Source organism: Taudactylus pleione, unplaced genomic scaffold (assembly GCF_031769625.1).
Source record: "Taudactylus pleione unplaced genomic scaffold, aTauple2 ptg000037l, whole genome shotgun sequence".
Lineage (NCBI taxonomy): Eukaryota > Metazoa > Chordata > Amphibia > Anura > Myobatrachidae > Taudactylus > Taudactylus pleione.
In genome coordinates, this window is record NW_028284439.1 from 15,899,746 (window position 1) to 17,053,178 (window position 1,153,433).

Here is a 1,153,433-nt window from a genome sequence, read left to right on the forward strand (position 1 = left end):
TAAGTAATAGCCTGTGAGTTGCGCAACTGGCAGGATTCCAGCAATTGAACCCTTAGATTTACAGTGTCAATAAAGGCAAAACATACTTGGTTTCGCCTTTTAAATTATTGCCAATTTAAATTTATGGCACTGGAATTGTGTCAGCTCCTGCAGCTCACAGGCTATTACAAATGGGGCTGAGTTTTTTTTTCTACAAACCAACCATTTGTTTCAGTAGAAATAATAATAAAAAAATAGTTTGGAAGCAGAGCATGAATTTATAAATTGCAGAGTTATTAACATATGTTATACTGTATAAACTAGCAATGCCTAGGTTATCACACATTTTAAGTGGTTTCTGTGACTTGGAGACAAGGGAGCAGGGTCATAATTATAGAAGGTATTTGAAGGCCCCATAGAAAAAGTTTGTAAGGGCATCTATGTACATAGTACCCAATGGTGAAAAAGGTACAGTATATAACACATGTAACTTCGACAAGCAAGATGGGCCCACTCTGCTCTGGGCCCCATAGCAGCTGCATGCCTTGTTCCTATGTTAGTTAAGGGCCCCTATGTACCACACAATGGTGAAAATGTATATAACACATGTAATTTCGACAAGGAAGATGGGCCCACCTCAGCTCTGGGCCCCATAGCAGCTGCACCCCTTGCTCCTATGTTAGTTATGCCCATGCAAAGGAGATATTGTATAACATCTAACACAATGAACTCTGCTCCTTCCACATTAACTATGGCTCCAAGGATGAAGCTTTAGTCTTCAGCTCCACCCATTCCCCATGAAGTATTCGCAAGTGCGTTATGGCTTTAAAGGGTTTTGGGTGTGACTATGTGGATAGTTAAAATTAATGTCAATGTGGGCTAGTGAGGTCTCATAAAGCAATGTCATAATATTTGACAAGGGCAATGATATGTACCAATGTACAAATCCAAGTATATCAATAAATGGTTGTTTAAGTTCATGAAAAAATAGCACATGAATTTACTTATTTGAGAAAATAAGTTTATTTCAATGGATATGTTGATTAAAATGTTTGGCTGTGAGGGGTGCTGCGTCCTGCTGCTAGATAACAGCTCAGTGCATCTAAATTGTTTGGGAAAGATTTCTGGACTGCACAACCTGACTATATATATGATGGGAGGTGCTACCTGATGAGACTAATTGCAGGCACAGAAACAGACAAATCTCAGATGCACAACTCCAAAATATTAATAATATATATAAATGCAATAAAATATTGCAATCAATAGAGGTTTTTAGCATAATCATGGCCAAGGTTATGGGTCTACCCACCATATGCAGGTAACCTCTTTCGGGTAGGTCCCTAACATACTAGGGTTCAAATCCAGAGCGCAGGACCCCCCAAAACTGGTCCAGCCAAGCCGCCCCAGGGCACCACCATAGTAAGAAAAGTGCAGTGTAAAGAGATAGTTAGGAGCAGCTGCAGCTGCATATAAAGAAAGAAAATAAAAAAGTGAAGTACATATATATTAAACACACAAAGTGAAGGGTTAAAATGTGTTATAAAGGAAAATGTGTTATAATGCAGTGCCCTGAGACAGATTAACCAATGCAATCCAGGGGGACCCACACCCCAAAAATGAACCAAAGTTGCACTACAGTATATAACATGTAGGACTTATCTAGAATTGTGCCTAATACAGTCTGCATATACATTACCATACTCCATGCTTTTAAACCAATAAAGAAGAGTGCTAATCCAGAATGAGGGTGTCTCTTTTCCCTCAGAAGTGCAATAAAGCACATTAAATGGAGCTTATGGGAAAGATTGCTGGACTGCACAACCTGACTATATATATGATGGGAGGTGCTACCTGATGAGACTAATTGCAGGCACAGAAATAGACAAATCTAAGAGGCACAACTCCAAATTATTAATCATATATATAAATGCAATAAAATTTTGCAATCAATAGAGGTTTTTAGCATAATCATGGCCAAGGTTATGGGCCTACCCACCATATCCAGGTAACCTCTTTCGGGTAGGTCCCTAACATACTAGGGTTCAAATCCAGAGCGCAGGACCCCCCAAAACTTGCCTAGCCAATCCACCCCAGGGCACCACCATAGTAAGAAAAGTGCAGTGTAAAGAGATAGTTAGGAGCAGCTGCAGCTGCATATAAAGAAAGAAAATAAAAAAGTGAAGTACATATATATATATATAGCTGCTAATTACTGTACTCTCCCATTGATTCATGTCAGTGGACTGAGTTATTCTATCCTAATGAAGACCATACATAATTTTATGAATGTCACTAAACATAAAAGGCTTTAAGGTCTATTTACTAAGCAGTGTTAGGAGACAAAGTTAAAGGTGATAAGGTACCAGCCAATCAGCTCCCAACTGTCATTTTTCAAACACAGCATGTGACGTGGCAGTTAGGAGCTGATTGGTTGGCACCTTATCTCATTTAACTTTGTCTCCTAACACTGCTTAGTAAATAGACCCCTAACTGTCATATGCTCCTCACTCTATTGCTAAATCTGTGATATCACATAGGAAATTATATACAGTAAATATAACAACATGAGAACTTTGTGTGTAGGTAGGAGAACCACTAAGCAGTGTTATAACTTATTTCATTATATTAAAGCTACAGGACATCTAGCAGCTATTTATGAAATTCTTTGCTTTCTCTTTGGAATAGCATAGCAGCAAAATCTGATTTCTTACATTGCTTTTTCCAGCAGCAAAGAAACATTTAATATTTATTAGTCTAGGCTCTTGTGCTGCAATTTGATGAGAAAATCAGCTTGTCTGGTAAAAGTTACTAAGTGATATATCATCCTACATCACTTAATGCTCAATTGTTTTCAGTGAAAAAATTCAAATACAGTAAAAAAAGTCACATATAATTATCTAAAAAAATATTATTCCGACAGTTGCAGTCTTTTTGTTCTAAACACAACAAAGTATGTCTACGGGTAACCTATAATTGCTGGAACCTTTAAATAATTTGGTTATTTTCAAGTAAGAATATGCTTACATATACTGTATGTTATCTATGTCAGTGCCAGTGCGTAGACACTTGGGATACTAGTCAATTACAGCATTGTCAAAATTAATTTGAAGTGTATTTTCACGAAAGCACCTACAGTATTTAGTTTCATGTCACATACATAGATAAATTCCCATATTGTGGTTTTGGAACTCACGCAGAAATTGGTTATTTCTAGATTTGCTGAAGTAAACTTCCAGCTGGAAATCTGCTTAGTGGAAAAAACTATTTCATTAAAGTATATATATTTTTTTAATTTAATTAATACATTCTTATCCAAAAAAAATGTATTTCATAAGCATGAAGGGATATATGGCCTCTATAAATTTCTTTATTTATTTATGTTCAATTTTGTGTATGAATATGTTTTTTACATAAATATTTATGCTCATATGTTAAAAAAAACTCTGCCCATTGAAAGGGGTTGTAGTTTTGAGACCGATGGCCACGATGTCGCCGGTCTCAATACTTACAGCTGAATCCCGACAAGGGGCTTAAGATAGGCGTCGAAATACCAACGCCTATCTTAATACTGATGCTGGAACGCTGAAGGATGCCAGTCTGAATGAGGTAAGTCCGGGACGCTGTTAGCATTAGCTGCGAGGGGGGAGGGTTAGGGAAAGATTTTTTGGGCAGAGGTTAGGGTTAGGCACCCCTAGGGGGGAGGGTTAGGGACCACTGTGGGGGGTTAGGGTTAGGCACTAAGGGGAGAGGTTTACTTCTAGGCATGAAGGGGAGGGTTAGGTTTAGGCACTAACGGGGATGGTTAAGGTGCGGGGTGGGGAGGGTTAGTGTTAGGCTACAAAAATGGAGGGTTAGGGGGGAAGGGGGTAGGGTAAGTATACTTACCAGACCCTTGTCAGGATACCAACCATCGGGATGCCACTATCGGTAATCTGACAGGAGGCATCCCGACAGCTGGCATTACATACCCATTCACATTGAAAGTATAGTATGATGCCAGATTCACATGCTGCAATTTTTGATTCGCTGAAAATTGTTTAAAATTTTCTGTCTGATTCCAATAGGTATTTTGTGAGCTGATTTAAAAAATAACTAAGGTTCTTCTCTAAAATACTTTAAGTATTTTTCACAAAATGGATGTGAATATATGGGAAAATGACCTATTCATGGGTATTCTGTTGAAATACTAATTTTATTACCAAATAATTAAAAAATATTTTGATGTACAAAAAAATTTAACCATTTTCCAATATTACTTACAGTACATTTACAAGTCTTTATGCTACCTTTTACTTTTCCCTTCAAAGTTTTTTTATACTTTTTGATAATCTTCTATACACTGCTTGTCTAATCTGTGCAGCATCCAACAGAAGTCTTCCATTGTGTTGACGATCCATCTTCCCTGGTATTGTCTTTCAATATCCCTTATGCCTTGGTGAAATATTTCTCCTTGCTCCTAGCTAATAGCTCCAAGGTTTTCAGAAGAGTATTCCAAGTGATTGTTCAGAAAGTGCACTTTCAAACTCATCGAACAACCTAATGGAGATGCAGTTACAACCAAGGGGCCTATTTATCAAAGTATATTTGCGGGATCTGCTCCGAAAACAAAAAATTTCTGGAGGTACCCACAAATATTAAGTGTCCCCAGGAAGTATGTAGGGGAGGATAGCAGGACATATCAGAGATATCTACTGTTATCCCCCTTTTTTGTTCACAGAATCTGTACCTATAGGTTTCTATGAGGGCTAATTAATTGAGGAATTACCAAACTACAGTACACTCCACAGCACTTACTAGAAGAGGCCTAAAACCTGATAATTAATAAATATATATGAGACCTAAAACCTAATAATTAATAAATATGTCTTCAAGTAAACATTCATTATGTCAACATTGACTATGTATAGTATGCAGGAGAAAGCTGATGCTGAGATCCTGAAATGATACTTAAAGTATTTTAACCGTGTGGGCATTTTAACTTTAAAATTGAATCTAAAGCAGCATGTTTATAATTATAAAGTCTGCACAGTTAAAATGCTGTCAGTAGAATTCCAACTGTGACGGGATCCTGGCACCAGATTACCATAGACAATTTGTATGCATCCCACCTATTGCTTTGTATTTTCTAGCATGTGTTCCACTATTTTCATTGTAGTAGGATCTTGAAGTTCCCTAAGAACTTCTTTACAACTTCCTTAATAGCTTTCCAAGCCTCTCTTTCATCAGTTTCCATTTTGTTCAAACTGTTACTTACTGACCGCATTGTCTTCTTTTAATTACAATGGGGCTACAATTAAAATAACAGGTTTGCATTTAAGAGACAAATTTATTTGGAGTTTTCATTCTTAATCTTTTTGTATGACCAATGCTATACTGTTCAATAATAATATTGTAGTACTTAATTAGGCAACATTTTATCTACAAAAAAGTAACTTGATGTACTGTATATCTGCTGCTGCTCCCTAATCATGAAGAGACAGGTGTACAGTATGGAGTGCAGCATGAAGCACATGTGACTGGTAGTGGTACCTTGCCTATGAAGCAATGACCCAAAAGCAAAAAGAAAATATAGCCTATAGTAATAAAATAGCAATAAAAAAAATAATAATTGGCCATTTATACTGTATGTTTGCAGAACTCTGGTGATCTACATTTTACTCCACAGTAAAGGATATGAGACTGTGTTGTTAGTATTTGTTTGTTAGAATTTCACTTGCTTTAATAAGAATATTAGGTAATACATGCCGTTCTCGGTCAAATTGTTTATACCAGTTTTTAGACATTAGATAAATAAGACTTAACCCTAAAAAAAACATAATACAAAAAAGTGCATAACCTCTGTGCAGTGTAGGACTTTGATTCTAACTGCATTCATAGACATGATTAGCATTACCAATGGGGAATATAATGATGTGTAACATAGAAAGCTAAATGAGCTTTCTCTGTACAGGGTTTTTGTTTTTCTTGTCTTTTCAAAGCAAAATTAAACGTTTCTGATAGTTTTATAGATTCCCACCCTGATGTGAGTTGTTATGCTAAGCCTTAGAAGATGTTTTTGCTGTCCATTTCAAATTGGTTCTTCATTATCAAGCAACTGCTGTGTTTTCAGTGGATTACAACAGCCTTCTCTCAGTTAATATTGATTTTTTTTCTAATTTAATGCATATTATGCAGTGACTCATTGTGTAACAGTAGAAGGGATTACATTATTATCAGTGTTATCTTCATACTAACTTGGGGTTAGTGCATGAAATCCAAGACACGATGGATCAGATGGTTACAAGTGGATCCTAATTAGACATTCAGAGTTCTTGCTTTGTGAGCAATATTCTATAGGAAACAAATTGTCTTTGTTGTACTTTAAACCGGGAGAATGATTTTTAAAAAGGGAATGATAATGACACAACTCATCCTTCTGGAACTGATGGCTACACATTAAATAGGTTTCTGGAGGCAAAACGTAAGTAGAAAAACACAATGAATGTAAAATCAATATAAAAGAGGAATGTATTGCAGAGCCTTCATTCATAAACTTAAGCAACAAAAAAACATTGTTTTAAATAAATATACCTATTTCTTTAAATTCTTCAGTATGCACCCAAATCACATGTATATTTTCATTCACTTTGCACTATATGAAACAACTGATATTCCCATTGGGTTGGTTGGATTGAAGTAAATTACATTTCTGTGGATAAAAATGTCAGGTTAGTTCATCACTTTTCAAAACACCAAAAGATATATCATCTAGTTCAGTAAATCTCCTGTGAATTATAAACTATATTTTATCTCTATTGGAATGACAAATGGTGTCTCTAGTGATAATATGTTTATAGCTAACATGGAAATACTACTGTAATATTTACAAAGGTTATAATCATAGTTTTGGATTTACTGTGATATAAAACACTATTTATATCACTATTTACTGCACCACTATTTTTGCCTTTGAGAAAAAAAAAACTGTATTAGTTCTGTGAGTAAATCTTATGTAATAAACTATTTTATTATATTATTCAATGTATGTCGTACAGATATGTCACATGTAAACTAAGCAAAGTGAATTTTATTACAGTACAATTGTAAATCCAAATTAGTTACATCAAGTTAATCACATTTAAGTTTTAAACTCTATAACTAATTTACAGTCTTTAAGGGCAATATTGATATAGATGTTAACATTTGCTCTATGTTATCCTTTCTCCACTGCAATTCTCAGCCAATAAATACATTGGCAGCAGTGATGTCCATGGCTCAGTTTACATAATAGTGTCGGTGGGCACACAACCCTTGAAGCCATAAATCCTAGCCATATCCTACTCATACCTGTTTTACACAGAACACTCTGTATACTGTACCTGCAGATTTAAAGTTCAATAATTTGTGAAATATTTTTGAACTTTAGAAAAAAAAATTGGAGGAAACTTTGAGCAATGCAAACAGGCACAACCATAATTAAGACGGTCCATATATGATAGATATGGTCAAAATGGGTCAGCATATCAGATGTAAATGGGATACACATTTATACCTTTTTTTAACACAGTTCAAATGATGATTAGCAAACATTGAACCTCAAACATACATTGTAAATTTTAAACTTTGAACAGTAATGTTCTTTGCTTGAATTAAGACTTAATTAAAAAGACCATAAAATATATGCATTTAATTTGATACATTTTACAATTATTTCAACATTTTTGATGTGATTGATTCCAAATTTAAAATTCTTTTTTACCATAGGGGTCAATCCTATTAGCTGCAAAGGGGGGAGTTGCCATTGTAATGGCGGAAATGGCACAGCAACTTGGCACCACAACTCACCCCACTCAAAGCGGATTTTTGTTTGCAGCTTTATTAAGCTGCCAAAGAACTTGCAGCTAATAGAATTGACCCCTAAAATATAATCAGCATATATCAAAAATGATATTGTAAACATGTCTGAGACCATTGAACCAGTGAAGTTCTATAGAAGTTAATTTAAGCCAGGTTGATATTTTTCAAGTATCTTTAGTATATTAAAGTTTAATTTTCTTATTAATTTGTTTTGTTAATATATTTTTTAATTCAGATATGTTGCTTTATGTTGTGATCCAAATAATATTCTCCTTATTGCATTGCTTGTTAGCACACATATTGAGTCTGATAGTTGGATATATATTACAGTAGATGTAATTTATGTTCATAAAAATAGCACAAATACACCCATATGCTGATATACTAAAACCTGAGCAGATGTGCTCTATTTACGCTCCACACAAGGAACACCCTTCCCTGTCATGAACTTTTTCAATAACCTATCCTTCCCCTACCTGATACTTACCACATAATCAACCGGCTACAATCCCATGTCTACTCTGTGTTCCACTATCTCCTATTGTCTCAGCATTGCCTCCCTCTAGAATGTAAGGGGTATATTTACTAAAGTGCGCATATCAACCAATCAGATTCTAGCTATTATATTCTGAAAGCTGCTAGATAAATGTTAAGTAGAATCTCATTGGTTGCTATGGACAACATCTCCACTTCTAAGAACCCACACTTGATTAAATATACCCCTATGATTTCATGAGAAAGGTCCTCTTAACCAGACAATGATTTACAACAGACAGATGTCACTTACAGTATGCCTACACCCAAGATTAAAAGCATTTGTTTTGCTTGTGAAAGACACAACATAATTAGATTTGAATACAATAAAAAAAAACTCTCAAATAATGCAACTCTCCAACTCATGTACAATTTTTTCATTTCATAAACATATACAGTATGTTTAAAATAAGTAAACTTTAAAAAAAAAAAAAAAACATCAATTGTGTGTCAAGGAAATTGATGTTTATTAAGAACATTTTTAAAAGTGATATTATTCAGTCTGTGGTTCTTTTTTCATAGAATATATTTCCTCAGAGCAACAAATAAATAAAAATAAAATAACAATAATGTAATAGTGTTATATTTATTTTTTGGTCAGGGGAAATATAACCGAAGAAAAAGAAACCACAGGCTGACCAAAGAGTATCACCTTTACAAATTTGTTAACAAGAACTTCCTTGTGGTATACAGATATATAGTTTTGTTGTTTACTCTGAATGCACTATGTGTGGCACCAACTACTTGCAGATCCTATATTGTACAGGTGTACATTATTGCACAGGGAGGCTGCCAATTATTCACGGATTACATATAATTGTAGCCTTTAATATTTATGTTGTTATTTATATTGTATCTATTGACAAAGGAATCCTGTAGATGATGCCCTTATTTACTGTTGCTTCAGTTGCACCAGATATCCCCTCTTGCCACATCAGATCCAGTGCAAATTAGCCATGCCAAGCATTTTTTCGCTCAAAATGTGGGTCTTCTTTACATAATAAAACTACAAAGAATCAATAAAACTACAGTACATTGTGAGTGTACCGTATACTGAACAATGGGCTGTGCACAAAGCCGTAACTAGACTTTTTGGTGCCCTGTGCGAGAAAGAGCATTGGCACCCCCTCATTTTTCAAATTGACATAATGCACCCAAAAAAGGGCCATGGCTTCATGGGGAAGGTCCAGGGAAGAGATAGGAGAGGCCAGTAGATGCTGGGGATGAAATAAGAGGAAGCTACAAGCAATAATGATAATAAACAGAAATTTCACAGGCCCAAACAGCTCCCCCTGACCTCTGGTGCCTTGTGTGATGGCACCGGCCGCACTACCCTAGCTATGGCCCTGGCTGTGCAGCTTTTTTACATGTGTGCGACCATGTAAAAAGGGCTCCGATGCAAGCAGCCATGTCTTTTTATCTTGTCAGGTTCTATTCTAACTCAGCTGCGACTTTGTATGTGTGTAAAACCATGTGCAATTAAGGTCGCAGACCAGCATTTCTAGTACACTGAGAGAGGTATTTAGCTGCATCTGCAAAATTTAAAGAGAAAAACTGTTCACCGGCCTCCAATGATGACGTTTTGAACTCGCTGCGAGGTATACTTAAGTATCCAACTCACAGCAGAGAAAGAGTGACACCAGAGCAATTCATCATTGCTCCGGTGAGGGGACAACTTCTCCAAAAGCAGTTGTCCCTGTGGTTAGTATCGTAGCTACTTCTGTAGCTGCGTTACCTGCTCCCCGTTGTCCCAGCTACGCATGGTTGACCTGAGGTCACACATGCGTAAAGCCACTGGGGAGCTGGTGAGGAAGCGATGGAGGGATCTGCTCGGATCCCTCTTCACATCCCCGGAACTACTTCCCATAGGAAGGAGCGGGGATCCGAGAACAAGCATCGTCTGAAGAGTGCGCCTTTTCTTGGCAGAAAACACCGAAAACTTTCAGTTTTCTGAGTTTGCTATATACCAAAGGGGTCCTATCAGACCCCTCATGATGAATGGCCCTGTAACTTAAATATACGGAAACTAGCATTTCCGCATGGTTACCGGGTCATTTATTGTTTGATGAATAGGTCTCTCTCTCTCTTTCTCTCAGCTTCAAAAGTGATATTTCATCCAGTAATTAAGAAGTAGCACTGACAATCAAAATTAGAGTGCATTTTCACCAGCTTTATGGGTGGGCTGGGCAAGGTGGCAGGGTTGCATGTGCCTATTAGGCCAGTCCTACAGGCTACCTATTTTTCTTTTTTATTATCACATTTATCTTGTCATACCTATTTAGTTGGCACAGATATCATGTGGCTGTGTCATTTGTGCACTATAGAAGTGTGAAAGCCTGGGGTACAGCTTATTGAAATTTATTCCTATTCCTTTCCACTCGGTATACTCAGGAATGCAGCATGTAAATGTTCACACTGCACATGAGTGCTTCCGAATACCACGTTGGCACATATTTTCTTTGTTCCTCCTGGGAACCTGATTCTGAGAAAACTTTCCTATTTGCATGTCTTCTGACCATGCTTCAGTCCCATGAGGCTCAGAGATAGAGGTCAGAGGAGTATGTGCTGAGCCCTGATTGGTGGAGTTCATCACATGCTCCTCTGAGCTCCTTGGTGCTAGGTTTCATGGGAAACAAAAGTGCCAGCAGACAGCAGGAAGAAACAATAATTATAAGTATTTCCTTTTTGGGGAAATTGGTTTTATCAAGGGAGAGGTACAGCAAGTGAGAAAAATATTTTTCCCTCCAGTACTTATGAAATTATGGATACACAATGATTTGTCCAGAGGCCCTGATTCAGAGCTGGATGCTCTGACAGAGCGCTCGATCTGAATCAGGGCCCTCCCTCTGAATTTTAGAGTGGCCTCCTGGCCGCTCGCATAGCTGTGGGTGACCACCCACAGCTATAGCGAGTGGCCAAAAAGATGCTCGTGATGGTCAAGACCATCGTGACCATCGGGCTTGTGACGAGACCCTTGTGGTAGGGTCTTGTCTGCCGCAAGCCCTGGAGTGCTTTTGGCTCTATCAGAGCAGAGAACTCTCCCACTGACATCACTTGTGATGTCAGTGGGGCCGCCCCCAGATGGTAGGCATTCCCATGGGAACGCCTCCGTCTGGCCAGCCACGCCCCGGCACACCCACCAAAGGGGGCGTGCTGTCACTCACCATCGACAGCATGCCCCCTTTGTAGCGAGACCCATAGCGACGGCTTGCCTGTCGCTATCTGGGTCTCGCGCATGCGCACTGGCCCAACATCGACCCGCTTGTGAGCACTCAGTGCTCCTGAGCGGGTCTGAATCAGGCCCAGAGTGTTTATCTATATCCATATACAGGGAAGTTGAAGTCTGAAATGCTTTAAATTTTGGACTTCGATTTCCCTGTATTTGAATATAGAGAAGTACTTAGGTATGTCATTGTTTGTTCACATTGTTAGAGTATGTTGTTGTTAATAGTGATAACCAGAGACTAGGCATCTTTTAAAAGTGCACTTAAGGTGGCATTGATAAACTGGAGGATGGGACCCCAAAGTGGTATCTAGCCTAGGGCCCCACGGGATCATAATCTGGCTTTTGTAAAATCTCAGGCTGCAAGTTAGAATATTTACATATATTCATATTTGGGATCTCTTCAACTGCCCTGCCCTGGAGAAGCTACAGTGGTGAATAAGACATGCCAGAATACAAACTGCAAGGTAAGTGACCTTTAATAAATTGCAATATACTTTTATTGGCGCCTCTGGCACTGCAGAGTTGTTGAACTACAAAACACAGCATGCCTTGCCAGTGAGCAAACTGGAACTTGTATTTCCTAAATAGCTGCTCACATGGACATACAGCCAGTCACACAAAGCACATACAACAGCGATCTGTCCGGGATGTAGTTAAAATACAGAAGGCCTAGACACAGTTCGTAGAAAACCTGGCATCAGAATCCCGAGCTGGGATTTAACATAGACGGCTAAAGCCCAATGCCAGCCCAAAGACTGATGCCAGAATCTCAATCAAAGGTAAGCCAGGGTGCACTTAGCTGTTAGGCACCACTGGGGGGAGTTTGGCACTAAGGAGGGAGAGTGTTAGGCTTAGGCACCAAGGGGGGAGGGTTTTGTTTAGGCACTCACAGGGAGGGTTAGGGTGCGAGGTATGGAGGGTTAGGTTTAGTGTGCAAGAAGGGAGGGTTAGGGGGAGAATGGGGAGGGTTAACATACATACCCAACCTCTGTCGGGATTCCCAGCATCAGGATGCCATGTCGGCAGCAGGCATCCCGACTGCCTGGATTTCATACCCAACCCAATCTGTCCATGCACTATGGGAAAGCACCTTGTTTGCACCTCCCAGCCCAAAATCTGTCAGTCACTCCCTGACCAGTGAAATCCCAGCATCAGAATCCCAACCCAGGATTTAACATAGACAGCTAAATCCCAACGCCAGACAAAAAAACCTATGCAGGAATCCTGACAGATGGCATCCAGATTGAAAGTAAGCCAGGGTGCCCTTAGCTGTTAATCGCAGGGGGGGAAGCTAGCTTTAGGCACCATGGGGGGGTTAGAGTTAGGTTTTGGGGGGTTAAGGTTAGGCACCACTGGGGGTTAGGCACTAAGTGGGGAGAGTGTTAGGTTTAGGAACCAAGGGGGGAGGGTTAAGATTAGGGTGCAAGAAGAGAGGAGAGTTAACATATGTACCTGACCCCTGTCAGGATCCCAGCATCGGGATGCTGTGTTGACATTTTGACAGTAGGCATCCCGACTGCCGGCAGGGGTAGAGCTATGGGAGACAATGGAGTCGCCTGCCGCCAGACTCCAGCTCTGAAGGGGCACCTCCTTCATTGTCCACAACATATTCACCCCACTTAGGGCTGTAAATATGTACCCAGAGTGTACTGTCACGGCCGCCCAATACATGGCACCTCTTCCTGGCACCTGAGAAGCCACCATACACTAGTGGAGAGGTCCATGTCAGATCATAAGCTGCTGCCTTCGTCTATCTAAAACCTGTCTGCATGTGAATTGCTACATTACACAGTCAGCGGCTGTGATGGGCGGGGGGGCACCAAATTATAACTTACCTCTGGGCATCTGGGATGAATTTACGCCACTGACTGCCGGGATTTCATACCCTACCCGAATTATCCATGCACTATGGGCCTGCACCTTGTTTGCACCTCCCACCCCAAAATTTGTCAGCCACTCCCTGACCAGTACTCAGGCACCCACAAATGATACAGCTTTTATAGACATATATGCTTCTTAGTGCCAATATGTATCTGTTCTCAATTACGTTAGCTTGACCTTACTGTTCTCAGTTTCTGTGAGAAATCTTTTCTATATGCAACCTCTTCAGTCACTTAGGATTGAAAGTAGCAGGATCATACAAATACTGTATACAGGGCTGTAGCAAGGGTTGTGCGGCCGGTGCCATCGCACAGGGCACCACAGGTCAGGGGGCGCTGTTTGGGCCTGTGAAATTTCTGTTTACTATCATTCTTGCTTGTAGCTTCCTCTTATTTCATCCCCAGTATCTCCTGGCCTCTCCTATATCTTCCCTGGCCCTTTCCCATGAAGCCATGGACCTTTTTTGGGTGCATTATATCCATTTGAAAAATGAGGGGGCGCCAATACTCTTTCTGACACAGGGCACCAAAAAGTCTAGTTACGGCTCTGATTGTATACATATGTATGAATTTGTGCAGTGGTTTTTTGGCCATGTTCAAAGAAAATTTGCATATCATGCTTTGCAACTGTTCTTCTATGTACATCTCAGCATCAGTCCCATTTCTCCTATTGTATACAGTGTTTTAAAATGCTAAGAAATGCTGAATATTTTATGAGTCAATTTGGATAATGGTGAATGGCTTGTTATCATCCATAATACAATTCTGACAGTAGTAGTCAATTGTGAATATTTAACAAAGTATAAAAATACTGAAAATGTTTTTTTCTCTCCTCTAAAGTTGAGCAAATATTGTTGTTATGCTTCATAGCTGTTCTGAAGGCATCCATACTATACTGCACTATGGGGCTGATGTAAAGCGAGCATCATGCCAGTTTCCTTAGGGTACATTTTGTGAAATTGCTTTGTGTATATCAAGTGAGTGGACCTGTGTGTAATCCCCCCCTTTCTCCAACTAAAGAATGATGGGCCTGCACAATGTCTGACAGGCAATTTCTTCAGAAATATGACCCATTAACGTAAGATAGCAAAACACTGATACTGGAAGCTTAGATATTTTATGTGACAGTGTCATATTTCTGAACACATCAACAGAAGTACAGAGCCCACAGCAGCCAAGTAAGACCTTGTTCTGTGTTTGCATTGCGAGTCCCACTTGACTCATTGTAGATACACCACTGCTGCACCTACCAAAAATGGGTGCACTCAAATGCACCCATTCATATTTGCTTAATTCTGGTAGTTATGCCTGTCTCTGCCTTGGGAAGTGGGATGAGAGAGGATATTCTAATGTAGACCGAGTACAATAAGGGCATGTTCATATTAGGGATGAGCAGGTTTGGATTTTCAAAATCCGAACCCCTCCCAATCCAAGCCGGGAACCGAGTCCGGCTCGGGTTTTCCTGGTGTCAGATTCTCTTTGCACATTTTGCGCCTCCCACCCCACCATCTTCACTCCAGTCCTGGAGAGTGTAGAGAGGACATGTAGTGTAGTGTCTGTTAGAAAGTGTCTGTACTGTATCAATCTGCTCTGCTGTATCAGTCCAGTCCAGTGGTACTGTGCTGCTATATCAGTCAGGGGGTGACCTGCTATGCTGTGTCAGTCCAGTACCAGTGGTGCTGTGCTGCTGTATCAGTCTGGGGGTGACCTGCTCTGCTGTATCAGTCCTGTCCTGTGCTGTATATTCAGTCCAAATAATTTTTACAGGGGCTGCCCTGTGTGGTGTAGGGATATGCTGCCCTTCATCCAAATACTTTTTACAGGGGCTGCCCTGTGTGGTGTAGGGGTACGCTGCCCTTCATCCAAATAATTTTTACAGGGGCTGCCCTGTGTGGTGGAAGCTGCCCTTCATCCAAATAGTTTTTCCAGGATATGCCCTGTGTGGTGGATGCTGCCCTTCATCCAAATATTTTTTACAGGGGCTGCCCTGTGTGGTGGAAGCTGCCCTTCATCCAAATTATTTTTACAGGGGCTGCCCTGTGTGGTGGAAGCTGCCCTTCATCCAAATTATTTTTATAGAGGTTATTCACTCCATAAAAATAATGCACTCCATAAAAATAATGGAGGACAAAAATTTGGAGGATAAAATAGGAAAAGATCAAGAAACACTTCCTTCTAGTGCTGAAGCTGCTGCCACTAGTTATGACATAGATGATGAAATGCCATCAACGTCATCTGCCAAGGCCGATGCCCAATGTCATAGTAGAGGCCATGTAAAATCCAAAAAGCCAAAGTTCAGTAAAATGACCCCCCAAAATTTATGTAAATCATCTGAGGAGAAACGTAAACTTGCCAATATGTCATTTACGTCATGGAGTGGCAAGGAACGGCTAAGGTCCTGGCATATGTTCATGACTAGCGGTTTAGCTTCACATGACGATGGAAGCCCTCCTCCCGCTAGAAAAATGAAAAGAGTTAAGCTGGAAAAAGCACAGCAAAGAACTGTGCATTCTAAGAAGATATCAAAAATCCCAAGGAGAGTCCAAGTGTGTCAGTGGTTGCGATGCCTGACCTTCCTCTACAATTGCTGGAAGGAGCACCCACAGTCCAGTTGCTGATATTCAAATTGAAGATGTCACTGTTGAAGTACAGCAGGATGAGGATATTGGTATAGCTGGCACTGAGGAGAAAGTTGACAAGGAGGATTCTGATGGTGATGTGGTTTATTTAAATCAGGCACTGGGGAAGACATTTGTTGTCCATGAGTTGAAAAAGCCCATCATCATGCCTGGGCAGAATACCAAAAAATCCACCTATTCTGTCTGGAAATATTTCTATCCAAATCCGGACAACAACTGTCTTGCCGTATGTAGCTTATGTAAAGGTGTAGTAAGTAGGGGTAAGGACATTAACCACCTAGAAACATACTCCCTTCTACGTCACCTGCAGCATGTTCATAAAAAGTTACTGTCAAGTTCAGAAACTGTGGCTAAGACCGTAAGCAGTCCAGGGACACCTAAATCCCTTTGTCCTGTTTTATCCAAGCACCTGCAAACCACACCAGCAACTCCCTCCTCATCAATTTCCTCCTCAATCAAGACTGAAAGTAGTCCTGCAGGCCATGTCACTGGCATGACTGACTCCTCTCCAATCCGGGATTCATCCGAAGGATCCTGCATTGCTACACCTACTGCTGCCGCTGGTGCTGTTGCTGCTGGGAGTTGTTCATCATCCCAGAGAGGAAGTTGGAACACCACTACTTCTTTTACTAAGCAATTGACCGTACAACAGTCCTTTGTGAGGAGGATGAAGTACAATAGTAGTCATCCTGTTGCAAAGTGGATAACAGATACCTCGACAGCTATATTGGTGTTAGAAATGCGTCCGGTATCCACCATTAGTGCATTAGGTTTTAGACAAATGATGGAGGTAGTGTGTCCCTAGAATCAAATCCTGTCTAGATTCCACTTCACTAGGCAGGCGATACTGAGAATGTACAGAGACGTCAGAAAAAGTCTCCTCAGTGTCCTAAAAATTTGGTTGTACCTAATGTGCACTTAATCACGGACATGTGAACAAGTGGAACAGGGCAGACTAAGGACTATATGACTGTGACAGCCCACTGGGTAGATGTATCACCTTACACAGCAACAACAGCAGCGTCACCAGTAGCAGCATCTCAGAAACGCCAGCTCGTTTCAATGCAGGCTACGCTGTGTATCACCAGTTTCAATAAGAGGTATACCATGGAAAACCGCTTAGAGGAAATGAGGGAAATCATCGCCCAATGGCTTACCCCACTTAGACTCTCCTGGGGATTTGTGATATCTGACAACGCCACCAATATTGTGCAGGCATTACATCTGGGCAAATTCTAGCATGTTCCATGTTTTTGCTCACACAATAAATTTGGTGGTGCAGAATTTTTTGAAAAACGACAGGGCCATGCAGGAGGCGCTTTGGGTTGCCCAAAAAATTTCGGGCCACTTTTGCCATTTAGCGACTGTGTGCCAAAGACTGGAGTGCCAGCAAACAGTCTTGAACCTGCCCTGCCATCACCTGAAGCAAGAGGTTGTAACATGGTGGTACTCAACCCTCTATATGCTTCAGAGGATGGAGGAGAAGCAAAAGGCCATTCAAGCCTATACTTCCACCTATGACATAGGCAAAAGAGGGGGTATGCACCTGACTCAAGTGCAGTGGAGAATGATATCCATGTTGTGCAAGGTTCTTTGAACTTGCCACATGTGAAGTCAGTTCAGACACTGCCAGGTTGAGTCAGGTCATTCCCCTCATCAGGCTTTTGCTGAAGCACCTGGATAAACTGAAGGAGGAGCTAAGACAGATCAATTCTTCTTGGTATGTGGGACTTGTGGATGAAGCCCTTATTAGGTTTGCCAGGATTCAATGGTTGTCAATCTGTTGAAATCAGACCACTACATTTTGACCAACATTCTCGATTCTAGGTTTAAAGCCTACATGGTGTCTCTCTTTCCGGCGAACACAAGCCTGCAGAGGTGCAAAGACCTGCTGGTGAAAACACTGTCAGCTGAAGCAGAAGGTGTCACAGCAGCAGCTTCTTTTTAATTTTCTCCCGCAACTGGGGATGTCAGGAAACAACTTTGATATCCTAACCAACCCACTGGCAGTAATGTAGGGCAGGCAGGACCAAGTTTGGACATCTGGTCCAGACTGAAGGACCTGCCAACAATTTCTGACATGTCTACTGTCACTGCATATGATACTGTTACCATTGACAGAATGGTGGTGGATTACATCGGTGACAGCATCCAAGTAGGCATGTCAGACAGTCCGTACCTGTACTGGCAGGAAAAAAAGGCAATTTGGAGGCCCCTGCACAAACTGGCTCTATTTTACCTAAGTTGCCCCCCTCCAGTGTGTACTCCAAAAGAGTTTTTAGTGCAGCCGGGATCCTTGTCAGCGAAAGGCGTATGAGGTTGCTTCCACAAAATAGACAAGATTATTTTCATCAAAATGAATTATTAATTCTTCCAGGATGACCAGCCTCCAGAAAGTACAGAGGGACCTGTGGTGGTGGATTCCAGCGGGGACAAATTAATACTCTGGTCTCTATTTACTACAATCCACATTTGTAATGCAGATTGTAGTGTGATATTATCGACTGAATTCGCATTGCAAATTCAGGCAATATCAAAGGGATTTACTGCAAATCCCTTGCAGGGACAGAGCTTGCGATAAAGCTCTGTCCCTGCGAATCCCCTCTGCACACTAAAGTGCCGACGCATGTGCCGACCGACCGTCGCTGCTACCCCCCTGGTGCTAAGCCCTGCCCCATGGTGCTAAGCCCCACCCCCCATGTTTGCGGACCCCCTCCCTCCCCCTCAATAGCACTTACCTGCAGTCATCGGTGCTCCGGTGATGTCTTCCATCCCTCCTGTCAGCTGACATCCCATACTGCACTGAGACTTGGTCACCTGCTGATCGGGCCACAGTGCACTATGGGAGACCAGCTGACCGGAGGGAGAACATCACCCGGAGCCCCGATCACCGGTCCATGGAGTCAGGTAAGTAAATTTGTTTTTTTACCTTTTTTTTTTAGCAGAGATCAGCTTGTGGTCTGTTTAGACCACACAGCTGATCAATGGGACCAGCTCCGGGCTCTGCTCTGCCATTTAGAGCAGAGTAGGGGCCCAGTAACCGGGGGAGACCCTGGATAACGCCACCTCCAGGTGGCGTTATTATCACAGGGCCTTCCCCGATATTTTTTCACATTTTATTTTTAGTAACTTTGCTTGGATCACATTTCCCATTACAATTATGGGAAATGCGATCTGATTACTAAAAATAAGTGATACTTAGGGGTTGGAGTAGAATTTTATGAATTCTACTCCAATTGCCCTGTAATAACTATAGGTGATACTAAAATAATGTGAAAAGGGTGTGAAAACACCCTTTTTCACTTTATTTTAGTAAAAATAATGTTAATAAATAGAGCCCTCTGTGAGGATGAGGATGTACACAACACTGAAGAGGGTGAGGATGAGGACGACATCTTTCCTCTGTAGAGCCAGTTTGTGCAGGGACAGATTAATTGGCAGCTTGCTTTGTGGGGGCCCAAATGAAGCAATCATTTCAGCCACAGTTGTGTCGGCAGACCCTGGCGCTGAAATGATTGGTTTGTTAAAGTGTGCATGTGCTGTTTATACAACATAACGGTTGCTGGAAGGGCCCGAAGAAAGTTCTGTCTTGCACCTCTTTTTTTTTTTTTGCATTATGTACTCTTTGGGGCCTAGTTTTTCAAACTGCCATCCTGTCTGCCACTGCAGTGCTACTCCTAGATGGGCCATGTGTTTGTGCCACTCACTTGTGTCACTTAGCATAGTCATCCAGCTACCTCGGTACAACCTTTTGGCCTGAAAACAATATTGTGAGGTGTTGAGAATAGACTGGAAATGAGTGGAATGAATGTTATTGAGGTTAATAATAGGAACAAAAAAAAAATCTGTAATTGTAGCTGTTTTTATGCTTTTTTAAAAAAAAAATATAGATCCAAAACCCGGAGGGGTGGTTTTGGCAAAACCAATCATGATCCAAAACACGAATACTGTATTGCAGTAACAGGAAGAATGGGAGGGATGACATGATTTTTTGAGAATTGTATTATTACACCGTGCTTCCTTTCCATTTCACCTATTTGGTAGTGAAGTTGGTGGAAAGAAGGGCATGATGATGCAATGTTTGAAGATGGGCTTCTTCTCTGGAAGTTCATTGGGACATTTCTGGACAGTAAGCATGTATGATTTGGAGCTATATGTTACTGTAAATCAAATGCAACTTTACTGTGCTTCTGCTATTAGGGTGGTCCTATGAACATGTCTAGATTAGCTCACACTTTCATGATTTCAAATGGAGCAGTCACTAACATAATCACTTATACCCCTTTTCTACTGACTAGAAAATCCTGGGTTATTGCTCATGAACAAGCAACAACCCAGATTTTTGTCCCTGGAAACAGCTCCACTTGGGTCCAGTCACCTGGGAATCCTTCCCAGGTACCTAGCAGGGTTTTACATGGAAAGGACCTGGGTGAGCTGCAGTGGAAATGGGTAATCTGGGTTGTCCGTCTCAGGTCCCGTTTACATAACGGGGAGAGCCGCATTCCAGAGCAAGGAGATCATGTCATCTCCAAGAGCCGGCACTGCACAAGTGTGCAGTGTAAACGGCGCAGATCCGGGAATAACCCAGATCGGTGCCATGGTGGAAAAGGGGTCATACCCTGTTTCAAACTGTGCTCCAAATCTCGGGTCAGACCCGGGACTTTGGTGGAAAAGCGGTATTAGACTAACATATATGTTGGTTTCTGCAGTAAGTATAACAAAAATTTCAAAAGCAAACAGAGATAGTGCTGGGATAATTAATTGGTTGGAGTGATGAAATTGACACATTTTCCAAATCATTCACTAAACTGAGCTGGCTATAAAGAGATCTTCCTTGCTCTCAGCTCAAACAGAATAATATTTGGTTCTTTAGGAAATTCGATGAAAGATAAATTAATCATAATGCAAGTTACAGAGAAAGTCAAGGGTCCTACTAAAACACGAGGAACAGAACATAGCAGTGAATTTAGTACATTGGGTGATATTATGTTAGGGCTAGAACACCTTGCATACATAACATAAAACCGCAAGACATCTTCCACAGCTTCACTTGTGCTGTAACTCTTCACTTGTGAACTTTCACTCAGATTTATAGAAAATGTTTCCCAAATCACATACTATTGGAAACGTATTACTCACCATGCCTGCCTGATTTATAGACACTGTACTGTACAGTTGTGATGGTGTTCAGCTGATGGTAAAACTAAATTACATGTTTCCACTTACACTATTTGCTGCAAAACCCATTTATATTGATACCATTGACTCTTTAGCAAAATATGGTTATCAGGATTGATGTGTTAACATTTCTCATTCTGACAGACAAAATAGTGCAAACAGCATGCGGTTTCACCTATCTTGCCTGTGTTAACTACAACTATTTTTTTTACTAAAAGTGGCAGTTTGCCATGTGGTTTTACAAACTTTGTATGTAAAAATGAAAATGGAGGTTATATAAAATTTGGTTTTATGTTCAGTTTTGCCCATGCTTGCCAACTTTCTGGGTGTCCCCTCTGGGAAGGGGTCAGCCAGGTTGGCCATGCAGGGGGTGTGGTGGTGACAATTGTGGGCGGCCTGCGAGTGTGGCAGCACAATCGTGTCATTGCATCCCCATCCCCCGCTTTACAATGTAGAGATTTCTGTCATTGTAAAGAAGGGGAGGGGGCTGTAATTAAGAAATTCTGCGCAAATTGCATTATTGGACCTCTGCAGACCGCCCCCTTACAGGTAAATACAGGGGGTGGTGGAAGGAAGCGGGAGGGTGGCAGCCAAACCAGAGACTTGCCCAGGAGTGCCACGCGAAATTTGGGAGCCTGCCGGCAAGGCTGCACCACTCCTAGTACAATTTGCCACCCCAGTAAGCCAGTTGCAGTCCATGACCGCACTGACTACACTGTGACTGGCAGTGACTTCCCATCGAAAGTGATGTTTTTTTTTTGTAGAGTCAGCTTATTGGAAAAGTGATACTTTTCCCTTACAGGTGAGTTATCTATAAGGATTTCCGCATTGCTTCTGCCCATCCCTCTCTAATCCCCGCTGTCTTTCACCAGCCCCCCCCCCTGTGGCCTCCGGTGTCTGAGCCAGCCCACCTCCCACCCCCCCTGCATCCTCTGGTGTCTCATATGGACCACCGAACAAAGCCACCACAGGTGTTTCGATATGGGCCCTCCTAGCCAATTTATGTGCGCCCCTGCAACGGCGTTCAAATGCACTGGCACACCTATGTATCGCTGATGACCCGATCGCTGTGGCTGGTTAGCGCACGTGCACTGCGATGCAACAATTCGCCTATTGCGTGCATAATCGCAGTTGCGATCCTTGCTGAATCAGGCCCTACGTATGCAGGGTTAACATGCTGCTGCCTTGGGTCCTGGTAGGCCTTTCCTCCCTACCATCAATCAAAGATACAGTATCTTGAAAAAAAGGGGTGACACACATTTCCATCTTTTTCAGAATATGCTCCAAGAAGATGCCCAGTGTGAATAAACAGATGATGGTGAGAAATGGTTAAAGTGAGAGTCAAAAGTGTATAGTTTGTACCTGAAAGGAGTATGGTCTATCTATTAATTATCATTAGTTTTGTTTTTTATTGCAAGCTCTACACCAACAACATAATAGTGTGTTATATATTTCAGAAATAAATATGTAAAAATTATATTCCAGAATCGTGACAATGTCCATTGTGCGCTATCTATGTTTCTTCTCATGTAAATTTTTGCTGCCTTTTTGACATATAAACTGGCAGGTATTAAAGATCAGATTAATTCAGGGTGCGCTTAGTGACCGATACACACAGATTGCATTATTTTGTCAAGGAACAAAGTGGCCATGATGGTATTGTGGATACAGTTACTGTTGGTCTTGAATGTAATGTATGATGACAGCACACAGAGTAAATTAATATCTCCCAAAGTGGATGGAAGCTATACAATGGTGGATTCAATATCATTTATGCTGTGTAGCATAAGTGACATCAGCAAACCCTCCAGTAAGGAATAGAGCTCTCTTCCTATATCACAGACTTATGCAACACCGCTCCATGTAATGGCCGTCAACATTTAATATTCCGAGATTGAATCTTTTCCCAAACTGATGGAAGGGATGGAGCAGCAGGGAATAAAAACTAGGTTGAAGGTTATTTGTCTTCTGACAATCAGCAGCACAACCAGTGAAAGAAAAAGGAGCAAGCTGACAACAAATGACATTTATATCACTCATGCTGTTTCTCTGCCTACACAGCCTTTGCCAAGAAATCCAAAATGCAAGTAGTGAAGGTCACCATAGAAACAAATCGTCTCAGGGGGAGCAAACAGTCCTTGTGATAGGATGTATGATTAAAGTTACCTGTCTGTTGTCCAACCTTAAATAGAAGGATAAATACTGATTGCTATTTTCTATATACAATACATGTATTTAATCTATGTTTTGCATCGCTGTCACATAGTGTAGTACCAGAAACATCTTTTATACAATGCTGAAGGCTACTGTTCATACTCTTAACACCATTATTTTTTTTATATGAAATATAAACGATAAAAGCAGGACGGTACAGTTCAAGATCTGAGGCTTAAACTAATTTACTAATGGCATCTTCTAGAACTGAAATTGAGTTTCCTATAGGCTTTCCTAATGCATTATTTTGAATGTTCATGATTTGATCTTAGCTACAGTTTAATGGTGCACTCAGGTTAAAAAAAAAAAACATATGAAAACTCTCCTTCCTCTAAAAGTTTACCTCATGGCCCAATTATTTAGCAAATACTTATCCCCAAAGCACTCCTCCCCTTACTTAATATATTCCTCAGATCCATGAGCTGGAGCTCATACTAGGTGGCTCACCAACACTGACTAAACGAGAAAACAAGCTTTAGTGAATTGCACCAATATGGTAAAGTTTGGAGTGCCAGCATTAAAAATTTGAAAGGTGAATAGAGAGGAGGGGAAGTTATGCATTAATACTTTACCAAAAATGGAGTTGTCCTTTAAACACAGGTGTAAACTCATTGTAATAGTCACGTAGTCATTTTTACAGTAAATTGAGCATGGAGATTAATCACACTTTACAGATCCCTACCCTAGTGGAGTTTACAGTCTATGGGGTCTATTTACTAAGCAGTGTTATGAGACAGAGTGAAAAGTGATAAGTCTGTGATAAGGTGCCAGCCAATCAGCTCCCAACTGTCATTTTTCAAACACAGCCTGTGAGATTGCAGTTGGGAGCTGAGTGGCTGGCACCTTATCAAAGACTTATCACTTTTCACTCTGTCTCATAACACTGCTTAGTAAATAGACCCCTATACTGTATCTCCTAACACATGGACACATGCACAAACACACACACACACACAAAACCATGATTTGTCAAAAGCCAATTAACCTACCAGTATGTTTTTAGATTGTGGAAGGAAGGAAGGAAACCCGAATAACCAGGTGAAACCCAGGCAAACATGATAACATACAAACTCCACACAGATAGGGCTTTGACTGGAATCTAAGCCTTGACCCATGTACTGTGAGGCAGAAAAGCTTACCAATGCATCATCATGCCACCCAACTATATCTCTGGTTCTTCACTGGTGTATCCAACATTGGCTGATAGTAATTCAGGATGGAGGAATGGCAATGGCCTTCTAGGTAAGTGACCACATGGTAGTGGGTATAGTCATGCCCTTGGTCACCATTTTCACATATAAATACCATTTTTTGTGTATTTATGGAATTATATCTGATCCTACTGAAATCAGTACTAATATCCTGATCATGGATGACAGGACAGTCCCCTGAAATTAGGACTGTCTTGCCAAATTTAGGACTGTTGAGATGTATGCATTGGTGGCATAGGTAATATGAATAAGGCACCTGTGTACTAATAATCACAGTACTGCCACAATTATTAAGGTTCCCTTTCACTGTGGATATTTTAATTTTCAATGAAAATATCCCTGCTATGTACTATGGGAATCTCGCAGGGATAGCTGTTGTGTTAACTGATGTCCCTGCTAGTTACAGTATATACCTGGCATATTGTAGAAGTTTTTTGTCATTTGTGAAAGACTCCCCTGGGGGAAGCTGACACTATGCATGCGAGCATTGTCAGTTTCCGCCACCAGTCAGGGCAGAGCTGGCCCTAGGCATAGGCATTTTAGGCAAATGCCTAGAGCATCTGGAATGCCTTAGGGGCAGCCCTCGGCTCTGCTTCTATGCTAGTGCTACCCACTGCTCCTACTGGCTACCTACCCCTCATAGAGCCGGCCCCAGCAGCTGTGTAGTCTTGTCGCCAGCCACGGAAACTAATGGCTACATACCAGCTCCCGTTGGCTACTCCAGTGGACACTCCTCCTCGCGCAGCAGCTATATTCAGAATGAGCTTCCCTTCTGCACATGCACAGAAGCTCATTCTGGCTACATACAGGATGGCCGCGGGAAGGCTTGCAGCTCATGCCCACTAGTTTTGACTCTGTCTCTATTTTCCAACGCTGTCCTGTGCCCATCAAGTCAGGAGCAGCAGCAAGGCCAGGTAGTCCCACTTCAAGGACCAGTGAGTGAGTGTGTCAGCTGTCAGCTGGGAGAGGTGCCGGGCAGTGGGAGCAGAATGTTGATGCTGGAGCCTTGATTTTTTAGTAGACTGAGAGGTGCTGCCTTTCACTGTGCCTGGGGTGCTGTCTGAATGTGCTGGCAAAGGAAATATGTTGGGGCACTCTTAAAATGCAAATTAAAAAAACGTTATACGTCATTGTTATAAATTATAATATGTATTAAAACAACTGTTCAAAGATGTAACAAAAAACATAAACTCAATTTGTGAGGTCCAGATTTCCTTACTTGAAAAAAAAGTTGTCATTATTTTAACCACTTAAAAAAAAGGAATTTTATGATGTATGATGTCCAAGGTATGTTGGTATGTTGAACACTTCAGGGTAAATCTGGGCACACACTACCTATCTATCAATAGGTAGGTGTATAAACACTTACCATTTCGTCTATCCAATGTGCCTTGACAGCTCAATTTAAATTGCCCTCCCAGTTGAGCTGTCAATCACGGCCGGTTCCCACAGCATGTGTACTGGCGATTGACAGGTTGCCTGTACACAGCAGCATATGGCCAATATACTGTACAGTATCTTTCAGATATATTGGCTATCTGCTGTGCTGCACAGCACATTGGATATGTATGTGAATGACGTAGTTCACCGACATATCCGCTGTACACACCGGGTGATGTACTATAGATATATCACCCATACCCAGCTTAAGAATAGCTTAAGAATAATTGCATCAATCATATATAAGTTTTCGATGTGCCCTCTTGAGAGTCAGAGATAATTAGCCTCCTGAGAGTTATAATTCATATACAGCTTCTAATCAAGAAATGCTAAACTAATTTGCAATCCAAAGTAAAAAAAGGTGGATCAGCGCTAAACCTATGACATAGAGTGCCGGGAAGCAGTCACAATAACGACCGCAGGGATTCTGGCATTCAAAATGCTGATGCCAGAATCCTGACACTTGTCAGAATAGGGTTTTAACGGTTAGGGTTAGGCACTTGGGGAAGGTGTAAGGTTAGGCATTAAGAGGCTTATTCATCAACACTAAATGGCCTGGTAACCTTGCGGAAACACTAGTTTTGCATATTTTAGTTACCGAGCCATTCATCATCAGGGGTCCAAAAAGGACCCCTGATATTCAGCAATCTCTGAAAACTGAAAGTTTGCTTGCAAGAACAAGCTCCATCTTCAGACAGTGCTAGTTCTTGGATCCCCGCTCCTTCCTATGGGAAGGAGTTCAGGGGATGCGAAGAGGCATGCGGGCGGATCCTTCCACCGCCTCCTCATTACCTCCCTGGGGGCTGTGCGCATGTGTGACCCAAGGTCACACATGTGTAGCCAGGATGACGGGGAGGAGGTAAGTAACGCAGCAACATCTGTAGCTGCAATACTAACAGAGGGGACAGCTGCTGTCCCCGCACCGGAGCAATGATGAGTTGCTCCGATGTCAAATTTCCCCTGCTGTGAGTTGGATAATTAATCAGCAAAGGCCATACGGCCTCTGATGATGAATAGGCCCCTAAGGGAGGAGGGAGGTTTAGGGTGTGGGGATAGAGGGTTAGGGTTAGGTACTAGGGGTGAGGTTAGGTTTAGGCAGCAGGTAGGGAGAGGGGGAGTGTTAGGATACCAACCTACAGGTGTCGGTATCCTAACCCTGTTGGGATACTGAAATTCTGACCACCGGGATCCCGAGCACCGGCATCCCTTACCCAACCCAGGATGACATGTGCAACAAGTGGTATACAATCAATTAATCTGCCCACATCACCCGGGCTCGCGACAGTTCTCTGGTAATGTATTATCCAGTTAAACTTATGGATATATAGTGTTTTTGAAAATATGATTCAAACATGGTACATATCATAATTTGCAAATAGCATGATCATTGTGCGCTCAGACCCCATAAAATATCAGCTGCAATTCAATGTTGTCAAATCTCTTTCCGAATGAATGGAAGATAGTAAAAAAGTATAGTAAGAAAAGAAGCCAGGAACAGGTATCCTGTTACTGCTGCTCCCTATTTATCATAAAGACATAAAGAGGGAGTGCATATATCTGACCACCATATACCACAGATTGATAGTAGGAAATAAGAAGCAGGAGATAAAGATTGGGAAAAAGAGTCAGCCCAATATGCCCGACATCTGCTGATACTTTCTTTTGCATCCAGCGGATCATGCAGAAGAAGGAATGAGAGAGTTAGCATAGGTGCTAGACATATAGGACCTCATTAAGAGGCGGTTGTTAGTTGCAAGCGGTCACTCTGAATCAGGGCGGACGCTTGCATCCTGAACGGCCGCCTCCTTGTCAATCGTTAATCTGTGGGTTACCACCCACAGCTTAATGACCGACCAGGTTGATGGTCACGATGGTGATCACCATCACAACCATCGGGGCTTACATCCAGACCTTAAGGTTGGGTCTGGGCACTCGTAAGCCCCAGGGAGCTTTCTGCTCTGATGGAGCAGGAAGCTCCCCACTGACATCACTGATGATGTCAGTATGGCCGCCAACAAAATGGTAGGTGTTCATTAAGGAATGCCTCCATTTTGGAAACCACCCCCGGCCCGCCTACCAATCGGGGGCAGCTGTCGATCAACATCGACAGCCGCCCCTTTGGTAACGAGCTCCGAGCAACAGAGTTTCTCTGTCGCTCCAGGGCTTGCGCATGCACAGTGCGGCCGCTGCGCATGCGCAGGACAAACCATCGAGTCAGTTACGAGCGCATCAGCGCTTGCGACTAACTCTGAATGAGGTTCTTAGTCCTGTATCTGCTGTCGGCTTCTGTGTAATATGTTGCGGATGCAGTGTCCACCGTTGAAAGTACAGGGAATAAGTGAAGGCAGCAGTAAGGTACTTGACATGAAAAGAAATAGCCACAGTATGATGTTCAGCCTGTGTGGGGTAATCCTAGCTGTGCGCACAGCAGGATACCCAAAGGTCTTTTCCAATGTACGTTTCACCTATCCGAGCTTGGTCCACGTATATATAAACACTAAGATTTGTGGAGGGATTATCTGCCAGGGGGCACCAGACAAAATCTTGCCTAGGGCACCAAATTGGCTAGGGCCAGCTCTGAGCCAGGGGCCGCAATTGTTTACACCATCTGAAATTGTTGCAAACCAACAGGGCAAAATTCTGAAAAGCTTTGCTTACTGGACTTTGGTACATAGGGGAATGATTCAGCAGAGGATGGAATTGCAAAGCCACACATAAGCAGCTTTGCAATTCCGTCCTTGTTAAAATGCAAATACAGTAGGAGGTGTCTGACACCTCCTGCTGCATCTGTGATCCCTGCCCTGCAACTGAGGTTATGCAGGCTGGCCAGCTTGCAAGGCCAGGATTCTGGATCCATGGATGCAGGTCCTGGCCTTGCCACCTCCTTAAAATGGGGGTGACATGCCCCCATTTCTGGGAATGCAGGCCGTCCCCTCACCGCCTGGTAAATGCCTCTGGCTGTCAGTCAGGCAGAGGCATACGGGAGCTTGTGGTGATCACGCAGGACCCGTCCTGCGCATGTGCAGATTTTCGATAAATGGGGAGTCTGCATTCAGCAGTGCACTTACAGTACATGCACTGCTGAATCAGTCCCATAGTGCTGAGATCGTAGACCCCATTGATAATAATGGAGACTGTGATCTGCAGCACTAATTAGCACTCTGCACGATATTTCTATGAAATCTCATGCATTGTGCTATTAGTACATAAAATCGATTCATAAAGTTATGCCGAAACAGTTTCTACATAATTTTATGAAAAAAGCTTGATACATATGGGGGAGATGTACTAAGCTCAGGAAAGTGATAAATTGGAGAGTGATAAAGTACCAGCCAATCAGCTCCTAACTGTCATCTACAGGCTGTGTTTGAAAAATGCCATTTAGGACTTGATTGGTTGGTACTTTATCACTTTCCAGTTTATCACTTTCCAGAGCTTAGTACATCTGCCCCAGCAGTATCCAATTAGCCGACATAATGATACGTTTTCTCTGGAGAAAATGTTTTGCACCTATCGCCCGAATTTGCCGCTTATCACTTGTTTGCGCGCTCCTGTTTATCGTACTGTCCTATTGTAAAACTGGAGATAACCAATTAGCATGATAAATCTTGCATGGATGACAAGCGATAAGTACAGGTGAAAATAGGGAAATCAGCCTGTACCCCCCTCCAAAAAGATAAACTAAGGTAGGGTAATGGTATAGAAGTGTGTTAGTTGCCATAATCCAATGGCTTTGGGTTATTAAATTGTTTCAAATGGCTGTTATGTGCATTTTTCTCTAACAGTGAAAAAATGATAGAAAGCAATATTTTTTTGCCACAATAAATGCTGTAGTTAAATTAGGGGTTCATTAAAATGGGTGTAAGTATATATTTGTGTCATTTTAGGGCATTTTTTAAAAATGTTAAAAAATTCCCTTCACTTGCACCTGCAATGTTTAAATCACATGCCCAATCCATACAGCACACTCATATACCTGTCCCACTACCTTAAACCCATTTTCCAACGCTTTTTAATTAATGTCATTATTGGCCAAATTAAGCAAATTAAAAAATATTTTTTGCCTAATTCATCATTAAGGAGGGTGTCCCAGTGGCTCTGTACCAAGTCCTGATATTTTTAACCAAAAATAAGGGTTTTGCACAACTTACAGTATCAGCTGCTCAGAGGTGAGGAAAATAATTTCCGATAATTCCAATACCACTTTTCGCGAAAACAGAGGCTAATAGGATAGCACGATAACCATGTTTGGAGAAAAGTTTTCACCAATGAAAACTTTTCAGAGAAAAATGGGTTATCGCAACTAATTGAAATACCCCCCCATAAACTCTTAAATCCTTGATTGTGAAATATATCAAAGTATAGTAAAATAAAGTGCTTCCCCTGGGCTTAGTGTCCCACTGCTTCAGTTTGATGCCCATCAGGCTCAGTGACCTACCCCCACATGGCCCTGTACACCTTAACAGGAGCAGCTGCCAGCATTGTGACAATTTAGAAAAAAAAGAGGTTACATCTATTGGCAGCTCCACCTGTTAATGCCTGGTGACCATCAGCAGACCACATTACCTCTAGGTTACAGAGTGATGACATCAGCACCAACCGCCAGTAAGGAGACGGGGGGCATCAATTTGTGAGATATTCATGTAACTTGCAGCACAGGCTAAAGTCCTGCCTAGAGCACTAAATTATTCAGAATCGGCTCTGGTTGTGTATAAATAAGAAGTATCTATTAAAGGTCATACAGACATGTGCTCATACATCTAGCCTCAAAATGCCACGCAGTGCGACTTGACTGACGTAAGTGAGCTGCCAGGTCAGCTGGTGGTCCTAGTCACTACACATTGCAACTTAGGGCCATATTCAATTTGAGGCAAAAAGTCCAAGCTCATCGGAGATTTTTCCAGGGATAAAATATCAGGCGCGTGCCCGCTTATCCCTGCATTCAATTTGGATCTGGCGAAAACGGGACCCGGCGGAAAGGTAAGTATGGAAAAGACCTGGCAATTTTCGGGAAATCATCCTGGCACCCCCCTAAAGATGGACTGACATGGAGGATCACTATGGGTACCCCAGTTTTGGCCTGCGGAGGTAAGTCAGGTTTTTAAATAGCCGCAGCAGGTGCATAAATGCACCTGTGAAGAATAGCATTTACCTTTTTTTTTTTAAATAACTATGCCCATCAAATTTGGGGTACATTAAAATGGGTGCAAGCATATTTTTAAGTCCCTAAAATATTTTTTTCAAATTCTTCAAAATTCACCTGCCGCTACCACCCGCATTCTAGAAAACACCTGCCGCATACTTGGGAACCCCCCCTGCATCAATTTAACTAGTTTAAAACTTTATTCCCCAATATTTTGCTTTGCCCCCAAAATGAAAGTAAATTTTTTGGGGTGTCCTAAGGATTTTTGAAAACATTTTTTGGCACAGAATTCTTTTAGGGGACACTCCCAGGGGTGCAGGCTATTTTATTTACGTCTGCACCCCAAAACTCCAATTCTGCACTTTTTTTCGCAGTGTATTACATGGAGAAAAGTCAACCCCATTTTTTTACTGAAAGTCTTTGAAATTGAATATGGGGATAATTGAAACAGACGAAAATGACGTCATCGGCGATAATTTATATAACTGACTTTTCACCTCAAATTGAATTGGTAAAAAAAGATGCCTTGCGCTAGCAGAATCTCGCAGAACCTGGTGCGCTGAGAGGGGCTTTTAAGCATGACTGCAGGAAAGATGTATAAGAACACTTCAGTATTTATAATACACCTACTGTAATAGGCCTGATTTTTTTACATCCCAATATATTAAGCATTGGAAATGGATATCTACTTTCTGTCTATTCTTTTTATATACAGTATTACCAGTTTTCCTTTTTCTTTTACATGACCGTTATATTAAAATGTAGTAATGGTTTACAAAGCATGTAAAAATGTAGTATGGCTAAGTTCAAAGTCGACTTCTCCTATATAAGAACAAATAGTATTTTCTGTAAAGTATGTTTCTGTTATTCACAATTTCATTGACAGGAAAATTGCTCACTGCCCATGAATCATCTTCAGACAAGAGCAGAAAAGAATCAATTACTTTTATTTTTAATAAAGAATTATTGAAATCCTGTCAACATACTATATTGTACACTGCTAGAAAAAGATCTTCAGAGCTGATACTTGCCCATTAAAACTTCACGTTACACTGTCTACAAGTCTAATTTGATATGCATTACAAAATGGAACAATTAAGAATGTAAAATCATTATGAGCCAGGGATATTTTCAAATTAATATCAGGTTTTAATTTATTTACTTTTGTAAAGGGTAATTGAAGATTTGCAGTCAAAATAATATACACACAAAGATGTCAAATGAAGAAGTGTGTTGGAGAGGAACTATCACGGTGCAGAGCATTAACAATAAAACAATTTTATTTCCTATTTTCTTTCTTGTGTACACTTTCCTCTTTAGTCCCTTCCCCATCCTCGATTATATTATGCAGCCCCCTGACTTCCGATTTGCTTTTAGTTTTAGGCCAGCTTCTAGTATTCTGCTCCCTATTATTAATTATTTATTTTAGCTTCATTATAATTCATTTTGCAGGGTTTCTTTATTACAGGTGGTAAGCCTGTGTGCAATAAAAGTTACATTATTCAGAATCTTTCTGGAAATTGTCTTCTCTACAAAAGTACAGCATGCAAAATGCATCCCAATAGGGAGAATGTAATAGCCTCTGATTTTGTGAAAATGTAGTATTTCTGGCAATTTTCAGGTGAGCTGCAAATGGTCATATGTAATAGAGTAAGATGCACCAGAATGCAAGCTCCTTCCTGTCTTTGTATCACAGGAGGTGGACATTCTCCCAAGTCTCTGAAAGGAATGCCTACAGATGTCTTCATTCACCTAGCTTCAATACGTCTTTCGGCGTGAGACGCCTGGCATAAGTGAGCCACCAGTTTCTGTGCGAGCACGGCTTGTGGAGTGTCATTTTTGCCTGAAAGTGCATCTTAGGGCCTGACTCATTACCGATTGCAACTGCAATTCCACACGCAATTGGCCGAATGTTGCATACATTGCAGTGCTCGTGCGCAAAGACTTAATTGCAATCAGATTATGATCACAGTGACTACACAGACCCATTGCAGAGTGATTGACAGGAAGTACCGTTTGGGGGTGATGACAGGGGTGTGGTTGGCAAAACACAGATGAACCAGTGTGTTTGAACGCCATTACAGGGGCATGCATAAATTAGCCATTGTGATGCCATACGCAGCTCGAGCTTTCAATGTGTGCGATTAGGTTAGCAATTCCTGAGTAAGGTCAGACCTTGTGCAAGGGTGCGTGAGGCTCCTATTGTACTCGATGTTACCGATGGTTTCTCAGACTTGCAAAGTATTTTGGATGTGTGTAAGGTAAAGTGGGCATCCTTATGTTAGGCTGCAGCGGCATTGCGATTGCAATCAATATCATATTTTCGGAAGAGAGACTGTGTGCGTAATTGCAGTTGGGTTCACAATAGCGATCCGTAATGAATCAGGCCCTTAGTCACAAACCAATGTGAGAAAATGCCTCCTGCGACTGCACTGATTCATTTGATATACAACACTGATTCATTTGATATACAACACTTGCATCGCTATACCATACTGTTTGTTTTAAAATAAAAATTGGTGCCAACTTTAAAAATAATTGTCCCTATAAACAAAATAACAAAATATGGCCCCTTAGAATTATATATAAATAGACCAGATCTGGAAGGTCAAAAGCCAATAACTATTTATTATTAATAATACAATTTTTGGTACAACTAGTGTCTGACAGTAAGGGACAATACTCAGAATGATTTAAACACATAATGTAGATTTTTATCTTCTTTTATGTTTTACCTATTTAAAATAGGATAAACTTGTGAATGTTAGAAACTAACTTTTCAGAAAAGAAAATAAATAAGATTCCAGATGTCTGAGGCTTCTTCTGGTCCCTTGGAGTACCTATGTAAAATAAGTTCATAAAGTAATAGACATCAATTGTTGTGAAAAGGAACCAATGGACCTAACAATAGGTGAAATGTGAAGTCAGGATGGGGCTGTAAATACTGTAGGTGGCTATACTATTCCCTAGAACTAATTAAGTTTGCAATTCATAGATTTCTGGAAACTACTCTTTGCTCATCTGCAACCTTGCCACCTAGCAACGGCTGGTGGACAGACTATCAAACACCTGGTAATTGTACTGATAAATTTGACCTTTTGTAGATCAGTTGGTGTATAGTATTGTTTAGCAAAATCCCACACTGACCAATGAGGAAGATGCATAATTATTTGTATAGGCAAACCCTTAGCTGCCAACTTATAGTAGTTGTTGCACCCCGTAATGAGTGGCCCTTGTATTGATTGTGTCAATTCTTGCATCTTTCATCGCTGCAACTATCCAACCTCTAATAAAACAAGTCCTGGTTTTCCTTTATATAAATGAGGTATATTTTTTCTTATAATAGCTGTAAGAGAGATAGGTTGAGAAGAAAGAGGTTAGGTTTCTCTTTCATATTTGATAAGAGCAAAATTCCCATATCAGTTGGATGAAGGGTTATGTTTCAGTGTGACCTTTTCAAATAATATGGTAACTTTTAGGTATCTGAGGCATCCAGGGATCTAAAATTTGCATTATGGGAAGTTCTGCATCTTCAGCAGCTCAGTTTTTGAGCAATCAGGTATATCAGAAGTTGTGTCTAAAGCAGATAAAAAGGCCAAGAACAGGTCTATTTGGGGAGAATAGGTCTAGAGAAGATAATTCCCCAGATACAATGCAGATATAATTCCTTTTCTATCAAACCTGGGATCATAAAAGCCAGTGTTAAAAATGTCTCTTTTTCTATATATTCTGAATTAACATTTGGGAGATTTCTTACTTCCACAATTTGTTCATATTGTCACTTTACGATGCTGTACACCACACACTACTAGCACCTATGGATGCAGGTACGTATTTCATATGGGTGCTTACCCCTATATATCTTTACAATATTCTGAATTGTAAATGATTATTTCATATTTGTGTACAGTATTGCTACTTTGGAACATATCTTGTACCTGTTACTGAGTCTCCAATATGTGAAAGACCAGTATGAGATTAATTATGGGGATATTTTTTATTTTGACTGCAGGTTTGCTTATGGTGCCAGCTCCAAATAAAAGTGCTATACCATCTAGAGATGAGTGGTTCGGTTTTTCTGAAAACCAAACACAGCTATCATTTGCAGCCATCATCTGCACCCTACAACATTTATTGCAAAGGATATCTTTTCTGTTCCTGGTGTGTAAAAAAACTGTCAGTCTTTAATAAAAAATGTGCATAGTGTGTTTTTGAGATGCAGCATTTATTACTGTACTTAGTGGATGTTGTCATGTTCCCATCAGCTGCACACCCAAAATCACCAGTGGAAAAAAGTAATTTTTTTGCTGATGTGAAAAGAATTTTCTAGTAGTTTAAGAAAACAGCAGGGAAAGGAGGGACTGTTACCTTTACCATATCTCTTTGTATGTTAAATTTTTGTAGTGGCAATCAAGTTCAACAACAGAAGCTTTACTCCTGTCCTGATGCAAAAAATTAGGCCAATCATGGATTAGTCAATAGAAAAACAGGAACATCCCAGTACTAGTGCTGCCAGTTATACTACTACTTCAACATCTACTAAAGGGGGTCAAGAGGAAATAAGGTGAAAAGGGCACCTCAAATCTAAACAGTATTTCACAACCGTAAAAAAGAAAACAGTAAAGAAAACATTACTTATCACTAAGAAGATCATTTTTACTGCCAAAAACTGTAAACTTGCCAATATGCCATACACAGTGGCAAGGATAGGCACAGACAATGGTCTTTCTTTGTGAGTTTTGCTACTGCTGTTTCATTCACTGGAATGCTTATTGCGAAAGCTGGGGCAAAACATAGTCAGGCATCTTCTGTATCCCCCGCTGGCAACACCTTTTTGCACTGAAGCTAGAAGTGTCACATTTAAAACAGGCAAATCAGTGCACACAAATTACACTAAGTAAAGAACAAACTGTGTTCACAAACTTCAGAGAATAATAAGGAGAGTCTAAAGGTATCCATGATTTCTATGTGTGAATCTGACATTTATGACACTGTAACTGTAGAGAAGCCTCCTTCCACCATTTCTGAACCCTCTGAAAATGTGAGGATGACTAGTAGTAAAATAATGATTATATAGAAATTGAGGATGCTACTGTGGAAGTGCAACAGGATGAGGGGGATATTCGTGTACAGTATCTGATGCTATTGAAAATGTTGATGATGAATGTAATGGACAAAAATAATTTGTTTCAATTCAGGGGGATGATGCTTGTGTCAAAGTTAGTCAGCCACTTGTGTGAGCAGTTCTTGCCAGTAATAAGAAGAGGGACATGGTCATCCAGTTTACACTTTAAAAATCTTATTGGGATTTTGCAAACTTGTTTTTTTTCAAATCTACAATTTCATTTTCTTTATAGCTATTAGTACTGTAAGTAATCAATCATGCAAATTATTTAATCAATCAATGCTTTACCTGGCTTCCACTAAATACTCCACCTCCAGTTAACTGTGCTGTCCTTGGGGCTATGATTTAGTTCTTGATTATCATAAATATTCTATAGAATCATATAGTTTATTAAACTGCCATCCTGTCTGCCACTGCAGTGCCACTAATTTTTAAAGATGTGCTATATTCTTTTAAACTGTCATGTGTTTGCACCACTGCTCTTCAGGGGTGTCTTAAGAGAGGAGGGGGCCCATGTGCCCTCCCCGTGTGAGGCCCCCTCCTCTCTCCCTGGTGGCCAGCAGCCGACTGATGTGGCTGGCTCGCCACAGCAAAATCAGTAGACTATGGGCACTAGATTATAGATATGCCCCTGGCTCTTTTGCTTAGTTTAGCCAGCTAGCTCTCTGCATTTAGCCAATAATAGTGAAAACACTATTGTGAAGTGGTCAAAACTGACTGGATAAGAATGTTATTGTTGTTAATAGCACTGTAGCAACAAAAAAATTACAAAATTACATGGTTTTGGCTTTTTCTATCAATTTGAAAGAAATGCAAAACCAAAAACTAAAACTGTTGAGGGTGGTTTTACAAAAACCAAAACATGGGGGTCCATGCACATGCCAACTCTGGGCAGGACTGATCTGTCTGCCTCACACAGAAGATCCGTGCCTGATATGTGTAGTACCAGGGAAAGCTTTGATTTTGCCTCAACAGGCATTCTTGTAAAAGTATTTACTAATGTTTTGTGTATTTCATTTATTTCTATTCACAATATCTTTTTAAATGGCCTTTGAAAAAGGGAAGAAAGGAAGAATTTTAAAATTATTTTTACCTCAGAATTTGAGGTGTAACAATTGTCGTTTCATTTAGAAATTATTTTCTTAGAGTAGAATTTGAAGAAGAAAAAGACACCAGCATTTTATTGAGTTTTCTGGTGTACATTTTAATTGTCAATGTGGACAAATGCAGAGTCTGACATTGATTGTTGCAGGGAATTAAAACATGTTTTCACTCTCCCTGCCTATACAGAAATTCAGGAAGCTTACTATCTAATGGCCAGATTTAGAGTTGTATGCAAACTTGATGGTTGCCAATTGGTGCATGTGCGACAGTTGCAGTGCATCCTAAGCCGCTACATGATTGATATGTTGCATCCATTTTGGGGTGGGGAAGGGTGCACCGGACCCATTTTTTGGGCATCCTGAGGCCATTGTCTGCATCTTCCAATGCAGCTTTACTGTCCCCAGTAGCGTGAACTTCATGGCCTTCCTGACTAACCTCAGGGTTACTCAGATGGCCAATGTTCATGCAAGAGATCTGATGGCTGTGTCCTTGGAGGCAGCAGTGGATCACAGGAGTTGGCAGATGGCATCTATTTATACAAAACACTTCCTGTGGCATTAGCATCATTTTGCATTGCCGCTGCTTCCAAAGACACAGTGGTGATGCAAATAGCGTACAACTCTGAATCAAGCCCTAAACCACTATTTGCTGCTAGGTGACAAGCTTCTTTGCAAACAAATAGCTATGCTATGTGACAGTGGCAGATGTATTCTATTTGATGAATATTTTCCAAAGACATATTTGGGTGATATAGTTCGTATTCACTGCAGGTTGAGATTTGATGAGTGTATTTTAATACAGACAGGTGTACAGACAGGGGTGTAGTGAGTGGAGCGTCAGCTCCAGGTAACTGTAGGTACAGAGGGTGCCACAAATGATTACTGCATGCAGTGCTTGGCCCCTTCCCTATTGCTCCTGCATCTGTCACTTAAGTGTCATGGGCGTATGCTAATGATGTTGCACGCTGCATGCCTTTTACAGATAACGATGGTGGTGGAGCTGAGACGGGATGGGGCAGTCATCTGGCACAGTGAGGGGGCAGAGCTGGGATAGAGGGAGCAGCCAGTGAGCCAATGAGGGATGGAGGAATAGGTGCCTGGTGAGCTAAGAAGGCTAAGAGTTGGGATGGGAGTAGCAGCTACTCTGCACCATCATTAATAAAGCAGTGTGTACCTGCCCACCCATAGGATTGGACAGTTATGCACAGGGGGGTTACTGCGTGGTGCATGTAAGTCCTGAATATAGATATATGTGCACTTAATTTGTTTGGAAAATTTATGGGAGAGGGTGGAAGGGGGGAAATACAGTGCATTACAACAAAGGCAAGGGAATGCTACATAATGGAGAATCAGGGGATACTACATAAAACAAAACGGAGGAGAGTGGAGAATGCTACATAATACAAAATTGGAGGGGTAGACAATACTACAGAATACAAAAAGGGGAGAGATGGCATAAAAGGGGCATGTGGATGAGTCTGATTGCATAAAAGAGGTATGTAGAGAAGTGTGATGGCCTACTAGATGCGTGGAGCAGTGTATTGTGGCATAAAAATAACATGGAGTAGTCTTGTGACATAAAGGGGCATGTGGACAAGTGTAATGACATACAAAGGGCATGTGGAGAGGTCTCATGGAAAAAAAACAAGGCATGTGGATAATTATGGTGGAATAAAAGGGGTATGTGGAGAAGTGTGATTGCTTACTACATGCATGTGGCCTAACTATGCTAGTCTTGTCCGATTTGGAGAAATTCTGTTCAATTAGGAAGCTCCGGGCACCTTCGCTGCACTCTACACCTCTGTACAGATGTTTGACATTTGAATTATATTTGTATTGTTAAAATATATACCAAAAAGTTAGAGAAGTCATAAATAGAAAAAGGAGGAATCTGTATTAATTATTAAAACCCCCCATAAAAAACAAGTCTAGATAGCCCCTGTGTCGGCAGTTAGAAAACGAGCTATATGAAGGCCTGGCCAAACTGCTCCCCAGCACTCTGCTCAATGGGATTTATATAAGGCATGATGTGACATCATGATGTGAAGTCACTCATACTTGGTGAGACTTAAGGTGCATACGGGACGACTGTCAGCAAAAATGATATCGCTTTATGATCTCCCTGGTGTGCTGGATGATCGATTTTGATCATCTAGCACACCACCAACCCACCAACGATGGCCACTGACTCGCGATCAATGATCGTGGGTCCCTATAGTAACCTGGTCGATATCGACCAGGTAGGCCTGCATGCATGGGTGATGGATGACATCTTTATTGTCCATGCGTGTCCGTGCATCGCAGGTTGTTGGTGGGTTGTAAGGGACCAAATATATGCACAATATTAATGATAACGATATGATCGATATCATTATTGTTCGTATTAAGCATTTTAATTGTCCCATGTGTATGCACCATAAAAGCCGCTTGAGGAGCCAAGAGTAGGACACCAGGTGCTGGACACCATAGCTGAGGTGGGTCTGTGTGCTTTAAATGCTAGGGCCAATTTTTAGTCCCAATCTGGCTCTGGCTGTATGTGTTTTGAGTTGTTAATAATGTCTGAAAAAAGGTTTAGAAGACAGGAAACTAGAAAATTAAATATGTAACGAAAACAAATTTAACACACCTGGACAATGTATCGAATCACCTGTTGCTACCATTACTACTGACATGTGATGGTAGCAAACACATGAACACTATTTATTTTCTGAAATATTTCCTTTTCTTTCTACTGTATGCAGGGGCAGATTGGCAATTTAAAGAGGCCCTGGAAAAAATTCTGAGAGTGGCCTCATTCAAATTTAAGGTGCCCCAACACAAACATGCTAGCAAACAGTCAACTTGACAGCCATACAACACAGAGAGCACCTTTGTGCCTGCCTTTTGGCCCCCGACCCTCTCCCTGTACAGAGTTACACTGCCATCTCCTGAGCCCCGGATTTTCTTTTCTCAGTGCTCCTGCAGGGCATCTCAGCCCAGAGCTGATCCAAGCTACAGCCATCTCTAGCTGATGCCTGCATGCATTGTGATGTCACAATGCAGGTCACAGCACTATATAAAAGATGCCAAGCTACTGGCAGCCATTTTGTGTTCCTACAATGATTCTCTGTGAGTAATTCCTGATTTATTTAGGCGACTTTGTAGAATGACTACTGATGTGAACTTTGGATTATATGTTCCAATAAGGTCCTGAACAGCAACATCTTCAAAAAAAGAATCTGAATAACATTTTCAGGTAAGGACTATATAATAAATGTTGGCCTGTCACCCTTATCCCTTCAGACACCTCTCTCCATTTTATCTGCAATTTTTAATTTAGAAACAATGGATAAAGCTAATTATTCATCTGATATGACATTACATGACTTAAGATAGATACACATTGTCTATTCCTCTGGGGATCCAACTCCAGACCAGACTGTTGACAGAATCCTACTGGAGACCTGGATGCAGACTCAACATCCAGTATATGTCCACGCACCTGTCCAATATTCAGCAGATCTCAGACAGTAGATGCAGAGAATGGAGCTGCTATGGGGCCCAGGCCATATCTGAGTGTTGCTGTCACTGACCCAGCCATCTCTGCCTCCATCTATCCTCACTAACTGATTTTTTAGTGAATCATAGTCTTCTTATTTCTTATATACCATATTATATCATAAACAATTAGGGTTATGGAGACTATATAATTTAAAAAATATATATTTTTTCATTTATAAAGCTTACTATATGCTAATAATCATCATGTATTTAATCTTGCATGTCATCTACTGTAAGTAGGCAGATACTAGATCATTTACAATCAAAATGAATAAACTGCAAAATAAATTGCACTAGGGGATTTGAAAATTTTGCTATGGGCCCCCCATCCCCATAGATCTTGCTACGCCCATGATCCCAGTGATCATCATACATTACAGAGAGCATCTCAGTCACTGCCACAAGTTTAGAAAAAGCTTGGTTACCACCCTAAAGTACAGAGATCGTTTCAGGGACTGCCAGACATTACATTGAGCATCCTAGTGACAATACAGCACAAACAGCATCCTAGTTACCACCTCACAGCAAAGATATTGTATCCCATGATCACTATAGAGCACTGACAGCATCTCAGTGACTGCCATAATGTACAGACAGCATTGCTTCGAATGTCATACAGTACATTGAGCATGAAGGTGATGCCTAACAGTACATCATAATGTTAATACAGTAGCAGCTTAGACTTGTAGCTTGACCACTTCTGGATGACAAGCTCATAGAACAGCACTCTGGCTATAGCCCGTGTACAACAAACTGTGTGGAGACAGCATAGGAGATCACCATGCTTGAGAGTCTATGCCCTTGGACCCTTGTTGTCCAATTTCTGTTAGGTGTTGGACAAAACAAATTACATACATCTACCAGTGAAGCCTATGACCAATCCTCCCTGCTCTTTAGGTGCTCATATTTATTCTAGTCTACATCAGTATTTTAAGTAATTGTTTCCTATAGATAAGTAAAATTAGCCAGCATTTTGGTTTATGTTGTTATATAAAGTATTTTTTCTCATAACTTGCCACTAGTTAAAGTTAGTATTCTGCAGAGGTACGAGAATGCCAAATTATGTATCCATGAGTTAGTTTAATCACAATTGTATTTTGATTGCTGGCAATATAAATAGTGTGTGTTTCTGTTAGTTTGATGAAGGAATCTTCATATGTGTACTGTGTGTTTGGATGATTATGTATTTTCCCCATTTATGAGACAGGAGGAGTTGTCTGGTGGCTAGGATCCACTCTGTTAATCCCCAGAGGTGAATCATACTTACCTACTCTCCCAGGAGTGTCGGGAGGCTCACAAAATTTTGGAGAGCCCCCCGCAACCCTGGAAGAGTATCCACATCTCCCCAAAAAACAGTCCCCAGGTGCATGCACACCCCGGAATTCCACAGAGGCAAACTCATGCCCGGTGATGAATGAGAAGATGGTCTCTAGGGGTCTGCAAGCAGGGGAGGGGAAGAGACAGCTGACATCTTCTGCATCAACTGGGTGGGGCAGCAGCAGCCGCCAATCCCATCATCCACAGAATAGATCCACAGGAAGTCAGTGCCTGTGTGGGTGACCCTGGCTTTGAGACGCTGCCTGTGCTTCTCAACTCACATCCCTACTTTCCAGTACCTGATGCCACCGTGGGGAGCCACGGGAGTAGTGGATCAGGAGGTGATGGGCTGATCTGCAAAGCACAGTCATTGGTGGCTGGTCCCTGGGGAGGGGTTAACCACCATGAACAAATCATGTCAGCTTCAGCCATTAATGGGCCGACTCCCATTGGGTGGGTCAGGTCACATATTTTAAAAACAGAAAAATAAATTTGAATTCAATGGCCCCATAACAGTCTGGCCCACAGGGTAAACTCCCTGTGATGTCTATGGCCAATCTGCCCATGACTGTATGTGAATAGCTGAGGAATGTGTAAACATTTCTAGGCAATGTACTAGAACTGTCTCCCTTTCAGATGAAACAATATCTGTTTTTCATTCTTTAAATCATTCTTTATTTTTATATACATTCGCTACATTTCCCATTATGATGGAGTAGCATGGCTTCTGATTCATCATCAGCTGTTACCTTGATCTTTTACCTATGATTCATCCACATCAAAGACTCATTATCAGTACATAGATGACCAGTATCATCCTCAACATTGGCTGTCTAATCACTGCAAGAACACATACAGTATGGTTTGAAGCATTTGTGATAGTTTGTAAAGGACACCTCATAGCTTTGTTCACTAATTATTCTGCTGCATTTAGTTCAATGGATGCTTAAACTGAAAAATAATAGGTAAAATGATGTTAATGTCACAAACATGAGACTTTTGCATAGCATAAGAAAAGAACGGACAATACTCTGTTGTTACCGTTACTGCAGTACATTTTTGCTATGCTTAATACAAGATATAGAGTAAAGTTTTGCATAAGAAGCCTATTATCAAATATCTCAAGAAGTTCATAAGAGAACAAAATATATCTTTTTTTTAAATATTGCATACTTATTATATATTATTAAATTTAAATACATTTTATTTATTTTTAAACTGCATTTCTTTATTCAGTGGAACAGAAAGTCCATAGGACTTAGGACCTGATTCAGACCTGCTCGCTGGATGCATATACAAATTCGGCTAAGTGAGGGCAAGGCAGGCAATCGCACATCAAGGCATAAGTACGCCCACTATGTCTTGGCATGCGATCACCCTGTGTATGCAGATGCCCACCAGCCTGTGTTAAGATGCCCACTTGCGCAATCATCTCCAGGAAGTGTATGCAACCATTGGTACATTGGGTACCATCGGAAGTGAATGCATTGCTTGTGGTTGACTATACCCTACCGCAAGCATTGCGAGCACTTCATCTTGAAATACAACCAGTTGACATGTACTATGACACTGTCTGTTAATTATGCACGCATCTGAAATGGCATAAAGATGCTCAGGCACGCGTTTGTCTGCACCTCCCATTCCCTGTTTTTAATGGCCAGTCCCTGTCACCACCCACAAATGGCTTCTCCTGTCACTCATCATCATGATAAATAGCAATAAAATAGTTTAATTATAATTCGGAATGGAGGAGTTTTAATAAATATGCCCATAGACAAGGATCATTTTCATCTTCTGCAGAAAAACACTATAGTATATATATATATATATATATATATATATATACAGTCAGGTCCATAAATATTGGGACATTGACAGAATTTTCATATTTTGTACTCTATTCACCACCACAATGGCTTTGAAATTAAACAAACAAGATGTACTTTAACTGCAGACTTTCAGATTTAATTTGAGGGTAATTACATCCAAATCAGGTGAACGGTGTAGGAATTACAACAGTTTCTATATGTGCCTCCCACTTTTTAAGGGGCCAAAAGTAATGGGGCAAACTAAACAATCCTAAATCTTACTTTCACTTTTTAATACTTTGTTGCAAATTCTTTGCAGGCAATTACAGCCTGAAGTCTGGAAAGCATAGACATCACCAGACGCTGGGTTTCATCCCTGGTGATGCTCTGCCAGGCCTCTACTGCAAATGTCTTCAGTTCCTGCTTGTTCTTGGGGCATTTTCCCTTCAGTTTTGTCTTCATCAAGTGAAATGCATGCTCAATTGGATTCAGGTCAGGGGATTGACTTGGCCATTGCATAACATTCCACTTTTTAGCCTTAAAAAACTCTTTGGTTGCTTTTGCAGTATGCTTCGGGTCATTGTCCATCTGCACTGTGAAGCACTGTACAATGAGTTCTGAAGCATTTGACTGAATATGAGCATATAATATTGCCCGAAACACTTCAGAATTCATTCTGCTGCTTTTGTCAGCAGTAACATCATTAATAAATAAGGGAACCAGTTCAATTGGCAGCCATACATGCCCACGCCATGACACTACCACCACCATGCTTCACTGATGTGGTGGTATGTTTTGGATCATGAGCAGTTCCTTTCCTTCTCTTCTCTTCCCATCACTCTGGTACAAGTTGATCTTTGTTTCATCTGTCAATAGGATGTTATTCCAGAACTGTAATGGCTTTTTTAGATGTTGTTTGGCAAACTCTAATCTGGTCTTCCTGTTTTTGTGGCTCACCAATGGTTTGCATCTTGTGGTGAAACCTCTATATTCACTCTTGTGAAGTCTTCTCTTGATTGTAGACTTTGACACATTTACACCTACCTCCTGGAGAGTGTTCTTGATTTGGCCAACTGTTGTGAAGGGGTTTTTCTTCACCAGGGAAATAATTCTGTCATCCACCACATTTGTTTTCCGTGGTCTTCCGGGTCTTTTGGTGTTGCTGAGCTCTCCGATGTGTTCTTTCTTTTTAAGAATTTTCCAAACAGTTGATTTGGCCACACCTAATGTTTTTGCAATCTCTCTGATGGTTTTTTTTTTTATTTTTCAGCCTAATGATGGCTTGCTTCACTGATAGTGACAGCTCTTTGGATCTCATATTGAGAGTTGACAGCAACTGATTCCAAATGCAAATGTCACACCTAGAATCAACTCCAGACCTTTTACCTGCTTAATTTATAATGAAATAACGAGGGAATAGCCCACAACTGTCCATGAAATAGCTTTTGAGTTGATAGTCCCATTACTTTTGGCCCCTTAAAAAGTGGGAGGCACATATTGAAACTGTTGTAATTCTTACACCGTTCATCCGATTTGGATGTAATTACCCTCAAATTAAATCTGAAAGTCTGCAGTTAAACCACATCTTGTTTGTATTTGTTTAATTTCAAAACCATTGTGGTGGTGAATAGAGGCCAAAATCTGAAAATTCTGTCAATGTCCCAATATTTATGGACCTGACTGTGTGTATATATATATATATATATATATATATATATATATATATACATATACATATATATAGTGATTGAAGCATTGGAGAAGTGTGGAATGGCTTCTTTGTGTGTCCCAGGTTCCTGTCTTATGTATTTTAACGCCCAGTAGATGTCTGTATTACAAACATGTTTGAGTGTCAACTTTTGGTAAAAGCCAGAGAATGGGTCCTGGGGGTGTGGATGTGAGAGAGGAGGGAGGGCTCCATCCACAGGGACGTTTCAGGTGTTAGGTTGTTTAGCCTGAGAGCAGGCTAATGAGTGATTACACCTGGAAGTGGCTCATAAGAGCTGTGTAATGTCTTGGTGCAGTGTCTCATACCTGGGAGAGCAGGCCCGCAGGTTAGCTTGCTCTGAGACACTGTTTGATACAAACCTGAAGGTACTGTGGACGTGAACTTGTTTTGTGTTCTGTTAGTGAGGGAACCTACTGTCTAGTTAGAGCCCAGATGGGCTAGGATTTATTTTGTTTTGTTTATTTGATTATTGGTGTTGCACAATAAAAACTGGTGCCGACCAGCTTGCACAAAAACCCATGACCAGAGCGCTGTATCCTGGCTTCTGTGTGTAAGGAGGTGTCCATCTACCCCAGTAGAGGGACCCCTACCCCGATCATATCACAATATATATATATATATATATATATATATGTATAAATGTACATGGGGGAATGGGGCACTTTATCCTACAGTATGCAAAAAAGCACAGTGCTGGGTTCAAACTTAATAAATAGAGACACTCACCAGGAGGAAAACTGGCAACAGTTGGAACTTACTTTTAAGTACACGTAACTAGGGTGGTTGCAGCCAGTTCACCCGCACAGAGCAAACTTGCGGAACCGGCTGCCTCCACCTATGATCATGGCCACTGCTGCCCGCTACAATGATTAATAGTAACGGTGTGCTTGGCTCTTTAACTGCCGAGCACACCGCTACTTATATACTTTACAGTGGGCTGGACAGGGCTGCAGCGCTGCCTACCCTTGGGGTCCGCCCCCTCTATGTTTCTAGTAGTATCACTGGGAGAGATGTCATGATGTCTCTCCCAGTCAGTCCCAAGGTACCTTGCGACAAGGAGCCACTGGCTCTCTGCCATTCCCCCTACTGCAGCAGATACAGAGACTGCGGCTCCAAAATGCCCCCATCTCTGGCTCATTATAAAGCTAAGTGCTGCTTTATGGAAAGAGACCTGCTGGGATGGAGGATTTTAATTGACATACTGTGTCAGGGGGAGGGGAGATTTTTACTGTTTGGCCTAATGTGTAAGGGGAAGGGGGGATTTTTACTGTGTGGGCATAATGTGTAAGGGCAATTTTACTGTGTGGGCATAATGTGTAAGGGGGGATTTTTACTGTATGGGCATAATGTGAAAGGGGAAATTTTACTGTGTGGGCATAATGTGTAAGGGGGAATTTTACTGTGTGGGTATAATGTGTAAGGGACATTACTACTGTGGGCATAATGTGTAAGGGGCATAACTACTGAGGGTATAATGTTGAAAGGGGCATCACTACTGTGGGCATAATATGTAAGGAGCACTACTACTGTGGGCATAATGTGTTATTGGCATTACTACTGTGTGGCGTAATCTGTAAGGGGCACTACTACTGAGTGGTGTAATCTGTAAGGGACACTACTGCTATGTGGTCATAATGTGTAGGCTAATGTGTATAAGGGACACTACTATGTAGTGTAATATGAATACGGGGAACTACTATGTCTCGTAATGTGAATTGGGGGGTGGAACAATGTGGCCACAGCCTTTATTCAGATGAGGGCCAGTAACGCGCACTGTCCCTGTTTACAACTTGGGGGAGGCACTGATGCAAATTCTGGCACAGGGCACCAAAATGTCTAGTTAAGGCTCTGACCTGGTGAATACCACCTCTGTTTGTACAGTATACCCATGATGCATACATGTGAATAAAGCTTCTTCACTGGTTGCTGGTTCTGCCTTATTTATTTGGATTGGGTGAATATATATACATATATATATATATATATATATATATATATATATATATATATACACACATATACAGTATATATATATATATATATATATATATATATTTATTATGTGACAAATGCACCGATACTGTCAGTTCATACACGGAAGAAATATTTGTCCCATGTTTCTGACCTATATGTATTAAAAACCCCAGGAAAATGTCTGCAATTGTAAAACAGACTTGATATTGTTTGGGCTTTAGTAATAGCATGATAAGGGTTCCTGGGGTTATGGATGGAGAGTGAGGATGGGCTCCATCTGTTTTACATGGCAAAACCCGGTCTAATAAGGCATGAAGAGGGTGGTAATTAATGGGCTAAACACACCAATTGAATTGCAAAACTGGGCGCTCATTATCGCCGCCCACGTAACAATTGAGTTGCCCCCTACTGAAACCAACATGCCAGAGACTGTTAGCCCCCCTTCCAGTTACAGCCCAGACATACATATTGAAATTGCATGGATCTCCATGCAATTTAGATCTACATATACCAGCAGTAAACATTGGGATGCATGTGCAGTGTATCTCAGACTCAGGTGCTTGCATCCACATCTTAATCACACCCTTAGTCTGCTACTACTCACTCTCCTCAGAACACACTTATAACAGACTATACTAGGAACAAGGAATGCCCCTTTAAATCCCAGTTATGCCTCTCCAGTGGAAAGTGTAGATGCGATTAAAATGCACAGAACTCTGTATGGTTCCAGAACAAGCACAGTGCATAAACAGAAACACTTCTCAGAGAGGCATACGTTCAACTCAGCATTATGATTTCACTGTGCACCACAATGAGTGCATCTCAATGGTCCACTAAGCACACTTGAGGAAACACACCTATCAACCTTGAAAAATGTCTTTGCCACCTAGATGAGTAGAGGGGCAGTAAAATCTCCAGAGGCACTGTGAGTGACTGCTATCTCAAAGCCCAAGCTCCTACTACCACCACACTTTTCAATAAATTCATAATTTCCAGTTTTTGAATTAAATTAATCATGAAAGTGAGGGTTCATACTGTTAGTGGCCTTTATGAAATTGGTCATACTGTTCATGGCTTTTATGAAAGGTGGCCTTTTTTATATGAAGATTTGTAATTGCATCAGAGTCTGTCTAGTACTATGTCTCTCTTCCAATGTGTAACATAGAGAAGCAAAATGGACCCAATTAAAAGAACAGTTTTGGAACTGAAGATCATGAACTCTGAGATTTTTTTTAGTTTTTGCAGAGTATAAATGGTCTTACCCATCATGTGTCCCTGCACACCAACAACCCCTTTACCTAATTTCAGTAACTTGCAAAAGCAAATCTAGTTGCACCCAGTATTAGTATTGGGGCTTCATCAGCAGTTCTCCCTCTCAGAAGTGTGTGCCCTCCTCCACATAAAACATTAACATGGAGAAACAACAGCCAGTAGCTGAAGAAGTTGCTGTCTGCTTCTTTCTCATGCCAGCAGTGAGAACACCATGTGAGGACACTGCATGGCTTTAAAAACACTGATTGTTGATAATATTTCATGAATTCCATTTTTAGGCACCCCTAACCATTGACAATCTAGACAATTGTAAGCACAGCCATATACCAAACCTTTGCAGCAGCTGTACTGTGAAACATAACTTGGAGGATTACTGAAAGTGACAGGCAAATTGCTAAAGCCTGCACAAGGGATCTTATTCACATTGATCAAGGAGACCTGATTACATCCATAGGAGTCCTTATACCATACATAAATCAGGTGAAATTCAATTGGCCAAAGTCCGCTATATAGGACCTGATCCTCATTGAATCATGAGACCTATTCCAGTTCTTAGGACTTTTTTGTATTACATAATTTATGAATTGGTTGTGACATTAGTGATTACCCGTGATAAAGTCCCCGAGGGGATGAAACACGTAGGGTTTTATGTCAAACGTTTCTGGCAAGCATTGAAGTCGTCATCCTAATGGGTTTAAAGAAATCACAATCTGCCTAATCTGCACAGTGATATTATCTATGTTTTATGTAAGAAATTATTGTGTTAAAAATAATTTTAATTGAAAGATTTTTATCTGGTGCCAGATTAATCGGTTCGATTCTCGGCAGCACCTGGCCGACCAAAGCAGAGTTCCCGGCAGTGGAAGCCCGACAGAGCTGGAAATCCTGATCATCGATAGGTAAGTACTGACTATATTAACCTAACACCCTAACCCTCCTTAGGGGTGCCTAACCCTAACCCCCCCTTCCCCGCTGCCTAAACCTAAGTCCCCCGTGGGGGTGCCTAACCCTAACCCTCCCTCCCCCTAGCCTAACCCTAACCCTCCCAGGGGGGTGCCTAACCCTAATTCCCCCCGGGTACCCTAAACCTAACCCTCCCCCCGCAGGTGTCTGCTCGCGGCACCCAGCATCCCTTCAATCGGGATGCTGGGCGCCGGCCTCCCGGCATCGGGGAAATGTCAGTCGTCTACATCTAGATGCCCATCATTTCAGCCTCACCGGGATATGACAGTCTGGAAGCCGGCTGCCGGTATTAAGGCAGCCAGCTTCCCGATTGTATACCCTTTGGGCCACTGTTTTTGGCTGATTCTTTCTGGTGAGTGGGTGTACTTTCAGATACCCAGGAAATCGATGCTCATCATTTTTGGAGTAAACTGTGGGTTCAAAGAAGAGTTGACAAATGATTGAAATACCAATGAATTAGAATTAGTATATTTTAAAGGTGGTTATTTGAACACACAAGTGGAGAAAAATACTATTTCTAAGTGCCCTCTAAGGTTATTGCGTAGAGCCATATACCTGTGCAGAAATGTAAATGCACTTGGAAAACTCAAGGTACTGGTATTGCTTTGCACAGCAAAGATTTTGTGCATTTTAAATGGTCTTGTATGTATATTGAAAATAGGACAACTTAAGTTCTCGAATCTTTAGATTTCTATTTTGACACTTATGACAGTAAAAAAAGAAAAATTTTAATCTTGCTGAAATGCGTTTGGGCGGGATTTTCAGAGACATAAATGTAGTGATGTCATTGACTTGAAAATGAGGCCTGGAGCACAGCGACTTCTGTGGTGATTGGCAGAAGTAGTGGGACTGGAGTGCAAGTTACTACAGGCTGGTTTTCTGATATGTCCATGTTATATTATAATGACTGTGACTGTTTTTAATCCTAAGTAAATATTTTGTGTGGAATGTACTTCACCATTGTGCACCCTTTGTTTTCATCTCTTCGAAATAAACATTCAGAAAAGGCATTATTAAGAGAGATACAAATTACTGTCTTAATTTCTTTGGTGTATGAGTGCCACTACCAATGCAAGTGTATATATTGAGGTATCATAGGCCCCAAATAAATAATGCTATCAACAGACATGTGATCAAAATAAAAACATGTCTAAATTGATTTTATAAATTGTTTACAAAACTTTTATTTGAGATGAGACGGAGGCGATATGGGCAGAAAGAAAAAATTACATACAATTATATTGCAGTCAGATAGATTGCGGCAATAGGGCTGTCATTAAAGTGTAAAAATAAAAATGTAAGAAGATAAATTAGGCAATAATAATACAATATCCTAAGCACTACTTCAGATTAACACTTATGATACTAATGAAAGAAATGAACACATTTTTTCAGAAAGAAACACACATTCTACCAATACATTGCTGCATCTTCCCTTACATAATTCACAGCACAGAGGTCCAAACTTTGTGAAACATCTATCTATCTATCTATATATATATATATATATATATTTATAGCGATGGACAACACCATGATCATATATGTGCATGACTGAATTTAGTGCTTATCTGGCTCGATTTGGACAATGGAGGCTCTGGTTATATTTTCCAGATGGTTCGAGTATTAAATTACTGGGTGTCCTATTTTTCCACTCATTAATTTATTGATGTCTTAGGCAGGGTCCCAACTGAACATGGTAAAGTCAATTTAGTTCTCCATAGTGATGTGTGCTGGGTCATTTTTGCTGGATTTGGTTCTAATTTGTCAGCCCATTTTGGATTTGGTTTTGGATTTTTTTGCAATAATTTGAGCCTTTTTTTGTTCCTACAGTATTATTAATCAAAATAACAATAATTTCCACTCATTTCCAGACAATTTTGACCAGCTAACAGTATTTTTTTCATCCAGTTTAGGCCAAAAGGTTGCACCGAGCTAGCTGGCTGACTAAGCTAAGCGACAGCAGTGGATGGCACAAACACATGGCCATTTAACTTTCAACATAGCACATTATTAAACAAATGTTTTTATTAATCAAGAGGCCTGAGAAAGATGGAGTATGTATGTAGTTGAAGGCAGGGAAAGGAAGGGTTGATTCATAGTAAATTTAAGTTTTGGATTCTGAAGCAAATTTATGAGAGGGGGGGAGGCATTTACAAAAAAAGTTTTAATCATTCACATCAGTCATTGCCTTGTAGTGGTTCCGAATTTTTTTAAAGAAATTAAAGGGGATGCTATCTGTGGCCATAAAAATTTCTGGACATTTTTGGCATTCATCAACTGCATATAGAAGATTTCAGCAGCTGTAGCAGTTCAATTACCAACATGGCACATCTAGGAAAAAGAATTGCACTGTAGTGGCAGACAGGATGGCAGTTTAATAAACTATAACAATATGTTTGTGGTGTACACAAAAAGACAGACAGCAATGTCTCACATAATGCAAAGAAAATAGGTGCAAGATGGAATTGTTCTTGGGCCCTCCCACCAACGGGAGTAATACCGGTGTCGCACCTGCCCATTTCAATTCTTGAATGGGTGGACGAACTATTAATGTGGCAGCACACAAAATTAAGGCTCTGAACAGGAAGGGGGCAGAGGGATTATTAAAGTCTGGTACTAAACAACTCTCATCGTGCTTCTGGGATTATGTATGGGAAGGCTGGGAGGGAAGGGGGGAAAAACATCTCCCGATACCATCACAAAATATCCTCTCAATTTGGTGCTGGAGTTGCATCTGACCAAACACAGCTGTTATGACCAAGTAAAGCCAAGCCCATCTGTTGTTACACATTGGAATTAAAGTTTAAGAAAAAAGGCAACAAGGTAGGTATCTACAAATTAAGGTTGAAAAAAAACACAAGAGCATTTTGCAAGTACTGTATAATTATTTGTGATTTTAGTTGAAATAAATACAGTATGAAACAAAAAAAGTAAGCAATAGAGCAGTGGCACAAACACACGTCAGTTTAAAAAAATATAGGACGTCTATGAAACATTGCACAGACACAGCAATGGCAGACAAGATGGCAGTTTATTAAACTATAAAAATGTCAGTTAACAATGCCTTAAATAGCGTATAATGCAAAGAAAAGAAGTGCAAGATGGAATTGTCCTCGGGCCCTCCCACCAACCCTTCTGTTTATATCAAACAGGACATGCACACTTTAACAAACTAATCACTTCAGTGACTGGTACTGCCACTTGTGGCTGAAGTGATTGGTTTGATTGGGCCCCCAAAAAACAAGATAACAATGGGCATAAGGCAGCTAACAGTATTGTTACGCTCTACAGTTAGAAGAGGTCAGTCTCATTATCTGATTCCTCACCCACATCAATGTGTCCATCATCCTTACACAATATTATTTCTTCCCCACTGGAGTCCACTATTGCAGGCACCTCTGTATTTTTTTACATAATTGGTGGAATAGATCTTTCTCATGGAATTTCCAGTTCAAATTGATGAGCATCATCTTTTCCACATTTTGAGGAAGTAGCCTCCTATGCCAATTGCTGATAAGGTTCCTGGCTGTGCTGAAAACTCTTTCTGAGTACACACTGGAGGTTGAGCTGCTTAAGTAATGCAAAGCAAGTCTGTACAAGGACCTCCAAATTGCCTTTTTGTCTTTTTAGTAGTCAACAGGACTCTGTGACATGCCTATGTGTACGGTGCCATGAAAATAATCCTCCACCATTCTTAGCATGGTGACCCTATCAGATATAGTAGCAGTGTAACTAATTTTTGTCAATTCTTTTAGACCCGACCAAATGTCACAATGTTGTCTTGACTCCTCTGCATCACCACTGGGTCTTTTGGGAAAGCTGAATTATTTCCTGACAGCTGCCAAAAAAACTGAAGAAGGAGATGTTGTCATGTCATGTACCACTTGAGCTGTCAACTTGCTCATTAGGAGCTCTTTGCATCTCTTAAAATCTGGGTCAGTTGGAAAGAAAGACACGACGTATGACTAAAACCTAGGATCAAAGCACAGTCACCAAATATAGTGATCCAATTTAAAGATATTGGCTACCCTTGGATCCTGGCGAAGTGTACAAAGCACTCGATCTACAAGTCCAACATACTTAGCAGAATCGCTTTGTTTAATTTCCTCTTTCAATTTCTCAAGCTGATTTTCCAAAAGCCTAATTAGGAGAATCACCTGACTCAAGCTAGCCGTGTGTGAACTCACTTCATAGGTGATTACTTCGAAGGGTTTAAGCACCTTGCACAAGACAGACTAAGGAACACTCCCCCTCCTCTTCCAGTGTCATGGCTTGTTGTATAGCTCTGGATGGCTTTTTGCTGTTCATCTATCCACTGAAGCATATAAAGGGTGTAATTCCACCTGATTAACACCTCTTGCTTCAGTTGGTGGCAGCACAAATTCAACTGTTTTTGCAGGTGCTGCAATCTCCTGCATACTGTGGCTGAATGGAGAAAATGTCCCATAATTTTTCGGGCCACAGACAGCATTTCTTGCATGACCCTGTCATTTAAAAAAAGAAAAACTCTGTACCACCAAGTTGATTGCATGCTGTGGCTGAATGGAAAAAATGTCCTGAAATTTTTCGGGCCACAGACACCATCTCCTGCACTCCCCTGTCATTTAACAAAATAAAAAACTCTGTACCACCAAGTTGGTTGTGGGAACAAAACATGGGGCATGTTGGAATTCACCCAGCTGTAATGCTCTCACAATATTGGTGGCATAGTCAGAAGTCACAAATCCTAAGGAGAGTCTAAGTGGGGTAAGCCATTTTGCTATGGCATACCTTAGTTATTCTAAGAGGTTGCCAGCAGTATGTCTGTTAGTGAAACCAATGATACACAGAGTAAGTTTCCTCTGAATGAGCTGGCATTGTTTGTTAGATACTGTTGCTACTGCAAAAGACAAATCACCCACCCAGTGGGCTGTCACAGTCATGTAATCTTTAGTTTGCCCACTACCGCTTGTCCACATATCTGTGGTTAGGTGGACAGTGTATACATGGGCATTTTGTAGGCCATAGGTTTTCAAACTCAGTCTTAAGGACCTTGAAAAGTCCATTTTTTCCAGGTCTCCTCACAGAATCACAAGTGAAATAATTAGCTCCACCTATGGATCTTTTAAAATGTGTCAGTGAGTAATGAATACACATGTGCACTTGTTGGGTGACCTGGAAAACATGAACTGTATGGGTCCTGAGGACCAAGTTTGAGAACAACTGTTGTAGGCCAATAATTACTTTTTTTAACATCCTGGTACAGCCGAGGAATGGCTTTTCGGGTAAAATGGAACCAAGATAGAATTTGGTACCAGAGACACAGGTCCTCAATTCACTGTGTGAAACCCACTGCATTAATTGCAGATTTTTGATGCTGATCTAATACTAGCATAGCCGACATGGCAAAAGTGATTCACTGTGTGACTGGGGGAGAGCTGTATTACTTGCTTCCTTTTGCAAAGGATAGTTTCAGAGTCAGTTTTTTTTTAAAACAGTAGTTATCTTGGTCCCCTTCTGGGATAAAGATCCATCCCAAGCAGGAGGATTCTTCGGAGGAATCTTCAATAGGGGAGGAGTCAATTAGCCTTAACAAATTACATACAGGACTACCTCCAATTATTACTGTGGATATTGAGGATGAAGGTGTTGGTGGTATATATTGCAGGTGCTGGGATCTAGTTGAACTTGAGAGAAGGGAGCTAGCTGATGCTGGACTGCCTATTGTTATATTTTTAGCACCAGTTTGAGTTTCTGGTGTCAAAAAATTAGCTGCAAATGATGTAACAAGGAGGAGTTTCCTATATTGTAAAAGCCCCTACCTCTACTTGCCATGGTTTTACAAAAGCTACAGATGGCTTGACATTTGTTATCTTGATATGGATAAAAATAATTACACACATAAGAGGTGCATTTGTTGGTCCTATGCCTAGGCATGACAATGGTCTTCCTCTTATCATGGCCAAAAGCTGCTTCCACTGGTGCCTGACTTACTCAAACAACATCCTCATCCTCAACATCATCCTCATTAGCACTGGCAGCAGCCACACAAATATCCCCCTCATCCTGTTGCATTTCCTCAGTGGTATTCTCAATTTCTATGTCATCAGCTATACTTGTGTTGCTCATTCCCACATTTGCAGAGGGAGCAGAAATGGGGGAAGGTGTTTTCACTGCTAGCACAACAGTGTCAGAAAGGTCAGGTTCGTGGACACACTTAGGGGTAAATTTACTAAGTGAGAGTTTTTAGAAGTGGAGATGCCCATAGCAACCACTCAGATTCTAGCTATTATCTGCTAGAAGGTGCTAGTTAAATGCTAGAAGGTGCTAGTTAAATGTATAGTAAAATCTGATTTGTTGCTTTGGGCAACATCTCCACTTCTAAAACTCTCACTTTAGTAAATTTACCCCTTAGACTCTCCTCAGGGATTTGTGACATTTCTGTTTGTGAATGGACAGTTTGTTCTACTGCCTTAGTGGTTTTCATTTATTGACACCTCTTCTACACTCTGTTTGAAGAGGAAGATGCCTCACTGGCACTTGCAGAATCCCCACTCATAAATAAAGGCCATGACCTCAGTCTATCCTTGCCACTGCATGTTGTGTATGGCATGTTGGCAATTTAATGTTTTTCTGCACCACACTTCCCCTTTATTAGATGTTTTTTTTCTGTAGCACTGTGTATTGTTTTTTTTATTTTAGATGCCCTGACTTAGACCCTCTATGCCCTTGAGCATCGACTTTAGTAGATGACATTGAAAGACTAGCATTGTCATCATAACTTGTGGTAGCAGCTGCAGCAACAGTATTTGGTTGCTCTTCTCTAAACTTATTATTATTAATATTTAAATTTGCAGATTACTGCATGGCTTATATATGCATGTGAACAAAGCACACTAAGGTAAAGCACAACAAACAGTACAAACAATAGAATTTAATTTTTTGATGTTGCAGCTGTATTCTAACTGCATGGAGCCACATTGCTTATATATGCACATGAACAAAGTGCACTAGGGTAAAGCGCACCAAACAGTACAAACAATAGAATTTTATTTATTTATTTTTATTTGATTTTTTGATTTTGCAGCTCTACTCAAATTGTGTGGAGCCACAGGGCTTATACAAAGCACACTAGGGTAAAGTGCAACAAACAGTAAAAACTGAATTTATTTTTTTATGTCATTGCTCAATTCAAACTGCGTGGAGTCACAGGGCTTATATATGCACATGACCAAAGCACACTAGTGTAAAGCGCCCCAAATAGTACAAACAATAGAATTTAATTTATTTTTTTATTTAGATTTTTTTATATTGCAGCTCTATTCAAACTGCGTGTGGACACAGGGCTTATATATGCACATGAACAAAACACACTAGGGTAAAGTGCACTAAAAAATACAAATAATAGAATTTAATTTATTTTTTTTATTGGATGTTGCAGCTCTATTCAAACTGCGTGGAGCCACAGGGCTTATATATGCAAGTAAATAAAATGCACTAAGGTAAAGTTCACCAAACAGTACAAACAAACAATAGAATTTAATTTATTTTTATTTTTTTTATTTTTAATTTTTGATGTTGCAGCTCCATTCAAACTGCGTGGAGTCACAGGGCTTACATATGCACATGGACATCTTTACTGATGGACATAGAACAGCCAATATACAGCAGAGTACAGCACAGCATACAACAGTGTGCACCCTTATATACATTGACTAAATGCAGTACAGCCACTTGTAAGTCTGGACACAGGACAGCATACAGCAGTGTGCACCCCCTATACACATTAACTAAATGCAGTACAGCCACTTGTAAGTCAGGACACATCACAGCCTATATACAGCAGAGTACAGAAGAGCATACAGCAGCGTGCACCCCTTGTACACATTGACTAAAACCAGGACAGCCACTTGTGAGTCTGGACACAGCACAGTTTATATGCACTACAGCAGATTACAGCACAGCACACAGCAGCGTGTACCCCCAATACACATTGGCTAAGAGCAGTACAGTCTGTTTCTAAGTACAGCATACAGCAGCGTGACTGACAAGGAAAGGGCGCAGAGTTCTGTCCGCAGCACCTTATATACTGTAGAATCCAAAGCCATGAGGATGACGTTTTACCTCAAAGCGGAATCCAAGTCAGACTCAGATTCACTCAGATTTCTGAAGTTCGTGTGGGTTTGGATTTTGAGCTATCCAAACCGCTCATCTCTAGTTCTCAGGAATATTTTTATTTTCTAATCACTGAAATTCAATTTTAATGTGACATTGTTTTATGTAACAATAAAAATTACTCCCCACAATTGAATATGTACCAGCCATGCATACTTTTCAGGAGTACAGTATTTGTGACCCAGGTGTATGTACAGTACTTTAGTTTGCTCAGGAAAGTTTGGTGAGGTATGTGCATTTTGATTTTCAACTAGTGCCATACAGTAGATTCTCAAATGTATTGAGATCAGGGCTTTGGTTGGGCCATTGCAGGAATTTTACTTTTATGTTCTAGAGCTACTCCAATGTTAGTTTGACCTTGTGTTTGACATAATTTATTATTTATTGTGGCAGAATGCGATTGGAACTTGGGGGATTTATTTTGTCAGTTCTGATTTCACACTGTGGGTGTTTAGTTTAATGGGGCACTGGTCTTTGCCAGAGACCCCTGCAAACAAGTTTGCACTCAATTGCAGATGCCTACAGGTTGTGGCCCCCCCAGGCGGGCATCAAATGTGACTTTATCGAAAATGGAAAAAAGGCATTGGAGAGGTATGAAGTACTATGAAATAGATGAGAGGGAGGGAGCTGAGTAGAAAGCTCAGGGTTAATGTACAGTGTATATAACAGAAGAGACAGAAATATGAATTATGCACTGCACACAATGATGTTCAGAATAGTGCAGTGCAACACATGCTGGTTAAACTGTAGAATTCTGGAGCACAGTACACAATAGAGCTGTGCACAGACCCCAGTGTTTTGGTTCGAAATCATCATAGCAAGCCAAGACAGGTGGCCAGTCATGTACAGACAGTGTAAACAGTGAACATGCAATAAACAAAATGTCTAAAGTGGCTAATATAAGTGCAAGACCCTCGATAATAGGTAAAGGAGGGTGTCTGGGGGAGTCTGTAATATATATTTTTTTCTACAGTGTGTGTTCCAGTTTATGAAACATTTTAAAGAATGAAGGACCTATTCCATGTGTGAAGATGAAAATGTCAATTTTTAGGCTGGAAGGAGAAACAGTTAATTGGTCATATAAATTTACCTTTCTTGAGGAATTCATTTGGCTGTATGCAGCTTCCCATAGGTTTCTGAGTCCCTACTGTGTATCATATCTATGATCCATGTTAGTTAGCATCCAGACAATACTTCAGAATGGGAGTAGTGTTAGTCCAGTGTAGGCGAATGTCCACGGGCTTGCAAATACAGTACCAGCAGGTAATAAGGAACTGATGGTCTTCTCCTGATGTGTCTCTGTGTCTTTGTGACACTTTCATCAAATGAATAGTACTATCTACAGTTCAGTATATAGACTTCTGGAAAGTACGGGTTAAGCAGGATCAAATCCAGATAAAAGGTAGTGTTCAGTAAACAGGTGTCTGTCAGAAGGACTAAGAAGTTGCAATCCAAATAGCAGGCCAAAAATGGTATAGAGCTGTATTTCAGAATGGCTAAGCAATTGCATATCCAGATAGAAAGCCAAGTTTGGTAAGCAGATGTCTGTCAGATGGACTAAGGGCCTGATTCAGAGCCGGTCGTAGGCGGCCGCTCGTTCGCTCCGAGTGATGTTCGCACAACTGCGCATGCGTATGGGTTGTAATACGCATGCGCGAACCAGTCATTGCGGTCGGAAATTGTGTGCTCGCAAAATAGCGAATGCCTGCTAATTTGAGTGACAGAATGAGGCGTTTGTGGGTGGTAACAGGGGAAGGTGCTTGAAAACGGGGAGTGGAGATCCGAACACAGGGGTGCAAAAAGGTTAAAACGGGCGTTTTAAGGCTGTGCATAATTAACAAAGCAGCGTCATCGACCACGTCACTTGGTTGTTTCTTAGCCTGAACTTTTCGCATGATTGCGGTAGGAAAATCCAACCACAAGCACTGCGAGCAGTTCAGATGCCTTTCGATGTACTCGATTAATCTAATAATTAGCGGAGATGACGGAAGATGCGAGCGGCCAGGGGGCATTTTACATAATAGCGAGCACATGTTTCATTCGCTCGCTCAGACATAGAGGCGTCAACAGACCGCAAAGAGCGAGCGCTCAATTTAAATAGCCGGCCTCTTTTTCTGAATGAGCGAGCGCAAATAGCGTCTGGCTCTGAATCAGGCCCTAAGTATTTGGAAGCCAACTAGCAGACAAAGATTGGAACACATGCTATATGTTTGTCAGAAGGGCTATGGAAATGCAGATCCAGATAGCAAGCAAGATCCATATGGAAAGTCATGTTCACTACACATGTGTCTGTCCATGGAGAACTGATCTAACATGAAAGTAATGGGAGCAAGTTGTTTCGGCAATATAACCTAATCAACAAGCAATGAATTTTTGGTATGAACTACCATATATGTTGCTAGAGCCAGAACAGGAGCCCCCAAGCACTTGCCCACTCCTTCCATCAATCTTCCTGCAGTATCAGCACTAATGCATAATGTCAAACCTTTTGAGACATTAAGGGGTATATCTACTAAAGTGCAGGTTTTTAGAAGTGGAGTTGTTGCCCATAGCACCCATTTAGATTCTAGCTATTGTCTTCTTGAAGCTGTATAATACATGATAAGTAGAATCTGATTTTTTGTTATGGGCAACAACTACACTTCGAAAAACCTGCAATTTAGTAAATATAACTCTAAGACTCTGGACCTTAAAGGAGAGAATTTCCACTGGAACTGATAAAGTTTACACTAAATTAATCCATATAAGGAAGATAACAACTCGATTCAAAAGCATTGGCCCATATTATTGTCGGATATGGACCTGGCATCTAAACTGGACAAAACAGTCGCCATGAGCTGGAGAAGGTCAATGAACTTGAAAGATCATCTTACTAGGAGTCATTACACAAATATCACCCCAAAGTACCTACCGTAATAGGGACCTATCCAGGGGGCTCATGTAAAATATGCGATCACACAGTTAATATCAATAAAATCAAAGATAAATATGGAGAGGATCTTAAACTAAAATACTGTCGAAGTAAGACTGTTATTTACTGTATAATGTGCCCATCCGGATTGAAATATATTGGTATGACAACATGCATGCTCAAACTGAGAATACTGGAACATATGGGCACTATCAGACATGAGGAATCAGACCTGACTAAAATGAAGCAATTAACCACAGTAGCCCGACACTTTTACTCAAAACATGGAGGTTCAGCTATAGATTTAAAAGTATGCAGATTGGAAATTTTGAACCTCGGTATCAGGGGGGGGAGATGCTACTAATGAACTTTTGAAGATGGAAAGTTACTGGACCTTTAGACTTGGTAGCATTGCTCCCAATGGGATGAATGAGAACATTAACTTCAGTGCCTTTTTATGATCTTTTATATCATGTATCAATATACACATTAGTGAGATATATTTAGGAGGGATTATTATTTTTATCCTTTAATGTCATCTTATTGTTACAACTTGTTATTGTTTATTAACAAGCATATAAGTCACTATGTAATATATTTTTCACAATATTTAAATAATTATAATTAGAACACATGTAATGCATTTTATATTTTGTTTACATTTATGGCATCTTGTATATACTCTATTACACAATTTTTTCCCCTTATACAACACACACAATTATATCACCATTTGACTATTAAAATTAATACATATTCTCCATATGTAACCATTAACACAGTGCACAATTTATTGCACATATTAATTTTCACCAATTAACAATTTCACATGATTCTACATATTTTCCTTCCCTTCCCTTCCCTTTTCTATTCACTCTTAGGACATCAATTTCTATTATTCACTTTAAAAGTATTTTCACTTTTTAAAAAAAAAAATTTTGCTTATTTTTTTGCACTTTTTTATATTCTCATTATTTATTTTTATTATTATTATTATTATTATTTTTTAATTTTTTTTTCACTCAATAACAATGTGATATAACTAGCCATAATTGTATTAAGATAATTGGTTCCTTTTTAATAACCTAGATTTTAGATACCATTTATTTTCATTTGTTTCTACTGGTACTAATTTTGATACCTAATTAAACTTGAAAAAAAAACAAATAAATATTTAATTCAGAAGATTTGACTATAAGTCCAATTTCAGATATTTTGCATTAAGCCAAATATAACATCATTGTAATATGTCATGTATATATTTTTTAGAAGATACATCACTTGTATATATAATTTTTCATTATTCCTCAATACTGGATTCATATATCTAATAGAACTCACTGCTAAAAAGTTATTGTTTCATCAACATGTCAATCACCAGAGAGGGTCCCAGGCACAATCATTAGGTATAGGGACAGCCAATTGACTAAGAACAATGCCAATCTTAAAGATGACTGATTTGATTGACTATTAATTGAATTTAATCCAGGCATTGAGCAAGGGAGATCACATGACTTGTGAACAAGCCCAATGGCTAAATGCATGTCAACTACTTCAAACTTTTTTCTTCCCACAGTCAGCCCGGTCAGCTGACCGGCAGAAATGCTGACAGAGCTTCCAGCTTCCAGTTTCAGATTGTATGTATGTTGACTCCCACTCAGCGCTGAGCTTCAGCCGTTCGCTGACAGTCAGCACTACCCAGGCATGACAGAAAGAAACAGCGCTTTACATCCACTATATTGAGGGGGAGATGCATGTTTAGCACAGCTGATATGGGAACCGATCACCCGGCATAGTCTGGATACATCAGCAGGATACAAGCAGATTACAATACTTATGGTCTCTATCTTCAGGTGGTGGTTTGACTGGTCTGGGTGAATTTAATCCCTGCAATACCAATTGGCATCAGAGTTTATCTAACTCCCATTACTGCAAGACTCTTAATGAACCATCACTGTACTATTTTTTCTACAGACACAAGCTTCCCCACTCTCTCATTACTGGTCCAATACGTAGGAATTGTATAACCAGTAAAAGCAGAAGGGGGGACACTTCAAGTGTCTTACTAATACTTCTTCGAGTTATACACTCTATATGTATTGTGACCTATCATACCTGCTGCTACATCAAATTAGGAGATATATATATGTGATAACCTACATGTTGTTAGTGGTGGAATTGCTTGTGAAAAGTCTTATACTCCACCACTTGATATTATCTCCATATCTCCTATTGATAATTTCAGATACCATCTAAACATTGAGTTTTATATGTATAGACTATCTGTGTGATACTTACTGCAATTGACGGATCTGAGCAATGTTATGAAGATTATTTATGCTCCTAATAGACTGGCACTATATTAATTATTAATGTTACATATTATCAAAACTGTGAATTAGGGAATTGTGCAATATAGTAAGCTCATTATTAATAGATACAGAGGCTATTGATTGCACAACAATATTACCCCATGGGAAATGTTCAATAATATTATCTACATTTAGAATCAGGGGACTGTGATGAATTGCAGATTATCTTGTGTTCAACAAGGTTCGGTGCTATTATAGGTACCAGCATTTCCTGTTCCCTCATTTGGAAATTGTGCACCACAGGGATATATTGCGTAATTGATTGCTGCTAACGGGACATGGGCAATCGAATTGAATGCAGTAAATGATAATCTCTGTTTCAAAGTGACTGATACTAATCACGTCCATTCCCTCATATATATGGAAGAAGGGAATTGTGTTATATATCAGGTATATTATTAAAAAACTGACACAGAGAAGAACAATTGCGTTTATCATTCCTCAGTACTAATTATAATTTTTTCATGGGCTATGTGCAATTTCTCCTTAATTATATGCTGCTATTTGGGTTATTATAAGCTATGATGGTTATTTATGCTTCAATAAGATTGGCACTATATTAAATACCATTGCTTTATATGATCCATATTAATTGTGAATAAGCGTAAAGTGCAATATAGAAATTTCTTTATAAACAGACACGGACGTGAATGTTTAAACTTACTATTAGTACCAATTACCTGATGGATGATGTGCAATTATTGAAGAATCCTAATTATATGCTATTATCATATCTGGTGAATTATATGGATATTTGGCGCAACTGTTTTTTCTATATTGCTGCTAGATGGGATATGTGCAATTGAATTTAATGCAGTAATTGATTATCTCTGTTTATAAGTGACTGATACCAACCACATCCGTTCCCTTTAATATATGGAAGAAGGGATTTGTGTTATATAAAAGGTATATCATAATACTGATACAGAGATGAACTATTGAATTTACCATTTTTTTTACTACCAACTTTAATTATTGTTTCATGGGCCATGTGCAATTTTTTCTTAATTATATGCTGCTATCTGGGATATTATAAGCTATGATGGTTATTTATGCTTCAATAAGATTGGCACTATATTAAATACCATTGCTTTATATGATCCATATTAATTGTGAATAAGCGTAAAGTGCAATATAGAAATTTCTTTATAAACAGACACGGACGTGAATGTTTAAACTTACTATTAGTACCAATTACCTGATGGATGATGTGCAATTATGGAAGAATCCTAATTATATGCTATTATCATATCTGGTGAATTATATGGATATTTGGCGCAACTGTTTTTTCTATATTGCTGCTAGATGGGATATGTGCAATTGAATTTAATGCAGTAATTGATTATCTCTGTTTATAAGTGACTGATACCAACCACATCCATTCCCTTTAATATATGGAAGAAGGGATTTGTGTTATATAAAAGGTATATCATAATACTGATACAGAGATGAACTATTGAATTTACCATTTTTTTTACTACCAACTTTAATTATTGTTTCATGGGCCATGTGCAATTTTTTCTTAATTATATGCTGCTATCTGGGATATTGAAAGCTATGACGATCATTTATGCTTCCCAAAGATTAGCACTAAATCAAATACCAGTGTTTTATACGATCCATATCAACTGTGAATAAGGGTATTGTGCTATATAGAAATTTCTTTATAAACAGACACGAAGATGAATGTTTAACTGTACTATCAGTACTTATGTTTAATCATTACAAAATTCCAATTGTATGCTGCTATCATATAGGATATGTGGAATATTTCACAATTTATTGCTATAAGGAACTAATGCAATATTCTACACAATTGTTATTTGCACTGTACTAAATAACACAGAATATATAACATTTCTTTTGCGGTTAAGGGCCACACAAAGAATCTATACCTTACCAGATAGGATTTACTATAATGATTGTGACTGGAAGTACTTACTAATATTTTCACCAATTTTACTATTTACAACAATTTTTTTCAAAACAAAGTTTTTTCCAAATAAATTCTTTCACATATTTTAGATGAGTAGGTAGAAATAAAAGTTATGTTTTAAGCATTATCATAACACACTTGTTATTTAAGAGTGCCCCAAAAAAGGAATTTTCTCTTTTTTTTGCCCTTGCAAAATACCTTTAAGAAAAGGTTACACTGATATAGATGTGGCACTGTGTGAGAGATACATTCATACTTTGAATGTAATTTTTGTTGCATGTGTTTGCAATTTAACAATATATTTTTATGTGTACACTATATACCCGCTGCTATTGATAAATTAATACATGTATTACTTTGTTATACTCACTTTGCACATCAACAAATATTACTACTAAGTACTTGTTAATAATATTTATATTCCTATAACTTATTTAATTGTGAGCTGGGAACAAGCATAACCTCCTCTCAAGGACAGCTGCTTTTGTCCACCTCCATTAATCCACATTCTTATGTTCATCGCCTATATAGATTTTTTTTGTGTGTTTCTAAAGGGGAGACTAAAGGTGCATGTCCACTAGACGAGAAAAATGAGCGATTGAAAGATTACAACATCGTTATCGTTCAATCATTCATTAATCGTGCAGTAATTATGCTGGCAACAACCAGTGATGCATGTTCCCGCTGGTCGTTGTTGGCATTTATCATCGCCTGAACATGGAGGCCAACCTGACGAGATTGTCATGTTGTGCATGTTCGGGGATGAGGGAGGGTGCCTACACTGAAAGACATGTCATTCAGTGTGGGCACATTATCCACTGCACAGGATGGAGAATGATTGAACGATTACAATGTTGTAATCGTACAGTCGTTCCACTCTCGTGTAGTGGATATACACCTTAATTACCCCACTTTAAGTTATAGGAAAGATGGTGGTCCACAAAGTTGCTGTGCAGGTGCACACTTATATACAGTACCAGAGGAAAACCAGCACCCAGACCCAGTAGGTACATCACGTGAACTTTAGTGTGGGCTACAATATGCCCTTCCCTCATCTATGGAAAACTGTTTTATTCCATAATGCTGGGTGATATTGTTTAGTGATCATAGGTGAACCCCAGACAGTAGCTGCTAAGTGGGCCACATAATTTGAAAGAAGAGACTCCCCTCTTTAATATGTGAGTGACCCCACATTTCGTGATGTAATTATGGATGTGATAACGCACGTAGTGCTCTCCCACCCATATTAATGGAAAATGTCTGTTTTACATAGCACAAAATAATATTGACTGGTGATCACAGGTGCACTTTACTCTGCCGAAGGCCTACAACTTTAATTGACGATGATGCTCCATGATGATGTGAGTGTCCATCATCATGGACGCTCGCATCATCATGGAGCTCCCTCCGTCATGCGCATGCGCATTTGGGTACCATCGACCCGCTTGCGAGCATCCTGCGCTCGTGAGTGGGTCTGAATGAGACCCTCTGTCTACATGCATTCACATTTCCAAGAAATGCCCATTGAGTGGTCGCAGATAAAAGACAGATATGTATATGGAACAGCAAGGTGCCGTTCCAGGCACTCTGCATGCCAAATACAGGTGCCACCTCCTAGTTCTTGCACCTCTGTGGCAGCAGTACTTGCCCACCCCTAGTGTGCATCGCGGGCTGCATATGCAGCCCACAATGCATCCATAGTTTGTTCAAAATCACTAGATGCAGCTACTGTACATTCAGCCTATTGTGTGACTAAGAATAAGGCCTTAGCAGGGTTGTAGAGTAGGAAATGGGGATATGCAAAGCAGTTTTTATCAATTGTGTTCATGGGAACTGTTTAGGCTGATTAAGGTATACTGTAGGACGAGAATCGATCTGTGCCATCTCTTAGCTGTGAGTCCTTTTGCAGAATAGTAACATGCATGGCAATTACCACTTCTGAAATGCACCCTCTCTTCCCTTTTCATTCATAATAATCTATATAAAATGAAACCCCATTGCTGCACTGCTCTCCAAACCTATGAGCCTCAGTGCATATGCAATCAGGTGCAGTTGGTGAAATAAAAGAGCACAGCAGGTCTACAGCTGTAACTGCAGAGCTGCTGTGTTATACTTTGTAAATGACCTCCAGGGAATGTAACAAAATTATTATTTAAAGGCTACAATATTAAATAACAAATCTAAAGCAAATATACATTACAAAGAAACAAAGGCATGTTGTCTGGAACAGGGTACGTAGATCAAAGGATATGATGTCAGTTGATAGAGAAACAGGTCAGGCAAGCTCAGGTAACTCAGGAAACAGGTTGCTAATTATTCACTAGCTAAATAGGTATACTATTGCAGCACTACAGTACTCTACAGAGTCAGGAGGTCACAGCCAGCACAGTAAGTTATTCAACGTGAACCGGCTACTTTTATTTGTTCTGGTTTTTTTACATTAGACCTACAATGGGTGAAAAGGAATCAAATTCTGCAAGTATGTCCCTGCAAGGTAAGTTCAGCAGCTTTTTAAGTGATTTTTCCAGAGTTCAGGTGTTAGATTAGTCTCTGCAACCTGTGAAAATTGTATTGCCTCTTGCAATAGCATGTGTTGGTGTTTTCATACCTAAAGCATGACTAATTGAAAATGTGGTGTGATTGAAAAGGCGAAAGTGTTCTGAGTAATGCTATTTTTCTGTGGCACTTTGTTAAGGTAATGTGTGAGTGCTAACATGATATAGAGCGGTGTGCTAGAGTTGGCTTGTTCCTCTCCTGGAAATTTACAGTGCAGTGGTCGTTTTGTACCTGTCAGTTTGACAGGCTCAGCTTGTATCAGATCACATAGTTAGTGCAATTCCTATGTTTTGCATTAGTGTTATGACATAGTTTTCAGCTAGCTCATAAACATGATATTTAATCATCTTGTTTTCATTTGTGTTCTGTATATATCAGCTGGATGAGATTTTTACTTTGATTTTTCTATTTACTCATGTTTGCCGAGTTTCGGTTGTCTGAATTGTGATGATTGATAATCGACTGTTTGTTGTATATTCTAGTATTGTATACTAGAAGCACTACTATGAAATGTAATGCTTATGCTGGGCATACACTATGCAATTATTTGTCAGATATCTGTTTGGTTGGAATGAAAATCTGGTAATGTATGGGAGCAAATAACATTAGAATTTGCTCCCAAACACTAGAAAACAGACCAGATTTTCCTTCCCACCAGACAGATTTGACAGATATCTGACAGATAATTGTAGAGTTTATGCCCAGCATTACAAAGATCACACATGGAACCATGGTATAAGCCAAATGTACGGTACATACTTTGTGGGGTGAATTATGTACTGTATATTTATGGGGGGGAATCATACCCAATTACATGTTTTACTATAGTTAATGCAAGTAAGCAAATTTATATGTACATATTCATTTTTTATGAAATTATTAATATATAAAAATATGACATGAAATTAAGGTAGTCCCAATATTTCAATTTCGATTTAAATCGAGCTTCTATTAGAATACGTTTATAGAAAGTGAAAGTTGAACCTATTACAGGGGTGATCAGGAAGTAACAGCAGATATTAGTATTCTGAAAGGACATTTTCACTCCCTGGCATACTCTGTCATATCACAACCCTCAAAATGATGTGAACAGTGTCTCCATAGATAAACATAAAAAGTAGGAATACAGACATACATTATTATATACAGGTGGCACTAAATGGGTTGGACTGTTCTGGCCATTTTCTTTTTTTTTACGCGGTCTGTCAGGAGATACTGAAGCAATGGGCATTGCTCAGTATTGTATTATCTCAGATTCAATTCCATTGCAGCTTCTTCGGCCAGGAGTAGCAATATGGATTACAGTGGTACTGGTAATATAAATTGGTACTATATACAGTAAATACTGTAACTGGTAATAAGTATATAATAACTGGTATGGATGTAAGGGGGCTGCCTAACAGTTACATGTGCTTAGAGTTGCTTTCTCTCTCTTTCTAGAAATGCAATATGTCTTGCACACAGTGGCGTAATTGCATCCCAGATGTCCAGAGGCAAGTTATAATTTAGTGCCCTCTTATCCCCCATATTTACAGCCCTAAGTGGGGTGAATATTATTATGGGTGATGAAGGAGGTGCCCCTTCAGTGCTGGCTGTTCAGTCTCCGACACGGGCCCCCTCCTCTCTGCCCGGCAGCACACTGAGCTGTGCATGTCCAGTGCCGGAGTTATAGACTCTGGGCACTAGAGTGTGTCCAAAGTCTATAATGAATGCACAGGTCACCGGGAAAATGGCCGCGGCGGCCATTTTCTCTGTCCTGCGCATGCGCAAATGATGGGAAAATGGCCGCCGTGGCCATTTTCCAGTCGTTTTACAGCGCCGGACCCCCGCACCGACGTGGGACTCCAGAGAGGTAAGTAATATTATGGGTCAATGTGTGCGGTGCGGGGCTCCCCCTGGACCCAGGGGCCCGTGTTCCCTGCACCCATTATAGATACGCCCCTGCCTTCATTGTCTCCCATACTTCTGCCCCTGCTTGCACAATAGTTAAATCAGACTTTCTCATTTGGGGCGCTCCCAGAAAAGAACTAGTGCTGGTAACATATTTGCATGGTGAAGATGTGAGAGGAGACCTTGGTTTAGTTTTTTCACCAGGGACCTATAGTTATATTGTACAGGGGGCGGGGGAAATATTTCTTTAAGAAGATGCATTTTTTTATTTTTTCCTGTTCATAAATGACCGCTTGTACCTTTTATGCTATACGTTCTCCTGCAATGTTTATACTTGGTAAGTCTGTCTTTGAGAACAGGACAGTGAATTATACTTTCCTTTCAGGTGTAGCTATTATCATGAGTTAATAAAATATTATTTAAATATGTTGTCACAGTAAATTTGGGTAGATAAAATATATATTTTAGGTTTCATAATTGTGTATTGCTTTGCATGTGAGCTACAGTATGAAATAGAGATAGATGTTTGTTCTCTGGACTTATGCACCTGACTATGCAAGATGCCAGAACTGTTTCAGGGCCTGTCTGATTTACGGTGTAACCTGAGCCAATCATACTTCATTCTCACACTGCAGTGAAAATACCTCAGCACACACATTTCATTTGTTCTACCAAAACTATTTACTTTACTCTGAGATCACTAGTTTGCCTAAGAATGTCTGTGCTGGCTTATACCTGATGTCTGAATATGCACAGCTATTACTCTGTGTTTTCTGAGCTTGTGGCTTGTTGCACTCACTTTAGACAACACTTTTTTGGAAAAGACAAATGATTTTAATGTAAATCTGACAGATTATATGCTGCAAACTTTACACTTAAATGTATCAGTATTTTATTCACTGCAAAGACTGACACAAAACATCCTAATGTGTAAGAATTGTTTGTATTCTGCTGTGTTTTCTACCTCCACTAAGAGATGCATGTGTCTTGTATAGAAGCATGGTTTTGTATTAACCTACTGGAAAGGTCCTGTAATAGGGCACTGAGAACTATTCCTGTTTCAATCTGACATACTGTGGAGATCAACAAGGACAAGCAATTGATCCAGCAGCAATTACAAGGTCATTCTTTGTCACTGCATTTTCCAAGGAGATACCTGATATTCTTTCTGCATTGACCACATTACAACCTTCTTTGAGTACCGGGCATTTTTCCAATGATCTTTTACTGTACTGTTTACCTTTTCATGGTAGGCCTACTTCTACATTAGTGGGTGTGATGGTTAAACATTCCAAGTAAACAGATTAAAATCAATTTGTGCACTATAATAACAGAGTTTTTCAGGTGCGAGACCTGAAGTCAAGTTATTATTAGCTTTTATTTTTAAGTAACCACATAGTTTTTGCTGCACAGAGAATATAGAGTAGAAAAAATATACAAACAAAAACAGTGAAACTTGTCATGTCATAGGTGAAGTAAATGTTAAATGGCTCATCTAAGCAGCAACAAACAATCCAACCAATGCTGGGTAAACACTGACAGATACATTGGCCGATCAATTGATCGGCCAATATATCTGCTGCCCCTCGGCCAGTGTGACCAGCATTATGTCGGAGAACGTCGTCGTTCACCGACATATAGCATTGGCTGTACTGCACAGCTGATGGACAGGTATGTCTGCAGACATATCTTTCCATCGGCAGGTGTGTACAAGCGGTCTGCAGACTGCCCGTACATACACAGCGGCAGCCGCAGGGAGGGGTTGGGACGTGCCCCCAACCCACCGGCTGCCGGGACCCAAGGGCACAAGCATATCATGGCCATTCAGTGTTTATGAATGACCATCATCTACAGTGTACATCATAACTCCATCTGCAGATATATCTTTATAGTGTGTACCCACCTTAAGTGAAATAGGAAAAAGTAGTTTGAAATAATATCTGATTTTGCTAACTCAATGTAATAAAATGTCAGAAGTAAACTTGCTCAAGCCCAACAAGTTTAAGTTTGGTTAATAAAATAATTTTTTGTATTATTTTATTTTAGATCTATTGTAATCTACAGTAAATTAAGATGTTCTTTATACGGTTGCAATAGGTACATGTGTATAATCTACAGTTAAAGTTGCTTTTGGCAAAATTGTATACTGTAGAAACATGAAGTTAAGAAGTAACTATAGTTTGCGTGTTGGCTGTGTCTGAATGAACTGTTAATCCAAACAAGTATAACTAGTTTATTATGCATACTTATAGAACATTAAACACTTTGTCTGCCATACATTATGACGTACTAATATTCATAAATTTAATCTTACTATAAGAAAACTTTGGATGTGATTTAAATTGAATGACAAGACTTATTTATAATGACCCATAGAGTGTGTGTGTGTGTCTATAAATATATATATATATATATATATATATATATAACACCAGGTCCGGCACTACCCGGTGTGGATGGTACAGATGCTGGCTCCAGTGCCTTCCTTAGGAGGCAGCATACCCGTAAACATGCAAGATATCTTAGTGGGTGAAGATATGATGCCTAAGTTATGGCACTCAGCCTACTAATGCTTCCAATATTAAATAATCAGTAGCAAACGCAGGATTTCCAGAGGGGGGTTTCCAAATGCTTGATTTTAGAATGAGTGAGGCCAGTCAATGAAGAGGGCAGAATTAGTACTTAACCAGCTTTAAAAAGCATCATACAAAGTGTATTGTGTGTATTAATTCCAGCATATACAGGACCAGTGATCACAGTAAGCCATTAGATGCACCAGTAGGCCATCCTGCCTGAGCTGAATGTATTTATTTTAGATGTGGGCACCATTCCAGAGCATTGGAGCAAGTCCAGGAGCCTGGAAGGGCAGCAGAAGAACCTAGCACTGCCCAGGACATATATGTAAATATTGGGCTCTATAGCAGTGCATCTCTAACAGTGCATGTTTTCCAGATCTTCTAGTTGGTGCACAGGTTATTTATTACTGACTGATACATGTTAAAAGATCCACAGGTGGTGCTAATTATTTAATTTGTGATACTGAGAAGCAAATGCAGCACTAGCAAAATTCTATTATATTACTATTTCTACTATGGTCATGTGTGTGCTGGGGAGGGGGGTTTCCAGGCAGATGGAAACCACCCCTGCATTTGCCTATGATAATGTAAACATAAAAAAGGATGATACCTACATAGGGTATATGGACACACTTTCCCAGTTGTATGGTGGGTGTCAGCTTAGTCCTTCAGTAAACCAATAGGTGAAGCAGTGAGTAATACTGTATCTTTAATAGGTGAATATGGAGAAAGTGCAAAATATTGTAATACCTTCAGTACTAATTTACCGTAGATATGATGTATCTTAAAGTACTATATGCGCACCAGGCATACACTTATACAAGCATAGAAGTGGAACATGCATTATTTTTCTTTCAAAGAATAATTTAAGGATGTGGACTGGAACCTGGCCTTTGGTGGAGCAGTGTGATCTTGTTGGACTTTATGGAAGGATATCCCCCAAGAAATAAAATGAAACATTTTTGCAATAGTGTGCTGTTGTTTGGTGAAAATTAAGAGAGGAAAGGGAGCAAGATGTACTTTTTACACTAAAAAATATCCCAGTGTACAGACAATGCTATTGTGTGTACCAAATATAATTTTTTATATTTAAAATGCATATATGTTCATATATATAATATATATATATATCTACTTGGATATTAACCTGGCATACTAAAAATCTTCATCACAAAAACTATGATGGTGAGGGCCGTTGAGAGCTGTGATGGGCCCAGGTACTGGGGTGAGTGACCAAATCAGGTAAGCAAGACCATGCCCCCTCAACTTTTTTAACAAGAGTACAATGCGCACACAGGGAAAGAGGGAGGATTTGTCCCCATCAGCCAGGAGGTTGATCCAGGGGGTATGAGGTTAGAGCATGATCAGAGTGATCATCCCCCTCCCCTTAGTGACACTCACAGGGAGAGATAAGAGACTGCTGTTGATCATCATCATCAGCCTCCATGGACCCACCGCAGTCCAGCACACAGCAGCATGTGCTGGGCTGGAGAGAGAGACCACTGCCACTGGGCTCCTGTTGCTGGTTACTTAGTTACAAATAGCCATGAGCAAGGGCATGATGTTTATAGTGGTTATAGTCGCAGCTGGCTAAACTGTCAGTGTGTTTCCTAGCATATAACTTTTGTTTAACTCACTTCATCGTAATTGCATCAATACACAATTGCGCTAGCTTACAGTTCACATTATATACTGTCTGTCTGGTTATAAATGAACTTAAACATCTTATTAAGGTGGACAGATCCATTATATCTAAGTGAGATTAATCCATAAACCTTAGACAATAAAATCAAGGTTATGAGCTTGCTTGAGTGGAAATGTATGGGTTCCCCTTTACTCTGGTCCTACATACACATTGTTTTTAGTCATTTCAAATATATTGACCCTTTTGTTAACACACTGAGGGGTCAATTTAATGATATCTGGTGGTAGCTATCCACAGTCTGGTGCATAAATATTGGGACATTGACAGAATTTTCACAATGGTTTTGAAATGAAACAAACAAGATGTGCTTTAACTGCAGACTTTCAGATTTAATTTGAGGGTAATTACATCCAAATCAGGTGAACGGTGTAGGAATTACAATGGTTTCTATATGTGCCTCCCACTTTTTAAGGGGCCAAAAGTAATGGGACTATCAACTCAAAAGCTATTTCATGGACAGTTGTGGGCTATTCCCTCATTATTTCATTATCAAATAAGCAGGTAAAAGGTCTGGAGTTGATTCTAGGTGTGACATTTCCATTTGGAATCAGTTGCTGTCGACTCTCAATATGAGATCCAAAGAGCTTTCACTATTAGTGAAGCAAGCCATCATTAGGCTGAAAAATCAAAACAAACCCATCAGAGAGATAGCAAAAACATTAGGTGAGGCCAAATCAACTGTTTGGAACATTCTTAAAAAGAAAGAATTCCAACGGAGAGCTCAGCCACACCAAAAGACCCGGAAGACCACGGAAAAGAAATGTGGTGGATGACAGAAGAATTATTTCCATGGTGAAGAAAAACACCTTCACAACAGTTGGCCAAATCAAGAACACTCTCTAGGAGGTAGGTGTATATGTGCCAAAGTCAACAATCAAGAGAAGACTTCACAAGAGTGAATATAGAGGGTTCACCGCAAGATGTAAACCATTGGTGAGCCACAAAAACAGGAAGAACTGATTAGAGTTTGCCAAACAACATCTAAAAAAGCCATTACAGTTCTGGAACAACATCCTATGGACAGATGAGACAAAGATCAACTTGTACCAGAGTGATGGGAAGAGAAGAGTATGGAGAAGGAAATTAACTGCTCATGATCCAAAACATACCACCTCATCAGTGAAGCATGGCGGTGGTAGTGTCATGGTGTGGGCATGTATGGCTGCCAATGGAACTGGTTCCATTGTATTTATTGATGATGTGACTGCTGACAAAACAGCAGAATGAATTCTGAAGTGTTTCGGGCAATATTATATGCTCATATTCAGTCAAATGCTTCAGAACTCATTGTACAGTGCTTCACAGTGCAGATGGACAATGACCATACTGCAAAAGCAACCAAAGAGTTTTTTAAGGCTAAAAAGTGGAATGTTATGCAATGGCCAAGTCAATCCCCTGACCTGAATCCGATTGAGAATGCATTTCACTTGATGAAGACAAAACTGAAGGGAAAATGCCCCAAGAACAAGCAGGAACTGAATACATTTGCAGTAGAGGCCTGGCAGAGCATCACCAGGGATGAAACCCAGCGTCTGGTGATGTCTATGCATTCCAGACATCAAGCTGTAATTGCCTGCAAAGGATTTGCAACAAAGTATTAAAAAGTGATAGTTAGATTTAGGATTGTTTAGTTTGTCCCATTACTTTTGGCCCCTTAAAAAGTGGGAGGCACATATAGAAACCGTTGTAATTCCTATACCATTCACCTGATTTGGATGTAATTACCCTCAAATTAAATCTGAAAGTTTGCAGTTAAAGCACATCTTGTTTGTTTCATTTCAAAGCCATTGTGGTGGTGAATAGAGGCCAAAATATGAAAATTTTGTCAATGTCCCAATATTTATGCACCTGACTGTATATGTAACACTGCACATAGCAGCACTGATACATACAGTAGTACAACCACAATTTAACATCCTGGAGATCCTCTTAGACCCCCCCCCATGAAAACTTAGCTTATATACAGTACATAGGTTTTCTTACATTTACCAGCAGTGGCAGAGTGCATAGTTAACCTGTAAAGGTCTCCTGCAAAGCCTACTCAGCTATACTAAATTGTGTGAAGCCATTGTCCTTCTAGAGATTTATGTGGATAACAGTAAAGAATGGCCACAGAGTTACCACAGAAGAAATTGAGCCATTTTTCCAGTGAAAAAAACAATAGAAAGGATATATCTGAGCCTCATAAATAGACCCATAAAGGCCTACTATGTGACCACTTGGCTATGCATTCCTTCCCTGTTAAACTCCTTTTGTCTGCTATTTATTTCATAAGGGGTAAAAGGTTTGGCTGCTGCTAGTCTTTTGCTTCTTATACCTTGGGAAATGAGACTGAATATAGTCTGGTCTGCTAATTTACTAATGCTATGATGCTATTATGATATCTTACCAATGCCAATCACTTGTCATGATTCAGCACTTACATGAGCCTGTGTGATGTGAGGTACATAGAGACAAAGCATATACAATTATGTTTAATATGATAAAATATATCTAATGTTTAATGAATGTACATTAAGATAATACTGGGCAATAGTTTTATACAGAATGTAAAGGAGAAATAAGTGAACGTTTCACTTACATAAACATAATTGTAGCTGTGGGTAAAAGGAATCATGGAAGAATTCTCAACATGAACTTGATTTCCATGAATTGGGCATTTATATACATATTACATTACAAGACTGTTTTTTGTTGTCAGCAAGGTCATTTATAGCTAGTTTATGGCTGTAAGTAAAAGTTCATATTAAAAAATTAAGTGTATGCTTTATGAAATCAGCCACCATAGTGATACTCCTTTTCATCAGATAGGAAAAGGAGTGACTCTGGTGGAGGATTCTAAAGAGCCTACACTAATTTCTTTTAATATGAACTTTTACTTACAGTAACACAATAATATGACAATTGTTTTCTTTTGAGATTGGAACTTGCCTTCCAAAGGAGGAATACTGCAGTTGAAGAAAATCCTTTAATTAAAAGGGATGTATTTTGATTTTTATCATATATTTTAATATGTTTATTCTAAGAGCACCTATATTCTCCTTTCTATTGAGTTTTACTGTTACTTTGAGTAGTAGGTGATGCTTTTAGTTTTATTCCATGTTGGCAGCTCTTATTGTGCATTTCAGGGTACTGTGCAATGTTTAGTCTAGTTTGTGTCTGTGTATCTACAATAGTTCTGCAGTCCAAGCCCCCTTCCCCTTTCCTCTATATTTGTGTATATATTGTGCACTTGAAGGTTGAGACTCCTTATGCTTTGAACTAGCACCTCTCTCATCTGCCCTTAGGTGTTTTAATCAGTACAGTTTCCTTCATTGCTCTCTACATACTGTATTAGAATGGGCACTATTAAAGGTAAGTCCTGGATACATTGACACAATATACTGTATTCGTATTAGGGATGTTAGGGATCCATGTGATGGGTTTCATTTTGACATGATGGATGGGCAAACATCTTTGGCCAAACATGTACTAATAACCTCACTTACACTCCATGTTAATTGTAGAGTTTATCAGGATACAGTGTGGTTTGGATACAGTGTTACAGTGCAGGTCAAATACAATGTAGTTTGTATACACCAATGATGCACTTACTGTGACAGAGGGTGCTGGCATTGTCCTCATTCGGGGGTGAAGGTTGTGTCAGCTGTGTGGGGGTGTCAGCAGTGTCGGCAGTGCAGGTATGCCGGCAGTGTTCTAAATGCAGAAGTGTTGGCAGTGCAGGGTGCCATCAGTGTCCTCAATGTGGGCAGTTCAGGGGTGTCCTCAGTATGGGAGTGCTGGCAGTGTCTGCAGTGCAGGAGTGCTGGCAGTGTGCTCAGTGCGGGGGTGTCGGCATTTCAGGATTGCAACTGTGGGTGGTGGTGTCCTTGTTGCTGTGGAGACCACCATTTTGTGTCTAGTTGCCCCATTGGAGATGCGCTGATTGGCTGAGAGCCATGATAGATGCCAATTAGTGGTCAGCCCATTGATTTAAATAGGACTTTTGAAATTGGCACCCTAGACAAAACCACAAGATTCAACAGTGGGAACTCAAGGTTTTGGCTCGGGTAAGGATCCTAAGTAGACATGGAGATCCGAGCTGTGACTTAGATCACCTCAGATCCCGGAAGTTTGGGCGTGTTCAGATTCCATGGTATCCAAACCGCTCATCCCTAATAATAACACAGAAAGATTTTAGTAAATCGATACAATTATGCCACAAGATTATACATAAATATTCTCTCTTTAAAGCACTATGAGAGGCAGAGGGGTTCAGCAGCAAAGTAATCATTCTATTAATATACATTTACTTCTTTCATTAACACATCATTACAGTATGCTATTTTCCTGACATCGCTTATAAATTCACTTACTATATGTTACATCTTTGATTACCCAACTTTCTTCTTGATGAAGATGAATACAGTAAATGTACTGTACAGTATTCATAAAAAAAATGTCAATTCTGTTTGCAAATCATATTTCACTTCCTTAAAATTGTCCTTCTTATGTGTTGGTTCTGATTTACCAAATGCCAGCAATTTGCCTCTCACCAATCTCTGTGATAGCAGCATGCAGTAAAAACATACTGAGTGAAAGATAGTGAGAGCCATTTTGTGTCAGTAGATAGACAGAGAGCTTTGTTTGTGCATGTCTAGGTGGAATGGGATTGAAATGCCGCCGTTTAGCTGCCAGTTCAAATCCCGACAGCATGAGCCTGACAGCAGGAAATCCTGACAGTGGCAGGTAAGTGATCTAACCCTCCCCTCTCCCCCTCTAACCCTAAACTCCCAGGGTGGTGCCTAACCCTAACTCCCCTTACCGCTCCCCAAACTTCCTGGGGGGGTGCCTAACCCTTGTGGCCACCAGTCCCATGACTTAATCCCATCTAGGCAGTGTGATCTAGGATGATTTCTGCTGTACCTATGCCTTAAACTTCTAGCAGTGGTGGTAAATTGCCTCATCATCACTGGTGTGATATTTTCCTTTGGAATTTTTACTTTCCCCCTTATTAACAACAGCAAGATGAACACTAAATGCACAAATAACATACTGATTTATATTTTTGGAACTGACATTCTGGGTTGTCAGGTATGTTTCTCCAAAATACAATTTGATACCTTTCCATTTGTTGGATCACGGTGACCTTCCAGGGTGAATTTCCTCACTGGTCCTAACTGACTGTTTCCCTTGTGACTACATGACCATTGCTATGTTATTTATGTCACTGAAAAAAATAAATTAAATCACCAATTTTAAGCTTGCAATGGAATCCGGATTTTTACATCATTTATGACCCTTTTTTGAATTGGAAAACATCTTCATTTTTACTTGTAAGGTTGTTGGTGATGGAGAATGAGCAGCTATTGCACTGGATTTATAATTTTTTTCGATGTAGGTTTTCTGAGATCTTGGAATACAATCAAACCAAAAAACAAACCATATAGAAGATGCAATACTACTTTCTATGTATACCTGTTGCAAGTGACCATTCACTGCTTTAGGAATGCATCAGAATGTTTAGTGCATTTTAATTAATTCCTATGGCATTGACTTGGAGTGAACTCTTATTCATGATGAGACCTGTTTGGAGTAGTAGTGCATCGATTATATATTTTATTATTTTGCCAAGATCTTGGGCTGCCTACATGGAATTGAGTGGACCCTTTCCATTTGGATATGAGTGAGTAATAAAGTGTTGATAGATTTTCTACAGTGCTAAAAATAGATCACAATAAATAATTTTGCTCAAATGTGTAATAGTATATTTAATAACTGAAATCTTCAAACCCTTCAATAGTGTGGGTTCTAATTTGTATTTTGAATATGAGGTTGAAGATAAAGGAAAAACAACTTTATTACTAAACAATGAGCTATATGGATACAGATAATGGCAATCCAGTATAATATTTCAAACAAACCTTCTTTATTGGAGCTATTTTCACTATGTTACATCTGAAGTGCATATACTAACACTCTTAGCAAAAATACAAATATGAAAAATTCTCTTTCACAGTATGAATGCTAAAATTGTAATTTGAACAAATAAAAATTTAGAAATAGCATATGCAATTAGCTAAAAAAGGCAACTGAAACAAAAATAAAGCATACTGCAAAAATAAAAGTAGTTAATCTCATTTTCAGAAGTGATGTGACATGATTTTGTGGCTCAACAGTCTGCCTCTTTTTTGTCCTTTATAAATTGCCCTCCTTGTGTTGTTTAACCATCTTGAAAGATGATCACTATTTGCTGGTATAAAATGTTTACAATCTACTTGTTTATGGAAAGTGCTTGCATTTAAAACTATTATTTTTGATCTTTAATTTCAAAATGTTGTTAATTTGTATAATATACTTAACACTTTATTAAAGCATTTTGTTTGTCCCTGTATAATAAGAAAACAGTCTATGTACCTTTGCCATGGTATTAGGTACTTTTGGTGTTTTTTTTTTTTTACCAAAATTGCTTCATTGTTCCATTTAGATACAAGACAGTTGGCATTATTTGGGGCACATTTAAACCCCATTTCTGTACCCTGTAACTAATTTTAGTAACTCTCATTCAAACTCATGCTTATTATGAAAAGCTTTTATATATTGTATATGTATAAAATGTTAATACTAATATGTCTGTAATAAAAACTTTTACATTTGTTTTGCCAAAATGTAAAAATACTTTCTCATATAGCCTAACTTAAACATTTTAGCTGTAAGCCTAACTAAGAGCAATTAGCAACTATAGCCTGGAAGTTGAAGTGTCTTTGCAGTTCTGATGTATTAGATATGCAGATTGTCCTTTTCAGTCTGTAATTGATGTAACAGATGGTGGGCTTTCAGTGCATTGCTTTGAGCCTATAGCCTAAACCAAAAATAATTGTGATTGAAATCTCTCAATTAGAAGTTACATTTGTGTCTCTATATAGGAATCAGCCAAGGTGTTTTGTGGTGTGTATGAAGTACACTTTGTAAACTTACATTCTGTAACTACAGTATTAGCCTAATATGCCTATATGCTACTTAGTTATGTATCAAGTGTACACAGAGCAGAAGTGAAAATGAAGATTCAAATAGATAGAAACAAGGCACTGATAAGTCATAGATCCAGATCACATTTACAAATAGCAGAATTCAGACATTTAGCCCATAACAATCCTTGAAAAATGAAACTATAAGCTTATTTTATAAAGCTCCTTTGGCCTCCAATACCACCTCTATGCCGATGACACACAAATATACCTCTCCTCTCCTGAACGCTCCCCTTCAGTTGCCTCTTCGCCATCTCTTCCTGGATGTCCGAGCGCTCTCTGAAGCTCAACATGGACAAAACTGAACTCATCTTTCCCCCTAATAGAGTCTCTACTCCAACCAAACTCGTTATCACTGTTGATAACACAATCATCTCCCCTGTCCCCCAACTTTGCTGCTTGGGTGTCACCCTTGAATCCACCCTCTCCTTCACACCCCACATTCAATCTCTGGCTCAATCCTGTCAGCTCCAGCTACACAACATCGCTCGTATTAGGCCTTTCCTCTCCCAGAATGCTACCAAACTGATTATTCATTCACTAATCATTTCTCAGCTTGACTACTTCAACCTTCTCCTTACTGGCCTCCCACATTGCCATCTTGCTCCCCTCCAGTCTGTTCTCAATGCGGCAGCTAGACTTATCTTCCTCTTCTGCTGCTCCCCTCTGCCAAAACCTGCACTGGCTCCCATTCCCCTACAGAATCCTCTTCAAACTCCTCACCTTCACATACAAGGCCCTCTCTAACTCTACTGCTCCCTATATCTCAAACCTCATCTCCTTCCTTACATACTCCCTCTCGCTCACTTTGGTCTGCAAATGACTGTTACCTCTCATCCACCCTGGTAACTTCATCTCATGATCGTATCCAAGATCTGATCGTGCAGCGCCCTTCACTGGAATGAGCTCACTTGCTCTATTAGGCTCTCCCCAGCATTGCAGAGCTTCAAACGTGCACTGAAAACCCACCTGTTCATCAAAGCGTACCCTTCCAACACATAACCATGTCACCAAGTCTCTTTCTCTTCTGCCTCAGCCATCTCTACCTCACCTACTTCCTGCACTCAGGACCCCATCTACACACTCTTGCCTCATGTCATCTGTCAGTCTCCCCTCTCCCCTAGATTGTAAGCTCCTTGGAGCAGGGTCCTCTTCCCCACTGTCTCACAGCCTTCTTGTCTAGCACTTCTATGACAGCCTTCACCTTCCCAGCTGTATTGTGTATGGAGAATTGTGTTGCTAATTGTTACTTGTGCTCTGTTTATAAGTTGGTTACTGTATTGTAATGTAATGTTCTGTGTACCCATTACTGTATGTATGGCGCTGCAGACCTCTTGTGGCGCCCTATAAATAAAATGTAATAATAATAATATTATTATTATTATTATTATTATTATGTCAAATTACAGTTACTGTACATTTGATTTGTCTGTTTGCTTTGTTGCCTTTATATTGCCTGTATGGCCCAGCAGAAATTGTGTGGCACCTTGAAAATAAACAGTGGGTGGAAATTGTTATTATTATTATTTACAACATTTTAATTTTCATCAGTCTAGTTTCTCTAAATTAAATATTTTGATATCTGTTTTTTTAAAGATAATTTTTCATTGGTATGATACCTATGTTTCTTAATGGGATATGGTCCCTAGCAATGAATCCTAATTTCTTGCTCTGGTGGATGTGGAAAGCCATAAATTAGTAATTATGTATTTGGGAAAATCTGCTTCTACTGTAGAGTGCTTTACCCAGTAGTAATCTGTCCCTTTTTGAGTTTTTTGCTGATAAAAAATCTACAATTTATTAAAATAAGCCCTAAGAAACTCTACCAATTATCAAAGTGAATTTGAACATATTTGCTTTGCTTGCTTCCACAGCAAAGAAATATTATTCCGTGGAAGCACAATTTGAGTTGCTCTGTGACCTGAAACACTCATAATGTGATATTGATGGAAAAGATTTTTAAGTTTGTACATCACACTTAATTAGTCCTGGCTAGAGCTCACCACCTCTTCATGTAGCTAAAACACAAGAGGGCAAAGAGAATGGCGCACTGGAAGTGATTTTTCTCTCATAAAGGGAAAGTTAAACAGTTAAGTAACTTCAATCTCCCAAAAATGTCCTAAATTTTTATTGATTATTGGTTTTACATAGGTTTGCTCTAATTTCCATTTTTGTTGTACTGTATGTATTAACATGTGTGTTCCAACTGTCAGTAGAGTTATATTTTAAATTGTACTTCCAAACCAGTCTCTCATGTCAGTTAGGAGACCTTGCTCTGTGTTTAGTTTACTTAGCGTAGTGATTCTCTTCCTAACATTTTTTGCTATATTTTTTGAAAGTCATAACATATAGTACTATTATAGTATCCAAAGCACCAGGAGTTTATGTGGTGATATTCATATTACCTACCTATGGTTTATATGAAGATTTTGCCACAACCACTTTGGACTGGATTATTGGTGGAATGGGTTGTTATTGTTATTTTCATTGTCGTCATCATCATCATTAGTGCATTAGATCTGGAAACCACTAGGTGTTGCACCAGGGTAATTACATTTATATTCCATCTATTCCGTACTTTTAATCCTTTATATACCTAATCATTGTTGAGAATGGAGCATAGTGAATCATACTTGGAGGTCACCTCAAGTACAGGTCTGTGTTGATTTTCAATTACATTTTATAGACTCATTTTTCTTTAGATCTCAAAAGTATACTCCCTGATACTAAAATTAACAAACTACAACTTCAACCTAATACATTAGTGTAATTTTCACTGATGGCCACAAAGATAACTACTGCTAGACATTGTAATAGACAACTTAAATTATTAGAAGTACAAGATAGGACACATTGTCCATGTTTAATATTATATGGGACAAATGGCAGTCAACATGGGCTCTTTACCCTCTGCATCATTTAATAAGTTATGTACTCTGCAGGGTAATAGCTTATTTTGCACTCTACCGCATGGGGCTGATTCTGAATCACACAGATCTCTGTTCATGGACACAAATGGTGGGATTTTGCATGCAGAGCACGTGTAGAAGCAAATGCATGCCTTTTTAGCATTGGTCCACGTGCAGATACAAATGATGGTTGCGGTGGCTGGTGAAAAATCAATGTGCTCCACTGGTTTCCACTTGATTATGCATGAACCCCTGCATTAGTTGAATGGATACTTGCATTAGTATAAGGTAATTATTCAGGCTCCCATGGCTGCCTGCAATTACTGCCACTTTGCATGCAACATAGGACCAGCCCCATAGTATTATTTGACAAGTAATGATATAGTTTTATATTTTCCTTTATGTTTTATTATGTAATACTAAACTAACAATTCAACTTAAAATAGAGTATAAACTACTGCAATGTTAGGTTCACTATTGTTATTATTCAAGTGAGGAATCCATACTATATGGTCACAGATCTTTTGATTACTTTATCTGTGAATAGCTCAGGATATGTGAATTAATAAATACAGAACAGAGGGCCTAATTCAGACCTGCTCATGAGCGCTCGCAAGCGGGTCGATATTGGCCCAGTGCGCATGCGCACGATGGAGGCGGCTCCATCGTGTGCTTGCACGAGACCCGGATAACGACGGGCAAGCCGTCACTATGGGTCTCACTACAAAGGGGGCGTGCTGTCGATGGTGAGTGACAGCACACCCCCTTTGGTGGGCGTGCCAAGGACGTGGCTGGCCAGACGGAGCCGGTCCCATGGGAATGCCTACCGTCTGGGGCCGGTCCCACTGACATCACAAGTGACCATCACGACCATCTTCCTGGCCACTCGCTATAGCTGTGAGTGGTCACCCACAGCTATATGAGCGGCCAGGAGGCCGCTCTAAAAATTCAGAAGGGTGGCCCGATTCAGAGCAAACGCTCTGTCAGACCGTTCGGCTCTGAATCAGGGCCAGAATACACAGTTGTGGCATGCAGTTTACTGCAATATACAGCACTCTGGTTCATCTTAAGAAACAATGGGTAACATCTGCCATTGACAAGTTTATTCTCAATTATTGCATTCGTGCCCTTATATTCTCACTTTCATGTGAATGCAGTGCATTTCATAGCTGTCTGTGTAGATGTCCCCATTTGGCACAGGATAAATATGTAAAGATCCATGTCTGCATTATTTTATTCATCAGTATATTCAAAAGAGCTAATTTATTTGGAAGGTAACGCACATAAGGTATCATCTGGGTGAGAACCCAGGTATTGTACTGTTGGTTTCAAGGTTAGAGAAAGCCATGCATCCATACTCTCTAGAAAAAATGTCTATGCAGATACTCCAACAGCTGACACAGTTTCTAAGCTTCTCTCAAAATAATGCTGGGTATACACCTTCAGATAAAATGTGTGTCAGACCAACAGGCATTTTGTCTTATATGCTTACACCATCAGATATAATGGGCATACACTGTGAGATCTTTTACAATGTATGGCCTTGAATCAATAGCTGCATTTTTTCACTGGGAGGAAACCTTTTCCTCTTCCTCATATGTGAAGGAAGAGGGGAAATGTCAGGATGCGGCCAACCAATTTATCAGATTTTTCGGACATGCTGGATGTTTTCAGTGTTTCCAACAGATCAGTAATTACTGCTTGGTCAAGGCAATACACTGTTCATTTATCGGCTAGACCAGCTGATTCTTGAACAGTGCATGCCCAACATAAGCAATATATGGTGGGATATAAGGAGAGGTGCATGGACATAAGTAAGGTGCCCACACACATAGCGATGTGTTCCCAATCAGCAGATTTACATGATTTCCCCCTGAACTCTCCCCGGGAGCTCCCCGACAGTCCTACATGCAATTTGGTTTGAAAAAACTGCCAATGCGATACACGTTCTATCATGCCTCCTAACTACTCCAGTGCATCCTGACTTGAGATTGTCAGATCTGCCCTACAGCACGGCAGATCTGAAGATGCGATGTGCGACCTGCGGGGACGGGCATCGCATCGTGATCGTGAGTGGGGACTCACGATTTCCACACAATTTTGGCATATTTTACATGATCTGTCGTGCCAATGCGTCGGAATCGGCCAGATAGGGTAAAATATCGCTATGTGTGTGGGCAGCTTTAGGACTCTCCTAACGTTAGTGTACTTCCTGCAGGAAATACATTATTTGAAAAGTTCTACACTGTATAGTATCAGACCTTTTTCAGCAGATGCTTAATCACTTATGCCAGGTACAGGAAATATACCAGAGGCACCTATTTGCTTAAGTTCTTTTGCTGTTGGCCTTAAGTGCTTTTTGCAAAGTCTGATTTGTGTGACACCTTCTAGGCAAATCCCATATTTTTAATATTGCAATCCAAAACTAAAATTTCTGCAGAAAAAAATGCAACATTAAAAGATTTTTGAATAACAACAAACTTCAAACTGACATATCTAAAATGCTCCACCTATTTTTGCAACCCATAACCATATGCAGAAAAATACAATTAATCAAGAAAAATAGTACAATCTTATTTATTGTTGAATGCAAGTGCAACAGACCTAAAGACTTATTATACAGTATATTAATCTGTATCTTTTTGGTTGGACTGCCCCATCAGTATGCTTGGTTTCATACCAGCATTTCCACCAGCCATTTGTTATGTGCAATAGATACATCTGAAAACTGGCAAATTGAAGATGCAGCTGAGTAAAATACAACATTGCATTGACCATCCATATGTATTTTGAGCTGCAAAGCATACGCTGTGTGAACTGACTCAAGATATATGCAGCAAGCCAACATACATTCAACTGTATATCAGCCCCAATGTGTAAAAATATGCTACCATACAGCAATGTATAAAAAAATAGTAAAATAAAAAAATATTGGTAGTCCTGACATCCCCTCATTAAGGGGGGTATACCATATAAAACACAAATGAGGGTCAAATAAGCAGTATACTATGAGAAATATGTACATTTTTAATATGGATGGATGTGAGGTGGATAATAATGTGGAGTATGGATGTGAGGTGGATACAGGGTTGGACTGGCCCACAGGGGTACAGGGGCATTCCCTAGTGGGCCCCACTACCTAAGGTCCCCACCTCTTCCTCTAGGTGTCATGTTCCAGACTGTGCCCTGAATTGTACATTGTTACTTTAATAAGGGGTCAGTTACCTGGTGGAGCAGACCCACCAATAAACTTAGGTTCTTGGATTGCTTCTATAGGAACTACACCAAGATTTGACTAATGGCTAGCCAAGCAACTGTGGTGGCTGGCCACACCCCCTCTGGTGGATGGCCCCACCCCTGTCACTGCACTCCCCGGTGGGCCCTTAATGCTCCAGTCCGACATTGGGTGGATAGGTCAAATGTACTATAATAGAAGATTGTGTTTTGTGGTAATTCCCCCCTTTACATTATTAACTTCATAACTGCAATGGTCACACTCACACACATCTGATGCACAAATGGTTCATGAGCATTCTTAGTAGGGTACACCCCTCCATAAGCAGACCCATTCATAAATTAATGAGCTATGCTAATAAGTTGTGCCTTTTGAAATTGGCTCAAAACTGAATATAACTAAAATAATTTTTACAGTTATATTTTATAATTTTTTTTGGTACATGGACATTTCCTCTGTCTCATCTGCTTACAGCATACTGTAACTGGTCATTTTGGTGCCACGCAGGCCCCACCATTCCTATGGCACTTGTACAACCCCCTTAAATATTTTATTAATGATTAATTGGCACATGTGCTCCACCTGCCCCCTTTTTTGACTCCCATCATAACTTAATCTCTGCTATAAAGAGAAGAAAGCCTGCAGCCAAGAGAAGGAAGACAGGAAGCTGCGCTGCCCTTTATAGTGCAAGGTTTGTTCCTTATCATGCCAGCTGCCTCTCCAAGTATCAGTTGGGCACAGATAGCTCCAGGGCAGCAGACATGTTGCTTGCTTGGCATTGCACCTTGGATGGTGCTATGGTTACAACACTGTTGGTATGGTCCTGCTTTCAATTATTGTCAGTGTATCCACATTTTCACTTTCTTCCTTACTCCTATATAATGCTGATTAAAGGATATATTTAACAAGTCTAACATTAGACCATAATCTTACAGATGAAACTGCATATGAGTCTTATAGGAGTGAGAGTCAGTGGTATAGATACTGTATGGAATTTCTTCCTAAGTAGAGTTAATGTTATAATCCATCAATTTATGGTTTATTCCTGTTTTAGATATGTATCCAATTGAGCTGCAATGACTAATGTTACACTTTGACAGAAGTTAGTCTTTTTCACTCGCTGTATGTTTAGTTACTGTAGTGACAGGTAACTGATCTCAGTTCTTAAATATCCTTAAGCCAATTACTCTCCCTAAGCTCTAGCTATGTCTGGATAATATATATTAAAGAGAACCCATGGATGCTCTATTAACTGCTCACTGCCTACTTAAATCCACGCCCCACAGGCTGTGCCAATTATAGGTGTGGAGACATATGATATAGGGCCTGATTCAGCAAAGATCGCTATTCTTCTTATACGTAGGCAACACAGTTGGTAATACTAGCGGGGATATGCAAATGTTTGCATTCGCATTGCGATCACAGCCTAGCAGAAAGATGCCCACTTCCCTTTCCTCACATCCGTATACTAGGGCAGCATAGCGAAAAAATTGGTAATGTTGGACCCTAATGCACAGTTAAGGAAGGTCAGACCTCATTTAGGAATTGCTACTTCAGCGCATGATATGAGACCTCAGGCTGCATCTTGTATTGTAGTGGCTAATCTATGCACGCCCATGCAACACCATCCCAACGCGCTGGTACGCCTGCGTTCGCCCAACCACCCCCCTGTCACCACCCACAAATGACACTTCCTGTCAATCACTCTGCCATGGGTCTGCATAACCTCTGTGATTGCAGTCCCAATCGCAGCATATGACTCTCAAACGCGTATTGCGATGCATGCGCAGTGCGAATTAATCTGTGTGTATAAGGAACTGTGATCCTTGAATCAGGCCCATAGTCTACACAGTCTTAACTTATCAGTGTTGGAATGCAGTGGGTTTCACATTCGCTGTGAAACCATTACTGCTGGTGTCTGCTTCACGATGTACTGACAGTCAATACGGTCTTGCAAGGACAAGGCTTGTCACTGAATCTCCTTTGCTCCAGCGGTGCAATGTTTACAAGTGTAAGCATCCTATGCTGACAGCCGCTGCTAATGCCTCCTCACCGGCTCCACCCCCCTACGCACATCAGCCCACTGCGACTCCACAGCCTGGGACACAAGGAGGTGGGTACTCAAGGAGGGAAATGCTAGAATGCCTGGCAATGGCTGCCGGCCACTCTTATATACCCCTAGCTCTCACTCCTAGCTCTAACCCCTCACTTCAGCCATGCAACTCTTTTTATCCTGCCAGCAGCAGGAGCCCTATATTCTGGCACTTTCTAAGTGCACTGGGCTATTTTCAGCTGTTGGATCCAGAGAGTTCAACTTTGAGTTTTGTGGTGATCACTAAGGTCTCCTTGACGGTAGAAGCTGCCACACAATTTCCATGAACATGGGGAACATGTGTCCATACTCTGTGTTTAGCAGCCTAAATGATGCCACAGGAAAATATCAGGCAAAAAATTACTCAGTGCTGGCACACAGCCATAAATGTGCCCATGCAGCACAAAAGCAAATATCTTCTCCAGAACTAGAACTTGGTTCTGATTAATGGTAAAGGACAGTAATGGTTGCCAGTAGCTTATTATGAAGATTTCTACAATGAATAGGTAGGTGAATACATCCTTCATGTCTCCACCTAATAATTACAGTTGGGAGCTTTATCAAAGGTTGGAGAGAAATAAAGTGAATAAAGATAAAGTACCAGATACCAAGCAGCTCCTTACTGTCATTTTTAAAGGATGTGTTTAAAAAATTACAGTTAGGAGTTGATTTTTTGGGACTTTATCTTTCTTCAAGCTTTGAAACTTCCCCTGTGACTTTTTCTGCTCATTCCAACCATATCACACCACCGGTAGCTGTGTCAGTCACTAAAAGCTGCTTTGATATTGGTGGTCGATAATGCCACTGCCTTAAAGTAACATCACAAACATCTACAATTATTATTCTGCTACTGTATCTTATGTATCAACTGTTCCTCACATCCCTTAGATTGTAAGCTCTTTTTGACAGGGTCATTTTTACCTTCTGTTTCATGTCAATAGAACTTATTTAATTGAAAAGTGACCCACTCAGTGTTCAGGACTGCATAATACTGTATCCTGGCAGATTATCAATAAAGTATAATAGTCACTTTTACAAAGATATATACATTGAAGGTAGAAGGAACAGTGGCATAAGTTATAATTTGGTGCCCCCCCCTGTCACAGCCGCTGACACTGTAATGATGCAATTCGCATGCAGACAGGCTATAGATGGACAAAGGCAGCAGCTGATGGTCTGACATGGAGCTCTCCACTAGTGTATGGTGGCTTCTCAGGTGGTACACTCCAGGTACATAGTTACAGCCCTAAGTGGGGTGAATATGTTGTGGACAAAGGAGGAGGTGCCCCATCAGAGCTGGAGCCCAGTAGGAGGTGCCTCCATTGTCTCCCAGAGTTCTGCCTCTGAGAAGGAATTATGTATGAGGAAAGTTAGAAGAATATACATAAATGCCCAGTTTTTATTTAATATAGTTGATTTTTCTAATGTCATCACACAGTGAAGTTGTAAGGTTGTTTATCCATATTCCATGTAATAGTAACAGGTTCTAAAAATAAATATGACATGTAAAGAAATCCATATTACAGTTTATTTAAATATTTATAAAAGTTGAGCTGGTAATCAATTTGCCTTTTAAACAGAAGAGTGCACACAGCTCTTGTTTCTATTCATGGTTTGGATTTAAAATAAGTTAAAGGATATTTTATCTGTAGATTTAAATATATTTGCATGACTGTACAGACAACAAATCATATTTTTATTGCTAATAAATGTAATACATTTTAACTAGAAGTATCTGATCCCTAAATATAGCATTAACTTTAAAAGAAGAAGATAATTCTGCTGTACGCATTTCTTCCGAGAAATGTTTGTCGAGAGGTCATTGCAAAATCCCAGATATTGTTGTCCATTATATATAATTTAACACCCTTTTACAAATGATTATGCTTGCAATAATTCAGGAGACTATATTTCCATAAATGGGTGCCAAGTTACAAATGCTTTGCATAAGAGATATGGTGCAGAGAACGGGTTGGGTCTGGGATCCCGGTGGCCATAATCCTGACAGAAATAGGTAATTATCCTAATCCTAACCTCTACCACTCCCCCTAATCCACATTTCCCGCAGCCTACTCTTAACCCTCCCCTCCTGCAGCCTAGCTGTAACCCTCCTCCCCTTAGTGCCTAACCTTAAACCTAACCCTCCTCCTAACCCTAATACTTACCATTGGGTTGTCAGCAGTCAGGATTGTGGAGCCCGGATTCTGACTGCTGTCGGGGTTCCTGCGCTGGTATTCTGAATGCCAACATCCTTACTGCCGGGATGCCGACTACATTCCCTGAGAATATAGGAATACAAATGCAAATGTTCTCGCTCTCTTAATCTGTCTCCCTCTCTCAATAATCAATGCTCAGGCCAGATTATTGGATATATACTGTATTGTAAGGATTTATAGACAATCCCTACTGACATTGCGAGCTGAGCCATAACTTTGCATTTTCCTGCCATATAAAAGCACTGCCAGCCCCAACACAAATTAATAATACATAATTGCAATTATTCTACAGTAAACTAAGCAGACCAGTTTGAAAAACTAAAGCCAGGTATACATTATGCAATTATCATCCCGATCCGCAGTTTATTGGTGGATCAGGCTGATATTTGCATAGTGTATGGCTGCAACCGATGAGCGATAATTGGACTTAGGCATGACAAATCTACCAACATGCCCAACTGCACTGCACTGGCCGACCACCTCACATTTCCCCTGTTATTTCAGAGGTGAGGAATTGGGAAATGTTTCCTCCCCAGGGGAGGAAAGCAGATATCGTGGGCCATACACTGTTAAATATCTCATGTTGGGGTGATTTATCAAACTTTGAAGATAAATAAAGTGAAAAGAGATAAAGTGAGATATGTATCACACATTGGAAAGAGATAAAGTACCAACCAATCAGCTCCTAACTGTAATTTTCAAACATAGCCTAAAAAAACTGTTAAAACTTAAAATCTGACTGGTTGGTACTTTATCTCTCTCCTATTTATCTTTCTCCAAGCTTTTATAACTCTCCCCCAGTGACTGTATGGCTGCAATATCTGCTGGGTTTCAAGCTGTCGGTCTGACAGACATTTTATCTGACAGTGCATGCCTAGCATAAGCAACCATAAAATACTTTAAAGTAAAGACGCATTACCTCCCACATTTTTTAAGTGTCTACATCATTAATAGTTATCATTTAATTAAGGGCTAGTTTATATATTTACAAAGGCATTATATGTCTTACATTATTTTATATAAACAAACTGATTTTACTGATGTGTCAAGTGCATGGATATCTTGCATAGGCAGTTAAAGAGTGTCACTAATAATCTCAGGGTTATAGTAAAAAGTGCACTATATGGCTCTTCACATACTGTAGTAAAATGAGGAAATCAATTTATATTCCCATGTGACAGAACTACTGGTACAAAAGATCTTTAAATGCCTCCACTTATTTAATGGAACTTGAGTCTTGAAGGAAAATACTATTAATTAGGTGAGCACAGAAATCACAATAGCATGCTCTATCAATATGATCAATACCCAGACACACAATGAATTACCCAAGGGAAATCTGGGCTCTTCTATTTCACACATTTATTTAGCATTTTATCTTATTCCTTATATGTTGTGTTTTACATTTTAAATTGAAAGTTGATATTGTTTGGAGAAGAATGGGAAGAAGCAAAATTACAATAGCTTCACGCTTTGATATGTGAGCTATAAAAATATTTTTAGTGCTGCAACATTTCAGAATATAACAAAAACTTAAATTAATTGTTTGTGAGATACCTTATTCTTTAACATACAGTATTGATAGAGTACCTGTGAGTACTAGTAATATACTACTGTAGGACTGCAAATAATGAAAGCATTGCATTGGAAATGCTATATAGTAGTAATCAATATTGACTCAGATTGTGTCTAATTTGCATTTTAAAGATTTTTGAGTAATATTGTGTCAGGACAAAAATGTATCAGGAGACCATGAGGCAGAAAACAACAAAACACATTACATCATGCTGGTATCCCTGTGTTTGATGACATGGGAGACAGTAACACATCGGTTCAATTGTAGTTATTAAACATCAGAACGCTTTCTGTAATGTTACTGTTTAATAAGAACTGCAAATAATGAGAGGTTTGGAGATTACTTAAATTATGCATTGTCACTTTGCACTCATAACAGATACCATTCATAATATTTAATTATTATGAGGTTTATGACATCTGTGAAGAATAAATCTTTCCCAATATAAAATGGTTGAATGACCAAAGAGGGGATAAATGTATGGATTTCAGAGTGATTCATTAATTCATATATTTTGCATAACATAGTAATTATATGTACATTTGTGGCTGATAATACATCACCAATTTAAAAAAGCACCTACAATATCCTCTACTATTACTTCATTTATTAATAAATATTATGGCTGTCTATGCACTAAACTTTGGAGAGAGAGAAAGTGAACTGAGATAAAGTACCAACCCATCAGTTTGAAAAGTGACAGAAGCTGATTGGTTGGTACATTATCTTCATCCACTTTATCTCTCTACAAGACTTAAAACATAGACCCCCTAAGACTTCAGCAGTGGTCTCAAGCCATCTGATAGCTGATGAGAGAAAAAATGTATGGCTTTCAAAGTGACTTATACAAATTGATTTATTATATATTATATAAAGCAATTACACAGAAAACTATTTTAAATAAATTAGTTCACTTATTTTTAATTGAAATGTTGTCTGTTTAAGAAGAGGTGCCTGCCTTGGCCCTTTGGTAATGCCACATTTTTTCAACCAGAAATTGATTGCATTCTGAAGGTATTAAAGGTTTAGAATCCCTTCATTTGTGAAAAGCCGCGCGCATGCATTTCACAGACGAGTCACTCTTGATTTATAAGAAAACAAGGCTTCCCATTCATTGGAATGTCTTAGTACTGGAGTGTTTAATACCTGCAAAGTAGCACACTTTTCAGGTTTCCAATGTGCTAAGGTGTTAAGCATTGAGACTGCTTTTATAGTAATCTACAAAAAAAACTGTCACCAACAATGTACTGTATATTTTCAGATTAAAATGAATTATTGTTTTCTCTCTTTTACACAGTTCTTTTATCTCTATTGCCAGTGGTATGAGGTAGATAATTCAGAAAGTATTATAATTAAGGTGAATACTGCTACTGTAGCTTTTGTGATAGGAAAAAAAGGCAGTTATACAATATTTTCTTTTTTATTCAGTTCTTATTTTACCGTCCTTAATGCGTTTCGAGCCCTCCTGGCTCTCCTTCTGAAGAAGAGCCGGAGGGCTCGAAACGCGTTATGGACAGCAGAGTCAATTTAGTGAGGAGAAGCACCCTGGACCCCCAGTATCAGTTATCATTGGATAGTCACTGCTTGACTTGGTCCGGACGGTCAGCATTGCACCCACAACGCAGTTATACATCTTGGATCTGGTACGCAGGGCTTATGGGCCCCTCTTTTTAAAGACATTATTATACCATGCCCAATAGGCATTTGTTTGGCTTTATTTAGCTTTTTAAGATTGATTTATATGTTTGTGTGTTTTAATAAATTCACCTGATCTTTTCAATATTGCACTATTGTGCTTAACTCTCTTTTTACATATTGGGAACTCCCTGGTACATCGTCCCAAGAGAGAACAGGATAGGAAAGTAGCCTATTAATTTTTCATTTTTTGTATTGATTGGCTTAGTTTAGCGCCACATGGTGGTCACACATGTTATTACTATTGTCACTTATTTTTGTTTAGGGGTTTAAGGTACCCTAGTGTCTCCACTGTTGGCAGCTTTACTTTTGATGCGCTGAGGTGTTGTATTAAACAAATTTTGATCATGAACAGAACAACACTTACCTATATATTGTACATGTGGAATCACCCCAAGAGTGTTGCAACCGAAGTCCATCTGCGCAGCAAGTGACATCAGCATGTCGCACAGCATCAGCGGATGTGATGTCAGCCACTCACAAAAGTTATTAGTTAACAAAGAAACATAGAGCCATATTCAATTAGAGGCGAAGTTTTCGCCTGTCCGACTGTTCGCTTCATTCGCCTGTTTCAGAGGCGAATTTATTCCGTGCTCATCCCCGCTTTTCGCCTCATTCAATTGCAAAACAGGTGAACACGGAAACAGGCAAATACGGAACAGGTGAAAAGTATTGAAAGAATTGGGGAAATCAGTCTGTACCCCAGAAAAAGATGCACTAACATAGGGAATCAGTATAGATGTGTACTAATTACCCTAATAAAGCTACTTTGTGTACTTAAGTTGTGTAAATTGCTTGCTATTAGAGTTTTTGTAAAAGTGGTGAAGAATGGCATAAAGCTGTAGTTTTTGGTGAAAATAAGAATTCCTGTCAAATTTGGGGTGCTTGAAAATGGGTGCAGCATGTTTTTATGTCTCTAAAGTGAACTTTTACAAAACGTGAAAAATCCACCTGCTGCATGCACCTGCAATCCCAAAAACACCTGACCCATACTTGTGGACCCCAAAGAAGTCTTTTTCGCTACTTTTAATGTTTATCCCCCCACTTTTTAAATTTACACCCCAAAAATTATGTCTTTTTTGGGGTGTTCTTAGGTTTTAGTTTCTGTTTTTTTTGCGAATTTGTCCTTTGGGGGGCTGTCCCAAGGGGTCTGAGTTGTTTCCCCACGTTTGCACACCAAAATAAAGATTTTGCATTTCTTTTCACCAGCTATTGATTGGAGAATCATTTTTGGAGAATTGTTTCCACTTAGGCGAAATTGTCCTGGAATTGAATTTGGTGAATTATTTTTTAGGCGAATTTTTCACAAAAAAACAGGCGAATATGGCTTTTCGCCTCTAATTGAATTCCCCTCATAATGTGTACCATCACCAAATAACAGAAAGTCATAATAAATATTATTAGAACTGGGATGTAAAAGAGATCTCTAACAAAGAATGCAGTCATGAAATAGTAACAACATGTATAAATGTTGCTTCTCAAAATATCCACAAGCTGTAAAATCGAAACATATACAATTACAGATAATGAATATGTACTAGTAGATAACTAGTAAAAACATGATAAGGAAAGATTTTAATTTAAACTATTAGGTTGTACTGAGTTCAACCTGTAAATCCAATGTACCTCACATCTTAACAGCGCCTTAGCTCTGTCACCTACTCTGATATTCTCCGGCACCGAATCAATCATTTTATATCGCAATGTGGAAAGAGAATGTCTATATTCAACGAAGTGCCTCGCCACAGGCTGCCCACTATCCCTGCCCTCCAGGGCCTGTCTAATGGATGACCTGTGGAGAGCCGTTCATTTTTTAAATTGACGTGTGGTTTTACCCACATATAAAAGTCCACAGGGACAAATGATGAAGTAGATTACATATTGGCTAGTGCAGGTAAATATATTATTAATCTTACATTTTTTACCAGAGTGTGGGTGAACAAAGGAGTCACCTGTCTCAAGGTACCCACAGGTTATAAAGCCAAGACATTGATAATTACCCATTTTTTTCTTTAGAAAGCCTGATGTTTCCCATGGTTTAAACCTCGTGATGTTGTTATGTACAAACCAATCACAAAGGCTTTTTCCACGCCTATAACATGGGAGTAAATTGATGTCCTTAAGTAAGGGTCAACTTGTGACAGAATTGAGCTTTGTCCAAAAACGTTTGTCAGTTTTAGTGATTTTAGTACTACCGGCCTAAAAACTATTCACCCATATCAATTTATTACTAATTTCTTTCTGTGGGATAGTAGCCAAGGTTCTGTCCTTAGGTACTGATAGCGCTTTATTGCGGGCTTCTCTTAGTAGTGTAGATGAATACCCCCCTCCTCAAAAATGTATCTGTCATAAGATCCATTTGGTGTTTTTCATCAATTCCATTGCTACAGATTCTCCGCACTCATAAGTATTGTGAGTACGGTAGATCCTTAGTAAGAGCCGTGGGGTGATGGCTGGCTGCAAGTAGTAAATTATTTCTGTCAGTACTTTTTGAAAACAGAGATGTAGTAATCTTACCTCCCTCAATTTTTACTAAGACATCCAAGAAATGTATGTCACTTGGATTAATCTCATATGTAAACCTGATATTAGGGTCACTGTTATAAGCTATGGACATCATGTCCACAAACTGTTCCTTGCTACCTACCCACAGCATGAACACGTCATCAATGTAAAAATAACTTTTTCTACGCTGAACATAAAACTGTTCGCATATGCTGGGCTGCACATGAGCCCATAGCGCATCCCTGTACCTGCAGGTAGAATGAACCATCAAAAATGAAATAGTTTTTGGGTAACTTAGCTCTAATAATTCAAGAAAGAAAGTATATTGTGGACCTGTAAAGAAAGGATTGTTAATAATAAGATGTCTTGTGGCTGCAATGCCTCTGTCATGGGGAATGTTAGTATATAAACTAACAACATCTATCGTGCATAGCCAGCAATCTTGTAGGTTACCATCAATGTCCTGTAATTTTTTTAGGAAGGAGGTAGTGTCCTTTAGGAAGATAGTCTCAGTTTGAATAACTGGTTGTAAATAGTAGTCAACATACTTAGCAACATTGTAAAACAAGGAGTCCCTTGTCGATATTATCGGTCTACCCGGTGGTCTAAGGGGATCCTTGTGTAGTTTGGGCAAGGTGTAAAAGATGGGGACTTTGGGTGACTTAGGTAGTAGTGTTTTAAGTGAACTTTCTGTGATCACTTTATTATCTACAGCTGATTGTAAAATAATGGTCAGGTCATTCTTAAAGGAAGAAGTTGGGTCTATGGGTAATTTTCTATAGACTATAGTGTCTGCCAATTGTCTATAGGCTTTAGATTTGTAATCTGTAAGGTCCTGCACCACAATACCCCCGCCTTTATCGGCAGGGCAAATTACTATGCTTCTTTCTATTGCATGGGAATCGCATGACGCTAAATAATAGCATCGCCTTATGTACTTATAATGGTGAGTTTCACTAAAATGGCGCTGGGCGGCCAGTAGCAAAATGGCATCTCATTGCCATTCACAAAATGGCGTCGTGCAGATCTAATTTTAAACCGATCTTGTCTCAGCCATTTATCCAGTTTCGACAGTACTCAGGATATCCGGTGTTTTAATTATGCAGGGGCCAGTGATGCTGCATCGGAAGATACAGACACTGGCCTCTACATGCCTCCAAAGTGGGGCCAACGTCCCCATTTTCGAGAACAATGCCCATGATCACACCATCCATGCCCCCATCGGCTGCTGAATTTTAGTCATACTGGAGTACTGCGTGCGATCTCGCAGAACAAGATCTGCACATGCACAGTGCAGAATCTGTGCATGTACAGATCTCACACTATCAGAGATGTACGTAAACCATCGGGTTTGCAAACCTCTCTTAATCAGGCCCTGAGTTGTCTCCCACAAGCTGCACACTTATCCTACCTTCTCCTCTTACTACCAATGTGTTGTATGTAAACAAAATCAAATAATTGTACAAAACACTGACATTTACAGTATTTATATCTCTTGATATGCACATTAATAAAGACATATGTATGTTTATGATGTTGTTTATAAACATAATACAATAAAACACAGCAGAGCTATGCATTATTTAATAATTCAACTCTTGCCTACAGGCTTAAGTTTAAAATTGCTTCTTGCATAGTTTAATTGTTCAATAAATGTAATGGCATATTGACCTTTACTGTCTTCTGAAGAGAACTTGCTTTGTCAACAGATAATATCTTCTATATCTGAAATCGCAGTGCTGAAGCCAAAAGAAAACAAAATTTAGCAAAGCTTTTACACTGAATGCTTATTATAACTATCTTGTGTATCTTCATGTTTTAAGTTATCTCACATTATATAATATAGAATAACAATATTAACATTTGGTTACCTACTTACTTATGAATGGTGTATTGGTTAGCATTATTGCCTCACAGCATTGAGATCATGAGTTCTATTACCGCTCATGGCCCATCTGTGTTGACCTTGTATGAACTCTCCCTGCATGTGTGGGTTTCATCTGAGCGCCGGTTTCCTCACACAACCAAAAATACACTGGTTGGTTAATTGCGTTTTGACAAATTTTAAACATATTGTGTATATGTGACCATGTGATAGGGAATATAGGTTGTAAACTACACTGGAGCAGACAATGTCTGAAGTATTCTCTGTAAAGTACTTTGGAATATTTGTGCACTAGTTTGCCAATATTGGTATTATTTCTACTAGAGAGCAGGTGCAGTAGGGGGTGTGGGGCATGGTGAATTGTGTCATTGTACAGCAGGGAGTGGGACTATTATAATATGACTCACTACATAATCAAACCCCTTGTATACTTACTTATCCATTAACGATTACATATCAGAGAGGATAGTCTACTCTCCTGAAGGTCCTGGAGGGCTTCCTTAAATCTTGGAGTCTTCTGAATTTTGGGTGAGTAGGCAACTATGCACTGACAGTAGTTGCCTACTCACCCAGATAGAAGATAAAGGCTGTGTTTGCTGAGCTGCAAAAATACATGAAATGGCAGCCCTGATTTGCAGAGAAACACTGTGTGAATTGATGGATTGTCAGGCAAACATGTTGTAATATCAAAATTAAAGGAGAAAATTAAACAGAATTACACTTTGCTTTTCTGACTGGGGGCATGGCAATACCATGCAGGTACAGGATTCAACTCCAAATTGATCCCCCAAGACTGACAAATTGCTCCCATACCTTTAATCGCCTGTTCCTACTCCCAAAGTGAGGTCATAACCAAGTCTCTGATGACTGGCTGATCAGTAAGTAACCCAGGATCCAATTTAGGACTGTCCACACAACTTTTAACCTAAGTACAGATTACTGTACCTAATTTTCCCTAAATAATAGCTACATTAAATATTATATGTTCACATTAATCTCTTATTTAAGCTACAGTATAATATGTGTGTAAACAATAAGACAGTTCTATGATGTGTGATTGGTTAGATATCTCATGTCTCTCAAACCATACATCCTAGTGACTCCCAAATCAAATCAAACTAGCGTACAGACCTCTGATATATTCCTATGCATTTGGAAGCTCCCAGCTATTATATAAATATCAAGTTTAGTAAAAAACTGTTTGTTTACCTCCCACTGTTAGAAGTCAGGTAAGCATCCTCCAGTATTCTTTATTTAAACATAGACAAAAGGTGATGTTAACCAAACTCCTCTACCTAGGGCACCTGGTCTGCACAGGTAATTGCTCTATCTTGCGCACAGGATATCATAAGGAATGAGCATTTTAATGAAACTATCCAACGCCACTTCAGGCTTCCTGAATGTAATTAAAACTCCTATTGATCTGTGTGGGCTGAATTTTAACATTACATCAAAAGAACATAACAAAGAGCATTAAGATTAACTGTTCTCAACGGCCTTACTTTTACAAAATCTACTTCACACTGTATGTACAGTTATCACTTGAGCAATAGTTGAACTCTTATTAAAGGATTATTATACAGAGTAAAAGTTACTGAATTAAGTGCATTATCATCTTTTTGACATGTATCCAATCTCATTGAGAATTACACTAAAAATATAGAAGAAGCTTTGGGGGTAAATTTACTTTTCCATTTTTTTTCTTTTTAAAATTTGGGCTTGAACATGCTGCTAAGCAGTGGCTTGCAAAAGCTGCAGCTTAGTAAAATTATCCCATAGGGCAGGGGTTCCCAACCACGGTCCTCAAGGCACACTAACAGTCCAGGTTTTAGGGATAGCCGTACTTGACCACATGTGACTTAATTAGTACCTCAGCTATTTTGATTTAACCATCTGTGCACAATCATGGATATCACTAAAATCAGAACTGTTAGTGTACCTTGAGGACCGTGGTTGGGAATCACTGCCATGGGGGTATATTTACTAAAGTGAGGGTTTTTAGAAATGGAGATGTTGCCCATAGCAACCAATATGATTCTAGCTATTATCTTCTCTAGAAGGTGCTAGTTAAATATTAAGTAGAATCTGATTGGTTGCTATGGGCAACATCTCCACTTCTAAAAACTCTCACTTTAGTAAATATATCCCTTAGTGCCTACAGTATAGAAGACCCAAGTATTACTTTTGAACAGAGCTGCACAATGAACATTGTAATTTGCATTTATGGTTTACAGCTAACATTACCAAATTGGAGTTGTGGCCTTTAAAGGTGAATAAGTAAAATATTACATATTTTGCTAACAATTTTTAAAATAACTATTTGATAAATAATTTTTTTTAAATTGTGATCTTCAAATACTTTTATCATTTGGCCCCAGTCCGATTTGGATATTTTATGCTGTATGATTTCTGTTTTTTGAAGGACATTCATAAATTATATAGAACACTGATAGGAAACCGAATTAAGCTGTACTTATAATTAGGGTATAACTTACTCTTTAAGATAAGTTACATATTTTTGATGTTTTCACTTAGTTGGTTACCTGAGTTTTTGAGATCCACCATTTCAGTAATACCCCATTATATTTTATATATCTGCAGTAAAATTGTAAATTGATTTTTATAATTATGACAGTGGTACACCAGGAGCCTGATAAATACCCCAACTAAGCTGTCACTAGGGGCAGATTGAAAAGTTAAAGTGGCCCAGAAAAAAAATTCTGAACGTGGCCTCATGTACTGTATTCAAGATCAACTGTAGTCAGGACACAATACAAAAGTAGGAGGGTTAACAAACCATTAACCATAACCACAATAAAATACAATACACACAAAGTCTATGTGACTTCCTTACAGTAACAGGATCATCTATGTGAATGTCTTACAGTGCAGACAGCATCCATAGGATCACCATACAATACAAACAACATCCACATGCCCACCATACAATATTGACAGCATTCCAATGACTATCAAGCAGTACACACGGCAATCCAGTGACCGTTCATCTCTCTGCCAATATGCAGTGACATAATTATCTTAAAAATAAAATCACATGATAACATAGGTGCTTTGTCAAAAGGTGTAGTGTTGTATTAGGGTGTACTATTGCCACTAAGCAGTGACAGATGCTGATGAATATCCCCATAGTCCATGCACACAGTACCCAAATTCTGTACAACTCTGAGTACAATAGTACAAATGCAGACTAAAGCACATTAGAGACTAGGGGGTTTATTTACAAAGTTTTTGGTGTAAAACCCAACACTGCTGCTTGTTTTTATGCCTGATAGTTAAAGGGGCAGTGCTTTTACTAGAAAGACATGGCTAGTATAAGCACTGCCCTTTCAAAATTGGACATAAACATGAGCAGAAGTGTCATGTTTTACAGCCAGACACTTCAGAAATAAACCTTTTAGGTATAAAACAGGGGGTACAAAATACCCAGCAGTTTCTGAACTACAGTACATGATACACATCCCATAAGGAAAAAGGTAGTCCCTGTGAAGTTGTAATAAAGGCAACCAGTGGTTGCATGCTGGGACTTGTCATTATTCAGCAACTGCAGGTTTGTCTAAGCCTAATAAACAAGTAGTCAAACTATCATAAATATGTACATAGCATAGCACCCAAACCAAAGTACATAGATTCCTAGCACGTATTACAAAGCATCCTAAATATCACCTTACCACTTAAGAATGATATACACCCTATGCCAGGTCTGTGTGACAAATTAAGACAACAGCAGGACAGAATGCTTAATAACTTCACACAAGCAGCTGGTTTACCATTCCTTCTCCTCTAGTCCTTTGTACTATAGTAGCAGGACATGCCTAGCCGTAGTACCTCATCCTTGCTGTACAGAGCACTGTGCACTGCAATCCTGAGGTTAGGAGCGCCATGGACTGCTCTGCATTGCAATGACAGCCAGGCTGCCTGTCTGTTACCCAGCCACATCACTGTCAGGGCCATCCCCTTTAGACTATATCCTGTCCATGGTAAATCTGGGCAGCCTCACATCACCCCACCCCCCACTGTCCAACCAACTCACCCACCTACAGCTTAAAATAAAAATTACAAAGTTATAGCAAAAACATAATAAGTAAAAGTAACCTGCCCAAAAGGAGGTCACATTAGGACAATTACCAGCAAGCCCTATGGCTAAACCACCCCTGGATATTGCATACAGTAAACAAAATACAAATGTAGTTATTCTCTTCTCAAATTATTCGGTCAACAGGCTCATCTCATCAAAATGAACCTTGTGTGCAGGGAAGAAATGTTAAGTGCCAAGAGTTGCCATTAAGAAAAAAGAATTATGGAAAAGAAACACCACAAACTATAAAACCAAAAGGCTTCTCTCTCTCTCCTCTCCCACCTCCCCTCTCTCTATCAATTTCATTTCCCCCTTCTCTCTTTCTGTATAGTGGTTACTTTTTTGGTAGCTTCCATTAGCAGGAACATTTTGTAATAAAAAAAGCTGTACTTTTAAGTAAAGAGGATGAATCTGGGGGCTGTAGTATATTATTTCCAGGAATAACCAGGGTTCCAGAGCATATGTGGTAGTCTCTGAAAACCTGGGGTTTAAGAGCCAGAGATGGCAGTCTTCAAAAAGCCTGGTATAAGGAACCAGAAAAGTAGTTGTCAAAGTGCCAGGACTTAAGAGCCACAGAATTCAGTCATTCCCTGATGTAGGTTTATATAAATTATTGAAAAGAACATTGCAAGTTCTTATTTGAGCCCACAGCCATATAAATGCCAACTTCAAGGGTGCAAGGATCCATGGCCCAGGGCACAAGGCTGAGGGGGGTTGCAATGTCACTTCCCCTCACAGCATACAATCGCCCTGTTTTACCTTGTAGGGTGCTGGGATATGTCCACTACTGCATGGGAAACCACAGGGTTCTTTCTATGGTGCACTTTGAGAAGGGAATGACTAGGCCTGTGGCTCACTGCATGGAAGCTGCACTGCAGCATACTACAGTAGGCAGTTTGACCACAAGATTTCTCATGGGCATTTGCATGAAAAAAACCTAGAGATGAGCAGGTTAGGAATTCTGGAGTCTGAACACACCAAAATTTAAGGATTGTGAGACAAACCGATCCAGGGCTTGGGAATTCCCACCTTGTTCGAATTTGAAAATGAGGCAAAATGTCATCTTCCTGGCATCAGATCTTGTGTGTTTTGGAATGCATATTAAAGTCCCTCCCTTGTGATCTGGCACCATGTCACACTGGAGACTGCAGAGAGAGGGTGGTGGGTATTATAGGGGCACTTAGATTGTTGTACTAAATAAAAAAAATTATTAGGAGCAATGAAGGCAAGGGCACTGTGTACTGTGGGCTGGCCGCAGCACTCTGAGACACAAAGAAAATGACATAGAGTAGACTGCAACACTGTATTGTTGTTGTTTGTTACTAAAAAAAAGCCTACTAGGGTACTTGTTTTATAATAAATGGGCACTGTGAGGCACAAAAATGCCATAGGATTGGACAGCAGCATTGTGTTACTTAAAAGCCTACTGGGGCATTATTTTGTGAATTAAAAAAATCTATTATAATGTCATCATTACTATTAGGGTGCCACCTGATTTATACTAGGGTTGTTGTGAGTGAGTTTGTTGTGTGTTCAGGGCCTTCAGACACTTTTACAAATTTTCAATAATTTAATACTTGTGTGTTAAAAAATATAACGTCATTACAAGGGTGCCATCCAGCTTAAACTAAGGGAGCTGTGAGGGAGTTCGTTGGGTGTTCAGGGGGCACTGTTAAAATGTTTTAATCATAAAACTTGTACAGTATGTTGAAAAACATAATGCCAGTAGGTTTCCACCATTACTAGTGGTGCTGTGAGGCACTTTGTTGTGTATTTAGGCACTGTTCTAAAAAAAATTAATTATAAAACTAAACTTGTGTGCTGAAAGATATAATGTCATGAGGATGCCACCATAACTAGGGGTGCTGTGTGTGTTTATGAATCAGTCAAAAGAAGAGCAGGAGTAGCAACCAAGTACTTGTGCTTTGGTTGCTGCCAGCAGTCATAACAGTACTTCAACATATACTAAAGGTGATCCAGGGGAAATAAAGTAAGAAAGAGCACCTGAAATCGAAACAATATTTCACAATGTTACATTTAAAAAAATAACCTCTTATAAGAAAATTAAAAATACAACGTAAAAGTGCCAACATTCCATAAATGACACTCTGTGGCAAAGAAAACCCAAGCCATAGTGAGTGGTGGTCCTACTACTGATGTTTCATGCACTTATATACCTATTGCAGAACTGCTCCAACCACAGTCAAGCATCTTCTGAAACCTCACATGCAACATCTCTCTCTAAAGGGTATATTTACTAAAGTGCAGGTTTTAGAAGTGGAGGTATTGCCCATAGCAACCAATCAGATTCTAGCTATCATTTTCTAGAAGGTGCTAGATTAATGATAAGTACAGAAGAATCTGATTGATTGCTATGTGCAATACCTCCACTTCTATCAACCCGTACTTTAGTAAATATACTCCTAAGTCTACATGCCACCTTTAAAACAGGCAAATCAGTTCAGTAAATCATTTCACTATAACAAAACTAAAACTGAAGAACAAACTGTGTTCACAAACTTCACAAAACCATGAGGAGAGTCTAAGCATATCCATGAGTGCTACTATATGTGTGAGTCTGATATTCCTGACACTGTACTCTTAGAGAAGCCTCCTTCCACCATTTTTTTTACCCTCTGCAAATGTGGGGATAAGTAGCACAAGTAAAGATGGTGACATAGAAATTGAGGATGCTACTGTGGAAGTGCAACTGGGTGAGGGGGATATTAGTGTATCTGATGTTGAGGATTTTTTTGTATCAAAGCAAATAAGCCACTAGTGGCAGCAGTTCTTGCACATGATAAAATAAAGGCCATTGTCATGCCTGGGCAATAAAAACAAAAAAGCCACCTATTTTGTGAAGAGTTATTTTTACTCAAATATTGACAACATTTGTCAATTCATCTGTACTGTTTGTGAAGCGAAAGTAAATAGAGGTAGGGATGTTAACCATCTAGGAACCTCCTCCCTGTTACAGTATGTCATTTGCATCAAGTTTATGCAAAGTTTTCGGAAAGAGATGACAAATCTGGTAAGATGCAGTCCAGCAGCAGCTAGCTCCCAGTTCTTAGCTAGATCACAGCTCATGCAACCTCCTCTGCCAACACCTTCATCATCAATCTCCTCATTAGTGATTGGAGGTAGTCCTCTGCATCGAATTTGTGAAAGCCAACTGACTCCTTCCCTAGAAGAATCCTTTGGTGCTACGGTGGCTGCTGCTGCTGCTGAGGGTGAATCTTTATTCCAGAAGCAGACAAAGAAGACTAGTTTCAAACAACAATTGACTGTGAAACAATCTTTTTCAAGAGGCAACAAGTATGTTTTGTCTTTGTTCCAGCTGTTGCAGGTAGCTGGAAATCCTGTCTGTCTGTATGTAGAATCAGCTGCGCACTAGTTAATTGTCTTGTCTGTGTGCACAGGCCAGATGCACACTAGTCTGTTATTAGGGAGGCTTGCATGGTTTTGCTCTGTTTGGACCCTGCATCTGTTAAGTTACAGTCAGCCCTTCATTCCATGCTGGTTATACTGCCTGACTTCCAGAGTTTGTGGTCGTGTACTCAGTAACCTAAATTCTAGCCAGTTTACTAAGTTCTTCTGTTCCAGTTTCCAGTGCCTGTTTTGTCTGATCTGGATCTGCCTGTGTGTCACCCAGCCTGTATTCCTGCAATGTCTGAGTCCCTAAAATATTAAGCTATAAAATCTAACTAAATTGTATGACTTGTGTTTGCTGTAGCGTACTGTGGTATTCTTCAACCAAGGATATGCTATGGCATGTAATACAGCGCTTAGCCACTGGGTGGCGAGTGCTCCACTGTTGTAATTTGTACAGAATACCATACTGGTATGCCAGCCAATCAGCTCCCAACTGTCATTTTCAAACACAGCCTGTGAGATGACAGTTGGGAGCTAAATGGCTGGCACCTTATCACTTTCTTATCACTTTTCACTCTGTCTCCTAACACTGCTTAATAAATAGACCCCATAAAGAGCTGATATGGCTCTGTAAATTGCATATTATCTGTAAAACATAGAGAGTACTAGACATCTGTATTATCTTAGTTAAGGACTAACTCTATTTGCAAAGACATGTCCTTTAAACAATAAACTTCTACTTGATCAAGGACACCTGCAGTACTTGTTTCCTGTGACAACCAGAATAATGCAAAACACTATTCCATTCTCCAGCTATTCTGGGTTAAGCCCAGTGTCTCCAAGATGGAGCCCTCTGCCAGCTTCACAGTGCAGACTGGTCTATAGTGTTGAACCAGTGGGAATCAGCCGACACCAGTCAGGAGATGTTGCAGTAGCATAACCACATATACTCAGAGGTAAGAAGTTTCAGGGGCCATCCTTAGGAGCAGTGGGAGAAGTTAGTTACAGGTGGTTACTGATAGTGAAAGGGAATCTGTAGAAGTGGAAAAGTAAGTCCACTGAAGTTGCTCAAGGGCGAGCAGCTTCCTCTGTGTACAACAATCTTATGATCACCAAACGAGTGAGCTCATCCAGTCCCACTAATACTTTATAACACACTGGCTGTGTAGATGAAACCTATTCATATAGGTGGTACATAGGCTTAGGAACACCTCCCAAATGTCCCACTTTAGGCTGTATCTCCACAACATGCTGCATATAAAATGGAATTCAATAGGCCAATTGCATGTGATTTGAACAATTTTGTAACTCTGCCCGAAATCATGCCAGTAATTTAACCAAATCGCTAATTGATAAAGTTACCCCTTGGTGACCATATCTCTGCATATTGCATTATCACAAAGCAGCAGCTGTTATCAGCTTTTTTTCTTTCTGGTTTTTGGAGCTCTCTAGATAAGATATTTTGGAATTAAAGAGTCCATTCTTGTAGAATATACTATTTAATCTAATCTAATTAAGAAATGCATTCATTTTACCAATTTGTACATCACATTTTAGCTATAGTCAATAAAATATATATATATATATATATATATATATATATATATATATATATATATATATATAAATGCCTGACTGGTACACTATAAGAAATAATGCAGTACACTGCTGTAAACTTCACTCCTTCAACAGAAATCAGCATTAAGATATTTTATTTTCTAAAATGATGTTTATAAATTTTGTTTTATCCATGGAATCATTTGATATGCTTTATTGCCATTCCACTTTCTAAATTGAAATGTTCTGTGGTCATAAAATGTAGGTTTTTATGGATGTTGGTCCAGATGAATGTAACTATCAGCAAAAATAAAATTGTACTAAATAAATTTAGCATTACAAACAACACTGGGGATATCTCATGTAATTTGATATACTGTACTACTTCAATGCATTGTGCTTAAAAATACCACTTAAAATGTTCCCTTTGCCAGGTAATTCGTTTACTAGAAATATTCAACATATGAGGATCGATATTTAAGATTCCTATTGACTTCTTACTTTAAAAATGTCATTGTGAAGTCTTTATTGAATTAAGGCCTTGAGTACACTGTAGAACCTTTTTATTTGGTATTGTAGTCATGAAAAATAATTATCTTGCAAAAACCTGTATTTGTATTAATTTTTTCAGCAGAGAAGCTCTGAAGTAACATGAACTGGTAAGCTGGCGGGGCATGCACATACACTTCCTCCCTGTATTTTAAAAAAAAAATTACAGTGAGAAGTGTGCGGAGGGGATTCGCAGGGACAGAGTTTTATTGCAAGCTCTGTCCCTGCACAAATGTTAGTACATCCATGTGATATTTCCTAAATTCGCAATCGTAATTTAGTAAAAAATATCACTCTACAAGCGCATCTTAAATGCAGATTGCAGTAAATAAGGGTCTTAGGGCCTGATTTAGCAAAGTACGCTAGTGCACCGCTGAACGCAGATTCCCAATGTTCTGGAATCTGCACAGGCGCCAGACCCATTCTGCGCATGTGCAGAATGGGTCTTCGAGTCCGCACATAAACTAGCAGCATACTGTCAGTGATTGACAGTCTGCTGTCATTTGGGGGTGGCAAAGCCCTTAGTTTCTTGTAACAGTGGCATGTCACTGCTGTTGTGGGGGAGGGAAGAAGCCAGGATCTCCGTCGTCTGACAGAGATTTCCTGGCCTTTTCCTCTAAACTGCGGTGACTGGCTGCAGGACTCCATGGGTCACCTTAGCCAGCTGATGGTACACAGATTGTCTGATGCTGCGTTTCAATATACAGCTCAGATAAGTAATGCACAGGAGGCATAATGCCTCCTGCTGCATTACTATATCTGCAAGGATCGCAATTGCAAAGCTACCTGCATGCAGCTTTGTAATGACGATCCTTGCAGAATCAGGCCCTTAGTGTGTAAGCTCTCACCAGTAGGGCCCTCATGTGCTTTTCATCCATACCATTGCAATGTTTATAAACCTTGTCCATGTCCTGCAATATCACTTTTTTCTTGTTTTGGTCATACTGTTTCTGGCTATGTACTTTGTAAGGCACTGCCAGTGTCGGACTGGGGCATAAAGGGCCCACCAGGGGATTGCAATGGTAGGGGCCCGCTGAAGGGGTGTGACCAGCTATTTTGTTGGTGTTGTCATCAACTGAATGGGCGTGACCATCCAACAAAGAAGATATATACACAATAGTTCGGCCTCAATTACCATAAATCCTTACTATCCCGGTGTCCACTCCAATATAGTCCATCCGCAACAATAATTCCATAAATAAGGATGGCACCCAGGGGAATTTTGTAAAGTGACTTGTATAATTGCTGTAGGTGTCATCATGTTCGTGTGATTTGTTGTACATCAGTGCGTCAACCTGAAGATGGTGTTGACAACACCAAAATGTTCATGAATCTAATTTGAATTATCAATATACACACACACACACATACATATATATATATATATATATATATATATATATATATGTATGTACACACACACACACAATTTATATATATATATATATATATATATATATATATATATATATATATATATGTGTGTAACTGGCACTTCCACATTGACTAAATACATTGCCTGGGTGCTCATCCTCCAAACAACCTCTCCTTAGGCAGGCCTCACGAAAAGTGTGACAAACTACCCCAACAACAGTCCTAAGGTCTTCAAAGGAAGTAGGACCTGTAACAGTGTAAAGCAAACTTCGGAGATAGAAGCATTCAAAATTTGTAAGATCTACAGTATAAACATGGCCAAGAGCTTCTGTTGCTCTTATACCAGGATGACCATCTACAGCGACTCCCTGTTTTCTGCACAGAAAAGCTCTGGGAGAAGCATTCCATGTGTAATATTTTGGCAGCACACAGTACAGCAGGGTCCTTGCAAAGTCATCATTTTGACACAGTTGGAAGAAAGAAGCTCTCTTAGATAATAAACATTAAGATCATGACAAAACATGACAACACAAAACGCTTGCTCAGAGGCCCTACCCATATGCTTTGATGCCCCACAATGAGCGTCCAGCAAAGATTGTGGTTTTAAATTATTTAAAAATTAACAGTAATTAATTTTGATTTCAAATTGTTTTAGTTGCCTCCGCCGTGTTTTAATACACTCATATGTAAAATGTCGCAATCTTCACTTGTAAACTATGGATTTGTATAGTAAGACAGAAGTACAAATTTTAGCTTTGATATAGTGGAGAAGATAGGGAAGGAAAAAAAAGTAGATAAGCTAAATCCTTTTGTAATTCCGTACCTGACCTGTAGAGGGTAAATGCTATGCAAAAATTGTGTTTTTTAATGAATTAAAAATTAACAGTAATTCATTTTGATTTACATTTTTTTTAGTTACCTCCGCCGTGTTTTAATAAGCTCGTATGTAAAATTTCACTATTGTGACTTGTAAACTCTGGATTTGTACAGAAGAACAAAAGAACAATTTTTTCCTTTTATATAGTAGATATAATATATATATATATATGACAGATATGTAGGGACAGAGCACATTAGATATTGATTCCCTCAGACTAAGTTAGATATCGTGAAAATCAATTTTTTGTACATGAATAATGTACATCTAGGGCAATAAGTGGTTGTGAGTGTGATGTAATTTGTAAAGTCACTGATTCTTAAAAAAAGGCGGCAGCAGTCTACTTGGGGTCCGTTTGGCTAATGGGTGGAGAGATTCTGGAAGAAATCTTAAGAAGACATGCGACCAATAGTGTAGTATTTTACGTAGAATAGTACCGGTGTCCATATAAATGAATGTGCGTACCAAAAAGAAAATCTTTTAAGCTTATCTGAAATCCAGAAATGAGTGGTCCACACTGGATGGATTGAATGGGACTGTCGTCAGCTGTATCATCTTATAAAGAGCTTATTCAAGCTCATGGGGGAGAGAGTAAATATAGTGTAGTATTTCCTTAAAATCAATGTAATGATTATATATAGAGGCTGTGTACCAGATAATGCTAATTTAATAGCCTGTAGTATGTCTTCCTCCACGTACCTCCTAGTACCCCTTCAGTCCCTCTCTGGAACGAATATATTCAGTGTATGCGAGCTAGATACAGATGATCCCAAGTCAGTACATTTAAACATGGGTTTTTATTGGGTTACAAAAGTAAGGGGAGACAGTGTACAAAACATTCAAAATGAAAGTAAAAAAATGTGCTTATCTTTTAAAATGGCACCCAGTCCTCTTAGGTAAGTATCCAAAGAATAGAGAGCCTGAGTCAGCTGGACTCAACGCATCTTGTCCTATAGGGACTTCTTCATATATATATATATATATAATCTCCACAAGGCGGCACTCCGTGTAAAAAATGTGACAAGATGCTGTCTACAATGTTTCAGCGCCTTTTATTAGCGCTTTTTTCAAGCATAAAATACATGCAAACATGTTACACTTTCCAAACATATATAGAGCAGTTAGATACCATGCTGCACCACGACATCACTTCCTGGCTCCAACCCGGAAGTCTACAGAGCCAGTAGTGACGTCACATCCTCCCATTCAACGGTTACCATGGTAATCACCATGGTTACCAAATAACACAAATACAATGTGACCAAAAACACATGACATATAATTAAAAACAGTCTATCGTGCTCACTGGCCTCTAGATCAAACTAATCAGAGTAATAAACACAATGTGTAGTGAACAGATAGAATGTAATAATACGGCTGTGGACAATATAATATGAGTTTTATCTATTACGAACATCGTGAACAGATAAATAACTGAACATACAAATTTCAACTCAAATAAGCACAAATCTATTATGCACGACCATAAAATGTCGCAATCACTATACTGCACAAACCACAACGTGCTAAACGCTAAAATGGTCATAACATATCAGACAGATACATGAATATTACATAAATAACAAGGAGTTGACACCTACATTACTTACAAATAGCCAAGTGTAATCAGAATATAAACATATGCATAACAACCAACCTGCATAATAAAAAATGTAATAATCAAACAAAACACTGGAGCCCCAGAGTTTCATTTAAGCCTCGGGGGGAAAGTGTGTCTAACCTCATAATCCATTGAGACTCACACTGAAGTAATTTGCGCCCACGGTCCCCACCTCTAAGATGTATGTGGGCAAGACCGAGTGTACTTTAAAGGAGAGAATGGCCCAACATCGATCTGCTATTCGGGCAGCCCTTGCTTCAGGTTCCAGCGAGCAGCCAGTGGCAAGACACTTCGCCATGGCGTCACATAATCTTTCAACACTTTGCTATAAAATCATTGACCACATTCCCCCTCTCATTAGAGGTGGGGACCGTGGGCGCAAATTACTTCAGTGTGAGTCTCAACAGATTATGAGGTTAGACACACTTTCCCCCCGAGGCTTAAATGAAACTCTGGGGCTCCAGTGTTTTGTTTGATTATTAAATTTTTTATTATGCAGGTTGGTTGTTATGCATATGTTTATATTCTGATTATGCTTGGCTATTTGTAAGTAATGTAGGTGTCAACTCCTTGTGATTTATGCAATATTCATGTATCTGTCTGATATGTTATGACCATTATAGCGTTTAGCACGTTGTGGTGTGTGCAGTATAGTGATTGCGACATTTTATGGTCGTGCATAATAGATTTGTGCTTATTTGAGTTGAAATTTGTATGTTCAGTTATTTATCTGTTCACGATGTTCGTAATAGCTAAAACTCATATTATATTGTCCACAGCCATATTATTACATTCTATCTGTTCGCTACACATTGTGTTTATTACGCTGATTAGTTTGATCTAGAGGCCAGTGAGCACGATAGACTGTTTTTAATTATATGTCATGTGTTTTTGGTCACATTGTATTTGTGTTATTTGGTAACCATGGTGATTACCATGGTAACCGTTGAATGGGAGGATGTGACGTCACTACTGGCTCTGTAGACTTCCGGGTTGGAGCCAGGAAGTGATGTCGCGGTGCAGCATGGTATCTAACTGCTCTATATATGTTTGGAAAGTGTAACATGTTTGTATGTATTTTATGCTTGAAAAAAGCGCTAATAAAAGGCGCTGAAACGTTGCAGACAGCATCTTGTCACATTTGGTCGTTTTTTACACGGAGTGCCGCCTTGTGGAGATTATGTTCAGTTCATCCTGTTTGGCAGCGACTGACTGTGGAGGGCACCCGGCCCAGGACATTGTGGAACCCGTGAGTGCCGGTGATCTGGACTTGTGTGTGTATATATTAGGGGTGAGCGGGTTCGGATTTCTGAAATCCGAACCCCCCCGAGCCCCCCCGATCCGAGTCCGATCCGAGTCAGGCTCGACTTTTCCCGCCTGACTCGGATCTGAAATCGAGGCAAAACGTCATCATCCCGCCTTCCGAGTCTCGCGGGTTTTGGATCCTATATAAGGTACCCGCGTCGGCGCCATTTTCTCACTCGGCTGTGGACAGTGAAGAGGGAGGGTGGGAGTTAGGGCTGTGTAGTGTAGTGTAGTGTAGTGTAGTGCTGCTGTTGTCCACTACTTCAAAGTCCATAGGGGCTGGCTGTGTTGTGCTGTGCTGCTGTTGTTAATAGGGGCTGTGTCCACTACTTCAAAGTCCATAGGGGCTGGCTGGACTGTGTTGTGCAGTCAGTTCTCCATAGGGGCTGTGTCCACTCCAAAGTCCTGTGCAGTGTCCCAGTCCTAAAGGAGTGCTGTAGTGTTGTCCAGGGGGTGCTCTGTCCATCAGGGGTGCTCCCCCCAAGTGCTAAAAAAATAATATATTTTCTGTGTTTGTGAATTGTGTGCGCAGTAGCCGCACGTGCATCAACAAAGTAGTGCCAAGCGTGCACCTGTGTCATAAGTAAAGGGCCGGCTGGCTTGACCGTTAAGGGTGCTGTAACCCCCGAAAGTACACTCCAGTCCAAACCAAAAAAAAAAGTATTTTCTGTGTTTGTGAATTGTGTGCGCAGTAGCCGCACGTGCATCAACAAAGTAGTGCCAAGCGTGCGCCTGTGTCATAAGTAAAGGGCCGGCTGGCTTGACCGTTAAAAAGTGCTGTAACCCCCGAAAGTACACTCCAGTCCAAACCAAAAAAAAATTATTTTCTGTGTTTGTGAATTGTGTGCGCAGTAGCCGCACGTGCATCAACAAAGTAGTGCCAAGCGTGCGCCTGTGTCATAAGTAAAGGGCCGGCTGGCTTGACCGTTAAGGGTGCTGTAACCCCCGAAAGTACACTCCAGTCCAAACCAAAAAAAAAATTATTTTCTGTGTTTGTGAATTGTGTGCGCAGTAGCCGCACGTGCATCAACAAAGTAGTGCCAAGCGTGCACCTGTGTCATAAGTAAAGGGCAGGCTGGCTTGACCGTTAAAGGGTGCTGTAACCCCCGAAAGTACACTCCAGTCCAAACCAAAAAAAAATTATTTTCTGTGTTTGTGAATTGTGTGCGCAGTAGCCGCACGTGCATCAACAAAGTAGTGCCAAGCGTGCGCCTGTGTCATAAGTAAAGGGCCGGCTGGCTTGACCGTTAAAGGGTGCTGTAACCCACAAAGTACACTCTAGTCCAAACCCCAAAAAAAATTATTTTCTGTGTTTAGCCGCACGTATATATCAAATCGATATAACATAAATGGAGGACCAAACTTTCTCCGATAAAAATAAAATAGAGAAAGATCAAGAACCACTTCCTCCTAGTGCTGAAGCTGCTGCCACTAGTCATGACATAGACGATAACATGCCATCAACGTCGTCTGCCAAGGCCGATGCCCAATGTCATAGTAGAGGGCACATACAATCCCAAATGGCAAAGTTCAGGAAAATGACCTTGAAAAAGACATTTAAATCAGCTGAAGAGAAACGTAAACTTGCCAATATGCCATTTACGACACGGAGTGGCAAGGAACGGCTAAGGTCGATCCCTAGTATGTTCATGACTAGTGGTTCAGCTTCACATGACGATGGAAGCCCTCCTCCCACTAAAAAAATCAAAAGAGTTAAGCTGGCAAAAGCACAGCGAAGAACTGTGCTTTCTAAGAAGATATCACAAATCCCCAAGGAGAGTCCAAGTGTGGTGGTGGTTGCGATGCCTGACCTTCCCAGCACTGGACGGGAAGAGGTGGCTCTTTCCACCATTTGCACGCCCCCTGCAAGTGCTGAAAGGAGCACCCACAGTCCACTTGCTGATATGCAAATTGAAGATGTCACTGTTGAAGTACAACAGGATGAGGATACTGGTGTAGCTGGCGCTGAGGAGGAAGTTGGCGAGGAGGATTCTGATGGTGATGTGGTTTGTTTAAATCAGGCTCCGGGGGAGACAGTTGTTGTCCGTGGGATGAAAAAGCCCATCACGGTCATGCCTGGGCAGAAGACCAAACATTCCACCTCTTTGGTCTGGCAATATTTCTATCCAAATCCGGACAACAACTGTCTTGCCATATGTACCATATGTAAAGGTGAAATAAGTAGGGGTAGGGACGTCAACCACCTAGGAACATCCTCCCTTATACGGCACCTGCAGCGCGTTCATAAAAAGTTACTGTCAAGTTCAGAAACTTTGGCTAAGACCGTAAGCAGTCCAGGGACACCTAAATCCCGTTGTCCTGTTGTATCCAAGCGCCTGCAAACCACACCGTCAACTCCCTCCTCGTCAATTTCCTCCTTAGTTAGGATCGGAAGTAGTCCTGCAGGCCATGTCACTGGCATGACTGACTCTCCTATCCGGGATTCCTCCGGAGGATCCTGCATTGCTACGCCTACTGCTGCCGCTGCTGCTGTTGCTGCTGCTGGGAGTCGTTCATCATCCCAGAGAGGAAGTAGGAACACCACTACTTTTACTAAACAATTGACCCTCCAACAGTCCTTAGCGAGGAGGATGAAGTACGACAGCAGTCATCCTGAAGCAAAACGTATAACTGAGGCCTTGACTGCTATGTTGGTGTTAGACGTGCGTCCGGTATCCGCCATTAGTGCAGTGGGATTTAGACAATTGATGGAGGTAGTGTGTCCCCGGTTCCAAATCCCGTCTAGATTCCACTTCACTAGGCAGGCGATACCGAGACTGTACAGAAACGTCAGAAAAAGTGTCCTCAGTGTCCTGAAAAATGCCGTTGTACACAATGTCCACTTAACCACGGACATGTGGACAAGTGGAACAGGGCAGACTAAGGACTATATGACTGTGACAGCCCACTGGGTAGATGTATCACCTTACGCAGCAACAGCAGCAGCGTCACCAGTAGCAGCATCTCAGAAATGCCAGCTCGTTACAAGGCAGGCTACGCTGTGTATCACCGGTTTCAGTAAGAGGCACACCGCCGACAACCTCTTAGAGAAACTGAGGGAAATCATCGCCCAGTGGCTTACCCCACTTAGACTCTCCTGGGGATTTGTGATATCTGACAACGCCACCAATATTGTGCGGGCATTACATCTGGGCAAATTCCAGCACATCCCATGTTTTGCTCACACAATAAACTTGGTGGTGCAGAATTTTCTGAAAAGCGACAGGGGCGTGCAGGAGACGCTTTGGGTGGCCCGAAAAATTTCTGGCCACTTTCGCCATTCAGCGACTGCGTGCCGAAGACTGGAGCGCCAGCAAACACTCTTGAACCTGCCCCGCCATCACCTGAAGCAAGAGGTTGTGACGCGGTGGAACTCAACCCTCTATATGCTTCAGAGGATGGAGAAGCAGCAAAAGGCCATACAAGCCTATACATCCACCTATGACATAGGCAAAGGAGGGGGTATGCACCTGACTCAAGCGCAGTGGAGAATGATTTCCGTGTTGTGCAAGGTTCTCCAGCCCTTCAAACTTGCCACACGTGAAGTCAGTTCAGACACTGCCAGCTTGAGTCAGGTCATTCCCCTCATCAGGCTTTTGCAGAAGCAGCTGGAGAAAGTGAAGGAGGAGCTAAGATGGAGCGATTCCGCTCGGCATGTGGGACTTGTGGATGAAGCCCTTCATTCGCTTTGCCAGGATTCCAGGGTGGTCAATCTGTTGAAATCAGACCACTACGTTTTGGCCACCGTGCTCGATCCTAGGTTTAAAGCCTATGTGGTGTCTCTCTTTCCGGCCGACACAAGCCTGCAGAGGTGCAAAGACCTGCTGGTGAACACACTGTCAGCTGAAGCGGAACGTGACACGTCAACGGCTCCTTCTTCATTTTCTCCTGCAACTGGGGCTGCCAGGAAAAAACTTAGGTATCCTAAGCAACCCGCTGGCGGTGATGCAGGGCAGGCAGGACCAAGTTTGGACATCTGGTCCGGACTGAAGGACCTGGCAACAATTTCTGACATGTCTACTGTCACTGCATATGATACTGTCACCATTGACAGAATGGTGGAGGATTACATCGGTGACAGCATCCAAGTAGGCATGGCAGACAGTCCATACCTGTACTGGCAGGAAAAAGAGGCAATTTGGAGGCCCCTGTACAAACTGGCTCTATTTTACCTGAGTTGCCCCCCCTCCAGTGTGTACTCCGAAAGAGTGTTTAGTGCAGCCGGGAACCTTGTCAGCGAAAGGCGTAGGAGGTTGCTTCCACAGAATGTGGAGAAGATGATGTTCATCAAAATGAATTATCAGCTCTTCCAGGGAGACCAGCCTCCAGAAGGTACAGAGGGACCTGTGGTGGTGGATTCAAGTGGGGACGAGTTAATACTTTGTGAGGATGAGGATGTACACACTGAAGAGGGTGAGGAATCGGTGGATGAGGAGGATGAGGATGACATCTTGCCTCCATAGAGCCAGTTTGTGCAGGGACACATTAATTGCCAGCTTGTTTTGTGGGGGCCCAAACGAACCAATCATTTCAGCCACAGTTGTGTGGCAGACCCTGGCGCTGAAATGATTGGTTTGTTAAAGTGTGCATGTCCTGTTTATACAACATAAGGGTGGGTGGGAGGGCCCAAGGACAATTCCATCTTGCACCTCTTTTTTTTCTTTGCATTATGTACAGTTTGGGGCCTAGTTTTTCAAACTGCCATCCTGTCTGCCACTGCAGTTTCACGCCTAGATGGGTCACGTGTTTGTGCCGCCCACTCGTGTCGCTTAGCATAGTCATCCAGCTACCTCGGTGCAACGTTTTGGACATAAAAACACTATTGTGAGGTGTGAGGTGTTCAGAATAGACTGGAAATGAGTGGAAATTAAGGTTATTGAGGTTAATAATAGCATAGGAGCAGAAAAACCTACAAATTCTGTGATTTTAGCTGTTTTTATGCTTTTTTAAAAAAAAATACAGATCCAAAACACAAAACCCAGAACCCAAAACACGGAAGGGTGGTTTTGGCAAAACCAATCCAGATCCAAAACACGAAGAAAGATCCAGATCCAAAACCAAAACACAAAACACGAAAAGTGGCCGGTGCACACCCCTAGTATATATATATATATATATATATATATATTGTGACACAGTTAGGTTAGGGGGTCCATCTCCTGGGTAGAGGACTCCTTCCTTACACACACACAGCAGCAGGGAAGCAGCACACCAGTCTGGATGCAAGTACAAGCTGGTCGGCGCCAGTCTTTATTGTACAATGTCAGAAATAACACAAAGAAAACATAAACGTAAATCCTAGCCCTGTCGGGGCACTAACTTCACAGGTAGTTCCCTCACTACCAGAACCTGGTAGGGCCTAATGCCCTCGCCAGCAACAAAGCACAGCACAGTACTCACAGATAGGTTTTCCAAGTGTCTCTGAGCAAACTCCCTGTCTGCTCTCCCAGGTGAGACCACCAGCCCTCAACACACTAGGCTTATATTGGCCACTCTCAGGTGGAAAACCCTATGAAGCCTGTTACCAGGCTAAGAGAACCAAAACCTAAAGTGGCCATGGGTTGAGCCCTCCCTCTCCTCTCAGCCACAACCCCCAGGTCCCAAACCGGCTTTTCAAAAAGCCAAGACTCAGCCTGCTACACTGCAGACTTTCTCCTGGGGATTTAAAACACATAAGACAGGAATCTGGGATAAATGTCCCTGTCACAGACCACATTACCAGTGATCCTATCACTATATATATATATATATATATATATTTAGTGCAATTGTGCAGGACTCCTGACATCTTTGGGGTCTATTCATAAAGAACATGAAATGGCTACAGAAAAAATCACTATGTATCGCATCATATTGATACAATATATAGTGAAGTTTAGTAGCCATTCATGTATACTTACCTTTCCAGCATCTTTGGGCACTGTCTGGCCCCTCCGTGATCCCTAGAGGCAAAGAGAATACAGACATATCGGGAGCCTGATATGCCTTATTCTCACTGTGCATGCATAGACGTCTGAGAGCAGCAGGTCAAGTCAGACCTGCTGCAAATGATGCTGGGCAAAAGGGGGCGGAGCCAGCGCTGGGTGCCAGGCAGACAGCAGGGAAGTATTGTATGCATCTTCCATGCTCTGTTTGGCTTGCAGTACAGAAGAATCTGTACCGCAGGGCAGGAACGGAAAGCTGAGCTTTCCGTTCCTTTATGAATCACACTCACAATACAAAAGCATGGTGATGCGATTCATACACAAAGCTTGGTTGCTGCTGGAGAAGGAATAACCTTCTCCATGGTAACTTGCTGCATGATTTGCATGAAGCAGAGAAGAGCCATGAATAGACTCCTTAGAATGAAAACTTAAGGTTCCTACACTAGGCGATGTAGTCACGATGGGATCTCGTGTCCGATTTCCCTTGAACTCTCCCCAGCAGCTCCCCCGGCAGTCCTGGAAATGATTTGGTGTTAAAAAGTGTCCAATGTGACAAATGATCTATCATGCATCCTTAACTTTTTCCAGGGCTTCGTGTCCCAGATTGGCAAATCTGCCCTACAGCATAGCAGATCTGAAGATGCAATGTACGACCAGTGGGCATGCGCATCGGCATTGTGGCACTCACGATTTGGACATATTTTACACGATTTGTCGTTCCGTTGCGTCAAAATTGGGCAAATCATGTAAAATATTGCCTAGTGTGTAGGCACCTTTAGAATCAAACTGTCAGGCTTATTATTGACACACACCCCTCTCTCACAGTGATGAGGAGGATTACCTTCTATCGCAGCACACAGGGAGGATCTGCTGTAAATTCAGCAATTTTTTATCACCACATGCTAGTGGTATCTCTGCTTCTGGCATCTTGTGGTCTCTGTAAGAAGAAAAGAGCTACAGTATGAGACTGGGCACCATGATAGCCCAGCCAACCTCTTCCACACCTTCACAAAAGCACGTCCAGCCATCGCTGTCTACCATAGTCCGATAGAACACCATGCATGGTGGAATCTGCTGCCTGCTCATCTTAATACACATTGACACAGCCGCTTCCCAGCGCCACTCATTGCCTGTCTGGTGGTGATCTCTCCACGGTTAGAACTCTCCTATATAGGTCACTGACTGCAGAGGCTGACCATGTAGTGATGTCAAACCTTTCTTGGCAAAAATGTCTCCCCTCTGAGTCCTAGCTCCACACAGCACAATGTTTGGGGCAGGCAGTGTTGTTTTGTAGGGAACACACACATCAGTGATTGCTCCCCCTCAGCCAGTACCCCTGGCGAGTGCCATCTTGTTAAAGGGGTAGATACCCCCCCTGCCTCAGGGCCCTCTCGTGCCCTAGACAGTTCTCAGTATGCCAATCCATTTCTCCCACTACCTCAACTCCCACCACCTCATCACACACACTCACACGTTATTCACGAGCATGCACAAATAGAAGCACACATGCAAGTCATGCACTCAAACACAGACAGACACGTTTCCCTCCATGTTCTTTTACCTTGACAAGCAGCAGAGTTTGTTCTCTGGAAGGGCCAGTCCTGGATTTGCAGCAACTTTTCCTCTCCCTCTGACAGCAGCAGAACTTCCAAATCTCTAGTGACAGTCCTGTGTAGCTCCTCCCCTTAGCCCCATTAAGCTCCACCCCCTACTCAGAATGTTGTAGGATAGAGCTGTTATTAGAGCCACAATGGGTCCTAGTGCCCACCATTTCTAGCAAACCTCATGGAGACAGCAGTAGCTGTAGCAGGGTACAGCTGTTTTCTGCTCTTTCAGAAACTCAACAAATACATCAGCCTAGGTAATGGAAGGAATACAGTTAACTTTTCCTGATTGTAGAAAGGCAAGGCAGTGAAACATTGTCTGAGATCAAGTGCTATGAGCTGTTAGGAATACAAAATTGCTCTGGCAAAGGACTGATTTAAGTGATCAGGTGAAGTGCATAGGTACAGTATAGGTAAGTTTTGATGGGGGTATAGAAGTTGATAATGAGGAGCTGAGGTCAGTAATGTAGGAAAGCAAGAAACTACAGTATGGAGAGCTGGGCTATGAGTTTAATTGTGTACCCTGTAGGGCACAGATTCTCAAACTTGGTCCTCAGGAGCCCAAAAAGTGCATGTTTTCTAGATCTCCTCGCATAATCACAAGTGAAATAATTAGCTCCACCTGTGGATCTTTTAAAATGTGTCATTGAGTAATGAATACACCTGTGCCCCTGCTAAGTGACCTGGAATACATGACCTGTTTGGGGTCCTTAAAACCGAGTTTGAGAACCATTGCTTTAGGGAATTGATATCAGGGGTTATATTTACTAAAGTGAAATTGAGATGTTGCCCATAGCAACCAATCAAATTCTACTTAACATTTAACTAGCACCTTCTAGAAGATAATAGCTAGAATCTGATTGGTTGTTATTGGCAACATCTCAATATCTAAAAACTCTCACAGTAAATATACCCCCAGGAGTGATGTGTAGGCATGTCTGGTACAGAAGATAATGTGAATCAAAGCTCCATTAAAACTCCATGTAAGATCAATGTCTTCTTACAAGCAAAAATTATAAATAGGTAATATAATAGGTAGTACAGTATGATATAATGCAATCAATAATGGTAATGATATACTGTATATTAGAAATCAAACAACCATATACTGTAAACCTGTAAGGGAAATACTTAAATACATTTAGATAAATCTAAGGTGACTAATATCTGTAAAAAATAACTGAAGAATGTGCATTATTTCTGAGATGCCTAACTAAATAAAGAAGGATGTTTCCGAGAGACATCCTGTATTTCATGACACTGGCAGCAGCCACTGTGTACTGGACTCATCAGCTGCCAATATCCTTGTCTCACCTAGGGATGGCCATCAACCATTGATAGATAGCAATCATCAATGGGTAACTGTTGATGGTATTGCCATCGATGGCAGAGAGCCAATGGTTCTCCACCATCGATGGACGATTGGGAGCCAATTTTATTTTTCTTGATGGGGCGGAGCTTAGCCCCGGCAGCTGCTAAACCCTGCCGCAGTTTGTTTATTGGTGCGGGGCCCACCTTGCACCCAGCAGCGGTGGCCATCAAGGGGTGCAAACCATTGCTGGTCCACCATGTAAGCACAGATGGACCCATTGATGGTAACCATTGATGGACACCCCACCGATGGCCATCCCTAATTTTACCCGATATAATAAACTGGTAGCATAAGTCTTAGTCTGGTCTCTGCATGGATACTACTGTACATCAGCAAAGACAGTCACATGACTGATGTGCACTATGATCTCGGCAGCCAGCATGGTACCAGCCCACCCTCTTTTGTTTAGGGGACATGTTTTTTTTTTTACAAACTGCTGCACACTTATTGTATGCCCCCTGGATCAGCATGGTGTTTTTCTCTCCTATCCCCACTGTGTGGATCCCATTTCTTCCCCTGACGACAGGCAGTATGTTATACATGCACCATATGGTGCATATGGCATAATTTGGACACTGCAGCAGCAGATCCTGGAAGTCCTGTAATAATCCATGTACCTGACATGACCTTGCAAAGCCAGCAGGGATGGGAGCACAAGTATCCAGCAGTAGTGGTACTACAACTCCCAGCAAATCTTGTCACCTGAATTTGCTGGGACGTAGTGTCAGTGCAGCTTGAGAGCTCCTGACATGTCAGGAGTTGGTAATTTAAATTTTAGATATATATATAAAAATTACACAATATTTGTGGGCATTTTGCACAAAAAAGATGTAAAAAGATGCCCTGCGCTAGCAGAGTAGCACAGAACCTGGTGCACTAAGAGGAGCTGTGTAGCGCCTTTGCAGCAATGATGATTGAGGACACATCTGTATCACAATGACAAGCTGCCGAGGACCAGTACCCACAGAGGAGCAAGGGCAGTATTGTGTACATTTGCCTAGGGCGGAATGTAGTTATGTGACCGGCGGCCACAATCCTGACTGCAGAATGCTGGCAAAGGATTTATGATAGGCGTCGAAATACTGACGGCCATCATGATCCCAATGCCGGAATCCAGGACGATGCATGCCCGAATGAGGTAAATCCGGGGTGCCCGTCCTGTTAGCCATCGGGGGGGGGTTAGGTTTAGGGCAGTTAGCAGGGTTAGTGTTAGGTTTTTGGGAGGGAGGTTAGGGTTAGGCACCCCCAGGGAGATGTTAGGATTAGGCACCACCCCGGGAGTTTAGGGTTAGGCCAGGGTTGCCGACTTTTGATTTCTCCTCCCGGAGAGAAGCCTGGGGAGGAGAAGCATGTGGGTGGAGTTGGGGGTGGGGCCAACCAGGTTGCATAATTAAGTCCCGCCCCTCACTGGAATTACCCGCAACCGCTGAATAGTTACAAGAGGGGGCGGTGCCTAATGACGTGATGTGCCGGCCCGCCAATATGCAGTAATATTCTCCCCATTCTGCCCACTTCACTAGGAAGTGGGCAGAATGCGAGAGAAGTGCTTACCCTTCCGGGCAGTTACCCGAAAGATCGGGAGCCTCCTGCATAGGCAAGTATGGGTTAGGCACCCCGAAGGAAGGCAGAGGGTTAGGGGGGGAGAGGGGAGGGTTAGATCACTTACCTGCCACTGTCGGAATTTCCTGCTGTCAGGCTCACACTTTCGGGATTTGAACTGGTGGCTAAATAGCAGCTGGCATTTAAATCTCATTCCACCTAGGGCACCTAGAAACCTTGCATTATCCCTGTATCTGTGTAATTACTAATACATATCTAATAATTTATCATTAACCATGAAAAAATATGGTATGTACTGTATTTAAATACTGTTTTGTGTGAGCTGGACATTAGGTCCTCCCATCCTTAGAGAGGGAGACTTATGTATTGTTCATTCCAGACAGGCCAGGGTTAATTTTTGTATTTTCTGCTGCAAAATAAAACTAGCTGCTGCTGCTACTTGTACCAAGGCATGGGACTGGTGTGCTATTAATTGGCTGCTGCAAGAGAAGTGTTACTGTTTACCCCAGGAAACAGCACTTCTTGAGTAATATATACTATATATATGAAAGTAATAATGCTCAAATATAACAAACCCATATATACGGTTCACACTCTAATGTTGTTTTTAATCCACAGAAAAAATTTACACCGGGCTATAAGTTTGGTGAAAAACAGAAGAGTTTAATTTGATAATTAGGATGGTAAGTGATAGTATGTGCTTTAGATATGTTCACCACCCTATGTGATGCAATGTGTGTGCGCATAGTGTCATTGTAGACATTTAAATATTTTCCCTTATTGGAACTAAAAGTCACCATAATGTAATTGTTCCACCCTTATAAGCTATGGTTCTGTAGAACTGAGTCTTTATGCCACCATGTAGATAAAAACCTGAGTTTTAACATTTTGTGAGCAGAAACGCTGATTTTGCATTCGTTTTAGAGTCTCACTTTATTCCAGTGAAAGGGTTGGTAAAGGCAAGCTACAGATCTCTCTGAGGCTGAAATGACTTCCCTCCATATTATGTTAGTGGCACATTTTAGAGACCAGTGTTTTACAGCTTCTTTTACTTGCTGTATTTCTTTTTATTTGGCCTCCTGGATAGCAATAGCAAACAGTAACAACATTAGATTTTATACCTCATTGTTTTGCAAAAGAAAATCCCTGTACATTTATGATGACAGCAAAGACTTATAGATCTAATACTCTATTCGGCAAGCTTAATACATATGTATTTTCATGCAATGTTATCACTTATTCAATGGGTCTACAGGGCCACGTCATAGATTCTGCTGTTGAAACTAGAGTTGTGCACCGACCCCCGTGTTTTGGTTTTGGATCTGTATCTCCCCTGATTTTGGATCTGGATCTGGTTTTGGATCTTTTTCTTTGGTGTTTTGTTTTTAGGTTTTAGTTTTGGTTTTGGATCTGTAGTTTTTCCAAAACATTATATAAAAGCTAAAACCACATGATTTGGGTCTATTTTAGTTCCTACAGTATTATTAACATTAATAACAATCATTTTCAGGCATTTCCATGCGTTTTTAACCACCTCACAGCTCACATGATTGATTTAACTATTTTCACCAATATAACCCAAAGGCTGCAGCGAGCTGGCTGGCTAAAGTAAGCAATAGAGCAGTGGCACAAATGCACAGCAGTTTAAAAAAAAATAGGACATATATGAAACATTACCACACAGTAGTGGCAGACAGGATGACAGTTTAATAAACTATAATAACGTCAGTCGGCAATGCCCCAAATTGTGCCAAATGTAAAGGAAAGAGATGCAAGATGGAATTGTCCCTCCCACCCACTCTTATGTGGGATATTAAAAAGGACATGCACAGTTTAACAAACCAAGCAATTTAGCGACTAATAGTGACATTTTCATGACTGAACTCCTTGGTTTGTTTGGGTCCCCACAAAACATTTTTTGGAAGGACTACCTTCAATTATTAAGGATGATGAGGGTGTTGGTGGTGGAGATTGCATGTGCTGGTCCAAACTGCTGGTAGCTGATACTGGACTTCTTGATATGAATTTACAAATTAATATAATTTTGTTAGATAAATTGCATGAACTCGCTGCAAATGACATAACAGGGAGGAGGTGCCTAGAAGGTTAATGTCCCTACCTCTACTAACTTTGGCTTCACAAATGGAACAGATGCCTTCACAAATGTTGTCAGGATTTGGGTTAAAATAATTCCACACCCAAGAGGTGGCTTTCTGGTCTTATCCCCAGACATGACAATGGCTTTCTTTTTATCAGGAGCAAGAACTGCTGCCACTGATGGCTGATTTACACAAACAACATCCTCATCATCAACATCCTTATTAGCATCAGATAGGACACAAATTTTCCCCTCCTCCTCCTTTTGCACTTCCTCCACACTATCATCCTAATTTTCTATTATTTCACCATCTAATGTTAGCACAGCCATCATGGCGTCAGTGATCCGCAGTGAAACTGGGTGACAGCTGTTATACTTACTTCCTCTATCAAAGGACTGCTTAATAGTCAATTGTTTTTTAAAATTATTACTAGTAGTAGTCTTCTTGGTCCCTTTCTGGGATGAAGATCCACCCCCAGCAGCAGCAACAGGCGTAACACTCTGAGGAATCACGGATAGGGGAGGAGTCAGCCATGCTTATGAAATTGGATGCAGGATTACTTCCGATCATGAATGAGGATGTTGATGATGATGCAGGTGTTAGTGGTGATGATTGCAGGCGCTTGGATCCAAATAGAAGGAAGGGAGCAGCTAGGTGACACTGGACTGATTGCTGTTTGTTTTTTTGTCCCCAAAGTTTCAGAATTTGAAATACCCTTTCCAATTTGATGAATGTGCTGCAAGTGATGTAAAAGGGAGGATGTTCCTAGATGGTTAAGGTCCTAGATTTGGGTTGAAATAATTCCACACAATGGAAGTAGATTTTTTTATACTTTGCCCAGGCATGGCAACAATGGGATTTTTCCCACCATGGGCAACAACTGTGGCCTGATTTACAGTTTTTACACAAACATCCTCCGCAGCAACATCCTCATCATCAACATCCTCATCATCCTTGTTGTTATCGCCAACTACGTAAATTAGGGGTGAGCGGGTTTGGATTTCTGAAATCCGAACCCCCCCATGCCCCCCCGATCCGAGGTCGATCCGAGTCAGGCTCAACTTTTCCCACCTGACTCAGATCTGAAATCGAGGCAAAACGTCATCATCCCGCCTTCCGGGTCTAGCGGGTTTTGGATTCTATATAAGGTACCCGCGGCAGCGCCTTTTTCTCACTCGGCTGTGGACAGTGAAGAGGGAGGGTGGGAGTTAGGGCTGGCTGGGCTGTGTAGTGTAGTGCAGTGTAGTGTAGTGTTGTGCTGCGCTGTGCTGCTGTTGTCCATAGGGGCTGTGTCCACTCCTCCAAAGTCCATAGGGGCTGGCTGTGTTGTGCTATTCAGTCAGATGTCCATGGGGGCAGTGTCCACTCCAAAGTCCTGTGCAGTGTCCCAGTCCTAAAGGGGTGCTGTAGTTTTGTCCAGGGGGTGCTCTGTCCATCAGGGGTGCTCCCCCCAAGTGCAAAAAAAAATATTTTTTCTGTGTTTGGGTGCTGTCACCCCCAAAGTGCACCCCAAACCAAATAAAAAAATATTTTCTTTGTTTGTGAATTGTGTGCACTGTGGCTGCACGTGCATCAACAAAGGAGCAGCGCCAAGCATGCTCCTGTGTCCCATAAGTAAAGGGCCGGCTGGCTTGTCCGTTAAAGGGTGCTGTAACCCCTAAAGGGCACTCCAAACAAAATAAAAAAATATTTTCTGTGTTTGTGAATTGTGTGCACTGTGGCTGCACGTGCATCAACAACAGAGCAGCGGCAAGCGAGTGCCTGTGTCCCATAGGTAAAGGGACGGCTGGCTAGACCATTAAAGGGTGCTGTAACCCCCAAAGTGCACTCCAAAAAAAATAAAAAAATATATTTTTTTGTGTTTGTGAATTGTGTGCGCAGTAGCCGCATGTGCATCAACAAAGTAGCACCAAGCGTGCACCTGTGTCATAGGTAAAGGGCCTGCTGGCTTGACCATTAAAGGGTGCTGTAACCCCAAAGTGCACTACAAACAAAATAAAACAAAATAAAAAAATATTTTCTGTGTTTGTGAATTGTGTGCACTGTGGCTGCACGTGCATCAACAAAGGAGCACCACCAAGCGTGCGCCTGTGTCCCATAAGTAAAGGGCCAGCTGGCTTGTCCGTTAAAGGGCGCTGTAACCCCCAAAGGGCACTCCAAACAAAATAAAAAAATATTTTCTGTGTTTGTGAATTGTGTGCACTGTGGCTGTACGTGCACCAACAAAGGAGCAGCGCCAAGCGTGCGCCTGTGTCCCATAAGTAAAGGGCTGGATGGCTCATTTCTTAAAGGGTGGTGTATCTCACAAAGTGCACTAGTCTCCAACAAAAATAAAAAAATATTTTCAGTGTTTGTGTGCACCATAGCTGCACGTATACATCAATATAACATAAATGGAGGACCAAACTTTCTCTGATAAAAATAAAATCGGGAAAGATCAAGAACCACTTCCTCCTAGTGCTGTTGCTACTGCTGAGAGTTTTTCATCATCCCAGAGAGGAAGTAGGAACACCACTACTTTTACTAAACAATTGACCCTCCAACAGTCCTTAGCGAGATGGATTAGGTACAACAGCAGTCATCCTGAAGCAAAATGTACAGCTGAGGCCTTGACTGCTATGTTGGTGTTAGACGTGCATCCGGTATCCTCCATTAGTGCAGTGGGATTTAGACAATTGATGGAGGTAGTGTGTCCCTGGTTCCAATTCCCATCTAGATTCCACCTGCATCCTCAAAGCAGCAGCGACAACTCCTCGAAGTGCGCTAAAACCAAAATAAAATAATCTTTTTTTCTGTGTTTGTGTGTGAAATGTATGCGCAGTAGCCGCACCTGCATCCTCAAAGCAGCAGCGACAAGCTTGCATCTGCCTGTTAAAGGGTGTTGTAACCCCCAAAGTGCGCTCCAACCAAAATAAAATAATCTTCTTTTTTTCTGTGTTTGTGTGTGAAATGTATGCACATTAGCCTCACCTGCATCCTCAAAGCAGCAGTGACAAGCGTGCGTCTGCCTGTTAAAGGATTACATCGGTGACATCATCCAAGTAGACATGTCAGACAGTGCGTACATGTACTGGCAGGAAAAAGAGGCAATTTGGAGGCCCCTGTACAAACTGGCTCTATTTTACCTGAGTTGCCCCCCTTCCAGTGTGTACTCTGAAAGAGTGTTTAGTGCAGCCGGGAACCTTGTCAGCAAAAGGCATAGGAGGTTGCTTCCACAAAATGTGGAGAAGATGATGTTCATAAAAATGAATTATCAACTCTTCCAGGGAGACCAGCCTCCATAACGTACAGAGGGACCTGTGGTGGTGGATTCCAGTGGGGATGAATTAATACTCTGTGAGGATGAGGATGTACACAACACTGAAGAGGGTGAGGAATCAGTGAATGAGGAGGATGAGGACGACATCTTGCCTCCGAAGAGCCAGTTTGTGCAGGGACAGATTAATTGCCAGCTTGTTTTGTGGGGGCCCAAACAAACCAATCATTTCAGCCACAGTCATGTGGCAGACCGTGGCACTGAAATGATTGGTTTGTTAAAGTGTGCATGTCCTGTTTATACAACATAAGGGTGGTTGGGAGGGCCCACGGACAATTCCATCTTGCACCTCTTTTTTTTCTTTGTATTATGTACTGTTTGGGGCCTAGTTTTTCAAACTGCCATCCTGTCTGCCACTGCAGTGTCACTCCTAGATGGGCCACGTGTTTGTGCTGCCCACTCGTGTCGCTTAGCATACTCATCCAGCTACCTCGGTGCAACCTTTTGGACATAAAAACACTATTGTGAGGAGTGAGGTGTTCAGAATAGACTGGAAATTAGTGGAAATTAAGGTTATTGAGGTTAATAATAGCATAGGAGCAGAAAAACCCACAAATTCTGTGATTTTAGCTGTTTTTATGCTTTTTTTCAAAAAAATACAGATCCAAAACACAAAACCCAGAACCCAAAACACGGAAGGGTGGTTTTGGCAAAACCAATCCAGATCCAAAACACGAAGAAAGATCCAGATCCAAAACCAAAACATGAAAAGTGGCCGGTGCACACCCCTAACGTAAATATCCTCCTCAACCTCCTGGTGCAATTCCGCAGAAGCATCCTCGATTTCTACATCAGCATGTTGACTTGTGCTGCTCATCCCCACATTTGCAGAGGGCACACAAATTTTGGAAGGAGGATCCTCTTCAAGTACAGTATTAGAAAGGTCAGGCTCACACATGGCAACCGCATATACACATGGACTCTCCTCTGGGATTTGTGATTTCTTGGAGCACACAGTTGGTTCCGGTGTCCTACTCCTCGTAACAATTTTAATTATTTTTGTACCTCTCTTACAAGGAGAACTCGGATCTGACTCTGATCCCCTAAGTTTGGGTGGGTTCAGATCTTTGAGATCCGAACCCGCTCATCTCTAGTTGAAACCCTCTCTCTTTCCTATCTTTTCTATCAGTTACATTTTTGTTTAAATTATTTTTATATACACTATATGTAAAGTAAAAAACACATTTACATTCATGACTCTTTAGTCTGAAACAAATCTTTACATCATAGGTATTGGTACAAAATACATTTACTGACTTATTGTCAAAAAATGTTAAATGCAAATCAGCTAGCTGTACAGTGGTGCTTAAACATTTGTAAACCCTTGAGAATTTTCTATATTTTTTCTGAAATTTGGCCTAAAACTACCTCGGATTTTCACACAAGTCCTAAAAGTAAATAAAAATAACCAAATAAAGCAAATGAGAAAAAAAAATTAGATATACACATTTTCTTATTGAGGAAAATGATCGAATATCACACACTGTAGCTGTGAGTGGCAAAAGTTGTGAACCTTTGCTTGCAGTAACTGGTATGATGCCCTTGTGCAGCAATAACTGCTTTTAAATGTTTCCAGTAATTGTTGATTAATCCTGAACATCAGCTTGAAGGAATTTTACCCCATTCCTCTGAACAAAACAGCTTCAACTGTTATTTTGGTGGGTTTCCTCCCATGAACTACTCGCTTCAAGTCCTTCCACAACATTTCGATTGGATAAAGGTCAGGAGTTTGACTTGGCCATTCCAAAACTTTAAATGTATTCTTCTTTAACCATTCTTTGGTTGAAAGACTTCTGTGCTTTGAGTTGTTATCTTGCTGAATGATCCATGTTCTCTTGAGATGCAGTACATGGATAGATGTCCTGACATGTTCCTTTAGAATATTCTGGTATAATTCAGAATTTATTGTCCCATCAATGATGGCAGGTCATCCTGGGCCATATGCAGCAAAACAGACCCAAACCATGATACCACCACCACCGTGTTTCACAGATGGTATGAGATTTTTATGCTGGAATGCAGCGTTCTTCCTTCTGCAAACATAAAGCTACTCATTTAAACCAAAAAGCTCTATTTTGGACTTATCTGTCCACAAAACATTGTTCCAATAGTCTTTTTGCTTGTCCAGGTGATCTTTAGCAAACTGCAGATGGGCAGCAAAGTTCTATTTGGAGAGCAGTGTCTTTCTCCTTGCAATCCTGCCATGCACACCATTGTTGTTCAGTGTTCTCCTGATGGTGGACTCATGAACATTAACATTAGCTAATGTGCATGTCTAATTTTTTTGTCTAATTTGTTTGATTTGGTTCTCTTTATCTATTTCAAGGACTTGTGTGAAATTCTGAGGTAGTTTCAGGCCAAATTTCAGCAGAAATATAGAAAATTCTGAAGGGTTCACAAACTTTCGAACACCATTGTATATGACTTAGATACCTACTTTTAATTATAGATGTGCACAGCCACTGAACCCCGAGTTTTAGTTGTCATGTTTTGGATTTGGTTTTGGCAAAACCACCCTCAAGTGTTTTGGTTTCAGATCTACATTTTTAAAAAAATTTATAAAAACAGATTAAATCATGTAACTTGGACCTGTTTTCTTATTAACTTCAAAAACATTAATTTCCAGTTAATTTTGACCACCTCACAGCCCACAATATTGTTTTCACCAATATTGGCTAAAGGCTGCAGCGAGCTAAACTAAGCAACAGAACAGTGGCACAAACATATTTGGCAGTTGGAAAGAATATAGCACATCTATGAAAAACAATGTAAGTGCAGCTCAGTTCAAGTTCACTTCTAGCAACCGCACACAAGAACATGTTTGCACTGGATTGCGGGTGCTAACTAGTGTCTGACAAACAAACATACACAGTGACAAATATGCCTGCAGTCTTTTACACACTTCCCACCCACTACATCTACCTACAACACTCTAATGGTGACTAGTATTTATTTAGTATTGCAGCATGGAACAACAGCACACACCCTCTCAAAACACTCTCTGGTTTGAAATGGCACCTGAAATCACGGTGAAGGGGCTTACGTGCAATCCAAACACGCAAGATGCGTTTTTGAGATCCAGGATCTGAACTTGGCAAGAAGATTTGTCTCTACTTAGAACACCAAAGTGATTCCAGCTGGGACTCTGTTCGACTCAGAGGCCCAAAGTCATGGTGTGTTTGATTTTCAGCAAAACCAAATTGTTCATCTCTACTTTTACTGCTGCCCTATGGAAGGTACTAAAGGGGATCTCCAGCTGGTGGAGGTGCATGGTGTCATGAATCGCTTCACTGCAGCCTCACCCCATGTCATAACGCAGCAAAGCAGTGGTAGGGCCATTTTGACTAAATTCATAGCATGCACAGAAACAGACAAATCTCAGGTGCACAACTCCAAATTATTAATAATATATATATATATATATATATATATATATATATATATAGAAATGCAATAAAATTTTGCAATCAATAGAGGTTTTTAGCATAATCATGGCCAAGGTTATGGGCCTACCCACCATATCCAGGTAACCTCTTTCGGGTAGGTCCCTAACATGGGTTCAAATCCAGAGCACAGGACCCCCCAAAACTGGCCCAGCCAAGCTGCCCCAGGGCACCACCATAGTAAGAAAAGTGCAGTGTAAAGAGATAGTTAGGAGCATCTGCAGCTGCATATAAAGAATGAAAATAAAAAAGTGAAGTACATATATATTACACACACACAGTGAATGGTTAAAATGTGTTATAAAGGAAAATGTGTTATAATGCATTGCCCTGAGACAGATTAAGCAGGATATAAGCGCAGTATATACTGGTTGCAGAAGATGTGCAATAGGACAGAGTTAGCACATATTTCAGGTTCAACAGTTATCAATTGCAAAACAATCAGCTAGAGCATGATACTGTATCACTTTCCCTGCAGTGCTCCAGCAGGTACAGTAACCTAAAAATAAATGAATGTATTCTACCAGTATGTACAATTAATATGAATATATTTTTTAAACACGCAGGGTTGTGTGTCTCAACAACACAGCACACAATTTATATGGAGCATATTTCACTTGGATTAAACAATTGAGCTGTCCACGTAAACTCATGCAACAAATTACACAAGAATACTAAAGAGTGATAGAGGACAGTTTATTGTGAGCCAATGCATTCTCTTCATTTGGAAAGCATTGGTCCAAGGTATATAAACTCCATTTGCACAAATTGCCTTTAGAAATGTAAGAAAGCATAAGAAAATAAATATAATACAAATTAAGGAGCAACATGTCTTCTGTGTCTTTCTGATGTCCAAGATCTGGACTTGTGGAGGCTTTTCACGTATTTTGGGAACAAAATCACTATACTGTCTCAGTGATGTCACTGGTCCCAGTGAGTTTAATTCTCATGATTATTGATTCAACCATAGAGATGGCAGTAGATATATTACAAAAGGGTGCAAACAATTAATTAATTGGTTAATATACTGTTTTAAAAAAATAAATACCAAAAACAATATTTTTCCATTCTATATTATTCAAAACAAATAACTATAATATAATAACCTAAATAAAGATATTGTATAGTACTGTACACAAAGGGTTAATAGGATGTAAATGCAACCACCCGTTAGTATTAGTTTGTGAAACTAAAAGAATCCACAAATGGAATTCTTAAAATAAATGACCAACTGTAAAATATGTATACCAGGCATATAGGAAATGCAATTCATATAAATATAACCACTAAGTACTTCATTAGGCATCTATCGGGTAGCAGGATTATTCTGTGTCTATGGTACCAGATGCAAGAATCTGAAGCATTAAAGGACCAATGCAGAGTTGAATGCAATTTAGCTGTAATTGCACCTCCATTGTGTGCACTGAACTAAATGTGGATATTTGTTTCTATGCTAAATTGTATTCATCTGCTGGACCACCATCGTCCATAGGCTTTCTCCATAGAGTTGCATCTGTAAACAGGCGTAATTAAGAGTACACACTACTCTGCACAGGCTGCAATTCATTTGAAACATATTTCCTAAACATTGTCTATATGCAAATGTCCCATTACAGCTCAGTTTCACTCCTTCACCTGCAAGTGGAGTTTTCAATGAGGTGACCCAACATCTATAGTTGCTCATACTATGCCACATAAATGCCTAATGCAAAACATGCAAAATACATCTACAAAGCTGACTTAAGTTTAATTCGGCATGAGTCCCTAAATTAATCAACCTACTGTCATGCTACCGTGGCAAAGTTAGCCATGACAATATAGTTGAAAGTAGAGATGACCGGTTCAGATTATCTGTGATTCAAATGCACACGAAATACCGATATCCAAGGCAATATGAGCAGTGCTTCGGGTCTTCCCGTCTGACTTAGATTCCACTTAGAGCCAAACCGTCATCTTTGCGGCGTTGGATTCTCGTGGGTTTTGGGTTCTATGTAAGGCCCCGTGGCTATGACTCTGTGCCATTTCACTGTCAGGCATGCTGTTGTATGCTGCATTGTACTGCTGTATAGGCTGTGCTGTGTCCAGACTCACAAGTGGCTGTGCTGCTATGTCTAATCAATGTGTATAGGGAGGGCACGCTGTTGTATGCTGCGCTGTACTCTGCTGTACTTGCAGTGCTGTGTTCAGACTCACAAGTGGTGCTGCATACAGGATTAAATATTTATGGGCCTATTTATCAATTAATAATTGCAGGATAACCCGCATTTTTTGTGTGAAGACATTTGCATTACCTCCAAAGGCACAGCTGCTGCTGCATGGGTAACACTTTTAGCAATCTCTATGGCACACTCCACAATTGAATAAAATACAAAGAGAAAATAATTGTAGTATAGAAAATGATACTTACAGAGTAATCTGTTTGTTTCTTTATTATTACACACTCTAACCTGCATGCCATTCAACACAAGCACAGGGATCTATATAAATGGAAGCAACTCTGAACACTCATCCGTGTTGTTTTAATTTTTATCTAGATTTTCCTGCCTCTTGGAGATGAGAATACTGGAGAGAGACACAAAATTTCACATAAAATAACAGCACATTTTTCAGATGAAGCATGCAGTCGCCAAACGAAATGCATCAATCATCTTGTTGTAATTATCTTAATTGTACATTTAATAAATAATTATTTGGAACCTAGGCCCTCATTCAGAGCCGTACGCTCTGAGCAGAGCGCACGCTCTGAATGAGGGCCGGGCTCCATGAAAATGGAGCGTCCTCCTGGACGCTCGTATAGCTGTGGGTCACCACCCACAGGCTATACGAGCGTGCATTGTGATGGCCGCGATGGTCGTGACCATCGCGACCATCTAAATTGCGAGCCGGAGCCTGCGGTTGAGGTTTTCAACCGCAAGCTCCGGAGTGATTTTGGCTCTATCAGAGCCAAAATCACTCCCACTGATATCACTAGTGATGTCAGTGGGCCGGCTTCTGATGGGAGGCGTTCCCATGGGAACGCCCCCATCAGGGAGGCACGCCCCCGGCACGCCCACCAAAGGGGGCATGCTGTCAATCAACATTGACAACACGCCCCCTTTGATCGGACACAACGAACGAAGGACTTTCCTTCGCTCGTCGCGTCTGGCGCATGCGCACGACGGAGCTCCCTCCGTCGTGCGCATGCTCAGTCCATAACATCGACCCACTTGCGAGCGTACAGCCTCTCGTGAGTGGGTCTGAATCAGGCCCTTAGTTCTGTGGAATAATTCTTTTATATTTCAAAAGAACATCACTCTGGATAGTATAGGCATGCGTCTAAGAAATCAACTAATTTGTACTATATATCTTTAGAATTAGTAATAAAACAGGATAAAGACCCCACAATTAATAATCAGGATCACAATTATTATTGTTATTATTGATTTGTAAGGCTCCATAGAAACACAGGTTATATCTGTAGTAAAGGTAAAGTACTGTACATCTGAAATTACAGTTACATTAACTCTGCACAGTTTGAAGATAAAATTTAATAGAAAGTAGCACTGGAATGTGATAGTCAATCTCAAGAGGACAATGAGGTTTAACATTTAATCCGATATCTTGGTCAGAGTGGCCAAAATGTGGTGAAAATATGTCAATCAGAAAAAAAAAAAAATATATATATATATATATATATATATATATAATTCTCACAAACCTAGAGGACAATCACACAATAAACACATATAGAAAATTCATAATTTGGCAACCAATAGTGGAATCAAATGAATGAAGTTCATTAGAAACTGGGCACCGTCATGATGTTCCGAAAAAAAGTCACTTGCTCAAGTTGTAAGGATGGGATGAGTCCAAAGTGGAAAACATTTAGGACATATAAAATTAAAATTAAGCCGTATTCTGGAATTGGAAGGCCAATGATATTGAGTGTCTATTTCTCTTTGGATCCTGCAAGCAGATCCTCACACCAAAAACACCAAACAACTGGCTCATTGGGCTAAAGTTAAACAAATACAAATTATATTTATTAGTGGTAAAACAATTTACTTACATAAATGTAAATAAGTTTGCTTACAACAAACGGTTGGTGAACATCATCTATTGGTGAGGTTGCCCATGCATATCTGAAACAATATGTCTCACTCCAAACAGCAGTGGGAACTCTCAACAGTATCCTCAAACCACTGTATGTAGTATTCATATCTATCTGGGATGCCAAACACACCCTAAATTTGGGGTTCTGAGTCTAACTGAATCCCAGCTTGGTCACTTTTGGGTTCCGAGTAGAACCCAGACCCTAAATGAGTCTTCAGACCAAGTTTGGAACTCTGATGTAAAAACTAGATCTCACGTGTTTTGGTTTCATATAAGTCACTCCCTTGTGATTTCAGGTGCCATTTTACAGCGGAGAGTGTTTGGAGAAGGCGTAGGTAGATGAAATGGGTGGGAAGCATGTCAAAGACTTAGGCCCGTATTCAATTTGAGGCGAAAAGTCCGTTTTCGCGTGTTTTTGGTGGAAGTTTTTCGCCGATGACGTAATTTTTGCCTGTTTTGAAATTACTCCGTATTCAATTTGAAACCCTTTCCGCCTAGGCGGCAAGTCAATGCAACGTAATAGGTGGAGAAGTTTCGCCTATGAATAAGAGGCGGAAAAAAGTGCAGAATTGGGGTTTTTGGGTGCAACGTTGCGGGAACCCCATGCAGCCTTCAGACAGTCCCCCAAAAGGTAAACTGCATCAAAAATAAAAAAAAAACACTTAAGGACATCTCAAAAAAATTACTTTGAATTTGGGGGCGAAAAAAAAATGTTGGGGGACAAAGATAAAAACTAGCAAACTTGACTCTGGGGGTCCCCAAGTATGCCCTAGGTGTTTTTTACATTGCAGGGGCTTGCGGGAGGTGGATTTTTCACATTTTTTTCAACTTAAATTTAGCAACTTTAAAATATGCTGACCCCCATTTTCAAGTACCTTAAATTTGCTGGGATAAGTTATTTTCTGCAAAAAAACTTCAGAATACTATTCTGCACCACTTATACAAAAACGCTATTTAGCAGCTATTGAGCCCATTTAAGAACACCAAATACCTTCAGCAAGCCAAATTGGGGGGGTACCATAGGGAACCCCCATGTCAGAGCACCTTTTGGCGAGTGTCAGGCTGATTTCCCCAAATCTGACAGTACTTTCCGCTTGTTTAAGTTTTGCAAGGTCCCATTTTTGCGTACTTTGAAATTGAATATGGGGTAAAGGGGGCACGCGCGCGATACTTTTCTGCCTACAAAACATGCGATGTAGGTGAAAAGTCTGGGAGGCGGAAAAGTCTTGCGGGTCCACTCAAATTGAATACAGCTCTTAGGCTTTGTCACTGTGTATGTTTGTTTGTCAGACACTAGCTAGCATCTGCAATCCCCTGCAAAAAGCCTCTTGTGTATGTTTGTTAGGACTAAGTAAACTTGAAGTGAGCTGCATTTACTTACAATTGTTTTTCATAGCCCTGTGTGACAGCCCCTTCATACTGTGAACCTTTGAAATCTGATACAGTTTTAATAAATCACAGAGGACCTTTCTTTGCCCTGCTAGCCTGAACTGTAGAGCAACAGGCTGAGGCCCTGATTCAGAGACGGACGCTCTGACAAGAGCTCTCGCTCTGAATTAGGGCCGTCCTTCTTAATTTTTAGAGCGGCCTCCTGGCCGCTCATATAGCTGTGGGTGACCAGCCACAGCTATAGCGAGTGGCCAGGAAGATGGTCGCGATGGTCACTTTTTTGAGATGTCCTTGTGACGAGACCCTTGTGGTGGGGTCTAATTGACGCAAGCCCTGGAGTGCTTTTGGCTCTATCAGAGCCAAAAGCACTCCCACTGACATCACTTGTGATGTCAGTGGGGCCGGCCCCAGATGGTAGGCGTTCCCATGGGAACGCCTCCATCTGGGCAGCCACGCCCCTGGCACACCCAACAAAGGGGGCGTGCTGTCACTCACCATTGACAGAATGCCCCCTTTTATTGCGAGACCAGGAGCGACGGCTTGGCCATTGCTATCCAGGTCTCACGCATGCGCACGACGGAGCCGGCTCCATTGTGCGCATGCGCACTGGACCAACATCGTCCCGCTTGCGAGCACTCTTTGCTCGCGAGCGGGTCTGAATCAGGCCCTGAGTCAGTTAAACAATTGTATATAATCACTGTAGAAGTCAAACTGGAAGAGGTTCTGTTAGATTCTGGTAGCCTGGTTACTCTTGAAAAAAGTTTGTGATCTCCTCCAAACTATTTGTGTAACATGTGGACACTCTGCATTAAGTTACTGCTGAAGTGAACATAGAAACAGTGTGTCGTCATATTGTAGTTGCTATGGGATTAGTTCCTAATTTGTTATATGATGTTATATTAGGGAGAGATTTTTCTCATTTCTGGAAACTGTGGGAAACCTGATTTGTTGCAGAAGTAAATAACCAAGACAGAAAATGTTGTTGAATCAGTTGTCTGTATGCCTGATCTTGAATTACGAAAATATATTTTTGCTTCAGAATGGTTAAAAGACCCTTTACTGTTAAAGACTAGAAAGAATGTAAAAGTGGTTAATGCAAACCTAGTAGAGGCTGATACTAGGTTGTCATTGTCAGGGTTCAGCCTAGGATTGGCCTCTCTCACCTCCTTGCCAGCTTCCCCTGACTTCCTTGCGGTCAGACGTCTGGTGCAGTGATTGATGTGGGGCTGAGTATTCTGCCTTAGGTGCTTTTTGCGAGCTTCCATGGTCGGCTGTGTGTGCTGGGGATCGGAGTTCCCATCATGGGCGCTGCCATGACAGTTCCTCTCTTGTGACAGTACTCCTAACCTATGGTAGCATGATTTCAGTCAGCTGATGCTGTGATCCAGTAATCTGCTACCCCTTGGTATAAATCCGCCTCCAGAACTCCAGGAAGTTGCTGTTCAACTTCATTATTCCAAGTGCCTGTGTTACTCCCACTGTTGCTCTGTGCTAAATCCTTCAGCGTGTTGCTTCAGCCTGCTCACAGTTTCCCAGTTTCCTGTATTAGCTTCCATGCTAAACCTTACTCTGAGACTTTAGCTTTCTCACAGTACTTCAGTGTTTCATGTCCCTTCCCTGTGTGTCTTTGTATATGTGCTGCTAATTTTATTGCAGCTTTCCTGTGGCTATTACCCTGTATCACTGAAGTGTCAGATTACCTGCTTGTATTAATTAGCTCACAGCTGGTCCTCCCAGCACATGTCTGTGTCAATCTGCTCTGTGTCTTGTCAGTGCAAATCTGCATTTGCAGTTAGCACTCTCCCAGTGTATGCCTATCTTCTCTATATGTCTTGTCTGTGCAATCTGCACCTGCATATATAATTATTCCCAGTATTTTGCCTTTGCCCAGTACCAGCATTTCTAGCTCTCCCAGTATTTGGCCTTTGTCCAGTACCACATTTCTAGCATTCCCAATATATTCCTTGAGTCCACTCTACTCTTGTATGTGCAATCCCCAGTATATGTTTGTGGTTTCCAGCATATTTAGCAAACTACAGTACCTGCCTGTGTCCACATCTCCCTGAGCTGCTGAGCTAGTCAGCTCCTGGATTTCTTAGTGATTTTTAGTACATTCTCAGTAATCTCATGCAAGCCCATGATCAGGATTTCTAATTGTGTTCCAGTGTATCTCCAGTGTTCTAGCAATAACTTAACGTAATATAGTTTCCGGTCTTCTGCCATTCCCAGGTACCTGTCCAGAGGGCCGCGACCTGCTCACTTGGTGCAGCGGAAAACCAAATCCCAATTGGAGGGGTCACTGGAGAAAACCACCAAGTGAGTTAGACTCCGCACCTCTGGGCAGGTCTAGCCAAACCTGGGTTCGGCCGCAAATAGGAGACTTAGCCACAGTCACTCTGATAGTCACCTGAACCCCCCCTGCTCACCGTCCTCCACAGAGGATCACTTTCACCGGATTGTGACAGTCATACACTCATATGGTGGTTTGTCAAGATTTGTTGTACAAAGTGCCCAAGAAAAGGACATTGTAGGGCAAACAGTAGTTCCTAAAGCATATAGAAGAACATTGTTAGACCTAGCTCATGGTAACATAACTGTAGCACATCTAGGGATAAAAAAAACTACAGAGAGGATTTTACTGTACAGTGGGTTTTCTGGCCAGGGGTCCATAAAGATGCACCTGACTACTGTACACCATGCCCTGAGTGTCATTTTCATAATTCCAGGTCACATTATAGTAATCCGCTTGTCCCATTACACATGATTGAGATCCTATTTGTGAGTATAGCTATTGATTTGGTTTTACCTCTAATAAAGTCTGCCGGTATCCCATTTCTTTTGAGAATCGTGAAAGAGTTGTGCTGCCTATATGAGATTACTCATCTGAGGACCTCAGTGTATCACCCTTAGACTGGTGGTCTTGTACAAAGATTTAACAGAACTCTATAGATATGCTAAATATGTTGGTAGATGGAGAAGGGAAATATTGTGACTGTTAACTTATTTATTGCTTGCCATTAGAGAAGTTCATAATCTTCCATGGGGTTCTTGCCATTTCATTTGCTGTATGGGAGACACCCAAGGGGATTGATGGATGTTGCAAATGAGACATGGGATGGGAACCAAATGCTTTTAAAATTGTTATTGAGCATGTTTCTCAGATGCAGGAAAGAATAGCTGCAGTGGTGCTGATAGTGAGGGAGCACATGGAACAGGCCCAACAGATATGACAAAGGGTGTACAATCACAATGACAATTACATACCTTTGCTCCTGGAGACAGAGTGCTCATTTTAGCTCTCATGATAGAAAGTAACATTTTGGCTATGTCTAGACATGTGTCTTCATACACCTAGCTCAATACATCATGCAGCTCAAAACACCTGGTATGATTGAGCTGCTGAATGTGTGTCTTAGTTGCAATACAATGCAACAAAACTGTTTCATGAGACTGCACTGATTCAATTGATTAATTGTGTGCAACTGAGTCTGAATCTATATAATGGAACTTGGCATGAAAAACAACCACATACATTGTATCATGGCAGTACTTATATGCGCATTAAAGTGAAAAAGACGCTCAGGACCTGGCATGCCGAAAAGGGCTGTTTGGTGCAACTGTGGCAATAGTGTATGAGGACACATCTGTAAGTTTGATGCCTACCCAATGCCTTGTGTGGATGAACTAATTGAGAGGCTGGGAACAGCATGATACTTAACCACTCTAGACTTAACTAAAGGGTACTTGCAAAAGCCATTGAAAGACAGTGCAAAATAAAATACAGAAAATACTGCATTAGAGGTTCTGTTCCAATACAAAATTGTTGCCTTTTGGGTTACATGGGGCACCTTCCTCCTTTCAGAAGATTGGATACAGGTTTATGGCCTCATTGATAATATGCTGCTGCTTATATCAATGATGTAGTATATCTATAGTCCTGGTTGGCAGACACACTTACCCAAGGTACTAGCAGTGTTTTTAACTCCAACTGTGAGGCAGGTTTGATGGTCAACCCCAGAAAGTGTTGCTTAGGGCTGAAAGAGGTAAAGTATCTTGGATACACCATAGACAGATTTTTGATAAAGCCCCAACTTAATAAAACTGAGGCAACACAAAACTGGCTACAACCCTTAAATATGAAGCAGGTTAAAGCATGCTCAGGATCATGGGGTATTTATTACAAAAGGTTTATAAACATTTTTTTACCCACTGCTTTCCGATTTGACATGCCTTACCAAGGGTAAACAGTCTGTTATGATTAAGTGTAATACTTATACAGAAAAGTTTGTTTAGACATTTAAGGTAGCGCTGTGCACTCAACCAGTTTTGATGGCACCTAATTTTTAAAAGGTATATGTAGGGATAGGTGCTATTCTGTCTTGGAACAAATATGGTGAAAAACATCTGCTTAATTATCTAAGTAGTGAGCTGAATGTACATGAGAAAATTTGAAAATACGCCACTATTGAAAATGTTGCATTGGCTAAATGGACATTAGAAACACTCAGATACTATATTTTAGGAACTCAATTTAGGTAGACTACTGATCAAGCTCCTTTTAAATGGATGTCTTATAATAAAAAGAGCAGTGGGAGAATTATCAGATGTTTTTTGGCATTGTAAACTTTTAAGTTCTCAGAGTTAGGTAAAGAACCCAACTGGCCATTACAGATGCTTTTGTCCATTGTCTTCTGTTTAGGGGCTACAGGTGTTCCACGGAACAGGTTGAAACAGGAGAATGGATATATGACAAAAAACATTGGGGAAGTTATTAATTGGAGGTATGTATGCCCCCAGTTAAGGAGAAGCCTGATTAGCAGATCACCTATAAGAGACTAATAAAAAGATGTCAGCTTGCTAGCCTGTTGAGAGACACTGTTAGTGTTGACAGTACTGTAAGTGCGGTGTATAAGTTCTGGTTTGTTAGTTGGACATTAGGTTATTCCATCATTAGAGGAATATCTGTGTCTAGTTAGTGTTGGACAGGCCTGGGATTATTGTTATGTTATGTTATTTTTTGTGCCACAAATTAAAACTAGCTGGGACTACTTGTACAAAGGCACTGTACTGGTTTGCTATTAATTGGCTGCTGCATGAGAAAGTGGTATCATTTACCACAGGAAATGGCACCCCTAACCTGATTTTCTGACACATGGTGGAGAATGTGAGCATTCCACTTAAAGTAAGTTGCATCCATAAAAATTGTGAACATTTTAAACTGACCGACAACCTTTTTTTGTTGTTGTTTGGGAAAAGACTGTTTTACTGTGAAATTCATGGTGATGTCAGATGCTTAGGGAAGCCAGATTGTGTTTCCCAACTGCAATAAGACATAACATGAAAGACTTAGTTGCTGATGCCCTGCTGCTTGTGTTATGCAGCTATGTTTCTAAACCATGTCCTTGTCCTGCATTGTTTTGTATTACTATTAGAGATGAGCGGGTTCAGTTTTCAGAGATCTGAACCCACCCAAATTTTGTAGATGCGAGTTGGATCCAAGCCGGCTCGGATGTTCCCGCCTTATTTGGATCTCTCAAATCGAGGCAAAACCATAGAGATGAAATCTCGTGGCTCACGAACTTTCATCTCTATACATAAGGGATGCGGCAGGCGCCATTTCACTCTGGCTGTGCAGACTGAACAGGGAGGGTGGGTAGTGTAGGGCTAGGGAGAGGTGATGTGATGTGCTGTTCTGTCTGCTATGTCCTGCTCTGTCTGCTGTCTCCTGGGCTGGTGCTGATCCATTCTGGGCTGGTGGTGTTGTGCTGTCTGCTGTGTCCATCTGGGTTGTTGCTGATCCATCAGGGCTGGTGCTACTGCTGTCACTGTGCTGTCTGCTGTGTCCATCTGGGCTGTTGCTGATTCATCTGGGCTGGTGCTGTCTGCTGTGCTGTCTGCTGCATCCATCTGGGCCCAAGTTCTGGACCCCCCCCCTCCAAAAAAAAATATAGAATTTTTTTGTGTAATATTTATTTGTCTGTATGCGTGTTAGGCTTAGCCGCACAAGATCTAGCAAGTCGGCAATGCAACCTAGTGCTGTCCAACTCCAGTCATCATCAATCTGTGCTCTGGGCCCAAGTTCTGGAGCTGGAAAAAAAAAACCTGGTGTATTTTTTTGTCAATTTTTTTTCTGTGTGCGCATGACTTCATGTGTGTGAATTTTGTAACTGCACCCTGGCTACACTATTGGTGCTTGTGACACTGCTTCAAAACTGCAGAAAATATGTAGGGCTGTCACATGACAGGAGAGCAAGGCCAAGAACCACATGTTGTAGCTGCCACCAGCAGTGCAAGGCTATCAACTTCTTCATCCTCTATGAAGGCTCATGCCCCAGGGCTTAAGTCACGCTGTCGATATGGTAAAGCTACTTTTACTGAAGTTAAGAAAAAAAATTGAAAGCAAATATGCCTTTAGATAAACAAAAAACTGGCAATATGCCATTCACTACATGAAGTGGCAAGCAAAGGATAAGGCCTTTGCCTTTCTTTATGAAGTCTGCTGGTTCTGATTCTGATAGCCCTTCAGAAAAAACAACTGTGTGCCCTGAGAAATCGAAATCACAAATCCCCGTAGAGAGTGCAAGTGTGTCCGCGGTTGCCATGTGTGAGCCAGACCTAAATACTAGTGTACTGATCCTCCAAGTTCCAACATTTGTGTGCCCTATTTAAATGTGGGGAAGGGCAGTCAACATCTTGCAGACGTAGTCAGTGAGGATGCTTCTGTGGAATTGCACATGGAGATATTTTGGTAGTTGAATGTGCTAAGGAGGATGAAGATGTTGGTGATGAGGATGTTGATGCCGAGGATGTCTTTTGTGCAAGTAAGGCAACAGCTGTAGCACATGGATTGAAAAAGCCAAAGTCCATTGTTGTCATGCCATGGCAAAAGACAAAAAAAAATCCACTTCTCATGTGTGGAATTTTTTCCACCCCAATCCGGACAACAGTTGTCAAGCCATTTGTAACCATTGCAAAGCAAGAGTGAGTAAAGGGAGGGATCTAAACCAACTACGAACTTCCTCCTTGTTACGTCACTTGGAGAACATTCATCAAATATCAAAGTGTATATTGCCAAGTTCCAAGACTCAAAGCATAACAAGTCTAGTGTCACCTACCTGTTCCTTCTCTGTGGGATCCAAGCGCCTTTGATCTCCAACACCAACACCTGCATCATCATCCTCATTCGTGATCAAAAGTAATTTTAAAAAACAATTGACTATTGAACAGTCCTTTGATAGAGGAAGTAAGTATAACAGCTGTCACCCAGTTTCACAGCGGATCACTGACACCATGACGGCTGTGCTAGTATTAGATGGAGAAATAATGAAAAATTAGGGTGATTTGTGAAGGAAGTACAAAAGGAGGATGAGGGGGAAATTTGTGTCCTATCTGACGCTAATGTGGATGTTGATGATAAGGATGTGGGTTGCATAAATCAGCCGCCAGTGGCAGCAGTTCTTGCTAATGATAAAAAGAAAGCCAGAAAAGCAACATCTTGGGTGTGGAATTATTTTAATCTAAATTCTGACAACAATTGTGAAGGCATCTATTCCATTTGTAAAGCCAAAGTTAGCAGAGGAAGGGACGTTAACCATCTAGGCACCTCCTCCCTGTTACGTCATTTGCAGCGAGTTCATGCAATTTGTTTAACAAAATTAAAAGTTGGTAATTAATAACAAGCAGTCCAGTATCAGCTACCAGCAGTATGGACCAGCACATGCAATCTCCACCACCAACACCCTCATCATCAACCTCCTCCTTAATAATTGAAGGTAGTCCATCCAAAAAATGTTTTATGGGGGCCCAAACAAACCAAGGAGTTCAGTCACGAAAGTGTCAGTCCTAGTGGCTAAAGTGCTTGGTTTTTAAACTGTGCATGTCCTTTGTAATATGCCACATAAGAGTGGGTGGGAGGGACAATTCCATCTTGCACCTCTTTCCTTTACATTTGGCACAATTTGGGGCATTGCTGACTGACATTATTATAGTTTGTTAAACTGCCATCCTGTCTGCCACTGCTGTGTGGCAATGTTTCATGTCCTATATTTTTTTAAACTGCTGTGCGTTTATGCTGCTGCTCTGTTGCTTACTTTAGCCAGCCAGCTCGCTGCAGCCTTTGACTTGTATTGGTGAAAAATAGTGAAATCAATATTATGAGCGGTGAGGTGGTTAACAATGCCTAGAAATGCCTGAAAATGATTATTATTAAGGTTAATAATGCTGTAGGAACAAAAACAGGCCCAAATTATGTGGTTTTAGCTGTTTATATAATTTTTTGGAAAAAATTCAGATCCAAAACTAAAACCAAAACCTAAAACAAAACACCAAGGAAAAAAAATCCCAAACCAGATTCAGATTAAAAACCAGGGGAGATCCAGATCCAAAACCAATACACAGATGGGTCGGCGCACATCTCTAATTACTGAATATTGACACCAGCAAGACCAGCGTCCTATTATTTGGTTGTGTTTATCACAAAGTACATTGTGCAAGATATGAAGCAATGCAACAGTAATTTAGCCAGGGCCGATGCAAGGTTTCCGAGTGCCCTAGGCAACATTTTACCAACCACCCCAGCTCCCTCCAATTCATAATATGCTGCCACATATCAGTCTCCCAGTTTATAAAATGCCACACAGCAGTGTCCCAAATTCATAACATACTATATAGAATATGCCACAGAGCACCAAAATGATAATGTACATCATAACACTGCCGCAAATTCATATTATGCCACACAGCTGTGCTACAAATTCATTATATGCCACTCAGCGATGAATTATACCATTCATTTTTTTTAGGAGGACTCAGCGTCACCCTCCAGTGGCCGGTGCCCTTAGGCAGCTGCCTAATGGTAGCACCGGCACTGAATGTAGCAACAAATAGTAGTGCTGATATATAATCAGCCTCACTTGGGGCTGATGTAGAGTTGGACAAAATTGTCTTGTTTTTGTTTAAAATACACATTTTTGCACTACACTTGCACACAATATTATGTTATACTTCCATTCAAATGCAGATTTGATCACTTTGTGTGAATATGACTCCTTACAAGTAGAGATGTGGAATGGTGAAGGGATAGGGTGTGCAAACCTAGGCTACTGTAAGTACAGTAAGTGTGTATTCTTGTACATGTGTCCCCACTTCACAGAGGCACATAGGTTCTACAAAAGGCAATGGAGCCAGGGGCATATCTATAATGGGTGCAGGGTGTGCAGGGAATATGGGCCCCTGGGTCCAGGGGGGCCCCGCACTGCACACCCTGCACCCATAATATTACTTACCTCTATGAAGTCCGGCACTGTTAGACAACTGGAAAATGGCCACAACGGCCATTTCCCATCGTTTGCACATGCGAAGTACAGGGAAAATGGCTACCGCAGCCATTTTCCCAGTGACCTGTGCAGACACTATAGACTGGGCACACTCTAGTGCCCAAAGTCTGTAACTCCAGTGCTGGCCGCGCACAGCTCAGTACGCTGCTGGCCGCCAGGTGGAGAGGAGGGGGCCCACATCAGAGACTGCCCCTGAATGGAGCCCAAGTTTGGCCAACCCCTGTAGTGCCAGTACCCAGCTGATCTCTTGATGACCTTGCCTATAAGGATGTGCATATTTTGAGCATGTTTGAATCTCTGGTGTAATTTATGCACTTCTGATGATGACAGTTGACAGCACTTATGATTGTCTGAGTGCATCTTGATCTCACCCATTACTATTGTAGAACTGATTAATTCCCCTACTGTGGTCTGTATGTATTATTTAATTTATTTTTATATGTATCAGGAAAGCAGGTTCCTATTTAATTTTAGAGGAGAAGACAACATATAGTTGTATTTATTTGGACTTGATTTGCTCATTTATATGTATTTGCATCTGGATATGAGATTTGTCTAGCTCCGCAAACTGCAAAAAGTCTATCTTTCAGTAGCTGCATTTTATGCCAACTCTACATTATTACCTCAACTTTAGATATTTATTTAATACAATTGGAGCAAACGTGTCAATTGTGTTTAAGGGAAAGCAATCTGTGCTTCCAATTTCAGGAGACTAATGGGGCATATACATCAACAATCAATTGGGCCAATTTGGCATTTTGCTGATTTTGTAAAAAATTTTGTCATAGATCGGAAGAGCCAAATTTAAAATATTGCCCTTTTATTTCTTACAAAACTATCTGCAAAATGTTGACTTTGCCTGACTGATTGTTGATGTGTGGGCCACTATAATCTTTTTGGTACAGATAATGACAAAATCATGCAAGAAAATATATATTCAACTTTGAGTTTCAGAGTTCAATATGTGTTTAAATATTCTCATAACTTCAACCAGTCCGATGTCAACATTCATACTTAGTCACTGCTAAGTATGTTCATTCTGGCAAGTCCACATCTGTAGCTGAGTCCCACTAGACAATGGTATGCTCAATTCTATATACCTTACTCTCAGAGGATTTGCTTAAAGTGCTTTTCCTATCAGATTTTCATGCAGAAACCATTAATTTAAACCTATGTTCACAACTAAGATGATAAGTATCTAGTTATTATACCAATAATAAAATAAACATATAGAACTTTTAAGCATCCTCCCTTGCTTCCCTTGCACTGCTAGTAGTGTTTGTGTGTGTGTCTGTGTATATATATATATATATATATATATATATATATATATTGACAAGAATTACATAGACTTGAGTAGAATCCAACAGGAGTTTATTTCCTCACTACAGGGAGGCAGACAGGTCAGTGCAGTGTTCACAGGCAAGATGTTACAGTGGGTTCAGAGTCTTCCATACAGCAATAAAATTCTTTTAGTGGACCCTCAGGTCCAGGTTCCCTAACACTGGTCACCCCCGGGCCTATAACCTGGGTGACTAAATCACCATCAGGATCAGTTTCCTAGTGTCTCTGCAGCTCTTTTACCAGCCTCACATAGGTGTCTGTAATCAACTGCCTTTCCAGACTGAAACTTACACACACAAACCCTGACCTGGATCTGACAACCTGCAGTTTTACAACCATTTCAGATCTGTGCTATCCTTGCCACACTCCTTCCCCCTTAGATTTAACCACCTTGGTGAAGCTACCAACTGTTCAGATGAAGGTTCTACCTAACCTGTCTTTATTCCCATTTCTCACCTGGGAATATGCCACTTCTCCACCTCCTTTCAGAGTCCCTCCTGACTCCCCTCTTCCCCTCCCCTAGCTTCACCATAGGGTCAACTGGGGATTCAGGAGGTATAAACTTTCTGGAGAGAGCATCTGCATTGAGGCGGAGCTTTCCAGGGATGATGTTGTACCGCAAATTTGAATGGTTGTAATGCCAGAAACCAGCAGAACACATGAGCATACACCTCTTTATTTGTGTGCATCCACTGTAAGGGTGCATGATCAGTAATTAATAGGAAATTTCTTCCCAACAAGTAGTACTTTCGAGATTCTACTGCCCATTTAATGGCCAAGCACTCTTGTTCCACCATGGAGTACTGTACTTGGGTGCCATGGGTAACAATTTTCGGCTTAAGTATGAGATGGGCTTTTCTTCCACGTCTACCACTTGGGACTGTTCTGCACCTAACCCTGTTTCAGATGCATCAGTATGCAACACACACTGTTTTATAAAGTCTGGTGCCTGCAACACCTGCTCTGTACATAACGCTTGCCTGAGGTTTCGCCAGGCAAATTCTGCTGCTTGCAACCAGATTTTATCAGGTGAGGTCTAGTTGCAAAGTATGGTATAAACTGGCGGTAATAACCCTCTAAAATGAGAAACATTCTGAGCTGAGACTTTCGTTCGGGGTTAGGCCTGGATGCAACTGCTTCTACTTTATTGGGTTGTGGTTTAATCTGTCCTTTTATTTCAACATACCCCAGGTATTTGGTATTCCTATGGCACACTTTTCTGGGTTAGCTATAAACCTGTGCACCCATAGAGACTGCAGAACTGCTTCTACACTCGGTAGATGAGTCTTCCAGTCTGCACTAAAGATGACAGTGTCATCAAGATAATTTGCTGCATACACCCGATGAGGTCAAAGCAAGTTGTTCATGGTGCACTGGAAGGTTTCAGGGGCTTCATGCAAACCAAAGGGCAACATTTTATATTGGAACAGACTCATAGGGGTAGAAAAAGCTGTTTTTGCTTTGGCAGCATCTGTTAAGGGTATCTGCCAGTACCCTTTAGTTAAGTCAAGAGTTGTTAAATACTGAATTTTGCAAGGTTCTCTACTAATTTGTCAACTTGAGGCATAGGATGGAATTAAACTGAGATACCTTATTCAGTTTCCTAAAGTCATTGCAAAATCTTAGGGCTCTCGAAGGCTTGGGTACCAGCACAATCGGGTTGCTCCACTCACTGTTGGATTCCTCTATAACCCCTAGACAGAGAATCTCTTCTACCTCTTGTTTAACTGCAACCTTTTTAGCCTCAGGGATATGATAAGGCTTTTGTTTTATCACTACCCTGGGTGGTGTAATAATATCATGCTGTATTATCTGAGTTTTCCCAGGGATGGCATAGAAAACATACTGGTTTTTTGCTACCAGGTCTATACCTTCACTCTTTTGGCTGGGACTCAATGAGGCTTCAATGGGCACCAGACAATCTGGAGTTTTTATGGCCAACAGAGAGGGTAAACTGGCCCGTCCCTTCCGGCTTTAACAGGTTAATGTGGTAGATCGGTACCTCTTTTCTTCTACCCTCCTAGCACACTTCATAATTAATAGGTCATACTGCCTCTGTGATATCATAAGGACCCTGCCAGTGGGCATACAACTTACTATCAGGGGTGGGGACCAAAACCAATACCTTGTCCCCTGGTTTAATAGAATGGTTCACTGAGGTTACATCATAATTACGCTTTTGATATTTCTGAGCCAAAGTCATATGTTCCCTTAATCGGCCATACAGCTGTGACACAAATTAAACAATGTTTGGCTTTTGGGATGGTTGTTCCCACCCTTTATTTAAGATGTCTAAAATTTATCTGGATTGTCTACCATAAAGGAGTTCAAATGGGATAAACCCTGTAGATGATTGGGGTATCTCCTGCACTGCAATCATTAGATAGGGCAAGAACAGGTCCCAGTCCCTCTTATCCTGGGACACTGCCTGCCTCATCATCTGCTTAAGGGTGCAGTTAAAGTGTTCTTACAATTTGTCTGATTGCGGAAAATACACTAAAGGTTATATTCTTTCAAAATACAGCACAAATATTTCATTAATTTAGACATAAAGGGAGTCCCCTAGACAGTCAAGACCTCTTTTGGGATCCCCAAGCATGTATAAAGCATTACCGATTCTGGGGCGATAGTGCTAGACATAGTATTACATAGCGGTATTACCTCAGGGTACCAGGTGGTTTAGTCAACCACCACTAAAATATGGTAATTGTGATGCATATGAGGTGCAAATAGGAATTATTGGTTTTATTTATTAAAAGAAAGTAATATGAAGGGTGAACAGTAAACAATACACTTATGAATATCAATAAATATTTAAAACTATTGTATAGATGATCTCAAATATGAACACTTTCGCTTGATCCTATATACGTTATAACAACATGTATATAGAATTATATAATAAGGCTACGTGTAGTTACGCTTGAGATGCAAACTTGTATGCACCTCAGAAAAAAAAGGAACAGTTCAATGTAATCCAAACAAATGCATCAATGTATAAACAGCAACATCACGCATAATAGTCCCTTTATATCGTTGTAGGTTGCAGAATTGATTCAAAAACTGTTTTGAATACCGTGAGTCATTAAAATAAATTGTCCTTCACCATAGCAGGTGGATGGATAGATGTTAGAAAATGCAGGTTTCCCTAATTGGATACAGTAAGACAATGCAGTCTCCAGTCTTTATCTTAAACTCTCTCCGTTGTATAAAAATTAAAATGAGACTTTCCAGATGGTCTGCAGAAGTGGGGCGGTGCGCACACCTCCTACCTTTGTGCTGATAACTGTGGGATGTAGTGTTGCCTCCGTCTGGTTGCTCGCCGGGTCCTGATGATTGAATTGGAGACCCGTTCTCGGTGGGTCCCGCGGTGCAGCAGCTGGACCAACAAGTGCCAGTTGCCGCTGAGGGTGAGGGAGAGCCGGTGGTGAGTGTGCATGCCTGTGTCACCGTTAGATCCCTTCTTCTGGGTAGCGTTCCTTCCAGGGGGCGTGGCCAATGCGTTTCACCCGTCCAATCAAATGCGGGCTTCGTCAGGGCTGTCAATGTCTCTCACTATTGTTCCTTATAACGGTGTCAGTCTTGCTCCTCCTGTGTTTATTAACTCCTTAGTTGCCTTGTCTATGGTCTGTATTCAAATGATGATGAACCTCTTGTGTGTGTCATATGGCATAGAATTAGACAGACCAGTGATTCCATGATCTGTGATGTTTTATAATACTACATAACTATAATAAATGATGAATCTAATATTAAAAACAAAATAGTAATAATAAATACATAAGTTCAAATTGGAAATTCATGAATTAAAAAGGTTAATACGGATTTAAATGCATATTAATCTATATTATTTCATTAAAGATCTTTGGATTCCTAAACTGAAGTGGTTGGCTATTGTCATCTATCTATTGTTTTATCTTGAGTGAGAAGCAAGTAGAAGTATTGTATTTGATGATGGATTTGCTCGTTCAGTCTTATTATTCCTCCTAAATGGGCTAATTGGCCTCGTGCTATTCAAGTTAAGGGAACGGCACAATGGATACGGGGATGGACTACATAACCTTGTGTTCATGCGAGGTCCCCCACAGCATTACTAGTCAGGCCCTTCCCTGTTTAGCTTCCAAGTTCGGAAGTGGTTGGGTGATATCAGGGAGGTATGTACGTAGTGATCACCACCATGTCCTTTGGTTTGAGTGTTTTCAATACATAGATCCATTTGGATTCTTCTTCTTCAAATGGATCTATGAATTGAAAACACTCAAACCAAAGGGACTAAATATCAACTTTGAATTTTCCTATTTCTTGAAAGATTAATTTACATCAGTCTAAGACAAGATCTGGGCACTAAAACAGTGCTTTTCAAGAATTTCTTTCTGGGGATAAAGGACATGGTGGTGATCACTACGTACATACCTCCCTGATCCCTACCAACCACTTCCGAACTTGGAAGCTAAACAGGGAAGGGCCTGACTAGTAATGTGGTGGGGGACCATGAACACCAGGTTATGTAGTCCATCCCCGTATCCATTGTGCCGTTTCTCTAACTTGAATAGCACGAAGCCAATTAGCCCATTTAGGATGAATAATAAGACTGATCGAGCAAATCCATCATCAAATACAATACTTCTACTTGCTTCTCACTCAAGATAAAACAATAGATAGATGACAATAGCCAACCACTTCAGTTTAGGAATCTAAAGATCTTTAATGAAATAATATAGACTAATATCCATTTAAATCCATATTAACCTTTTTAATTCATGAATTTCCAATTTTAACTTATGTATTTATTATTACTATTTTGTTTTTAATATTAGATTCATCATTTATTACAGTTATGTAGTATTATAAAACATCACAGATCATGGAATCACTGGTCTGTCTAATTCTATGCCACATGACACACACAAGAGGTTCATCATCATTTGAATACAGACCATAGACAAGGCAACTAAGGAGTTAATAAACACAGGAGGAGCAAGACTGACACCCTTATAAGGAACAATAGTGAGAGACATTGACAGCCCTGACGAAGCCCGCATTTGATTGGACGGGCGAAACGCATTGGCCACGCACCCCACAAATGCATTTGAGCCACCCTCAGTACCAATTGCTCATGTTTCTTGGAACCAGCAACTGGTCTGTCTTTTTACCCTGCACATAAGTTACACTGTACAACAAATCAGTCTTTAACACAAAATAAGGTGTGCCATCATGTGGTAAGGCATTTACAATTATACCATTTATCATCACAACATTTTGAAAAGCATTCACGAGATTATGCTGATCTCGTGCAAAGTCCTGTATGGAGATATTTTTGTCAATGGGTAATCAATTATCCTCTACCCTTCTTCCCTCCTGCTGTTTAACTATTAGGAAGGTTTGACAACCTCAGTACACAGGCCTCTCACAGATCGGGCTTCTGTGGGCATCTGAGCTGTTAGTTCCCTCACACTGTCATGCCAGCTAACCACCTCCTGAAACAGTGAAAATTCACGGTCCAAGATCAAAGGATAAGGGATCTTATGGGCCACAGCAGCCGCTATTTTAAATGGTCATCCTTTTAACACCACCTGTAGCTGTACTCGTGAGTATTCTTCCAGATCTCCATAGACACGCAATATCTTTACAGAGGGTAAAACTACAACAACTCCGTCAGGCACCAGCTTAGCTGAAATAGTGCACTACCAGTGTCAACCAAAGCCTAGAACTCTGATTGGGTACTATGGCACCCAGGGGTTTGAATGAACATCTGGGATTAGGGGCTTTCTTATAAAGATATGTCTCTTACACGCTGCTCTGGTTTATATTTAAGATATGGAATTATCATTGTTGTAAAACTGTACGTTTACGTGCTGGTTCATAGTGGATATTATGAGCATATGCTAATATAGTGTTCATTGGTGGCAGAGGAGCATAGGGTTGTGCATATACTACCATGTAGTTTGAGGGTGGATTATATCTACCCACTAATATCTAGATTAGTATATACCATTATAATTAGCAATTCTGGTGATTAATTATGAGATATATGAGTTTTGGCATATTTTAGGATTTGGACAGATTTATTGTATTTGCCGATTTGTGTATATATGTTTATAAGTGTAGTTGGTAGCATTATGCTTCCATGGTGATAGCATATAGGTACATTATGTCATGGCGCCACCTAAGCAGCATTGGTTATTGAACATGACACCTTGGTACTTATGTTAACTTATATGTGGCTATACTGCAATATATGATCGTTGCTATATGGCATGACGTGTACTGTATTTATGTATTTGTATTATCTGTGTATTGTATTTGGTAACATCGGGTTACCATGGTGATGGTGTTTAGTCACATGATGTATTGATGTCATAGAGTAGTGCTGGCGGATGGGCGTGCAGTCCCGCCCGGACCAGCCTGCATGTGAGCACTGGGTGATTGCCATGTGTACTTAAGGTAAGCTCTTTTTGTGTGTATTATGGTTCTGATGAAAATGCTTTTATTATAGCATTGAAACTTTAACCAAGCCATTGTGTCCTGCCTGTTAATTTTTTGCTTGGAGTGCCACACATAGAGTTTCCTATACCAGCTGTATCGTACCCAGTTCAAGGTCTAAATACAGAGAGAATAATGACCCACTGCTTACTTACGTGGTCAACTAACAGATAAGCCTATCACAAGTTTTATTCATGTAATTGTGCATTTTTTTATGTGTGTGTTCTGTATGTGGAATAAATTGTGTGTAATACTACACCATGAGAGAATTTTGTGATTTTCCACATATTGCCTGAGATCTGTGACACCTTATACATTGAATCATTGAAGACACAGAAGAGGTATCCCTATAAGAGTATCTATACTATCTACTACACACTCTGTAAATAGAGCAATACAGTACGCAGTAACTTATATATGTGGTGGGTCTTACCATTTGTTTTAAAGGATTTACACTATTGTGCGCCTGTTTCCATTTCTATTATTTTCATATATCCTAATGAAAACTACCTTCGAGCAGTTGAAACAGACTACTGTTGGGCCTTTGCATTTGTCTGTATTATGTAACCTTTATTGGTTAAACCCATTTTTTTGTGGTGGAGTGAAAGTCCTGGAATCTTCTCAGGAAGGACGGGTTGAGTGTGCATTATTACTATACATATGGACCCTGCACCAGTCGAATGTTAATTAGTCTGGTAGTGTGCCTGCTCAGACTGTACAATATATATATATTAGGGGTGTGCACCGGCCACTTTTCGTGTTTTGTGTTTTGGTATTGGATCTGGATCTTTCTTCATGTTTTGGATCTGGATTGGTTTTGCCAAAACCACCCTTCCGTGTTTTGGGTTCTGGGTTTTGTGTTTTGGATCTGTATTTTTTTTTAAAAAAGCATAAAAACAGCTAAAATCACAGAATTTGTGGGTTTTTCTGCTCCTATGCTATTATTAACCTCAATAACCTTAATTTCCACTCATTTCCAGTCTATTCTGAACACCTCACACCTCACAATAGTGTTTTTATGTCCAAAAGGTTGCACCGAGGTAGCTGGATGACTATGCTAAGAGATACGAGTGGGCGGCACAAACACGTGGTCCATCTAGGAGTGACACTACAGTGGCAGACAGGATGGCAGTTTGAAAAACTAGGCCCCAAACTATACATAATGCAAAGAAAAAAAAGAGGTGCAAGATGGAATTGTCCTTGGGCCCTCCCACCCACCCTTATGTTGTATAAACAGGACATGCACACTTTAACAAACCAAAAATTTCAGCGCCAGGGTCTGCCACACGACTGTGGCTGAAATGATTGGTTCGTTTGGGCCCCCACAAAACAAGCTGGCAATTAATCTGTCCCTGCACAAACTGGCTCTACGGAGGCAAGATGTCGTCCTCATCCTCCTCATCCACCGATTCCTCACCCTCTTCAGTGTTGTGTACATCCTCATCCTCACAGAGTATTAATTCGTCCCCGCTGGAATCCACAACCACAGGTCCCTCTGTACGTTCTGGAGGCTGGTCTCCCTGGAAGAGTTGATCATTCATTTTATGAACATCATCTTCTCCACATTTTGTGGAAGCAACCTCCTACGCCTTTCGCTGACAAGGTTCCTGGCTGCACTAAACACTCTTTCGGAGTACACACTGGAGGGGGGGCAACTCAGGTAAAATAGAGCCAGTTTGTACAGGGACCTCCAAATTGCTTCTTTTTCCTGCCAGTACAGGTACGGACTGTCTGACATGCCTACTTGGATGCTGTCACCGATGTAATCCTTTAACAGACAGACGCACGCTTGTCGCTGCTGCTTTGAGGATGCAAGTGCGGCTACAGCCCACACAATTCACAAAGACAGAAAAAAAAAGAAGAATTTTTTTATTGTTTGTGGAGCGCACTTTGAGGGTTACACCACCCTTTAACAGACAGACGCACACTTGTCGCTGCTGCTTTGAGTATTCAAGTGCGGCTACAGCCCACACAATTCACAAAGACAGAAAAAAGAAGAAGAATATTTTTATTGTTTGTGTAGCACACTTTGAGGGTGTCACCACCCTTTAACAGACAGACGCATGCTTGTCGCTGCTGCTTTGAGGATGCAAGTGCGGCTACAGCCCACACAATTCACAAAGACAGAAAAAAGAAGAAGAATATTTTTATTGTTTGTGTAGCACACTTTGAGGGTGTCACCACCCTTTAACAGACAGACGCATGCTTGTCACTGCTGCTTTGAGGATGTAAGTGCGGCTACATTGCACACAAGTCACAAACACATTAAAAAAATAGTTTTTTATTGTTTGGAGCACTTTGAGGGTTACACCACCCTTTAACAGACAGACGCACGCTTGTCGCTGCTGCTTTGAGGTTGCAAGTGCGGCTACAGCCCACACAATTCACAAAGACGGAAAAAAGAAGAAGAATATTTTTATTGTTTGTGTAGCACACTTTGAGGGTGTCACCACCCTTTAACAGACAGACGCACGCTTGTCGCTGCTGCTTTGAGGATGCAAGTGCGGCTATAGCCCACATAATTCACAAAGACAGAAAAAAGAAGAAGAATATTTTTATTGTTTGTGTAGCACACTTTGAGGGTGTCACCACCCTTTAACAGACAGACGCACGCTTGTCGCTGCTGCTTTGAGGATGCAAGTGCGGCTACAGCCCACACATTTCACAAAGACAGAAAAAAAAAGAACAATATTTTTATTGTTTGTGTAGCGCACTTTGAGGGTTACACCACCCTTTAACAGACAGACGCACGATTGTCGCTGCAGCTTTAAGGATGCAGGTGCGGCTACAGCCCACACATTTCACAAAGACAGAAAAAAAAAGAAGAATATTTTTATTGTTTGTGGAGCGCACTTTGAGGGTGTCACCACCATTTAACAGACAGACGCATGCTTGTCGCTGCTGCTTTAAAGATGCAGGTGCGGCTACAGCCCACACATTTCACAAAGACAGAAAAAAGAAGAAGAATATTTTTATTGTTTGTGTAGCACACTTTGAGGGTGTCACCACCCTTTAACAGACAGACGCACGCTTGTCGCTGCTGCTTTGAGGATGCAGGTGGAATCTAGACGGGATTTGGAACCGGGGACACACTACCTCCATCAATTGTCTAAATCCCAGTGCACTAATGGCGGATACCGGACGCACATCTAACACCAACATAGCAGTCAAGGGCTCAGTTATACATTTTGCTTCAGGATGACTGCTGTCGTACTTCATCCTCATCGCTAGGGACTGTTGGAGGGTCAATTGTTTAGTAAAAGTAGTGATGTTCCTACTTCCTCTCTGGGATGATGAACAACTCCCAGCAGCAGCAACAGCACTAGGAGGAAGTGGTTCTTGATCTTTCCCTATTTTATTTTTATTGGAGAAAGTTTGGTCCTCCATTTATGTTATATTGATATATACATGTGGCTAAAGCGCACACAAACACAGAAAATATTTTTTTATTTTTGCTGGAGAGTAGTGCACTTTGTGGGTTACACCACCCTTTAAGAAATGAGCCAGCCGGCTCTTTACTTATGGGACACAGGCGCACGCTTGGCGCTGCTCTTTTGTTGATGCACGTGTAGCCACAGTGCACACAAGTCACAAACACAGAAAATATTTTTTTTTTTGGTTTGGACTGGAGTGTACTTTGGGGGTTACAGCACACTTTAATGGTCAAGCCAGCCGGCCCTTTACTTATGACACAAGTGCACGCTTGGCACTACTTTGTTGATGCACGTGCGGCTACTGCGCACACAATTCACAAACACAGAAAATAATTTTTTTTTGGTTTGGACTGGAGTGTACTTTGGGGGTTACAGCACCCTTTAACAGTCAAGCCAGCCGGCCCTTTACTTATGACACAGGCGCACACTTGGCACTACTTTGTTGATGCACGTGCGGCTACTGCGCACACAATTCACAAACACAGAAAATAATTTTTTTTTTGGTTTGGACTGGAGTGTACTTTGGGGGTTACAGCACCCTTTAATGGTCAAGCCAGCCGGCCCTTTACTTATGACACAGGCGCACACTTGGCACTACTTTGTTGATGCACGTGTGGCTACTGCGCACACAATTCACAAACACAGAAAATATTATTTTTTTTGGTTTGGACTGGAGTGTACTTTGGGGGTTACAGCACCCTTTAATGGTCAAGCCAGCCGGCCCTTTACTTATGACACAGGCGCACGCTTGGCACTACTTTGTTGATGCACGTGCGGCTACTGCGCACACAATTCACAAACACAGAAAATATTTTTTTTTTGGTTTGGACTTGAGTGTACTTTGGGGGTTACAGCACCCTTTAACGGTCAAGCCAGCCGGCCCTTTACTTATGACACAGGCGCACGCTTGGCACTACTTTGTTGATGCACATGCGGCTACTGCGCACACAATTCACAAACACAGAAAATAATTTTTTTTTTGGTTTGGACTGGAGTGTACTTTGGGGGTTACAGCACTCTTTAACGGTCAAGCCAGCCGGCCCTTTACTTATGACACAGGCGCACGCTTGGCACTACTTTGTTGATGCACGTGCGGCTACTGCGCACACAATTCACAAACACAGAAAATATTTTTTTTTTGGTTTGGACTGGAGTGTACTTTGCGGGTTACAGCACCCTTTAACGGTCAAGCCAGCTGGCCCTTTACTTATGACGCAGGCGCACGCTTGGCACTACTTTGTTGATGCACGTGCGGCTACTGCGCACACAATTCACAAACACAGAAAATATATTATTTTTTTAAGCACTTGGGGGGAGCACCCCTGATGGACAGAGCACCCCCTGGACAACACTACAGCACCCCTTTAGGACTGGGACACTGCACAGGACTTTGGAGTGGACACAGCCCCTATGGAGAACTGACTGCACAACACAGTCCAGCCAGCCCCTATGGACTTTGAAGTAGTGGACACAGCCCCTATTAACAACAGCAGCACAGCACAACACAGCCAGCCCCTATGGACTTTGAAGTAGTGGACAACAGCAGCACTACACTACACTACACTACACAGCCCAGCCAGCCCTAACTCCCACCCTCCCTCTTCACTGTCCACAGCCGAGTGAGAAAATGGCACCGACGCGGGTACCTTATATAGGATCCAAAACCCGTGAGACTCGGAAGGCGGGATGATGACGTTTTGCCTCGATTTCAGATCTGAGTCAGGCGGGAAAAGTCGAGCCTGACTCGGATCGGGGGGCTCGGGGGGGTTCGGATTTCAGAAATCCGAACCCGCTCACCCCTTATATATATATATATATATCGAGTCCAAGACAAAGGGGCACTCACCAGAGCAAAGGTAAAGTCACAGGTGGTTTACTGCTTACATCTCCAGTCGACGTTTCGGTCAGCAAAGACCTTTCTCAAGACATTCAACTGTAACAGCAAGGCATCCACAAAACCAGATTTATAGGAGGAATAGCATCTATATATATATAATCTTTTCCCTTAAAATATCTTGTCACCTTTAGTAGTTATGTTTTTTAAATCTGCATCTGTTTAGAAACTGTACCCAAATATTCTCCTGCTTCGGTTTGAACTGCTGGAGCATGAATATATAAATTATGCTAAATCTGAAGCTAAGCATTTATTTTATGCTATACAAATTGTTGACCATCGCTAACATCATACTCTTGATAAAGTTCAATTTCATGCAACAGTAATTGATGTGTCTATATTCAGACAGTGACACAGTGGCTAACCAGTGAGTATAAATAATTTCGTCAGTATCCCGCTGACATTTAGTGAGCTCTCCTGGCATCTGCATGGCAGCTTCATCAGTAGAATATTTTCTTTAATAATTACTTAAATATTTGTGTGGTGAACATTTATTGTTAAAAATGTAAATATGTATTATTTAATAAATAAATCCACTATAGATCATGGAGATTTTCGCAATTGTAATATACACTGTGTAATACTGGAGCTTATGAATTAAAGCATGAATGATAGCTGGCTGCAATTCTGTAATAATATATTGGAGCATTCTAAAATGCTATTGTCTAAAAAAATTTCCTCAAGGCACCCTAGCAGTCCAGGTTTTAAGGATATCCATGCTTGACCACAGGTATCTTAATTAGTATCTCAGTCAATTTGATTTAACCACCTGTGCTCAATCATCGATATATCTAAAACCTGAACTGTTGGGGTGACTTGAGGGCTGTGTTCGGGAACCTCTGGTTTTGTTTAGTGTAATAGCTGTGAATGTAGTAACACTGTTACAAGAGTCATCTTTAATTATTCAGTAATTATTAATATACAGTAAATATGGCAAGGTGTATAGCCCACAAATAGGTGTATAATACATATTAGCAAATGGATAACTGCAATAATGATTTATTCCCATGCCGTTACTAAAATATTTAGCAATATTATTCAAACATATTTAAAAAAATGTACTAGTAAATTCAAGTGTGAATAAATTCATCATACACGATAATGCATAATTCCTTTTTCATTAACCCCATGAAAGTAAACATTTAATTAGTTAAGTAAAATCAATCAACCTACCTGATGTTGAATGTAATTTTTGCCTTCATTGGCAATCAATCTGCTCAAATGTATGACTGTTCTGAGCTATCATTATTTAGTGTACAGTGGGCCTGACTCAGCAAGGATCACAATTGCAAAGCTGCATGCAGGCAGTTTTGCAGTGCGATCATTGCAATTGTGCAAATGCAGCACAAGGTGTATGACTCCCTGCTGCATTTGCAATCCTAGCACTGCGACAGAGGTCTATACATTTTTTTTTAAATCTACAACTGTAAAATGTTTCAAAAATATATAAAGTACTCTATTGTTACCTTTATAGAAGAGTAGGGGGTAAATTTACTAAGAATCGAGAATGGTCGAGATGCCAATCTCAGGAGAGTTTAGACCTGATTTTCAACTTGCAAATTTACTAAAGGCATAGTCGGGTGAGTTAGAGAGATATTTCTCTCTTCTCACTCATAAAACTCGTGTGAGATAGCAAACTAAAATCTTATCACCATTGGGCAAATTTGGATGTACTTTTCACCTAAAAGATACAGCTTGCAAATTTACCAAGAATTGAGATAACAATCTCGGGTGAGATGCCTGCAAACTGTCTGCCAAATTATAAACACTCACCTCCAGAGCTGCGAGTTTGGCTGAAACATACACAAATCATTGTGATTTGTGTATGTTTCTTCCTCTAAATAGTTTAAATAGGGTATATTTAAAAAAAAAATACATATCCCCCCCCCCAAAAGCCTAACCAGCCCCGTACTTGCCAGCCAGTCCTGGTACCTAAAATTATGAGGAACAAAACGAGTAGGGTTCCACTGTAATTTAGGTACCAGCACCAGGCTGAAGGGTCAGTGCTGGTAGGGGTCCCCCTATAATAAAAACCAGCACCAGACCCTTTCTAGCGGGGGCTGATGCCAAAGCCAGGGGAGCCCTTTCACCGGGCCCCCCAGCCACAGCATCAGACCTTACTGCTAGTCAGCCCAGGGAGTTGGGGTTCCCCCAATAAAGGGGTCCCCCTCTCCAGGGCACCCCTAGCCTAGGGTGATAGCCCGGGGCTATCCCCACCACCCCTTGGCGGTGGGAAGTGGGTAGATAGTGTGTGTGGTTTGTAAAAAATAGAAGTATCAACATTTTCTTTACAGTCTAACTGCAGGTCCCAGCAAGCATCCCCTGCATGCTGGTACTTGGAGAACCACAAGTACCAGCATGCAGGACATTAAGGGCCCGCTGTTACCTGTAGTTCACCTGTAAAGAAATGTCTAAAAAAAAAAATCACACACACCGTGAAAGTTCAGTTTTATTACATACACACACACACACACACATGTACTCACCTACATTACCAGGAGTGGTGCCCTTGCTCAAAGTAGGCATCCAAGATTTTCTTAAAACAATAAAATAAAAATCGCAATCCACACAACAGATACCAACCAGAATGGTTGATATCTCCCGAATGAAATGCTCAGACGTGGCTTCTGCATTTATAGAGCCATATCTGAGTGTTCATTGGCTAAGAGAGGTGAGCCCCCGCCTCTCTCAGCCAATGAACGGCTCCTCCATTGAAGTCAATGGAGAGCTGCAGGTTACTAAAGTTTATTCCGCGGTTCCCACCATTGACTTCAATGTTTACATAGTGTAACAATATGACTTTTTGCATACAAAAATTTATTTATATAAATAATAGAACAAACATCTTTCTTTTGGGACAAGATCCTTATGCTTTTCAATTATATGATGGAAGCTAACTGGACACTAAGATACATTTCTGTTATTTCCCTGTCCTGCTGCAGCCCATGCAATTTTTCTCTTGATAGCTTCAGAAATATTGCACAGACACCATATTTATGAAATACTCACCAGAAATATTGTGCAGGCTCCATATTTATAAAGGTAATGCCACAGTATATGCAAGGTGACCACCCACAGCTTTTGCAAGCGTCCTGGAGCCCGTCAATATTATTGTGACCATCGGGCTTGCAAGGAGACCCTGTGGTAGGGTCTTGGCTCTCGTGCAATGTGAGTGGACTCCCTGCTTTAATAGAGCAGGAAGTCCACTACTGACATCACTAGTGATGTCATTAGGGCCACCCACAAAAGCCAGACGTTCCTAAGGGAATGTCTGTGTTTGTGTAGCCACCCCCTCCCCGACCTACAAAATGGGGTGTGCTGTCAATCAACATCAATAGCCACCCTGTCTTGTAGCAAGACCTGTAGCGACAGAGCATGTGCAGTGGGTCTGAATCGGGCCCTCAGTTTTTGGTTTGGTGCTCAGCAGGAGCTCAGATGCACCTTTTGAACAGGGGCTGCTCTGGCAGTCCCAAGATTTAATTTTATGCATTTGATACTTTTGCCTTCCAGGATGCTTCCTTTGGTCAGCGGATTCTTCTCTCAGCTCAGGAGCGTCCCCACCCTTAAGTGTACTGTTTTAGGACATCCCCAAGGTAGTTCCTGTGGACCCTATGGAAGCTGAAGAAGAAAATAAGAGTTATAGTAGACTTACCTTTGTTAACTATTTTTCTTCGAGATCCATAGGGTCCACAGGACTCCCACCATGATGCACCTGGCCTCAGTTGGGATCTGTTCCTTCTTATCACTGATTCCCTCTTCTTCGTGAGAGTGTTTCTAGTGTAATTTGTACCTCCTTCTCCACTTTCTTTTTCCTGCAATTTAGACTTATTTACAATTGGAATGCCTGTGGCTATGGGCAGGGTATATATGGAGGAGTACCAGTGCATTCTGGGAGCTAAAGCTTTGACTGTTTGGTGCCTGGATCTCTCCAAACACATATGCCCCCCCCAAGGCTGTTCCTGTGGACCCTATAACCTCAAAGAAAAAGAGTTAACAAAGGTAAGTCTACCATAACTCTTATTTTTATAATTTCATGCACAGCTTAAGTAATTCTTGTACAGAAGTCTATAAGTAATGGTTTATGTGGATCCATATATGTATGGGATAATGTTGCAGTATTACAGCACAAAGAGCTGCATTTATAGTCATGAGAGAAAGAAAACACATACACCCACCCGCCATAGCTACCACTGTTTCTGACGATTAAAATCAATGTTTTGTGCCAGATTGTTTAGGGCATTGTCAGGATGCTGCCTGGGTTTGGCTGCTACTCACCATTGCACTGGCTTCCTCTGATTTGTCAGATGGTCAGATGCCAGGTTCAGTGGTGGGTGGCATGCTGAGTATTGTCCCCGGGGTCTGCTAGGACATTCATGTGTTGCTCGGTGATTTGGTTCCTGCAGTTACCATCATGGATGCAGCCATGACAGTCTACATCACCTGATTAACCCTTCACCCAATGGTAGCATTGGTTGCTGTTAGCTGACACTGTCCTCCAATGGACCACTACCCTAGGGTATGTAGTCTGACTCCAGGAACAGGACATTTCTGTTCAACTTTGCTTTCTCAGTGATTGTGATTCTGTTCCATGGCTCCAGGCATATGTTATTTATTCCAGTGACTCCTTCCAGTGCTAATCAGCATCTGACTTCTCTAGTAACGTCTTCAGTACTAGTATGTGTGCTAAACTCCGGTGAAACAACTTCAGCACTAAACAGTGTCTGACTTATCTAGTGATTTCTTCAGTACTAGTCTGTGTGCTAAACTCCAGTAAAACAACTTCAGCACTAATCAGCGTCTGACTTCTTTAGTGATTACTTCAGCACCTGTCTGTGTGCTCACTCTAGATATTAACTTCAGTGCTATCCATGTCTTGATCTCCAGCTTGTGTTTCCAGTACAGCATCCATGTACTAACTCCTAGTGCCATTCTCTTGTACCAGTCCTGTGTCTGGATCACCAGCAAGTGTACTCAGTACAATATCAATGTACTGACTCCTAGTGCTATTCTCTTGTACCAGTCATGCGTCTGGATTGCCAGCAAGTATACTCAGTACAAAATCCACATATTGACACCTAGTGCCACTCTCCTGTACCAATCCACGCATGGATCTCCAGAGATACAGTCCTCGCTAGTACAGCCCAGTGTACAAACTTTCAGTATTCTTGCATATCATTACACAGAGTATGCAGTTTCTCAGTTTTCCCACTACTAGTGTTATTTCTTGGTTCTTGTCATTCCCAGTTACCTGACCAAAGGGCCACGACCTGTTCACTTTCTGCGGCGAAACCCAAATCTTAATAGGAGGGGTCACTGGTGAAGACCACCAAGTAGGTTAGACTCTGTGCCTCTGGTCAAGTCTAGCCAACACCTGGCTTTGGCTATTTAGGAGGACCTAAGTACTGTCACTTCTCCAGTTGCTTCCAGGCCACCCTAACCCCCCCGGCTCCCAGTCCTCCAACTGAGGAATTCCCTGTGACGGGATCATGACAGGCATTGGTGTTGATGTTCCAGTGTTTATTACAGTAACATTTATGATGCCTTTCGATGTTACAACTCCAATATGCAACATGGTTTTGCTAGTCACAACTGTCATTAACAAAATATTGGCATATACCATATGTGATTTGGAGCTGTTATGCAGGCATATTACTGTACCACTGAGAGGCAGACTGTTGAATAAAGCAATGGAAAAGCCATTTTGGACAGTTACCTAGAAGACCATCAATATAAAGGCTTTTATTAAAACATGGTCAGTCCTGTCCTACTCAAGATTTGGGTTGCTGTTATGCACGCAGTTGGCTGATGTTGGAAGTACTGCGCATGCATCCGAGTCACACTGCGCATGTATTCTGATGGTTATTGCAGTGAGACATAGAGAAAAGTTTGACGCAAGGGCTGTGGAGTTCAGGGAACTTTCCTGAGATGTAATAGGAGGATGGATAGCCAGACACAGGTGTGTCAGTTACAGCAGACACATGATACAAAAATTGCACCTGCCATAGGATTGGTGCAAGCTTCAATAGTGCATCTGATGATGCAAGTATGCATCTCTATATGTTCAGAATCAGCCGCATCTTCGTTCACCTTTGATCAGGCCCTATGTGAGATGGTCAGGTCAAGTGGAGTTGCTAAAGTGTAAATCATCACCCTTATTTCATCCAGCTTTGATCGCAGCTCCCCAGATGGCACATTACCAGCCTGTACCCCTTAGCTCTGCCTTTTACCAAGTGAAAAGAAACAAAAGTACATACTGTATGTTTACATGTACTATATTATGCTGCAAAATGTTCATGGTGAGTTATTTGCTGATTTGCATTTCTTCCTCCTGCCATACTGGAATGATTAGTAAGAGATAGATTGCGGTGACATAGCTTTTAGTTGTTACTGAAATCAAATGAAGAATCAGCATATTTTAGAATGCTCCTCTTTGTACTCATTTGGTTAAAAGAAATGCATGAAATATCATCTCCTTAGCACGTACATGTTCTGCTTTACTACGAAAAAAAGTGATACACAGGAGAATGTAAGAAAATGTAAATTAATTTAATTGGCCTTTTTCCTGCAATTATGCATAAATACAACTAAAATAAATAGGCCCCTGCAGTATGCACTAATATACTCAACAACTTGTGTATTTAGTGTAAAATGTGGGTATTTGTCAATATATAATATACATGTTTCTCATTACATAGCCCTGACAACAGCAACATTTTTTGAGCTGCTAATGTACAGATGTTGACAGGGGTAAATGCTGATTTTTGTCATGGGCCTCCTGTCTTGAAGTGTGAAATCTAGAACAGATAATGTTTCAGAATGTTTAAAACACATCTTAATGGTATACATTTTTGTAAGGTTGTTTAATTTTTCTGGCTTCAAAAGGTCATTGCATGATCTACTGTTAAAGGGACATAGCACAAAGGGAAATTGGAGTGCTATGTGCAGGGTAGAATTTCAAATAATGAGTACAGTATACATACTACCCAGTCATCCCAATTTCCACAGTACAGTCCGATTTGTGGAGTGTTGGGAGATATTCCAATGGCTCAAGCAGCAAAGTCAGGGACTCAATAGTGTGCACATAAAAAACACACATCATGGACTTGACCAGACTATAGTGGCCAAGCAACCAGTGTGCTGTAGCCTCATATATTTGCCAATTTACAAATGGCACAATGTCATGAGGTACAGTATGCTCATCTTTTAGTCAGTAGGGACCTACTACAAGTTAGGACAGGATTGACAGGGCTAGTGTGATAATTGTAATAGAGGAATTGAGGAAAACAGGGATACAGTATACACAGTGAGAGTTTGAAAGTGGAAGATGGGCCCTCCAGAATCCAATCATGATGTGAGGCTCCAGTTGTGGGGTCAAACACACTTCTGTTTAAACTGAAGATCATACATTCATCTTATTTTCCAAGTAATAAACTAACTACAGCATAAACCTTAACTCAACATTGATACTGAATATGATGGTCTGAAGCATGTGTGTGATAAAGGTATGTGTAAAATAGACCAAGAAACCGACATAAACTGACATACTGTATATAAAAACATACATGCTCTGCACTCACTTTTACCCCTTTCAGACCAAGCTTCTCACTCTGGCTATTTGCTGGGGTAACTTTCTCTGTGTGAAAGGCTCTACCTGTTTCCAAATTGCCGAGGCTTCAACCCTGGTCACTACCAGGGTTATTCCAGGGTCAGAGCCTGTAAGGGTGTAACCTGAGTTATTCAACTTGGTTTACAGTAAAAGGATCTCTTTGGTGGTTCAGGAGCACTGATATCCACTTTTTATGACTCATCTTTGTGACCCTGTAGCAAAACATCCACGTCTAATGATTCACAGATTTCGAAAGGCAGACACACGTCCAGTGTAAAAAGAGTTAAACGGGACCAAGGTGCAGTGTAAAAGGGGTATAGGAGCTGTAACCTGGGTCCAATCTGCATTCAATAACCCAGGAAAAAGCAGGGTTGAAGCCCTTGCTTTAGTATGAAAGTGCTACACTCCAAAATGTATTTAATTTAAATTCAGGAAATATTTGTTCCATAATATTGCAATAATATGAGAATTACTTTGCATCCTTTGCCGCTACTTATCACAAAGATATTAAAATTACTGTATTCTTTTTGGGTTGAGGTCTGCTATACAGTATTTCATTTACCCATTGTCTCTACCTGTTTGTATCCTTCAGTAAACTTTAGATACAATAAAATGCAAGTCCTCGTGGCAATGGACACTGTATAATAATAGCAGTACATTTTTATGCAAAGATGCTGGTACTTTCTCTAAAATTTTCATGAATTTCATTCATAGGACAGACCCAATTCCTTTATTGTTCATCTGTACAATTGCTTTTAATGTTAGGCAGAGATTTTTGTGCTGTTACTGAAATGTTCATGTCTGTAAAAATGTCACTTTCAAAGCACAGCCTAAAAGTTTTTAAGTATTACCTTAAATTTTCCTCTTCACTCCTGAATTACTGTTTACACATACAGTAAGCATTTTGCACATAGAGGAAAGAAAATTTTAACATCTTATAAATAATGTTAGTTTTTTTTTTTCATTTTTCAAAAATCCCAGTTCTGCACACCACTATGTATATCTGGGATTGAAAGGTGCATTAAGCACAGCCAACATTCAGTAACAAGATACAAATAATAACTGCTATATAGTTCTATATATGTTAAGGGTTGGAATTTTCTGTAAGTTAGGCCTACAATCAGGGTCGCCAAGAGGAGAGGGGGAGCGGGTACAAATTACTCGGGCCTGTGCTTGCTAGAGGTACCGCTCTCCCCCTCTTACTTCACACTGCAGCCCAGCACATGCTGCTGTGTGCTGGGCTGCCCTGGAGACTGCTCGTGGCTGCTAAGAAGCAGCCACAGCAGTTTCCTACAGTATGCCTGTGGGGGGAGCGATAGCACCCCCCACTGGTTATGCACCAGGCTGAGAGGGCTCACTGTGCCCCCCCTTGCCAGTGTGAAGTGGTGCTGCAAAACTTTTTTTTATATACCTAGGGGGGCATAGGCATGCCTCCTGCAATTAGGCCACGCACCCTTTTTTTACCTGGCCCGGCATGGCTCTTGACAGGCCTGCCTACAATCTTGGCAGCATTTTCTAAAGCAAACCCTATTAGCCATGCAGAGCAAACAACATTTAGGAGCTGCAGATATATTAATGCACTCAGCTGTTCTAGGGAGTGGCATGTTTTTGTCGCAGCGCTACTGTGTCTTTATTCTAATGCCATGGGCAGTGGGTGTCCTAATAAGATGCCCACAAGCTGTGGTGCAAATCCAATTATGTACTTACAAAGACACACTATTGGTGCACCATTGATCATACATTGGCCACACCATCAGACATTGTACCTGCCCTATGGCAGACGCAGAATGTCAGCCTGAACATGGCCACCAGTGTCAGTGCAACTGCGTCTTTAGAGGCAGTCACTAACACTGACATGCCTGCGTCAGGTAGTCACCACCCAGATACTACCCATAAACGCCCATCCAAATTGCATGAACCTGCATGTCTGTGCAATAACCATTGAGACTCATTTGCAGTGCGGCTCAGATGCATACACAGAGGGAAACCATTGCCCACTTGTGCCCAAAGTCTTCCCTGTATCCACCACTGATTCACCTACTTTGTCTGAGAAAATACACTGAGAGGCACACAGATAAATACAAATATTGACAATATAAATGTGATAAATGAAATAAAGACAATGCTACTCTCATTTTTTCTGCACATTTTAGGACAAAAAAAGACAAGTTCAAACCAATGATTGGTCCTAGTAGTAGTGTGTTTCACTTCCAGCATCCAATCCCAAAAAAAGATTGTACACTGTGTATTTGTATAAGTTCCTAAAAAGGCAAGTGGTTATGCAGTTATATATGTCTGAGGCAGATAAATAGGATTTGCAAATCTGTTATGGGCTGTAGACAGAATTAATGATGAATGTTTTGAGGGCTAGAGGCTGAAAGCTGGCTAGTACTATCAATATCACTGTCTATTTGAGTCTCTTTATGCAAACAGGGTAGCTCTTCCAAAAATACCCCATGGCCCCTGATCATTGAATTATCAGCATTTTTTTATTTACAAAAAAACTCTACAGTCTGCTAGAAAGATTTATGTTAAAGCTTGGGTTACTTGGTTTTAACTTTTTTGTATAGAAATTATGTATTTTAGGGATATATTACTAATTGGAAATATCATATATAAACAGTGTTTTTTTCACGTATAAACAGATACTGTAGGTGCCAGAAGCATAGCAAACATTTACATTTGGCTATTTGTAACATGGGTGATTCTCAGGGCAATGGTTAAAAATCCTAAAGAGATTAAAATATGAATAAAGTAGATGTGTGAGCTCAAGGACAAAAAAGCATCACAGGACAAAGGAAAAGCAAATCTAACAGGAGGAAAGTTCAAACCTGGCAGTGTATTAAAAATGTCAGAGAATAGAGAAACCATCAATCACCCAGAGCTTTGAAATCAACAAAAGTAAGAAATCAACAAAGTGAAAGCTGTGTTGAACTATGAAGGTAACCGTGACTTAAATCGTACATGAGCAGTAGGTGGCTTCTGTTACATCTAACTATTTGTAATGCATATATGTATGTGTCTCATCATTTATCATGATTTATGCTGTTATTAAAATATATGTCATATAAGTGCAGAGTATGAAGTCACATTCCACTACAGTATTTTATAGTAAAGATATACAATTGGATTTATAATAGACAATTTCGATACAGCACATGGAATGTTAAATGATACAGTTTAAGACAGTTGAATAATAAATTATCAGTTTCTATTATGTTTTTTCTTTAAGTTATAAATACTGTACATTTGTTATCATCTTTATAACCTGATATTTTTTCTCTATACGATGGGATGCATGCTGCTTGATAAATTATAGAGTACCTCATCTATCTATCTATCTATCTATCTATCTATCTATCTATCTATCTATCTATCTATCTCTGGGTATAATTATGATGGACACTTTAATACCTAAGGGTCTAAATGTAGACAATGAGGTTAGGTCCATCATTTGTGGATAACCTGTACAGTAGATACTATGAACAGCAATGCACTGGAAGTGACTCTATGACAGGGTAGCATATATCCCCTTAGATAGGGTGATTCCAATGTTCTTAATGTTAGTGTACACATATCAGCTTTAATATAAAAACAAAATATTTTTAAATTAAGGGGGAGTTCAGATACACCTAATTATTCATACGTGTGAGCATACTAGAGGAGCCAGAAATATTACCCATTTATCTAATCGATTAATGAGCATCATATAAGTAATGTGGGGATATTTTAATATACACTTTATACATAGGTGTAATGATTGAATCATGTTTTTTACTTTCAAGCACTATCTGCAGTTACAGAGCAACTATACAACCACATCCTAGAATGACTGAGTGACTGCTGTATTGACCAATCTGAGAGGGACAATGTAGATTGAAGTAGGGACATGACAGTGTATATAACATTCAATCTATAAGAACAATTATCCCTATCACTCCCAGAGGAAGACCTTTAAAGGTTGAAATGCATTGGGAACAAATCGAATACACTGCATCATTGTTTCATGTATACAAGCAAAGAACCACTGGCACCTGAGACCCATACATAGCCGCACCACGTGATCGGCATAGACACATGTGATCAGGAAGTACCAAGAACGAGGAAGAATCGGAGCGTGAGGATGCTGCAGAAGTGCACCCGCAACCAGACAACAGGAGACATACAGCGCAGACCAGGATGACGATGGGATTACAGGTGAGTCTCTGAGCATGGAGGGGGAAGCCGGTACAGATCATGAGCGATCGTTTCCAGCGGTTCCCCTCCATAGACAGGAAGTGCTGGTCATGGAGTTGAAGTGCAGGGTACAGCCTTTCAATAGGCGTACAACTCACTTCACATACAGCCTACACTTCCCAGGTGTGGAGATCCTGCACCCCAGTCAAAGTGGTTCTCCTCCGTCTTGCCAGAAGAAATCCCGGGCAACCACCAGCATCTATAGCAAGATATTTCACATTGGACTTATTCCAAGTTGAACAATTGAACTTTACATTTCTGGATGAGAGAGCGGGACACCACCTATCTCATTCATACACATACAAGGGTCTCAATATAGTGCACCTAGTCTACATACCATCTACATTGCATCACTGCCCATAAGTACCAGTGGTACACTTGTATCACAAGAATATTGTTATTAACAATATAAATACAGTGGTTTGATACATGTATCATTATATGTTGTATGTGACAATTTTCAAGCTCAATAAAGATATTTCTATGAACATTTGCCATCATTAATGCTTTCATACCATTCCTGAGTATAGACATTCAGATGTAATCAATTGATACTTAGTAATCACTTCAAGATTGTTTTGGAAGGTGTAGCGCTGTTATTATCTTGTGTATTGGTTGTAACAGAAAGGGAAGGACACCCTTCTAAACAGCAGCTTACCGCGAGCATTTAAACATAGCCCAGTGTGCAATATTACTTCTTTTTATTTCAATATTCTTGATCTGGACTTAGAATAAATTTATTATTTTGCGGTTTTGTATTGTATGTAGTTTTCAGAGAATGATTTACATTAAAATGTAGTGGTGTGTAGGCTGAAAACTGAAATTGCATCCAGTGTGTGGCAGATTGCAATATCCCAACCCCTCTGGTTTCACATCAAACTGCACTACATAAAGTCAAGGCATCTGACTTCAGATCTTTCTGATCTCTAGCTAAAGAAAACATTATTGAAAATGACTGTTAAAGTGTATTGTTGTTGCTATGCTGTGTGATGCTATACCATCTGTGGGTTAAATTTGTAAGCCCCACTTAAAAAGAGAAATAAAAGATATTAATCTTTACCATCCAGAGTGCGGGCCCCCTCTTCTCCTACTGCAATTTGCGCCAAAACCAATGTGTACCATGGCTCACTGATTAAACACTACAGGCAATATGTGATAGGGTCCAAGATTTTTGTGAGTTGCACTAGGACCTCCTCCCACATAAAGGTCCAAGTTTGTCTCATAAATTGCCAAATGTAATAGCCTGTGACCTTGTGAGTTAAAGGCTATTATATTATGTGAATCCAATTGAGTTTCCCCTATGTGAACTCTGACCTTTTAATGCGACTAACATTAAATGGACTGAGTTATACAGAAGCCTTCATAGATCAGTGAGATCTGTAAAGGCTTCTGTGTGTAATAAAAAAGTAAACAGTATAAACAAAAAAATAAATGATGTGCTTTCCCCCCACACACACAAGCAATGCCAGCCCCGGCTCTGTTAAGCCTGTACTGGTTCCTAAAATACAAGGGAAAAATGTGTTGGGTTCCCCTGTATTTTATGAACCAGCACAAGGCTCTGTTGAGCTGATCCTGGTTGTGGAAATACAAAGGACAAAAATGAGATGGGGTCCCCTGTATCCAGGGGTGTATGAAGTTTGGTTCCAGTGGAGCTCAAGCTCCAGGTGCCAAATTTGTCTGTTGGCACCGCACGCTGTTTAGCCAGAAGCTGTCTAAGCTGACAGCCTGCTGGGTGCCAGAGTTGCCCTGTGAATGATGGTCTCTGAAGTGATGGGAGGCTAAGGAAGCCTCTGATCACTTCAGAGGCCAGCGTTCCCAGTGATGCAGTGCGCGTGTGATGTCATGACATCACCAGTGCACTGGGGAACCTGCGCGGCCAAGCATGCTGTATCTAGTTTGATCCAGTCAGGGCGGCAGCAGCAATGACACCCCAGATGACTGCCGCGATGGATTAGGTAAGTGCTGGGAGGAGGGGGGGTGAACAGAACTACAAGGGCAGAACTACAGGGGGAAAACAGAACCACAGGGGCAGAACTACAGGGGTGGAAACAGAACTTCAGGGGCAGAACAACAGGGGTGGAAACAGAACTACAGAAGTACTACTTTAAGGGGCACAACTGCTGGAGGCACTGCATATGGGCACCTATACAGGGGGCAATGCACATGGGCACCACTACAGGGGGCAATGCACATGGGCACCTATACAGGGGGCATTGCTTATGGGCACTACTGCTGGGGGCACAGCATGGTGGGCACTACTTTAAGAGGCAGAACTACAGGGGCACTATTTTAAGGGGCACAACTACAGGGGGCACTGCATATGGGCACCACTACAGGGGGCACTGCATATGGGCACCACTACAGGGGGCTGCCCCTATTTTTTATTTTGACTTCTCTTTAATCGCATATGGACCTGTTTCCTCCCTGGAACACTTGAGGGGGGGCATAGCACGCACATGCATCAGGCTCCCTGGATAAATGCTACTCCCTGCCTGTATCTTCCATAACCAGCACTGGACTCTATTAGCAGGGGTCTAATGCCAAAGCTGCGGAACCCTTTCACCAGGTCCCTTGGCAAAAAGAATTACAGATACAATAAAGGGGTTCCCCCCTCTGCAGGGCACCCCAGGCTGGGACTGATAGCCTGTGACTATCCCCTTCATCCTTGGCTGGTGTGTGCCAGGTTCAATGTATAAATGTATTTTTAAAATTAAAATGATTAATATTGTCTTTTGCTGGAAAACTAGAAGTCCCAGCAAGCCTCCCCCACATGCTGGTACTTAGAGAACTACAAGTACCAGAATGCGAGGCATTAAGGACCCTCTTGTACCTGTAATTCACCTGCAAAAGAGATATTAATTTAACCACAAGACACACACCATGACAGTAAAATTGTATTAAAGCATACATGCATACTCACTTAGAATCCCTGTAGCCATTCACATCCACTTGTCCAGTAAAATTCACGTTACCTGTAGAAAATAAAAAAATATACTCACCTCCCCCTTGCTCCTGTCCCCTGCTCTCCCCGTAGACATCCAGCATCTTCAGAAAACAAAAAAACTATTTAACCATCCCCCCTCTATAGATGGTACCTCACAAATTAGGGCTCTGCCACTGCATTTCCTATATAAATGCAGCAGCTGAGCATTTATATTGGAAATGCTAAGAGAGCCTTTGCCTCTCTTAGTCAATGAGAAGTTCCCACCATTGACTTCAATGGTGAGGATGGCTAAGTTATTAAAGGTTACCTTGCAGTTCTCACCATTGAAGTCAGTCTGGATGCATGTTTTGCCATTGTAAGTTGCAGGGGTGAGAGAGACATGTGAGTTTACATGTTCTCACACCCTATTACATAGAGTATGTTCTGAAAATGTACTAACTTGCACATTTTGAAAAATCATACTTTATTACATCCCGCCCTAGAAGTTTGCACTTTTGGAAATGAGCCTTATGGAATCCTATTAAACAGGTCCGCTAGTGGCTAAATTAATGTGAACAATGGAAGCATTTTTTATTAGCTGCACCATCTGCTTACTACCTTCTGATGAAACAATATTTTTGAATTTTAAGTGGATTATTCAATGGACTGAATCATTTCTCTAGATCTGGGAGCATTGGGCCTGATTCATTATGGATCCCTATTGCGATTGCAGCTGCAATTACGCATGCAGGCCCACTGCACAAATATGCTAGTGTTTGCAATCACAATGCCATCACAGCCTAAAATAAGGACACCCACTTCCCCTTACTCACATCCGCAATTCATTGCAAGTCTGCAAAACCATTGGTAACATCGAGTACCATCAGAGACTCAAGTACAATTACACTTTACTCAGAATTTGCTAACCTCATCGCATGCAGTGATAGCTCGGGCTGCGGAGGCCATAGCAGTGGCTAATTCATGCATGCCCCTGAAACAGCATTCAAACTCACTGACACGCCTGCCATTCGCTGACCACCACCCATCACAACCCCAAACGGTAATTTCCTGTCAATAACTCTGCGATGGGTCTGCGTAGACACTGCAATGTGATCGCAGTGGAGCCTGTCTGCATGTGTAATTGCATTTGCGATCCGGAATGAATCAGGCCCATTGTCTAAAGCAGGGATAGGGAAACTCAGGCCAGAATCTATGCAGCAGTGCTGCCAGAAGCATCCTTAGGAGCCTTTTGATGGTACACCGCTATCCTTACACCTCCCCGAAGTATCCTCAGGATGCTCTGGGTATTGCTGTAATCAATGGTGACTGTAGCTCCACTCCATGTGACATCACACTGAGGGACCGCGGCCTGAACTGGGCCCATGAATGATGTTATATATATCAAAATGGCCCTCGACAGAAAAAAGGTTCCCCAACTCTGTCTAAAGTAATGGTAATTCACAATATCAGAAATTTGCAATAAAACATGGCAAAAACATGTTGGCAAAATGTCTTTTGTATTAGTATTTTTGATTTATTTCAGACCCCTAAGTTTTCTGTGTACCCCTCAATCTAAAATATACTGTATGTAAGAGTGTATGGGATGTGGTCCATATCCTGACCTCGGGAACTCCGATGCTCAGAATGCCAGCACAGGAATCCTGACACTTGTCAGAATCCCTACCACCGGAATCCTGACGGTAAGTAGCAGGGTTAGGGGGAGGATTAATGTTAGGCACTGTGGGATTGTTAGGGTTACACACTAATGGGGAAAGGTTAGGTTTAGGGTGCTGGGAGGGTGGAATAGATTTAGGCACTAGGGAGAGAGGTTAGGGTCAAGGACCGGGGAGGGAGGGTTAGGGTAGGGAGAGGATGAGGGTTAGAATACTGAACATGTGTCAGTATTCTAATCCTGTCAGGATGCCGGCATTGGGATTCTGACCGCTGGCATTCTGTACCCATCCCTGAGTGTATGTCATCAATCACTTGGGATATTTTGTGTAATCACGCCTAGCAGAAGCATGTCTAAAATATTTTTGCCTTTTTTTCTGGCGATTTGACATGCAAATTTTTCAAATCACAGCTTGATATATTGCACTATTTTTATTTTTTCCATGTGTAAAAATCAGGATTGCAGTTCCAGATTGGGAAATTAGAAATAATGTGGTGGTTTGTAGTGGGCATGGCTTTCAGTAAATCTTATGATTTACAATTTACACTTAAAAATGACTGAAACCAGGCTTTATTAAATCTACCCTTCTAAGATGCAGCAAGGTTAGAGATAATTACAGGTACTGTGTCAACCAGGGTTGCTTCTGACAGGATAACTGTTATTTTCCCAAGTAATATCCCTTTCAGACATAAGACCCAGGAAATTCCCAGGTCTCATTCTGAGGCTCCATTCACATTTCACCGCAAACCTGGGAAATTCCAGGGTAGGATAAGTTCACACTGAACCCGGGTCTGCCCTGGAGTATGGTGTGGATTTAAAGTGGATGCTTTGTTTTTTCTTCACAGTAATGACATAATATAAAATATTGTATTTTTAGATTAAAGGCCACAAAGTTTGCATGTTTCCAATGTTTTTTTTAATTGAAAACCAATAAATTTTTACATTACAAAATAATAAAATTATGAATATAGTATTTATAAAGTTTTGATCTATACAAAAACAAAATTTTCACATAAAATAGTTAAACATAAAATAATACACACTTAAATGAATTTGCTCCCCAGCCATGTGGTCCAGAAGCCTGGAGTTGTTGTAATCTGCAGGTGCACGGAACAGCCAATGAAAGAGTTTTCTTGAAACCTAGGTCTAAAAACCTGGGTTGGATGCATCCACACTAGAGCCTACCCAGGACTTCGAACCAGGTTGTTTCTGTTCACACATAACAAAAACCCTGCTTGATGCACGTACACAGCCTAAAACCTAGTTTTTTGCTGTATGTCTGAAAGGGGTATGAGAGGGGAACAGAGAGAGAGAAAACCTAAGCTTTGGAAAGGAAACTCTGAAACTATTGATCAGTCAGTGATATTGCTGTGAGTTTTTAGAGATGCATTCAAGCCAGGTGTTGTCAGACTGACCTGTCAGAAAACAGGGAGTGAGTGAACTTGGATTTCTGCTCTGTGCAACATCCTAAGAGGAGCAGAAACAAAAAAGACCTTGACGAGTCTATCAGCTCCAAGCAACATGAAGGCAGTAATGCACCGAGAAGTCCTATGCACAGTATTGCTTTTGTGGGATATTAGATCTTTTAGGAAAAATATGATATTTTGCCATTGTATACTCCCCCTGAACAATGTTTTGCATGTATAGTCAGAATTATATGAGCTCTCTCTCTTCTAATAATACCAGAGCAAAAACATCAGTAAGGAAACTCATCCTCACTCTAGTGACAGGACGCAGCTCTTGCTGTCCACTGTCCAGTTCTAGCAGTGACAAGGTCTCAGAAAGAAAGCTGTTGGCTCCACTCTTCTGAATCTTCAGTGCCAATGTCACTTCCGTCATCATTAACCATGCCTCTACCTGCCCACTAAGAAAGTGAGGCTGCAGCATGGCACTAGACATGGGATGCTCCATTTCCTCCCTCTGACTGTCAAGAATGCACACTGCTGAACAGAGCAAATTAATCTCAATGTGATGAATAATTAGGTTTAGAATGGGTCATATGGGAAGTAGACTGGTCCCTTACAGTTTGGCAGGCTGAACCAAGTGGTGCCCCCCCCTCGACTAGCACCCCTGGCAAGTGCCATCCTAGCCAACCCCACGTTATGGTCATAACTAGTGCATATCAAGTGAGGGAGAATTCAGATCAACTAAAGAGAAACTCTATATTTAGGTGAGAGTAGGATAAGAAGAGTGAGAGAAACAATGATAGTGCTGAGGCTGAAGAGTGATAATGCTAATCAAAGTGAGTGTCAGCTGTGGGAACAACTGTGTCATGTAATACAACAATAATTTATGCAATCGAAAACTGTATAAAGAAAATATGTTAAAAGTGATTCTTTCATCAAAGAGAAGATCTGGTGCCCATTCCTATCAATTGTAATTGTACTGTTCTACTATACTCTTGTCAGCTCATCACATACCTTCCCATTACTAATCCTATGTCACAGAAATGCAAGAAAATCTTTACACACTCTCTTTTGCATCCCTTTTCTCTCTATCTCAAAACTCTCATCTCCCTTCCTCTGTACTCCCTCTAGTATATATCTCTCTCTCTGTGTCTCTGTCATTGGTGTCCCCCACTATCTCTTGCATTTAAGCGTTCACCCCCACCAGCTCTCCCTGACAAACATTCTCTATGGCTCCCATCCATTTTTCACATGGGCAACATTGTAATGGTAGTTATATTGAGGAAAAACAATGTTGATACAGTATGTAGTTAAATGGTTACTTGCTACAGTACATGATGTCTCTTAACTGTATGTTTATTGTGCATGACTCATCTGTCTGAATAACATCACATGTCTGAGTAAATATTATTCACCAAACTTAAAAGGTGCAGAACTTGTTTACATACAGTACCTCTCTAAAAGGATCTGCATGTGCACAAGACTGTTACTGTGTTATTGGAGCCTCACAGTGTTGTACAGTACTTAGCCCAAGAGGGATTGATACCTTATGGTATTGAGTGTTGTTTGTCTTCTATCACATGTCTCCTTAATAGAACCTACTTGGGTTTGGAACCAACATGTGGACTAACCTCCTTACTCACATCCACTATACAACTACTAACTTGTAGGCATATGCCAATAGAAAAATATTTAATCTACAGGAACATACTCTGTAAGTTACAGCACATGCCGCCATGATGATGTAGTTTTCGTCCCCAGGAGAAATATAATAATAGATATCTAGTTCAAGTAAGAGCTAGTTTTACCAAATTGTGAGACATCCTAGTCAGTACATCCTGTGAAGGAGACTAGCATCCAGTCCATAATAATGGTGACCATGATATCATGCCACCAGTCCATATAATGCTGCTGGTCACATGAGCCACTCTCTCAACAGTACCCCTATGCAAATAATGTTGGCAGAAGCAATGTTTGTCATGGGCAGAGCCACGTGCAATAGCTAGTATAGTTTAAAATTATCCTGTGCATTGCTTTATTTATGTATGTTATATTGTATTCTCTGAATAATGGTTCCAAGGGTTATGCTCCCCATAAATTACTTCATATGTGTTAAGTCTGGTGACTCAGAGTCCACAATGATGGCTCTCATTGGAAGCTGAACATGCCCATCTGTGTGGGTTGATCTTCGGAAAGATTGCTGTACTTCTTGGCTGAGAATATAAGAACTGTATAAAAGATCAATACTGACTTTCACATCAATGACCCGCTTTTGTCTGCAAATAATAGCTACCTGAAATAAAGAAAAATTTTAAAAAATGATATGGACATTAATTAACAATTAACAGACTTGTGGGCTTATTCTGAGTTGGGAGCAATGCAAAAAAGAGCAAGTAACTTTTAATCTTGGCAAAACCATATTTCAATGCAGGTTGGGCAGATTTAAAAGGCACTGAGAGATTTGACTTGAGAGGGGTGTATCCAAACTCAAATCTAAATTGCAGTGCAAACAAAAAGCTGTCTAGTATTTGTGTGCTACATGCAAATATTAGAAAGCAATGTGCTCCTGCACTGTCTCCTCGATGTGCATATATGCTGGTCACTAGGACATGTGACTGCAGACATCTTTACTGTGTAGAGTGACATAGAGGGAGATGGAAGTATCCTACTTACTGTAGCTCCCAAAGAGAACCTTTTTAATACTGGCATATAAAGCTGTTCCAGTATACCTGTACTGCTACCTGTTTGCAGCATACACTCACCAGCTGGTGAGCTTTAAAAAACCTCACACCTCTCCAGCTCAGCTCTGTCAGTAGTGTGCATGTAACAGTGAGTACTGCTGTACCTACCATACTTCAATAAACCAACACCACTGGTTAAGTAACTGGGCTGTTCATTGTTTGAGTCATCAGCTGATGTGTGCCTACATATCCTTGCAATATCAACACTGGCACATATTTAATTTCCAATAGCATGCAGAATTTATTTCCCCTGAATGCAAAATTAATAAAGGTAATTGTGGGTTGGGTATGGGATGCAACGTTCAGGATCCTGGTGGTGAGAATCCCAACGTCGGCATCCCAACTGGATTGAGATACTGACAATGGTCGGTAAGTATCCTAACTTAACCCCTACTCCTAAACCTAACCCTCCCTCCCTGCAGCCTAAACCTAACCTTCCATCGCCTGCAACCTAATCCTAACCATTCCTTTCCGCAGCCTAACCCTAACCCTCCCCTTAGTGCCTAAACCTAAACCCATAACCCTCCCCCAACCCCAATACTTACCATCGGGTTGCTGGCACCTGGATTCTGACTGGTGTTGGGATTCCAGTGCCATCATGTTATGCACTGGCATCCCAACAACTGATATTTCAACTACATCCAGTATTTGCACCCCTTGCATTGTAACATGGTTTGTTCCAGATACAAAGTTAATTGTTTTTTTTGTTTTTCTCTCAACTCAGTATCAGCTCCTTGATGGGTGTTTATACATCTTTGTTTAGGAGATTAGTGGGTCTTTTTTTTCACCAACATTAAAAGGACACTTTAAAATGTACATTAATTAAGGGCATAAAAAAACCACAGACACTACAGGGACCCCCCGCGCAAGCACACACATACGCCCACTACAGATATATAGACATTATAGAAGTACATGTGGAAAAATAGGTTATAACAAATTGGATGAGACATCCAGCTGTATGCCTATGCTCTATCATTCTGATAATAATCATGTCACATAAATTTTCCTGGGATATAAATGACATTGCATTGTAATGTAAATAGCATATAGGGAATATAGACATAGATGTGTGCAGAGACTCTGCATACCAGTTGAATAATTATATGTATATATAAATAAGCAAGAGCACCACAAATAATGAAAAAATATCAGTAATTTCAGTACAAATTAATTAACATTAACATGGTATGTGTTTACCATAGCACACTGCGAATGAGGTATGCTTCTTGAAATCATGATAAATAGTGCTCAAATTGCTTGCTATATCAATGTGTGTGGGTTTTGTTCTTAGTTAAGAAAACATTCTGCAGGAGAGAGATAACTCAACTATCATGTAATGTGCCCGTTTCCAGGGAAACCATGTTTTATTTTTGAATAGAAGAACAATTTAGGTGAGTAAACTGCCAGTACATAACTCAAGACAGCAAAGAGTAAAGTTTATGAGCCCTCTGCAAGCAACAATGATAAAATGGAGCATAAACCTTACCTGTAATTAGCAGTATTTCACCGGACTAATTTTTATATATTGTATATTTTACTAAGGTTTGCTTCTTTTCTTCACAAAAAAGACAACAATATATACATAGCAATACTAGAAAATATTATTACTTAGAAGTAAATACTGCATATTTTTACCTTTGCTGATTAGCATGTACATCATCCATGTGACCATATTGATTTGTTACCATACATAACATAACTTTGTACACATATATATTTTCTCTGTTGTCTATTTGTCTAAATAGGTAAAGGAACACTATCAACAACACCATTGGATAAATTTACTATAACATGCTTTTCAAAGCTGCCACTTCTTGAGCAGTTTTGGATTTAAAGGGGCAGTAATATTAAATACAAAACTAAGCATGTTTTGTATTTAATATTAAAGCCTCTTTAATGCCACAAACTGAAACTGTCAAAGACGGAACATCTTTACAATGTGCTGTATAGTAAATGTTCTACTGCATTTGTCTATTTTGAAAAATTAGGTAGCTGTGCTATCACAAATTAGGTGAGGTTTGTATAGAAAACATAGCCAAAAGGTACACATTCATGCCAATAAGGCCATTTTACACCTAATTGGATACTAAAAACTGCATATACTGATTGACTTGTTAAGGCCTCGCAGTTGTTCATTGGGACAGGCAGGAAATATTGGGAGATAACCACTTTCTCCCGCACACCAGTCAAGGCACAATATAGATAAGTCCTGCTAATATTTAGACTGTGTAGTGCAGCTTTGGTTGATTTTTGGGGTGTGGGTCCCCCTAGATTGCTTTGCTGATCTGCTTCAGGGCATCGCAGTATAACACATTTTCCTTTAACACATTTTAATACTTCACTGTCTGTTTCCTTTATATATATGTATTTCACTTTTTTATTTTTATGCTTTATATGCGGCCGGTGGCTGCTCTTAACACTTCACTTTTCTTATTAGAGCTGTGCTTTGGGGTGGATTGGCTGGGCTAGTTTGGGGGTGTCCTGCACTCTGGATTTGAACCTTAGTAAGTTAGGGACCTGCCCAACAAGAGGTTACCCGGATATGGTGGGCAGGCCCATAAGCTTGGCCAAGATTATGCCAAAAACCTCTATTGTATTTACTGCAAAATGTATTTATTTATGTATAATCAGTTAATTTGGAGCAGTGCATCTGTATTTTTTCTTTGTGTATATATCAATGGTCTCCACAGGTAGCACCTCCAATTATATATATATGTCCAGAATGTGCAGTCTGAGATCTCTTTTCTTTATAAGTGACTACTCAAAATAAAATAAAAAATTTTTTTATTCTAGCAAACATATTTATTAATCTGGATTTGATGAGACTGTTGTATTATTGCCAATTAACACAGCTCTAGAAAATCATTTATCACCTCAATTAACTAAGAATATGTAATTGAGACATAGCTCCTCACAGATATTGGGTGGTAGTGGTAAAATTGAATGTGCCATTTTACTGGTCACTTTAATATATAATATAAATACATATATATATATTATAGTGTCGCCATGCTGCAAGCCCAGGGAACATACAAATCAGTGAGTAATAATTTAGTCTCCCATCAGGTGTTTCCTATTTTGTGCACTGTTTAAATATTGTGTCTGCAGCAATATCGTCATTCTGTGCCCATGATGAAGGTGCAAGGTAGCACCAAAACAGCTGTTGGGCTGTGGTTTACAGAATCCTGAAGACTACAGCATATTGTTCACTTGTGTTGTGGATGCATAACAATATTGCTGCTGCCTTACAGTATTAATGATGGAACCTTGCTGTTATACACAAGTTTGATGCCTAAAATGGAGCTTGTTAAGTATATTCTATATTGCTATGAATACTATGCAAAATGCACTTTATAACATGTGACTATCATCATGCTGCTCAGTATTTCAATACAATTTTTCCTATGGCAAAATTGGTGTGCTGGTCTTTTCTGTATATACAGAGAATACATTCTATATATAAGTAGATAGATATGCATGGGTCACATGTGCAGTGAGTTTCTTCCAGTTACACATTTCAGAATGGAAAACTTAAAATGTTGAATAGGGAGAATAAAGAGAGAATAGGAATCTGTTCTGCATCCATGAAAGGACTGACATGTCTTTGTCAACTGTAGCTCAAAAAGGACATTAATACTCTCTGGTACATGTGCCAAAGTAAAATATACAGCTTTGATCTTCAGTTCTTTGCTGGTCTCCTCTGGGGAACAGGGCTGTACTGACTCCCTGGCTACAAGGGAAGAGGAGAGGCTACTGACTGTTGTCCTTTCTGCATCAGAATTCTCTTTGAGGGGGAGATGTACCAGTGACTGCTCCTATCCTCTTGAAGAGGGGCTGCAGTCCCAAGACAGTTCCTGCACCTGTGCAATGGATTTGGTAGGTGCCAGGACTGTTGCATGTGCATAAGCAATGGTGGGATGGACTGGCACATGAGCACAAAGAATCTTCAGCCTCCAGGAACTGCACCAGCTGCAGCACCTAGAAGCCAGGTAGGCAGAGGAGTGGCTTCCTATTGTTAATTGTGACCTGGACTATCAGTCAAAGGGGGAGAAAACACCTCCCCCTGGTACTGCCTTTCCTGTGTGTGTTTAGCAGGTAGTGCTTCTAATGGGAAGTCTCTGCCAGGGACTGGTAGTGCATGGACTCTCTGGTAAACTTGGAGTGGGGGATTTTACTGGTGGGGAAGGAGAGTTGCAGCTCCACAAAACCAAAACAATTTCACAATATATCCGGTAGGGCCAAAGAAGTTTCAATTTACTTCTAGAAATGTACAATAGGAATATTAAAATATTTGTCCCACAATGGCGCTATCAAAGGTTACATGAATAAATAATCTATTATCATAATATTTAACCTATAAAATTAGGGTAAAACTCAATACATGCAATAAATATAGTGTGAGTCTCAAAAGTGAAAAATCCCATAACCAAATATAGTTGTTTTCTACAAAAGATTTAAATGGAAAATACTTCCCAGAATATATCACCAAATGTTTATTATGTAAATAAATACATAATATAAGCAGTAGGAGACAGAACTAAACTTTCTAAGCACAAGTTCTCTCACCTCATGTTAAGACATTTGTCTCTTCTTGCTGGCAGCTGCTCTCTGGTCTGGTTAACTGATTGAGCACTCACCTCCACCACACACACAGCAGACTTGGTAGGAGAAGCTACTGCCACTGAACTTGCATAACAGCACCATTCTGTCCCTAATACTGCATATTGTGGCTGCAACTCTAGTTAAATCACATAATTTACTACTGCTATAGTGATCATGTGGTCATAGTGGTGGTGGGGGATTTCCACATAACTGGAAACCCCACCATCCCCTATGTTCATTTATGCATACATGTTTTGAGCAGATTAAATAAAGGGGTTGTTATGGAAGAATAACAGTACACAGAAAAGTCTCCTTAAGATTTATTATGCACATCCATACAGAGCAACCAAAATTGGAATCACAAGCTATTATCATACAGGTCATACAGGCTTATATTCCAGATTTTTCTAAAACACGTGTTAATCAAAGATTTAAAATATGCACCCCCAAATGGAAGTTTTCCAAACTCATGATTATAATATCTATAATAATCGTGCTAACTTCTTTATAAACTTCCCAACTACAAATCATATGCCGATGAATCACCCACAGCTGGTGTTTGTTTCCAAATATATTTATACAAGGCAATAAAAAACAAAATATTTCTGCAGACTTTTTGAATTAACTGTTAAAGCTACATATACCATTACTGTATATTATATTCTTGATCATTCAGGTTCCATTTTGTATTCACACATCCATATTATTCCTCTCTCTGCTGATTGTCATCAGCATCCTATTACACAAAACAAAAGGTTCTTGTCTGAATTACTAAGGTGGTTTTGGATAACATACAACAAAGTAAAGGGTAGATGCATGGGGACTGCATTAAAAGCTGATACTCACCACATCAGATGTGGTGTCCTAATTTTTATTTGAACCTTAGGAGTAACTAAGAGAGTGACAATATAGCTAATTAATAATTGTCTAACATGTTCAACATTCCTTCCTCCCTCATTTACTGCCTTTAGGGTCTCAAAGAGTCTCAGTCAGATTTTAATTTTTTCTGTAAGTTGCGATACACAACTTATGATTCCTGCTCTATAATTAAGATACTAATTTCTTTCTTTCAAAATCACATAATACATTGTACACAAATTATTGGACTACACTTTAAGCCAATACTATTCCTAAAATAATTATGCCAAACATAATATTTTGTATTATTCCAGATCAAGACTTTCACCAAAAAGGATCTTTCTCCAACACTTTTCTTTCTCAAGTGTTTCTGTAATTCCTCAACCTCATTCAAATTCCCAATCGTTTCTGACATATCTATATTTGTGTATAATTCTTGACCTACTACAGCACATGTACAACCTTCAACTGCCAACAATTGGTCCACCACCATTCTATTCTATAATGTCACTTTCTGAATTTAGGCATCTTTTCTCACTGTTTGATTAAGATAGATAAGCATTTTTCCTATCATCTGATCCATTTAAATTAGTACAGTAGTTCTGAAATCACCTTTTCTACCATGAAAATAGTGGATAGTGGAAAAACTACTCAAGCAGTACGCTCCCCATCTGAGAATCTAAAGCATATATCCCCTTTTATCACTTCCCTCTGGCTATGTTGTTTTAGGTATATCATATCAGAGGGCACCAAGTCATGGTCTACAGATATTTTTCTTGGGTATCGATCTAAGTGGTCAGCAACTCTCACAAACAGAACGACATAGTAGAATACACATTGTCCACTGGCTCCCAAGGGAATCTGAGAATAGCCCCATTTTCCACATACCCAATACATACCCTTAGGGCAGGACATGCTTGCTACTTTAATACAAATTAGTCCCATATATGTCATAAAGAAAGCTGTATTTTTTTACCTGCTGCATCTGTACAAGTTGCATTGTCAAAAGTACAAATATATAGTTGAAACAATGTCTTATTCAAAACCAAAGACCCCTCATTATCTATTGAATACCAACAGTAACTTAGAGAGGTCAATGAACAGGTACTAGGCATCTTTGTTACAAAAGTTGCTTCTATACAGTTAGTATAACCTAGATTTTGGCCTTTAACATGTAATGTGCTAATTGTACCTTCTTTATCGTTATAATTAATTTTCTATCCTATACATTATCATCTATATTTATGAAAACTGTGGCCCCCTTGTAGCAATTGTCACTTGCAATGTAGGGGTATAAATTAAACTGGCTTCTAATATATTAAGATATGGAATACATTTTACAGACTGCATTTTAGGTGCATTGTTAAAACAGTTGTGATTCCCAGTTGTTTGTTATGGTAAGACAATTCCCTATGTATAATATCTGTTGTGTTGATATAGTGAGCTAGTATAGGTAGACCTGCTTCTACACTCATAGGTAGGTGAGAACTATTCCAACATTTACTATTGTTAATTGTCTTTGCAATTCTACTATATATTAATATCATGACATTTTCAACAACATATTTCTGTTCATGATGATCTTTACAGTACTCTTTAGAGTTATGTACTTCCTCAGAGGTACTGCATTGGTAAGTGGCCCAGGTTTTATAATGACTGAACCACTCACTTGTTGGCAAATGGCACAGGAGCAGCCTGTTAAAACCTCCTACTGTACTTGGTGCCTTTACTGGTGAAGTGAAGTAGCTGTATCTTGAAGAATGTCATTTGATTGAGCTATCTCAGGAAATATCAATTTTTTACAATGTGTAACTTAAATCCACATTGCCTTCTCCTTTAATTTAACAGCAGTTGGAGTTGTCAGCAACTTCATAAGGTCCTTCCAGTGAGTCTTATCTTAGGAAATCCTGGACCATCACCTTATCACCAGGCTGTAGATTGTGGCAAGCATCTTTGACAGGGATTAGCTGTGTACCGAACAAAGCAGAGATTATCTGCTTCAGCGGATTGCTTAGTAAGATGAGATTCACAGTTAAGTAATTTCTCTTATTAAGTTTATATGCGGGTGCAATAACAACACTGGGTAGCTTTCCATACAGTATTTCGTAGGGGAAATATTTTGTTATCTTCTAGGGGTTATTCAGATTGAATGCAGTGATAACGATAAAGCTTCTGGCCACTGCAAACTAGTTTCTTTGCATATTTTAGAAAGTTTGTTCTTAATTGTCCATTGTAACTTTTGACTTTGCCACTAGTTTGTGGATGATATGCTGTATGTTGTTATTTTTTTATTCTAAGTTGATAAATCTCTAAAAACTAGTCTAGTAAAATGTGTGCCTTTGTCAGATTATATTCATCTAGTTTCACCAAAACCGTGCCTGACACCAAAGGCGTATCTATCTGTGTATATATTTACACTTTTTTTCCAATTGTAATGATTTTGTAAGTGCATTTAGTTTTGCTTACTGTGCTGAGTGTGGTGGCAAAAGAGGGGTCGAAAACACAGTTTTAGTGTTATCTGTCACAGCATACCCTGATTGTGTTGTCCCAGTTTCTCTCTGACTATGACAACTGCCATTAACATAGTAGACTAAGTTGCTAATTCATCTTGGGATGGAATTGTGAAGCTGCATGCAAGCAGCTTTGCAATTCTGTTCTGTAAATATGCAAATATAGCAGGTGTATGACACCCCCTGTTGCATTTGCATTACCAGTACTGTGAACGAGGATGGTGGACAGCACCAGGCCACCAGCCAGCTGAGTATATACTTAGATTGACCAGCTTGCAAGACAAGGAAACCTGCATCTGTTGAGGCAGCCCCTGGCCTTGCCACTCCTGGAAAATGGGGCTCACATGCCTCCATTTCAGGGAATGCAAGCTGACCCCACCCCTGCACCACCCATTGAATGCCTCTGCCTGTCAATTAGGCAGAGGCATAGAAGGGGCTGCATGTGATTATGCAGGACCCTATCTGCACATTCGCAGAACAAGTACTGCACACACCCAGATTCCCGATATTCGGGAACCTGCATTCAGCATTTTTCTTGAGTTCAATGCTTCCAAATCTATCCTTAAAGTGTATTGTTCATTTACATATTTTATGCAATCATGAGGGGTTACTTTCCTCCCCCTCATTAATACTTACCAATTATCTATTTGCCACTGTGTCTAACTGGGCACTGAAATAAGCTATCAGTCTTTGCTTACAACCATGTCATTGTATAAACAATTCTGATGTGTGTACTAATGAAAGGATAAAGAAATATCCTTCTGATAATTGGGTTGCTGGAGCTCCTATGAGCTCATTTTTCAGAAGGTCAAATGACAATTAAGTTTGTTCAGTATATACCAAATGTTCTGGTACAGTAGGTTTAGTTAGGTCATACAAAGGTCCAGTTAATTGTGACTAATCAAGTATCCAGTTTTATAGTAACCTACCATTCCCAGAAAACCCCTTCATTTTTTTTTGTTAATGGTTAATCTGATTTCTTGAATGGCTGCAAATCTATCTAGAGATAAATTTCTCAGACCTTCAGATAAACAATTGCCTTTTTTAAAATTCTATTCACTCAGTATAAATCTGGTTTATTTCTGGTCTGGTCCAAGGTACATGTATTAACCATAATTTGTCTTCATCAGTAATCACTACTCTCTAGGGCAGGGGTCTTCAAACTTGGCCCTCCAGATGCTGTGGAACTACACATCCCAACATGCACTGCACATAGTTTGAGCATGCTGTTATATCAAAAAGGTGGCAGTGCATGCTGGGATGTGTAGTTCCACAGCAGCTGGAGGGCCAAGTTTGAAGACCCCTGCTCTAGGGATCTTGTAAAAATGTGTGTTGCTGGCTTTCCTACTTTGTGTAGTACTAGTTGTAGTGATGTTGTCTGGGTGTATTTTGGCATAATTTGTTCCCATTTTAGTACTAGTTTTATCTTTATGTGGAAAAAATAATTGCCTTAATTTCTCCTCAAGTGATATTAAACTAAATTCCCTTCATCATCAGTATATGTTGTGTTATAAGTGTGGGTAAGAGTATTGTAAGCACTTTATATATCTTCATTATCATCTCTCTCCTTGCCATACAACAAATAGCTATTAGATATGTGGTATAATTGTAACATATAATTTTCATCTGTCTGATCGGTGGAATACAGTTATTTTTTAGGATTAAATAGTAATGATCTTTATTTTACTCTGGCTTATTTAGGCACACTTGGTTTCTTTTTATTAGCTAATGCCATTATTGCTGGTAGTATAGCTTCTAATGAATACAGGCTCTCTGGGTCTATTGTTTTAACAGGAAATGTCTGTGCTACATAGGTTGGAGGGGAAACATAACTAGATACTTTCCACTTATCAGCCTTTTCCAGAATTTAAATCTTAATCCTTTCCATTTATCTACATTAAAAGTTCCTATCACTAGTATATCAGGGTATTTTGAATGTCAACTCCTGAGAAATTTCATTTCCATAAATGACACACACTGGACTGCCTTGTGGAATCTCTAACATTAGAGATTCCTTACACTCTAAGGATATTCCTTGTCCCATTATAAAGGCTTGTGTATATTTTTATAGTAAAGTATCACTGTTACCATCCAGTATATGGTAGTTTAACCATAGCCTCTCCCCCTACACTGACCTCTATCCAGGTCCATGCTTCATCAAAGCTCAGCCAATCACACACAAATGGAGAATAATTACTAATGTGTGAGTTTTTAGAAGTGGGGATATAGCCCAAAGATTCCAATCAGGTTCTAGCTATTATTTTCTAGAAGGTGCAATATAAATGGTAAGTAGAATCTGATTGATTGATATGGGCAACATCTCCACTAAAAACCTGCACTTTAGTAAATATACCCACAAGCTCTCACAGAAAATATTCAATTTAGCAAGATATAGGAGACAAAATATCCAAAAAATGTAACTCTAAACTTTAACATTTTAATTTTTTTTAAATATCAATAACAATAGACCTTAAGATAAATTGGTTCCATACTTACAATGGTTAAGAAGGCTTCAACAAGAACAAATACAAAGAATGGAGTGTACACCTGGCTCTCCTCACCAGGACCACAACTATTATTAGAGAGGAGGAAACTGTGTAGGATGTGCTGGTAGGACTAGATGGTACAATGATAACAGATATAAAAGGTAATATACATCCCTGATACAGAAATACTAACCCTCCGGGTTTCTGATTCTGATCCTTTTCTTTTCTTTTTTTCCTACCAATGTCAAATAAATTTAATGTGATGACCACATGAAACAGAAATATCTAGTACCAATGAAAAATGACCAGATTTTACTCTGATACCCCATTAATGCATATAATGACTGGAGCAGAAATGGATCTAATTCCAATCTAGGATAGGTATTTTCTTTACTTTAGAAAGGACACTGACATGCATAACCAGACTCACAGTGCAATAGATAATCTAACACCTATAAAGGTATCTTTCCATGTATTCCTAACAACAATGGCTGATTGAGTGTGACATCAATGTGGTGCATACCAAAACTCACAATATAAATGGTAATAGAAGACAAACAACTGTATCTTTATTTGCTCATTTCAGAATTTGAAGATGGCATACCAGTACTCATGTTGTATTGGATCCTTTTCATATAATAGTGAAGACTTTTTCTAAAAAGGATTACATTTTAAAGTTTATCTAAAAGAAACTGTACAGTATATCACCTTCCATTCATAAGAGAAACTACATTTCCCAGAAACCCATCTTCTAAAACAGACAAGAGACAAGTCATTTTCACAGGGAACTGGAAGTGAAATGAAATATTTGTAACTACAACCCCCAGAAACCTCTTTGTACTAGACTGACAGTGGGCAGTGACGTCTGCCGAGAGCCGGAAATCCAAGTCCAGCACTCACATATAATCACTCAGTGCCATCTACATCACTGTATTATTGAAGGGAGAAATCAGATCAGGCAGAGAACAACCAACTCTTACATTCTTTTGGGACATGTATATGTCCACTTCCAGTCTGAGGTCAGCCAGTATCGGAAGTGTTCGGTGCAGCACCATTTTATGAAGGATCCTGCATACACTGCTTTATGCCTTGAAGAAGAGATTTAGGGGTAAATTTACTAATGTGAGAATTTTTAGAAGTAAGTTTAAGTAGAGATGTCACCCATAGCAACAATCAGATTCTAGCTATTATCTTCTAGAAGGTGCTAGTTAAGTGTTAAGTAGAATCTAATTGGTTCTTATGGGCAACATTTTCTTCTAAAACTCACTTCTAAAAACTCTCACTTTAGTAAATTTTCCCCTTATTGTCTCAAAACTTGTCAGCCAAGCAGTGATATTTAGATCTTTTTTTTACATTTTATGCACAGGACAAGGTAATCTCTGCCCACCTCAGTCATCATTTTTCTGTCTAGACCTGGGAATTATATGATTGGAGTGGGGTGGGATTTGGCTTTGTCCTGTAAGTTTTTTAATATTGTGTGTTTATTTTATGTTGGATTTTATTAAATGTTATATAATTTTAACTACCATGACTCATGGCATCTAAATAAAGAGAAGAGCCATCAATTGAGAAAGATACCTGTATATGTGTGACACTCAGTGTTACACTGTGAGTACTGGTATGACATCTTCAAATTCTGAAAATGAGAACTTAAAGATACTGTTGTTTGTCTTCTATTACCATCATTGTTAGGAACACCTTGAAATATACCTTTACATGTATTATTATTATTATTATTATTATTATTATTATTATTATTACTATTATTATTATCCTTTATTTATTTGGCACCACTAGTGTTCCACAGCACCTTACATAGTACAAAAAACTAGTAAGTGAACAAGAAACATGTAACTTACAGTACCTTACAGTGCAGGACAAGGACACAATTTATATACATTGCTGCAATAGTGATTAAAGCACTCCGAATAAGGAGTAGAAGAAAATGTAAAGAGAAGCACATGAGGATAGAGGTCCCTGCTCATGAGAGCTTGTGTTAGATTATCTATTCTTCTGTGAGTCTGGGTACGCATTTCAGTGTCTTTTCTAAAGTAAAGAAAATACCAATCTTAGGGGCTAATTCAGTTTAGAATGGAATTGCAAAGCTGCACACAGGCAGCTTTCCAATTCTGTCCTTGCTAATATGCGAATGCAGCAGGAGGTGTATCACACCCCCTGCTGTGTCTGCAATCCCAGCACTGCAACCAAGGTCACAGGCTGGGAACACCATTGCATCATTGGCTGCAATGGGAGTCGGCCAGCTTAGTAAGCCTTAGCTTACTCAGGCTGGCTGGCTTGCGAGGCCAGGATACTGCATCAATGGATGCAACCCTTGGCCTTGCCACTCCTGGAAAATGAGGCAGATATGCACCCATTTTTGGGAATGCCAGATGTCCCTGCCTCCTGCATCCCCTTAAATGCCTCTGCCTGTCAATAAGGCAGGGGTATAGAAGGTAAAATAGAAAAACCAGGTACGGTAATAAATGGATGGAAACCTACTGTAATTTAAAAGCAATTGACTCAAAGGAAACTGTACAGAAATTAATTAAAAAATACAGAAATGTTTACATATTAGAGTCTGTGCTATAAATGAAAAAAATGGGGGGGCTACATTAAAATATTGCTGTTATAGAGGATTAAATATATTCAAACAGTAAATATATAAAATAATAAATTAACTTTGTATATGCGCTTTAAAACAGGTGATTTAAATGCAAGAAATCTTTTAAAAGGAGGTTCATATAAATAAGAATAACACATTTAAGGATAATAAAATGTAGTCATGGCACAAAAAGACCAGAACCAAGTCCTCATATATTAGATAAAAAAGTCAATCACCCTAATAGGTTCAAGCAATTCTTCTTATGTATAGTCCTACTCCAGGTAATCATTCAACAGTGGATACTTTTTCTAAACAACTGCTCCCTTCTCAAGATGAATCAAACATCAATCACTTTTTCATTCCTTCTTTATGTGTGATACTCACAAAATGGGAGGCACAACACATATACTGTATAAAAGAAAACAAAAAGAAGAAATTAAAAAAATGCAGTCACAAATAAAAAATTACGCAAGCATATAATGACATGGCTGTCTTTGACATGGGATCACTGGTATACTCAACAACTCAGATGTTTCACAAGTAAATATGTAGGGTTCCAGATCCCTCTTTGTTCTATGTAGGTTATTAAGAAAACAGAATCTCCCCCATCAGCCAATCCTTATAGGTGCCACACCACTTAACGCATTTCAAATCTGCATCAATTCTTCATCAGAAGCATGTGGCAAGAATGTCCCAGACCATATATAAATACCCCCTCTGAATTACAATCAGAAACAAAACATATGCGTCTATTCCCATCAGAGCATCTGTCAACAAGTGCACTTCTGCTTCTGCGTTTCATTCTGCATTCCAACACTAGCGGTCCATGTGACCAGAACTTCTGGTTTGCATTCCACCCATTGGAGCATCTGCTATCAAGTGCACTTTGCGTTTAAATCTACATTTCACAACTAGCGGCCCACATGACCAGAACTTTCACTTTGCATTCCACCAGTTCATACGTCATTATGTGTATTTTGTTTTCAATCCCATTCCACAGTGAGCAAATGTAATAATTCCACATAAACAAATTACTTAGTGCCCTCCTTTTATAGGTCTCCAGACATTTTTATATGTTAAAACTTGGACTTATAGGAATTAAGACAAAATATTTCTCCTTTGCAGATATTAGAAATAAATTATTCATATATTGTCCATCCTCATATAAAAGAAGAAGAAGAAGAAGAAGAAGAAGAAGAAGAAGAAAGGGGAGAGAGGAGGTATTAAAAATAACCATAAATTAAAATATACATTAAAACATACATAAAGTTCCGAGATATAGCCCATTTATGATGATGTAGGGGTATTCCTAGTGAAGAGGGCAGAATGGAGAGAATATTACCATCAATCTGTGTTTCACACAGAGGGGGCGGGGCCTAATGACCCAATTAAATGAATCCATTATTTGTCCCCTCCTCTATTCAAATATATGCAATTCATGGGATTACCCACACAAGATAACTGTGGTGCACTGAGTGACAAGCATAGTGAGCGATTCCACCAAGACATTTCAGCAATGGAACAAAGATATCAGGGTAGGTGAATCACTACTGTTGGACAGTGACAAGAGATGCCCCAGAAGAGGAGTACAAGTGACAAGCAAAGTGAAAGCACCCCCATGAATAGGCCACTATATTAGATATTACTTTCGTATGCTGTATGTCTGTTTCGTATGCTGTGTTTGTTTTGTTTTGTGTTCTTATTTGTGATTGATTAAATTAAAACAAATGTTATTTATTTTCTATAAAGAAAATATCTGATTATTTTAAAATAGCTTTTCACTATGACTATATTACTAATGTACATAGAGTATAGTGCAAGTAGTGTAGCTTAAAAAATAGAGCAAGTGAAAACATTCTGAAATCATTTTAGTTTTTCTTGACCTCAAATTAGTAATGTATGACTATTTTTAGAAAGGAAATGAATTAAAAGTATTAATTTGTTGTACAGTGTAATTGGTTTTATTCAAAAACCACAACACCCACTTCCCCCTTATCAGCCTGTTTGATGATTAAATCCTTATTATCTTATAAGGCTTGTAAAGCATCTCTTTCCTCTACCTTTAAATTATTTTCATGATTTTTATAGTTTTTTGTTTTCAAGTCCTCAATCTCATTGACAACACTCTTATAAAAGGCTTCCACAAAACATCCTTTTGCATGTGAAGGGTTAAATGTCAATTTTTTTTGAATACTGTGGAATTCTCAACAATATTTTCACTTTCCTCATTTGATCTAAATACATTTTTAAGTGTCAATTTACGGATAAACCTTTCTATAAAGAGGTAAAAAAATATATTATTTGATGGTGCAAATTTAAGGCCTCCAGAGAGGGCTGATTTTTCAATGTCATTAAGTACATAACTGCTAAGATTAAAAATCTTAACAGTTCCTTTATCAGCAGGGTTTCTGTGTCAATTGTCTTTTCTCTATAATTATTATTTTTATGAACCCTTTTATGGGTTTTAATTCTTCCTGCTCTCTTACCTCTCTTTGTGGGACCTTTCTATTAATTTTTCGTTGTTATATAGGTTTCATTCGAAATCTCCCAATTTCTAAAAAATCCTTATCTTAATGTATTAGCTGTTCAAATCGGTTTGAGGTGGTGATTTTCCATTCTTTAAGGGATTCTAATTTTTTCCCTTGCCTGTAAAATGTTTTGGGGGATTGATATGTCCTCCCATGATTATCAAAGTTGTTGCTTAATTTTTAAATTCCGGCAATTATAAGTTATTGATCGTTGTAACTTATGATGTGAATCAAAGCTTTTGTTCTGATTATAAGAATCGTTAATGTGCCAGTATGATTTTTCATCCTGATATAAAAAAATCTTATTTCTATATTTTCTTTACGTGTTTTCTTGGCATTACTGTTTTATAAGATTGAGTGTTTTTGTCACCTTGTTTTCTAATTTCAGTATTTCTGACATGGGTATTCTCTCTAGATGTAGATGGTATAGGAGCTGTGGAGTCTAATATATTTTTATCCCTTAAAAATTTATTTTTCTTTTACACAATGATTTCTCTTTTGTTCTTATTGATGCTATATATTATTCTCTCCTCAAGCCTCCTATAATCCTCCATATCCATAAATGGACTGACTACAAGTTCCAAAATCACTCATAGTAACCAAATTCCTTTTTGTAAATTTGCAAGGATATTGTCCTCTTTATATCGAGTGATTATTGATGTTCACCTGGCTTCTCAATTTTCACCTGTCTTTCCACTGAAGATAGAAGATATAACTTGTGGACAAAACAGATAATTGCTTTCAAAGCATAACATATGACATATAACATATAACATTTTTGGGGTATTGAACAAATTAAACCATCTTGGAGAACAAGGAATTTAGAAACAAGGTTATCAAAATCCAAATTGAGTGGATTTTTAGTCTAAATACTCTTATCCCAAATGGTCTTAATTATGATTTGGAGATGAAATGATTTTTAACCAGATTTTTATGTTTTTTTATATTTCTTGTGCATATATTGTGAGATGTCTTATAACCTATGCTATATATATATATAAATATATATAATTATGTTTGTTTTAATGTATATTTTCATATATGGCTCTTTTTTAATACCTCCTCTCTCCCCTTTCTTCTTCTTTTGTATGATGACGGACAATATATGAATAATTTATATCTGATATCTGCGAAGGAGAAATATTATGTGTTTTTGGTTTAAGTACAAGTTTTAACATATGAATATGTTTGGAGACCTATAAAAAGAGGGCAATAAGTAATTTGTTTATGTGGAATGCTTAAATTTGCTCACTGTGGAATGGGAGTAAAAATAAAATGCACATAATGACGTCTGAACTGGTCGAAAGCAAACCGGAAGTTCCAGTCATGTTGACCGCTAGCATTGGAACACAGAATTGAATGCAGAAGCAGAAGTGCACTTGGCGGCAGATGCTCCAATGGGAATAGACAAACATGTTTTGCTTCTGATTGTAATTAGAGGGGATATATATATGTATATGGTCTGGGACATTCTTGCCACTTATCGCTTCTGATGAAGAATCAATGCAGATTGGAAATGTATTAAGTGGTGTGGCACCTGGAAGGATTGGCTAATGGGGAGATCCTGTTTTCTTAATAACCTACATAGAACAAAGAGGGAACCAAGTCCAACTTGTTCTACTTGTGAAATATCTGAGTTGTTGAGTATACCAGTAATCCCATGTCAAAGACAGCCATGTCATTATATACTTGTATAACTTTTTGTTTGTGAGTGCATTTTTTGTAATGAAATTTTTTAAACTTTTAAAAGGTATCTGCACTACTGGTCTCTCTTCTCTTTGTTTTTCTTTATGTATGTGTTGTACCAGACATCTTGCAAGTATCACACATAAAGAAGGACCAAAAAAGTGATTGATGTTTGATTCATCTTGAGAAAAAATATCCACTGTTGAATGATTACCTAGAGTGGGACTTTACATAAGAAGAATTGCTGGAACCAATTAGGGTGATTGACTTTATCTAATATACTGTATGAGGACTTGGTACTGGTCTTTTTGTGCTGTAATTGCATTTTATTATCTTTAAAAGTAAATATATAAAAGACACTGACTGCAGTTATAGCAATAAAAGTTGTTACAAGTAGATTATAGTAACAGAATATAGCAACAAAAATAACAATAATTTTCACACTATGTATCAATAGCACACTAATCGTTAGCTGTTATATTATTCACTGTGCAATATATATAGTTCAAACCAAATCTCCAGATAATCACTGCAAAATATGAGGTCTTGCCCGTTTGCGCTATATAAGAAGTCCTCTATATAGCAAAAAGCTGTACTTATGATTAAGCAGCTAATTGGCACAATGAGTCAGCCACCATAAGTGTTGGTGCAGAATATGCCAGTGTTATATCCTCCAGATCAGATTGGTAATAGCCCAAAGTAGAACACCGGCTCTAAAGGCTGGAGAGCTTGCTTATCATTGTATGGAGCAAGCCGCTCTCCATAGACACTGGAACCGCTGGCCATGGCAAGGGAGAATCTTGTGTAGCTGCACACCAGATCGCAGTAACCAGCCCACTGGATGAGGCAGTCCAGTCATGGGACAGCAACCAGCGGTCAGCAGGAGATTGCTAGCGCTGTCTGTGATTCAACCAAAGTAGTCACAAGCAGTCAGTGTAGGAGCCTTCAGGCCGCTGATTGCTGTACTGGAATCAATACTAATATACATTTGGTGTGCTGTGTTGGAATGCACTCTTTTTGTGTTTGTCTATTTTTGTGGACACAGGGAAGAGCCCCGTGTGTGAGCACCGGCTGTACCTCATTTGCTGTCATTGAGCACTATATTTATCTCTTTCCAATTTCATCAAGAACAAGCAATAATAACACACAAAGTTAGATGATCAGATAAAGAGTACAGTACATGGATTGTAAAAAAATGAATTCTTACCTTGTGGCGACAGTTGTTCCAAGTACCTAGGCTCTAATACTACATTACAAAGAAAAGGAATTGAAAATTATATATACATGTGTGTATGTATAAATATATATATATATGTATATAATTAGATAGATAGATATGTACAAAATCTTTAGCAGCATCTGTTTTTCGGATGTGAGCTATTAAATTTATGCTATTTTCAAAGCCTATCCTTTATTGATTTATTTTTTAAGTGTCCCTAGTTTAAATCTTGGTGACTAAGTAGATGACAGATTAGTAACATTTATACCACTTACTGTTCATTAGTAGTGGTTGCTTATTCAGTAGAACTAATTGTGTGTGCTGTTCAGGTACTGCAAGAAGACTGAAAGTCAGCAACTATGGGTAAATGTATTTATTATTTAACATTTTGCAGAGCACAGATGATCCCACATGCAAAGTAAAATAACACTGTTAGTTTCACTACACATCAAAAAGACACATTTCTTTAATATGTTTTATTACTTATTTTTTTGGAATATCCTAAGAATTTTACTGCTTTTTACTTAACATCTAAAGCTACAATTCAGTGGGATTGAAATATGATTTCAGGTTAATCTTTTCTGATTCCGGTTTATTATTTAGCTAACAAAACATGTTATGTGCTACTTTATTTTTTGGATGATATTATCTAGATGATCTATTTGCAACAAAAAACTCAGAGGGCTAATAGTGCACTGAATTTAATTTAAAAAATATGCTTGCGGCTTCTCTTTTTCTTATGTTAATATTATTTGAATATTTGGGATACAATAAAATATGCTCTTTATTGTAGGTACTGTTCTACATTTTACATTGATCTAACCAGTATATGTTCAATAGGCTGCAATGGTGCAGCCCAGGTTTAAACAGAAGGACATAGTTTTGTGGGGAGTGGAGGGGGTGCAGACTAAATAAAAATATATTCATTATTCTCTGAGAATTATAAAAAAATCTATTTTTTATGTAAGTTAGTCAATTATCAAAAATGTTGAAGGAATGGATCAGATAGCACACAAAATACGAGTATCTGTGGAGACTGCATGTATCTATACCAGATGTTAGGTCCCATCATTTGTTATGCAAGTAAGGCTTTTGACATTATTTTTCATTTTATTTTTGTTCAATTTGTAAAAATTGTACAGAGGGAATTCTCAGTTGAGAAACTGAGGGGTACATTTACTAAAGGTCAGTTTTGGTTCTTAACCAAAACCGACCAAAACCAATGTACATCAACGTCATTTTGATGTCTAAAACATATACATTTTCTAATTATTGGGTTTCAGCTTCAATTGAAACCCATCATCAATGCCTGTCATTGTTTGCTGCTCTAAACCAATGGCATTTAGAAATACAATCACTATGGAAAAAACCTGTCCAAACTAAAGCACTTCACAGCTCAGTATGAGCTGTGCAGTATGAGCTGTGCAGTAAAGGGTTAAGTTAAAAACAAAAGTGTGAGGTTTCATTCAAAATCCATAACCAGGCCTTTCAGCTTGGTCTGGTACTGGAAAATAGGGGAAAAAAACAGTGTGCAGTCCTGTCTTTATTTTTAAAAAATTTTTATAGTCAGACTAGAGGTGCAAGCTGGCCATTAATTGCACTTTTTGCTGGGGCTGTAGTCTTCCTGTAAAGAACAATTTTACCTTCTATTTTTTACACATCAACCCCACACACACTACCACCAGGGGTGTGGGAAATAGCCCAGGGCTGGCTGTTCCTTGGGAGGGGAGACCACATTTTTATTGTATTCCAGTTGACCAGTTTTGGACTGTTTAATGTGATGGCAGGTGGATCCCACGCTTTGTGTCCCTTTGCATTGGCATAACTACTCCTTTAAAATTTTGGCTACAACTATTGTTGGCATATTCATGAGCATTACTAATACTAATGGGTAGTTACTACAGTGGTGTTCCTAGATGGAGATTGGGCCACACTTTGCCTCAGGCAACAGACATGGTAGAAAAACTCCACTAACCTGAATTTTTTCCAGCCTCCAATCTTCTAGGGTAAAAAAACAAAAAATCTAATTTAATTAATTAACAAATTAATAATTGACTATGCTGAAATCCAAGTTGGCAAGTTTGACAGTCCCAGAAGCCTGATTAGAACCCAAGTAAATATGCCCCAGGGTATTATTTAGGCCAGTCCTTGTTAATCTATACAACACAGTTGGAGGTAGAAATCTAGGTTAAGGCTGCTGTTACTTTGAGGTCTATTTATTAAGCCTTGGATGGAGATAAAGTGAACAGAGATAACATACAAACCGACCAGCTTCTGTCATTTTTCAAACACAGCCTGTGACATGGCAGTTAGTAGCTGGCTGGCTGGTACTTTATCTCCATTCACTTTATCTCCATCCAAGGCTTAGTAAATATACCCCTCACCTTGTTGCTAAGAAGTCAGTTGTTTTGCTAAAAGTATGATACCAGAAAGACATTCATTGAAGTACAGTGAGCACATTACATTACATTCATTAAGGTCCAGTTTAAAATCTGCCCTCTCAAAATAAAGATAGTCATTACACATGAATGTACAATAATGTAAAAGGCTCTATGTCATTCAGCCATTGTGGTTTATCTTTGTAGTACAGTGATGCCAAATGTAATACAATTAACAAATCTCTGTGCATAAAAAAGAGCAGGTACTTTTAAGATGGAGGCTTGTGCCAAATTTATAATGGGTGCAGGGTGTGCGGTGCACATGGGCCCCTGGGTCGTAGAGGGGCCCACACCGCACACCCTGCACCCATATATTTTAATACTTATCCTTTGAAGTCCTGAGTCAGGCTGTAGCACTAGACAAAACACCTGAAAAATGCCTGCCGTGGCCATGTTTCCGGTGGTATGCGCATGCGCACTAGGGAAATCGCCAGGAAAATGGTGGGCGTGCCATTTTCTGGTGACTTGCAAATGTGCAGAAGGCTCTGGGCACACTCTAATGCCAAGAGTTTACTGCTGCGGTTACCAGGCTGGCCAATGGGGAGTGAGCTGGGGGCCCCAGACAGGGAATGCACATGGGCCCCCCTCCTCTCTTAAGACGCTGCTGGATGGAGGATTTCAGTATGGGGGTAGGGAATGGATCAAGACACCACAACTGTAATGAAAAATCTGGTTGCACCCTCCTTCTGTCACAACTTGACCTAAAGGCCCATGCCTTGACAGGGATATATGAAAGAAAGAGTGGGAATATGCATCTATTTCATCTACAATTGCCTTGATACATATACAGTACATTCACAATCAGTGTTAAAATACTAATAAATGATGCAAATTATTAGTCTGTGATCACAAAATTTTTGCATTTTACTATATGTAGAAAGCCTCACAGCTAAGTAAAAGATAATTAACCCTTTAGCTGGTTCCATCGCATAGTCCAGTTGGGCTCTAACTCACATACAGTAGTTGCATCCCGTTATATCTATGTCCATCCCCCAGATGTAAAAGATGATATCCTCCTGCTCCAGGCCCCTGGCATTGATGTAGTGGTCTATACAGTTGTACACAATGCTGAAGTTTATGCAGTTTAGCAATTATAATTAAACAGAGCATGCATCTAAGTCGCACTTTGCATGCACCAAGATACATTACTATAGTAGCTCACAGTGACTCTTTACTCATAGTGTAATTGACAGTCAGGGAGTTTCAGCTCCCTTGGCCATTCTGCTAGATCATAGGCTTTCTCAGGCTGTGACAATGGAATGATCTGGATCTTTGTACACAGATGCTGCAACATTTTATGCAGCAGATGCTTGGAATTGCAAAGCTGCAGGTGGATGTCTCATTACATCTCCCGGGCCTGTGATGTGCATATTATTGCATATAGCAGCTGCATACACATATGCAGCAGCTGCAGCATTAGCGTACAACAGTGAATCAAGCCCTAGGGCCACCGACATCACAGCTAAAAAAAAATAATTTTAAAATTTGTCAAATTGCATTATAAAATACCATTAAAGAGATGCAAAGTTATTCTAATTTTATATGTATATTTACTGTTGCTTGACTCAATAAATTGATGTTCCCCCTAATAATGCCTGTGCAGAATTTTCACATGTTTTCACATCTTTTTACTGAACTCTGACATACAGTTAGATGTATTTTGTTTGATTGTTTTTTTTATAGTCATTCCTGTTAAATACAAAAAGTCATAAAATTTTTTTCTTTCTTTTAAAGATAAAGAAACTATTTTTTGTAGTCTTTCAGATGTTACTGAGTCTTTCATTTAATAACTGGGGCACTGAAAAAGTTTGATCATTGCTTTGAAATGCATTTCATATATCCGACTCATCCTGCAAATGGAATTCACTCTGTGTAACGCTTCATATTCTTATTCTACTGAATATATAGGGTCAATTTAAATAGCATCTTCCTCATAGAACTAACATTCCTGTTTTAAAAGCTGATCAAAGTAAAAGGTAGAAGCAGTACAACATAGATGTTTCCATAGTCACAAAATGCTTTCAGGGACAAACACATTGTCTTTTATTGTATCCGATGAAAATAATATTTAGTAATGTTTAGAAATGTACTTTTTCTTTCATCTTATTTTTTAAAGCGATTTGCAAAATTCTCATTGTAAAGTTGTAATTACTTATAGATGCAAGCATTCATCGACAGGTTTTCTCAGAAACAGGAAAATAGAACTTTTAGTTATACTTTTAGTTATACAGTACAAAAGTATTGGACAAAATTACATTTTTCCTTTTAATTGTTTTGACAGTTTTTATTGATCTGTGAATTAATTTAATACATTTGGATATGAAAGTGGTTACTGGAATAATTGACATTTCTATCATACTCCAAGGGTGGGCAAAATACGTCCCATGGGGTGAATAAGGCCTGTAAAGCAATTGGGACCAGCCCAATTGATGCAGCAGCCCTTGTGGTTTCTAAGGAGCCCTGATTCCACATATAGATCTTGCACACTGGAACTGTTCACTGGCCAGAGACATTTTCTGATTTTGGTGCTTTTAAAGCTAAGTTATTCTTTACTGTTTTTTAATAAATGGGATTTTTGTTTATTATTAATGGAAATAAATGAGGCAGTATTACATTACTATAGAAAGCAGAGTGCATCCGTGTGTGATACCCACACATGTGCCAGCAGTCTGCACCCTGTAACTGTAGGAGTGGGTTGGTATTCTGCGTAATGAACTGAGTACCAATAACTTCAAACAAATGCGTATGCGTTAATATCTAATGAAGTTCTTTATTGATCAAGGTAAATAGTGTAATTGAAAAAAAGGGGGGAGAAAATTAAAAGGGGAGGTAAATGGTTAAATCAAAGTGTGTGCACTTACTCATCTGTAGTCAGATACTTGGTTGCCAATAGCGGGGTGGGCATCCCACACCCCTCTCTGTGATTTAGAGTCACAGTTCCAATATGTCTTATATCTCAATAAGTTTAGTTGTGTCTAGTAAAAAAGTCACTTGGTGAGGCCTCACCTTGTTTTTATCTTCAGTCTAGTTCCTGCTCTCCAGTTTTCGTACTCTCCTGGCTCTGCCGATGGTATGGGCCATATTCCTCTGTATGCCGCTTTCACATCCACTGGCTTGGTCCCCATGGCATCAGTGAGCACATCCCATCCGGTCCTGCATTCAGAAGTGCTGTGCACTCAACCCACCTATTAAGGAGGAGACTTAGGCATGCAGATGGGCTCTGGGGTGTTCGGATAGGTTAGGGTGAGAGTAGTGCTGTTAAGATTTGCTCTGGTAAGCTCCTATGTGTGTTCGCCCGTTAGGCCTTCCTCAGGGAGAGGTGGTTGGAGCCATCTTGGAGGTGGGTTAATATAGGTTGATTGACAGGTATTTCTGTGACATGATAGGTCATCGCTGGAATGTGTCTTGGTCACCCTAGTAACTGTATCTATACACAATTAGCTGGCAGAGGTGTTTGCTCTCTGTGTTGACTAAAGGTGGGCACACACCTGACAGATATATCTGCAAATTGAGTGATCTGCAGATATATTGGCAGATGATGGTCGTTCATATACACTTAATGGCCATCATTTGCTAGTGCCCTTGGGTCCCAGCTTCCAGGGGGTGGGACCTGGTGGCTGGTGGGTGGGTCAGGAGTGTGTCCTGCCCCCCTACTCATGGCTCCTGCTGTGTGTATACAGGCAGTCTGCCAACCGCCCGTACACACCTGCCAATGGACAGTTATGTCTGCAGACATATCTGTCCATCGGCTGTGCAGCACTGCCAATGCGATATGTTGGTGAACGACGACGTTCATGACATATCGTGGGTACACACTGGCCGACGTGCAGCAGATATATTGGCAAATCAATTGATCGGCCAATGTATCTGTCAGTGTGTACCCACCATTAGATGAGCATGCATGTATTAAGTATGCAATCTACATGGTCTATAGGCTGGATGCAAAGTTAATTCATAGTTGGTATGCATAGTGGTTTACCAGTTCTGGGACATGTTCACTGTTTATGATAGCAGATCAAGTTGAACCTCGATGGATATTGGTATGGATAAATTCTCAAACAAACGGGAAAGTGGTAGTGCTTATGTATTCACCTCAACCTTGAGGGTGTGATGGGGGAATTATCTTATTAGAACCTATTTGATATGAGTAAAAAACCTAAAGAGTTCTTATGTTGTATAAGTGTAGATTCTGGGGAATCTACTTCATGGTCGTGCAGCCTCTCACTCCCCTTCTATGTTGTAGTGAGCGCTGGGAATTCTGCAATAAAGTATTACACTACTGTACATGCCATTTTTTCTTTATCTACTGAGGCTATTAAGTGCATGTGAATTCCCGGAAGGAGTTTATTAAAGATCAAAAGATTTGAGAGACATATTCTTTACTAAATCTCAGCTATAAGGCTTTACATTGGTCCATATTTCAACCAGAATGTATGTGTTTTTATCTAATTCTTTGAGGTGATTGGTCTCCTTAGAATACCGCTGATGATTGGTCACCTGGAGGATTACTCTGATTGCATTAAAAATGGATTCATATACAGTATGCTTATAATATTTCGGTCTGCTGGTACCAGCGCCATTACTGGGCACATCAGTGATCAGATATTACCAAAAGTTCAAACATTGAATTTTTTGCTTTTTATTGTGTATTACACTACAGTATGTTCAGTTTGTTTTATTTGAGATACCTGCAATTCAGCCCTCTGGAGAAGTTTGATAGTATTATCTTCTCTATTTTCTTCAAATATAGGCACAATTCCATTTATGGTATGCATGAATCTCACATGCAATTTATTTCCATGTATTTCATAAGAATGTTTACTATTTGCACTGATTTCATGTCTGTTGCTCTTTTTAAACATATTTCTAGTTGATGTGTTTGGGTGAAAGGGCAGGTCATACCAGCACCCAGAAACCCCACTGTGGTGAGCTCACATTATTTCTAAGAGTGAGACAAGAGGTTGTTGAATATCTTTATTATTTGTATTTTAATACAAAACCTCTTATATCAATACATTTTATACAATTAACTTTCCGCCACTGGGCCAGTTCTTGGTTGCCTGTGGTATGAGGGTTTGATTGCAGGATGAGAATAAAACAGATTCTCTACAATAGTGCTTCTCAAACTCGGTCCTCAGGATTCCACACAGTTCATGTTTTGCAGGTCACCTAGCAGGTGCACAGGTGTATTCATTACTGACTGACACATTTTAAAAGATCCACAGGTGGAGCTAATTATTTCACTTGCGATTCTGTGAGGAGACCTGGAAAACGTGCACTGTTTGGAGTCCTGAGGACCGAGTTTGAGAACCTGTGCTCTACAACATTAGTTTAGTCCCTGAATATGGTACAAATTGAGAGTGACCTGTCCTGGAGATTCTTTGTTTGTGATTCCTTCTATTACAATAATTCAAGCAAGTGACTTTTCAGTAAGCTCTGATGGTGTCCAATACTATTTGAATTGTTATTCATATAAACTCTAATACCCATTCCCAAAGCAATCTACTACATTATTAAACAATATATTAACTTTAGGATGGTATCAAAGTGTTGAATGTGTACATACCAGCCATCTTCCAATCACATGTAGAGTTGCAAATTGACATTGCACTAATATATATATGCACCAAACTACTAACTTAGACAAAACAATGTAAGCAATGGAGAAACAATGTAAACAATGGGAAGAGCTTAATTGGCTAAGAGAACCAAACCCCCAGCTTTCTCAGCCAATGAATGCTCCCCCAATTGTTTTCAAAAGGAGATTCTGCTAGTTAACATACATTCAGTTAGTAGTGACCAGATAGGTCACTGCTAAGTCTGTGGGCTCTGCGATTTGCATTTTTTTTAAAGAAGACCCTGGACGCCTACATGGACTGAAGAGTACATGACACAAGGGGTGGGTGAGTATGGATTTTTGTATTACAGTGATCGTGGATGCTACTGAACAAGAGGACAGAATCGCTACAGGGAGTGAAGGTACTGTAAGTATTGTTGTAAGTGTGTGTGAATGTGGTAATAAAATAATACAATATTCGGTGTCTGTGTCCTATCATTTTTTGACTATTTCTTTTACAGGAGGACTAAAGACACCAGCGGGCCATTAATGTCTTGATGCTGGTACTTGTGGTTCTCCAAGTAACAGGAAATGGGGCAGGATTGCTGGGACTTGTACTCCCCCTGTATGAGGGAATAGTATTTTTTCTAACTTTTATACAATGAACTAGGCACCAACTCCCACCAGGGGTGCCAATAATAGCCCCAGCCTGTGGTGTCCCTGGGAGGGGGGACCCTTTTATTGGGGAATTTCACACTTCCAGAGGAATCCCCAGCCCCAGCTGACTAGTGAGAGACAATGAATGCTTTGGCTGGGGGTACCAATATAAGCATGTCCCCTGGCTGTGGCATTACCACCCTGCTAGAAAGAGTCCAGTACTGATGTATAAAATATGGGGGACTGCTACCTAATTTTAGACAACCAGGACCGGCTCAAAAATCCTGGTGCTGGTTGAGCAATTTTGAAAGGGGGGGAAAACATGTTTTCCCCAATTATTAACACTTTATTTTATTTTATACACACAGAAGCACTGCACTGATCTGTGCAGGTTTCTGCAAAAAAAAGCTGTAAGGTGGTAAAAATTGGATGAAAATGACTGGAAATTATTCATTGAATTGAGGTTAATAATACAGTAGGAACAAAAAAGGCCCAAATTATGTGATTTTAGCAGTTTTTATAAGTTTTATAAAAAAAAAAAGAGATCCAAAGCCAAAAGCAAAAAAATAAATTAATATAGATACAAAACCAAAACATGGGAGTTGGTGCACATCTCTAGATTTAACCCATATACTATGCAGCACTGTAGCAATGGTGTTGAGTCTGTTCTATGGGGGTAACTCAGCTTTAGACGGATTTGCAAATCTGCACTCAGGCAGCTGTGCAATTCTGTCCTTGCTAATATGCAAATACAGCAGGAGATGTATGACACCCCCTGCTGCATTTGCAATCCCAGCAATGCAACCGAGGTCACAGGCTGGGATCACCCTTGTGACCATCAGTCCTGGCCTTGCCACTCTTGGAAAATGGGGCTGACATGCCCCCCTTTCCAGAAATGCTGACCGGCAGGCCCCACCCTGCCCCATAAATGCCTATGCCTGTCAATCAGGCAGAGGCATAGAAGGGGCTGCGTGCGATCACACAGGACCCGCTCTGCACATTTGCAGAACAGGTACTGCGCACACAGGGATTCTCGATAATCCGGAATCGGCATTCAGCATTGCACATACAGTATGTGCAATGCTAAATCAGGCCTTATGTTTGTATGTTCTCCAAATATTTCTGTGGGTTTTCATAAGGTGCATATGGTCAAAGTTTCAACATTTAACATGCCGACACCTCATTTTTAGGGTTAGGTTTAAGTTTTTATTAGTTTTAAACTAAAATATGCAAAAAAATATTGTGTTGAAAGCAAACCTTAAGTACACACATTTAGCACTTGCCTTAGAAAATATTTCTTTTATAAGATAAAAACCTTTGTTTTGCATTGTTTTTATAAGTTTAGTGCAAGTTCCCTCCATTTATACACAAATGTTTGACTAGCTCAGAAGAGAACAGACAAGAGGCATGTTTATGCCTTCATAAAAGGGATATTATACTGAAATATATCTATATGGAAAACAATGTATATTGCACAAGTATTTCTAGAGTTAATTAAAAGTATTCCCATGTTTAATTTACTTGTCAAGACGTTGCTGCTAAATAATCTACTACAAGTTATCTCCTATTGTTTCATAACTGTATGGCTATTTTTTAAAAATTTTGTTTAATTTTGGTTTAATTTTAGTTTACCTATGATGATCTATTAACCTGGCTGATCTCAATCATATTTATGAATGCAAAGGTACAGATAAAACGTCCTGCATGAGGAAATATTCATGTATCGATTAGAGTCTCTGTAAGTCTTTTCTTATGCATCATCAGATTGTTAGGTTTTGGGATAGGTTTTCTTCAATTAAGTTGAGCCTATTATATCTCAAAGCATTTATATGCAGGGGAATTTTGGGGGTTATGGGGTGGGTATGAAGTGCCAGGGATATTTTGTGGGTATAAAAATGCCCCCAAGATGCATGGCTATGCCCCCCAATGCACATAGAAGTTTGTTATAAAAGCATCCACTGGGGTTTAGTCATGTTCCAACCATTCTGTAGTGGTCCTGCTTATATGTAATAATTAGAGATTTAGAGTTTTGGTTTTGGATCTGGATTCATCTTTGTGTTTTGATTTTGGTTTTGCAAAACCACCCTCAAGTGTTGTTGTTTTGGATTCGGACATTTAAGCTGTTTAATCAATTTTCTGAATTTTAATCCGAAATCCAAAGCAAAAACCAAAACCCAATCTCCATAAGAGTTAATTTTTTAAATCTGAGTTCCGATCCAACAACAGATCCAAGCGGTGACTCGATTCGAACTAGGCAGGGGCAGATTGGGAACTAAAAGTGACACTGGAAAAATTTCTGGAAGTGGCCTCAAGTGGGCAGCACTAAATTAACTGTAAGTGGAACCAACACCAAAGTAGGTGGGATTAGTACATAACTATACCTGATAGATAAGGCTAAAGCAAAGTAAAGTAGCTGCAGCATCCCAGAATCCACTTAAGTGAATGAGTAGGTTAGTGAAATTATAACATTTAACTGGGAATACAGCTTTAAAGCAGACATTATGGATACAGTAACTTGATTGATCACCAGATACTTATAAAGGGTGGGCAATATATGCTGTCAGGTAGACATCCCCATTAGTATCGCTTTGTTATGCATGATGAGATGATTATGTAGGAAAAGCCAATTACAATGGGTTGGGTATGATATCCCGACTGTCGGGATGCCGCTGGTCGTAATACCAACAGCGGCATCCCAACAGCCTGAATAACGACACCCATAGGATGCTATGGTAAGTACTTTTCTAACCCCTACCCCTCCCTCCCCAGTACCTAAACCCCCTTCCTAGTGCCTAAACCTAACCTCTCCCTCCCTGCACCCTAAACTTAAGACCCCCTCCCCGGTGCCTAAGCCTAACCTCCTCCCCTAGTGCCAAAACCTAACCTCCCCTTCCCACACCCTAATCCTAACACTCCCTCCATGGTGCCCAACTTTAACCCTCCCCCTAGTTCCTAACCCTAACCACACCAGCTAACTCTACCCTCCCCCTAACACCCCAATACTTACCTTTGGGATGCCAACAGTCAGGATACTGGTGCCGGGATCCCAACCTGTCAGGGTAGCCAGAAGGGGGCTCTTGCTGTTCACCCTCCTGCATCACTAGAGAGGAAGTATGATTAACCTTGTGATCTATAGATGCCGGGGCAATACAGGACCGATGAAATGTGCAGCTATTGCAAATATAGGTCCCAGTAACTCATATTGCTTGACAGCACAGATGGATAAAACATCAAATTGCTGAGTCCTTTTCAAAGGGACAAAATGATCCTCACCATTATTTAGAAGCTTGGCGTCCACACGAAGCATTTCGAACATTAATATATTTTCTCAATTCTGGATCCAGTATGCTTGCAATAGGTGCACATTTCATCTGTATGAGTTCTGGGAAACCAAATCTCTTAACTATATGTTGATGTCATTTTATTTATGTTTTTTATGTACACCTTTTATGTGGATCATATACAGTGTGATTAAACTTGTGCCTTTAATTTTAGAACCTGTTTTTATGTGTAGGATCTTTTAATCCCAATGATTTGGGTAAGAGGTTATTACTACGGTCTAAAAAGGGACAGAGCACTATATTTATTGTGTATACTATCTGTGCTTCATTCTATATAACCATTAGCCCCAGATCTTCAGGCGCAGGGGTTCTAATGGTTCCAGCATGCTGATTCCTGGGACCTCCACACAGCAGCTAAGGACACTGCCTGAATCTGTGCTACAAGGATGGGGGCAGCACCCTGTATTACTTACACCATGGGGAGATAAGCCAGGACACCATTCTCCTTCTCCTCACACCTGCAGTGTCAGCTCTGTTTCGGCCATCCCTCATCTAGTGATGAGAGATCCTCCACAGGGCGCTTTGCTTGCTATTACAGGCGCCAAAGGGCCACCTGTCATGCAAGTTTGTCACTACTGGGGGCGGGGCCAAACTATTATGACCACAGCGATTCTTCGGTATGTCCGGGGAGGGATGGCCAGCCTGAATCTTCCCTAACATTCCTCACCACCATAGAGCATGCGGTTTGCTGCTACATGATATTTTTTTAATGTAAAAAATTAAATAAATACAACCCAGCCAACAGGTGGCCCCACGTGTGGTCAGCCCATCGGGAATCTTCCCTCTAAACTTTATGGCCAATCCGCCCCTGGAACTAGGTCACAAAAGTGAAACCAAACCGTGACCCGTTTCTATTTGGAACCCCTAAATTTGGGTGTGTTTGGATTTCAGAAATCCAGACCTGCACATCTCTTGTATTAACTGTATTGTACTCTATTTCTTGTGTTTCATATCTGTTAATCACATAAAAAGAGTGAAACTGTAGCTCATAAGTATAATGAGGGTACAGATGTGTCCTCATACACTTGTCTACAAGTATATCCCAAATAGACCCATTTGGTGTACCACAGACTTTGTAACTAAGCCACGCCATACATTCTGCCACACAGCTTTGTACCAAAAATGTATCTTAATTGAAATTAATCCATCTAAATCACAATGCACGAGTTCCCTGGACACTGGTGCTGGCATTGCATGCAACTGCTGTAGGCAACTCACACACTAACCTGGACATAAAGACAAAAGACTGAGGAACAATATGAATGAGCCATGTTGTGCATTGTTGTGCTTAATCTGCAACTTTGTACCAATTCCATTACAACAAAAAATACCAATCCTATGTCCACAGGACACTATGGGGGGTATCCAATTAGATGCAATATTTTAATCACCCGATAATTTTGATTTTGTGGCCATTGCGAGAAAACTACTACTTCCAGTTTCATTGTTTTTGTGGTATCCAATTGCAAGCGTCTTTCCAGAAAATTCTCCCGAAAACTGATCAATTGTGTGATTGGGGGTGGGAAGGATTGGCCAATAGGGTTAAAAGTCAAAATTTGTTTGGATGACCTGCATCACCTGTTTTCCAAAACAAAATACAAACTTTTTTTTTAAATAATTACATAATACAAAAATAAATGTAATGAACAATTAATTCAATTCACCCGCCAGCCATCTGGAATCTTCCCACTCTCAAAATCTTGAGCAATAGATGACTGACTCAAATTAAAGGAGTCATGGGCCAACACAGAAAAGCCCACTAAAAGATTAGCAATCCTCATGGTGGCATCAGACACCATCTGAACAATCAAAGAATGGAAGTGTTTTCAGTTCTGAAAACATTCTTCTGATTGCTTTGGTGGTGTGAGTGCCACATGGGTACAGCACATTTGGGAACTGAGTTTTATGAAAAAAAAAGCCAATTTGGTCTCCCTCCATTCACTGTCACTGTCTGGAAATTTTATAAACTAGGTCGTAATTATGCGGAAAGCCATAAGGACCATGCTTAAAGTGCGGAAAATTGATGATTGGGCCATACCGACTGTTATGGATGACTGAGATTTTTCCAATGCCAGAAAATGTAATGCAGCCAACAGTTTTGAGAGACCACTGACTGCGTCATTAGTCGGGACAAGTGGTTTAAGGTCCGGCTTCAACAGAACATACAGCAAATAGGTTGAATGTGAGGATAAGCCATAAAACTATATCACCTCCACCTCGCAGAGACCCTCCAGTAAATGCCTAGTTCTATAGTGTCATGGACGTGGAATTGGAACATGCACTCACTCACCACATGGAGCGATCACCTGATCACATTCTTGATCTGTCAGATCCTGTTTCTTCTCGATAGTAGCCTGGACCATGAACATACAAACTGTGTAATTGAAAGGCTCCATGGTTGCAGACAGAAGTAAAAAAGATTCATACCACAAAAAAACATAAATTACATGAAAAAAGTTATATATCAGCTAAATGTACAGAAGCTGTTTCTCCTTCAAGTCCCTAGATAAGGAATTTCAACTTCCTGTAAGTTGGTAGAACTGCCTCATGGGAGTAGAGAGGTGTGTATGGGAGAATCAGGATAAAAAAATAAAATAAAGATCAAAAAACCATTGAAAATTACAAAAGAACATGGGGACAACCAATATTACATGTAGAAACCAATAATTTGTTGAGAGTGACGATTCCTGAACCTTGACTGCACTTTTCACCATGACTGAGAAGGCTGAAAAAATTTGCCTAAAAAGCTGATCCAAATTCCCAAAAAATTTGCACTCGCTTGCAATTGGATAGCTTTTACATGAAAAGGCAATGTTTTACAAAGAATTTTCTTGCGGAACGTAAAATTGGAAAAACTCTCAAGAGAAAATTGTATTGTTTTTGTGAAAATCGTGTAATAGAAAATGGAGAAAAGTTTTCTTGTAAAAATTGTACCATGTGATTGGGGGTTTACGAGAGAAAACTAGTTATCACATCTAATTGGATACCCCTCTATAAGTGACTACTGCTACAATGCAAATAAGAAGCTAATTTCCTAAATAAATTTGAAAGTGTGGGAATTGCTATCCATGGTAGTGTCCAAATTGCACCATGTATCTCATGCCATATGGCACAAACAGGATAGGTGTATGAAGACACCTCCATATATAACAAGTTGACATCATATTGCTTTATATTTTTTCTTCAGTCAGTTAAACACTTCACTACAAATCTTGAATTGCTATGAGACTCAGAGTTTTGCAGTTGTCACATCATAAGGTATCACAGATCACACTGAAAACTTATACACTTTTGAAAATATTGTCTTAAAACATTTGTGTCTTTTTAAAATCTAGTTTTTATTTTAAATAAAATCTATTAATACTATCAAAAATACCAATACATTAGCATTTTGAAACCTGGAAAAGAAACATTTGGAAGCTGATTGGCCAAAAAGAAAAAAACAAATACTCCACTAATGGAACACACTCATGTCTATTATTCAGTATATTGATCTTCTTGTGATGACTGATACAGAGGCAAGAAGGCAAGGACAATATCAGCATTGTGAAAAATATTCTAAAGCATTTGAGTTTACAGTTAAAAAACAGGCATGTACTGTACAGTAAAAGTAATAACTCTGCTACTCTTTATGTTTATATACAGTACATCAAAAATAGAACTGAAAGCTGAAGCATTGGACTAGACATATCTTTGTAATGACTTAGTTCCTGTTAACATTAAGATGGGCTATAAGTTGTGCTCATCGGCTGAAATACAGGAACATTCACTTGCACTAATCATTTCCACAGTAGTAACACCTGTGTTTTCTCTTAGTAGAGAAAACAAAACAGAAATGTATTGAAGCCTACTGTGTGTAGAGTTCTGAAGGAGAGATTAGTCACTGCCATGCCAGTAGTTCTGCAGTAGGTAGATACCAACTGTAAGACTAGTCAAGTGCATGTTGATATTTCAGCCTCTTACCAAAGTAATGGATATCCCTGACCTATCTTGTGAGCTACGAAAGGTGAAAACACTATTTTGGGTTCTTTTATAGCAGAAACCTTTTAAATAAGTCTCTGTCAATGTTTATCCTACTCCTCCCTGCAAAATGTTCAAGGTCCGTGAAATTGCAAGGGGTTCTCCTATGCACAATGCTTGTTACAGATGTGTCCTCTTACATCCTTGAGGATCACAATACAAACATGCACATGCATCGCACCATGCTATTACCCGCAGCAGCGTACACTATGGTATGCTATGGTGTGCACTGCAATTGCTACATTAAATCCTATGGAGTCATGGGTGTGAACGCAGTCACGTATATGCTCATGGGTGCTTGCCTCGCTCCATGCGTGGAACAATTTGCTGCATATGCAGCAAAGATGCAAGAGGTCATATCTGTAGATTATTTGAGAGGTCTTCAATGGGATTGAATTCTGGACTTTAACTGGGTTGTCCCAACACTTTGATCTTCTTTTCATGAATTCATGTATAGGTTGACTTTAGTCTGTGTTTTGGATCATTATGCTGTAAAGTGAAAATCTTCTTCATGTTCTGCATCCAGACAAAGGCTAGTAGGTTTTGTGGCAGTAATATCTGGACATTTGAAGCTATTCACTATTCCCTCTATCCCACTGGTTTATCTACAGTATAATGTATGTAGGGTCTGCACCTATTGATTTCCTTAATTAGCAGCAAACATTTTCCAGAGCTATTGCCCATGCGTAGTCATCACAATTTCTTCCAGGGGTGGGCACAGAGATTGCACATGGAACTTCCTCTGATAAAATGCCTGTTAATTTTCTTTGGGTGATGAGTTGTGTCATTAATATATTTTAGAATTTCAACCATCATCTCTGATCATAAGAAATTTTCTCATATGAATTGAATGTCTTTTATTATTTTTTCTTCATTGCCACACTAATCCATAGCCAAATGTGCACATTATAGGAGATTGTTGTCACATTTAGTGAGTGACCTTTTACTTGCCAGGATTTCCTAGAGCTTATTTTGGTAGCCTCCACTATAAGCTTCTACATTGTCCTTCATCAATTTTGGAGGGATGACTTGATCTTGGCAATGGGGAGAATTTACAAAGCAGCGGCTTCTGTAAGCCACTGCTTCTTGGCAGGTTGCAAGTGAGTATTTTAAATGGCACCCAGAGTCAGTGTTAAGCATACTGGGCTTTACACTTGTTATGGGTGCCATTTTAAACCTGGACCCGCAACCTGCTGGGTAGCAACGGCATACAGAAGCCGCTGCTTTGTAAATTCTCCCCAATGTCCCTGTTGGGACACATATTCTTCACTTATTGACTATAGTCTCCACAGTGTTTCACGATACATGTAATGTTATAAAAATTCTTTGATACCCCTCTCCATATTGATACCTTTCCATAATGTCATCCAATAAATGTTTTGAAAGCTTATTGAGGACCATAGCTTCCCAGTAGGATGCAACCAAAAAAATGGCAAGAAGGACCTCCAGGAAGATATTTGAGGTTAATCACAATGACTGTTATTGCTGGCACATGTATGATAACTACCATGGAGTGTGTTTTTTATATGATTTATTAACCATTAACACAGCTAAAGCCCATTTTGAAAGGATGTACACGTTTAAGCTACTATATATTTTGTCCTTCACTTGTTCTTAAAAAGTGTCTGTTTTCTTTTCACTTACATTATGTTGGTTGTAAGGTCACATTAATGAAGGAGAAAGCTCTGCCACAGAATGGGACTTAGCCACTGGTTCAAATCCTGACAGCAGATGTCCGACAGGATGAAGATCCCAACAGAGGCAGGTAAGTACCCTAACCTCCCCTGTGCCCCCCTAACCCTCCCCCTAGTGCCTAACCCTAACCTCACCCCAGGGGTGCCTAACCCTAACCCTCCTTACCACTCCTTAACCCTAACCCTCTCAGGGGGGTTCCCAAACTAATCTCTACCTGGGGGTGCCTAATCTTAACTCTCCCCCCTAGGGGTGCCTAACCCTTATCCCTCCCCCCAAACCTAACCCTAACCCTGCTAGATTCCTAACCCTCACCCCCCACGGCTAATGCTAAGGGCTCCCCGGACTAACCTTCATTCGGGATGTCATCCTCAGCATTCCGGTATCTGGATTATGATACTCATCAGTATTTCAATGCTTATCATAAATCCCTAGCCATTGTTCCACTGTCAGGATTGTGACTGACTACATCCTGTCTGCCACTATCTTAATTTTAGGTTTTACATAACAAAAACCAATGTGGTGTGTAAATTTTTTATATCCATTGATGGTCTCTCTTCAGTGACTGCTTAGCCATAAAAACATGATATTCTTAAGGGTTTGCAGTATATTACAATGGTAAAGTGTACATTAAATTAATCAATGATGGCTACATAAGGATGCATTTTTTAAAGTTTTAGTTGGTAGGTCTGTGCATATGGGTGTGAACGCGCTTGTTGTAGCATTTGTGGAAGGAAATTGTTATAATGATTGGAAAGATTGATTTTACCTTTTGAGCACATACACTGTGCATTCTTAAAAGTGTATTTGTGGAACTTCATAGAGATCTTGCATATTTTGCATATTATAACAATTTGTTAATGAACAGTGGATCCTTTAACAGATAAGATGAAACATAACTTATATGTCAGTTGCAGACACAATACACAGTCTGCATCTATATATTTATTTTACACAGTGCATCTTAAAGGCTGAAACAGCTTTTTACAGTTTTTTCTTCTCTGCATAATGTTCTACTGCTTCTATGGTTTTATACCTTGGAAAAATGCATCTTCATCACAAAGTAAAAATAGTTAGAGGGTCGAAGAATTTAATTTCAGTGGTATAATTCATTGCCTCTGAAAATGTAGTTTGATAAATCTGTCTATTCTCCTGGAAAAGATTGAAATAGTTAGTCAAGGAAAGAAAATGGCACAGTGAAAAATTATTACTTTTGTATTCCATCAACTCTACCATTTGACTCTCGTTACTACAATGCATGTCTTTTCCACCTCAAAATTAGTAAGTATAAATCTTAGTCCCCATCCTTGGAATGGAAATAAACATTTAAATGTATATATTGCCTGGTACTGTATCATCTGGTCAGTTAGTTCATGCTTGAAATTAGGAACTACTGAGTACTAAATGATACAATTTCATGCCTATACATTTTAAATTCAAGTAATAGAATAAGCATGTGCTGTAGATATGGTAGTTTCCAGCACTGAATGAAATGTTCGTTAGTTTTATTTATGTAGCATCACAAGTTACATAGGACTTTACAGCTTAAGCTCATGATTAAAATAGTACACAAAAGTAAATCAATAAAATGAGAGATTACAAAAAGGATAAAAAGTACAGAAGCAAGACCTGAAGGACATCAATATTTCAACATGTACAATATAATAATATTTTCTAATTTTTTTATCTCTTGAATTAACTCTCAGTATCTAAGAGTCTACAGTATTGTAGATTTTCTCATTTTTATTATTTGGAAGTATTCGATGGAGCTGTAAGGTGATGAGAAATAACAAATAGGTAAGTAATAACATACATGTAGTAAGTGCACTAACACAGTTAAAGTTAAAGTATTGTCTACACACATTGAAGCCATTTTGGGTGCTGAACCAGCATTTATGAAAGTTTGCCTATTTTCCATACCTACCAACAGTCCAGATTTGTAGTAAAAGGGTAGTGACTTTAAGAAATGAGGTATTGTCTACTCCAGGAGAGGATGGGATAGTGGTGACACATGTCAAGGGACCCTGCAGGTCAGGAGGGGATACATGGAGGAGGAGGTACTGAGAGTTAAATCAGAGAGTCAAAGTGAGAGAAGAATGACACAGGGGCAGGAGAGAGAGACTTAGGGCCAAGAGGGACAGAGAGGGGCAGTAGAGTGACAGAGAAAAAAAAAACAAGACAGAAAAGGGGAAGAGAGAGAATGGATATATTCAGACAGAGTAACATTAGCAAAAGAATGAGGTGAATAGAAAGAGACAAACAGAGAGAAAGAGATGCAAAAAGGGGAAGAGAGAGGAGGATAAGCAAAAATGGTGTAAAGAGAGAGGAGGAAAGAGAGAGAGAGATAACCCAGGCAACATTGGGGACAACAGCAAAGTAACATTATACAGTAGTTCCATGGTTATTACAGTATATATGCATTGCTCAGCAATCCCTTGGTTAACCTGGATAACCTGTAGGTACGCTTCTATCTTAATATTGTATAATATGTCTGCCAGAAACTAAGAGCACATTTTTTGCTGTGGTGTAATTTGTCAACAAAAAAACTAAAATGAAACATAACAACTTAGGTTAGAGATAATGATGTCCAACATCAAAGTACTGCACATGGCTCGTTCTCATTAATCCACTTTTTTTTGGACTGTTCACACATTAATGCATGTATGAAAATAAAATGCTTTTAAAACAAGTCAAATAAAAGCAGTTAAAATCTGAAAATAGAGCGCTTGTATCTGTGTTTAATTTTTTATATACCACAATGTAATTGTTGTAAAAAATGAATATATAATGAATAATAAATGAATTGGATTGCTTTCCACACCCCACTTGTTGTTTATAGCTCTTTTGTGAATAGGTGTGGAGTACAAGTGGTAGTCGGTAGCCGGATATTGCAGGACTTTTAAAGCAGAACTGGCCCTGTTCTTACCCTAGTGTAGCCATGCCTCCGGTGTCCGATGTCTATGGTTAGCTTGTCCCAGGATGCGCGACTGATTCTCTCCTTCCCGTTGGCTTTGGCGCTATGTTCCTTCTTTTTAGGGAGTCAGCGGCGTCTGGCTCTTTATGGGCAGAGTGAGTCGGGCAGCGGGCAGCTCCGTCTCCAATGCGTTTCATACAACATGTACTTTTTCAAGGATGATGTTGTTTGTTTTGGACATCCCTTTTATTCCTGTCTCTGTGGGTTCTTTTTTTAAAAAAAACTTCAAAAAACTTTATTTGTTAAAATTGATACAATGTATCAGAAACTTTTCTTGTTACAACAATTGACATTCATGGTTTCAAATGATGTTTTAACTCTGTGGAATAGACTATTTATCTGTATAAAGACTATATTAATGAATTATTGAATAAAACATTAATCAATTATTTAAAAATTAGTTATAAAAAATGGTTAGTTATATAAAATATGAATTTGTATTTTTTATTCTAAGAAAACATTTATTTCTATATCTGTTAAGACCATGTGGTTCAATAGTTTTAAATAAAAAGATCAATTTGTTCTCTTGCTTTTTAAGTTACTTTACTATATCTCCCCCCTCCAATTCTTTTCAACCCTTTGGATACCTATAAATTTCAGTCCTGTGGGATTTTTTTCATGTGCTTCTAAAAAGTGCTGGGAGACACTGTGTGACGTAAGGCCTTTTTTGATATTATTTATATGCTCTGCAATGCAGATTTTAAGTTTCCTTTTAGTTTGACCTACATATTTTAATCCGCATGGGCATATTAAAAGATAAATAACGCCTTCAGTATTACAAGTGATGTGATCAGAGATACAAAATTCTTTTTCATTTGATCTAAAAATTGTAGTAGGTATAATGGAGTGGTCGCCTTTCTTCAAATTCTTGCATCCCTTACAGTCCAAGCATTTATGAAAACCCTTATTTAGTGTTGTTTTGTTGGTTCTTTCTTCTAAGGGAATGTAGCTTGATGTTAATTTTTGTCTTAAATTGTCTGCTTTTTATAAATGACTTTCGGTTTTTTAGGGATTAAAGTATTTAAATCTTTATCCAGTTCCAATAGATACCAGTGTTTATACAGCATTTCTTTGATACGTCTATTGTTGCAATTGTATTATGTAAGAAATGCTAATTCAAAATTTTTGTCCACTGGATTCTTCTCTTTATATCTGATTAGTTCTTCTCTTTTTATTGTTTTAATTTTCTGCACATTTTTCCTTAACGTTGTTTCTTTATACCCTTTAGACCCTTGATGTGTCAATTCCTCACTTCTTTGAACACTAACTCGTCTGTACAATTCCTCTTCAGTCTCCTGTATTGTCCTTCTGGAATATTATTAATCCATTTCTTATGGTGATTGCTGTTTGCTGCTAGTATTGTGTTGCAATCTACCTTTTTCCGATGCGCTCTTGTTTTTAGTCCTCATCAGACTAAAAGTGCTCACATCCAAACCTTTCAAAAAGCCATAGAACAGGAGATTAATGCGATCCCAGATTATATAAAACCCAAATACAATCTAACATCAAAGGAGAAAAAAGCATTAATAGACTTACAAAAAGATGAAAAAATTATACTAAAGCCAGCAGATAAAGGTGGTGGAATAGTCATAATAGAGAAAATAAAGTATGAGACTGAAATAGAAAAATTATTGAAGGATAAGAAAACCTACAGAAAATTAAGCAAAGATCCTACAGAAGAGTTCCAAAAAGAATTGATAACACATTTGGATGAAGGATTGGAAGGAGGTATAGTCACAAAAAAAGATTATGACTATCTACACATCAAAAACCCCAAAAATCCCTGTTTCTATCTGTTACCGAAGATTCATAAAGACATAAAAATTCCATCAGGTAGACCGATTGTCTCAGGAATGTCATCAATTACATCAAACATATCACATAAACATATTACATCGATCAATACCTACAATTTCTAGTGTCCAAACAAAACAGTTATGTATGAGATACGATGCAAGTTTTACAACTAGTGGAGAATTTTGAATGGAAGAGCACATACAAACTCTACGACAGTGACATAAAATCCCTGTATACCTGTATTCAGCATGATACAGGATGTGAAAATGTGAGATTTTACCTCTCCACCATGACTGATCTACCCAATAGCCAAATAAACTTTATTATGGCAACCATTGAACATATATTAAAACATAATTATTTTTGGCATAAGGGAGAATACTTCATGCAGACGAATGGTACTGCAATGGGAACTTGGTTTGCACCAAATTATGCAAATTTGGTGGTCGCAAGATGGGAGGATGAAAGCATTTGGAAAAATAATCCCTATGAAGAATTCATAGTAAGCTGGCATCGATATATAGATGATCTTTTATTCATATGGGATGGACCAGATAAACAACTAGATGCCTTCATTAAGTATATCAACAACAACAATATGAATTTGGAGTTCACCACAGAAACAAGCACAACAATGGTAATATATATTGATCTGGAAATATATATTGAAGACGGAAAAATAAAAACAAGAACACATCAGAAAAAGGTAGATTGCAACACAATACTAGCAGCAAACTGCAATCACCATAAGAAATGGATTAATAATATTCCAGAAGGACAATACAGGAGACTGAAAAGGAATTGTACAGATGAGTTAGTGTTCAAAGAACAAGGTGAGGAATTGACACATCAATTTCTAGAAAAAGGGCATAAAGAAAAAAAGTTAAGGATAAATGTGCAGAGCATATAAATAATATCAAAAAAGGCCTTCCGACAAACAGTGTCACCCAGAACTTTTTAGAAGCACATGAAAAAAATCCCACAGGACTGAAATTTATAGGTATCCAAAGGGTTAAAAACAATTCGAGAGGGGGAGTTATAGTAAAGGAACTTAAAAAGCAAGAGAGCAAATGTATCTTTTTATTAAAAACTCTTGAACCACATGGTCTTAACATAGATATAGAAATAAATGTTTTCTTAGAATAAAAAATACAAAATCATATTTTATATAACTAACTTTTTTATAACTAATTTTTAAATAATGTATTAATGTTTTAATCAATAATTCATTAATATAGTCTTTATACAGATAGTCTATTCCACAGAGTTAAAACCTCATTTAAAACCATGAATGTCAATTGTTGTAACAAGAAAAGTTTGTGATACATTGTATCAATTTTAACAAATAAAGTTTTTTGAAGTTTTTTTTAAAAAAAGAACTTATGGAGACAGGAATTAAAGGGCTGTTCAAAACAAACAACATCATCCTTGACAAAGTACATGTTGTATGAAACGCGCTGGTGATGGAGCTGACCGCTGCCCAACTCACTCTGCCCATAAAGAGCCAGACGCCGCTGACCCCCTAAAAAAGATGAACAGAGTGCCAAAGCCAATGGGACAGAGTGAATCAGTCACGTATCCCGGAAAAAGCTAACCGTAAACATCGGACACCGGAGGGACGGCTACACTAGGATAAGAACAGGGCCAGTTCTGCTTTAAAAGTCCCACAATATACTGACTGCCACTTGTACTCCACAACCATTCACAAAAGAGCTATAAACAACAAGTGGGGTGTGGAAAGCAATCTATTATTCATTTATTATTCATTATATATTCATTATTTACAACAATTACATTGTGGTATATAAAAATTAAACACAGATATAAGCGCTTTATTTTCAGATTTTAACCTATAGCAAACCTTTACTAGAGCAGCTGTTATTTGCGCAACCACTGCAGATTCTATTATTTTCAAATAAAAGCAGTGTTGGACTGGGGCATAAAGGCCCACCAGGCCAATGCAGTAACAGTGGCCCCTGCTTAAGAGGTGTAACCAGTCTCCAGATGCTTGACCAACCATTAGAGAGGATAAGGGTGTGTTGAGCTTGCTCAGTTTTGTTGGAAATAGGGCAAATCTTGGTGTAGTTTCCCTAGGAATTAACCAAGTCCGAAACTTCATCCCTTATCCTACTACACCAGGTAACTAACACTCTAATCAAGTAACAATGTATAATGCAAGTGCAAAATCTGAAACCTGAACCCTAGAGGAAGGCTTGGTGCCCTCAGACAGTGGTGCTCACCTGGTATTTCTTCTATAACTGTGGGTCAGTCCAACCCTGAATAAAGGTCAAACGTGCAGTTCCCATCATATTATAAAATATATTGTAAAATGCCACATTTAATAAAATTGTTAAATTAAGAAACATGCTATTTAAACATTAATGCATGCCACCAATACAATGCATATTATTAGCAAATGTGCAATACATAAAGAAAGCTTGCCAAAAACATTAAACAAGCATTATTAAAATGATAACAAACACCACACATAGGGGCTGAATCAGACGCAATGCCGATATTCACAGAAATGGTCAATGTTTTTCAATTGTGCTTGCATCTAAGTAGCTTAAAAGTCACACAGCACATGTGCTCCACCTTGTATGTGCACAGAGTCACAGGGCCGATTGAGACGCACCGTCTCAGAAGTGTATTGACCGTTACTGAGCGCTGACTGGGAGGTAACTTTTCAGATGCATGGAGATGCATCTTATGGGTGTGATATGGGAGTGTCTCAGGCATGTTGCATAACTGTTTGTGTACTCAGATGCTTAATAGCTTAGGATGTACATCAGGGAAGGGCTTATACTAGTATTTAGCATAAAGTTGCAGACACAACTACAGCAAAAGATGCAAACACGAACACTGCTGGATCTGACTCAGAATCATCCCCATTATATTTCCCCCCATGCACTGTTAGGTAAGGTAAAACAAGGGACATATGGTGGTACACTATATAAGTACAGTGTCTCATATTGGGAATACAAAATATAGAGTCATTCAGTGAAAATATGATTTCTTGTCTTGAACAAGCAGAGGGCCTGATTCAGACCCGCTCATGAGCGCTCACAAACGGGTCAATGGTGGCCCAGTGCGCATGCGCACAACGGATCCAGCACCGTTGTGTGCAAGTGCTAGACCCGGATAGCGATGGGCAAACCATCGCTCCAGGTCTCATACCAAAGGGGGCGTGCTGTCGATGTTGAGTGACAGCATGCCCCTTTGGTGGGCATGCCAGGGGCGTGGCTGCCCAGACAGAGGGGTTCCCATGGGACTCACTGGGGCCGGTCTCACTGACATCACAAGTGATGTCAGTGGGAGTGCTTTCAGCTCTGATTGAGTCAAAGCACTCCAGGGCTTGCGGCAACAAGACCCTACCACAAGGGTCTCATCGCAAGCCCGATGATCGTGATGGTCTTGACCATCGCGACCATCTTCCTGGTTGCTCGCTATAGCTGTGGGTAGTCACCCACAACTATATGTGCGGCCAGGAGGCCGCTCTAAAAATCAAGAAGGATGGCCCTGATTCAGAGCGGGCGCTCTGTCAGAGCGTCCGGCTCTGAATCATGGCCAGAGTCCAAAGTTTAGCCCTTCATTCTCTCTGCTTCACCCACATAATAACTTGTGCATGATTATTGTGGACCCTATTCTGTGGTTCCAATATTATCAGTTGTACAAAAAAAGAGTTGGTCTATTAATTGTAAAATAGATTTGAAAAACATTAATGAGGTACAAAGGTAAGCAACTAGCTTCTAAAACTTAGCCTGTTGTGCTGCTGTTTAATAAAAAAATCAGAAATAGTATTGGTACTTGTTAAGTTTTGTTGAAACACAGTCTATTTGTAAACACAGTGAAGGGGGACATTTTATGAGCTTAACCAGTATTTATTAGAATGCAGCCTATACATACATTAGGAACCAGAAAAAAACTTGATATTAGGTGCCAGTGTGACAATCCATTCAGTAGAAACAGTGCCACTGGCTCATATTAAATATATAACTGCCAACATGTCTGATCAAAACTGAGTATACCACATGCATCAACATGCCAAACTACAGTATACCATGATTTTCTATAAGCAGAAGTGTTTGAGAAGAGATCAGGGACCTCTGGCATATTTTGATCTTGGGTCCACCACACCATAGTCTTGGCAGTGGCGTAACTAGGGAGTGTTGAGCGGGGCTCATACCCTGGGTACCATCGCACTGGTGGCATGAGGGGCACCACCGACTGCAGTCTAGGAAACAGAGTGCAGTCCGCACTAAACAGTAACAAACACAGCTTCCGGCTAGTACACTTGTACTACCTGATGGCACTGTTTGTTTTGGCAGCCAGCCAATGAGAGTCAGATAGACTCTCATTGACTGCTGCGCGCACTGCCGGAGCCGGGCTTGAGCACACTCATGAGCTTCATCTTCTCGCCCCAGCAGTGGTTGATGGGAGAGACATCATGACATCTCACTCATAATGCAGAGCAGGCCAGCCCAGGAGGATGGAGGCAGCGGTAGGTGCAGGAGCAGGGATTCAGGTAAGTTTTTTTCTTAAACGTGTTTGTCTTTGTCTGGCACTGCAGGGGGGGCTTCTGCTGGGGGCACTATATAAGGGGCACTAATGGGGCACTGCATAGGGGGGACTACTACTGGGGTACTATATAAAAGGCACTACTGGGGGCACTGCAAAGGGTTGGACCACTACTGGGGGCACTGCATAAGGGGGACTACTACTGGGGCACTATATAAGGGGCACTACTGGAGGCACTGCAGTGGGGGGGACTACTACTGGGGGCATTATATATGGGGTGCTACATAGGGAGGACCACTACTAGGGGCACTATATAAGGGGCACTGCATGGGAGGGCACTGCATAGGGAAGACTACTACTGGGGGCACTATATAAGAGGCACTACTGGGGGCACTGCATAGGGGGGCCACTACTGGGGGCACTGGATTGGGGAACAACTACTGGGGGCACTATATAAGAGGGCACTACTGGGGGCACTGCATAGGGGAGACTGGGGGCACTATATAAAAGGCACTATGTAAAAGGCATTACTGGGGGCACTGTATAGGGAGGACTATTATTGGGGGCACTGTATAAGGGGCACTGCATAAGGAGCACTGTATAAGGGTGACCACTACTGGAGGTACTGTATAATGGCACTACTGGGAGCACTTCATAGGGTGAACCACTACTGGGGGCACTTAATAAGGGGCACTGCATAGAGGGGACCACTACTGGAGGCACTGCATAGGGAAGACTATTACTGGGGCACTGTATAGGGGACACTGCATAGGGGGACCACTACTAGGGGCACTGTAAAAGGGGCACTACTGGGAGCACTGTAGAAGAGTGCATTACTGGGGGCACTGTATAAGGGGCACTGCATAAGGGTCACTGCAACTGGGGACATTGCATATGGGGCAAACTTACAGTGGTCATTGCAAGAGTGGCATTACTACTTAAGGTATTAAGGTGCATATGGAATGGAAAGGAATTTTCCCAGAGTGCCGAAAAATGGTGTTGTCATGTTGCCACACCCCCATTTTCCAGTGGCCAAGTCCTTAGTGGCATGTGACCACACCCACTTTTTCAGAGCATGCCTTCGGCAAGCGGATCTTCTTGTGGGGGGGTTAATTTGCCTGGGTTCCAAATACCCTAGTTACAGCACTGAGTCTTGGTGCCCCTGTGTCATATTTCCTTTTTGTATCATCACTCCCCAACTTTTGCCAGTGGCAATAAGTCCCTCATTGGCACAACCCCCACTTCCTTGTGTCCATTGATCTTAGTTGTAGCATTTGTACTCTTGTACATGCATGCGCCTGCATAGATTATCTTTGCTAATGTGAAGCAATGCAAGTTATGTGCTGCTGAGGAGAATACATGTGAGTGTACTATATCTCAGTGGTGTTTTTTTTTTATTAATGTTTGGCGGCAGGCAATTTTAGTCCGGCATGCCCACTTGTAGGCCAATGTAGTGAAATAATTTTTATCACCAAAAGCATGTAGATTTAGTAGATGCTTTTATTGTTAATAAAAGCTATTAATAAGAGCCTGGGCAGGTGTACTTAGGCTAAAATGCATCCAAAACTCAGAAAACTGAAGTTTTTGTAGTTCTGGCGACATTCCTCATTTGTACCAAGCTCTGGAATGCGATACTTTCCAGTGCTTGTACCCTCTGGGCAATGCCATTTATAAATTGTGTTGCATAATAGAAGCCTATGGGCTTCTCTTCTCAATGTTCACTGAGAGGGATCCATTCAGATCCCTCCCAGTGTCCTTTGTGGTACGTGTGTAGGTCACACATGCCCAGATTGGACTCACGGATCTTAAATCTGGATATCCTGTCATCACAAAGGACAGCTCCTTTTGGAAGAGCCGTCCTTTGCGATTTTAATCAACATACTAGGTACATACTGACATAATGCAAAGTGTAGTGCAGCCCGTCCCCTGTTTCATATTGAAGGTAATTTACAGCTTTGTTTATGCTTGTTTTCCCAGTTTCCATTTGTCTTGAACTTCACTCTTAACACAGAATGTTGCTTTTGGTGAAGTTCACTATGTAAGATAATAAGTTTGGTAGACCTGGCACTTTCATCAGCCTAGCTATACTTATGTAATAAGGACTGGCTTGTTTCAAGCAGGTAGTAGGACTGTTAATGCACTTTCCCTATGAACTTACCATCAGTTCGAAATAGTGGGGGATCATCAATACAGTTGGCTGTCTGAAAGAGCCAAGCAATCGCAGTATAAAGGAGAGCTTACTGTTAAACATAAACATACTGCACATAGAAAATAAGCAATTTTAAATACTAACTTGAAGATGTTCTTGAAAAAACAGAAATTAAAATGTATATTCATTAAAAAAAGATTTGTATTTAATCTAGAATGAGAATCTTACTAGTTAGGCCCTCTGGTTCACAGGGTAAATGTAAAGAGGGGAGATCTTAGAAAGATTTGGAACTGAAACAAATGGACTTTACCATAGTACAGTATGAGTCTTACAGTAATTGTAATTCATAAAACCAAGAGTACCTAGAAGGTATGTCCTTTTTTCTTACAACTATGGGCCTAAATTGCATGTAGGTCTGAATGTGGCTGCATTCTGAATGCAAATGTTATGGTAATATGACTAGATGTACAGCCTAATGTGTAAACACAGCACCATCCCAGTTTTTCCATATGGGACAAGTCATTATCATTGGCACTTTGCTTCTACCCTATGCTAGGAGCAAGAGGGAATCGGTATGAATTACCGCTGGACCTAAGCCAGGCGGATGAAATACCGTCACCGGATGGCTGGCACATGAAGATCCCGATTGAGGTGAGTAAGACCCCTAACCCTCCCCTCTCCCCCCCTCTAACCCTCCGTTAGGGGTGCCTAACCCTAACCTCCCCCCAGGGGTGCCTAAACCTAACCTCCCATCCTGTACCCTAAACCTAACCCTCCTGGGGGGTGCATAAACCTAACCTCCCTTCGGTGGTGCCTGACGCTAAGTCTCCTTTCCCCTAGCCAAACCCTAACTCTCCTGGGGAGGTGCCTAGCCCTAAGTCCCCCCGGGAGTCCCTAAACCTAACCCTCCCCCCTGTGGCTATCAGCTCCAAACGCCCGGCTTACCTATGTTCGGTATGCCAGGCATCGGGATTTTGGCGTGGGGCTTATGATAGGCGTCAGTAATTAGAGGCCTATCATTCATTCCATGCCGGGATTTCACTGTCGGGAAGCCGGCAGTCGGCATTTCGCCATATGCAGTTTGTTAAAACTCGCTAGATGCGTCTGAAATCAAACTTATGTGGAACTCGGAATGAAGCCCTATTTCTCTGCGCAACTTACTTTACCATAATTCTTTCTACTGCAATAACAGACAATTGTAGTGCATGTGCAAACACCAATGGTATGATCACATACAATACAAAAATATCTGTGCAAATGTATTCACTTTTCGCCTAACAATTTATTCATTCTATAATCACCAAGTTTCTTCCTAATAATAAGAACACTGAAAGTCAAAGGATTACATTTACACTTGAGATAAAAGTTATCAAATTGAAATAGGTCCAAGCTGTTAAAAATAAACCCTCTTGGCAGCTAAAGTCGCTGATGATTTTGCATATGACAGTGTTGGAAGTAGGAACTGAAAAGATGATGTATGAGGACAAGATCAAGCAGATGCCCAAAAGATGATTTTGTGGCATCCTGCCATAGAAAGAGACCTGTGTGTCAGATGAGCTCTCCAGTTATTTGTTCTGCAGGGTATAGAGACAGAAAGTGATGGCCTATTGTATACATGATAGGGTTAGAATAGTATACTGCGCATATGTATGTAAGATAGAGCTTTATTTTTCTATAAGATATGTACTATATCTATATGTATGGAAGAAGCAGGGAGAGTTTGTATACTACCTTTAGACCTGTCCAAGTCTCAGAATGTCTGTGATGACCTACAATGTACTGGGAAAATACACAGCTGTTGGTGTCACATACCATGCCTAAACGTTCAGAAGTAAATGTGTTTCAGTACATCAGCTAACATTTAATTCAACAGCTTAGAAACTTGGATTGCTATGCTTCTCATTTGCTGCTTCACTGCTATTTAAAGAGACAATGTCAACCATAAACATCTTTACTTTCTATATACAGTGAATGATTTATGTTATTCTTATACTGTAATATGACAGTGAAATTATTTAAATGTTACTTTAAAAAGGTTTTACTTATTACAGTAGAACTGAATATTACCTGATATCATGAATACAAATGTGTCCTCATACACCTAACATCTATACACCATACAGCACGAGACACCTGCCACAACTTAGCTGCTCTGAGAGGTGTAGCGTACCATATTCTTCTTTACATTTTGCATCTTATTTGCATTTCAGATGCTTTTAAAAACACAGGAATTAGTTTTAAATATGCACAAAGCAAGGCCCAAACTAGGAATTCTTTCACCCAGGCAAAGGCACTAATTTGGCGCCCCCCCTCATGTTTTGATATTACTGATTGTCTTACTGACCCCCCCAATCCCCTCTCTATATTTATTATAACTTTACCTGCCAATAATAACAGCATAGAAAAACCATCTCACCTCACAGCCTCCTCACTGCACAGCCCCCTCACTGCACAGCCCCCTCATACCACATCCCCCTCACATGACAGCCCCCTCACATGACAGCCCCCTCACTGCACAGCCCCCTCATACCACAGCCCCCTCACTGCACAGCCACCTCACACCACAGCCCCCTCACTACACAGCCACCTCACACCACAGCCTCCTTACACCACACCTCCTTACAGCACACCACAGCCCCCTGACTGCAAAACCCCCTGACTGCACATCCCCCTCACTGCACATCCCCCTCACTGCACAGCCCCCTCACACCACAGCCCCCTCACTGCACAGCCCCATCACACCACAGCCTACTCACTGCACAGCCACCTCACACCACAGCATACCACACCTCCTTACAGCACACCACAGCCCCCTTACTGCAAAGCCCCCTCACACCACGACCCCCTCACACCACAGCCCCTCATTACACAGCCCCCTCACACCACAGCCCCCTCACTGCACTGCCCTCACACCACAGCCCTCTCACTGCACAGCTGTCCCCTCACACCACAGCCTACTCACTGAACAGCCCCCTCACCCCACAGCCTCCTTATATCACACAACACCTCCTTACATCACACTACAGCCTCCTCACACCACAGCCCTTTTCCCCACCTGCAACCTTACCTGGCAGCTCCTACACACTGGGGGAATGGTGGCAGTGTGGAGCTGTAAGCATAACTGATGGGCAGGCAATGGCTGCCCACCCAAATACCATGGGCATCCTAATGGCTCCTTGGTAGGGTAGTGTGTGAATGGACTGTGAGAGACATCATGACATCTCTAATAGTCCCATGAGACACTGCAGGGGGAGGGGGCAGACCAAAAGGGGCAGACAGCAGCAAGCTGACCACTGCAATGTGTAATGGTAGTAGTTCACCTGGCAGAGAAGAGCCGGGTGCCGCGCTACTATTAATTTAGATGCCAGACCATCAGCACCCCCTAAATTTGGTGTGAAAAAAGCTGTAGCAGCATTTCTTGCACACAAATCAATTTTTTACATGCATGCTGTTGTCTTTAGCACTGAACATATAGGATAGAAATGTACAGTGTAGGGAGCAGCATGAGTTTTGCTGCCAGGTGTGCAAAACTACATTACATGGAAGTTTGCCATAGAGATACAGTTAAAGTGGGAGAGGATGTGGAAGGTAACTAGTAATCCCAGTGACAATTCAAATCTTGACGATATAGATAGAGCTATGGTGGACTAGCGGTAGAATCATATTATTTTATAATCTACTTGAAAGCTACAGTGTTATGATATGTGGGTAATTCTGAAAATGCCTTATGAAGACAAAGGCTTAATGAAGAGAATTCAGTAAAGCGTAGTGCTTGTAAGAACATAATTGAGTACATACAGTAGACAGAATGTTATCCATCTCTCAGCAGTTTAATTCAGTTGGTGTTACAATTATTGATGAAGAGGTTGCTATGGTGATGCTACAAAACCTTATGAGGGTGGTTCTTTTTTCTCGTGGCCTGGGATGGAGAAAACTTTTCTCCAGTTTTTTTTCTCAGGTTTTGCCTGTTTTTGGCAAAAATGTCACCTTTTTTTGGCAAAAAATGGGCAGTTTCACCAATGACGAAAAAACTTACATTTTCTCTTCCAATGGAATATGGCCCTAAGAGTTCAAAGCACAAAAAAGTTTAAGATCAGATGTTTCAAGTGTCACATGCTTGGACTTAAAACTATTGCAGATTGAATGTATCAAGTGGCACCTCATCATTTAAGTGTGAAAGCAGGAATGAGTCTGCCTTGAATGTAGCATACAGCCACCATAGGGACTGCTGGTACATGGACTCAGGAACCACAAGGCACTTCAGCTATAGTGTAAATTGGTTCAAGTTATAAAAGCTGTGTGAGTCAACCAAAGTCTGAGGTATAGGAGACACGTCTTGGATGCTACTCAAGTCAGGACAATTACACTATTAACTACACATATTCACTACCAAAAGTGAGAGGCAAGAAAGTTGTCACTGACATGGAAGACACACTATTCGTGTCTGACCAAGGAACCAACCTAATTTCCTTAATTGTTCTTGAGAGGAGAGGCTACAGAGTCCAGTTTGCAAAGGTTCAGTTGCATTGTGTACAACCAAAGAGGGACTGTTATTGCAGCAGTTATCTGGTACCTACAACTGCATACCCTATGGAGTGCCATACAATTTTCCCTAAGGAATCCACCTAAACAATGGAATTGTAGAACAGACAGTTGAGGCATATAGGCTATGACAATGTACAGAAGCTTAAATTCTAGTGGTTTTATCAAAAAATTCCAAAGAGAAGAGAGACCTGAGGGAATAAGCAAAAGTAAATACCCATCACTACAAAAATATTTGGAATTTCCATTGTATCACCACCAGAGACTTGTACAGATCTGAGCTTGATATTGTATAGCCACTTACACCTGTCTCCAGGGGGTAACAATGAACCTCATGCACTTTCTAGTCAATGCTCCATTAAATTATTGTAACCTCATTAATCTGAACTCCCTAACTTCTGCTTCATTCCACTGTAATCTATCCTGAACTCTAATGCTCATCTCATCTTTCCAACTAAACTGTTTTTTGCATTCCCAATCCACCAGGCACTGCATTGGCTCCCTATAACCTCAGAATCCAATTCAAGCTACTCACCTAAAGAGTCCTCAGCAGTGGTGGCTCCAGAGGTGGGGCTGCAGTGCAGTCCAAAATTCAAATAGGGGAGTCACACCAACTGCCAGTGAGCCCCAGCCAACGATGTTTTGAAGGGCTGTTGGTTTGGCTCCCCTATTTGAATTTTGAACTGCTCTGCCTAGATAGACACCAGATGTTAGACAGTCAATAGGTCAACAGGGAAAAAATATCAACATGTAAGAAGGTCAAAATGTACAAATGGTCAACAGGGTCAAAAGGTTGACATGAGAATGGTCAACATAAAAATGGTGGACATATGATTTTTTTGTTTTGTTAGGGTTAGGCACTTACTGGAGGGGTGGAGTTAGGCACTTACCACAATGGTTAGAGTTGGGCACTTACACTGACAGTTAGGGTTAGGCACCAGGAGGGAGGGTTATGGTTAGGCACTAGAATAGACGATTAGGGTCAGGCACCTATCACAACAGTTAGGGTTAGGCAAAGGGAGGGAGGGTTAGGGTTAGGCACCAAGGGGAGGGTTAGGGTTAGTGTGAAGATTAGGGTTAGAAAACAAACAAAAAAATGTGTCAACCATTTTTGTGTTGACCATTTTTGTGTCAACCTTTTGACCCTGTCGACATTTTGTACCCGTCAACCTTATTATATGTCGACCTTTAGTGTGTCGACCTTTTGTCCCTGTCGACCTATTGACTGTCTAACAGCTGGCATCTATTCAGACATTGTCTACCATTTTACTATAGATTTTTAAATCCACTCCCATCCCTTGTAGCCACAATAAATAATAATACCACTATCTAAAATGTGCTTTGAAGTATATATTGAGTTGTAAGCTATCATTTTTCCTTTTACTTTATCGTGGACACTAATATGCTCTCTATAGTGTATATTGGTCACTAGAATGTTCGCTCTACTGTAAATGGGTGATTGGAATTCACTCTGTATTGTATATGTAGAATGTTCTCTATATTGTATATAATCAACAAACATACACATTGTATTTTATATGGAAAAAAATATGACTTAGCATTTTATATGACTTCTTATATTATGTCTGTATTCTATTACAGTTATGTGAATGATGACTGTTTTGTAGATTGGTGACTAATATGCTCTGTTTTGTATTTTGGTCACTATAATGCTCCCTGTATTTTATAAGGAAAATAGAAAGCTCATTGTATTGTATATAGTATTATTCACTAGAGTAAGATCTTCATTGAACACTGATCTGAAAATAATGTGTTGTATGGGATGAGGATTATAAAATAAGGCTTGGACTATGCATAGCCTTTTATATATAACCAAGGGTATAGATTCACAGGTATCCCTCTTGTCCAAGGTACCATTGTCTGACACTTTGAAATTAGTTTTATTTTAAACAATTAAGGAAGACATGACATAATACATATTACTCAATAAGTTATTAAATTATTGGAATTAACCATGATTAGTTATCTAAAATAGAAAGCTGTTATTTTTCTATATCACCACACCCTTCTAGCTAAATACAACCACTTCAAGCATTGTGTAAGACCCTCACATTGAACATATGCCAGTTTGAGCAGCCTATCTTGCATGACCTTCCACTGCGCATGATCAGAATATGAGTGCACAAATCCAAAAATACAGAGTTGAACGTATTCGAAATGTATCTACATTTAAAACCACCTACTACAGCAGTGATATTTAACATGCAGCCCTCCAGCTGCTGTGGAACTACACATCCCAGCATGCCCTGCTATAAGGGCAATATAAAACTGTGGTAGGGCATGCTGGGATGTTTATTTCCACAGTAGCTGGAGGGCCCCATGTTGAATACCCCTGTACTATAGGATAGGTGCAAGTACACAGTGATAATGACTGGTAGTAAACCAGGTGCATATGTAGTTAATACAGAAGTGGCCACAATTTGAGATGCATACATATATGCTAGGATTGTTATATACATCCCGTTTTTCCTGGGAACGTACCAGAATTGAACCATCTGCCTCGGCATCCCAAAGACATTCTTTGGGATGCCCAATTGTTCAGGTTTGCAAGGATCTGGACTCCAGAGGGCAGCTGGTCAGTGACAGTGATGGTGGTGGTGGTTGTGGGCAAGCAGACGGTGGCAGTTTCAAGTTGGTGCCAGTTGTGAGCCAGCAGCCAATGAAAAGCACATGTGATGAGCCAATCATGGCTTGCCAAATCAATGCTCCTCCCACTCTCTGTGTCTGACGTTGGATTCCGCTGACCAAAGCCTGTAGTTCTGGGGCGGCAGTCGAGCAAAGAAGGGGGTGCATGAAGATGGAAGACTGGCAGTGCCAGATGAAGAAGGAAGCTTAGGGCTGCCAAATGATGAAGGAAGATTGGTGGCACCAGATGAAGAAGGCAGATTGGCATCACAGCAGCAGAAGAGAGAAGATTAAAAAAAGCTAAACAAAGATCCCCACTGCAGCCTCTACCAACTTACAGGTAGGCGGCCTTGGCCACCAGTAATTTACCAATTTAGCCCCCTCCCTAAACTATAAGGTGTCAGGCACAAGGCCTGTGGGTGCAATCAGGCATGCAGAGGGCCCGTGCCACAAGTATAAGTGCTACGGGCATTAAGCCCAAGTCACTTTATATGCTCTATGGTTGGCAGGCAATAACCCAGGGCCCTGGAGAGTTTCCCAAACCACTCTTTAGTGGCAGATAGATTAGGCAGGGTATCTACAGTATGGCATAAAGATCCTTCATCACATTATGCCACACAGTAGGGCACCCCCTTACCTATTTGCACTTTAATGTGAATAAGGAGCCATACTGTGTGGCATACTGTGTATAAGGGGCACTACTACTATGTGGTATACTGTGTATAATAGCCACTTCTACTGTGTGGCATACTGTGTATTATGGGCACTATTACTATGTGGCATACTGTGTATAAAGGGAACTACTACTGTGCTGTTGCTATTAGGGCTTGCATATGGGCCCCGGAGCATGCTTCTATGATGAGCTTGCAGCAGCAAGTATTGTAGTTTTTTTCCCTTTTTGTGGGAGGAGCATGGCCATGACCCCAGTGTTTCCCATTTTTTATATTTAAAATATAGCAAGTAAGCAACCCTAGTCTATGCATATGTACAGAAATATGCTATTTTCCTTGCACTGTACATTTGCGTAATGTATGCCCAATTTACCTCCATTTCTGCATAAGCCCAACATATTGTCATTCACCTATATTCTGTGTAACACTATGTTTGCCCATTACTGAATTTGGGTTAGAGTCTCCCGGCTCACAGGAAAGTGGACAACCCATCCACATGCCACCACTTCCCAGGCAGATTATGTTTGTACAGAGGAACCACTCACAAAGTGAGTGACAGGTAGTCAGCATTTGGGTGTGGTAATGGGGGGGGGGTTAAAAACTGCCAGCATATCTGGCCATTTACAAGCTGTTTTGTGGGTGTGCATAAATTAGCCATTGCATTATCCAGTGCAGCATGAGACCTCTCTATGTGTCAGGATAGCTGCTGTGTTTGTAGCTAGTCGGACTTTCCTTACACGCTGCGTGACTGCCTGCTGTGTGTCGATAGTACCGATGTTTATGCTGTTGTACATCATTGGAGTAAGAGAAGGCAGCAGCAGGCGTCTCTATGTTTGGCTATGCTTTCTAAGGCATTAGACTATTTTAGCACCTGCAATCCATGAGAGAATGCAGTTGCAATTGCATTACTGTCCGTCTCTGAACCAGGCCCAATGTCATTGCAGCCCAGCTCCACACAATGTAATGACAGGAATTGCAGCCATCTGGATGTCCCTAACCCCAGACTTACCAGAAGTCAGCCTTCAAAAGTTGTTAAGAATGTGTTAAACCTGTTGGAGAATTCTCATCTGCAAAATAATCAGTAAACTAAAATAACAAGCTCAATTTACTGTAAAGAAATAAAATAAGTTTTTTTGCAAAAGATAATATTTTATCTTTCTGGTCTCATTTGCTCAAGCAAATAGTATAGGGACTGACAATAGCAATACAATAGTTTGAGAAGAGAATACAAGCTGTACTATGGGAAGTTACCTCTCCAATAACTGTGGTCTCTATGGATATGCCTGTATTAGAATGAAGAGATTAAACTCTTACAGTATCCTCCCTCCCCAACTGCCATCTTACACATTCCGATAAATTCTACAATAACACAAGTGATAGATCAATTCATAATTATAATCAACTGGGCTCATGCACATTCAGGTATGTATATGAGATAATGTTTAAATAAGCTATATGGGGGCAGAATGGGCTATCTTATAGCTGCTCTTCCACATTGAGAGGCATCACATATGTTTTCAGATCTGCAAACAGGCTGAGTTTTTATGGTGTGTGTGAAGGTGCTGTAATGCTTGAATTTCAATAGGAAGCAGTTTGCATACATAAGCACATGTTCTGTTGCTTGCATCTGTGCTTGCTAAAAAGCAATGCAATTAACAGATTACAACTAAGAAGCATAAACATTCATGGATATAAACTCCTTTGTTTTGTTTTTTAAATCCCAACTTCTTTAAAAAGACTTTTGAGAAAAATAATGTTTTGCATAGTGCCCTGTGAAAAATATCTATGCTCATCCCCAGGATGTTTAGCAAAGGAACAGAATTTAGTCATCTGCTGGGATTAAGGCTACAGAAGTACTGTACAGTATGTGTCCCAAATTAACCTGCATTACAATGAATGGATCAGATCTCTCCTGTTACAGTTATTGCCAAGCCACCCCTAAGATTGATTGGCAGAATTTGTATCAACAAGATTACCCCCAAAAAATGTGGAAATGGCACTTTTTTCCCTAGTGTCGTCAATGTGTAATGCAGGAGATATTGCACACAATATGAAATTTCTGATAAAATATTGCAAATATTTAACACCATCTTTATGCACATTCTGCCTCCCCTCTTTTGCATCAGAGCACACATATTACAGACAAGGGAGATCCTTTAGCCACTAGTCATTCCAAGGTGGAAAAAAAAAAGATTAAAATCACTCCATTCCACTTCTTAATCACTCCCTGCACCCTCCAGTTTTAATCACTACCTGTTACTCTAATATTAATTGCTAAGTTATGTATTTTTGTTTGGAAGTTTACCAAACATAAAACCATTCACATTTTTTTTATTCAAAACAATACAGTTCAGCTACCAGCACACCCTGTTGAAGAGATATGGTTTCAGCAAGATGTCTTACACATTTAATTTATAAATATTGCAATTAGAGGTTAGTGGGTTCGGTTTCCTAGAAACCGAACCCGCCTGAACTTACCCAATCCGAGGAGATCCGAGCCACTGCTCGGATCTCCACACCATTTTTGGATCCGGAATGAGGAGCAACATGATCTTCCCGGCATAGGAGTTTGCGAGTTTTGGATCCGATATAAAGCCCTCCTGCCATGATTCAGTGTCATTTATCACAGGACCACTGGAGGGGAAGGAGTGTAGGCTAGGCTAGGTTAGTTAGTTAGTTAGTTAGCTTAGCTAGTCTAGTGACAGTCTAATAGTGACAGTGATAGTGACAGTCAGGTTTACTGACACTGTCCTTCATGGGCAGTGCCACCTACAGTGTCAATGACTGTCCCCTAGGTAATACTAGCTGAGCTAGTTTTGTGGATAGGCAGTTAGCAAATCATTGTTCGTTTGTTTGTTTTTATAGTGTAGGAACATAATTTAATATAATAATTAATATTGTTGTAGTGTGGCTTAAATACTATTTTTTATTTTATTTAGTGCTGTAATTTCAGGCCAGAATACTGTATCTGGTATATCAGTCAGTAACGCAGTGTGTCACAGTCAGTGGCCATGTTTTTTTTGTGAAAAAAAATTGTTAATTTTGTTTGTGATAAAAATAAAATTCAGGCCGTGATACTGTCCCTGTGAGATATAACATTCAGTAGGTCAAGGGCCACCATCAGGGCCTGATTAAGGCTTGTGAGGACCCCAGGGCAACTAAATTGTGGGGACCCCCTTCAAGCCACACGGAGCCCCCCTTCCCCCTAGCCACCCTGAGCCTACCACCCTCCTACCCCCAAAGCCTATTGCTGTGCCGCTGAATTATCTGAGTGACGTCATGCGGGTGTGACCTCCTGGCAAAACTGCTCCCTGGTCCTCTCATCGGCGTTGCAGATGTAATGTGTCACATGGCACCGGTGAGAACACTCAGTAGACGCTCTGTGCTGTATGCAGTGGCACTAACTGTGCCGCTGCATGCAGTAACAGCGGATCGAGGCAGTGAGCTTCAATCTGGGAACAGGTGCCACAGGGCACCTATTCTCAGCAGGGTCACACCGACCCTATGTGGGGGCCCCTCTGCATGTGTGGGCCCAGGGATGACCGCCCCTGTTGCCTCCCCTTTATCCGGTCCTGACCACAATGCAGTATGTCACAGATGGGCACGTTTTTATGTGTGAAGGAAAAAAAATTGTTTATTTGTTTGTGATAAAAATAAAATTCAGGCTGTGATACTGTCCCTGTGAGATACACTATAACAGTCAGTAATGGTCAGAAGGTCAAGGGCCACCATACAGTGTGTCGCAGTCTTGTGGGCAGTCTTATTTTGTTTGCGATAAAATTCAGGCCATTATTTTGTCCATGTGAGATATAATAGTCAGTAACGGTCAGTAGATCAAGGACCACCATGCAGTGCGATGCATTCCACAGAGATGTTATTTTTTCTTCTTTTGGTATTTTTCTGGTTAGCAACTATCAACAGCAGCGTAGAACGCATATTTTGGTTTTTCAGTGTTGTATATTGGTCATCCTTTTTTAGCTCCTGTGGCTATATTTCCCCTTTTTTATTCCACCATGCAGTGTGTCGCAGTCAGTGTCGCAGTCAGAATTTTATTTGTGAAAAAAAATTCTTGTAAAAAAAAAAATTCAAACATTGATATGGAACATAACAACCAATCAATCAACAGAACAGCAGGAGCAGCAACCAACTCTAGTGCTGCAGCTGCTGTCTCCACCAGTCATCATGGTGATACTGCTTCAACGTCATATTCTAAAGCCTCTGCTCAAGGGTTCAGTCAGTAAATCTAGAATAAAAAATATTTTACAATGGAAAAGAAAAAACACACCAAACATAGGGAAAGTTTAGTGCAGAAAAACATAAAATTCCCATCATGCCGTTCACCACATGCAGTGGCAAGGAAAGGCTCAGGTCTTGGCCTGTATTTATGAGTGGTGGTTCTGCAACTGTTAGTGAGGCAACTTCTTCTGCCTCTCATGAGGATACAAGACCTTTTAATTCTGAGTCTAGAAGAGGTGTCAAAACATGAAAACAAACTGTGTGTTCAGAAACAGAAATGTCACAAATCCCTGAGGAGAGGCTAAGTGTGTCCACAAGTGCTATGTGTAAGTCTGATCTTTCTGAACTTGTAGAGAAGCCTCCTTCCTCCATTTCTGCACTCTCTGCCAATGTGGGGATGAGCAGCACAAGTCAAGAAGTCACTGACCTAGAAATTGAGGACACTATGTAAAAAGTGCAACAAGATGAGGGAGATATTTGTGAAGCTGATGCAGGTGCTAGTGAGGTAATTGATGAAGAAAATGTTGATGATTAGGATGTTATTTGTGTAAGTGGGGCACCAACACCATCATCAATATCATCAATCATGATCGGATCTAGTCCTGCATTCAATTTGACAAAGCTAAGTGAGTTCTTCCCTATCCAGGATTCCTCCAAACAATCCTTGAGTGCTTGTCCAGCTGCTGCTGCTGCTGCTAGGGGTGGATCTTCATCCCAGAAGTAGACCAAGAAGACTACAACTGGTAGAGTGGAAATTAATGATATTGAGGTGAATAATACTGGAGGAATAAAAATAGGCCCAAATAATGTGAATTTAGATGTTTTTATCATTTTAAAAAAAAAATACAGATACAAAACCAAAACACAAAGTTAATACAAATCCAAAAGTAAAACATGAGGTCGGTGCACATCTTTATTTAAAATTGGTGTAAAATAGTTTGCCTATACATTTGAATCCATAAACCATTTTCGAAGTACGCATATGCCCTAAGCTTCATCAATGCATGCACAGATTTAAAAAGTGAGAAAAATGAGTAAACTTTGAGTCCATCGCATCTGCAGTACACATGTGCAATGGACTTCGACATGAGAATAGATCTCTTCGCAGAGACAGCTAAATATTGGAGAAGCTGCCCTGGCTTACAGCATTGATACAAACCAGTGAGGTATTTTATACTAAAGTCACAATTTGCAGTGATTAAGGTTGCTATTTTCCATGCTTTTTCCATGATTGTTGATAAATATGCCCCTAACATATAATTACTGTGGGAGTTAATGGGGGGGTGAGTATTTGTACGCACTGATACTGTTCCAGGTGTCTTAGTTCCGCCGGCCATTCTGAGCAACCATAGAGTTGATGAGATGACCGATGTGTGACAGATGCTGTATCATTGCACGCTAGTTGCAGATTTGAGACGTTGGCAGGTGGCATCTCTGTACAAACTACAGCTGGTGTGACGTTAGCATATATTCTCAAATCCAAAGAATTTGACACAATTCTCAAAGACACAGCAGCTATGGGATTTGTGCTAATCTCTGTATCAGGCCTTTGTTTCTAGGAACATTCAGAAATAAGTATATTATGTGATATCACAGTCTAAATGGAAACCTACCATCTAATTAATAAACACCTGCTACATAGTCTTTGTTTTTAAGGATATATCTATCCTCTTTTTATGTTTTATATGTTTATTGTAATGTTCTTTATATGTTGTATTAAGTAAAATATTTGTTAAATATATACTGTTAGGGTCTGATTATGAGATGAGACCAGAGTGAACAAAGCAAATAACTTTGAATCTGGAGCAAAGCAAGGAAACCTTGATTATTTTCACATGTAGAGTAAACACTGACTGCTTTTGCATGTAGCCCATGAATACTGGACAGCTTTATTGTTACACTGCAATTTAGATTAGTATTTGGAAATGTCCCTTTTTAATCTAAATCTCTCTGCGCAGTTTACATCTGCCCCAATTGCAGTGCAGCATAGTTTTACCAGGTGCAAAATTACTTTTTTTTTGCTTTGCACCCAACTCAGAATCAGCCCCATATTGTGGTTGAAGTTGCACATTATTTCTTTGTTGTTGTACTAGCACCTTATACATTTATTTATATATGTTATTTTAATTTGGTAAAATTGGGACAGAGATTAGAAAGAAAGATTGGGTCTACAGAGCATTGTCTTAACATGTATTTGCTAGTTATGTACATAACTAGTTGTGTGCAAGTGATACCATTGCTGCCCCACAGCACCTGTATTTGGCTTGCAGAGTGCCTGTAATTGAATCCTGCAGCCAGCAGATCTGCTGCAGAGCTGTCCGGAGTGTCCTTAGATTGCTCTAGGGCAGGGGTCTTCAACCTTGGCCCTCCAGCTGCTGTGAAACTACACATCCCAGCATGCACTGCCACCTCTTTGATATAACAGCATGCTAAAACTATGGCAGTGCATGCTGGGATGTGTATTTCCACAGCAGCTGGAGTGCTTAGGTTGAAGACCCCTGCTCTAGGGAGTACTTTCTTACTGGTGCTGGTGACCCTGCCTCCTCATCATGACATCACAGGCTCGGGGCAGAGGCGTCGCAGGATGGAAAATCGCCCTGTTAATACATAATGCTAGTACAAAATATTTGTACCAAAGAGAGGAAATTGTCACAAGAAATAGGGTCAGTGGTTTGCTTATAATGTTAATGACAACAGTTATTTTTTAGTATACAAGTACAAATAATCTCTAATATATCTGTGCACAAAATCGTCACCTAAATTTAGAATCCAATGTATTTCCATTAACATAGATGATTTTGCATTGTCATATCAATAGATAAGGTGCTTAGGTAAGAAGGGTAAGTCAAAACACTGAATACATCCTACATGGGTGACCACGCTGTATTAACAACTTCAGCAAAACCGCACAGAAATTGTCCTTTTTTTTAAATATAATTAAATTACAAAAGTACTTTTTAAAGTATATTTAAATATTTTATTTAAAAATATATACCCAAGGGATGTTTTGCACCTCCCCAACCCCTATGTTAATATTTTTAAGATGAACCCCCCCAGTCAAACAAATATTATAATAGTCTGTATAACTCTTCCCCCCCAGGGCCAAAAGATGCCCCCCCCATTACCCCTTCCCCCTGTGACTTAGCCCTGTCCCCTTGCCTTAACAGAGCATGAGGCAGGGGGGGCAATAATTAGTACCCCCTGCTGCACAGGGGTGCTTGGAGTGGAACTATGTTCCTCTCCTCACACTTTTACTATTGGCGCATGCGCCCCAGAGTGCCATTTGCACGGCATTCTTGGGCGTGATCCTGCAAGTGATGTCGGTGGTCATAGTCTGAGGAGATGAAGGAGATTCATTCTGCACTTGCGCAAAATGGATCTGTAGTTCAGTGTAAACTCCGCCCTTTACAAGCACCTGTTCAATGTCATTAAGTTGATGTGAGAAACCACCATACTCTTTGTTTGCAGTATTGTGAGGCATGAAAGGAGCCAGCATTGGGAGGATGTGCTGGTCTGAATAGTGCCATTAGGAGGTTTCTGGGGTACCTCCTAGGTGAGTCAGCTCTCTGCTTATACATGTGCTGTTATTATGCAGTACATTAATTTGTAATTATATGACCCAGAGTGGGTGCTACTATTAGATAGCAACAATTATTTTGGGTTGAGCATTTGGGCGTGGGGCCCCCAGAGTTGCTCTGGCTGGGCCTTTTTCAGGGCATCACCATTTAAATCACATAGATATTTTTTCATCACCTTTCTATTTGTTTGTCTATTATTTCTGTAATATTTTTAACCCCCTTACCATTATATTAACACTTATTGATTTATCTTTACACATTTATACTTTACACTTCACTTCCACCTTTTTTCCCTTTTTCGTGTGATGCCCTGGGGATAGTCCTTGGCTGGATTATTTTGGGATTCCCTGCATCTCGGACGTGAACCCCATAATGTTAGGGATGCTGGTATAGAGGAGCCTTGATGGTGGCCCAGCGCTTATTCATATATTTGCAAATGTATGTAACCAATACCTCTGAATTTCTATTATTATGTAGGATTCAAGTATTTTTGTTGATTTTGCTGCAGAGTGCTGGAGGGAAAATCCCTTTTTTTTCTGCAAAACAGATCTCCCCTGCTAAAGCCAGGGGATGAAGCTGGCTGGCGTGGTGGCATGTAATGTAACCTTGATAAATTAAGCACTTCTGGCTCTGATCACGCCAGTTAAGTGGTTAAATTGATCTTGGACTTTGATATGAACTACTGTACATTAAAATGGACCTATAAGGATCCCCAAATTGTGTTCTCTCACTATGAGAACTGTAAAACAAGTGAGTTTTCTTAGTGGAAGAGAGTTTTATTAGTCTACTTACCATGTTCACCATTCCACTTCCAGCTCAAGTATTGTGCAACATCATCTTGATAATTCATATGGCGTGAGCATAAATATTCATGCATCATCAAATGTTTGCACATTCTCAATATCACCACATAACAGTGAGCAGTGAGAGCCTCATTTTGTTCTGCATTCACAAAATCCTTGGTCAGAGTGGAGGATATATTAAGTCATTCCCCGCTGACTCTTTTGCTCTAAGAGCTGTTGAGTCAGCATTTATATAGAGCTAGAGGGAAAGTCTGCAGACCTGCAATTTTATATAAAATGCTTTAATGCATTCTTTTATAAAATGTCGGTGACAGGTCTTATTTAAGATTTGAATTAACTGAGAAAAGTACATGGCTGTCTTTAATGTGTCATATTTGTGGAGTTTGTAATTTGAAATACAAAACCCCATTCGTCTTGTGTGACTATTATGTGCTAATAGTGCCAGGTTGAAAGTAGTGGCTAATGCCACTTTAAAAAGGCATTAGAGTCAATGTTTTTTTCCAAAAACAGAAAAATGTAAAATAAGGAACAGCTTTAATATTTGCATTTTTAGCAACTCTTTGCTCATTAAATATTTCATGCTCAGAAAGTTAAAGTTACCTCAAAGGCTTTGAACTGCACCTGGTGCAAAATTTTGATCTAGCCAGTTTGTGCACTGTAAAAAATACCCTGATCAGCCAAATCTTCTTAGTATCCAGAGCCTGCTATGCACAACATCACAAAAAGAGAAAATGGATTTTGCGATTTGTTTGCACCTCACTATCCAGCCTTAAATAATTGAATGTATGTCCTTGTTCACTGCTTTCATTTTTACTTCAGAAAATTGACCAGCAGTGTCTCTACATAACAATATGCTGGAGGACAAACACTTTGTTTCTGTATTTTTGTTTAGAGTGTTTGTAAGAAATTTAATTTAATACTGTTAGACAACAGAAAAGTGCATAATAACCAGTTGATTATTTTTTAATTATACTCATTGAGGCTCCCTGTTTATAGTGATAATGGCCCGGGGTCTAACTGTTACTCACCACTAAAGCACCTTTCCGGCCAATCAGAGCAAAGCTGCCCTGTATTGGTTAGTGATGACAGGCCTCCTGGCATGTATTTTTGTGAAGTATCTCTGTGAGGAGCAAAACATTATATATATATATATATATATATATATATATACACACATGCAAAAAACAGCGGCACTCACAGGACTTGTTAAGAAGACTTCAGACTCCCAAGGTCAAATTCAGCGTTTCAGTCAAATGACTTTTATCAAGAACTATAGAACAGTTAAATGGTACATACCTATATACCAGAGTACATCCCATAATGACAAATCTTGCAGCCTGCCCAGCGTCTCCCGCCGGATGAAGAGACGTCATCAGTGTGGGACCCGCCTCCTTAGGATGACGCAGCTGCCGGATGCATCGCTCCCATGGTGATGCTCCATAGCAACGGAGCTCACAGCATGCAGGCGTCCAGCCGATCATGTGACCTCCCTCTAACATGCCGAGTGTAAACAGCATGCTGTGTGTTAGATGCCGTGATGACGGCAGACCTGGCAACACAGCCTAAAATAGCGCATGTGCCAGACAATCAATAACTGAATGTGATAGAATGTCTCAAACTTAGATAATGCTAGATACAAGGTCTGCACGTGTAGATGTACTTTGAACAAAAGTGCGAGAGAGGTATACATATATATAGGATCGGGTGCCTGGGCGAGCTGTCATAATATATAAAGAACAAAGTGATATTATAATGATGATGGGTGCCAATGAACTATAATGGTACAAAACAAAAAACATATACACCAATGTGACAAGATGTGCAAAAGTGAGCATAATGCCTACAATGAAGCTGCGATAAAAAACAGATAATGAATGTAAATAAATGGAACTAAAAAAACATATAATAAAGAATGATAAATGCTGGGAACATAAAGATAGGATCACAAAGAGCAAAAAATGCTCAATCTAAGCTAATAGAGCACGTAGAGAACAAATAACCAGATGTATGAAGTGTATACCAACTGAATGCATCTAAATGGGCTAAGCATGTGAAAATGTATAACACAATGTCTAAGGATGCAATAAAGCTAGAGACGGGCTGGCTGGCAACTTTTAGCCTGGGGGCAAATCCAGAGGAGTGGCCCATAAGTAACAACACACACACACACATATTAGAATATCCAAAGGTGCAGCACTCCAGGCTAATGTACAAATAGACTCAGACACATGGAGATAATTCCAACGTTTCAATCTTATTAAGATTGTCATCAGGAAATTAGCCTGGAGTGCCGCACCTTTGCAAATTCTTATTGTTGTTATTTGTGGATGCACCAGCCGCAGTTACAGCAGAATATGAGTGCCGGACCGTATATATATATATATATATATATATACTATACTGTACATACACACATAGGGCCTGATTCAGCAGCAGACACAGATCGAGCAATTATTTGAAATCTCGCATGCGTATAATCCATACTGTGTATGCACAGCAATCGTATTGCAATAACAGATGCACAGAAGAATCCATCACAAAATGAGTGGCAGGCTGTCAGTATTTTGGGGGTGGTGATGGAAAAACGAAGGCGTGTCTGTCCGTTTGAACGCCGTTTCATGGGTGTGCATAAATTAGCTATTTCGATTACATACGCAGCAAGAGAGCTCATGAGACTTGCAGTTCAGACTTGTTGTAAATGCTGGGGACTGGCTGATGTGGATCAATGGTACCGATATTTACACAGAAGAGAGACATTGGACGTATATGAGAAAGCAGCAGTGGGCCTTTAAGCCAGCTGAGCTTTGGCCAGTATTAGCATACTTTCGCCCCTGCGTTCTGTGTGAAATTGCAGCTGCAGTCCCATTAGTGTCCTCTGCTGAATCAGACCCAAAATATTCAAAAAGCCAGCACTGCCATGCTTACATAAAGTAATTTGCACCAACCCTCCTTAATTACTGGTTCGGGGCTGGGCAGGTGATATATTGTACTGAGAGCAGGGACATACTGTTGTAAGACATTATGGCTAATAAGGAGTATGTGATTATATTAAAACAGTTAATGCAGAGAAATGTGCTTTGAGTGGTCTGTGCAGTGGTCAGGATGTGAACAAGGTGTCACAGGCTCCGATCTCCCCCTTCATCAACCATCCTGTCCTGAGCACAGGATCGTGGAACACAATTGTCTCCTGTGCATTATCAGTTTTCCTGTAATATAACCCCTTCCTTGCCAGGCAGCACTGACTGGATGGTCACCTCCTGACTAGTAATGCAGCATAGCATTCACTCTATCTAATATGAATAGGCTACGTGCTCCTGTGTGACATCCTACCTGTGGAGGCTTTTGCATGTTGGTGGAAAGTGGAAGATCTTCATAATGCGCTGCCACAAGTAGAGAAAATGCTGCTCTTCCTTGTAATCTGCTGCAGCATGCATGTGGAGTGCACAGGCTGGGCTGACATACTGGGCGGGCAGGCTATGCAGTGCCAGACCAGCATCATCCTCTATTGGGAGAAGGGAGGAGCTCTACCAGGGGAGGGAGGGGAAGATCTGGCCCTGGAATTAACACTGACACTGCTGCAATAGGAGTCTCAATACAGTGCTGCCGAAGCTTAATACTACAAGGAAGGGCAGAGAGGCTTTCTGATTAATATGTCCACTAGCTGTAGTGTGGCCGTGTCACTCATATATATCGCTAACTGCTCGCCAGGCCCCCTCCGGCTTGTGGCTGTGCACTGCCTCAGGCTGTTACTGTCTGCTTTAGCTGTGCTCAATGCTCAGTCGCCCTCCAGTCTCTCCACTCAGCCATTGTGATACGTCCACCTACGCGTGGCCGGATCACAGCCTGGTTTGTTACTAACTTTGGTCCTACAGGGTTTCCGTAGCCATGTAGGACATAAAGTAGCTGGAAGCTGCCGCTGGTTACTGAAATTCATTGCGCGGCTATAAATGCAAACAGACAAGTTGGATCTCGGCCGCTGCCACGTGAACCACTGGACCACCATGCTATTTCTGCTGAGGAGGTGGCCCGGACACCAAGTGACGGTGCAGCCCGGGGGGCACATGGCACCCTGCCCCCCGGCCCAGCCCGCCTCTGGCTAGAGACATCCAAATATGCTCCATAAGGCCATACAATGAATCATATGCACACCATGCCAGTGGACCACAGGTACTAAAAATATTAGAAATGGATGCACCAATCTCGTAGCATTATAACAATGTGAAATATAACCTGTATCAAAAGGTCAAACATGAAACGAACTGTGCCACATAAATGGGGCAAAGATAAATGTCCATGCCACAACAAAGGTGGCTGACCAGCCTGTGGAAAAATCATTTTTTGGAATTAAACAGAACAAGAAAAATAAAAACTGAGAGGAAAAATATTAGATCAGAAGGACAAGGCAAAAGACAAGAGGTAAGTGATGGATGGATCAGATGAGGCACAACTGTGGATCTCAGTATGTTACAGCACCAGGTATTTCATGAGGGTCTCCCACCCAAGTACTAAACTGGCCTACACTGCTTAGCTTCAAAGATCTGATGGTATAAGGCATATCCAGTGTAGTATGACTGTAACAAAAATGTATACAATCCAGATTATCAAGTCCTGGATCACTCTGAACATACCATATAGAATAACAAAGACAGTGAAAAAAAAGAAAATAAAATATCAAGAAAAAACAACACAGAGAAGAAACCGAAGTAGAAAAGGACAAACTAGATAATGGGCCACTGAGAGAACATAAGATGATAGGTAATAAATGCCCGGTAAGTAATTGCAGGGTCAATTGACTCTGACAAGTGATAAAAATAATCTCACTTTCAAAAGAAACATGAGAAAGATAATTGTTCGTTAAGTCCATGGGAAGATACTGTGTTCATCTTATGAATCCAGAACACCTCACGCTAAAGAAGTTTCTTTTCTCGGTCTCCTCCCATCTTGTTAGGTGGAATATGATCAATGAATTTGTACACCAAACTGGATAAAGGATGTCTTGAATTTTTAACATGACGAACAATGGGCTGGTCAACTTCTTTGCCTTCAAGGGCCTGTCTTATGGCAGATCTATGTTAAGCCATTCTGATTTTTGCTGTGCAGGTTGTTTTTCCAATGTAGACAAGACTACAAGGATATCGAATCATATATATGATGTATTTGGAGGAGCATGTTAACACATATTTGATTGGTATGCGTTTCCCTGAATGTGGGTGTGTGACATCTGGACCTGTCTCCAAAAAGCTACAGGTGGTACAACCAGTGCACCGGTAACATCCCAGTTTTTTGGCCAGAAAATGCTATTCAATTTTGTGTGGACCATAATTAACATCATTATGGACCAACCAATCCTTATTTTTCAATCATGTTCTCAATTTCTTTATCAGCCAACTGTGGATCACTGGTGATTCTAAGTGCTCTTAGGAACTGCGAATATGGTAGACTCCTCTTAAGTGAAGTAGGATGGTGGCTCTGTGCATGTAACAAAGTGTTGCTGTCCATTGGTTTATGATAAACCGATGTCCTGAATTGAGAGCCTGACCAATGAATATTAATGTCCAAATAGTGCACATTACTGAAACTTTGTTCAAACGTGAACGTGATGTGATCGTTCATGGAATTTATATGGGTCATTGCCTCAATGAACTCTGTTTCGGTTCCTGACCATAGTACTAAGATGTTGTCAATATAACGAATAAAAAACACCAGTGACTTATTGAATTCAGGGTTGTTCAGAAAAAGTTTCTTTTCTACAGAAAACATATATACATTAGCCAGAGATGGAGCTACATGTGAGCCCATGACACAGCCCTTCTTTTGCAAAAAAAAAATATTGTCAAATAGAAAATAATAATTTTTTAAAGTCTGTTTCAAGAGACATATGTAGAAATCAATATTCAGTCCATGGTAGTCCTGATCTGACTTCAAAAAAGATTCCATGCAATCAATTCATCTTGTTGCGGGAAGCTTGTGTATAGAAAGTTTACATCTATGGTACACAAAAGTAAATCCTGTGGGAGGTGATTTATATTATGAAGTTTTACCAATAACGAATTGGAGTCTTTTAAGAAAGTGGGTTCCTTTGAAATTAGTGGTTGTACATAGAAATCTAGAAATTTTGATGTATTGCTGTACAGACTATCCCTGGCCAAGATGATGGGACGACCAGGGGGGGCAGATAAGGACTTATGTATTTTTGGTAATGTGTAAAGTAATGAAGTAATAGGTTTGTCCACTGTGAGAAATTGCATAATCTCTTTTGGTTATGATACCATCTAGAAATGCTTGTTCAAGACAATCGTCTAATTCTTTTTTAAATTTCAACACCGGATCCAGACCCAAAAGTGAGTACGTCTGTGTGTCACCTAAATGGCGATAAATTTCTTTGATATACTGTACTTTGTCCTGAATAACAATTGCTCCCCCTTTATCCGCAGATCGAATGATGATCGAATCATCGTTACTCAGAGAAGTCAGAGCCTTGTATTCATCTTTGGTGAGATTATGCTGTATGGAGTGCATGCCTTTAAATTGTGTAGATACCTCATGATCCAACAATCTAACAAAGCTTTTGATGAAGGCATTGTTAGAAGGAGGATCAAAAGTTGATCCAATTCTAAAAGGAGTAGTATCAACGGATGGTGGAGTGACATCTGAATTACTAAAAAATTATTTGAGTTTAAGGCTTCTGTTGAATCTCCACAGGTCTTTTTTCCAATTAAAACTATTAAATGGACATGTGGGAATAAAAGATAAACCTTTCTGTAATAATCTTGATTCTGCCATGTTAAGTGTCCTACTGGACAAATTAACAACTATGTTGTATTCTTGTACACTTTTTTGCCTCAACCCCTGTTTCCCCCGTCTGGTACGAGACCGTTTCCTTTTTGTGCGCATGTTGCTACCCCTAAAGGGGGATGCTGTGTAACTGTGAGTGAAGTAGAGGGAAATTCTTGGTCGCTTAGTGATGAATTCACACAGCTGGATTCTTCAGTGTCTAAAAAGCATCTTGGAGTTCTAAAACGGGTTCTTTGGAGCCTAGGGTTTAATGTTCTACCAGTGGCCCAAGAGTAAACTCTCTGTTCCTGATAATCTATGGTCACTTTGGCCAATTTATCCTTTTTGTATTTAATTAAATTTTTCTTGTAATCATCTACTTGAGTGCCTAATTTCTCAAGCCAGTTATTGGAGCTGTCTGATGTAAGACATTTCTTGTGTGTATTTTCAAAATGTTTTATTTTATCATAAATATTATTAAGTTCTCTACTGGATTCTTCTATGACCAATAGCATCAGGTCAAGAGAACATTTATTAAGGACAACAACCCATCTTCTACAAAAGTCTACACTATTTCTGCCAATGGTCGAAATGTTTTTTATCCTGAATCCTCTCGGAATTTTACTCTCCTTATGATAGTCCGAAAGAGTGACTCCGTGTAAGTAATAATCTAACTCCTTTTTTAAGTTTAAGTAATTGAACATATAGTTCATCTGCAGAGGAACACCTGCAGTGTCCAAAAACGAATATTTGAAATAGAGATTTTCTGCTTCAGACTCACTGAAACTTAATATCTCGCCTATAGGCAATTGTATATTAAGAAAACCACTTCCATCCGTCGGAGTTGTAGTGGTCCCTTTGTTGGTTTGAGACATAACCAATTCAATACAGAACCCTGAAAAATTATAAAAAGAAAAAATAAATCTTAATAGGAAAGTCAATATGTTAATTATGATGCAAAGGTAGATTCAGAAAAATAATTGTAGTCATATGCAAAATCAAATCCTAGTGTTCACAAAAAAATAAACACCTCTGTAACGCAGCTTGTAGAAAGAAAGTGAATCTGAGTCCATAGAACAACCTTAAACCAAAAAAAATAGTGAGTGAAAAAATCAAAATAACAATAAAAATATATACGATGTTCTGATTGATAAGTTGAGTAAACAAAAAATAGGGGTGCTATGCAATCCAACTGAATGAAAAAAAATCATACCAAATTGGAAAAATATATCAAAATAACGCTGGCATGCCACAGGTTAAATAACATCCAAATGCCTGGGTGCCCTCTGATGGTCCAAACAGGCCAAAATGTACACATGCAAAAAACAGCGGCACTCACAGGACTTGTAAAGAAGACTCCAGACTCCCAAGGTCAAGTTCAACGTTTCAGTCAAATGACTTTTATCAAGAACCATAGAACAGCTAAATAGTACATACAGTCAGGTGCATAAATTTTGGGACATTGACAGAATTTTCATATTTTGGCCTCTATTCACCACCACAATGGCTGTGAAATGAAAGAAACAAGATGTGCTTTAACTGCAGACTTTCAGATTTAATTTGAGGGTAATTACATCCAAATCAGGTGAAGGAATTACAACAGTTTCTATATGTGCCTCCTACTTTTTAAGGGGCCAAAAGTAATGGGACAAACTAAACAATCCTAAATCTAACTTTCACTTTTTAATACTTTGTTGCAAATCCTTTGCAGGCAATTATAGCCTGAAGTCTGGAACGCATAGACATCACCAGACGCTGGGTTTCATCCCTGGTGATGCTCTGCCAGACCTCTACGGCAAATGTCTTCAGTTCCTGCTTGTTCTTGGGGCATTTTCCCTTCAGTTTTGTCTTCATCATGTGAAATACATGCTCAATCGGATTCAGGTCAGGGGATTGACTTGGCCATTGCATAACATTCCACTTTTTAGCCTTAAAAAACTCTCTGGTTGCTTTTAAAGTATGCTTCAGGTCATTGTCCATCTGCACTGTGAAGCGCCGTCCAATGAGTTCTGAAGAATTTAACTGAATATGAGCATATAATATTGCCCGAAACACTTCACAATTCATTCTGCTGCTTTTGTCAGCAGTCACATCTTCAATAAATACAAGGGAACCAGTTCCATTGGCAGCCATACATGCCCACGCCATAACACTACCACCACCATGCTTCACTGATGAGGTGGTATGTTTTGGATCATGAGCAGTTCCTTTCCTTCTCCATACTCTTCTCTTCCCATCACTCTGGTACAAGTTGATCTTTGTCTCATCTGTCCATAGGATGTTGTTCCAGAACTGTAATTGCTTTTTTAGATGTTGTTTGGCAAACTCTAATCTGGTCTTCCTGTTTTTGTGGCTCACCAATGGTTTACATCTTGTGGTGAACCCTCTATATTCACTCTTGTGAAGTCTTCTCTTGATTGTTGACTTTGACACATATACACCTACCTCTTGGAGAGTGTTCTTGATTTGGCTAACTGTTGTGAAGGGGTTTTTCTTCACCAGGGAAATAATTCTTCTGTCATCCACCACAGTTGTTTTCCATGGTCTTCCAAGTCTTTTGGTGTTGCTGAGCTCTCCGGTGCATTCCTTCTTTTTAAGAATGTTCCAAGTAGTTGATTTGGCCACACCTAATGTTTTTGCTATCTCTCTGATGGGTTTGTTTTGATTTTTCAGCCTAATAATGGCTTGCTTCACTTATAGTGACAGCTCTTTTGGATCTCATATTGAGAGTCGACAGCAACTGATTCCAAATGCAAATGTTACACCTTGAATCAACTCCAGACCTTTTACCTGCTTAATTGATAATGAAATAATGAGGGAATAGCCCACACCTGTCCATGAAATAGCTTTTGAGTTGATAGTCCCATTACTTTTGGCCCCTTAAAAAGTGGGAGGCACATATAGAAACCATTGTAATTCCTACACCATTCACCTGATTTGGATGTAATTACCCTCAAATTAAATCTGAAAGTCTGCAGTTAAAGAACATCTTATTTGTTTCATTTCAAAGCCATTGTGGTGGTGAAGAGACCAAAATATGAAAATTCTTTAAATGTCCCAATATTTATGCACCTGACTGTACCTATATACCAGAGTACATCCCATATTGACAAATCGTGCAGCCTGCCCAGCGTCTCCCACTGAATGAAGTGATGTAATCAGTGCGGGACCCGCCTCCTAAGGATGACGCGGCTGCCAGGTGCATCGCTCCCATGGTGTTGCTCCATAGCAACAGAGCTCACAGCGTGCAGGCGTCCAGCTGATCATGTGACCTCCCTCTAACATGCCGAGTGTAAACAGCATGCTGTGTGTTAGATGCCGTGATGACGGCAGACCTGACAACACAGCCTAAAATAGCGCATGTGCCAGACAATCAATAACTGAATGTGATAGAATGTCTCAAACTTAGATAACGCTAGAGACAAGGTCTGCACGTGTAGATGTATTTTGAACAAAAGTGCGAGAGAGGTATACATATATGTAGGATTGGGTGCCTGGGCAGGCTGTCATAATATATAAAGAATAAAGTGATATTATAATGATGATGGGTGCCAATGAACTATAATGGTACAAAACAGAACTTAGGCACTCAAATAGATGATTACAAAAAAAATTTAATTAAATACAAAAAGCATAAATTGGCCAAAGTGACCATAGATTATCAGGAACAGAGAGTTTACTCTTGGGCCACTGGTAGAACATTAAACCCTAGGCTCCAAAGAACCCGTTTTAGAACTCCTAGATGCTTTTTAGACACTGAAGAATCCAGCGGTGTGAATTCATCACAAAGCGACCAAGTATTTCCCTCTAATTCACTCACAGTTACACAGCGTCCCCCTTTAGGGGTAGCAACATGCGCACAAAAAGGAAACGGTCTCGTACCAGACGGGGAAAACAGGGGTCGAGGCAAAAAAGTGTACAAGAAAACAACATAGTTGTTAATTTGTCCAGTAGGACACTTAACATGGCAGAATCAAGATTATTACAGAATAGTTTATCTTTTATTCCCACATGTCCATTTAATAGTTTTAATTGGAAAAAAGACCTGTGGAGATTCAACAGAAGCCTTAAACTCAAATAATTTTTTAGTAATTCAGATGTCACTCCACCATTCTTTGATACTACTCTTTTTAGAATTAGATCAACTTTTGATCCTCCTTCTAACAATGCCTCCATCAAAAGCTTTGTTAGATTGTTGGATCATGAGGTATCTACACAATTTAAAGGCACGCAATCCATACAGCATAATCTCACCAAAGATGAATACAAGGTTCTGACTTCTCTGAATAACGATGATTCGATCATTCAATCTGCGGATAAAGGTGGAGCAATTGTTATTCAGGACAAAGTACAGTATATCAAAGAAATTTATCGCCAATTAGGTGACACGCAGACGTACTCACTTTTGGGTCTGGATCCGGTGTTGAAATTTAAAAAAGAATTAGATGAATGTCTTGAAAAAGCATTTCTAGATGGTATCATAACCAAAGACATTATGCAATTTCTCACAGTGGACAAACCTATTACTTCATTACTTTACACATTACCAAAAATACATAAGTCCTTATCTGCCCCCACTGGTCATCCCATCATCTTGGCCAGGGATAGTCTGTACAGCAAATACATCAAAATTTCTAGATTTCTATGTACAACCACTAATTTCAGAGGAACCCACTTTCTTAAAAGACTCCAATTCGTTATTGGTAAAACTTCAAACTTTAAATCACCTCCCACAGGATTTACTTTTGTGTACCATAGATGTAAACTCTCTATACACAAGCATCCCGCAACAAGATGATTTGATTGCATGGAATCTTTTTGAAGTCAGATCAGGACTGCCATGGACTGAATATTGATTTCTACATATGTCTCTTGAAACAGACTTTAAACAATAATTATTTTCTATTTGACAATATTTTTTTTTTGCAAAAGAAGGGCTGTGCCATGGGCTCACATGTAGCTCCATCTCTGGCTAATGTATATACGTTTTCTGTAGAAAAGGAACTTTTTCTGAACAACCCTGAATTCAATAAGTCACTGGTGTTTTTTATTCGTTATATTGACAACATCTTAGTACTATGGTCAGGAACCGAAACAGAGTTCATTGAGGCAATGACCCATATAAATTCCATGAACGATCACATCACGTTCACGTTTGAACAAAGTTTTAGTAATGTGCACTATTTGGACATTAATATTCATTGGTCAGGCTCTCAATTCCGGACATCAGTTTATCATAAACCAATGGACAGCAACACTTTGTTACATGCACAGAGTCACCATCCTACTTCACTTAAGAGGAGTGTACCATATTTGCAGTTCCTAAGAGCACTTAGAATCACCAGTGATCCACAGTTGGCTGATAAAGAAATCGAGAACATGATTGAAAAATTTGTACAACAAGGATACAAATACAAGGATCTTCATCTAGCCAAACAGAGAGCCATCGTATGCAACAAACAGACTACCACACCAAATGTCTCCACAACAAAGAACATGAATACTATGTTATTCATAAATCAACATAACATTGTGAGCAAATTCATTAATTCTACCTCAAACGTCTTTGGCCCATTATTAACACCGATAACTCCATTAAACCTTTGAGGAACTCCAGAATCATGCTTGGATACAAACACGGTAAGAACCTTAAGGACTGCATACTGATGTTAATTATGGTCCATACAAAATTGAACAGCATTTTCTGGCCAAAAAACCGGGATGTCATCTGGACCTGTCTCCAAATGACATCTGGACCTGTCTCCAAAAAGCTACAGGTGGTACAACCAGTGCGGTTTTACCACCTGTAGCTTTTTGGAGACAGGTCCAGATGTCGCACACCCACATTTAGGGAAACACATACTAATCAATTATGTGTTAACATGCTCCTCCAAATACATCATATATATGATTCAATGTCCTTGTTGTCTTGTCTACATTGGAAAAACAACATGCACAGCGAAAATCAGAATTGCTCAACATAGATCTGCCATAAGACAGGCAAAGAAGTTGACCAGCCCGTGGGTCATCATTTTAAGAATTCAAGACATCCTTTATCCAGTTTGGTGTACAAGTTCATTGATCATATTCCACCTAACAAGAGGGAAGGAGACCGAGAAAAGAAACTTCTTCAGCGTGAGGTGTTCTGGATCCATAAGATGAACACAGTATCTCCCCATGGACTTAACGAACAATTATCTTTCTCATGTTTCTTTTGAAAGTGAGATTATTTTTATCACTTGTCAGAGTCAATTGACCCTGCAATTACTTACCGGGCATTTATTACCCATCATCATATGTTCTTTCTCTCAGTGGCCCATTATCTAGTTTGTTCTTTTCTACTTCGGTTTCTTCTCTGTGTTGTTTTTTCTTGATGTTTTATTTTCATTTTTTTTACTGTCTTTGTTATTCTAGATGGTATGGTCAGAGTGATCCAGGACTTGATAATCTGAATTGTATACATTTTTGTTACAGTCATACTACACTGGATACGCCTTATACCATCAGATCTTTGAAGCTAAGCAGTGTAGGCCAGTTTAGTACTTGGGTGGGAGACCCCCATGGAATACCTGGTGCTGTAACATACTGAGATCCACAGTTGTGCCTCATCTGATCCATCCATCACTTACCTCTTGTCTTTTGCCTTGTCCTTCTGATCTAATCTTTTTACTCTCATTTTTTAATTTTCTTGTTCTGTTTAATTCCAAAAAATTATTTTTCCACAGGCTGGTCAGCCACCATTGTTGTGGCATGGACATTTATCTTTGCCCCATTTATGTGGCACAGTTCGGTTCATGTTTGACCTTTTGATACAGGTTATATTTCACATTGGTATAACGCTACGAGATTGGTGCATCCATTTCAATTTTTTTAATACCTGTGGTACACTGGCGTGGTGTGCATATGATTCATTGTATGGCCTTAGGGAGCCAATTTAGATGTCTCTGGATTTATTGCATCCTTAGACATTGCGTTATAAATTTTCACATGCTTAGCCAATTTAGATGCATTCAGTTGGTAATGTATACACTTCATACATCTGGTTATTTGTTCTCTATGTGATCTATTAGCTTAGATTGAGCATTTTTTACTATTTGTGATCTTATCCTTATGTTCCCAGCATTTATCATTCTTTATTATATGTTTTTTTAGTTCCATTTATTTACATTCATTATCTGTTTTTTATCGCAGCTTCATTGTAGGTATTATGCTCACTTTTGCACATCTTGTCACATTGGTGTATATGTTTTTTGTTTTGTACCATTATAGTTCATTGGCACCCATCATCATTATAATATCACTTTGTTCTTTATATATTATGACAGCCTGCCTAGGCACCCAATCCTACATATATGTATACCTCTCTTGCAGTTTTGTTCAAAGTACATCTACATGTGCGGACCTTGGCCCTCATTCAGAGCCGCTCGTTAGCGGCAGTACGCTCGTTCCGAGCGATGTTTGCACATCTGCGCATGCGTACGGTTTTTAGTACGCATGCGCGAACCAGTCAGTGCGGCCGAAAATCGTTGGTACGCAATATAGCGAGGGCCTGCTATTTTGAGTGACAGAATGAGGCGTATGTGGGTGGTAACAGGGGAAGGAGCTTGAAAATGGGGAGTGGAGATCCGAACGCAGGCGTGCTTAAAGGTCAAAACGGGCGTTTTATGGGTGTGTATATTTAAAACAGCAGCGTCATTGACCACGTCACTGGGTTATTTTATAGCCAGAACTGCTCGCAAATTTGTGGTAGCAAACACCAACCACAAGAATAGCGAGCAGTTCATACGCTGGTCGATGTACTCGATTAATCTAATAAATAGCGGACATGACGTATGGTGCGAGCGGCCAGGGGGCGTTTTTAACAAATAAACGAGCGTATGTTTTGCACGCTCGTTCAGACTTAGAGGTGTGAACAGACTGCAATGTGCGTACGGATCATTTGAATAGCCACCCCTTGTTTTTAAACGAACGACCACAAATAGCGAACGGCTCTGAATCAGGCCCCTTGTCTCTAGCGTTATCTAAGTTTGAGACATTCTATCACATTCAGTTATTGATTGTCTGGCACATGCGCTATTTTAGGCTGTGTTGTCAGGTCTGCCGTCATCACAGCATCTAACACACAGCATGCTGTTTACATGTGTGTGTGTGTATATATATATATATATATATATATATAGTGTGTGTGTGTATGTGTGTATATATATATATATATATATATATATACATAAAAACACAGTCTCTAGCGCAAATATTCCATGTAATTTCCTTTTTCAATAATATTGTCCAGCCAATGTTTTAATCAACCAGATGATGTTGATCCATGCAGCTCACCTCCTTTGGCTCACCTCCTGAGCCATATGTCTATATGGAAACAAAAAATAAGGAGCGCACCATCGTGAAACACATTGAAACATATAATTTATTAGAAGTCACTGAGAACACTTACAATGTATTCAATTTTCATGAGCGTATCAAATAAAGCTCTCACAGAGCCGCAGAGTTGTATAGCATCAGCTCAAAACAAGCGCCGCGGCTGACAAAATGGGAACTTCTCCCTCTCCTTCACACCGGCTGGACATGCAGAAAATCACAGGTATTGCTTCTCCAAATCCCCAAACGCGTTTCGTCACGTCAATGGACTTCGTCAGTCGGCGTGTCTGGACCCCACGGTCCAGTGGATTATATAGCACACACAATAAGGCTTATTAACCCTTTCCATACTTCACAACCCAATTAGCTTGGCTCAATCAATAAATGACTAGCATACATCGCATATATAGTGTGAAATGGTTAATTTATATGAAAAGCAGACTATATATGCGATGTATGCTAGTATTGGACATTAGTAAGATTTGATTGATTAGATATTATATACTTTAGCGCTGTACACCACCAGTTTTGTTCACATATATATATAATCCAATAATCCGGCACTCTCAGCAAGAGTATTACCTAGGCCCGGTGCCACCACAATTTTCAGTGCTCACAATCTCCAACAGCAGTGCGGCACTCAGGCTCCGAATAAAGACTCAGACATGGTGATAATATCAATGTTTCAATGAATGTAGTTAATTGTCTTCTGGATACAATGTAATACAAATGTTCTTACCTTATAAAGCCCACCACCATCACCATGTGAGCTTAATCAGTGTTCTGCGTTGTTCCATCTGGTCACACACTGATGATGTCATCAGTGCCTGCCGATGACGAACCCACGTGTCTCCGAACGGCGCACACCACATGTCAAAGACAAAATAGACCCATCACCTAGCAACAGGACTCAACAATAACAATATCATTAAAAAGCCTTCTGCTAATGAAAAGCATCCATTGTAATAAAGGTCTGATATATTAAGCTGCTCAACTTACATAGATCATACCAACTAAGTATCTTAACAGTTTTTTGTAAATCACATCATTCATAGATTCTATCAATAAACTGAAAGAATATCCTTAATAATGTAAATATACACAAAGTGTATCCAGTGATATTCCATAACCTACTTATCCAAATCTTGCATTTAATACGGTCAAGTTCTAATAAAAATAATACTACACTACCTCTTTTACACACAATTAGTAATGAAACCCATGCTTCTATTGTTGTATATAAATCTATGTGGAAGCTCATAACTCACATACAAAATCAGAAGGTGCACCCCAGTATATCTAAAGGGACCTCTAGTCTAAACCGTCAGGTTCCACTCCTCCATATATCTACATGATCAATTATACAATCCAATATATAACTGTATCAAATTACTATGCAGGGAGTTCTCAAAAAAAACAGGACAATGGTAGGTTCTCATTCAGCCCTTTGGGAGCTGTTACATCTAGTCTAAATATCCACTCTGCCTCACATTTAAGTAATATATTATCCCTATCCCCTCCTCGTAGTAATGGGGGACATGGTCAATCATTCTGTCAATCATTCTTTAAAGCAAAGCTGTTAAAGGATGATTGCATTCCAAGAAATGGCGAGCCACTGGTTGCTCACTACTCTTTTTCATTAAAGCTGCTTTAATAGAGGAGCAGTGAACCGCCATTCTCTCCTATATATATATATATATATATATATATATATATATATAACATAAATAACATAAATAAACAAATAAAGCAAATTTCCCAGCACTCCTCATACTTAGCAGTCATCAGTGACTTGCAGCCAGAATTGGCCATGCTCTCCCAACTTAGCCCTTGGTCCCTGGCACTACAACAGTAAGGCCTACTAAACTGCCCACTATTCAGCATCAGCTGGACCTGTGCAATCATGAAAACCTGCAATTTCACAACTCCACTGCTAATGCAGAATACAAAGGCTTCACTCCTGCCTCCCTTGGAGGAAGCTGATCCCACCAGAATGTGGGCAATTCAGGTGAGAGACAACTCCTCTCACCACATATACCTCCCTTTTGCTTTTCCAAGCTTGGGGAAGTGCTCATATTCTTTTGCTATGGTCAATTCCACTCAGCTTACACAAACTTCTAGAACAATGCATCTGTGTTTCTATGTTGGGCTCCTGGCCAATGCTGTACTACAAACTTGTACTGCTAAATGGTCAAGAACCAGCGCATCACTCTGGGGATAACTTCTTTGTTGACGTGCAACCATCTCAGAGGTGCGTGATCCGTGACCAAGACAAATTTTCTTCCCACGAGAAAATACTTCATTGTTTCTACTGCCCACTATATCGCCAAGCATTTTAGCTCAATTATGGAATCTCTTGTGATAACAGCTTTCTACTTAAGTAAGGGTTGGATTTTCTTTGCCCTTAATGGACTGTGACAAAACAGCACCTAAGCCTGTTGTGTTGGCATCTATTTGCAGGACAAAGGGTTTTTGGAATTTTGGTGTCTGTAGAACCCATTTGGAACACAGGGCCATCCTCATCTCTTCCCAAACTGTTTTAGTTGTTTTGGCCCAGAGAAATCTTTCTGGTTGAGCCTTCTTAAGGGTCTCAGTCAGGAGGAAGGCTCTGGACACAAAATTTGGAATGAAAAGGCAGTAATATCCTAGCAGCCCAAGGAAAGTTCTCATTTGTTTTTTGGTGAAGGGTCTTGGTCAGGAGTGAATCACCTCCACTTTGTGCAGTTGGGGTTTCACTTGCCCATTGCCAATCACATACCCGAGGTGATTGGCCTCTTAATGTCCAATGGCACATCTAGCTGGATTAGCTATAAACCTGTGCTGTCTTAAGCTGTCTAGCACTTTCTGGACTTTGGGCAAGTGTTCTTCCCAATTTTCTGTATATACGACAATGTCGTCTAGATAGGCTATAGCGTACCCCTGGAGTGACCTCAGCAGGGTATCCATGGCATGCTGAAATGTTGCTAGTGCCCCATGAAGGCCAAAAGGTAGCATTTTATACTGATACAGGCCATCAGGTGTCAATAAGGAAGTCTTCTCCTTGGCGGTGTCACTCAGGGGAATTTGCCAATACCCCTTTGTGAGGTCTAGGGTTGTAAGATACTGGCTGCCTGCCAAATTTTCCACTATTTCATCCACCTGAGGTCAGGGGTGCCAAAAAGGTGGGGGAGTGGGTACAAATTACCCGGGCCCGGGCTTGCTGCAGGGGCCTGGCACCACTCCCACTCCTTCTTAAGTCATAGCAGCCCAGCACATGCTGCTGTGTGCTGGGCTGCTCTGGGAGACTGCTCATGATTGCTAAAGCAGCAGCTGGAGCAGTCTCCTATGCCTATGGGGAGAGCAATCATGCTGATCGCTCCCCCCATTGGCTGTGCACCAGGCTGAGAGGCACACAGCATCCCCCTCCTCAGCATGCAGTGGCGCTGAAAAAAGTATTTTTTTCTAAGGGGGAGTGGCCATGACTCCCACGATTAGGCTATTCCCCCTGTCACCTGGACCTGGCGTGGCTCTTGTCAGCCCTGCCCAAGGTATCGGGTATGCGTCAAACCTGGAACCTGATTCAACAGACTAAAGTCATTGCAAAAATGTATGGCTCCTGATGGCTTGGGGACCAATGCAATAGGACTTGGCAAGTTACTTCTGCACTCCTCAGTGACCCAAGTTGGAGCATCTCTTTCACTTCTTCCTGAACTGCTTGCCATTGCACTTCAGGGATGTGATACAGTCACTGCTTTGGAACCACTCCTTGAGGGGCATTTACAGTAGCTCATGCTCTACTAAGGCATTGCTCCCTGGAAAGGAAGAAAACACATCCTGATTATTGCGAACTAAGGCCTCCGCTTCTTCAGCAATGCAGGGGTTAAACAGAACACAGGAAAAAAATTCTCTATCAGCACAGCAGTGCTTAATTAAACCTCAGTATGTGTGTCTTGATTTGTTCAAACAACAGATGAACTTAATTATACCCATGAACACTAGCTGGTGAACATACTAATCAGCATTTTGATATGTCTTGAGCACCTTAGTAATAAAAACAATCAAAAGTAAAGTAACTTTTTTCTCATTATACACACAAACAGCTTTTACTTACAGTGCATAGCAACTACAGTGTCCTTAACATAACTGCATTTTTTCTTGTTCACCAACCTTACTCACGTATACCAAACATTCTGCCTTGTCAGATCCATTGCCAACACTGGAAGTGGATGGCATTTGCACTGCAAGACAGCAGTGCAGTTCCCCATATGGGCCACCAACTTTTACTTGGGTTGTAGAAATGAGGACTCCAGACAGGCAGGTAATCAGTATTGCAGTGTTTCTAATGGCAGCAGACACTGCACTTTAGCATACATGAGCATAACATAAAAATATAAAGCAAATGTACCAGCACTCCTCATGCTTAGCAGTCAGCAGTGGCTTGCAGCCACAATCTGCCATGTGCTTCCAGCACAGCCTTTGGTCACTGGCACTACAACACTAAGGCTTAATAAACTGGCCACTATTCAGCATCAGTGCCAAGAGCAGTGGGTTTGTGACAGTTTTAACTCTTCTTCTGCTGCTAAGTGATGAGTTGCAGCTGGACCTATGCAACCATGAAAACCTGGATTTCCACACCACCACTGCTAAGGCGGAATGCACAGGCTTCTCTCCAGCCTCCCTTGGAGTGAGCTGATCCCACCAGAATGTGGGCAATTCAGGTGAGAGACAACCCTTCTCACCACAAAGCAGCTCGGACCTGTCGAGGCATGGACTCTGCAAGACCTGTAAAGTTGTCCTGTGATGTCTGGCACCAAGACTTTAGCAGCAGATCTTTAAAGTTATGTAAGTTGTGAATCACTCATAGTCAGATGTACAATTGCAGGGTTGCAGACTGTAGCAGCATGGAGGAATAAATCATTTCGCAAGTATTAGAATAATTGCAAGAAAAAGCAGGGCACTCACCATACTTACATTTATCAAAAATAAGTATTGTTTTAATCCATAAATACCATATCACAAACTGGTCAAACAGTAGCCAATTTGGCTACATTTTGACCATTTTGTGATTCAATATTTATGGATTGAGATTTCATTTTGATAATTATAAGTCTGGTGAGTGCCCTGCTCTTTTTACACACACACAGCACTCCAGTACAAAAAGCTTATATTATCACCAATGTTTCTGTGCGGCTCAGATCCCCATCTTCAGGAACAAGGACAAACAATATGTAAAAAGTGCTTACCTTATATCCCCACCTGAACTGTGCAAAACGCACAAATGGCGCTATAGCCGGGTGCACGTGGCCAGAGGATGCAAGGTTCGTCATCATGTTGTCATCATGCTAACTGTCTAGGCAAGCTAAGATGCCTCACCTGCTCCAGCAACCCAAAAGACACAGGGCCCTATTTATCAATATTATTTTTAGTAAACATAAGTGAAAAAGGGTGTTTACACTTTTCACATTATTTTAGTATCATATACATTTATTAAAGGGCAATTAGACTAGTTTTCATGAAAAAACTACTCTATGCCCTTTAATTTGCATATTTTTAGTATGCAGATCGCATTTCCCATACTTGTAATGGGAAATGTGATCTGCCTGAGATTTACTAAAAGTACCGGGGGAAGCCCTGTGATAATAATGGCACCTGGAAATTGCTGCAACATCCAACACATAGTGAGGGGTTGGGTATTCCTGACTTTAAATGATATTATGTAACTGTGCAACTTGTGCAGTGGCATTACCCTGGTGCTAGGAAGGTCTGGGTTGCTGTTGAAGCTGCTGAATTAGGTCTCTCATCTGGCTTCTGAAATCACTTTGACCTAAGAACATCACCTCATATCCGATTGTTTCCCGCTCATAATCTGTATGGGATTATGTTAATAGAAAATTTGGACTAGCCCCCAGCTCTTTCTTTTTTATCTATGTAAGGAGAGGAACATTTTCTATTTAAACAATATTACTAGAGATTTGAGTTTTCCACAATTTTCTCAGATCCAGGAGGATTTAGCTCTTCCCTCTAAGGCTTTTTCCAAAATTTGCAACTTAGGCATTTCCACTCTAAAGTGAAACACCTTCTAACTAATAGACCCCTTTCCAACTTCGAGGCTTTATGCTTAAGATGCTCCTCAGCCAGAGGTTTCATTTCCTCCCTATATAAAATGCTCATTGAGGAGTTATCTCCACAACATGATTCTCATGAAAAGGCTTGGGAGGTGGAATTGGGTACCTCTTTAGACATTGAGGAATGGGCTGAGGTCTAGGATAACACTGCCTCAGGGAGCAGTCGCATGAGGGGGTTTGCCGGTGGTTCATGCTCAGACACCTTCTCACTGTATTTTTTGCGAAAAATACAGTGTGAAGACTGCAGAGGGGATTTGCAGGGACAGAGCTTTTATTGCAAGTTAAATCCCTGTGACATTACCTAAATTCACAATGCGAGTTTAGGTGAAAATATCACACTAAAACCACATTTTAAATGTGGACTGTAGTAAAAATGAATAACATGGACAATGTTTCAAAGAAATAAATATGAAATAACACACTGTAACTGACCAGCAGAAAACAGGCAATTTAAAAACACATGTAAGGACATCAACACTTAAATGCATTCTTGCTGCAGTTGTGCCAAACAGCCCTCTTGGCAAGTCAGGCTCCATGTGTCGGCTATTGTCAGGAGTCTTCTTCACATGTTTTTCACTAGAACAGAGATTCCCAAATGCTGTCATCCAGGCTCCCCAACAGTTCAGGTTTTAGAGATATCCATGGCTGAGCACAGGTGATTTATTAAGTACCTCAGTCAATTTAATATTACCACCTGTGTTCAGCCATGGACATCTCTAAAACCTGAACTGTTGGGAAGCCTTGAGGACTGTGTTTGGGAACCTCTGCACTAGAAAATGCATCTTAGTCACAATGTGATGCAACTAGGATTCACCAGGAGACAGTACAGTTTCATTTGGTATGTGACACTTGTGAGACCGAGTCTCTCAATCTTTGGGCCTGATTCAGCTTCAGACAGAATCGCAAAGCTGCTCGCAAGCAGCTTTGCAATTCCGTCTGTGCTGATATGGTAATGCAGGAGGAATCATCACGCCTGCTGCATTTCGTATCCAAGCTGTGTTGTCCAGCGCAGCATCGGAAACTTTACGGGATATTGGCTGGTTAAGGTGATCTATGGGGTCACGCAGCCAGCCACCGCAGTTGAGATAAAGAAGCCAGGAAATCTCCATCAGCCTACGGAGATCCTGGCTTCTTCCCTCCCCCCAACGGTGGTGACACACATCTGTTTCGGGGAACAGAGGGCATTGCTGCCCCCTCCCTGCCCACAAATGGCACCAGACTGTTAATCACTGCCAGCCTGCGAGTGGGATTGCATACCCATTCTACACATGCACAGAACGGGTCATGCGCCTAAGCAGATTCCCAACATTGGGAATCTGCATTCAGCAGGGCACTGCTGAATCAGGCCCTTTATATGAAGTGTTATGATGCAGCAGCCATTTCTTTTCTTTATGCCAAGTTCAGTTATGCTTTTTTTTACAGACTCAGCCACACACACATATACAAGTGTCACATATCAAATTAATCAGCACAGTCTCCTGGTGTGTCCTAGTAACTCACATTGTGATAAGACACATTTTTGGGTGAAAATATACATCTGTAGTAACCACAATAATATTTTCCAAAAGTATAATTGTCTAAGGAACTAACCAAAGTACCTAAAAGATAAATGACTGTAAAAATACAAAACAAAATATTACTAACCAAAAGGAAAAAAAAACAGCAGAAGAATCAAGAAAATGAACTCCATGATATACTTCATGTTCATTTAAGCTCATGGCATGTACAATATTGAGCCTAAAACTCCATCTTGATTCCAGCCTAGTTAAAGCAGCCACTCTGTCACCCTCCCCTGGATATGGGGGGACTTGATCAATGATCTTACAGTGAAAAGTAGATAATTTTCTTTTCCTGATGCTGCCCTAATAGCAAAACAGTGAGGTGCCATCTATTCTTTGAACATGCGTGATGTCATGCCCACATATTATAGTATATGATAATATATATCACAAACTTGGATCTGCAGTTAAAAACCTTTTTCCTAAATGAGGAAGTTGAAAAATAATGATCAGTCTGAAGGTAACTGCAGGTAAAGCATGAAGGGCACTTGTAACAACCAGGCTTTTTGGTAGAAAAAAATGAATTTAATTTTAAGCTATAGTGTGGGATGCACCAAGCATCACATTTGGCATGAATGCATCCCGCCACTCATCGCATGTATGCCATTGCTAACAAGAGCTGTCCATTGCGAGAGAGGACTTCCGGGATTATGACCCAGAAGGCTCGCTGCACAAGCGCAGTTTGACTGGGTGCAGGGAAGGGTCCAATTGGATTCCTCCCGCAGCTCTTTGCGGAAAGAAGCCCTTAGGTTTATATTGCGTAACACCATCTGAAGCTTTACTTTCCGAAGCTTGGTGCATATTAGAAATTATTTCAAACCCCTGAAAACTGCATTTTCAGGGGTTTGACTGCATTATTGTTGATAGTGCATCCTGCCCATAATGTTTAATTTCCATGCAATCCAAGTAATCTCGCAGATTTCTATCACATTTATAGTAAGCATTTGGCATGTATTCGTGAATCCTGGTAAATCCCGGTCACTAGTTACATTAGGCCAAAGTGCTACACATGCTTTGGGTACTATTGGGTTATATCCATCATATTTAATGATTGGTAAGGGCATACAAACTAACCAAACATCGTCCTGATGTTTTGTGACTGATGTCACAACTTGGCGGGCATTTACATGTGCCCACCCAGTTGTTATGTCAGTCACCTGCGGCCTCTGCAGCAAGTGTATAGGAGGTCAGCTGATCGCCCCTACATACAGCATAATGAGCCGATATACAGTATCTGCAGATATATCGGCCATTGGCTGTGCTGCACAGTCAACGCAATATGTCTGTGAATTATGTTGTTCACAGACATATCATCTGTACACAATGGCCTCAATAGTGAGATACCTGCGCTCACAAATGTCTGGGGGTGTGGTCACTAAGCTGCAGTACCTGATAAGGTTAACCCAACTTTATGAAAATATATATACAGTTAGTGGTAGGTTATGCGCTCAAGTAACTTATTTGTAGACTAGGATATTTGATTATCTAAGTACAAAAAATTAGAATATATGTAGTTGAACTGGAACTACGTATTTATTTGATGGCAATGCACACACAATATATTGGCTATTCAATTGAACGGCCGATATGTCGGCCACTGTGTACCCAGCATAAGCCTTGGAGAGAGATAAAGTAGTAGGAGATAATTAACCAACTAATAAGCTCCTCCCTGTCATTTTACAGACTGTGTGAAAAATTGAAGGAGCTGATTGGTTGGTACTTTATCTATCCCTGTGTACTTTAGGCTGCTTGAGCAGGGAAGGCATTTTAGGTCACCTAAACAACCACCAGATCTTCTGTGTTTTGCATCCTCTGGTCAAGTGCACCCGGCTCCAGCCCCATTTGTCTGTTTTACACTGTTCAGGGGAGGATATAAGGTAAGCACTTTAAATGTTGTTTGTCCTTGTTCCTGAAGACAGGGCTCAAGCCAAATCAGAAACATCAATATTAATATGATAATACTATAGGGTTTTTATACTAAGTCCTGGAGTGCCGTGTGTGGTGATTATTGTGCATACAGTCAGTCATTTGGGAGGGGTTATCCCGGTTGCTGAATAGTCACCGGGTGTAATACCAATGCCGGAAGCCTGATCATAAGAGATCCAAGCAGGGGCATGTAACTACACTAATTCTACCCCTCTCCACCCCTAACCCTTAACCTCCCTTGGTGGTGCCAAACCCTAACCTCCCCAGGGAGGTGCCTAACCCTAACCATCCCCCTGGTGATGCCTAACCCTAACCCTCCCTGGGGATGCCTAACCCTGTCCTTGCGGGGGTGCCTAAACTTAACCTTCTCCCCTGTGGCTAAGAACTATGACATTCTGGCTTACCTCCATTTAGGAAGCCATCTGTCAAGATTCCCGCATTAGGATCTAGACAGGATTTCAACGAGGAGTAACCGCCAATGTATGATGTCTTCATTTTTAGAAGTGATTCTGATGAGGCTGATACTCTTACTGAGGATAGGACACTGTGAACTCATGCTGTTGCAGGCAACAGTGAAGCATGTTGGAGGTTCCTTGCAAGTTTGGGGCACATTTCAGCAAATGTTGTTGGAGATTTGGTCAGGATTAATGGTGTCCTCAATGCTGAGAAATACTGGCACGTACTTATCCATCATGCAATACAATCAGGGAGGCATCTGATTGGCTCCAAATTTATTCTGCAGCACTACAAAGACCGCAAACATACAGCCAATGTCATTAAGAACTATCTTCAGCATAAATAAGAACAAGGAGTCCCGGAATGATGATATGGCCACCACAGAGCCCTGATCTCAACATCGTCAAGTCTGTCTGGGATTACATGAAGAGACAGAAGGATTTGAGCAAGCCTACATCCACAAAAGATGTGTGGTTAGTTCTCCAAGATGATTGGAACAACCTCCCTGCCGAGTTCCTTGAAAAATCTGTATGAAAGTGTACCTAGAGGAATTGAAGATTGATGCTGTTTTGAAGGCAAAGGGTGGTCACACCAAATATTGATTTTATTTCATTCAGTTTGCATTTTGTTAACTGATAGAAATAAACTATTAACACTTTCATTTTTTCAGCAGTTTCTCCATACCGCCTAGAACTTTTGGACAGTACTGTCTAGTTATTTAAAAGACCTTTAGTGAAAAAACCATTCCAATGTTGTATGGGGGTTCCAAGAAATCCCTATTAGCAATCTTAGGGTATCTTCACATGGTACTCCCACAGTGTTGATACATGGTAAAGTAAACACAAGGTAAAAAATATATAGTGTAAATCTGGTATATACGTGCATGTGCTCTCAAGCAAAAACAAATTTGTGGTGGAATTCAACATAATAAACTTATGTCGCCAATGGTGTAAAAAGTACTCCATTTGTGCTTAATCAAGATTTCCTGCACCTATTCAGAAATCAATAAAAAGTATACATTGTACCGCCTCTATTACTTCATGGTCAGGTATGAGATAATAACACCTGAGGTTGGTCTCATCAGTAGTTAGATGCTCATACATAGATAAAATTATAAGAAAAGACCCTCCAATCATGTGGTTTATTTAAACAACACACACTTTAATTACAGAAACAACAAAGATTCGTACAATGTAAAAAGTAACAATCAGCTTATCTGTCAAGTAGTTCCGAGGTGGCCACAGGATGTTCACCCCAATGCGTTTCATCCCTCTGTGTTATCTGGAGACTTCTTAATTAAGTTTCTGCTTGTTTTATAGAGCTGAGAGTGCCATCCCTTTTGCTTTTTATGTTTATTTTCAGCAGCAGCTGGTATGCAAGGGAACCAGGCCAAGCACAACAAATAAAACAATGGAGTGCTGGCCACAAAGCCATTATATATAGAATTTTCATTGTTAAATGTACACATTATTTTGCCACCTCATTTGTATATTTTTGCCTTAATGATTTAATAATTATTTTTAACAAAAAAAAGTAAATGTATTTTTTTTTTTTATGCCACAATGGTTATGATGATAATCATAGACCTTTGTGGCAAATAGACAATGCTTCCCAACAGGTGTATCTGCTGTGTGCACCTCTAAATAGATCACAAATACATTAAAATGCCTTCACTTTGCCTATATGTACATGCTCCTTCCCTCTCCACCTTCGCTTCTATAATAGCCAGATCTTTTTTTTATGTTCATGTCAGATAATGAGAATGATATGAGTTAATGTGGGATGGAGAATACATTGCAGTAAAACCTCAATGGCTGTCGCTTTGTACGATTGGGAAGGGCTGCCACCATCTTCCACATGTAACCAATACCATAAGCACCATACTTAATTATTATTAAGTACTTCCAGCATTTTACTGTCTGCAGTTATTAGCAACAATTTTGTGTTGCCCTTGGTAAATAACCTAAAGTTTCAGAAGAACATAAGATATTTTGTTTAATTTTTAATGGCTGAACATGTCTACAGCAAGCAGTTACTTTATGCTGGGCATACTATTAAACTTGACAGTGTTTTTACTTTAGCCAACAGTTTCAACTGGAATACTTTATGGGAGGACATTTTTACTTTATCTTGACTTATATCTCTCATAATCTGGAGGAAACAGATTCATCTTTCTGTTTCAATTTCTTTTGAATCTCAAGGTGATTTACTGCTGTAATTGTTCATAGTGTGCAGAACATAAAAAGCATGTTTTTTCATAAGTGCAATAACCATATCTGTGTTTTATTTCTACCTGTTCCATCCTGCAGGCATTTTCTATTTTCTTTATTTGAAAACATGAGTATAATACTACCGTATTTACCTGTGTATAAAACCACCAAGTTTATATTAGTAAAAGTAGTTGTATAATAAGTAGAATATTAAAAATTACATTCTGTTAATTTTATATTTATATAAATCCTAGTGTGTATTTTACTTTTAAACTTGTTTTTATGCAACCATTTTAATGCTAAATTTCAATCAATATTGTAATTATGTAACTTACAATCAGTAAAATTAGTAATTTGATTTAATTTATATTAACATTATATAAATGATATATATTATATTTACTTTTTTTCATACTATAACGGCAGTTCAACAATACGAGACTGTAACATACTGTAAATGTCACTGTAATTTTACCTCTTCAAACAAATATACACTTATACGATGATGTAAGAATACATTTTGTAACTGAATCTTTGTTAAGATCATAAAGATGGCCATAGGATCAGGCCAACTGAACTTGTCTGACTAGTAACACATTTGACATTCCACTCCCTCATCTGTGTACTGTAGTAACACATTTTCCTCTCTCTCCTCGGTAGTAACAGAGAGTGTCTCTAACACTACACGCCATACTGTACACTTACCCCCTAACCCTGAACCCACTACTATATGCTTACCCCCCTAACCTTGCATTCAATACTGTGTTCTTATCCCTCAACACTTAACCCATTACTGTACCCTAATCCCCTATCCCTGCTACCAATACTGTACCCTTACCCCATAACCCTGCACCCAATATTGTATCTTTACCTCCAACCCTTCACTCACTATTTAAATAGTGGAGCTACACCAACTACCAGTGATGTTTGGGGTGACAGTCTGTGTTTAAATAAGAACTGTGCTACAGCCATGATGAGACAGTGAGTCAGGATATTGCACAGGAGCTGGAAACATTTTATGCCTTGTCACCTCCTTAGGAGTCGAATTTTGAAAACTCTTTTCTTAGTGGGCACCTATATCATGGAAGGAATATTCTCTCCAATTGTTGTGTTTGTAGGTCCAGGGGTTTGGACCTTGATGAGTCAGTCAGTCAGGAAATCTGGGCATTGATGAGTCAGTCGGTCCAGAAATCTGATTTATATATATATATATATATATTAGTCAGCTAACGCTCCTGAAACAGTACTGCATACACACCTATACAATCGTCGACCCAATCACCTAATATTGGATGATCGGGCCGAGGATTGTATAGGTGTGTACCCAGATTTAGCATTCTCCCTCAATGGATGTGGAGTACAAATCCCAGTGTGTTGTGAGTGTGTTCACCCATTAGGGATTGGATTTGCTTGAATGTTGACATAAGTGATATGTTAGTTACAGTGCAGTTATTATTACTGCTGGTCCTCCAGTGTCAAATTGTATCATTGTAATTTGACTCAATATTATATTTGCCTTGCAAATGATACATTCATAACATGCTGTGGACTCAACTTAACTGACTAATACCAACTAGTTGATGTTTGGACTTTATAAATCCAATTAATTTTAATTGCAATTGAAAATCATGTTTGTATGATCTCTGATGTTTTCTCATCGGCTTTTGGGCCCACAATCAGGCCACAATCATCAATTTTTATACTAGGAATAAAATGTAGATCACTGATGTTTACATGTTTTGTGATGGAAGTTCTTCGATCATTATCACTGGTATACTTTAACACTCCTACGTGATCTTGAGATAAGATCTTAAGGTCAGGCATATGCCCTATACTATTAAATTAGATGAAGGGGTGTATACATTTGCACACATCATTGATTGCAAGTGTTCTTTAAATATTACTGCTGAGTTAGCTTTGTTGAAAGAATAGTGCCAGACGATCTCCTGTACTATACTGTATTTTTTGTTATGTCTTTTTGTTTCATTGTCCTTACTTTGTCTATTAATAATTTTGTACCATCTTGTGCCTATGCACTTTGCTGTAAGTTTTACTTGTATGTACTGTGCTGCAGTGCTTTTGTGATGCCATATAAATAGGATATAATAATTTGCATGTGACATGTACAGCTTGTATCTTTCTTGGAATAGACTCATCTAATTTCTGAATAGTATCTAATGGAATGTTGTACCACTCTTCATGAATAACATATTCAAGTTGATGGAGAGATGATGGAGGTGGGAACTTGCGTGTCTACTCTCTAAAGCTGACCATGGTGATTCAATGATATTTAAGTCTGGCAATTGTACTGGCCACGGAAGATGCTGAAGTTTGTCTTCATTCTCCTTAAATCAAGGAAGAACACTTATATGGAGACATTGTTATTTTGAAAAATAGCATCATTGTTGGGAAACAACATAAGGATCATGGGATACACAGGTTTGTCTTAAATATCACATTATCACTATCAGTAATTTGGATCTTCAGAGTAAGTATAGGGCCATCAGAATACCAATATATTGCATCCCAAACTGTCACAGATCCACATCCATGTTTCACAATTGGAACTATGCAAGATTTCCTTGGATGTTATCCACACAAAAACCTGGACTGATGTAAGAAAGAATGATTCCTTGTACCATAATACTTGCTTCCAATCATCAGACATCCCAGTTTTATAAATTGTTTTTTCAGAGCCGTAACTAGACTTTTTGGTGCCCTGTGCCTGAAAGAGCATTGGCGCCCCCCTCATTTTTCAAAGGGACATAATGCACCCAAAAAAGGGGAAAATCCTCATGGGCAAGGGCAAGGAAAGAGATAGGGGAGGCCAGGAAATGCTGGGGATGAAATAAGAGGAAGCTACAAGTGAGAATGATAATAAACAGAAATTTGACAGACCCAAACAGCGCCCCCCTGACCTGTGGTGCCCTGTGCGATGGCACCGGCAGAACTACCCTAGCTACGGCCCTCTGTTTTTTCACCTTTTAGCATGGATGTTGGACTTGTAAAGCCCTTGTTGAACTGGTTTTATGAAAACTGCATCTAGAAGATGATGAATATTGAGTTCTGCTGCCACACAATCCTCTTCAATGTTATTTTTAGTTTGCAGCTGCTATTCCTCCATAACCTTGGTAACTGTAGCTTTGGATACACTGACTAAAGGGTCCATTTTTTTTGCCATAGGCTCCAGCTAAACAAGTAGTAATAATATGCTCTCATTGAAAATCATAGCATAAACAAGCAAAAGAATACGGAAGGATCAGCACAACAAGTGCTCATGTGGTGTAGAAAACACAAACACTTTAATATCTTATATTGCAGAGTGTTTCCATTTTTCCCCTCACCTGTTTATTTGATAAAATATTTACAAAAGGAAAAAGAGTTTATAAAATAGTAAAAAAAAAGGGGCATGGTCTCACAAGCAAGGGACATGGCCACACAATAGTACCCCCAATTCAAATTACTCCACACAGTAGCACAATCCTATTCACATTATACCACACATAGTGCCCTTATTTACAATATACCACATACTGTAGTAGTGTCCCTTATTCATGTTACAACACACAGTAGTTCCCCTTATACACAATGTCCACAGTAGTGCTCCTTATACACAATACCCACAGTAGTAGTGCCCCATACACAATGCCCACATTATTTATTTTATTTATTGCCAGTTATTTATATAGTGCACACATATTCCGCAGCACTTTGCAAAGTAGTAGTCTCTTACACATAATGACACAGAGACACACAACATTGTAACACTACTGTATTTTCCTGCTCCGGGGCCTGTTGCCATCTGACAGCTCCTCGCACTCAGCACTATCAGAGAGAGGTCATGATGTCATGACGTCTCTCCCTACACCCACTATAGGAGTCAGTAGGCAGAGCTCAGGAGTGAGATTGCAGCTTTAAATAGTTATAATGATAAAGTGAAGCCTTACATCAGGTGCTTTGCAGTGGGGAGGAGAGGGGAGGAAGGAGTGGACCTGGCCAGGAGGAACAAGAGTGGCAGTGTCAGTGGTGAAGAGCCATTCAGGGCAGGCTCAGGTCACTGCCTGTCATTCAATTTGACAGCACAGCAGATCAGGAACAGAGCAGCGGGGAGGAGCACGGAGGGGATGAAGGGGGAGACCTGGCCAGGAGTAGGAACAGCAGGGGCTTGCTGGCAATTTTTAGGCTGTGGAGCAGACACAAATAAGTAGCCCGTTTTTTCTATCAGTGCATTGCATTAGGGAAAGACACGTGATAATAACTTTCTGTAGGCATGGTTTGCCTAATGCGGGTGTACTTTAAATAGTCAATGAAGCATGCAGATTCAACTGTCTCAAAACTCAATGTCTAGGTAATACTGCCTGTACAGTACAACACTACATCACCCATCACAGAACATTGCAGTAACCGCCATACTATACAGAGAGCACCATACAGTATAATGCAGAGACTGTTGCAGTGACCACCATGTAATGCAGAGAATATAATGGTTACTAAAATATAATTCAGAGATCATAACAATAACCACAAGATAATGCAGAGAGCATTGCAGTGTTCGCCATGCAATGCAGAGAACTTCACAGTGACCACCATATAATGCAGGGAACACTGCAGTGACTGTCAGATAATGTAGGGAACATTGCAGTGACCACCATATAATGTAGGGAACATCCCAGTGACTGCCAGATAATGCAGAGATTATCGCAGTGGCCACCAGATAATATAGAGCATACAGTATCACAGTGACCACCATATAATGCAGAGAGTTGCAGTTTCCACCATATAATGCAGGAAACATCGCAGTGACCAACAGATAATGCAGAGAGTGTAGCAGTAACCACCAGATAATGCATAGTGTAACATTGACTGCCAAAAAATGCATACAGCATAACAGTGAACACCAGATAATGCATAGAGCATCTCAGTGACCTCCAGATAATAAAGTGCATTGCAGTGCTCATCAGATAATGCAGAGAGTGTTGCAGTGACCATCAGAAAATACAGGGAACATCCCAGGGACAACCATATAATGCAGGGAACAGCACAGTGACCACCAGATAATGCAGAGCATGTAGCAGTGACCATCAGATAATGCATAGAGCATGTCATTGACTGCCAAATATTGCATAGAGCAAAACAATGACCACCAGATAATTCATAGAGCATCGCAGTGAATGCCAGATAATGCAGAGAATGTTGCAGTTACCATCAAAAAATGCAGAGAGCGTTGCAGTGACCATTAGATAATGCAAGGAACATCCAAATGACCACCATATAATGCAGGGACCATTGCAGTGGCCACCAGATAATGCATAGAGCATAACAGTGACTGCCAAATATTGCACTGAACATCACAGTAAATGCCAGATAATGCAGAGAGCATTGTAGTGACTGCCAGATAATACAGAGAGTGTTGCAGTGACAGCCAGATAATGCAAAGAGATCTGCAGTGACCGTCAGATAATGCAGAGTGCCACAGTGACTGACTGATCATGCAGACACCAAAATGTACCCACATATAACAGATAATATGAGTACACCCCTCACACACACAGAAACACAATACTAATACCCATGCATACACATTAATACACCATCCCCAGCACAGACAGTATTAACCCTTCAAGTAAAAAACAAATACACCTCTCCCTACTGCATAGGTATACCTATCCCCTAGATAACATTTAAACATTTTCACACCTCTACTAACATTTACCTGTCCAGATTGAGGAAGTGTCTGGTCCCTGTAGAGTTCCAGGTCAGGGTACAGGAAAATAATTCATAGACAAGATAGATTGGGAAAGGGGCGAAGGCTCAGGGCATGGGGACTGGGTCTTGGCAAGGGATAGGAGGGAGTAGATTAGAAAAGTCAGACAGGGTATATGAGAGGGTGGGATCTTGGATAGAGTAGTTTAGAGTAGTCAGATAGGGTAGATGATGGGCAGGGACTCAGGGTGAGGGGCAGGGTCTTGGATACGGACAGGAGATGAGTAGATTCAATAGAATAGAGTCAGAGTAGTGACAGACAGGGTGGAGACTCAAGGTGAAGTGACAGGAGACTGAGTAGAATAGTCAGGGTAGTGACAGGATAGAGGATAGGAGGGGGTCGAGACTCGGGGGCTCTGTCAGGGAGATCACTGCAGGCAGCCATTCAGGGGACTTGGGACTCAGGAAGTAACCTGTGCATGAGTGCAGTTACCTGGTCATAGCTCCTGCTGTTCTCTCTTGAAGCTATGCCCAGGGGACATCTGACACCCTACCCCTGGCCCAGCCAATGAATAGCAAGGAGATGGAACTTTGTGAAGAGCTGCTCATGCTCAACTGTACTTCTCTGCAGCGGGCTGCAGCTGCCTGTCATACAGTTTGACAGACACAGCGGCAGCCGACAGTAGCAACAACTGACTCAGCAGCAGCTGCAGGGAGAGTGCCTCTCCAGCCTAGTGCCTCCCTACAGTGTAGGCTATGTTGTGTGGGTTGTGCCGGCCCTGGGTTGGAGAGAGAACACATCTATAGATCAGAACATCAGAAAGTGACTTTGGAAATACATATGGCTTGATGCAGTTTCCAAAACTCTGCCCTTACAGTCAAAGTTTTAAGGATAGCCATAGCACAGGTGACTTAATTAGTACCTCGGTCAATTTTATTTAACCATCTGGAATCAAGAATGTAAATACTTAAACCTGGACTGTAATGGTGGAGTTTGTTAGACTCTGGCTTGACATATGATATGCATGTTAGGGTATAATGAAGGATCCTGTGAGTACTACTGTGTTCTGCTTATATTCATGCACAGTATATGTTACATGACTAAAATGAATTTTTGTAATCCATTATTTGTACTTTGTTATCCCCAATTAAATTAACATGATATTAAACATATTTCTGTATTAATATATTTCTATAGTATATGGGTTTACATCGAATGTATTGTATATTTAGAAGTAACAATAAGCAGACAATTTTTTTTATGTAAGTGCACTGTTTTCTTTCCATCTTACATTCATATATTTGAAAATGCCTTAGAGAAATACTCTGAGAGTGAGTTCTGCTAAAGGAAACGTTATTACATCAAACCTAATGAGCATTTTGGACCCATTATAGCAGCACTGTTTAATGTTTACGATTTGTTTTGTTTAGAAAATGAATAACAACATGAATTCCCTTCTGTATTTTCTACTTCTAAAACTTTGGGGGTTCGCCTTATTCAGCAATATAAGGAAAGTCATGAATATGTCTATTTTTTATGTATTAGTTACTCACTCTCTGTCTAGTATATGCAATTTATTTTATTTGCACATTCAATTTCAGTATTGTAAATTAGAATTGCAGTCATATCAATATAGTTATTTGCTACAATCAGCAATCTGTATGTTTCCTCAATAAAAAAAGCATGTTTGGAGACATATGTGATTTATATGAAACATGAAGAACACATTTGGGTCAATTCAATTTGGAGCGACACATGGATGATGACAGTGATGTGCCACTGAAACAGCATTAAGACACCTGGAACAGCACCCTATATCACCCCTAAATCATGCATTTTATTCTGCAGCACCTTAGGGGTGAGTATTAAAATACACAAATTAAGGTTACCGTATATAAGGATTTTATGCACACTGGGCTGAGCGCTCGCAAGCCGGTCGATGTTGGCCCAGTGCGCATGCGCACGACGGAGCCGGCTCCGTCGTGCGCATACGCGAGACCCGGATAGCGATGGGCAAACCGTTGCTCCAGGTCTCGTACCAAAGGGGGCGTGCTGTCGATGTTGAGTGACAGCACGCCCCCTTTGGTGGGCGGGCCGGCAGCGTGGATGACCAGACGGAGGCATTCCCATGGGAACACCTACCGTCTGGGGCCGGCCCCACTGACATCACAAGTGATGTCAGTGGGAGTGCTTTCAGCTCTGTTTGAGCCGAAAGCACTCCAGGGCTTGCGGCAATGAGACCCTACCACAAGGGTCTCGTCACAAGCCCGATGGTTGCAATGGTCTTGACCATTGCAACCATCTTCCTGGCCGCTCGCTATAGCTGTGGGTGATCACCCACAGCTATACGAGCGGCCAGGAGGCCGCTCTAAAAATCAAGAAGGACGGCCCTGATTCAGAGTGAGCGCTCTGTTAGAGCATCTGGCTCTGAATCAGGGCGACTGTTCTGTATACTGCCCATACATCATGCCAGAATGGGTGATGTTGCATCGCTCCTAATTGAATTGATCCTGTAGAACAAACTTTACGTACACTTTACATAGTAAAGAACCAATAATATTTTGTCATTTTTAACAACATTTACACAAATTATTCCATTGTGTATTATATTATTTGGTGCATTGTGGCAAATATGGTTCAGGGACATTTTTTATAAATTATATTTTTTATATTATTGGTGTCAAGTTTAGTGAACATGATTTTGTACACTTTGCTTAGTGAAAAAAATTGAGATAAAGTAGAAGTAAAATAAACAATTCAGAGATCAGCTATATATTATTATTATTATTAGTAGTATTATTATTATTTATTATAACAATAATAATAATAATAATAATAATAATACTATTTGGGTTTTTTTTAAATATAAATACACAACTGGAGCATACATATTAAAAAATAGACCATATTAGTTTTTATTTAACTAGTTATATTTTAGCTAGGGGTGAGCGGGTTCGGATTTCTGAAATCCGAACCCCCCCGAGCCCCCCCGATCCGAGTCCGATCCGAATCAGGCTCGACTTTTCCCGCCTGACTCGGATCTGAAATCGAGGCAAAACGTCATCATCCCGCCTTCCGAGTCTCGCGGGTTTTGGATCCTATATAAGGTACCCACGTCGGCGCCATTTTCTCACTCGGCTGTGGACAGTGAAGAGGGAGGGTGGGAGTTAGGGCTGTGTAGTGTAGTGTAGTGCTGCTGTTGTCCACTACTTCAAAGTCCATAGGGGCTGGCTGTGTTGTGCTGTGCTGCTGTTGTTAATAGGGGCTGTGTCCACTACTTCAAAGTCCATAGGGGCTGGCTGGACTGTGTTGTGCAGTCAGTTCTCCATAGGGGCTGTGTCCACTCCAAAGTCCTGTGCAGTGTCCCAGTCCTAAAGGAGTGCTGCAGTGTTGTCCAGGGGGTGCTCTGTCCATCAGGGGTGCTCCCCCCAAGTGCTAAAAAAATAATATATTTTCTGTGTTTGTGAATTGTGTGCGCAGTAGCCGCACGTGCATCAACAAAGTAGTGCCAAGCGAGCGCCTGTGTCATAAGTAAAGGGCCGGCTGGCTTGACCGTTAAGGGTGCTGTAACCCCCGAAAGTACACTCCAGTCCAAACCAAAAAAAAAATTATTTTCTGTGTTTGTGAATTGTGTGCGCAGTAGCCGCACGTGCATCAACAAAGTATGTGCCAAGCGTGCGCCTGTGTCATAAGTAAAGGGCCGGCTGGCTTGACCGTTAAGGGTGCTGTAACCCCCGAAAGTACACTCCAGTCCAAACCAAAAAAAAAATTATTTTCTGTGTTTGTGAATTGTGTGCGCAGTAGCCGCACGTGCATCAACAAAGTAGTGCCAAGCGTGCGCCTGTGTCATAAGTAAAGGGCCGGCTGGCTTGACCGTTAAGGGTGCTGTAACCCCCGAAAGTACACTCCAGTCCAAACCAAAAAAAAAATTATTTTCTGTGTTTGTGAATTGTGTGCGCAGTAGCCGCACGTGCATCAACAAAGTAGTGCCAAGCGTGCGCCTGTGTCATAAGTAAAGGGCCGGCTGGCTTGACCGTTAAGGGTGCTGTAACCCCCGAAAGTACACTCCAGTCCAAACCAAAAAAAAAATTATTTTCTGTGTTTGTGAATTGTGTGCGCAGTAGCCGCACGTGCATCAACAAAGTAGTGCCAAGCGTGCGCCTGTGTCATAAGTAAAGGGCCGGCTGGCTTGACCGTTAAGGGTGCTGTAACCCCCGAAAGTACACTCCAGTCCAAACCAAAAAAAAAATTATTTTCTGTGTTTGTGAATTGTGTGCGCAGTAGCCGCACGTGCATCAACAAAGTAGTGCCAAGCGTGCGCCTGTGTCATAAGTAAAGGGCCGGCTGGCTTGACCGTTAAGGGTGCTGTAACCCCCGAAAGTACACTCCAGTCCAAACCAAAAAAAAAATTATTTTCTGTGTTTGTGAATTGTGTGCGCAGTAGCCGCACGTGCATCAACAAAGTAGTGCCAAGCGTGCGCCTGTGTCATAAGTAAAGGGCCGGCTGGCTTGACCGTTAAGGGTGCTGTAACCCCCGAAAGTACACTCCAGTCCAAACCAAAAAAAAAATTATTTTCTGTGTTTGTGAATTGTGTGCGCAGTAGCCGCACGTGCATCAACAAAGTAGTGCCAAGCGTGCGCCTGTGTCATAAGTAAAGGGCCGGCTGGCTTGACCGTTAAGGGTGCTGTAACCCCCGAAAGTACACTCCAGTCCAAACCAAAAAAAAAATTATTTTCTGTGTTTGTGAATTGTGTGCGCAGTAGCCGCACGTGCATCAACAAAGTAGTGCCAAGCGTGCGCCTGTGTCATAAGTAAAGGGCCGGCTGGCTTGACCGTTAAGGGTGCTGTAACCCCCGAAAGTACACTCCAGTCCAAACCAAAAAAAAAATTATTTTCTGTGTTTGTGAATTGTGTGCGCAGTAGCCGCACGTGCATCAACAAAGTAGTGCCAAGCGTGCGCCTGTGTCATAAGTAAAGGGCCGGCTGGCTTGACCGTTAAGGGTGCTGTAACCCCCGAAAGTACACTCCAGTCCAAACCAAAAAAAAAATTATTTTCTGTGTTTGTGAATTGTGTGCGCAGTAGCCGCACGTGCATCAACAAAGTAGTGCCAAGCGTGCGCCTGTGTCATAAGTAAAGGGCCGGCTGGCTTGACCGTTAAAGGGTGCTGTAACCCCCAAAGTACACTCCAGTCCAAACCAAAAAAAAAATTATTTTCTGGGTTTAGCCGCACGTATATATCAAATCGATATAACATAAATGGAGGACCAAACTTTCTCCGATAAAAATAAAATAGAGAAAGATCAAGAACCACTTCCTCCTAGTGCTGAAGCTGCTGCCACTAGTCATGACATAGACGATAACATGCCATCAACGTCGTCTGCCAAGGCCGATGCCCAATGTCATAGTAGAGGGCACATACAATCCCAAATGGCAAAGTTCAGGAAAATGACCTTGAAAAAGACATTTAAATCAGCTGAAGAGAAACATAAACTTGCCAATATGCCATTTACGACACGGAGTGGCAAGGAACGGCTAAGGTCGATCCCTAGTATGTTCATGACTAGTGGTTCAGCTTCACATGACGATGGAAGCCCTCCTCCCACTAAAAAAATCAAAAGAGTTAAGCTGGCAAAAGCACAGCGAAGAACTGTGCTTTCTAAGAAGATATCACAAATCCCCAAGGAGAGTCCAAGTGTGGTGGTGGTTGCGATGCCTGACCTTCCCAGCACTGGACGGGAAGAGGTGGCTCTTTCCACCATTTGCATGCCCCCTGCAAGTGCTGAAAGGAGCACCCACAGTCCACTTGCTGATATGCAAATTGAAGATGTCACTGTTGAAGTACAACAGGATGAGGATACTGGTGTAGCTGGCGCTGAGGAGGAAGTTGGCGAGGAGGATTCTGATGGTGATGTGGTTTGTTTAAATCAGGCTCCGGGGGAGACAGTTGTTGTCCGTGGGATGAAAAATCCCATCACGGTCATGCCTGGGCAGAAGACCAAACATTCCACCTCTTTGGTCTGGCAATATTTCTATCCAAATCCGGACAACAACTGTCTTGCCATATGTACCATATGTAAAGGTGAAATAAGTAGGGGTAGGGATGTCAACCACCTAGGAACATCCTCCCTTATACGGCACCTGCAGCGCGTTCATAAAAAGTTACTGTCAAGTTCAGAAACTTTGGCTAAGACCGTAAGCAGTCCAGGGACACCTAAATCCCGTTGTCCTGTTGTATCCAAGCGCCTGCAAACCACACCGTCAACTCCCTCCTCGTCAATTTCCTCCTTAGTCAGGATCGGAAGTAGTCCTGCAGGCCATGTCACTGGCATGACTGACTCTCCTATCCGGGATTCCTCTGGAGGATCCTGCATTGCTACGCCTACTGCTGCCGCTGCTGCTGTTGCTGCTGCTGGGAGTCGTTCATCATCCCAGAGAGGAAGTAGGAACACCACTACTTTTACTAAACAATTGACCCTCCAACAGTCCTTAGCGAGGAGGATGAAGTACGACAGCAGTCATCCTGAAGCAAAACGTATAACTGAGGCCTTGACTGCTATGTTGGTGTTAGACGTGCGTCCGGTATCCGCCATTAGTGCAGTGGGATTTAGACAATTGATGGAGGTAGTGTGTCCCCGGTTCCAAATCCCGTCTAGATTCCACTTCACTAGGCAGGCGATACCGAGACTGTACAGAAACGTCAGAAAAAGTGTCCTCAGTGTCCTGAAAAATGCCGTTGTACACAATGTCCACTTAACCACGGACATGTGGACAAGTGGAACAGGGCAGACTAAGGACTATATGACTGTGACAGCCCACTGGGTAGATGTATCACCTTACGCAGCAACAGCAGCAGCGTCACCAGTAGCAGCATCTCAGAAACGCCAGCTCGTTACAAGGCAGGCTACGCTGTGTATCACCGGTTTCAGTAAGAGGCACACCGCCGACAACCTCTTAGAGAAACTGAGGGAAATCATCGCCCAGTGGCTTACCCCACTTAGACTCTCCTGGGGATTTGTGATGTCTGACAACGCCACCAATATTGTGCGGGCATTACATCTGGGCAAATTCCAGCACGTCCCATGTTTTGCTCACACAATAAACTTGGTGGTGCAGAATTTTCTGAAAAGCGACAGGGGCGTGCAGGAGACGCTTTGGGTGGCCCGGAAAATTTCTGGCCACTTTCGCCATTCAGCGACTGCGTGCCGAAGACTGGAGCGCCAGCAAACACTCTTGAACCTGCCCCGCCATCACCTGAAGCAAGAGGTTGTGACGCGGTGGAACTCAACCCTCTATATGCTTCAGAGGATGGAGGAGCAGCAAAAGGCCATACAAGCCTATACATCCACCTATGACATAGGCAAAGGAGGGGGTATGCACCTGACTCAAGCGCAGTGGAGAATGATTTCCGTGTTGTGCAAGGTTCTCCAGCCCTTCGAACTTGCCACACGTGAAGTCAGTTCAGACACAGCCAGCTTGAGTCAGGTCATTCCCCTCATCAGGCTTTTGCAGAAGCAGCTGGAGAAAGTGAAGGAGGAGCTAAGACGGAGCGATTCCGCTCGGCATGTGGGACTTGTGGATGAAGCCCTTCATTCGCTTTGCCAGGATTCCAGGGTGGTCAATCTGTTGAAATCAGACCACTACATTTTGGCCACCGTGCTTGATCCTAGGTTTAAAGCCTATGTGGTGTCTCTCTTTCTGGCCGACACAAGCCTGCAGAGGTGCAAAGACCTGCTGGTGAACACACTGTCAGCTGAAGCGGAACGTGACACGTCAACGGCTCCTTCTTCATTTTCTCCCGCAACTGGGGCTGCCAGGAAAAAACTTAGGTATCCTAAGCAACCCGCTGGCGGTGATGCAGGGCAGGCAGGACCAAGTTTGGACATCTGGTCCGGACTGAAGGACCTGGCAACAATTTCTGACATGTCTACTGTCACTGCATATGATACTGTCACCATTGACAGAATGGTGGAGGATTACATCGGTGACAGCATCCAAGTAGGCATGTCAGACAGTCCATACCTGTACTGGCAGGAAAAAGAGGCAATTTGGAGGCCCCTGTACAAGCTGGCTCTATTTTACCTGAGTTGCCCCCCCTCCAGTGTGTACTCCGAAAGAGTGTTTAGTGCAGCCGGGAACCTTGTCAGCGAAAGGCGTAGGAGGTTGCTTCCACAGAATGTGGAGAAGATGATGTTCATCAAAATGAATTATCAGCTCTTCCAGGGAGACCAGCCTCCAGAAGGTACAGAGGGACCTGTGGTGGTGGATTCAAGTGGGGACGAGTTAATACTTTGTGAGGATGAGGATGTACACACTGAAGAGGGTGAGGAATCGGTGGATGAGGAGGATGAGGATGACATCTTGCCTCCGTAGAGCCAGTTTGTGCAGGGACACATTAATTGCCAGCTTGTTTTGTGGGGGCCCAAACGAACCAATCATTTCAGCCACAGTTGTGTGGCAGACCCTGGCGCTGAAATGATTGGTTTATTAGTGTGCATGTCCTGTTTATACAACATAAGGATGGGTGGGAGGGCCCAAGGACAATTCCATCTTGCACTTCTTTTTTTTCTTTGCATTATGTACAGTTTGGGGCCTAGTTTTTCTAACTGCCATCCTGTCTGCCACTGCAGTGTCACTCCTAGATGGGTCACGTGTTTGTGCCGCCCACTCGTGTCGCTTAGCATAGACATCCAGCTACCTCAGTGCAACCTTTTGGACATGAAAACACTATTGTGAGGTGTGAGGTGTTCAGAATAGACTGGAAATGAGTGGAAATTAAGGTTATTGAGGTTAATAATAGCATAGGAGCAGAGAAACCAACAAATTCTGTGATTTTAGCTGTTTTTATGCTTTTTAAAAAAAAAATACAGATCCAAAACACAAAACCCAGAACCCAAAACACGGAAGGGTGGTTTTGGCAAAACCAATCCAGATCCAAAACACGAAGAAAGATCCAGATCCAAAACCAAAACACAAAACACGAAAAGTGGCCGGTGCACACCCCTAATTTTAGCAAGTAATTACTATAAAATATTACCTTGGAAAAATCAACAACAGTGCTAAAAGACAAAATATAAGAAACCAACTTAGTTATTTATGATGTCTGCATTGTATAACATGCACTGAACACTAAGATAAAACCCCTCAGGTAAAGGATTTGTGCTGTTCATTATGGTGAATCTTGTGTTCAAGCTGGTTAAAAGTAAAATATTCATGGCAGTCTATGCCTGCATGGATGCTCATTGTGAAAAATAAACAACATAGAAGTATACTGGGAGTTTTCTGATAGATTGTGAAAGAAATATCAGTCTAGAGTGGCTCAGACTGACAACTTGGGCTATTGGGTGCATAAATCTGCTTACTGATAACTATTGCTGAGTTCACAAACAGCAGAGTGAGGTTTCCCTAACCTATAATATCCAACATATGTTTTTAAGCTATTGTCAATCTTTTGTTGTCTAGATGCTCTGTCCCAGCTGAGAGCTGACAATTGCTAGATGGAAGATGGATCTATATATGTACAGTATATTCTGTTGGGTGTCAGAGCTGTCAAAGTTAACTTACTAGCTATACAAGTCAAAGCTCATTTTATGTCATTATAATTATGCTGAATTTTCGCAGCTATTGGCACTGCAAAAATTATGTTTTTAGTAATTTCTTTAATGATATCTCTGCTGCTGCCCCTTATTTTTACATATAGAGAAACATAGCAAAAAGATACAATTTATGATCTAAAGAGGTGTTGTAGTACTTGATTACTTTTATAACATCATTAAATTGTCTTGTTATTTTGTAATAGGATGCAAGTGATCCCTACATGATCCTGTTGAAGACCTTACATGATTATGTAATTCTTTTGCATCCTTGTGCCCCATTCATAACAAAACACCTGTTATTTTACTCTGACAAGGACAGGAAAATAGTTTACCTGGAATTTGGAATTTAGTTACATTAGCACTCACTATAGAAGAATTGCATTGACAAAAACCTAATCCCTCTTTATTCTCCACATCTCATCAGATTCTCTGGGGTCCTACTTAATGGTGAACTACATTTTTATATGTGACGCATTTCATTAGAGAAATAGTAAATCAATCTCATTATATCTGTTGTTTTGTCATTTTTATGACTGCTTTTTATCGACAGTGGCTTCCAACATTAACTAGCACAGCTCAAGAGTCTTTACAACTAAAAGTGGTTTGTTATTAACACTACAGTATATAGTATTGACCCCTTTAAGACAAGAGGAGGCTTATACATCTATGGCTGGACACATTTTTATTTTAGTTTTACTGGGAAAACATTTCCAATATTTTAGAGCATCTAATATTTTTTTATTGTGGTGGAGGATTAGTTTTCTTTTAGTAACATATTCAAATTTGTATTGTTCTTAATTATACAGAAATTAAATAGGCATAAATACAAAAACAGTTTTCTAGTTTTTATACATTTTCCATAACTACCTACTTAATAACTAGTTGGTGAAATCCATGTAATTATACTTAAACTCTATCTAATATGAGATTTGGAATATTTTTGTCTTGTTTATTTTTTACATGAGATTTTCTAACACAATACAAAATACTCTTGTGATTTCTGCTTGTACAAATCTCAAGGCCAGGAACTGGACAGGTAAGTCCCGGGTCCCCAGTCTTCATCTCTAGAACTACCAGCTGTCATTCATACTGCAGCTATGATTCACAGATGAGTGGCTTAGTAAACTCCATTATGACAGTCAATCTTTGGTGTTACACAACATAGTTGGTGAAGTGGTTTAAGACCAGAGACATCAAAAAAGCAAATAATAATGAATTTTTATTTTATTTATTTATTTATTTATTAACAGTTTCTTATATAGCGCAGCATATTCCGTTGCGCTTTACAATTGGATTTTATGAATTTTTACTTATAAAAACTTACATTATGAATATGTACAGTGCATGGCATTTTAAGACATTTTGAAAACCATTTTTTTAAATTCAATAATAAATTGTACCTTCATTGCATTACACTAAAAATCTCGCTTACAGTATAGGTTGACAATATGTAAGAAGTTCTTCCACAGAGAGATGAGTTACCCAGAGACAATTCTATTTGAAATTCAAATGCAAATAAATCCCTGTAATGACTTGTGAAATTTGTACTTATAAAACTGTTTTTTGTTAATCAATCAAAAAAGTTGTTTTAAGAAATGTTTGCATTCTTTGTAATGTATATATTGTATTTATTGTAATTGTCAACATATTATGAGTGCTGATTTATCATTTCAACCACTCTATCTCCAAATGTCTGTCTTTTCTTTCAAAATAGGATTTTTTTTGCAGCACTAGTATGAAGTGCTAAATACAGATTATAGCTGGTGTTTTGTGTGTTTTATTTATTTGTTAATGAGATCCCTGACATGAAATGTCATACAATGTGTCTTCTGCGATCTTGAAGCATTTTATGTAAACCCCTCATTTGTTGTTGAGCATAAAAATTGCTTATGTTTATATTTTCACAGTTACCAAATAGTAATCTAGAAATAACATCCATATCTATCAATGTTTAAAACTGTTTATGTTGTTCATACAACTCATCTCACAAACATTCCCCCACTTATTGTGGTTAGGTTACCTAACCAGTCTTTGCAGTATCCTGTCATCTACAGTGTGCCCTCTAACTGCAATGTGACCCATAATGCCATATATCCCTTTATTAGGTTGTTATTTCCAGGGCAGTAATATTAATATTAACAATAGGAGATGCTATGGTCTTGGTAGAAAGCCAGTTATGAATTTGCATACATTTCTTTCTACCCTAAATGTAATTTGAGTAGTGATGAAATTTACATGGAAAACTATAGCATATAAAATACTGTGGCAATTCCCCCCATGGAAATATGCTAATGATCATCTAAATTCTAATTTATGTAGATATTTGCTGAAAGCAGATTTCACCGAGATGTTTTGCATCACATTTTCCCTGGTAAATATTGCCTTTGTATTCTTGCCTGAATCTACATATGCCTCTCATTTCCAAAGTGTTACTTTGCCCCCCAGCTATTACAGTAAAACAGCTGTGACTTGAGAATCCTGCTTTGCAACAAACATTGCAGAAACTGTACTTAACAAATAAGTATTTTTCCATAAATGTCCCATAACACCACGCAATCGCTTCAGGTGAAATGAACAGCACATTGTCTTTGCATCTAGATTGAAATAAAGACACATTTAATTTCTGTGCTATGAGGTATTATTGGTGACTTTTTTGAAGATATGTTCTATAATATATGCAAATTGCTTATTTGGAAGCAGACATGGGACATGATTTGTCAATGTGGCAGGTGTTCCAGCTGTACGAGTTACTGGCACCTAGTTTATGGCAGCCAACACTAGGCAATTTATCAACTAGTGATATTGTAATGAGTTGGGATTGAAATAATTCTGGTACAATATTATATTACCACCAAGGTAGAGCAGCCAGCCCAGCAGATTCCATTCCACCAGGCAAAGGTACAGGGTAATTGCTGGAATAATACTCAGAGAACAAAGTTAAAAGTTATTTTTGGAAGTTGCTTTACTCATTCTTTGGCCCATAGTAATACCGATATACATTGCTTAGACATACTTTCCCCAACAGCCTTTAAAGGATATTAAAATTTTTACTGTAAGTTAAAGTGTGTGTGATGTATAGATAGCGGTGTGACCATGGTGGTGTAGGGCTGTGCAGCATAACCAACTGTTACGTGAATTTTATTTGACAATGTAGGCAATTTTGGCTTGGACCTACTTCATTTAGAGCACATGGCTTGTCAATCTATGTCTAATGGCAAAAATAAAAGGCACATTCATGCTCTTTGACATGCATGTGTGTACTGGACAAAAGCAAAGTCAGCTGCGAGAATGTGCTAATTAACGCATACGCACGCAGAATAAGCAGATGCCTAGAACTACATAATACCACCCACTTCCCTTAACGTGCAGCAAGACAGCGGAAACAACAGTAACATAGAGAACCATTGAACACTTTAGCATAATAGTGGTTGACCTGACCTCAGTCTGGATTGTGCTGCTTCCTGTGTGCAACTAGACCTCAGGCTACATCCGTCGCCACAAGAGCTTAATTATGCACACCCCTGAAACGACGTCCAAATGCACAGGCACACCTGCGTTTGCCCAACCACTCCCCCATCATCACCCACAAATGGCACTTCCTGTCAATCATTTGTCCCTGGGGCTGCAGACTCCCCATAGGCAAATGCAGTGGGGGTTTCCATCTGCCTGGAAACCCCCCTCCCCAGCCCACACCATTACCACAATAGAAATAGTAATATAGTAGAATATTAATAGTTCTGCATGTTCTTAGAATGGTGCCCACATCTAAAATAAAAACATTCAGCTCAGGCAGGATGGCCCTACTGCTGCATCTAATGGGTTACTGTGATCACTGGTCCTGTATATGCTGGAATTATGACACACAATACACTTTGTATGACACATTTTAAAGCTGGTTAAGTGCTAATTCTACCCTCTTCATGGACAGGCCACACTTACTGTAAAATCAAGCATTTGGAAACCCCCCTATAGAAATCCTGCGTTTGCCACTGCTCCCTGCGTCACCGCGTACACGCATACTCCATTGCACTGGCCGGTTCACACATTTGCACTGCGATGCATATGCATGCACAGAGCGAAAACATCAGCCAAGAGCGTGTGTTCTTTCCTGTGCATTCCTTGCCGAATCAGCCCTAAGAACAAATACTTATTTGTACTGACCCTGCTCTTCATATTAAAGGGAAACAATTGTACTGTATATCATACATATACAGTAAGTACAGTATATTTTCACTTTATTTCTATTCTATATAAAAGCTCATGAAGTTACATTTATGCAAACAAGTCTATACAGTGTATATCACTTATCAGTTTTGGTGCAATATAATTAAATTAGTTTAGTTTAATTTCAAAAAGTTATTTGCATAGATGTTTATTGTTGCTTTATTTGTATACTATGATTAAAGTAATGGATGATACTGTAGGTGGATTTGATGAGTTTCCTTGGTCTTGAGTAATATACATACAGATCCAACATTAGTTTGGGGAGTTAGCAAAGGCTAGTTGTTGTCAATTTCAAATACCTGTCGTGAACCTTTAAAACAAAGCTAACCATCCAAATCAGACTTGAGCACATGGACTAAGGTCCTGATTCAGAGCTGCTCGCTGCTAGTGAGTGCTCGCTCTGAATCAGGGCTTTTTTTTTTCTCCAGCCCGCTTGCAAAGCCACAGCTTGTGCGAGCATCCTGGAGTCCGTCGCGATTACCGCGACCATCGGGCTTGTGGCGAGACCCTGTGGTAGGGTCTCGACTCCCGCAAGCCTGAGTGGACTTCCTGCTCTAATAGAGCAGGAAGTCCACTACTGACGTCACTAGTGATGTCAGTAGGGCTGCCCACAAATGCCAGGCATTCCTAAGGGAATGCCTACATTTGTGCAGCCACACCTCTCCCCACCTACAAAACAGAGTGAGCTGTCACTCACCATCGACAGCCGCCCCGTCTTGTAGCGAGACCTATAGCGACTGAGCTGCAGTCACAGAATGGGTCTTGCGCATGCGCATGCCGGAGGCGGTGCATGAGCAGTGGGAGATCATCAACCCGCTTGCGAGCACTGTGCGCTTGCGAGAGTGTCTGAATCAGGCCCTAAGTCCGCTTGTGCATACGGATTGATCCGCCCTATGACGGACCACAATATTCATGAAATGGGTGTTTCTGGGTGGTAACTGGAAGGCGACCATGCAATCGCACAGAACTGATCTCATGGGAGTGTCATGGGCATGAAGTGGGTGTGATGGCTGACATCAGTGCTCGTTCACAGTGTGCAGATGGAGATGGGATGTCTGTTTGAGATGGATCTGCACACAGCATGGGGCTGTTGTAAGTCCAGATACTAATGATGATGGCTGCAGACATAAGAGCAGTGGGATAGGCTTCCACATGCAGTCACATGAGTATTTAGTATACACAGCTAAGTTCTCGCATTAGCATAAGGTAGTCAGCAGACAGCCGCAGCCAGGCAGAAAAGTGGCTGCAGATGTGTCCAACCCTGAATCAGTCCCAGAACTTTTATATCTCTTGTTCTAGATCATACTGTATAATAGGTTTGTGCTTATAAATTCTGCTTAAATATAAAATGTGAATAGTATGTGAGCAGGAGATGGGTACGGGATGCCAGAGCTCAGGATCCCGGTGGTCAAAATCCTGACGCTGGCATCCCGACAGGTTTAGGATACTGACACCTGTTGGTAGGTATTCTAACTCTCCCCCTCTCCATTCCCTAACACTCCCTCCCTGGTGCCTGAACCTATCCTTCCCCCCTAATGCCTAAACCTAACCTCCAGCTCCCCGTACCCTAAACCTAACCCTCCCCCCTAATGCTTAACCCTAACACTCCCCCTATTGTCTAACCCTTACCCTCTCCCCAACTTGCTACTTGACTTCGGGATGCCAGCGGCCGGCAGCCCCTGTGCTGGGATACTGAATGTATCCTGTGAGCAGAATGACTATACTGTTTACTTAGTGGGTTTAAAATATAATATCACCTATAGCCACGTGTATGTCAGGGCACTCTGGGCCTGATTCAGAGCCGCTCGTAAGCGGCCGCTCGTTCGCTCCGAGCGATGTTCGCACAACTATGCATGCGTAAGGGTTGTAATACGCATGCGTGAACCAGTCATTGTGGTCGGAAATTGTGTGCTCGCAAAATAGCGTATGCCTGCTAATTTCAGTGACAGAATGAGGCATTTGTGGGTGGTAACAGGGGAAGGTGCTTGAAAATGGGGGAGTGGTGATCCAAACGCAGGCGTGCCAAACGGTCAAAACGGGCGTTTTAAGGGTGTGCATAATTAACAAAGCAGTGTCATCGACCACGTCACTTGGTTGTCTTTTAGCCTGAACTGCTCGCATGATTGCGGTAGGAAAATCCAACCACAAGCACTGCGAGCAGTTCAGACGCCTTTCGATGTACTCGATTAATCTAATAAATAGCGGAGATGACATAGGATGCGAGCGGCCAGGGAGCGTTTTATAAAAAATAGCGAGCACATGTTTCATTCGCTCGTTCAGACATAGAGGCGTCAACAGACCGCAAAGAGCGAGTGCTCTATTTAAATATCCGGCCCCTTTTTCTGAACAAGCGAGCACAAATAGCGTCCGGCTCTGAATCAGGCCCTCTGTTCACAGTATCAAGGAGAATGCTAGAAAATAATGATTCTACTAATTTTTAAACAGATCGGTACAACTGGGAGCACTGTTTTTACAGTTCCCTTTATCTTCTGTATGGAGAAAGCTGCATCGCAGAACATGACTCTTTTACAGATGGAATTTTAATTTACTCATGTGTTTTGTCTTAGGTTTAAGATTTTTTTAAATATATGTCCTTAACTGCCAGGACCGGATTAAGGTCTGTGGGGGCCCCTGGGCAACAAACATGTGGGGGCCCCTATTAAATATGGATGAAATGGGGGTATATGAAATAAGGATCATATTCCTCGTAAGCGGTACATTGACAAACAGCGATAAGCTAAGCTCAGCGCTGTTTGGTAAATACTGAAAGGAGGACATAACCCCTGTAGCGAATGCTAAATATGTCTCATTGTGAAATGGAGCCCATGGACTCCACATAAGAAAAAACACAGACACTCACATGAAAAAAACATACAATATACACCCACAGGAAAAGAAACACATATAGGCAAGCACATGAATATTACTCACCAGTTGCGCAATCTTATCCACATTACACTGCACATAGTGCCCCTGATTCATATTACACCGCATAGCAGTGTCCATTTTTCATGTGCTGACACACAGCAGTGCCCCTGTTACACAGTGCCCACAGTAGTGCCCCTTCTAGACAATGCCCACAGTAGTAGTGCCCCTTATGCAATGCCCCCAGTAGTGGTGCTCTTTATGCAGTGCCCCCAGTAGTGGTAGTGCCCCTTATGTAGTGCCCCCAGTAGTGGTACCCCTTATGCAGTGCCCCTAGTAGTTGCAGTGGTAGTGCCCTTTATGCAGTGCCCCCTATGCAATGCACCCATTTGTAGTGCTACCAGCAGTCATGCCCCCAGTAGTAGTGCCCCCTGTGGTAGTGGCCCCAATAGTAATGCCCCAGTAGTGATGTAATAGTAATGCCCTGTAGTAGTCCCTCCTGTAGTAGTGCCCCCTGTAGTAATGCCCCCTGTCACAGTGCCTCCTATAGTGAAACCGCTTATACAAAAAAAAACACAATACTTACCTTAAGCTTCACGCTCGCATCTGAGTCCGTCCAGCTGGCCGCTCCTTGGAACTATGGGATATAAATCATGATGTCTCTCCCATAGTGCACTACGGGAGCCAGAAGCCGGAGCTCTGGTGCGAGGAGGGAGCCGAGCGCCTGCTGGTAAAAAAAATCTCAGCTGGCGCCCAGCTAATTGAGCCTCCCTGTGACACCGGGGTTAGGTGGACCAGAGGAGGCAGAACTGGTTCTGTCTCCCGTTCTGGCCCACTTTAACCGCTGATGGGTGTGAAAGCCCCTTATGTGTGGGGACCCGGGATGACCGGCCCTGTCGCCCCCCCCTTTAATCCAGCCCTGTTAACTGCACTTTAACAAATAAGAAGGACATATACCCTTTCAGACATACAGAGAATCCCGGGAATTTGGCCTGCCTCAGCCAAATTCCCAGGTTGCCACGTATGTCTGAAAGGTACCTACCCGGGAACACGTTCCCGGCTAGCTGACCCTTCAATCGACCAGGGAATTTCCCGGGACTTAAGTCCCGGGATATTACTCTGATTATGTCTGAATGGTGCTACCTGGGAATTTACTCCTGGGCTGCACCAGGCAGCTTTTACATAGGACGCTCAGCGCTGCTGCTCACCTCCCCCCTCCAGTGGCTGAGTACAGAGAACCCCAGATGGATGCTGGGAACCCATCGTAAGTGGGATCTCTGCCACAGCAGGCCGCCCGCAATCCTGCTGGACCACCAGGGCAGATATAATTAATTTAATATTATTAAAATAAAATGGCTGCAGTGATTGCTCAGCTGCCTGCTGCAGTGTGAAAGGGGGGTCTTGACCAAATACCTTGGAATTTGCACAGGAGAAATTCCCGGGTCTGAGCAGGAAACTACCCGGGTTCTATGTCTGAAAGGGGTATTACTAGTACTACATAAATAGATACATTATAAAGATTTGAGTAACTGTGCATGAATCTGCCTTCCAGGATTAGGAGAATATGTTTATGGGACTGTGATTATTTGCTAAATGTATGAACATGGGCGGGCTGGGCCGGGGAGCAGGGTGCCATGTGCCCCCTGGGCCAGTAACAATTTAGTGAGCCGGGGCCGCCCGCAGCCGTGATCTGCATATACATAGCAGCGCAGCCTGTGGAAGGCCGTCGGCTGGGGCTGGTCCTCTCTGCTCCGTTGGAGTTCCTACCTCTTGCCCCACCTCCTGTTCTCTGTTCTCTCGCAGTGGCCCCAGGCCATTAATTGCAGTGGCAATCAGTGACAGTGTCACAGTGCAGTGCAGTTCAAAGGAGGCTAACAGGGAGGCGGAGTTGGGACAGGAGGCGGGGCTACACGGCAGTAAAGCAGTGCCAGGCCAGTACTAGTAGCTGCAAGGGAGAGAGGGGATGGAGGAGACAGAGTATATAAACAGTGAGTATACTGTACCATGCCTGGCTGAAAGGTGATAGAGAGGAATGGAAGGGGGAAGGGGTTCTGTGACTGTGTATGTATCTGTGTGTATAAGTGTGTAAGTATGTGTCTCTATAACTGTATGTATATATCTGTGTGTATATATATGTCTCCATAGCTGTATGTGTGTATATATGTATCTGTGTATATATGTGTCTCTGTAACTGTATGCATGTATCTGTGTGTATATATGTGTCTCTGTAACTGTATGCATGTATTTGTGTGTTTATATGTGTCTCTGTAACTGTATGCATGTTCCTGTTTATATATGTGTCTCTGTAACTGTATGCATGTATCTGTGTGTATGTATGTGTCTCTGTAACTGTATGCATGTATCTGTGTGTATACATGTGTCTCTGTAACTGTATGCATGTATCTGTGTGTATGTATGTGTCTCTGTAACTGTATGCATGTATCTGTGTGTATATATGTGTCTCTGTAACTATGCATGTATCTGTGTGTATATATGTGTCTCTGTAACTATGCATGTATCTGTGTGTATATATGTGTCTCTGTAACTATGCATGTATCTGTGTGTATATATGTGTCTCTATAACTGTATGCATGTATGTATATATGTGTCTCTGTAACTATGCATGTATCTGTGTGTATATATGTGTCTCTATAACTGTATGCATGTATGTATGTATATATGTGTCTCTGTAACTGTATGCATTTAACTGTGTGTATATATGTGTCTCTATAACTGTATGTATCTATCTGTGTGTATATATTTGTCTCTGTAACTGTATGTATGTATATATGTATCTGTGTGTATATGTGTCTCTGTAACTGTATGCATGTATCTGTGTGTACAGTATATATGTGTCTCTGTAACTGTATGCATGTATCTGTGTGTATATATGTGTCTCTGTAACTGTATGCATGTTCCTGTTTATATATGTGTCTCTGTAACTGTATGCATGTATCTGTGTGTATGTATGTGTCTCTGTAACTGTATGCATGTATCTGTATATATGTGTCTCTGTAACTGTATGCATGTATCTGTGTGTATGTATGTGTCTCTGTAACTGTATGCATGTATCTGTGTGTATACATGTATCTCTGTAACTGTATGCATGTATGTATCTATCCGTGTGTATATATGTGTCTCTGTAACTGTATGCATGTATCTGTGTGTATGTATGTGTCTCTGTAACTGTATGCATGTATCTGTGTATATATTTGTCTCAGTAACTGTAAGCATGTATCTGTGTGTATATATGTGTCTCTGTAACTGTATGCATGTATCTGTGTATATATTTGTCTCAGTAACTGTAAGCATGTATCTGTGTGTATATATGTGTCTCTGTAACTGTATGCATGTATCTGTGTGTATATGTGTCTCTGTAACTGTATGCATGTACAGTATCTGTGTGTATATATGTGTCTCTGTAACTGTATGCATGTATCTGTGTGTATATATGTGTCTCTGTAACTGTATGCATGTATCTGTGTGTATACATGTGTCTCTGTAACTATGCATGTATCTGTGTGTATATATGTGTCTCTGTAACTATGCATGTATCTGTGTGTATATATGTGTCTCTATAACTGTATGCATGTATGTATGTATATATGTGTCTCTATAACTGTATGTATCTATCTGTGTGTATATATTTGTCTCTGTAACTGTATGTATGTTTATATGTATCTGTGTATATATGTGTCTCTGTAACTGTATGCATGTATCTGTGTGTACAGTATATATGTGTCTCTGTAACTGTATGCATGTATCTGTGTATATATGTGTCTCTGTAACTGTATGCATGTATCTGTGTATATATGTGTCTCTGTAACTGTATGCATGTTCCTGTTTATATATGTGTCTCTGTAACTGTATGCATGTATCTGTGTGTATGTATGTGTCTCTGTAACTGTATGCATGTATCTGTGTATATATGTATCTGTAACTGTATGCATGTATCTGTGTGTATGTATGTGTCTCTGTAACTGTATGCATGTATCTGTGTGTATACATGTATCTCTGTAACTGTATGCATGTATCTGTGTGTATGTATGTGTCTCTGTAACTGTATGCATGTATCTGTGTGTATACATGTATCTCTGTAACTGTATGCATGTATCTGTGTGTATGTATGTGTCTCTGTAACTGTATGCATGTATCTGTGTATATATTTGTCTCAGTAACTGTAAGCATGTATCTGTGTGTATATATGTGTCTCTGTAACTGTATGCATGTATCTATGTGTATATATGTGTCTCTGTAACTGTATGCATGTATGTATCTATCCGTGTGTATATATGATATGTGCCTCTGTAACTGTGTGCATGTATCTGTGTGTATATATGTGTCTCTGTAAATGTACATATGTGTATTTGACTGTGTATGTGTTTATATTTAAGTGTGTTAATGCATGTTTGTGTGTGACTGTATGTATGTATGTATGTATGTATCTATCTGTGTATATATATATATATATATATATATATATATATGTGTCTCTGTAACTGTATGTATATGTTTGACTGTGTATGTATGTCTATGTATGTTTTTATATTAAGTGTGTTTATGCATGTTTGTGTGTGAATGTGTGTATGTCTGTATAAGTGTGTGTCTGTATGTTTGTGACTGTGTGTATGTGTGTCTTACTATATTTATGAATGTGTGTGTGTAACTGAATATATGTGTGTATGTGATTATATGTGGACTGTGTGTTTTCATTTATGACTGTAGGTGTGTATTAGTGTGTGACTGTAGATGGTGTATTAGTGTGTTACTGTATGTATGTGTGTATTAGTGTGTGACAGTGAATAAATGTGTATATGTGTGTGTGTAACTGTATGTGTGTATGTGACTATGTGTGTGTATTAATTTGTGACTAGATGTGTATTAGTGTGTGACTGTATGAATGTGTGTATTAGTGTGAGACTGTGAATAAGTGTGTCTGTATGTATGTGTGCAACTGTATGTATCTGACAATGTATGTGGGTTATTGTAAATGTGTGCAGTGGCGTAACTACTGTAGGTGCAGTAACTGTGGATGCTATGGGGCCTGGACTGACCCGGATGCTATGGGGGCGGACCGACCCATGGCACGGCCATCCATCTGCATCTACAGTGCCAGGCCTCGGTCTGCGCCCCCGCCCGGGCAACTTGATTGCATGTGCCCCCCAGACTAAAAGTTGCCAGCCAGCCCCTATGTATGAAACACCTGATTCATATGTGGACGCATTTAAAACAGCAAACACCTGTTCTTTGAAATTGGGGGGCCTGATTAAGATGTGGATGCATTTAAAACAACAAATGCCTGTTCTTTGAAATTGGGGGGCCTGATTCAGATGTGGACGCATTTAAAACAACAAATGCCTGACATTTTATATATTTGAATGCGTCCCGATGGTTACTGCCAGGGGAAGCAGATTGGAATTGGATGGAAATTGGCAGGTGTGTCAGTGGCATGCCGGTGTTAGGGACTGCATCAGAAAACACAGTTCCGCTGCCAACGGTGGCCACGTACCATTGCACATTCTGAGCAACCATAGGGTTGCTCTAATGTCTTATGCTGCGGCCATGTCCGCTTGATGGTACAACTATTTTCATACCACAACAGAATATAGCCACAGCAGGTGAGCATCTCAGTAGGCAGCACATTGGTTGCAATATTAGCATAAATTTGCAATAGTCAGGTCCTGAGTGAGCTATGGTATCAATTTATGCATTCTATTATACTGTGAGCCTTTTTGTTCCTTATAATGGTAAAATAACAAAATGTGTTACTCCTCTTTTATTGCGTTGTTTTATTGCTAGGCCTATAAGGACATTTCCCTTTCCCTTGCTGATATGCCATTTATTAGGAAAGTGTTGTATCCGAAGAAGCAGCATCTGACCATCTGCGTGAACATCAGTCATCTGAGGAACCCTCAGGTTACTCAGGATGGCTAGGGATTTAAAGATGCAGAGGCCAGTAAATCTGCATTAGATGATGCAGACACTGGCCTTCGCACTCCCACAAAATGGTGGCAACACACCTTCTCGCACCCAATCTGGCTGCAGATTAGGGGGCATCACATCCGATGACACAGGACCCATTCTGCACATGCACAGAACAGAAAACATTGGAGATCTATGTAAACCATTGGTTTGCATACATCTCTGAATCAGGGACATGGAGCAGCACATTCTGGATGAATACAGATTAGCTTCAGTCTACATCTATTTGCTCCAAACTGGATGTTTGCTGCTGCCGTATATACTCAGCATAACAATACGTGTGAAAAATGACAATATTGAATTACTGCACTTTGGTTTCTTAGAAAGTTAAAAATCCAGAAGAATTATTTGTTCCAGAATGGTTATATATCAACTATTTTGTCATAATATTATATGACGCTTCCATGTAGTTACCTCACTATTTACTATCCATTGTAGAGTGTTAATATTGACTATGTGACTAAATTTATATTCCATATGTGTGGTTCTTTATTTCTGTGCATGTTATGCAGATCACATTTGATTAACATAGTTTGCTGATATTCTATTTTAGTAGTTTATTTTTATACATTCAGTTTAACATTACATTTCGTTAATAGGTTTTTGCTTGGTCTATTTTTTACATGTCAGAAAAGGAATATGCCCACGCTCGGTTTTACCCATATCATACATGGTACCAGCAGCATGGCAATATTATTGCCATAAATGTATACAAACAGAAAAACTTTTGCTATCGGCGCTAACAATAATATACTGCAAATCTATGTGTGTGCAGCAAATAAAACAAAGGGGATTTTGTCATGATTTGATCAAAGCATTTAAGCCTGCAGCCCAGCATCAAGGGACCCCATTTTTCTGCAGGTCCCTACAATAGCATATATGCCCAGCACATCATTACATTGCAGTTAAATGTACTCACCAACTAGATACAGAGGGACACATCTATACAGGGGCTGGCTGTTAGCCACACCCAACTAGTCTTTTTATAGCCTTAATTGAAAGTTGTCATGATAGCACAAGGCAAAATTTTTAAACAAAACAGAAAAGGAATATGCCCGCGCTTGGTTTTACCCATATCATACATGGTACCAGCAGCGTGGCAATATTATTGCCTTAAATGTATACAAAACAGAAAAACTTTTGCTATTGGCGCTAACAATAATATACTGCAAATCTATGTGTAGCACATAAAACCAAGGGGATTTTGTCATGATTTGATCAAAGCATTTAAGTCTGCAGCCCAGCGTCAAGGGACCCCTATTTTTTACATATACCAAATCTTTCAGCACTACAATTTGTTTGTTTTGGTTTATTTATATGAGAAGTGTCAGATTCTTCTCAGTGCTGCTTATTGTGCATTAATCTGGTCATTCTGTCTAATTCATACTTGTTTACTCTCCTGAAACCTGCAGGAGGCTCCCAATTGGTCAGGTAATCCCCTGGAAGAGTGGGCATTTCTCCCGCATCCAGTCCACTTCCTAGTGAAGTGGGCAGAATAGGGAGAATTTTCTCGGGGATCAGTGATCTTCAAGTAGGGGGAAGGGCCTAATGACAAGAGTCTATGATAGTTGCATCATTTTGCCCAACCCCTGATTTAAATATTCAGGATTCACTTCCTTTTACTGCAAGGGGAAAGGCTTGATGGCATGGATCGTCTAGTCCCACTCCCATCATCGCCCACCTGTACCTCCTCTCTGGGATTCTCCAGGAGAGGTTAATCTGAAAATAGGTAAGTATTGTTTAATATCTAAATTTATTGTCCACACATATGATGTGAATGTGAAAACATAAATCTCATCAACTACTTACTCTCGGTCTGTTTGAATTGAGATGTTCTCATTTTGCTTTCTGAATATAAATCAGTAGGTATATTCTATGTAAACAAGAGGAAAGCTCAAATGCTGTACATGAGGCATGATAACTGGATTTGTGTGAGCTTTATGGAAACCAATAATGTAGATAATAGATTTACACAATTCCTTTCTGCTCTTTAGTAAATTAGCCTTATGTTTTTGAATGTGCAGGACCACATGTGCTGTAGTGGTATTTGTCATTAAAATTGAAATTCCCCATCCATGTTCTTATGCTACAAATACTACATGCAACTTCCCTCTTAAGGGGTCAATTCATTTGGGGACAATATACTATCGTACGACTTTGCACGTATTTACCCATTACAGTACCATATATAGCTGCATTTCCTGTGCACCTGTATAGGGTTCCATGGATAAAGAGCAGATGTACTATAGATGGGCATGATGTGCTGTTCCAGAATGGCACATTATCAAAATAATGTATGTACATCATTAGATCTATTTTTATTTATGCAAACACATTATTGAGATATTGTCAGTTATTTTACTTATTGTTATTTACAAATTTACTGAAATGAATATATAAATCACACATATAATCTATTGAGGAGGGTGGACAAAGAATAGCACATTTTTCTTATTCATTTGCAATCTTTGTATGGTGCAAAGGTCTGGTTTCATGCTTCATGTCTGCTTACATTTGTTTACATATTATTAATTTTAATTCACCTTTTAAAGCCTGGCAATAAATCCAGAAGATTAATGCAGGTAATCTGCGCAATGTCAGAACTGTGCTGCTTCACTGCCTTGTAGAAGAGAATTGCAATTTCTAATTCTGAGACAAATGAAATGAATACCAAGTTGAGTATACCAGGTAATTAGTAAATGTTTACAATGGTTACGACCATTAGAAATGATAACTTTACCTCTGAACTTTTCTACTCAACAAACATGCATCAGCTGTTGAAAGAACCAGATTTATCCAATCTAATTTTCATTTATTCTACTACATATGTCAAATAAACCTTTATTCAGGTATTAATTCAATAATTAGTGTTATGTAATTTACCTTCTCCCCAAGTTAACTTTTTCTCTTACTTGAACTGCAATGCCACAAAAAACTAAAAACCATGGCTACCAGTAACAACAAGTGGGTTCCCATGACTCTATAATACAGCTTTATTGTGAGCTATAGGGGGATTTAGGGCCTGATGCAGCTTGGATCGCAGTTGCTAATATGCATGCAATTGGCTGATTGTTGCGTACTATGCATGCGTATGCAATGCAATGCACGATTGCAGTGACTACGCAGACCCATCACAGAGTGATTGACAGGAAGTGCCATTTGTGAGTGGTGACAGGGGGGTGGTCAGTAAAATGCAGGCGTGCCATTGCGTTTGAACTAGGGGTGAGCGGGTTCGGCTTTCTGAAATCCGAACCCCCCCGAGCCCCCCCGATCCGAGTCCGATCCGAATCAGGCTCGACTTTTCCCGCCTGACTCGGATCTGAAATCGAGGCAAAACGTCATCATCCCGCCTTCCGAGTCTCGCGGGTTTTGGATCCTATATAAGGTACCCGCGTCGGCGCCATTTTCTCACTCGGCTGTGGACAGTGAAGCGGGAGGGTGGGAGTTAGTGCTGTGTAGTGTAGTGTAGTGTAGTGCTGCTGTTGTCCACTACTTCAAAGTCCATAGGGGCTGGCTGTGTTGTGCTGTGCTGCTGTTGTTAATAGGGGCTGTGTCCACTACTTCAAAGTCCATAGGGGCTGGCTGGACTGTGTTGTGCAGTCAGTTCTCCATAGGGGCTGTGTCCACTCCAAAGTCCTGTGCAGTGTCCCAGTCCTAAAGGGGTGCTGTAGTGTTGTCCAGGGGGTGCTCTGTCCATCAGGGGTGCTCCCCCCAAGTGCTAAAAAAATAATATATTTTCTGTGTTTGTGAATTTTGTGCGCAGTAGCCGCACGTGCATCAACAAAGTAGTGCCAAGCGTGCGCCTGTGTCATAAGTAAAGGGCCGGCTGGCTTGACCGTTAAGGGTGCTGTAACCCCCGAAAGTACACTCCAGTCCAAACCAAAAAAAAAAATATTTTCTGTGTTTGTGAATTGTGTGCGCAGTAGCCGCACGTGCATCAACAAAGTAGTGCCAAGCATGCGCCTGTGTCATAAGTAAAGGGCCGGCTGGCTTGACCGTTAAAGGGTGCTGGAACCCCCAAAGTACACTCCAGTCCAAACCAAAAAAAAAATTATTTTCTGTGTTTGTGAATTGTGTGCGCAGTAGCCGCACGTGCATCAACAAAGTAGTGCCAAGCATGCGCCTGTGTCATAAGTAAAGGGCCGGCTGGCTTGACCGTTAAGGGTGCTGTAACCCCCGAAAGTACACTCCAGTCCAAACCAAAAAAAAAAATATTTTCTGTGTTTGTGAATTGTGTGCGCAGTAGCCGCACGTGCATCAACAAAGTAGTGCCAAGCATGCGCCTGTGTCATAAGTAAAGGGCCGGCTGGCTTGACCGTTAAAGGGTGCTGTAACCCCCAAAGTACACTCCAGTCCAAACCAAAAAAAAATTTATTTTCTGTGTTTGTGAATTGTGTGCGCAGTAGCCGCACGTGCATCAACAAAGTAGTGCCAAGCGTGCGCCTGTGTCATAAGTAAAGGGCCGGCTGGCTTGACCGTTAAGGGTGCTGTAACCCCCGAAAGTACACTCCAGTCCAAACCAAAAAAAAAAATATTTTCTGTGTTTGTGAATTGTGTGCGCAGTAGCCGCACGTGCATCAACAAAGTAGTGCCAAGCGTGCGCCTGTGTCATAAGTAAAGGGCCGGCTGGCTTGACCGTTAAAGGGTGCTGTAACCCCCAAAGTACACTCCAGTCCAAACCAAAAAAAAAAATATTTTCTGTGTTTGTGAATTGTGTGCGCAGTAGCCGCATGTGCATCAACAAAGTAGTGCCAAGCGTGCGCCTGTGTCATAAGTAAAGGGCCAGCTGGCTTGACCGTTAAAGGGTGCTGTAACCCCCAAAGTACACTCCAGTCCAAACCAAAAAAAAAATTATTTTCTGTGTTTGTGAATTGTGTGCGCAGTAGCCGCACGTGCATCAACAAAGTAGTGCCAAGCGTGCGCCTGTGTCATAAGTAAAGGGCCGGCTGGCTTGACTGTTAAGGGTGCTGTAACCCCCAAAAGTACACTCCAGTCCAAACCAAAAAAAAAAATATTTTCTGTGTTTGTGAATTGTGTGCGCAGTAGCCGCATGTGCATCAACAAAGTAGTGCCAAGCGTGCGCCTGTGTCATAAGTAAAGGGCCGGCTGGCTTGACCGTTATAGGGTGCTGTAACCCCCAAAGTACACTCCAGTCCAAACCAAAAAAAAAATTATTTTCTGTGTTTGTGAATTGTGTGCGCAGTAGCCGCACGTGCATCAACAAAGTAGTGCCAAGCGTGCGCCTGTGTCATAAGTAAAGGGCCGGCTGGCTTGACCGTTAAAGGGTTCTGTAACCCCCAAAGTACACTCCAAACCAAAAAAATATATATTTTCTGTGTTTGTGACTTGTGTGCACAGTGGCTGCACGTGCATCAACAAAGGAGCAGTGCCAAGCGTGCGCCTGTGTCCCATAAGTAAAGAGCCGGCTGGCTCATTTCTTAAAGGGTGGTGTAACCCACAAAGTGCACTACTCTCCAGCAAAAATAAAAAAATATTTTCTGTGTTTGTGTGCGCTTTAGCCGCACGTATATATATCAATATAACATAAATGGAGGACCAAACTTTCTCCGATAAAAATAAAATAGGGAAAGATCAAGAACCACTTCCTCCTAGTGCTGTTGCTGCTGCTGGGAGTTGTTCATCATCCCAGACAGGAAGTAGGAACATCACTACTTTTACTAAACAATTGACCCTCCAACAGTCCCTAGCGATGAGGATGAAGTACGACAGCAGTCATCCTGAAGCAAAACGTATAACTGAGGCCTTGACTGCTATGTTGGTGTTAGACGTGCGTCCGGTATCCGACATTAGTGCAGTGGGATTTAGACAATTGATGGAGGTAGTGTGTCCTCGGTTCCAAATCCCGTCTAGATTCCACCTGCATCCTCAAAGCAGCAGCGACAAGCGTGCGTCTGTCTGTTAAAGGGTGGTGACACCCTCAAAGTGTGCTACACAAACAATTAAAATATTGTTCTTTTTTCGGTCTTTGTGAAATGTGTGGGCTGTAGCCGCACCTGCATCCTTAAAGCAGCAGCGACAAGCGTGCGTCTGTCTGTTAAAGGGTGGTGACACCCACAAAGTGTGCTACACAAACAATTAAAATATTGTTCTTTTTTTTTCGGTCTTTGTGAAATGTGTGGGCTGTAGCCGCACCTGCATCCTTAAAGCAGCAGCGACAAGCGTGCGTCTGTCTGTTAAAGGGTGGTGACACCCTCAAAGTGTGCTACACAAACAATAAAAATATTCTTCTTTTTTCTGTCTTTGTGAAATGTGTGGGCTGTAGCCGCACCTGCATCCTTAAAGCAGCAGCGACAAGCGTGCGTCTGTCTGTTAAAGGGTGGTGACACCCTCAAAGTGTGCTACACAAACAATTAAAATATTGTTCTTTTTTTTCTGTCTTTGTGAATTGTGTGGGCTGTAGCCGCACTTGCATCCTCAAAGCAGCAGCGACAAGCGTGCGTCTGTATGTTAAAGGGTGGTGTAACTCTCAAAGTGCTCCAAAAAATAAAAAACTATTTTTTTAATGTGTTTGTGACTTGTGTGCGATGTAGCCGCACTTGCATCCTCAAAGCAGCAGCGACAAGCGTGCATCTGTCTGTTAAAGGGTGGTGACACCCTCAAAGTGTGCTACACAAACAATAAAAATATTCTTCTTTTTTCTGTCTTTGTGAATTGTGTGGGCTGTAGCCGCACCTGCATCCTTAAAGCAGCAGCGACAAGCGTGCGTCTGTCTGTTAAAGGGTGGTGACACCCTCAAAGTGTGCTACACAAACAATTAAAATATTGTTCTTTTTTTTCGGTCAATGTGAAATGTGTGGGCTGTAGCCGCACCTGCATCCTTAAAGCAGCAGCGACAAGCGTGCGTCTGTCTGTTAAAGGGTGGTGACACCCTCAAAGTGTGCTACACAAACAATTAACATATTCTTCTTTTTTCTGTCTTTGTTAATTGTGTGGGCTGTAGCCGCACTTGCATCCTCAAAGCAGCAGCGACAAGCGTGCGTCTGTCTGTTAAAGGATTACATCGGTGACAGCATCCAAGTAGGCATGTCAGACAGTCCGTACCTGTACTGGCAGGAAAAAGAATCAATTTGGAGGTCCCTGTACAAACTGGCTCTATTTTACCTGAGTTGCCCCCCCTCCAGTGTGTACTCCGAAAGAGTGTTTAGTGCAGCCGGGAACCTTGTCAGCGAAAGGCGTAGGAGGTTGCTTCCACAAAATGTGGAGAAGATGATGGTCATAAAATTAATTATCAACTCTTCCAGGGAGACCAGCCTCCAGAACGTACAGAGGGACCTGTGGTTCCAGCAGGGACGAATTAATACTCTGTGAGGATGAGGATGTACACACTGAAGAGGGTGAGGAATCGGTGGATGAGGAGGATGAGGATGACATCTTGCCTCCGTAGAGCCAGTTTGTGCAGGGACAGATTAATTGCCAGCTTGTTTTGTGGGGGCCCAAACGAACCAATCATTTCAGCCACAGTTGTGTGGCAGACCCTGGCGCTGAAATGATTGGTTTATTAGTGTGCATGTCCTGTTTATACAACATAAGGATGGGTGGGAGGGCCCAAGGACAATTCCATCTTGCACCTCTTTTTTTTCTTTGCATTATGTACAGTTTGGGGCCTAGTTTTTCTAACTGCCATCCTGTCTGCCACTGCAGTTTCACGCCTAGATGGGTCACGTGTTTGTGCCGCCCACTCGTGTCGCTTAGCATAGTCATCCATCTACCTCGGTGCAACCTTTTGGACATAAAAACACTATTGTGAGGTGTGAGGTGTTCAGAATAGACTGGAAATGAGTGGAAATTAAGGTTATTGAGGTTAATAATAGCATAGGAGCAGAAAAACCTACAAATTCTGTGATTTTAGCTGTTTTTATGCTTTTTTTCAAAAAAATACAGATCCAAAACACAAAACCCAGAACCCAAAACACGGAAGGGTGGTTTTGGCAAAACCAATCCAGATCCAAAACACGAAGAAAGATCCAGATCCAAAACCAAAACACGAAAAGTGGCCGGTGCACACCCCTAGTTTGAACGTGTTGCATGGGTGTGCATAAATTATCCACTGCGATGCCTTACGCAGCCTGAGGACTCATAGCGTGGGATGGCATTAGCAATTTCTGAGTAATGTTTGACCTTGTGCAAGTGTGCATGAGGCTCCGATGGTAATCGATTGTACAAATGTTTTCAGTCTTGCTAAACATTACGGATGTGTGTAGGGTAAAGTGGGCATCCTTATGTGGTGCTGCGGTGGCATAGTGATCGCAATGGATTGTCATAATATCGCAGCTGTGATCGCAATAGCGATCCGTAATGAATCAGTCCCTTAGCACACCAGTGCCAAGAGCTTCAGTGCAAGCCGCTCTTGACTTCATGTAGCATGCAGGGTTCTCTTAACTTACCCAGTAATAAATCCATGGTCCATTCCTGCCACAGGGGTTCATTTATTAACTGGTGCAAAAACAGATATACAGCACATTTTTATTTCAATTGCATCTATTTACTTACACATCACATGCAGTTTATTTTTCCCATCATGTAATGTTTATTTTGTTTGAATATTAGAACACAAAAAATAAATCTAAAAATATTGCAAACATTATTTGTTGATCTCAGAAATCCAGAAATACTGCAAGAACATTAAAGATAGGATTACAATAACGTTTGTAACATATACAATTTTGATGATTTAAGCCAAAAGTGTCATTGCAAAGTATAACCTACAGTACTATCACATTTGGACATTGCCTTGAATTAGTTGAGATTTTGTTTGTCTAAAAAAAAAACAATTATTTATTTTGCACATTATTTATTTATTACTTAACTCATGTCAGTTTCAGGTGCATCTCGATATCATTTATTTCAAGTTTCACACACACAGTGTAATTTGTACATTTTAAAACCAGTGGTTGATATACCTGTTAATACGGTTCCTCAATAGAGGCAAAAGCAGTTCAATTTAATGCCTGATAATTTGTTACGTTCACCTCCAAAGTGTTGTTATAAACCTACTGTATGATGGGTACACACTTGCGATATATTGTTTGTCGATCGAACAAACAATATATATATATCAACAAGTGCATCATTCACAGACATATCAGGTCAGCCCTGCAGCACAGCTGATGCTGAAATATCTTAAAGATATATTGGTGCATCTGTATATGTGTACGGCTGACTCGCTGACTGCTCATGCACTGTCTGCAGGGACCACAGACGCTGATATCACACATGGGTTGGCACATTTAAGTGCCTGCCCAGTTGTCTTGCAGGCCAGACATATTGAGCGGCCAACTGGTAAGTGTGTACAGCTTACCAATCAGATGCTCATACGGTGGATCGGTCTGCAGACTGATCCATCGTTATAGTGCATACCCCGCATTCTAGTTATGAATAGTTAAAAAAGACTTTGCAAAATCAGAAGCACTTACAAATTTTTGCAATATACAGCCCTTGACTTTCTTTACAAAACAAAACCTAGGAGTCCGTCTATCTATCTATCTATCTATCTATCTATCTATCTATCTATCTATCTATCTCTATACAATTCACATTCCGTTTTAAGTAAATGACATAAAAAGAAAACCATTTATTGCTGATTACATAATTAAAATGCTGCCCTGTTATGTCCTAAAACAATACTGTATTACAATTTAAAAGATCATTTTACTATAATCTAATGACATTTCTGATGTTTGAGACGTAACTTTGTTTTTTGTTCTCAACAAAACTAAAAAACTGTACCAAAGCAAAACTTCAGCTATGAACAAATCTCCCTTGTACATTGGATAATTGAAACAATGCTAAGTAGAAATAACAATTTTTTGAACAGTACTTCATTGTACACACATAAAAGTATTGTAATATATTATATCTTCAGTGATTATGTCTAAATCCTGTAATTATGTAAAGAATAACCTCTTGATTAGTGGCATCTCCTCTATTATGTTTGGTTATTACATTGGTATGGTAGCCTTTTCACGTTAACAAGGGACATAATTGTCATGAAGATTTATTTGCAGAATACCAAACACATTAGTAAGTAAGGCACTTGAGTTGCATCTTACAAGCTCCCAATGTTTTATCAGTTAATTAAGTACTAAAAGTGCACGTCTAATGCTAGCAAAGGCTTTCAACCTTCCAACATAGTTATTTTACATATTATAAATAATTTAATGGTTATTTGTTTAAATACACAATATTGTTTTTGAAATGGTGCTGCTATTATGTAAAATACCACAGTTCTTAATAATAGATGTGTTCATCTGTAGGTATACAGTATTTATAACAATTATTCTATTTTGGATCTAAGAGTTATTAACAATATGATGGGATATTTACAGTAAAGTTCATACTGTTGTAAATTTTTACCTTTTACTACTAAGGATGACAGACATAACACATTGGGGCAGATGTATGAAGCTGTGGTAAGTGATAAGTTGCGTACACACTGGGCGATAAAGTGGACGACTGAACGATAATGATATCGTTATCGTTCAGTCGTCCACTTTATCGTCCATTTTTAAGCCCAAAAAGATGAACGATGACGACGACGCGCGTTCCCGCGGGTCGTTCGTCATCATCGTTCATCGGGCTGACATGCAGGCCAACCTGACGATCTTGTCAGGTTGCTGCATGTCAGGGAATGGGGGAGAGAGCCCAGCGCTGAACGATATCATTAATGATATCGTTCAGTGGCTGTGCTCAATGTCATGAATGGCATTGAGCACAGCCTGCCGGGGGCACACTAGACGATATCGCTCAGGGAGCATATCGTCTAGTGTGTATGCACCTATAAAGTGCAGAGTGATAAACGACCAACCAATCCACTCCCACCTGTCATTTTTCAAACACAGCTAGTAACATGACAGTTGTGAGCTGATTGGTTGGCCGTTTATCACTCTGCACTTTATCACTTTCCAGAGCTTCATACATCTGCCCCAATATATGATTGGCCATGACATGATTTGGTGTACGATGTACCTTCAACAGTTTCCAAATCTTTGAAGCAATCTATTTGTCAAAAGAGGGGTTACCTGATTTTATTTATAGTATAATCTGAGGCTACCTTGTGTCTATAGCATGTATACTGTTCTGTGTATTGCTTCTATTTACATGTTATAATTAAGTGTTTCAGAGTAATAATAATAAATATTTGAGGATTGATAGTTCATCTAATGTAATTCTTTGAAGTATGAATATTTTTTAAACTGACAATACCCTGGACATTTAGCCACAACTTAGGATGCCTAGTAATAGTATAAAGACTACAGTATCCAATAATACAAAAATTTAGGTAGGTAGTCCAGTAAGCGCACTCTGGGCCTGATCCAGACCCGCTGGCAAGCGCTATACGCTCGCGAGCGGGTCGATGTTAGGCCACCGGGCATGCGCCGGCTCTGACGTGCGCATGCGCGAGACCTGGCTAGCGACGGGCGCTTCGTCGCTCCGGGTCTCGCACCAAAAGGTGATGGCTGTTGATTTTGATCAACAGCTCGCACCGTTTTGGAGGCGTGGCATGGGGGTGGCTTCAAAAATGGAGGCATTCCCATGCAAACGCCTGCCATTTGTGGGCGGCCCCACTGACATCACCAGTGATGTCAGTGGGAGAGCTTCCGGCTCTATTAGAGCCAGAAGTTCTCTGGGGCTTGCGGCCATGAGACCCTACCACAAGGGTCTCTTCGGCAAGCCCGATGGTCACGCTGGTCTTGACCATCGCGACCATCATCCTGCCCACCAACAGCTATGGTCCTGGTCACCGATAGTTATGCGAGGGGCCAGGAGGCTGCTCAAAAAAAAAAAAAAATGCCCTGATTCAGAGTGTCCGGCTCTGAATCAGGGCCTCTATCCTTTGGCTGCCTGGGTTGGCCACTGAGGGGTACCCTAACCCCAAATCAATTTAAACTGAATAAATTAACTTGTATGTGGTAAACCTGTGCACTGGGGTATAACCCTATAGAATTCAACAGATCTAAAGTATAACTAATGTATTGAGTATAACAGATAAAATTGATTCCTTGTGAGTGATAATAATATAAAAATGATATGCACAATAATTAACTCAGATGATCAAGTAATTACAAAATCACAGGTGAGGGCTGTAGGGAGGATAATCCAGTACCTCCCAATAAAAGCGCCATAACAACTCATACTTGCAGTTGTCTGAGTATGGCTGGAGTTATTGTGCACCAATATGATGCCTGTTCACAGCAACCAGGTTGTTTTCGATGAATTGCCCTCTGCTACTGGCTCAATGTGTCTCAATAGCGAATAGCATTAACAGTATCTTCCTTGGTGAGAAAAGCACACCCTTGTGGTCCAAAAAAAATGTTGCCATGACTTTCTTTGCTGATGGAGTTGTTTTGAATTTCTTTGAAGGTGGGGACAATGCGTGTTTCTATGTCATGTATGCTTGCTTCGTCTCCGTTCTCACATAATGCACCCATGTTTTATTTCCTGTAACAATATACTGGGCCACATTTGCTAATGTATAGTAAATTCCCTGAACCCAACAAATGAAACTAAGTAATTTCACACAACTTTTGTGTCTCTGGGGTTTCTCATGCTAATAATAGATCCCTGACATGGCAATTTAGTTTAAGATAGGGAGCATGTGCTGGTTTCAAATGGAAAAAGAGACTGGTTTATTTTTGTTGCAGTAGCAAAAGCCAAGGAAATGGATCTGTCATTGAAAAACATACTGCCTATACCATGTAGAGTGAATATGGTGTATCCAGAGTCTGATTTAGGGGGGAAGATGGGGTATGGTCCCAGCTGAGGAAGGTGCCTCTACTAAGTGTGGCAATTAAATGGCTCTGGAAGGTGGGGCCACATACCCATCGTGATGTAGTCATGCCCCCTGTTGCTCTTCTCTTTTTATCTTTGCTCCCCCTCACTTCAAAATCTGTCTAAGCCTCTAATATTATTATATAAGTTATAAAACATACAATATTACAGCATTTCATAGAGAGAATCACTCAATTTGAGCTTATACTTCTATACACTTCAAATCCTTTGTTCCATGTAGGATCAAAAGAAAAAAGAAAAGGTAATCTATAGTATATTATTTTAAAACACTTCCCCATATGGCATCTCTTGTTCACTTTCTTGTTTTTCTATATGTCTTGGATAACTCTGTACACTCTCATCCCAGAAAACAAATCAATAAATCTGAAGTATGAAGTGCAAACCATATGAGAAACCACTCACACAAGAATCTGACAGGGTATCCAATATAATCAGAACCTTAATATTATATTGTCTGAACTGTAATCCTCAATACCCAAAATGGAGTTATCTCATCAAATAAATTCATCATAATAGAAAAACATAAAAAGATACCTATCTGGTGTTCTATACTTTAAGTGTCATTCTGCAAACCTAAAAACTGTCAATCAGCATTAAAATAAATATATCCACACCTGGGGTGTATAAAAGTACCCTATCAAACTAAAAGATCAATATGTGCTCTTCAATCAAATCCTTTCTAGTGTTTTAATGCGCCCAGAGATTCTTTTGGAAGCACCCGGCAGTGTGTAGAGAAGGGTTGGGCAATAAGTGGCCGCTTCTTGCCTACCCTGATGTAGAGCCACCCAGAGTGACCAGGCAGCTCTACACTATATCCATATGGCAGCCCTGCCCCCTCCTGTGACATAATTCCGGGGGAAAAGCAAGAACAGAGCTGCCGGGAGATCTGCTCCACCACTGCCTCCTGCTCCCTCAGCTGATGATTTCACCAGACAGCTCCCAATTAGTATAGGCCACAGTATTTGGTTATTGCTGCAAGCTCCTGTGGTTCCAGTGCTGTGTTTCCTATACCTGGTTCCCTGATAAGTTTCATTGCTGGATATGTGACTTGCTTTAGATTTCCCTTGAACTGCGCCTTTTTACTTCAGTCTCACCATGTGTGAACTGCTTCCTGAATAATAGATTAGCTTTGGATTTCTTTTGAACTGTGCCTTGCTACTTTATTTTTGTTTTGTGCCAACTGCTGCCTAGATATTTGATATGCATTGGATTTCCTTTGAACTGTTCCTTGCTACTTCTTTGATTTCATTGTGTTATGATCGCTGCCTGGATTTTTGATCTGCTATTGGATTATCCTTCTACTGTACCACACTACTATACAATGTCACAATGTCTCAGCAAGACAGTTGTATGCATTTTAAATGCTTTGCCTCTGAAAACTGAAGAACTATAATTGGGCTGTAATGGGGCATTCTCATGAAAGCAAAGTTTAGGCAGGATATGCTGAATTGCAGGCTTTGGAGGGTTGGGCGGAAACATAAATATGTATATACAGAGCCACAATAATGTGTACAAATCTGAATACAAGTGAATATAGTATACAGTACGTATTTATTTCTGTTTATGCAAAATTGGAGTCCCGTATATACAGAAGATTTGCTTTCCAAGCTCAATTGCATCTTACAGTCCTCAACTAGAAATTATATTGTCTTCAAAATAAACAGTAAAAGACCAAAAGTGCTGAAAGTGTTTTAGTTTAAATTAAATCCTTTTTTCTTACTAGAGTGCTATGTAAGATAACAAAAATCAGTATTGGCTAGTTATAAATACTGCTTTTCACCTCCAATCCAAGGACATCCAAGTACTATACAGTATGTGGAATGTGCAAGCACTTTGTATTTTAATTGATGGGTTTTTTTCTGAAATTAGACCCACATATATACTACAACACAGAATATTTATTTCTATCTAGAAATTAGATCTTGCATATATTTGTATTGCATCAAAGTCCCCCCCTCGTGATTTCAGGTGCTGAGAGGTGGTCAAAACTGACTGGAAATGACTGAAAATCGATTGTATTGATGATAATAAAATCTTAAGAACAAAAATGGGTCCTAGTTACATGATTTTAGCTGTTTTATGGATTTTCAAATAAATCCAAACCAAAACAAGTTACAGGTTTTTTAGCTGCTATTATCAGTTTTTAAAGAAATCCATATTCAAAACCAAACCCAAAACACTTGAGGGTGGTTTTGCCAAAATCAAAACATGATGATGATTTAGAACCAAAACCAATACAAACATAGTGGTCTGCGGACATCACTAATTAGAACAATACAGTATAAAGCCAAAGTAAAAAAAAGAAAAATGTAGGCTGACACACTATGATATCAGATATCAGCAGCTAGCTTCTTTTAAAATGTCTTTTTAGAACTCCCTGACAATGCTTTTTAAAATTTGGGGCTTATGCGTAAAAGTAGTGCTGTGCTAAATTGACTTGGTATCTGGACCATGTATTTCTATATATCAATGACTTCTTAATTTATATAAAGTATTCACATTACATATTATTATGTTAGATTACGTAGGTTTATTTTATGTTAACTCAAACTATCTGCCTATCTTTTCATGGATCACAAGAAAAACAATTGCCCCTTTTTATAGGAGTTTCCATTTTTTTTTAATTTTATTTATTGGCAAAAATACATATCTCCTCTTTTGATAGTTGTAGAAATTTAACGTGCTCAAAAATGAAATCTATACATTTATTTCCTTACATTTATTAGTATGAAGCAACCCATTAAGCTGTCTAAAAGACCCCACAATTTATTAGGGATAAGCGCTGACCCCTGTGTTTTGGTTTTGGATCTGTATCTCCTTCAAGGTTTTGGATCTGGATTTGGTTTTGCAAACCACCTTCAAGTGTTTTGGGTTTGGATCTGGATTTTTTAAATAAAAATTGATAAAAAGTTTTAAAAACAGCTAAAATCATGTAATTTATGCAATCCAAACCACGAAATTCAGATTTAAAATCCGAATTCCGACCCACAACCCGGATTTACCCGGATCTCCTCAGGAGATTAGAACCGCTATTCAGATTTACCGGGATTCACGAAATTTGGGTGGGTTCGGATTTCTGGAGAACTGAACCGCACATCTCTACAATTTATGAAGCCCATAAAACCCTGCTTAGTCTGCCGTCAGAGAAAAATCATGTTCCTAGATCAGCAGTCATGGTGCATGAAACACTAAGAATAGAATAGAATAGATGGAATTTATTTCATTTCAATGATGTTTCCCCTTTAAAATGCATGTTAACAAACTTTTAACAGCACCGTTGCTTGCTCTGCACTTGAATTATTTAGTGAAGAGATTAACCAGATTTTTATTGCAGAACTAATTTGGAATATACTTTATAGCCTCTAAAGTCTCAGAAGTAAGGCATCATGCTTGAAAATAAGTTGTTATTTTTTTCAGCTTTTTGAACTAAGTGCTCTGGGACTTTCTGAACAGATAGCTCAGAACCATGTAATATATTTTTGTAAGTACAGGACATGTAAAATATATATTTAAAACCAAAAAAGGGAAATATCCATATACTGAAATATGTACAAACCTATTAATAATGTATAATAGTACTGCAACAAGATAGCTTCAGAGTTGGATGTACGTTAGGAGGGATACCTTTTGACCTGGCTTGGTATCCTAAGTGAATAGTTCCTGAGACAGCTGTGTGCATGTACTTCAGCATGTATTTTTGTATTTGAAATTTAATAAACCTTTATATATTTGTAGCAGGCTGGAAGATTGTGTTTGTCATTATATGGTAAAGGGATTTATGCAATTGTGTTAAAAATCACACTTAAAATGTTTTTAAATGTGTTAAAAACCCCTTAATTGCTTGTATATGCAAAGTTTCAAAGATCTCAAGCTGCATGTTGGTTTGTACAAATAGTGCATATTTGCCAACTCTCCTGGAGATACGGTAGAGTCCCAAACCTGGGGGGATTTCCTAGCCTCCTGACAGAGTTGGCCATTCCCCTGGTACAGCCCACTTCCCAACTGCAGTTGCACACATGATGGTTAGATGAATTGGATCATAAAAGCCCCTGATTTCTGTCATGGCAAACTCACTGCACAAGAACAGCCATCAGGCTGCACATGAGAAGGAGAGGAGAAGTGTGTAGCCTGCCAGAAAGAGTTGAGAAGGTCCCTTTCTGGATGGTCTTAATCATATGCAACTTCTGCTAATGGCACCTATAGATGGAGTTAGCAACTAAAGAACACAAAAGAAAGTTTTTTTCAGCTTTTTAAATAGTGCCTTTTATTGGTCCTTACAGAGAGCTAAAGGGGGGCGTGGGTTCTGAAAGTGTTCTTGTGCTGAACACAGACATCTGCATACATTGTCATTCAAATTAATTAACATACATTGCTTCCAGATTAAAAGAAATAAAGTATTTATTATACATTTTTTTTAATTACCCTTTTCATATGCAGTGAATGGGAGATTGTCTAAAAATAAAATGTGAAATACAATTATGACATGTGCAATGTTCTATAATATTGACATATTATTGGTATACACACATATGACAAGGACAACATGCATACAACACAAAATTTGTAGTGTTCAGGTAATAGGATCTGTATTTATCCCAGGTTAAGTTCTGCATTGGATTGGTAGAAATCACCTGTATAAGAATCTTGTGAATTATACTGCGAATAGTTAAACACAAATCATAAGGCACTGTACAATATATCCATGGCATGTACTACGTTCAGGACTTCTTATAAACAACAATTCAAAGTTACTAAATGTTCCATTAAAAGTTCCTAGGCAAAAGGGTCACTTAAGCATCAAAAAGAATGGGGGACCAATGGGATATGCCTCTTGGTGTTATTACTCATCCTGTTCCCTGCGGACTGATAGCACAGCAAGTCCCTATGGGATTCCCTCCACCAGCCATCCGACTCTTGGCATCTTTTGTTTTCTTAGCTGAGGTTGTGGCTGTGCAGCTGGGCAGTGAAGTGCCTGCTGGCAGACTGTACCATGCTGAGCATATAGCATGTGATCAATTACTCCACTATCTATGCATTTCACCTGTGAAGGCTTTGTCAGGATAGTCAATCCTTCATCAGCCTCCCATTACATGTTTAGTATTTGTTGGACATCATTTCTGTCCTTACTTTTCCTCTTGTATGCCGGACTTATTTACTCTTCTTCTCAATAAATGGATTCTTTGGTCAAATATTATGTTGATGTCTTACTCACTTTAGTGGTAAAAATAAAGTAAGAAAAATAACAAGGTCCTACAGTTACAAATGTTAAGAAACAGGACGTACTTTCCTGGTATGTGACCCATATATAGCTTAAAATGTAAAGTATATTGGTCACATACTAGTGTTCTTACACAAAACACACACATAAGAGTCTATAACAAAAAAAGTATTACATTCGTTGTGAACTTCGTACTATTACTACAAAAAGCATGTATATTATAAAATATATATTTATTTACCTAATCTATGATGTCTAGTGAATAAGCCTTTAAATGGATAAAAGATGTTATATAGCAAGCATGCTGGAATTATATTGATTTGAATAACTAATATAGTCAGAAGGAGGGTGAGATCTAAGTTATAGTGACACTAACATAAATTAATTTAATTATTGGCTAATATTAGGATCAAACAGTTAATATTCTATTTAATGAAAAAATCTATTTAATGAAAAAAATCTTTGTAGCGGACAGCATCTCAGTACTTTAAAAAGGGGTGTAAATCAAAGTCTATATTAAGACCTCTTTGAGATAGGGTTCCCAAATTGAAGATCATCATTGTTTCTTCTTTAGAAGACTTTCCTCTTCTCTCCACGGGACTTTGACTTTCTTAAGTCCTACAAAATTAAATCCCTGCTGGATTGCTTGTATGTGCTAGTTTAAAAAATGGCAGTATGCTGTGATTTTCCTTCCATTTTTAATATATCCCAAATAATAGTTACATCATCCATATATCTAGCCCAAAGTATTAAATTTTGTATTTATACATTGTTATTCCATATGTGTTCATTTTCCTTAGTCCCCATCACTGTACCCTTTTGCTGGAGGTAAAAGCCATAATCAAACCAAAAACAATTCTGCCTTAAGATGAAATTGATTACTTGTAAAATTAAATTAATCTGTAGGTCTTTCAGATCTGAATAAGCTATCAGTATCTTCTTTACATTTCTGCACCCTTTTCGATGGTCTATACAGGTGTATAGTTACTTAATGTCACAGGTTGCCAGAAGGTAAGTATCCTGCGATTGTATTTTACTGAGAATGTTTAGAAACTGTGTGGTGTCTTTCAAATAATTTTTTTTATGGCTACTAGTAGCAGAAAGTTGTCTATATATCCAAATAGGTTCACTGTTAAGCATCCTGTACCAGCTATTATCAGTCTTCCAGGGGGTTGCTTTTGGTTTTCATGCACTTTAGGTAGGTGATAAAACACTGGTATCATTGGGTAATTTGGGTATAGGAATTCATATTCTTTTTCCATAAGGATCTTTGCTTCCATTCCCTTTTTAAGTATGAAAATCAACTCTAGTTTGAAGTCCTCTGTTGGGTTCTTATTAAATATTCTTTATGTTGTTTCATCCTTTAATACATTTTATGCTTCCATCAATGACAACAATCTCCCCACCCTTATCCGCCAGTGTTATCACCAGATCTTCAATTTTACTTGTGTCAGATTACAGTGCATCTTTTTTTCCCTTCTCTTTTATCCTTAGTAACACCTGGCATGTTTAATATCTTGCTCTACCAATTTCTGGTGTTGACTAGGACCTCTAAACTCATTAAAAGTGTCATTTCTAAGACATATGGCACTGAATATATCATAACAAAACAGATAGCATGTCATTCATAGGGAGTTGTTTATTTTCTAATTTGCTCATGTGGACTACAAACATAGGAAAAACAGTTACAAAATTAGGTGTACGCATCATGAACATCTCTGTAATATTAAGAATGGCAAGGAAAACCACAGCATACTGGCATAATTTATATTAGCATATGCAAGTGATCCAACAATGTTTTAATTTGTAGGACTTAAGAAAGTCACAGTCCCATGGAGAGGAGGAGATCTTAATGAAAGTCTTTTAAAGAAGAAACAAAAATGATCTTTAATTTGGGACCCCTATCTCAAAGAGGTCTTAATTTAGACTTTGAATTACACCACTTTTTAAAGAACTGAGATGCTGTCTTTTAAAAAAATCTATTTAATGAAAAAAATCTTTGTATCAAATAGAATATGAACTATTAGCCAATAATCCAATTAATATATGATATGTCACTATAACTTAGATCATACCATCCTTCTGACTATATTATTTATTCAAACTAATATAATTCCAGCACACACCTTGGATATATTCTGAAGTGCCTTATGATTGGTGTTTAACTATTTGTAGTATAATTCACATGGTTCTCATATGGGCAATTTATTCCAATGCAATACAGAGCTTAACCAGGGATTAATACGGATCCTATTGCCTGAACACTACAAATGTTGTGTTATATGAATGTTGTGCTTGTCATATGTTGTGTATAACATTATTAGGTCAATATAATGGAACATTGCACATATCATTATTGTATTTACATTTTTATTTATTGACAATCTCTCATTCACTGCATATGAAAAAGTATTTTCTTTAAATCTATAATAAATACTTTATTTTAATCTGGAAACAATATATATTTATTTAAATCACAGTTTATGCAGATCTCTGGTGAGCATTGGAAATTCAACCCATTTCTTTCTTTGTGAAACATTGTTTTGATTTTATGTGCCCTTTCTTAAACTTTATTTCCCCTGGACCACTTATAGTAGATGTTGAAGTACTATCATGATTACTTGCAGCATACGCAGCACTAGTGCTGGGTTGCTGCTCCTGCTCTTCTACTGACTGATCCATATAGACTCACAATGCGCCTAGTAATGGTAGCACCCTAATGATGTTATATTTTTTAACACACAATAGTTTTATTTAAAAGTTGTTTTAACAGTGTGTGAACACACAACATAGTGCCTCACAGAGCCCCTAGTAATGGTTTCACCATGATGATGTTATATTTATTAACACACAACAGTTTTATTTTAATTTTTTTAACAGTGCCTGAACATACACCACAGTCCATTACAGCTCTCCTAGTAATGATACCATATATACATAATTTTTTAACAGAGTGCCTAACATACAACACAGTACCTCACAGAGCTTCTAGTAATTTCTTCCCTAATGACATTATTTTTAACATAATGCCTGAACACACAACACAGTGCCTCACAGCACTCCTAGTAATAGCACGGTAATGATGTTATTGTTTAACACAGCACTTGAATACACATCACAGTGTTTTGTTTATTTATTTTTAACAGTGCCTGAACACACAACACAAGGTTTTTAACACATTGCTTAGCCCTAAACACACATAACACAGTGTACCATAGTGCTGCAACGCATAGTCCATAGTGCCTCTATGGGTTTATTTTATTATAACATAGTGCCCCTTTAACACATTGCTCCTAATGGCATTTTTTAGTGTCTGGCCTAGAACACACAAGAGAGTGCTTCACAGTGCTGCAGCCCATAGTCCACAGTGCCTCTACAGTGTCCCTTTAACATAGTGCTTCTAATCATTTGTTTTATTTAAAGACAAAGTGCCCCTGTAGGCTTTAACAATAATGCTACAATCCACTCCTAATATTGCCACACAGTGCTGCAGCCCAGTACCACACCCTATTCCTCCAGTTTCTTGTGTGAAATGGCGCCCATACATGAGGAAGTAAATTTAATATGCAGTCCAAAACACGCAAGATCTGATGATGGGAAGATGACATTTTGCCTTGTTTTGCTTGAAACATGCGGAAACATATGTTTTTTTATGGAGAGAAACTATTTGATATTAAAATGTACTACTAACACTGCACTTTTAAGGTTCCTTCTTTTATACAAAAAATGCTAAACTTTACTCAAGATATATGAAAGAACAATTAAAAAAGCACCTACAGGCTTCAGAGGAAAATTCATAGTCAGCCAATGATAACTGGTTATCTAGTGCTGGTGACAATCTTTATAATCATCAGTGTGAACTTGCATCAGACTCAGGCATGCACAATTGATATGGCTTTGACAGGTGTACAATATATGGATCTCAGTTGGTCTACATCTTCTAGCAGACATGCACTGTTTGACCTTTATTAGAATGCCCCTCCCCACCCTCATCCCACCTTTCCAAGTGTCAGGTTCCACCAAATATACATATGTACATATGCATGGCTTGTTTTCTGGACATACACAGAACCAGTTTGAGTATTTTACGCTAGGCCGAATGGTGTAAATCCAGCTTGGCATCAGCCCCAAGAAGAGGAAGAAGAGAGGAAGAGATACTGGGTAGTGATATTCCATGCTACTATACTGACTGCATGTAGCTATGCAGCCATTGCCAAAAGTTTTGAGAATGACACAAGTATTGGTTTTCACAAAGTCTGCTGCTTCAATTTTTATGATGGCAATTTGCATATACTCCAGAAGGTCATGAATAGTGATCAGATGAATTGTAATTAATTGCAAAGTCCCTCTTTGCCATGACAATGAACTTAATCCCCAAAACATTTCCACTGCATTTCAGCCCTGCCACAAAAGGACCAGCTGACATTATGTTAGTGATTCTATCATTAACACAGGTTTATGAGGACACGGCTGGAGATCACTCTGTCATGATGATTTAGATAGAATAACAGACTGGAAGCTTTAAAAGGAGGGTTGAGCTTGAAATCATTGTTCTTTCTCTGTTAACCATGGTTACCTGCAAGGAAATATATGCAGTTATCATTGCTTTGGACAAAAGGGATTCATATGCAAGGATATTGTTGCTAGTAAGATTGCACCTCAAACAACCATTTTTATCAGATCATCAAGAAATTCAAGGAGAGAGGTTCAATAGTTGTGAAGAAGGCTTCAGGGCACCCAAGAATGTCCAGCAAGCACCAGCACCATCTCCTAAAGTTGATTCATCTGCGGGATTGGGGCACCACCAGTGCAGAGCTTGCCTGCTTCCAAGTGTGTGTGAAGATGCACTCACACTTGGAAACAGGCAAATACTTTTGGAGGATGCCTAGTGTCAAGTAGGGCAGCAAAGAATCCACTTCTCTCCAGGAAAAACATCAGGGACAGACTGATATTCGACTGCTGAGGACTGGGGTAAAGTTATTTTCTCTGATGAATCCCCTTTCAGATTGTATGGTGCATCTGGAAAAATGCTTGGATTGAGAAGGAAAGGTGAGCGCTACCAACAGTCCTGTGTCATGCCAACAGTAAAGCATCCTGAGACCATTCATGTGTGGGGTTGCTTCTCAGCCAAGGGTGTGGGCTCACTCACAATTTTACCTAAGAACACAGCCATGAATATAGAATGGTACCAAAACATCCTCCAAGAGCAACTTCTCCCAACCATCCAGGAACAGTTTGGTGATGAAAAATGCCTTTTCCAGCATGTTGGAGCACCTTGCTCCGGGAATAAAACATGAAAATTTTGGCTCCATGGCCAGGAAACTCCCCAGACCTTAATCTCATTGAGAACTTGTGGTCAATCCTCAAGAGGTGGGTGGACAAACAAAACCCCACAAATTCTGCCAAACTCCAAGCTTTGTTTAAGCAAGAATGTCTGTCAGTATGTGGCCCAGAAGTTGACTGACAGAATGCCCAGGTGAATTGCAGAGGTCGTGAAAAAGAAGGGTCACCACTGCAAATATTGACTCTGCATAAACTTAATGTAATTGTCAATAAAAGCCTTTGACACTTATGAAATGCTTGTAATTTTACTTCTGTATACCATAGTAACATCTGACATAAAGGTCTAAAAACACTGAAGCAGCAAACTTTGTGAAAACAAATTCTCAAAATTGTTGCCCATGGCTGTAGAGGACTCAACAGATTTCCTACTGTGCAATTTCTGATTTTGTGAAAATTCAGATTAAGATCTCAATTCAATTTTATTGTATCATCCATGGCTACAGTGTAACATGCTCATCCTTACATATATACTGTATATTTCCAACTTTACAATTAGAGAAAAAAATGTCACATGTGAACCAATTGTAATCTATACTGCAATGATGAAAGTGATTGGTTGCTATGAGCAACATCTCCTCTTCTAAAACCTGTAAATATACCCCTAATACTTAAGGCTCCATTGATATTCAGCCACATGAACACCGAGGGGGACCATAATTTGCCAAACATCACTGCTGATTTTGATGCCCCAAATGCTTGTTTTATTAGAGTGCAATTTTATGTGAATGATGGTCTATGCTGACTGGCTGGATATATTTTCTATCAATTTGCACTGTTAAGCTAACAGTATATTAGAGAATGTAGTTGTAGTTACTTAGGTATGTAAGTGGTTTTCACAGATTAATAGTAACAAAATGTACACATAGCAGTATTTTCTGCAGCATGCATGTATCTAAAATTTGACAGATTGTGTGCAGATATGGTTTAAATGGACTGCAGAAGACCAGTCTGTTTTAATGGTATTTAAGTGAAGTGCTGGTATTTGTCAGAATAATTTTTCTGTTGTGCATATTATATATTAGAATGAGGTTTCTCGCACAGCTTTACTCACCTTTCAACTCTAGACTAGTACAGTTCATCATCTCCATAATGTACAGTACATACTTCACCATACAAACGCTGTAAGCAATCCTTGCAGGCTTGAAAAAGAATTTCATACAAACTGCCTGTCAAAGGGCAAATAACATGGAATAATTTATTCAGAGAGAACTCACAAACATAACCTGTTAATTCCTTTCATCTAATTAGCACAATGCAATGCACTGATTTCACAGCACATGAGACATTGCTCTTTTCACACAATGGGCAAAATTTATTAAGCAGCGGTTTGACGGCGGGTTCTATTCTATTCTAAACTCTGGCGGCTTGGTGTCGGGTTCTATTCTGTTCTAAACCTCGGGAGTTTGGTGGCGGTTTTGCAGCAGTTTCTAAATGGCAGCCCTGTTCTATTCTGTTCTAAACCTCGGGAGTTTGGTGGCGGTTTTGCAGCAGTTTCTAAATGGCAGCCCTGTTCTATTCTGTTCTAAAATGTGTTTGATGGCAGTTTTGCAGCGGTTTTGGCCTTAGTATATTTGCAGATAGTAAAACCGCCGCAAAACCACAGTAAAAAAACACATTTTAAAATAGACTAGAACAGGGCAGTCATTTAGAAACTGCTGCAAAATGCCACCAAATTGCCAGGGTTTAAAACAGAATAGAACCCGCCACCAAACCGGCGGAGTTTAGAATAGAATAGAAACTGCCATCAAACCGCTGCTTAGTAAATTTTGCCCAAAGCTTCAGTCTACATTGTTAGCAGATACTGTAGCTTAGCACACACCAAGCAATTTGTGCCATTTCACCTGTCAAAGAAATCTTGATTGTTTGGAGAAGTTTTCACTGTGTTTGGCAATGATATATGAATTGTCAGCTTATTACAACCAATGATTTGTATTCAGAACACTGAAAAAAATAAGTGTTGGGGTGAGTTGTGATGGATAATTCAGTTTTCTTGCTAATTTTCATTGATTTTGTCTTTAATATATCGAGAGGTTTAAACTGATTACTTCAGCATAGCACACTTCATTAAATTGTCCAACCTAATCTGATGCAATACAAGTGCTAAACATTGAACACATGGGGCAAAGTGTAATAGAGTCCAAGTTCTAAAAGTGTGCAAGTTTGCTGCTAGAAACAGGCGAGATTGCATTTGACCAATGTAATAGAGTATGAGAACATGCAAACGTTTGAATCTCACTTGACAGCTTCTTGTCCTGGCAAAACATGCCATCCAGATGTTGCCCGTGTTATATATACAACTCGCACAATGTTATAGGGTGTGAGTTGTAAACTCACACAAAACTAGTATAAACAAAATCGACAAAAAATAGACTAATTAAAAGCTAACAAGTTTAGCCTCAGCAGCAGCTTGCACAGATCAGTGAGATCCATGCAGACTTCTGTTTGTTGAAAGGGAATAAAAGTGTTAAAAAAAAATTACATGCCCCCCTACCATAAAAGCATGACCAGCACCAGGCTCACAGAGCCTAATGCTGGTTTATGAAAGTACAGAGGACCGCTAGTTTTTTTCCACCATTTTTCATAACCAGAACCAGCTTCACAGAGCCTGGTGCTGGTTATGCCTTTTTTTTTGTCTTTTTTCTTGGGGGGGTGGGGCATGTAATTTTATTCAGTTTATTTAACACTTTCATTCCCTTTTAACACAGAAGCCTGCAATGATCTCACTGATCTGTGCAGGCTTCTGCTAAACACGCTGCTGCCCATGGTTACATTGGCGACCTTGAATCTCGCAATACAATTTGTGAGTTTTCCCGCAGTAACAATAGCATTATTGGAACCAGCCTCAGCAGGGACATTTCTACTGGATACTAGTGGACTCTCCACATTCTCACACCTGCCTGCACCACTCCTATGAGATAAGGACATTTATATAATTTTATTAACATAACATAATTTGTGTTATCCCAGTTTTCTTGTTACATACAAATGTGTTTTTATCATTTTACTGTCTCTCTTTACTGCTGCATAATTTTTTCTACTTCAACTGTTCTCTTTCCTTTCTCTGTAATTTTCCACTGCATGCTGCACTTCTGTGAGTTGCTTGTCTTGCCCACTGTAACCTATGTAGTGCCCCCTTGATGGATGCTTTACCCGGTACTTTCAAGGGCAGGATGAATAAACCATTTAACTGTTGATGCACTGGGTATCCTGTTAGTGGTCTGTTCATTTTATCCTTGCATGCCTTATTTCCATGTATTGCTTATTTGCACATTGTAACCAATGTAGTGCACTCAACTTGGCTACCTAACCTGGTACTCTGTGTGGAATAAAAAAATGCAAGGTTCTGATGAACTTTCAAGGATTTCAGCTAGTTTTCTGATGTTTCCCATTATGTGTGATTGATTCCAGGCATTGCCTATTCTGCCCAGTGTGATCCTATGTAGTGCACCTAAAATGGCTACCTCACCTGTTACATTTGTGGATAGGATGAACAATCCTGCAACCGATGACCCAAAATTGCTGCCACAAATTTTTATTATCTCCATAGTCTCTTCTGCTTTCCATGCAAATCCAAAACTACTTAGTATGTTCATAGTAGCTATACTGTTTTGAAAATGTAAACTTCTATATCATGTTCTTACAACCTGTTAAGAGCCTTCAGTCCTATTGGAGAAGAAGCGCTATATAAAAAGAAATATTATTAATATAGTGTGCTAGTAATATTTGGCTACATGTTAGTTTAGTCCCTCTCACTTCAAACATGTTTACACATGGAAATACAGTACATCAATAGACTGTGCTCAAATGCTCACTGTAATATATATTGACAGGTAACAAACACAGGAAATCCACAAACAGTAAAAGTAACGCAGCAAGCAAGGTGTAATTATTTCTATATTTTATATTTTATTATTAAATAATGTGTCTTACAAAGGATTCTTTAAAAACACTATCATAGATCATACATTTTTTTACAAATCAAAAGTGGGTGTTTTCCCATGCTTTCCTTGCACCTTAGAAAATATTACTTTCATGTATTTTTTTTAAAATAGATACATTAAAAATGAAAGGTTTGCCTACTTGGGAAACCTTGACATTGAATATAATTGAGGAGGTTAATGTCGGTGTGTTCATAAATATATCCTGTCATTTGAAATATGACAGTGTTGTAACTGCAAGACCTTGGGGATGTTTAAATGTTGGCTCTACCATCTGACTGCCTTAGAAACTGCCAGACAGCCTTCTTACTGACACCAACCCTGAGATAATTAACATGACTCTAGAGGCTCCTGTCTTTTGCTTTTCCGCACTTGTTGTTTAATAAGATGTTTACTGCTTTGCCTCTGATTCAATAGAGTGCCTTAAGGGGAAATGGGCCCTTCAACTTCTTCACAGCTAGTTGCCCTGAATAATGGCTTTTCTGCAATAATAATTTTTCATTTTGCTAACTTTAATGATTACGATAAACTTTATACTATACATTTTAAATATAATTTGGACACATTCTGTTAATGTTGCATTAGAATGAATCAGTACTATTGTTTACATAAATAAATATAAGCCGTACAATGGGTCTGGTTCAGAGCCACATGCAATGCTGATGTTCACATAGTTGATCAATTTTTGCTGTGTATGTGTGAAAATTCCTAAACATTCTTACAGTGCACACATTACATAGAGCGTATGCACAAAGGTGCTGTTGTGATTGATACACACAGTATCAGAAATATAATGGACAAGTGCTGGGTGTTTCTGGGCGGTGACTGGGAGGTTGCTAAACAAATGCACAGAGATGGTCCTTCTTATGGGCGTGTTATGGCAGTGTTGGTGAAAGTGGTTGCATACACAGATGCTTAGCCAGCCACATTGGAAGCCATACATGCACGGAGAAACTGCATCTGCTGTAGGGTTGGTGCTAATTTTGATGGTGTGTGTGAACAATGGTATATCAAAAGATGCAACAATCAGTATTTGAGCGCCTATGGATGCTGAAAGTGGACATATCAGTCATTTTATATTCAGATGCCAGTGAATGTCTTTGTAGCAACATTTGTATAAAGCCACAGCCGAGGGACCACCAATAGATGCAGCTGCGACTGAGTCTGCTTTCACATCTAAATCAGCCCTAATATCTTATTGTTATGATTCCTGGAGGGAATCGATGGTATAAATGAAGAGCCAACTGATGAAAGCCTTGAGGGCTGGAATGTATTGTACTAGTTGTGCCGAGGACAAGAGGTGTGATGCAGCCTTTGGGCTATTGGAGCAGCCTTGGGGGATGATTGTGGCCTTTATAGTCATGGCCAAGGGACTAATGGTGTGAAGCAGCCTTTGGGCTGTTGGAGCAGCCTTGGGGGATGATTGTGGCCTTTATATTCATGACCAAGCGACTGATGATGTGAAACAGCCTTTGGGCTGTTGGAGCAGCCTTGGGGGATGATTGTGGCCTTTATAGTCGTGGCCAAGGGACTAATGGTGTGAAGCAGCCTTAGGGCTGTTGCAGCAACCTTGAAGGCTGTTAGTGAACTGGGGCCCCAGGACCGTTGCAGCATTTGGGCTGATGAGACTCATGTGAGGTATGCAACAATAACGTGGGGCTGCTACCAGTAACAATGAGATGACACTGGCGATGGTGGGCTAAATAGTGCACCTGGAATGCGGAGTTGCTACCAGTGCCACCGGGATGACACTGGCGATGGTGTGCTAATTTGCGCACCTGGAACGCAGAGTGGCTACCAGTGTCGCCGAGATGACACTGGCGACGGTGTGCTAGATTGCGCACATGAAACATAGAGTTGCTACCAGCACTGCCGGGATGACACTGGTGACGTTGTGCGACGGTGCGCACCTGGAACGTTAAACTGCGACTGGTGCTGCCATGTTGACACAAGCTGCCGGATGGTGACAGATGCTTCTGGGGTAGGAAGCACTCCATGCTGCCCAGATGGTACAAGCAGCACGTGTGGGCTAGATGCAGGTGGAACAGCCTGGATGGAATAAACGGCACACATGAAACACAGCTAGACTGACTCAGGAACTCGACTGACATGCAGGAGACAGGAACCAGAAATATGAAAAAACTTCTATCACCGGAATGGATTGCAGGGCTCGCTGGACTTTAACAGGAACAAGGCCCAACCAGAGCAAGTTTTTTTTAATGATAGACCAGTGTGCAGCTGTGCTGTTCACAGAGAGTAGAATTAATTAGCATGCACCTGACACTGCACATAGCCAGGCAGTAATTAATGCAGTGCCTCAGGCTGGAAGCTGCAGATCCTGACACTTATACACTCATGTAAAACAGGAGTGTTATCATCAGGACTGTTTTACTTTTTGGCCAGGTCAACCAGGCACAGTGTATACTTACAGCTCCACATATCAAGGCACAGTATTTTTTCTTTTTATTCTATGACTTAGATTTTTTGCTATTTGCTTTATACAGTCAGCTATTTCCAAGAAATAATAGAAGAATGGATGTTGTATGGATATATGAAACTTGAGTGAGTTATTATTGTTTTTAGTAGAGATGTGCTTGGTTTTGATTTTGGATCCGGATTCATCTTCGTGTTTTGGTTTTGCAAAATCACCCTCACATGTTTTGGTTTTTGGTTTCTGATTTAAAACCCGAGCTGGGTTTTTAAATTTGAGTTTCCGAACAGCAGGAAAATCCAAACCGGGACTCTCTTCGACTCCGTACCCCAAAGCGATTCTGAACTCGATCTTGGTTTGACTCAGAACCCCTAAATTTCGTTGTTGTCGGTTCTCTAAGAACCGGATTCGCACATCTCTAGTTTTTAGATATATTCTCTCTTATTGTCTAGGACAGCTTCAACTTAAAATACAGATATATTCTGTTTACAGTAATGATGTAGTATTGCAATATATTATCAGGTTCACCAAGACAACTGGAGGGCTTCGAAGCTGACTTGGTGGTGTGGTCAATCTTGGGGACATAGCCATGCCCCACTCTGAATAATATTATACCGGTGAGGGTAGTGGATGTGGAAACAGTATGAATTACTGCCGGACGTGAGGACGGTGGTTGAAATCCCGATGCCGGCAACCCAATGGGGGAAAACCCCAAAAGCACAGGTAAGCATACTATCCTTACCCCTCTAACCCTAACCCTCCCTTAGGGGTGCCTAACCCTAATTTACCCCCTAGTGATTAACCCTAAGCTCGCCCCGTTAGTGCCTAAACCTAACCCCCCTCCCCGCACCCTATACCTAACCCTCCTGGAGGTGTGCCTAACCCTAACCTCCCCCTAGTGCCTAAACCTAACCCCCCCATCCCCAGCTAAGTGTATACTCACCCACAGCAGAGGACAATTCATCCAGCGTCCTCTCTGTGTTTCGGCGTCGGGATTAACAAAGGTGTCGGTATTTTGACACCTATGTTAACTCCGTTGCCAGGATTATAGTGTCGGGATTGAGACCGGTGGCCATGCAGCATTGCTAATCCTCCCTGATTGGCCCAGTCCCAAAATAATCCCCCTAGACTAGGTTATATGTACTCATTCCACCCTACTCTTTCTGCTCCTGTATATTATTGTAAAGAAATGATAAAGATGGCACTGTTTCATTTATTTCCATTGTATCAATGTCTTAATTAGTGTAAATGGGTCTGAAGACTATTATTAAAGCACTATTTTAAATGTGCACAAAGGCAAAGCACAGTAACCCATATCAATCAATTAGACAATTGCTACCATTGTCTAACCTGCACTAAATTCATCAAAGTTAATTGTTGAATATTAGTGATTGGCTATTGTCATGGTTGCTGACTTCTGGTCTACTACCTCTGGGAGAGAGCAGCAAGGTCAGCAAGGTGAGATTCATGGTGCAGCAGAAATGGGTGGAGCAGTGTCACGATGGCCACAAGGATGGAATTTTGTGCAAATCGCATAATCAGCCGTCCGGACCACACACTTCACTCAAGGAAGTGGCCAGTACCAGGTGTTCAGGAGCCCCAACGGAAATTCAGGAGCCTCTTGGGAGAGTAGAGAAGTATGATTTTAGTAAATATATACTATTGCACAGTTAGTAAATAACCACCACATTGAAGTACATATACTGTACAAGTATGTCTACTGTATTACCAAAGCTAAATTGATACATTACACCTTTTAATGAATTACTAGTTTAACCACTTCCCACAGATGGTTCATCTGTACCTATACATTGGAGATGGGAAGGTATTAGTCCCAGATGACTTTTAAAATTATTTGATCATATGGCAACCAAATATTGTTGTTTGAGACTGCTCTATTGATGTCAACTGTGGTTTCCATAATGTGGCCAGGTATCACTATTTTTCATTTCTGACCACCCAATTACAACATTTGACAGTGCATTAAAAATAAATAATGAGGATGGCTTACTGCTGATGTGCATACTTCAACTAAAAAAAAAACTTTTGTAGTTACCATTATGACATTTCGAAAAAGTTCAGTGACCTTTAGGGGGAATCTGGTCAGAAATATCCTGTCAGCACTAATCAGAGATGGATTAGGAATTTAATTGCTTTGCTGAAAAAAATTAGTGTAAGGTTGCCACCTGTCCAGGATTACTCTGATCAGTCCAGAAATCTGTCTGGAGTGTGTATAAAGCTGGATGGGCAGTGTCTGGTAATGTTTTTTAAGTACAGTACACCTCTCCTCTTGGCTTGCATGAGTGACTCTCAAATTGGCCAACCCTCTCTGCTCAGTTTTGCCTCCTGACCTCTGATGACTGTCCTGCTGTCTCCACATGGTGAAGTACAAGTCACCATGGCTTCGCAGACTGCTCACCCCTGGAAAGGAGTTTGGGTGAGGGTGTTTCAACGGCTGCTGTCTCGGGAATTGGCTCCCCTGTCACAGGCCCCCTAGCTGGGCAGCCCTAGCAAACAAACACCTGTAAACATCTCGCCAGAGAACCTTTATGATGCCAATTTAGACAGAGCATGTGTTGCCATGCATGAAGCAAATTTATAGGTGATATTTTTCAAATGGTCTTGTTGCCCGTAGTAACAATAGATAACCATATTTGACCTTTTTTTTCCAAAAATTGAGGACTGTTGGCATGATGTAATGAGCATGAGGTGGCTGCGGCATAAAAGGTGCAAGTGGAGTATTTATGGCAACAAAAAGGGCCAAGCCACAAATCTGATGCCATAAATCCATATGTATGTCTTTATTAGAGTGCTAAGAAAATGACCTGATATCTGACAAATAAAATGGTTGTAATCCTACGGCAGTTTGGCCACAACTCTGACCATGCCCAATAACCTGACCCCCTGTCCAAGAATCTGAAAATAAACACTCACAGATCCAGGGGGGTACCTTTTCCCTTTTTATAGCTATCTTTTCTTAATCACCAGACAATGACACCATATGCTATAGGCATGGCCAACCTGTGGTTCTTCAGCTGTTGTGAAACTACAAATCCCAGCATATCCTCTCACTTATCAATTGGTAAAGCATGCTGGGTCTTGTAGTTTCACAACAGCTGGAGAGCTGGAGAGTCGCAGGTTGGCCAGGCCTCCTATTGTGTTAAGTAGTCCAGAGATAGGGAAGTTCTAATGCCCAGAACCATCATATTCTTTAATTCAGAGGTTCCCAAACTCTGCCATTACAGGATATCCATAATTGAGAACAGATGACTTAATTAGTACCTCAGTCAATTTGATTTAATCATTTTGACTCAAGCATGGATATCCTTAAAACCTGGACTGTAATTGCTGAGTTTGGAAAACTATGCTTTAATTCAGGGGTGGGGGAACCTTTTTTATGCCAAGGGCCATTTTGATATATATAACATAATTTGCGGGCCCAGTGCAGACCATGCCCCTCAGTATGACATCACACAGGGATGGGGCCACAATTGCCAGTGATTGTAGCAATGTCCAGAGCATCCACAGCTTTATAAGGGCAGCGGTGTAACCATCTGAAGCATCCTAAGGAAGCTCCATGCAGCACTGCTGCATAGATTCTGGCTGCAGGGTGCCATTCTAGGGTGCCAGATAAGGCTATCAGAAAAAAGCTCAGAGGACCAGACCAAATGATTCCGGGGGCCGTATGCAATGCAATTCCTTGTTAAGCTACCATATTATTCCTACGCCTTGTGGGTCTTATTCTGAATTAGGAGCAAAGGCAAACAAGCAAGTAACTTTACAACTGGACAAAACATGTTGCAATGCATTATGTGCAAATAAGTTTATTGTATTTGCATACGGGGTAAATATTGGCTGCTTTTGCATGTAGCCCATAAATGCTGGACATCTTTATTCATGCACTGCAATTTAGATGTCAGTTTGGACATGGCTATTTTAAATGTAAATTTCTTAGTGCAGAATGGTTTTACCAATGTGCAAAGTTACAAATGTGTCCTCATACACTTATCGCCTATATGCCATGTTGCGTGAGAAGTCTGGCATGACTAAACTGCTCTGAGAGGTGTGGCATACTGTCTTTCTCTTTAAATTTTTATTCGCATTGCAGATACAGCAAAACACCACTCAAAGTGTACTGGGTTGCGACTTTAACCAAACAAGAATTAATTTTAAACACATACAAAGTCACAGCTGACACAAACTAATTTTATATGAGAAAAAGCTGCAGCTGTGGAATTGTAGCACTTGGTATATAGAGAAAGCGTTCACACTACCTTGTTACTGTATAATGATTTAGCAGCAGCATGTTTAAGAACATATAAATGGCATTACCAAAACATAAAACCACAAAAAAACAAAACAATTAAAACCAATGTAGGCAAAAAATCTGATTAAAGCCGCAGTGTGTAGAACAGCAAAGAGCTAAATAAATTGCAATCTGTTAGAATGAAACCATCATGCTCTATTACAGTTGTGAGTTGGAGTATAGGTAGTATGCAATGCTCAAGGGATCAACTTTCCTTTTCTTACCCTACTCCTGAGTCCTCCGCTTGCTTTTGCTCTTCTTGGCCAGACTTTGGGTGGTCAGTCAGTCCCAATTGCACCAGGATCGATGCTTCTTTGAGGCTGTGCATCCTGTAGCTGGATCAGGGAGATAAACTTTACCCACAGAGATCACTGACCCGGCCACCTGATGTCTCTGTGGTCCATTGATTAGTGCATAGTTTTCAATGCATTTTAACTGGTATTGTCTTCTACAAGGAAGTTTGTTCTCTGAAGTTATTTTGTATATATAGCCTATGCCGGCTTCTCATTGTGTGGAAGTTAAGATAAGCTGAAAACTTTTTGTACTTCTTAAAATCAATTATCCTTTATTAAAAATTAAAAATCCACTTCCAAGATAATAATAATAGAAATGTAAGTAAAACAGGAAAGGCAAAAAAGCAAAAAATTATACTTATGGTATGTCATTTACAGTGTGTAATGCTAATGGATAATAAAATGAATTAAATGAGTTCAATTATGTGAGTTTAATTATTTCCAATAATTTTAAAATGAATTAAGTAACTTAAATTATTTTTAAAATGATGCCGTTCAAAGTCCAAATTTAAACGACTTGGTTGGAGGGTCATCAGCTAGTAAATCTACTGTGTTTCAATTTTGGATATTTTTACAATAAAATCACCACCTCTCCAGTCAGGTTCCACATTTTGTATTGTTGCAAATTTTAAACCTGCAGGATTCTTTCCATGGTGGATGGCAAAATGGTCAGACACACTATGAGTGTTTATACCCTTTTTAATATTAAGAATGTGGTTGTTAACTCTTGCTTTTAATTTCCTTTTTGTGTGGCATACATATAAACCACAAGTACATTCCAGCATATAGATCACAGCTTCAGTGTTACATTCCAAGTGACTCGGTATTTCATATTCTTTATTTGTATCATTTGACTTGAAACTTTCTGTGACTTTAGTTGATATACTATCCAAATGTTTAAAACCTCTGCAACTTTTGCAATAATAAAATCCTTTATTCAAATTCCTATCCCTTTTGTGTTTATGGGGAATATAGCTTGATGTTAAAATGTTCTTAAGTGACTTCTCTCTTCTGTACAGAAATACTGGTTTTCCCGGGATAAACTTTTCTACCAGCGGGTTCAATTTTAACATGTCCCAATACTTCTTCAAAATATTATCCAGTCCTTTTCAGTAATTTTATTTTTTTATATGGTTATATTGCCTTAGATATTCTCTCTCTCTGTTTCTTACTTTGTCCAGATTTTCTTCCAGCATCTTTCTGATTATAATTCCTTTCCAGAAAACGTTCTTTCAGAGTATTGGACTGCTTTTCAACGTTGACTCCTTGGAACGCTTCCTCTTTATTCTTTGCAATTGCCCCCACCCATAATATTAATAATACACTTGGGGTGGTGGTTGCTTGATGCCAGTATATTATTATTGTAGTCAACAGTTTTGATAAAGTCTGGGTTTCAAACCAATCCTGTTCGATGTATATGTAGAAATCTAAAAAGTTGACTAATTCCTTGCTATATGTGGAGGTGAATTCTTAATTGAGTTCATTACCATTAATATATCGCCAACATTGGTTTTGAATGTTTTGTTTTTTCAGTTACGGGTGAGGCAATGGTAATTGGTCTACTTTTAATATTTTCTGGATGCTTGACCATTTTTTAAAAAGCATTCTTTATCAGGTACCCTTCCCATACACCAATAGATCAAAACTACAAATGTTTTTCTTTTACTTCCTTTTAGAAATGGCAGCCATCTTTAGATGTTGGCGGTTAGCAATTTTCATGTTTGTAGGTATTCAGGACTGGGAGGTGGTAGAGCATTGGGACAAAAGTCTGGACAACATTTTAAGTCACACTTTAATGATCTTATCTCATTTTTTTAGGCATTGAAAAATGGGATATAATTAGAACAATATGTTTGTAAAATTATTAATTTTTCAAGGGTCACTGTCTCAGCTTTGAAATCTCTTGTCTATAATGTCCAACTTTTTTCTGTCACCACCATATCACAGAAGTATATTAGTGACTGGTATACAGTACAGAGAATATTCTAGTTTATGTCAAAAGGTAAGAGAGCAGTCTCATGAAATATACATGAAAATAATTAAGTGAAAACCTTGTCATTTAGAGAGCTTCCTAGTAAAGAGCAACATAGTGACTACCATAAAATACAAAGGTAAAAAGCCATAAAAAATATGCTAGAACTATATAAGTAAATGGTTCATTAAATAAGTTAACATTGCTTACATTTTTGTAAGTTAACATTGCTTACATCATTGCTTACATTTATTCAACTCGTACATATACATATAATCAATAGCGTGGCCTTGGTACAGATTATTTTTCAACATAGTCCCCATACTTGTCTATGCATTTGTTCCAACTACACACCAATGCATTTATCCTGACATAGAAGAAATCAATGTCAAGTGAATGAAGACAGAAAATGATGGCTTGCTTACTTCACCATCAGTTGCGAATTACCTTCCATCCCAGTCTTCTAGAATGTTCCAAATAGATGGAAATCACTTAATGCGAGATCAGGGCTGTAGGGAGGATAGTCCAATGGTAGCGCCATACCAACTCACATGTGATGTCGGCTGAGTTGGCCTGACATTATTGTTCAGCAACCCAGGTCATTTTCAATTAATTTCCCTTTGCTCGATTTGTCACATTATAGTGGACAGCATTCACTATATCTTCCTTGGTGAGGAAATCAACAAGAAGCATACCCTTGTGGTCCCAAATCATGGTCACCATGACCTTCTTTGCTGATGGAGTTATTTTGAATTTCTTTGAAAGTGACCTTTTGTCAGACATTGTGCCCCCAACCCTTTTCGTGCAATACATTGTGCCAATGACTCCATGTATTGATATGCTAATAGATCATGGTCCCATTTTATTGACTGTCCCCATATCATGCTGACCTGAATAATTTTCCCCCTAAATCATGACCCCCATCATGGTTGTCTTTCATATTATAGATCCCTGATTTTATCTTCACCATATTATGCCCAACCTGAATTATTATCTCCCCAATACCATTTCCTATTAATATTGATTATCTCCAACATATGGACTCTCCATTTTGATTCTCTCTAATAGGGTCCCCTAATTGATTCTCTTCATATCCTGTCACATTCATGATTGATTTATAATCATATCATGTAAATTCATATACTAATGCTCCCTCGCATCATGTATTTTAGCCTGGGGATGATATGTTGGTGAAAATGATAAATTAATTTCCATGTTTTCACAAAAAAGTCCTTCAAAATATAGAAATAAAATCTAAACATTGAACTATATTAACAGTAATGGAATCAAGTCTGACTATATTTTTGACAAGGTAGATGCCTTTGGCTAAAGGTAGACAAAAGTGCACATGTCACTGATACAATCAACAATTATACAAATAAAACTGAATCCATTAAACATTAGCAATTCCTCTATAAAAAAAAGTCTTAATATGTGTGTCTAGGGCCTATTCAGCACTGGCACTTTATTTATTTTAATTTAATTTTATTTATTTATTTATTAACAGTTTCTTTTATAGCACAACATATTCTGTTGGCAATGACACTAACTGACACTGACACTAATTGACCTGTAGGTCAACACCTCAGAACTTTGATCTAAGTACAGTTTTCACAACTCATAACATAATATATAGTCTCATTCTTAATAGAATAACACCTTGGAAAATAGCACAATAGTTTTACTAATGCCCAGATGCCTAGCCACTTTATTGTCATACACAAGAATCAACCATGCCCATCTAAGATTCTTGCATACAAACAAACAATTTCAAAGAGTATCTATAGGAGCTTGTTTCTGAGCATTGAGTAAAAGCCATGACAGATCTTGGGGTAAGACTGCGAGAAAATATTGTACTGGAGAATGTTCTCATTATCTCCAAACCATAAGTCTCCATACTCTTGTAGAAAGCTGAGGGAAAGAGTATCCACTTACAATTCCTATACCTTGTTAGAAATTAAATAGTAATATTGAACCTGGAAAAAGGAACTTTCTTCATCTATCTGAAATTCATTATCTTTCTATGGGCCGGATTTAATTGGGCGTGAAAATTGCTGCATGAGGAAAAGTGCTAGTTGCCTTGGATTTTATTGCCGGAGCTATTCAATTATAAGCCCTTATCCTTGCCTGCTAAATCCACAGCTAAAAGCATGTTAACCCAGAGATTCTGGGATAAGTGTCAAGAGCAATGGGTTAGTGTGTTCGGGCACTTGCGATAAGGGCACCTACCACAGATTTACATTTAAACCTCCCTCAGGATCAAACAGAAATACTCCTTAAGTGCAGCATGCCAATTACTTCAGCTAATTGAATCCAGCCATTTGTATTGGATGTTTTTATGGTCAGTATGTGCTTTGATAGGATGAAGTCTCCCTTTTAGTCAATGCTGCTACTCCTCAAATACTTAATGGCTGATAACCCTTCTTGCCTACATTGTAATTAATTTCAGCTGCAAAGAATTTTCCTGAGTAGAAGGACATGGATGAACCTTCAGTTATTTTAATCATTACTCTGAGACAACACCACCCTTGCTACCAGTTTTGAGGTGACCACCTTAACAACAAAAGCTAAATCAGCTGTTAAAGTATAGGTGCAGATATACAAATGACCATTAAACTTTTAAAGGTTTGTATCCACTCTGAATGATTGACTCCATTTTCGCTCATAGCTGTGATACTGTAGGTGCCCAAATGGTAAAATGGATTGATAAATAGTGTATAATACTGTAGCTAGCAAAGCCTAAGAACCTTTGTAAAGTCTTGAAGTTATGTTGACTACTCTATGATAGTATAAACCTTCATGCAGAAAACATTAGGATATATTATGGAACCAAGAACCACAACCTTGTCTACATCAAATTTGTATTTCTCAGATTTGACATATACAATTTTTTCTTAAAACTTTCCAAAACCGATTTAGCCTGAGTTGGCCAGAAATAGGGTGCATCTTGCACTTGGAAAAAGCGTAGAGAACTATGGTGAGCATTTGCAAGCATTGCAGATTAGAGCATCACTTGAAGATATAACTCACTCAGCATGGAAAGCAAGTATGGCTTTTATAACCAACCCCCAAAAATACATAAATACACATATACGCAAGACAATGCTTACATACAGAAAGCAGAAGTGATAACAGACACAAGACTGACTGGTGTATTTTCTTTCCAACCAAACCTATATCCAAATGTGCCTATAGCCTTAATTAGACGCATTAATATCAAAGAAGAATTAAGGATTTTGACACCTTTTTATGAAATGTTTTTTTTTGCTCTAACATATAACCATTAACATATATTATCAACTTTATAACCTCTTCACACCTCTTTATTGAAAAATAAAACACCATTACAGTATGAAGGTTTTAACACAAACATACTGTATATTAAATTAACTCTCATTAATATCTAATATGGAAACTTAAAACCAAACACTACTACACTTGTGATTTTTATTACATTGATATAGTGCATATGATTTATAGTAAATAAAATATTAATACATACATTTAGACATGTGTCTCTGATATTGTTACATTTATTATATTACCATCAGAGGTATATGTGTACCCACTGGCCCTGCAATATTAACATCTTCAACACATTTATAAATGTATACATTCCCTACACTTAACTGAAAACATATAATGAATATGCAATATGTAAACAAAACAAAAAACTACTTTCTTGACTTTTGTGTCACTACCACATGCCAGACATCGCCTTACTTTGGTTGGAGGTCATGTTATATAGGAAAAAGGGAGCTGTGTTTATACAAACGGAGAGGGATCTCCAGCACTAGGAGTGTATGGGCGGCAGAGAGAGGCAGTCACAAGCTGACTGAATTAGTGCTTCTGCAAACCATCAAAGGCGGATGCTCGGAATTCCAATGGAGATACATCTCCAGCACTTGAAGTGTGTAAGCGGCTGGAGACAGGCGGTCACAGGCTGACTTTATTGGAGCCTCTACAAACCATCAAAGCCGGAGCCTTCTAATTACCTGTGCGGACTGATTGGAAACTTATAATTCTTTACATCAAAGAACTATCAATGCGATACTATTAATATTGGAGAGATTTGTTCCATGAGACTGTAAAAATGACCTCCTTATAGTTACAAGTCTGGTGAGAACTAAGTAATTCAAATTAATACATAATTGTGACATTATGGACTTGATGTTGGGTCTAATTTTAGATATATAAGGATCCAATTAGTGGTCTATTTGTATGCATATTTTATGTATGATTACTTGTTTTATACTTATATGTATATTGTCATTTGATATTATTTATTTTATTTGTTTTGATATAAAGTAAATTGTGTACTAATATTGGTATCTTGGTTTAAATTCTGCCCTGTCAATGTAATCTAATTGTGTCGAACCAATATTTGATTAGCGCACCACCATTTGGTTATTTCTAGTGGGATTCACAGATTTTCCTCTGAAAATTTGTTTTTAAGTAGGTGTACACAACCGACAGGTGTGTGCTGCTGTGTATGTATACTTAATTTCTTTGATTAGCGCCTAGCTTTTTGGTGTTTTGTGGGTGATATTACTTTACATTGTCTATATGATAATGCCCCTTACCACCTCTGTTCTGCCTTTTCAGTCAAAAGATGAGTTCGGATTGTGATGTTACATAGATCACTGATTTGTGAAAGCTTTATGTGAAACCTGCTCAGGCTAAACTCACTAGCCTGAAGCAGGTCTATTCTGTGAGTTTTGTGTAAGTAATTCTGTGCGAGTTAAAAACTTGCACTCTATTACATTGGCCGAGTTGTATGTATTCTATGGGAAAACATCTGGATGAAAATTTGTCCATTGCGAGTTGCAGGAATGCGAGAAACATGCGAGTTTGCATGTTCCCGCCCCAGATTACATGTGCAAGTTGTAGAAAAATGTGTGTTTAGCATGAAACTTGCAATTTTTTACAACTAGTACTTATTACATTTAGTCCTAACAATACCTCTGCACATTTTACATTTGCAAGGGACAGGAGGGAGTTGATTAGAATAGTTAGACAACAAAGAGGAGAGGCAGGGACTCAGGTTAGGGAGCAAAATCTTGGCCAGAGACAGGAGGGAGTAAATTAGAATAGACAGGGTAAAGGTGGGGATGTGGACTTGGGATGAGTGGGCAGGGTCTTGGCCAGTGATTCAGATTTAGTTGAAGAATAGAGTCAGGGTAGAGAATAGTAGAGGGTGGAGTCTTGGGGGTCTCAGTCAGGGAGGGGAAGGTTCACTTGGGCATCTGTAATGCAGGTTCAAACTTAAGAAGGAACTAGTGCAGTGGGGTGTACTTGGAAGAAGTGCTCAGTGCAACCACAAGCTGCATGGATGTGACTAACAGCTGCGCAACATGCAGACAATGCTGTCAAGCAGCTCTGATGGTGCTATAATCAGAGACCACAGAGCAATTTGCACCTGTCATCCAGCTCTTAGTCAAGTATGTGAAGCAGTGTCTTAGACACTCACTGAAGCACAATTGTACTGGCCCAAGAGGCATATGGTTCCCTGCCCCACAGCCATAGGCAAATGCAGGGGGGGTTTCTGGTAGCCTGGATCCCCCCTCCCAGGCCCACACAACAGAGATTAAATAATTAGTACCACTGCACTAAGTAGGAGATCTGTAAAACATGCACTGTTAGGGGTGCACTGATATAGACCATCTATATGGTCAATTATTAATACTGTATAATAATACACTATGCAGCGCATAACCAATGTGCACAAAGATGTCCAGAGCAGTGCTAAGTTCTTTTGCTGCTCCCCCAGACTCCCGAACTTGCTCAAATTATCTGGAATGGAGCCCACATCTAAAATAAAAACATTCAGCTCAGGCAGGATGACCCTAAATATAATGGCATACTGTGATTGCTGGCCCTGCTCATGTCAGAATTATTACATACACTATACTGTACTTCGTATGATGTATATTATGACTGGTTAAGTGCTACAGTTATTATGCCTTCTTCATAGACTGGCCACAATTGTTTTAAAATCAAGCATTTGGCAACCCCCTCTGCAAATCCTGCATTTGCCACTGCCAGCCCACCCTTGCTTGGCAGCAACAGCAGAAGGACTGCATGAAAGAGGAGGATCCGGAAGTGTGGGGAGACTTCCTCCTCTTCTCAGGCTGGACTGCTGCCTCCTCCTCCCTTTACATTACAGCCCGCATTACCTGCTGCACCACTTTTGTTCTGTCTCTGATTGGTGCCTCTTTCAAATATTGGGCAAGCGAGCTGTCCCCTTCCCCCCACCCTCTTTTCGACACCTATGCAGATGTGGGATCCTTTCTCCAAAACAAATAATCTACAAAAATACAGTTATAATTGCCCTTTTATGAGACTTTGTATTTACACAAATTGTTTTCTTGTATAGTATAAACAAATGCTATAAAGAAACAGATAACAGGAATTCCCCTTTAATATAAGTCTGTCGTTTCTTGTCCTTCAAAATTATGCCTATGCATGTCTCGTTTCCTATGCATTTAATCTATGCATATACTGTATCATATGTTTTACAGGACAGAACATTTTCCTTTGATGATGTATATTAATAAATAAAAAGAAATGCCTAGATGCAGTGTGCTTTGTCACACAGATACCACCTTTCACAGCTCTAAATTTCTTGTGTACATTAAAAAGAATTAGAGCTCATTATTCCAATCTGAATGTATTGTTCAATTTGTGAATATATTTTCCTTTAACAATAAGGATTTTCTTGCATATAAACAGACCTGTTGGTTTTACCCATCATTTGTCATTGTTAGACGATAACGTAAAACTGCGCACTCTACTGTATTGCCTAGCAGCAAGTGAAAGGTCAATTGGGATTACATCTCCTTGAATAAAAGAATCCTAATTGTCTCTGTAGCTAGTTTATAATCAGAAATATTTATGCACAATTATTCAAAATCTATTATATTCCCATGGAAATAATAGTATGTGTTAAATAACGAGTGATGACGTGCAGTTTTAATTAGGGTGCTCGCTATCCATCGTGAGAACAGTTTTTCTTATGATTCTCTATTGATGAAAAAAATGAAAGCTTCATTAAATACCCTTTCATGAAAAATGCAATGATTTCTGGGATTCACATGTTATTTCCCTTCCAATCTTCCCTTTATTATTTTGCAATTAAATGTTTAGAACAAAATACAGTAACATATTTTCATATTTTAAGTTTTATTTTATTTTATTTATTCACAGTCAGTTATGTGTTTTACAGTAATATATTTTATTCTAAAGTTAAACAAATTGGAGGCAATTTACAAAGTCTGCCACAAAAAAAATGTGGTTTTCCCCACTGGCCCTCGATGGTCAGCCAGTATACATGAAGGTGAACATCACCATTCCACAGAGAAAAAATGTGCACTGTAAATATCACATCAATGGGTCTGATTTAATTGGCTGCAAGGTTCCATTATGAAGTGTATTTTTGCCACTGTAATGGAACAAGCCTTATTTACAGTGTTATTAAGTGCCCTGTAAGAATATTAAATACAAATAATTTTAAAAGAGTCTGCACTGAATCTCCAGTAATAGGGTGTGATATAACTAGTAGACATTCAGAAGCTCGAGATTCAGAATGTCAACACCAGAATGTTGAAAAGTTCTGAATGGCAACAGTCAACATGCCGACATGGACATTAGGTCGATAACCAATAAGTCAACATAAAATTAGGTTGACATAGTTAAAAGTTTTCCATGTTCAGAATGGTGACAGTTAACATGTCAACACCAGAATATCAATTTTAGCCTAACCCGGTGGCGGCTCCAGAGGTGGTGCTGCTGCACAATCCAAAATTCAAATAGGGGAGCCACACCAACTGCCAGTGAGTCCCAGATGGCAATGTTTGGAAGGGCAGTTGGTGTGGCTTCCCTATTTTAACTTTGGACTGAGCTGCAGCCCTACCTCAGGAGCCACCACTGGCCTAACCCTATGTTAGAGTAACCCTACTGCTAAACCTAACCCTAAAAATCAACAACAAAAATATGTTCACATTATGGTGTCAACATGATAAATGTTGATATTCTGAATGTGTTGACAATTAAACTATGTCAACCTAATTGTATTATGATATATTGGTTGTCAACCATTCAGAACTTGGCGACATTCTGGTGGTGACATTCTGAATGTTGATTTTCTGACTGTCGATTAATTGACTGGATACCCCAGCAATAGACACTATAGTGTCATTTTTACTATAAAATGGAGACCACATTTGTTGAGTTCCTCTGCTATAGTGAAAGTCAGCCACAAGAAGGCCAAGCACAGGTCTACTGCCTTTATGGTGCGGGGTGAAAAAAAATCCCAGCATGTTACTCCTCCTTCCTCTAAGCTACAAGCTCAATGTTGAAAAATGCTGGAGCTATTTCCAACCCACTGTGGCTGTTGGGACTGGTTAATTAGCAAAAGAGGAGCCCTGTCAAGTTATCTTTGTCATCTTAGTGGTGCTAAAATAAAGCACCAGTGTAAACCTCACTGGCCACTTTTTGAAAAATGAAAAAACTAAATAGTCCAAAGAAAAAAAACACACAAAATAATTACCAAATAGCTCAATTAACTACCAGCCTACTAACAAAATATCAAAAAATTACAGATTTGGAATGACCATAACTGGGACTAACCTTCCAACTAATCACAAGCAACCAATGAGAAAAATAACCAACAGCCCTGAGGAATCCTTATTTTAATCTTATTCCATCTAGCATTTGTAGTGTATGGGCGGGATATTCTTTTTTACAAGTATTTTTCAAGAATTTTGCAACATATTATAGATTTTATCTTCTTTTTTTTATTTAGTGATGTGAGATAGAGTCTTAAAGAGTTAGTTAATTCAATCAAATTTTATTTGAAAACCATTCATATGTTTTTTGTCATTTTATTGGGCCCCAATGGAGAGGTTCATTTGTTACTTGGGTGGTGCCAATATTCTTAATCCATCATGGTCTCTGAAAAAAGGAGCAAACAGTATTACCTGTCTCTTGTATTAATAGTTTGGGTTTATAACAACAAAAAAGTATCCCAAAATAAATTTTGGGACCTCACATGCCCCACAGTTTGCATACATTGTTGTACCAGGCATTTTTGTGATGTTATTGGAACTGTATTGGCAATATAAAGTAGGTCTAATCTAGTGTAAGTAGGAATTATATTGGGGAGACTAATTACTACACTGCTTTACAAAGATAAATGGCTACTTGAGCTTTTGTACACCATGCACTGATGTGTTGTTTATATGCCTATAAAGACTTTACTATTCTGAGGCCTATTCAGAAATGTTTGCATGTAGGAAGGTTTCAAAGTCATTGGTTTAATATTAACATTCAGATCTATGCTTCCACTATAAATCATACTCAATTTAAGACAGAAATGGCTTTACTGTAACTAACTAGAAGGTACTGATTTCAGAGAATTAGGATTAAAAACTTTATTTTATACAATAGGTCTTTCGCAATATATTATTTTAGTTGATTGTTGATTTTTCAATCATTACTTTTCAATACAACCTAACTTTAAATAACCATTACAAAGGGATCTCCAAACTGCCGTGGTAATTTATAAATGTGTGTTAGGAAAACCTGGAGTAAAAAGTAGAACTATTTAAGGATCCCACAACTGTGACCAATTTTTACTCTAGTTGTTGTTTACTCAACTCTCACCAATGTTCCCCAGTACTGTAATAATTTATGGTTTAAACTATCAGTATACTATTTATGTGGCAAAAGAAATGGGTAAACTTAATTAATGATATTTAGACTTCAGATTGATCTTTTTGAGTGAAATCAGCTACTTAGATATTTTCTTTTTTTGTCAAGCCAATGCACAACACTGCTGGAGCCCATTTTTACTTGTATAGGACATGACCTTTAATACTGGCACTTATTTTGTTCTTGTGACATTATCCCCTAAAGCATAAAAACAACAAAATACAAAATGACAGTTAAATCCTTTGGCTATTTTTGTTCTATTGTTACATTTGAAATTAAATATGCATTTAATTTTGCATTATTTCAGTGCAGATGGTTTTATTGTAAGTGACATGCAGGTCATAGAAAAGTTCTCTGATAATCCTTTTGGAACTCACTAAATTCTGCCTTTATGTGGCTTTTGCTTGACATTTAATCTCTTAACAGTGTTCTTTTATGTGCCAGTGGAGATCTTTTATTTTTAATAATGTCCCTGTTCATAAAATATAACAGCTACGAGGAACATTTAAATCAGTACTTGGTAGCATTGCTGATAGTTTTAATTTGTCTGGGAACCATAAATATGCTTTGAGCTCTTACATACTAAACTACTGTAAACATGCATCACTACTCTTTAAAACAATATTTATTTTAAGCTTAAGTATATGCATGTTTTACAGTTGTTCTTCTAAGTGCATGATTTTATTTTATCCAAGTTCTAATTTGCTGTTTACAACAATTCTATACATCTATTAATTGATCCTTCACTTATTTTAATTTTGCTCATGGGTCACAATTAATTTATACCTTATCTAGAGACAGTGCTTAGTGAATTTAATCCTTAAGTCTAGCAATTTTCATCTACCTATCTATACATAATGAAAAGTTGCTTTAATATAAACTCTCACTCTAAACCCAATGGCTGGGTGAGAGTCTGGCACATTTAATGAAGGAGTGATGTTCCAGAAGCATGGAATATCTTCACTCCTTCATCCCTTTTGGCAGATTTGTGGCTTTTTTTAGGGCCCAGTATGGAACAGATACTAAAGAGTATATTTACTAAAGTGAGACTTTTTAGAAATGGAGATGTTTCCCATAGCAACCAATCAGATTATACTAACTAGAACCTTCTAGAAGATAATGGCTAGCAGTACCATAGCTACTGCTCTTGGTGCAGGCCTCACCTCCTTAGGACATCACGTGGAGGCGGCGTGACCTACACCCAGTGGTTACAGCAATACCCGGAGCATCCTCAGGATGCTCCAGGCTGCTGTAATGGCAGCGTTGTGACCATCTGGGGTATCGTATGGATGCTCCAAGCAGCACTGCTGCAGAGATTCTGGCATCAGGGTGCCATTACATGCACACTGCTAGCCAGTTGCAGGAGCTGTGGTGAGTGGCGGTGTCGCCCACAGAGCGCTGCTCTCTGTGTGGTCGCACCACTCACTAGTTATGGCACTGATAGCTAGAATCTGATTGGTTGCTATGGGCAACATCTCCACTTCTAAAAAAAACCTCTCACTTTAGTAAATATACTGCTAAGAGTAAAGAGTGAAAAGAAAACAAGCACATAAAAACTCTGTGGCATTGTCTAGTGAGTAGATATCTGTAGGAGTGAGATGAATAAAAAGAAATATAAATGGATAGTCACCAGTGCTAGGGAACTGTGAAAGACCAAGTGTACATAGGACAGTGCAAGCTTGGGACAATAGTTAATAGGTAAATTAACTATATAAGCCTCACAGTGTATCAACAGTATGAAATAAATTCTGAATTACAATGCAATTATAGCATGAATCATAAAAACATTTAAGAAATCTAAAAATATTACTAGAACATTTGTGGAAATATAATCTAAAAGGGCTACATTAAATCATCTAAGACAAGAAGTCCAGTTTCTCTCCATAAATGGCTGTAAATAATAGTCCATATCATTAGCTCAGTTCAAGAGGAAAATACATGGTTCTGTCACCTTTTGGATGTTCTTGCGTTGAGCAGCTTTGTGCAGAGTATTAAGGAGTCGATCCTATTAGGCAGTTGGCCAATGATATGTGTGTCTCTGTGTGGCACTTGAGAATCAGCATGGTAGCAGAGAGTCATGCAATGGAGGACAATGGAGAGAGCACACAGTTGAATGGGAGCCTAATGAATTTCACTGACATCGGTCATCTTCATCAATGGCATGTGTTTTATGTTCGGTCACTTTCTGCTACTCTCTGCCAGTGTGAATTAAGTTTCTTTTGTAAGTAGCTCATTTATTACCATTCTTCATCCTTTTCACTCACTGCCATGTGCTGCTATGTCTGTAGTTCCTACACCTGAATATATAATATATAATAATGCTGAACTACACACTTATGACTCAACTCAAGTTCACAATCTCTATAAAAAAAAATTCTAATGTTTTGGTATGTTATTGATTTTGGGGAGCAGTAACATTTCCCTTTCCTAGGACTGTGTGACTTTAATATATATACACACACATATATATATATATATATATATATATATGATATATATATACATATATGATATATATATAAAGCATAAGCTCTACTTTCAGATACATTTAGGTAAGTGATATTTGGCTTTTCACTAATCCACGTCTGTTTACTCTTTCCATTATGCTCCTATGCATCTGGATCCACTATGCTTCAACAGTATGGACATTACCATTATCGGAATGTAACCATGATAATGTCACAGCCTCTGGGATTTGTAATGAGACGCCCACTGGTGGCATTGTAAGTCCAAGAGACTGTATACAAGGACGCATATTGGTCACTGATCAGCCTTCTGAGTAACCCTATGGTCACAGAGAATGGCTACCAGAGCTAAGACGCTGTCTATGGGATGGCAGTCACAGGCAGTCACTACATGCCCGCATTTGAGTCACCACCTCACCGTTGCCACGCACAAACAGTCCCTGCCTGTCAAGTTCACTTTGCAAATAAATCGTTACTGTGACCGACATTGGTATTGAAACTTAATGCATGCGCAGTGTTATTCGGATATATACGCAGATTACTAATAATTGCTCAATTGCATAAAAATCGCCATTCTGTCCATCTCTGAATCATGCCCTTAGTTCCAATTTAAAGTTTTACTTTTATGCCCAATTAAGCTATTAGAAAACAGAATAGCTATTAAACTTAATGCAATATAACTGATTACTCAATATTTTATAGACGCACTCAAAATCAAAGTCTGCAAAATTCATTCAATCATTTACATTTTACGCAGTGACTCTCTAAGATATTTGCCAAGGGTTAGCTTATTTACAAATGATTGTTTGTTGTCTATTTTCATGCCTTTTCTTATGAGAGGTAGTCAGTGACGAGAGATGTGGCACCATCTTGAGGAACATCTGGGCTTTCCATCTAATGCACACATCACTATTGTCAGTTTAGACTGAATTGCCTACAGCAGCTGCTTATTTGAAAAGGGATAACATTGTGTAGAGATGTTTTTTGTAAGGCATAATTCATAAATGGCTGCAATTCATGCATGGCCTACACATGCTTTCTGAAAATAGGGTTAAATTAAATATTGCAGTTTATTTGTCAAAAAAGGCATAAATTAGGCAAATAGAAAAACTATACTGCAAATAAACAGCATGAGACTATGGCTAAACAAAATAAAGAATACATCAATTTTACTGAATCTGACAGCTGCAACCTAAATGATACAAACATAACAATCAAGACATGGATATCTGTACCGACCAGGTGCATATTCATGGCATCGCAGTGTGGTGCAGGGACAGTAAACGAACATATATTAATATGCATGTTATATGAGATAAATCACATTCCTGGAGAGCTATTCCCTAGATGATGCATATATTTTGAGTATGTCATTTGTCAGGTGACACATGCAGATATCTGATATAAAGCTGTTTATTTTCATTATAGGAATACAAATGTTATTCCTCTTCTTGGGACTTGTTATGTTGCAGCTATAGTAGCTGGCTAACACTGCATTGTGCCAAGGTGATATGGAAAGCTTATGGAGATTACATGACCTCAGGGTGAATCTTTTAGGCATGTACAAATTACAGTTACTGAGTAGTTCCACATGTAAAATGAAATGCGTAAATGATAATTTTGTGCAAAGTAGCAGATCACATTGTTAATAATGGCGTTATATTACCTTATTATATCAGCAGCCATGCAGTATTTTGTTTGCAGGAGAGTGCTCTGTAAAATGAGGATGTGACCATGTGATTTAGTGGCTTTAAATTTGGTCATGATCGGGCAACATTTCTTTCTGAAATGTTTGGTTATCTACAATATTCCATATAGTAAATGTGACTATATATTACATTTAATTTAGGTATTACCTTCCAAGGTCACTGAACGTCTCCCTCTAGGCCTGCTCACACATCTACGCGGACTTGCACTTGTCACACTGCAAAACAAAAACAATAGAGATGTATGATGTATCACTTTATGCAAACTATGGAACCTTTCAAAAGTTCACAATGTCATTTACACTGTGAACTTTTCAACCAAACAAACTCAACAATCACCCCCCCCCCCCCCACTTCCCGTCCTGTTGTTATCCAAACCCCCCTACCTTATTTGTCCTGTTTTTCATATCATTCATTTTTCTTTTATACTGTATATATCACATATATACAAACGCATCCATTGCTTAAAAGGTCTCTCTACTGACTACCAAAATTAGCAAAAGTTATTATTCCATTGCATTTTTTTTATAAATGAACCATTTGATACTTTTACCTTGTATTCTACTTTTACATTTATACAATAAGTACTTGTTAGTAACCAATTGGTGAGTGCTGTGTATATATAGTTTCCTTTATTTATGTTATTGGGAATTGGTGACCCTCATACTCCAGCTGCTTCCGCAAACATATCCAACTATCCCTTTTATGCACACCCACTATTTTGTGATTCAGACTTATCAGAATACCTGAAGAGGTCAATGGAGGAGCCCATTATTCACAGTTAGAACTTGCTTAACTACCCATAAACATGCTGTTCTTGAGATTTTGTTTGTCAAACTAGTAGGTAAGTTCTAAAATGGTTGCTAGCATAAATGACACATACTGTAGCAGCCTTTAGATTATCATGTAACAAGCAGTAGACCTTTTATGTGGCATTCAAAATCAAAACCCCAACTCCAAGCCTTGCTAAACTTCAGTATTTTCTGGCCTGTTAAAATGATAATGCTTCTTTCTGTGCACAATTAGCATTCATTATCCAACAGAGTGCATATTGATATTTGAATTGATAAAAAATACACAACAGGATGCAGTGACAGACAGTGAGCATCAGGTTAAAGATTTATATAGACACCTCTTTTTCACAAGTACCCCAAAGCCACTTACTCAACAAGCTGAGTGCTGATCCTGGCTGTAAATGGATACTCAGAAAGCTTTGCGTATTTCAAGCATATAAAAATGGTTATTATAGATCACATGTAACTAATATAAGTGTTTTATTACAAAATTGCTTAACAATTCAAGTATTTCAAAGTGTTTGCTTGTTTTTATGATACAATAATTCATGTTTATAAAAGTGCATAAAATATTCATGCACTTACTTAATACCTGTACTTTTTCTTAATTTGTGAAACATTACATGTAATTTGGTCACATGTTTTTGCAATACACAAATGCACACTCAGACACACCCATTATCTCACATATTTAAATTTATCGATAAGATTACCCTCACATTCTATATTTTCAATGCTAACTGATTGTACAAGGATGTTATAGTCATATGTCTGCTCTGCAAGACAGTGCAGTAAGTACCAAGCATGGTGTAATGGTTAACATTACTGCCTTACAGTACTGAGGTCCTGGGTTTTATTCCCACCATGGCCATAACTGTGGAGTTTGTATATTCTCTGCTTGTACGAGGTTGCTTGGGTTTCCTATTAATTAACTACTAGGTTAGTTGGCTCCTGATAAAAAACAATAACTTCCGTGCAGATGTTCCCAAACTCAGTCCTCAAGGCACCCTAATAGTCCAGGTTTTAAGGGTATCCAGGCTTGAGAACAGGTGACTTAATTAAAAGCTCAGTCAAATTGATTTAACCACTTGTGCTCAACCATGGATATCTCTAAAACCTGAACTGTTGGGGAGCCTTGAGTACCATGTTTGGGAACCTCTGCTCTAATGTGTATGTCTGCATGTGGAAGGGAAAATAGATTGTAAGTTCCACTGGGGCAGGGACTGATGTGAATGGTCAAATATTCTCTGAAAATAGCACTGCAGAATATGTGTGTGCTATATAAATAACTGGTAAAAAATGGTAATACAACAGGTATTCATAAATGATCTCCCATATGTTTAAAATATGGAACGTGAGGTGACTAATGCATCACAATCACCAAGTAAGAAGTAAAATCAGTATGTTCAGCAGCTGGCAAAGCATATGAGTCTTATGGAATTCAAATGATGCCAATGATGTAGAATGTTTAAAGCAATAATGTACTCTAAGGGTTACATGCCTAGCATGGAGTGTTTGTTAGCAGACTGTGTTCTATGCAGTCTTTGCTGTGCACTAATATGTTTTGCTATCCCATGTGTTTACACTGAATGCTCACACAGTGTGCATAACAAGGTTCAAATTCTAAGAGAAATAGCCTGGGGACTACCATCTCCAACTAATGAAAATATGTTTCATATGCTTTCTCTCAACCTTTGCATATTTTATTCTCTTTCATTATTATTCAAGTTCCCTGTGGTAGAGCAAGGATTATCAAATCACACTGTCTGCCTCTGCATGCCTGCCATCCTAACACCCTCTGTTGTCTAAAATAAAAGATGATGCTGTCACTGGGAACTAATATCTGTTTCAATGTAGAAGCTCTAGTACACCTGCCTGACAGACACACAAGTTTAGAAATGTTATGTGCACTCTGTGTTACACACATACAATTTCAAAACACTCTCTGCGTGATCTGCACATGATTACAGTAAGACCTCCCGAAACTCCCACCAGTGTCTGTGATGACAGTAAAGGAGATAAGTAACTTGTAAAGAATGCACTTGTGATTGCAATAGAATAATTGTAATTATTCCAAAGCCAGGTGTACAAGTTCGCATTATATAAGCATCACAGATAGGACATCATAATACATAAAGAAAAAAATCATTCTCATTTCTATCTGTGTGAAGGTATAAAAGCATTCAATTTACTGAGGAGGCTATACTGAAAACCCATTAAAGACAAGATGACAGTAATCTTTGTAGCATAGCATTTAAGGTAAATAGATTGCTCATGTTCTTAGTTTTCTAACCTATCTTCAGTTTTTAAGAGTCTTTCAACATTCATATTAAAAGGAAAATGAACACAATAAAATACCATTGACATTACTTAAAAGTTATCTAAATATTTTATCAGTAATACTTAGCTCAAAAGAGAGCCACCATAGCAATAAATGTCATTATTGCATATTGTAGAAAACATATTTATACTTTTACAATTCCCTGTTTACTGAAAAAGAATATTCTTATTGGATACCAGTATTATCAAGCCCTTATTGTTAACAGTGTTGCAGAAAATGTCCTATTTATCAGTATGCAACACTTAGTTCTATGCTATACAAGTATTTTCATGTTTTTTTTTCTGTTAGATACTGTAGTAGTGCAACCATTGTGTTTTGACACATGCATTGTTTTAATCTGTTTATGTAATTTTTTTTTTAACTCATTATTTTCTGCACCTCGGAAATTTTTGGACAATTCATACTCATTCAAAAGTCCATAATCATCTAAAGAAGGTAGCCTTCATTATGTAGATGAGGATTGGGTGTGGCTTGTTTTAGCTGCTTCAATTGGTGCATTTAAGAATACACTGGGGCTGTGAAGAAAATTCAACAGAATCTAACTTACTACAGTAGGAGTATTATAACAAATAAGAAACCAGAAAAAGAAATGATCAAAGTTATGCTTGCGATAAATGTAGATGTTATTGTAAAGTGTCACTGGCAATTTCTCTCATATATCGCTAAATATTCTCATGATTTTGCAGTGTGAAAAACGGTGGGTGAAAAAGTGCTAGTATGACACTACCCTAAAGCTATCTGTAATCTTCATTATTGTCTACAGCAGTGGTTCTCAAACTCGGTCCTCAGGACATCAAACAGTTCAAGTTTTCCAGGTCATCTAGCAGGTGCACAGGTGTATTTATTACTCACTGACACATTTTAAAAGGATCCATAGATAGAGCTAATTATTTCACTTGTGATTCTGTGAGGAGTTCTGGAAAACATGCACTGTTTGGAGTCCAGAGGGCAAGTTTGAGAATATGTGGTCTAAAGGAAAGACCACTACAATGAAGGCCTTTAGTCTGTGGCCAGGGGCACCGAGAGGGGGGAAGGGGGAGGGGGTGCTATGTAACTGGCCTTGCTTCGCTGCTGTCTTTTAGCCTAATAACACAAAAATGTATTTGTGTAGCAATGTGTTGGTCACTCTGCATGATCATTCAACAACCATTATCTCAATATACAACCATGTCCATATATCCTTATATACCACAAAAGCTGCCAGTTTCAAGAAAATGTATATTAAATTCATAGCAGCTGGAGAAATTCTGAAATAACTAAGAGCATACAAGAATAAGGACATCTTCATTATTTTAGATAATGATTTTTTCTTTAAATCAAAGTTTTCAAGCCCATTGTTCAAAGTCTTAAGCCCATATACTAATTCTAGATTAAGTCAAAGGTATAAATGAATTCTTATGCTAATACACAAAACAAGCCATATAATGTAGCTAGAGTTCTGCTGATATACTTTACTAATTAAAACACACTGTTTATAATTAGAGAGGGGTATTGAGTCGCAATGAGGTTACCAAAAGTCTCAAAATAACAAGACATGACAGCATTAGTTTGTCTAAAGAGGACAAGCACCCTCTCAGTTACTGATGCAACACACAAAATGTCTGGTGTAGCCACAGCAGGGACAAATCAAAAGTGAGATTATGCAGAAAATGTCAACAAAGATAAAAATTATGCATAGCAGACAAACAACAAAAAATGTAAAAATATAATTACAAAAAAGATCAATTGCAGAATATAAAAAAACCCTCTAAACTTCTTGGCCCTTACATGTATGTAGAGCAGTAACATAGTAAGAATACACAAATAGCCAGCTCATACAGACCCTTATGTGCTAATAAATGGGGAAAAAAAAAAAAAACTAACTCTAACCATGCATACAGCCCAGTATTTATCCTGAAAATAGTCCACTAGTGTGTCCTGTAAATGCCCTATTGTTGACTCTTTTAGACTTCAAACAGCTTCCAACGTAATCTTCCCTCCTCAAGGCAAAGAAAATCATATCAAAGTCTAACTCACCATATGGCTGCTAGGAGGCCATGGAAACTGGTGAAAAGAGAGATCCCCAATGTTTGTTGTACTTCTCCCAATTGTGTGGCAGCAGAAACATGAAAGTTTATTGCTGCCTGGGGTGTATTTTGGAGCCAATAGGAGAAGGGATTGGGTATTTGGGAAAGGATGTGTTTTTGGGCCACCAGGCAATCATTTTGTTTTGGGCTGCCATGGAGATTATTCCTTTTTATAAAAAAAAAACCTGGAACCCCCCTTAGTGTGCCCCAGTTACTTTATCTTGGTGTACAATATGACACAAATAGTGATGTATTCAGTAAATTGTCAGGAGAGTGTGCACAGCCAAATAAATAACAGTTGTCAGAAAGTGGAAGTCCCGTTAATATTTTTAAATTGAAGGATCAATAGCACAACATGACTTATGACTTGATTTTTGATTCTTAATGAAAATAAAATTTGGAGGTATCTTGTCCTATTCTAACTGGTCAAGTTGTCAATCCTCAAATATCTGAAAAATGAACAGCACTGACTATATTGTTTTCATTACAGAAGTCTTAGTTGACTCTTCTCTGATCACTGGTAGCTACAGCACATTTTTGAAAATTTATCTTGGAAAACTAATACAAGTTTGGTTTCAGTATTCATCCAAATGTTATTGCATTTCAGTACATATTAATGCGTTAAATCTCTCTCTGCATGGTGTCTGATTTGATTATATTAAAGTCTTTGATGAGAGCTCCTGATGTAGTGTTCTGTCTCAATTGTTTGAGTTTGTGTTCTGAATTTTAGTTAATCATTAGTTTATATACAAGGATATTAGTTGTTTGCTTCTTTTTTTTGTGTATGTAGTTGTGTACTCCACTGAAGCTACAGTGATCAGTTAAACTTTTTTTTTCTTCTTTCTTCTGAATTGCTAACTATTGTACTTGGCAGGCAATGGAAAATGTATTTGCCAGGAACATAATTCCAAAGGCTTTATTTACTTGGATACACTAAAATGAAACTAAACATATTGAGAATACATCTATTAATGACTTTTAAAGAGCTGTGCAGCTAATGATTGCTTTTTATCACTTCTTAAATGTCAGTGAGGATTTGTCTGAGAGCTGGCAAAATTTTGAGATAAAAAACCTCAACATTTTCAAAACTGTAGCTTAATTTTTACATCCATTAATAATGTTGGCCATTAGCAAAACATAAAAAAAACATTTGTTGTACTGTAGTTTATAGTAAAGCTGCCAACTGGCAATTGTTATGCACCCCTGAAGTCAATAAAGGTAATTTACAAACCGCAAAATCAGAAAACTGCAACATAAGTGCTCTTTTATGTTGTTAAGTGCCTAGTTCTATGCAATTGCACAAAGTTTGATGGGGAAGTGCATCATGATTTGCAAGAAGGTGCTTAAAATTTCAAATGACTTTATATTGATATATCTGTATGTCAATTTGTTATAACCATTTTTATTCAATAAACATTGGAAATTTTGGTCTAATAAATCAAAATAAATAGTGTTTTTTCTTTGTGTTCTAGAATAATTACTATGTCAGAAACTGTAGGCTTGATTTTCATAACATTACATACATGCAGATATTTGTTTATAGTAGAATAACTTTGATTAAATAATGTGTTGTGATACCATTTTGGAGCCAGAGGGTACTAATTACCCGGGCGTTGGAGGAGCCCGGTTGGGGCCTGGGTGCTCCCCTCCCATGAGTATACTTACCTTGTTCTGGCAAGCAGGTCTCTCCATCTCTGTGGTGACATCTTCTGGCATATGGTGCCGCACAGTGATAGCAAAGACCCTGGCACCGTGAACATGCGCCATCTTTCCGAATATCACGGCTGCACCGGGGAAGAACCCGCTTGCTGGAACAAGGTAAGATGCTGATGCAGGGGGAGTAAACACACTAATCTCCCCCTTGTCTTGATCTGCCCTTGGCTGAGGGGCAAACAGCGCCCCTCTGTGAAGCTTTTGTGGTACCACACATACTATTTTATTCATATATTTTTATAGGGGGCATGGTCACATCCCGATAAGAACATTCCCCCTAAACTACCCATGCCTGGTGCTGCTCTCTAAGGCCCTGGGCCAGTCAGGGAGTAGCTGAAGACTTCCTAAGAGTATGAGCTTTTAAACAATATATTAATGGTGTCAGGATGTGTGAAAAAGATGTTCAGTAGATTTTAGTCATTTTTCAACAGGCCAGATAAGTTTGATTTGATTAACCCTTTCAGCTCCACATATCATAAATACCCACATGAATCTAATTGTGACATGCTATCTTTTTAAGCAAATGTACCCCATAAATCTTACTCTGTAATCTCATTTAGGCAGGGCGGCCTTTATATTTTTCATTGTGTGTCACTTGTTTGTATCAGGATCCTGTCAATGTGCTGTGCTGCATAATATGTTGGTGCATTGTAAATAAAATGTAATACTAATTTACCATCATATCAGTAAATAAACCAATCAAATTTAATTGACTTATATGCTATCAGGTCAGGGTCATATTAAGAACTGGTAGGAGCCCGTGTACAGCGGGTCCCCTCATTATGAAGTGGGCCCCCACACACTGCCCACTGCCTGTACCTGATGAAATGTGTAGTTCACCATCTCCCTATGCTTCTTATGTGGCGCCATCTTTCTGATGAAAATTTCAGAAAGTTGGCACATGCGCAGAAGAGAGAACAGACTCTGGCACAGTGCCAGAGTCTTTGCTAGCTCTTTTGCGGTGCCATTTTTCTGAATATATCACTGACAAGGTGGCACCATGCAAGAAGCATAAGGAGCCTGCGCACCCCATGGGAGGCTCAGGGGTCAGTCCTCGGTGCATGGCGAGCAATGTGGGGGCCCCTTGGACAAATGGGCCTATGTGCACTGCACACCCTGCATCCATGATAGATATGCAACTGTATTAGGTTAATTTTGGTACAACACACACTGAGATACAGATGTGACCTCATTAATCTAGCATCTATATGTGATATGGCATGAAACACCCAGAGCAACTGTGATGCTCTGAATGGAGAGGTGTACTGTATTTTTCTTTACATTTTGCATCTTATTTGCATAGGTCACACAGCACAACACCACTCAAAGTGTACTAGAGGCGCCCCGGAATTAGTTTAGACATGTATAAAGAAGCAGATAAAGCACAACAGAACTTGGCATAATAAACAGTCGCGGCTGCTATATCATAGCGCTTTGTATACAGATTGAGGCTCAGTCGCACACAGCTTAATCAGTGTAATCTAGCAGAGTCGTTTTGTTTCTTCCAGTTATTTTATTAATGCAAATAAGATGCACATTGTAAGCGGGAAAGGCGCTCAGCACGGCTGAGTCACCCATAGACTTTCATTGGCCCCTAAATGTTGAAACTATTTGCCCCTGTTTTGGCATGTTTGGATTGGCTTAATAAGATCATTGAAATGCTTTGCCATTTGTAGGATTTACAGTGGGACCCTGGTTGTGGATTTGCATTTCAAAATGACAAATTGTATGTGACAACATCTTACATTTGTATTACTGTAGGTGCGCCTTTCATTACCGTATTGTAGTTGTACTATTGTTTATATATGAAGTCACCCAGTAGATGTAAATTAATATATTCTGTGGATGTCTTTGTTGTATCGTTTATATATGAATTCATCCAGCAGCTGTATATTAATATTGTTCTGTTTCTACAAGCTCATTATGATTAATATATTGTCGCTATCAGCAATGATATTTGAATATAATATTAATTTTAATAATGTGTGGTGGACAATAAATGTTGTTTTTATACTATTGATTCATGTATGAGTATTTGATTTGAATTATTTAAATTTTTTATCTTTTGTACACATTCGAGCAATGTTTATTTTTATTCAACTGTTTAGGCTAAGACCAATATCATAGGCTATGGGTATAATCTACTGGGGTTGAGCCATGTAAAAACTTAGCTCTGCGCGTGCCCTGTAGCTTGGCTCTATTCCAGGTCAATGTCTGCATTTGTTACTATACTGTATGTGTGAATCCCAGGAAGGATGCCTTAAGGCAGTAATCATTAGTGTACAATATTATCGTATGATCAGGTTTGCAATCAGTGGCAAAAGAACATAGAAAATGTAATAACAAAAGTCAATTTGTGTTGATAGCCTTTAATCATTTAGAATAATACTTATTGTATGTTTTAAAGACACAAATACAGTTTCATGCTGCTATCACTGCTCTATTTTAAGTAAATAAGAAAATTACAGTCAATCTGACCTTAATAACGAAAACTATTTCAATTCAATAAAATATTAATAACAATGAAAAAAAAGATTATGCATAAGCAAAACAAACATAAACCCAGACAAGCTTTGTGTAATAATAGGTGCATATTAGACAAAGAGTATTGATTGTTTTTGGGATGTCTTTATACAGTATACTCTGTCAGTTATTGTCGGCAGGCTAGCCAAATGTTTTGCAAAAAGTAAGGGCCATCATAAATTCAGTTAATCTTGAGAAAGTGACAACTATCAGTGATTTATACACGGAAACTGTAGCTTTTAAAAATGATTACATAAGAAGAGACAGACATTTTTTACCAGCATTGATGCAAGTAATTTACCTCATTTTTTCTGCTATCAGAAAACAATATATATATATATATATATATATTTTTTTTTTTTTTAGATTCAAAGCAAAATTTTGGGCATGAAAAAGTCAGCAATGTTATATTTCTATCTTATAGGGAGGAAGAATTGATTTATGGCTCACAATAAAACACATTACTTGAAGCAAACTGTCTCTGTCTTCATATGGTTTAGTTTACTAACCATGATAATCAAATATACGAGTAAATGTACAGCCTAACTTTCAAATTAATTCCTAAACGTAAAGTCAAACTTTAGTGGAATGTAAGCATTATTTTGCGTAAATAAACACTTTGAATTATTAACAAATATGGATGTAAATCACAGTGACTGCATAGCAGCATTGAAGTTTAATTAAATGAAAATGTTTCTTATAATCTCCCTCTCCCTCTCTCCCTCTCCCTCTCCCCACAGGTTACTGCATGTCCTATGTAGGTGGCACTCCTCAGGTTTGAGGGTAAATCAAATTATATTGACAAAAAAATCTCCCACCAAAGTATCAGGCCCTTTTATCAGGGTGCAATACAAAAATAAAGAGAGAGAGAGAGAGGTTTACCTTATGTATCTGTGGGAATGTCAACGGAATGGCAATAGCATGCCCATGTCAATTCTGGGCCTACAGTAATGATCTGGTTGTCGCAGCACCGCAGTCACCCTGGCAACAGTCAGGAAGCCGCGACATCATTGCCTGGCAATGGAGCAATTTATCTGCAAGCCATCTCTGTAAGGAAGCAGATAAGAAAAGTAAAACACTAAAGGGGCATACACACAAGAAGATATCTTTGAATGATATGAATGATAATGATATAAGTAAACGATATATTGTTCATATCGTTCAGTGTGTATGCAGTGAATGACCTACGATGCCCGCTCCTGCTGCACGATAACAATATATTTGGTCGTCCGTACATGCAGGCCAATTTGGACGATATTGTCAAGAATTGCCTGTTCAGAGATGTGGCAGGATGACTTAACTGAAAGATATCTTTCAAAGATATCTTTCAGTGTGTACACCCAATATCATTTATCCTGCACTACAGAAAGTTCAAGGGAAATCTTTCACCAATATCGTTCATACAGTACATCGTCCCATGGGTGTGCACCTTAACAAGTTACCTATACAGGAAAAGTAGCTAAGAAAAGCAGTACTTTTTGTAGAGTGGGCTTATGGCAGAGTCAGTTGGACTAGGCCTACTGACTAGTCCAGCTGGTCCAGCATTGAATCCCTCACTAGGGGCACTGGCACCTTTTCACCTGCAAAGCTCAATCCAGCTTTATTGCATTTGACTTGTTTTAAACCCATGTTATTTCTTTGACAGAGGCTAACAGTTCCCTGCTTCCTTATACAGTATATATATTGTCTAATTGCAGTTCCACCCTGCAGCCTGGCAGCAGTAAGAGCTGTATCTCTTTCCAAACCATATGGAAGGTTTTTCTTAGCTTTGCCACAATGTATTGTTAGTTGATATTACTATACATCTTATTTTTTTTTAGTTGCCATGTTGGGCAACACAGACGCTGTAATGGTTAGCATTACTGCCTCACAGCACTAAGGTTGTCGGGTTCAATTCCCACTTCGGGCCTAACTGAGTGGAGTTTGTATATTCTCCCTGTGCTTGCGTGGGTTTCCTCTGGGTACTCCGGTTTCCTCCCACACTCCAAGGATATATAGGTAGGTTAAGTGGATCCTAACAAAAATTAACCCTAGTGTGTATTTGTGTGCTCATGTGATAGGGAATATAGATTGTAAGCTCTGCTCGGGGCAGGGACTGATGTGAATGGCCAAATATTCTCTGTAAAGTGCTACGGAATATGTGTGCGCTATATAAATAACTGGTAATAAATAATCTTGTGCTGTGTTAGGGCTCTGTTCATTAAATCTTTTTGCATATGTAGTGGTAATTATTAACATAGGCCTTTGATGCGATAATTTGACAACTTATGTAGTTATTCAAAAATAAATATGTACCTCCTGACAGTATTAAGTTACACTATGAAAAAATGATCATGTCTCTTTGCTAAAAGGTTGTGATCTCTCAATACATATTCACGCAGTGTTATCTGAATGCCATGATCATCTTCATATAGTTTTCAAGTTTGTGGGATCTGCATCTGTTGTATTGATTTTCCCAAAGGACTTTTAAACATTTATCACCAATTCTATAGGTACTGTGTATGAACTACTGTAAAAGGCAACATTTCGGCCTTTGAGAGCAGTGTTAATGCAATTTTCTACTTCAAAACCATAAAGTAGTGACTGTGGGTTTTTGCCACGATAAAACGCTGTGCAAGCTATTTTGTGGCTGATAGAATCTGGCCCTCATTCAGAGCCGCTCGCTATTTGCGGTCGTTCGTTCTAAAACAAGGGGTGGCTATTCAAATGAACCGTTCGCTAATTGCGGTCTGTTCACGCCTCTAAGTCTGAACGAGCGAGCAAAACTTGCGGTTGTAATTTTGAAAAATACACCCCCTTGCTGCTCGCACCATACGTCATGTCCGCTATTTATTAGATTAATCGAGTACATCGAACATCGTATGAACTGCTCGCTATTCTTGTGTGTGTTTTTTCAACCGCTATTTTGCGAGCAGTTCTGAGTAAAAAAAAAACAAGTGACGTGGTCAATGACGCTGCTGTATTAATTATGCACTCCCTTAAAACGCCCGTTTTGACCTGTAAGCACGCCTGCGTTCGAATTCCACACCCCCGTTTTCAAGCACCTTCCCCTGTTACCACCCACATACGCCTCCTTCAGTCACTCAAAATAGCAGGCATTCGCTATATAGCGAACAAACGATTTTCGGCCGCACTGACTGGTTTACGCATGTGCAGATGTGTGAACATCGGTCAGAATGAACGAGCGGCCGCTTACGAGTGGCTCTGAATCAGGGCCTCTGTCCCTTAGTATTCACAGAAGAGAAATCATTTGGGCATTGTTAATATGTACATCTTAACATTGTTAATAAGTACTATACAGGGAATAGTTTACCCCTCAATTAATATTCCTTGTACCTATTTTCAGCAAAACGTGGAAGCTCACAGGTCACAGTGACATCAGTTGTTATGGTTGCTTATACTAAAAACCTAACCAAACTATTTTTGAAACAACAGCTTTCACCTTTTTAAATGGTTTTCCTTTTTATGTAAATCCATATTCCTATGAATCATGTCTCATAATTCTGAGTTTCATATTGACAGACTAAGCTTTATGTACTCTTGCAAGGACCCCAACTATAATAAATACTGATAATGTAGATAGATTGGTGCACTGGGACATAATGGGGCTTTTATTAACATCATAGTAATGCACAAAATGAGAGTGGTTTTGTCCATATAACTATTCTTTCTTGCATGTAACAAATGTGCTAAAATACCATGTGATTGGTTTTAAAGCAAGGTGCAGGAAAATACTTTAAATAGTAACATACACAGACTCATTGCTCTAATTTTGGGTGGAGAGGAACACCATCCATACAGTATGTAATAAATCAGAGAGGTGACCAGTGCAGGGGAGAAGGAAGTGAGCGACCCTCAACCTAATTGTAGCAACTAAGCAAATATTGCTGGGAAAAATGTAAGTCTTTCCTCTTTCTACTTATACCAACCTGAACTAGACATGTGGAAATATTATCAAATACATTTTACAAATGTATAACAATGGCACAAAATCTGACTTTTGAAATATAGGTAACAGATGGCACATTTCCTAAATCTTTCTATGGTATAAACATTGACAGAACCAAATGACCAAGCCCTGACATTTCTCAAATATGACAGCTCATTTTAACAGTCTGGAGCAAGGTCAAAGGTTACTAAAGCCTATTATAGTTGAGGTGCTTTGTAGAGTCTTGCCAGCTATATTGCCCCAAACTCTCACTGATATATATCATAGCACACATGGCCTGGAGGTGGAGGCACTACTTTTAGCTTCTAGGAATAATGAGCCTTTACAAACAATCTTGTACTGTACTGTATATTGGATATTTCTTTCCAGAGTTCCCATTATATAACCCAGTTACTATGACAACACATTTTATTAGCTTTAGCGTTCTGTTGTTTACGTAATATTCTACTGTAAGTGTACATGACAAACATTGTTTTTATCTTGACAGCTTTCCTTATGAAAACTGCACCAAAGAAGAACAATACAATGTACTTTATGCAAGTGCCCGTTATCCTTGACAGAAGGTTCATTTATGAAAGCTTTTGTGTCATTATGTAGCACAATAAGTCATAATAAGTTTTAAATATAGAAGTGCAAACATTTAATTTATCAGGTTTCTGCAACTTACTTTCCAGCTAGTTAATGTCCAGAATAAGGAATATTTATAAATTATTAATGCAAAACAAAAATGATGCTAATTTGCACGACCATGAATATGCTTAACAGAAAAATTAATAGCTGCAGTATATATTGTATACCATGATTTTGTCACTTATTTCAAAGACAAAATCAATATTTAACAAGATTTTTTCTAATGCCGAATATCAAACACCCCGCTGACCCCCTCCTACACTTCCCAACCATGCCTGGTTTATTATCTCTAGTAACCGAAGTCAAAGTCTTTTCACACATCTCATTGTATCACCCTACAACATGCTCTTTCAACTCTATTCTATCCCAACCTCTCCACTCTACCTCCCCTACTGCATGGTCATCTCTGGCTCTCCTCTTCAACTTGTCTCTCTCTGCTAGCACATTTCTATCCTTCCTTGAACATGTGCTCATCTCACCAATCCTAAAGAAACCATCTCTTCATCCATTCTCTATATCCAACTACTACCCTATTTCCTTCAAAGCTGCTTAAGCTTATTATGTAACAACTGCATATCTCTCCTCTCACTTCAGTCTCAAATCTCTGCAATCAGGATGCCGTACCCAGCATTCCACTGAGATTGCAGTTACAAAAGTTAAAAATGATCTACCTACACCAAGTTCTAACGATCACGTCTCATAATCATCTTTATGCACCTTTATGCTGCTTTCTACATTATTGATCACCCACTTCTCCTGCACACCTCACACTGGCTTTCATGGCACAATTCACTCCCTACCTATTGAATAGCTGCTTTACTGTCTCTGCCTTTATTATTATTATTATTATCCTTTATTTACATGGCACCACAAGTGTTCCGCAGCGCCTAACATAGTACATAAAACTAATAAGTGAACAAAAACAAACAAGTAACTTACAGTACAGTGAAGGACATTATATACATTGCTGCAATAGTGATTAAAACACTCACAATGAGCAGCAGGGAGTTGGCAGAGATGGGTTAGGTGCCCTTATGAGGAGTAAGGAGTAGAAGAAAGTGTAAGGAGAAGCACATGAGGGAAGAGGTCCCTGCTCGTGAGAGCTTACATTCTACATACATTAGCACAAACACCTCTCCACTACACATTCTGTAGGGATACCACTAGGGCTTAAAGTGGTCCTGGAGAGGTGGTGGAACTCATCTCTACCACCACCTACTCCCCCCCCCCTAGAAGCTTTGGGGGCAAAGACAGTGTTAAATACATTTTAGATGCTTTTTTTTTTAGCACTCCTGCCATTAGCTGAGACTACAATGTTAAGTCACTTAAAAAGAAAAAAAAATGCGATATCATCAGTGTCATTTTCTGCCATGCCTGTGAGTTTTTGCTTTATAGGGTCTCCACAAACTATTCTGTCACTATGCTCCATGTTTTTTTGCAACCTCTAAGTATTGCCTTCACTTGATTCTTTCCTTACCTATATGTTGGTTTCTCTGAAATGAGGGACCTCTTAAGATATTGAGTCTCCCTAGGCAGACAGAGAGTGTCTCTCTGTCTGTGGGACTTCTTGGAGGTGGAACTAGTTACACCTACCATTAGAGGTGATGGAACTTAGGCCCTGATTCAGAGCCGCTCGTAAGCGGCAGTACGCTCGTTCCGAGCGATGTTCGCACATCTGCGCATGCGTACGGTTTATAATACGCATGCGTGAACCGGTCAGTGCGGCCGAAAATCGTTTGTTCGCTATATAGCGAATGCCTGCTACATTGAGTGACAGGATGAGGCGTATGTGGGTGGTAACAGGGGAAGGTGCTTGAAAACGGGGAGTGGAATTCAGAACGCAGGCGTGCTTAAAGGTCAAAACGGGCGTTTTAAGGGTGTGCATAATTAATAAAGCAGCGTCATTGACCACGTCACTGGGTTATTTTATAGTCAGAACTGCTCGCAAGATAGCGGTAGGAAAAACCAGCCACAAGAATAGCGAGCAGTTCATACGCAGTTCGATGTACTCGATTAATCTAATAAATAGCGGACATGACATATGATGCGAGCGGCCAGGGGGCGTATTCTTCAAATAAACGTCCGCATGTTTTGTTCACTCATTCAGACATGGAGGCGTGAGCAGACCGCAATTTGTACTGCAAGAAGTACTGTAAGAAAGTAGCAGGTTAGTAATTATTGTTTTAAAGAAGAAATGTGTGTACTCAGAATACTTGTGCAGGAATCCTGACAGCAGTCGGAATCCCAACTGCCGGCATCCCAATGGTAAGTATTAGGGTTAGAGAAAGGGTTACGCAATGAGGGAACGGTTCATTTGAATAACCACCCCTTTTTTTTGAACGAACGACCGCAAATAGCGATCGGCTCTGAATCAGGGCCTTAGTTCCATCACATTTCTGCCCACTTTAACCCCTGGATACCACAACACTCTTTTCTTAGGCCTTTGCTTTTATCACTGTGCATCTCTTCTCTTGGGGAATTAAACTGGTCATGCAGCCGCTAGTATAACCTATGCTGACAAGACCCAATCTGTTGACTACCAACATTTCCTGCACACCCCTCACATCACCACATTTTCATACATCTCAAAACTCATATTAAAATATTCTCCTTGCACTTTTAGATCTACAGTATCTCTGACCTGCACCTTTCTTATACCTTGTGACAAAAAACAGTCCTAACTACCTATTACTCTATGATTTAAAGTCACAAGCAATGCCTATATTCACGTAATTAGACAATTTTGTCACTACGCATGCACAAAAATCCCTAAAAACTACTACAGTGCATGCATTACACAGTGTGTACACACAAAGCTGCTGTTACAATTAAGGTGCACATTATTAAAAATGTTTTGGAAAAGTGGCTTAGTGCACACACAGAGACTGCGTATCTTATGGGCATGTTATTGGAGTGTTGAAAGCATTTGGCCATAAGCAGCTATGGGTGTTCTGTGCTGCCGCACAGAGTGCAGACACTCTGTGGCCAGCACCGTCATTGCCCCATGGCCCTTGCTTCTGGCTTGCAGGGTGCCTGGAATGGCACCCTGCAACCACAATCAATGCAGCAGTGCCACCCGTAGCATCTGTTAGATGTTACAGGCAGGAACCCCTGCCCTATTTGCTTCCCAGAGAGTCTTTAAGACTCTCCATGCACTGCTGTTTGAGTTCCATGTGCCAGCATGGCTTCGCCCCTATGCATGACATCATAATGTCATGCACAAAGGGGTGGGGCGGCCGTAGTGCTAGTTAAGGTGCTGCAAGGGTGTATCGGTGAAAATGATTGTGTACACAAGCGCTCAACCCCTCACATAGGAGGCCATACATAGAAAGAGAAACTGCTATTGCCATAGGGCTGGTGCAAGTATTGCTGCTATTTCAGTGCCTATGGATACTGACAGTGGGCATTTCAGTCCTTGCACTTTCGGACACACAGATGTACATCAGGGAAGGCCTTTATAGTGACATTTGCATAAACTAGCAGTTGGTCAACAGTCAATAGATGCAGCCACGCCTCTGTCCACCTCTGAATCAGTCCCTATATGTGCTCTAAGGCTCACAATTGAGGGAAATAAGCACAATGAGGGAAAAAGTAGCAAAGTTGATGAAAAAGTATGCAGCATCCTGACAGTCAGAATACCGACCCAACTAGGTAAGTACTCCTAACCCTCGCCCATGCAACCGAACGCTCCTCCTGCAGCCTAACCCTAATCCTCCACCTTGCAGCCTAACCCTAACTTTATCCTTAGTGCTAACCCTAAACTTAACCCTCTCCCTAACCCTAAACCTAACCCTTTCTCTAACCCTAATACTTACCATTGGGATGCCGGCAGTTGGGATTCCGACTGCTGTCAGGATTCCTGCACAAGTATTCTGAGTACACACATTTCTTCTTTAAAACAATAATTACTAACCTGCTACTTTCTTACAGTACTTCTTGCAGTACAAATCGATATGCCATTCAGACTGGAAATTATTATTATTATGAAGATGTGTAGATATGTAGATTTAAAATGTATTTTATATCAAAAGCAAACACATAAAATGCGTCCAAAAATCTGATGCAATTCTGTTTGTCATACTTTGCCAAATGCATCCTATGATGCATCCAGCTCTGCAACAGTAGTATATGTGCCAGGTTTATGCCAGGATTAACAAGGGTGAGAGATGTGGCTTGACAGTAGTAACTGCTAAAGTCATATTACCCAATTTCTACACAATGAAATATAATATTGTAATAACGTGTTTGGACAGTATTATTAATCAGCTACATTTATCATTAATTGCAGACACTAATGCAGAATAAAAGTCTAAATTACATTCAAGTGCAAATATCCATTGTCTTCCACTTTACAAATTCAAATTGGAATAGTCTTAATACAACTATAAAATAACGTAAATAGATGGGCGCAACTTCTGAGGGAGGAGTCCAGATGCACTCAACTAGTCAGTAGTGGCTGACAATCGTAATTCATTATCAGTGCACATTTTGCACCAAAGGTTGAGCGCACACAAGGAATTCACTTCATGACAGGAGCATTTGATTGAATTGTGCTTAGCCTACACTTGCCCGCAACCTACCATCATCCTTACTCTAGGAATTGAGGGGTGGGGAGATTTGTCAATCTCTACTCCATTGCACAATCCCATTCCTTCAACTACACCTAAGGAAGCTACAGTGTAAAGGAAAACTTTTAGAATACACAAGGACATTATTATATTCATCCTCTTTTCTTTTTCTGTTGTAGTTATATATTGGAGCTGTAGATTTTAGGCAATCACCCATGTTATATTTAAATTAGATGACTCTGCAGTTTTGCTGTATTTTCTTAGAGCAGTCATCTGTAGCCAATTTAGATAGAAGATTTCGTGAGCTGAAAGTTAAATGAGGACTTATGCTGCCAACTGTAACACAATAACTAGAACATCAGACCATCTAACTGATGGCATTACATTTTCTATAGTGGCTCATACCGTATTATAGATGACTGTGAGAAGACAGAGGGTTTGTTGACTAATGCTGTGGTGCCACTGTGACTGCTATTGGCATAGTCTGCAATATTCACTTAGTACTGTATACTCTATTATTTACTATCTCAGACAATGCACCTCCTTCACTGAGAGGAAATATTGGTGAGCCAGATCTCACTATGCATTTATATTCTTAAAAGTACATTCAATTTCTATTTTTGTACCTATCAACATTGGAGGTGAGCTTCTCATGACAGGGGGCATGGCTACATCATGGTGTGTGTGGTGGGTCCCTAGTGGCATGCCTTGCACTCAGTAGTGCTAGGCTGTCAATTATTCCTCTCCCATCCCTGTCCTACCACCCCTTCATAGTCGCATGCACCAGTGATAGATGTATGCAGCACCTGTTTAATGCTTAGCAGAGAAGCGAACAGCTGTGGCATTCACTAAGATGCACTCTGTAATGTATTGTGTGACAGTCTCAAAGATGCTCTCTTTATTTTATATTTGGTCATAGCTGTAAGATATAACAATGTTTCATATATTATCTATTATTGTACTGGATATACACTTAGGTTAGATAAACAACGAAGTCAGGGATTTTGTAAGATTATAGTCAGGTGTATAATTTTCCAATCATACCAAACAGGTGATAATGATCAGCATTTTCATATGAACAGTAGGTTGAAACACAGCCATTAACTGAAACAGAAATAGCTATGTAGGAAGCTTAAAACTGGATGAGGAACAGCCAACCTCTGCAACAAAGGTTGTGGAAGATGGCTTCATGTTACAGATCATACACCATGGCAAGATTAAGGATAGCAACAAGACACAATTTAGTTATACAGGTTGAGTCTCCCATATCCAAAATGCTTGGGAACAGGGGTATTTTGGATAACGGAATATTCCGTAATTTGTAATATTTGCATATCATAATGAAATATCTTAGGAATGGAACCCCAATATACACACAGAATGCATTTATGTGTTATATACACCTTATACACACAGCCTGCAGGTAATATTATACAATATTTCCAATAATTTTGTGGCTCAAACAAAGTTTATGTACAGAAATGGAATTAATTTATGTTTCATTTACACCATATACACACAGCCTGTAGGTAATTTTTAACATTATTTTTAATAATTTGTGCTTTAGACAAAATTTGTGTACATTGAACCATCATTTTCTCAGTCATGCCAAAATAATTCCGTATTTCGGAATATTCCATATTTTGGAATATTTGGATATGGGAGACTCAACCTGTACTGCATCAGCAAGGTCTCTCCCAGGCAAAAATTTCAAAGCAGACTGAGGTTTCAAGATGTGCTATTCAAACTCTTTTGAAGAAGCACAAAGAAATGGGCAATGTTGATGACCGTAGACACAGTGGTCTGCCAAGGAAACTTAATGCATCAAATGAAAGACACATCATGCTTACTTCCTTTCAAAATCAGAAGCTGTCCAGTTGTGCCATTAGCTCGGAACTGGCAGAAAGTGGGAGCATAGCTGGGGAAGGTTATATTGAATTTGCACAGGAGAAATGATTACAATTTCAATGTAAGACCAACCTCTTAGTCTCTTCAATAAGGATTACAAATAAACCCAATCTATGGATGGTTGGTGGTGCACCATGGGAAAGTACAGTATACTCATAAGGTGGGTGTTAAATCATCAAAAAAATGGTTCAACAAGAAAAATAATTTCCTTTTGTGGCGCACTCTTTTATATGACAGTATTGTCTAAAACTTATATATTTATAAATATTTGCTGCAGTAATCTCATTCACTTCTTCTCTCTCCTCTCAGGAAAAGATATTCAGAATAATACCTGGCAATATTTTTTGTTCCTAACATTGGCACAAAAATACAAGAATCCTGTTAGTATAGCAACAAATATGTAATTTGGAAAACCTCAACAGTTGCAATATTTCCATAGTTGCTGTGTTTTTAAGATCAGGATATTATGGAACAATAAATGAACTAACTATTTTAACCAATATCTCAATTAAAGATTGTGTCAATATTTTGTATTGAATATAGACAGAACATATACCAGATTGTAATTCATTAAAAACTGTCAGTTCTCTATATAACAAAACAATCTGTATATTAGGTAGGTTATTTTCTGCAGTCAACACATTTCAATAATTTCTCCACATATAATTTTTGTTAGAAAATACTCTCAAATTATTATATGGTGTGATCCATAAGCCACATACTTAATATATCAGAATTACAATACCTTGCTATAACAGTTAAAAGACCTTATTTAGATATACAAAGTATGTCTATAAAATATTAATGAGACTGTGATTCCACCTAGTAAACAAAGCAGTCAGAACCGGTTCTAACTGCATACGTAGTAACCTTGAACTTTTCTGAACCTGCATGACGAGCAGCAACACTCTATGATGTTCAGTTGATTGTGAGTTGCCATTAAATTTGGTTGTGTTTTCTGTAGAGTGACGAAAAAATGCTAAGTTTAAAAGTTGAACAACGTGTGAATTTGACATTTTTAGTAACATTTTTTCGATATCAAGAGTGAAATTTTGCAAGAATGGGTTCCAGAAGGCACAACAGTTAACAAGCTTTATTATAAGTAAGTTTTGAATAATCTGAGAGTCAGAAAGCAACGGCCGCAACTGTGGAAAAATGGTTTCATTCTTCACCAGGACAGTGCGCCTGCTCACAAAGCACTTTCTATGAAGCAGTTTTTGACCGACAATCACATTACTACACTTGAACATCCTCCATATTCGCCCGATTTAGCACCTTGCGACTTTTATCTTTTCCCAAAAGTTAAATCCTTGCTTAAAGGGACACATTTTGAAACAGTTGAGGCTGTAAAGAAGAAAACAGCAGATATGTTGAAACAACTAACAGAAATTGATTTGCTCCATGCCTTCGACCAGTGGAAAACAAGACTACAACAATGTATTAGTGCAAATGGGGAGTATATTAAAGGGGACAATTATTAAATTTGTAATACCGATAAATAAAGATGAGTTATTTAATCAGTCTCGTTATTTAATTGGCATACCTCATATTTAAATAACATCTCATTCACCAATATACCATAGACGATACCCACAATAAATGAATGCACCTTATGTATGCTATCAATAATATATCATGCATGGATAATACCAACAACAAATAGTACATGCACAATCAATCTGCTTTCAATCATATATTATAGTAGGATAATACCAAAATTACTGCGCAATACGTAGCATATCATATAGTTTTTGCAGAGTCATTATAATCATATATAGTGTGACAGGGAGAGTTACAATCCAAAGAGGTATAATATTCTGAACCTATTGGGGAAAGACACCTCTGTTTTTTTTGTTTACCCAAGGTATTGGACAGAGTAATGAGAGAGTGAGACCCCCTGAGTGCAGAATGGAAGCAAGGAGTAGCAGCGGCTTCTGCTGTCCTGCGGATTTTGGTTACCGCCTGGTGTGTAACCAGATTGCAGAGTGGAAGCACCAGTGGCCGCTGGATGAGAGAGCTGGCTGAAAACACCTGGAGGTCTAGGAGAGCAGGGCAACATGGGAGAGATGTGTGGGAATGCTGTCCTGAGCTGCAGTCTTCTGGTACCGTCTGATACCGGGTCACGTGGGCACCATACAGAGACCTGGGAGTCCGGCCCTAACTGAAGATGCATATTTCACTTGGAAGCTTGTTCACATTGGAAGCTTGTTCCAATGTGAACTTAGAGGAGAGAAAAGAAGTGAATGAGATTACTGCAGCAAAATATTTGCTTACATTGTCTGCATAAAATTATATGTACATATATGTACATATATCACAATTTATATCTTTATACTGTCATATAGAAGAGTGCACCACAAATGGAAATTATTTTCTTGTTGAACCAGTTTTTGATGATTTAACACCCACCTTATGAGAAATCAGTGGAACCCAGGTACACCCATCTACTGTTCAGACAGTATGGCCAGAAGAGGTCTTCATGGAAGAATTGTGACCAAAAAGCCATACCTTCTACATGGAAACAAGGTGAAGCGACTGAACCATGTCAAAATGTAAAATATTTGGCTGACGTTTGTTCACTTTTGGGGCTGCATTTCAGCAACTGGAGTTGGGGATTTGGTCAGGATTAATGGTGTCCTCAATGCTGATAAATACAGGCAGTTACAGTACTTATCCATCATGCAATACCATTGAGAGGTGTCTGATTGGCTCCAAATTTATTCTGCAGCAGGACAATGACCCCAAACATACAGCCAATATTATTAAGAATTATCTTCAGCGTAAAGAAGAACAATGATTCCTGGAGGTGATGATATGGTCCCAACAGAGCTCTGTTCTCAACTTCATTGAGTCTATCTGGGATTACATGAAGAGACAGAATTATTTGAGTAAGCCTACATCCACAGAAGATCTGTGGTTCTCCAAGATGTTTGGAATAACCTCCCTGCTGAGTTCCTTCAAAAACTGTGTACAAGTGTACCTAGAAGAATTGATGCTGCTTTGAAGGCAAAGAGTGGTCACGCCAAATATTGATTTGATTTAGATTTCTGTTCATTAACTTTGCATTTTGTTAATTGATAAAAATAAACTATTAACACTTCTTTTTTTGAAAGCATTCTTACTTAGCAGCATTTATATATATATATATAGTCCAAAATAACAATTTAAAAGGTGATTTTGATCAAATACAATCTGATTCTTATTGTGCAAATGTATATATGGGCAGAACTACTATAGGTGCAAGGGGTGCAGCTGCTATGGGGCCCAGAACTGAGGGGACCCATTTTCCTTGTCAAAGTTATTTATGTGATATACATTTTTCACCATTGGGTGGTACATAGGTGTCCTTACAAACTTCTGCTATGGGGCCCAGAACTGAGGGGACCCATTTTCCTTGTCAAAGTTATTTATGTGATATACATTTTTCACCATTGGGTGGTACATAGGTGTCCTTACAAACTTCTGCTATGGGGCCTTCAAATGCCTAGTTACGCCCTTGTAAGTGTGTCTCCAGTTTGTGGACCCCTACTACCCCAAGATTGGTGTTTTTGATGTTATGAAAATTTGGCACTAGCGTGCGGTGTCAACATATTCACAGAATAACTGTCAATTAGCATGGGCACCTAAAAGTATGTATGATTAGTTTGCTGGAGTTATTTTAGCCAAACATTTTAAAACTTATTTGTTAGCCACAAAACAGTGATATTTAAAGAAATATAAAATATGACAAAATATTTGTCATGTTTAATTACCCTTAATTTCTATATCACTCCTTAAAGAATTGTCACAAGCTGCAATGCTCAGTAGAGGGTGAGGCACAGTAATGTGCAATATTATTTCTTACCTTTGTTTAATAAGAGTACATTTTGCATTTAACTACAACTTACTCCCTTTTTGTGTTCAGTCTCAGCTATGGCATCTATAGCTTGTTTGGCATGTAATTAACATAATCTGTTTCAAATACAAATGAAAAGCAGGACGACAATAATACAAAGGGCTCATTGTCAGATCTTTCAACAGTGAAGGCCATCTACATAAATAAAACAGTAAAATGGAAATATCGGATAAAGAATACAAGATCATTTCATTATAGTGTCATGCATTATTTGATTGCTGATGATCATATAGATTTGCTATGGAAATGACTGTTGTGCAATTGAGTAAGACAAATGAATCTCTGTTTCTCAATGAGCACTGTGTTTTAGAAATATACAGTATATATATATATATATATCGACAAACAAATGCCCTTAATTTGCGCTAAATCTTTGGAAATAACAATAGAAATCCAAAATAATGCAGGATAAACAATAAACGGCTGCACCTTTCTCTTTATATCTCTGTTAGGCAGATATACAATAAACAGACACCAAAAAGAAGAGAAGGGGCGCTCACTTACAAAGTAAAAATATATATAAACTATAAAATCAAATGTAGAACAGTCATTAATGAAAACATACTGCATGCTCAAAATATAATGTAAACAATTTTGACAGCAAACGTAGTGCTCCAATGATCAGTCCTAGATATAAAGGTAGATAGTGGGTTTTCTCTCCTTTTCAGAGATGTTTTGGAATTGGATTCCTGTCGATCTTTAGATATTATAGGATTATGAAAACACCGTATTCGGGATATACGTTCATTCCTTGAAATATGGCTAAAAAATACCCTCACACCAGAAATACACCCAAACAGAAAAGGGCCAATAGGCCACTGTCAGTAATGGTTAAAACACTTCCATGACAATATTAAAATGAAGTAGTGTTTATTTTATAAGAACAATAAATTCCATATGGAGTTGCTTACATCATTTGTAAAATCACAGAAATAGTAATATAACACAATATTGTGAATTCTGTCACCTCATCACCAAGTATGTAATGACACAGGTTTTCATGGGTTTTAGTCTGTATATTAATACCCTAAGGTGATTTATATTGTGATAATAATTAAGAAAAAATATGAAAATCTATTGGTTACATTATTAAGGCTTATACTCTCTCTGTGTGGGTGGGTGTTATGTGTGTGCATATGTTTGTGTATACGTACATACATATATATGGTTGTGTGTGTCTGTATATACATATACATACCTTGCGATGAGGTGACAGAATTCACAATATTATGTTATATTACATAATTATGTATGGTTTCTTTTCTTTCCCCTTCTGATCATATAATTAATTATATATTTCTTTATTTTTATATAAGTTATTTATGTATTTATTTTTAATTTAATTTTTATTTTTATTTTGATCTTTATATTTTTATATATGTTTATTTCCATTTTTATTTATTCACTTTTATTATATTCAATTACATTTTTTATGATAGTTGGTTTGCTAACTGTAGATCAATTATTATGTCAGCAATGTACTACTAAAGAGCTTGGTCTCTGTTGCAATGATTATGTTGTTTACTTTATAAACCAAATTGCTATTACAAATTGATAATAAGTTCAAGTGCTCTCCATTACTGGCAACTTTATCTACTAGCTATTGAATACAATGTGACATCTTACTTTGTTACAATGTATATCCGGGACGAGGCAGTGCATTCGCAATACAGAGCTGGAGAAAAACACCTGTTACTAGTTGATGGCAGACCAGTACTTATAGCGGCTGCCGGGACTTGAAGGCATACTGTCTGAGGAAACCACCGATGGGCTTGAGGCGGAGAAATGTGTAACACAAGAGTGCCCACCTGTGGAAAGGCTTATAGTTTATGGGCTGCCGCTCTCTCTGAATATTGTTCCCTGGTGTATATGGAAACAACACAGTGACTGGTAACTACAGTACCACTGCTGGCTCTGTCACATCCATAATGCAGTACCATGACTGATATAAGGTATACCACTGGGGCTTCTACTTTCTGAGTGAGAAGATTACTCTATACAAATGCATGTTGTTATAAATCTTTACCGGCAACCCATGTCCAAAACTCCACAGGCACACTAATTACAAGTGTTTCAACTGGATATTTTTACAGCCTATACCCCTGATTGGGATCGATATATATAGCAAAAAATGGCATACCAAATACACTGAGAGTTTTTTTCCAGGAACTTTGCTGTAGGTGAATATATATATATATATATATATATATATATATATATATATTCTTTCTCTGACAAACATGTTTTTTCAAAGGATACAAATTATCCCTTCCAAATGGAGTCATAACTCGATGATTGTATGCTACAAATATTCTAAAATTAGACTCCACATTCTACTTTGTGTTGCCAAGCAGCATTTCTTGGTGTCTCTTTAGGAGTCGAAGGATTCTGTTTATGTAGCACCATACCATTGTAGTGGTGCATGCTGATTTATTGTATTTATTATTGATGTTGTCAAAGCTGGATAATTGGCTGAGACAAGATCAGTTTAAAATTGAAGCGTGCTCAACGCCATCTTGCGAATGGCAGCTAGACTGCGAAGGGCAACTAGAAGAACAGCCTCTTGAGAAAAAGTAAATAGAATAGACAATGCACCAGAAACTGTGAGCGCTTTACATACAAATTGGGAATCCCTGTATGCAGATAAGTATAGTTGTGGCAATTGTAATATAACCCAGGCATTGATCTACACAATTGAATGTGTCTGAATCCTAAACAGGTTTTAGCCCCACACCCAGACAGAATGGCCCCAGCTTCACAGCTGGAGGTAACACATTTGCATTGCAGTCTGAAACTGTGAGTGAGGAATGATATGTGTGTGTATGTATGTACGTACATGTGTATGCATATATATATATATATATATATATATATATAAGATAAGTCCATCATAGATGGAATCTCATGCATAAACACCGCACATTACGCACATTTGAGCTGCTAACATGTCGCCCATTAGCGAATGCATAAGAAAAACACTGTTTAGTAGCTAAATGCACACACATCTGTCCCCAGTTAACTAGTGTCTTCATATCAAACCCCGTACACTCACACATTACATATTCACTTACAAGGTTCCATTAGCATTAAGGTATAAGCTTTAAGTTGGTTCAGTTAGTATAAATGCTGTAAAATAAAGATATATGATAACTAAGGCTTTATACATGCTAAGAAAGCCGTGTTTGGTTTTGCACTGATGCGTACTCTTTCCACAGTATTTCGGTGATATCGGTGGGGAGATCGCATCATGCATTCTCGAGTTATGGACCGCAGAGACTTCAAGCAACAAAATGTATTAACTTTTATGATGTTGCAGGGGGTGGGTGGGCAGAGATCACCAGCTGTTAGAGGCTGGGTGAGTCTATTTGAACCAGCCTGTTAAATGCTCTGTAACAGATGCTTCTCCCCTGGGAACCAATGATATCAGCAACAAACTTCTCTATTGTCCTGTCTATTCTGGGGGGGTATAAACATGTGTGCTCAAACACTGGGTCTTAGTCTTCATGCTGAATGCTGACAGACGAGGGGTTTCTTGCTGATACCTAACATCTGGACCAGAGGCGCTGCGTTTGTATACTGTACTTGGGTCTGTATGATTCCTTTGCGCTAAAGTGTACACAGATCATAGCATGTAACTGACTGTACTTTTACTTGACTAATACTTTGTGCTTCAGAACCACATGTTCTGAGTCTGGAGTCTCTATTTATTGTATGACTGCGTACGCAAATTAGCGTCATCCTTAGAGGTTTATAGGAAGGATTTTAGAAGGTACAGGCAGGGGTATATAGAGGTTCATTTTAATATCGACAATATATATTTTTTATTTTTAATATTTTTATTATTTTCATATTTTACTTTGTATTCATTTCACAGTGCGCTTTTTTTCTTATTTCCATTTTTGTTTTTGTCTATTTTAAAAAATTTTATGACTCATTTCATTGTTTGTTATGTGCTAAAAAGATGTGTCACTTATTAAATTACACCTTTTATTTGACTAGCGCCCCACATTTTTTATTTTTTGTATTTATCTCTTTTGGGGATTATCCAGTTTCCCCTACTGTGGTGGCTGTCTGTCATTTAGGTGGATTCTATTCCGAGTATATATACATATATTTAAGAGATGGTCTATGATCATTATATTATCTGGAAGCGTATCTTCAGTATCTTATAGGTATTAGTGCCTTGGGTTTCTTATATAATAAGTGACATACCTATCAAAAAACATAACTGGTGTCACAGCATGATTAGAGTGCAACTAACCCATATAATCAGAGAGACAGTTATCGCGGACTGAAATATGCTTAAAAACATGCTAGACTCAGACACTCATTGAGCCCCATCGGAGCCACTGTATTCAGGCGATAGATCCAGGATGCCTCTAATTGTAATAATTTCCTATTGTAATCACCACCATTAACCAAATAAGACACATGCTCAACAAGTTTGTAATGCAGTGTGGCCAAGGAGTGCCTTGCTGACAAAAAATGCCTGGCAACCGGCTTGTCAATAGTTTTGCCCTCCAAGGCTAACCTGTTAGCAGACCAATGCTGTGCTGCCCTCTGAATGTACATATGGTCTTGCCCACATAAGCCAGCCCACATGGGCATTTGATGACATAGACTACGTACTTGTGCATGTTAACACATGTCTAATGGGAATCTTGCAACCTTCTGCTTGGCTGCCTCTAAATCTTTCCTCAAATAACCACTAGTCAGAAATGTATCAAGCATTGTATCAATATCAGATCTAGAATGTTCCTCACTAGATGTGATCCTCCAAACTCTCAGGAATTGTGAGAAAGGTATACCTTTCTTCATAGCCACTGGATGGTAGCTAAGTGCATGCATCAGTGTATTCATATCAGTCGGCTTGGTAAACAGACAAGTATTCAAAACATCACTTTTTCTAGAGATTTTAACAGCAAGGTAATTAACAAATTCCTCACTGCATGTATAAGTGAACTTGATGGTACTGTCTATGGTGTTAATCACTTCCATAAGGGCTGTGAATTCTCCAATCTCACATGCCCACAGAATAAGAATGTCATCAATGTAGCATATATAGAAAATTAACTTATCAGAAAACTCTCTATTGGTCAAGAAAAGTTTCCACTCCACTTCATACATATAGGCATGGACAAATGCCATGGCCACATTGGACCCCATGGCACAGCCTTGTTTCTGTAAGAAAAAACACCCATCAAAATAAAAATAGTTCCTACTGAGTGTTTTCTCAAGTAAATCCAAAAAGAATGAAATTTCAGGACCTTTATACATAGGATTGTTCTCCAACAGTGACCCAATGGCCTCCAAACCACAGGCATGTGGTATGTTGGTATAAAGGCCAACTACATCAATACTACACAACAAAAACTTTTTTGGCTAATTTGTTAGAGCATGCAAATTGAGTAGTAAGTCCGTAGTATCCCTGAGGTATGTTGCTTCAGCCTGAATCACCGGCTACAAAAAAAGTACAAATATTTAGAGATAGTAGCAAACAGTAAGTAACAGGCAGCAACAATCGGCCGCCCAGGCGGTTTAACCAGACTTTAGTGGATTTTGGGTAATGAGTAAATTAAAGGCACCTTTGGGTGCTCCACAACTAGTGCTTTCCTGGTAACGGAATCAATAATAGAAATAGAAAGTATGGTGGTCGCTCACATCAGCTTAATGATATTGCTCAGGTGCTTGTAAAGGGTGGGGTTTATACTGTAGCACAGAAAAAAAGAATATTCCCTCCAGCACATTGCAGCAATATTAGCAAACAGAAACCAATTAATGTTAGGGACGCCAGTATGGAAGAGCCTTGACACTGGCCTGGCGCTTAATCATATATTTGCAAATGTATGCAACCAATACCTCTGAATTTCTATTATGTAGGATTCAAGTATTTTTGCTAATATTGCTGCAGTGTGCTGGAGGGAATCCTCTTTTTTCTGTGGAACAGAATCAATAATGCCTTTCTCAAGGGCTGTAAAAAATAAACGGATCAATTTCATTTTTGTAGAGCATAGTCGGATCGCCATCCAATTTTGTATATACAGCAGTATCAAGCAGCTGCCTATAAATCTCTTGCTTGTAATGCACAGTGTACTGTAGCACTATAGCGCCACCCTTATTTGTTCTTCTGATGGTAATATCTCTATTGGCACTAAGGGCCTGATTCAGAGTTAGGAATAGAGAGAGATATAGCACTTAACTGTGTGCCTGGACAAACCATGTTGCAATGCAAGGTGTGTAAATACATAATTTTGTTTGCAAATAGTGTAAATACTGTCTGCTTTTACATGTAGCCCACATATACTGCACAGCTTTATTATTACTCTACAATTTAGATGTCAGTTTGGACACCTCCCTCCCAAATCTAAATCTCTCTGCACATTTTAAATCTGCCCCACCTGCAGTGCAGCATGGTTTCACCAAGATGATCAGTTGAGAGAGATATCTCTCTCTATTCCCAACTCTGAATCACGCCCTAAGTGTGCGTAGCACAGATAATTCCTCCTTGGATAGATTAGAGCATATATTAGTTCTATCCTTGGCAAAATCAACAACTGAGGAGTCCAAGACTCTAATGTAATTCTTGATTGCACTATTCTGTGAAGGGGGCTCAAAATGCGATTTGGCTCTAAATGGATGCAAAGGTCCCACGGTGTCTGTAGTAGCAGGGTTGTTATCGAAATAGTCTCTCAATTTGAGGTTACGATGGTGTTTGTGTAACTCAATTTTCCAATTAAATTCATTGAATCCTGATGTCAGTACAAATGACAGACCCTTATCCAATAGGGCTGTTTCTTCTGCAGTCAATATGTGTGAGGACAGGTTAACCACTACATCCTCTACTTTCATGCATGTCTGTTTTTTTATTTTTGATAGGTATGTCATTTATTTGTATCTGCATATTATTGCTCTACATGTGTATCATGTACTTTTTATTAATTTTTTCTATCTGTATGGGCCAGCTGCATCATACTATGTGTACCTTATGGCTAAGCTTGTCTATATTACTGGTATAGCCTGAGGGGTTTTAATACAGCCCTGTGATTTGTTGTACATATGCGTGCATTTTGCATATACAAGCCATATATGTGCATGCATAACACTGTCTTTATGTCTTTTCATTTTTGTTTGCATATTGCATTGGTTTCCATGGCTGCGGGGTGATGATGCGTGCTCTGCTTCCATGGTTGCTGGACGCTCTGGGCTTTGGGTGCATGTGGTGTGCTGCCTCTGACATAATTGTTACGTGACGCGTGCATCACATGTGCGCTTAGCCAGGTAGTGCAGCTCCATTGGGTGGGATAACATGTTCACCTTCTATTTAAGGTAAGATTTGTCACTGTATGTTTTGTAAGCCTTGAAGAAAGATGTAATAAAACATCTGAAACGTCGCTTTAAACAAGCTGTTTTATTCGTTTTTGTCAGTGGAGTGCTGCCTATCCAATATTGTATGTGTATATATATATATCTGAAACGTCGCTTTAAACAAGCTGTTTTCTTCGTTTTTGTCAGTGGAGTGCTGCCTATCCAATATTGTATGTGTGTGTGTATATATATATATATATATATATATATATATATATATATATAGTTTATATATATATATATATATATAGTTAAGTGATTAGCAGGTTTTATCATTCGCTTCCTAGATTGCACGTTGTATGCTATCTATATATAAATATATGTGGGTGGTGTTTTTTGCCAAGAATCAACAAATAATGAACACTGCTTTTATATTGGTGATGTCTGAAAGGTTTCAATCAAAATGCAAGGATTTCCAGATGCATTCTGCCAGTTGTATAAAAGGGTGATCAGAAGTGTCCAGCCTAAGACTCTTTTATACTATAAATCAATCTTCTGTGAAAAGCATTATGAAAAGATATTTGAAAAGAGAATTTTCTCAGACTGGTGATAAAATGACAGTGACAATTACTATAGAAACCTACTTAAAATCCCAGTGTCATCCACTTGTAGCCGTAGAGAATAATAATTGCAGTCCCCGAGGCTGATTTAGGGATTCTCATGGTCTGTCTAGTTTATACCTATATCTTAAAGTAAAAGTACCCATATATGAGCGGGCCAGGCATTATTTAGGTGTTTTGTATAGATTTTTAGTCCTATCCTGGGTGCTATATTCTTTTTGTATTACTGTTGCTGAACTCTGCTTTTCATCTGACCATTGTTTTTCCCATGTCTTTGGTGTTTATATTGTTTTTGATGTTGTACCACTTTTGTCTGTATTTATGACTGGTCTACCTGCGATCTCTTGCTCTATCGCTGGCTACTAGTTATGGCCATATTGGTCAGCAACTATATTTATGTCTACAAGAGCTAGAAGGCTCCATTAAAATCATAACTCATTTGCTAAAGGGATTATATGTTACCAAAAAGCTTAGTTTATTGCTGTTTGTGACTGGGCCACTTGCGCAATCTTTAGATGGCTTTAGCGGTACAGTTACCAGCAATCAGAGCTCAGCAACAGTGTTTATGACTTCAGTGAAACCTTCCAGGCATTGCTGGATTAAACAGCAAATTAAACCTATACAGGTTTGAATGAACCTGCTTTTCAAACTGCCTTTAACTTGTTTGAAACATGTTCAAATTCAACGAATTTGCAAAAGTCTGAGAACTTGCAAGGTTTGGGAACCATTTTTAAAACACAAAAATTTGTACTGGTGACCATCACAGTATTTTGTAAGTTGTATATTCTAGAGCAAAGGATTGATGTGACTTATTAAGTTGTATCAGAACTGTTCAGTGCAATCATAAGTTCCCCTTTAGAATGTAAGCTCTTGCAAGCAGGGCCCTCTACCCTCTTGTGCTTCTCCTTACTTGTCACGACCAAGATTTCTCGGCATAAGGGATGATGGGTATTACCTGTGAGGGCGCTGTGGCGTGGTCCTTCTGGTGGAGGGGCTGGTGTCTGGCAGCAGGCATTGGCTGTGCGAGGTGTTCCATAGGCATGGTGTCATTTTGTCTGGGGTAGGCCTGGTGGTGTTTCCATTCCACTCTGGTATGGGCACCGCCATCTTGCTTCTGGTCATGTGACTTAGTTGCCCCAGTACTGGTGTGTCACATGCTCTCTCTGACCTATCATGATTCTGCACTGGGTACTTAAGGGAATTCAGAGCTTCCCATAGTTGCCAGTACAATGTGTTTTAAAGCTTAGCTGAGAGAGTTCCTGTGCTTCTGAATAAACCTGTCTGTTTGAGTGCTCGCCTGTGTTCCTGCTGGATCCCAGCTTCAAAGTAGGCTACACCGCTCTGCTTGCTCCCAGTCTCCTGCTGGAACCATCCTGCACCTTCTATTTACCCTTTCCCTGCCAAAGGACCTGTGTTTACAGTTAACCCTGAACCTACCCTTCCTCCATTTACCTAGCTCTACACTGAGCCATCTCAGTACAACTCTCCACTTAATTTCATCAGCTGCTGCTAATCCAATTACTCCATAACCTCTCCGGATCTCATCTCACCAGTATCAATCAGTAACTGTTTTCCTGTCTGCAGCCCTGCAGTGACCATTTGGAATACAAAGACTCTTATTAATTCTGCCACTACCTAGACATTACCCATTCATACTTCACTACAGTTTGTAATCATCACCAAACTCTTAATATTCTGTACTTTATTTTATCTGTATACATGTCTGCAAGTTCACCCATTAAAAAACCCACTTTTCAATTTAAATCCATTCAGGTTTCTGCTCCTATTACCACCCCAGGTCCACAACAAACCCAGATCCCAATATTACTTTATTTTCTACTACTTCTTACTCCCCACTAGGGCACCTAACACTTGGTTGCTTAAGTTCTGTTGCTTATTTGGATGTTATTGTAGCAATGTATATTATCCATGTCCTTGTCCTGAATTGTATTGTATTGTACTGTAAGTTACTGGTCACTATTTGTTTATGTACTTTGTAAGGCGCTGCGTAACACTTGTGGCACCATATAAATAAATGATAATAATAATAATAATAATAATAATAATAATCACTGTCATAACGTGACAGAAATGGAGGCAAAGCAGAAAGTCACAGACAGAGAGTTGTATAGTGAAAGGAGAGACATGTTTGAAAATAGTATTTGTGTATAAAATTTACAGTTGTTTTTTTATATTATAAAATGTTATTTAGCTAGTAATCTGTACCAGGATGGTGAACTGACTGGGAAATACTGTGTAGCAGTTAGTACATAGATATGTAGTGTACAGTATAATGCAGTACTGTCTGAATGATTTATCTTTTTCCTTTCTTTATTACACAGTTTACACCTACAATACCACACAAAGACCACAGCATGACACATATGTTTTCTGCAAATATTGTACTTCTTAAAATTTACTAGTCGAAAAAGTGCACAGTTTGAGACATCTGAAAGGGAGTGAATGTTTACTCATTGCCAAGGAATGCTTACAAAAACTATGCATTCATTACATTATAGGGGTACAGGTCTCTTTTAATATACTGGCCACCACAGCTCAGTAAGAGACCCAATTCTTGCAAGATTACTGTTGTGCATTCCCCAATCTGATCACATAGACACCAATCCTACAATGACCAGACGTGGGCTGGTTTTCACTATGGATTCCATGCGCCGGGATATGTTTAGTATACCAACACAGGGGATGCTGGTGTTTACAATATTGGTGCCGGAATCCGGACACTTGTTAGAATCCTGGCACCGGCATTCCAACCGCCAGCATTCTGATGGCAAGTAGCAGGGTTGAGGGGAGGGTTAGGGTTTAGGATTAGGCACTAAGTAGAGGGTTAGGGCTAGGCACTGGGGGGAGGGTTAGGTTTAGGGTGTGGCGAGGGGGAGGTTGGGTTTAGGCACTAGGGGGAAGGTAAGGTTCAGGCATCAGGGAGAGATGGTTAGAGTAGAGAGGGGGGGTTAGGATACCTACTAACAGGTGTCAGTTCCCTAACCATGTCGGGATGCCGGCATCAGGATTTTGAACGCTGGGATCCCGAGTGCCGGCAATTCATACCCATACCCATGCTCCTTGTCTACCTGATATAGTGAAATCCAGCCTAAGCTGTCTAGCATTGGGGCAGGTTGGAGATTTAAAGATGTCTCCTTATATTTGGACATGCATAATTGGGATACAACAAGTCACACCCCAGGTCTATTCAAACCATGCCCAGTCCATTCAAACCCCACCCCTAACCACCCACTAATGCCCACTTGCGGGTAAAACTAAACAGCTCTGAAAGTCCACAAATCATAACTATCCCACCAAAACTGTATGTTGGACAGGCACACTGTCCAAATAATTATCAGTGAGATACTTTCACTGCTCAGAGAAAAAACCTTGCAGGGTTCATCTATGCTCACAAAATACAATATGTTAAACTATTTAATTACCTGAGTAATAATTTACTTAGGAATATGTTGATTAGACTTAAAGAAGGCTGCTCTCGCAACTAGTGATTGGAAATATTATGTAGGTCACACCAGTCAATGATTTGAAAAGCATTTTGCTGTCTTAAAGATTAAAGATTAATCTACTGTGATTATCAACATAAGGTACAGTGTACTTACACACTTGATACTGATTTGTGGCTTTCAAAGATTATTGAAAAGCTTTATAGTTGATTTTTCAGTTTTCTCTACAAGAGAAATATTTTACATTGAATGGGCTTTTTGTATAAAAAATCATGTGCAGGTTTCAGTATTGCAGACACACAATAGTATTTATATATTGTTGTTAACTTTGCTTTTTTATAAAGTTAAATTGTATTTATCAATTACAGACTGTCAACAATCACTAACATTTGTATGTGACTTGCTGCCTTTAAATTTTTTTTTTAAGAATCCTATATTTTTAAAATTAAATCAAAACTCTTTAATTTAATTTCTGGTGCTGTTGTTGGGGTGATTATGTGTTAATTTATGAATGAAAAACTCAATGCATTCCACCAACAAGTATGATAATCAACAATTTCAGGAAACATGGCGGTTTTACATATATACATACATATTTTACATATAGCTATATTTTGATGAGTGCCAAGTTGCATCTACTGTGGGATAGGCTAATATTTGCTCATGAATTTCTTTTAAATTGGCTAAATCTAGAATAAAATGTTAAATAAATTGTGCACCAGTTTCTACTTGGTACCACAGAATAAAGATCATGTTATGTGAATAATATCAGCATATTAGTGTGAGTCGAAAGAAATTGCATTTTGCCATATATATTACTTGTATGATGTTTAGCCGAAAATTTATTGTGTGACTATATCAAATATTTATATCAAATGCTAAATCTGGCACCATTTTCAATTGGACAATGCTGGCCACACACTAGACCAACTTACATCCAACCAGCCAACTTGTTGATTGGTTGGAATGAAAATCTGGTAACGTATGGGAGTAAATGATTATCAGCAATTTGCTCCTAAATGCCAGAAAACAGATGAAAATGGATGTTCAGACAAGTTTGTTAAAAGTTTGATCTAAACAATTTGTTCTAGCATCAGTTTTTGTCCATTTTCCAGCGTTTGGGAGCAAATTGCTGATTGTCATTTGCTCTCATACCTCACCAGATTTTCATTCCAACCAATCAACAAGTTGGCTGGTTAGACAGATAATCTTTAGATGTGTGGCCAGCTTTAGTCTAGACTTCTAGATACATAATGTAAAGCCTGCTCACAATGATACTAAAATTTGACATTATATAACCCTTGAAATAAAGGTAACCCATTGTTAAATTATGTTTACGATTTATTATATATTGCAAAGAGTGTATAATGAAACTTACATTGAGAGAAAATGCTAATTTTATTGATGAGGAAATATTACCTTTACAAATATAGAGCAATGTGTTTGTGCAGGTTAACCATGAAATTGTTGAGCGGTGAATGCACCTACTGTACAGTATTAAGTTGTAGTTCCATGAAAATACAAGTGTCTGTGTGGCATGCTTTGTTGGGATAAATTACATGATACTGTGACTCTAAGTGCACTGCATTAGATTATCATATACAAACAGCATAATCAATGATCAATAGGTGCTTAATCATGATTTTTTTTCTCAAAGAAATAGGCTTTATCTGAAGGTGCTGTCATAACTACAGTGTACCACTTCATAAATTATTACAACTGTCTTTGTGCAAACTGTTTTACTGTATGTTGCATAAATATCGATGCATACAATTTGGAATTGAAGGACTAGAGATGAGTAAAGGTTTCAAAATTGTTAAGTGAAATACTGTATTAATTTCATTCTTGCATTTTGCCACACAATTTCATACCTTACAAGCTGATACAAACTATCCCATACAGCAAAATGAATGAATCATTTTCAGTCCAGTATTATTCATACATAAAAGATTCTAAAATATGCAAATTTACACATACAGAATAGTGCAAAACTCTCTTTCTAGTCTGGACTAAAGATGTGTAAATTATCATTTTCTGTAGCTTTTTTTTAATAAGAATTGCTTAATGTTCAGCTGGTACATTGTGGCTATTCTATTTTTCAGTAGTTGTTGAGTTGTTCTATGAAATGTATTAATTTGTAACAGTAAACTAATATTATACAAATTAGTTTGCACTTACATTTTACGTATATACAACATAGAAGAGATTGAATACCAAGTCTACACTACAACAGAAAATGCTACAATTGCAAATGTAACATGATAAGAAAGAGAAATGTATACCTAAACAAAGATTCATCTACATATATAAATGTATATGTATAAATAGAGGACTTGTTTCCGCTAGGGGAAGGATGCACTTGTCATTTGTAACAATAATTGTTACAAATGGCGAGTGCATCCTTCCCTTAGTTCCATTTGGTCCTTGGAAGCACCCTGAAGTTGTCTCTACATTGTTGAGAGTGCAGGACTTCTGGGATATATATATATATGCTTTCACATGAGGTTAATGTGGAGCAGCAGGTTTGTGCAGAAATGGAGCAATTAGACAGCATGATAACGAGCTCCAGTCCAGGTCTTCCTAGACTCTAATGTAAGCCACAAGCAAGGCTAATTAGCAGCACCTGTTATCTCTTTTAAAGCTGTTTCAGTGCAGGTCCACAGTGATCCTGATGGTGAAATAGTCGCCCTGGTTATAGGCCCGGGGGTGACTAGTGTTAGGGATCCTGGACCTGAGAGTCCACTAAAAGAACTGTTATGCTGTTTGGAAGGTTATGTGTACCAACCTGTAACATCTTGCCTGTGAACACTGCACTGTCCTGTATACCTGCCTGTGGTGAGGAAATAAAGCTTCTGTTAAATTTTCCCCGGTCTATGTGATCATTGTCAATATATATTTATATATACACATAGATAGATAGATAGATAGATAGATAGATAGATAGATAGATAAGCTTAGAGGCAAGTAATGCATACTCTCTATAAAAATTCACAAATTCATGGGTGCTCAGTCATAATAATAAATAGAGAAGTCCAGTGTAACCAGAAAACACCAATTCAATTCTGCCAAATGATATATATATTGTGCATGTTTAAAACAGCATCCAAAAACACCTTCAGTCACAAATCAAAGTGCATACATCTTATACTGCATGCATAGCAGACTTCATGGGCATGGTGCAGTTCAAAAGCAACAATATTAATCCAAGAACAGTATATATATATATACACACACACATATATATTAGAGATGAGTGGTCTGGATTACCTTGAATCCAGACTGCTCCCAACTTTTTAGTCCTGGCCACATCTGAGTCCTGGCTTGGGGTTTTCCACCAGATCGAGGCTGAATATCATCCATTGGATTCTCTCTGACTTTGGATTCCATTTAGGGAGCTGCTGCCGGGACTCCATTCACTCCAGTCCAGTCACACTTCTGCATGCTGCAATCCCCAAGTGGGTCTGTGTCTATCTCTAAGGGTCTGTGTCAATCTCTAAGGGTCTGTGCAGCTTTGTGTCCATCTCTAATGGACTGTGCTGCTGAGGCTGTGTCCATCTCTAAGGTACTTTATTGCTGGGACTGTGTCCATCTCTAAGGAGCTGTGATGCTGGGGCTGTTTCCATCTCTAAGGGGCTTTGTCCATCTCTAACAGGCTGTGGTGCTGGGGCTGTTTCCCTCTCTAAGGGGCTGTGCTATCACTATGTCCATCTAAGTGGTAAGCTGTGTCAAGTCTCCTTAGTCTGAGTAGTCTAATTCGTCTAATTCCATCAAGTGGTGCTGTACTGACTCCACAGGCCCCCCTCTGTGTTCACAGTGTGACTACATATTTGTCAGCAAAAAACCTTTAAAGTAATAAAATAAGTGAAAAAAATTAAATAAAGTTGAAAAAATAAAAATTGTTGTATAGTATATGTACTGCTGTGCACACTGCACCCCAGTACGCTTTAGTACCCCAGAGCGTGTACGTAAAAGAGGTCTGACTCCATGCAGTGTGAGCCAAGCTGCCAGTTTTAAAAATAAAAATTGTTGTATTTGTTTGTACTGTGCACAGCACCAGGGTACATTGTAGTACCACAGAGCATGTGCAAAAAAGCGGTCTGACTCCACGCTGTTGTGAGATTGTCAAAATTTACTAGAAATTAATGGAAATTACCTGGGCGGCACTCACTGGTCTTGTTATCACTCAGAAAAAATAGACGCAGGCGCCAACATCCTTTGATCAACGTTTCAATTCTATTACAGAATTTTCATCAGGATCACAAACATTGTTAATGTACAATCTTACTTTTGAATAGCAAAATCAACCCAGTGAACAGTATACACCCTACATCAGCCGCCTGTCATGACATGATGACATCACCATCCTGAGACGTACAGTACGCCATCCGGCATATGCCACAACCGCTGAATAAAAGCAAAGCAATCATAATAGAACACAGTTGTAGCAATAACAAAACATAGCAAAATACCAATTGTATTATTCAAATTCCTATAGATTATATCCATATAACCAAAAAATTGTAAACATTAATATATACTATAATCACTATTTAAATCACCCAACATTATGAAATAGAACTTCTATAAAAAACAGCTCAGACTAAAGCTCACATTAAGTCAAGCTCACATTAAGTCCATGTGGGGAGACTGTGTCGAGATATTATATCCAAAGTGCCTCACTCTTGAGAAGGGCATTAGCCTTATCTCCCCCTCTAATGGTTTTAGGAATGCAGTCAATAATTTTATAATGTAATCTTGAAAGATTATGCTTGTACATCTTGAAATGTCGGGCCACCGGCTGGTCCACATCTCTTCCTTCTTGAGCCAACCGAATTGAGGACCTGTGTAGGGCCATTCTTTCCTTAAACTGACTTGTAGTCTTCCCTACATAGAGAAGACCACAAGGACAGCAGATGAAATATATTACATGTGTAGCAGAACAAGTTACCACTTGACACATGTGTAAATGCTTTTCTTTATGTGGATGTGCAAAGAAACTACCAGTTTCTAGGTATCCACCAATTGTACACCCTGTGCACTTAGAGCATCCAGGTTTATGAGTTAAAAATTTGCTGTTATGTCATTATGAACTAGCCAGTCTTTTAAGTTCTTATTGCGGGTATACCTAGACATAAGTGATGTATCTTTTAATGTCTTTAAACCTGCATAAGAAGTAATTAGAGGCCACAGTTCTTTTGCTGATTCATGTATATAAGTACTAGATGTATTGTAGGGCTGTGTATTATAGGGCTGTACGAATGGCAGCCTTTTCATCTTCATTTGTAATTTTTCTTCCTTGGGAGCAGGGATAGCCAAAACTTTGTTTTTGGCCTTGATTAACTTATCATGCCTTTGAGTGGGAATAGGGAAGTCTCCGCTTTGTTGATGAAGGATGTAGGCTAGTGGCATACAGCACTGTATATCTGTCTTGTAGGTTTATGGTCTACCATGGTATGCAAATATTTGTCCTCCTGGGTAACTTGTACGTCCAAATAATGGACAGGAACTTTACTCATTTCGTATGTGGACGTTATGTTCTCATCCAAATAATTAACAATGTACATAATTTCCACAAATTGGGGTTCAGTTTTTTTCCATTTCATAAATAGATCATCTATATAGCGTATGAAAAACAATATGTTCTTTAAATTTTTTAAATTAGATAAGAATAAACTTCTTTCTACATCAAACATACAGTATATGCATTAGCAGATGCAGGTGATACACTTGATCCCATGGCACATCCTTGTATTGGATGTACCATCTACTATCAATAGAAAATAATTACGTGTTAGCATCAGGTCCAATACGTGAAGGAGGAATGGAAGATCCTGTGTATTTACTACTACTCATCAATAATCTTATGACTGCCGCAAGGCCCTTCTTCTGTGGAATATTATATAGACTAATTATATCTAAAGTAGATAAAAAGGAATCTTGTGGAAGTGGGGATAATTGGTGTAGTTTCTGGGGAAACTTAGTTGTATCTTTTAAATACGTATCTTGATCCTGAATGACAGGCTGCAGATATCTGTCTAAATATTGCAAAATTACATACTAGATAGAATTTCTAGCGGCTATAATTGGACTAAGAGGGGGGCGTACAGGATCCTTATGCAATTTAGGGATGGTGTAAACATCGGGGTAATGGGCCACTCTTGCCATAATGATTAATATGTATAATCATCTATTATGTGATCTTCCACTGTATATTTTGGAATTACTTCCAACTCTCTTTTAAAAGTTTCTGTGCATTCTCCAGGCAATTCCTTATAAACAGAGGTATCTCTTAGTTTGTTATAGATCCTCCTTGATTTAGGTCCTGGATAACAACACCACCCCCTTGGTCCACTGGGCAGAAAATCACATCCTAATAAGAACTTTTTTTAAAGCAATCTTCTCTGCTTTGGTGATATTGCTTCATTGATTTTTCATAGAATTGGCATTGGTTATCACTTTATTATCCAGTACTCTGGCAAAGCACTTTATAGACGCATTGGTTGAGGCCGGATCGAAATTAGAATAATGTCTGATCTTGGGTGATTTTAATTGTATATAGGACTCTGAACTATCCTGTGTTTGAAAAGGCTCTTTAATCCTGAGCTCCCTCCAAAAACATATATGTCCAAATCCCACTGAAATTCATTTCAATCATTGGAAGGAACATATGCATGAATTTCTATTTTGGAGGGCACCCTGACTCAAAGTAATTTCAAAAGGGAGTGCCGATTACTGGAATATATATATATATATATATATATATATATATATATATATATTAGATCAGATGGAGTCCCACAGTTTGATTCTTAGTGAAAGCTTCAACCAAAGAAAAATATCCCACATACATATTTACATATTTGAAATACTTAAAACTTCTGGCTAACCAGGGCCAGATTGAGGCTTGTGGGGGCCCTAGTTATGTCAGTGTGACCCTACCGTGGACAGGTGTCCAGTGGCACCTGTTTCTGGATTTGGGCTGTGCTGCAGCTGATCTGTGTTGTGAATGCAGCAGCACAGTCAGCGCTGCTGCATAGAGCGCAGAGTGGCTCCTGAAGCCTGACATCAGTGATCAGCATCATGGACATATGTCATGTTATGCTGATGAGGGCACTTGGGAGCTACTCCTCTGTGCTCAATGTAGCAGTGCTGACTGTGCTGTTGCATTCAGAACACAGATCAGTGGCAGCTCAGCCCCCATCTGGGAACAGGTGCCACTGGACACCTGTTCTCGGCAGGGTCACACCAATACATATTGTGGCAGTATCTCCAGAGATGGCATTGGTAAGCAGAAGATTCTGTTTGGGGTTGGATAGATCCTCCCACACAGGGTAGAAATACAGAGTTATGACACATCTGTGTGTGCCTTGTGGAGAGAGCTCAGGTGTGGGCTGATGACAAGGCAGACCAGTCAGGCTGCTGTTGGAGACAGTCTATGTGGGACTGTGGCAGCCAGAGAGCCTAGTGAAGCTAAGCAAGCCATTGGGGGCCAGGAGGCCTATGTCTGGACCTTGCAGGAGGCAGAGGGGACCATAAACTTCTCAGACTGTATAACATTGAAGCAGCTGGGCTGCAGGCAGAGGAAGCCAGGGCATACTGTATACCTGGAGGATACAGGGAAGGCCACCAAGACTGATGGTGTTTTTATAGCTGTGGCAGCCAATCCAAGCCATGCTGGAGTCGGCAATAGACCTGCAGAGAAGCAGGCAGAGACTTTATTGGCAGAATAGCTGCACTTTGTAGGAATGTGTTCAAGAAGTGAGCTAGTGCCCTAAGAGAGGGCTAGGTTGTTTGCTATTTTCTATTTAGGTTTCCTGATTACCATGCTGGAAGTAAAGCACCATGTTTGTTTATTTTACTGGAATGCCATGTGTGGACTCTAATTCTGCACCCAATCACTACACCACCGACACTAATCTACCGAGCTAATTACCCCAAGTTATCACAATATAAATATATATATATATATATATATACATATATATTATATATACTGTGTATATATATATATATATATATATATATATATAGATTTATATATTCAAGTGTCTGTTAAACACTCTCACACACATATGTAATATGTATGTAGCAAACATCTATATTATATATAACATACACCCTAACACACAAATATACAGTATACACACATACATACACAGTATACATACACATTAACACATACATGCGCACGCAAATATAGACACTAACACATACACTGTATACACACACTAACATACTGTATATGCAATAACACATACACATATACACAAACACATACATGCACATATATACAGTACACACTAACACATACTGTACTGTATATACAATAACACATACTGTATACACAAGCACATACATACACAAACAAACCACACATAAACACATACATACACATATATACACATAAACATATACGTACACATATATACACAAACATATACATACACATATATACACATAAACACACATATACACATAAACACATATATACACATAAATACATACATACACATATGAAAACATATACATACACATACTGTACATACACAAACACATACATACACATAACAATAAAATAGTACACACACACACACTTACTGTATATTTTATGCAGCTGCTGTTCACTTCATTAGGCTCTGCCCCTCGCGCCACAATGTCATGATTAATGGGTCACATGGGCCCCCACTTAGGCCATGGTAGCAGGGTGAATTGTATGTCTGGGGGGGATTCTAGGTACTGCATGCTCTAATGGTAGTGCACCGCTGTGTGTGGGGGCCCCAGGATGACCTCCCCTGTCACCCCCCCCTTAATCCAGTCTTGTGGGTAGCCCACAAAAAATGTTATGTTTTGGTAACATATCCCACAAATTATAACTGATATATGCCCTATAATGTAAAATATATTTTAAATGTCAACACAGGATCATTACATTTAGCATCACTATGCATTACATTTGTAATAGTCTATTCATTAATTGCAGTAATTGAAACATATCATACAAGATAATATTTCACTGCAAGAAATGTCACTGTGTTCTTTTTACAGGAAAGGATTTGTCATATAAGAAACTAGGAACTGACACGAAGACTGGCTTAGATTTGCATTATCTGGAGAGCGATGACATTCCCACATCTGCTTTGGAGCTAGAATGGGACATGGAGACTGAGCTGGAGGAACTTGGAACCAGTCACTTTCAATCTGATGGTTTCACTCACCACCATGGGAACAGTCTGGCAAATCCATCACACGCAATTGCCTCCAGTCATCCTTCAAATTCACCGATGGGACGTTTCCAACGATTAGAGGAGGAGCCAGAATACTTTTCTCATTGGACAGAATCAAAGCCAAAGACCTCCCAACATTTTTGCATGATTGCAAAAACATTTTGCACATTCACATGTACATTTATCTTGGGGATATTAATAGGATATTTTACAAAAAGAAGTCCTTCCAGTAACTGTGTATTGTCAAATGAGTCTGCTTCTTCGAGTGAACTCCCTATTATCAATGAGATATTAAATGACATCACGAAAGAACATATTGAACAATATTACAGGTATGTGCATCCTGCTTTGTACAGTATATGTCTGCAATTTACCAGCATGTCTGATGATAATAATATATATTTTCTGCAGTGGTTAGATTACATTGCTTAAAGTTACAACAATTGTATTGTTGTTTCAGGTATTTTATATTTAATGATCCGTCAATTATATACATAGAAAAACCTACTAAAATCAAATTTAATTATAAATAGAAAGTTGTAATCTTGTGGCCAAGGATTCAGATTCATTCAGCAAGTAAGAGTGAGATGCTATGCTGGCACTCTCTCCTGTCTACCATAATTTGTAACTGGAAACTGGTGCTTTCATTTGATTTTTGAAGTTTATTGACGCCATAAAACACAAACTATACTTCCTTATACTGTCAGAATTCTTATATGTGCTTTATACTCTAGGTCCATAGATGCCAAATCTCTCAGGTTATTTGGAGAGTCCCATGGACTTCCACAAGAGTACAGCACCCTCAAGTATTCTGCTTATCTCCTAGTGAAATGGGCAGAACAAGGTTGTGATGAAACCTCTATCATCTTTGTGTGTATTATCACAATCTGTTGCATTGCATTGGGGAGAGTGTGGCCATATGATGAGTTTTATCCACCATTCCCCCCAACAGTGAAACACTCCATCTACCCTCTAGAACTGGCGAGACATCTCCCAGAAGGGAAGCATTAAATATTGGCAAGTATGCTTTATAATAAATTATAATGTTAGGTATCTGCATGCTAAGAAAGTAAGCTTCTTTGGTTAAAGATTTTGAGAAAAAAAAATCATACAAAATAGTCATTGATCAAGTCTAAGATTTGCAATGTAAAAAATAAAAAGTTAACAGATGAAGCATGCTTGCTAAACGCAATGGTGTAATAGACACTTCAAAGCCAAATGTAATAGGGTGAGAAATTATAAAATGTGAGAGTGAACTGTCACTCTTTTTAAACTCAGCCAATGTAATAGAGACCAAGAACATGCAAACTCGCATGTTTTTGAGACTCAAACATCTCTCATGATTTAAATTCTCATCCAGATGTTTACCCATTTTAAAAATGCAACTCGACTAATGTAATAGTGTGAGAGTTTACTGGTGCACTTTCACATTTTCTAAACTCTCACCCTATTACATTTGGGCTTTCATCTGTCCAGCCATTTATTTACAGCAATAGCTCTACATACTCCATCAAGCACAGGATTAACAATTATGTACTGTATTGTGCTTTTTTTTATTGTATATGTAGATTACAATAAAAATGTTGTCAAATCAGTTGATGAGCTCTCAACATCCTGCTTTGGGAATCAACCTGTTTTTCATTAATCACAATATGTATAGAAAACAAATAAAGAAAATCACCCATCTCTAAAAGTCATAAAAAAATAGTCCAAGGTCTCTACCACCCACTAAAAAGTAAAACTTGCCATTATAGATCATTAAAGGCAAAAATGAATGTTGGGCTATTAAGATGTGCTATTAAGCTGTGCCTTTGTCTTCTTTCTCTTTTAAATATGCCCTATTGACTAAAACAGTCCACCACTAGTCACTATCCAATAATAACAGACAGTATTTACTAAATTGAAATAGAAGCTAATGCTAACCTTTGCTGCTTATATATCTGCTCCTAGTATGTCAAATACATTACTGAGTCCTAGACAAGCTATCTCCACAACGTTACTCTGGACTAGCACAGACAAAAATCAATTTGACTTGTTTGACATGATGTTTCTTCAATAAATCTATGCTGTTTGGGGTCAACCAAGTCATTTGTCTTTAAATGTTCTGCGATTGTTATTTCAATACCATCAACATCCCCTTGTCTGTTTCCATGCACACTATTGGTCTGTTCCCAATGATATCATAAGTTTAAAAGAATTTAACAATGGAAGGGGAGTGTAAGTTACTTTTTGCACTCCTTATGTAATGCAATACTGAGCACTTTAGAGCACAAATAGTTTCAAATAGATACAATGAAAATATTGTATAGGATGAAAACTACTCACCCTAAAGAGCCATACAGTAAGTCATTTATTGAATAGATAACAAATTTGTCAGCAGTTTATGCAATCCGCATAGTGTATTTACCTTAAGTACGCCCACGATCATCATTTTACAAACTTGGCTGGTATACATAGGAAAGCACCGCTTACATCTTTGCCTCCTTGCTAGTGGTAAAGAGCTAGTAGCAGAATTAACAAAATCAATCACAGGTCTTGGTCAGAAGTGACGGCATCAATCAAATAGTGGGTAGCAGAAACGTGTTTCAGGCACTCCTGTGGCCTTTTTCAAGCTGAATCATCTTGAAAAACAGGGAGGCAAAGGAGAAAAGTGGTACTTTCCTATACTGGCAGATGTAAGCTACTCAATTTGACTTGGGGACTATTGTCCAGATCTAACATCCCAGCAGTCAGAGAAGACAGGACAATTTGAAATTAGGGCCAAATCTGGACCCCTAAAATTGGACAAGTTACTTTCGATGTCCCAGGTCACATTGCCAAAAGTGAGCCTCAGGAGTCCATTAGATTTTCGGGAGGGTTCTTCAATCTGAATGAGCTCTAGCTTTAAAACATAGCCTGCAGTTGACCCACAGCTCTGACAACTGCTAGTGTACATTTGAAGTTTATATAAGTTTATATAAAAATCTCTTAACTGTGCACAACATTTACTGTGGATTTTCAAAATTGGAACAATAAGCTACTTATACTAAAGCACTTCACTATATGGGATTTTAAGTAACAGTGGTGCACTGCCATATAAAAGTCTGGTACTTTTGTAATGCTTTGTTACATGTTAGTACAACCTCTGACCAAAACTGATACATTGTTTCCAATGCTCTTGCACTATGTCCAATAGGGAGGAATAACTTTATACTTACAAATAATTGTAGATTACAATAAGTTAGCTTGGACTGAGATATTATTTTTATTAATGTATTTTTAGGGTAGATATGATCTGTTTTAGCTGGTTTAATAAATGTGATACATGTGCATGGTGATTTATGTAATTTTTTTAGATCCTATCAATAGAGCTACCTCCTGTGGTTTTTATTAATAGACCAATGCAGTTTGTTCCCCCTTTTTTATCTTAGCACCAACAAACAAGTTTACTACCTTGACTGACATATTGAAAAGAGGGAAACTGCATGAAAATCAGGGACACTTACGGTCATGCAACTGTACATAAAACACATGCAGTTGGCCATTGCAACTAATCACATTCTCATTATCATCTTTCTAGGAATGTTTTGAAATGAAAGCAAATGTCAGATAGATCATGAGGGGATACATTCATTGTCATCATTTTCAGCATGCATTTGCTCCAGTTTAACCTTGGTGCAAGAGATACATGTGAATTCAGACAAATTTCTGCATACGCACAACTTCGAATAGCCCACAATTCCATCTATACCCCCACATCAAGCTCTCAGCATACATAACTTACATGCCAATGCCCAGTTGCCACCTAGTTGCACACACTAAGCCACAAGAAGAATTGCATTTGTTTTTAGAAAAGGAGCATGTATTGGATTTAGAGGACTTCATCTATTTAATTGACAAGATGTATATACTAGATATAGAATACATTAAAACACAAATTCAGATTCTGCAGAATATCGGACCAAACCGGCACATCAGTCGTTCTGGTGTTTGCCAGATGTGCAAGATAACCAGTCTGGCCCTAGTCAGAGGGTAATGCAGAAAGTAGTGAGTATGAAGGTGTCAGGGAGGTACTGTAGTGGCTAGTACTAGAGCCAGATTTACGGATACATATATGAACCCGAGGGTCCATGTGGGCATTATACAAAGGTGAAGCAGTATATAGTGCTGGAAATTTGGTGTGTTTTGATGAAGGATATGTGAAAATGGTAGACAGGGGAAGCAGTGACTCACCTGTCATACACTTTTTACTCCAGAGTTTTGACTAGAAAAAAATATTAGAATAATACAAAGAAGATATTTATAATATTTTCTTAAAATTTTCCTTATAGATTTTATAGTCAAATCTCTGGACTATACCTAAGTATGACAGGAAAGGCTCTACCTCACCTCACCGCACATCACTGCTGTAGTGCAGAGAGCTAGTGTTGGGTAAGGAAGGGTTAGAGGGAAGTGCAGATTGGTAGCGGTGAGGGGTCAGAAAGGGAATGTAGAGAGTTAGTGGTGGCTATGAAAATGTCAGGGAGGTAGTGTAGTCCAGAGAGGTAGTTTTGAGTAAGGATGGGTAAGTGGGGTAGTGCAGATAGGCAGTTGTGAGCATGGAGGGAACAGAAAGGTAATGTAGAGAGGTAATTGTGAGTATGAAGGTGCAAGAAAGATAGTGCAGAGAGTTAGTGGTGAGTATTAAGGTGTAAGAGAGGTAGCGCAGAGAGCTAGCGTTGGCTAAGAAGGGGTCAGGTGGGTAGTGGAGTTTGGTTGTGATGAGCATGGAGAGGTCAGGGAGGTAGTAGAGAGTATGGAGGAGCTAGGGAAGTATTGCAGAAAAGTAATGGAGAACCACCCAGTAACCCTTGCAATGCTGGCTAGTTGTGGGTAAATGAGAGCACTACAGATGTATTGACAGTCTCGGCCAGGACTAAATTTGATGCATAGTTTGCCCTCCTTATACCTCTAATCTTTCCTCAGGCCCTCCTTCATTCACCTTCTCCTTCTGGCTCTGCCTCTTCCTGCCTGCCTGATCTCCATTAGGTAGGTCCAGTGTTACTCAGATTCCTCAGGTTCTGTCCCCCTGTGGATGTCAGTGACTGCAGACCCAGTGTTACTCAGTCCTCAGGATCTGGTGGACACCCCCCAGATGATATCAGTGATGGTTGGCAATGCACTCAGGCTTCCCCCAAAACTACCTTAATGTCCGCAATCATAACTGTGATATCACCTGCAGGGCACTGTCACTGCAACCATTTGTGGCTATTTAGGCACACCCCCTCATGGTATTGGGTAGAGTTCTGAAGCAGGGGAGCCCACAGGTTTTTGTAGGATAGCTATGTCCAAACTAAAACTAACTCGATCAAATGGAGGATTAGGAATTCTGGACTGTATAGATTATTCTCTAGCTATTGTCTTTAGATATATAGGCAACTGGTTACTAGAACAGGACATATATACTGATTTAACCTTAGATGTTGCTTTACTTGCACCATATTCCCCAGGGGCTCTCCTCCACACTAAATCAATAGATATACCACATCACATCTGAACCATGTCATCTTGTGGTATACACGTACTATTCATGGTTAACCATAAATAAGAAAATGCATAGAAGCCACCTCAATTCACCCCTGATACCATTATGGGGCAACCCAGCCTTTTCTCCATCCCTTCTTAGTGTTAAATATCAGCATTGGCATGCAAAAGGACTTCTAAAGTTTTCGATCCAGGAGGCACTGTGATGCCCGTCTTTGAGTTGCAACAACTTTTTCATATCCCAAGGCAGGAGTTTTTTATGTACTTGCAAATGAGGCACTAAATACACACACTCCCCCAGGCAATGTCCTCACCTCTGCACCCTGACCCCATAGCCTCCTTGCTATGATATATTTCTCTAATTCCTTACAAAACAAAATTTCTATATCCCAGATTAGTGAAATCTGCCCACACTCCCCTATGGGATAAAACGTCTAATTCATGGAGTTCAGACTCCTTATTTGTCCTTCCTCAGAAGTCCTTTTTCAGCATTATGATAATACTTCAGCCACTCTTCAATTGGCCTATTTGCAGGAAGTACATATACAAGTTTTATTTAGGGCTTGCATAGCTCCCACACAGCGAAAACATATGAACTCCCACAGAATCAGCCCAATGTGTAAAATGTCATATGAGCAACACACGGCTTATATATTGTATCTGGGAATGTTATAAGGTCAGAAATTTTTGGATTAAAGTCTTATTGTATTTGAATTCTAGTTTTTTGCTGCATCTTCATTTAGACCAGTTAGCATGCCTTGCCGAAAAAGAAAAACCTCATCCCTCTCCTAACGATTATTTTAACTATTGCCAAGAAAGTAATACTAATGCATTGGACATCTTCTTCCTCTCCATCTCTTGGTGAAGTGAAGCAGAAAGTCCTTCAGATTTTATATTTTGACAGATGGTCATCTCTCCCAGGCATTGAAAATGACGTTGTCAAAATGACGTTGTCAAATTTTATAATAAGTGGGTTTTATACATGGACACTCTAGATCCCCTAACCCAGCATCATATTTTCAAACTATTTCATTTCACTGACTGGTTTCTCCACCACCGAATATTGCTAGAAACAATTTTCCTGATATGTTTTGTGCTATGAAGTTATTTGAACCCGTTTTTTCTCTCCTTATGTTAGCTGAGTTGGGATTTTCTGCTACAAAACTCATGTCCTCCTCCATCTGTAAACTTGAAATCTCAACAGTCAATTATTCAAACCATCTGACCTACAGTACTACCCTCTCCCATACACTACCTCCCCTTTAGTGTCTTACCTTTGTCTTGCCTCCTCCCCCTTCCCATTTTCTATTCTTTATGTTGAATAATAGTTTGTCTACTTGCCGAATACAGTACAAATTTGTATCCTATAATATGGTTTCAATCTATGTCTTTGTTGCCTCTGTTGATTCACAGCTCATTGATACTATTCTAATATTGAGTTGTAAACATTTATTACCGTCACCTTTATTTAGCGACTCTATCTTATTCTTCCTGTTTACTATGTATCATCCATTTCTGTTTGAAATTTTACTCGCCATACATAGTATTAATGTTTACATGTAAAAAAAAGGATATTTTTTCCCATTAATTGTATAATCAGTTTTGTATACCTTTTGACTTTTCATTCAGATAACGTTATACTGTAAGTGTGTTTGTATATCTGTATCAGGAAGACTTTTTGTCTTCTCACTATTGTTTATGTTCAAAGTTATTCTTTGTCTTTTTGAAAATATCCAATAAAAAGTTTTCTCAAAAAAAGAGAGTAAATGTCATTATGATCATTTACTAATACTATTTGTAACTTCATGTGAATGTGTTACTTCTACTTATTCTTCTCTCCTCAAAGGGGTTGCATTGGTTATGTCTGATATCACAATGTCACGTGGCTACCCTTTAATAATGAAAAGGTGCCTTGTGTTTCAAAAATATACTCACAGTATTCAGTCAGACTGATGAATGGTCTAAAGACAGCTACAACATGATGAACGATATGTAGCTGGCCACTCCGATGGGTGATGGGACCCTGCATAGGCAAGTGCATACACACTTGCTTGATGCAGGGGGTAATGGCACAATGTAGGATACCATGCAGCATCCGGCAACATGGCATCTAACAAGATATCTTCTGATTGACCCTGCAGCATGGCCAAACAGAAGATATTGCATGCGACCACTGGAGCGTGCAAATTGGGCATACACACTTATCAATATGCCTGACTTGTCGTTCTTATTTACTTGGAAATGACAAATCGAGCAGATATCGTTCTAGTGTGTATCCACTTTAAAACAAATAGCTTTGTTCGAAGATTACAGTACATACATGACTTTTGTAGCCATTTTGTGGCCTGGTCATTGTGTTTTTTGCATCATCTAGAATTTTATTTTAATGGGATAATAAACTTAAATTTTTTTCTCCAATTGTGTTGTGTGCAAAAAATCTAAATAAAACCCAGCAACATTATGTTCTACTGTTGGATAAATACATATCTGTGAGAGGTAGTGATTATGCTTAGTCACTGCAGGCAGCCAAGGGCCTATCTTCTTCCTCCTCCTCTGTCCTCTTTCCAGCCTCAAATATCTGATAAAAGTAGAGAACATCTATCTACAGTGAGGAAGAGGATTGGTGCAAATAGGGATGGAGTTCTTGAAATTTCTAGTACATAAACTTAGCAGAAGGTCTTATTTGGAAAGACAACATAAACACTGGTGGTGCTTTAAATGGGCCATTCAACTACTGTTTGTAGCAGGCAATATCACAGAATGAATAATGCCTGTAACGTATGTACAACTTAATATAGATATATGTTTTTGTAACTCAATTAAATAAATCATATAGGAAAGCTCTTAAAATGGGTAACTTTGCCTTTAACATTTTCAGTATAAACTGTAAATACATTACAGTTTATCAATCTGATTTAAATACCTGCTAGAAACCATCCATATGTTATTATAAATATTATGAAAAACAAGTTAGTAGTTGCTATACATGGTTACTGTATCATGAAGGAAAATACTTATGCAGGTGTTCTTTTGTATATTGGAGACTTAATAATCTAATATTTTGAAACAGGATACAAGAAATACCATATTCTTAAAATCGTTTTTGGCAGAGACTGTGTACTTTTTTCGTGGGTTTGATTCATTTTATTACTTGTGTAATAGTCTTTTATCTATTTATCTTTCAGCATATGATATACAGCAAAACATGTTTTCATTATGATTTTATATGCCTTGTCCACTGAAGGTTATGAACCAGCCAACTAAAATATCATTAACTCAGTATAGGAAATCATTCACCCTCATTACGATGTCCTTCATTGTGGCAATTTTTCTTTGCTATGAGATTACTGCACCTTAACCAGTGCAGCTATAATTTAACATCCTTTTCTTCTAGGAGAATATATTTAATACATTCAAAGAATACTTAAAAGAAGGTATGCTTGGAATAGAAAATTATGTAGTTTGTTATGATTCTGTGTATTGCAGATTTTTTAAATGTCTGTAAATTATTTTGCGTGCATGTTCAAATCTGAACTGCAGCTTTAAAGAACTATGATTACATCAATGACATTAAATAATGTGCTTGCAATTAAAATTATGCACCCTTCTTTTTAAGACAACATCTCATAGAAGCCTTAAGCATTGATATGCAAAATAGATCCGCACTGTACTGCATATATAATATAATACTAAAACATATTCTCACAGTGTTAAAGCTATTCACTAGCTTGAAAATATTAAGTGTTTCCACAAATAGAAAAATAATGATGAAATAAAATAAAATACAATAAAAACATTTTATAATTTAAAAAGTGACTCCATTAATTTTTAATTCAGATATGCAATTTATAAAAAAGATGATTTACATCTGCCACTTTATGGATGAAATACAACACTTATGAATGCTATTTTAACATAACTACTTTCCTCAGTGAAAAGTGTCCCAATGTCCCAACAAGAAAATTGTCAAACTCTAGAACATTTTAATTTCTAAACTTCTTCACATCTCATGTACAGTAACTATTACTGGCTTCTTGCCAAGCTCTTTTGTAATAAATTAGTTACAGCTAAATGAGAAGCAGACGAGCATTGAAAGCTGGTGTCTTTTTTTAATTTACTTGATAAAGGTCAAGTATATGTCTACAAACAGCATTCATAAGTACTACAGTTTTACCAGTAAGGAACAGAGATGAGCAGAAATTGGTTGCCAGAACATTTGCCTAATTCCACATTTGGCTGTGAAATTTTGCATGTTTTGCCAGCGGAACTTGGCCCTAAGTATTCTCCATCCTTCTGCCAACCGCAACACAGCCAATTGGCCATCTCAGTTCCATTCATAGAATATAAATCCCATAAAATGCAACTGTGCAAATACAATGAGGAATGGCAAAGCAAAAGGTGAAGATTTGATCTTAAGAACTTCACAGATGTTTGCTATGACCTATTATGCTGTGAAACTCCATTTATGCTTAATGTTGCAGAAATTTTGCTTATCTCTATTTACTACTTGCCTACCGTGGTCACTTCGATTGTGACCATGCCAGGCTGTGCATTCCCTGACATGGTCTCAAGCAACGTGACTAGTCAGAAATGCCCACTGGGTGGCTGCCAGAAGATAATTTTCCAGCAGCTGGCAATCGCAGAAGGACCTTTCGGCCCCTTTGCATCTCTGCAACCATCCCCAGTGTCTTCTGTGCAGCTGATCACTGCTGATCAGGTAACATGGGAGGACTCCCAATCAGTAGATGCAGAGATGTGCGGCTGCTGGGAAAATGTAATTCAACTGTCCTCAGCGCCCCCTGTCCCCCAGTGTATACTTGGCGGCTGCAGAGAAGAGCAACCACTGGGGAAATGTAAAGCAGCAATGACACTGTGATCCAATCATCGATGGTCTGATACTATGTTTATCAATATTAAAATAAATATTAATGTTAGGTGTTTCAAAAAATATTTACATTTGTGTTAATAAAATTGTGTTAGATAAGTTATAAATAGATGTTCTTGACATAATTCAATCATTAAAAAAAATAAAATTTCTGAGCAGTTTTTGGAAAAAATATTAACCAGTTAAGTGGTTATGGAGAAATAATAATAATAATAATAATAATAATAATAATAATTTATTAACTATTATTTATTTATAAACATATATATATATATATATATATATATATATATATGGGTCCCTGTCCCAGTGGAGTTTACAATGTATGTGACTTAACAGTGTTAGTAGTAAAGTAGCATTATCCTATTTTTGCACAGTATAATAATATAATGGCATGTCCAATACATACGGTATAATGGCATGCCAAGTACACAATATTGTATTATACCTGGTACTCCGTATGAGTACACCTGTGTATTGATATTGTTTTGCTAAATAGACCCAGATACTAGAAAGAGTTAAATCTTAGCAGTTCACTGACCTGGGAATTGCTGTTGCATCATTTTTTACAATTATGCAGGCCATATATAATACATGATCAAATGAGATGATCCATCCACAGGACGGAATGGGCTGAGAAATGGTTCAATTTTGTGTACCTCCATACACTGAACATTATATGGACACAATCTAAACTTCATTGAAAGAAATCAGCATAACTGCATTCTGGACAATCGATCGTTTGGTAATCATATCAAACAGTCCCAACTATTTTTCTGCTGTTCTCTTTGTTGAAAAATAAGTGTTCATATACTTGTACATACACTGAATAATAATTGTTCAGAACTATTGTCCATCAGCTGGATTGGAACGATTACCATGACCGACTTTAAATGTATTGTATTAGTATGTGAAAATAAATTAAAAATTAATATTGAAGAAAATAGGTAAACTGAAAATAAAAAACAACAATCACACTTAATTTGTGCATTGCAAAATAGCAAGTTTTAATAACCTTTTGTCTAGCGAAAAGCAAGGCAGACATTAAAACAATCATTAAAACAATCATATTGAATATCCAAGCACCTGACACAGACTTTTCTTATGCTAAATTGTAATGCTCAATTGGAATTCCAAGTTAATCAAAATATAAAACCTAACAAGAAGAAAAAGCCATCAAACAAACTATACAGCATTATATTTCCCATGAAGTTTACCTTTGTAGAATAGTAGTGAACCAAATCTAAATTGATTTTAACTTGAAACCTTCAAGCAATTAATTATTCTCGTGTGCAGCTTGGTTTTCTGCCTATGGCACTATATTGGGTTTCTCTGGGAGCTACCAAGCACTTCATAAAATAGTTATGTGCAATTTTGAATCGCACACATTAGTGAAACAAAGCATATTTGCCCCCAGAAGGTATTTTATTGATTTTATTTCTTCTTAACGCTCATTTAGGGAATAAACTCATCAATTTATTACAACTGTAAATTTGGATGGATAACATGCTTTGAGTTGTTTTATATTGCAAATATATATGCAGCTATATTTATATAAGAATTCTAAGTAGTAATTTATGGAATATTGTTATAGTTAGATAATATTATATGATAAATCATTGTTGGGTTTTCTAACCCCAAGTATTGTAATACAATTTAAATGGAACAAGAAACTTCTTCATGTTTTCTATGGGCACCAATGAGTTTGTATGGAAGATTTGTTTCAGTTTTTTTCCTGTCAAAATTATATTTTTACTTAAACATATAAAGAAAATAAGAGGCACAAACTTTGCACAAACCCATGAAATAAGCAATAAAAGAAACTATATGAGTAAAATAAATGACATAGGTTATTACCTGACATCACCTGATGCAGTGTGGGGTCAGGGGTTACTAAAGTAATCTTCCCTTACTTTGGGGGATTATTCATGACCTGGAATGTACAATAGTAATGTGTTACTAGATTGATATAAAATATACCCATCATGCCCTTTGGATATCTTCCTGGGTGTGCATGACAATAGGTTAGCAGAAAATCTCACCATACCCTAGTAATATTTGCACCACCTTATGTGATGAAGATGTGGACAAAGGTCATTAAATTGACCACTTCAATTAGTCCTGACAGTGGTGGGAGAAAAGGATTATTATTGGGGCTAATACAGAGTTGTACGTAAACCCAATGATTTGCATACTGTACATCTCAGAGGATCTTTGATCTGCGCATGTACAGGATCAGTACCGCGTATTTGCAGATCGCTCACAGTGCCCTCTAAGGGGTATATTTAATAAAATGCAGATTTTTAGAAGTGGAGATGTTGCCCATATCAACCAATAAGATTCTAACTTTTATCTTTTAGAAGTTGCTAGATAAATGTTAATTAGAATCTGATTGGTTGCTATCGGCAACATCTCCACTTCTAAAGACCCGCACTTTAGTAAATATACCCCTAAGTCTCTGCATGATTGACACGCTGTGACAATTTGGAGGCAGGAAGGTGGATGCAACAGGGACTGTTTCCCAAAACCAAAGTCTTCTGATGCAGATTAACTGGCTATCCCTATTGAGATGAGACTGCCATTCTGGCTTGCTCAGATGGCCAATTCTGTGTCCGATGGTAGTGATGGTGATTTGATGCTGCATCTTTTGAAGCAGCACTCAAATCTGTGATGCCGGCAATGGGTGTCTTTTGTCATCATCCATCTTTGAATGCAGCAGCGATGCAAATAGCATCCATCTCTGAATCAGGCCCATTGTTGTTAGTTTGTAAGGTGCCAAAGTGCTCCACAACCACGGATAATAGGATATACTGTACCTTGACATACAATACAGACAAAATAAATTCAAACATAAAATCAAATTGAAGGGAGGTCCCTGCTTATCAGAGATTACTTTCTAATTGGAAAAGGGCACAGTTGAAACAAGCATGGTTCAGAGTGGAGAATGGGATAGTTGGGAGGATGCATTAGTATGGTAGTGTAGGTGGGGTATGGAAAGCTCAATTAGCAAATGAGTTTTTAGAGAGTCTTTACATTTTTTAAGGCTGTGGGAGGGTCTGATACATTGTGGTAAGGAAATCCATAATTGGGTAGTGGCAAGGTATCAATTGTTATCAACAGTTGATGGTTTGCCACCAATGGATAATGATTTTCCCATTGATGGTGGAGATAAAATGGTTCTCTGCCATTCATGGTGATTTTTTTTCCCTCAGCGGCAGGGATCAGAGCTTAGCCCAGCACCCTTCCATGATTGGTCCTCCACCTGTCTTTTCCCACAGCAGGGATGGCCATCAATACAGATGTGTCCACACACATCTTACTTCCTTGTGTGCGCCATACTGTGATGTTACTTGGTAGCGCTGATCGTCTTTTCCTGCAAAATTTTACCTTCAAAAGAATCTTATTCACAATGCCAATACTATGCACAAGCAGCTTTTGCTGATTAAAATGATATGTGGCATGCCTATATTTTATGTGCAACTTGGGGGCTCAGATCATCTCTCTGCATGAGGGAAGGGTATCTGCAGCTGTAGGGTATTAAGCTTTGTACAGTGCACTATGGAAGGCAATCTACACTGACTTCAGCAACACTGGTTGGGAATCAGAGTCCCGCTGCAGTCCACAATCCTAAGGCTTTATCACTTTACCTGGTACCAGGAACACTCCCCCTGACGCGTTTCGTCATGGTAACACATGAGTTTTTCAAAGGCTTCATTTGTATTTTTCATTGCTTGTGTACGTTATGTAACTATTTGGTAACATCTTTATTGATGCTTCTGTAAAGAATTCTGGTCTCTGGAGAGACAGCTCATGCTACCTGTAATCTTGTATCAGTAAGTCTATGATAATTATTACTTGTGTAGATATACTGAGTCACAATTGCACCAGTTTATAAATAAGAGTAAAGGCAATCTGAGTGGTAGCAGTGGCCATGGATTAGAGTATAATACTAGGATTGATATCGGATTTATGATGTCATTACTATGCATCCCCACAAGAGAAATCAGAGTGGTCTGAATCTCTCACCCTCTTTTTTTAAACAATATTATTTAAATTGTGATCTCTTTTGGTGGAAAACTGCTAAGTTCCATGCATCAAGTCTGTTTGCAGCTTTATTTTAAAAGTGTTACCAGTGTATAAAGGAGAATGCATTCATTGTGTACTCTTCAAACAATTGTTCTTTCTGTATAGACAAATGCACTTTATTACAAATTATTAAGCAATGCCCGTGACTGACAGTTCTCTATCTAATACTTTACAGATCAAACTCAAGGTCGGTTATGGTTAATACAAACTGCTGGCAAGCACACTGTAACTACCAGAATCATATTTTGTTACATTAATCTATTGTGCTTTCAGTGCTCAACCTGAAGTGTCATATATGAAGGCTGTTAAGCAGTTTTGCTATGAATCGATTGAGGGTAATGGAAATGATATTGTCAAAGTATAAATCCATATAAGTAATTGTATGTTATAAAAGTCTCCTCAATAGGAGACTCTCTTGCTTTTTTCAGAGGTCTTGAAACCAATTTGTCATGTGGATAGAATGTAATTGAGAGGAAAAAAATTGTTAGAAAATTGTTTTTTAATAGGAAGACTTCAGTGAAGACAAATTTAGATAAATCCATTAGTGTTGGGACACTTAGTGAAAGAGACTAGGCTGAACACTAAGATAATGATTTGTAATTGTTATTATATTTAGACTTTGGTGGAGATTTACTAACCTGCGTTTTGATGAAACTACTTGTTTCCCACTTGGATGTGCAGTTTGTAAGTCAGATGTTTTGCTGATACTTACCTACTCTCCTGTAACCTCTGGAACACTCCCACATTTTTGGGAAGTCCCCAAGGTACCTGGAAGAGTGGGTGGTTATCCAACATCCTGCCCACTTCCTAGTTAAGTGGACAAAATGGGAAGAATAATATCAGTAATCGGGCATCCACAGGGAGGTGGCAGGGCCAATATGTGATTCTACCATAATGATGCAAAGAGTTCAACCCCATCCCAATCAGCTGCTACCTCCATCTCCTTGTCAGGCTTCTCCCAGAAAGGAGATTAATAAAGTTGGCAAGTATGGCTATATTACAGGCACATCAGAGCACATGATATCAAATCACACCACACATCAGAGCACATGATATAAGATGACAGGGGCATTATAGGGTCTGTTTATCAAGAACACAAAAGCTCTATATTCTGCAAATATTAACATTTATCAAAGGCTGTCACCAGCAGAAACTGTCACAGTATCTCCGGAACTCCACAAACAGCACAGTCATACAGCTTCCCCAGCAGTGATGAATATTAAATGAATCCCAAAGTCCCATCACTACTTACTACACTCATTTGGTCATTTCTGTTTTAACATCTATTTAGCTTCCATAGTACCAGCATTTTTTTTATCTTGTCTGTAAATAAATTTGTTTTTTGATTGAAACCATTGTCACCTTCTCTTTATGAGGATCCGCACACAGATTACAGCGGTATTGGGGGACTGGACAAGAATATACCCTATCTTAAAGATACCTTTATACGAGTTTGAAAGACCCTACCCCATGTGAGTAGGGTACGCACCCACTTTATTCTAATTTTAAAATATTCCTGTAGAGAAGAAAGATATCTGGAAGGATAACAAGAAACCATTATGAGCTTAAACTCCACCCATCTTTTAGTGAGTGGGGTACACCATATTAATATAGACATATGAATGTTATTATATCTGTTTATTTTCTGTTGAAACATGGTTTTAAAAAAGATATGTACTTTGTGCCATTTTTATGTTGAACTGGATGTGCCATCTTATGAATTGATGCCACTTCGGGGAAGCTCTGTTCCTAATTGACCTACAATTTAAGTCTAAGTATTTCTTTATTGACTTTTTCACTTATATGTTATAAACACCAGCGACATCCTACTTTCAGAGGTTTATGTTTAGCTACACTGAACAACAGATTCTGAAAGGTAGCCCATTACAGCAAAGCTCTCAGTTACTGACAAGTTCTCTGCTTAGAGCAAGTATTACCTTAGTTTTAAGTTTGGATACACTGTATAGATTTGAAGAATTACAAAAAAATTAAGTTATTTTTAAATCACTACGCTGTTACATCTGCCCTCCTATAGATTTTAAATTACATTCAGGAGTTTACAGCAATAGCTTTAGTTAATGTGTTAAATGTCATTTTTCCTGTGATGAGGTTTTTGAGATAATTTCAGATACATGTCAGTGATTTATTTATTTGATTAAAATGTCTGCTGCTTCTTTAGAAAAACCCTTGTTTATATGAAGTGAATATGTCATGAAGCTATCAAATAAATATTAGACTTCTGTGTTAACGCATCTTTTATGAGATCAGTGAGAAAGATATAGCTAGTTCCCATAACAACAAGATGCAGTTTATTACAAATTCACAGAAGCACATTATTTTTAGTCATCTCATTTTGTTCTACATTCACATGGAAACAAAAAGTAAACCTCCCATTATTAAAAGTATAACCAACAATTGAACAAGCAGCCATTAAAATAGTCCTTTATCAATTACATAGGTGCAGGTACGATACCAATTAGCATTTTTGTAATTGAAGTTCAAATTGGATAGATCAGTTGCATTTAGAGAAATGATTTTGTTTAATAAATATTACTGAGAAAAATGAAGATATTATAGATATACCTGTTACTGGATGTCTGGGAAAGCACATAATAAAGGTAATTTACAAACTGTATAATCTGTGGCCAGCAATGCCACTTTCTGCATGCAAGTATGCCTACTTGCTTTGAAAACAGGAGAGTATCTCCAGCACTCAAGGGCATTGAGAGGGGGGGGAGCGGGTACTAATTACTCAGGCCCGGGCATGCTGGAGGGGCCAGGGCCGGCGCCGTCCCCCCTCCCTCTTACCTCACAGCAGCCCACCACATGCTGCTGTGTGCTGGGATGCAGTGAGAGACTGCTCATGGCTGCTGAGCAATAGATGCAGCAGTCTCCTATGACTGTTGGGGGGGTGAGATCACACTGATTGTGACCCCCCCAGTGCACGCAGTGCCGATACACGGCATTGTATAACTTTTTTTATCCTATGGGGGCGTGGCCATGGCTCCCATGATTGGGCCACGCCCCCTTTTCCCCAGACCCTGCGCGCCTGTTGGCACTGAGAAGGGTGTTTTAGATCGAAACTTCATTGTGACTCTTCTGCTATGTAAAACTAGTCCCTTACTCTATAAATGGGAGCCTAGCAATATAGTATTAAAGGTCGTGTCAGCACTTACGATATAAGTGGTCAAATACCCTCTTACCCAAACATGAAATATGGGCTGCAATTGGCAAAAAAGGGATGACCCAACAAAAAATTATAATCAATAAGAAAATGATTTTATTAGTTAGATTAAAGGCACAATACTGCTACAAGTACAATACTACTCACTATTGTAATGGAAAAACATTATTTTAAAATAACACAATCATTTTCACTATTGTAGACAAGAATGGTTAGAGGAATAATTAAAAATACAAATAATTTAAAATAATTTAAAAACAGTATCACAAGTTAAATATCAGGGATAACAATAAAGCTTAAAAGAAAAATGAAATTGTCATTTAAAACTGCAATGCATTTCACAGCACTTGGCTGCTGCCTCAGGCAGTGTGGAATGAATGTGATCAAATGAATAAAGTTAAAATTAAAAATGTCCTTTCCATTTGTCAAAAGAATACTGATATTCTGCATCAGGCATGTTCTCCATTGGACTGAGTAGCACTAGGCCCTTCCAGATACCCCTAGTTAGTGAGTATCATGAAAATAGTAAATGCTGCCAAAATGTCTTCTATATAATAAATAAATTAAGCAAAGTGCCCCATTACTAAATAAATATCTGCTTATGGTTCCATTTAGTAACTACATACATTTGTGTGCCACCATTATTAATTAAAGTGTCAACAGTACTAAATAACTATCTAATTATGAACCCATGTAATAAATAAATCAAAGTGCCAACACTACTAAATAGATATCTGATTTAATAACTACAAAAATCTACGTGCCTCCATTAGTGAAGGACAAAGTCATAGTGCCCCATTTATTAAATAAATAAATTAATGATCGTGCTAATGGCATCTGCTCGGACCTCACACTCCATCTTCCCACTCTTAAAATCTCCATCTATATCTCTGCAACTGCTGCTGTTCTTATCCATTCTCGGAGCATTTCTTATACAGTACTTTCAAATCATCATGCACTTATTTAGTTCATGTCATGTTTAGGGTTTTTAGATCTGAGTCAGATCCCAGTGGACTGGGCTGATAGGCTTTAGCAGAACTGAGGTGGTAGGAGCAGAGGTCTACTCAAGGGTGAGACCTATGTGGTAAATGCCTTGTGCCTTCAATGATACCTGAAAGGCTCCAAGTCTGCCCCTGAACCAATTGAGTGGAACTCAACCCCTTATCCTAAATTTAGTAGGGGTGAGCGGGTTCGGTTTTACTCGGTTTACTCGGTTCTTATCACCACTTTACCGCAATTTCGGCTCGATTTCATTCGCTATACAAAACACATGTTCGGCGATAGCCAATAAAAAGATCCAAGTAAAACCGAGTAAAACCGAACCCGCTCACCCCTAAAATTTAGTGATTAGAGGCCAGAACCAGTGTTTGAGAACTCAGGGGATGGAGCAGCAAGTAATTCAGGTAATTGGTAGCTGGCCTGGAATCTGCTAATGGATGCTGCAGACTGATCAGAGCTGGGTCACTGGAGCCTAAATCCTTAAGGAGGAGCCTAGGCCCAGCACCCAGTCCCCAACAACCAGAATGAACACTGTAGCCGAAACTCAGCAGAACTCCATCACTCTAGGAGAGGACCCACAGAGCAATGCCCACCATCAATAGTGGTACATATGGTATAGTTAGTAGAGAGCTGCAATACTTAACAGCAGAGTAGCTGGATTGGAACCGCAAGCTTGATGTGGAATGGGACAGCAGTGTAGCCGGTATGGGACCACAGGCTTGGACCTTGTGAGTAGTAGTCAGCCAGAGTAGGACTGCAGGCTTGGACTGGAGTGAGTAGCAGCCAGCTGTAGTAGGACTGTAGGCCAGTGAGAGTAGTGGACCAACTGGACTGCAGGCTTGGACTGGAGTGGAACCAATGAGAGTAGCAGCCAGCCAGAGTGGAACAGAAGGCTTGAGAGAGAGCAGCAGCCAGTGAGAGTTGGACCACAGGTTTGAACCAGAGGGAAACTGGAGATGGCAGCAGCCAGCCAGAGTGGAACCACAGGTTTGAACCATAGTGGGACTGGAGATTGCAGTAGCCAGCTGGAGTGGGACTGCAGCCTTGAACCAGAGTGGGACCAGTGAGAATAACAGCAGCTGAACAGCACTGGGTTTGGTGCTTGAATACAGGCTGGTCTGCAGGCTAGAAGTAGCATACAGCACTGTGCTGCAGAGTGGATGAAACAGATTCAGAAGTAGCAACTTTCAGGAATCCAACAGTGCAGGTTCAGGCAGTGGATCTAGGTAGCATTTACTCTCTAGTGAGTGAGATTACTGAAAGTTAAAGAACCACAATGTTTGGCAAGGTGCTAGTGTATTGTGCAGGCTTAAATAGGGTACTCTTGTAAGAGATATGATATGGCTGTCATGTGAGTGCAGGAGACAGGTAGAGCCTGGATCAGAGACAACATGGCTGTGCCCATGAACCTCAGAAAATGGATGGAACAGAATGGTCCACCTTGGTAAAGCACCACTCAGAGTGACTAGCGTAACAGTGGCTAAGTCCAGGTTTTGTGACAGTTCACCTGAACATCACCAAGGCTACGCTGACTACAGAATGTGTGTCATTACAATCAATCAACCCCCTGCAATAAATCTAGCACACATTTTTTGCATCAAGAAAAACTCAGACTCCCACATCACAAGGCATCACAATGGTGGAGTAACTTTGTTTTACCCATTAACAATATTTTACAATGACTTCAAATGAAGTATTCTTAATAATTGTAGGTGTTAATAAAGCAATCACACTCATTTACATATAATACTATAAGTTGTTCAACTGCTACAGCTTGAGAGTAGGATGAGCACATTTTTAATTAAGAACATTTTGTTTACAGAATTCAAAGATAATAATTTTCCTAGATAGTACAGTATTTTGGTGCCCATTTGCACTAAACCATTGAAACCAATAAGAGAGTTTCCCTGTTTTTGTCTAACATACACCAGACAGATAAAAATGACTGTAATTGCTGATTTCTTTATTTCGTTTAATGTATTGTTTTAAATAACTGTTAATGCATCACACAATATAAACATATTTAATTATTGTGTTTATTTAAATTAGTCATACTTTTTTTATTTGTCTGTTTTTATTTTTTTCCCCAGAATAATATAATAATGTGTGTAATTTCTGAAAAAGTCTGTATGCCAATGAATCCTTACTTTACCTTACTTTACATCTCCATTGTCACAAAACCAGGACTTAGTCATACATACAGTATCTGGTGATGCTTCATTAAGGTGGGCCACTCTGTACCAGAGTGCTGTCACTGCATTCCTGAGGGCCATAGGCACAGTCATGTTAATTCTGTTCAGCTGAGTGCTAGTATCCCCGTCACTACCTGCCTGCTGCTCTCACATGACTGCCACCTACTATTCCCTGCAAGAATGTCCGATTCAAAGCTGCACCTGCCACTAGCACACCATCAAAACAATGTGGAACGATACTCCTCTGTGTGCTCACTCACCAGTGTGCATCTCCTCAACTCCGATCCACTGCCTGAACCTGTGCTTCTCTCAGTTGGACTCCTGCTAGCTGCAGTCTCTACTTCAGTTACCTTGCAGCAGTGCACTGTTATCTGTGTCCAGTCTGCATCTTTCAGCCTGTGTTCAAGTTGTTCCCTCCCATCCAGTCCCATCTCGGTTCAAGATACTGTTTATCTCCAGTACTAGTATGGTTTAAGCTCTGGTTCCATTCTGGCTCAAACTGTTGTTCACCTCTTGTCCCATTCTGGTTCAATCTCCGGTCCCAGTCCAGCCTTTTTGCTACATTCTAGCTGCAGATTGTGTCTGAAGTATCTTGTTATCCTAGAAACTATTATAGTGCTTCAAGTGCCTAGTCTTCTGATTTAAACTTGCCTGCAAATTTTGGTTCAAGTGGACTATTTCTGCTTATACTGCAGACTGTATTAATGCGCATTGAAGCTACTGCCTATTTCAGCATCACAGCTCCTACCAGTTTCCACGGCTCTTTGCTCCTCATACCATCTGTACTACCATCGACAGTGGTAGTTGTTCTGAGGTTCCTCTCTCTCAGTGTTGGGGTTCATGCTGAGTGTCTGCTGGAGTGGTCACTCTGGGTCTTAGGGACTGGGTACTGGATTTATATCCTTCTTTGAGGGTATAGGCTTCAGCCACCCAGCTCTAGTAGTCGGTTTGTACTATCTTCATTGGATTCCAGTGGATCTGCTGCTATTGATCTGCTAATCTTCTCACTGCTCTGTTCCCTGAGTTCTCAAATATTGATTCCAGCTCCAATCTCCTGTGTTTCAGGTCTAGGCGCTGAGTCACAATCAGTTGGTTTCAGGGACAGACTGGGAGCTTTACACCTCTTAGATGGCACTAAGCATCATAATACATGTGTAGATAGCTAATCCAGTGTCCTAGATTCCTGCACACCTCATCAGCCCAGTCCACAGGTCCTGACTCTAATCTGACAATTTAAACTGTGACATCCCTTATACATGCGTAGTTGCCAACTATCCATAATTTCCAGGTTATACTGTATTTTCTTGGCTTTGTAACTATTGAAAAAAAACAATTGAAATAAAAAAATTACATAATCAAGTTCAGTAAATCATATTACTAAATGTTTGTAATAGATAATATTTCTGCATGGGTGTATCTTGGGGTCCGAGCGCCCCTGGCAAACTAAGGGGCGCCTCCAATGACTGCTTCTACTTGAAAAAATAAAATAACACACACTGGGGGTAGTTTAATTCAGACACCTGTAGAAATAGGGAGAATATTTGTTTTTCTCTTTTTAATATATATATATATCTTTTACAGAACTTACTCTATTGCAAACCACTATTTACTAATGCCAAAATACACAGGAAAACCTTGAAAACATAGCATCAAAAACAAACATGCATTATGGGTAAAATAATTTACATATATTCAAATTGGACTGTACACTGCATTATGCTTTTTTAACTCTGCCATATAATTCTCTGGTAAAATCACCTACATGGGTCCATTGCTATCTCACACACAATAATAAAAACAGCCCATAAGGATTATATCTTAATCCTGACACCTGAGTTCCACAATCTATAAAGATCATGGTCAATTCCCCATACTGAGGAAAAGATAAATGTATTAGTACTTACACTGGGGGTAGTTCAATTTACACGCCTGTAGAAATAGGGAGACAATATATATATATATATATATATATATATTTTTTTTTTTTTTCAGTTATAACACTTACTACATGCAAGCACTGTTTATTAATTTCTATATGTCAACAACACAGGAAAAGAGGGCATCAATAACAAACAAGGTGCATTGTGGGCAAGATAATTTGCATATATGCAAATTGTCTTGCGAATAGAGCATTGTGGTTGATGTGGTGCTTACACTCTTTTCCTGCAAGGTTGACCTATGGGAATTAGTGAGTGATGATTGGTATGTAGTGGGTATTGTGGGAGAAGAGATATATTAGAAGAAAAGAATAGTCTCTCTAATTTTAAATGTTTCTGATATAAAGGGACATATAAGAAGCCTGATACACATTAACAATCAATGGAGGACACTGATAAGAGCAGAGAAGACAGAAGAAGACTAGGGATCATTTACTAATGACAGCTGTCTGCGGCACACTGTGCAGAGCAAACAGGAGACCAGTGATCATTTGTTAATTATGTCGGGTGGCAACGGCGCCCCCCCCCCCCTCAGCTGGCGCCCCTGGCGAGGGCCCTCCAGGCCAATAGGAAGATACGCCCCTGTATTTCAGAAACCATTTTGATAATAAATATTATTATAAGGAATATAGTGTCAATATAGTGTAAGGCCTGTCTAGACCATAGTCCTTTTATCCATCTTACATGCAATTGCATATCCTAATGTGGGCCATGCATCTACAGCCCGATTCCCGATTCTACAATTGCCGATCTGATCCACCGATCTACGATAAAAACAGCTGATCGCATACATCGATATTCAGCAATTTGTTTGGGAATTGGGGAAATTCAACATGTTAAAATCCCTGACTTGATGATTCCAACCATTTTTGAGTCAGAATTAGGGAGTAGCGATTGTCCAACATGTTGGATTTGTCTAATCCCGACCATGACATCGGCATAATGGGGAATTGTTCCAATACAGGCTAGCTGTATGGACCCCATTACATGTATTTACTGATGATCAGTGTCCCTCGAAGCAATTTACAATTGCACCTTGTAACTAAGCATTGCATAATAGATGTTTCACAACAAGTGCAAAAACAGCTGCATTAAAGTATGTGACTTTCTTCTGTGACACATTGCTAGATGTTATTATCTCTGTTTATTTATTCATACAAGTTTATTTTGACTTTAACAGACTCTCATCCTGATAATTGTAGATTCCCTCACTGCAGCCATCACCAGTATCAGACTTTTCTACCTCTCCAGCTAGTAGAAATACTGTACCCTGAACTGAAATGCTCTAGTTTTACACATTTTTATTCAACTTTCTCATGACTTCCTTTATTCAGTTATGAATTCAGTATAACATTACAGCACAGAATATTCATAGCCCATCAGCGTTGTGCACAAAGCTACATCTCAAAATCATTATCTGGAACATATGGAACGTTGTTCAGTGGAATCCTGGCTTTATTTCCTTGCTATGTTTTCCCTCTTAGTCAAAGTGCTTGCTTGTATTTCATGGTAGATTCTGCAGAATACTCATTAACAATGTAAAGCACAGAGTATTCGGTGGCACTATAGCAATAAATGTATATAAATAGCAATATAAAAGTAATAAAGCAAGGACCTGAAGGCATGCCAAGTGGCCTGCTCTAATATCTATTGCTTGTGAATTTGGCAAAATGACAGTAACATCTGTTAACCCAGATGCTGCATTGTAGAAAGCCATCATTTGGAGATGAGGAGGAAGTGATCACATTACATGATTACATTTCTTCTGCCTTCACATGTGAAAAAGGCATCTTGTTTTACTTTTTGGGGTAGGGGATAAAGTAATTTGTTAACTGATGACACAATATGTGCTGCCATCAAGAAGTTAAAAGGAAACCCACTGATCATTTCCCACAATGATTGTTGTTCCGCAGTGGAAGAGTATTGTCATAAGACAATATGTGGAAGCTCTTTAGCGGATGAACACTGAAGACATCAGGGTCACAATCTCCCTATCCATGGCTCAGAAAAGTTTGGGAACACCCTAATTTAATAGTGGAAAATCCCCTCTTTGAAATGAGAATGCTAATGCTTAATAATTGTCTAATGATCATGTTCGATCTGCAGAATTCGTGTACAGTCTCCGTTCACAGCCCTTCCTCTCCAGTTGGCAGTGGACAGTGTAGACTCTGGTGCTTAGAGCTGTAATAGGACCCAACTGTGCCCTGTGCTGCCCCACCCACTGAGTGCATGATGTTATGACTTTGCACACATGAAGGTCATTACATCGTTCAGAGGGGAGGGGCCACCAGCACTGTTAAGTGCAGTACTGACTGGAGTATCCTGAAAATGCACTGATTGGCTGTTCAGACTGCAGAGTGTCTGTTTGGAGTGTCCAAAGGATCAGCGATCTTGGTTGCAGGGTACCATTCCAGGTACCCAGTTAGTCAGAAGCAATGGCTTTTGGGCAGTGATTGTGCCACCCACAGAGCCCTACACTCTGTGTGGCTGCACTGTTCGTACACCCTTAGTTTTGACCCTGCCGGAGCTGTGCCAGAGACTACTCTGCATTCGCAGGCCTCTGGAAAAATGGAGTGCTGCCGCTGCAAGTGGGAGACTCTGGAGAGGTGAGTATTAAAGAACAAGGATGCAGGGTGTGTTCTGTGGGCCAACCTGGACTGCACACTCTGCAGCTATTATAGATACTCCCAACGGCACTCTTCTTTCATAGAGTGTGTTTTTAATATTTATACTTTTTGATTAGCTGGTTTAAATGTATTTTTCATACACTGTATGAATGAAAGATGGAATACAAATCATTCTAAAATACAAAACATAATATAGGCATGATGAATGACAAAAGCACAATAAGCTTCAGAGGTTAGTTCACAATTAGCCAATCAGAAGCAGTTAGTGGTGGCAGTTGTCATCATTAGTGTGTATTTGCACGAACCCTGAGTCATCCAAATACAGCTACAGGTGTATAAGCATTTATGTGCAGGTCTACTTCAGGTGTAATTACTGTACTCAGACAGTATTTGACCTCCCCTCTCCACCGATCTTCCTTTCCAAGCGGAGGCATAAGTCTTAGAAGCAACCAAATCTACACAGAGTCATGGTGAACATTTTTTTATGGGCAAACACAGAGCATACACAGTAAACATTTGAATAGTTTACATTAAACTACCCAGCACAGATCCCAGTGTATTTGTGCATGTGTGCCTGTGTGTGCATGCATGATTATGAATATACATATGTTTAAATTGTTACAATTTAAACAACCATCAAGAAATGAAGGATGATATGATTAATTCAATGTTCTGCGGCTTCCCCTTTCAATTACCCATATCCTCAGAGGCATATACAATCTGCAATAGGATAACTAAGATGCCTTGGCAGAGAGATTGCATGTCTTGGCACTCCTGTGTACTGTATCTTGGCTTCCAGCTATATGCAGATACTATATTGAAAGGCTTTATGAAATTTCTATATGATATGTATACTCTGGTTATTATTTTATCAACTAAAATAAAATCACTGTAAAGTACTCTCTTGCTTAAGCTTTTGTTGGTTACATGTGAACTTTAGATTAAAAGGCACTGCTCTCTTATCTGTTCACAGTGTAAGAGAGTGGTAGCCATTTTCTTGTAGTGCATTAGTAATTAGAGATGTGCGCATACCCCTGTGTTTTGGCTTTGGTTTTGGAAAAAACACCCTCAAATGTTATGGTTTTGGTTTTGGCACCACCACCTTCAAGTGTTTTGGTTCTACTTGGAACCCCAAAAGTGATTTGAATTTGAACCCCAAAGTTCGGGTGTGTTCGGTTTTCAGAAAAACTTAACCGCTCATCTCTACTTATAAGGATCTGTGTGATGGAAAGTGGAGTCAATTTTCTTAATGGACAGATATGTTTCCTGGTAGATAATGTACAAATGTAATAAATAGCAGTCAGCAAATAAGAGATACCATCCAGAAGAGAAATTCTGAGAGGCTACAGAGCCCCATGAGGACTTTAAGGTATGGGTATGGGAGTTGGAGGGAAAATTAGCATAAACAGAAGGGTGGAAAGTTGCACACTGACAAAATTCAAACAGATATTAGGGGTGGTTGTGGAGAATACAGATTTGGGAGAGAATCAAGAGTGGGAGTATTAAAAAAAACTAAGGAAAATGTATTTCAAACTATGAAATTTCATTCACATGTGTTTTTTCCATACTGTATTACCAAATTTACATTTTCATTTTATCTTTGTATATAGTGCTTTGTACTGAAGGCACTTTGGCCATTATTCATAATTGGACATAAATGCAAAATATATCTGAAAAAAGTAGTATTTTTGCAACCTACTAAGAGTTGGTTTCACACAAAAGGTTGCACACAAAAGTCTGCAATTGTGGATCCCTCCTCTTCACATACCTGGTTAGATGTAATAGGAAATTAACTTACTGGGCCAAATGTAATAGGGTGAGAGTTTAGAAAATGTGAGAGTTTAGCAATAAAACTCTCGCACATTGATCGAATTGTATTTTCAATATAGGAAACTCCTGGGTGAGGGTTTAAATCTTGAAAGTTTTTCGAGTCTGAAAAACATGCAAGTTTGCCTGTTCTGTTACTTTATTACATTGGCTGAGTTTAAAAATGTGAGTTTTCTCTCACATTTTCTTAACTCTCACCCTATTACATTTGGGCCACTGTATTTTCATAAATGTGTGAGTGACTGTTTCTGTCATCATCATCAGTGTGCAACTTACACCTGGGAATTAGTACCTGAAAATCAGGCCCGTCTAGGCAAACCCAATCACATCTGTTCAGCGGGTAATTTTAAACGTAATTTGCAACAACAAGCCCACATCACACACTTACTGCCAGGTCTGCCTGGCCACAGTCCAAATCAACAACCCCCCCTTGTCATACACAGTTACGGCTGAAAACAGTTGATCAGTTCAAAAAAAGTGTACGTGCACAAAATTGTTACCGAAAAAGTCACGAATTGAGTTCACATCCAAATATGAATAAGTCCCTTTATATCTCTCTAGGCAGGTCGGACTGTCCCACAGGGAAAATCTCTGGTGGGCCCAACAGCATGAGGGCCCACCCCCAATTCTAGGGTCAGGTTATAGTCTGTGTTCTCATATTTAAATTGTTACTCTTTTGTACTTGACTATTATACATATGTTATATTATAGTGCATTCCCAGGACAATGGTATATTGACTACAGTGTATTGCTGATATCAATCTGGAACATTATCATGCATGCACATCAGTATTTAGTTACTACCATATATATATATATATATATATATATATATAATTATATATATATATTTATAAGGGGGCCCGGACCATGCATTCTCTTATGGCTAGCCAAGCCTCGTGGTGGCTGGCCACACCCTCTGTGGGGGCTGACCACTCCCCTTAAGTATGGGCTCCTAGCACATTCCCCTTGTGGGCCCTTTATGCCCCAGTCCGTCACTATATCTAGGTACCACATATTTAATTGTTTTGAATTATATTTATATTTGATTGGACATATTTCTGTTGAATTGTACAGATATACTGTCCTTTGGACATGTCCCAGATTTTAAGTAAACCATGTGCATATTATTATTGCCTTTGAACTGTAAGCATTTAATCTATTAGAGCAAGTACTTTGTTCGAGTCTGGGTTTCTGTTTTCACTGGGTTTTTTTAGCCTCTCTCTAATAAAATAAGCCCTCTAACGACAGTAAAAGACATGAGGGTAAAAAGAAGATTGCCTAAATATTTGCTCTTTAGAGTGCCATACATCTTATATCTGTGGTAGAAAGAACTTATATAGATTCTATATCAGAATTCTACTTTGCTCAGTTAAGAGGAGTAATTCCAAAGCCACCAATATAACTAACAATGCCCCTAGCACGCAGTGGACAGCCGAATTTTAGTTATAATCATTGCATTTCTTTATACAAATAGAGAGCAAAGCACTGAATTGTAGATATAATAAAAAAAAATATTCAAAACCAGGAATTGTCTTTCCGTGTTTACAGTGCTGTGTGTTGTGATGGAGGTACTGTGTGAGCACTAATCGCTCAGTGCAATGGCAGACTGATATGGTGAAGCATGATGGACAGCTCAGACAGGCCTGCCTCTATAGTTAGCACTTTGAAGCCACCGCATGCTACATAAAGCTTATAAAAGAGAGCCTCAGCAGGGATATCCTAAAATTGGAGGAGAAACGCAGCAAGCAGTATTATATGCACACAAGATTTCATGCTGTTAAGAATGTATTCAAATGTAATCATTTGGACAAAACATTACTGCGGATGATTTGCATTTTTCTAAATAATACAGCCCCCTTAGACTGCAGATGATTGCTCTCAATCTTTTCACAGTTCTGAACAATTTACTTTGTTTCAGTGTCTTTGAATGATTTTATATTGAAACATTACATATCTAGTATGATCATTCATGCTTAGCAAACCATATCATTTGTTTGAAAGTGATTGCTTTATATTGCCAAATGAGTAGACTTCAATGCTATCAATAATTTGCCTCTATATTGCAATGATATATTCCTATACATACATGTTTAATAGCATTATGAAAAAAAAAAAAAAAAAATATATATATATATATATATATATATATATATATATATTGTGATAACTTTGCTGTAATTAGCTTGGTAGATTAGGGTCAGTGGTGCTGTGATTAGGTGCAGAATTAGAGTCAACACATTGTGTTCCAGTAAAAATAAATGAAAATGGTGCTTTACTTCCAGCATAGAAACCAGTAAACAGAAATAGAAAATATTTATAGAAGCAGCTAATCTGCATGAAAGTCTCTCACAGTCTCTGAGATTGACGGTCCTTCCTGCCATATGCAGGACTAGACACTGGCCTCCTGGCCTGGTATAGCTTTCTTAGCTTGTTGGTTGCTGCCTCTAACAAGGACAGTGTCAGAGGTATAGGGGTCTCCCTGCCTCCTTGCAGGTATATTCCTGAGCACCTGGTCTGCTTCACTCACACTGCAGCCCCACCTTGACTGTGTGACTGTCCACCAGCAGTCTCACCTGGGCTCTGGTCCTATGGCAGCCATTAGACATCTTCCCACATTGCTTTTGTGCTCTGTGCGGGCGGACCTCTCCTGCCACACACAGAATCTGCTGCTCACCAGCACCATCTCTGGTGATACTGCCACAATACATATATATATATATATATATATATATATATATATATATATTTATATTTAGAGCAGAAGCTAAAAGAAAAAAGCTCAAACTCAGGAAATTTCCCAGCCTGCAGACATACTGTACTGTACAAGAAAGCACTGTATCATGTTCATAAAGATATATGTGCTGATATGTTTCTTTCACCATATCATGATCGCGGCTTTACTACTTACATAATGGATTAAGTAATTTATCGTTCACACACCTTTAACAACAGAACAGCTAATTTCATGATGCAATTGATTGCTTCATAAATCAATGCAATATCCATGATTCCAGTTTACATTTAACACTTGTCTGACTATGGTTACATTTTAAACGATTTATGGAAAGATACATTTTATGTGAATCCAAGTGTGAGCTTTGAATCTATAGGTGAGATTAATCATTTTTATTTGCATAAAACAGTATAAAGCTTCATTCCAGTTAAGGCAAATGCAGCTATCGCAGATACACTCAGCTTCACTGTACTTGCTGGGAACTCTCCCTTCATAAAGAGGTTTACAGCTGTATTATAGATTGCTCTTATAGGAAAGTTCATTGTAACATTTAAAATATATAAAATATATAAGCAATGAAAAAAATGGAGAAGACATTGATGAAAATTATTTTACGGGTAACTTTGTAAAGAAAAACCCCAGATTTAGCTCACAATAGCCAATAATAGTACCGCTTATATAATTAAAACAAGCACCTCATTGGGTAATATGGCAAACACCACCCTTGATTCTGTAAAACAGGTAATTGCCTGACAAATATTCTACAGTACCTAATTGGATCATTCTCAGAATAACTTAGTGTTCATTCTAGCACCCTGCACCTGTCACAAGCCATGCAGTTCCTCTTTCCTGCCTGGGGTGTTGCTCTGTTGCTTCTAGCACACTGTGGTCTGTATTTCAGCAGTTTGTTGCATCAGCCAAGTATGCTAGACGCACCAAAGCAGAGAGCGACACCCCAGGCAGGAAAGAGGAACTGCACGGGTTGTGATAGGTGCAGGGTGCTAGCATTAACACTATGTGGTCTATTTACTAAGCAGTGTTAGGAGACAGATTGAAAAGTGATAAGAAAGTGATAAGGTGCCAGCCAATCAGCTCCCAACTGTCATTTTTCAAACACAGCCTGTGAAATGACAGAGTGAAAATTATAAGAAAGTGATAAGGTGCCAGCCAATTAGATCCAAACTGTCTCCTAACACTGCTTAGTAAATAGACCCCTATAACTTGTAGTATTATACACTGAATTTTTGCCCATAAGTTTGGAATTTGTTTTGAGTGTATCACTTTGAAAATACTTTCTTCCTATTTCTTGTGGGCAATTCCTTCCATTCCACTCACTCTATACTATGCTCTACAATTATTTTTTATAGAGAGAGCAAAATTAAGTAAGGCCAAGGGATACATTTACTAAAGGTCGATTTTAATTCATTTTAATGTTGACCTTTAGTAAATTTACCTACTGTTGGATATGCAAGTCATCAATTGACAAGGCTGCATCAAATGGTATCATACTATGCCTACCCCTCCTTAGTTATTATGTATGTGTAGCATTATTATGCTTAGGAAGCATGTTGTATCTGATGGTGCCACACTATCCCCGAAATGCTACATAGTCCATACTTATTATGTATGTGCAGTATGGTTATGTTTAGGCAGCATGATTGTATCAGATGGTGCCACACTATACCTGCCTGCTCCATAGTCCAAACTTATTATGTATGTGCAGCATGGTTATGCTTAGGCAGAAAGTTGTATCAGATGGTGTCACACTACACCTGCCACCTCCATAGTCCATACTTATTATGTATGTGCAGCATGGTTATACTTAGGTAGTATAGTTGCATCAGATGGTTCCAGACTATCCATAGTCAATTCTTATTATGTATGTGCAGCATGGTTATGCTTAGGCAGTATAGTTGGATCAGATGGTGCCAGACTATCCATAGTCCATTCTTATTATGTATGTGCAGCATGGTTATACTTAGGCAATATAGTTGCATCAGATGGTGCCAGACTATCCATAGTCCATTCTTATTATGTATGTGCAGCATGGTTATACTTAAGCAGCATGGTTACATTAGATTAGGGGTGGGCAATTGTCAACCCCCCAGCTGTTGCAGAACTACATCCCAGCATGCCCTGCAACAGTTATGGTACTTGGAATTGCTAAAACTGCTGCAAGCATGCTGGGATTTGTAGTTCAACAAAAGCTGGAGGGCCGTTTATTGCCCACCCCTACATTAGATGGTGCCAAACTATCCCTGCATGCTTCACAGTCCGTATGTATTATGAATGTGCAACATGGTTGTGCTTAGGCAGCATGGTTATGTTTAGCTAGCATGGTTGCCTCAGATAGTGTCATACTACACCTGCCCCTCCATAGTCCATAATTATTATGTATGTGCAGCATGGTTATGCTTAGGTATTATAGTTGCATCAGATGGTGCCACACTATACCTGCCACCTCCATAGTCCATAATTATTATGTATGTGCAGCATGGCTATGCTTAGGTATTATAGTTGCATCAGATGGTGCCAGACTATCCATAGTCCATAGATATTATGTATGTGCAGCATGGTGGTAGCATGTTTGCATCAGATGGTGCCACAGTATACCTTCCCCCTCCATAGTCCATACTTATTATGTATGTGCAGCATGGTTATGCCTAGGTAACATGTTGGATCAGATGGTGTCACACTATACCTGCCCCCTCCATAGTACATACTTATTATGTATGTGCAGCATGGTTATGCCTAGGTAGCATGTTGTATCAGATGGTGTCACACTATACCTGCCCCCTCCATAGTACATACTTATTATGTACTGTATGTGAAGCATGGTTATGCTTAGGCAGCAAGTTGTATCAGATGCTGCCAGACTACACCTGCTCCCTCTATAGTTCATACTTATTATGTATGTGCAGCATGGTTATGCTTTGGCAGCATAGTTGCATCAGATGGTGCCAGATGATACCTACTGTACCTGCTCCATAGTTATTATGTATGTGCAGCATGATGGTATCATGTTTGCAACAGATGGTGCCACACTATACCTGCCCCCTGCATAGTCCATAGTTATTATGTATGTACAGCATGATGGTAGAATATTTGCATTAGATGGTGCCAGACGATACCTACCTGCTCCATAGTCCATAATTATTATGTATGTGCAGCATATGGTAGCATGTATGCATCATATGTTGCCACACTATACCTGCTCCATAGTCCATAGTTATTATGTATGTGCAGCATATGGTAGCATGTATGCATCATATGTTGCCACACTATACCTGCTCCATAGTCCATAGTTATTATGTATGTGCAGCATATGGTAGCATGTATGCATCATATGTTGCCACACTATACCTGCTCCATAGTCCATAGTTATTATGTATGTGCAGCATGGTGGTAGGATGTATGCATCAGATGTTGCCACACTATACCTGCTCCCTGCATAGTCCATACTTATTATGTATGTGCAGCATGATGGTAGCATGTATGCATCAGATGTTGAAAACAGTATACCTGCTTCCTGCATAGTTCATAGTTATTATGTATGTACAGCATGGTTAAGCGTCGGTGGAGTGGCTGACACACCTAGTCATTTTTTGTACAACATTAGTCTAATGTTATTTAGTCTTGCACCATATGTAAATCTTTGTGCTGTAGTCATTGATCCATCTTTGGAGTCATTTTTGTGCCATTTACATACAGTTACCCAGATATTGGATGATTTATCCAGGATCCCGACATCCAACATCTTGGCTAATCCAGCACTCGCTGCCTGCTCTCACAATGACATTATTCTGCAGTTTTCTCCCTCTCTCCAGCACTGAAATTATTAGAGAATGTAATTCAGTATTAAAGAATCTGTCTAATTGTGTACCTGTGAAGACTTTTCTCTCACTGTTTTAACAATGTAGCATATAAATTGAACTTCACAAAATATGACCGCAGTTTCCCTAACATTGCAAACTTGAATGACAGGGAACCTGGTAATACATTTTGTGAAGTATATTATGCCAGATTGTTGCAAAGCTGTAAGGGGGAGGATATTCTCCATAGGTTTGCAATTGGATAGATTTCCTGTCATTCAATGGCATTCTCTGATCATTGGAGCACTGGGGAGGGAAAGGACACTGCAGAGATTGCACATCTTTTATAGCTGAACTCAAGTGACAGGAAATCTGTGAAAACACATTGTTATGCAGAGTTACCTCCCCATTACATTATTTTAATGATCTACACAGTATACTTTACAGATTGCAATTTGTGTTGCTTGTCCTTTGAGCACTAATAGACCTCAAATACCAGGGAAATTGCAATCTATAAAATATAACATTCCTGATCATTAAACCACTATGAAGTGGGAGGACACTGCATAGTAACACAGCTGTACAGATGTTGTGCTGTCAATGTTTTAGTGACAAGGACTCTGCAATTCAGTTACTATTACTATGCAAATGGTCTGACCTTCCATTTCTTCAAATCTATAATGTTTGCAAAAGGTAAATTATTTTTCTATGTGTTTTAATACATTTAGCCTGTCAGACTTAAATAATAACTACATGGAAAGTACAAAGCTTTATCAGTCAAGATAATAGAACCAATACCTGAGCTAATAAATGTTTGGTCATATAAATGCAATCCATTGTTTTAGCAGAAAAATTGCAATATGCTGACTATATACAAACAAACATTTTACTTGATACTTATAAAACCAAGGGGTCCATTTACTAAGCTGTGTTAGGTGGAGATAAAGTGAACGGTGATAAGGTACCAGCCAATCAGCTCCTAACTGCCATGTCACAGGCTGTGTTTGAAAAATGGCAGTTAGGAGCTGATTGGCTGGTACCTTATCACCGTTCACTTTATCTCTTAACACAGCTTAGTAAATAGACCCCTAAATCTATTTCTTATGTTTTTCTCTAAGGAGAAACATTTGCTAAAGCATCTAAAACAGACAAATGTAGATGTAGCCCATAGCAACCATTCAGATTCTGGCTATCATTTTCTAGGATGCAATAGAGAAATGATAGTCAGAATCTGATTGGTTGCTATGGCAACATCACTTTTCATTTTTAGAAGCTTCAGTAAATCTGCCTCTAATAGTTTAGAGTTAGAAACAAACATAAAATGCAACAGAAGAACTCTGGAAATAGTTACAAAAGAAACTGGTGCCCTGAAATTAGTTAATATACTTGAGCTAATTGATCCTTTAAAAATTTTTGGTGGATATTGTCTGGTGATCACAGATGATCCCCCTCAAAGCAGATGACTAGTCCCAGTCATTATACATAGTTTTAATATATACTGTTGTGAGGTGATTGAATGAAAATGAACATGTATTTACCTAGTACAGATACATTATTATTATTATTATTATTATTATTATTATTATTATTATTATTATTATTATTATTATTATTCTCTGCTTTTTTCACTTTTGGTGTTTCTTTATATACTGTAAATGTAAACATTTTTGTATACTAACATTTTTTTTATTTATTTTCACCGTTTCATGTCATGTGAACACAATTATTTGATATATTAATATTACACTATTTTTTTTTTTTTTTACTTATGGGATATATCCTTCAAATATATAGTTTGGATTAGAGAGGAGGAACCAAGGCTAACCATTTAAAAGCTTGAACACTTGTAGTTCTGGGATGCTTAAATTTAATGTACTATTGTATATTGTGTTGGACATACAGTATTACACACACCCACACACACATATATTTATATATACACACAGGGGCGTATCTATAATGGGTGCAGGGTGTGCGATGCACACAGGTCCAGGGGGCCCCACACCGCACACCCTTCACCCATATTATCTAAAACTTACCTCTCCGAGGTCCCGCGTCAGGTCTCTCAGCGCTGCTCAAAATGCTGGAAAAAGGCCGCCATGGCGCAGTAGACTCTGGGCACACTCTAGTACCCAGAGTCTACTGATTCTGCGGTGACTGTCCAGCCACATCAGTCAACCGTCAGGGTGAGAGGAGGGGGTCCATGACGGGGGTACACACGGGCCCCCTCCTCTCTAAAGATGCCCCTGTATACACACATACACACAGTATATACTGTATACATATATTTATATATTCACACATACACACAGTATACACTCAGCGGATTTGTACAAAAAAAGACAACTTCAAACAGGCCCCTTTACATAATCGACGTTTCGAGTATATTGCAACCCATCACCAGGACCCTGATGACTGGTTGCAATAAATCCGAAACGTCGATTATATAAAGGGACCTGTTTGAAGTTGTTTTTTTATTAGTAGAAATCCTCTGAGTGCCGCTGCCTTGGTCGTATTTTCTTATTACATGACTGGCATCTCAGTGTAAACCTCATGAATGGGAGTACCGACTCCATGGAGATATATATATATATATATATATATATATATGCCAATGTGATTATGGGTTTGATACCCACCATGGCTTCTGATGAAAAATGAACCCTGTGTAAGTATGTGCAAGTGCATGTGCTAGGGAAAATGGTAGGGAATATCCTGATGTGAATAACCAAATATTCCCTTTAAAGTGCTGCGGAATATGTGTGCTATATAAATAACTGGTAATAAATAATATATAACCACACAATTTAAGTGGCATGGTAGTGCCTCCTTGTAAGGGGGTGGCAACTAGCTGAATTATCCCCCCCTGAGTCCCCCCTCAACAGCCATGTAAAGACATGGACACTCAGAATTTTTAGTTATTAAGATTGGCTGCTGTACTAATTACAGTGTGAGCATTCAGATTTTGTATGTATTAATGTGGTAGCACTCAGATTCTGCAGTGATTAAAGTGTGGACACTCAGATTTAGGGCGGTATTCAATAAGTTTTGCTTCCGCAAACAAGTTCCGCCTACCTGACTTTTCTCCTACATTGCGTATTTTGGATGCAAAAACTTATTGTGTGCGTCCCCGCTTATCGCCCTATTCAGTTACTAACCAGGTGAAAACGGCAAGCGGCGAATGTAAAACAGGTGAAAAGTACTGTCAGAATAGGGGAAATCAGTCTGAACCCCCCAAAAAGATGCACTAACATTGGGGATCAATGTAGAAGTGTTCCAATAGCCATAATAAAACTATTTGGGGTACTGAAGTTGTTTAAAATCCTTGTTATTATCGTCATTGTACAAGTGGTGAAGAATGGCATTAAGCAGTATTGTTTGGTGAAAATAAGTAGTCCAGTCAAATTTGGTGTACTAGCATCTTTTAAATTCTCTAAAGTGAAGTTTAAAAAACGTGAAAAACGCACTTGTTACACCTGCAATCCCAAAAACACCTGACCCATCCTTGCAGACCCCTAAGAAGGCTATTTCACTAGTTTTTATGCTTGTCCCCCCACTTTTTACTTTTTCACCAACAAAATGAGTGGTTTCCACATGTTTGCACCCCAAAAGAAAATTTTTGCACTTCTGCTACTCTTAGGTGAATATTTTTGGCCTATTACATTGCATTGACTTTCCGCGTAGGCAAAAACCCGCCGGAATTAAATTTGGAGATAAATTCCGACTACGCGAAAAGCCCCGTTCCATGATACTTTTCCCGCGGAAAACGGCTTTTCGCTTCTAATTGAATACGGTCCTATGTTGTGATTAGCATTATGTTACTCACTTATCAGTGTTTTATGTGTCTCTGGCACTTTTGGGCGACCTTCTTCAGTCACCAAGTGGTAGTGCCAGCAGTGAGTGTGAGCACTCATATTCTAAAAAGGCAAAAAGCATAATATTGAAACTGATGTCACCTCTCTACTCTTAACTTAATAAGTGGGAAAGAAGAATAGATGAAGAATAACAGTTATTTTCAATGGTAATGGTAATTTCAGAGACCGGTTGATGTATAATGCGCCACCCTATCAACTGCAGAAACATACAAATGGAAGATAAAATAAATATACCGGTTAAATAAAATAATTAGCATATTTTCCCTTACAATTACATGTGTCTAATAGTAAATCAGTTGTGTGTGGTGTTTAATAACAACTATACTATTTAGAAAATGAATAAATCATTGATAAGCATATCATTTGGTTATTTTTTGAATGGTCATTTAGAATACAAATCACTAACACCATTTGCTTAAAGTCGGTTTCTGTAATATAAATTTTCAATTTCACCTGTCTTTATGGAGCTGTTATATACTTCATGTTTAGTAGAAGGCAATATTAATTTCCATGCTTGGCTGAAGTCCGAAATATATTTAGTGCATCCTGAAATACACAAAGTGTGATCAGTGATTGATTATACTTATTATCCACTACATAGCTATCTTTATTTGAATATTACACTCCTTGATGCTCAAGATTGTAAACTAACAGGATTGGTATTTTTATTGAGAAACTCTATTCAACTACACAATAAAATCATTTTGTTTTCTACAATAACATTATGCATAGTCTAATATCACTGTTGGTAAGGGCTACAAAAGCATTCTGTGTAAATGCCTTTTACATTACATTAAATATTATATTTCATAAATTACAGTATAAGGAATTATACTGCAAAAGTGAATATATATTTTAGAGAAAATATTAAATATTTTACTGAGTGTAAGAACAGCATACCTTAATACACAATTGTATATGGAAATGAACATCCTTTCTGAGAGAGGACAAAGTTGTATTCATTGCCTCTAATTTTCTTTTGTTGGTTATTTGTTCTTCTAATTAGCTTATGCTATTCACCCATTCATCCAAAAACTTTTTAGTGCAGCAAGAAAGGCAGGAAGGATTTGCACACTGAACTGCCTTTTGCAGATGACAGTTACAGGAAAAGTTGAAGTGGAGTTGTTATTAGTGCACTAATCACTGAGCAGTTACTGTATACACATAGAACATGTATATCACTAGTGTTGCAAAAGAGAAATGCAAGGGTAGGGGTTCACTGAAAAGCAGTGGTCCAAAGATGAAGGGGTGTGGTCAGATGCTTGAGTTGAGGTGGCAACCACCAGAAGAGAAGAAGGAAAGAATAACAGCCCTGTCACTTCACCTTAGTGATTCTTCTTTAATTCTGACAAGGGGCATAGGTATCATTTTAACGAGTGTGAGGCTGCTTCCCCCAAGTAATCACTTCCCAGCCCCTTGCACACTTAACCTGTATCCCAAATGTTCTGATTACTATCCAGATCTTTGTCCAGACTCCACTGCTGTCCAGGGGCAAGCACAACATTTTTTAGATGAGTGGACACAAATTTTAAAAAGAAGGCTAGTTACCAAAAACAGCAACACTTTTTTTGATGATTTGTTCGTGTCCTATTAAGTCAGAGAAAAATGTAATGAAAACATAAAAATCTCCATTAGCTGCTCCCTCTCATGCCCTTCTGCCCATCAGCTTCAATGTTACATGCTCATCTGCCCCCCCCACTTACTCTCGTATCTTATAGAAATCTAATCAGTTCCATGGAATCCGAGTAGGGCCATGGAAAATGAACATGGATTAGAGAACAATGCCCTTCCTAATAGATAAAATCCAGAGATATGGCAGCATCTTGGCTTTTTGGCTAATGTGGATAAATTAACAGCCTTTTTCTTAAATCCTGGCAATCTAATCCCATCTTGGGAAAACTCCTTTCCATTTTCCTGGGCCTTGTCTCACCTGGACAATTTGGGGATTGCTTTTCCAAGTAAACCATCTCTCATTTATGATTTAAATATTTCTCTAATGATTTGTGACTTCACTGAGGAACTAATTGGTTGGAAGAACGCATCCTTTTCTAATTTGTGGAGAGCAGCCCTCATTACAATGATGACATTTCTTCAATCTTTATATTTTGCTGTTAATTTTACCACTTCGTCTAACTCACAAAGACATTAAGACTATCAAGAAAACTGTTTACATCTAACTTGAATGGTGGGATTAACTTTTCTAATATCCTATCATATAATCACATGGTTTAGGTATGATTTCTTGTGGGTTGGTTGCAAGACGAAGATGCATTTGGCATTATGTCATTGGAAAAAATGTTTTGACCGACATGGCCCTTAAATATTTTTTACATATACATGAAAATTCCCTCTGAAGTCTGAGATGACCCTATTCTAATAACAACTAAAAAACAGTGATATATTTTGAGCCACAAGACCTCCCTAAATGCCCATAGTCAATCCACCCTCCTTTCTTACAAAATAAGGACTTTCGAGATGGCATAACATTCTATACTTTCACAGTCTGGAGAGAGGGAGGGATTCACTATAAACATCATCTTAATATATTTATGCAAAAGCTCATAACATTCCCTGTGATAAATTTCAGCAAAGAATACCATCCTACTGGATGGAAATACATCCTAACTGCATTCATTTTCAATTGTATAAGGACAAATTGTATTTCTTATTATTAATGGACTGGGTGGAGACTGTAGTGAACACAAAAATAAGATTGAATTATTTTTTATACATAGGCTGCTGAAGCTACATATCCACTCTGTCCACTTCTATGCACAATCAGAGCATAATAGCCTGCTTTTGACCACATGGTAAGAGATGCACATTCTTCTTAATGACACTCCAATTATTTTGACTCTTGTGTGAGTGCTAGAATCAGAGAACACATTAATTTTGTATTGGCTAATTGCTATTACTACAAGTTGAGAATGGCTAATAATAATAATAATAATAATAATAATAATAAGTCCAATGTATGTACAATATTAAGGGGTCTATTCATTAACCCTTAATTTCTCGAAAGGTTGGTAAAAATTAACAAGTATCAGGGCCAATCTTTATAAAGGTAATACAGGAGCTATCATGCTAACCTTTCAGTCACGATCAGTCCCATTGTCTCCATACTTCTGTATGGGGATCAAAATTCATTAAGTTTAACACAATATTTTCTTGAGCTGGACTGCTGGAACCTTTGTCATCATCAGATGGTATTGGTTCCCGGACCCTTGCTCCTGGGGTTGCGAAGAGTGATTCAATCAGATAGCTCTGCCCATGTATGGCTCCTTCCATCAGAAGCTGCATACCTTTTGTGCATGCGTGTACTTGGGTTCATGTATGCATTCTAACGCTGCCAAGTCAGACTTGGCAGTGATCATTTTGAATGCTGCAAAAGTAGCAGTGATAGGGACCTGGCGACAGCTGATTTTCGGATCAGCTGTCCCCGCAATGGAGCAAAGTTAAATCCCGGTGTCTTAGTATCCAGCACTGCTACTCGCACCTGGCCCCCCAATAATGAATAATAATGAATAGGTTCTTAGAGTGTTGGGATGTTAACATGATCACAACAATACACGTTGACCCTTTTCAATTTTGCTAGACTTATAAATTAAATCTTGCATTTGTTTTCCTTTTTTCCTCTTTTTTTTGTCTGATGCCATTACTTAAAACATATTTAAAATGTTTAATATCCTTGTAAAATAAATAAAAAATATAGTATTCTTATTATATTTTTTAATATTAAAGTTATTGGAACCTGCAAGCTAAATCAAAATAATCATTGCAAAATAACGAGGGGACATGGTAGCAACATTCTCCAGGATAGGATGGGAGCTAAACAGGTGATCATGTTATATTTGTATTTATTTTCAGAAATTAATACTGTATGTAATAGTGTAGATTGTTGGAAATGATGTGTGTGCAGGTGTTGATACTGCAGAGTTATATAGGCAGCCCTGTTACTTAACCAGTGGTGTTGGTTTATTGATCGATAACAGGTACAGTCATACTCACTGTTACATGTACACTGGTAATGGAGCATATGGCCCAATTAAGACCCACTCGCTAGATGCGTTCACATGCAGCCGTCAGCTGCCAAAGTATGCAAATCCCGCGATCACACGGCAAGGCATTAGCACGCCCAATATGTCTTGGCGTGAGTTTGCGGTGTGTATTTAGATGCCCACCAGTCTGTCTTAAGATGCCCACTTTCCCTTAGTAATACATGTCATCTCCAGAAGTGTATTCAACAATTGGTAACATCGAGTAACATATGACACATACGTAGCACTTGTGGCTGACCATACCCTACCGCAAGCACTGCGAGTGCTTCAGTGTGTAATTCAGCCATGTGATGTGTATTATGATACTGCATCTTAATTATGCACACCTCTGAAATGGCGTGAAGATGCACAGACATGCCTGCGTTAACACCACCACACCCCCGTTTCTATCGACCATCTTCTGTCACCACCCACAAATTGCTCATCCTGTCACTCATTCTAGCGAGGAAGCTATGTGCAGCGTGCGAGCTCTTCCTGATCACTTCCAGATTGCAAACATCTGCTTGCTACAAGCGAACGCATCCTAGCAAATGGGTCTGAATCAGGCCCATAGCTGGAACGGAGTAGGGTTCTATACAGCCTATCTGCTGGTGACTGTATGCTGTTTGCAGGTAGTAGTGCAGAATGCTGGAATAGCTTTATGCAGGTATACACTGGGGTCTAAAATGGCACACAGTACTAAGATGGTTGAAGTCACATGCGTGGGAGCACATTGGATTGATGGTCAGACCTTTCTGCAGACTCTGGGTTCTAGTGCCCAGCTTGTATGCACAGTGAGGAGACAGTGCAGGAGTGCACTGGTTTCTAACACATAATAATTGTTTATAAAGCATCTGTAATGCTGCCCATCCACTATACAACATAGAAACGACAGCACAATTACAACATTTTAATCTTGCTGTCGTCTCTATGTCTGTGATGTGCCTACACCGACCGTTCAGTCGTTCAGTGTAGGCACATCCATCATCCCCGTACATGCTGAACCTGATGTGATCATCATGTTGACCAGCATGTACGGGCAATGATAGATGTCAAAAACGACCAGCAGGCACGCACAACGCTGGTCGTGTTTTACATTAAACTGGCCGATTTGCGGGTGATTACCAAGCGATTGAGCGATTATGACGGTCGTTATCACTCAATCGCTAGGTTTAATCGCCTAATGGATGGGCAGCATTACTCCACAGTTCTATATATACAAAAGTAGCAACTGGTTGCAGTAAACTTCCAATAAATACAGAGAACAATCGTTGCCCATTTAATGGGCGTAATAGTGTTAATAAAATAACTAAGCTAAAATCCTGTCTTTGATGCCCAGTGTTTTTAAAGAACACACAATATTAACTTAAAAAGAATGCTTAAGTTTCAATATATGTTTTTTTTGTAACCTGTATTTATTAGATTTAAAATTAAAGCATTATTGTTAAAGATATGACTTATCCCATATAAAGAATTCATGAGCTAATACAGCTTTTAGTTATTGTAATGTATATATTTGGATTTTATTTTTTTTATAATGATTCTCTCCGCAATTGCCAGTGTTAAGCAATCTGAGTGTGCTCCATCTTGTGGCAAGAGATTAAGTCATGCTTAAGGATACAAGATAAGAAAGGCAAAGCACAGTGAACCAATGTAGTATAAAGGAAATATAAGTTGCCTGACATATTTCGAGAGCAATACTTTAAGAAGCTATTTTGAAGCCACAAGTAATGCACAATTTGCCACTGCTCTGTTGTTTTCATTTTTCTCCTCTTTTTTTTGATAGTTGAAGGATAGATTATTTCCTAAGTATTCTTGTCCAAAAATACAGATCTTTAAACCATTAGTAATGGAACATGAGTAACTACATTATGTAACTATGTATTGTAAGAGCTTGCAGCCTTTGATAAGTTAGACATTCAGAAGCTGTCATTGTTATATATCGAGCAGGATATATCATTATTTTCCACAAAATGAATGAATGCTCTAGAGAAAATGGTCCTATTCCCTTATTTTCAATTAATGTTTTCAGTGAAACAGATTACATTTGAAAGAATAATAAATTCATAACAGCAACAATTTCATCATATAGAAAACAATATATAACTCACTAAACCCACATAACAAGAGGTAAAGAAAGACTACTGTAAGTCAAAAATACAATAAAGTCATCAAAGATGACAAGTGTTGATTGTGTACCCTTTTAAAAAAAAAACTACCAAAAAAAGCACAGGATTACAGTGGTAAACAACATATTTACCATGAAATTCCATGGTTCATTGGTTTATAGATACTGATATGGTTCTAAGGCTATGGTCATAAAAATGCATTTTTTTACCTTTTATTTCACAATTAAAGGGTTTTTGTTTTGGATTGTCTCTCATACAATATCACAGTGAAAAATCTGTCAGCCTTGTTGTGTTATCACTTAGCATGAAGTTTATTTAAGGCACCTAATAGGGACAATAGACAGGGCCATATTAAGTGGGAGGTGACAGGGGCGGTCGCCCCGGGGTCCCCACAAACAGAGGGGGCCCCACTCAGGGTCAGTATGTCCCTGCTAAGAACAAGTGTCCAGCGGCACCTGTTCCAGGATGGGGGCTCAGATGCCCTCTCTGTGTGTTTCTGACTGCAGAAGCACAGTTGGTGCTGCTGCATAAAGAGCAGAGTAGCTCTCAAGTCACCTCATCAGCATCACGTGACACATCACGTCCATGACCTGATCACTAATATGGGGCCTCAGTAATCACTCTGCACTGTATGCAGCAGTGCTGACTGTGCTGCATGCTGAACACAAAGCCAGAATCAAGATACTTGAGGTGAATAATCAGGGGATGCAGGGCTGGTGCAAGGTTTCAGGGCGCCCTAGGCAAAGGTTCACAATGCCACCCCTGCTTCCTCCAAACCCTCCGTCCAGCTCACATACACATCCACTACAGCTAATAGTACACAGACACAAATCAGACAGCATCTGTCTTTAAAGTTTTAAAAGTAATTAAACTAAACCAAAACAGTCATGTCCATGTTCTGTAATAACAAATACATCTGATTAACTAAAAACAATAAACTTTCAAAAACCTAGCAAAAAAAAATATCAGTCAATATAACATGGAAATAAAGTATGTGCTCTTAATATTATAAATAGAGTTTACATATTTTTTTTCAGACAAGATACATTATCAAGCCAGTTATACCAATGGTATATTTAATAAACAGCAGGGATGGACATCGGAAGCTGATGGTTAGCAATCATTGATGTTCACAATCCTAATGGCGGGTTTTTGATTGTTCGTGAAAAAGAGGGAGGAGCCCTAGCCGCACAGTTTGTACATATGTTAGTATAAGAATATTAGTGTATAGAAATAGAGAATTGATTATTGTTTACTGTTTTTTATAAACTGGTAGTGATTGTAAACTAAGGGCCTGATTCAGACCCACTCGGGAGCGGCTGTCCGCTCGCAAGTGGGTCGATGGTCTGCACTGAGCATGCGCACGACGGAGGGAGCTCCGTCGTGCGCATGCGCCTGACGCGACGAGCGAAGGACTTTCCTTCGCTCGTTGTGTCTGATCAAAGGGGGCGTGCTGTCGATGTTGATTGACAGCACGCCCCCTTTGGTGGGCGTGCCGGGGGCGTGCCTCCCTGACGGGGGCGTTCCCAAGGGAACGCCTACCATCAGAAGCCGGCCCACTGACATCCCTAGTGATGTCAGTGGGAGTGATTTTGGCTCTGATAGAGCCAAAATCACTCCGGGCCTTGCGGTTGAAAACCTCAACCGCAGGCTCCAGCTCGCAGTGGCGATGGTCGCGATGGTCACGACCATCGCGGCCATCAAACTGCACGCTCGTATAGGCTGTGGGTGGTGACCCACAGCTATACGAGCGTCCAGGAGGACGCTCCATAATTATGGAGGGCGGCCCTCATTCAGAGCGTGCGCTCTGCTCAGAGCGTGCGCTCTGCTCAGAGCGTACGGCTCTGAATGAGGACCTAAGTATCAATACTGTATAAACTAGGGAAATCCCTATGTGGAATCCTCAGATAATGGGTAGAATCCTAGTCGACCAGTGATACAACCCCAGAGTCATAAATTCAATGATCTAGAAATATCCAAGAGAAAAAGGAAAAATTATTCTATTTGGAGGCACACTTACAAAAACACAACTAGTAAGAAATAACTTTTTATCATAGGTATCTTACATATTTATAATTATAGAACATAAAATGTAACTATTAATTGAGGTATTCTTAAATGTAATCTGTATTATTACTGACAATAAACATACACAAATAGAAAATAACACATGTGAATACAGTGAATCACCATATTCAGCTGACGTTTTGTACATTGATATGCCCAAATGGCATTTATACACTGATATGTTCAGAAAAGTATAAAGTGAAATGTGCCAGAGGACTCCCCCTGCTAGCAGACTGAGATTTTTCCAGTGGAACATACATGGAGGACACGGGGACTACCAGGCTGCCAGCATTATATGGGAATTCAAGCAGCCAAATCACCCGATAGATTGGTAACATCCATACACACTGGCATTTCCATTCTTATATGGTTAAATCGCCTCAGGAGGGAATGGCATGTTTTTACACTACAATGTGATTGTAACAGTGTTAACAGCCACAGACCCCTGCATCTGGACACCTCTCTTTCTTCCTGCCTTTACTACAGGGACCCCCCTGACTCTCATTCCCCACCCTATGCTTCAAGTAAGATGAGGAAAAGTAGAGAAGAATACTTGCCGACTATCTGGCTGTCCCTTCCGGGAGGGAGCAGCCACATCGGCTTGACTGGGAGGGCTTCGCCAGCAAAAGGGGGCAGGGCCGGTCAGTTGACAAGACTTTGCGGGTGGGCGCGGGGCGGAGCCACATGATCATGTCATTTTGGCCCTACCCCCACTAAACACTGCCAATATTACAGGCAGTGTGAAGCTGCCGGGGATTTTCTTGTAATTGGGGGGCAGGAGGGGTCGGCAGCTGCCGGGAGACTTGCCTGCCTTCCTGGGAGGTCGGGAGCGGCGCCCGATTTTCGGGAAGCTCCCGACCAAATCAGGAGGGTAGGCAAGTATGAGAGAAGGGGAGTTCCAAAGTTAGTAAACACTTACATCTTTCTGGTACTAAACCAGCATAATATGCATAACATTTATTATTTGGGAGCCATGAACTTTTATTATTAATCACATTGGAGATAGATAGAAAGAAAGAAAAGTGTTTGGTCAAACCCCTGCTTTATTATTGATTGGTTTGTCAGGGAAAGAAGTGGTCAGCTGAGAGAATAATAAACAGCATTAGCTGCTAATTGCTTTATATGCACATTTTATCTTATCAGCGTCAGCTGTAAATTGTTTATATGCATGGTCTATTTCAGACAGAAGAACAGCTATTTTGTTGTGAGATGTATTTATATAATTGTCTAAAAATTTTGCCTTGGCTTATTTAACTTTGTTAGCAAAAGCATTTATTGATAAGATGGTATATTGTGTTGTTTTCTGTCCAAAAACACAGGATAATTTATATTTATGTTGTTAGAACTGTATTTTCTGACGATCATTGATGCCGATGGCTTATTTCATAAGAATCTGGAATGATTTATTTATGATTATGATGTACCTGATACAGTCTAAGAGGATATCTTTGAGCTGAAATAAGGAGAGATACTGTATATACAATTTTCTAGCCATCTGTAAAACTGAAGACAGTCATTGTACTTACAGAATTATGAATATATGTACTACTAATTCCTTCTATGTCTGACCATTATTACTGTTGAATACACATTGGGTGGATGGACAAGTGTCAAACTCCACCTAATACTTTTCTGACCATATCAGTGTATAAATGCCATTTGGTCATATCAATGTACAAAATGTCAGCTGAATATAGTGATTCACTGTATTCACATATGTGTTATTTTCTATTAGTGTGTGTTTATTGTTTATTGCCAGTAACAATGTAGATTACTTTTTAAGAATACCTCAATTAAAAGTTAAATTTTATGTTCTATTATTATGAATATGTAAGATACCTGTGATAAAATGCTCTTTCTTACTAGCTGTTTTTTGTAAGTGTGCCTCCAAATAGAGTCCTTTTTCCTTTTTCTCTTGGATATTTCTAGTGTTTTTGATGGTTGCCAGCCATTGGATGCAGCATTCTGATGCCCGTCTGATGGCTGACAGGTTTGTTTGCAGCTGTGGACACCCGGAAGTGCCCGAAGCCAATGACACTTTCATCTTACAGCCAGGCTGATCCTTACTGGAGCACGCTGACTAGTCTGTGACATCCGCACATTGTTCAGAGGAGGTTTCATGACACATCCGCAGGTCCTCCTCCATTCCGTAACTAACAATCTTGCTTCTGCTTCCAGATCAGGCAGGAGCCAGCCACATGCTACTGCAATGATCAGGAAGGATCGGATGTAGATTTAGGGGCAAATACAATTGGGAGCACAGTTTTCTCTGTGAAAAATCACTTGGACCTCATGTCCAATTGTGGAATACTGCGGGTATGCACACTCCTGATACCCGCAGTACTTACTTAAAAAAGATGCATGCAGGGTTTTCAGCACTGAAAACCCTGTGGTGCAGGAAAGAAAAAAAAAAACCTGCTTACCAGTCCGGTGGTCTCTATGGTCTCCACACTTAAAGGTAATCTCTACTCCATCTTTGCATTGGGGTGGAGGCTTCTGAGAGTCAAGGGGGCTGCTGGGAGTTGTAGTTCTCCCTGCAGCTGCCTCCGGGGCGTGCTCACACAAACACGTTGGTCACATTCACACAGACATTCACACACACTCACACATATTTACACATACTAATTACATAAACTGACACATCATACTTACACACACTGATGCTACCGCTGCTGCAGGAGACTGGGTCCCGATGCTGGTGGAGCATTCCCAACCATTTTTCCTGGTCGTGCTTTGGAGGTACTTAAAAACAGAACCTCCCGGTGCTCAAAAAATGGAAAAACCCTACACCTAATTGTATAGCAAAAATCCTGCACCTGCAGGAAAAACCCCACAGGTGTGGGATTTTTGCTACTCTTGCACCTAAATGAATATGCCTCATAGACAGATAGATGTTTGTTTAATTCCCTTTAATTCTGGACACATATGAATTACACAGGTTCTGTGGCTGGCTGATTTCAAGTCTCCATTTCACCTGCTTTTAATCAGCCACAGAATGGCTATGTATGAAGTTTGTCAGGGTCATGGAATCAGGCCCAGTGTTATACCTATTTTCAACCAAAACCCAGGTCTGACCTGGGTTTTCAGACATGGTTCCAACCCAGGTCAGACACCATTTACACAGCACCATCAATCTGGATTATCCTCAGGTCAGCCCTGTTCACACTGAACCTGGGTCTGCCCTGCTAAACTTGTGACGTCATAAAAAGTAGAAGGTGACTGCTCCACAACCACCGATCAGCTCATTTTAGGCATGACCCAGCTCGGATAACCCAGGTTGTGCCGTTTACACTGCACCATTACCCAGGTCCATTCTGGGTCCGACCCTGGTAGCTACCTGGGTTGGATTGACAGGTCACTTGACCCAGGTTATTTTTCAGGGGCCCTTTTACACTGAGCTGTGACGCAGGTAGACCGAGCAATATCCCAGGTTTTTGCTCTGGTGTGAAAGGGGTATTAGTTATACAGTCCATGTTATTTTCACATTATAAGGTAATGGAGTGCCAAATACAGTACACAAGAAATAATCATAATAATAATGTCTAGATAATGATATTAATGTGACAGATGCATTTTTCATATAAAATGTAATCAAATACTAAGACCCCCACATTTGTTGTTTACTGCCTAAAAATCCAATGGAAACTTTTTTTCCTGCAGTGTCACAATTTAGAATGACAAATAAGAACCCGGAATAGGCTCACCAATTCACACAAGCTGATTTTCTATATTCACCAACTGAGCAGCTGAAAGCGTATCTGTGAAGCTGTTGTGTTTTTGCACACAAATGGCATCTTGGAGCACAAATTCTCAAAAATGTAATGGTAACCATTTCACTTTTGGGAGGAAATAGGTGAGTTGTGGGAAACAATGGCTCTGAGACCACTAAACTCTGCAAGCAAACAAATTATCTTTTTACTGTATATACAGTTAGCTGTAATAATTTTGACACATTAAAATTATAAATTAATCTCGGGCAATACAAAATGAAAATGCTAAGAAATAGGTGTAATTTGCATTTAAGCACACGAGTGTCTCAAATTGTGGTCTTTGACCATTTTCACTGCAATACATAATAATAGCATTTAGATATAATTTCACAAACATTTGTCTGCAGAATTTAAATAAATAAATGAAAGAAGTGTCAACAAATTTTATTTTTATTATTTTTTTATATTTTACAAAATGAAGGTTTTTTTGTTTTACAAAAAATAAGCATCATTTGCTTTTATGGTGCTGTTACTTAAATATTAAGTAAAAATTTATGTTCAGTTGTATTTATTTACACATTGAGCAAAGAAGGGATTTAAGTTTTCTCTTTTTTTTGAATGACATTGAGTGTGAATTGCTTCCTATCGCAAGGAACAATGCCACTGTAGCCATGTCTCACAGGATTCATGCTTCATCTAGCAGGAGACAACTTGAACTGTATCTAGACATAACCAAGGGTAGAGAATTTAGGTTGTGTTCCAAGCATCTTGTTTGTATTCTGTCAAGTCCCATGCTGTGCTTTCTGAAGTCATTCTGATATTTTAAGATGACAAATGCAGATTAGATAGTCGCTATGTAGTGGAGTGTTATGAATATGTATGAATTGGAACCCTATACTACTGTACATGTACATAGTGTGTGTTTTTTTCTTTTTAAATATACTATACTAGCAGATGAAAGTTCATTTTTATTAATTTTATGGCCTTATTTTTAGAAACATATGGATTGTTTTTGTGTTGGATAAAAACTAGTAGAATAAAGAGATATATAACAGTAAAGTAGATACAATCAACGGAAGCTAAGAGAGGGAGTGATATACTTATTGATGGTTACAGATAGCGATATCAATAGCTATATGGGAAGAGGTCCTCATGCAATGTCAGGACAGGGTAAGTAATCTTTGGAATGATGCTGCAAGTTGATGTATGAGCTTGATATAGACATACATTGGACACTACATTTTATCTTCATCACTTTGACAGGAGCATCATATCATTCTTGTTAATGTTGCAATGCTTGGATAGGCTAGATATTCACTTAGATTATTTTGCTTAGCCACACAAACATGCACATACATAGGCATGCAGGAGTTATTAAAAATATATAGCACTTAGTACAATGCTGTGACCATGCTTGTATGAGTGCTAAAAAAACATTTTAATTAATCTAAATGGCTGCCTAACTTGGTAACTGCTTGATAAAACATATCCTCAAGACACCATAAAGTCAACCCAGGTCTACTATGCCATAAATATATAGGACCAAATTGTTCTCTTAGGCCTCACAGAGCAAATTCAGTATTATATCACCAAAAACCTCCCCTGACTGCTGCTGTAAGGGAGGTGAGTCAACATCTAGCTGAGCTGGCAAATTGCTCATATTGGAGTGGCTTAAATAGTTTCCAAATTCAGCATACATCTGCACATTAGCCTCAGTGACAGTCTCTGACATGGAAGTCAGTCTTCCCCTGTAAAGCGCCATGGTGAAAGACATTTAAAACATCACTAATTAATTGCATACTTTTATTCAAGTATTACATGTTGTTTCCAGAACACATAAAAATCACTTGATAGCTTTCAAATAGACACATGGAAAACACTGATAATAGAAGCTGGAGCAATAATTTAGAAGCTACTGCAGACTCCCTCAAGACATATAACATATAGTAAGGTGGTAAGAACACAAGAAACTACAGATTCCCTCCTACCATGATGTAATATTCTGTGTACAGATGTGTCTAAAAACATATATCCTCAAATTGTGACAAATAACCACAGTTGGCGTGCCATGGACTATTCACTAAGCCATGCCATGCAACTTGCGTAGAATATTTCTATCAGTTATCTTGTAGGGAATACTGTTTACTCCTTTCCTTGGTCCTTGATTAGAATGTTGGTAAAATTGTATTGTATCAGATATCCTTGGAGGGAATACCATACTCTTAGTTTGGATCTTATGTGGGTCAAGGAGCATGCTCAGTGCTAAAAATCACAAGATTCGTCCATTAAATGGAATTGAAAGCAACTCACTAAAGGGGAGATGTACAGTATAAAGGGCCAATATGTGTAAAATCGGCAACTGTGCACATTACGTGCAGCAGTTGCAGCTTCCCTGCATGTAGTAATGCAGGGAAGTGATCAGAGTGACTGGGGTGCCAAGTGGTGAGGCAATGTATGGACAGTCAGTGGCACTGAACATTCCGACAACTGCAGCTGTCATTGCTGGTGCAGCAATGACAGCTGCAGTTGTCGGAATGTTCAGTGCCACTGACTGTCCATACATTGCCTCACCACTTGGCACCCCAGTCACTCTGATCACAGCACTGTCCCTGACTGCTGAAATACAGCCAGGGACTGTGCTTACAGAAAACAATAAAGTTTTTTATTTAATAATGGCACAGGTATCATTGGAGATTTCTGACCAGCATATGTGCAGATTCACTGCAAGTGCCGGTCATATACCGAAAGCGGGACGGTGCAATTCCCTGGGCAGATCAAGTACTAATTCGTGAGGCAGATGTCTAGACCCACTCCACCATGATAATAGGTGAAGCAGGTCCAGGCATTTACTGCCTGTTAGCTGCCCAATCATACATCCCCTCCTAATTGTTTAAAGATGCAAAGGAATTGATTAAGTTGTTTAAGATGTGTGGGAAGGTAATAGAAAAAAATAATATAGATATGTTTAGTTGATTTATACATTAAAACACTTACCCATCAAGGTCTAAATATAGGGGTGGATTTTACATAATTTGTATCTAAATTAAATCCTCCAATAGAAGACATCTGACAACCACCTAATGATATGTGCCTTTTAATAAATCCTTTTTTTTATATAATATGAATCAATGTATTCTAGTTATTAATATATTTTTTGCAATAATATATTTTTCTTTCATTTATTTATAAATCATTTTTATCAGGATACAAGCATATTATTTCAAATGTATTATTTTTAAGGAACAAAATATCTATTTATACTGTAGTTATAGTTATATATAGTTATTTCTCTATATGCAGGTTTCTTTTTTTCCCCTGGTTATCATATAAATGTTTTATGTACCCAAACTGCTCGCTCTTTGTATGCTTCATAACTACAATATGGCATTTATGTTGTATAAAGCTTTGCTTATCGATTTTGGTAGTGGTCTAAAAATGTCCTCTGTATTATTCATATCATCCCAAATGAGTTTGAATAATTTACTTTGATTAAAATGCTAAATCCATTTTTAATCCTGATCATTGACATCTGACACTGACTAAATAAATAGATAAAATACAATGGTACTGGAGCTACAGTCTATAATACTAAAATCTAATTGTAGAAACTAGGAAGTTGTCTGGATCTGTTGTACTGAGACCTCAAACTGCAGATACTTTACTAAACTTTTCCAGTGTAAACCAACCATGTGAGTGTCTACTCTGTTTTTATTGATTTGATGATCTTTCTATTTTTTTTTTTGCATAAACACACAATATTTGTGCTGGAAAGTTTTATTTCCATTTATATATCTCATTCACCTCCAACTTTACAGGAAAGTTCCCACCCCAAGAAACAGAAGCCAAACAGTTTGTGAAAGGTTACAGCAGGACCTTTTCCCCAGTCACAAAGCTAACAAGATAATACTATAGTCAAGTACTACATGTATGTACAAGGAGTTAAGGGGCCTATCCATTAGCAGATCTTTCTCTACGATGAAAGACAAAAGATTTATCCCATGAAAATTCCTGGGGCTGCGGTGACAGATTTTTGCAAACGACGAACGATATTGCATGACATCATTCAGGGAGTGGATTTTTTTTATATATGTCTATTCATTTTCATTAAAAATATCATTCGTCATTCACCGCTTATAAACTGACAGATACTTCTAATATCTGTCAGCGATAAACGATAATTGACCAACATGTTGGAGAGATGAAAGACACAATTTGTCGGCCACGCGAGTGTGCATCTGTCATCGTTCAGGACCTATCCATGACAGATAAATTCAACAACTGAACGATATATCGTTCATCGTTCAAATTTATCTGCTAATGGATAGGCCCCTTTTGTCATGCCCATTGGGAGACACTAGTCTGATGTAACATATAAAAAAGCTTCTTCATGAAGAAGCAACACACAAGACCTGACAAACCAAATGGCAGCTCTAAAAATAAGAATGTACATGTTAATTAAGTACCTGACATTCTTGCTGATGATGATGTGCCTGTTGTTCATTATAGACATATAAGTTTTCAGTCCTTTTTACTTCGGTACGTTTTTAATGACTCCACAGGAGAATTCAAAAACAATCACAGCTATTGCCACCAGCTATTACTGCTGGAAGTGTTAGATAGATGGAAAGAGAACAGCTGGATGCATCCTGGAGCACTTCTCCTAGCTGTGCTCAGAGCAAAGATTACAGTTATAACTGAATGCCTTTCAAGCTTGTTGGACCTGCACATTTTGGAGACTGATGGCTTGTGCAACTCAGAGATAACAAGCGCCTATTCCTATTATTTCTCAGCTCAAACAAAGCTGTAACTGTCTTATAAGCTTTTTAAACACTATCCCTAACTTTCACTTGCTGTGCCTGCACATTGCTGCTCACAGTTTGGAGTAAATATATATGCAACCACTGCTGCAGTATATGGGATATAAACTGGTTTTACTTTCTGTTTAACCTAATCAAAAACATTCCACCAGTGCCCTATTGGAATGAAATTCAGCCCTATTTAAAGCAAGCAGGCCCAACTCTGCAATGATGTCTGGTTCCTGTCATCCCTCTCTTATAGCCATCCTACCAAGCAGAGTGCCAGGAGGTAATTCTGCATTGCCAGGCCTCCTAATGGCTTAGCCAGGGGCATATCTATAATGGGTGTATGCTGTGTGAAGCAAGTACAAACACATTTGGCATATAATATATTGGTTATACTTTGTGCAACTTACAATCTTGTAAAAATGAATACCAGTTACGTAGTTATCCCAACAGATAGGGCCCCATTTAACAATGAACCTTAAGACCAGCAGCATACTTAGTTTAGTATCGCAGTGATACCAACGAATATGCATTTGATATTTAACACTACTTACCTCTCCGACGAGGTCCAGTGATGCCACCTTGCTACATATGCGCATGATGCTTTCAGCCAGTGGGGATTTGACAATGCCTGGAAGGCTTCGGCAAAGCTGGAAAGGCTGTTACTGGGTCCCCATTGCCGGCATATTCTCAGACTGTTTCTTAGACCAGACACCATCTACATTGTGAATTAAATCTACATATGTTACCGGAAGTACTAGGAAGGGTGAGATAGGGGAAGATAGGGATAGCGTACACCATGGGCATAAGTTCTTTTATTGACCAGACTCCACCAAACATTCTCCAGAAGGAGCTATAAACAAAGTATTATTCATTAATAACATTTTTCTTTTCAGGTGCCACTAGTTTTACCATTAGCACTCATTTATTCCCTGTAGTTTGTTTTCTTATATTGAGCTGCTTTATATAGTGACAACAGTGCAGTGAGACACTGTAAATTGTGGCATATAGATGGCGTAAGTGATACATTTACAAACAGTGGTAATCTTCATTTACCACTGTTTGTTAAATACTGAAAGGAGGACATATCCCCTATAGTGAGTGCTAAAGGGGTTACGTCTCATTGTTAATTGGGGATTATGGTATGTACTTTTAGAAAGTCAATAGGTTTGACGCATTATGAATTCTGCCTTGTTGGTAGCCTGCCTCATGCTAGATGAATGAGATCTATGCTCTGTTAAGCAATTAGACCTTCATGTAGAGGTGGATACATTTGTACCTTGATTGCAAACAGGAAAAGACACACACAACAAAATTGTATTTACAGTACGTGCATGTGTTCAGTTGGATCTATCTCAAGAAACAACTTTTAGATTGACAGCAAAAAAATCACAATATGATGATGTAAACACAAAAATCTTCCCGCAATAATTACTCAATGAAGTAATGCAAAGAGATAAACAGTACTTGCCATTATATAGCATAACGCTAATGATTCCTAGTAATAACTAACAGCTAGTAAGTTTAAAACACAATTAGTAAGTCATTGAGATTAGATAGTACTCATCACCACCCAAAACTGAAAGACCTAAACCATCTAATTGTGTTGTATTTACATACGGTAAACACACCATTATTGTGCTCAATCCAGTTTGCCCTCCCCTGTATCCTGCCATTTCACCTCTCCAATGTAGCTCAAAAATAGGCAAAAAACTACACTTGGACATAAGAGTATGGAAAAAAAAAACAGACCTGCATCCACCTGAGTCTGCTTTAGGACAATGGAATATTGCTAATACAGTATTTAGGCTTCAAGATAAAAACTGTATGAAAATAGATTAAACTAAATCAACTACTGTATAGTACAAAATCCCCCAAGAGATCCATCAAGCTGGCTCTGAATTATTTCATTAATAACAACTAATAAAAAACACATGAAATAAATAATGGAAAAAAATACTGTGATATATACAATTTAGAAGATAAATTAAAACAAAAGTTATAAATTATACAACATAACAATATTGAAATGTGCAGATGTCTGAATATAACAATCCTAAAAGCAGATGTCTAAAGAGCAATCTTCTCACTGTCTAAGTCTCAGGGTCCCTTTTCTATTATTCTCCTTCTCAACTTCTTTGCTTCCTTAGATATTGTCTCTTGCAAGCTCTTCATATCATTGGCCTCTGATACACTGTCCTTTCCAGGTCAACCTCATTTATCAACATCCACTCCTTTTCTGTATCTACACCTAATTTTATTTCACCTCCCTTTTCTCCTTATCTATCAAAGATCCCCAATGATCTGTTATTGGTCCTATACTTTTCTCAATCTACAACTGCTCCCTCTGTGATCACAGTTTTTTTGGCCTCTAATATCACCTGTATGCTGATGACACCAAAATGTATATTTTTTTCTTCTGACCTCTCCCCCACTATCCTATCTGATGGCTCCAGTTGTCATTTGGACATCACATCAATCCCCCAGCACTTTCTGAAACTCAGTATATCTAAAACTGAAATCATGTCTCCCCCCCCAACATGAGTTCCTTCCTCTCCCTGTTGAAATCCATAAAATCTCCTGTGTTTCTCAAGTCCACTACCTGGGAGCCATACTTGACTTATTCCTTTCCTTCACTCCCTATATTGAGTTCCTCTATGATTTCTGACAAATTCAAAAGCTGTAATATCTCCAGGATCCCACCCTTTCTCATTTTTGAAACAACTGCAGTAAAACTTTCATCCTGTCCCTCTTTGTCTCTCTCCTCGATTACTGTAACCTTTTTCTCTTTTGGCTTCTCAAGTCTCACCTTACCTCACTTCAATATCTGCTACAGGATGCTGTCTGCGTTACATTATTTTTTTCACTGCTCTATCTCATCTGATCCTCTGTGCATATAAATACACTGTCTCTGTGTCTCCTTAATCAAGTTCAAACTCCTCAACCAGACCTACTAACACCATACCCATTCCTCCCCCCCATATGTCTCCAACCTCAAAACCGTTAAATGATGCTTCTTAGGTAGTACTGTCTGCACCTACTGTCTGCACCTTCCACCCCCAGGGTTAAGGAGCTTCTCTGATGGCATAAGAGAACAGCTTCTTCAGTCTTTGACAATTTGGGACTAGGCTGCTTGTAATTATTAATGGCCCATTTCACCGCACCTATTCATTCTAATGAGTCTTTGCCTCTCCCCCAAGTCCAATTGACTCAAAAAGCAAAAGTGTTGTAGAAGCATTTTCATTGGCTCCATGGGCAAAGATGCACTTCTTGGCTAGAGGAAGCAGAATGTTCTTCATGGCACATGCCTTAAAGTTTCGTGCGTGTATATAAACCCATTCTTTCTCCAGGGAGTTTTTCTGTCCTGCACATTTCCTCTGGTTGATACCGGAGAGTGAAGTCGTAGTTAACCAAGGTAGTCACCATTGGATACCCATTGCATCCAGCTTAGCAATAACTTGGATTTAGGTCTGCAGGATGTTATCTGTATGCAACTTAAGGGGTAGCACCAAACAGGTATACATGCAGTATGTTAACAATAGAGACTGCTGTTTCCCACATTGACCAAACTCTTTAAATAGCCTTTGATGAAGTGGCTCCAGCTACCCATCATACTTCACGTAAACTGAATGCCAACCATAGCTTTTCACAGTAACAAAACACCTAAAAAAACTAATGTAAAGTAGAATGACAGTGGCGTAAATCTCTTACTCCAAATGACATCTTCACATAGAAGGAATCCAACCATCTCTCATCCTAACCCTCTGTCCCATGCTCATTGTCTACTCCATCTGTGTCACCACTGTCTGTCTGCCCCTCCCCTTTAGAATGTAAGCGCTCACAAGCAGGGCCCTCATCCCTCATGTGCTTTTCCTTCCTTTACTTATATTATTATCTACTGTATACTCCTTACAATAGCACCTAACCCTTGACTTTTTCCATCCAGCTACTGTTGCAGCAATGTGTATGCAGTATACCATGTACTTCTCCTGCAATGTCTTGTACTGTATATCACTGTTTTCTTGTTCTCTTCAACTGTTTATGTACTTTGGGCCTGATTCAGACCTGCTTGTGGGCCAGTGCGCACGCGTGAGCCCCGGAGTGTGTGCAAAAAGCACTTGCTCCAGCTCTCGCATTCAAAAGGGGTGGCTGTCAATGGTGATCGACAGCTCACCCTGTTTGGAAGGTGGAGAGGGGGGGTGGCTGGGCAAATAGAGGAATTCCTGCAAGAATGCCTGCCATTTGTGGGCAGCCCTACTGACATCACTTGTAATGTCAGTAGGTGGACTTCCTGCTCTATTAGATCAGGAAGTCCACTGGGGCTTGTGGCCATGAGACCCTAATAAGCCCGATGGTCGTGATTGTCTTGACCATCGCGACCATCACCTGGCCAATCGCAATAGATATGGGTGGTCACCCACAGCTTTGCGAGTGGCCAGGAGGCCGCACAAAAAAACGCCCTGATTCAGAGCGAGCACTCTTTCAGAGCATCCAGCTCTGAATCAGGCTCTTTGTTAGGGACTGCAGAACTCTTGTTGTGCCATATAAAAAAAGGATGATAATAATAATAATAATAATAGCCAATTTAGATCCAGGAACTCTAACTTGTACACAATATAGTTTTTTTCACTGGGCAGTAGTACTTGACTGATATAATGCACATACCTCAACTCTCCAACCTGTTGTTGGTACAGCATTTGCCCCAGACTGTTGAAGGAGGCAACCACATGCAACACATAAGATAGATTGCGGTTTGCATAGGCCAGAACAGGGGCTTGAGTTAAGCAGGTTAACTTGTGGGAAGCCAGTTTACAGGCTTCTTTCCAATGCTCTCTAAAGGCCTCATTGGCTCTGAAATATGGCTTCTTGTATTTACAGCAGGTGGAGGCACTCTTTTGTTAGGTGGATCCCCTCAAGTCAGATCAGTCAGAGGCTTGGCATGTCTCAAGTAAGCTGGCACAGATTTTTGATAATAGCAGCAGGATCCCAGGAAGGACTGTGGTGAATGAAGCTAAATGGTGTAGAATTTTTTTTCAGACATGATACACCCCTGTTATCAGCATCTGTGTCGTCATGACGCTTACTTTGACTACATCAGGTTCTCTGGAACATAACTTCCCAGTACTAATTTCTTCCCAGTTCCATATTTAAATGGTTTTAAAATGGTGGCCAGGATAAAATCATGTGATATATCAGCTGGGCTTTCCATCAGTATAGCATAAGCCACATCCTCTTCTTCTTGTGGTCTTACACCTTCAATCTCAGCAAACCTGACAATCTAGGCATCACTATCACTTTATGTTTTTTCATGTCATCATAAAGTATATCAAACAATTAGCTATTTTTTGGCTAGACAGTGCTCAGGGTTTCCAGGAAACTGACTACACCATTAACATATTACTTCTTTCAATAATGTCACTGGTATAATACTGCAGCCAGTGCTCGAAGTGGGAATTTAGAGGTGGGGGTATGGCGAATGAATCTCTTCCCCCCCCTCCCCTTGGGCCCCTGCTTCCATATCACCCCATTGCACGTCTCCCCCCCTCCCCCCCTCTCTCACACCCTGCCCTTCTCACTAATTCCCTCTCTGTCACCCCTTACAATGCTAACTGCCTGCCTCCCTCCCTCTGTCTGCCCCTCTCTCTATTCCTTCTCACATCCTCCCCTCTCTCTATTCCCTCTCACTACTTACCTCTGTCCTGCGCTCAGTGCACTGCTGGAACGGAGCTGCAAGGACTCAGGAGCACCAAGTCCCACGTTGCTGGTGTAGTTGTGCGAGCCAATGAGAAGCTGCCACTTGGCAGCTTCTCATTAGCTGGTGGCCATGAGCCCTGTGATTGGCTGGCTGCCGTGAGCCCTGTGATTGGCTTGCAGCCATGAGCCTTGCAATTGGCTGGTGGCCAGTGTGTGCTGACTGTAGCCGGGACCGGATGCTTTGTCCCGGCTACATGCCAGCATGTCCGCTGCCACCGATCGAGATGTGTCCCCTGTGGGACACATCTCTACACATTTCCACTGCTGTTCCAACGCTGGGATGCCATACTGCCATTCTGCATCCCAGCGCTGGTGCATTCTTTTCTGCGGCTAAAATGAAGTGGGGTCGGGAAATGGCGGTATGTCATACCGCCGTATACCGCCCCACTTCGACCACTGACTGCAGCTTTATCATTTCTAATCTCTGCAGTGCTTCCAATGTAATACCCTCTTTGCTGTGTCTCATAGTGTGAGGGCATATGGAGATGAAACAAATTAGACACCTTCTCACCTCTGTAATCTTCAATCAGTGCATTCACCAGACTCATGGCCTGACTCTTCTGGGGAGTGTCCAGGACCATGGACACCAGTAGGACATTCAAGAAAACTCCTGCCTATTACTAAATCACTCTGACAATAATATGTGCTGCAGAAGCCATCCTGGCAATATGTTTGGAGAAAATAACTAAATGCAGGTTTTTGTACAGTAGAATTATATATGAAAATAGACTTCAGATATAAATAACAGGAACATTGGTAGACAATGGAATAACACAAGACAAATAGAAACTGATGAGCAATAGCCCTTTCGCTTTTCATTTGAATGCAGCCACTTAACAAAAAAAAAATGTCAGAATCAATGTATGCAAGCTCAATAGAAGTGGAATCAATATGCATATATTGGGTCAATATATATGACAAATGATTTTTCACAGTGTGACATATTGGTTGGCAATTGACTAATACCTAAAAGACTGAATGACATTTTTACTATAACATTTTTGGACAATAAACATGAGCACTTGCAAATTGCATATGATAACAGCCACACACACACCAATAGCAAATAAATGGTCACACAGTGTTGCTAGCGCACTTTTGATAGAACTTTTGTATATTTGAAGTTAACACTGTAGAATTAAACCAGATATCTTGGTTCAAACATTCCTCAAAGTAGTCAAACACATGGTTGAAATGTCACATACACTACTTTTCACAGGTAATAAACAGGATACAAACTGTACTCTCAGTAATGTTGATTAGGCTAGTACTTGTAGTTCCGCAACTCTCTGCATAGAATAATCCCTTAAACACGAGGCATCTTCTCTCCCAGAATCCCTTCTGTCCCTATCTTTACAGCCCCCTAAAGGCCAAACATTTGTTAATCAGCAATATATGTATTCACCATGTCTACTTATTTGAAGAGGCTCTGTACCTGGCACCGTATCCTGGGGTCCCCTCCCATATTGCCAATTTATAGTTTCTATATCCTCAGCAGATCCTATGATCCTCTTCTACTCAGCTCCAAACTGTGTCTTTCCCAGTGGGCTCTGTCCACAGCTCTCTCTGGGATACAAACTCTCCCAACTGTCAGCTCTTTGGCTAGGTAGTCTAGTGCCCTTTGGCTTTGGACAACCTTACCTGTGCCTGACACCTCTCTCAGTCTTCTCCATCTCTCTTATGATGCTGCCTACTTAACAGTTCCGTTCCTTGGAGGGAACTTGATTTATTGGTATACCTAGCTCTGCTCCCTCACTAGTGGGTTTGGTAACCTCTCTTTCTCCTGCAGACTTCTGGGGGATGCTGTTCTTCTGCTTGGGCTGTGAATTCTCATAGTCTCTCTCTTTTACCACCTTTATTAAGTCTGGGGGTATATTTTCTAAAGTGAGAGTTTTTAGAAGTTGAGAAGTTGAGATGTTACCCATAGCAACCAATCAGATTATATATAACATTTAACTAGCAGCTTCTAGAAGATAATAGCTAGAATCTGATTAGTTGCTATGGGAAACATCTCCACTTCTAAAAACTCTCAATTTAGTAAATGTACCCCTTAATATTATGTCCAGCTACAGCAACCCCAGGGGTTACATACAGTACTTATCTATGGTATTTTCAGATTCCTAATAACAATTTGTTTTGTTATTTAATCTCTCAAAATCTGCTAATATAACTATACTGTATTTTACTGCAATGCCCACAGTGTGTCATCAATTATTATACCATAAAGGAAGACAGTTTGTAACTATAAAACATCCAAATATTTAACATTAATTTATTTGACTAATCTGTGCTTTCAGGTCACACCTAAAGGCTCTTTCTCGGCAATTACAATAAAAGATAATGAGTGCCAGGAAAAAATTGTAATTGTGTTGTTAACCTGAAGCTAGCATGTCACTGGCTTTTAACTTTTTATTGATTAATGCTAAAATGCTAAACAAAAAGGTTTGTACACATGTCCCATTTTTGCATTCCCTGCTGTTGATTTATCATTGTCTAAAATAACTCCATACTATTCTGGGAAACTAATTTATTATGCATAGGGTTTGGGCCATTTCTCTTACAGTATCTGTTGATGAATCTAGGCCAATATGTTTTATTCCTCACAGGCAATATGGAAAGTTGAAGTTAAGGAATAGATCTGTTCCTCTGTGGCTCTTCAAGTCTCTCAAATGATTTGATAAAATGTTTTAATCTTTTAGAAAAGCTAAAAAGAATCAGTTATTTATTTGCCTCTCTGAAATTCCAAACATGCCAGATTAAAGCTTCCTACTGAATTCTCTAAAAATATGTCACTTGTAATGAATTGTCAAGCTGATCTGAACAGATAAGTCATTTACCTCCAATTACACTTCTAGTTCTTAATTAATTTTGTAATGTGAATTATTACATGGATCTTAATACCTATGACTAAACATTTTAAGTCTCAGTGGTAGGTATTGTGTTTTGAGGCTTTGTTTATCCCTGCAGAACACAAAGACGCAGACAAATCAATCTCTCCCACTTTGTACATCATATCACAGATGTTTACACAACATCTATTAGTCTAAGCAATGTACATTAATACTGAAGCATGGTTGTACTGGAAGGAAACATCTTGGCAAGTTTAAAGACTTTGACTGTATTTTACAATCCATTTACTTACAGTATCTATAACCAGGGCTGGTGCAAGGCTTCTGGGCACCTTAGGCAAAACTTTCAGCCTACTTCCCCCCACCATCACTTATACCCACTTACCAGTCAGTAAGGTATGAGTGCGGAGGCAGATTCTTATAAGTTCCCCAGCTGCCTGCCTGCATTGACTACAACTAGGATGTCTCTCTCAGAGACATCCTTAATTATGTGATGGGCAGACTCAGTGGCACCCCTCCCAGATCCTGGCACCCTAGGTAACTGTCTAGAGCTGCCTAATGGTAGAGCCGGCCCTGTCTGTAACACAAAGACCAAATGGCAAAAGTAAGTTGTAAAAAATGCAGCATTCAGTGTTAAGAAAAAAAGGCCATGTCAGGTGTGTTACTTACAGTTGTATATCAACCAAGTCTCACAATAAATATTGCTGTGATACTCTCCTTAATGGCTTTTTGCAGACATTCCCTTATCTTAGTGCCTGGTCTCATGCAGTCTAATGTTTGATGGAAAGTGTGAAGAAGATGCTGGATATAAAGTTAAGTCTACATTTGCAGCAGTAATAAAATAGCCAGTGGTTAGAGATGAGTGGGTCCGGTTCTTCAGGAACCAGACCCACTGAATTTTGGGGATCTGGGGGGATCCAAGACACAGCTCGGAACTCCCTGCCTGACCTGGATACCTAATCGAGGCAAAACCTCACGATCCCACTGTCGGATCGCAAGGTTTTGCCTTGAGCAGGCGTTTAATGCTTATTGTATGTCACGGCTCTCAGCCAATCAGCATTAAGCCCATTGAATATGGGCACAGGTAATTAGGAAGATGCCGCCTATCCCCCTTGCCTGACACTGCTGGCACCACCATCACCCCCTGCTGTCAACTCCCATTGGCAGCATCCCCTGCTGCTAACACCCCCACTGCTGACATTGCTGGCACCCTGCATTGAGGATATCACCGGCACCCATGCACTGCAGACACCATCAGGACTCCCACACTGAGGATACTGCTGGCACCCCCGCTTTGCCGACACTGCTGGCACCCTGCACTAAGGACACTGCCAGTAGCCCTGCACTGTTGCCTCATGTACTGAGGACACCATCAGCGACCCCACACTGCCAACACTCCCACACTGAAGACACTATTTGCACCACTGCACTGCTGACACTGTCAGAACACGTGCACTGAGGACACCGCTGGCACCAATGCTTTGCCAACACCCTGCACTGAGGACGCTGCCAGCACCGCTGCACTGCTGCACCACATACTAAGAAGACCAACAGCAACCCCACACTGTAAACACTCCCGGCACTCCCACACTGAGGACACCACCGGCACCCCTGCACTGCCAACACTGTCAGCACATGTGCACTGAGGACACCCCCGCTTTGCCAACACCCTGCACTGAGGACACTGCCAGTACCCCCACACATGTCACATACTGAGGAGACCATCAGCAACCCCACACTGACGGCACTCTCACACTCAGGACACCACCGGCACACCTGCACTGCCGACACTTTCAGCACACATGCACTGAGGACACCACTGGCACCCCCACTTTGCCGACACCACCGGCACCCTGCACTAAGGTCACTGCCAGTGCCCCCTGCACTACTGCCCCACGTACTGAGGACACCATCAGCAACCCTGCACTGCCACTACTCTCACACCGAGGGCATCTCCACACAACCGACACTGTCAGCACTCCTGCACTGAAGACATCCTTGGCACCCCCGCTCTGCTGGCACTATGCACTCAGGACACTGCCAGGACCCCCACTCTGCCAACATTGCCACACTGCCAACACCACCGCATTGAGGGCCTGATTCAGAGACGGACGTTCTGAAAGAGCATTCGCTCTGAATCAGGGCATTTTTATTTTTGGAGCGGCCTCCTGGCCGCTCGCATAGCTGTGGACGACCACCTACAGCTATAGCGAGCGTCCAGGTTGATGGTCGCGATGGTCAAGACCATCGTGACCATCGGGCTTGCGATGAGACCCTTGTGGTAGGGTCTCATGGCTGCAAGCCCCAGAGAGATTCTGGCTCTAATAGAGCCAGAAGCTCTCTCACTGACATCACTGGTGATGTCAGTGGGGCCGCCCACAAATGGCAGGCATTTGCTTGGGAACGCCTCCATTTGTGAAGCCACCCGCCGGCCATGCCTACCAAATGGGAGGAGCTGTCAATCACCCTTTGGTGCGAGTCCGGGAATGACGGAGCACCCGTTGCTAGCCGGGTCTCGCGCATGCGCACGACGGAGCCGGCTCCATCGTGCGCATGCCCAGTGGGCAAACATCGACCCGTTGTGAGCGCTCAGCACTTGCGACCGGGTCTGAATCAGGCCCTGAGTACACCACTGGCTCTCTCAAATTGAGGACACCGCCAGCACCCAGCACTGTCGACACTACTGTCACAGTAAGTGCACTATTGGTGTATCCAACCCACACTGTATAACACACTGTATCCATGTTGGAACTTGGAAGCTGAACTGCCACATGTTAGTGCTGCCCACTGTTGTTGGTTAGCTTAGTCAGCCAGCTAGCTGGATGCAAACTTTTGGCCCTAAACTAGATGAAGAAATCTATATTGTGAGGTGGTCAAAATTTATTGGAAATTACTGGAAATAAATGTTATTGAGGTTAATAATACTGTAGGAACAAAAACAGGCCCACATTTTGTGATATTAGCTGTTTTTTTTATTTAAAAAAAAAATACAGATCCAAAAACAAAAACAAAACATGCAAAGGGGGTTTTGCAAATCCAAATCTAGATCTAAAACACGAAGAGATACAGATCCAAAACCAAAACATGGGGGTCTGCGCACATCTCTAATAGCAACTCTCACTTAGGACAGGACAGAAACTAGGATTTTTGTCACCTGGGGCAATGCAGCAAATTTGCACCATCCCCCCAGGGTTTTTGCAGCAGTCAGTGACCTCCCCGTCCTTCCTATATCTCTGCAACAGCAGCCTGTGTTTTTGTTAACCCATCCCCCTGTCACCACTTACCTGGCTCTTCTTGCTCCTCCTTAAGGCAGCAGTGGCGGCAGGCTCCTGACACACTGTTCTTCAGCATGTGTGATGCCACCTTCCTCATCCAGCCCCCATCACTTTCCTCAGCCAACCCTCAGCCTCATCCCATTGCTCAGCCAGCCTCATCACCTTCCTTAGCCAGCTCCCATCATCTTCTTCAGCTAGCCTGCAGCCCCTCACCATTGGCAGGGATGACGTGTGGTGATGTGACCTATGATGTCATGCAGTTGTGTCACCGAATGCCCGAGCCACACCTGATTCTGCAAGAACCCAGTACAGTGCACTATGTATGCATTGCATGCAGAGGGACACAAGATAGAAGGAAAGAGGTGTGCTGCTCTCTCCAAACTGTAGCACTGTGACCACAACGGGGTGACATCCCTGTTTTGCCACACTGTTGAACAGAACTGGAAGTGACCCTGTGGCACCCCTCAAATTTGGTGCCCAGGGCACGTGTCTCCCCAGTTTTTGCCCTCACTTAAAACTGCACTCAATAACAAATCAGTCATATCACATGTTCTTTTAAGCAAATTGTGCAGGTATCATGGTCTGCATACACAGCTTAGAGCATTTCCAAGCAATTCAGAGTTGTATTCATCATAGTTGCTTTGCACATCAGGCACAATGGGTTCTACTGAGTACCAATACTTGCACATAGGAGAAGCATCTCATGAGCATGTTGTGGTCATGTAGACAGAATTTTGGATTACACATTGGTGAGGGTATGCAGAGATCATCTTACTTCATTCATAACTACTGTGCCAATTATATGGCTAGTGTAAATGCAGATATTAATGCTCTTGCAAGTAAAGGGCTGGGGGTGTGTGTGGTTGCATAGATGCGACCAATTCAGAATACAGGAAGATGATTGCATGGATTTCCAATCGCTTTACATAGCCAGAATTGCATCCACTTTGTATGCAACTATCTTTGTTAGTTTGATGCATGCCTAAGTGCAGTGCATGCACAGTGGAGCCCTGTTTGGTTATTCCAGTTTCACTATGATAATTACTGTAACTTTTAATGATCAAAGTGGACCCACCAGACATGTCTCAATTGCATATATGACTGCCATATGCAGAGAAGGAACTCAAGAGGATTACAAGCATTTCCTCCCTTTTTTCACCTTAATCTAGGACCCCATGAAAGTTGCTTAGACTAATGTGGTGGTAGTTACAGCCCACAAGTTTTCAAACCAAATTGTATGACCATAATCCCAATAAATGCCCTAGCAGCAGATATCAGTCTGACACTAATGAAGTGCAGTGTAATCCCTTATCAAGATATATCTTAACTAAAATACACACAGACAACTATTTGTGGTGTATACAAAAGATCAGCTTTTTATTAAAATAACTATACGGTACAGTTGCAAAAGAAAAACATGGCCATTTGATTAATGAACACTTGACTTAAGCAAATCTAGAATTATCAGATCTTGACAGGGCTTACAGCCCTTTCACAAATAGCAACGGTGATAGTTATCTGACTCCCATGCCAATACACTGTCAGGCCTACCAGAAAGACAGTGTTGCTGACCCAGTATGGTAAAATCAGCCTATCCGGTTTATTGAAGGGTAGCAGACCCAACCAACATTGCAGCAAAATACTCACTGAACTGGTATGCTTTATCTGCCATGCAAGGCTCCCTTAAATAGAGATACAAATTGCCCAATATAACTAAACTAAACCACTCAAAACCCTAAAAATACTTTCCAAAAATAGAAAAGTGCCCTTCTCAGTAAGGTGTACCCAATAGGGTCTATAAAGGTGAGAATACTGAAAGCGAATCAGGGGGTGTGACAATATCAAGCCTCCCAAAGTCAACACCCTCCAACCCACTATAGCATTCACCTTCCTACCTTCCTATGGGCCCACTCCATGACTGAACCACCCAGGGGGCTACACCAGGAATGGCAGGGAATAATACAGGACCAGAGCAAAGTGCTCTGTGGCCATAATCATGTCAAATACTCAAAATCCCTTACAATGAGAAAGTGGAGATCGAGAGATGACCGGGAACCCAGATCATTACCCCCAAATGTACTACCAGAATCCCTGTGGGACCATACAAACCAGCCATCTGCAGCAGATAAGAAAGGAGAGCATCAGAGGCCATAAATGACTGAGATGCCCAGTAGACATTTGAGTGTCTAATAATCCTTATAGGGCAAACATCCAAATCGCAGCCTGAAATACAAAATAAATATATCTGTAAACAGCAAACTAAGAAAACCCACACACAGGGAAGAGAGGAGAGAAGGGGAAACTTGGTACGAGGTAAAAAAATCAAAAACCTTCCCAGACTCAAATAGCCAATCAGATGCCATGGTTCAGAGGAAAACAGGGCAAAATCCCTTGAGGCCCCCTGGGGGACAATGACAAGCAGCTCCAAGGTAAAAATTAACAAAAAAATTAAAATAACAAAGAAAAAACAACAAAACCTGGAGAGAAAATACAAACAAAAGAAAATTAATGCACTTAGCTCTTGTAAGCATTGGACCGCCAGTGACCAAGGGAATAGATTCTGATGCCAAGAACCCTAAGGATGCTGCTTTAGTGGCGGCTCCAATCTGAAAGGAGTGAGTGCCATTCTCCTGAGGATCCAAGCCCCAAGGGCCAACAGACAATGTCAAAAGACCCACCTAAATTGAAACACGGTCTCAGGGGAACAGTCTAAATGAACCAGAAAGGTGCTCTTGCAGAAATACTAGGCCATGTTTAGATTGAGTTCAGGAGCAATCACTGCATCTGCCATAGGTTGGTACAAAAGTTGATGGTAAACATGACAATCCACCTATGGTGGGGTGTTCAGAACCACGGGTGAACTTGCAGCATGCATGGGCATTGTCTTAGGGCTTGCACATTCCGGCACATGCAGGTACACAAGGGAAGACTGAAACTAGCATTTGCATATTACTACTGTAATTCCACAAAAAAACGCAGCCATGGCTGCACAAATATGCACCTCTGAATCAGGTCCTAAGTCCTCTGCAGTTGGGCAGGGTTCTCTTCATATCTCTGACCACCAGTGACTACTGATGTCTCTTTCTGAGGGGTACAGCAACTACTGCTGAGTCATTCTTGTCTGGTGCCAGCCCTGACCTTTGCATGCTCTTATAATGCTTTTCTACCTCTATACTGATATAATCCAATTTACATTTTACATTTCTCCCACCCATCCTGATATCAATTTGTGAACACTACAAATCGGTTTGCTGCTTAACTGATTTTGGACTGTATCAGATAATTGTAGCCATTTCTATTATTTAACATTCTGTTCATATACCTGGTTTACTGTAGTTTCCAATATGTTGTGTACATCACCAGACTTATTATAAACCTAAACAATGGTACACAGGACCTGGGATCAACTGAGTACAAATGAGCACATACTGTAGGACTCTCCAAAAACCTTCTTCTCCATATGTGAAGACTGGATGCAGTTGTATAAGTTTGTTAAGAAGCTGGTGGCATACATTAAAAATAAGTATAGTCATATTACACTGAGTCATCTCACTTTAATATAAAGTCTGTAAAAATCTGTGCATTTAAAAATGTTACTAGAATTTATTTGTGTGTTAAAGTTTTTTGCAAAACCATCCACTATAAGGTCATTGTAAAATGTTCATACACTAGAACCCGCTCATAAGCTATTCCAAGACAAGAATTGAAAACAACTGAATCATAACATGTTTAAACCAGATAAAACATTCTGTTCCATTTAGTTTTTTACTTTATTGTTCCTTAAACATTCAAGAAATTTTGTGTATAGAGGTTTCACTTCTCAAATGTAGTAGGCAAGGCTTGCATGACCTTACCAAGCAACAGCTGCTGAACAAACATCTTTAGACATGAAAGTACCAAAATTTACTTAGCACAAACAGATGTATTAAAATCAAGTGGTAAAAAGCCATACAAATGATACCTGAGCAAATAACTAAAATAAGGAAAACACACATTGGGCCTGATTCTGAATTGGGAGTAAAGCAAAAAAACATCTTCACTTTGGTAAAACCATGTTGCATGGTAAAACCATGTTGCATTGCAGCTGGGCAGATTTAAAATGTGCAGAGATTTAGATATGAGTGGGGAATGTCCAAAATCAAATCTAAATTGCACTGTAAAATGAAATCTGTTTAACATTAGTAGGCTACATGCATAAGCAGCCAGAATTTACTCTGCATGCAAAATAATAAATGTATTTGCACCCCTTGCATTACAACATGGTTTTTCCAGATGCACAGTTGCTGTATTTGCTGTTTTTTGTACTTTACTCTCACCTCAGTATCTGGTCAATTAAATTGTATTTCTTTGGGCTAGAATCAATAAAGAGTGAGGTTCCGATGAAGCCTTGTATGATGTGCAGCTGCACACATATTGTCTTTTTTTTTGCTTGCCCCTCTATGGTTTTGAGCAAAAACAAGCAAGGCTTTCCTGCCCAGATAACCCACAGATAGATAGCTGCAACTTCAAAATATCTTGCACAACTGCACAAACCTTTATCCCAAACAAGCTTATTGCACCACAATATGCTCATCTTCAGAATTAGTATAGTCTTGGCTCATGTTGATTTAGTTTCCTAGGATTACACCATTTAAGATGAGTAATGTGTATTAAAATACAGTACAGTATAATGACAATCTATATATTCAAATTTTATGAAAAGAAGGGCTGAAATGCTTACATTTCTATTTCTATTACACTTTTGACATTTTCTACATAAATGTAATTTATTATAATTTTAATATGATACAGAACTCAAGAAAATTAAAATATATACCTTTATTTTCTGAAAATATTGTTTGTGTGTTGTTATTACTGTATAATCTTGTTTTGGCACTATGTTTTATATTTATTTATTCTTAGATCAAAAGAGAGCATTGTGTAATTACACCTTAGAGTATGATTTATTATTAATGAATTAAATGATTATTTATTTATTTTGGTCGAAGTTCAATATGCCAAATGCAGGCAACAGGACATTTTTTTCCACCTGTTATTGAAAATTCTTTCTATAGTTAATAAGAAAAGATAACAGATCCACTTTTCTTCCTATACAGACTAAAACCCTACTGTATATTCAATAAAGGTCTGCAGTGCATTTATAAATACAATACATATGCAACAATACATTTCTTTTTGCCTTCCAGATATTTCACGGAGAGTTCTGTCAATAAAACAGACTCAGACCCAGCAAAAAAAATTGTACTTCTATGGACTTCACTAGGCTTAAAAGAAGTTCAGCTAGTCAATTATTCAGTATTACTTGACCTACCAGGCTCCTCTCCAAATACAATCACTCTGGACAATGGCCAGTGCTATTATCCAGGCGGACAGAAGTGTGATGAAGAGATCAAAAGTCAGGATTTTCTGTACGCTGCCTACTCTGCCAAAGGTACTTTGGAGGTAATGTAGCTATTTTTCATGGTCATTTCAATAAAATACTTATTATTGTTGGTAGATTTCATCGGTATTACATTATATTTTGGTATAAATCAGTATGAAATTATTGCTGAGATTAAATAAAAACTCATTAAGTGGCAGAGAGAAAACACATAGTATTTACTATATGGACATTTACCATTAAAAGTGCATATCTGTTATGCTTCTTAACATATACAAGCGTGCCAATGTGTCCACCAAGCACATTAATAGATGCAAGCCTATTTCACGGTCCTCTGAACTGTCCATGTAAAATCAGTCTGCTTCTGGGTCTTTAAAGGCACCTGAAAATGTACATGGTGAAAAGACTTCAAAAATCCAAAATACCAGCACTTCAGCACTTTAATTCTAAATAAAACCAAAACCGAACTGAAACACTTGTGTGTGCTTTTGTCAAAACCAATTTCCGGCAATAATTTAGAACAAAAACATGAGGGTCTGTGCACATCTCCACTATATACTTATTATACATGGAGTTGTCTCCACGTATAATAAGCTTATATGTTAAATAATGGGGAATCTTCACTTGTATAGGTTGTTAGATCATAGAGTGCAGAGTTTCTGTCATCATTTTTTTTTTAAATCATGTTTTGTCTAGTATATCTTCACACAGAATTAATAACATCTTAAACAGATGAGTATATTACAAGACTAATATTATGAAATAATTTAAGTGCCAACTTTAGATGATTGTGATGATAATATAAGGCCTACAGGCCATAAAAGGCATAGTTCTATTGTGGGTCTTTTAAGCTCTACATATACTTGTAAAATTCTGAAGGGTCTCTAGATTTCCAGAAATGCCTGAAGTTGGGCCCTGGAGGTGAAGAGCTTACTCATTAACACATGTAAGAAAACCAATAGGTATAACAGGGATGTAGGTTATTAATCATCTCTGCAGGTTACAAAACCCATCTTCTTGGAGAAAATTAGGGGAAAAGGTGTCCCCTGAATATAAATTGGGTAAAAAGCTTTTTGAAATTAACTTTTAATATTCCTTTTTAACAAGTTCCTATGACATGGTAACAAAACTTGAGTTGCCACTTCAAGTACCTGGCCTTTCCTCCAACAATTTATTTTTTAGCTGTGATATAATCTTGTTTCTAATTCATTTTTCCATACACTTAATGGGTTATTTACTATAGGTCGAATTTAATCGATTCCGATCGATTTAAAATTGATAATAATTGATGTTGTATTTCTGGGGCTAAATCATACATTTACTAATACATTAAAAAATGTCAAAAATTGTCAAATTGTCATTAGTAAATGTGTGATTTAGCCCCTGAAACACATCAATGTTGATCAATATTTATTGATTTTTAACAATTTTAAATCGATCAACATCAATTAAAATCGATCTTTAGTAAATATTCCCCTAGAATTGTGTGGATTTAATCAACAAAAAAGCAAGTAATTAAAAATAAAAATAGTAATTTGTATATTTGATTAATGGAGAAAAGCTGCAGCTAAACTTCTCCCAGCTAATACTGCAGTAGTGGAGCTAAATAAATTGTTAGAAAAAAATCTTTATTATTAACTTTCCAAATATAATGGGGCTGATTCAGAGTTTCATGCAAGTTGGCAGAAATAAATACAGATTTTTGCCTGTACTCAGAGTTGGCTACATCTATAGTACAGTGTGCAGCCTCTACACCCATATATGACCCATTTATGTAAGTGCAGTAGCTATCATTACTATCCATTCACATTTGAAATAGCCCTTTGCAAATGTTGCATACAGTACACATAAGGAAGTCAAGTTATAATTCAGTTTCTTTTCAAGCATTTATTTTGCTTTTACCTCTTAGTTCTTTAGGAACATTTGCAAACTCATAGCAAAGAGTCTTACTGTATAAGGAAGTTTGCAGTTGCAAGTGACTCTAACCAGCCTGGATATGTATCTGATACTGAACTAATGAAGCATGTAGCCACACTGTGCCAAATAATGAACTTAAAAGACAATTGTCAAGTTTATGGGTCACAATATGAGAGTACTGTACAAAGATATTACAAAACTGTTGGAGAACACTTTACAATATTAAAAAAATCATAACAGTTTCAGTCGCCATATTCTTTCCTTGGGTGCTATCATACTTTTCAAATATTTATATTGTAATGTAATTAAACAACGCCCATTATCTATTGTTTTTTTGTAATATGGGAAACTGCCTAGTAAAGAAAACATTCCAAACTCACATATGTTGAAAGCCAAAGTGCCACAGTTCAAAAGAACATTCATATTTTATGTAAGCCATTCACATGTGAAAAGACAATAACAGGCCAGTTTCATGGCTGAATGTTGTAAGAAGTGTCTGTATGCTAAGATCACTGCTCACTTATTTGGTACAATACAAAAACATTTTTAGAATAAATCCTAATGTGTGTTATAATTACATGATCCCCTTGACAGGATAAGTATATTAGTCCATATGATATTTTTTTTAAGTCTGTGGGATGCAATTTGTGTGTTTAATTTATTTAGCTGCAGTTTAAATGGATTGGGAAATACTAGTCAAGAGAAGTCATGTTGACATTCGTCATTTCTATATGGATGAAATGTTGACAAGATGAACTGTCAACAAATGGTCCTTGGTGGTATAGCATTATCTTACCTTGACCCGGCGACTGCAGTGGCTCCAGTGTCATCTTTCGGGTCCCGGCAGTCATGTGAGGATCAATTCCAGTGCAGATGTCTAAGCAGTGTTCTGGTGATTATTTTTTACCACTATCCCTAATCCTAAACCCTTCCCCTCCCCCTAGTGCCTAACCCTAACTTCCGCCTGCAGCCTAACCCTCTTGGCAGTGCCAAACCCTAACCTTTAGCATCTTTAGACTGTTGACATGGCAACAATTCAGATGTTGACATTGTGAATATGTCAACATTCTGAGTATGTGAACATGGTGCTTGTCGACAGTTTGAACCATGTTGACATTGGTTACAGTGGATCTTCTAACTTTTCTACTGTTTAAATATAATTTGTAATACCTAAAATGAACTTACTGTAGTATTATTGTAATGCAGAGCATACTGTAGATTGAAAATTGTTTTCCTGTAATGCTACTGTATAGTAGAAGGTAATTCTGTTAGCTGTCAAATATGTTTACAGGATAGGACAAATTGTTTTGCATAGATCGCAACCAGACCAATTTTATAATTATTTCATAGAAGAATACTTGTCAGCAATCTGCTAACTGAAAAGCAATCCAGTAAAACATAAAAGCTATAGAACTACCAATGCTCATTGACCTATCACTATATTTTCTTAGAATAAGATTGCAAGCAAAATTGTCTCTCACAGACTGTAAACCTACTGGGGTAATTTAAGGAAGCATAAAAATGCAGAGACTCTGCTCAAAAGCACCTGCATCCTGCATTATACAGTGTTGTGCAATGTGCAGTTTCAAGCTTGACTCAAAAGCTGAATCAAGCAAGTTGCATTGTACACCGTGTTGCAGTAACCCGTATTGGTGAAAGTGGGTGGGCTAAATTTCTATTAAAAATAAATGCAAAGGGCCATCCCCCATAGACAGCTCCTCTTCAAAAGGGCTTACTGACTGGAATTGTAATATGCTTGAAAAATAGTAATCTTCTATATTTTCAGGTCTGCCATACTTCTAAACATTTAAACATTTGTTAATGTAATTAGTACCTATTTTGTATAAAGCATTAACTGTCTTAGCCTTGGTATCCATTAAGACATTAATTTTTCTGTCTATACTGTATAATAAAATTGACCGATAAAAATGATGTCATCATGTTGGAGTGCAATGACATTTGTTATGAAATCTGAGGCCTCCCACCAGTGTCAGTGATGCACAGAATAGAGTGAGCAGGTGGTGATAGAGAGAAACAGTGGGGGAGGGAGAAAGAGAGGTGGGAGGAATGCCACATAAAAAGGAGTGTGTATTGGGTGGGGGGGTATTGACAGAATGTGCAGGTGTGAGTGTGGGGGGAGTTATGGTGATGGAGGTAGAGATGAATGATAAATAAACAAAAGTCAAATATTACAAATAAAATTTGTATTAGTTTTCACTATTTTTCATATGTATTTTCTCTCCATTTATTGGATATTAGTTACATTGTCTTTCTATCACTTAATTATAATGTCCTGATACAATTTCTGGAATCCTTTTTTCAGTATATCTATTATTTGTTATTTATTTATTACCAGTTATTTATATAGCATACACATATTCCACAGTGCCCTTCAGATAATATTTGTCCAGTCACATCAGTGACCCAGTAGAGCTTACAATCTATAGTCCTTACCACATGTACATGCTCATGCTTTCACACTAGGATAATTTTTTTTTGGGAGTGTGGGAGGAAACTGGAGTACCCAGTGGAAACCCACGCAAGCACAGGGAGAATATGCAAACTCCACACAGTTAGGGCTGTAGTCTGAGGCAGTAATGCTAGCCCTTACACCATCTGTGAATGTCATGTCATGTGTTCATTTAATCCTTAATATGAGAATTTATGTTAAAATTGGGCTCAATGAATGTAGGAGTTGTAAACTCTCCAGCCAAACATAGAAAAATATTGGTATATATCAATAGATTATGATTAGATATTATTTTTCACCAAGAAACACAGTTTCTGCTGAGGTACAGTATTGGAACTTAATATGCTTAATAGAGTGGTGTTAGCTGTCTTTCCTTTTACTTCCAAGGCCCAAGGGGTGGTCATTCTTGCTAGCAAGCAATTACAGATTACTTAACACACTGCTATTACTGATCTTTTTGGTCATTTTGTAATTGCAGATGTTTCTATTAGCAACACTCATTATGTACTGTGTAATATTTATCTCTATTCTAGAAAAAAATTTTGCCAACTACTATCTAAGCTGTTGCCTTTTGCTTTATGTCACCAAATTTTGGGAGGAGATTTAATTTAATTTTCTATTATATGAATAGGAATTCTCCAATTCCTCCTGGAAGCTCGTCCCTAAACATGTTGATGTCTGGAGAGCTAGACACCCTACAGAGTGAGAGTTTACATGCCTTTTTGCCACCTTTGTCTAGAGTAGACTATACAGTATATTGCTATCAGATTCTCTATTCCCTTGAGTCATTGACTCCAATATTGAACCAATATGTTTGTCAGATAATGCCTTGATCTGGATTACTTTGGCTCCTAAAATGGATAGAGGCTCCTATAGGCAGTTTAGATTCCCTTCTCGTTTAACACACTCAAAATTTTGTGGTAAGCTGGAGACATTTTGGCAAAACTTTAAACGGGATGGGATGCCAGCGCTCCAGATCCCGGCAGCCAAATTCCCAATGCTGGCATCCCAACAGGGTTAGGATACTGACACTTGTCAGTAGATTTCCTAACCTTCCACCTGTCCCTACCCTAAATCTAACCCTTCCTCTCTGGTGCCTGAAACTAACCTCCCCCTAGTACTTAAACCTAACCTTACCCTCCCCACTATGCCTAACCTTAACCCCTAATTTTAACCCTATCCCTACCCCCCAAGCCCACCACTTACCTTTGGGATGCTGGCACCAGAATACTGCCAGGTGTTGGGATTCCGGCAATGGTATTCTAAGCACCAGCATCCCGTGTTGGGATACTGAATGTATTCCCTTTGAACATACTAATGCGCAGCATGACTTCTCTGACTCCCTCCATTTTTTTTGGGAAGTCAGCTAAACCTATCATTCTGTGGACCATTATGTCTTATACTTCTCATACGAAGAAAACATTTCTAGTGAAGTACCATTTGGCCCAGCAAATATTGACTGAGGGCATGCTTCAACTGCATTTGGAATTTCAAAGCTGCTCGCAAGCAGCTTTACAATTCCGTCTCTGCAGATATGGTAATGCAGCAGGAGGCATCATACCTCCTGCTGCATTATGTATCCGAGCTGTGTTATTCAATGCAGCATTGGGTACTCTGCAGAACATCCGCCAGTTAAGCTGACCCATAAGGTCATGCAACCGCTTCTGCAGTATAGAGAGGAAGAAGCAAGGAAATCTCCCTCAGCCGATGCAGACCCTGGCTTCTTCCCTCCTCCCCAACAGTGGCAACACACCTCAGTTTTGGGGAAGGGATGGCATTGCCACCCCCTTCCCACCCACAAATGGCAGCAGGCTATCAATCACTGACAGTCTATTGACAGTTTCCGTGCGGGATCACAGACCCATTCTGCACATGCGCAGAAAGGGTCAAGCGCCTGCACAGATACCCGATCATTGGGAATCTGCGTTCAGCAGTGTACTAGCGTGCACTGCTAAATAAGGCCCTGAGTCTTTTCAGTTGTTCAAGTTATCCCCGACTCCCTCTAATAAATTAACCTATTCATTAGCTAAGCAGCATTTTGAAGAGATGCTAATTGAGTTTTAGAGATCGAAGTGTAAGAAATATTGTCTACACAAATTGAGCAACTGAACTGGGCAATTGTTCTCTAACTTTGTAGTTCTCAGCCTTCTATACTAATGCCAACATTGAGAAACATGGATGGCTCCAGCACTACTACAAGTGCCCAGATGACGGAGGTTCTCCACAGTTTTTATGAAACTATTTATTTTCAGCCTCACATTGAATCAACTGCTTAAGTCTTCCTTTTGGCTAAGTTTGTATGTCCTGACCCTGTATCCTTCTTTAGTGGAATCCCTTTCTGCCTTCATAACTCTAGTTGAAATCCTGTTTGCTATCAAGGGTTTCAAGTCATCCAAGCCAGATGGCTTTACAGGAGATTTTTCTAAAATTCTCTGCCATAGAATTGATGGCATTTTACAAACCGTTTTTAACCACATTCTTGAGCACTGTTTGCTTCCTCAGTATTTTAATTTGGCTCATCTCAGAGTTATCCCCAAGCCTGGGAGAGATACAGAACTACCAGACTCTTACCATCCTATATCATTGCTAATGTCAACTATAAGCTACTGGCCAAGATTCTGGCAGAGCAACTTAAAATTGTTCTCCCTCCCTCTGACTCATAAAGTAGCTTCCATAGTCTGGACAAGTCCTCAAATTCATCATTGGAAGGCAACAGGTGTAATGTTTGCTGAATGCTGAGGAATAAACAGAATCATTGAGAAACAGGAAGAATTTGGTGAAATAATAAATTAAGCATCTGAGGAGTTGTCAAGAGTATGGAAGCTACTATACTAGTACATCCTGTAACTTTAGATTGTCTAGATTCATGTGAAATCTCCTGGCACAGGCTGTAAAAGGACCTTAGCCCCAGAAGAAGCACAAATACCCTAGACCAGCACTGAGCGCCAAACACCAGCTGTAATCACAGATATATCGTGAAGACTGGACTTCTCGCTGTATGCCAAGTTTTCCTGTTCCAGCAAGTATAGGGTACTGCCCCTGTGCGTGACTGCTGCACGGATCCCGGCAACTGCTGGCATCCTGGCAGTCATGGCAGCGCTCCTGCTGTCCCTGCAGAACCAACCAGCAGGGTCCCATGTTACTAGGCACACCCACCAGGACATCATAGAACCCAGTGACCACTGCCTCATTGTTGAAGTTGGTATACAAACCAAACTGCCACCACTGGTATCATCAGAGTCCTGGGACCACACACCTGCCTGGCTACAAACCCTAATTGCATTATGGACTGTAAAGTAGGGACTCAGCAATGATTAAAACTGGCTTCGCAACACATCACAGCTACTGCACAGTTGTTAGCTTTAACAACAGTGGACTGTCACTACAAGGAAGTACTTATTGGTATGTACATACTTTTTTTAAACAAAACTAGTATTTTTTGCAATCACTGGACACTGAAACATTGGGACATTAATTTGAATACCTCTCACCTCTCACCCTCTCAAATCCTCTCCTCGTTTCACCCACCTTTCACTATCTACCCTTATCATTACAGATACTATATTTTATATTTACATATATTTGTTCATTATTGATTTGTATATCCCTTAGTTTTTAACATTAATAAATTGTATTTGATTTTCAACATGTGTCTACACCACACTTACAAGCCTTTTCTTTAGGTGAGTACTAACTAGGTAAATACTGTTTAGTATTGTAATTTTATTTTTTTAAGAGTGTTATTTTAAGACTGTTATTTTTCCAAAATTGTCATATGCAATTTAGATATTACCGGTCTGTCTGTCCAATATGGTTGTATCATATTGTGCTCATATATTTTATATATTTCTGTGGTTGAGAAAGATGGCTCCTATCTCTGTGGCTAAGCTTCATCTTCAATGCTCCAAAGGAGACATAGGCCCGTATTCAATTAGCCGCGATAATTTAGCCACCGTTGGCAGAATCTACTTTCTGCCTACATTGTGTGTGTACATTGTGAAGAATGGCATTAAGCAGTATTTTTTGGTAAAAATAAGCAGTGATGTCAAATATTGGGTACTTGAAAATGGGTGATAGCATATTTTGATGTCCCTAAAGTGAAATTTTACGCAACGTGAAAAATGCACCTGCTGCTGGGTCCTGCAATCCCCAAAACACCTGTCCTATAGTTGGGGACCCCCAGAAGTCTATTTCGCTACTTTTGTGTTTGTACCCCGACTTTGAATTTTTTCACCCCCATTTTCAAAGTCAGATTTTGGGGTGCCCCTCTTTTATTTAGTTTTTTTTATTGCAGTTATCCTTTGGGGAGCTGTCCCAAGGCTGCAGAGTGGTTTTCCTTAGTTTACACCCCAAAACCCCAATTCTGCACTTTTTTGCCTGCTATACATAGGTGAAACGTGTCCGCCTATTACATTGCATTGACTTTCCGCATACATGAAAAGTCTTTGCATTTGAATACGGCAAAAGTTTTCCACCAGGTGAAATGACGTCATACGCTAATTGAATACCGGCCTTAGGGGTAAATTTACTAAAGGTTGAGTTCTGAGTGACTTGGCATTCGATTTGCATTCGATTTAAATTTGATTTTGCATTTGGGTATTTACTAAAGGCTAAATCAAATGAAAAATTGAACATAAAACCGAATTTTTCTCATATCCCACTCAAAATCGAACATAGGAAAAACATCAGTATTTTACATAGATCAACACACAAAATCAAACTTCAAATCGTCAAATGAATAGACCTGCTTCATGCTTTCGATTTCAGCATGAACAGGTCGGATTGACACAGATACATTCATACATCAGTGAGATGCATGCATGTATCTTACTGTAAAAAGCTTAGAAAGAGTTACATTTAGCAAAAAAATGACGTAGGGTCCTGTCCTGATTCTGGAAATACAGGGGAAAAAATTGCGTAGGGTTCCCCTGTAATCTCCAGTACCCTTTTTAGTGGGGGGGCTGATGCCACAGCCTTACAAAATTTTCCCATATTCTCCTATGTTTTACCTATGCAGTGTTGTTCCAGCTAGCACTGAGGTCCACTCATGCTGTGACCGCACATCATTCCCGAATAATGCAGAGTTTCATCTGCACACATCGCATCCAGCTGGCTAAGAGGTCTGTCCACATGGTTCCTGATCTGTGCTTTCAGTGTGTTTACTCAGCATGCTAGCACTCAGGCTGCACACCAGAGCTCCCTCCATACTCAGCATGCTAGCAATCAGGCTGCACACCAGAGTTCCCTCCAAACTCAGTATGTGTGTAGCCATGTTGAATTCAGTCACCTGACTCTCCTCCACCACTCACAGTGCTGCTCCAGAACAGCTGATTGCAGCTTCCAATCCCTGAGGATCCACCCCTATAATTTCTATTTCCTGACTGCCCTAAATTTCCAGTACAACGTCGATTCTGCTGAAGTTATAGCTCTGTGCCGAGCTCGTAGGTACTCTATATCTGAATGGTTCCAGTCCATGTGATTCCAGTTTCTGGTGGCAAGTCTCAATTACATCTTGCTCCAGTCTGGGTTATCCAATGAGACTTGTTCCTAACTACAACCATCGGTCCCAGCCGATATCTCCAACCATCAGTCACAATCATTATCTCCTACCATTGGTCCCAGCTGATATCTCCAACTATTGGTCCCAGCTGACAACTCCAATTATAGGTCCCATCTGTCCCATCCGATACTTCCATCATTGGTTCCAAACTGACCCAGCACTACAATTCATCATCATCAGTTCCAAACTGACCCAGTACTGCAATTCATTCTCTTCAGTCCCAAAACGATCCAGTACTGCAAATCATCACTATCAGTCCCAAACTGATCCAGTCCTTCAACTCATCAACATTTGTCCCAACTGATCAAGTTCATCAATTCTTCAACATTGGACTCTTATCAATTAAGTTATTCAATTCATCAACATTGGTCCCAACTGATCAAGTTCATCAATTCATTAATATCAGACTCATATCAGTTAATTTCTTCAATTCTTCCACATCGGTCTCAAACTGATCAAGTTCATTAATTCTTTAACATCAGATTCAATTCCATCAAGTTCTTCAAATCATCAGCATCGGTCTCAAATCAATCCTGCTATCAATACAGCATCATCGGTCCCAATCCAATGCTGCTCATTCATTCAGTATTATATAGTCAGTTCCATTCCAACCTGCTGTTTAATAATGACAATCTATTTCCCTGAAATTCCCTGAAATTTCACTGAAGAGCAGATGCGACGATGATTTGAATTGTGCAAGTACACCGTTCATATGTTAGAGAGGATATTCGATTTCCTAACATATATTGTGATGTGTGATGAATCGTGGATTCGTCATTATGATCCAGAGTCCAAACAACAGTTCAGTGTATGGAAACACGCAAATTTGAATCTACCCAAAATATTCTGTGTTATTCATTTGGCTTGTAAAGTCATGCTTCTGCCGTTCTTTCATGCGCATGGTATGAGAAAGAAAGACCACATTTGCAGACGAAACAGTGGTTTTTGCTCCAAGACAATGTCTGACCACATGTTGCTGCTGTAGCATTGACGGCAGTGACTGAAATTAATGGGACAGCCCAGGAACACCCTCCATATAGCCCAAACTTAGGGCCTGATTCAGGCCCACTCACGAGTGGCTGTCCGCTCGCAAGTGGGTCGATGTTCTGCACTGAGCATGCACACGATGGAGGGAGCTCCGTCGTGCGCATGCACCAGACGCGACGAGCAAAGGAAAGTCCTTCGCTCGTTGTGTCTGATCAAAGGGGGCGTGCTGTCGATGTTGATTGACAGCACGCCCCCTTTGGTAGGCGTGCCGGGGGCGTGCCTCCCTGGCGGGGGCGTTCCCACGGGAACGCCTCCCGTCAGAAGCCGGCCCACTGACATCACTAGTGATGTCAGTGGGAGTGATTTTGGCTCTGATAGAGCCAAAATCACTCCGGAGCTTGCGGTTGAAAACCTCAACCGCAGGCTCCGGCTCGCAGTTTTGATGGTCGCGATGGTCACGACCATCGCGGCCATCAAACTGCACGCTCGTATAGCCTGTGGGTGGTGACCCACAGCTATACGAGCGTCCAGGAGGACGCTCCATTTTCATGGAGGGCGGCCCTCATTCAGAGCGTGCACTCTGCTCAGAGCGTACGGCTCTGAATGAGGGCCTTAGTGCCCTGTCATTTCTGGGCATTCCCAACCCTGAAAAAACAACTGCACAGAAAAAGTTGATGATGAAGTGAAAAACGCCACAGCTGCTACACTAAAAGTGATGTCACAAAACAATCTACTGCACATTTTTGAAATTTGTTGAAAACTGCAAAAACTGTATTCAACGTGAAGCACAATACTTTGAAAAAAAAATGTTCAGATCCAGTGGAGTCATCTGATTCTGAATAAAAATCAGTCTCATTACTTTTTAATCAGCCCTTGTTTGTGTATATATTATGAATACCGTATTGTTGTTACCCCTAAATTATCGCAAGATGCTATTTAGCGTTACCTGTCGCACAATAAATAATTGCTGTCCAAACTAATCATGTGGTTCCAAAGCACAAAGTATTATTAAAACAAGAATAAAAAGGTTTATGCGCTTTGATCTAGACAATTAGCGCAAAGAGCAATTAAATACAAAAGGTACAGCTTGATACATACGCATGCGCACCGGTCCCAGTAAACAGTCGTCACTCCAGAAGCCTGTGGTCATCCAAGAAGAATGGCTACTGATTGGGACAGGGACACAGGTTATATACCCTAACAGATCATGATAACAACAATGTAGACAGGCAAACATAATTCCATTGGTTCTTGGTCTTTGTAGTACGCTGTAGTTCATAGGACAGTTCACTAGTTGTATGTCCCAATTCTCCACAGTCTCTTGAGATTAAATTTTTTTTCTTTAATTGGTTTAAAATAGCTAGAAGCACTACATTACAGAGTATACATTCTAACCAATAATTTCCTATAATCCATAACCATCGAACGCATGGTGTGACTCCCTTGCTTATAGATTCAGATATCTGGAAATAAACAGTGTGTCAGTATAGTACCAAACATGCCATGTCTACCATGTTGTATACCTTAAATATCATATACAGTACATACATTTCACAACATAATTATATGCTACTAAAACCTCTAATATTATGTTTAATGTGAAGGAACCTTTTATGAGTATGTGTATATTTATGATTATATGTAAGTATGCGTTGTGCATCTAAACGCAGCATAAAAAGGTGTGCTGTGTGCAGGGATTGTGTACAGCACAAACATGCGCTGTGTGTGTTTATATTTACAATAGCATCCATGTATATGTGTGCATGCATTGTGGATACACATGTGATCATTTAAGTGTATGTATATATATATATATATATATATATATATATGCAAATGTGCATCTGTGTCATGGATTTATATATATATATACATATATTAATATAGATATATCTAGCTTTATCCAGTAACTGGTATTATTGATATTACTTCTGTCTGAACTAAGTTCAAAAATTACAGACAATGGAGCTGTTCTGATCAAAGATGACCAGCAGATACTTGATGGAATCACAATGTAATTAAAGGCCTCTCCAGCCTATTTGGAATGTAAATGCTAGTTCCTTTAGGCATACAATGATAGTCAGACTTAAAGACAATGATTCATTCAGAACACTCATCTGCACCTCACAGTATGTGTGTGTTTTTCAATAATTACTAGTCACAGACATGTCCATAGGACTTGTCTCCCAGCACTGACCAAACCTTGCATTTTTAAATATATATAAAGTCTTTAAATACATATGTGTATCCATGCGCATTTATTATGTAAAGACTTGAACAGTGTGCAGTAACACGGCAGATGTACACAACGCTAAATAGTGCAGTACGTAATGATATTATACTGACTACACCAGATGGCATCGTGCAGACAATGCAAACATAGCGTCTTCAGATATTTTCAAAGATCTGATCTCAGCCAATCATCCAGCTTTGACTCTATATATATATATATATATATATATATACAGCGGGTAAAATAAGTATTGAACACATCAACATGTTTCTCAGTAAATATATTTGTAATGGGGCTGTTGTAATAAAATTTATGCAACTTATGCAAAGAAGTCAAACCATAGATGTCCATAAATTAAGTTATGTGTAATAATGTGAAATTACTCAGGGAAAGAAAATTGAAAACATGAAGAAAGGCAGGTGCAAAATGGCATGGAAAGCCAAGACACCAGCTGAAATCTATCAGTAATTAGAAAGCAATCCTGCCCCTTGTCAGTGCAAATTAATATAAGCTGATTCAGTCCCAACTGATGGCCTATAAAAAGGTGTCTCATTACCAAGGTGTCACACAAGAAACATCTCATGATGGGTAAAAGCAAAGAGCTCTCTCAAGACCTTTGCAAAGTTATTGTTGCAAAACATTCTGATGGCATTGGTTACAGATGGATTTCTAAACTTTAGAATGTTCCAGTGAGGACTGTTGGGGCCATAATCCAGAAGTGGACAGAACATAATTTCACCATAAACCGGCCACAACCAGGTGCTGCTTGCAAGATTTCTGACAGAGGAGTGAAAGAGTTGTTCAAGAGAGCTTCAGAAAGACCTGGAATTAGCAGGTACAATTGTTTCAAAGAAAACAATAAGTAATGCACTCAACCACCATGGCCTGTATGCATGCTCACCACGCTAGACTCCATTGCTAAAGAAAAAGCATGTTGAAGCTTGTTTAAAGTTTGCTGCACAACATTTGGACAAATCTGTGAAATACTGGGAGAATATAGTCTGGTCAGATGGGACCAACATTGAACTCTTTAGATGCCAGAATACACACCATGTTTGGAGGAGAAATGGCACTGCACATCACCCCAAAAACACCATAACAACAGTGAAGTTTGGAGGTGGGAACATCATGGTGTGCTGGTGTTTTTCAGCATATAGTACTGGTATTCTTCATGTGATGAATGATGAATGGAAAAATGTACCAAGACATTCTTGATAAATATCTGTTGCCATCTGCCAGGATGCTGAAGATGAAGTGAGGGAGGACATTTTAGCAAGACAATGATCCCAAACACACAGCCAAGGACACTCTCAGTTGGTTTCAGAGAGAGAAAACAAAGCTGCTAGAATGGCCCAGCCAATCACCTGACTTGAATCCAATTGAAAATCTATGGAAAGAACTAAAGATCACAGTTCACAGAAGAGGCCCATGAAACCTTCAAGATTTGAAGACTATTTGTGTGGAAGAATGGGCCAAAATCACACCTGAGCAATGTATGCAACTAGTTTCTCCATACACGAGGCATCTTGAAGCTGTCATTACCAACAAAGACTTTTGTACGAAGTATTAAATAAATTTCAGTAAGCGTGTTCAACTCTTTTTCCCTGTGTCATTTCATATTATTACACATAACTTAATTTATGGACATCTATGGTTTGATTTCTTTGCATGTGTGGATTGCATGGGTTGTTGCTGACATTTGGTGAACATTTCATTACAATAGCCCCATTAGAAATATATTTACTGAGAAAAATGTTGATGTGTTCAATACATATTTTACCCGCTGTATGTATATATATATATATATATATATATTTATATTTATTTTTTCATGGTTACAAACTCTTTTATTGTATGTCTCCCCATTATGGGTTAAATTTTTACCGATCTAATTTATGTTGATTGACATGCTTTTAATCTTTATTCAATTTCATTGTATTCATGTAAGTGACATTTTATATGTTCATTCATGGTTTACTTTGAATTTTTTGTATTGACATGTATGCCATCTACTTATTTTGTCATTTATATTAAAAGTTCAATAAATAGATAAAAAGTGTCTATAGTAAATCAGATATGTTATTCCTTACTTAGTAGTGAAAATACAAAAAATGCCCACAAAATCATATAATACATTTAAGATCAATTAAAAAAGTAACTATCAATTTCAGAAGTAAATTCACAATCAGCCAATTAATAGGATTTAACTAGTCCTGGCATCTATCATCAGCAGGAGCAGTAGCATGCATGTGCACCAGCTATCAGGCACCTGCTAGTAATAAGGGGATGTAGTTATAATTGCGACATGTGGAATCCCGGCTGAAGATATTCCGGCACCAAAATGCCACTACCCGGCTACAAGATTGGCGCCAGAATACTGACAGGAGGTGACATCCTGACGCCGAAATCCCAAAAGCTAGGATGCTAAATGTGAGTATAACAGGGCTTGTTAGGACTTAGCCGCATGGGGTGAGGGTTAGGTTTAGGCGTCATGGTGGGAAGGGGGGTTAAAGTTAGGCTAGGAGAGGGGGAGGTTAGGGTCAGGTACCCCCTGGGGTGGGTTAGGGTTAGGCACCACTGGGGGGGTTAGGTTTAGGCAGTAAGGGGGAAGGGTTAGGTTTAGGCACCAAGGGGGAGGGTTAGGTTAGGCACTAACAGGGAGGGTTAGGGTTAGAATAGGGTGGGGGGAGGGTTTGTGTTAGGATGTACAAACAGAAGGTTAGGGGGAGAAGGGGGTATCAGGATGCCGCTATTGGTATATTGACAGCAGGCATCCCAACTGCCGGGATTTCATACCCATTCTGAGGGTACTGAAAGGTGTAAATGGGTCTCTCTCAGTTTGTAATTATGCAAAACTGTGCTTGGGACCTGATTAAAAAAAATTTAAATTGTGCATTTTCAAATCACAATTCAAACCAGAGAGCACTGTCAGTTTTCAGTCTTGGGACCAAGTTACTTTTAGGCATCACGCAGCTTCAAACCTCTTTGTCATGCCTGAGGGTTGGAGTTGATTGGAACAGGCATGGGAAGCTGAAGTGAATCCTAAGGAGGCATGATTAAATCTGGAAGGCTTGCGCCAGGACATCCTGATGCGATGAGGAATGATAGGAGGCAGTAGAACTACTGGAGGTGATGAACCCGAAGGTGAGGACAGTAGGGATCAACTTTAATAGACAGCAGGTTGGAATTAGAACTGGAGATGATAGTTCTGAATGAATGAGCTAAATTGGATTGGAACTGATTATGCTTTTTTAAGAACTTGATGGATGTGAATCTGATGTTGAAGAATTCATTCACTTGATTGCTTCAGACTGATGTTGATGAATTGATGCACTTGATCAGTAGGAGTCAATGGCTTTAGATATTGGCTGGGATCGATGATTGGAGATATCTACTGGGGCCCATGATTGGAGATATCGACTGGATTTGAAGATGGGTGGTAGAACTGCGCTCTCGTTGACCAGGGGGTGGTGTGTTGTAGTTTCGGGGTGCCGCACCTTTGTGTGGGAGTACCTTTCCCGCACTGAAAACGTATGGGGGTAGGGGGGGTAAGGTGTGCTCTTCCTGCTAGTAATGGTGATGACTTGTGTGTGTTTGTGAGTGGTGTTAATTAGAATATTTCTTCTGGTGGTGGTGATGTTTTTCGGAGTGAGGAGGGTGTGATTGGGTATGGAGTGTAGTTTGGAGTAATGTGAAAAGGGGAATGGAATAGGATCAAAATGAGGCCAGCGAGACACAGTAATTTTGGACAAAATCTTTTATTGAGTAGTCACAATGCTGCTCTGTTAAGATCCCGGGCAGGTGGGTGGGGTTCAGTGATGAGTGGTGATGAGACTGGGGAGGTAGGTGGACCCTTTTAGGGGGCTCCTTCCCATGCGGTTCAGTGACCTTGCACGTCACCCCTGCTGGACCTATGGTTGACAGTCTAGGAAGTCTCGGGGGGTGGGGGGATTTGCAGAGTGGGTTGGAACACCTGTGTGGCGTCCCGCGTGTTGGTGTGAGTCTTGGCAGTACTTACCTACCGGTAGGCTTTTTGTTGTGGTGATGTAGGTCGACGTTGCGGCCGTTGCAGATTGGTTGGAAGCTGCAGGTTTGTTGGTGAGCTGGATCAGCGTGTTGCTGGTGTGCTGCAAGTGCACGGCTGTTCTGATTGGTCTGCGGAGGTCAGCGACCGTAGTATGCAGCTGAAATTGGCTCTTGGTCGTGCCGCTGGTGGTGCGGAGCCAGAGGTGTGGATGGGTGAGCTGCTGGGAGGCTGGGTTGCAGCGTGTGTGCTGAGACCACCCCTGGGGGGTGGTCTGCCCGGGATTCTGATTCAAAAAAAGCCAGGGAGGAGGGGGATGTGGAAAGTGTGACCGGGATGGAGCTGGTCACTTGCGATGTTGGCTGGGCGGACTTGCGGCCGGATGTGCGGGATGCTCTTATCACTGACGGTCCCTCGTGGAAATGGAGATCGACGGTGGAGACACCCCTGGCCAGGAGTGAGTTGCTGAGCACGCCTGGGAGCAGGGGGGGAGAGGGGCTGGTCCGGGGTGGAGCCGGTCACTGGAGGTGTAAGCGGTGCGGACCAGCAGGCGGGTGGGCTGAGAGCTTTCTGCACTGGTGGTCCCTGGTGGGGATGGGGATCTTTAGTGGTGGTCAGCCTGGATCGGTGTCCGGTTTGATGTGAGGGTCTCCAACGCATTTCGGCACAGGTGCCTTCTTCAAGGAGGTGTGAGAGGATCAATGCTTCTGAGGTTCTTATGTAGGGCACTTCCGGGGGTGGGGGTGTGATCAGGTGACTCATGGGGCCAATGGTGTGTTTGAAAGGTAATGTGGTGCAGGTGTGTGCAGGGACTTGCTGAATGGTGATGTGGTGCAGGTGTGTGCACGAACTAGCTGGAGTGATGAATTTAATCAAAATAGGCCACTGGTGTGTTTGATAGGTAATATGGTGCTGGTGTGTGCAGGGACTTGCTGATTGGTGATGCGGTGCAGGTGTGTGCAGGAACTAGCTGGAGTGGTAAGTGTAATCATATTAGGCCAACGGTGTGTTTGAGAGGTAATGCGGTGCAGGTGTGTGCAGGGACTTGCTGGAGTGATAAGTGTAATCATAATGGGCCAATGATGTGTTTGAAAGGTAATGTGGTACAGGTGTGTGCAGGGACTTGCTGATTGGTGATGAGGTGCAGGTGTGTGCAGGAACTAGCTGTAGTGGTAAGTGTAATCATATTAGGCCAATAGTGTGTTTGGGAGGTAATGCAGTGCAGGTGTGTGTAGGGGTTTTTTTTTTTTTTTTGAAATGTAATGCGGTGCAGGTGTGTGCAGGGACTTGCTGAATGGTGATGCGGTGCATGTGTGTGCAGGAAGTAGCTGGAGTGGTAAGTGTAATCATATTAGGCCAATGGTGTGTTTGAGAGGTAATGTGGTGCAGGTGTGTGCAGGGACTTGCTGAATGGTGATGCGGTGCAGTTGTGTGCAGGAAGTAGCTGGAGTGATAAGTGTAATTAGGTTAGGCCAATGGTGGTTTTTTTTGGTTTTTTTTTTAAAGGTAATGATGTGCAGGTCTGTGCAGGGACTTGCTGAATGGTGATGCGGTGCAGGAAGTAGCTGGAGTGATAAGTGTAATCAGGTTAGGCCAATGGTGTTTATTTTTATTTGAAAGGTAATGCGGTGCAGGTGTGTGCAGGGACTTGCTGAATGGTGATGCGGTGCAGTTGTGTGCAGGGACTAGCTGGAGTGATACGTGTAATCATATTGGGCCAATGGTGTGTTTGAAAGGTAATGCGGTGTAGGTGTGTGCAAAGAATTGCTGAATGGTGATGCAGTACAGGTGTGTGCAGGGACTAACAGGAGTGATAAAAGGTGATGTGATAGGGGTTGGGGCTGGAGTAGAGCGTGGGTGGGCTGGTTGGAGATTACTTCGTTATAACGGATTTGACTTCGTTGTCAATGTTGAGTCCCCTGGGGGTTAATGTTTTCAGTGTGAATATCCATCTAAGTTCCTCCTTGTTGAGGATTTTGTTATGGTCTCTGCCTCTCCTGTTTTTTTGCATGTGTTTGATTCCTATGAAAGTGGTGCCTTGTGTGCTGCTATGGTGGTATTCTTTGTAGTGTACGGGTATGTTATGGTTCTCTGTTTGTTTGGTGATGTTTCTCAGATGTTCCGCAATTCTGGTTTTTAGTGGTCTGGTGGTCCTACCTATGTATTGTTGATTGCATGGGCATTGTATGAGGTAGATTACATTGTTAGTGTTGCATGAAATGTGTTCTTTAATTTTATACGTGGTGTTTGTCTGTGTGGATGAGAATGTTGTAGTGGGTGTGGTGCTTCTATATTTTAGTGTGATGCTGTTGGTACATGAGCCGCAGTGGAAGAAACCCCCTGTGAGTTTGGAGTTGTCTAGAGTGCTTTGTGTTTGGATGGGTGGAGGAATGTGGTTGGATACGAGTTTGTTTTGGATGTTAGGGGCCTTGCGGTAGATGACTTTGGGTCTGTTGGGTAGGATACTTGTCAGTTGTGCATCTTCCTTAAGTAAGTGCCAGTGTTTGTTGATGATTCTTTTTATTTGTGTCGCCTGGGTGTTGAATTGTGTGATGAAGGGAACATGGTTGTCTGTGTTTTGTGGTTGTTGTTTGTATTCCTGAAGTGGTTTCCTATCTTCTAGTCCTATTCGGGTGAGTGTGGCTTCTAATGTGTCCGGTTTGTATGCTTTGTCCGTGAATTGTTGTTTAAGTGTTGTGGCTTGTTCGTGATAGTCCGTGAGTTTTGTGCAGTTGCGTCTGATCTGCTTGAACTGTCCTGTGGGGATATTGCTGAGCCAGGAGGGGTGATGACCACTACTGTAGAGGATATAACTGTTGATGTCTATGGGTTTTTGAAAAGTCTTGGTCTGTATCTGGTGATTATCAATCTATATTTCTAGGTCTAAGAAGTTGACGGAGGATTGGCTGTAATTGGTCGTGAATTTGAGGTTCCAGTCATTGTTGTTGATGTATTGAATGAAGTCAAGGAGTGTGTGTAGGGGACCCTTCCAGATGCAGAGGACGTCGTCTATGTATCTGGTCCATAGGACCAAATTCGCCTCCCAGTCATGACCCGTCCATATGTGGGAGTCCTCCCAACTGCTCATGAACAGGTTAGCATAACTGGGCGCGAATTTGGTCCCCATAGCTGTGCCAGTCCTCTGCAGGTGGAAGTCCCCATCGAACCAAAAGTAATTGTGTGTGAGAATGTATTCAATGCCCTGGAGGATGAATGCGATCTGTTCTGGTTCCAGTGTGTCGTCGTGATTGAGATGGTGTTTGATGCTGTCAAGACCCTGTTGGTGATTGATGATTGTGTATAGGGATGTGACGTTGCTGGTGACTAACCAGTGGTCATCCCCCCAGGTGGTGTCCTCGAGTATTTTTAGTATGTGTGTTGTGTCCTGTAAGTGTGAGCATTGTCATTTGACGTATGGTTGAAGATAGTGGTCGATGTATTGTGATAGATTAGATGAGATGGAATTGATGCCGGAAATGATGGGTCTACCTGGAGGGTGTGTCGTGCTTTTGTGTATCTTGGGGAGATAATAGAATACGGGTATGACAGGGTTTGGGTTATGGATGAAGTTATATTCCTGCTTATTGAGGATGCCTGTGTCTAAACCGGTCAGGAGTATGCGTTTGAGTGTTTGGTTGAACTTGAGTGTCGGGTCAGAATTGATTTTCTCATATGTGTGTCTGTCTTGAAGGATGCGCTGTGATTCTGCGATGTAGTCGAGTTTGTCCAGGAGTATTATGCCCCCCCCTTGTCTGCTGGTTTAATTATCAGGTTTCTGTCTGATTTGAGATTGTTCAGTGCACTTTTTTCATTAGTGGTGAGGTTTGGGTTGTGCCGTTTGTTAGAGGTATTGAGTTTGTTGATGTCCTCTGTTACCAGATGTTTGAAGGTGTGTATGAGGTGGCCTTTTAGGTGACTGGGGAAGAAGCTGGATGGGGGTTTGAGTGTAGTGTGTTTGTATTGGTTATGTATGGGTTCTTTTGTGATGGGGTTGGACATGAAATATTTTTTGAGGGTGAGTTCCGAATGAATCTGTTTAAATCAAGGTAAGCTTCGAATTTGTTAAGAGGGTTATGTGGGGTGAATTTAAGTCCTTTGTTTAGTACAGAGATGTCATTCGGTGTGAGGGTGCGGCTGCTTAGATTGAAGATACCTGTACTGTTGGGTGGTGTGGGATTGGTCAGTGTTTTGGTGGTTTGTCCACCTCTGCATCCTCGTCTCGATGGTCTAGCTTGCGTTTTGGCCTTGTTGGGGTGTGTGTTAGGGTAGGTGGTAGGCAGGCGCGGTTGCCTGCCTCCAGATCTAAAAAATGCTGTGACCATTGTTTGTCTGTGTGGATGGGTGTACATGGAGGTGGCAGTGGTGGTCGGGTGGCTTCTTGTGTGTTGTCTGTTTGTGTTACTGTTTGGTCTGGTGTCCCTCTGAGTGTGTTGACCCACCCTTGGTTAAGCGATTGTCTTGCTAGCTGTTCTTAGTGTTCCGACTCGGATGGGTCTTCTATTTCATGAATCCTAAATGATGTGTTGCAGTCTGAGTCTTGTTCCTGGTCGTTTGTGTCGTTATCTTTGTTGTGTGTGTTTGATGGGTTCTTTGTGTTGTGAATCTTGGACATGTATTGCTGGTACGTTAAGTCTAGTTTTTTGTATATCGGGGTGCCTGAGGTAGTATGGTTGGTTGTGTGTTGGTGGCGTGATGTTGGTGCGGTGTAAGTGTGTGTCTTTGTGGTGGTGAGACTGGTGGTTTTGTAGTTGTGATGTTTGTCTATGTTCGGATTGTGAGCGTTGGGGCGGTGGTGGTTACCTGGTTTATCCCGTGTGATTTTGGCTATCTTTTTCTCGATTATGGCTTCCTCTGTTTTATTTAGTTTGGTTCGTGTTAGTGTCACGAGGTTTTTAAATTCCTCCTCCCCTTTGTATGGATCCAGGTCTTTGTCAAGCGTGTTTATTTGGTTGTCTAAGAGGGCTAGGTCTATTTTGTGATGTCTGATGATTAAGTTAATCAATGATTTGGAGCAGTCATGAAGTATACTGTTCCATTCAGTCATGAACGTGGGATTGTCGTGGCTATGTGTGGGTGTTTTTTGGATGACTAGGCCCTTCTGGATGAGGTTATTATTGAAGTACCATTGGAGTATGCGTGCATCCCACCATACTTTGGACTCTATGGTGATGAGTTTTTCGAGTTGAAGGTATGTTTGGCAGAAGGTGTTGCTGTTATTTTGTAGCGTGGCTCATTGGTCTAGTTCCTTTAAGAGGTATTTGGCCCTATCTAAGCGTGTGTCTCTGATGTTGAAAATGCCCATGTGTGGATTTGTGTATGGTCCCTTTGTTGTGTTCAGTTATGTGGTTACTTATTGTGTTTTGGGGGTGTCGGTGATTGTGTAGATTGCTGTTCGTCGTTGGTGCTGCAGTTCTGGGTACTGGTAGAACATATGAAGATGGGCGGTAGACCTGCGCTCTCGTTGACCAGGGGTTGGTGTGTTGTGGTTTCGGGGTGCTGCTCCTTTGTGTGGGAGTACCTTTCCCGCACTGAAAACGTATGGGGGTAGGGGGGGTAAGGTGCGCTCTTCCGGCAAGTAATGGTGATGACTTGTGTGTGTTTGTGAGTGGTGTTAATTAGAATGTTTCTTCTGGTGGTGGTGATGTTTTGGGAGTGAGGAGGGTGTGATTGGGTATGGAGTGTAGTTTGGAGTAATGTGAAAAGGGGAATGGAATAGGAGAGGCGGAAACCATTACAAAATCCTCAACAAGGAGGAACTTAGACGGATTTTCACGCTGAAAACATTAACCCCCAGGGGACTCAACATTGACAACGAAGTCAAATCCGTTATAACAAAGTAATCTCCAACAAGCCCACCCACGCTCTACTCCAGCCCCAACCCCTATCACCTCACCTTTTATCACTCCTGTTAGTCCCTGCACACACCTGCACTGCATCACCATTCAGCAATTCATTGCACACACCTACACCGCATTACCTTTCAAACACACCATTGGCCGTATATGATTACACGTATCACTCCAGCTAGTCCCTGCACACAACTGCACCGCATCACCATTCAGCAAGTCCCTGCACACACCTTGACCGCATTACCTTTCAAATAAAAATAAACACCTTTGGCCTAACCTGATTACACTTATCACTCCAGCTACTTCCTGCACCGCATCACCATTCAGCAAGTCCCTGCACACAACTGCATCGCATTACCTTTAAAAAGAAAAAAAAAAAACGCCATTGGCCTAACCTAATTAGACTTATCACTCCAGCTACTTCCTGCACACAACTGCACCGCATCACCATTCAGCAAGTCCCTGCACACACCTGCACCGCATTACCTTTAAAAAAAAACAAAAACAAACAAAAAACAAAACAAAACAAAACAAAAAAAAAAATAACCACCATTGGCCTAACCTAATTACACTTATCACTCCAGCTACTTCCTGCACACAACTGCACCGCATCACCATTCAGCAAGTCCCTGCACACACCAGCACCGCATTACCTCTCAAACACACCATTGGCCAAATATGATTACACTCACCACTCCAGCTACTTCCTGCACACACCTGCACCGCATCACCATTCAGCAAGTCCCTGCACACACCTCCACCGCATTACATTTAAAAAAAAAAAAAAAAAAAGCAAACCCCTACACACACCTGCACCGCATTAACTCCCAAACACACCATTGGCCTAATATGATTACACTTACCACTCCAGTTAGTTCCTGCATACACCTGCACCGCATCACCAATCAGCAAGTCCCTGCACACACCTGCACCATATTACCTATCAAACACACCAGTGGCCTAATCTGATTAAATTCATCACTCCAGCTAGTTCCTGCACACACCTGCACCACATCACCATTCAGCAAGTCCCTGCACACACCTGCACCACATTACCTTTCCAACACACCATTGGGCCCATGAGTCACCTGATCACACCCCCACCCCCGGAAGTGCCCTACATAAGAACCTCAGAAGCATTGATCCTCTCACACCTCCTTGAAGAAGGCACCTGTGCCGAAATGCGTTGGAGACCCTCACATCAAACCCAACACCGATCCAGGCTGACCTCCACTAAAGATCCCCATCCCCACCAGGGACCACCAGTGCAGAAAGCTCTCAGCCCACCCGCCTGCTGGTCCGCACCGCTCACACCTCCAGTGACCGGCTCCACCCCGGACCAGCCCCTCTCCCCCCCTGCTCCCAGGCGTGCTCAGCAACTCACTCCTGGCCAGGGGTGTCTCCACCGTCGATACCCATTTCCATGAGGGACCGTCAGTGATAAGAGCATCCCGCACATCCGGCCGCAAGTCCGCCCAGCCAACATCGCCAGGGACCAGCTCCATCCCGGTCACACTTTCCACATCCCCCTCCTCCCTTGCTTTTTTTGAATCAGTATCCCGGGCAGACCACCCCCCAGGGGTGGTCTCAGCACACACGCTGCAACCCAGCCTCCCAGCAGCTCACCCATCCACACCTCTGGCTCCGCACCACCAGCGGCACGACCAAGAGCCAATTTCAGCTGCATACTACGGTCGCTGACCTCCGCAGACCAATCAGACAAGCCGTGCACTTGCAGCACACCAGCAACACGCTGATCCAGCTCACCAACAAACCTGCAGCTTCCAACCAATCTGCAATGGCCGCAATGTCGACCTACATCACCACAACAAAAAACCTACCAGTAGGTAAGTACTGCCAAGACTCACACCAACACGTGGGACGCCGCACAGGTGTTCCAACCCACTCTGCAAATCCCCCCACCCCCCGAGACTTCCTAGACTGTCGACCATAGGTCCAGCAGGGGTGACGTGCAAGGTCACTGAACCGCACGGGAAGGAGCCCCCTAAAAGGGTCCACCTACCTCCCCAGTCTCATCATCACTGAACCCCACCCACCTGCCCGGGATCTTAACAGAGCAGCATTGTGACTACTCAATAAAAGATTTTGCCCAAAATTACTGTGTCTCGCTGGCCTCATTTTGATCCTATTCCATTCCCCTTTTCACATTACTCCAAACTACACTCCATACCCAATCACACCCTCCTCACTCCCAAAACATCACCACCACCAGAAGAAACATTCTAATTAACACCACTCACAAACACACACAAGTCATCACCATTACTAGCAGGAAGAGCGCACCTTACCCCGCCTACCCCCATATCGACTGGATTGGCTTGATGATTGGAGATAGATGGATGGAACCGGGTTGAGTCCAGGGACACTAGAACCAGTTGAAACTGAAGGAGGTGGAGTCTGGCTGGAACCAGAGCAGTAGGAACTCTGATATTTATATGGCCTTTCTTTGATCTGAGACATACTAGTCTTGATTGACTGGGCAGAATTCAAAGACAAAGTAAACAAAGTGATAATCAGACTGTCATCCAACAGGGTGATATCCTCAGGAGAAGACTGACAGGAGTCAATATTAGAGTCTGTGATACTGAATTCCCTTCCAGGAAATGAAGCTCTGGAGACTGCCTCTAGGGTTAGCAGATTATAGAAGCCCCTCCTGGGCTACTTGGACCAACAGAACAAACCAGATTTGGTAAATCAGATGTCTCGCTTTATTTTGCTTAGAAGGAGAATCCTTAGCTCTAGGGGAGTCTGCAACAAAAGTCTCTTCAGACGCATGATGTGGGACAGAAGACTTAATTGTGTCAGGAGTGTTACCAAGGAACTCAGCAATAATCAGACAAATTCTGTCGAGAAGACCTTGTAACTGTTTTAACAGTTGATGAAGAGTTCCTAAATGTTTGGGTTTGAGAGCAGTAGCGGATTGAGAAATCCAAGAGCAATTGAGAGGGTGAGTTGCCTTTTCAGGAAAAATTGTTTAGAAGTGCCACTAAGTTTGCTTGGAATAAACAGTTGAAGATGGGGTGCAACTGTAGGAACAGATGCGGAAGGATTCTGGAAGGGTGTCCCAGGTTCACCAAGTGTAGTTTGTATATTATCCAGATCATTGGTCAGCTGTTGCAAGAACTGTGTCACGTAAGCCTGTGCCACCTCTTGATATTCTAAGCGTGCTACAAAGTCTGTGAAAATTCTGTGGCTTGGGTCTGATCCTTAGCTATGTCCATTGGGCCAATACAAACTGTCACACTTGAGGGTTGGAGTTGGTTGGTAACAGGCATGGAAGGCTGAAGTGGAGCCTAAGGAGGCGTGATTAAATCTGGAAGGCTTATGCCAGGACATCCTCATGTGATGAGGGACAATAGGAGGCAGTAGAACTGCTGGAGGTAATGAGCCCAAAGGCGAGGACAGTAGGGATCAACTTTATTAGACATCTGATTGGAAGTAGAACTGGAGATGATAATACTGAATGAATGAGCTAAATTGCATTGGAACTGATGATGCTTTTTTAAGAACTTGATAATTATGAATTCAATATTGAAGAATTGATGCACTTGATCGTTGAGACCGATGTTGATGAATTGATGCACTTGATCGGTAGGGACCAACATTGAAGAGTTAATGCACTTGATCAGTAGGGACTGATGTTGAAAAGTTAGTGCACTTAATTAGTAAGGACTGATGTTGAAGCATTAATGCACTTGATCGGTAAGGACCGATGTTGAAGAGTTATTGCACTTGATCGGTAAGGACCGATGGTTGGAGATATTGGCTGAGACAATGATTGGAGATATCTGTTGGGACCGATAATTGGAGATATCGGCTGGGACCAATGATTAGAGATATTGGCTGGGACCAATGATTAGAGATATCAGCTGGGACCGATGGTTAGAGATATCAGCTGGGACTGTTCAGATACAGAGTACCTGGGAGCTCAGCACAGAGCTGTATCTTCAGCAGAATCGACATTGTACTGACAATGGAGGCCACTCATAAAATGGAATTTATAGGGGTGGATCCCCAGGGATTGGATGCTGCAAGCAGCACTCTCAATGGTTGAGGAGAGTCAGGTGACTGAATACAAAATGGCTGCACCCACACAGAGTTTGGAGGGAAGTCAGGTGTGCAGCCTGGGTGCTAGCATGCAGTCGCATAACTATAAATTTTGCCCCCGCATGCCAAAAAAGTTTCAGGCTGCCCCCCTTCCCCGCCCAAAGATCAAACACACCCAAAGACGATGTTAAAGGTGTGTGGTTACATGATACAGTAACGTGCCTTACACATTATGACACACTAAGTAATGCCACTTATAACACAGTGTGCCACACCGGAATGCCCCTTACAACACATTATGCCACACAGCAATGCCCCTTACACATGCCACACAATAATGCCACATATAACACATAATTACATACAGTAATGCCCTTATAACAAATTTATGCCATGCTGTAATGCCCCTATTTCACATTATGCCACACTTTAATGCCACATACAACACATTATGCCACACAGTAATGCCCCTAATAGCACATTGTGCACACAGTAATGCCAAATACACATTATGCCAAACAGTAATGCCCATTACATCCCACCCTGACAGATCTACTTTACCAACCCTCCTCTCTGCTCCTGCCAGTCTGTCACCTCAGCTCAAGACAGGTTGCACAGATTTTATGTCCGTGTAGAACCAGATTATTGGGAACATAGTTTATAACCTGTAAACTGCGTGTATCAAGTTAGTGCCCCTTATACAGTGCCCCCTATACTAGTGACCCTTATGCAATACCCCCCTGTAATAGTGTCCCTTATGCAATGCCCCCTGTAATAGTGCCCATTATGCAGGGCCCCCTGTAGTTGTGCCCATTAAAGTAGTGCCCCCTGTAGTTGTACCCCATATGCAATGCCCCCTATAATAGTGCCCCTTATTCAATGTCCCCTGTAATAGTGCCCCTTATGCAATGCCCCCTGTAGTAGTGCCCATTATTCAGGGCCCCCTGTTGGTGTGCCCATTATGCAGGGCCCCCTGTAGTTGTGCCCATTAAAGTAGTGCCCCTGTAGTTGTGCCCCATATGCAATGTCCCCTATACTAGTGCTCTTTATGTAATGCCCCCTGTAATAGTGCCCCTTATGCAATGCCCCCTGTAGTAGTGCCCATTATGCAATGTCCCCTGTAATAGTGCCCCTTATGCAATGCCCCCTGTAGTAGTGCCCATTATGCAATGCCCCCTGTAATAGTGCCAGTTATGCAGGGCCCCCTGTAGTTGTGCCCATTATTGTAGTGCCCCCTGTAGCTGTGCCCCTTTTAGTAATGCCCCCTGTAATTGTGCCCCTTCTAGTAGTGCCTCTTTTAGTAGTGCCCCCTGTAGTTGTGCCCCTTCTAGTAGTGCCCTCGGTAGTTGTGCCCCTTACATTTAAGGTGCCCTCTGTAGTTGTGCCCCTTTTAGTAGTGCCCCTTTTAGTAGTGCCCACTGTAGTTGTGGCCTCTCATGTAGTTGTGGCCTCCCCAAACCTCTCCCTCCCCCCCTCCCTCACTTACCTGACTTTGGGGGTCATTCAGACCCGCTCGCGAGCGCAGGACGCTCGCAAGTGGGTCGATGTTCCCCCACTGCACATGCGCACGATGGAGGGAGCTCCGTCATGTGCATGCGCGAGACCCAGCGAACGACGGGCTCTCCATCGCTCCGGGTCTTGCACCAAAGGGGGCATGCTGTTGATGTTGATTGACAGCACTCCCCCTTTGGTGGGCGTGCCGGGGGCGTGCCTGCCAGATGGAGGCGTTCCCATGGGAACGCCTACCGTCTGAAGCCGGCCCCACTGACATCACTAGTGACCAAAATCACTCCAGGGCTTGCGGCAGGGAGACCCTACCGCAGGGTCTCTGTCGCAAGCCCAATGGTCATGATGGTCAAGACCATCACGACCGTCATCATGGACTCTCGCATATGCTGTGGGTGGTCACCCACAGCTATGCAAGCGGCCAGGAGGCCACTCCATTTTCATGGAGGAGGGCCCTGATTCAGAGCGAGCGCTCTGGTCAGAGCGTTCGGCTCTGAATCAGGCCCTTTGCGCGCTGTCATCCGGGTTGTCTCTCCCGCTGCCACGCTGACTGGATCTAAATAGATCCAGCAGACGTGGCCGCGAAGGTTCCCCAGGTCGCGGGTGATTTCATGACATCACCCGCGCACTGCATTACTGGGAACACTGGCCTCTGAAGTGATCGGAGGCTTCCTTAGCCTTCGATCATTTCAGATGCCAGCGCTCACAGTTGCAGTGGCGTAACCACTGCCCCCGTCACCCCCAAGCTACCCGGCGCCTCCAAGCCACCGCGGGAGTTGTGGGGGCAGTAGTTACGCCACTGCTAGCATGCTGAGTAGACACACTGAGAGCACAGATCAGGAACCAAGTGGACAGACGTCATAGCCAGCTGGATGTGATGTGCAGTGCAGGTGGACCTCTGCATCATCTGGGAGTGATGTGCGATCACAGCGTTAGCAGAATTCAGTGCTAGCTGGAGCAACACAGCAGAGGTAAAACATAGGAAAGTATGGGAAAAATTAGTCAGGATCATAACACTCATGAAATATAGCTTTAGATGACAGTCTAAAACATTGTCAGATTACACATTATGTGGGGCTGTTGCTTGGTATACAGCATTGCATTAATTAAGACATATTTTAGCACAGAATACAATATTTAAAGTTTATTTCAAACAATTTACAGAAAATAAATAGTATAATGGAAGTTTATATTTAAATGCTGGGTTCTTTGGCACACTCAGCTAAACAATCCAGTTATATAGTACAATTTTCTACCTTGGCAAAACCATATTGCTTTGTATGGTGCATGGGGAGTAGAGGGGGCACATTTATATTATGCAAATATACTTGGCGCTGGGAATGGAGCACTTCCTATCTCATCGGTATACAAAGTAGGCAGTATTTTACCTTCATTTGCACCACCTGCACTCCAAAATGGGATGTCCTGCTGCTCCATTTCACTAGATTTGCTACTAACTTTAACACAGATATTGTAAGGCTTTAAATAAGCATGTGAGAAATTTCAAAGTGAATTCTGCTGCCACCCCTTGGTCTATATATGTGTTCTAAAGATTTAGATAAACTCAGAAATGTGTAAATGCCAAGAACCAGTTGTCTAAAGTGTCTTACAGATTTCTGCAGTTAATTTATGTTGATTTCAGTGGAAGAACATATTTCCTGAATTCTTAAACCTGACTGATGTATTTTAGATACCTTAGCTTAAATAAATCAACTATTATTATTACTAGTAAAATGCACCCAGCCTTTGTCAGGCCACTTCTGCCCACCCATCTCAGCCCCTCCCTACTCCCCTCCTCTCCTCATGATGGCTGTCCCATCTTTGTCAGTGGGAACTGTTGGGGGGCACGTAGCTCCCACTGCACATGTTGGGGACATAACAGCCACCTACAATTATTATATGGATTATAGAATTTAATTATTTATAACAATTTATATCTATAATACTAGCAAACCATCACATATTTCAAATACATATTCACCTTACGTTACTCCATGTATTATACAGCATGTAAGAAAATACTGTGATTACTGGGCAGCACAGTTAAGAAAGAGTATTAGCAGAGTTCAGAAAGTAAGAAAGGCACAGGTGGAGAGATATAATATCATTGACATCTTGGAGAATAATTTCAGCAGACATGGATTCCCAAATCTGTCTATAGTACATCTGTCCAGACTTGTTTAATTGGTTCCAACTTCCATGTTAAAATTAGCTTTTTTTTTTTTGCCTTCCTACGCTGTACATAAATTGTGCAATAGTCACTGGAGTGTATGTAACATTTCATACATTATTCTTCCAAATAAATAGTTCATACTTTATTTTGCTTTGTTTTTTTAGGGTGAAGTAATTGACGTACAATATGGGACTGTGGAAGATCTACATAGCGTAATACAATCAAACAATATTTCTAGGAAATCTATTGCTCTATTAAAACTAGGAGTTTTACCACTATTGTACAAGGTTAGTAGAAATCTGCATGGTATTACAGTATGTGATAAAATCTTACTAACAGAGTCAAAGAAAATGGGCCTCAGACTGCACACCCTGAACATATATATATATATATATATATATATATATATATATATATATATATATATATAATTTGAGGTACTACATGTGAAGACCATTGATATATACACAAAAAGAAGAAATACAAGTGCACAACTCCAAATTATCTGTTTATATATAAATAAATACATTTTTGCAGTAAATTGAGGTTTTTGGCATAATCTTGGCCAAGGTTAACACCACAACCAGGTAACCTCTGTAGGGTAGGTCCCTAACATACTAGGGTTCAAATCCAGAGCGCAGGACACCCCCAAACTAGCCCAGCTAAGCCACCCCAAGGCACCGCTCTAATAAGAATAGTGCAGTGTAAAAGAAGTAGATAAGAACAGCCGCAGCTGCATATACAGAATAAAAATTTAAAAAGTGAAATACATAGATAAAAAACAGACAGTGAAGCGTTAAAATGTGTTGAAAGAAAAATGTGTTATACTGCGGTGCCCTGAAGCAGATCAACCAAAGAAATCCAGGGGGACCCACACCCCAAGAATGAACCAAAGCTGCACTGCACAGTCTAAATATTTGCAGGACTTGCCTATATTGTGCCTTTGACTGGTGTGCACATTACAATGCCAGACTCCATGCTCTAAACCAATGTGATAGTGGTGCTAGTCTGAGTGAATTGCTTTGGTTGATTTGCTTCAGGGCACTGCATTATAACACATTTTTCCTTTACAACACATTTTAATGCTTCACTGTCTGTTTTTTATCTATGTATTGCACTTTTTTTATTTTTATTCTGTATATGCAGCTGCGGCTGCTCTTAACTCTTTCCTTTACACTTCACTATTCTTATTAGAGTGGTGCCTTGGGGTGACTTAGCTGAGCTAGTTTGGGGGTGTCCTGCACTCTGGATTTGAACCCTAGTAGATTAGGGACCTACCCTACAGAGGTTACTTGGATGTGGTGGGTAGGCACATAACCTTGGCCAAGATTATGCCAAAAATCTCTATTTACTGCAAAAATGTATTTATTTATATATAAACAGTTAATTTGGAGTTGTGCACTTGTATTTCTTCTTTTTGTGTATATATTAATGGTATCGACAAGTAGCACCTCCAATTATATATATATATTTATATATATATATATATATATATTGTGATAGAAGCACTGGAGAAGTTGTGGATGGCATATATGTGTGTCCCAGGATTCTTATCATATGTGTTTTAAACCCCCCAGGAAAAGTCTGTTCTGCCAAACAGGTTAGAGTGTTGGCTTTCGGTAAAAGCCAGATAAAGGGTCCTTGGGGTGTGGATGTGAGAACAGAAGGGAGGGCTCCATCCACAGGCCGTTCCAGGTGTTGGGCCTTTCAGCCTGAGTGCAGGCTGACTAGTAATTGCACCTGAAAGTGGGTAATATAAGCTGTGTGAAGATTTGGTTCATTGTCTCATACGCCTAGGGAGAACAGACATTGAGGTTTGTGCAGAGACGCGGTGATATACTTGGAAGTGCTGTGTTGGTGGTGAGGCCACTTGCCACTTTGAGAGAGAAAGTAACATGTTTAGTTAGTGCCCCGATGGGCTAGGATTTATTTCTCTGTTTTGTTATTTTATCTATACGGCACAATAAAAACTGGTTCCGAACCAGCTTGCATGAAAACCCTGGACTGGTGTGCTGTTTCCTGGCTGCTGTGTGTAAGGAGGTGTCCATCTACCCCAGGAGAGGGACCCCCTACCCCGATCTTATCACAAGTGGTGGAGAATGCAGGCAACACACAAGGAAAATTACAGTAAGAGGAAAAGTTTTACATTGTAAATTTAAAGTTACAGATACCAATTTGTTGTTTTGGATGTCAACTCATGTTGTATGAAATACATCCTAATCCATCCTAAGCAGATGCTTAAAGAAGCCAGATTCTGCTTCCAACCTACACTGAAAGACAACATGGAGGACATTGTTAAAGCCTTGCTCCAGGCTACAGCTGCTCAGCAGGAAGCTATCAGGGATGAATAGGAAGCTACCAGATCTCAGCAGGAATCCACCAATGTGCAACTATTGGCCTTGGAGACAGCCCAGAGGCAACAACAAGTCACCATAGAGGAAACCACCCAAGCCTTAAGAAAGGTGGTACAACAGCTAGTAGTCCGGTCTGGAGATGCTTACACTGATCTTCCAACTACCACTCGCTCCATATGGGCCAGTCACTTTCTGCAAAAGATGACCCAGAATGATGATGTAGAAGCATATCTTATGGCCTTTGAAAGAACAGCCAAAAGAGAGAATTGGCCTACAGAACAGTGGGCAAGTCTTGTGGCACCCTTCCTGTCTGGAGAACCAGAAAAAGTATACTATGACTTGTGCCTGACTGATGCAAAAGACTATGATAAACTGAAACAGGAAATCTTAGCTCGTTTGGGAGTCACTGTATTTGTTCGCGCCCAACGAGTCCACCGCTGGGAGTTCCAAACAGAAAAGCCTCCAAATGCATGACCTCGTCCATCTTACCACAAAATGGCTGCAGCCAGAGACTATAACAGGACCACAGATCGTGGAAAGGGTCTTTATGGATCGATATCTGTGATCTCTACCTGCAACTCTGCGCAAGTGAGTGAGCCATGCAGACCTCAAAACAGCAGACCAATTGGTTGAACTAGTGGAAAGATATGTGGCAGCTGAGGAACTGTTGAGTCTGCCCCACCAAGCCCCAATTCTGAAACGGTGATCTCCTGTGATCTCTGGTAAGACTGTTCAAGGGGAGAAGGGTGCTGGGTGGTGGAATGAACTTTAGACTGTGGGTTTGGAACCTGGAGCTAGGCCAGCCAGGCCAGGAAGGTTCTTACCCCATAAAAGACTTGGTAATAATATGATACAGTGTTTTTGATGTGGTGGTTTGGGCCATATTGCTGCTAATTGTTCGCTCACCTCTGAACCTATGCAATGTGATACTGCTTATGTCAATTGCAGAGTGTCTTTCTTTGCATAGCCCACCTGTACTGCTGACCGACAGGCTGAGACAGATAAGCAAATGTGTATAGTCACTATAGAAGGCAACCGAGTAAAGGCTCTGTTAGATTCTGGTAGCCTGGTTACACTTATGAAAGCTGAACTGGTGAACCCCTTAAAGCGTAAGGGAAAAACTGTTGGTGTGTCCTGCATACATGGGGATACTCTGTATTATGTTACTGCAGAAGTGAACATAGAAACACAGTGTGGTTCTGCTATAGTCTCTGTGGGTTTGGTGCATGGCTTGATGTATGATGCAATATTGGGGAGAGACTTTGCTTACTTCTGGAAGTTGTGGGAAAGCCAATTTGTTACAGAAGTAAATAACCCCGACCCATTTGAGAAGGATACTGATGCAGTAGCAGGGGGAGTTTCTTCAGAGTCTGAGATGTTCCCATAGAACCTGTTGTCATATCCTCATATGGCAGTATGTCAGGATTTTTTGTATCACATAAATAAGAAAGGGGAAGATATTGTGGAACAATTAACAGATCCCAAGGCATATAGAAGAACAGTGTTAGATCTAGCTCATGGTCACATAACTACAGGTCACCTAGGGGTAGAAAAAACCACTGAGCAAATTTCACAGAGGTTTTTTGGCCCAGGGTCCATAAAGAGGTATCTGACTATTGTGCATCCTGTCCTGAATGTCAGTGTCTTGCTCCAAGGCCACATTTTAAAAGTTCACTTGTCCCATTACCCATTATTGAGGTTCCATTTGAAAGAATAGCTATGGATTTGGTTGCACCATTAATGAAATCTACCCAGGGCCATCAATATATTCTGGTGATAATGAATCACACTACCAGGTACCCGGAAGTGATCCCATTTGCACAATACATAAAAAAGACCATTGCTAGAGAGTTAGTCCATGTCTTTAGCAGGTTGGGTATACCTAAGGAAATCCTGACTGACCAAGGTACCCCATTTATGTAAAAAATCATGAAAGAGTTATGGCGCCTGTTTAAAATTGATCAGTTAAGAACTTCTGTGTATCACCCTCAGACCGATGGCTTAACAAAACTTTAAAACACATGCTAAGGAAAGTAGTGGACAAAGATGGTAGAGATTGGGATTACTTGTTACCTTATTTGCTGTTGGCCATAAGAGAGGTTCCCCAATCCTCCACAGGAGGATTTATTGTTCGGGAGACATCCAAGGGGATTACTTGACATTGCCAAAGAGACATGGGAGGGGCAATCCAGTCCATATAAAGCTGTTATTGAGCATGTGCCCCAAATGCAGGAAATAATTGCTGCTGTGGTGCAGATAGTGAGAGAGCACTTGGAACAGACGCAACAGTCAGAGCAGCGGGTGTACAACCGCAATGCTCAGTTACACATCTTTTCTCCTGGGGACAGAGTCTTGGTGTTGGTTCCTACAGTAGAAAATAAACTTTTGGCTAAGTGGCAAGGACCCTTTGAAATTCTAGAAAAAGTGGGAGAGGTTAATAATAAAGTTTACCAGCCTGGGAAAAGAAAGCCAGAACAGATATACCATGTAAATCTTATAAAACCTTGGAAGGATAGAGCAGCTCTGTCAGCCATCCCAGCACCTCCAGTAAACACAGGGCCCTTGGTTCCCAAAGTGACAATAGCTAAAACCCTGTTGGCCGTTCAACAGCAGGAATTTAAGGAATTTCTTATCAGAAATAGGGTTTTGTTTTCAGACATACCGGGTAAAACCACAGTCATTAAACATGACATAATCACTGACCCAGGGGTTAAGATTAACCTAAAGCCCTATAGATTACCAGAAGCCCAAAGAGAATTAGTGTTTAAAGAAATTAAGAAAATGTTGGAATTGGGTGTAATTGAATAATTGCATAGTGAGTGGTCAAGTCCCATTGTGCTTATTCCAAAGCCTGACTGGAGTGTGCGTTTCTGCAATGATTTCCAAAAATTGAACAGTGTGTCAAAGTTTGATGCCTATCCAATGTCTAGGGTGGATGAACTAATTGAAAGACTAGGAACAGCCAGGTAATTAACCACTCTAGATTTAACCAAAGGGTATTGGCAACTGTTGTTAACTGAGAATGCCCAAGATAACACAGCTTTTTCTGCACTAGAAGGGTTGTTCCAATACAAGATGTTGCCCTTTGGGTTACATGGGGCACCTGCTGCCTTTCAAAGGATGATAGATATAATTACTGTGTAAGGCCCCATAGAGAGTATTCTGTTGCGTATCTAGATGATGTAGTCATTCATAGTCCTGATTGGCAGTCTCACTTGCCCAGAGTACAAGCAGTGTTGGACTCCATCTATAAGGCAGGTTTGACAGCAAATCCCCAAAAATGTTGTCTAGGGATGGAAGAAGTAAAGTATCTTGGATACACCTTTGGCAGAGGTTTGATAAAACCCCAGCTTAATAAAATTGAGGCAATACAAAACCTGCAGCGACCCCTGAATAAGAAGCAGGTGAGAACCTTCTTAGGCATTACTAGGTATTTTAGGAGATTTATACCCAATTGTGCCACCATTGCAGTCCCGCTGACAGCCGTTACCAAAGACAAACAGATAGTTATGGTTAAATGGTGTCCTGAAGCAGAGAAGGCTTTTCAGGAGTTAAAAATAGCATTGTGTACCCTACCAGTTCTGATGACTCCTGATTTTGACAGGGAGTTTGTTGTGCAAACTGATGCATCAGATGTTGGCATGGGAGCGATCCTGTCCCAGAGCAAAGAAGGTGAAGAACACCCTATTTTTTCTTAAGCTGAAAATTGAATGTACATGAGAGAAATTATGCTACGGTCGAGAAAGAAGTATTGGCCATAAAGTGGGCATTATAAACTCTCAGGTACTACTTGATGGGAAGGAAATTCAGATTGATCACTGACCATGCCCCTTTGAAATGGATGTCAGAGAACAAAGAGGGCAATGGGAGAATAACAAGGTGTTCTTGGCATTGCAAAACTTGAAGTTTACAGTAAAACACAGGCCAGGAAGCCAGCTGGCCAATGCAAATGCTTTGTCGCATGTTCATTGTTTGGGGGTTGCAGTTGTTCTGCCCCACAGGTCAAAACAAAGGGGGGATATGTGATAGAAGCACTGGAGAATTTGTGGATGGCATATATGTGTGTCCCAGATTCTTATCATATGTGTTTGAAACCCCCAGGAAAAGTCTGTTCTGCCAAACGTGGTGAAATACTTAGAAGTGCTGTGTTGGTAGTGAGGCAGTAGGCCCTGCCACTTTGATAGAGGAAGTAGCATGTTTAGTTAGTGCCCAGACATGCTAGGATTTATTTTTATGTTTCGTTTATTTTATCTATATGGCACAATAAAAACTGGTTCCGGCCAGTTTGCATGAACCCTAGACTGGTGTGCTGTTTCCTGGCTTTTATGTGTAAGGAGGTTTCCATCTACCCCAGGAGAGGGACCCCCTACCCCGATCATATCACAATTTATTATTATTATTATTATTATTATTATCATTTATTTATATGGCACCACAAGTGTTCTGCAGCACCTTACAAAGAACATAAACAAATAGTGACAGTGACTTACAGTACAGTACAGTACAATACAATATGATACAGGACATGGATAATATACATTGCTACATTCGCGACCATAACACCCAGATAAGCTATTATGCAATGCAACTTAGTGTTAGGTGCCCTGGTAGAGAGTAAGAAGTAGATGAAGGTGGAGTAAGGAGAAGCACAAGAGGGTAGAGGGTCTTGCACATAGGAGCTTACATTCTAAAGGGGAGGGACAGACAAACAGGGGTGACACAGATGGGGTAGGCAGGGAGGAAGGAGTATGTAGAAGCAAGTTAAGATGACAGCTGGAAGGGTTTGACGAAATAGTGGGTCTTGAGAGACCTTTTGAAGGATTGAAGAGAGGTGGAGAGTCTGATGGGAAGCAGGAGAGAGTTCTAAAGATGGGGAGCAGCGCGGGTAAAATCTTGGAGGCGGAGTGGGAGGAAGTAATCAATTGGCATGAGAGGCGGCGTGCTTTTGTTGAATAAAGAGGGTGGACAGGAGAGTGAAGGGAGATCAGATCAGAGATGTAAATGGGAGAGGAATAGCTGTGGGCTTTGTAAGTGTGTGCAAGAACCTTAAATTTGGTTCTAAAAGGGAAGGGGAGCCACTGGAGAGCTTGTACGAGAGGGGAGACAGATGCAGAGCATTTTGAGAGGAAGATGAGCTGAGCAGCAGCATTGAGGACAGACTGGAGTGGGGAGAGAAGGGAGTTGGGGAGGCCAGATAGGAGGAGGTTAAAGTAGTCCAATCTGGAGATGACCAATGAGTGTATGAGGGTTTTAGTGGCATCCTGGCTGAGAAAAGGTCTAATCTTGGAAATATTTTTAAGATGAAAATGACAGGACTGTGAGAGATTCTGGATATGTGGTTTGAAGGAGAGGGAGGAGTCCAGGATAACTCCAAGACAGTGCACTTTGGGGCTAGAGGAGATAGTTGTGCCATCTCATGATAAAGAAATGGTGGGAAGTGTGGTTATGTAGGGGGGTGGGAAGATGATTAGCTCAGTCATATTAAGTTTAAGAAATTGCTGGGACATCCAGGAAGACAGTTGGAGACATGAGTGAGGAGAGAGGGAGATAGGTCAGGGGAGGAAAGGTAGATCTGAGTATCATCAGCATAGAGATGATATTGGAGGTCAAAAGAGCTGATGAGTTCACCTAGTGAGGATGTCTAGAGTGAGAAAAGGAGAGGTCCAAGAACAGAACCTTGGGGAACACCTACTGCAAGAGGCTGTAGAGGAGAAGAGGAGTCATGACAGGAGACAGAGAAGGATAGGTCAGAGAGGTAGGAGTATAGCCAGGAGAGGGCAGTGTCACATAGATCAAGGGAGTAAAGGATTTGCAGAAGGTGAGGGTGGTCCACAGTGTCAAAAGCAGAAGAGAGGTCAAGGAGAATGAGTAGAGAGTAGTGGCCCTTGGATTTAGCAGTAAGGAGGTCATTGCTGACTTTTGTGAGGGCAGTTTCAGTGGAGTGGAGAGAATGGAAGCCAGACTGAAAAGGGTCAAGGAGGGAGTGGGAGGCAAGAAAGGTGGTAAGGCGGTTGTAAACAACACACTCAAGGAGCTTGGAGGCAAAAGGGAGGAGAGAGATGGGACAGTAATTGGAGAGTGTTAGAATCAAGAGTAGGTTTTTTTAGAATGGTGGAAACAAGGGCATGTTTGAATGCAGATGGGACAGTGCCTGATGATAGGGAGAGATTAAGGAGGTGGGCAAGATGGGAGCAGGCAGAAGGAGAGAGGTAGTGGAGGAGATGTGAAGGGATAGCGTCAAGGGGGGAGGTGGAAGGGGGGAGACCAGATGAGGGCCATGACTTCCTCTCCAGATACAGGGGAGAAGAAAGGTAGAGTTGGTAAAATTGAAGGAGAGGGTTGATCTGGGAAAGGAAGAGGTGGATAGCAGGCAGACTGGTGGGATATGATATCCTGACGTATGGAGTCAATTTGAGATGTAAAGTAGGTAGCAAAGTCAAGGGCAGAGAGCAAGGATCGGAGGCGAGGAGGGGGTGGGCGGAGGAGGAAGTAGAAGGTGGTGAACAGATGTTGGTGATTTGAGGACTGAGAGGAGATGAGGTTCTTGAAATATGACTGTTTAGAGAGGGAAAGGGCAGCACTGTATGATGAGAGCATAAATTTGAAATGGAGAAAATCAGCCTTAGAGCGTGATCTTCTCCACAGTTGCTTGGAAGTTCGCAAACACTTTTGCAGGTATCTGGTGCATTTTGAATGCCAGGGTTGAGGTGTAAATCTGCGAGGGTGAATAGTGATTGCCGGAGCAACAGTGTCCAGAGCAGAAGTAAGGGAGGTATTGTATAGGTAAATGGCTTGTTCAGGGCAGGAGAGAGACAGGATAGGGGAGAGAAGTGAATCGAGCTGGGGAGAAAAAGAAATGGTGTCAATAGTCTCAATGTTATGCTTAGTGATGGTGGCCTTAGGAGGTAGAGGAAGGGAAGGATAGAGGGATAGGTTAAAAAAGAGAAGGTGATGGTCAGAAAAAGGGAATGGGGAATTGGAGTAATCAGAAATATCACAACGGTGAGTGAAGACCAGGTCAAGCGAATGCCCACTCACATGGGAGGGTGAGGAGGTCCATTGGGAAAGACCAAATGAAGACGTGAGGGTAAGGAGTTTGGAGGCAGAGGCTTCTGTGGGGATATCAATAGGAATATTGAAGTCACCTAGGATAATATAGGGAAGGTCAGAGGAGAGAAAGTGAGGGCACCAGGAAGCAAAGTTGTCAATGAATTTGGAAGGAGGGCCAGGGGAACTGTAAATGACAGCTACGCTAAGGTGTACTGGTTGGAAGAGGCATATAAGCATGAACCTCAAATGTAGAGAAAGTTAGAGATGGTTCAGAGGGAATGAGTTGGTAGGAGTAACCAGGGGATAGAAGGACCCCTACCCCACCACCATGGCAACCCCAAGGCCGAGGGGTATGAGAGAAGATGAGGCCCCCAGAGGAGAGAGCAGCAGGGGAAGTGATGTCAGAGGGTGAAATCCAGGTTTCAGTAAAGGCTAAGAGATGCAAGTTTTTTAGATGAAAAAGTCATGAGTGGGTACAAGTTTGTTACATACTGATCTGGCTTTCCAGAGGGCACAGGATAGAGGGACAGTGTTTGTGGGAGAGATGTGAATTAGATTATTTGGGTTGCTGTAGCGAGAAGGTGAGTTTAATATGGGTTGCCGAGATGAATGTAGTGGAGAGATTGTGCTGGGACCAGTGCTGGGAAGGGAACTTGTAGGTGGTTGGCAGGGAGGGAGTTTAATATGTTGGGGGTGGGGTGACATGGAGAGAAGGTTTGCAGGAGGGATTATCAGTGGGGTAGTAGGACATAGGAGGGGTAGAAGATAATGAAAGTATAGTAGTGGGAGAGGAGAGGGAGGATGGCAGACAGGAGGGGAGATAAAGGAAGGAGGAGGTGGAGGAGACAAGGGGGAAATTATATAGGTGGAAAAAGGGGGTAGAGCAGAGGATTAGGTAGACAATGAGTGGAGGGGGAAGTACACATGTTAATGGTGTGGATGAATTTAATAGGGGGAGGAAAACTAGATGTAGGAATAAAGTATGAGTGTTAGAGACAGTACAGGAGATTTGCAGAGAAGCAAGTAATAGTACAATGGAGGAAAAGGTGCCTGCACAATTTTCAAACTATTATTGGGCAGAGGGAAAGAGGAGAAATGCAATATTAAAGTAAACTGAATTAGAAGACAGATGACAGGCTAGGAAAAGAAAAGAGGTGGAAAGATATTATTTCTAAGAAATAAACAGAAATTGCCACTGAATAAAGTAAGCTATGAGTTGTTTGTGAAATGAGCGAGTCAGTACAAATATTAGCAAGTGTAAGTTCTTATGGTGAGCAAACAGAGGGCCTGATTCACACCCGCTCGCGAGCACTGAGCGCTCGCAAGCGGGTCGAAGGTGCCCTAATGCGCATGCGCATGACGGAGGGAGCTCCGTCGTGCACATGCGTGAGACCAACATAGTGACAGCCAAGCTGTCGCTCCGGGTCTCGCACCAAAGGGGGCGTGCTGTCGATGGTGAGTGACAGCACGCCCCCTTTGGTGGGCGTGCCGGGGGTGTTGCTGCCCAGACGGAGGTGTTCCCATGGGAATGCCTACCGTCTGGGGCCTGCCCCACTGACATCACTAGTGATGTCAGTGGGAGAGCTTTAGGCTCTGATAGAGCCAAAAGCCCTCCTGGGCTTGCGGCAGCGAGACCCTACCACAGGGTATCGTCTCAAGCCCGATGGTTATGATGGTCTTGACCATCGCGACCATCTTTTTGGCCGCTCGAATAAGCTGTGGGTGGTCACCCACAGCTATGCAAGCGGCCAGGAGGCCGCTCCATTTTTAGGTAGGAGGGCCCTGATTCAGAGCGAGCGCTCTGGTCAGAGCATCCAGCTCTGAATCAGGCCCAGAGGCCAGTGAAGATTGTACAGGTGATGCAGACAGCAGTTGCTTGTATTATAGAAATTGTGAACTTACATTTCTTGATTATACTTTGTCCATATGTTCTTGTTAAAGAATGATTTAAGGTTAGAGTTGTCTACTTCAGTTTAACTTTGGTTTAATGCCGGTATAATGCTAAATTTGGTAAGAAATGAGAAGTCCACTTTTACAAATTATGCACTTATAATAATTATGCCCTACACAACCCAAGGGCATGCAGCCTTCCTATGAAACTTAAATAGTCAATGCTGGCATGTGTATGCAATGAATCCAATCAACCCCCAATACCCTCCCACTACTATGGATTGCAATAAATGTTCTAATATAAACAAACAAGGAATGCCACAAAGCTAATAAGAACTAGGTCTAGTAAGCTAGAACTAGGTCTAGTAGGCTAGATGTTCTGCAACAATGATGAGGTTACCTGCCAATTTATATATATATATATATATATATATATATATATATATATGTTCAGGGTGTGCAGTCTGAGGCCCATTTTCTATGTAATTGCTTACTTTGCACACCTGAAAGCTTGCAACACTTTCCACTCAGACTAGCACCCCTACCACATTGGTTTAGAGCATTGTCTGGCATTGTAATATGCACACCAGCCAGAGGCACAATATAGGTAAATCCTGCCAATATTTAGACTGTGCAGTCCAGCTTTAGTTCATTTTTGGGGCGTGGGTCCCCCTGGATTGCTTTAGTTGATCTGCTTCAGGGCACTGCAGTATAACACATTGTTTCTTTACAACATATTTTAACTCTTCACTGTCTGTTTTTTATCTATGTATTTCACTTTTTTAAATTTTATTCTGTATATGCAGCTGCGGCTGCTCTAAACTATTTCTTTTACACTTCACCTTTCTTATTAGAGCGGTGCCTTGGAGTGGCTTAGCTGGGCTAGTTTGGGGGTGTCCTGTGCTCTAGATTTGAACCCTAGTATGTTAGGGACCTACCCTACAGAGGTTACCCGGATGTGGTGGGAAGGCCCATAACCTTGACCAAGATTATGCCAAAAACCTCAATTTACTGCAAAAATGTGTTTATTTATATATAAACAGTTAACTTGGAGTTGTGCACTTGTATTTCTTCTTTTTACCAACAGAGTCAACAGTTTAAATTACCAAGAACAATTGCAGTATATTGCAAAATAGGCTATTGCAAAATGTAAAGGCTTAGAAAGTTATATTACTGGTTGTAATTTAATAATTGTAACTTATTAATGTAATATGAAAGCATAAATATATGATATACAGTGATGTTTAGAATGTTTCCTTTTGATGAAAGTTGCATTAAATGATTTGCATTACAGTTATTTGTTTTCACTAGTGACCCCTTGACACTATACTTTTACAGACTGTGCTACTTTTGTCATTGCTATTGAGAAACAGCTGTTCAGTATATATGGTGTTTAAGAGGCAAGTTATTTTGAGAAGATTTACCAGCTTAACTCACCACTGCAGAAATAACCTCCTTCTGACCTTTAGAAAACAGAGAAATCGCTTTATTTCTTTATTTCCAATGGCGTTTTGAGATTTTAGCAGACTACTGAGATAACAATGTTCTAGTTATAACAATCAGTTTCATGTGATGATTGTATGATACAAACTACTTCCCCTGGGTTCCTACTTCAGATAAGATATCTATTTGTGTATTACGGTAGACTTGTCTGTCTTATATGAAACCATCTACAACAATTAAAAGCAGTATAATTTTGCTGTACAATCCTGTTCATTACATTTAAAATCAGCAAAATTGCACTAGTAAATCCAATTTTGTAATGAAATAGACAATTTAGTGAAGGTCATCATCATCATTTATTTGTAAGATGCCCGAATACTCTTCCAGTGAAATGCTGTGAGGTAAAAGGCTGGGCAGGCACTGGCTAGTATTAGAACCAGATTTACAGATAACTATATGAACACAAGGTTCATGTGGGTTTTATAGAAAGGTGCAACAGTTTATAGTGCTGGAAATTTGGTGTGTATTTATCAGGGATGTGCGGAAAAGGTAGACAGGGGAGGCAGTGCCTCACCTGCCATGCACTTTTTACTCCAGAGTTTTGACTATAAAAATTATTATAATAATACAAAAAAGATATTTATAATATTTTCTTTAAAAATTTAGAGTATACCTAAGTATGACAGGAAAGGCTCTGCCTTGCAACACTGTACTCTACCATGCCAAACAGTGAGAAAAACGAGTCATATACAAAATGCAAACTATACATAAAAGCAGAACAAGCACTTAATAGGATGAAGAAGGAAGTACAGTTGTATGACAGCGGGTAGTGTGGATACTGCTCATGAAAGCTTATGATCTACTGTAAATGTAGATGTGTGAAATTCCAATCATACAATCTTTGAGTTACTGTACACTATTGTTTTGCCATTCCACAAATCTGCATTTAACACTGTATTTCTAAATACTACTGAATATTCCACATTTTGTGTATATTATAAAGCTCGGATAACTGAGTTCATTCATTTTACTAAGTACAGCGGTTGGGGTGTATGGAGGAAGTTAAAATGTAACAAAACTTATAGAGGAAATTCTGCATGGAACACCTAAGACCAAATACAACCAGACAATTGAGAAATTCTGCCCCAAAATGTGTAAAGAGGTGAACATTCTATGCAAAAACTGTGAATTGAATCTCACCCTAATGAATACTATAATGCACCTTAGAGGTATGCAAGAGAAGGATAGAAAACACATATAAAGCAACAATGTGTGTATATATATATATATATACACTAGCTTTAATTCTGAAGATATTCAAAAATATTAAAAACACTATTATAAAATAAAAACTAAAATGTCCTTGATCCTTTATTAAACTTAAATGTGAATACAGTACATAAAACATACAATACAAGAATATATCTCTATTTCTAATTCCCAATAATATATTAATAAATACAAGAAATGTGTTTTATTAATTACTGTATAATAATTACCTTTTAGAATCACTACTTGCCAATTATAATATAACTAATATACACCAATATGATTCTCAAACTGAAGTTTATACAAGAATTGGAAGATATTTTTTTATATTGGAAAAATAGAATAGTATAAAACAACATAATAAGCTTATTTTTACTATTCCATTACATTTGGGGTAAGTACCATATTAAAATTTCCTACAGTCTGAATACCACATATTGACACTAGGTTAAGGCTGCAAAGAGTAATTTTATGGTCTGTCTGCAAAGATGCCTTACGAGATTTTTATGCAGGTTTCAAATACACTGATACATTTTTTGCTAACATTTCCCAAAAAGAGCTTTGGTTCCAGTTGACCATCATTGCTTGCAAAAGATATCACCCTAAAACTTACCTACTATAGTTTCTAACCTCATCACCTTCATTTGCTTGTTCTTCCAAAGCACTCTAGGTTTACCCTTATGTGTCTGGTATGTAAATCAAGAAAGTAGGGGCTATTGTTACTCCATAAACTGTATGTCACTATTTAACATGTCTAGTTTCTAAATACAGTTGATGGGATTACTAGTCATGGATGAGATATGATAGAGTACAACAACCTGGATTTGGCATAAAAATCTGCCTGCTTTGCATAACAAAGAAGCCTTGTTGTAATTGGGTAACCTACTAATAAATCATCAAGAGTAACATTACCCTACGGTTAAAATATTTCAATTGAATTCTAAAAACCTAAATAAATGTAACCCGATTAGAAGGAAGTTCTGTTACTGCACATGAGTCTGAAAACAGTTATATACGGTAAACTCCTTGGTTTACAGCGCGTTAGCTTAATGTGCATTCTGAATGGCATTTTTTGCTTACCGCACATATGCGCTATCCTGCTTAATAAGCAATTAAATTGGAAAAGGCTTACCCCAGCAATCGCACAGTAATTCTGGCTGGTAGTATCTGCCATAAGTGGGAAATGAGTGAGGAAATCACCCTGTATCCAAAAAAGTAACCAAAATGGGATACCAGTAGAAAATGCTATTAGTGGCCATAAGCAAAGTATTTGGGTCTCTTAAAATGTGGAAAATGGATAGTTCTTGCAATTTTTATTGACAGTGAAAAAAATTAGAGCAAATCAACTTTTTTCGGCAAATTAAAAACTGTAGGGGATTTGTGGTATATAACATTACCCGTAAGGTGATTTTGTGTCATTTTAAACCAAAATTTTCAAAAAAACATGTACCTGCCAGCTGCAAGCTTAAAAAAATCTATTCCATCAAGAAAACATTCACATATTCCTGTGCCAGATCATTGAAAACATTATTATGCATTTTGCAGAATATCAACCCAAAATTACATGTCATTATTGGTCAAAGGATGTGATTTAAAAACGTATTTATCATTTGGTGTTTATGTCCCAAGGGTGGGTACAGATTGTTCTGACATTTCTGAGGGTCTCGTGGGGGCCTGAGGTAGCCAGTTAAGTAGAGCACATTATTCATTCTGCAACCATCTAATTTTATAGGTAACCATTGCTTTTTTCTATAAAATAAAATACCGATACCGATACCCATCTTTAAAGTAGTTGGAACAGAGTAGTCTGACAGACAGTTTCTTGGCTGAGCAGTCAAAGCTTAACTAATAGGCTCAATGTGAGACCTGCAATGAAGAGAACAAGCTCATAAAACTTCCATGCAGCAGTGTTAAAATGTATCAGTTACTGGTACTGGGTATAACTGTATACTGTCCAATGACTGGAGTGGAAATTTAAAAGTGCCAGTAGGGAATATGTTAGTGAATGGAATTTGATATATTACAATTGAAGCAATAGGCCCAACTCAACAACTGGTGCTGTCAGGAAAAAAAACAATGAAGACAACTAAGCAACACAAGTGTCTCCAGTGTTTATTGCCTGACTTGTTGTCCAGCAGTTAGACATTTAGGGGTAAATTTACTAAGATTTGTGTCTAATTGAGTTTTTGCCGATTAGAAACTCTATTTGCATCGCTGAAACTCAGGTGATTTTAGGCTTCTGAAACACTAAAATTTACAAAGACATGTGTTTAGCTGAGATTGTGTTTTTGATGGTGTATGTGATCGAGATTTCTCCCGTGAGTTGCAAGTGTATGAATGCAGCCAAGCACTCCAGAGCAAGAAGCCTGCACATATCAGTGAGATATCTGAAGGCCGCTTGTGTGTTTTTAATGTAGAAAAAGGTTAAATGTGGAAAAAAAATTATGTAGCCCCGCCCCCCCCAAAAAAAGCACAACCAGCCCACGGTGCCTCAGCCAGTCCTGGTTCCAATAATACAGGGAAAATGTGAATTACTGTAAGTTTCATTGGGAAATATACAAGCTTGCAGAGGTCAAGACACTTCTACTGTATCACTCTGAGGAATGCCATTCCACACTGTAAATGAAAGCTAAATTTCCATATAATTTGAAGTTTATGAATAGAGCTGGAATGATGAGGATGATTTATTCATTCAGATCTTTGATTTTGTTGGGCCAAATACAGAATGAGGGGAATTTGAAATACCTAACTAATCTCTGCCTATAATCCTTTAGTAAAATGACAATAAACAATGCACATACTGCCATTAATATGGACATAAATATGACTATACCACCAATAGAGAATTTATTTGTAACTTTTATTCTCCTCTCGATTGTAAACTCTTGTAAGCAGAACATTCTCTTTCATGGGGTTTCTCTGTTCCCAGCCTATCTAAGTATGTATGAGGTTTGACCTACTGCTACTGAGATATTCACAATGTCCAATTCCAATTAAGTAAAATTGAGCTACAATTCCCTAGAAACAAGGGCTGTTAATTTATTGCAGAAACAAAAATAATTGAATTGCTTACCTTGCAGGAGAAAATGCTTACAACATATTATTAGAATAAATTGCTAAATCTTTGCTATTACTTCTAAAGCTATTTCTATAAATATTTTCAAACACTGAGTCATACAACAAAGGATATCTGCTTCTGTTTAAGTATTGATTTGAATGATTGGGGCTCTTGTTGAGGTAGGGAATACATACAGTGTCACAGTGAGAACATTTGTACTGCACATGCTCACAAAATTGGAAGCCTATGTGGATTTGGTACTTGAACCTTCCTACATTTGGTATGTCAGTACAGTGGAGCAAATGCAGGCAAACTAAAGTAAAAGTATATTCATTTAATTGAAAACTGAGGTAAACCTGCAGGGTGATGCAGAAACACCTGACAGCAGCCATATCAATTGCTGGTGTCTGAGGGCTGACACAAATATATACTGATAATGATGATGATGATGACAGTCGGTCAGTACTCGGTAGCTTATTGTAAATGGGTTATTTAAGTTGACTCTATTGCTTATATAAACATATAAAAACATATAAAAAACACGTTACCACAATTAATTAACTAAATATCACAATTAAAAATAATAGAATTAAATTCTCAACTGGTTATAAAATATCAGCTGTTTGTTAAATGTTCTTTGTGTATAATCACAGAAAAAGTTATCCTGGAATAAGTCCTAATGTTGTTATTATTATAAGAAGGTATATGATAGTACTCACAAAGTTTTTAGTAATCCTAACCAGTTAGCCACGTCCAGCTAAGTGGATTGATTTGTAGAGAATTCACCAGTGGAAATAAAAATTAGTATCAATCCCCTGGAGAAAATTATATGCAGCCAACATTATTAGTTCTTTGCTTTTCTTGTATGTTTATGGTTTGCAACCTTTGATATAACTGCTGCTCATTATTAGTACAGTAACTTGTAATCAATTAGATAGATAGGAATTTGCTCTAGGAATTCTTATATTGTTATTCATTAATTGTTAAACTTAAACACTATCCATACCAGCGCCATAGACTGTATCCCCTGCTTTTTTCTTGGTCTATTGCTTATACCACTATTGGGTCTGATTCAGAGGTGCATTTTGTTTTGATGCTGCACAAGTGGACAATGTTTTAAGTCTGCATATGTGTCCAAGTTGTACTGCACATATATCCCAATGGTTATAGCTCTAAGCCGCAGGACAAATTTGAATGCAGAGAAAGACAATTTCAGTGGGCGTTTCTGGGCAGTAACAGGGGCTGGCTAGCCAGACGCTGGAGTGTGTGAAGCGTGTAACAGTCAGCCTCTGCATCTGAAGACACAGTTGCACTGACACAGACGACCATGTTCAAACATAAATTCTGCACCTCCATAGAGAGAGTGCAATTTTTGATGGTGCGTCCGATGGTGTGTCTTAATATGCACAGTGGCGGGTTAGCATAAAGACGCAGTTGCTCTGTGGCAAAAAAATGCAGTCAAGGCTGCAATAGCATCCACCTCTGAATTAGGTCCATTATATGATTTTGTGAATCTATTTTGTATTCATTCTTTTGCCACTTCATTCATATGTAAGAAGAAATATGAGACTGCTGTATTATAAAGGATTTCTATTTAATTTAATTAGGGGTGAGCGGGTTCGGATTTCTGAAATCCGAGCCCCCCCGATCCGAGGCCGATCCGAGTCAGGCTCGACTTTTCCCGCCTGACTCGGATCTGAAATCGAGGCAAAACGTCATCATCCCGCCTTCCGGGTCTCGCGGGTTTTGGATCCTAAATAAGGTACCCGCGTCGGCGCCATTTTCTCACTCGGCTGTGGACAGTGAAGAGGGAGGGTGGGAGTTAGGGCTGGCTGGGCTGTGTAGTGTAGTGTAGTGTTGTAGTGTAGTGCAGTGTAGTGTAGTGCTGCGCTGTGCTGCTGTTGTCCATAGGGGCTGTGTCCACTACTTCAAAGTCCATAGGGGCTGGCAGGACTGTGTTGTGCAGTCAGTTATCATTAGGGGCTGTGGCCACTCCAAAGTCCTGTGCAGTGTCCCAGTCCTAAAGGGGTGCTGTAGTGTTGTCCAGGGGGTGCTCTGTCTGTCAGAGGTGCTCCCCCCAAGTGCTAAAAAAATATATTTTTTCTGTGTTTGTGAATTGTGTGCACTGTGGCTGCACGTGCATCAACAAAGGAGCAGCGCCAAGCGTGCGCCTGTGTCCCATAAGTAAAAGGCTGGCTGGCTTTTCCATTAAAGGCTGCTGTAACCCCAAAAGGGCACTCCAAACAAAATAAAAAAATATATTTTTTTGTGTTTGTGAATTGTGTGCGCAGTAGCCGCACGTGCATCAACAAAGTAGTGCCAAGCGTGCGCCTGTGTCATAAGTAAAGGGCCGGCTGGCTTGCCCGTTAAAGGGTGCTGTAACCCCCAAAGTACGCTCCAAACCAAATAAAAAAATATTTTCTGTGTTTGTGAATTGTGTGCGCAGTAGCCGCACGTGCATCAGCAAAGTAGTGCCAAGCGTGCGCCTGTGTCCCATAAATAAAGGGCTGGCTGGATTGACCGCTAAAGGGTGCTGTAACCCCCAAAGGGCACTCCAAACAAAATAAAAAAAAAATGTATGTGTTTGTGAATTGTGTGCACTGTGGCTGCACGTGCATCAGCAAAGGAGCAGCGCCAAGCATGCGCCTGTGTCCCATAAGTAAAGGGCCGGCTGGCTCATTTCTTAAAGGGTGGTGTAACCCACAAAGTGCACTAGTCTCCAACAAAAATAAAAAATTATTTTCTGTGTATGTGTGCGCCTTAGCCGCACGTATATATCAATATAACATAAATGGAGGACCAAACTTTCTCTGATAAAAATTAAATAGGGAAAGATCAAGAACCACTTCCTCCTAGTGCTGAAGCTGCTGCCACTAGTCATGACATAGACGATAACATGCTATCAACGTCGTCTGCCAAGGCCGATGCCCAATGTCAAAGTAGAGGGCACATACAATCCCAAATGACAAAGTTCAGGAAAATGACCTTGAAAAAAACATTTAAATCATCTGAAGAGAAACGTAAACTTGCCAATATGCCATTTACGACACGGAGTGGCAAGGAACGGCTAACTTCTTTCCCTATGTTCATGACTAGTGGTTCAGCTTCACATGACGATGGAAGCCCTCCTCCCGCTAAAAAAATCAAACGAGTTAAGCTGGCAAAAGCACAGTGAAGAACTGTGCATTCTAAGAAGATATCACAAATCCCCAAGGAGAGTCCAAGTGTGGTGGCGGTTGCGATGCCTGACCTTCCCAGCACTGGACGGGAAGAGGTGGCTCTTTCCACCATTTGCACGCCCCCTGCAAGTGCTGAAAGGAGCACCCACAGTCCACTTGCTGATATGCAAATTGAAGATGTCACTGTTGAAGTACAACAGGATGAGGATACTGGTGTAGCTGGCACTGAGGAGGAAGTTGGCGAGGAGGATTCTGATGGTGATGTGGTTTGTTTAAATCAGGCTCTGGGGGAGACAGTTGTCCATGGGATGAAAAAGCCCATCACGGTCATGCCTGGGCAGAAGACCAAACATTCAACCTCTTTGTTCTGGCAATATTTCTATCCAAATCCGGAAGGTGAAATAAGTAGGGGTAGGGACGTTAACCACCTAGGAACATCCTCCCTTATATGGCACCTGCAGCGCGTTCATAAAAAGTTACTGTCAAGTTCAGAAACTTTGGCTAAGACCGTAAGCAGTCCAGGGACACCTAAATCCCTTTTTCCTGTTTTATCCAAGGAATCGGTGGATGAGGAGGATGAGGACGACATCTTGCCTCCGTAGAGCCAGTTTGTGCAGGGACACATTAATTGCCAGCTTGTTTTGTGGGGGCCCAAACTAACCAATCATTTCAGCCACAGTCATGTGGCAGACCCTGGCGCTGAAATGATTGGTTTGTTAAAGTGTGCATGTCCTATTTATACAACATAAGGGTGGGTGGGAGGGCCCAAGGACAATTCCATCTTGCACCTCTTTTTTTTCTTTGCAGTATGTACTGTTTGGGGCCTAGTTTTTCAAACTGCCATCCTGTCTGCCACTGCAGTGTCACTCCTAGATGGGCCACGTGTTTGTGCCGCCCACTCGTGTCACTTAGCATAGTCATCCAGCTACCTCGGTGCAATCTTTTGGCCATAAAAACAATATTGTGAGGTGTGAGGTGTTCAGAATAGACTGGAAATGAGTGGAAATGAAGGTTATTGAGCTTAATAATTGCATAGGAGCAGAAAAACCCATAAATTCTGTGATTTAAGCTGTTTTTATGCTTTTTTTCAAAAAAATACAGATCCAAAACACAAAACCCAGAACCCAAAACACGGAAGGGTGGTTTTGGCAAAACCAATCCAGATCCAAAACACGAAGAAAGATCCAGATCCAAAACCAAAACACAAAACACGAAAAGTGGCCGGTGCACACCCCTAAATTTAATCAAACCTTATAATGAATGCTCTTTTCACTACAAAAACAACATTTCTTATGCTTATGAGATGGTTGTACACTAAGTGTATTTGAATGTAATGTGTGTGTGACTTCAACCTATACATTTACGCCCTCAACTCAGCATATGGGCGTAAATATTCTATATTTATGTTTTGCTTTTTTTACCTTACTTTTTTGATGCATACAAACTGCCACCATTGTGATTTATATTCTGTTGAATTGTATTTGGGTAAGGATGGGTAAAATGACATTTAAGATTACAGCTTGAAATGTTTTTCATTCACCTAATTATTTATAGGATTGATAGTAGATGATGCTAACAACAGAAGGTATATACAGTGTATATATATATATATATATATATATATATACAGTAAAACAATAACATTTCAGGCTATATTACAAAGTGCCGCACTACTTTATAACCCTTCCTCAAGGGCCTTTTCTGTGATAAAAGAAAAAGAAAGCAAGGGGAGCACAATCGTGAAATACTTTGACATAGTTAATTTCCCTTAGAAGAATAAAATCAGTCACATAAGTACGTGATATAAAGTTATATCACAATATGATCCATTAACATTTAGCGCTCTGTCCCATCTGCTGTATAACAGTGAACATGGAAGTGGATAGCGCTCCAAGCCTCGTTCCTGGACTAGTGACATCACCACTTCTCTGTCTCTGCTAATCCCTGTCAAACACATTTCTTCTCCTGAGAAAGTCTAACAAGAGACGAAACACGGTTGGATGGGATCAGCAGAAGCGTAGACACGTTGACATATATACTGTATATATATATATATATATATGTAATATTATTAATATTCATAATATATTTATATATATATATATATACAGAATATACATATAAGCATATGTATATCATTTTGGAGTGACTTTACTGCATGTTATGCTCATTTTGTTATATATTGCTGCCCAGTAATACAATTTCTGCATTTGCAGTTTGCATAGATTTTTTTTTACTTTAATTCTAGTGGGACACAGGCACTTTCTTAAATAGTGTTTTGAACTTGTGCTTACAAGCTCCATTAGCAGCCAGAGTGTATTCTGACTTCAAATTGCATCAGTATGCTGATGTGTTTGCAAAGAAAAATAGTCCACAAAGCTCCGTTTTCATAGGCAATATGGTTGTCTGATTGATTTGCTTCTTGCCACCCAAAGTGTAGGCTGCAATTAAAGTCATGTGGATCTACATTGAAGAACATCTTATTTAACAGTATAGCTAAAATGAAAGCAATAATATATTGTTTAGACTATTTTTCTAAATGTAAATATGTGTATGACATTTTTTCTTGTATTTAAATTATTAGTTTTTTTAAATACAATTTTTGTAAAATTCTTAATAAGTAAGCAGGATGTAATATATTTAATCAGGTAAGGTTTCCATGTGATAGTTAATAACAGCTGGATATAATTCTTATTACAGAGAGAGGTGAGTATAAGTCAGTTGTTATCAACTTGGTTGATCATTCCAAATATCTTGCAAACTATTTTTAGTTTTATTGGCCATGACGGAAACCTTTACAAATTTTATCTGTATATATACTGGTTTTCTCTGCTAAGTAAAACTGTGGCAACATGTATTTCAGGTGTCTGTAACAAAATCATTTGAACGTACAATTGGAAAACAATTATTTTTGAATTTACCCAGATTGCTCTGTTATGGTTCATTATATCTAATCAAGATTTACAGATGGAAAATTCCAATGAACAGACAGTTTAGGTTTTGACACAGCCCAGTAATCTTAAGGCTGTGCAGTGTCTTTGGATTTTCTATTATATGTAGTCCATTAAGGGGTTATCTACTCTGGCTGCTTTGATTACTACTCTTACTAAAAGGGTTGTAATCATAGTGTCTGGTCTGTACAGGATGGGATTTGAAAATACCTTGTGCCCCTGAACAATGCTATTTTATTTACAAGATAATTAAAAGAGAAACCTTGTCGATCACAAACAAATCCATCCGATCAAGATTAAACCCTAAAAACTGCAAATGGTATCCCAATGTTTTAATTCTACATAGTCTGATGTCAACATTTCTTAACAGGGAATTGGATTTGTCCTATCACATTTGGCTAGTTCTTTTAACAAATTTCTCCCATTTGTGTATTACATGTTTCTGCCACTGAAATTAATTATGACTTCAGTAATCAGAGTACCATTAAAATGTTATTCTAGAAATGAGCTGAGATTCATTTAACAATGCTCACTCTCAGAATCTGAATTATATCTTGTCTGTTAAATAGCTTCATCCACATTATGCCGTATGTGCATTCATTTTCTCCTGCTGTATTTTTATTTTGACCTCATTCTTACAACCCTTACATAAAAGCATCAATCAGAAATATCTAGATGCTCAGGAAAGTGCCTGTATCACACTCTTAACAAATTTGGCATTTTCCTATCTTGATCTTTCACTTAAGTTAAACTACTCTTAAACCATTTTTTTTAAAGTGATTGCAAGTTGATTGGGCAACTTGATATTCCAAGGATCATACATTCAGTATTCTGTCATTGTTGCAAAAATATTAATAAACCCCACATAGGCACAGAGGGAATGAAGCAGCAGGTGTAAAAAATGGCCGGGATCAGCAAACAAACAGAAAATTATAGAGCACTAATTCTTAATACCAAGTAATGATGTGTCTTATTAATTGCCATATGAGAAACAAAGAAAGATAAATACTGGATTGCTAAGATATCAAATAAATGACATATTTTCAATGTAAAAATGCATTAAAACAGTTAAAATAAACTATAAAGTTATGGATTCGTAAATGCAGTATATAAAAGAAAAACACAAAGAGCAATTGATAAACAACTCATCAATTATAACATTTGTACTTTAGTTTATATTTATCAGATATATTCATTATTTTCTGATCTTAAAGAAAAAACCTTGATTCAGAATGAACACAGGTACATTATTATCAAATAGTATTTTCATGATCATGTGAACAATTACTAGTATTCGAAAACCCTCCCAATGTATCAAAGTAATGTTTAAAAGTTTGTAGCTCATTAGTATAGCGACAATAACTTGCAAAGCTCCATATGAGAGAGAAACAAAAATAATACAAGCAATTCTGATAAAAATGGACAAATGGACAGATCAGGTTTACGTCATACTGTCTGTCTATTTTCCAAACCAGAACTTGAGCTATATTGGTCTGACTAAATTAAGTTCACAGTCCTGTAGGAGCCTCATGTGATGGGTCTAGTAAGGAAGGAAAGCAATGTTTTCTGTACCTTAATGCCAAAAAGTTTGCAGAGCATTACACTGGCCACACTGGTACTAAGGACTTAATTGAATATTCCAAAATGCTTCTTTGAGAATACTTTTATATGAGTAATATGTGAACTAGTTCCAAGATCTATCATATTCTATAAAATATTTAGGTATAATGAATTATTGGGTTGGGTAAGGGATGCAAGCTCTCAGGATCCCAGTGGTCAGAATCCTGATGTCGGCATCCTGACAGGATGAGGATACCATCACCTGCCAGTAAATACCCTAACCCTACCCCTAAACCTAACACTCCCTCCCTGCAGCCTAACCCAACCCCCCTTGAAGCCTAAACCTAACCATTCCCTGCAGCCTAACCCCCCCCACACAGCATAACCCTAATCCTCCCCCTAGTGCCTAACCCTTAACCCTTATCTTCCCCTTAATTCAAATACTTACCATCGAATTGCTGGTGCCAGGATTCTGACTGGTGTCAGGATTCTGGCACCGGTATCCCGACAGCTGAAATCTCAACTACATCCTATTTCATCACATAGATGTAATTTCATCAGAGGTAACCATTTTACTTCAGTCTATTTAATACAGTGATGGGCAAAAGGTGGAATTGGACACATGATGCCCTTCAAGTATTCACTTATGGAATTATTTAGCCCTGCTTGGCATTATTTCATGGTAACTAATATGCACAGAACTTAGTAGATGTCTACTTTCTTTTTCAGTCTTGTTGTATATCATCTACTGTTCATCTTTTTGGCACACCAGCCAGCAACATATTTTCTGAGTAAAATAATAAGTATATATGCCTTATTAATCAGGAAAACTTTAATTGCACCAAATTTAGTGAATCTATTTAAGTATCATTGTTAGTGTAAATATCAGAATCAGTGCATAGCATTTTATAATCTGTTTTTTATCACACCTACATTTTTGCACTTTTTCTATTCATATTTTACCATCACTAGTATTAATAATTGAACAATTGTCTCATGCTTTGTCCATCTTCATGGTACTAGCTATTACAATTTTCATTGGATTACTATTGTGTGTATATACTGTATGTTGTAGTCAAAACACTCTACTTTTTAATTAAACAATATTAAAATTGAATTTTTAAGTTCTATAATGTTCCTTTTCTAAGGGAGTGTCCCACTCTCAGTAATACTGATCTTATTCCTCTCTCCTTTTTTGTACCTTCCTGTTTATTGTCATATTTGTTTAGTATAGCTTATAATGGGATCGGTATGAAATACCACCGGAAGACTGGCAACAGAAGATGCAGACAGGTGAGTATTTTTAATATTACTAACCCTAACCCCCCTAACCCTATCCCTCCCTTAGGGATGCATAACCCTAACCTCCCCCCAAGTGCCTAACCCTAACCCTCTCTGTAAGTGCCTAAACCTAACCCCCCCTTCCCTGCAGCCTAAACCTAACACTCCTGGAGGGGTGCCTATCCCTAAGTCCCCCCCAGGAGCCGCCAACCCTTCCCTCCCCCCCACACCCACCTTCCGGCCTACCTTCATTCAGTATGCCGGGCGTCGGGCTCCCGGAGTAGGGATAATGATAGGTATCAGGATTTTGATGCCTTTCATTAGACCCCTGCCAGTATTAGACAGTTGCGAAGCTGGCGGTCAGCATTGCGACTGTCGGCATCCTGACTGCATCCCCTTATAACACTTGGTTATCTAATAACAAATTGGCTGCACAATCAACATCATGCTATTAAAAAAAAATATCACATTTATCAATAACAAAGAGCTAATCAGCTCAAAACACGTCGGCATTGTGTGCAGTATCTACTATTGACTATCCACACCTGAACCTGTGAGTGTCCCAAATGGGATGGTGTCTGGAACCCCCTTTGTTTACCCTGAGTGACACTCACCTTCAGCACATGGTATGGATGACTAATTCTACATTTATTCTCCACACACTATTTGGGGAGTGATTTGGACTGCTCGTTTTTAGAATTGGAACTTATTCCATCTTATATTTGTACCCAGTGCACTTCATATGTGCATGTCCTCAATGCCTAGAGGTAACAAGGACATTAGATTATGCTGCTATTATTGTATGCACTAAAAGCACTTTGGCTATAAATATTGTATTATTTATTCTATTTATTGATACCCAGTGCACTTTATATAGCCATGTCCATGACACCTTGAGGTTTATGAAAAATTATCATATGTTGCTATTTTCGTATGTACTTTATGCACTTTTGGAAATACAACCACCGTATTTTTTCTGAAGTTTGTGGTCTACAATATACATCTTTGTTGATTTGCTTTTATTATTTTTTACTACATTACTAATAAATGCAGTTTATCTTTTGGCTATAATTTTATTGAGATTTATTTTACCACTAGTGCTATTATCACTACACCTTATATTTTTCATATTGTCTAAATTGGGGTCAAGTATACCCCTAGTCAGTGATAACCAGTTGCTCTTTGGAGGTGTGCTTAGAGATTAACCACTACTGATTTTTTACAATAAGCAGTGTTTAGACTGTTACATTCAGCTCAAATAAATCACATTTATGGTCTCACTATAAATGTACAGTCTAATATAGAATAGCTGAATTAATAAAACAACAGACTAAATATAGATACATCAAAAAATTATCTGTAAAAAAGAATAACATATGTTTATCTTACATTAAACAGCCTCTTGGTATTCTTTAAATTAAATGTATTGCTTAACTTACAGTATTTTTGAGACAAAATGTACTGTACAGCCCATTTGAAACATAGAGTATGAAGCTCAATCTAAATTGCTTAAACCAGTCATTATCAGATTTCATGACTCTACAAAATTACATTCAATTGTTGTAGTAAGTTACATTTATTATATATAGTATGCAAGTGGGATAGGCGGCACTCAATCAATCAAATGAATACTAATACAGGAGCCTCTGCTTGTTTCAATTCAACATAGCAAATTTTCATCAGGACAAACAATCCGAAAAATTGACTTACCTGAATATCCTACCACTAGGACACCCAAACTTGCAGCACCCATCCATCTCACTGTCCGATTTCCGCCCTCACCATCCCAGAGCCCCGTTGAGGCTGTGTGACATCAGCAGCAGGAGACCCAGTGAAAACAAAACACTGTCACCAAACATAAGTTACAAGTGGAAACAGCATACACTGAGAATTTAAGCAAACTACTATATCTACATTCTAGAGGCTAGATGGGCTTACAATCTGAATAACAAAACTAATAAATACAGCTATAATTACTGCCATGGCTTACAGAGTATTAGAAATATTCTAATTATGTAAATATCAATTCTAATAAATGACTACATACTCTATGAAAATATCCTAGAGGTATAGACAAGATGACAAAAATATGTAAAATATAACCAGTCCAGCAAAGAATGAAGAAATTGTAAAAATCTGAAACAACAAAAGGACAAGAAGAGTAATCATAAAAAACAGCTGAAAGTACATTGCTCGTTAAGTCCATTAGGGTTCACAGTGTTGAGATCATGTATCCAGCCTGCCTCCCGCTGGAGAAGCAGCCAGGATCTGCCACCCCCACGATGACTCTCAGGGACCATATCAATGATCTTATATCTTAGGGTGGAGAGGCTATGTCTCGCATCCATAAAATGTTTGGCCACCAGCTGATTGATGGACTTACCATCTAGGGCCATCTGGTGGAGCACCATCCACTCCTTAAATTGCCTGGTAGTCTTACCAGTATAAAGATAACCACAGTGACACCTTATAAAATATATGATGAACTTGGATGAGCAGGTAAGTACGTGGTGGATCTTGATCTTCTTCCCTCTGTCTGTGGGTGTGGAAAAGAATCCCCAGACTCTAAAAAACTTCAGGTTGTGCACCCTAGGCACCTGTAATTGCCTGGTCTTTTCATCAAGAAATGTTGCTTAGTCACGCTCATGTCCCAATTCATAATATCGGTCCTAACAATATAACAATTCTTATCAATAATTAAGATAATCATTGTTATACTAATTGAAGTCTCCTACTTCTGTTAAGAAGTGTAGGCTAATGTGTACTTATTAGTACATTTAAGTGTTGGCTGTTGTATGTATTGCATTCTGTATCATCCTTTTTTTCTTAATACAGTAGTTGGCATCCTTTCATATGGTACCACCCCATGCTCTGTCCTTATCCTGTTCGAGCTTGAATCCCTGCGTATCTAACTATAAAATCATCCAAACTGTCAGACAGTTTTCATCAAGTTACATTGGAAACTTTATAAATCTAATAGTTTTCTAGTTAGCCTCTAACTCAGCAATTAATCTGCATTGTGTGGCTGCTTAAAAAGTCACAATCATTAGCATTCTGTGGTGTTTCCAGCATGTCTGCTGGATGCATGCTGTTTTTTTAAAGGGCAAAATGCGTGGGGTCTCCCCTTAAACTTAACCAGCTGTAATGCTTGTGTCTAAGATAGAATATAAATAATTAGGGGGGAAGTGTACGGGCTCTCCAGACTTTTCATTTCTCAGAATTGTCCCAACTATCATGTCAGATAACCACTTCTTTTTATGGATTGTCTAATGTCCTTGTGCAAAATGGTTCCTGAGTTATACAATTCTCCCTTTGCAGAAGATGCCACAGTAGATCCATTGACAGTCTGTGAGTGTCTGTGTACCAAGACCATTTTGGCCAGTCTGGTGCAAACAGTATCCAGTCACTTTCTCTTTTTACCTTTTTGAGAACTTGTGGAAGCAGCGCCAAAGGAGGAAAGGTAAAACTTAGTCAGAAGTAGCATTTAACCAACAAAGAAACATCAAGGACCACCTGAGTATTCCCTGTCAGAAAAATAATCACTCCACCTTTGGCTGAACTGGGATGAAATCATTTTGTTATCTGGCTGACCCCATCTCAATATGCTGGATGATGTTTTTAACCCACTTTCAATGATGCTGGATGTGATACTAAAGTTATAATTTTCCCATTTTATCATCTGGGATTAACACAGCCAATTTTACTGAAACATTGTGTTCTGACCTACATATGATACTTCTGGTTTAGTTAACTGAAAGTATACTTCCTGTTCCTCAACTGTGGTTCATGTGCACCATCATAGCGCCATGACATGAACTAAAATTTACAGGTGTTCCATTCAACTAACATGGTCCCAGAATTAGTGTCACCAATAGTTCTAAGACACAGTTCCTCACAGGAGGAAAGGCCTGATGAGATGGAAGAGGAATCCATGATTACTGTGCACTTCTTGCCTGACTCACCACCTGCACAACAGGCAAATGAAACAACACATATTTCCCCACCTACACTACAAATGATAGCTGCAAAAGATCCACCAGTGGGCATTATTGTGGGCATAGCTGAATTTGAAAGAACATAAGTGGATTTAAAGAGAACACAAAATGAGGCAAAATTAACAAATTTACAGGCAGATAAGGAGGTTAAATCATAATTTATGCCATATGAATACCAGCTTTCAGTGGCTGTGTACAGCCATAGAGGCACAAACATCTGTTATCATTAAATTGCATCCCAATCAAATGCTTTTGTTAGAATGCAATAGTCACAAATAAATTCTATAAGAAGCAAAACATTAATACAGTGTCTTTAGGTTCAAAAACTTTACCTTGCAGATCTGACCAATAAAGCACTACATCTGTCTGCAGTACACATCAACCAGGTCTGCACCAACATCTCCGCAAGGTGTTGTCTCCGCCCATGTGTTAGTTATGCACAGAGACACCCTGGTGTTCCCTTTCATTCTCCATTTCCACAAAAGGGCAAAAATATTTGAAATGAGTACATTTCTTAAATGTTGGTGACATTTATACATACCACCAAATTATGTGGTGTTGTTTTTGCAAAATATGTTTCTAATATGTAATATATCCTGTTGCAAACACAACATATTTACATTGTGGTATACTACTATTCAGTCAACATAAATATGTTTGAACATGCAAAGTTCTGTACTGAATATACTGAATATTATTTTCAAGTTGACTTTCTGTATAAAACTTAGAGGCTGTGTTCTAGATGCTGCAAACACCTAGGTTACACCTAAGTTATGATTGCAGTTAGTTTGGGAATAGTAAAAAAACACAAAGGTCGTTTATACTTACATGTGAAATAGTTGTCAATAAGTGATTGCCTAACCTGCCTCCCACTTTCTGTGCTCTAAGAGTCACTTGATGGTAACAACAACTATCTGTTCATTTTCTATTGCATTATCAAATGAAGGAGGTTGATGTACTCTAATGTCAGATTATGCAATAGGCAGCAGAAGAGCACAATATCAGACACTTTTGTTGGACTACATAACAGTACACGACCAGAAGAATTTAGACACATTAACCTAGATATTAATAGTCCAAAAGTGTGTTCTATCACTGATCTAGTGGATATATGTGCCTCATTATACTTATGCTCAGCAGAAGTCTGCAGAAGTGACGATGAAGCCAGAAGCAACAATAATAGCCAGAATCACCTATGTAATTAAATAACATAAAAAAATACTACAATCACATTTTTTTTACCTTTAAAGTGTAAGAAAACTAACCACTTAACTTACTAAATCTTTCAAGCATTTGTTCTGTCTCAAATATAGCACAGAGGCATGACTATTTGAGGATAAAAGCATTGTGATATGAACCAAAATACCCATCTACAACACCTAGGATTTATTGTTCTACATCACACGACCTGCACATTTATTGAATAGGCATTGTGCCTATTGGTGTATATTTTGGTCCTATTCTTCAGTGGTCTCATCCGATTGTGTGTGCAGTCTATAACTTTCAGGATATTAGGCATGCTTTCAATACTATAGAAAGCTACCCTTAGTTCATGTCACTGTGGCTCCTGGCTTGAGTAGCAGATTGAGGTATGGGAGAGGGTCCTCAGGGCAGCCATCACCTGGATGAGATGGTGGAAGAAAGTTGGCTGTGTTATGCCCTCCACTCTAGACATGACTGACTGGTATTAAACAGTGGTATAAAAATGCAGAGCATACAGCAGAATGTACAGGCCTGATACAGCTCACAATCTTGCTATTAATGGTTAAAGCTGACCCTTGACTATTTCATACAGGCTTAATAATTGCAACAAGGTCATACCATCTGTATGACTTCATTATCAGAGTTGCATTGAGGTTCAACCACCTATGGAATAATCTAGGCCTATGTAGGCTCTGTGTTACCTCAGAAAGCTACCGTTGTTCCTCTATTTCTGCCTTCTCTCTCCTAGTCAGGTGGTAGAGTGCTAAATACAGTATCTTATGTAAGTATTTAGCATAGAATAGCATTAAATGCCATCAATCCTACAGCACATGGTTATGTCCCTTTTTATAGGCATCCTAATGAAGCTTTCACCAATAGATTGGGGGTTTTTTAGATACAAACTCACCTCTCAGTTGTTAGTTTATTATTTCAGATTTTTTAACTTTGGGTTTAGATTGCTTTTGATTGGTTTTAAAATCAGACTGTCAGAGTCTGGGTATTATGTAGATCTGGCTCAGGACCCTTAGGTATGACTGACATGCATTGGAATCAAGGTGGCTTAATTATACTTTGGCTCATGGGTATGAACAGGAATTAGGGACATGAGTGACAGTTTAGGAACCACATACTTGTGATATGCATTGATACTGGGCTGGAACCAGAGTGAACAGACCAGCTACACTGGGCATCCCCTTGTCTGGTGACCTGTGAAGGCCAGTAAGACCAGGAATATACTCCAGGGACAAGGATGACCCCCAGAACTCAGAACAGTATAGTACTGGTAGGTAGGAACTCAGAACTCAAGCCAGGAGTCTGAGTCTTATATAGTCAGAATACAACTTGCGGTATCTGTAACTCTGGTACTACTCTGACGCCGGAACTGGAACCAGTGAGGAACTGAGAAAATGAGAGTCAGGATAATTAATACAGCTACTAGACACCTCAGTGTACAGACCATATACTGTACACTGAACCCTAGCCCTGGAACCAGTGCCCTTCTCTGTACCAGCTCAAGACAATAGCACGCAATGCAGGGAAACCAATGCAAGGTCAGCACAATAGTATAACCCGATAACCTGGACAACCACTAAACACAAAGTAGAACAACATACTGTAAGTAACTTGCATGCACTATCCCATTGGTATGATGGAATGAAGACCATGGTTGTACACGCCGGCTCTGCACTGTCATTAACAAGTTGGTATGCAGTGTGGAAGTTGCCATACTGACAGGTGACAATACACAGTGGAAGATGGAATGCAGTATACTTGCTAGCTGAGACAAAGTGGTTGGAGCAGGTCTGTATGCAATGTATAAGCTGTGGCACTGACAGGTGATGCTGCATTTTGGCAGGTAGGAAGCTGGTAGTTGTAAACCCATTGGCTGACTGGAGTGGAATAAGCAGGTCTGTATACAGAATGGAAGCTGTGGTGCTTCCAGATGATGATACTCAGCAGCAGATGGTAAATAGTGAGAATCCATGGTAGAAGATTAAAGTCACAGAGGACACCATCACAGGATACAGGAGTAAGCCTAGAGCCTATAACTATCCTGGGAAGAACACATTGTTCAGGCTATGGGTTGCTCACAGGAACTGTTTTAAATAGGAGGTGGTGAATAGTATAGCTAATTTGGTGAGCACACACAGGTGCATTAGTTAATCACAGGAAGGCGTCCATTACATTCTAAAATCAGACAATTTGCTGGATTCTCATTGGTTTTGACTATAGTAAATATTGCAAAACTGTTGAGAAAATGAAAAAAAAATCAAAATCAACCTTTAGTAAATTTACTCCCAGACCTTTCTTAAACAGTTTTTCAGGCGTTAATCAATTATTTTTTCAGATCCTTTGTTGACCCAAGTCTGTACTATCCATTAGAGATGTGGCATGTTGGATCTGAATAGTGATGTTCTTAGACAATCATGTAAAAGAAGTGTCTCTCTTAGACTAATTTTAAATATTTATATCACCTAGGCATGGTACTTCTTTTTAGGTTTAGTAAATGCATGTGGATATGAAGAAAATGAAAGCAACTGAGTCTCATTAATCTTAAAAAGAGATGAGTAGTGGCTGCTCTCCCACACACTAATTTATCCTCTTCTTTCTATGTTGACAAGTTTTCATCCTGAAAAATCCTCACCATTTGTTTACTGTTCTTCCTCACCCTCTTCTTGTGAGAAGCACTATGAATCAGATGTTCCCAAGATCTGACATTTTTAATTTCTAGCCCAAGTATAGTTCTCAAAAAATCCTTTCTAAAGAGGTGGAGACTTTAAAAATTCTCAGCACTAACTTTTCCAGAAAATGCACCCAAAATGGCTTATCTAGTGGCTTTTCTAATGGACCCCATGACCGCTGGACAGCTCTAGAATACTTCCTTGCAGCAAGAGAAATATTTAAGAAAGCAGGGAGCAGAAGATACTGTTACTCCTTCTATTTTGATGCATTTCAGTCAATGTAGCAAGCTGGGCTAAATGCAGTGGCAGCTCCAGAGGTGGGGCTGCATTGAAGTGTAAAACTCCAACAGTGTAGCCACACCAACTGCCAGTGAGTCCCTGCCGGTGATGTTTGGCAGCATTTGGGGTGACAGTTGGTGTTGCTCCCCTATTTGAATTTTGGATTATGCTGCAGCCCCACCTCTGGAGCTGCCACGGGCTAAATGTAATAGCCTCCAAGTTTCTGATGCTGTGGGGATTTATGTTAGTCTCCCCAGTTTTTTAAAGTGGCAATCATTATAAAGGCTAAACTAAACTGTTTTGACTCACATAAATCCCAGCAACATCGGAAACTTAGAGGCTATAACATTTGCCTGCTATGTGCTAGTGTGGAGATGCTAATACCAGGATGAATCACCTGACCCTTCCTCCTATAAAGGCTGCTGGGCTCTCCACATCATGGAGCCCCTAATCCTCAAACTGCCAAAAACATGCAGGTTTTTAAAACCACATTTTGGTTCATTTCCCCTAGTTTTATTTTATTGGAATTATAAAATGGCGCTATATAAAAATTTTTTTAATAAAAATAATAATGTTATTGTTCTATTTCCAGCATTAAGCACACAGTTGGAGGTATTTTATAATAAATTTAATTTGTTATCCAATCCTTTTTAAATAATGTTTTGCATATGTTTTATGATTTAAATGACTTAGTCTCACATTTCTGTAACACTCTTGCAATTAGCTGCCTAAAAATTGTCAAAGAATATTCAAGGTCTCTGTCCTGGTAGCAACTATTGAAGTCTCCCTGTTAAACTTATACAATAAATGCATTTATGTAAGTAGATTACCATAATAGTACTCTTTTAATGTATTAATAAATTAACATATTGTCTCATTTCTATTTATTTATGTGCAACTTTGTGCACAAAGGGGGAATAGATTCAGTTCCTGATGTTTAATGATTTAATATTTGTGTAAAAATAGAATATTAACACCTACAGTCTAAGTTGGAATATTCACAAGATGCATCCAGCTTTGCACCATTCACATGTGGATATTTATTTTTACAAGTGATATTGGTGACACAATATTGGAGCCTGATCAACTCCTCTGTTGTCTCGTTTTTGTGTATTTATGGTTTATATTGTCTCTTTAATTTTCCACTTCTACTTCTATTTTTATAATAATCAACCATTGGAGTGTATCGTCATATCCAATATTTTTATTATTTTCTATTGCTACTGTGTTTGTTAAAAATCTTCAATTAAATTTTGAACACTTACGTGATCTGTGTTTTTCCTGTGTCCCTGCAATTAATTTTGGAGCGCAGTAAACCCCTTTTTTTTCACCATTCACATGTGTGTCAAGTTTGTCAGATGAACTTACACTCAGATGCACTGTTAGGTATGATTTGTATCTATAAAACAGCAGATTTAGGGCTGAATTCAATTTCCTTAAAGTGAGGATTAGCCACAATGCAGTGTCCGGGGCTATTCAATTACAGCACCTGGCAGGCTGTGATAAGCCCGCTTGCTGCACTTAATGCAAATTTCTGTTCACCTCCTTCTGAGACTCAAACAAAAATCCAAGTTGAGCTGGGTTTCTTCCCTTATTGCAGCCACCGTGAAAATGTTTTCACATAGCTCTGAATTCTTATCCTAGAATATATGGGTTAACAGATGCTAGGCGCAGATTTACCACATGAGGAAAGGAGCGTCTAATTAAATAGCTCCAGGAGTTAAAACTCGAGGCTGAAACCCTTTTCTTAATGCAGTAACATATTGAGGATAATTGAATGCCACCCTTAAGGGTCTATAAAGTGGACAGAGATAAAGTACCATCCAATCAGCTCCTAACTGTCACATTAGAGGCTGTGTTTAAAAAATGACATGAGCAGATTGGTTGGTACCTTATCTCCGTCCACTTTATCTCTCTCCAAGGCTTAGACATAGACACCTTAGTCTTCCATCTCATGTTTGAATTAAAGAAGCAAAATATGCATTCAATCATATGCCCCCAAAATACATAGGTATCTTCATTGAAATAGGCATGGCCCAAGAATATAGTACTTTTAACTGCAGATGTGATTCCATAATCAATCAGTCAGAAATGGCTAGCTAGTGCTGACAACCTAAATCATTAGCAGAGAGTTGGGCATGCGCAGTATAAGTTCATTTATATTTTATGCTTTACTAAGGGTTGTGCACCCACCATCGCATGAGATCCTGTATTTTCAAATAATCTTTACAAAATCAGTATCTGTATGGATCGTGGTTTCTCATAATCCATTTAGAAATCCTCAGCAAATGCAAAATGTGTAGATGTCAGCAATAAAAACAAAAGATGAGCAGAGCAGAAAATACAGCTGGGTAAACAAATACAATTCACAAATGGATACTAACTTGTTACACTCTACAGAATATAAAAGTATTAAATTGCTTTAAGGAAAATGCTCTACCTACAAATAAAGTAAAATCTTTGTTGGGTAGGCAGGTCTTTTATTTATTTATTTATTTTTTATAATGTTCACTCTCACAAAAGGATTGAATCAGGAAAGTGACTTGCTATCATTGTAATCCTATTTTTTTTTACTGCATTACAATAACAGTCTACAGTGTTGGACAATGGGGCAAATCTAGTAATGGACTTAAAGCTCTTAATCTTAAATGAATGTTGAAATGGTCTTGTAAATCAGCTATATCTCAATTACCTGCTATGCAATTATTCTGTGGTGAATTTTTCCAAAAGTAACTATAATTAAAAATCAAATTATGTCAACATGCTCAAAAACTTTCCACCTCTAAGTTCTAAGGTAAATGAGCAATGAAGACAAAGAACAAGTGTATAAATAAATATGTGTAAATAAATGTAAATAACTATTTAGTAAATTATGCACAAAATAATCGAGCATGCGTAAAAATTATTAAAAGATAAAATGTATATAATACTAAAAGAAATAGGGCCTGATCAGAGAAAATATTACACCAAGTAGTGTAGCCTACTTGGGCCTGATTCAGATTTGGGAAAAGTATAAGATAGAGCAAGTAACTGTGTACCTGAACTAACCATGTAGCAGTGCAAGAGGTGCAAATATGTCCATGTGGGGTAAATTCTGGCTGCTCTTGCCTTAAGCCCACAAATGCTGGGCAGCTTTATTTTTATACTGCAATTCAGATTCCAGTTTGGACACACTCCTCCCAAATCTAAATCTCTCTGCACATTTTAAAACTGCACAACCTGCAGTGCAGCATGGTTTTATCAAGACACAAAGTTACTTGTTCTATCTATCAAATTGTATGTTTCTATCTTATGCTGGGCATACATGGCAAGATAAAATGTCTGTCAGACCGACAGACATTTTATCTGGCCGGCTGCCAGCCGCAGATGTCCGTGGCATACACTGTGAGAGAAATCTCACAGTGTATAGCCCGACATCTGTGCTCCGCCCCTGGGGGAGGAGACATTTCCCTGTTCCTTCCGTAGGAAGGAACACAGGAAATGTCTATCTGTCGGCTGCGCTGGGCATACACTGCCCGATGCGGCCGACAGTTACCGGGTAAATATCGCATCGGACGGGCATGCTGGACAATCCAGCATGCCCGACCGAGGAATATTTAACCCTCGGTCGCCCCCCCCAAGCTACAATTATCGCGGCGATCCGCCGATATCGGGCGGATCGTCCCGATAATTGCAGCATGTATGGCCAGCATTACTCTATTCCCAACTTTGAATTAGGGCCTTTGTGTGAACTCCCAAACACGCACTGACAGGTGCTAGCCAGCATAAAATTTAATAGACAGAAAAATTTAATTCAGAACATATTAAAATAGCATAGATATAAACAAAAAATATTTGTCTCCTGAGGAAGCCGCTGATATTCTGCAGGTGGAGAAATGTGTAGAGAAGCATTAAACTGCTAGCCGACTCAACCAGACCACTGGCGGTGCATACCGAGGACTGGCTAAATACCATTGAGCTCACATATCACCGATGGGTGACCGCATCGGACGGATTACTTATACCGCTGCATATGCACGTGTCCGCAGAGAGCCAAGAGACAAGTCCTAGCCGGCTGGGTGGATTCAGGAAGGATCGTGAGTCATACCGTTTAAAACTAGCATGCATGCTTTACTGGTATATTTTTCTCTACATGGAGCATATCACTACTACATAAAATACACGGCTTTGCAGTCTTTAGTTGGAGTGGCTTATCCTATGTATAGCCACTTTTTTTGGGACAATTCCATTATTAATTATACCCTGTTTTAGAAGGGAGTTTTATCAGATTTTTCAACAGCATTGGAGCTGAGAATTTCTCATAATAACTTAAAATAGAACTGTGCTGTATCAACCCTCTGTTGAGGAATTACGGAGCTTTGGCAACATTGTTTCTTTGGAAGCAACAGACATTGTTTCCTATTGCTGCAATATATGCGGACTATCCAAATTCAAGTGTGGCTTACGGCTTATAGAAACAAGCCACTATTGAACTATTAAGAGTTGAAAAATTGTGTCTATCTCTTATGATCATATGTTCTAGAGTTAAACTCAGAAGGGCACATATGTGCCAGTACTGTTCACCTTTTGCATTGGTTGCTATTTTGTGCTTATTGAGCACTAGCCTTCATTTTTTATTTTCCATGTGTTTATATATTTTTTGTTTATATCAATGCTATTTTAATATGTTCGGAATTTTATTTTTCTGTCTATTAAATTTTATGCTGGCTAGCACCTGTCAGTGTGTGTTTGGTGTTTTGCTACTAATGATGGGTCCAGTTCCTCCATTCTGACGGCTGCTGCCAGTTTTACATTATTATATAGATACCACCTCTTAATATCTAATATTGTATTCACATCATAAAACCTTTTTGGTATTATTCGAACTTAGGGGAGGCCAGCACCTGTTTGTTTTGTGTTTTCTGACTTTGTGTGAAATGGCTTTGCGTATGCCCAAAAATTTTGAGTAGAGTAATTATGGCACTCATGCACCTGGAGTACATCTAGGACTTATACAACTTTATACTTGGACTTGATACAATTGCAAACTCATACAGATTGGGAAACATACATATACACCAGATAAAATGTTATTATTTGCAGCTGATCAAAGAGCAGCTGATAATGATTACAGTCCCCAGCACTTGTGAACCACTCAGTCGTGCTACCAGCACTCAACTTCTGAGTCTGTTCCAGATTTTCCCTATTGCTACAATATGTCAGCTTATTCTGATATTGCATTAGACCTGTATTCAATTGCCTTAAGTCTCTATAGTAGTGGTCTGCATGCAAAAAAGCATTATCAGGCCATCTAGCTTTGTTTACTCTGCTGAACTTAAAGCTAGCGCTAGGGTCTCGATCCAAATCAACAAAATACCAGTGATGTGATATGTGTTGGAAATGATGTGTGTGCAGGTGTTGATATTGCAGAGTAGTTAGGAATACAAAAGTGGATGACTCAAACTAGGAACAACCCAGTTACTCAGAGCCATAACAAGGGCTCTGAGCTCCCTGTGCAGTCCCTGCCCCCTTTGCAAATGATGTCATCATGTTGCACATAAGGAGGGAGGACCAGTGGCACCAGGTGGAACTGCAGTGCCTGGAGTATTCCAGGCACCCTGCAGCCAGAAGTAGATGTGTGGGGTGGCAACAGTGCCGCCCACAGAGCCCGACACTCTGTGTGACTGCACCAGTTGAATACCCCTAGTTACGGCCCTGCAGTTCCTTAATTAGTGGTGTTGGTTTCTTGAAGTATAGTAGGTACAGTATACTCACTGTCACATGCACACTGATACCGGAGTGTAACTGGAGTGGAGCGGGGTTCTATACAGCTCACCAGCTGGTGAGTATATACTGCAAACTGGTAAAGGTACAGGGATTTGGAACAACTTTATAGCACATAATTAACCAAGTCTTTCATAGAACCATATCACTCTACACAGCATACAGTAAAGACAAGATGGCCTCTGCAGAAGCGCATTAGTGATCATCTTGGAACAGGGTATGAAGCCTCCCTGGATTTACGGAAAGACAGGAGTCTGCGCAGTAGCACACTACTCTTTCAACAACATGAAAAATCTATAAAGTACCAGTGTATCTACATTTGTGGCCAAAATTATACTCACCTTTCTCCAAATGATACATAGACCAGAGTTCCAATTTCTATTGAGGCTCCCTCTATCTAAACTCATATATATTAATGATGTCAGCGGTAATATAAGGTAGGGAAGGTTCTTTCCATTACTACTGATGGCTATTTGTTTTACCCTTACATTCAGTGTTGCATAGATGCTTTTTTTTATTGAATTTCACATCTCTGATACACAAAGATTCTGTCATTAAAATATCTGTATTAGGTCTGTGAACTGACAAAAGCAATATTTTGCCATCACAATTTAGTAGATCTAATCATTTAGAATTAATGTTTAGTCCAACCTAAACTGCTTACATGTAGAGAATCTCTCTTAGTCGGAGTTCTGGAAGAAAATGGGCTTATTTTAGTGTTTAAACTAATTCTGACCTTTTTCACTGCCAATCTGTGATTCAGACTGTCAACAATCTGTTTTATTTTACATCTCTGTAAACATTATTAAAACAATTATCTGCGTATTCAAAGCATTTGATTGGCATATAATAGGAAGCTGGATGGAGGAACTGAACATGGTTTTGTTGTTTTGCTCCTGTTACCTGTGTTTGATGTTTCCACAAACAGGATGGATATTTGTAGCACTAAATAAATACAATTTCTTACCTAGCTTCAAAACAGATCGAAGTAATGGAAATTCCTATAACTGTTCTTTTTTTTCTGCAAATTTTTTTCAAAAGCCACAATAAGTGTCCAGGCGTTTAAAAAACAGAAGAAATAAACTTTCACAAAAATAGTGCATCTACATTGAGTATTGAAATTATTATAGCTGTAACCTCCAAATGTGAGTGCACTCACAAAACAAATAGCAAAACAAAAAACCACTAACGGAATTACACTTATGTAAAATAGAGTATTCTGATATGGCAGAACACATACAAGGCATGTCAAAAGAGTTACATATGGATAATATAGATAACTCCAAAAAGTAGGTTAATTGGCTTCCAACAAAAAAATAACCCTAGTGTGTAAATATATGCATGTCCATGTAGTAGGGATTATAGATTGTAAAATAAGCCTCCACTGGGGCAGGGACTGATGTGAATGGACAAATCTTCTCTGTGTAAAGTGCTGTGGAATATGTGTGCGCTATATAAATAACAAATAAATAAATAATATCTTTATATAAATTAAATTGCAGTTCCTCATTTACATTTGCCATTTCAGTTCTATATGTTTAAATGTAAAAATAGCACTGTATAAGCTTAAATTCTATCCTGGTACCTGCAGTACATCCAAAATATATTTTTTTAATTCATGCAGTGCAGTTTATCACTCATTATATTTGAAGGAGATATGTCCAGTAGTTATGCATGCCTGAGCTGGTACATCAGACTAAGTTACTATAATCACAATTAATTGCTATTCTTTTCTATGAGCTTAACTATTGCGTATAAAACTTTTATATGTTTTTTGTATAAAGATATTATCTATAGCTATATCTTTTGATGTGCCTTGAATTTGCTCTGTCATATCAGCAGAGGCAAAGTCAGAACTTTGTGGGCCCCATAGGACAATTTGGAAGGGGCACCTACCTCCTTCTAGAGAGACAACTCTCTCCACAGAAGTTGTTCATTTTATGGCCCATAGTGTGCTTTTTCATTTTATGGATGATAGTGGTGCCCTAGTTCATGCTATTATGCCCCATAGTAGTGCCCTAGATCATATTATACCATATAGTGTACTCAGGGCCTGATTCAAAGCCGGACGCTCTGACAAGAGCGCTCGCTCTGAATCATGGCCCTCCTACCTAAAATTGGAGCGGCCTCCACCCACAGCTTATGCGAGCAGCCAAAAAGATGGTCGCGATGGTCAAGACCATCACGAACATCGGGCTTGCGATGAGACCCTGCGGTAGGGTCTCGCTGCCGCAAGCCCAGGAGTGCTTTTGGCTCTATCAGAGCCAAAAGCACTCCCACTGACATCACTAGTGATGTCAGTGGGGCCGGCCCCAGATGGTAGGCGTTCCCATGGGAACGCCTCCATCTGGGCAGCACCGCCCCGGCACACTCCCCAAAGGGGGTGTGCTGTCCTCACCATCGACAGCACGCCCACTTTGGCTTGGCTGTCGCTATGCGGGTCTTGCGCATGTGCACGACGGAGCTCCCTCTGTCGTGTGCATGCGCACTAGGGCACCATCGACCCGCTTGCGAGCGCTCAGCGCTCACAAGCGGGTCTGAATCAGGCCATCAGTTCATATTTTACCTATTATAGAGCCCTAAGTTCATATGCCACATTGTACTGCTGCCAGTACAAATGCCACACAGTGCCCACAGTTCACATTATGCTACACTGTGCGTATCAGGCAATTCCGAGAACCTAGTAGACAACTTTATGACCTGGGTGCAATTGAGTCAGGCCCCAGAGGTGGGCCCCTAAGCCTCTGGGTCCCATAGCAATTGCACTCCCTGCACCCATGCATATCAGTAAACTTTATTTCATATAAGTGCAATTCCAAAATTGTTTTTAATGCAAATATACTTCAACCTTTAAGAGACTTTTTATCAATTCTTATCTTTAATGACAGTTTTAATTATTGTAGCCTCGCCTACTCATTGGCATGAGTCTTATTTATGTGTATGATTGAATGCTGTTGCCATTCCAGGACATTTTGGTGCCCTGGAATTCACCACTAGTCCCCTCTCAGCTGTCATCTTAGCCACTTCTATGCCTAGCTGGCACTTTTACTCAATGTATGCTGCGGCTACAGTCCTCTCAGCTACAGTGTGCAGTGTTGGAAGGATCGGAGCACCAAGAGCCTTGTAATGAATTAGAGATTGGTGCCATTGGGTATGGGCAGCCATGACCTTTGCACCTTGGACAGCAAGTCTGGTTGTACAACCCCCAGTGTGTTCCTGGCTGGGGTATACACTTATGACAAGCTGTATAACCAAGTGATTGAAGCAAAATACAAGTTTCTAAGAAAGCATGCAACTCTATATATTATGAAAAGAAAACTTGAAAGGATAGGACTCTTACAGTGATACAAGATTTATTGTTCTAATAACGAAACCAGTTAATGTAATATTTATATAGTCTTTAGTGCCATCTTCATTGAGTATTCATATGTGATATCTGAGTATTTCTTATATAAAGTAGTTAATGTTTCCTTTGTTTGTGTAGTGACACCTGATTTATAATATTGCTCATTGTTCTCTTTTTATCCACCAAATTTTTTTCCAGAATTGTATTTAAAAAAAATATATATATATATTCTAGATAATTTAGTATATTGTCAAGGTGTAATGCTCAATATAACAGACTTCTCTATATGTGTGAATTGGGTTTATAACAGTTTAATGTATTTAGGTCAGTTACTTTATATAAGCAGCAATCAGATTGCAATTGAAATTCCATTTTCTACCCAGAGCTACATGAAAAGAAATAGGAGTTCAGTGTATTTCTTCCTGGTAAGACTTGATAAATAATAACTGCATTGCAGTGGCAGAAATCTGCTTTTGGCCATTTCTACCAGAGTTTGTTTCCTTAAATTATTTACTTGCCTTTTCTTTGAACTTATAATATACCTTTGATCCACCTGTAATCTTCTGTGTTATCTATGTTCATTATCTGTTTTTCTATCGGACGTTCTGTACTGTAAGTCAGACAGACATAAAAGGAGCACAAATTTAACAGTCCTGTATGATTGAATAGTAAGCACTAATAAAGGTAAATAAAAGAAAGCAGATGGTAATTATGTGTTTGATTTTAGGTACAACTGAGTAAAATAATATAATTAGTCAAAGCTAATGCTATAAACCAAAACTTATGTTCCCTGATACAGAAGAAAGAATTATATGGCATATTGGTATAATGTAGTGAAATATATAAAATCTCATACATTGATCAGTTCTAGTGTAAGAAACTTATTTTGAGTGAGAAGTAATGAACCCCTTCACTGCACTCTAAGCTGCATAGTCCAACAATTTCAGCTGTCAGTTACCCCAAGCTAGAGAAAAATCAAACATGATGGCGCTAAATAAGTTAAAGAGATGCAATTCCAAAATTGATCAGGTGTGACTTATTAATCCTACAGCAAATTAGTACTGAGCATGTTTACAAAAAGAGCAGCACACTTATGGATATGCTCAGTGGTGTAAGTTCATCCCAGGCGTCCAGAGGCAAATTATAACTTGGTGCCCTTCCCCCTACAAAAAAAAGGGAAAATAAATATGGTGCATATCTATCTATCTATCTATCTATCTATCTATCTCATATCTATCTATCTATCTCATATCTATCTATATATCTCATATCTATCTTTCTATCTATCTCATAGTATATGGTTATGGCAGCTTCTCAGGTGCTGGGAAGAGGTGCCATGTATTGGGCGGCTATGACGGTACACACCGGGGACATATTTACAGTCCTAAGTGGGATGAATATATTGTGGGCAATGGAGGAGGTGCCCCTTCAGTGCTGGCGCCCGGCAGCAGGCGCCTCCATTGTCTCCCATAGTTCTGCCCCTGGATATGCTTCAAGTTCCACCTGACACTTGTGACAGGAGATGCAGGATGGGAAAAAGGAGAAGGTTGTCTAACAGATTATTACAGTAGAGCCTGCAGATGACACAGTCACCCAGTCAAACAGATTTGCTACATTTTTGTATACCTGCAGCTTTTTGTTACTTTCTGTTGGTATTTCTCACTTTCATTCAAATTGCCTATAATTGTAAGGGCTCTCTTAGAGTACCTCTTTGTCAGTTAATATTCCGTCTTGTTGTATTACTGTGTTTTTCCCATTTGTAAAGTGCTGCATAACAGGATGATGCCATACCAATAAATTGTTAGATAATAAATAAAACATTTTTAAATGGCATTCAGTTGTGTTATATTAAATAAAATGTAAATAGCATGTAAATAGTTCACATGTAAATAGTATGATGTTAATACTCAATGAATAGTATAAATGAAATTAGTGCAAAGTAAAATAGCAGAAACATCATAAATAAGTATAAATTACAAAGTCACTTGAATGTTCAGGATGGCAGCTGTCTTTATCTATACATGCTGTTTGCAAGTGCTACTTAATTCTGCAAATGAACATATGTAAAAAAGGCATAAGAAATAGTATATTTTGGTAAAGAAAGTAAGTGCTGCTACAAAGTATAATTCACTGTGTACCAAAATTAAAATTTTATTAAGCTTATTGTTGTCACTGGATCACCTCTGCTGTTTGAATAAAACAGTTGAATAGCTTCTTGGGTGGTGAATATTTATTATATCCATGTATATCCATGATCCTTAAGCTGGCCACACACTAGACCAACTTACATCCAACCAGCCAACTTGTTTATTGGTTGGAATGAAAATCTGGTAAGGAATGAAAGCAAATGACAATCAGCAATTTCCTCCCAAACGCCGGAAAATGAACAAAAACTGTTGTTTGAACAAATTGTTTAGATCAAACATTTAACAAACTTGTCTGACGACCATTTTCATCTGTTTTTTGGCATTTAGGAGCAAATTGCTGATCATCATGTACTCCCATTCCTTACCACATTTTCATTCCAACCAATCAACAAGTTGGCTGGTTGGATGTAAGTTGGTCTAGTGTGTGGCCAGCTTTACTCACTGTCTACCTCATCTGTGTCACACCTGTCTGTCTGTCCCTTCCCCTTTACAATGTAAGTTCTCACGAGCAGGGCCCTCTTCCCTCAAGTTCTTCTCATTTCCCTTACTTACACATCTTGTATTCACCACAGTGGCACCTAACAGTTGGTTGCTGACACCCTGCTGCTTATTTCATTTTTATGATCACTAATACAGCAATGTTTTAATCCATGTTCTTGTCCTGTATTGTTTGATACTGTTAATAACTGTTTTCTTGTGTTCTCATTTGTTTATGTACTTTGTAAGGCACTGTGGAACACTTGTGGTGCCATATCAATAAAGGATAATAACAATTATCACATTATTAAAAACTTACATGGAAGAACTCCCCAAATTCTGTTGAAACTATCTTGGAGTCACTTCTACTGTATGTGCAGTATTTATATGTAAAAATGTATTTGATTGGCAAAGCCAGAATGAAGGTGTGCAGAGGCTGCAAAATAGGTAGTGAAGGATCCAGGCTTTATTTAATTAATTGAAAATAGTACAGAGGAAAAACACACCATTCACTCAATTAAAGTCAACTCCACCTTCACAATATTAATATTTCAATAAATATCAAGTAAAATATATGCCAATGTCTACATCTACCTATTAAAAATTCAATGTATTTATAATACTTATGGTTTTCTTTAAATCAAGATCTTACAGTATCTCTTTTGTATTATATGTACTGTGCCATCCTATATCTAATTACATATGTACTTTAAATGTGCTATCTGTTGAAATACATAAATAAATCATTACAGGATGTTTGATTAGTTTTTTGTTCCCTTGTTTGAGGGAGACTCAGGGGTATATTTACTAAAGTGCAGGTTTTTAGAAGTGGAGATGTTGCCCATAGCAACCAATCAGATTCCAGCTATTGTGTTCTAGATTACAGGTTCTCAAACTCGGTCATCAGGACCCCAAACACTGCATGTTTTCCAGGTCTCCTGACAGAATAACAAATGAAATAATTAGCTCCACCTGTGACTCTTTTAAAATGTGTCAGTGAGTAATGAGTACACCTGTGCTCCTGCTGGGTGACCTGGAAAACGTGACCTGTGTGGGGTCCTGGGGACTGAGTTTGAGAACCACTGTTCTAGAGGGTGCAAGATAATTTTAAGTAGAATTTGATTGGTTTCTATGAGCAACATCTTTGCTTATGAAAACCTGCACTTTAGTAAATATACCCCTAAATGTTTTCATGTCCATTATTTCCAATAAAAAGTGCCATTGTTAGTAGAGGTGCTAAAGGCTGATAAATACCAAAGCTTTAGCTTATTTAAACAAATATCAACAAGGTCAGTTACTTGGGAGTGTAACCTTTATGTACAGTAGTAGTTAAAAGAAATGGAAACATATGTAAAATAAGAAAATTAGTACATATGTCTCCTCCTACACTGAGTGCCTTTACCAGAGGCACTGAGAATTGAATAGGGCCCAGAACTGGGGGGAGGTGGGGGGTGGGGCAGGTAAATGGGGTCTGTAAGGTTTGGCCATGCCCTTTCCCAAAAACTTTTAAACAATCTATGAGAGGCACCACAAAGTGGATCATTTGTCCCTCTCAGCAGTGCTGCAAAGAGGGACAATGTCCAGGTCAGCAGCTAATCATCATACTATGTGGGGCAAAGAAGGATATTTATCCCCCTCAGCAGCACTGCAAAGAGGGACTATGTCCAGGTCAGCAGATGATCATACTATGTGGGGCAAAGGAGGACATTTATCCCCTTCAGCAGCGCTGCAAAGGGGGAAAATTCCCCCCCAAGCAGCTGACCCTGGCCCCTTATATAAGCTGGGGCCTGACTAATCAGTAATTAACCATCCCCTCTAGGTGCCTTTGGTCTTTACTACATAAATCTCTAGATGCTCAGCACCACTGAGGTGCTCAAGGATGAGTAGCGTACAATAGTTTTCTTTAAATTGTGCATCTTAGTTGCATTACACATGCAGTGTACCAGAGATGTTAGGCTGCTACTTTAACCATACCGGAATCGGTTTTACACTTGTACAGACTCGCAGTTTTTGGATTTTATATGAGGCACTGCGGCCAGGACCCTGCACCATTTCACTGTCAGGCATGCTGTTGTATGCTGCTTTGTACTCTGCTGTATAGGCTGTGCTGTGTCGAGACTCACAAGTGGCTGTGCTGCTCTGTATAGTCAATGTGTATAGGGGGCACACTGCTGTATGTTGCACTGTACTCTGCTGAAAATTGGCTCTGCTGTGTCCAATTTAAAGTGGCTGTTCATAAGCAGCACTGCATTGTGTATTGTAACTGTCAGTTGCAAAAAAAGTAACAAAAATATTTTAAAAGTTAAAAAATGTAAAATAAAGTAAAAACAATGGATAGTTTTAACTTTATGTTTGAACAACCTGTATGCACTGTACCCCTATGCGGTATTATTCAGAAACATAATAAAATAAAACCCCTTTGAATTGCCACAGTGAGAGTTGAGCTGCAAAGTTAAAAAAAAAAAAATGATCTATTGATGTTTGCACTTTTTGGTGCGCTTTACCATAGTGCGCTTTGTTCCCATGCATATATAAGCCCCGTGACTCCATGCAGTATTCTGTGACTTGAAAAATGGATAATGTTCATTTTAGAGAAGAACAACCACATACTGTAATTGCAGCTGCTGCCACCAGTCATAATGAAGACTCTAGTCCTTCAACTTCATCTACTTAAGCTGATGCTCAAGGGCATAGAGGGTCTAAGTCAGGGCACCTAAAATAAAAAAAAATATAAAGTGCTAAAGAAAAAAACACATCTAATAAAGGGAAAGTGTGGGGCAGAAAAACATAAAATTGCCAACATGCCATTCACTACACGCAGTGGCAAGAAAAGACTGAGGCCTTGGCCTTTATTTATGAGTGGTGGTTCTGCAAGTGTCAGTGAGGCATCTTCTTCTGCTTTTCATGATGATGCAAGACCTTTTCGCTCAGAGTCTAGAAGAGTTATAAAAAAAATTAAAACCATTAAGGCAGTAGAACAAATTGTGTGTTCAGAAACAGAAATGTCACAAATCCCTGAGAGTCTAAGTGTGTCCACCAGTGCTATAAGTGAGCCTGACCTTTCTGATACTGTACTCGTAGAGAAGCCATCTTCCACCATTTCTGCTCCCTCTGCAAATGTTGGGATGAGCAGCACAAATATAGCCGATGACATAGAAATTGAGGATGCCACTGAGGAAATGCAAGAGGTTGGGTGGATATTTGTGTAAATGTCGCCGGCACTAATGAGGATGAGGATGTTGTTTGTGTAAATCAGGCACCAGTGGAAACAGATCTTGGCCATAATAAGAGGAAGGCCATTGTCAGGCCTGGGCATAGGATCAACAAATACACCTCTTATGTGTGGAATTATTTTTACCCGCATCCTGAAAACAATTGTCAAGCCATCTAGGAATCTAGGAACCTTTTCCCTATTGAATCATTTGCAGCAAGCTCATTAATTTTTTTGACAACATCATAAACTGGTGCTAAAAAATTAACAACAAGCAGTCTAGCATCAGACTTGCTTTGCATTACTTAAGCTGCACTCCCCCACCTCCAGTGTGTACTCAGAGTTTTCAGCACAGCCAGGAGCCTTATCAGCAAACGCATAGGAGGCTACTTCCACAAATTGTTGAATAGATGATGTTCATCAAAATGAACTGTTAATTCCACGAGAAAGATCTTTTCTGTTGGTATTCTGCTGTGTATTTAATAGTATATTCTTACATATGATGCTGCATACAGTGTGTTTTACATCTGACTATTCGCATATGTACTGAGGTCTACTAGCTTGTTAAGCATTACATTTTTTAGCTACATCTGATATATTAGTCCCACACTGTTCATTTTATTTTGTTGTATGTGTTTGTCAGTGGTTTTATGTATTATTTATATTTGTGTTATGTGGGGTCTGTTGCCTCCATCTTCTTGATGGTTGCTATGGCCACGATCCCAACTCACTATGTTCTTTTGTGCGCCAGGCAGGCTTCCTGGTGATGTCTGTATGAGCGCGACTTTGGTTGTCAGCATGCTCTTGCAGATGACCAGCAGCGTGGCTGATGATGATTACTGACGGGGAGGAGGTGCTGAGGTGTATTGGTAAATGTAAGTGTATTGTGTCTGTATGTCATTTGTATGTTGGTATCTTGACAAAGGAGGTTCACCTCAGAAACATCTAACTATTAAAAGAAGATCTTTTCACCTTGGTTGCCAGTCCCTGAGTGCCGCCTTCCTGCCTAGCTATTTGGAGTTTGCTAAACCCCTAAAGGAGTGCACCGGAGCAAGTTGAGTGTTATCAGCACTGCCTATTGAGTGCCGGTCTACTGGACTATATATATATATATATATATATATATATATATATATATACACATATATATATATATATATATATATATATATATAAATAATATGCTAATAACATTCTCTATAGTCCAGGTACAGCTCATTAAAGTGCAAGATACACTGTACAGTTCCAGCAGCTCATCCCAAACTACAGCAATCAAAAGTCCAGTACCATGCTCCTGGTCAACAACAACAACCAAAAATAATGGTCACACTGTTTCCATATTTAGATAATATGTGACATATTTATCAATCTTTTTTTTACTAAAATAATGTGAAAACTGATGTTTTCAAACTTTTCACAATATTTTAGTATCACTTAAATTAACCACAGGGATTTTGGAAGAGATGTTGTAAACATCTCCTCTATGCCCTAAAATTTGCATCTAATCTGCATCCTGATCCCCCATATTGCTCATGGGAAATGTGATCAGATTTACCATTTCTAAATTGTCAAATAATATCAGAGGAGCCTCACTAAACTGATGTCATATTCTGATGGCTTCGTACTGCAGCTGAGCTGGGAGAGGGATTTTTGCAGATGCCTCCCCATACTTCTGCTATGCCCAGGGGGGAGTTTGAAGAGAGGGATCTTTGCAGATCCCTCCCCAGTTCTCCCCCTCCCCTGCTGTCATCGTGACACAGTCACAGTTTATGGCAGTGCTGAACCTGTGTCTGAGGCTGCTGCGTAGGTTTGTGCAGTAATGGTTGGGTTCTCCTACTGTGCATTTCTGCTTAAAGATCAGAGCTTGTGCAGACCTATTGCTGTCATATGAAGGATTTCCCAATTTGAAAGCTGGATGCGGCAACTAATAAGCATGTTTAGGTAATTCATCAGGACAAACCTTTGTTACAAGTTCTGCCCCAGCAGCTTCATTTTAATACATAGAGTATTGCAGTGCGACCAGTGGCAATTTTTTTTATATCACAACCGCATTTCATATGCAGATTGTAATAAATGGGCCCCAACAAGTGATAAAACATATAGAAAATACATGTGTTTCCATTAAACATAAACATAGGGAGTTTCCTGACATGAATCTTTAACCTGTGCAGTACTGTATTTATGTACAACAGTACCTTTTTGGTTGCCCAGTGACCACCTGTATGGTAAACTGGAAAGTAAAACAATGCTGGATACTACTGTGCAGTAATCACATGTGGATTAGCATCCAGTCTAGTCCGAGATTTAAAGCTTGACATCCAGTTGGTATAAGTAAAAAATCAACATCCAGCCCATGATCCAAAGGGTAGATGCTTAAATGCAGTCTTGCCCAATGCCTGTCCAAATATGCTTCTGCTGTGTCTTCTGCGTCCATCTCTGCATCAGGCCCTATGTTAAACATGTCCAACTGAAAGACATCCATATTAAATACATTAATGTGAATTTGTTTAATTTGTAAAAACAAAAATATGCAACTCTTAAAAATGTCTTTAGAAATTGAGGGATTCTACTAGTGGTTTTTATTATGTTTTTATCTTTACTAATGTCTTGCATCATTCTCTATTCCATAAACTGGCCCCTTGAACAAGTGTACAAATACTAATATTGTAGGTACATGAGGGATGCGGTCAATATCCCAACCACTGGGATTCTGGTGCTCAGAATGACGGCACTGGAATCCCGACACTTGTCAGAATCCCGGCACTGGAATCCCGACACTTGTCAGAATCCCGGCACTGGCATCCCGACCACTGGAATCTCAAAGGTAAGAAGCGGGGTTGAGGGGAGGGTTAGCATTAGGGGTTAGGGTTAGGCACTAAGGAGGGAGAGTTAGGTTTAGGGTGCAGGGAGGTGGAGGTTAGGTTTAGGCACTAGGGGGGGTTAGGGTCATGCTCCAGGGAGTGATGGTTAGGGTTAGGGTAGGGAGAGGGAGGGTTATAATACTGACCGACAAGTGTCAGTATTCTAACCCTGTCGGGATGCTGGCGTTGGGATCCCGTATGATCCTGTGCAAGATCGTAATGGTTCATTTACACTGAAACTCACACAGGAAAGTTATAACTTAAGATAGAACATTTTCATCTGCTCTCAGTACTAGTAGGTCACCTAAAAGTGTTGCTTAAAGTCAAAGATAATTGTTTCTCATTAAAACAAACTTGTTACATTTCTTTGTCCTGGTTTCTTATTTAAGACTTGTCTTGTACTTTTCTGTTAATGTGTCTCATTTTAGCAAGATATGAAATTACATTTAATTGTATTCTATATTAAAATGTACCATTCTGTATTTGCCCAAAAGAAGAAAATTGTAAATTGCAATAGTTTGTTTCTAACGAAGCAGAAACCAATCAAAGGCTATTTTGCAGATTTACTAAGAAGTATTTTTATTCACTATGGCTGCAGACTTTTTGGGCTTTTTTACTGTTGTCTGCACCCTATGTGTACTTGCTAAAAACTGTATGCACACAGGTCTTCTGACATGGAGCCTGACTATGGGCTTGATTCAGAGATGGACGCTAATGCGATCGCATCTGCGTTTTTGTAAACAGTGCAGCTGTGAAAACATGCTAATGTGTGCAAAGATCACTCAAGCATAAAGACGACCACTGCTGCCTCCATTCCTGCGTAAATATACGTAACATCGACGCACATCAAGCACCCATCTTGCCCTTGCAGGAGTTCTGACCAGCCTCAGACATGGCAGCTCTACTTTCACGCAGAAGGCTCTCATGCTGCATATGCAGTCACATTGGCTAATTTATGCTCGCCTATGTAGCGCCATTTAAATGGTAAGACATGCCTGAATTTGTCTGACCACCACCAAACACTGATAACCTGACAATCACTGTTCGATGTATTCCTATGTGCGTCCATAGTAGCAATGCAATCAAAGCGCATGTGCAGTGCAGCTTATTAACATGCCCAATGGCAAACAAACACTTGATCTGCGTATAGAATTGCCATTGTGTTCATCTTTGAATCAGGCCCTATGTACACTTGACACATGAGTCTCATTAATTTATCAATCCATGGTGCAATCCTAATATAGTTTATTTTCTTTTGTACATGAACAGATCCACTGTCCTTTCAGTTGTGTCGTCTCATATTGATCTACTGTACATAATTTTAAAAGAACTATATTTCCATCTATATGTTTAATATGTTTATATCTTACTTGCATAAAATGACTGTAGGCATCAAAACTATGGTCCTGATTCAGACCCACTCCCTCTGGATTTTTTTTTTCTTCAGACCACTCACTAAGCTGTGGGCGACCACCCCTTCAGTCGCTAGCTGGGGTTTGTGCATGCGTAGTGGGCATACATCGACCCGCTTGCGAGCGGGTCTGAATCAGGACCATAGTTTTGATGCCTCCAGTCATTTTATGCAAGTAAGATATAAACATATTAAACATATAGATGGAAATATAGTTCTTTTAAAATTATGTAGAGTAGATCAATATGAGATGACACAACTGAAAGGACAGTGGATCTGTTCATGTACAGAATGATGGTCATTCATCATTCTGATTCAGAGCGAGCACTCGCCAGCAGCGAGTGGCTCTGAATCAGGCCTTATTTTCCAAGTATATACAGACCACCGGAGTTAACAGCATTTGTACTGCTTTGTGCAACTGAGGGCCTGATTCAGCAAGGAACACAGTTGCTAATACACACACAATCGGCCAATTGTTGCATTCTGCGCATGCATTTCAATCCCAGGCACGTGCGTGAACTAGCTATAGATATCGGGGTTGTGATCGCAGAGGCTACACAGACCCCTCACAGAGTGATTGATAGGAAGTGCCATTTGTGGGTGGTGATGGGTGGGTCGGGCGAAGGCAAGCTTGCCAGTGCGTTTCAACGCCATTGCAAGGGCATGCATAAATTAGCCACTGGAATGCCGTACGCAGCCTGAGGCTTCATAGCGTGCACTGAAGTTAGCAATTCCTGTGAGTGAGGTCTGACGAGCCTTATATATGGGTCCAATGTTACTCGATTGTAACAATGTTTATTCAGTCTTGCTAACCATTACGGATGTGCGTGTAGGTGAACTGTGTGTCATTATATAGTGCTGTGGCAGCATTGCAATTGCTATGGATTAGCATAGTATCGCAATTGAACTGCGTGCATATGCTATATTGTGATCCACAGTGAATCTGGCCCTGAGTCCGAATCTATGTAAAAAGTAGAGATGTGCACTGGACCATTTTTGCTGGTTTTTGTTCTAATTTGCAAAACTGTTGTGACTGGTTTTGGTTATGTATTTTTTTCCAAAAATTGGCAAACAGAAGCTAAAATCACATAACTTGAACCTTTTTTTGTTCCTATAGTATTAGGCCATAAAAATGTCTGGTCATTCATCATTCACTTGTAGATTTAAGTGGCTGTGGCAGTTCAACTTCCAACATGGCACATCTAGGAAACAAGAGTGGCATTGCAGTGGCAGACAGGATGGCAGTTTAATAAACTATAAAAATGTTTGTTGTATACGCAAAAAGAGAGTCAGCAATGTCCCCAATCAGCGCATAATGCAAAGAAAATAGGTGCAAGATGGAATTGTCATTGAGCCCTCCCACCGACCCTCTGTTGTATATATCAAACAGGACATGCACAGTTTAAAAAAATAAGCACTTCAGTGACAGGGACTGCCACTTGTGGCCTTAGTGATTGGTCTGTTTGGGCCCCCACAAAACAAGCCACCAATGGGCTTAAGGCAGCTAACAGTATTGTTAATCCTCTCTACAGTTGGAAGAGGTCATTCTCCTCAACTGAGTCATCACCCTCATTAGTGTGTACATCATCCTCACACAATATTAAGTCATCCTGGCTGAAATCCACCAATACAGGTAGCTCTGAAATTTTTTTACGAATCAGCACGATGAGTTCCAGTGGAGGATTGACTCATTCAAGCTTCAATGCACTCTTAAGCTAAAATAATTATTTGGCAAAAAAGATCCATATGGTGTGAAAGATCATCAGCAGTCTATTCCTAGACAATTACGCCAGATTATGCCGCGTTTACATTTTGAACCCCAGTCATCCAATCCCTCCATCAGAATGTTTTCAAGACTTTTAGAACAAAGTATTAGTGATGGGTCACACCGCACTTATTCTAATTTAATGAAAACAGGAACATCATGCTCTGAAAGCTTTAAGTAAATGTAATGATATTGTCATCCGTGGAGTGGATAAAGGTCGCTTGTTGTCATGGATTTGCAGATGTTTAGAGATGAGTGTATGAGATAGTTAGCTGTAAGCTCCACCTATGGTCCTTTATCTGCAGATCCAACTTGTACATTCAAAAAGCAGTTAGATATGTTGTTTTTTGAGGCTTTTTCTTAACTACTTTTGTCAGAAGAGATTGTGCAGTCACTGTATGTTGAGTTTCCGGTGGTGCCAGTGTTTTACATCATACCTAAAATGCACAAGAATGCACAGAGTCCCCCAGGTAGACCCATAATTTCTGCCCGTGGGTCTCTGTGCCAACCTCTAGCTATTTATTTTGATGCCTTGTTGCAGTCCTGCATGCAGAATCTCCATACTTACCTTAAGGACACTTCATCATTACTGTTGAGACAGAAATTGAACAATTACCTAACAACTGTCGCTTATGTAGTGTAGATGTGACAAGTCTCTATACTTATATTTCACATGGAGAGGGATTGTCTGCTATGAGGGACTAAATTACTGACAATGATCTTTTTGTTGGACCTAATGTTAATTTGTTCATTAGATTGCTAGAGTTCACATTGATGCACAATAACTTTCTGTATGATGGAAGATTTTTCTTACAGCTGTCTGGCTTTGCAATGGGGTCCTGTGTGGCCCCATCGTACGCAAATGCCTTCATGTATGCTGTAGAGAAAATGTTATTTTTTTCCCATCTGGAGATTACCCAACACATTTTTTTATATTTATGTTACATCGATGACAACCTCATTTTTTGGCCAGGCACGGAGAAATTGTTTTGTGATACTATTGCATCACATAACTCTTCTAGTACTCCTGCTAAATTGACCTATACCATTAGTACCAAAGAAGTCACATTTTTGGATTTAAGGATTACATCCTTGTTGGGGAAACTTGAAACATTGCTTTATGTTAAGCCCACTGATCGCAACACCCTGCTTAGACACAACAGTTTCCATCCAGCTTCCACGTTGCATAGTTTACCTCACTCACAGATGTTATTATGCCCTTAAATGCGTAGCATATAAATCAACATATATTTATATCAGGAAACAGTGGTCTCGACCATAAATTTTCCTGATGAACAGATAATATATGTCCTTTAGTAATATCACAGGTGATTCCACAGGTATCAAAAGAGAAAATGCACTGAAATCAAGAGCCTATAATGAACTCACATATAGCTCATTTTTGACAGTACCAGGTTTTCCATATTGTATTTTAAATACAGATCCTATACAGGTTATAAAAGCACAAGTGATCTTCAAAAGAATCTATCTATGATGACAGGTTTTATCCAAGCTCAGATGCTACATAGATATCGTGTAATATCACATGTGCATCTATGACAGTGCCATGTTTTCCAATATTTCTGTTTTTTGCAGATGGTCACCTTGTTTAAATAAAAGTGGGTTTTCTAGACAGCTGTTTAGCCACAATAATATAGAAAGGTCTGCAAAGAGTAACAGTACCAGGTTTTCTGATTAAACACTAATAATGATTACTTAGAGTAAACACATAGTATACACATCTCTAATAATTCTTCAAAATATCATTACATATCATTTCAATAATTTATAAAGAAATAGCAGAATTGGCACATCTCCTCCAGTGATTGTGAATGTCTGGATATATTATTAGATACCTTGATAACAGATTGCCTGACACCTAAATTCCAACTGCTTCTGCTTCTATCCCGTGTGGATACTAATTCCAGAGAACGGGAGGTGAGAGAGCAGCTGGTAGGGCAGACAGAGGTAAAGTACAGAGACGCTTCTGCTGTCGGGATTTGCTATCGTCCACCACCCTGTTGTTAGAAAAACATTGCAGGGCGGTCAGGGCGGTGCGCTTCCGGATGAGAGAGCGTTGAAGAGAGAGTGTACCTGTATAGATGTGCAGGAATCAGCTGCCGAGATCAACCCATTACAACACATCTATACAGGTACACTCTCTCTTCAACGCTCTCTCATCCGGAAGCGCACCGCCCTGACCGCCCTGCAATGTTTTTCTAACAACAGGGTGGTGGACGATAGCAAATCCCGACAGCAGAAGCGTCTCTGTACTTTACCTCTGTCTGCCCTACCAGCTGCTCTCTCACCTCCCGTTCTCTGGAATTAGTATCCACACGGGATAGAAGCAGAAGCAGTTGGAATTTAGGTGTCAGGCAATCTGTTATCAAGGTATCTAATAATATATCCAGACATTCACAATCACTGGAGGAGATGTGCCAATTCTGCTATTTCTTTATAAATTATTGAAATGATATGTAATGATATTTTGAAGAATTATTAGAGATGTGTATACTATGTGTTTACTCTAAGTAATCATTATTAGTGTTTAATCAGAAAACCTGGTACTGTTACTCTTTGCAGACCTTTCTATATTATTGTGGCTAAACAGCTGTCTAGAAAACCCACTTTTATTTAAACAAGGTGACCATCTGCAAAAAACAGAAATATTGGAAAACATGGCACTGTCATAGATGCACATGTGATATTACACGATATCTATGTAGCATCTGAGCTTGGATAAAACCTGTCATCATAGATAGATTCTTTTGAAGATCACTTGTGCTTTTTATAACCTGTATAGGATCTGTATTTAAAATACAATATGGAAAACCTGGTACTGTCAAAAATGAGCTATATGTGAGTTCATTATAGGCTCTTGATTTCAGTGCATTTTCTCTTTTGATACCTGTGGAATCACCTGTGATATTACTAAAGGACATATATTATCTGTTCATCAGGAAAATTTATGGTCGAGACCACTGTTTCCTGATATAAATATATGTTGATTTATATGCTACGCATTTAAGGGCATAATAATATCTGATACTATAACACCACCCTATTAAGATCATCTAATTTGCTAACAGGTCCGTCTTTGATTATACATGATCTCACTTTCTCTGATTACCTGTGAAAATTGAAGATATACGTATTATATTTATCTTTATATATGTGCCTTTATTAAAATTGTACTAAGCACCTGCATCTGGAGCAGAGGTGCTATTTACACAAAAAAACTTTCGCCCAACCATTAAGGACTTAATTCTGGGGACATTTCCCCACTGTCAATATTGATAGAGATTTCTTGTTTATCTGTAACTAAGATAATACAGAAAAGTCCTTTATATTTATGCTCTTTCCTTGCATTTTTGTTTTGCATGTTTTTCTATGTGTTTATGTTTGTATCTTTTTAATGCATATCTAATAAAATACCTTCTTTTAATATAACCAACAATTACACAAGAGTGCCCCCAAAAAGAGGTTTTCTCTTTTTTGTTTTGTCTACTTGACAAAACCTTCCCCTTAAAATCGATTAATATAAGCCCTGGGGAGCACCACCAACATCTTAAGACTTAACTTGGCACTGTTCTGTCAACAATTATTTAGACATGTTGGTAAGCGATATACTAAGCAAAGTACTGAATTTATAGAAAATAAGAAGTTTGGTGCAGGTATTCTCTCCCTCTCTCTTACTCACAGATGCTCAGGGTTTGTCTCATCACTAGTGATGTCAATGAACGACATAAACAACTTGAGATTAAGATTGCCAAATTTATTGAGAGGGGGTACCCTCTGAATGAGCTAATACAGGTTAAATGCAAAGCTTTAAAGGTAATCATACTAAATTACTACAGCCAGTAACAAAAGCTGTGGATCGTGATGTTATCACTTGGGTTAGTAGATTCAGCACTAATAGTATTAGCAGTAACAAAAAAGCTAAACAATTGTGGCCGGTGGTACAGTCAGATCCAGATCTGGCGGTATTGGCCAAATCTCTTATTCGTCTATGCTTTACCAGGGGCCATAATTTGAGGGACTATTTGGTCAAAACTGACATCACGGGCCTTTCTTATATTGTCCCTACCCATTTTTTACAGTGCAAAAGTGGTTGTTTCAGATGCACTGGGTGTCTGACCTGTTGCTATATGGTTGTGGGTGACGGTTTCTTGCATCCATACTCCAGTAATAAATTCAAAATTTTACATGCTTTGTCTTGCTGTTCCCAATTTGTGGTGTACCTTCTGCCTTGCCCATGTGGGTTATACTACGTGGGCAAGACAGAAAGACAGTTTAAGGAGCGCATGGCCCAACATCACTCTGCGATTAGGGCAGCTATCTCTTGTGGTTCCAGTGAGCAGCCAGTTGCGCAGCATTTTGCGCAGGCCAAGCATGGTGTTGCAACATTATGTTATCGCATGATTGACCATGTCCCTCTGTCACCACGCAGTGGTAATCAAGCTAAACGCTTATTTCAAATTGAATCACAAGGCATTATTTTGCTTGACACGGTGGCCCCTAGGGGCATTAATGAGTCCTTAGGCCTCCACTGTTTCTTATAGTCATACTATAGTTAGAATAACCAGGGAAAGGGAGATAGGAAGTTATCCTTGAGCATTGGAGCACAATTTTTATGTATAAATGTCTTTATCTTGTACTGTTTGTCAATATTAATATATATATATTGTCTTTGTCTTGTACTGTTTGTCATTATTAATATTCATATTTTGTGTGTCAGTATTGACATATATATGGCAAATCTGATGTTTTAATACATATTAATTAAAAGTTATTTTTTTATTTGATCCAAGATCACATAAGTGTGACCCCAACTTGAGAGTTCTTTTTCCTTCTCTGTTTGTAGTCATACTATAGTTATTTGTTTATTTGAGAATGGTGTCCTCTTTGTCTTTATCAGGTTATTACCATCTATGAAACACTGTTGTGCTTATTCATTTACCAGACATTTACATATCACCTTTATAGCTTGTATAGTTTTCTGTTGGTATTCTGCTGTGTATTTAATAGTATATTCTTACATATGATGATGCATACAGTGTGTTTTACATCTGACTATTTGCATATGTACTGAAGTCAACTAGTTTGTTAAGCATTACATTTTTTAGCTACATCTGAAATATTAGTCCCACACTATTCATTTTATTTTGTTATATGTGTTTGTCAGTGGTTTATGTATTATTTATATTTGTGTTATGTGGGGTCTGTTGCCTCCATCTTTTTGATGGTTGCTATGGCCACGATCCCAACTCACTATGTTCTTTTGTGTGCCGGTCATGCTTCCTGGTGACATCTGTATGAGCACGACATTGCTTGTCAGCATGCTCTTGCAGATGACTGGCAGCATGACTGATGCTGATTACTGATGGGGAGGAGGTGCTAAGGTGTACGGTAAATTTATTTAAGTGTATTGTGTCTGTATGTCTTTTGTATGTTGGTATTTTGACAAAGGAGGTTCGTCCTCTGAAACGTCAATCTATTAAAAGAAGATTTTTTTCACCTTCCTGCCTAGCTATATATATAACAGATTATATATCAGAAATTAAAAGACCGTTATCTGACATTGTTTGCTATAAATTATTAACTTATGACCCTACCTACGCCTACTGTATAAAAAGGAAATCAATGCCAATATAAACCTTGGGCTAAATAGTTGGATAGATGAATCTACTTCCTTTTTTTTCACTCAAACTTACCCTAGGATTCCAATAATTGATATCTTTCTCAAAGTTCATAAAACATTATCTAAGTCTCCAGGTAGGCCAATTATTTTGTCATGCAGTTCATTATGTCAACCACTATCCCAGTTTGTTGATTTGTGGCTACAGCCTGTTGTAAAAAACACCCCGTACTTTCTAAAAGACACTACACACTTTATCAATAAACTGAATGTGCTGGGAACACTCCCTGAATCCAGTCTTTTAGTGAGTTTGGACATTGTAAGCTTATATACCAATATTAGACATGAAGATGGCCTTGAAGCAGTCTGGGTTCTTGTCTCCACCAGTCCACACTATTATATGGGTCCACATATTGAATATTTATTATTGTTGATTGACATGATATTACACAAAAAATATTTTCTTTTTGAAAATTCATTCTTTCTTCAGTTACAGGAGACTGCTATGGGGTCAAATATGGCCCCATCATATGCAAAACTCGCCATTTTATTGGTAATTCAATATTTTCCAAATATATAAATTTTTATGTTCTGTATATAGATGACTTGTTTATGGTGTGGACTGGTGGAGCTGAACTCTTGACAGTTTGTGGACTTCCTTAACTCGTTTAATACAACCATCAGACTCACACTCACTTTTAGTAAATTGGTGATCAACTATTTGGATGTTTGTTTATCTATTCAGAGTAATAGGCTTTCTACACAAATTTTCAGGAAACCTACTGATAAAAACACATTACTTGTGTGGGACAGCTTCCATCCTTTGCCACTCAAGCGTGGCCTACCATTTTTGCAGCTGCTCAGAGTGATTCGGATCACATCAAATACTGCAGAGGTCCTGTTGGCCCTTAGGGAAATGAGCGATAAATTTGTGGAGAGGGGTTATCCCCCAAAGGAAATCAATGAGTCTATTGTCTGAACCTGACACAATCACAAGCATTAATTGGCAATAATCGCAGTAGCCAGCCCGATCGACTCAACTTCACATCCACTTACTAGATTGCATCCAAACATATCATGGACATAATTTTGAAGCATTGGCATATTATTCAATCAGACACTAGTATTGGACATTTATGTCAGGAGAAACCAATGTTTTGCTACAATAAAAGTAGCAACATAAAAGATATTGTGGCTAAATCAGACATCGGATCTATTTGTGTTTCCCATTGGTTGAAAGACAAAAATTAAATTTTTAAATGCCATGGATGCATCAATTGCAAATATCTAATAACGGGGACTTACTTTGTACAACCTAAGAGTGGATTTAAACATGAGATTATGCATCGCTTAAATTGTGACAGATGATATGTAGTACATCTTTTAATATGCCCATATCAACTCATTTATGTGGGCAAGACTATACGCTCTCTTAAGGAACAAATTGCTTTACATCAATCTTCAATAAAGAAGGCATTGTCTATTATTGACTCTATTATTCCTCCAGTCGCAAGACATTTTGTATCAAACAAACATACTGTGAATGATTTTAATTTTCTCCCAATAGACCACATTCCACCACTTAAAAGGGGTGGTGATCATGGGAAACTGCTTTTACAAAAAGGATGCTACTGGATATACCATTTAAATTATATTGTTCCTAATTGACTTAATGAATAATTTTCCTATAATCGCTTTTTGTAACTATATGTGAAGCTGTGAGTCTGACGGCTTGTTATATCTGATTGTTGTTATGTATTCTCATGGGTAATGGTATCTTCCCTATTTTGTTTATATTTTTATTCCTTGGGGATGGGATATCTGTATATCTTCCTTAAGGTGTGTACACACGTAATGATAAAACTGAACGATATGAATGATAACGATATCGTTCAACAATAAATAATTCATATAATTCATTATTATGAATAGAATGATCAACCAATGACCAACGATGCATGTTCCCTAATGAATGATAACGATATCTATGGCCTTTCATGCATTCAGGCCAGGGGTGTTTTAAGAGAGGATGGGTCCCATGTGCACTCATCGTGCAGGGCCCCCTCCTCTCTCCCTGGTGGCTGGCAGGCAACTGATGTGGCTAGCCAGCCACCAGAGGATTAGTAGACTCTGGGCACTAGAGTGTGCCCAGAGTGTACTGCGCATGTGCAAAATGCCGGGAAAATGGCCAGCAGTGACACCCGATGAGGGACCTTGGACAGGTAAGTTTAAAAAAAAAATGGGTGCAGTGTATGTGGTGCAGGGCCCCCCTTGACCCAGGGACCATGTGCCCCGCACACACTGCACCCATTATAGAATACGCCACTGATTCAGGCCAACTTGGACGATTTTGTAAAGATTTGCCTGTATAAATATAGCTTCACTGAAATATCTATCATAGATATCTATCAGTTTGTACAAACAAAATCATTTGCCCTGCACTACAGAAAGTTGGAGGGAAATCTATCAACGATATCTATGGTTGTTCAAGTTGTACCGTGTGTGCAGCATTAGTTATTTATATAATTTTTCTACTCACTTAGCTTGATATACTATTTGATTGGTAAAAATAATCTTTATTATTGATTAGCTTAGCATTGGTCCCAGTGCACCATTAGTCTAGAATGGGGATTTATTTATCTGTTTATATACGGTAGTTTGTATTGAACGTCTCCGGCTGTTTGTGTGTGGTTGCTATGGTGACGCTGAGCAGCTGCTGATTTGTGGATGTCTCTGGGTCCTCCATGACTCACAGGTGTTAGTCGGGTTGTGCTGTTGGTGTCCGTGGTAATGCACGTCAACTTCCAGGTCCACGAGGTTGCCGTCGCATCACTTCCGGTACTTGCTGCGCGATGCTGAATGGTGGTGTTTGAGCTAATGTATTTTCAGGTGAACCTGATGTGTGTTAATGGTACATGGTACATGGTATATAGGTATGTTCCAGTCCCATTACTGGCTGTGCTCCTGATGAAGGTGGTTGTTACCCCCGAAATGGCTGTGGGGCTGGCTACTACTGGGATGGTGTGCATTTATACATGGATATGATGAGTACTTTCCTATACTTGATTGAACTGATGCTGATTTATCATGATGCTTAAAGCCTCCCTTCTTTCTGCCTTGTTGCAGTGTATATTATGATGAACTTTGTTTGTGCACCTTATGGATGTCTTGTGGACATAAAACTTTTTCTACTTTTCATTAATTTGGATGTGCTGGCTCTTTTTTGTATGCATACCTACCTAGTTTATGTGCCAGGCACTCCTTACTATGGAGCTGTATTGTAGGTGTGTGCTGCCTGTCTAAAGTGAATGTATATATATATATGCAAGGGTGTATTTGCAGGAACTCACCGGATTAATCCATGGTTCAAAATTCTTCCATTTGATGGCTAACATCTCTAATGCTAACACACTAATTAATTTATATAGGACTTACCTATCATAGAGCCCATTAGATGTGTGTACTGCAATGCAAGGACCCATACCAGTTAAAATCATCTGGGGCAGGCAGGAAGAGTGCTAGCCCAAAGAAGGGGTCTCACCTTCAGAATGTACCTTAAATACACACACACAGGAAATGGGAGGGGCTGGGCTGCACATCCTAATATTAAACAAAGATAATAGGTGCTACCATGCTGAGACCAGTAGTTCTACAGCAAAAAGGAGAGGGGGGAGGAGCAGGTGCACACTATAAGCACTAAGAATACAAATGATCAAAATATCTATAATAGACTGCAATAATTAACATGGTTTTAAATGTAAGGTTTCATAGTACATGTTTGGCCAAAGATGTTTGCCCACCTACCATGTCTTAAAGCGAATTTACACAGAGACATTTGGGAGTTTCAATCAACAAAATGGAAGGCACTCGGAGTCAACAATTCAACAACAATCCATATGTATTCACTCACAGGCTGATATGAAAAAGACTCACGACTCAGATAGGTCAATGTTCAACATTTCAGTCTGACAACTTTAATCAAGAACAGAGAGAAAGTGATGCAGTACATTCCTATATACCAGGTGACATCCCATAATACAAATGTGCAGTGTGCCCAGCACCGTCCGTCGAGTGAGTGACTTCACCAGAGCGGGACCGGCGCGCCCATCATGATGTGGCTGTGTTGTTATTTTAAAATTAGTTTATTTTTTTGTTTGGGGTATTGTGTTCCAGATGTAATTTTTTTTTACTTTTGTTATTCACCTTATTTAGTTGTTTGCCTGTTTGTCCTTAAATGATTGCTGCATTTTATGCATTCATTGTGTCCATCCATGATCGAGGTCACATTATGTTTGTTGTCATCTTTTCATTTGTACGCCCATCATGATGCGGCTGTTAGGAGTATCGCTGTTATGGTGAAATACCATGGCAACCCGGCTCCAACAAGTACAAGCATGTGTATAGCAGCTGTAAACCTCCCCACACACCGTGAATAACATTCACGGGGTAGAGGATGCAGCTCACGCTGTACAAATGAAAACATAATGTGACCTCGATCAAGGATGGACACAATGAATACATAAAATAAATAAGGTGAATAACAAAATTAAAATAAAATTACATCTGGAACACAAAACCCCAAACAAAAAAATAAACTAGGTGTAAAATAACAACACAGCTGCATCATGATGGACGAGCCGGTCCGGCTCTGGTGGTGTCACTCACTTGACGGATGGCGCTGGGCACACTGCACATTTGTATTATGGGATGTCACCTGGTATATAGGTATGTACTGCATCACTTTCTCTCTGTTCTTGATAAAAGTCATCAGACTGAAACGTTGAACATTGAACTGTCTGAGTCATGAGTCTTTTTCATATCAGTCCTGTGAGTGCCGCTGTTTTTCTTGTTTATGTTTGGCTGCTTTTGACCATTGGAGGGCACACGGGCAAGTATCCTGATATTGTGGAGTGCCGGCGTTCTAACATTTGTATTTTCCCATCGGGCATGTTTTTTCATTCCTGTGGATTGCAAGGCACCCCCCAGCTTTGGATTATTCTATCTACGTATCAGAACATCTTTTTTCTTCTCCTTTTACTTATTTTTTCACCCATTCATGTGGATTATCTATTGACTTTGGTACTTTTGGAAAAAGTACTCAAACTTTTGTTTTCTTAATTTTTTTGTTTTTTCACATGTATATATTTTTTTCTTTTTCTAGGGCTGTATTGACACAGGTTACTTTTTATTCAAGAATTTTTTTGTCCTATTGTTGTTTGCTCATAACATTTTTCCATATGGTGGGATATTAGCTTTGTACATGATAGTATCTGTCCCCTTTTTTGACTTTTCTTGACATTCCTTACATCAGTTTGATTTTCATTATCATTCAAATCATTTGCTTCTTTCTCTAACCTGGTATGTCTCAGGGCAACATAGGTGCCACCACCACACCATCTGATGGGAGTGGTTTCCTTAACATACAGTTACCACTAGGTGAAATTTAAGCTTTAGCGAATCCGAGGCCGAAAGCCTTTACTTTAAACACACTCTCCTTGACACTGCAGGAGCATCCTATGCCGAGGAGTTATTTATTCAGCTACTCAAACAAAAGAAAAAAGAAATCAATTACTACCTACATGCGGTTACTTTGTCAGACTATCATAAGGAGAGAAAGATTCCTAGAGGGTTTAGGATTAAAAACTTTCCCACCATTGGCCACAACAGTGTTGACTTCTGCAGGAGGTGGGTTGCAGTCTTCAATAAATGCTCCCTAGACCTTATTTTGTTGGTTATAGAGGAGTCAAGCAGAGAACTTAATATCATTCATGAAAAAATAAAATCTTTTGTTACGACATATAAATCCTGCCTTATCTTTGACAGTTCTAACAATTGGCTAGACAAACTCAATGTTCAGATTGAGGATTATAAGAGGGACTTAATCAAATACAAGAAAGAGCAGCTAACCAAAGTTAATACCGACTATCAGGAACAGCGTGTCTACTCCTGGGCCACAGGGAGAACCCTGAAGCCCAGATTTCAAAGAAATCACTTTAGGACCCCCTGACGATCACTGGACCCTGAGGGGTCCAGTGGTGCCAACTCCTCATGGAGTGATCAAGAGTTTCCCTCTACCTCACTCCCAATAACACAACGTCCCCCTTTAGGGGTGGCTACATGGACCCAAAAAGGAAATGGTCCCATACTAGACGTGGGAAACAGAGGTCATGGCAGGAGGGTCTAAAAGGAGAAAAACAAATTGTTGTTAATTTGTCTTCTAAAACACTCAGCATGGCAGAATCAAAATTGTTACAGAGGGGCCTTACATTTCCTCTTGTTCATTTAATAGCTTTCATTGGAAGAAGGATCTATGGAGAATTCTTTGGTAACTCAGAAGTTACCCCATCAGCTATACCTTCTATACCCTTTAAAAAAAACTTATTTTGATCCATGAAGTCTGCTCACAATTCAAGGGTATTACTCTCATACCACACAATCTATGTAAAGATGAATTCAATGCCCTGACCACCCTTGGCAAAGATAACTCCATAGTCATACGCTCAGTGGACATAGGGGTAGCCAGTGTTATTCAAGATAGAGATCAATATATCAATGAAATATATCACCAGTTGAATGACACTAACACATATTCTTATCTAAACCACATGACCCAATTTCTTCTTTCAAAAAACAACTTGAAGACAGTTTGACACATGCTTGTGAAAATGGTTATATAACTAAAGATATTAAACAATATCTCACTGTGGACAAATCCATGGCCCCACTATTGTATACACTACCCAAGATACACAAATCTTTATCTATACCCCCTGGTTGTCCTATCATCTCAGCCAGGGAGGGTCTTTACAGCATGGCATCTAAATACCTTGACTTCCACTTGCAACCTCTCATTTCACAAGAACCTACATTCTTGAGAGATTTCAATTCACTATTGGAGAAATTACATGGTTTGAACAATCTCCCACATAATTTACTTCTGTGTACCATAGATGTGAACTCACTTTACACTAGTATACCGCATCAGGAAGGTTGTGAGTGTATGGAATCTTTCTTATGAACTCATTCTGATTACCAGGGTTCAAATATAGATTTTTTTTTCTTGTGTCAATTGAAACAGACTTTGAGCAACAACTGTTTCTTATTTGATAATAAATTTTTTCTCCAAAAGAAAGGCTGTGCCATGGGGTTTCATGTAGCCAGTTCTTTCACCAATATATACATGTTTTTCATTGAAAAGTAACTGTTTTTTAACAACCCGGAATTTAATAAAGTCTTTATTTTCTTTATTCATTACATTGATGACATATTGGTGATATGGTCTGGTACTGAAGAGGAGTTCATTAATGCCATGTCAAAGATTAACTCCATGCATCATTACATCACCTTTACATACAAACAAAGTTCCAGCAATGTGCATTTCTTGGATATCAGCATTCATTGGTCCAGCACAGAATTCAGCTCCTCCATATACCACAAACCTACAGAGCGCAATACACTGCTACATTTTACGGGCCCTTAGAATCACCAGTGATCCTCTACTGGCATAGAAAGAAATTGACTGTATGATTATGAATTTTTCACAACGTGGTTACAGACATAAGGACCTTCTTACAGCAAAACATAGAGCTATATCGTTCAACAAACAGATGAACAGATCCAATGAGCCAGCATCCACAGAAGCTAACACCATGTTATTTGTGAATCAGCACAACATTCCCAGTAAATTCATCAATTCTGCATCCAAACGTCTCTGGCCCATCGTCAACACTGACAACTCCATCAAATCATTAAAAAATTACAGGATTATGCAGGGCTACAAGTGTGGTAAGAACTTGAAAGACTGGCTAGTACATAATGATGTTAACTATGGTCCCTGCAACATGAAACAACATTTCCTATCCAAGAAACCGGGATGTTATCGATGCATGGGCTGTAAGACATGTGGCATCTTGGAAAATGGCCCAGATATTGTACATCCACATTCAGGCAAACATATACTGATCAAACATGTATTGCCATGCACCTCCAAATATATCATGTACATGATCCGCTGTCTCTGTGGACTAGTTTACATTGGGAAAACCACCTGAACAGCCAGGATCAGAATGGCTCAAGATCGGATGGCAATCAGACAAGCACTAGATGGGAAGGTAATAGACCAACCAGTTGCACGTCACTTCAAAAACTTTCGCCATTCATTATCTACCTTGGTATATAAGATTTTTGACCATGTCCCTCCAAACAAGTGGGGAGGTGACAGAGAAAAGAGACTGTTGCAGCTTGAGACTCTTTGGATTCACAAAGTGAACAATATGGCCCTCATTCAGAGGTGGTCGCAAGAAGTGAGCACTCGCTCTGAATGAGGGCGGCCGCTTGTTTTTTAAGTGCAGCCTCCTGGTCGCTAGCTAAGCTGTGGGTTACCACCCACAGCTTTAGCAACTGACCAGGTTGATGGTCGCGATGGTCAAGACCATCATGACCATCGAGGCTTGTGATGAGACCCTAAGGTTGGGTCTCGGTAACCGCAAGCCCCAGAGAGCTTCCTGCTCTGATAAAGCAGGAAGCTCCCCACTGACATCACTGCTGATGTCAGTGTGGCCACCCACAAAATGGCAGGCGTTCCTTAAGGAACACCTCTGATTGTGAAACCACCCCCCCGCCATGCCTACAAAAAATGGGTCAAGATGTCGATCAGTATCGACAGCTGCCAGTTTTGTAGTGAGCTCCGGGGCTTGCGCATGCACAGTACAGCCGCTGCACGTGCACAGGACATAAACATCAACCCAGTTGCGAGTGCTCAGCGCTTGCGACCGGGTCTGAATGAGGACCTATATCTCCACTCGCTCTCTAAATGAACAATTATCCTTTTCTTTCTTTTTTTAATAAAATCCAGAGAATTTCTTCTGTTGGAGTGCATTTGCTCTATACACACATACTGGGTACTGGTTTCCCTCATTAGTTTTTTGTTGTTCACTGATCTATAGGAATTATGGGGGTCATTCAGACCCACTCGCGAGCGGCAGTCTGCTCGCAAGTGGGTCGATGGTCCCCACTGCGCATGCGCACGATGGAGGGAGCTCCGTCGTGCGCATGCATGAGACCCGACGAGCGAAGGACTTTCCTTCGCTCGGACTGTCTCATCAAAGGGGGAGTGCTGTCGATGGTGACTGACAGCACGCCCTCTTTGGTGGGCGTGCCGGGGGCATGCCTGCCAGATGGAGCCGTTCCAAAGGGAACGCTTACCATCTGAAGCCGGCCCCACTGACATCACTAGTGATGTCAGTGGGAGTGATTTTGGCTCTGATAGAGCCAAAATCACTCCTGGCCTTGCGGTTGAGAAACCCAACCGCAGGCTTTTACTCACAGTTCCGATGGTCGCGATAGTCAAGACCATCGCGACCATCATTTTGCACGCTCGTATATGCTGTGGGTGGTGACCCACAGCTATACGAGTGTACAGGAGGACGCTCCAATATAATGGAGGTGGGCCCTGATTCAGAGCGAGCGCTCTGGTCAGAGCGTCTGGCTCTGAATCAGGGCCAATGTTTTTTCATCCTTTGTCTTTTTTCTACCTCTATTTCTACTATAATATTTCTATTCCAGATCCATTCACTATGTATATTTTTCTGGCCTCGGTTGGTGGAATGGTCGGAGCACCTTATACTGGATTACACAAATTCTTGCTACAGCCATACTACACTGGATATGCCTTATACCGATCGATCTTTGAAGCTAAGCAGTGTAGGCCATGCCAGTACTTGGGTGGGAGTCCCCCTTGGAATACCTGGTGCTGTAACTTGCAAATATCCTCAATTGCGCCTGATCTGACGTGTCCACCTTCATTTCTGTCAATTCTTGTTACCTATCTGCATATTGTCTGGATTTTACTATTTCTATTGTTTTTATAATAGAGGGCAAATGGGTCCAGGGGCACGTATTGCCTAATTCCACAGTGTTTTTGGTCATCATTTATTTGACAGGGCATGACTTATGGCACAGTTTGCCAGCATTATTGTCTATCTCTTTTATTCCCAATTGCCATCTCAGTCCTTCATGCATGATCTGTACCATGGTTCATTATTATTTATATGCATTTATGTCCATATACTAAGTGGCATTTGAATATTTTAGACATCTACATTGCAGTGTTCATTTACGTGCACCTGCCATTGATGCATCTAGCTATTTACATTGTTTAGAGATTATTGCCTGTGTTCATTATCCAGCCTTTTTTCTTTCATTTCTTCTGTTTTTATTATATTATGTTATTTTACACCTAGTTTATTTGTTTGTTTGGGGTATTGTGTTCCAGATGTCCATTTTTTTACCTTTATTATTCACCTTATTTACTTGTTTGCCCGTATGTCCTTAAATGATTGCTGCATTTTATGCATTCATTGTGTCCATCCATGATCGAGGTCACATTATTTTTGTTGCCATGTTTTCATTTGTACAGCATGAGCTGCATCCTCTGCCCCGTGAGTGTTATTCATGGCATGTGGAGAGGTTTACAGCCACTATACACATGCTTGTACTTGTTGGAGCCAGGTTGCCATGGTATTTCACCATGACAATGATGCTCCTAACATCCGCATCATGATGGGCGTGCCGGTCCTGCTCTGGTGACGTCACTCACGCGACGGATGGCGCTGGGCACACTGCACATTTGCATTATGGGATATGACCTGTATGTAGGTATGTACTGCATCACTTTCTCTTGGTTCTTGATAAAAGTCATCAGACTGAAATGTTGAACATTGACCTATCTGTGTCGTTAGTCTTTTTCATATCAGTCCTGTGAGTGCCTCTGTTTTTCTTGTATATGTTTGGCTGTTTTTGACCATTGGAGGGCACCCGGGCAAGTATCCTGATATTGTGGAGTGCCGGCTTTCTTACATATATACAGACAACACAGGCTTGGCACTCTTCCACGAAGCTCAGCACAAGTCCAGTGCCCTCCATAAATGGATAAATACAAAGCATAGATGACGGCGGCACTCATTGAAGATAATCAAAGGAAGGCCAGAGACCAGTATAGGTAAATCTATTACCTATGCTGGTCCCTGACCTTCCTTTGATTATTTTCTATGAGTGCTGCTGTCATCTATGCTTAATATATATATATATATATATATATATATATAGATATCTTTCAGTCCGGCACTCCCATAAGATTAGTACAGACCACCGATGCTCTCTGGAATAACATAGACATCCTGCATTCAAACAAGCAGCGGCACTCGGTGTAATGGTTAAATGGAAACTTGTATTCGTTACATCAATAAAATAATTCCAACGTTTCGGGGCTCAGACGCCCCTTTGTCAAGGTGAACAGGTGTGTGAAGAAAAGAAGCGAGGAGCTTACCTTTATAAGAGTGTAGAAGCCTGCCATGCATACAGTAGAAACCGGATAGACTGACACGCTAGGTTGCCCTTAATGTGTTTAATGCCATGAAACCCAGAAATCTCTGAAATCCGACAATTGTAAACACTCTTGAAATGTGATGATAAGGAATGGGATTCTAACCCCTTTTTTATATTTCTAATATGTTCCCTAATACCATTCAGTGTATTTTTTATTCAATGACAATGAATGGATTTGAGATTATATACATATCCATTACACTAATTGTTGTATTATATCTTTTTATACATATGTTCGAGTGTCGGCATGATTTTAGGGTCTGACATTGATGTTTGTTTTGGCTGCCTGGACTACATTTCCCACGATGCCTTTACCGGAAGTCCGTTTTTCTTAATGAATATATTTTCATGTTTTTTTGTATAATATTTAATTATTAAGTATTTTACATATATTAAAATAGAAATGTCAAACTTGGACACATTTTGATATAGGGAAAGTCTGTTTTGTAAACTCTCCACATCTGTTAAGGATAATGACCATACTAACGATAACCACTTCCTGTGAAGAATTGATAGGCTTACTCCCACATAAATACTGAGCTCCTCACACTAACAGCATGTCTTGAAAAAGGTCCTGGAGACTGAAACGCCTTGACAACTACAGGTGTGAGTAGCTTAATATTTGGATCCCCTTTTTCTCTGGGATCATCCATTAATTTTTTATTCTTGAACATTTATTGTAATTTTTAAAAATACCGAATTTTTTTAAGCAATATCTTTTTATGTGTTCTTTGTTGATGCTATTTGCCCTTGTTTGGGACAATATACTTTTGCATTATTAACATTTTTTTTTGGGATGAAAGAACATGTCTATTTTAATACATTATGGAATTACATTTTTGAGGATCCATATTACATTATTACCAACTGTCAGAGTGCTATCGGACCATTACACGTGAGTTGGGTTACAAACCCACACTTTGTATATAAAGATACCTTTATATGATTCAACATCAACAATAGAGTGTGAGTTGGGGTACACCATTCAAATGTCCCCTTCCAACCTATTATTGTAACCATATTGGGGAAGTCTAGATACATCAAATCATGGCATCTGACTAGAAGGATAAAGCAAAGATACTTTTATGTGCTTGCATCTATGATTGGGAGAAGTGAGTTTGGTATGCTATCCCTTTATAGATGATATCCTGAAAATTAGATACCTTATATCATATATACTCTTCACATATGATACGAATGGACGACTGTTAATTCAGAGCTGCACTTAGAATATAGTAGACTTCAGTGAACTTCATTTATTATCAGACAACATCACCTATACCTAAGGGATGTATTATTGTCATATACCATTTCTTTAGCACCATAGATTCTGTCTATTCCATTTCTGTATTTCATGTTGTTAACAGCAATAAACCTCAGTTATGTTCTGCATATTTATGTAGTACCACTCAATGACAATGACAAATGATTAATGTGACATCCTATAATATACTGCAGTGTCAGAGGACAAGACATGTGAGCAGTACTTTACATATAATATATGACATATTCTGCATAATTGGTGGAATATTGTGTATTTGATACAAGACAGGGAACCAGAAGTGGGAAGAAATGCTGCTCATGTGTTAAATAACATAATTTGTTTCTTAAATATGCCCCTGGTCATAAGTGCAATTGCTGTCATAATATACAGAAAACACTTGGTTTCATTACAAGATACACCTTATTGTGCCCCTTTGTGATGCATGTGCCATGCTCTTAACTCCAACTCATGCTTTAAGTCAAAATAAATATGTGCTTCATCTCTATACAGTGACTCCAATATAATTCTAAGCAACGAATGGTTTAAAAAATTTTGACATTTAAAATAATATAATAAAGACGGTGACAAAATGTAGTTATTCTCAATGCTATTTGTCATGGGACTATATATCAAATACATCTTTTTGCAGAAAGAGACTTTAGACTGCACTTTTTATATGTGTCATGGTATTTAACATATTTAAAGCATTAAACTTTATGATGTTGTAAAATAATAATTCTCTGCCTATTAAATATTAATGTCTACTGACCATTGAGCATTTATCATTGTAAAAATACCAGATATTTTAAGTGCTCATTACACATACTGTATCTCTGCAAAGTGGTTTTACTCCGATTTGTTAATCCTTTAATACATTGTAAAAATTAAAATATTGTAGTTTTCTGAGGTTGGAAAGACTTATTAATTATAGGGGTTCATTGATATATATCAATATGTTTAGGACCTCCATTATACAGTATGTTGTAGGTACAGATAGATATAAGTGTTTGGGGTTATATTTGTCTCTCATAAATTATATAGTTATGTATTTGATTATTGTTTGCAGTCTTTGAGACATCTACAGGGGTACACACATATTGTACTATCTATACCCTTAGATAATATGCTAAATATGCTTATAAAATAAAGTTTTAAACACAACACCATTTTTAGGGCAGGATTATTACATACCATAGAATATATGAGGCCATTTGGTATTGAAATATTTGTGTATATTTTTCATTTACAGTATGACGTGTGTGACAAAAATGTAAAGTGTCACTTGACAAAAAGGAAAGGGGTCTCACTTATAAAAATACCAAATTTGTTTATATAATAGCTGCCATTTAATGTATATTACAACTATTACTTTTATATTTGGAATTCCACCATGACCCTCAGAAATTTTGTACTTGACCAAAACCATGAGAAGATCAAGGCTCCTGTATTGCATACATATTTCTGTAACTTTTAAAAATAAAAGTATTCTTATATACAGTATCTTGCATGGAGCTTTACTAAAGGTGAGTCATTGGGCATGCTGTTCAGTCAAGCTACAGTACACAAAGAAAACTTAAGGAAGATATGTGAACTCCAACACCCTCTACATGTTTGATGTCCAGTCTTTCCATTTTTGCCAAAGCTAAGTAATGAAATGTTCTCTATCTGTAAAACTATTTTTACATGTATGTCACATAGCAAGACTGGATTTATCATTTGGCACATAGAGCATGTGAATTTAGGAAAGGGTACCAAAGATATATGAACCCTATCTACTACATCAGTGTCTCGTGACAGGTAAATGTGATTTATTGACAATTATAACTATTATCCTTTATTGATATGGTGCCCCGAGGGTTCCACAGTGCCTAACAAAGTACACAAACAAATAAGCGAAAACAAGAGAACAGTAAATTACAGTAACAGACCATGCATGACAAGTACACGGTTTATAAACATTGCTGTATTAGAAGTCGTAACACTCAAATGAGCAGCTGGTTGGCAGAAACCAAGGTTTTGGTGCCATTGTAGGCCGTATGGAATATATGATAGTATAAGCAATGAAAGGAAAATAATATGAGGGAGAAGGGCCCTGCTCATGACAGCTTACATTCTAAAGGGGAGGATGTCTTATATTGCTAGTAACACCTAATGGTAGTGTCTCTGAAAGACATTTGCCTTTTAGGTTCACCTCTTATTTTGTCTTATGTATACAGTACATTCTGTGTTTCTACTTCAATATCTTACCTTTATTCAAGGCTATCAACTGTGATTCAAGCATTCTTGAACATGATTCATTGATTGTGTGAGGGGGAAGAAAATCTCAAAATGAATGGGGTGATTCAGTAGTGGATGGAATTACAAAGCTGCATACAAGTAGCTTTGCTATTCCATCCTTGCAAATATGCAAATGCAGCAAGAGATGTCTGACATCACCTGCTGCATTTGTGATCCCAGCACTGTGATCGAGATTGCAGGCTGGGATAACCATCACGACTATCGGTTGCGATGTTGGATGGTTTCCGGCTGAGGAAGCGTCAGCTTACTCAGGTTGGCCTCTAACAAGGCCAGGAAATTGCATTCATGGATACAGATATTTCCTATTAATCAGTAATATGTATTCAGCATTGCTGAATCATCCCTTAAGTCATGTAAGGTCTTTATTCAACTATACAGTAGATCAGTCTCTTGACCATTTCACTGACCTTCTTTTGAAAGGTCTCCTTTATCACTGGACTACTTATAATCAAATCTACTGATACAATTTAGATATGTGTAAATCTGTATAGATATTCCTCATTCCTGTCATTACATTTTGTGTGATGTGCATCTAATGGGCATACCACAGTGAGCAATGTCAAGTGCTGTCATATCCTCATACAGCTAGTGTTGTTGCATAATATTGTATGACATGAGACACATAGCGTGACTTAGATGTTCCGCCAAGGGTAGCAATCCATGTAATTTCATACTTTTTCTTAAATTTTGCATCTTATTGGCACCATAGCTGCACACATATACAGTTATAGTGCCCTAAGTCCTTAGCATTAGTACTTTTTTGCAAATTAATTTGTATAAAGTCACAGATTAAAAATAACAATGAGTGGCATAACGCATGGCACATGTCACTCTTATCACACCTCTTTCTTTTGACTTTTTACCCAGATTAGCAGATGATTTGCATAGAGAAGCTACAGAAAATGCCAGCATCAGTAGTTATTATTATCATTTATTTATATGGCGCCACAAGTATTCTGCAGCACCTTACAAAGAACATAAACAAATCGGTTGACCAGTGACTTACAGTACAATAAAATACAGGATGAGGACAGGGATAATATACATTGCTACATTAGCAACCATAACACCAAGATAAGCAACAGAGCATAAGCAACCAAGTGTTAGGTGCCCTAGTGGGGAGTAAGAAGTAGATGAAAGTAAAGTAAGAGGAAGCACAAGAGGGCAGAGGGCCCTGCTTGTAAGAGTTTACATTCTAATAGGGAGGGGCAGACAAACAGATGTGACACAGATGGGGTAGACAGGGAGAAAGGAGCATGTAGCAGCAAGCTAAGATGAGAGCTGAAAGGCTTTGATGAAGTAGTGGGTCTTGAGGGCCCGTTTGAAGAATTGTAGAGAGGTGGAGAGTCTGATGGGAAGAAGGAGAGAGTTCCAAAGGTGGGGAGCAGCACAGGCAAAATCTTGGAGGCGGGAGTGGTAGGAAGTAATCAGTTGGCATGGGTCTCCGCATGCATTTGTTGAACAAAGAGGGCGGACGGGAGAGTGAAGGGAGATGAAGTCAGAGATGTGAATGGGAGAGTAATTGGTGAGGGCTTTGTAAGCGAGTGTGAGAACCTTGAATTAGGTTCTGAAATGGAAGGGGAGCCAGTGGAGGGCTTGTAGGAGAGGAGAGGCAGAGGTAGAGCATTTGGAGAGGAAAATGAGCCAAGCAGCAGCATTGATAACAGACTGGAGAGGAGAGAGATGGGAGTTGGGGAGGCCAGAAAGGATGAGGTTACAGTAGTCCAATCTGGAGATGACCATTGAGTGTATCAGGATATTAGTTGCATCCTGGGTGAGAAAGGGTCTAAGCTTGGAAATATTTTTAAGATGGAAACGACAGGACTGTAATAGGTTCTGAATAAGGTGCTTTGAAGGAGAGGGAGGAGTCGATGATAATTCCAAGACAGCGCACTTTGGGGCTAGGAGAGATAGATGTGCCATTAATTGATAAAGAAATGGTGGGAAGTGCGGTTATGTTGGAGGGTGGGAAAATGATCAGTTCAGTCTTAGACATATTAAGTTTAAGAAATTGCTGGGACATCCAGGAAGAGATAGCAGAGAGATAGTTGGAGATCCAAATGAGCAGAGAGGGAAAGAGGTCAGGGGAGGAAAGGCAGATCTGAGTATCATCAGTATAGAGATGATACTGGAGGTCAAAAGAGCTGATGAGTTCACCTAGAGAGGATGTATAGAGGGAGAATATGTAAGGTTCAAGAACAGAACCTTGTGGAACACCTACTGTAAGAGGCTGTGGGGGGAAGAGGAGTCATGAGAGGAGACAGAGAAGGAATGGTCAGAGAGGTAGGATAGCCAGTTGAGGACGGTGTTACATAGTCCATGGGAGTGGAGGATCTGCAGCAGGAGAGGGTGTTCCACAGTGTCGAAAGAAGCAGAGAGTTCAAGAAGAATGAGAAGAGAGTAGTGGTCCTTGGATTTAGCAGCAAGGAGGTCATTGCTGAGTTTTGTGAAGGCAGTTTCAGTGGAGTGGAGAGAATGGAAGCCAGACTGCAAAGGGTCAAGGAGGAAGTGGGAGGAAAGAAAGGTGGTAAGGCATTTGTAAACAACACACTCAAGGAGCTTGGAGGAAAAAGGGAGGAGAGAGATGGGACGGTAGTTGGAGAGAGTGTTAGGATCAAGAGTAGTTTTTTTAAGAATGGGGGAGACAAGGGCATGTTTGAATGCAGAAGGGATTGCAGTGCCAGATGAGAGGGAGAGATTGAGAAGGTAGGCAAGATGGGAACAGGCACAAGGAGGGAGGTAGCAGAGCAGAGTGAAGGGATAGGGTCAAGGGGGAGGTGGAAGGGGGGAGGACCAGATGAGGGCCCTGACTTCCTCTCCAGATACAGGGGAGAAGGATGTCAAAGTCAGTAAAATGGATGGGGAGGGGTGATCTCAGAAAGGAAGAGGTGGAGAGCTGGGAGACTGGTGGGATATGATGTCCTGACATATGGAATCAATTTTAGATGTAAAATATGTAGCAGTCAAGGGCAGAGGGTGAGGAGGGGGTGGGCAGAGGAGGGAGTTGAAGGTAGTCAGTTTATCCTTTCATTGTTCTATTGTCACAATAGTGATGCCAATTAGATGCATATTTTGTGAAACAGTAACTAGCAGGATGCTTGGCACAGCTAAATTGCAAAGTCCATGGCATGACACATGTTGCTATTTGGAAAAATTTGAAGAGATATGTGTATGGATACATCTATAGGCAGCTCCATCTTTATATTAGCAAGGTTCAATAACATTACAATGACATTCATGCAATTGACAGCCTTATGCTTTAGGATTTTATTGCTATGATAAAATACTCATATTTGTGAGATCTGTGATAGGAAGAATGACTAAGATGCCTATTTCTGTTTGTTTCCCCACTAGCTTTCTTTGTTAGAAGAGACTGGATTTGGAGGAGTGCTTATATATATTGATCCATGTGATGAATCTGAGGTACAAAGAATTAATGACAAACCATTTATGGTGTCCTTAAAAAATGGAGGAATCCCATTAACTTCTGAATCTTTTAAAATCGGTAAGTTATTAATATATTGTCTTCTTGCATGGTGGTTTTGTACTGTGACATTCATATTTTCTTTAAATTGTCCATGAATCACCAGCATACTCCTCCTCTCCACCTGCCAGACTTTCATCTAACCTTCTACCCTTCAAACATGCTTTTGACACAAATTTTTAATTCTAGCCTACAATACCACTGCACCTCCTAACTATCCAGTCTCTACACTGCCTCATTCCAGTACTCTGCCTCTTAATGCTAATGTAACCACCCATATTCCCTCTACATTGCAAGCTCTTGTGAGCAGGACCCTCTCCCCATTACCTTCTCTACATAATGATGTCATTGAACATTATTTATTAATTAAATAAATTCATAAAATGGTATTCATTTTTACTTATGCAACTGATTGTTTAATTCCCAACAGAACCCTTGTAGTGAATAGCATATAAATTAAAATAATGTCTGACAGCACACATAGGCCTGATTCTGAGGTGCAAACAGTGCCGATGTTCACAGAGTTGTAAGATTTTTTTTGCTACTGCACATGTGTGAAAAACTCCAAACATTTGTATGGCACACGCATTTTGCCACGTGTACGCACAAAGGTGCAGTAGTGATTGAGACGGACAGTATCATAAATATATTGGAAATGTGCTGCATGTTCCTGGACAGTGACTGAGAGGTGGCTATTCAGGTGCACATACATGGTTAATCTTATGGGTCTGTTATGGGAGCATTGCAGGTGTGTTGCTGAAGTGGTTGTGCACACTGACATTCATTGCTCACATTGGTGGCTGTGCTCAGATGCAAAATCTGCACATACCATAGGGCTGATACAAGTGTTGATGGTGGCATCTAAAGATGTACCATGCTGTGTTACAGTCTCTATAGATGCTCAAAGTGAGTGTCTCAGTACTCGCACATTTGGGCGCTCGGATGTACTGTACACCAAGGAAGGGCTTTGTAGCAGCTTTAGCATAAAGTCACAGATGGGCGACCACCAAAATATGCAGACACAGATGCTGCTGCATTGGACTCAGAATCAGGCCCTATAAGTGCTTGTAATGACTGAATTGAGCAATCTTGATATTATAGTGTAAACATATATTTGACTAGGAAAATCCATCTTATTAAGTTTAACGCTTATTGAGTTGACAGGATAAATTGTCATGAATAAGTTTGGCCTACAAATTGAATTTATGCAAAGTGTGTAAATGTTATGAATCCCTGGGTTGATTCACTGCGTAAGAATTGTTTTGTAATCAGAAAAGAGGAACAAAAAGGAGTTGAAGAATCTAAATACACTCCTTAATAGACTCCTCGTGCAAAGATGTATAAAATTGATGTCAGAACTCTGACCATCCCGGATGAGCGCTGGCTCTATATTCAATATATTTCTGCGGCAGTCGCCTCCTATAATCCAGATGAACTGCTATGTATACATAGTCCCGGTTCACTGAACAAAGCAATCTCCTGTGATGCTTGATTTATAAGGGCTGTTTAAATGATGGACCCAAGTGGCGGGACAGGATGTAAATGTGCAGAGATTTCTTCAAGGAGGATAATCAGACCTGAGGCTCGTAATAGTGTCAGCCAGTGACCGCCTCTATCTCCTTACCTCTCCTCCTCTGCAAGCCCGTGTCAAACAGCCATATGTAGGAAGCTAAACGCCAGCTCGAATTCAGATTTCCAAAATGACTTGGTAGGTCTCCAGGTATCCTTCAGAGCAAAATAGGTCAATAGATTAATCCTCTAATGCATTTCGCTCCAGTTCCACAGAGCTTCATCAAAGAGTATGGTAGATTCTACCATACTCTTTGATAAAGCTCCGTGGAACTGGAGCAAAATGTGTTAGCGCCTCAGGACTGATTATCCTCCTTGAAGAAATCTCTGCACATCAGTTTTAGACATCTTTGCACGAGGAGTCTATTAAGGAGTGTATTTAGATTCACTCACTGTACATATAGTAAAATCTCCTTTTGTGGATTGCAATCCGGTGAAGCTTTATATGTTTTTTATATGCATATGTGGTTCTCATAGTTAATTTTTTAATTGGATCCCAGTAATTGGGAAGTCATCTTTATAGAGTAAGTGTGGTTTGTCATGACTTCTTAATTATGTTATGCTTTTTAATACATGTATGATTGTCATATGACATTATTTAAATAATATAAAACATTTTCATGTTATATATATTTTTGGTGTCCTGAGTTTTCTTGATTTCTGCCATATTCGGTTTCTACATACTTTTGCATAATAGATAATTAGTGCAACACCATCAGTAGTTTTTTGTATTTGTGGCCACCTATTGATGGTTTGAATTGGGTATACACAGACCCAAAAAGGTGTATGCAGCTGCCTACAATTAAATAAGCATCATCTGTATTAGCGCCAGACTGATTAGTGTTGAAAAAAATTTTGGATATAGTTTTTGTAACATGCTCCTCTATCCAAATGGTGTTCCATCTGGACATTAAGAAACAGCTAGCAAAAAAGCAGTGTCTTACAGATGAATAGCTACAGTAGAATTAGACGACATTAGGAAACATACTAAATATTGTTAAATTACACTGATTACTCCACTTTAGACAGTTATCCTAGAGGTGGACAAACCAATCTCAATGAGAGTAGCACTACAACCAACAGTATTATCAATAAGATTATTATATTTTCTTTGAAATGTTAAGTATGTTTCACAGTGATGCGCTGTACACTGAGGTAACTAACTGAGATATTGCAAGGCACAGGCAAGTCAGTAGGTATGATTTCTTGTTATAGCAGTGGACAAGTGATATGTGAATTTATACAGGTGTAAAATATAGTTACTTACCAAAAGTTTTCCAGCTCCAGCAAAAAGATGTATATTATATTGTTAAGGGTTTTAGGACCTCCGTATTTAAGTGTTGGTTTGCCATATTTTCATCCCTAAATTACTGACAACCTCTCCCTAGTGGATTCTATATATATCTGCTGCATCCTTTAAATGTCTTAAATCCTTTAAAACCCGGGACAGCTACCTGACTTTTCTTCATCTCTTATTATCTCAGTCAGCTCTCTATGGAGTCTATTTATCTAAAAAGTGCTGCCCTATATTTATTGCTCCATTTTGGCTATCTATCTTAGCCCCTTAGCTGGGACAATTGCTCCATTAAGCTGCTGTCTTGGTGATACTCCAATACTTAGTAGTGGCAAAGGAATTCACTACTGAGTTCCATCCTGGCAGTGTTACTGCACAGGTGATGGCCAGTGAAGATCTGCAATTCATACCCTCTCCCAGTCAGACTTTCTACCAGCCTCCAAAGCTTTAAATGTGCCCTTAAAATGTACACTTGTATTAAAGTATAGCAGTCCTTCTCATAACTCAATATTTTTTCCTCCAACCCCCCACCATTTTTCTTTCAAAGTTCACCCCCCAACTGTTCATCCCTTCCCCTTACTAGGCATGATCTTATCCTCACTTATATTCTCTAGTACATTACGTCACCTATGTTCTGATCTCCTTCTCTCCTACAGTGACTCTGACTTGATTCCCATCCGCAACTCCTGATATCTTGTGCAAGTTGCCCTATTTATGCCCCTGTAATCTGTCCTATCCCATATGTGCCTTTCATTGCTACCCCCAGGTTCTTTTAAACAGAACGAGAAACTACTTGGCTCTAGGTAGAGTGTAGAGCTGCTGCATAACCTTTGCCGGTAACTTTGGTTAATTTGTCATGTGCATACTTTAGAGACAGAATCCTGAGTAGCAGAAAGAATCCTGGGCTCCATGCAGGATTGCAGAGAGATGGATTATAGTATTAATCAGTTGATGAAAAGAAACAAAGCAGGCTCTTACCAGTGAATAAGTTAATCTATTACTGTAAGAGCTGTTAAGTATAGCATCACTTAAAATTAGGGATGTTTTGCACACTTTCTTTAGGCATTAAGACCTATTTATGCAGTTTTAAAGTACATGCTGGCAGGGGATTAAGCTAAACCTCTGTCCTTTTAAAGTTCAGTTTGATCTTATCTCCTCATCTCTCAAATTGATCAGTCTGGACAGAACATGTATATTTAGCTTTGTACTCAGTGGCAAGGGTTGTTTTTTTCACATCACTATCTAGTTGAATCCTGAGTCAGGGAACGCTGCCCTGCTATTGCTACTCTAAATGGGGAGATTAAAAGTACATTGAGTACTTTAGTCCCTGGGATGTGGTGCTCCATTTCAGCTTCAAGTGGATAGGGGTACATAGACCATGATACAGCAGCTCTGTAGACAACAAGCACCACTGTGGGTTTTGCTTCCTGAAAATGTGGGCAGAATTTTTATGAAGAGCTGAAGAGGTTTGCTCTCTGATCCAAACCAGGGAAATAAGACTGAAGTAGCACACTCCACCACCAGCAAAGCTCCATGACTTGCTGGGGCACAGAGGGGCTCCATGACTAGGGGACTTGCAGGTGCTCCGTGACTAGGCAGGGGCACCGAGAGGGGGAGGAACTAGTATTAATTACCCGGGCCTGATGAGGGCCCGGGGCTGGTGCCACCTCCCACCTTCTTACCTCACAGCAGCCCAGCACATGACATAGGAGACAGCCCGCAGCAGTCTTCTATGCCTGTAGAGAGGAGTGATCATGCTAATTGTGCCTCCCCAGGCTGAGACGCTCACAGCGCCCCTTCCCCAGTGCACAGGTCCACTGTAAGGCGCTGCAAAACTATTTTGTTTTAAATTATCCTAAGGGGGCATGGCCACGCCTCCCATGATTAAGCCATGTCCCCTTTACCCAGGCCCAGCATGACTCTCAATGTGCCTGACTGTAGAATTCTTACAAATGTTCCATAAAATTTGATCGGTAGAGTCTTGCACTTCCTCTTCTTATACGCCACATTTGTAAATAAAGAACAACAGCTTCATACCACTGTGCCCACCAGGCCCCAGGATAAGTATATAGTAGTAAACAGTTTAAAATTTGCATTCAACAGTTTAAAATATACATTAATATAAATGCATTTGTTCACATACAGTATAGTACATCTCCCTGGCATGTGCACTGGTTTGGGGGACAGATGTAATAAAAAGGAGTATCCTGCCATATAATACACCAGTGTATTTTGGAAAGCAGCATTTACAGCACATGCATAAAATAAGCAAATGGAGAACTACTTTGGTTCCAAAACAACTGATGGGCAAACAGGAAATACATACATAGAATGATTAGAATCAGCCCTAAATTATCATGGACTCAGCTGTAGTATCAGAATGAAAGATGGTAGGGTGACTAATTCCAGTAAATTACAGCATGCAGACAATATTTTTCATCTCCCGTTATTGTACAGTTTACAGGAAAATACAAAATCCAATTTTTTGGGGATTATTCTGAAACTATAAAAAGCGACTACATGTTAACATTCCCATTTGCTCAGGATGTAGTCACATTTCATAAATGAAGATTTAGGAGAGCCTATTCCTGAGATATTAATCAGATATTATCTAGCATTAGATTCAGTCTTAATTTATTTTAAATAGATTTACTTTATTTGTCTTGAAATCATCTGAAGCACAATAATAAACCTGGTGTCTGAGTAAATGTAAGGATGGAAGAAAATGTGAAGCCATTTCCTGGCTGTCAGACAAGGGTGTTAGATATTCACAGCATGAAGTACCTTGACAGCTCAGTGGGAAAATACTTGTACATTTTCTCAATATATTACTATACCTGACCTGGTGTTCTGTGAAGTGCCCTGGGAGCTTCCAGAGTAAATGCAACATTTTAGCTTTGCCCTTGCTCATTTTGTGGCAAATATATTTACCTTTCTATGAGTACAAGTGCTATCATAATTATATGTAATACTTGTTCCTAAATAATTTACTTATACAGTAGTCTCTCTTTTATCACTGAAAAATAGTAGGACTACTAATTGTCTCAATAATTATTACTACAAAATAACCTTTAATTTTAATATATTATATATATATAACACATCCATGCTGGCGGCACTTAGGAATAAAACAGGCTCGCGAGGTGAGTTACAACATTTCAATGCTGTATTTGGTCATGCATTTTCAGCAAAAATGCACGACCAAATACAGCATTGAAACGTTGGTAACTCACCTTGCGAGTCTGTTTTACTCTTGAGTGCCGCTAGCACGGATGTGTCATGTGTCTCTGCACCTTGACTACAGCAGAATAGAGGGCATCGGCTTTAGGTATTTATTGCATTATTTGCACATGTTGGGGAATGCCGCTTCTATGACATTTATATATATATATATATATAAATATATATATATATATATATATATATATATATATATTAGGGATGTGTAGGCTCGGATAGGTTCGAGTTTGCACGTTGAGTTCAGATTTTTCCCTCCAAAAAAATGGAACTCAGAAAGAGGCAAAACATCATCTTGCATGGACGAACATCATCATTCCTGGACTTTTGTCTTGGCTATCTGTATCCTAGGAATCTGTGAGGGCACCGGTAGCAGATACTTCTTGTGTGTTATTGGGAGTGCCAGACCATCTGTGATTGTATATATATATATATATATATATATATATATATCTTTTGAGAATATAGGTATGCAAAATAGTAAATAGTAGGTGACAGCTAGATAGCATAATTACTGTAGACAAACATTCTTTGTAGAATTAATTTTTTGCTAAATATTCCAAAATTCAAATTGAATTGAATAATAATAATAATAATAATAATAATAATAATAATACTGATAATATTATTATACAAAAAAAGTCAGACAATTCTATAAGATTTCTCTCTATAAACACTCCAAACACAGACAAATGTCCTTACCTGTCTGATATATAATTATCAATACATCACTTATCGTTGTCATAAATTATAAAAACAACAATTTAAACAGTTATAAAAAGGAAAACATATGAATCTTTATTTTACATTTTTCTTTGAAATGCAACCTAAAAATTAAATATCAACATGCAGAAATGACCTTTTGAAAAGAGAAGTAAAATATGAGAGTTTTTTTGTTCTTTCTATTTTGTTCTGAGTATTTGTTTGTTCTACAGGCTAAAATAAAACTTGCCTTTGTAATTTTTGCAATAAGTCAATAAAACAAAACATGATGGTCAAAAACAATCATTGTGCCAGTGCCAGTGCCAATGTCCCTATGTAACCCCAGGATTAAAACAATTTGTTCTGGAAAAGAGCATATTTATTTACTAAAACTATAATCTTAATTTAACACATTTGCTTTTGATAATATAGCAAGGGATATATTTACTAAAGTGCAGGTTTATAGAAGTGGAGATGTTGCCCATAGCAAAGCAACACTCAAAGAAGATTGAAGAAATTGTGCGGTTGGCTATGCCCTCTGTTTTTATTTGCACCAAGTTACTTTCCCAGTCCTGTTACCTAAAACATAGAAATAATGCCAAAATACCTCATTTACTTACACAGGATATGAACAAATTCTTATCAACTTTTCTGAATTTTCTACCTTGACTATTGCAATTTCATTCTTCCTGACATATACTCTACACCTACAGTATTTATCCCTCCTTCAATCCATCTTAAATACCACATCAAGACTGATCTCACTATCTCATTGCTCAATATCTGCCACTCCACTTTGCAAATCTCTACACTTATTCACTATGTCCTCCAGAGTACAATGCCAATTACTAACCCTTGCCTATAATGCCCTCCACACTACCCTTTCATACTCAAAATATTGAACTCTCTTCAATCTACCTCTTACATGAGACTTGAGTAATCCCTGGTAACCACCGCACCCATACCTACATGATCTTTGCAGTGCCTTAACTCAATTATTGAGAGCCTTACCATACCAGAGCAGACCAAACAAATGCTCTCTCATGAGATGGGGCCTCCCAATCCTATGTTTATATGTCTGCATGAATTGTGTCTACTTAATATGTCACTATTTTTTTATGTCCTGGTTACCCACTGTCTGGTGCTGCACAGCAATGTATGGATGGATAATGGATGCTAGCTAGTACTTGGGAATTGACTAAGGCCTAGTACAGCAGAGCAGAGTCTAATGTGCTGGTGGCTTTCACCAGGAACCCCTCTAAGGAAGTTTGGTTGTGAATTGGTAGGTATAACCCACCTATTCACAATGAGTGTATCTAATTGAACAAGATGCAGTGAAAAAAGTTTTGATAAGGACTAGCTATCCAACACATACTGTATATGATGTTAATTGCAAAATGACAGGGTGCAAGGTCACATAATGCACCAACACTGAGAACATAGAAATGTAAATCCTTTCAGATAGATAATAACTTTATAGTAAAGTGTAAAAATGTGTGTGGTTGTTTAGAATACAACAGAAAAGGAGAGTGAAAGTGTATCCTGCACACACAGAGGAAATTTGCTTCTGCTTTTGACTTGTTTACCTCCTGGGTAGTAGACAAAACAATGAGAGAGCAAACTCCCCTAGTTCAGGAAAGAAGCAAAGAGCAGTGCGTCAGCTTCTGCTGTCCCTGCGGTCTACGGTTCTCTCCCTGATGTGCAGTCACAGGGAGAGTACACCATTGGCCGCTGGATGAGAGAGCCAGCTGAAGGTAGCTGGTATTGGTAAGAAGAGCGACAAAGGTGTTGGAGGAGATGTGCAGTGTCTCTGCGTGGTGCTGCAGTCCACTGGGTGATGGGTCTCGTGGGTGCATTGCGAGACCCGGAAGTCCGGGCCTTAGGCTGGCGCATGTTTCACAACAGTAGCTTATTCACATCTGAGCAAAATTCACAGGCAGGTGAATTTTACCAAGATGGCTTGCTGGTTTAAAGGCTAGTGGAAAATCTTATAGTGTCATAGAAGGAATTCCACAGAGAGGATGCAGCTTCAATAAAGTCCTAAAATCTGTTAAGAGAACATGTAATAAATATGGATAAGAGATGCAGATTGGGTGTAAGACATTCTGTTTATTGTCTTAGGAGAGACAAAGGGTATGATTCAGTGGTGCAAGAAGTACCAATGTTTACACAGTTTAGTGATTTTTGCAAAAAAAGTGTTTTGTGCAAAAAGTCTAGAAACCCTTATTTTATTGCACACACACACACAAACCAAGGTGTGCAATGGTGTATGCATTTTCATACAACACTGCTATTACTTAAGACACCATCTGGGATCCATCGGATGGTCAGGGTGGAGACTGGGAAGTGACCTAAAGTCATCACAAATATAGGATGTGTCATGAGCATGTTATGGGAGTATCATTGGTATGTTTCAGCAATTGTGTTCCAAGACAAAGTGACCATGTTTTGAGAAGGCTGCAAGGGACACTGCGACAGCCAGAGGCTGCTCAAGAAGTTGATATTGCGACCAATGTCGCATCGATGTTAAAGAAAGCACACTTGAGCATTGCTCATATTTGCAAAGTGGACGTCACAGAGTTTGCTTAGTCTGTTTCGCACGTAAGTACACAAAGTGGATGCTGAAAGTTGCATTTGCATATTTTCACACTTACGAATTATAGTGACATATGAACTGAGGGCCTAATTCAGAGATGTATGCTATTCTGATATTTATGCAGTTGAGCGATTAACAGTTGACTGCACATGCATCATGGTTGCACCCACTGGCGTCACAAGGGGGGTGTGGGCCGCACCCAGGTGTTACCAGCCAAGGGTGACACCAAAGTGCTGGCCCCCCTCAGTGACAGGAGACAGGTGCTGCCTTACGTGCAGCACTCGGCTCCTGGAACAGGAAAGGAGCTGCCACTTTACACAGGCTAGTCCCCGAGGGCAGCCTGCCCCTCCGGCACCCCCGGTGTGACAAAAAACGGGGGTTCAGATCGCGAGGCCACGCCCCCACCCGCGAGGCTACAAGCTCCCCACACCTTGTGATAACAGAGGAAGGGACGCCACTGGTTGCACCTCGCATGCGCCATGGTCCTTCTGTGATGTCGCTCGCAGTGAGGATCTCTTTGCAAAGTGATTGACAGTTAGGGACCATTTTGGGGAGATAACAGGTAGTTGCGGCAAAAAATACAGGCATGTCCCAACCATTTATAAGGTTTATCATAGCCGGCGCCTGTGATCTACAATACCATATACAGATACAGTGGTTCCAATGTCTCATTTCAGGCGACGATTCTGTGTGACCACAGAGCTACTCAGTTGACCGATTATCAAATGATCTGCAATGGCAGCTGCATATTTGTATGCAGTTTTTGGATCTGCAAAGCCACCTTTGACCATTTCAATACATTTCCAGCCGACTACAGCATTAGCATATTGACAGCAGCTGTGTGCGGGATTGCAGTTGCAGATGCATTAGCGTACATCTCTGAGTCAGGCCCTGAGTGCAGCAGAAACTTAGTAGAGATGAGTGTGAAGCTGGAGAACTACAGTACAAGTATCAGTCAGCCAAGGGCCAGGTGGACCTTTATGTGTAAGGTGCAAAGCAACTATTGGAACTGTGCTATAAGACTGCGCTTGTGGAGAAGGATGGACTGTAATGCAACCATATCTATAAAATAATTGAATACCATCTTACAACCAAGTATTTGCCGGTTCTAGACCTTGTGGAGCTCAGAGCGAGAGTTCCCATTGCCCCCCCCCGAAAAAACAAAAAATCATGCACTAATAAATTAGGTTTTTCTTCTGCACTCCCAAAAAAGGGTGTGGCTTTGTGACACGCTTCCTGATCATTTCTCCAGGGGGCATGCTCAGCAGAAAGTGGATGCACTGCTGCTCCATCTTCTCCCATGGGCCCTCCCAGAATGCCATGCATGATAACATCACACCCTGCACCACCGGCATTATGGCAGACTGGTTGGGATAGGGAACAGCAGCACAGTTTGTGAATATGGCTCTGTCATAGTTTGTATGTCATGCCACAAAGAGCCCATTCACATTATGCCACACAGTAGTACTCCTGTATAAGGAGTTCTACTGTGTGACTTACACATTATGCCCCACTGTAATACTGCTCCTAATAACACATTATGCCATGCAGTAATGCTCCTTGCACATTATGCCATACACAGTTATACCCCTTACCCAGTATGCCACACACAGTAATGCCCCTTACACAGTATCCAGCACATGGTAATGCCCCATACACAGTATGCCACACACGCTAATGCCCCTTTACACATTATGGTGCACACAGTAATGTCCATTACACATTATGCCGCACATGGTAATGCCTCTTACACATTATACCACACATGATTATGCCCCTTACACAATATGCCGCACACGGTAATGCCCCTTACACAGTATCTTGAACACAGTGATGCCCCATACACAGTATACCACACACAGTAATGCCCCTTACACACTATGCTGCACACAGTAATGTCCCTTACACATTATGCCACATGCAGTAATGCCTTTTATAATACACAATGTCACAAGCAGTAATTTCCTTTATAATACATTATGTCACACACAGTATTGCCCTTTATAATACATTATGCATCACACAGTAATGCCCCTTACACAATATGCCACACACAGTAATGCCCCTTACACAATATGCCACACACAGTAATGCCCCTTACACAATATGCCACACACAGTAATGCCCCTTACTGTCGGGAGGTCAGTAATGCCTCTTATACATTATGCTGCACATGATAATGCCACTTGCACAGTATCCCACACACAGTAATGCCCCATACACAGTAAGCTGCACACAGTAATCCCCTTATAGCACACAGTAATCCCCCTTACACATTATGCCATACACATTATGCCACACACATTAGTGCTCCTTACACATTATGCCACACAGTAATGCTCTTTAAACATTATGCCACATTGTAATGTCCCTTACAATGTGATTTGAATGATCAGTTATACAAAGCTTTTTCACACAGTCTCCCAGCCGGGGCCAGAGAGCAAAGTCAGGCTCAGGCAGGGCCAGGGGCTGCAGCTTTAATCACAACCCAGGCTGTTGAACAACGAGCAGGGACTGAAAGGAGTTGATGAGTGATTGGTGGTGTGAGGACATGCAGTACCACATGGGCCACCACAACCAATATCAAGCTGCTGCTCCCAGCTCAGGCTTCATCTGTCTCAATGGGTTTCCTCTCCCCTGCATGCTCAGTGAAGTCATCTTGGCCACTGGCCATGTCTGCCATTCTTGAACTCAGAGAATGCCATGGGGTGCTGCACTCTGGGAGGAAAGTGGGAGGAAAGTGGCAGCACCATGGTGGGCTCAGGTGGTGGGCAAGCATGGGTGTGTGCCATCTAATTAGATGGCGCCAGTGGGGACACCTTGGCTGCACCTTTAGGCTGCAGTGCTCTGGGCAATAGTCCTGCTTGCCCACCCCTAGAACCACCACTGGTAGTGCAGTTGGCACAGAGTGTGGTGAGAGAGAAGGTGAGGGGAGGAATCAATGGGATGCAGTTTTGGATCTGAATAAGGGAAAGGGCAGTATGTGTAGGTGAGAGAGATAAGGGAGCAGAATTTTAATTGAATGAATAGGGGTATGGAGTGAGATTGAGCAACATGGCAGGAAATGTAAAACAAGAGAGTCAAAATAATGCAAATAAATATAGTGCAAATGAGGCATTACAAATTACAGTATAAAATATAAAGATATAGAATATATTGATAAAATAAATAAATAATGGTAGAATAATTAGATATTGTCCAGATATTGCAAGGCCAGAGACAAGGTTAGCTAGATAAAGTGAAGGCAGGGTTTAGGATCTGAGAGACATCAGTTTAGGGGTAAAGTAGTGGAAGAATGAGTTTGATCCAGAAGATTAATGGATGGGGAGATCAGAAAAGGAAATCTGTGTTATTGCAAGGCAAGCCTAGGGGAGGCTATATGAGGGAGTCAGGGTCCAAGTAGTGGTTGGCTAAAGGCCTTTGCAGTGTCAACCTGGGCTTGAAATAACCACTGGGATAATGTAATGGTAGAGGTACAGTATTTGTTTAATCGGTAGAGCCAAACACCACAGAGGCTTGACCAACCATTAGAAAAAACATTGCCAGCAGACAAAATTTGCTGCTACAGTGCATGTCCCTTTATAAATATATACAGTAAATACTGATAGTCAGTGCAGTATAATGTGCCAGATTATGCACTGTAAAGAATACCTGTAGACCACAGTCCTGGTAATGCAATATAATGTAACATTTCTATAATGATAAAACATACAATGATGATCCTAAATTTATATACCACTTTAATGCAATCTACATTTGATATGGGACCCTGGTAAACACCAGCATTGTCTATAATTCATATGAACACTGCTAAATACATGCAATTTAAAAAAAAAATACAATTATCTAGGTTATTACCACTGTGATGATTTAAGTGTTGGTTACTCTTTTTTACAACTACTTTCTTAGTTTGAAATATGCTATATTTAAATGTTATTTTCACACAACAAACCTTTAGATCTGCTAATCCAACTGCTAATTTTGATTGGCATGAGAACAAATCTTGGTGTAGTTTCTATAGAAACAAATTGAGCACCCATGTTCGTCCATACTCCTGATCTAATTGACCCTCTATAATGTATAATTTGAGTGCATGGTCTGGAACATAACATTAGGAGAGGTGGCAGTGCCCTTAGGCAATGGGGCCCACTGGGGATTTTCTTTTTACCAAAGTGGGCCAGTCCAATCCTGGGGATCTGAAGTCTTGGAAGCTAGGGTTTGTGGAAGTCAATGGTGGCATTGGCATAACTACTGCCTCCGCAGCCCCCGTGGTGGCTTGGAGGCACTGGGTGGCATGGGGGCACCGAGGGTAGTAGCTTTGCCACTGCCACCATTGACTTCCACAAACCCTAGCTTCCAACCATTTCAGAGGCAGCGCGCTGAGGAACCTGAGCAGCAGCATCTGCTGGATCAATTTAGATCCAGTCAGTGTGGCAGCAGGAGAGGGCTGTCTGATGATAGCCATGCGGAGTCAGGTAAGTATGTGGGGGAGAGGTTTGGGGGGGCAGGACTACAGGAGAGGCCACAACTACAGGGGGCACTTCTTGAAGGAGCACAGCTACAGGGGGCACAACTACAGGGGGCACTACTTGAAGGGGCACAACTACAGGGGGCACTACTTGAAGGAGCACAACTACAAGGGGCACAACTACAGGGGGCACTAATTGAAGGAGCACAACTGCAGGGGGCACAACTACAGGGGCACACTGGATATGGGCACAGCTACAGAGGGTACTGCATATGGGCACAACTACAGGGGGCACTACTTCAATGGGCACAACTACAGGGGGCCCTGCATAATGGGCACTACTACAGGGGGCATTGCATATGTGACACCATTACAGGGGGAATTGCATAAGTGACACTAGTACAGGGGCATTGTATATGGGACACAACTACAGGGGCACTGTATAAGGGGCACTAACTTGATACACGCAGTTTACAGGTTATAAACTATGTTCCCAATAATCTGGATCTACACAGACCTAGAAACTGTGCAACCTGTCTTGAGCTGAGGTGACAAACTGGCAGGAGCAGAGCGGAGGGTTGGTGAAATAGATCTGTCAGGGTGGGATGTAATGGGCATTACTGTTTGGTATAATGTGTATTTGGCATTACTGTGTGAACAATGTGCTATTAGGGGCATTACTGTGTGACATAATATGTGAGGGGCATTACTGTGTGGCATAATGTGTTGTATGTGGCATTTACATTTACAAAGGAGATTAGCGCAGCACTCAAATGCTTGATTATTCTAGTGCTTTTCTGCTGTCAGTTTGTGCCTTCCAATCCTCTTAAACTCCCTGGTTCCTGGTTAACCCCTGCTATTGCCTTGTTACCTTTATTTGACTCAATGTGTATCGAAACCCTTACCATCTATTCCTTATCTGTACATTCGCCAGTCTGACTGCTACCACATATACCAAAGCCTTGCTGTATATTCCTTGTCTGTACATTCACTTGTCTGACTGATTCCACATGTACTGATGCCTTTTCATCCAGTCCTTGTATCTAACTTTGCCAATCGGACTGATTACATTGGGTATATTTACTAAAGTGAGAGTTTTTAGAAGGGGAAATGTTGCCCATAGCAACCAATCAGATTCTACCTGACATTTAACTAGCATCTTCTAGAAGATAATATTGTAGCTAGAATTTAATTGGTTGCTATGGGCAACATCTTTACTTCTAAAAACTCTAACTTTAGTATATTTACCCCACAATATACAATAAATTAAATGAAAATTGTGCAAAAATAAAGGAAAATATGCTGCTAGGTATGCATAAATGGAGCGTTCATCCAACACTCCACTTCTAAAAAACTCTCCTTAGTAAATATACCCCCATGTGTCATAAAACCTCGCTTTCTCATCCCTGAACTTACATAGATAATTTTAGAAGTGATTCATTAAATGACAAGAAATCTAGGAAAACATAAACTTATCAGGAGTTTGTATAGCTGCCTTCAAATTTTACTAGGTATTACAAATATATGTTTAGCTGCTTAACATGAAACAATGGAATTCTACCAATCATTTAAGTGTCTATTTAGTAAAGTGGACTTACCTTTGGCCGTACTTTTTGCCATTTATTACATTTACAGTTTCCCCATATTTATATTAAACCATATGCTGGTACAACCATGTGAAAAAGAGCTGTTCTGGTGAGACATTTTTGAAGTGGAAGTATTACTATTGTTAGAGAGGGTGCCACCTTTTCATAGAAGTTTTAAATTCTGGGAGACAGCAAGAAGATCTCCTGTGCTTGTCCCCACTATAGTAGGTAATAAAATCAAGAGATGGCTTTATGTTTGTATGAAGATAGTAGATAACACTGTCCAACAGCAGTCCCCATTAAAACCTAAGGGGGCTGCATTAACTACATGGATGGCTGAAAAGGTATCACTGATTTCTCTGCAATTACATATGGAGGAACCATAAACAGTGCTTTCTCCAGCAAATATACTGGAGAAAAGCATTGATTTTGTTTATCAAATAACACTTTAATCCCTGTTTATTCTCACTATACTGTATACTCTTCATCATCCCAGTGTATGTGGACTGACAGGTACCGTTCAAAAATACTGATACAGTATCACTTTGTTCCTTTATATTCCATAATGAAGTTTGTTTTTTATGTAATGAATATGTATTTTGAGATTAATGTACTGAACTCAGTAAGGTATAATTTTTTTAGACATATTTAGGATTGACATTTGTCATTAGTTGAAAATTATAAGTAAAATATAAGTTTCTATTACATAAAATAGCAATTTTACAGTTGAATGCAAACTTTTATACCCTGTGAGAAAACCTAAGATATAGGAATTGCATCTACTGTAACTCTGTCTATGTAGACTGCTATATTTAAGAAAATTGTGATATTTTTGTTGGCAAGGTGAACATGTGTAAAACATGTATTTAAATGTTTTAAGTTGTTCACTCCAATCTTGAAGGAATATATACAAGATGTTCCAATTTCAGTGAACCCTGTTATATACTGATAGTTACAGTATTTTAATTTTTAAATAGTGTCACTATTATAGTAAGAAATAAGTAAATTAAGTTAACTGGCTCAACAATGCATGAATTTTATACTGTATTCTATTTATTTCATACTTTGAGATATGGAGAAGGACTCATTGTATTTATTGGTTGTCTGGGATGGTATTAAGGCAGAAGTTCCCAAATGGAATCGGTATGAAATACCGATGGATGGGATGCTGGCTGTCAGTACACTGACAGTGGCATCCCAAAGGTTCAAATCCCGACAGGGGAATGGTGAGAATTGTTCCCCTGTCCTATTTCCCCCTAAACCTCCTTTCTTGCACCTTAATACTAACCCTCCCTACCCTGCACCCTCTCCCTAACACCCCCGGTAAGTGCCTAAACCTAACCCACCCCCTTAGTGCCTAACCCTAAACCCCCCATGTGGTGTCTGAACCTAATCCCCCCTGCCCAGAGCCTAACCCTAACCTCCCCCCCTCAGCCTAACGCTAACACCCCCCGGGGCACTTAAACCTAAGTGTCCTTCCCCCGCAGCTGATACTCACCTTTCTGCGGTGTCCTTTATGATCGGGATGCCGTCTGCCGGGATCCTGATGTCAGAATCCTTAGTCATGTCAGAATTTTGGCGCCGGTGTTGTCTCAGCGTTCAGGATTCCGATGCCAGGGTTCCAGCAGACGGCATCCCGCTTGTCGGGATGCTCACCACATCCCTTCCCAAATGCGGTCCTCAAGGCTCCCCAACAGTTCAGGTTTTAGAGATATCTATGTTTGAGCACAGGTGATTAAATCAAATTAATTGAGGTACTAATTAAGTCACTTGTGCTCAACCATGGATATCTCTAAAACCTGAACTGTTGGGGAGCCTTGAGGACCGTATTTGGGAACCTCTGCATAGGGTTTAAACTTTGAGATTCTGGGCCTGATTGTGCTTTGGAAATAGAGTGAGATATAGCAAGTAAATGAGCATCTTGGCAAAACCATGCTGCACTGCAAGTGGGGCAAATTTAAATTGTGCAGAGAGATTTAGATTTGGGAGGGGTGTGTCCAAACTGACATCTAAATTGCAGTGTAAAAATAAAGCTGTGCAGTATTTGTGGGCTACATTCAAAAGCAGCCAGTATGTAACTTACATGCAAACAAATAAATGTATTAACACTCCCTACATTGCAATATGGTTTGTCCAGGTACACAGTTACTTGCTATTTCTCACTCTATTCCCAAAGCTGAATCAGGCCCCCTGTCTTCGGAAGCAACTGCTCTGCTGAATGAGCTACACTGCAGTTTGGACAACTTGTTTCCTTGTCTTGAGTTCAGCCCAGTAGGTTACCCTGATGATTTAGCATATTCTGCCTACACCCCGTGCCTTCTTATCACTTTTTACTGACCTGTTACATCCTTCCTTGTAAGATTATTGTGCTCCTGTCCAATAATCTAATTTGTTTTGTTCCTGTTGCATTCTTTCATTCTCTACTCATTACTGTCTCCGATTTATCCTCAACTTCACCTCTACTTTAACCATTAGGTACTGATTCTGTGTTACTGGAGACCGAAACTCTCTTAGTTTGCCTTCCTATCCAGTCATTAAACTCTGATCTTGATCAACCCTGCAATATGCTTATTGTGCTCTCTAGGTTTCGGTTGATTTAAATTATCTCGGTGTGGTTTTCTGGTTTTTTTGCAATACCAAATCCTTGTAAAATGTACCATGTTTACTGATGTCTGTAAAGCGACTTTGAGTCCTATGGGAGAAAAGTGTTATATAAATAAAATTATTATTATTATTATTATTATTATTATTATTATTATTGACTACTTGAGTCAGAGTCAGCAGCAGCAGCAGTGAAACAAACAGAGTCAGACTGAAGATGATAAGGGCTATAAAACCAAGCATACGGACAGTAGCAAGTTCCATGCATTCTCTGTGGGTGAAATTACAACCAACTTGCATTTTACTCTGCAAGGTCACTTTACTTTCAGATGTTTATATACATAAAAATATTAGAACTAAAAAACATTCTCACTGATCAGTGTTCCACAGAAAACAGGAAGTTGATTGGCTACATAACCTCTGTCTTTCCATTACTAATATCAGGGACAATTCAGAAAGTACAGGTTGTTATGTAATTGTACTGTATAACATAAATAGTCTCAAATAAACCTTTCATGCAAACATCTTGAATTTTAACCAAATGTTGTTTGCCATATATCTTGATGGCTTACATTTTTCAGGCAACATGATTTGTTGATGTGTTTGCCTCTTACCAGAATTCATCAGAGTGAGTGTATGTATTTTGTTTTTGTAGCTAAAGATATACAATATTTAGTGGAATTCATTAGCTAAGTGGCTTTATACCAAATTTATATCTAACTGGAAGCAGTGCACTCAGGTTGTATTCAGTTATGGCTCTTGGAATATGTACCATTCAATTTAGGTCAAGAACTTGATTGGATTGCTCCATGTGTTTGTTGAATGGATAAGCATCTATTTTACACATCATCATGCAAACTTAGAAAACTCACTAAAAAAATATATTCCATACAGAGTTGTTACTGTATGTGAAAGACCAGCAACTTACACTCACTGTTATTTGCATGAATTATCACATCATACCAAATGGGTCAGTCAGGTCTTTGGCACTTGATAATCATAAAATATATGCATCAGTTCAACAGAACCGTCAGCTGTGGGTGACATGCTTTAACGTTTGCAATTTCTATTTCGATTAAAGCTTTCACTCACACATGTAGGAACCGATATTATACAAAGGAAAATTCATAATTACTTTTTTTTATTCATGGGGCGTTGATTTATAGAAAATGTCTCTGTTCTCTTCTAAAGATTTCTTGGTTTATTATATGATGTATTATTATTATTATTATTATTATTATTTTCCTTTTTATACACATGAGCTTGTATCATTATGGATAATACACATTTTAAGCTATCACCGCCTTTTAATTATACAGCTTATGCCATAGGTAATAATAGATTCCACATTTCAGGACACAGCCAGTTCAATTCTAGAGTTGTCCTAAACATTGCACATTGCATACATACATTTTTTACATGTTGATTTTTTATTATTTTGAATTATACATTGTAATGTACAGTAGCTTAAAATAATTTAATTTGGATTGTTGTTTTTCCCCTTCAGTTCATGTTTCTGCTTTATATGACAAGTAATTATTTATAAATGGTGAAAAGTATACAGTCCAAAAAAATATAATCTCTGTGTTAGATTCCCACTTCTGTCAAACAGGGTCAACATTGGCTCAGCAAAAATACTGTATATAGACATAGGACAAATGCATAAAACCTCCACTGTGCAGTAGAACATCAGGTTTGGACTCAAGACAAGTTTGGATTTGGAAGAGAAAGATGTATATAAAGTGCATTGTGCACCTATTTTTGTGCACAGTGCAGAATAATACTCACTTTTTTGATTATTGTTTTTGCACAAGCATATTCCATTTTTCCCCTTTATGTCACACTTGGTAGAGCATGCGCTTTACACTTCTTGGAGTGTGCAAAGAGGCAGGGTAGAAGATAAAAAAAACTTTCAGGGGCACTCTTATTTCACAAATCTAAAATAGAACTTTTAATAATATGTATATAAATTTGTAAGCAGAAAACTACTATATCAAGTAATAGATAGTGATATTTTCACAACATCGCTAATTAAAATGAGTATTAAATATATATGTCAGTAAGATATCTTTATGCTACTGACTAGAAGAAATGGCAAATTATTGATATGCTTATAAAGTAATAAATCATATATCATAATGTATCAATCCTAAACTCCTATAAATTGTTATAAAATCATATCTGTGGCATAACACAAACTGTATGTACTAGTCAGTCAAATACCATACATCTACATTATGTTTTAAGAAAACACTTAGGGTATATAAAAAGCAGAAAATGCAATTAACATGCTTTTTCACACTTATGCGAAGCAATATAATGTTGCAGTGTCACAATATAATTGGTGCATATATATATCTACAGCCCAACAAATTGTTTCTCAACATTGCATTCTAAATAGTTCATATACTGTATGCAGACTTGGGACAGAGAAAAGCTCGTTGATCTCGCCTCATTAACCTGTTTGGACGTGATGTTTTCTCCATGCACACCCCCGCTTATCTCCCTATTCAATTCCAGAACAGGCAAAAACGCGGATAGGCGAATGTAGGGAATAACGAAACTAGCGAGAAGGACAGCATATTTTGGGGAAATCAGTTTGTACCCCAAAAAAATGCCTCGCTGACCCTGGGGTACATGTAAATGGGTACTAGTATATTTTATTGTCTCTAAAGTGAAGATTTATAAAATCTAAACAAAACACCTGCTGCAGCCTCCTGGAATCTTAAAATCACCTTGTACAACCTTATAGCCCCCCAAAATACCAGGCCCCCTACTTTTTCCCCATTTCCAATACTTCTTACATTTTTGCCTTATCAGTCATTGGGAGGCGGGTGTCCAAAGGGTTCTGAATATATCCACCACATTTGTACCAGGAAATAGAGATTTTGTACCTACATTCCGCCTGTCTATAGGTGGAGAAATGTATTCACCTGTTTTTGCCTATGGAGTTTTCGTGCAGGTAAAAACTATCTGGAATTGAATAGGGCGAAAAGCGGAAAACAGGTGAAGAGTGCAAATTGGCAAAAACGTTTTGCCGCTTTTATCTAATTGAATTCGGCTCTTGGTGAAACATGCATCTATCCAATCACTGTGTATATTATTGATGACCTGTCAGCAGATTTATACAGTACATATAATGCATGAATTAGTCATCACCATCTATAAATACAGCAGTGCAAGCATAAGTTATAAGAAAACACTTACAATTGGATATAAATAATGCACCAGATTGCAGAATATAAAAGACTGTTGGTCACAATTATCTTTAGAAAAAATGAATGTGCAATCACACTGCGAGAGAGTACTTGAAAGACAGGGACAGTGCTTTGCTGTGAATGCGCATCCACACAAGGTACTGTCCCTGTCTTGCAAGTACTCTCTCACAGTGTGAGACTCTGCCTCAGCTGCACTGAAATGTGATTTACATCAATACAATCTCGGCAGGTCTCACTCTGAAGCAGAAGCATTCTCTTTACTTTCCTGTAGACTTCCATCCTGTGAGCCGCTCTCTCATTATGTAATTCACTGCAAAGCACATTGCAGGAAAACAGAAGCAACACACAGGCTTTGGAACTGCACCTTTCAATTCCCTCTTACTATGTAATTGCCCCTGAAGCAAGTTTTTTCTTCCTTCTCTCCTGTCTCTTTGCAGTACACATTCTTGTTATATCAATTTGTTACACTGCTCCAGGGGAGCACCACAAACAATTAATATAGAGAATTACCACTCAAGCATTTAGTTATACATTGGTTCTACTATATATCCTTCCTGATTTATTAGCTCTCTTCAGGCTATGTGTAATTTTTTTTTCACAAACACCAAAGTATTAAAGACAGTTCAAATATCGCCACACTCTTTTAATATATTAGGAGAAAATTGGAGACATTCATTTTGATGAAAGTGGTGGTACTAAAGTAGAAATTGTATTATATTTGCACATTGCACTTACTGAGATTATTGTGTGTCTATGCACACTGAGGTATACTTGTAGTTTGAGGAGACATCTGAGTCTAGATCAGGGGTGTAACCAGAACTTTCTCTGCAGTGGTTGTTCATTTTATGCCAGTTAGTAGTACCCTAGTTAATGTTATGTCCTATAGTAGTGCAATAGTTAATGTTATGCCCCACAGTAGTGCAATAGTTAATGATATGCCCCATAGTAGTGCTCTAGATAATGTTATGCCCGATAGAAGTGCCCTAGTTAATATTATGCCCCATAATAGTGTTCTAGTTAATGTTATGCCCCATAGTAGTTTCCTATTTAATGTTATGCCCCACAGTAGTCTCCTAGGTAATGCTATGCCCCATAGCAGTTTATTAGGTAATGTTGTGCCCCACAGTAATGTCCTAGGTAATGCTATGCCCCATAGCAGTTTATTAGGTAATGTTGTGCCCCACAGTAATGTCCTAGGTAATGCTATGTCCCACAGTAGTGTCCTAGTTAATGTTATGCCCTATAGGAGAGTCTTAATTATTGTTATTATGACCCATAGTAGTGCCCTAGTTAATGTTATGCACCACAGTAGAACACTAGTTAATGTTATTTCCCATAATATTGCCCTAGTTAATGTTATGTCCTATAGTAGTGTCCTAGTTAATGTTATGACTAATAGTAGTGCCCTGGCTAATTTTATGTACCATAGTAGTACCCCCTAAGCCTCTGGGCACCATAACACTGGCACCCCCTGCACCTATTATAGCTATGCCAATGGTCATGCTCATGTAATACTCTGGGTCCATACATTGTGCACTGCATTTGTTATTTGTTCACCAAGGGGTCCAACACCAACATACTAAACTGAGGAGAATGTTTCATTTGTCTCATCTGGTTACTATCTGGGTTCCTGTGATGCTATTGGAGATGTATTCAAATCATGCACTTATCACACAATAATTAGATCAGTGGTCTATGACTATGTCTAATTAAGGCATTTTCTTATGATATATTGTTACTTAATATTACATTAGCACTGAGTAGATTCACAATGACACCTTTTGTACTTACTGTAAGTTAGCAGATTGCTTTTCATTATTGCTGTACAGTTTTTATTATGTGGAATAATGACAGCAGAAAGGATGGGACCCATGTGTACTGTACAACAAAATTCATGGAAAGCCATCTCCAACATTTCAGCAAGCACATCTTCACAAGTTTGCTGTAATTGGAAACACTAATAAGTTGTATGCAACAAATTGCTATTTATTAGCAAGTACTAATTGCTATTTTCTTAGACACACATGCTAAACTACTGCATGTTTTTGTTACTTTGGGGAAATCACTAAAGCCTCTATGTAATGTCTAGATGAAACTACAGCTTGACAAGAATATGATTATCTTACTGTATATTAAATTTAATATACTATTGTACTCTACTGCAGATATAAGTAATACCATCCATGTATGTTAGGGGAAAGTGTAGTCGTATTAATGAAGAAATGCCAGATGATGTGTACATGTGGCATTTATATACTTTGAATCCAGTACAAAACTCTAACATTTCCTGTTATCCTGATTGACACAAGCACATAATGTTTACGGCTGCATGACTTTTTTGCACATATTATTAAATATAAGATGATAGTTGTCTGTGATGCCTCAGGTTCTGCAGCTACAATATAGATATATAAAGGCAGAGAATATATTTTTATGTTTATCTAGTATATATGTTCTAGTTAATGTTGTCACTATTCTGTTCACAGATAAATATATATGCAATGCTTCTATTTGATATTGTATGAAGCATATCAACTTTTCCTTCTCAGATCTGATAAAAAAAAAAACATGAGATTAAGGAGATTAACATGAGCAGTTGAATTTTCACACTCATTTAAGAAGAGATCAACCAGCAAGATATATGACTGATGCACTTAAGCTGGTCACACATTGGTCGATCCTGCAACTCGGTGCAAACTTTGAGTGACAGGATCAGTGACCAATTGGATCACAAAAGTAATTTGCAATATTAGATGAAATATAAAACTTGTGTTACAAACAGATACTTCATAAATGGGCCTGGAAGCTGTTTTGGCTCAAGATGTGAAGGGAGAAGAAAAGCCCTTTCTATATCTTAGCCGCAAGCTCTTACCTCGGGCAAGGAAATATGCCACAGTAGAATGGGAGTGTCTGGCTATAAAATGGGCAGTGTAAACACTACAATATTACCTTCTGGGGAGAGAATTTCTGTTGGTAATGGACCATGCCCCATTGCAGTGGATGCATCAGAATAAAAAAATTAATGCAAGAGTCACCTGATGGTTTCTGGCTTTGCAACCTTACCATTTTTCAGCTCAACATCGGCCAGGCAAAATGCATGCAAATGCAGATGCTCTCTCTAGACAAGACGTTAAGGTTGTACAAACAAAAGAACATTTGGTGAAGCTGGGGAGGAAGTAAGACTGATAATAGTTTTTCCCTGGATCATATCGATAGATTTAAAAGGAAAGAAGGTGAGTGCGTTAATTTCCTTAAGATAAAGGAAGCTTCGCCAGATGGTAAGAAGCTTAGGGGAAGGGTGGTGACAGAGAGACTCAGAAGCCACAGTTCATTGAGTTAAAAGGAGCCCCTGAAACCTGGAAGGATCCATTATTTCATATACCTATGTAGTCTTTAATCCGGGTTTTCTTGGGAGCAGGTATGAGCTTTGACTCAGCTGCTCCAGGAAGTGACTTCCCTATTTAGCTGTAGTAGGTATTGTTACCAGTGCTCCTGATGCCAGCAAGTGGCCAGGTGATAGACTCCAGAAAGTTAGCATTAAGGATCCCCTGCCAAGCAGGGTGAACAACAGAACCAGTGGCAGTGGTGTTCGGCAAAATACCAACAACTTGTCTGATGTAAACAGTTGTGAGAAATATAAAGAAAAATCTACCTTGCAAATTTGCCCGTGTCTATGCTCCTTCCAGTCAGAGTGTTTCACAATATATAGAGTGAAAAAGAGCAACAGTGGCACTCAATGGGAGTTAGTGTAAAGAAGCAGAGACTGCTACCCCAGCAGTATTGTCCGATGTTTTAGTTTTATTCCAACTTTTCTAGGACCTTGAAAAAAGTTTGAATAAAACTGCAATGTTGGATAGTTCTGCTGTGGCAGCAGTCTCTGTTTCTTTACACTAAGTCCCATTGAGTACAGCTGTTGCTCTTTTGTAGTCTGTATGACCCTAGGGAACCAGGGCATGCTGCTTACTGAATAATCTTTTATATGACTGAGTGCCAGATGTGGACTTAGTATATATATATATATATATATATATATATATATGTATATATATATATATATATATATATATATATATATACTGTGTGTATATATATATATATATATATATATATACACACTGTACAGGGGATGGTTTGGGAATTTAAAGTGGCACTGGAAAATTTTCAGAAAGTGGCCCAATGTTGGGTAACTGAAAGAGCAACTCGCAGACTTTTGTGCCGTAGCACTCCAGGGGCTGCTGGGCATATCAGCAGTCTCTCTCTCAAGTGAATAGAAACCCTGCACATGTGCACAGTATCTTTCCATTGAGTGAGAGGAGGCTTCTCAATCTCCCCCCACCACAAGGGGAGCTCTGTCTCACAAGAAAAGGATGGTCTCATCTTTTGATGTTAAGAGGTCCTCCATGGGCCACTGTACTTGCTGTGACAGACGTCATTATGCTGCCTGAAAGTGTGTCACTATTTGCAGGGATAGGCCTAGACCCGTCCCTGCAAGTAGAGCTAAGAGAGAAATTAATACAGAAAAATCTATTCTATTTTTTGTGTGTACTAATAAAAATACACCTTACCTATATTGTGTTTATTCTGCAATAGGCAACCTTTAAAGAAAGTGATCCTTCATGCACAGAAAGTGTGGGTATTCACTATTCATGCAGGAGATCACATGGTCTGGAAGCTGCCTGATTGCCTAGGAATAAAGCCAACTTCACCATCATGCAATAGGTGTTCAACCAGATAATACACAGTAACAGAACTTTTGGGACAGGGCACAATGTGAGATTCTCAGATCTAACAATTTTATATTGATAAAATATATTTGCTAATTTGGTACCATTTATATCAATAATATGGTTTCTAGAATTGGTATTTTACTGAAGATTACTGCCCTACAGCCTTTCCTTCTAATCCTATCAGCTGTCCGGGATGTGGTCATAGTATCGTACATGGGGATTCTGGTGGTCAGAATGCCAGCGCCAGAATCCTGACACTTGTCAGACTCCCAAAGATAAGTAGTGGGGTTAGGGGTTAGGTTTAGGTACTAGGGGGTGAGGTACGGAATGGAGGGTTAGGGGAAGGGACAAGGGGAATTAGGATACCTACTGACAGGTGTCAGTATCCTAACCATGTCGCAATGCCGGTATAAGAATTTTGAAAGTGGTGGCTGCCTTGTTCATAGGGAGGGAGAACACTAGGCTGGATGGGGGGGGGATGGGGGGAGGAAGAGAGTGATATGTGAGAGGTATACTGGGCTAGATGAAGGTACAGTGAGATGGGGATGCACTGGGCTGAATGGGAAGGGAATGTAGTGAGATTGGGGGTGGGAAGCGGGAACACTGGGTTGAATAGGGTGGGCACTGTTATTGGGCTGGCTGGGTTTTTTTAAGAGGTTGGACAGTGATAAGGGGGCTGGTTGTGGTGGGAAGGAGGAGACACTTGGATAGAGAGGGAGGTCAGTGAGATGGTGGGGGTTTGGGGGACATTGGGCTGAAGAAGGGGGAGGACACAGGGATGGGAGCACTTACCTGGGATTTTTGATGTGCCAGCGTCCAAAGCCACCGCAGCCTCCAAAACATTACCTTAGTGCCGGCTGCTGCTGGGATCTGGGAGAAAGGACTTGAGGTCATGTAGCCAGGTTGAGTGCAGCATGGCGCACCCAGTTTGGTGAGACTGCCGGGCCATCAGTCTCAGGCAGCCACCTGAACAGTGGCTGCTGAAGTGATTGTAGGTGGGGCCTCTATCCAGCCCAGTGAATGTGAGATGAGGCCAGTCAGTGCTGGCCGGGACAAAGTTTAAAATAAAAAAATAAATAAAACAAAAAAAAAGATTTTAGTGGCCCCAACATGGTCCGGCCCTTAGTGGGCCCAACAGAGTCCGGCCCTTAGTTGTCCCAACAGGGTCCGGCCCTCCGGGGAAAATCCTGGTGAAGTCTATGGCCAGTCCGCCCCTGTATATATATAAAATTATTTTTACACAGTATATATATATATATATATATATATATATACACACACACTGCCACACTGTACGTGTGGCACTCGTCTTCAATAAACCACTCCAAACAAGTTCAATTAGTCATCAATGTTTCAGTGTTTCTTTATTGCACTACCTTCAGGATAAGAGAAAGCAACCTACATATTACCTTTATAATGACTTCACCCTTGTGTAGAAACTTGCCAGGCGCAGGACCGCACACCCGACCCGCGTCCCTTATCAAATGACATCATTGCGATGTCCATGTGACTGTTAGTGTACCATCACCACAGGAACAGGAAATATACAATGCTACAATGAATGAGATCCATCAATAATAAAATAAATTAAGTAAATGGCCAAAATCTTCAATCTCATAGAAAAAGCTGCGTCTAAGCATTGTACATTAAATAGGGACAGAGAGAGGATTTCTCTAGTATGAGCTGCCATAGCACATCACAATGAGTTACCACAATAAGGTAAACAATGTTAAAAAATATTATGTAAAAATAGGGAAATAGCAAGTATATAAGACAACATATACCACTGACTAGGATAGGTTAGAAGCAAGACAGTGGAAGATTCTCATTTAAGACCCAAGGTGCGCAAGTCCCTAGATGGTGGATCCAACGAGCTTCACATTGGAGGAGCAAGCGTCCCCTATCACCTCCTCTGGAGGGTATTGGGACGTGATCGATCATTCGGTATCACAAACGGGCTAAAGGATAACCCTTCTCCATGGAATGGTGAGCTACAGGGAATTCACTGGTGCCAATAGTTAAAGCCGCTCTAATAATGGAGCGATGCATCGCCATACGCTCCTTAAACTTACACTGCGTTTTTCCTATATATGAGTTCGCAAGGACAAATCATCTGGTTGCAATTTACTATTGCAATTTAGAGAATGACGTATACAAAATTTATTTCCTGATAGGGGGTGATAGAAATTATCCCCGCTTAGTAGATATCTACAGGTGACACAGGAGCACTTAAAACATCCCTTCTTTATGTTTATATTTGATAAGAAATGTTTTGGGGCCAAATCACAAGGATTTTTTTAAATATTGGCCTTGACAAGTAAATCTCTTAAATTGCAACCTAAAGCTGGGTACACACTGATATATTGGCTTCAAGGATACACATTGAGCAATGTAAATGACGGAACTGTCCCTTTTACCGTCCTTCATTACCTACAATGGCGCAGCATGTGATATCATCCGGTTGGCCGTGCAGCATGCCCCAAACAGATGAAATTGCATGTGACTGTGAGAGCGCACAGATAGTCCATACACACTATGCGGTTCGGCCGTCATGTCATTTAGATTTGGCCATAAACAACATATCAGGCCAACATTGTCCTAGTGTGTACCCAGCATAATAGTTAACATTTCATACACCCCCTAATGTAACAGGTGCAAAGATGTGTTACCAAGTGTCACATTTTTCAGCCCACAAAGGTGTATTACCAACTGTTACATTTTGTAAATCTACAGGTGACCTGGCAAACATGAATTGTGTGGGGTCTCGAGGACAGAGGGCCTGATTCATTACGGATCGCAACTGCAAATGCAATAGCGACTAAGCATGCAGTTCAACTGAATAGTATGCTAATTACTTTACCATACACACATTCATAATGTTTAGCAAGACTGCTAAAACATCGGTACAATTGAGTACCATCACAGCCTCATGCACACTTGCACAAGCTCTGACCTTACTCAGAAATTCTAAACAGTATACTTTGCACTGATGGAAAAAAATGTAACAGGTGCATCTCACTTACACTTGCACTGTACTCCATCACAGAGTAGAAGTGTTAATGCTGCTTTTTAACTGTTGACCTTTTCTAAAAGTAGTTTGTTGGAATCAGTGCATTATAGTTTGTACTCTATGCTGCATGCAAAAAAAAAATTTGGATTGCTTTTGTCTATTCATTGTGATCTGGAGTATTGGGTCGTCATCCACGTAGCACCTACTTGGTTATACTATATATTTTTACCAGCTATCACTAAATATACATGTGCTTGTTAATCCTGTGTAATAGCAGCTGTAATAGCTGTAACTAGATTTTTTGGTGCCCTGTGCCAGAGAGAGCATTGGCGCCCACCTCCCCATTTTTTAAATAGGGACATAAGATAGTGCACCTGAAAAAGGGCCATGGCCTCATGGGGAAGGGCCAGGGAAGAGATGGGGGAGGCCAGGAGATGCTGGGGATAAAAGAAGAAGTTACAAGTGAGAATTATTATTTTTATCTTTAATTTATATGGTGCCACAAGGGTTCCGCAGCGCCTTACACAGTACATAACAAATAAGCACACACTAAAACAGATATTAACAGTACAAACAATGCAGGACAGATACATTGTTTAACACTTAGATAAGCAGCATGGTGTCTGTAACCAAGGCTTGGGTGCTGTTGTAAATTAGAGTATAATTAAGTGAAGGAGAAGCACATGAGGGAAGAGGGCCCTGCTCGTGAGAGCTTACATTCTAAAGGGGAGAGGGCAGACAAACATGGGTGACACAGATGGACTGGATACAAGGGTCACAGTAATATAACATGTATGGAGAGGTTAGTCTAAACTTAATAGGAAAAAAACAATGAGTACAGCAAAATTGCACCAAGCCTGCTGATTTGGGGGCCACAGCCAAGGACCATTTGAGAGGTCATCTTGTTGCGTGGATTGGTAAGGTATAGTTGAAGTGGATAAGCAGATTGCATGGGGTGATCAGGAGGGATGCGGGCAGCATTGGAGATCCGGGTGCAGGCACAATCCATAGGCATGGTGGAAGTGTGGTGGTAGATAAGAGCAGTCCTTAATAGCAGAAATTGGTGATCTGTTAAATTCTCCTTCTCTTCTCCTCCTGTTTAACTCCTGAATAAGTCCAGCTTTAACTTAAATGTTCTATTTACACTTTAAGCTAGGCACTTCAAATCTAGGCAATGAAGTTGTAGCAGCCCCGGCTATGGCAGCCTAATAGTGACAAATAAGTAGGACTCAAACCAGGTGTCCACACTGATTCCACCCCACCCCTAACACCCTCCTCACACAACAAAGGGTCAGCAGTAAAATAAACAAATGGTGAGAGGACAATATACCAACAGACAAAGAGTAATTTCCTGCCTTGATACAGATTTTAAAATAATATTAAATAGTGTTGAATCAGTATGTTGGGTGCAGTAGTAAATTACCTAGCAGATTTAAAAGGCTGTGCAAGTAAAAACCAAGCAACAATATGTTGGGTGCAGTAGTAAATTACCTAGCAGATTTAAAAGGCTGTGCAAGTAAAAACCAAGCAACAATATGTTGGGTGCAGTAGTAAATTACCTGTAGATGAGAAGAAATGAAAAATCACATCACAGTTCCTTCCAGTTACTAGTATTGTAAGTAATAACTCCTGAATAACTCCAGCTTTAACTTAATGTTCTATTTACACTTTAAACTAGGCACTTCAAATCTAGGCAATGAAGTTGTAGCAGCCTCGGCTATGGCAGCCTAATAGTGACAAATAAGTAGGACTCAAACCAGGTGTCCACACTGATTCCATCCCCACCCCTAACACCCTCCTCACACAACAAAGGGTCACCAGTAAAATAAACAAATGGTGAGAGGACAATATACCAACAGATACAGAGTAATTTCCTGCCTTGATACAGATTTTAAAATAATATGAAATAGTGTTACATCAGTATGTTGAGTGCAGTAGTAAATGACCTAGCAGATTTAAAAGGCTGTGCAAGTAAAAACCAAGCAACAATATGTTGGGTGCAGTAGTAAAATACCTGTGGATGAGAAGAAATGAAAAATCACATCACAGTTCCTTCCAGGTACTAGTATAGTAACTAATAGCTCCTGAATAACTCCAGCTTTAACTTAATGTTCTATTTACACTTTAAACTAGGCACTTCAAATCTAGGCAATGGAGTTGTAGCAGCCTCGGCTATGGCAGCCTAACTGACAAATAATGATTATAAGCATGAAAATTGACAGACCCAAATAGGACCACCTGCCCTGCAGTGCCCTGCAGTGTCTTGTGCCATGGCACTGATCACACTACCTAAGTTATGGCCCTGTCTAAGCAACCAATCATTTTTAAGCAAATGATTTACCAAATATATAAGATTTATTTATTTACTCTGGAAGCAGTAGCAAACAAGATGTATTTCTGTCCAGAGCAATGCTGATTATGAATTACATTAGATGGCATTAAATGCTCATTAGTCTATTTATTCCACTCTTGCATCTTAAAGGGAGTGTATTCTTCAATCATTGTTACAGAATATCGCTTAAATGGAATGTCTAGTATTGGTATGAAATAGAATCAGATGCAACTTAGCTCACTGGACACTATAATACTTCTTAGAAAGGTTACATTCCTCAGCTCAATTGAGTAACCACCAAATTTACATTTGCTTTGTCTTTCATGGGTTAATTGGTGATGATTATTATTATGGAGGGTGGTGTCTCCTCTAACTTCTGTCATAATTTGATACCTTCTCCATTGACTTATTTCATGGGTCTGGTATTTTACTTCTTTGACCTATTTTATGAGTTATGTCCTTTTCTCCTCAGAGCTCTAAACTCTCCTCTAAATGTTCTGACCTGCGTGGCATCACTGTGCCATTTCTATGATTTTCTGTAGAGTATTGTATTTTATTTATCATGCTGACATATGTTGCTTGTTATGATTCTCCTCTAATTTTATCTTGTCTTATTCTAGCTTTGCTGTGTTGTCATTACTAAAGGATCTTTTGAAGTAATTGTGCTTTTATATTATAGTGTTTCAGCTGTATTAATATTTGGCCATAAATTATATAGTGTTAGTGTAGTTCAATAAAACATAAAAAAAAAAAATATATATATATTTTTTATATAAATATGTTAAACTAATAAAATGGACCCAACATATGCTGGGTTACTTTAGCCTATCTCCACTCTGCCTTGTCCCATCCACTCCCTGCTATATTTACAGGTACTCTGGTCTGCTCCTGTAGGGTGGTTGTCCCATCACCAGCAGTGGTAGCCATTGGGGGGAAACTGGGATGTCAGCGATGGGACAGATTACTCTCAATTATTATATAGATATAAGTGTGGAAAAAGCCAATCAGGTTTGTCAATTATCATTTCAATGAGCCTTATTACAAGTACTGCATGTCTTAAATTATTATTTTTTTCTAATTTTACCTTAACGCACAGTTTATTTAATAAACAATTTTACAAAATTGCACCAATGATTAGTTTCTAACAATGTTCCTTAACTGAGAAATAACAAAATGAAAAACTAAAATGCTATCAACAAGCCTACATTGCTTTTATCACCTACCATTCTGCTGAAAAATGTCATATGTATGAATTTCCACAGGGACTAGCAGTTATTAGTACAGGTAGATTAAAGAAAGCATCGCCAAATAGAATTTTATCTTCTCCTCTAAATCCAAGAATGAATGTCGCCATGCTTTGCAGTAGTTTCATATTCTGCCATCCAATCGCATTTATTTGCTTCATTTAAGATATGTGCTGCATTATTACTACTTATGATTAAAATGTAGAAGTGACAATAGAGCATTAATTTTCTTATTACCTTCAATGTTTTATTGATGATCTCTTAATGGCAGTGTTACAGAGTTGCGATTATAAGTAAGCTGCCATGTGTAATTATTATCTCTTTGAAAACACAGTGTGTTTTGCAAACTCTGAGCATATTTTCTGAATGCTTGTGAAACACCCTTATTAACAGTGCTATCAAAATGATTTTAGATTTTTATGTTTGAGGTGAGTACCTGAAGCCAAAATGCATTTAAAAGTGTCTGAGTGAATCACACTGCAGGCAATTCCGTTTATTTGATTGTATATATTTTAGTATCTTAAAGTATTAAATGTAATGTGAGAATATGTCTCTTTATGTCTCACAATATAGAAATAAATGTATATCTATTCTAAAATATTTTACAAAAAGAAACTGCATCCAACTGTATTACGTAAATGGGAAATATATAATGTGAGTGTGTAAGTCATAATGGTGCCCTAGGTAGGGAAGCCATTTTATGACATCTCATTATCATTATACCAGCAATGCTGCACACATTGGAACCACAAACTGTTCCATGTATATAAAAGACTCTGAATGGCTATCACAGCAGGGGACAGTGCAGACCATCCATGGTATAGTATTTAACAAATTTGAAAAACAACATACAGGCATGCACTTATTGGAATAAAAACTCCATGTATGTGGGTGTCCATATGTTCAATACATTTAATCATAAAACAGACTTAGGGCCAGAATTAATTAGCCGTGAAAAGCCACGTTTTGAAGAAAAGCGTTCGCAGGTGCAAACTTTTCGCACAAAACTGCATATAGTGCAGTCCTATTGCCAAAGTTTTTGCATGTATGAAAACTCAATAGACAAAAAAACGGCTGTTTTTACCATCTAAGTGTAAGTGAAAAAAAGTGAAAAATCCCTATTTTTGGTTAAAAATAAGGGGAATTGGTTCAGAACCCTATTGACTAATGTGGCAAAAATAATTTTTTAAGAAGCTTAATTTGGCCAATAATGAAATGACAATTTTGGGGTGAAAAAATATAAGTAGTGGAAAATGGATTTAAAGTACTGGGTCAGGTACTTTGTGGGGCTGTATGGATGGGACAGGTGATTTTAGGAATGCCGGTAGCTGAAGCAAGTGTGTTTTAAAAAATTTTTTAAAAATGCACTTTGCAGACACAAAATTATATTAGCACCCATTTAATGCACCCCCAATTTAACTTCAGCAATTATTTTCTCCAAAAAATATTGCTTTTAATCAATTTTCAATGCTTAAGCAAATATGCATATAACAGCCATTTGACACAATTTAAAAACCCAAAATACTGTTATATTGATTTCCTATGTCAGGCTTTTCATAGGGTACAGACTGATTTCTCCAAAATGTGCTCTACTTTTTGCTGGTTTCCCCATGCTCAGTTATCGCACGTGTCCATTTTTGCATCTTTTGTAATAGGATAGGGCAAAGACGAAAGCACGCATTGACAAAAGACGCAAAAATATTGCACCAAAACACGCAAATACTGTGAAATCTTCTCTGGCATTAAGTTTTTGTTTATCGTGGCTAATTGATTCTGCCCCTTTGTTGGAGATATTCAAAACTTATTTAGCTTGGCCATTCATGTTAAGCATGGTCAGTATACACATAGACATACTTTAATATTAATATTGTAGAAGATATCCCTTTGTATTTCTCCTCTCTGACATTCCAAAGGAACCTAAAACTCAACATGTGCAAAACAGAGCTTGTTATCTTCTCTCCTCCCAGATCAACACCTCCCCTCAATTATCCTTCATTGTCTATAAATCTCAATTCCCTCTGTCTCCCAATACCACTCTTGACTTCACCCTCAACTTTTTTTCTCATTATGCAGCCTCTTCTGACCTGATATTCCTCTCACCCCTCTAACACTGCTTCATTCCATCTGAAAAGAATAGCAAGACTGGTCTTCCACTCGGACCACTACCACCACTTTGAAAATCACAGTATTGACTATATGTGTCTTACACAGCCTAACTTACAAAGCCATCAACACCACCACCCCTTAATACAACTGAAACCTCATCTCAAAATACTCTTCCCCTTGCCCTCTTCGATGCACCTTGCCTATTGTAAATAGCTCTCACTAGCACCTCTACAACTTCATCTGTGCCACTTATGGAATGTTCTTCTATGCTTGATGAGACTGTCCAAAACTTTCAAATAATTATATCTTTTAAAACCAACCTCTTTGTTAGAGCTTACTGTACTGCCACCTATACTATGCACACTAATGCATCCTATTAACATGTCACAAACTCTAATCTGAGCCACTATCATCTTTGCTTTGGTTTTCTGCTCATTATTTTGCTGTGATTCAATTGTTGACTTAGCCATGATGTGCTTTTGCCGAACCCCATAGAGGTGCACAGGAAAATGTGCAATGTTCAGGTTAGCAGAAATGGATGATATGTGCTCACCCAATTGTTGTGGCACATTTTCTGGATTTAATTGTCCCCTTGTGACCTATTCCACAGAATATTGTAGGCTATCCTACTGCCTGGTTTCTACTCAGGTTAAGGTCTCTGATGATGCTTCCACTTTCCCCCTACAGGAGCAAGAACTATTGGGTCTTACAAGTTTTAGCAGGAGTTAATATGTCCACCCCATTAAATACAAATATGTGCTGTCAACAGTGTTCTCCAAAGACTATTCTGGCCTACTGGGTGATACAATAAACCCTATACAAAATATTATTGTCTTATACAATGTAGAAAATTATATATATTTTATGGAAAAGAATACACTTTAGAGCCTAAGAATTCTAAATACATTTAAGAGTTATTTTGTGGTAATGTGCTGAGAGAGAATAATTACATGTAAAATCATGTAAAGTATCATTTTCATTATTCTTACTGTTTTGGACAGTTTGTCTAAATACATTTCTGAAAGTAAATTGATATTAATTTAATATTACAATCAAAAGAAAAGGTCATCTAGCAAAAAAATATCCAAAATGTACTTGTATGATCTAACAAATTATTATTATTATTATTAGTAGTAGTAGTAGTAGTAGTAGTAGTAGTAGTAGTAGTAGTAGTAGTATTTTATGTTATACCAGGCAAGAGCAAAACCTCTCTAAAATTATTGTATATCATAAATGCCAAACATTTAAAACATTTTCCAAAATCTACTTTAATTTCATAGTACAAATAAAGGTGAGTAAAACCTTATTGAGTTAATTTGCTGAAAGTTTACTAATACAAAATAATTTTCTAGGATCTCTACTAGTCACTATCAAAAAAGTTATGGAACAACATAATATAAATTGTTTCATATCATGTTTTATAATGTAATATTTTTTAGAAGAATTGTGGCTATACCTGGATAACAAAATATAATATAGGTCTTAATTAATATATTTGAAGTGGAATGTGCTGTTAAACATGGAATCAGAATTCTTTTTATGCACTTGCACATACTGTACTTAGTAGGCAGACAGTAGATCTCAGTTTGGCCAACTACTGCTTTTAAATAAAAATAGGAATGACTAGGATTAAAAAGAAGAAAAGAAAACAGCATTAGAAGAACATGATTCGGGAAGCACAGTGATAAAGTACAAGAAGATAACTAGGGTTACCTATGACAAATATTATCAGAGAAGTGTACTACTGTATACTACAATTGACATGGTGCCTAGACGAATAAGTTATTGAAATCTGAAGCAGTACAAATTATAATTTTCTGATTTTGCAATTTTATAATTTATAGCTTATAACCAATATGCACATTTGTTTTTAGCACCAAACTTGTGACCTTTGCGGCACAGAAGCAAACTTTTTGCATGCACACCAATGCAAAGTTACCAAATCTTAAGTCACAAGAACATTAATAATTACCATTACCTTTTACAAAAATAATTCTGTTACATTTTTTAAACCATCCCTAGTTTGACCGCTGAATAACATACACTTTTCTTTATATTTTTGTTTGCTGCATAAATGACCCTGCTATGGTTTGTTATTGTCATATAAAACTCTTAATTGAATATTTTTGTTTTTGTCACTGTGCAATGTTATACAGTATTTCTATTCATACTGTACATGCCTGTAGACCTCTCTTCACCTCTGAAATGGATTGTTAGGTGGTGAAAACAATGGTGCTTGGCAGATTCCAATGTGCTTTAAGCTATAGCACAAGTGACTTAATGTGTAATGGAAAAATGGATACAGCTATTTTGAGTGTCACTAATTGCCTTACCATGATTTCATTCAGTCTTACTAGGAATATTTACCCTCCTAACCTCATCCCTTGTCGAGTTTTAAAAGAAAATTATGTCCACAATTTTGAGTGTTCATCACTAACTTGCTTCACTGGTTAATAAGTAAAAGTGGGTAGTAGATGTAATGAACTTATCTGCAACAGTTTGATTGCCATAAGATCTATAACAAATGTATCCTGTTCCAATTTATTCAAGAAATATCATCTTTACATATCTATTAATCAGACACAAAAACCTAGGCAACAATTCATTTAAATCACTAATGAAGAAATGTGTTTTTCAATGGTGAATTATTTAATTTGCTCTTTAGATGTGTTAATATAAGGTACACACTTTCATTTTATAGAGATGTTTCTAAATTTTGCAAAAGCTTCAGTATGTCAGCTAGTTACCCCATAGTTTACCTCCAGGTATTTCAACCCTGTCTTTACTAACAGCATGAAGTACTCTTCTACCAGATATTACACGCAGCTCCAAGCATTCCTTTGATAAATATTAATGTGAACTCTTTTTCTTTGATCATTTCACAAGCTTTGATAAATCTTTCCCTTACTCTCAACAGATGATCACATGAGACCCTTTCACTGTTCAGTAAATTGAATGGTCATTAAGGGATAGTTTTAGGTCTTGTTGAAACCATAAACTAGCCATTTGAGTGCGTGTTCACTCAGTACTGAGTTAATCAGGTAATTAGCATCTTTGATTTCTGTAGCTTTCTGGCAAACAATCAAATTTGAAATACACCGTTCTTTTTCTAACAGAAGTATAAGACAAATATAATTGACATAAAATATGGGGTTTGGTAGGGTAGAACATTTACATAGGCAAACTGTGTTGTTTGTTTATGACCGAACATGTGTGTTGTTAATTAATAAAAAAAAAAGAGTTAAAAGGTTATTTTGTCATTTTAATATAACATTGACAATAAATTTCATTAAACAGACATGAAACAAAATATATTTTTTGAAAAGTGTAATTGCATTTATACTGTATGCTATGGAATTTTGAATAAAATTCATCATATATATATTATTGTGTGATGGATGGACATATAGGTTAATGAGCAGGGCCCATTTCCCTCATGTTTTTCTCCTTCGCTTACTCATACTATCATCTACTTCTAATTCCCCACAAGGGCACCTAACAATTGGTTGCTTACACCCTGCTGCTTGTTGAGTGTTATGATTCCTAGCGCAGCAATGTTTATAAACCATGTCCTTGCCCTGCATTATTTCGTACTGTAAGTCACTGTTTTCTTGCTCGCTCATTTGTTCATGTACTTTGTAAGGCACTGCAGAACCCTTGTGGCACCATATAAATAAAGGATAATGATAATAATGAGCACTTCAGTTAGAAGTGCATGAAGATACATACTGTGTAACCATCCTTACCAACTCTCCTGCAATGTTTGTGATGTTTACACATTTTTGGTGTGGGGGGGGGCTCTCCTGAACTCCCAACAGATTTGGTTCATCTCCTACATGCTGCATGTAGCCTACTTTCTAGTGAAGTGGCCAGCCTGTGAGTTGGATGATGTTATTTGCACTTAACTTCACCATCATGACCCCACCCTCCACTGATGATTGTGGAATCGAGACTTTGAACAGCAAGTGGTGAGGTCATATTGATGTGTTCACCACATCTCACTCACCTTAGATCAGATGTAGATGCCCCCTCTGGAGCTCCTGCAGAGGAAGCCAGTACAAAGTTGGCAAGTATGCATGTAACCACTTGCTGCCTCCTGCAGTAACTTTAGGATGTGTGAGGATTAACAAAGGGCCCAAAAACATACAGCATATCGAAAGGAAATGTCAATCTTTTCCTATGACTTCTTTAATCCTGCTATCAGTCACTAAGCACCTGTCATAGCCTGCTTGAAAAAAAAACCCTATAATTTGTATTGTATTGCTACCACTGTTGCAGGAATTGGAATGAAAGGAGGATGTGAAAGGTCCAGGTGGTTTTAGAATAGTGGGTTTTTTATATGTTTATTGTAATATATACTATATGGTATGTGTCTATATTATAATAATAATAATAATAATAATAATAATAATAATAATAATTAGTAGTAGTAGTAATTTTATTACCAGTATTTATATAGTGCACACATATTCCACAGCACTTTACAGAGAATATTTGTCATTCACATCAGTCCCTGCCCCCATGGAGCTTAAAATATATATTCCCTACCACATGTGTGATTTGGTATTCAGTCATATTGTTTCCAATCAATATGTTGACATCCGCAATGTTGACGCCAGAGAGTTGACATGATGTTGATATGATTAAAATATTGAAATCATTAATGTCAACACTGTGATAAATGTGGATATTTGGCTTAGAGTTTGGGTTAATGCTAGGGTTAGCATTAGGGTTACCCTTAGGGTAGGGTTAATGTTAAGGTCAATGTTTGATTAGGGCTTGGGACAGAAGCACACTAAAAACTCATTGTTGACAGTTTCCACATTATAATCTGTTGACATTATGAAAGTTCAATGTCGACTCTACAACCATGTCAACATTCTCATGTCAACATTGTGAATGTTGACAAAATATACTACACTCAAATAAAAGTATCTTTGTCTTCAAGCTGCCTATGCAATGCCCTGAATTATCTGCTGCTAATGAAAATGTTAAAAACCCTTCTCTACCATCCTAAAAATTTGTTTGAGGTTTTCTTTTATAGAATGAATGGTCATGTCTGTCAGTAATACAGCAGCTAGAACCTTGTACATTGACAAGTGTATTAATTTTATTAAGCCATTATTATTGTCACATCTTCAATCCACTTGGTATTTATACTGTTTTTGTGAGATTAAAGTTTTTTTTACATTGACAATAGCAGCATACATAATGCAGATTCATGTCTCACTGATGTAAAATGTATAAAAAAATCTACTAAATGTCAAAGGAGAGGTTTTCCCTCACCGTCAGAAATATTGCATTTGGCTTAACTTCCAAGAATGTGAATGTACTGTACATGCATTGTGACTTTACATTCTCATGAATATATACCTGGAAGCGACTTTTCTAAAAATCCATTTTGTGCCACAGGAGGTTAGCGCACATAGTAAAACTTTAATGTTTTTTCATTCTGTAAAAAAAGATCCCTTGTTCAGATCTAGTATTGTCTCTTATAAGCTTAATTATGTGCTAGTCAGAGAACCAGTCTCGCTTTCCTTTAAGCAGCATGAAGAAATATGCTATGCTGGAGAAGCAGTTGGCCCATTATACAGTAGAAACAGAGAAAATATCAAAGTTATTATGCTTCACAACTGACATTTGGGAATGTTGTAAACAGGAATTATTTTTAGATTACTCATCTAAACAAATACTGGTGCTCGCTAACACGGTGCCTTCCGTTATACTCTGTAATGCTTGGTCCCTAAATGTCATCAAAAAAGAATCTCCATCCCAGTCCACCGATTTGCCAGGATCCAGTTCCTGTAACACACATCTATAAATACAGTTTGTTCTAAGGGCACTGTTCCAGCGAGTCTTGTCCACTACATGTGCAGATTCCTGGCCCATCTAACACAATAAAGCTTGCAAGCAGACATCTACTGCATTTCACTAATTCAGCAGGGTAGTAATCCATCAGCATCATAAATAGCCATATACTTTAATTTCCTGTGTCAAATTACTGTTCACTCAGAACACTTACACCTAAATTGCTACTACTTACCATTTGACTTTGTATGAACTCTGTAACTGATTCATAGATTTATATTAGTGTCACCACCACTGCATTTCTCTACGCAGTGGCTGTGCTAAAATATGCATAAGCTGCAGGAGCTCTCTTAAATTAAAATATGCCCACTGTAAGCTTCTGTGATCCGATGGTTGTGTCCAAAGATGCAGCAAGAAATCATCTGCGTGAACAACTGAGTAGAGATGAGCAGTTTGGAAACCAAACACACCTGAATTTAGGGCTTCCGAGTCGAACCAAGGCGGGGCATGGCTCTTCTTGCCATGTTCGGATGCCAAAATGAGGAAAAACATCAACTTCCCAGCATCAGATTGAATGTATAGGCACATCTCACAGTTTACAGTATTGTTTTTCCCTATATTGGCCAAAGGCTGCAGCGAGCTGACTGGCTAAACTAAGTGACAGAGCAGCAGCACAAACACAATGCAGTTTCAAAGGAATATAGTGCATCTAGGAAACTGAGTGGCACAGCAGTGGCACACAGGATGGCAGTTTAATATAAACTATACAATGCTATAGATTGTTTTAATTAATCAAGAACTAGAGCAGAAGCCAACACAGGTAAATAGAGTGGGATTCCCTCCTAATTCCTTACCTAGCTCTGGACCTTTTAGCCTGGTCTGGACATGGAAAATTGGGGAAAAACTATCATGGGGTTCCCCTTATTTTTCATTTACTAGCACCAGGCTGAACCAGCCAGGGTGGTAAATCCACAGCAGGAGGGAACACATAGTGGGATCCTGTTGCCAAAGCATTAAACCAGCCCCAAACTGGTCAGCCCAGAGATGGCAATCCTTGGATAGTAGGGACCCCTGGAAAAAATGGTATCCCCATTAACTAGCCCAGAGCTAAAAGCCCAGGTTTCTTCTCTGCATTCCTTGCCAGTAGATGAAGAGATAATGGGTTAATTGAAGTAATAAAATTGTTCTTCACAGTTGAACTACAGGTAACAACCAGGCTGCACCTGAATCCACACAAAACACAGTATTCATACACCGAATATTGTAAATCTTTATTACACATTCACTCATTCACTTACTCAACCGCAGTCACACTACATACAGTACTTGCCTACAGTATTACCTGATGGAGATTAGTCCATTTCTCCAGTAGAGGTCCTATATGGTCAAATAACAAACCATTTGCAACAACACAGACAGACAGTGGGCAGTGTTAACCAGGGATGCCGAGGGGGGGTGGGTACTAATTTGCTTGGCCTGGGCTTGCTGGAGGGGCCCACCACTGCCCCCTCCCTCCTACCTCACAGGAGCCCAGCACACTTCAGCAGCTGCAGCAGTCTCCTATCTATGCCTGTGATAGGGAGCGATCAAATTGATCATGCCCCATCCTGACTTTGCACTGGGATGAGGAGCTCACAGCTACCCCTTCCCCAGCTTGGCACTTCAAAAGTTATTTTAGTTTTGTCATTTTTCCAAAGGGAGCATGGCCACGCCTCCCACAATTAGGTCACACCCCCTTTTACCCGGGACCGCCGCAGCTGTCAGCACCTCTGGTGTCCGCTGCCAACTGAAATTACTTAAGGTCATTCTTTGTCAGCTCCATTGACTATAAAAGCTGCTCTCAGTCAATCAGCAGCCATTTTCAATGGAAGTGGCCACTGATTGACTGATGGCAGCAGCCACTGATTGGCTGAGAGCAACCATTCCCATCAATCTCCACTGCCAACACCTTCATTATCAAACTCCTTATTAATTATCGAAGGTAGTCCTTCTGCATCCAGTTTGCAAAAGCTAATTGATTCCTTTCCTATCCAGAATTCTCTAGAAGAATCCTTGCACGCTAGGGCTGCTGCTGCTGCTGGGGGTGAATCTTCAACCAGGAGGGGACCAAGAAGACGAGTGTCAAACAACAATTGACTGTTAAAATCCTTTTCAAGAGGAAACAAGAATGAAAGTTGCACAGTGGATCACTGAAACCATGACAACTATGCTAGCATTAGGTCTGCGTCCAATATCATCCATCAATGCATGTGGTTTTAGACAGATAATTGAAAATCCAAAATTTCCATTTTGATTCCATTTTACCAGAACAACAATAACTCGCCTGTACCAAGATATTAATATTAAACTCTTGAAAGAGAAAATGCCCTAGCCACTTAATTACAGATATTGTATGTGGACAAGCATTGCTAGTAAAATGAAAGCTGACATGAATATGACAGCCCACTGAGTTGGTGTATTGCCTTCAGCAGCAGCAGTATCAGTGATATCTCCTGCATTACATTTAAAATGAATGGCCCCTACTTAATTTATACAAAAGTAGGTGAAAATGATGATGAATAAACCCCTTAGTCCTTTCATCACATGAAGGGGTCTATTCATTGTGTTAATTATCGGGACCCCGATAATTAACATACTAAGTTGACGCAAGCGTCGAAACAATTCATCATTGCTCCGACGTGGAAACAGCTGATCTGAAAATCAGCTGTCTCTCTGAAGCGCTTCATATAACTGTGATATATGTGATAGCTGTGATATCTCCTGCATTACCTTTTTAATAAATGGCCTGGACTTTCAATTTCTTCAATTGCAGATGAAAATGTTCGTCTTCACCTGCCTTTGTAGAAATTAAGTGATGATGCATAGACCCAGAAACATACAACACCCACAGAGTTATCTGTATAATATTTCCTATATGGTGCCGGCTCCGAGCCAATCAGAGCTCGTGGAATGACAGTCAATCCGGAGTGGCCATGAGCTCTGATTCGCTCGCGGCCAGTGTCATTCTTATTTCTGGGCTGCCGATGCACCAGGTGCATATCAGATACATGGTATTCCTGAGCCTGCCCACTCTTCCTGCATTCATGCTGCTATGTGCCCTGGTAAACAAATGGGGTGGGGGTAATGTCATGGCAGGGGCATAAGGAGGGCAGAGCGTCTGGGTGGGCATTCCCGGACCACTTGCATAATGACTTGATGCCGGCCACCGAGATCACCACAGTGCAACTCGCTCTACTTTTGAATTAAATTACACATACTGGGGGGTTAAGGTTAGGCACTTGGGGGGGGGCTTAGGGTTAGGCACCCCTAAAGGAGGGTTAGGGTTAGAGTAGGGAAATAGATTAGCGACACCACAAACAATGATCGGGATCTTCATCCCTGCTGGGATGCCACTATCGATATTAGAACCGCCAGCTGGTTCCTTATAGGAAACTGCAGGTGCTTGAATTGAAAATGATAATTGTTGTGGATAAGGGCTATACATGGTACTATAAACACAGTCTCACCTGTGCTAGATCCCGTTAGAATCTGTGTCTCAATTAGGTTCCTCTGTAGAGCAGTGCTTAATATATAGTTGAATTTTCCTGCAAATAGATAGAGATATATATATGTATTTATATATGCATACACATATAACTGTTTGCGTTGGGGGTGAGCAATATATGTACTATATATATATATATATATATATATATATATATACATACACATATAGTAATTTTGGACGAGAGGAGACTGTGCATGTTCCGATAAACAAAAATGTTCGTCTCCATAGTTCCTAACAAGTCCCTAATATTATTATTTGTCCCAAAAAATTATATTTATATTAGGGACGTGCTCCGACCCCCATGTTTTGGTTTTGGATCTGTATCTCCTTCAAGGTTTTGAATCTGGATTTGGTTTTGCAAACAACCCTCAAGTGTTTTGGTTTTGGTTTTGGGTCGAGATTTTTTTAAATAAAAATATATAAAAAGTTTTAAAAACACCTAAAATCATGTAGTTTATGCAATCCAAAACCCGAAATGCGGATTTAAAATCCAAATTTCGGCTGCAAAAAGATCAGAACCGCAACCCGAATTTACTTGGATTTCCTCAGGAGATTTGAACCGTGATTCACCCAGATTCACGAAATTAGGATGGATTCAGATTTCTGGAAAACTGAACTGCACATCTCTAATTTATATACATCTAGTCATTTTTGTCTTGAGAAGCCTGCACAGTGCATGCACCGAGTGTCAAGCATCTTGTTTTTTCTTTATTGGTCCTCTCCCTAATGTCACATTGAGATAATGCATACCTCACTTTCTTTCTAGATGTCTAAAGCTGGGCATACACGTACAGATAAAATGTCTGTCAGTCTGACAGAAATTTTATCTGGCAGCATGCCAGCCGCAGATGTCCGTGGCATACACTGTGAGACATCTGCGCTCTGCCCCTGAGGGAGGAGACATTTCCCTGTTCCTTCCATGGGAAGGAACACAGGGAATGTCTGTCTGTTGGCCGCGGCTGGGCATACACAGCATGATGCATACAACAGTTTACCTGTTAAATATCGCATTGGACGGGCATGCTGGACAATGTATTATTTTAGTGGGGATTTTAATACATTTTTGTGTTTGTTATTAAATTAAGTAAATTGCAAAGTTTACAGATTTTTCCTTACCAAATTCAAAAGTTCCAGAAATGCACCTTTTTCTGAATAAAAGTGATGAAATTGAAACACATTCCTGCATTACAACATATTTATGATTAAGAGGGAACTTATTATTTGTTTTGATGTGATGTCCATATTTGTTATGACAAAAAACTTCTATATAATAAAATTGAAAATAGGGTGCTTACTCTTGATAACTTAATCTTTACTACTGGGTTTAGATTAAAAAAAACTTATGATGAATGCCAATTGTAATATTTTACTCATAATCCCTATCTTTCATGTGAATTGTACATTCGAATTTCAGTAAACAACAATACTCCTCTGTTGGAGACCAATATCTAAATTTTAATTGGTAAAAATCCTTCTAAGACAAAAAATGTTAACGTACTAAAGAGGACATTCAAAATAGTTGAGTTATTACCCACAACAACCAATAAAATTCTAGCTTTGATTTTCTAGAATAACATTATAGCAAGAATCTCATTAGTTGCTATAACCAACACGTCCATTGTTGTAAACCCACAGTTTAGTAAAGGTACCACAAAGCTTCCAAAATAGTTAACTGTTTCAAGACACCAAAATGACTAAAAGCTGCCAAATGATGAAATGGAACAAATTGTTAATTTGCACAATGTTATATGTACTTGGGTCCGGCATTATTACAATATCGTTGTATTCCACTCAAAAAACAGTCCTTTTTATTCTTCCTTGTGTTCAGCATGTTTTCATTCTGTCAGTACTGCAACTGTGATTAACATAGATTACTAATTAGATAACTTAATTAACATGTTTATTTAAGATGAATTGGGTGAAATGCTAGAAGTGTGCACATTTTAAGGTGACAATTTTAGAATAATTAGCAATGAATATTGTTAGCTCCTTATGAAAATAATTAAATTTTTACAAAGCCTGTCATAGCTATAGTGCCATACAAGTTACAGAATATTTTTTAATTGCACCTACATGTTGCCGTTGGGAGGCTGTACTGTAATAATTATACTATGTAAGTGTATGGTATGAAGGAAGTAAATCCATGCAGCTAACAGTAATGGTGTTACTGATTCTCTATATCAATTTCACACTGTGTCCTTCAGACCTGAGTTGTTAGGAGCTGTTAAAAGCTCTTATAGCAAATTCCAGGAATAATACCGAGTTGGCAGAAAGAACAAAAAAGTTAGTTTATTTTGCTGAAGACTTCGATTGCCTTAACATCACTATTCCCTTAATGTAACCACTTCTGTACTTTAGATAAAATATCTCTTCAATTACTGTAGGTAGTACCAAGGTCAGGTGTACTCTCTTTCTAGTTTTCTCTTCTCAAACCTGCAATAGTTAATTGTCTTTTAAAATAGCTAAACAATTGATTAGTTTGTCTAAACCATAAGTGTGTTGTCAAGGAACAAGTCCACTTATTAGCATGGCCCTGGACCCATCCCTGAGAGAATGCCCAGGCCCCATCCCTGAGATGGAAAACATGCCCTGGATATTATGTCTAGTATGACTACCAATGACCTGTGATTTCTGCCAATCTGTACCTGCACTGATGCAGTAGTTAGCACAGAAAAGAACAAAACAATAAGATATAAAAAACCAACACAAACAACTAACAAAAAAGGGAGGAACAGTATGCAAATCTAACTGGAAAAGAGGTTGCACTTCTTGTATGAGCCCTTTAAGACCACCCACAGGCCCTACCCCTGCCATAGTAATTGGCCCATGCTCATAAGACTTGTCTATCATTACCTACAAGCAAACTCCATCTATCCACAACACTGGGAAAAATCTTATGATACAGCAAAAAGTTAAATTGCTGCAAAGTGTCTACAAATAACAGCATAGCCTATGGAAGGGAGTTGGGCAGTTACAATACCAGGCTTAAGGTTAACAACCTGTAGTGAGTGCATCAAGAGACTGCAGTCCACATGGCATAGAGCAAATCTATCATCCCACACTGTTATATAACTCATAGTTCCCAGGGGACTCTGCAGAAATTACATTTTAGAAAATGAGATGAAGCAGGTTTAATCCCAAAAATGACATACAATATCTCTATCCACACTGCAAGAGATTCTGTAGTCTACAGAGAAACATTACATGTAATCCTCAAAACCTCTCTCCCAGTCTTCAGAGGCTGTGATGCCTTAAAGACAGAGATTCCTATCTACTGTTTACCATCTACACTCCAGTCTATCTTCTTTTATTTTTCTATTTTTTATTGACAGGTATATATAATATTACACAACTGAGACACAGTGACATAACAATCACATTACAACAGTATATAAACTATACAAAATATCAGACCAATACAAAAATAAAATGTACAGAAAACTATAGGTTATATCGCAGAGCACACAAATTGACAGTATAACCATTGCAAAAAGAAATGAAAAAGAAGGCAACCTGATAAATGTCTCAAAACGGGACTCCAGAACTAAGTGCTTCCATATTGTACCATGAGGCGAGATTAATACACTGTCTAGGGGCCTCCTTTACTGTAACTGATAAAGTGTGGACATACGGAAGCCATATTTAAAAAAAAATTCAGTTAGTTTCGCTTTCTGTAGTGTGGTGTTATGCCAGTCCATTGAGCACAGGAATGAAAGTCTTAGGTACAGTAGAGAAATAGGGACAGGACAGGATCGGGGGTTATCCATTGGGAGAGAATAGTTTTCTTGGTGGCCGCAGTTAGTTTAATAAACAACATGCGTTACCCTTGGACTGATGTGTTTAAGGGTGTTTTGGGATAAATGCCCCAGAAAGCCCATGTTTTATCAAAAGTAAACTGAATCTTCAACTCAGTGTTAATATAAGTTTGAAGTCAGGGCCGTTAAGACTGCCGCCAGGCCTCAGTAAAGAGGGGGTGTGGCCTGATTGTGGGAGGCATGGCCACGCCCCCTAGAAGGAAAAAACTCACAAAAACCTACATTTCAAGCGCTGTGTAGCGCCACGTAGTGCCAGGGATGGGGTGCTATGATCCCCTCAGCCCAGCCCAAAGCCAGGGGGGGCGCGATCAGTGTGATCGCTCCACCCCTCAGGCATAGGAGATTGCTCGTGGCTGCTAAGCAGCAGCCACAGCAATCTCCCACTGCATCCCAGCACACACTGTGTGCTGGCTGCTGCGACTCTGCAAGACAGTGAGGAGGGATGGGGGCAGCGCCGGGCCCCTCTGGAAGCCCGGGCCTGGGTAAATTGTACCTCCTCCCCCCCTCTTGATGCCCCTGTTTGAAGTGTTCCCCATAGTACCTGTACCTTTGAGCAAGATCACAAGCAGTGTACAATATCTGCCTCTGGTGACCCACATTTATAGCAATTAGAATTAGGGGCATCCCCAATAAGGAACTTCAGTTTAGGTGTAATATAAGATCTATGTTGAATTTTCTGATGCATTTTAGCATAAGTAATAGATGCAAATTGTTTATTCAATCTTATGTTAGCCTCCAAAATTACTTTCATTGTGAGGTCAGGAAAGTGAGATGGGGAAGAGATTCCCTGACCTACGGCACACCACCCCATCCAACCCACAATCTCTGTCCCTGTAAGCCAGGGATGACAAAACAGTTTGTGCATAGCTGATAGCTTGTAAAAAGTGAAACAGGGAGATGACTAGTGATGGGTATTTCTCTTGTAGCTGAGAATGTGTAAGGAGATTTAAAGTGTCCATCTGTAGGAACTGATGAACATAACGGAGGCCCCCATTATACCACATATCAAATATTGGAGAATTATGAGGGGTAAAACTAGGATTACCCCACAAAGGCAGGAAAATAGAGGAATACCGTGAAGTCTTCAGTGTTGTGCGAACAGACCACCACACCATAGAAGTAGTTGATAACAGCACATTATCCTTAACAATTTCTGGGATAAATTGTGGAGGCGTATGCAGGAGGGAAACTAAATCCCAGTGTGGTATAAAAGATTGCTCTGAATTCTTTGTTGTATAAATATTAAACCCTCCAGTCCAGTCTAAGGCAATCCTGCTCAAATCCAGCGATTGCTGAAATTTAAATAGAGAAACTCTCAGACGTTTACCTGCCCAAATAAGTTTAGTTAAGGTTCTGTTAAATTGCATGAGGGCACATTTAGGCGGGATTTAAGGAAGCATTTGCAATACATACAAAAAATGTGGAAAACAAATCATTTTATATAAGTAACAATGACCAGTATAAGTTAGAGGGAGGTGGGCCCATTTAATAAAATCAGAAAAAGTTTTAGTAAAAAGGAGAAGGTAATTTGAGGTGGAAAGTTTGGAAGGATGATTAGGAATTTTTATTCCCAAATAAGTAAAACAATTGTTAGTAGCCCAATGAAATGGAAATAAGGTACCCCATCCCAATTTTGCAGACAGAAACAAAGCTATGGCTTCTGTTTTAGAATAATTAATCTTGAACCCAGAGATCTATTCAAAAATTTCTAACAGAGATATCAGATATGGAACTACTGCATGTGGGTTCCTGAAATAAAGCAGTATGTCATCAGCAAACGCTGAGAATTTGACTTCTAAATTATTAAATTCAATACCATGCCATCTATTTTCTGTAAGGAAATGTCTAAAAAGAGGGTAGAGTGCCAAATTAAATAAGAGTGGGGAAAGCGAGCAGCCCTGTCTTGTGCTGCAGGATAAATTAAATTAACATGTATTATGGGCATTAATGGTCAAAAAGGCCAATGGCGTTTGGTAAAAGGTGTCAAATACATGTATAATTTCAGGGCCAAATTCCTGAAATTGGAGGATTCTAGTCAAATGAGTCTAAGAGACTCTGTCAAACGTCTTATCAGCATCACAGCTAATAACTACTGTATGTTGTCCTTCTCCAGTGAATTATGCGTTTTCAGCATAGCCGCCAATAGTGTGCAGACATTGTGCTCCAAATGCCGATTTTGAAATTTTGTATGCGTTGGGTGTAACAATTTGGGCAAAATCAACTGGAGACGAGAGGCCATAATTTTTGTAAAGATCTTAAATTCCTGATTTAAAAGGGAAATTGGCCTGTAAGAGGAAACAAGAGTAGGGTCTTTGCTTGGTTTAGGAAGTACACCTGGGCAGTGTTATAATCTTGAGGGGCATGGTTGCCAGTAAGATTAGAGTTAAATAATTTAGAGAGATAAGGCAGTAATTGAGAGGAAAGAATTTTATAGTAAGCGGCATAGAGACCAACAGGACCAGGCATTTTCCCATTGGGTAAAGATTTAATATCTGCATTTATTTATATCTCAGTAATTGGAGAAATAAGAGTATTGCTATCCTATATAGTATGTGGTGTGAGACCTACCGGTTTCAAAAATTCTAGGCCCTGTATGGGATAGTCAGGGGGTGCAGTATAAAAAAATCTAAGAATATTGTATCTCATTAATTTGGTCTGGGTAATAGCAGTAATAATGAGGGCTTAGGGGAGTAAATCTCAACCCTGATTAGCTCACCGCGGTGTGCAGGAAGTCTCTAGCAGAGATAGCAGTAGTGCAGTAAAAGGCAGTAGGTGAATTCCTTGATTCCGAATAAAACTTACTGCATCTCAGTCCACCTTATGTTGTATCAAAGTAGAACCAGCACTGGTCGCCGCACAGCCATGGAATAGTTGTCAGCCATCAGGTGTACCTTGGTGCGTCTGCTTGAGATCCTGTTTAGACAGAGGTCTGTTGTCAGTTATTATCAAAAATGTAATGCAGGGTGGGTAGTCATGGAGAGCCCACAGTACTAATGTGTTTCCCTTCAAGCTTGAAGGTTCATCAGCACCATATTTACCAACAGTGTGCCTTTTTATGTCTGTTTTGATGAGGCTGGTCTGAGTCTACTATGCAGAAGGAGACTTGATACAATTTATACAATTGGATACATAGTTGCATGTCCTGGAATCACTGGAACAAATGGAGCTAGTGGTTTCTTTTTTTCTCTTTTAGAGTCTTTTTTTCATTCAGCTTACCAGCATAGCTGGGATCATTGCATTTAAGTGTAATTAATTGTCTTTTATGAATGGTTTTTTAATTGTGTGTTTTATGTGATAACCTTTAGATTAAATCTGTTTATTATTATCCAGACTTCTTCATTGGTCTTTCACATTACCCTGTTTAGTGTAATTTATTTTTAGTTTACGTATTACTACCAATAGACTACTTATAACCACAAAGTCATATTTTAAAATAGATTAAGCAAAAAAATGAAATTGAACTTTGCTTTTCTGCTCCTTTATGTTGAACTATGTCCTTGCGTTAAAATATGGCATATTGTATGCCTTTAAGCAATCTTTTCTACTTGTATATCACAGTCTACACTGACACCTGTGATAGGCTCCCTTGGTGTCTTTTCTGAAGATGTAGAGTACTTGACAAATATACTAGAAAATATGTTATTAAATCATGTTCTTGCTAAAGTTTGTGTGGCTTATTGACGGATGGCTGTGATATTTGTTCTGAGTTTACTGCATAAGTCTCCTTAGTTAACATTACAGTGGCTCACAAAAAATATCTTTATATTTCTAGAAATGCTAAAAGCAAATTTGATCATATCTGGCATAATGTAAGTTACAGTAATCTAGGTATACTGCTGACACCACCCATTGTGCTACCCCTTATCCACCTATATCTCCTCACTAACCTGCTGCAATTTGTACTGTGTTGCTTCTTTTTGAGGGTACTTTTAAAATGCTATTATAACTGCGTAATGGGCTGCTGTATTCCCGTGACTCCATAGTTTTCTCTTATGCCACTCTTTATTTACCATGATGTCAGTTTTGCAATTTCCTTCTAATATAAATATGTGATTCTGGCTTGTTATGCTATGTGTTTTCTCTATATGCCTGACTATTTGACTGACTGCTTTAATTAATATTCCTAATGTGGGTTGAATATGTTTTATACTGTACTCTTCGGTCTAACAACTTTATATACTGTATTTTTTGAACTTCATACAGTATTGTAATTTTCTTATGGTTGCAACTGTAACATGCTGTCTTCCTTTGTTGTTGATTTTTTTACTTCTTTATTCTTATTTTAACATATACAATAAATATTTACTGAATTTAAAAAAAAATATGGCATATGCACATATCAAAACAAGAGCTGTTTCAGCTAATTGATGGAAAATGAAAAATAGGCATGATAATAGGATAAGCTATAAATACTGTATGCATTTATCGCTATAAAAATTTGCAGCAATCACAAATTTAATCCTTGTCATATACTCCTGTGAAATTACGTGTTTCATAGAAATAAGCACTTATATTTCTCATATTCTTTAAAGCTATAAAATAAATCAGATAAAATAAAATACAACCACCTACTTAAATTAGAGCAATCTGTTTTGTTTTATTTCCTGTCATTCTGACTAAAAAAAAAAGATGGAACTATTTTGTTTAACTAAGGTCTAAATTAATATGAAGGTGTGATATTAGGCCTTATCCTTATGGTAATATATAAAATAGGTGTCAGTTATGCATTTGCTCTCATTAAAGTTGTTGCATCATAAGAAATTCTAATGACAGAACTATTTGAATGTTTAATTTAAAGATCAAAGCAAAAAAACAAAAAACCTGCATTCCTCTTTGACATCTTACCCATGTTCATCTTAAAAGCTGGAATAAAATAGCTTTCATAACTCACCTGCAACATATTGTTGTCAATTGATATTTTTTTTTAATAAAATAAACAATAATTGTTGTTTGTTGTAACTAACTATTAGAGAACTAAAAAAAATTATAGAAAAATGAAAAAGTCTACTTAAAGTACATGAAATAATTCATAACAAGATGGAGATTGCTACATGTAACATCTTTGTCACTTGGACAGCATATGGTACAAAAAATATCACCACAACAGCCTGCGCTCCTGTACTGCAGCCCTAGTCCACTCTGAGGCGCACTACACCTTGGCATACATAAACAATACAAATGAGTGGTCCAGTCGGCGCTGTCTCTCTAGGTTCCAGAAGTAATATGGAATCTTCCTCTAAATAAAAAGAAGAAAAGCAAAAACAACGTATGTGTGTATATCCAATAGATTATAGGTATAACCAGGAAGAACTTGTGAATAACTCACCTATCCTAGGTGAGATGCATTCATCAAAAGGTATCTTTAATGTTTCTTCCTTAAACTTAATTCAAGGATATAACATACAGGTATCCCCCCTGAGGAACCAAACTCACCTGAATTCAAGTTTGGATATTCCACAAAAGGTATCTTTATATATCCCAATATAGTTGTCTCAAAGGGTTTACCCCTCCAGAAATCCAATCAGCAATACCATATAAAAATATGCAAGTAAAACGTCTGAGTCTTCACTTGTACATATAGCGTCACTTCATAAAGTGCAGGTGTTCATATTTTTGGTTAAAAAAAATATTTTAATCCTCCAAACACAACAGCATAAAAAAACAGCATAAAAAACAGCATAAAAAATAGTCCAATTCATACAGTTTAGGCCTTCCAAATAAAGCTGTGGCCCACCGAATGAAGGATCCCTTACCACCAACGTGTTTCGAACCCCTCAGGTTCTTTCTCAAGGTGTATAGGAATCATCCATGTGTGAGCTTTTATACCTACTCTAACTATGGCCCTAATTCAGAGCCGCTCGTTAGCGGCAGTACGCTCGTTCCGAGCGATGTTTGCACATCTGCGCATGCGTACGCTTTTTAGTACGCATGCGCGAACCAGTCAGTGCGGCCGAAAATCCTTTGTACGCTATATAGCGAGTGCCTGCTATTTTGAGTGACAGAATGAGGCGTATGTGGGTGGTAACAGGGGAAGGTGCTTGAAAATGGGGAGTGGAGATCCGAACGCAGGCGTGCTTAAAGGTCAAAACGGGCGTTTTATGGGTGTGTATATTTAAAACAGCAGCGTCATTGACCACGTCACTGGGTTATTTTATAGCCAGAACTGCACGCAAATTTGTGGTAGCAAACACCAACCACAAGATTAGCGAGCAGTTCATACGCTGGTCGATGTACTCGATTAATCTAATAAATAGTGGACATGACGTAGGATGCGTGCGGCCAGGGGGCGTTTTTAACAAATAAACGAGCGTATGTTTTGCTCGTTCGTTCAGACTTAGAGGTGTGAACAGACTGCAATGTGCGTACGGATCATTTGAATAGCCACCCCTTGTTTTTAAACGAACGACCGCAAATAGCGAACGGCTCTGAATGAGGGCCTATGTTCAATAAATGTTGGGAGGGGCCTATCCAACATTGTCTTAAAAAACCCGGATAAGACCAATCCCTCCTATTCATATATACCTCAAAATAAATGTACTAGAGATGTTTCTCCTGATCCTTTAACTAATAGAAACCCCATAGTAAACATACGTCCCAACTTTAAAATACAATTTATTATGGTAAAATTCTGTAAACCAAAAGTCCATAATCCATTCCGTCCCGCATTTCTGCATCAGCCGTAACGGAATACCATGATGACATCATCGACGGGGCGTACATTCCTGCGTGTCTAACCGGAGGTAGCTTGTGGTACATTTGTAGTGTTCCCCACTTGCTGCAAAAAACGGAAGTTCCCAGTCCCTCGATTGTCAAGTGCGGCAATCTTCTAGCTCCCTGAAGTGGTCATATGGAAATTCTTAATACCCGGATGACCGGATGTGACGGACTTTAGACTTCCAGAAGTACTTGTATATATCAGGTGACCAGGACTCCGATTACAACTCCGGTGGCCATTTTGTGTTAGACCAAACTCTGGACTTAGTGGTTTTTTTCAAAAATGACGAAATCCGTGCAGCGATCCCTTTCTCCATGTAATAAGTAGTGAGATATACATGCGGAAAAATAAGATGTGTCAGCAATAGGAATAATAAAATGCTAATACCATAAATAATGTTATTCACAAGTTCTTCCTGGTTATACCTATAATCTATTGGATATACACAAAGACGTTGTTTTTGCTTTTCTTCTTTTTATTGAGAGGAAGATTCCGTATTACTTCTGGAACCTAGAAAGACAGCGCCGACTTGGACAGCATATGACACCAATTCTGAGCAATTAATCTAAAAAAAGAGATTCATACAAGCATACATACTGAAATTTTATTAATTCTACAAATCAACTGTTTTTTTTAAATATTATATAACTTCACTTCTGTTAGATCCTGTGACATGCAGTTGCATCATTGTGACTCTGCAGACATTATGTGGGCATTGCAATCAATGATATTACACAGAGACATGATTGTTAGTGCTTCACATGCTTTAAAAAAGAGAATTGTTAGGCTTTAAGCAGCAAATATTAATAATGTAATAATATTCTCCAAATTAAGGCACTAGCACAAGTTACATTGAATAATTCATGTTCTGTGAGTTTTGTTTGAAATTAATTAACAAATTATTCTCCTTGTTTTTTATTTAAAAAAAAATAATAATTGTACCTTGTTAAAGTATTGGTAAAATGGTATATAGTTAGGATTATTAAGGCATTAACATAGACTGATCAAAAAATGTTACTTATACTTCCACCCATGACCCATTTGCTCAACTACTTACATTTTACCATTATCTAAAATGAACATGAATTGTTTATAACTGACCAGTATACATGAAAAGAAATGTGGTAGTTAGATTAATTAAATACAAAGTCAGCTTCAATCCATCAAATCCTGCTTCCCTACATCAGTGGATTTTCCACACATCTGTCCCTCTAGACAGTGGCATAACCAAACAAATTTGATTTTTGCATCCAGTCAAACCCATTTTATAGTATTCTGTTAGCAGTATATAATATTGCCAGAGTTTACCATGTCCCATTACCAGTGGCGTAACTAGGGTATTTGGAGCCCAGGGCAAATTTGAAAATGTAGCCCCCTCCCCCCCTATGTGCAAAAAATGGTGTGGTCACCTAAAAATGGGGTGTGTCAACATGACACACCCCTTTATCATCACATTACATTCCATATGCACCTTAACCCCAGTAGTGCCCCTTATACAGTACCCCCTTTATGCAATGTCCCCAGTTGTGGTCCCTCTTATGCAGGCCCATAGTAGTGCCTCTTATACAGTACCCCCAGTAGTGGTCCCCCTTATGCAGCCCCTCATTAGTTCCCCTTATTCAGTGCCTCCAGTAGTGGTCCCCTTATGCAGGCCCCCAGCAGTGATTTCCCCCACCCTATCCAGTGCCCCTTGTACAGTGGCCCCTGTAGTGGTCCTCCTTATTTAGTGCCCCCAGTAGTGGTCCCCTAGTAGTAAGCCACTTATATAGTGCCCTCAGCAGAAGCCCCCCCATGCAGTGCCCCCAGTAGTGCCCCCCTTATGCAGGCCCCCAGCAGTGATCCCCCTATCCAGTGTCCCCTATACAGGGCCCCCTGTAGTGGTCCTCCCTATTCAGTGCCCTCAGTAGTGGTCCCCTAGTAGTAAGCCCCTTAAACAGTGCCAGCAGTAGTAGTCCCCACAGTAGACGTTCCCCCTTCTGATGCAGTGCCCCCAGTAGTTGCTCCCCCAGTAATGGTGCCCCCAGTAGTAGCTCCCACCCAGTAATAGTGTCCCTAGTAGTAACAGCCCCCCAGTAATAGTGTCCCCAGTAGTAGCAGCCCCCCCCAGTAATAGTGTACCCAGTAGTAGCAGCCCCCCCAAGTAATAGTGTCCCCAGTAGTAGCAGCCCCCCAGTAATAGTGTCCCCAGTAGTAGCAGCCCCTCCCAGTAATAGTTTCCCCAGTAGTAGCAGCCCCTCCCAGTAATAGTGTCCCCAGTAGTAGCAGCCCCTCCCAGTAATAGTTTCCCCAGTAGTAGCAGCCCCTCTCAGTAATAGTGTCCCCAATAGTAGCATCCCCCCAGTAATAGTGTCCCCAGTAGTAGCAGCCCCCCAAGTGACAGTGTCCCCAGTAGTAGTAGCCCCCCAAGTGATATTGTCCTCAGTAGTAGTAGCCCCCCCAAGTGAGTGTCCCCAGTAGTAGCAGCCCCCCAAGTGATAGTGTCCCCAGTTGATAGTGTCCCCAGTGCCCCCACCATAGTGCAGACACACAAGTTACAAAAAATAAATAAAAAAAATACACTTACCTGAATCGATGCTTCTGCTCAGGCCACCGCTCACTGCCGCCGCATGTCAGTCCTCCCGGGCTGGCATGCTATGCATTATGGGAGAGACATCATGACCTCATGACATCTCTCCCATTACCCACTGCAGGAGCCAGATGGAAGCCCGGCTCTTGTAGTGGGCGCGCAGCAGTCAATGAGAGTCTATCTGACTCTCATTGGCTGCTGATTCACACACATCTCCGCCAGCGCTGGCAGAGGATGTGTGTGCAGCAGCAGCCAATGAGAGTCTGTCTGACTCTCATTGGCTGCTGAATAACACACACATCGCTGCCGTGCTGGCGGCGATGTGTGTGTTCAGACAGCCTGAACCCACCCGCCTGCCAACCTCCTCCTGGTGCTATTGGGCAAGTGCTCAGGGGGAGGGAAGGGGCTCAGCTGCGCAGTATAGGACTGGCACTGGAAGCCTAGTGCCAGTCCTGTGTAAATGTGTAGTGCTGACCGCACACACTGCAGTCGGCGCTACACTGGCTAACTAGGACGGGCCAGTACTGTGGCCGGTGGTGCCGCCCCACTCGCCCTGCCCTAGTTACACCACTGCCCATTACTCATTCCTCTATGCTTATGTAACCGGGAATTATTTGCACTTTCCAGTTAAAGATTTATTAATTAATGTTGTATCACTTTTCACAGTTTGTAAGTGCCTCCACCCAAGCCTTAAGGTGCCTATCCATTAACAGACATAGAAATGACAGCACGATTACGACATTGTAATCATGCTGTTGTTTCTATGTCTGTGAATATATGCCTGTGAAGGTATGGGCGATGATAGATGTCGGAAATGACCAGTGGGCCTAAATGTGCCCAATACATGTGCAATTTGCAAGCAAATGCATGATAACGATGTTGTTATCATGCAATCACCTTCAAATATTGCTAAATGGATAGGCACCTTTAGATATTAGACAGCAAACTACCAGGGGCTGGCTTGGGACAACCCATAATTCTAGTAGAAAGTGTATTATAACAATTAACTTTTATTACCTTACAATTATAGACAACACACAGTTAAAGTGTATCAAATACAAAAGAGTTTAAGCTTTATTAAACGGAACACTTAACAGAGTACTTGGGAAAGGAACCTATGGGTCTTATTCACTACGGATCGCTATTCTGCTTATAAACATGCAACTGCTTTTGCTAATATCACCGGTGATATTTAAATGTTTGCATTCGCAGCCTGACACTGCAAACGCAATTCCTAATGCATCACTTAGCTTGCACACACGCAACTTGATACATACTCATGAGCAGTGTGAATTAATTGACTGATTGCATGTGTATAAGCAACTGCATTCCTTGCAGAATCAGACCCCATCTCTGTGCTATTTCTGGCATCTAGCTGATTAATCCATCTGAATTAAGCAAAGTAGAACTCACATCTCTTAACTGCTCACCAATCACTAAATGACAAATTCAGGTTATTCTACCCACTTTAGACTAATATAGAAAACTAAGGGGGGAGAATTTATCAAATTTTCTAAAGAGGACAAGTATAGCTGTTGCCCATAGCAACCAATCAGCTACTGTTTATCTAGTAAATATGATCGGTATAATCTGATTGGTTGCTAGGGACATCTCCTCCAGTTGCCCTTTTAGAAGACTTGCTAAATCTCCCCCCTATGTGAGGAAAAACAGCCTGCTACAGGAAATGGTCTTTGCTTAAACAAGAAGCAGAACTTGCCATTAGTTGGATTAGTTTGATTTATTTGTAGGTCACTTTTCCCAAAATCTGATTGTGCTGGAAACAGAATAAACAGTGATTTGAAAATACAAAAGAAGGAAAGCATATCACAAATTATAGTAAGAATGATCAAAATTGGAGTTAGCGTTTAAGGTGTCTTTTAGCTAAACTGCATGATACAGTAAATGTGCATTTTTCTAAATGCCATTATATTATACAATGTGTTAATAAACATGTTTCTCCTTAGCCTAGATGTTGCCTCTCTTATTCTCTTATAAATGGCTCATGATCTAAATGAGTATTTTATTATTATTATTATTATTATTATTATTATTATTATTATTATTATTATTATTATTATTTAGATGACAACTCTTGGGAAAAGAATCCAAAAGTAACATCAATGCTGGTGCAGCCTGTAACTGTAACACTTTTGAGAAGACTGTTGACTCTGGAAGACAATGCAATGACAGATGAGTGTCATCCCATTAATGTGCCTGAAACAGGTACTGTGCATTTAAGTTTAGTTTTAAGTGTAATGGTAAAGTAGAAATTGTTGTTAATAACTGGGTTTGAAAAAGAGAATATAAGTCAAATACAAGATAAAATAAATGTCCTTAATATTGAAAATGTATAAATGTTGTATAATATGTTTATAAATTCAGTTAATTTGCCAACCACAAAAGGTTGTAAAAAATAATGTGTAGTTTTCAAACCAGTTGTGTGTTCATGGCCATTCACATAGCCAAGCAGAAGGAAATAACTATAACATAATTATATCATTCACATTATAAAACATTCCAACAGATGCATTAGTACTGACAGCATCAATGCTGTATATTTATTGTCATTGATAGAAGTGCATTACTATCCTATGACATTGAGTGAAATAAAACTCTGCTTTTGTATAAAATCACCATTGTAAGCTGATAGTAGACCAGGATAGAGTATTAACATTGTTGGACAACTAACACTATGATTGAATCATTCCTGGTAGCATTACTAGAATTAAAGCCATGGGCAAATGGCCTGCAATTGCCTCCAGCATACATTTATTTTTTCCTCTCAACAGAGATCTATCTTTGTGTTCTCTTTAATTTGATCTTGGCTTTCTACTAGGAAAACATCTGTAATGTATCTAGGCCTGTGCCTAGGGTATCTCAATCTCTAAATGAAAAAAAAAAAATTATTTTGAGAGAGACAAATCAACAAAATAATGATGTGAACAAACAAGGATCACAGCAAAGCATTTCAAATTAGATATAAAGTAATGGTGGTTTGATTTTCAGTAACAAAACTAACTGATATATTGAGCAATTATTTCATGGAACTATAAGAGATAGATTACTTAAAATATAGCTTATATTCATATAATATTTTTATTTTATTATCATGCATTTCAAAAACAGTCAATAAATACATTTAAATTGTTTTATCTGCCATGCAAATTCAGATTGTGTGTGTGCTTTCAGCATGGAAAGATGAGATCTCTGTTAAAGGGTACATACTATTTGGACTCAAATTCATTTTTCCACGGGGGAACTTTACTAAGTGTAGGCTTTGGAATCCCAGCAGTTTTGGTGCAGTTTGATGGTGGTGAGATTGCATCCTACAGATTTATTAAGCTCAAACTTGCCACAAAACTACCAACACACCACAGTTTAGAAATTAGTAGAACATGAATTGACCATCAATGTTTTTACCATTGCAATATTATTTATTAATTATATGTGTTTAAAAATGTTTTTTTTTATGATGGAAGCAACATTTTGATATTGTATGGCTATTTAAATGTTGCCAACATCATAAAATAATAAGTGTAACTTCATCATAAAAAAAAACATTTTTTACCACAAATTGACAATTCATTTATTTTCTTTTTTAATATAATTAGTAAAAAATACAGCTCTTAATAAAAATTAAACTATCATTTTGCCTCTTAAAATATGAATAACTTAATATTGCCCCATAAGAGAAGTCTTATTTTTATCTGCCTTCTTATTCAATACATAACGAATAACCTCACAATAAGGGCATTGTGATTCTGGTCCTTCTGTTTGACCAAATAGCTCAAACAGCATGCTTTTCTTTTTGTTAGCTCTCGCTTGTCACAACCACTTGATTTTTTTCAGTTTAGAAATCCTGGGGATTCAATTCTTCTAATGGGAAAAACATTGATTTCACTTTGGTGTTCAGTTGTAATTTAAAGTGAGGTTTCTCAGCAGTTTTGTGGTGGGTTTGAGCTTAGTCAATCTGTGGAATATAATCCTGTAGGTAAACTGCATGAATACCACTGGGATTTAAAATCCTTGTAAAGTATATATACACCTAGGGGGTATATTTAAGAAGTTGGGGTTTGAACTTTTAGTGGGATTACAGCAATTTACTAAACTCAACTGCAATTCTATGGACAAACCATACTTTATAATATAAATGTCAATCCCAATTTTCCCACAGTACATTTATACAAACTCAAGATTTACTAAGGGGTAGGATTGGAACCTGCCACAAAGCCACCACAATCTGGATGCAAATAAGCCCCCCAAAAAATCACCTGTCTCTGTTTTAAAGAAAAACCCTGAACAGATCTTTTAGGAATCCCATGCTCTTTGTCCCCCCAGCCTAGGCTTAAGGGGGGACCGTTTGCATTTAAAAAAAATTGCAAGGTGTCTTAAAAATAAGTCTGGACAGATACATTACCTAGGGAAATTGTGACAGGATTGCAGCAGGATAGGACTTTACAAACTGATGGAGACCGATGGAGGGTTCTTTTTATAAGCTGTATTTATAACTTAGAACATGCATTCAATCCATTGCAATGCCCAGCAGTTTGCAAACATGTGGAAAAATATACTTAGTAAATTTACCCCTAGGTCATATATTTTTTACTTCTTATGGCTATCAACAGTTAAACTCAGACATTTTATTCCAAATGAAGTTCACCGGTCTCCCAAATGCATTACTTGAGTCACATATGTATTGTGTTAACATTAAAAACTTCTTTAAAACACTTAGAATTAACAACATTGTTTGTTGCCTTTGTAAGCTGCCATTTTGATGGATAACATCAGTGTATGTGATAGCTAACAGTAATGACTTGTTTTGGGTCTTCTGATCAAGTTACTCAGAATAATTTGGTGATGATCCCGCACTGGACTAAAATATAACAGCATATTAAATACCAAATTATTGAAAGATATAAATATGATCTATTCAAAAATAGGTAGAATAGTTGGCGGTGCTCCCTAGGAAAATGTGAATAAATCCACAAAGCTATACAAAATTAGCAGAAATGCTAAACAGAGAATTTCCTTTCATGGGACACGCATTGTGTGAATTTTATATTGAAATGAAAAGATGATATGATTAAAATGTAACCTTTATTAGTACTTGTTAAGAAATAGGTGTTTAGATATCCAGACTTTGGTTATAAATATTGACTAGTCTGCCCCTAAATTAAAACACACAAAATATCTAGTAGGTCAATGAAAATGATGTTATGATCTGAAAATAATTTGTGGTAAATAAATAGATTACAAATCTATACACATTGATATCCATTCACCCAAAAGCATGTAGTAAGTCCGTTTAAATACAATGATTTAGTGTTACTCTGTGTATCAGTCTCTGGAGCACAGATAATTCTTAATCATAATAAAAGTGTTAATACCAAATAAATCTCAATGTTCCATGCATGTACTGTACATTCACAGGTATTCCAGAATGTATTAGTAGCAAAAGAAATTTATATGTATGCATTCAATAGCTTAACCATGTGGCACATATATTATTGAAGAATATTTTTAATTGTGCTGTCTTATGTACTGGAGTTTCCATACAATGAAAGAGAACACATGTATCAAAAGCACTACAAATATATCAGAAGCATAAAGACAGTGTATCAATGTAGTATCACTTGAGAAAGAGACACATAATATTATAGATAGCATAAATAATACATCGCCCATGCATGACGTAGTTTTGGTAAGTAATGTGTTTCAATAAGATAGCTGAATTGAACAGCACTATGTTACCTCCATCCCTTCTGCTGTCAGGTGTCTTACTTGAGAGGACACCGGATGAGAGAGGGACCCTGGTAATGCTGATGGAAAAAAAGTTAAAGGTAAGAGTGAGAGGTCCTGTACAGGGTGTTAGATGGTCTCTGTTGTCGGAGGCATTGCAGAGGCCAAATGCACTCCGGGAGTGTCACTCTTACAGAAGGAAGGTACCTGTAACGTGCAGACTATATGGAGATCTCCTGGGTGGTAAGAGGTCATGCCCCTCAGTGTCTGATTGGGGGCTTGTAATAGGATGCGTGTTTCACCTTAGTAGCTTGTTCACCTACAACCTGACATGGCGTCTGGTTGCTGCTGTTATATGTGACCAGATGACAAATACCCGGGCGGTATTGATGATGGACAATTGTTCTGACCAATAAAAGACTAAAGCTGGCCACACCCAAACCAACTTTCATCCAACTAGCTGGCTGGTTGGAATAAAAATCTGGTAACATATGGGAGTTAATGATGATCAGCAATTTGCTCCTAAATGCCAGAAAACAGATGAAAATGGTTGTTCAGACAAGTTTGTTAAATGTTTGATCTTAACAGTTTGTTCAAACAACAGTTTTTGTCCATTTTCTGGTATATGGGAGAAAATTGCTGATTGTCATTTGCTTTCATACCTTACCAGATTTTCATTACAACCAATCAACTAGTTGGATGGTTGGATGTAAGTTGGTCTAGTGTGTGACCAGCTTTAGTCTTGGATCCTCCTATTAGCAGGTTGTATCAATAAGACTAATGAGAGTCCAGACTAGTAATAACGCCGGCTCTTTTCATACAATTAAGACAATTGTTAAATCACATGTGAGTACGCTATAGAAGTAGTTTATCCAGGTGTATCATACAAAGGATTACACACAAACATCCTGATTTGTCCAGCTAGTTAATTGTGTCAAATAAGTATATAAAATATTAACATCCATATAAATAATAAAAATTATAAAATATAAGAATACCATATTAGAATTAAAAAACATGATATTAAACAGCAGTACACATTATGAAACATATAATAGTGCACATGAAAGATAATGTCTATTAAAACTAGTCAAGGTGTGCAATAAATAAGGCATACATTACACTGATATGTATATCCATATTTGCAATAGAACATCTACCGTAGGAATACAAAAGTGTAGTAAAGTGACTGATGATAGCATATACATAAATTAATCCTAGTGTCAGGGGCATAACTATACCTACAGGGGCTCCATAGCTAAAAATTTTATGGGTCCCCCTCTCAGCCCGCAGCCCCCAATCTCGTCCCGCTCTTGCCCCCCCCCGGTCTGAGGCCCCCGCACCCCGGCTTACCTGATCCATGGTCGCGCTGTGCAGGGCAGACCCACCTTCCCTCCCGGTCGGCTCCATCTCACTGACTGATGTTGGGAGGAGGTGGCCACACCTTCTCCCAGTATCAGCCAATGGGGAGAGCCGGAGCTGACTGGGAAGACGCGACCACGGAGCGGGGGGGCACGCAACCATGGAGCAGGTAAGTGCAGTAGAGGGGAGTGTGGAGACTGATAGGGGAGTGAGGAGGGTGCGGAAGGAAGGGCAGCGGACAGCGGCCTGGCACCGTAGGTGCAGGGGGAAGGCCGGGCCCAAGGTTGGTCCGGGCCCCATTGCAGCCGCACCCACTGCACCCATGGTAGTTATGCCACTGCCTAGTGTACAGTATCCGAAATGTGCGTGCAATTGAATATAGACTAAGAAATACAATTAAGGTGTAAAAAAACTCAAATTATGTACAAAACCATTTGTGATGTAAGTAAGAGTGCATCAAAGGTCTGGATGTGTAGAGTCCAGGAAAAAAACTCTATGGATAATAATCCATGTGAAAAGGATGATCTATATATAGGTGGTGAAGAGAATATTTAATAAATAGGTGAGGTTAACAAGAACCTCACTACAAACCTAGAGGGAAAATAAATAATGAGTGACCGTTAAATTACAGTGATGACACCTATTAATCAGTGATGTGTAAAAACAAATAGCATGATCATGTAATAATCTTGTACAAATACACTTGGCATATATGATTTGTTCATATGTATACACCTAAGCTGTATAATAGTGCCTGCTGCATAGATGCATGTACACTCATATACACTTACATATACACACATATATTCATATGTACATACATATAAATACATATATATATATATATATACACACATACATATATACTGAATATCATAACTAAAAGAAAAGATTATAAAGGACAAGCTATACCATAATCTGGCCACAATTAAACACATTCACACAATTTATGCTTAAAAATCTAGACACAAATACACTTTCCCATGTGATGTTCATAAATATTCCTATAAAAAATTAAGGAAGCGATTAACACAAATTAATTGGCATCAGTAAAACAGAGTACATAAGGTGCAATAATCAGCTCATAGAACAGCTCATAGAACAATGTGAATAAACACAAGTGATGGTACAATGCTTTTCCGTTAAATGTAATGACACAAATATTAATTCTACATATGCACTCAGTCAATGCAGAGATTTATGTGAATGAAAAGTCTACAGTGCAAAATTCAAATGCAGTTCAGAAGGATATGGCACAATGCCAAACATATTAAACTTGTAGAGAAATCACAGTTTAATCTATTAGGCCCCACTGCAAAGAGATCAGAATCATATATGTCTCTATCACTTTCTAATATTTACCTCAAATCCTCTCCCTTCAACCAAAAGTGTGAGGTTCTGGTTTTGTTGTGGGCCTGGGGTAGTAAAAGGAGCAGACACTGAAGCTGATTTAAAAATAAACATGGAGTTTTTAATGAGTGGCTTAACAGACATGAATGTGGCAAAACAAAAGGTCCGGGTATAGCACTAAAGTGCACTTGGGGAACTGTAGTGAAGCAATGGGAAAAAGTCCAGGTAGTTATAACAGAAATTAGTCCAGTAATCCAGGTTTTGTGAGGCAGAAATTATTTGCAGGTTGAAGTGAATTTGCAGAGAAAAGGCAAGTGGAGGCAGGGTGCAGGGTAACAGCTGACACAGATACTTAGGCAAGGGAGAGGCAATGGAGGAGGCAGGAGAATCCAGCGGGCTGGAACAGGTAGGGTGAAGCAGGCTAGGCAATGATCCCAACAGACAGGTGAAAGCACAGGAACTCTCTCTCAGCTCTCGCTGAGAAACATGTTGCACTGGCAATGAAAGGAAGCCCTGCACTCCCTTAAATACCCAGTGCCAGACTGTGGCTGGCCAGAGAGAGCATGTGTCACACAAGGATAGGGCGACTAGGTCACATGACTGGAGGCAAGATGGCAGTGCCCATGCCAGAGTAGAACGGAAGCACCACCAGGCCTAACCAGACCAGAGTGACAGTATGCCCACACAGGACTATGTGCAGCCAATGCACCCCGCCAGATACCAGTGCTACCGCCAGACACTTTTTGCCATAGCGTCCTCACAGGTAATACCTACCGGCCAGCATGCCGAGAACCCCTGGTCGTGACACAAAGCACAGTCTCTAGGACAAAGAAATCATTAAATGACCTGCAGATACAAAACAATATTCATGCTCCCAATATTCCCTACTTTAACTTTCTGGTTGTGTCTCCATATACATTTGCCCCAAATGTTGTGGTGGAAGTACAGGTGGTGCAGGGTGTGAGCCGCTTGTGGTCCGCCCCAACCACTGAAGGCTCTGCTGTGCTCTTTAGAGGCCTCTATTGGGGGGAGGGGCATTTGAAGTGGGTGCATACTAAGGTCTTTGGAGGTAAGGATGCATCTCTAGGACACTAACCTGATTTGGCTATGAGGCCTAGAGATGCACTGTTACTTCTGTACAGTTGGTAATAAGTCACTTATAGTATTTTCATGCATGCTAAACATGAACATGTGGAAAATAGTATTTCTGTCTCACTCTCCTTTATCTACAAAATATATTTCCACCCTCTTCTATACAACATCAAATATACTCTGAAGAATTAGCACAAATTAGAAATTTCTATCAAAATACTCCTTAAATGTATTTATTCAAGGAATCCCTCCTTTTAGTTAACCAAATATATTTTACAGAAAAGCTCAGGCCATTTTGTCAACCTTTCTCTGGATAGGACATAAGCCTGAAATATTGGCTTCCACTCTGTATAGTTACAGAACTACCATACCGCTTGCATGCCAGACAAACTGCAGCATTGGTTTCATATCAATATCTAAAATGTAGGTTTCAATGAAAAGAGATACAGCTGGATCTGACTTTGTTTTCAAATACACTATGCTCCTAAGTGAGCCTCAATACAGCAGTCTCTCCTCTGTCCCCATTGTAACAAAACTAATAAAAATCTAATATTTCTTAGAAGATAGAAACAAATTTACCAGATCTCATCCACATCTCTCCCGATTACAACATTTAAATTTTAATACATGATGTATCACGCTGAAATTGGATTAATAAAGAGGTGTGTACCCTGAAAGACATCTCTGATCTAAGCATACTTCATAACTTACCAATTTTTAGATTCCTTCTGCTAAGGAATTGCTTCAAGTCAGTTCCTTGATGCCATACCCAATCTGCAACCCTCTCTCTTGTCATTTGTAAGCTACTAGCAAAATCCCCTAAGACAGGCTCCATTCCAATATGGTACCAATCTTTGGTATTTCCCTATTAAAAAAATCACTTTAGCTGAATGTAGGAACTAGAATTGAATTTGAATTTAGCCAGAGATCTTGACTAACCTATTCCATTTCACAGTAATTTTTTGAAAGTTATTTTTAAAAATATTTTCTTCTAATATTAACCAAACAAAATGTGAAAAAAATGTATCTCTCAAGGTGAGATAAGCAGATTAGGACTATAAAAGGCCAAATGTATTTGTTTGTGTTTTTGTGTGTGTGTATAGATAGAAAGATAGACAAAAATATACTGTAGATAAAAATATAAGATGATTGTGCGTATTCCAATGCAAGTCACCTTTGTATATGTGCTACCAGTCAAAGGACCCAAACCTGAGTCGCTCCACTTCCTATCATTTAGTAACACTTACCTCCCCCACAGTTCTTGTCCTCTTCTGTCCAGTCTCTTTTGCTCATACCTAATGTGCATGGTACGCAAATGGGAGCTGTGGTGCATGCCGTGCATTTCAGTAACTAATTTTATAATACGAACGCATCCCTTCTAATTTATATTGTAGCACTCAATGAAGCTGATTTTGAGTTGACTGTATATGAGAGTAGCCACGGAAATCAGATTTACTACATATGCTATGGTGAGATTACGTTCAGCTAATGTGAGGATCTGTGCATTTGCCCTCTCTCTAGCACATGCATCAAGAAACCCACAAGTTAATGCCTTCCAACACATAGCATAAAGCACAACCCCAGTTAAGTGTACAGTCATAGATCTCTCCCTGTTATAGATCAGTTGCTAATACTCAACACCTTTCTATGACAACACTCTAAATTCCTAATCTGTGCATCTAACCCCAGATTACAATTACAATGTGTCCCAAAAGGATGCATCTATATTATAGTATCATATTTAAGGCTTACTTAAAATGTAAAAACATAATTTCTTGTAACCCATGAATAAAGAGACGCAAAAGATTTAATCAGTGATATGCAAATTTGACTAATTTAAGCATCGTTTGATTGATTGCTGTGAATTACCTGCACCTGTATTATTTTATTTATTTATTTATTTATTTACACAAATTTACAATAGCTGCTAAGCATGGATTCATGTTTACAGACAATGAACACTGAAATAACAGTCAGCCATTTCATACACTTTTCCGTTACTTGAACTAACCTGTATTGAAAAAGTTTGTAATGGAATGAAAATGTGTTCCCTGTACAACTTGTAGTTCTTTTAATGATGTTTTATAAATAAACATTGGAATTAATGAATACCATACATTGGAATCAAGTATTTCTAGCAATTAATATACATCTATTTATAGTTTGGGAGAGGAATGTATATAAGTCTACATAAAGTACATCTGGTGGTATATAGCTATCTGGATGCACAAAGTACCTTTACATTGTCCACTTTAGTACTCTATCCAAAGTCATTCTCCAGTATTAAAGTTATGGCATTTCAATGAGATCCTGTCACCAACTTTGGTCAGGAAGCAAGGCAGATAAAATAGAAGACGTCCTGATTATACCTTCAGTGAGCTACATAATGAAACCTCAAGGTTTTTAGAATCATTGTTGACTTTTTATTTGTGTAAAGAAATTTTATACTGCGCTAGTGTGTCTCTGTCAGAACAATAGATTATTCACATTACATAATTTGTTAAAAATAGAAGAATAAAATGAACAGAATGAACACTTAATTGAAATTAAAATAAACATAAACACATGAAAGCAGCAAACTACAGTATACCATAAGTACTTCATAGCAACTTTGATAAAAGTGTCAGCCAAATGTTACATAGTATTCATCTTCAATGACAAAGTAGCAAAAAACTAATACACAAGTTAGTCCGAGACCTGGTTAGGAGAACAACTGCTGCACTGTGACTGAGAACTATTATTACAGAGTAACACAGATAAATCCTCTTATCAGGTCACTTACAGCCAGTTACTTTACCAAAACAATTTAAATGGAACTGGTAACATTTTTAATTAAGCACTATATCTTGTGAACTGTCCACTAATTCGGTTTCTAATGCTGGGCATACACTATAAAATTATCTGTAAGATATCTGTCCAATCTAGCTGGTTGGAATGAAAATCTGGTAATGTATGGGAGTAAATTACATACATCATTTGCTCACAAACACTGGAAAACATTTGATCGACTGTCATTTGCTCCCATACATTACCAGGTTTTCATTCCAACCAGCTAGATTGGACAGATATCTGACAGATAATTGTATAGTGTATGTCCAGCATTAGAGATGAGAGACTGATTGGATATTGAATCATGGCAAATTACAGGCTATTTTAATCTGTGTCTCATACGAATCTGTTGGAGTGCTGGACTTTTAATTATCAATTGTGTTTCTAGGCTTTACATAAGCTACCCTACATGTGACTTTTTCTTTCTTAAACTAACTTCTGTATTAATTTTTTGCTACTTTGACATTGAAGATGATTACTATGTAAAATTTGGATGATACTTTTATCAAAGTAGCTATACAGTATTTATGGTAAACTTGGCTGCTTTCTTGTGTTACCTTTTATTTTAAGTTCAATTAAGTATTCATTTTGTTTATTTTATTCTTCTATTTTTAATAAATTATTTAATGTGAATAATCTATTGTTCTGAATGAGACACACCAGTGCAGTATAAAATGTATTTTGTCTATTGTTTTGAGGTTGGCATACCTCTTTCTTTACTGCAGCAGGTTGCCTTGAACTTATCAACTCCACAACAATCTAGTTTTTTACTTATTTTTATTTGCTTATCACATTTTGCTTTGTGTACTTTAAACATTCGACTGGGGTTGGAATCCACACTAGAGAAGGACAATCCTGTCCAGTCCACAAAAAGATGGCAAATTGATTGCAATAGACAATGATAATGATATTGTATCAAAAAAACAGCTAGATTCAATTAACAGGCAACACGGAGATATATTTCTTGTAAGAGTTGGTGGTGCTCCCTTAAATCAGAAATAATTATATTTTTATAGGGAGAAAAAGAAGACTCCTGGTTGGGTGCACTCTTGTATGTATGTAATTAAATAAAAACTTAACTTTTATTGTATACTATAAAATAAGTAGGAGATATAAAGCACAAACAAATATCTAAAAATATATGAATTCTTTGAATCTTTCTCAAAGATTTGAACCCTACGGATGTTATTGAAAAGTATAATTATTTTCATCTATAATACTGTAGATTCTTACAAATTTATATATTACTCAAAATGCATAGTATTGTATATAGAGACCTATCCAAAAATATAGCTCTATGTCACAAATACTTCAGTTAATAATACCACCCACTTCAGCAGAATTCCATTGTGCACTATGTAAACTGAATTTTTTTTCTGTGACTACTTTGTCCAGTAGTGTATATGCTATTCTATATTGTATTCTTGATAGGTAGCTTGGTAGAGAGCACAGTGTAAACTGACAACTGGACAGCAGTATGACAGAGGATAAAGGTTTTTTTTTTTTATTTATATCATATGACACAAGATGCTATATAATAAGCAAATAGAAAGCCAGTGTAGAACCTGGTAACAGCTATTCTTTAAAACAGATTCCGTGTAAAACAAAGACTCAACATCTTATTTAATTATCATTCTTAGATGCCAAATTCCTCAGTGAAACCTCATACCGAAAACTCAGTTATTGTTTACAGTTGTTGGCATGTTTTTATTTTTTCCTATTTTTTCTTATTTCAACTACTCAGTCATTGATCAGTTATCATTATCAGTTTCATAATTAGATCTAACCTTTAGCTTTATATTCCACTGGAAGATTTTTCAATTCAAAATGTGATAAAATAGGAGATAACTATTTTAAACATGAGATTTTATAAATGCTGTCACAAAGTCTCTCAGTTTAAAGTAGTTTAGCAAACTTTTGCAGTACACGCAATCAATTTAACAAGTAACTGTTGCTGTTTTAACCAGCATAAAAGCATTCTTCTGCAATTTACCTGTCATGTTGGTTTGCTTGTATTTATCTTGTTGAGACATTATTTATTCCTGTGTGTACTAGAGTTTCACTGATTTTTTTTAAGTTACTTCTTTTTAAAAAATATGCTTGGTTTACTATATTTGAGCTCTGTGTAGTGCAGTTTAAAGGAAAACCACCAAAATATAATATATTAATATGTTGTATAAAATTAATTTGGAAATGTAAATTATTAGAAATAAGCTGGATATATGAAATTTCTATGAGCAACCAATAAAATATTTTCTTATTAAATATGAGTGTTCATAAAAACAACAAAATATAGGACAATAAAATTCTGTAACATAGAAAGATATGCTTCACATAAAGGGTATATTTACTAAAGTGCAGGTTTATAGAAGTGGAGATGTTGCCCATAGCAACCAATCAGATTCTACTTATATTTTATCTAGCACCTTCTAGAAGATAATAGATAGAATCTGATTGGTTGCTATGGGCAACAACTCCAGTTCTATAAACCCACACTTTAGTATATATACCCCTAAGTCTTCTTAATGAGAGTCAAACTCAGACTATGAGAACATTAAATGTGGTACTTTTCAGTTTTGGGGCAATAGGATATATATTACAGACACAAATCAAATTTATATTTAAAGGGTCAGTCAGTGTCACTTTGTGTTTCCATTCTATCACATCTAATTGACCTCACACAGTGTTGCTTTTTAACCCAGATAAAAATATTTCAAAACGGGGTAAAGGTGCATAATTGTGTTTATTTTATATCCTCTTCAGTCTTTTACTCATTTTTATATTGCACCTTACAGTTGATACTGCTATACAAGAAAAGTCTACTCTAAAGGCATACCTAAAAGCTGTTTACATGCAGCATTCTAAAGTGCATCTGTCGTTTACACAGAAGAGGAATCTATTTTGTATTAATTATTTTTGTGTGCAATTGTTATCTAAACACAACAAAATATCTACAGTAGTTTGTGCTATCTGTACAAATTCATGAGAGTAAGCTGCATTTTCATATTTGTGAAGTCAGCAAATGGATGAGCATCTATGTTTAGGATGATGACTGAACCAATGCAAGATTTTTTTTGAATGTATATACTGTGTGTATATATATATATATATATATATGTATACTTGCACTCAACCTTCAAATATCAACATGCGGGGTGCATCCACAATAATCCACCATGACAACTGTCCGAGGGGATTAATTTAAAGACAATTGGATAGCAAGCACTCTCTAAACAAAACAACAACTTTTATTATAAAGCCAAGTTGGTGTTTTGTTTGGAAAGTGCTTGCAATCCAATTGTGTGTATGTATATATATATATATATATATATATATAGTAGGTTTTTTATTAACCAAACTCAAAGAAAGTCACTGTCACTCCTTTGACATGGTCTTCTCTCGCCTTTGTATTGTACCTGGCTTCAACAACTCCCAGCTTCCTATTTCTGACCAGCATCATCTCTCCTTCAGCATTACTCTCTGCCCTACTACACACCCCTCCACTAAGGAGACTGTTAATAGGCAGTTAATCACCAGTTTCTCATCCTCTCTAGACTCCCTTCTCTCTCCATCACTACTGCCATCTACCCTGATCAAGCACTTGTATCTGCTGCCTCAGTTATTATCTTGAACATTCATCAATCCCTGTGCTAACAATCGCATTCTATCCTAACTGGTTTCTCCAAATGTGCTCTCAATCATGCACTTTTGTCAACTTCCTCCACTTCAAGCTCATTATCTCATCCCAGCTCCACTCTCACTTGCTAAACAGTCCTATTTCTGGACATTTTTATTTACTGGTCCTATAACTTTTGCAGCTTCTTCACTGTCTTAAACGCCCTCCTCCCTCTTCTCTTTTCCCTCAGTACACTAAATTTTGCCACCCACTTTAACTATGAAATAGAATCCATAATGTCTCCCTTTCATCTGTTCCCCAAGTCTGATGTTTGGGTGTCACCCTTGACTTTGCTCCATATTCTTCCCCCACATTCAGAACCTCTTTCAGAGCTGGTCGCACAGAGCATGCGGTCGGTCTGAATGAGGGGAGGACCTCTTGAATTTTCAAGACTTCCTCCTTTGCGGTGGTAAGGCTGTGGATTAACACCCACAGCCTTATGACCGCCTAAGGTGATGGTCGCGATGGTCAAGACCATCGTGACCATCGGGGCTTATGACGAGACCCTAGGGTAGGGTCTCCCTTGTCGTAAGCCCCGGAGAGCTTTCGGCTCTGTCTGGGAACGCCCCCATTTGGGCTGCCACCCCCCCGGCCCGCCTTCCAAACGGGGCGAGCTGTCAATCAACATCGACAGCTCGCCCCCTTTGGATCGAGATCCGCTATGACTGGCGCTGTCGGTCGTAGCGGGTCTCATGCACGCGCACGATGGTGCCGGCGCCATCGTGCGCATGCTCTGTGTGGGGCCATCGACTAGGTCCGAGCGCATCGGCGCTAACGACCGGGTCTGAATGACCCCCTTAGTCCCTCTACCAATCTACGGGTTTCACCTCTGCAATATTTCCAGAGTCAGGCCCTTACTTACCCTGGAAGCTACTAAAGTTCACAACCATGCCCCTATCATTTTTCATGTCGATTATTGAAATCTACTCCTATCTGGCATTCCTATCTCCCACCTCATCTCTCTTCAGTCTTCTCTAACTCTGCAGCCAATCTAATTTTCCTCTATTGACATTACACCTCTGCTGGCCCACTCTTCCAGTCACTCCACTACTTCCTATTGAAATCAGAATTTTTCCTGGGATGCTTCATTCCTCGGGAATCCCATCCCTTGCTCCATTACATTTTTGTCCACCCCCCCATCATTCAAACATGCCCTTAAAACTCATTGGTTAATCTTGTCACCCCTTCTTTTAACTCTGCATACTCTACCCTATTCTACTTTACCATTTTCTTCCTATTCTGTTTATCCATAACTCTTATATATTGTAACCTCATTTGGACTTTTCTCTTTTGTCTTCTTTACATAATTATGTTAATTGAACACTGTAATCGTGTATTTATGTGAAATTGTCCATTTGTTTGTTTTATTCTGTAACTTATTGTTAGTTGTATTCCCCGTTTTGTGCTACAGAGTCCATGAAGTGCATTATAAAATAATAATAATAATAATAATAACCTCTCTCCTTCACTCTCCGAAATCTCTCCCATTACTCAATTTTTAGTCACTTCTACCCTACCACTAATCCCTGGTCCCTCCCTCCTTCCCCTGTTACATCTCCTCACCCCCATCCACATCACACTAAACTCCATCCACTTCGACTATCTGCAGCATCACTTCCCATCTCAGGAACCTGCACCATCACTAAACTTTCTTCATTTCTGTTCTACCAACCAATCTCATCTCCATGCTACAGCAACCCTGATAATCTTCAAAACCTGTATTTCCCCCTCTCACATCACTTATCTCATGTCTCTCTCCACTGGATTCCTCACATACTCTTAGACACCCCAGTCCAGGGGTCGCCATGGGGGTGTTGTCAACTTTGCTTGCTGGCTCCCCCACTTCTCTTCAGACTTTACCTCACTCATTTTATGTGACTTCAATATTGTTGGAATGAAAACAGGGAAAGGGGAAAAAGGGGGATATCGTCACACAGACTATTGAGAGAGATACTATCTAAGGATAATAGGACCACTAAACTGATAATAAATTAGAACATATCTAAAATGAATATATAAGGGCAGTGGTGGTGCTCACTAGAGTCATAATCATATGGAGAACAAACAGAAAAGGAAAAACTCTGTGTTGTGAGCACTCTTGGGTATTATACAAAGATTAATACGTAACTTTTAATCAGTAACAAAAATACATAAAATGCAAGCCCTACAAAAGCTACTAAAGAAAGTAGTGGGGACACATGTAAATAGAAAAATGCTTATGATATACCACCAAATATAACTAGACATACACATATATTGGGTAAATACATATATTTAAGATAGGATGAACAACTCCTCCTGGATATATAATCAATTACCAATGAAGAGCAGATAGCTGCATGAGCATAGCAATAAGCTCTGATTTCTAACAATTCAAAGTTGATAGAGTATATAGATTTGTTAAATCAGCACCTGGCGAAATATCAAGTGGAATAACATTCATACCATGTCAAAACCAATCATAATGTCATAATGGTATATACAGTCAGTATTCAAAATATAGAAGCATCACATAGCATTCCTTGATGACCTCAAGTTGAAATAACAAAACTAGTCAGGAGACAACAAGATTGCTGCCAATAACTCAAATAGCTCCCACTTGGCTTAGGTCATCTGTGAGAACATAAGAGCTGCCTCTCCGTGAACAAGCCATTGGCGAAATGCGCATCGGCAGACAGGAAGGGTGCCCGTGGCTGCGCAGCACGGGACCCGACTACTATCAGTTGGTATTTAGTTATGTGTCTTTCCTTTATGTCTAATTGTGTGACCTTTATTTGATATATCACCAAGTCTTTAATTCTGTAAACTGGTATGGATAATCTTTCCATCCTTTAACACTTATCGGGGGATGTATTCTAATTTAATACCACATGCACTTTAAACCAAATGAAGTTTTTGTTGTACTGCTGCACCGAGTACATACCTATAAAGAAATCCTCAATTCTGTATTCTCTTGGGAAGTCATATTAATGTCCTGATATGTGGACACACCTCTATATATGATCTCTATAGAGGATCGCGACTTTGCTAATGTTTGCAACTTATAGCATTTATTAAATTGACACCAATGTATACATGGCTTAGCAATTTGTTATATATATATATATATATATATATATATATAAGTGCTTATAAGACCAGTGATATGATATTTGGATATACCTCTATATATGATTTCAATAGAGGATCATGATTTTGTTGTTGTCTGCTACTTATGGCGTTTTCCAAGTTTACATCAATGTTTGTAAGGGTTAATGTCTCCCTTTTATATAAAAGTTCTCACAAGACAGCATTAAGGGAATTTACACTAGGATACCTTTCCCTGTGAGAACATATGAGGATTGAGATTTTGTTACATTACAAGTTGTTACATTATCCAGCAGACACACGAGATTTGCCTGCTACAGTGTTTCCCTCACTAATATGTGATTCCTTGAAGTGAATACCTTGTGGAAGCACTTAATATCACCAGACAAAGAGTGTCTTATGGATATTAGCACTATACCCATATTATTAGCACACGCAATATTCAAACTTTGGATGTGCATTTTACTTTAATGGGTATTTATCGATCTATTGATTGTGTTAACAAAATTACTATATATTTATACTATATTCAATATTTACTCAATAGCAGCTATAATTATTTAGTCTTATACTTTGTATCACTCTTACTGATTAGGTACAATCTCAGACTAATACTTCACTCATCAGTTGTCTGATGCCGAGAGCTTGACATCAGAAAGCAGAAAGGAACATCTGAGTAACGTATCACTCACTCTTTATTTTCAGAAGGTATAACTGTCCCCCCATGTCACACCTCTCATCAATGGCCTTGGACTAAATGAGTAGTGGTAGAACTGGGAGTATCGGTTCTTTTTCCCTCGCTTTTCTGATATTTCTTCTTTATTTGGTTGATACAAATCTGTTATTACGATTTTGCACATAATGTAATATATTGACATCTTCGGATGGTCAATAAATATTCTCACACTATTGTATTTTTCTTATTGAGTGGTGACTAGCTCAGATAATCGGTCCTTTCACTGCACGTCCTATGCACAAGTAAGACATCCGGGGATTTGAGACTTATTCTGAGAAATGTACCATTCACTCTTTATATTCTAAGGGCCAACACATGTCATCAGCTCTTATGTTCTCACAGATGACCTAGGCCAGGTGGGAGCTATTTGAGTTATTGGCAGCAATCTTGTTGTCTCCTGACTATTTTTGTTATTTCAACTTGAGGTCATCAAGGAATGCTATGTGATGCTTCTATATTTTGAATACTGACTGTATATACCATTATGACATTATGATTGGTTTTGACATGGTATGAATGTTATTCCACTTGATATTTCGCCAGGTGCTGATTTAACAAATCTATATACTCTATCAACTTTGAATTGTTAGAAATCAGAGCTTATTGCTATGCTCATGCAGCTATCTGCTCTTCATTGGTAATTGACTATATATCCAGGAGGAGTTGTTCATCCTATCTTAAATGTATGTATGTACCCAATATATTTGTATGTCTAGTTATATTTGGTGGTATATCATAAGCATTTTTCTTTTTACATGTGTCCCCACTACTTTCTTTAGTAGCTTGTGTAGGGCTTGCATTTTATGTATTTTTGTTACTGATTAAAAGTTACGTATTAATCTTTGTATAATACCCAAGAGTGCTCACAACACAGAGTTTTTCCTTTTCTGTTTGTTCTCCTTCAATATTGTTGTCAGTGTCCTCACAAAATCATCTGCCTCTAAACTCTTTTATCACACTCTGGCCCTTAAAAAACACTTTCCTGTCTCTCCGGTGTCTATCCAGGCTAGCACTGAGGTCTGCTCATGCTGTGCATCACTCCCAGATAGCACCAAGGTCTGCTCATGCTGCACATCACTCCTGGCTGGTGCTGTGGTCTGTCTGCGCTGCTCCTGCCCTGTATTCTCAGTGTCCTGCAATTGAGCATGGAGATGGCTCTCTTCAGCTTGTTGTTCACAGCATGTCTTCCCAGCATGATGACACACAAGCTGCATGCTAGAGTTCCCTCCTAAACCACAGTATGAGTGCAGCCATGTTGGACTCTGTCACCTGATGCTCTTCCTCCACTCAGAGTTCTGCTCCCAGACCAGCTGATCACAGCATCCAATCCCTGGGCATCCTCCCATATAAATTTAATTTCCTCACTGGCCTCTGTTGCCAGTACAATGTCGATTCTTGCTGAATTTACAGCTCTGTGCTTAGCTCCCTTACTTTTGCTCTCTACTCTGTTGCTTTGGCAGTCACTACACCTTGCATATCCACACCTCAACCCTGGCACTCCAAATGCACCAGGCTCCTGCAAAGTGTTCAAGAACTGCAGTGCTAACATCTCCCTCTCTAAACAGTCATATTTAACGAACTTTAACTCTTCCCAGTCCTCCAACCTCCATCGTTTCTTCGCCACTTTCAAATCCTTCCTTTGCCCCCCCCTACTAATATCTCACATTTTATAAACTCTCACCATATTACAATTGGCCCTCAGAATCTAATTTAGCAGGTGTTGTCAGCACCAAGTTAGGTCTCACATTCCCTACACATACTTCCTTACCTTTGTTTTTTAATCTCCTGGAATATATAGTACTAGGCAGGTGTAGTACAGCACAGGAGGGGTATAAGTTAGCATTACTGCCTCACAGGGCTGAGGCCATGGGTTCAATTCCCACCACAGCCCTAACTGTGTGGAGTTTGTATATTCTCCCTGTGCTTGCGTGGGTTTCCTCCAGGTGCTCCAGTTTCCTCCCGCACTAAAAAAAAAACTGCAGGTTAATTGGCTCCTGAAAAAAATTTAACCCTACAGTAGCTTGTGTCTGTATGCATGCGGTAGGGAATATAGATTGTAAGCTCCACTGGGACAGGGACTGATATGAGTGACTGAAATATTCTCTGTGAAGCGCTGTTGAATCTTTGTGCACTATATAAATAACTGGTAATAAATAAATAAAAATAAATTCACCAAACTAATTCTCAAGGGCTGTATGAGGTTATTATAAAGGGGACAAGTCCTATTAACTTATTTTAAAATATATTATATACTGTAGTTTTTTAAAGTTTGGTGATATAATAACGATTTGTAATTGACATTTCTTTTTCTTTACTAAAGATCATATTATACTGAAACTAAATATCCAGTCTGTTCAAAAATACAAAAACATATCGAATTCAATTGGTCTCCTCAGAGGCTCACTTCTACCAGGTAAGCGTTCACTTATGTTTCTCCAAGCTGAAAAATGGAAAATGTACATTTAATATATAAGCATGCCTATCTGGTTAATCGAACATTAATGGAATTCAGTTACTGGTGCTGTCATAAGGCCACATGTATTCCATTAACCTTTACAAGTGAACACAATCAGCTCATATAGGAACAAACAGCAGCTCACGTAAAGTAAACAAAAAACATAAAAATAAAATAAAAACAAGCATAAAATAATGGTGTTTTCTATATAATTCAAAGCAGCAACATGTACAATGTGCACTTAGCTTTACAGTGATGTGCAATTGGCTTTTGTAACAGAAAAAACATTCATTCAATGAGAACTTGCAAAATGGAAGTTTCTTAATGGACAATGAGGTCTAAATGCATTTGTTCATCTAGTATTTTACATAAATGTTTATATAAAGCAGATTCAGCTCATAAACCATACAAATAAGTAAGTAATTTATATTGTCCATATATGTTGATTCCTTTAACACATGTATGTATATCCTCAACATGTTTTACATGTTAATGGTGGGCTATTTATTGCTTCTCTAAGCAAAGTAAGATTGATGTTAGTTCCATGTATGGGTGTTATATATATTTTGTTAGTCCCATGCATGGGTGTCATACAGTGCCAGACTGCCCATCTGGCACTTTTGGCAAATGTCAGGAGCACTGATGGCCAGATGGGCCTTTCCGGGGTCAAACCCCGGCTGAGCAGCACTGCCTCCTGGCGCTCTGTCCTTACTCAGAAATTGTTAACCTTGTCGCAAGCATATAGCATCGCAGTGGATAATTTATGCACGACCATGCGATGGCTTTCAAGCGCACTAGCATGCCTGCATTTTGCCAACCGCCCCATCACCTCCCACAAATGGCACTTCCTGTCAATCATTCTGTGATGGGTCTGTGTAGTCACTGTGATCACAGTCCTGATCACAGTGACTGGTTTGCGCATGTGCACTGAGATGCATACGCATGCACAGATTGCAACAATCGGCCAATTGCCTTGCGTAATCGCAGTTGCGATCCTTGCTGAATCAGGCCCAAGAGTCACCTGTGTCTATCTTGTGCTGATGTTACATTTAATAGCTACTGGGTGCATGCTTTGTGCTTGTGTGAGATCTTGAAAAACACAATCTCTCATTGCGAGTGACCATTTAAGTATCCATAGAGTCATGCTCAGTTGGCACTATGAGTAATTAGACAAGTAACATAAAGTGCAGTTTTTAGTTGCCTAGTAAGTGGCCATCACACTTAGGAGCTCATTCAGACCCGCTCGCAAGTTGCGGCCGTTCGCTGACAAATTGGGGCCGGACATTTAAATGAAGTGCTCGCACTGTGTCGTGTAAGGGCGCCCACTGTGTTTTAGCGAGCTACAGCAAAGTGCTCTCTCAAGTGTCTAAAGATGCCCACTTGCCACTCGCAACACATGTCATCTCCAGGAAATGTGGGATTAATCTGGACCATCGTGAGCCATCGGAGCAGCTCGCAGCCCTTGATGTTGCCTTAACCCGCCGCAAGCACAGCGATCAGTGCTGACTGAAATACATGCAGGTGACATGTACAATGACGCTACTTTGCTAATTATGCACGCCCTTTAAACTGCGTTTTGGCAGCCTGACACGCCTGCATTCGCACATCCACTCCACCGTTCACAAGCACCTTCCCCTGTTACCACCCACAAACGGCACTATCTGTCACTCTAAACAGTGACCTGATAGTAGCTTATGAGCAACCAAAATCAGATCGCAATGACTGGCTTGCACACTGCAAATTATACACAAGCGCAGATGGGCGAAAATTGCTCAGAGCGAGCAAGTGCAACTTAGCGACCGGGTCTGAATCAGATTCTTAGTTAGAGAGAAGCCAATGACAACTCTGGAGAAATCTCTGATTTATCCATAGATTGCCTTTTAATACATGTTGGATAAATAATAACCCTTTTTATCAGTGTAAATACAGAGAAAAAGAAGGGTTATCACCACTTGATAGATACATTGTCTGCTTTAAACACAGTTTACATATGAACACCTACACACTTTTTTTTCCAAGTCCATATTTTTACCAGTCAAGTATGTGTGATCATGGGCACCAATTAAGTAACTGCGCAGTTAGTAAATTAAATGGATGGATACAGTAATGTACAGTGGTGTTCCCATTCTCTCCCACCACCTTTGTATTCATGCATGGATTCAGTATGATTTACTCACAGCCGCATGGTACAAATCCCGACAGCTGCAGCCCGACAAGGATGAAAATCTTGGTTGTCCCAAGGTAAGTATTCACTAACCTATTCTAACCCTCCCTTAGGGGTGCCTAACCCTAACCTCCCCCTAAGTGTCTAACCCTAATCCCCCCTCTAAGTGCCTAAACCTAACTCCCCTTTCCCTGCCACTTAAACCTAAGTCCCCTGGGGGCGCCTAACCCTAACCTCCCCCCAGGGGTGCTTAACCCTAACCCCCCTTCCCCTAGCCTAAACCTAACCTCCCGGGGGAATGCCTAACCCTAAATTTCCCCTGGGAACTAACCCTCTCTCCCCCGCAGCTGTCTGTGCCCGTCACCTGGCCTACCTTCGATCGGTAAGCCGGGTGTCGGTCTCCCGATGTAGGGAAAATGACAGGCATCGGGATTTCGACACCTATTATTTAACCCTTGCCGGGTTTATACAGTTGGGAAGCCGGTGGTCGGTATTCCGTCCATCGGCTTCCTGACTGTTTCTCTCTTGCACCCATTGTAATCCTAGGTACTTTGTACCCAACACCTCTCTGTTTCACTGCTGGTACTCATTAAACAAAAGGGTAGCTGGTACTAGTAGATACTGAAGGAAGGAAGTTTATCTAAGTTACATTATTTTTAACATGGTATATATTTCAGCTCCTAGATTGGGAATGGCTTGTGTTTAATTTTATTTATGTGGGACATAATAAAGTAACCATGGACTAAAATGCATGTGTATTTATCTTGCTGCAAGTAGTAATTAGCTTCTGAAAACAAAGAATAGCAACATTAAGTAATCAAGGTTATAAATGTTAAAATAATAGTTTTGGGGGTCATTTTGGTGAACTGCATTTTAAAATTGTTGAAGTAATGGGGTAATTAATTAAGAAGCCAAATGCTAGAGAAGAGAGACATAACAGTAAACACATGTCAGAAGTGTTATTACAAAGACATAACATAAAATTGAAGACAAACACAGAATTCTATCAAGTCTATTTTATTACTATTGAGCTATTGTGAATCTGCAATGGTATTATTCTTCTACCAATATTTACCTGAAGTGAAAACCTTCTGCCAAGTACCAGCAAGTAGCTATAGCAGAATGAGTTTTAAAAAAATAGATGAGAATTATATAGTGTTCATTAAGAAGTCAAGCAAGGGTTAATGGTTTTCTCATTCGGCTGCACTAGTCGTTTATACTATTTAACATCTTATTTACATTACCTTACTAATTCTCATCCTAAATTATATAATAGGGTGGTTTTATTGCAGATCAGAAAGGTATTTACTCAGCATTGTATCCTCCTGCCCAGGGTGACATAATTACTGGAATAATTCCAAAATTATCATTATAGTATATTCTGTTTACTGGTCCATAACATACAATGCAGAATTGTATTTTAAATTGTATTTCAGCAAATTTATATGATGCTGAAACAGTTATTGCTAAACACAAAATAGGCTTAAAATATATAGAAATACATAAATCAAGTAGAAATATTTTTTGCATTGGTACAACTAGATGAATAGTGAATAAAATGCTAATAATGATAAATAATGATAATCTAGTTCAGTACACGCACATTTATTGTACTAAAGAATAAATAAAACCCTGCAGACAACATCTTGCTATTTCATTAACTACTAATGTTGCACTATATAACTTACCTATAGGATAATATCTCACTTTGATGTATATTTAGTAAAGTGCGGGTATTTAGAAGGGGAGATGTTGCCCATAGCAACAAAACAGATTCTACTTAACATTTATCTAGCGCCTTCTAGAACAGGGACGAGAAATCTCCGGCCTGCGGGCTGTACATGGCCCACAAGACTATTTTATCAGGTCCAGCCGGCTGTCGTTCTCTTCCATCTCTTTGTTTTCTGCCAGGTAGCGATTAGCCCTGAGCACTCAGCTCAGATGCTGCCCAGCTGTGTGCAGCTGTGCGAAGTGCCATGGTGTGACATCAGAAGTCACACAGCGATGCATAACCCCACGCCAGCCATTCCCCTTCAGCCCGCCTGCAGACATCTTAAGCGGAGGAGGATGGAGAGGTGCAGTGCAGAGCAGCGGTGTGGCAGTGGGACACGGAGTCAGTCAGCCCTCAGGCTGTCTTCAATTACTAAAAATACAGTGCTGCTGAATCTCTGAGGGACAGAAGGAGGAGGGAGGGAGCTCTGCTGATGCACCCCCAGGGAGCTTTGCTGCTGCACCCCCACACCCAGTGACTGACTGACTGAGTGATGCAGTGGGTGTCTGTGCCTGCTGGAGCACCCTTTGCTGCCTGGCTACTGTGCTGTAGCTATTTTAGAGGAGAGGAGACTGGACTGGAGTCATAGAATACTGGCCTGGGTGAGTCTTAAGTTTCCCATTGGGCTGGGCTGAACCATGGATGAAATCGGAGGATGATTATGTATATTTTATTTCATAATTCATATTTAGTCTGCTTTAGTAATGTTATACAATACAGTGTGCATGTGTACTATATATATATATAATCAACTAAAAAATGTGCCTGATATATATATATATATATATATATATATATATATATCAGGCACATTTTTTAGTTGATCATTTTGTATGGCCTGCAAATGATTTTATAAATATCCAAATGGCCCTTGGCAGAAAAAATGTTCCCCACCACTTTCTAGAAGATAATAATTTTTATTGGTTGGTCTGTGCAACATCTCCCCCTCTAAAAATCCACTCTATAGTAAATATACACCTTTAAGAGATAGCTTGATAGATAAATAGAGAGAGAGAGAAAGATAATTACTTGAATACATATGTGGATGCTAAGCAAAGTATAGTAGTGGAAAGGTTTTATATATTTATTTTTATTAGGTAATTGAATCAAGACTGATTGATCAAAATAATTTTTTTCCTTCCTCTACACATCCATATTGTATGGAGTAAAGCAGGGGGAAGTCCATGTGCAGGCCCCCCTTCTCTGAGCAGTGGACCCCCCAAGACCTGCATATTACTTTACTCAAGAAAGCTGGTCCCTCCTTCTACATGGCATCATCTTCACAGTGACATCTTCTGAAAGAGAGCAAAATCTCTGGCACAGAACACTGCACAGCGCCATCTTCCTGTAGATGTCCTTAGGAAAATGGTGCCAAAGAGGAGGAGGAACCCAATTTCCTGAGCAAGGTAAGTATACTTTGGGTGCAGGGCAGAGCTGTAACTAGACTTTTTGGTGCCCTGTGCCAGAAAGAGCATTGGCACCTCTGCCCCCCCATTTGTAAAATAGGGACATAAGACATACAGCAGAAAAGGTCCATGGCCTCATGGGGAAGGGCCAGGGAAGAGGTATGGGAGGCCAGGATCTGCTGGGGATAAAAGAAAAGGAAGTTACACATGAGAATGATAATAAACAGAAAATTGACAGGCCCAAACAGCGCCCCCTGCCATGGCACAGGTGACACCACCCTAGTTACTGCCTTGGTGCAGGGTGGTGATGTGGGACCCATGTGCACTCCACACCCTGCACCTGTTATAAATATGCCTATGACTTAAAGGGTTTAAAGTAAAGTTTAATGCATATATTGTACCTTAGTAGAATTTATTACTTTTTTGTGTAGGGAGTTAAAGAAAAAACCCTAATATACTATTTTATAACTGCAAATTGACATCCTGTCTTCGCATACATCTTTCTCACTGAAAGAACGTGGTGAGAATGTTGCCAAATACTGAGAAATTATGCAAATATCTTAAAGTGAGAATTTTAGAAGTTTCCCTGTTTAAATGTTTGGGGCGGTTTCAAGTTTGTAAAATAGTCTGTATCATAATGTAATAACAAATGATGTTTTATATATATTGGTAGAATGCTGCAGGTGATTTGCCTGATATTGAGGTATTATATAAAATTTTTGTTGCAACCATACTCTAGATTTGGGAATTTGAAAAATCCTCTTATTTCCAAGCACCAAACACCAATTTAGTACATATGTGTGCTCATAAATTGTGGCTTTAGTCATGCCAAACAGCCCTTCTTGGCGTCAGGTCTCTTGCGATTCAGCCACGCCATTCATCTTTCTCACTCAAAATGTGCATCTTATTTGCATAAATAAAACAACTGGAAGTGACAAAACTACTCTGCTAGATTACACTGAACAATTTGATGTGCAAAATTTGTACATCTGTGTGCATATAAGTCTGAATTTGTATACAAAGTGCTACATTGCAGCGCCCGTGGCTTTTTCAATGCCAAGTTTTATTCATCTGTGACCCTGTCTGTGCTTAAACTTATTTCTATGCTAAAGTCACAGCCCAGTGTCTCTGGTACACTTGGAGTAGTGTTTCACTGACATTATGCTACACCTCTCGCAGTGGCTCTGTTGTGCTGGGCATCTTGCACCTAATGGCGTATAGAGCATACATGAATACCCTCCCAGAATTCGCAGGAGGCTCCTGAATTTTCGGTTAACCCCCCCCACACACCCCCGGGAGGGTAGCCACTTCTCCCACATTCTGCCCACTTCCTAGTGAAGTGGGCAGAATGGGGAGAATTTCAGCGGTGATCGTGGTTCCCCATGTATGGGGCAGTACTTAATGATGTGATTATTCATGAATCGTGTCATTTACCCAGCTGCCTATTTAATTGTGCACCAATGAAGGGAATTTACCATGAAGGGGGCAGGCCTTAATGATGCAAACCATCAGGCCCTGCCACCATCGCAACCTGCCGCAACCCACCTGTCACACCCCACCTGTTTCTCCTCCCCGGACTATTCCCGGGGAGTCGAAAAAAAAGGTAGGCAAGTATGGTATAGAGGCTAGGTGTATGAGGACACATCTGTATAATGTACTGTACTGTACTGTGCTGTGCTAGTGACTGAATTACTGTGAGTCTTTTAAGCACCTTAGCCATTGCTGACATCTTTGGAACATCATAGAGTAATTGATTTAGCTCACTAAAACCAGTCAGTCAGTGTCCACAATATATTTTATGGCCTATATAAGGGATACTGTGTCAAGACTGTCTTTAACAGGAGATAGGGCCCCTGCCCTCTTTTGCTGTAGGATTAAAATTAGGAATAACTGGGTTCACCAGCAGTGCTCCAGCAACACGTCTCCTTAACTTGAAGTGGACAAGTCCATCTAGCTACAATTAACAATTAATTTAGTTGTTTGCTACCCGAATTGTGTGCCTACGTAGCCCTGGCCAAGCAAGACTTCCAGGGTTAGCCTGGTATTAGGAACATTAGAGTTATAGATAGCATATTTAGTGCATAAAAGTGTTTATTTACAATGTGATAAATTTGTTGTTATAGCAAACTATAAGATAAGATTTACACTGATTTCATTTACATAGTAGTACTGTGCAATAATCTCTTTTGAGTAACCTGCTCACTAGTAGTTCCTGCTTTAGGAAGCGTTCCTGTTTAATAAAGCACAATATAGTTTATATTTGTGTACTTATTGTGTTGGGCACTGGGGACCACTTGCCTATCTGCCAGGATAGTAGAAAGAAGAAGTCTACAAAGGTGAGATAATCTACTGTACATTGAAAGATCCTATTTTAAAAGAACTGAAGAAATAAGACCCATAAGCAAGAAGCCTTTAAATAAAGGTGGAGCTTTAAACATACCAAATTATAGGCTTGATAGCTAATGTAATACCAACAACAATGGGACAAATGATTATTTATCACTGTTATCAAATATTATAGATTTCTTTCTTTAGTTACAAATTTGTGGAATGTGGTGAAACTGGGACATCTCATACAGTAGCAGTGGTAAACATGGTTATGTTAAAATTAAAATGTTGAGACAAAGACATGTTTACACATATTACAAACAGGTAGAACAATAATGGAACAAGTATATGCATGCAACAATTTATTTTAGTATTTTAAATAAGGACACCTGTCTAGGAATTGTAGGCCACAATTTAGAACTTTAAAACATATACAAGTCAAACTATCAATTGGTTTTACTTGCAAAACCCTGAATACAAATTTCAAAATCTATTTTTTAATATATATATATATATATATTATATATATATATATATATATATATATATATATATATATATACACACACACATTTATATATAACTACTTTATATAAATGATCAGTAAACAAAACACAAAACATAACACAACAGTTTTCTCTCCCTGCAGCTGTCAAGGTTTATGCCTACTTTTAAGAACTCCTAGAGCCGTTGAGCACAGGGTAAATGTTTTGTATTGTGATTTGATAATACATGAAAATATATTGGCTAAATGCTGTTTAAAAAATTCAAGACAACCTATAGATACACATTAATAATATGCTAATTATAGGAAGAGAGTAAAGGGGAAGCTTCCCTGCACTGGGTTAGTGAAATTTATATTTTAAAATAATAATGACAAAAAAGAATAATGTGTTCCATATTGACAAATTGTGACTAAGGTAAACTAAAGGACCTGGTAGTGCTCCACAGAGTAAAGTTATGTGTTAGAGACAAAAAAGAGAGAAAATAAAACTCTGCTTGGGGGTCAGTGTTGTTATAGACTGACTAAATAAAACTTACATTTGACTAAATTGTTTTACAAAATTTGAGATTTAAAATGTATAACATTTGACCAACAAGTATGAACATATATCGAGTGAACAAAAAAATGTAGAGTTCAAATATGCTATTAATGGATCCTGTTATGTCCTTATAAATACTTTACAGGTGAAATATACAGTCTAAACAATACATAATATTTCTTTAGTAATGTACCCTAATATAAAAATGACCACAGTTCAACAATATACTTAATATATGTCAATAAATATGGAAATGTTTTGGCAGGGCAAGAAAGTAAGAAAAAGTACTATAGGTCAATAATTAATTATTAATTAAAGTTCCTTAATAACTAATGAAGTTATACATTCAGGAATCAATAACAATCATACATGTTGGTCTCCTGCTAGTGGTTTTGGAAGTATATAAATTAATAACACTAGAAGGAAACCAAAACGTATATTTTGCTTGTAAATAATTTATATTGATACAATATATGATGTCTGACTTTTTTTGTTCACTACATATATGTTTATAATTGTTGGTCATATTTTCTTACCTTTAAATCTCAATTTTAGTAAAACAATTTATTTAAAGATACATTTTATTTAATTAATCTATAAAAATAGTTACCCACAAAGCAGTTTTCTTTTTCTGTTTTTTTTCTCTAACAACTTAAAAATATCAGAATTGGCATGTTTGAAGTGTCCCCACAAAATTATTTACAAATTTGTGAATTATGGAAAATGTGTCACATGATTTGGTTGGATAGACATTGTGAAAGTTATTGAACAGCATTTTTCAGCTTCAATTACAGTACCTTTGAAAATTTACCAACAATACTAATAGAATGATGCAATGTAGAAAACATTGTGTAAATATTGTCTATTTATATATATACTTTATGTACTATATGTACTTTGTAAGGCACTGCAGAACACTTGTGGTGCCATATTAATAAAGGATGATGATAATAATAATAATAATAATAATAATAATAATAATAATAATAATAATAATAATATATTTTTTACTTACATAAAAATTCATTTCTCCAGACAGATACATCATACTTGGTAGCCCACACATTGATGGAAATGAGGGAAACCTGCAGGAATGGGCCAGCGGTGCTGCTGTTATGATGTCAGTTATTAGCTCCATATTGCTAAAGGTGAAGACAGGATGGCGACCACATAGGACAATTATTTTCTGCTCATGGGGAGGACATCCATTTGGTAACATTGGATCTTACAAATGGGGAAAGGTAAAAAAAAGACAACTATTTAAAAACACTGATATAACAAAAATAATTTGTTCATATTATTTTTGTGGGAGCAATTCAAATATCATTATGATAATACAATGAACTATAATACTAAAGGATAGTGGTGGAACTTCATCCCAGTTGCCCGGAGGCAAGATATATGTTGGTGCCTCCCCACATATTAAAATTTACCACCCCCCAGCACCCATGCCAGCCCCAGCTGCCCCCCCTATGCAGTTCCTCTTATACAGTGCCCCCAGTAGTGGTCCCCCTATACAGTTCCCCCAGTAGTGCCTCTTATACAGTGCCCCCCAGTAGAGTTCCCCCTATGCAGTGCCCACAGTAGTGCTTCTAATACAGTGGCCCTATTTACAGTGCCCCCCTTAATGGTCTTCCTATGCAGTGCCTCCAAGTAGTACCCCTTATACAGTGCCCCCAGTAGTGATCCCCTTATACAGTGCCCCAGTAGTGCCCCCCAGTAGTGGGTCCCCCCTATGAATTTCCCCTTATACAGTGCCCCCAGTAGTGGTCCCCCTATGCAGTGCCCCTTACAGACAAGACACACACAGATTACTTACCTCAATCCCCGTTTCTGCGCCCACCATTGTCCGCTCCTCTGTCCTCCCACTCTGCATTATGGGAGAAATAATGAAATAATCACCACTGTGGGAGCCAGAAGGCAGATCTCATGAGTGAGCTCCGTCCGGCTCCCTCAGTGGATACAGCAGCTAATGAGAGTCTGTTTGACTCTCATTGGCTGTAAAACAAACACATTGCCGGTGGCAACGTATTTGTTACTGATCGGCGGGCAGGGCGGTTTCTACATAGAAACCTGTCCTGTGTGCGCGAATGGGCTCAGGTGGGTTGTGGCGGTCACATGCTACATGACGTCCACAACCATGGAGCACTCCGGCAGCAACAGGTCATGGAGGTGGAGCGCTCATCAGTGCTCCTCCTCCATGTGGCTTCTCTGCTCCCCAGAAGCAGCAGCCAGCAGGTGGGTATGGAATGGCTGGGTGACAATGGAGCTGGGTGCCCCCTTCAGGGCTGGCGCCTGGCGGCAAATGACTCCATTGTCCCCGGGAGTTACACCACTGCTAAAGGAACTCTTTAAAATATATCCTCAAATAAATAACTGATATATCAATTTAAGGCCATTTTCTTCATAATATGATAGAATATTCTATGACCTAGCCTAGTACTGTAAGTGGTTAACATATTATCTTTTTTAAGGTGCTAGATAAATGTTAAGACGAATCTGGTTGCTTTGGGCAACATCACCCCTTTTAAAAACCTGCACTTTAATAAATAAACCCCCTAGTGTACTAAGAGCCTGATTCATATTTGCATGCAAATGGCGATGTTCATGCCATTGAGCTATTGTTAGCCATTGCACATGCATGTAAGCAATTGTATTGCAATTACGCTTGCACAGAGGATTCATTCATCCCCTCCCCAGGCTGCAGCTGAATCCTTGTTACAGGTAATGGCAGAAACCTAGAGATAGGTTAAACACTGAATGTTCCTGGGGTGGGCAGCATAGTCCAGAGTCCCTTTTACTGTTCACGCCACACGGTACCCCCGCTCATATCCATAGGGGTACCCCGCTCATACCAAATTATTAATACCGATTGAATTCTCCTTTGGACATTATTTCAAGAGTTATCATCTGGATTCCTTTCGAGTTCTGCAAGGAGACTTACAACCAAAATTTGACATGTTTTAGAGGTGTGGGCTGCCACCCCATAAACTGATTCAGGAAAATGATCATTACCTGATTACCAAGTTTTGAAACCATTTTATTTTGGGTAAAACCATATCATTTTCCTACCTTTTTGGGTTTTTTTTCTCTCTTTTTTGTTCTTTACTTATATTGTTTTTTTTAACTATCTGCACCAGTTCCTCTTATAGGTATTCTAGAGGAGCATTTTCTGTATGTTTGACTTTGTATTGTTTTTTTTTTTGTGTTTTTAATATTTCTGAAGTAAAAACCATACACACATTTAAACATTTTCTGCTTCCACTACTTAACATTTAGAAAGAACACAGGGCTTTATTCAGAGGCGGCTGTACGGTCTACGACCGCATGGCCGCCTCGATGTTTGTCCAGTGCGTATGCGCACGAGGGAGCCGGCTCCTTCGTGCACATGCGTGAGATCCGCTATGACCGACAGCGCCGGTCGTAGCAGGTCTCTTTCCAAAGGGGGCGAGCTGTCCGTGTGGAAGGCGGGCCGGGGGGGTGACAGCCCAAATGGAGGCATTCCCATGGGAACGCCTGCCGTTTGGGGGGACAGAGCCAGAAGCTCTCCGGGGCTTACGACAAGTAAGACCCTACCCTAGGGTCTCATCGTAAGCCCCATCACCCTAGCAGTCGTTAGAGCTGTGGGTGTAAACCCACAGCCTAACGATCGAAACAGAGGCGGGCGGTCAGGATGCAAGCGGCCGCCCAGTTTCTGAGTGACCGCTTGCATCCTCCGACCGCCTCTGAATGAGGGCCATAGCTCCTTCTGTTTTTTTCTTACAGGCGCAATTTGTATTCTAAAGATTGTAATCCAAATATTAATTTGTACTCTCTTATCACCAGTGTATTGTGTCACTACTCTTGCAATGTAATTTGATGTCATTCTATCTATCTATATAATAACTGGAGTTAAAATCTAAGCTGCAGTTATTAATTAAAACCAATTTTATTTTTCTCAGTACTATTTAATAAGCTAATGAGGTTTTTAAAGTCCCTCATGGCAGCTGGGTTACCACAGATTGCACAGCATGCTATTAAAATATAGTCACTAACAGCCAGTTCTATGTATAGGACAATGAGTAGCAACATAAAGCAACCTTATTACTGTATTTTGAACATACTCATGTATTCAAATGTTCAGAACAACTCTCAGACTTAATCCTTATTAATTTGCTGATTGTCTAAAGGTATAAAAGTTGCCATAGTGTACAGAGTACACTGTACTGCATCCAAAACAACAGTTCAGGGAGCATAAAATGCCAGATCTTACCATTCCTACGTTACTTACCTTGCATTAGCATTCATTAATTACACCACTGATTCTAGATATTAAGGTTGACTCTGTAACATACATTATTTAATAGATAAGTGCCATGTGTGTTTAATTAGAATAGTAAAAATAGTATAAAGTTCTTGTCATTTTGCTAAAGAAGCACAAGTATATACTTGATCATACAAACTTCATTAAGCATGACAAAGAGATTGCCAATAGCATGACAAATCACCCATTAGCTGAAATCAATCTATAGTCAATATACAGCACCTTGAAAAGTATTCAATTGAATGTTTTAAACGTTACTGGATTATGAATAATGATGCAGATTTTCAATAAGGTTGAGAGCAAGTCTTTGACTAAGCTACTGAAAGACATTACCCTTTACTATTGTAAAGGCAGTCCAGCTTGGGGCTTTCTCTCTGCTTATAAGGATAAAAAGCAGATATTCCTCTGCTACTTGTTCCCTCTATAGTTCATCTAAATCAAATCAGCTTTAAAACTGGCTGCCAAGCCTCCGATAAAATTCGTAAGCTTTATCCACATAGCTAACAAGGAATTGCTCCCTGCCCTGGTGGTGGCGTTGGATGCAGAAAAGGACTTTGACAGGGTGGACTGGACCCTTTGGCTTTCAGGGGAACTTCATGCATTGTGATCTTGTGACTTGGGGGACTTACTTCATAACTTGGTAATGCCATAAAAGTGAATGTCCTTCTGAGATTTCTTTATCTTTTCCAGATGCTCTCAGTTAGAGTCCCATCCTTTTCATGATGACCCTTCAGTGCTTAGTATCTAGATTTATATGGTTAGGCAGAAGACATGGGTATATTTACTAAAGTGCGGGTTTTTAGAAGTGAAGATGTTGCCCATAGCAACCATTCAGATTTTACTTAATATTTATTTAGCACCTTCTAGAAGATAATAGCTAGAATCTGATTGGTTGCTATGGGCAACATCTCCACTTCTAAAAACTGCACTTTAGTAAATGTACCCCCTAGAGTAAGAATTTAGATAATATGTCGCCACATTAGAGACGGCAGTTTAGATCTCCCAAATTTTAATAAATATTATTTGTAGCCCACCTTATCCAAACAGTTCTTGCACATGCTAATCTTCGTTCCAGAGATTGGGTCAATCTTGAGGTTCACTTAGTCAATTTCCTCCCTCCTTACTCACTTTACTAGATGCAGCCCAGGCATAGACCCCCCTCTCCTAACCTCCCTCCTACCCTACGATCACCCACATCCAACCACCCCCTTCCCAAGAACCTCACAAGCAGACCTGGGAGAGGGACCTTGGAGAGACTCTGGAGCTGGTGATGTGGGCTAAAATTCAAAAACATGCTGCTAAATCCTCTATTTGTGTCAGGATCTTGGAAAATACTTATAAATGCTCATATCGATGGTATCTACTACCTACCTTCATTCGAGCTATATTTCCCCAGTTGAATAGATGCTGGATGGGCTGTGGAGAAGAGGGCACATTTTCACATAGATGGTGGCACTGCCCTAAACTTATGTGTTTTTGGTACATGGTACATCATTTAATTCTCTTCATCACTGACATTTAACACTGATCTCATATTCCCTCCTACCATGGATCATTCCCAATGGTGATAGACATACTCAAGCATTTTTTTGAGAAATACTTAAAGTGGGTAACTGTGCCATTGTGGCTTACTGGAAAAAAGTAGGACCCTCCCCCTCATCTTCTGCTCTACACATCTCAATTTGGCACACTTAACATTTAGAACATATCATTAGCTGTTTGCCTGAATGCCCACACAAATTCACAAGTACCTGGTCTTCCTGGATTTCTTATTATGAGGCTCACACTTAACAATCTATAGTTCTTTGCTATATGCAACACTTGCAGACTGTCTCCCACATTTCTCCCCTCCTTTCCCTTATTAACACTTGCCTAAATACCTTCCTCCCCCTCCTTTTTCTATTCTCTCCCCTCCCGTCTTCTTCCCCTCTCCAACTATTCTAACTATTCTGATTTCTCCAATGCTGTTATTTTGCTGTATCTAAATATCTTTGTATGCCAATTTCAACATTGTGTGATCATTATCTGATACCAGTTTCGTATTGTCATTTACCTGTATGATATTACAAATTTTCCTCCAATATCTCAATGAAATAATTTCTCAAAAATGTCTCCAAATGTGTCCCTACTCAGTGTTGGCTCACATGATATGTGAAAGTCCCAGTGTGGTTATTGTTGGTACTCAGGCCTTCACATATTATCTTTTGCTTATATAGCTTGATATAACATTCTGCTAATTTCTACTCTATAGATCTGGTCCGTTCTAATGGAAGTCTGATTTTTATTAGGGGTCCTAACAGTGTAGAGCAAGGAGGTCCCAGGAGAGGCATCTTCACCAAAGATGTCCTACAAGTGGGTTACTCAATTTTACAATGACTATTCGACAACCTACACTATTATCTATTAGTTCTGGCAACAGCATAAACTTGTCCTACAAAAATCATTAAATATCTCCACAGGTATAAAAAGTAGTAGACATAAAAAAGAATCAATAATAATAAAAATACAGCTGGGAATAAAGCAAAGTGTGACTGTAACTTTGGATGTGGGAACCTCACACTGAAATTTGCCCAGGAGCTCTTTAACCTCTATTTATATTGCTAACTCTACAGTGGTCCTTCTGGTTCTTACAGTAATATATGACACTATTAGTGCTGTAAAGTATTTTCTACAATAAACAAATATTCCATATATATAAGAGTTAATGCAGAAAAGGAATAGATGCAATCACATCTGTCTTTTAGGAAGAAAGAATAAACAATGTCTATCTTAGAGATAAATGGACATTTTAAGGGGCATGCTAACTTGTGCATATGCCCGATGGCTTAAAATGTGCAGAAATCCAACTATCTTATACTTGCAACTTCTTCCACCCAGTGAGATGGGATAGGAATCGAAGGGGTGTGTGAGCATAAACAGAGTGCAGTAAAGGCATGTTCACATAAATGTGGCTCAGTCAGACCTGAAGCTAAGGATATCTATGAGGAATACCATTGCTGCCTATTACAAACAAACTCTGTAATGGTGGATTCAAATTGGGATGAGCTAATTATGATATTAACAGCGATGAGGCTGATAAGATCTTGAACTTTGTGGATAAGTAACACTGTTAAGGTGCCTATCCACTAGATGATTAAAATAAGTGATTGAATGATAATGATATTGATATTGTTTGATAATCATTCGATAATCGTTTGATACTAGTTTGAAGAATTGTTTGCAGATTGTTTAAAAATGTGGTCGTTTAGACATCTATCATCAGGCCAACATGCTGGTCAACCTGACATGTTTGCTGATGATTGATTGTGCCTACACTGAATGGCTGCTCATTTAGTGTAGGCACATCACACACTGACAAATGACTGCACGATTACAATGTTGTAATCGTGCATTATTTTGCCTGTTTTCTAGTGGATAGGCACCTTTAGCCTTAAGCCTTTTGGTAGCTTGGTTTAACCAAATCACCAAAATTTTGTCTTTTGTAAGGGCCCAGACAAACCAAGCATTTCTACCACAAAAGTGTCAGTCCCTGCCTAGTTTGTTATATTGTGCATGACCTTTTAATTTACAATGTAAGGGTGGGTAGGATGGGTAAAAAACAATTGCATCATGCACCACTTTTCATTATATAGTAGGCTTTGCCAAGATTGTGTGTGTTTGAGAGGCAGCATATATTACTGCACTTACTGGGCATTTTGATTCTAAATCAAAGTTATACTAAATTAATACTCTACAAAGAAAAAACTTTGACTGAATGAAGACAAGTCTCTACATGATTATCACCACTATGTAACTTGCTAATGATCAATTTCTATAGTACTAGTTACTCTGGGTTAAATAGCCTCTATTGGCCTGAGGCCTGTGATTTACTGGTTAAAGATGACTGTTATTAATTTATTAGTTAATTATACATTTCTACTTTCTACAACTATCAAGTTCTACTGTCCTAAGTATGAAACAAGAAAAAAGCCAATGGCGCTGCAAAAAGGACCAAATATAAAAAAGTATAAAACACTTATGAAAATGAGATTATAATAACAAACAATTATAGTTAGATCTGGTGTATCACGCTGCTAAGCAACCCTAACCATAGAAAGAACAAAAAAGAAAGAAAGAACAGCGCTGTGAAACACCTAAAATGAATTGATTAGTCTAAAACCAGCTATGTAAAAAAAATATATATTTTAATTAAAATATTATGTGCTCTATAAAAAAATTACATCATTGGCCAACGAATCACATATACAAAAATACAAATGTAATGACAAAAATGACACTGTAACAAACAGTCACCAGTTGTTGAAACACCATGTAACTCTATGTCAGTTACAACGGTCTGCTGTTTTTTAGTATTCACCTATCATTACATTTGTATTTTCACATATACAAAAATACAAATGTAATGACAAAAATGACACTGTAACAGTAACCAATTGTTGAAACACCATGTAACTCTATATCAGTTACAACGGTCTGCTGTTTTTTAGTATTCACCTATCATGTGTGAGAGATATATCCACATGCACAGGACTAACAATGACTGTTTCCAGCCTTGAGATCACGGTGAGGCTAAGTGACCATTGTCCCACAAAGACCTTCCTTCTCACCAGCAAGCCAGTGCCGGCTACATCGGCTCCTTCCGACACTGCATTGGACCGGTAGCGCATGCCGGGATACACAGACTGAGGCAGAGCTGGGAGAGTGAACGCTGTTATGGAACAAACCGGTTCCGGAATCTGTTACCGAATGCTGCAGCTCATTTAAGATATATTCCAGGCTATTATTGTTCTTAGCCCCACACTACGGGGAGGCATGAGCCGGGACTGATTACGAGTGAGAGGCTCCTGCCAACAAGGCAATCGGAACCTGGTATTTAACATTATACGGGACATTTGTATCAGAAGGGTTCTTTTGGTTCATTTTTTGTAGCAAGTCACTGTTATCTCATCGACCACTTAATATTGGAAACTATTGGCGATTGCACAACAAGGATTAACAGGTGGAATTTGATAGACTATTAAGTCTACATAAAATGAGACATTACATTTGGAAACCTGTGCATGTGGATATATCTCTCAGACATGATAGGTGAACACTAAAAAACAGCAGACCATTGCAAACTGATATAGAGTTATATGGTGTTTCAACAACTGGAGACTGTTTGTTACAGTGTCATTTTTTTCACTACATTTATATTTTTGTATATGTGATTCATTAGAATGCATAATATTTTAATTAAAATATATATTTTTTTGACATAGCTGGTTTTAGACTAATCAACTCATTTTAGGTGTTTCACAGCGCTGTTATATCTTTCTTTTTTGTTCTACTGTACTAAGGCCTGTGATTTTCTGGTTGAATTTAATATGTTTGAAAACTCACTTTTGGATTATTGTTTTTTACTAGTTATTTCCATATTTTCAATGTACTTTTCTTTTATTAATAATTTACCTTCCACTAAATTCTTAGAACTCTACCTCCAGTCACTTGTTTTGGCCAGATGCCTATGATTTGCTGGTTGGAAATGTATGTTGGTAATATATTATATTTTTTACTAGATTTTCACTGTTAAGCTATTAGTTCTTGATTACTGAAAACATTCTATAGGTTTGTATAGTTTATTAAACTGATATCCTGTCTGCCACTGTTGTGCAACAATGTTCAAATATATGCTTAATGCTTTTTAAAATGCCATGTGTTTTTGCTGCTGCTCTGTCACTTAGATTAGTCAGCCAAGACACTGCAGCCATTGCCCAATATTGGTAAAAACAGTATTGTGAGCTGTGTGGTGGTCAAAATTGATTGGAAATGACTGGAAATAAATGTCTTTGCCGTTAATAATACAGTAGGAACAAAAACAGATCCAAATTACATTCTTTTAGCTGTTTTTATTAATTTTTTAAGAAATCCAAAACCAAAGCAATTAATGGAGGTTTTACCAAAACAGAACAATGATTTAGAGCCAAAACCAAAACACAGGGGTCTGTGCACATCTCTATAGTTAACAGCACAGATCAACATTTTTTATTTTTGAAGACCCCATGCTCTTTGCTTTTTTGAATTTGTCAAGGTCAGACTATGCACTGAGTGTTTGTCCTGGTAACACTTTTGGGTTAATCCTGTTTTTTTTAGTTTTCTATTTACTACATTAGAATACATCTTCTTCAACAAGATAATAATTATGATGCCTGGGGTCTCATTGGATCCGCATATACACGTAAATGTATATTTTCGTGTGAATTCACTTTGTATCTGCATTTTGGATCCCTTTTGTGTCATCCATACATACTGTATGTACAGTAGGTGCATATATAGCTGTGCTATTATGTACCTGTCACACTATGAGATACTCCAGTAAAAAGTCTCATTGTATAAAAACACAGGTCAAATGATTCATCTAAATGATTTTCTAGTTAGGTCTTTTTGAAAATATAAATTTATAGATGAAAATGTGAATGTGGATTTGAAGTAAAGAACAGACTCCATTAGCAATGGGTATGCCTGGTGTGTTCCTTATGTCAAGAACATGTTTTAAAAACCTTTCAGACAGCCTATCTTTGTAATAGTTTGACACTATGCTTTTAAGTAAATGCTGGGTGAATGTGTTTATTTTTTACAGGTAAATGAGAACTATATTCTCTCTAGAATCCTAGAAGTGCATTTTTTAATATAAATAAATAGCAATGTACCTCTAGATTTCTTTTTGATACTGATGATACTGTTTTACGAAATGGATATAATATTGTAATTTGTGTTTCAGGATCTTCAAAGAATTCTCAATAGCAACGCAGTTGCATACATTGGTTTGGAAAATCCAGTTCGTGGCAATGGCAGCCTCAAATCTTACTCATCACCATCTCTCCAGCAATTAGCAATTGAAGTAACAAAAAAGGTAACATTAAACGTTGTTGTCACAGTGGGAATTAAGGCCCTCATTCAGAGCCACTTGCTAGCAGCAGTACGCTCGTTCCGAGCGATGTTCGCACATCTGCGCATGCGTACGGATCGTTATACGCATGCGTGAACCAGTCAGTGCGGCCGAAATTCATGTGCTCGCAATATAGCGAATGCCTGCTATTTTGAGTGACAGAAAGAGGCGTATGTGGGTGGTAACAGGGGAAGGTGCTTGAAAACGGGGAGTGGAGATCAGAACGCAGGCGTGCTTAAAGGTGAAAACGGGCGTTTTATGGGTGTGCATAATTAATACAGCAGCGTCATTGACCACGTCACTGGGTTATTTTATAGCCAGAACTGCTCGCAAGATTGTGGTAGCAAAAACCAACCACAAGAATAGCGAGCAGTTCATACGCTGGTCGATGTACTCGATTATTCTAATAAATAGCGGACATGACGTATGGTGCGAACGGCCAGGGGGCGTTTTTAACAAATAAACGAGCGTATGTTTTGCTCGCTCGTTCAGACTTAGAGGTGTGAACAGACTGCAATTTGCGAACGGATCATTTGAATAGCCACCCCTTGTTTTTGAACGAACGACCGCAAATAGCGAACGGCTCTGAATCAGGCCCTAAGTGCTTGTATTGACTATTTAATTGATTGACTGGGTGTCTGAGCATTGCTTAAGGCCCACCAAAGCACTATTAACACTATATAGTGTAAAATAAAACATTAAATGAATCAAGACTATCACCCATTATCCAAGTACCTCTCCTGTATACAACTACCTATTCCCTGTGTCACCCCATCTCTGTCTCATGTCTCTCCTGTCTCCTTTGTGTACTTATATTTTTCCTCAAATAACCTGTGCCCCTTCAACTTTCTACATCATCTACCATTTCTTCATCTTTCCCTTGTGCTTTTGATGTGTCATTTCTTCTTTCCAATAGCTGCTTCTCTTACTGTAACTCTCCATTCTTCCAATTTGCCTCTATTTTCATCACAGAAAGCAACCCCCACTTTCCCTCTCCATCTGCTCTCCCCTGTGTCTCAATGCCTGCTTCTCTCACTCCCTCCCTTACCACCTGCTCCATCACTACTGTTTATATTAGAGATGTCCCGGTCTGGTTCTCAGAGAACTGACAACAACCAAATTTAGGGGTTCCAACTCAAAACAAGTCCGAGTTCGGAATCACTTTGGGGTACCAAGTCGAACCGAGTCCTGGTTTGAATCTTCCCACGGTACAGAACTCGGATTATAAAAAAAACAAACTTAGGTTTTGGATTGCATGCCAGTAGGTCATACTTCTGTAATTTTATTTTTTTTATTTCGTTGTTTTTTAAAAAATACAGATCCAAAACTAAAACACGTGAGGGTGGTTTTGCAACACGACAACACGAAGACAAATCCGGGTCCATATCCAAAACCAAAACGGAGGGGTCAGCACACATCTCTAGTTTATATATGCCCATCCCTACCTCAGGTATTCCTCTCCTCCCAGCTACCACAATAGGAGTTTCCTCATTCAAAGTAAAAGCACTCTTCATTAATAGTAAATTTTTACAAATAAACCTTCACACATATTTTGCTCTCATTCCTGCACTGTAAATGTAGGAAACTTGCTGCATTAAACAGCCCATCTAGTCACACCATGCCGTGGCGTGACTTTGTAGTGCCGAGAGTCTTTTTATCCAACTTTTTCCCTTCAAATGTGTCTTAGTCGCAAAACGATGTGAATAGAACACAAAAGCAGCTTATGCTGAATAAAATTATATGTTGCATGCCTATATTCTGTGCAATTGCAGCTGTATCTGCATGTGAAGTGCTATATTACTGTGTCGAAGCCACTGACACTGTAATGTAGCATTTTGCATGTATTTGATATATATATATAACAGGCAATGTTCTGCACTCACACTTCCACACTATTGCATTGCTTGGGTGCACCCCAAAGGGGTTAAACCTTGTATACTCCTGAATAACACCACTGTATAGTGATACAAGGGGCACGCACCTGTCTTCTTTTTAAACTTTGAAAACAATTTTTTATCTGCAGCAAAGATTATACATCCAACAATGGGTTGCGTAAAAAAGTCGATGTTTCAGTCTATACAAAGACCATCTTCAAGACATGCAATCCAATATTAAATACACCAACAAACACCAGCATATGACATGCTCATTACTCGAGACAACAGCACAGAATATACCTCCCCAGGCCCCTGTATTTATAAGCATCAGCCACTCCACTATGTATGACCTAAAAACCAGCATGTTACTACAATGTTTTACAGCCTAATAGGTATCAAGTCCTACGGTAATCTACTCAATGCATTTTCATGCCTAGCACCACTGAGTTCCCACTGTATTCATGATCCTCAGCTGTGTTAAGGCACAACAGTATGACATCATCGGCGCTGGCTCTATTGCATTGCGTTCCACTAAGTGGAATGCATGGCACAGCGCATGCGTGCTACCACAGGATCCTCACCGCTGATCAGCGCATCCTTAGTAGTCAGGGAGACCATCCCATATAGTATTTAAGCTCATTGACATCTGAAACTGTGCTACTACAGGAACCTCACCACTGATCACAGCACATCCTTAGTTGTCAGGGAGACCATCATATTATGGTGTTTCAGCAATACCACATTTCAGGGCATGTAAGCATTTTATCAAGGTAACAAACAAACTAATGAAGCATAAAGCTTACCTTATATAGAAAGTATCCCACCATGTATGCATGCACAAACTGGAGGATGCTGACCATGGCACTCCATGTGGCATCACATCCTGATGATGTGCATCACTCTGGCGCTGGTGTCTTATAAAAGATAGACAGTTAATAGATTGAAAATGTTTAGATAGATACGAGATATAAGACAGGCAATAGGTCAACAAGGACAAAAGGTTGACAGGGACAAAATGTCAACACATTTTGACGTGGAAGAAGGTCAAATTTTGATGTGGAAGAAGGTCGACAGATACAAATGATCAACAGGGTCAAAAGGTCAACATGTTAATGGTCTACACATTTTTTTCTAACTCTAATCTTCACCCTACCCTCCTCTTGGTGCCTAACCCTCTCTCCTAGTGCCTAACCCTAATGATAGGGGTAGGTGCCTGACCCTAACCATCCCTCCTGCCTAAACCTAACCCTCTGGAAAGTGCCTAACCCTCCAGTAAGTGTCCAACTCTAACCTTAACATAATGCTAACCCTAAAAAAAAAATGTGTTGACCATTTGTGTGTCAACCATTTTAGTGCCGACCTTTGACTCTGTTGACTATTTGCACCTGTTGACCTTCTTCTATGTCGACATTTAGTGTGTTGACCTTTTGTCCCTGTCAACCTCTTTTCCCTATCTAACATCTGGCGCCAAATATAATAGGGAGTGATTTGAGAAAATGTGAGAGTTTAGCAGTAAACTATCACTCACTTTAAGCTCAGCCAATGTAATAGAGTCCGAGGACATGCAAACTTGCATGTTTTTAGACTCAAAAAACTCTCACAATTTAAACTCTCATCCAGATGTTTTCCCTATTATGAAGATAAAACTGGTCCAATGTGAGAGATTACTGCTAAACTCTCACATTTTCTAAACTCTCACCCTATTACATTTGCCTCTGGTGTCTATTTAGACATTGTTGACCATTTATCTGTCTTTCTGTAGTCTGGTATCCCTCTGGTGCATCCAGATTTAATGCACATCTTCACTGTGATATATAAATAAACATATGGAAATATAGTGCAACAAAATATAATATTACCCCACACTAAAGGTAAATAGCAAGAACTAGAGTATCGGCAAAGTGCAATAAATGACTGTAATCACAAATGCCAAAGGAATGAGACTAATCATATATATCATGCTAGAACAGGGTCACTGCTGGCATCAGGAAAAACAGGACAATGGATTCCTGGTGTTAAATAAATAATAGTAGAATGTGACAAGAAAAAATAGGAACTATTAGCAAGAAAAACCAGTGGCAAAAACCTTGGGGATCAGTCCCCTAAATGACAGCTAGTTAAAAGCTAATTAATAATTGATAATAGTAATTGTTGTACCTAAGCTAAGCTATGCAAAAGCTAATTAATAATTGCTAATAATAATTGATGTAATTGCTAATCATTTTTGTTGGCAAGGAAATGTCGCCCTTACAGGACTGTGCATCAAACAATATCAAAACACATTAATGGCTAACCATGCTAAAGATAGATGATCAAGCCTATGTTATTAAGCAGAAAAAGACAATTTCTATGGGGGAACAAGAAAGGAACATCAATAGTAGTCGGTACAATGGTATTTTAAATGCAAAGTATAACTTTTTTAATGTCCCAGTACAAATGAGGAATTGATATTCTGGAAAAATAGAATCAAAATTAAATTTGGTAGTGTGGACTCTACTCAACTAAAACCAAATGCATTTATTGAGGGTATTGGACACAGATCTAATGCTAACAAAGCCATAATGGCTTCAGTGATCCACTGTGCAGCAAGATATTGCTGTCATATTAGTTCCTCTTGCAAATGATTGTTTCACAGACAATTGTTGTTGAAACTACTACTCTTCTTGGTAAGTTTCTGGGATGAAGATTCCTGGTGTTAATGAAAAAAATACATAATAGTAGAATGTGACAAGAAAAAGTAGGAACTATTAGCAAGCCTTAGCACACAAGTATTCTACTTGGGAATTGTGGATTGAATTATGAGAGTCAGTTTGCCTTTGAAAATTGGATGTAAGATGACTATCATTGATCCCTAAAGAGGAGGTTGATGATGAATGTGTTGGCGGTGGAGATTGCATGTGCTGGGCTCTATCCGTGCTGCTTGTAGCTGATTCTGGACTGCTTGTTATTATATATGATTTTCCAGATTTTGATATACAACTTGAAGTAAAGCACTGGAAATTACGTAATAGGGTGGAGGTACCTAGATGGTTAACATCCCTACAGTACTTTTACTTACTGAGGTACCCCAGATGCTTTGACAAATGTCAGAAATTGGGAAAAATATTTCTGCAATCCAGTTTGTATCACTGACATGAAGTGATGCTACAAGTGGCTGACTTATTTCAACACAACCATTATTCTCCTTTATTTTATAAACTTGTTATTGTCCAACAGATTCTTCATTATAATCATCACCATCCACTTTAGTGTCAGATACAAAATTATCTCCCTCAACCTGCTGCACATTGACAACTTACAAATTAGAGATGACTGGTTCTGAGTCCATCCGAGTCCCGTAACAGATCTTTTTGGGGTTACAAGTAGAACTGAGTCCTGAGATGGGTCTTCTCACCAAGTTCAGAACTAAAAACTGGATGTTGCATGTTTCTGGATTGCATTTAAGTCCCTCCCTTGTGATTTCAGTTATCATTTCACACAGGAGAGTATATGGAGAGTGTGTGGGCTGTAGTTTATGCTGCAATACTACATACTAGTCACCAAAAGAGAGTTGTAAGTAGATGGAGTGGGTGGAAATAGTGTAAAAGACTGCAGGCATCTTTGTCACTGTGTACATTTATTTGTCAGACACTAGCACCTGCAATCCAGTGCAAGCAGGCTCTTGTGTATGTTTGTTAGAAGTGACCATAAAGTGATCTGCACCTACTTACAATTGTTTTTCATAGACCTGCTGAGTGCTATTTTTCAGCAGGAGCAAATCTCTATTCCAAAGTAGTATCCTCTATTTCTATGTCTAAACCATCATCATCATTACTTTTACTACTACTCATTCTCACATTAGACTCTCCTCAGGAATCTTGAAAGTTTGTGAGCACACAATTTTGTCAAACTTCTGTAACATAAAAATATATGTTTCACATTAAGGGGTAGATATACTAAGGTGCTGGATTTTAGAAGTGGTAATGTTGCCTATAGCAAGCATTCAGATTCTACTTATCATTTGTCTAGCATCTTCTAAAAGGTAATAGCTGGAATCTGATTGGTTGCTATGGGCAGCAACTTCTCTTCTAAAAACCAGCACTTTAGTAAATATACCCCTAAATGTTCTTTATGTGTACTGATTTGCCTGTTTTAGTGGTGGAATTTGGATGGAAATTGGGACATGGTTCATGACTTTATGTTTAAAGGTGGCTAAACTGTGCCCCTGTTTAGTGAGGTGCCTACCTACTGGTTTATCAGAGGGCTTGCTGGATAGGGCTGCTCTTATGGCTGACTGATGGACCATCTATTTGTGATAAAGAACATATAAGTTTTATTAAAGCAATACCTCCACTATTCTGCACAGAGTGACGTAGAGGTTAGCACATGGAGTATCAGTCAGATCCCTCTTGCATTGTACCAGAGAATAAGGGATCTTATACACAATAGTTGCATAAATTACAAAATCATTAACAAGAGGGTGTTTACAATTGAGATATTTGATTGGTTGATGCATAGGAAAGGGTTGCAACAATATACAATAATGCATGTAACGAGGTTGGGTCTCTTAGTAAATAAGTAATCAATATCAGATGATGCGTCTGTGATCTTTGACATCATATGCCCTGGTCATCATGACATCTTAGATTAAATCTTCTCGAAAGGTTGGGGTTATCTTTTCAAGTAAACATGAAAATATGGTTAAATGTATCACGCCACAGTCTGTCTGGCTTCCAACTTTACATATCACATAGTCCAGAGAAGTAGTCACTTTTATGACTTGTTTTTCAATTATAAAATACTTTTTTTTAACCCATATCCATCTGAATCACTGTAAAAGCTACAAACACATATATTAATATAAAACCTTAATAATTCCTTTATTTCAGGCAATACTGAATAAACAGATTGTACTATTGTTATTTAATGATTAATTTAGTTACATGTCCCATATTATTGCATCACTCTAGAACCACTAAGGCTTAATTTAACTTTCCTAAAGTTTTCTACCTGGATATCCCCTGTCAGCCCATTTGCCTAATTTTTACTTACATTTGTAAATAAATACATTTCCAATTAATATAATTGCTAATAGATAAACTGTTTAGGTGCCACTATTCAGTACAGTATATAAACGCAATAAATGGGCTTATAAAACATATTTTAAAAGAATGATTAAAGCATAGAATAAATTTTACATACTGTATATATTTCTCACAAATTACAATTTATAAAATAATTTAAATTGGCAATCAAATTATAGCCCACATAATATTTCTTTAACACAGATATACTCTTTTAAGTTTGTTATCAGGATCCTACACTGATGCATAGGACTAGAGATCCCTAGGACAAAGTTTATAACTTGGATTTTCCACCCTGCCATTACTAAAAATTTTCATGTACTCCTGAATGTCACAGAGAGTACCCCTGGGGGGTCATTCTAGTACCTCAAACTGAGAACCACAGTACTACAGGAACAACAGCACACAGACAACAAATTTAGTAAGAACCAATAGTATTTAACTTATCAATAATGGGTCTATTTAAAAGGCACACAAAAAAATTGTAGCTGTTTGCTTCGCAAATTTTGCTATATTTATATATTATAAAGTGCTGTGGCAGCCCATGTGATAAAGGGCTGACCCAACAAGGTGCATTCAAACATTTTTTGCATTTTCAAAAGATGTTTGAATGCTCTGAGCCAGCAGGGTATCGAAGATGATTGAGCCGGCCAAGGCAGCGGAAGAATGCTGGAAAAGAATTCCTCTTCCCTACTTTTGTACATTTCTGCAGGTAAGAAGGCACATAACTCCATCTACAGATCGCATTATGCATCTCAAAAAAGATGGGAGAGGCTTCACTTCTCTCATCTATCCTTTCCTGCACAGCCCCCATTATATCTAATGGGGGCCTCAGGAAAGTGACAGGAGAAATGAAAAGGCAGAGAAATCAGGGGCCTATTCATCATAACTAAAATGTCCCATTACACATGCAGAAATTCTAGTTTCTGCATATTTATGGTGATGGCCCATTCATCATCAGGGAACCGATAGGATCACCTGACATTCAGCAAACTTTGAAAATGTAAAGTTTTTGGAGTTTGCCTGCGACAACAAATGCCATCATTAGATGGCGCTTGTTCTCGGAGCCCTGCTCCTTCCCATGGAAAGGAGTTCTGGGGATGTGAAGAGGGATCCAGTCACACATGCACAGAAGACAGTGATGGGTAAGGTAACGCTGCTACTTCTGTAGCAGTGTTACAAATTTCGGGTGCAGCTGCTTTTCGGAGCAGCTGCCCTGCACTGAAGCAATGATGAATTGTTCTGGTGAAAAGTATCCCCAGGGGAAGATGGATACTTAAGTATCTCCCATGGCAAGGTGTATTCTTAATCATCTTTGGCCATATTAATAGACCTCTCAGTCATTTCTCTGCACTTTTCATGTAACTAATTACAGAGAACACAAAAGTATATTTGGACTAATGGAGAAAAATGGAGCACCTAGAAGAAGACATGGACACAGGGAGAACATACAGGTGATGATAAAGAGTATAGAAAAAGCACAAATGGAGCAACTTCATACCTTGTTAAAACCATGTTGCAATACTGGAGGGGCAGATATAAAAAGTGCAGAGAGATTTAGAGTTGGGAATGGCATGTCCTAGCTCAAATCTAAATTGCATTGTAAAGATAAAACTGTCCAGCATTTACCCTTTATGCAAAAAAAAAAGTATTTGCACCCCTTGCACAGCAACATGGTTTGATCAAGTAGCAAAGTTACTAGATTTTTTTCTTTTTGCTTTGTTCCCATCTCAGTATCAGTCTCACAGACTTCCTGTCAATAGCACCCAGGTCAGAATGGCTAATGCACCAGTGCTACCTCATTATCTATTGTTTGAAATTGATGTCAAATGCAGCCAATATAAAGCCTGTTGAGAAAGCTGTTTTTTGATTAGTCTCCATCTTCCGCCTGCATCTGACATTGCTGAATTTTTAACTACTAGTACAAGTTCTCTCAGCCTTTTTTGCACATCCTCATTAAGTGAATTATAATTACCAAATCCCTTTAAAATTCAAGAAGATTTACATGTGTTTAATTAAAATGCTACTTGCTTTGCTATCTGCAGTACTTGACTGTAAAATGTAATACATTTTGTCACATTTAAAATAACGAACGCTTAATACTTTGCACATTTTCAACTATTTTGAATTGTAAATCTGTTTATGAAATGGCTTTTGAAACGTATACAGCAAGCAATTACTGAACTTAACTCTAGCTGCGCGTGACCTTTTTATATCTTCAATTAGAAAGCAGTGTTACTGTGGCTGAAGGTGGAATACTAAATGAGAATCAATTATCCATATGCTGTGTTTTTAAAGAATGTCATGCTGAGACTAAATAAATGCAACATGCCCTGATCACCTGTAGCAAAGCTGGAAATTGGGCATGACTTTAATTGGCAGAAAAATGTATACAGTAGAATGAAAAAAGTATATTTTGGATATGCTATCATTTGAAGGGCCTAAGCAGGAGGCTCACTGTGCACCATCATCAAAGTATATTTATAAGGCACCACAAGCTGTACAGTGCAGGACAGGCAAAGAAATAATTAAAGAGAAGAAAACAAGTAAAACAAAAGAGACATGAAAGTACATGTCATGTGAGAACAGCTGCATGTAAGGACATGATGTGTGCAAATCCTCAGAGCAGTTTGCCAAAAGACTTATATCACTAGCATTTTTGATGGTTAGAGGTGGCATTTTGTGCATTCTGTTTGAGTTTTAGGGTAATGTTATAATTGTTGTGTAGGGAATATTGTCATCAGGTGTTTTTATATATAAGGTGGTTGAAAAATTACAATCATAAAATTGAGTTGAAAAAAACACAGTTTTGCTCATTGTTTACTATGGGCCACAATAGCCATCATCCAATCTGATGCTCTACATTTGTCATGAGGAATGAAGCCTCTGACCTCCATTGGCAAAGAGAACCATGTTTGGCTGATATTGCTCACTGAAGAGAGGTATTTTAAATGACAGACTGGTGAAAGGATTGACACAAGTGCCAGATGTTTTACCTCTGTGTATGCAATTGATGTTTACCGCCAGGAGATGCTGATTGAAATTGCATGGAGATCCATGCAATTTTGATGGGCATTTCTGGGCGGTAGCTGGGGGACTGGCTAACAGTCCCGGCCGTGTTGGTGTTAATGACTGCATCTAAAGACGCAGTTGCACTGACAATGCAGGCCACGATCACTTGAACATTCTGTACCTCCCATAGGCCGATGGGGCATGACAATAGTGCCTCTTTGTATGCACATTGGCAGATTCAAGCCACAGCTTGTGGGTTTATTAATAAGATGCCCATCTGCCAAGACATTAGTATAAAGAAGCAGTAGCGGCTGCAACAAAAGTCACAACCATTACAACAACTGTGTCTGTCTCTCAAAACCACCCTCTGTCTATACCATTACCCAAAACAATTCCAGTACTGTACTGCTGCTTTTCCTATTTTAGGGTCTGGAGTGAGCAGCTGATTGTTGTACACAGTTGAATGATTAGTGGTAAACTTTGCTTGTGACACTGTGCATGTGTCAAGGTACATTGTCGTTCATAGGAAGTTTTTACTCAGTGTGATTGGCAGGGATGAGTGTGTGGGAAGTATTGAGGAATGAAGGTAGAAAATGCAGGTATGTTACAGCCTACATCTGTGATCCCATACACAATAAAAAGGTCTCAGGCCTCTCGCTTCCTGCTGCCTTTCTGAGTAGCCATAGGATGACTTAGAATGAATGGCCTGTGACCGATGCTGTGTCTTTGTACGCAGATGCTTGGATTTATTAAGTCACAGATGGTCATCTCAATACAATACTCTGCGACATTTGCATATTACAGGATCACAGCTAGGATGGCATTAGCATACATCTCTGAATCTGACCATTATTTGCAGTTTGGTTTAGGATTATATATATTTTATAAATAATTTAAAATATAATGACATTACTGATTACTATTTTATAAAGTTTATTATTTTGTTTTCCATGTTTTAGAGTATTAACAATTTAAAAACATTACAATAGGTGTTACAAATGCTAGTGAAAACAGAAAATAAAACCAAAAATTGTCTGAAAAAAGCTTGAAAAAAACAAATACCCTTAATTGTTTATTTCAGCAGGTAGTTTATAAATGTGTCTATGCATTCCTCAAGCAGACATCTTTGAAACATATAGAATATGTATTTTTGCCAAATTTTGTTGCTATTGTTAGCAGTTTGCAATGAGAATGCATTTGTAAAAGGGATTTCAAAAGATAAAAAAATAAAAATACAGGATACAATCTCCTTATCTAGCCTCCCGTCACTCTGTATACAACTTTTCCTCCTCTATGATGAGTAAATGCAAAAAAAATCCTTTTAAGGGTAACTCAGAAAATTAGTGTAACTAATATCAGTTAAGTAATAAGATATTGATCTCTGCTATAAATTTCTACAAAAGCAGATAAATAAAAACAGCATTCAGCTTTAGTGCCCAAAATAATACTTACTTATTCAAAACACAAAAATTCATGTAAAATATAAATATATTTAGAACAGAAAAATGTAAATAAGATGCATTAAAAAAATTGTTATAAATTGCAGTACTTCAAACTAAAATGTTTAGCACACGGAACCATATGTGATTTCATAAGAGTACTAGTGGAAATTGAAACAGTGTCCAGTCTAGAGTGATTAAACAGGTTCATTTGGCTTGAGTGCTCATTGGTATCCCAATAATGGGGGTTGGTGCATCCCATCAATAGTATAAAAGACAATGTCAGAGAATCCAATGTTGCTAATAAGGGAGATGGTACTGAATCCCACCAGCACCATTACGGGTGTGAGATTGAGACAGGATCCACTCAATTAGCACATGGACAATGGCACTCAATACCCAACGTTTTGTCCAAATAGATAGACTTCTTCAATGATATAACAAAAAGGAAATAATATAACAGCAGAAGGCAATTCCCTGGTTGTTCTTAAGAATTTGTTTGCTCATAAATATCACAATAAGCATTGACTTCAATGATAAATCAGGGAAGGTCCTATGGTGTACTGTATATTAGATTAAAATAAAGGCATTTATCAAACAACAAAGTTTTAGAATAGACATATAAAGCATAGACTTCAGCTGAAGACACTGCAGAGTGGACTGTATGATACAATTACAAAGCTTTAGTGCAAAAGTTAGAAGTATGATGGGCTACATCCTATGCGTTTCATCACCAAGATATCATCAGAAATCAGTGCACAGTCATATACATTTTAAGCATATCTCAGCTTGCAACTGATGAGATATGCAAAAAACAGGGATTGGGGAAAGGGAAAATCATCGCACAGGCAGGAAAATATGTATATCATATATTGACAAACCACTATTCTCACTATCTAGTATTGCGTATGATGGAATAAACCAAATTGAAGAGGAGTGGTGGCACTCAAAAGAGTTGTATACAATGTAAGGTAAAGGAAAAGAGGAAAGAAGAAGAAACTCTGTTTGGTGAGCACTCTTAGGTCGAAGAAAAAAGTGGGGGCAGGAAAAATATATGTTTACCCCTAAAATGTAACTTTTAATATTCATTTCTAAAACATTGGGTCATACATAGTTGAATAACCTCATCTCACCCAATTAACGCACATATACAATACATAAATATACAATACACAATAAATTATTGTTTTAAAGATATTGTTTAGGAAAATACTCAAATCAATGGAGAAAAAAATCATATTCTCCTAAACTGGTGAAATATTAAGTTGCATGTATAATACAATAGAATGTCTAATAAAAACATAAACTAACAACAGTTTGCACCCACCATTTCACCATTCATTATCAACAGTGGGTGTAAAATAATGATAAGGAAGGTCAGAGCATAGATCTGCTTCTCCTCATTCTGCTGCTCCTCACCTCTGCTAAATGCTATCTATGAGGAGTAAGAGATTACCGGAGAACAGGTTGCCCTTAGAAACAACAGTTTAACAGGGACATTGCTCATATCTCATTTCTGCTGTTGAGTATCATACTCAATACATCGGACACTCAATGAGAGAACTACTCAGATGAGATTGTCCACAGTTAACAGAGTGAAAGAAACTGTAAAAAAGGGGAGAGAGGGGATATCATTTGAAATTTACACAGTTTTTCATAATGTGCCCTCCACCCCCCAAGAAGCAGTAATATTGTGGAGTGGGCGTGGCCTCATCATGAGGGGGTGTGGTATCACAGTAAGGGAGCGTGATCTCAAAAAACCACAGAATGTCAACCACTGTGACTACTGAGTACAGGGGTGGCTAACCTGTCAGAGGCAAAGCACTGAAAAATATATGTAGCTAAATCAAAGACAGACAGCATGCGTGCGCCTTCGGCGCATGCTCAAAAAATGGGGTGTGGCCTAGCTGTCACAAGCCCATGCCGCATTTCTGTGTGCATGCCTTTGGTGTGACATTTGCAGAAGTATGACCTTGCATCACACCCATTTTTAGTTGCATTGGGAGCGAACCCAGGACATTGAAAATACAAGCCAGATCCACATAAAATACACTGCAACAAACCACTTCCACATAAAATATATTGGAAAAGCCAGAGGTACATAAACTATGTTTTAAAACCACATCCACCTCAAATACATTATTAAATCCAGAACCATATAAAACACATTGAAAACACAAGATTCACATAATACACACCTCATTCCAGCCCCCTCCCTTGCCATTCCATCCCGACATATCTTAGGCTTCCCACTGGCTCTCAGGCAAAAGTGTCCATTATGCAGTGCCCCCTGTAGTTGTCCCCATATGCAGTGTTCCCTGTATTTGTGCCCCTTATGCAGTGCCCCCTGTATTTATGTCCCTTATGCAGTGCCCACAGTGGTAGTGTAACTTATGCAGAGCCCACAGTAGTGGTGCCCTTTATGCAGTGCACCCAGTAGTAGTACCCCAGGAGTGGTGCCCCCTATGCCATGCCCCCATTAGTAGTGCCCCCTGTAGTCATGCTCCCATCAGTAATGCCCCCAATAGTAATCATCCCTGTTGTAGTGCCCCAGTAGTAGTGTCCCCAGTTGTATTGCCCCCAATAGTAATGGCCACAGTAGTCGTGTCCCCTGTATAAATTCCCCAGTATTAATGCCCCTGTATTAGTGCCCCCAATAGTAATGCTCCCTTTGTAGTAGTGCCCCAAGTAGTAAAGACCCAAGTAGTAGAACCCCCATAGGTACCCCTGGGCACTGAGTAGTGCCCCCAGTAGTGGTGCCTCCTAAGCAATGCCCCCAGTAGAAGTGCCCCCCAAGTAATGTCCCCAGTAGCAGTGCTCGGGTGCCCCCAGTAGTGGTGTCTTCCCCAGCAGAAGTGCCCCAGAGTAATGTCCCTAGCAGTAGTGCCCGGGTTCCCCAGTGGTAGTGCCTCTCCCAGTAGAATTGCCCCCATTATAATGTCCCTAGTAGTAGTGCCCTGGTGCCCCCAGTAGTGGTGTCTCCCCCAGTAGAAGTGCCCCCCTTGTAATGTTCCTAGTAGCTGTGCCCAGGTGCCCCCAGTAGTGGTGGCTCCCCCAGCAGAAGTGCCCCCAGAGTAATGTCCCTAGTAGTAATGCCCAGGTGCCTCCAGTGGTTGTGCCTCCCCCAGCAGTTGTGCCCCCCCCAAGTATTGTCCCTAGTAAAAGCAGTAAAAAAAACAGTAATACTTACCTTCAGCCCCGCTCCGGCATCCACTCCGCTCGGCTGCTCCTCTGCACTATAGGAAAGACATCATGACGTCCTCCTTTAGTGCACACTGGGGGAGCCAGAAGCTGGATCCTCCATCTCTGGCTGCTCTGCCGGGCACCCGCTGGTAACTGAATCTCAGTGGGCGCCCGACAGTTCACAGGCTGTTTCTGCAGCAGGGGTTGGAGGCGGCACGCCCCGTGCGCTTCCACGGGTCGCCTGCCCCTAGAAACGGCCCTGAGTATGGGTGACTACACACATTAATTTTCATGCATGCAAACTGGGAGCATCTATTGGCAATTTGTATTCAGTTATGCATCATTCTTATGCCAGTATCTTTTTTTTACCCAACACTCTTATTCCTTATAAAGATTTTTTTTTAAAGAAATTCAATATGTCCACAGTGTTTGAGGGCATCACAGTCATGTTAAAGTACTGTTGGGCAATTAATCTATATTTCCAACAATTTTTTAAGCATAAGTTGAAAAATTGTAGGGATTTTTTTGTTTTTATTAAAAATATGTATCATTCCTATCAATATAGATTTGGTGTTGATATGTGTTTTTACATTCTATGGGAGGTATTGTAGCTTAATGACACTTTGATGGATTTCATTCCTATATTCTTTACCATGAAGTTGTCACTGGCGATTCATTTTTTTACTCCTCAAACCACTGAATTATTAGTGTAAGCATTTCATGGTTATGCAAAGCAGACTTCTTAGTTATCAAGGAAGGTTGCAATGAAATAATGATCTCTCTTCTTGATCATTTGAACATACTTGTCAGTGACATACCCACCACCTACACTGCCAGCTTCTGTGGTTTATCATCATCAATTATCAGTTCTTGCCTCCCATCATCATTACTAATCTCATGCACAACATTTTACCAACATAATCTTCATTTTCCAGTTGCTGTTTTCCTCATCACCCTTTTTGCACTGCCAATCAAAATCTGTCATTAAATAAAAATCTGTAATTTCCATATATTAACTCTGAACTGCAACCTAAGTGATTAAAACACATCTTATAACAATCAGAATCTTTAGTGTCTATGTACTGCATGTACTCTGAACTGCAACATGTCATTTAAACACATTATTACAATCAGCATCTGTCATTTCCATGTACATTCTGTAATCACTATTTGACAGATTATTATTATCCATCCTAATGTTTTGATCAGTGATACAAATGTTATTACTCTGCACTAGCAGTGTTTTATAAGTGTTTCTCAGAACTTGTATTTCTTTGACCAGTTGACCAATCAAATCACTTAGGGTATGTTTCCAGTAATGAGACTCACTATATTGTAATGTCAGTCTAAGGGGAATGCAGTTGCAAGGAGTAGATGCATGACAGAGGGGCTGATGCAGAGATGAACACAAGTGGGGAGTCAAGCTTATGTAATTATAAGTGATACAAAACCCTACATAACTCAGGTGCATCTCCACCTGCATCTGAAGGGGTGTAACTGGGTAGTAATGGGGCATTCAAGTGTAGGCTATGTTCAGAGGTGACACAGTGACACAATTGCAGGCTATGCCAAGTTGTGTATAAGTGAAATTACACCTGTTCTGCTGCAACAAGGAATGAGCTGGTGTAAGTACATATTGATCATGATGATGACGATATGAAGGAGGAGCATGGCTATAAAACCAAGGCTATATAGATACAGGTGTCTGACCACAAATATGAGTATAGTTATGCATACAGGCAAATATGCTTGTTTAGTGTCATGCATGCAATTCATGCATTGGCCATTTACAGAAGGCTTAATATGCTTGCACCTCCATAGGCTGTGAGCAGAATCAGTTTTACGTGGTGTAACACGTGTAGCCAGCAGAAGTAGTTCTGACTTTCACGCTTAATTGAATCAGTCCTAAGTGATAATGACTGAGAACATACAGTTTTCCCTTCATAAATCAGTGGAGCATAAATAGCACAAATATCACCATGTAAATTATCATCACGATGATCAAGACCAACAGTGCAGATGTACAATTATCCTTTATGGTATGCAGGTTTTGCATGTGTCTCTTAAAGGCCACTAAGATGTATTTCCATACTGAATGTTGGATCAGGTCCCAGGCTGGGACCTCTGTATTTAAATAAAAATCTGCATGTACTCTGGCCATCATTGTTTTTTAGGAGGTGGGGGGCATTTGGAATTTTGGGAGTTGTGCTTCTAAGCTGTTTTCAGGTCAGACCATTTTTGGGATGCTGTTATGTGCCTGATAAATGGCAGTGGTATCTAATTATGTTATGATTTCCTCTGTATCATCATCACTTGATAAAACTGTGCAAGCACTTTTGCAGAATAGGTTGTCTGATGTAAATTTTTTTATAAGGCAACACATATTGTTTTCAGTTGTACCCAAAATACAAATACATAGTTTTTATCCTAAAATTAGAATGACTCAGGACTACTTTTATTAGCTTTATTATGGTCTTTTTGTACAATATCCTTAGGTCTGTAGGGTCATCTGAGCACACTAGTATGTTTTTACCTGTGTCACATGTAGACTTATCACATGATGGTACATTTTCATCCTTATCTGGCCATACTACAGCTTTGAATGAAAGCAAATATTGACATCATCTGAGGGAGCGATTCAATTGTGGCGTGGGAGATTATAATTAATGAGCGCCCAGTTTTGCAATTCAATTATTCTGGGCGCTCATTAATTTTCACACTAGTCATGCCCTACTAGACCGTCTAAAGTCCTGGCTAGTGCAACGGGTTTCTCGCACATTTTTGCTCGCACCCTCCTGACCAGAAACGATGGCGCTCATACAGATTGAATTGAATTGCTCCATCGGGCAACTTAAAAAATTAATAGCCGCCAGCTAAACAACTGAATAACCCCCAGAGGCTGACTGTCACATTGCAGTGCTAGCACTGTATCTCATAATGCTTATCCTTAGCCTGCTGCATTTCATTTTAATTTTGTATGTGCTTTGCTGACATCACTGTTAGGGCTTGACATGCTATTCTCATAGTGAGCAAAAGTGTGGCTAAGTAATAAAACAATGTGTTACAGTTTAATAAAATAGATAATAGAGATTCACAAGTTCCATTATTGTCTGTTCTGACACTATGGGACAAATAGATTTGATTTGACTGACTCACATCTAAAAAAACCTCTGCTTTGGCTTAGCAGTAGGTTTGTTTTTATGGGGTGGGGAGAGTTCTTTTGTTTATGCAAGTAAGCATTCTCTATAGTAACTAACAGTCATTATGACAAACATGACATTGATAAGTGCAAAACTTTGTCTAAGTCATTGTCTTGTAGTTGAGATGCCAATCCACTACATGGGTATTTGTATAATTACATAGCTAAGTAAAGGACAACTCTGTATGTTTTATGCAACAGAAAGCACAATCTACATAAATGTATTTGCAAGTTACCATAGGGCTAACTAAAATGGATGTAAATGAAACTATGACATATTAGACAATGCTGCTATACAGTAAATTATAGGCACACAGGACAGACGTGAAGAAGAAGATTAGAATAGTCATAGCCTGGGCCATGGATAAGTCACAACTCACATTACAAGTCGCACTTTTACCGGTGTGAAGTATTTTTTATCTAATAGACGGTCATGTTTTTTGGACATTAGGGAAGGCACAGATAGCAAATCAATTTCATTTAAATTACTGAGGCCCTTGTAAAAAAATATATATGATGATAGCAGAAGTGATACAACAAACAGATATTTTACAAAATGTGTCATTTCAATTTCCCATTTGTCTTGTACAATTTCCACAAAAATAAGATTAATATACTTATAAAGGATATTATTTTAGAATAAGGTAATTTTAAAGACCTAGTCTTCAATAACATTTCATATGACAGTATTGTTTCATGTACAAAATATATTCTCAGCTGAAGCAGTATATTTAGAAAACATCACATGAAATATGCTGTTTACAGTGATAATGGGAATGATTCACAGACCAGCTAAATATTCTCTTTAGACTACAGTGTATTGTTGTGTGACATTGCTCTGTTACGGAGTTATTACTCAGTCTTATATATAGTTGTTTTTTTTAATATCTCTTCAAATGTTATCCACATACACAATGATTCTTTTATTGAAGTGGGGTAGTATAATGCAGACAATGAGATAAGCGTGCCCTTCTAGCAAGCTTATAAAAGAAAATGTTTTTTTGTTTGATTAATGAAATTAAGTGCTGCATATAGGTTCAGACTATGCTGCCACCTTTTTTTGGTACTGTATAATGTTTAATTATTTTAACTAGTTCACAAAACAGGAAGAAATCTGTGGAAATATTAAATAAACATATGAAGGCTTGTTCAGAGTATGGGAGCCTTATAAATGTAGTTTCAACTTGTTAGTTTAGGTAGTGGTACCTTTTTCCTGCATATAGGATTATAATAAGTAAAATAGGAATAATGGGAAAATTCATATAGGCACTCAATAACTACAAACAATACCAGACAGATGCTCAGCCTTCTGGTGATATACTTGCACAATCTTTAAAATGTCACTGCTGTATGAACCATTTCTTATGGATATATTCCCAGAATCACTCTGAAAACCTTCAGCTCTCTTCCTTAGAAAGTGCCTCTTTCATCATGCAACATTCACAATAGAAGAGAGAGAGAGAGAGAGAGAGAGAGAGAGGTATGTAGTGTACTACATTTTAGTGAAAAAATATCCAGGATATTAACATAAATGATACAGATGAAATGGACTCCTACCACACAGATTTAAGACCAGAGCCTCAAATAAAGTAGTGAAATAGACGTTCAACCTGGGCACTCCAACCATCAGTATTCTCTCACATCTGGTAGAGAGAGGCTGACTTCTCTCAGCCAATGAATGCTCAGATACGACTCTGCCTAGGCAGAAGCCGGGTCTGAGCATTTTAATTCAGGAGATAACAACCATCCTGGTTGTTATCTAGTGCGTGGATCGCAATTTTTGTTTTTTTGTTTTAAGAAGACCTTGGATGCCTACTTTGGACAAGGGGATCAGTCCTGGTTATTTAGGTGAGTATATATGTGTGTGTGTGTATGTATGTATGTATGTAATAAAACTTTAATTTCATGGTGTGTGTGCCTTGTGTTTTTTTAGACAATTCTTTACAAGTAAACTACAGGTACCAGCAGGCCCTTAATGTCCCGCATGCTGATACTTGTGGTTCTCCAAGTACCAGCATGTGGGGGAGGCTTGCTGGAACCTGCAATTCTACTGTAAAGACAAGGTTGATACTTCTCTTATTTTACACCACACATACACTATCAATCCACCACCCACCACCCAGGGATGGTGGGGATAACCACAGGCTATCATCCTATTCCAGGGGTGCCCTGGAGAGGGGGACCCCTTTATTGGGGGTCACTAACTAACCAGGGATGCCTGGCCTGGGCTGACTAGTGGTCAGGGCTGATGCTGTGGTTGGGGGGCCTGATGAAAGGGCTCCCCTGGCTGTGGCAGCAGCCCCCTGCTAGAAAGGGTCCAGTGCTGGTTCAGGGAATTACAGGGGGGATCCTACACATTTTTTCCCCTGTAATCCCAGAACCAGGACTAGTTCCCAGAGCCAGTGCTGGTTGTGCTAAGTACAATGGAACCATACGCATTTTTTCCCCCTGTACTTAGACAACCAGGACTGGCTATGAAAAGTCCAGGGCTGGTTCTGTTTTAGGGTGGGACCCCATGTCATTTTTTTTTTAAAAATGAACCCTAAAAATATAAAAAATAAACCAGCAGTCTGCACAATTTTCACTGATATGTGCAGGCTGCTTATTCAGGAGAGAAATTAGGCCGGTGAAATCGGGACTTCAAAATGGACAGGATTGACCAAATACGCCAACCATCAAAATGATCCTGTCAAAACCAGGAGCTTGGTAAATTCCTGATTTTTTAAGTGAAAAAAATGTCCATCTTTGATCGATCCTATCCGAGTTGAAAAACGGGACTAATCGGGACCAAATCAAATCTTAGTAAATTTATCACCTAGTGTTTGTGGATAGAAAAACGGGATTATTATTAGCACTGTTTCATTTAAAATTAGTAACCTGGAAAAAAAGCTAATGTCATTTTCTATGAAGTAATCTGCTGCAAATTATGAACATACTGATTACTTAGTAGACTTGTAGACCACTCAGTTCCTAACCCGGAGAGTCCTGTACTATTGGTCATGTTGACTCTCTACATCTAACCTTTGCTGGAGTACAGAGGCTTTTATTATGTGTTTTGTGCTGCCCTTTTTGTACAGAACTGTGGAACCTTTGTCACACCATATAAAAAAGATAAAAATAAAAATATTAAAATAAAAATTCAAAATTGTATTTAATCTGTTTTTACTTTTTATTTACATTTTTAAGTAACAGTTTTAGTGACCATTGCACTAAGGTTATAGAGTTGTCACTTTAAGGGGTTATGATCTCAATACTTTCTCTGGTCAACACAGTACAATGGTACATGAAGAGCATTAACACTTTTCAATGTGAGTCTACGAGTTTCTGTAGGTGGTGGGAAATGATGGTTTGTGTGGTCCCCAAAGAGATACCAGTGCTGCTCAGACCAGATTGGGTTGGGTCTACACTGTGGCAGGAGAACTCCATGTTTCTTATAGTACAAACATGTATATGCTAAGGTGTCTAGTATTAGAGTTACTTTATTTTTTTCACTTTAAACAATGCAAATCCTGTAAATCCAGATTCTGCTGCAATTTGAGGGTCATTGGGGAGGGTTGGTGTAAATATGCCATGATTAATTTAGTATCACATAACTTTGTCCACATCACATTATATAATGCTTTACAATATTTATTTTGTACAGATTTAGATTTGGGGATGTTTAATTGAGTTTAATCTTAAAATACCCAGTAAACAGCATTTTTCCACCAACATCTTTCAATACATTATTTCACACTACATTGTTGTAGGGAATAAAAATAGTGTTCCTCATTTCTTTTAGCCCAATAGTTTTCATTTAAAAAAAAAATATTTTTATGATCCTCCCAGAAAGTTTTTGTGTTCCCCTTTTTTTTCTATCTACACATTAAGCACTGATTCTATTACATGTAAAAAGATTGTTCCTAAAAAAATCAATGTGAGTCTGCATAAAAGGTTATAAGCTTAAACTAAGCACTGAATGGTTTTGTATTTTAAAATATCTTGGCACCTTATTCTAGCTATTAGTGCTGACCTTTTTGAATAAGAAAACTAACAATGGCAGAGCTCAATCAGCTCATTTTAGAAAGTAATCTCATGGCTTTTTGTAATTAGTGTGTCTTTAGATTTTTTTCTTACTCCTGCGCAACAAAACATATGCAATGTCTAATTCATGCTGGGCTAACTATGACTAATTTATTACTAAATATATTGAGCATTTGTTATTTGTAAAAGGAGAAAACATAATTGGACTATGTAAATCTGTGTCTGGGGGGACATGCTGAGATCATGGATAGTTTTATAGAAATGTCACATAGAACACTGTAAAGGTGACTAATAAAAGAGTGAATGGCTACAGTCAGTATTGGGTTTCATGGAATAGCAGACAGGAAACATGCATTATTCAAAAATAACAATTTTGTTGCCTCACCTTGATCTAGGATGCAAGAGCATCATTAGCTAGCATAATAAAACACCATACAGAGCATGTTATTAGTGATTCTGTAACGGGAGGCAATGACCTCTTCTTCGAAATGGCCAATAAACTAAATTACTTTCATCATTAATATATACAGCAATGCAATTACATGTTACCTCTCAGATATAAATGACTTAGTGATATATCCTATCAAAAGAGTATGGTGTAGAAAAAATTAAAGATTGTTTAGTAAACACATTATTCATATAACATGTATTTACAAGCTAAACAAAAAAATCTACATTATTATGGACATTTTCGGTTTTTTCTAGGCCTCATATTTAATACACTTTCTGTCAATTTTTTAACTATATCGTTAATATTTGAATTGATTTCTAAAAACTTATTTGACATACTTACACTGTTATGTTACCTGTTGTAATAAATAGATATTTATCTGTTACTAGTGACAGTTGGTTCAGTGCAGTCCTGGATCATTTGAGAACATACTAAAGTATCAGCTCACATTATTAAGATCTTATTATATTATTTTGTGTTTTAGAATGTCTATGGTTACTGATGGGAAAAACAAAGTACCCTAGCCACTAAATATAATAATGGATGATAATTAATGTTCTATTTAAGCAAAGCCTACATTGTGTTATAGAGAAACTAGTTCTCCCTCATTAGCATTTGGATTCATTATTTTCAAATTATTATTAATAATATATGTAGTACTCATATATTCTGCTGCACTGTTTAATGTTGTAAATTATATATAAATGAAATAATTATAGTGTTTTTTAAAGTGAACTAGTCAATGTGAATGTTAACATTTTGCTGTATCAGTAGGATAAATAAAACATCAAATACTTATTTCAATCCCTAAAGAGCAGATTAATAACTAAACAGATTGGTTGTCATATACTTTTGGATTGCTGGGGTTCTGGGTTAGAAACCCAATGCCAGCATTTTGCCTGGTCACAGCAGGAGATGAGTAGAGATCAATCTTAGAATTGTTCCATATTCATCCAAAAACCAACTGAAGCAGAGTGCTGTGCAATTACACCTCAAATTGTGCTTTACACAAAAAGAAAAACAATTGCAAACATTTTCAAAGCTGAAACTATCTTAAGATGCATGCCAGGCTTGCTAGTGTACTATCCAATATCCTTCATAGATAGAAACAGCTACCTAACAGACCAATAGGTCTCTGTAATAAACTTTCAAGTTCAGAACCCACACATGAAGGTATACATATGACATCAGCCCAACACTTTGACTTTACCACTCTCTTCCTAGATGAAATAGCATATCACATTCAAATCCCATTTTACAGTACTGCCATATAGAATGCTTTGACATTCTAATACCCACACAAATGTGATTACACAACTATCAGAATCACATCAGCCAATCAACATTTACATATTATATAATCCACTGCTAAGGACATTGACACCAGTGTCACTAAGCCCAGTCATGTCCATTAATACATGACATCTGTATGAAATCAAGTTAGTCATTTCATTAAAGCAACCATGCATATCTGTCAACAGCATGGTAAATCCTGTAAATAATACAGCCTCCCATAATCAATACAGCATCTAGATTACTTACAACTGTATTAACATTATAGCACCCATTGACATCACAGGCAATCCCACTATCAGCATAGCCCACAATCTCAACTGTCAGTCAACCACACACATCGAAACATTTTAGAGTGTACAGCTTAATGTACCTTCCATTCATAGTGCAACATTAATAACCTCATAATGCTGTTCTACATACAAACTCACTGTTATCACTGATCAGTGCCTTATAAGGGTGGCACATTAAATCACCCCACATCCATCAGGAAGTTATTGTTATACCATCCTGAAACAGGTTGACTACACTACCACACACTCCTACTTTAACTAGACAATTTACACCAAGTTCAATTATTTAAACCACTGATTTATTTATTGTTTAAATAAAAACATGTAAGAGATAGGACAGTTATATTTTTATCTGCAAAATTTATGACTTTTGGCTACCAAGTAGGTATTTTCATTTCAAGAGGACACATGGGGGTATTTTCTGTCACACACTCTGAATTTTGTTTGAATAATCTCTAAGGTGTCTTATTCAGGAAACTATTAAGCCACTTGATTAGCAGCTTTAAGTATTGTTATTCCCATAAGATTGCTGAAAAAAATGCCTCACTAACATTCTATGTAATCTGCTATTGTAAGTATTGTAAGAACAAAAATATGATTGTGCAATTATGTTTTATAGTACACAATTCACAAATGACTTATCACATCAAGGCATCTTATGTGCACTACTAAAATCTTGCATGCCAATGTAATATATAATAATGTGTTATTGTTCTATTATGTGTATTATTTATAAGCTAGCAATTGAAACTGAAATGTAGACGTGGCGGGATGGAAAATGGAATTGAATGGAATTTTATGATATCACAATTAAAACAGTAGGAAAAGTGACGGTATAGCATATCGCTACATACAGGCCCACTTCCACCAGTATGTGTAACAAAATTATTAGCATAGTTATATTAAATATACCAGTGTATATTGGTTTATAGTATGTATCATAATGATTTATATGTAATGCAAGCATGTTAAAAAGCTTCTCAACATTAATTAATATGATTGTCTTGGATGTATGTTAGGTGCTTTAGAGCTGAAAAATTAGAAAATACAAATGTAACTAATAATCTGAGGAGTTTAAGTTGTAATGTCATTATAAATTAAGTATACTTTGCATTTATGTTCTCTGATTGATCTTGAAACAAATAGAAATTCTAGCCATTTTATAATTATCATCACAACTTGTAGAAGCCATTAGGCTTTTCAAACATTTACCTTCAAATTAAAATTAGATTTTGTAACATACAGTATTCAGACTCGCTGAATTAGAAAAACTACAGATAACCTTCTTGTAATATCTATTCAAGTAGTGATTGATAGACTATATTCAGCCATGTACAGCACATGCTGCTTATTGCTACCATTGCATTTTTGTCATATTCCATGCCTGATTGCCAGTGGCCTCACTCAGTTACTCCCATACCCATTAAGACCACTTTGAGTAGTTTAAGAATAAGTTTTAAAACACACAGCAAATTTCAAGTATTATTAGTATTATTATTATTATCATCATCATTTATTTATATGGCGCCACAAGTGTTCCGCAGCGCCTTACAAAGTACATAGACAAATAAGTAACCATTGACTTACAATACAATTCAATACAATACAGCACATGGATAAACATTGCTATATTAGCGACCTTAACGCCCGCATAAGCAGCCAAGTGTTAGTTGCCCTAGTGGGGAGTAAGAGATAAATTAAATTACAGTAGGGAGAAGCACAAGAGGGTAGAGGGCCCTGCTCGAAAGAGCTTACATTCTTTAAGGGATAGGAAGACAAACAGAAGTGACACAGAATGGGGTGGAGGGGAGAAAGGAAAGGAAGATGTAGCAGCAAGTTAGGATGAGAGCTGGAAGGCTTTAATGAAGTATGATACCTCTTTTACACCAGAGCTAAAACCCGGGTTATTGCAGGGTTAACCCGGGTTGCTCCTAGGTGTAAAAGGGGCCAGGGTTGGATTCCTGGGTCGAGTGACCCAGCAATCCAACCCAGGCAACTTTCAGGTTTTTACACAGGAGCAACCCGTGATACCCTGTAGTGTAAACAGGAACCCTGGGTCATTCAACCACTTCCCGTTTACAGTACAGGGACTTACGGGTTTCTCGGCGCTTGGAGATGATGTCATCTTCAAGCACCAGGAGAAGTGCTCCACTGCACCCTTGTGCAGTGTGAACGGCGCTGCAGTAGAAAAGGTCTGTCCTGGGTCTTACCCATTTTGGAACTGTGTTCCAAATCTTGGGTCAGACCCAGGATTTAGGTGTAAAAGCAGTATAAGTTGTCATTGAAATCTAAGGTGTATTAGTGTGCATGGCAGCACATGGGTATGGATATTCCATACATGACAGGGGTCTATTTACTAAGCAGTGTTAGGAGACAGAGTGAAAAGTGATAAGGTGCCAACCAATCAGCTTCTAAATGCCATCTCACAGACTGTGTTTGAATAATGACAGTTGGGAGCTGATTGGCTGGCACCTTATCACTTTTCACTCTGTATCCTAACACTGCTTAGTAAATAGACCCCTAAGTAATGAATCACATTACATAGCACAACACTTTACTCAAATTTAAGGTCTCCTTAGTACAATTCTATTTTATACCCAGAATGTGTAATTTTCATATACTCACACTCATACTAAAACAACATTGTGGCCCTGATTCTGAATTGCATGTATGGGATCAGTAGCTGAAGGGAATGCAGATGCTTGTAGTGCCATATTGAAGGATCTTGGGGTGCATCCGGGTAAGGTGGCTCACAATTTAGAAATACATGAATATATAACTCAATGTGAGGCTATTATTATGTAGTGTAGGATTACCTGAGCAGAGATGTCTTGACATGGTGGGTGGCTTATAATACTGTATGTTTGAAATGTGTTTTAATGAGTCCTCTGTATTTTATTTTTAGGTAAGATGCTTTTCTCTTTTGCTGTTCCATTGCAGAGTGCTGGGGTAATTTAGGTTTGTTTTTTCTTGTCTAGATAACAGGTTCTCAAAACTCACTCCTCAGGACCCCAAACAGTGCATGTTTTCCAGGTCTTCTCACAAAAACTCACCTGTGGATCTTTTAAACTGTCAGTGAGTAATGAGTACACCTGTGCACCTGCTGGGTGACCTAAAAAATATGAACTGTGTGGAGTACTGAGGACCGAGTTTGAGAACCACTGTTCTAGATTAACCCCCATTACATGCCCCTGTGATGGGCCAATACATTGATTGTGAGGAACTAAAATTAATGTGTATCACTGTACCAAGCACAGTAGGTAGTTTTGCATTGCTATTGAAAATACTCATTTGCTTATACATAAAACATTCAACCATTGTATCTATGGGGGGTATTTATCAAAGCTGGGAGAGAGATAAAATTGTAAAAAATAAATTACCAACCAATCAGCCCCTAACTATCATTATATAAATACAGCCTGCAAAACGTAAATTGGAAGTTGATTGGTTAGTACTTTATCTCTCACAATTGTATCTCTCTCCCAGCTTTAATAAATACCCTACATTATATATTTAATTTCATCCTTTTGTATTATGTCTTTTACATTTTAAATATAAGTTATGGGGCTTGCTGATAAGGCCTGCAGCATCTAGTTATAGCTATATGCAGTTATATGATTTGAAAAATAATGAGGATAAAATGACTGTATAACTGTACTATATATTATTCAGACTAATGTGCCAGCTTGCTACTAATGCTAATAGTATTCTACCCTGTTGGATACTGACTGGGAGTGGAGAAGACAATATTGTATGTATGACCTTATAGTAAAAGGTTTAGAGTGTCTCATTACAATTTATTTTAAATGATGATGTCCAGATATTTACATTTCTAACAGCTCATATATATGTTTACATGTGAACACGTTTTTATGTTTTTTTTTTCTGGAAGCAATAATCTGAGCTCCATTTAAGGGAATAAAAAGAAACCACATCAGCAGAAAAATGTCCCATTGTGTGATGATGTAACATATACTGAAATTATATTGTCATACTGAAATTATGTTGTCATATAAAATGCCTTATGAAAAGCATGAAGCTTTTAATGTAATATTCTACTGCAGAGGTTCTCAAACTCAGTCCTCAGGACCCCAAGCATTGCATGTTTTCCATGTCTCCACACTGAATCAAGTGAAATAATTAGCTTCACCTGTGGACCTTTTAAAATGTGTCATTGAGTAATGATTACACCTGTGCACCTGCTGGGTGACATGCAAAAAGTGAACTGTGTGGGGTCCTGAGGACCGAGTTTGAGAACAACTGTTCTACTGTTTTCTGCAGTTTGTTAGCAGGAGAGATCAGGTTTGTTAAAACATTTTGCAGGAGAGATCAGGTTTTATAATCCCCATGATCATGTGCACCAAAAGTTTGAAAACATAAGTTCATATATACAGTTTTGCTTATATTTAATTAGCATCTTTGCTGTCCTCATAAATACGTCCTCAGATATTTCTGTAGGTGGCATATCCCTTATGGGTGATAGAGATCAGTTGCAACCATATTCAATCATGATGATGATGATTAGCAGCACTACCCAGCTAGCCACTTCTGAAATCCATGTTGGCATATTGACTGCTCCAGTTGGTTGTACGTAAATCATTAGTGGCTATATTATATGTGTGACGTCTAGTCGCATTATAGACCTGAGTCACATGCAAAAGCGAATAAGGCAGTGTCTATTGGTGGTCACCGTGCAGCTGAATGTGCAAGGACTGAGACACCCACTTATAGCACCTATGCACGCTGTAGTACCAATTGGCTCATCCTTAGACACCACCATCAGTCGCACCATCAAAATTGTACCAGCCCTATGGCAGGTGCAGTTTCTACATCTGACTGTAGTCTCCATTACCTGCAGCTGTGCACCTGTGAAGGCAGCTGTTTGCATTGACACACCTGTGATTCTCACTGAACGGGCTATTTATGCATGTACTAGTAGCCACCTCCCAGTCACTTCCCAGGAAAGCCCATCACTCTTCTGCCACACTTCTAATACCATCTGAATACACCTTTTTGTGTACACTCTGGGTGATGCATGTGCCACAGGAGATTTCAGAATGTTGTACACATTTGCAGTTGCAAGTAATTGTTCAACTACATGAGCATAGGCATTGTGTGCGGATTGCATGTGGATCTGAATCAGTTCCTACAGTATTTTACATTTTCATTTGGTCTACACCAGGAAAGAAGATTTTCCTTTTAATGGAAAAACAGCAGATGTCTGTATTTAATTTCATTTGTATGTGTTCTTCATTTGTGTTTGTATTTCATTACATTTTATATTAAGAAATGTACTTTCACATTTATTAATAACTGTTCAGACATTCTTGTCTTTTTTGCATACTGAATGCAATCTACTGTAATTATATTATTATAATGTTTGCAGAGTGGGTAACGTGACTTTAGCATTTACAATTAACACTATCAAGCCATATATCTATACTGTCTCTATGTTATTTCGAGAACTCTGGAACCATTACAGAATTCCTATTCTGGCAAGCATTTTGAGCTTGGACTCATCCTTGCGCCACATTTTTTGTTTTGCAATAGTCTGCTAATTTTATTCTAAGGACCACTAAACATTTTACTTGCTATTCTAGAACAATTATACTACAGTTTGTCAAATACAATTGAAAAAAAAAAAACAGTGTTGCTATAAAACACAGGTTTTCAAACTCAGTCCTCAGGACCCCAAACAGTGCATGTTTTCCATTTATCCTTACAGAATCACAAGTGAAATAATTAGCTCCACCTGTGGATCTTTTAAACTGCATCAGTCAGTAATGAATACACCTGTGCACCTGCTGGGTGACCTGGAAACCGTGACCTGTGTGGGGTCCCGAGGACCGAGTTTGAGAACCACTGCTATAAAAGATTTATCTGGTGTATACAATCAATGCCAAATGCTTCCACTGCCTTGCAATGCCTTTGTGATGATTTGACAAAATTTCCACTTAAAAGTTGTGAATTGACGAAAATTGAATAATCCTTCTAAAAAAGAAACTACAATTACACTCCTAGCTCTCATCACCAGTTGGGAGTTACAAGGATTGGTGAATTTTAAAATTAAAACAATAAGAAACGCCTTTGCAGCACAACAGCTGCTGTAACAAAACCATCTACATGTTTAGTACACACAAGAAGAGAATAAATAACTAAGAGGAAAGAAGATAAATAATTTTAAAAAGAGGCACTATGCCCCCCTATATACTACATACATATTAGCATCTTGCAATGTATTAAGAGGATACATTTCATGTTAGAGAGGTGTTAGAGAGGTGTACAGTATAAATTTTATTGATTTCTAAATTAGTATCATTTGGGCTCATGATTATTGAAACAGTTTGTTGTGTTCATGCTTACATACATTTGTCCTTTTTATGTCCAGGTGCAAGTTAGCTGTATTGAGAAGGAGATCTGCCGCAAGTCTAATGTCAGCTCTGCACAGATACAAGGAGATGCTGATTTCTTCATCAACCAGCTTGGAATTCCAGCTGCTCACTTTGTTTTTGAACATAGTAATACCAAGGTATTCCACACTTAAGCTCAAATTACGTACAATGAATATGGAGCAGGGTTTATTAAACTGTTGGCTGTGATCTGAGAAACATCATTGAATGTGATGTGCATTCTGTGCCCAAAGCAATTTGATAATACATTTATGTCTTAAAAAAATGAGGGTACTGCTGCTTGGTGCACTGTGCACATTATCCACATGTATCGTGGCTAGGAGGCTTCATTTAATGTTTTGCTGCAGAGTGATAAACAATGCAATAAACCCTCATCCATCTGTAACTAGCAAATGCATTTGTCTTCCATTTGACAATATATTGAAAAGTGTAATAGTGTAGGCTGTGTATATACTAACTTCATCCTTAATATTGGGTTTAGAGACAATTTTGACAATATGCATTGTCGTGAGCCATACTGTTTGTGGTCATGTAAATAATATATATAATATATATTACAAAGGTAAGTGAATTTTACATGTATTTATGCTTCCTGACGAAAGTCTGATGACTGAAACATTGAAGTAAATATTGTGGTTTATTTTGGAGTGCCACTGCCATCCTGTGTCATATATATATATATATATATATATATACAAAATGGTGGTATATAGCGCTAGTCTTGTCCCAGATCAGTTATTACAAATGTCTGTTAAGACAATAGTCCATTCAATATTTCAGTCCACCTTAAATGCACTCCCCTGTATAAAGGGTGGCTGCCCTTCTTCCCAAACGGCTGTAGTTCAACTAGCTCAAATAGTAATATGAAAAAAGTGGAAAAAAGCACCTCCTAGTGCAGTATTGTTTAGGTACAAATACAAAACTTTCACCAGGACTTATCACCCTCTATGTGCTGGAGGTGTACCTTATATGCTGGACTACACCACTTGATAATTCACATGTAATGACTCCAATAGCAAATCATCAGATCCTTATCCCTTTGGCACAATGCTGGGATTAACCATCCAGTAAGACTCAAAGCAAGCATGAAAGACATTTAGACTAACATAGTGTAATTCCACACACACAATTTTATTCACAAATCAAAATCCAGTAGCAAATGCCCGTACATGAAATAAATTCAATAAAAGCTTATCTGAAGTATATCATCTCCAAATTGGTAGAGGATATAATATATGACCTTGTCACCTCAATGCGTTTTGTCCTTGTGTCTTAACCCTTGGACTTCATCAGGAGGAATAACATAATAGTATGCTCATGCAGCTATAAATACCCCTATCTATTAGCCCAATTGGTAGGCATATGCACCGCAAATCGAGGTTTGCGTTCCATATACCAGTATTCCGGAAGTGACCTCACTTCCTAGGACCCAAAAAAAACCTTCAATACTCGCGGTTAACATCCGCAACATAATTAAATATCAAAGTGATTACAGCGCGTCCTATATCTGTTTCACACATGCCAAGTGGATCTGTATGAAGCGGTCACACTGCTGCCAGTTCCACTGGTCACGGGTATCCAGGCTCAGATTACGCGAGAATCCCGGTGGCCATTTTTTTGGAGTCTCATACTCCTAGTGGTTACATTTCCATTGCGGTGGCCATTTTGTTGGAGACTCATGTTAATATTGTCTCCAATATCTCTAGTGTAACCCTTTTCAAATACCTATAACACATGGTACAAAATAAAATCCTAAATATATATAACTCCAATAGAACAGATAGGCACTTGGAGGCACAATACTGGTGCACAAAAGAAGTGTATTAAAGACTTCAACATTTAGGGGCATCAGCCCCTAAACTTTGAAGTCTTTAATACATTTCTTTTGTGCATCAGTATCGTGCCTCCAAGTGCCTATCAGTTCTATCGGAGTTGTGCATGCTATCTTGATATGGATACCAAGGCAAGATGTTTGAAGATTGTTTGAGTATGTATGTAATAACCAGGGGTGCACTCACCAGTCTTCATATAGTATTCGTTTATTGCATTATATCACATACAGAGTAGTCACAGCCTCCACATCGACATTTCGGTCAGGTACATGGACGTTTGTCTTGACTCTTGTCATGGTTATTACTTTTTTCAAATTTTTGGACTTATTTTTATCCTTTAAACTGTAGCTCTATTAATGCTATGACGTGAGTGTGGACTTTCCTGGATATACATATTCCTGAGTCGGCGCCGTTCACACCAGAGCTGGGTCTGCAGTGACCCGGCTCTTCTGGCGTGGAAGTGGATGCTTGGAGATGACGTCATCTCCAAGCGCCACTGAAGCCGGCCAATTGGTCGGCATGCAGCATGCTCCAGGTCATCATGACCCAGATTGTGCCATTTATATCGCAGGGTTTCACGGGTCATTCCCATGTTAAACCCTGCAAGTTACTTGGGTTGGATTGCCAGGTCACTCAATCCAGGAATCCAACCCTGTCCCCTTTTACACCAAGGAGCTACCTGGGTTAACCCTGCAACAACCTGGGTTTTAGCTCTGGTGTAAAAGAGGTATAAATAAATCACAGGGACAGACACTTAATGTGGATGGAACTAAGTGGAGACTGTTTTGCTCATGGACAACTTTACGTGGCCCTTTTGCATGTCACATCAAAACTAAATTTTTTTGTGTTGATATCAGGAGGAAAAATTACTATTGTTGTCTACAAGGCAATCTTATAAGACCTTGGTTAAAAAAAGACTATTGCTGTAAATTAAAAATTGCTCCCATTAGGTTTTCAGTTGAGCTGAGTCTTTGCTTGGGTCACTTTGGGGTTTCAAGTAGAACAGATTCCTGGCTTGGGTACTCCCACAAGTCAAATCTTAGTTCTAAATATCGAATCTTGTGTGTGTTTTATTGCATATGTATGTTCCCCTCTCATGATTTCATGTACCAAAATTGGTAAACAATATTATGAACTGTGATGTAGTCAAAATTGACTGGAAATGACTGGAAATTAATGTTATTAATGTTATTGTGGTTAATAACACTATGGGAACAAAAACAGGTCCAAGTTACAAAATTTTAGCTGTTTTTATCAATTTTTTTAAGTAAACCAAAACCAAACCAAAACACTTGAGGGTAAACAAGTCAATGATTTAGAATCAAAACCAAAACATGAGGGTCTGTACACATCTCTAGTTAAAATAAGATTATACAATGTTTTCAGAATTAGATTATTATAATTATTATTATTATTATTATTATTATTATTATTTTGATATTTCTGTAATAAAAAATATTGCATGCTTCAAATATCTGAAGTGAAATAGTATCTTCATTGACAGATTTTAAACTGTAGTAGCTATATATGAGGCCATACAATGATCGCTGATAATAGGTAAATCTGATATTGGTTTGCTATTACAGGTGTTGACTAAATAATGCCTGTGTCGGTGCTACAACTATGTAACCAATGGGGTATCCAATATGCAGCCCTCTAGCTGCTGTGAAATACACATCCCAGCATTCCCTGCCACAGTTTTGCTGTTATGGCATGCTAAATCTGTGGCAGAGTATGTTGGTATGAATAGTACCACAGCAGCTGGAGGGCTGCATATTAAATACGCCTGCTAATCTGGTAGTGTACTACATTCTTATTCAGAAAAACGTAATTACGAGATTATGTAGCTAAAATTACTCTTATCTTTACAAAGGATACTTAAAACCATAATTAAATATCTCATCCCCTATTAAACTAGTTAAATAAACATCAGTGCTTAGATGCCATTAGGTGTGACCTCATCAGTAATAGCATTGCTAGTCTAGCTATATGGAATGGAGCAATGGCTGTAATTACATTTTATCAGCTATCTTGTAATTATGTTTATCTGAATTTGAATTTTTTTTTTAGAAATTTCAAAATAGATTTATAGGTGTCAGCAGTGAGTTTGCAAAGTACTTTTTTTTTAATATCTACTCAGTCCCACTTCATTGTTTAAGCATAGAAGGGATGCATTTAAGTCCATATTTTTACTGTTTAGAAATTACAAATTGAACTATTTATCAGAACTGGTTTTCTACAGAGTGGCAAATTTAAGTTTATTTCTTTGGATGACATTCTATTTAACTTTAAAAGTTAACCCAAAATGGTGAGTGTCATATTTATTAAAAAAAAGTAAAACATTTAACAAAAATGCTATACGGTATATAAACTTTCCTTATAATGTATACTACTATTAATAAATTGTTTATGGTAGCACTAAAGTTTTTCAAACAGTATTTCATGGCATATGCTTTGGTAATTTTCCAATATTTGATTCCCACAAATATTTACTGTAGCAAGTTAATCCTTTGCCAAACACTGGAACATTGTTTTTTAAGATACTGCATTTTAATTGAAATATATGTGCTTACAAGCATTAATAGAAAACATTTCAATTTGAATGCACTGCTGCATCTGATTGAAAAAAATAAAAAATATTTTTACGTAAAATTAAATATAAAACTGGGGTCCTTGTAAAGGAGAGAATAAAGCAGATGCTTGCTGATTAAGAGAGCAATGCATAAGACAAGCTTTTGGTCGAATGCACATTTTTCCTGTCACTTAACAGCTGTTCAACAGTTTGTGCTCCAGAACTTTGTATTTACCACCTAGTCTATAATTAATAGGAACGAATGTACTTCTCGGCAATTTAACAAATAGGATTGTGGGATTTTTTTCTTTTTAATATTATTTATCTTTTCAAAATTATATTTGCTTATGGGGATCATGCAGCTAGACATATAAGACTAAAGGGTTTTTTTTAATTGGTGACAGAAAAACATTTGTGTTGTACAGCATCTGAAAGTTGAAATACTCTATGTCAGTGGATTCTTGGATATATATGGTGCTGTGTGATATTATTTTTGGCACCCTGTGTGTAATTATAATGAATCTTTGCATACTCTCCAATGTGTGCTCACAGTATGAAGGTATCACCTTTATAAATTACTAACACTAATCCCACATTTTTTCTACTTCTGGTCTAAAGAGCCAAGTAAGACGTCAGTTCTAATTTCAAGCTTTGTCCAAGTGTTATCTGTAGAAAATGTAATAAAGAGAAAAGAGGCTTTTGCAATTAAACATTTCCAAATATTGTGTTTACAATATAAAGAAAACATTTCAGCAAGTATTTACCAGCATTCAATTCTGTGTTTACACACTGGTCATTTTTACTAATGTACATTGTTATTGAAAGTAAATTGACCTTTTCCCTCCATGTCACTAACTCAAAGTCCTTTATATTTTTTTTTGTAAAATAATCAGGTTTTAAATATTATCATACAGTACATTGGGTGGCATTTAAAACTTTACTTTTTTACTAAAGTTTGTTTTTTGCATCCTTACGTTTGTATTGCTGCTGTACCTTCTGTTGTACTTTTCCACTCAGAGAAGTGTCAAAAGGAGGAGGTACTGTACCAAAGTATATTTTTATATACAGTATATATGTCAATATGAAGGTCAGGTAACAGTATTTTGTCTACTATGGTTATGTACATAGGGAACCAAATTGGATGCAGCAAGTTTCATGATCAGTAGTTAACATATTACCATACACTCTGCTAGATTATGTTGTTCAGTCAACCAGATTTTTTGGCAGTCTCAATAGCCATTTGATGGATACTGAGAACAAATTGATCTGAATTGATGGTTATGCTGTATTTGCCCCATACAGTATATGCAGTATTTGGACCAAATTTGATCTAAAAAGACAACATTACACCCCACAAAATATTTGTTAAAATCACTTGAGCACCTAATCTCCTCCCCCATAAAAAAAAACAATTTGCCCCACCAGCTACTTTAAAATAATTTATTTTATCTTTCACTGCTTCCCTCTCTCCTTCCAATTTTCCTGCTCACTATTGAAATCTGGATCCTCTCTAGTTCCTTCATCTTAAATACCATTAATGAAGCTCTGCACGTTGTCAACTTTCTATTCTTCTGCCTCAACTTACCTCTCACAACCCCCTTGGACTTAAATGTGTGTGAACATAGCAATACCTCAACATTTTTGACCTTATTCTCATCTCAGAATCATGGGCCTGAGATACAGTAAAGCTGCTGCATCTTTGTACACAGCAGCTGTGCTAAATTATGCTCATGCTGCAGGAGGCATCTTGTGTAAATTGATTCCTCCTACCAGCTTCTCTGATCTACTGCTGCTTCCAAGGATGCAGCATTGGATCAACTGCATGAACATCGGACATCTGAATAACCCTCAGGTTACTCAGAAAGTCCAGTGAAATCATGCTGCTTTGGCCAGTGAACCTGCATCCAAGGACGCAGCCAGTGGCTTCGGAATGCCCAGAAACAGGGGAGACAGGCCCATGTTTTCTGGAATGCTGCACATTGTTGCTCTCAAACACCAGCAGCATGTCAATCATGCTGCAGATTTGGAGTCACTGCAAGTGACATTGCATGACCTGATGTGCAGGTTAACAATGCAGTTCATGAGCATTTGCAGAATTTAAAATATCTGCAAACTGAGAAAATATTGCTCCAGCATACAACTATGAATCAGCCACCATTTATACCACTACTTTCTAATATTACTATCCATTTACATCATTTGAAGTACATTCTATCAGGATATTCACTCCTTTCTGCGAGTTGCTGCTATGTATCGCCCACCTGGATCTACCCCAACAATTTCTGGAACATTTTTCTGCCTGGCTACCTCACTTGCTATCCTCACACAACTCCACCATCATTGTAGGTGATATCAATATCCCCATTGACAGTCCACAATCTTCTTATGCCTCCAAACTTCTCTCTTTAACCTCCTCTCTTGGCCTCTCTCAATGGACTGACTTCTCTAATCATAGGATGGCCACTGTCTTGATCTTGTATTCACCAGACTATGCTGTGTTTGATTTCACTAATGCTCCTTTCTCCATCTCAGGTCACAACCTTATCACCTGCACACTCTCCTCCATTATGTCAAACACAATGTCATTGAAATCGACCAAACCTCCTAAAACCCATAGAAATATTAATGCTATTAATTTTAAACAATTAGCCACCTCTCTACAACAATTGCTCTAACCAATTTTTACATTCACTTCTCCTGAGACTGTTCCATCACACCTGAACCAGATTCTAGATGAATTAGCTCCAGCTACCCATCACACTCCATGTAGACTTAGACGTCAAGCATGGCATTCTAAATTAACAAGGTATCCACAAAAACTGTTCTGTAAAGTTGAACATCAGTGGCGTAGGTCTCATACTCCAAGTGACTTCCTCACATTTAAGACTATATACAACTCTTACCATAATGCTCTGGAGGCTGCCAAACAAAAACAATTCCAATCTCTAATCTCTGCTCAAGCCCCTAAACCCAAGTGATTTTTTAATACATTTAAACTGCTATTTACCCCTCCCTAACCCAACCCACCTGCTACTATCTGTGCACAAGATTTTGCTTCCTATTTCAAGGACAAGATTGATAAGATCTGAAATTAAATGATGGGCTCTTCCTCAGCTAGTGACCTGCTCTATTCCCTACCTGAACACTCTGGCACATTCTCTTAATTTGACCCACAAACGAAGATGAAGTATATACACTCTTCTCATTCTCCTACTCTACTACCTCTCTTCTTGATCCTATACCCTCACAAATCAGTAAAGCTCTGTCTCCTGTGCTCACCCCAACCCTAACTAAAATCTGTAATCTCTCTCTACTCGCATTTTCCATCGCTATTCAGTGCAGTGATTACTCCCATTCTAAAGAACAAAATTCTGACCCTAATACTCTCTAAAATTACCATCCCATCTCTCAGCTCCCACACTCCTCCGAACTACTTGAGAGACTTGTCTACACACACTTCTCACACTTTCTTAACTCACACAACTTATTGGACCCACTTCAGTCAGGTTTTCATTCCCAACACTCCACAGAGACAGCACTGACTAAGGTAGTAAATGATCTGGTTACTGCCAAGGCTAAAGGCCATTTCTCAAATCTAATTCTTCTAAATCTCTCTGCTGCTTTTGACACTGTTGATCACTCTGTTCTCATACAAACACTACAATCCCTAGGTCTTAAGGGCACAGCTCTTTTTTGGTTTTCATCCTACCTATCTAATCGCACTTTCACTGTTCATTTTTCTAATGTCCTAACTCTATCAGTTAGAGTACCACAAGACTCAGTCTTAGGTCCTCTGCTTTTCTCAATCTATACCATCTCTCTTGGCAAACTACAAACTAATCAGCTCTTTTTGATTTCAGCAAGAAATGTGGAAAGACAACGCAAACACACAATGTGTCACTAAGTATGTTGTATAGCAAGTATATACACGTCTAGCATGTTGATAGATATAAAAACTACAACTTTAATCACTATGCATCAAACAAGAGCATCATATTTTCAATATAAAATCCAAAATAAATGATATTCAAAATAAGGAGATGTCCCCAAGAAGAGCATATAAATGATAATAAATTGTTTAATATTATTCAAATAAAAATTGGTTCAATAAAAGGGAATTCCCAAGGAAAAAAAAAAAAAAAAAAAAATATATATATATATATATATATATATATATATATATAGTGGAAATAAGAGTACCGGTTTAGAAAATATAGTGCACTTCACTGGAGAAACTGATGATAAATGAACCTAACCTGCAGGTAGGTATATAGTTGTTTACTGTGTCCAACTGCAGAAATCCTGCCCTTTCACAGGTGGAATCCCCAGGTGTCCGGCTGTTATATGCAGCTCTATGTTGTTCACTGGGGTAACTCCAATAATTCTTCAGGTAGGTATAAAGTTGTTTACCATGTCCCGATACAGTTCTCCTGCCTTTTCACTGGTGGACTACCCAGGTATCTGGATATTGTATGCAGCTAAATGCTGTTCACTGGGGTAACTCCAATTATTCTGTGTCTTGTAGAAGGTTAGAACAATAGGACTGGAATGGAAGCTTTTTGAGAAAATCTTCAAGAACTAGTGAATTCTCATGCGAGTGCATCCAGGATAAGTAAACAGGGTCCATCTAACACGTTTCTCTGTGTCCAGAGCTTTGTCAGAGGTTCAGTGACCCTATCGTCAGTTTCTCTATATTAAATACTCTCCTAATTAGTCTCAATTGACTGCAAGTGTGTGATTTGCAGAGGGATTAGTTGGTAATATAAATTCATACAATAGCATATACCCATATACTGTATATGAGCTGTTACATAAAAGAGGTTCAAACAGGTAATCCTTTAGTGTGTGCATATAAACATACTGTACATAAATCCCCATATAAATTTATACTCACAGTCACTCCAGTTTTATTTTATTATATTATTTACCACGGAGCGTTGTTAGAGAATCATTTCCGGGTTTGAGGAGAGACTAGTGATATATACTTTAGATCACATGAAAATATGCTGGTGATCTAAAGTAAGATAATGGTTAGACCTGACACTTTGTATCACATAAATGTATCTTAAGGCAAACAGGGGAAAGAATGACTAGTTAGTCACGTGGAGGTCTGCCGAAAATGGAAGATTGAAAGATTGAAACTGGAGCTGATGTGTTGTGTCACGTGAGCGCATCAGAGAATTTATCAGGTTTTGTGTCTAGTTTGATATTGCCCACTCCCATTGGCTAGGTAGATCTATTGTTTTGGATAACCATCATGCTATCATTGGGAGTTAAATGTTATTCTAAACAGAGATGAAGGTACTGTAAGCTACCCATGTTTTTATGTCCCACAGTCAATATGTACAGGTATATATATATATATTGTGACAAGAATCTCATAGAACGGGTAAAATCCATCAGTAGCTTTATTGCTCACCACAGGCAGGTACACAGGATATGGCAGTTTCACAGGCATGATGTTACATGGTCTTCCAAACAGCAATATTCTCTTCAGTGGACTCGCAGGACCTGGATCCCTAACACTAGTCACCCCTGAGCATATAAGCTGGGCGACTATCTCACCATTGGGCTCAGTTTCCTCAGTGTCTCTGCAGTTCTTAATCCAGCCTCACACAGGTGTCCGTAATCATCCGCCTTCCAGATTTTGATTGAGGCAACACCTTAACTGGACATTACACATTTCCAATGCCTTTGCCCTGCCAAACATGGGAGATCTGGATATTCCACATACAGATGCTCCCAATTATATTGTTGCTGATTGCACCACTAACGTGCACATTCTCCATGACTGCATATGTTATGGTATGCAGTGGCGTGCACTGCGATTGCACCATGCATTTTTATTGAGGCGCGGTCACGTACGCAGTGCACGTATCTGCTCGTGAGGGCACTTTGGTGCTATGAGTGCAGACCCTCCAACATGACCTGTTCCATTAGGTACAAAATGCTCTGCTTCTGGACTTCCTTCTTAATTGATGATTACAGCCATCTGAGGTGAAACACCTGTCTCATCAATCACCTAGTTCAACACAGGTGGCTGCAATCAGTAATTAGGTGATAAGTCCAGGAGTAGAGCATTCTGTACGTATGTGAGTGGTGTGATTTGCTGTGCCAGTGGCAAGGATATAGCTGGGCACATCTGTATACCTCATGTGGAAATATGCTGACCCTGTCACAATATATATATATGTACCCCCATACATAGAAGAATCCAGTTTATAATTTCAGATTGAATTAATAAAATCAAATGTAAAAATCTCTAGTTCTCATTTCTTCATTGTTGTATACATATCATTTTGAGCATTAATCAATTATACAGTTAGAACAGCAAAAAAAGTGAAAAAAAAATCTTTACAAATGTATAAATATAGCTACAGCAAATATCAGCTATATTTAAACATTGATGTTGTCCATCTAAGTATATGTTTAAAATGCATATAAATAGCGATCCTCCATAATATCTTCAGAGGTTACTGACTTTTGTAAACAAGAAATATATAGGGCACAGGTGTTGTGATGAAAATAATATAGAAAAAGTGTATATTACAACAATAATGAATTTGTTCCTATAAACACATTGGGATGTGAAGAGGGTGGAGATTAGAGGTGGCAGACAGGAGGTAAACATAAAAGGTGGATGGTGGGGTTGGACAGCACCTGGAATCCACTGGTTGAGTATCACCCATATGCTAGCAAATGGAGTTAAGTTCCACCGCTTCATTTTGCTTTTGGATATCAGAGCCCAATTCAGACCCACTCACTAGAATGCGTTTGCACGCAGCTAGATGATGTTTGCAATGTGTACATTCATATGCATCGCAGTGCACATGTGCGAACCAGTCCATGTGATCGCAAAGCAATCACCCCTTGTGCACAGATGCCTCGCTAGCTTGACTGACAGGTTGAGGCGTTTGTGGGTGGTAACAGGGGTTGGTCGATGGAAACGGGGGAGTGGTGGTGCGAACGCAGACATGTCTGATCATCTTAACTCTGTTTCATAGGTGTGCATAATTAAGAAGCAGCATCATAGCACATGTCACATGGCTGAATTTTACACTGAAGCAGTCGCAGTGCTTGTGGTAGGGTATGGTCTGCCACAAGTGCTGCATATGCTTCTGATGGTTACTGATGATTGCATACACATCCTGGAGATGACGTGCATAAGTGGGCATCTTAAGACAGACTGGAAGATGTCTAAATACACACCGCGACTGTACACCAAGACATACTGGGCGTGCTAAAGCCTTGCCGTGCGATTGCCATATTTGCATGGCAGCTGACAGCTGTGTGCGAATGCATCTAGCGAGTAGGTCTGAATTGGGCCCTCAGTACCATCTGTCTGCGGATGATACTCAAATCTACCTATCCTCCTCAGATTTATCACCATCTTTATTGGTCTGTGTCACTGAATGTCTTTCTGCCATTTCATCAGATGTCCTCTCACCACCTCAAACTTAATATTTCTAAAACAGAATTAATTATATTTCCACCAGCCAATGAGAGTTACCAACCTGATCTCTCTATCACTGTTGACAGCTCAACAATCTACCTGGCCCCAAAAGCTTGCTGCCTAGGTGTCATCCTTGACTCCGAACTGTCCTTTGTTCCCCACATTCAAATTGTCTCAAAATCATGTTACATACATCTAAAAAACATCCAATCTTCGACCATATCTCACACAAGACACTGCAAAATCTCTAATCCATGCACTCATTATTTCCCGCATTGACAATTGCAATATTCTCCTTACTGGTCTTCCCAAAAACAGGCTCTTGCCATTACAATTCATTATGAATTCAGCTGCGAGGCTGATCTTCCTTGCCAAGCGTTCATCGTCTGCTGCTCCACTCTGTCAGTCCCTCCATTGGTTGCCGGTTTTCTACCGTATTCAATGCAAAATACTTTTACTTAAACATAAGGCTATTAACCAAACCACACCAACATACATCTCTTCACTCATCTCAAAATATTTCCCAACCTGACCTCTCCACTCAGCACCAGATCTGCGTCATCCCCACACATTACTTGCTCCCATTCATGGTTACAGGACTTTTTTTGGGCTGCACTTACTCTGTGGAATTCCCTACCATGCAAAATAAGACTTTCCTCTAGTCTCTAAACCTTCAAGTTTTCCCTGAAAACTCACCTCAGCAGGCAAGCTTATCAGATTCCAGAACCACCCACATAACATTCATAGCTTCCATATCTAATTACATCCTCTTTCAGAGTCCACACATAACCTCACACATTGTCTTTCTTTCACATCCTCCTGACATTTGGAGGACATTTCTGTGTGAATGTATCATACAGCCCACCAAGAAACTCTGCATTCTGGCTGAAACAAAAAGCAAAATATAGCACCTATCCTTGAGTATCAATGCCTATTTCCCTATAGATTGTGAGCTCAGGGCCTTCCTGCCTATATATCAGTCTGTTAATCCCCTGTTTTGTTCTATTAATGTTTCCAATTGTAAAGAACAACAGAATATGTTGTGCTATATAAGAAACTGTTAATAAATAAACAAATAATGCTGCTATTTCCTGCATCTCACATTTTCAAAATCAATCTACTGAATGTCAAACACCTACATTTACTAAAGAGTCCTATCTCAAGATTACTTGAAATCCCTAATGGCCATATAGTCTACCAAGATTTTTTGTCTCTTTACCATTTTTAGTTAGTCATCAAAAATTTACTTTCAACCCACACCCACCTTTTTCTCCACTGCCCTATTCACCATCAGTTCTTTCTATGACATTATTTAGGATGATGTCTTAACACTACTCTTTCCTCTTCCCTCTCAAAAATGTACGCTGTTTCTTTCAAATGCTTTTTTATATATAGATCACTTCTTCAACATGTCACTCTCCACTGACATTTCACCTATTGTCTCTAATTCTGACTCTTGCATCCTTTCTCTTCTTTGGCCCTCTGCTCTTCTACAACTCCACTCTGATCAAATTTATATTCTTCTTTAGTCACCATTACCACGCCCAAATTTAACTTTTTTCCTCAATTTGTCTAATTTTTCTTATCTTACTTTATATGCCTAACTGCTTCTATCCCATTGACACCTGGATGACCAAACATTACTTCAAATGTAACATGTCCAAATCCGAACTCATTGTCTTTCCCCCTACTAATTTCTCTATCACTCCCCACATCTCCCTCCTGGTTAACAGCATAATGCTCTCCCCTATTCCCCAGGCTTGCTGTCTTGGTGTCATTATAGACTGCTTTGCAACTTTGCCAAAATATACCCATTCCTCATACATGAAGTTTCCAAAACCCTGGCCCTGTGGAATATGTGTGAGCTATATAAATAACTGTAAATAAATAAATAATAAATAATTAGATACACTGCTGCACGTTCACTCTGCTCCATCTTTGACCTATGCCTTGCTTACTCTCTCTCTCCGAACATAAAACTTGTTCCATACTACTCTCCATCTCTGGAATGACTTACCTCAATCTATTAGAATACCCCACAATTAAAATCCTTCAAAAGCTCTTTTAAAATCTTAGAATAACCTTTTTATGTTTGCCACCCTACCACCTCTGCTCACAAGCATGTTAACTTTCAAAAGCATGGTGCCCTCTATCCTATGTCATATGTTTTTCTATCTACCTTTTTTGATATTTGATATGTTAGATTGATTTATTTGTGTAACCTTCCCCCCATGATGGTTGTTTAATCATACACACAGAATTTGTAGTTAGTTTTTTTGCTATTGTAATTGTTGCTGGAGCATACTGTTACTTATATTTTATACCACACATCTGCTATTATGTTCCATGGTATTTGTTAATATAATTTTGTATAAAGTATTTGTGAATTTGTTTTGTTGAATACTAGATGCCCATCTTTGAGGAATCTATGGTACTTTAAACATAAATTAAACTTAAATTATAATCCCTCCTATACTCTAGAAGCCAACTCTTGGCTATCCATCTCTTTAGTGCCCTGTTTCTAAACCCCCTTTTCTTCCAAACTAGATGCTTTTGTTCATCCACATAACTCACTTTATCTATTCTCTACCTCCTCAGTTCACTTGCCATTGACTTTCCACTGTCTACACTCCATATATCATAGGCCAATGATATCCTCACAACTAAGTCGAAGGGTCACTTCTCTATATTCATGACCTAGAGATACAGTCATCCGATATGAAAAACTTTCTCATCTAGATATGTAAATGTCTACTATGATCTTTAAGTGCAAAGCAAGTTATTTATTTTGAAAATTTCGAATTCACATACAGTACATATGCATATGGAGTACTTCAACATAGAACTGCATCCTTCAAAATGGTCTCCACACATTATATACTGTAGTCCAACTGACTAGACAAATCCCATGATTATACTTTTGTCATTTTTATACCATATAAGTAAATATACCTGTATGCATGGCTGCAAGCCCTTTACACTATGCAGTCCTGTTCTCCTCCTACCATTATGAATGCTCCTCCAGTGTCTCTATTTCTGGAACATTTTTTCCCTCTAATACCATTATCTACTGTTGTCCCTCAAGTCACTTTTATTTGCTCTCTATATTTCTGTATTTATATATTTTTTATTGATAAACTAATGCACTTCTTAGGCTTTCACTAATAACTCTCTGTAGAGGACTCCTTTATTTACCTCTCTATTCCTGTCTTCTTTTTTTATCCCATTAGTCCAACTGTCCCATTTGTCCAACTGCCTTTCTCCATCTCCACTTTGATATTTCATCCCTACTTAAATTTCAATATTTACAAAATTAGGCACATGAAGTTTTCTTCTCTCGTTTGTTACTAACCCATTCTGGAACATTGACAAAAATATATGTTTTCCCAAGGCTCCATTACTAGATTGGTTCTTTTCTTGGTTCTGGTTTCAGGCCCTCTCCAGACATCCAATCTCTTGCACTCTCTTGTCAACTTCACATTTTGTCACCCATGATGTTTCTAAATCCCCTATCCATTCTCTCATTATCTCTTGGTTTTATTGCTGTAACGTCTTCAAACTAGAATTCCTCTCTCTCATCTGTCCACTCTCACTCTAAATTAAATTCCTTGGCACAACTGATACACCTCTCTCACCATTCCACATCTACTGCACCACTCTGCAAATCCTTACATACTCCAGAATCCCATTCAAGCTACTCTCTGTCACCTGTAAAACTCAACAATGCAACAAATCTTGCTCATACATATCAAAACTTATCCCTCTCTCTCAGGCCCTCTAAAATCTACTTGGAACCAGCACTTCACCTTTTCACTGATTTACTGATTATCCCTCATGCCTCCAAGATTTCTCCAGGACTGCTGCCCTCTTCAGGAACATTCTACCTGGTCTGGTCAAACTCTCCCCAACCTTTAATTTTTGCAGTGCTCTCTCATAGCTTATCTTTTCATTATAGCATATCATAGAACCAACTAGTAATAGTATATCTTGGTAAAACCAGCTATCACCCTATCCATCAAGCCTTTATTGTCTCAGTACTACTTTCTCCCTCTCGATTGTAGGCTCTCATGAGTAGGGTACTCTCTACCCTCTGTCTCATGTCTGCAACTTCTCTGTCATCCTCCTTTGTTCTTATTATATTCATTTGTTTTATTTGTTTTTTTATGATATCTTACAGAAATATAACAAATTAATATTATAATGAATTAATGATGATAACATTCTGGAGAACTGAATGTTGTTTTTCACTGTTGTAAAAAAATAATAATAATAACTAACAAACCTTGTCACAAACAGTCTAATATTGTGAATCTATATTTTCCAAATTGTAAGTTAAAAAAATTTAATACGTAAGAAACACTTTTTCTACTTTACTGCAAGGTGGACAAAGGCATTTATGATACAATTTGCAGTCTTTTTTTATTTTGCTTTCATCAATAATGGCTTTAAAAAGTAACTTAGTTCAAAACATGTTTATTGGTTTATTTGTCATCTACTTACATGTGGCTGAATAATTTTAGGTACATAATATTGTTTTTGCTTCTATTTGTTTGTGTTGGTGCCTTATGTTATCTTAACAGTAAAGAACATAATAACCATTTTTGACATGTTATGCTAAGGAGAGAGGGACATTTGTTTGCTTTGCTGTCTAGATTTGATACACTTAATAAAAAACTGTAGAGAATTATGATTAATGTGCATTTCTTTATATATATCCAAGAAGAAAAAAAATGCAAGGCTCAGGCATGCAAAACGTGGCACTCAAAACATAATGGACTATGCTTTGTTTCATTTGTTAAACACAATTATATTTGTTTGATCATTTGTACTAATTCCAGAATTATTGCAGAGCAATGAGGCACCATTTACAACATAGCTTGAAAAGTTATTTTTAATATGTTCGCCCTTTGGTAGATAATCAGCTCTATTATCTGTTTATCCAGCATTATTTTCTATTATAATGGCACTGACTTTAGTGTATGTAAGCAAAAACAGAGAGTGAGGTGGGCCTATCAACCAAGGAAAACAATGCTTCCAAACTGGCAGCTCCTATCAAGCAGGATCTGCTACCTGCTACAATATGGGAAAGCAAAAGGAAGTATGTATGAGCACTTGTTTGTGAAGATAAACAATAGAGTTAGTATAACAAATATTTATTACCAATGAATAAATTATGACAATGACAACAATAACAATAAAATAAAAATGAGCACAACTCTGTGCAGTATTCAGACCTTCCTTAATTTTGTCCTATTGGAGCCAATCTGCTGGTTAAAAATGTGTCCGTTTTGTGTGGGAACACTGTTCCTAAAAATGGATACAATCCTGGTGTGTACAGGAATGGGGTCACTGACTAACCGTTATCCACGGACCTTCCACCCCTTGCCGGGAGTCTCCCGTGAGCCGCTGGGGCTGTTTAAGCCACAGCACAGGTGACGCATCCTGCCAGCTATGGAGCATAGAGCAGCACAGTCTCCAGTCTGCCAGCATCCACACTCCTGCTAAAGAGCCTGCACCCACGCTCCCGCTGATGAGCGGTAGAGCTGTATCTCCTTCCAGAGACTCTATCATAGCACCTCTCCACTCGGGGCTGTGGCTATTGGAGACACCACTAGTAACTATTTATATATTTGCAAGTTACATATCTGCCATCAAGTGGTTTATCATTTTTCCTCCTTATCACTTGCTCCTTGTGTTCATAGGACCATTTATTCCTATTCATCAAGCGGCTCCCCGCAGCAGTCACTCCACCATTGCTGGTAATATCACACTGTATCCTAATAAGTTACACTGTATCCATTACAATACACACCAGGATTGTATCCATTTTTAGGAACAGTGGGGTTCAATCAGACCCGCTTGTGAGCAAAGGATGCTCGCAAGCGGGTCAATGTTGCCCCACTGCGCATGCGCACGACGGAGGGAGCTCCGTCGTGTATATGCGCGAGACCCGGATAGCGACGGGCTCTCCGTTGCTCCTGGTCTCGCACCAAAGGGGGCGTGCTGTCAATGTTGATTGACAGCATGCCCCCTTTGGTGGGCATGCCAGGGGCTTGGCTGCCAGACGGAGGCGTTCCCATGGGAACGCCTACCGTCTGAAGCCGGCCACACTGACATCACTAGTGATGTCAGTGGGAGTGATTTTGGCTCTGATAGAGCCAAAATCACTCCTGGGCTTGCGGCAGCGAGGCCCTACCGCAGGGTCTCGTCGCAAGCCCGATGGTCGCGATAGTCATCTTTTTGGCCACTCGCATATGCTGTGGGTGGTCACCCACAGCTATGCGAGCGGCCAGGAGGCCGCTCCATTTTCAGGTAGGAGGGCACTGTTTCAGAGCGAGCGCTCTGGTCAGAGCATTCAGCTCTGAATCAGACCCAGTGTTCCCACATGAAACGGACACATTTTTAACCAGCAGATTGGCTCTAATAGGGCAAAATTAAGGACAGTATGAATACTGCACAGAGTTGTGCTCATTTTTTATTTTATTGTTCTTGTTGTCATTGTCATAATTTATTCATTGGTAATAAATATTTGTTATACTAACTCTATTGTTTATCTTCACAAACAAGCGCTCCTACATACTTCCTTTTGCTTTAGTGTATATGTGTAACCATCTTAAATGTAGATAAATAATACCCTGTATGACCAGGTTAAAGAAGGAGGTTGTTAATTGGACAGACAAATTCCTGGTCAAACAGGATACTATTTATCCACATTTAAGGGTATATACTCAACATCTATAAACTATAAGTATCATGTTCCACTCGTGTCAAATGTAAACAAACATGTAAAAATTTGCTACACTGGAAGTGATATAACAGAATTTTGCAAATCTATATCAGAGGAGGCAAAAAATACTATGGGCCAAATGTAATAGGTAGTCAGTTTTAGTAACAGTACAAACTCGCACTTTCTTGCACTTTTAGAAAGTGCGAGTTTGAACTGAAACTCGCAAATTCAATAGCCTGCGAACTTTCCAGCTCGAGGCTACTGCATTTGCGAGTGCAGGCGAGTTTAGGACTATGTAAACTGACACCTTTTAATGCGAGTAGCATTAAAAGGTGCGAGTTTTAGAGAAGCCATCACAGATCAGTGAGATCCGTGATGGCTTCTGTGTGTGTTAAAAAAAAAAATGTGCACCCCCTCCCCAAAAGCATAACCAAAAGCCTGTTCTAGTTCTAAAAATACAGGGGCCAAAATGCGTAGGCGGCCCCTGTATATTAAGAACCAGCACAGGGCTTTGTTGAGCTGGTCCTGGTTCTGGAAAATCAGGGGACAAAATGAGTAGGGGTCCCCTGAAAATTCCAGATACTAGGTGAGTATGTGTGAGTGTGAGTGTGCATGTATGTTTTATTAAAATTATACTTTCACGGTGTCAGTTTGTTTATTTTCATATTTCTTTAGTTGTGGAACTACAAGTGCCAGCGGGCCTGTAATGCCCCGCATGCTGGTATTTGTGGTTCTCCAAATACCAGCATGCAGGGGAGGCTTGCTGGTACTTGTGGTTCTACAAATAAAGACAATATGGTAAATAACATTTTACACTTTCACTTTACACTATCAACCCGGCACCTACCGCCCTAGGGTGCCAGGGATAGCCCCGGGCTATCAGTCTAGGCCTGGGGTGCCCTGGAGAGGGGTACCCCTTTATTGGGGGGGTACCCAACTCCCCTGGGATCCCCGGCCTGGACTGACTAGCAGTCAGGGATAATGCTTTGGCCAGGGAAACTGTTGAAAGGTTTTCCCTGGCTGTGGTATTATCCCCCTGCTAGAAAGAGTTCGGTGCTGGTTCAGGAATTTTCAGGGGACCCCTACTCGTTTTGTCCCCAGATTTTCCAGAACCAGGACCAGCTCAACAAACCCTGTGCTGGTTCTTAATATACAGGGGCCCCCTACGCATTTTGGCCCCTGTATTTTTAGAACCAGAACAGGCTTTATAAAGCCTGGGGCTGGTTATGCTTTTGGGGAGGGGGTGCACGTCATTTTTTAACATAAGTACACACAGAAACATGTACATATCTCATGGATATGTGCATGTTTCTGTGTTAATCTGACCTGCTCAGGATGTACTCGCTAGCCTGAAGCAGGTCTATTATTTGGGGACTTTTGGTAATCTTTTTTTTGCGAGTCTGAAACAGACACCCTATTACATTGGGCGAGTTGATTGTTTTCAATGTGAAAACATTTGGATGCGAGTTTGAGAATGGAGAGTTTTAGTAACTCTGAAAAATGCGAGTTTTAGTGAACAGACACCCTATTACATTGGAGAGTTGTGAAAAATTGCGAGTTTAGCACCAAACTCGCAATTTACCAAAACAGACTACCTATTACACTTGGCCCTATATGTCTAGGCTGCAATCTTCCAAAAATGTAAGTGTCACAATAATGTATGTCAGGCTGTTTTAAAATAGAAACCCCCTATGCATTGAATTTCACAGGACAGGAGGTGGTGAATTGGCATGGTAACATTTCTAAACCCAGAGGTTACAGTGTGCTTCTTAATAATGGGCGAATAACATAAAAAAGGCATAAATACATTTGTCATTTACGATTATAAGCACTGGTATGAAATATCAGTAACATACACAAGGAAAATCAGATATGTAATATAACTAAATCCCGTATATAACAAGGATATTTAAATAAACCACTTTTCCTCAAAATCAGAATTTAAGCCTGAGTGTGCAAGGTTTTTTAATTAGTAGAGAAACTTACGGGTAAATTTACTGAAGTGAGAGTTTTTTGAAGGGAGTTTTAAAAGTGATGTTGCTCATAGCAACCAATAAGATTCTACTTAACATTTAACTTGCACTTTCTAGAAGATAATAGCTAGAATCTGATTTGGTTTCTATGGGCAACATCACTTTTAAAAATCACTTCTAAAAACTCTCCCTTTAGAAAATTTACTCCTTAGTTTCTGCCTTTACCATTACTTCCGCAATATTTCTATACCCACAATTGCCTTAATACATTTTAGAGCTCCAAAACTATTCATATTCTTAATAGAACAATCAGGGTGATCACGGACTATATTTACTAAAGTCCAGGTTTTTCGAAGTGGAGTTGTTACCCATAGCAACAAATTACCACTGGATTTCTAACTCCTTATTTTACTAACTTTATTAGTGTCAACAATTTATGTCATTCACAACCTCCTTTCACAATGCTCTTTTACTAACAACATGTATTCACAATAAATATTAAGCACAACTATTATTACATTTTTATACAAAACACCTATTCTAAATCTAAATGAAATATATACTCAGGGCTTAATGTGTCATCTCAATTATTATACACACATAGTGCATGTTACCTAGCAACATCTTTTGCCACATTGTTTCAATGTACAGTAAAACATGAGGGGACACTCTTACACAGTTCTCTTACAAGATTGGGTAGGGAGACTGTCAATTACCCCTCTCTGAGTCAAGTCAGCTCAAGAGCTCTAGACACTGATCATAATTAGTTAGACTCTATGCCAATCGCAGATCTAAGTAAGTGTGTATAATAAACACTAAACAACATAAGTATCGGTATTGCCTATATCTCTGAATCAGGCCTAAAGCAATAAGTTTCAAAGCAGCTCAGATTTGTCAGCAAAATGTATTACAGTTAATGGCAGTTAATAAGACTGACATGTGTGAGGTTCTGGTTTTGTTATGGGTCCTGGGTGGTAATAGGAGCAGACACTGAAGCAGCTTTAAAAATAAACGTGGAGTTTTTTAATGAGTGGCTTAACAGACATGAATGTGGCAAAACAAAAGTCCAGGCATAGCACTAAAGTGCACTTGGGAGCTGTAGGGAGGCAATGGGAAAAAGTCCAATTAGTGATAACAGAAGGCAGTCCAGTATTCCAGGTTATGTGAGACTGAAATGAAAGTGCAGGCTGAAGAAAATAATGTCCAGAGGAATGCAAATGGAGGCAAGGTGCAGGGTAACAGCTGACACAGGTACTCAGGCAAGGGAGAGGTAATGGAGGAAGCAGGAGAATCCACTGGGCTGGAACAGGCAGGGTGAAGCAGGCTAGGTAATGATCCCAACAGACAGGTGAACAAGCACAGGAACTCTCTCTCAGCTCTCTCTGAGAAACACGTTGCACTGGCAATGAAAGGAAGCTCTGCACTCCCTTAAATACCCAGTGCCGCACTGTGATGGCTAGAGAGAGCATGTGATACACCAGGATAGGGCAACTAGGTCACATGTCCGGAGGCAAGATGGCAGCGCCCATGCCAGAATGGAATGAAAACACCACCAGGCTTAACCAGACCAGAGTGACAGTATGCCCGCACAGGACTATGGGCAGCCAATGCACCCCACCAGACACCAGTGCCACTGCCAGATGCTCCTCGCCATAGCATCCTCACAGGTATTACCTGCCGGCCGGCATGCCAAGAAACCCTGGTTGTGACAGTACCCCCTCCCTTATGGGTGGCCACAGGACACTCAACAGGCTTTTCATGATGGACAGCATGGAATTTCCTGATAAGTGCGGGAGCATGGATATCCCGGGAATCAGTCCAACAGCATTCTTCCAGGCCGTGACCCTTCCAGTCCAGAAGGTACTGTAGTCAACCCCCACGGACATGAGAATCCAGAACCTGGGATACTTCGAATTCCACTCTGGATGCGAGAGGGAACAGGGAGAACTTTAAGAAATTTGTTTAGGATTAAGGGTTTCAGTAAGGAAATGTGGAAGGAGTTGGGGACTTTTAGGTATGAGGGTAGCTGAAGGTGATAAGCCACAGGGTTGATTACTTCGGTGATGGAGAAGAGTCCGATGAAATGTAGGTTCCAGGTGGATAACCAAACCTGGTCTCCAACTTGCATGCAAGGTACCTTCCTTCGCTTCTTATCTGCCTGAATTTGTAGCGAGAGGACACTTTCTCCAAATCAGTATGCACTTGAGCCCATATTGATGCAAATCTCCATACAGTATCTTCCACTGCTGACACATCAAAAACAGGCAGACTTTGGAACTCAGGTAATCGAGGATGGAGACCGTAAACAACTGGAATGGAGTTTGGTTTGTGGAAGAGTGATAGGAAGCATTATGCGCAAATTCAGCCCAGGGCAGCAAATCCGACCAACTGTTCTGAGATGAAGACATAAAAATTCATAAAAAAGTCTAAAGGTCTTGATTGACTCTCTGTGTGGATCCATTGCTTTGTGGATGATAGGCTGTGGAGAAGTTCAGCTTTACTTGCAGAACAGAGCATAGAGCTCTCCAAAATCTTGCCACAAATTGAGCACCCCGATCTCAGACTATTTCGGCAGGAAGTCCGTGAAGACGGAATATGTGCTGGATGAACAGATAAGCTAAATCTGAAGCAGTAGGCAGTTTCTTTAGAGCTACATAATGAACCATTTTCGAAAATCAGTCAACCATGACCCAGATGGTAGTGTAACCCTGAGAACTCAGCAAATCAATTACAAAGTCCATGGAGAGATGCGTCCATGGATGTGATGGAATAGGCAGGGGCAACAACTCACCAGCTGGGGCTTGACATGGAGATTTGTGTTGAGCGCATGAAGTACATGAAGAAATAAATTCCAACACATCAGTTTTCATCGATGGCCAACAGTAGGTTCTCTTTAAAAATTCCAGAGTCTTCCGAGTACCAGAATGACCTGCGAAACATGAGGAGTGAGCCCATGTGAGAAGCTGCTTCCTTAACTCTGGGGCAACAAAGGTTTTCCCGGTAGGAGGTTTTAACTGTATGGTGGCAAACACCTTTGACTCCAGTACGGGGGTACTGCATAGAATTTCGGAATTGTTATCAAAGGAGACGGATCTAGGCAGAGCATCTGCTTTCTGGTTAAGTGCTCCAGAACAAAAAGTCAGAGTGAACTGGAAATGGCAAAGAATATTGCCCATCGGGCCAGATGAGGACTCACACATGGATGTTCTTGAGGAAGAGGAGGTTCCTATGATCATTGAAGACAGTGAAAGGAAACTTTGCCCCTTCTAACAGGTATCTCCATTCATTTAGCACCAATTTCACCACTAAGAGTTCTTGTTCTCCTATAGCATAGTTCCTTTCAACAGGAGAAAATTTCTTGGAAAAGAAACCACAACGGTGAACGGTGGGTATATTACAACTACTGCTATACTAAGAGCAATTTATCTAAAGGAAGTTAGGAATGTATTGTGAATCTGTGTTGGCCTCCCACCTTCTCACAAATTGTTTATCTTAGACTTTATTGCATCCCAATTTAGTGTGTGTTTGAGCTTTCGGGGTGGTGTCCCAATCAGTGAGCACAGAGACACATGTTTGTAACTTTAGATATTACTGCTCACTCAGGCTGCATAGCCGGTGGCTGCCATAGTCTGTGTTAAGATCCAAAGTGTTCAGATTATAAGTGTAAATACAATTTGATAACTAAGTCGGAGTTACGCCGGAGTTAAACTGGAGGAAAACTGAGGGAAAAGAAACTCAATACCAGACCACTTTCTAAACAACAACAAGCAACATACTTATGTAAATGAACAAAATCAACATCTTCTGCTGTATGCATATCCAGGCAACTACTTACTGCACTCACTGCTTTGACACTGCAAATACTTCCCTATCTGTGTACTGCTCTTGTTGATTGGTCTTTGTTGATCAGAACACTTCGGACTGGATCAGCTCGGGTACATTGTAATTTTGTCCTCATTCAATTTGTATTGCCTTTTCCAATTGTGTCACATCTATCCACTTTAATCACTTGTTTAAAAACTAATTCCTGCACCCACTACTCACACACCTCTCCTTTATATATCACTTTTGGAGCTGCGCTCATACATTAGCAGCACTGTTCTTTACATGTATTTTTGAACATTTATCAACTTTAATCCACACTGTCTCTATATCTTACAGCCTACACTCTAGTTTACATCTCAATTATTACCTTGTCCACAGCATGAACACCCTTACTTCACACAACCCCCATATTCTATGGCCACATAATCCTGTATTTTATCCATCCCTCTCCTCCCCCTCCTGTCTCCTCCACTTGCTGTTCTTCCTTTTTTTCTCTCATCAGTCTGCTTCCAACCCTCTGCTTCTTTCCCCCACCTCTCCTATCCCTCCACTCTCATCCACCTCCCTCCATGGTCTTGTTACCCCACTACTAAGCCCCATTCCCTCCTCATTCTGTCTGTAACCTCCAGGGCTGCCAAGAGAAATTCTGGGCCTGGGTACTGCAACATCCTGTGGGACCACATCATGTACGGCTGCACCCATTTGTGAGTGGGTCTAGCATGTGAGATGCACCCACTCACAGGAGCATGGCATAGCACCCAGCAGCTGGGACTAAAGTAGTCACTACTGTATTAGGATGGCGGGACAGTCCCATAATAGCTGCATTTCTTGTCAGACTGCATATAGCTGCTAAAATGTAACACACAACAATTAAAGTGCTACTACTTTACTTTGTACATCTCTCATGTAAATAACACAAACAATCTATTTTCTGTCATAGAGATAGATGTATGAAGGACTTAATTTTTACATAACATCAGGTCATCTTATACACACACATTCTACAGCACATATCCTAACCCACTGCTCCAAGCTCCTTCATTACTATCTACCCCTCTGTGTCGCCCCTGTCTGTCTGCCCTTCCCCTTTAGAATGTAAGCTCTCACGAGCAGGGCCCTCATCCTCACGTGCTTCTCCTCCCCCTACTTATAGTATAATTTACTCCTAACTCCCCACAATGGCACCTAACACCTGGTTGCTCATGTCCTGCTGCTTGTGTTTTGCAGCTGAGTTTATAACCTTGTCCTTGTCCTCTATTATTTTGTATTACTATTAACTGTTTTTCTTGTGTGCTCATTTATGTACTGTGTAAGGCGCTGCGGAACCTTTGTGGTGCCATATAAATAAAGGATAATAATAATAATAACTCGGTTATATTCATAACGCTGGGACATAACAGCTCCCACTGCCTCTGATGATATATCAACCTCCAATAAGAAAGGTCTATCTAGGTCTGGTTGTCTGAGAACTGGAGCTGTAATAAAAGCTTGTTTCAAAAGCTGGAAGGCTGTCTCTGCCTCGGGTGATCATAGGGCAGGATTAGTGCCTTTACGGGTCAGGGTCGTGATGGGAGCCATCAAAGATAAAAATCCATTGATAAAGCATCTATAGTAATTGGCAAATCTGAGCAGTTTCTGAATGGCTTTCAGTGTTTGAGGTCGAGACCAATCCAGGATTGCCTGAACCTTTTTGGGGTCCATTTCTAGACTGGAGCCAGAAATGACGTAACCAAGGAATGGCACGCTGGGTACACTAAACACACATTTCTGCAGTTTGCAGTAGAGGTGATTCTTCCTTAGATGTGATAGCACTTCCTTCACATGTTTATGATGCTCTTCTAGAGAAGACGAAAAAATCAATACATCATCAAAATAGACAACTACTGAAACATATAATAAGTCCCGGAAGATTTTGTTAACAAAGCCTTGAAAGACAGCAGGGGCATTGCACAATCCAAAGGGCATTACAAGGTATTCAAAGTGCCCATCTCTGGTATTAAAATCGGTCTTCCACTCATCACCTGAGCGGATACGAATAAGATTATAGGCCCCTCGTAGATCTAACTTAGAAAATATGATGGATCCTTTGACTCTGTTGAATAACTCGGTGATTAATGGAAGTGGGTATCGATTTTTGACCATTATATCATTGAGACCCCGGTAGTCTATACATGGTCTTAATCCACCATCCTTCTTGTCAACAAAAAAGAGCCCAGCTCCTGCAGGAGAGGTAGAAGGATGAATGAATCCTTTCTCCAAATTCTCTTTGATGTATTCAGACATTGCTTTGGTCTCTGGCAAGGATAGAGGATATGTGCGGCCACGTGGAGGCATCTTGTCAGGCAATAAATAGATTGGACAATCCCATTCCCTGTGAGGAGGTAAGATATTCACTTGTTGTTCAGAAAATACATCAGTAAACATTTGATGCTCCTTGGGAATTGCTGGAGATACCAATGAGACTGTTTTCCTCACAGGTTGTATCTTGGGAAGACAGGATTTCTGACAGTCAACTCCCCATGAAAGGATTTGCATCAAGCACCAGTCGATCCAGGGATTGTGCTGGCATAACCAGGGTAGCCCTAAAATGATTTCTTGGGAGGCCTCAGGTATTACTAAGAATTTTAGAGACTCAGAATGGAGTGCCCCAATACGGTCCAGTACTGGTTGAGTTTCCTTGGTGACAACTCCGTTAGCCAGAGGACATCCATCTACAGTGGTCAGGGAAATTACATGATCAAGGGATGAACAAGGAATCTGTAGCTTGTTAACTAAGCTGGAGGTCATAAAAATTCTGGCTGCTCCAGAGCAGTAACGAAGACAAGTTTTGACTTGAGATCTATGGCTAAGATCAATACGAAATCTTTAGAATTTGGGGACGGGCTCATAACTCCTAACTTGATGTCCCCAGGCTCAGTTAGGAGCGGGCATTTCCCAATTTTTGGGAAAAGGAGGCCACCAGGTGACCCAATTCTCCACAGTATAAGCAGAGGTTTTTTTAATATTCTTCTCTGACATTCCTCTTTGGAGAGATGGGTATGATTCACCTGCATTGGCTCTTCATCTGTAGAAGAAGGGTTTGGATTGGTAGTAGAGGGAGGAGTAGATGACCTTTGCCAGACAGTTCTGTGCTTTTCAGCCTGACATTCTCTGTAGCATAGGTCAATCTTATTACAGAGGGAAATCATATCGTTTAGGTTACCGGGAAGATCACAGGTGACCAGATCTTCCTTTAGTCAATCAGAAAGCCCATGCCAGAAAGCTGAGGCGAAGGCTTCCTCATTCCACTTGAGTTCTGATGCTAAAATCTGAAACTGTACAGCATATTAGCTGACAGGATGGGTTCATTGTTTCAGTGCCATAATACTAGATGAGGCAGATACAGTACGTCCAGGCTCATCAAAAATCCTCCTGAATAATGTCATAAAGTCAGTGTAGTTATCCAGCGAGAATCTGAATGCTCCCATAGTGGGGAAGCCCAATCCAAGGCTGAGCTGGACAACAGAGATGCAATGTAGGCCACTTTAGATCTTGCAGTAGGAAAATTATCAGGCTGTAAGGTGAAGTGTATATCACACTGATTCAGGAATCCATGACAAAGCTTGGGATTGCCATCAAATTTACTTGGCATAGGAAGGTGTAAGCGGGTGGATGTCCTGTAACCTGTATTTGCAGACAAAGGAGCAGGTGTAACTACTGTTGCACTAGGAGTGGATAGAGAAGTTTGCAAATTATCCTGTCGTTTAGTTATTTCTTACATGAACTGATCCATTTGGTGCTGCATAGCTTCCAGGTTTTCCAAAAGGCCTGCAATACATCAGACTAAATCCGCTCCAGACTCCTGTTCCATGGTCAGGTCCATGGGGCCAGTGCAAACTGTGAGGTTCTGGTTTTGTTGTGGGCCCGGGGTGGTAATAGGAGCAGACACTGAAGCAGCTTTAAAAATAAACGTGGAGATTTTTTTAATGACTGGCTTAACAGACATGAATGTGGCAAAACAAAAGTCCAGGCATAGCACTAAAGTGCACTTGGGAACTGTAGTTAGGCAATGGGAAAAAGTCCAAGTAGTGATAACAGAAGGCAGTCCAGTATTCCAGGTTTTGTGACTGAAATGAAAGTGCAGACTGAAGGAAATAATGTTCAGAGGAATGCAAAAGGAGGCAAGGTGCAGGGTAACAGCTGACACAGGTACTCAGGCAAGGGAGAGGTAATGGAGGAGGCAGGAGAATCCAGTGGGCTGGAACAGGCAGGGTGAAGCATGCTAGGTAATGATCCCAAAAGACAGGTGAACAAGCACAAGAAGTCTCTCTCAGCTCTCGCTGAGAAACACGTTGCACTGGCAATGAAAGGAAGCTCTGCACTCCTTTAAATACCCAGTGCCGTACTGTGACAGGAGAGAGAGAGCATGTGACACACCAGGATAGGGCAACTAGGTCACATGTCTGGAGGCAAGATGGCAGCGCCAATGCCAGAACAGAACGGAAACACCACCAGGCCTAACCAGACCAGCACAGGACTACGCGCAGCCAATGCACCCCGCCAGACACCAGCACCACCGCCAGATGCTCCTCACCATAGCATCCTCACAGGTATTACCTGCCGGCCGGCATGCCGAGAAACCCTGGTTGTGACAACATGGCATTGAACTTTTCTTTTATAGCTATCAAAAGAGCCACTGGTATCAATGGTTTGGTTTTCCCATGTAATAACGTGGCCATGAAACTGATACCCTAGTTCACCCATAAATCCATTTACATCTTTGGATACGCAAAAGGAACCTTGCATTTCATAATTTCATAGTAGCTTGGAAGGTTTTCATGTCATGTTCAAAACACAGAAATGATTGTTTCTTTAGCAGGCAAATTCCATTGAAGCAGGCTGGATCCTAATATTTTGGCCTGTTGCTTTGAAAATTTCAAAACCCTAAGTCATTTAGCTCACTCATCTGCTGTGGTTGCATTGTTTGTGACCATGATAGGCTGTGCATTAACTAACATGGCTGCCAACAATGTGATGCACTGTGGGCATTTCTGAGATAATCTTTCAGCAGCTGTCAATAGCAGAGGGACTTCATGGCCCCTCTGCATCCCTGCACCCTTGAACAGTGACTTCCATGCTGTCGATTAGTGCTGATTGGTCAGCATAGCAGGACCCCCCACCTGGCTGCTGCTAAGAAGAGAAGCCACTGGAGAAATGTAAATTAATACCCCTCAATATGTACCCTGCAGCTGCTCAGGAAATCAAAGTCACGATGGTCGTGATATCCCAAACATTGAATGTCCAATATTGATGAACTATATAGTAGAAATCAATGTTAATGTTAAGTGTTTCATTTCCTATTTTTTGTTTCATAAAATAGTGTTAAATAAATATTAAGTAGATTTTTTTGACCTAATTCAATCATTAAAAAAAAAAAAAACAATTTCAGAGCGGTTTTTGGAATAAAATTGCTAGTGAAGTGGTTAAGTTTGGATTTTTTTTATGCTTGGGACTGTAACTGGAATTACAAGATGTAGAGGGTCCAGCAATGGCAACAAATGACTCTTTTCTTCTTCCAGTTACATGGAGAAACAGGAATCGGGAGTTCAGATATAGGTGACACTGATCTTATTGCAAATGAAAGATTAGTATATTCATTGTTACAGTACGTTTAGTATTCTTTTAAAATTTCTCAGTTTGTTTTAAACAGAAATAAAAATCTTCTATGTGACTGGTTGGTTCTTGCCAGACCATTAGAACCTCAAAAGCCTTATTATTCGTGTTCCACTTCATCCATTTCATCAGACTCACATAACATGTTTTACAGCACTTTAATAAGCTTGCAGTAACTTCTGAGTGATTGACTAATGTAGTAACTTCACTGTAAATTATCCACAGATATAGCAAAAACTATTTGGAAAATTTAGAAATGTGCAAGATTTTTAAATATTTCACACAAGAAAAACCACACTCAAACTAGACATCCTGACAAAGTATAAACCAAAACTATCTCCTGAAGTAAACATTTGTATTGTATTTGGTAGTTCAGACATATTATGGTTTTTTGAATAATAAGGATTGTAACAATACATATGTAGCAACCACTATCTCTCTACATGCAAATCAGAAAGATAGTGTCCATTTTTATATCTAAATATATAAAGAAGTATAATTTGATTCTTGATGGTATAGTACATTTTTAAGCATCTTCAAGCATTTTGTAAGATATTTTTGCTTGTATCTAATAAAATCAGATGTGACAGAACATATTTAGGTGTAAATTGTCTAAAGGTTGATTTTAATAGATTTTTATAAATCTTAAATCAATGTAAATTGATATTTTTTCTCAGGGGCTAAATTCCAGTGTCGTATTCTGAATCAGAACATAAAAGATAACAGAAAACTACAGTTTTTATCCATGTTGACAAAATCTTGTTGACTAGTTATATTTGTAATGTATGAAAATAAAATTTTCTGGCCAGGATGAAGTGATATTTAGAAAATTTTAATTTTCAAATGTTTTATCTAGTTAAAGCAATTTGGCATAAATCAATTGACCTAGTTGAACAGTGTTCTTGACTAATATGGAAGCATGTATCTAGTGTTCTTTGCTTGATGTCTAGTGTCCTACAGTAATTTTCTTTATTCTTTTAATTATTTACTAATAATTACTCCTCTAAACAAGGGATGTGGGTGGGGGTATTGGTACTTTTACATTTAGTTCCCAACCTTAATTTAAATTAACAATATACTGCCCAGGGTCCAGTCATATCTCACTTTTATTGCCACATTATCTTGATAGTAAGCTGCACAAAAGGTCCACAATTAGACTACATTGACCAGGAGCAATAAACAGGGCATATCAAAATTGCTATAGCAAAGTTTTATAACAGCATTGAGGCTGGAAGTGAAAATATGCATGCTGCTTGATAAATGTAAAGGCTCTTGGATGAAGAACATATAATTAACAAGCAGTGTAGTATAATTAACAGTCCAGCGTTACAGGTTAAAAAAGGCACAGAAGAATTGAGAGACAAAAGATTCAAAATATACAGTCCAGAGTCTGCAACAGTATATGAATCTTCATCACTGACACCAATAGAGAAGGGAGTCAGCAAAGACCAAGTACACAGGAGTTCAAGCAGTCAATAAATACAGATTACACAAGGGTATGTAGTTATGTGACCAGTGGCTGCAAGGCTGCCGGTCACAATCCCGATGGCAGAATGCCAGCTAGTGATATATGATAGGCATCAAGATACCGACACCTATCATAATCCCGATGCCAGAATTCAGGATGACATGGGCCCGAATTAGGTAAATCCGGGGAGCCCTTCCTCTTGGCCTGGGGGGAGGTTAGGTTTAGGACACCTCAGGGGGACTTAGGGTTATGCACTGCCCAGGAAGGGTTAGGGTAAGGCTAGGGTGAGGGGGGCTTAGGGTTAGGCACCACAAGGGGGAGATTAGGGTTAGGCACTAGGGGGGAGATTAGGGTTAGGCACTAGGGGGGAGATTAGGGTTAGGCACCCCTGGGGGGAGGTTAGGGTTAGGCACCCCTGGGGGGAGGTTAGTGTTAGGCACTAAAGGGGGAGGTTAGGGTTAGGCACTGAAGGGGGAGGTTAGGGTTAGGCACCCCTAAGGGAGGGTTAGGGTTAAGGGGGGAGAGGGGAGGGTTAGGTTATTTACCTGCCGCCGGCATTTCAATACCATTCCTTACACACGCACTAGCTACTAAAATAATAACCTGGTACAACCTGCTAGTTTGGGACTTCCTTTTATACCTGAAATGGGAGGAGCCATTACCTGAGTTGACTTTTTAAAGTGATGAAGGAGCTGCTACTTAATAGGCATACATTACCTGCAGACAGTGGGACCTAGGACTGGCTTATAAGCCTGTTCTTTAACTCTTTGATGTAGCCGATTACAATATCAACATTCAGAATGTCAACATTCACAATGTTGAGAGGTTCTGGCTGTTGACTGTCAGAATGTCGACATGGACTTTAGGTCATCAAGCAATAGGTCAACATTCAAAAATGTCAGAATGTTGACATCTTCATAATGTTATATACAAGGGGAGTGACTCTAGACTGCACATCCTAACTGCTTGTAATGAGAGGTGTTATCTTGCTGAGATTTATAGTACTAGGCATAGAAAAAACAGATGCAGATGAACTATGCAATAATTTTTACTCAAAATATTATATTAGAGGCTGCTAGCATATATTTGGGCAACAATATGGGCCTGCTCACCATCATCCAGGGCACCTCTTGGTGGGCAAGCCTCTAACATTTTGGGGTTCACGTCTTAGGTACAGGGTCCCCCCAAACCCGGCCCAGCCAAGAACCTCCCCAGGGCATCACACTGGTAAAAAATAGCTCTGGAGTGTTGTAGATTATCAGGTGTGTGAATGCAGCTACTCAGTGTTAAGAGTGTTACTAGAACAAAATGTGTGAAAAAATACATTGATTTGGGACACCCTGCACCCCAGATATGAATCTGAAAGTGTTAGGGACTTGCCTGACAAGAGGTGACCTGGACAGTGGTGGGCATGCCCATATTTTTTTGCCAAATATATGCCAACAACCTCTTATATCATATATTTAATTGTAACATATATTTCAATTTTGAGTAGTAATGATTGCATAGTGCATCTTCATAATGTTGACATTTAATATGTAGACACCAGAATGGCAACATACAATTTTTTGCTTACTGTTAGGGTTTAGAGTTAGAGGTTATGTATAGGGTTAGTCTAAAATAATAATTGAGCATTAAAATTATGTGGACGAAGTCCTTATGTAAAAAACAACAAATACACATGCACAAATTCAAATTTGTTTTGAGATGTCTTAACACCACTATGATTATCCCAGTCCCTAAATCATCCTCTGTGTCTGGGTTAAACGATTATCATCTCATTGCACTGAACATCATTAATTATTAAGTGCTTTGAGAGTTTGGTTTTGGGACACTTTAAAGCTGGCATTCTGGTGGGTTTTGACTCTTTTCAATTTGCAAATACAGTAGGTAAAATAGATCCTCCAAGGATGCGGTTCTTGTAGTACTTCATAGGGTTTTTGTCATCTCAACAGTAAAGATTCATATGCAATATTATTGTTGTAGACTATAGCTCTGCTTACAATCCTGACATTCCGGCTATGTTGATTGCTAAGCTTCGAGATAGTGGTTATGATGTGCCCATTTGTAACTGGCTGTTGATTTCTTGTCTGACTGTCTGCAGTCAGTCAGGATAGGTGATTTGTTTTCATCTCCACTCATCTTTAATATAGGAGCTCCTCAAGGGACTTTTACACATCTGACTGTGTTGCATAAACAGAGTCTAATCTTATTGTTAAATTTGCAGATGACACTACAATTGTGGGATTGATTAGTGATGGGTATGAGGGATGCTATAGAGAAGTTAGAAAGTTAGGCAGATTTTGAAATGGGGGAAGAGGAAAATAATTTACTTTTAAATAGTAAGAAAACTAAGGAGGTTGTGGCAGATTTTAGGAGGTTAGTTAAACTGTTCATCAACCACTATTCTTAAATGGATCAGAGGTGGATTTAAGTTTTTGGGTATTAATTTTACTGATGACCTATCATGGTCTTGCCATATCTCAGCTGTAGTGGGAAAGGCAAAGCAACACTTGTTTTTATTAAGGAGACTTCGAGCAACAGGTTTACCTAGATCGATTCTTGTTAACTTCAGTTGCTGTGTACTTGAAAGACTCTTAATATATTCCATAACTGTGTGGTATAGAAACTCTAAATGCTCTGACAGTAGATGCTCAGATAGGGTGGTGGTTAAAACAGCTGAGAGAATTATAGGTCAGTCTCTGCTAAAGTTGGAGGAAATAATTTTTAAAAGGAGTTTAATTAAAGCAAATTAGATTATTGCTGATCAATGCCATCCATGCCACTCTTTGTTGCCATCAAATAAATGGTACAGGTGCCTTAGTAGATGCCAAAACAGTTTTTTACTGCCAGTGATTGTTAGATTAAATTGTTAGCTTGTGGTATTTTAAGTATTTTATTGGATTGTGAGTTTTTGCATTGTAATTTTGCTGATACATTTTTGTAATGTGAAAGTGATAAAAAAATAAACTTGAACTTGATATTTGGAACAGGAAAAAGTACTGAAGAAAGGTCTAAAATTTGCCCCTCACTCTCCAATCAATAAAATTGATCTCTACATCGATTTAAAAAAAATAATCATAAAATTATGTCTGAAAAAATATTATGCAAAAGATCCAGTGAAAAGACAAGCAACTAACCTTCTACAACAATACCTATATACAGACAAACCTACCTCTACATTTCATGCAACATATGTTAAAGGTTCCCACATAGAGATCTTTCAGAAATTAATAGAAGAGATCACAAACCTTCCAGAAAAGATAAAGTTAATTCTAAACTTATAATTTAAGAAAGAAAAGCATTAAAATAACTCAAAAATTATAACACTATTATCATAAAGGCAGCTGATAAAGGGGGAGGGGTCATCATATTGAACAAAGAAGATTACAACCGTGATGCAAGAAAACTCCACTCGGATGAAGAAACATATGACAAACTAAGAAAATACCCAACAAAGGACTTCCAGAGAAAACTAGTTGAGCAACTAGATGAAGGATTAAAGATGGGTATACTTACAAAGAAAGAATATAATTACATTAAAATAACATTCCCAAAGAACCCCACATTTTACCACCTGCCGACGATTCCCAAAATTTAATGCCCTGGGAATGCCTATAATCTCAGGAATGGGCTCTTTGCTGTCCAACCTCTCAAAATGTATCGGTCTACCTTCAAAAACTAGTAGAGACACAAAGAAGCTTCCTTAGGGACATGATGCATATTTTACAAATCATCGAAAGCACACTGTGGAAAAACATCTACGTTTTATGCACTAGTGATGTCAGGTCTCTGTATACATGTATAGATGATGACATAGGATGGGAAGCTGCATGACACTTATGCTCTGGAGAGACAAATTCCTAATGCACAAATTCATTTCATAATGGAAAGCATAGCCTTCCTATTATGAAACAATTATTTTTGGTACAACAACTACTTCTTTCTACAAAAAAAGGGTACTGCAGAGGGTACATCATTCACACCCAGCTATGCCATCTGGTTTGTGGCATGGTGGGAAGAGCAACAAATCTGGAATAACAAAAAGGATAGAGAACGAATCGTTAGTGGTACAGGAACACTAACAATGTGTTCTTTGTATCGAATGGACCAAAAGACCAGTTGGAATATGTCATTCAGTACATCAATACAAATACAGTGAATTTGGAGTTCACTACTATTCTACAGCAAGGAGATGGTTGTATTCTTAGACCTGGAAATCCATATAAAAGAAGAAAGAAGAAAAAATAAACACCAGAACACATACTGTATCAAAGAAGTATGTGGTAATTGGTGAGGGTTTAAAGCTGGAGCAGGGACCCACAACAGATATACCTTGTGTTTATGGACCTACCATTGAGGCTACATTAACCATTTTTTACATACAATAACTTTGACACATCTGGAGTTGTCATATTGAGGCTGTTGTTGTTTTACATCCATGATTGCTCCTGGCTTGGTCTGAAGTTGATGTGGATGGTTATCTTTTTATTCATGGCCTTTGAATAAATATACCTTTATATATGACTCTGGTGAGAATTTACCTTCATCCAGGATCAGCATAAAGATACCCTGACAGGAGAGATCATCTGATGTCGCATGTGAGTTTGGTACGTTCAAATACAAAGAAACCATTATAAGTCAGCATTTGCATATGTTCTAGTGAGTAGTGTATGCCCCTTATACCTAATACTCACTCTATTGGTTACGGTGGCACCATCACTGAAATTCTTACAGCTATGTTAGGACCACCATTAAAGATACCTTTATATGCTTATACACCTGCATGTTAGGCTATTTCCCTACATTATAAATTGCTATATACAAACACGGCTGTTTATGAGGTTCGACACATTGTTTTCTCTTTTATCCTTCTTGTATGGATCAACATCCCTGGGGAAAAGGGAGAAATAGACTAAGATGGACGGACTTGTATACCCTACTTATAAAATATAACAAACATATATCCAAGTAGACTGAAGTTCATACTGTAGGTATTCAGCATGTAAAATCACTCTAGGTGAGGGGGTGACATAGTCACTACATTGAAACAAAGAGAAACAAAGTGGATCTATCTTCTAAAAATTTAGAAACACAAGGTTTAAATATAGACATGGAGGTATCATTTTTATTACTAAATAATTATACATTTTTTATTAAAATATTTTTTGCCCGATCTTTGTACTTCCTGTGAACAATAATGTTTTTTAGAAAGTTTTTACTATAAATATAAACAAATGGAAGGTAAGTCCTATCCTTGAGAAAGCAACCAATGGTTTGAAATGCATTAGTAACGAGTAAGCATTGGATGGAGACTGACTGTAGACTTCCTCCTCTATCATCGTGCAGCCAGTGATGTCATCCGGTGGCAAAGTGGCTTAACATGCTGCACACAACAGCAACTTGCTGTTATTCCACCTGACCCCAGATGGAGCACAGAGCAGGCAAGACAGCTACAGCTGCTGGGCACACACTGGACCGCATCCAAGAGGAGGAAGACTTCCATTTTAGGATAAGGTAGGGATAGTTCACTACATGATTGCCATTCCGCAATACCCGTACAAGGACCCACGCTTCCACAATTTAAATAAGGATTGCATCCACATAATATTAGCACTCAATTATAACACTTATTATCATATTTTAATTAACATTGAGCTGCTCTGCACATTACAAGCGCAGGAAAGTTCTAAAATTTTTAGGCTAAAATAAGCAAAAACTGTACATTGACATTCTAGTGTTGACATGGTAAATGTTGACATTTTAACCATATCAATATTATAAACACATCAACATTTTAACCATGTAAAACAATTTTAATGTCAACATATTGCTTGTCGACCTAATGTCCATGTTGACATTATGACTGTAACATTCAGAACCTGTCAGCATTCTAGTGTCAACATTCTGAATGTCAACTTTTCATACTAAACCCCTTTTTTGCTATGTTAGAAAAGTACCCTGAACAAAACATCGGGGAAATCATTTGGTAATGACTTACCTGCCTGCTGCTTGGAACAAATACCTGACACATACAGTATGCTGACCCATATCAGGTGCCATATATAAAGTTGAACTATACACTGAAGTGCCAAAAGTCATGGGATAGATGCCTAGTATTGTGTAGGACCCCCTCTAGCCTGGTGGAGACCAGCAACTTGATGTGGCATCGATACCACAAGTGGACAGAAGACCTCAGGAAAGATGTTGATCCATGCCATCTGGATAGCTTCCCAAAGCTGACATTTGTAGGTGCAGGATCTTGGTTGCAAACAGACCTCTCCACCACATCCCATAAATGCTCTAAAGAATGCTGCACTGACCTGCTGGATATGCATCAGGTACCTCCTGCATTGAATGTGAATGTGATTTGAGCTAGTGTTACTTGTTTGTTACCATGAAAAATTATGGGCAGACGATGCTGGTCACAATGTTTAAGCAGCCGTGGCCGGCCACTGTGCTGCGCATGGTGGGTGGTAATGGCTTCATTGAGGTATTCCTGGTACATACATAACACTATAGATTGAGGAGTGTTGAATGTCCACACAACTTTGGAAATGGAATGTCCCATCCATCAGGCACCTACTATCATGCCCCATTCAAAATCTGATAATTCACATTGCCTTTCCATGAGCAGTCTAGCCAGTGTTCAAACTGACTCATGAGATGTCAGATTACAACTGATGCTGGCCTAGGCATTTCCAAGATGTCACAGTACAGTTACGCCACCAACCATTACCATTACATACTACTCATATCTCCTGAAATCTGTGTACATAGTTTTGGTATATGCTTATGATTTGGGAAGCTCTGACCTAATATGGAAATATAATGTTTAGCCAAACACAGATAAAATATGGTGGGGGTTTTATAGTCTGAAAACAGTTTTAGTCAGAGGGCTGGTTTTTTACCCAGCACTGTTTTAGGAGACAGCTAGACATCCTCACATCATCTATATGCAGACTTAAACTGGGTACATGACTAGCAGATATATCTTCAGATTGATTGATCTGCAGATATATCTGCAGATGATGGTTGTTCATACACACTGAACAACCATCATCTTCCATCTGTCCGCGGGTCCCACAGGCCGGGGGTTGCACCACAACCCCCTCCCAGTGGCTGCTGCTGACAGTGTATGGGCAGACATATATATCTACAGATATATCTGCATTCGGCTGTGCAGCACAGCCGATGTAATATATTACTGGTACACACTGGCCGACGAGCACAAGATATATTGGCTGATCAATTGATCGGTCAATATATCTGCCAGTGTGTACATAGCATTACACAAAATCTGTATGTTTACCAATCTACTCTAACTGGGGCACCTGGTCTGCACAGGTAATGGCTTTATTCTGCTCACAGGATATCATAAGGGAATGGGATTGAAATGTGGGATGCCTGATAGAATCAAGATCCCGACAGAGGCAGGAAAGTACCCTAACATCCCCTGTCTCCTCCAAAACCTAACCCTCCCTTACTGATACCTAACCCTAACCCTAAACTCCCCCTGGGTGTGCCTAACCCTAACCCCCCTTACCACTTCCTAAACCTAACTCTCCCGGGGTGGTGCCTAAAATTAACCTCTCCCTGGGGGTGCCTAACCCTCCCCCTCTCCCCTAGGGCTGCCTAACCCTAATCTCCCCCCAAAAAAACATAACCATAACCCCGCTAGACTCCCTAAGCCTAACCCTACCCCTGCGGCTAACGCTAAGAGCAACCCAGACCTACCTTCATTCGGGATGGCATCCTCGGTGTTCCAGCATCAGGATTATGATAGGCATCAGTATTTCGATGTCTATTGTAAATCTCTAGCCGCAAGGCTGCCGGTCACAATCTCGACAGCGGAATGCCGCTTAGGGATTTATGATAGGAGTCGACTACATCCCATCATAAATGATGTACATTTTAATGAACCTGCAAAAGGTCTCTGATTTCGAGAGTGTAATTGTAATGACCTCTGTGTGCTGAATTTTAACAGAACATTAAAAGAGCATAACAATGGGCATTTAGATTACCTGCCCTCAAAGACCTTACAATTCCAAAATCCAGTTCATATATACAGTTATCATTTTAACAATAGTTTAATTATTATTAATGGAAGATATTTTCATCTCTACTATGCCCTGACTGTTACAATAAATATGAACATTTCCCTAGCTGCATTCAAACAACATGCATTCTCAGCATATTCATTTTTATGCTTCTATTTTTTTTTCCTTTGTAGAGTTTTCCTACAAAAAAATATGCAATACAATTTTATACTGACATAAATACTGTACACCTGTTTTATTGCTCTTCTATCTGGTCTTTGACCAACTTAAAGAACATTATGTAAAAATAGAAAATACTAAAGAAAGAATTGTAAAAATCCATCTGCCATATTAAATCTAGTCCTAGATGGCATTGTGTAATTACATGGCCCATCAAACTAATACTTTAATAAAATTATGTTTATTTTTAAAAATAAAGGTGTATCATAAGTTATCTATATTGAGTAGTTTTAAATGTTGACAGGTTGACATTGTGTCCTCTTTAAAATGCATACATAGTGATTTTTATTTATCTTTAAATATGCATAACTTTTTTGAAGGTTACTTTTAAGTTTCATTACATCTCTCACAGGCATTTTTCTCTCAAATAAATAAAAATGCATTAAGCATCTTAAGTCAGAAGTGAATTGCATATTTTTCTTTCATCCCATCAGGAATTTGTCCACTTTTTACCCTTCTCTGTTACACTCTTGGGCTTAAATGTTCATTTATGAAAAAAATCACTTTGTTAACATGAAGAAGAAAAACCTGATTCAATATAATGTGAGTTTTATTTTGTAAATGTGACATGAAAGCAACAGTTCTCAGCATATCTTATTTAAATTTTATGTATGGGTTTTGTAAAAAAAAAAAAAGGCAATGTGACTAATATGAAAGCTTCTGCGTTTGTTGCAATTATATATTTATTTTTGCAAATATACTATCAGAGGCATTATGCTAACCTAACTATTTAATATTTTAACTTGTTAGACAGATGAAGTTGCAAGATATATAATAAACTAGAAATGGTGCAAGAATTCATATTGACAATGGATTGGAAGTCCTCAGGATAGCGTGACAATTTTTAATGGTGTTTGCCATAGAGCAGTATTGAACCTGAGCACAATTTCTTAACAATTTACTATGAGATGGGATTAGAGCATGACCACATGTATAGATCGCAGGGATGGCTAAGAGGCCCAAAGCTAAGGTGCTTATCATTTAATAGACATAACAGACTCTTGAGGCAGATAAGTGAATTTTCAAAGCAACAGTTGTAGGTGCATGCAGGCCACTGATGATGGTACTAGGACTGTAGAAATGCACATTTCTACTGATATGGATTAAATACAGGAACAAGTCAGTCACAAAGAATTCAAATATTACACACTGTAGCAAGATCAAAGGAACACATCACTGCACACTGGTAGCATAGTCACATGAACATAGGATTGCACACTGTTAGCAAGCTCACAAGCATACAAGACTGCACATTAGCAGCGAGGTCTCATAAACAAATGACTGTAGACTGGATATGACATCACATGAACATGGGAGTGCAAACTGATTGCAAGGTTGCAGGGACATAGGACTGTATGTTAGTAGCAGGCTCAGCTCATAGGGACATAGGACTGCACATTGGTAGCAAGGTCACAGAAAATACATACTGCATACTGGTAGCAATAGACAGCAACAGATGTGTGGACACTGGCAGCAAATTCACAGTAACATAGATCTGCACACTGGTAGCAAGATCAAAGGACTGCACACTGCTAGCAAGATCACAGAATCATTATGTACACTGGCAGTAAGGTCACAGGAACACAAGATTGCAATCTGGCAGCAAGTTCATAGGAATGTAGGATTGCTCACTAGTAGCAAAGTCACAGGAAGGCAAGTTTTAGAGAACTAAGCAATAGGGGGTTTATTTACTAAAGTGTGTGTTTTTAGAAATGGAGAATTGCCCATAGCAACCAATCGGATTCTAGCTATTATCTTCTAGAAAGTGCTAGACAAATGTTAAGTAGAATCTGATTAGTTGTATGGGCAATACTTCTACATCTAAAACCCAGCACTTTAGCAAACCTACTCCTAGATCACAAGACATAGCCAGACAGTACTTCTCTGTTTAAGGAGAACTGAGGAAAGACGCAGATATGTATAATTCACTCCCTTCTAGAAAAAAATGCACAAAATCCCTCCCATAAACACACCTCCTAAACCTTATCCACTGCAAAAGCAGCCCAGCAACATCAGAATCCAACACCCTTTCATTACACTGACACTAAACTAGTGGTTTAAAATCTGTCTTTTCAATTTAGAACCTTCCCTTGTTAATCCATGATCGTCAGAGTTTGAAATTTTGTATATTGATTATGAGTATTTTAATGATGGTTACATTTCAATTATGTAGTGGCTATATACACTCATTTAATTCTATTTTTTGTAACAGCTACACATATTTCCAAAATCATGTTGTTATTGTTATTATTTTTTAATATTACTATAGTAACAATTAAAGATTCATATCTATCTATTTTTATATCTATCTACCTATATATTTTTATATTTTTAACAAACCAGCTCTCTAAATAAATACATAGTTACTATTATTCTGTAGCATAAAAACAATTAAAATATTAAAAATTTATAGTCTCATCATTAATTGTCCTAAACATTATTAGGTATGCACGAAACTAGAACAAGCAGCAGGGATGCCAAATAACAATCAGCAGGAAAACTATTGCTGTACAGTGGAATATTTCACTAGATGATTGTTTATGAAATAGAGTATATAAAATCTGAATATCTATAACTTACTATTCTGAATATGGGCTTAAAGTTGGTCAGATTTCCATAAAATATATCATTTAAATCGTATTTATAAAAGATTAGATGTTTTAAATAACGAATTAATGAATGGGTCAATGGGTATTCAATTTATTTATTTTTACCAAATGAGATGCTGACAATTTATACTTTTATAAATAAAATGTAATTATTGTCTTTATAATTATATATGCATTTTATGCATATACATGCACTGAAATTATAGTCCTCTGAATGAAACATAGCTTTTTTAAATCTTCTAAGAAAGTAAAAGTAGCTTATCCCATGCTGCTGGGTTTTTTTACTCACTAATGATGTCTATTTTAATACTAACATATTAATATAATTATGGAAACCTGTCAAAGCTTGATATAAAAAAGTGAAAATATTTTTTGTTATGGATCACTAACTCACATTTATTGGCTGTCATCTTACAGAATTCATCCTACTTATTCTGCAATGCAGCATTAGAATTTCCATTATTATATTGTATCAGGCATACAGGATTGATTGTTTTGACTTTTTAATGTAGTCTTTAAACTGAATTACAAACCATCAGGATTATAGGTTTTTTGGACTAGGAAATATTTTTGAACAGTTACCTATCTGAACATTATTATCAGTTAGTTTATAAATTAAATATAATTGATAACTTTGAGTGAAGAAATTTGAGCACAGTTTTAATGAATTACTGAAAACAACAGTTGTACAAGAACTGATGATAAATTGTATATTATAGCTGTGCAATTGAAAACCAGCTAAATAGTTAATCTGAGGGAACAACATACTGAAAATCCTATCACCCTACTACATACCAATTATTTTTTTTATTGCAGCATATTTCCAGTTAGATTAAGATTCAGTATGTGTTTCCGCAAGATAAACATAATCATAAAGTAGTGTTATATTTTTGGCTTTATATTTATGGTAGCTTAGCAACAGTATTATAACAGATGTTTAAGTTCCCTTGTGGTTAAAATTTAATTTGTATAGGGTATGGAAACATTGCCAGCCTAAATGTGGTAAATATTAGAGCTGTCCTCCTTTGTCATTATTTTAACACATTTATATAATGCAACAATGCACAAGAATTGGTTTTATGCTGTATTCAGCAAGAGAATTTGAATACTGAAATCATATTTAAAATACTTTCCCTAATATAATAAGCTTATATTTTTCACAAATAGGTGACTAAAGCTTTTAACTTTTACTTATGGAGGCAAAAATTAGAGTAAACAGTGCAAAAAGTAATTATGTTAAAGACATAAAAAAAGGAAGTTCTAGTTAGTTCTATTATTATTTAGAATATTTCTGCATAGACATTGTTTGCAGGGCTGCCGACAGCTGCGCTGGGCCCAGGTGACAGGGGGCATGGCCTAATTGTTGGAGGTGTGGCCCCACCTTCTTAGACGGGAAAAAAGGAAAAACCATAGTTTTTGCAGTGCCGCATAGCACTGGGGAGGAGGATGCTGTGTGCCCCTCAGCACGGTGCACAGCCACTGGGGGGCACGATCGGCATCATTGCTCCCCCTATAGGCATAAGAGACTGCTCCGGCTGTGGCTTTTGCAGCCTCGAGCAGTCTCCCAGTACAGCCCAGCACACAGCAGCATGTGCTGGGTTGCTGTGAGTTAAGAGGGAGGGGGAGTGGTACCACACCCGAGCCTCTGCCGGTTCCCTCCAGCAAGCCCAGGCCTGGGTAAATAGTAACCACTCCCCCCCTCTACTCCCCTGATTGTTTGGGAGATATCATATAATCCACCATAGACATTAATATGCTGCATGGTTTAACCTTGGGTAGCATATGCAATAGGCCATTAAAATCCTTCAATACTTGCCTCATCCAGAGGTGATAAATCATCAGTTTTCTGTAATGAGAATAATTGCAACAAGAGTCTGAATTATTTGCGTATTTAAGAACTGGAAAACTGTAAGCTCTCTAGAGCATGGCCCTCTGAAATTTATGTCTCACATATGTCCTGCCACATCTACACATTGCACATTGTCCATTCTTTGTGCTATATCTACAGTAGCTGTATAATTGTTACATGACTTGTATTACTTGTACCTCTCTGAATTATATGATTATATCTGAGAGAATATACACACATCCTGTCTTGACATGCAACTATTCTCACATGACTTGTATATTCATGTCTCTTTTGTTCAATTTGCTTTATTCTGTGTAATGGTTTGCTTGACTGTCTGGCATTGCAGAACCAGCCACAATCTGAATCTGATTTTTTATGAATACACTGGAAAAAAATGCAATCAAATATCTGGCTTGTAGCTACAGCATGAGTAAGAGCACCTGTTTTCTTTGCATGGCTTAGAAGATAATATACAGTGATGAATGTTCCTAGTGTATATATGTTTTCAAATATTTTAGTTACTTGCAATCAAATATAACTTTTATAACATGTACACTTCAAACAGAGACAAATATAATAATGTTTTACCATTATACCGGTTCACATACATATCTAAAATAACAAAGTGGAAGACGCTCAAATCAATTTGGCAATACTCTTCAGGGGTCATACTAAACAAAAAAAGAGAGGTGGGTGTCCATTCCCAGCTCTCTAAATTGTACCTGCAACAATACTTGAAAACTACAGTATATGGTAATAGGAATTCAGAGATATTTGTTGCATGCATTTGCAATTACATGGAAAGCCACCAGGCCAACTTCAAGGCTTCTCTGATAACTGATTGTCCCTATGCTGCATGATAACAGCACCCACTCCGGGCCATGTAATTGTCTATTGTAAGGCCTCATGATAAAGGCACATACAGAAATACATCCAAATTGAGAGCCAGCTTACCTCGGAGTCACCCCTGGAACCTCCAATTAGCACTACACGAACCAGCATGCTCTCCAAATGCTTGTTCCATCTATACCACATACATATCTGCTAAGATGTAGATTTATTTCTGGATTCAGATTACAATTTATCTCAAGTGATGACATAATAGATGTAACACCTTATCTTATAAGGGTCTTAGCTAATCCATTCCCTTTTTTGTTTTATGTTATTTGTTTTTCTTTACCAATTTATCTTATGCTGGATACACACTATAAGATATGTTGTTCAATCAGATGACAAACAACATATGACAGTGCATCGGCGATTGTGTATAGACATTATGTCTGTGAATAATGTAATTTACAGATATATCATGTCAGCCCTGCAGCACAGCAGATCTGATATGATATACCGGCACATCTGTAAAGGTATACAAGCGACCCGCTGACCACCCGTATAGTTGCTGCAGGGACCTACTGGTGACTGACAGCTCAACTGGGCAGGCAGATTTAATTGTCTGCCCAGTTGTGACGTCAGCACACACACATTGAGTGGTAGTTTGGTAAGTGTGTATTGGCTTATCAATTGGCCCCTTGGTCTGTGGATCCCAGGGTCGGCAGGCTGTATTAATACCCTGTATTTAATACAGCATAACTTGTTAACAAGCACAATAAATAGTTCACAGCTTTTGTTACCAAGTAGGAAAAGAGAACATCAGATACTATCATTTTGGTAAGGCAGTGGTGGCCAAACTCAGTTCTCAGGGATTCCAAACAGTTAATGTTTTGCAGATCTCCTTGCTGCTGCACAAGTGTACTATATACAACATATACAGAAATCCTCAGGTGGTGCATTCATTATTAATGGATATATTTTAAATGATCCACAAGTGCTCTGTACAACATGAACTGTAAGAGTCCCTGAGGACAGAGTTTGTCCACCATAATGGTATGGGGGTAAGCAAACATTTATTTTAGTTGAGTCCACAAACTTTGATAACATGACTCAGTAGTAGTTGGGTTTCAATTTAGAAACACATGATTATATGACCCAGACTGGGGCTATTATTATGTAGCGTAGGACCACTTGAGCATAGTCGCTTTATCGCGGCAAGTGGCTTATCATGCATTTGCAAATGTGTGTAACTGAGACCTACTTTTTATCATTATGCAATGATAGTCAGTATAAATAGATTTTTCCTTTTTATCACAAGCTGCTTCATCATTAGGCTTACAATCTGGTTTGCTCCAACTCTATGACTGTCAACATCAATCATGCAATCATCTTGCATTTTCCTGTGTGGTAATAAGATAAATTACTATTTTACACTAATTTTATATGAAAGAACACAACCTTTCATTGATTACACCTGATCAGAGATTCCATTTATGGATAGAATGTAATGATTATGATGAACTAGGTATTGATTGAGCCATATGGCACAAATCCATCTGTATTGCCATCAAGAGCATGTGTAGCAGTAGAATATTGATAGATGTTATCTTTATTGATATTTGCATGAAAGGGTCTTTATTCAAGATAGTGGGAATTAATGCAATGAAAAGAAATTATTGATATTTATTATTAAAATTGTATTAAGGTAGTCAATATCAGTCCCAGCACAAAATTGTGAAAAATTATAATATTATGCAATTCATTTGGTATTATTGTAAAACATCTATTTAATAGCCTTATTCTAACAAAATACAGTCACTTTCCATGGCTAGTTTATATCAATAAGAATTATCAGAGAGAACAAAAGATTATGGGACTTATCTAAATAATGTACATGTGTATATATACCATGTATATGCAATAACTATGTGGTTATCACCTACGTCTATATCAAGCTGCTAAGTCCTGTGAGTGGCACGAATTTACTCTGCACAATGCTTACTTCAGGTCGGCACCACCCAGGCATGTAGTGTTTTATTAAGGAATGAGTGCCAGGATTGGAGCAATATATATATATATATATATATATATATATATATATATATATAAAAACCTCCTGCTATTGCAATCCTGATTTGTATGATTTGGGGATTTTCTTGATCTCAGAAATAGACCCCTATAAACTCATCCTAGAATTTCAGGATAGTGATGTGCAACCCTCATCTACCCTGTACTCTTTACTTACACTACTGGTCAACCATTTTTATAGCTTCTTTATAGAATATGTCTAGAATTATTTCCAAAGAGCTCACTCATTAGGTCACTGTTAACAGCCATTCACCAAAATATTTTACAATACCCATTCCGACAGTACATGAGCTGCTCACTAGTTCATTCTCTGTATTTGCAGCTACACACATGCTAAATATATAATCCCTGGGAAAAGAAAAGTTGGGTATGCACTATGATGCTGTTCATAGTTGATTTTAGAAAACACATAGATCACACCTTTTGTTCATCTTGATTTCATCGGGACAGTCCTGCTATTCGGATACCCATGGGCTGCAATGTCCTGTAGGCAATTGGGAGGTTAGGGGATATTCTGTCACAGCTGATCTAGCTGCAGAGCAGCAGGTAATGGATGCTGCATGCATGTGCATGACATTCATTTAGTGCTGAGAGCAGCCCAGCAGCTGCTGGAGTGATGAGCTCACCCCAGCTGGTCAAGAAATGGGGGTGTGACACATGGTCAAATGCATGGCTTTGCCCCCTTTCACACACACACGTGATTGGATATACTCATTTTGGGAGGTATGCACAGACCAAATTTTTTTTTTGTGACTTACTTCCTGAAAGTTTATTCAGCATTGCGGCAGCCTAGTTGGTGTCAACCACAACACAACTTGAGGTCATGAGGTCAATTACTGTTCAAGGAACTATTTCCGTAGAATTTTTATGTTCTCCACATGTCTGCATGGCTTTTCTTCCACAATCCAAAAACATACTGGCATGTTATTTGACTTCTGACAAAACATAAATAAAACCTACAGGGTATGTGTATCCATGTGATAGGTAATATAGATTGGAAGCTCTACTAGTGCAGGGACTAATGTGAATGATTCAAATATTTTCTCTAATGTGCAGTAGAATATGTGTGCACTATATAAATGTTAATAAATAAAAAAATATAACTAGCATTAATGCATATAGTAAAAACATTAATACCAAATAATTAAAATATATATTATAATATCACAAAAGTTGCTAATGATAATCATAGCTCTTTCCTTGGTGGTAATAATAACCTTCCATACTAAATTACATTGCTTCCCAGTGTGCCAGTTTATGTTCATGCCCAGATGATTATCAATATCAAACAACGGATTTGTGGTCTATGCTTCAGATAAGTAAAATACATTTTTATTTATCTATGACTAGGAATATTTTAATTTTCAAATCTATGTGGGAAAGTATCATGCTGTATCATGATAAAAGTTCCTTTTTAAAATAAAAAAAATCTGTAATCTATTTACATCACTACATTCTACTGTTCACTCTTAACAACCCAATGTCTACATATGGCATTTTTAAAGACGCTTACTGTCTGACACATTATGGATTTGCATTTAGGTTTAAGTAGTTAGCAGTGCTACATCAACCATGATGGTTCTTAACATTTTATATTAACTGATCTGTCGATGTATGATACAGTGGTTGGAGGACATGGCATCATAATGTTATGTCAATGTTCTTAGCAAATAAAACAAATTAAGGAAAAATGCCAAAGATCCAAAATAAAATGCTTGTTTATTGCAATATAGCAAGAAAATCATGTAGCATGAGGAAAGTTCAAGAAAATGCAGAACAAACAACCAATATATGTTTTTACACTGATTTTAATTTGTTACATTTACTAGGCAGAGTAACTTAACCAACAAATCATATCAGATGATATAAAGATTCACATTTAGGAATGAGGTGAACACATGCAGCTTGACCTTTTCTATGTGTCTGCTTGTCTGGAGCATACATACATTCTGTAGGTCACAAACAATGGGCTTTACATCTTATTTTTATTTATAAGTTATTCTTTAAGCATATTCTGAATTGTCTGCAAAAAGAAACTATTAATAAGAAGTATTAAGCTGTACATGTAATTAGATGTATTTATATTCATCCAATCCCATATTGATTATCAATATTACCATCTACAGTATAGTATATCAATCCTCTCTCTGATGCTGCTTGCATCACAGTCAAGCCCCTTTACATCTTATCCCTTCTGCTACTAAAGAAGGGTATGGGAACAAACCACAAAGGCAAAATTTTAAATACACAGGGATAGGATAAATGCCTCCACTCACCATGCAGAATGGAGTATTCCCTAACCATTCACAAGGATCATGAGGGAGACTGGTGGAAAGTCTGTTTTATCTATTAGGAAATCAGAAGGAGAAATTATGGGTACAAGTATCATGGCCATATGCTTTTGAGTCTTGTCTATCTTAATCATAACATGTTTATTTTGTTTTTATAAATGTCATTTTGCCATTTGATGACAGGATGGAGGTATATCTTATCACTAGGAACACAACTATTTATATCAATCACCTCAACGTCACATACTGCAATATTCACCAGAACAGCATAGAGGTTCCTTTTCCCAACCATCCAAAAGGATTCCACCCTTCTTGTCCCGTCTTTCTCAGGTCTTGTTGCAAGTTTTAGATTTTATTCAAATGGCTTAATACTGTACCTCATGTTCACTATCATAAATATATGTGCAACATTCTTGTCCTACTACTGCACATGCTCCCCCGTCGGCAGACAACAATTTATCCAAGGCTATGCGCAATTTGTAAAGGCAGGTTTCCTAGCCTGGGAATCTGTTCTGTATTCAAATTGAGGGCATCTTTCATCTTTTCAGTCACATCATCCAATATTATAATAAATTGTGGAACCTGGGAACTCTATACCTAAGAACTTCTCCCATCCTCCAAATCCATATGCTGTCTTTATTTTTTTATAATTGAACATTTATTCATGTTCTTTTTGTTTTGTAGTTAAGATCTACTGGTGTTATGTTATGATTAATAGGGATGTTTCATGGGTATTGATATAGCTTGCTTACAACTCTGACCATTGGAAATACCATACCAAGTGTACACATTTGAAAACCTCCTGCTGGTATCAATGAGTAAGCTTTCTTCCCCCATAGCCAATGCATTAATCTAGGTATTGGGGTCCCGCAAATGGTACATATACAAATACCATAAGAAAAGTGTATTTGTTTCTGCAAATTTTGAACTGCATGAATTATTGTCTAGAGTACATCTGTTATTTTGTAAGTGGGCAATAGTGTCTTTTGGGGTGCCGTCCTTATTAAACTACCATAGGGTTGCTTGAACATTTTTATGTATCTACATCCGGTAATGCCTAGGTCCTGACCTACAATGGTTATAGTTTTATACTCATTTTTACCTCCTTGATTTACAGTTATCCCAGCACCTATTCTTGCACCATCATTTACATCCATAAAAATATGGAGGTTTGGTTCTTGATGCAAACTTCAAATAAGAGGAATTAAATATTCTTGCATCTGATACCATGGATATTTGATCTCCTGTGTATGGATTGTGCTTTTAACAGAATACCTCTGGCAACACTAAGGGGCAAGTGTGAACATATTGGGGACTACTGGGGACACTGCATATAACACTACTGGGGACACTGCATAAAGGGCATAACGACTGTGGGCTCTACATAAGGGGCAGCACTACTGGGGGCACTGAATAAGGGGTACTACCACTACTGGGGACACTACAGAAGAGGCATTACCACTGTGGGCACTGCATAAAGGGCACTGTGCTACCACTACTGGGGGCACAGCATATGGGACACTAAAACTATGGGGGCACTGCACATGGGGCACTACCACTACTGAGGGCATGGCATAAGAGGCATTGCATAAGGGCACCACTACAGTGGGCATTGCATTAGGGGGACTACTGCTGTGGGCATTGTGTATGGGGCACTACTGCTGTTGGCATTGTATAAGGGGCACTACTACTGTGGGCATTGTGTATAAGGGGCAAAAATGTGGGCATTGTGTAAGAGAGGCACTGCTGTGTGTCATACATGAATAAGAGACACGACTATGTGGTGTAATGTGAATTAGATGAATCAAGATTGTGCTACTGTGTGGCATATAGCTTAGTGGCCCTCTGGCTTTGTTGAATTTTTTTAATGTGGGACACACTGTGTAAAAGGTTGAAGACCCCAGCCTTAACCACTTAATTGACAAAAATGTTTTCATAAAAAATGCACAGAAATTGTCATTTAAAAAAAATCTAATTAAGTTTCAGAAGTATTTTTCCTATATATTTAAATATTTTAGTTTAAAAAATATACATAGGGGCTATTTTGCATCTCCCCAACACCATTGTCCAGAGGCCTCATTGTAATTCAATGTCCCCCCCATCGAAAATAGCCCCCAGTGTCAATAGATCCCCTGCATGAAAACCCTCACCCTCCTCATGATATTAGGTGTCTGTGGAAGAGCCCCCATTCTCACCCCCAGAGACAATGGGTGCCCAATTTAGTGATCACCCTCCCCATGTATCACTATATGTTAAAAAAATCTTGGTATCACCACCTCCCCAAGCAAAAAAAATATTTTGATGCCCTGCATAACCCTTCCATGCCCCTCCAGGGCAAAAAGATGCCCCTGTTAACCTTTCCTTCTGTTGCCTAGCCCTACCCTCTCAACTTGCAGAGTGCAGGGGAGCATGGGGCAGGGGGGACAGGTTATCAGTCCTCCATGCAGCAGCTGATCTCTGCACACATAGAGATCAGCATAGCAGTGATTGGAGGGGAAATATGTTCCCCTCCTTACACTTTTACTTTCGGCATATTCCCTCCTTGGTTGCTCCATGTCACCTGTCTAGCAGATGGGCTTCACCGGGTAACTGAAGCAATTCGGGAGCAACATTCTGTAGTAAATAAGATAATTTATTCAGTGAAAAAGATCTTTCTGATAGCTCAGAGTCATACTGTTATATTCAGGGAGAAGCTTCCATCGATACATCTCCCTCCAGAATCTGTAGTGACACAGTGGGGGACCTGGCTCTCAGCCACAATGTATTATGCAGAAAGCCATGAGAGCATCAAGGAGGTCATTGATGCACTAGATGAGCGTGAATCTATTGCTATTGTGTATGCAAAGAGAAAATTACACTCAGGAGTTGAGCTACATAAAGGCTAACTGTTGCCACTTTGAATGTGCAATCAAGAAGCTGGAAGAAACAACTCTCCCAATGACAGAAGCACTTCATGTCATGCAAGAAGTGAGGAAATAAAGTGACTCCTGTTGGGACATCCATATCCAAGTAATTGGAGGCTGTGCTGGCATGCAATCCCGATTTCAAGAAGATTGAAAAAAGTGGGTCTTGTTCTCTAAGGAGAGAAAGTGCAAGAAACACTCCTATGGCAATAGCAGCCATAAAATTTGCACCCCTTACCTCTTGTGATGTGGCACACAGTTTTAGCGCATTCAAGCAAATTTTAACAGAAGGAAGAAGAGTTTTTACTCCTGAAAACCTGTCAAAGTATTTAATTGTTCAGTGTCAGGAATATGAATTTTCTAACTTAGGAGTTTCAAATGACTAGTTTTCATATACTTTACAGTGTTTCACACATAATGGTATATTGTATTTCATTGTTAAGTATCATGATAGGAGTTTTAAATGAGTAGTCTTCAATGGCACAGTGTTTCAAATCTGATATGTTACTTGGTTTTGTTTTATTTCATACAACTTATAATTTCCTAAATTGAACCTATAAAATACTAAAACATGGATTGAAAAAACTAATTTTAGTTTTTTAGATCCTAAAAATCCAGGACCTAGTCATAAGACTTTTTAGCTACTGCTTTTGTATCAGCAATCACCCTAAGATTTCCTTTTTGGTGCTTGTTATTGTTCTGTTGTGTGTGCTTGACATTTGATTAATGCTTTTTGTTTGGGCAGTCACTGAGGTGCCAAAAGTATCATTACAGCTTCTGCATGTGCAATGGGGGTACCCTTGGATGTTAGGAGGTCTTCTAATGTCCACAAGGCAGCACAATTGTCTACTACCCCAAAAGAGTAACACTATTTTCAGTATAAATGTTTACAGTCTTTCCAATAGCAAGTTTGCAGACATCTGTTAGTGCTATTAAGTTTACTATCTATGCAGAGTGTGGTGATGAAAGTGCTTTTGCTTTTAACACTTCATGTTCCATAACCACTGCATATCCTGAAGTAAGGGCCTCTTTCTGTATATCTGTGGCAACTGCCATCCACGTATAATGTGAGGTCTGCATTAGAAATAGGAATCTCAATGAGATCAGGTCATGGAGAAAACTTTTGTTCCACAATTTTGTAAACAATCGTGCAATGCATTTGATGCTAACACCTCTTATTCCTTCCTCTGCAACTGCTCAGCTTCATTTATAGGTATAAGTGTAGCTGGATTAAGGGCCTGATTCCGGTTGGATTGCAAGGCTGTGGATGCACGCAACCAGTGGATGTTTGCGTTCTGCGCATGCATCACAGTGTGCGTGCACAATCTGGCCACTGCGATCGGGTATGCGAATGCAGCAGACACACAGCGACACAAAGAAATGATTGACAGGAAGCACCATTTGGAGGTGGAGTGGGAGGGTGGTTGAAGGAACGCAGGCATGCCTGTGCATTTAAACGCCATTACAGGGCGTGCATACTTAAGCCCCAGTGAATGCATATGCAGGAAGTATTGCAGTTTGTTAGTCATGGTCTGCTCAACCACAATATAGGTCCAATGTTACTCAATGTTACCGATGTTTTTACTGATGTATTTAATGGGAAGTTGGCAGCTTTATACAGTGGTGGGCATCTTGGTATAGTGCATTAGTTTGCATATTTTCACAGCGAGTGGGTGCATGCAATTGCAGACTTGCAATCCAACCTGAATCAGGCCCTAAGTACATTACGAGAAAAGTGTTTGGAGTGCTAGTTAAATCAGGTGACCCCAATGTATAATACTGTATATTTATTAAAAACTGCAATGAGTTAATGGAAAAGTGCAAAGATATCACACAGATACAAATTATCACATGAAACAAGTATAATGTACTAGGGATCTGTGGATAAAGCAGCACCTAAGGCCACATTGAGATGAAATACGGAACTGCTAATAAAGTCCCTCTCCAGCAGTGTGTCCACAGTACCGGGCTCTACTATAAGTACACTCTCTGATATATATAAATCCTCTGGTTTGGGAGGTATATAACCTCTATCGAAGAAATTTATTTCCTTAAAGACAGTAATGGAGTATAATGTAATGCCCAGTATCAATGGAGTAAAAAACAGTCATCTGTAATCCTCTCTATCACTCCTGAAATCCCGAATGTCTGCCACTGGTAACAATCCTGGTAGTGAATGTGCTTCCGCTCACGTGTATCAGTGCAGCTTGGTAACGTCCAGTGTACAGTAAGCAGAAAACCCTCCATCTTGGGCTGCACTAATGTCCTTAGCGCACAGTACCCTGCACTTGTCAGATGATGTTTCAGATGAAGAAATCATGTATCCAAGTGCAGTGAAAGTCTTTTGCCTTCTAAGTACATTACATCTTTGTAGGGTTATGTTAGAAATGGGCAGTAATGCAAGCTCAAACGTTTTGATACATGAAGTAGTGTTGTGAAGGTGTCTGATTACAGTTGAAGACTGAATTAACTGCATGGGGGACAAAATTTGGGTTCCTAAACCAATATTAGCTGTTTTATCCACCAGCAAGCCTATAGAAGCTATTGTATGGGGACATACTGTTAAACTTTTTCGCGCTGGGTAAATGGGATTGCTATAGTAAGATACAGGTCTCTTTTGATCACCATGCCTTTGTGAGAACCCCTGCAGCATGACTGAATACATGTGTGGTTCTGGAACCTCAGTTAATGTTTTTAGCTGTAGGCTACACAGTCTTAGTGTAAAGTAGAGGTTCTAGAATCTCTTAAGCAGTCAATGCATAATGTGGTGCAGCTAACTGTGAATAATTAGGAATCCATTTCTGCAATATACTTTCATGCCTAGAAAGGTGCAGACATGCTTATTATTGATTGGTCATGTCATTTGTAGCACTGTCTGTATGCACCCCATTGTTAGATGGTGATAGCCTGGTGATAGACAGTGCACTACTATTATTAATATCCTTTATATATATGATGCCACAAGAGTTCCGAAGTGCTTAACAAAGTACATAAACAGTTGAGCAGAAAAGAGAAAAATGACTAACAGTAAAGACATGGACAAGTACATGGTATATAAACATTGCTACAACAATGGTCATATCACTCAAATAAGTAGAAGGGTGGCAAAAGTCTATGGTTTGGTGCTGTTGTAAGGAGTAGATAATAGCATAAGTAAGGGAAGGAAAAGCATATGGAAAAAGGGCCCTGCTCATAAGAACTTACATTTTTAATGTGAGAGGCAGACCAACAGGAGTGACACAGATGGGGTAGACAGTGAGCATGGGAAAGAGGGTTAGGATGAGAGATGAATGGCTTTAATAAAGAAGTGGGTCTTCAGAGCCCATTTTAAATTTTGTAAAGAGGTGGAGAATTTGATGAGGAGAGGTAAATAATTCCAAAGGTAGGGAGCAGCACATGCAAAATATTGGAGGCAGTTGTGGGAAGAAGTAATCAGTTGGCAGGAGATGGGGGCATTCATTTGTAGAGAGAAGAGGGTGGGCAGGAATGTGAAAGAGGATAATGTCAAAGATGTAAATAGGAGAGTATTGGGTGAGGGCTTTGTTACTGAGCGTGCAGAGCTTGAATTGGGTTCTGAAGGGGAAGGGGAGCCAGTGTAGATTTTGTAATAGAGAGGAGGCAGATGTAGTATGTTTGGAGAGAAGAATGAGCCAAGCAGCAGCATTGAGGGCAGATTAGATCGGAGAGAGGTGGGAGTCGGAGAGGCCAGCTAGGAGGAGGTTACAGTAGTTGAAAACTGCCGCTGAACAGTGAGTGGATGAGGGAATTCTTGCCATCCATGGTGAGAAAGCATCTGATCCTGAGATGTAAATGGCAGGACTGTGAGAGGTACTGAATGTGTGGTTTGAAGGAGAGGGAGGAGTCAATAACAACTCTAAAACAGTGCATTTGGAGGCTAGAGGAGATGGTAAGTGAGGTTATGCAGGAGGGTGGGAAGATGATCAGTTCAGATGTAGACATGTTAAATTTAAGAAACCCCTGGGACATCCAGGAAAAGATAATAGAGAGATAGTTGTATAAATGGGTCAGGAGAGAGGGGCAGAGGAGGATATGTATATTTGAGTATCATCAGCATAGAGATCATATTGGAGACCAAAAGATCTGATGAGCTCACCTAAAGAGGACATATAGAGGTAGAATATGAGTGATCCAAGGACAGAGCCTTAGGGGGACACCTATTATGTTGAAGTGCATAGTTACAGCTTGTCTCTGGATGCTTTATGCCCATTGTGTGCCAAGAAATAGAACAATGCTTCTGTATGCTGCAACAAGGCCTGCTTAGATGGAGAACAACAAAGAAGATCATCAACATACTATTCAAGGGTAGAACCCTGAGAAGGAACAATATTGGGTAAATTATCACTTAAAGCCTGGCTAAAAATGGACAGGCTATCAGTGAAACCTGGGGCAACCTGCTCCAGGTGTATTAAACACCTTTGTAGGTAAAAACAAAAAGACTATCCTGGTGTACGGGAAAATAGAAAAAAGTGGAATACAGATCCATCACTGAGATGCGCGCAATCTGCATAAATGGACCTGAGCTGAGGACTACAGGAAATAGGGGCTTGACTATGGAGTTAACAACCCTAAAGTCCTGTAGAAATATTCTGCCGTGTCCACACACTTTTGGACTGGGATAATAGCTGTATTATCAGGGCTGGTTGTCCTTATGACCATGCTCTTTGACAGTAACTCATGAAGTACTGGAAAAATGCAGAGTTCTACATCTGTTTTCAGTGGGTATTGTGGCAATTCTGGAAGTTGTTTGTGTGGTTTAAGGGAAATACATATAGGGGAGACTGTGGACATTTGCCCACATCTGTGTCAATGTTTGCCCATAGTTGGGAGGGAACTTTGTCTAACATTGCATTCACTGCTGGGTCTAGAGGGGAATGTGAGTCATGTAATAGTGCAAGAAAGGGAACTGTTGAATTCAACAGATCATGTACTGTTTGTTCATTCTGCACAGGCAACTGTGAAAACACTCCATCCAGGGTACAAAACACTGTACAATTTAATTTACATAATACATCCCTCCTTAAAAGATTGATCAGTGCATCTGCTGCCACTAAAAAAAGAATGTTCTTCTGTTAGTGTACCAAGTGTAGCATGTGCAAGTAATGTTCTTGCAAATATGTGGTTTATTTGCCACACCTACTGCCTTTACTGTTTTTCCTAATAAGTAGAATGATGAGGGTCCATGCTTTCAATGGTCTTGCAGCTCCTGAATCCACTAGAATGGGGTAGCCTCTCCCATCAATGTTAATTTGGACAGTTTGCTCCTAGCCAGTGCAAAGGAGGAGGGGGCCCAGGGGAACTTCCTGTTCCAGTCATTACTTTAAATCCTTATTTTAATCACTGTCATGAGAAGGGGGGAGGGTATGAATCATTATCACTCCTATTAAATCTAGACTTTATGCAGCTTTAAACAGTTAAAACAAACAACCTATATCCTTGCTTCCCTGGCTCTTGGCAGGCCAGAGAGGTTAGGGTGTTGTCCTCTCTGGTCACAGCAGCCATTTTACAAGTGGCTTCTGCTGTTCTAGGTTGCATTTCCATTAGATTAGTAGAAGTGCTTTCTTTCTTTGTTACCACATTAGCCTCATGATTCTTTGCAATTTCAAATTTTTTTTTTAAATCTAACACTTTTCATGCAGGGATTGAATTATTTAAACAATTTTTAATTGGTGGTCTCAATCCCTCTACAAAGCATATAACTACAGGTATTAGAGAGATCGCATTTCTGCCATGTCAAATATGATTGGATTACCACTAAATTATTTGACTAAATATTTAAATGAGAGAAATACTCATAATAGTCTCATACAATTTTGGTGTGATGTCATTATTTTTAACCCAATCAAAATTAGGAGGACATTAGTGGTGTATTACACATGTAATCATGCTGCAGGCCCCTTCCAAATCTTTTCTAGTATTAATATATTTAGAATCAGGTGACTGTTTAACTGCCTTAACACTGCATCTGCATCCCCTTTTGTGAAAACTGTAGTTATGATTTGGGTTAAATTTAACATAACATTCACGGTCTAGTGAATATAGGTTTATATCCAAATATGCAGTACAACCAAGGGGATTTGTTTTGTAAGAAGGACACTCCTCCTTTGATGGCACAGAGGGCATGATTGAGAGCCTCTCGTAAGCTCTGAGCGATGTTCGCACAACTGCGCATGCATATGGGTCGTAATGCGCATGTGCCAACCAGTCAGTGTGATCAGAAATCGAGTGCTCGCCAAATAGCGAGTGCCTACTAATTTAAATGACAGGATGAGGCATTTGTGGGTGGTAACAGGGGAAGGTACTTGTGAACGGGGAGTGTAGATCCGAACGCAGGCGTGCCAAACGGTCAAAACGGGCGTTTTAAGGGTGTGCATAATTAGCAAAGCAGCGTCATCGACCACGTCACTTGGTTGTCTCTTAGCCTGAACTGTTCGCATGATTGCGGTAGGATAAATCTACCACAAGCACTGCGAGCAGTTCAGATGCCTTTCGATGTACTCGATTAATCAAATAAATAGCGGAGATGACGTATGATGCAAGCGGCCAGGGGGCGTCTTTACAAAATAGCGAGCGCGTGTTTCGTTCGCTCGCTCAGACATAGAGGCGTCAACAGACCACAAAGAGCGAGCGCTCAATTTAAATAGCCGGCCCCTTTTTCTGACCGAGTGAGCGCAAATAGCATCCAGCTCTGAATCAGGCCCCGAGTTCAGTGTGATGTAGTACCCCTGCCCGCTCATCTCCTGATGGTACAGTGATTATTCATAATGGGCTATAACCAGGGGGCCACATGTGTAAGGGTTATTATCTTCAGGATGAAACTCATTCTAGAAAATTTTCCTCATTGTTTGAGGCAGACTTGGTGAATAAAACCTAGGAGGTCTATAATTAATTTTATTACCATAAGATAAAATACTAGACTGTGTAAGTCTAGCTGCATCATACTGTAAGTGAACTGAAGATCGCCGTGCCTAAACACAGGAGTGATTGGATATATCTTGAGTATATAGGGCAAGTTGTCAGAGCTTAAAAGTGAGGCAGGAGATTGCGATGCATGTCCTATTCCTTCCTTTCAGCTGATTATTCCATTGGCTTCCTTACCTTGAAATAATCTACAAAAAGAGTTATGGCAATTTATTGCAACCAAGGTCCTCTTCTGGTGCATATGGTATAGAACAGTGGTTCTCAAACTCGGTCCTCAGGACCCCACACAGGTCACCTTTTGCAGGTCACCCAGTAGGTGCACAGGTGTATTGATTACTCACTGTCACATTTTAAAAGATCCACAGGTGGAGCTAATTATTTCACTTGTGATGTTCAGTTATGCTGAATAAAAGAAATGTTCTTCAGCACTCCAGTTTCCTGTATTTGGCACAAGTTTTGGAAAGAATAGTGGGTGTGCCGCTGTATGGCAAATCAAAGAAGGTACTGGCTTACAACATTGCTAAACTTAGCTGCCACTAAAGCTGTCAACATTGTGACACATTTGTTTATGCACAGGGGGAGGATAATGAGGATCCTGAAACACATATCAGAATGTTTACTGAAATCTGCTTACCAGTGAAAAATGTCACTATGGATAGGCATACATTTAACTCAGCTGGAAGCATTCAGTTGTATGGGCCTGATTGAGTATGGATAGCAACTACGATCACAATAGTAATTACGCACAGTCAAACTTCGAAGATATGGTAATGATTGCGATCGCAATGCCATACACAGGCTAAGATAAGGACTTACACTCATCCGTAATACTTAGAAAGACTGCGAAACCATCTGTAACATTGAGTACAATCACAGCCTTATCATGCACACTTGCACAAGGTCTGACCTTACTCAGAAATTGCTAATCTCTTCGCATGCAATGGAAGCCCAAGCTGCGTATGGCATTGTAGTGGCTAATTTATGCACGCCCCTGCAATGACGTTCAAACACACTGGCATGCCTGCGTTTTGCCGACCACCCCTCTGTCACCACCTCCAAACGATGCTTCCTGCAATCACTCTGATATGGTTTTGCATAGTCACTGCGATCGCAATCCCGATCGCAGTGGAGTGTTCATGCTCGCCAATGCATACGCATAATGCAACAATTGGCCAATCGCGTGTGTAATCACAGTTGTGATCGCTGCTGAGTCAAGCCCTATGTTTGTAGATTTAAACTGCTTGCAAAGATCTATAAATATGGCATAATCACAAATGACCTGATGAGAGACAAAAGTGTCTGTGGCATCTGTAATGATGAGACAAGCATGCAACTGCTGTGTGAAAAAGAGCTGACACTTGAAACTGACATAAACATTTGCATGCTACATGAACACTCAGTTATACTGTGGAAACCTGTTGAATCATATATATGAACAGAACATATGACACCTACTGGGGGTGTCTAAGACTGCAGATGTTCCTATGAAAGGACCATCAACAAAAACCATACCACAACCTATGTGTTCAGAATCATCTGGTAGAGTTCAGGACTGTCCAAAGACCATACCACATCCTGAGTCACCTTAGGCTGACTAAACCCCACTTGCTTTCACGTTTGTAAGGCGTTTTTCCCTGTGTGTGCAGGAAGTCACTTGGAATAAGTTAACACCACTGCCAGGTATACTGTAACCACAGTTTATTAGAATGTATAGGGTGTAGAACAGAAATTATGGTTACACAGGCACTTGAAAAGCAGTAACAAAATATTTGGAATATACAATACTAGGAATTAACAAAGGTACTTTGAATGTGCACATGTATTTTGGAATGTGCAGAGATACAGATGCACCCAGTTACATTGTGGCTGACCATGCCACAAATGTGATCACTTATCACGCCACGCAATTCCCCATGCCTGCATATGCAACAGTAGCAGTGATCACACTGAGCTACAAAATTTGTGGGCCCCAGGGATCTCCACTTTAAAAAAATGGGGTCCTACCTGAACATCTCTGGGTTCCGTCATAATTTATGCTTTGGAGCTCCCCATATGCCCCTCAGACCTCCCCACATGCCACCACACTTCCTCACATGTCCCTAGAATGCCCATCTAATACCCCCAATAGCATCAGTTTTGTACATAGAGGTCAGACTGCAGTAACCATTGACAATAATGGGGCCTGCAGTCTGCTGTGGTAGTTAGCCTTCTGCAGGAGATTTCTGTGAAATCTTCTGCATTAGACTGTTACATAGCAGTGATGTAGAAAAATATGCAGAAACTGCAGCTTCTGCATAATTTAAAAAAAAACTGTGAACCAATAAATACATTTTAAAAATATACCAAAAAATGTTCTCTACTTCTAACTGTGCACTCTCTACCCTTTTATTCATTGTGAGCTGCATGGGGGGGCTGCACTCATGCTGCAGGTCCTTATAGCTCATCGTCTTCTTGATGTGTGGGAGGCAGAGTTGGGGACAGGAGTAGGAGATGGGAAGCTGGGGACAGATGTAGGAGGTGGGAAGCAGGGAATAGGAGTAAGAGGTGGGAAGCAGGGTACAGGAGTAGGAGGAGGTGTGCCGGGTACCGGTGTAGGAGGTGGTGAGCCGGGAACATGAGTAACCAGTGACAGGAGGATTCGGGAGTCAGAGATTATAGTTGTAGGGGAGCTAGGGACAGGAAGAGGTGGAGTGAAGCTGGGGACAAGATGAGTAGGCAGGGGCAGTAGAATGGTCTGCGTGCCAGGTATTAGATGTGGAGGATAGCCACGTACAGAAGAAGGTGTCAGGGAGCTATGGACAGGAGATGAGGCTGGGTGCCACCAGGTATTAGAGGTGGAGGCCTAGACAGGGATAGGAGAAAGGGTTGATTCTATTTACCCTTCATCTTAAGGACCTGGCCATGATGTGGAGTGAGGGTGGAAGTGCGGTTCTATGCCCTCACAGTACTATGTTGTGTCAGCTGGAGTATCTGTCCACCGATAGTTGAGATATGTACCCTTGTGGGTTCTCTTTGGGCTCAGTGGCTTGTTTTGCTCACCACATATTACTATTCCCCTCTATGCCCATGAGGATAGTAATTGATGATGTCAGGATCCATTCAGTGAAGGGCATCTAGACACTACACAGGAAAAAGAGTCTGAATGCCACTGAATATTATAGGGGAGAGGAATAAAGGGGTAGAGGAAATGCATACAGGAGGAGGTGGAGGGATAGACAGGGACAGGAGAAGGGACTGGTTGCCACTGGGTATTAGAGGGGGAGAGGAGCCACTGAAAGGAGGTGGTGGAGGGTTAGGGGTAGGCAGGTGCAAGAGAAGGGGCTGTGTGCCACTTAGTATAAGAGGGGGAGAGGAACCACTGACAGGACAAGGTAGAGGGGAACTGGATACAAGAGGTGTAATCAGGGACAGGAGAAGGGCTGGTTTCCACCGGGTATTTGAGTTGAAGGGGAAGTGGTGATTAGATGCAGAAAGCTGGGGACTGATGGGGCAAGGCGCACTGTGGTACTCTACTCCCCCCCTTTTGCACCACACCAACCCCCACCTGCTGTGCTACCCACTTTACACTTACCTGTCTCAGGGAGTGCAGCCACATGCGCAGTGTCCTGCTTGGTTTATTGGCACCTTCTTTATACAGGATGCCAGGAGCTGTCTTCATACCGGGTGCTGGGCCATTCTGTATACAGGATGCCAGGGGCTGACTTCATGCCGGGGGCCGGTCTACACTCTACATGCCATGGCAGTCCACTTATGCTGAGTGAGCAGCTGCATCAAGCAAGGGGCACGTAATGAATGGCTCCACCTCCTTTTCGATGTCTCCCCTACAGCCGGGCCAGGAGAGACATCAAACATGTAACCAGATGCCAGGGGATTGGCCGATCAGTGGATCACCTCCCTAGGGACCCACCCCTTCTGAAAAAGTCCCCAGTCCTCATTTGTGGGTGAAATACGCGCAATAGTGCATATTTATGATCACTGAGTATGCTATTGTGCACACTGCAATCGCACCATGCATTCTTATGTATGAGAAGTCGCATACACAATGCGCATATCTGCTCACGGTCGCACATATCACGCTATGCATGGCACCACAGGAACAAAAAAGGAACTGCATGTGAATTTGATACTTGCTTTCTTTTTTTATTACTAGTTCTGGTCAAGTTTCCAAACCAAATCCTTAATTTCAAGACATTGGCCCTCATTCAGAGCCACTCGCTAGCGGCAGTACGCTCGTTCCGAGCGATGTTCGCACATCTGCGCATGCGTACGGTTTTAGTCAGTGCGGCCGAAAATCGTTGGTACGCAATATAGCGAGGGCCTGCTATTTTGAGTGACAGAATGAGGCGTATGTGGGTGGTAACAGGGGAAGGTGCTTGAAAACGGGGAGTGGAGATCCGAACGCAGGCGTGCTTAAAGGTCAAAACGGGCGTTTTAAGGGAGTGCATAATTAATACAGCAGCGTCATTGACCACGTCACTTGGTTTTTTTTAACTCAGAACTGCTCGCAAAATAGCGGTTGAAAACACCAACCACAAGAATAGCGAGCAGTTCATACGCTGTACGATGTACTCGATTAATCTAATAAATAGCGGACATGACGTATGGTGCGTGCGGCCAGGGGGCGTTTTTATCAAAAAAACGAGCGTATGTTTTGCTCGCTCGTTCAGACTTAGAGGTGGGAACAGACTGCAATTTGCGAACGGATCATTTGAATAGCCACCCCTTGTTTTTGAACAAACGACCACAAATAGCGAACGGCTCTGAATCAGGCCCATTGGGCCTAATTCAAAATTTACACTAATGCAATCACAACTGCATTCTCTCACGGATTGCAGATGCTAAAATATGCTAATTCCTTCCAAAGCTTACCCGAGCATAGAGACATCCACAGCTGCCGTCTCGTATCCGTATGACAATGTGCGAAAGCGTAAACATCAGTACCATCGACTCACAGCAGGCAGCCATGCTGCATATGCGTCAAATCTGACAAGCCACAAACACTGCAGCTCTCCTGACATGCAACGAGCTCTCATGCTGCATAGGAGATAATAATGACTAATTTATGCACGCCCACAAAATGGCGTTTAAATGGTCAGACATTCAGTTTTCTAACACACCCTTCCCCGTCACTACCCCTAAATGATGACTACCTGTCACTCACTTTGTGAATGGTTCCTATGTACAGATGTAATCACTGTGTATGCACAATGTGAGTTTGCAAATAATCACTGCATCTGCGAAAATATTGGCTTTGCTTAAATCTCTGATTCACCAGTTTTATTACAATCACCACTTATGTTACACTATCTTACAGCCACATACTTGTTATCTATATATACGGTACTTTCTTGAAAGTATGGATGTATGATATAGTGGTTGACAAATGTTACAACTAGGGGTGTGCACCGGCCACTTTTCGTGTTTTGGTTTTGGATCTGGATCTTTCTTCGTGTTTTGGATCTGGATAGGTTTTGCCAAAACCACCCTTCCGTGTTTTGGCTTCTGGGTTTTGTGTTTTGGATCTGTATTTTTTTTAAAAAAAGCATAAAAACAGCTAAAATCACAGAATTTGTTGTTTTTTCTGCTCCTATGCTATTATTAACCTCAATAACCTTAATTTCCACTCATTTCCAGTCTATTCTGAACACCTCACACCTCACAATAGTGTTTTTATATCCAAAAGGTTGCACCGAGGTAGCTGGATGACTATGCTAAGAGATACGAGTGGGCGGCACAAACACGTGGTCCATCTAGGAGTGACACTGCAGTGGCAGACAGGATGGCAGTTTGAAAACTAGGCCCCAAATAGTACATAGGCCCTCATTCAGAGCCATACGCTCTGAGCAGAGCGCACGCTCTGAATGAGGGCTGGGCTCCATTTTCATGGAGCGTCCTCCTGGACGCTCGTATAGCTGTGGGTCACCACCCACAGGCTATACGAGCGTGCTTTGTGATGGCCGCGATGGTCGAGACCATCGCGACCATCGAAATTGCGAGCCGGAGCCTGCGGTTGAGGTTTTCAACCGCAAGCTCCGGAGTGATTTTGGCTCTATCAGAGCCAAAATCACTCCCACTGACATCACTAGTGATGTCAGTGGGCCGGCTTCTGACGGGAGGCGTTCCCGTGGGAACGCCCCCGTCAGGGAGGCACGCACCCGGCACGCCCACCAAAGGGGGCGTGCTGTCAATCAACATTGACAGCACGCCCCCTTTGATCGGACACAACGAGCGAAGGACTTTCCTTCGCTCATCGCGTCTGGCGCATGCGCACGACGGAGCTCCCTCCGTCGTGCGCATGCTCAGTGCATAACATCGACCCACTTGCGAGCGGACAGCCGCTCGCGAGTGGGTCTGAATCAGGCCCATAATTCAAAGAAAATAAAGAGGTGCAAGATGGAATTGTCCTTGGGCCCTCCCACCCACCCTTATGTTGTATAAACAGGACATGCACACTTTAACAAACCAATCATTTCAGCGCCAGGGTCTGCCACACGACTGTGGCTGAAATGATTGGTTCATTTGGGCCCCCACAAAACAAGCTGGCAATTAATCTGTCCCTGCACAAACTGGCTCTACGGAGGCAAGATGTCGTCCTCATCCTCCTCATCCACCGATTCCTCACCCTCTTCAGTGTTGTGTACATCCTCATCCTCACAGAGTATTAATTCGTCCCCGCTGGAATCCACTACCACAGGTCCCTCTGTACGTTCTGGAGGCTGGTCTCCCTGGAAGAGTTGATAATTCATTTTATGAACATCATCTTCTCCACAATTTGTGGAAACAACCTCCTACGCCTATCGCTGACAAGGTTCCCGGCTGCACTAAACACTCTTTCGGAGTACACACTGGAGGGGGGGCAACTCAGGTAAAATAGAGCCAGTTTTTATAGGGACCTCCAAATTGCTTCTTTTTCTTGGCAGTACAGGTAAGGACTGTCTGACATGCCTACTTGGATGCTGTCACCGATGTAATCCTTTAACAGACAGACGCACGCTTGTCGCTGCTGCTTTAAGGATGCAGGTGCGGCTACAGCCCACACAATTCAAAAAGAGAAAAAAAAAGAAGAATTTTTTATTGTTTGTGGAGCGCACTTTGAGGGTTTCACCACCCTTTAACAGACAGACGCACGCTTGTCGCTGCTGCTTTGAGGATGCAAGTGCGGCTACAGCCCACACAATTCAAAAAGAGAAAAAAAAAGAAGAATTTTTTTATTTTTTGTGGAGCGCACTTTGAGGGTTACACCACCCTTTAACAGACAGACGCACGCTTGTCGCTGCTGCTTTAAGGATGCAGGTGCGGCTACACCCCACACATTTCACAAAGACAGAAAAAAAAAGAAAAATATTTTTATTGTTTGTGGAGCACACTTTGATTGTGTCACCACCCTTTAACAGACAGATGCACGCTTGTCGCTGCTGCTTTAAGGATGCAGGTGTGGCTACAGCCCACACATTTCACAAAGACAGAAAAAAAAGAAGAATATTTGTATTGTTTGTGGAGCGCACTTTGAGGGTTACACCACCCTTTAACAGACAGACGCACGCTTGTCGCTACTGCTTTGAGGACAGTATCATATGCAGTGACAGTAGACTTGTCAGAAATTGTTGGCACGTCCTTCAGTCCGGACCAGATGTCCAAACCGGCCCTTGACTTATGACACAGGCGCACGTTTGGCGCTGCTACTGTGTTGATGCACGTGCGGCTACATTGCACACAAGTCACAAACACATAAAAAAAATAGTTTTTTATTTTTTGGAGCACTTTGAGTGTGTCACCACCCTTTAACAGACAGACGCACGCTTGTCGCTGCTGCTTTGAGGATGCAAGTGTGGCTACAGCCCACACATTTCACAAAGACAGAAAAAAAAAGAAGAATATTTTTATTGTTTGTGGAGCGCACTTTGAGGGTTACACCACCCTTTAAGAGACAGAGGCACGCTTGTCGCTGCTGCTTTGAGGATGCAGGTGCTGCTACAGCCCACACAATTCACAAAGACAGAAAAAAAAATAATATTTTTATTGTTTGTGGAGCACACTTTGAGGGTTACACCACCCTTTAACAGACAGACGCACGCTTGTCGCTGCTGCTTTAAGGATGCAGGTGCGGCTACAGCCCACACATTTCACAAAGACAGAAAAAAAAGAATATTTTTTTTGTTTGTGGAGCACACTTTGAGGGTGTCACCACCCATTAACAGACAGACGCACGCTTGGCGCTGCTGCTTTAAGGATGCAGGTGCGGCTACAGCCCACACATTTCACAAAGGCAGAAAAAAAATAAGAATATTTTTATTGTTTGTGGAGCGCACTTTGAGGGTTACACCACCCTTTAACAGACAGACGCATGCTTGTCGCTGCTGCTTTGAGGATGCAGGTGGAATCTAGACGGGATTTGGAACCAGGGACACACTACCTCCATCAATTATCTAAATCCCACTGCACTAATGGCGGATACCGGATGCACGTCTAATACCAACATAGCAGTCAAGGCCTCAGTTATACGTTTTGCTTCAGGATGACTGCTGTCGTACTTCATCCTCATTGCTAAGGACTGTTGGAGGGTCAATTGTTTAGTAAAAGTAGTGGTGTTCCTACTTCCTCTCTGGGATGATGAACAACTCCCAGCAGCAGCAACAGCACTAGGAGGAAGTGGTTCTTGATCTTTCCCTATTTTATTTTTATCGGAGAAAGTTTGGTCCTCCATTTATGTTATATTGAAATATACGTGCGGCTAAGGCGCACACAAACACAGAAAATATTTTTTTTATTTTTGCTGGAGAGTAGTGCACTTTGTGTGCTTTACACCACCCTTTAAGAAATGAGCCAGCTGGCTCTTTACTTATGGGAAACAGGCGCACGCTTGGTGCTGCTCCTTTGTTGATGCACGTGCAGCCACAGTGCACACAATTCACAAACACAGAAAATATTTTTTAATTTGGTTTGGAGTGTACTTTGGGGGTTACAGCACCCTTTAATGGTCAAGCCAGCCACCCCTTTACTTATGACACAGGCGCACACTTGGCACTACTTTGTTGATGTACGTGCGGCTACTGCGCACACAATTCACAAACACAGAAAATATTTTTTTATTTGGTTTGGAGTGTACTTTGGGGGTTTACAGCACCCTTTAACGGTCAAGCCAGCCGTTCCTTTACTTATGACACAGGCGCACGCTTGGCACTACTTTGTTGATGCACGTGCGGCTACTGCGCACACAATTCACAAACACAGAAAAAATATTTTGTTATTTGGTTTGGAGTGTACTTTGGGGCTTACAGCACCCTTTAATGGTCAAGCCAGCTGGCCCTTTACTTATGACACAGGCGCACGCTTGGCACTACTTTGTTAATGCACGTGCGGCTACTGCGCACACAATTCACAAACACAGAAAATATATATTTTTTTGGTTTGGAGTGTACTTTGGGGGTTACAGCACCCTTTAACGGTCAAGCCAGCCGGCCCTTTGCTTATGACACAGGCGCACGCTTGGCACTACTTTGTTGATGCACGTGCGGCTACTGCGCACACAATTCACAAACACAGAAAAAATATTTTGTTATTTGGTTTGGAGTGTACTTTGGGGGTTACAGCACCCTTTAAAGGTCAAGCCAGCTGGCCCTTTACTTATTACACAGGCGCACGCTTGGCACTACTTTGTTGATGCACGTGCGGCTACTGCGCACACAATTCACAAACACAGAAAATATATATTTATTTGGTTGGGACTGGAGTGTACTTTGGGGGATACAGCTCCCTTTAACGGTCAAGCCAGCCGGCCCTTTACTTATGACACAGGCGCACGCTTGGCACTACTTTGTTGATGCACGTGCGGCTACTGCGCACACAATTCACAAACACAGAAAATATATATTTTTTTTGTTTGGAGTGTACTTTGGGGGTTACAGCACCCTTTAATGGTCAAGCCAGCTGGCGGTTTACTTATGACACACGCGCACGCTTGGCACTACTTTGTTGATGCACGTGCTGCTACTGCGCACACAATTCACAAACACAGAAAATATTTTTTAATTTGGTTTGGAGTGTACTTTGGGGGTTACAGCACCCTTTAACGGTCAAGCCAGCCGCCCCTTTACTTATGACACAGGCGCACACTTGGCACTACTTTGTTGATGCACGTGCGGCTATTGCGCACACAATTCACAAACAGAAAATATTTTTTTATTTGGTTTGGAGTGTACTTTGGGGGTTTACAGCACCCTTTAATGGTCAAGCCAGCCGTTCCTTTACTTATGATACAGGCGCATGCTTGGCACTACTTTGTTAATGCACGTGCGGCTACTGCGCACACAATTCACAAACACAGAAAAAATATTTTGTTATTTGGTTTGGAGTGTACTTTGGGGGTTACAGCACCCTTTAATGGTCAAGCCAGCTGGCCCTTTACTTATGACACAGGCGCACGCTTGGCACTACTTTGTTAATGCACGTGCGGCTACTGCGCACACAATTCACAAACACAGAAAATATATATTTTTTTGGTTTGGAGTGTACTTTGGGGGTTACAGCACCCTTTAACGGTCAAGCCAGCCGTCCCTTTGCTTATGACACAGGCGCACGCTTGGCACTACTTTGTTGATGCACGTGCGGCTACTGCGCACACAATTCACAAACACAGAAAAAATATTTTGTTATTTGGTTTGGAGTGTACTTTGGGGGTTACAGCACCCTTTAAAGGTCAAGCCAGCTGTCCCTTTACTTATGACACAGGCGCACGCTTGGCACTACTTTGTTGATGCACGTGCGGCTACTGCGCACACAATTCACAAACACAGAAAATATATATTTTTTTGGTTTGGACTGGAGTGTACTTTGGGGGTTACAGCACCCTTTAAAGGTCAAGCCAGCCGGCCCTTTACTTATGACACAGGCACACGCTTGGCACGACTTTGTTGATGCACGTGCGGCTACTGCGCACACAATTCACAAACACAGAATTTTTTTTTTTTTTTTGGGTTTGGAGTGTACTTTGGGGGTTACAGCACCCTTTAACGGTCAAGCCAGCCAGCCCTTTACTTATGACACAGGCGCACGCTTGGCACTACTTTGTTGATGCACGTACGACTACTGCGTACACAATTCACAAACACAGAAAATATATATTTTTTGTTTGGACTGGAGTGTACTTTGGGGGTTGCAGCACCCTTTAACGGTCAAGCCAGCCGCCCCTTTACTTATGACACAGGCGCACGCTTGGCACTACTTTTTTGATGCTCGTGCCGCTACTGTGCACACAATTCACAAACACAGAAAAAATATTTTGTTATTTGGATTGGAGTGTACTTTGGGGGTTACAGCACCCTTTAACGGTCAAGCCTGCCGGACCTTTACTTATGACACAGGCGCACGCTTGGCACTACTTTGTTGATGCACGTGTGGCTACTGCGCACACAATTCACAAACACAGAAAATATATATTTATTTGGTTTGGACTGGAGTGTACTTTGGGGGATACAGCTCCCTTTAATGGTCAAGCCAGCCGGCCCTTTACTTATGACACAGGCGCACGCTTGGCACTACTTTGTTGATGCACGTGCGGCTACTGCGCACACAATTCACAAACACAGAAAATATTTTTTAATTTGGTTTGGAGTGGAGTGTACTTTGGGGGATACAGCTCCCTTTAACGGTCAAGCCAGCCGGCCCTTTACTTATGACACAGGCGCACGCTTGGCACTACTTTGTTGATGCACGTGCTGCTACTGCGCACACAATTCACAAACACAGAAAATATTTTTTAATTTGGTTTGGAGTGTACTTTGGGGGTTACAGCTCCCTTTAACTGTCAAGCCAGCCGGCCCTTTACTTATGACACAGGCGCACGCTTGGCACTACTTTGTTGATGCACGTGCGGCTACTGCGCACACAATTCACAAACACAGAAAATATATATTTTTTTTGTTTGGAGTGTACTTTGGGGGTTACAGCACCCTTTAATGGTCAAGCCAGCTGGCGGTTTACTTATGACACACGCGCACGCTTGGCACTACTTTGTTGATGCACGTGCTGCTACTGCGCACACAATTCACAAACACAGAAAATATTTTTTAATTTGGTTTGGAGTGTACTTTGGGGGTTACAGCACCCTTTAACGGTCAAGCCAGCTGCCCCTTTACTTATGACACAGGCGCACACTTGGCACTACTTTGTTGATGCACGTGCGGCTAATGCGCACACAATTCACAAACACAGAAAATATTTTTTTATTTGGTTTGGAGTGTACTTTGGGGGTTACAGCACCCTTTAACGGTCAAGCCAGCCGTTCCTTTACTTATGACACAGGCGCACGCTTGGCACTACTTTGTTAATGCACGTGCGGCTACTGCGCACACAATTCACAAACACAGAAAAAATATTTTGTTATTTGGTTTGGAGTGTACTTTGGGGGTTACAGCACCCTTTAATGGTCAAGCCAGCTGGCCCTTTACTTATGACACAGGCGCACGCTTGGCACTACTTTGTTAATGCACGTGCGGCTACTGCGCACACAATTCACAAACACAGAAAATATATATTTTTTTGGTTTGGAGTGTACTTTGGGGGTTACAGCACCCTTTAACGGTCAAGCCAGCTGGCCCTTTGCTTATGACACAGGCGCACGCTTGGCACTACTTTGTTGATGCACGTGCGGCTACTGCGCACACAATTCACAAACACAGAAAAAATATTTTGTTATTTGGTTTGGAGTGTACTTTGGGGGTTACAGCACCCTTTAAAGGTCAAGCCAGCTGGACCTTTACTTATGACACAGGCGCACGCTTGGCAGTACTTTGTTGATGCACGTGCGGCTACTGCGCACACAATTCACAAACACAGAAAATATATATTTTTTTGGTTTGGACTGGAGTGTACTTTGGGGGTTACAGCACCCTTTAAAGGTCAAGCCAGCCGGCCCTTTACTTATGACACAGGCACACGCTTGGCACGACTTTGTTGATGCACGTGCGGCTACTGCGCACACAATTCACAAACACAGAAATTTTTTTTTTTTTTTGGGTTTGGAGTGTACTTTGGGGGTTACAGCACCCTTTAACGGTCAAGCCAGCCAGCCCTTTACTTATGACACAGGCGCACGCTTGGCACTACTTTGTTGATGCACGTGCGGCTACTGCGTACACAATTCACAAACACAGAAAATATTTTTTTTTTGTTTGGACTGGAGTGTACTTTGGGGGTTGCAGCACCCTTTAACGGTCAAGCCTGCCGTCCCTTTACTTATGACACAGGCGCACGCTTGGCACTACTTTTTTGATGCTCGTCTCGCTACTGTGCACACAATTCACAAACACAGAAAAAATATTTTGTTATTTCGATTGGAGTGTACTTTGGGGGTTACAGCACCCTTTAACGGTCAAGCCTGCCGGCCCTTTACTTATGACACAGGCGCACGCTTGGCACTACTTTGTTGATGCACGTGTGGCTACTGCGCACACAATTCACAAACACAGAAAATATATATTTATTTGGTTTGGACTGGAGTGTACTTTGGGGGATACAGCTCCCTTTAACGGTCAAGCCAGCCGGCCCTTTACTTATGACACAGGCGCACGCTTGGCACTACTTTGTTGATGCACGTGCGGCTACTGCGCACACAATTCACAAACACAGAAAATATATTTTTTTTTTGTTTGGAGTGTACTTTGGGGGTTACAGCACCCTTTAATGGTCAAGCCAGCTGGCGGTTTACTAATGACACACGCGCACGCTTGGCACTACTTTGTTGATGCACGTGCTGCTACTGCGCACACAATTCACAAACACAGAAAATATTTTTTTATTTGGTTTGGACTGGAGTGGACTTTGGGGGGTTACAGCACCCTTTAACGGTCAAGCCAGCCTCCCCTTTACTTATGACACAGGCAAACGCTTGGCACTACTTTGTTGATGCACATGCTTCTATTGCGCACACAATTCAAAAACACAGAAAAAATATTTTGTTATTTGGTTTGGAGTGTAATTTGGGGGTTACAGCACCCTTTAACGGTCAAGCCAGCCGGCCCTTTACTTATGACACAGGCGCACGCTTGGCACTACTTTGTTGATGCACGTGCTGCTACTGCGCACACAATTCACAAACACAGAAAATACTTTTTTTTTTGGTTTGGAGTGTACTTTGGGGGTTACAGCACCCTTTAACGGTCAAGCCAGCTGGCCTTTACTTATGACACAGGCGCACACTTGGCACTACTTTGTTGATGCACGTGTGGCTATTGCGCACACAATTCACAAACACAGAAAATATTTTTTTTTTGGTTTGGACTGGAGTGTACTTTGGGGGTTACAGCACCGTTTAACGGTCAAGCCAGCCGTCCCTTTACTTTTGACACAGACGCACGCTTGGCACTACTTTGTTGATGCACGTGCGGCTACTGCGTACACAATTCACAAACACAGAAAATAATTTTTTTTGTTTGGACTGGAGTGTACTTTGGGGGTTGCAGCACCCTTTAACGGTCAAGCCAGCCGTCCCTTTACTTATGACACAGGTGCACGCTTGGCACTACTTTTTTGATGCTCGTGCCGCTACTGTGCACACAATTCACAAACACAGAAAAAATATTTTGTTATTTGGATTGGAGTGTACTTTGGGGGTTACAGCACCCTTTAACGGTCAAGCCAGCCGGCCCTTTACTTATGACACAGGCGCACGCTTGGCACTACTTTGTTGATGCACGTGTGGCTACTGCGCACACAATTCACAAACACAGAAAATATATATTTTTTTGGTTTGGACTGGAGTGTACTTTGGGGGATACAGCACCCTTTAACGGTCAAGCCAGCCGACCCTTTACTTATGACACAGGCGCACGCTTGGCACTACTTTGTTGATGCACGTGCTGCTACTGCGCACACAATTCACAAACACAGAAAATACTTTTCTTTTTGGTTTGGAGTGTACTTTGGGAGTTACAGCACACTTTAACGGTCAAGCCAGCCGGCCTTTACTTATGACACAGGCGCACACTTGGCACTACTTTGTTGATGCACGTGCTGCTATTGCGCACACAATTCACAAACACAGAAAATATTTTTTTTTTGGTTTGGACTGGAGTGTACTTTGGGGGTTACAGCACTCTTTAATGGTCAAGCCAGCCGGCCCTTTACGTTATGACACAGGCGCACGCTTGGCACTACTTTGTTGATGCACGTGCGGCTACTGCGCACACAATTCACAAACACAGAAAATATATATTTTCTTGGTTTGGAGTGTACTTTGGGGGTTACAGCACCCTTTAATGGTCAAGCCAGCTGGCCCTTTACTTATGACACAGGCGCACGCTTGGCACTACTTTGTTGATGCATGTACGGCTACTGCGCACACAATTCACAAACACAGAAAATATTATTTTTTTTTGGTTTGGACTGGAGTGTACTTTGGGGGTTACAGCACCCTTTAACGGTCAAGCCAGCCCCCCCTTTACTTATGACACAGGCGCACGCTTGGCACTACTTTGTTGATTCACGTGCGGCTACTGCGCACACAATTCCCAAACACAGAAAATATTTTTTTTTTGGATTGGAGTGTACTTTGGGGGTTACAGCACCCTTTAATAGTCATGCCAGCTGGCCCTTTACTTATGACACAGGCACACGCTTGGCACTACTTTGTGATGCACTTGCGGCTACTGCGCACACAATTCACAAACACAGAAAATATATATTTTTTTGGTTTGGACTGGAGTGTACTTTGGGGGTTACAGCACCCTTTAAAGGTCAAGCCAGCCGGCCCTTTACTTATGACACAGGCACACGCTTGGCACGACTTTGTTGATGCACGTGCGGCTACTGCGCACACAATTCACAAACACAGAATTTTTTTTTTTTGGGTTTGGAGTGTACTTTGGGGGTTACAGCACCCTTTAACGGTCAAGCCAGCCAGCCCTTTACTTATGACACAGGCGCACGCTTGGCACTACTTTGTTGATGCACGTGCGGCTACTGCGTACACAATTCACAAACACAGAAAATATTTTTTTTTTGTTTGGACTGGAGTGTACTTTGGGGGTTGCAGCACCCTTTAACGGTCAAGCCTGCCGTCCCTTTACTTATGACACAGGCGCACGCTTGGCACTACTTTTTTGATGCTCGTGCCGCTACTGTGCACACAATTCACAAACACAGAAAAAATATTTTGTTATTTGGATTGGAGTGTACTTTGGGGGTTACAGCACCCTTTAACGGTCAAGCCTGCCGGCCCTTTACTTATGACACAGGCGCACGCTTGGCACTACTTTGTTGATGCACGTGTGGCTACTGCGCACACAATTCACAAACACAGAAAATATATATTTATTTGGTTTGGACTGGAGTGTACTTTGGGGGATACAGCTCCCTTTAACGGTCAAGCCAGCCGGCCCTTTACTTATGACACAGGCGCACGCTTGGCACTACTTTGTTGATGCACGTGCGGCTACTGCGCACACAATTCACAAACACAGAAAATATATTTTTTTTTTGTTTGGAGTGTACTTTGGGGGTTACAGCACCCTTTAATGGTCAAGCCAGCTGGCGGTTTACTAATGACACACGCGCACGCTTGGCACTACTTTGTTGATGCACGTGCTGCTACTGCGCACACAATTCACAAACACAGAAAATATTTTTTTATTTGGTTTGGACTGGAGTGGACTTTGGGGGGTTACAGCACCCTTTAACGGTCAAGCCAGCCTCCCCTTTACTTATGACACAGGCAAACGCTTGGCACTACTTTGTTGATGCACATGCTTCTATTGCGCACACAATTCAAAAACACAGAAAAAATATTTTGTTATTTGGTTTGGAGTGTAATTTGGGGGTTACAGCACCCTTTAACGGTCAAGCCAGCCGGCCCTTTACTTATGACACAGGCGCACGCTTGGCACTACTTTGTTGATGCACGTGCTGCTACTGCGCACACAATTCACAAACACAGAAAATACTTTTTTTTTTGGTTTGGAGTGTACTTTGGGGGTTACAGCACCCTTTAACGGTCAAGCCAGCTGGCCTTTACTTATGACACAGGCGCACACTTGGCACTACTTTGTTGATGCACGTGTGGCTATTGCGCACACAATTCACAAACACAGAAAATATTTTTTTTTTGGTTTGGACTGGAGTGTACTTTGGGGGTTACAGCACCGTTTAACGGTCAAGCCAGCCGTCCCTTTACTTTTGACACAGACGCACGCTTGGCACTACTTTGTTGATGCACGTGCGGCTACTGCGTACACAATTCACAAACACAGAAAATAATTTTTTTTGTTTGGACTGGAGTGTACTTTGGGGGTTGCAGCACCCTTTAACGGTCAAGCCAGCCGTCCCTTTACTTATGACACAGGTGCACGCTTGGCACTACTTTTTTGATGCTCGTGCCGCTACTGTGCACACAATTCACAAACACAGAAAAAATATTTTGTTATTTGGATTGGAGTGTACTTTGGGGGTTACAGCACCCTTTAACGGTCAAGCCAGCCGGCCCTTTACTTATGACACAGGCGCACGCTTGGCACTACTTTGTTGATGCACGTGTGGCTACTGCGCACACAATTCACAAACACAGAAAATATATATTTTTTTGGTTTGGACTGGAGTGTACTTTGGGGGATACAGCACCCTTTAACGGTCAAGCCAGCCGACCCTTTACTTATGACACAGGCGCACGCTTGGCACTACTTTGTTGATGCACGTGCTGCTACTGCGCACACAATTCACAAACACAGAAAATACTTTTCTTTTTGGTTTGGAGTGTACTTTGGGAGTTACAGCACACTTTAACGGTCAAGCCAGCCGGCCTTTACTTATGACACAGGCGCACACTTGGCACTACTTTGTTGATGCACGTGCTGCTATTGCGCACACAATTCACAAACACAGAAAATATTTTTTTTTTGGTTTGGACTGGAGTGTACTTTGGGGGTTACAGCACTCTTTAATGGTCAAGCCAGCCGGCCCTTTACGTTATGACACAGGCGCACGCTTGGCACTACTTTGTTGATGCACGTGCGGCTACTGCGCACACAATTCACAAACACAGAAAATATATATTTTCTTGGTTTGGAGTGTACTTTGGGGGTTACAGCACCCTTTAATGGTCAAGCCAGCTGGCCCTTTACTTATGACACAGGCGCACGCTTGGCACTACTTTGTTGATGCATGTACGGCTACTGCGCACACAATTCACAAACACAGAAAATATTATTTTTTTTTGGTTTGGACTGGAGTGTACTTTGGGGGTTACAGCACCCTTTAACGGTCAAGCCAGCCCCCCCTTTACTTATGACACAGGCGCACGCTTGGCACTACTTTGTTGATTCACGTGCGGCTACTGCGCACACAATTCCCAAACACAGAAAATATTTTTTTTTTGGATTGGAGTGTACTTTGGGGGTTACAGCACCCTTTAATAGTCATGCCAGCTGGCCCTTTACTTATGACACAGGCACACGCTTGGCACTACTTTGTGATGCACTTGCGGCTACTGCGCACACAATTCACAAACACAGAAAATATATATATTTTTTGGTTTGGACTGGAGTGCACTTTGGGGGTTACAGCACCCTTTAACGGTCAAGCCAGCCGGCCCTTTACTTATGACACAGGCGCACGCTTGGCACTACTTTGTTGATGCACGTGCGGCTACTGCGCTCACAATTCACAAACACAGAAAAAATATTTTGTTATTTGGTTTGGAGTGTACTTTGGGGGTTACAGCACCCTTTAACGGTCAAGCCAGTCGGCCCTTTACTTATGACACAGGCGCACGCTTGGCACTACTTTGTTGATGCACGTGCGGCTACTGCGCACACAATTCACAAACACAGAAAATATTTTTTTTTTGGTTTGGACTGTTGTGTACTTTGGGGGTTACAGCACCCTTTAACGGTCAAGCCAGCTGTCCCTTTACTTATGACACAGACGCACGCTTGGCACTACTTTGTTGATGCACGTGCGGCTACTGCGCACACAATTCACAAACACAGAAAATATTTTTTTTTTGGTTTGGAGTGAACTTTGGGGGTTACAGCACCCTTTAACGGTCAAGCCAGCCAGCCCTTTACTTATGACACAGGCGCACGCTTGGCACTACTTTGTTGATGCACGTGCGGCTACTGCGTACACAATTCACAAACACAGAAAATATATTTTTTTTGTTTGGACTGGAGTGTACTTTTGGGGTTGCAGCACCCTTTAACGGTCAAGCCAGCCGTCCCTTTACTTATGACACAGGCGCACGCTTGGCACTACTTTTTTGATGCTCGTGCCGCTACTGTGCACACAATTCACAAACACAGAAAAAATATTTTGTTATTTGGATTGGAGTGTACTTTGGGGGTTACAGCACCCTTTAACGGTCAAGCCTGCCGGCCCTTTACTTATGACACAGGCGCACGCTTGGCACTACTTTGTTGATGCACGTGTGGCTACTGCGCACACAATTCACAAACACAGAAAATATATATTTATTTGGTTGGGACTGGAGTGTACTTTGGGGGATACAGCTCCCTTTAACGGTCAAGCCAGCCGGCCTTTTACTTATGACACAGGCGCACGCTTGGCACTACTTTGTTGATGCACGTGCGGCTACTGCGCACACAATTCACAAACACAGAAAATATATTTTTTTTTTGTTTGGAGTGTACTTTGGGGGTTACAGCACCCTTTAATGGTCAAGCCAGCAGGCGGTTTACTTATGACACACGCGCACGCTTGGCACTACTTTGTTGATGCACGTGCTGCTACTGCGCACACAATTCACAAACACAGAAAATATTTTTTAATTTGGTTTGGAGTGTACTTTGGGGGTTACAGCACCCTTTAACGGTCAAGCCAGCCGCCCCTTTACTTATGACACAGGCGCACACTTGGCACTACTTTGTTGATGCACGTGCGGCTATTGCGCACACAATTCACAAACACAGAAAATATTTTTTTATTTGGTTTGGAGTGTACTTTGGGGGTTTACAGCACCCTTTAATGGTCAAGCCAGCCGTTCCTTTACTTATGATACAGGCGCACGCTTGGCACTACTTTGTTAATGCACGTGCGGCTACTGCGCACACAATTCACAAACACAGAAAAAATATTTTGTTATTTGGTTTGGAGTGTACTTTGGGGGTTACAGCACCCTTTAATGGTCAAGCCAGCTGGCCCTTTACTTATGACACAGGCGCACGCTTGGCACTACTTTGTTAATGCACGTGCGGCTACTGCGCACACAATTCACAAACACAGAAAATATATATTTTTTTGGTTTGGAGTGTACTTTGGGGGTTACAGCTCCCTTTAACGGTCAAGCCAGCCGGCCCTTTGCTTATGACACAGGCGCACGCTTGGCACTACTTTGTTGATGCACGTGCGGCTACTGCGCACACAATTCACAAACACAGAAAAAATATTTTGTTATTTGGTTTGGAGTGTACTTTGGGGGTTACAGCACCCTTTAAAGGTCAAGCCAGCTGTCCCTTTACTTATGACACAGGCGCACGCTTGGCACTACTTTGTTGATGCACGTGCGGCTACTGCGCACACAATTCACAAACACAGAAAATATATATTTTTTTGGTTTGGACTGGAGTGTACTTTGGGGGTTACAGCACCCTTTAAAGGTCAAGCCAGCCGGCCCTTTACTTATGACACAGGCACACGCTTGGCACGACTTTGTTGATGCACGTGCGGCTACTGCGCACACAATTCACAAACACAGAATTTTTTTTTTTTTTTTTGGGTTTGGAGTGTACTTTGGGGGTTACAGCACCCTTTAACGGTCAAGCCAGCCAGCCCTTTACTTATGACACAGGCGCACGCTTGGCACTACTTTGTTGATGCACGTGCGGCTACTGCGTACACAATTCACAAACACAGAAAATATATATTTTTTGTTTGGACTGGAGTGTACTTTGGGGGTTGCAGCACCCTTTAACGGTCAAGCCAGCCGTCCCTTTACTTATGACACAGGCGCACGCCTGGCACTACTTTTTTGATGCTCGTGCCGCTACTGTGCACACAATTCACAAACACAGAAAAAATATTTTGTTATTTGGATTGGAGTGTACTTTGGGGGTTACAGCACCCTTTAACGGTCAAGCCTGCCGGACCTTTACTTATGACACAGGCGCACGCTTGGCACTACTTTGTTGATGCACGTGTGGCTACTGCGCACACAATTCACAAACACAGAAAATATATATTTATTTGGTTTGGACTGGAGTGTACTTTGGGGGATACAGCTCCCTTTAATGGTCAAGCCAGCCGGCCCTTTACTTATGACACAGGCGCACGCTTGGCACTACTTTGTTGATGCACGTGCGGCTACTGCGCACACAATTCACAAACACAGAAAATATTTTTTAATTTGGTTTGGAGTGGAGTGTACTTTGGGGGATACAGTTCCCTTTAACGGTCAAGCCAGCCGGCCCTTTACTTATGACACAGGCGCACGCTTGGCACTACTTTGTTGATGCACGTGCTGCTACTGCGCACACAATTCACAAACACAGAAAATATTTTTTAATTTGGTTTGGAGTGTACTTTGGGGGTTACAGCTCCCTTTAACGGTCAAGCCAGCCGGCCCTTTACTTATGACACAGGCGCACGCTTGGCACTACTTTGTTGATGCACGTGCGGCTACTGCGCACACAATTCACAAACACAGAAAATATATATTTTTTTTGTTTGGAGTGTACTTTGGGGGTTACAGCACCCTTTTAATGGTCAAGCCAGCTGGCGGTTTACTTATGACACACGCGCACGCTTGGCACTACTTTGTTGATGCACGTGCTGCTACTGCGCACACAATTCACAAACACAGAAAATATTTTTTAATTTGGTTTGGAGTGTACTTTGGGGGTTACAGCACCCTTTAACGGTCAAGCCAGCTGCCCCTTTACTTATGACACAGGCGCACACTTGGCACTACTTTGTTGATGCACGTGCGGCTAATGCGCACACAATTCACAAACACAGAAAATATTTTTTTATTTGGTTTGGAGTGTACTTTGGGGGTTTACAGCACCCTTTAACGGTCAAGCCAGCCGTTCCTTTACTTATGACACAGGCGCACGCTTGGCACTACTTTGTTAATGCACGTGCGGCTACTGCGCACACAATTCACAAACACAGAAAAAATATTTTGTTATTTGGTTTGGAGTGGACTTTGGGGGTTACAGCACCCTTTAATGGTCAAGCCAGCTGGCCCTTTACTTATGACACAGGCGCACGCTTGGCACTACTTTGTTAATGCACGTGCGGCTACTGCGCACACAATTCACAAACACAGAAAATATATATTTTTTTGGTTTGGAGTGTACTTTGGGGGTTACAGCACCCTTTAACGGTCAAGCCAGCCGGCCCTTTGCTTATGACACAGGCGCACGCTTGGCACTACTTTGTTGATGCACGTGCGGCTACTGCGCACACAATTCACAAACACAGAAAAAATATTTTGTTATTTGGTTTGGAGTGTACTTTGGGGGTTACAGCACCCTTTAATGGTCAAGCCAGCTGGCCCTTTACTTATGACACAGGCGCACGCTTGGCAGTACTTTGTTGATGCACGTGCGGCTACTGCGCACACAATTCACAAACACAGAAAATATATATTTTTTTGGTTTGGACTGGAGTGTACTTTGGGGGTTACAGCACCCTTTAAAGGTCAAGCCAGCCGGCCCTTTACTTATGACACAGGCACACGCTTGGCACGACTTTGTTGATGCACGTGCGGCTACTGCGCACACAATTCACAAACACAGAATTTTTTTTTTTTGGGTTTGGAGTGTACTTTGGGGGTTACAGCACCCTTTAACGGTCAAGCCAGCCAGCCCTTTACTTATGACACAGGCGCACGCTTGGCACTACTTTGTTGATGCACGTGCGGCTACTGCGTACACAATTCACAAACACAGAAAATATTTTTTTTTTTGTTTGGACTGGAGTGTACTTTGGGGGTTGCAGCACCCTTTAACGGTCAAGCCTGCCGTCCCTTTACTTATGACACAGGCGCACGCTTGGCACTACTTTTTTGATGCTCGTGCCGCTACTGTGCACACAATTCACAAACACAGAAAAAATATTTTGTTATTTGGATTGGAGTGTACTTTGGGGGTTACAGCACCCTTTAACGGTCAAGCCTGCCGGCCCTTTACTTATGACACAGGCGCACGCTTGGCACTACTTTGTTGATGCACGTGTGGCTACTGCGCACACAATTCACAAACACAGAAAATATATATTTATTTGGTTTGGACTGGAGTGTACTTTGGGGGATACAGCTCCCTTTAACGGTCAAGCCAGCCGGCCCTTTACTTATGACACAGGCGCACGCTTGGCACTACTTTGTTGATGCACGTGCGGCTACTGCGCACACAATTCACAAACACAGAAAATATATTTTTTTTTTGTTTGGAGTGTACTTTGGGGGTTACAGCACCCTTTAATGGTCAAGCCAGCTGGCGGTTTACTAATGACACACGCGCACGCTTGGCACTACTTTGTTGATGCACGTGCTGCTACTGCGCACACAATTCACAAACACAGAAAATATTTTTTTATTTGGTTTGGACTGGAGTGGACTTTGGGGGGTTACAGCACCCTTTAACGGTCAAGCCAGCCTCCCCTTTACTTATGACACAGGCAAACGCTTGGCACTACTTTGTTGATGCACATGCTTCTATTGCGCACACAATTCAAAAACACAGAAAAAATATTTTGTTATTTGGTTTGGAGTGTAATTTGGGGGTTACAGCACCCTTTAACGGTCAAGCCAGCCGGCCCTTTACTTATGACACAGGCGCACGCTTGGCACTACTTTGTTGATGCACGTGCTGCTACTGCGCACACAATTCACAAACACAGAAAATACTTTTTTTTTTGGTTTGGAGTGTACTTTGGGGGTTACAGCACCCTTTAACGGTCAAGCCAGCTGGCCTTTACTTATGACACAGGCGCACACTTGGCACTACTTTGTTGATGCACGTGTGGCTATTGCGCACACAATTCACAAACACAGAAAATATTTTTTTTTTGGTTTGGACTGGAGTGTACTTTGGGGGTTACAGCACCGTTTAACGGTCAAGCCAGCCGTCCCTTTACTTTTGACACAGACGCACGCTTGGCACTACTTTGTTGATGCACGTGCGGCTACTGCGTACACAATTCACAAACACAGAAAATAATTTTTTTTGTTTGGACTGGAGTGTACTTTGGGGGTTGCAGCACCCTTTAACGGTCAAGCCAGCCGTCCCTTTACTTATGACACAGGTGCACGCTTGGCACTACTTTTTTGATGCTCGTGCCGCTACTGTGCACACAATTCACAAACACAGAAAAAATATTTTGTTATTTGGATTGGAGTGTACTTTGGGGGTTACAGCACCCTTTAACGGTCAAGCCAGCCGGCCCTTTACTTATGACACAGGCGCACGCTTGGCACTACTTTGTTGATGCACGTGTGGCTACTGCGCACACAATTCACAAACACAGAAAATATATATTTTTTTGGTTTGGACTGGAGTGTACATTGGGGGATACAGCACCCTTTAACGGTCAAGCCAGCCGACCCTTTACTTATGACACAGGCGCACGCTTGGCACTACTTTGTTGATGCACGTGCTGCTACTGCGCACACAATTCACAAACACAGAAAATACTTTTCTTTTTGGTTTGGAGTGTACTTTGGGAGTTACAGCACACTTTAACGGTCAAGCCAGCCGGCCTTTACTTATGACACAGGCGCACACTTGGCACTACTTTGTTGATGCACGTGCTGCTATTGCGCACACAATTCACAAACACAGAAAATATTTTTTTTTTGGTTTGGACTGGAGTGTACTTTGGGGGTTACAGCACCCTTTAATGGTCAAGCCAGCCGGCCCTTTACGTTATGACACAGGCGCACGCTTGGCACTACTTTGTTGATGCACGTGCGGCTACTGCGCACACAATTCACAAACACAGAAAATATATATTTTCTTGGTTTGGAGTGTACTTTGGGGGTTACAGCACCCTTTAATGGTCAAGCCAGCTGGCCCTTTACTTATGACACAGGCGCACGCTTGGCACTACTTTGTTGATGCATGTGCGGCTACTGCGCACACAATTCACAAACACAGAAAATATTATTTTTTTTGGTTTGGACTGGAGTGTACTTTGGGGGTTACAGCACCCTTTAACGGTCAAGCCAGCCCCCCCTTTACTTATGACACAGGCGCACGCTTGGCACTACTTTGTTGATTCACGTGCGGCTACTGCGCACACAATTCCCAAACACAGAAAATATTTTTTTTTTGGATTGGAGTGTACTTTGGGGGTTACAGCACCCTTTAATAGTCATGCCAGCTGGCCCTTTACTTATGACACAGGCACACGCTTGGCACTACTTTGTGATGCACTTGCGGCTACTGCGCACACAATTCACAAACACAGAAAATATATATATTTTTTGGTTTGGACTGGAGTGCACTTTGGGGGTTACAGCACCCTTTAACGGTCAAGCCAGCCGGCCCTTTACTTATGACACAGGCGCACGCTTGGCACTACTTTGTTGATGCACGTGCGGCTACTGCGCTCACAATTCACAAACACAGAAAAAATATTTTGTTATTTGGTTTGGAGTGTACTTTGGGGGTTACAGCACCCTTTAACGGTCAAGCCAGTCGGCCCTTTACTTATGACACAGGCGCACGCTTGGCACTACTTTGTTGATGCACGTGCGGCTACTGCGCACACAATTCACAAACACAGAAAATATTTTTTTTTTGGTTTGGACTGTTGTGTACTTTGGGGGTTACAGCACCCTTTAACGGTCAAGCCAGCTGTCCCTTTACTTATGACACAGACGCACGCTTGGCACTACTTTGTTGATGCACGTGCGGCTACTGCGCACACAATTCACAAACACAGAAAATATTTTTTTTTTGGTTTGGAGTGAACTTTGGGGGTTACAGCACCCTTTAACGGTCAAGCCAGCTGGCCCTTTACTTATGACACAGGCGCACGCTTAGCACTACTTTGTTGATGCATGTGCGGCTACTGCGCACACAATTCACAAACACAGAAAATATTTTTTTTGGGGGTTTGGAGTGTACTTTGGGGGTTATAGCACCCTTTAATGGTCAAGCCAGCCTGCCCTTTACTTATGACACAGGCGCACGCTTGGCACTACTTTGTTGATGCATGTGCAGCTACTGCGCACACAATTCACAAACACAGAAAATATTATTTTTTTTGGTTTGGAGTGTACTTTGGGGGTTACAGCACCCTTTAATGGTCAAGCCAGCCGGCCCTTTACTTATGACACAGGCGCACGCTTGGCACTACTTTGTTGATGCAGATGCTGCTACTGCGCACACAATTCACAAACACAGTAAAAATATTTTGTTATTTGGTTTGGACTGGAGTGTACTTTGGGGGTTACAGCACCCTTTAACTGTCAAGCCAGCTGGCCCTTTACTGATGACACAGGCGCACGCTTGGCACTACTTTGTTGATGCACGTGCACCTACTGCACACACAATTCACAAACACAGAAAAATATTATTTTTTTAGCACTTGGGGGGAGCACCCCTGATGGACAGAGCACCCCCTGGACAACACTACAGCACCCCTTTAGGACTGGGACACTGCACAGGACTTTGGAGTGGACACAGCCCCTATGGAGAACTGACTGCACAACACAGTCCAGCCAGCCCCTATGGACTTTGAAGTAGTGGACACAGCCCCTATTAACAACAGCAGCACAGCACAACACAGCCAGCCCCTATGGACTTTGATGTAGTGGACACAGCCCCTATGGACAACAGCAGCACAGCGCAGCACAGCACAGCACAACACTACTCTGCACTACACTACACTACACAGCCCAGCCAGCCCTAACTCCCACCCTCCCTCTTCACTGTCCACAGCCGAGTGAGAAAATGGCGCCGACGTGGGTACCTTATATAGGATCCAAAACCCGCGAGACCCGGAAGGCTGGATGATGACGTTTTGCCTTGATTTCAGATCCGAGTCAGGCGGGAAAAGTTGAGCCTGACTCGGATCTGCCTCAGATCGGGGGGGCTCGGGGGGGTTCGGATCTCTGAAATCCGAACCCGCTCACCCCTAGTTACAACATGACTTCCACTACAGGTTTTATTAGTGTGTAGGTGGCCATCTTGTTTGTTTATGTTTAGTTATGCTGAGTAAAAGACAGATTTTGTAGCACCCCAGGGTCCTGTGATGTATTTTTGGTTCAAATAAAAAAAATAAACCTATGTGTGCTTTTTATTTATTATCTATACTGTACTCTACTATATAGCTGTTAAAAAATTATTTTATTGATATTCATTGAATTACTGCAGTAGCCTGGTCAGGAGAAATATATAGAACAAATACATAAGATGTTAATTTGAATGAAACACACAGGGTCTCATGTACTGTAGAGTTGGATACAAACACAATATATGCTTTTTTTCTATCCTCAAATTGTTCTCTCTTTACTGTGCATGAGCACCAAATTACAGTATGGGTATGTTTGTGCAAAGTGCGTCCCATGCTGACCACAAGACAGACATACATTATATACACCACTGTTGCAAAATGCATCTGATTGGCTGATTGCATCTGAATTGCTCCCACTTATGCTAATACTATAGCAATATGGTTGCTGCTTTCTATTTGTATTGTTATTACTACAGTGATATTAGTAATCTGCCAAAGGAATAAAGCATATTTCCATTTCATCTTTTAAAGGGGGAGGCAACGAATGTATATATTGATTAATTCTTAATAAAAACTTTAATTTCATCTTAGCCTCTTGATCTAATTCAACTTTTTTAGTTATAAATTACAACATCTGGATATATACTTTGTTATGTATAAATTGTGTACTGTATTTCTCGTATTTACTGTGAAGCCACACCTCCTGATATACACCTGGTGCATATCTTACTGTTCTCTTCAGGAGTAAACCAGACACATATGTTACCCTTTGCAGAGTTGGGCACATCTTACATATATGTCAGTATATAGATATCTGTAATTTAATTATTTATCTTCTAACATAACATGTACTTTCTGTATTATAATAAATAATGCTTTTCATGCATTTGCCTTTTGGTTTCAGGTTTCAAACTTCCTCCCAGAAGTATTTTTCATTACTGATGGTAAAAAGACTCAACAAATGGATCCTTTCTTTCATCGTCATGAGTATATTGCCAAGGTGAGTGTAACAGTATATAAAGTTCAATACTTTACAAAACAAACTAAAGATAATTAACAAACAAATATGCATGTACAGTACACTCATAGCAACAACAAGGTCAGCACTGACTGAAAAGTGTATCCTCATTGATGGGTTCAGGACAGGCCTATTGTGTGTATTCAATTTGAATATCTACTAATGTATGCTATGATAAAAACAGTGATTTTTCTTTGTGGACAACACCATCACCGAAAAACCATGAACTATATGATGAAAACATAAAATATGCCTTATATGTAAAATTATTATATATATATATATATATATATATATATAATATATATATATATATATATATATATATATATATATATATATATAGCTCAGGAAGAAATGGCAGCACTCGGAGACTAGTGATAAAATTCACAAAGATTTTAATCCATAATCCAATCCAACATTTCGGGCCAGCGCCCTTCGTCTGGAATACAAACACCGCAAGTGCATACAAACAAATATATACACATTTGATTATCATTACCTCACTCAGGTGCTTCCGTTCACCAGTGTCTGCCCATCACCGTCTCACATGGCGCGCACTCACCGGGATCAGTCGCAGCCTGTGGGACATCACATCAATCCCACACAGCATGCATCCATCACAGAGAGATGCAACCTGTGTGATGTCATAGGGATGAGACAACAGCGCCCCCTAGTCACCTGAGCAATATCCATTGACATGGCAACAATAAAAAACACATTACAATATCCATTAACAAATAATGAATAATAAATACATCAATAGTTACAACACTAAATACATCGCTTCTCAAATATTCTATACTAATAGATTCCTAAAACTTAATGATAAATTGCATAAGGAATATCTTAATATATATTGCAAAATGTAAATCAGAAAAATTTCTTCCTGAGCTGTGTAGGACCTGGTGGTCCATGGAAGGCACCAACGCCATTTACCTTATACTCCAGTGAGTGCCGGGACATTGTTACTCTTTATATATATATATATATATATATATATCAATGTCCCACTGTAACTCAAAGGCACACAGATGGATGTGCAATTTTGGTTACGTGAGTGCAAGATTTTTTTGTTTATATATATATATATATATATATATATATATATACTGATTCGGAATCAGACACAACCATATCCATGTCTGTGTCCTTTGGCAATCTGTGACTTTATGCCAATGCCACTACAAAGTCCTTCCGTGGTGTACATACATGTGTCCAAATGTTCAAGGGCTGAGACACCACTTACAGTAGATGCTGAAATACAGATTGGTGAGTCTTTAGACCATCATTGGTTGCACAATCCAAACTTGTGACAGCCCTACGCAATTGCTTTCAGTGATACTCCCATAAGACAGACCATCTTCGTGTGTGCACTAAGCCACCTCCCTTTCACCTCCAAGGAACTCCCACTACATTTTCAACATATACTGTGACAAATTGCCTCTCATGCGTTTCAATTGCAACTCTGATTCTGTGCACATGCTATCTAGACACATGTACAGTGTGATATATACGCATGTGCAGAAGAAGAAAATTGCTCCACTGTATCTGACTTGGGCAGTTCATTCTACTCAGATCAAGCCCATAATGCCACATAATATATGTATAATATTTTTATCTTTATTTATAAGGCACATATTACATAGTGCTGTTGATTGTGATGATTATTATACAAAGAAACATTCAATGACATGTAATTGAAAGTTAAAATGGTACATACAATAGATACATAATAATAATGGAATAACAGTTTAGCTGACAGTATGGAAACTGTGTGTGGTTACTGCAAGACAGAAGCATCTTCAGCCACCAATATTGAAGCAACCAGTGGTGATTGGAGTCTGGCATTTTTCTGTGACTTCTAGAGGTATAGTACAGTTGGAATGAAGAGAGGCCATGGAAGGTGGAGACATGACAGATGAACCAGTCCATACAGCATTTGCAATGCTTTCCTCTACTGTCAAACATTAACATCCTACACCATTTATACTAACTATACCTTCATTTTCTGAAACTGGAGAAGATCTTTTCTTACATGCTGCATGGGCACTACCATGGCAGTCTGTCAGCTCTCAGTAGCTTTGTGGCTGGCTTCTTTTTCTGAGATCATGCTCACTGCTGGACACAGAGCAAGGACTACACTGTGTTGCCAGGGATTTAAGAGTCGATTTGGATTAATTTTGTGCTCCTGATCATGAATATACCATGCTTATTTTTCAGTTGGCTCTAGTTTTTGAGATATGCATATGTCTTTAATATTTATGAAAAATGTAATTAAACAATGTTAAAAATAGTTAAAAAGATATTTTTTTTTATTCTGATTAAATTTGATTTTTAAAATGTTATAAAAAGACACAGGGTAATTAAATACATAAGTGTTAGTAAGCTATGAGAACCATTTTTTGTAGGATTTTCTTTTGTATTCCTTTTGTGGGCAGTGCCTCTGCAGACACCAACAGTAATCACCCACCATGTGACGATCCCACCTTCCTTGATATCTTTCTTCCATTACCTGAATATCCTGGTGGAACCGTCACCCCGTTCTTTGCATAAATCTCCTATATTGGACGGGAAGTGATCTAAATGGCTGTACAACAAATTTACTTTCATACTCATGTGTGCACCTACTTTCTCAAAACATTTTATAATGTTGTGGACTAATTCATGACAGTTGTCTGCCTTGTGATTGCCTAAAAAATTTTGAATGACAGTTACATAACTCAGCCATGCTTCAGATTTGGTTTCAATCATAGATGTGGTAAAATCTGGATCCTTCACCAGTTTCCATATCTGTGGGCCATCAAATATTCCTGCCTTTCATTTTTCAATACTAAGAGATGGAAATGTTTGACAAATATACGTGAAACAATCGCCTGACTTATCCAATGCTTTTACAAATTATTTCATTAAAACCAGTTTGGAGAGCCGTCAGTATAATTTTTTTTTCTGTCAATTAAGGGCTCATGGATGATGTTGGCTTCTCCTATAGTTATAACTTCTCTTGGAGGGCATATGGTTTGCTGCCAGTGCTTTTGTTTTGCACGACTATCCCATAAGCATATGTGACAAGGATACCTAGTACATCCACTTTGCTGCCCAAGTAGAAAGTTTACCATTTTTAAATCGACACAAACAGACCACTGATGCTGAAACTAAACAATTTTTTCTAAGACTAACTTGATATTTTCATACTGTTCTTTAAGTTTTGCCCGATAAGAATCAACGCAAATGTTTTCCCATTGTGCAGTAATGCGCATTTTAAGCTTCTTTTAGAACTATCCAAAAAGAGCCACCAGTCTTCTGCTCGATATTCCGGTAAGCCCATCACCTGGAGAAGTTCGGGAATATTGTTGCAATACACAAGATTTTTATCTTGGCTAAAGAATGGCAGTATGGCTTGCTCTCTATTTTGATATTACGTTATAGTAACCTCACGGCTCAAGACAGTGAATTTCTTGAAGTCTGGATGCTGAAAGCTCAGCTCCTTTTTTCGATAAATTGAAGTCACAAATTAAATTGTTTAGTTCCTTTTGAGAAAATTTGTTTGGAGTTGAGGAACTTTCTTCAAACTCACTTTCATCTGTGTTGCCACTTTCACTGGATGAAATTAACATTTCTACATCATCACATTCAACTTCGCACAAAGAACTGAATGATGGTGTAGGTAAATCTTCGCTATGTGGTATCGGTTGTTTTGCAGAATTCATACTTGGGTATTCCCATTTGCGTTTCTTAGATTGATTAATACCCTTCACATTTACAGCATAAAAATAGCAGTCACTCAAGTGATCTTTTGACTCACACCACATCATAGGTATGCCGAAATTAAGAATGCAATTTGTATCAGACTGCGCTAATATAAAAGAATCTACTGCAAGATAGCAGACTTCACATGCATACATAAATCAGCCATGGCTCCAAAATAGGAAATTTGTACTAATTTGTTAATATATTGATTTTTAATCTGATATTTGTTCACAATTAAAAATACACATAATCTATAGACAAATATAACTCACATTGTTCAAAATACACAATACACAGGACAATAAACCTCTATTGAGCATATATATCTACACTAAAAACCACTTTGCTACTTGAGTATGATATGGCATGAATATTTAGGATCAATACAGAGGGTGAAATGCCCGGAGCAGTCCAATTAGAATATTGATCATGTGTCCATCATACAACAGTTGAAATGTCATATACTGACTTGCCAGCCGAATATTAAAAAAACGCTGTGTTGACGTAATACCTATACGTTGTACAGGTCAGGTAATATAGCATTGCAGTGAGCAAAAAAATATGCCAATTTCTCCAGTGAAATAAGTTAATGCTATAGCAGGTATGGCTAGGCACAAACAATCATACCGTCTCCCTTGGCTCCTGCTGCGCTGATATGTTATCCTCAGCTGTCCTTAATACAGTTCAAGCGGTGCAGCACCGCTGTGTGTAATGGGAGCTTGTTTCTCCAGTTAAAGTGAGTGGGTGTTAGAGCAGGGGAATTTGGACTCAGTAGTCCCTTGATCTCCCCTCGTCTCTGCTCACTTAGCAGTGCCGTCCAGCTAAAGAACAATGCCGATGCCTCTCTGCAGTGATGCCGCGGAGAACAAATAGCGGCTGCAAACAAACCAGCTGGTGGTTCCACTGGAGATTGTCCACAAGTAGTAAATGCTGGGTGACGTGCAAGTTCACTGAACCGCACGGGAAGGAGCCCCCTGAAAGGGTCCACCTACCTCCCCAGTCTCATCACCACTCATCACTGAACCCCACCCACCTGCCCGGGATCTCAACAGAGCAGCATTGTGACTACTCAATAAAAGATTTTTCCCCAAATTACGGTGTCTCGCTGGCCTCATTTTGATCCTATTTCATTCCCCTTTTCACATTACTCCAACCTACACTCCATACCCTATCACACCCTCCTTCTCACTCCCAAAACACCACCACCTCCACCAGAAGAAACATTCCAATTAACAACACTCACAAACAAACACAAGTCATCACCATCACCATTACTAGCAGGAAGAGCGCACCTTACCCCCCCTACCCCCATACGTATGCAGTGCGGGAAAGGTACTCCCACACAAAGGTGCAGCACCCCAAAACCACAACACACCACCCCCTGGTCAATGAGAGCACAGTTCTACTGCCCACCTTCATTATTCTAATTACTGTCTATCTATTATACCAAACCCCAGATAGCCACCTCCATCTTCTGGTGACATTAAACATGGTAGCCTATGGGCAACATTTTAGCAGTGTTTCATGAGAGGGATCCACAGTAGTTCTGCCAGGTAAAGTGAACACATAAGTAGTGTAAACCCAGAAGAAAAGTAAATGACAGGTTATCTGTAAAAGCCATCCAAATAGCATTGTAATGTTTTTGGAAGATTTTCGATTAATTTTATTTTTTCATATTGTAAAGCAAATACACAAATTTTTGCACTCAATTTCAGCAGACTAGAAACAAACTATCACTTGTTGTATCTCTGTAATGGTCTACAGGGAAAATGCTTGTGTAAAAATTAAGTTCATTGTTACAGTGAAGTAAATCCATGATAAATCCAATCCATTTGTGCTCAATTTATTCTCAGCCATTTTTGTGCTCAGGGATTTACTATTTGATTTTGAATTCCCATCCTGTTGGACAGCTGTGATCATAACATCCTGACTTCATACAAATGAACAATCTGTTCCCTCTAAAGGGAGTGCTAATGACAATCTGTTTATAACCATAATTTCTTAATATGACCTGTATTTAAGAACAGAACAGTCTTGCTAAAGTTAAAGCTTATAGCGACGTGATTTACAGGTATTAAGAGGAGAGGTTCCTATAAGCAATCTTAATAACAATTAGGGATCATTGCACATGGACTCATTGCTTAAGCAGTGAGCACATTCTGCTGTTTTACATGAAATAATTCCAAGATATATAAAATATGACATTAAAAATACATTTATGAAAAGCTTATGATAATATGAGGGTAGCTTTATTCTGTCATGTATAAATGGTTTTGTCTTAACTTATCCATCATGAAAATGGGAAAGTGCAGGACTTCAAAGGAAGAAATCCAACTTTGTCTTTTTACAAAATAATATTATGCTGTTTTTCATATTCATATATGCAAATTTGCATGTCCCTGTGCCACTTTACACTTTTTTAATTTTTTACATCATGGAATGAAAATTGATTTATCTTTGAATTGTTACCACTGTCTAACACAAAATAACTGTATGTAAAGTGTACAGGCAAACCCCCACTGCATCCCCCGTTATCTTCAGTGCTGTTCATTTGCAATGAATGCCTCTTAAGAGTCAGGCAGACAATGCAGTGTAATCACTTGTCACAGTGATTACACTGCTAGGAGCCTCCTGCCTTTGGATCCTGATTACTCTCTAGATCACTGCTTGCCCTGGCATCTGCTCTTGTCCAACTATTCTTTGCATCGCTGACTGCCTTAAGTTCTGCTTTGGACCCTGACAACTCTGTAGATCATCACCTGCCCTAACCTATGCTCAAGGCCCTGACTACACTCTGAAATTCTCAGAATCCAGATTCTTGGATTGGCTATTGACGATTTCTTGGAGTATGTCATGCCACCGCACAGACCTAACACCATAAATGTGAAGTACATTACTTGTGTTATTATTCCAGTACTGTATTTTGTAAGTCATTACAACTATATTATTACCAGTTATTATATATAGCACACACATATTCTGCAGCACTTTATAGATTATATTTAGCCACTCACATCAGACCTTGTCCCAGTGGAGTTTATAATCTATGGGCCTGATTCAGAGTTGTACCTTATGCTGAAGTTTTTGCATTTGAGCGATAATTGAAAATCTGCTCACGGCCCTAAAGTCATGCTAAGCATGTGTCAAAGCACATTACTGTAATTGCTCACAGCAATTATTTTCTCACAGTGTGATTGACAGTCAGGGAGCATTTGTGGGAGGTAATGGGGAGTGGCGTTAAAGAACCCATGCATGTCACAACCGTTTCGAGGGTATGTCACATTTTGTGACTGCAATCCCTTTCACATGAAATATGGTACCGGTGTCTAATTTCCCATGGCCATTCTGCAGGACCATAGGCTTACTCTGGACTGTCATAATCAAATTTGGCATGCAGATGATGCAACATTTTATGCAGATGCTTGGTTTTGCATAGCCATGGGTTGACATCACAATACATCTCTTGGAACCTGCGACATTTGCATATTTTCACACACCAGCTGTGTACACAGACACAGTGGAGGCAGCATTAGAGTGCAACTCTGAATCAAGCACTATATATCCTACCACAGTGAGTCCCAACCACAGTCCTCAAGGCACACTAACAGTCCTGGTTTTAGTGATATCCATGATTAAGCACAGATGGTTAACTCAAAATACCTAAGTTACTAATTAAGTTACCTGTGCTCAACTATGGCTACCCTTAAAACCTGGACTGTTAGTGTGCCTTGAGGACTGTGGTTGGGAACCCCTGTCCTACCATATGTACACACACAAAAACACTAGGGTTAATTTTTTTTGTTTGGAGCCAATTAACCTACCAGTATATTTTTGGAGTGTGGGAAGAAATAGGAATACATGGAGGAAACCCACACAAGCACAGGGAGAATTGCAAACTCCACACAGTTAGGTAAATATAATATATGTGTAGGCCAGAGGGTAACCGAGTAAAAGAAAAGTTATACAGTGTCTAGCATCATTATTGGCGTTATTAAGTATTTATATTAACACCTGTATTTGGCATGTAAAATAAAACTCAAATCTACATAAATATAGCTGTATAAAATCACTCTAAAATACCTTGCTTTTCTAAATTGTTCAGAAATATGGAAACACTCAATTCTCAAATGATATATTTGGAGATGCAGAAAACCAATGAATATTTCAATTTTTTTAATGATGTAGTACTCCCCTAGCAGAGACCTCCTCCCAATATATTATTATTAAAGTAATCCTGCTGCATTTAAAGTACTATTTCCAAGACTGAGTGTCACATCAGATTAACATTGCCCTTAAAATGAGCTTTTTAAAGCCACTTATGCAAAGGAAAATACATTTCAAATTACACATTTGACTTTTGGTGACTACTTTGATTTGAATTATGCAATATCTCTTGGACGATTGTGTGTAATTGGTATTTTAAAGTTGAGTGAACATATTTCTTGTGGCCTTAGTGGCTTTATAAATTTAAACTGAGATTTATAGTAGGAAAAATATTTTGTCAAATTGTGTATTTTAGTTACAAGATGATTACTATTACTAATATTTTTTTCTAGGTTAGACAAAGTGCATGTTATTTCATACATAAGAATGTATGTGTTTGTGTTTATATTTTAACTTTGGTGTCTTTTTTTTATAGTAATTGAAATAAAATGAACTTAGTTCTATTATTCAATTTAAACTTTTTTCCAGATAAATTAGAAATCTCCACTCACACAACCCTTTACCCCATCAGCATATTAGACCTTTAGATCAATACTTTGTTATATAGAGAGCTATAAAGTGCTTCTTCTGTAAAATAAAAGATAACCCTTCTCAAAACCCTCCAAAATCCATTTTTAATCACTGTATACTTATATTATCAACAATTTCACTGCTGATGTAAACCAAAATGTTGTTTTAAAAATCACATTCAGTGTAAGGAAAGCAGTTCTTATATTGCTTTTATCACATGCAATATATAAAATATAATTTTACATTCAAATATTAATTTGCTTGCTTAACTTGAAAGGCAATTTTTTTTAATTGCAATGTACTACTGTAGTAGGTTTTGAAAAGTATTGCAACTTGTTTTTAATTTATCATATCACATAAAGAATACATTTTGATGACATTAGAAATTAATTGTTTTAGGGAGTGATCTTCAGAAGTGGCTTTTCAAGTGTATAATATAATACAAATACATGTGTATAGTATAGGAATCCCTAAGACTCTTTGAAAGAGCTGATGGTTGCTTTTTTAACACTGTGTCCATAATATATATTACACATTGCAGTACATATAATATTTTTGACATTCACATCAGTCCCTGCCTCCAGTGGTGCTTACAAAGTTTGTTCCCTATCACATATACACACATACATACTAGGGTTAATTTTAATCAGAAGCTAAGTAACCTACCAGGATGGTTTGTAATGTGGGAGGAAACCTGAGCACTCAGAGGAAACTCTCATGAACAAGGTGAGAATATACAAACTCCACACAGAGTTATCATGTGCTGAGAGACAGTAATGCTACCCATGACAAATAACCTTTTTTTTAATTATATCTGCCTGTTGCTTTGTGTCTATCAAAATCAGTAGCAGTGGCAACCTTTCCTGTTGTGTATACTATTTATTTTTGTTGTCTAACTAGTGGCATCACTCATTTTTTAACATGGATTGTTTTTAAAATAAACAGCTTAGGCAAATAATTGGCAGTATCATGGATATGTGTTTGTTGTAAGTATTACTAATCTTTCCTCTAGCCAACTGTGGTTGGTAACTTTATTTTAATCTATAGTCTCAAAACACATATTCTATTTTGTTAATTATTTGGTACCATGGAGAAATGTTGTACAATTGTATTGGGCAATGAAGATGTAGAGTTTCTATTCCATTGTTTTTATTTGCTTGTCAGCTAAGCTATTACTTTGCATATTTGTTTATGTGTCCAATAAAACAATTGTCAGCTGTTTCCAAGTTGATAGAAATCCTCATTCACTGATTATATGTGCTCAGGATCAATCAAATCTTTATGAGCTGAAATAAGGTTATATGAAAAGAGATGCATGTTAAATAAAAAGAAGACTTTTTAAAAACAGCTGAACTATTGCTATATGATTTTTGTTGTATTTTTTAATGGATGGCAAATTACTGTTTTTTTTATAATTGTTAACATTTGCTTGTTAGTAATATTTGATAAAAAGTGTTACAAAGTGCAGTCCTATGCAGAATAATTTTAACTTTGGTTTGGGTGCTCACCCTACATACTGTAGGATGCTGTAGGTGAACGGATGAATGGAGACTTAATGGGATGGATAGAAAAACTCAATTGACTTCTATTTCTGATATGCCATTATCCAAATGGCTGTCAGCCAGTTAATACTCCTGCTAAGGACTGTAAAATGTGCTCCACTTAGTAAAAGGTTGTAGCTTGAGTGGAATCTTAATGCACATTTCAGGAGTTCTTATAAATGTACATGAGTTTTAAATTTTAATTATGACTACCTTAGTAGATTGTAACATTGAACAATTTTGTAATTGTGGTATTTTTTATCAAACATCTGAAACTGGAGTACTCTTAACCTATGAGCAATGACCCAAAAAGGGCACTTGATACTGTTTAGAATGAGTCACCAGAACATCTTTTAGTATAACTACATTGTTTAGTGTTCCTAAAAAATAAAACATTTTGGATTTATTGTAATGCATTTTAGTGTGGACATCCAATGTTTTAATAAGAAATAAGTTTAAATACAATTATGTACTGTCTTTTGTTTTAATTGTATGTATAGAAAACTGTTTAAATAATAACATTTTAAAAACTTGAACCTCATAGTGGTAAGTTGGCACCAAAAAGGTTTCACATTGGTTTGACAGGACCTCCAAATCACTGTTGGCTTAGTGATGGCCTAATCCTTCCCATTTAAACTTGTAAATGCTTGGACATGCAGATATTGTCTGTGCTAAAATGACCATGTGGTGCTGTTATAGTCCAAAAACTCTCCATGTGTACTATGTTTTGCAAATGGAATATAGGGCCTGATTCAGACCCACTCGCGAGCGGCTGTCCGCTCGCAAGTGGGTCGATGTTATGGACTGAGCATGCGCACGACGGAGGGAGCTCCGTCGTGCGCATGCGCCAGACGCGACGAGCGAAGGAAAGTCCTTCGCTCATTGTGTCCGATCAAAGGGGGCGTGCTGTCAATGTTGATTGACAGCACGCCCCCTTTGGTGGGCGTGCCGGGGGCGTGCCTCCCTGACGGGGGCGTTCCCACGGGAACGCCTCCTGTCAGAAGCCGGCCCACTGACATCACTAGTGATGTCAGTGGGAGTGATTTTGGCTCTGATAGAGCCAAAATCACTCCGGAGCTTGCTGTTGAAAACCTCAACCGCAGGCTCCGGCTCGCAATTTCGATGGTCGCGACCATCGCGGCCATCACAAAGCACGCTCGTATAGCCTGTGGGTGGTGACCCACAGCTATACGAGCGTCCAGGAGGACGCTCCATGAAAATGGAGCCCGGCCCTCATTCAGAGCGTGCGCTCTGCTCAGAGCGTACGGCTCTTAATGAGGGCCATAATCTGTACTGTGATCTTAGTCTAACATACTTAAAAATAAGTTCATCATTAACTCAAAACTTATCTATAGGTCTACAAGCTATTAAGTGTTTTGATCTATACAACTAACTATATGATATTAGTAACAAACTATTAGGCATAATATTTGCCAGCACATACATTCAGAATCCCTAAGGTTTAATGCATTTTAAAATATAAAATACTATTTTTTTCTACTTGGTTTTTGAACATCATTTTCATAAAAAAAATGGAAGTGGTTCGGTTATGAAAAAAATCACTTGTTTGAAGTAGAAATAATAATAAAAAATATCTATTACAATTTAGTCAAAATGGTCAAGCCTATCTATAGTCATTTATTAAGTCTGTTTTTAATTACTAAACAGTGAAGAAAAATGTACTTTACAGTATTTAAAATAGTGTTGTAGCCGACAGCAACCAATCAGATTATATAATTTATTTAAAGGCGTTTATTATTCTTAAAGCAAATATCTAATAGCTTCCTATGCATCACAGCACCTACAACATATGCAATACAGTTTGAGTCTCCCATATCCAAAATACCCCTGGCCCCAAGCATTTTGGATATCGGAATATTCCGTGCTTTGGAATATTTGAATAATATTATGAAATATGTTGTGAATGGGACCCAAATTTAAACACAGAATGCATTTATGTTTTATATACTGTACACCTTATACACACAGTCTGCGTGTAATTTTATACAATATTTCTTGTGCCTTAAACAATAGAGTGTATACATAAAACCATCAAAAATCAAAGGTTTCACTATCTCAGTCATGCTAAAAAAATTCCATATTTCGGAATATTAAGTATTTTGGAATATTTGGGTATGGGAGACTCATCCTGTATCATTTCATTAAACAAGCCCCTATATTCTTACAGTTATTAAAATATAAAGGATGTGCAATGCTCCCCCTACTATTCCTTTTCTGTCTCAGATACACCCCATCCCATATATTCATAAGCATGCCTCTGTTAAACCAAGATTTTGTTAGTTAATTTAATTGATTCATTCACAGAATACTTTAATATTTAACTTTTTAGTTTGTTTCAGTGTTCAGATTTTATTTTCATTGTCACATTACCTTTTTTGCCACAGCAATTATATTGTGCTATGATCTTGCTTAAAAATGATGGTGATCATGCTATGTATAACTTCACATATCTCATAGATTATCTTAAACAATAATTCAATTTCTATACATAGAGATTTACTTTTATTTGAAAGAAGTTCAGCTAAACATGAACCAATTCATAGTATGCTGTCCTGAATTTACTAGATCTCTGTACTGCTAATTTAGCATGACCTGAGATGAGTTGCTCTTATTTTAACCAATTTTTAAATGATAATCTAAACAGAATATAAAAAGCAAATAATTATGTTGCTCAAGAAACTAAAATGATAAAAACTATTATGCTATTACATTTTTTTCAATAAAGCATTTTGAAAGTCTCCCTTAGTATTTTATAGCCTCTCAACTTGTGTGTTTATCATTGGAGAAATGAAACTGACAGGAATGTATATTAATACTGACAAAGCTAGTTGATATATATACTATAGTCCATGAGACTAATTTGTTCAGAGATCATAGCCTGCCCCGTAATTTATTTTTCATTTTCTGTGCCATCACTGGAACATTGTCCATCTATCAACATTCAAAGGGAAACCTCAATGGTTTTATGACAAACGCATAAACTAAAGATAGCAGTAAAGAAAAAAAATCACACATAAAATACCAAGACGTAAGATAATCTTGCATAAAATGATCCTCGACCATCAATAGTCTGCAATGATTCATATTGCTTTAAAATATTAGTTATACTGTTTTTTTTGTTTTTTTACAAAAGTACTATATGTTAAAATGTTGATTTTTTTGTATTATAAAATAGTGTAAGAGCTTGTTAAGGATGAGATCTTGAGTATATCCACTTTTTTTTCTTCAACTCACGTAGCAGAGATGCACCTGTCACATTATTTGCCTATAGCAGAGCCTGCCAAAAGACTATCAGAGATACATCTGTCATGTGGGTCTGAAATATTGCCGTAAAAGATGTTCTAATTAATTAACACTTTTAGAAGCTGCCAAGGGCTTGCATTTTAGCACCACTGAATGTCTGGTGCAGCATGTATTGAAAACAGAAAAAAATCTTCCATAATACAGTATCTGCAAATAAAAATGTGAAATATATTCAGTGAGATAAATAAAAGTTGAAAAATTAAACTAAACAAAAATACACAATTTGACCACTGTGAGAGTCAACTAACTGATGGGTTTAATTTTGTGCCAAAAGTATTTACTTATACTTCAACGGTTTCAATGATTATGTAGATTAAACACTTGAGACAGAAAATCACACTTTTCAATGTCTGGGTTAAAGAACATTTTTATGTCTAAACATCCTCAAGCACACACCATGTTTTTCATCTCAGTGGTACCATTTCTCTTGTCATGTTGGATGACATTACTGAACATTTCCCTAATCTGTCACTAATACTGGAAAAGACTGCTGTTTGAGACATGATTGCTGAAGGTTATTTCTTAATATGTCCATCAATGTGTCCTTATGTATAAATAATAAACAATTAAAACATTTTATATACTACAGATATAGCTCTGTTTTTGCTTGTTGCTTTGTGTATTTGTTTTCTACTTTCAGAACACTAATGGGGAAATGTTTGTAACTAAGGTTGACTTCTTTTGCTTATGTACTTTCTAAGGCACTGTGGAACCCTTGTGGTGCCATATAAATAAAGGTTAATAATAATAATAATAATAATAATAATAATTTCTAATTGCAAGCAGGGCCCTCTCCCCTTTGTTTTCTTCACAATTTGGTTAACTGCATGTTGTACAGTATTTATGTATAAAGGTGTGGAATTGTCTCTCTCAATTTGTAACACTGCTACATGTTGTTCATTCTATCACTTTTGCTACAGAACCCATGAGTCCCATCTAAATAAAATATAATAATAAGATTTAGCAATGTGTATTGGTATGGGGCATACTACACAGTGGGCAAAATGTATCAAACCTTAAAAAGAAGAGAGGAGACGTAGAGAAGTTTTTACCTAGGTACTTGATAAATACTAGCTAGAAGGTGATTGGATTTTATGACAATCTCCATTTTTCCACTATTTAAAAGGTTTGATAAATTACCCCCAGAGACCATATTTATTTGCATATCTGCATATCACTATATGATAACGGTGATAGAATGTGGGTGGGTGATGTCATAGGTTGTGTGGTATAAACCAAATTTGTTTCTAATTATTAATGCTGATGACCAACAAAAACAATGTTTACTTTGACAAGGTTAATGATTAGTTGGCAAGTAGATATAGTAAAAAAGTCAGTCTGGTGAGAAACTAACAATCACATATATACTAGAAGACACAACAGAGAAGCGTGGAGTAATTTTTCTTCTAAATCCAACACCTAATGTTTTCAGCAAGTGCAACTCCAACAAGTGGTTAGGGACTGTGATGAGTGGTGTGTGTGGGCCTATAAGTAATATTGCCAAATCCAGCAAGTTACATACCCCCTTTTTATGGATGATTTGAAAATATTACATGCAGTACCTGGTTTGAACTCATGTACAGCAGAAGCTCTGACCTAGGATCTCTCTTAAGGATCACAGCTTGATCAATCTATAGGTTACACCACAAACTCCTGTTGGTGTTTAATCGGGAGTTGTTTTGGGGACATTTTCATTATCAAAACGTCATTGTTTTCTAATGAAGAATACTTATGCAAAGTATACCAACTAGATTTTAAAAAATGTGATTGATATTGTAGTTGCCAATAGCATGCCCTTCAAAACAAATAACACATTTGACTCATCTATTAGATGATATGCTGGGACAATAACATACATTACATTTTACATATACTATATACATACTCAGTGGTCAAAATGGGAATTTAGAAGTGAGTGTATGGTAGATGTATTGTAACTGAATGGCCAGGGGCCACATAGCTCCTGACGTTGTATTGATTTTGATAGGTTTAAAACAATTCCAGTCCAAATTTTAGATGAATTTTAGCACTATTTAATAATTTCCAATAATACAATTATAATGGAATAGCACTTACTGTAATGTGCCTTTGTATTATAGTAAATACTGTTAAAAAGTATCAATAATTATGACTCACCTCTCCAATGTCATAAGTGCACAGGGGATAGGCAGAGAGTCATACATGGGACACAGAGGCAGACATACATACACATGGAACACAAAAACAGAGAGTGACACATGGGACACACAGACAGACAGACATACACTTGGGACATGTAGAAACAAACACACAAAATTAGTAATATAAAGACAAACAGACAGATGGAGGTACAGCTTGGTGGGGAGTTGTGGTGGCATTTTCAGATCAAATGCAGAGATCAATCATTATCACCCTACAAATAAGCAGTACATCAGCGGTCTACTTCATAGCACAACTGCAGGCTTAGTGTGTCTGTGCTGACACACCGCAAACAGTGCTCACAGTATGCAGGGAGCTGGGGGGAGGGGCAATGCATGAAGTATTATTCAGGATGCCCTCAAATTAGTGCTCCATTGCCTCTCTCATCACTAGATGCCAACAATGTGTGAGTGATCTGCTTATGCACCCAAAGCTATTCAATTAGTAGTAGTAGTGTACTTGCATGGTATCCCATAGATTCCAAGTGAGGAGCCTGGAGCTATGGGTTAACTGCTTGGGGGCAACCACAGTAAGACCTGTAAGCCCTACTTACCACAGATGTTGCATTACATACAACTCAGAATTAGGCCAATTGTGAATAATGGTAGTGTTGCAGGGGTGTCACTGAAAGCAGTTGCGTACTGCTCACATAGGAAGCCAGACGGGTAAACTGAAACTGCCATGGCACTGCTGCAAGTTTATATGGTGTGACTAATAGAACATCAGACAGTAATGAAGCATCTATAGACGCAGCAAGTGGTTGTCTCAGTTCTTGCACATTTGGACGCATGGACATACACCAAGAAAGGCTTTGTAGCTCCATCAGCATAAAGATGCAGACGCGACCACAGCAAAAGACGCAGTAGCAGAAACAGACCCTTCGTATTCTGATACAACATTTTTAGGTATTAGAAACTGTGAATCCAACTCATGTTCCACTGATGTTCCCAATGATGCACAATCATATTCAAGGCAGGCCAAATGTTCTCATTTTCATTGACATGCAATTAAGTGTATATATAAAATCTACCAGTTCGCCATAGTGTTACAAAGCTCTGCTTCACATTATCTCATTTCTACAAAAATAAATTATTATTTTTCATAATATTTTGAAAAATTTAATAAAGTATTAAAACTACACTTTAAATCTTGGTACTTTTAATTACTATTCTTATTTAGAGGTATATTAAGCCCCAGGAATGTTGGGTCCAAAATTTGTGAAAGGGAGAGAAAAATGTGGTGCCAATCTGTGATTTGTGGTTGACATGGCTCGGTTTTCAATACAGGAATTCCTGTACAAAAAGTTTGACATTATTTTCAGTGTTTGAAAGTAAGGCCGGTGTCAGAAGGGAGCTTCTAGCACTACCACTTTCCCAGCAGGAATGTCCAGACCTGACTGTAACTGACAGTAAATACAAATAAAGTGGATATTGTGATTTCACAATGAAAAGGGATTTTAGTAAGAGAGGAAGGACAGTGAGCAGTGATTATATAGCAAACATATCTGTTTTGAGGGAATCAGCATGTTATAACAAATATACCAGTTGATAGTGCAGTAGATTGTCTATGTATTTCTACTGCTATGTAGTTAATGAGACTGTTGCAGACTGCAAAGAGAAATTGGTTTTACTCCAGGCAGTGTGTTGTAAAACAATACACATGTTGAGATATAGATGGCAAATAATATATTGCCTGGGGTATCTGCACACACATATACTGTAGTTAATGATAAGTACAGAAACAAAGAACTTTGGATTTATTACAGTACTAAATGACAGGGGAAAGGGAATCTGAACATATGGGCAATTTGTACAGTGGAAAAAAGCTCTACATCAATCTATCTTTTTTCTTCCAATACTGGGATATCCAAGGAGGATGCTTAATAAAATATAAGTAACTTAGACAATACTGCTGAACACAAACCTCCTTGGTTTTGCACTGTTGACCCCAGATGTTTTGTGCAGCATGCTTCAATGAGACACCTCTATTAAATAGAAGTGCCCATAGGTTTGTCCAAGAGGCGCTCTGTGAAAATGTGTAAACTTCCCTTTCATTATATTTAAATATTTCTCATAAAATTGTGTTTGGTTTAGCCTCAAGTGGTTATAAATTAATAATGACAGTGAAGGGACATTCAGACTGTCTTTATTCCTTTGGCACTTTTGTGTTTTTGAAGATTTTTATTTCATGGTTTGGAATGTGCCTAAAAATATCTCGCTTTGCAGATGAACAAATGGAAAGTGTAGTCAAGAACTCCCCTAAAGTGCATTCACACCACTCCTTTTTCTTATTTTATTTTCATCAGTGCACAAAACTAAATGTTACATAAAAACCCACCTAATCTGTAAGGAACTCACTCCATCCAACTACCCCATCAACTGGTGTAATCCTCTACTCCTCACACCACAATCCATCTAATGAGACGTGTAAACCTCTGCAAATGTTATTATTATTTTATTTATTAACAGTTTCTTATATAGTGCAGCAAATTCCGTTGCGCTTTACAATTTGAATTAACATTAACATTTTACTGGGTTGTAAAAGACAGACATACATACATAAAAGACACATATAAAATACATACATCAAGGTAAGAGGTCCCTGCTTGCAAGCTTACAATCTATAGGGAAATAGGTGTTAATACACAAGGATAGGTGCTACATATTGCAAATTGGTCCAGCCCGATTGCAGATGTTCTTGGTGGGCTGTATAATCCAATCACACTGGAAATTTGGCCAAGGGTTAGGAGGATGTTAAATTGAAGAAAGAGAAGATGTGATAGGTGTTTACTATAAGAAGGGAGTTAGATAGGGAAGCTATAAAAGGTTATGTGGGCGGTCCTGGAATCTGATAAGCTTCTCTGAAGAGGTGAGTTTTCAGAGAACGCTTGAATGTTTGGAAACTAGTGGAAAGTCTTATTGTGCGTGGGAGGGCATTCCACAAGGTGGGTGCAGCCCGAAAAAAATCCTGCAACCATGCATGGGAACAAGTAATACGTGGGGATGAGAGACGTAGATCTTGTGCAGAGCGGAGATGTCATGTTGGAAGATATTTTGAGATAAGTGAAGAGATGTATGTTGGTGTGGTTTGGTTAATAGCTTTATGTGTGAGTGCAAGTATTTTAAATAGACTACGGTAGACCGGCAGCCAATGGAGGGACTGACAGAGTGGATCAGCAGACACTGAACGTTTGGTGAGAAAGATCAGCCTTGATCAGGACAACTCAAATGTGTGTAGATGCAGAGACATGGCAGCTTATGAATGTGTAGGTGGTGCCACTGACTCTTCCTAATTTTTTTAGGAACTTCTTTCCAATGGTTTTTGTGTGGCACAATGGTGAATAATTCTGTTGGTGTGGGATCGCAGTCTATAACAGAATGTGACACAGCCAAGTAACCCCACGGCACTGCCCTCCATATTGTCATTCTACTCATGGGCCACATGAGACATGTGCCTTTTATATTTGCCAAATACGGATAGTACATACATGACTCACATACATCAAATGGGATTTTTAGAGAATTGTCACTTATGCGTAGGGTTGCTGTATTTCAAAAATAAAAAAACAGAACACATTCATGGGGATCCCCATAATATGGGAATTATATTGCAGTGAAGGCAAAAAAATTGGCTATACTGTACTTACAATTTGGTCATGTTTGAACATCTAAAGCACATTTAAAGTTCAGAATGTATCCTCACTATATGCATTATGATGTAGATGATGATGTTTTCTTGCTTTAAGTTTGGTTTTAAGAGTAGGAGACTCATTATCCGCTTTGACAGGTGTTAAAAAACTGTTCACCTTCTCGGAAGTTAAAAAAGCCTGAGCTGCAAGTTTGTGTTTCTTTCATTTAATATGGATCATAATATCAGACCTCCCTCAATGGCCAATTGAAAACAGCATTGAGCATAACATAGTCTGTTCATGTTCGTTCTCTTTAAATTTCTTAATAAAAGGAACGTCGCTATGTAATGTATCAGTTAACAGTTAATTGATAAATTAACTGATAAAATGTCAGTTAACTGGTAATTTACATTTTCTCTTTGGGTGTGCCATTCTTAATTAATTCTAAATTAGAACTATGAGCTTAAATGCAAAATAGGATTTAATATAAATGATGAGACAGTCTTTTCAATCAAAAGACCCAAGACCAAGTACAAATAAAAATTTATTGATTTGCGGTATAGGAATTGACCAGTTATATTTACTAGTATATGGAGTGTTTTGTACAGCACTTTGTGTGAAAATGATTTGCCAGTCTCAAAGTAAAAGTACATAAAGACAAGTACAAGTTGTGTAAAGGAAAGATGCAGAGTGCTCACCCTGTGGTGTGGGTGTAGGGGAGGGAGGGGGGTTGTTGTGTTGGTGTTTGGGTTGTGTAGTGTGTGAGTAGTTTGATTATTGTGTATGTGATATTCTGTGCTGTGGGTTGTGCTTGGAGTGTGCATGTGTGTATGTCAAGGAGAATTTAGTGACTATAGTGTGGTTTGCAATGAGGAGGAGACAGATATAGGTGGGAAATCAAGAGTTGTCACAGTGCTTCTCTAAAGACAGAGCTGGCAGTGTAATTGAGTCTGCTCTTTTAGGGGAGCATCCTTGTCATATAGCCATGACTGTGCCCTCTTTCTAAACAATTGGAGGGTGCGTGCACTGTTGGGGGTGGTAATGTAAATCTTTTAGGGATCACCTTTACCAATTCTTGATCAGCATGTGTTCACTGGTAAAGCTGTAGTCTGTCAGACTCAATGTTGTGTCTAGAGCACTTCAGGGTATATGCAGCTGTGTGCACTACAGAAAAAAAACAGTGGCGGCATACCACCCTGGTAGGGATACTCAGATAAATGGGTACACTAATGGTAGGTGGGCAGTTGTAAGCTGCGCCTGCTGTTGTGGTCTTTCTGAGCTCCCTGTGCCTTTTTAGTCTTGAGTGTAGCTTTTTTCCTGGGAGGTGTCCTTACTTTACTACTGGACAGATGGAAGTTTTCTAAAAAATGTGGCAGGGTCTGGCTTATCCTGTAGCTGGAGGTGCTGCCAGTGGTGAACCATGCTTAAGGATGGTCAAATATTGTAGTGGTGGGTCATCTGCACAGTCTCCTATTGGGCACAGTGGCTATCCAGAGTGGTGGTATGCCTTTGAGTCTGTGATGGCTGGTGGGCAGTGTGGCTCTGATGTAGAGATTTTTTCAAGGAGGTAAAATATGTAAAAATACATGTGACCAGTATTAGTAGGGCTTCTAGGTGTGATGCAGTGTGATTTTGGGGTGCCACATGCAATGCGAGTGGCACCTTGGGGAACCGTCATATGAAGGTGTTTCTAAAATGGAGGAGAGACCGGCAAGTGGGTGTGTACTGTGACGTGTGGACCAATGGCATTTTTTTATTTACAATTGATGTATAGTGTGACAGTGACTGCCCCTCCAGTCACTCTCTCCATGAAAGCGGGACATTCAGGCACCCTGAAAATTGTCTTCGGGACACTGGGGCACAGACAATTTCTGGTACAATCCTGGGAAAACCAGAACATATAGCATCCCTATGTATGGGTTATGTATGTAATGGGTTGAGACCAATTTGAATGCGTTATGTGCATTTTTCTAAATGTCTGTAATGATATGTGCCTAAATCCTATTTTTTCATTATGTATTTAAATTAAAAAAAATAATCATTATACTGTATTGCCAAACTAACTGTGATCATAAGGTGAGTATTTTTACCTGTTATTTCTACTCATTTACAATCTGCACATGTAAAACATACACATGTTTAAAAAACTACTATAAATTCAGTGGCAGTGTTGGTGTGTTTTTCTATTACTTGCCTTGTCTCTCACCATACATTAACCACTGGTCCCGATGGTGGGTTTTGAGGGCAGGATCTGTACTGTTTCAGTTCCAGAGCTGCTAGCTGTGCAAGGGGGAGGGGTGAGATTTTTTCCCCCTCTCTTTCTTTTTGATGGCTCAGTTTTACAGGGTATGTGAGTTCCTACATCTATGGTTAGCAAAGCGCTTGTTGCAGCATCTGTAGTTAAGCACATACTATAAGTTAGTATGTGGCTTCAGTTGCTTATTCTTCCTTGCCGGGTTTTTGCAGGGCCTTTTGTATGGCAGAAGTTGTTCTGGATGGAGAAGGACATTTTTTGGAGAATCCATGGCTACATAATTGCCTGGTTAATCAGGCGAGGCCAGTTCAGATCAAAACTGGAGTCTTGCAGGATCCAAGCCAGATAGGGATTGCCAAATGCAGGGCCATAGTTAATTGCACAAGTGGCCTATGCATGCAGTGCAGAGGCATGATGGATGGTTCATATTGTACCTCCTCCACTAGCTTCTCTGGATCTAGGGTTCTGGTTGCCATGGTCATTAACCTGGACAGGCAGGACTACCAGCAGTATAGCAGCAATATATTTCTTGACAATATCTCAGTCTCTGTTGTGGACTAGCTGACTCAATCAAGGGGGGAGTGGTGTGTCCCCCATTAGTTGAACAGTTGGAACAGGGGCTCTAAGTAGAGTTCTGCCTCCAGTTGCTGACTGTGCTATGTCCTCATGACTTAGTTTATCCACTCATCACTTTATTTTTGAGTGCTGTTTTTTTCAAAAGGGCTTGAGTCACTGACACTTAAGAACTTGCTTATAAATTCCTTTATATTCTACAGTAGAAAGTTATAATGGGGTTACACTTGGGGCATATGAATGGGCCTTATTCTGATGGCCTTTGTCGAATTTAGTGATTTCTCCGGTGGTAGTGGTTAAACAGAAAACTCCATGGATTTTAGTCTTATCCAGCATCTGTCTTATCAGGGTGGCTCTTCTGTGAATGTTGCTATTACAGACAGCTATTGCCATGTGGTTTATCAATCTTTTGATGATGCTATTTGGCATGGTTCAATTCTTTGGTTTGGGGGCTCTTATGGGTAAGAAAGATATCATAAACCTCACAGTTGTTGCCTTTACATCCTGACACATTTACTGTAGGTTCAGCTGGATGATGGTTTCTATTTGAATAAGTGTCTGCCCTTGGGTTGCTCTGTGTCCTTTATTACTTTGGCAAGTTCAGCAACTTTTTGCATAGGAGCATTTTGTTTGTAATACAGTATTCAGCATTGCATGCTACTTTGCTGGATTTACGAGAGTCCCCGAGGCTCTTCACATTGAGCACAGGTTCTTTTTGACCACAGACATTATTTTCAAAATCGGTGTTCCCATTGCCCACAATAAGATGGAAGGTCTCGCATGTCTTCTTTTGATTGGGTATTGAAAAGATACAGTGGCTAGGTGTTATGACACTTTTGTTTTTACTTTGGCAGTGTAATCTGTTTTGGTTGTTTTCAGTTTTGTCTACCAGGAGATATCCATGAGCAGAGTTTTAGTTGGAGGATGGAATTTGCACTGTCAGGTGTTCACAGGTCACACAAATTTAGTTAAATCTCTGGTGAAATTCACCAGAACCTTGCATGTAGGACCGACAGTATTTTTTCTCAGTTTAATAGGATTAACTTTTAGATCTCTCCACTGGATTTTTACTTTTGTTTTAAGTTGTTTACTGACACAGCTGACTGTCTTGGATTCAGAACTTATTTAGAAAGTACCTGGTGTGCTGCCCCATTGCCCGCAAAGTGGGTTAGTGAGGTGTGAACAAGAAATGTGTTTCTTATGAAACTTTTCCTATGGGGTGAGCAATTGAGGCATGGAAGTATTATTTTCTGGTACCATAATCTTGTGTGGTTCCTGCACTCAGTAGAAAATGCACGTTTGCTCTACAAGCCATTTGGTGGTTAGCCCAGATAGTTTTTTTTATGTGCTTTATATGTAACATCATGTTCTCTGCTAGGCATAAGCCTTGCATGTGCAATAGTATTGCTGATCCACTTTCTATGTTTCCATGGGGTATGTTTCAGCAACTTGTGTCAGGTGCTAATTTGATTGGTGAAATTGTACCCCTCATCTTGGCCCCTAGCACATTTGGACTCAGAATTTATCAAGTGGCATGTGCAGATTAGCTGAAGGGTGCAGTGGTTTTTACTTGTCTTGCTGTAGGCATTGAATGGTTGGGCTAAGATTGTTCCTTTTCCTAATATTGCTAGGCATCCCATTTATTTGCACTTGCTTCCTCATTTATTGCATCTGTTAGATTGTTTTTCTAACCAAACTTTGCTTTTGCAATTGTTATGGCCATGGTGCCTTTTGTGTAGATGACTCAGTGGCTCTGGTGAAGAAGGCAGTTTGCCCTTTGCTTGACTCCCATGTTTGTGGGAGTGGCACTGCAGTATTCTGCTGAATACAGCATTCCAGGACCAATCATTTAGGAAAAAGTAATTTTACTGGCTTTCTGCAGTGATGTTCAGATATGCTCTGTACCACTTGCTTCTTGTTACCTGCTGTTCAGGCCCAATGTGACTGGGGCTTGGTTGCTCCATCAGGATGTATCTCATTAACTTCAGATGTGTCCACATACACCTTTCCTAATATTTATAAACAGTACAAGAAAGACCAAGTGCTCTAAAACAGACACATGTACACTATACTGTTAGAAACAATGTCTAATTCTAATCAACAGCTGCTATCAAGAATATAGGTATATGCCTCTACCTATATAAACAAGAGAAAAGCAAGAAGCGTAGACAATGCCAATAGACAGAATTTATTTATATATAAGAATATGTGTACTAAAAATTTTTTTTTTACATATATATTATAAAGTAAACCAAGATAAAAATACAATGAATGAGTTAAAACTGGCCGGTATTACAACTCATTAAAAATGGCAGGCTAAATAGCATACATATAATGTTACAACATATATACATTTGTATCTAAAAAGCACTTAATATATTTGCTATCAATAATAAAACAAAACCATATTGAACCTTTGTAACTTAATTATGTTTTAAAAAGACAGTTATATTGTTGGTTCTTAGAAAACAAAATAGCAGTTAATACTGCAAAAACATAGTTTGTTGTTGTGCCAACAGAATTAATGACAAGCATATATAAGTCATAAGCTCAGACTCTGTAGATGCATAATCGATGTTAGTTCTTACCCAAAGCAAATTGTTAGTAAAAAAGTTTTGTCCTGTGTGACTTTGCTAGCATCGAGCATCTTTGTAGCATCTTTTTCACCCCAAAATGCATCTCAGTAACACCGATGCAACTAGTATGCACCAGGAGATTGTTGATTAATATGATATGTGACACTTGTATATTTGTGTGTAACCGAGTCTAAATCTGTATACTCAGTGCAATGATGCAGTGAGTGTAGCTTTTTTCGATGCCAAGTTCTGTTTTGCTTTGCATATAGACTCAGTCGCACACAGATATACAAGTGTCACATATCAAATTAATCAGCATGGTCACCTGGTGCATTCTACAGATGTGTCTTCATACATCTATCTCCAATACGCCACTCAGGATGACATGTCTGCTGTGAGTGAGTCATCAGGTCCCATGCAACTCTTCTAGGATCAGGTGCAATGCAATGTGACTAGGATGCACCAAGAGACTGTGCTTATTAATTTGATATGTGACACTTGTATATATTTTTGTGACTGAGTCTGTAAATGGAACTTGGTGTAGAAAAAACCTGCGGCTGCTGCATTGTAGTAATTTTTATGCTAATTCAGTGACTCACTCATACACAGATATACAATTGTCACATAGCAAATTAATAAGCAGTCACCTGGTGTGCCCTACTGCAGTTGCATTGCATTGTGACTTAGAAGCATTTATCAGCAAATAGGATGTAAAAAAAGACACTCAGCAATGGCAGAGACTCAGGGGACGTGGTGCACAGAGATGGGCTATTTGGCACAGCTGAAGCAAAGATGTGCCAGGACACATCTGTAGGTGCATCACATTGTAACTAAGACGCATTACCAGGTGAAAAAGAGTAGCACAGAATGTTGCAGCTCACTCTCGGCAGGTATCTCATGCCACATGGTGTATTGAGGTTAGATGTATGAGGACACATCTGTACTGTAGACTTTGCAAGTTTAATTTTTGTTGTACAGTAAGTTAAGGTCTAGATCACCTTTGGTAGGGGTCCATGAGGAATTTTGTTTTTCCCTTCTGGTGTTTAATTAACTTACTGTTTATGCTTTGCTGGCAGATTGTTTGTGTTTTGCCTCAGGTCAAGTTACAACACTTCTCACCCACCACCCCCTTCCTCTTTTTCACTTCCCTTCCCTCCTCATCATTTTCTTATTTCTTTCTTTTCACTGAAGTTGGTATCTGTTGTATGTTTTCTTTTGGAGTTTTTTTTAGATTTTTTTTCTAGTGATCTTCAGTTATTTTTATGTCGATTGCTTAGCAAGAAGAATGTTTGAGTCTAAATTTATTCAGGTTTTTTGGGAGGCCAAGTCCACAGTTGCTATGAATTTTGATAGGTTTCATGAGTTGCAGATGGTGCATTGGCTTGGTTGCAGAAGGCTGCTTGGGTATGTATTTTTATTTTTTGTTATTTTCAAGGTGTCAAAGTGGCCTTTCTGCCATGTCTTATGGTAGGATATCAGTTCTAGACAGGTTTGGAGTTGTCATCATGGTGATGTTGCCATTGACTAGTGTGGTCAGCCATCCATCTATCAGATTTAAGAATGTCCATCTTTTCAGTCTGGACAGAGTGTATCTTATATGAAGGTTGTGTTTATTTTTAATGGGGTTTTGATTCAGGTTATTAGAGCAGCATAGTTCTTTTCATGAGGTTGTCACTGTGGTTCCTTAAGGGAAACCTTTGTTGGGGAAAAGAATGGTAGCAGTGGCTGTCCTGCTGTAGGTCTTGAGGTGCTATTCCTGCCAATACATGGGATAGGCTGATTCAACCCTACTGTAGTCACTGGCACCACCGGTCCTGATCGGCTTCTTGTATGTCTTTAGGAGAGGAATTTGGATAGCTTGAGTTGGTGATATGCTAGTGGATGGCCCACTTCTAGTTATTGAGTTTGGTAATGGACTGTTAGTTGGCCCCCATCTAGGCATTGATTTTAGTTAATAGCTGGCAGTTGGCCGCCATCTAGACTTTTTTGTATTACAAGTTATAGGCTTGGCCCCCATTTAAGTCTGACTTACTTAAACACATGGTGCACTGCATGTAAGGCAGTTTTTTCTTCACCACCATACTGTACCTTAACTTTATTTACTTGTAAAAAGAGGGGACCCTTTCTCCAATAAATCTGTGTATTTATTTTAGATGAGTTTATATTGTTAGCCTGAGTAACAATGTAGGCTGACATCAGCTACAATTTTACAGTCAGGCAGACAGGACTCAATTCCCAACTCTCACACTCTATCCATTTACACCAACAACACTATTATGCTTGAAAGTTCTTTTCTGAACCTTTTTAAGACTTCCATATAGAAAATGGGCCTCAGACTGCACACCCTGAACATATATATATATATGTATATCCAAGGAGGCTAAAAAAATAGCCAAATGAGGGCACTCACCGCACTAATGAATAATGATTCAATCGGATTTATTCAAATAATGATTTTCCATCATCAATATAGTCGACCCCTAAGGGTCATTGTCAAGACACATCAACACTGACAAATATCCAGCGTGTTGACAAAAGGCATACTGGTTATACCCCATGAGCTCACTTATAAAGCCTGGAGGATCAACATTAGTTCAATTACACTAATTATAATGAAATTCACCTGAAGTACTGCATTACACTCTACAACAATGTAGGCACACACCTGTTGGCTGAGAGGGCAGGAACAAAGAACACCTCCCCATTGGCATTAGGAGCGCTGTCGCAATAGCAGCTAATGACACACCACGTGTGATACCACAAGGCTGCATTGTTAGGTAAAACACTGAACCCGAAACGTCGACTATATTGATGGTGGAATATCATTATTTGAATAAATCTGATTGAATCATTAATCTTTAGTGCGTTGAGTGCCCTCATTTGGCTATTTTTTTAGCCTCCTTGGATATTTATTGGAGTACCTGTTTTGCCTTTCTCCCTAGTGGAGCACCCTGCTGAATGACTTTACTAAGGGATGTGAGTGCTGTATTTCTCAAATTCTTTACTTATGGACTTTTATTCGAAAGGTCCTTTACATGCACCCACCTGTTATATTGACTAAACAAAGTTTTTTCACTATGGTTGATTTTCTCTGTTGACCAGCTTGATGATACTGTGTATACTGAGCTTATGCTGTCTTTCAAGTGTGCCTATTCATAGGTATTAAATTGTGCTCCTTCTGGATTATGTGAGCAGTCAATTTAATTATATTTTTTCTGATGTTTTTTATTTTATGCATTGTGTTCCATATGGTTCATACCTTGTGCCAGTTCCTATGATTTAATGGTCATCTATGTTATTCATATGATTGATTCTCTTTATAAGCATTAGCTTCACTATGACACAAACTGGGTTTAATGTTTTGGATAATGATTTACTTGCACTTGCTGAGAATACACTTATATCTTTAACAGACGATGATGCTGATAAGATTTATTTTGAACAAATTGACTTTAGTGAATTACCTGCTGAAACTTCCTCTGACTTGTATCATAAATATTTACGACTTAAAATATGTGAGACGGATCTTCTACTTCATGGTCCGTTCTTAAGTGAGTATCACAGAAATAAGAAAATACCGAGGGGGTTTCGCATCCATAATGTTCCAACGATAAGTAGGACAAATCCAGCCTTTTGTGCTAAGTGATGTGGGGTCCTCAATAAGTTCTCTGCTGACCTCATCCTTTTAGCAGTGGAGGTGAGCAGTGAACTTAAAAAATTACGCATAGATATTGAAACCTTCAAAGGCCAATATTATAAAAAACTAATAAGTGATAAGACTGAACCATGCATTGAGAAGATCAAAAATCAAATTGAGTCTTACCATCAGGAATTATTGCAATTCAAAAGAAAGAAGTTAGAGACTGTTAATTCTGACTATACAAAACATACTGTCTACCGCTGGCTAGTTGGTGACATCGGTGATTATCAAGGTCGTCGTCCACTCAGATCATGTAGATATAATCGATCATTTCATACCGATTTATCATCTGCACCATCATCATCTGATGGTGAAACATCCGATGATACGAGAGGTGTTTTTTTTAGAACACAGACCCCCCACATACCCACCTTTTCAAAGAGGAGGAGGATCAGGAATCACCAGAGGTGGGGTTGGGGGAAGGGACAAAAGGAAGGGGCAGAAAACCCAAAATTCTGAGTTAGTATTTAATCTGTCTACACACAAAATCACTGAAGATGAAAAATCTGTCCTGGCCCTTGGTTTATTATTTATTCCCACTACCACTCACAATTCTTTTGATTGGGTTGTTGATAATTACCGATTTAATCAAAAACTGCGCTTACGTGAACATTTTGGTGATTCACAGGGTTTTGATGGTGCTATGAATAAATGTACAAAATTTAGTACTTTTGACCCAGTTTCTTATAATCATAGTATTAAATCATGCGGTAGAATGACAGAGTGTGATATGAAAAAATTACATACTTCAAAGCCTAAGTATTATAATCTGACTACTGCGCAAAAGAAGGCATTGACGTCTTTACATAACAATGAGTTGATTATAATATGCTCTGCCGATAAAGGTGGGGCAGTGGTTATACAGGATTGGTGTCAATACAATTATGAAATACAGCGTCAACTCTCTGATATTAAGACCTACATCAAATTGGATTCTAATCCTACCATGTCTATTAAATCCAAGATTGATGCTCTGATTGAGATGGGTGTCATGGGTGAGTGGATTTATAACAAGACAGCTGATTTTCTGAGGGTGGATCACCCCATCACACATACCCTTGACATTATTTGTTGACCAGTTCCTCCAGCCTCTTGTGAAAAATGTTGGCAGCTATATCCGAGACACCTCAGATTTTCTTCAAAAGGTGAAAACAGTGACATCAATTGCACCCCATATGTGGCTTGCAACCTTAGATGTACAGTCACTGTATACTATAATTCCACACAGACATGGTATTAATATAATCCGTGACTGTTTGGTATTAGCGAAACAAACTAAACCACCTATTGAATTTTTGATCTCATTGATTGAGCTGATTCTTGGACAAAATTACTTTATGTATGGGTCCGATTATTATGCCCAAGTAACCGGCACAGCCATGGGTTCTAATTTAGCGCCTTCTTACGCTAATCTATACATTGCGGCTTTTGAAGAGAAATATATCATCAATTCCTTTAGTGATAAATTGGTTAAATATTTATGATTTATCGATGATATCTTTATCATTTGGTCTGGCACTAGGTCTGAATTTGATTTAATGATTTAACATCTCAATTCTCTGATAAAAAAATATATATTCTGCGCTATGGATGTTATTTTGAAAGCAGCTCCTAATAAAATAATTTCAATATGTAACAAATGAAGAGCGCTTGTGAATAAACATGTATGAATGTAACGCAATACCTGTAAAAAAAGGGGATTAGTAAAAGATGTTTAAAACCCTTTTTTAATATTTAGGAAAGTCCATAATTTACATCACGGTTCCGATTACATGCCTTGCGGTGCGGTGTGATAATGGAGTCAGACGTGAAAAACTAACTGTCTCTCCCTATATCTGCCTACCTTTAACGGCTTCCGCTCCGTCTGGCTGGTTCCCTGCATGGGGTGATCATCTTCTTCGTCCGTGTAAATGGCCCAATGCTGCAAAGGTGCAGTGTGATGACGTCACTATGTCTCTGCTGTGTGTCAGATGTGCGCTAAAACCAATGCGTTTCAGGCTCCTGGCCCTTTTTCAATTCTCTGGCAGAACCAGTCAAGTTTACCTCCAATATTGACATGTATTCTATTGATTTTTTGGACGTATCGATATTCAAGGACAATGACCAACTTGGTTTTACAATGTTTAGAAAAATGACTGATTGAAACACGATTCTAAGGGCTAATAGTCAACATCCCATGTCCCGTAAATAGAGTCTTCCTGTGTCGCAGTTTTTGCGAGTATTTCGGATTAACTCTTCAGATGTTAAGGCAAAACAACAAGTTGATGAAATGAGGCTGCATTTTCTCGAATGAGGGTACTCACCAAACACTATCAATCGGTGTATTAAAAAGGCCTATCAACGATTTTCACTGCCATCGGTCTCTAATCGTGTGACGAAGAATCCAGACCGGTTGGTACATGTAACCACTTTTGATCATCTATTGTCAGCCTCTGGACAGATTTATAGGAAATACTGGCCTTTGGTCACTACTGATCCAGCACTAAAGATGTTGAAATGTCCACCACCAATGGAAGCCTACAGAAGGGGGCCTAATCTAAGGCAAATTTTGATGCGCCCTATGATGCAACCACAAATGATGACCAGGTCCTGGCTTAATACCATGAAGGCTGGATGTTTTAAATGTGGTTCTTGCATCACTTGTCAGGAAATGATAAGTGGTGATACATTTCCCTATCCACACAGTGGGAAAAAGATTAAAATTAGACATAAACTCCTTTGTACAATGGATCATGTAGTGTATTTCTTCACATGTCCGTGTGATCTATATTATATTGGAATGACCACCAGGCCCTTTTGAGAAAGGATGGCCAATCATCGGACTTCCATTCGAGTTGCCTTAGAGTCTAGAACAAGTGATAAACCAGTCGCTAAACATTTTTTGAACCTTGGACATCAGGTCTCGTCCTTGCAATGTATGCTAATTGATCATGTCCCAAAATTGATTAGAGGTGGTGATCGGGAATTAATACTTCAAAAACGTGAAGCACGATGGATTTATAATCTGAACACGACAGTTCCCTGCAGTTTAAATGAGAATAATCCATTGAAAATATTCCTAAAATTATGTTTTTTTCCCTGAAGCTTTCATTTCCTTCTTGCCAGTATATTTATATTGAATACTAATATGGAACTCAATGTATTCATGGTTTGTTGCTATGCTAATTTTAATTTTGGTTATGCTATTAAGCTATATTTTTTGATTTTTGATATTTTCACTTTTGTGTATGTTTTATAGACTGTGGAAGTCTTTTATTTTTATTATTTATTTTTTATTATTTTCACTTAAGTGTATATTTTCTTTTTTCACTATATTGGTGTTTAATTTTATTTTGTATTTTTTATAATATTGTGTTGAAACACGGGTTTGTGAAAACTATGGTACACACTATATGAGCCCCTTAAGTCTGGTTTCATGGATCAATAGTTTAATTATGCAGCTGCTGTGTAGAAAAATATTTATGATATATTATGGTTTATTGCACATGTTCCCTGAATAACTAGATGGCAGGACACCCATTGATATTTTTAGGTTTGGCAGTCACCTGGTTGGCCAGTTTGATATGTTGCTTAGCAACAGTATAACACTAATTGAGCCTCAGTGTGCGCTGATAGTTTTGGTGATGCGATACTTATGTAAGTTGCCTGATTCGTTAGCCTTAAGGAGGGTATCCACTACCCGACAGTGAAAAGATTGAATGATAATGATATCATTATCGTTCAGTCGTTTACTACACTGCAGGGTACCCACACTGAACGATATGTTGTTAAATGCAGACACAATCAATCATCTGCAAACATGCTGAACCTGACGATATCGTCAGGTTGACCAGCATGTTTGAACGATGATAGATGTCTAAAACGAAGTTCAAATGATTATCGAACGATTTTATCATTATCGTTCAGTCGTTCAACTTTGTTGTCTAGTGGATGCCCACCTTTATAGTTTATTCAGCTACAGATCCATGATGGTTGTCATGGATGTGCTGTTATTCGATTGGCTACCGAGATGCATTGCCAAGTGGTACTATTATATGAGCATGGCTACAGCACGTGCAGACTCTTCTGGATATGTGACACGCATGCAAGCCGCTTGACCCGCAAGCTTGATTGGTTGCCTAGTTACACAGCCATATGAGTGTCTGACATGCATGGACACTTCAGGGTTTGGTGTTTTACCTAACGATGCAGCCTTGTGGTAACACACGTGGTGTGTCAGTAGCTGCTATTGCGACAGCGCTCCTAATGCCAATGGGGAGGTGTTCTTTGTTCCTGCCCTCTCAGCTAATGGGTGTGTGCCTACATTGTTGTACAGTGTGATGCAGTACTTCAGGTGAATTTCATTATAATTAGTGTAATTGAACTAATGTTGATCCTCCAGGTTTTATAAGTGAGCTCATGGGGTATAACCAGTATGCCTTTTGTCAACATGCTGGATATTTGTCAGTGCTGATGTGTCTTGATAATGACCCTTAGGGGTCGAAACGTTGACTATATTGATGGTGGAATATCATTATTTGAATAAATCCGATGGAATCATTATTCTTCAGTGTGGTGAGTGCCCTCATTTGGCTATTTTTTTTAGCCTCCTTGGATATTTATTGGAGTACCTGTTTGGCCTCTCTCCCTAGTGGAGCACCCTGCTGAATGACTTTACCAAGGGATGTGAGTGCTGTATTTCTCAAATTCTTCATATACAGTCAGGTCCATAAATATGGGACATTGACAGAATTTTCATATTTTGGCCTCTATTCACCACCACAATGGCTTTGAAATGAAACAAACAAGATGTGCTTTAACTGCACTTTCAGATTTAATTTGAGAGTAATTACATCCAAATCAGGTGAACGGTGTAGTAATTACAACGGTTTGTATATGTGCCTCCAACTTTTTAAGGGGCCAAAAGTAATGGGACTATCAACTCAAAAGCTATTTCATGGACAGGAGTGGACTATTCCCTCATTATTTAATTATCAATTAAGCAGGTTAAAGGTCTAGAGTTGATTCTAGGTGTGACATTTGCATTTGGAATCAGTTGCTGTCGACTACCAAAATGAGATCCAGAGAGCTGTCACTATCAGTGAAGCAAGCCATCATTAGGCCGAAAAATCAAAACAAACCCATCAGAGAGATAGCAAAAACATTAGGTGTGGTCAAATCAAGTGTTTGGAACATTCTTACAAAGAAAGAACGCACCGGAGAGCTCAGCAACACAAAAAAGACCCGGAAGACCACGGAAAACAACTGTGGTGGATGACAGAAGAATTATTTCCCTGGTGAAGAAAAACCCCTTCACAACAGTTTGCCAAATCAAAAACACTCTCCAGGAGGTAGGTGTATATGTGTCAAAGTCAACAATCAAGAGAATACTTCACAAGAGTGAATATAGAGAGTTCACCACAAGTTGTAAACCATTAGTGAGCCACAAAAACAGGAAGACCAGATTAGAGTTTGCCAAACAAAATCTAAAAAAACCATTACCGTTCTGGAACAACATCCTATGGACAGATGAGACAAAGATCAACTTGTACCAGAGTGATGGGAAGAGAAGAGTATGGAGAAGGAAAGGAACTGCTCATGATCCAAAACAAACCACCTCATCAGTGAACCATGGTGGTGGTAGTGTCATGGCATGGGCATGTATGGTTGCCAATGGAACTGGTTCCCTTGTATTTATTGATGATGTGACTGCTGACAAAAGCAGCAGAATGAATTCTGAAGTGATTTGGGCAATATTATATGCTCATATTCAGTCAAATGCTTCAGAACTCATTGGACGGCGCTTCACAGTGCAGATGGACAATGACCCGAAGCATACTGCAAAAGCAACCAAAGAGGTTTTTAAGGCTAAAAAGTGGAATGTTATGCAATGGCCAAGTCAATCCCCTGACCTGAATCCAATTGAGCATGCATTTCACTTGATGAAGACAAAACTGAAGGGAAAATGCCCCAAGAACAAGCAGGAACTGAAGACATTTGCAGTAGCGGCCTGGCCGAGCATCACCAGGGATGAAACCCAGCGTCTGTTGATGTCTATGCATTCCAGACTTCAGGCTCTAATTGCTTGCAAAGGATTTGCAACAAAGTATTAAAAAGTGAAAGTTAGATTTAGGATTGTTTAGTTTGTCCCATTACTTTTGGCCCCTTAAAAAGTGGGAGGCACATATAGAAACCATTGTAATTCCTACACCATTCACGTGATTTTGATGTAATTACTCTCAAATTAAATCTGAAAGTCTGCAGTTAAAGCACATCTTGTTTGTTTAATTTCAAAGCCATTCTGGTGGTGAATAGAGGCCAAAATATGAAATTCTGTCAATGTCCCAATATTTATGGACCTGACAGTATATATATATATATATATATATATATATATATACATGAAATCCTTCTGGCTAGGATGCGCTCCCAGCACAATACAAGAGGAAGGCGGCACTCCAATCAGTGAAAAAAGATTAATATATATTATAAATGCAATGACATGATAACATCCATGTGTCAACGTTTCAAGGCTATAAGCCTTTTCATCAGGACATACAAAGTATAGCCTGAAGGATTTCATATATACATTTATTTAGGATGGCACCCGCATTTTTACTCTCATTGTCCTGAGTGCCAGGCTCATTCTACGATATATATATATATATATATATATATATATATATTTGTAGGTGCTACCTGTCGAGACAATTATATAAGACTTCCATATGTTTTAGTGGAGGACAAGTTACGGACGTAATGTCCCAGCTGGGGCTGCTTAATAAATTGCATGAATCTTAATCTCTTACTGCTGCAAATAGATAGAAAGAAGTTATATTAAATGGAGTAAAATTGTGTTATTTAATATGCCTAAATATCTCATACTAGTGTCAGAACTAGTGAGTGGTGGTGGTGGGTCATAAATCTGCTTTAAGATTTTTATTATGTAAATACAGTATATTGCATACATGAGAAGAAATATTAACTTCTTCCAAGATATGGGGTCATTATATGTTTACATTTACCAAAAGCTTTTTTTAATAGTGATTTATTTTAAATCATCTTATTGGCCATTTAAAAGAATTAATAGTTATTCAGTTTGAACTATCTTTAAAATCATGTGAATGCTCCCATACATTAAAAAAAAACATTATGTATAATAAAAAGTTTTTGCTTTTGGGGGGTGGTGTTGCAAAATACACTCTCCCCATGTAAATATCTTAAGTGTAATTTCTCTTCTGGAACACCCACTGGTACACTACAGTATATAAAGGAACTCACTTTCCCATAGATGACTATATATGCATACCATTTTAACAGCATTACATGCAAATGGTCTCAGGAGAGTGTAGAAAATCCTCTTTGCCAATTTTTAGGATAAATGGATGGACACCTAATGCTTAGTAATTTATGCACTGTTGGATATAGGCAACCTAATAACTACGAACTGTGGAAACCCCCTTTTAAAAAGATGGTACATACTTTATGCTGTATGTAGTGTACAGTACATGAAATACATTAAAAAACAAGTTTACAAACTAAGCAGTAAACTAACTCCCAGCTATGCTCACACTGAGTTTCATCTCATTGTCAGTTGCAATAAAATATATTGTTTAAGTTTTCCATTTGGTTAAAACATAAAATTCAATTATTAATTATTACAGTTAAATAGTTTAAGAACAACACACTGTGGTAACAATTATAAGCAATTCAGGTTTAACTTTTATCATTTCATTAAGACAACACACTGTCACTAACTACTGTACTCAGTCCTAGCATATCTGAAATTTATTTATAAACATCAATTTACTTTTAGTATAATTTGTGTGTTGGAAATGTAAATATAAAATGCAAAATATATCCCAAAACACTATAGCCATAAACACTGTAAAATAGTATTACATTACAATAGAAATGAGGAATTAATAGAATTGATTTTTGCCACACTGTCTGTCTTTTTATTTTTTTTATTTTAATTAATTCTATTATTCTATTGAAAGATTTATATTAATGCCTGATAAAGTGAAATATTTAAAAGAGTATTTAATGTGACATTTCCTGAGTGTGCTATAAATGAATTACATTGTCCTGCAAGGAAGTTGGTCCTTAAATCATATGGCAGCTAATGTGATACTCATTTGTGATTTTCACCAAGAGAATAATATAGTAACAGTGACTCTCCTTCACAATGACTGAGGACAAGGCCATCATTTACTGAAGATTTTCTAATTTAAAATACTATACTCTGAATTTTAAAAGCAGACATTTCCTTGCCAAATTCTTTAGTTTTATGCTGTGATCATAAATTAATTTTAGAAATCACTGACATTGGATATTTACAGGTAATTACAGATAAAACAATAAGAACTTGATACTGGGCATCTGTCTAGAATACATAAAAAGATAATATACAATGGGCTTGATCCAATAAGGTGTAAATTGTAATTGTAATTGCATACAATTTGCCCCCCTCGTTGCCTGATCTCACCCTGGACTCACACATTTTTGCTTGCAGCCCTATTTGACTGTAAACGGGAATGTGCGAGTCCTGCGGCACCATAAGTGTGGCATACAGCCACACTTACTCGCGCTGTGAGAGACTCACTCCTAATTGCATTGAGTCCAATGCGTCATAATGTAGTTCAAATGATTTTATGGATCGCTCTAAATAATACATGATAAATAGGCAATGCTGATTTACTGTATGTATGGACAGGGCCGCCATCAGGGGGGGACTGCCGGGCCTGTAGTACCGGGCCCGGACACTCTGGGGGCCCGTCCACTACTCCGAACACATGTCCACTACTTACCCCCTGTTAAACTTACGTTCACTGACAGTCTCGGTTGGGGCCGCCGGCCACCAGCCGCCAGCGCCCTTTCCTATATCCTCTCACTATCTCTGACATCTCTGACAGCCCGACGCTGCTGCCGTGTATATGGCTGGCTGTGGGAGGCAGGCAGAGTGGATGCTCCCAGCCTGCTCTGTGCTGCTAGCCTATAGCACAATCGAGCAGCCGGGAGCATCCTCTCTGCCTGCCTCCCACAAGCAGCCACAAACACCACAGCAGTGGCGGGTGGCTGGAGAGGTAGGGAGAGGATATAGTACTGGGCGCTGTTGGCCATGCAGTGGTATAAGCGGACCACCAGCCGAGCCCGTCAGGGAGTGTAAATTTGGAAGGGGAATAGTAGTGGGTTGGTGGGCCCCGTGGGCCCCTCGTTGTGAGGGGGGAGGGAGATTACTGGGGGGGGTGTTTGCTGTGTTCTGCATAATGGGGACTGGGGGCTGGGGGGGCCCTACCTATTTGGTCAGTCCCGGGCCCCACGATTTCTGAAGGCGGCCCTGTGTATGGAGTCAAATACTATGCAAGGAACAAATTCATAAGACCTTTTCAGGCATTAGAAGTTAAAAAGTGCAAGTTGATGGCAATAAGCCCTCTAAGTACATGTAATTGAGATAAATCACAAGAATCTTTTCACATACATCCAATAGTCAAAGTAAGACCCTGACTTGTTAATGTAAATTCACTTTTTTTCGAAAGCCACTAGCCAAGGCTAGTGAATTTTCTATTATTGTTTTGGAAAAACCACTTGAATAAAAAAATATATATTTAAAAAAATGCTTCATTGGTATAAATTGTGGATAATGTACTTCACAAAAAGCAGAATAAATAAATAAAAAATACACTAGACAAGCATTTAATTTCATAATGGAAAAAAAATATGTACATATAGTAACACATTTTAATTATAACAATTTATAATCTATGAATGCATTCTGCAAACATCTAGATGATGACCACATTTAGGCATGAATCTGGGTGCAACAAAGTAGACCAATTATATTGTTTTGTAGTATTATAATACAGTTGGGGATATAGCTAAAAAACCTTACAGTGAATGGTGGACCAGTGGGCAGAAGATATTATTGTAGATCAAAATTCAAAGCTATTTACAGTATATAAAAAACCTTATAAGGGATCTGTTGGAAGATCAGGAGATATCACATAATGTTAACTCCTTTAAGTCCTGCTCCATCTGTAAAAAATAGCTAATTATAATTTCTTATAACCTCTCCCATGTATTTAACATAATACCATCACTTCAAAGCTCAACTAATGCATTAGTTATTTTAAAATTAATTCATAATTATTCATTTGATTACAATTCAAAACAATATATGTTTAATATATAGGGAGTAGAATTCAGTGTACATTCTGTGGTGCACTTAATGCAAAATATTACTGGCGCAATAACTTTTATGGCAAAGCTTCCACAATACCTCATAATACCTATATCTTTTAGTAGCATAATAATAATAATAATAATAATAATAATAATAGTTTAATATCTTCATAATCAAGAGTACAGAAAAAAGAAAATTAACTTTATGCCCAATTGTTAGTATTATCCCTTATCCTATATCCTAAAAGTGAACTTAGAGGCACTAAAACTGCTCTGCTCGATAAGAAATATTCTTCTGCATGGCCTAGATTCTCCATCCATTGTTTATTGTGTGGTACAGTTTATTGCAACAGCATTGTGCATGAGTCCTGTGACTCTCAGTAGTAGGATATGTGTCACCTTCCTTCACCTCAATTAGAAGATTTTAAATGCTGGTGTGCAGACAGAGGGAAAGGACATAAAGGAAAAAGGCAGAACAATTGTGTCAAAAATTAGTGCTCACTTGTACGCTATTAATAAAAAAAAAACAAAGCAATCTAAGAAGTCTTAAGAGTCTAGCAATTAACTTAGAAGTAATGTTAAATAGTTTATCACTGCATAGTATCTCTAGCTGATGGGGTTTTTTTTGTTTTTGTTTTTTTGTTTTCTTTATTAGCTTATAGATATATAGAATAGAGATGTGCGGTTTGGTCCTCGATAAATCCTAATCCACCCTGAATTTCTTGAATCCGGGTAAATCCAAGTCACAGTTCTAATCTATTGAGGAGATCCAGATAAATCTGGGTCATGGTTCTGATCTTTTTGCGGTTCGGAATTCAGATTTTAAATCCGAGTTTTGGGTTTTGGATTGCATAAATTACATGATTTTAGCTGTTTAAAACTTTTTATCTATTTATTTAAATAATCCAGATCCAAAACCAAAACAGTTGAGGGTGGTTTGCAAAACCATATCCAGATCCAAAACCTTGAAGGAGATTCAGATTCAAAACCAAAACACGGGGGTCGACGCACATCCCTAATATAGGCCAAGATGATAGCTTAATGTTATGTGCTTTTGTTTAAGTTGATTATTGCTAGCAATATTAGTTGGAGTGCTCTGGGGGTTGTTAGCAATCAGTTGATTCACATGCCAGGTCTCCTACTGTATGTAAGATTCATTATTAGGCTGGAGGCCTGGCTGAAGTGCCTAATCTCATAAGTGCCAAATTTTAAAAGTGTACTTTACATTTTAAATCGAATATTGGCATTATACCAGCATTAAACAAAAGTGAAACAGAATGGAAACAAACAAACTACGATCTAACAACAACCAAAACTTTAATTGGACAAAGTTGGAACAACAATTGTAAGTTCACATTTGCCTTACTACAAGATCCTGTGGACTACATAACCAGGACTTTAATCACTCAACTCTATGTTTGGTCACTACATAAACTCTGTGCCTCAATTGCTACTATTTGTGCTGGCTCTGTGCTTTACATATAACCTTACCTGCATATTGTTTCTGTGTTAATGTCAGTTTAACTCTCTAACAATGTATTATTACCTGAGCTATTTTTCCTCGTCTTATATCATCTAGCTCCTACCACTGTCTACTTTATTATTCAATTACTGCTCCCACCAAATCTCCAATTTGATTATACACAATAATAAACTTTTGTTGTGCAGACACATTCTCCCACACTGTACTCTTACTTGCATTTCTGGAAATCTGCACTCTCTTACATTCATTCTTCATTCCTACTTTCAACTTTTTCTTCCCCTATTTTCTCATCCTTACCATGACCATGTTTTCTTCAACTCCCCCCTTCACTGAGTGTCTACCTAATCTTTTGTTCTGCCCCTTGCTACCAGCTTAATCCTTTCCCCCTGGTCTCCTCTACTTCCTCTTCCCTTTATCGCCCCTCATCTGTCTGCCTTCCTCCCATTACTTCACTTTAATTCTATTAAACTCCACCAGGGTCCTATTACCTCACTGCTAATCTCTCCATCCACCCTTATCTCTGTCACTTCACTCCACCTCCATCTATTCATTATCAGCAAGATCTGGTTAAAAGCAGTAAAAGTGAAAAAATTTGCACTATTGCAGTACAGACAATTGGACATTTGCAATATACAGTAGTTTTCTTGGCTTTTTTGTCTTTTTTTTCAGTTCAATTGTCAATTATCAATAACCAATCCTGCAAATTTTTCCATATCAAGAATCCATCTTGATCCTCAATTGTAATAAGCATCTGTATCCAAACTTCCATTAGTGGTCAGTGAATATTACCTCTTTACTGGCTTTTCTCTGTGACATCTTTCCAACATTATCAGTACTTTCTATAAAATAGGTTATTTTTTTTTGGTTTGGGCACATGTATATAGTAGCATTGATCTATCTCACTATTGGGACACATTATTTTTTTTATTTATTTATTACCAGTTATTTATATAGGGCACTCATATTGTGCAGCGCTTTACAGAGAATATTTGGCCATTCACATCAGTCCCTGCCCCAGTGGAGTTTACAATCTATATTCCCTATCACATACACACCAGGGTTAATTTGTGTTGGGAGCCAATTAACCTACCAGTATATTTTTGGAGTGTGGGAGGAAACTGGAGTACCCAGAGGAAACCCACACAAGCACAGGGAGAATATACAAACTCCGCACAGTTAAGGCCGTGGTGGGACTTGAACCCATGACCTCAGGGCTGTGATGCAGTAATGCTAACAATTACACCATCTGTGCTATACAGATATCATTATATCACCTCTGCAGAGCAGTCTAAGATTATTTTTCCCCGGATGCATGATATCTGCTTTATGTTGTATTGTTTTTTAGCCTTAGACCTTATATATTACTTATTTATGCTCAGCACTTGCTGTGTGGTACCTTTTTGTCTTTGGCAAACTGTCTATACTGTAGATGTTTCTTCTTTCCCATTGAAGCCTGATACAGCTTATCTGAATAATCTTTCTCCAGCATTCACTTATCTTATCCTCCACTAGGTGGGCTTCGGTGAATTGCATCATTACAGCCCTACCCCTACAGTTCAAAGCCACAAAAACAATCACACAGTTGGGTGTGGAGTCTTTATGACAGGATTTACTGAGAATTGTTTCCTCATAGCACTAAGTCCTGCCCATTTCACACTCAAGAGTTTCTCAGATATTTTGGGACTCAGAAAGTAAGACTATAAGGTTTAAAGACACTGATTGTAATCATGAACAAAACAAACATAATAAAATATCTCAAATCAATATTTATCATATCAATAGAATTTGTTATTCAAAATTCCTAAGCAGGTGGATCATATGTTGAAATATAGTATTCTAATAATAAGAACTTTGAATGTCCAGAGGAACATACCAATATAACAGTTCACACCTATATCAGAGTACAGAATAAGGGAAAGTCAATATTATCTCCCTTTTACTCCAGGCTTAAAGTTGTCATATACCCACTGCGGGAGATCGCTACAGTCACTATCCACCTGGAAGGGGTTGCCCTCCTCTGCCAGAGAGTACATGCTGTGAAATCACAGTTGTAGTTTGTGTCAATTTTCCCTTTCTTGATGATATAGTGTTTCTGTGCCAGGGTTCAAAAATCGCCAGTGTGCAGCAGCAAGTCAGCTGCACACTGGTAACTGTAACTGTTTTTACTCCTTGCAAGGAGCATTATCACAGTGATGTTGTTTGTCTGTGAGGTATTTTTTATACCAGCTGTCCATCATTTCCATTGGTACATCCCTTAATTATTATATAATCTGGGCCGAAACTAGAATTTTTGTCACCCGGGGCAAGGCCATGATTTGGCGCCCCCCAAAAAATATACAACATAGAAGACAAAAAGGGTGTGTGGTTTTGTGCTACAGTAATGTCCCTTACAACACATTATGCAACACAGTAATGCCCCTTATACATTAAGCCACTGTAATGCCCCTTATACATTATGCCACAGTAACACCCCATATACTTTGTCACAGTAATGCCCCTTACACATTATGCCACAGTAATGCACCTTAAACATTATGCCACAGTAAGGCTTCTTTTACATTATGCCACAGTGAGGCTCCTTTTACATTATGCCATAGTAGGGCCCCTTACACATTATGCCACAGTAAGGTCCCTTACACATTATGCCACAGTAAGGCCTCTTTTACATTATGCCATAGTAAGGCCCCATCTCCCTTCTCTTACCTGCCAGGGCAATGAGGTAAGTGAGCTCAGGGTGGCCTGGGATGGGGCTGCCACACACTGGGGAACTGTCAGTACTGCCATCATTGTAATGTGGCACCACTTATGACCCAACTGGAGCTCACAGACCAGCTGCCACTGCTGATTGGCTGCCGGTCCATGAGCTCTGATTGGCACCACATTAGACTGATGGTGTCTCTGTGCCTCTCAAGGCCAGGATGTGGCTCCAAACCCACAAGAACAGCAACCTAGTCTCCCAGCAGCCTCTCCCCGGCACCCCCTCAATTCTGTAATCTTGGTCACGTGCCCCATTAGCCCCCAGTTGTGGCCCTCATATCATTTACACCTGTTCATACTTATATTGATCCACCTCCTTATGTTCCACCTCCTTAAGTTAAATCAAATTACATACAGGTGTTTAGAAAGTTATTTTCAAGTTTCTATTGAGTCTACACTTTAATATAAAATACAGAAAACTTCATGATTGCTACTTTTTGATATGATAAAAAATATCCATGAACAATAGAAATAAAATATGCATAGTAAGAAATCATAAATGAAATGGTGATAAATGTAAACACATTTATTTAAATTGATGATTTATTCTTTCTCACTGTCCTTCCCAGGACTCAAACTCATCACCTTGTGCTTCGTAAACCTTTTCTCTACCACTGTTCTATCACTTCACCAGCTCTTCAAAGAGCTGAGTTTATATTTGACCAATTTCTAGTAAGTTGATATATACTATTCCATATCAAAGCAACTGCCATATGTAGTGCTCATTATTGTGTATGCCAATTTATTTTTTGATCTTTTAATAGAGTCAACAATATACTCATCATATTTTATACTTTTATACAATATAGACCTATTTTCTTCCATGTTATTAAATCCTCATATTGCACGTTATCAACTGGGCACTGAAATTCAATAGTATACAGAAAAAATGAAATAAAAATATGATAAAATGTTTATCTTTGAGAATAAATTAGCCATATGTTAGCCATGTATATAATTATATATGTGACTATAATAAATAAGGATTTCTATATTTTTAACCACAGGATACATATGAATTCCTACTGGTGACATGATGTGTCCCTCTGTGAAGACTTGTACAGTAGATGCCATGCTGTCTTTTTCATAACCTGTGTTACAATAATTATGATGTATATGGGTGATTTCATATGACTCACATTATAGTTCATGTTAAATTTTAGAAGTTTAAATGCACCAAAAACACAAATAAAGCTGAAATTCAACATTTATAAAATATGACAATATTATATGGGGTAGGTAGTCCTAATTAATGCTTAGAAGCAGAAAAAATGTACACTCTTACATTAGTTAAATGTTATTGTTTATATACGTGACTCATGTTACAACAGAATTGACAACAACTGAGGGTACTTATATATTTATTTAAACCTGCTCTCCAAACTATTTTTACAATATGATTGCTATACTGTACTATACATATATGAGTGACACTCAAACAAAATGCTGAATGTTAACCAAACTATACTTAACATATGTTTTACATGTGACTCATGTTACATATGAATGTGACTCATGCTACATTTCTGTCCCCAATCAAAGGGCTCTGATATAAATTACTCATACCCATAGAATAAATGTGAATTAATCAATGTAGGCCTGTTTATCTTCCTGATTAACTGTTAAGATGTATAAAATATTTCTTCTGATGATGGGCATTTCTAGTTGCTGCTAGCTTGCTCCATTGTGCTCACTAAGTATTCACCATCTCTGCTGTCCTTAATCTCACCTGGGTAACTTTTTCCATCATATTCAACATAGCACCAGTCACCAGTGTTAGCTACATCATCGGAAGTTACTATGACAGTGACATTAAGTAGAAAGAAATTAAGTTGCAAATGTCTTGGCATCTGCTGTGATACAATTTCAACACAATGTATTGTGTCCTATATGTCATGTAATGACCCATATACTGTAGCTTCAACACCTTGTGTATGACAATAATACCTGATATATTTTGCTGTTGTTCATAATTCCTGGTGCTTTACCCTGGAATCATTAAGTGCTAATGTGACAATTAGATCTGAGGATGGTGTTGTCACAGATATCTTCATTAGTTGAAAACTTATGCTTCTCACACCTCCTCTCGATCCCCCCCTCACCCCTTATTTGCACTCCCTTCTTCCCTTTATGTTACTTCTATAGCTGGCATGTTTATATGTTTACTATCCCATGGAAGTTGTAGATATGATTTTCATTACCTTGTGGATGACCTATAGTTAATTAATCTGTGTTCTATGTATTTACTTTGATAGTTGGCTATATCTCTTTATGCATGCATCATTTTGTACACAGTTACAAGAGGATGTTTAACTCCTTTACTCTTTATGCTGTGTTCATACAGTATGTATCCACTAATCCAAAGTCCTTTTTTGTATTGCTGGATATGTCTTATTTGTGAAATCAACTTAATAAAGAGATTTTTTTTAAATAGACAATATGAGCAGTTATCATCATAATGTAAATTTTCAGATTTTTCAGTTCATCATCCCTTAATTTCTATAAAAGTACAGTAGGTGAAAAGTAATATTTTCACCTACTTTTGTTGAAAATAAGTATTGAGGCTATTCATTATAAATGTAATCCAGGAGATATCATGCATATCTCCTGCTTACCTTTTAGCCCTGATCTTGCCCACTGTCCCTAAATGGGGACCTAAATTTATCAAGCCTCAAAAATTTGTATTTGACAGGTGGAACCTTTGCGATCTTCAGATGGCATTTTTCCCATACCCCGCACCTTCCTATTGGAATTAGGTCCTGGCAGGGCCGGTGCAAGGTTTCTTGGCACCTTAGGCATTTCTTTAGCCTTGCACCCCTCCCCCACCCTCGGATAGCTACACAAGCCCTTATACAGTGCCGCCAGCAGTGGTCCCCTCTATGGAGTGCACCCAGAAGTGGCCCCCTATGCAGTGCTCCCAGTAGTGGTCCATCTATGCAGTGCACCTTATATAATACCCCCAGTAGTAGTTCCACATTTGCAGTGCCCCTTATATAGTGCCCAAGGTAGTGGTCCCCCTATGCAGTACCCCTTTGTCAGGGTTCAGCCTAGGATCGGCCTCTCTCACCTCCTTGCCGGCTTCCCCTGACTTCCTTGCGGTCAGACGTCTGGTGCAGTGATGGATGTGGGGCTGAGTATTCTGCCTTAGGTGCTTTTTGTGAGCTTCCATGGTTGGCTGTGTGTGCTGGGGATCGGAGTTCCCATCATGGGCACTGCCATGACAGTTCCTCTCATGTGACAGTACTCCTAACCTATGGTAGCATGATTTCAGTCAGCTGATGCTGTGCTCCAGTAATCTGCTACCCCTGGGTATAAATCCATCTCCAGAACTCCAGGAAGTTGCTGTTCAACTTCTTCTTCTCTGTTCCAGTGATACCAGCGTTATTCTGTGCTAATCTTTCAGAGAGTTACTTCAGCCAGTTCACAGTTTCCAGTATTAGCTTCCAAGCTATACTTAGTCTGAGGTAGTTCTCTCCCAGTATCCAGACTGTTTTGTTTTCTATGTCTGTGTGTCTTTGTATATGTGCTGCTAGTATTGCAGCTTCCTTGTGTCACTGAGGTGTCAGATTACCTGCTGGTATTAATTAGCCCACAGTTGGACCTCCCAGCACATATCTGTGTCAATCTGCTCTGTGTCTTGTCAGTGCAAATCTGCACTTGCATTTAGCACTATCCTAGTGTATGCCTGACTTCTCTTTGTGTCTTGTCTCTGCCAATCATTTCCAGCATTCCCATATATTCCCTGAGTCCACTCTGCTCTTGTCTGTGCAATCTCCAGTATATGTCTGTGGTCTTTGCTCAGTGTCTTGTCTCCAGTAATCAGCTCCAATCATTTCCAGCATTTCCATATATTCCCTGTGTCCACTCTGCTCTTGCCTTTGCAATCCCCAGTATATGTCTGTGTTTTTCTGCATACTTAACTGTTCCCAGTCATTGCCTTATATAGCATTCAGTTCCATTTCCAGAGTTCATTCATTCCATTCACCTCCAGTCATATTGCATTCATTATAGTTTCCGGTCTTCTGCCATTCCCAGGTACCTGTCCAGAGGGCCGCGACCTGCTCACTTGGTACAGCTGAAAACCAAATCCCAATTGGAGGGGTCACTGGAGAAAACCACCAAGTGAGTTAGACTCCACGCCTCTGGGCAGGTCTAGCCAAACCTGGGTTTGGCCGCAACTAGGAGACCTAGTCTAGTCACTCCCCTAGTCACCCGAACCCCTCAGCTCACCGTCCTCCACAGAGGAATTCTTGCACTGGATCATGACACCCTTATATAATGCCCCCAGTAGTAGTCCCCACCTGTGCAGTGCCCCTTACATAGTGCCCCCAGTACTAGTCCCCCCTGTGCAGTGCCCCTTATATAGTGCCCCAGTACTAACCCCCCCATAGCAGTAGTGGTCCCCCCGATGCAGTGTTCACAGTAGTAGTCCCCCCCAGCAGTGCCTCCAGTAGTAGCCTCTCCCCAGCAATGCCCCCAGTAGTAATCATGCCCCCAGTAGTAGCCTCCCCCCAGCAATGCCCCAAGTAGTAGTCAGGCCCCCAGTAGTAGCCTCCCCTCAGCAATGCCCCCAGTAGTAAAAAAATCAAAAGTACAAACTGACAGGCACTAAAAATATTAATATTTAATAATGATGTAAGAAGACCACAATATAAAATTTAAAATAAACACACAAACAAAATTTAATGAAATGAAACAGGAGATAAAAAACAATAAAATATATAAATAAAACAATTATATTAATCAATAAAAAAATATAAAGACAATACTTATTATAAATACATAGAGTCTGCACTAACCAGAAGAGCGGACCTGCAAAATATCATGTGGAATGTGTGGCAATAAAGACAATATACAGTGGCTTGCATATGCACAATCACAAATAACATTAAAAATGATGACGTTAATACATAGCTCTTAGATGTTCCATGTATACATAAATTGTATATCAATGTCTCTCACACATCTGAGACTATAGGAGAGTGTTAATTAGTACACCATAGTAAACGTATTCCAGCCTGTGTGGCACAGTATGAATTTAAAGGGGGACTGTTGATGTCCAGTAATATTCTGAAAAGAATAGAAATATATAGTATAAGTTGAGCCCTTAAAGCTGGGCTTATTGATTGTTCAACTTGGAGCTTATGGCTGTTTCTAAATTTTAGAGCCACTCCTAATACATGTGGACCGCACAGCCGCAGATAACTCTGTTTAATGTATCAGAGAGTAAAAATTTAAAAAATTTAAAATTGTGCACATTTAAGCATGCATGCTTTAGAGGGTTTGTCACTCACAATCCAGTTGTGACCATATATCACGCCGTGATCCTCACTTAGCTTTCACATGCAGCGGCCCCATAGCAATCCACGGAGGAGAGGGATCGGCTCCGGTGCAATCGCCCATCGGTGAGCAGCGTGCAGCATTATTGTTCATCCTCCGTGTAAGGTGGTCAGTGACCCACTTGCCCGGCTTGCGGTCTCACGTCCCATCCTTCTCTCTACGCGTTTCTCCGCCTTAGGAATATTGGCTGCTTCTTCAGGAGACAGAATTCTAAGGTACTAGTGCAGTTCCGTTTATATAAGCATGGCTCTTATTTGCTCAGCTGATAGTTAATTAGAGACATTACTCAGATGTCAGGTGTGCAGACTACTGCTGCATTACGAGCCATGTTTCTCTGACATAGATTTCATACTTTTTTATGTCTGACATTTTTAGCAGAGATATATTCGGAACAGATAGCCATTAATCATTTGCATACAGTATGTAATTGCAACAGTCTGACACTTTTAAAATGCATCTTTTGGGGCATATGATAAGAGGTGGTTTAGATCACGGATATACTGGATATTTGTAATGATGATTATCAACATACTTAGTTCATCATATCCAGCCTTTATATATTTCTGTTTGAGGACCAGTTCACAACCTGATATCAATATATATCCCTCTGGTGATTACAATCCTCAACCCACTTTGTATATATATATAAATGGGTCAATAGCATGTATTAACACACTTTAAAAAATCTGTGAAAAATCTCTTAGGCATTATCACATAATTAACTTTATATTCCTTACTATTTTCCCCCCTTCCCCTAATAAAATTAATTTGAATCATTGGTTCCCTATGACTAATGCATATAGCTTAAATTACTACAGAAAATACCCGCCTGTCTAGTCTGCTTTATCTGGATCCTCTGCAGTCTTCAACCACAGTTTATAGTGCGCCACCTAACCGAGCAGCCATAATGGATGTCTGTTCTATTTCAACATATATAGTAATGACAATAACACTGTCAACACTATATGAAAAATGAATATAAATTATAAAAACACAAAAAAAATTACAAAACAAATATAATAAGATAAGGAAAAGAAGATGCCTATATCAAGATACACATATCAGAAACATGAGGAGGAACATTGTTCTCACCGTAATCATATAGCTCATTAGTGCAGCCTAAAATACAGACTGCTGTTAGATGTGCAATAATCAGACAGCAGTTATAGAGCCACAAAACGTACATTACTTAATCAGCCTGACCTATATAGGTTTTCTTACAGCCAGTGGGGACAGATAACCTCTTCTACTTCACTAAGAGAGAAAGCTGTTGGAGATACTAGTTCTAAAGTTGATCTAACTATGCTCTACTACATCACTAGAACATTTATTGAATATTATTTAGTTCAACTGTGTCATTTAGTCCGTGAGGGTATAGAGTTTGTAATAGAAAGATCCAATAAGCTTCACGTTTACACAACACATTAAATCTGTCCCCTCCTCTTCTGGTATGTTTTATAAAATCTATAGCTTTCACTGTAATCCCCTGCATACCCCCCCCCCCCTTGGTAATATCCTACATGTCTAGATAGAGTGTGTGTTTTTAATTGATTTTTTATGTTCCTTTTATGTTCCATAAAACGAACATGCAGAGTTCTTGTGGTGCGGCCCACATACTGCAGGCCGCATCGATCACATAGATCAAAAACGTCGATCTACTGTTCATAAAGTCTCTAATTTGAAATGTTTCCCCTGAGTTGGTAGACTTAAATTCTACTATTTTCTTCTCTGCATATTTACATGTGATACACACATCTCTACCACATCTGTGGAAACCCAGTGGTTTGGGGGGGAGCCAGTAGTTACATATTTCTGTGTATTTTTTGTCCCTTTTAAAGTGACTAGGTGCTAGGTTTAATTTTAAATTGGCTGATTTTCTAAAGACTATTGATTTGTGAGGTACAATAAGTGGACCAATATAATTGTTTAATTTAAGAATGGGTAAGTTCTTTTTAAGTACTTTTTTTATTTCATGTGTATATGAATTAAACTGTGTCACAAAAACACAAGATCTATCCTCATTTTCTTTATCTCTCTTTTTACCTTGCATCAATTGCTTACAATCTAAATTAGCTACTCCATTATATGCATCATCTAACACTTGTTGGGGATATCCCTGTTCCAGAAGAGAGACGAAAAGGGCCGAAGCCTGTTTCTCATAGGTCTTACCCTCTGAGCAGTTCCTTTTTAGCCTAAGGAGCTGACCTTTTGGGATATTTTCTTTCCATCTATGTAGATGTCTACTTCCATAGTTAAGGTATCTATTTTGATTGACCTCTTTTATATAGGTCTGTGTGTGAATCTTAAGGCCATCACCTATTGTTAACGCAATGTCTAGAACATTTAATGAGAAAGGATCGGTGATACTAGTGAACCTTAACCCAGTAGTAATCATGCCTTGATGTTGTAGCCTCCCCCAGCAATGCCCCCAGTAGTAAACTCCTCCCAGCAGTGCCCCCAGTAGTGATACCCCCCCAGCAGTAATCCCAGACAGACACACACACAGAAGAAAAAACAAAAACCTCCACTTACCTTAATCCCCGCTCCTTTGTTCCTCGGGCCGGCCCATTCTGCATGATGGGAGAGACATCATGACGTCTCTCCCATCGCTCACTGCGGGAGTGAGCTCCAGCCTGGCTCCGGTAGTGGGCACAGCAGCCGATGAGAGTCTTTCTGACTCTCATCGACTGCTAAAACAAACACACAGCTGCCGGTGGCTGTGTTTGTTCCTAGTAGTGTAGTGTGGACTGTACTTATGTACGGTCCACACTACTTCCCTGCAATGGTCGGTGCTCTTAGGCAGCTGTCTCAGTTTGCCTAGTGGTAGCGCCAGCCCTGGGTCCCGGGCTGCGAAGAGGGATTTAATAAAATTATTCCTTCACTGTTCAGCTCCTTCCACCGGACACAGGGTTTTTGTGCGCATAAATTGTTTCAGTTCATGCATGCACACTAGCACTACTGAGTCAGACTCTGCAGTGCTAAGTTTCATCGCTTCAAAAGTAGCAGTGATAGGCTTTGCAGCGAAAGCTGATTTTTGGATCAACTGTCTCTGCACCAGAGTAATGTTGAATTGCTCTTTTGATATTGTTTCCACTGCTGCTACTTGCAGCAAGTTGGATACTCAATTATTGGGGACCATCCAGCTTGCAGTAATTAACATGTTGAATAGACCCTTTGGACTGCCAGCCTGTTCTATTCTTGCTTGCAGCACTAATAGGTTTGAATTAGGATTGCTTTTTATGATCAATACACTAGTTTTGCAATCATACACCAGACCACTTGTTGCTCATATTCTCCTCCAATCACTGTATGATGCAAGTACCCAATCATTGGTGTGCTGACATTTTACTGATGTTGCTGAATGCATATGTGTGTATATCATCAAGAAGGGCATTACAGAGGATGTCTGCCAGAACCTTATGTACCATGCTCCAGGACCTGGCAAACTGTTGTAAAAAAATATTCAGTAGACACTAAATCAGTGCAGTATAACACTATACCGTCTTTTTATACACCATGATTAAAAGACAGGGCAATACTTAGATTATAGTAAGGCTGGTACAATAAAAAAAATGAACATTATTTTGTAGAAATTAATAAAGGTGGTATTGAGCATTTTAAAAATTCTGACCAATTAATATTATATTTTATATAATGTAAAACCAGGTATGGGAATATTGTCACTGAAAAAAAAGCTATCTATTACATTTAATGATTTTAAAAAACAATCTTGTAAAGAGTTTGTGAGTGCCTTTTATAATTTGTGTAAAAGGAAAAATTTGAAAGTTATTATTCAACATATGGTATCAAAATGCAATAATTCCAGTTTCCCTAGGCACCACTTGACCTTTCATTGTACACTTAGCAATGTTAGCATTGAATTTTTGAAGCATGGAAGGAAAAAAAATATTAGGTTTTATGGACAATGTAAGAGAAAAATGGAGGGTTAATTTGTTTGCTTGTACTTCAACAAAGATTTAGGGACATTGCTATTGATAGCACAAGTCACTATGTTCTTCATTCTGTCTATCTCATATCATCCATAATTTACAAACCTTTTATTCACTTAGCAGTAGGAAGTTTAAATAATAAAATGTTAAAGTTTTAAAAAACATAAATTCAAACTTGTCCTCTGCAGGTTTTTAAATGTATATGTAGGTCCAACTTAGCTTAGCGCATCATTACATAATACAGAAACAGCTATTCCTTTCAATGTAGGTAACGAGTAACTATAACTATAGGCAGAGCCGTAACAAGACTTTTTGGAGCCCTGTGCCAGAGAGAGCATTGACGCCCCCCCAACACACTTTTTAAATAGGGACAGGAGATAGTGCATCTGAAAAAGGGCCATGGCCTCATGTGGAAGAGCTAGGGAAGAAATAGGGGTGGCCAGGAATGCTGGGGATAAAAGAAGAAGAAGCTACAAGTGAGCATAATAAACAGAAATATTGACAGTGTCCCCTGCCCCGTGGTTCCCTGTGCCAGAGCACAGGTCACACCACCCTAGTTAAGGCCCTGCCTATAGGCCCATTATAATGTGTAAACTCTTAGAGTACATTTTGAACCCAAACTTTTTCCCACTCATTTCAGAAAAATTATATATCCAACTTATTCAATTTGTCAGTAATTATAGCAATCTTTCATGGTAAATCATGTATTGCTACTGTAGTACAAATGACAGCCTGGTCTAGTCCCAGTTTGGTCTATAGGACACTTTGGGTATATGTAATCATCTGCAAATTGCAAGCAACCATAAGATGTCAGCAATTTAGGGGTCTATTCATAGAGCTGAGAAAAAACTTTTCCAAATGAAGTGAGAGCGAAATACTGTAAGTTTTTTTTCCCCAGCTTTCTGTTATTCATTAAGAGCCTTACCATAGAGAAATCTCTTCCGATTGTCACTCTTTTTACCTAAAATGTATGTTCACTGTTTTTAAACAGATTAGGAGCCAGCTTGCTATTCATACATATGCGGTAATCTCAACCTTCCGAAGTAATAAAATAAAATTTGTTGCCATATCAGAATGGCCTTCTAGCTGAAAAATGTGTTATTGTTTGAAAGGCTATTTAGTGACTTTATTGATTCATCAGTAATATATATATATATATATATATATATATATATATATATATTATTTTTTTTTTTTGAGGAAGATGGTCCATGCCCTAAGGCAGTGGACTGAGGGGTCGATTCAGAACCAGACACTAAGCTGTGTTCTCACGCAGCCAAAAGTGGCCAGGTATACAAATCCCGCAATCGCACTGTCTGGTGGAAGGACGCCCTCTATGTCTTAGAGAGCGACGGCAGAGCAAATGCACACCAGTATAAAGACGCCCACCTTTCTTTCACAGCACATGTCATCTCCAGGAAGTGTATAATTAATCGGTACCATCGAGAGCCATCGGAGCTGAACGCAGCTTTTGAGGTAGACCCTACCCCGCCACAAGCACTGCGATCACTGCAGGCTGAAATACAACCAAGTGATGTGTACAATTACGCATCTTTACTAATTATGCACTCCCATAAAATGCCGTTTAGACGCCCAGACATGCCTGCATTCGCACATCCACTCCCCCGTTCACAAGCACCTTCCCCTGTTTCCACCCACAAATGGCGCTGTCAGTCAAATTAGCATCCAGTTTGTGTACTACGAGTGCACTATTCCCGAGCACAGTGAGTGACTCGCACATGCGCATATTGACGCATGTGCAAACGTGCGTTTATCGGCCATAGCATGTGTTTGCGACTTATCGTCCAGGTCTGAATCAGGCCCTGAGTTCTTGGTAACCCTCAAGGTGCTGGGAATGGCTGGATAGAAATACAGGACACATGCATGGTCTCAGTATCTCTCTACTGCAGCTTATACGATCAATTGATTCAGAGAGAAGCACACCACACCAGTGATTTGTGTAGTGAAAATCATTCTCTGCTTTATTAACAAACAAGGCACATATTTTTAAGCTCCAAGTAACACATCTGTTTTTCATTTACTGCAGCAAAAAGTGATGTGCTGGCTGTAACTTAAAACTTACTAGAATTTGAATTATCCCTTCCTTCACTGCACATATGATTTCTGTGCATACATGGAATTTCTGCAAGCTTTAAAACAAAATGGATTTGTGTTCTGAACAAAAATGGCTTTATGATTTCACAATATATATATATATATATATTTATATATATATAATAACTGCAGTAGCTATACAATACACATGACAGTAGCACTCGGATCATGTATACATACTGTAAATCAGGAACGTCTGACATCAGACAGATACCGCCACATAAGAAACTGCTATTGCAGTATTGCTGTATTTTACATTTTGCAGTACTTAGTCACTTCACAGAGGGACACAGATTTTGGAGGTACTTGCACCCGGTAACACTGTACCTGAATAGCAACTTAAATTATTGAAAAATGTGGACAAAACCATGTAAAGCTATATGAAATTCAATTCTTCATATTTTGAAATCTCTATGAATAGACTTAGCAATTTAAAAGAAAAAAAAAACCTTATCTTCTGTCCATCCCCCAAGATCTATATTTACTTGTTCCTGTTTTGCGAGTTAAACACAACAATGGACTAATTTTATTGAAAAGGGGACATTTGCTAATGATTTTTTGTGCCATTCTGTGTACATGTTTTGGATTCCTTGTCAGCTTCCTATTGATACTACAGATTGCTCTAGTATAGCTATAATGTAAAATCAACAGCAGTAGGGTATTATTCTAAATGCTTACACCAGTCCTGAAGTGAGAGATAGCTCTAGGGAACTAGTAATTGAAAATACGGACAGTGAGATAAACACCAATAACCATTATCACACAAAGTTCTGTACAATGTATAATAAAAACATAGGAATTCATGTACAGTTAGACACCACTCATGTTAACAGCAAAAAATGCACATATAAGAGGCATGTTTACATGCAGATGTTCATGCGTGCAGGGCCATAGAGAGCCGACTCAGGCCCGGGAGGCATGGCCTAATTGTGGGAGGCGGGACCACTTCCCCTTAAAATATAAAACTTTTGCAGCGCCACAAAGTGCAAATCCAAGGGGGCGCAATCAGTTTGATCGCTCCCCCCACGAGCAGAGGAGACTGCTGCTGCTCAGCAGCAGCGAGCAGTCTTCCACTGCAGTCCAGCACACAGCAGCATGTGCTGGGCTGCTGTTAGGTAAGAGGGAGGAGGGGCAGTGACGGATTCGGGCCCCCACCTGTAATTAGTACCCACCCTCTCTGTGCCCCTGCATACATGCATAATCTCTAGAGTACTACCACCTGTACCAGGTTTATGCCATGAGAGTGACTTGATAGTGAAAGAAGTTACTTTAAAAAAATTGCATTTCAATATCTGTATACAATATAATAATTCAATGAAGTGTAAAAAATAAGAATAGAGCTTCCGTAGTGTTATTAATCAATGTGAAAACCATGCTAAGCACATAAGACATGATTAAATATAAACACAAATTAAATTAAATGAAGTGAAATGCAATTAAATAAAACATCTGTTATTTTCCATTTAAAACTGTGAATCTGTATTCTGTTGTAGACCAAATGTAAATATCAATTACGTATTGTGAATAGAAGCCCCTCATTTGCCTCCCCCATTCTGTCTCTCAATTCATAAGGAGTCATAAGTGTAAGTGCAACCAAAGGTGCAAATGAATGTATGCATGGCACAGAAGGGAAATGTATATTTTATTCATATAAATCAGATGTATCTTCAACTGTGCATCTTAAAGTTTTGGATTTTGTTTTTGTTTTGTACATCGGTATTCAAAATGTAATAATTATTTAAATTTTTGCTTTAATATTCTATTAAGGTGATAGCCAGTTAAATAGGCATGTACAATGCCCCATACTTTAATAATATTTTAATTAAGTGGGAGACAGTTTAACTGTTTTACCCATATTCATATAGAGGCGACGTGTGATTGCCATGTGTGACTGCCCACATCACTGCTAATTATGGTAACACAATGTTGCAGACTTTCCTGTGCACCTCTATGGGGTTTGAGGTGTTATCTGCAATGTTGGTGGTTGTACTGGAGAAATGGGTGCACCTCATGGACAACAGGGTGGAAGTGTACATAATGTATTTCTGATTTGATTGATAATTACATTTTTCACAAATCTTAAATATTTATATATTTAAGTATTCATCAGTCATTCCGTGTCATGTGTTTGAGAAAGAGAAGTGCTTCTTCATTTTGTGTGTTTATTCAGTGTTACACTCCAGGGAAAGAATATCAAAAAATAAGCCCATAAATAAGAAATCAGTCAACTCTTCTGTCTAACTGCATTACACTGATTTGATGTATGTTTCTATGGCATTATTAGTCACTGTGCTTAAATCATTGCTGCAATCTTTTCTCTTGATTGATTGCTTTGGATTAACTCACAGCATACATGCAGTAATGTATACCACAATTATCCTATTAATTGAGGCAAACTGTTATTTTAATATGATATGGACAATAAATATGTAGAATCTGTACCTGGATAGTTTCCCTCATTGTTTAAGCTTCGCTGGATACATGTATTTCTCAGGCTAGCAGAGAATACTGGACTAGGTAAATGCAGTGTATTAGTTGACCAATGCTGATTTTTTAAGTCATTTGAGGAGAGAATTAAAAATCATGGTGGTGCCTACTCATAGGAAAATCTGTAACACTTGCTTAACATTTTGTGTACCAAAGAAGTAATATTAGTTTCTGCTCCAAACCCTGCACACAAAAGGACATTTTAAGTCTCTTTGGCTCTATCAGCCAGGGAAATTGTTCACAATTCATAAACGCCCTAGCAGCTGATGACACTAATCATAAATATATTTATAATAATAATGGTATGTTCTAAAGCTGGGTACACACTTTTTCCAATCTGCAGTCAATCTGAACCCGACCAACTAGTTGGTCTGACATTGGACAAGTGTGTTCCTTCAACCGATGTGTTCAGCTTATCCTGGTTGTCTGGTCAAGTCAAATATTTTTTAAATATGCTTAAATATCAGGAGATCTGACCGCTGATCAGCTGACCAATATGCAGGTGTGTATACAGCGGAGACCGGAGCTGGTGACCGATCTCCAGAGCAGCATTACACACCGGCTAATTAGTACAAGGTCCCGAGCATGGTGGTGGTCTGGGATTCCCGCAAGGGAGAACCCCTCAAACAGTTGTGGGTTTGCTTATTATTCACTAATGTAATAATGTGATTATACCCATAGCTTGTGTACCACCATACTTATGTATACAAAAACAAAAGTGTAGCAGCACCCCATCCTGAAGCCAGCACTTGGGCCCATACAAAGTCTACTCCCAGGTGCTCTTTGTGATCTGTGATGTGCACTGCAGACAATTGAATTGCCCAGATTGCCCAATTGTTTTATTTAAAGATAATGACATACAGTAGTAGTTTCAGTGGTTCAAGATTTATTGAAGTAATTGTGTTTTGTTATTTCCTTTGTGTACATAAATGTATGAATTGTATCTGTTGAATATTTATTTTATGTTGTTTACAAATATTGCTCCATTGTATCACATTACTAATTCCGATTAAAAGGCTTGAATGCTGTGAAACTGTGAGCTACTCAGCACATTCTGTGCTTTTATTGTTCTTATACCAATAAACACAGAAATATTACACTGTGGGAGTTGTATGCTGTCACTGATAATGTATTGACAAACTGTACAAATGCTCTCAGACATCAATTGATGTGACTACTGGTGGGGACCAACCATACAAGCAATCTGGGGGTCTTCCATGTACTTTTATGTACAATAACAATTCCACTGACTCTGAATTGAACTTTGCAGATTTACCTCTGTTTACTTTGTAATGTATGTTAAATAATGAGAAATACAGAGTTGATTGGAAAATCTACAGTATTAAAGCATTTTACAACTGGTATAACAACTTGCATAATTGTGTTTTGTAAAAAACTGAAACTAAATACTAAAATGAATAAATGTAATTGTAGAAAATACCTACTAAGTTATTTTATTAATAAATATTTAATTGCAAACTTCCATTTCTTACTAAATTAAATACAAACCTAACACTTCTTGCTATCATTGTAGGATAAGGAGTGGTTGGTTTGTGCTTCCAAATGAAAAATATAAATGGAAAGATCACTATTCATTCCTACTTCTTAAACTTTTTAACTTTGTGTGTTTTATAAAATAGTGTTACATATTTTGTTCCAAAGCATGTCAAGTCTCTGAATCTGTAATCTGAAGATATATTTGTTTGTTACTTGAATTTATTAATATTTAAGCCACTGCATATGTTTATACAGATGTGTACTAATTATCACAATAAGATGGCACACGCCGTACTGCAGAAAGGGCTGGACTGGCCATCTGGCACCTGGCAAAATGCCAGAAGGGCTGAAGGTTTGATAAGCCAGGCTGGACTGAAACCTGGCCAAGCAGCTCTGCCTCCTCAAGCACTTCTCAGCTGGGATACTGAGAGATGGGGGGTGGCGAGGCCATGCCCCCATGCTGTGAGACCACACACCCTTTGAGTGAGTGCACACTGTCACCGAGATTCATGCCAGGGCTGATCTGGAGCTCCAGTCCATCCCTGACTACAGGGTGGACAAAGATTTGCACAGTACGATGGGTCTCATCTGTGAATAGAAAGATAGGGTTCTATATAGAAGTAGTAAAAGTGAAATGTCAAAATTTTTGGGAGTTCTTTATTTAGCAGTAGTACAACAACCAAAAAACATTTTAGGAAAAGTATTCCAGTAATAGTGCACTGAAGTTTAGAATCTATATTGGATGCAACCAGTTAAAATTAATATTTTCTTTAGGAATACATTAAAATATAAGAACTATATCAATTCTCATGTGTAGAGGAATTTCATAAAATATATGCTACACCTACCGCTATCATGCAACCTCAATTGAATACAGAGTATACATGGGATTGAAAAAGCTAATCACTAGCCTCCATATGACTGCACAACACATACTTAAAAAATTTGCATTGCTCCGGGTAGTTTTAAGACAAGGCTTGGGACTTTTGGTCAAATGTCATTTGTCTCTGTAATTTTGTAAGTAATGTTGGTTAACAACCCTACAGTATGTGTGAAACAACAGATGTATGCTTTCTCATAAGAATATACTTCTCACTGATCTTTAGTAGCAAATAGACAAAATAGTGGCCAAAGAGATTTGTTTTGTGTATGTCATAAATATCTATAATGAATATCTGAAATTTTTAAAATTTTATTATCTGGTAGTTTCTGGGGTACTTTAGATTTTTTGAAGAAATCATTTGCAAAAATTCTGCTCTCACATTAATGTTTTTCTAGTATTTTCCATGTGTAAACAGGCTTTCAAGGGTTGGTCATTGCAGCATGCCTATCTGTTGCATAGCTTATAGCTTCTCCAATTGCACCACAATACAATAATGCATTCAGTATAGAAGAAACAAAAGCAGAATTCACTGCTGGAGTCTAGCATGTATTTAGTCAGTCATGGTCTATGAATCTGAAAATATGACCTTGTAGATTTGATTATTATTATTTTTTTAAAACTTTTTCCTGTTCTAATATAAAAAAGTATTTTGGAAACCAAGTCATTCTGACTTATTGTCTTCTACTCATCCAGGAAAAGTCACTCCGGTACCATTTATTGATGGTTACTTAAGTTAAAGGTTACCATTTGTTTTATAAAGGAAACTGTAATGGTCTGTCAATTTCATGCCAATGTAAGGAGCTTATGATAACTGTTGTTTTGTTTGATGCTATGTAGTTCATTTATTTTCAAGTTTTTGATGAGATGTTGAAAATTTGCATCAATTGTTTTTAATCTTAAAAACACACCTCAACTCTAAACATTCTCCAAATAAACAGTTCAAATATACTGTATATTGCTCTGTGGTGGGTTGTCAGTTGGAATCTAGTTTAAAAAATCTAGTCACCAGCATTATAATTAGGAGTTAACAAAAGATAACTGGGCGCAAACAATTGTATTAATAGCTAATAATGACAATAATGCATCTTTATCAGTAACTAATAATGACAACTGTTTCACATTTCTGCAGCTCCTAGAACAACCTAAAAACAGAAATAGTGGTGATTATAACGACCACCAATAGGAGTGCAGATAATAATCAGGTGAAATTATTCAGAAAATGTATTATTTGCTACAATTAACAAACAAAATATAAAGCAGACATACTGTATCAGCACATAAACTACCAAATATGATCACATTACAAATATCTAATTCAGACTAAAACTGCACAGCACTAACTTGGTCGATTAGCTAAATTTAGCTGTAAAGTGCTGAATATTAATCTGCTTACTTTGTTTCCATATATGAGTTAGAACCACACATGGACTGAGAATACGTCTTTTTAAAATACAGAACAAAAGCAATATTAATAGATTCCAAGTATTATCACACAGGAGAAAAAGGATATTGCTTCTATCCACATGGCCAAAGGACTCTGGGCAAATTTTACTAAGAGACGGGTTCTAAACCCCAGCGGTTTGTTAATTCTATTCTAAATTGTGTTCTGACTGCAGTTTGGCAGCGGTTTTGCTATCTGCAGATTTACTAAGGCCAAAACCGCTGCAAAACTGCCATCAAAACACATTTTAGAATAGAATAGACCAGGGCTGTCATTTAGAAACCACTGCAAAACCGCCACCAACCCCCCGGGGTTTACAACAGAATAGAACCCGCCGTCAAACCGCCACCAAACCGCCGGGGTTTAGAACCCGCCGCTTAGTAAATTTTGCCCTTAGACTGAATAGACTGTAGTTCTTTTCAGTGTGATAGTATAGTCAGATTGGAAACACTGTAGCAGCCTGCTTGTTAAACTAATATGTCCAGCAGTACCAGGTTATCATGAATATCAGTAGTGGCACACTGCGGGAGCCGCTAGTGGGAGATGTATGGTGTGCTTGAAATCCAAACAAACCCAAACTTTGTGATTACGAGTCGAATCGAATCCCGACTTGGATCACTTTTGGAGTTCCAAATTAAATAGAGTCCTGGTTTTGTAAATTCAGAATTTGGGTTTATAAACTGAATCTTGTTTTTTATTGCATGTAAACAGGTATAAAGTACATGATTTTAGCAGTTTTTAGTAATTTAAAGAAATCCAAAACCAAAACAAAAATGGCAGTTTTGCTAAAACCAATACCATAATATTTGAGGGTGGTTTTGACAAAACCAAAACTCGGGGGTCTGTACACATCTCTACTACTAGTTAGTATGCAGCTACATTTTTACTTTATCTGCCTGCAATGAAACACCACTAGGATCACTTGCGCTGGATATGGTGTCAACCCGAATATTGCTGCAGGCCGAGCGAAGCTGCTGGGGCTGCTGTGAATAGGGGCAGCTATACGCCTGCAGCCCACAAAGAAAACTGGCAGCGCAATCTTGATATTCCGATGGTGTGATGGCACCACCAAGCATAAGGACATGCTGACCAGATCTGCTGTCTGAGTCTTAAAGTGTCAGTCAAATATTTTACAGCGGGTAAAATAAGTATTGGACACATCAACATTTTTCAGAGTAAATGTATTTGTAATGGGGCTATTGTAATGAAAAGTTCACCAAATATCAGCAACAACCCATGCAATCCACAAATGCAAATAAATCAAACCATAGATGTCCATAAATTGAGTTATGTGTAATAATGTGAAATGACACAGGGAAAAAGTATTAACACACTTATTGAAATTTTTTTAATACTTTCGTACAAAAGCCTTTGTTGGTAATGACAGCTTGAAGACATCTCCTGTATGGAGAAACTAGTAGCATGCATTGCTAAGGTGTGATTTTGACCCATTCTTCCACACAAACAGTCTTCAAATCTTGAAGGTTCCATATGCCTCTTCTATGAACTCTGATTTAGTTCTTTCCATATATATCTCAGTTGAGTAACGATAGTACTGCGCATTGTTAATAAATACCCTAACCCATTTCTCCATCTAAATGGTGTACGGTTTCCTCACAACAGCAACTCAACTCTAAATATTCTCTAGATAAACAGTATTAATATAAATTGCTCTGTGAAGGGTTGTCAGCTGGAATTTAGATTACAAATATTTAATTGTTTATTGTTTGAATATAACTAGGAGGACTGGGCAAACACATGTTTTAATTATTTTTCTTGAGTTATAGATTAAGTATCTACAAGGGAAGATATACGACTATATAGTGGAGCACTCTTAAATATTTTTTTTAATAAATATTAACTTTTAATATTAAATTGTAAAATATAGTTGATACTTCAAATTGACAAACTAGGACTCCCAGACATACAACAATATGATTATCAATTAAAGTATATTGGAGATGATTAAGTCCCACCTCTTAAAGTGATTAGGGCCAACTATGGATTGTGGCACCAATATGTCTAAGTATTTGAAAGAAAACTCTTCAATAGAAATATAATTGGTGTTCCATATATATAATTTATTTATATGGCACCACAAGTGTTCCACAGCGCCTTACAAAGTACTTGAATAAATAAGTGAACAAGAAGCCAGTGACTTACATTACAGTACAATGAAGGACAGGGACATGGTTTATATACATTGCTTCATTAGTGCGTAAGCAACCAAGTGTTAGGTGCCCTAGTGGGGAGTAAAGAGTAGATGAAAGTAAAGAGAAGCACAGAAGGGTAGAAGGCCCTACTCACAAGAGCTTACATTCTAAAATGGTGGGGGCAGACAAACAGGCATGACACAGAAGGAGAAGATGGAAGTAAAGAGAAGCACAAAAGGATAGAAGACCCTACTCATAAGAGCTTACATTCTAAAAGGGGAGGGGCAGACAAACAGGTGTGACACAGATGGGGTACACAGGGAGGAAGGAGCATGTAGCAGCAAGTTGGGATGAGAGGTGGAAGGCTTTGATGAATTAGTGGGTCTTGAGAGCCTGTTTGAAGGATTCTAAACAGGTGGAGAGTCTGATGGGGAGAGGGAGAGAGTTCCAGAGGTGGGGAGCAGCACGGGCAAAATCCTGGAGGCGGAAAGCAGCTTCTGCTGAGAAAATGAAATGGTTTGCAGCTTACCTGCACTCCACGATTGCGGCTGCACCCGCATATGAAATGCCATGCCACAGTCACAGCCAATGACACTGTAACGTAGCATCCCGCCTGCAGATGCACTCGCAGTCGCACATGGAATATAGGCATACCGCATATACTTTTAAGTATCAACTGTAAATGTTCTGGTATGAGTGGTGATACAGAAATTCAGATCACAATGATGTCAGATTTAGAAAGAACACAAGCAATTAAATCTGTGGTATACTGGCGAGGAAACTGTATGTATGTAAATCACTCAGAATAATATATAAATCTCCCTCTAAGCTCAAAATTAGTCCATCTTCTTTTGTGCATCTGCTTTTAAACGGATTCTAGGGAGCACCGCCGACGCATTAATCTATTTGTCTAAATCAGGACAATATGTTAGCATTGTTGTTTAATCACTACAGTAATTGCAAACAGTATTGATCCTTGGTCCAGTGTGGAATGCTACTTGTAGAATAGATAAAATAAATGGAAGGAAGAATTAAGTAGTACAATGTGTTGCAATTTTTTTCTGTGTTCCCCATACAACGAGGTGCAAGATTGCACAGCAGACTTGCTACACCGCAATGTGTTTGCTTGTCATAAATAATCACTTTCTATATACATATTTAAAATGCTAATCACACATACTAATACTATCATTTATATGCTATTTATTTATTTAGTGTTTCTGCTCCTTTTAGCAAAAATGACAGCTTCATATGCAAAAGAAAAGGTGTTAACCTGTCTGCAAAACTGTTTTGCTTACTCCATTAAAATAAAATTTTATTACGATTTTAATTATCTTTCAGCATCTAAATGTAAGTGTCTTTCTTATTGTGCATTTAATTGGCATTTAGGAACTTTCAGCTCTCATCTTAATTATGCAAAAATATTAGGTTAAAAAGAAGAATGTTATAATAATATTTCCAAACACTTAAAGTACTTGTCTTTGAAATATAGCAAAATCTGATATATATATATATATATATATATATATACACACATATTTGATACTACAGTATATTATGAACTGTAACACAGGTACCACCTTTCTGTGTAAATAATCATATCATTCTGGTTATGCCATAGAATGGGAAATTCATATAATTTAATATTTTTCTGACCTGAAAGTGACTTTAGAATATTGGAAGTTAGAGCATACTACCCACAACAGTTTTTATTCTGTTAGCAAGTATATTAAAATGGGGCAGTAAAAAAATTGCCATTTTAGGTCAGCCCTCCCAATTCACCCACTCCTTCCCTGCCCACTTTACTACTGTATATAACTGGGTGGAATGTACCTAGAAGCATTGGGGCAAAAAGCTAAATTGAGTGCAAGCCCCATTTAAAATCAAACCTACCAATGAGATTTGCAACATCATCCCCAACCATTATCCAATATTGGTATACATGTCTGCACTATGTACAGTATACATTTTTTTTTATCAATATTTACTGTATATGCCATATCCTTTACAAATCAATAAGCAGACATGTTAAGAGAGCACTTAGGGGGTCATTCAGACCCGTTTGCGAGCAAAGGATGATCGCAAATGGGTCGATGTTGCCCCACTGCGCAAGTGCACGACGGAGGGAGCTCCGTCGTGCGCATGCGCGAGACCCAGATAGTGACGGGCTCTCCGTCGCTCTGGGTCTTGCACCAAAGGGGGCGTGCTGTCGATGTTGATTGACAGCACGCCCCCTTTGGTGGGCGTGCCGGGGGCGTGACTGCCAGATGGAGGCGTTCCCATGGGAACGCCTACCGTCTGAAGCCGGCCCCACTGACCTCAGTAATGATGTCAGTGGGAGTGATTTTGGCTCCGATAGAGCCAAAATCACTCCTGGGCTTGTGGAAGCGAGACCCTACCGCAGGGTCTCATCGCAAGCCCGATGGTCATGATGGTCTTTGACCATTGCTACCATCTTTTTGGCCGCTCGCATAAGCTGTGGGTGGTCACCCACAGCTATGCGAGTGGCCAGGAGGCTGCTCCTAATTTAGCTGGGACAGCCCTGATTCAGAGCGAGCGCTCTGGTCAGAGCGTTCAGCTCTGAATCAGGCCCTTAGTGTGTACTACTGTATTAAGAACATAAGACTTGTGTGAAAATTGTAAAGCTGCATGCTTAAATAAGAAGAAATAAAAGCACATCTGTAGTTGCTATGAAGCACCAGTATTGGTTTTGCTAAAGGTGAACCGGGATCAGGTCAAGATGCCGGTGGATGGGATGTTGAACGTCAGGGTACTGATGCCGGAATCCCAACGCCTGCCAGAATGCCGATGCAGGCATATTGAAGGGATCAAGATACCGACGTCAGCATCCCAAAAGTAAGTATGTAGGTTAGGTTTATGGTTAGGCTGGGGATGGGGGGGTTCGGTTTAGGGACCACCCGGGGGGGGTTATGGTTAGGCACCGACTGGGGAGTGTTAGGGTTAGGCTGTGGGGAGGGGGGTTAGGCACCACCGGGGAGAGGTTAGGGATAGGCACTGCCCGGAGAGGGTTAGTTTTAGGGTGCGGAAAGGGGGGATAGGGTTAGGCACCACCGGGGCATCCCATCTACCAGTATATCATACCAATTCCGGTGATCCAATATGAAGGAATTTGTCATCCAGTGTTCAGAGTCCTGGAATAAAGGGACTGAGACAGGCCATCTTTGCATAGTGCTTAAAAAATGCTTTATTAAAACACATAATAAAATCTGCTTGCCATCAATAATATGGTAGTGAGCATATATGTTGTCTCAATTCCAACTAAAGAATAATGAGGTGACATTGTGGTCCTGACTAGCAGTCATCCACACTGCAACTATCTCTGGTGCAGGAGGACAGACCAAAGCCAGCATAACAGGCAAGGCACAAATAAACAAACAAGATTGAAAGAAATGGTAGGGGAGTACACCCAACACTTATTTTTATTAATTACGCACATAATGATAAGTTCACATATCTACATACAGCTATTTACTTGTAAGGTGCAGTTATTTTAAGTGGTCTCTTCTAAGAGCTCTTTTTCTTGTGTTTCTGAATATTTAACCTATACATTAATTTTATGCAAGAATCTATCATGTTCTGTTAAATTCTACAGCCGATAGTTGGTGAAGAGGAGTGCCTATAATCACCAACTGTCCAAATACAAGAACCAGTTCTGCACCTATTATTATCCACTTTCTGGCCTGTGGACTAACACAGTATCTGTAAACACTAATTGCACAGACCGGAAAATAGTGCTGTACCTGTAATCATCAACTGTCCAGACCTAGGAACTAGTGCTGTACCTGTAATCATCAGCTGCCAGACCCAGTAACTAGTGATGTACCTGTAATCATCAACAGCCTAGACTCAGTAACTCATGCTTTACCTGTAATTATCAACTACCTCAAGCTAGAAACTAATACAGTTAGTGTATCCATGAACATATGTCCCTATTAACAGCTACAATTGCTGGTTTTGTACCCTATGTATCAAGTGTACACACCTCTTAAGCTGGATACACACTACATCGATGGACCCACAGACTGAGCGGCTGATTTTTTTAAGCATCCACACCTACCAATCGACTGCACAATATGCCTGCCTAGACATTACAACTGGGCGGGCATCAGCCAGTTGTAATGTCAGTGTCGGGAGTTCCTGTGGCCAGTGTACAGGTTGGTCGGTGTACGAGAAAGTTGGCAGGTCGCCCATATACACAGCTAAATGTGCTGATTATTATGTAAATTGATCCATTATGGAAAGGTATCTTCAAACATATGCATACATATATGTAAAAACTCCAATATGCTAACATGTAACATTGTCATTATAGTTAATTTCCTGTTTCTGATCATTACATATGACTGAATAAGCTGTGATTAATAATTCACCATTTATAACCATCAATCCCAAAGATAAATTAAATTATTTATTTATTACATTTATTAAAAACAAGTTTGAAGCAGTGAAACATGTCTGATTTTCTATTGTAAATTAGTGTGCTTGCTTATCAATTTGATTACTTATGTAAATTGAATACAATTCATATTAACAAGAACATAGGCATCCAAATGGTGAAGTATGTTTGCATAAGTGACTAAGGTGGTGATTCAGCCAGGTTCACAATTGCAAAAAAGCTGCACACAGGCAGCTTTGCAATTACGTCCTTGCTATTATACAAATGCAGCAGGAGGTGTATGACGGAGATCGCAGGCTGGGATCACCATCATGACCATCAGTGGTCGATGGTCACGATGATGGATGGCATTGGGCCGCCAGCCAGCTGAGTAAGCCTCAGCTTACTCAGGCTGGTCGGCTTGCGAGTCCAGGACACTGCATCAGTCGCTCCCATTTCCAGGAATGCCGGCCAACCTGGCCCCTTAAATGTCTCTGCCTGTCAATCAGGCAGAGGCATAGAAGGGTCTGCGTCTGACTACGCAGGATCTATTCTGCACACTCTCAGAATGGGTCCTGGGCAGGCGCAAATTCCCGTTAATCGGGAATCTGCGATCAACAGTGCACTTGTGCGCAATGCTTAATCAGGCCCTAAGTGCAGCTAATGGGAGATAAGTGGTTGATTTTGAAGTACAGTCAATTGGTGATTGAACCATTAACATGTTCATGTCCATTTAACCAATGAAATTTGATTGAATTTTGAATGACATCCGCTGAGCTGAGGAGGAGCAACATCCATGGGGCTGCTATTGATACATTTACTTACATTTGTCTACTTTGTACGCAGTAATTTTGCATCTATTGGCTGCACTCTATTATTACTTATTTAAATATAATTCACTTGGGCGCTTTATTTGCAGATTTAGTGTTGGCAATCAACAAGTGCGCAGTCATGACTGCGATTTTACACAATTAAGTGAAGTTATTATTAGCTTTGGAGGTTCGTACAAACTGTGCTAGCCATTTACAATTAAATTGCAATTTACTCTACACTGGTAGCATTAATTTGCACTCTAAATGTATTACTTCATTTAAGTTTAATATGATTTCATTACATTTCAGGTTGTCCAGGAACATGATAAACTGTAGTAAACTTATGGTTTTAACAAATGTTTTACATTCTAAATATATCACAAATTAATATGATAATTAAGCACTTTGTTTTGCTCTTGTTTTCCAGCTGACCTCAGAAATGGTTCTGCGAATTGCTACTGATGCCGTTCTACCTTTTAATGCATTAGATATAGCATTAGAAATTCAGAAGCACATTGAAGGTAATCCACAAGGTACTCTGCTTCTTGTTTCTTTGCTAAAATATATTTGTGGATGTATAGGAAGAAGAACTTGCCCTGCACTTATTATTTTTGTGTATGTATAAGTACATTTTCTTTTTCCCAGGGCTCACTAAAATGGATGGTTTGTCAATCGAATGTTTTCACTACTTTTCAGCAATTTTTATCAGAGGGTAGATAAAGGTTATACTGTGTCGGAGACAGTAATCTAACTTGTTTTTCTTCACAACAGCAACTTGAAATGGACACCACTTGTTGAAGCAAAGCAAATTTTATATCCTGTAACATGCAAAAGCTAAATCTTGCTGAAATATTAATAGGAATATATTTAATGCACCAACAACCATGACAGATTTTAAAAGTAATCTAATTTAAGAGGCCCCTTACCCTGGTTTTTATCCAGTAGTACGTTAAAGCTCTGGATTATCTATCTATTTATCTATATACAGTATAAGAGAGGAGTGGTTCAATTTTACTGAAAAACGAACAAACACGAACTTTGGAGTTCTGAGTCAAACAGAGAGCCGGCTCAGATCACTTGGGGTTCTGAGTAGAACTGAGGACCTGATTCAAACCCGGATGCTAAGAAGCGTTCGCTCATAGCTGGATGATTTTAGGCATTCTGCGCATGCGTAAATGGAATTGGTATAAAATACCGCCGACCGCATAGCCGGCGGGTCGATTCCGGCAGCGACAGCCCGACAGATGGACAGATCCCGGCTGCAGCAGCCCGACAGTGCTGGAAATCCCGATCGTCCTGAGGTAAGTATATACTAACCTAACCTAACCCTCCTAATCCTAACCCTCCTTAGGGGTGCCTAACCCTAACCCCCCCTTTCCCTGCTGCCTAAACCTAAGTCCCCCAGGGGGGCCTAACCCTACGTCCCCCCTGAGGGTGCTTAACCCTCCCTCCCCCTAGCCTAACCTTAAACCTCCTGGGGGTTGCCTAACCCTAAGTCCCCCCCGGGAGCCCTAAACCTAACCCTCCCCCCCAGCGGCTGTCCGATCGCAGCACCCGGCATCCTTTTGATCGGGATGCCAGGCGCCTGTCTCCCGGCATCGGGAAAATGACAGGCATCTAGATATAGATGCCTGTCATATAACCCATGCCGGGATAAAGCAATCGGGAAGCCAGCTGTCAATATCAAGTCAACCGGTTTCCCAATTGCATCCCGCATACATACCACAGTGTGTGTGCACGAAGCAGTACAAACGATCAGTAAGCGTTCACTTGTTGCGCATAGATTGCCCATCAGAGTGAGTGACAGGAAAAGCCGTTTGTGGGTGTTGACAGGGGCTGGCCTTTTAAAACGGGGCAGTGGAGGTGCGAACGCAGGCATGTCTGAGCATCGCAACGCTGTTTCAGAGGTATGCATAATTTAGAGGCAGCATCATAGTACACAGCACCTGGCTGTATTTCACACTGAAGTGCTTACAGTGCTTGAGGTAGGGTATAGTCAACCTCTAGCACTGCATTCGTTTCCGATGGTACCCGATGTACCGATGCATGCATACACTTCCTGAAGATGATGTGCGCAAGTGCAGGTGCTACCCATTGCATTGAATAATTGCACAAAGCTGTATAAGGTGTGTATGTTTTCCCAATCCAATTATATTTCACTTTGTGTACTCTGAATTGTTTTTAAATGTGATGTGTTTACAAATAAGAAATACATTTTAGTGCCCGCATACACACGGTCAGATTTTTCCTTCAGATATGAACGATAACGATTTAAAAATCGTTCAGTCGTTCATATCTGAAGGAAAATCGTTCATATCTGACATGCCTGAACGATGGACGATCAACGATGCGCGTTCCCGATGGTCAGATAATGATTTCCGACATCTGATGTGTTTGCAGTCAGACTTGGACGATTCCATTCATTTTAATGCAGTCAAAAATCGTTCAATCGTTCAATCGTTCAAATCGTTCAAAACTTTGGTCAAATCGTTCAAATCGTTCAAATCGTTTAATCGTTCAATCGTTCATCTGACAAATCTGACAAGTCTGACAAATCTGACCGTGTGTATGCTCCAGCATGTTCCTTTTATAAAAATACATTACAAATTGTGTAATTCAAGTATAAATTGGAAAATCAGGAATAGTTGTTTCTTTTTTTCTTTTTATTGTGCTCCCCTCATGCTGCTGTGGAACTAAAAATCTCAGCATGCCATTCCACAGCAATTACATGCCTTAATAGCAATACTGTTGAAGCCCATGCTTGGATGTGTAGTTCCACAGCAGCTGTAGTGCCCCTCTTAATAAATTTTGGATCTTGCAAAATATTTTTATAATGCATATTAAAACTTAAACTCACAGACTGTTTGAAATGTTGAAAAATATTTATTTTAAATTATAGCAAGCAGAATGACTATAAATTAGGGGTGAGTGGGTTCGGATTTCTGAAATCTGAACCCCCCCCAGCCCCCCCGATCCGAGGCCGATCCGAGTCAGGCTTGACTTTTCCCGCCTGACTCGGATCTGAAATCGAGGCAAAACGTCATCATCCCGCCTTCCGGGTCTCGCGGGTTTTGGATCCTATATAAGGTACCTGCGTCGGCGCCATTTTCTCACTCGGCTGTGGACAGTGAAGAGGGAGGGTGGGAGTTAGGGCTGGCTGGGCTGTGTAGTGTAGTGTAGTGCAGTGCAGTGTAGTGTAGTGTTGTGCTGTACTGCGCTGTGCTGCTGTTGTCCATAGGGGCTGTGTCCACTCCTTCAAAGTTCATAGGGGCTGGCTGGACTGTGTTGTGCAGTCAGTTGTCCATAGGGGCTGTCCACTCCAAAGTCCCGTGCAGTGTCCCAGTCCTAAAGGGGTGCTGTAGTGTTGTCCAGGGGGTGCTCTGTCCATCAGGGGTGCTCCCCCAAAGTGCAAAAAAAATATATACTTTTTCTGTGTTTGTGAATTGTGTGCACTGTGGCTGCACGTGCATCAACAAAGGAGCAGCGCCAAGCGTGCGCCTGTTTCCCATAAGTAAAGTCCGGCTGGCTTGTCCATTAAAGGGTGCTGTAACCCCCAAAGGGCACTTCAAACAAAATAAAAAAATATATTTTTTTGTGTTTGTGAATTGTGTGCTCAGTAGCCACACGTGCATCAACAAAGTAGTGCCAAGCGTGCGCCTGTGTCCCATAAATAAAGGGCCAGCTGGATTGACCGCTAAAGGGTGCTGTAACCCCCAAAGGGCACTCCAAACAAAATTAAAAAAAATTTCTGTGTTTGTGAATTGTGTGCACTGTGGCTGCACGTGCATCAACAAAGGAGCAGCGCCAAGCGTGCGCCTGTGTCCCATAAATAAAAGGCCGGCTGGCTTGTCCGTTAAAGGGTGCTGTAACCCACAAAGGGCACTCCAAACAAAGTAAAAAAATATATATTTTTGTGTTTGTGAATTGTGTGCGCAGTAGCTGCACGTGCATCAACAAAGGAGCAGCACCAAGCGTGCGCCTGTGTCCCATAAGTAAAGGGCCGGCTGGCTCATTTCTTAAAGGGTCGTGTAACCCACAAAGTGCACTAGTCTCCAACAAAAATAAAAAATTATTTTCTGTGTTTTTGTGCGCATTAGCCGCACGTATATATCAATATAATATAAATGGAGGACCAAACTTTCTCCGATAAAAATAAAATAGGGAAAGATCAAGAACCACTTCCTCCTAGTGCTGAAGCTGCTGCCACTAGTCATGACATAGACGATAACATGCCATCAACGTCGTCTGCCAAGGTCGATGCCCAATGTCATAGTAGAGGACACATACAATGCCAAATGACAAAGTTCAGGAAAATGACCTTGAAAAAAAACATTTAAATCATCTGAAGAGAAACGTAAACTTGCCAATATGCCATTTATGGCATGGAGTGGCAAGGAATGGCTAAGGTCTTTCCCTATGTTCATGACTAGTGGTACAGCTTCACATGATGATGGAAGCCCTCCTCCCACTAAAAAAATCAAACGAGTTAAGCTGGCAAAAGCACAGCGAAGAACTGTGCATTCTAAGAAGATATCACAAATCCCCAAGGAGAGTCCAAGTGTGGTGGTGGTTGCGATGCCTGACCTTCCCAGCACTGGACAGTAAGAGGTGGCTCTTTCCACCATTTGCACACCCCCTGCAAGTGCTGAAAGGAGCACCCACAGTCCACTTGCTGATATGCAAATTGAAGATGTCACTGTTGAAGTACAACAGGATGAGGATACTGGTGTAGCTGGCGCTGAGGAGGAAGTTGGCAAGGAGGATTCTGATGGTTTGTTTAAATCAGGCTCCGGGGGAGACAGTTGTTGTCTGTGGGATGAAAAAGCCCATCACGGTCATGCCTGGCAGAAGACCAAACATTCCACCTCTTTGGTCTGGCAATATTCCTATCCAAATCCAGACAACAACTGTCTTGCCATATGTACCATATGTAAAGGTGAAATAAGTAGGGGTAGGGATGTTAACCACCTAGGAACATCCTCCCTTATACGGCACCTGCAGCGCGTTCATAAAAAGTTACTGTCAAGTTCAGAAACTTTGGCTAAGACCGTAAGCAGTCCAGGGACACCTAAATCCCGTTGTCCTGTTGTATCCAAGCACCTGCAAACCACACAGTCAACTACCTCCTCGTCAATTTCCTCCTTAGTTAGGATCGGAAGTAGTCCTGCAGGCCATGTCACTGGCATGACTGACTCTCCTATCCGGGATTCCTCCAGAGGATCCTGCATTGCTATGCCTCCTGCTGCCGCTGCTGCTGTTGCTGCTGCTGGGAGTCGTTCATCATCCCAGAGAGGAAGTAGGAACACCACTACTTTTACTAAACAATTGACCCTCCAACAGTCCTTAGGTAGGAGGATGAAGTATGACAGCAGTCATCCTGAAACAAAATGTATAACTGAGGACTTGACTGCTATGTTGGTGTTAGACGTGCATCCGGTATCCACCATTAGTGCAGCGGGATTTAGACAATTGATGGAGGTAGTGTGTCCCCGGTTCCAAATCCCATCTAGATTCCACTTCACTAGGCAGGCGATACCGAGACTGTACAGAAACGTCAGAAAAAGTGTCCTCAGTGTCCTGAAAAATGCCATTGTACCCAATGTCCACTTAACCACGGACATGTGGACAAGTGGAACAGGGCAGACTAAGGACTATATGACTGTGACAGCCCACTGGGTAGATGTATCACCTTACGCAGCAACAGCAGCAGCGTCACCAGTAGCAGCATCTCAGAAACGTCAGCTCGTTCCAAGGCAGACTATGCTGTGTATCACCGGTTTCAGTAAGAGGCACACCGCAGACAACCTCTTAGAGAAACTGAGGGAAATCATCGCCCAGTGGCTTACCCCACTTAGACTCTCCTTGGGATTTGTGATATCTGACAATGCCACCAATATTGTGCGGGCAATACATCTTTGCAAATTCCAGCACGTCCCATGTTTTGCTCACACAATAAACTTGGTGGTGCAGAATTTTCTTAAAGGCGACAGGGGCGTGCAGGAGATGCTTTGGGTGGCCCGAAAAATTTCTGGCCACTTTTGCCATTCAGTGACTGCGTGCCGAAGACTGGAGTGCCAGCAAACACTCTTGAAGCTGCCCCGCCATCACCTGAAGCAAGAGGTTGTGACGCGGTGGAACTCAACCCTCTATATGCTTCAGAGGATGGAGGAGCAGCAAAAGGCCATTCAAACCTATACATCCACCTATGACATAGGCAAAGGAGGGGGTATGCACCTGACTCAAGCACAGTGGAGAATGATTTCCATGTTGTGCAAGGTTCTCCAGCCCTTCGAACTTGCCACACATGAAGTCAGTTCAGACACTGCCAGCTTGAGTCAGGTCATTCCCCTCATCAGGCTTTTGCAGAAGCAGCTGGAGAAAGTGAAGGAAGAGCTAAAATAGAGTGATTCCGCTCGGCATGTGGGACTTGTGGATGAAGCCCTTCATTCGCTTTGCCAGGATTCCTGGGTGGTCAATCTGTTGAAATCAGACCACTACATTTTGGCCACCGTGCTCAATCCTAGGTTTAAAGCCTATGTGGTGTCTCTCTTTCCGGCTGACACAAGCCTGCAGAGGTGCAAAGACCTGCTGGTGAAAACGCTGTCAGCTGAAGCGGAACATGACACATCAAAAGTTCCTTCCTCATTTTCTCCCGCAACTGGGGCTGCCAGGAAAAAACTTAGGTATCCTAAGCAACCCGCTGGCGGTGATGCAGGGCAGGCAGGACCAAGTTTGGACATCTGGTCTGGACTGAAGGACCTGGCAACAATTTCTGACATGTCTACTGTCACTGCATATGATATTGTCACCATTGACAGAATGGTGGAGGATTACATCGGTGACAGCATCCAAGTAGGCATGTCAGACAGTCCTTACCTGTACTGGCAGGAAAAAGAGGCAATTTGGAGGCCCCTGTACAAACTGGCTCTATTTTACCTGAGTTGCCCCCCCTCCAGTGTGTACTCCGAAAGAGTGTTTGGTGCAGCCGGGAAACTTGTCAGCGAAATGTGTAGGAGGTTGCTTCCACAAAATGTGGAGAAGATGATGTTCATAAAAATGAATTAACAACTCTTCCAGGGAGACCAGCCTCCATAACGTACAGAGAGACCTGTGGTGGTGGATTCCAGCAGGGACGAGTTAACACTCAGTGAGGATGAGGATGTACACAACACTGAAGAGGGTGAGGAACCAGTGGATGAGTAGGTTGAGAACGACATCTTGCCTCCGTAGAGCCAGTTTGTGCAGGGACAGATTAATTGCCAGCTTGTTTTGTCGGGGCCCAAACGAACCAATCATTTCAGCCACAGTCATGTGGCAGACCCTGGCACTGAAATGATTGGTTTGTTAAAGTGTGCATGTCCTGTTTATACAACATAAGGGTGGGTGGGAGGGCCCAAGGACAATTCCATCTTGCACCTCTTTTTTTTCTTTGCATTTGCATTATGTACAGTTTGGGGCCTAGTTTTTCAAACTGCCATCCTGTCTGCCACTGCAGTGCCACTCCTAGATGGGCCACGTGTTTGTACCGCCCACTCGTATCGCTTAGCATAGTCATCCAGCTACCTCGGTGCAACCTTTTGGACATAAAAACACTATTGTGAGGTGTGAGGTGTTCAGAATAGACTGGAAATTAGTGGAAATTATGGTTATTGAGGTTAATAATAGCATAGGAGCAGAAAAACCTAAAAATTCTGTGATTTTAGCTGTTTTTATGCTGTTTTTAAAAAAAACAATACAGATCCAAAACACAAAACCCAGAACCCAAAACACGGAAGTGTGGTTTTGGCAAAACCAATACAGATCCAAAACACGAAGAAAGATCCAGATCCAAAACCAAAACACAAAACACGAAAAGTGGCCGGTGCACACCCCTACTATAAATTATGGTTTTTCATAAAAATGAAAACATTCAGAAAATAACAATACTGAAAAAAAAGGGAATTGTGAAATGTACATGATTTTCTGGTCGAATATGGAAGGGGTACACACTTGCAGATGTGGGATGTGACTTTTGTGCCATCACCAAATGTCCCTACTTCACCTCCTCCAAATCAAAAATCACCTACAAATATGTCTGCCACATATTATGGCAAGATACAAGTTCAAAGTATTCCTTATATTGTTTACCGAGGAACTAACCAGATCTCATATTTGGCAAAAGTTCCAAAAGCTCGTGGAAAGATCTGGTACAAAATATTGCAAGAAAATCAATCAGGGCAATGATGCTTTGCAGCCGACTCCGGAGATGTAATTTTCTTGATCCGTGTGGACCGTCATGCTCATAGCTAGATCATGCATCATAGCTAGTTACTACAGTTTAAAAAAACAAAACACTTAATATCAAAGCTGCAACTATTAAAACAATTGCATACGCATAACAAGCAATCAGCAAAGGCACATAGATTGCTTAGGTGAGTACATCTTACTTAACCCTGCGTCGGGCGCAGCTGGCCTGACAGGCGCCACAAAACTGTTCTCGCTCACCTCTCCGCCGCAAGGGGATGCAGAGGCCTGCCCCTCCTAGTAGCTTCCTATCTCTAGGTGCTGTTTGAAACCCCCCTAGTCAGTTTTCCTGCTGCCTGCGTGGAGTGCAGTAGTGACCTGCCTGGCCTCTCAGGCTCATTGCGCCCGAACTCGAACTTTTGAAGGTATGTATATCTTTTTATTTTCTCACAATTTTGTGTATTTTGCTCATTTTATGAATAAAATTTACAAAGGTTGTGGGTATTTCGCGGAAATATGTAGGTTTGTCCAGGGTGGCCTGTTAGGCACACGGCACCTCTTAAAAAATTTTATTTTTTGTTTTACTTGCGTTAAGGTTAATAAATGTGGTTTTGTGAATCATATTTCCATATATTCGCTCTTTGCACATTCTAATGAAGGTCACTGATCACTTTAAGAGCGTTAGAATTGAGTTAATTAGGTGCTAATAATGATTTTATAAAAGGCGCCTGTCAGGCGCACTGCGCCCAAACCTGGGAGTCCCAGAGGTGCGCCTAACACAGGGTTAAGCAAATGTCAATTGTTCACGGGGTGACTGATGTGTACGCTGATTACTGGACTGAATTGATCGCATGCAGAGAGAGAAACTGATCGTTCGTAGAGAGAAGTGGGTGGTTTTGACTTTGGCTGGGCGTGTGTGACTTTTTATTATGCCTTGCATAAGTTTGCTTGATTAACATGTATTCGCTCACAGTGGCTGCATGTGTCTAGGTCTGAATGTGGTACTGAGTCCCGACTCTACTTCTCACCAAGTTAAAAACTCAGATCTAAACAATCAATCTAGAGTATTTTGTATTGCATTGAAGTCCCTCCCAGTTGCTGTTAGGTGGTCAAAATTGACCGGAAATTACTGGAAATGAATGTTATTGATGTAATATAATTACAGTGTCATATATAAATACAGTGTGTGTGTGTGTATATATATATATATATATATATTAGGGATGTGCAGGCTCGGTTCTACTCGGTTCCGTTCGGTTTTTTTTACCAAATCTTATTGGGTTTCAGCTGTCACGAGTTTTGGATAGCCAATAAGATTCGGTAAAAAAAAACGAACAGAACCGAGTAGAACCGAGCCTGCACATCCCTTATATATAATGTATTTATAAATTATCTTACATAATGTTAATTCGCCACTGTGTGCATTAAGATGCACTTGTGATTGCACCTAGATATGCAATTTCTCCATCTGAATATGTCAGTGCAATGTCTTTGGAAGAACTTGCTGTTGGAGACATGTGTGCAACACACCCACGTCCTGCTAGCCATCCCCCTGCTAAAATTGCATTGTTCTGGGTGCAATTTTGGTCTGTTTTTTTGTGTGGTAACAATCGGCATGCATGTGCAGTGCAGCTTGATTGTATGTGCACACTGAAAACATTGGCTGCTTCCATGCAGTATTTGCATTATGTGCACCTCTGAATCAGGTTCAAAAAGTTTTTTTTTAAGGAGTGGTAATTAATTATTAGAGTTTGCTGAATTTGTTGCAATTTGTAATATTTGTAAAAAAAACAGATATTTTAAAAGACAATTTTTACAAAAATTAAGAAACTTTTTTCGGGACAATCTTCAAGAACAGAGATGATACTTGTCTCTAAAAAGATCTTGCACTAAGATAACCTTATATTTCATGAACATTTTTGCCAATGCTTTTCTTTACCTGGGTATACAGTTCATGAATATGAATAAACAGTGTTTTCCAAAGTAAAAAAAATATAAATAAAAATCAACTTATCAACTAAGTACAAACTGTTTAAGGAGAAAGCAGAGATACATTTGTTAATCAATTTTAAATCTTAAAACACATGATATGGCTCTACTGGTGTTAACTCTGACGTCACTTGCATGATATGTGCATATGATGTCTGACAGCATACCCACCTCACACTCATATGTCCTCATCCAGAGAATAATGAGGAGAGATCTTTAGCAGAGCTACCAACACTTAAAAAGCATAGGCAAAACTGGGGAGTGGTCCAGGGGTGCACCAGACCTCCCATTAGCCTGATCCATCACATTTAATGTAGGCAGCGGTGCCTATTTGAGACGGTCCTTGTGAAATAGCACTGGCAGCATTTTAAACATGATGGCAGCCACTAGCCAATCACAGGTTGCAAAATGGCATCCAATCAGGAGCGTCCACAACAAGCCCGGGCCCTGGTAATTAGTACCCGCCCCACCCATCTCCTCACCCCCGCTTACAGTGTACTGACATCTTTTCCTTCACAGACTGATGAACATCTTAATGTACTGTTTTCTGCAGTAAATTGCACATAATGTGCCTTATTCAAAGTTGCACAATTTGCTTCTAAGTGCAAAAATTAGCATTTTGCTACCATGCAGAGCTGGTCACACACAACGGTATGCAGTCGGGAAGCCGGCAGACCTAATCCCAACAGCCGGCTTCCCGACTGCTTAATCTCGGTGACGCCCATCATTTTACCACCAGCGCCCGGCATCCCGATCGAAGTGTTGCCGGGCGCCGAGTGCAGACAGCTGTGGGGGGGGGGTTAGGTTCAGGGCTCCCAGGGGGGACTTAGGGTTAGGCACCCCACGGGAGGTTAGGGTTATGCTAGGGGGAGGTAGGGTTAGGGTTAGGGACTCCTGGGGGGGACTTAGGGTTAGGCACCCCCCCGGGGGACTTAGGTTTAGGCGGCGGGGAAGTGCAGTAGTTAGGTTTAGGCACTTAGAGAGGGGATTAGGGTTAGGCACTATGGGGGAAGATTAGGGTTAGGCACCACTAAGGGAGGGTTAGGGTTAGGGGGTAGAATAGGTTAGTGAATGCTAACCTTAGGGATGATCGGGATTTTTATCCTTGTTGAGCTGCCACTGATGGCCAGGGGTCCGGTGGTAAATCATACCAATTCCCACACAACAGAAGCAATTGTGCCATGAATACAACACTAACTGTCAATAATTGCTCAGCTACGTGCCAGCTGCTGAAGGGGACAAATTACCCCATTCACAGCTTGTGGCACATAGTACCTGCCCTTACAAACCTGCATCTAGAGCAGTGATGTGCGGTGAGGTGAGGTGAGGCAGAGCCTTTCCTGTCATACTCAGGTATACCCCAGAGTTTTGACTATAAAAAGTATAAGAAACATGAACAGAAAATAATGTAAGTATCTTCTTTGTATTATTCTAATCATTTTTATAGTAATATCTCTGGAGTAACAAGTGTATGGCAGATGAGGCACTGCCTCCCTTGTCTACCTTTTCCACACATCCGTGATCAAAACACACCAAATTTTCAGCACTATATACTGCTTTGTATAATGCTCACATGACCCTTGGATTCATATATGTATGTGTATATCTGGTTCTGATACTAGCCAGTGCCTCCCCAGCCATTTACCTCACTGCACATCACTGATTTAGAGCAACGTGCATGAGTGCAGAATATGACTGAGTCATCAAGGCGAAAGACGCGCTTCATGTAAAGGTACCCATGCGCAATGAACAAAAGGGCACACTGTGTGAAAAAAAGAGTAACTCGTGAAGAATTATAGATTTTATATGATTGAGTTTGTTCCATAATAATTTGTTGTTGAACTCTGGCCCCTAACTGATCAATAAGATGCTAATGTCATATGACTCTTAATTATGCTTTGAAGTGTACAGGGCAGGAAGACCTTTTGGTTAACGCAAGTCAGAATAGCTCAGGTAACGAAGTCAGGAAATTCTAAACAGATATCTCTAGCTTAGAGCCCATCTGCCAGTCCATTCAATTATGGTAAAATTGTCACCAAAGCATGTGTATTGCTCAGCCCTTTGTGTTTGTATCTATAGGAAACAAGCACCCCAGGGGGTAAAACATATAGTAACCAGGCTGACATTTAGGTGTGATGAGACATAGCCAGATCAAAAGATCAGTCATATTTGGATGGTTTATGAGATAAAATTGATGTATCAGTGATAGCTGGAAGCTGGGAAAATCATAAACACATTACTGGAATCAACATCCAGGTTGGGTGCAATTCCCAGATCACTGAGCCATACAGTTTAAAAGATATGAGATATTTCAAGAAGGCACCATCACAACCCCATCATATCTACACTTTATAATATATAAAATAAGGACCAGTACGATGAACACCCCATATTGTAGGTAATCCATCCGCAAGGGAAGTTATTAGGCTTATTTTGTTCTAAATTTAAAGGGATTTAGAAGCTAGCGGGAAGGTTCCTGTCCTCCAGTTATCTAATCCACTAATCAGAGCGGATGGGTATGACATCACCTTGGGTGTGATGCTCTTCTGATAAAAGGGATTGAAGTCCGGGGTACTGGGTTCAACCTGAGGGGTCAATGGTACATTGAGGTTCTAACCTGCTGTCCTTGCAATTCTTCCTGTCCCTTCCAAGAAAATTAGCTGAGTGTTAATTTGTAAGTATTCCATGTTATTGAATAATACTATACATGTATGTACCTTTGTAACCATTCTTTTCTCTGTAACATTCTTTTTGAGCATTGTACTCCTTTTTTTGTAAATAAAGTGTTCTTTATTAGATTATTTCATATATGCTCAGAAACCTAGGCCCTCATTCAGAGCCACTCGCTATTTGCGGTCGTTCGTTCTAAAACAAGGGGTGGCTATTCAAATGAACCGTTCGCTGTTTGCGGTCTGTTCACGCCTCTAGGTCTGAACGAGCGAACAAAACTTGCGTTCGTTTTTTTTTAAAATACGCCCCCTGGCCGCTCGCATCCTACGTCATGTCCGCTATTTATTAGATTAATCGAGTACATCGAACAGGGTAAGAGTTGCTCGCTATTCTTGTGGTTGGTTTTTGCTACCACAATTTTGCGAGCAGTTCTGGCTATAAAATAACCCAGTGACATGGTCAATGATGCTGCTGTTTTAAATATGCACACCCATAAACCGCCCATTTTGACCTTTAAGCACGCCTGTGATCGGATCTCCACTCCCCGTTTTCAAGCACCTTCCCCTGTTACCACCCACATACGCCTCATTCTGTCACTCAAAATAGCAGGCATTCGCTATTTTGCGAGCACACGATTTTCGGCTGCACTGAGTGGTTCGCGCATGCGTATTTCGATCCGTACGCATGCGCAGTTGGGCAAACATCGCTCGGAGCGAACGAGCACCCACTTGCGTCCGGCTCTGAATCAGGGCCCTAGTCTTTGAAGAGATTATTAATCCGCTAGGATGATGCTACCCCCTATTGTTAAGTATGGGAAGCAGAGGGTTGGACTCAGCGAACTGTGTAGTCATCTGGGACACCGAGTCTGCATAATTGTGGAGAGGTTAAGCAACAGATTAACTGTGTGGGAAACTTGTTGCCAAGCCTGTGCAATTATTGAGTAAATAAAGGACTGGTGGCCTCTTTAACCACTTAACTGACGAATTCTTTTTCCAAAAACCGCTCCAAAATTGTCGGTTTCTTTTATGATTGAATTAGGTCACGAATATAGTCCCTGATTCAGACCCACTCGCGAGCGGCTGTCCGCTCGCAAGTGGGTCGATGTTCTGCACTGAGCATGCGCACGACGGAGGGAGCTCCGTCGTGCGCATGCGCCAGACACGACGAGCTAAGGAAAGTCCTTCGCCCGTTGTGTCTGATCAAAGGGGGCGTGCTGTCGATGTTGATTGACAGCACGCCCCCTTTGGTGGGCGTGCCGGGGGCGTGCCTCCCTGACGGGGGCGTTCCCACGGGAACGCCTCCCGTCAGAAGCCGGCACACTGACATCACTAGTGATGTCAGTGGGAGTGATTTTGGCTCTGATAGAGCCAAAATCACTCCGGGGCTTGCGGTTGAAAACCTCAACTGCAGGCTGCGGCTTGCAGTTTCGATGGTCGCGATGGTCAAGACCATCGCGGCCATCAAACTGCATGCTCGTATAGGCTGTGGGTGGTGACCCACAGCTATACGAGCATCCAGGAGGACGCTCCATTTTCATGGAGGGCGGCCCTCATTCAGAGCGTGCACTCTGCTAAGAGCGTACGGCTCTGAATGAGGGCCATAATTTTAAACTTATCCATCACTATTTTATTTGAAAAAAATATTTTTTTGAAACACAGTATACCATAAAAATAGCAATTTTTATATTATACTGTAGTGATGGCCATTGACGGCTATACCATCCATGATTCAACCATCGTTAGAAACCATCAATTGTTTTGCGATTGGTCAAGGAGATCTGTGTACACCACAACTGCCGATGTTTCCTAAACATCGATTGAGGGTTGCCATCGATGGTGCAACATTGATGGCCACCAGCAATGGCAAACCACTTGTTTTCAGTCAGACCATCGATAGGTTGCAAACCATCGATGGTCAGTTGCCATCCCTAATCAGAGGTTCTGTGATATCCATATATATATATATATATATATATATATACACATACATATATATATATATATCGAACATTATATATATATATATATGTGTATATATAATATATATATATATATATATATATATATACACACACACACACAGTATATATGTAAATTAGGGGTGAGCGGGTTCGGATTTCTGAAATTCGAACCCCCCCGAGCCCCCCCGATCCGAGGCCAATCCGAGTCAGGCTCGACTTTTCCCGCCTGACTCGGATCTGAAATCGAGGCAAAACGTCATCATCCCGCCTTCCGGGTCTCGCGGGTTTTGGATCCTATATAAGGTACCCACGTCGGCGCCATTTTCTCACTAGGCTGTGGACAGTGAAGAGGGAGGGTGGGAGTTAGGGCTGGCTGGGCTGTGTAGTGTAGTGTAGTGCAGAGTAGTGTTGTGCTGTGCTGTGCTGCGCTGTGCTGCTGTTGTCCATAGGGGCTGTGTCCACAACTTCAAAGTCCATAGGGGCTGGCTGTTTTGTTCTGTGCTGCTGTTGTCAATAGGGGCTGTGTCCACTACTTCAAAGTCTATAGGGGCTGGCTGGACTGTGTTGTGCAGTCAGTTGTCCATAGGGGCTGTGTCCACTCCAAAGTCCTGTGCAGTGTCCCAGTCCTAAAGGGGTGCTGTAGTGTTGTCCAGTGGGTGCTCTGTCCATCAGGGGTGCTCCCCCCAAGTGCTAAAAAAAAAAAATATATATTTTTTCTGTGTTTGTGAATTGTGTGCGCAGTAGCCGCACGTCCATCAGCAAAGTAGTGCCAAGCGTGCGCCTGTGTCATAAGTAAAGGGCCGGCTGGCTTGACTGTTAAAGGGTGCTGTAACCCCCAAAGTACACTCCAAACCAAATAAAAAAATATTTTCTGTGTTTGTGAATTGTGTGGGCAGTAGCCGCACGTACATCAACAAAGTACTGCCAAGCGTGCGCCTGTGTCATAAGCAAAGGGCCGGCTGGCTTGACTGTTAAAGGGTGCTGTAACCCCCAAAGTACACTCCAGTCCAAACCAAATAAAAAAATATTTTCTGTGTTTGTGAATTGTGTGCGCAGTAGCCGCACGTGTATCAACAAAGTAGTGCCAAGCGTGCGCCTGTGTCATAAGCAAAGGGCCGGCTGGCTTGACCGTTAAAGGGTGCTGTAACCCCCAAAGTACACTCCAAACCAAATAAAAAAATATTTTCTGTGTTTGTGAATTGTGTGCACTGTGGCTGCACGTGCATCAACAAAGGAGCAGCGCCAAGCGTGCGCCTGTGTCCCATAAGTAAAGAGCCGGCTGGCTCATTTCTTAAAGGGGGTTGTTACCCACAAAGTCCACTACTCTCCCGCAAAAATAAAAAAATATTTTCTGTGTTTGTGTGCGCTTTAGCCGCACATATATATCAATATAACATAAATGGAGGACCAAACTTTCTCTGATAAAAATAAAATAGGGAAAGATCAAGAACCACTTCCTCCTGTTGCTGTTGCTGCTGCTGGGAGTTGTTCATCATCCCAGAGAGGAAGTAGGAACACCACTACTTTTACTAAACAATTGACCCTCCAACAGTCCCTAGCGATGAGGATGAAGTATGACAGCAGTCATCCTGAAGCAAAACGTATAAATGAGGCCTTGACTGCTATGTTGGTGTTAGACGTGGGTCCGGTATCCGCCATTAGTGCAGTGGGATTTAGACAATTGATGGAGGTAGTGTGTCCCCGGTTCCAAATCCCGTCTAGATTCCACTTGCATCCTTAAAGCAGCAGTGACAAGCTTGTGTCTGTCTGTTAAAGGGTGGTGTAACCCTCAAAGTGCGCTCCACAAACAATAAAAAAATTCTTATTTTTTTTTCTGTCTTTGTGAAATGTGTGGGCTGTAGCCGCACTTGCATCCTTAAAGCAGCAGCGACAAGCGTGCTTCTGTCTGTTAAAGGGTGGTGTAACCCTCAAAGTGCACTCCACAAACAATAAAAAAATTCTTATTTTTTTTTCTGTCTTTGTGAAATGTGTGGGCTGTAGCCACACTTGCATCCTTAAAGCAGCAGCGACAAGCGTGTGTCTGTCTGTTAAAGGGTGGTGTAACCCTCAAAGTGCACTCCACAAACAATAAAAAAATTCTTATTTTTTTTTCTGTCTTTGTGAATTGTATGGGCTGTAGCCGCACTTGCATCCACAAAGCAGCAGCGACAAGCGTGTGTCTGTCTGTTAGAGTGTGGTGTAACCCTCAAAGTGCTCCAAAAAATAAAAAACTATTTTTTTTATGTGTTTGTGACTTGTGTGCGATGTAGCCGCTCGTGCATCAACACAGTAGCAGCGCCAAGCGTGCGCCTGTGTCATAAGTCAAGGGCCGGTTTGGACATCTGGTCCGGACTGAAGGACGTGCCAACAATTTCTGACAAGTCTACTGTCAGTGCATATGATACTGTCCTCAAAGCAGCAGCGACAAGCGTGCGTCTGTCTGTTAAAGGGTGGTGTAACCCTCAAAGTGTGCTCCACAAACAATAAAAATATTCTTTTTTTTTTCTGTCTTTGTGAATTGTGTGGGCTGTAGCCGCACTTGCATCGTCAAAGCAGCAGTGACAAGCGTGCGTCTGTCTGTTAAAGGGTGGTGTAACCCTCAAAGTGCTCCAAAAAATAAAAAAACTATTTTTTTTATGTGTTTGTGACTTGTGTGCGATGTAGCCGCACGTGCATCCTTAAAGCAGCAGTGACAAGCGTGCGTCTGTCTGTTAAAGGATTACATCGGTGGCAGCATCCAAGTAGGCATGTCAGACAGTCCGTACCTGTACTGGCAGGAAAAAGAAGCAATTTGGAGGTCCCCGTACAAACTGGGTCTATTTTATCTGAGTTGCCCCCCCTCCAGTGTGTACTCCGAAAGAGTGTTTAGTGCAGCCGGGAACCTTGTCAGCGAAAGGCGTAGGAGGTTGCTCCCACAAAATGTGGAGAAGATGATGTTCATAAAATGAATTATCAACTCTTCCAGGGAGACCAGCCTCCAGAACGTACAGAGGGACCTGTGGTTGTTGATTCCAGCAGGGACAAATTAATACTCTGTGAGGATGAGGATGTACACAACACTGAAGATGGTGAGGAATCGGTGGATGAGGAGGATGAGGACGACATCTTGCCTCCGTAGAGCCAGTTTGTGCAGGGACAGATTAATTGCCAGCTTGTTTTGTGGGGGCCCAAACGAACCAATCATTTCAGCCACAGTCGTGTGGCAGACCCTGGCGCTGATATGTTTGGTTTGTTAAAGTGTGCATGTCCTGTTTATACAACATAAGGGTGGGTGGGAGATCCCAAGGACAATTCCATCTTGCACCTCTTTTTTTTTCTTTGAATTATGTACTGTTTGGGGCCTAGTTTTTCAAACTGCCATCCTGTCTGCCACTGCAGTGTCACTCCTAGATGGACCACGTGTTTGTGCCGCCCACTCGTATCTCTTAGCATAGTCATCCAGCTACCTCGCTGCAACCTTTTGGATATAAAAAACACTATTGCGAGGTGTGAGGTGTTCAGAATAGACTTGAAATGAGTGTAAATTAAGGTTATTGAGGTTAGTAATAGCATAGGAGCAGAAAAACCCACAAATTCTGTGATTTTAGCTGTTTTTATGCTTTTTTTAAAAAAAAATACAGATCCAAAACACAAAACCCAGAACCCAAAACACGGAAGGGTGGTTTTGGCAAAACCAATCCAGATCCAAAACATGAAGAAAGATCCAGATCCAAAAACACAAAACACGAAAAGTGGCCGGTGCACACCCCTAATATAAATACACATATACATATATATATATATATATATATATATATATATATATATATATATACTGTACATATATATTTACACATAAATATATATATATATATATATATATAGATATATATAATTGTTCAATTATTTATTGCCCGATCACTGTGACCAGCAGTGATCGGGCACATGGGGACGTGGAGGCGGAGCTGAGGCCAGAAGAGAGTGGGCGGGAGCGCCGGGGGAACATGGCAGCAGCCGCGACTACCAGAGCCGCAGCTGCTTCTCCTACAGCCGGAGCTGCAGCGGGAGCGTCTCCCGCTGATGGCCCAGATACAGAGCAGCGGTGGCGGCTACCAGAGCCACTGCTGCTGCTCCTTTACACACATAGTGATGTTATGGAGCCACAGCAGGAGGGTGTCCCGCTGGTGTCCCGGATAGATAGCAGCAGCGGCGGCTACCAGAGCCGCCGCTACTGCTGTTAATTGAAGGGGGTGGAGATGGCTGCCCGATCACTGCTGGCCACAGTGATCGGGTCACAGCAGCAGCACTGCTGCATCTATGGGAGGGGGGCTGCCGATGGTGCCCGATCACTGTGGCCAGCAGTGATTGGGACATGCTAGAGAGGCAGCCATGCTTGCAGAGGGACCAGAAGGTCCCTCTGATGTAGGTGGCTGTGGGAAGATTACCTTCCCACAGCCGCCTAGTGGGCATTTCTGACTGGTCGTAATGGATACGACCATGTCAGGGAAAGCCCAGCCTGGTGCGGTCGTATCTGATACGACCATGCCAGGCAAGTGGTTAAATAGTTTCCATCAGTGGTGGCAGTTTGGTAAGTAAGGTATTTGTATCACGGCGCTCTGTCTATAGCAGAGGTGCACCCCCACATCAGGGATACTGGGTACGGGTTCCTAACACTTGTGTTTAAGTTAAACCTTGAATGAGGTTAAATGTTCTTTTCTCTTTTAATTAATTTTGATACATGAAGCTACCTGTAGCTAACTAAACTTAGATCTGTCAAGGAAGCACAGATTCTTCAGTTACACCTTATTCATGGTGCATTGTTGACTGCAGCATATTTACTTCATTTTAATACACAAATGAGGGGCCAGGTCTTTAGCATAGAATTGCACTGTCATTTGTATCAGTACATTAACATACAAGCTAGGTTGTCCTCTTATCACAAGAGAATGTTAGGATGATTTTTGAGTTTAATAATGCTGTATTGTATGTATTTTAGACCAGGAAGCAGTCAGATAAAATTGTAAAGCTTTTTTCATAATAATGAAAGTCCATTGAGAACCTTTGTTGTTTGTGGCCTGTACTTTACCCAGCATGACAAGTGGCCATCCACTTCACATATTTATTACACTGGTTCATAGCAGCAGATCACTCTCCCTCTGCTCTGTTCTTACAGTTTCAGGATGGACAGATAATTTACTGCTGAGTAATTTGTTGGAGTTGATTTATTGGAACGCTTTTGAAAGCTTTGTGTTCTGAAAATGGATGACCTTGGTCTAGGTATTTGGTTAAAAAAAAGGACAAATTATTTTTGGAAAAAAGCAAAGATTGTATCTTGAGCTGTGATGAAAACAAATAGTGAGAACAACACTCTGTACTCATTTGTACTAGTCTGTTTTAAATCACGGGAAATAGCACTACAAATCTTGAATGATATAAGAGCTAGAACCTGTCCGGTGAAGTAGGAGGTAATACTGTAACTCAAATAGGATGCAATAAATAAAAGCTGTCTTAACTCATTATAACGTAGGACAAATATGAAGGAACAAACAGGAATGATCATTCTGCCAGCATACTTGCACTCAAACTGCAGTCGATTTGTCAACCTTTAAATTGTTCAATTTGTCCTTACAAGAAGTGCACTCAACTTTTACATTTGGGGATTGCACTTTTTTATGCACTTTGCCTCACTTTAAGAAAAATGAGCTGATCAACCTAAGTTAGCCACCTTCCTGGATTTGCTTTGATCTGTAGGTTCTATGAATCATTTTGCATAATGTTTCACATTATATATAAAAAATATCCTATAGATTAAGTTTTAAAATGCAATTTAAATTAATATTAGCGAGCAGCAAAATTATTGTCATTATTATGGCTGTTGGTTTCACAAGAAATCTTTCCCCGCTCAACTATTCTGCCCATGGTCAGTGATTTTTTACTACTTTCTTCTGATGAATATATCCTGAAATAGTTGTAAATAAACTACATTTATCAAAGACTAATAGCAGCCACTCATAAAAAAAAATGTTCATACTGTATACTAAAGTTAAAATACATTTGTCCTTATTTACAACATTCAAAACAGCTGAGGCACAGCACAGAGTCTTGTAAGGAGCAAATTGATTTGTGCAGATGTGTCTGGGTTTGCAGAGCAAGATAGCGATGTATGTTAGAAAGTAAAAAGTTACATATGCTTGTGCTGTATGGTGCAGATGCGTTTAGTTTTGTGGAGCTAGATATAACATCCCTTTATGTGGCATTCGGGTAAGAGTGTATTTGTATAGAACAGTACAGGTGCTTTCTCACTTCTGTAGCAGGTTTCCATGTCGCCACCCAAATCACTCTTGGATCTTCTGGGGAGTGTCTTAGAAAATAAATCCAGGGGGAAAGTCTGCAAACTCCCTGCCCCCCCCCCCCCCACACTAAAACTGAGCCACACGGTTTGCTGCAAAGGCCAATCTGCCACATTTACAGTATTATTAAACCACCCCACAGCTTTTGTGGTAATTTTTAATAAAATATATATTTAACTTAAATAATACAACAGAAGAAGAACAAACAACTGGCATTTGAACAATACTGTTGTTAAGAAATGGTCAAGCATTATTGCATAAACAGAATAGAGTAGTACACTGGGACTATAAGAAATACCAGGAAAATCGATAGACACTGTACTGTACTGTACTGTAGAACCGATCCTATACAATCAACATCAATTTACATGTGTGATAATACAGAATACAAACAATCATGATTGCACAGTAATTTAGCTGGTGGCTATCTAGTTTCTAGCTAACTGGTATCACTATGACTTCCTTTCAGTGGTCAAACATAGATGAAGTGATAGTGCTGTATACTTTACTATAGTCACACTCAGGGGTCCATTATTCATTCTTTGAATAACGTCTTTAACTCCCATTTTACATATTTATTTAAATTTCAAGTTTCAGCCCCATTCATAAACCTAGTAACGTAGGAGATATAACTGATATCACTGCGGGTAGGGTGCTGGGACAAAGGATGTGGGGGGAGGGATCTGGAACCACCACCACAGGGGGACAGATCCCTGCATAGTCAGAGCAGCTGGCATGCAGGTAGGTCCTTGATGCTAGGCAGAAGAACTGTGGGAGCCATGGGGGGAGGAGTAGGCTGTTTGTGGAGGTGGGGATGCAGCAGTCAGCTGTGTTGGGAGCCGGGGGAACTTTGCCAGAGTTCGTCGTTCTACAGTTTCTTGGATTGTGAGGCTCAGCATGGTGTCAGCTGGCTTTGCCTCTGATCACTGGAATTATAGGGTATGCAAGGAGAACAGCACCCTTGGTACTACCGCTGCAGTGCTGGGGACCGACCACACTCAATTATTTATAATATGTCTGATGTGCATGTATAAAATTAATTTTATTTTAGAAATAAATTATTTTTTCACTAGTGTACTTTATTTATTTATTAGATAATCTTATACACATGCACAGACAGGAATACAGGCAGCATTAAGTAAGGGCTGCAAGAGGAAAGTATCTCTATTTCGAAAAATTGTCTCTGCAGAAATGTACTGGAGGTATGATGAATGCCTCCATTTTTTAGGTACTACTTAATGTGAGTTAAAAACTTAATTAACACTGTATACTTTTTAGTTTTGATGAATAGACCTCTCACACTCTACTAATACACCAATGGCCATATAAGGATACTGTGATATGTATCTATTCATGGGGATGTAGCTTAGCATAATCAAACATATCAGGGATAACTGGAAGGCTCCCAGCCTGCTCCTGGAACCAATTGAGTGTAACTCAACCCTTAGGCCTGATCTCAGGACCATGAGGCTGGAACCAGTGTATTAGAACTCAGGAGCAGAAGATAGAGTAATACAGATAACTAATAGCCCTGGAATCCACTAGAGATGCAACCTGGGTACCAAATCTGGGTGCCTCCAAGAGGGATATAGATCCAGTACCAAGTCCCCAACAACTGGAGAATACCACTCCACTGGAGACTCAGCATGAACCCCAACAGCGGACTCTCAGAACAACCAGCATCGATGGTGACACTAATGGTACAATGAGTAGAGAGTCCCAGAAGCAGACTTGGAGCTTGTGATGCTGAGGCAAATAGTAGAATCCCCTGAGCAGCAATACAGTCTGAAGGGTAAAGCAGGAATAGTCCACTGAACATGCAGTGAGCAGGTGAGATGAACTCAGAAGGCTTGGCACTTGAAGTTGCTATCACAGTCAATGATTATACATGGGTACTTCAGACTACTGCAGAAATAATACAAGCACAGGTACTGCAGTGAGACCAGAATGGAGGTAGCAGGGTGAACTGGACTAGGACCAGAATGGAGGTAGCAAGCTGAACCAAACTGGAACCGAAATGGAGGTAGCAGACTAAACTGGTCTGGAACCAGAATAATGGACACAGGCTAAAACTTGCAGACTGGCCTGGATTGGGACTGGAATTAAGGACACAGGCTGAAACTTGCAGGCTGATCTGGACTGAAAACAGAATGGAGTTAACAGACTAAAACTTGAAGGTTAATCTAAACTGGGACTGGAATGAAGGACACATGCTGAAACTTGCAGGCTGAACCAGACTGGGACCGGAATTAAGAACACAACTTGCACCAGAATGGGACCAGAGCTTGAACTGGACTGGGACTGGAGGAGAACAGCAACTTGAACTGAAATAGAGCTGGAGCTTGTACCAGATTCGGACTGGAGAAGAACTATAACTTCAACCAGAATAGAACTGGAGCTTGAACCGGACTGGGACCAGAGGAGAACAGCAACTTGAACAAAAATGGAACCGGAGCTTGAATCAGACTGGAACCAAAGGAGAACAGCAACTTGAACTGGAATGGAACTGGAGGTAAACAGGAAATTGAACCAAACTTGAACCAGGGCATGAAGCAGCAGCTTGATTACAGGCTGAAGAGGTACAGACTGGATGCAAGCAATAGCAGTATGCTTCAGAGTAGAAGAGAAGGTTCTAAGGCACCAGCTTGCAGAGGTCCAGCTGAGAGGAGTGCAGGTTCATACAGCAGATTGGAGACAGTAGATACACACTTGTGAGTTAGCACACAGAGGAGTACTGTTCCACAGTGTTCCAACAGTGTGCCAATGGTATGTGCAACTTTAAACAGGGCACTCCTGGCTGTCATTGGATGGAGAGATCATGTGAGCACAGCATTCAGAATCTGACCGGATGGATCAGTCACCTTACTACATCCAACATGGCTTGCTCCATGTAGTCCAGTAAATGAAACAAACAGGAGAGCAGAAATTCTGCAGAAAAGCATGGTGGATACAGCCCACCTTAATAAAACACCACTGGATTGTCATGACTGATTGACTTAGTCCCAATTTTGTGACTGATAGACCTGCATGCAGCAATGGGGACAAGGGTCTGACGCTAAGAATTAATCTGAGGCATATACTGTATAATACAAAGTTGAGTGAATGCGCAAGTATGAGTGACTACATTGTATGTTCATATCCCAGCAGTGAATGTTTGTAGGAGTCCATGTTGATGACAAGGAGATTACAATGTCAATGCTACAGAATTTTACGCCTGAATTTGATTTCGGGGTAGTAGTGTTAGAAGCTAATATAGTCACTCTAACTACAGACATTGTCATGACGATACTGCTACAGTTCTAAGAATGTGTTCCAATGGAGTTAAATGCTGAGAATACTGCATTACACACTAAAAGTGAAAAGCCAGAAAGAGTTTTAAAAATTGAAAATTAAAAAAGAAAATAGAATGCTACACAAAATAAGAAGCGCAGTGGCAAATATGAATCAGTTTTGGGTTTCACAGACAGTCACTGAAGAGATTGCTGATATATTTACTCAGACATTTCAGTTTTAATAAAGAGTGGTTCATTACATTGAACATGTGTGATCCTACAATAAAATGAATAGGAAATAAATACAGCTACAGGAGTTGGGACAGTCACTACCTGCTTGAAAATAGAGACTAGAACCAAAGTCACAGAAATCCAAGATGTGCTCTATGTGCCAGATATGGGGACAAACCTTAGCCATAAGTATCCTAGAGCAAATAGGCTATAGAGTCCAATTTACAAAAGAAAAGTACATTGTATTGAACAAAAGAGGGACTGTAATAACAATAGGTACCCTATGCTGTCAATTATATGTCCTTGATACACAACAGTGTCATGCGATGATGACCTCTACCTCACAGTTTTTGGAACTCTGGCACAAAAGCTTAGGTCACCTTGGATATGGCATTGTCCAGTAACTCTTAGATGGTATGGGTACAGGTATGTCCATGACTGATACTGAAGATCCTAATTCTACCCCCTAACCCTAACCCTCCCTTAGGGGTGCCTAACCCTAACCTTCCCCCCAAGTGCTTAACCCTAATCCCCCCTCTAAGTGCCTAAACCTAACCCCCCATTCCCCACCGCCTAAACCTAAGTCCCCTGGGGGGGTGCCTAACCCTTACCTCCCCCCAGGGGTGCCTAACCCTAACCCCCCTTCCCCTAGCCAAAACCTAACCCTCCCGCGGGGGTGCCTAACCCTATTTCCCCCCGGGAGCCCTAAACCTAACCCTCCCCACCCCTGTCCACACCCGGTTTACCTTCGTTCGGTATGCCGGGCGTCGGTCTTCCGGCGTATGGTTAATGACAAGCGTCGAGTTTTCGACGCCTGTCATTAAATGCCGGGATTAGAGAGTCTGGAAGCTGGCGGTCGGCATTTAGACCATCGGCTTCCTGACTACATCCCGTTTGCATGATATGAGTCAGATGCTGCATAGGTGTATGCAGTTGTGGACAGCTGCGATGGCTGAGGTGCACATCTTAGTACAAGTTCCAGCCGCAGTGGCATTAGCATATTTTAGCACTAGAAAAAACGCAGCTGCAGCACCATTAGCTTGCAACTCTGAAAAGAGCAGAGAACAGTTGCTAACACCACAATATAGGAATTTGGTAAAGATTACATATTATTGGAAAGATCTACGGTCAGTGGGCTGCATTGTTGGATATTGCTCCACTTTTCATATTTTCATAGTTTATTATAGGGGTATTTTAAGCTATATTTTAAATACTAGATAGAGAGAATATTAGGAGAGTTGGGGGGAGTACGTTATGTTTCCTCTGATGAGAAAACATACAAAATATTTATTAAGCATCACATATTTAAAGTTTACTGAAATATAATTGAGATACATTTATAGGATGAGTAGTTTCATGGCACTTCTTCCTAACTTCTATACTAGTCATTCTTTATCTCACAGACGGATAAGCTATAACTGCATGAGAAATACTGTAGTGAGTAGTTAATGCATCCCATGATGCAGATCACACAAGAAGATTGCTTAGGGCCAATCTCATTAATATACTTACTTCTTCTTTTACACCAAGTTATGTAATTGTGCTGCAGGTAAATAGGTCAGATAAAACTGCTGGTGTCTACAACACATCACTTAAAAGGAGTTAACACTTTCAGTACTTGCTGGGGAAGCTGTGCAAGATTTGTATTCCAATTACATTTTTAACCTGTATTCTAGTTTGAAATGTTTGTAAGTAGCAATGAAAATGGTCATTTTAAAACTGAAGATTTATAGTTGATATACAAACTGGCACTATTCAACTCTCTCTCACTCTTTCTATCTATCTATCTATCTATCTATCTATCTATCTATATATATATATATATATATATATATATATATACACACACAGTGCACGGTATATATTTTTTTTTAACATGTGCGCAGTTAAGACAATTTAAGAAACAACCTTGACTGTAATAGAGCCACAAATTTAGTATTGGTGTTGAATGTGATATCTTTGCTCAGTTACATTGTAGTGCAATTAGTCACACTTATGATTGTAAGATGAACTCATCCAGTCACCTTCATTAAACCACTGTAATTGTAAAGATGTAAATGTAAATTATCATATCCCCAAAAAACTATTTTGTTTGTCAATTCCACTTTCTGTCACATTGATATGGCTTAATGAATTTGTACATGATTACACAGCAAATTCTGGAGAGGCTTGGTATGATTGGGCAATGGTTTGGGTGGACAACAGGCATTAACTATTTTAGTGCTGATTGCCTAGCACAATAATAATCTGGGGTTGGTTGACAAATATAGCACTGGCCCATAGTAATAGAGTAGTGGCCCATCTCTATGATGATAGTTACACATGTGTTATGTGTCTGGCTGTATACCAGTGTAACCTATGGTTCTCCAGCTATTTTGGAACAGTTCCAGCTTGACTTCTGGCAAGCTATGCTGTGCTTTGTAGTTCAACAATACTGAAGGACCAGAGGCACTAATAAAGTTAAAGTGTTATTGACTGAAAGTTAACCGGCCACGCAGTTTATATTCTAGCCAGGCTGCTTCACCTGTGTAACTCCTGTGAAGCGGTGCAGAGAGCAGAGCCCATCCAACTGGGAAGCTTGTATTGCTATACAAAGGGCCATATTCAATTAGACGCGCAAAGTCCGAATCCGCGGAAAAGTATCGCTGATGACGTTATATTTCGCCAGGCAGAAAGTTTCTGCTGTATTAATTCCGAAGACTTTTCGCATATGCGAAAAGTCAATGCAATGTAATAGGTGGAAAAGTTTTGCCTATGAATAGCAGACGGATAAGAGTGCAGAATTGCAGTTTTGGGGTGCAAACTTCGGGAAACCCCCCTGCACCATTGGGACAGTCCCCCAAAGATAAACAGTGTTAAAAAATATTTAAAAAATACCCCAAAAAAAGAATTTTCATTTTGGGGGTGAAAACATTCAAAGTTGGGGGACAAACTTAAAAACTAGCAAAATAGACTTCTGGGGGGTCCCCAAGTATGGGGCAGGTGTTTTTATGATTGCAGGTGCTTGCGGAAGGTGGATTTTTAACTTATTTTAAAGCTTCACTTTAGCAACTAAAAAATATGCTAGCCCCCATTTTCAAGCGCCCCAAATTTTCTGGGAGTAGTTATTTTCACAAAAAAATACTGCTTAATGCTATTCTTCACCACTTGTGTTAATGCGCTAATTTGCACCAATTGACACAACTTAAGTACCCCAAATACATTCATTAGGGCTAATCGGGGGCATCTATAGTGATCCCCAATGTTAGTGCATCTTTTGAGGGGTGTCAGGCTGAGTTCCCCATTCTTGACAGAACTTTTCACCTGTTTCAGTTTTGCCGGGTGCCATTTTCGCATCCTTTCTAATTGAATACGGTGAATAGTGGGAGCCCGCATAATACTTTTCCGTATGCAAAACACGTGATGTAGGCAAAAAGTCTGGCAGGCAAAAAAGTATCACGGGTGCGAAACTAATTGAATACAGCCCAAAGTCTCTGACTATATATGAAGAAAAACTGCATTAAAAAAATGGATCTATTGTTTTTTTTCTCTTGACATTGCTACATTATTTCATAGACCAAACTAGGGTTACCAAAATACTCAGAGAGCTCAAAGAATATCATTTCTGTAATAAGCAATAGAGATCCAGTTCAAAGATACAGTATAGGAGGACTATTTATCATGAACTGTTCCTTCATGGTGAAATTTAATACTTTTTTATCGCTACTTATCTTGGCAATAAATAAACCTCTTATTGCCAATTCTTAAAAACAATTTTCTAGGGCAGTTCAGCAATACTCAGCTGCCAAGGTAATGCTTGCCAGGAATGGTAAGGGTTAATCTACCACTGAGTCAAGCTACAATAGTTTTAGTGTATTTGCGCATGTGTGAGGTAGCTTGGTAGATTTGGGATTTAATTTCCACTGAAGTGTAAAAAATGTGTTAAAAATGTAAAAAAAGAAAATCAAAACTTATTAAAAACATAGTTTTGCCTCCGGAAAAGTATCACGCTCGTCCCCGCTATTCGCCATATTCAATTGCAAAGGACGCGAGAACGCATCCCGGCGAAACTCAAACAGGTGAAAAATTCTGTCAGATTTGTGGAAATCAGCCTGACACCCCCTAAAAGATGCACTGACATGGGGATCAGTATGGATACCCCTGAATAGCCCCGCTGAAGGTATTTGGGATACTAAAATAGTCTCAATAGATGCTATTTAGCGCATTTGCATATGGGGTGAAGAATAGCATTTAGCAATATTTTTAGTTCAAAATAACTAGTCAAGCAAATTTGGGGTACCTGAAAATGGGGGCTAGCAATTTTAGAAGTTGATAAATTGAATTTTTTTAAATCATAGGAAATTCACCTGCCACAAACACTTACAAAGGAAAAAACACCTGGGACATACTTAGGTACCCCCCTGGAGTCTATTTTGCTAGTTTTTATGTTTGTCCTCCAACTTTGCACTTTTTTGCCCCCAAAACAAAAGTACTTTTTGGGGTGTTCTAATGGTTTTTTTTTTTTACTTTTTTTGACACAGTTTACCTTTGGGAGACTGTCCTAACACTGTACAGGGGTTCCCGCAACTTTGTACCCTTAAACTGCACTTTTTTCCGCCTCCTTTCAGAGGCAAATCTTTTCCACCTATCTGAATGCATTGACTTTCCGTTTAGGTGAAAAGTCGAAGCAATTGAATTGGTCGGAAAGTTTCCGATAGGCAAAATTACGTCATTGGCGAGAACTTTTTGCTGAGAACGGCTTTTTGCTGCCAATTGAATATGGCCCATTGATGGAAATCATTTAAAAAAAATTCATAATATAGACATTTAGAATGTCGACACTAATATCAAATGGTTCTGAATATTGACACTCAAACTGTTGACAATTTCATTCATATTATCAACATGCAACATTTTGACATTCTATATATCGACATGTTGAAAATGTTAATATGTTCAAAGTGTCAACATTATGCATGTCTACATCAAGAGCAGATCAGCATTTAGGGTTTGGGTTAGACATTAGCACTGTCAGCATGTTGAACATGTCAACAGTATATCAGTATTGACATAACAAATGTCAACATGAGAACCGTCAACATTCACAATGTCCACATTCAGACCATGGACCTGATTCAGATCTGCTTGCTAGGATGCGATCGTTCGTTGCTGGATGATATTTGCATTCTGCACATGCGTATGCATCGCAATGCGTGTGCGTGAACCACTGCAAAAGATCGGGAAGCGCTCACTCGCCCAGCATAGAAGCATAGACAGCCCAGTTGAATGAGTGACAGGAGAGGCCATTTGTGGGTGGTAACAGGGGCAGACCACTAGAAACAGGGGGAGTGCAGGTACGAACACAGGCGTGCCTGTGTGTTTCAAGGCCATTTCATAGGCGTGCATAATTAATAGGCAATATCATTGTACAAATCACCTGGTTGTATTTCACACTGAAGTGATTACAGTGCTTGCAGCCAGGTATAGTCAACCTCAAGCTCTGCGAGGACATCTGATGGTGTTCGATGTACCAATGTTTTCATGTACTTTCAGGAGATGACGTGCACAGGTGGGCATCTTATGAATGGCTGGTGGGCATCTGCATACACAAAGTGATCGCACACCAAGACATAATGGGCGTGCTAATGCCTTGCCGTTGCGATCACCTGCCTTGCTGGGCGTGTGCTGGATTTGCATACGCTGGGAGCGAGCGATCGCATCTAGCAAGCAGGTCTGAATCAGGTCCCATGTCCACATTCAGATCATGTCCACATTCTCGTTACGACATGGTGAATATCATCATTATTATGACTGTCGATCTTGCATACCACACCCGTATAAATACTTTACTATAAAGTACAGATGTGCACTGACCACTGTGTTTTGATTTGGATCTGGATTCCTCTTCATGCTTTGGTTTTGGTATTGCAAAACCACTCCAAAGTGTTGTGGTTTGGATCTGGATTTTTTTTTTTTAGTTTTATAAAACCGCTAAAATCATGTAATTTTTGCAATCCAAAACCCGAAATTCGGATTAAAGATCCGAATTCCGAACCACTGGGAGATGAGAACTGCAACTCTGATTTATTTAGATCTGCACAGGAGATTAGAACCGTGACTCAGATCTGTCCGGATTCACTCAATCCGGGTGGATCCGTATTACTGGAGAATGAACCGCACAACTCTACTATAAAGAGTTCATTTCTAAAAATCTGTTATTGCCATTGAAATTGTTCAGAACAGTATTGTAGTATTCTAGTATGGCACAAGAGGACTTTATCATCATATGGGTAATGTGCTTGGGTAAGGTGGCCTCTACTGATGTGTTTTATGCCTCTTGGGAGAAATAATAAAGAATTTTATTATGGGAGCACTAAGCCCTAAATTGTGTGTGTAGTAGGGAAAATTAAAGAAATTAATCACCACAGGTTAATTTAAATGGTCATATTGTGGCAAGATGTAACCAAGACACAGAACAGATGATGCTGTATGCAAGCCATTCAGGAAAGAATTTCAGCCTAGCAGATGGTGGGATTGTGTCCACTTGAACTTAATTTTGCTGCCACTTACCAACAGTAATCCTCATCATTATAGACTATTATCCAAGTGGACTAAGGTCAGCCATTGCCATGGTTCCTAAGCTCTGTCTATGTAAACAGTAATGCTATAAAGACACAGGTTGTAGAAGTTAAAGTAAAGTATGATTATTTATAGCTTTATAAACAGTACAGTGCAGTAAGCAAGCTGATGTTATTACAGGTACAGTGATTAACAGGAAAACAGAATGCACTAGATTGTCATAGAGAGCACAAAACTTCCTAACAGTTAATATTTGCAGTTAGCCTTGAAGACTTACAGTATCTTAAATCTAAATGCTTATCTAAAAATAGTGACTCCAGATAACAAGAGTTGGGATAAAATTAAGGTCCAAATAATTTTTTCATGAATCATTAAACTAATTATCGTTAATATAGTGGCAGGCAAGAAAAAGAACAGTAAAACACAACAATAATATGCATGTAAATCAATTCAACTCTCCTGAGAAACATGCCCAGATGGGCTGTGTCATTTCCTGGCAGGGACCATTTGGCCTATAATTGCATAAATGAGAGTGCACCCATCTAAAACATCTAAGTAATCAACTAAAAACTTCCATTGTTATTATTATTATTATCGTTTATTTATATGGCGCCACAAGTGTTCCGCAGCACCTTACAAAGTACATAAACAAATAATTTGTCAACGGACTTACAGTAAAAAAATAGGACAAGGACATGGATAATATACATTGATACATAAGTGACCATAACCCCTAGATATGCAACAGAGCGTAAGCAACCAAGTGTTAGGTGCCATGGTGGGGGGTAAGAAGAAGGTGAAAGTAAAGTAAGGAGAAGCACAAGAGGGTAGAGGCCCTGCTCATGAGAGCTTACATTCTAAAGGGGAGGGGCAGACAAACAGGTGAGACACAGATGGGGTAAACGAAGGAAGGAGCATGTTGCAGCAAGTTAGGATGGGAGCTGGAAGGCTTTGATGAAGTAGTGGGTCTTGAGAGCCGTTTGAAGGATTGTAAAGAGGAGGAGAGTCTGATAGGGAGAGGGAGAGAGTTCCAAAGGTTGGAAGCAGCAGGGGCAAAATCTTGGAGGCGGGAGTGGGAGGAAGTAATCAGTTGGCATGAGAGGCGGTGTGCATTTGTTGAGCTTCAGGGCCGACTAGACACACCCACCAATGCATTTGCAAAATATCGCTCGTCAATAGAAAAAACTTTGACACTCTTACAGGAAACACCAGATTTTAAGTCTAAACTGTTAACCCTTAAACCAACATCAGCCACTGTAAGCAGCATAGAGTGTCTGTTCACAGATCTTACTACCAAGGCACAGATACAATGTTTCTTATGTGACATTTTTTGTTATTTTATTTGTTACAATTCTTCAATATCAGTTTGATTTCATAACCTGTATACATTTTCTCTATGTCCTGTAGTGTTGTTTATAAAATTCTCAAAATTATTTTTAATCATTTCCACAAAAGATAGCAATATAACATGAAAGGTGTTGTGTATTGGTGGTACTATATTAGGCTGTATTAGGTGTATTGGTGGTATTAAATGGCTGATGATATTGCCCAAATAAGGCATGAAAGTCACAAATACTGTCATTTGTGTTGGAAGTATCATAACCAAACAATTTTTTTGTAAAATAATACATACAGTATACTAATTTAATGGAATGCATATCAAGCATTTGAGATAGATATAGTTGATAAGTTATCAAAAGCAACCAATCAGCTTTTAACTGTCATTTTAAAGACTGTGCTAGATAACTGATAGTAAAGGTGCATACACACGTAACGATTTTGCAACAAACAATTTTCTGTTAGATTTTCCCTTGAAAAAGTGAACGATTTTTTAAAGTGTAATGAACGATTTTTACAACGATGAATGAAAAATGTTCCTTGCCTTAATGAAAATCGTTATGTTGGACAGTCTGAAATGGATGATGAACTACAAACTACAAATGGGAGTGCGCTTGAACAATTATCGTTCATCGTTATAACTCAGAAACTGAACGATTTTTTTAACGATAGCGACGTCGTTAATGACAAATCGTTCAATAAATTGTTACGTGTGTATGCACCTTTAGAAGTCAATTGGTTGCTTTGGACAATTTCCACACTTTATCTCTCTCCAATGCTTCATACACCTCATAGTCTACAGAAGAGAAATAAACATCAACACGGAAATGCTGTAAGCCTCATACAGTAACTGACTCCTGCTGTCCTACTCAATGTACACGCCATTTCGATCAATGATAAACATCAGATCAGATCGATTGTCACTGCTTATTACAGTTTTCGCATTTAGAACAGATAATTAGCAGATTAAAGTACATATATTATTTATCCTTTATACAGATACATTGATTTCAGTTCCTAGCAATGTATTAAAATCTGAGTTTCTGCAGATCTCAAGCTCCAAGGACTTTTCCATTAAATAGAATATTAGTCTGGACACATATACGAATGTGTCTGTCAAGCTGACTATTAACTGTACTTGTATTTACTGTACTTTTTAAAACTTAACTTCATTGTTTAGGTACAAAATCTGTGTTACCTTTATGCAGATCCTACTTCCTGCCTTATACTGAAGTCATTTTCACCAATAAATAAAACTGTTTAATATACAGTGAACTATCATGTTAAGATAATTTATAGGTGTATTTCTTTTACAATGTTTCCATTTTGTTATTGGTGTAAATTCAACAATTTTATCACTTGATGTGCTACTCCATGTAATTCAGATCTCATAAAAATGCTCTTCTCTCATATTTTCTGAGCAGCAATGAAGCATTTCTGTTACAAAATATGAATAAATCAATCTATTTCCCTGGATAGGAGAATGCTATTTGTGAATATGAGATATACTGCAAAATATTAGCTTTAAAATAAATCTGTTAAACAGAATGTCATATGATTATGCAGAATGAAGCATTAATAGCATTTTACTGTATTATTTACTGTATGCTATAATCTGTGTTTAGGAGATGCCCTGTCTACTGGTTTAATGGAAATGGCCAGACTTTTAAGAGAAACTGCACAATTGTTCCAGTCTAATGAAATGCGTCCAGCAAATGACCCCAAAGAGAGGGATCCAACTAGAGTCAGAATGTTAAATGATATTCTTCAAAATATGGAAAAGAATTTTCTGATTAATTCCTCCCCACCAGGATTTTTCAGGTAAGTGTACAATCTAAAACATGATTTCTATGCGAATGGACTGAATTATGTAAACCCCTTGCCATTGTAAAGGATAGAACTATTTCACATCACTGAGAAATGTTGATCAAGGCAAGTTCAACTTTGACACAAAATACTTAATAATAATAATAATAATAATAATAATAATATTAAGTCAATAAACTGAGGGCCTGATTCAGATGCGCTCGCAAGCGGGTCGATGGTGGCCCAGTGCGCATGCACACGACGGAGCCATCTCCGTCGTGCGCATGCGCGAGACCCGGATAGCGACAGGCAAACAGTCGCTCCGGGTCTCGTACCAAAGGGGGTGTGCTGTCGATGTTGAGTGAAAGCACGCCTCCTTTGGTGGGTGGGTTGGGGGCGTGGCTGCTGAGACTGAGGCGTTTCCAAGGGAATGCCAACCGTCTGGGGCCGGCCCCACTGACATCACAAGTGATGTCAGTGGGAATGCTTTCAGCTCTGACAGCTACTCTGTCACTTCTTCTTGGATTGTTCAAGGAGGAAATGTCTGTGACTGCATTTATTTAACTGTGATTTGCAGTATTCAAATGCTAAAGCAACTAATTGCTTACTGTCTATTTTTATGACACAGAGACTGGCCATTTGTGCCATTAGATAGCAAAGTGTATCAATACTGAGGCATTAAATTGTTATTACAACTGGTGTACTTTTCATACGGGGTTACTTTTATTTATTATTAGTCAATCTGCCATACTCTCTAATTGTCCTTTTTTGCATTACGAAGACCAAATGGACAGTATTATGATGTTAAAATCATCCTTAGAGGGATGATGAAGGTAATCTTTTGCTTTCACCCCAAATGTGGTCAGGTAAGGATAAAAGTTTAGCACCTAGCAATAAGTCTACATCTGGGTACATTATTTCAGGTAATACTTTATACAAACAAAGAAGCAATACTAGTGTCAATGGTCAGGAAGCAAAGGAAAGTGGTGCATCCTTCAGTATTAGCAAAGAGATCAATGGAAAACAATGTGGTAATGAACAGATACACACTAAACATTTTAATATTGTTTGTAATTCTAAGAAAATATGATCTCTTGAATCATAGAGAGGATATATACATGTCTAACCCCTTCTAAGAGGACTTACCAAGTTAAGGCTGAAAAGGTTATTGTCATACATGGAGTGAGCATCCACTATGAATAATAAACATTTTTTTCCCTGTTATAATATAAGCTCACTAAAGGATGTTTATTTCATGCACATTTGTACTTTTCAACTTAATAGCACCAGTTGCATTTTGGTATTGCTTTTCAAAATGGCTGATTTGTATGTCAGCCATTTTGCCAGCCAGTCTAAAATAATCATCAACATAAGTTCCATTACTGTGCTGACCAAATCCTGTTATGGCTTATTCTGTGACTATTCTCCTCTATCTCCACAAAATTAAATGATGTTCTACATTTCTTGGTTAACTTACACCATGGAAGACTTTGAAGTTTACATAAAGTCCTTATTTTTTCCTTTCCCACTGATGAAAAGAGGAATTGGTTGAAGTCTTCAACTGAGCCACAGTAAATGTTGCTGTTTATCTTTACAAAAAAGGAAATGGTCTATGACGGCTTTCTTAGAATAAAATCGTGTTAGCATTGAAACTACTTGCTGTTTTTACTTCATATGGTAAATAAAATGAAATTGACATTATAACATGCTTTGAGATCCAAGCCCTTCAGAAAATGTTTTTATAAACTGTTGACCCTTATACTTAATATATGCTTATGGCAACTAATTCTACAGATGTTAATCTGTGTAATCCTACCATTGCCTCATAACAACAAGAACAATAAAAACATGATAATCACAATTTCACCCTTCCTGCAGAATTGTAAGTTCGGTTGGTAATGTATTGCTGTGCATGACTGATATAGCAACATGATATTTTGATCTAACCTACTGTATAGCTATTATCTCAATATTATATTTTATTGTTGGTAGAATTATGTCTTAAATCATAACATGGGTTAGTAGAAAGGAATATGAAAAATATTATGAAATATCATGTCATTTGGGTGTGGCCAAGTGTGGAAACTAATGGAAATATGTTAGGTTGAAGGCACAGCTACCTAAATATGCTCATATCTTTCATAGTGGTATAATGTAAAACTATATCTATCATATAATTTCAACTGAGTGCACAGTTATGCTAAGAAGAGTTTAGATGTTGCTGTCCCTATAAAGTATTAATGTATTTTCAACCTACACATTTTATGGTGTCCATTGCAGAATGACCTTGTACTCCAATTGTTTTGTCTAGAGTAAGAATAATTTTCAAATGCCGTTTTCTTACAATTAACAGTCTAATATTAATATTAATTAAACCAACATTAATCTTAATCTAGGATTCAAAAAAGCTTTTGGTCTACTATTATATCAGAATGCATGATTACTTCTGTTCTTATCATTGTAGAGTAGTATATATTCTCTTTTTTGATTCATGAGATATTGATTGTTCATAATCATAGCAATAGCTCAAAATGACAAACTTGATAAATAATAGAGAGAAAAGACATTCTAAATCTTCACTAGAAGTCGATTTTCAAAATTCAAACACCCTATGGGTACTTAAGCTCAGCTCAGAGGACCAATGACTATATTTTAAAAATGAAACATTCTAGAAGGTTATACTGTGAGTCTTGATGCTTCTATTTAACTTGTGAAAGCCATCATTTTCAATCCTGATTTTCATTCAATAATGTTTACATTTGATATGGTCTATAAATACTGAAATTTACTGTATATGGTAATAAGGTAGAGCATACAGAAAAATCAAGCCTTTTGATTTAATTGTTTTTTTATAATACGGTGTTATTTACACAGCTTCAACTATACTTAAACATGGTGAAATAATAATAAAAACAAATATTTATAATATAAATGATAACTTTCTATTGGATTTATTCAGATCTGATTAAATATTGGCCAAGTAGAGATTGAATACAAAAATTGACTATCTCTGACATTGTTCTCAAATTTTTGCCAATCACAGATGTGTAAGTAATCTCTAAGCAACTTATTAATAGAAACAAAAGAACAATAAATCAGAACAACAACAACAACATACAGTACTAGCAGATGAAATATGAGCTCTACTGTAGCTGAGTTTAAATGTCAGCAAAAAAATACAGAAAAAAAGGATTTGTCCCCCAGCACACTGTAGCAAAATCAAAAATACTTAAATCCTACATGATAATAGAGATTCAGAGGTATTAGTTACATACATTTGCAAATATATGAATAAGCGCCAGGCCAATCGTCAAGGCTCCTCTATACTGGCATCCCTAACATGAAGGGGTTCACGTCCGAGAAGCAAGGCACCCCAAAAAATTCCAGCCAAGGACCATCCCCAGGGCATCACACAAAAAGGGGAAAAAAGGTGATAGTGAAGTGTAAACGATAGATGTGTAAAGATAAATAAATAAGTGTTAATGAAATGTGAAAGAATTAAAATGACAAATAATATGCAAACAATAAGTGAAGTGATAAAAATATTCTATGTGAAATAAGTGGTGATGCCATGAGAAAGGCCCAGCTAGAACAATCCCGGGGGCCCCACTCCCACATGCTCACCCCAAAATAATTATTGCTACATAATAGTAGCACCCACTCTGGGTCATATAATTACAAATTAGTGTACTGCATGATAACAGCACATGTATGAGCTGAAAGCAAACTTACCTTGGTGGTACCCCAAAAAACCTCCACATGGCACTATAAGGATCAGCACCTCCTAGTAATGCTGACTACCTTCATGCCTCTCCAAACTGCATATTTTTTGTTTGCATGTCAGCAAAAAGAGTAAACATTCACCACATTCACCACACTTCACACATCAGTTTTGTAAAGAGCAAAGTTAAAAATATGTGATGACTGGGGATTCATGGTGAGTTTAATTTTTACACTGTATTTCATCTGTAAGCACAGACATGCTTGTTCCTGATGTTAAATTTTAGAAAATATTTTAATAAAGTTAAAACTTGTTGGGTATATGAATTAGGGCCTTATTCAGAGATTTACGCTAATGCATTTGCAACTACTATCTCTTGTGGAATGCAATTACAAAAATGTGCTCATGTCTTCCAAAGCTTACCCAAGCATAGGGATGCCCACTGCTGCCTTCTCATATCTGTTTAATGACATATATCAAAAAACATAAAAATTGAGAACACCGATGCTGATTGGGCTGCCATTCAGCTTCTGAGTTAATTGGCATATAGTTAGGATTGTGCTTTTACATATAACCTACCATTTGCTTGGTAGAATGCTCAGGTTACTTGGTATGCAATATTCTAGTGACTGGCCAATTGTTATATTATATTTGGTACTAGGTTTAATACATTGAGCATTTCTTGGCAACTTGTGCTGTAGTGAAATTTTCTGACAATCTGGCCACCAGTGCAAACCATGAAAAAACTCCCATCCACATGTGAATTGAGATGTGTGTGGACCCCTGTGATTTAGTTTTGGGGTTAAATCTTCATCGTATTTTAGTTTTGACAAAACTACCCTCAAATGTTCTGGTTTTTGTTTTCTTTAAAACTGAAAAAAATACCTAAAATAATGTAATCTGGACCTGTATATATAGCACATCTATGAAACATAGTGGTGGTATTGCAGGGGTAAACAGAATGGCAATTTAATAAACTATGTAATCCTATAGAATGTTTTAATTAATCAAGAACTAGATCAGAGGCCCAACACCAGCACAGGGAAATGGAGATCGAATAATTAGTGGAAGCCGGGTAAAAAAATTTGATTGATAGTGTTATAGTACTATTAGTAATAATTCAATCAAGAAAAGTAAATTGGAGACATGGAACCAACTAATCCAAACAGAAAATCACAGGCCTCAGGTCAGTAAAAGTAATTCAAAGCAGAGTAATAGGCTAGTCGAAGTCAATAATTGATAATTATATGATTATATGATTTGATGATACTACTCTGTATCTATGAAGCTGCATGAAATGGGGCCTTTATGCTTGAGTGAGATTCTGCTGATGGACGGCCTTGCAAGATACAAGAGAACATGAATGCCCCAGTAAAGTATAGTAATATATGCTGCCTGTCAAACACACACAATCTTGGCAAAGCCAATAATGAATAAGTGATGCACAATGGGATTGTCCTTGAGCCCTTCCAACCACCCTTATTTTGTATATTAAAAAGTATATGCACAGTTTTACAAACTAATCACTTCAATGACAGGGACAGCCACTCTTGTGGTTAAAGTGCTTGGTTTGTTTGATCCTTCAAAAACCAAGCTACCAATGGGCTTAAGGAAGCTAATAGAGTTGTTAATCATTGTCACAGTTGTAAGATGTCATTACCATCCTCATCATCACCCTCATCACTGTTTTTATTATCATCATCATCATCATACAAAATTGGCTCATCCACACTGGAATCCACCAATACAGAGGTCTATGTACTTTGCTATAATTGGTGACTAAGGTTTTCCTCAGAGAATTTGTAGTTCATTTTGATGAACATCAGTTTTTCCCCATTTTTTGGAAGTAGACTTCTATGACGATCACTCACAAAGTTCCCAGCTGTACTAAACACTTTTCTGAGTACACGCTGGATGCTTGAAAGTTAAGTAAAACAAAACTAGTTTGTACAAGAGGGCTCTAAATAGTCTTTTTTCCTCCCAGTATTCAAAAGGAAGGTGTGAAATGCTAATTTGAACATTATTAATAAAATAATTCTCTACCATTCTATTAATGCTTGCTGTATCAATATGAGTTATGGTAATTGTGGGCAATTCTTTTAATCCTCACCAGATGTCATAATGGCATTTTACTCTGGTACGGTGAGTTGATTCATTATCATCACTAGTGAATCTCTTGGAAAAGGTCTGTATTTTCTTGGCAGCAGAATTTGCAGGAGAAATTAAAGCAAGAGAAGTCATCCTGTAATGTGCCACTTGACCTGACAACTTGCTTGTCAGGAGCTCTTTGCATTTCTTAAGATGTGTCAGTTGGAAATAAATACATTACATATAATATAAACTTAGGATCAAGCATGGTTGCCAAAATGTAGTGATCGAATTGCAAGATGTTGCAAACCCTTTGGTCTTGATGAAACAAAAAACAATCTTGATCCAACATACAGTACTTAGCATAATCACTTAATTTAATCTCCTTCAGTTTCTCTAGATGATTTTTAAGTAGTTTAATTAAGGGAATCACTTGACTCAGGCTGGTAGTACCTGAACTAACTTCAATAGTTACTATTTCAAATGATTTCAGTAGCTGGCATAAATTGGAGAGTATTCTCCACTATGCTGGACTTCCTCTCTTTATCTCATGGTTTGATATATATACTTGTTTGGCTTGTTGCTATTCCAGTCGCTGAAGCATATAGAGGGTGGGATTCCTCCTGGCAAATTACACTGTTTTTGCAGGTGCTGCAATCTTCTCAATCTGGTTGCTGAATAACGAAAATGCCCAGAATTTTTTTGGCCCTCAGTCAGTATCTTGCACTCTCCTGTCAGTTTTTAAGAAGTTCTGAACCACCAAGTTTATTGTGTGCAAAACATGGTACGTGTTAAAAATCCCAGAGTTATAATGCTCATACAATTACTTGCATTATCAGATATGACAAATCCTCAGGATAGTCCTAGCAGACTAAACAATTTTTCTATCCTATCCCAGATTGACACTGGTATGCCAATTAGTGAAATCAGTGACACAGAGAGTAGCCTGCCTGTAAAAGAGCTAGCATTGTATGTTAGATACTGCTGCAGCTCAAGGCGATACACCACCCAGTGGGCTTTCTCAGTTATGTAATCTTTAGTTTGACAAGTACTACTTGTTCACATATCTGTAGTTTGGTGGATACTTGGTACAATGGCATTTTCTTGGTCAAGAATACCTTTTTTATAATGTCCCAGTACAGGTGAGGAACTGCTGTTTTGGTAAAATGGAAACAAGATGTTATTTGGCAGCAGGGTCACATGCCCTCAACTAATTGTATAAAACCAGATGAATTTATTATGGATATTGTATTCAGATTTAATGCCAAGATAGCCATTATGGTTTCAGTGAGCCACTGTGCAACAGGATTGCGGCTATCATACTTGGTTACTTGGCTCCTCTTGCAAATGCTTGTTTCACAGTCAATTGTTGCTTGAAACTTCTAGTTTTCTTGGTCCCCTTCTATGATGAAGATTCACCCCCTGCAGCAGCAACCCTAGCTACAATTATTCTTCTTGGGAATCCTGGATAAGGGAAGTCAGCTAGCCTTTTTAAATTGGATATAGGAGGACTACCTCTGATCATTAACGAGAAGGTTGATGATGAAGGTGTTGAATGCTTGTGCTAGGATCTATCAATGCTTCTGGTAGCTGATTCTGGACTGCTTGTTTTTATTTTACAGTATCTTTTAGATTAGATTAGATTTAATAAATAATTTGCATGAACTCGTTGCAAATTACTTAAAAAGGAGGAGTTGACTAGATGGTTAACATTTCTAAATCTACTTTCTTTGGCCTTACAAATGGTACAGCTTTTTGTGGTGGTGTTTTCTTTATGATTGTGAAATACTGTTTACATTTAAGGTACCCTTTACACCATCTTGCCCCTTGACCTCCTTTAGTAGATGTTGAAGAAGTTCTATGAATGGCAGGACTACTACTGGGTTGTTCTTGCTCTTCTATCAACTAGTTCATGATTGTTTTTATTTTTTACACCAGTACAGGAGTAATGCTACTGTACTTGAACTTAACTGTCACCACACCAAGTGAACATACAATGAGATAGGGAAAGGAGAGACTGTCACCTTTACCATGCAGTTTTATTAAAAGACTGGATATTATTTGTTACATTCGCAAAAACAAAATGTTTTATTTTAATGATTTTTGGTGTGCAGATGATTGAGATATGACAACACCCACTAAGTATAGGAATATACTCTGCATCTCAAAAATACATTATATAAAATTTTAAATTCGTATAAAATACTGGCAACATTTTAACACACCAGGATAAGAAAATTACTTCTTTGTAATAATTATTTTGGGATATAGATGATGAGAATATCACTGTGCACAGTAAGTAAAGTACAATTTGCTGCATCTCAAAAACACAGAATATTAATTTATAAATTGGTTTATAAAAGACTGACAATTTTTTACACACCAGAATAAAATGTGACAGTGCAGTACAGTTCAATTTCCATGATCAATATAACCAAATGTATAATATAATCTTTATCACCACAGATACTGTACTGTCAAATGCAAAATAAGTTTTCAATCAATTTTAATATTTAAGTGTTTTGTGACTGTTCCATCAACATCTGGGTTGGTAGAGCTTTTCCCAGCCTTACTACCCATACAGCCCTTTGTTGCATTTTTGGTTCCCATATGATTAATTACTTTAAGTGTCTGATAGACTATGTGGCCAGAGCTATAATTTTGAAGTATAACCCACTTTTAAACAAACTTTTTGCAGTATAGGATTGATTTTTCATTATGACAGTGCAAAGTTACAACTTTTGCTCAAACTCAATAAGAACTTTATAGAAGTGGAGATTTGATTTTGTTAACAGCCCAATTCATGTCACTCTGCTTTGTCCTTTGCAGATTTTATTCTTTATTTTATCATTTTAGAAGATAAAGTCTTCTCTCATTTTAAACTGTAATTGTTACTAGAAAAAAATGAAGCAAAAAAGTTGATAGAGGAGATCTATTTAAGGAAAATAATAAAATTACAAACAGAACAAAATAATTTGTCTAACTGGCTGTTTCCTGAATGGAAATAAGTAAAAGCTGATATGCCCTTTCACACCTTGGAAAATAATAATAATAATAATAATAATAATAATAATAATAATAATAATAATAAAATAAGTGTGCAGACATCGACGAAATGGGGCTGATGCAACATTAAACATACGCATGTATTGTTCATGTTTTTACACTGCACATGCACCAAAATTGAGTGTATGCAATTTTGGGTCATGCAAAGTCGTTCTATTTTCAAGCTTATCTATATTTACAATTTAAGAATTATAACTGGTCTGTAAATGGGCATTTTCTTGTGGCCAAGTAAGCTAATTATGTCAACCCAACTGCAGGCTATACAGATTTGAACATATTAATCCTGTTTCCAAGCGTATACATTTGAGACAGTGACACCATAAAATGTGCACAACTTTAGATTCAAGAGAATATACATATATATTCATGCATAACATATGGCCAATATCTATTCAAATCTGTGTCAAAAGCAATCTGCCCATACAGTTTCTTGAATTTCTGCTGTCCAGTTTAGGATAAAATCATCAGTAATACTGTAACCAACAGGTCTTTGGAATATAAATAAATCCTATTTTGTACAACCCATTTGCATTCATATCTTTATTAACTCTTTCCCTGGCTAGAACCTAAAAAAACTGCCTGAGAAAGCAACCAGGAGCCATGAAACACTTCCAAATTTTAAGTGAGAAATTTATTTTAATATGCTTTATCCATTTTATCTTAATACTGTTTTTAAATATTTTTATGTGATTATTTATCAACTATTGTCTGCACTAATGAAAATGATTTTAGTCTATTTTTATTCATTTGTACATGACAATAGTTTGATGTATTAAAATTCCATTAGCATATTTAATAAAATTATATTGATTATTATATTTTTGGTCATTCCTTAGTTGCTTACTGCAGCTTACATCTATATTTTGTGAGTAAGAGGTTTTGGACAATATTTATTATGAGGGGTGACAGTATCCTAAACAGTTCCATAATGCTGCTTGGCTCTTATATATGTAGAGTAAAGAACTCTATTAACATATGTGTGTCACACATACCTTTTTATAGGCCATTACCCTTCTCAGCTCTGGAGAAACATACTTCTTTCTAGAATTATTTTGTGCTTCATTTCAAAATCCATTTGGATTAGATCAAATAGAAAATAGTCTGAAAAAAATGTTATCAGTGTAGCAAATAGTTTAAGATTTATGCTGAGTAATATGATCTTGATAAAGTAAGGAAAAAAACTAACTGCTGCTCTCATCTTCTTCAGGTAGTATAGTGATGTGGAATTTATGTGAGAAATTTGATTTCCTTAAATATCATCAAGGGTGTAAAGGTACAGGAGGTTTAAATTAAAGGTCTTGTGATATTCAAATGTGATTTGGGCCAGAACTTTAATTTAAAGAGGAATTAGAAACTGTCTCACCTACAGTAACAGTATACTTATTTAGAGCTGTTCGAATGCTCTCAGCCAATTATATGTAAATCTTTGGAAAAAGAGGTTTTGTGTCTTGTTTTGATTGATTTGAATTCTAGGAGTATCTTTGTGAGCCTCTCTGTGTTTTTTTAGGATAGAGCTCACTCAGATGCTTTTTACTCTGATTACACATTTATTTTGTTCCAATAATATGATTTTCAATGATATAGGAGTATTGCTCCTCCCTCTTCTACTGTCACTGCTTTATTCGTGTTCCCATTATGCTCCCACTTTTGCCAGTGGCCCTTTTTGTCTTCCCACCTTAGGGAACTGGGTCATTAAGTGTTTTATTGTCACTTATGAACTCATCTTATTTCACTGTTTAACCAGATTGGTTTTGCTTTTGAAATGATTGTGCCCCTTTAAAACATCAGACAGACTTGTCATTGACTTGCCAATGCCTATATCATGCAGGCTATTACATTTACCCTATAGTATTATATCTAGGAACAACTCTCTAAAACCTGGGACTGTCTATTGAATTTAGGGACTGTTGACAACTATTACTCTGGAAGGCTTCATGTTGTTTTTTGTTTTTAATGACAAGCTTATGTATAGAAGAACAATTGTACCCAAAAAATAAGAAAAGCAAACTGTGTGGCTATTATTTTGGGATACAAAACAGAACAGAATGTATTGGCAAAGCTTTGAAGTTATTTGCATAAAATAACCCTGGCTGGAATTAGAACTGTTATTATGTTCGAAATGATCCTTATGTGAACAAATGTCTGTTTATGAATCTCTTTATGGGGATTCTGCAGCAATGTGTACCAAATCTGTTTCACTAGTAAAGTCTCAGCGGATCTGTCATAGTCATGTCACGTTTCTATATTTAGTAAATATCTTGTCTTTCAGGAAGCTGGTACAGAAGCTAGCAAAGAATGGTTTTCACGTAGGTTAAAAATTAGCTAATTTTCACCCAAAGAAAACATGGAACTTTTACTGCTACAACAGTGGAATTGTTAACTTTTCTAAATATTCTTTACTTTCAATTCTTTAAAATAATTACTGATGTCAAACATTTTTTACTGTGGTATGATTCAATGAATTAAAAATTAAACTATGTACATCTATAAACTAAATATGCTTTGAGTGAATGCAGAGGCTCATAGATCTATTCAGACCTATGTAGTTGATATGATGAAGACTATGTGAAATTTGTACTGTTAGAACATTTTATTTGTACTTGATTCAGAGTTATACATAATTGCAGTTAAAAGATAACAGAACCAAGCACTAGTTGAGAAAGCATATAGACATAGACAAACTTAAGATCAATTGCACTTGCTTTCCCTACCTTAATCTTGCAAGTGGGATCTCCATTAAATGCGTCAGCCGCATGGGCTCCAGTGCTTGTATTCTTCCTGGTGTCCACAAGTGCCGCATGGCTCTCCATGATGCTTAGTGACGTCAGATGTCTCTATCGCTCTTTGTTGGTGCTTCTCTAAGTACTGCTGTGCTCATTTCATTGCATTTTAGACCATTAAAGGTCCTTTAACAAGGATTAGGCTGGTTAGCATTAGCTGCTTTATATAGTAAAATTTTATTCTCCAAACAGGAAGTCCTCAAAAAAGCACTATTGACTTGTTTTCTGAGTCTCCATTTTAAATGTAAAAATATGTTGCAAAAAATTATATATAATGACTTTCTAATCCTCTCTCAATGTTTGGATAATCAGTCTTGATAGTAGTGTAAAGGAGAGGTGTGTCTGTATAGTTGCATGATGTAATTCAGAGCGGAAGATTGATTGAGAGGTATTTTATTGCAGTTGATTTATGCATTTGTAAATAAATACAGCTATGTCCGTCTGTATTCAGAGTTGGCCATGTCTATACAAGTGCACTTTCCCCATTCTTCAATAGCTGAAATTAGGCACCATCATCATCAGAACGCATTTTCATCAGCCCTAATCTTGATGAAGGAGATACAATGGAAAGCAGTGGTATCTCTGCATATGTCCACGATTCTGTGAACACGCCCACAACACACTCACAGAAAACTTATCCTATGTATGAATACCCCATTGCCTCCAGTAACACACAGTCACAAGTAGTGATGTAGCCTGGATTTGTAGTAAGGGGAGTAAAAGGTAAAATAGGCACAAAAAACACCAAATAGAGCTGCCTTAGTAAAGGACACAAAATGCTTAAATTATGTTAAATAATTGAACATAAGTAGCCTTAATAAAAAAACTTTTATTATGTGAATTTACGAGATATACTAAGTTATGTCATGTAGTATAGATAAATGCATAAATCAAATAGAACCAAATAATATTCAATTTTTTGAATAGCAGCAACTTGCACTTATATTTTTAGCAGATTACTGTAATTAATCAAGTGTAAATACTAGAGATGTTCAGTTCAGTTTTCCTGAAATATGAACACACCCAAATTTAGGGGTTCTGTGTCCCAAATTGGAATCACTTTGGGGTTCAAAGTGGAACAGCGTCCCGGTTCAGGTCTGCTGTGAACTCGGATATAAAAATTTAACTTGGGTTTTGGATTGCATCTAAGTCCCTCCTCGGGCACCATTGCTTGGGAGAAGCATGCACAGATCATGTATTTTTAAGCAGGACATAGGAAAAATGTAATAAAAAATGGCGTGGAGTCACCCTCTAATTCCATCACCAACCCTGGACCTTTTAGTCTGGTCTGGTCATGGAAAATCAGGGGAAAAACTGGCATAGGGTTTCTCCTATTTTCTAGTTAACAGCATCAGGCTGAACCAGCCTGGGTGGTAATGCCACAGCAGGAGGACACACAGTGTGGTGTCCTACTGCCAAACCACTAAACCAGCTCCAAACTGGTAAGCCTAGGGCTGGCAATTTTTGGAAAGTGGGGACTCCAAAAACAAAATGGGGTCCCCTCACCCGAGCATTAACTAGACATAAGTATTAATATTGTTCTTTCCAGGGGAACTACAGGTATCAGACAGCCTGCCCTTTTGCAATTTAGAACTACAATTATCAGCACACTAGTGGCACCTGTATCCCCACTGTAAATAAAATATTAAACAAAACAAAATATACACACAACAAATGTTGTACATCTTTATTAAACATTCATTCATTTACTTACTTATTCACTCTCCTGCACTCACACTACATACAGTACTTACCTACTCTCTGAAAGAGGTTGGTCCTTTTCTCCAGTAGAAATCCTATGTCTTGGTAAACTTACAAACTGTCACATACCCACAGATAGGCCCCTGCCACCCGAAATGACTTAAGGTAATTCCTGGTCAGCTCCATTAACTATAATGGAGCAGCCATTACCATGGCAGCAGGCACTCTCAGCCAATCAGTGGCTGCTGCAGTCAGCTAATCAGCAGCCGCTGCCATGGTAATGTCTACTCCAATATAGTCAATTGTAAATGTGTGTTTACAGTAGGGGTGAGCGGGTTCGGATTTCTGAAATCCGAACCCCCCCAAACCCCCCCGATCCGAGTCCGATCCGAATCAGGCTCAACTTTTCCCGCCTGACTCGGATCTGAAATCAAGGCAAAACGTCATCATCCCGCCTTCCGAGTCTCGCGGGTTTTGGATCCTATATAAGGTACCCGCGTCGGCGCCATTTTCTCACTCGGCTGTGGACAGTGAAGAGGGAGGGTGGGAGTTAGGGCTGTGTAGTGTAGTGTAGTGTAGTGCTGCTGTTGTCCACTACTTCAAAGTCCATAGGGGCTGGCTGTGTTGTGCTGTGCTGCTGTTGTTAATAGGGGCTGTGTCCACTACTTCAAAGTCCATAGGGGCTGGCTGGACTGTGTTGTGCAGTCAGTTCTCCATAGGGGCTGTGTCCACTCCAAAGTCCTGTGCAGTGTCCCAGTCCTAAAGGGGTGCTGTAGTGTTGTCCAGGGGGTGCTCTGTCCATCAGGGGTGCTCCCCCAAGTGCTAAAAAAATAATATATTTTCTGTGTTTGTGAATTGTGTGCGCAGTAGCCGCATCTGCATCAACAAAGTAGTGCCAAGCGTGCGCCTGTGTCATAAGTAAAGGGCCGGCTGGCTTGACCGTTAAAGGGTGCTGTAACCCCCGAAAAGTACACTCCAGTCCAAAGCAAAAAAAAATAATTTTCTGTGTTTGTGAATTGTGTGCGCAGTAGCCGCACGTGCATCAACAAAGTAGTGCCAAGCGTGCGCCTGTGTCATAAGTAAAGGGCCGGCTGGCTTGACCGTTAAAGGGTGCTGTAACCCCCAAAGTACACTCCAGTCCAAACCAAAAAAAAAATTATTTTCTGTGTTTGTGAATTGTGTGCGCAGTAGCCGCACATGCATCAACAAAGTAGTGCCAAGCGTGCGCCTGTGTCATAAGTAAAGGGCCGGCTGGCTTGACCGTTAAAGGGTGCTGTAACCCCCGAAAGTACACTCCAATCCAAACCAAAAAAAAATTATTCTCTGTGTTTGTGAATTGTGTGCGCAGTAGCCGCACGTGCATCAACAAAGTAGTGCCAAGCGTGCGCCTGTGTCATAAGTAAAGGGCTGGCTGGCTTGACCGTTAAGGGTGCTGCCACCCCCGAAAGTACACTCCAGTCCAAACCAAAAAAAAAATTATTTTCTGTGTTTAGCCGCACGTATATATCAAATCGATATAACATAAATGGAGGACCAAACTTTCTCCGATAAAAATAAAATAGAGAAAGATCAAGAACCACTTCCTCCTAGTGCTGAAGCTGCTGCCACTAGTCATGACATAGACGATAACATGCCATCAACGTCGTCTGCCAAGGCCGATGCCCAATGTCATAGTAGAGGGCACATACAATCCCAAATGGCAAAGTTCAGGAAAATGACCTTGAAAAAGACATTTAAATCAGCTGAAGAGAAACGTAAACTTGCCAATATGCCATTTATGACACGGAGTGGCAATGAACGGCTAAGGTCGATCCCTAGTATGTTCATGACTAGTGGTTCAGCTTCACATGACGATGGAAGCCCTCCTCCCACTAAAAAAATCAAAAGAGTTAAGCTGGCAAAAGCACAGCGAAGAACTGTGCTTTCTAAGAAGATATCACAAATCCGCAAGGAGAGTCCAAGTGTGGTGGTGGTTGCGATGCCTGACCTTCCCAGCACTGGACGGGAAGAGGTGGCTCTTTCCACCATTTGCACGCCCCCTGCAATTGCTGAAAGGAGCACCCACAGTCCACTTGCTGATATGCAAATTGAAGATGTCACTGTTGAAGTACAACAGGATGAGGATACTGGTGTAGCTGGCGCTGAGGAGGAAGTTGGCGAGGAGGATTCTGATGGTGATGTGGTTTGTTTAAATCAGGCTCCGGGGGAGACAGTTGTTGTCCGTGGGATGAAAAAGCCCATCACGGTCATGCCTGGGCAGAAGACCAAACATTCCACCTCTTTGGTCTGGCAATATTTCTATCCAAATCCGGACAACAACTGTCTTGCCATATGTACCATATGTAAAGGTGAAATAAGTAGGGGTAGGGACGTCAACCACCTAGGAACATCCTCCCTTATACGGCACCTGCAGCGCGTTCATAAAAAGTTACTGTCAAGTTCAGAAACTTTGGCTAAGACCGTAAGCAGCCCAGGGACACCTAAATCCCGTTGTCCTGTTGTATCCAAGCGCCTGCAAACCACACCGTCAACTCCCTCCTCATCAATTTCCTCCTTAGTCAGGATCGGAAGTAGTCCTGCAGGCCATGTCACTGGCATGACTGACTCTCCTATCCGGGATTCCTCTGGAGGATCCTGCATTGCTACACCTACTGCTGCCGCTGCTGCTGTTGCTGCTGCTGGGAGTCGTTCATCATCCCAGAGAGGAAGTAGGAACACCACTACTTTTACTAAACAATTGACCCTCCAACAGTCCTTAGCGAGGAGGATGAAGTACGACAGCAGTCATCCTGAAGCAAAACGTATAACTGAGGCCTTGACTGCTATATTGGTGTTAGACGTGCGTCCGGTATCCGCCATTAGTGCAGTGGGATTTAGACAATTGATGGAGGTAGTGTGTCCCCGGTTCCAAATCCCATCTAGATTCCACTTCACTAGTCAGGCGATACCAAGACTGTACAGAAACGTCAGAAAAAGTGTCCTCAGTGTCCTGAAAAATGCCGTTGTACACAATGTCCACTTAACCACGGACATGTGGACAAGTGGAACAGGGCAGACTAAGGACTATATGACTGTGACAGCCCACTGGGTAGATGTATCACCTTACGCAGCAACAGCAGCAGCGTCACCAGTAGCAGCATCTCAGAAACGCCAGCTCGTTACAAGGCAGGCTACGCTGTGTATCACCGGTTTCAGTAAGAGGCACACCACCGACAACCTCTTAGAGAAACTGAGGGAAATCATCGCCCAGTGGCTTACCCCACTTAGACTCTCCTGGGGATTTGTGATATCTGACAACGCCACCAATATTGTGCGGGCATTACATCTGGGCAAATTCCAGCACGTCCCATGTTTTGCTCACACAATAAACTTGGTGGTGCAGAATTTTCTGAAAAGCGACAGGGGCGTGCAGGAGACGCTTTGGGTGGCCCGAAAAATTTCTGGCCACTTTCGCCATTCAGCGACTGCGTGCCGAAGACTGGAGCGCCAGCAAACACTCTTGAACCTGCCCCGCCATCACCTGAAGCAAGAGGTTGTGACGCGGTGGAACTCAACCCTCTATATGCTTCAGAGGATGGAGGAGCAGCAAAAGGCCATACAAGCCTATACATCCACCTATGACATAGGCAAAGGAGGGGGTATGCACCTGACTCAAGCGCAGTGGAGAATGATTTCCGTGTTGTGCAAGGTTCTCCAGCCCTTCGAACTTGCCACACGTGAAGTCAGTTCAGACACAGCCAGCTTGAGTCAGGTCATTCCCCTCATCAGGCTTTTGCAGAAGCAGCTGGAGAAAGTGAAGGAGGAGCTAAGACGGAGCGATTCCGCTCGGCATGTGGGACTTGTGGATGAAGCCCTTCATTCGCTTTGCCAGGATTCCAGGGTGGTCAATCTGTTGAAATCAGACCACTACATTTTGGCCACCGTGCTTGATCCTAGGTTTAAAGCCTATGAGGTGTCTCTCTTTCCGGCCGACACAAGCCTGCAGAGGTGCAAAGACCTGCTGGTGAACACACTGTCAGCTGAAGCGGAACGTGACACGTCAACGGCTCCTTCTTCATTTTCTCCCGCAACTGGGGCTGCCAGGAAAAAACTTAGGTATCCTAAGCAACCCGCTGGCGGTGATGCAGGGCAGGCAGGACCAAGTTTGGACATCTGGTCCGGACTGAAGGACCTGGCAACAATTTCTGACATGTCTACTGTCACTGCATATGATACTGTCACCATTGACAGAATGGTGGAGGATTACATCGGTGACAGCATCCAAGTAGGCATGTCAGACAGTCCATACCTGTACTGGCAGGAAAAAGAGGCAATTTGGAGGCCCCTGTACAAGCTGGCTCTATTTTACCTGAGTTGCCCCCCCTCCAGTGTGTACTCCGAAAGAGTGTTTAGTGCAGCCGGGAACCTTGTCAGCGAAAGGCGTAGGAGGTTGCTTCCACAGAATGTGGAGAAGATGATGTTCATCAAAATGAATTATCAGCTCTTCCAGGGAGACCAGCCTCCAGAAGGTACAGAGGGACCTGTGGTGGTGGATTCAAGTGGGGACGAGTTAATACTTTGTGAGGATGAGGATGTACACACTGAAGAGGGTGAGGAATCGGTGGATGAGGAGGATGAGGATGACATCTTGCCTCCGTAGAGCCAGTTTGTGCAGGGACACATTAATTGCCAGCTTGTTTTGTGGGGGCCCAAACGAACCAATCATTTCAGCCACAGTTGTGTGGCAGACCCTGGCGCTGAAATGATTGATTTGTTAAAGTGTGCATGTCCTGTTTATACAACATAAGGGTGGGTGGGAGGGCCCAAGGACAATTCCATCTTGCATTTCTTTTTTTTCTTTGCATTATGTACAGTTTGGGGCCTAGTTTTTCTAACTGCCATCCTGTCTGCCACTGCAGTGTCACTCCTAGATGGGTCACGTGTTTGTGCCGCCCACTCGTGTCGCTTAGCATAGTCATCCAGCTACCTCGGTGCAACCTTTTGGACATAAAAACACTATTGTGAGGTGTGAGGTGTTCAGAATAGACTGGAAATGAGTGGAAATTAAGGTTATTGAGGTTAATAATAGCATAGGAACAGAGAAACCAACAAATTCTGTGATTTTAGCTGTTTTTATGCTTTTTTTAAAAAAAATACAGCTCCAAAACACAAAACCCAGAACCCAAAACACGGAAGGGTGGTTTTGGCAAAACCAATCCAGATCCAAAACACGAAGAAAGATCCAGATCCAAAACCAAAACACAAAACACGAAAAGTGGCCGGTGCACACCCCTAGTTTACAGACAACCCACTTCAATAAGGTTGGTTTGTTACAAAACCAATAGGCATAAGCAAAATGCCTGTTCATGACAGCTTACTATTTAATTAGTGATATATTGCCTATTTTATTAGGTACATCTTCTTAGCATGGACATCAAGGACAAAGATAGTTGCACATGTTGGAGGTCAGACCTCCTGACAGATCACAATACAGAAGAATCCAGGTGCTGCAGAGTGCCAATTACTTATCAATCTCTATAATGAGGGAGTCAGCCTCATTAAAAATAAAACATGAATAATGGTACAGAGGCAACCATAGAGAGAGAAAGTATTATTAAAAATTGATTTTAAACAGTGAGGTACATTTGTAAGATAATATAAATGTATTCTAAATAATAAAAACAATGTTAACATTTAACAAACATGTAAATATGAGTAATGGTATTTTAAAAAGAAAAGGAGCCCAAAAGTCACTGGAATGTATTGTAAACAAGAGAATTAGATGTTACTTGTATCCAATATGTGACACACGGTAAATGTTCCTTTGCATTTTGGAGATAAATCAGTCTCTTGTAAACTTCATACCATATCACAACCATTAAAATAATGAAAAGGGTGCTCCGTGGGTTGAACTATAACTCAACCGAAAAGAGGGGAGTTAGTGACAGGTAAGGCTGCCAGAGGGAGCTTTGCAAATGATGCAGTGACTCTTGTGCAGCCACTTGTAAATGATAGTCCCGTTCTCACCTTGGCTTATATCCTCCAAAGACTTGAAAAATACTTCAGTTAGAAGTTGAAACGCATAGGTGCTTGGCCACAAATGGCCTCTTTTACAAGGAGCCCTACTGCACACCCTTCCTACCAATCTAGGAGCACCCCATCATACCAATCCAGCTACCCTATCATAAATGGCACATCGAGCGGCTTCTCATCTGCTCCCCAGCCAGTGGGTAGAGCTGTACCTGCCAGCCACCGTGACTGCGGCTCTCATTACATCAGCGCTTTGGAGGAAATAAGCCAAGGTGAGAACGGGACTATCATTTACAAGCGGCTGCACAAGAGTCACCACATCATTTGCAAAGCTCCCTCTGGCAACCTTACCTGTCACTAACTCCCCACTGGTTGGGTTGAGTTATGGTTCAACCCACGGAGCACCCTTTTCATTATTTTAAGGGTTGTGATAAGGTATGAAGTTTAAAAGAGACTGATTTATCTCCTTAATGCAAAGGAACATTCACCGTGTGTCACATATTGGATACAAGTAACATCTAATTATCTTGTTTACATTACATTCCAGTGACTTTTGGGCTCCTTTTCTTTTTAAAATACCATTACTCATGTTTACATGTTTGTTATATGGCAACATTGTTTTTATTATTTAGAATAAATTTATATTATCTTACAAACGTACCTCACTGTTTAAAATTAATTTTTAATAATTCTTTCTCTCTCTATGGTTGCCTCTGTACCAGACCTCCTGACAGAGCCATGGTGGTTCCTAGACACCACCGGCTCTCACTAATGGATGAAAGCAGTGCAGAGCACTCCTCATACAACACCCCCCCTCACACAAGACTGCCTCTCATTACATACAGTTAAAATCACATGACTTTGTTGTCTCATCTGTAGTAGGAGAAAAAGAAAGTTATACAATACAACATAATGAAAACTTCAACATTCACAAATGTTCCAGTCTGCATTCCTGCACAAAAACACTCAAGATACAAGAAATCAAACTTTCTACATCAACATGTCAGCAACATTGTTTTCACTGGATAAATGAAACACACTAACTGAGATATTCTTTATCAGATCCCTGACAAACCAGTGTTTAATAGCAATATTGAAAGTTTCCTCTGAACTAAAGATTTCAGGCAACAAGTATTTCTTCAGTTTCTGCACTGGCAATTGGACACAAAGCTTTTGATGCCTTCATGTCTTTTGGAAACTTGTTGTTATCTTTAGAACTTATAGTAGATTTCTACTCTTTCCAGTCATTACTTGGTTTTGGATCATAGAGTATCTGAGGTTCACAGCTAACAAGTTCAGCAAATTCCTTGCTGTACTTTCTGGGATGTTTTCCATTGTTGCTTCTCATAGAACTCCTGTTCCTCAATTAGTTGTTTGTATTTAATGTCTCAGTTTCTGACACACTTTCAGCTATAGGCATGTCTAACATTACAAGTCTTTGTGCCTGTACAAAACTTTGTCTTTAGCTAAAGTAGACTATTAAATCACATTCTACCTTGACATTATAAATTTCTTGTTATGGATGTCCCACAAATGGTAACCTTTGCTTTGTTTACAGTATCCCAGGATTATGCATGTGATGGATTTAGAGTCTAGCTTGTATCTCTTCTCTTTGGGAATGTGAGCATATGCACTATATCCAAGTACACATAAATGATACTTGGTAATTTGCCTGAACATGCTTCCAATGGTGTCTTGTATTTGCCACAGTAGGTGTTTGATTTCTTTTTTTAAATAAACAGCTGTTTGCTTTGCTTCTGCCCAAAATGTTTTGTCAGGACCCACATCATTTAGCATAGCTCTAGTTTTCATAACTATGGTTTTATTCCCTCTTTGTTTGTACACAATGCACCTCCCCTTTGTAAATTGGACTCTGTATCCTTTCAACTACATTAATGGCAATTAGATTAGTTCATAAACCAGGCACAACTAGTACATCTTCAATGTCTGTGGCAATTGTTTTGGTTTTGGGTTTCAAGCATGCTGTACAGCAATTGTCCCAACTTTTGTGGCATTTAGGACCTTGACGCTTATTTCTCTGATATTTACTGACTCACACATCTTTAATGATTTGAACCATCTTTTTTTAAAGCTAAAATGACTTGTTACTCCTGAGTCCATGAACAGCAGTCCATACAGTGGCTGTCTGCTTTATTAAATGACTCAGTCTGTGGTTAGCTTCATAGAACTATACTCTAATGCCACTATCAAGAAGTTGTACTCCAGCGTAAAGTCTTTGCAGCATTGCCATTGCAACCTTCTCCTCGCCTACTAAGGTACCCACTAAAGTAAATTGCTGAGAGATAGATAATATTTTGTCTATTCACTCAGTCATGTCCTTACATGCACTAGGGCCTGATTCAGATCTGGATGCTAAGCCATGAACGCACACTATGGGCGATTGTCACATGCCTGCACATGCGTATGCAGCAATATCTGCATGCACGAGTCACTCACTGCACTCAGGAATTGTGCACTCATAGTACACAGAGTGGATGCTACTTGAGTGACAGTGCCATTTGTGGGTGGTAACAGGGGAAGGTGCTTGTGAATTGGGAAGTGGATGTTCGAACGCAGGTGTGTCTGGGTGTCTAAACAACATTTTATGGGTGGAGGCGCCATTGTACATGTCACTTGGTTGTATTTCAGCCTGCAATGATCGCAGTGCTTGTGGCGGGGTAGGGTCAACCTCAAGGGCTGCGAGCAGCTCCAATGGTTCTCAATGGTTCAGATTAATCATACACTTCCTGGAGATGATGTTTGTTAAGAAAGAAAAGTGGGCATTATTACACTGGCATGCGTTCGCTCTGCCGTCGCTCTCTAAGATGTAGAGGGCATCCTTGCACCAGACAGTGCGATCATGGAATTTGCATACTCAGCCCCTCGTGGCTGCGAAACAGTGCAGCTTAGAGTCCAGGTCTGAATCGCCCCCTAAGCTTTGTAGCATATAGTATATGCCTCAAGTTAATTGTTCTCATTAGCCCTTTATCTTCATAAGCCATTTATAAAGTCACCTACATGTCATGTGCAGTCGCCTTGCCATGGATAAGGGAATATACATGTAGTTCCACTGCTAAACTTATAGTCCTCATAGCCCTGTCTACTTCTTTTGAGCTTTGATTATCACAACAGTTGCTATTAACTTTCCATAGCTTTTCACACTTTAACTGCATTTCTATGGCAAACTTCCATGGACAGTAGCAACATTCTATGCAACTATCAGCTTTACAAAACTCATGCTGATCCTTCTACTGTACATTTTTATATAGATGAATAAGGGTCTATCCATACTCAATCAGATCCTCTTATTCTGTGTCACTGCAGACTGTACTTCTTGATATCAGCTTGCTCCACACCAAGGTATCTGGACTTTTGGCAGCTGGAGTCATGCACAGTAATGGCCTTGGTGCAGATCCTGCTTGTGCTAAGCTGAGCCTATGGCTGGACCCAAAAGCTATTATCAGAGTGACAATGGTTAAAACACTGGGTCCATAATTTATGAGCAGAGTATTAACAGAGATTGGAATCTTAGCAGTACTCTGAGCCCTTGAAGTATGGTGCATGATTTATTGGTGAAGTGTGCAGCAAAGCTGCTATTGGTGGTTAGACCATATGTGAAATAGCTTAACCCTTTCTTAGGTTTATTAACCAGGCATTACAGGGGTAAAACAGGTAAAATATAACTGGGCATCATATGCAGCCTGGAACGGATTGGGCATGATGGGCATTGTAGTGCTCCAGGTAAAGTAGGAGCATACAACCTAGTGATGTGTGACACTGTACTCAACAAGTACAGAATGTCTGGGGCACTTGTGATGGGGAGAGTCTCAGGCCACGTCCTTTAAACATGGATGCCAAGGAGAAAGTCGCATATGTGCATTAGAGCAGCCGGAGGTCGGACCTCCTGACAGAGCCTTGGCATATCCTAGAGACTGCTGCCTCTCAGCAGAGCGCTCTCTATCTATCATAGTTAACAACTACACAGATGAGCGTCACCAGGGCTGTAGCTGTGGTAGTGCGGCCGGTGCCATCGCAAAGGGCACCACAGGTCAGGGGGCGCTGTATGGGCCTGTCAAATTTCTGTTTATTGTCATTCTCACTTGTAGCTTCCTCTTATTTCATCCCCAACATCTCCTGGTCTCCCCTATCTCTTCCCTGGCCCTTCTCCATAAGGCCATTCCCCTTTTTTGGGTGTATTATGTCCCTTTGAAAAATGAGGGGGGCGCCAATACTCTTTCTGGCACAGGGCACCAAAAAGTCTAGCTACGGCTCTGAGCGTCACAATTTGTATTACACTACTACCAAATCACACCTACAAACTAATAATAATATGGTAGATCTACATTTCTATGATCATTTAAAAATGAGTAACGAACCCTGAAAAATGTATTGTATCACATGCTAATATTCATGAGTCTACCACTGTAGTCTTGTAGATTCTTTAATGTTCATATACCCATATGTCAGACAAAAGATGTTACTGAAGTAACAGCACATGGACATGTGAATATTACACATGTGTGATATAGGCCCTCATTCAGAGCCGTTCGCTATTTGCGTTCGTTCAAAAACAAGGGGTGGCTATGCAAATGATCCGTTCGCACATTGCAGTCTGTTCACACCTCTAAGTCTGAACGAGCGAGCAAAACATACGCTCTTTTATTTCTGAAAAACGCCCCCTGGCCGCTCGCACCATACGTCATGTCCGCTATTTATTAGATTAATCGAGTACATCGAACAGGATATGAACTGCTCGCTATTCTTGTGGTTGGTTTTTTCAACCGCTATTTTGCGAGCAGTTCTCAGTTAAAAAAAAACAAATGACGTGGTCATTGACGCTGCTATATTAATTATGCACACCCATAAAACGCCCGTTTTGACCTTTAAGCACGCCTGCGATCGGATCTCCACTCCCCGTTTTCAAGCACCTTCCCCTGTTACCACCCACATATGCCTCATTCTGTCACTCAAAATAGCAGGCACTCGCTATATTGCGTACAAATGATTTTCGGCCGCACTGACTGGTTCGCGCATGCGTACTAAAAACCGTACGCATGCGCAGATGTGCGAACATCGCTCGGAACGAGCGTACTGCCGATAGCGAGTGGCTCTGAATGAGGGCCATAGTACATAAGGTGTAATACCCTATTGTATAGTTACTTCAAATGACATGATAAATTTACTTTCTGCAGGTATTACATGTAGGCCTAAACAGTCCCTTGGTGACCTTCATCACAGTTCACTGAATGAGAGAAGGTTCAAAAAGAGAGCAATATGGCAGTACATGCAAGTAATGGGGACTGATTTTTACTCTAATCACCAAGAATGATAGATTCAAACAAGGTGCCAGTAAACAGGAACAAAAAAATGCTTGCTAAGAAACAGTAGGGCCTGCTACTGAGTTAAAATGGGCACACAATACTGAGAGACAACATGAATGTCCAATTTGGCCTCACATTTGAGTGGCCTGTCAGCTTCCTTCAATGCTGGCATTTTTTAGTGTTGCTCACGCAGTTCAATAATAGTTATCTTCATCCGCATTTACCAATGTGCTTGATAATGTACAATCTTTAATTTAGTTTAATTGCTTTGTTGCCTCACACACAGAGATGCAGTAGTGTATGTTTCGAGCACTAGATGCCAAAAGCCTAAACAGCAAGTGCATTCTTTATTATTTAAATTACCAAAGTGCAGCGTAATACAGCTAAGACCCTAATCTGTAGGTTTAGGCTCGTCTGTAATAACTCTAAGGGCCATATTCAGTTAGGTGCGAAATTCCCGTTTCTGCGGAAAAGTTTTGCCGGGACGTCATTTCGCCAGGTGAAAACTTATCCCCGTATTCAATTCCAAACACTTTTCGCTGGTGCGGAAAGTCAAAGCATTGGAATAGGCGAAAAAGATTCGCCTATGAAAGCTGTCGAAAAAAATGCAGAATTGGGGTTTTGGGGTGCCACCTTGCAGGAACCATCCTGCACCCTTCGGACAGCCCCCCCAAAAGGTAAACTGTGCCAAAAAATGTTTAATACTTAAGAAAACCCCCAAAAATTACTTTGAAAAAGGGGGTGAAAAAGTACAAAGTTGGGGGACAAACTTAAAAACTAGCAAAATAGACTCCAGGTGGGGGCCCAAGTATACCTCAGGTGTATTTAAGTTTGCAGGTGGTTGCAACAGGTGGATTTTTTATGTTCTTTAAAACTTCACTTTAGCAACTTTAAAATATGCTAGCACCCATTTTTAGGTACCCCAAATTTGCTTTAATTACTTATTTTCTCCCCAAAATTGGTAAAATGCTATCCTTCACCACTTGTGCAAAGACGCTATTTAGCAGCTACTGAGAGCATTTAAGTACCCCAAATACCTTCAACAGGCCTAATTGGGGGTATCTATAGTGATCCCCAATGTCAGTGCATCTTTTGGGGGATGTCAGGCAGATTTCCCCAAATCTGACAGCACTTTTCTCCAAGTCCAAATTTGCCGGGTTCCGTTTTAGCCGATTTCTAATTGAATATGGGGATAAGCAGGGCCGAGCGCAATACTTTTTCTCATGGAAAACCAGTGATGTCTCGCGAAAAGTCCGGCATGCAAAAAGTACGGGACTTTTCGCACCTAAATGAATATGCCCCTTAGTTGTGTCTGAATGTTTAAATACAATTGAATAAATAATGTTTCTTTCTATTTGATAACTTTTGTTTTACTTCAGATGCATATATTAAAACTAGAGATGTGCGCGCACCCCTGTGTTTTGATTCTACTTCATCATTGTGTATTGGTTTTGGTTTTGCTAAAACCACCATCAAGGTTTTTTTGGTTTTGCAACTGGATTCTTTTTTTTTAAATGATACAAACAGCTAAATCATGTAATTTGGGCTTGTTTTCGTTCCTACAGTTTTATTAACATTAATAATATTAATTTCCAGTTGTTTCCAGTCATTTTTGACCACCTCACAAGTTTGTTTTCACCCATATATTTGGCCAAAGGCTGCAGTGAGCTGTCTGGCTAAATTAGGCAACATAGCAGTGGCACAATCACATGGCAGTTTAATAAAGAATACAGCACATCTAGGAAACAGACTGGCACCACAGTAGCAGACATGATGGCATATTAATATAAACTATACCATGCTATAGAATGTTTTCATTAATCAAGAACTAGATCAGAAGCCCAAAGCCAGTATAGGTTAATAGAGGTAGAGTATTAAGTGGAAGCCAGGTAAAGGATTGATTGATTACAGTGTTAATATAACTCTAAAAATAAGTTGTATTAATGGAAAACACTATTAAAAATGGATTGCAATTCAAGATACAAAACAACATGAATGGCCCAGTAAAGTACAGTAATATACACTGCCTTTCAAACAAACACAATTTTGGCAAAATCCCATAATGAAAACCGGTGCATAATTTAATTGTGGAAGCCAGGTAAATGATTGATTGATTTATTATAGTATTAAGATACAATAGAACATGAACACCCCAGTAAAGTACAGTAATATATGCTGAATGTCAAACATTAACTGCATTGTCAAAGCCTGTAATCATAAGTGATGCACAACAGAATTGTCCTTAGGCCACCCACCCTTATGTTGTGTATTAAAAGAACATGCATAGTTTAACAAACCAAGCACTTCAGTGATAGGTACTGATACTTTTGTGGCTAAAGTGCTTTGTTTTTTTGGGCCCTGACAAAACAAGCTACCAATGAGCTTAAGGCGGCTATCATTATGGTGTATCATCACTAGAGATGCAAGATGTCATTATCATCCTTGTCCTCACCCTCATCAGTGTTATTCTCATCATCATTACACAATATTAGCTCAACCCCACTGGAATCCACCATTACAGAAATATCTGTACTTTGTTGTAATTGGCTACAAAGGTCTTCCTCATAGAACATGTAATTACATTTTTATGACCATCAGTATTTCCACATTTTTAGGAAGTAGCCTTCTATCCCGATTGCTCACAAGGTTCCTGGATGTGCTAAACACTCTCTGTAAGTACACACTGGAGGGTGGGAAGCTTAAGTATAGCAAATCTAGTCTGTACAAGGAACTCCAAATTACCTTTTTTTCCTGCGCAGAAGGACATGGGTCATGGGGGCTCATGGGAGGGAGCTGATCCGGAGGCTTCCATTGGGTAACTTGGCATTACCCATTTACCCATTTCCTTTAGGTGGCGTTACCCTTCGGGCCAAAGCATCAGAATGGATCACATTCTGGTGCTTTGTACATATGGGGAATGCAGTAAAACCCTCAAAAACTGTATTTTCGGGGGTTTTACCACATTTTCCTATTTAGTACAACTCGGCCTAAGGGTGGGACACCACTGAACAAAAAAACAGTAATATATGCTGTATCACTCATATGAACTGTACACACACTTATAATACACAATATAATTTTTGTTATATTTTTTGTTTGATATATATATATATATATATATATATATATATATAATATATATATATTGCAATTTATATATTTTGCAAATTTTATATATATAACTGGGGGAAAAAAACTCAAAACAGGTCTTCCTGGGATGCAGCAGCCTCAAACACAGCAGAGTATTTTTGGCCAGATAAACAATAAGTATACTGCAGAAAAAAAGGTGCAGGTTCACTTTAAGAAACAAAAATCAATCAACAGCAAAACAGACAGTAGCTAGTCTGTTTGTTTGCAATGTTGTGTGTGTGTGCATTGTGTGTGACAAACACACAAACACTGACAATTGACAATGATGCCTGCAGTCACACTAAGTTCCCAGACACCTACTCCTGTCTCCTGATCTACCAAATGCACCTTAATGTTGCCCTGATGGCTTGCTATAAAGGTGTTTTCTATTGCAGTTCCTCATGGTGCTCCAGCCTATCGTTTCACACGCTTGCCCTTCACTCTCTTGTGTAAAATGGGGCCCATTCTCGATACAAAACATGTGAGATCCAACATCGGGAAGATGATGGTTTGCCTACTTTTGGGATCCAATCTTGGCAGGAAGACCCAAGCTCGAACTAGGAATCATTTAGAACCCCAACTTTGGGTGTGTTCAGTTTCCAGGAGCCCGAACCTGCAGGAGCATATCTATAATGGGTGCACCCAGATTTTTTAATACTCACCTCTCCAAGGTCCCATGTCGGCTGTCACAGCCCTGCTTAAAACACCTGCAAAATGGCAACCGCAGCCTTTTTTCTGACATTTAGTGCATGTGCAGTGGGAACATCGCTGGGAAAATGGTGGCCATGCTATTTTCCTTGTGACCTGCGATGCACTGTATACTAGTGCCCAGAGTCTACTGCTGTGGTCAGTCCTCTGCCAGCTACCGGGGAGAGAGGAGGGGGCCCTGGATTGGGGGAATGCACATGGGCCCCCTCCACTCTTAATACACCCCTGCGAACCCGCACATCTCTAATTAAAACTAGAACAATAATAATGATGAAACATAACATTTTAATATTGTATTTTCGGTGCCCCCTATTCACTGTTTCTGATTTTGTCTAGTCATAATCAACCACAGTGTGCATTAAGGCCCAAATGATTCCTTGCAAAGAATCAATTTATTTCCAAGCAGACAGACTGCTAGCCACAGGCATCCTACAGGCATATCATGACATCAAGATAAGTTCCATCATATTTACCAGACCAAATTGCTGATATGTTATTTTAAATTAGTTATTTGTTTAATAATTTTTAAGACTCTGCTCAAAATTCTAACCAACACAAAAAAAGCAAATAACTGACTGTTATAAAACATTTTCAGAAGGAATAAATAAATAAGACTGAAAATATATGTAGTTATTAAATATTTTTTGAGTTACTTTATCGGTAGAGATGAGAAAATTAGGGTGAATTAAGTTGATGAGGAACAGTTCTTTCCACACTAATGTGATGAACATGTGATGCATTTTACAGCCTGCTGTGCTAATAGCGTACAAATCTGAATAATACTCATATAAAATATTTGAACTTGGCCACAATTTTCTAATCCCCCCACTTTTATCATTCATTACTTCCCACAAATGGCCCATAACTGTCAATCACTCTGCATCTAAATCATCTCTGCGAGTGACATTGCAGAAGCACAGGGATGCATGCACCTTAACTCTTAGATGCATGTGCTGTGATAAAAACATTGGCCAACTGCATAAATATCGGCATCACGTTTATCTCTGCATCAAGCCCTTTGACACTTAAATTATCCAAAAGTAATTTAGAGACAAATTTTGAAGCAATAGCAATAAATGGAGGCAATGGGAAACAAACCAGTCAACTGTTGGCCAAAACTGGTGGAAAGAAAAACATAAGACTGGGGAAGACATGAAAGATATTCAGGTATTGCCCGATTAGTTTATAAAAAAAAAACCTGCTTATTGTATTAGCAAATGTATTTCTAAAGCATATTATTGTATACAATTTAATACGATAACTCCCTATAACATGATTTCTCCTATTCTCCATTTAGAAACATTTTGTACAAACTGGATGGAACATCAACTCAGTTTTCAATACTTCAAGAAGCACAAAAACATTGCAAGATTACAAAGTCAAATGAAACACTTTTAACAGCATTGCAAGAGGTGTTGAACTGCATTAGCTCTGCTCAGTTATATTTCAAAGAAAGTCTACACGTGTTTGAGAATGGCTTAGATGAAAAAGACTGACAGGCTATTTTGTTAGTAGCCACAAGAATATTGTCACTCACAGATTCAATAAAGGTCATATTTAACAAAATACTGTAGTAATGGGATATTTCTAATTCTATGTGGAACATAGAACAGTAAAACCCTAGTAGAGTTACTGTGTTTAAATCTCTTCGTATATGTGACTGTTATTTTATATAAGGTGATGAAACAGGGTCTAGGTTTCATTAAAAAAATGGACAACCTTTCTCTTTCCTGAAGAGTAGGTGTTATAATATAAATGTCAGTCCTTCAGCCTTAGATTTTTATTTCATTGGAATCAACTGTTATTCCTGTGATAAGATACCTGATAAAGAAAGTGAAATACAAATTTGAAAGGTACATGATATTTTCATAATTAAAACATTTCCCCATTAATAATATTTTTAGCTGTATCTGGGTGTATAACTGTATAATTTCATGTTAATGACATGTACAGTAAATTAACAAACACTTAAGTTGAGCCTTGTTTTATTAATAGATGACAACTGTAGTCTTTTGGTGAAAGTAATAAACCAGCAATACTATTGTGTGTGTTTTTTTAATTTATATATTTTTTATGTAGAGTTGTTTTTTTAGATGTATAGTAGATTGGTAATGAAGATTGTTAGGCATATATTTCCTATAGTGCAGGTTTATAGAAGTAGAGGTGTTGCCCATAGCAACCAATCCGATTCTACTTATTTATCTAGCACCTTCTAGTAGATAAAGCTAGAATCTGATTGGCTGCTATGGGCAACACCTCCACTTCTATAAACCTGCACTTTAGTAAATATACCCCTTTAAGTGTTAATTTGGTCTGGTGCTTTCAAAACCTTTAATCAATGTGTTACAAAATAAGATTATAAACAGAGAATTTAGTTTACATTTTTGAATCACCTTCGTTATATGGGCAAATTGATCAAGGTATTAAGTGTATGTTCCCTGTTTTCTACCAAAGATTGTTTTTAATCTATTTTTAAAATATATATAAAACTGAATTTTTCACAAGATTGAATGCAGAATTATTTTTATGTTGCTTAATTTTTTTAACAAGGTTTTATTGTCACAAAATTGTATTCATAACTGTTTCAACCATTGACTGAAGTGTAGGTACTGTACATGGCAATTAAAAATTGTACCCAGATTATTTCAGAGCTTTATAAATAGAATAATATATTAAACATTTTATAATATATTCGGTATGAATATATAATGATCATATATTTTCATTGCAACATATTTTGGGCACTTCCAAATAAAGATGTTTTAATTGATTCAAAATTCGATTAAATTTCACTGGTTTGAGCATCTTGAAGATGTTTGAAGTACAATCTATTCTAAACTATATGCTGAATTGATTTTTTGGGTTCAAGTCTTAGGATAATTTTTGTAATTTACATTTGAGATTTGCTGTGTTTTTATTTGCATTCCAGGTACATCATTAGTGTTAAAAATATATTTTTAAGAATTTCTTAATTCAAAAATTGATCATTAATGTGTTCACTGTTAGAAGTGTACCACATTTTAAGGTTTCCTACTCTCATTACAAAAGTACATATTAAAGCTATGCTTAATGCCTTAATACCTTTTATGGGGGTACTGTATATTTACTGTATGTAAGTTTAATTTTGGATTAAATTTTATGTTCAATTTAACTCACCTGAAATAGAATCAAATCGATATTTGTTTTCACTGTCAAAATCCCACATTTACAACGATTTGATTTCAAATTGAATTCGATGTTGGTCAATTTTGACTAGTGGTTTCTTGTTTGCTGTTGAATGTCAGTTTCAAAATTGAACATAAAAATACCTATAAAAATTAATGAAATCAAATTTAAAATCTGCAAACACTTCCTTATGTATTCCAATTGGACATATCACATTCAAGAAGCTGCTGTGGTTCCTCTAATTCTGGTTTGCATACAGAACGGATCCTGCATCATCGCTACCATGCCCACTAAGCCGCAGCCTTTTTATTAGAGATGTGTGCAAATACTCATGTATCTTGATTTTTTTTTTTAAATGGATAAAAGCATCTAAAATTATGGAATTTGTACCTGTCACACTGAGCCTTTACAGTAGTATTAAGGAATCAGTATGTAATATTGCCAGCCGCATGGCTGGGCGGTTTTAATCCCGACAGTGGCAGCCCAGCAGGGTTGAATATCCCAATTGTTAATCAAGGTAAGTATCACTAACCTTACTCCCCTCCCTAACCCTCCCTTAGGGGTGACTAACTCTAACCTCCCCCCAGGTGCCTAAACCTAACCCACCTTCCCTGCAGCCTAACCCTAAGTCTTCCGGGGGGTGCCTAACCATAACCTCCCCCCTGGGGGTGCCTAACCCTAAACACCCCGCGCGGGGATCCCTAACCCTAACCCCCCCTTTCCCTAGCCTCACCCTAACCATCCCGGGGGGGTGCCTAACCTTAAGTCCAACCCGGAGCCCTACAACCTAATCTGCCCCCCTGTGGTTGTCCGCACCTGGCGCCTGGCTTACCTTCATTCGGTATGCCAGGCATCAGGCTCCAGGCATAGGTCTAATGACAGGCATCGGGATTTTGATGTCTGTCATTAGTACCTTGCCGGAATTAGACAGTCGGGAAGCCGTCGGCTTCCTGACTGCATCCCATTATTAATATCTAGCCTGATTAATTGATGGATGGAATGGTGATTGCAGCTGCTATTGTGCGCATTGTGGATGTGCAAAATTGTTAAATAAACCCAGCAGCCCTGCAAAGCACAGAAACGTATCACATACAAATTTAGGACCTGATTCAGAGATGGACTCAATAGCAATCTTTATGGCAATTGAGCGATTGTTTGCTAATGCGCATGCGTGAATGCCATACTGTGCACACACACTGATTGCATTATCATTACGAACACAGAGGGCCTAATTCAGACCCACTCGCAAGCAGGTCGATGGTGCCCTAATGCGCATGCGCACGACGGAGGGAGCTCCGTCGTGCACATGCGCGAGACCCGCATAGCGACAGCCAAGCTGTCGCTATCAGTCTCGCACCAAAGGGGGCATGCTGTCGATGGTGACTGACAACACACCCCCTTTGGTGGGCGTGCTGGGGTCGTTGCTGCCCATATGGAGGTGTTCCAATGGGAATGCCTTCCGTCTGGAGCCGGCCCCACTGACATCACTCTGAAAGAGCCAAAAGCACTCCTGGGCTTGCGGCAGTGAGACCCTACCGCAGGGTCTCATTGCAAGCCCGATGGTCGCGATGGTCTTGACCATCGCGACCATCTTTTTGGCCGCTCGCATAAGCTGTGGCTGGTCACCCACAGCTATGCGAGCAGCCAGGAGGCCACTCCATGTTTAAGTAGGAGGGCCCTGATTCAGAGCGAGCGCTCTGGTCAGAGCGTCCAGCTCTGAATCAGGCCCAGAGTACCCTCTCGCAAAGTGAGTGACAGGTATTTAGCGTTTGAGGTGGTAACAGGGAGGTTAGCAGCATGAGAGCTCACTACTTGTCAGGCGAGCTGCCAAGTCTGCGGCTGGTCAGACCTGCTGCAGATGAAGCATGGCTGCATGCTGTTCATTGATGGTAACAATGTTTATGCTGTTTGACGATGTTGTACAGATATGAGAAGGCAACAGTGGGCGTTACTATGCTCCTATGCTCAGGTATGCTTTGGAAGGCATTAGCATATTTTAGCAACCACGATCCATGAGAGGATGCAGTTGTGAATGCATTACCGTCAATCTCTGAATCAGGCCCTTAGATATTGATCATTTAATTTACATACCTGGGTAACAACTGGAGTCTCACGCTACTGTTCCTCTGTAAACGTTTACAAACTACACTTTTTACTTATTCTCTTTGAATGCTGCAGCCTTCTAATACATTTATATGGAGGTAAAAATGTTTTTAAATTATATCTATCTAAGTAATATTATGCAATTGTCCTTGCATAATCCTAAACTATGACAAACTGAATTGCTATTACCAGCTCTTTCCGATTATGTTCTTACTACTTTGTTTTAAAAATAATAATGGCATAATCCATTTTAATCCAAGGACATTATAAAATAAATCGCTCTTTGAACAATAAAAAAGTATTGTGAACTTTTTGATGATTGTAAATGTTTACATAATGTATATTGTTTACTGATTATTTCAGTATGAGTAGGATAATTGTGCAGCTATTACTTTCATAACGGTGCAGCTATTGTAATATTTATGTAACATGTATTGCAATTGCTTAATTTACTATGCTTGTGACAAGATACCTCATATTCAAAATACTGTAGGTAATACAGTCACCTTGTTCCTTCTCTCTTACTTTTATATTTAATGACACTATGTAATGTTTTGAAATTATACATAAAGGGGCTGATGTACTGTGCAGGCTCAGAAAATGCACGCAGGCAAATGCATCCATGCAGAGTCATGTACAATTTGGTAGAACTGGGGTGGAAAGAGGTATTCTCATTAGGTTTGGTATAAAAGAAAGACAGGAATTAGATAGACAATGTCTAAATAGACAACAGATGTTAAACAGGCGATAGGTCAACAGGGCAAAAGCTCAACAGTTACAAAAGGTCGAAATGGATGGAGCTCGATGAGTAGAAAAGGTTGACAAGGTCAAAAGGTCAACACAAAAATGGTTGACGTGGTTTTTTTGTTTCCCAACCCTCCCCTTGGTGCCTAACTCTAACCCTTCCCCCTGTTCCTAACCCTAACTGTCGGGGTAAGTGCCTAACCCTAACTATCCCTTATAGTGCCTAACCCTAAAAAACCCCAAAAAACATGTTTCGACCATTTTTGTGTCGACCTTTAGACCCTGTCAACCTTTTGTACCTGTTGACCTTCATCCATGTCACCATTTTCGGTGTCGACCTTTTGTACATGTCAACCTTTTGTCCCTGTCGACTTATTGCCTGTGTAACATCTGTTGTCTATCTAGACATTGTCAACCTTTTTACTGTCTATCTATTGACTGAAACCCTTCTCATCTAGGCAAAGTTCAGTGAGGGGGTATTCACTCAAACACGGCCCGAGCATTCCTGAACATAGGTACATATGTGTACACCTGTTAGATGGCGATCCTTTTTTCACACTAGTACAGTATAGGGCAGGGCCAAGCTAATGATGTTGGCTAGTAGTTAACAAGATACATACATATGCTGCCCACACAGAGTTGGATGCATCTCCATATGTTTAGTGCTTTGAATATGGGTGGAAATACACTATTTTTCTGTGCATGTTTCTTTTGAGTAATGCTTAATTTCACTTCCAACACTGCATTGTCTATTTAGTTTAGTGTTTATGGGCTTGATTAAAAGTTGTACGCTAATTCCATTGTGACTGCTTCTTTTTACACAGATACTGTGAGATGATATGTAAATGTACAGCCACCAGGATATTTGTTGAGATACCCACTGGCAGCTTTGCAAACCCAAGCGGCTGCATACAAAGTCCTAGCATCGGTCGTAGATCAAATGATCATTGGCCATCTGAGTAACCCTATGGCTACTCAGAATGACCAATGAAATGAAGGCGTCGGCACCAGTGTGACTGCCTACAAAGATGCAGTCGCTGGGTCTGAAACACCTACAAAATGGTTTTGTCTCGTCCGTGTTTTTCTAACCACCACTCCTTATCACCCATTACCATGCACAAATGGTCCATAACCGTCAATCGCTCTGCATCTAAATCCTGTCTGCGAGCGACATCACAGAGGCATCGGGATGCATGCGTAGTGCAATGTAGATGCATGCACTGTAATAAACACATCAGCCACCTGCATAAATATCGGCATAGTATACCACTCTGGAACAGGCCCTATATACAGTCATAAGTAAGATGTGCAAAATAATCATCTGAACATGGTCGTTAGGGTCAGTGCAACTTCAGCAAAACACACAGTTGCTGAACGCTACATACCTGCATCATGTCTGCCTCTGGCTAGTCACCCCTCTGTTACCACCCACAAATGCCCACAAATTGGCTCTCTCTGCATCCAAATTAATTCTGCGGCTCCAGGCGATAACTATCGGGATGCATGCGCAGTGCGGCTCGGGCGGTACCCATCGGGATGCATGCGCAGTGTGGCTTGGGTAGTAACCATCGGGATGCATGCGCAGTGCGGCTCGAGCAGTAACCATCGGATGCATGCGCAGTGTGGCTCGGGTACATGCACAAACTGAAAACATTGGCCGCATGTACATCTACTGTACCTCTGAATCAGGCCCTGTATCACAAATTCAAATAGGTTTGATACATGTACAGTAAGTGTCTGATTGAGCATCAGGTTCACTAAAGCAATAATTCCTTGTGTCTTACCAAGCTGAAAAACAAACTAATTTAAACTACAAGAATTCCATAAAGATATACTGTACACAAAATCATATTTTATCTTAGGAATCAGTATTTAAAACATCCACATTATGTATGGAATACACTCATAATTATGCCAAATAAGCAGGAGACCCCGGAGGGTGCACACAATAGCAAGTACTTTTTCTCTTTATATAGCTACTAGAGGCGTGTGACCACCTCATTGCTTTTAGTTCTGCACCATTGGGTTGAAACACAAGGCATTTATTTTTACTTTAATACCAGTTGCTCTCCTTATAGGTGGTATCTAATAACTGAACATTGGGACCCGGTTTGAATGTCATAGCTCTATGCTCTGTCAACATGCCTGGATGGCACAGATCATGGGCTAAATGTAATAGAGTGCGAGCCGGCACCACTGCGGGAATACATGCAAGTATTCCCGTATTTTTTAAGCAGCAAGCATGTTAAAGGCAAAACCTATCTGGTTTTGACTTTAACAGGCTTGCTGTTTTAAAAATATGGGAATACTCGCATGCATTCCCTCAGGGGCCCTGGTTCGCAGTCTATTACATTTAGCCCAATATCTGCAAACTTTGGCAGGTCATATGATACATTGCTTCCTCCACATAGAAATGTCCTTTTACTGATATATCCATACCTTAACCCTAACTAACTGCACACTGAGGTCACACTTTGGGCCTGATTCAGACCTGGTCGCAAGCGCTGAGCGCTCGCAACCGGGTCGATGGTGGCCCACAGCGCATGCGCACGATGGAGCCAGCTCAGTCGTGCGCATGCGTGAGACCCGGCTAGCGACCGGCAATCCATCACTCTGGGTCTCGCACCAAAGGGGGCGAGCAGTAGATGTTGAGTGACAGCTCGCCCCCTTTGGTGGGCGGGCCGGGGGGGCTGGCAGCCCAAACGGAGGCATTCCCATGTGAACACCTGCCGTTTGGGGGCGGCCCCACTGACATCACGAGTGATGTCAGTGGAGAGATTCTGGCTCTGTTAGAGCAGAAATCTCTCTGCGGCTTGCGACCACGAGACCCTACCACAAGGGTCTCATTGCAAGCCAGATGGTCGTGATGGTCTTGATCATTGCGACCATCAACCTGGCCGCTCGCTATAGCTGTGGGTGGTCACCCACAGCTATGACAGGGGCCAGGAGGCCGCACAAAAAAAAAAAAACGCCCTGATTCAGAGTGAGCGCTCTTTCAGAGCGTCCGGCTCTGAATCAGGGCCTTTATTCTTTAAGTCCTGATACTTGCTAGTGTATTTTAATATTTAAAAGTGATAGTAAGAACACATGACAAATGGAAGGCTTCTACAATGCTGTTTCCTGCATCAAACAAAAAAAATAGAACAAGATGAATTACAAAATTACAAAAATACAATGCAAACATAACACAACTATAGTAAAACTTCAATGGGTGATGGTGACAGTGGTTTTAAGTGTCAGCACCTTTTACATGAGTTTTATTAGCATTAAATAGGCTTGTGAAACACATGGAAAAATATACCAGTGGATAAAAACCCTTAAACACACAAAAATAGCACTTTTATGACTATATTTAACAGCAAAATAGATTACTGTAACTGTAAAACACAATGACATGTACTGTACAGTATTTGTGTATTATATGCAATGTTTTAATGATGATTTGTTTTACTGTGCAAATACATATGATATTTGTTAATCTATTTATTAGATGTCCTTTATTTTTCAATGCAATGTTGCCTTTCCTTGAGTGTATATATGGCTTGTGAGACCATAAATGTTATTTCCACATCTCCAAAATTCAGGCCCATTGTGTACTCTTTTGTCACCACCAAATACAAATATAACGGCATGCTGACTTTTCACTCTTAGTGCTTGTCCTTGTGCATCTGCTTTGGGTTGAGTGTCAAGATGTGAATGTATATGGTATGGCAGGGCCATAACTAGTGTAGTGTGATCAGTGCCATGGCACAGGGCACCACAGGGCAGGGGCGCTGTTGGGGCCTGTCAATTTTCTGTTAGTTATCATCCTCACTTGTAGCTTCTTCTCCTTTTATCCCCAGCATCTCCTGGCCTCCCCAATCTCTTCCCTGGCCCTTCCCCATGAGGCCATGGCCCTTTTTCAGGTGCACATCTTATGTCACTATTTGAAACACAAGATGGTAGGATGGGTGCCAATGCTCTTTCTGGCACAGTGCACCAAAAAGTCTAGTTACGGCTCTGTGGTATGGTGACAAAAGTAAAGCCATATTTAATGTCTTATCTACGGTAATTTTTTAACCACTACTAATTTATTTATATCTTAATGTGCCTCTTAAGTAAGCCTTATGTATATCTTAAAATAATCATTAGTGTAAGGGCAAGAGGTGGTAGTGGGGAGTTTGAGACTTATTTAATTTGTCAATGTATTAGTTTACAATGGTATTTATGCATATATAAATGTGATTTCCACATATGCAGAAGAGTCCCAGTATAAACTAATCCCTACCACCTGAGAAACTGCATGACGATGATGGAGTTTGTGGAAATAATAAGTCTATGCAGCCACCTGATATAACAGAATATCCTCACAATGCTAATACACAAAAAACGTATATTAACATAACCAAATTAAAATTTATGCATTTGGATATAGAGGGCCTGATGTAGAATTGGACACAATTTAAGTTAAAACCACAGACATAAATTACATCTGATAAAAAGATGCATTTTACATAGTATTCTTAAGAAATGTACAACTCTGCATACTAGGTAAAATGCATATGCTGGTGGAAGATACACTTTTACTGTATCATGCTGTAGAGAGACTCCAGTCATCTTCCTAAACTTAAAGATGGTGGTGGGTGTTTTAATGTGTTAAACAATAAAGAGCATGCCCATCCCCATAAATGTGCTACAAGCACTAGCTCTCAAAGTCTAGGCTGGTAGAAGATACTTTGGGGAACAAACAGAGAGGAGCCCCTTTATATAGTCACAGCAGGGAAACCCACACCATGGGGTTCCCATGCCATGTCTACATACCCTGTTCAGAATGGGTTGGAATTGTAGATACAGGCCTGAGAAGAAAATGCAGTCACCACCCAGCAAAAACCAAACCCATTCTGACAGTACTTGTCTCAGTGAGCCCTGCCATGTCTACAGTGTTTGGGCATGTGGACAAGTGCTAGTATACCAATAGCTGCCAGGGTACATACCTCCCAATCATCCCAATTTCATCTTGATAAACCCGATTTGTGGGAACTGTTCTGATATCCCATGGTCAGCACATTCCACTTGACTCACGGGAGGTTTGTGTGGCATTTACCTTCGTGCAGGCAGTGCAGACCGGTACCTCCATTGTGTGCATTAAAAATGGTGTTCCCAGGCTAAACATGACTATTAGGAGCATGGCTACCATGCTCATATTGACACACCCCAACCCACTGCTGAACTGCTCCCATCTCAATTCGCTACATTCAAAAGTTTCAGAGGTGTGAGACCATACTGGCACTTGTATTACTTCATCCTCCAGAATGTTCTGGCAGTAACTTACCTGCAAATAAATACTGTACTGGAAAATAGACAGACACCTTTGAATAAGTACCATATTACAAATAGAAAACACACACACCCTTCTTCTCTACTTTATTTCTTATTCTCAAAATGTAGTCCAAAAGGTTAAAATAAAAAAAATAAAAAAATCTGAAGGCTGAAAGGGCTGCTCTGTAGAGGGACCAGGTCAAAAATTATAGGCTTAGATACGAAAGAGTGTGAGAAAAACAGTTTGATTGGTTAAGACTTTGGGGTAACATACTTGTTTCGGATCCGTTTCTGCCCCATTTATTTAAAAAAGCAAGACATAAAAACTGCTTAATATAATCCAAGCCCCTCAGAGCCCACATAGCCCTAGGTGGGAGCCAAGTTTGACCAATAGATGATTCAGCTATAGATAAACCCTACATGCCTTTAGCAGCTTCTAGCCAATCAGAGCAGCTTTTTCACACACTCTGACCAATCAAAGCAAAGCTTCTTGTAGTTCAAGTTCTAGATCACCAGCATGCCCATACACTAAGCATGATAGGTCTTTTCCAGCCAAAAAAATTTTATTATCAATATTTGCAGGCACTGTGCTGAGTGGGCTGGGGTTGTTTGACATTAGGCTAGTGGATACCAACAGTGCTGGATTCCCTGCTATATTGTCACCAGCCCAGCCTGTCCTAACCTGTCACCAGAAAAAAGTTGCTGTGTTTATGACATTCATAAACACAAAGTGATTTGCACCAGTAGCCCACCAAAAACAACAGATACTCCTCCTGACAGGCATATGCCATGTCGGACTGGGGCATGAAGGGCCCACCAGGAGAATGCAGTCATAGGGGCCCACTAAGGCAGGGCCAGGGCAAGGTTTCAGGGTGCCCTAGGCAAAGGTTCACAATGCCGCCCCTGTTTTCCCCCAAAACCTCCGTCCAGCTCACAGACACATACACAGTGCCCTAATAATAGTCACATGACCCGAATTAAAGGGATGATTCCCCTTGCAGTGCCCCCAGTAGTAAATGCCCCTGTAGTGCCCCCAATTGTAATGCCCCCAGTACTAATGCTCCCTGCAGTGCCCCCAGTAGTCAAGCTCCCTGCAGTACCCCCAGAAGTAATGCCCTTGTAGTGCCACCAGTAGTAATGCTCCCTGCAGTGCCTCCAGTAGTAATGCCCTTGTAGTGCCCCCAGTAGTAATGCCCCTTGAAGTGCCTCCAGTAGTAAGGGCCCCTGTAGTAGTGCTCCAAATAGTGCCCCAATATGATGCCCCTGTAATGTCCCCAATAGTATGGCCCCTGTAGTGCCCCCATATGATGCCCCCTGTAGTAATCATCACTTAATTTATACAAAAGCAGGTGAAAGTTATTATATTCACCTACTTTTGTATAAATTGTCAGTGCTATTCTGTGATGATTAATCGCAAGAAAAATCGCCAGAAATAATTTTGTGAACTATGAAGTCCTTTAATTGAACTGTGTGTGTCTAGATGGGCTGAGGTATTACCCCACCTCTTTTGAAGATAGGCATTCCAGGAAGATGGGTTGATAATGATCTATGTCAAGTGATTTGAGGAGTGTTATATAACTGTGTGTCCTTTAGTTCTATAGACTGTATAAACATGGTATGTCCATTGCTATTTGGTGTGCAGGTCAGAAAGGGCTGGAATTAGCAAGTGAATGGCTTTCAGGTAACAAAATGATGTATATCCCTCACAGTGTGAGGCCATGTGTGAACAACTCTCCCTTTTTATGACCCCTGAAGTCAGTGTCCTATATCATAATCCCAGAACCAGACCTCCTGTTACTTCAGTGCCCTACTTCTAAAGACTATTGTTATGCTATAGAGGCTAAGATAAGGATTCTGGTATTTACTATAGGTCTAGAAGGGGGAAGTTGAAGAGTGAGTTATATCATTATTTATTTATTTATTAACAGTTTCTTATATAGCGCAGCATATTCCGTTGCGCTTTACAATTGTAAACATTAATAGAACAAAACTGGGTAATAACAGACAGTTATATAGGTAGGAAGGCCCTGCACGCAAGCTTACAATCTATAGGGAAATAGGCATTGATACACAAGGATAGGTGCTATATATTGCATTTGGTCCAGCCAGAATGCACAGTTTCGTGGTTGGCTGCATGATCCAGTCACACAGGAATGTCAACCAAATGTCATGAGGATGTGAGAGAAAGACAGTGTGTGAGATTGTGTGTGGACTGTAAAAAGGGGATGTAATTAGATATGGAAGCTATGAAGGTTATGTGGGAGGTTCTGGAATTTGATAAGCTTGCCTGAAGAGGTGAGTTTTCAGGGATCGCTTGAAGGATTGGAGACTAGATGAAAGTCTTATTGTGTGAGGTAGTTAATTCCATAGAGTGGGTGCAGCGTGAAGAAAGTCCTGTAACCATGAATGGGAGCAAGTAATGCATGGGGATGAGAGACGATCTTGTGGACATCTTTGAAAATCCTGTGTGGAGACCTGCTGTATGATTCCTGTAACATCTTGTATGCTGATATTCCCCTTCAATCTGAAGGGAGGGTCTTTTTTAAGACTTTGAACAATAAACACCTTGCCTGACTTCAATTGTGCCTCAATCCTGCGACCAACAGAATTGAGCAAAATGCTATTCCGTTCTCCTGCTGTTCTGGGTAAGAGCTCCATGTCTCCAAGTTCAAGCCCTCTGCCAAGCTACCGTGCAGACCTGGTCCACTGCGAGGGATCAGGTGGGAACAGCCAACACCAAACAGGAGGTGTGTCCGCAGTTAGTCAAACGCATACGCAGCAGAAGTGGTACCAGGTGCCTAGGCAGGAGCCTGAGGGTACCTAAAAAGTGTTTCCAAACGCCAATGGTAGAGTTTGGTGGTGGCAGCATCGTTAAACGCCCACAGCGCAGTGGGCGGAGTCTGTGACAGGCGGTCACTGACGGTGAGTGGGAGTCCAAAAGCGCTAACCCGTGACCAGGAACGGCCTAGGCGAAAGGCGTACAGTCACATCTCATCACTTATCTTTAAAGCAAGGACCCTTTTAGTTTGGCCAGGTAACCCTGTATTGGAAATCTATTAATCTCAAACCCTGCTGACCTGATTGGGAGACCCTGTTAAGTATGAACAAAGAATTAGGGATGTATAAAAAGAGAATACCATCCAACATTCGATGTTCACTCCTTGGGGTTCAGACAGTCAGGTCTGGGAGTGCATCAGGATATTCCTGTGGGTGAGATCCCCCACCCCATCAGCAGTGCTAAGAACTTTAGTGTAAATTGTCTTAGGGACTCTGAATTATTTCTCTCTTTTATTTTGTAAGAAGATATTTGCATTATAATCTGTTTGTCATTTTATTAATATTTTTGTAACTAAGCCTTGAAAATATTTTTTGGATTAAACACATTTAATCTAGCATATTCTCCGTGATTCTTATTGAACTTGCATGCCTGGATAGGCCCATGCTGCATATTTGTGTGTCACTTGAATGTGATTTATTATTAATCTGTTGGGAGATCGCAGACCTCCGGAGAATAGTCTGCGTGGTGGCAGAAGAACCGTGTAGTTTGGTAAGTGACCGCGATGTGCCGGCATCACAACCAGCTGATCCAGGTTGTTGTATCTGCGAGTCAGCCCGGGTTCGTGACAAATTCGTGGCAAGCGGTGGGATAATCATTTTTATTTTTATAAGAACTTAAGTCAATTAGTTGTGTGATTCTGGATAGGATCAGCATTCTAATTGACCGCAGAGTATGCTCAAGGCTTATAATACTGTAAAAGACATACAGTTGCAAATACTTTCTGTCCCCCCCTTCTCTTGGTTTTTCTTTTCTATTTTTATTTGGCAATAAGTGAGATCCGAGATGGCTGCTGGGTACAAGCATCTAAAGAAGGATGAGCTTTGTGACCTATGTAAAGACAGAGGGATTGTCGGCACCAGCAAGAGCAAAGATCAGCTGATCCAAGCACTCCTAAAGGCAGTTAAGGGCCAGGATGCTGGAAAGGATAACGCTGAGGCAAACTTTGTTGGGAGAAATCATCTGACACTGGACATTACCACCGATACTAGGGAAAGGTCGGATACCTTTGCTAGTTCCAGTAAATTTATGGCCTTTTATAAGTTCTTGAAAAACACCCGCAAGGTTTTGGGGGAAAAGGACTTTGTGTTGCTCCTGCAGCAAATGCAGCTAATCCATCAGTCCCAAGCCAGGGAAGCAGCGGAATGTGCTGCTGCTGCTGCTAGGGAAGCTGCCCGGGAGGTTGCAGAACGGGAAGCAACGGAATGTGCGGCAGACAAGGAAGCTCCCTGGGAGGTTGCAGAACGTGAAGCTGCAGAAAGCCAAGCAGAGCGCTTATACCAGCTGGAGCTGGCTAGGCTGCAGCATCAGCCTGCTGCTAGAGACTTACATGTCACTCACCCAGAGAATTTCCTTGTGTTGGAACCTGAGCTGATAACCCAGTCAGCACCATGGGATCAGAGTGAGCATGTTTTACCAGATCCCTATGATCCATATCCCAAGATGAGTATGGCAGAGCTGATTGAAGAATGTCAGCTGCAAGGTGTCCCCTGCCACAGCAATACTCGTCGTGATATAATCGAGCAGCTAACTAATGCACATGACGATGAGTTTAATGCCTTCAGCCTGTATCGCCATGTGATTCTGAATCTGACTTATAAGATGAGTTTTGAGGAACTGCTGGACTTCCTGGAGGAGTGTTTTGAATCCGCTTTCGAAGAAGTATAGTTTTGGGGGAAACTCCATACCCCATTTTGGCAAGACCAGTGCCACCGGGTGGATGCTGAAAGGCACCACCTGCAACAGCTTATTACACAAGCTAGAGAAGCAGCCACCCAGCCTACAGAGGTGGCCCACAAGGAAAAGATGCCCTCACCAGCTACAGTCAACGTGGAGTATTCTGCTAAGTTATTGTGTCCGGAGGCCAAGTTCACGCTGCTGAGGAAAGCTGATGGTACTAGCAGCGTACCACCACAGGACGACCAGAATTTGCTACAGGGGGAGGCCAATTTTGTACAGGGCATAATTGTTCAGAATCCTACTTCTATGAGAGAGGTTGGAATGTCTGTGAATAATCCCACAAATGTGTTAGTGGACACTGAAGTTGGACAATTCTCATCCCAATATGTTCCTGCTATCTCTATTGCACCGTTTGTCTCATCTCAGGTAGTATGTGTTCATACTGAATCTTGCAATGTTGTGACTTTGTGTCAAGAACCTGAAATGCTCAGTGAATCTTTTGCATTTTGGAAGGTGACAGAGACATGTGAAGATGATGTCATTGCTGATGTTGGTAATGCTGCGATCATAATACAAGCTAACCCTGTTTTCCCCAGGTGAATTATGATGACCAGTGCAATTTGCAGCAGGGGCGTATCTTCCTATTAGACTGGATGGCTCTTGCCAGGGGCGCCGGCTGAGGGGGGCCCTGTTTCAGCCCGACATCACTAGCACATGATCTCCTGTCTCCTCTGCTCTTAGCAGTGTCCTGCAGTCAGCTGCAGCAAAGGTCCCTGGTCTCTTTCTGTCTCCTCTGCTCTTACCAGTGTTCTCCATTCATTGTTACTATGTATTAGCCTTCTTATATGTCCCTTTATATCAGAAACATTTAAAATTAGGGAGAATAATTTTTTTATTTTTTTTTATCCATAATATATTTCATCCCCCACAATACCCAACACATACCAATCACACTCACTAATTCCAATATGTCAACTGTGCAGGAAAAGAGTGCAAGCACCACATCAATCACAAGGCTCTATTCACAAGGTAATTTGCATATATGCAAATTATCTTGCCCACAATGCATCTTGTTTGTTATTGATGCCCTCTTTTCCTGTGTTGTTGACTTAATAAACAGTGCTTTTCATGTAGTAAGTGTTATAACTGAAAAAAAAAATTATATTGTCTCCCTATTTCTACAGGTATGTAAATTGAACTACCCCCAGTGTAAGTGTTATAAATTTATGTTTTCCTCATTTTGGGGGGGCTGGCTATGATCTTTTTAGGTGGTGTCTAACCCTGTGTTGGGAATAAGACATGATCCATATGGACTGTCTTCATTCTTATGTGGGAAAATATGAAAGATCTATCATCCCAGTAAATTAATGGTGGAGTGTAGATATCAGTTGTTAAAAAGCATAATGTAGTATAGATAGCCCAATTTGAATATATGTAAATTGTTACCCATAATGCATTTTGTTTGTTTTTGATTCAATGTTTTTAAGCTTTCCCTGTGTTTTTTTGCATAAATAAATTTATATATAGTGGTTTGCAATGGAGTAAGTTCTATAAAAGATTGTTATATATATATATATATATATATATATATATATATATAAAACAAAGAGAAATAAAAATTAAACTCTCCCTATCTCCTTCTATTTTTTTTTTTTTTTTTAGTAGAAGCAGTCATTGGAGGGGGGCGCCAGTCCCTTAGTTTGCCAGGGGCGCTCAGACCCCTAGATACACCCCTGCTTTGCAGATTCTAGACAGGCAGAACCATGCTACATTGCAAATATGTGTGATATGGGGTTAGCAAATGATTTGATAACTGTTCCCTTATCAGTATTTGAGGTTAATACTGTATGCAACAATGAGTCCAATGTAACCCCTTCATTTACAGTAATGACCCGGCCCACAGCAGCGCAGAGGGGCTGTGAGTTAACCCTTGCAGGTGTGGAAACCAGCTCAATAGAGGTTAATCCCCCTCATCCCCCCTCCCTCCCTGTACACATTTCAGTCTCAGACACTGAATTAGGAAAGGGTGGCGCAGCTGCTGCCCTAACTCCTCACAATGACCAGGTATTCCAGAGGGATGCTATCAAAGCTGCACAGGACACTGACCCTAGCCTGGAATCTGTAAGAGCACGAGTTAGCCGAGCAGGTCAGGAAGGGAAACATGTTAGAATCAGCCAGGAATACCAGGAAGGGGAGCCAGATATAATATTTGTGGAAAATGAAATATCTTGGGAGAGAAGTGTCAGAGTTGTACAACAAGGTGCAGTTACTAGCATAGCCGAGTGTCCCACTGTATATGGTACTGGTGAAATTACTCCAGTCCCTGGTGCAAATGATCTGGAAAAATTACAACTACCAGGGATTGATGGTAACGAAATGTGTAAACGTGTGTCTGATGTGACTCCTGACATAATTGTAAGTACCAGGGAGGAAGCAGCACAGAGGAGCTGTGCAGTAATCCCTGAAGGAATGAGCAGTGGTCTGCTAGATGTCACAGAGGACAGTAACATTGTGTGTCCAAAGTCTCCCCACCCTCACACAGAGACCCTCATTCCAGCAGATCTAGGAAGACAGGAAGTTTTCAAGATGGAACCTGGTAGGGTCAGTAATGTGTTAGAGTCTACCCCTGTTTGTATGACAACTGATGGTCCAGAGATCATGGCCAAATCATATGATTCTCAGTATGTGATGTACCTCTGTTCTAAGATGGGTCATGAGGGGGAGGAAAGGATTCTAGCCCCAACTAACTATGACAGAGAGAACCTTAGCCTTAAACTTCCTGCTGCTGAGCTTGTGATCCTGTCACACACCACTGACCTAGTCAGAAGGCACACACCCCCCACTGGGCTGTTGGATAAGTACCTGACTGGAATGCTGGATAACAATGCATTAGAATTAGATGATCCTGCGAGAGAGAAGGGTGTGTCAGTGACAGCTGATCCTACCCCTTGAATTAGAAATGCAGGCTGGTGACCAACTTTTTAAAAATGTGGTGTCTGATTGTACTTTGTCTCCAATGACTGACATTGAGGTTGCAAAAGTTCCCTTTCCTGTTGCAGATCTCAGGGAGCTAGAAATTGACAATGATCACTCCCAGATACTGTGTAAGGAGATGGAGCCAGGGCAGAGTGAAAAAGGGAAGTACTCTCTACCTGAACCAGCAGTGATTCAGACCAGGTCAGATGAGCTGGAGGCCCAAGACTGCCCAGAAGGCATGAGTGAGGTGCCGTACTCAAGGCACAGGGTAGAAGGAGGATCCTTCACCCACAACCAGAACTGGGGGAGACTTTAGCTTCAGGGTCTACCCCTAAGGTTGATGAGAAGATCGTGTCTATGTTAGATACTGCCAAATACTCCCATTCTGAATCCCACTCTATCACCTTAAACCAAATACTTAGGACTTTCATGGAGTCTCAGGGAAGAGACAGGAGGGGTTCCTGCCACGTCGCCTCTTTGCATACCACGAGGTGCCGCAGGAACACTCTGGCTTCTCACCCTATGGACTCCTATATGGGTGCAGAGTGTGTGGCCCCTTAGATTTGGTTAAGAAAGAGTGGGAAGGTAAATTGATTCCCCCTGAAGCGTCAGTGGTGTCATACATGGTGATGTTCAGGGAGGAGTTACAGTCCCTAAGGGGAATGGCGCAGAATGACCTGAACCCTGCGCAGATGAAACAAAAGCTCTGGTATGACTGCAGCATGAGGGAGGGCACCTATAAGTTGGGCCACAAGGGCCTGGTGCTGAGCCCTATGCAGCTGACCAAGCTACAGGCTGCCTGGGAAAGTCCCCAGCTAATAGTGCCACATCTCCAAGATGTCAATTACGTGTTGGCAGAAGGGGAGGGATGGAAGAGTGAAGACTGTGTACCACAGTCATTTGCTCAGAGCTTGGCATGACATGGAAACTTGTGTAATAGCCATGTGTCACCTAAATGAAAATGATCAGAAACCTGACCCCCTTGGTAAATTTAGCAGCTGCTGCTAAAGAGGCAGATGGGTACTGCAATGAGATGACATGGTAGTGGGGGTCACAGGAGAGAATGTGATAGGTGGATCACTGTCTCTCCTGTGTCCAACTTCAGGGGGGCGTGTGATGACTAATTGCAAGAATAATCGCCAGAAATAATTTTGTGAACTATGAAGTCCTTTAATTGAACTGTGTGTGTCTAGAAGGGCTGAGGTATTACCCCACCTCTTTTGAAGATAGGCATTCCAGGAAGAGGGGTTGATAATGATCTATGTCAAGTGATTTGAGGAGTGTTATATAACTGTGTGTCCTTTAGTTCTATAGACTGTATAAACATGGTATGTCCATTGCTATTTGGTGTGCAGGTCAGAAAGGGTTGGAATTAGCAAGTGAATGGCTTTCAGGTAACAAAATGATGTATATTCCTCACAGTGTGAGGCCATGTGTGAACAACTCTCCCTTTTTATGACCCCTGAAGTCAGTGTCCTATATCATAATCCCGGAACCAGACCTCCTGTTACTTCAGTGCCCTACTTCTAAAGACTATTGTTATGCTATAGAGGCTAAGATAAGGATTCTGGTATTTACTATAGGTCTAGAAGGGGGAAGTTGAAGAGTGAGTTATATCATCACTTATCTTTAAAGCAGGGACCCTGTTAGTTTGGCCAGGTAACCCTGTATTTGAAATCTATTAATCTCAAACCCTGCTGACCTGATTGGGAGACCCTGTTAAGTATGAACAAAGAATTAGGGATGTATAAAAAGAGAATACCATCCAACATTCAATGTTCACTCCTTGGGGTTCAGACAGTCAGGTCTGGGAGTGCATCAGGATATTCCTGTGGGTGAGATCCTCCACCCCATCAGCAGTGCTAAGAACTTTAGTGTAAATTGTCTTAGGGACTCTGAATTATTTCTCTCTTTTATTTTGTAAGAAGATATTTGCATTATAATCTGTTTTTCATTTTATTAATATTTTTGTAACTAAGCCTTGAAAATATTTTTGGGATTAAACACATTTAATCTAGCATATTCTCCGTGATTCTTATTGAACTTGCATGCCTGGATAGGCCCATGCTGCATATTTGTGTGTCACTTGAATGTGATTTATTATTAATCTGTTGGGAGATCGCAGACCTCCGGAGAATAGTCTGCGTGGTGGCAGAAGAACCGTGTATTTTGGTAAGTGACTGCGTTGTGCCGGCATCACAGCCAGCTGATCCAGATTGTTGTATCTGCGAGTCAGCCCGGGTTCGTGACAAATTCATTATAAAGTAATGGAGGAGATGATATCACTGATATCTCCTGGTTACCTTTCAATCTCAATTTGTCTCGCTGTCCCCAAATAATAGCATGGTGACCTACTGTAAATTCATCAAGCTCCGAAAAAACAAATACAACATTTTCGGAGCTTGACTGCAGGAATATTCGCCATTTTCAGATGGTGTTTGTTCCTGCTCTGCAGCTGCTTCACTATGGGAGGGAGTCCCAGTTGTGAAAGGGGATCCATTTGCATCCCTTCACCTCCCCCACTGAATGGTGAATGAAATCAGTGATGATGGAGCCCACAGCATGCAGCCCCTGCCATGTCCATCAGCAGCCTCTGATGACTGCCTGACAAGCAGCAATTGTGTGCAGCCTGCTACAATGAATAGCATTGGCGCGTTTATGGTATCTGCTAGGCCCCGCCCTCCCACGATAGAGGGCATATGTGATATTGCTTAAACCTCTACATTCTACACAAATATTAAACACCCTTACGGTACTTGGCCTATGCTTGCCTGCTTCTTTCCTCCCACGGTCCGCCTCTATGAGTGCATTTACACAGGGATTATTTGTGTCCCTGTACAGTAAAAAACAATTTTTTACTTACATCTATCCATAATCAGAAAGGAATGTGCTGGTATCTCCTTTTCCTTTCACAAGATGGGGAGGAGCTAAATGTTGCACTCCTGCAACCACCACTATAATCCACCACTATCACTAGGCCATGTGCTTATCCATGAATTAAAACATCATAAAACAGCATTCTGTTTGTAGCCCTGCATTATTGCAGTTTGTAAATTTCCATTTTTGTTTTGTAATTATATTTTCTATGAACTAATAGTAAGTGAGAAGTAAACATTTTCAAGATGTGTTATGTTGTACAGAGAAAGACAATGTTTATTATACTGGCTAATCTAAAACGACACTACTTATCAAAGTATTCATTAGCTCCACATTTTTAAATAAAAATACAAATGAAAGCATTTGTTTTTCAGTCTTGTTTTTAGTAATAATAATAATAATAATAATAATAATAATAATAATACATTTATTAAAGTGCCTTACTTAATACTTTAATCAATTTTTTTTAATTATTATTATTATTATTATTATTATTAAAAACAAGACTGAAAACCAAATGCTTTAATATGTATTTTTATTTAAAAAGGTTTGTGATGATGGTGAGCAGTAAAAAAAACATTTATTTCACCTACTCTTTTCACTTTATTGCTGTTGAAACCAGGTGTAGAAGGATTTAGCATTATGTTTTAAAAAATAACATTCCACAACACTTATATTATCACACCTAATAGGATTTTTTCATGTAATTATCCTCACAGCACTTGAAAGATATTGCATTATTTAACCATTTAGACCATAGAAAACATGATAAAAAAAAACACTCTCAAAGATTGAGTTTTCTGTTTGCTTACAATAAGTTAAAGAAAATGATTTTAGAATTTTGCCTATATATATATATATATAATATATATATAATAATTGGTCTGTTTGTTTGTTTGTTTGCCCGGTTATGCATTCGGACACCTCTGCACCAATTGGGATGAAACCAACGCTAAGTGGTCCAGTTGAATCCTGGTCGGACCTCCAGTTGGTGTACGCTGTGCAGAACTTTGATACGATGTGCCTGTTCTGAGTATTCCACTGGATGGATTTGGACGAATACGTCAGAGTGGTAAAATTGGATCCCAGAAGACATACTACACGGTTGAGGTCCTGGTAAGACCTCCTGTTGGTGTACGCTCTGCAAACCCGAGGATGCATAGCAGAACTTTGACGCAGGGAGCCTGCTCTGGGCTTTCAACTGGATGGATTTGGATGAAAACTTCACAGATGGGTGGCAATTGGTCTGTGGTGCCAAATGGAGTGGTTGGGGTCCCGGTCAGACCACACAGCAAAGTGTGCGGAGCAGAACTTTGACCCAGGCAGCCTGTTCTGGGCCTTCCACTGGATGGATTTGGACGACATCACATAATACACCTGTAATTTCTAAACTTAGTGTATGGTAATTTGTGATCAAACCAATTAATTCACTGTTGAACATTTTTTGAAAAAGCAAAATTGTTTACATTAGATAATGTAATATTCATATAATATGTCTGTTTATTGTATGAAAAAAAGAAATATGCTTTATGTAATGTACATTATTTAATATGTCATTATGTTTGGTACTTCTCCTTTCTTCTACTTTAAAAGAATAAATACTTGCTGAATTCTAATAGACCTTCCAGATATATAGCATCTTATTAAAATTTAATGTGGGCCACAATACTAGAAGGTCAGAAAATGTCTTTGAAAAGCTGCCAGGTCCTATTTGATAGCTTATTCTGGTTTTAAAAGGAAAATTCCTCATTAGATGGAACCTAACGCATATTAATTTATACTCCAGAGACAGATTGTGAATAATAAGTAGTGGACATCTACTAATGCATTTATTAAATAGCAAATACCATATGTTTCTTTATTTGTTCTTTTACTTTTGATTTGCGTATTTCTTACATTTTTGCACTCCAAGTTAGAACTGATCACCTTCCAAATGTTTTCTTTACTTCTTAAGGTGCATACACACACCACGATTTAGTAAATGTACGATTTTAGTAAATGATTTTCGTTCATTTTTTCAAGGGAAAATTAATGAAAATTGTTTACAAAAATTGTTCATTTACTAAATGTAATGAATGATTTTTATGAACTACAAATGATTTTTGCATATTTCCTTACTGAAAATTGTTGAGTTGGTCAGTCTGACTGAACTACAAACTACAAACGTGAACGCGCATGAACGATGAATGATTATAGATAATCGTTGATCGTTTTAACTCAGAAAGTGAACGATTTTTTCAACGATTGAACGATAAATTATATTGTTATTGATAATCATTAAAAAAATTGTTGTGTGTGTATGCACCTTGACAATTAAAAACATTATCAATCTTTTAAAGAAAACACATGAGACGTTCACACTCTTCCTGGTGCAGAAGAAGGAAGGACAATGTGATTTTCCATAGCATAATGTTAGGGATTTCATTTGGGGTCCCACTGCTGCAATGGTAACCTGGGTATATAGGACAGCATGATTAGACTAATGTCTAGCATTCCTGCCTCAAAGTCCTGAGGCCATGAGTTAAATTCCTGACCAAGGCACTTTCTGTATAGAGTTTGTATGTTTCCATCATGTTTGGGTGGGTTTCCTCCAGGTGCTCAAGCTTCTTCCCAAACACATAGTTTTAGGTTAATCTGACAAATAATTTACACTGTTGTGTATGTATGTCCATGTGACTCAGGAAACATATTGTAAGTTCCACTGTGGCAATAACTGACAAGAATATTTAGTCATTCCCAAATATTCACAATAAAGCTCTGTGTAATATGTTTGAGCTATATAAAAATAACTGCTAATAATAATATTGTGCAAAGTGTGGTGGGAGGTAAACCAATCTAATGCTTGCAGTCCAATGATTCTGTATATGACCTTGATATAACAGAGACCTGAGGAAACCTTCATAGCAGTTACTTATGGGAAAATTGGACAAAAGTAACAGCATTCTGCTGGAAAAACTCTTCAACATGGCAGCCCTAGTTCAGAGTCAATTATAGTATACAATGTGACTAGTAATGCTGGCAGTAACATCAGGGCCAGATGAACAATGGGGCAGATGGGGCTACCGCTCCAGGCCTCAAAATAAATATAGGCCCATCATCATGACAGCATGATGTTGACTGACCACCTGCTGTCTGCACGGTCAGCCATAAATAATTAGTAAAACTGTATTTCTATTTTCCTTTACATGTTTAGGGAGACATTGGGGCTGAGATTATAGGGGGTGTAGATGCCCATGTGGCACTGGCCACACCCACACAGCAATGGTCACACCTCCTATGCTTCTCATAATAGGCCCTTGATGATTTTAAGCTCCAGGCTCATGTGGCCCTCAATCCGGCCCTGAGTAACATAACAGCCAGAGATGCACAGAAAGCCAAGGATAGCAAATAAATGTAAAAAGTGCTTTGTATAGCCATAAACATTTTGGATACTTTATATTTTATCATGTTGGCAATTTATTCACTTCCTTTCCCCACCAATCTCTTCCCTGCTAAGGATGCAGCAGTAACAGCTCAGCTAGAATACAGTATGTAATTAATTTACAGAGAGAAAATGTTTGTTAGCAAGCAACACCAGATTGTGCCATCAAACGCTCGCTTTAATGCCTGATAATCCATTTTTTCCACCACCTTACCACTGGCTTTCTGTTTCCATGTCATCATAAAAAACCACTTACAGATGCTGATTTCTGAAGCCATCTTCAAAAATGAATGTGTTAGCAACTAATCCTCAAGTCTTTAATAGTGGAGGTCATTGTTATTTACTCTAGTGTACTTCTAGAAACCTCAATGCTGCAGGTTGTTTACTGTAAAATATTTTGGGGGATTGCCAGAATATGTAATATCTATTCAAATTGGAACTCAAACTAGGTATTATATTATTTACTTATATCGTGGAAATCACAAATTCCTTGCAATTATTTATGTCAGAGGTTCCCAAACGCAGTTCTCATGGCACCCCAACAGTTCAGGTTTTAGAGATATCCATGATTGAACAAAGGTGACTTAATTAGTACCTCAGTCAATTTGATTTAACCATCTGTGCTGAACCATGGATATCTCTAAAACCTGAACTTTTGTGGTGCCTAGAGGACCGCGTTTGGGAACCTCTGCTCTATGTAATACATAGGAAGTCGGGTTGATGGGCAAGCAGGACTGGAGATGTAAACAGTCAAATGATACCACTCATCACTCTAAAGAGACCCAATTCTTTATCAAAGCCCCCCACCTCTCATCCTAACTCACTGCTCCATGTTACTCCTGTCTCACCCCTGTCTATCTCCCACTCCCCTTTAGATTGTAAGCTATCACAAGCAGGACCCTCTTCCCTCATGTGCTTTTAATTTCCTCACTTATAGAATCATCTCCTTCCGCTGCCAACAACAGCTCCAAACCTTTGGGCTTGGCCACCCTGATGTTCATTTAGGAGAAGGATAAATTATTATAATTTCCTTACTGGATTTTTGTTTACAGGAAATTAGAGAATTCAAATTTATTCCTATGCCAAATAAAAATTTAGATGAAATTGCATTTATTTGCATAAAGAGGAAGAAGCACAATTACATTTCAAATGGTGGTACCTCACATTCTCATGGTTTACAGATGTTTTTACATGGGAAGACAAACACTTTCTTTCATATTTGAGAAAAAATTTACCTCAATGCAAGATTTTTGGTGTCTAGGTCAAATCTCAGAAATAAAGCATTATGAGAAGGGACCAAAACCAATTTCATCTGATTTATCTGGATTTACAACTTTTCTGGTATAAAGTTAATGAAATACTGTCATCTCTTGGACTAACTATTCCTCATTCTCTTTAAAACCAACATACTGTTTCTGATTTTGCTGAAGGTGAACGATATTTTGCATAGAACAAAACCTCAATCATTTATCCTATTAAAACCCCAAAGTGTTCAATGAGGAGAGTTTAGTAGATTTGCTATAACAATGAGTGCCCTTCACCCAACAATAATATGTAATAGGTTATACCAGAAGAAATTGAAAGTAAGAGGAAGGAACAGTGTCCTACTGAGAAGACATTTGTTTGGAAACCTCTTTAAAAACTGCATAAGCAGTCTTTGGAATGAGGTTAGGTCACCTCCTACTGGCTAAAATGATGGCAAGAGGCCAAATTAGGTTATTCAAAGTATTTAGAAGATTTTGGAGCCAAGTCAAATGGACGCACAGCAACTCAACTCAGAAATGATGTTTTTCCAACTAGCAGTAAAGCTCTTGAAACTGAATTGATCAGACCTTATTTTAGATAGTTATACTATGGCTTCAGAATAGAACGATATGAACCATGTTCTATAGCTGAAAATGTAAAATGAATGTGTTGCAGAGTGTTGGCCATAGTGTCAGTTTTATCTGTCTGGTTAATCAGGTTAGTAAAATATGCATAATTGATTTCTAGTGTGGTAAGTTCCTGTCACATAAACCAACATGGAAACATTTGTATTCCCATACCAAGAAAGTGTGTTCCTGGTGGAACCGGGTTCTTTGGATACACAGGTAAACAATACAGTTTATTGAAAAAATTATTCAATGACTATATTCTGCTTGTTATGAGCAACAGCATAATATTTAGGATTGTAGTGTGATATTTCCGACTGAATTTGCATTGTGAATTCAGGCAATATCATAGGGATTTATTAAAACTCCCTTGCAGGAACACAGCTTACGATAAAGCTCAGTCTCTGTGGATCCCCTCTGCAGCCTTATCACTGTATTTAAAAAAAAAATACAATGACAAGGTTACGCGCATGCTAACCCCCTCCCCCGTGACCCCCCTTACTATTACTTACCTCTGGTCAGGTCATCGTTGCTCCGGTGATGTCCTCCCTCCGGGGTTCTGGGCAGCTGGTCTCCCATCCTGCACTTTTACCCAGTCAGCTGTTTAATGTAGCAGCTGACCAGGGAACCAGTGCAGGAGCCGGAAGACCAGCTGCCTGGAGTGAGGACATCACCGAAGCAGTGATCAGCTTGTGGTCTGTTTAGACCACACAGCTGATCACTGAGCCTGGATACGGGCTCTGCTCTGCCTGTTAGAGCAGAGCAGGAGTCTGGCAACCGGGGGAAAGCCTGGATAACACCACCTACAGGCGGCGTTATTATCACAGGGCTTCCCCCAGTATTTTTTCACATATTATTTTTAGTAGATCTCAGTCAGATCGCATTTCACATTACAAATATGGGAACTGCGATCTGTTTACTAAAAATATGTGATAATTAGGGCTTGGAGTAGAATTTTACAAATTCTACTCCATTTGCCCTTTAGTAAATTTAGGTAAAACTAAAATAATGTGAAAAGGGTGTGAAAACACCCTTTTTCACTTTATTTTAGTAAAAATAATGTTAATAAATAGAGCCTCTGCCACGTCCTACAGTGTCTGGAATCAAGTTGATCTTCTTATTGTGGGCACACTGCAGGCTATCATCTCAACAACAAGGCTGGTTGTTATTTCCAAATGTCAGCTTATATTCCCTGCTCTCTGGGTTAATGCCTGAATAAGCATTTAAATGGCACAAAGTTCAACTAGAAAATATATATGAATAATAATAGACAGTAGGGTGCAGAGTTCCCTCAATTATAGGCATAAGTAATAATATACAATTATTTGCCTGGATTAGTCACAGGACTATTCAATATTGACTATACTTGCAATATAAACACTTATCTGTCTGGTCATGTACAGTACGAACCAAACAGCGATCTTTGGGTCTGATTCAGACCCACTCGCGAGCGGCTGTCCGCTCGCAAGTGGGTCGATGTTCTGCACTGAGCATGCGCACGACAGAGGGAGCTTCGTCGTGCGCATGCGCCAGACGCGACGAGCGAAGGAAAGTCCTTCGCTCATTGTGTCTGATCAAAGGGGGCGTGCTGTCGATGTTGATTGACAGCACGCCCCCTTTGGTGGGCATGCCGGGGCGTGCCTCCCTGACGGGGGCGTTCCTAAGGGAACGCCTACCGTCAGAAGCCGGCCCACTGACATCACTAGTGATGTCAGTGGGAGTGATTTTGGCTCTGATAGAGACAAAATCACTCCGGGCCTTGCGGTTGAAAACCTCAACCGCAGGCTCCGGCTCGCAGTTTCGATGGTCGTGATGGTCAAGACCATCGCGGCCATCAAACTGCACGCTCGTATAGGCTGTGGGTGGTGACCCACAGCTATACGAGCATCCAGGAGGATGCTCCATAGTTATGGAGGACGGCCCTCAATCAGAGCGTGCGCTCTGCTCAGAGCGTACGGCTCTGAATGAGGGCCTTTGTCCTTTTTTTATCAAACACTTTTTGGCAAAACACACTTGAATCAGCTTGTGGTATATAAGGATCTAACTCTAACTGTACCATAAAAGACACAATTTTGGATGCATAAGACTAAATGCAAATCATTGACTAACAGTTGCTTATGCCTGGAGCCACAGAAATGATTTGGCAAACATGATTATGTTCATGTAATTGTAACATAACTACATATGGACACATTTGCATACATGTCTTTTAAGTGGTATGTCTATTGCGGGTTCTGGAAGGCAGGTACAAGGATGCATTGTGATGTTGATTGTTAGTAACTATCTAGCTGCCTCTGATTGCTTATATTATTTAACTCATTAGCATGCTGAACAGTTTGGGATTTCACCAAGGGGTTGCAGTCCTCCCCCCCAATAAAATCCACCACCTGCTGTGACTTCCCATTGGAAGTGATCCCTGCTAATTACATGATGGACAGGCAGTACCAGAGGGAGGTGTTTTCTCCCCATGGGACTGTCAGGCCAGACAACAATAGCAGAGAGTGATTCCCATGAGAAGCCACTCCTTTGCTATCACAGCAGCACTACTGCTTCCAGGGCTTGCAGCCAATGCAGTCACTAGAAGCCGACCTGCTTGTTAATTTGTGCAAATGCACAGAATCACAAAGTCAGCAAAGGCAGGAGCCACAGTACAATACATTATAATAAATGTTAATGGGAAAACAAAAGAATTGTATTTAATTAACTATAAATTAATTTAATTTTGTTTGGGTTTATTTGTAAATAATTTTTGAGCTTGATTCTGCCACTCCATCTCTCTCACTCCACCCATTCTCTCTCACTCTGCTCCCTTTCTCTTTCTCCCCAGCTCTCTATCCCCTGTACATCTGCCCTCTCTCCCCAAGTCTCAGTTTCACTCACACCATCTCTCTGTGTCTCTCTCCTAATCTCTCTCTTCCCACATCACTCTCTATCACTTCTCCCATATCTCTTTCCCCATCTATTTCTCTACCCCCCCTCCCCACTCTCTCGCATGTGCACCCTGCCATGATGACTTCATGTTTATCTCACTAGGAAAATATTAAAAGATTACATATTATACTAAAAATGTGATTTTGTATTATTCTCTCATGTGCATTACACTTTATTAGATTATTATTATATTGTGCACAAATTGAGTAATATAATTTTATCATTTAGTACTTTCAGTACTGGTTAATTTCCATGTATTTTGCCCTTATATAAGTTCATATGTTCATGGCGAAAAAGCAATGGTCATGAATAGCAGTTGCATATATGAATCTTGGTGCAAAATTGTGGGTGCAAAGACCTGATGTTTGTACAGTATTTGGAATTTCATATCTTGCCCTTGGAAAGGAGGAATAGGGCTTTTAACATGCATTTAGATTACATGAAGGTCATCCAGATGCATAATAACCACATCCCATTCACATGGATCTTTTGCTTGCATCTTGAAATAGCCATAAATTGAATTCCTTTATAAACCAGATACAATTTTTAAATGATCAATGATGAATTGGAAATGATGATTGCTGCCTCTCTGCATCAACACATCCACCTGAAATATTTAAGACTGTGTGCATTATTTACAAAATGTCAGGTTGTAAAGCCAGATCTTCTGTTCATGTTTATTCGCAATATTTAAAAGAGCAGTGGTTTTACTAGCTGTATCTTGCTAGTAATAGCATTGCCCTTTTAAATATAGTAGTATACTGTAGGATAGGTGTTTACATAAATAAACTCCTGTATGTTGCTAAAGTCACCTGCAACTCAATATACTTTATAGAAGCAGAAATGCAAGTGTGCAAATGCTTCTTTGCTTATATGCAGTGGATAGATTTACAGTCAAGTCTGAATCAAGCTCTATACTGTATGTCAAAATGTTTAATAGGAAATATATTTTTTACTTTAGAATAAACCATTGGGTAATATATTGATATTACTCCTTCCAGAAATGTCAAAGCCATAAATACTAAATAAGGCATGCATATCAGACACATATCTTGTCTTGAATTTGTGTTAAGAAATAGGTAAGTACATGACATTAAATGCTTGTTTACTTTCTACAGAATTCAATGCATGATGATGATAATAAGACCCTCCAAGGCAATAATTGCTTCACTGTAGGGAACTTCTGCTTCTCAAATTGCTCAGCATCTGGGCTTTAAATCATTTGTGCTCCTTTTGTGTAATACAGCCAGCAAAATAAGCAGGCAAGCAAGGAGCATTTTCAAACTTACCCAGCATGATCATGTTGTGAATGCAGTTAGAACTCAACTTATTATCATCAGGAGCTGTTACCCAAACCAAGGGTAAAAAAATCATGAACCAGAAACTATATAATGGTTCCTTAATAGAGTTCAGCTGTCTATTATTTTTTTAATGCACCTAATTACAAATTAAGTTGCCAGTTTTTCCTTTTTTTCCCACTTCTGCTGAGTGCAAACAAAAGTTTACTGAGTTAGAAGAATATTGTTGTTGCATCTTTCACAGTTTGAAAGTGTATTGTGAATTTGCAAAGATTGTAAATGTATTGTTTCATGAATAAATGCTGACTAAATCATTTACATTTTGTAATTCTATTTTTAATCATTAATGCTCTAATATTCATGGAAGTCTTGCCATCTCTTAAGCTGGGCATACACGTCCAGATAAAATGCCTGTCAGACCGACAGACATTTTATATCACAGCCTGCCAGCCCCCAGATGTCCACGGTCCGTGAGATTTCTCAGTGTATTAGCCCAACATCTGCGCTCCGCCCTCGGGGGAGGGGATATTTCCCTGCTCCTTCCATGGGAAGGAACACAGGAAATGTCTGTCTGTTGGCCACTGCTGGGCATACACTGAGTTTACCCCATAAATATCGCATCGGACGAGCATGCTGGACAATCCGGCATGCCCGACCAAGCAATATTTAACCCTCGGTTGCCCCCATATATGCTACAATTATCGGGCTGTCCACCAATATTGGGCAGATCGTAGTGGTGTATCTATAATGGGTGCAGTGTGTGTGGGGCACATGGGCCCCCGGGTCCAGAGGGGCCCCACACCCGCACACCCTGCACCCATATTAATTTAAACTCTCCTGTCCAATGTCCCGCTTCGGGTGTCTGCGTTGCTCAGAACACCGGAAAATGGCTGCCGTGGCCATTTTCCGGTGTTCTGCGCATGCGCAGTAGACTCCGGGTACACTCTAGTGCCCGGAGTCTACTACTGCTTCGGTGCCTGGTGGCCATGTCAGTCGGCTGCCGGCCTCCAGGGAGAGAGGAGGGGGCCCCACACCCCTGTGTGGGCCCCCTCCTCTCTTAAGACGCCCCTGGCGGATCACCTCAATAATTGTAGCATGTATGGCCAGCTTTGCAATACATTCAAAGCAAAAGTACATGTTAATAGCACTGTGGTACCGAGTCAAAAATACTAATGACCATTTAATAAATATTTGTAATTAATATCATTGTTGAAATACAGCGACTTGTTAGTTGTGAGAAGCTGTCATTCATTTCCACTATTATATTTGCATACTGCAGTATTGTCTATACTCTGTAAGTATCAATACGTTAATCCTACAACCAGCTGTTCCACATTAACATCAGTACTATTCAATATCCACATTAAGACATTATTGCAATATTGTGTATTGACCCTTTAGATGTATTTTTTAACATTTGCATGCAGATGTGACCTCATACACCTATTCCCTTAGCTGCCCTTTCCACAGAATTTTTCACAAAATATGTGTCTTATTCACATCACTAATGCAAGAAATGTACAGTAAAAGGATGCAGACAATATGGATGATTCAATTTTAAGTAGCTTCTGTGTGCAATTTATCTGCTAATCTGCACCATGTTTCGTATCATGCATCGTTATGCATAATCTACGTCATATGGCGTATCACACCGTATGGCACAAAATGTCCTTAGATACAGTAAATTTAACTACCCACAGGGATACCCTGACATCCTAAAAGTACTGGTAAGCATTTAAACTTTATGGGAAAGCTGGTTGTTATAGGTGAAATTGTGATTTGTCAGTGCGGCTGGTGTAATTGTTATCATTACTGCCTCACAGCACTGATGTCATGGGTTCAATTCACACCAGGGCTCTAACTGTGTGGAGTTTGTATATTCTCCTCATGCTTTCTTGGGTTTCCTCCCACTATCTACAAATATACTGTTAGGCTAATTGGCTCCCAACAGAAATGAACTCTTGTGTGTGCGTGTACATGTGGTAAGAAATATAAATTGTAAAACTCCACTGGGGCAGGGACAGATGTGTGTGCTATATAAATTACTGATAATAAATAGGAATTGATCAAGTGCCAAGTAGAGATAAAGTACTAACCAATTAGCTCCTGTCTTCTTTCTAACACAGCCTGTAAAATGGCAATTAGTGGTTGATTGGTTGCTACATTAGCTCTCTCCATTTTATTTCTCTCCAAGGTTTGATACATCTCCACATGAATCAGATTTCTCTGTAGTGCAGGAGCTGTGACTAAATCATTGCACCTCTCTCCTGTTAAGGTGACAATGGACCCTAAAAACCCTTCAAAAAGGATAGTAAAAGTATCTTCTTTTTCGTCATCAGAGTAGTAAATGACTATAGGAAACAATCCTCAAAAATGTCTGCAGCGCAAAGGCAGATTTTTACATCGGACTATGAGGCAGAAGCATTACTCAGATAATTTTGATTTAGTGTCTCAGGTAGGTAGGTCAAGTTTCTTTTCTTTTGGTGAAATGAAATCCAAAAGCAAAAAAATCCCTTCACAGTCATGCTGTCTCTCAAAGGGTAACCTGTTCAGGTAGATCACAAATTTTCCCTAGTACTGACCAAAGCAGGAAGTCTTTTAAGGTCCATAGCAGACCACACTCTCTGTAGTATGTAGTATGTCCAGCTCCCTCTCCCAAAGGAAAGAATAGAGTGACATTCAGATGGCTAGCATATCCCTAGCAGGTTAAACACCACCAGCTAAGCTGTACATCACCTGCTAGGCCATGTCAGAAATTCTGAGGTATTTAAACTCACTCAGCTGGCCTTTCATATTGTTATTATTAAGGAGGCTATGTGGGTTCTCAGTCATTTAGGTTTTCCTGCTGTACCTTCTTTATTTGCTACATATAGAGATAGTTTTCTATATGCCTTATTGGGAGATCTTACGAAAAATCCAATGTAAAATTGCAGATGCTTCTGGTCCTTTATTATATGTCCTGGAAAAGGCTGAAAGAGAAGGCAAGTCCATCTCATCTGTTGAGTCACTAGTAGCCTCTAAATCTGCTTTGTAAAAGGCAGTCTGTGCTGTAGAGCAACCCTCATTATAGTGCAGACCTTTATTTACTTTACTAAATTATGCACGGCTCATTGGCTTACTAAGGCCCTGCTCTCAAGTCTTGCTCCCAAATCTTGCTCCCAAATACATTGATTTTAAAACTTTTTCTAATGAAAATTTATTTGGCCTTGACTTTATTAATGAAGTCTGCTCCCATTATGCAGCTTGAATGTCCTTTATTGACCTTCAGCCAAAAAGTCATGAAGTTACTGTAGGAAGAAGCCTTTTCTCCAGGCATGTCGAGGAGCCAGAGCCGGGGGGCCCAACCCAAAATTTTCATGGCTTCATTAGATCTCAGAGAAAGGATGGCCAGTGAGTACTCCCTCTCCCCATAAAACTCTGTCACATTGCTTTCACAAATGGGCCCAGATAACCTCAGATGCTTGGTTGTTAAAAACTCTTTTCCTCATCACAAGCACTGTACCCAAAAGAAATGCAGTTTGCATTTAGATGCCATATTTAAAGAAAGCTTTGCTGCAAGGCAATATAGAACTCACAGTCCCATCTTTGTCAGCAAGACATGCTTTACATAATCTATTTAGATTATAATCTTTTAGCAAGTTCCAACATAGATGCACACCAGAACATCACTCTGTCTCTACTGGTAGAATTAAAGTTTACTATCTGCTATCTAAAGTCAATTGTTATCCCATCCAGTCAGATTCAGTTTTTAGGATTTCTCATATAAACCAATTCCTTTTCACTCAGCATTCCTATGGAAAAATGGGAAGGGGTGCAGAATGCCCTTTCTGTCTTTTTATGCAGACAGACAATATCCCTCTGGGTCCTGTCTGCAGTGCTAGAAAAGATAGTAGCCCTTTCACCCAGGGTATTTTCATGTGCCTCTAATTTGCAAAGGACCCCAAAGATTCCTCATAGCACATTTACAATCATTGCGACTGGTCAGACATGTCACCTGCCCTATCAAGCTGCTCAAGACATATTGTGTTGGACAACTTTACGTAGCCCAGCTCCAAGGAACCTCATTCTACCTCCCTCTTTCCTCTCCATTAGATTAAATGCTTCCCATCAGGGTTGGATAGCTGTTTCCCCCAGACACAGCAATCAGGGGAGAATAGTCTCAAGCAGAATCACTTCTGCACATCAACATCCTAGAACTGAAGTCAGCAAAACTGGATCATCAGTCTTTGGTTGCCTAATCAATTCAAAGTGCTCTACAGTAGTTCTTCTATGTCTGGACAATACTACTCCTTGTCACTGTGCAAGGAGGTGTTAGATATGTGGCATTGGGACATACAGAGGAAAATTATACTTTCAGCCTTCCACGTTCAAGGAGAAACAAATGAACTGGCAGATTCACAGCCCAGACAGAGCCTATCATTGAACAACATATTTAAGAAAATTGTCTTAGCTGTAAGTACCCCAGTAGTAGAACTTTTCCCTCTACTCTGAATACATTATTTGTTTCCAGAGTCTGTACAAATTTAAGTGGAAATGTACATGTAGAAAATGAACGTGCTGTCTTGGATGAAGATTCTGGGCCTGATTCAGAGCCACTCGTAAGCGGACGCTCGTTCGCTCCGAGTGATGTTCACACATCTGCGTATGCATATGGGTCGTAATGCGCATGCGCCAACCAGCCAGTGTAGTCGGAAATCGCGTGTTCGCAAAATAGTGAGTGCCTGCTAATTTGAGTGACAGGATGAGGCGTTTGTGGGTGGTAACAGGGGAAGGTGCTTGAAAACGGGGAGTGGAGATCCGAACGCAGGCGTGCCAAACTGGTAAAATGGGCATTTTAAGGGTGTGCATAATTAACAAAGCAGCGTCATCGGCCACGTCACTTGGTTGTCTCTTAGCCTGAACTGTTCGCATGATTGCAGTATCAAAATTCAACCACAAGCACTGCGAGCAGTTCAGATGCCTTTCAATGTACTCGATTAATCTAATAAATAGCGGAGATGACGTATGATACGAACGGCCAGGGGGCGTCTTTACAAAATAGCGAGCGCATATTTTGTTCGCTCGCTCAGACATAGAGGTGTCAACAGACCGCAAAGAGCTAGCGCTCTATTAAAATATCTGGCCCCTTTTTCTGAACGAGCGAGTGCAAATAGCATCCGGCTCTGAATCAGGCCCCCTGTTTCCTTTTGCATTTCTCTGACAGGCTCTTCTGTTAATACTATTGCACACATATCGGGTTCCTCAAATTTTTTTGGTCTAACCAGTTTGGCCATGCAAATCTTGGCTTCTCCTCATTGCACAGCTCAGATCGTAAAGTTCCGCTGAGGTTTCCCAAAGATTACTTCCTAGACACTGCAGAATATCCCTTGCACCATGTGGATGGCAACATTGTTAGGTTTCAAGGAAGCATTAATGAGAGCTGTTGTAGATGTAGCTAGGGGTAAGTCCATCAATAACCTATGAGGAAGGCAAGATACTGTGTAATGATTTAGGAGTTTATTTTTTGGTATTCTCTGATTCTCACAATGTCTCTATCCTTCAACTAGGCCTAGATTTTTTAGGACAAAAATTTTAATTAAGGATGGCATCAACCACCATCAGATCATATGGCTCAGCAATTCATCATTTGATTCCAGATGTCACAGATAATCAAATCTGCACTTACCAAGGGGTATTCTTTTAGCTAGACCAATTCATCGTAGATATTCCGAAACATAAGATATTGAACCAGTATTGTCATACCTAGCTGATTTGGATTCTTCAGCAAGCTTGCTTTCCAGCTCTCAGAAACTTGCCTCCTTACTGGCTCAGGGGGTAGAACTCCTAAGGCTGCCTCAAAGGGTTTGTCTTTCCAGACCATTATGCATGCAGCCCATTTGTCATCTGCCAGAGCCTTTGCCAAATTCTATTGGAAGCTTTCTGATTTATACAAAGTCAAGCACAACCACCAGGTATGTGGTAATCTGCCCACCTGCTGTTGCTAGATGGCAAGCCTCCTGACAAACTAACTGTAGTTTGCAGGAATCTATGATCTGCAAATTTAGGATTGCCACCTAGTAACAGCTCCCATCTCTACCTGCCCTATAGTCATTGCTGTTGGTTGTCTTTGCTATGGAACTTTGCTTATACTTTAGTACCTGTTTGTTCAGTTACTTTGCATTCAATACTTTGGGTTATACCTTTTAAATTTTAAAAGTTTATTTTATTAGTATTTCTATTTGCATTGTATTTATTTTATATGTGTTTGTATTTTATTGTGTTTGTATTTAATGCATTATTGGTGATTGTGTCCTCTTTGAATAAATTCAGTCTGGCTATAGTGGTTATGGAGCAAATGTAGCCTTCTTTCTCTAAAGGGATCATGATTGCCACAAGTAAATTTCAGAAAATCTGATTCAGTGAGCAGTAGCTCCACCCAGCTGCTGTTAAGAGTTGGCAGGTAAGTGATTTAAAATGTTCACTTTGCCGGTAGTGTATTCTCTGGAGGCTTACCTCCTATACCCACCTGCGGTTGCTAGGTTGCATCCTGTTTCCTAGATTCCTAAAAATTATAGTATCTGATAAATAAAATACTATTGTTGGACTATAAGACCCAGAAAGTCCTTTTATGATTTCTATAATATTTTATTAACCCCTTCACTGCACAGGTCGAGAGGGGCTTGCCATCCACATATGCCTTAAAACTGTGGATGCTGAGTCCCACTTATCATCTGCAGCAAAGGGGATGGGGTTAGGGGGCCAGTCCCAGGCCAGTGACATTGCCTTAAATTTTTTATTTTAAACTTTAATATACAGTCAGAGATGGGGGAGGGAATTTAAGTCCCTCTATCTCTCCAACCCTGGCAACTAGAGAGATGGAGGCTCCCTTGTTTGAAAGAGGGGAGTCCCCATAGACAGGGTACCATCAGGGGGGGCTGCCGGCACTGGAGTCCCGGGCCTGCACACATGGACATTTGGGGGGGCCCACTCCTACCACCCACCTGTTTTACCGCCCACCTGCTTCTACCACCTTGTATTACAGTGAGAGAGGAGATCATGCCAACTCCCACCACCTGCCCATTCTGACAGTAACCGCTCACCCATTCATACGGCTGGTCTGGCACAGAGCAATAAAGTTTTTTCAGTTTGAGAGCCAGCATGCGTGACATCACTCCGCACTGCGGATCCTCTCTAGGTGGCATGATGCCGGCTTTCAGACAAGAAAAACTTTATTGCACTGTGCTGGCCCGGCAGTAGGGGCAGGAAGGTGTTAGGAGCAGGTGGGGATCAGCCACAACAGTAGAAGGTAAGTGTGATGGGGATTAGGGGAGGCTAGGGCTGGAGATGGGACAAAGTAGGGCTGGAGAGATAGAAGGGGACTGAATAGGCTAAGCAGACTGCACAGGGCTGGAGACACAGAAGGGTGCTGGCTGATAGAGAGACAGAAGGGGTGCTGGGGGGCTTGCGTGAGGGGCCAGTCTATTTTTTTAGTCCAGGGCCCCACAATTTCTGATGGCAGCCCTGCCCATAGAGATCACTGTCGGGTGATCAGTGTAATCACCATGCAAAACCTCCTGATCTCCCCCTAACCTGCATCCATTAATTAAAGACTGACTTGTCAAAACCTACATATAGAATCCTGATTTTACTATTTTGGAAATGTTAATTAGTTCTTTGTGTTACTTATAAGACAAAAAAATCATGTTTGCTTTTGGTTCACTTTCTTAAAATTTCAATAAAAAAAAACCTTTTTCTGGCCATTTAAGCTAAATTTATTTGATGTGTTAGAATGAGTAAAAATACTAATGGCATTATTTGTGTGGGTACTGCATAAAAATGCAGTGATAATGATGCTAGAAGCTGATGAACACCACAAAATGGCCTCAGTACAAGGGTGAAAAGAATAAAAAAATGCACACTTGATTTACCATTGTTGCGTATACATTATATATTATATGAAGGATGTAGGCAGCGCCACAGTACACCAGTCTTTATCACACAATTTAGCAGAAAGTCGTATTTGACACTCCCAATGGATATACTGGGCATCAGCTCAACCCTAAGTAAAATAGGCAATGGTAAGTGGCCTATATAAACAAATTGTAATACAAAAAATGGGGTGACAGCGACCTCTGGTGTTCCAAGCCCGTAAAATTATGACTGAACAGTGTGCTAAAAATATAACATCAGTTTTATTTATCAAAAACAAATCAGGCAAAATATATATTCCATAAAATATCACTTTAAACCTAGGCTAGAAATCAGTAGAATAATAAAACAGCACTAAAAAAACAACAGCACAAAAAAAAAATATATAAAATCAGACACTTTTGCACTGGTAGTCCAATAAAAACACACTGCTCAGTCATAGTTTTATGGGCTTGGGACACCAGAGGTCGTTGTCACCCTATTTTTTGTCATATATATATATATATATATATATATATATATATTGTAACATGTCTAAGGCTCCGATAAACACAAAACAGACGGCACTCCTTCGGACTTGACAAAAAGGCCGTTGGGGCCTTGAAATGTAGGTTCATGTTGGATTAAACCTTTATGTAATTTATCAAGTCCGGAGGAGTGCCACCTGCTTTGTGTTTATCGGAGCCTTAGACATATTATATACATCTTATTGGAAGGCACCCCGGCAAGTGAACACTATATTGAGTGCCCTTCTACAATACTAATTCTAATACTAACTATTTCATTGTTAGTGCCGCTGTCATCTGCATGCGATTTATATATATATATATATATATATATATATATATATATATAAATATATATATATAATGTATATGCAACAATGGTAAATCAAGTGTGCATTTTAAAAGTCTGGGTACTTTCAACATATACACCAATAGAGGTCTGGAATTCTGGAGACTTATTTGTCAGCTCAAAAGGTCTAGCTGATTGTTTTTCTGCAAACACCAGCACTTACCTATCATACTTAATACACATGTACTGTAATGTAATGTCAGAATACTAATCTGCCTTAAGCATTTTTCATGTAATAGAGTGCTTCACTCAAGTTGCATTTCCTCTTCAAGTTCAATGTACAGTGACTATCAATTGACAGTAGTGAACTGGCTATGCTTATATTGACCTCAATTGAAATTCCCTGTAGATATAATACTAAGATCTTGCCATGTTACTAGCTGTGAGCCAAAGCAATTTTGGTAACAACAATGTCGTCTGTGTGAATTCATAGTGCTCAGTGGGTCACAAGAAACGTGATACTACATCAGTTTCACATCATGATTACATTTGATAAATATTTTTCACAGACAGGAAATTTCTGTACTGTAACATACAGTACAGTGCTGTTAATACAATTAAAATTTTAGAACATGCAATTTGCTTTATATAAAGAACGCATAGAGAAACTAATTTTAAAAATGGCAAAAAGTATTGGTGCACTCTCTGTTAGAAACCCGAAAAAACCCAAATTTAAAAAGGGACAAAAATGTAAAAATTAGAGGAAATAATATAGGAGGCAACAAGTATTCAATGCAAGATAAGTCATTTTATACAATACAGTATTTACTTGGTTATACAATTCATAAAGCAGTTTAAATGTAACTTAATTTTACTATAAAATATTAATTAAACTTGTGGATCAACATTTTATTAAATATAACCTAAATACAAAGCTGATATATATTGTTTTGTAATCTACAAACTCTGAATAATGATGTTGCTTAGAGGAGACAGCTTCAGGTAAATTACATAATACTTGAAAACAATATCAAGTAATAAAATTTTTTTAACATTGCAACCCATAAACATAAGGAAACCCATAATTACATTATTGTTATTATTATTATTATTATTATTATTATTATTATTATTATTATTATTATTATTATTTTTATTAATAATAATAATAATAATAATAATAATAAAATAAACAAGGCAATATAAGAGAAAATGGCTATTTTAACATTAAACTTACAGTATATACATTAAGTATTGCACAAACTTAAAAATGTATATAATCACTTGTGTGTTTTCTGTTAGTACCAAGTTAGATGAATGAGCTGTAAAGTGAGTAAGAAGCATTGAGCCACCTGCACTGGATAAAAAGCTGGACACTGGACAATGTAACATGCAAACATCTTACATTAAGTCACTCGTCTTAGTATGTAGCACTGACAACCATGTTAAATTCAATAATCAATGCATATCATGGTAAATATAATATAAATATTAGTGACTTAGCAGTATTATTTCAGCTTGTTTAATTGCTTGATCCAATGACAGTTTTATTCTATAATATAGTCCCTGCATTGAGAATATGCTAATTAGGGCCACTGCTAATAAGTACAATGGGTTTTCTTAATTAATTCACTTTTTGTACAGTGCTTTTAACCCACCAAATTTTACTACCACTTTCACATCTTAAAAGGGTATCTTACTCGTGGTATTACTCCCTGCACTTGTTCCTCTCCTTGACATCTGAAATTAAATGGCATTGGAAACTTTTTATGAATAAATTGCCAGGTTGTCATACTCAGCACTTTATCAAACCCCTTATCAATTCTCTCGTCATCTACAACCTTAACTACTGCAAGTTCATCTTTTCTGGCCTTTCCTCTGCCCTTCCAATCCTTCTACAGTACATCTTGGAAGTTGCAGTAAGATAGACCTTCAGCTGCTGCTGAAGGTCATCTGTAGCAACCCTTAAAAACTCACTACACTGTTTCATGCTACTTACCCCCAATTTCAAAGACCTGATTGGCACCTTTTCTTCTTATATCGCCCTGCAAAAATAACTCTCCTCCAATCTTCAATGTTTCAAGGGATTTCTCAATACTCACCTCTTTGGGATAGCCTATTCTAACACTGTCTGAGTCTCTTCCGCCACAAACTGTACCTATCATGTCCAATCAACTTCCCATACCCTCTGTTCTCCAAGAGCTCATGATGGGGTTGATTAAGGGTTGCATGCAAGTTGGCCACAACTGCAGCAATATTGCATGCATGGAAAGAATTGCAGATCTTCGAAGGAGTTGAACACATGTGGTTGCACCATCCCTATGAATCTACTTGTGAAAGTAGCCATCATATCTATTGGTGAGCACTAGTCAGATCCATGCATATGATCCACTCAGCATAGCCATAAACATTTCAAAGCCCTGTCAACCAGTTACACTCATCCAAGCTCACGTGAGGAGGCACGCAAGATAAGTAGAATTTCCCATAGTTGCTCATAGGTGCATATTCTCTACTCAGACAAATCGACAAAACTCTGAATCAGCCCCACTGTTTCTAATTGCCTGCTCCATCTCGATTGTAAGCTTCCACAATAAGAACCATCCCAGCATTTTGTCTCATTTCACCTTTGTCAATCTCATATATGCTTGGAATGTCTTTAAGTTTAACTTGCAATTATTTGTATGCTGAAAATGTTACAGTGTGTAATTTTTGTTGCTGACTAATTACTGCAGTGGGGCAATTCAACTGTTTCCACAGTGGAGATTTTTTTAGGACACCTGTTGGAGCATTTAAATTGTTGCGCCATTCAGGTGTGTTTGCCGCCAGCATCAGCATTTCTGCTTGCACTCTCAGGAGGGTACGAGCAAAAATTTGCCATAAACCCATGGTTAGGGAGCCCTTACCACAATTCTATATATTGGAGGCTAATTATATGTGACATCTCCTTTTTCTTCTGAGAGTATCGCATTTCCAATGTTAGAATTAGAAGAAGACGCATATTTCCATCTTGTGGAAAGCACTCTTTGGACCACTCACATTTCTGTTTATGTACTTGAAGGGGTGGTGCTCCTGAGCATGGACTGAGCTGCAGTTCCGGGTGCAGGTTGCTTGGACTGTTTTTTGCACTTATACTTTTATATGTACGTTGCTGGTTTCAGTGTTGGTGGTGTACTGCTGCCTGCCATCTGTAGTAGGAATTTTCATAGATCCTCACATACTGCTATTAGTCTCTTGTGAAATAGATAAAAGCTAAACAATTTTGTCTGTTTAAGATAATTAGCCTAATTGCAATAAACACCAAATTGTAACCATGTGATGGATACAGTATCAGGCTGATAAAAATGAGATGAGTAACACTTAGTACTGTCAGGTTTGGATTATTTTTTGAACCCAGGGTGGATGCAGGAGAGAAAACTGGAACTGATTTGCAGTATTGAAATGCAGCAGGTTTAATGGGAGTATTATGATGCATGAAATGGTGATAAATATATAAACTGGTAGAAAATAAACAAGTCCAAGTGATGTGTGGCTGACTAACAAGTGACTGGCAGGAAAACAAAGTCCAATTAATGAATCTGGAAACAGGTGTTAGGCAGAGAAAACAAAGTCCAATTAATGAAGCTGGGAACAGGTGTCTGGCAGAGAAAACAAAGTCCAATGGAGGTGTGACTGAGGAATTGAGGTCTGAAGTACTGGAGTGGGCTCGAGTCCGGAGAGCTGGAGGGATCACAAATCATGAGGTGAGTAGTGGGGTATAGCAGGGTAGATGCGGGTATCTGGGAGCAGCCTGAGGTGGAGACAGAGCAGGAAAGGGAGCATTGCTGGGACTGCAATAATTACACTGAGCTAAGGAGCACCGAGACCTCTCACACAGCTTGTGCTGTGTACACATTGCACTGGCAACTAGAGGGCATGCTGAACACCCTTAAGTACCATGGGGAAGTGCATGATAGGCTGCTGAGACTCACATGCCAGAAGCTCCAACCTGATCGGCCTATTTAGGTCACATGCCCAAAACCAAGATAGCGGCACCCAGCAGTCCCCAGCGTGGACTCACCTGTCACCAGATGGCCTGTACCCTTGGAACAACCACGCGCACCTTGCGCCAACCTCCACACACCAGCACCCCCACCGGTAGGACCGTGTCAAAGCACAGGCAGAGACCACGAACCGCCAGGTACAACAACTCTGGTCATGACAAATAATCTATCAGGCACACAATGTGTGGAAAAACAAGCTTTATTAAGATGTTAACAGCAACATGCAAGAAGCCACCAGATCAAATGATGCATTTCAGTAAAGATGTCTTTAATCTTAGGTACAGTTCTCCTGACAAAAACAGTAAAAATAACCCACAAAAAAGAGTAGATTCAATTAATAAAACAGGCAAAAACCTAACTCATATATGATTAAAAATAAATCAGTTAAATATACCATAAATGCTCCAATAGGTTCAGATCTGGCAACTGAGAGAACCGTTCGCTATAGATAACATCAGCATTATGCTTATCAAATCAATGGACAACCATACATGCTCTGTGAATGGGCATAAATAATCCTAGAATACATTCCTCCCATCACTCCACGCCGCCTCATCTTTCTGCATCTCTGGGCCCGGGCCGGGGTAGGGGGCACCTGCCGGGATGCGGGCCCAAGCCCATCGCCCCCACCGACTGCTCCCCTTGCCCTATCCTCATGCCCTACCGGGCCCCCCCCTCTCTCTCGGTGCTGCTTCCAGCCGGCGGACCCCGCTGTCCCGGGCCTGGCCATTAATGATCCTTCCGCAGGTTCACCTACGGAAACCTTATTACGACTTTTACTTCCTCTAGTCAAGTTTGATCATCTTCATGGCACTCCGCCAGGGCCTTTTCCGACCCTGGTGGGGCCGATCCGAGGACCTCACTAAACCATCCAATCGGAAGTAGCGACGGGCGTTGTGTACAAAGGGCAGGGACTTAATCAATGCAAGCTTATGACCCACACTTACTGGGAATTCCTTGTTCATGGGGAATAATTGTAATCCCCGATCCCTATCACAAACGGGGTTCAGCGTGTTACCAGCACCTGTCGGCGAAGGGTAGACACATGCAGGTCTGTTCAGTGTAGCGCGCGTGCAGCCCCTGACATCTAAGGGCATCACAGACCTGTTATTGCTCAATCTCGTGTGGCTGAACGCCACTTGTCCCTCTAAGAACTTACCTTCCAACAGACCCCAAATCAAGTCAAGGAACCACTAGACCTATACACAGTTGGAACATGCATGGCAAAGACTGATTAATCTATCGTATCATGTTTTTCTATTGCCTAGCTCTTTACATCATTGAACTTGCAAATGTACATAACCAGGTGGATATATATATATATACATGACTGATACTTTTTTAAATACCCTTTATATTTTCTCATTGAATTTCGTTCGATAAAACTGTCTACTTTCTTTATTAGACACTGTACATCCCAAGGGATTGAATGAGAAAATTGTGTGGTCAGCATGTTTATAATTGCTTTCTCTTCCTACATAGTGATCTGGATGGACTACTATTATTATATTTACTAATTAGGATTCTGATGCTAGGACACATAATGTTCTTGATTTAATGATTTCTTTTAATGGTGGGATTTTTATCCAATGACCCCATATGTGCACCTTTTATTGTTTATATAGGCCATTATAATTTATGGATCATTTAATCAAATGTTCTGTTTCATATACTGTACATGTGTTTTATTATTTGACATTATGGGTATTCTATTATGAACTTGGTTTCTAGTACTTTTTTAGTCCTTTTAATCCCTTATACATTGTATTTGCTGGTTTCTTTCACGGAGTAGGTTACCATCCCTGAGATCCCAGTGTGGTATGAATGCTGGTTGATGACATCATCCAACTGCAGCGCCCGAAGAACGGAGGTGGGTGAATGGACAAACACACAACGGGATTTCATTATTAACAGTATCCATTTCATACTCAAACATAATTACGTATGGTTCGACAATCTCTTCTACTTGCAAATGACAGGAACAGCGATGGGCACAAGATTTGCCCCAAGTTACGCCAACTTATTTATGAGTTGGTGGGAAGACCTCAACATTTGGGGTCGACCAGATCTTGGGGCAAATCTCGTGCTCTGGAAAAGATACATCAATTATGTATTTTTTATCTGGCAAGGAGATGAGCAATCATTGCTCAATTTCCTAACATTAATTAACAATAATGACAATCACTTATGCTTCACTTCCAATTATAGTAAGACGCTAGTCACATTTCTAGATCTCAACATCTTTATAGAAGAAGGAATCATACACACAAATACATATAGGAAATCGGTGGATGTTAATAGTTTCATCTTTCTAGCAGCTGGCACCATCCACATTGGCTAGAAACGATACCAAAGGGACAGTTCCTCAGAATAAGGAGGAACTGTTCAAAACTACAAGACTTCCAGATACAAGGACAGGAATTATCTACTCAATTTTTGGAAAAACAATATGACAAACGTAAGGTAGAACAAGCATTTAAGGAAGTAGAACAATTAGAAAGGAATAACCTACTCGAGTACAAACAGAAGGCCAACCAGAATGATACAGATATCCCATTGTTCATTACACAATATTCCAGACTAGCGAAACAAATACAACAAATCATAAAGAAACGATGGCCAATCCTACTTGGGGATGACAACCTTGCAGACATTTTACCATCACTACCAAAAATTGTGTACAGGAAAGCACCTGATTTGAAACACAAACTAGTGCACAACCATATTCCACCAAAACAACTCATGCAAACCACCATTGGTAATAACACACCCAAAGCAGGGTACTTCTACTGTGGTGGATGCATAGGATGCAAAAATATGGGACAAAGAACAACAAAAGCCACCACTACATTCAAATCCAATAGCACCAGAAAGGAATACCCAATAACTAAAAGTATCACATGCCACAGTAATGGAGTAATATATCTATTAGAATGTGGATGCAACAAACAATACATTGGGAGGACAACAAGATCGCTCAGAATACGAATAAACGAACACATTAGAAAAGAGGGTCTGGATCATAATCTCTCGAACCATTTCAAACTCTGTCACAATAGCGACCCCAGAACACTCAGATTCCTTGGAATCAAAGAAGTCATACCTAATTGGAGAGGGGGCAATTATGAACACAAAATTAACACAAGAGAACTAAAATGGATGTACGAACTTAACACATTCGCACCACAAGGACATAACATGGATAACGAAATAAAATCAATAATATGTAATAAATGATATGAGATTCACTGTAACTCCATGTCCTTCATCAGGATCCATTATTTCTATAATCTTTACACATAATATCCACCATTCCTATAAGTTATAGGACCAATTATGGATTTTACCAGCATTAATACAAAACAAAAAAGTGTGACTTCAATCCACAGGAGTGTGATTTTCATGCTACCATGTATGTGCATATATTCAGGTTGTTGTACACACACATGTTTATATGCTATATACATGTACGTCTGCATATATGTATATATTCTCAGTTCTATATATGCTTATATTTGCGTTCCATATAATAAGCACATAATACCATTACCGACATCGTAGATATGAACACCTATATAAACAGCGACATATGGATGGATAATCAGTTTTCAGTCGTTATTGTGTTTTAAGATTTTTCCATTCCAATCTTTACTCATATTAATCTAGTTTTAATATGTTAATTCCATTCATTTTATATCATTTTCTTTATGTGTAATAACACTATATTTACAGCATGAATGAATTATCCTATTAATAACACAAGACACCCTTCATTTATTTATTTATTTATTTCACATAATCTGTTGGACAATAAATGGACTCTGTTATTCACTAAGCCACTTACACCTGTAACCAGAGATGCACTAATTACTATCAGCCCAGCATCCAACCACCTGTATCCTCTCGTTATAATGATTTAATTGGAACTAGTTTATGGACCAATCGGGACACGCTTCATTTGCATGAGACCAATCCAATCAGAAGATCCTTCCTATATTATGCTGTAGGGAACATACCCCTGCATTGCCAGACAACTCCTTGAAAAAGGCCATTAGGCTGAAATGCGTTGGAGACCAGAATATTAACTTTTAGACCATTACAAGCACCCTTTATTTTGAGATCTCTTTAAGAATTACTGCTGTTCCTGCTTTACTTAACAAGCTGCAGCCCACGTGACCGTACCCGGAAGCAGAGGAGAAACACTCAGAGGAGAAGGGTCCGACACGTGACCAGACCAGAAGATGAGGCAGAACGGAGGGAGGACAAGCATCGTATACCAACACAGCTGGCAAGAGGAAGGAGCGGGCAGCGGCGTTACCGAGGAAGGTAAGTCTCTGTTGTGGCAGGAGTGTGTGGCTATTGGCTAATTGAGTCTGACCATTACATCCCCCACACCACAGGAGCAGCTGCTTTGGTTTGTGGCTCCAGCGGACGCCTGGGAACAGGCACACCGCCGGCACCTGCACGGGAGCTAGCAGTGACCGACCAGAGTTAACCCCCTGGCTGCCGATCTCTCCATACTCCCTTCTTCAGGAAGCTTTACCCGGGCACCTCACCTAGCGCTTCAACACACTTACTATATAATTAGCGGGACGCCGCTACAACCCCATTTATAAAGACTAATTTGCCCAGAACTCTCATCTCATTAACAATATCCCTTGGACTCAATCTGAGTTCTGGAATTCAGCATTCTACAAGCACAGCAGTTCATCTTATTTACGATCTCCTATATATGTTATTTTTATTGACCAGCTATTTTGATTATTGTATATCATCTTTCTCAACCAATTTATGTATCTTTGTTGTAATCATTGACATATATTTATTTTGTTTATGTCCCCCCTTTTCTCGCATTAAACCCCCCCTTTTTTTCATAAACCTATTGATTCTCACGATTCTTATATCAGTTCACATAAGACCAGCTTCCTAACTTAGGTAAAGGTTAAGCTGAGCGCAGTATGTAAATTTATTTATCTAATTATACCTCATTTGTTAGTACACTAGATTTAAGGTTTTCACACCCTGATAAAAAGGCCATCGGGGCCTTGAAACACCACTGTTTGGATTTACAAAAGACCATAGGGGTGCCACCTGCTTCATTTGTCTGGGAATGTATGACATGCTATATATATATATATATATATATATATATATATACACACACACATACACATACATCAGGCTACCTGCCTGATGTATGTTTGTATATATATATATATATATATGATATATCAGCATACAGCAGCATTCCATGTGGGAAAGAATGAACCAGGCACATCCTTTCTTGTAAGGAATGCCACCATATGCTGGTTTTGGATATATGTATACATGTTCACATACGTATGTATATATATATATATATATATATATATACATATACATATACATTACTGCTTCTCCTGGTTTCAGAGGCAGCAGAAGGTGGGCAGAGCCAAATGCTGGGAGGGGCTTGGCTTAATCGCAGGCTGCAGCAGGTGGCTCCATTAAAAGAAAATAAAATGGTTCACCTGGGGGTTGGGGCAGGGGACAGTGTTTGGGGTCCCCAGGATGACCACCCCTGTCGCCTTGCCTATAATCTGGCCCTACATCCAGAGCAATTCATAAATGACACTAACCACACCCTTTTTTTTCTTGTTTTATTCAGACAAGTACAATTTCATATGAGCTTATATTAAGTACTCAGTAGTGCATTTTAATTCTCTTTTTGTATTCTTTGTATACTTCTATGTGCTTCAAGCTCAAAGCAAAATACAATACAGATTCAGTCTCCCATATCCAAATATTCTCAAATACAGAATATTTTTAGCATGACTGAGATAGTGAAACCTTTGCTTTTTGATGGTTCAATGTACACAAACTTTGTTTAAGGCACAAAATTATTCAAAATATTGTATAAAATTACCTGCAGGCTGTGTGTATAAAGTGTATACAAATCATAAATGCATTTTTTGTTTAGATTTGGGTCCCATTCCCAAGATAATTCATTATTGTCTGCAATTATTCCAAAATATGGAATATTCCAATATCCCAAGCACTTTGGATATGGAAGACTCAACCAGTAGTAACATTTGCAAACAACAATACAATAATGTCTTTAGTGTCTTTATAATCAGTGATTTATCATGGTCTTCACACTTCTCGGGAAGGCACAGCAACATCTTTTCTTTTTGAGAAGACTGCGAGCTATGAGTTTACCATGGTATATTTTCAGAAATATTTATTGTTGTGTTATTGAGAGCCTCTTAACCTATGCTGTTATGATAAGGTGTGGAAACTGCATGTGTTCTGATTGTGAATCCATGGCTAGGGTGGTTAAAGCGGCTGAGAGAACCACTGGTCAATCTTTGTCTCAGTTGGAGGAAATTTTTGTTAGGAGCTTACTGAAAGCTAATAAGATCATTGCTGATTCTAGGCCTCCATGTCACTCCTTATTTCTGTATTGCCCTCCAGAGATACAGTGAAGTAAGTGACAACAACAGCACTGCAAACTCTTATAGTTCAAAATTAAAATTCACTTTAAATAATCATCTAAATAAATTGTCTTTCCTAGAATTGACATTACTGTGTTTAGATATAGACAGCTGGGTTTTGCTGCTACTGAAATTCAATTTTTCATACAGTAGTAGTAGCTGCTTCCATCAAAAATACATTTAATGACATTCAAATGTGCCAGTTCACATGTATTTGCTATGACATTTCCACAAATAATGTTAAAAGTTGTATCCCAAAATATTCCAGGAGGCGTTCCTTTCCCAAAGGAATCACAATATGTTGGGTTATGATTTTTACGTATGGCAGTAAGATTTTGTGCCTACATTCTGCTAATGGGATACATATTTGGGTTGATCCCCTCTTGCTTCAGTAAACACACTGCATGTATTGATCATCTATGTAGAAAATAATGGACATTTTTATCAAGAGATTTTGGATTTGGCTGCAAATGAGCACATTACTACAAGGACTTTTATACACATTTGTGAGATCACTTTGTTACGTCTATTTTCATTTATCCAAACAAAGGATCTACATCTACATAGTATTGTGGTTTTATCTTTTCTTTCACTGCCTCTTTGAGAAGAGCTCTAATGTAAATGCAAATCTATTGCAAATAACATATATTTTAGTTTCTAGATCTCTGTATTTTGTTTTAACTCTATGTTCTTTGTTAGCTTGACCACATCATACAGAATATGTTGAGGCAATGCATTTTAATCTGCTATCAATATGTTGTAATTTAATTGTATTGTGCAATCAATTATTTGATCAACATGAAGCAATTTCAACTGTTTGAGGTACGAGATTTTTATGCTTTTTGTATTTGCCTTGATTTACCTATTTGAGTTGGCACCGACTGTTGATCATTGCTGACACAGTTATAGTACTCCTATTAGTATTTACTTATAAATGTAAAGATAAAAAATATAATATTTTTGTTTGCAAAACTTTGCATTCTCTGTAACAAGATAAATCGTAAATAAACATGCACAGGCAAATGGAAACAGGTCCAATATTTAGTCAATTAGCTTGTATAAATATGGTGTGTGAAATATACTATTTCTTGCCAAAGAAAAGCAATGGAATTTTTCAGTACTTAACAAGCAGCATCCAGGTGGCTAAATTAATCTTTCTATGCCATAAAAATCCAGGTGGTTTCTAAATTAGGAAAACAATCACCAATATCATTTGGCAGCCATAATTGTCAGGTCAGATATGTTGTGAAATTATATTGTTACATTGTTTTGGCTGGTTGATACAGTGAGGCAAATGGCTACGAACAAAAATATCAGATAATCTGAAAATGTGTTACCATGAACCATCCAGGTGCAAAAATACAATGGCAAAATTGTTTATATTTAAAATAAATGAAGCTAGTTGCAAAATAACTAAATTGCTCTTATAGGCGGAGATATACTAAGCCTTAGATGGAGATAACGTGGAAAGAAATAAACTACCAATGGTCAGCTCCTAACTATCGGTTTACAGGCTGTGTTTGAAAAAAGACAGTTAGCAGCTGATTGGTTGGTATTTTATCTCTCTCCAAGGTTTAGTACATCTCCCCCATTTCTGGTATGTGATCATAGAGTAGTATATCTTGTAATCATCTTTGCTAATCAATATTGTTATAAAATAACTTGTTATGGATATTATTTAGATTTTGATATATGTTTTTCCTTACTGAGAAGCTATAGATTTCCATTGCTTATATATTTAGGCAATATACAGTAAATAAAGCTCTCAGAAGAGATACTGGTATAAATTAACAAAATATTAGTAATTTTGGTTTTCATTATCCCCTTCAATTTGCTTCACAAGTTAACAAGCTTTATGGCCTGACATTGAGGGAGGAGGATGGGTGCAGTTTCTTAAAAATGGTGTGCTTTTAATGCACATTAAGGCTGACTGTGAGTTGGGAGCAAAGCAGTTGCAGTGTAAATACTGGCTGCTTTTGCACGTAGCCCACAAATTCTGAACAGTTTTATTTTTATAGGGCAGTTCAGATTTGAGCTTTGAATCAAAAGTATGTTCAGTAAGTTTTTATTCCTCTGATTTAAATAGTAAACAGGTAAAACCAGAACCACATGTATGTCACATGAGTTCCATGGCCGGAAATGGCAAAAACTGAAGTTCCACCTGTAATACCGGTATTCAAAGTGCATGACTGGATGTTGAATGTGTTCCACCAGCATGAACGGATGTTGAATGCATTCCACCAACATTACAACAACCAGATGTGTGGATCATGTGAATGAAAAAAGGGAAAAAAGAGAGACAACAATAGGGATGTGTACATAAAATAAATATACAAAAATAATTTTAGCTAAAAATCTGTATTTAGGCCAAATCTGTATTTAGTCCTTTGGCATAAGGCTCTGCAATTTATAAATGTACTCCATCTCTTCCTTAGCCAACTGAGTTTCTACATTTGTATGTCTTCATTGAGGTTTTATAGAATTAATTTCTCATAATGATTTAATATTTCTTATGTTATGATAATGAACCTCTTTAAAATTAGATGAAAAATAGTTTCTAAACCTTTTTATATTATTAAGATTCCTGCTATTTAAAGTATGTGATGTATGGTCAATTTAAAAAGGTTGCAAATCTAACTAATAAAATAAACAAAATTTATCATATTACAAGTGATGAAGTCTTTTATCCTAACAGATATTTCATTAATAAATACTTCTACGGTTTTGCTCTTTTCTTTACAATTTTTACACATCCTGCAATTTTATTGTTTCTTATCAAAGGATCATCAATTCAGCTTCTTAATAGGTCATCTTTTATGTTTTTAGATCTCCAATATATATATATATTGTAACACAGTCGGGATAGGGGTCCCTCGTCTGGGGTAATTGGAATCCCACTTTACACACACAGCAGCCATAGAAGCAGGATACAAGTCAGGGGTTCTCATACAAACTGGTCGTCGCCAGTCTTTATTGTGCCAAATTAATATAAACATAAATAAAACAAACATAAGTCCTAGCCCGGCTGGGCACTAGCTACACAGCAGATTCCCTCTCTATAATAATGGTAGGGCCTATTGTCCTCACCATCAACAAAACTCGTGCACTGTACTTACAAGGATTATCAGCAAGTGTGGCTAGTCTGCCTGCTCTCCCAGGTGTGAGACACTCAGCCACAAACAAACCATGTTACTATTAGCCATCTCCAGCTGCAAGCCCTAATGAGCCTGTTAACAGGCTGAAAGGCACAAAACCTGGAGGGGCCAGTGGATGGAGCCCTCCCTCTCCTCACATCCACACCCCCAGGACCCAAACCAAATTTTCCAAAAGCCGATATGCTGGTCTGCTTACAAAACAGACTTCTCCTGGGGTATTTTAGAATGCATAGGCCAAAAACCTAGGACAGATATACCTGCCATTGACCACTTTACCAGTGCTTCTATCACATATATACTTGTTTTTTTTCTGGGATTTGGTCAATATTCTAATATTATGAAACATTTTTTTCTGACCCTTATGAAAATTAATAATTGAGACTATTTATAATCGTCTTTTTTTTTTTTTTTTCTTGTAGAGTTTTTCTCTATATGTTTGCAATTCTGTCTTGTGCATTATTTAAAAGGTCCCATATCCCTTTTTAAAGCTTCTTTCATGGTTACTTTTGTCCATGATTTCAATGAATAATTGAACAAGTTTAAAGACCATGTTCAGTATTTATTATAAGATACAAAGTATTGAAATCGTCTGAGACCATGAAAAAATGCTCTTGTCCTTGTTTTTCTTAGAATATCTTGAGTGACTTTAACATACGAAGAGCATAATGTAGCCAAAGGTCCAAAGGTTGAATATGTGTATCATAACTGCTGAAAGATTACTTATTAGGCTGTTTGCCCTGATATGATTGGGTGGACAGGTGGATTTTTAGGGTTCTTATGAATCTTTGAAAGTGTATAGCTAACAAGGACCAAAGATTTTAGAATGTTAATTTAATCAAATAAACTTTTATTCAATACTCCTTCCAGGGCATTTGTAATGTATTAAGTTTTTATTTTATTTTTCAGTAAAGTCCCCCCATAAGAGCTTGAATGTTCTTTCTTCATTTAATTGTCTTTTTGGCTCTTTTTTTATACATGTCTAGATTGACTAATTGAATGCATTATCAGTGTTTCTCACAATTAAATTATTGTCCTCTTTTATTTGTTTTAAAGCCTCCCTTTCTTTTGTAGTAAGATTACTTACTGTATGTCTTTTGGATTGTTTATTTTTTTTTCTTTGACTATTTTTTTAAACCCCATTCATAACTAATTTACTAAAACTTTCAATAAAGGTACCTTTTAAATAAGCTGGGTAAAAATTAAAATATTTCTTTAATTCATTTTCATTGTAATTCTGCATGTCATGGTTATCCTTTTTATCCTTTTTATATGAAAAAATATGGTTCACTTCCTAAGTAATTTAATTAAGTTAAAACAATGAAAAAAATTAAAGTATTAATTGAAAAAGTGGGTGAACCCTTCTTTAAAAAGAATATTTCAAATTTAGTTAGAATTTATTAACTGAGATTATAGATATTATTTTCTTCTTCATTTGTATCGGAAACAATGCTGTCTTTATACAGAGTTGCTTCTACTCTGGTTTCAGTTTTTGGATTGAATTCATCATCAGAGTCCTTCTTTTGACTGTAAGTACAACACAGTATTAAACTAGGCGCTGGGAGGTATTGATATCTCTGTACACCACCGAAAGCAGCTGCAAATGGGTAGCCAACCCAATATTAAAAAGGCAAGGAAAATATAAGCAGCGCTATAGTGATGTAAATTAATCACAGATACATATAAGTAAAATACCTTATTTAATAAAAAAATCTATAAAATATTCTATTAATCAACCTATAATCATAAGCATCCTGTACAAAAACTTATTTGTAAACATACAGTGTACATAAGAATTACATCAACCAGTGTGTATAACAGTCTGTGTTCAAATATATAAAAAATGTAAGAAAAAAGCCAGAAAGCAGTCTTTGCTAAGAAATATGTAAGTAAAATGATTGATAGAGCCGTCTTTCCCCCTGCCGTGTGCTCCAATACAGTCACTCGCCGCTGGTATCCAACCACTGTGGTGTATTAAAGGGGCAAACTGAGCTGGCTTGCGGCCTGCCAGATGACAGTCCTATGCGATTGTATCCCCTTTTACCTCCAGAATACACTCTTGCTGGTCTCCAGATTTTGAGATGTGTAATAATGAGGGGGACAGCGGAGCTAGCTTCTGACCTGTCAAATGTTGCTCTGATGCGATTAGAGTCTCATAAATATTGGATCTCTATTGAGCAGAATGTGGCGTAACCTCGTCGGTGCAACAGTATGCAAATAATTATGCTCCTGGGTAAGTGCGCACCAGCGTGTATACTGTCATGAATAGCAGCAGGTAGGAATAATGAATTTCCCAAGCATACCTTCTGACCAGTTTCTTCTGACAAGCAGATTTTATTATTTATTTTACATTCTTACAACAGCCGTGACATACAGTATGATAATTATAGTAATGGACACCCTCAGAACAATTCAAATGTTCTGGCCAAACAATTTTTTTTACCAAATATAAGCACTGTATGTTAAGTACAATGTATATGTACAACTGGATACACAAATATGTATATTTACACCAGCAGATGAACACATGCTGGCTGGCTCCATGCTGACTACCAAGGTTCACAGATGAACAAAGGGAGTCAAATACTGTAGAAGGAACAATGATAGTAATTGGCTTAAGTCCTGAGTGTCCCCTGCAGAGGTGGAATTTAACCCAAGGTGCTTTTTCTGTGAGATGTTACATTGCTTAGTTACTGTCTGGCTAGGTCATAATAACAGATAGATAAAACAGGCATAAAGTATGGACCAGGGCTAAACAAAGGCTAAAAAGTATTACACATTACATTTCTTCACATTATTACAGTAAATGAAATACCTGCTAATGCAAAAGTTTAAGTCCTGTGAATGACCACACATACTGTATATGGATATTTACACCAGCAGATGAATAGGGGATCATGTGAAATGTGGCCGCTCAATGGAAACTTGATACAAAAATACGCATCTATGGAGGGTATTATATAGCAGCGCAGAGGTGAGTAATTGAGTCAGACATGGCAATATAGCGACTAACAAAACAAGATTGTTTTGTTCAGGACGCACTGATGATGCACTCAGGATGCATGACGCTCATTCATCACACACACAACTGGTGCAGTTCTCGGTATGGCAGGCATCTATGGTGTACTGGTTAGGAGAGCACAAGGCAGTGTGGACATCCCAGGTTCAAATCCTGGAAGGCTACAATTTTTTAAAATTATTATTTTGTTACCACTCTTTGCCTTTTCAGGACACGGCAAACCTTGAGCTGACTGCTTACAGCAAATGGCTAACAGAGTGTCCTTTATTATGATAATGAAAGGCACTTGCTTGCTATGGGGGAAGGGACATGATGCACTGTGTGTGACTCCCAACCCACTGGGCATGCACATTACTACTGTATGAGCCTCTTTACACCACAGTATAGTGCAACTAGCAGGGCGCTACATGGCTATGGAGTGGTTCCACTGGGCATGTGCCAGAGATCCCATGTGCAAGTCCCAGAGCTGGCAGCCACCACAGTGCCGACGTGCCAACAGTGCCACAAGTGTGCATCCCCTCTTTCAAACAGAGCCCACTACCAGTGTCTGAAGTAATTAAATCACTATAATATTTAAGTCTAGCACAGCACCGACAAGTGTGTGTTTTAAGATGCACAATCAGTTTGTAATACAGAGACCTCACTTTTAAACAGGGCCCACTACTAGTTTCCAAAGTCATAAAATCACTGTAGTGTCTAAGTCTGGTACAGTGCCAGCAGTGCCACAAGTGTGCATTTTAAAATGTACATTCAGGTTAAAAGTAACCAACACATTCATAGCAGCATATTAGTTGTCCAAGCAGATGGGGGATGGTGTCCTTGGCAATGGTCACCATTCCTCGCCTTTTCAGGATACAAGGGCAGACCTTGAGCTGACAGCTTACAGTAAATGGCTAACAGAGCATCCTTAATTATGGTAATGAAAGGCTCTTGCTTGATTTGGGGGAAGGGACCTGATACACTGTGCTTGACTCCCGACACCCTGGGCATGCACAGTACCATGATCCTCTATACACCATGACATAGTGCGACTGGCATATGGAGCAGCTCTACTGGGCATGCGCCAGAGATCCCATTGTAACCCCCAGATCTGACAGCCACCACAGCACCGACATGCCAATAGTGCAGCAAGTTTGTGCTTTAAAATGCACAATCAGTTTATAATACAGAGACCCCTCTTACAAATAGAGCCCACTACCAGTTTTTCTAGTCATGAAATTACTGTAATGTCTAAGTCTGGGACAGCGCCGACAGTGCCGCAAGTCTGCATCTTAAAACGCACTGTCAGTTTGTATTACAGAGACCCCACTTTCAAAAAGCCCACTACTAGTTTCTGAAGTCATGAAATCACTTTATTGTCTAAGTCTGGGGCAGCACCGGCAGTGTCGACAGTGCCGCAAGTGTGCAACTTCAACCACACAGTCAGTTTTTAATACAGAGACCCCACTTTCAAACAGCCCACTACTAATTTCTGAAGTCATGAAATCACTATAGTGTCTGAGTCTGGGACAGTGCCGACAGTGCCGCAAGTGTGCAACTTCAACCACACAGTCAGTTTGTAATACAGAGATCCATCTTTCAAACAGCCTGCTATGACAGTAGTTCCTAAAGTCACGAAATCACTATAGTGTTTACTGTAAGTCTGGGATGCATTGTGTGTGACTTCCAACACACTGGGCATGAGCAGTACTATCATCCTCTATACCCCATGGCATAGCAAGACTGGGGTATTGATCGGCTCCACTGGGCATGTGCCAGAGATCCCATTGCAACCCCCAGATCTGAAAAAGCCACCACAGTGCCGCAAGTTTGCGCTTTAAAATGCACAATCAGTTTGTAATACAGAGACCCCCTATTTGAAACAGAGCCCACTACTAGTTTCTGAAGTCATGAAACCACTATAGTGTCCAAGTCTGGGACAGCGCCGACAGTGCCGCAATTGTGCGTCTTAAAATGCACTGTCAGTTTATAATACAGAGACCCCTCTTTCAAACAGAGCCCACTACCAGTTTCTGAAGTCATATAAATCACTTTATTGTCTATGTCTGGAACAGCGCCAACAGTGCTGCAACATCAACCGCACAGTCAGTTTGTAATGCAGAGATCCCTCTTTCAAACAACCCGCTACTACAGTAGTTCCTAAAGTCATTAAATCACTACTGTGTTTACTGTAATTCTGATGCACTGTGTGTGACTCCCGACACACTGGGCATGAGCAGTACTATGATCCTCTATACGCCATGGCATATCGCGATTGACATATGGAGCGGCTCCACTGGGCATGCGCAGTACTACTGTATGAGCCTCCGTATGCCACAGCATAGCGCAACTGGCATATGGAGTGGCTCCACTGGGCATGCACCAGAGATCCCATTGCAACTCCCAGATCTGACAACCAACACAGCACTGATGTGCCGAGAGTGCCGCAAGTTTGCGCTTTAAAACACACAATTAGTTTGTAATACAGAGACCCCTCCTTCAAACATTGCCCACTACCAGTTTCTGAAGTCATGAAATCACTACAGTGTCCAAGTCTGGGACAGCGCCGACAGTGCCGCAAGTCTGCATCTTAAAATACACTGTCAGTTTGTAATACAGAGACCCCACTTTCAAACAGCCCACTACTATTTTCTGAAGTCATGAAATCACTATAGTGTCTAAGTCTGGGACTGCGCCGACAGTGTCGACAGTGCCACAAGTGTGCAACTTCAACCAGACAGTCACTTTGAAATATAGAGATACCTCTTTCAAACAGCCCGCTACTAGTTTCTAATGTCAAGAAATCTGTCATGGCCAGGGTTTCTCGGCATGGTGGTCACAGGGTATTACCTGTGAGGTCATTGTGGCGAGGGGTCTCTGGCAGTGGTGCTGGTGTTTGGCAAGGGGCATTGGCTGCACGTGGTTCTGTGCAGGCACTTTGTCACTGAGGCCTGGCGATGTTTCCGTTCCATTTGGCATGGGCACTGCCATCTTGCCTCTGGTCATGTGATTCAAGCTAACCAATCCTGGTGGGTCATGTGCTCTTTCCAGCCAGTCACAGCATGGCACCTGTTTTTTAGGAAGGTCCAGAGCTTTCAATCATTGCCAGTGCAACGTGTCTCTCAGCTGTGGCAGAGAGAGAGTACCTGTGCCTTATCTGCCTGCCTGGAAGCGCTACTAACTTGTTACCTTGCCTGCTCCAAACCTGCTGGACTCACCTTGCACCCTCCATTTACCTTTCCCCTGCCTGAGTACCTGAACCTGCTGTTCCCCTGCACCTTGCCTCACACTCTAACTCTTAGCTGGACTTCATTACCTCTGCCTGCACTTCATTACAGCTCACCAAACCTGCATACTGGACAATTTCTGCCTGTCGCTATCTGGACATTCTCCCATTTGCTTCACCACAGTTATCAACTGCACTTTAGTGCTAAACCTGGACTTTTTCTTTTGCCATTCCCATGTCTGCTAAATCACTTATTAAAACTCCACCTTTATATTTAAATCTGCTTCTGTGTCTGCTCCTGTCACCACCACGGGTCCACAACAAACCCAGACCTTCACAGTTTGCACTGGCCCCATGGATCCAGCCAAGGAACAGGAGTCTGGAGTGGATTTATTTCACTGTATTGCTGGTTGTTTAGAAAACCTGGAAACTATGCAGCATCAAATTCTCAGTTTTTACAAGAGATGTCTAAGCGACAAGATAATCTGCAAACCTCGTTAACCACCCCTGGGGTATCAGCAACTACACCTTCTCCTGTGCCTGGTAATACAGGGACCAGGGTATCCCCTCATTCACATCTACCTATGCCAAGCAAATTTGACGGCAATCCTAAACTCTGTCGTGGTTTCTTAAATCAGTGTGACATACACTTTACCTTAAAGCCTGATAACTTTCCCACTGCTAGAACTAAAGTGGCATACATCATGTCTTTGTTGACCAGCTCAGCTTTGGATTGGGCCTCCCCACTCTGGGAGCCTTCAGACTCACTGCTGGATAACTATACAGACTTTGTATCTTCATTCAGGAGGATTTTTGATGAACCTGGATGCACAGTGTCAGCATCGTCCAGCATCATGACCCTGAGACAAGGAACCTGTCCTGTCAGCCAATATGCCATACAGTTTTAAGTCTTGGCATTAGAGCTTAAGTGGAATGAGGAGGCCCTCACCTCAGACTTTTGGCATTGCCTTTCTGACCGATTAAAAGATGATCTGATCACCCGTGAGCTTCCAACAAATTTAAATGATATGATCTCACTCTGCAAAAACATTGACCTACGCTTCAGAGAATGTCAGGCTGAAAAGCACAGAAGTGACCAGCAAAGGTCATTTACTGCTCCCTTACCTACCCGTCCACCCCATCATCCTATAGATGAGGAGCCTATGCAGGTGAATCAAACCCATCTCTCCAAAGAGGAACATCAGAGAAGGATGCTAAAAAACCTCTGTTTGTACTGCGGAGATTCGGGTCACCTGGTGGCTTCCTGCTCCCGCAAATCGGAAAATGCCGATTCGTAACTGACCTTGGGGACATCAAGTAAGGAGTTGTGAGTTCGTCCCCAAACACTAAAGATTTCAAGATTTCCTTAGCTTTGGATCTCAAGTCTAACCCTCTTTTTGTCTCTGCTCAATTAGATTCTGGAGCAGCCGGAAACTTCATGACTTTCAGCCTAGACAATAAACTACAGATTCCTTGTTCATCTCTCAAACACACGATTTCCCTGACTTCAGTAGATGGATAGCCTCTAGCTAAAGGAGTGGTCACCAATAAAACTCAACCAGTATTAGTTCATGTTGGGGCACTCCACTCTGAGTCTTTAAAGTTCTTAGTGATACCAGAGGCATCTCAAGAAATCATTTTAGGACTACCCTGGTTACACCAGCATAATCCCAGGTTAGACTGGTGTTCAATGCAGATTCTTTCATGGGGAACTGACTGTCAGAAATCCTGTCTTCCCAATATACGACCTGTAAGAAAGACAGCTTTGTTAACATCTCCAGCTATTCCCAAGGAGTACCTGATGTTCTCTGATGTTTTTTCCGAACAACAGGTGAACATCTTACCTCCCCACAGAGAATGGGACTGTCCTATCGAGCTGCTTCCTGACAACATGCCTCCCCGTGGTCGCACCTATCCTCTATCGGTGCCTGAGACTCAAGCCATGTCTGAATACATCCAGGACAACCTACTGAAAGGGTTTATTTGTCCTTCCACCTCTTCTGCTGGAGCTTGCTTCTTTTTCATTGGCAAGAAAGACGGTGGCCTAAGACCATGCATAGATTACCGGGGCCTTAATGATATAACGATTAAGAACTGATTTCCTCTTCCCCTGATCACAGAGTTGTTCGACAGAGTTAAAGGGTCCATCATATTCTCAAAGTTGGATCTGAGAGGGGCTTATAATCTCATCTGTATTTGCACTGGTGATGAATGGAAGACCGCCTTTAATACCAGGGAATTACACTTCGAATACCTTGTGATGCCCTTTGGGTTGTACAATGCTCCTGCCGTGTTTCAGGGCTTTTTTAATGAAATTTTCCAGACTTGTTGTATGTCTCGGTTGTAGTTTACCTGGATGATATACTGATTTTTTCGTCTTCTATAGAGAAACATCATGAACATGTGAAGGAAGTATTATCCCATCTAAGAAAGAACTACCTTTTACTGCAAAGTGGAGAAATGTGTTTTTGGAGTACCCAGTGTGCCATTCCTTGGTTACGTCATCTCCGGCTCCAGTCTTCAAATGGATCCCAAGAAGGTGCAGGCAATTTTGGATTGGTCCCGACCTCAAACCTTGAAAGCCATCCAGAGATTGCTTGGGTTGGCCAGCTACTATAGACGTTTTATGAAAGGATTCTCCTCATTATTGGCTCCCATCACCGCTCTAACCCGTAAAGATGCTAATCCTGCCCTATGGTCACCTGAGGCAGAGACTGCCTTCCAACTTTTAAAACAGGCGTTTATTTCAGATCCAGTCTTACATTAACCAGATTTGGACAGGCCTTTTCTTTTGGAAGTGGATGCGTCTTCAGAGGCTGTGGGTGCAGTTCTTTCCCAGCATTATGAGGATAATCATGTTCATCCCTGTGGGTTTTTCTCCAAGAAATCCTCGCCTGCCGAAAGAATTTATGCCATAGGTGAACAAGAACTCCTGGCAGTGAAATTGGCATTAAAAGAATGGAGATACCTGCCAGAAGGGGCTAAGTTCCCCTTCACTGTTTTCACAGATCATAGAAACCTCCTATTCCTCAAGAATCTCCAGTGCATGAGTCCTCGTCTGGCCCGATGGGCAATATTTTTTGCTCGGTTCCAGTTCACCCTGACCTTCCAGTCTGGAGCCCTTAATCAAAAGGCAGATGCTCTGTCGAGATTTGTCCTCTGTGATGACAAAGCAGAGAATCAACAAAATACCCCTGTCAAGAGTATTTGTCACCCTACAAGTACAGCCTCCCACTGGGAAGTCCTTTGTGGCCCCGGAGTTAAGGAAGCGGCTCCTCACCTGGGCTCATTCCTCTCGCTTTGCAGGTCACTCAGGTACCTGGAAAACCCTGGAATTTCTGAAGAGAGGCTATTGGTGGCCATCCTTGAAAGTGGACGTGTCAGAGTTTATTTCTTCATGCTCCTTGTGTGCTCAGCATAAGTCTTCACGTCAGGCTCCGGCTGGTGAGTTGTTGCCGCTACCTATTCCATCACGTCCATGGACGCATCTCTCCATGGACTTTTTCATGGATCTGCCGAATTCTCAAGGGTTCACTACCATCTGGGTCGTAGTAGACCGATTCTCAAAAATGGTCCATTACATATCACTAAAGAAATTACCTTCTGCTACTGACCTAGCTCATTTGTTTGTACAACATATATTCCATCTCCATGGTCTTCCTGCCAAGGTAGTGTCTGACCGTGGTGTTCAGGTTACAGCTAAATTTTGGAGAGCCTTATGTCAGTATTGCTAGTAAAGCTAAATTTTTCTACGGCTTATCACCCACAAAGCAATGGTTCCACCGAAAGGGTTAATCAAGACCTTGAGACCTTCCTAAGGATTTTCATGACATCTTCCCAAGACAATTGGTCTGTATTGCTGCCATGGGCTGAATTTGCGCATAATGCCTCCTACCACTCTTCCACAAACCAAACTCCATTCCAAGTGGTCTACGGTCTTCATCCTCGGGTTCCTCAATTTCAAAGCCTGCCCGTATTTGATGTACCAGCTGTGGAAGACACTGTAAAGAGGTTTGCATCAATTTGGACTCAAGTTCGTGCTGACCTGGAGAAGGCATCCTCCCATTACAAATTTCAAGCTGACAAGAAGCGTAGGATAGTACCACGTATGCAAGTTGGAGACCAAGTCTGGTTGTCCACCCGGAACTTATGGCTCAGAGTACCATCTATTAAATTTGCTCCACGCTTCATCGGGCCCTTCTCCATTATAGAAATTATTAACCCTGTGGCTTATAGCCTTCAGTTGTCCCCTTACCTGAAGATTCCCAACTCCTTTCATATATCCCTGCTAAAACCCCTAGTGTTGAATAAGTTCCACAGTGTCCTGCCTGCTTCTCCCCATGTCCAGACTGAAAGAGGCATGGAGTTTGAGGTTTCCCAAGTCTTGGACACTCCTATTCGCAGAGGACATCTACAATACCTCTGGGATTGGAGGGGTTACAGTCCAGAGGACTGTTATTGGACTGATGCCCATGATATCCATGCTCCTGCACTCATCAAAAGGTTCCATGCTGCCCATCCGGAGAAACCTGGTGAGTGTCCTGAGGCCACCCATAAGGGGGGGTACTGTCATGGCCAGGGTTTCTCGGCATGGTGGTCACCAGGTTTTACATGTGAGGTCATTGTGGTGAGGGGTCTCTGGCAGCGGTGCTGGTGTTTGGCAAGGGGCATTGGCTGTGCGTGGTTCTGTGCTGGCACATTGTCACTGAGGCCTGGTGGTGTTTCTGTTCCATTTGGCATGGGCACCACCATCTTGCCTCAGGTCATGTGATTCAAGCTAACCAATCCTGGTGGGTCATGTGCTCTTTCCAGCCATCATAGCATGGCACCTGGTATTTAGGAAGGTCCAGAGCCTTCATTCATTGCCAGTGCAACGTGTTTCTCAGCTGTGGCTGAGAGAGAGTACCTGTGCCTTACCTGTCTGCCTGGAAGTGCTACTATCCTGTTACCTTGCCTGCTACAAACCTGCTGGACTCACCCTGCACCCTCCATTTACCTTTCCCCTGCCTGAGTACCTGAACCTGCTGTTACCCTGCACCTAGCCTCACACTCTAACTCTTAGCTGGACTTCATTACCTCTGCCTGCACTTCGTTACAGCTCACCAAACCTGCATACTGGACATTTCCTGCCTGTCACTATCTGGACATTCTCCCATTTGCTTCACCACAGTTATCAACTGCACTTTAGTGCTAAACCTGGACTTTTTCTTTTGCCATTCCCATGTTTGCTAAATCACTTATTAAAAATTCCACCTTTTTCTTTAAATCTGCTTCTGTGTCTGCTCCTGTCACCACCTCGGGTCCACAACAAACCCAAACCTTCACAGTTTGCACTGGCCCCATGGATCCAGCCACAACACAGCAACTACACTACTGTACAGTTATGTACAGTATGTGTACTGATTTGCATCCCGTTCTAAGAGCTAATGTGATATTAAAAAGATTGGTTGTGTGAACATGCAAATACAGTGCGTGAATTTGATATCCATCCAATTTAACAGTATGGTATTCAGAACAAAATACAACAGTGGAGCACTCGCCACCTAGCGGTTAAGCACGGAATTACATGCCGTAGCATATCTTTCGTTGAAGAATACCACAGTACACCAAAGTCCAGCCATCACGTAACATTCCATGGCGTGACGCAGAGGCCTGAATGGCGCGCTATGAGCAACAAACTATCTGGACCCATCTGTATTTCCAAATTATGATCGGACCACAAACAAATTCAAGGATATTAAAGTGGCATATTTTGATAAAATGGCATACTTGCTGGAACATTATAAGTATCTCCAATAATAATGCCATATGGTATTATGATGAAGCAAATTGGAATGAAATGATGGTACTATACTCTAGTGCAGGGGTGTCAAACTTGCGGCCTCCAGGAGCAGTGGAACTATCCATCCCAGCATGTACTGCCACAGTTTTGCTATTAGGGCATGGATGGCCATGAGTTTGACACCCCTGCTCTAGGATATATATGGGGTCTATGTACTAAGCCTTGGAGAGAGATAAACTGGATAGAGATAAAGTACCAACCAATCAGCTCCTGTCACTTTAAAGGCTGTGTTTGAAAAATGACAGTTAGGAGCTGATTGGTTGGTAGTTTATATCCATCTGTTTATCTCTCTCCAAGGCTTAGCACATAGACCCCATAGTGTTTTATAATTGATTTAGTTAAAGTAATAGCAGAAAACAGCTTAGTTTTGAATACCAAATGTTCTGATTAAGGTTAGTGCCCATGTAATTAGTCCTTACACACTATGGCCCAAACTATGGCTCCGATGTGTTTGTCCGGGCATGATTTCAGTGCTATGGCTGCTAGAGTTAAGTCAGCAATTAGTTTTAAGGCAAAACCAGGTTGTTTTTGCAATAAAACTAATTGCTGATTTAAATCTAGTGGCTATATAGCTGTAGTTACATCGGGATCAGCAAATCAGAGTGTTTTACATTTGGGCCTTTTTCTTGTGCACTTAGCAGGCAGTGTAAATGTTGCTTTCTAGAATTTGTAGTGCTTATCAGTGCTTTTGTGGATGAAACTCCGAACATGCCTGTTTATCAGGGGTAAAACATTCAGGTGATCAAAACACCAGTGTGCCAACAGCCTACAGCAACTTCCTATTATTTATTTATATGCCACCTCAAGGTGACCACACAGTGATGAAATAACACAATTATACATCAATACATAAGATATCGTAGGATAAATATTAACATAATGATACAGTCAAAAACAGGGTGCAGTCAGAAGTAATTTAGCATGGAGTATTTGGGAGTATCAAGTGACTCACTATGGCTAGTAAGAGTGTTATGGGAAGGTACTTTTTTTTTTTTAATTTGTTACTTGATGGCGCTGTCACTCACTTTTTGACCAAAGGTAACCCTTTTGTTTAAATCATAAAACTGCACTCTGACTAGATTATAACATTGTTCTAATTTTAATGAAGAGACTAAAGGATACCGTACTTTATATGACATAATATTATCAAGGGCTTACAAATCGACTGACTACCATGATGCCAGGAGAGAGTTAAAATGTAGGTAAAACACTCAAGAAAGTTAACATAGCAAAACTGGATAACTGTAAGCTACAATTGCACATCCCATGCTTCCTCTGGGACTGTCTCAGAAGCTGCTGTTCTCATTACTGTGTCCTTAGGAATGCTTTCTTGGCAAGCTTGTGTTTCCCCTTGATTTGCTGTCTATGATTGATAGGAGACCAAGGCATGCTGTGATCTATACTGCCAATTACATTCACTTGTTACCTGTACACGGTCCTTCAACCTGTCACTCAGATAGGCAGTATTAATTCTCTGTCCTGCATTTGTTCTGCAAAAGGGCATTTGTTATTGAGTACAAATAATTTACTGTACTAAGTAATATAGAATAAAAGGCCAATTAACATAATATATTGGTAGTATAGAAAATAACTGGTATCCATAAGCTAACTCCATTAGGACTGTACTCTGGTGTTGAATGAACAGATATTGTGGTTTACTCTTTGCTCTGCTTAGTCCTTTTCATATGCTATCTTATACAATATGGACTATTCAATGTATAACTGTAACTCTAGTATTCACAAACCAAAAATTGGGGGGGGGGGTCTTCATATTTGATAGGTCTTTGAAGGTTTATTCATACATTTTGCGGACTATAAATGACACAAATTGGTCAACATTTATTTACATTCCTTGACTTGGAATCTATGTTGATTTACACGAACATACTAATGCAAATACTTGGAACGTGGACACACAATCATGCAACCACCAGTATGCACTTGAAAACAATAGAGGTTTAATAGACCACAGTTTCCTGTTGCTGAAGCACTTTATATGCAACTTCTTTTAGGGAGGACATTTTGTAACAGTACAATATGTGACTGCAAAGTTACAGTACAAATATTAATATTAACTGACTAAAATCTTTACTGAATTATGGGAAATTATATTATTACTGTTCCTAGATAAAAATTATACTTTATACCATATTGTCCCCATATCTTACACTCAGAAGGCAATAAAATGATTGGTTATAAAACACAGCAAGATCACATAAGAACTTAATGGCACTGTCTGAGATTATAGTCACTATGTGGAAATGCATCAGTTTATGGACAACACCTCTTTCACGTGTAGAAAAAGGAGGAGTAAATGAAGGAAAATAATAGCTGCAAAACTAATACAATCATGCTTACAAGAAAAGCTAATTATATAATGTGTCCCTGTAGCAAAATAGAACAGCTCCATGCTGAAACAACAAGGGCTCTTTGCAACTAGAGCCAAAACTGCTTGGGTATGCTGTCACTTGTATAACTACAAGCACCAGCATGACCATTGCTGCCAATGCGTATGCTGTCACTTGTATAACTACAAGCACCAGCATGACCATTGCTGCCAATGCGTGCTGGGGCTTATATAACTACTCCTTACTATTTTCTATACTTGTAACAAAAGCTTGATGATGGGACTAACTAAAACCCACGAGGGAAAATAGACTGTACTATGTTAGTTGAGTCACTTGCGTGGCTCCATAATATTTATGACACTATAGTGATAAGAAAGCAATTATCTAAAGTACTTCTCTGTATTGATAATATCTTAAACATGAGCGAGGTCTATATAGTCTGGAAGCAAAAGTAAGTGCCATTAGTTTGTAGCTGGTAAGTGAAGTGCAACTGTTAAGGTTTTACTTGACAGGTTATGTTGTTGTTGTTGTTGTTGTTGTTTGAATAGACCAATCATATTTACTTAGTGGGTGGGCTTTAGTGCAATTTACATTTTTTCAGTCACAAGTAGTCTGCCTCTTTTCCATTTGAAATTCCCACTCTCCCCTTTGTTTATTGTATTGCTTGTTGCAATTAACATCCAATTTTCTTTCATAGGAGGCACAGCATGGTGGGAATGCACTGCTTGTCAGTGGTGGATTTTTTTTGGGGGGGCAGTGACCAGGACAAACTCCCCTCCCTTAATCTAGGTACACACTTGTTCTATCTGTGGTAAATCCTACCCATGACTGACCAGCTGGTCCAACATTGGGCAAGTGTGTACCCTCAGCTGACAGATAGGTTTAGCCAATCCTGGTCAACTGTTTGGGTCTCCTTATTTTGAAACATTCTTAAAACCAAGAGCCCTGACCAGCAATCAGCAGACCACTACACAGGTATGTAGGCTGCTGAAACTGGAGCTGGTGACCGATCACTGGTCCCGGTAGTTCATCACACCATCTGCAGCAGCTGTCATACCAGCATCAGTGGGGCCAGATCTGGAGGGATTGTGGCATGATCCACTGATGTAGTGGGACCCTGCAGAGGCTGCAGGCATGGTGGTGGGCCCGTATCCAGTCCCCATCAGCCATTACTTCAGAGTTTGGCAGCAAGCATAGGGCAGTGGTGGAAAGCTGCCTACAGCTATAGGCTCTGGCAGCAGAGGGCAAGTGTATGGCACATCAGTGTATTGCTCTGTGCTGGGCTGGCAAAGGAGGCTTCAGCATTTTCTGCTCTCCCCTGCTCTGATGTGCTGCACACCCATACTCAGTGCCAGATTAAGGTTCACATGGGCCTGGAGCTGAAATTTATGAAGGGCCTATTGTGTGATTCCGCTGGAGGCATGACCAGCAGAGTGGGCTGTGATTACAGTTGTGATTACAGTTGTGGGGGTTTGGTGTGCACAGGAAATGTGGCTAGCACCATGGAGGACATAGCTACTGCCTACCGTCAACTCACTTTTCCCCTTTCAACTCACAACACACAGAAGATGCTAGAATGATCACCATTATTTTTTTTAGTAGTGAACCCAGTACATTCTATACCACACAGTAGTGCCCATTGATACACATTATCCCACATAGTAGTGCCCATTGATACACATTATCCCACATAGTAGTGTCCCCAGTACACATTTTGTACCTGATTTAGAGTCGCACGCAATGCAGATGTTGACATAATTCATTTATTGGCAACTATGCGTGCCTCATAATTCCTAAAAACAACAAAGGCACATGCATTACACAGAGAGTACTGTATACACAAAGGCACTTTTGTGAAAGAGAGGCATGGTATCAGAAATTCTGTGTAAAAGTTTTGGGCGTTCCTGGGAAGTGACTGGGAGATGGCTGGAAATGAATGCAAAAAATAGTCCATTCAGTGAACGTTTAATGGGAGTGTGGGCATGTCAAAGCAAGTAGCTGCATTCCCAGACACACAGCCACAGGCATAAGAGGCCATAGCCAGACAAAGAAACTGCACCTGCCATAAGGCTGGTGCAAACCTTGATGGTGTGAATGATGGTGACAAATAAGGGTGCATCCATCGGTATTGCAGTGTATATGGGCGCTAAAAGTGGACATCTCAGTCCTGGCACATTTGAATGCACAGATGTACACTAGGGAAGGGATTTGTAGCGGCATTTGCATAAAGTCACAGATGGGCAACTGCCAATAGACACTGCTGCATGCGTTTCTGCATCTGACTTAATACATCAGGCCCTATGCCACGTTGTAGTGCCTCAGGTACACTTTATGGCAGATGGTAGTGCACCAAAAGATGCATTATGCCACTCTGTAGTGCCCCGATACACATTAATCTACATCATAATATACTCAAAACAAATTATTTTACATCCCATTACCCCATTACACATAATGCCACATTGTAGTACCCCGATACACAAAAAGCAAGTCACTACCCACCTATATTGCGTAAAAAATGTTCTATAGCGCAAAACTGCGAACCTTGGTGTGTGTATATTCATATGTTTAATCATATGTATATATTTAGACATGCATATATATACTGTAAATGTGTATATATATATATATATATATATATATATATTAGGGGTGTGCACCGGCCACTTTTCATGTTTTGGTTTTGGATCTGGATCTTTCTTCGTGTTTTGGATCTGGATTGGTTTTGCCAAAACCACCCTTCCGTGTTTTGGGTTCTGTGTTTTGTGTTTTTGATCTGAATTTTTATTTTTTTAAAAAGCATAAAAACAGCTAAAATCACAGAATTTGTGGGTTTTTCTGCTCCTATGCTATTATTAACCTCAATAACATTAATTTCCACTCATTTCCAGTCTATTCTGAACACCTAACACCTCACAATAGTGTTTTTATGTCCAAAAGGTTGCACCGAGGTAGCTGGATGACTATGCTAAGCGATATGAGTGGGTGGCACACATAAGTGGCCCATCTAGGAGTGACACTGCAGTGGCAGACAGGATGGCAGTTTGCATTATGTACTGTTTGGGGCCTAGTTTTTCAAAGAAAAAAAAGAGGTGCAAGATGGAATTCTCCTTTTGTCCTCCCACCCACCCTTATGTTGTATAAACAGGACATGCACACTTTAACAACCAATCATTTCAGCGCCAGGGTCTGCCACACGACTGTGGCTGAAATGATTGGTTCGTTTGGGCCCCCACAAAACAAGCTGGCAATTAATCTGTCCCTGCACAAACTGGCTCTACGGAGGCAAGATGTCGTCCTCATCTTCCTCATCCACTGATTCCTCACCCTCTTCAGTGTTGTGTACATCCTCATCCTCACAGAGTATTAATTCGTCCCCGCTGGAATCCACCACCACAGGTCCCTCTGTACGTTCCCGAGGCTGGTCTCCCTGGAAGAGTTGATAATTAATTTTTATGAACATCATCTTCTCCACATTTTGTGCAAGTAATCTCCTACGCCTTTCGCTGACAAGGTCCTCGGCTGCACTAAACACTCTTTCGGAGTACACACTGGAGGTGGGGTAACTCAGGTAAAATATAGCCAGTTTGTACAGGGGCATCCAAATTGACTCTTTTTCCTGCCAGTACAGGTATGGACTGTCTGACATGCCTACTTGGATGCTGTAACCGATGTAATCCTTTCACAGGCAGACGCACGCTTGTTGCTGCTGCTTTGAGGATAGAGGTGCGGCTACAGCCCACACAATTCACAAAAGACAGAAAAAAAAAGAAGAATTTTTTATATTTTGTGGAGTGCACTGTGAGGGTTACACCACCCTTTAACAGACAGATGCACACTTGTCGCTGCTGCTTTGTGGATGCAGGTGCGGCTACTGCGCATACATTTCACACACAAACACAGAAAAAAAGAAGATTATTTTATTTTGGTTGGAGCACACTTTGGGGGTTACACCACCCTTTAACAGACAGACGCATGCTTGGCACTGCTGCTTTGAGGATGCAGGTGTGGCTACAGCCCACACAATTCACAAAGACAGAAAAAAAAATAAGAATTTTTTAAAAAAATTTAGTGCACTTTGGGGGTTACAGCACCCTTTAATGGACAAGCCAGCCGGCCCTTTACTTATGACACAGGCGCACGCTTGGCACTGCTCCTTTGTTGATGCACGTGCAGCCACAGTGCACACAATTCACAAACACAGAAAATAATTCCTCCACCATTCTGTCAGTGGTGACAGTATCATATACAGTGACAGTAGACATGTCAGAAATTGTTGGCACGTCCTTCAGTCCGGACAAGATGTCCAAACCGGCCCTTGACTTATGACACAGGCGCACGCTTGGCGCTGCTGTTGTGTTGAAGCATGTGCGGCTACTGCACATACATTTCGCACACAAACACAGAAAAAAAAGAATTGTTTATTTTTTGTGGACTGCACTTTGGGGGTTACACCACCCTTTAACAGACTTATGGGACACAAGCGCATGCTTGGCGCTGCTCCTTTGTTGATGCACGTGCAGTCACAGTGCACACAACTCACAAACACAGAAAATATTTTTTTATTTGGTTTGGAGTGCACTTTGGGGGTTACAGCACCCTTTAATGGACAAGCCAGCCGGCCCTTTACTTATGACACAGGCGCACACTTGGCGCTGCTCCTTTGATGATACACGTGCAGCCACAGTGCACACAATTCACAAACACAGAAAATATTTTTTTATTTTGTTTGGAGAGTAGTTTGGGGGTTACAGCACCCTTTAACGGTCAAGCCAGCCAGCCATTTACTTATGACACACGTGCACGCTTGGCACTACTTTGTTGATGCACGTGCGGCTACTGTGCACACAATTCACAAACACAAAAAAATATTCGTTTTTTTTTTGCACTTGGGGGGAGCACCCCTGATGGACAGAGCACCCCCTGGACAACACTACAGCACCCCTTTTGGACTGGGAGACTGCACAGGACTTTGGAGTGGACACAGCCCCTATGGACAATTGACTGCACAACACAGCCCAGCCAGCCCCTATGGACTTTGGAGAAGTGGACACAGCTCCTATGGACAAGAGCAGCACAGCACAACACAGCCAGCCCCTATGGGCTTTGGAGGAGTGGACACAGCCCCTATGGACAACAGCAGCACAGCGCAGCACAGCACAACATTACACTACACTACACAGCCCAGCCAGCCCTAACTCCCACCCTCCCTCTTCACTGTCCACAGCCGAGTGAGAAAATGGCGCTAACGCGGATACCTTATATAGAATCCAAAACCCGCGAGACCCGGAAGGCAGGATGATGACGTTTTGCCTCAATTTCAGATCCGAGTCAGGCGGGAAAAGTCGAGCCTGACTCGTATCGGCCTCGGATCGGCGGGGGCTCGGATTTCAGAAATCTGAACACGCTCACCCCTAATATATATATATATATACACACACACACACCTACATATATTCATACATGCATATCTACTACATAATAATTGTGTAATGCTATCACGTCCCCAATGGCTCCCACTGTTATGGTGTCGGAAGAGCATTTGGAAAGGACCAGCTGCTGGGGTAAGTATGGTAGCAAGAATGTTGGCTGGAGCCATGCCGGGGTGGGTGGGGACAAAGTTGCTACAGGTGGTGAGGGCGGGACAGAGTTGTGCAGAGGGGGTTGGGCCAGCCAGAAAGCAGGCATGGCTGATCAGGGTATGGAGACAGGGGTGTTGGCTAAACTAGTGTGTATATATATATATATATATATATATACACGCCACAGTATATACACACCACTCTATACAGTATCCACATATATATGAAACTTGATCAATAAAATAAAATTCCTCTCAGTGCCTGCATACCTCTTTGCAGAAGCACTGTCTGAGGCTCAGAGATCAGCAGCACTGCCACCTGAGAGTCCAGATTAACCCTATCAGACAGGCTACCCCTTTACAGAGATAGGGTCCTCTTGCACAGATGCTTAAGGTAGGGGTGTTGGGGGTGGCACCAGTGTTGGCACATAAAAGTCGATTAGGCACTATCTGGTGCAGGGAGAGGTTTTGAAGCCTTTAACTGCACCACCATGTCACTGACTTAAGTCTGGTGACTGTACTTTTGGGCATAGATCGGGTGGTGGTCATGGCCAGAAGATAAAAGGAGAGGGGAGGGTGGGTGGGTGGCCAGGAGATGGGGGGTGTCTCAGTAGGCATGACTTCAGACTGTTGCAGGCAGGAAGAACAGGCTGTAGCAGGAGAAATGTTTTTCCTGTGTACAGCAGCACAGCAGATGCTGTGGGCCATTTTGATGGGAGACCTGGAGCTGCAGCTTCACCAGCCCCATTGGTAATCCACCCCTGCCCACACTCTGCTGCAAGAACCGAAACTGTAGTCCGGAGGGTAGTGTTAAGGGGCGGAACCTGCATGCTCAGCCCCCCTCCCCCATGGTTCCACCATTACTGCTTGCTGGTTGACAAAAACTTAGGACCTGATTCAGACCCGTTCGCTAATTGTGGCCGCTCTCTCCCAGCATATAGAAATCTAGCTAAGTGACATCAAGGCATCCGCTCGCACAGCAAGACATAAGCACGCCCACTATGTCTTGGCGAGCGATCACTTTGTGTTTATAGATGCCCACCAGCCTGTCTTTATCTGCCCACTAGCGTACGTCATCTCCAGGAAGTATATACAACCATCGGGAACCATCAGATTAGACAGCAGCACTTGCGGTTGACTGTACCCTAACACAAGCACTGCGAGCAGTTCTGGGTAAAAATCTACCAGATGACGTGTACTATGACACTGCCTGTTAATTATGCACGCCTCTGAAATGGCATTGAAACACTCTGGCATGCCTGCGTTTGCAACTCCACTCCCCCGTTAATACTGCCCTGCACCTGTTACTACCCACAAACGGCCTCTCCTGTCACTCATTCTACTGGGTCGTCCTTGCAGGGCGAGCAAACACATTCCGATCGCTCATACTAGTTTGTGCATGCGCACTGCTAGCTATACGCATGCGCACATTAGCAAATATCATCTGCAATGAGCAGCCGCTAGCTAGCGAATGGATCTGAATCAGGTCCATAGTTCATATGGTTTAATGACATCAACTGAAGGTGGCTTACTCAAACTCTCAGTTATCTCACAAAAAGAGCACATCTACAAGTAACTGTATACACCTGGCAGAGCCAAGAATAGGTTCTGTACTACCCTCATATTCCCCAGTTTTTCTCTGTCAGTATTCAGCATAGGATTCAACCAGCTTGTGGGCAATGCCATAACAGGGGAACACACATCACGGGGTTCCCTGTCATTACTAGAACCAGACCCAAACTGGTCAACCCAGCTCTGGGAGTCATCTGAAAGTAGTGTTTTCCCTATCTGAGGATATCCCAGGGCTGGGGTGAAGCTCGGGGCTATTCCCTGCACCCCTGATGGTGTTGAGTGCAGGGTTAATGTGTGATAAATAGTACAAAATATTGTTCTTTACAGTGGGAGTACAGGCCCCAACATGGAAGTTTTGGGGTGAGCCATGGGGATGGTGCAAGTGCCAAAACTAATGATGGTGGTTGTGGGTGTGGATGGAAAAACAGTGGCTTCCTGCTTGAAGCTGTATGGATCCTCACATTAGCCCTACAGAAACTTGCATTAGTATAAGGTAATCAAGCAGGCTATTGTGGCATCATGCAAAAACAGACACTTTGCATCTGACTCAGAATCAGATCCAAATTGCCTTCCCCATTACAGAAAAACAAATGTGAGTTTACTTTCCTGCAATAAGACTGAGTGTAAATAACAAATAAATAATGTGAATAATCCAGTGATTCTAAAGCCCCAAATTTCCCAACAGATAATTATTTGAGGATTTCTGCCTATGGAAGCAGGTGGGGTAATTACTGACCCAGAAAAATAGAAATAGAATAACTTACCTGTACATGACTAAAGAAAGCCACTAAACATGACCTGTTGGTGGTACATGAGGACTGGAGTTGAGAAACATTGGAATAGATAACTGTTGCCACAGTGGGAGGGTTCAAGGTGCCAATCAAGAGTGGTTGCCGATTATCATCATCATTAGTGTTTTTTTGCATCAGTTCAAGCACTTGCAAATAATACACCTCCTGACATGTGCTTGTGTGTGTGTCTAGTTGTTTGCATGCAAAGCATTTGAATGAACATTCCCTTACTGTACTCAGCCAATAGTTGCATCCTCCATAATATGTTCCACCTCTCTATGCATAAGGTGGTATAAGTGCATATTGTAAACTGCTGGTAACAGAGAAGCCGTGACGTGGCCCAGCAGCCTCCCATGTATTTGCAAATGCATGCAACTAATATCTCTGAATGTCTATGACCATATAGTCTTCATATATTGTTGCAGGTATTATTCAGTGTGCTGAGGTACAATAGGGGGTTAAATCCCCCTTCTTTTTCTACTTAGTATGACCCCTCCCTTTCATGCACCTGATTAGTACTGCTAGATTGATTGAGCAGCTGCCATTTTTGTTTGTTTGTTATGAGTTGCATGAAGGAGCCAGCATTAGTAGGGCATGCTGTTTCTAGTAGTGCTAGTTGGAGTTCCCAGGGGTGACTCCCAGGTAAGCTGGCTCTCAATTTGGATGCATTCATGTATGTGCCTTTATCATGAGGCCTTACATTTGACAAAATTATATATGTGCCTTTATCATGAGGCCTTATAATTGGTATATTTTACATTTGGGGTGAGCGTTTGGGCGTAGGGCCCCCGGGACTGGTCTGGCTGGGCCTCCTCAGGGCATCACCACTTAATACACATAGTTGCTTTTCACATCACCTTTTATGTTTGTTTATTATTCATGTATTTTTTCACATATATTTTAACCTCTCATTCCACACTTAATGATTACTCACACACAGCTATACTTTACACTGCACTGTCACTCTTTTTCCATTTTCGTGTGATGCCCTGGGGGGGTCCTGGGCTGGACATTTTTTGGGGTGCACTGCGCCCCGACGTGAACCCCTTAGTGTTAGGGACTGCTGGTAACAGAGAAGCCGTGACATGGCCCAGCAGCCTCCCATGTATTTGCAAATGCATGCAACTAATATCTCTGAATTTCTATGACCATATAGTCTTCATATATTGTTGCAGGTATTATTCAGTGTGCTGAGGTACAATAGGGTGTTAAATCCTCCTTCTTTTTCTAATAAGTGCATATTGTGTCAGAATCAAAACAGACATACTGTAGATGCATAAGAATTATATGTGAGCATACACTATACAAACAACTCTACTATTAAAATGTTCTTATATTTGTCCATCCCAACATCATCTCATGATGTATTTAAAGTGAGAATATAACATTAACTTGTCATCCAACTATAGTATACTCTCAGCTCACAGCGGTAATAAGTTAGGTAAGTTGTTAGTGGTCTAGTAGCAACTGCCATCATCTGTGAACATTTATTTTGGCTAGATTGTGATCCCAGACATATTGGGACTAGTATAAACTTGGATTACCTCTTATCTGGTTATTAGAACTATATAATTTGGATAACCTCTTATCCATATATTGAAATTATATCCTAATTTTTATATCTTGTATGTTGATCTATTCATATTTGATATGTCTCCAAATTATCAATTTTAATGCATATTAATAAAAGTAATTTTTTACAATACACACTACGATCACACATGAGAGCCCCTACATAAAGTGCTTTGTCTTCCTTGGGCTCCTCTCCTTTAGATAGTTATTAATTCACTATAGGGAGCACCGTCACCTAAAAACTATTAGTTGATTGTTCAATAAAATCTCATAAGGTGGTTTGCATTTGCACATATAAATACATACAACTGTATCAATTACCTGAGCTCAGAGTCACAAAACCCCTGTTTTGAATGCTCCCCTAGAGTTACAAGTTCACAGAATATTTACACAATATTTATAGTAGCTTCTCTTCACTGGATAAGTCTTCAGGGGTTGGGTACAGGATCCCGCCACACAGAATACTGGCGCTGAGAATCCTAATGCTGAAATCCCAAAAGGTTGACAATGCCAACACTTATTGGTAAGTACCCTAACCCTCACCCTAACCCTAACCCTAACCCTCCCCTCCCACATTCTAAACCTAGCCCTCCTCCTTGCATCCTAACCCTAACCCTCCCCCTCACAGCATAACTCTAGCACTCCTTCTAGTGCCTAATCATATCCCCTAATCCTAAACCTAACCCTAATACTTACCATTGGGATTTCAATGGTTGGGATGCTAGAGCCGGGATTCTGGTCAAGATTCCGGTGCCAGCATCCTGACCACCGGGATGCCAACTACATCCCATCTTCAGACACTTATTTTAATACCTGGAACAAGTTATAAGAATTAGAAGTTACACACACAAAAAGAAAAAAGGGACAATACAGAGAAAAAAAGCACGGATTATGTATAATTGTAGGAAAGAGTCAGGTGATTGTGGGCTACAGAGAAAGCAACAGCACCAGTTGAGAATTTGTTTGGAAGAGAGAGGTGGGAGAAAGTTAGTAGTATCATGTACATAGTGTTGCATCATGTGAAAATAAAGTTGAGGGGCAGATAAGGTGTAGCAACAAAAGTTTTAGCATTCAACCCTTTTAGAAGCACTGGGCTTTGGCAATGAGGGCTAAAAGAAGAATGTATACTCTGTTGATGTCACAAGTAGGCAGCACCTACCATCTGCACTATTAAATTCAGGATCTGAATGTTGTTGAATTTTAAAGAGCAGTTTTCAAGAGGTACCATTTTTTAGTTGCCCATGACACCATCAACTCTAGTTAAGCCACTGCAGGGCACACATTTTATGATGCATTACAACTGTGATTTATGCAACCAAGATATAATTAAAATTAGCTTTTAATTCAATAGAGTAAGTTGAAACTTATTCATTTGTCAGTTGTAATTGCATTGTGATACATTGACTGTGACAGCTGCATAGTTAGTATGAGGATGTAAAAGGCTACATTATGCAATAGATAAACAGGGGCCTACATATAAACAGCTTAAGCACAAAAGCATATTATCCTTTTCATAAACAGCTATAGACTATCACTATTGAAAATTGCAATTTTCTAAAATTATACAGCAGAATTACTATGTAATTAGTCAATAAATAAATCTGCATTTATCTGGAGAGGTTACAGCATGCCACTTTTGCTAAAAACATCATTGATTAGGAACTGATGTAACAAATACAATAGCAATAGAAATGCTGTTATGTAGAGGAGACAGAGAATCTCCAGCAATATTGACCTGAAACCATTAATGATTTGCCAAGTTAATGACTCATTCAGTAACTATTCTATACCTATTCATGCATCAGATGTTTAATGGGATTGCTTCCAGTAGTGACAGTACATTGAGCTGGCCGTGAACAGCCCCCACTGACTCTGTAAGATACATTTATAATCTGACTATTCATTGATCTTTTCTACATGCAGTAATCAATAATCAAATGCCAATTCATACATACAGGATTACCATAGCTTGAATTCTTTGTATCTATTTATTAGGATCCATAAATGAGTTTTCAAGCATTTCTAATATCTATCATGTCAGAATATATGTATCAAGCTTCAAAAAAGCATTGTATCAGATCCTCGGCCCTACACAGAAGTCAAGTACCAAAATATATGAAGAAAACAGATTTGATATGTGCCATATGTCTTAAAACAGAAACTTTAATTTACAAAATGCAGATGTTTAGTTACAAAAGAATAGCAGTAAATGTGATCCATCAATCTAAATGGGTTACATATACATATATATATATATATATATATATATATATATATATATAATATGATACAAAATGGAGTGTGGAATAGCAAGGCATTAATAATGTTTTGCCTTTAACATCAAAAACATAAAGATGCTGCAATTAAACTAAGAATCAGTTAGTAGGACCATTAAGCATAATTGTTTAGCGATTCTTTATAGAAACAAAAGTTTCACATGGGTCAGAAACAGTTTGGTGGCTTGTAGCAAAGGAAGAAATCATTGGACCGAAGTTAGGACCAAATCAAATGATGTGAGCACAAATGAAAAAATAAATATTTTTAGAATTTGGACCATTGAAACTAGGTATCAAGCCTCTCACCATTCTCAAGTATGTCAATAGAACAAACCAAAGCATATCATAAAATATAAAGTTAATAATAATGTTAGTGTTTTGCCTGGAAACACTCTGAAGAGAGCAAATTACAGGAAATTTGTTGTCATATCTACAGTTCCACAACTGCAAATTTTCGAGAGAATTCAGACAGACACACAGAAACATACACACACAATTCATTTAGCAATTTCACAAAGAGAAGGGCTTTTAATAAACATAAAATAGTATTAACATTATTATAGCTCAGTTGCAAGGGAGTACAGCACAGATAGTGGGGAAGAACAGGACATAACTACAACAGGGACATACTGTAGGGTAGTCAAAGTAAATGCAGACATGAAAACAAATGGTTAGGAAATCCTGCTTATGACAGAACTTATATTTTAATGGGAAAATCTCACAGCTGAAGGAAGAGGAACAAGAGTGGAAATTGGGACAACTATGAGGGTGCATTATTGTGGATAGAAGGTGAGAGAAGGGGAAAGCTCCAAAATGCATTTAAAGATTTCAAGACTGGAAGATTCTGATCAGACATAGTAGAAGAGATGTACGCCGACCCTCGTGTTTTGGTTTTGGATCTGGATCCACCTGGTTTTGGATCTGGATTGGTTTTGCCAAAACTTCACCTCCATATTTTGTTTTCGTGTTTTTGTTTTGGATCTGGATTTTTTCTTAAAAAAATCATAAAAACAGCTAAAATCACATAAACTGGGCCTGTTTTTGTACCTACAGTATAATTAACCTCAATAACATTTATATCCAGTAATTTTCAATCAATTTTGAGCACCTCATAATATTATTTTCTTCATCTAGTTAAGGCCAAAAGGTTGCATCCAGCTAGCTGGCTGACTAAGCTAAGTGACACAGTGAGCGACACTAAAATGTGGCAGGTCAGCTTCTAATTTCCAACATGGATACAGTGTGTTAAACAGTGTGGGATGGATACACCAATAGTGCACTTACTGTGACAGCAGTGTCATCAGAGCGGGGTTGCTGACGGTGTCCTCAGTACATGGAATGGCAGTGCTGTGGTGCTGGCAGTGTTCTCAGTGAAGGGTACCGGCAGTGTCGGCAGAGCGGGGGTGCCAGTGGTGTCCTCAGTGCAGGTTTGCTGACTGTGTCAGATGTGCAGTGGTGTTCTCAATGCAGGGTGCCAGCGGTGTCAGTAGAGCAGGGGTGCCAGCGGTGTCCTCAGTGCATGTGTGCTGACAGTGTCGGCAGTGCAGGGGTGCTGGTGGTGTCCTCAGTGTGGGAGTGTAGGCAGTGTGGGGCTCACTGATGGTGTCCTCAGTACGTGGGCAGCAGTGCAGGGGCGCTGGCTGCGGTGGTGTCCGCAGCAGGGGATGCTGCCAGTGGGGCTGCTGGCGGTGGTAGCAGCGGGGGGTGCCGGTGGTTTCAGGCAGTGGGGGATGGCAGGTGCCATCTTCTTTTTCTTTTGTGTGCATTTTCAATGGGTTTAACGCTGATTGGCTGAGAGCCATGACAGATGGGGTCTATCAGCCAATCAGCGTTAAGCCCGCTCAATTCAAAACCTCGCAACCCGACAGTGGGGTCACGAGGTTTTGCTTCGGGTGAGGGATACGGGACAGGCAGGGAGATCCAAGCTTGGTTTGGATTGCCCCGGATCCCCGAAATTTGGGTGGGTTTGGATCACTGAGATCCGAACCTGCTCATATATAACATAGTAGGGAATTCCAAAAAATTGATAGCAAAAGGAGGGTATTTTAAGATGACATTTGAGATGTATGAAGGGATGGTGGTGTTGAAGGTTTTGTGGTATAGATAAGTAATTTTAAATTTATTCTGGCGGATACAGGGAGCCAGTACAAGGATTGCAAAGTAATGTGGTATATATTAAGCAGGAACACAGGAAAATCAGTACTACTGCAGCATTTAAGATTTAAGTGAAGATAGATGGGTCAGGCTAATGCCAGATACTGCAGGAGGAGTTTGCAGTAGTCAAAGCAGGAGAAGAAAAGAGAATATAGATAAGAGATATGGTAGCATGGTTATGACTGGGAAAGAGACTGACTGTGAGAAATAAAGCAGTGTGTATATTCAAGTATGGCACCAAGGCAGCGGACATAGGAAACTATGGTGTAGTTGATGATAAAGGAAACTTTAAGGGACATGGGACCTTATTCAGAGTCAGTCGCGAGTGCCGATGCGCTCGTAACCGACTCGATGGTTAGGCCTAGGCACGCATAGCGGCCGCACTGCGCGTGCGCAAGCCCCAAAGAGAAACTCTCGCTCCAGAGCTCGCTACCAAAGGAGCGGCTGTCGATGTTGATTGACAGCTGTCCCCATTTGGTAGGCGGGCAGTGGGGGTGGTTTCCAAAACAGAGGCGTTCCTTTACGAATGCCTACCATTTTGTGGGCGGCCCCACTGACATCAACAATGATGTCAGTGGGGAGCTTCCTGCTCCATCAGAGCAGAAAGCTCCCTGGGGCTTACGAGTGCCCAGACCCAACTTTAGGGTCTGGTCTTAAGCCCCGATGGCTACGATGGTGATCAGCATCGCGACCATCGACCTGGTCGGTCGATAAGCTGTGGGTGGTAACCCACAGCTTAATGATTGACAATGAGGCGGCCATTCAGGATGCAAGCGGCCGCACTGATTCAGTGCGACTGCTTGCATCTAACGACCGCCTCTGAATGAGGGCCATGGTCACAATGGTAGAGGGTAAAACAATGAGCTCTGTTTTGCACATGAGTTATGTTGGTAAATCCATGTGAAGATAGCATAAAGACAGTTATTTACATGTGACAGTAGAGATGAAGAGATCTCATCAGTGTAGAGGTGATACTGGAGGTTTAGCAATATAATTAGTTTACTAATATAAGACATGTTTAGCGTGAAGAGCAAAGGGCAGAGAACAAAGAATTTTGGGACCCTAACATATAGTGGAATTGGTGGGAAGGATATGCCAGAGAGAAGGATCTGGTTCTTTCAAAGCTCACATATTATCTATGTAGCTATTGTTCCAGGGTAGGTGCTTTTGTCAGTTAGCTAATTGAGAAAGTTACAGTTTTTAAACTATTACCTCACAAATGCCTTTTATATAGATAGGGAGATCAACTTGTTGCGCAGCCTCAGTAGGAGCCTTCCAGCAGGGGTATGTACTGTGGTGGCTTCACCTGGGTGAACCAAGATGGCTGCCTTTTGCAGGCTTTAGCGGTAGGATAACCCGGCAATGGCAGTGGGCGGAAGTGATGGCTGGAACCCGGCGGCAGTATGGTAGTTACTTTCCGAGAACCCGGGGCCAGTAGAGCAGGTGGCATTGGTGCAGGCTACAGTGGTGGTGGTTGTGCAGGCTACAGCGGTGGCAGTGGTATGGGCATTTATAATCTCAGTAACCATACTTTGACGGACAATAAGGAAAATGTGTTAAAAAAACAGACTTAAATATGCCCCTTATAGTAAATTAGATAGATTTGAAGCATTTGTAGACCTACAGCAGTTTATAAGAAAATTAACTTTAAAAAAGATTTTTATGATCAGGAGAAAAACATATTAGAAAAGAATTTAACAGGAACATCGTTTAAACCAAAATCTATATTTTTTCCTCCACACAAGAAGGGATGCTTCATCGAATCATTTGAAAGGATGGTGAAAGAGGATTTTGAGAATAAAGTCTTTAAAAGAGTCGAGCAATCAAATCTTAGTAAGAAGGAGGTGCTACAAAATTTGAAAAACAATAAGTTAATAGTAGTGAAACTGGCGGATAAAGGTGGAGTAGTGGTTATCCAAAACACACGGCGATTACAAAAAAGAAATACAGAGGCAGTTAAAAGAAGAGAAAATGTTCTAAAGATTGAGAGGGAACCCTGCTGAAAAGATAAATGAAAAATTAAATATACTTTTATTACATATTTTAATTAGGTATATTAGTTATAATACTGTTATTTTGGGACTATGAATATGTTTTTAGAATACCATTCTTACCATGTGATGTTTTAGTAAGGTATATTTGTATTGGCTAATTATACCATTAACTATATTCAGACCTACAGTATGTAAATATTACCATATGATAGGAGGGTGAGCCCAGCTACTATATGAGGAAGGAAGTTTTCCACCCATATATGTTTTCCACTGCACAGCCATATTGGTGTCTGGGGCATGTGTACAATATAAGCCGGGACACTTTAGGATGAAAGGAAGATTATGTTTTTTGAAAATCATTTTTATTATGTTTTAGCAATATATATAGATGTTGGTGGGTCATACTACCTACTATATGTGGACTAATATATATATATATATATATATATATATATGCCGGGACATTGCTATACGACAAGAGGGTTAGCCAAGCCTCTATATGAGGAAGGAAATATATGTCCCCTGTCTTTTCCATTTGGAATACATGGTCGTATTTGTTGCCCAGAGCGCATGTGCGATCGAAGCCGAGACACCTCAGGACGGAAGGAGGAGAGGGGCAACACATACAGAGTGTGCAGGGTTATCTTTTCCCCCTGAGATTAGTAGAATCCTCCATCTTGTCCTCAGCATATGTGTACCAGCACAAATGAGAAAGGAGACTCCTCATTTCCACATGTAGAATGCAGATTGTGAAATCCCTACTGTTAACATTATCCACACCTTGAATAAACATTATTTTGGTGTGATGTCATCATTTATGTACAAAGATAATGTATGATGTATTTATTTCCACTATAGGATGAGGTGGAACCTGTATTTTCACTTTGGGCTTTATCCCACCCCTAATTAAGAAGGAGGGATTAGCTAGGGTATTTAAGATGATAAGTGAGAGACAATTAACTCACTGTGAACTTATATTTATAGAGTTTTATTATTTTCACCCAGATCTTAGGTTTCCTAAGGGTAAACCTTTTTACTACCACATTCTAAATTATATACAACTATACTGTCAACTTCACTGTATCTTCCTTTATGTAATCTCATCAGCTCCGGATCTTGGGGCTGACAGCAGATGCAGGGTAAACAGTCTAACATGCACTTTGGAATAAGGGACTCTATTTGCTTATTCAATGCAGATGGGCAAATAACCAATAGCAGATCTCTATTCCTGATCTAAGTGTGTGCTTTTCACTATATATTATTCCTTCAGAACTGGTGACACATAGAGCAATCCTTTATCTACATTATTGTGTACTATGCTGATATGGACCAAACTGGTACATATAAGATCATTTACAAATCACTGTATGTCTGCTTGCCTATCTGTTTATTACAATTTTGAGACAGAGACCAATCAGAAACTGAACATATGTGGTCCGCCCATGGGTAGCATGAACTTTCTGTTGAATTAAAGACTGCATATTAGGCATTTGTGATACATACACAGCTGGTTAACTACAATTGTGTATAAAGGAGTAACGTTTCCCTGTGTATATTATGATCCATATTGGGATTGCAGGATCCAGACAAAAGTGGAATGTGATTAACTGTTTAATATTTGTTTTATAAATGTATGTCTCTAGGACTCGTTCATCCAACAAATATATCTCTTTTTTTTAGAAAGAATTGTAATAAAAGCTAAGTTTTAAACTGGATATATCAGTATAAGAGTGCCCCCAAACAAAGAGTCTTCTTTACCTCTCATCTTTTGTGTTTATGATTTTTTTGACTTGTGGGGAGCACCAGCAAAAGTTAAAATCTATACAGTAAGAGTAAAGCAGAAATGTCACTTATGACCAGACTGGATGATGAATTTTTGGCAGAATATGAGTTAAGTCACTACAAAATTCTGTTGTGAATATACCTGTGCACTGACCACCCCCCATACTTTGCATTTTAATTAAGATAGCCCTCTAGCCCTATTATCTACACCTTGATAAAGACAAAGGTCGAAACAAATTGGTGGATGGGCTAGAGAACACTAATACACCTGGAGCTTCATTCCCTGTTAGCGTGAGAGTCCGGATCTGTTTTCACATTTCAGGTGATTGTATTTTGTTTCATCTACTCCATGTGTATATGGTGACCGTTATTTCATTGGATTTTAAGTGTTGATGTTTCATATAAACTCAACATATCCTTCATGGAAATGAGGTGAATAAGGAGAACAGGTGGATGGAGAGAAGTTACAGGTACTACATAAAAAAAACCTTGATACACTTACCACAGCACATCTTATTGTAAGTTGGGTATGCCCATCATCTTGCCTATTGTTGTTTATATATTCCTATATGGGTCAAGAATTCTATTGATTTAATACTTAGTGGCATTACAGATAAAGAAACCTTTTTGGGTGGTGTATACACCAATTTTTACGTGAGTATGGTACGTTAGTGACAAATTGAAGACTTAAAGTGGAGGATTATTGTTATTTCAAATAAAATTACTTGTATATTTGAGACATACTATACCATTGGTTTTTTCTCTTTTACTTTTCCTCTCCTGAGGAATAGTTAATATAGAAACTGCTGTTTGAAGAATAGTATAAAGACTACCTATAGGACTGAAGTTCCACATTGGTCAGAGATGCAATTTGGAGTCGACTGAAATAAGTGACTTTTATACCTCCTACTTATGTTGGTTTATGACAACTTTCACTATCATATCACTGTGTGTTAAAAAGAATATCAAGAATGCATACAGTTAAGCTGTGCACAGGAACGGGAGTACTTTACTTTTGTTTTACTGAACAGAGGACTGGTGTTGTGGTGTCCATGTGTTTCACAATAGTAGCCGAAGTCTCTTTATCCATAAAAACAGAAGGCTGTAAAAGAAATCAAAAAATTAACTGATGTGACAATTGATATTAAATTTGCTACTTTTTTTTCAGTTTCCTACAATGGTGGAAGTGTGGCTAGTTTTTGCCAAATATTTCAAAGAGCAATGGAATTTATCTTATTGTGGAGATGCCATAGATGGGAAACATACCTGTATCATCTCACCAGCTAATAGTGGATCATTTTACTACAAATACAAAGGATTATTTAGCATTGTTCTAATGGCCATTGTGAATGCAAATTATGACTTTTTGTTTGACAATAAGAAAAGCAAATAGACTGAGTATATGTGCTGAAGAAAGGTGCATGGTAAATGGTGTATGCATTTGGCCACTTCCACTTGCATTAGTACATTCCCTGCATTATAGCAGATGTATCACTTCCACTTACATTAGTAAATTCCCTGCTGTTTAGCAGATGGGCCAATTCCACTTGCAAAACATTAGAATGTTCCATGCTGTATAGCAGAGGAAATTTTACCAAGTGAAAAAAAATTATCATCAATATACAGTATGGACCAAATAAAGTGGTGGCAAACAATAAAAATGTCAAATATTTATATCAACAGGGAGGCCAGTTTATATGAGAGTATTATGCAAGACACCTAGTTTAATTATGCACGCCCACAGAGGGGGCTCTACTTTTGGGGTAGAATTGTAAGAAGGGTCGCAAAAACAATGTCAGATCAACTGAATATTAAACTGTATATTAGATGCGATCCTTCAATTTGACCAGTATTCTTCTGACAAAATATGATCAATGGTGCATACACAATCTTGCGATATCGCATGAACAGATTAAAATCAAAAGAATGGCCTGATGAATGTATAGGTGGTACCCAGCTTTAGGCATTGTTATAAAAAGATTAATTATGACTTCTGTACAGTCTTAATGGAAAGTAAAAATATTCAGTTGAACACAGATCACTCAAGTGGTTTGGGGACAAAAGGAAGGAGAGAAATAGTGTGTCTGTCCAAGGGTGCCCAATGTAATAAAAATAAAAGCTAATAATATAATTTTAAAAAATAATAGATATTTTTTTAATTTGTGCTGTACCGCAGTGTACTTAAATATTTTTTTACTGTGATGCTCCCGTTCAGACCGCAGTGTAATATTCATATATGTATTGTGACACTGTAGGTGGTACCCCAATTTCATCCAAGTATTGTGACACTGTAAGTGGTACCGCAGTGTAATATTCATACACCTATTGTGACACTGTAGGTGGTACCACAGTAATATTCATACATGTATTGGGACACTGTAGGTTGGGACGAGTAGCAGTTGTGACCCTTTAGCCAGTATCAAAGCAACTGAAGACAAAAACTGAAATGTCCAAAAGGTGGTGCACTGGAGAATTCTTATATTAAATTAAAACATAACTTTTATTATTATTCAATAATATCAAAAAAATGAACAGCGAAAATTGGTTAAAAATAGAGAATGTGACAAAGAATAGAATAAGGGCCTGATTCAGAGCCGGACACCCTGAACGAGTGCCCTCTCTGAATCAGGGCATTTCTTGGTTTTTTTTGGAGCGTCCTCCTGGACGTTTGCATAGCTGTGGGTTACCACCCACAGCTTATGCGAGCGTCCATGATGATGGTCACGATGGTCAAGACCATCGTGACCATCGGGCTTGCAACGAGACCCTGCGGTATGGTCTTGGTGACCGCAAGCCCTGGTGTGATTTTGTCTCTATCAGAGCCAAAATCACTCCCACTGACATCACTAGTGATGGCCGGACCCAGACAGTAGGTGTTCCCATGGGAATGCCTCCATCTGGCAGCCACGCCCCCGGCACACCCACCAAAGGGGGCGTGCTGTCACTCACCATCGACAGCATGCCCCCTTTGGTGCGAGACCCAGAGCGACAGCTTGGCTGTCGCTATCTGGGTCTCGCGCATGTGCACGACGGAGCTCCCTCCGTCGTGCGCATGCACACTAGGGCACCATCGACCCGCTTGCCAGCACTCAGCACTCGCGAGCAGGTCTGAATCAGGCCCTAAGTGTATTAAAATTAATGCGGTGTCCTTGCTACACTCCCAAATCTTTTACTAACAATTAAATGTCATTATTGATTCCTATCTATGTTATCAAATAGTATATGCCTTCACATTCGGAATGGCAGATTTTGTAGGTTAGAAAAACAACGCCATATAGTAGATCAGCCAGTATCTGGTGTATTGTATTCAAAAGTGACAATTAGTCAAAGATAGTTTATAGTGAAACACTCAGTTCTATATGATTCTTTGCACTGAATAACAGGGATCTGTTTTTTTCTCAATGCAGAATATTGAACTGTTTATGTACTAAGAGTATATCTATTATTGTACACGCTCTTGTCAATAAAGTATTGATAAGTGGTTCTACTGAAGCATTATTTTCCTAATAATGAATAATTGTTCAGGTGTGATTGATGTTTCCACATATCAGTTCACATTAATTAGGAATAGATGGTACCATATATCCTATAGGGTGTTTAATCAGACTTGCACAAACTTTTGTTCACTCAAATATATATTGTCTGGTTTTTAATAAAAGTGCCCTCTGGGAAATAAATATGCAAATCGTTATTGAATATATTATCTATAAGCCTACATTTTTCACACTGGCAATAGAAATCCAGTAGATAGATATACTGTTGTATTGTCATCTCCTGTTTATATATACTGTAAGAGAGTTCCTATAGCAGGTCTCTCATATATTTAATCAGACAGTAGTTCACAAACAACAGTATTATATCTATAGCCTAACATGGCTCACAGTGTCAGTATAAATTCAGCATAACAGTCCTCTCAGGAAGCCTGACATAAATTGTACTATCAGGTTCAAGTTACATATGAATCTTTTCTCCAATTCTAACTGGCTTGTCATTTCATTTAAACATGATTTAGTAACATAATGGGAGAAGCGAGGCACGCCGCTCTACCGATGTGGCATTTTGCTAGAAGCTTTTTCAAGGCAAGCCAAGTGATATGTCAGACCTGCCCTATATACACACATTAACAGTATTAAACCAATCGGGGACTAGGCTATCATTCCCAGCCAATCCTGTTGTAGTATCTCCGTGCATCCCGTCCCTACATCGTGATGGATGGGTGTATTCATGCTTAAGGCTATGTAACCGAGTATTAGAGACTCTAATGGAGCCCCAATCCATTGATTGCATCGAGATTAAGGCAATCAATAGCAGACTTGTATTCCTATTACAGTCTCCTAATAGCGCTTAATATCCACTGGATGTGTGTTCTTTAGAACATGAGGTTAATACAACCTTATTCTGTTATCATCCAAAATTGCCTATTTTCATTAGATAAGTATTATATGTAGTTATTACCTGAAATCTATTTAGGTCCACTTAATCAATAAAAAATAAATGGATCCTTCCCCATCTAATGGGGAAAGGAGAACAGACAGATCCAATCAAATATCTACATTCTGTGGAAATACTTAATGTATTATATTCAATAAAATGTGATAAAAATTATATATAGAAATATAGAAATGTTATTATTATAAATATTATCCAAAGGATTTGAATGTGCAAACCAATTCTATTTATATTATACTACTATGCCTATTGTGTAGGTAAACCCCTGTTTGTTAAGATTACATGATTTCTCACCTATAATTATGACATAAATATGATATAATGTTTTTACTCATCGATAATGTATCATACAACAATAATCCTATTATATTGATTTGAACATCTATAAAATCCTCATATGCCTGTGTTGTAAACTACTTGCTATAGACTACATATTTTTTATTTCATAATATCAATATTTGTCTAAAATTATAAGATAGATATTCTATTATAAATAATCTAATAAATATAAGTTAATTATACCCCTATGTATATGCATATATACACATATATATATTCTATAAAATATATATCAAACACTATAAAAGTACCCACTTATATTATATGTGTGATTGAAACCCATGAAAAAGTTAAGAATTACAATAAAATTATATATTTATATATTCAAGTGAAGGAAAATAAATAAAATAAAAAATAATAATAATTGTACATAAAGGTGTGAGAAAATGTTAGTGATATATATAAGAGAGAGGAAACTCAAATGTCCTCTCAAAAAGTGTGTGAATAGGACACTCAAACAATAAATATATAAGATTATGAAAAAAATTAATTAAAAATATATATATTAGATATAATCATCCATAGAGTTATTATAAAAAATATATATTGATAGAGACAAGTGATGGTTTGTGGCATCCAAGACTCTAAATATTGATGATTCTAGCTTCAGATGTTATAAGATCAATTATCATAAATTGAATTTAAAAAGCATTGAATGGAAATTTCTAAAATTAAGTTTTCCGGATACTGTTAATTCTGATTTTGGATGTCAACTAATCAGATATCATTCCAAAAAGGCTGAGTAATTATTCTCTTCATTCAGACCTTTAGGTGTTAAGGTATTCATAAGAAATATAAATTTTGTCTCCTGTTTCAAAAGTTCCCGATCCACATCACCCCCTATGATGTTTAAGGTAATCCTCTTCATTCCAAAGGCTTTTAATTCCCTCAGATTTACTTCATGATACTTCATGAAGTGTCTTGCTATTGTTTTAAGAGGTCTGAACAACTGTCGATCACGTTCTGCATTTCTAATGATCCCCAAATGTTCAAGGATCCTTTTTCTTAGAGGTCTCCGATGTAATTCTTACCGATGTAATTCTTATTGCAGGGGCATTGTAGACTGTAGATCACTCCGGTTGAGTCACAGCTAATGTGTTCTTTTATAATCCAGATTTTGTTATACCTATCACAGAAAGTGTTTGTGGTGACCATCGTTGGACATGCTTTGCATGTTCCACATTTTCTGGAGCCCTTTCTAAAATACAATGGTTTTTTGGGGGATTCAAGATGGCTTTGGACTAAAATATCCTTAAGATTTCTTGATCGTCTCCAACTCATTTGTATTTTATTCCCAAGTATCCTAGCTAGAACCTGGCCCGTATGTTATACATCCAAATGTTTATGTAGGATATCTTGGATTTTTCTCCACTCTTGACAAAAAGTTCCTACAAATCTTACACCCTCCAGTTGTTTTTCCTTTTTCTTGGGTATCAGAAGTTGATCTCTCGTATAATGTTCAGTATCCTTATATGCTTGCTTTATTGTTCTCCTACTATAACCTTGAGATTTCAGTCTAGTACTTCAGATCTCAATCGGAATGTTTGTTCTTTAGAATAATTCCGTTTCATATGAAGAAATTCACCCTTAGGCAAGCCCTTTAATACTGGGGGAAAGTGAGAACTCTTGTTGTGTAGGATGCTATTTGTAGATGTTATCTTACGAAACAAATCTGAGGATATGTGACCATCTTCTTCAATTGTTAATGAAATATCCAGAAAATTAATTTTCTTCTTGCTGGCTTCGTAAGACAACCTCAAATTAAGATCATTTAAATTAAGTTTGGCTAAGAATTCTTCAAAGAGTTGTAAGTCCCCCTCCCAAATTATTAGGAGATCATCATTATACCTCAGCCAGAGGGAGATGTGGTTTGTATAGATATCATTATCATCATTAAATACAAATTCTCTCTCCCACCATCCCAGGTAGAGGTTAGCATATGTGGGGGCACACGTGGTCCCCATTGCAGTACCTCGTACCTGGAGATAGAAGTTTTTGTCATAGACAAAATAATTCTTGGTAAGCACAAACTGTAACAATGAAAGAAGAAATCCATTGAAGTCATTATTTCGGTCCATACTCAAAAAGTATCTCACTTCTTTAATTCCATGATCATGGTAGAGGCTCATATAAAGACTTTCAACATTGCAAGTAATGAGCCAGGTTTTATCATTCAAGTTAATATCTTGAATTTTGCTCAAAACATCCGGTGTATCCCTCGTGTATGAAGGTAACTCTACGACATGTCTTCTCAAATGAGAATCCAAGAATGTACTAGCATTCTCAGTAAGGCTCCCTATTCCAGAGACAATTGGTCTCCCGGTTGGATTATTTTTGTCCTTGTGAATTTTAGGTAATAGGTATATGGTAGGGATCTTTGGATTATCTGTCTTCAGGAACTGGTATTCATCTTTAGTTATTATACCTTCACCCTTTGCCCTCTCAATGATCTTATTATAGAGAGCAAGAAAATCATCCGTGTGGTTGAACGTTAATTTCCTATCACATGATCTGTCACTGAGTTGCTGATTTAATATAATTATTTGTATATAGGGCAGGTCCGTCATATCACTCAGCTTGCCTTGAAAAAGCTTCTAGTGAAACGCCGCATTGGTAGAGCGGCGCACCTCGCTTCTCCCATTATGTTACTAAATCATGTTTAAATGAGACGACAAGCCAGTTAGAATTGGAGAAAATATTCATATGTAACTTGAACCTGATAGCACAATTTATGTCAGGCTTCCTGAGAGGGCTGTTATGTTGAATTTATACTAACACTCCATGTTAAACTATAGATATAATACTGTTGTTTGTGAACTACTGTCTGATTAAATATATGACAGACCTGCTATATGAGCTCTCTTACAGTATATATAAACAGGAGATGACAATACAACAGTATATCTATGTACATATGTTTGTTTCCACTGGGTTTCTATTGCCAGTATGAAAGATGTAAGCTTATAGATAATATATTCAATAACGATTTGCATATTTATTTCCCAGAAGGCACTTTTATTAAAAACCAGACAATATATATTTGAGTGAACAAAAGTTTGTGCAAGTCTGATTAAACACCCTATAGGATATATGGTACCATCTATTCCTAATTAATGTGAACTGATATGTGGAAACATCAATCACACCTGAACAATTATTCACTATTAGGAAAATAATGTTTCATTAGAACCACTTATCAATACTTTATTGACAAGAGCATGTACAATAATAGATATACTCTTAGTACATAAACAGTTCAATATTCTGCATTGAGAAAAAAACAGATCCCTGTTATTCAGTGCAAAGAATCATATAGAACTGAGTGTTTCACTAGAAACTATATTTGACTAATTGTCACTTTTGAATACAATACACCAGATACTGGCTGATCTACTATATGGCGTTCTTTTTCTAACCTACAAAATCTGCAATTCCGAATGTGAAGGCATATACTATTTGATAACATAGATAGGAATCAATAACGACATTTAATTGTTAGTAAAAGATTTGGGAGTGTAGCGAGTACACCACATTAATTTTAATACACTTATTCTATTCTTTGTCACATTCTTTATTTTTAACCAATTTTCGCTGTTCATTTTTTTTATATTATTGAATAATAAAAAAAGTTATGTTTTAATTTAATATAAGAATTCTCCAGTGCACCACCTTTTGGACATTTCAGTTTTTCTCTTCAGTTGCTTTGATATTTCCTAACGTGTCCGTGGTAGCACCCCCCTTCCTTTGATTATACGAACGGATATTGTGGGGAAGTTAAAAAATTAAAAATAAATATTATACTCTACAATTCTTGTGCGACGGGGTCAAACCCATTTTCCTTTAGCTAGTATCCCCAGATGACAGTTCTCTTGTTTGATTTTTATGTCCGTTAAAGCATGGATAGGCTCATTTAAGACTGGAATTTTGGCTGACATGTCCAGCAAGACCACATTAAAGAGCACCACCTTTTACAGGGGGGAAGTCTCATCCTAGAATCAGGGATAAGGTACATTTGGTGCTATGGCAGGCACTACAGTAACTGTTTTGCCCTTTAAAGTAAGTAGCAGCAAGTTCACATCCAGCAATTCCAAAAATTCCCAGTGGCCCTGTCACTAACTATATAGAGATCACCTACTTAGTGACCAATGAGTTCAACGTCGGTCGACATACAATCCTTATTTATAAACTTACTAAGTAACTAAGGGCCTGATTCAGAGTTGTACACTATGCTGATCACAGCTGCAATGTGGATGTGAGAAGTGTGTAACAGTGGGTGAGAAAATGGGCATCAGGCCTTTGTAAACATAATAAATACATTTTGCAAAGATCCATAAGTAAATAATATGTCTTTGCAACATGGAATATTTGTTCATTACAAATATTTTTTTCCACCTAAAAGCAGCATAACATGTACTGTACAATGTACATGTGCAATAAGCATATAATTTACTATACTGTATAACAAGAACATACATTCCTTATATGAAACTAAGCTTCGCATAAAAATATAGTTGTCCTATTATTCAAGTGTGAAGCAGTGTAACACTATTATGGCTACAGTATAACCCATCTTATTGCAAGGGTATAAAGAGCTGATTTACTGTATATGCTTCTTAAACACATTTATTAAGATGTTATGCCAATGATGGTGTATGGCAGGCCAAACTTGCTTTTTGGTGGTGAATTTCATTACTGATCCCAGTACTGGGTAGATTGTGAACTTTAAATACAGTGGCTCTAAAATAAAATTCTGAAAATATTTTTATGTAGGATGGACTAAATTAACTGAGGGTGGGGTTGAGAACAAAAGCAGGAATGGTTAGTACTTAGTACAGCAACTGCAGGAACAAACTGTCACAGTAGGTGGAGCTAACACAATAAGGTAAAGCTTAAGTAAACATTGTCAGAGTACCAGGGATGGAGTACCTGTGAGTATTTTCCGCTTAGTTGCCAGGAGAAAATTCCTGCAATTCAAACCAATATTTCAGAGCATCCCAGTTACCATCATACAAAACTGAGGGCATTCTAGTGATCACAATACAATGCAGAGAGCATCCTAGTGTAATACTTATAGGATAATTATGATGCAGATAGATATGGTCATCGCTGGCAAAATTAAGGAAGAGAGTCTAATGCTCTGCATCCCCAGCCCAGATTCACCAAGACTGCCATAAGGTGGGATGTATTTTACTAAAACACACAGACACACATATAATTATACTTACCTGAATCCCTGCACCTGCCGCCGTTGCTCCTTCGGTCCTGCTCGGCATTATGGGAGAGTCGTCATGACTTCTCTCCCTTCACCCACTGCGGGAACCTGGAGGTGGAGCTCATGAGTGAGCTCCAGCCCAACTCCGGCCAAGGGCACAGCAGCCAATAAAATCCTGTCTGACTCTTATTAGCTGCAGTGCTAAAATAAACACACCACTGCCACCTCCAGCGTGTTTGTTTTAGTGTGTAGTGCCACGGACCACACTGCCCTGGACAGTGCATGGTGATACCTGTGCCCCGCTCAACCCCCCCTGGATATGACATGGTGTGCAGGGATTATTAGGCTCACCACTCCTACAACCAGCTACATGTCTGTGATCCTTGCTTTGGCTATGCCAGGAAGGCTCAACTGTTGACAGGCATCGAAGATCCACTCCTCCTGGTTGATGGCAACCAATATGCCAAAGCTGGCCCAATAAACTCACTCTGTCCTTGGGTATAGCTATACATTGGGCTATGGGTTCTTTGTTCTATTTGTAATTAGTTGATACACTGAAATCAATTTGAAGAAATCCATGGGAAATTTTGAAATATAACCATTCAAAAAACAAAATGGAATCACTTGTTTGTGTTGTCGGTCTGACATGAGGTGATGTGTTACTGGAGCATATGGGAACTTTCACCTTCATGGGCTGCTGGGTGGCAAGAGAGCTTACATACAGTACTACAGCTTAGTGTCACTGATTTAAACTATGGTGCAGGTGGAAGATAGTCCTCATCTGTATGGAAACACAAATGTCCATGTAAAACACTACCAGACAAATTTAAGTTTCTTTTACAATGTGTTTACAGCAACACATGTAAATTAACTATAGTACTGGATAACAGATATAAAATGTATAACTACTGACCTTTTACTACTTCATCTGTACTATTCTTGTGTCTTTTTTTATCACACTTGCATGTGTATGGACATCATTTTGCCTATGCTGACCCATGTAATATAGGATGAGGGAAAATGAGTTACAGCTTGGATTTTGCGCTAAGTGCACCATCAGGGAGGGTGATAGAGGATATGCTATCACAAAACATCCATGCAATAGTGCTTACAGTTTCCAAGACCTCTACCTAGTAATCTCATGTCAAACTCCAGGCTTTCATGCTTTCCATTTTTTCCATCAAGGATGATGATATCAAATAGCAGCATTGGTGAAACATTATTAGTAGCAGCGGAACTAATCTTATGTTGAATGAGTAAAGGAAAATTGCCTCTCCCACAGAGAATTGCAAATGTCTCAAGTGTTCTCAATGGGAATATTATGATGCATACATTTTTAAATGCTATCAAATGATCCTTCAAATAGCAGGAGCTTATAATTTCAGCTACGACTTTCTGTTAACCTCATTGATGCTGAGTTGTTTGAGGGAATAAGTAGTAGAAGTTCACTATCACAAATAAGCAGTGGCGGGTCCAGAGGTGAGGCTGCATAGTCCAAAATTCAAATAGGGGAGCCACATCAACTGCCACATCATGTGCTGCCAAACATCATTGGCCGGGACTCACTGGCAGTTGGTGTGACTCCCTTATTTGGATTTTGGACTGCGCTGCAGCCCCACCTCTGGAGCGACCACTGCAAATAAGGTACATTTCATCTACCCTCTGGTCAACAGTGGAACACCATCTTAGAAGGAGTGGAAACACCCATCCCCCTACAAGAAAAAGTTATGAAATTATAATTAGTTATGGCTGAAGTTGGACACCCAACTCATGTTATTATTAAACACATTAACAAATTAAAAATAGGTCATGGAGGACTATTTTATTTTTTTATTTATCATCTAACTGTTTTTGTTGTTGTTAATAATAATAATAATAATAATAATAATAATAATAACAACAACAATAATGTTCAATATTTTGCTATAGTCAAGAAAATTATATGGTATCATTTAGCAATTTCAGAATGTTAAGGGCATGACATGACATGTGTACAGTTCAATTGCAACTTTATCAGAACCATATGTAGTAACAGCACACACAGCATCACAGGAACAGAAGTGAGGATGAAGGATGGGATTTAAGGGACTGTAAGCCTGATTCACTAAAGAACACAACTGCGAATGCAATAGCCATTACACACGTAGTTCAACTGCGATAGTACGCTAATTCATTGCTGCACTACATGAAATTGCCCACTTTACCTTACACACAATCATAATGTTTAGCAAGACTGTAAAAACATCGGTACAATCGAGTATCATCGCAGCCTCACGCACACTTGCACAAACTCTGACCTTACTCAGAAATTGCTAAATTCCACGCACGCTATCAGGCCTCAGACTGCGTAGGGCATTGCAGTGGATGATTTATGAATGCCCCTGCAACGGCGTTCAAATGCACTGGCACACCTTCATTCGGCCAACCACCCCCCCATTACCACCCACAAATGGTACTTCCTGTCAATCACTCCGTGATGGGTCTGTGTAGCCACTGCGATCCCAGTCCCGAACGCAATGGCTAGTTCGCGCACGCACACTGCGATGCATACGCATGTGCAGTACCTTGGCCGATTGTGTGCGTATAAGTAACTGCAGTCCTTGCTGAATCACTGAATCATGCCCTGTGAACAATGTAAACAATATTTACACCAGAATAGGAATCTAATATATTTTCCTCCTTCCTCTTATTAGTATGTTTCATACTTGGCTTGCTTGGCCATAATAGGGACACAGGCGCTCTTAGTTTGAGGAAGAAGAAAGTAATCCTCACCTGTAGCAGACTCCAGCTTTGTCACAATTACAAAAACAAATGAAATACTAAAAGTAAAAAAAAAATGTAACTACCAATTCCAAGAGAATAAGACAATAGTTATGAACACTTCATTTTCAAAAATGTGTGCTAGTCATTAAATGGCGCTGGAAATGTGCAGAATTTAAACTTAAATTGCTTAGGTTCCCTTACAAATGAAATGCTGCTTTGCTCTTTAATCGGTCTTAAATGGAGCAGAAAATAGAAAGTAATATTTATATATTAATATCTCCATTTTAAAAAGAATAATAACGTAACATGTAATGAGAGCACATTTTAAAATTCAGCCTTTCATATCTTGATGGCTAGTTTGCACATCTTTCCAACAGTATCACCTCTGTATTACACAATGGTAGAAAAATTTACAAATTAGCCAATCGAAATATGAAAGGCTGGCTTTTAAATTCTGATCTCACTACATGTTACGTTATTATTATTTTTAAAAAGGAGATATTAACAATATAGAAATATTACTTTTCTATAGGAGGGGAGAGGTGCAAAATAACAGTTCCACTGGCTTACAGTAAAACAAACTGTACAGTACAACAAACTAAATTAAATGTATATATGTGATTTCAATAAGTAAACAAAGGGTCAAACCATGTTTACTTTTAAAACAAAAAAAAGATATATCAAAATAATCTTTCATACTAAATGGAAATGATCTTAGTAAAATACTGTATAAACCCAGTGCTTTTTCTGTGCTGGTGCCCATCAGTGCTATGTATAGGCACCATTTTTGGGTGAGGGATGGGCATCTTCACTGCCGCTTAAGCAACAAATTAAAAAAGTAAAATCGACCAGCTCTTTATTGTTTGGAGTAGAAGTAGAGGAACACAGGCCTCTAATCTTGAGAAACTCTTTCTGCCATATATCTCCATGTCCTTAATGGGGGTTGAGCAAAACACCAATTGAAAACCAGCATTACTGGATGGATCTCACTGCTCGGAACCTCAGACCTTCTGTTATAGACAGGAGAGGGTAGGGGATGGATGGTGTATTAGTGCAAGGAGTGAGTAAATAAGAGAAAGTAACAAAAGGGTGATAGAGGGGGTTAACTGGGATGAAGATAGGAGCACATGAGAAGAGTGACAGACAAAGGAAATATGTGGTACCCCAGTGTGGTGAGTGTGTACTGGGTGTGTTCAGTACAACTTGGCAGTACCTAGTTCTTGGTCAGCTTCTAACCTGAGATACCCTTTTGCTGTGCCATACACTGACAGAGAGGTAAGGACAGTACCCTGGACAAATACAGAGATATGATCTGGGTGTAAATCAAATAATTGTAATACTGTATTTACTCTAAAACCAGTATGTCTGTAAAATCAGTGCAGCTCAATCATTCAAGCATAAAGATACTATAAACACATGTAAATAAACCTTGCAATAACATGCATTAACAGGACTTAAGTTAAGTAGAGGTAAACACTCTACTGAGTTAACAGATGTGTCCTCAAGTTTTGAAATAAATGCAATAAACAGTTCTCGGTGGAACAAGATAAGATTCTTGGATACAAAGATGTTAATCGCACAAACAAATATCAGTTAAAAATACATTTATTACAAAGTAAAGGAAAATATATTATAAACACTTAACTTGCTCATCAGATCATCTACTTAGGACATAAATTGTTTCATTTCCAGGAGCCCCCTCCTTGGAGCTGGAATCTCGCACATCGAGAGAAAGTGAAAGGCTAAGGCTACTGAATATCCTTTGTACTGAACTTTTTATACCAGCTGCCATCAGGCTGCAGACACCACTTAAAATAATGGGTATAAGTCTGTTTCCAACTACGCGATTGGTTACATACTGATAAGACAGATATTACAAACTATGCATGTGTAGAAACCTAAACACAACGCCTTGCGGATTTATGGTGTGTCTAGTTTCCACATTCCTATACCACCTAATGGAATGCCTGACCACCACCTAATGTCTGACCATTATCTAATGCCTGACACATTCATAAAAGAAGCACTGCACACAACATGGCTTTCAGCAGCCATTTTCTGCTCTCCCATTGCAATCCACCCTTGGTTTTATGATGTGGAAGGCATTCATTAATTTATCATCTACAAACATTCATGACTGTACAATTACTATCACTTCCAAATAATATCCATTCATTCACTTTTCTACCACTAAGGTAATACACATTATCAGGTAACAAATCCCTGTTTGTATTATGTTGAGTCTAAAACCCCTTGTGTTAACATACCAATACCATTACATCTCATAATTGATTCAACATCTTAAACCATTCTTTGGCTTTTCCCCATACATGTACAAATATACCATTCAAATTAAACATAGCGCCAGATCCCTGACACTTGGAAAAATTGAGGTTTTGATGGTATCTGAAGTTGTCCTGTGTGAGATCACACCAGATTCCAGTTATTGTGAAAGTCTCAATTAAAGTCAATACCTCCCCACCCTGCACTGTGGGAGATCCCATACAATTTAACAGTCTTCCCCCTGTTGTCATCAAGCAACTTGGTAATGCAGTCTCTAATACAGTAGAAGAGAAAGAACTGGTATCAGCAGGCCCAGGATAAACATAGGGGACGCCATCCTTCTTGATAATACATCCTGAAAGAAAGAAGAAAATAGGGTCATTTAGATAGAGTCTCAATATCTTATAGAGTCTCAATACTTAATACAACATAAGACATCAGTCCTATATATATCATTTTCTAATTAAATGTTTCAATATATTTGCCAGATGGCAAAACCTACACCTTATCCCTTGTGTACATACTCCTAAATAAACATTTTCTTTATTCAGCTACTATACTGTAATAAACAGATATATAGATTAAATATCCCAGTAGAATGCATATAACTTCGAACTTCTCGATTCCCTAAATAAAACATGTACTCATTTACACTGGCAGTTTTGTGGATAGTAAGAAAATACAAATAACCATCCAGTGTACTCTGTGTTGTTTTAGTTTAAAGTTTCTTAAAAGTCTCAAAGATCTTTGTCTTTGTCAAAGCTTCAAGCCAGTTTTTGCGATGAGCTGCTAGGCTATAGCTGTCCAGCTTCTGCCTTTTATTGTGCAAAGATTCGTCTGCAAAGCACACACATTTCTTCTGTTCTTCGTCTGGTTTCGTATATTATTCTGCAGCATTCACCGGGCAACAAGTAAGATAGGCCCCATTTTCAGCTGTTTAAAGCGTGACAGTTTTCTTTATTGTCTCTGTCCATGGTTTGGAATAAGACTTGCTGGAACGGAACTTCAGCACCTTTATGGCTCACAAGTCCTTGCACAATCAGTGCTGTTTGAAGAAGAAAAGGGTTTTTACTCCACACAGAATATACAAATATATACAAATATAAGATATAGTTAGACCAAAATATAAGAAATAATCCAGGATGCAGTATCTCACCCGTAATAACTCAATTGGCGGTGCTCCCCAGAGCCAGATTGTATTTTGGACAAAGAGAGAAGAGGAAAAGAAGGCTCTTTTTGTGGGGCACTCTTGTATTTCAACAATATATAATAAAATATAACTTTTATTTATTACCTTAAAATATAGTTCCTCAAAGGTAACTAAAAGGGTAAGTCCTAGTATAGGTGGGACTCCTATCAATCACACAAACATGTGACAATAACATACACAAAACACGTAAGTATAAATATAGAAAAATTATGGTGAAAATCTTTTCCAGTATAGGTTGAGAACACAAGGTTCTCATGAAGGGTACACTTCCTTGTCTATGTAAGAAAGATTTAATATTACCTGCGACTTTATACATGCATATATCTTAGTACCTCCAATAATTATCTAAATGCAGCATGGTAGGAGTGCTGTGGCAGCTGTGTTAAACTCCAAGATGTATATAATAAAGAACATATGTATGAATAAACATCAACAGTGGAGTATTGCACTAGTCACATACCAATACAAATATCAGTAATGGAGTATTACACTGGTCTCCAGTCGCACATAGATGCAAATATAGCCGTAATGGTAATGATAAATATCTAACATTATAATACATACACCCTATTATTATATATCAATATGTAGTCTTCAGATAAAGCAATAATAGGGGTGCTTTATCAGCTACACAGAAATACCAAGATAGCTAGAGTAGGAAACATATATATACATAAACATCAATGGTGGAATACTGCACTAGTCATAAGCCGCACATGTATGCATATATAGCCATAGTAATAAAAATAATAATAAGTATCATGCACTGTAATCTATATACACCTTAATAAAGTATATCTGTCATATACTGCAGGAGTACCTATAGTAATATATACTCTTAACCAGTCCAGTATCTGGTAATGCAGCAATGTTCAGGGTAAAGGTATATAGTTTAACAGTATCCACACTAAATGTGGTGCTTAATAGTACCAGGAAAGATATGGCAAATAGTTTATATACTACAGTACTATCCACATTGAGAAAGATCAATAGGATTATCCTAGTCTAAGAGCCATCACTCACTCAGGGTCTAAATGCCTTGTGTTGTATCATTCAACCTGAGATATGACACATAGGGTCTGATTCAGACCCACTCGCGAGCGGCTGTCCGCTCGCAAGTGGGTCGATGTTATGCACTGAGCATGCGCACGACGGAGGGAGCTCCGTCGTGCGCATGCGCCAGACGCGACGAGCGAAGGAAAGTCCTTCGCTCGTTGTGTCCAATCAAAGGGGGCGTGCTGTCAATGTTGATTGACAGCATGCCCCCTTTGGTGGGCGTGCCGGGGGCGTGCCTCCCTGACGGGGGCGTTCCCACGGGAACGCCTCCCGTCAGAAGCCGGCCAACTGACATCACTAGTGATGTCAGTGGGAGTGATTTTGGCTCTGATAGAGCCAAAATCACTCCGGAGCTTGCGGTTGAAAACCTCAACCGCAGGCTCCGGCTCGCAAATTCGATGGTCGTGATGGTCTCGACCATCGCGGCCATCACAAAGCACGCTCGTATAGCCTGTGGGTGGTGACCCACAGCTATACGAGCGTCCAGGAGGACGCTCCATGAAAATGGAGCCCGGCCCTCATTCAGAGCGTGCGCTCTGCTCAGAGCGTACGGCTCTGAATGAGGGCCATAGTCTGTAAGTGCCTATGAAATCCCACATGGGGAGGATACATATTACCCCTGGTGGACAAGTAAAGAGGGAGTGGAGATCGGCGTGTGCACCCGCCGTTATCCATCCGTCAATCACCACTGCAGTGCAATGGAAGTCGCGACACGCGTTTTGCCTGTTGGGCTTGGTCACCTGCTATGTGCCGGTGACCAGGCCCAACAGGCGAAACGCGCGTCCCGACTTCCATGGCACTGCAGTGGTGATTGATGGACGGATAACGGCGGGTGCACACGTTGATCTCCACTCCCTATTTGCCATATCTTTTTATTACTATGGCTATATATGCATACATGTGCGGCTTATGACTAGTGCAGTATTCCACCATTGATGTTTATGTATATATATGTTTCCTACTCTATCTATCTTGATATTTCTGTGTAGCTGATACAGCACCCCTATTATTGCTGTATCTGAAGATTACATATTGATATATAATAATAGGGTGTATGTATTATAATGTTAGATATTTATCTTTACCATTACAGCTATATTTGCATCTATGTGCGACTTGAGACCAGTGTAATACTCCATTACTGATATTTGTATGGGTATGTGATATGTGACTAGCGCAATACTCCACTATTGATGTTTATTCATACATATGTTCTTTATTATATACATCTTGGAGTTTAACACAGCTGAAACAACACTCCTACCATGCTGCATTTAGATAATTATTGGAGGTACTAAGATATATGCATGTATAAAGTCGCAGGTACTAAAAAATCTTTCTTAGATACACAAGGAAGTGTACCCTTCATGAGAACCTTGTGTTCTCAACCTATACTGGAAAATATTTTCACCATAATTTTTCTATATTTATACTTATGTGTTTTGTGTATGTTATTGTCACAATCAGTGCTGTGTCTGCGATGAATTTCACACCATTCCGGCTATACACGTGTGTATGAGAATGTACAGAGGAGTGAGCGACAAGAACTAAAGAGTAGGTGCCCACCGAAGTTCAGCAGATTTTGTCTGACATGTCCAGTGGGTACAGGGCCAATGAAAGCTATCTGCCACACCATTCCTGCTTGTTTTCCTCTGTATATAGATCCTATCAGAGGTATTCAATATGGGTGCGATAACATCATTTTTGCGTTAATATCGCAATTATGACGTCATTATCGCAGGTTTTACTTTTACACTGTATTGAAAAGTCTTTGATAAAAAACGGTGATAACTTTTCACCATTGAATATGTGTCGAAAAAAAGTGCAGAATTGGGGTTTAGGGGTGCAGGCTTAAAAAAATAGCCTGCACCCTTCAAACGATCTGTGTAAAAAAAAAATATATATAAAAATCGGGATACCTCAAAAAAAGCACTTTGAATTTGGGGGCCAAAAAAAAAAATGTTGGGGAACAAAGTTAAAAAATAGCGAACTTGACTCTGGGGGGGGTCCCCAAGTATGCCCCAGGCGTTTTTTTCATTGCAGCTCCTTGCGCAAGTGGGTTTTTCATGATTTTTTCAAGTCTGTTTAGCAACTTTAAAATATGCTGACCCCCATTTTCAAGTACCCCAAATTTGCTGGGCATAGTTATTTTTCCCCCAAAAAAATTCTAAATGCTCTTCTGCACCACTTTCTTCAAAGTCGCATTTATGCACTTGCCGCAGCTATTAGAAAGCCCGACTACCTTCAGGAGTTAAAAATAGGGGTACCCATAGTGATCCCCCATGTCTAGACATCATTAGGGTGGTCCCTAGAATATTTCCCAAAAATTCCCGTTTTTGTTAACTTGTTAAAAAAATGTGTAAAAATTTAGAAAAAAAATGACATAAGGTCCCCCCCAAAAGCCAAACCAGCCCCACGCTTGCCAGCCAATGGTGGTTTCTTAAAATACAGGGAACAAAATGTTTAGGGTTCCATCGTATTTTAGAAACCAACACCAGGCTGCAGGGACTAGTGCTGGTTTTAAATATAGGGGGCAAAAATGATGTGGGGTACCCCCTATATTTAAGACCAGCACCAGACCCAACTGACCGGGGTGTAATGCCACAGCCCGGAGACCCAATCACCGGGGCTCCAGGTCCAAAGCATTACAACCCAAGTCGGTCAGCGCAAGCCGGTGATCTCGGGGGAGTCGGGGACCCCCCAAAAAAGGGTCCCCCCTCTCCCGAGCACCACAGGCTTCCACTAAAATACGGTGGAACCCTAAACATTTTGTTCCCCGTATTTTTAGAAACCACCACTGGCTGGCTAGCCTGGGGCTGGTTTGGCTTTTGGGGGGACCTTATGTCATTTTTTTTCTAAATTTTTACAATTTTTTTTTAAAGGTTAACAAAAACGGGAATTTTCAGAAAATATTCTAGGGACCCCCCTAATGATGTCTAGACATGGGGGATCACTATGGGTACCCCCATTTTTAACTCCTGAAGGAAGTCAGGGTTTCTAATAGCCGCGGCAGGGAAAAACACCTAGCAAAGCTATTTAAAAACCCGACTTTCTTAAGCAGGCAAAAATGGGGTTACCCATAGTGATACCCCATGTCAGGACATCTTTAGGGGGGTCCCAGGCATATTTCCTGAAAATTCCCGATTTGTTTTCTTTGAATGGGCTCAAGGGTCATTTTTTGAAAAACAGGGATAATTTTTCTAAGCACTATAGCAAGTGAAAAAAAAAGCATAAAAAGAATAGGGGTTTGGGGGTGTAGGCTTATAAAAAATAGCCTGTAGTTTTGGGAATGTCCCCTTAAAAGGAAATGTTCAAAAAAAATGTCCTACAAAAAATCGGGACACCCCAAAAAATTAATTTAAAAATTGGGGTGAAAAAAAAATGGGAAAAAATTGTTTAACAATAGGGAAATAGGTTCAGGGCTATTCTGCAAGTATGCGGCAGGTATTTTGAAGAATAGAATTATAGCGGCAGGTGCACAAATGCAGAATTTTTAAAAACTTACTTTAGGGACTTAAAAATATGCTAGTACCCATTTTCGTATACCCCAAATTTGATGGGACCACTTAAAAAAATGAAAAAAATAACCTAAGTGCTCTTCTGCAACACTTCTTCAATGTCGGGAAAACAACACCTGCTGCTGCTATTTAAATCCCAGACTTTCATTTAAAGGCTAAAACGGGGGTACCCATAGTGATCCCCCATGATTTTACAACTTTAGGGGGGTCTTACAAATTTTTTATGGAAAAAATCATAACTTAACGCAAATCCAACTTCGTTTTCGACGATTTCAAATTGATTACGGGGATACGCGGGAGTGCGCCCGATACTTTAACGCAGAAAATAACTCCGATATGAAACGTAAACTTCAGCAGTGAAGTTAACGTTTCATATTGAATACCCCTGTATGTCTTCGGTTAACCTTTTCCTATTGTTCACCAGCTGACCTGTTTCACATTTCTCTATGGTTTCCTTTGCTATCAACTGTGTCATGGGAATTCCTTTCCTCTGGGCCCAGGTATACATAACTTCTGCTTCTCTGCGGCCACACTGCACATGAGCCCAGGTTGCACAGGGCAGTGCCACCCAAGATTACTTTGCTTTGGATTTGCCAATTGTCCTGTTTCCATGTCGGCATCTAAATGGTTAGCCCTTGAAACAAGTCCCAGCTGTCTATGTAGAGGACAATAGGGCTTTAGGTTTTTTCCAGCACCATCAGCACAGCTCGCAGTATTGCATATTGGCTTAATTTACCTTCACTGCTCTCGTGCAACAGTTCTCGTATAGCCGGCTGTAAATGCTGCTGCTGTCCAGCAATGTCCTTGCATTGACAATGTGGCTGATCCATCTGTGAACCACACAAGTTGTAGCTGGTCTTCTTTTAATGTGGCATATTAAATCTGCCACCTGTACTGGTCTCCCACCTATTTGCAATAGGAGTAGCTCCTTTTCTTCATGTGTCTACCTGACAGTCTGCAAAGATGGCTGCATTGTTGCCGCAACAGTCCATGAAAGTTCTTTATTGGTGCAGGCAGCACCATAATACAGTCCTGGTATCTTTGGCAACAATTATTTAAACTTGACAAGCCCAGCAGATGGCTGTGGTATAATGGGTACAACATAAGGGCCTTGTCGTTTCATGCGTATCTTTTGTTGTAAGTACCATCTCCCATGTATCAAAGTCTGATATTGCATTCCTCTCTTATGCACAATCCATTCCTCTGCTTTGAACTCTCCAGCAATCGACATGTCGGTGACTTGCATGTTTCAGTTGCTTCAAAACCATAGACCGATAAAGTTTTGTAAGGAAATAGTAATCTGAGGTATACCCGCTGCACAGATGTATGGATATATATCTAGAGTCTTCGAATTACCAAACTCTTCCAAGGAAATTCTTCCCTGTTTTTTCAATACATTACTCTTGTTGAATTGATCTTATGGGAGAGGGTGATACCAGAGACAATTTATGAGTATAAATCTAATCAATGGGAATAGGGAAGAGGAAAAATAAGTATCTTATTGGTGCACTCAGGTGATAGAGCAAATGTAATCTAAAACTGAACTTTTAATAAATTACTGCATAAAAATCTAATTATTTTGTATCTAATGCAATGCACATGAGAAGCAAGCAAAATAAATATAGAAATAGAGTGTAAGAAAAAATAAAGATGTGTTTGAAAAGCTGGTGTATCTTTATTTAGAATTGTAAATTCTTTTATGCCACATATTCTTTATTAGTGATGTTTTGTCACTTTGTTCCAAGAATTTATGTGAAACACAGAGGGGAAAAGGTACTATGATAAGTCACATATATTCAGTTTCTTTTATATAATGTGCTCACCTCAAAATATTAGCATACTTGCAGTACATCCCTAAAAAGACTAGACCCAATGCCTATTTAATATTCACAGCTAAATTTCTCTGGTAATGACCATGCTCTATTATAGAAATACCAGTTTGTATGTTTAGCCGCTCTGCCTTATTTCATATAATACTGGCAGTTATAACATCTTTACATGTATTAGTATTATTCAACTAGATCAGCGTCTCCCTTGGCGTATCATTCACAATATATATGGGTAGCAGTGCAATCATCGCAGTGCTCCATCATAGATATGCCGGATAATACATTTAGTTATTTTTTATGTCAAATGTTTCAAATAGATCAATGTTGTAAAAAGCAAATCATCACAGGGTACATCGATAGCAATGTGGCAATACTTATGATAACTTATTAATACATACTTTACTCCAGCCCAGCTGCCTATCATTACCAGAGAATTTTAGCTGCAGTTCAATGAGATATATGAGAGAACACTTGACAGGGTGTTGATTACTCATGAGAAGATTGCTTTATATATAGCAAATTTGTATACATAAGGGAACATTATATACCGTGATGATCACTTGTGAGAAGGTTGCTATACATGGCAAATTTATAATCAACAACTGAAATTTGTGAATAACAATCTTTGTAAAATATCCAATAATATACAGAATAACATCTGAATCCATATCCACAGGGAGTGTCATAGATTATAGACAACGAGAAATTTAGTATATGATTTTGATTTTACTTGCTGTCAAAATACAATATACAAATACTGTGCTAAAAATAATAGTTGCAAGAAAGTAACCACAGAAAAGAATTCAATGTTGCAACATTGTATGGAATGTTTGTATACTTTCAGAATTGATATGGCTAACTAGAAACATCCCTAAGACTATTATTATAATATAACACACTTGATTATATTATATAGGCATTGGGTCTAGTCTGTCTAGTGATGTATTGCAAGTATGCTAATATTTTGAGGCGAGCAAATTATATAAAAGGAACTGAATATATGTGACTTATCAGAGTACCTTATCCCCTCTGTGTTTGACATATATTCTTGGAACAAAGTGACGAAACATCACTAATAAAGAATATGTGGCATAAAATAATTTACAATTGTAAATAAAGATACACCAGCTAATAGAGTTTTTAAAACACATCTTTATTTTTTCTTACACTCTATTTCTATATTTATTTTCCTTTGCTCTTCATGTGCATTGCATTAGATACAAAATAATTTGATTTTTACGCAGTAATTTATTAAAAGATCAGTTTTAGATTACATTTGCTCTATTACATGAGTGCACCAATAAGATACTTATTTTTCCTCTTCCCTATTCCCATTGATTAGATTTGTAAGGAAATGCACTGGGTCTGATCTTACCTATTACTCACAATCATCTTTTCTGCAATATAAAACATCATCCTACATTTTTCTCTGTTCTCTGTTATCAAATAGCATTTCCCCAATCAGTTTTATGTTGTGGGTGCAAAACTGTTGTGCATTGCCATATGTGATGGCTCATTGGTTATCAGTATCAGTGTATCTCCCACCACTACTGTCTCATCAATAGCTGATAAACCATAAATGTCATTTGCAATGCAATGCTTTTTCATCATTGTAAAACTTCACAGTATCCTCATGAGGGCAGTCTTCTGTCTCAGGGGTGTGAACTTTGACTGCAATCCTGCCTATCTCACACCCCCTGGTAACTCACATTCCTCACTGGACATCATAACCACTCCCTCATCATCACCTGGCCCCATCTTTTCTAATGGGCACTCAAGCACTTCCTGATTCTTGTTCAGTTCATCACACACAGCACTCTGTACAGTGCTTGATAATTCAAATGTTCCATCATTCATCTCACAAACCAATGGCATGTTGTCAGAACCCTCATTTTCTAATACTGTACATCTGGCCATATTGCCTCATGCACACATGAATCATACTCATGTTCTAACAATATGTAGCTATCAAGATATTCTCTAATATAACACAAGATTCTTCAGATTCATTCAATCTTTCGATCTGAAAACTTTTTTTTGACAATAGCAGCTGTGTCTGTGTTCTCTCTCTCAGTAGCTTCTGAGTAATGAACCCTCTTCACTGCCACCCCTTGTGAATTCACTGGACAATGTGTATTCAGCTCTGTCTGAGACAGGTTTGCTTATCACTGCTGCATTCTTCTGCATACTTTCTACACTGCCTCCTTCCTTCACAACATCAACTAGACTAAGCAAACTTTCACTACTTCCACTAACATCAATAACAGGCAGTGATAAACCAACATGCTTGTTCACATTATGATTTCTCTGGAAATCTGCCAGCTTCATTTCCAACTTATCTTTTAGAAAATTTCCATATTTCTTAAAAAACTTAAATACATTTTTCCTTATTTGTTTCAGTAACACAGAGAGTAAACAGACAACATACACAAAAACTGTAACATATATACTCTGTGACTGATCAGATCACACCTCCCTCATTAGAATAAGACAAAGGGACATTCTTTCAGGACTGCTCAACCATGAAGGCAATTTCAACAGGTTTTCACATCCCTAACCATCAGCTACACATCCTAAGCAGATTTATGGCTCCTAACACTTTGTATCCTACTTCTGACACCACTAATGTTCTTAGTGGAACAAGATAAGATTCTTGGATACAAAGATGTTAATCAAGTCACACAAACAAATATCAGTTAAAAAGACATATATTACAAAGTAAAAGAAAATATATTATAGACACTTAACTTGGTCAACAGATCATCTACTTAGGACATAAATGGTTTCATTTCCAGGAGCCCGCTCCAACACCTTTTAGCTGGAATCTCACACATCGAGAGAAAGTGAAGGGCTAACACTAATGAATCTCCTTTGTCCTGAACTTATTATACCAGCTGCCATCAGGCTGCAGACACCATTTACAAATATGGATATAAATCTGTTTCCAACTACTCTATTAGCTAAATATTGATTAGACAGATATTACTGTGGCCGGGTCCCAATCCCGCCGCCAGCACCCCCCGCCCTCACCTCGTCATAGTGGCCGCCACGGCACTGAAGAGGTTAACCCCCGAGCACCGGCGGCATCTTGCTTTGTTGTAGGTGCTAGGCGCCATGTGTTTTATGTTGCTGGCACTACCGCCGGGTAGTTCTATGTAGCTGCCGCGGACCAGGTCCACGGACTACGGCAGCCTAGAGTGTGCCCTCTGGGGGCCAGCTCTTAGCGCCGCTGCTGGTGGAAACTGGCTCTGGCGGCTGTAGTGCTTGGCATTAACCCCTTGTGTGCCACACCAGGTGGAGAACAAGGAAGCCACTTAGTGCTCCCAGCCAGAGTCGGGGAGCTCCGCTCCCAGCGCTATGACTATGCACTTGGGGGGGCTGGACATTAACTGCTGGGGATGGGAGCAGGGCTCCCAGCCCTCCAGTGGTCCAGAATGGCAGGATGCCTCTGCAGCCAGGACAAGCTTGTCCCGGACTGCAAAGGTTCAAGCCGCTGTGGTGGCACAGGAACTTAACCCCTGGTGTGCCACACCGGGGAAGGGCAGGGGCAAGGGAGACGCTCTGCGGCTCCAAGCTGGAGACCAGGAGCAGAGGCTCCTGGTGCTCCAGCAACCCAGCATTCCAGATGGATGCGGCGCGCTGACCCCTGGAGGCAGGAAACCTAGCTCCCGGATCTCCAGCAACATCGGGCAGTGTGGCCTGTAGTTTAATCCTCAGTGCACTGCACCGAGGGGAAGACTGAGGTAGCCGTGCACTGGGGGTCAGGAGCACTGGCTCCTGGTGCCCCAGGGCAGCAAGAAGGGAACAGCAGCTGAACGCTGCTGAATAAAGGTACAGCTGCTGCAGCCAGTGCATGGTCCGAGGCAGCAGAGCTAAGAGCCTGCTACTGGGGACTGAGAGCTCAGCTCACAGTATCCCAGCACTGCTGGGATGGTTTAGTAAAGCCCAGTGCTGAGCACTGGACACAGTGTATAAAAATCACCTGTATAAAGCACACACTACACATAATTAAATAAAGTATCCTCCTACGCGGCCTCATGTCTGGAAGTGGGATGAGGAGGTGCATAGGGAGCTAGCTATTGCAGCCAGCTAAGAATTTCCAGCGAGCTCCAAATGGGCTTTCCACTGTGGCCAGGAGCCTCTGCCAGGGACCCTGCTTGCCCACCTCTGGAGCTCAGATTCAGGCAGAGGTAGCAAGCTTGGTCCCTTAGCAGATTCCTGGAAGTCCGTTTTCGGAGGGAGATCCTTATCTCCCCAGGCTGTATCCAGACAGAGCGGAGCCGTGGGTGTTGCCCAGCTCTGATGTTTAGCCCAGGCACAAGGGAGTCACCACTCCCCCTTACCATAAGTGACAATGTTAAACGTGCTTGAGTCCAGCACATGCACAGCTCATGCACTTAAATTGATTGGTTAGGGACCACAGTGCGGACTTTCCCCCTGTGGTACTGTACCCTGAGGGAGCATAAAAGAAGGGCTTGTGGGGTCTGAAATGTATATATTTCTTGTGGATCCTTTGTGGATGTCTGCTGTTGTATCAACTGTATGCTGTAAATCCCTTCACCAGAAGGAGGAGTCTTTTTCAAGACTATTGAGCAATAAACACCTTTTGCCTCTATGCATCTGCCTCCTGTGCCTAACAGAATTGTGCCAAATGCTATTCATTTCTCTGGCTATTCTGGAGTGAGCCCAAGTGTCTAAAAAGCTCAAGCCCTTGGTCAGTTACTGTGCAGAGCTTGGTCCATTGTGAGGGGCCAGGGAGATACCAGCCGACACCAACCAGGAGGTGTGACTGCAGTGCGTCAAGCATACACAGCAAAAGCGGTTCTAAGCACTGCTGAAAAGAGCTTGGTGGTGGCAGCTTCAGTAAACACCCATGGCACAGTGGGCAGAGTCAGTGACAGGCTGTCACTGACAGTGAGTTGGAGTCCAAAAGTGCTAACACGTGACCAGGGCCGGCCTAGACGAAAGGCGTCCAGTCACATTTGGTGGCATAGCGTTGGGATAATCCCAAGCAGCATTTCGGTCACCCAATGAGAGAAGCAGAGTTACTCAGGAGAGGAGTAACTGCAGTTCAGGAGAACACACAGGATGGCTGGACACGGTGGAGCATCCAAGGATGATCTCGAGATGGCGTGCCAGGAAAAGGGCATTCAACTCCCTTACAAAGCAACCTTAACCAACATGCGGGATGTGTTCAAGAACTGGGAGGAGTCAAACCAAATGGAGGTGAAAGGCACTGATGGTGAAAACCCCCAGGAGGAAGACCCTCAGTACCCAGTGAGAGCGACCAGCCCCACCTCCCCCACAGCAATTACACTTCCCAACATTCCCCAGCAGGGCAGGAATCCCAACATCCCGGGACGGGCGGAGTGGATACCCTAGCGCATTGGCTAGCAGAGTTGGGAGAAAGGGCAACAGAGCAGGAGCGCATGCTCATCATTCGGATGTGGCATGGCGAGGGGGCACCACCGGCCGTGGTACCCCGAGGACTGTTGTCCGCTGCTGCGCCAGGGCGTATCAAGTTTGCAACTTGTGAAGGGGACATTGAGGGATATTTACATGTTTTTAAAAGGACTTGCAAACTACATGATTACCCAAGAAGGAGTGGGTCCGACATTTAGTCCCCACCCTGCATGGAGAGGCCCTGCAGGCCTACAGAGGAGTAGCCACTGAGGACTGTGGTGACTTTGATCAAGTCGTTAAGGCCCTCCTACAGCGATACTTTGTCACTCCTGAGTCCTACCGGAAAAAGTTCCGGGACTTGCCCAAGAACCTCAGCAGCACCCATGAGCAGTTCACCACCCAGCTGAGGCAGTACGTGGTGAAATTGGTGGAGGGATCTGGTGCCACTACCTAGGATGCACTGATTGATCTGCTGTGCCAAGAGCAGTTCTACCGCCGGGGCTCCCCAGATGTGAAGGAGTGGGTGCTAGACCAGGAACCGCCCAGCCTGAAGATGGTGGCCCAACTAGCAGACAAGTATGTGGTAATGCGGCCACATGGGCAGAAGTGCTGACCAGCAGCCAACCCCAAAAGACTGTACCAACAGGGGGGCATATTCTGCTCATCATCCCCCAAAGCAAGCATTCCCCAACCCGGGTGCTCTTGCCCAGCACCAGCCCCATCATGTCCCTGCAATGCATCAGAGACCACTGGGGCCCCAACTGGACAACAAATGTTATGGCTGTGGGAAAATCAGCCATCTATGGATGAACTGTCCCACACCCCAGACGCCTCAGACTCATGCCACCGATCAGAGTGCTGGAGCCCAGCTTGCTTTCCTAACCTGGGGAGGTAAGCCCAAAGAGATTGACCCTACTCCTGTCAGTCAAATGGAGTCTGGTGAGCAGCAGACGGACTCTATGGAGAGAGTCACCTGCATGGCCAAGAGGCCACCACAAAATATGTGGTGGCACCTGCAGCCGGTCCAAGAGGGGCCCCTGCAAGGGGAAGGCCTGAGAGACTCGGGGGCCTCAATCACAGTGGTGACCCCCCATCTTATCGACCCTGCTGCAGTCTTGCAGGATCAAACTGCCAAGATGAAAGAGGCAGATGACTGGAGCGAGAGGTACTGATGGTGAGAGTCTATCTGGACTGGGGAGCTGGCCAAGAGCTGTGAGAAATTGCCATTATGGATGGCCTCCTCACTGACGTAGTCCTGGGGAATGATCTGGGTGGTAGAATTGTTACTGCCTTTGCTAACGCCATCATCAGGAGTCAAGTGACCCGACTACAGTCCTCATTGATCCCTACACAGCCCAGCCCAGAGGAAAAGACCACAGCATCCAGACAACCACCAGCCACAGCACCAACCAGCCCAGAGGAAAAGACCACAGCTGCTAGATCCACACATCTACCCAGCATGCCTGTTGCCTCTGGTATGCCAACGTCCCCTAGCAATGCAGAGGATGTTGGTTCCAGCTCGTTGGACCCTGTGGGGTTGCCCAGTGCTGCTCCTATCCCAAGTGGTTTGCCAACTCCAGCAGTCAGTATGAGCAACCACACTGACACTGACCAGACTGACCCTAGTAATCCCAACCTAGACCCCCCTGTAGAGTGTCCCAACTTAGGAGAAGGTGAGGGCTGAAGACAGGAGTTTAGGGAGGCTCAGCTCCCTGACCTGTCCCTGGAAGGCCTGAGGCACCAAGCTGGCCAAGGCCTTGTCAGGATGGGAGCAGGGAGTGTGACATGGTGGAAGGGGTTACTGTACCGGGTAGGAAAGGTAGAAGGGGAAAGGCTGGTTGGGGAGTAAGTCCAACTGGTGGTACCCAGGAGCTTTTGAGCACCACTGATGTCAGTGGCGCACAAAATCCCTTTGGCCGGAAACCAGGGGAGGGACCGAACACTGAAGCATCTGACACAGAACTTTTTCTTGCCTGGAATGTTGGATGATGTCCGGGTCTACTGTAAGTTCTGTGATATGTACCAGCAGCTTGGCCGCCCCAGTGCTCGGGCTCCTCTTGGGTCTTTGCCAACAGTTGGGGAGCCTTTCCAACAAGTGGCTGTGGACATAGTGGGTCCGCTACCTGTGCCCAGTAGATTGGGGAAGATAAGAGATATATCCTCCATTGTGGATTATGCCACCCAGTATCCAGAGGCTGTAGCTCTGTCCGCCATCACTGCAGAAAAGGTAGTGGATGCGCTGCTAGATGTATTCAGCAGAGCAGGTTCCCCAGTGAGATCCTAACCAATCAAGGGACACAGCTCATGAGTGAACTGGTCCAGTGACTCTGGGCAAAGTGCGGAGTGCAGCAACTCCGTACAGCACCCTATCACCCCCAGACAAACGACCTATGTGAGAGGTTCAATACCACTCTGAAATAGATGCTACGAGCATTTGTGACTTTGGAGGGGTAGACTGGGAGTGATACCTGCCGCACCTCCTTTTTGCGTATCGGGAGGTGCCACAGGAATCCACAAGTTTCTCGCCCTTTAAGTTACTATATGGCCAACGATTTCGTTGGCCTCTTGACCTGTTCCATGAGTCTTGGGAAGGGGAGCTGACTCTCCAGGATATGTCTGTGGTGGAGTATGTGTTGAAGCTCAGAGATTGGTTAGAGAATCTCATGGGGCTGGCACAAGCGAATCTTGCGCAGGTGCAGACCATGCAGAAAACTTGGTATGACCAGGGCACCCACGCCGGGTCTTTGAAGTTGGGCAGAAGGTGCTCATTTTGGTGCCCACACGCCAAAACAAGCTCCAGACTGAATGGGCGGGACCGTACATGGTCTCAAAATGCCTAAGTGACATCACCTATGTGGTGTCCTTTGACAGCGATGGTTATATGGTAGCGTACCTACCATATAAAGATGTTAAAGGCATACAACAAGCATGTGGAGTCGGTAGCTGCCATGTGCTGCTTACCGATGGAGGAACCAGGGATTGACCCATTTCCTGACCTTCTCGCGGATGCCAGAGGTGAGGGTGGTGTATAGGAAGTAAGCTGGAGCAAGGAACTTGGTAACCTCCAAAGGGAACAACTTGAGTCTGTGCTGCGGTCCTTTGAGGCCCAGTTCAGCTGAAAGCCTAGCCTGACATCCTTGCGTGCGCACCACATAGACACCGGTGAGCATAGGATAATTCGGTAACCTGCGTATCGGGTCTCACCAGAGGCGCAGGCGAGTATCTACAATGAGGTGCAGGAGATGCTAGCGCTAGGCGTAATCATGCGCTCCAACAGTCCCTGGGCCGCCTCCGTTGTATTGGTTCCCAAGAAGGACCGTACAACACAGTTTTGTGTAGATTACCGCCAGTTGAATGAGATAACCAAATCTGATGCATATCCCTTACCCCGCATTGATGTATTGCTAGATGAATTGGCAGGAGCAAAGTATATTTCCACCTTTGACTTGAGCAAGGGGTATTGGCAGATACCAATGACCCCCGACGCTCAAGAGCGATCTGCATTCATCACCTGTTCGAGTTCAAGACTATGCCATTTGGGATGAAGAATGCACCAGCCACCTTCCAGAGCGTTGTCGATGACATGCTGAAGGGTTATAGAAACTTTGCTCAGGCCTACTTGGATGACATCACCATCTTCAGCCGAACTTGGGAAGATCACCTGAGGCAGGTGGGGCTGGTGTTAGAATGGATACGGTGGGCAGGTCTGACCATCAGGGCAGACAAGTGCCAAATGGGGATGACAGAGGTACAGTATCTGGGCCACCGTGTGGGGGGAGGTAAGGTAAAGCCCGAACCCGTGAAGGTAGAGGCAATCTGAGACTGGCCCCGCCCCACAACCCAGAGAGAGGTTCTGGCCTTCTTAGGAATCGCAGGGTACTATAGACGCTTTGTCCCTGATTTCAGTTCTGTGGCCAAACCCCTGACTGATTTGACTAAGAAGAAACTCCCCAAGGTAGTTGACTGGACACCCGCTTGTGAGTTGGCATTCCAGACATTGAAAATGGCTCTGGTACAAGCTCCAGTACTGATGGCGCCAGACTACAGTAAAAACTTTGAAGTACAGATTGATGCGTCACAGTACGGACTGGGAGCAGTACTGAGCCAGGAGGGGCCAGATGGGCAGGAGCACCCTGTGGCCTATTTGAGCAGAAAACTGCTACAGCGGGAGGTGGGGTATGCAACAATTGAGAATGAGTGTTTGGCCTTTATTAGGGCTGTGAAGAAGCTCCAGTCCTATTTGCATGGCCGACATTTCACTGTGGTGACAGATCACAATCCTTTAAAGTGGCTACAACACACAATGGGGGAAAATGGCAGACTGTTGCGGTGGAGCCTTGCACTTCAGATTTATGATTTTCATATTATCCACAAGCAAGGCAAGGCTCACAGCAACGAGGATGGACTGTCTTGGCAGGAGGAGCCTGCACCCCCTGGAAACTCCCGATAAACCCAAAGGCCAGCGGAACCAGGAGCCAAATCATTGGGACATGGCCCCTGGTGGACCACATGAATAGGGGGGGAGGAGTGTGGCCAGGTCCCAGTCCCGCCGCCAGCACCCCCCACCCTCTGAAGGGGTTAACCCCCATGCCTGGTGACATCTTGCTATGTTGTAGGCGCCATGTGTTTTATATTGCCGGCGCTACCGCCGGGTAGATCTATGTAGCTTGCGCGGTCCAGGTCCAGGGATCATGGCAGCCTAGAGTGTGCCCTCTGCCCACTGGGGGCTGGCTCTTAGTGCAGGTGCTGGTGGAAACTGGCTCCGGCGGCCGTGGTGCTTACTGTTAACCCCTGGTTTGCCACACCAGGGGGAGAACAAGAGAGCCACTCCGCTCCCGGTGCTCCGACTATGCACTGGGGGGGGCTTGCCACTGACTTCTGGGGATGGGAGTAGGGCTCCCAGCCCGCCAGCACTCCAGAGCGGCAGGATGCCTCTGCAGCCGGGACAAGCTTGTCCCGGACAGCAAAGGTATATGCCGCTGTGGCAGCACAGGAACAGCACAGGGCAGGGGCAAGGGAGACCCTCTGCGGCTCCAGGCTGGAGACCAGGAGCAGAGGCTTCTGGTGCTCCAGCAACCCAGCCTCCCAGAGAGATGTGGTGTGCTGACCCCTGGAGGCAGGGAACCTAGCTCCAAGCTCTCCAGCAACATTGGGCAGCGTGGCCAGCAGTTTAACCCTCGGTGCACTGCACCGAGGGGAAGAATGAGGTAGCCGTGCACTGGGGGTCAGGAGCACTGGCTCCTGGTGTCCCAGGGCGGCAAGAAGGTAACAGCAGCTGAACGCTGCCGAATAAAGGTACAGCTGCTGCAGCCAGGGCATGGTCTCAGACTGCAGAGCTAAGAACCCGCTACTGGGGACTGAGAGCTCAGCTCACAGTATCCCTGCACTGCCGGGATGGTTTTGTAAAGCCCAGCACTAAGCACTGGGCACAGTGTATAAAAATCACCTGTATAAAGCACACATTACACATAATTAAATAAAGTATCTTCCTATGCGGCCTCATGCCTGGAAGTGGGATGAGGAGGTGCTTGCCCACCTCTGGAGCTCAGATTCAGGCAGAGGTAGCAAGCTTGGTCCCTTAGCAGATTCCTGGAAGTCCATTTTCGGAGGGAGATCCTTATCTCCCCATGCTGTATCCAGACAGAGCGGAGCCGTGGGTGTTGCCCAGCTCTGAGGTTGAGCCCAGGCACAGGGGAGTCACCACTCCCCCTTGCCATAAGGGACAATGTTAAACATGCATGAGGCCAGCACATGCAGAGCTCATGCACTTAAATTGATTGGTTAGGGACCACAGGGCGGACTTACCCCCTGTGGCACTGTGCCCTGGGGCAGCATAAAAAGAGCTTGTGGGCTCTGAAATGTATATATTCCTTGTGGCTCCTTTGTGGATGTCTGCTGTTGTATTAACTGTATGCTGTAAATCCATTCACCCAGAAGGAGGAGTCTTTTTCAAGACTATTGAGCAATAAACACCTTTTGCCTCTGCGCATCTGCATCCAGTGCCTAACAGAATTGCGCCAAAAGCTATTCTGTTCTCCGGCTGTTCTGGAGTGATCCCAAGTGTCTCCAAAGCTCAAGCCCTCGGTCAGCTACTATGCAGAGCTTGGTCCACTGCGAGGGGCCAGGGAGATACCAGCCGACACCAACCATGAGGTGTGACTGCAGTGCATCAAGCATACGCAGCAAAAGCAGTTCCAAGCGCCGCTGAAAGTAGCTTGGTGGTAGCAGCTTCAGTAAATGCCCACGGCGCAGTGGGCGGAGTCAGTGAAATGCGGTCACTGACGGTGAGTGGGAGTCTGAAAGCATTAACCCATGACCAGGGCCAGCCTAGACGTAAGGCGTCCGGTCACAATTACAAACTACGCATGTGTAGAAACTTAATGACAACGCTTTGAGGATTTATGGTGTATCTAGCTTCCACATTCCTGTACCATCTAATGCAATGCCTAACCACCACCTAATATCTGACCATTATCTAATGCCTGACACATTTATAAAAGCACTGCACACAACATGGCTTTCAGCAGCCATTTTCTGCACTCCCATTACAGGTGCATGATGAAGACTTTGTACGATGGCAAGTATAGAAGAACAGTCCTGATACAGAAGTATAACACTTGTGATTAACTGACAGTGTATTTAACAACTGGAATGTTCTCACCCAAATCATATGTACCTCGTTTGGGAACCTCTGGATTGGGGATTAGGAGACATCTATTCGCATAAAATTTCCATATGGTATCACCACTTCTAAATTTCTACTTCAGCCACTGTGTTTATTGAATCCTAAACAGCCTGCAAAGCCTATATAGTTCTGTATGTTTACCAACAGTACTCAATAGTAAGCTCCAGAGGGTACTAACAGCAAGCAGTGATATGAAAATTAAGATTTGTCCATAGTATGGAAGCTGCAATAATCTAGGTATCAAGTTGGAACTTTTAAAGAGTGCCGACATCTTATTTCTTCCCAAAAAAAGCACCGTATAAACTTAATAATAATATATTAATGTATTTGTTGTTTTTCAGCTTGAGGAAGTCCCTCCAGTTTGGTTTAATAGAACATAATAGTTTGAAATGTTTCATTCTATGCTGCTGAATTGCTACTAAAATGCTATTCATTGTGTTTTCATATTCAATATTGGTAAGCATCATGTCATGTCCTGCTGTACTGCACTGAACTGCACATAAAAAGTACTACTGTGAAACTTGGTTTCTGGCTGGTCATAGTTTCACTGCTCACTCTATCTGTTTTATACATCCATGGCAATGTGTTCATGGTAACTTGGGGACTTCACTGTGTATGATGGGAAAGGACTTGCAGGAAAAGTTGTGAGATATGAAATAGAGGCCCTTATTCTGAGGTGTATGCACTGCCAATGTAGTACATAGTGGAGTGATTTTTTTGCAAACCCGCATGCATCTAAGTCACCCCATGCATGCATCCCGGCTGTGTCCATACAGACATACAATTGTAATTTTGGGTGCATGCAGGGAGAAGTGTATTAAAATGCAGTGGGCATTCCTGGGCAGTGACTAGAAGGTGTCCATCTTATGGGCTTGTAATGGGAGTATCCAGAATGTACGGGTGAAAGTTGTTGCATACACAGACACTCAAGGGCTCAAGTAAAAGGCCATAGTCAGACGTAAAAAATGCACCTGCTGTAGGCTAGTTTAAGATTCAATGGCGCAACTGATGGGGGCGTCTAAGGATCCACCAATCGGTATCACTGCATGTACAGACGCTGACAGTGGCAATCTCAGTCCTTGCACATTTGGATGTATAAATATAACACAATGAAGGACTTTGTAGTGGCATTTGCACAAAGTCTCAGATTGCGACCGCCAATAGATGCAGCTGTGGGTGCTTCTGCATCCACCTATTAGTCAGCCCAGAAGCTCTAAGGCACAAAATATATCAGTCCCCAAAAAGTTAAAGGCATCCTGTCTATAACTAACATTTTACATTAACTTCTGGCTTTGTGGCATGAATAGAGGTAATAATAAGGGCTGTGAGCAATGGAGTATCTATAATGGGTTCAGAGTGTGATGTGCACAGGGGCCCCTGGGTACAGGGAGGCCCTACACCACATACCCTGGGCTGTCACTGCAGAGTGGCAAAAATCACAGGGAAAATAGTGGCGGACATTTTCCCAGTGACTTGCACATGCGCAGTAGAGATGTCCCTGGAAATAAGATGTGGGCGCCATTTTCCCAGGGACCTACACATGCACAGTAGTTTCTGGCACAAGCTTGAATCTATTGCGCTGCATATGGTCCTGTCCTCTCTTAAAACACCCCTGGCTATGAGAGTTTTATTATTGTTAAGTGTGAAGCGAGAGGCAGAAGCGCAACAACGCTAACTGAATCTGTAAATAATAACCTGAAAAAGCACCTCAGACTGACACAGAAAAAACACTGCACATTTTAAACCACAAAGTCAAATCAGGTTCTATTGAATAAGTGAATGAATTTCAAACTAGTTCAAGATTTTGAAGCATCTCTATTTATCATTATATCATCATAATTTAATTAAAGGCTTTAAAGCTTAACCATATATTTTGTTTCATTAAAGTAAACAAGCAGAATGTTTAAACTCATCTCACCTTATGTCTCACTGTATGAACCTATATAGCTATCAGATAAAAGCTTCTTCTTACTTGGTTACAGAATAGGTTATATAGTAATCAATTTAAATTACAATAAAACAATATAGACAATAAACTGCATTGTGTACAAATAGTAAATTATTTGTGGGGAAACTAATAACTTTCTGAATCAGTAGGACAGAGAATAAAGTCACGCCATATGCATTCATGTCCCAAGAGATGCCAAATCTCAGCACAGGCTCAGTGTAATACCATCATTAAGTCCGTTGTTTACTTTTGGCAATGAAACCAATCATTCTACATCACCAAATTGTTATCATTATTTTCTCATTTTCATGTAAGTGACTAAGCTATTAGCCTAAGTGTATTATAAACTCTTATCTCTTGACATGGAAAAATGACACATTTTGGATGGAATACAGTATATTGACGCATTCAAACACCTGATCAGTGAAATAATTGTACAATTCAAGGACATAGCAAAATTACAAAATACATTTAATATAAAAGTTTATCTCCTTCTGCTTCTATAAATGTAATGAGGACATTGGTGGAATATAAGGTAAGATATATTGTACATGGGTTATCTCCCACACTATATAATTCCATAAACTCACCATCATATAATGACATTGATGACATTCAGAAACCTGAGGTTAATGTCGGTTTTCTTTCAGTTCCATATAATAAAAAACTAAACAGACTCAGCGCCTGCTCCCCACACAGATAGTACTAAGTGCAAACTTATAATCACACCTGCAGCAGAGTAAAAAAGGAAATGTCAACCTACTGTAGCCTTTATTAAGCTGGTTAGCTCGATAAAGGCCCCAGTAGTGGCTGAAATGCGTTGCTGTTCGCCTATGTGAATGCTGATAGCGGTCACTAACTGCACTTCACCTGCAACTCCTATTTGTGATCAGGACTCCTATCTATGTATTTGAACAACTGGTATTGTTATTGTTCTTTTATGTCAATTCCATTCTCTCCATGCTGGTTGAGTTGAGATGAGGATACTTTGCTGCTGCTTATATACATCAGCGCTCTAGTCTCCTGGCACTACCCTGCACTTGTCCAGAGTGAGAGAACAGGGAACGCAAGAGTCGCCCACTATATGTGGATCGCTTAACCGGCCAACATGGGTCCCACTGAACTGGTAATTAAATCACCTGAGAAACAAGCCGGAGCTCTATACTATGGTTTGTGTCTACATAGAGAAATTCCCATAGGAGCACTCCTACCTACAGGTAAATATAAGTGTGGACTCCACTACTCAGCACTACACAGTTTCTAACTTGCTACTCTGGGCTATACTCAGTGGCGGGCTGGGCTGGGGGGCAGGGTGCCCCCCGGGCCACTCTATTAGTAAGTATTGTGGGCCGCCCACCTCCTCCTTGCATAGGGCCATGGAGGTGGACCAGTCATCAGTGTGCAGCTCAGCTGCTTCCGCCGCTGCTGCGTCCCGATTTTGACTGTCGGAGGCAGCTGCGGTCACGTGCTATTATGGTGTGTACTACAGGGCTACGGAAGCCCTGTAGGTACATAATGCACAACAAGGCTGCCTAAGGCAGGCACCAACCCCGGCCGTCCCGTCGGCATCACGCATAGGTGGGCACCGGCTGTACACAATGAGCGGCGGCGGCAGGGGGAGGAAGGGTGGGGCCGCCCGGTTATGGGGTCGCAGGGCATCAGCAGCGCTGGTTAATTTGTCAGTGTATGAGTGACACGGCCACCCTGCTGCTATTGGCCGTGTCACCCAGGACCCCTCCCCCCGACCCAATAGATTTATTTTGTGCAAAATAAAGATGTGTTTTATTTAAAAAATGGGAGCCTTATTTTTAGTAAGAGGCTCCCATTACTAGTGATTTAAAAATAAATAAATAAGCGGCCCTTCAGCTTTGGGACTACACATCCCAACATGCCCTGCAACAGTTTGAATACAAGACTCCTGACAAGGCATGCTGGGATGTGTAGTTTACCAGCAGCTATAGGGCAGCTTGTTATAGCCCACCCCTGGTAGGACATGGGACTGTTAAATAGGCAGGGCCATTGAAAGTCCACCCTTGGCTGCACCCTGAGAATGAAAGGAAGTGGAGAGAAAAATAAGCAGGGGAAGAGGAGCTGAAGGAAAGAAGGAGAAGAACCCAGTTAAAAGAAAAGAAAGTTGAGAGAGAGAAAAGCAGAGAAAAACAAAGAAGAAATAAAGGTAAGTGTATGTTTAGTATGGATTTTATGCTCTTATTTTTCTTTTTAAAAAAAAATATGGTGGGAGGGAATTCTTGTATGTAATATTTCTCACTCTACACTGACCGTTGGGGAATATGTACACGGTGCTGCTAAGTGACAAATGTGCTTTAACCAGCGCTATTTTACACTTATACTTATGTATGTTAGTAGCGCTATTATACATAAGTGTACATGTAAAATAGCGCTGCTAACATACATAAGTGAACATGTAAAATAGCGTTGCTAACATACATAAGTGAACGTGTAAAATAGCGCTGCTAACATACATAAGTGTATGTGTAAAATAGCGCTGCTAACATACATAAGTGAACGTGTAAAATAAAGCTTTATTATACCAAACACCTCCATTTAAGGATGTGCCGTTACTTATGGGCCAGTGCCTTGGACTTGCCCCCCAGGCTAAAAGTTGCCAGCCAGCCCCTGGCTATACTGTATGTCATCTATTGGAGTGCAAGTTATATAAGCGTTTGTTGGAGGTAATTACCAGTGACTGCTTCAGTAACCTATTTTATATGACAATATAGCCCTCTACTGCCAGCAGCAATATATTCATGGTTTTGGGATTAACTTTTTATACTTTATTTGTGAATACTTGTGTAATTTTCATTACATAAGCGCATATATATAAAACAGAAAATAAATATGCCTGCGCTCGGTTTCACCCCTATTATACATGGTACCAGCAGCATGGCAATATTAATGCCATATATGTATACAAAACAGAAAAACTTTTGCTATCGGCGCTAACAATAATATGCTGCAAATTTATGTGTGTGCAGCAAATAAAACAAAGGGGATTTTGTCATGATTTGATCAAAGCATTTAAGCCTGTAGCCCAGCATCAAGGGACCCCATTTTTCTGCAGGTCCCTAACACTAGCATATATGCCTAGCACATCATTACATTGCAGTTAAATGTACTCACCTCCTAGATACAGAGGGACACATCTATACAGGGCTGGCTGTTAGCCACACCCAACTAGGCTTTTATAGCCTTAATTGAAAGCTGCCATGATAGCACAAATTTTGGAACAAAACAGAAAAGAAATATGCATAATAATATACATAAATTTGCAGTATATTATTGTTAGCACCGATAGCAAAAGTTTTTCTGTTATATATATATATATATATATATATATACATACATACACTTAGCCGTTTCTTTTACCATTATTGATACAAGATTGGTATACGGATCAGTAAGTTAAAGATTGCACTTTTAGATATTGGGCCTGATTCAGAGGTGCACAGTACTGTACAGTATGTCGGTGACGCATGCAAGCTGGTGATGTTTTCAGTCTGTGCATGTATCGGAGTTGCACTGCACATGTGCTGCAATGGTTACCGCAGAAAGCCGTAGAACTGATTTGGATGCAGAGAGAAGCAATTTCAATGGGCTTTTCTGGGTGGCAACAAAAGGGTTGGCCAGGCAGACATGGGTGTGTCACAGACAGCGACTGCGCCTTTTGCCGCAGTTGCAATGATTCTAGCGGCCATGTTTGGGAGGTAGTCAGGATCCCGGTGTCGACCTTTCCGACAGTCACAATACAGGCAGCAGAATCCTGACTGTCAAAATGTAGATGAATCCCAATGCTGAGTATTAGGGTTAGACACTAAGGGGATGGTTAGGTTTAGGCGGCGGTAGACGATGATTACGGTTAATCTGACGAAGGGGACGGTTAGGGTTAGGTTGCAGGAGGGGCAGGTTAGGGTTAGAATACTTACTAAAATTTGTCAGCATTTTGACCGTCGGGATTCCACTGCCGGTACTGTGACTGACCGGTCAATGCCGAAATATCTTAACCAACCCTTATGTTCAGACGGAAATTCTGTGCCTCCATAGAACTGATGCAATGCCAGATGGTGCAGCCAATGAGTGGCCCATAGTGCAGCTTAATAGCACAGCAGGGGATTAGTGTAGCAGCCGGTGGGTGTCTCTGTATGAATCCTATTGGATGCGGCATTAGCATAAAAATGCAGTCACGGCTGCAACAACGGGCACCTCTGAATCAGGCCCATTGTGTTTAAAATGTTAAAAAGGGAGATGTAACCTTGTCTATTTGTCAAATGTGTTGTTTTTCAGTTCTTCAATTTCAGATATTTGTATTAAAAATTAGACCATCAAAGTATTTTCCCAGAGTATAACAAAATAATATATATAAAAAAACGTAAATATGTCACTTTGTAGAGGATATACTGTACATACTTGACGGCTAACATTTCATCCAGTTTATTCAAAGAGAACTGACTGAGAACTGCTTGCTGAGAATGACAAAAATGCAGGATAGTGCATTCCGACACAAAGTGTAGTACATTGCCAATCTTTGAAATGTCAGTGCATGGACAACCTGCTGGGCTCAGCTTAGAGAACTGTATAGCCAAGTCTGCAAATAATAAAGGATAAAGGTTAATGATGCCATTGGGCTATTTATTATCCTGGATAAAATGGCCTAGTACTATGCAGATAACTCCATCAAAGAATGAGATTTTAAACTTTCATTTAACCTTTTGCTTGCCACTGCAACCATCATTTTTATTTCATTTCTACTGTATGCTACAGAGTGCTTAATTTAATAAATTGCAGTAAGATGATAACAGTACTGTTAATGTACTTGTCCTAAATAAAGTATACATTTCTGAATTTAGAATACATTAAAAAGCTTTTTTTTTTTACTTATAGTGATTATTTTACAAATTACCCATTTTTTCAGCTATTATATTACCATCAATTGTATTTCTTACATAGACAGTTAGAGAATCATATCCATAATTGTTTGAAAAATTGTTACATAGAACACCCAGGGCCTCATTTAGAGTTCGACTGACATCAATATCAATGTTTTTGGTGTAAATATAGTATAAGCATTTGTGTACCAAATGCATATCTAGATTTCGGATTATCTTTTGATTCAATTGATTGACCAATATATTGTATGCCTGTCGGCCAGTGTGTACCAGCGATAGGTGTGTGAACGACGTAATTCACGGACATATCATGTTGGCTGTGCTGCACAACCGATGGCAGATATATCTGTAGATATATCTGTCCATCGTGATGTGTGTACGGGCGATCAGTCGACGACCCGTACACTTGCAACCGAAGCTGCGGGGACGGGGTCGTGGCGCAAACCCCGGCCAGCATGAACAACCATCACTCGATCTGCAGATATATCTGCTAGGTGTGTACCCAGCTTTAGACTTGTGACCCATGGTACCTAGAAAGTTGAATTCATTGCTTGCATATTGACCTTTCAAGCTGATAGCTTTAGCGTTGCTTCTATATTATGGTAAGTTATTATTATCGATTCTGATTTCTTGTTTGTTCTTACCATTTGGACTACAGGAGGAAACATGTTTCCTATTGCATATTTAAAGTGGTAAATAAAGGATTTAGTGTTTGCATTTGATTACATTATATACAGTATAGAGAATGCAACATCACACTTACTGATGACACTGTCATGACAGTCTTTTCTATTGTGTACAGTACAACAATCCTTATTACACTATATTGTGTACAAATAGGGCAATGTGACTTACACATTTACTGTACTTCTAACACTGTCAAGCCACTTCTCTATGCTATAGTGGGCTGTAACCATACATATTTTGTACACTTGGCACAAAAATATGATGTATCTTGACATTCAACTCAACATACACATACTTGACATTTAACACAACATACACACATACAATTTTTCTAGAAGAGAATTTTTACTGAAGCTCCAAATGTGAAATATGTCTTATTTTTAAACAAATACAATAAACTGTGTAAACATCCTGTTGAGTTGTCCCTGCTGTAGAAGATACAGCTGGAGCACACAACCAGCAGCGCATAAAGTAAAGAGATATTCCAACTCTCGGTTAAACTTGTATTTTCAATGGTACCAGCTGCATGGCAATATAAATGCCCTTTATGAATACAAAAACACTGCTGCACCACTCATGTTTACAGCTGCAAATTTGAATGCAATGTATCTAGCACAATTGATACTTGTGCTATTGGTTCATACTTTGATTAGAACATTTAATCTCAATACACTATATCACCCATCTGCATTTCTGTCCTTGTTTCACATCTATGCTGTGAATATCACCGAAATCAGGGACTACAGTACTTTAGGATCTGGCATCACTGATGGAGCTATTGGAAAATATGTTTCAGACAGCAACAACAAACAATGTGTGCTGCAGGAATTCATTATAGGACAAACTAATTGGATGTGTCCGGTAAGCCCAACAGGGCTGGTGGGAGACTAGTTAAACATTTGAAAGGGCACATAAGATTATGAAGAGATCCTAACATATGCAGAGACCAGGTATGTGGACTGCCATGTTATAAGCCAATTTCCCTTCTGAACATAAATCCACAAACTACAGTAAGCAAAGGCGGTCGATTATATTTTAAATGTGTTTTACCTGCAAATTAACAAGGTTTTCCATTAATCAGAAAATTACTAAGAAAAGCCTCGCTAACATAGCAATAGTATGCCTCTTAGTGACATCAAAAAAAGGGGACAGAAGCAAAAATTACATTTAAAAATGCATGAAAACTGTCCTCAAGTGTAAGTTTTATCAGACTTGTGGGAGCTGTCCATTTTCTGCAGATACAGTACACAAACAGATTACATGATTTTACCTAAGTATTCGGTCTTTTTTCTTTGTTGTTGTAACGATTATTGCATTTATTTTGCAAGTCACTTTGTTATACATTTTTGTTATATCAAAAAGCACTGTACCATTTTATATTAAATCTATAATGTAATAAATTTGTTTGTGTTGCTTTAATGAATCCATACTCCTATTTTGAAGAGAAATATTGCTTGACTGTGTTAACTCTTTGTGGGAAATTCAATTGTTTTATCGAGGACGCAGCTGATATCTAAAGTGACAGGAGCTATTCAATTGTTTTGGGGCTCCCATCACTTATTGCGGTTGTTGCCCCCAAAATGCAAGGAATTAGATGCGTAAATAGGCTTCTCCAGTGTAAAGTGACAGTTAATGAGACCAAAAACCAAGCGCACTGCAGTTAATGTGCCCAAAAGCCCTATTTACCTTGGTTTTCTGCTCGCACTTCAGGAGTGTGCGAGCAGAAATGAACAATCACTGAAAACAATTATCACTTTAGGTGGGAGCTACTGGCATAAAAAACATTTTAATTCAATCCTTTGAATGCTTAAGTGTGATATATCAATACTTCCAATGCTATGGCGTGAGACATTACCTCTTTCACTACAAGAGCACTAGAGACTATAGTGTGGTCAACGTTTGTGTAACAGAGTTTATGATCCTTTTGACCTAAAACAATAAGTGGTGGCAGTGAATAAGTAATTTGTATTTGGATGTGAGATAACAGAATTGTTGAGTGATTCAGATGGCTCTGTACACAGGTGAGGGAAATGCTAAGTGCTGAAACCCTATTTAAACTTTAGAGTAGCATCAAACTGATGGATGTGATTGATTACCACTTTTTGAAACCGATACTGCATATCTTAATATTGAAGCAGTTTATTGTGAGCTAGCATTTTTAATCAGTCATGGTGGGCATTCAATGATTAACCAGCAACAAAAAATTAAGAGAAGAGATATAATTTCCCAAATAATTTAAATTACTATATTTAATATCTACTAAATAACAAATAAAAATGACTCCGGTATTTCACTGGGAATGGGTAGTTCATATAGGAAGGGCATTGACAAGCACTCAGTCTGACGGTTAGAGCCATTGGGTATTTTTGCAAGCAACTGCTGTTCACCCATTACAAACAGAGGAGATGTAGTGCATGTGTACTGCAGGCTATGAAAGCTGTTTACTGCATATGCAGCTATGCATGACACATTATATTGTCTTCCATTGTAGAGCTCCAAGCTAATTTGCTTCAGCATGACAGCAATAGATTAATTTCCTATATTCATGACTAGCAGACATTTGGTACTGCTCATATGTTAGACCTATGAGATCTGTGGTTGTATCAGAAAGTAATGAAATAGAATAAAAGTATGTATCGTAGCACCATTACCATGGACAAACCAATGCCATAAAGCTGTCCCCAGCTTAAAGGGGCAGCTCATTGTCAGTAAATGGTCTCATGGCATTATTATTAGTGACCTATTTATTACAATCTGCATTTCAGATGCAGTTGTGATGAGAGAGAAGAGAGGACCAAGATATCACACGGGCTCTGCTGGAACTGCTGTCGGATCTGGGACTTTTAATGGGGCTGTTGAATGGAGATGAGCAGCCATTGCAATGCAGGTAACTGCCTCATAGGACAGGGACATTGACAGCTAGTTAAGGGGACAGTGCCAGCTGGATGAGGGGACAGTGCTGGTCATGGATGTTGGCTCTGGGAATCAGTTGTGCCGGGAGCCAAGGCAGTGCTGGGGCGGAGGATTGGCAGATGAGGACCAAGGGGAGCAAATGGAGGAACCTTTCGGCTCCTTCTGAATACAGATTACAATTTGAGCTTGGTAAATTCAGGCTGATATAGCATTTCCTGTTATAGGTACGGGAAATGCGAACAGTATGCACATTTTAGAGCATGGAGGAGATTTTAGCTAAATCACCTACAAAAGCCCTTGATACATTTAAGTAATACTAAAATAATGTGAAAAAGGTGTGAGAACATTAGTTATTACATTATTTTAGTAGAAATAAAGAGATTGATAAATATGCCCCTTGGATCTATGTCTTCATGATCTTTATCATTTATAGAAATAGAAATAACAGCAACACCATGTGTTATGTAAAATATGTCATGATGTAATTAGGGGTGAGCGGGTTCGGATTTCTGAAATCCGAACCCCCCCGAGCCCCCCCGATCCGAGTCCGATCCGAATCAGGCTCGACTTTTCCCGCCTGACTCGGATCTGAAATCGAGGCAAAACGTCATCATCCCGCCTTCCGAGTCTCGCGGGTTTTGGATCCTATATAAGGTACCCACGTCGGCGCCATTTTCTCACTCGGCTGTGGACAGTGAAGAGGGAGGGTGGGAGTTAGGGCTGTGTAGTGTAGTGTAGTGTAGTGCTGCTGTTGTCCACTACTTCAAAGTCCATAGGGGCTGGCTGTGTTGTGCTGTGCTGCTGTTGTTAATAGGGGCTGTGTCCACTACTTCAAAGTCCATAGGGGCTGGCTGGACTGTGTTGTGCAGTCAGTTCTCCATAGGGGCTGTGTCCACTCCAAAGTCCTGTGCAGTGTCCCAGTCCTAAAGAGGTGCTGTAGTGTTGTCCAGGGGGTGCTCTGTCCATCAGGGGTGCTCCCCCCAAGTGCTAAAAAAATAATATATTTTCTGTGTTTGTGAATTGTGTGTGCAGTAGCCGCACGTGCATCAACAAAGTAGTGCCAAGCGTGCGCCTGTGTCATAAGTAAAGGGCCGGCTGGCTTGACCGTTAAAGGGTGCTGTAACCCCCAAAGTACACTCCAGTCCAAACCAAAAAAAAAATTATTTTCTGTGTTTGTGAATTGTGTGCGCAGTAGCCGCATGTGCATCAACAAAGTAGTGCCAAGCGTGCGCCTGTGTCATAAGTAAAGGGCCAGCTGGCTTGACCGTTAAAGGGTGCTGTAACCCCCAAAGTACACTCCAGTCCTAACCGAAAAAAAATTATTTTCTGTGTTTGTGAATTGTGTGCGCAGTAGCCGCACGTGCATCAACAAAGTAATGCCAAGCGTGCGCCTGTGTCATAAGTAAAGGGCCGGCTGGCTTGACCGTTAAAGGGTGCTGTAACCCCCGAAAGTACACTCCAGTCCAAACCAAAAAAAAATTATTTTCTGTGTTTGTGAATTGTGTGCGCAGTAGCCGCACGTGCATCAACAAAGTAGTGCCAAGCGTGCGCCTGTGTCATAAGTAAAGGGCCGGCTGGCTTGACCGTTAAAGGGTGCTGTAACCCCCAAAGTACACTCCAGTCCAAACCGAAAAAAAATTATTTTCTGTGTTTGTGAATTGTGTGCGCAGTAGCCGCACGTGCATCAACAAAGTAGTGCCAAGCGTGCGCCTGTGTCATAAGTAAAGGGCCGGCTGGCTTGACCGTTAAAGGGTGCTGTAACCCCCGAAAGTACACTCCAGTCCAAACAAAAAAAAAAATTATTTTCTGTGTTTGTGAATTGTGTGCGCAGTAGCCGCACGTGCATCAACAAAGTAGTGCAAGCGTGCGCCTGTGTCATAAGTAAAGGGCTGGCTGGCTTGACCGTTAAAGGGTGCTGTAACCCCCAAAGTACACTCCAGTCCAAACCGAAAAAAAAATATTTTCTGTGTTTGTGAATTGTGTGCGCAGTAGCCGCACGTGCATCAACAAAGTAATGCCAAGCGTGCGCCTGTGTCATAAGTAAAGGGCTGGCTGGCTTGACCGTTAAAGGGTGCTGTAACCCCCGAAAGTACACTCCAGTCCAAACCAAAAAAAAAATTATTTTCTGTGTTTGTGAATTGTGTGCGCAGTAGCCGCACGTGCATCAACAAAGTAGTGCCAAGCGTGCGCCTGTGTCATAAGTAAAGGGCCGGCTGGCTTGACCGTTAAAGGGTGCTGTAACCCCCAAAGTACACTCCAGTCCAAACCGAAAAAAAATTATTTTCTGTGTTTGTGAATTGTGTGCGCAGTAGCCGCACGTGCATCAACAAAGTAATGCCAAGCATGCGCCTGTGTCATAAGTAAAGGGCCGGCTGGCTTGACCGTTAAAGGGTGCTGTAACCCCCGAAAGTACACTCCAGTCCAAACCAAAAAAAAATTATTTTCTGTGTTTGTGAATTGTGTGCGCAGTAGCCGCACGTGCATCAACAAAGTAGTGCCAAGCGTGCGCCTGTGTCATAAGTAAAGGGCCGGCTGGCTTGACCGTTAAGGGTGCTGTAACCCCCGAGAGTACACTCCAGTCCAAACCAAAAAAAAAATTATTTTCTGTGTTTGTGAATTGTGTGCGCAGTAGCCGCACGTGCATCAACAAAGTAGTGCCAAGCGTGCGCCTGTGTCATAAGTAAAGGGCCGGCTGGCTTGACCGTTAAGGGTGCTGTAACCCCCGAAAGTACACTCCAGTCCAAACCAAAAAAAAATTATTTTTTGTGTTTGTGAATTGTGTGCGCAGTAGCCGCACGTGCATCAACAAAGTAGTGCCAAGCGTGCGCCTGTGTCATAAGTAAAGGGCCGGCTGGCTTGACCGTTAAAGGGTGCTGTAACCCCCAAAGTACACTCCAGTCCAAACCAAAAAAAAATTTATTTTCTGTGTTTGTGAATTGTGTGCGCAGTAGCCGCACGTGCATCAACAAAGTAGTGCCAAGCGTGCGCCTGTGTCATAAGTAAAGGGCCGGCTGGCTTGACCGTTAAAGGGTGCTGTAACCCCCGAAAGTACACTCCAGTCCAAACCAAAAAAAAATTATTTTCTGTGTTTGTGAATTGTGTGCGCAGTAGCCGCACGTGCATCAACAAAGTAGTGCCAAGCGTGCGCCTGTGTCATAAGTAAAGGGCCGGCTGGCTTGACCGTTAAGGGTGCTGTAACCCCCGAGAGTACACTCCAGTCCAAACCAAAAAAAAATTATTTTCTGTGTTTGTGAATTGTGTGCGCAGTAGCCGCACGTGCATCAACAAAGTAGTGCCAAGCGTGCGCCTGTGTCATAAGTAAAGGGCCGGCTGGCTTGACCGTTAAGGGTGCTGTAACCCCCGAAAGTACACTCCAGTCCAAACCTAAAAAAAAATTATTTTCTGTGTTTGTGAATTGTGTGCGCAGTAGCCGCACGTGCATCAACAAAGTAGTGCCAAGAGTGCGCCTGTGTCATAAGTAAAGGGCCGGCTGGCTTGACCGTTAAAGGGTGCTGTAACCCCCAAAGTACACTCCAGTCCAAACCAAAAAAAAATTATTTTCTGTGTTTAGCCGCACGTATATATCAAATCGATATAACATAAATGGAGGACCAAACTTTCTCCGATAAAAATAAAATAGAGAAAGATCAAGAACCACTTCCTCTTAGTGCTGAAGCTGCTGCCACTAGTCATGACATAGACGATAACATGCCATCAACGTCGTCTGCCAAGGCCGATGCCCAATGTCATAGTAGAGGGCACATACAATCCCAAATGGCAAAGTTCAGGAAAATGACCTTGAAAAAGACATTTAAATCAGCTGAAGAGAAACGTAAACTTGCCAATATGCCATTTACGACACGGAGTGGCAAGGAACGGCTAAGGTCGATCCCTAGTATGTTCATGACTAGTGGTTCAGCTTCACATGACGATGGAAGCCCTCCTCCCACTAAAAAAATCAAAAGAGTTAAGCTGGCAAAAGCACAGCGAAGAACTGTGCTTTCTAAGAAGATATCACAAATCCCCAAGGAGAGTCCAAGTGTGGTGGTGGTTGCGATGCCTGACCTTCCCAGCACTGGACGGGAAGAGGTGGCTCTTTCCACCATTTGCACGCCCCCTGCAAGTGCTGAAAGGAGCACCCACAGTCCACTTGCTGATATGCAAATTGAAGATGTCACTGTTGAAGTACAACAGGATGAGGATACTGGTGTAGCTGGCGCTGAGGAGGAAGTTTGCGAGGAGGATTCTGATGGTGATGTGGTTTGTTTAAATCAGGCTCCGGGGGAGACAGTTGTTGTCCATGGGATGAAAAAGCCCATCACGGTCATGCCTGGGCAGAAGACCAAACATTCCACCTCTTTGGTCTGGCAATATTTCTATCCAAATCCGGACAACAACTGTCTTGCCATATGTACCATATGTAAAGGTGAAATAAGTAGGGGTAGGGACATCAACCACCTAGGAACATCCTCCCTTATACGGCACCTGCAGCGCGTTCATAAAAAGTTACTGTCAAGTTCAGAAACTTTGGCTAAGACCGTAAGCAGTCCAGGGACACCTAAATCCCGTTGTCCTGTTGTATCCAAGCGCCTGCAAACCACACCGTCAACTCCCTCCTCGTCAATTTCCTCCTTAGTCAGGATCGGAAGTAGTCCTGCAGGCCATGTCACTGGCATGACTGACTCTCCTATCCGGGATTCCTCTGGAGGATCCTGCATTGCTACGCCTACTGCTGCCGCTGCTGCTGTTGCTGCTGCTGGGAGTCGTTCATCATCCCAGAGAGGAAGTAGGAACACCACTACTTTTACTAAACAATTGACCCTCCAACAGTCCTTAGCGAGGAGGATGAAGTACGACAGCAGTCATCCTGAAGCAAAACGTATAACTGAGGCCTTGACTGCTATGTTGGTGTTAGACGTGCGTCCGGTATCCGCCATTAGTGCAGTGGGATTTAGACAATTGATGGAGGTAGTGTGTCCCCGGATCCAAATCCCGTCTAGATTCCACTTCACTAGGCAGGCGATACCGAGACTGTACAGAAACGTCAGAAAAAGTGTCCTCAGTGTCCTGAAAAATGCCGTTGTACACAATGTCCACTTAACCACGGACATGTGGACAAGTGGAACAGGGCAGACTAAGGACTATATGACTGTGACAGCCCACTGGGTAGATGTATCACCTTACGCAGCAACAGCAGCAGCGTCACCAGTAGCAGCATCTCAGAAACGCCAGCTCGTTACAAGGCAGGCTACGCTGTGTATCACCGGTTTCAGTAAGAGGCACACCGCCGACAACCTCTTAGAGAAACTGAGGGAAATCATCGCCCAGTGGCTTACCCCACTTAGACTCTCCTGGGGATTTGTGATATCTGACAACGCCACCAATATTGTGCGGGCATTACATCTGGGCAAATTCCAGCACGTCCCATGTTTTGCTCACACAATAAACTTGGTGGTGCAGAATTTTCTGAAAAGCGACAGGGGCGTGCAGGAGACGCTTTGGGTGGCCCGAAAAATTTCTGGCCACTTTTGCCATTCAGCGACTGCGTGCCGAAGACTGGAGCACCAGCAAACACTCTTGAACCTGCCCCGCCATCACCTGAAGCAAGAGGTTGTGACGCGGTGGAACTCAACCCTCTATATGCTTCAGAGGATGGAGGAGCAGCAAAAGGCCATACAAGCCTATACATCCACCTATGACATAGGCAAAGGAGGGGGTATGCACCTGACTCAAGCGCAGTGGAGAATGATTTCCGTGTTGTGCAAGGTTCTCCAGCCCTTCGAACTTGCCGCACGTGAAGTCAGTTCAGACACAGCCAGCTTGAGTCAGGTCATTCCCCTCATCAGGCTTTTGCAGAAGCAGCTGGAGAAAGTGAAGGAGGAGCTAAGACGGAGCGATTCCGCTCGGCATGTGGGACTTGTGGATGAAGCCCTTCATTCGCTTTGCCAGGATTCCAGGGTGGTCAATCTGTTGAAATCAGACCACTACATTTTGGCCACCGTGCTTGATCCTAGGTTTAAAGCCTATGTGGTGTCTCTCTTTCCGGCCGACACAAGCCTGCAGAGGTGCAAAGACCTGCTGGTGAACACACTGTCAGCTGAAGCGGAACGTGACACGTCAACGGCTCCTTCTTCATTTTCTCCCGCAACTGGGGCTGCCAGGAAAAAACTTAGGTATCCTAAGCAACCCGCTGGCGGTGATGCAGGGCAGGCAGGACCAAGTTTGGACATCTGGTCCGGACTGAAGGACCTGGCAACAATTTCTGACATGTCTACTGTCACTGCATATGATACTGTCACCATTGACAGAATGGTGGAGGATTACATCGGTGACAGCATCCAAGTAGGCATGTCAGACAGTCCATACCTGTACTGGCAGGAAAAAGAGGCAATTTGGAGGCCCCTGTACAAGCTGGCTCTATTTTACCTGAGTTGCCCCCCCTCCAGTGTGTACTCCGAAAGAGTGTTTAGTGCAGCCGGGAACCTTGTCAGCGAAAGGCGTAGGAGGTTGCTTCCACAGAATGTGGAGAAGATGATGTTCATCAAAATGAATTATCAGCTCTTCCAGGGAGACCAGCCTCCAGAAGGTACAGAGGGACCTGTGGTGGTGGATTCAAGTGGGGACGAGTTAATACTTTGTGAGGATGAGGATGTACACACTGAAGAGGGTAAGGAATCGGTGGATGAGGAGGATGAGGATGACATCTTGCCTCCGTAGAGCCAGTTTGTGCAGGGACACATTAATTGCCAGCTTGTTTTGTGGGGGCCCAAACGAACCAATCATTTCAGCCACAGTTGTGTGGCAGACCCTGGCGCTGAAATGATTGATTTGTTAAAGTGTGCATGTCCTGTTTATACAACATAAGGGTGGGTGGGAGGGCCCAAGGACAATTCCATCTTGCACTTCTTTTTTTTCTTTGCATTATGTACAGTTTGGGGCCTAGTTTTTCTAACTGCCATCCTGTCTGCCACTGCAGTGTCACTCCTAGATGGGTCACGTGTTTGTGCCGCCCACTCGTGTCGCTTAGCATAGTCATCCAGCTACCTCGGTGCAACCTTTTGGACATGAAAACACTATTGTGAGGTGTGAGGTGTTCAGAATAGACTGGAAATGAGTGGAAATTAAGGTTATTGAGGTTAATAATAGCATAGGAGCAGAGAAACCAACAAATTCTGTGATTTTAGCTGTTTTTATGCTTTTTAAAAAAAAATACAGATCCAAAACACAAAACCCAGAACCCAAAACACGGAAGGGTGGTTTTGGCAAAACCAATCCAGATCCAAAACACGAAGAAAGATCCAGATCCAAAACCAAAACACAAAACACGAAAAGTGGCCGGTGCACACCCCTAGATGTAATACAATAAAACACAGAACAAAAATATGTATTTAGAATAACTGTACAATAAGCTTATGTGACATTATTGATTAATGATGTCTACTTACCTTCATTAACATAAATAACAGCAACCATAAGTCATGTAACACAGATTAAAATGCTTTAAACTAATCAAAAACTGAAAGAACAACACATGTATGTATTTAAACTATATTAACATTAAGCTGATCAGTGCATATCAGCAATACCAGGCAGTGTAAAATGGAGCTAATAAAATCCAGTCTGTGTACAGTACATATTGGAAGATGTAATTATACAGTGGACTATCATGCACTGGTCCACTTAATGTACTTACCAGGTCCAAGATACTGGTTTGCTTCTAGGTAATACCAGTAAAGCCATGAGAGCATACCTGTATAGAAGCAGTGCTGACAGGCATTTTTCCTAGAGCTGCAAGTGGCCACCCCTTTGTAAACTCTCATCAGCTGATTAGTTTAGGTAATGAGCTCCTTCTGTCTAGCAGGTGGGCTATTTAAAATTACTCATCTGGTAGTCTAGTGTCAGATCTTTGTCTCACCTTCCTGGGCTGCTGACTCTCTGATTGGATGACTCTATACTCCTGTGTGCCATGCTCTAGTGTTTTCAACCTTACCACTGTGTGCTGTACTGCAAAGTCCATATTATTATTTGTGTGTCATGTACCCAGTGGTCGATTTTCCACTAGGCATGTCAGTAGGGGTGGATTTTCCACTAGGCACTTGCTGTGGTTTGCACAGATGGACCACCTGTATCAGAGCCCCTGTAGGATGCTGGCCTGATGGGCCAGCCCAAAGGCTCAGTGATTCCTTTGTGCTCATTGGAAAGCTAAAGAAGTTGTTGACTGATTGGTGCACTGATCAGTTTCTAAGAGGAGGAAGACATGTTCCACCCCTTGTCTGTATCCTACAAATAAGAACTGCCGCCTATCACTATGGGGAGAGTGGGCTCACACACCAAGCTACTGCAGGAGTATAATCATCTCACTTCCCAACTCCCAGAGACAACTAAAGTAGAAGAAGGTAGGAGATGGCCCTGGGCAGGCAAATGTGTTTGACATTTCTGTGTGTGTCAGAGATGTAACACATTGGGGAGAAAAGAGACTGATTGACTGACTGGCCTGACACTGATTAGAAAGGTCAGTCAGATGACACAGTCAAAGTCACACAGAGTCATGGTGACTTACAAGCAGTACCAAGCTCTGGCCTTGCACCATTCAGCATGAGAGTCTCAGGAAGAGACAGAGTAGACAAGCAGCCTGGCTTGCCAGTTGTTGCAGGACACAAACCCAGCACAGCTGCTCAGCTTAGTATAGTTTAGTAATGGTTTAAAGTTTTTTGTGTAAATATTTTTATATTCTGCAACCAATATTTAGGCTTAATTATTTTTTATTATATCAATAATAAAAACATTGAAACTATTGACTATATTGACTATTTGTTATCAATTCCCATTCTAATCGGGACCAGCCCCAACATAAAGGAGGCAGAGTTGATAGTAACAAAAAGGGGGAGGGGAAATTGTGCAGTAGTGCAGCCAGTATTGTACCTAGGAATGACCAGACCCCTAAATCTGCCCCTGCATGCTTCAGTGTTCTGAATTTCATGTCATACTCCTGCGTGCCATACTCCAGTGTGGTGCTCTAATCTTCTGTCTCCCTTTTGTGTTGTTTCTATTGCTACATGTCCCCCAAATGTCTCCACATGATCTAGTTTTCAGAGCTTTAGTCCTGTTACTGTGCAGCTTACTACACTATGGGGTGATTCAGAGATGGTTGCTAATTGAATCACTGCTGTGTCTTTGGATATGCTAATGCAGCAGGAAGCGTCTGAAGACAAAAGACATCTCCTGCCAGCATCGCAGATCAGAGTGCTGCATCCAAAGATGCAGCATTGGATCACCATCGATTGGTGACGCCATCGGCTATCTGTGTAAGCCTAAGCTTTATCAGGCTTTCCACCAGAACTGCTCAGCCAGGGCCATGAAATCTGCTTTGGAAGATGCAGACCCTGGCCTCGGCATTCCTAGAAAACAGACTCGGTGGAGGATCCCCTCCCCGCCACCAAACAGGGCACTGCAAGCAACCTCGCAGGACTCGTTCCACACATTCACAGAATGGGTCCTGCACATGCGCATTTCTTCCTCCATGGGAGATGTACTGTATGCAAACCTGATGGTCTTTGAATCAGGCCCCATGTGCTCTAGAGTTACATATTCTTCCTGGTTCTCTTCTAATGAAACCCAGTGCCTCCTCCACAGTCCTCTCTGTAGCCTTTCTTCCATCTTCCCTATAACCACGTCTGATGTTTGCCTAGTCTGGTGAGGGCTAGCGCGCAAATAAACTCTGTACTGCCAGGAAAGCTGTGCAACATCAGAACCAGCAGTATGAATCCCCCACTGACATTCTGACATCGACTTTTTGTGACCTGATTTGTTTAGGTCACACCATTTTTGGGAATAAAAACAGATATTAAATATGCAAAAGTGATAGATAATAAGAATCCGTATACACTAATGTAAAATCTTTTTTTCAACTGTCATTTAACTGGTACTTTAAAAAAACAAATTTGATCTCTACTCTAATAATCACCCTCACCCCCAGGCCCAATTTCTATTCTTCTATCCTGTTCTCCCAAGACTATATCAAATAGAAAAAAACAACTAATCTGTTTTTTCTTTTGTTATACCCAAGTTGTGTACATATTTAGCAATAGTCAGTCAGGGCATGGAAAACATGGTCATAGTACAGTATGTGAAATCACAGCTGCAAGCACCATCACATCAATAGTGAGTGCCATACTTCTTGAGTGGAATAGGGCATTGGTGGGCCCCAGATATAACTGTGCATGTTCAATGGTGTCACCGGGTGTGGTGACACCTGGTGCACACACTATACCCCCCTCCCCAGCATGGCTAAGCTGCATGCCCAAAAAGGGTGCAATGCGAAAAATAAGGGGCGTAGCCTTGTGGAATCCCCAAATTCATCACTCCGTGGGCATGCCCAGGATTCCCGGACATGCTGGGCTGCCCCTGGAGACTAGTACCTGCTGCACTGTCAGCTCCTCCTCTGTGACAGGAGCCAAGTGCTGCAAGAGAATGTCACACTGCAGCACTCAGCTCCTGTCATTGAGAAGGAGCTGGCATTTTGGTGTCACCCCTCCAAGGGTGACACATCGTGCGGCCCGCACCCCCATAGTAAAGCCACTGTGTCTGTTCTCAATAGAACAGAAAAGAGAAATCATTTGAGGTGGGGAGTTTGACTGGGGTGGAACACCTGTCAAACCGTAACGCAGGTGTCCTAAGATGAGCTCAGGGAGGACAGAAACCTCCTGTGGAGCAGAAGTACCAGTCTTTGTTACTCCTCATGTCAGGGCTCCGTAGTCAAACACCCTGCATCCTTTATAGTTCCATACCTACCACGCTGGACTTCCTTCAGATTATTCAGCCAGTGCATGCCAGCCTTAGGGGCAAATGTATCACAAACTGCAGTCATGAATGACACCTTAATGCTGCAATGTATCAAAAAAGAAGACCCTGGAGAGTTTATGTAAATTCACTCCTCCTCCAATCTCTGTATCACACCAGCATATTGCTGATGCAATACATATTTATTATTATTATTATTATTATAATATTATTATCCTTGTTTTATATGGCGCTGCAAGTGTTCTGCAGCACCTTACAAAGTACATAGAAAAATAAGTGAACAAGAAACCAGTGACTTACAGTACAATACAATGCAGTACTAGGATATGGTTTATATACATTGCTGCATTAGCGATCATAACACTCAAAATAAACAACAGGGTATAGGCAACCAGGTTGAAGGTGCCCGAGTGAGGAGTAGACAGAAGTAATAAGTAAGGAGGAGCACAAGAGGGTAGAGGGTTCTCCTCATGAGAGCTTACATTCTAAGGTGGCAGGGCATACAAACAGACATGACACAGATGGGGTAGCCAGGGAGGAAGGAGCCTGTAACAGCGGTATAGGATGAGAGCTGGAAGGCTTTTATGAAGTAGTGGGTCTTGAGAGCCTGTATAAAGATTTGTACAGAGGTGGAGAGTCTGATGGTGATGGTTTAGAGAGCTCCAGATGTAGGGAGCAGCACGGGCAAAATCTTTGCTAGTGAACTTCCCCACACGAGATTTCCAAAACCCACAAGATGTTAATTTGACAGAACTATGCATGTGCAAGGAGCATTTAGAGGATGCTGCAGAACTTGAAAGTAATCATGATACTTTCCTTAGATGGGACTATGTAGACCCGCTTGCAAGCGCTATGCGGTCGCAAGCGAGTCAATGGTGAGGGCCTGCGCACTCGCAGCACTTGCACTCCGTGTGCGCAAGCCCCTGAGCAAGTGACAAATGCACTCGCTCTGGGGCTCGATACAAAAGGGGCGGCTGTCACTGTTGATCGACAGCTCACCCCGTTTTGTAGGCGGGGTGGGGGAGTGGCCGGACAAACTGAGGCGTTAATGAAGGAATGCTTGCCGTTTGTAGGCGGCCCTACTGACATCACCAGTGATGTCAGTGGGGAGCTTCCTGCTCTGTTAGAGCAGGAAGCTACCTGGGGCTTGCGGTATACCGCAAGGGTCTTGTCGCAAGCCCCGATGGTCGCGATGGTCTCGATCATTGCGACCATCACCTAGTCACAGCTTAGCGAGTGGCCAGGAGGCCACCTTTCAAAAGAAAAGCGGCCTCCCTCATTCAGAGCGAACACTTGATTTTTGCGAGCGGCTCTGAATGAGGTCCTATGTGTTATTAGATATGCAACAAAAAGCTCATCTTTTCGTCACCAAGTAAGTAGTCAGCACAATTAGCCGCCATAACTGGCTATGGTGGCGACGTTATTAGGAGAAAACATGGCACTCTAAACTGCCTTTTAATATATTTGGAAAGCAAGTAATAATCCCTGTTTTAGAGAAAGGATTTATGAACACTTGATACATTTAGCTCCTTATTTATTTGTGTCTCCTCTGTAAATAGCAGGCAGATCATGGGTGCATTGTTATTTATAATAAAATTGGCATTCAGTAAGAGGAATGTGAATCCTAGCAGACCCCTTTTATCTCACATAGCTATGCTCCATGGCAGCTTTATGCTATGACTCTAGTTACCCTAATGCTTAATATAAATGAAGCATTACATGCGCAAATAATATGTTTCTTTTATGATAAGAGGCAACATTGTAGTTTAAATGAGAGGATAAAACAATTGAAAAGAGATAAAGGAAACTCCAAACTTCAAGTCATTACTTAAATGACTGTTTATTAAAACAATGTTTAATGTTTTTAGAGATGTTAACAAAAAAACATATTTAAAATTAATAAAATAAACTGTAAAATCATCCGTTACTATGAAATAAAGAGCTACCAGAAAGATATAATGTGGACTCTGGGTAACTTTGCAGCATTTCCCCGAGATTAATCTCAGGAGTAGAATTTGGTAAATATATTGCCACTAAGATGTGATTCTACAGTACTTTAGGATTAAATCAATATAAAAGAAATATGATACTTTAATGTTTCCTATGCATAGACAGAGCAACAGTATATAATAATTTGGCAGCGATGGACAGTGTGAATGCAAATACGACTTCACTGTGGAAATCAATTTTACTCCTGAATTTTATTTCATTTTTTTCCTTTTCATGTTGGTTTAGTATTTAATCTACAGATTATAGGTAGGTTCGCTTCCTAACTTTTCATCCTTATGCATTATACTATCTTTGCAACTAGAAAAAAACTTCAATTATTCTGTTATTTGTGTTTTGTTTTTTAGATGCTCTAATTAGGTCTAATTAATATCCAGGTACAAGATGTGACCTGACTGTAACATTGAAGAACACTTGAGGCTTAAAAGGCACTCAGGTGACATTATAGTAAGGGCAAAATATAGATAATTGCAGTATGTTTTCAGAAAATACTATTTAGAGCCCATGTAAACTGTGACATTATAGTGCTGTTGTCAAATATTTGCCTTATCATACTAACAATGTTAACCATATTAAATGAAACAAAAATTAAAGGTACAGTATATGCCCAATTTTATCTTTAAACGCAAGTATGTACTCAGTGAGAAACAAGTGTTAAGATGGGCATACACTCTACAATTAGCTGTCAGATATCTGTCCAATTTGGCTGGTTGGAATTAAAAACCTGGTAATGTGTGAGAGACATTGACAATTGACCATATGGTCTTAAACACTGGAAAATAAGCAAAAATGATTGGTCAAATTGGTTAAATTCATTTGATTTAACCAATTTGTCTGGATGACCATTTTTGTCAGTTTTTTTAGTGTTTGTGAGCAAATGGTCGATTGTCATTTGTTCTCATACACTACCAAATTTTCATTCCAACCAGCCAGATTGGACAGATATCTGACAGATAATTGTATAGTGTATGCCCAGCATAAGTGATTAGTTCAAAATGAGACCCCCAAAAATGTCCAATATATTAAATTAAACTGGGCATTTGCAAAGTCTTTATACATTATATGCACATTGAGGACACTCCGCACCATGACCAGACTGTATTGGTAGCAACACTGACATTAAGGGGACCGCACAAATCCCTACTTCCATCATAGCCACACAGGTGAATTTCTTGAATAAAAAACAGGTATTTTTTATAACAAACTATCCAATTTTAGTGCAAAACAAAAAAACTGCCCTCTATATGTTATAAGTGCATAGAATACGATTTAAATTCACAGATAAATGTGTCATGTCACTAATTTATTCACTGAACTAAGAGCTGGGGGGGAAAAATTACATTTTCATCGTGTAGCATCAAGTCACAAGATGTTTATGTTGTATCAGAAACCTGTGTCTCTCCAGCCTCAGTAATCATTTATCAGTTTCACTGTGTTTCTTACAAATTATACTACTGTCACATAACAATAAATCTGTATACAGTACAGTGAATACTTAATAGAAGCATTAATATAAAATGGTTCTGACACTGCAGTGGTAGGTAGGGGCAGCTGTGTGCAGTGTGTATTAGTCCACATGGCAGGTTAGCTTAACCGGATGAAGGTTTATTAACCAGGTAGAAACAGAAAAAGGTCAAAACAGGGTTAACAGCAGGTACAGGGCAAGAATGGTCAATATTGGGTTTTAGGTCAGGGTTTAGAGTAAATGAGAGACAGGGTAGGAAGATATCAAAGAATAATCTAATAAATAAGCAAAGGTCATTGTTGGTGAGGTTAGAGAAGACTAGAATCAATCCGGATCAGGTAACAAGTTATCAACCAGAGGAATAGAAGTCTATGGTACTAGTCACAGGGACAGGTAATATCATCAGCACTAGAGAGATTAATGTCTAATGTCTGGCCTTGTAAACCCACAGCCTGCAGGAGATTGGCTGTGGCCAGAGTGGGCAGAGAGCACAGCTCAGATAGTTAAAGCTTGTCCAAACAGAAGTCTGGAGAAACAGATACTTCTGTGGCTCAACAGCAGGTATGTAAGTGCACAAGGTCCTGGTTCAAATCTTGCTGAACACACCAGTGCTTTTGTGGGAATGTGATACCATGATTTAACACAACCATTAGAAGTTGTATTAGCTGAACCATGAAAGAAGCAGACATTGATACCTATTATTTCAAAGGCCACTCTTTTTAGAGGTGTAGTTGCTACCAAAGCAGCTTGAAATGTTTTACCTCATCAATCCATAATGCAGGCAGCACACTGATCATCTGCCTGACCATTTGCTAAACAATACATGGCCTCCATGCAGGAGCCTCCCTGCTCTGCATATGTGCAGCTTCACTGCCTTGATTGGCCCCCTAAACCGACCATCTGTTGCTAGGGTATAATCCTATTGCTAATGATGTATACACACTGTCAGATCAGACAATGAAAACAATATCCTCTGATCGTACTGCATGTGCTGGATGATTGATATCGATCATCCAGCACACCACCAACCCCCCATACGACTAGAACGACCCGTGATCAATGATTGCGGGTCCCTATAGTAACCTGGTTGATATCGACCAGGTTGGACTGCATGCACGGGTGACGGTCGTTATTGACCATCCGTTCCCGCGCATCGTCCATCGTTTGGGGGTTGGAAGGGGCAAAAAAAATGGACGATAGGAATGATAATGATATGATTGATATCATTCATATGGTCCTGCAAAGTTGTATCCGTGTGTACGCACCTTTAGTGTGATTCCTCCTGGATCTGACAGGAGCCAATGGATATTGCAATATAGGAGGCTGCCACCATGTGGAGTCATTATACGTCAAAACTAACACAGCAACATGACAGCATTTTTTTGTGGTTGCACATGTGCAGTAAAGACTGGGAGACACCAAGGACTGGAGAGGTCTGCTGTCAAAGACAAGAGACAGGGCAAAGTGTTATCAACAAAGAGATGAGATGACAGAAGCCACTGAATACCCACTGATGGTGCACTAAGTGACTGCAGAAGAGTCAGCTGAGACTATCATCCAGAGACAGTGTGTCAGCACTGGGAGCCGCAGCTGACATCCGTGAAGGCTGTGAGTGAGTAAAAGAGTGACTGGGAGATGTCCCTACTGAGCTGCAGTGCTGCTAAGCATTATTTAAAAGCTATTCAGAAGTATTTGAAACCTATTAAGAATTGTTACAGCAAAAAGGATAGGAGAACTACTGAAAATTATTCACATATACTGACAATTGCTAGGAGATACTAAGATTTGTTATATTTCAAGTAATGTGTAATCCTGATTTGTGTAAGAGACTGAGGGCCAAATGTAATAGGGTGAGAGTTTAGAAAATGTGAGAGTAAACTCTCACACTTTTTAAACTCGGCCATTGTAATAAAGTCTGAGAACAGGCAAACTCGCATGTTTTTCAGACTCAAACAATTCTCACGATTTAAACGCTCATCCAGATGTTTTTCCATTTTGAAAATACAACTGGACCAATGTAATAGTGGGAGAGTGTACTGCTAAACTCTCACATTTTCTAAACTCTCACCCTATTATATTTGGTCCTGAGTTTGAGTGAACAGCGTGATACTCATCTTGTTTGAGCTACTGAGATTGTCAGAAGGAGCGGCAGCAAATTTGTATAAATACAGAGCTGAATTAAAGAGAACTTTGGGCCAGAGTTATTGCTACTGTGCGGTGCCAAAGATAATTGGGATTTTTTGCAAGTGGAATTGTGTTTATTGTACCTTATCATTGAATCAGTCAAGAACAGAATTAGCTGTTAAGCTTATTGCTATTACCAATTGTTGATTACAAATACATGTATGTTATAGGTCAGTGATCATCCACCAACAGAACTTTTTGTGCTCTTTAGAGTAAAACACTGAACAGTTTTGAGGTTTTTGCCAAATCTTCTGAGTAATAATCTGTGTTGCTAATGCTGTACATCTGTGTTTTGAAAGGCTAAATGTGTGTTTATAGCAGGGGTGGATTGGGCCGCTGGGATGCCAGGCCGGTTCCCGCTGGGCTGGCCCCTGTGTTCCCTTTAGTGGACGCCACCCTTCCTTCACTCACCCCTGCTCAACTGTTAGTGGCTGGACTGCTGCGATCGGAGCTCAGCTCCAATCGGGCAGCTCACTGAAGTAAACAAAAAAATGGCTGCCAGGGGAGCAGCTGCACAAGCCCAGCCACAGCAGCTCCTCCCACAAGCCTTTTGTGGAGCCCATCAGTCACCACTGAGGGCTCTTCCTACAGCCCATCCACAGCCCGCCCCCTCTCCGGCGTCTGGCATCTGCAGCAGTCCGACTCTGCCTTGCCTGCACACACACAACACAGGAGGACTCAGGAGCCCACACTGACCTGCCAAGCCCAACCAATTCTGAATGTGACAGTCAGTAAATAAACTAAACTGTGAATTATACTTAAAATCTGCCTGCAAATAGGTTAGCAGCAGTTGCACGAAAAGTAGTTATTTATATACTGTATATATATATATATATATATATATATATATACACACATATATAGTATATGCATAATATATATATATATATATATATATATATATGAGTGTGTGTATATATATATATATGTATATATATATATATATATATATATATACACGCAGCTAATCCTCCCCCTCTTCCTACCCTAACCTCCCCCCCTGAACCTAACCCTCCTCCTTAGTGTCGAACCCTTCCCCTAGTGCCTAACTCTAACATTCCCCCCAACCCCGCTACTTACCTTCGGTGTTACCGGCAGTCGGGATTCTGATGCCGGGATTCTGACCGGCATCGGGATTCCATTGCCGTTAATGTAAGCGTCGCCATCCAGACCGCCAGGATGTTGAATGTATTCCTATACACACACAGCTAGATTGCCACCCAGCCACTTGCTATATCTATCTTTCTATCTAGGTGAGAGTAGAAATCCTCTAATTGGACTAATCAGTGCAGTCGATTAAGTATCTCCCGGGCCTCCTACCCAGCGCTAGTCAACATTGCGCTGAATTGACTTCTCCCAATTGAGGCAGTGATGTGCTGTCGTCAGTGAGGCAGTGGTGTCCTACTATTCTGTCAGTAGTTTCTCTGTGAGTGATGCTAGTGTTTACAGTTGGATCTGTTTACAGATGGTGCTGTGACAGTTGGAAGTAGTGCAGGTTTGCGGTTACTGCGGTCGTTGGGGAATAATGCACAGTCATGTGGCCTATGGTGCCCAATCATGTTAGTGAGTTTTATATATATATATATTAGTATTATTATAATATACCCTCTGGCTATTGTGCCGATAGATAGATAGATCATATCACTATATTGTCACGCCAGCTGCTGACTACTAATACATCATTGCCAGGCAGAATGTTTAATATTTTTTTTTCTTTTGATATTTGTTATTTTCAATTTATTGCAGCTCTGAACTAAAGAGTGAGATCAGCAGATAGAACGGAAGTGACATTATGTAAATATACATGACCCTTTTGTAGTTATGTTATATAACAAAAACAGACAAATCTCAGGTGCACAAATTATTAATAATATATAAATGCAATAAAATATTGCAATCAATAGAGGTTTTTAGCATAAGCTTGGCCAAGGTTATGGGCCTACCCACCATATCCAGGTAACCTCTGTAGGGTAGGTCCCTAACATACTGCGATTCAAATCCAGAGCGCAGTACACCCCCAAACTAGCCCAGCTAAGCCGCCCCAGGGCACTGCCATAGTAAGAAAAGTGCAGTGTGAAAGAGATAGTTAGGAGCAGCTACTGCTGCATATAAAACATTAAAATTTCCCATATGTTATATAACAAGCAAGTCGGGTGATGTTGTAGGCAGTGGAGTGGCGTTTATTGTCTGAGTTGCACCTCGCGGTATACGTTTAGGATGCCGGCGGCCGCAATACCAACCGCTGGCTTCTCGACTCCTCAATCCCGGCTAGGGTTAAATGACAGGCGTCTAAAATCTAGATGCCTGTCATTACCCTTACGCCGAGAGACAGGCACCCAGCATCCCGTTCAAAGATATGCCGGGCGCCGTGAGCGGACAGCTGCGGGGAGGAGGGTTAGATTTAGGGCTCCCGGGTGGGACTTATGGTTAGGCACCCCCCTGGGAGGGTTAGGCTAGGGGAAGGGGGGGTTAGGGTTAGGCACCCCCCGGGGGACTTAGGTTGAGGCAGTGGGGAAGGGGGGGTTAGGTTTAGGCACTTAGAGGGGGGATTAGTGTTAGGCACTTGGGGGGAGGTTAGGGTTAGGCACCCCTAAGGGAGGTTTAGGGTTAGGGGCGTAGGTTAGGTTAGTTAGTACTTACCTGGGGACGATCAGGATTTCCAGTGCTGTCGGGCTGCCACTGCCGGGATCTCTTAGTCTGTCGGCCTGACGCTGCCAGGATTCGAACTGCTGGCCATGCAACCAGCGGTATTACATACCAATTCCCACCTCGCATACAAGGTGTTTGTGAAGATGTGCAGTACAGATCCAGACACACTCACAAAGAAGTGCAGCAGACTTTGGGCATTTCTGTGTGGTTACAGGGTGTTGACTAATCAGATGCAGATGTAGTGATGGGTGTTATTTTGGGTTGACACAGGCCTGTTGCTGAAAGTGGTTGGAGGCCATACTTAGGGACTAAGGGCCTCATTCAGAGTCGGTCGGAGGATGCAAGCGGTCGCTCAGTAACTGGGCGGCTGCTTGCATCCTGACCTCCCGCCTCTGTTTCGGTCATTAGGCTGTGGGTTTACACCCACAGCTCTGACCGCTAGGGTGATGGTCGCAATGGTCATTGACCATCGCGACCATCGGGGCTTACGACGAGACCCTAGGGTAGGGTCTCACTTGTCGTAAGCCCCGGAGAGCTTCTGGCTCTGTCAGAGCTGGAAGCTCTCCACTGACATCACTAGTGATGTCAGTGGGGCCTCCCCCAAACGGCAGGCATTCCCATGGGAACGCCTCCGTTTGGGCTGCCACCCCCCCGTCCCGCCTTCCAAACGGGGTGAGCTGTCAATCAACATCGACAGCTCGCCCCCTTTGGATCGAGACCGGCTACGACCGGCGCTGTCGGTCGTAGCGGGTCTCACGCATGTGCACGAAGGAGCCGGCTCCCTTGTGCGCATGCGCACTAGACAAACACTGAATAAAGCCCTAATTCACTACGGATTGCAATTCTGCTTATACGCATGCACTGCAGTTGCTAATATCAGTGGTACTATTTAAATGTCTGCATTCGCATTGTGATCGCAGGCAGACATAAGGACGCCCACTTACCCTTACTCACATCCATATACTAGGGCAACATAGCGAAACAATCGGTAACATCGAGTAACATCAGACCCATAGGCACACTTGCACAAGCCCTGACCTTACTCAGAAATTGCTAACAGCCACGCACGCTATAAGTGCTATGGCTGCTTATGGACAAACAATAGATAATTTATGCATGTCCCTGCAACAACGTTGAAACGCACTGGCATGCCTGCATTCGCCCAACCACCCACCTGTTACCACCCACAAACGGCACTTCCTGTCAAGTAACATGGGTCTGCGTAGCCTCTGCAAATGCAGTTCCCATCGCAATTGCTAGTTCGCACATGCACAATGCCTACGCCTGCGCAGAACGCAACAACTGACTGATTGCATGCATATTAGCAACTGCGTTCCTTGCTGGGTCAGGCCCTTAGATGGATAATCTGCACCTAGCATATGGCTGTTGTAAGTTTAAATGGTGGGACCTGTGGTGGAGTATAAAGATGCACAAAGCATGATTGGAGCTTCTGTGCACACTGACAGTGAGAGTCTCAGTCCTTGCACAGTCAGACACATGGCTGTACACCAGGGAAGGGCATCAGCATAAAATCACAGATGAAACTGCATTAAAAGACGCAATCAAAGCCGTGACTGCATTAAAAAAGAAAAATCACAGAATCAAGCCCTATGAGGATGGAATATCCCGTCTCCCTTCACAGACCCTGCCCCCTCAACAGACCTGCCCCTACTAGGGATGCTACCAGAAATTTCCCAGGCTGGTTTTCCATCCCAATCCGCCCCTGGATTAAAGTAAAGTACTGTATGTTGAGACAGCTGAGAAATTACCCTTTTCCTAGTTATAGCCAAACATGTCGTACATCAGCAAAGATAAAGAAGCATGGTTTAACAATTGGAAAAAGTTGTTGCCTATTGCATATTCACTACTGTATTGCTGACTGAAATTGCTATATTCCTTTTTGTACTGCAATCTCCTGTGATATGGAATGGGTATGTAATTCCGGCTGTCGGGATGCCTCCTGTCAGAATACCAACAGCTGCATCCCGATGGTTGGTATAACCCTAACCCATAATCCTAACCCTCCCTTTCTGTAGCCTAACCCTAACCCTCCCCACCCCACACCCTAACACTCCCGTTAGTGCATAAACCTAACCCCACTCATGCCTAAACCTAACTCTTTCCCCTTAGTGCCTAACCCTAGCCCACCCAGTGGTGCCTAACCCTAACCCTCCCCCTAGGGGTGCCTAAGCCTAACCTCTCCTCCAAAATCCTAACCCTGCTACGCTCCCTAAACCTAACTCTCCCCCCCCTGCAGCTAACGCTAAGGGTGCCCTGGACAAACCTCGTTCGGTCATCCTTCTCTGTTTTGGCGTCAGGATTAAGACAGGTATCGGTATTTCTACATCTTTCCCTTGTCAGAATTTGGATGTCGGTATTGAGACAGGCGACATCGCGGCCGTCGGTCTCATAACTACATCCACTGTGATATGTATGGTGATTATTTTGACACAATGGCCTGCCCAGGATCTATGTCCTCCTACCACCCTTTAATAAATCTAACTGATTATTCAATGTATCAAGGCTGTCACACTATGTAATTTTACAGTGTGTATGAGGCTAGTCTCTCTGCTACAGCATGAGGTGAATAAAGCTCATGGATTCATTACCAAAGGAGAAGGAAGATCTGACTGAGCTGCCTTCTCAGATGTAAGGTACCAACTACACATAACTTATTTGTAACCACTACAACACCCATGGTACCACAGTAGAACAAATAACGTTTGCAGCTCATTGCTTCCTGCAAACTAATGTGTACTTACATTATATTTACTATGAACCTCTTTGCCAACATAAAAACTTTAATTTAAAGAACAATCACAATTTAATTCTCTTAGCCACTGTAAAGAATAGTTATAATTCTACAAATGAGTCCAAACCCAGAAAAATGATTTTGACTCTCAGCAATTTGTTTAGCATATTCTACATGGCATGTGTGGCCATTAACAGTGTAACATTTTTTTTTAAATTGATTCATTTTTCTTAACTGCCCATGCAGGGGCTGGCTGGCAACTTTTAGCCTGGGGGGCAAATGCATGCAGGTGGCCCTGGCAGAGGAGTAGCGTGTAGCCAGGGTGCCCGGAGCACGTGCGTGCTTAGGCGTCCCCCCCTAAAGTGTTCCAGGGAGGAGGCGGGTCCATATGGAATTAATGTAAAGTAAAAATAAAGATATGGGGCAACTTTGTATATAGGCTAAATTCACCAGCATATTTAAATAATGTGCAGACTATTAATAAGAAGCAATAAGCTATACATGTAATTAGGTTAATCCAAATTCCTTATTGATTACCCATATAAGTAAAACATACATCTAATGGTTCATCATGACTTTATGCCAGGTACTTTCTTAATATTTATAAGTATTAGTATTATTTCACCCTTTACTTGTATGGCGCCACAAGGGTTCCGCAGTGCCTTACAAAGTACATAAACAAATGAGCACACAAGAAAAACAGTTATTAGCAGTACAAACAATGCAGGACAATAACATGGTGTATAAACATTGCTGCATAACACTTTAATAAGCAGCTGGGCATCAGCAACCATGTGTTAGGTGCCATTGTGGGGTGTTAGGAGTAAATGATAGTATAAGTTAGGGAAGGAGAAGTATGTGAGGCAGGAGGGCTCTGCTCATGGCAGCTTACATTCTAAACATCAAAATGGCAGACTGGGTATAGCTGTGGTTAGTAATGTATTGCTACATGGTTCATGGGGTAACACTTCTGCATTAAGCATAATTTATGCTAACAGTTATTCCTTTGACTATAATAAAGCTATATTGATGAGCTCTTAAAGCAATACATGTATTTCTTTACCCATTTTCTTGTACCCTTATTTATTTCCACATCAGTACAGTACATTCTATAAAATTATAGGTATAAGCTGATTGGTTGCTATGGGCTACTTCTCCACTTGTCCACTACTCCACTCTTTAGAAGACTTGATACATCTCCCCCTATGTGGCTTAATTCAATATGGAATATTGAAAGGACATTCAGGTGATAGCACTTGGTACTTCTTCAAATCAAATCATTATTATACAGCATCCAGTATGTTCAAAACATGCAAATAAAACTCAAACAATTCATAGTTTAATCAGCTGTGAACTTGCTTTATATGTTTTTTTGACCGCACTCAGTAACAGATATATTGAAATACCTTTCAATGCCAAATTAAGGTAGTCAGTTCATGATATCTGGATCATGTGTATTCCTAGACTAATATGAGTAAAATATGTGAGTATGTGGAATAGACCAGTAAATACAGCTTTTGATACAACACCTCCACTGATTACATATAACCTTGCTGGCTATCATTCATGTACAGATGTGTCCTAAGCAGTGGCAGATTTTACCTAGGGGCTGCGGGACAGCAGCCACCCCAGTAAAATCCACAAACCGCAGGGACTGCATGGCAGTGGTATTGGCTTTTCATTGGAAGCACTCCCTGCTGATCACAGCCAGACAGGCAGTCCCAGGGGGAGGTGTTTTCTCCCCCTGGGACTAGAAGGTCCGGACTGCAATAGCAGAGAGAGTGCTTGCCATGGGAAGCAACTCCCCTGCTATTATCGCAACCCTGTCTGGCTCCTAATGGCTGCAGCTCATGCAGCCCCTAAAGCCAGCCTGTCTGCAAGCAGCACTGTGCTTAGGCTGTGCCCTATTTAGGCTCTGCCCCTTGTGGCCGCTGGACTTAAGCACCGCCTCCCGGTGACATCAGCTGTCAATCATTGGGATGGCAGGAAGGAAAGGACTACATACACTGCAGCCTATGACATGCAACCCCTGTTATGGTGCATACACACGGTCAGATTTTTCTTCAGATCTGAACGATAACGATTTAAAAAATTGTTCAATCGTGCATATCTGAAGGAAAATCTGACATATCTGACATATCTGTCAGATATGTCAGATGAACGATTTGAACGATGCGCGTTCCCGATGGTCAGATAACGATATCTGACATCTGATGTGTTTACAGTCAGACTTGGACGATTCCATTCATTTTAATGCAGTCAAAAATCGTTCAAATCGTTCAAATCTTTGGTAAAATCGTTCAAATCGTTCATCTGACAGATCTGACAAATCTGACCGTGTGTATGCTCCATTAGACAGGTAAGAAACTGCCGATGGTCCTAAGTGATCATTGCACCATACGCCAAGCAGATCGGCAGGCTCGTCGCATCTAATATGCCACACTTGGCAGCAACACTGCGTACTCAGGCGCAGCATAACATACTGAGACGTGGGCGAGTGTAACACTATTTTCCAGTTTGTGTTTCCTAAACTGAATTGCGTATGTATCAAATAACCAATGCAGTGAAATTACATTATGGAGTATATTTACTAAAGTGTGGTTTATAGAAGAGGAGGTGTTGCTCATAGCAACCAATCAGATTCTAGCTATTATCTTCCAGATAGTGCTAGATAAATAACTAGAATCTGATTGGTCGCTATAGGCAACGCCTCCAGCTCTATAAACCCGCAATTTGGTAAATGTACTCCTATGTTACTTTTAATACACTTTTATTTATGATTTCCTGACATCTTTTAAATCAGAAAACTAATAGTTATTATCATCAGTGTACCTGTTAGTTGAATATTGTTGCACTGCTTGTCGTCACAAATATACCAGTTATTTGGATGTTTTATTTTCTAATATACAGTGTGCGGCATTCCTCCTATACCAATGAGCCGGTACCCTGAGCCAATTTACTCATTTTTTGTCTTCCTAATTCATGCTGAGAGGAATCACCTTATTGAGAAGAAGGAAGAGAATACAAGGGATCAGTGTTTCTGCAGAGTGCTCACTTTGGGTGTTTACAATATTTAGCACCAGTGTTCTGCTATGTGATTTTTTTATTTTTATTTCATGTACTGTATATAAGAACGATTACCAGCAAGGTGCATGTAAGCAGTGGAGGCACCAATGTGGAATTCCTGATACAAACCAGAAAAAGGGAATCAAAAATAGTATAACAACCATTTTAATTAACATTTCATCTAAAATAGAGAATCCTTACTGGACTACAAGTCAAGATAAGCACATCACAAGCAACCAGTCCCCAAAATGTAATGTCCATGATGTGTGATTGCTCATATTCTGCAACCAACTATAAGATTGGTACCGGTAGTACCATCACTCCAGACTTTTACCTAGTGTGGTGCAGGGAATAATGAAATCTTCTAATCTTCATTTTGTTAATTAAAGCCATGTGATACAGTTGATTGGGGTGACCGCCTTGTTTCACCTATTGAAAGCATTGTTCCTGGGAATTGGACATTTCAAATCTTATGCAGCAAATAGAACACACTTATGTACAGTAACCTGAAACTCCAGGGCTGATCAAGATGTACATGAGTAAAATTGCTTTCAAAGTCACTACTGGTTTTACACATGAGGGCATGTGGTTCTTCTCCTAGGCATTTCATTCAGAACAATTTCACTTGTAAAGACTGTGTGAGCTTTTTAATTGGGATAAAAGGATTACAAATTATCATTCTGAGAGATAATCATTGGTCTGGGAATAATAATATATTTTTATGCCATTAATCTATCTTGGGTGCTCTACAATATGAAATGTCATTAAGTAACCATATTTCTAATCAGCAACAATTCTCATCAAATGACTATTTTAACATTTCTGCAGTGACTGGTTCATGTTTCATTTCTCTATTTGTGCTTTTCCTCCTTATTATAACCATACCACATTACTGGCAGATGCACAGAAATTACATATTATAGGAGAATGACATTGCTGCTGCCTTACTATAGTCATCTACACTTTCCCCACCAGCAGCTACTACTGTAAATCTGCTACATTATGGTATCATGTGATCACCATGTCTCAAAGGGTCATTATTTATGATCAGGTTTTAGACTGGATAATTATACTATTTTATCACCACTACAGATTCCTCTCCAGTTAACTATTGTAGACTGTGGTGCATAGGCTACAATGGATACTGCCATTTGTAGATGGTGTTAGCAACCAGGATCAAGCTTCGGAATGCTTCACATACAGAAGCACCATAGAAACCTATGTTTTCGGTGGATATCCTGTAAATATTTGTTGATAAATGGGCCACTTAATTGTAATACCATTTGGGCAGGACCATCATTGCCTTCTTGTTAATGCCATTATATACAATTTGTTTGTGTCAGATTATTTTTGTCTACTACATGTTTAATAAAGCTATATTTACTTTCACTATATCATTAGCTTCAGGTATCCAACAATCCATTTCATGTTTTTATAAGGTTTTTACAGTTTTGTCTTCTTATATATTTTTATTTCCTATTAACAAACCACTATGTGTTTGGACCATGGATGAAAGCCAGAGCCCCTGGAACAACTCCACACATAGAGAGAACATACAACTCCTTGACTCCATCTCCATGAGACAGCAATACTAACCACTATACCACTGTACTAGTATAAGTACTATATTTATTTACTATTGTGAATTTATATTATTATTACTATTAGGCTTTTACACTGCTCCTTCTTATTTTTTTTTGTCATTCTATGAAACAGCATTCCTGTCTATTTGATGTTATTTGGAACATATTTTATAGTGTTATTAAGATATTGCATAATATTTTTATGTTTTAGCTCCTAAATATACATTTTACCCCAGAGGGAAAGTGATCTAATGATTTCTGATCTAATTAGATTAGAGGAGCATAGCAACTAATAACTAATACAGTAGGGGAATTTATACATGCTAGCGAGAAGGCTATCTTGAGTTTAAAAAAGATAATGATCTAATCAAATTTGTGTTTTAAAGAAACAAAAATGGGTAGATGAGATGGTCCAAGTGGGTCTTATCTGCGATCAAAACCTGTGTGTATGTTTTTTTAAGAGGCCAGTTTGTTACATTTCTTTGTACTGTTACAATGTATGTAATAACGTTTTGGAACCATTAATATTTGTAATTAAATCACTTTTTTTTTTGGTGATAGCTACTTCTTGTTGCAGCTATGGGGTCTACATAAGAATTTATCAAATCTATACTTAAGTAGGTAGGAGACAATAATATTCAATTCACATAGAGTATATTTATTATAGCCTCCTCTATTTAGAATGAAATGTTGCTGTCATTACAGTATATAATTTTATTTTCATTTGCACTGTTGGTTATTGTAAGCACACATTCATAAATATACAGTTTCATGCCACTAGCAGGTGTCTCTATAAACATGTTTTTAATACTAAAGAGAAATTGCCTCACTATTTTTTCCTTGGAACAGATAGCAGCTCAAATGACTAATAGGTACTGTGAATGTTAATGTAGTAAATCCTGTTTTTTTGTTTTGTTTTTAAAACAATCACTTTATAGATATCACCATGCACACAGAAAGTGTCTGTTGTGTCACAAAACAAATCACAGCAGTAAAATAGATAACCAATAATGTTTGTAAGTAACAAATGACAAAAATAGTACATCATTTGCTATCACAATAGTTTCCGTTATTTAACATTTGCATGCTTAGATATGTTAATTCTTTTGTTAAAAAAGTGTTATCTGGGGGTTATTAAGTTTTGCTTTAAAACTAACTGCTGCTTTAAATCTAGCATCTATGTTGTCGGAATGATCCCAGGACAATCAAATCAGTGTCTCTTCAAGTGATACAACTGAAAAATCTGCAAGGTACCCTTTCTCTAAAAAATCTACCTATATCCATAAATACATCTTGAACATGGGGATAAGGTAATTTTGTATTACTCCTGTATTACTTTATTGAACTGTGATCTGATCTATAAATATGTTTTGATGCAATATGTTTGCATTATTATGCTATTCCATGTAACATGCTAGATTGTGGATGTAGCCGGGGATACAAGCCACCTAGCTAAAATGGCCATCGCTGCATAAACTTTAATGCTGTGGTATCAATGAAAAATGGATCATACATCCACTGTTGGGGTTGCATTTTCAGAAAAGATGCAGATTTACTTTTGACTCCAACTATAAGAACATTGAATAAGGAGCTTGTCCTATCAGTTACAACATTTTTAGAATGAGATCTCTTTTGAACATATCTTCAAGCACACTGTTATTTTATACTTGTTGAATTTGGTGCTTCCTAAGAGCCAAATACCTTTCATAAAGCTTTGAGAGCTTTCTCACGCATGAATCACTTCACTGTGTAAGGATTCTCTTCACTGCCAAACCATCATGACTGCTTCACAAGTCAATTTGTAACTCACTGGCTAGGGCTTAACTTCTTCTAAGCGGTAAAACTGGATCATCCAGAGCACATCCAACCCATGGGGAAGTCTTGCTGTAGATAAGATTGACTTCCCAAGGGACCATTTAATGTGTACAGATTTCAAGCTACAGTAGATGTCAACGTAGTTATTTATACCTGAAAAGAGGAGAAATTTGTGTAGGCTACCTAAATATACAATTTTGGATGATGACTAAACGTCAGTGTATGAAAATTTTGTACACACATTTGGTATACAGAATCCCAATGCCAGCATCCTGACAGGGTCAGGCTACTGACACGTTGGCCAGTATCCTAATCTTCCCCCTCTCCGATCTCTCCCTACTCTGACTCTAACCCTTCCTTCCCAGTGCCTGAACCTAACCTTCCCCCACTGCCAAAACTAACCTTGCCCTCCCTGCACCCTAAACCTCCCACTTTAGTGCCTAACCATAACTATCCCAGTAGTGCCGAACCCCTATCCCTAATCCTAACCCTCCCCCTAACCCCACTACTTACCGTTGGGATTCCGGCACCAGGATTCTGACAGGTGGCGGGATTCTGGCGCCAACATCCTGACAGCTGGAATATTTGTATATAATTTTATTATGTTACATTGGGTCTGCGGGAGAAAGGGGTATATAGTCCCTGCACTGAACACAGGGCAAAGTTGAAATGTATTGTGTGTGCACTTTTAGAGAAGAGTATTTTTTAAATAATCTTTATAATTGACCAAACACCTTTGTTTAGCTTGAATGCACTCCAGAGAGTATGCCTGTATTTCTAGGGATTTCTCAGGAAAGAAGACAGTTACATGTGAAATCAAAGTGCTGTTTAAATTAAATAAATTAATTCTGTGTGGCAAGTATATAAAGAATGATTAGAATTAAAAGATTAATGTCAATTTAATTGAATGTAAAATTTTGACAGTATAATAAGACTGAATAATTGTAAAAAAAAACAACATATTTTATGAAAGGGGCAGAATTACCCCCTGCTGTATTGTATACTGGAACTGAATATAAGTAGATCTGTGAGCTGTATTTAGTGTGTATCTTCTGAACATTTAATGGAGTATGCTTCTGAAAGATATCTTGTAGGTGGTGTGTTATCTTTAACTAAGAATAATGTTCTTTTCAGGACATTTACTGGAATTAATAAACATCTACTTGCCTCTAGATGCTTGCATCTGCTTGCATCCACCAGAATAGCACAGATCTCTGTTGTGTTTTACAGCTGCTTTGCGATTGAACTCAGTGTCTCCAAGCTTTTCCTTCTGCCTGCTACCAAGCTCATCATGGTCCATAGTTAGTGGCCAGTGGGAATTAGCGAACACCAACCAGGAAGTGTTTCAGAAGCTTGGCCACACATACCCAGAAGTAAGCAGTTTCAGTTGCCAGTGGTAGGAGCTTTGTAAAAGCATTTCCAGGTGTGAGTGATGAATTAACAGTAACTTCTACAGCAAATCTGTGATTTCCTGGTAGAGTGAGGTCATCCGGTCAGCATTGAATAGATCTCTTTAATTGCTCTCAGTACATATGGTGATAAAGAGAGTCATTTGATTGACTGGTTTATATGGTGTTTGATGTTATTGAATGTGTGCTTTGCTCTTATGAAATTACTAAAGAACATTAGATTCACCATCCACTCCAAACAAGTTTTATTGTAAAGTTTATATTTCTGGAAGGGGAAAATTAAAAAGAGATTTATATCTGGTTGACATTTTGACATAAATCATGAACCTTGTAAATATTGAATTGTAATCTGGCATCTAAAATATCATAAAAGTAGAACCAACTTATTCCATTATTAGACCCCTATGTAGATCCCACTGTCGGCAAGTTAGGATATTATAAAATAAGTACAATTATGAATTTCTGGTATCTGAGCATACATGATTCAGTGATATTATAGGAGTATATACAATTTAATATATTTATATACAGTACAGTACTTTTTTCTATAAACTAAAAAAGGGTTCCTGTACTCAGAAAAATATACTGGTAGTCACCTAGCACTCAAAGTTGATACAAGATTTGAAGCAACTTCTATACTCTGGACAAGACTTTAGACACTTATTTTATACATTTTTAAATTGAATACAGTACTTTCTTCCTGTATCCACAGCTACTTCTAAGAATGAAAAATGTTAACAAAAAGAACAAACAAAAAAGCTACCGGTACTACATAATGTTGAGTACCATCAGAAAAAAACACAACATACATATATTCTGAATGTAATTTATATTTTTTTGGGATGTATGTTTTTATTATGTCTATTGGTGACACAAAATTTTGAATGTATGTACTTTATCACTGGCTGAGAAAGTATTTTTTCTATTTGATCAGATTTATAGCAACGCAAGATGTTTTATATTGTTTTGATTTTACTGTGTTGAGGATTTGCAGTGCCTCTTTCCTCAGGCTGCATACCTTCATCTGAAGTGACTTTTATTAAATATTTAACTATTTAGTATTTTTACTGCAGTGTAGATCCCTTTTAAGCACTAATAGTTTTTAGAGAAGAGCAGTTGGGTTTTGCTGAAAACTGAACACAACCAAAATTTGGGGATCCGAGCAGAACTGGGTCCTGGTTTGTGTCTCCATGCTAAGTTCGGACCTCAGGTTGCAGTATGTCTCTACCTAGTGATTTAGGTGCCATTTCACACAGGAGAGTGTGGGCTGTAGTTCATGCTGCAATGCTATATACTAGTCACCAGAGAAAGAGTTGTAATGTACTGTAGGTAGATGGAGTTGGTGGTAAATGTGTAAAAGACTGCAGGCAGCTTTGTCACTGTGTACGTTTGTTTGTCAGACACTAGCTAACACCCGCAATCCAGTGCAAGCAGGCTCTTGTGTATCTTTTTTATAAGTGAACTTGAAGTAAGCTGCACTTACTTACAATTATTTTTCATAGATGTGCTATATTTCTTAAAACTGCCATGTGTTTGATTTGCTGCTCTGTTCCTTAGTTTAACCAGACAGCTTGCTGCAGTCTTTGGCCAATATTAGGGAAAATTATATTGTGTGCTCTGAGGTGGTCAAAGTTGATTAGAAATTGACTGGAAATTAATATTATTGATGTTAATAATACTATAGGAACAAAAACAGGTCCAAATTAAATGATTTTAGTCATTTTTAAAGAAATCCAGATCCATAACCAAATGCAAAAACAAACTCAAAAAATTGAGGGTGGTTTTGCTAAAACCAAAACCAAAAACACAACGATGATTTACTTTAGAACTAAAATACAGGAGTCTGTGCACATCTCTAATAGTTTTACCGTATAGCTCTGAATAGACCATGTAGTATTGAGTGTAATTGTAATTGAATTTTGTGGCATACCATCAAATCCACTAAGGTACAATGATATAATGTATAATCTTTTAGTCTGTTTTGCACTGTATTTAAAAATTCTGCATTATTTATTTCAATTATTTTTTTTTTGTTTATAGAGAGCTTCAATGATAATGGTGTAAATTAATTATTGTCTAGTTTGTTTATTCTATAGTAAAGGAGAAACAAGTTTGATGGAACAAAAATTATAGGGGGAATTTTAAGGGGATCACTTAAAGCTAATTTTGGTGCCTAACTTCTGACTGAGATAAATATTCTGCAAAAGAGATTTATGGGTAGTTTTCCACTTGGTCCATGAAATAACTTTAGTTTTCCAACACGGAGGGCAATGTGTTTTACTGTACTTCTGGAATATTTAAATAGTGACACCTCTATTAAAAATGAAGTTGTCCTTTATGACGTATTTCACAAATAGATGGTGGAAACCATGAGCATAAAGAACAAGTTTCCAGAGCAACAAGCATGCTCGAAACCAAGCTACTGCATTATAGACTGGTTTGTGGAGTTATAGCAGAGAACCAAGACAATCTGTCTTTCTATAGATAACCATTCCATAAGTCATAGTACTAAGTACTAAGAAATGTATCAAATAAATTACAGTCCATGCAAGCTTGAGTAGTGTGTAGGGTATGGTGGAGTTTAGTTGGGCTTCTAACTCAGTCCACCAACTCTCACCTACAAGATGAGGTGTTGCACAAATGGTACTGGAACACAGGCTGGATGATTCTCCAGAAGGAGAAAGATTAGGAGCAGCAACAAGATGGAGAGACGGAGACAACAAGTAAGAAGTCCACCTATTAGTTGCCAGTTCAGGTGAGCAAATTCACTGGGGCTTATGCCTCAGATACTCTACTGTCCCCTATTTTTGCTCTCATGCAGAAGTGAAAGCTGTCAGTTGCCTGACAACCTAACCTGCCTATGGGTAATGCCCTGAGTTGTCTTAGCATCCATGTAGACTGAAGAAACATGGGCAAAAAGGGGTATACAGAGGGTCTGTCTTAGTAACCAAATGTATCAGACATTTCAAGCCTACACTGACACTCACCATGACCGCTATTGTCACTTCACCAGGGGATCACTGCAAAATGTCCTAGGAGAGAACACAACACACCATCCCACAAAGATAACCTAGCTACTAATTACAATATTGAGTCCACCTGCTAGACACTCTAATCAACAATACCCCAGTTTTAATGGAACAAATGCTTTCACAGGAAATGGAGCTTCAGGCATAGTGCCTGACTCAGATAAACGCACTGCCTATTTAGTTGATAGAGCTTATGGACTAGTGCTTAACAATGTGACCAATATATTTAAGATATGCAGCAATGATTGAGGGGTTGTAAGGACCTATTCTTCAATGGTATAGATGATCATGGGCCTAGTGCTTTAATAAGAATTGTTCCCATGGGACTCACATCAGACTTAAAAAATATGCCCACCAGTCTAGTGTCTGACTTAGTAAAGGGGTAAATGTCCTGTTAGGCTAGTGCTGTATTGCAAAGGTGCCCCACTGGGGCCTTACATGCTGTTGCTAATCATGGAGGGCATAGAAGGACACCCCTTGTACAGCAGCAGTTGGTGCTGAACCACAGCTGGACCTCATCACCTTGATGAACTAAATGCTTCAGCTGGGCAGTGGAGAGCAAAATTAAGATATTTTGCAAGCGCCCTTTGCTGGTCCTAGGCTTAGCTTTCTTCTTTCCTCTTCATCTGCTGCTACTCTTTTCTTCTTTACTTCCTCCAGCTGGTGCCTTCTGTCTTTTCTTTCCTGCATTGGCACTTCCTTCTTCTTCTCTTTGGGAGGTCTTCTTTTTTCTGCCAATAAACTGCCATCCTTCCACATGCACTGGCTAATATATGAAAAGATGGAGGAGGAATCGATGGAGTATGATGAAGTCAGCTGTGATTGCTGTGGCTGCTCCTGACTTGCCATCTGCACACTAGCCAAAAACATAAATTCAAATCGTTGCATGCTAATTACCTTGGCTTGAATCTTTGCTGATTCAAGCCTGCCACAGCCAGGAAGCAGAAAGTACAGCTGCCATATTGCAAGTCAGTCCTGATCACTGGTGGCTACAGGTTGCAGTTCTGGAAGTATTTCCCTGGTCCTAGTACTGGAGGTCCCTGTCTCCACTGACCACCTCATTACCCAATGATATATGGAAAATATGCATTGTTTGGGATCTTCTGAGGGCTGCAGTTGGGAAAGCCTTAGTCAATACAGTCTACCTAATGAAATGCCCTTTTGGAGATCTGTATAGTAGAAATGATAGCTATTGTGTGGCATGGACTCTGAAGTTGTCCTATGGTATTTGGCACCGAGACATTAGCAGAAGATAGTTTATGTGCTGTAAGTTGTAAGGTGGGCCTCCATGGTTTGGACTTGTTTTTCCAACACATCTCACAGATGCTCGATCAGACTGAGATCTGGGAAATGTGAAGGCCAAGTCAACACCTTGAACTGTTTGTCATGTTCCTCAAACCATTCCTAAACAATTTTTGCAGTGTAGCAGGGCGCATTATCCTGCTGAAAGTGGCCTCTGTAATCAGGGAGTACTGTTGCCATGAAAGTGTACTTGGTTTGCAACAATGTTTAGGTACTGTTGGTGGTATGTGTCAAATTAAACATCCACATGAAAGCCAGGATCCAAGGTTTTCCAGCAGAACATTGCCCATAGAATCACACTGCCTCTGCCTGCTTACATTTTTTCCCTAGTGCATCCTGGTGTCACCTCTTCCCCAGGTAAACAATGCACATGCACTTGGCCATCCACATGATATAAAATAAAACATAATTTATCAGACCATGCCACCTTCTTGCATTACTCCATGGTTTAGTTCTGATGCTCACATTCCCATTGTTGGTGTTTTCAGCAGTGGACAGAGGTCAGCATAGGCACTTTGACCAGTCTGCAACCACATAGTCCCATATGCAGCACAGATGGTGTAATGGTTAGCATTACTGCCTCACAGCACTGAGGTCATGAGTTCGATTCCCACCACGACCCTACTTGTGTGGAGTTTGTATATTCTCCCTGTGCTTGCGTGGGTTTCCTCTGGGTACTCCGGTTTCCTCCCACACTCCAAAAATATACTGGTAGGTTAATTGGCTCCCAACACATGTGATATGGAATATAAATTGTTAGCTCCACTGGGGCAGGGACTGATGTGATTGACCAAATATTCTGTGTAAAGCACTGTGGAATATGTATGCACTATAAAAATAACTGGTAATAATAAATATGCAGCAAGTTGCAATGCACTGTGTTTTCTGACACCTTTTTATCGTAGCCAGCATTACCTTTTTCAGCAATGCTGTAGTCCTTCTGTGGGATGGCACCAGACAGGTCAGCCTTTGCTGCCTATGTGCATCAATGAACATTGGGTGCTCATGACCTTCTTGCTGGTTCACTGGTTGTCCTACCTTGGACCATTTTGGTAAGTACACTACTTACCGCTGCTTCCTGGGAACACCTGACAAGGCCTGCCATTTTTTAGATGCTCTGATCCAGTCATCTAGTGATTACAATTTGGTCCTTGTCAAAGCCAATCAGATCCTTACACTTGCCCAATTGTCATGCTTCCAACACATCAACTTCAAGAACTGGCTGTTCACTTGCTGCCATTGTAATGAGATAATCAAATGTTATTCACTTCACCTGTCAGTGGTTTTAATGTTATGGCTGATCAGTTTGATTATGTGTGTATATATATATATATATATATATATATATATATATTTCATTCATAATCTTCCATATGGCTATGCCCTGAGTTTTGAGATAACATATACAGATGTGTCTTCACACACCTTTCCTTTTTTGCTTCATATGGTACGCTATGCTTAGCACTCCCCCATAATAAGCAATTGGATAAATTCCCAAATTTTTTTACTGCAAAAGAATTTGTATAAAGTTGCAGAGTCCATGGCGTGACAAATTTGGCCAAATAGTATGGCTAGATTTTAGGAAAGGTGTATGTGAACACATCTGTAGGTACTGTTGTGACCTGTTGAATTTGTAAACCAGATATTGGCTGATCAAGATCTTCTGCTGATGGCAGGGGTACAGCCTATTGCTCACACACAACTTAAATGCTTTGCATCACAGGTATGTGCATTTTCACTAGGTCATATTTTTAATAAATTAAAATTATTTAATCTAATCCTTGCTTTTCTAGTGCTCTCTTACATTTACATAAAGCAATTTATGTTAGAAATATGGTCATTTTATTGTTTCTGAGGTGGTGGCAACATTTATAAATTTTACAGGGAAGTAATAATGGCTTTATCAAATTCAGAAAGCTTTTCTAAAATCTCTATCAAAGTCCCTCTCCTGATGATGACTATCACTGGTGGCAACCTTCATTACTGCCATCACTCCTGCAATACTTCCTCCTGCACAGCATGGGGAAGCCTATTTATGAACAGCCACTGTCGGTGTCCTTCGGTTGCTAAGGTCATCTCAGGATCATGATAGCTAGGGGTGCCCACTGGAACAAATGCTTTATAATTAAAATAAAGCATTTTCCCTAATATTTATGTATTCCAGAATTTATTTGGGTGTAGAGGTTTTAGCTTTACAGTTACAACTATGGAACTCGCTTCCTTGCATAATTTGAAATGCCTCCACTCTAGAAACCTTCAAAAACATACTTAAGACTGTTTACTCAAGCTTTATGTTACTGTAATTCCCCATTTAGTTTCGAAGAAACAAAAAATACAAACCACAAACTTTTTTGTACTCTATTAATATTATTACATAAGTTGATTTTGTGCAATATCTTGTGTTTGAAATGCAAAAGTAAAGCACTTTTGAGTCCTATTGGGTTAAAAGTGCTATATAAACTACATTATTATTTTCATCAAATGTAGGATTTGTTGCAGTGTGCATTCATGAGTTGGTAAGCATGCATTTATTGACAAATAAATATATTGACTACTCTTACTGCTGTCAGCCATTGTGGTCATTGAGCTAAGCAACCTTATGCTTCCCCGGTGACTTTTACGTGATCAATTGACTAAACAAAGGTAGAAAATCTTAATTTCACAAGAGTCTTGACAAGTAGATTCATGGGTGCTACTTGTGTTAATACACAATTGAAAAGGTGAGTGGATGAAGGTGTTATGTTACGTTTAGACAAAACTGAGTTATTTACAGTTAAAGATAAATTTGACATTTGACATGAATTGGACATAGCACTTATATCATCAATATTGATCAGTAAATAGACTACCAACATTTAAAATAACACCATTACTATGATCCCTAGGTCTTAACACCTTAAAAAAAGTATTTTTTTGTAAATTGTTACATAACACCTTCATCCACTCACCTCTTCAATTGTGATAATAAACAGGTGGCAGGAAACATGGACACAGTACATTGAAAAAAAAAAGATAGAAAACATACATTTTTGAAAATGCTGGTGATGTTCTGAATACAAAATATTTTAATTTGTCTATGTACATCACCATTTTATTCCTCGCTATTCCCCTTTTATGTTGTGCACTGTACAGTAAGTCTCCCTTGCAACATGCAGAGAATAACAAGATTCTATGCTTCTACCATTTGAAAACATTTGAAAATGGAAAACAAATAACAATTAAATACAATAAAAAGACAGTTTACTGACACATTGCAATCCAAGCATACATCATAAGTTTGCTCTTTTTGGGGGGGGTTCATGTTTCCTGTCACCCCTCCCCTCTGCACCTGAATTAAGTGATCCTCTGATACACATTGCCATGTCCTGTAACACAGACCTTCTTTCTCTATGAACCTTATTGTTACATTCTCTTTGCTCCACATCCTTAAGTGTAAGTTATCGAGAAGAAAAATTAGATTAAAATATTTTTAATGAATATAAAGCTATTACATACTGTATCTGCTAATGGCGAAAGTGTTTTCAATTATTATTACTGTAGACTGGTGGTCGAAATTTTCTTTTAAAAAGAAGGGAACAAGTTTGTAGTGCCAATTATCACTTAATTCCTAATAAGTGTAAAAGAGCTGCTCACCAAGGGCATGAAGAGGAACATTTACCTTGTGATAATTAAGAATTGAACTAGCTGTAAGTTCAATCCTAGTATTGGAGGCATTCATCATACTTCTGAAAAGCTGCACCTTTTGCAGAGACAACTTTTTTGGAGAAAGGGCATTTTTCTCCTGCTGCCATCACTCTTCAAAGCCTGTCTTGAAGCTTGCACATGTGCAGCTTGAAGACAGGCTGCGATGAGACAGGAGAGTCAAGCCTCTCCCCGGATATCCCCACTGCCTGAGACCTGGCCTCCCGCTCGCTTGCCTCCTCAACCTCAACCCCTCCCCCCCGCTCAGCCCGGTATATGCCCGGTGCCTGAGACCTGTCCTCCCGCTCTCTCATCTCCTCAACCACCCCCTGCTCAGCTCGGGATATACCTGATGCTCGAGACCTTACCCCCCTCACTCACTACCACTGCAAGGCTGCAGCAGGAGTCTGTGACCCCTGCTCAGATCATGCACCCTCGCACTGCCAGTCCCTCACCGCTGCTGCTGTCCCCTCCCCCTAAGCCACAGCTCACAGGAGGAGAGCTCAGTGAGCCGCTTCAAGGTAAGAGGAAACAGCAGGGAGGGATCTTTTCAGATCCCTCTGCTGTATCAGATGCTGTACGCCACCTCAGAGTGGCATTCATCATTACTGCCAAGTTCCAAAAAAATGCTTTTTCGGAACTTGATGAATTTCATAATTTCCACATCCCCATACTATAGTATGGGGGCTGTGGAAATTATCGGGGGAGAATTGTAACCAGGAGATATTAATGTAACGCAGGAGATATCACTGATGATGTATGGGGCTTACACTTAACTGACACAAAAATAGGTGAAACTCTTAATTTTCACCTACTTTTGTAGAAATTAAGTGATGATGAGTAGGCCCCCAAGAGAGAGTATTGCTGTTTCTCAATTTTGTGGATTAAAGTAAAACTGGGGTTTTCTCGCCAAGTTCGGAACTTGGATTTAAAACCCGTGATCTTGAGAATTTTGGATTTAAGACCCTCCCTTCTGATTTCAGGTGTTATGAGGTGGTCAAAATTGACTGGAAATGTCAGGAAATTAATGTTATTGATGTTAATTATACTATAGGAACAAAACAGGTCAAGGTGATTTTAGATGTATGTATCAATTTTTAAAGATATCCAAATCCGAACCCAACACTTGAGGGGGGTTTTGCCAAAAACAAAAGAAAAACAGAACACGATGATGATTTAAAACCAAAGCTAAAACATGGGGGTCTGCGCACATCTCTAGTATTATCTAATTCAGAATAGTAACAGATCAAGTACAGATAAGGTGAGTACTGTCTTCACCATAAAGTTGCATATAAGAACAATATATTAGGTCATGGGTGGGCAATAAGAGGCCCTCCAGCTGTTGTTGAACTACATATCCCAGCATGCATTGCAAGAGTTTTAACATGGTCAAATAGCAAACCTGTGGCAGGGCATGCTGGGATGTGTAGTTCTACAACAGCTGGGGGCCGTTTATTGCCCACCCCCATATTAGGTTGTGGCTAAATGTACTTATGAAATATAGATATGTTAAGTTCACTATATTTCAATGAAAAATCATAGTTTTTTAAGTTAATGTACAGCAAAAGCCCTCCAAACTGTAATAGCCAATTTCTTTCTTTCATATCTATTTATCCATTTTCCCACAGATTTTCTGATACTGTAGATATCACTAAATACAGGGTTGCTTAATTTCTATATGACTAATAACAATTCTCTAGCAGACTGTAGATAACCCACTCCTAATTTAACATATTGACATCAGATGCACAGACAAGTATTTTGCCTTTTAGCTTTACCTCGTACACTGGAGAATTTGGTCTGTAACAAGCTTTTTCAATTGGCTTTTTGAAAAATCCTTTATTTGTAAGCACCCCTTAGAAATCATGCATTTGCTTTTCAGTAGGATCAGTGAAAGTTCACCATTCTAGAAGTTACATTTCTTGCTGGCATACTGTATGTACAAAACTACAAACAGGGGTGCAGTTAGGGGGTGTGCAGACATGGAATGTTCCACAGATGGGGAGGGGTCTATCAGTCCCTTTGCCAACATATTAGCAGAATTATCTTCACTTGGTACAAAGTATACACTAGTAAACTTCTTCACCGCTAGCTCACGAATGAAGTGATGTCTAATACAATGTGCTTGGACCATCCGTCATGCTTAGTGCTGTAATACAAGCACATTACACCTTTGTTGCCACACTCTGACTTAGAAGACTCAATTCTCACAAAGTCTCTCTTAGGTATAGTGCTTCATTGGCTGTTTCTGTAATTGTCCATGGCTGTGCTTGCAAGCACAAACAGATATCTTGTGTATGAACAATAGTCATCCTCCTCTGATCCTCAGTCAGCAGCACAGAAAGATTTTAATGTATAATTCCCAGACTTGCAAAATTCTAATTTCAAGGAAGCTGAACCTCTCAGGTATTTAAGGATTCTTTAACTGCAGTCCAATGTTGTTTCCTAGGGTTAATGGCAAATTGACTCACCCAACTCACAGCATGTGTGATGTGTATATATATGAGTTTCTTCATTTGCATACAATGAACTTCTAATAGCACTCTCATAAGTAACCTCTTTCATGTCCTTTATCTCTGCAACGCTTGTGGGTGACATGGCTTCAGTTAGTTCAGTGCTTCTGTCATTGGGAGTATTCACTGGCTTTGCATCTGACATTCTATACTTAAGTATTACTATACTAAGTATTGCTTAAATATATGTCTCTTGATCAATAATGATAGTTCCTGTCTCTGGGTTTTGTAAAATCCTCAGGCCTATCAGGTGATGTGCAGGCCCTAGGTGTATTAACTTGATTGTCTGCTCTAGAAACTGCTTTACACTTGTTATGTGCTTCTCCTGCCCTTCTAGTAACAGATCATCCATATGCACAACAACAATGAACAACTTTTGCTCTATTTGTTTGTGGTAAAGGCAGTGCTCAGTCTATAAACGTACAATGTCCATCTCTATTAATAAAGCATCTAGCTCAATGTACAAACAATGACCACTCTGCTGTAAACTGTACAAAGCTTTTTTCAACAGACAGACTTCTCCCTCTTGGAACATATTTTCACAGTAATGTTCAGGAGGCTCCAGGTAAATCTATTTGTTCAATTCTCCATTTAAGGAAGATGAGTCAAAGTCTAATTAGTATAGTAACAAATCATGCATGGCAAATATGACAATGACTAAACATATTGTACTGTACCTTGCCACAGACAAGAAGGTCTCACGGTAGTCCATTCTGTATTTTTGTGTATATCCTTTTGTGACAAGACGGGCTTTATAACGTGCAATGGTTCCATCTACATACAACTTTTTACAGAAGACCCTCTTCTCTTCGTCTGTCTTACAGTGACATGGACTATTAACAACAGTCCATGTATTCTTATCACTCAGTGATGCCATTTCTTTTCTATTGATGATTTCCATTCCTCCTAGTCATTGCTTAACTGCTTATTGGATATTGTTGGGTTCACAGAAGGTGATATTTGCAAACTCCTCTTAATATCTCTTAGGTTTTCCCTCTATTGTTTCTCACAGAACTCTTGCTTTGTGAGTAGGTATCTATACTGGCAGTCTTTAACTCAGACATGCTTCTAGCTGCTGGTATAACCAATGTAAAAGTCTTGCTTTACAATTCTTGTTCCAATATTTATTTTAAGTGGTGCTGTTTCATTTAATATAACATCCCTTGCCTTTATAAACTTTGTATTTGTAATGTCCCAGAGTCTGTATCCTTGACTTTCTTGGCAGTACACAATCATGATACATTCCACTGATTATACTGTATGTTTGTATTTTTTGTTTTTTTAGGTATGTGAGCGCATGCTTTGCATCGACACACTCTGAGATGATTAAAACTTGGCTTACTTTCAGACCATTGTGAAAGTATGATTCACTAATTAACAATAAATACAGTATATTTCACATAAACTCAATATATACTTATATATTTCATATACTTACATATATTTAAAAGTTGCGAAAACTCATATATACATATATTCATATACTCATATCATATAAGAGCACATATATATATCATTCAGTATTAGAACTATTTGTCAGCCATGATGCGGAAGCAGGACTTAGCTATCATAGTCACTTTAACCACAATATTACCACATTTGTTTTTCTCAATTTAGGGAGTATAAAGAATACATTTAGATCTTTCCTTTTACACACACTGTCTGAGCTATTTACCAAATATAGAGATGCAGCCCATGGAGCAAGGATGTTAGAAGGACACCTAGGCCACGTCCATTGTATTACAAGGATGGGGGGAGTATTCTAATACGAATAAGAATAAACTATGTTTCCATCTTTTTATAAATGTCTTATCAAATTATGGCAAAAGTCATCCAATGCTTGCATGCCATAGAAGGAAACAATCTTTAAAAAGGGCGTGATAATGTGAAATGGTTTTGTAATTGAAATGACAAGAAAATAAAAGATCTTTGATTTGTTACTTGCGCAGTAACCCTGAGAGATGCAATAATACTCTCAGTAAGATTAATTAATTAAGTACTTATTCTTAATAATAACCATGCCGGATTGATTACTTGGTGAAGCAGCACACCTGGGAGAATTTATTCCTGTGTAAAGGGATTTTCCACACCATACAGTACCTCTATCCATGTTTTTAGCATTCCACAGCAAACATGGGTATACGATTCTTTAGGTATACTGCCGTAGACACTGCTTCTGCACAAAAACATTTTTTCTAGGCCCAAATCACTTAACATACAGTAGTCCATGCTCTTTCCACAATTGTGCCGTTGTCACTTCACTAACACCATTTTGCTCTGGCTATGTAGATGTCAAGTCCCCCAGTCTTACCGTAGCTCCAAAAGACGAGCCCCACTCATTCTGTGCAGCAAAGTGTAAGCTAAAACAAACAAATCCCAGGATTAATGCTTGATTAGTAGATTAACAAATGTGAGTACAAATGAGACTGTAAAATAAACTCATGGTTTTTGACAATAACAGCAGGAGCTGTGAAAACAGTTAGCTTGATAATGGTACTTGCAAACAAAGTACACATTTTCCAATATTAAATAAAGTGACACTTAACAACAGGTTATGCAGGGACTAGGAGACCATGGATCAAAGTGGATAGCACACAGAGAATCACGATACCCGCAGTACAGAGTATTCACCAGGTACTCAGATCAGCATAGTTACACCAAGGCATGAAGTTATAACTGATAAAGAGGTGAAGGCCTGGCTCCCTTTTAACACACACACAGACAGACCAATAACAAAACATAAATTAAGACCAACCCCCTGCAAGTGAAATGAGTTACAAGTGTACTGCTGCACGCAGGAGAGCAACTAGTGAGAATTCCATCCATTAAACACTAGCTGCAGACATTCCTGTGCAGCCTCTGATCACATATATTGGCATCACAGTCTCCTACTCAGGGCTGGCGCTAGCCCAAATTGTTTGGTAAGCGAGTATATTTTTTTGGCGCCCCCAGGCATATTGTTGCGCAAGCCCAAACAAATTAATGGGCCGTTGTCTCATGGTAAGAGCCATAACCATGACACACATCCATTTCTCATCACTCTGGAAACAGTCCTTTTCATTCCATATGCACCTTAATGCAGTCCCCCCAGTAGTGCCCCTTATACAGTACCCCCAGTATGCATTGCCCCTATCACGGTCCGGTGCAAGTGTTCCTCTGTAGAGGACAGTGAACTGGGGGGTTCAGTTGACTATGGGAGTGACTGGACTAGGTCTCCTAGTTGCGGCTGAACCCAGGTTTGGCTAGACCTGCCCAGAGGCGCGGAGTCTAACTCACTTGGTGGTTTTCTCCAGTGACCCCTCCAATTGGGATTTGGTTTTCCGCTGCACCAAGTGAGCAGGTCGCGGCCCTCTGGAAAGGTACCTGGGAATGGCAGAAGACCGAGACTATAAAACTGGAGGCGAACGGAATGCTAGAACTCTGGAGATGGATCTGAATGCTAGAAGAGAGGCATTGACTGGAAACCGTTAAATATGTTGGTGCTGATTTGCACAGACAAGACACAGAGCAGAGTGGACAAAGGCAAATACTGGAAGTGCTAGAAATGCTGGTACTGCTTGCACAGACAGGACACAGAGCAGAATGGACAAAGGAAAATACTGGGAAAGTGCTGGGAGGACCAGCTGAGAGCTAACTAGTGATTAGCACAGTGAGACACAGAGAGAAGTGGACACAGGCACATATAATGGGAATTGTAACAAAGCAGGTTGCAGATTTGCACAGAAATACACAGAGATGTAGACAGGCATATACTGGGAATGTTACATGTGCAGGTGCAGATATACACAGACAAACACAGAGCTGGAGACTGGCTGGGAATGCTCAAAGAGGCAGCTGGGAGCTAATTAGTACTAGCAGGTAATCTGACACCTCAGTAGCACAGAAAGTTGCAATAGAACTAGCAGCACATATACATGACACACAGACATAGAAAACATGAAAGGTGGAATACTGAGAGGGAACTAATCTCTCTGACATGTTTTTCAGTCTCAAAAAACTCTCATGATTTAAAATCTCATCCAGATGTTTTCCCATTGTGAAGATAAAACTCCACCAATGTTTACTGCTAAACTCCCACATTTTCTAAACTCTCTCCATATTACATTTGGCCCATGGCATTGGGACGGGCATGTCCCATGTCCTAGCTGAACTCTAAATTGCAATGTAAAAAGAAAACTGTCCAGTATTTGTTGACAGCAGAAAAAGGGGGGGGGGAATGTAGATGCACACTCTAAGCACTAAGAATACTGAATATCAAAATATATATAATAGACTATCAATTAATTAACATGGTTTTCTAATAAGGTTCTTAGTACATGTTTGCCCAAAGATGTTTGCCCACCTACCACGTCAAGTTGAACCTTATCAGGTGGGTCACTAACATCCCTAATACTGACACATTGTATAAATGTATCTATGAATTACCTGTAATAGTGCCCATTACATGTGTGTACTGTAATGCAAGGACCAATACTAATTAAAATCACCTGGGAAGGTAGGAAGAGTGCCAGCCCAGGAGAAGGGGTCTCACCTTCATGTTTACCTTAAATACACACATACATAGGAAAAAAGGGGTGGCTGGGCTGCACACTCTAAGCACTAAGAATACTGAATATTTGATATTCAGTATTCTTAGTGCTTAGAGTGTGCATCTGCATTTCCCACATTTTTTCTGATGTAGATCTACAGGTCTCAGCAAAGTAGCACATCTTATTATGTTTAAATTAGGATGTACAGCCCAACAGCCCCCAGTATGTGTTGATTACATTCAAATATAGCCAGTATTTACCTTACCCTGTATACAGTAAAATAAAATAAATGTTTTTGAACTACACATGCATTTTTGCAACATGAGCAAGTCCTGTGATGTTACTACTTGATATCACAAGGACTTCATCTAGCAGAGGTCAGTCCCAGTGAGGTGTGGGAGAGGCCTAATATCAAGTGTCTCCTACCTGCTTACTCTATGCTAACTGTTTCTAAAAGAAACAAATGATAAGATTTACCTCTCAGATCACACCACTGCTTTAAATCTTGGGAGTTGTCTTATAGCAATTATCCATTGATTTTCTTAACACTATTTTAACCAGAAATAACTAGCAACATCCACATATTCATATTAAAATAATCTATATAATAAAATTGAAGTTCTGATAAAAATTTTGTAATCTCATAAAAATTAAACTACACAGTGTGCACCTGTCACCAAATTGTATTAAAAAACCCTCACATCTCTGCCCCCGCTTTCCCAACACAAATACAAAATAATTACTCCAGCTCTCCATAAAGTTTAAGAACACAATTGCATTTGCTTGTTGTCAGCTGTGCACATGAGCACAAAAGAGCACAGTGATGTGCACAGCACATGTCCCAGCCAGTGTCTGGTCAGTGAGAATTATCACTGTGCATCCTCTGGCTATTGCATTGTTCCCACTCCAGTGATACACATGGAGTATTTAAGGTAAGGTGTTTTGTTTTTTTCTTGTTACACTCTGAGAAAGAGATTCACCACAGTCCTTAAATGTTGGTGAGAGAATAAACACATCTACTGTAAATCTGTGGAGTACCATATTGTTATTACATTAGGATATTTGGATGTTGTATTGATGTGTGTGTGGGATGGAACTGCAGTATTGTTATTATTGTATCCAGAGTACCAAACTTCAGTATTTCAGTCCACTTAATGGGTTCACTAGTTGGGGAAATGGTGAGCGATGAAGTGAGCATGGATGGCTCCATTCAGCAGAACAGAGAAGCATGTCAACAATGGGAGTTAATGAGTGGTGGCTAGTTAGAAGGCACCATCTGGGGAGATGTTAAGAGAGGCACTGGGATGATAGGGATGTAGAAAAAAAACACAAAAAGACCCTGAATTGCCAGAGACAAAAGTATATATACCCACAGGAATCTGTGATCAAATCAGCTACAAGCGCCTTACTGAAACATTATAAGGGTAAACTACCATTTGACTTCTTATTGTCTCTGTTAAAACTGATTCTTATATTCACTTACTGTACTTTTAATTTCATGAGAAATACTATTTCCAAATTGCAGATACTGCAATGGGCAATAACAGAGCACTAGTATATGTATATGGATGAATATTAGAAATACATTTTTTTACCCCAGTTTGGGGATTGTATGCTTATTATAAATGTTATATTGATGATTGATGATGTGTTTCTGTTATGGATGGGATCAGTATGAGATGCCTTCAGAGAGCAAAACAGATTCATGTGGGTAAGAACTCAAGAGTAAACTCAACTCCTTAAGGGACAGCTGTGTGTTTTTGACTACACATGATGTGGCTAGACATACTACTAGATCAGTCATCAAGGAATATTGCAAAATTGTAAAGAGTGATCCTACTCTTAAAAGTCTTTTACCAAATTAACCACTTATTGCAAATAAAAAGAAGACTGAACCTGAGAGATATTTTGGTGCATGCAGATATGCCTACTAATCCAACTATAAATCAATGTTTAATCTGGATGTTACCATTGTCTAGGGGACACAACATGGCGTTGGCCCCTCATAACCTCCTCATAAAGGAAGAAAGACTAAACAACTTTATAGGATGTATATACTGTATTAGAATTTATTATTTACTTATTAACCTGACCCTGTTTACTGTTCTCTGTCAGTAAGAACATAAGATGCTCATTGACTGGATGCTACCACCCAGACGAGTTGGTGATTGAGCAAAACTACTTCTGCATAAGGAAGCTACATGGATAGATAATTTTGGTACAGTAGACCCAAGAGGACACAATAAGTATGTACATCTGGGATATTTTTATGCATATATTAAAAACTTCTCCCTATTGTTTTATTTTTATTTTACAGGTTGAGTCTCCCATATCTAAAATGCTGGGGACAAGGAGCATTTCAGATTTTGGATTATTTTGGTTTTTGGAAAACTGGGGGGTTTAGCGGGTGTCATGAGAGGCCCGGCATGTGCTGCTGGGGATCCAGCAGCTGCTGTAGGTGTCATGTGGAGTGTGAGAGGAAACCGGAGTACCCGGAGGAAACCAACACAAGCACAGGGAGAATATACAAACTCTGCACAGTTAGGGCCACGGTGGGAATCGAACCCACGACCTCAGTGCTGTGAGGCAGTAATGCTAACCATTACACTGTCTGTGCTGCCCCATTTATGGAATTAGTAGTTAATAAAAGACACAGAAGAGATGGGACCAGGATACACTGTCGAAGGTCTTGTTCGCATCACAGCTCTCTATTATATTATCTTTTTGTACCCCAGTTTGATGGGCCTTAATCTGCATAGTGAGAAGCATACAAATGTTATGTACATAGTGACAACCTTTGACAAAGCGTTTCCTCTTAGGGAGTAGAGACTGAAGGCATGTAGCTATGTTTTTGGAAAATATTTTTTAATCTTCGTTAAATATTTTAATGCACAGTAATCATATTAAATTAACATTGATCACATATGTGCTTAATATGGCATTTTAGATAACCATACAACAAACAACACCTGGTTGTAGCATATTTATTAGTTACTATACACAGCCGATGCTTCTATATTCTTAGTTCAAAGTGTTTTTGGATTTTTTTTATTGAAACTGGAGTTATTCAGAAGTTATTACTAAGTATACTTATACTTAGAAGAGATTGTGATGTGACTCTAATTCTTATCATCAACAGGCAATTAACTACAGCACCCATCAGATACTGCTGCCTGTTATTTCTGTTGCACAGCCTTTAAAATTGATAGATAAATTAATATACAGTATTTAATATAAGTAGTTTTAAATTCTGAATCAAGGCAGAAAATTACTGTGTATCAGTGTTTGTACAGAAAGTCCTCTCACCATATGTTTACTTCTTTGCTGACCTTTTATTGTGTAAGGAGGGTGTTGGGGATGGTGTGTACTCAGTATGGACACATGGTTGTAACCATATTTATTAGTTACTATTAGGCTACACAGCTGAGACTGCTACAGCAAGAGTGCTTAGCTTCTAAGTGCTTAGTTCAAAGTGTTATTAGAATTTTTAAATTGAAGCCAGAGTTATTCAGGAATTGAACAGCAAGAGAACAGGTAAAAAAATCAATCAGCCACCTCTGCTCCTAAGGACTGTTCTCTTCTAACACCCCATTTCCACCATGCCCCTGGACTGTGCCTGGTCCTGGATCCCCAATCCTGCCCGCAGCCCTCCTGATCAGTTCCTGGCTGAGCTCCCCATGCAAGCTGCTGACCCCCTCAAACTGGACCATACCAAACAATGCAGCAAGAAGACCCCTCAAAAGGACCTTGGGTCATGGTCGCCAAATCATGAAGCAAGCTTAGTGAAATTTTGCTTTATTCTTTTGTGTTCTTCTCTTAAGTTTGGATTACATTTTCCATGGATGTTAAGGTGAAAATATATATACTGTATGCTAGTTTCCACCTGCACTTGAGTACTAGCGTGCATCTCAATGTGTATGCCCTGAGATGCCCACTTTCATTTACACACCAATTCATTTAATATGTTTATGTAAAATTACATATATAAAATTTGAAGATTGTCATGTATAAAAGAATAGAAAATATGCACAATAGTTTCCTCCACAAGAACAATATTTCAAGCATGAATATTGCATTAAACAATTATGCAACCATAATTAACTTTTCAAAGAACTAGCTTGTAAACAAATCAAGCTCATTTAAGTAATCAATTCTCTTAAAAGGCATGAGGCATATCAGATTGAAAACAGAAAAATAATATATAAATAAATATATATAACAAAATAATTGAACATAAGAAATGTGACCAGCAATTGAGTAGAACATCTTAAAATATTTAACCTATAGATTTTCAATGGAATAAAAATAATGTAAGATTTTTAAAATCTTTAAAACAGATGTGTGTACTTAATAATAGAGGTGTGGACTTAATATTAAACTATAACCATGGATCTAAAATGTAATGACCTGTAATTTTTTTAAAAGAATCAAACAGTATTTATTTGGGAATTGTTATACAGTAGGTGATCAACATAAAATATTTAATCAATGTCACATTATTTCAATACAACTTTTCATATCTCTACCAAACTTAGCATAAATAATAATACTCTGGACTAGAAAGCTGAGTAATGTCACCCACTCTATCATCTCTTTGCAATGGACACAAGCCCAGAGACTAAAACGTCTCAGCACAGTTTGCCTTGGTCAAAATAAATTCCAGAAGAGATGAGAAATAGATTGCATGTGCAGTGTATTACATATACTACGTTTTGACATGGCATGTCATAAATTCATTTGTAGTTACCCCTTTGTGTTTTTTTTCTCAAAAATATGTTGAAGAAAGAAGAAAACAATATATAGTTTAAAAACGTAAAAAAATATTTTTTCTCGTGAGAGATAGATGTACACTCACCCTTCAAAAGTTAGTCAAAGACGTTGGACACAATTTTCACTGTAGTCCTACAGTGTTGCAGAATGCAACATTGGTGTAGATGTTGATTTTCTCCAGAATGTCATATGTTTTAGATGGAGAAATAGATATGACAAGCATCCATAGTACAGATCAATATACCCAATTCAAGGTTATATACATAATTGTAATATATTCACCTTGAAAGGGACAGAGGGGTAAATTTACTAAGAATCGAGATAGGTTGAGATGACCATCTCGGGTGATTTATTCATTTTTTTTCCTGCTTGCAAATTTACTAAAGGTAAAGTCGTGTGAGATAGAGAGAGATTTCTCTCATCTCACTCGTAAAACTCGGGTGAGGTAGCAATTTCAAATCAAATCACCATCAGGCCAAATCGGAAGTACTTTTCACCTACAACATACATCTCTCAAGTTTACCAAGAATCGGAATGACAAGCTCGGGTGTGATAGGAGCAACCTCTCTGTCAAAATCACTTTTCAAACTCTCAACCCCAAGAGCTGCGAGATGGTCAGAAACATACACAAATCATTGTGATTTGTATATGTTTCTTTCTGTAAATGGTTAAAATAGGGTTAATTTAAAAAAAAAAGTGAGGTCCCCCCAAAAATACTAACCATCCCCAGACTCGGCAGCTAGTCCTGGTTCTTAACATTACAGTTAACAAAATGTGTAGGGTTCCACTGTAATTTAAGAACCAGCACCAGGCAGCAGGGACCGAGCTGGTTTTAAATATACGGAGAAAAAATTGACATGAGGGACCCCGTATATTTAAAGCCAGCCCTGGACCCTTTGTAATGGGGGACTGAAGCCACAGCCAGGGGTGCCCTTTCACTGGGCCCCCCAGCCACAGCATCAACCCTGACAGTTAGTCAACCCAGGCCAGGGATCCCTGGGGAGTTCGGGACAACCCCCCAATAAAGGGGACCCCCTCACCAGGAGCACCCCTGGCATAGGCTAATAGCCCAGGGCTATCCCCGCCATCTCCAAGTACCAGCATGTGGGGGAGACTTGCTGGGACCTGTAGTTCCACTGTAAAGACAATTATGAAAATTCTAATTTTTACACTACACCTCACACTATCAACCCACCACGCACCGCCCAAGGGTTGGAGGGGATAGCATTGGGCTATCAGCCTAGACCAGGGGTGCCCTAGAGAGGGGGACCCCTTTATTGGAGGGGTCCCCAACTCCCCAGGGATCCCTGGCCTGGGCTGACTAGCAGTCAGGGATGATGCTGTGGCTGAGGGGCCAGGTGAAAGGGCACCCCTGGCTGTGGCATCAGTCCCCTGGTAGAAAGGGTCCAGGGCTGGTTTTAAATATACGGGGTACCTCACACCAATTTTTTTCTCCATATATTTAAAATCAGCTCTGTCCCTGCTGCCTGGTGCTGGTTCTTAAATTACAGTGGAGCCCTACACATTTATTCCCTGTAATGTTAAGAACCAGAACTGGCTGGCAAGTCCAGGGCTGGTTAGTGTTTTGGAGGGGGACCTCACATAATTTTTTTGTTACAATTAACCCATTTATTACAGGCACAACACAAGCAGCTTACACATGTCTCACTGATATGTGCAGGCTGCTTGCTAGGGAGAGTGGTACTGAGAGAAATCACTGCAGTCTCGAGTGATATAACGCACTCGAGCTTGTTTTAAAATCACCCGAGAATCTCGATCTACATCACCATTGGCAAGTTATGCCATGATGAATCACTTTGAAAATCAGGTTCTTAGTAAATTAACCCCATGGTATAAGCCTTGGACATTTCTTTTAATATCCTGATGTCCATCATTAAATAATGAGGTGATAAAAAATTATTTATGATTCAGGTTCGCTTCTTTATATGACATTCAAATTTTTTTAACCTGAGGAAGCAGCAGTACGATCTGAGAAACGGGTTGCTAGGTATTTTAAAGTGGTACTCTACACTAATTCATCAATTTCATCAATTTCTTAATTTTCTTGATTTGATAAAATATATATTTTTTTTAACTTAGAACTGTTTCTTTTATTTTGCATCACTGCAATTTTGTAATGTGTGTATTTTTTTGGGTCTGGTGTTTTAATAATGCATTATAAAGATTGCTCCAAATTATATATGAATTATAAAATAAAAAAATTTGAATGTCATATAAAGAAGCGAATCTGAATCATAAATTATTTTTTTGGATTCAACTATCACCTCATCATTTACAATAATACTGACGGACATCAGGATATTAAAATAAATGTCCTAGGCTTATACCATATCAATTTCAAGGTGAGTATATTACAATTATGTATATAACCTTAGATTAGGTATATTGATCTGTACTATGGAGGCTTGTTGTATTTATTTCTCCATCTAAAACATATGATGTTCTGGAGCAAATCAATGTTTACACCAACAAGACCAACATTGCATTCTGCAAATCCCATAGGACCACGGTGAAAAGTGTGTCCAATGTCTTTGACTCACTTTTCTCTCACAAGAAAAAAGATTATTTAAGTTTTTACACTATATATTGTTTTCTTTTTTCTTTCACAAATTTTTAAGAAAAAAATCAGAAAGGTGTAACTACAAATAGATTAAAGGAAGTGCCGGAACCACCTCTTTGACCCAGCTCTTTTATGACCACGTAAAGCCGGTGCGAGAATCCAGTTATGAGATTTTGGCAACAGCTGATATTAACATATCAACAATGATCATGCAATAGGAAGGGGGAGTTAAACAGATTATCTGTGTTCAGATATGTTGCACCACATTCCACTACTGATTGGTGGTGGTGAGGTAGTTAACAAGCAAACAGTGAGAGTAAACATTCACTTGCTTATTTGCCTTGATAAAGATCCTGGTGAAGGTTGAAACACATCTAATGGGTGGTGTGTTATCCTGTGGACTTTTGATGGTAGTGTTCAGAGATCCAGGAGGAAACATGGGATTCCATTTGGACTTTGTTTCCATCAAGCTTTATAGAACTTTAGGGATCAACATATGGAGGAGACCTTATACATCATCACTAGATAAGAAATGTGACTCTATTTTTATTATATGTTGGAGCACCAGAGGGTGGTTTAACCTAATTTGCATTTTTTTATATTATATTAAAGTATGGAGAAATACCTTATAAGGTTATCTTTCCCAAAGACTGCCACTTGTTTATTTTGCACATGGGAAGTTACCCATAGCTATTTTCATTGACCTTAAGATTTGACATATTGGACAGAATAATGGATTCTGCACTACCATAAAATTCTGAGAGAGAATGTTAGGTCATCAGTCAGTGATCTGAAACTCAAGCACAATTGGGTTATTCACCAAAGCACAAGAGCAACTCCACCTCTGAATCACTCAAAATAAACAAAATGAAAGTTTGGAGTGACTTAGTGAAGTCCTGACTTGAGTCCAGTGGAGAAGCTGTGGCAGGACAGTACACACTCAAAAACCCTCCAATGTGGCTGGATTAAAATAAATCTGCAAACAAGAGTGGGCCAATATAATATATATATATATATATATATATATATATATATATATATAGTATATGAGGATGGTTCTAATTACCCACCAGGCACGTGTATGTAGACCGCTTCTTCCCCTCATGGCGATATGACTGCGCATCATATCAGTGAAACATGATATTGACGTGCATAGTGTGATCATATTTCTGCTCCTAAACAGTACATCAGCATCTAAAATTCATTGCAAACTTGTCAATGTGTATAGTGATAACATCATCTCACAGAAACAGGTTTGGGTTTGGTGCACCGCCTTTGATAACAGCAGGACAGATGTTCTAGATGAGCAGTGGGACAGTCGGCTAAGCATATCCACCACAGATGTCAAATGTCTGCCTCAATGAAGGCCTAAGATGCATTCCAGTTAGTGATATTGCTGACAAACTGAACATCTCAGCGAGTACTGTGCACAACATTGTACATGACCAACTAGGGTACAGGGAAAGGCATTCATGCTGGGTACCAAAACAACTCACAGAAGTTCACAAAATCAGTAGCATGGGATTGCCTCTTGTGCCCTTGGCATGGTACCATGAGGAGGGAGTACAGTTCCTGTAGCATATTGTTACAGGCAATGAAACATGGGTACATATATAATGGTAGGAAACAGCGCAATAAAATATTGTGTGTATTTTGAACCACTGCACGTAGTAATAATAAGAATAAGAATTTATTCACATTGCATAAATCAAAGTATCAAATATAGCCTTCCTAAAATTCTATATTATTAAAAATCTGGTAAAAGAAACAATAAATATATATGGGTATGTAATGGAGTCCTGGCACTAACAACAAGGGAAATAATTAAAGTCACTGGTTCAGAAATCTGATGTAACCTGCAGGTAGGTGTTAGAAGGTGAATTACCATGTCCAAAGGCGAGTATCCATACAGGGGTTTCCCGGGCTGGTAAATTCCTGCAGCTCTGTGCAGTCCTGATTTTGGAGAGGTTATACCTATTTGTGCTGCAGGATTCAGAGGTTATACACCATTGCAGGACTTGGAGATTGACAATAAGCCATCTGTAAAATTATTTCTATGTATATGTTTCATCCACCCATTTGGAGTGAATTATCCCATCCATGATGGTGTCTTCCCCATGTATGATTGTTTACAGTTTAAATGTGTTTTGATATGCGTAGGGTTTAAGTAGTCCATTCATTACTGCAAAGGGCCCCTGTTGTGTGAACTCACTCCAGAAAGAGTGAAGGCAGGAGTACTTACCATCTCCCTGTACAGTGATATTGGATGTTGACAACATTTTAAGTTGTAAGCACAGATTTTTTTAGAATTCTTCTATATAAAGATTTTAATAAAATTGTGAAAATTGTATTACTGATTGGCCTTTGACTTATTTGGGTAATTTGATGAGGGGAATAGCTTCCAGATAACTATTGGTCATATTTGTAGTTTACATATTGGAGTTTCTACACAAAGAAAAGAAAGCTTTGAGATAAGAAAAGAAAGACCACGTTTTGGACTTATTACTTATAGGGGAATATTCTATAGGAGAACACTATTTAGATTATCTATAAAATTGTTTATCTAGCACCCTCTGGTATATTTTTATTTGTGTCTATCATATTTGGTTGCGGCTAACAGGGGATCTAATAAGAGGAGCAGCTGAGTATTTTGAAGTGCAAAATAAGGCCATATTTTATATATATATATATATATATATATATATATACACAGTGGTGGCCAAAATTGCGGACACTTTTTGAAATTTGAATGTTTTTCAACTTCGAATGCTTATAAAAACTGTTACACTTCACGCAGTGCAATGATTCATATATCAAATGAAAGGAAACTTAATGCTGAATTCAACACAATAAACTGAGGTCAAATATTGCATTACAAGGGAAGTTATGCAGTGAAATCAACACTTACAGTGAAAATCCCAGTGTACTTATGATGTTACTGTCCTATCAGTGTTTTGTTGGGTATCCTTTATTTTTCAAGACAGCAGCACAGTGATGTGTCATTGAGCCAACCAATGTTTGGAGCTGTTCCTTCTTTTTTATGTGGTGCCATGAGACAATTATAGCCTCAATTAATTGTCTTTCATTGGATGGACACCTCAGATGCACCAGTTTTTTCAAACAGAACCACAAATGTTCTATGGGGTTCAGGTCTGGGCTGTTTCCTAGCCATCCCAACACCTGTATGTCATTCTCCGTGAACCCCTTTTTGCATTTCCATGCAGTGTGGCAGGGAGCTTAATCCTGCTGGAAAAAAATGGGGCATTATCTGGAAAAAGATCCCTGAAAGAAGGTAGAAGTTTTGGTTGTAGGATGGTGTCAATGTACTTTCTGCTGTTCAGTGTGCCATCTATGACATAAAGGTGGCCTACAGCATCTGCTGTCATACATGCCCTGATCATAACACTTGTAGGATGTTTTGTTGTTGCTTGAATAAAATCTGGATGGACCTCTTCCCCGATACGACGTCTCACACATTTTCTCCCATCACTACCAAATATCGATATCTTAGTTTCGTCACTCCATATCACTTGTTTCCTCTGACCTTCTGTCCATGCAATGTGTTCTTTTGCCCACTGTATTAGTTTCTGCTGCTGCTTTTTATTCAGCAATGGCTTTTTTCAGGGAATCCTACCTTTTAGGCCAACCTCTTTTAGTCTTTTCCATTCCGTTCTTGCACTGACAAAAACACCAGTTGCACTCAGTTTACTGCTAATGGCCGCAGATGACATCCATCTGTCCCTGACGCAAATTTGTTTTATTTTCCTATCATCAACAGCTGTTGTGCACTTTTTCCGGCCTTTTCCTTCTTTGTTTTGTATAGATTGTGTTTCCTGATAGCGTAAACAAAACTTTCATACTCCTGATGTTGTCACATTCCCACCAATTTCTCTCACATTTGCTGCATACGAAAGACCATTTTCACTTAACACCACAATCCTGGATCACGTCGTTGTACTGCGGTCTTGAAAAATAAAAGATTGCCCAACGAAATACTGATAGGACAGTAACATCATAAATACACAGGGATTTTCACCCTTAGTGTTGTTTTCACAGCAAAACTTCCCTTGTAATGCAAATATTTGACCTCTGTTTATTGTATTGAATCCAGCATTAAATTTCCTTTCTTTTTCACTTGATATATGAATCATTGCACTGCATGAAGTGAATTAGTTTTTATAAGCATTCAAAATGTGTCTGCAATTTTGGCCACCAGTGTGTGTATATATATATATATATATAAATATATATATATATACATATATTATATATATATATATATATATATATTTATATTCGAAGAACAAAAAGGTGGCACTCCTAGTCTTGTTTACAAAGGTGAAAAACAGGTGCTTTAATCAACGTTTCGGGGTCTAGGCCCCTTCCTCAGGACACACAACAGTGACAAAGAACTGTGCAAACTTAAATAGCTGACATGCTGAACTCACCCTCCTGGTGTATGCTAGCCCCAGGGAGGCACCCAAGAAGGCTATCAGCAGTTTCCAGCTACCTACAGAGTGCCAGCTGTGTTGATTTTCTATATATATATATATATATATATATATATATATATATATTATATATATATACACACATGTATATACTGATTATCAAACATAGACACATGTTATTGACTGCAGTGGTTCGACATCCATCTTCCTTCAGTTACTCATAGAAACATTTTGTGAACGCTTTTATATAATCTTGAATACAAAGAGTCTGAAAAAGATTTTTGGAACAAATTTTATTTCAAGGTCAAGATAAGAAGTTATTTTCACATTTACACAAAACTATGTTAAACTGCTTCTGGCGACAATATTATGGCAGTTTGATGTTCTTTTTTTCCATACCATTTTCACATATCTACATTATAAAGGGAAGCCTTTTATTATTTTAAGCTATATTTTTTATTTAATTCAAAATATTAACCCACTTACTTACCTACAAGCATTGAAGACAACTCTTCAAAAGAGCCAATGACTATGTGCAGCAGAGCAAGTGTCTGTTACAGTATAATTGATTAGGTGTTTGCAATAAATGTACAATACATGTCTGTCTATAAACAAAATGATAATGGACAATGAGCTGAAAGGAACGTGGCATTCATGTAAAGGAGCACATTTTATGAATTATGTGTGTTATACTAGAACTGTGACATTTATATGGTGGTTGTTTAGTAGTTATTTGCCTTTATTAATCTATTCTATATACTAATGCTCTTTGAAGACTCAGTTTGTTGTACATGGCCACTGGAACAGATGTAAAGAAAAACAAGTTCACACTATGGTAATCCAGTACAGTTCTTGGATAGCATAACATTGAAATGCAGGTGACTCTAGAAGCTGCAATTCTATATAAACTGCAGTTAGAGTATAAATACCAGTATGGCCTCACATTAATCATTGGGGAAAGGCATTCCTTATGCTAGCAGACATATTTGGAACAAAGGAATAGTGATTAGGTTACTTGGAGGCTGCTAATAAAAGAAGGTGCTAACAACCTGGATTTTACTGTATAAATAATTTTAGCAACTGACTCAATCATTCTATTTGTCATAGTTTTTGGGGGGTTTGATGGGTCAAATTAGAGCTTTGGAATTGTAAGATAACTTCTGTTTTCTGCCATATACAGGCACTGTTGTAAAGTAGTTTGATTCACATGCTTTATCATTCTTATGTTTTACAAATATCTGCAGAACTAGGACACCATTCATATAATGGGGCTCTTAGTGTCTGGCATGAGATAATTTCCAAAACAGATAATAGTATTTAAAAACCAACATGTGACCATGCTACATTAGCAGAATGTTGTCAACATGTGTAGGACGGACAACTACCGATACTATCCTCGGTTATTAGCAACATCTAGAAGGAGGAAAAACCTACAAAAGATTTAAGTTCCATTATGAACTACTCTTTCTGAGTAGTCCAAGTTAGTCTGTCATCAACAAAATAATGTAATGTAACCCTACTACATTTTGCCTCAGTAACAAACATTTCAGTACAAAGATTTATCTTCCAACTTGCAACATTTCTGCTGTTTTCCTTTAGCTTTCTGGTATTGTAGTAATGAGCATGGGTTGGCACATATGTAGTGGAGGCCTGTTTATGTATGAAATTAAGGGCAAAATGTGTCAAACCTCCTAAAGTATGAATAAGTGAACAAATGGAGAAATTGCCTATAGCAACCAATCATCTGCTAGCTAGTATTTATCAAGTAACCGCTTCACTCTTTAGAAGGTTTGATCCATTTATCCCCAAAAGACCAAATGAGGCCCACTGCACATGCACGACGATATGCTCAAAATATGGCCATGCATAACCGTATCCGATGCACTGTTGGAGAAAGCAGGAGGAGAACTGCCTCTTTCCTGCTGTTCTCCATCTGGAGATGGTGTTATATTTTCAACAATAGATGACAGAAGCAGAGCTTTTATTTTATTTTTAGGATTGTTGTTCCTGCCAAAACCCCCATTGTTAACTATGGGGGATGCAGGAATCTGACAGAGGGAATGAAAAGGCAGAGAGAGAATTCTGGGCTTTTATTGCACTTTTCTCTATATTAAATGTGAACAGCTGATATTTTGTAATTTCTCCACCTAAACTTCTGGAGAAAGACATTTTCTACTTTACTAAATAAACCCCTTATAAAGGTGATTGAATCTTGTTTATTAAGCTTTGTTTAAATTAATTTCTACCCAGATGTTATTACAATAAATCCACCTCTCTTAAACCATATCTTCAAATGTTAGGCATGATTAGCAAATATTTAATAAACAGATTTACATTGGTATATTTACTATATTTTTATAACGACTATAAATATATACAGTAATTAACTGAGAAAAAGTAAAAAAAAAAAAACACAACTTTGCAGTTTGAAACTTCTATGGAAGCAACAATCTCATTACAGATATCCTGGAAGCTATTGTATCTCAAAGGTTTATTGTGGCTTAAGGCCATACATATATTTTAGAAACTTGCCTACTTTTAGAGTAATGATTAATAATTCTGAACTTCTCACTTTCTCTTCAAACAATTCTTTTTTAAAGAAAGCTGTCAATGTTTTTAGTACAAACATTTGGAAAAGTACTTTTGGTAATTCTAACAAACCTGCACTAAAACTGCACAGCTCCAAAATTTGGTGATTTCGTTTGTAACATTTATGTACAGTGAAAAGGCTTATACACTGATATATCGTACAAGTGGTAAACTGGAAACACTTTGAACAAGATTACAGCAATGTGATTTTTATTTAATATGTTTTCCATGATAAGTTCTTACAAAAAACATATTTAATTGATTTTACAACTGATATACTGCTTCAAGTTGATCAGTATCATAATGTGCTGCTTGTCTTACATAAACTTGAATACTTGATACAGTACTTGATAGTTGTCTCAAACTTGCTTTCAAATGGTTAATTGCATTGGATCTAAACTCAAAAGATCAAAAATTCACTATAAATTCTCAAACTGGTGAGACTAAAAAAGTTAGCTAAATTCAAGTGAGTAGAACCATTATGGAGCCAATTTAAGCATGTCAAAGCTTAAATGTCTAATTGTGCAATATTTATTTATTATTTTTCATGCAAATGATTAAATCATTCTCCAAACTCGACCTGGAACACAATTTAGAAATTGATACACAAATAAAACTGATACAAATACGATGACATGCAGATATTAAAAGCACAAACAGGCAACATTTTATAATTTAATTGCATGTGTTTTGTTTTAAATGTAAACTTCCACCTTTAAGCCACAACAGTCCAATCCAAATCAATCCGGCATAAAAATTACAAAGATACCACAACCAAGTTTGCTGTTGGAACTGGCAAAATTCTATTCAATTGAGGAGCAGTTTGAATAATTAGATTAAAGCTACTAATTAGTAACTGATTATTTTTTGAACATTTTTCAAACATATTAGAAGATAAGCTACAGAAGTGATATATTATTTCTAAGCACATAGGGGTTTCCAGTGCTTTTAAAGAGTTAAATTAGATTTTCATATAATTTCCAAAATTGCTCATAATATTTGGAATTAGTACAAGCAGTAAAAGCAGCACTATGAACATGAATTAACTTTTGCAAAAAAATTAAATATTCTCCTTAACTAACCAACATCAGGTAACACTGTATATTCATTCACAGCATAGATTAGTGTTCTGAATAAATAGAAGAATTATAAATTTCATAAATTTACAGTTCAACATGCTCTCTGGTTGTACATGTTTATATTGTCTATGTGTTCCAAGCAAGGCTATTTTTCTACATACTGTATCTGGAAAACCTTGTGACTGCTTCCCCAACAAATGAAATAATAATAAAAAAAATAATAATAATAATAATAGTGAATAGCTAGAACACCTTGTAGTCCTCTATTTGTCTCTCTCATTGCAAATTACAAAAAAACTAGACATAAAATCGTGCCTGCTCCTGCTAAGAATACACTAGACCTTATCACTGACAAACATTACATTTCCTTTCTGCAGGCAAATTGATGCAAATTATTGCCATTTGCCAACTAGTAATTGCCACATTCTCATTCTAGATTATTGTGTACTGCACCTTTCCTGAGCACTATAAAACAAAAGTATCCTTTTGGTATCACAGATGAGAATGGTGAGAAGGGATTTCTGACGCAATTTTTGTTGAGAAAATTATTGCTTTGTGTATCATTGATCACTTTTGGATCTTGGAAAAACTCATTTATTGATCTTTGCTATTTAAGAATGGTATTTATAAATATTGAATGCAATGCTCTGAAGGAAGAGGTGTGACACATAAGTTACTATTAGTAATGATTCCTATTAAATTTCCTAATCATTATGACAAAACTTTGAGGGTTGGCAGTTTGGATTTGAGGGAATAATAAAATGTGTTATTACAATTCTAGCTTTACATAAAGAAACTCTGTAAAAGCTTGTCTTGACATTCCCTACAGGGCAATACCTCACTTATGTGACTGTTTCAATGTTATGGGTGACTGTTTCAATGTTATGCTCTGGCAAAAACATATTTCTTTCTACAGCTTTTAATAAATACAGTTAATATTAAATGAATATTAAAAAAGATACTAAAAAAAAATTCAGAAAAGTTACTTAGACTAAATGAGACACAGATAAAATGTCTGCTTCTAAATATCAATTTAGCTCATTTTGTTGGCAGGGGGACTGCTTGGCCTATCTAGTCATGCACTATTACCTATAAAATCTGAAAATCGCTTGTCTGTGCTGTACTCTTTAAAAAAGCTATTTCAACTACATTGTTCTGCCTACAATGAAAAACTAGCTCTTATAAAATAGTGCAGTTAGCAACAGTCAATCAATAATTATTTTGGCATGAGATATGTCTTTGCAATTGCTTTGTATCAGCATCATTCTTCTAAAGAAAGTACAAGAGAGATCATTGAAAAGGTCAAATCGCATGACAACAGCTCAATTTCAGGTATATATTGGCAAACATTACAGTACTAGATCTGCGGTAAATAGCTTAATGTCTTCTATTTAAAAGTGAAATATGTAATCTGATGTGTTTTTGTTTCCAACTAAACGTGCTGTTTTATACAATATAACAGAATACACTAAATACATTTCAGATTATAATTTCCACAGGATAGAAGGATTTGGACAGGGGGTTGTAATCTGTCTTTGTGAGGTCAGAATGTTATGGTATAGGCAAAGTAAAATTGGCAATGGCATTGTAGGAAACCACTTTGGTAATATGGAGAAAATTGTGTAACATCAAGGGCAGTGGCGTAAATTCATCCCAGACGCCCGGAGGCAAGTTATAATTTGTCAGCTCAGGAGTCCAGATGGCCTTCAATGTTTTAACATGGAAATAAATGGCTTTGCAAATTGATTGGCCCAAGATAAAAAATGGCAATTTACTATATGTATCTACTTCTCACACAAGTATGTTATGCAGTATCAAGAGACCTGGTATCTAGGAAGTGTAAAATAAAAAGAAAACGGAAAGAAAAAAAAACTGTAAATCATTGCTGCTCAGTGAGAACATTTTATATCTAATGTTCACAGAGCAACTCTTGTTAGAGTAGTAGTAAGCAGGCTATGTACACTGTGTAATGAGGAGTGGCAGCATGGGGGAAGACATGGGGAATTTTAAAATATGTTTTAGACACTTTTATGGATGCGCCTCCAACTTGCAGTAAATTACCCTTATCCAGAAGTCCTAATTGTTCCAGATAAATGTTTGTTCACATGTGTATTAGAAAGTAGATATAACATGTAGTATAGTAAATAAATGTATTGTTCTTCTATTTCTAGACAGTCATTGAAAGCTTAGAGTTTTGTACGGTATGAGAAATTCTCAGGTATACTGTCAGAAATAAAGATACCTTCTATGCAAAGATGTGCATGGACCCCCATGTTTTTGTTTTGGATTCATCTTCGTGTTTTGATTTTGGTTTTGCAAAACCACCTTCACTTGTTTTGGTTATGGATCTGTATTTTTAAAAATAAATAAAAAAACATCTAAAAGCATGTAATTTGGACCCATTTACAAGCAATCCAAAACCAGAATTTCATTTTTAAACCAAGTTCTGAGCTGAACGTGAAACCGAGCCAGGACTCAGGGGAACCGGACCCGCACATCTCTACTTTTAAGGTGTTTGATTCCGGTGGAGAATTTAAAATAGGGACTGCAGGGATCCAGACACACTAGAAAAATCCATTGGCAGTGGCTGTCTTCCCATTGGAAGTGCTACAGTATCTTCTGGTGATCTCATGCCATATAGGCTGCCCCCAAGGGGCGATTCCAGTTCGGACCGCAATAAGCAGAAAGTGCTTCCCATGTGAAACCACTTCCCTGCTATTCCACCAGCTTTACCTGGCTTCTAAAGGCTGCAGATGATACAATCCATAGAAGCTGGTTTGTGGTACGTATGAGCAAATTGTTCATGGTGCACTTGCAGGCCTCCTAAATGAAAATAAATATATTGCTTCTCTTTCTCACATATCAAAGGGGTAGTGCATTAAGCAGAGTACTGTATGACCAAGATTAATTATAAATATTAAATATTAACAATAAAAAGATAAGTTGGCCTATTGAGTCTTTATATTTAATCATCTATAGGTTATAATGAATGGTATAGGTAATCCCAGCTACTTTACAATATATATATTTTGCTTGTTCAGGGGATTGGCGACAGCAAGACATACCTGACTGAGGAGAATGTGAGGTGATCGTAAGATCCATGGATACAATCATAATATTATACTGTGAGTAGGGATTTCCATGTCATGGAAATTAAATAATACATTAAATAATGAAAGCTGGCTAAAATGAGTGGATGGCAATTTGGAGTTCTAGTAAGTTTATGGCACCACATAACAGCAGTTACATTAAATTACAACTTCATATTGTAGAAGGCACTTAGCATCAGTTATTGCATAACAATCAAATATTGAGAGAGATAAAGTAATGAGGTTGCTCATTGCAAGCAATCAGCTCCTAGCTAACATTTATCTAGCACAGTCTGTGAAATGACAATTAGAAGCTGTTGGTTGATGTGGGCAGTGTCTCCATTTTATCACTCTTGAAGGTTTGATACATTTCCCTCCAATATTTTTGAACATCATTCCTCGATGAAGAGAGTACTAAGTGGACAAATTAAATTTAGATTATAAATAGGGGACATCATTAAAAGGCAATTTTTGGAAGTGATCTGGTACTGTAGGTAGGATCTTATCTAATTTATACACCTACATGTATGATTATACTGTATAGGGATATTGTAGCTTGGCTACAAGATCATACCATAATCATATACTGTATATGTAGCCAGCAATAGTACAGATTGTGGCATGAATACTTTAACAAAATGCTTCCTTATTTGAGCATAGCTTAGACTTACACCTGGACAGTACACACAAACATTTAGCATCCCCCTCTGGAAATGAAGCATAATGAGACTTGGACACAAATAGTATAATGTCACTTTTTTATCTATATTAAGCACTGTCAAGCTGCATATTTATGTTAAATATACACATTTGTACACCTGACATACTGTATAGCTAACAAATAAATATTGCTTGAGTTATTTTAATTTCAAAATATGTAAAACTGAACTTCTATGTATACATTCAGGGTGCATCAAATTCTAAATCAAGCCCTTAGTATTGTTTGTAGCATGATTTGTATTGCCCCACTAATTAAAGTGATTTATAATGCTCTAAATTATTCAAAACCATTCTGATAGACTGATACAACAATACTGAGACACTTCATTAATGAGGCTAATGCATTTGTATGCGCTAACTTAGGCGTGTTCAATCAGTATAAAAATATGTACAGGTGGCCTAAAGAATGAGGTATAAAATTACAGGTTCCTGAATTCCAAAATGAAACAATGAATTCAGCGTTTAAACCATAGACTATGCTAAACAAAAGGGCTTTTGAAATGCTCTATCTTTTAGCTATAAGAATATATTTTAAAACACAGTACATACAAAAACACTTGTAGAAAACTGCAATAAACACATACCTATAAAGATATTGTCACAAAAATACCCAATGGACTGCTAAACAGAAAATAGAAGACATAGACGACATAAATAAGGTCACTGAGAAGGTTGTGTTGCATGGTAGAAACATTTTTATGTGCTGTAAAGCCCCGGGGAAAGCGATGATGAGATTACATGAATCTCTAATGTAACCACTTCAGATTTACGTTCATTTTATATCAGTACTGGATTTTAAAGAAGAATGCTGTTGGTTTAAAAAAAGATAAGTTTTAAAGTGTGTGTATGTCCAGTCACAGACATATGCTTTTGGATGAGTGCTCAAAATTGTATTGAACGTTTTTTCCCATTGAGTTCAGCACTTTAAAATATGTAATTGAAAACTGAAAGCAAAAAGATTAAAATCATCTCTTTGATTTAAAATAAGAAAAACACAAATCCATATATGGAACTATACCTAGGAACATTTTTACATTAATGTATAAAGAAAGTTTTAAATGTCAAATGACATTGATAAAAATTATTTAAGTTTTGTGAAACATTGAGTTTGGAATGAAAATATTTTTTTCCTTTAAGGACAAGTTAAACAAATGATAATTATTCTCTTGTATAATTAAACATAACAATTACAGTGGCTAGATTTTATTAGTAAAGAAAATCACATTACTATTATAGATACTACTTTGGCCTCTTTATATACAGGTCTAGTACACACAGTATCCCAATTTAACTTGCAACAGCAAAAATGTATTATGATTATCCATTGTTTATATGTAGAGATATGCAGGCTCAGAACACTGAGCCCATCTGAACTTCATGGGTCCAAGGAAATCCAAGCAGCAGCTCATGTTTCCTGCCTTGCTCAGATTTCAAATTGAGGCAAAACTCTGATATAGTAGGTTAATTGGCTCCCACCAAAAAATAACCCTACTTTGTATGTGTGCATGTACATGTGGTAGGGAATATAGATTGTAAGCTCCACTGGGGCAGGGACTGATGTGAGTGGCCAAATATGATCTGTAAAGCGCTCCGGAATATGTGTGCGCTATATAAATAACTGGTAATAAATAAATAAATATAGTTCTTGCTTAATGAAAACATTCTATAGCATTGTATAGTTTATATTAAGCTGCCATCCTGCCTACCACTGCTGTGCCACTCTGTTTCCTAGATGTGCCATGTTTGAAGTTGAACTGCCACATGTTTGTGCTGCCCACTGCTGTTGCTTAGCTTAGTCAGCCAGCTAGCTCAGTGCAACTTTTTGGTCTAAACTGGATGAAAACAATATTGTGAGCTGTGAGGTGGTCAAAATTTACTGGAAATGAATGTCATTGAGGTCAATACTGTTAGAATCACCAAATTAGGTGATTCTAGCAGTTTTTAAAAAAAATTTGAAAAAAATACAGATCCACAAACAAAAACCTGTGAGGGTGGTTTTGGCAAAACAAAAACACAAAGTTAATACAGATCCAAAACCAAAACATGGTGGCCGCTGCACATCTCTATTTATATGACATCACAAGAGGTCTGCAGTGCCTCAAAAGGTACAAAGACAGAAACAGTAAGAACAAAACAAGAACAAAGTCACTTACAGTAAAGAACATTGCAGGATAAGGACATTGTTTATAGACATTGCAGCATCGGCAGTCGTAATACCCAAGGAAAAGGTGCCATAATACACAGTGGGGAGTAGATGATGGTATAGGTGAGGGAAGGCAAGGCACATGAGGAAAGAGAACGTTGCTCATGAGAGCTTACAGTCTACAGGGGAGAGACAATGAGCAAGGAGCTTGGATGAGAGCTTGGGGTTCTGATAAAGAAGTGGGTCTTTAGCACCCGTTTGACATTTTGTAGAGAGGTGGAGAGCCGGAGATGGAGAGAGTTCAGAGGAAATGCACAATATGGGCTGCTCCTTACCTCTTGGGGTTATGGCACTCAAGACACCTCCTGGGGCTTTGGCAGATGAGACACCTCCTGGGGCTAGAGGATAAGACACCACTCATAGAGTTATGGCACTGTGAGCCACTTCAAACCAAACTGAGCCATGAGGCATCTCTAGGTCAGGTTGGAGTGATAGCTTCCTTTTTGAAACAGACTGGATACCGGAGGTATATTGTTTCTGGGAAAACAAATAGAGCTTTCTATTAGGACTCTAAACCATGATCTGGACTGACACAGTAGAAAGATAATAAGTCCTTCTGCGATGATGATCTTCCAAAGTTAGACAGGGTCGAGGGCCACCAACAGATCTAGGTGTCTCTGTAGTCAGGATTTTAGTGTGGTATTGGTATGCATTTAGTGAAGCACTGACTTTTGCTGGAATCTGATTATTGTAGATGTCATTAGCAGGACTGGATTCAGATTGAGCAGAGAATCATTTCAAGTCAGGTTACCAAGTCTGTAGCTGAAGTGTAATAAAAAAATCTGTAATGTCTGCATAAATTATGATTCTGGTTGTATGGAGGCAGCCATGGTTCAGCAGGATAAAACAAAATATGGAGTCCATTTGAACAATGATACAACATTTCTTTAGTTCAGGCTGGTCATTCTGTTATACTGGATACTAGAAATGACGGCAATGGGGATCAGGAGCAAAGTGAAGTTTAAGTGTTTTATTGTAACAAAACATAGTCCAGACAATGCATGGTATAAAAAGTCAAGTTGAGTGTAGCTGGTATTTATGGGTGTGGCTGGATAGCTGGTAAACTGAGCAAACAGTCCCAGGCACATCAGAAAAAAACATAACACAAGTAAAGTTATTTTCTGGGAAATTCATACAAACTATGATCTGGAAATGATGGTAATCTGTTAGACCCAAGGAAACAGCACTGGATGTCAGGAAGTCCAAGGCACAAGAATATGAACCCAGAGTGGCTGGAACGTGGAAGAATACATCCAGGAGAAACAAACAATGACCAACAAGGTGTATGATGAGGGGCAGAAATAAATAGTGAGACAGGTGCAGGTGATTAAACAGGGGAGTTAGAGACTTGCATAGGAGCAGAAAATGTCAGACTACATGAGCAGCACCTCTAGTAGCACAGAAGTACTGCAGGCCAGACACAAAATAAGGACAGAGGGGTAGATGTACAGTATGAAGCAGTGAAAAGATTGGAGAAGTGTGCCAGTGGAGAAGTTATCCATGGCAACCAAACAGCTTCTACCTATCATTTTATAGACTGTACTTGATAAATGCAACCTTAAAGCTGATTGGTTGCCATGAGCAACTTCTCCACTGGCACACTTCTCCACTCTTTTCACTGCTTCATACATCTACCCCACTGTCCTAACAGCATAATCACAATGCAATTTCTATCCGTGCACAGTTTGGCTCTCACACATGAGCAATGGCAAACAATCGCTCAATCTGCACAAATATCGTCTTTGTGAAAATCCAGTATCTGAATAAGGTCAATAGTCTGAATATAATTTTATACAATATTCAACAAGTTTGTGTACATTGAACTATCAAGAAGCAAAGGTGTCATTATCTCATAGGAGCTCAAAAAAATATCATATTTCGGAATATTTTGTATTTTGGAATTTTGGAATACTCAATATACTTTTGTAAATTTTGTAGTTTGTACTGTAATTGGAAAGCAGTCTGTAGTGTATACAGAATGCTGTAGAAAGAAAGCAATTGTATGTTGTTTGCTTTGTTGCATTTCATTTTTTATCATTCTAACTAAAATGAAATGTTAGTCGGTGCTGTGTACTTCTCCTTTGGCAATATTCCAGCTGATTGCCAGCAGTTTTATTACCCTGAAAGCTAGTAAAAAATGGACACTCATTATCAGATTTTTAAGACTGCAGCAGTTACTTTCTGGAGAGTAACCTTGTTTTTCTCAAGATGTTCAAAGGCGCTTAGGTTAATTTATCACAGTACCTTCTGTCAAACCTTTACCATTGAGCACAAATAACTGGACAAATAAATGCCAGCTTCCTTAGTTTCTATTGATTCAACTGCTTTATGAGACTCAGGAAAAGCAAATTATTGTTTTATCTCCACTTGCACAATTTTTGACAAACCTATAAAACAAATGAGTGGCCACATTCTTTGCATTGTTAGAAGTAAAAACACCTAAAGTGTAATTTATCAGATGATAAATCCTTACTTGTTCCCATAATTTATATGGATTTTTTTCTGCAGAATTTAACCACAATATAGACAATTAATTATCATAGAATATAACTATAATTATGGTTACCAACTAAATACCTATTGCAAAATAATAATGATTTTGTGGCTGTATTGGAGTAAATATAGATATATGTTTATCTGGTTAAAACAAAAATGTGTTTTACAAATGCCATAACTAGTGCAGATTAACAATTCTAAATATAATGGGGATGGGAGGATCCAGCTCCTTTGGAATCTTTTATTTCCTGATGGAGTTGTCAATGATATACAGCAATGGGGCCAGGAGCCTTTATGTGCATTTTCTACTTCCAAAGTCTATATTTAAAGTGGAACTTTGTTTAAATATTGCCTTTGCACTGTACAATTAGATATCATTACAGATTTTATCCATGTAGGTAAGCCTGGGATCTGGTCAGGGATAGCTTTATTAAACCAGCCTTGAATAATGTGTGCATTGGTATCCCTATAATTGTGAGAACTAGATGAATATGAATTCATTGAAGAGTATAATTCTGAGATTAATCTGAATATGTGGAAGTGAAGTTAGGCACACACCTGAAAGATTTCACAAATGATCCTAGTGACTAAACAATTATCTGAGCTAAGAAATGATCTTGTCAACATCCTTAATAACAAACAAATAACAAACAGTTGTCTTTCCTTGAGTTCATTATGCTGTTATTGTGTCTGTCTCTGTATACACATTCAGATAATGGTGCATACACACGATCAGATTTTTCCTTCAGATATGAACGATAACGATTTAAAAATCGTTCAATCGTTCATATCTGACATGCCTGAATGATGGACGATCAACGATGCGCGTTCCCGATGGTCAGATAACGATTTCTGACATCTGATGTGTTTGCAGTCAGACTTGGACGATTCCATTCATTTTAATGCAGTCAAAAATCGTTCAATCGTTCAAATCGTTCAAATCATTCAAATCGTTCAAATCGTTCAATCGTTCATCTGACAAATCTGACAAGTCTGACAAATCTGACCGTGTGTATGCTCCATAAGCGTGCTTCCACAGTGTCAAATGCAAATATAATGCAAATAAAATGATAATAAATGGTGCCCCGTGTCCAGAAGGCACACCACACACCCTGCACATAGATGGTCCCACTTTTCAGAAACTACTATTTACGGCAGTAAGAAATTAACTACCATCCAAATGTATTAATAGTCACATGCAAGAACAGGGACTCTGAAAGGAGATCATCCCTGCAGAGTGTTTGGAGTGAAGTGACCACATCAGCGGTCTCTTCACTCCTCTTTCGGGACTTCTGTGCATGCACAATCTAATGCCCACATGTGTGCTTACTTTTGTAAAATGTAGCCCTTTGGCTACAACAGGCTAATGCCATCAGATCTACCTGACAGATTTGTGGGCTGCGGCTGTTGTCAAAAATGTAGGTATTGCATCAGATATGGAGATATGTGTTGCTGTCCCTCCATGGACCTATCAGCGGGGACATATTATTTGATATATACGCCCTAAAAACATTTTACTCTGTTACATTAACAGTAAATAAGCTATGAAATATGTAATACACACACATATATATATATATATATATATATATATATATATATATATTGAAGTAAGAATAGGGTAATAGAGCGACTATAGATGTCCAGACCACAATAAAATATGACTGAGAGCTGTGTTTAAAAAGTGTAAAAATATTATATATATATATATATATATATATATATATATAAAATATAGTGCATAGCAAAAGATTGTTGAATAAGAAGGTATTACAATGTAATAACACTGCAACAACAGCAAGCAGAAGAAATTAAAAATCAATTAAAAATCACACAAAATAATGGCGTGACGGTATAAAAATGAGCAATTTAGATTCTTATCTAGGAGAGGTGCAGTCTGGGAAAGCCCAACGTGATTCATCCAGTGGATTTCATCACCCTTGTAAATATGGAAAACGCAACCAGGACTTGTTGAACTGATCTTAAATCTAGGGAAGGCCTAGCAGCAATGTTTAAGAGAATCCATATTGCTTTCTGAAGCTACATATAACATTTAAACTCTATCTTAATTTATATTATTAATATTATTTACAAGTGTTCCTACAGTAGAGTAGCTCTATACATGGTGTGGTGAAACATTCTCTTCTGGAAATGGGGTACCACTGTATTCCATCATGCTGCTACTACTGGAAGGAGTAGAGATTAGGGTGTTAAAGGAAAATTATATTTGCAATGAGAATGCAGCATATATGGGCATAAAAATCTCATGAACGTGGTAAGACCTAAGACCTATGAGAGCCAAGTGTCACAATCTAGTTCATACCATCTACCTCCCCTTTAGCTGTATTTTATAATGCATCATGAATAATCATCTCTGCATTAACCAGCTTCTACATAACATTTTATAAAATGTACTTTATAAATGCTACTGTACCTCAAAGCTAATTCTTTGCTATGGGCAACTCCTCCACTGGTCCACTTCTCCACTCTTTTCACTGCTTGATATATAACACTCTAGTCTGTTCTCCTACCAAGTCAAACACTTTGACTTGCTAGTCATGTCCCAATAGCATCTGTGTCTCCAGACCTTCTATTCAGCATTTTGTTTGCAGATTGCAGCACCTACTTGGCCAGTGACTCTGTTGAGTCTCTGCCCTTTAATGGTTTTTTTCTGTTACTCTTAGGTTGACAAGCATGGGAGCAGGACAATCATCACTGGGAAATGTTTTTCCCTACCTTTTTTTAATAACAACATTTTCTCTTTCCAGCTGCCTTCAACAATAGATGAATAGATGGCTACTACCCAGGATTTTGCAGGCCACTGGATTTTCCCCAACTGTGGAGGAGCTATTGATGGGAAGCATGTCTGCATAATGCTGCATGTCTGCTATATTATTGCTGGTATGTACCTGATAAATGGCAGTATACATGACATCGTGGATGAGATGCTTAGTACATCCTGCCCTTAGTGTCTTGTACTGAGATTAGATCATTTGCACAGGAATGGATGTGCATTACATTTGTGAACATTAGTGCATGATTTGCTCTCCTTTATTGTAAACCAGCAGTGAGGACGGATGGGTCTGATGTGTTCGAGATGGAAAATGTGATGAACAATAAGTGCTCCAGAGATGATAACAGTAGTTACTGAGATTAATCTATATACTGATTAAACATGCTGGTGCAGAACATTTATTTATTCAGGTTATTAAAAAGATACTATCACAAAACAAACTTGTATTAATTTACAGCATACAAGTCAGGGACATGTGTATGGAAAGTATCAGCTACGAAACAGTAACATAATATTATTATTTGCAGCATTAATGCCCCAGGTGGCACATAATATTTACTTTACGCATCTCTTGACTCCAATTTGTCACACTGTACTTGTTTTTGTAAATGCTGAAATGATTCCTAATCATCCCCATAATAAGAGTGGATGCACACACATTACCTGCTTAGAGCAGGCAAGTATACTCTCAAAATACTGTGCACAGGGTCTGTCAGGGTCAGCACTATATTAATCCCAGGGGATGTTATGGTGCTCACCAGTATGGGTGCCCAGTGATGCTGGTCCATCCTCTACACCAGTTCCAGTTTTGCTCTTTTGATCATATGTAATGGTCAGCACATACACAGTGATCTTTGGGGCAGTAAAAAAAAGCCTAAATATAAAATAACTGTCTGTACACAAGGACTTCACGTTGTTTAGAAGAGCATAATTTAGCCTATGGAGTAAATGCACATGTATCTCCAACCTTCCTGAAATGTTGCTGTGCAAGCCTAAATGACTAGATTTTATATTATTTTTAAAGTATTTTTTTAAATTAAACAACAAACAATAGCGTGTTCGAGTTTGTCCAAGGTTTATCATTCATTTTCAAGGTTCAAAAATTAAGTTTCACAATTTATACTGGAAAATGTAAAAAAATACTGTATAGTGTAACCATTAAGTTCAAACATATTCAAACCGCTCAAACATGTAGGTCAATCATGTTTGAACCTGATCGCCTTGCTCAAATTAATCTTGAATCATTAGGGGACTATTTATTAGTTTGCAATTGTCCCCACATAAAGTAATATTCCATATGGCCACATATCACAGAAATATGGAGAGCACTATGCAAAATGATGAAATAGAAAGTAGAAGAACACTATGCAAAATGATAAATTGGAAATGAATTACAAATAATGCAACAAAAAAGTACCAAGTGTTTAATTTTAGCAGACTTTACCCTGAATGAATTGAAAAGCCCCTAGCCTGGCAATAACCATGGTACATAGTATAAGATATTAAAAAAATATAATAATGATAATCATAAAGGGAGTAGATTGTTGATGAACTATTTACAGTACTAGGATTTCAGAAGTGCAGTAATTGTTAGGAATGCAAATATACACAATGGCAAGCGATAAGTTGGTATGATGCTCAAAGTCTGATAATGAAAGACACAACAAGAGTCTTTCTGAAAAGGAGAACGGCTGCATGAATTACATTGCATATTATTATAAAAAGAAGACAACAACTTGTAAAAAAAAGCCAGATGGTTGCAATAAAGAAATGGCAAAATTACCTGTTACACACCAGTGTGTGAAAGTAGCCTGCTTTTGTAGTGTTCTACAACATTGTTATTGCAACTTGAAAACTTAAAGAAACTTGTACTGGTAGAATACATTAGTCAGATGGCTTTATTAGATAATTCAGTTTACAGTTTCTTTCTCAACAAGAGGAAAACTAGACAATAGGAAGACTATGAATGCTCAGGATCTGTACAGTAAGGACCATGTCTACAAACATCTAGAAGTAACTGTACAAAATCACACCTTACAATATTTTAAACAGTAAAGTTGGAACACAATTAGCCCCACCCAATCTACACTCTAAATATTCCCAAATGCACATCAGCCACAAACATTTAATAAGCCCACCCCCACTTTCTGCCACTCAGTGGCATTAAAGGAGCAAAACATTTTTAGCCAAATACTAGTACTAGGGAGATATGCTGAATACATGAGACACAGAATGTATAATGTCCATATACTGTAGAAAAACAAAACCAATTTGCTTTATAAAATTTGATAAGAGTCTTGGGAATAAATGCTGAGGGCAAAGATACTAGACAAGATTCAGAGGTGGACAATAACTGCATGCAATGTCAATGTTAGTGTAGTTGAGTGATTATTTGATACTGTGCAAGCATATATTGTTCTGAAAACCCAAATGAAGCACGTTTTACCCTGAATGTATGCACACATGCGCTGTGGCATATGGAGCCGCAGGTCATAGAAATGGGGAGACAATACTATCGGTGTTCATGGGTGGTGTCTGGGAAGTGGCCGGGTGGGTGTGTTAAGGGAGTGTTGAGGGCATTTCTCTGCAAGTGGGTTGCATTATCAGATGCTCAGCCACATTCACAGAGACCATACGTGTTGATGATGCACACAATCGTGTAGTAATAGTAGAGAGTTTAGAACAGTAATTTTCAACCCTTTTCAACTTATTAGACAAGATTTTAAAAATTACCAAGGAACACCGGCGATGTGGCATGCGCGACCTATGAAAAAACACACTACATTGGCTCCCGCAGGAACAAAACACACTACATTGGCCCCCACAGGAACAAAACACACTACATTGGCCCCCACAGGAACAAAACACACTACATTGGTCCCCACAGGAATAAAACACACTACATTGGTCCCCAGAGGAAAAATAACAATCACACTGGCTGGCCCCCACAGAAAAAAAACACATTGCTTCTCACAAAAAAAATCAGATTGGCCCCAAAAGAGAATAAAAAACACATTGCTCTCCACAGAAAAAAAAATCAGATTGGCCCCAACAGAGAATAAAAAACACATTGCTCTCCATAGAAAAAAAAATCAGATTGGCTCACCCCACAGGAACAAAAAAAAATTGCTCCCCACCTAAAAAAGGAGTTGGCTGGCACCCGCAGAAAAACAAAACAAAGTACATTAAAATTACACTCATGAGAGATGACCCTGTCATGTCCATCCAGCTGGTGTTGCTCTTGCTCAGTCACAGCACTAAGTGCACAGCTGTGAGCAGTATGCAGGCAGGAGGGAAGGGCTGGCTAGGTGACTGGCAGGCTGGTTGGATGACGGGCAGGAGGGAGGGAAGGGCTGGCTGGCAGGGTGGGCAGGCAGGCAAGCAATGTGAAATGCGTGACCTGTGATGTCATGCCGCCACGTCTAAGCAGGTCACAGCCCGGGCTCGTCTGAGCCTCCAAGAGGAGCTCACTGGCAGCGCTGCCCGGGCCATGGCCACAGCACACTTCACAACTGCTGATCTAGAATCTCCGGCAGAAATGCCTACATTCTGGTGCATGCTAGTATACAAGGAGAAGGCCGGAAACTAGCATTTGCAACTGCATCCACCTCTTGTACAGGCCCACTGTAAAAAAAGACAAATGGAAATTAACTTAACTTTAACTTTAAATTAATTAAAAAGGATGTAGATCTTTAGCTGATACATAATTGATATATTTACATGCAGCAAGACTGAAGCAATTAGCAAGACCCCTTCTAATTCAGTATAACCTAGTCACTGATTTAGAAAAACAAATAATTGTGCTCACTGAGCTAAGAATCTAATGAATATTTTGTAATCAGATTTTGGTGTAAATTCCTTTCTTTTCTTTCTCTCTAATTTTACACATGCTAAAACTACTTTAAAGGCAAAATAAAAGGGACTAAAGTATTAAATTAACAATAATGATATGTCTAATAAATATTAGTTGTGTCTCATCTATGAGATACAATTAACCTGATGGCAGTGAAATAGTAAAGCATAAATCATGCAGCACAAACAAAATATGGCTCACAATGTCCATGAAATATAGGTACAATCGCTCTGAAGCAAATGTACCAATATATATATATATATATATATATAACTACTATATAAAAGCACGAATCTGTCCTTCTGTACTTCTAAACAAATCCACAGTTTACAAGTCGAGATCGTGAAATTTTACATACGAGTGTATTAAAACACAGCTGAGGCAACTAAAAAATTTTAAATCAAAATTAATTACTGTTAATTTTTAATTAATTAAAAGCCACAATTTTTGCTCGACGCTCATCGTGGGGCCTTGCACTCAGTACTGCTGTCTGCTGCCTCCAGTGGTGATATTTAAGAACTTTCTTATCTCTACTATTTATACTATTTCTATCTTTCTGTCCTCCTGTCTTTTTATACAAATCCACAGCTTACAAGCCAAGATCGTGAAAATTTACATACGAGTGTATTGAAACACGCTCAAGGCAACTAAAAAAATGTGAAATTGAAATTAATTACTGTTAATTTTTAATTAATTAAAAAACACAATTTTGGCTGTATGCTCATTGTGGGTCTCACTGCATATGGGTAGGGCCTCGGAGCGAGCGTTTTTTGTTGACATGTTTTGTCATGATCTTAATTTTTATTATCGAAGAGAGCTTTAGCAGGCTTTCCCAGCATTCTCAGCTGTCTGACTATACCGAATTACGCAACAAGATTGACTTCTTTCTTCGAACTGTCTCAAAATGATGACTTGCAAAGATCCTGCTGTACTGTGAGCTGCCAAATTATTAGAAATGGAATGCTTCTGGAAAAGTTTGTATGTGCAGAAAACAGGGAGTCGCTGTAGATGGTCATCCTGATATCAGAGCAACAGAAGTTCTTGGCCGTGTTTACACTGTACATCGTTTACACTGTACATCTGACACATATTGAATGCTTCTATCTCCGAAGTTTGCTTTACACCGTTACAGGTTCTACTTCCTTTGAAGACCTTAGGACTGTAGTTGGGGAAGTTTGTCACACTTTTCGTGAGGCCTGCCTAAGGACAGGTTTGTTGGAGGATGATGTGTAAACAAACATTCTTAAAATCCCGGGCAACGCCGGGTACTCCAGCTAGTAGATATATATATATATATATATATATATATATATATATACACAGTCAGGTCCATAAATATGGGGACATTGACAGAATTTTCAGATTTTGGCCTCTATTCACCACCACAATGGCTTTGAAATGAAACAAACAAGATGTGATTTAACTGCAGACTTTCAGATTTAATTTGAGGGTAATTACATCCAAATCAGGTGAATGGTGTAGGAATTACAACGGTTTCTATATGTGCCTCCCACTTTTTAAGGGGCCAAAAGTAATGGGACAAACTAAACAATCCTTTTTAATACTTTGTTGCAAATCCTTTGCAGGAAATTACAGCCTGAAGTCTGGAACACATAGACATCACCAGACGCTGGGTTTCATCCCTGGTGATGCTCTGCCAGGCCTCTACTGCAAATGTCTTCAGTTCCTGCTTGTTCTTGGGGCATTTTCCCTTCAGTTTTGTCTTCATCAAATGAAATGCATGCTCAATCGGATTCAGGTCAGGGGATTGAGTTGGCCATTGCATAACATTCCACTTTTTAGCCTTAAAAAACTCTTTGGTTGCTTTTGCAGTATGATTCGGGTCATTGTCCATCTGCACTGTGAAGCGCCGTCAAATGAGTTCTGAAGCATTTGACTGAATATGAGCATATAATATTGCCCGTAACACTTCAGAATTCATTCTGCTGCTTTTGTCAGCAGTCACATCATCAATAAATACAAGGGAACCAGTTCCATTGGCAGCCATACATGCCCACGCCATGACACTACCACCACCATGCTTCACTGATGAGGTGGTATGTTTTGGATCATGAGCAGTTGCTTTCCTTCTCTTCTCTTCCCATAACTCTGGTACAAGTTGATCTTTGTCTCATCTGTCCATATGATGTTGTTCCAGAACTGTAATGGCTTTTTTAGATGTTGTTTGGCAAAACTCTAATCTGGTCTTCCTGTTTTTGTGGCTCACCAATGGTTTGCATCTTGTGGTGAACCCTCTATATTCACTCTTGTGAAGTCTTCTCTTGATTGTTGACTTTGACACATATACATCTACCTCCTGGAGAGTGTTCTTGATTTGGCCAACTGTTGTGAAGGGGTTTTTCTTCATCAGGGAAATAATTCTTTTGTCATCCACCACAGTTGTTTTCCGTGGTCTTCTGGGTCTTTTGGTGTTGCTGAGCTCTCTGGTGCGTTCTTTCTTTTTAAGAATGTTCCAAACAGTTGATTTGGCCACACATAATATTTTTGCTAACTCTCTGATGGGTTTGTTTTGATTTTTCAGCCTAATGATGGCTTGCATCACTGATAGTGACAGCTCTTTGGATCTCATTTTGAGGGCTGACAGCAACTGATTCCAAATGCAAATGTCAAACCTAGAATCAACTCCAAACCTTTTACCTGCTTAATTGATAATGAAATAATGAGGGAATAGCCCACACCTGTCCATAAAATGGCTTTTGAGTTGATGGTCCCATTACTTTTGGCCCCTTAAAAAGTGGGAGGCACATATTGAAACTGTTGTAACTCCTACACCGTTCACCCGATTTGGATGTAATTACCCTCAAATTAAATCTGAAAATCTGCAGTTAAAGCACATCTTGTTTGTTTCATTTCAAAACAATTGTGGTGGTGAATAGAGGCCAAAATCTGAAAATTCTGTCAATGTCCCAATATTTATGGACCTGACTGTATATATATATATATATATATATACATAATTTGCAAACATTCCAGGTAGTGCATTGACTGAAATAGTAGCAAACAATGAGACCTTTCAGTAATGCACAGTGGGCGTCTTGTGGATGATAATCTTCCTGTGGCCACCACTAACAGATGTACTTTTCCAGCCCCTCTGCATGCCTGCACCCTCCCCCAGTGTCTGCCGTGCTGCCGCTCCCTACTGATCAGTCAGCATAGCAGGACCCTCCACCCGGCAGTCCACACTCTAGCTCCCAAATTGTACCTGGCAGCTGCTCAGAGGAGCAGCTGCTGGGTAAATGAGTCACTATGGTCACAATATTCTGAATATCGATGGTCTGATATACTAAAAATCGATGTTAATGATACAGTATGTGTTTCAAAAATGTTTATTTTAATAAAACTATGTTGGATAAGTTTTAAATAGATGTTCTTGATCCAATTCAATCATAACAGAAAAACATTTTCTGAGTGGTTTTTGGAAAAAAAAACAATTGCCAAAGGAGTAGTTAAAGATGTGCCTTCCCCCCTCCCATATTTTGGTGTTGTTATTGATTTTGGAAAAACCACCATCAAGGGTTTTGTTTTTACAAAACTACCCTTAAGTGTTTTGATTTGGTTTTGGATTTCTTAAAAAAATTTTATAGACAGCTAAAATCATGTACCTTGGACCTTGTTTTGTTCCTATAGTACAGTGGTTCTCAAACTAGGTCCACAGGACCCCACACAGGTCACATTTTCCAGGTCACCCAGCAGCTGCACAGGTGTATTCATTACTCACTGACACGTTTTAAAAGATCCACAGGTGGAGATAATTATTTCACTTGTGATTCTGTGAGGAGACCTGGAAAACATGCACTGTTTGGGGTCCTGAGGATCAAGTTTGTGAACCTGTGCTTAGTATTAACATCAATAACATTAATTACCAGTAATTTCCAGTTAATTTTGACCAATTTTGGCACCTGAAGTCACAAGAGATGGATTTAAATGCAATCAAAAACATGTGAGTTTTTTTGATCCGAGATCTGACTTGTGGGAAGACCCAAGTTAGGACTGAGCTATGCAGAACATGAAAAGTAATTTGAGTCGGGACTTCCTTCGGCTCGGAACCACAAAGTTCGGGTGTGTTTGGTTTCCAGCAAAACCGAACCGTTCATGGCCATAATATATATATACAGTTTATATAGGTATATATAGATAGATGTATAGATTAGATATAAATCTATCTATCTATGTAATAGATGAAACATGAAATTGTGAAATGTAATTCATCTTTGAGACAAATGATGTACAACAGACAAATAAGGGCTAATACAGAATTAATATTGTAAGTAATCTTGCATGTTTCCACACTGCACAAACTCTGGAGCTGAGCGTACATGTTACAACTCATGGATAAGTAGTGGGTGCTAGCCCGTACTTCTGGATTGGTGAGACCCAGTACTGCGGCAGGAAGTCCAATGTGCCGGTGGTATTCACCATGGACCCCTGCAAGGAGGTTTGGACTTAGCTACATCTTACATGCAGGTCTCGGTCTTAAAACTTGGTTCCCTAGTACAGGAGCTGGTGTTCTCTGGATATAGTGGTATACGATGAAGACATACAAATGTAGTCAACAAGATGGGTCAGATCCAATCAGAAAACATGGTAATAGGAATCAGACAATATCAGGATCAGGAACACAGCCAAGGTCAGAACCGGAATAACAAGTGCAGTACCAGGGAGGAGACGGAATCAGGGCACGGACAAGCCAAGGTCAGGAATGAGCAGTAAGAATCACTGGATTAAGGATCACTGGAGTAAGGTTGGGAGCATATACTCTGGCACTGTGCAGTGCTCAGAGTATCCTACTGTATACATATAACACAAAGTGGGAGTCATGGCTATCTGTACACTGCTGCTGCTGAAGGAGGGAGATGGGTGTGAGGATGCCAGCAGCAGGCACAGTGGATTCCCCACCCACTGCCCACTGCAGGCCAGGACCCCAGCACTGCCGGACCCGGTAAGTAACAGCCGGTGTCTGACGTGCTGCAACAGTACATAAGTACAGGCAATTCAGGGCTATATGCTACTCAGTTGCACCTTCATTTGTGGCTGAAGAGATAACTGAATGGCAAGAGGGCATTCTCATGTAGACAAAGTATTGCTAGGGTCTGTTGAGGATGTGCCAGGGGAATTGTGGTCTATGTAAAGTTGTACGTTTGTCCGTGTACAAATGGATCTCTGGCACCAGGGATAGGGCCGGTGGAAGTGCACACTACTAATGATAACAGCTATAAAACCAATTGTAAGAGTAGGAAAGGTCCAGTTGCAGAGATCCACACAGCTCTGCATATGGGCTCTCAATGCGGGTGGAATTATGGCAGCCATGTTCAACTCCACATTGGACCTATTACTTGACACTGAAATTACAATACTCATACTAAATTTATTGTCCAAGCATCCTAAGAATGTGTTAATATTTACAGTGAGATTAGTGTCTTCCCTTTCTGGGACAGAAGACAATGCACAAGGTTTGTAAAGAAAATCAAGGATATCTTTTGCTGATAGCAGTACTTGACCTACAAATAGTAAATACTATTTTTATAAAGGATTTCTTAGTATTGTGGGTATCATAGAGTAGAGTTCTAACTAGATATTTTAATACACTGGATGAAGAAAGAACACTGCCGCTCGTCATTTTGGTTGTAGAGGATGCTGTCTCCAAGCAATAGTGCACTGCTAGAGGAGGCATGGCCAATGTACTGTGGTGATGGGTTTAGCTCTTTACAAGAGCTAGACTGCCCTCACAACCCTGTGCTGATTTCTCATAGCTGGTCTTGCAGCTACAGTATAACTAACTACCTAGATTAGCCAGTAAGTTAGGAAGTTTGAGTGGCATTTGTTGTATATGTGGAGTCTGGGTGGCATGTGGGAGGACTGAGTGGTATGTTGGTGGGATGTAGAAATGTATGAAGAAATGTGGATGTATGTGTGGAGGTCTGGTTGTCATGTGGGAGCATCTGGGTGTAATTTGAGGAGATTTGCAAGACATATGGCAAGAGCTGAGTGTCATGTGGGGAGATCAGAAGGCATTTGTAACAGGGATGATGGGGAGTATTAAAGTAAATGGGGGATCTGTGGGCATGTGGTGGGAATTTTAGGACAAAGTGCATGTTTGAGTGTTTGTTGGTGCATCTAGAGTCAAGTGATAGAGTTTTAGAACATGTGAGATACATGTGGAGGATGCTGCGATGTGATGGGCTGCCTATGTTGTTTTGGAGCTGTTTTTTAATTCTTCAAATTAGTGTAGTGTGCACCCCCCCCCCCAACTTCCCTGCACATACCTTTGGTGCTACAGACATTTGTCAGGGCAGGTAAGAAACGATAAACAGTGATGCAGATTACTTGAATTGCTGTCAGGTTAATGGTCATAGAGTGCTCTTGGCCGGGGTCTCCCCCTTTAGTCCAAGATTGCCTTGATGAGTCCAGGTAGTCAAACAACAATAAACCCCCCTCCCCTTGCCAACAGAGGAAAAAAAATCTGAAATAAAAGATAAAACAATTGAAATTCATCAGACAGGACCGAAGGGTAAGGCCTATTACCAATTACACTAAACCAGAGATTTTAATCAACCATTAAACATAGTGGTACTGTACTGTATACAGATTTTTTGAAAGATAAAAGTGGATGAAGGGGTTGTCTACTTGCACTTTTAGATTATCTTCTCTGCTGTTTTCAACTTGTACAGACTACTCATAAAGTATTGCTCACTTGACGCTTACACGTTCTTTGGCATGTAAGGGAGGGACCTCCACTGCCATTAGTCATGTTTCCAAAGTTTATATCATTATTTCCAAAAATTTGAAACTAATGTGCAATTACTAATCTAATGTATCTCTAATGATTATTAACTTACATTTTTTTTTAAATAATATGAAGGGCTAAATAATATTTGAGGGTGGTTGATATCCAAAATTAAAATATATTACAAAATATGATATAACATTTAGGGGTCTATTTACTAAGCAGTGTTAGGAGACAGAGGGAAAAGTGATAAGAAAGTGATAAGATCCCAGCCAATCAGCTCCCAACTGTCATCTCACATGCTGTGTTGAAAAATGACAGTTGGGAGCTGATTGACTGGTACCTTATCACTTTCTTATCACTTTTCACTCTGTCTCCTAACACTGCTTAGTAAATAGACCCCTTACTGTTGCTGAAAGAGAAGTGCAATGCCACAGATTGCCCCATGATGCAGCAGGTTGGGGCTATAATAAACAATTCGCTGTGAATTGCATCATCACACCCACTGTCCCATCAATTTTACAGTCTCTGGAAGATGAACCCTCAACAAAAAATGTATAGGATTGCCATGGTCTATTGAATTTAGGATTCTCCTTAGAACCTGTAAATCAGCTGTGATCTTCCACTCTGTTATAGTGCAATGGTGAATGTTGGGTTATTCCATCTTCCAAGGTGTATTGTATATCCAAGAGAATAGAGCATATATGTTGATTTTATGTAGAAGTTTTTGATGTGATGCTTTTTACATTAAATATCTAATTTACTACACTTTGAGAGGCCCTCTGCCATTTTTTGGGGAGCTTGGTGCTGGGCTGGTATTTCAGAGAATAGGGAAGACACTGTACCTTTAGAAAATCTTTGTCCAGAAATTGATAAGAGAAATTACAGTATTGCTTTACTCTATAAAGATAATCCTAAAAAAAATTGTGTTTTAAAGTATGTATACCTAACTTCACAATATATATATATATATATATATATATATATATATATAAGAAACCAGCAACGATCCAGCACTCACTCAAAAAATATATGAATACTTGCTTCGGTGCCCTCCTTTTACAGGGAACGGCGTCCCCACTATATAAAAATGAACCAGACGGCACTCAGAAGACTTGAACAGTAGGTAAAGCAGTGCTGTGCTTTATTTTTGAACCATCATCTAATCAACGTTTCGCAGTCATCTGCTCCTTCATCAGGATGTCATAGATAATGAAACATTGACAGTTAACATGTTTATATAACTCACCCCACCGGACGTGACAGTTTTCTCCTAACCTCTGCGCCACACCAGATGCGCCACACCAGATGCTGGAACTCGATCAGCTAACACTTGAGGGATCTCAACGTGCAGCTGACAGTGACATGGTACCACTGGGCGCACAGGATGATGACACAATGAGGGAGGTGGATCAGGAGTCAGGACTAGAGTGACGCTGCGTAACCATAGTGACACTGTATGTCATTAAACAAAAATAAAAATGTGTGAAAAACCAGCGCATACAATGTGAATCAATAATGTCTGTCAAAAAGCACTTATTGAAGTGTCTTAAAACATACTAATAAGTGAAAAGAAAACATGTGGAAATGTGAAACAAATCTCAATTCTATGAATACAAATCAAGTGATTATAAGAATAAATAAAAATACATGAAAAATAAAAAATATATGTGTTGATTATTACTGATAAGTTATGAATATGCAATGTGATGTGCAATAAATGAAAATTTTTTATAAATATATATATGTATATATATATCTGGCTGGGTCGCCAGCAACTCCAGCTTGTAAACATACAGTGTCATATACTGTACCAGCAAAAAAATAAAAACATTAAATAATTTATATCTTAAAAATCAAGTCACTAACAGACTCCCAAAGCATCACCCAGAACTGTGTGCCAAAAACATATAATTAAATGTGAAATCCTAAACGCAAAACTAAATACTATGGGCAATCGACAATACATTTAACATACACCATATACATGGCAAAAAATATGTATAGACTGAAACTGCACAATAATATGACATATGGGTTGCAATATACTCCGCTGTCTATGTAAAAAGCTCAGCTGTTATCGTATTAATAAATAAACATCATATTAATAATACTCCACAACCTGATATTAACCAAAAAAATTAAAAGGAATAATAAAGGAAATATAACAATAGCTACTAACTAGTCTGCTTATTTTATAGATAACAACTTAAACCCTAAGATTAATTTAGACCTCGAGGAGCAATTGTGTCTAACCAAAAAATCCATAATGATTCATGTCGCAGTAATTTTTTAGACCTATTGTCTCCTCTCATTGAATCTAGAACATGACTGATAATTTTGAATCGTACAGTGGCAATGCTATGTTTGAAAAGGGCAAAGTGCCTAGCGACCGGTTATTCACTAGTACCTGAAGAAAGAGCAGTTCTAATGGCTGCTCGGTGTTGAGCCATTCTTTCTTTGAACTGGAGATCTGTCTTGCCCACGTAGTATAATCCACATGGGCAAGACAGAACATACACTACAAACCGTGTACTACATGTAGGAGGCCAGTTAATGCTGAATTTTCTCCCAGAATGTGGATGAAGTATACAATTCCCTACCAACATATAACTACATATGGTACATCCAAGGCACTTGAAACATCCGTTTTTACGACTCAAAACATTTTTTGTGACTAGTGCCTTGAATGATGTAATGTCTGTTTTTATTACAAAATCTTTAATATTGCGACTGCGTGTATAAATTGCCATAACTCTTGTGTCTTGTAATGATGGAATATCTGGATCAGTTGCTACTAAAGGCCACCATTTTTTTACCTAACGTATGTCGACTTTTTACATTAAATGCATTGACCCATGGAATGACTTTCTGAAGAGATTTCTTAGTCTTGGGTAATCGCAGTTGATGTCTGCTAATACTCAATGCCTTCTTTCTAGCTTTTAGAAGTAATATAATGGGATATACCCGATTTAAAAATGTCTTCATCATCAAATCTAATTGTTTGTTAGTTTCTGCTTTATCGCTGGTAATCCTACAAACTCTGATAAATTGAGAGTAGGACAAACCAAACACTGTGGATCGTGGATGAAAGCTATCGTATCTTAACAAAGTGTTGCAGTCTGTAGGCTTTACATGCACTGATGTACTGATAATAGAATTATTAATTTTAATATTAATGTCTAAAAAATTGATCTCACTACAACTATGTTGGGAGGTCAACTTAATAGGACTAGAAGATGCATTTTGTGCAGACACAATTGTTAACAAATCTTGTACATCACCTCTCCAAAAGATCAACAGAACATCGATGTATCGATAGTATTAAAAAATCCGCTCTGCGATACTTTTATTCTCAAAAAACAAGCCTTATTCGACTCGTCACATATAGGAATTAGCAAAGGACGGGGTTGCTACAGAACCCATCGCGCATCCCATCCTTTGTCTGTAAAAGGCACCATCAAACAAAAAATAATTGTGGCTTAGAGTAAATTCAAGAAGTGACAAAAAGAAACTTAAATCTGGACCCTCATATTTAGGATTATTAACTAGCAGGTGTTCTACTGCTTTGATACCTGCTTTGTGTGGAATGCACGTATATAAACTTAACTTGTCAAGTGTCACCATAACAATGTCTGCTGGTAATGTATCAATACAAGACAATTTTAACAAAAGGGTTGTTGAATCTTTAAGATAGGTGAATGTATTTTGAATACAAGGTTGCAAGTAAGTATCGACAAATACTGCAATTGCCTCACATAAAGAACCCCTGGCAGAGATAATAGGTCTGTAAGGGGGTCTTACAGGATTTTATGCATTTTTGGAATAACATAAAAAATATGAACTAAAGTATACTCTGTATTCAATTTATTATATACTTTGTTAGAAATAACTCCCTCTAGTTCAGCTTGTTGTAATAGAGGACACAGCTGATTTTTATATTCAGCAGATGGATCACTCAAAAGACAACAATAAGTTTCACCATCGTTAAGAAAATGCTGACATTCCTCTCTGTAAAAGGAGGTGTCTAATACCACAATGGACCCCCTTTGTCAGCATTTCTGATGACCACATCTTGTCTCCAACTTAACGCTTGTAATGCTAGAAATTCCTCCTTTATTAAATTAGGGGTTATATATGGTGTTTGGACATTTGACGGTAAAGAGTCCATCATCCTATGAAAGGATCTGATAAACGCATTAGTTGAAATTGGTTCAAAAGATGATTTGGGACCAATTCTTTGTAAAGATAATGGTAACTGAGGATCTTTAGACTTAATAGGGTTTTTGCTGAAATGTTCCTTTAATTTAAGCATCCTTTGTAATTCATAACTGTCGACTTTCCACTTAAATGGATCCGGTTCTTTGGTGGGGATAAAAGTCAATCCTTTGTTTAATATTTGTATTTCCATGTCTGTTAGTGGCATGCGTGACAAATTAAAGATTAAGTTCTGTTCCCTCTCGGAGGTCTTCCAATGTTTCTGCCTCCACGTCTGGCCACCCCTCCTGGTTGGTTTTTTGTTCTGGTTGTCATTCCCACCTGGGTTCCTCCGCCTAAAGGGGAATCTTTATGTTGGGAGGACTTTTGGTGATGATTAGAGTCTTCTGTGTCACTAGCTGAAGTACTAGAAAATTTGTTATAGATTCTTTGCATGCATTGAGGATGTGAACGACCAGACCTGGAGGTATTTGTATTCGATCCTAACCATGGGTGCACCCTATGTGACTCATAATCTTGTTGGACTTTAACTAATTTTTGTTTTTTAAATTTAAGTAATTCAGTCCTGTACTGATCCATCTTTATTTTGATCTTCTCGTTCCAATTAATGGCAGGATCAGCTATCAAGGTGGATTGATGTTCTTTTTCTAATCCTGCAATTTTTTCTTTTACTGCATTGTATTCCCGTGTGGATTCCTCTATGATCAATAAAATTAGGTCCATAGAGCATTTATTTAAAATTGATATCCAACATTTGCAAAAGGGAATACAATGCCTTCCAATGGTAGGAGTGTTATGAATGCGTAGACCTCTAGGTATCTGTTTAGCTCGATAATAGTCGGATAATGTGCGACTGTGTAGTAAAAAATCCAATTCACGCTTTTTTAGTTTAAACAGCTCTTTAAATATATCCTCATTAGAGGTGTCCACTGAGGCATCAAAGACTGCATCTTTATGTAAAATCTCTTCAGCTTCAGCATCAGAGAAGCTAAATGTTTCAGATGTGTCACACTGTAACATGTACGACACAATATCGCTAGGATCAGGTGCAGTTGCCATATTGTCTCATGATAATAAAAAAAAAAATAAACACCACTATAATACATGTTGAAACGTGCTTCTGTGCTCTAAAAAAGAGAAAACAAACAACATAGAACAAGAGACGTCCTGAGAAGTCAGTTATAAGATGGGGTGCCTTGATTTGTCCGCAATACCTAGCACCAGGTATGCGCAGACCCAATATAAGAAACCAGCAACGATCCGGCACTCAAAATATATGAATACTTGCTTTAGTGCCCTCCTTTTACAGGGAACGGTGTCCCCACTAGTAGCTATTGTATTATTTCCTTTATTATTCCTTTTAATTTTTTGGGTTAATATCAGGTTGTGGAGTATCATTAATATGATGTTTATTTATTAATAATATAACAGCTGAGCTTTTTACATAGACAGCGGAGTATATTGCAACCCATATGTCATATTATTGTACGTACACCATATACATATTTGGCCATGTATATGGTGTATGTTAAATGTATTGTCGATTGCCCATAGTATTTAGTTTTGCAGTTAGGATTTCACATTTAATTGTATGTTTTTGGCACACAGTTCTGGGTGGTGCTTTGGGAGTCTGTTAGTGACTTGATTTTTAAGATATAAATTATTTAATGTTTTTATTTTTTTTTTGGTATATGACACTGTATGTTTACAAGCTGGAGTTGCTGACGACCCAGCCAGATATATATACATATATATATTTATTAAAAAAATTAATTTATTGCACATCACATTGCTATGGTAACTATGGTTACGCAGCGTCACTCTAATCCTGACTCCTGAACCACCTCCCTCATTGTGTCATCATCCTGTGCGCCCAGCGGTACCATGTGACTATCAGCTGCACGTTGAGATCCCTCAAGTGTTAGCTGATCGAGTTCCAGGATCCGGTGTGGCGCAGAGATTAGAAGAAAACTGTCACGTCCGGTGGGGTGAGTTATATAAACATGTTAACTGTCAATGTTTCATTATCTATGACATCCTGATGAAGGGGCAGATGGCTCCGAAATGTTGATGAGATGATGGTTCAAAAATAAAGCACAGCACTGCTTTACTTACTGTTGAAGTCTTCTGGGTGTCGCCTGGTTCGTTTTTATAAATATATATATATATATATATATATATATTAGGGGTGTGCACCGGCCACTTTTCGTGTTTTGGTTTTGGATCTGGATCTTTCTTTGTGTTTTGGATCTGGATTGGTTTTGCCAAAACCACCCTTCCGTGTTTTAAGTTCTGGGTTTTGTGTTTTGGATCTGTATTTTTTGGAAAAAAAGCATTAAAACAGCTAAAATCACAGAATTTGTAGGTTTTTCTGCTCCTATGCTATTATTAACCTCAATAACCTTAATTTCCACTCATTTCCAGTCTTTTCTGAACACCTCACACCTCACAATAGTGTTTTTATGTCCAAAAGGTTGCACCGAGGTAGCTGGATGACTATGCTAAGCGACACGAGTGGGCGGCACAAACACATGACCCATCTAGGTGTGATACTGCAGTGGCAGACAGGGTGGCAGTTTGAAAAACTAGGCACCAAACTGTACATAATGCAAAGAAAAAAAAGAGGTGCAAGATGGAATTGTCCTTGGGCCCTCCCACCCACCCTTATGTTGTATAAACAGGACATGCACACTTTAACAAACCAATCATTTCAGCGCCAGGGTCTGCCACACAACTGTGGCTGAAATGATTGGTTCGTTTGGGCCCCCACAAAGCAAGCTGGCAATTAATCTGTCCCTGCACAAACTGGCTCTACGGAGGCAAGATGTCATCCTCATCCTCCTCATCCACCGATTCCTCACCCTCTTCAGTGTTGTGTACATCCTCATCCTCACAGAGTATTAACTCATCCCCACTGGAATCCACCACCACAGGTCCCTCTGTACGTTCTGGAGGCTGGTCTCCCTGGAAGAGCTGATAATTCATTTTGATGAACATCATCTTCTCCACATTCTGTGGAAGCAACCTCCTATGCCTTTTGCTGACAAGGTTCCCGGCTGCACTAAACACTCTTTCGGAGTACACACTGGAGGGGGGGCAACTCAGGTAAAATAGAGCCAGTTTGTACAGGGGCCTCCAAATTGCCTCTTTTTCCTGCCAGTACAGGTATGGACTGTCTGACATGCCTACTTGGATGCTGTCACCGATGTAATCCTCCACCATTCTGTCAATGGTGACAGTATCATATGCAGTGACAGTAGACATGTCACAAATTGTGGCAAGGTCCTTCAGTCCAGACCAGATGTCCAAACTTGGTCCTGCCTGCCCTGCATCACCGCCAGCGGGTTGCTTAGGATAGCTAAGTTTTTCCCTGGCAGCCCCAGTTGCGGGAGAAAATGAAGAAGGAGCTGTTGACGTGTCACGTTCCGCTTCAGCTGACAGTGTGTTCACCAGCAGGTCTTTGCACCTCTGCAGCCTTTTGTCGGCCGGAAAGAGAGACACCACATAGGCTTTAAACCTAGGATCGAGCACGGTGGCCAAAATGTAGTGGTCTGATTTCAACAGATTGACCACCCTGGAATCGTGGCAAAGCGAATGAAGGGCTTCATCCACAAGTCCCACATGCTGAGCAGAATCGCTCCGTCTTAGCTCCTCTTTCACTTTCTCCAGCTGCTTCTGCAAAAGCCTGATGAGGGGAATGACCTGACTCAAGCTGGCAGTGTCTGAACTGACTTCATGTGTGGCAAGTTCGAAGGGCTGGAGAACCTTGAATAACACGGAAATCATTCTCCACTGTGCTTGAGTCAGGTGCATACCCCCTCCTTTGCCTATGTCATATGTGGATGTATAGGCTTGTATGGCCTTATGCTGCTCCTCCATCCTCTGAAGCATGTAGAGGGTTGAGTTCCACCTCGTCACGACCTCTTGCTTCAGGTGATGGCGGGGCAGGTTCAAGAGTGTTTGCTGGCACTCCAGTCTTCGGCACGCAGTCGCTGAATGGCGAAAGTGGCCAGAAATTTTTCGGGCCATCCAAAGCATCTCCTGCGCGCCCCTGTCGCTTTTCAGAAAATTCTGCACCACCAAGTTTATTGTGTGAGCAAAACATGGGATGTGCTGGAATTTGCCCAGATGTAATGCCCGCACAATATTGGTGGCGTTGTCAGATATCACAAATCCCCAGGAGAGTCTAAGTGGGGTAAGCCACTGGGCGATGATTTCCCTCAGTTTCTCTAAGAGGTTGTCGGCGGTGTGCCTCTTACTGAAACCGGTGATACACAGCGTAGCCTGCCTTGGAACGAGCTGGCATTTCTGAGATGCTGCTACTGGTGACGCTGCTGCTGTTGCTGTGTAAGGTGATACATCTACCCAGTGGGCTGTCACAGTCATATAGTCCTTAGTCTGCCCTGTTCCACTTGTCCACATGTCCATGGTTAAGTGGACATTGGGTACAACAGCATTTTTCATGACACTGAGGACACTTTTTCTGACGTTTCTGTACAGTCTCGGTATCGCCTGCCTAGTGAAGTGGAATCTAGACGGGATTTGGAACCGGGGACACATCAATTGTCTAAATCCCACTGCACTAATGGCGGATACCGGACGCACGTCTAACACCAACATAGCAGTCAAGGCCTCAGTTATACATTTTGCTTCAGGATGACTGCTGTCGTACTTCATCCTCCTCGCTAAGGACTGTTGGAGGGTCAATTGTTTAGTAAAAGTAGTGGTGTTCCTACTTCCTCTCTGGGATGATGAACGACTCCCAGCAGCAGCAACAGCAGCAGCAGGAGGCGTAGCAATGCAGGATCCTCCGGAGGAATCCCGGATAGGAGAGTCAGTCATGCCAGTGACATGGCCTGCAGGACTACTTCCGATCCTTACTAAGGAGGAAATTGACGAGGAGGGAGTTGACGGTGTGGTTTGCAGGCGCTTGGATACAACAGGACTACGGGATTTAGGTGTCCCTGGACTGCTTACGGTCTTAGCCAAAGTTTCTGAACTTGACAGTAACTTATTATGAACACGCTGCAGGTGCCGTATAAGGGAGGATGTTTCTAGGTGTTAACGTCCCTACCCCTACTTATTCCACCTTTACATATGGTACATATGGCAAGACAGTTGTTGTCCGGATTTGGATAGAAATATTGCCAGACCAAAGAGGTGGAATGTTTGGTCTTCTGCCCTGGCATGACCGTGATGGGCTTTTTCATCCCATGGACAACAATTATCTCCCCCGGAGCCTGATTTAAACAAACCACATCACCATCAGAATCCACCTCGCCAACTTCCTCCTCAGCGCCAGCTACACCAGTATCCTCATCCTGTTGTACTTCAACAGTGACATCTTCAATTTGCATATCAGCAAGTGGACTGTGGGTGCTCCTTTCAGCACTTGCAGGGGGCGTGCAAATGGTGGAAAGAGCCACCTCTTCCCGTCCAGTGCTGGGAAGGTCAGGCATCGCAACCACCACCACACTTGGACTCTCCTTGGGGATTTGTGATATCTTCTTAGAAAGCACAGTTCTTTGCTGTGCTTTTGAAAGCTTAACTCTTTTGATTTTTTTAGTGGGAGGAGGGCTTCCATCGTCATGTGAAGCTGAACCACTAGTCATGAACATAGGGATCGACCTTAGCCGTTCCTTGCCACTCCGTGTCGTAAATGGCATATTGGCAAGTTTACGTTTCTCTTCAGATGATTTAAATGTTTTTTCAAGGTCATTTTCCTGAACTTTGTCATTTGGGATTGAATGTGCCCTCTACTATGACATTCGGCATCGGCCTTGGCAGATGACGTTGATGGCATGTAATCTTCTAGGTCATGACTAGTGGTAACAGCTTCAGCACTAGGAGGAAGTGGTTCTTGATTTTTCTCTATTTTATTTTTATCAGAGAAAGTTTGGTCCTCCATTTATGTTATATCGATTTGATATATACGTGCGGCTAAACACAGAAAATATTTTTTTATTTTTGCTGGAGAGTAGTGCACTTTGTGGGTTACACCACCCTTTAAGAAATGAGCCAGCCGGCTCTTTACTTATGGGACACAGGCGCACGCTTGGCGCTGCTCCTTTGTTAATTCACGTGCGGCTACAGCGCACACAATTCACAAACACAGAAAATATTTTGTTATTTGTTTTGGAGTGTACTTTGGGGGTTACAGCACCCTTTAATGGTCAAGCCAGCCATCCCTTTACTTATGACACAGGCGCACGCTTGGCACTACTTTGTTGATGCACGTGCGGCTACAGCGCACACAATTCACAAACACAGAAAAAATATTTTGTTATTTGGTTTGGAGTGTACTTTGGGGGTTACAGCACCCTTTAACGGTCAAGCCAGACGGCCCTTTACTTATGACACAGGCGCACGCTTGGCACTACTTTGTTGATGCACGTGCTGCTAATGCGCACACAATTCACAAACACAGAAAAAATATTTTGTTATTTGGTTTGGAGTGTACTTTGGGGGTTACAGCACCCTTTAACGGTCAAGCCAGCCGGCCCTTTACTTATGACACAGGCGCACGCTTGGCTCTACTTTGTTGATGCACGTGCGGCTACTGCGCACACAATTCACAAACACAGAAAAAATATTTTGTTATTTGGTTTGGAGTGTACTTTGGGGGTTACAGCACCCTTTAACGGTCAAGCCAGCCAGCCCTTTACTTATGACACAGGCGCACACTTGGCACTACTTTGTTGATGCACGTGCGGCTACTGCGCACCCAATTCACAAACACAGAAAAAGTATTTTGTTATTTGGTTTGGAGTGTACTTTGGGGGTTACAGCACCCTTTAACGGTCAAGCAAGCCGGCCCTATACTTATGACACAGGCGCACGCTTGGCACTGCTTTGTTTATACACGTGCGGCTACTGCGCACACAATTCACAAACACAGAAAAAATATTTTGTTATTTGGTTTGGAGTGTACTTTGGGGGTTACAGCACCCTTTAACGGTCAAGGCAGCTGGCCCTTTACTTATGACACAGGCGCACGCTTGGCACTACTTTGTTGATGCACGTGCGGCTACTGTGTACACAATTCACAAACACAGAAAATATTTTGTTATTTGTTTTGGAGTGTACTTTGGGGGTTACAGCACCCTTTAATGGTCAAGCCAGCCATCCCTTTACTTATGACACAGGCGCACGCTTGGCACTACTTTGTTGAAGCACGTGCGGCTACTGTGCACACAATTCACAAACACAGAAAAAATATTTTGTTATTTGGTTTGGAGTGTACTTTGGGGGGTTACAGCACCCTTTAACGGTCAAGCCAGCTGGCCCTTTACTTATGACACAGGCGCACGCTTGGCACTGCTTTGTTTATACACGTGCTGCTACTGCGCACACAATTCACAAACACAGAAAAAATATTTTGTTATTTGGTTTATAGTGTACTTTGGGGGTTACAGCACCCTTTAATGGTCAAGCCAGCTGGCCCTTTTCTTATGACACAGGCGCACGCTTGGCACTACTTTGTTGATGCACGTGCGGCTACAGCGCACACAATTCACAAACACAGAAAAAATATTTTGTTATTTGGTTTGGAGTGTACTTTGGGGGTTACAGCACCCTTTAACGGTCAAGCCAGACGGCCCTTTTCTTATGACACAGGCGCACGCTTGGCACTACTTTGTTGATGCACGTGCGGCTACAGCGCACACAATTCACAAACACAGAAAAAATATTTTGTTATTTGGTTTGGAGTGTACTTTGGGGGTTACAGCACCCTTTAACAGTCAAGCCAGCCGGCCCTTTACTTATGACACAGGCGCACGCTTGGCACTACTTTGTTGATGCACGTGCGGCTACTGCGCACACAATTCACAAACACAGAAAAAATATTTTGTTATTTGGTTTGGAGTGTACTTTGGGGGTTACAGCACCCTTTAACGGTCAAGCCAGCCAGCCCCTTACTTATGACACAGGCGCACACTTGGCACTACTTTGTTGATGCACGTGCGGCTACTGCGCACCCAATTCACAAACACAGAAAAATTATTTTGTTATTTGGTTTGGAGTGTACTTTGGGGGTTACAGCACCCTTTAACGGTCAAGGCAGCTGGCCCTTTACTTATGACACAGGCGCACGCTTGGCACTACTTTGTTGATGCACATGCGGCTACTGTGTACACAATTCACAAACACATAAAAAATATTTTGTTATTTGGTTTGGAGTGTACTTTGGGGGTTACATCACCCTTTAATGGTCAAGCCAGCTGGCCCTTTTCTTATGACACAGGCGCACGCTTGGCACTACTTTGTTGATGCACGTGCGGCTACAGCGCACACAATTCACAAACACAGAAAAAATATTTTGTTATTTGGTTTGGAGTGTACTTTGGGGGTTACAGCACCCTTTAACGGTCAAGCCAGATGGCCCTTTACTTATGACACAGGCGCACGCTTGGCACTACTTTGTTGATGCACGTGCTGCTAATGCGCACACAATTCACAAACACAGAAAAAATATTTTGTTATTTGGTTTGGAGTGTACTTTGGGGGTTACAGCACCCTTTAACGGTCAAGCCAGCCGGCCCTTTACTTATGACACAGGCGCACGCTTGGCACTACTTTGTTGATGCACGTGCGGCTACTGCGCACACAATTCACAAACACAGAAAAAATATTTTGTTATTTGGTTTGGAGTGTACTTTGGGGGTTACAGCACCCTTTAACGGTCAAGCCAGCCGGCCCTTTACTTATGACACAGGCGCACACTTGGCACTACTTTGTTGATGCACGTGCGGCTACTGCGCACCCAATTCACTAACACAGAAAAAATATTTTGTTATTTGGTTTGGTGTGTACTTTGGGGGTTACAGCACCCTTTAACGGTCAAGCCAGCCAGCCCCTTACTTATGACACAGGCGCACACTTGGCACTACTTTGTTGATGCACGTGCGGCTACTGCGCACCCAATTCACAAACACAGAAAAATTATTTTGTTATTTGGTTTGGAGTGTACTTTGGGGGTTACAGCACCCTTTAATGGTCAAGGCAGCTGGCCCTTTACTTATGACACAGGCGCACGCTTGGCACTACTTTGTTGATGCACATGCGGCTACTGTGTACACAATTCACAAACACATAAAAAATATTTTGTTATTTGGTTTGGAGTGTACTTTGGGGGTTACATCACCCTTTAATGGTCAAGCCAGCTGGCCCTTTTCTTATGACACAGGCGCACGCTTGGCACTACTTTGTTGATGCACGTGCGGCTACAGCGCACACAATTCACAAACACAGAAAAAATATTTTGTTATTTGGTTTGGAGTGTACTTTGGGGGTTACAGCACCCTTTAACGGTCAAGCCAGATGGCCCTTTACTTATGACACAGGCGCACGCTTGGCACTACTTTGTTGATGCACGTGCTGCTAATGCGCACACAATTCACAAACACAGAAAAAATATTTTGTT

General features: G+C 39.9%; 1 protein-coding gene and 2 pseudogenes across 3 annotated transcripts; 2 read left to right on the forward strand and 1 right to left on the reverse strand.

Annotated features, from left to right (window-relative positions):
- The first annotated feature begins 67,863 nt into the window (after nucleotides 1–67,863).
- Nucleotides 67,864–928,648, forward strand: NAALADL2 (N-acetylated alpha-linked acidic dipeptidase like 2). Of its 3 annotated transcripts, XM_088452339.1 has the most exons (15): nucleotides 67,864–67,878; nucleotides 218,130–218,233; nucleotides 396,861–397,371; nucleotides 468,512–468,767; nucleotides 499,657–499,779; nucleotides 578,606–578,756; nucleotides 637,959–638,099; nucleotides 658,068–658,160; nucleotides 667,950–668,155; nucleotides 677,978–678,109; nucleotides 708,367–708,507; nucleotides 795,773–795,868; nucleotides 864,047–864,152; nucleotides 897,815–898,010; nucleotides 927,816–928,648. In XM_088452339.1, the coding sequence occupies exons 2-15, from the start codon at nucleotides 218,200–218,202 to the stop codon at nucleotides 928,012–928,014; spliced, it is 2,385 nt and encodes a 794-aa protein (XP_088308465.1). In that variant the 5' UTR covers nucleotides 67,864–67,878; nucleotides 218,130–218,199; the 3' UTR covers nucleotides 928,015–928,648. The 3 variants fall into 3 exon arrangements, with proteins under 3 accessions (XP_088308465.1, XP_088308464.1, XP_088308466.1); XM_088452338.1 differs by lacking the exons at nucleotides 67,864–67,878; nucleotides 218,130–218,233 and adding an exon at nucleotides 67,889–67,984; XM_088452340.1 differs by lacking the exons at nucleotides 67,864–67,878; nucleotides 218,130–218,233 and adding an exon at nucleotides 67,889–67,984 and having other exon boundaries at nucleotides 864,047–864,140.
- LOC148538757 (5S ribosomal RNA) lies at nucleotides 153,616–153,734 on the reverse strand (annotated as a pseudogene).
- LOC148538758 (5S ribosomal RNA) lies at nucleotides 259,315–259,432 on the forward strand (annotated as a pseudogene).
- Nucleotides 928,649–1,153,433: the final 224,785 nt, after the last annotated feature.

Excerpts from the sequence above, each read along its gene's own strand:
- NAALADL2 (XM_088452338.1), top strand. The coding sequence starts at position 67,942 with ATGGGTGAAAAGGAATCAAATTCTGCAAGTATGTCCCTGCAAG. Across the intron at positions 67,985-396,860 it reads TGCAAGTATGTCCCTGCAAG|GAAAGGATTTGTCATATAAG; the intron begins GTAAGTTCAGCA and ends TTCTTTTTACAG. Across the intron at positions 638,100-658,067 it reads CATTAATGTGCCTGAAACAG|ATCATATTATACTGAAACTA; the intron begins GTACTGTGCATT and ends TCTTTACTAAAG.